This window comes from Panthera leo, chromosome B4 (genome assembly GCF_018350215.1).
Source record: "Panthera leo isolate Ple1 chromosome B4, P.leo_Ple1_pat1.1, whole genome shotgun sequence".
NCBI classification, from domain to species: domain Eukaryota; kingdom Metazoa; phylum Chordata; class Mammalia; order Carnivora; family Felidae; genus Panthera; species Panthera leo.
Window position 1 is genome coordinate 12277895 of NC_056685.1, and position 1075349 is coordinate 13353243.

The window sequence follows — 1075349 nt, forward strand, 5'->3', positions numbered from 1 at the left end:
GGGGGGGAACCAGAGGATCTGAAGTGGGCTCTGCACTGACAGCAGAAAGCCCAATGTGAGGCTCGAACTCATGAACTAGGAGATCTTGACCTGAGCTGAGGTTGGATGCTTAACTGACTTAGCAACATGGGTGCCCAAAAATGTACTATTTATACATGTAACAGTGTGGGTCAATTACATAGAACATTATGCTGAGTGAACAAAATTAGAGTACATAATGCATGATTCCATTTATATGAAGTTTTAGAGGAGTGAGAACTAATCTATGATGGAAAAAACTCAGAACAGTTACTGCCTCTGACAGTGCTGGGATTAACTGGTAAGGGATACTGGGGATATTTCTGGGGTACGTAGATGTTCTACGTCTTGATGGAGTGTGGGTTACACAGGTGTATCAGTCTAAACTGTAGACTGTTTACGTAGACAATCCTAAGGAATCCACAAAAAAGATAAGAATTTAGCAAGGTTACAATATAATTTATATATATACATATATAATATATATAAATTTAATATACAAAAATCAATTTTAATTTTATATACTAGCAGCAAACAATTGGAAATGAAATTAAAACAAATTTTTTTAAGGTTTATTTATTTTTGAGAGAGAGGAGAGAGTGATCAGGAGAGAGGCAGAGAGAGATAGAGAGAGAGAGAGAGAGAGAGAGAATCCCAAGCAGGCTCCACACTGTCAGCGCAGAGCCAAAAGCGGGGCTCAAACTTTCGGAATGTGAGATCATGACCCGAGCCGAAATCAAGAGTCGGACACTCAACCGACTCAGCCACCCAGTTGCCCCGGAAATGAAAATTTTAAATTCCATTTACAGTAATGTCAAATTTACAACATTTAGGAAGAATTTAGCAAAAGATATCCAAGACGCCTATCCTGGAAACTACAAAATACCTTTGAGGAAAAAAAAACAAAAACAAACGAAAATATCTCAAGAAATGCAGGCAGATACCATGCTGAAGAATTGGAAGACCCAATATTGCCAATATATTACTCTTCCCCAAATTGATTTCAGTCCCACCAGGCTGTGTGTGTGTGTGTGTGTGTGTGTGTGTGTGTGTCTGTAGAAAGTGAGTAGCCAATTATATTTAGGTAGAATTGCAAAGGACCTAAGATATTCAAAGCAATCTTGGAAAAGAACATTAGAGGAGATCCTCAACTAGTGATCATGGGCTGTCCTTTTACCCATAGAAATAAGAGATTAAAAAAATAATTAAAAGTTTAATGTGTATGAATAGGGCTTGTTGTCTGGCGGGCTTCACAGTAGGATAATTGACAGGCACAAAGTTGTTTTATTGGACAACCACCAAATGCAAATGTTTCTGCACGTTTCTCCAGGAGAATAGGGGTGGGTGAGGGGTGCTGGTGTGGTGCAGTGGTGGTTGGTGGCAGAAGCTTGGGAGATGACAGTGGGAAAGGGGACCTTGGATGATACCATTTACCGTGCAGACTTTATTGCAAAAATGTTTCAGGGACAGTTCTTCACCGCCTTCCTCTACAATGTTTAGTGTCCGTGTCCAGAGTGTAGGGTTCAACTTCTCACCCTTTCTGTGGGCTGGTAAAGAGTACCCAACTTTTTGAAGTATGGGAGAGACTGTCTATAGACACTTTAATCCCATTGTCACATCCACTTTCTGTCTTATTTGGTGCCTCTACTGTCCAGGCCTTCCCAGGGTTCTTTTAGGTGAATCAGATTGCTTCCTGTTGGCATGCTATTGCCGACAAGCCTGGTTGGGTTTTCTTAAGCTTTCTCCTGTCTGCTGGGAAAATCTCCACTCCACCATCTGTTTTCCATTTTCCAAAATTTCATCGATAATACTTATCTGTTGTTTCCTTCCTTTTCCCAATCTCTTTCTCTCTCTCTGTCTCTCTTTGTCCCTTTTTGTGGTTTTGCGTTTTTAAATTCTTCGCTATCACTTTTGTTTGGTTTCAGGAGTCAGCAGGTAGAAATACTTTAGTTTGGTCTCTAATCTACCGTGAACAAGTGGAAATCCTCCCGTGCTTTCCTAAAAGGCAGTGCGATTTGGAGCTGTAGAAAGTGCAGGGTAGGGTATCACAACTGGAGAGAGAGACACCGCAGATGGGGACAAATACAAAAGATACCTAGATGTCATTTTTTAACCCAGTCCTGTTACTTTATATTCTTGAATCTATAGTCCCAATTAGCGTGACTATTTAATCATTCTGCTATGCAAAGGATGTAAAAAAAATTTTTTTTTCTGCACAAACCCGTGTGGATTTTTATAAAATAATGTGTTTTACTGCTGCTCAAAAATCAATTCCTCCTTGACAAAATACTAGCAAATCAAATCAAACAATGCATAAAAAATTATACACCACAACCAAGTGGGATTTGTTCCAATTATACAAGGCTAGTTAAACATTTGAAATCAATTAATGTAATCCATCACATCAATAGGCTAAAGAAGAAAAATCATATGATCATATCAATAGTTTCGGAAAAATAAATCGACAAAACCTGACCCTTATTCATGGTATAAACTCTCAAAAAACTAGGAATGGGGGGGAATTTCCTTAAGTTGATAAAGAAATGTCTATTTAAAAAAAACCTACAGTTAACATCATACTTAATGATGAGAAGCAAAGTACTTTCCCACTTGATTGGGAACGTGACTGGAATGTACTGTCTCAACACTCCTATTCAACGTCATGCTTGAAGTCATATCTAATGAAATAAGACAAGAAAAGGGGGAAAACATAAACAGACTAAGAAGGAAGAAATGAAATAGTCTTTGTTTGCAGATGACATGACCGTCTTTGTAGAAAATCCCAAAGAATCAACAACAACAAAAAGATACCTGCAATTGGTCATAGCAAGGTTGCAGGATGCAAGGTTGCCCGACAGAAGCCAATTGCCTCTTTATGTACCAGCAACAAGCAAGTGGAATTTAAAATTAAAAACTTAATACCATTTACATTAACACCAACATTGAGATAGAGACCAAAGCCGATCTAAGTTATGGAGAGATATTCCATGCACATGGGTAGGAAGGCTCAATATGTCAAGAGGTCAGTTCTTTCTAACTTGATTTATAGATCGAATGCAATCCTAATCCAAGAATAGAGAGCCCAGAAATAGACCCACACAAAAATAGTCAAGTCCTCTTCCATAAAGGAGCAAAAGGCAACTTAATGGAAAAATAATAGTCTTTTCACCAAATGGTGCTGGAACAGCTGGATATCCACATGCAAAAAAATGAATCTATACAGCTTTCACAAAAAGTAACTCAAAATAAACATAAGCCTGAATATACAAAACTCCTAGAAGATAAAATAGAAAATCTAAGTGACTTTGGTTTTGGTGATGACTTTTCAGATAAAGCATCAAAAGCATGATCCATGAAAGAAAAAACTGATAAGTGGGACTTCATTAAAATTTTAAAAACTTCTGCTCTGCAAAGGACACTGTTCAGAGAATGAAATAATCCAGAAATTGCGAGGAAAATCTTTGCAGAGTGTATATCTGATAATGGACTGATATCCACAATATATAAAAAACTCTTAAAAGTCAACGATAAGAAAACAACTCAATTTTTTTTTAATGAACAAAAGATCTGAACAGTCACGTTACCAAAGAAGATATAGAAATGGCCAATGATTATATGAAGAGGTGTTGAACATCATATATAGCAAAGTACTGCAAATTAAGACAACAACAAGATACTACTATACATCTGTTAGAATGGCCAAAATCCAAAACACTGACAACACCAAATGCTACTGAGTATGTGGAGCAAGGGGAACTCATTCATTGTTGGTGGGAAAACAAAACGATACAGTGAGTTTGGAAGACAATTTAGCAGCTCTTTTTTGCTTTTTATTTTTGTTTGCTTGCTTGGTTTGTATTTTTTACAAAACCTTACCATATGATTCAGCAAGTCATGTTCCTTGGTATTTTCTCAAGTGAGTTGAAAATTTACCATTCACACAAAAATCTGCACGCAAATGTTTATAGAAGGTTTATTCAAAATTGCCAAAACTTGGAGGCAAACAAGATGTCCTTCACTGAGGGAATGGATAAATAGACTGTGGTACGTCCAGACAATGGAATATTAGTCAGCGATGAAAAACTCATGAGCTATCAAGCCACGAAAAGACATGGAGGAAATGTAACTGTATGTTGCCAATCTGAAAGACTGAAAGACTGAAAACTGAAAGAAGCCAGTCTGAAAAAGCTTCACAGTGAGTGATTCCAAACATGCAACAGTCTTGGAAAGGCAAAACTATGGAGAGAACAATACCAGTTGTTTCCAGGGACCAGAAGGTGGGAGGGAGGGAGGAAGAGGTGGAACACAAGGGATTCTTAGGACAGTGAAACTATGATACTGTAACGGTGGATACATGCCATCATACATTTGTCAAAACCCACAGAATATACAACACAAAGTGTGAGCCCGACTGTACATTTGGACTTCAGATAATCATAATGTATCAATATTGGCTCATCAGTTCTGGCGAATGCACTCTACCAATGCAGGATGTTAATAATGGGGGAAACCGGGTGGGGAAGAGAAGGTATCTAGGAATTGTGTGTTTTCCGCTCATTTTTCTGTAAACCTAAAACTGCTCCAAGAAAGAATGTCTCATATATATATATATATATGTATATATATATATATATATATATATATATATACTTATGTATGTATATATACATATATATATAGAGAGAGAGAGAGAGAGTTTTGTTTTTTTTAAGTAAATTACACTCAACATGGAGCCTTGACTGCAGATCAAAAAAAAGAATGTCATATATTTATAGGTATATATATAAATATAATAAACAATATAATATATACGTATAAATAAATATAATAAATATAAATATATACATATAAATAAATATAAATATAACAAATATATAAATATAAATATATATCACATGTATTTATATATATAATATACTTTCATATATATGTCATAAAATATTGTCCAAATATAGTTTTATGTATACGTCATGTATATTTATATATATAAAATATAGTTTTGTTTTGTCCGTTTAAGTAAACTACACCCAACATGGAGTCCCGACTGCCAGATCAAGAGTCACATGCTCTACTTCATGAACCAGCCAGGTGCCCCAGTCTATTATTTACAAAAAAGAAAGAGAAAGAAAAGAGAGGCTATTTAAAAAGCCAAGTCCATGAGGAAAGAGCTGTAGTGACAGAAGGGGTGTTTACACACGTGTGTGGATTCATGGGAGCTCATTTCATCACGCACTTAAGATCTATACGTTCAACGGCAAGTAAATTTTACCTCGGTAAAAAAATCAACTCTATATTATTACCTGTTCTTAATTTGGCTGATACAACACTGAAGAGTTTAAAGGAAGCAGGACTCAGCTGTACGTGAGTGTCGTTGACCTTGGAAAGATGCTGCCGTGTCGTGAAGGGGCGGAGAATGGCTCTCTCAAATGCATTTCCTTGTGCAGCTAGCCTTTCAGATTAGCTAATATGTAGAGGGAACAATCCTAGCTCCATATTTCATTCTTCCATGGCTTTTTTTTTTTTTTTTTTTGATGCCTGATTATATCTTTTCTTTCAGATTTAGTCAGAGGGGAAATGCCACCTGAGGTCTGAGCGCACATGTGACAGAAATCCTGGGAGAGAAGCACCGTCGTGAACTTGTTCTTGAAGGAAGTGAGGGGTCTGCATAGGCCGAGAAATTGGGATTCGTGGCAGCAGGAGTGGCCGTGATCTAGGGATGAGTGCCAGCGAGCAAGAAAGAGGCAGAGCTGACCGGACTCCGCAAGAGGAGGGTTGTATTTAGGATCCATGACAAATAAGTACTTAAACGTAAGAATGAGAAATTGGGGGCTGGTCACATAATCTTGGAATAATTGGGAGAAGATGCATTTATCTTTCTCCCATACTCAGGAGTTGAGTGGCCTGGATTTGTTTCAGGGGCTGTAACAATTCATTTTAGATCGGCCGGGCCATGGCACCCAGTCGTTTGGTCCAGCACCAGTTTAGAGGTGGTTTGTTCCGTGAGACTAGCATTTAAGTCAGCAGAGTTTTGAGTAACGCAGGTGCCCTCCGTAATGTTTGGGTCTCATCCAATCAGATGGGGGCCTTAAGAGAGACTGGCTGAGGTTCCCCAGATTCTACCTCCAGGCTGCCTTTGCATCGACTGCAGCATCAGGTCTTCCCGGGGTCCAGCCTGTTGGCCTGCCTGCAGCTTTTGGACTTGCCAGCCTCCATGAGCCATTTCCTGAAAGTAAATCTCTCTGTGTATTTATTTAGGCTGCTGTTCTGCTTCTTTGGAGAACCGCTCTGGCCAATACAATGGCTAATAGTCCAGTGCCAGCTCTGAATTCCTCTTGCCTCCTTCTTGCCCGCAACCCAAATCGGCTTCCAGCTAATTCTTAATGTGTGGAAAAATAGGCAATTTATGTTAAGGTGTTGTTGACGTGAAGTGGATAGGGCATTGTAGTGCCTCTTAAACAACGATAATGCCTTCAGGCCAAAAGAGAGGAGTGCTAAAAGGTTAGCGGATTGTACCATACATATGCATCGGTTATCTGTACACAGGTATGTGTTTTTACTTATTTGGGTTTTGGTTGGAGTCGCTTTCTGGAGGTCAGTCTCTGCCAGCTGTGGATGGTCGGCGCTTGCAACGGCAGGCTAAGTCTTCACAGTCTGGTAATAGATTTTCTCAGTCCACGGGTGGTACGTTAAGAACCCAGGTCCCCTAGTTCCAGACGCAGTCTGCTGCTGTCAACCAGACATCTAATGCGGTGATCTCCACCCCCCCCCCCCCCCCCCCCCCCCGCCAAACCTGATTGCCCACAAGTCTGCCTGCTTCTTGCAGGCACAGCCTTCCCTACTGTCCCTTACAAGGGCCTGGTTTATACAACTGGGATTCTCCCCTGGTTCCTTGTTTGCACTCTAGTAATCTGGTACTTCTGGAACCATGCCACAAACCAAGACCTGTTTGGCTGGGCTCTGATCCCCTGCCCAATGTATGCTGGTTCCTATGCTCCAGGGTGTCTGACGCTGCTCACTCCACTAAGTCTGGTTCAACCTGGATAAACCTCTTTTGAACTTTGATTTCTGGTTCCACTTGACTGTGTGTGTTACCACCCCTCGGTGACCATCAGTGCCGTGTCCTTACTGAGTAAGATCTTCTGAGTGGGTCCAACTTTAACTGGACCCAAGTTTCCCTCGCTGCAGTGGACACTGACATGCGTTTAGGGACCCAGTATTGTTCCTGTGTTGATACATCGTGAATCTAGTCCCATCGTCTCCAGTTAATTTCCTGGTTTCTTCTGGTTAGCCTTTGGGGGCCCAACACGCCTCACATTTTGGTCTGTAAGGGGTTCTAATACAGTAATCCAATCACACCACATGGAAGACAGGCAAATACAGATTCTTAAGTAAGAAAGTGACATGATGAAAATGGTATTTTAGGGAATTTAATCTCTTAGCGTTACTCAGGATAGATTGGAAGAAGGGGAGACTGGCTAACATGTTAACCTATTAATTGAGGAATGTGAGGCTTAAGTGGCATAGAGTGGTAGTGAATATAAGAAGAAGTAAAGAATCTAAACACTCTATGCCAATAAAATTTTATTTGCATAAAGATGTTCACTGCAGAATAATTTATAATAGCAAAAACTTGCAGTGACCTAAATATCCAACAATAGGAAATGATTTGGGGAAATTTTGTTATAGCCCGCTTAATGAAATGTTACAAAGCTAACTAACTAAATTGTTAGGAAGGTTATTAATCAAAATGGAAAAGTGCATATGATGAAATATTAAAGAAAAAAAGGCAGGATCCTGGAAATGCAGGGTAGAGCCACTGTGGAAAACAATATGGAGGTTCCTCAAAAAATGAAAAATAGAATTACCAGGGCACCTGGGTGGCTCAGTTGGTTGAGCATCTGACTTTGGCGTAGGTCATGATCTCATGGTTCATGAGTCTGAGCCCTCCATCAGGCTCACTGCTGTCAGCACAGAGCCCACTTTAGACTCTCTCTCCCCTTCTCTCTCTCTCTGCCCCTCCCCTGCTCATGCTCTCTCTGTCTCAAAAATAAATAAAATATAAAAAAAGAAAAAAAGAAAATTACCATGTGATCCAGCAATTCCACTACCAGGTACTTCCCCTAAGAATCACAAAACACTAATTTGAAAAGGTATTTGTACCTCTATGTTTATTGCATTATTTACAGCAGCCAAATTATAGAAGCAGCCCACGCGTCCATCAATAGGTGAATGGATAAAGAAGATGTGGTACATATACACAATAAATACTACTCAGCTATAAAAAAAGAATGAGATCTTGCCATTTGCAGCATCATGGATGGAGCTAGAAGGTATGATGCTGAGTGAAAGAAGTCAGTCCGAGAAAGACAAATACCATATGATTCCACTCATGTGGAATTTAAGAAACCAAACAAATGAACAGCAAAAAAGAGACAAACCAGAGAATGTAGTAGAACAAACTGAGGGTTACCAGAGGGGAGGTGGGTGGAGGGATGGGTGAAAAAAGTGAAGGGGGTTAAGAGCTCCCTTTACGAGGACTGAGTAATGTATAGAATTGTTGAATCAGTCTATCGTACACCTGAAACTAATATAACGTTGTATGTTAATTATGCAGGGTATAAAATATGCACACAATTATTACAAAATCTGAATATGCATATAAAATATGTGTAAAAGTTGTATGAAATGGTAACAATGATTGTGGTAGAGGTGGATTTATGTATGCTTTCATTTTCTCTGTTTTCCAAATTTCTATAACATGGTTATATTAGTTTTAAAGATTCTGGGATTCCAGCCTCCTACTGAGACTAATTCTTTCTCTGATTTAAATGATTATTTTGACACATTTATTGGTGTTCTCCTGTCTCCTACGTCCTGGAATGAGCCTTGAGTGAGGATAAAGCCAGCCACTTTGAGAAAGTCATCGTTTCGTTACCAAAAGCAGGTTTGGCCATTGATGAAAAATAAAAACAAAGAAGCAACAACAACAAAAGCATCTTTTTCCAGGCACTTCAAGAAATACCTGTTTACTGGAAATAATTGGATTTATATTGATTTCTAGCATAGCTGGGCTTTCTACCTTGAGGCGGTGCTAACTTAGTTGGTAAGATCATGCACTTTGACGTAAGGCAGAAATGGGTTCAAATTCTAGGTCCTCTGCTCATAGCTGTGGGACTGTGGGCAAGTTACATAATCGTGCCATGTCTTCGTTTGCTCAGAGGGTGATGTTACTGACCTTTGGAGATGGGAGGGTTGTTGAAGCAAGGCCAAGTTGAGCCATCACTCAACTTTACCAAGTTGCTGCTGAGGGAGAAGGGCCTTGGCCCCTGAATGGATCCTGTAACCCCCACATCCTCCATTCAGGGGAGGTCAGGGCAGGACTGTGCTCAAAAACCTTATGTCTTTTGACACAATGGGCTCTAAAATACCACCTGCATTAATGACTCTCCTGGGACTGTTTGGAAGTCACCATGCTCTAGTGCCCAGATATTCTTAGGCAGCTACAGAATTTATTGAGGATAATAATTTCCAGAGGAGGCTGTGGAGGTGGCACTCTTTGTACACCTTAGTGGTGGCAAAGATGAACAGATAAGTGAGTAGTCCACAAATAACCTCTGAATTTATATATAATAGCTCTCTGAACACATCTCCCCTGAATGCCCCCTTTGGTGGTATTTATTGCTTTACCACCACCTCTTCCGGCTATTATCCTGAACCTCTGTGAGCCCAGCTACTGGTCAAATCTATGTAGTAGCTCAGGCTGCTCAGCCTACAGGACACCCTCTAGCATCACAAGGGACATTATAATAAAGGCCATAGTCAATAACTACCAAATAGCAAGGTGAATGATTCAGATGGGAGATGTCCTGCCTGTCCTTCTACTGCCCTCCTCATCTGTCCTTGTCATAGAGTCTGGACCCCTTTGTAACGACAAAGTTCATAACTCTGGTTGCCTCCCATATTCGGTTCCCCTATTTATACATTTCTGCCTCCAATTTTAGCACCTGTTCTCTATTCCATACTCCGAAAGACTCATCCCAGCAATTGTACATGGACCCCCAAAGAAGTGATTAGTGAGGATGATGTAGAATAGTTCAAGAACTATTCCAAGAATAGTTCCAACTTTGGCCCAGTAGGAAGGGCTCAGATTGAAGGATGCTCAAAGGATATTCCTACACACCCCAGAGAGCAACTCCATTTCCATCAAGAATACCCAGATGGGCAGCTCTGGGCCTATCCTGTTTGATGGAAGGGACCTTTTGGAAGAGATTAACCTGACTTTGTGTCCTTAAACTGGCCAGGCACCCCTAACACATGAGTCCAATTCTCAATGTAAATGAATTTCTACTCTGACGCATTGTGCACAGCTTAGAATGCCAAATATTATTTCATGATTGCAGTCTGCTTGAGGAAAATATTTCTAATGCCTTTGGCTCTTGATCCCTTGCCCTACCTCCTGTTTATAGGCATATACTTGTCCCTCTGATCTCATGCTTGGCTTATGGCATGAACTTCTTGTTTCTCTTTACAACAACTTTCACTTACCCTTAGGATTACCTCTGCTTCTACCTCTCTGAGTCAAGACTTTTGCCTGGCTCAGTCCTCCCCCCATAACACCTGACATTACCGTCTCATGGCAGGTATTTTCACCCTAGCCCTGTTAATAGGAACCACATGTAAGAAATTAACATATCAGTCTACCACCCTACTGTAAGGACTATAGTTTTATAGCCATTTTCACCCCTTTTACCCTGCAAAGCCCCAATCTAGTAACCCTCATGGGCAAGGTTTATAGAGAGCAGAGTCAGAAACCATTCAAGTGTGAACACTTTAAGACAGTACAGCAAAAAGAAGTGTGAAGAGCAACTAGGAAGCTGTAAATAATATATTCATCTGACTGTCTTGCTCATGGACTCTGATCTCTGCACTTTGTTACCTATGTTACTTCTCTATCTGTCCCTGACTCTAACCTGTTTCCTCTTGGCTGGATCCATGAATTTGCTGGATCCATGAATAAGCTCTTGGCTTACCTCTTCTACTTAACATTCCACCTGTCCTCCACCCCGCCTGCCCAGTATGGAATGATTAGGTTCTCCTCCGCCAGCTGCTATACTTTTCATTGTTCTAGTGTTAATTGAGCACCTCACCAGAAATGACCAGAAGCAATGCTCCTGAGCACCCCAAATCCATTCCATGGGCAACAGATACCTTTGAATAGGGTTAATACCCCCTAGAGGGAATTTAGAAGACAGGTGGTTAAGTGATAGGGAGAGGGGATGAGGAAGTGGGAAAGGGTAAAAATGCCAGGGAAGAGCTATGGAGGGAGAGGAAGAATAGTAGGTCTGTTCAAGTAACATTTGGGGGATAAAACATTTGAAAGAATGAAGACAAATGGGGGTGCCTGGGTGGCTCAGTTGCTTAAGTGTCCAACTCTTGATTTCAGTTCAGGTCATGATCTCATCGTTTGTGGGATTGAGCCCGTGTTAGCCTCTGTGCTGGCAGCATGGAGCCTGCTTGGGGTTCTCTCTCTCTCTCTCTCTCTCTCTCTCTCTCTCTCTCTCTCTCTCTCTTTCTCTCTCTCTCTCTGCCCCTGTCTGCTTGTGTTCTCTCTCAAAATAAATACATAAACTTGAATTCCATGAGAACAAAAGTAAAGTATGTAGAGGTGAGAGCCGAATACAGGAAAAGAAAATAGGTGTGATAGTCAGAGAGGAGGTACATGGCAGGAGTGAGGGCTGCGATGGTGAGATACAGGGCCATTCCAAGGTGAAATGATAAGAGTGGGCAACTAAAACACCTAGCAGAGGACTCCCATTAAAGGGCACTGTCATAGTTCTTCTCTTCAAGAAAGGGATATTCTAAAGTTTATTAGTTTTTTTTAGTAATCTCTATACCCAACGTGGGGCTCGAACTCATGACCCCAAGATCAAGAGCCACATGCTCTTCCAACAGAACCAGGCAGGCACCCCAAGAAAGGGATATTCTAAAAGATGGTTTAAATAAGTACAAAAATAACTACAACAAGGCCGACTATTAGCCACAAGAAAAGTACAAATAAAGGGTATGGGGATCCAGAAAAAAGGATGCCATGACAGTCAACACTTAGTGCTATGCCTTGTATGGAGTACGTACTCAACAGAACCGTTTCAGGAGAAAAGCTGACATTGGAAAGGGTACACATGTGCTTTTCAAATTGCATAGCTGATATTTAATTCTTTACTAGTGATTCTCAACATTGGATACACGTAAGAATCCCTTGGGAAACTCTTAGAATGACCGATGTCTGGACCCCACATTCAGAGATTCTGATGTAATGGGTCTGGGGTCAAGCCTGGGCATTAGTGTTTTTCTGAAGCTTCCAGATGATTCTAATGAGCAGCCAGGATTGAGAAACCTCTAGTATTTGTGTATGTCTTTTTCTTCTGAAAGGTTGAGAGGCATAGTATCCAAGGGGAGAAACACAAATTTGGGAAATAGGAAGTACAGATTCTAGATTTAGCATGAGTGCCCATTTATACATCTTGGACAATGTCATCAATACAGTAACAACTCGTATATAAACTCAGGGTAATATATCGTTTCTGTCCCTTGTTTCTCTCAGGAATTTGGAAAATTAAACATGGGGACTTTTTAGTAGGAAGTTACTAAGTAAATACATTTAATCACTACATTTTATCCAGGGAGATGGGCTAAATGGGTGAGAGGCATTAAGGAGGTGAGCACTGGGTGTTATATATAAGTAATGAATCACTAAATGATTTCTATTCCTGAAATCAGTGTTATACTATATGTTAACTAACTTGGATTTAAATTTGAATAAATAAATAGAAATTAAAAAAGATATAATTGACAAATAACATCAGTTTCAGGAGTATATGTTGCTTTGGATAACAAAAACCTATTATGATTAAGAGTCTATTCATCATAATAAATTTATGCCTTTTGACATCCATCATCTCATTTGTTTCTCTCCAAATCTTTGCCAGTGAAGTATTATTTTTATTTTGCAACTGACTGACCTACAGGCACACCTCCTTATGTGACAAAGCCATTTTCGATTTTTCTTTCTTCAGTCTTAAGTATCTTTCTAAGTCATTGTTGACACTGTATATTTTATGATGAGTCAGTAGTATTGGTTTTAATGTAAAGAGTAAAAACCTCTGGCCCTGTGTTCGATCAGTTGCCTGACTGGCAGGAGGATGAAACAGAAATAAATATATTGAGGAAGATCAGTAAGAATCAGGAGGAATTGGCATTTGCTACCGGCCATCGCTAAACGAATTAATAAGACATAACGAACAGTAGCGAACAAGACACTCTTCAGATTTTAGCATCATAACTGCTAAACAAATGTTGAAAGAATGAATAAGTGAATAGATGCATTTTCAGATAGTTATGGAGGGGTGTCTCAATCAGTTAAGTATCTGACTCTTGATTTCAGCTCAGGTCATGATTTCACAGTTTGTGAGTTTGAGCCCCACATCGGGCGCTGCCTTGGCAGTGAGGAGCCTGTTTGGGATTCTCTCTCTCCTTCTCTTTCTGCCCCTACCTTACTCTCTCTCTCTTTCAAAAAAAATAAAATATTTACGAAAATGACCATAATGGTAACGTAAAAGCATTGAGTACTTACATATGCCTGGCCCTGTTTTTAGCCTTTAACTCTTTTGAACCAACACACTAATTCTTTCAGGTAGGTATTACTATTATTCCCCATTTTCCAGATGAAGAAATTGAAGTCCAGAAGGATTCAGTAATTAAAGTACTGAGCCTCTGTTCCCTAGTCCACTAGCAGCACAGTAACAAGGTCCCTAGTTACTGAATTTCACAGTGCACTTAGCTGACCCCGCTCTTCCTTGAGTAAGCCAGGCCCAAGTCCATTGTATCTGTCTTTTCTGTTTGTGATGCCACCTGCTGGAGAGGCGACCTGCTCTTGTTACCTTGCCCGACCACTATCTCTTCCAGCCACCCCTAGTAGCGACTTCCTGTTCCGAAGTCTGTTGGCACCGTCTGCCAGGGTATCCCCCTTGGCCTTAACCGGGGACAGAAATAGGCGGCGACAGGGCTGATGATTCCATACGTGACATGGAGACTCCGGCCCAGGACGTGGCTTCCAGTCTTGATTCTGCCGTGGCTCCCATCTCTGCTATCTTACCCTTGTCAGCCACAGCAGAACCCTGTGCGTCCGCTGCCCAGCCATTCTGCAGTTTATGGACTCCGTGGAAGCCGTCAACTCTCAGGTTCACCATTACAAGAAATCTACCACTAAGAAAAAGAAGCACACCCAATTTTAATGGCATGGTGTCAGGAACTGAAAGGTGATGCGTCCCTGTTTCAGAGAAGTTAAAATGTGTATGTATATTAAAAAAAGAGCATCTTAAAATTGGTGAAATACAGCATATAAATGTGTCTTGATAGATTTTTCTAACACTTGGGGGCTGTTTGTAGCCAGCTTTTCTCATGACCACTGCCATTGCCAACTCGCAATGTTTGTCCCTCCTTTTGGGTGCTGTGGACTGTAGCAGCTATTGTCACAAATAGGGCCTTCCTCCAAATACTGGTGAAGTGTGTATACTTTTGGGTGTGGTGATTCAGACAAGAGAAAAGAATGGTAGTGCTTGTTAAGTGCGGTCGGAGTGTGGAATATATCAGATGATAGGGAGTTTAGGGAGGTTCTAGAAGTGTCTCTTCTACCTTTTCATGATATGTAATATTTCCATCCTCCCCCCCCCCCCGCCCCCGCCTCCAGAAATTTCTTCCTGCCGCTTTGTATTCAATTGTCAGCCCAAACCCCAGCTCCTGGCAATCACTGATCTGCTTTCTATCACTATTGTTTTAACTGTTTAAGAATTCATGTGCATGGGCACCTGGGTGGCTCAGCCTGTTAAGCGTCCAACGTCGGCTCAGGTCATGATCTCACAGTTGGTGAGTTTGAGCCCCGCATCCAGCTCTGTGTTGACAGCTCAGAGCCTGGAGTCAGAGCCTGGAGCCTGCTTCCGATTCTGTGTCTCCCTCTCTCTCTGCCCCTCCCACACTCATGCTCTGTCTCTCTCCCTCTCAAAAATAAGTAAACATTAAAAAAAAACTTTAAAAATTCATGTGGATGGAATCATGCAGTATTATGGTATTTTGTGTCCAGGATATTTCACCTAGCACAATGTTTTATAACTTTTGCATGTTGTTGCTTGTCTTAGCTATTTGTTCCTTTTTTATTGCAGAATAGTACTCCTTTGAATGGATTGTACCACAATTTATTTATCCGTTTATTAGTTGGCATACATTTGGGTTCTTTCTCCAACCGAATGGGGAACCATTCAGTCTTTCGCCATTTAATATGATATTAGCTGTAGTTTTTTGGTAAATGCTCTTTTTCCAACTTTGCTGTCTTTTGGCTTTGGGTGTTGGATTTTGTCAAATGCTTTTTTTCTCTTTGTCAATTAAGTCACATGCTTTTTCTTCTTTAGCTGATTGGTATGGTGGATTACATTGATTGATTCCTGGATGTTGAAACACAGCCTTACATAGCACTTCATTAAGGTACGTGATTCTTTTTACACATTGTTGAGTTCCATTTACCGACATTTTGTTAAGGAATTTTGTGTCTGAAGTTTATGAGAGATACTGGTTTATTATTTTCTTTTTCTGTACTGTCTTTGGTTTTGGTATCAGGGGAATGCTGGCCTCATAAAATGAGGTGGGAAGCGTTCCTTCCTTTTCCATTTCTGGCAGAAACTGTCCCAAATTTGTGATAATGCTTCTTTAAATATTTGGTAACTTCTCCAGTGAATCTATCAAGGCCTGCAGATTTCTGCATTTTTATGTCTTGTGTTTTCATTTTCATTCAGTTTGAAATACTTTAAAAAATTTTTTTGTATGTTTTCATTTTATTTTGAGAGAGAGACAGAGAGTGAGTGGGGAGGGGCAGAGAGAGAGGGAGACATAGAATCTGAAGTGGGCTCCAGGCTCTGAGCTGTTGGCGCAGAGCCTGATGTGGGGCTCGAGCTCACAGACTGTGAGATTGTGACCTGAGGCGAAGTCGGATGCTTAACCAACTGAGCCTCCCCAGCGCCCCTGAAATACTTTCTAATTTCACTTGTGATTTCTTCTCTGACTCTATGAGTTATTTATAAGTGTATTTAATTTCCGTTATTTGGGGATTTTGCTAGTTATTTTTCTGTTCCTGATTCCTAGTTTGTTATCAGAAAATATACATTGTATGGTTTTAATTGTTTTGAATTTATTGAGACATGTTTAATGTCCCAGAATATGATCTGTCTTAGTGCATATTCCAATTGGACTTTAAAAGAGCACGTGTATAGGGGTATCTATCTGGCTCTCTTGGTAGAGCGTGTGACTCTTGATCTCAGGGCCATGAGTTCAAGCCCCGTGTTGGGTGTAGAGCTCACGTGAAAAATTAAGTAAAAGAGCATGTATGCATTCTGAAGTTCAGGCTACAGCATTCTCTAAATTTTGATTGGCTCATGTTAGTTGGGTAATGTTCAAGCCTCTTGTATTCGTACTGATTTTCTGTCCCCTTATTCTATCAATTACTGATAGTAATATAGGGAAATCTCTACCTATAATTGTTGACTTGTTTACTTTTCAATTCTAACAGTTTTTGCTTATGTATTTTGATGCTATGTTATTAGATACATGTACATTTAGGATTGCATGTCGTCTCAATACTTCAACATCTTTATCATTATAAAATATCCCTCTTTCTCCTTAATAATATTCCCTATTCCAAAGTTCACTTTGTCTGATGTTAATATAGCCATTCCCAATTTCTTTTTATTAGTGGTGGCATGCATGTATCCTTTCACCTTTAACTTATTTATGTTTTTATACTTAAACTAGGATTCTTATGGACATCATATAATTGGGCCTTGGGGTTTTTTTTAAGTCCACCTGATAATCTCTACTTTTCAAGTATGCTGTTTAGGCAATTTATATTTAATGCAATTATTGATGTAAATAGTCTGTTGCCTTTCTTTTACTTATTTATTTTCTTTTCAGATTTTCATTTATATTCTAGGTAGATAACATACAATGCAACATTGGTTTCTGGAGTAGAATTCAGTGATTCATCACTTACGTACAGTACCCAGTGCTCATGATAACAAGTGTCCTCCTAATACCCATCACCCACCTAGACCATTCCCCACCTCCCTCCCTCCAGCAACCCTCCGTTTGTTCTCTACCTTTAAGAGTCTCTTGTGGTTTGTTTCCCTCTTTCTTTTTTCTTTTTCTTTCCCCCCCTCCCATATGTTCATCTGTTTTGTTTCTTAAATTCCGTGTATGAGTGAAATCGTATGGTATTTGTCTTTCTCTGACTGACTTGTTTTGTTTAGCATAATACACTCTAGCTCCATCCATGTCATTGCAAATGGCAAGCATTCATTCTTTTTGGTGGCTGAGTAATATTCCATTGTATATATATATATATATATATATACCACATCCTCTTTATCCATTCATCAGTCAATGGACATTTGGGCTCTTTCCACAGTTTGGCCATTGTTGATAATGCTACTGTAAACATTGGGGTGCATGTACCTCTTTGAATCAGCATTTTTGTATCCGTTGGATAAGTACCTAGTAGTGCAATTTCTGGATCGTAGGGTAGCTCTATTTTTAACTTTCTGACAAACTTCCATACTGTTCTCCAGAGTGGCTGCACCAGTTTGCATTCCCACCAACAGAGCAAGAAGGTTCCCCTTTTTCTGCATCCTCGCCAACACTTGCTATTTATTGTGTTGTTCATTTTAGCCATTCTGACAGGTGGGAGGTGGTATCTCAACATGGTTTTGATTTATATTTTCCTGATGATGAGTTGAGCATCTTTTCATGTGTCTGTTAGCCTTTGGGATGTCTTCTTTGGAAAAATGTTTATTCATGTCTTCTGCCCATTTCTTAACTGGATAATTTATTTTTGGGGTGTTGAGTATGATGAGTTCTTTATAGATTTTAGATATTAATCCTTTATCAGATATGTCATTTGCAAATATCTTCTCCCATTCCGTCAGTTGCCTTTTAGGTTTGTTGATTGTTTCCTTCACTGTGCAGAAACTTTTTTTATCTTGATGAGGTCCCCGTAGTTCATTTTTGCTTTTGTTTCTCTGTTGCCTTTTTTTTTTAGAGATGTTAAAAAATTAGGAAACATCTTTTATATTTTATCCACATGTTCAGCATTTCTGTACTATTCTTAGTTCTTTTGCTTTATTTTTCTTCCATTTGAAGAACTTCAGCATTTCTTGTAGTGCAGGCTTGCTGATAAATCTTTTCAACATTTTTTTTTTGTCGAAAAATAATCTTTAGTTCATTTCCATTTTTAATGGATACTGTTGCTGAGTGTAGAATTCTAGGCTGGCAGTTTTTTCCTTTAATACTTTAAAAATGTTGTTCCTTTGTCTTCTAGCTTGTGTGATTTCTAACAGGAGCTCTGCAGTCATTCTTTTCTTTGCTCTTTATGTAATGACTTCTGGGAGGGCAGCTTTAAAATATTCCTTTATCACTGTGTCTCACTTGATTATGTTGGGCTTTGGTGTGGTTTTCTCCTGGGTTCATGAGCTTCTTGGATCTGTGTGATTTCTAGTCTTCATCAAATTTAGAAACATTCTGCCCATTGTTTCTTGAAATATCCACCCCTCCCCCCCAACTGTGACTTCCTGAGGCCCCAATTACAGATACGCTAGACTGCTTGATATTGTTCTACTGGTCACTCATGCTGTGTATACTTTTTTGTTAATTTAAGATATTGTGTTTTTCATCTCTAGAAGTTCCATTTGGGTCTTGTTTTCTTCCATTTCTCTTTTTATTATGTTTATGTTTTCCTCTGGATTCTTGAGTATCTAGAAGATATTTATAATTGCTGGTTTAGAAGCTCTCCCATTTCATCATCTCTGTCATTTCTAGGTGATTTTATATTGATTGGTTTTTCTCCTGGATATGGATTATGTTTTCTGCATGTCTGGCAATTGTGTTTGGATCTCAGGACGCTGGATTTTTATGCTGTTGGGTGTGGGATTTTGTTGTATTCCTTCAAAAATACAAGCCTGTGATCTGACGGGCAGTTAAGTTACTTAGAATTAGTGCGATCCTTTTGAGGCTTCCTTTTCTGCTGTGTTAGGGTGAATCAAAGCAGTCTTCAGTCTAGGATAATTTAGGCACACAACTTGGGTGATTCCTTTCTGAAGATTTTATTCTGTGTCTGGAAAATGTCCATTCCTGTGTAGACTCTGGGCGTTGCATGGCCCACTGCTTTATGGTGGTTCTTACTCAGTCTTGGGAGTTTCATCCAAACATATGCAGAGCAGGGGCACCTGGGTGGCTCGGTTGGTTAAGCGTCTGACTGCGGATTAGGTCATGATCTCCTACTCTGTGAGTTCGAGCCCCACATTGGGATTTGGGCTGACGGCTCAGAGCCTGGAGCCTGTTTTGGATTCTGTGTCTCCCTTTCTCTCGGCTCCCCCACTCACACACTCTCTCTCTCTAAAAGTAAACATTAAAAAAAATCTTTTTTTAAATCCAAACATACGCAGATCAGGATTTGATCTGCCAATGATTTGAAGGGTCCCCTCTGCAGATCTCTCGAGCTCTCCCCCTGGACACCTCTCTCGTCTCTGGTGCTCTGCCCCACAAATGTAGCTTCCTCAATCTGCCAGCACTTTTTCCTGATCTCAGTGAGACAACTTGGCCCTGTTTAGGTTTCCTGTACCTGTGCTGTATCCTGGAAACTGTCTCCAGGTAATAATCCAGGGCTGGGCTCACCTCATTTGTTTTCCTTCTCTTAGGAATCAGAGCCTGATTGTAGTCTGTTGTCCAATGTCTGAAAAACAGTTTAGTTTACAACTGCTTTTCTAGTTGTTTATGGTGGGACAGCAGTCCCTAGAGCAGTAAGTTCTTCAGACCCAAAGCAACGATCTCCTACACTTTTTCACCATTTTCGTGACCATTATTGGAAACGTCTATTTCCACGTGATCTTTAAGATAATTATCTCCCATTATGAAACCCTGCTCTGTGAAAATTATAAGTGAAACATGGAATTTATATATTACCTTTCAAAAGTGGACATTGGCGCTGAATTTACAAAGGCAATAGCGAGTTTGCTGGTGTGTTGGTAGGAATCGAACGAGGTCATTAAATTGCACAGGGAGTCATATTCTACATCCCCATGTGGTCACACACACAGAAGTCAGTTTCACTTAAAAATGTTCTTAAAAAGGGGCACCTGGGTGGCTCAGTTGGTTAAGTGTCTGACTTGATTTCAGCTCAGGTCGTGATCTCGCCGTTTGTGGGTTCGAGGCCCGCATCGGGCTCTGTGCTAACAGCTCAGAGCCTGGAGTCTGCTTCAGATTCTGTGTCTCCCTCTCTCTCTCTGCCCCTCCCCCACTCTCACTCTGTCTCTCTCTCTCAAAAATAAATAAAGATTGAAAAAATTAAAAAAAAAAAGAATAACCAATGGTCAAATACAGTTATTCAGATTTGGGTATTCAGATTTGGATATTTGGCAGATGTTTTCTTGCAAATCAACAAAGTGAGCCTGTCGCCTAGAGAAAACAAAGGGCAATATTTGTTGCTAGTGATAAAATATGAGCTTTCAGTAAAAATTAGCATTTTGCAATTAGTAAATTGTGTCTGCCACCATGAGCTTAATAGCTTCCCAATAATTAAAAGGCTTTTCTGATGAGATGGAGGGGTGATATTAATGGATGTGGTTTTAAAAATATTGTGTAGTAAAGAGTGTCAACATTTGGAAGATTCACATGAATCAGTGAACTAATATTTTCCAAATGACCAATGCATGATGTTACAAAATTATGTGCAACTAAAAGATACATTCAAACTTCAAGATGGGCCAATGGATTTTAATGTAAAGGAGTATGAAAAGTTTACCAATATGGTTTTTGATGAATTCCACACTGCAACTAACTTTTGGAAAACTACCACCTGCCAGGGTGTCTGGGTGGCTCAGTCGGTTGAGCATCTGATTTTGGCTCAGGTTATGACTCGGGGTTCGTGAGCGCACTCTGTACCCACAGCTCAGAGCCTGGAGCCTGCTTCACATTCTGTGTTTCCCTCTCCCTCTCTCCTCCCCTCCCCTGCTTGTGCTCTCTCTCTCTCTCTCTCTCTGTCACAAAAATGGATAAACATTAAAAAAAAAAAAAAAAGAAAACTACCACTTGTCGTGTTTGGGTGTACCATCAAAGAAGAATGTCCACAATTATCTGATAAAGACACTCTTCTTGGGGTACCTGGCTGGCTCAGTCAGTAGAGCATGTGTCTCTTGATCCGGAGGTCGTGAGTTCAAACCCCACGTTGGGTGTAGAGCTTACTTAAAAAAAAATAATAAAGATATTCACGTTTCCACCTACATATCTGTGTGAGAACAGACTTTCTTCATGTAGTTCGAATAAAATAAGATATTATAACAGATTGAATGCAGAAGCAGATAGGAGAATTTGGATTTCTTTTTTTACTTAGGCCTGACATCAAAGAGGCTGACACTAAAAAAAAAAAAAAAAAAAAAAAAAAAAAGGAGGGGCGCCAGGTGGCTCAGTTGATTGACAGTCTGACTCTTGGTTTTGGCTCAGGTTGTGATGTCACGGTCGTGGGATCATGCCCTGCTTTGGGCTCCTCCCTGGCGGGCTCCATGCCGGTGTGAAGCCTGCTTGGGATTCTCTCCCTCTCTCTCTCTCTCTCTCTCTTTCTCTCTCTCTCTCTCCCACTGCCTCTCCCCTGCTCTCTCTGTCTCTAAAAAAAAAAAAAAAAGGGATGTACAATAATGTAAAAGATACCATTCTTCACTTTAAATTTGTTGAAAATATTTTTCACAAAATGATTTATATGAATATGTCACCTTTTCAATGAGTTTTTTTTCCTGTTTTAATCTCTAGTATGGTATTGATAGTTCTAACTTATGTAAACAAAGCCTTTCTGAGGTCCTCAAGAATTTTTAAGAATAGAGAGGGGCTCTGAGCCAGAAAGTTTGAATTTCTGTTCTTTAAAGATCATATGCAACGGACACATCAGGATTTGGTGCTTTTTAAATTAAAAAAAATTTTTTTAATGTTTTTATTATTTTTTAAATATAATTTATTGTCAAATCGGCTAACATACAGTGTATGCAGTGTGCTCTTGGATTTGGGGGTAGATTCCTGTGGTTCATCCCTTACATACAACACCCAGTGCTCATCCCAACAAGTGCCCTCCTCAAAATGTTTTTATTTTTGAGAGAGAGAGAGAGAGAGAGAGAGAGAGAGAGAGAGACAGAGCACGAGTGGGGGAGGGGCAGAGAGAAAGGGAGACACAGAATCTGAAATGGGCTCCGGGCCCCGAGCTGTCAGCACAGAGCCCGATGTGGGGCTCGAACCCACGAATGTGAGATCATGACCTGAGCCAAAGTCGGACGCTTAACCGACTGAGCCGCCCCGGCGCCCTGGTTCTAGTGCTTTTTGAATGGGGAATCTATAATCCCCTTTTCTTTCTCTCCGCTGCAATTGCTTATTTCTGTTTTCTACTTTGGGCAGAATAAATTTGGTAGCTTAAGTTTTTGTTGAGAAATCGTATCTTTTGGGTTTTTGGATTTATTACCATTGTGTCGCAGGTGGAATTTCTCATATTTCCTTCAGTGCTTTTTGTACCCTAGGTTAATTCTCCTTTCTTATTCCTGGTCTTGAATTTTTTTTCTCCTCAGCCCTCTCTCTATTTCATTTGTTGCCCGCACCCCACTAAGGAAACAGTACGAAGAGAATACGCCGGGAGAGCACAGCGGACGAGAAGCAACCGGGAAGAAGGGAAGGGGGCTGACGGGGTGTATGGACTGTGCCCTCTGGTGTGATCTCGGCACGAATTCGAGACAGAGACATCCGTGGGCACTGCCAGCGGGTCTCCCAGCCTGGGCTTCACAGCGCCGTGGGTATTCGTAGCCCAGTCAGGATCTCAGCCCTTCCTCCTAAACTTTAGCATCCTGAAATTCAGGTTTGCTTGTGTTGCCAGGTTTGGGTCAGGCTCTGCAGTGGCTGGCTAACCATATTTATGAAAATGACTCCCGTAAAAACTGGAATGCTGGGTTAATAGTCTCCTAACAAATGAACCAAAATACCTGTGCCTACGGATCAACGCATTTCTTTCTTCCGCATACAAGTGTTCGTGGTTTCCTAGAGACTGTTCTTGGAGATGCAGCTGGGAGGGAACGAGCAGCGTTTGGCAGATCTCCTGTGACCCCATCGAGAGCTCTGCAGTGAGAAGGACCCTTTGAGATACTCTAAAGCGAGGCAACCGAGCTGGGCCTTGGAATCTCCGTGTCCGTGGGTTGCTCGGTCTTTGGGTATGGACGCCCTGCTGGGAGGGCCTGGAGCCTTGGCTGAGCCCCATAGCCCCGGGCTGTGCACGGGGGTGGGGGGGGTGGGCTGTAGCTGTGCGCCCCCTATTTCCAGCAGATGGGCGACAGGTGCCTTGGCCCTGAAGAGAGTTTCTGGGTAGAGCACCACAGCACTCACTACAAACACATTGCTTGTAAGATACATCCTGAATTCAGAAACGTGAAATGTGAAGAAAGTGCACCTTTGCAGGGTAGAAATACGGTATAAGGATTCAGTAGTGTTTGTTTGTTTTGGTATGGAGGAGCAAGCTGGACTTGTGGAAGAATTCTAGTAGAGAATTGGAACTCCAGAGGGTCTCAGGGACTGTTTTCCACTATCTGTCATTCACGGGTCTTTTTGCAAATCTATTTTACTCTTCCTTCTTGACATCACAGATTTCTTTGCCAAACAGTTTAGCCACGCCCCTGTAGGACGTGGATGATGGCCCGTACTGTGCTGGTGAATGCTTCAAAATTGTCTCTCTGGAGGAAAAGAAGTGTGCACATGTATTCATGTAATTTTTACTGATCTAGGGGATGCGGAGGACACAATTTTAGGTAATGATGAGCTATACAGCACTCTTATTGTAAAGCCCATATAGCCCGTTGAATCTCACCGAATGCTTTCATTGATTTCTGTAGAACTCTTGTCTCCCCAGCCAGTCTGTGGGTATAAAGGATGAACGAGTCTAGCTCTGACATGAATGCTGGTTGATATTTTATTTGTTTATTTTTAAATATTTTAATGCTTTTTTGTTGTTGTTTGTTTGTTTTTTGTTTCTGAGTGACAGAGGACAGAGCATGAGCAGGGGAGGGGCAGAGAGAGAGGGAGACACAAAACCCGAAGCAGGCCCCAGGCTCTGAGCTGTCAACACAGAGCCCGATGCGGGGCTCGAACCCACAAACCGTGAGATCATGACCTGGGCCAAAGTTGGATGCGCAACCAACTGAGCCACCCAGGCACCCCTAGATTAAGTAGCTTTTTAAAAAGTTACATTCTATCCGTTAGGACAGCAACAAAAAACCCCAGGTCATTCTGATTACTTTGGTATTTCTTCCACACTTCAGAAATGACAAATAATCTTTTTTTTGGAAGAGTTATTCCACCAGAGCAATAGTCTCATCCATCTTATGTTGGTTTTGACTATCTCTTCCCATAGACAATGACCAGTGTTTCCTTTCTTCCTTTTCTAAGTTTTATTTTATTTATTTTTTTAGTAATACCTACACACAACACAGGGCTTGAATTCACGACCTCGAGATCGCAGTGCAGAGCTCACAGAAGACACTTATGAAGATTTATGAAGATTTACACAATTATGAAGATTTACACAAATGTTTTTTTGTCCAGTCCTTTGCTTTCTTTTAATGGCATTATTTACCATTTATCATACGTAATTTCTAAAGTAGATACGCTAGAAAAACGTGTAATGAATGTCAATAATTAAAATATGACTGCTCTCTGGATATTTTCTCCACATTATGGAATTTGTGTCAAATTATGGCATGAAGAAGAAAAGAAGAATCACCAGAGGTTACTCTTGACTCATAACAACCTGACATTTTGATATGTTTCCTTCCAGTCATTTTTTTCTAGGTTTATATGCTTTTCTATCCAAAAAGAGACCATATGCTATATTTCTAGTTTTATTAGTTTACTTTTTTTTTTTTACAAAGCATTGTATCACAAGCATTCTCATATAAATGAATGTTTTGTGAAACCTGGTTTTTAATGTTCCATATTATTGCATTGTATGTGTGAACTACAACTTATTTAACCATTCCCCTGTTTAAGATATTTGGGTTGCTTCTAATATGTCACTTTTTAAATAACTGCCGTTATGGAACGGGATGCATGTTCTGAAAATGGACATGTTCTCCCTTAGAGTCTTTTTTTCCCTTCCTATTGAAAATCTTACTTGTCAGGTTTTTAATTTTTTTTTCAAGTTTATTTATTTATTGTTGAGAGAAAGAGAGACAGAGCATTAGCAGGGGAGGGGCAGAGAGAGAGGGAGACACAGAATCTGAAGCAGGCTGTAGGCTCTGAGCTGTCAGCACAGAGCCCCCCGTGGGGCTGGAACCTACAAGCTGTGCGATCATGACCTGAGCCAAAGTCAGACACTTAACTGACTGAGCCAACAGGGCGCCCCAAAAAGCTTACTTGTCAGTTTGCTTGTTCAAGTACACATCTCTCACTGTTCCTTCTCAAGCTTTTATCAGGATGTAGTGCACATGTTTACAGAAACATCGAAATCAGTGAAAGTCTGAAATGTAAAAGCCTGTTTATGGTAGCTAGTTTTTTCTCTGGTTTAACACTTAACTGTCTCCTATTGGCCAGCTAACCCTTTGCTGTCAACTTCCGTTACTGTTACGGTCATCTCTGTCCTTCATTCAGATTTTTGTATAATAATCCCTAAAACAGGAAAGTGCTAACAAATTATTTGCTTAGTGAATTAAAAGTGACTCAGGAAATAGATATCCATATAAGAGTGTTGTCATGTTTATTAGTTCAAGGACCCTTTTTCTGTAAAATATTTTAAGCTTTTAAAAGCCCTAAAAATTAGCAAAGCCTCTTAGGTCAGAGAGTCAGTTAACTTCCTATTGTCGATCTATTTCTGGTAAAACCAACATACACATGTATACAAAACTTTGTAAACTGATTGAACAATTCTCTACCAACTTTTTTTTGATAAATCATCTTACCTAGTATCGATTGATGGGACTGAATGATATTTCTTTCCTTTTTGAGTAGGAAAAACTAACATGTCAAATATTTTCAGTTATGACTTAACTAGAATTTCAAAAACAACTTCAATGGCGTAGAACCAAAGATAAATGCTTTGTAAACAATTCTTAGGGTCTTTTTAAATTAAAACCTTATGGGTGCCTGGGTGGCGAAGTCGGTTAAGCATCCAACTTTGGTTCAGGTCTCAAAAATAAAAATAAAACATCAAAAAATTATAAACATAAAATTAAACTCTTAGATATAATTTTTTTCCACAATTTAATTTTTCTTCTTGGGTTGGACTTAAAAAACACGCAACTATTTCTTATTACATCTCCAATCATATCACTGAAAATCTTGATTGCTGAACACATGACCATAAAAATGATCTGAGTTAGCTTAGGGTAAATGTTCAATTATGACCAAGGTACGTAAGCAATCTAGAACTGAGGAAGAAGAGACATTTACTTCCAAAACGACTTAAATGGATGTAGTTGCTTAACTTTACAGGAAATTTAACGGGCTGGCAATGAACCCTGCCCCTTTATTCTGTGCTTATGAGCTAATTGTATTGTTCAGGTTTTTCCCACTCTAGTGCATTCATATTGGTGAGCAGGTAACTTGGAACTCTGATGTGAACTTCTGGTATAATGAGTGAGATCTGGCCCTAGTTAACTTAATTGAAGTGTTCTACGAGGAGGCTTTTGCACCTGAACTAGCAGGTACAAGCAGGTGTGATAACTTCTCATTAAAAATGCGCCACGACTCCGGTTTCAGCCCGCTTTCAATTCTATCTACTAGCATAAAAGGCAGGCGCGCTTCCGGAGGGCGCCGCCAGGGGGTGCAAATCCAAGCGGCTTCGTCAACAACAGGGGCCCTGGAGCGCTTCCTTCCGTCCTCTCGCTCACCTCAGCTTCCGCCGGAAGCGGTTCCTGTCAGTCGTCCTCCGGCGTTTGAGCTTGTTTGTGTTGGTTCGCGGCGCCTGGCCGAGTGAGGCTCGGACGGAGGAGCTGGAGAGGGAAGCTCGAGCGTAAACCGGGGCAGCGAGATGGACGTTCTGAAATCGGAGATCCTCCGGAAGCGGCAGCTGGTGGAGGACAGGAACCTGCTGGTGGTGAGGATCCTCGGGGGTCGTGGGGCTTTGGCGATCGAAGACGCGTGGGGGGGGGGGGGGAGGGGGGCGGGGCGGTAAAGGGGTCCTGGTGGGGATGGAGCTTAACGAGAGCCCGTCAGTACCCCGGAGCGGCCCCTTTAGACCCACCCCTCGACACCTCCCTGGGGTGACTGAGGAAGTGGGGAGTTGCAGCACACCCCCCACATTTTGGCAAATTTCCCCCCAGCTGCCCCTTATTCCTCAAAGCTTCCGTATCTGCCCCTTCTGTCCACTCTGATCTGTCCGAGTTCTGCGAACGTGCCCCAGTTCTTGTGCCCAGCTGGAACAGAGAAAGGGCAGGTCCAGAATTATTTAATAAAAATCTTTGACTCCGTCTTGCTACTAAAACCTGGGTTTTTATTACCTTCCCCAGCCTCCTCCTCCCAACGCATAACAAAAGTCTGTTGGCCAGCTCTTCGCCGATGGGACGGCTAAAAGCGATGTGGGCGAGACAGTGGAATAAAGGGAGAACGAGGAAAATTACTTCCTTAACTTGATCTTCGTTGCTTTGTTGCGTAACTAACTAGACCAGCTGTTCTCAAAGCCGCGGGCCTCGAGAACCCTTTACACGTTTCCAAATTGTTGAGGATCACGAAGGGCTTTTGGTTACGTGTTTATCGATGTTTACCGCATTAGAAGTCAAAGCTGAGAAGTTTTTCTTTTTTACTGTAGTTGACGTACAAAATTATATTAGTTTCAGGTGTATAACAGATTCGGCAATGACAAACGTTAGGAAATGCCATCGCAGTAAGTGTAGTTAACATCTGTCACCATACAAAGGTGTTCAAATATTACTGACCCCGGGGCGCCTGGGTGGCTCAGTCGGTTGAGCCTCTGGCCTTGGCTCAGGTTATGATCTCACAGTTCGTGAGTTCAAGCCCCGCATCCCGCTCTGTGCGGACAGCCTGGACCTTGCTTCGCATTCTCTGTCTCCCTCTCTGCCCCTTCCCCGCTGGTGTTTTATCTCTGTCTCTCAAAAATATACATTAGGAAATACGATTGACTATATTCCCAGTGCTGTACTTTTTATCTCCATTTCTTACCAGTCTTATAACCGGACGTTTGTATCTCTTAGTCTCCTTCTCTGCTCATCCTCACCGCCTCCGCAATCACCAGTTCTCTGTATTTATTAGTCTCTGTTTTGTCTGTTGCTTTTATTTTTTTAGGTTCCACATACAAGTGAGATCATATGGTATTTGTCTTTCTCTGACTTCAACTAGTGTAGTACCTTCTAGATCTATCCGTGTTGTCACAAATGGCAAGATTGCATTCTTTTTTGATATGCAGCTATATAATTTTATATAGAACCTGTTGATTTATAGTCGTTATCTTTCTGCATCCTAGTGTCCCACAGTAGTTTTCACATTTTTCACGGCCCCAGTCACGGTAAGAAATTTTTGTATTTTGCTGTGATACGTATTTGGAAAAAGTTTCATGAAAACGCTTCTTACCTTAACTGCATGTGATTTATTTTTTAAATTTTTTTTAAAGTTTATTTTTTTTATTTTGAGAGAGAGAAAATCCCAAGCAGGCGCCAGGCTGTCCGCACAGAGCCCAATGTGGGGCTCAAACTCACAAACCGTGAGATCATGACTTGAGCTAAAACCAAGAGTCAGACACTTAACTGACTGAGCCACCCAGGTGCCCCTAGGTGTGATTCTATCATGTGTTTTATTTTAATTCGTTCTGTTTGATTTAAAAAAAAAAAAAAATACTGGTTGGGGATCAGTGAATTGTTTCCATTACCTTATCTGTAGCTGGAAAACACCTGTCTGTGCTACATTGTTCTTCCAGAAGAGGCGTCTCAGTTTGGTCATTTCAAGTGATGTTGCAGGTTATTATTGTTAGTCTGATAGTTGAAATAGTAAATGCTTCCTGTGAGTGCCTCTTTGTTAGGTTAGAGAAACTCCAAAAAACAGCCTCCTATCACCTGTCCTACATGTTCTGCCTGCTGTGACTACTCAGAGGTAAGCGTAGGCCCTGCGTGGCTCTAATGCCCGTGCTTTGGAGTCCTGGTGTTGGTGAGTCTTGATTAATTTTTTTTTTTTTTTTTTAGTATTTATTTACTTTTGAGGGAGACAGAGTGTGAGCAGGGGAGGCGTAGTGCAGAGAGAGAGAGAGGAAGACAAAGAATCCGAAACAGGCTCCAGGCTCTGAGCTGTCAGCACAGAGCCTGACTCAGGGCTTGAACTCATGAACCGCGACATCACGACCTGAGCTGAAGGTGGATGCTTAACTGACCCAGGTGCCTCTGGTGCATCTTGATTTAACACAGAGCTTCATTTATGTGGAAAACACTTTGCAGCAGTTTTAGTTGTAGTTATGAACATGGGCTTTGTGTAGACTTCTGGCTTTGTTCCCCACCCCCCCCCCCATATATATTATTGAATGTTTTCTCTATGTGTGACATTATACTCTGCCACAGAGAATTAAAGAAAAAGTAATGCTTGTTTCTGTAACGAACATACATTCAATTTCACAGAAAATAAGCCACCAGGCAAGATATTCCTCACCTTTTCTCCTGTTAAAATGGATGCATCACCAGTTAAGACTTGGGTCCGACCTCCCACCTGCACACTGGATCCCAGGTCCTGTTTTTTAGCATCGTGGACCTTAATGTCACGTCCCGTTTCTTCCTGTGCCTTTAGTCTGCTGACTTATTCCCACCAGCACTGAAACATCCTGATGTCTCTTCCATCTTTAAGAAAAAGGTTTTTTTTGTTTTTGGGTTTTTTTTTTTTTTTTTTTTATAACCAAGCTTCTTAAAATGAATTGTAATTCCTACACTCTCCTTGACATGATGCAGACTGGTTCCTGCCCCCACAACTATACTGAATCTATTCTAATCAGGGACTGTAGTGCCCTCCATGTTTTCCTGACCTCAACAGCACGTGACACTTTTGACCTGGCTCCTTTCTACATAAGCCCCTCTGCCTCTCCTCCTGTTGATGATAGTACTCGAAGGATCTTGGACTTAAAAAGGTTACGAATTAGTTGGGCGCCCGGCTGGCTTGGTGGGTGAGGCATGGGGATCTTGGTCTCGGGGATGTGGATTTGAGTCTTAGGTTGGGTGTAGAGATTACTTAACAATAAAATCTTAAAAAACAAACAACCCGCCCCCCCCCCAAAAAAAAAAACCTAGTAATTTCTGTGCTGGTGAAAATCTGTGCCCATTACACCCCAGCCCCAAGTCGTTTCGGCCCTACTGAACCTTTTTGCATTTTTTCACTGCTTTGAACTTGGCTTTATGGTTACTTATCCTTTTCTTTGTAGTAGTTTTCTATAATTCTCTTCAGCTTCTATTTAATGGTCAGTGAGTAGCCTTTGAAGGTGTTTTTTTTTTTTTGTTTTTTTTTTGTTTTTTATTTATTTAAAGTGTAGCTCAAAAACAGTGCGGTAGGGATTTTGCTGTCACGTTGATAGCATCCATATTTTGACATCTTTAGAGTAGATTCTTTTTCCAACATTTCACTATGAAAATTTTCAAATGGACAGAAAACTCAAAAATAATTGCACAGTAAACACTCATGACTACCACCTAGATTCCACAGTGAAACCTGCATTAACATTTTACTGTATTTGCTTTATCATGTAATTGTCCATTCATTAATTCATCTGACATTTCAGAAACTACTTTAGAGGGCTTGTAGCAGTCAGCTTTTTAGATTCAGTGATCGGCTATTTTAGTAGTGTGTCCACAGTTTGATGAAGGGGCACTCAGAAGCTAAGTATTTATTATTTCAGCCATCACAGATTAACCCTGAAAAGTTGGGACACCGCATGAAGTGACCAAAGATGAGGTAGCTCTTCTGGAACTATATAGACACGCGTTTTTCAGCTGCAGATGGGGCAATGAAAACAATTTAATATATTTCTTAATATATTTATATTAAGATCTTAATATATTTCACGTTAAGTTGCAGACATTGGTACACTTTACCCCTAAACATTTTGGTGTGCTTATCATTAACCAGAGTTCATTATTTATTCTTTTTGTGTGTATGCACAAATTCATATATTAAGAAATACACGAATCAATGCATTTTGACACGTGCCCATGCCTGTGTAATGCCCTCTGTATCAAGACACAGAATACTACCTTGTTGCATCTTCCCGTCATGCCCTGGGCCCACAGAAGCCACCACCGTTCAGATTTCTTTCCACCATTGGGTAGTCCTTCCTGCTTTAGAACTTCACGTAAGTGGAATCATACTGTGTGCTCTTCTGTGTTCCACTGTCTTTAACCATAACGTTTTGAGTTGTTTGCCTCTTTCTGCTGAATAGTATTCCGTTGTATAAATAGACCCAGTTCCTCTGATGTTGGCACTGGAGCTGTTTCCACGATTTTGCTCTTAGGATGAAAGCAGTTGCGAAACTTCATGTAGAAGTCATGGGTTTTCATTCCTCTTAGGAAGATGCCGGAGAGTGGGATTGCTAGGTCGTAGAGTAAGTCTGTGTTTTTCTGAAAAGCCACCAGTCCTTTTTCCAAAGTGCTTGGACCATGTTTTCCGTCCACCAGCAAAGACCGTTCAGATGCCCTCTGTTCTGGTCAGCAGTTTGTGTTACCCGTCTTCTTACGTCCAGCAATTCTGGAGGATGTGTCTAGACACCGCAGGGTGGCTTTAATTTGCATCTGTCTGATAATGATTTTAAGTACTTCTCGTGTGTTTTTTGACCATTTCTATCCCTTTTCTAAAGTGTTAGAATTGCTTGCATATTTTTTAATTGGGTTGATGGGCTTTTTTTTTTTTTTTTCTTACTGTGTTGAAGGAATTCTTCATATATCATGGATGCCAGGCCTTTGTCAGATATGTTTTGTGAATATTTTCTCCAAGACTATGGGCTTTTTATTCATTTTCTTAACAGTGTTTTTGATGAGCAGGGGCTTTTCATTTTGATAAAGCCCAATTTATCAGTTTTTTTGCATGTGTGTCGTGGTCTGTGTTGTTCTGCTTGGGAATGTAAACGAGTACAGTCACGTGGAAAAAAGCTGGGCAGTTTCTTAAAAGTTCAGCGTACTTCCATTGTACGCTCCAGTCACCCTAGGCTTTTACTCAAGAGCGTAAGGTATTCTCCTAGGTTTTAAAAGCTTTGTTTTTATTTAATAAACAGAGTTCTAAACAATTCTGAATCCGTTTTTTTGTGTGTGAGATAGAGGTGTGGTTTGCTGCATTCCCTGTGGGTATCCAGTCCCACACCATTTACTGAAAATAAGTTTCCCTTTGGATGGTTTTAGTGTCTTCAAAAGTCAAATAATTGTGTTGTGTGGCTCCATTCTGGGTGCTCACTTCTGTTCATGTAAACTCTCTGTTGATCCTTAGGCCAGTGCCACACAGTCTTTTTTTTTTTTTTTTTTTTTTTTTTAACATTTATTTATTATTGAGAGACAGAGACACTGAGCATGAGCAGGGAAGGGGCAGAGAGAGGGGGAGACACAGAATGCGAAGCAGGCTCCAGGCACTGAGCTGTCATCGGAGAGCCTGATGCAGGGCTCCAACTCACGGACTGTGAGATCATGACCTGAGCTGAAGTCGGACGCTCAACCGACCGAGCCACCCAGGCGCCCCCACAGTCTTTTGATTCCTATAGCTTTATGGTGAGTTTTAAGGTCTGGCAAGGTAAAAACTACCATCAGTACTACTAGTTTTTCTTTTTCCTTTTTTCCTCCTCCTCTTCTTAGTCTCTGGCTGTGATACTTTATTTTGGAGCAGCTTTATTGAGGTGTAATTGACATACAGTAAACCAGAGTATATAGTTGGGTGCATTTTGACATGAGTATACACCTGTGAAACTTTCACCCCAGTGAAGATAGTAAACATGCCCATCTCACCCCAGAGTTTCTTTTTGCCTCCTGGTCATCCTGCCTTCCTGCCCCTCCCTGCACCCCAAAACCACCCTGCTCACAGGCACCCGCTGATCTGCTTTCTCTTACTTTAAATTAGTTGCCATTTTCTAGAGTCTTGCGTGAATGCAATCATTCAGTATGTTTTCGGTCTTGTTTATCTTCTTTCATTCAGCCTAATCTTGAGATTCATTCTTGTGGTTCTGTGTATTGGTACTTAATTATTTTTTACACTGAACAACATTCCACCATTGAATGGGTATACCCAGTTTGTTTATTCATTAAACTATTGGAAGACCTTAGGGTTGTTGGCAGTTTTGGGCTGTTAAAATAGAGCTACTGTGAACACTGCTATATGGGCTTCTATATGGACATATGCTTTCATTTCTCTTAAGAAAAGGCCAAGGAGTGGGATGATTGGGTCATGGAGTAGGATGTTTAACTTTTGTTTTTTAAAGAGGTTCTGTTAGATTGGGTGTTATTTCTTGCATACAGTTTTATAAAATTTAATGTTTTATAGTATATATAATTATGAAACATTTCATCTGTGCAAAGCATATTTTTGTGTAGATTTCTGCTTGGGATGTTATCAGTGGTAAAATACAGCCAACAGGGATTCGTTACCACTTCATAGTTCTTTCATTTTGAAAAGTGTTGTGTCTTTTTTTTTTTCCCCTTTTGATGAGGACTTCTAAGATTTACTTTCACCAATTTTCAAATACATAATACAGCATTTTTATTTATTTATTTTGAGAGAGAGAGAGAGAGAGAGTGTGAGTGTGTGAGTGTACAAGTGGGGGAGGGCCAGCGAGAGAGGGAGAGAATCCCAAGCAAGCTCCATGCCACTGATGTGGCCTGATGCAGGCTTGAACCCACGAACTGTGAGATCATGACCTAAGCCAAAATCAAGTGTCGGGTGCTTAACTGACTGAGCCACCCAGGTACCCCTATAATACGGTATTATTAACTATAGTCACTATGCTGTACATTATATCTCTTTGAGTTGATTATTTTATAACTGGAAGTTTGTACCTTTTGATTGTCACCCAAGCCCCCTAACCCCTCAACCTCTGCCTCTGTGTACCTATGAGTTTGGTTTATTGTTAAAATTCCTCATATAAGTGAGATCATACGTTATCTTTCTTCTAACTTACTTCACTTAGTGTAATACCCTTGGGATCCATCCATGTTGTTGTAAAAGTCAGGATTTTATTTTTTATGGCTGAATAATACTCCATTTTGTGTGTGTGTGTGTGTGTGTGTGTGTGTGTGTGTGTGTGAGAGAGAGAGAGAGAGAGAGAGAGAGAGATTTTTTAATCTATTCATTTATCGATGGACAAGTTTTTTCCATACCTTGGCTATTGAAAATATTGCTAAAATGAATATGAGGGTGCATATATCTTTTCAAAATAGTGTTTTCATTTTCTTGGGATAAATACCCAGAAGTGCAGTTGCTGAATGATATGGTGCTTCTCTTTGTAAGTTTTGGAGGAGCCTCCACACCATTTTCCACAGTGGCTGTACCAGTATACGTTCCCGCCAACAGTGCACAGGGGTTCCTTTTTCCCCACATCCTCACCAGCACTTGTTATTTCTTGTCTTTTTTTGATAATAGCATTCTGACAGGTGTGAGGTGCTATCTCCTGGCTTTGGTTTGCATTTCCCTGATGATGAGTGATGTTGATTAGCATTTTTTCATGTATCTGTTGGCCATCTGTACATCTTTGGAAGAATGTCTATTCAGACCCTCTGCTCTTTTTTAAAGTTGGATTATTTTTTTTTATGCTATTTAGTTGTATGGGTTCGTTGTATATTTTGGATGTTAACCCTTTATCATGTATGTGATTTGCAAATACCTTTTATTTTGTGGATTGTCTTTTTGTTGATGGTTTTGTTACTTGGCAGAAGCTTTGTCGTCTTTGTAGTCTTTGTAGCTTTGAGAAGCTTTGTAGTCTCGCTTGCTAGTTTCGCTTTTGTTGTCTTTGGTTTTGGAGTCGGACCGAAAAACTCGTCAAGACCGATGTCAAAGAGTTTACTGCTGGTGTTTTCTTCTAGGAGTTTTCTAGGTCATAAATTCAACTCTTTAATCTACTTTGAATTACTTTTTGTGTATGGTTTAAGATTGTAGTGTAAATTCTTTGGCATGTGGCACTCCAGTTTTCCCAGCACCATTTTTTGAACAGACAACCTTTTCCTGTAAATGTTTGGCTCCCTTGTACATTAATGAGTTTTACATGCATGGATTTATTTCAGGGCTCTCTATTTTGCATTCATCTATGTGTCTGTTTTTATGCTACTCCCATACTGTCTGGATTACTATTGCTTTGTATCATAGTTCTAGATGCAGGTGCTTGATGCCTCCTGCTTTGTTCTTTATCAAAATTATGTTAGCTGTTGGGGTCTTTTGGGGTTCCATACAAAGTTTAGGATTGTTCTATTTTTGTGAAAAATGCCATTGGAATTTTGATAGGGATTGGATTGAATTTATAGATTGCTTTGAATAGTAGGGACATATTCACAGTACAGGCATACCTTGGAGCTTTTGCGGGTTTTGTTCCAGACCACTGCAATAAAGCAAATATTGGAATAAAGTGAGTCAGATGAGGTTTTTGGTTTTCCAGTGCATATCAAAATTATGTTTGCACTGTACTATTAAGTGTGCAGTAGTATTAGGTCTATGAAAATAAAACTTAACTTAAAAATATTTTATTGGTAAAATATGCTAACCAGCATCTACACTTTTGGTGAGTTGTAATCACTGATCTCAGATACCATAGCAAAAATAATAAAAATGAAAAAGTTTGAAATATTGCTAGAATTAGCAAAATAGGGCACAGACACAAAGTACACAAATGCCGTTGAACAAATGGTGCCAATAGACTTGCTCAATGGAGGGTTGCCACAGATCTTCAGTTTGTAAAAGATGGAGTATTCGTGAAATGCAATAAAGTGAAGGTCAATGAAACGACATATACCTGTAACTAGTTCCTGCAGTCCAGGGGCACGGACCATCTTTGCATTTATTTGTGTCTTCAGTTTCTTTCATCACTGTCTTAAGAGTTTTCAGTGTACAGCCCTTTTATTTACCTCCTTGGTTACATTTATTCTTAGGTAGTTTATTCATTTTGATGTTGTTGTAAATGGGATTGTTTTCTTAATTCCTCTTTCTCATACTTTGTTATTAGTGCATAGAAACGGCAATTTTTGTACATTGATTTTTGTATCCTGCAGGTTTACTGAATTTATACTGAATTCACTTCTGACATCTTTTTGGTGCAGTCTTTAGGGGTTTTCTATGAATAATATGTCATCAGCAAATATTGACGGTTTTACCTCTTCATTTTGGAATTTGCTTGGATGGGTTGCTGTGGCTACGACTTCTAATACTATGTTGAATGAAAGTGGTGGGAGTTGACATCCTCGTCTTGTTCCTGACCTTAAAGGAAAAGCTTTCAACTTTTTACCACTGAATATGATGTTATGTGTGGGCTTGTCATATTTGCCCTTTTTATGTTGGTATGTTCCCGCTATACCACTTGGACAGTTTTTATCATAAATGGATGTTGAGTTTTGTCAAATGCTTTTTCTGCATCTATTGAGATGGTCATAAGATTTTTTCCCTCCATTTTGTTAATGTGGTATATCACATTGATTTGTGGGCATTGAATGAGCCTTGCATCCCTGAAATAAATCCCACTTGTCATGGTGTATGATTCTTTTAATAAATTGTTGAATTCCGTTCATTAATACTTTGTTGAGATTTTTTTCATCTATATGCATCAGGAATACTAGCCAGTAGTTTTCTTTCCTTGTGGGATCATTGTGTGATTTTGGTATCAGGGTAATGTTGGCCTTAAAATGAGTTTGGAAATGTTTCCTGCTCTATTTTTTTTTTTTTTTTTTTTTTTGGAAGTGTTTGTGAAGGATGAGTTCAGTTCTTTGACTGGTAGGATTCACCAGTGAAGCCATCTTGTCCTGGAGTTTTGTTTTTTGGGAGGACTTGCATTACTGATTCAGTCTCCTTACTAGTAATTTGAAATTTTCTATTCCTTCATAATTCAGACTTGGAAAGTTGTAGATTTCTAGGAATTTACCCATTTCTTCTAGGTTGTCCAGTTTGTTGGTGTATAATTATTCATAGTAGTCTCTTAGGATATTTTGTGTTTCTGTGGTATCATTGTAATGTCTCTTCTTTCATTTATGATTTTATTTGAGCACTTTTTTTTTTACTTGATAAATGTAGCTGAAGGTTTGTCAATTTCCAGAAAACAAAAAACAAAAAACAAACCCAAAACAAAACAAAAACCCAAAACCCAAAACAGCTCTGAGTTTAATTGATCTCTTTTTAATTGAGTTCATTTATTTTTGCTCTGGTATTCGTTAATTCCTTCCCTCTACAAACTTTGGGCTTCATTTGTTCTTTTTCTCAGTCCTTGAGGTGTGAAGTTAGGTTTTGAGATTTTTCTTGTTTTCTGAGGTAAGCATTTATTGATAGGAGTTCCCCTCTTAGAACTACTTTTGCTGCGTCCCATACATTTTGGTAAGTTGTGCTTCGATTTTTATTTATTTGAAGGTGTTTTTTGATTTCTCCTTTGGTTTCATTGACTCATTGTTTGTTCAGTAACATGTTTTCCTTTTGTAATTGATGTCTAGTTTCATATCATAGTGGTTGGAAGAGATGGTTGATGCGATTTCATTCTTAAATTTATCAAGACTTGATTTGTGGCCCCATTCATGCTTTGTCCTGGAGAATGTTCCATGTGCACTTGAGAAGAATGTCTGTTCTGCTGCTTTTTTCTTTCCTTTTTTAATGTTTATATATTTTTGAAGGTGAAAAAGAGAGAGAGACAGAGCATGAGCAGGGGAGGGGCAGAGAGAGGGAGACACAGCATCCCAAGCAGGCTCCAGGCTCTGGGCTGTCAGCACAGAGCCCGACATGGGGCTTGAACCCACAAACTGTGAGATCCTGACCTGAGCCTAAGTCTGACACTTAACCGACTGAGCCACCCAAGCAACCCCCTTCTGCTGCCTTTGGATGGAATATTCTGCATACATCTGTTAAGTCTGTCTATTCTAACATGTCATTTAAGGCATTGTTTCCTTATTATTTTTTTCTATCTGGATGATCTATCCATTGATGTAGCATTGTGTCTCTTTAAATTGTGTGTGTGTGTGTATCCTCCCATATGGTATATTACTTGAGGGATTTTAAGGCTTATTTTCATAATTCAGCAAGGTGTTAACCTTGCCACATACTTTGATCTCATGTATAGTATCTTTGCATATTCAGGCTGTATATTTATATTTGTTGGCTTTCCAGTGTGTTTTTTTTACAACTCTTGATGATGTTTCTGTCTCATTTATCTAAACACTAAAAACCTTAACGTGATTGAGGAATGATGATTCTAAATTAATGAAATGCTGACAGTCATGGGTGAATGTTTTAAATTTTGATTTTCCTTTATTAGTGTTGGCAGACATTTCAGGTGGTACAGTAGATACACTTCTGCACTTTAGACCTATGGACCTCAGTTTTATCATACAGAAAGTACAACGTAGAGTCCAAGAATAACATTTGTAAAGCAGCATGTAGGAATTAGGTTCTGACTTAAAAAGGAGAAGTACTTTTGTATACCCTTTGCAGGTTGTCTTTAAAATCAGGGAGAAAGGTTAGGTGCTGGAAAAAAAAAAAAGGTGCTTTAGGAGAGAATCTAAAGAAATTTAACCATCAGTCCATATGCTGTCTTAAAATGTGTACCACCCACTTTTATTTAGACTTTTGTGTTTGTAGGTCTTTATTCATTCTGTAGTGAATTCAACAAACTTAGAGCTTGAGAATTGTGACTACAGTTAGAAAGGAAAGCAGATTTGTGAAATGAGTGAACAAGCCCTAAAATCTGATCGTGGCCACATTTCTCGATAGCTCTGTAACTTTGGGCAAGTCGTCTAACCCGCCTGAGTTACCTGTAAAGGGGCTGAATCACTGATTCTCAAGTTTTAATGCTGTACAATTTTAATTGTCATCAGTGTGTCCCCAGCACTTTGTATTTCAAAGTGTATTTTCAGTGTGCTTTATAAAACAATGTTTTACAATTAGAGAAGTTTTAGTTGCTCTTTTAAACTCTTCTGTTTTACTAAATATAAGGTATCTAAAGATGACATTTGAAACATGGTAGGGAACCTTTTGTTTTAGACACCCTTTGATGTCATGAAATAAAGGGTCATGTAGTACCAAGCAAAATATTTTTATTTTTCTCATTATAATTCTAAAATGAAAAGCAAATTTAACAATTTTATCATTAATAATTCATTCAAATGATTCAAAATTCCAGACCTACTGAAGAGTACAATAAAGTTTCCTTCTAACCCTTGTCTCCAGGCCGCCCAATTCCCCTCCTCCGCAGCAGCTAACATTCATGCATGTGAAACACACGTGGAAAAGGATCCAAGTGGGTGTATAGTCTTTCTTCCTCTTCTTAAATATAATGTAGCATAGTAGGTCTACTCTTCTGCACTTGATTTTTTTCATTTATCACAATATAAAATCAACTTAGCGTTTAAAACTTGTTTAACAGAACTGGACAAAATTTTGAAATGGTAAAGGGAGAAACTGCCGTTACTAAAATGGAAGATGCTGGAAATAAAATCATTAGGGAGAGTAATGCCTTAATATGTTTTAATAAATTGAAAAATCTAAGTGAAGTGACTAAAAGATAATATTAAAAACACAAGAATTAGAAAATCTGAACAAATGAGTAAATGAGGAAGAAATAAGAAAAGTCATCTGACAACCCAGAGGGTAGCTATTGAAGGAGGAGCTAGCAGTTGAACTGAAGACTGCCTAAGATCAGTCGCAGAAGATTCTTTGCATTTGCACTGTGGACACTGTTGATGACCTCAGGATTTTTCACTGGAGCAGTAAGAACAGAGGCCAAGTTGTGGCAGGGCTGCAAAGAGAACTGGAAGTGAGGACGTGGATACAGAGGAGAGAAAACATGTTCGTGTAGTTCTGTTGTAAATGACGCTTAGCATCCTACCTTGTGCAGAGCAAGGAATATTTACGGTTGGAGTCTTGAGCGTATTTAAGTGGTAATGGCAGAGGGAAAAGGTGCAGATGCTGAAGAGAAAATAGTAATGGGTGATGAGAAGTCCCTGAGGAAGGCGGGAGGAATTGAGAAACGGGGTGCAGCTGGAAGGGACTGGCCTTAGGCAGGAGGAAGACTTCCTTTTTGCTTCCGAAGGGAAGAAAGGCTTGGTGCTGGGCGGACTTCCTGTTCCATGGCTTCCGTCTTCTCTGTAACAGAGTGGCTTAGTCATTTGCTGAAAATAAGGGGAGAGAGGATGGGAGAAGAGGTTTAAGCGAGGGGAGAATATGTACTGGTCAGTGTAGAGAATATACTGGAGAAAAAAACTAAATAGATCCGTGGGTGGCATTGAGTGGAAACCAAGTGGTTTCCCAACATTGCCCAGCACCCTGGGTGCAGGCATGGAGAAGGCCAGCAAGGGGGTTCTACTAGGCCCCGGATTGTCACTTCTTGATATCAGGACCCCTTTGTGTGCTTAACTTTTGGCTCTGGAGAGCTTTTTGTTTACGTAGGGTATGTTTATTGATAATTACTCTCTTAGAAATCAAAACTGGGAAATTTAAAAATATATTCTATATTTACTTGTATTTTATACGATAATTAGCCCATGTGTGTTAACATAAATGTTTGTGTGAAAACTGTATTGCGAAACAAAGAAATTTAGCGAGAGGATTGATGTCATTTTAAAGTTTTGCAATTCTCTTTAATCCCTGGCATATTAGAAGGCAGGTGAGTTGTCCCGTTTCTCCATTCAGCCTGTTGTGACGTGTTGTTTTTGTTCAAGTATATGAAGAAACTTCATCCTCAAACAGATATTTGGAAAAGGTGTAGTATTTTAATAGCCTTTCAGATAATTGTGGATATTCTTTGATGCTGTACCAAAACTACACAAATGGTAAGTTTCTTAAAGATTAGAGTTTGGATTCTGACCCATATCAGTGAACTTTTTTTTTTTTTTTTTAAGATTTTATTTATAAATAATCTCTGTACCCAAGTTGGGGCTTGAAGTTAGAACCCTGAGATCAAGAGGTGCACACTCCACCAATGAGCCAGCCAGGTGCCCATCAATGAACTTTTTTGTATATTACAGTCTATTGATCTATTTTCCAGATCTTTTCTGAACTATTCTGCTTGTAGATCTTTTGCCTATGCATAATCTTGAAACTTGTTGATTTTGTACTGTCATGGTTTGCTGAGCTACATAGGTCTTCTACATGTTATGTTCTTGAAATGATACATATCACCACTGATTGACCAGAAAAACCTTTTAGCATTGGGAAACCATCAAGTTCACAGTGGTGGCTGCAAGTTTACCACCATTCTGATCTTTGCTTGAAGGATGGAATTTCATCATTGGCAACAAATATTACTCTTTTCCTTTCAGTAATGGGCTTGCTTTGTTCGGTTTTGAGAAAATGTCTGCCAAATAGGAGACAGCTATCATAGTTCATTATGTAGCAGAACTGCTTGTATGTTTGATTTCATCCTACCAAATGTAAAAAGATGATAATACTCAGGGGTTGAGATTTAGTGGAATTGTACTGTATCGTGATATTGAAGAGGAGTGCCTGGCTGGCTCAGTCAGTGGAGCATGGAACTTTTGGGGTTGTGAGTTCGAGCCCCATGTTGGGTGGAGAGCTTACTTAAAAATAAAATCTTTTTTTAAAAAAGTTTCTGCATAGACACTGGTGTTTTTATTTTTTCTGCATGTGCTTGCTGGGAAGAAGACGGTGAACTCTGAGATGTGAATAAAAATAATTTTTATTTATGCTGAGGTTCCAGTGGCTTTCCTCACCTTGGCTTTTGTACCATCAGTGAAAGTGAAAGTGTGAGCACAGTGAAAATGGAGCACATAACCTCTTAGTATTATTACGATAATGTGTTTGACCTTTTAGAACCCCTGACAAGGTCTTTAGGACCCCTAGAGGTCCATGAACTACCTTGGACAATTGATACTCTAGGCTAAGATTTTGTTGGGTATAGTCAATGGAATTGAGATGTGGTAGTAAAAGATACTGTAAAGATTGGACCACAGACTGAGGCTTGGAGAGTCCTTTACTTCTGAGAGGATACGAGTCTGTGCTTGTCAACTTGTTTACGTGACATATGACAGTTCATGCTACGTGGTCATAAGAAACAATTGATGCTGAGATCAGATTTGGGGAGTGAAGAACTGTAGCTTGCAATACTGGATCCGTTCAGAGACTTTAAGGACCTGAGTTCTAGTTGTGCGTGTTAGTTACAAGGCTCAGTAAGTTGTGGGGATGTCACCTGCCCTTTCCAACTCTCTGCTCTCTCACCTCTAAACTGGGATTAGTATTATTTTGCTCCCACCTTTCTCAGGGTAGCTTTGATGTTTGGATGATGCAATCAGTTCCTTACCCCAGGTCATAACCTTCAGCTTTGCATCTGTAAAGCTGTTCGTTTGTGGTGGATGAGTCAGTAAATGTTGAGCTAATGAACTTTAACAAAACTGTTGATCCTGAGGATTCTAAACATACACAAAAATAGAATTATAGGATGAACCTCCATCTATCCTTGTCTCGCGTTCTTTTATAAACAAGATAGGATCACACCCAACAAAATTACATTTGGGTCCTTAATACCATTAATATCCTCTCACGTTCAAATGTTCCCAGTTGAATTAAAATATGTACATAGACATTTTTACAGTTGGTTTGTTCAAATCAGATCCACACAGAATCCACTTGCTTGTTAACTTTGTTAACTACGACTCTTGGTTTCTTTTAATCAAGAACATTTTCATTCTCCCCCATTTTTTATGCCAGTAACTTGTTAGAAAAACTGGCTACCTTGATAAACGTCCCAGTATTTGCTTCCCAGTGATGGTGTTTCGCTTATTTCCCTATTCCCTACGTTTCTAATAAACTGTAAATTAGACCTAAATGGTTAGATTCACTTGCAGCTTTTTGGCAAGAATACTTAGTAGATGTGCTGTATACTTCCTGTGTGTATCACAGGGGAGACACACAATGTTTTCCTGATGCCAGGCTTGATCAGGGCATTCAAGTGTAGCAGTCTAATCTGCCCGTTGTTCACCATCAACCTTTCTTGTCATGGTCCTGGCATCCATGATCATGGCCGGAGTGAATGAGCTTGGGAACTATGAGGTACTGAAATACATGTATGGAGGTACCATTGAGGTACCCTTATAATTACTACTAATAAAGTAGGGCAGTATCTTTATTTGAGCTAAATCGTTACTGGAATAATATCCAAATGGCACAACTGTAGACGGAACAACGTCCAAATTAGGGAATGTAGATTTAACAGCAAGAATGATTTTGTATATAGTATAGAAAGAACTAACTTTTTTTTTTCTCCTACAGACTTAGAGCTGGTCTCATAACATTGAATCATATAAAACAAATAACTTTAAACGATCTTGCTAATTGCTAATAAAGACTCACACCATTTTATGTCTAGATTAAGAATTAATATGATTTTAAGAGTTGATCAGTACAAATATAATTAATTGGTACAGAAAGATTCCAAGTGACAAAAAGATTTTGGACACACCCTAGGAGCTCTCTGGGTAATGGCAGTTAAGATGTCAGATAACAGTTAACCATAATCTTTGATTGTTTCTGTTGGAAGAAAATAATTAAAGCATCCTATTTTTTGTAGTTCCTAATGAATTCATTTGTAGAAATTATCATTGAACCTAAACATTGGGGAATTAAATGAAAACAACGTGAACATTTGGAAAATATTGTTGGTTTCTTCTCTTTGCTGGATATGCCTGTTAAAATGATACTGCAAGAAAAAGACTTCATACTTAGAGCAGATAGAAGACAGATGGCATGTTGAGGGATTCAGTATACTATACCCGGCTTTACCATGCTCTTGATAAACTCAAGTGTTGGTAGGTTGCCTACGGAACATGAAATTTTACCCAGGGACCTATTAACGTACTTCTTTCTTCAATAGGAAAATAAAAAGTATTTCAAGCGTAGTGAACTTGCCAAAAAAGAAGAGGAAGCGTATTTTGAAAGATGTGGCTACAAGGTAGGGCGCTCTGCTTTTGTGTTAAGTCGTATATTTCTGAGTTTAAATTTATATAGCTGTTGTTAAAGTGACAAAATTATTGATCTCTGTTCAATTTATCAATGTTATACGTTAGCCTATAAATGAGAAGCCATCGGGAGAGGTAGGAGTTTTTTTTCTTTTTTCTTTCTTTTTTTTTAAATCTTGAATTCAGGCAAATACATGCATGCCTTCTGGCTTGGAATGGTTTGGCTTTTGTGGACAGCATGAAGTGGCTTGAGATCAAAGCTTGAATTTTGTTTCTTTGAATTTTTTGGGTCTGATTCCGCCTCATCTTCATCTCCACCAACCACCAGCTTCTCCCCCCACCTCTCCCAATAAAAGTCCATTTTAAAGGGTTTCAAAACATTTTACTCATTCGACCACAACCGAGGTGGTAGCACCTTGTGGTGTTTCCCCACTTTCACTGGAATATTTTAAGCCATTGTTTTTATGTTTGCATTGTTAATAGTTCCTTTTGGCCCCAAGTACCTCTGCCTGAGGCAGAATGCCATGTAACACTGTGCTTTTGTGTGATAAGGTCTAGTGTGTAGAGAATGTATAGAAATATTAGAAACGAATGAGTGGCCTGGAAGACTGTCTATTTTAGAGGCATGACTCAAAGTGTCCTTGAGGTTACCCTATTATCATCCTATCCAACTCTTCTCCTAGTTGGATAACATATTGGGGTTTTTATTGGGAGGGGTTAAATGTTATGAGGTGAAGTTGAGGTTTAAATCATTTTAAAAGAAGACTGTATCTAGTTTAATACTTTCTTAAACAAGACCGAGAAATTGTGTTGAAATACTTGTGCCAAATCCTAAATTTGACAGTAACTTTTTGCTTGTGAACCATGTGTATAATATAATACTCTTGTGCATGTAATGGGGAAAGTCTGGAGATCAATTTATCTGGCATAGCATTTCTGAAAGGAAGCATGAGGAATGCGAATGGTATGTATATGCATTTGGTTTTATTTCGTAGTGTGGGCAGGGGGCAGGTATTGGAAATGTAGTTTTATGTTTCTCATGGATGTCTAAAATACAGAAGTTTGCATTTTTATTTTGATATTTTCCATAAATGTATGGATTTCACTCGCTTCTAGCTTAGGAAAAATAAAATACATTTTATGTAAATAGCCAGCGAATGGATACCAGGACAGAAGAATTCTCATCTTTTCTTGTCCATTGTTGTCTAACTCACACTTGGTCTGGAATGAGAATCGTTTACCATGGATTTAGTCTGCTGACTTGTTGCTTTCCCAGATGCCTAAATTTGAACCTTTTCAACGTTTTGGTCAAGTAGGAAAAGAATTAAAACCAGGCGGTTTTGCTTTGCTTACATTGCTTCAGTTATAGGTCAGTACTTTTTGCTTCTGTAGAGAAAAGCACTAAAGCAGAGGAACTACCGTAGAGACACTGCTGGTGGCATTGGGTCCAGCGGACAGAACGTAACTGGCGTTCTGTAATTAAGAGTGCTTGTCATCCCGAGAGTTTTGGAGAAATGCCTGTTTTTATGCTTAAAGAGAAAGCGCAGGCTTTTCTTTCTAAATCGTGTTTAATATTTCCTTTTTGGTAGTAATGAAAATGCAGCATGTCTCACTTCCATTCTCTTAGGAAAACTAGGTTCCATTTTTAAGGCTTGATGCCGATTTCGTTTGTGAAAATACAGGAGTTGATTTTTGTACCTCAGTTTTCTGTCAGCACTGTTAACATTAACCTAACAGTTAGCCATGAACCATAGAATCAGAAATGATATCATTTTTAACCATTATAGCCTGCTTAACGGAATGTGAGTATTTCTTTAATGTTGGCCTTCTATTTTTTATTTTATTTTTTAATCTTTTGGCATTTGAAATTAGTCCTATGATCAGGTGGGAAACCATGTTTCAGTATCTTTTTACAGACTACACCTTGGGGCTTACGAATTGTTGAACTTAATTTTCCTAAACTGTGAGCTGGACAGCAGACTCAGTACATGAAAAGATCCCTCCCGCCCCACCCCGCAGGTTCATACATACAAGAATGTCCATTCTTGGGAGTGGGGGGTGCGGGGTGGGGTATGAGGAGAAAGGTGCTGTCTCTCTGGTTGGTGCTGTTGTGCTGTTATTTCCCCCCAAGGTTCAGAGCTCGGTCTGTTGGCACATTGTGTGTAGCTTTGGGAGTATTTCCACATGTCCAGCAGTGGTCTCGGTGCTCTTGGAATCCCCCCTTTCAAAAAGGGGGGTAGGAAAAAGCAGGAGCTTGAGGCTTCACAGATTTCTTAGAAAACACTTTTTTTTTGTTTGTTTATTTCATTAAAACCCAGAACAAGGATCAAACAACCCTATGAGGTGATTTTCTCAAAGAGGAGAAGCAAGTTGATGGTTTTTAAGAAAAGAGTTTAACTTGTTTCGAGTCTAGGGAGAAACGAGCCTAAATTTTAGCTCTTGTAGGTTTTAGATTTTAGAAATCATTATACATTTGTCGCTTTTCAGTAGCAAGGGTGCTATCTCCTTGTGTGTGTGCTTGCTGGCTGTGTCCCTGAGACGGTGAAGTTTGATGAGTTCTCAAATGCAGGCACATTTATTAGGAGTTCCTCAGTGGAACATTTAGGAAACCTCCAATATTTAAAACCTGTTTAATTTCCATGAGCAGTTAATGCATAGAATGATCAGTACTAGCTGTATTATACTGTAAAAGCTGAATTTGATTTCTTTTGGCTATTAATATAGATACAGCCAAAAGAGGAGAACCAGAAACCATTAACTTCTTCGAATCCTGTGTTAGAACTTGAACTTGCAGAGGAAAAGTTACCCATGACTCTTTCTAGGCAAGAGGTAAGTTTATGTATGAGTGTTTCATGAAAAAAAGAAAAACCTCCACAGCATTTGCATTTATTTCCATTTCTTTCCAGTAAGTTTTATGTCATCATTGCCTACATAACGTGACCTACTGGATTAAAATACTGTGCAGTATTCATGAAGTTCTAAATCTTTGCTTTTCTTGTTATTCTTGAACTTTTAAAAGAATATGTTTCTAAACTTTAGAAACTAAACACATTGTTCTAAATAAGTGTATACATTCTAAGTAATTATCCTTAAGTTACTTGTCTAAATTATTTTACTTTATTTATTTTTAGTTTTTTAAATGTTTATTTATTTGGAGAGAGGGGAGGAGAGTGCAAGCAGGAGAGGAACAGAGAGAAAGGGAGAGAGAGACTCCCAGCCTGCGCTAATGGTGCAGAGCCTGACGTGGGGCTCGATCTCATGAACCATGAGATCATGACCTGAGCCGAAATCAGGAGTCAGGTACTTCACCGACTGAGCCACCCAGGCACCCCTAAATTGTTTTAAAAATACTGTTTTATAACTTTCTCTGAATATGTCTTAATAGGTCAAAACACAGAGATCTGTGTAATTTTTTATGACTACATAATTTCCCATAATATTTTTAAAGCCAATTATTCTTTTAAAAACCAAATAGTGGGGCGCCTGGGTGGCTCTGTCGGTTAAGCGTCTGACTTCAGCTCAGGTCATGATCTCACAGACCGTGAGTTCGATCCCCGCGTCAGGCTCTGGGCTGATGGCTCAGAGCCTGGAGCCTGCTTCCGATTCTGTGTCTCCCTCTCTGTCTGCCCCTCCCCCATTCATGCTCTGTCTCTCTCTGTCTTAAAAATAAATGTAAAAAAAAAAAAAATTTTTTTTTTTAAATAAAAAATAAATAAATAAATAAAAACCAAATAGTAATGGTCCTTTAGATTGCTTTAGCACATCCCTCTTAGAAATCATACTAAGATGAGCATCCTTCTACAGATGGCATTGCGTGCATGCTAACGTATGGTTATTTCTTTTGGAAGATTTGTGAGAAGCATGGTTTCTGCAGTCTGTTGAGTAAAGACTGAATGTTTCTACGACTTGGGGTACATAGGACCGCCAGGCTCTGTAGACAGGTTATGCTACTTTGTGCTCTCAGCTACAGTGCTTTTTAGACTCTAGTCAGGACCAACTGTTCTTTTTCTTAAAAAGCCAAAAACAACAACAAAAACATCTCAAGAAAGTCATGTGACATAAAGAATTCAAACTATATAGAGCGATACAAAACAAAAATGAACTTTGAACGAAAGGAAACTTACAGAGGAAAGGATGATCTGACTCTAAAAGCTGTCATGTGAAAATTAGGTGAAAGGAACTTGGAATACCTAGCCCCAAGAGAAGAATATTGGGGACACAAAAGAAAAAAAAAATCCATTGACAGTAGCTGTAATTTTGGAAAAGAATTTAGTGTTCTTGTGGTTGCATAAAGTAGAACTAAGGCATATTGGTAGAATTCTGAGGGAGGGAGGTTTTAGTTTATTTTGAGAAGTAAAACATATGTGAAAGTATGTGTCCAAAATTGGGACGGCCTGTTTCATGACGAGGTGTGATCCCTGGCTTTTGCCCGACAGGCCTGGCAGAGGTGTTTTGGAAGTCATGTCTGCCTTGATTGGAGATAGCATTGGATGGCCTCTTAAGCATCTTTTTAATACGAAGCTTTGGTTAATTCAGTGGGAGCCCTACCAATGGTTTCTGTGCCACTATTTATGTTTCCAGATAAAATTCTTTCTTGTTACTTGAGAACAATTTTGGATCAACCTTTATTTTTCACAATTAAAATTTATTTTTTTCTTATGAGATGCAACATGGATACAAAGAGTGTATAAAACATGCGTGTGCAATATAATGGGTAATGACAAAAAAACCCCAGGTAACGATCACGCAGGTCAAGAAAGAGTATTTCCAGCCCCTCAAAAGCCTTACTGGTGCCCCGCCCTGATCCTAACTCCCATCTCTTCTGAGGGTAAGTTTTTGGTTTTTAATGGAGCATTACAGTGCTGACTCCAGGCTCTGGTCAGTGAGTTCTTGGATGACTCTAGACTTTATTTTCCTTCTGTATTTAAAAGTTACCACTCCCTCCCATCTTCATGCTTTTCTTATGTATTCTGTTATCCAGATGGAGCCTTTGCCGAAACAGCCAAAGTACGCAAAACACGTTAGAGATTTTCAGATGTGACAGTAACTCACTAGATCTGTTCACGGAAAATTGAAGAAAAAATAAGGACAACTGACTTTTTCTATTTCAATTTTGAAATAATGTATTTGGTAACCTAAAGGAGGAATTATTATTACTAAAAACATAGGGATTACTATTATTACTGATTTTTTTACTAGGTTATCAGAAGATTGAGAGAAAGAGGAGAACCAATCAGACTATTTGGAGAAACTGATTATGATGCATTTCAGCGTTTAAGAAAAATAGAGATCCTCACACCGGAAGTTAACAAGGTAAGAAGTCAGGACAAAACTCGGAGAATATCACTGTACCACATAAACTAGAATAGTATGGGGTTTGAGCACTTGCGTTGTTCTAGGCAAAAATGGAACAATGAAGTTGCCAGATTACTGCTGCTGAAGTAAATCTTTAACGTTTAATTTTTTAAAAAGCACCCGTCTAATTTAATTAAAAGCACCTATCTTAAGCATACAGTTCAGTGCATTTTGACGAATTCATATAAGCATGTGACCACCACCCTTATGAAGATGCACAGTGTTTTTCTCACACAGGAAAGTCACCTAGTGCCCCTTCTTAGCCAGTCCTCCTATTCCATCTCCTCCATGTGTGCACAACCACCTTTGAAAATTCTATCGCAGTAGGTTAATTTTGCTTGTTCGAGTATGTCATGTAGATGGAGTCATGAGAGCATGTCTGGCTTCTTACTCTGAGCATAGTTTTTAGATTCGTCGTTGTTACTGCAGAAATCAGTAGTTGTCATTGGTGATGATCTTCATTTGTCTGAATATACCACCGTTTGTGTCCAAATTTGGGCTATTAAGAATAAAACTGCTCTGACTAGTCTTTTTTTCGTTTTTTTTGAGAGAGCATGCTTGCGCGCCCAAGTTGGGGAGGGGCACAGACAGAAAAAGAGAGCATCCCAGGCAGGCTCAGCGCTGAGCAGCGTGGGGCTCAGTCCCATGAACTGACATCATGACCTGAGCCGAGATCAAAAGTCGGACACTTACTCAACTGAGCCACCCAGGCACCTGCACAAGTCTTTTTTGGGTCTGTGTTATTTCTCCTGAGTAAATAAAGGTTACATCTCTTGGTAAATACCTGAAGTAGAAGGGCTGAATAGTAAGAGTAAATGTATGATTAAGTTCTTTAGAAATGCCAAGTATTTCCAAATGTCCTCAGCCTTTTTTATTGTAAGTGTTTTAAATTGTAACCATTCTCTTGTAGGTGTAGTAGTATTTCAGTATTTAACTGTAGTTCTATTTATAGCTCCCTGGTAACTAAAGGTAATGAACATCTTTTCATAGACTTACAGCCTGTATATTTCTCTGTGCAGTATGTGTAAAAATCTTTTGTTCATGTTTTAATTAGGTTGCTGGTCTTCTTACTTTTGAATTCTAGGAGTTCTTTATATATTCCTGAATACAAGTCCTTTGTCAGATATACAGATACATGTTTTATGACTCTTTTCTGCTAGGTTTTGGCTTACCTGTTCTCTTCATGGTGTCTTTTGATGGGCAGAAGTTTCAAATTTGGATGGAATCCACTTCTTTTTTATGGTTGCTGCTTTTGGTGTTTTGCTTAAGAAATATTTGCCTATCCCACGGTTTTGGAGAGATACGCTTCTGTACTTTGTCTAAAAGGTTAATAGTGTTCGCTCTTACACATAGGGCTCTGATAAGCATATGGGTTGTCTTGGTGAATATTCCATGGACTTTTGAAAAGAATGCATTTTATACGCTGGGTAAATGTCAGTTACCCAATGGTAGTATTGTTCAGCTCTTCTGTGGCCTTAGTAACTAATCTGCTCTGTCAGTTACTGAGGGATAGCTGGGGTGACCTATGGCTGTGTAACAGATCACCCCAAAACTTAGTAGCTTCCGACAGTTTATTATTGTAAAATCTTTCTTGGTCCTATATGACTAACAAACCATCCTGAAACTTAGTAACTTAATTAATGATATCTCACAATTCTGTAGTTTGGGGGTACACTGGGCAGTTATTTGCTTGTGTTCTTGCATGGGGTTGCAGTCAGATGAGGGCCGACTGTGGTCATGTGAAGGATCCCTGGACTGACCTCCCAACTACATGGTATCTTAAAGGTCCTTCCACGTGGTAGGATGTGTCCAAATTTCCTTCCTTTTTAAGGCTGAGTAATACTGTGTTGCGTGTATGGATCCCATTGTTTTTATCCATTCGGCTACAGTGGACATTTGAGTTGTTTCTACCTTTTGAGTTGTTTCTCACTTTTGGCAGTGAATACTGCCGCTGGCTTTGAACATAGGTTTACAAATATCTGTTCAGGTTCCTGCTTACACTTCTGTGTACATACCCAGATGTGGGATTGGTGGATTATGTAGCGATTCTGTGTTTAACTTTTTTCTTTTCAAGCATAAATGAATTTAAAAATTTTCTTCAGTTTTGTTTAATGTTCACAACAATCTTTTTAAAATTTTCAGTCCTTTTGAAAACCTTAACTCAGGGGCACCTGGGTGGCTCAGTTGGCTGAGCATCCAACTCTTGATTCTGGCTCAGGTCATGATCCCAGGGTCGTGGGATCGAGCCCCGCATCAGGCTCCAAGCTGAGTGTGGAGCTGGCTTGACATTCTCTATCCCTCTGTCCCTCTCCCCTCTTCTTGTCTGTATGTGCACCTTCTGTCTCTAAAACAAAACCTTAAAGTCTTAGACTGGTTTTTGTGATGCTTCATTTCACCAATATTTATTTCTCTTCTACATCCAGAGTCTCCTTCCTTGTTTGAAGATAGTATTAAAATATTAATGTGAACTATGAAATTATTATGTGATTTAATTTTTCTACTAGTCATACTTAATTACTTGAAAATTTTTCTAGTTATTAGTATTTATTACAACCTGCTGTATTTAAAAAAAATTTTTTTAAATGTTTATTCTGAGAGAGTGAGCACGAGCAGGGAAGGGGAGGGGAGGGGCAGAGAGAGAGAGGAAGGGAGAGAGAATCCCAAGCATGCTCTGTGATGACAGCGGGGCTTGAATTCACAAACCATGAGATTATGACCTGAGCCAAAAACAAGAGTTGGACGCTTAACTCTCTGAGCCACACAGGGTGTCCCCAACCTGTTGTATTTTAATCTTGCTCAAGCTTGTCCCAGATGCTACAGAGTCTATTAGTACATTTTTTAAAACAAATTGAGGTATAATGGATGTATTAGTTTCAGGTATACAGCTTAGTGATTTGATATTTGTGTATATTGTAAAATGATCACCGCAGTAAGTCTGGTTGATATCTGTCACCATACATAGTTAAAAATGTTTTTCTTGTGTTGAGGACTTTCAAGCTCTACTCTTGACAACTTTTAAATATGCAATACCAGGGGCCCCTGGGTGGCTCAGTCGGTTAAGCGTCCGACTTTGGCTCAGGTCATGGGCTCACAGTTCTTGAGTTCGATACCCATATCGAACTCTGTGCTGACATCTCGGAGCCTACTTTGGATCCTCTGTCTTCCTTTCTCTCTGCCCTTCTCCTGCTCATGCTCTTTCTCTCTCAAACATAAGTAAATCATTTAAATATGCAGTGTGGTATTAACTGTAGTCCCTGTGCTGTGGCACCACATCCTTGTGCACTAACTGCAAGACTATTTTAAGCTGATAACAACTTAAGTGTGATTGAATTTTAAAGCTTTACATTTTTACTACTGTCTGCCACGTCTTAGGTTTTTTGATGTCATATTTTACATGTTCTTACCTTGTAAATCCTTTAATTCTTGTAGTTACAGTTTTACTGCTTTTGTCTTGAAATCTTCCTACTAGCTTTGTAAAGTGATCTACTACCTTTATAATACATATATTTACCTATTTCAGTGAGATTTATACTTTCGTACGGTGTTACTAATTAGCACTCTTTTCTGCTTAAAGAAGCCCCTTAACATTCCTTGTAAGGCTGGTCCAGAGGTGATGAACTTCTTTAGTTTTGCTTGTCTGCAAGACTCTTTCTGCAATTCTGAATGATAACTTCCTGGTAGAGTATTCTTGTTTGGAAGTTTTTCCTTCTGGCACTTCGAATATATCGAATATATCGTGCCACCCCCTTTGTTCTGCAAACCTGCTAAAAAGTCTGCCAATAGTCTTATGGGGGTTCCTTTATACACAGCAAGTGGTTTTTCTTTTGCTGCTTTTAACATTCTCTCCTTGCCTTTCTTTACCTTTAGACATTTTAATTAGAATGTGTCTTGGCGTGGGTATGTGTCACTTTCTGAGGTTCTCGCCATACCATTTTCCACAGCAGCTGCACCATTTCACATTTCCAGCAACGAAGGGTTCCATCGTTCCACATCCTGGCCAGTACTTAATGCTTACTGTTATTTTTGATGATAGCCATTCTGTCGGGTTGAAGTGTTATTTTACTGTGGTTTTGATTCGCATTTCCCTAATGAGTAGTAATGTTAAACATCTTCTTGTTTGCTTATTGGCCTTTTGTGTGTGGTCTTCTTTTTTAATTTATTTTTATTTTTTTGGATGTAGTCTTCTATTTAAGACCTTTGCCCATTTTTAATGAGGTAGGGTTTGTTGTTGTTAATTTGTAGGAGTTCTTGATATATTTTGGATATTAGTCATTATCATATTAGTAATTTACAAGTACTTCTCCCATTCCATGGGTTATCTTTTCACTCTGGTGATAGTATCTTTGCAGAAAAGTTTTCATGTTTGATGAAGTCCAGTGTACCTATTTTTTTTTTTTTTTGGCCTGTGCTTTTGGTGTTGTATCCAAGGGATGATTGCCAAATCCAGTATCATGAAGCTTTTCCCATGTGTTGTCTTATAAGAGTTTTACAGTTTTAACTATTACATTTATGTCTTGGATCCATTTGTGTGTGTGTTTTAAGAGTTTTATCATTTTTTTTTTAAATTTTAACTTGTTTTATTTTTTTAAATTTGCATCCAAATTAGTTAGCATATACTGCAACAATGATTTCAGGAGTAGATTCCTTAGTGCCCCTTACCCGTTTAGCAACCCCCCCCCCCAAACCCCTCCCATAACCCTTAGTTTGTTCTCCATATTTATGAGTCTCTTCTGTTTTGTCCCCCTCCCTGTTTTTATATTATTTTTGTTTCCCTTCCCTTATGTTCCTCTGTTTTGTCTCTTAAAGTCCTCATAGGAGTGAAGTCATGATTTTTGTCTTTCTTTGACTAATATCACTTAGTATAATACCCTCCAGTTCCGTCCATGTAGTTGTAAATGGCAAGATTTCATTCTTTTTGGTTGCCGAGTAATACTCCATTGTACATATATATAAATACACACACACACACACACACACACACACACACACACACCCCACATCTTTATCCATTCATCCATCGATGGACATTTGCCTCTTTCCATACTTTGGCTGTTGTCGATAGTGCTACTATAAAATTGGGGTGCATGTGTCCCTTTGAAACAGCACACCTGTATCCCTTGGATAAATGCCTAGTAGTGCAATTGCTGGGTCGTAGGGTAGTGCTATTTTTAGTTTTCTGAGGAACCTCCGTGCTGTTTTCCAGAGTGGCTGCACCAGCTTGCATTCCCATCTTTGATCCGTTTCGAGTTAATTTTTTTTTTAATGTTTACTTTTGAGAGAGACAGAGTGTGAATGGGGGAAGACAGAGAGAAAAGGAGACACAGAATCTGAAGCAGGCTCCAGGCTCTGCGCTGTCAGCACAGAGCCCAACACAGGGCTCGAACTCACGAACCATGGGATTGTGACCTGAGCTGAAGTGAGACGCTTAACTTACTGAGCCACCCCGGGCACTCCTGTTTTGAATTTTTATGTGTGGTGTAAGGTATTGGGTCCAGCTTTAAGGCTTCTGTTTTTATCAAGTGGTCACAAACTGGATGTGAATAGAATGTGGAATTTGCTGATTTATTAGAAACCTAGTAAAAGCCCAGGATATAGATGAGATACTAGTTGACATTGCTGAATGTTACAGGAATTCAGAATAGTTTTGGTAAGGCTAGACATTTTAAGTCAACTGGAAAAATGGGTTGAGGGCTCACTTTCACTAGACCTCACTAGAAAATTAAAGCATTTGTGAGTATTCTCATTTGCATTTGTCACACATACACTTTATTTTTCTGACCAGAGGAGCTGTTGTGCGTACATTCTTTCACATTTAAATATGTTCATGATCATTAACTGTGGACACCGATGATAGCTGTGTAATAAATTGAAATCTTACTTGAGTCCCTAATTTTACTAAGCTCTTAACTACTTGTGGAGGAAGAAAATGACTTGGACTTAGTGAAGAATCAAAAGTGAAATACCAGTGAGATTTCATAGGAGGTGTAATTTTTCACCCTTCTCAGGGATTGAGAAATGATCTGAAAGCAGCTTTGGATAAGATCGACCAGCAATACCTCAATGAGCTTGTTGGTGGCCAGGAACCTGGAGAGGAAGACACACAGAATGACTTGAAAGTTCATGAAGAAAACACCACAATCGAGGAGTTAGAGGTAATCTCTACGCCCACCTGTCTTCATTCCCTGGCATACCTTCCATTCCCTGGAGAAGATTCCTGAGGTCATCGCGTTGCTCACTTCGGGGCACAAAGGCCCATTTGAAATTTCATGCTTTTACTTATCACTCCCTTTTTCCTCAATGTCCACTCACATTATCCTACTTCCTGCCTCCAAAAGTAATCATTTGGCTATGTTTGACACGCATCCTTGTATCTGTTGATGGTCTTGTAAAGCCAGTAGTGTTGTGTATGCCTGTGTTTTGAATACTTATAAATGATACTATACTGTGAAACTAATTTTTTTTTTACTCTTCTTTTCCCACTTAGAAGTGTTTTTAAGATCCATCCTTGATGTTGCACGTATTTCTAAACCTTTGAATTAACTGCTGCGTAGCATTTCGTACTCGGTGGCATTCACTGCCTTGTACTTTTTGCTTCCTCCTGAGAGCTGGCTTGCTCCGGCTCCCTAGTACCACAGACAGCTTTGTGAGGAGCAGTCTTGCACATACCCCTGTGAACTCAGAGGCAGGGTTGCTGGGTTAGAAATGTTTCACTTGTCTAGTACTGTCAGGCTGCTCCCTAGAACGCCCATACCGGTCTACACCCGCATCAGCAGTGTGTGCGTGCCCTTTGTTTCCACATCCCTGCCAGCACTTGGCAGTATCTTGCTTTCTCATTTTTGCCACTGTGATGAATATGGTGTGGTACGTGTAATCTTAATTAAAAAGCAGTGTCGTACTATCTAAATATCTAGCTCAAGCTAAAATTATGGCTTAGTTTAAAGCTTTAACTGCTTAATAAAACACGAACTGTTTTTTTCTGTTATTTTTCTGTTTCCTTTCATTCTTGGCTGCACTCTGCATGAGTAAGATCATAGTTCTGGTAATTGTGTCCTATCTTTCTCCCCCTCACTTATCTATGCACCCTAAATCTGACAGAAAAAATTAGTGTGAGGAACCAGTTCTGAGCTTGTTTTTTTTTCTGAAATAGCTTTATTATGATAATCACTTATTATACAGCTTACCCATCTAAAATATTCAGTTCACTGATTTTTAGTATATTTGCAGGTTGATGGAACCATCATCACGATCTAATTCTAGAACATTGTTTTCCTAAAAAGAAATCTCCGTTCCATTAGTAGTCAGTCCTCAAAGCCCCATCTTTTGTCTTTCGGTTCATAAAAGATGGCCTACTCTCTAAATTTAAATGGCAAGGTGTATTTTCTTTTTCGTTTTTTTAAGTTTATTTTGAGAGAGTGTGTGTGTGCACGAGAGGGGTGGAGAGAGAGAATCCCAAGCGGCACAGAGCCTGACACAGGGCTCGATCTCACGAACCATGAGATCATGATCTGAGCCGAAAGCAAGTTTTGTTTTTTATCTAGAAATTCCTTAGTTGTTTTTTTTTTTTAAACAGCAGTTAGTTTCTGTAATAAAGATCCGTGTTCAACTCACGTTGATAACACGTATTCCGTCGTTGCTCTTTACGAATGACCGGAAGCATTCTGTTTTCTGCAGGCATTGGGAGAGTCTTTAGGAAAAGGGGATGATCATAAAGACATGGACATCATTACCAAATTCCTTAAGGTACGTGTTTTTGGGCTACGAAAGAAGGACGTGTGGGTTGGTTACGAACTGTTCTTTAATTTTTGGACCGTATTCAAGGGTCAAGGACTGGAGAGGGAATCCCTCGTTAAACGTGTTTTGTAGGTACCTGGTTTCCAACACTGCCGTGCACTTGGGTAGAGAGGTTAGTCTGAGGGGATGTACGTGTACTTTCACTGTGGCACTTTAAAACTGACTTAGCATAAACACACAGAAAAGAGTCACAGCGGTGGAACGAACGAGAAGTTCGGGGAGTTTAAAATTTTTTAAAATACTCCAGGAGGGAGTGCAGTGAGGGGCTTGTTCCAGAAGCTCTTACGAGTGGTGATGGCAGTAAGGAGAGGAAGGAGGTGGGAAGACCTTGGCAGTGGACAAAAAAGCAAACACATCAGCAACCTTTCAGAGACTGCTGGTTTTCTCAGTTCTGCAGATAGCTGCGTATTCCCGCTATGGTTAGCTCCATCCGTCTCTGGCCGTGGGATTTCTTGCTTTCCTGGGGTAGGTAGAGTGTGTGCAAATGTCAGATTCATTTTAGCACTTATTCACAAACCATGTTCGTGCCAAGAGATTTAAACACGAGAAGTGCTTTTACTTGTGTTTACTGTTTAAATACAGTGTATTAGTCATCGGGATTCTCAGTCTGTTGAGATGGCATGGAATTAGATAGGGCTTGGGAGCTGGCGTGAGCTGGAATTTCCTCTGGAGTGACCACCTCTCCTCTCCGGACAGAGGTTGAGCATAGGTGATGCCCCTGGGGTGGTACGTCTTCCTCCACCTTCCCTGGTTATCTACCTCTAGAAAGGGTGCTCTTTGCATTTAAACCCAAGGGGCACTAGGCCTGCTTTCCAGGGCTGGGAGAGGGGAGGGGGGATGAGTCATAGTTGATTTATTTTCTTTTTCCTTCCTTCTCCTTCAGTCAGGTGGTTTAGTGGGAATATTTAATTGAATCTCCTCTTTCCTGCAAAAGTAGAAAGTCCAAACAGAGGCATACCCCATGTTATAGTGCTTGGCTTTATTGTGCTTTGCAGATAATGCGTTTTGGCTTGTTGGTTTATTTTACAAATTGATGGGTCTGTGACAGCTGTGCTTCGAGCCAGTGTACTGGCATCGTTTTTTCCCAGGAGCGTTTGTTTACTTTGTGTCACTGTGTCACATTTTGGTGATGCTTGCAATATTTCAAACCTTTTCATCATTATTACATTTGTGATGGTGAATCATGATCAGTGATTAGGATGTGAAAGCACAGATGATGGTTAGCATGTTTTAGCAATAAAGTATGTTTAAATGAAGCCACATACATTGTTTTTTAGACATAATGCTGTTGTACGCTTAAGAGACTACATTATAGTGTAAACAGAACTTCTATATGCACTAGAAAACTAAAAAAATTCATTGGGCTCTTGCGATATTTGCTTTATTAATGCGATGGTCTGCAACCAAACCCGCGGTATCTCTGGGATGTGCCTGTGCTGCGCCAACATATTTGGAAGATTGATTAAGTATCATAGCACATATGCCATTATGGCAAATAAGTCTCGGTGGGTTCAATTTTATATAATAGAAATACGAGTAAAAGTTTATTTCTGTCGAGATATTTCTGTGAGATGATAGTTGTTTTTTTTTTTTTTGAGAGAAATTATCGTTGAATTAGGAATATATATAATACACACACACACACACACACACACACACAGAGAACAGGGAAGTTTGTGACTTGCCAGAGGCACTGCAAAACATACCTGACACAATACACAGAAATAATTCATTAATTAAACGGTAATTGAGGATATTTTAATTAGTCAAGAAATATACTCTAAAGATGGTAAAATGTTCCGTATTTTAGAGAACATTTAAACTTTTTGAACCACTGGGTGGCATTGTAGTCTAAATTTGCCCATTCTTTCTACAGTTTCTCCTTGGTGTCTGGGCTAAAGAACTGAATGCCAGAGAAGATTACGTGAAGCGCAGTGTGCAGGGTAAACTGAACAGTGCCACTCAAAAACAGACTGAGTCCTATCTCAGACCCCTTTTCAGAAAGCTTCGGAAAAGGGTAAGGTTCCTTGGAAAATGCTTCTATTAACTGATTTTTAAAAAAACAATCCGTAAAGAGTAAATGCAATCTTGAACTATACACAGTAGCTTCCAAAAATAGTGATGATGTTTTTTCTTTTCCAGAATCTTCCTGCTGATATTAAAGAATCCATAACAGATATTATTAAGTTCATGTTGCAGAGAGAATATGTAAAGGTACGTTACCATGCTGTGCATCAAAATCACGGTATGAGCCTGTCTAGGTTGTGTGTGTGGATTATGTTTATTTAGCGTGGGAGTATTTTACATAGGAGCTTTAAGAGTAAATGTGAGTAAACGTGAAATGAATTAATAGTGACAAAATCTTTTATTCTCTAATGTATTGTCAGCTTTATTTTTAGACATTGATAATAAACTTTCTGACTACACTGGTTTTTTAGTCATTTTTAAGGTAGGTGTAAAGATTCTTCGGAGCATGAACTGGATATAGGCAGTGTTCATTTCATGAATGGGATTGGATTTCAAAGATTGTTCAAGATTATGGCTTGGAACAAATTTTCCCATAGAAACAATGTTATGTAGATTAGTTTCCCAGGCCAGCTATAAAAGCCTACTTAATCCGTAATATAGCTAAAGTATTGTACTAATGATACAATGGAATTTAACCACCCTTTATACTTCTATGAGAAAATGTTCCAAGTAAGGCCGCCAGAATTCATCTCTCCCATTTCAGAACAGCAACAATAGCAGACCCCTTGTTAGGGACGACTTTACCCCTTGTCCCGGTGTCTTTCCTCCTGAATGGGCTCTAGGAGGTGGCGACAGGGAGAAAGCGCTCTTGTGGCCCGGAGTTCCTGGAGCCGACTTCAGAAAGGCAAGTGGAAGGCTGTCAGCTGGCGGAGGGGAGCACAAAGAGAGCGGCCTGCTGTACCGGTAGTGGGGATTGGATAAGTGCCCCTGCATCTGGGCCATAAGCAGAGTCTGAAGCGGAAGCTTCTCATGGCGGTGCCTCCTGAGTGTGGGAGTAGGGAATTTCAGCGTGACGGTTCCAGCGGCTGTTCCAGAGCAGTAGGTGGGGCTCTGCCAGACAAGTGGCAACGACCGGGCTTACCCCTGTGCTCTGACCATCTCTTCCCAAACACAGGGCCGGCTGGCACCTGTGGGTGCTGCAGCCTCATGCTGATGAGGCTCCAGCAGTGATTTTACTCCTTCTGTTGGAGAGCCGGCTAGTTTCATCGAAGGAAATGTTTTTGTGTTTTATGTCTATCAATTTTATTCTTGGATAGTTTCTGTTAGTTGCATGGTGCTTACTAAGGACAGTTGCCTTGGAGTGGGTAGATGAGGTCACCATCCCTTCGGGAAGAAATCACTTGTCTACTAGTGAGCGTGCCTTCCCTCTTGTTACTTTTTGCATTTGCATATTTGCGAATCAGGTGAAAGTTCATTTTGCGTAGAGCGCAGAAGAACCAAGAAACTTGAATAACCTATTTGGACAATTTTCTTTAGAAATTTGGGGTAATCAAATATTGGAAATTCTATCAGTTAATACCCAGTGTTAAAATTTGTACAATTCAGAATCAGTGATGTAAGTATGTAATGGGCTTTTAAAAATTAAGCTTTCTAAAACTACTGAGTAGAGCAAATTCAAATTTAGGGTAGAAAATGAACTTCTAGTTAGTCTGTTGGTAGGCTAATTTTTTTTTTTTTTAATCAGCTCTACATATCATACACATAGGTATTGGATTTATAAAATTAGAATATCTTTGAGACCTGACGGTAAGCGTCTCTGAAACCCTCGGGGTCTTGTAGAATTTACTTGATTTCTCTTTTGGTTTTCTCCTTTTTTTCCCCTCACAGGTAGCTGGGCTTGGTTTAGAAAAAGAGCCATTTGTCTTCATTGGTTTCTGTCTTTACGTTTTGTAGCTTTTATTTTAAGGTTCTTGGCAGGTGGGAGGTTCTGAGGGGCCAAAGTGAAACGATCTCATCCTTAAACTATTCGACTCGAGGGTTAGTATTTAATCTCTGTTTATCCATCTGCTGTGGACCCTTTGTGATAGTCCCAGCTCACGGAGCCCCCGCTGCTTTCAGAGGTCTGTGCTGCTGTGCAGGGAGTGGATACAGTTGCGGGTTCGATTATGAAAAACCACTTAACCTCTGTCTTCTTTGTGACCACCTGTGGAGAAGACTGGGTCTAAAGGTGACTCAAACTGGAGTTGGTGTCAGTGCATCAAAAAACCTACCTGGTAGTTCCAGATCTGAAATGTATTAATTTCCAGTGCACAAAGGTTGCAAAGGCATGTTTGTCTTTTTACTCACAGGATTAGCTTTGGTTTCTGTTTTTCCAGGACATTTGTGGTCCTGGGAAGGGCAATCGGTCACCTCATATTTGAATTTCTTTTGTTTGAATAATGGGAATGGTAATACTTTCAACATGCTCAGGAGATGGATGAAGATTATGTCATAAAGGGCTGTGAAATACTTTAAAAATATGGACCAACCCAGTATTTTTGCTTTTCTGATCTCTTTCTTTTTAGGCTAATGATGCTTATCTTCAGATGGCCATTGGAAATGCCCCTTGGCCCATAGGGGTCACTATGGTTGGTATCCATGCCAGAACTGGTAGAGAAAAGATCTTTTCTAAGCACGTTGCACATGTTTTAAACGATGAAACACAGCGGAAATATATTCAGGTGAGCAGTTGGGAGGGAATGAAATTGCTCTGGAGGTTAACATGCTCCGATTCCCAAATCGTAAATTTTGAGAGCAGGAGAAGAATTGTAGCAAATTGGACATAGCACAATAGGACACAAGGCCGCTTTTCCTAAGTACTTGTATTTAAGACCTCTTCACTGCATAAAATGGAGCCCTTGTAAGTTTCATACATAACGCAAGACAGGGTGAGGGGTTGTACTTTAATTACCATAGCACTGAAATAATGCTGCTTCATTTGGTTTTGGGAGTTTAGTGAAGAAGGACAAATTTAGACTGTTTAGCAGTAAATCTCATTTTGTCACTTCCCAGCTAGATTTAACATCTACAGGGTTAAAAAGAAGGAATGAATAGTAAAAATTTGGGCCTAATGAATGTAATTATTTTTCAGTAACATTTAGACAGAAACAGGTCTCAAATGTTGATAGTTTATTTTCGTAAAGTCCTATATGCCTCATATAAACTTGTTTGCATTATTGTTGGGCAAAACTTTTTTTCTTAGTGGGGAAAAAAGTCAACTGTTACGCAGCTTTTGCCAAATTGTCAAAAGTCCCAGATTGTGTCTGTATAATGACTTATGCCGGATGTTACTTCTGAAGCTTGAAGATGATACTGGGGAAGTTCACTTAAAATGTAAAATCCACTTAAAATACATAACGTGCTTTCAGATTTTGTGCCAGGGAACAATTATTACCATATTCATGAATTATCTTGCTATGTGATTTCAGTTCCAAGTGCTAAAGATTAACTTGTGTGTCATGCTTTATGCCTTATTCATATATATTAGCATTTTCAGATAGGAGTTCAACCTGACTCCCTAATATGAATTGTAGAATTTATAGAGTCCAAAAATACTTGTTGAAATTCAAAGACCTTTCCATTTTTTAATAATAACCAGTGACTGTATTGAAGGCAAAAAGCTTTTATTTGGGGGAGAAAAAGTCATTTGGCTTTAACAATAAAAAAATTTCCAGTTGTTAAATGTGTTAATTGTGTTCAACTGTACCATAGCCAGAGCCATAGTGTGTATAACTACATAAATTGTCTCAAAGGCAGTATTTTGTTTTTCAGCAGTGGTGTCATTTCTACTTCCCCACAAACTGATTTTCTCCCTAAAATCCATCTAGTAGTTTTTAAGATTTCTGATTTATTTTTGGAAGCTATATAATAACCTTTTCCCCTTCCTTTGGTCTTCGTTTTTAATTGTTCCCTTCCCATTTAAAAAATCCTTCTTTTTTCCCCCAAGATGATTAGAGAAAATTGGTAAACATACTGAGAACTTCAGGAAGGTGTCTGACTTAAACCCGATAATATTGTTGTGGACAGATGTAAATATGGTAATACAGTCAGGTGCATTCCTACCTAGCTGGTTGAGTGTGGGAAGCCGTGGAGTGCTGAATAGATCCATGTCTGTCGGGTGGATGCTGGTGAGATGTCATGGGGTCTTAGTCACCTCAGACTGTCCTGTTAAACATTTTAATGACTGGTTTGGTTGACTATACTGAGAGGTTTATTTATTGGATTTATGGACAGCAAGAAACAAGAAAGAGTAGGGTGTGTGTTAAGGTGGAGAAGATGTTGGCATTCCAGAAGTTCTTGAAAGACTGAAGAAAAGAACAGATTCTAAAAAAATAATATTGAACAAGGATGACCATAAAAAAATCTGGATCCAATGACCTAGTTGCTTGAGTATACAATCCGAGCAATGTATACGAGAAAGGATTGGGGAATTTAGTAGGCTGTACGTGCAATTGAACGAGTAGTATAATATGACTGCTACAAAGTGTAATGATAGCTTGTATTTCATCATTAGACATAATGTAGCATAGGTTCCAGAAGTCAAGAACATAGTTCTCTGTTATATACCCGATCTAGAACAGTACCTCATTCATGGGTGCTCAATAAATATCTGCTGCCTGAATGAATACCATATGGGACAAGAGATGTGAAAATGTTCCTTTTTTACTCCTTGAAGGAGACCGTTGGAGGGGATCTGAGCACAAGAGCTGTGGATAATAGAGGAGCTCTCTGGTGGGATGGGGAGTAAACTTGGCCTGTAGTTTAGGACCGGGTAAGGTATAGGAAGGAAGGAGGACCTTTCTAATGAGTGTAAGGAAACAATAGTTCTCTTTTTATTGAACTTTTATTTTGAAATAATTACAGATAGACTCACAAGAAGTTGCAAAAAATAGTACAGAGAAGCTTTTTAACAGGCACAATTGCCCTGAGACAGGAGTAGAGCCAGTGGGAAGATGTGAGGGAGATCCCTACCACTTGATGTTTGCAAGCATCAAGTTAACTTTTGCTCTTTTTTCCCTAATGTTTATTCATTTTTTTAAAGTTTATTTACTTTAAGAGAGAGCAAGCAAGCAGGGGAGGAGCAGAGAGAGAGAGAGAGAGAGAGAGAGAGAGAGAGAGAGAGAGAATCCCAAGCAGGCTCCACACTGTCAGCGCAGAGCCCAGTGTGGGGCTTGGGACCATGAACCCTGAGATCATGACCTGAGCTGAAACCAGGAGTCAGATGCTTAATGGACTGAGCCACCCAGGTGCCCCAAATGTTTATTTTCGAGAGAGAGAATAAGTGGGGGAGGGGCAAAGAGAGAGGGGGATAGAGCATTCGACGCGGGTTCTGCCCTGATAGCAGTGAGCCCAATGCAGGGCTTGAATTCACAGACCATGAGGTTGTGACCTGAGCTGACGTTGGACACTCGACTGAGCCACCCAGGTGCCCCAGCTCTTGCCCTTTTGGCCCTTTGATGTCTTTGATTCTTCTCTGTCATTTCCCTTGAGGCCACTGCTTAAACCTAAGGTTGCAAACCCACATGCCCATGACAGGTAGTAAGTGAGCTGAGTGTTAAACACCTGACCCTCTGACATTTGTTCTCCTACTTTTCATACGGACACAGATAGAAGCATTGTTTCATTTTGTCTCGACTCTGACATGGCAGGGGACGGTGCAAGCTAGTGTGAGGTGTCAGCCGATGCTCGCCCCCGGTGCCGCTGGAGTCCCTTCAACTCACGGTTCCCTTGTAGGAATATGGGTCAGTGTTCCATCTTCCTCTCTTTTTAATTAATTTTTTATATGTGCCAAAGATCTTATTTTTTTTCCAAGATATTGTGTGCTTCTATTTTTTAAAATATTGGCACCGAATTTAAAAAGTTAGCATTGTGTTTGGACAAACAAAAATGCTGATTTTTGATGTCTTAAAATAAACCTATGGTGCTAAACAGCTCGAGGCCAAAGAATGCTGCCCGTCCCCCCCAACCCCCAGTGGCAGAGTTTTATGAAATTCTTGATTGTGATGAGCTGACTGGTTTGCTAAGCTGTCTTTTGAATCTCTCTCCTTGTTACTTTGGTGTTGAGGTGGGGTTGATTTAGAATATCTTTTTTGTTTTTTTAATGGACTATCCTTAAAAAAGGGATACATTAAGTATATTAAAGTCAGGGGTTGACAAACTTCATCTTAAAAGATAGTAAATATTTTAGGCTTTGCATTTCCTAGGTCTCCATTGGAACTGTTGAACCCTGCAGGCTGTAGTGGGAAAGAAACGGGTGGCCTGTGGACCGTAGTTTGCTGACCTCTGGTGACTACCTAGCCCAGACATATTCTATGTTAAGGTATTTGCTGAGTAGGTAATTGTGGAAGTCATTTAATAGGGTCAGTATTTCTTTTTAAACTGAGCTATGATAAACCTAAATGCGTGAGGTGTACCAAACTTAATTGTACAGTCAAGTGATTCCTGATATATGTAATTTTTTATCTAGACAGGAGAAAAAGGTGGAGATACAGAATGTTTCTAGTGGGACCCCAAAAGTTTGTTCATGCCTTTTCCCAGCCCAAATTCTCTTCCCATCAGAAGTGACCATTTTTCGGACTTGTGTTACTATCGGTTAACTTTGCCTGTTTTTGGACATCATGTAATGGAATCTTGGATGTATGGAAAAATTATTTTTGTATTTAGACATCCTGGTGAGAAATATGTGTGTTAGGAAGTATGGCTGAAAACAATTCAGGAGGCTATTTTATAGTACCGGGATTTCATCTTTGGGTTTTCTGCAAACCTCTATAGAATTTAAACTGCGAAAGTTGTTTGAAGTGTTCTCTTGCTCACAAAAATTAAACGCACCACAGGGAGGGTGTTTTCACCGTGCAGATCAAAGAAAAGTTGTATAGTTTATTAGCTGGTCTCAAATCTGAGGTTAGATTCAAATTGGTGGTAGTAACTTTAAGAACTTTGTTCTGCCAAATGCAGATGTAACCTTTGGCCCAGATTTGAGTAAAGCTTCTTGTATACAGATTATAGGAGGCTCTTGGTTATTTAGAGACCTTATAATTCAGTCATTTAAAAACCTCTCTTGAAAAGGTTCATATCTTGGGCATGCTTGTCCGTAAAGAAGAGAAGGAAGAAAGGCTGAAATTGTCATCAGGCGGCTCTGCTCTGCAGGCTCACTTGCCGTGTTTCCTCGCCTTGGCCTGTGGCCCAGAAACCTGGCTTTTGTCAGTGACATTGACAGTCTCCCTTGCTTTTTGGCTTCCGTTGGGTTGGTAGTGAGAGAGGCTTGAAGGCATTTTGTAGGTGGGAGAAGAACAGGTCAGAAGTATTGATGTCCCTGGCTTCCTCCCTGTGGGGTCAGTGAGGGCTGATGGCACCCCCTCCCCAAGGCCAGGTCTTCTCTCAGGAGGCCATCTCCATACAGTTACTTCTGGGTTTCGGTAACTACAGTCCTTCTTGCCCCTTCAGAGCGCAGGCTGGCTACAGCTTCCCAGTAGTGCTAGTTCGGGGACACTCTGCTGTCTCTTGTTGGGCCCAAGTCCTGCCCATGCCTTTGCAAAATTGTTGGAATTACTGCCATCACATGTTCAAGTTTGATCGTGCTCTTTGTTTCCTGATGATAGTGTCCCGAATACATGTAGATTAATTGATCTGTGTACTATATTATAACACAGATTTCTTTGGTGATTAGATGATGCAGGAATAATACTCCTTCCAAATACTTTTCATGAGGTTTCACTGTTATGAAAGGCAAATGTCCTGTAATCTTCTCTGGTGAGTTGTTGTCAGTAATCCAGATTAGTAAATTCCCTAGTAAAGACATCATGTCAACATTTTCTGTCAATTAGTCCAGTCTATAGTTCAGGTTCTGGGTATGTTTTGCCTACACTAGGATTTGCCAGATTTATTTGTTCATGGAATATTTGTGAATTTATAATCATGTGTTGCTGAAAATGGTATAGCAGAAACTTGCATTACTGCACTGAGTGGCACAACTTGATCTGTATGTCGAATATACAGTATCACGGTTAGCTGCTAAACATTCCCTGTGCGTCCCTATGCAAATTATACGTCACACTTGTGGGCCGTGTGGCTTCATGCTACCTCCTGGTGTTCTTGGCTGTGCTAAACCGTTTCTTAAAGGCAAGTTACCTCATGATAACAAACTGTTTACCCATGTAGTACTCTCTGCTGTATTACATTTTTAGAGAAAAATATGGCTAGCATTTATCAGTCATACACATCACCTTTTAATATCATAGAATGCCAGTGTTCAGTAGAAACACATTTTGGGGAATGCTGATCTAAGCTGTGTGTGTTTCGTTTCAACTGGCAGCTTCACTGATAACAAATATTTAACTTGGGGTATTACATCGTCTGTTTCTTAACTACATGCATGAAAAAAAGTCAGATTGCCTCGTCTCCTGAAAGCCTGGTAATCAAATAAAGGAAATCTTTGCCCAAATCGGTCCTTTGGTATAAATTTTCACCTAACTTAGCTAAGCGGGCAAATGCTGTTTTCAGAATGGGATTATCACTGGTCATTGTACTTCGTTGTCAGTTTCTGTGAAATGATGAATGAGCCTGTGAACTGGAAATACGTTCTCTTCCAGAAAAGAAGCATCCAGACAGGTGAGAATGAGAGCAGCTCTGTTCTTACTGTAAACTATAAAGGCACAGTGAGTCAGTCCCAGGTTACCACTTGTCTCTAAAGTTCCACTGAGTTCTGCAGATACTGGAAATTTTTATACTTTCAGCACTTGCAGTGGGACTTTTCATCATCCCAAGTAGTGAGATCCAGATGAGTTACTTAAAAGGCTAGCATGAGTTATTTAGATGAATGCAATTTTAATGGTGTTCTCGTGTGAAAAGAATTCCGGTAAACAGTTTTTGAAGGATTGTTTTTTTTATGCTTAACTATGGGTGTTACTTGAAATTGTAGAGATTAACTTTTAATCATTAAGTACACATTTCTTTGAACATCACACTTGAGGTCAAATGAGTATTCCTTCAGTCCGAAGTCAGGATTCGTTTTTAACTTAATTTTCTCATGTAAATTCTTTCCTTTATTAGAACTTGGGCAGTTCGTTGCTAGAATTTTAAGTAGCTAGGTGGAAAATGGCACTCATCCCTTACTCTTGACATTCTCGGGCTGTATCACGAGGTGGCTCTGTGCTTTCATTTTCAAGGCTTTGTTCTTATAGCGTAGAATAGTGACAGGGACAGAATAATTTCATGAAGTGTCTTCTCTGTACATCGTACAAAGATTACTTAAAAGCAGCGACATTAAGTCCTAGTAACTAATGAGAGTTTGTAAAAGAAAAGGCAAATCCAGCTAAAGAATTGTGATTGTAGTTTGGTTTGGTTTTAGAAAATTATTATTTTCTGCGATAAAAAAATTGCTAATTTTTTAGTGGATGCACATTGATATAATAATCGTTCATTGATTTATCTGGGTGTAAACTTTCATTTTGCAGGATTCATATCCTGTATCACATGCAGGTACTCCACACTGTACCTATATTGGGTGTGTGTGTGTGTGTGTGTATATATGTATATATATGTGTGTGTGTGTGTGTGTGTGTGTGTATATATATATTTAATGTTTTATTTCGTTTTGAGAGAGAGAGAGAGTATGAATGAGCGGGGAGGGGCAGAGAGAGAGGGGACAGAGAATCTGAAGCGGGCTCTGTGTTGACAGCAGCAAGCCTGATATGGGGCTCGAACTCACAAACTGTGAGATCTTGACCCGAGCTGGAGTTGGACCCACAACAGACTGAGCCTCCCAGATGCCTCTATATTTGGTATTTTTATACTTTATCTATAATATTCTATAATGCTTTAATTAGATTTTTTAAACATTGTGAAATATACATAAAATTTACTATATTAATCATTTATAAGTGTACAGTCCATTAATTTGTGTAGATATTTTCCTAGAAACATACTGATTTAAAAAAAAAAACAGTTTGGTTGAATTTTTTTTGGGGGGGGGAGTTATTAAAGAGCCATTAATACAAACTGTAGAATCTGGAAAGGTCAAGATGTGGGGCTCTTTGGCACTTCTAAAAGTCCAGTCTATGGGATGGGGCTAAAAACGAGGAATAGTGGCTGAGAATTAGGATATGTAATCCAGAGGTTCCTTCTGCCTTACCCACGTGGGCCCTACTGCCCTTCTCCTCTAGCAGAAGACAAGTTAACCTTCTGAGGGATTTGTACTATTCAGGAAGGTTGACCTGCCATGGTGAAAACAGAATGCTGAAGTGAAAGCCTCTGTATTAACAGATGAGACCTGCAGTTCCTCCTCTCCCTGGGTTCCTATGATGCTGGAAGCCTGCTCAGGAATTTAGAGGATTCTTCTCTGTGAACTGACTCAAGAGAACAGAGAAAACACTAACATTTAGTATTTCTCCAGTGACAAAACAAGATTGCTGCCGTATTGTACCCACATGAAGTTCTGTTCTTGACCAGCCCTGCCCATTCAGGGACTTTCCCTTAGCTCTCCAGTGCCTTGTTCATAAATACAAATGTTTATCAAGGACCTTCAGACCTTTAGAGAAAGTTTACAGTGTGAAAGAGACCAAATTAGAAAACACATAGAAACACATAGAAAAAAAGGAATTCAGAGATAGAGCTATAGTATAAAGAACAGGAGAAAACAAAAACAAAAACCCTTCAATTAAAAGCTTAATTAATATCTTTAGGCAAGGCTGTAACCATGAAGTAAGATTATGCCACAAAGAAAAGTCAGAATCAGAATGACCTCTTAGAAATCAAACATTACAGGAGAAATGTAAAAGTTAAAAGAGAAGGATAAGAGAACAAGGGAATCAGTCTAGAGGATCACACTATTCAGGTTCCAGGAAAAAGTGAACAGAGAAATTCAGAGAAATCTGAATAATAGCAAATGAATAGGAAAGATCTCCCATCAAGGCCTAACACAGTAGAACCCTGGAAGGCTAACGATAAAGAAAAGACTTTAAACGCTTCTGGAGAAAAGAAACAGGTGGTTTACAAAGATTCGGGAATTAAAAAGCTGTTGCCCTTCTCATTAGCAGTACTGGAAGCTGCGAGACCGTGAAATAATACCTGGGTAACAGAAGGAAAATAGTTTTCAACTCAGTCGTATTCCTGTCTAAACTGGCAATTAAGTGTGAAGATGGGCTGAAGAAATTTTCAGACGAGTCTCAGAATGTTTTAAAAATGTGACCTCTCAAATACCCTTCCTTGGAATCATTATAACTAACATTTATTTAGTACCTACTGTGTGCTTCACTTCACTTGAGAGCAATAATATGAGGTTGATGGGATAATTTCTGTTTTACAAGTGGGGAAACGGGGCCATGGAGAAGTTAGTTCCCAAGGCCACACAGCTAGTAAGTGTTGGAGTTCGGGTTGGAACGTGGGTAATCCTCACTCCACTGTGTTGGATTGCCTCTGCTTGAGGATGTGCTCCACCAAGATGAGGGAGGGAGATAAAAAAGATCCAGGAAACCAGATCCAGCACAGGATTGGGGTGGAAGGAACTGCCCGGGTGAAGGGGAAGGCATGCTCTAGGATGGTCACGGTGCAAAGAGATCTGGAATTCATTTGTTCTAGGTTGGAACACCTAGAGGGCTCCAGGAGAAAAATGGAACAGATGTATTACCTGTTGTGTTCAGCCATTTTGAGTGTAGTTTCACTGTGGAAGAGTGAAATGGTGATACCTACATAAACAAGCAAAAAGATAGGGAAAGATAGGAAAGGACATACTGTCATAGTATACTCTGTGGCTCTGCTTTGAACAACATTTGGGTAGACATCTGCAGTAAATCCTGAATATTGCATTCACTAGTAATTGTATTTGGGGAAGATAGGAAAGAGAAAGTGTGTGTGTGTGTCTGTCTGTGAGGGGCCAGTGGGTGTGGTTTAAGGATTAACCGTACAGACAGAAAAAGTCAAGCACTGTCAGTATAGTGTTTAGAAAGATGGCAGTAAATACCGAAAGAAACACTTAAGAGATTTGAAATGATTATCTCTGGGGTGCTGGAATGGGGGATTGGAAAGGGTGAGGCAGAGGACTGCCATTATTTAAGTAATATGTGACTTTAAGAAAATAATGATATATATACAAAACAAGGAATTATTGCTTAGTCCATATCCTGTGTGCTGGCAAACCTTGATGGTTCTACATTCACAGTGTATCTGCAGTCTGTTCCCTTCTCACCACCGTCACTGCTGCCACCTGGGGTTGGCCACCGACGTCTCTTGTTTGGATTATTGCAGCGTCTCCTGCCTGGGCTCGGAGCTCCTACCCTTGCCCTTCCCCTTTTTTTCCTTTTAAGATTTTATTTTTAAGTAACCTCTACACCCAACACAAGGCTCGAACTCACGACCCTGAGATCAAGAGCTGCATGCTCCACTGACTGAGCCAGCCAGGCGCCCCGTATCTTTGCCCCTCTTCAGTATCTGCACAGCACCCAGAGTGATCCATTAAAGTATGAATCGGATTATGGCGCTGTCTTGCTCATAGCTCTGCGGTGGTTCCCCAGTTCATATGGAGTTAAAGCCAGAGTCCTTCTGGCCACGCCCCATATGCACACACACCTCTTCCCTGCTTTGTTTTTCTCCAGAGCATTTATCATAATCTCACATGAGGTGGTTTACATATTCGTTTCGTTTCTTGTCTGCGTTCCCTCATTGGAATATAATCTCAATGTGTGGGATTTTTTTCTGCTTTGTTCCCTGTGTTCTCTCAGCCTGGAACAGTGCTTGGCACCCTGTCGGTACTGAAAAAAGATTTATTAAATATATGTATTGCTTACATGGAAATAAAAATGATATTTAATAGCACCAGTTTTTAAGAAGCTCTTTGCAGTAAGCTAAAGTAAGCAGCTCATTGTCTTACTGGCTTAAGCATCCTCAGGTAATTTGAAACTGAAATCCTGAGGGATCTGGTTGAAAAGATTTGTTTCCATTTGGAAAATAACCATATGCTGTCCTGACATTACACCCCTTTAAAAATTTGTGCTGCATCCTATCAATCCCTATTGCAAAAATATATTGTAATGTTTCGTGGTAACTATTTATGACTCACACTGTTGAATTTCACAACCTTGTGGCAGCTAAGATTTCAGACAGGATACTGGTATTTATTTTTAAATCCTAGAATCTGTTTAGTGGGGTTAAATAAGCATCACAAATATCTTCTATAAGGAGCAAACAGCCAAGTTTCCATTTCTGACAAGAAAAACTACCTCCAGCAGTCCTGACACCAGTCTGCCTTTCATTTGCTCATAATAATTCTTGCCATGTTTCGTGGCTGACTGAGACTATTTGGATTTCATCAGGGTGTTCTTTCTTAGCCTTCTCTCTTCTCACCTATTTGTTCGGAAAAGTTAAGATGCCAGATTAGTGCTATCACATCTATTTCCATAGCTACAAATCACAATTCTGCACACACATGATGAGAATTCCCAGCAGGAGAAGCTGGACTGTGAGAGGGAATGGTCTTTAGCCTAAAGCAAATACCTGGTTAGCACAGGGGACAACAATGAGAAGACGTAAACGCGGAACAGAGCGAATCACATGGTCTGTCTGTGCACCGCCTGCAGGTGCCGTCTTGGATATTGGCTGAAAGATAACCTTCCAGACTCCTGGTATTTAAGTCCCAGAATGTGGACGCTCTTTGAATCTACAGAAGGACCTTGAGTAAAATGTTTGAAAGTCATGAGTCTCTGATGTTGCATCTGATCGATTATAGTTCAGTTCATAGAAGGGAGTTCTATTGATTGGTGTTGTCTGGTTACTGTGGCCCTGAAGAGATTTTGCAGGGACTTTTTGTTGTTATTGCTTGTTTCGCTTTGCTTTTGGTGATGTCCCTGAGCTTGAACTTTGTTTGCATACTTACGTGATTACAGAGTAAGAGTTCTAAATGCTTGATGTTTTAGAGCCCTCTTACATCACCGTACGTTTCTAGGCACTGTTTTGCCCTTTCTCCTCAGACTGCCAGGGACGCCCTGTTGTGATTGTGTTGTGTGATGATAGCCACACATGGCTTTTCCTGCTAGCCGTGAAGCCCTGTCTCGTTGTGAGAGCTGATGATATTTCATCATATCATTTTGAGGAAAGAAAATGAATCCTGAGAGAAAACTAGTTAAGTATCAGGCAGTGTGCTGTATACACTTCCATATTCAGTATCGATAGAGCTCTGACCATAGTCTGCCTTTGGCCTGTGATAGGATCTCATTGTTCTTGTCAGTGTGGTAGGAACTGGGTGGTTTCAGTTCTTGTGAACCCAGGGTGAGAAACCTTAACATAATTTGTGCCCAAAGTTGCCTTGTGAGTCATTAAAATTAAGCACTGCTATTCTTGGTGGTGGTGGTTTATATATAGAATTCAATAAAACATTGGACAGAGCACCTCCTTGTAAGCAAGGAAGTTTATAGACTGGTAGGTGAAAGAGTTAATAGGATTCATTGCTGGTTTGCAAAGCTCTTCCCGGAATTGTTCTGGACACTGGAGAGGTCTATTGTGGCATGTTGCAGGTTTCTGTTCTTGTCCCTCTGCTGTGTGTGAACTTGGGTCATGACTTAGTGATTGCTCAGTGGAGGATGAGAAAGCTAAGAAGAATGACTAAAAACCAGATGCCAGCCAAGGATGTTGAAAGATCACAGATTGAAAGATGAGCTGAAAGAGACCAAATCAATTTTAATAGTGACAGTTCTTGTCATCCATTTAAAGTCACTGCAGAGTTACTGGCTGGTTGAGAACTGGCCTAACTGCAGGAGATAGAAGGCACTTGACATTTGTGAGGTCCTGACAATTCTGTGTATCGTAGTGGCCTGAAGAGAATCAAAGCATGGTAGCCGATGCCAGAACAGGGTCAGTGCAGGAGTACCTCTGCTGAATTCCGAAGGATCGGCCGAGTCATGTGTGGGATTTGTATTCTGTCGGTCGAGTCATGTGTGGGATTTGTATTCTGTTTTTTTGATGATATTGGAATGTTTTTATCGGCGTGCCTGCATAGCTCAGTTGGTTGAGTGTCTGACTCTTGGTTTCAGCTCGGGTCATGACCTCAGGGTCATGGGATCGAGCCCCATGTTGGGCTCCATGCTGTGTGTGGAGACTGCTTAAGATTCTCTCTCCCTCTCCCTTTCTCCCTCTCCCTCTCTTCTCCCCCACTTCTCACTCTCTCTCTAAAAAAAAAAATCTTAAATGCTTTTATCATGTAATATTTGGTATACACAAAAGAATACATGTAATACATAAGTTATGAAATAAATAATATCTAAAGGCCTTATTCCTAGCTTAAGAACTAGATCGTTGACTCTGTTTCCCTCCTCTACCCCAGAAGTAATTGTTACCCTGAATTTGTTTGTTGTTGCCTTGCTTTTTCAAAAGTAATTCCACCACGCTCTGTGTATATTTATAAGCAGTACCTTTTGTTCAACAGTTTTTCAGTTTCATTAAAATGACATTATACTTACGTAGATTTGCCGCTTGCTTTTCATATTCAGCGTTGTTTCTAAGGTGTATGTGTATCAGTTGTTCTCAGTCAGAATCCCTCATCGACACAGTTCCCTCAGGCAGCACAGAAGATGATTTGTGACTCTTTTCTCATTTGTCACAAGGAATGTACATACACGCAGGACTTGTTAGATACAAAGGAGAGCTGCTGTCTCAGTACGTACAGTGGGTGCTTGAGCTGGGCTTACCTCTGCGGTGGAACCTGCTGGAATTCTAGCTAGCTCATTTTTATGTTGTCACATGTTCCTTTGGTGGCCATACTAGACCGTATTCACACATTCTCCTCTTGCGGACATTTGGGTTTCCAGCGCTCTGTTGTTACTACGAGCAGGTCTGTTGTGAAGGTGTTGTGCTTCTCTTGGGTGCACGTGAGCAAACATTTCTCTGCGTGTGCATCTGAGTGGTCTTGCTGGGGGCTGCTACACTGGAGTGGAGACACTGGTAAACCAGTGGGTACTGAGAAGGGCAATTAAGAATACTAGTTCATAACTGTCCTTATTTTCCTTATTTGCTTAGGGGTTGAAGAGGTTAATGACCATCTGCCAGAAGCACTTCCCTACAGATCCATCAAAATGTGTGGAGTACAATGCGCTGTGAAATCTGTGTGTGGCGTATAAGTGACGAGAAACTGAAGTGAACGTGGGACGGACTTCTGGAATTACCAACAGGAATGAGGGAAGAAGAAAAAAAAGGAGTTTCTTGAGTTTGAGTTCTACCTAATGCAGTCCTCTTGGTTTTAAGAAACAGCGTTGGCTCTCATATCACATCTGGCTGCAAACTGATTTTTGTGTCATTTACTTTAATCAAAAAATTAAGTTCTAAAGACTTTTCCTCGTAATTTAAATGTGTAGACAACTGTCACAGAAGGGGGTTTAAAATGACTTTTCCCCTCTAAACCTGAGAGTTGGCAGGTGATTATAAAGGAACATTTGAGGATGGACTTAATTATTTCTGTAAAATATGGTAATTTTCACATTGTCTTTTATGTAGTATTTATAAAAGATATTTTTATATATTTCAATGAAAATATGGAACCATTTAATGAAACTTTATAGTCCTTAAATGTTGCTGAACTTTTGCCATCTTGCAGTAGAATTTGAATGTAAATGTTATCACTGTGGAGTGTTGTTTTCTGGCATTCAAGGCTTTTGCCTCGTAAGGAGTGTAAATCTTAATGTTCGTCATCACTTGGGACAGATAGAATTAATAGGAAATAGAAGTTTGAAAAAGATGGTATCCCAACAGGAGTTTAAATTACATAAACCCAGTGCATCAAGGTTCAAGGTGGGGAAATGGATTGTCAAGCCAGCCAAGGATGGGGTCATTTTGATGCCCCTGGTTCTTCCCAGAATAGGCCTGCCTGCCCGTGTCGCCGTCCCCGGGCCCGCGGTGGACTGCGGCTGCCAGCTGCCCGGCAGAGGAGCGGGATTCCGGGACCCTTGTTACTGCCCGAGTCCTAGGTCACGGGTCTGACTTTCCTCAGATGAGGACTTCTGAAGCTCACGGTGTCCTACCCAGATCATGGTGATGAATGGCTATGCCCGGGCAGTCGAGAGGACTCCGTTCCCGGAGGAAGGTGGGTGAGGGGAACACACCTGACTTGGTGGAGTGGCGCCATCGGACGGCAGCCAGGTGGGGGCTCCCAAGCCACAACTTCCAAGCTGGAGATTCCAGCGCTCCACCCCCCGAGCGCGCCACCGTGGGCGAGTAACTTCATGTTCTCAGCCTCATTTTCCCTGTCTGCAGTGGTAGTTACTAAGCGTAGTATATACCTCGGAGCGCCGTTGTGTTCAAGTGAAATAAAATGCTTAGCGCGCTGCCTGGCCAATGAGACCTTCGTGAATATTGGTCGTTGCGTCCTGGTCGTTAGCGTGTAGCCAGAGTAGCTTTCGCGAGGCCTGCGTTGAGAGGCCGCGTGCGCTCACAGAAGGGTGGCGGCATAGCGGTGGTGGTGGCAGCGGCAGCCTTCGTAGCGGACACGTTCGTTAAGGTTCTGTGGCTCAGGCCTCCGTCCGGGCTCTGGGACCGCGCCCACCTTCTGCGCGTGCTCAGTTGAAAAGGTGGGAGGATGCGGTAGGAGCCAGGGTCGGCGGAGCAGTAGAAGCGTGTAGATGCACACAGATGCGCCGTCCCCTCCTCTGGCCCCTTTGGGAAGGCTTGAAAGTCACTCCTGGTCGCCAGCGTATAGCCGTGCCTATCTGATCGTGTCTGCTGGATTTTTGCACGGGGGGCTGAAGCCCACTGCCCTGACTGAATCAGGCTTACTCCCTACCCCACTCCCCACTTTGGAAACCATTTCTTATGATCAGATTAATTAGAACTTACGGGAGCTTACTCTAGAGCAGATGAGAGACAGACTCTCAAAACATAGGACGCTAGTCTAGACTTCAGTTGTATCGTGTTGGGTAGGGCCTGTTGATAAATAGTGTTGCATGAACACTCCCCAGATTACTTTTCTTTATTCACGTCAGGCCACAGCATGGTAGTCCGTTAATTTCACGTTGTCTTCCCATTTGCTGTTAATATTTCCTCATAAGGAAGAAACTATTATGTGACACCAATACCTTCTAAAATTGATCAGTATGGGTAGAAGGCTTGAAAAAAAAAATGGTGACATTCTACAGTCCCGTGAATGTTAACCATTTTGGGCTTGGGTAGAGGGAAGCAGGTTCATAGAAAAGTTTTCCATTTCCCTGAAATTAAAGGTCTTCTGGTAAGTGCAAATAATCATGTGGCTCTATAGAATAGTGACCTCCCGCATTCTCCAAATCATGAAAGTTTTAGTTCAGATACTACATATTCTGGTTTTAGCTGTTTTTAAAATGATAAAGGCATCCTTTAAAAATCAATCACAGTCCTGAAGTAACTGTTCTTTCCCTTTCCTCATTATTGCCGGCCTAGATTCCTGTCAAAGGAGTTCTGTCTCTCTGGATTCAAATTTAATAAAATGCTGGCTTTCTCTCAGAAGTATCACTGCGTTTCTTGGGAATGTTCTTGCCAACTGTAAAGACCAAGCGGTGTTTTTCAGCATTGCAACACAGAGCCTGTGGCAGGGCTCTGCTTTCGGTCTTTGGGGAAAGTTAGGAAAATAAAGTTGAGGCCAAACATGATTGAGAGAGAATGAGGATGGTCCAGATCTCCAAAGAAGAAGGGGGAGGCCCCAAGAGACCAGGGCTACGAAGGCAGCTGTCCCTGGTCACAGAGCTTAGGGATTTGCTGCAGGCTCTGAACTCAGTGGGAATTTGGAGGAATAGGAAACAGGATTGATGGCAGGGCTTCTTAGCGTTAAGTGCTTCCTTCTGGTGGCTTCTGGACCTGCTCTCACACTTCAGGTTGCCTTGGGTTTTGACCTCAGTAAATACTTTAGAAATACAACTGTCTTTTTATTTGAAAGAAAGGAATAATTTATTCTGAGAGGAAGCAGCTTAGAAAAGACCACAGCAAAGTGTTTCGGAGTCTTTGGTAGATTTGAATTCGGGGATTCCAATCACTGGCTCCTTTTCAGCCACACAGTCACCCCTTTTAATGCTTCTTAACATGGAAGGTGGAAGGTGGGAGAACTTTGGGGGGCAGTTCGAGTGAAAGGGGAGCGTTAAGTTTCAGTGCGGCTCTTTCCTTTGAATCTTGAAGATGTGCCTCCCCTGGGATACTCCCATGAAGCCCCTCGCGGACTAGAAATGCACGGTATGGAATCATACCGCGAGTCTTGAACTATAAGCACTTTCTCACGGCATATTTATGTAAGAGTTTCCAGCTGTCCAGAGCGTCAGGAGCCAGCGCCGGTCCCCGAGGGTCGCTATGGGAACACTGTTATGGCAACTGGTTTTCATCACAGACTCCGCAGCTCGATTGGCTGAATTATAACCACACGCCAGTACTTCGGTGGTTAACGGTGTCCTTAAAGTCTTTTGAAATTTAAAAATAAGTTCTGGTGGTGGGGAATATCCAGGGGGACTGCAGTGCGGCTGGCGGCAGCCATGCGGTGTGAGCTGACCCATTCAAGATTTCGGAGCCATGCTCATTAAAAAAAAAAAAAATGTTTTTTACATTTACCAAAAACAGTCTACTATAAAAGCTTTGATGACTTACTTATTTTTCCCCATTGTGAACTCCAGGGTCCTTTGTACAACTTGCTTGAACTAATAATCCATCGTGATTACTCTATTGAAGCAGGCTGCTTGGTTTTGTGGAGTCTCTCCTCCCCACTTTCAGGCACCAGCTTTGAAATAATAGCCTTCTCGGCTTTTCCTCACAGCATTCAGGCTTGGCACAAACTTTCACCGTGGAGAGCAGCTAAGAAGTTTGGAGCTCCTTTTTGAGTATTGTCAGTGACCCTGATCAGAAGCGTTCACCAAGCTTGTGCCGGCAGTGGGCGAGTGTCATTCGCACAGCCCGCCCCCCTCCGCCTCCCCTCCCCCTCCCCCCCTCCCCCGTCCCCGCCCCCGTGCCTTTCTGAACTCCCAGGTTGACAGCTCGCCTAAACCAAAGTACCTTTCTTCTCCAACTGCTCTTCCTTAAGCGCTTGGGAGAAAATGCCAACCATGAGCGTTGCAGTCTGAGCCTGCCTTAGAGTTTCTGTTGTCCTGTGAGGTAGGACAGTTAAAACTTGGAACTTTCCCGACCACCACTCAGAGTAAACCGTACAAGCACATAGGTACCTAAATGCATAAATAATTGAAACAAAAGCACTTACAGAGTCTTCTCTTGTATTTCTTTTAAAAACATGGTGGTGGTGACCCTAAACTGGTTGACAAACCCATTAATAATGCCTTGTGACTGGCAGTTTGAAAACCACCGATTAAAAGGAAGTATCAGTTAAGGAAGAAAATGAGCTGGCAGATGAATTCAGAGCAAAGGGACTCTAATTTTAAAAAGTGTTTTAACCCAGAACTGCTCATGTATAGATAATTTGGATTTAAGAGCATAGTTATCCTAGTTTAACATAATAACAATACATTATTAAACATATTTAGGAAAATTTAAAAGTTTTTAAAAATGGAGGTGTAGAGATCACACTCTGCGTTCAAGGTTAATGTGAAGCATAGAATTTAGAACCTTTTAAATGCTAAATCCTTCTGAAGCGGTAATTCTTAGATTTCAAATGAAGAGTCTGTCCACCAAGGGGAGAAAAACCACAACACTGCATATGATTGCAGTGTGGATAGATGACCACCTTATGCTGGCTGTCAGTTGTGTAAAGCAAGATTAAACAAGGTATAAAATAACTGAGAACCCAGAGGTGGGGTCGGGGTAGAGAAAGATGCGGAGTCTAGTATGCATCAAATATCTGTTGAGGGTTTGCTTAGCCCTTTATTTTTAATTTAAATTCAAGTTAGTTAACGTACAGTGTAGTATTGGTTTCTGGAATAGAACCCAGTGATTCATCACTTACCTATAAAACCCAGTGCTCATCCCGACAAGTGCCCTCCTCTTAATCCCCATCACCCATTTAGCCCATCCACCCACCTCCCCTCCAGCAACCCTCAGGTTGTTCTCTGTATTTAAGAGTCTCTTAGGGTTTGCCTCCCTCTTCTCTGTTTTTATCTTATTTTTCCTTCCCTTCCCCTGCGTTTATCTGTTTTGTTTCTTAAATTCCACATGTGAGTGAAATCATATGATGATTTGTCTTTCTCTGACTACTTTCGCTTAGTGTAATACCATCTAGTTCCATCCACATTGCAAATGGCGAGATTTCATTCTTTTTGATCACTAATATTCCAGTGTGTGTGTGTACGTATATACATGTATGTGTGTGTGTGTGTATAGAACACATTTTTTTCCATTCACCAGTCAATGGACATTTGAGCTCTTTCCATATTTTGGTTATTTTATTTATTTAAGTTTATTTTGAGAGAGACAGTGTGAGTGGGGGAGGGGAAGAGAGAGGGAGAGAGAGAGGGAGAGAATCTCCAGCAGGCTCTGCACCTCAGCATGGAGCCTGACTTGGGGCTTGAACGCAGGAAAGTAGGATCATGAACTGAGCTGAAACCAAGAGTCAGATGCTTCACTGAGCCACCCAGGTGCCCCTTGGCTATTGCTGATAGCACTGCTCTAAACATTGGGGTGCATGTGCCCCTTCAAATTAGCATTTTTGTATCCCTTGGATAAATTCCTAGTAGTGCAGTTGCTGGGTTGTAGGGTAGGTGTATTTTTAACTTCTTGAGGAACCTCCATACAGCTTTCCAGAGAGGCTGCACCAGTTTGCATTCCCACCAATAGTGCAAAAGGGTTCCCCTTTCTCCACATCCCCACCAACATCTGTTGTTTCCTCGATCGTTAATTTTAACCATTGTGACAGGTGTGAGGTGGTATCTCAGTGTGGTTTTGATTTGTATTTCCCTGATGAGGAGTGACATTGAGCATCTTTTCATGTGCCTGTTGGCCATCTGGATGTCTTCTTTGGAAAAGTGTCTGTTCATATCTTCTGTCCCTTTCTTCACTGGATTATTTGTTTTTTGGGTGTTGAGTTTGATAAGTTCTTGATAGATTTTGGATACTAACCCTTTAACTGATATGTCATTTGCAAATATCTTCTCCCAATCCGTTGGTTGCCTTTTAGTTTTATTGATTGTTTCCGTTGCTGCTCAGCCCTTTAAAGATTATTTCCCTAGGCTCAGGTAGGGCTAGATTGCATTTCTTTTAATGTAAAATTTTAAGCAAAGTATAACACAGAGAAAAAGGTACAAATCAAGAGAGTACCATATCATGGTAAGTCTTTCAATGTGAGCATCTCCCAAAGTAATTAGCACCTAAGTCAGGAAAGATTATGTTATTAACACCCCAGAAATCTCATGCCCCCATCTAGTCCTACCATGGTCCTAGCGTCTAACATCATTACAGCAAAACAAAACCTCTACTGCTACATAATATACATACCTTAAAATTTAGAGTATATGGTGGATTTAGAATGTTCAGAGATGTGGGGCCATCACTAATCTAAGTTCAGAACATTTCGTCACCCCCAGAAGAAACTCTATACCCATTAGCAGTCATTCCCCACATTGGTTAGTTTTGCCTGTTTGTTAATTTGCTCATCTATAAATGGACTCAGTATATTTGACTTACTTTATGTTTGATTTCTCTATCTCTCTTTTTTTTTTTTAATATTTGAGAGATGCAGCATGTGTGTGAGCTGAGGAGGGGAAGAGAGAGAGGGTGAGAGAGGATCCCAAGCAGTCTCTGTGATGTCAGTGTTCAATCTGATGTGGGGCTCGATCCCACAGACCGTGAGATCAGGACCTGAGCTGAAATCTTTTTTTTTTTTTTTTTTTTTTTTTTTTCAACGTTTTTTTAATTTATTTTTGGGACAGAGAGAGACAGAGCATGAACGGGGGAGGGGCAGAGAGAGAGGGAGACACAGAATCGGAAACAGGATGCAGGCTCCGAGCCATCAGCCCAGAGCCTGACGCGGGGCTCGAACTCACGGACCGCGAGATCGTGACCTGGCTGAAGTCGGCCGCTTAACCGACTGCGCCACCCAGGCGCCCCGTGAGCTGAAATCTTTTGATGCTTGGGGCGCCGGGGTGGCTCAGTGGGTTAAGTGTCCGACTTTCACTTTGGTCATGATTTTGTGGTTCGTGGGTTCGAGCCCTGTGTCGGGTTCAGTGCTGACAGCTCAGAGCCTGGAGCCTGCTTTGGATTCTGTGTCTCCCTCTCTCGTGTGCGCACTCTCTCTCTCTCTCAAAAATAAATTGAAAAAAAGAGTTGGATGCTTAACCAACTGAGCCACCCAGGTGCCCCTGTTTCTTACAGTTTCTAATCCTCATTCTCATTGTGTATGGTTCTGGTTTGTTCATTCTCATTGCTACATCCCATGATTTATCTATTTTACTGTTGTTAGACATTTGAGTTGGTTCTAATTGTTGTATGAATGTTGGGTATGCATCTTTTGGTGAATATGGGTATACACCACGGTGTGAAATGTCTGGGACATATGTACATACTCAGTTGTACAGGATACTGTCAAGGAATTTTCCAAAGGACTTGTACCCTTGACACTCCCACGAGCAGGATTTGAAAGTTCCAGGTCCTCCACATCCTGGCTACACATGATATATCCTGTCATGCTTGTTTTAGCCCTTCTGGTGGATTAAAATGGTATTGTATTGTGGCTTTAATTTGCATTTCCCTGATGACAGATAAAGCTGAGCATCATTTTTACGTGCTTACTGGCCATTTGGATATTCTCTTTTGTGAAGTTTTCTTTCCAGATTTTACTTTTGTCCATTTCTTCTATTGAATTGCCTGCCTTTTTCTTACTGATTTCCATTTCTTTTTTCTGGCTATGAGTCCTTTGTTAGATATATGTATTACAAATACTTCTCCCACTCTGTGGCTTGCCTCTGTGCTAGGTTACTTTTTATGCGAAGGGGAAATAATTTTATAACTAGCTCAGATGTTGACATAATCTTTGTTGGCTGTCTTTGCCAGATTTTATATAAATCATATGTGTCAGTCATCTTGTAATTTTTTCTCTTGATGGATGATGTCATCATATTGGTGTGCCTGAAGAGTATAGGATTTGAGAGAGAGGAAATCTAGTGAGTTTTTGTATTTTTGTTAAACTTTAGTTTTATTAGATTATTATTTAAGACTTGGCTATTGTTCTTTTCCTTTGCTGTGCAAGTTAAGATGCGTCTATGTGTGGTGTAGACACTGCAGGTTGCTTAGCCTGCTCTCATTCTCCTCTCTCTGCTAATAGAAGCTTCATTTGTTGAGAGCTGCAGTGTGCATAATTAAAGCTACTTGCTGATTTATGACTCTTTGAAATTAGGGTTGGTTATGTGACATGTTCTGCCAGTAGCCCATGTAGGAGAGGTCTGTTGGGTGGGAATTCCAGGAAAGCTGTTGCTTTTCTAAGAGAAAGAAACAGACTTAGCCGGCAGACATCTTCTGCCCATCCTGTATTCCTTTCTGGAAAGTGCTCCTGAGTCTCAGAGGCTTTTCACTGTCCTGCAATCATGACGATGAGAGATAGGTGCTAAAAATGGCAGAGTTGGTCGTGGGTGGTGTCGTGGGGTCAATGTATAAGCCTTGGGCTGCTTTCTTAGGTTGTCCAGAGAAAGACCGATAGGAGATGGAGATCTATTTATATTTACACAGGCTGAAAAGTTCCATGATTGGCTGTCTGCAGCTAGAGACCTGGGAGAGCTGACGGTAGAAATTCCAGTCTGAGTCCAGATGCTTGAGACCCTGGAAAGCCAATGGTGTAAGTTCTAGTCTGACGAAAGGAGAAGACCAATACCCTAGTTCAACAAGTGGGGCTGAGAGAGGGAGCATGTGTGAGCGTGCTCCCCATGCCTTCAACTGATTGGACAAGGCCCACCCACACTGCGAGGAGCCATCTTCTTTACTCAGTCCAGTGATTCAGACATTAATCTCCTCCAGAATAATGTGTTTTTTTTTCCCCCCAAGTTTATTTATTTTGAGAGACAGCGCGCGTGCTAGAGGGGCAGAGAGAGAGGGAGACAGAATCCCAAGTCTAGTGTGGAGCCTGAGGAGGGGCTCAAAGTCACGAAACCATGAGATAATGACCTGAGCTGAAACCAAGAGTCAGACACTTAACTGACTGAGCCACCCAGGTGCCCGCATCCAGAATAATGTTGAACCAGACATCTGGGCACCCTGTGTACTGGCCACGTTGACACAGTTATGCATCACAGCGGTCTTCCTTGTGGCCTCTTGTTTTATGAGAGGAGTATGGGGTAATTTCCCGGTTTAGGGTGTTCCCACATATGTTGCTGAATTCAGCCCCTAAGAAATACAGACATTACTCAGATTTCTTGGCTTACAAAATCAAGACTTGTGGCAGGTATGTGACGGTGCTCTAGGGGTGTGCCTGCCTGAGCTGCGGTAAGGTGAGGCTTTGCCACATCCTGGTAAGACAGAAATGCACCCGTGTTCCTGTGCGTGAGTCTGTGGATATGGGCCCGGGTCATCTCAGCTGCAGAAAAGTCCTTAATCCAACTGATGTTAAAGGCAGTTCAGAGACCACCGGGTGCTGGAGACCCAGAGGAGTGCTTCTGGCCCAGAGGGACAATTCTGTCACCTGGCTTATTAGACGGAAGCATCTAGCTCTTGTCTCTCTCTGGTGTTTATCCCCAGGTCTTTGTTAGAGTAACAAACGGCTTTGAGAGGGAAAAGTCCTAAATACTTGTTACTGATGTGAAAGATACTTGAGAAGGTACAGGCTTGTGACTTCGTTATTTGGGGCAAAATCAGCTTTGATTCCCATTATGAGTCTGGGACTCACATTATGCCCACGTGGGCCTAAAAGGTACTTGTGGCTTTTTGTCCTTTATCCAGTTTTTTAATAATTTTTTTTAATGTTTATTTTTGAGAGAGAGAGACAGAGCATGAGCAGGGCCACCTAATTGCTGAAGGAGGAATGGTTCCGTTTGGCAGTTTTCCACACTTGGAGAACCAGCACTCGGAGATCACTCGGAGAGGTAGGCTTGTGCCGCCTCTTCTGGGGCCTGAATCCCGGTTCTGCGGGTCCCGCCAGGTGCCTGGGGCGCCCACTGGGTCCTCTCCTTGAAGGGTTGACTCCCTGCTCCACAGAGCACCTCCTTCATGCTTCTAGGTCTTAACCTTCCCCCACCTTTGTTTCCCTGCCCTGAGTGGTAGCTACCACTGACCGAGCCTGCTTTCTTATTAGCACCTTCTGGTGTGTTCTAGAATGTACTTTTTATTTTCTCCCTCCCTCCACTCACCATAGAATAGAAATCTCTGCGGGCCAGGGATTCCACACCTCTGGTTTGCTGCAGACGTGAGGTGAGAAGGAATGAGCGGATGGTCCTCCAGGGGTGATTGCAAGACTTTTGGATGATCCCAAGATTTTTGCCTGAGCCCTGGACGGTTGGAGTTGCCCGTGGCTGAGCCGAGGAAGGAGACGGTGAAGCAGGTTTGGAGGGGGAAGATCAGAGCGTGAGCTCTGGCCATGCTAGCATGTGAGATCATCTCCAGGTGGAGACGTTGACAGGAAGATGTCCAAGCTCGGGGACACGGCGATAAACACAGGTGTCGTCAGCCCCTACACGACGCTTAAAACCGTGAGAGCAGAGGCCAGCTACCGGAAGAGTGGGGGACGGTGAAGGGGAGAGAACAGAGCCGCGACGGGCCGATGCCGGGGCGCCAGGGAGATGAAAACTACCGAGGAGGTTGGAAACAGGAGCCCCGACTGACTGTCGTGAGCAGGAAAACCCGGGAGGACGCCGTGTGCTGGCATTCCAGAGAAGGATGCGAGGGGACCCACTGTGTCGTGTAGCCGGTAAGTCATGTAAGATGAGAACAGAGAATTAACCGTTGTATTTGGCACTGTGGGAGCCGTCCTTGACCTCGACAGGAATTAACCGCTGCATTTGGGACTGTAGGGAGTCGTCCTTGACCTCGACAGGAGTGGTTTTGGTTGAGTGGGGGAAACAGCAGGTTGATGGCAGCGGGTTTCATAGAAAACGGATGAATGAATGAAAGTCCAAAGGAACTCACTTGGTTGTAGGGATAATAGTTGATGGAGAAAAAAATGGGTTTCTGATTAAAAAAAAAAAAAAAAATCTTGGTGCAACTGTAAATGTATGAGTTCTGTCAACTCACTGGTTAGTCTCCTGCCTTGCAAGCCAGGCCTTTCAGGTCCTATCTGAAGAGGCAGTGGCTGGGCTGGGGGAGGCTTCGCGCAAGGCCGAGAGGGGGAGCAGGGTTTCCCCCCTTCTCTGCCGCGTCTTCCACCGGCCGGCCCCTCGGACCAGGCCGGCAGGGAGATCCCGTTAGACACACCTCGATTTCTCCTCCTCTGGACTCCTTTTCAACTCTTCCTTCCGTCTGCTTACTGCTGGGCTACCTCGTTTCCCCTCGCGCAGTGCTTGTGTGCCTGTGTCTCATCTGTGTGCGTGTGAGCTGGAGAAGAGCTGGATTCCTCCCCGACGTGCAGTGAAGGGCCTCTGCTCGCCTTCACCGGTGGTTCTCCGACGCTCGCTTTAGAGAGAATCTTAGGCGTGAGCTTTTTTGAACTAGTATTTTGGGAGGAAGCGGCCGCAGCCCTGGCTATTTTTAATGCTTTCTACTGGGATTTGTGGATGTTTGTGTTCTAGTAACCAACATAATAGCTGTTTGGAATTGCTTTGTTAGCACTGTGAAAGGGGAGTGTGCGCGTGTGCGGCGTAAAAGGTGGGGAGAAGCAGGAAAAGAAATGTTCAAGTCCTGTCTTCCTGCGTGCCAGTTGCTTTCGTGGGATGGTCAGAGCTGAATGACGAGATGCTGAATTTATTTCCCGAGCCGTGACCTGTGTACATGTAAAAGACTTACAGAATACCTCCGTTTGTTTGTTTGACGTTAGTGATGATTATCTTGAGATATACAGGCCCTGGTTGCTTTCCCAAGGAAAGGCTTAGGAAGTGTAAAATGTCCTCATGGGCTCGCCTCTGACGTGCTTCACTCGCCTCCTCTGGGGATTGTTTTCATTTCTGGCAGGCGTTAGCTCGCTCTGGTGGCAAATGCTTCAGCAAGAGCTTTCCGTCCAGGGGGTGTTCTTGGCCTCCGGGCTTAGCGTCTCCTGCTGGTGAAGAGACGCACATCGGGTCAGGGGACCAGGGATGCAAGGGCAGTGCGGTCTCTACGAAAGTCGGCCAGTTGCCATTTTGTCCTTCAGCAGGGGGCTGGCTCTTTGCGCCTGCGGGCCCAACTGGCTGCTGCATCGGTGACGTGATGTAGATGGTGGTGACAGAGCGAGAGCTGTGGTGTGAGTGCAGGGCCAACAGCAGTGCTGGTGAAGAGCCTGAGCATCCTGCCTGCCTCCCCGATGGGTCCTGTGCCTCCTCCACAGACCCAGGGACCACAGAGAGACTAAGGATGGCCCAAAGCCCGGATTGCCTCAGCGTTGGTTCCGCCATTCTGTGGGGACAGGACCCAGGCCCGGCACATGCTGCGTATGGGTAACTACTTGTAAGGAACAGTGAGACACATGCTAACGTAGCAAGCATCCTGCCAGAGACTGACCTCTAACGTCTAATCCTTTTTGGTGGTAGGAGCACATCACTGAGAATATGTCGTCTTTGTATAATTAACAAGGCAATTAGAGAAAGGGAGACTTAGCCTCTACGACACAAACTGAGCTCTTCTGTATCTAGCAAGACCGTGAGGGTATCTATCAGCTTTAGATTGACTTAAAAGAAAAAAAAAATCCGAGGAGGACAAAGGCACCTGAATTACAGATTCCCGGAGCCTGTTGAAGCACGGACCGGTTAGAAACAAAATCTCCGAGAGGCAGCCAAGATCTTTTCATTTTGAAAATGCTTTAATAAGTGTTGACAACACTGTTCTGCAAAATGTAAAGGTACTATACAAATTCTTAATACAAAAAGAATAAATTAAAAGCAGATTTCTTTTTAATTCTGCAACTTTGTCTACAACATACATCCTTTTCATTGATTACAGTTGAACAGAATCCAGTAAAATCATTTTACATGCTCTACAGTCAGTTTCAGGAGCAACCTAATCCTTTCTCCCCATTATTAAACTAGAGTCCATTTTACACAACGTGTAATAAACTATTGACATTAATGTATATGTAAAACTTTACACCTAGTTAACTAAGCAGTAACTGGTCATCTGATAGCACCTGGAGGGGGGTTTGCTATATTTAGAACTAACACTGAATGAAAACAAATCGGGATTTTAACAGTTTCAACACTCACCTGCATATAATAAAACAAAACAAAAAAAATCCACCTGTCTCACAACAAAGTCTGATGTAGGTGTTCCCAACAGTCTTCAGGCTAAACAGGCAATTTCTTACACGTGTCCCAAGAATCCAGTAGGGGCTTGTATCAGACCAGGGGCTTTATACTCCATCTTACTTTGTTTTAAAGAAATCGGGATCTGGGAAGAGCTTGCAAGTGCTTGGACAAAATAGCTATTGTTTCCCACCACACTGGTCATGAATCATGTCGGTCTCAAAGGACTAACAGTATGTACATTTTGTAGTAACTGAACGCAGCTCAACAGTAAAACCTGTTTGACTTAATCTCCGTCTTTACTACCAGACTATAATGGTGTTTGTTTGACCTGGATTTCCCTCCCACCCCATTCCTCGCTGCCTCCTGAATCCAAAACCCAAGCGTTGAGGAAGAATTTTCGTCTCTCATTCCTCGTAAACCCAACTGGGCTCAAAGCGTGATCCGATGGACGTCAGACCAGATTTGAAACTACGGTACGTGGTCACCCCGCAGCCACGTAACCCTGTCACCTCCTCGGTTTCTCTCTTGACTTGCCCTGCTGCACACGGTTCAGTTTGATTATCTGTGTGTCACTGGAGAGAAAGAAAGATGGCCCGGTGCAGAATATTCTGAATGGGGAAGGAAGAAAACCTGCGGGCTGTAGCTCTGATTGATCATCAAAATAAGGGCAACGAAAACCCCATCCCCTCCCTCCCCACGATCACTTCATGGCATTGGAACCAATTTTGTTTCTCCTGCAGGGTTTCCCCAGAGGTTTTGTGAGGATGTCCCTTTCTCCAGCTGTTATCACCACAGAGCTGGTGTGCACGGAGAGGGGACACCGGGCCCTCAGTTGCCCAGAGCGGTCCCAGCCTCAGTGGGACCCCACAGTGCTTTCCAAGCTACAGCAGAAGGAGAGCACTGCCACTGAATTCATTGTAGTGTCCATCCTACCCTCCTGGTCTGGTAGAGCCTCGTTACTCTCGGATTACACATACATAAAAAAAAACCAAAGATTTTTCTTTTTACGCTAAAGCTAACTGTGGTTCTGTTTGCCCACAAAATTACCCCACCCCGGCTCCTGTCCCTGGCTGTCAAAATGCCTTTGCAATAGGAAGTCATTACAAGTGAGAAAAAGCGTCCCCTCCCCCGCCCCCCCCCCCCACCTGTGCCAGTAAGCACAGCGTACCCCCTCTGTGGAGACCGTGTTTGTGCCATTTGGAATAACCCAACGAAGAGTGTGCGCTCATTATTATAAAAGTATTTTTGAGGCCTTTGAAGATAGATGGCTTTCCGGTTGTGTATTAAGCAGAGCTCAAAACACATGTAAACGTGCAGCTCCCACACACCTTTTTTCTCTCTTCTTTCTTCCTCTCTTGGTGTCTGCAGACGAATGTGGGTACATCAAGGTAGCTGACGAGGCTGTAGGCGTACGGGCCCTCTGGGAGCAGGGACTTTCTCCCCCTTCTCCCCCCACCCCTGCTCCGCCTGAGCTGAGAGACACGGGATAAAAATCTAAGGGCATAGTTGGGTTCTTTGAATAAGTGACACGTTGGTAGCCGGGTGCCGAGAGAAGTCGAAGTCGGATCTGAGCTCTTTGTCACACAAGTGCTAACAAATAGAAAATGAGCCACAAGGGTTAGAACACTCGAATGGATGGCCATGTGCTTTTCCCTTGGTTTCCCGTAAAAAAGAAAAACGAAACACCTTGTGCAAAACAGGACACGCTTTTACTGGTGGTTTTAATGAGAGAGAAGCGCTTGGCGATCACCACTTTCCCTTTCCTACAGATCCCAAAAGAAAAGCAGCTTTGTGTGGTGGGCTCGGACGGGACGCCCCGCCCCCGCCCCCCGCCCCCGCACAGACCAGGCGGACCTGCTCCTCCCCGTCCACACTCCCAGGGATCTGGGGCAGCAGCTGGGTTAGCTCTCCGGGTTCTGGCCTGAGACAGTGGGTGGGACGTGGGAGAGAGGGATAGAGAGGGGGAAACCATTGACGTGTGGTGGGCTTGCACTTGTGATGAGTAGGAGCCGTTGAGAATTTAAAAGGTTTCACTGCAGAAAGAATGTCTTCCCCTTGGCCCCTCTTTTTTGTTTTTTTATTTTTAATTTTTTTTTTTTTTTTTTTTTTTTTTTTTAAATCTTTGGCAGCATAGAACTGATTGTGATCCTCGGATGCATCTCTGACATGTTAAGCTTCCTTTTTCATTCTCCCCCTCCCCCGACAGCCACTCCCCCCTCCCCCCCTCCCACCCCGGGACTATTTCAAGGGTCAACGGAGTCCCATATTCCCCCGCGCGAGCGAGCGAGGCATCCTTTTCACCGAGTGCAGGCCGACCGTAGCTTCATCGTCTTTCTGGATCACCCTGTACTCGAGTCCCCTTTCCTGTTCTCTTCCAATGCCACCTGTCCACAGGAGTCTGATGTCTGCTACCTTCCCTGATGGCTCCCGGCCTGGGGGCTGTCACGGCAGGGGGAAGCCACCAAGGTGCCGTTGAGGATTGGCGCCTGGCTCTCCGTGGGCAAGAGAGCCAGAGGACACACAGTGGGACCGGAACCTTCCAGAATGTCTCCTCAGTCAGGTTTTTGAGGGTGAAGGGAATGCGGAGACGGGAGAAAAAAAGTGCTGAGGGCCGAAGCTGGTGCAGGGTGACAGTGCGTCTGGGTAAGGCAAATGAGAGGCAGTGAGGTGATCTCTGAATGGCGTTGAGGCGGTCAGATTGAGGCCGGCTGGCTCACACGAGGGTCCCGGGCTTGGCTTTTTCCTGCCCGTACCACTGGACGTCGGCTAGTTCTGGATAGAGGGAGGAATCCAGGAAACAGCTATCAGCGTAGCTCCTGCAGGGAAGGCAAGGAGAGGGGGTGGTTAGGGGAGAGCGAGGTTTAGGGGTTCAGGAGTTCGTGCTCAGTTCGGCGGGGGCTGATCCTGATGGGTAGTCCTCCCTGTGCACGAGGAACTGGGCCTAATTCGGTGCCGAGTATGGACGAGGTGCTCACAAATGGGGGAAAAAATGCACACCGAGGAGACCGAAGCCTTGAACGCCCATGATGGAGCAAAATGGAAGCAGTGGTTCTGAAACTGGGCTGCGTGCCAGAATCACCTGGGAACTCTCAAGGGTACTCCTGTTCGGGTCCTGCCCTCAAGATGCCGGTTTAGCGGGTCTAGGGGCGAGCCTGCACCGTGGGAGCTTCCAAAGCTCCCCAGAGCTGGATTCCACGGGATTCTTCCTCCCGCAGCACAGCTGCTTCGGTTCTGCTCCAGGTGGCCTCAGGCGTGACCATGGGTTTTTATTCTATCGGAGAAGCACGTTCAAAATGTCAGGCTTCCCGATCGTGAAACACGTGGTATTTTGAAAGTGGTTTAAACAGTCTTTGAATCAGTGCTCTTTACTTTTTATTTTCAGAGAGAGACCGTGCAAGCAGGGGAAGGGCAGAGACAGAGAATCCCAAACAGGCTCCGTCCTGCCAGCGCAGGGCCTGACGCTGGGCTCGATCCTGTCCTACCAACGGGGAGATCATGACCTGAGCTGGAACCAAGCACTGGACGCCTGACCGACTGAGCCACCCAGGTGTTCCCCGTCGGTGCTGTTTAAGTAACATGCATTGTTTTCTGATTATCAAAATGCTTGGAAAACATACAGGCAACTAAACTGAAAACAAAACACTTCCTAAAAAGTTGTCATGTACGTTGAGAAGTAATTTTTACATATAGTTACACAGATGTACTAAAGCCAATAATCACTTCTGGGAAAAATAGCCCCTCTCTCATCCCAAATTGGCTCCTTCGGGGCAAGATAAAGGTCAAACTTCATGTCCATGAACATGGCCAACGGGTAGCATTGCTAGGCAGGTGCCCAGAGGCTGGCTCAGCGACTGGGAACAGCCCTTGCAGCCTGAGAAGGTGAAGGCCTCTACTCAACCCCCACCCACCCACCCAGTGCTGGCTGGCACGGCTCAACTCTGTACTCTGTTCAGAAATGACACAAAGCGGCCTGGTGTCGCCTGTGTGCTCTTTCCTTTTTCTTAGTGTAACTCGTAGTACCTTCTGAGATGTTTGTACGGACTCCTACAGGGATGGAACTGTGGGCCTTGACCCTCCAGCTGCTGAAGCCACGTTCCTGTGAATGACGTTGGTCTGTGATGCCCAGTTAGTAGCTCTGTGTTTTTACTGCTGGATTTTCGAGGCTGACACCCCATCTTGGGGTAGAAATCTCTCTTTGGAAACACCATGAGGATTCTGCATATGTGGCGGAAGCTGATTTCCTCCCCTGCTGCTGGTGCTGCTTTATGGGTGGGGATGTGTGAAGAGACCCTAATCCAACATGGTACAGGGAACAGTGAGTTTAAAGAGCAGCCCCATGAGCGAGCCAGTTTGTAAGAAACAACAGTTGAACCCATTTTTCTGTTCAATTCGCTGACCTCTCTAGGAACAAAGAGCTGAAGGCATTGTGGATTTTGTAAATGTTTGTCATCGGGCTTTTGAAACACTGAAAGGGGCACCTGGGTGGCTCAGTGGGTTAAGCATTCGACACTTGATTTTGGCTCAGGTCGTGATCTCATGGTTTGAGAGATAGGGTCTTGAGGAGGGCTGTGGGGAGCCTGCTTGGGATTCTCTCCTTCCCTCTCTCTGCCTCTCCTCTGCTCTCTCTCTCAAAAGAAACCAACTTAAAAAAAACAAACATACCATGAAAGTTGGAAAACTCAAAGCATCTGTGGCTCACTCTGGCCTTTAATGGGAGTCCTGGGCCTGGAAAGCCTGAAATACAGTGGGGTTAATGCTGCTTTCAGAAGCAAAAGTGCCATCCAGGCCCATAAGATGCTGGCCACGGAGATCTGTTCCGATATTTAAGTGGTAAAGGGCTAACTCGATCGCACCCATCCTGCAAACTCCCTCCCCAAGCTGACAACACTGACTCTTGCCATGGTGCCTGAGGGACTGAGAAAGTGTTTCCGGGAAAAGGTGGCATACAGTGGCCCACAGGGGGCATATAGTGTTTTTTGGGGGACGGTCCCTCCCTAACATTCGTCCTGGTGGTGCCCTCCACTCTCCCCAGGGTGGGCAAGTGGGCCAAGTCGAATCTACCCACCAATGTCATGGTTCAAAGCAGGGCAGAGGCCCAAGCCAGGCCACGTGGCCCTCACACCCGGAGGATGGGTTTCCTCCTGAGAAGGCAGTTCTTGGTGGGAGCAGGAAGCAGAAGGGGAGCTAGAGAACCAGAAAGCTCCAGCTCCCTGTTGCCCAGAAGCACGAGACCAGCATGAGCCTGTAAAACGCATCCGTTTCTAAAAGAACAGCTGGATCCAAGCTGTGTTTCTGGAAGTTGGAATAAATTCAGGTTACCTGCTCAGCCAGCCAGAGAGAAGACATTTGCCTTAATCCTAAGGAGCCTCCCCCCTAGCTTTTTGCTCCTGGCAAGAATGACCTCCCTGAAGTTTGCACGTCAAAGAACTGGGCTTCGGGATAGTTCCAGGAGGAGACAAGACAGAGCATTTCCATCTCAAAGACACAGGGGAAGAAGGCAAGTTTCTCCAAGAAGGATTTTGTTTCTTAAATCCTGATCTTTTGAAATATCTGCAAAGCTTTTGGAGATGAATAGGGGGGTTTGGGGATTGGTAAGAAACGATGGGGTGGGCTGTGAACTGTTTCCAGAGCTGTGTTACTGTTCCTGTAGAGCCTGGGTTTGTAAGACGGGGGACGCTTGTCTTTAGTTCCTCAAGGAGTGTGGTTGCAACTTGACTGAATAAAGTCAATGAACTTTAAAATTTAAAATGTAAAATTTACTCAGTTGAATTTTGTTTGACAGTTTGGTGGCGGCCGTGGGATCCAAAGAGGACTTCAGCCAGCTTCGGGGACAAGAAACAGAGACCGTGGTACCTGCAAACCCCTTGAGTTCTCTTTGTCACCATCTCTGAGGGCCCTGGGTAAGTACCTCTCGGTTTCGAGCTCTGCCCTCTTGGCCTTAAGCTCCCCATCGAATCGGCTGCCCGGTCCAGCGGTAACATTCGGTTTGGACTCCCAGGAGGCGCCGGGCGAGTCCTCAGCCCTTGCTTACTCTGCAACCCCAGTCCAGGGCCTAGCCGCTCAGCCTGAGCTGGCAGGTGGTTCCACCTGGAACCTGAGTCCCCAGCCCTCGGCTAGTCCGCGGCGCCCACCGCTGACGTGCGCTCGTCCAGTCCACAGTTGTGCGCTGGGAACCACGGGTGGTGCGCACGTAAAGCCTTGTCACGGCCAGTCCGCAGTATCCTCTCCTTGCTCACTGCGGGTCTGTGAGCGTGCACATGAGGTAAAGGAATAATAAATCTGTTGTTAATGGGCAGCTCAGAAACCAGAGCTGGAAAGTCGGTGGGCACCTAAAAGCTGTTAGAGCGCGTGGCCACCCAACTCGACCGTTATAAGCTGGTTACGGAACGGGCTAGATGGACACTAGGTCACCCGCCAACCTCAAGAAAATTTCCACCCAGTGAGGTACACGGTGGAACACCCCGAGATTCCCAGCCCAGCGGTACGTCCCTCTTAACTGTCAACTTGTCTCTGACAAACCTAAGGCTCAGGCGACGAAATGAGATCCTCCGGTTCCAAAGAATTGAGTGTGCCCCCTCCCGGCACAACTGCTTTTATGTCTAAGAAGTGGGTCCCAGAAGCTGTACGTGACTACAAAGATGGCAGGATGTTCATAAAGCAAGCCAGAATCACCAGGGCTGTTGTGTGAAAGGACTGCCTAAAATGAAACCGGAGGAAATGACACGGAGAAGCTCGTGCCTGTGTCCTCAGGAGAAGGGAACTGAACACTGGACCGATTTCCTGGAAGGGCCCGATTTACGGGAGACTGAGACTTCTCTCCGGCATAGTGAACGTCTGCCCGGAATGGCTCCTGTCCTCAAGCCAGTGAACTTACTGTTGGACCACGGACGCTGCCAGGAGAGACCGCCTTCTCCAAAGTACAAGACCACTGTGTAAGGATAAGGCGCGGACAGACGAGCAAGTTTCACAGCAGCTCGCTTGCCACCCACGAGACGATTCCGTGCAACAAGGGACACCAGGTCATAGGTCAGACAAGTAGGGCAAAGGCTGTCCTCCGTGAAGAGGACGTTTCCCACGAAAGGCACACTGTCAAACAAAACCCAAGTCCGCGCCCTAAGTATTCGGCGCTCTTGGGAAGACTAAAGATGGGATCCCAGGCATCTCAATGCTCTAAGGGTGACCCTCACCCCAAAACCCCAGTGGTTTTATGCTAAAAAAAAAAGTTACGGTCTCTCATGCACACGGACTGGCAGTATTGGAGACAACTTGGAGTTGCAGTGGTCATTACAAGGAATGTTCCAGTTAGACAAGTTCCCTCATTTAAGAAGTGCACTTGAACACAAGGGTTCCCAAATGAAACAGACAGAACGGGTTACCTATTTCAGTCAGCATGCAGAAGCCTCCAGAAGGCTTCAAGATCCCCAGACTGCTTCATTGGAAGATTGATTGCAAAAGGGTAATGGAAAGTTAAAGACCCAAGAGGTACCTAAAATGAGACCATATGACTGCCGGGACTCCTGGGACTCCCCTTTCTCCACCTCTACACCCGAATCCTCAGAGTATTAATCCTCTGTCTGAATGGTCTTTCCACCCGGAAGAGACTACATGACCACACTCACACCAGTGTGTCAGAGGAGGGCCCCCACACAGGCCCCTCACAGGACTGACGGGATTCTGAGGGATTCTCTTGTAACCACTACCAGTCATTCCTGGAACAGCTAAGGGGAAACTAAAATTAAAGGGACCCCTTGTCAAGTTCTGGCAGATGCGCAAGTTACACTCTGTACTTTGAACCCCACTTGCTCCAGAGCCCACAGATGGGAATCCTGCAAAAAGAAGGGTGAGAATCCTGACCTGAGTTTGCTCTCCCAAGTTACCGTGGCCCACTCAAGAGAGGAAGGTAAGAGTTCACGTCCCTTCCTTCCCAATTCCAGACCCACAGCTTACTGACCCTTTCCCTCCCAGGGGCAGCTGTTGCCTTCCTGTGTCCTGGGGGCTTGGCTTGGCAACCACCGCGTTGGGAACCCCAGTGTGTGGTCAGGCAGAAATGCCGGTTGAACTCCATTTCCGGTTGGGGTTCCAATGCTTACTGCCAGTGCTTGGGAATGGGCGGTCTTTGTTCTGGTCATCTTTGGGAGTGGCTCCAGATCTCGAGAGTAGTGTTCTTTGTGCCCTCTCTGAGGACACCTTGTGTGTCCACGGTGTTGTTCCATACTACCAGGAATATTTATGGTTTGAGCTCAAACCTGACAAGATACGATTTTAAGTAGCTCTATGGTCAGAAGTTGGCCAAACTGAAAGCGCATAGTCGCCATCAGAGCCTAATGGCGATTTCTTTGGGAACTTTCCCCTCTAGGCCAAAATTAAACTATGTACCCAGAGGTAAAGAAAAACATTCTGAAGCATTACTAGAACAAGCCAGAGACAAAGGTGTAAATGTAGAACATTATGAATCGTTTAATTTCCATGCTAGTTGAAGATCTCCTTGATATAAAGAAGCAAACCAAAGATAATGTAGCTGGATGGGTGGGTTGGCCTGTGTTGCAACCCACTTTCCTGAGGAATTAAAAACAGGGGTCCCTGTCTTAGAACAAATCAAGTCTTGATCAGAACAAAGGTAGCTGTAGTAGCAATGCAAATCCCACTTACCATTTTTACCAATTTCCACACCTTCTCTATTCATTTCAAAAGGCCTGCAGGTATTTTAAGAGATCTGGATTTAAGAAACAAAGCTCTTCTTGGGAATGTTCTACTTGCAGGAACTTCGCTGATAGGTCCTCTCTTTGAAATGCAAACTTCAGGGAGGTCATTTGTATCAGACAGGGGTTGGGGTGGGGGGCGGAAAGCTATTTGGAACTTAGGCCAATGAACATCTGAAATGTCTTTGCTACAGATGCTTTGGCTGTCTGAGCAGGTAACCTGAAATTATTCCAACTGTTCTGTTAGTAACGAATGACTTTTGCATGATCATACTCGTCTCGTGGCTAAAATTTAAAACAAAAGCGATTAGGATCTCTATCCATCTATGTGTCTAGGGATCGATGTTGTAAATGCGTGACATTTTTCTGGCTCTGGGCGGTATTGCTAAACTTAATTTGTAAAAGAGTTTTAATTAATTTGCTTAAAGAGAAGTACTTATTAAATGACGTATTCTAAAACTGTCACAAATAGAAAAACAACACACATATTTTCCAAGTTCATGTGACCTAGGATAAATCCTCAGTAAATAAAGGCTCAGGTTTGTAGGTTTAATTAAAATAGTAATGTCTTCAGAGTTATCAGCATTAAATATAATGTAGGAAACAACTTTTATTCTACCCGTGTTTACTAGTTATTTAAATTCGTGTCATCTCTGTTACAAAATTTGTTAGCCAGAAAGATAGCTTGAGATGTTGGCCAGCTGTTTAAAGTCTTGAGAAATTTTCATGACTAACATAAACATAATCATTAAGAACAAGTGAACAGATACATATTGGTCACAGTCTAGATGTTTTTCACTGGGTAGAAGCTTTTTTTGTCAACAAACTGCCAGTTTTGTAGCAAAAAAATTATATGCAGACATCATCCCTACATGTGGCGCCTCCCCGTTTTGCACAGTGACCTTGGAAGTCCTTTCCCTGGCCACGTAGTCCTTTCTCCACCTCAGAGGCGGCTTTGCCGTATCGTCCTCAACCTCCGGGACTAGTAGAAAAGACTAACAGCATCACTCAAACCCCATTAGGAAAATTCTGTGCCACTTGGGAATTTTCCTGGACCAAGGTGCAGTCACTGGTCCTTCTGAGTCTAAAGATTGATGTGACTCTTAATGCTTCCCCCCACCCTCCTGTGCCTTGGAGAACTCGTGGTCCGCTAAACCTCTGAACTGCCTTTCTGCTCGGAAGGGACTACATGACCATAGCCAAAAGTCTGCCCAGTTACTGGCCTCAAACGTGGGCCTCTGTACGAGTCCTTCTCAGAGCTGACAGAACTCAGGGCTTTTCTGGGAACCTGCTACCTATTAAACAGCCAATGGGAAACTAAAATTGAAATTTATGGGAAGCCTTGCCCTGTTCTGGTAGCCACCAGGGCTGTACGCTCCGCTTGCTTAGGAGGACCCTGCAGGGGCGGTCCTGGTGAAGTGGCAGAAGCGGGCAAAGGGTGGGGATCCTCACCAGAGGCACCTTTCCTCAGTCTCTGCTGTGCCCATTTGAGAGACGACTGTGAAATTTCATATTCCCTTCCTTGCCTTATCTAGACCTATTACTCCCCAGGGACACCTGTATTCCTTTTGGCCGTCTTTGGGAATGGCTGTGCATCTCAGGAGGGGAGTATGCTTTGCACCCTCTTTGAGGATGCCTTTGCACCCATGGGTTCATACTGCCAGGAATATTGAGTGTCCCACCTGAAACTGGACAGGACATAGGAAAGGATTTGTAAAATAGCTCTGTGGTCAGATGTTGGTTACATTGGAAGCTGACATTCAGAGCCTGACAGAAACTTTCTTTTAGATCTTCCCCCCTAGACTAAATGGAACTACGTACCCAGAGGGAAAGAAGACCATCACAAAGATCAGCAGCTCTAAATTAGTAGAAACCTAATGATTTCCATCTTAGAGAAAGATCTCCCTGAGATAAAGAAGCTGAATATAACATAACAGGATGGGTGGGTGAGACTGTGATGTCACTCAGGCTGCAACCCAAATCTGAGAAATTAAAAACTGTTGTCTTGGGGTGCCTGGGTGGCTCAGATTGTTAAGTGTCTGACTATTGATTTTGGCGCAGGTCACGATCTCACAGTTCGTGAGTTCAAGCCCCACATTGGACTCTGTGCTGACGGCATGGAGCCTGGCTGGGATTCTCTGTCTGTCTCTGCCCCTCAAAAATAAATGTTAAAAACAAACACCTGTTGTCTTGCAACTCAAGTCTTTGCAAGAACAGAAATGTAGCAATTCAAATGGAAGCAATTCAAAGCCCACCTATCATTTTCACCAATCCCCAAACCTCCCCTTATCCATCTCAAAAGGCTTGTGGGTATTGTAAAATTCTGGCCTTAGGGTAACAACATTCCTTCTTCACCGAACTTGTGTTCTTTCTCTGTGCTGTAGAGATGGAAGTGTTGTGTTTGGTTTTCTCTAGGAATCAAAGTTGTTCTCATCAGAAGGGAAAAACTGTGGGAGAGTGGTGTTCTCCAAGGTGGAAAATGTTGTCTTCACAAGTATCAGTGAAAAGTTGAAGTCCCCTTGACTCACCCTTTTACCAGAAGCATGATGTGAATGTGATCCTCTTATAAATGGGTGAGTTTTACAGTATTTCACCTGTCTCGTGGCTAAAAATTTCACACACAAGTTCTAAGATCTTTGTATCTGTGTCCATGATCTTGTAAGTGTATGTGTGCCTGTGATACACGTGGGATCTTCTCTGCCTCTGGATGGTACTGACAAAATGAATTGGTCAAGAGCTCTATTTATTTGGCTCAAAGACAAACAAGGGCTATACAGATGAGGTGCACTCTAAGAAGAATAAATGCTAGCCCAAATGTTTCTCAAGTTCACGTGGTCTAGGGTAATCTTCGGGAAATGAAAGCTAATTTCAGTTGCTTAGTTTCATTACAATAGGCATGTCTTTAGAATTACCAGTGTGAAATACAATACTCCTTTACTTCCTAGGTTAACTAAAAGTCAAATAAGCTCATGTTGTCTATTACGGAATTGGCCACAAAAAGATCATTTAAGATGACAGTCAGCTGTCTAATGCTCATGAGACGTTAGGAGTAATCTAAAAATTAAGAACAAGAAAATTAAACAGAAGGATGATAAAGGTTCATAAATGAACTTTTCAACAATAGTTATGCTTATGGGTCAGTCTGCTTAAGAAATAGTCTCCAGGGGTCACCAGGTGGCTCAGTTGCTTGAGCGTGTGACACATGATTTTGGCTCAGGTCGTGACCTCACTGTCATGAGATAGAGTCCTGTGTCGGGCTCTGTTCCAGGCACATATCCTGCTGGAGATTCTCGCTTTCTCCTCCTGTCCCTCTCCCCTGTGCTCTCTTTCTCTCTTAAGTTTGCAAAATCTTTTTGGTCACTTGAAGCCTGAAAGTTTATAGTGAGCTAAGTTAAGGATGGACTTTCACTGACTCATTTCCAAATAAAATACTAAAGTGTTCATTACTGGACACAGATTTATCCACTTTTCACTTCCTTTTACAGAGGCCATAAAGATATTTGGGCCTATTAGTACACCTGTTTCAGGCCATATGGAAAAGTTTACTATGAAGAAGAATTTACTTCTAGAAATCATGAAGTGTATTTGTAAGTTTGCAAATCTACAGAACGTTAGTGTAAGAGACCATTCACGATTGCTAATAGTTTTTACTAGAAATGAAGAATTCTAAGGGTTAAGAATTCTCATCAATACATGTAATTAAAATTACTTATAAATAATAAAAAGAAACAAGTGTGGATGAAAAGTAGGCAAGTGAAGCAAAATGACTGGTTGCTCTTAGCCAACTTGACCACATTCTCAAATTACTTCCCAAGATTCTTTTTTCTACAAACCACCTACCAATTTTTTGTTCCATGGAACAAAATCTGAACGGATCTAAAAAATTGGTAGGTGGTTTGTGGAAAAGGAATCTTGCGAAGGGAATTTGATATGTGGTCAAGTTGGCTAAGATGGGAATGGATTTAAGTTTTTTAATGAGGGTTTTTTTTTAAATGTTAATTTTTGAGAGGGAGAGAGACAGAGTGCAAGTGGGGGAGGGGCAGAGAGCGAGACACACACACACAGAATCTGCAGCAGGCTCCAAGCTGTCAGCACACAGTGTGATGCGGGGCTTGAACTCCTGAACCGCGAGATCATGACCTGAGCTGAAGTCAGACACTTACCTGACCCAGCCACCCCCGTGCCCCAATGCGTTTTATCATCCAAAGCACACGGGTGCAAAAATAGAATTTGGTTTTCTCTTGAAAGGACTAAGTCTTCTTGGACATGTGGTCTGATTTTGATAAGCTACTGTAAAAGATTTACCTTTCAAGTAATCGGCCTGGACAGCCAAGATTTTGTGTTGTAGCAAAATAATTTATCGTGCTTCATGTGGTCTTTATGAAGGCGTCCATTACATAAGAAAACCCAGTCTTCTCACTAGTAAAAGAGCTAAGTTTTGTTCACAACTCTGTTACTTTGTCTATTTGCCTTCATCTACCTAACCAAAGTGACAGGATGTTAATGAAGTATTCTTTCATAATGATCTGTGATCCTATTTAGTCCTGTGTTCAAACCTGTTGATATTTAGACAGTTTCCCGTAACCAGATTCTCAAGGGTGTCTTCCTGACCTTAAGGTAACTTTGAGATTTCCCTAGAAATTTGAGATTTTCCTAGAGTGTCCCTGGGAAATCCCAAAGGATTGTCTCTCACCTTAAAAAAAGATGCTATACTAATTAGGTTTATTTGCTGTGTTAAACTACATGGGAAGCATTGTCAAATACGTGATAAAAACCTTATTATTTGTATGGATCATATTATTAGTATAAACAGTCTAAAATTGTATGAAGTGTCTAGAAATCTGATATGGCCTGGTATAATATTATTCAGACATCTAGTTATTATCTTTAAATTGTGTGTATCACAGAAGTAACCAGATTTCCTCATCAATTCCGTTATAGTGAACTACAATCGGAACTTTAGCATTTTGTCATTTACAGACCCTTGATTGTTTTACTCTGATGATTCTGCAAAACTGAAACGCATGGAAAGAACCCTACCAAGAACTCTGGACTGCTGACATTCCTGCCAAATTAGAAGGTGTTGAACCTGGGGTGCCTATGTCACAACTGAGGAAGGCTCCATCTGACTTTGGGTCCGGTACAAAAGCCGGAGACCTCAAACTCAAATGGACCAGCAAGAGATGTCGACTGCTTCTTCCCAAGATGGGGGGTAAGAAAGTTTCTTTCCTCGTTCGCTTTCTGATCATCTTTTACCTAAGTCTTACTCCCTGAAGGGTCTTCAAGATTTTGTCCACCATTTTCCTTGCCCCGCCCTGAAAAGGTAATGCGCTTGTTCACATAGCTCAGGCCACTGCAGAGAGAAAGGTCATCTAACCTCCAAAAGACTGGATTTCCCATGGTGCTTGTGATCCCATAGTTCTGCCCGTCACAGACTTCTGCCTCACTCCCACTGCTTCGGTTTCTCCGGGCCAAACCCAGCCCCTTCTCTGTCACGTCACAGTCCCCGGTTAAGAACCTCTGACCCAGGGGACTTTGCATCCAGGCTCTATCCAAAGACAGGGACACAAGGGAAGGGTAACCAAATAAAACCACCTGTGGGGTCTACAGCCCCTCAAGTTTTACTGGCCTCCGTGGTGGTGCTCTTGGGAGTCCCAAGCCTTAGACTTAAATAGGAATTAGCATGAAGGATTCATATTCAAAGTTTGCTTCCCTTGACAGAAACCCCCCTAGACAGGAGTAAGAGCAAATGAGGCTACAATCAGGAACCTCTCCTGCACTCCTGAAGATGTTGCAGAATCCGTCGCTAAAGCAAGAGCCGCCTACCAGTAATTCCTATGCTCTCTGCCGAAGTCGTTCTTGATGCTAAGGTAGCCCCTGATTATCGTTTAGCTGAGCAACGTGAGGGTGGCCCCATTGCCACCAGCACTTGCTGCACTGGGATAGATGCTTCTGGGGGAGCTGACACGCGGCTACACCAGATCACTACACAAGCCAGCTGACTTAAGAAAGCGACTCCTTCAGTGGGGTCTTCCTTTGGTTTGGGTCTTGGGGACCACGGCTCCAAAGTGCACTCGAGGGGCGCCTGGGGGGGCTCTGTTGGTTAAGCGTCTGACTTCTGCTGGGGTCATGATCTCACAGTTTGTGAGTTCGAGCCCTGCGTCGGGCTCTGTGCTGACAGCTCAGAGCCTGGAGCCTGCTTCGGATTCTGTGTCCTGCTCTCTCTCTCCCCCACTCACGTGCACTCTCTCTCAAAAATAAACGTTAAAAAAATTTTTTTAAATGCGCACTCTAGACAGTGGGCACGATCCTGCTATAATGACAGTCCTCTCTCTACCTTTTTTTTTTTTTCCTCAAAAGGTTTCAATCCATGTTCGCAGCCATTAACCACCTAGCAAATAATCCCCCTAAGAACAGAACTTCAGAAAAGGAACAAAGAGAATGACCAACAGAAAGAACGAACCTGATGTCATGACCCGCGAATACCACACAGACATTTGGCAAAAGACCACGAGAACTGCCGAGCTTTAGAGGGAAGCGGCCCTAATGCCTTAAGTTGGGATCCCATCTCTCAGGCTGAGAATCGGATCAAAAGGAGGGACATGTTGAAAACAAGAAAATAGGCCCCAAATGGAGTCACTCACGCTAAGGTCCACGTCACCGAACTTCGGCTCTCTCAGAAATGGAATCTTAAACCAGTCAGGGCGTCTGCCTGACAGACCCCTGCCATTCCCTAAAGGAAAGTGACTTGGCCATATCCAACCGATTTTTGTCTAGTGTAGCCTCCTTGTTCCCTCTCCCTCCTGGCTATAAAAGTCTCATTTTGCCTAGTTCCTCTGAGCTCCTTTCTTCTGCTAGACAAGAGGCTGCTTCATTCATAAATTGACGAATAAAGCCAACAGCATCTTTCAGATTGCCTCAGCAGAATGTTGTTTGCTTTCTTAACACCATCTCCCTCTCCAAGGCTAAGCCCCTGTTTTCCTAATCCCCTATCTGCCACCTCGGAACTGTTCCTTACCTCATCCTACCTTACCTTTTAGGTGGAAGTCTGGCTCCTTATCTACAGCAACATGGTGTTTACCAAACAAACGCCCTGCTTGTTCATGCATCTGTGTTTTTGCCCCTGCAATGGCCCTTCTCCAGGTCCCTCCACCCCAGGCCGTGGAGGTGGAGGCTAGGTTCAAGAGGTATGGCCCTGGAGCCAGGGTCTTCCCCTCCCCTTGGAACTCTGGCCTCCAGCATGGTTCCTGGAACATAGGATTTTAATTTTCTGGTTACATAAGCTTACAACTTTTTATCCACTTCTGAATGGTATCCTTATCTTTTTAGTTGACCCTTGCAATGCTATTTAAATTTCAACGTCTTGTCTGCCAGTTAGATTCTGGTCCCTGGTAACCGGACCCAGACAAGGTAGCATGGGTTTTATGGCCACCATGGCAGTGCTGTGCAAATTGGAATGTGCCTTGGATTGACCCAGGGGTCTCGTTGAAATGCAGACTCAAATTCAGTAGGCCCAGGAGTCCAGATTTCCAACGAGCTCCCAAGTAGTGAGGACAGTGATGCTTATCTAGGGACATTTTGGACAGCAGGCCATGTGGCCGAGTATACATCTGTCCCTCAGGAATGCAGGATGAAAGCAGGGGTGATGTGAAGGTGACTGGATCAACTCAGTCTGGTTTTGGTGCTTTGCCGTGTAAACTGTAGGGCGCTCCTCTTTTCCTGGACATTGACCATGACACCAGTAAAAGCTTCTGCAAGTATCTGCGTACACAGAGTCTGGGAAGGGCTACGACACACAGTGGGGTCTTTTCTGGGAAGTAGCAGTGGGAATGTCTAACATCTCATGTCAAAACATATAGAGTTCCCCAGGTATCTAGAAATAAGACATAAGAATAATGCCTTCCACATAAGAATAACGCCTTCCACACCATTCAGAAGCTGCTTCTGGAAATTACAATGCGGACAAGGGCGATACATGCAGCACATGTGAGATCACACACTCGTGAGAAGCGGGGGGGGAGGGGGGGAGGGCGGGGAGAACCGAACACCCCCTTACAATACCTCTAGTCATCAGTGCTTTGGTGAGTTGGAGACTCAGACCCATCCATAATGGGTGAGTTTTCTGTTGCTTCTCTGAACAAAGGAAAGCAGAAGAAGGAAGAGAAGAGAGGTCATGTTAAAGAGAGGAACTGACACAGACATGATTAGTAGCTTATTAATACATTGCAAAGATCAGTCGACTATACACCCAAGCGTTAGTGACAAATAACAGAATTCACGCAGAACTTTCAAGCCCCAAGAGTGACTCAAAGGCCTCCTCTTTGGTTTTGTTCAGAAGGCGGGCTTTGGCACTTTGTACCCATTTCTCATTTTCCTATCACATCACAGAGAACAGTTGCTGGTTGTTTACGACCGTCCACCTCCTCAATCTGATAAACATTTACTTCAAGGACCCAAACAGCTTGGTTTCCAATTTGTCCAGCCTCCTCACTAGCTCTTTGTGGTGGAACACAGGTGGGGTTCGAGGCCAGCTCAAGGGCGTTCACTCCTTTCAGGCCTGCCCTCCCGCAAATAACAGTCATATAATCAGATTAGAGGAGACTGGGCGGGATTCAGAAAATGTGGACCATCCCGACAAAGACCCTGAAATGGGAAGTTCCTTATTTGGGTGAAATGGCTTGGCCACTGGAGATACCAAGATAACACAAGGTCTGATGTACTTTCTCCTATGAATTAATCTCCGTGCCACTCTCGGGCCTGAGGCCTTGCAGTAGCTGCCCGACCACGTGTGATGGACCTGACCTGTGGATGGCATGGGAGGGAGGGTCATAACGACCTGTAATAAGGACGGAGAGGGTAGCTGCCGCCCCGAAGACCAAGAAATGGGAGTGGACACAGATCACTGTGGTTGGGACTATGGGTTCTCCTGACTCAAAAGGAGGAAGAGGCATCATGGGCTATAGTTGAGGGACTGTCAGACTTGAGCAGACATCAGAATCCCCTGGAGGCCTTGTTAAAACACAATGCCCTGCCCACCCCACCCCACCCCCCCTTGTCTCATTTAGTAAGTCATGGATGGGCCGGAGCGTCTGCATTTGTAACAAGATCCCAAACCACACATGCTCGAGCTGCCGGTCCGAGGGCAGCACTCTCAGGACCCCTGGCCGGTGGAAGAGGACAGGATTCCAGAGGCCAGAGAACGCAGCTTCGTTCAGCTGTGGGACTCCGGGCAGAGCACCTACTCTCTCTAAGCCTCATCAGTACAACTAAGAGATCGGCTCTTTCCCTCGCAAGGTTGCAGTGAAGAATATATCAAACTTATAAATGTCGGAAAAAGCTCCCAGCCTTTGAGTACACCGCAGGCACTCAACACACATCAGTTCCCCTTTCCCTTCTGTCAAATACTAAGGCCCCGTAAAGCCTGGTTTAAAGTCACCCCGGAGAAATTTACAGAGACAAAAACGTCTGCCAGGCACAGGAGCCCGAATGCAGCCAGTGGAGCCCGTTCTGGTCCTGTTGTCCTATGATTCAACTCCCAGACGGCCGTCAACTTTTTCCAGGCTTCCCCATGGGCCCTCCAGCAAACTAGAAACTGAATAGAGCCCGATCGAGGGATCCCTCACCCCTTGACCCAGCGGGCGCGGACAGAACCTAACAGCCAGTCCGAGGGGTCGTGTGAGGACCAACAGAAGAGGCAGGGATCGTGAGGAAAGCGATTTACATGTATCTGCTGGACGTCAGGGGTCAGAACGTCTAACCGTCCACGAGACTAGAATGCTCTATGCCTACGCTGGCAGCTATAAAAGGAACGGAATTTTGGTTTCATTACTTTGCTGTGCGTCACTTCTTAAAGATCTCAGGGAACCTGCACCTGATCCCCTTGGTTTGTGGGTTAAGAGCAAGCAGCTGGAGCCAGGACAGAGAAGGGCTCGGAGCCTCAGGCCCTTTTCCTTCAGATGCGGCCTGATTCTAAGGTGGGGGCAGGGCGAGAAGCAAGAGTAGCTCAAGTCCCCTCTCCCCTTCCTGCCCCGCCCCCTGAAGTCCGCCTGATAGAATCTGAACACAAATCAAACGCCGCGTGGAATTCTGCCCAAAGGAGTGCCGTTTGACTTCCTGCACCCACCTTCCCCACGTTCCTGGGACCACCGCCAGGGTGAAAAGAGAGCCCAGAGAACTGGCCCGTCTACATGGACAGGGACGGAAAGGAGCCAGGTGGGAGGTAACAGCCTCCACGCAGCTGCTTTGGGAAGGAAGGGGTTTCCCAGGAACAAACGCTCACGTTTTTGGTGGGTACACCCTTCCGTCAACGAGGATCTTGTGTTTAGGACATACTTCCTAACTGATGAGGAAAGCTGATCATTCTAGAGGCTGGAAGAAGGGGGCAGAAGGTCTGAATAGGAGACTCACCCAGTCTGCCAGGTTAGGATGTGGTGGGGACTGCTTGGGGGCGTCACTCCAATTTCACTCGACGGCGTTGAGCTTCTCTGGCTTTGAGGTAAGGCAGCTGCGGAGGGGTGATGCAGAAAAGGGGGGGGGTCAGACAGGTCCAGTGAAGGAGCTTCTTTCCAGAGATGCTGGGTATGACCCCGTGGCAGGGTCACAGTGGGGGCGATCCCCTTCCCCCCCTGACTTTTGGCCAATTCGGTCTTCTCCAAAGTATCTTTCTCATTAAACTTCAGATACAGCTTCTTAGACCTTTGAAATACGTTTAGAACTTCTAAAATATGTTCTCAAAGAGTTACCTCATCACCAGGCAAGTGCTACAGTTTTGACAGAAGGGAAACACTCCTGGTTCCTTGTTCCTGGCAGACCGCTAGTGCTCTGAACAGTTACAGAGGCTCATGTTTTTTAAATGATGCGAGCAACGCACTCATTCGTTCTTTCTCCAAACCCTCCTGCGAAGTCCCGGGCGAGTTTCACTGGGCTTTTTTAATAGATGAAGGAGGAACACGGAGAAGGTTCTAGGACCTCCAAGCCCATGGTTTCTTTCATGATTGCCTGAATCACTTGTTCTCCTCTCTGGAACCTGTCATTTGGCCAATGTGCCGCCATAATAAACAAATGAGTCACTGGGGACACGGGGCATAGAATGCGGGAGCCGTGAGGCCTGGTGCACCCAGGCAGCCGGCCGGTCCCTCCTCTTTGTCCCATTCATTCCAAGGCCCAAGAATCCCCCCTGTTCCCCAAAGGTGAACCCCATTTTCTGTCCTTCCCGATCTTTATCCTTACTTAACTCTTTCCCATCACAAGTCAGATCCTGACTTGGAATCCCTTCTGTGTGCTGATCACTCTCATTTTATTCTTCTATTTAAAAAAATCATTTTATTATGTCTCAGCTGCCTCCCTTTTCTTTCCCTGTAGTCTGTCTAAGCAGAGCCTCCTGCCTGCTCCCCCCCCCGCCCCAGCCCGAGCGTGCTGCGAGCCGTGAGGTCACTGCTGAGCACTGGGGGTGGCTGTCACCGCTGTTCTTTCCCAGAGAAGCTACTAGCTTCTGAAGCAAAGGGTGGTGTTTTCCGTTTTTACTTTTTTATGGTCTGGCACTGCTCAATGCTCTGAGTACAAGGAAAAAAGCCTAATTATGAAAGCTTTAAAGGTGTAGTATCGAGGTACTGAAAGCACTTTATAAAAATTCTTTTGGTCACCTCCTAACATCCCTGACATGGGAACCCAGGAGCAGTTGGGACTTTAACCCCCTCTTCCCCCCTCCCCCCACCAGTCGGTCCCACCCAGGGGACACGGCCCAGTTCCAAGGCTCCAGGACGCAAGGCCCTGCCTGGAACAAGTGTCCCCCTGGAAGGAGCCACTCGGGTCTGCAACGTACTAGTGTCTCTTCACCAGGGTAAAGATGCACCTTTGACTGGAACAAACCCCAAGCCACGTCAGCACGGGGCTTCTCTGATGTCTGTCCTTACAAGAAGCGGCAGGAGGCAGGGTTCGCATCTTTACCTAGGATGCTGAACCGAGGGCGACTTGGCCCAGCCCGCTGGGGAGGGTCGGAGGCGCTGCCCCCTCCCCCCCACCGGCTCTGAGACCTCCGTCCCCCAAAGCCAGGGCTGGGGCGGGAGCGCGTGAAGGAGAGGGGACCCGGAGGCCCCCAGTCTCAGCCGTCTGACAGCCCAGGTTTCTGGAACGAACGATCTCAGAACGTCCGGAGGTCCCCCCCACCCCCGCCCCGCTCACCTGACGTGGCCTTGCACATCTGGGGCATCCTGGTGACCCTGCTGTGCGCCACGAAGGTGCTCTGGGAGGAGGTGCTGTACTGGGAGCCGCTGTCCGAGGAGGTGGAGCTGGTGTGCGACAGGCGGCTGTGCTCCTTGTGCGAGGCCGTGGAGCGCTGGTACCACAGGCGCAGCTCGTCCGAGACGGCGGCGCGGCCCGCGCCCTTGTCGTGGGCGCCCTCGCGGCCCAGCGACGGAGTCCGCAGGATCTGCGAGCGCGACGGCGTCAGGCGGCCCGCGTCGCCCTCGTCGCCGCCGCGCCAGCTCTCCCGGAACAGGCCGCCCGCCGTGTACGAGTTGGACGTCTTGAACTGCGCCTTGACGCTGTAGTGGCCCTCCTGGTCGCTCTCCAGGCTGCGCACCACCACGGGCGTGGCGCCGCCCTCGATGTACAGCGGGTACTCCTTGATGCGGTACTGCGAGCTGGGCTGGCTCTGGCTGTGCAGGTAGACGCCGTGCGCGCCGCCGCCGCGCGCCGCCAGGTTGGGCATGCTGCCCGAGTTCGCGGCGCCCAGCGCGCCCGCCGCCCGCTGCCGCTGCCGCTGCCGCGCGCGCGCCTTCGACGGCGAGTCCTCGGCCAGCGTGGAGTAGTTGGCGTTCATCTGCGCCGGGTAGTAGTGCTCCGAGCTCGAGTGGCTGGTGCAGGAGGAGCAGTCGTCCATGGGGTCGGAGCCGTTGCTGCTACGAGTCCGCGGGGTGTAGAAGTCGGGGCTCCCCGTGTCGTTCTCCGAGCCCAGGAGCTTGCCCTGGGACTCCAAGCTGGAGCTCCGGTGCCTAAAGTGCAGGGCGAGGCTGTGCAGCCGCGTGGGGCTGAGGTCCACCGACCTGCGGGGAGACGGCGGGCGGGCGGGTGGGTGGGGGTGCCCCGGGGAGGGGCGCCTGGGGGGACGGGGTGGGCGCAGGCAAGGACAGAACCCGCCGTCCAGAGCCGCCAGCGAACCGCACCTAGGAGCGCTGGGCGGGAGCAGGGTGGCCCTGGGAGTCCCGCCGGGCGAAGCCAAGGGGCCGGAGGGACCGCAGATCCCCCCGACTGGATGCTCGAGTATGCGCGGGGCCGGGACAGCGGACGGCGCCCACAGAAAGGTGGCCTCTAGAAAGGCACCCTAATAGCCTGGCTTTTTTTTTTTTTTTTTTTTTTTTAATGGCGCAATAGGATTCTATAGATGCAAAGAGAACCAGGAGAATCCGTGCCATCAGATGAAATGCCCTGTCTTTGAAGAGCAAGAGAAAGGCGGACTTAGCGCACTTCACAGGGTTCAACCAGATACTGTTAGGAAACCCACGTAGGTTCCCATTCGCCCGGAACCCTCAACTGGGCGGCGGGAGCAGCTAACACTTAAACCTGACGGCTGCACACACTCCTCTTGCCACTACTTTGTCTATGATCCACTCTGCTTATGAGTCCACACTGTAAACACCCATCAGTGTCACAGGGGCGGACGATGCTAGGACACATGTGACATTCAGGGCGGCCCCACTGGCCAAGTACAGGAGGAGGTGAGTTCCTGTTCTGCCACTCAGGGTAGAACGTGAAGTCCCCACCGAGCGGCTCTTTGGGGCTCAGGCCTCACTTTCCTCTCCACGGTCTCGGTCATCTGCTCCGGCCGTTCTAGCCCCCGGGGGACATGCTAAGTGCAGGCCTGGCCCTGGGGCTCCGACCTTGCTCTTCTCGGATGTATCCTCAGAACTGGCTACCCCATCCATTCAGGTCTCTACGCAAATGTCACCTTATTAGACAGAACTGCCCTGATGCTTTCACTTAATGGTCACTCTTGCCTTTCACTATGCAGCCCCCTGTCCATTTTTCTTAGTGCGTATCACCGCGGGACAGACCTTTTTCTTTCTTGCCACTCTCCCCTACTAAAACGTCAGTCCGTTGAGAGCTGGAGTGTGGTCTGTTTCGTTCACTGCTCTGTCCCTACGGTGATACCTGGTGCATACAGGCAAGTGACAAGTATGCTGCCTGAAAGAATGAATCAGTCTTGCCTGGCGAGCTCCATCTTATCCTATATAAATCCATCCTTGGAGCCACAGTCCCTACGCAATCAGTGCGTAGGCAAATCCCCACGCAATTTGATCAAATCAAATGATGGCTTTGGTTGTGCCTCTTTTCAGAAAATGCAGGAGTGAGTCACGCTTCACTTCTGCCAGTTCCTTTTCCTCTTCAATGACTTTACACCCTGAGACATTAAAAAGTCCAGGCCTCAGCGGGAAGACACATGAAGACTAGAGAATAAATATCACCCCCTATCAGTGCAAGGTCGTTCCGTTTCCAGCATGTTCCCTGCTGATCTGGATAGCCTCTCCTGCCTCCATTTTGATTAGGAAAGCTCCCTCCGTGAGGCGTCTGGATGCCTCAGTCGGTAGAGCATGTGGCTCTCCATCTCGGGGTCGTGAGTTCGAGCCCCACTTTCGGTGTAGAGATTGCTTAAATAAACAAACTTTTAAAAAATTAAAAAAAAGAGGAAACTCCCTCCATGCCCACTGTTTCCAGAAGCCTGGAGATTTCCCAGGTGACTCCCGGACGTAGACCCGGGGATACAAATGGGTCTCGTAGCTAACGGGGGCTCACTGCTGCCGTCCCGGATTTTTCATCCCGCTTTGCATTAACGAGAACCTGCCTCACTGGTTCCGGCCTGACCCCAGTTTACCGGTTCTTTGGGCCATTTTGGGGGGGGAATCGCCCAGGTTAACAAAGGGAGGTCTGGTCTAGGGACGGAGGTGGCCCAAAGGCCTGGTACACTCACCTCGTGGAATGAACATAGTGGGGACTCCGGACCCGCAGGTCTGGTGTGGACGGCATGCTGGACTGGGAGTTCCAGTGAGGGAGGCTGCGGATGGGGCTGTTCTGGAGGGAGCTACTGCCCCCGCCTGCTTCTGCACAGCTGCCCGTGCTGGGGAATCGCTTGTGACTGCTGCAAACCAGAGGATACCAGGCTGGTCACGGCCACACACGACCGCACCTCTTCCCGGGGAGCTGCCCGGCCGCAGACCCCAGCGTGGGTGTCGGGAAAGCTCGCCCGGGTCTGCCCGCCCCCCCCCCCCCCCGATTCCTATTCTGGCTCTCAGCCTTCGCCCCAGTTGTGGGTGGGGGTCCTCGGCCCCGACCTGCACCACAGTGTGAAACCAAGACCCTAGTGGGGGCGCCTGGCTGGCTCAGTCAGAAGAGCATGCGACTCTTGATCTCAGTGTTGTGAGTTCAAGCCCCCCGGGTGGATGGAGAGATTACTTAGAAAATAAAAATCTTCAAAAAAAAAAAAAAAAGAAAGAAAGAAAGAAAGAAAGAAAGAAAGAAAGAAAGAAAAAAAAAAGAAAGAAAGAAAGAAAGAAAGAAACCCTCATCAGCCTTGTACATAACAGGCAGTGGACTGTTCTGTGAAGTCCCTGCCCTCAACCACAGTTTCTGTTTTCCAGCGGACAAATATTTACCTGTCTGGACAGCCACTGGGAGCTTTAAAGGGTGTAATTAAAGGAAATGAGAAAAACAGAGAAACAGACCAAAATGCCTTCCAAAAATCTCTCTGCAGTATCAGCTGAGTAATGAGCTGATAATGCACGGCTAAGATTACAGCTGTCTGGCCCTGGAATCCTGTTGGATGATGCTGTAGGGTTCTGAACCACTTTGGGATTCCTGGGAGTAGACTCTCTCTTGCCTTTTCAGAAGGACGCTGCCTAAACCTCCCTTGTTAATTTCCGGGTCATTTCACAACATTAAGACGATCTGCCAAGACACTGTGAGCCCCAAACGCCCATTCCCTTTTGCACGACCGATCTGCACCTTGACAGGGTCAGCAGCAGAGGGCGCTGTGAGCGCAGCACTGTTTTAAGGCCGCCCCAGGAGGGAGGGAATAAACTGGTGTGGATTCTGAAACTTGTGGGTGCTATTTGGGACAGCCCTTTGTTTTTTCCCGTGAGCTCATGTGATCTCCCCGACCCAGCTCACCTGGAATGGCCGTGGGAGGAACGTTTCTTGACCTTCTCGTAAGGCTCATCTAAAGAGGACTCACTCCACATTTTGGGCTTTATGGGGGATTTGTCGTAGTCGCTGCCGTGATAGTGCATCTGCCGGAGTCCCTCCAGGGACTGGGGAGGAGGGGGCCTGTTGTGTGACGGTGGTCGAGGAGGGAGTCCCTTGTGAGGAGACTGTAAGGGGGACAGTGTGCTGGTGACCTGAGAGTCTTCTGCACAGAGATGGAGAGAGACGAACTGAGCAAGGGTCCCTCCCACCGACCCAGACAGATCCCCCCACCCCCACCCACAGCTGCCCCCCCCCCTGCAATCCAGACAGGCGTCTGCTCAATGACCACATTCCACCCCCGCCCCCCACAATCCAGACAGGCAACGAGCGCACCCCATGGCTTCCCCAGTTGCCGAGACAAGTCAAACCAGAATGAACCAAACCTAAACTTCAAGCAGCAGCCTTCAGTGGGGAGAGAAGTTTCACTTTTGATTAGCTACAGATGGAGTGAAGCCTGAGTGCCAATAAATCCCAACAGCAAATGATTGCTTCATACCAAAGAGCAAAACATAGTCATTAACATGTTGTAAAGTTTTCATTCAATAGACCTTAAGCGTCTAATTTGGTCTGGGGGAGTTTCAGCTCCAGGAGGGTTCTGTTGTGTTTGCTTCTATCACCTCAGTGCCTGGAATGATGCTCAATAAATACTTGTTAGGAAAAAAAAAATGAAAGAAAGTTATGTATTTTGCGCATCATTATCTGTTGGCGGTTCTAGGGATCTACTCTCTCTGCTTTTCTTTGATTCCAGGCTGAGTGGGGAATGTGGTCTGAAAGCCCTAGGAAGACTCTGGAACTTCCTAAGCACGGAGGGGTCAGGATGAAAATCCTGTGTGAGAGCTAGTCAACTGTCAGGGTTCTGAGTGGGCAAGGCTGGGAGAGAGATGAGGCAGGAGTTAAGGAAGATAATCAGGGTGGACAACTCGGGGGGTGAGGGAACAGCAGTGAGCAGGGGGGGAAACTCAGTGCTCATTGTGAAGGCAGAGGGCCGGGTCTGAAGGGAAAAAATACACAGAAGCAAACCCCAAAAGCTCCAACCACCTTTCACTTGGCCCCGCAGTCCATTTACAATTCGTATTCTTATCCAAAGCCTAATTCTCCATCCCCCAACCTTGAAACCCAGCATCTATTATGCGCCCACCCCTCAAATCAGTAAAGCAAAGAGCCCCTAGGAGGGGCAAGCCTGCAATGGTCCAACTGAGGCGATGATGCCCCTTAGGGGGTCCGGAACACAGGAGGAAACTAGTCGCCATCCATGCACCCACGTTAGCCAACAACAACACGTACCTCCCCCAACTCTTCTCTTACAAAGGAATCTCGCTCAATTGTTGTTCCCTCGCCTGGAGAGACTGAAGTCCACAGAGGCCAAAACCAGGGCCGGATCGCTCGTACTCAAAGCCCCTGTCCCTGCTCCCCCGCAGCCTGGCTTCCTCCCCACCCGCAGAACGATGCTGATGATAAAAATATTATGACCTGATTGCTAACAGCAGGGCCAAGACCATTGGGTAAATAACGCCAGCCTTTCCCCACATCAATAGCAATTATTTTCATCCTTGCAATTCCCATCATGACTATGTGTCGGGCAGACCTTTTAAGGTTTTCTGTCTCAACAGCCACTCAGCACTGCCCACCAGAGGTTCTCCTAAAGGGCAGAAAAATTAACTGGCACTTTAATAGATTTCCATATCATCAATGTCCTCGCCTCCCAAGTTTTGATTTAAACCCACGGGAACGTTCTCAGAGATGGTCCCATGCCTCGAATTCTTTCTACCCCTGTGTGTGGTGGTGGTGTGGGCGTGGGGGATCAGTTCTGTTTTTCTAAGAATTTCCCAAGAAAATATCCTGATAACCGCTGGGTTTTCAGAGGTCAATGGCAAACAGGAAGACAATTTCAAGGCCTGACCAGGAATCTAAAGGGACATCTTCTCTTTGGTTTTCAAGATTTCTCAGGAAGGTATGGAAGGTTTTTCTTCCTGCTACTCCCAGGCTTTCCTAGTGGGCTTCAATCTTAGACTTGTGATCCAACCAAAGACCATGTCTTTCCTCTAGAAACTATGAATACTCAAAAGGAAACTGCACATGGTGTTCAGTTAAAACTGTGGGGCGCCTGGGTGGCTCTGTTGGTCAAGCATTCAACTTCGGCTCAGTCATCATCTCACGGTTCTGTGAGTTCCAGCCCCGCATCAGGCTCTCTGCTGTCAGCGTGGAGCCCGCTTCGGATGCTGTCTCCCTCTCTCTGCGCTTCCCTACCTCGCTCTCAAAAATAGACACTAAAAAAGATTTTTTTAAACGCGTTTTTGTCAACTATAAAACAGAGAACACCGTTCATGGACCTCACCTCCTACCTCTGGGCCATGGGAAATACCGAAGTTCCTACAGACCCGAGCTGACGCGGCGCCCACCTACCCCCAAATGGGTGAGTGCTGCGAACCAGGGACTGGCGGGGCACCCTGCTGTCACCTCAGCCTGGCTCTGGTCTTCCCACTGGGCTGTGCCAGACTGCATACAGCCTAATCCCCGTTAATCTGTGTCCGAGTTCTGAAGCAGGAAACGGACAACCTACCATCCTCTAGCACAAGGGCATCCGAGAGGGAGCTGTCTTCACTGGCAATATTTCCATCTGAGAAGAGAGAGAGCAAGAGTCTATGAGTTCAGCCCATCCCTTAGACAAAGACCTCCTTGTAAAAATCATACGTTTGGGACCGTCCCACATCCTCCTCTTTCTAATCAGAGAGAACACACGGAGTACAATCAAAATGCTGTTTGGCATTTCCTTTGACAGTCCCTGGGGTGGGTCATTAGCTCATCCCTCGCTCCTGACACCGCGATGTGCCAGTCTTTGCGCATCTGCACTCTTGTTTCACTGGACCCTGCCGTGCCGAGCAGCTTAATATCCAGGATAAAGGCTGCCCGGCCTGGTTAAGCCACATCGTTGTCCCGGCCCGATCTCAGGGCATGTTCCAACCCAACCAAAGGCAGTGAACTGCTATGTATTTGGTACACGCGAAACTAGGTAAGGACTTGGCTTTGGTCTTGTGGCAATAAATGTCTTCTCCGTAAACTTCTTAAGTCGTTAGTGGTGAACGCAGGCTGCTAACTATGGCTTGTATCTCTCCAAAGCTTATTTTTATAGGTGCTAGTTAACCATGAGAACGTGCCCAAGAGGGAGCCAGTAAAATAGTCCTCCCCTCTTAACATCTGGGGAAACTGAGGCCACTGAGGGGGAGTGGTTTGTCTGGAGTTGCTCTGTTCAAAACGAGCAAAGGTCCCAGTCTGAAGTTCCAAGTTTAGTGTTTTAGCTCTTGAAATAAAACACCAGGGGTGCCTGTGTGGCTCAGTCAATTAAACGTCCGAGTTTGGCTCAGGTCATGATCTCACGGTTCGTGGGTTTGAGCCCCGGGTCAAGCTCTGTGCTGACAGCTCGGAGCCTGAGCCTGCTTCCGATTCTGTGTCTCCCCCTTTCCCTGCCCCTCCCCCACTCATGCTCTGCCTCTCTTGCTCTCGGAAAATGTTTAAAAAAAAAAAAAAAACCAGAAAGAAAAGAAATAAAACACCAGACTAAGGAACTAAGAAGAACTGTAATTATTCCTCTAATTCAAGTGTGGCAGAAACATTCTGAGGCGGTGGCAAAATAAAGTATATTCTTGAGCACTTAAAAACAATGGCTGCAAATTTGCATGGGACCATGTGCCACTGGGACAGATACTTGTTTAAATGTGAATTCTGTTGTCAGCGCTCACAGAACCGCCCGGGGCCGGGCAGGCCGGGAAACCAGGCTCTTCTGGGGCCGACCAGTGACAGGTCTGTCCCTGTGGTACCCCTCCCAAACTTGGCTCTGGTGACCGTGCTGGAGGTTTCCGCAGAGCTGGGCCTCCCCAAGGAGGTCTCCCAGAGGCCTCAGACGGAGAAAGGCTGGCTGACTGCAGCTCTGTTAAGACGTGGGCAAGCAAGTGACAAAGTCTTGGCCAAGGCCAACAGGGCAGGATGGGGAAAGATGGTTATTCCAAATTTCCTAGAAGAAAGGATTTTTTTTTTTTTTACGGTCTCTTGTTTTTCTAAACTACGAAGTTATTTTATCTGTATTGTTTGGTGGGATGGGGGCAACTGGGGGGCAGAGGCCCTGGTAGAGCCTTGCTTCCCTCGTTTGCCCACATTTTAAGGTTACACAATTGTGCTCTACGTATAAGTACATATGATTTATACGTATGTAATTGTGGTAAAACATACACGCCGTAAAATGTACTGTTTTAACCGTTTTTAGCTGAACAGGTCAGTGCCGTTAAGTATACTTACACTACTGTGCAACCATCAACATCCCTTGAACTTTTTCATTTTTCCTAACAAAACCTGTACCCATGAAACACTAACTCCCCATTCCGCCTCCCCCTCCAGCCCCTGGTCACCTCTATCCCACTTTCTATCTTCCCGAAGAAGTGTTTTCAACATGCGTAAACCATGAAGGAGTATCTGACGTAGGTTTCAAAGAGTTTGCTGACATAGGAAAGAAGGATTAAAACAGTTTGGGGGACTCGACGGCCGTGGGTGGATTCGGGGGGGGGGGGGTTCTTTCTAGCATTTGCCAAATGTAATCACCCGAGCTTCTAAACCCTCCTGACCAGGAGTCGTGACCTCAGGACTCTAGACAATCAGAGTGGGGTGGCCCAGTCCTCCCGGGGTTCGGCTTTGGGACAGGGGGGCCCTTGGAGACAGCCCGTCTGTGGAGGACACAGGCTCGGCGGGGGTGCTGGCTCGCAGCGGACCCCAGCCACCCTCTTTCCTTCCAGACACGGGCAGGGTGATCAGGTGCCTGAGGACATCAGAACCTGGGCAGGCACGGTTAGCTGAGCCTAGCTCCCGGTGAGGGCCGATGAGAGCATGTAGCTCACAGCCGCTGGCTCTCCCAGGGCACAGCGGACAGGGATCCGGACGGCTCGGTTTGTGGGATCCTCTTGTGTGGACCTGAACACGCTGTGTTGTTCCTATCTGGTTACCGGGCCTTATGAGCTTCACTTTATGGACCAAAAATAAGGCACGGGGGGTTAAACAGCTTGCGCAGGTCATGCAGGGAGCCAGCTGTGGACCCGCTCTCGGGGCTGGGGCTGGTGCTGGTGCCAGGGGCCCCTGTGGGGAGCGGGCTTAGTTAGCACTGACCGGCGATGATCAGCGAAGCCCTCTGCGTGGGTTTCTTCCCAGACTTGATGCGGTTCTCGTTGATGGCATTCTCGATCTCCTGCAGCTTCCTCAGTGCGTTCAGATAAGAGGTTTTCCTTTGTTTCTTCAGTTTTTTGCTGACGTTGGGGTCACTGGCGAGGCGGCGGGCGGCCTCTGTAATCTGGGATTGAATGGCAAATTCCCGTTCCAGGCGTTCCAGCTCGGCCTCCTGTGGGAGGGAGACACGGGCTTACACTCAGTGGGACGCGGGGCAGGGGGACCCCGCCTCCCCACCCCTGCCCCAGGGCCAGCGAGCCCTACTCTTTGGGAGACACGCATCCTAGGAAATCAGCAAGGCCCGGGGCCTAGCCCCAACCTCGCCTGACCCTGCAATGGCCCTTCTCCTAAAACCTCTGGCAGCTAGTGCCCGGGGCACCCCCACTTTCGAGATTCTTGGCTCCCGTTACATTTAGGAGACAAGTGTCGGTCTCTACACTGGTGGCATCATTGAGAAGCAGATTCCCCGGCCGCAGGCGGGGGGCCACCTGCCTTGGTTACCACCATCCCCACTGCAAGGTTCGCGGACACCAAGCCCTCGTGGAAATTCGGAGTCTGGTTGGCGCTTCTCACCATCCCGGGCTGGGGGTGCAGTGGGTTCACCAACAGGAGCTCACATGTGTGTGACTCCCCATCCTCGCACTCGTGCCCTCTGTCTCTCGTATTTTGAGCCCTCTGTGCTGGGACGTACCCCGCTCACCGGGATCTCTCTCGGAAGCCCTTCGTGCCAGCTCCGGCCGTGCCCACACCTGCTTGTTCTCAGCAGCTCTGGGCTGGGAGGCGTGGACAGGGGGGCACAGCAGCCCTGCTTCGGGGCGCTCTCCTTCCTCCCCTGGGGCACCTCCCTCTGGCCTGCCGGCTGTGGCTGCCAGAAAACAGCCTGGCGGACGCAGCAGCTGAACGGGGATGGCGTGCTCCCCGCCGCCTCTCCGCTGCTCGGCAGAGGGGTGTTCAAGTACCTGCCCGCGAGGCCCAGGGAGGCCCCAGGCGATCCCCACCCTTGCAAAAACGTGACAGGAAGCGACCTAATCACGTGGGAACCCATCACCACGTCTGTCGGGATGGACAGATCTCTCCAGCTCAGGGCCGGATAAAAAAGGCTCGCCTGTGGGAGGCACGCACCGGGCCGACAGCCTCCATCCAACACAGAACTCTTAGCCGGATTCATTTCCTGTTGAGGGGAGTGGGGCCCAGGAGGGAGGAGGAGGTGAAGATTACACAGAGCTGTTCAGGAGATTGATAAACTCCTTCCGGTTCCTTCCAGGGCTGGCTGCACTTGTTCCCCGGAGGGAGAAGACTATGGAAATGGATTCCCGCCCGGGGTCTTGAAACAAACAAGTCGCCGAGGACAAAGGCTGTTCTGTGCGGGTAACTCCTGCTAGCAGCTGCTCCCGGGTGGTTAGGAGAGCCCTGGCCCCAGACCCGCCCCAGTGTGGGAGCCCAGGACGCGCTCTCGCCCCTTCAGCAGAGACGAGCACAGAGCCGCGGCGCTGCCTGTCCAGATGGCAGCCTGCTGTGTGAACGGGGAGCCAAGTGCGTGGCTGCCTGCTGCGTGAACAGGGAAGCCAAATATGTTCCCAGGAGAGACAGAGGCGGGACGGAGCTGGGGGTGGGAGAGCTCTTCGCTTCCTAGAATAGCTCTGTGCATGTTCGTGCCAACTTGAGGGTACTTCCTTTCACTGATTCTGGACTGATCTATGCAGGGACAGGTAAGGAAGACAGGGCTGCACATGAGCTTCTCAGGAAAGGACAGTCCTCTCTTCCTGGACAGTGTGAGGGAGCCACTGGTGAGAAGGCCCTCGGGGCTGCGGGAAGAACAACGGTGCACTCGCTAAGGTGGGGTCTGCTCTTGTAAGTTTAGTGCCAGGCGTCTGTCCGGCCTAAGGGCATGGCAGTTCCTCAGGCAATCCTGCCAACAGCCGTATTTGAAAAATGCCCAACCAGGTGGTGTCCTGAATCCCACCCACCCTCACCCCCGTCCTGACCCCGATAAAATCCAGGGCCCACCCACAGCCATGCACCTCCGCTGTTTCCTCTCTGCTCAGCAACTCTTGGTCGCTGAGCACGATTAAGCAGGGGTTAAGTAGCAAGTTAAGTGTTTCTCAGGCTCAGAGATGTAAGGATTGGGAAGTTCATCTTCTAGAAGAGCAGCTTGTGATGTGGATGAAGCTTCTGATGTGTCCACCAGTCCCCCCGGGGAGCCGCCAGTGCCAATCTCAGACTGATCCCCTGCTGGCGGCTGCAGGGCACTCGCGTCCCCTCGGGATTCACCCTCACACTCACCCACCGCGGGTGTGACACAAGAATGTGAGCTCCCCCCAATCACTTTTTAGAGTCTGTGCATTTAAACACATACGTGGCATTCCCTCCTCCATTGGATTTGATGCCTGTTCTTTTAAGCCCTCTGTTCAAGAGCATTTTCATCAGTAGCTTCATTCAGAATAAATCTGGGAAGACATTTCCTGGACATGGCCTTGAGGCCTAAAGGTTTGCCTGGCCTTGAATCTCTCTTGGTCTGAGGCTGGATAGCTTATTAACCGGAGGGAGACCCAAGACCCTCCCCCCGCCCCCCTCCCCAGTCCTGACCTCTCCAGCCCCAGCCCCCCACCAACGTTTAGTGCCAAAGAGGATGAAAAAGCAAAGCTTCAGTGGGTCCCCTAAAAGCAGACGAGTGACATTAGGAGGGCCCAGCATCTTGCTGAAAGTCTGGTAGCACTTTTCGCAGCAAGGTGAAGTTAAGGCCACCAAGGGCAGACCCTACTGTCTTTCCCCCCGACAACGGGGTGCCTGCACCCGTTTGCTTCTCTGCTGGTTTTCTTCCACACTGTGCTGGGCTCCCAGTAACAAAGGGTCGGGAAGTCCTTAAAAAGACAGGCCCACGTGTGTGCTGCTGGGATGTTCTCCCAAGCTTAACGTAGCCACTTGTGACAGGCCTATCATGTTCCACACACAACTTCCACAGAAATCAAAATGCTTACTGAGAAGTCCGCGTGGTGCCCTGTCTTCCTTACCTGTCCCTGCATAGATCAGTCCAGAATCAGTAAAAGGAAGTACCCCCAAGTTGGCACGAACATGCACAGAGTTATTCTAGGAAGGAAGAGCTCTCCCGTCCCCAGCTCCGTCCTGCCTCTGTCTCCCCTGGGAGCACACCTGGCTTCCCTGTTCACGCAGCAGGCAGCCACGCACTTGGCTCCCCGTTCAGAGGAGCAAGGTAACTAATCCTAGGGAGGGGAGCCCCTCACTGACTAACCAGCTAGCTTAAAAGGTGAGACACCCGGAGCAAAAAGGAAAAGGCATCTGGCATCAGGGAGAATGAAGAAACGGTGACAGAAAGTCTGGAAGCCCTAACACGTGGGACAAATATGGCTGACGTAGCAGAATCCAACAACATAAAGGACACACCTCTCCTTTGGGCAGGATTTTCTGTTCATCCAGTTTGAAGGCCGTCCCGATTCTTCTGCGAACGATGGGTGGTTCCTCCCCCGGGTCCAAGGGATACTCAATGGGCAGTTTGCCTGTCAACTCCTGCGTACGTGCAAGAGCAGGAGAGAGAAGAGAAATCTGAGGAAGGCACGCGCTTGAGTTCCAGGATGCACGTGTGCACACACACGCACACTGTGGTGCACAGATTCCGCGCACAGATTCGAAACAGTCGCCTTTAGTGACGCACCTAAGAGCTCCTGAAACGCAATTTTATGTCTCAGAAAAAGTGTAAGAACAGTCCTTTCTTTACAGAACCGATGTGCTTTGGGGCGCCTGGGCGGCTCAGTCGGTTGAGCATCCAACTCTTGATTTTGGCTCAGGTCATGATCCCAGCGCCATGGGCTCAAGACCAGCTTCGGGCTCTGCATTGGGATTCTCTCTCTCCCTCCCACCCCCCACCTCTGGCCCTCCCCCGCTCGCACTTTCTCTAAAAAAAAAAAAAAAAAACCAAAAAACAAAAAACCCCAAAACAAACCCAAACAAACCAAAACCAAAACCAAAAAATCAATAGAAACGGATTTCCAGAGTTTCAATAGAAACTGAAACTTTAATCTATGTTACTGTCAAGGGCATTAAAAGAGATCTGTTGTGTGTTCTCAGCTCTAGAAATCTAATTGTGTGAGTATGAGGACACTGAATTTAGTTGACAGGTCACCACAGTGACAATGATCCTGGCTGACGCTGAGGTCTGTGGATGATTCAGGATTAGAACTAGGCTCCATTGTAGGGATGACGTCTGGGAATAAAGACCAGATTTGAGTCAGTGGCTACTCCACTGGTAGTGCCAGGGTATCAACAGCACGGGGTCACTTCCAGGGACCAGGGGAACGCGGGACGGCCGCTGTGCATCTCCACTGCACAGGCTCAGCTTCCAGGCAGAGCCCAGCCCCGGGTTGCCAGTCGTCTGTCCATGTCTACAGGGCACAGAGACTCCAGGGGCCACTCTGATAAGAAGAGCTCGGCGGTCCGTCTGCACAAAGAGCTTTTGTGCAAGCAGCCCAGTACGAGTGGCCGGCGGGTGGGACAGCCCCAGACGTGGGACCCCAGGTGTTGACCCACTTTTTTTTTTTTTAATTTTTAAATAATGTTTCTTTTGAGAGAGGGACCACGAGCAGGGGACGGGCAGAGAGAGAGGGAGACACAGAATCTGAAACAGGCTCCAGGCTCTGAGCTGTCAGCCCAGAGCCCGACGCGGGGCTCGAACTCACGGACCGCGAGATCATGACCCGAGCCGAAGTCGGACGCTCAACGGACTGAGCCACCCAGGCGTCTGGACCCACTTTCTATAGGAGGACTGATCTGGCCTTTCCCCACTGCTATATGTGTGTGTGCATACTTTGGAGTGTATGTGTGTGCACTGGGTGTGTGTGTACTGGTGTGTGTGTGCACTAGGCTGTGGATGTGGATGCACTGGGGTGTGTGTGCGACTAGGGTGTGTGTGTGTGTGTGTGTGAATGTATAAGCACAGGCAGCCCCCTCTCCTGGGTCTCTTTCCTTCTGTGTTCAGGCGACCAGGAAATGAACTCTTGGACTTTTAACTCCTCACTGTACGCGTTTCACAACATAATGGCCAACTACTGAGTATGAAATGCTCTGTGATTTTCTTCCCTGTTTTCTAAAACAGGGAACGTAGTTCAAATGTCTCCAAAGTAGTTTTGTGTTTATTCTGCAACATTTTTATCTGCTTCCCTAAAAGCCTGTCTATAAATAACACAATACACTGGGGGTTTTATATTCTTAGGACTTTCGTTTTTTTACCTCGAAACTTAGAAAAAGGAGGGGAACGTGATTTAACCTGGCCATTTGACTTAGAACCCCGAAGTGTCTGTGGTTTTGCACCAAACTGGATTCAAAAATGAGGCTACTGATTTCCCACCATCCCCTCGAAGGCGTTTGAGTCAAGCCCTCCATTCTCCATGACTCGTCTGATTTCACATGGAACCAGACCCGCACGGGGCAGGGGCGCTTTAACGAGCTGAGCTCTCGTGGAGGGGTCGGCCTGGTTCCTTCTGCTCTTACGTTGCTTACATCCTGCCGCACCGCACGGCATTCGGGCCGCCTGGCGCCCCAGCGGACAAACGGGGCTCCTCGAGATGGAGCTGAGGGTGTGTGGTGTGTGGGACACAGACAAAGAGCGGGGCAGTTACTGAGAAAGTTCTCCCGCCCCTTCGCTGCGGGGGAGTCGGGAGACTGGCTGAGCAAGCACAGAAGCAATCTGTTTCCTGAGAGGTTATTTCTTCCACCCAACTTGTTTGCTGGTGTCGACACTCTAAGAAGCGGGAGCTCGGTTTCCCTTATTTTGCTTTTATTTTAAGAGAGACAGGGAGACCTTTATAATGCATGCTAACCTTGCCCTGACAGGCTTCTCCAATTTTCGGATGCTGATTCCCTGCTGGGTTTAGGGACGTTTCCTTTACTAAAAACAAAACAAGGCTTTACAAATTATTAAATGCAGACAGACACCCAAGCCCATATTTTTTCATTGCTTTCAGCACAGTCTCTATAAAAAGGTTGCTAATGCTAAGACTATCAGGGAGCAGATCCCCTGGCCGGGCCGGCTGCTTTCCAAAGCTTTGCAGTGGATTTGTGCTCATGTGGGTCGGCTTCGAGCAGGCTCGGGTTTAAATCAAGCCAGCGCGCAATTAAGCCAAGATGAAAAGTAATGCGATCTCATTCTATAGCCCCTTGTTTCACTCTTCCTGCGACAAGGCACTGGGGCTGGGAGGGGAGGGGAGGACACTCGTCAGCTCAGGAACCTCTTTTGCTTCCCATTCCGAACTGTTTCACCAACAGAGCTCTTTGTATAAGGGTAAGCCGAGCACGGTCGCCCTCCCCAGGGTGCCCGCATCCATGTGTGTGCGTACGCCCCCCCGCCCCGCACAGTAATGAATTAAACAACCAACTTTTCTGGGGTGCCCGGGTGGCTCAGTTGGGTAAGCGTTCGACTTCGGCTCAGGTCATGATCTCACGATTCGTGGATTCGAGCTCCGTGTCAGGCTCTGTGCTGACAGCTCGAAGCCCGGAGCCTGCTTCGAATCCTGGGTCTCCCTCTCTCTGCCCCCTCCCCGACCCGTGGTCTCTCTCTCTCAAAAATAAATAAATGTTAAACAAATACAGACAGTGGCGGGGGGGGGGGGGCACAGGGCCAAAATCCCAAGGAAACTCGAGCCTGGTGTATAGAGGCTTGAGGAAGCATTGCTTTCCGTACAATTTAAAAATCTCACCAGGCTAAGACTTCATTTAAAGAAAAAGTGAAAGAAACACCAGATCGTGAGTTTTAAAGGGGATCGTCTATCAAGTGAAACCTTGGTTTCCTTGCTGATCTCCACCGAGGTCTCTCAATAGGATTTCCCAAGATAAATGTGAAATATAATCAAGACAAACAAGCGTCACCATGGCCATAAACTCAGGCACAAAAATTTTAGTTACATGGTGGCAAGCCAGTCTCTCCATTGAGGGAGTATCACAGGAGGAGACCCCTTATACACTATGGTGCAGCGAGTACTTACACGGGACTGCCATTACGGTCATTTGGGTTCCAGTGGGGTCCCCTTTAGGATTCGGGCAGAGCCACTTTAATTGCTGTCCTAGTGGTTCATTAAGGCCCACTCCTGTTCGTCACAGAGCACTGGCGGGGCTGTGAGTGTCCCCCATCTGGGGTCCAGGAGAGGTCCCGCCTCCCTCTTATGCTGTCCGTGTGATCCCCAGCTTTGCTTTTTCTAACTCTGTGAGGACAGAGGAGGACACACACGCACAAAACGTGAACTGCTTACAGCTTCTCGAAGGCAGAGCTTTTTCAGTTCCTCTAGCCGCTGGCGGAGAGTTTCTTCCAGAGCTTCCTGCCTGGACTTCAAGGCGGCCAGCATGTCTTTCTTGGCCGACTGAGAGCTATCGGATTCCTGAGAACCTGTCAATAAACAGCGGGGTTAGTAGAGCGGCGGAAGGGGGAGACACATCTGGACCGCGGAGAACCTCCCTGGAGCCCATACTGGGGAGGCGGGTCTCGCCCAGGAATCATGGGAGGGGGACATAAAACAGGTGTTGCCGAGTCCCAGGTGCGAGGAGCCAATTCTTGGCCCTCAGTGGAGTTTACAGCTGCCCAGAGGACTGGCAGGGAAATTTACACCCCTGAAAAAGAAGTTTCTCTTTCTTGATTATCTCAAGATACGTGGTATATACCTGTCTTAATTCACTAGCGTGTTCTGATAGCCTTTACACAGTGAAGGGGGACGTTCAGTCCAAGCCAGTCATTTGAATACACACCTTTAATTTCCTTTTTTCCCTTTAAAAAGTTCAAAGAGGTTGCATGTTGGTCATAAAAAACTTGAAAATCGAGACACGTACAAAAGTAGTCTGTAAGTAAGTCCCCCAGAGATAACCACCGTTACGCTTTTTTTCTTTTGACCTTTTTATCTCAGTGCATAGATTTTAGGAATAAAATTTGATTTTCATTATATATTTTTTAACGTAACACTGGATCACGAGCACAATCCCTCCTGATGAAAGTTATACGTATTTTACCACGCAGGGTGGAAGTATCTGCGTGACGATTCAAGCAGCAGACAGCTAGATATGAAATCTTGGTGGAAGGCAAACTGTGAACCAAACTCGAAAGGAAAATAAGCTAGCATGCCAACCGGAGGAATGTAGGTTGGACCAAAAAAACACTTTCCGGGCCACAGTCTTTGCATTCTGAAGCGGGTTTCCAGCAGTGAAGCTATTCTGCATTTCTACCTTGGTGGGTTCCAACAAGGCCCACCGACGCCCTGGGAATGGAGAAGCTCATAATTACTTTGCTTCTCATGCCCACAGAGACGGACAGGTGTTATCAGGTACGCGCTCCAGGGGCTTGGATGACGACGCCATTTGCGAGAGCATCAAACAACGCCGAATACCTAGGGGTAAGTCTAGTGAAAGATGTGCGAGATCTCTACAGCGAAACTCTACCCTGCGGAGGAACGATGAAGAGGTCTACCATGGTCATGGATTGGAAGCCTGATGTACAGATGTCAGTGCTCCAGGAATTAAACAAGACAATCTTTGCAATCCCAGTAAAAGTTCCAGCGGGATTTTCTGGGGAGAGGTGGGTAGGGATTGTATTTCCATATGGAACATTTTGGGATAATTCAGCGATCAGATGACAGATGTGAGAACAACGCAACTGCTATCGCTAGACTCAACTGTTCTCTTCCAAGGGTAAAGAAAGCGTCTCAGAATCCTGAGTCTAGAAAGGTCTTTCATGCCTTTGTGTCACAAAGCTCTGCTATACTCACATCATCCCTCTAAAGAGACTATTCTACTTTCTTCTTACTTAGTCTTTCAGCAAGAAACCCCATTTTTACCCCCTCGGTTACCCCTCAGTTACCATGCAGGTAGATTCCCATAACCCTAATACTCGAAAAGTCTTATGGCTAAGTACATTTTGACTCTAACTTGGGCTTTTTACTTTTCTCCCCCACCCCATCGTAGCTTGAAATAGAGACGATCTCTCACGGCAGGAATGTACCACCTTTATGCCTCCACAGTAGCTAATACATCTGAGCTGGAACAAACACACACATAAATGTCATCAGCCATAAACTTGGACGCTATAATTAACGTGCAGTTCAGCCTGGTAAAGAGAACTCGTACCTGTGAGCACCTACAAGTTATAGAACCTGCCTTCCAAACTTTCAGTAATTTTTGCAGCTCTTCCCCAGGTTTCGTCATGCTCAGTTGCACGACTCCAAGTTCAATCGGAAACCCAAACAAAGAGCCTTGAATCTTACTAAGGCTCCCATTTCCTCATGGTTGTCAGACATTAAGCTGTTACACTCACGCAACACATCGCTGGGACAATACCGCAGTCTCCCCTTCTGATACGGCTCAGGTTTTCTTACCTCTGTAGGTCAATTACCCTGCGCTCGTCAGTACTCAGCTACCTCTAGGGTACACCCATCCAAGGAAGCACAGCTCAGTCGCCCGGCATCTTAATCTGGTTCTTGTGGCGACAGTCACCAATCAAAATGGAAGACACAGGGACGGACACCTAATGGGCTTCCCTCTGCTCCATCATCTAAAGCGTTAGTAACGATGTGAAGTAAAGGTTGGGAAGAAGTCAGACTTCAGATTTAAAAAAAAACAGGCCTGGGGCGCCTGGGTGGCTCAGTCGGTTAAGCGTCCGGCTTGGGCTCAGGTCGTGATCTCACGGTTCATGGGTTTGAGCCCCGCGTCAGGCTCTGTGCTGACAGCTCAGAGCCTGGAGCCTGCCTCGGATTCTGTGTCTCCCTCTCTCTGCCCCTCCCCGGCTCACGCTCTGTCTCTCTCAAGAATAAATAAATGTAAAAAACAAATTAAAAAAACAGGCCTGGGGAAACCTGGACCCAATTAGATTAAAGGATTTCTAGCTCCAGTGAAAAATTCACTGTTTTCCCTTTCACCCCTGCCTAACCCCTTGATAGGAAATGATGATTTATTAAGTCTGAGGATTCAGTGTGTCCAAGGATGGCAGAAATCACAGGAACGTTGGACTCTGGGAGACAAAGTACAACATGTTTGGATGATCTGGTCTCTCAGCTTTGGTGCTGAATTACAGGGCTCATTAGGGCCACTTAAATTATTATTATTTATTATAATTAGTCCAAATACCAAACCCACATAAGACAGAGTGGATGGCTCAAGAGGCCCTTATCTTTATCTGAAACCACCAACACTGGCTGGCTCTGTTTCCTGCCTTTTTTCTGAAAACTGCCTTATGAGGACTATACCAAGTAAAAGTTTTACAAAGTAACTGAGCTGGCCCTGGACTGGCCATGCAGATTTTTTTTTTTTTTTTTAGCAGTAACTGGATGGTGAGTAGACAGTAAAACAGATCTGGCTTTGATGGGCTCTAAACAGCTCATGAGTTGTGCGACCTTGGGCAAATGACCCGCCCTCCTTAATCTGTTGTAAAGACTAACCGAGACCACGCACATACAGCACTTATCACTGCCTGGAAAAGGTAAGTCCTCAAGATCTCGGGTAGATTTAACAGGAGTGAAACACACAGTAGAACTAGAAAGAAAGAGACCATTGAAACTACCTCCTCCTTCTTGCTCAAGAAAAGACCTCACTCTGCAATTCAGCATACAAAGGCAGTATTTTCAAACTGTGTCTTGAGCCCCTGAGTCTGCAAATTATGCTTCTGGAGCCATTGCACATGGGGGTGGGAACAAGATCAAGGAGATTCCGGGGTTCAGAGGCCCCACTCGAGGCTCCTTGGGCCAGGGAGTTCTGTATTTGTCTGTTTTATGCATTTGAAAAGAGGCTCCCAGGGCATGTTTCTTTAAAGGAAACCCTTCGGGAAGGGTTCTGAGCCTGTGGGGCTGTTACCCGGAACCAGGCAAACATGGCCACCACAAGAAGAAGTGGCCAAGTGCCCGGCGGCAAGGGTACCCAAGTAACAGTACCACAGAGGAAAGCTCAGGGGCATCAGGAGAAGAAGCCCCAGGTCTCTGTGATGCCGAGGGGCTTCTTACCCCCTCCACAGGTGCCCTTGGGCATTCCCTGTCATGGGGGACACATACGAGGGAGGCCAGCAAGAGAGCCTCGAATGGGGAGGGATTCACGGATTCACTCTTACTCTCCTCAAGTGACAGAGAATGACTCTGGAAGAAAGGAAGAAATTCAATCAGGGAAGGGCCTCGGGAGGTCAATGGGAGTCTTACAACAGAAAGGTTCATGAATAAAGAATGATTCTAGATGGAGAAATCATTGACCTGATGAAAGATACAGAAGTTCTCTGTTGCTATGATTTACCCTTTGCTGGTTATCTGAACACCTATGCGCCCTTGCACATGGATCACTCTGAGGTTGCTAGTTTCACCTTTTGGAAGCTATAAAGAAGTAAAGCTGCTATCTTTCAGAAGAGCAGTGATGGACAAGGAAGGACCTGGGTTTCCATCACGTGTCTGCTATGAAATGGTGTCAGACCTCGGGGTCACTAACTTCTTGGAGCCATCATGTCCCCATCCAGAAGATGGCCAACTAACCAACCTCCAAGATGGCTCCAAACACGGGGAATTTATTACTTAACAAACAGCTTACTTAAGTACCTCCCTCTTGTCTCCTTCAGTCCTTTCCTCAACTGTTACAAAAGTAACCTTACACACAGTGTCAACCTCCCTCCTCTTGACCAGCCCCACCTCCGGATAAGACAAACACTAGGCCAACTCTGGTCCCACGCTCAGTTACTGGAAGGGAACGTCTAATTATCAACCAGCGCTGAAAGGGCCCGGTTACCTCTCCATCTCATCAACAGACCACAGCACACGTGTATAAGTTTGGATGCTAAAAAAGCAGTTACTCAGAGCCATCTTTGGGATCAATGAAGCAGGAGGGTGGTTGGAACCATCCGAGAAGAGCAAGGTTTCAAACTTTATGGGTCGACAAAACAGTAGCCAAGTGCTACTTGGAAAGGGCTGTCCACACACATGATGAATCTGTACGGGAGCAAAAAAGAAAGCGGCGGCGATGGGAGTGTGTTTTGAAAGAGACAAGTAATTCGTTAACACCCGGTTGTCCAAAGTTTGAAGCAGCACCACGCTTCTGGAAGGGGTGAGGTGAATATTCTTCAGAAAACACACTCAGAAGACAGAAGTAGAAGAAGACGCAAGTCTACAAACCAGTGGGTGAGTCAGCAGGTCTGGGCTTGTGTCCCAGCTCTGCGACGCACTAGCTGCCGGGCCTTGGCAACGTGACACAAGGCCTCTCAGCCTCCGATTCCTCCCCTAAGATACAGGAACGGTAAGGGGACCTTCTTCACAAGTTGGGGGGAACCAAGGAGAGAATGCCTCAGACATGCTGAGAGAGCTTAGAACACAACAGATGCTACAAGAGCATTAGTTTTTGTACTCAACAGTGTTCCTGGCCTTCATGGGGAGTTGGCACGCCAATTGGACAAGGGGAAGGCTAGTTAGCGGGTAGACAAGAGGCGGGCAAGGCTGGTGGGAGGCAGGTACTACCACTGCCCTGTCCATCAGGACACTGGGGGGTGAGGGTGAGGGGTGGGGAGGGAACCAGGGAGGGAGTGGCTTTTCACAGACTCCTGACAGAAGTTTCCCCTGTGCTACAGTTCACACAACCCTCACCAAAACATCATCCCCGTTTTCGCAGAAGAGGTCACTAGGACGTAGGGAGGCAGGGCTGGGATTCCAGCTGGGTGGCTCTGTTTGGTCCGCCTCACACCCGGAAGGAAACGGTAGGGGTGCAGGAACTTTCTGTCTCGGTCACTGCTGGGCTGCTGCAATAGGAGAACCGTGTGGTGTGCAATCATATCTGCCTTTCACCCCTAGACTCTTTCCACATCCCGCACGGATTAAAACGCAGGCCGCAGGAAGGGGGAGAAGGAGCCGAGGGGTTCTTCGGATGAGCCACCGGAGAGCAAGCATCGGTGAGCAAGGCGGGGGTGGTGGTGGAGGAGACAGGTGATTCGATGTCACCTGAGGCCCGACCCTCAGAGAGCACGGGGTGGGGTGGGTGGTGAAAAGCTGCCTACGAGGAAGAGGCCGGAGATCAGCAAGGCCACCTGAAGGAGAGAGGGAACAGCATATGGGGAGGGAGCCCTCACCTCAGGGCCAACTAGGTAATCCACCCAGGAAGCTATCACCTCCAGTCTAATCAGCGGAAATGTTCTCTGTGCTCCACTGCCAGCGAATCAGATCAGCACCCCAGGGAGCCTTCCTGGTTATTGCTGTCAACTGTATGTTTGCAGGAGACTAGACTGAAAACACAATCTTTTGGGTTGGGCTATTTATTATTTTTTATTTTACTTTTTTTTATGTTTGTTTACTTTTGATAGAGAGAGCACAAGTGGGGGAGGGGCAGAGAGAGAAGGAGACCCAGAATCCGAAGCAGGCTCCAGGCTCCGAGCTGTCAGCCCAGAGCCCGACGCGGCGCTCGAACTCCAAAACCGCGAGATCATGACCTGAGCCCAAGCCAGACGCTTAACCGACTGAGCCACCCAGGCGCCCCTTGGCTCTTTTACTATTATGTTTCAACCTGAATCCAAAGAATTTTGATAGAAACAGGTCACTAATAATTTAGGGATTAATTTAGGTGGGGGAAGAGGGAAAAACCGGACCTCACAGAGGACCATTCCTATCCATCCAGCCACAGCCAGAGAACCTGCCTGATGCGTTCAAGGCCAGAAAGTCGCTTTTGGTGCCTATCTGGGAATCTTCTGAGGGCCTTACTGATACCATGGGACCAGTGCCGCAGACGTTCCCGGCAGAGATGTGGTAAAAACCTGTCCCACGGCTCTGGAGGAACAGCCTCCATCACTTTCTTACTTTCCAGCCGGGGGACACCTCACCCGGTGGGCAGCCAGTTGCCTGGGGCAGGATGTGGGGGCGGGGAACGCCAGCTCCCCTCCAGCCGGCAAACACATGCACGGATATCCTCGTTCAGCTGCGATGGAGAATTTGCTCCAATCTTTCCAAAGACCCTGGGCCACTCGGCACCGGATGTGAGTAACCATCCCCTGAAGAACACATTGTCAGGAACTGTGGCTCATCTCTTTTTTACACAGATGGGATCCTGACTAAGAGCCCCCTGATCTCGGGAGACAGAAGGGGTGCTTTCCTCTTTGAAAAGAGGGGAAATTTGAAACAGTCCCCCCAGGAAGAAAGAAATCTGTTATCCTAAAAGGAAGGGAAGGAAAGGACAATCTGTCTTGTTTCAGTCTTCAAGGAAAAAGAAAACGAAGAAGCGTATTCCCAGCCGATCTGTTAAAAGCCGCAAGGCAAAGTTTTGGCTGACACCTCGGGAACAAATATGAGGGAGAGGTCTCAACTCTTCCTCGTGATGAACAGACAGGCATTTTCCTTTTGAGTCCTCAGTTAGGAGTTCCTGACACAAAAGATGTCCTGAGAGGCCATGGGAAATGCTGTCGCACTGCAGATTTTTCGGGTTAAACGTGTGATCTCTGGAGACCATCTCCAAGAATTAAATGGGATGTTTAATGTGAAAAACATATGCCTGGACAACTTCTCATCGGGCTCAGCAATTATAGTCCACCTGAACGAGTAGTGAAATGGAAGCACCTGGGTGGCCGGTAGGGATCTCTTCGAGAGTTTTACCGTGTGGCCATTTCACTGCTCAGTGGCACTTTCGACAATGGGTAGAGAGGACAAATATAATGGGGGGGGGGGGGGTGCTGAATAGTTGACTATAAAAATTAGCAGGAGTATCTAATAAAAATATTAAGTTCGATATCCATTTCAAACTACTGTTTATGGGTAACTCACATGGTTCCCCCTTTCTCTTATATTGTGAAATGAGGGGCTTGATCTTTCCAGCTCCCAGACTCTAATTCCGCGGCGGCATCGAAAGCGCTGGGCTCAATGGGAACGCAGTGATGTCTATGAGGGACCACAGGGATATTTATTTTCCAATGTTTAAAATTTCAGCGCTGGAGAGGAGCTTGCTTAGGTTATACGTGCTTACTCTGCTCTGGGTCTCTTTACTCTTTACTATTCTTTTGGTACTAATACCCAAGGGCAGAAAGAGATCACTGTAAATGACTTACTCAGGCTCTTTTCCCCTAACAGGCGGGCAGAAAGGGACAACCGGTCTCCCTCCTTTCTCAGCTTTGACTCCGGCCCATCCCGCTCAAGCAAAGCCCAGACACAGCCATCCCACAGGACAGGCGTCACCCCTCACTGGTTGCCCTGTCCGGCGTGGGCACACCCTGGCAGAACCCCAGTCCTCTGGCAGGGCCTGTGTGGCTGTGCCCGCCTGCAGAGCACGGAGGTTATGACCCAAATTAAAGCCCCTGGAATCCTCCAAAAGGAGGCAGGGAGCTGCTACCAGAGAACTTTAAGAGGCTGGAGAGAGACACAGGGAAGAGACAGAGTGAGAGCAAGAAAGAAAGGAAGAAAACAAACAAGAAAAAAAAAAACCCCACACAAACCAAAAGACAATGTGATTTGTACCGGCGCGAGGCAATGTGTGTTGACCTGAATACAGCCGTGACCGTAAAGCTGGCTGACGCCTATCAGATCAGCTCTCTGTAGGGAGAGATGTCAGATAGCTGGCATCCTCATTGTTACATTAGTTATTAATAAACTTCCTGACAATGGAAGGAAGTGCCAGCACTCAGAGAATGAGAATGTGAGAACGGGTGAGTAATGCCTGTGGACGGATCCCAGGCAAAGCGAGGGCCCCGCGCTTCGCACATGTTTTCCCCCAGAACGGCGAGTGTCAGAGCTGGGGCATGATCGCAGGCGGCAGGGTTTGCCCCGGTGCTGTTTGTTTAAACCAAAGATCCCTCACCACATGCTTCGCAATCCTGCTGATCACAACGACAAAGAGGACTCAACCGCCAACTCATTAGTCACCCAGCCCGGCTCCTATTTATAGACACAGCACATCCTTTTGTAGCAAACGCGCGACTTATGCCCCTGGATTTTCAGTCAAGAAGCCAGTGCCAGTCTCCTTGTTTCATCTCAGAGAGGACACCCAGTACCATCTTTTTGTCCGGGTGGTTAATGAGACAAGCCACGTGGGCCTGCAGAACACAAGGTATTTCCCAAGCAAGCTGTGCACCATTTTCTTTGAAAAGGCTGAGCGTCGCCCAAGCGGCTCTGTCAGTTAAGCATCTGACTTCCGATCAGGTCATGATCTCACGGTTCATGAGTTCAAGCCCCACGTTAGGCTCTGTGCTGACAGCTCAGAACCTGGAGCCTGTTTGGGATGCTGTGTCTTCCTCTCTCTCTCTCTGTGTCTCCCCCACTCACACTCTGTCCCTCTCAAAAATAAATCAATATTTTAAAAAACCCTTTTTTTAAAGGCTGAGAGCACGGGGTGCCTGGGTGGCTCAAGTGGTTGAACGTCTGACTTCATCTCAGGTCATGAGCTCACGGTTTGTGAGTTCGAGCCCCATGTTGGGATCCGTGGTGACAGCTCAGAGCCTGGAACCTGCTTTGGATTCTGGGTCTCCTTCTCACTCTGCCCCTCCCCCACCTTGTGCGCAGCATACCCTCTCTCTTTCTCAAAAAAAAAAGAAAAGGTTGAGGGCAAAACCAGGTCTCCCTTAGCCCCTACATGCCCCACTGACATCAGAATTGTTCCGTGCTGGCAAGTCGTCCGAACAATGCTTAGGACAAGCCTACGCGCTCTCCCACTTTTGGACGAGCTATGGAAAGGCTGTGCGTGTTCAGCTACCAGGACAAGTACAGCTGTTGTTTTCTTGGTTTTTTGTTTGGTTACTACATGTTCTGTCCCTCTCCAATCTTTTCTGAGATACCAAGAAATGGGGGAAGGGAAGAGAGGAACAAACCCCTTTGAAGTCCCGCAAAAAAGATGCCAGGTGCTTTTTTTTTTTTTTTTGAACTCTGAAAACATCATAACCGAGTGGTTTGAATTCATAGTTGTCCTCTGTAACTCTGTCTGAGCCTCTGCACACGAGTTACCTGAAGCACCAATGAGCCAAAGCAACGGAGGAGAGGTGTTGGCGAATCTGGAGGGAACCCGCAGGCTCCCCCAGGATGGAGTGAAGAGTGCCCGCAGCAGTCAGGCAGGGGGTTTACGCAGCGTCCAGCCACGCACGGCATGTGACGAGGCCAAGATGGCACCCGGCTCGTGGAGGGCAGGGGGAGCGGGTCTGTCGGCCTGGCTTGGCAGCCTGAGCTGCCTCGACATCCCTTCTTGCAGGGGGACTCTGCGAAGACCTCACCATCTCTCAGCTGATGTATTCTGGGGACAAGGGTCCTCACATCCTTTTTGAGCCTGGTCCCTGGGGCCTTTCCGCAAATGAATTTGGGATATGGGTTCTATAACCTTCCTACAGCGTGAACTGCATTCGGTGTCCTAACACGTATATTCCTTTTATTCCAACACAGGTCTTGCCTCCTGGGCTTGGATGGTTCACTACCTCTAAGGGTCTCTCCTGGGGACAGGGGCCTATAGGTCTTATGTGAGAGAGTCCTATGTATCATCACTGAAGAATTTGGGGTGGGGGGCTTAGCACTAAGCCTTAATAAATAATTTCAACTACGTGGACCTTTTTTTTTAAATGCTAGCCCTGTGGCTCAGGGCATTAGCAAATGTAGACTTCCAACTTCTTTAATAAATAGCAACGACACGGCTTTGTTTCTTTAGCAACTCATACCTCAGATGCCAAGTACTGGACGTCAGTAATTTTAAAGGTATTTACATGCCTTTAAATAGGAAAACAGCCTTCAAAGTTACCAACAGCTTGGAAATATTTTCTCTGTTAACATCAATAAACAGTATGAAACACTTTGAGGAGAGGGGCTCTAGCTTTCTAAGTGTTGTGCATTGCACCAAGCAAGGTTTGGGAGCTAAAGAAAGAGCTCATCCCACAACAATATTACAGTGTTACAAGGGTCAGCTACACCACAATTTGGGCATAGATAAGAGTGAAACAGTGGATAGAAGACAGCAAGGATGAACAATATTTGACAAATTTAATTTTCAAGGTCTGAGGCCAGTAGATAAAAGTGATACAGTACATTCCGAAGGAGAGTATCAGTGGCGGGTATGTGACAGTTCTAGGCAAGGCCCAAGAAACCATGAGCTCCAGGAACACAGATGATCCTCAGGGGCGCCTGGGTGGCTCAGTCGGTTAAACATCTGACTTTGGCACAGGTCACGATCTCGAAGTTCATGGGTTTGAGCCCCGCGTCAGGCTCTGTGCTGACAGCTCAGAGCCCGGAGCCTGCTTCGGATTCTGTGTCTCCCTCGCTCTCTGCCCCTCCCCCGCTCACGTGCGGTCTCCCCAAAATGAATAAACATTAAAAAACTTTTTAAAAAAGGAACATAGATGATCCTTAAAATGGACCACATGCAAGATTTTTACTACTATTTTTCAGATTTTAATTTCAATAATCCTATACCACTGACACTGGTTTTGGCAATGATTTTTTGGACCTAATGTCAAAATCAAAGGTACCCGAAGTAAAAATGAACAAGGGGGATTACAGCAAACTAAAAAGCTTTTGCACAGTAAAGGAAACCATCAACACAACAAAAAGGCAACCTCCTGAATGGGGGAAGATATTTGCAAGTCATATAACTGATAAGGGATTAATATCCAAAATACATAAAGAACTCCTACAACTCACCAGCAAAGAACCCACACAACCCAATTCACAAATGGGCAGAGGATCCGAACAGACATTTTCCCAAAGACATGCAAACGGCCGACAAACACATGAAAAGATACTCAACGTCACTCGTCGCCAGGGAACGCAAATCAAAACCACAGTGAGATACCACCTTGCACCTGTCACAACGGCCAGAGTCAAAAGGACAAGAAACAACCAGTGTTGGCAACTGTGGAAAAAAAGGGACTCTCGTGCACTGTTGGTGGCAATGCCAACGGTGCAGTCACTGTGGGGAACAGTATGGAGGTTCTTCCAAAATTTAAAAATAGAGCTACCATATGATCCGGTAATCCCAGTACTGGGTATTTATCTGGAGAGAATGAAAACACTAACTCAAAAAGATAGACATATCCCTATATCCACGGCAGCATTATTTGCAACAAAATATGGCAACAACCCATCCATGAAGGGATCAAGAAGATGTGGCATATCCGTACAATGGAATATTATTCAGCCTTAAAGAACGAAATCTCACTTTTTTGGGATAACCCAGATGGACCTTGAGGGCATTGAGTTAGGTGGAGTATGTCACAGAAACAAGTATCGTATAATCTCACTTATATGTGGAACTTAAAAAAAAAACAACACCACAAAAAACCCAGAACTGAATCTCATAGATACAGAGAGCAGATTGGTGGTTGCCAGAGGCTGGGGTTCAGAAGGTACGTGTTTCTAGTTATAAGTCATGGAAATGTAATGTTACAAACATTTTTTTTTGAATCGTGTTTGGAGTACCTACTGGATGTCAGGCCCTGAGCTAGAAGTAGAAAAAAGGATTTTCAAATGAGGACTCAGTTCTCAAAATGTTTTTAAGGAATATTTATTAGAGCCCCCCCCCCCTTTTTTTTTTAAAGCAGGAGGCAATAGGTGAAGGAGGGAAACTAATTGATCAAATGGGATACTGGATTAGACACATCGTATTTTCTAAATGAGAAGTAGAATGTAGTGTCTGGCAAGTGTAATAAAAAGAGTGTTTAAAATCAGGGCTGTCCTACAGGAGCAAGGCCCCATCCATCTGGGGGAACACATTTCTAAGGAGTTCTCGAGAAACAGGCAAGAGGTCACTGAAGGACAAAAAGAAACTAGTGGGAAACTAGCCAGCCGGGAGTTTTTGGAAGACAAAGAGAGAGCAGGCGGGAATCCAAGTCGGGGAGAGGCAGAGACAGAATCCCAAGCAGGCTCTGCACTGTCAGTGCAGAGCCTGACCCGGGGCTCGAACCCATGAACCATGAGATCATGACCTGAGTTGAGACCAAGACTCAGATACTTAACCGACTGAGCCACCCAGGCGCCCCCCGGCTGTGGAGTTTTTTAAGCCAAGGGCTGGACGCCCTCACTGTGGGTGACGGGAAACACCCCCTTCCAGGTGGGGCTGCTGAGGGCTGGTCTCAGCTTGAGGGCATCTCTTCCCGCACAAGACAGAGGGGCAGCGATCAGCACCCCCAGGGGGAAACGATGACCAGATCTGTGGACACCAGAAATTCCCTTTGTTAACTCATGGCCTATATTCTTTCCTTTTTGGAGTCTCTCCCTCCACTGTCTTCTTAAGTCACGGGAGGGAGGTGTCCCCACGGACCCTCAGCCTCAGCATGACATCAAGCACACTTCTTCAAGCTCCAGCTGGCAGGGCTGGGCAGAGTTTGACGCGCTGCCTGATCTGGTCCTGGGGCACGGCTCATACCTCCCGGTCTCTTCCTCTCCCACCTTCCCCTTGCACAGCGGTGTGGCAGAGGGCGGGCAGGGAAAGGGCAGAGGAGTCAGTGCCCAGGAACGGAGTCCCTCTGCAAGTGGGGAGGGCGAGGTCTTTGCGTCAGGAGCTCCCAAGTAGACTCCCTGACATGAAGTTATCATACATTTGAAAGTCACTTTTGTATCTTGGGGTAAAGATGCTTTATTTGCTACTGTACTATTTTGTTCTATTATGCTGGTGGCAGGGACACAGCTGAATTGCTTTCTCATCTGCAAAATCTGGATCTCATCTGCTGATAACGGAGTGATGTCAGTACTACGTCAGGAGATTTGGGGCTCCCGGACGCAACCTGATCTGTGGCTGCGATTACGTTACTGCCGTGGTGCCCCCACAGGCTCACAGATATGAGCGGCCAGAGAAGACGGCCCAAGACACAGGTCCGAAAGCGGGGATACCTGGGTTCTGTGTTCCAAAGCCACACCGTCACCTCAGGCTTCTATCTCTTCTTCAGCAGGAAGAGTGGCTCTCAACGTGTGGTCCCCAGACCAGCCGCATCGGCATCTCTTAGGGATTTGTTATAAATACAAATTCTCAGGCTCACCCCCGACCTACAGAATCAGACACCTGGGACGGGAGCTCAGCTATCTGTGTTTGAACTGCCCTCCACGTGGTTCTGATGCACGTCGAAGTTTGAGAACTGAGCTGGAAGAATCCACTGTCCTTCTGGATAGAACCGTGCCAAATTCGCACAGTACCCGGCTTTCCAAATGGCTAAGAAACCACACAGGGATGCACACCTCACGAAGCCTGAGGGATGGGTGGGGCTCATCTGTGGCTGGATGAGGACGACCGTGGGCAGATAAATCCAGGCTCAAAGCAGAGACTCTGGATTTTACCAGGGGTTAGAAGGGTCTAGAGCACAAACACAGGAGCTGACTATGGCTCTGCCCTTTGCCACTCAGCAGGGGATTGAGAGTGGCCATAATTTGAGATGTGGGTCTCAGGTTTTGTAGGACCTTCTCTTAGATACAAGACAGCAGCATTTTCTACAGCTTTCACTGTAAAGCTGAAGGCCTCAGAAATTATCGTCATTTGCCTCGCTGTACTGCTGAAAACATTTAGAAGAATCTGAGGCAGGGAGGGGTTTATGGTAAACCTATGGTGGCAGAAGTAGAGCCAGGCTTTGTGGGGCATGAAGCTTATATAATTTTAGTGGATTTACGGAAAATAATGCAATTATTTACTACAGCCGAGATATGGAAGAACCTAGGTGCCCACTAATAGAAGACATTTAGGATTGATAAGACGGATACAGAAGATGTGGGGTGTGTGTGTGTGTGTGTGTGTGTGTGTGTGTGTGTGTACATCACACAACATACACACACACAATGGAATATTACTCAGCCATAAAAAAGAATGAGATCTTGCCCTTTACAACAACATGGATGGACCTGGGTATTATGGTAAGTGAAAGAAATCAGACAGAGAAAGACAAATACCGTATGATTTCACTTCTTCGTGGAATCTACCAAACAAATGAATAAACAAACAACAAGCAGAAACAGACTGAGGGGCCCCTGGGTGGCTCAGGCAGTTAAGCCTCTGACTTCAGCTCAGGTCATGATCTCATGTCTGTGAGTCTGAGCCCCTTGTCTGGCTCTGGGCTGACAGCTCAGAGCCTGGAACCTGCTTCGGATTCTGTGTCTCCCTCTCTGTCTGCCCCTCCCCTGCTCATGCTCTGTCTCTCTCTCAAAAATAAATGAACATTACAAAAAAAGAAAGAAAGAAAGAAAGAAAAAGAAAGAAAGAAAGAAACAGACCCATTAACACAGAGAACTGGTGATTATCAGAGGGGAGGGGGAAGGGCAAAATGGGAGAAGGAGGGTGGGAGACACAGGCTCCCAGGGATGGAATGAGTAAGTCACAGGGAAGAAAGGTACAGCTTAGAGAATACAGTCAGTGACACCTTAACAGAGCTGCATGGTGACAGCTGGTAGCTACACTTGAGGTGAGCACGAGAGATGGTGAAATCGCCACGTTACATACCTGAAACTAACATAACACCTACGTGGACTGCACTTCAAGATAAAAAAAAAAAAAAAGAATGCAAAACGTTCTATGTTCACAAAACCACATGCCATGAGGACACGTGGCTGGGCCCTCCCAAACCCTCTGAAAGGCCTGGCCAGCGCGGGCCCCTGAGCTGAAGCTCCATCAGCCCCTCAGTAAACGGGCCTCTCGGTCCGGGAGGGGCACATCCTCCCCCTGGTCCTCCGGGTCAAGGCTCTGACTGGACTCTGCCGGCCTGGAGGCTGCCCAGACCCCTTCAGCTTCTTGCCCTTCTCCGTTTCCTCTTACTGCTGTTGTGTGCAGTCCTTAGACGGGGCTGTGGAAAGACCCTGGTGAACCAAGGAGTTGGTTCTTAGAAGGACATCGCTTTTCATGGCTCATTCTTATTTGTTTCTCTTTGAGACTATCTTCACTTCCAGTCTTTTACAACCCTGGAAGCACCAGGTGCAAAGACAAACAACGAAATAACGACAGGGGAAGGTATAGTAAAGGGGAACTGTGGCGAGGGGGAGAAGAATCTAGACAAAGCTGATGGAGGGAGGAGCCGAGATGTGGGCAGGCAGGATGCCTCTGTGAACCCATGAGCTCCGGCTGGCGTCCCCATCAGCAGGGTTCCGAGGAAGCAAGAGCAGCAGAGAAGTTATGGCTGAGTGTGACGGAGGGACAGCAGTACTGGGCACGGTGGGGGGGTGGGGGGCAGGGGGCCGGCTCGGTAAACAGCATCAGGGGGTGGGCATCAAAGAGAGAGGGATGCACTAGAACAGAGGTGACACTAGGGACGCAATATTTACAGACAACTCCTAGAATGTTAGGGCAGGAAGAAATCTTAAAGGAAAAAAAAAAGGAAGGAAGAAAGAAAGAAAAAATGACTCTGGAAGATGAGGGAGGGGAAAGACTTGTTGCTTTCCTTCGAGGCTCGGAGGCAAGAGAACGCTGTCCCCAAGAACAATCAGGCTTTGATCCTGTGGCCTGGGGAGTGACCTGCATTCAACGTCTCCGAACAATGACCCCCTCCCTCCCGCTTCCTGTGCTCCGCAAACCTCCGCCTCTTCCTGTCACCGCGGCCAATGGCGTCCCTACTCTGGCCATCAGCCGCTCTGAATTCACGCACAGAGCCAGTCTGTCCCTCTTGCATCCAATGACAAAATGACTTGCCCAGGGCTCTTAGAAGCACACTTGGAATCAGACCCTGGGACTCCCACTTGCAAAAGGTGCTCGACACTACGTGGCATTCTGTGACAGCAAGACTCTCCGAAGGCCTGGAGTTTCTGGCCTTCCAGAGTCCTGAGGAGTTCGCCTGAGAGCAGGGCGGAGGGTCGCTCAGCACCACAGCCTGCCTTCAGCCCCCCCTCCTTGGTAGAATTCTCCTTTAAGGGCACACAAGCACGCCCCACCCCGTCCTTGGACTTGACGCTCCTGACCCTCGGCCATCGGCATTCAGAAGGCTCTGGAGGGTGCTCAAGAGGCTTCTGCGGCCGACGGTCCTTCCCACGCTGCCTGGTTCTGCTGCTTCGGATCTCCCCCCCACCCTCTGGCACTCTGGGCGGTTTTCTCAGATTCCCGTTTGGCTCAAAACCTCGGTCTCACAACCGGAGCCAGCTCCCGGGGAGCCTGCCAAGCCGCCTCCTCCGCGGCTGCCACTGGCCGGCCTTGCCCGGAGCCTCGCTGGGCCGGGCGCCGCGCTTGGGCGAGCCTCCTCCACGCTCCCCGAGAGGCCCTGCCGTACCTGATGACAGGAGGCTCCCGCTGCTGCCGCTGATGATCTTCCCTTTGCTCCCCATGTTGGCCAGCTTGGAGGTCTTCAGCGTGCCGGTCTCGGTCAGGTCGATGGCGATCTCGCTCAGGCTGCGCGCGGCATGGATTTTAGACTAGAATGGAAAAGACAACCGGGCCGTGAAGAGGCATTCACCTCTGGTGGAGAACGGCTACCGCTCGCCGGCTTGGGGTCCCGAAAGGTAGCACAGGGACTCGTTTCCTGGCTTCCAGCATTCTTAACGTTTGTGTTCCTCGGCCCCATCCCCGACCACTGACGCTCCCCGCGTGAGGTGGCTCTAGAGCGGACACGAGGGATGACGTTTCCCAAGCTCTGTCTTCCACGGGCTGTGCCGTGCAGTGCCTAGTGCAGGGGCTTTGACGCCACACAGACCCGGTCAGAGTCCTGTGCGGGGAACGTTCCTTAATCTCACCAAACCTCTTTATTCCCAGCTTATACAATGGGACGAACACCGCCCGCCTTTGCAGGTTCTGTTAGGGACAAAGGACGGTAGGCACGTGAAGGCTGCCTGAGGCCGTGCCCTGGAACCCAGCTCTCAATAAAAGAGTACTGACTTCATTCTGTGTTTATTTAAAAAAAAAAATTCTTTTTTACATTTATTTTTGAGAAACAGAGTGAGACAAAGCGTGAGCAGGGGAGGGGCAGAGAGAGAGGGAGACACAGAATCGGAAGCAGGCTCCGGGCTCCAAGCTGTCAGCACAGAGCCCGACGCGGGGCTCGAACCCACGAACCACGAGATACCTAACTCTCCTCTCCAAAGTCTAGATTTTAGTTAACACTCCACTGTGCTTATTAATTGGCCCGACTTGGCTAAACATAACAGGTTGGAATAATTAGAAGAGAAGTCTGTAATCATAATTACATTCCTAAAAGTAACTGTTTTTCATTTAAACTGCCTTTTTTAGCTACTGCCTGCGGTCAGTGAAAATGGGGTGTGCATTTTCTACACGTGTTTGACCTTTTTTTTTCCTTCTTCAGGAAATCAGTTGTTGTGATAGTACCTCAAGCAACATGCTTTGCTCACAGCACGAGCCTAACAAAAACACTATCAATGCTGGGAGAACCCATACGTGTGCTGAGGTTTCTTTCCATGGCGTCGGCTATAGCACATAAGCCGATGGTTTTCGAACTCGGTTTGGAACTTGGTTTTTCAGTCATTTAACGTGCATTCGCCCAACCACCCCCTCCGTGTGAGACCAAGTCTGTCCCCCAACAGGAGAAGCCAGCAGAGGCAGATGTGGGGGCCGTGGAGGGGTCGGTAGACATCGTCCATTCTTCCTTATTGACATTCTCTACCCGAGTCCCCTGCGCTGTCCAGCAAAGGCTATCACCCCGTGCCTTCGCCCTTCCTCTGGCCTCCACACTGATGCGGACACAGACGTCCATGCCTTCCGAGAGCCGAGCGCTCTCCTCTTGTTAGGAGAGGAGAGTCTGAGGGACCAAAGAAACGCAGGAGTCTTGCTGTTTGCCAGGTATGAAGCATCATCCCATCGGTCCTTCCTTGACTGAGGTCTCCTTCCTGACCTCAACTCTTGTCCCCGCATTCAGAACCAGGCCACCTCCCTCAGGTCAGGGCCTCCTTGCTGATGACCTAATCGCGGCCACCAGGCCCCCGCAGTGCTCCGGCTTGCAGCAGAAGCAGGAAGCACCTTTCACTTCACATGGACAAGGCAGGCATGCCCACAGGGTGTATTTGGTTGAGCTTCACCCTCTGAGCAAGCCGAGGAAGCACACCCATCACCGTCTTTAGCAGCCCTCTCCACGAACGCCCACGCTTTAATAAAAAGAGCCGAGGACGCTTCCAGTTATGTAATGACTCACGGAGACGCGGACCAACTCAGCATGATGCGAAGGGGCCCAGAGTCTCAAGTCAGAAAGATCTGGACTGGAATCTTGGCCCTGGCCAGGTAACCATTGTTTGACCATGATCTTCAACCTGGCTGAGGCTCAGATCCCTGTTTATAAAATGAAGCTCTTAAAACCCATGCGGTGGAGTTGTGATAAGGACTCAATTAGATAGTACACATAAAGGCCACTGGAATGGAAAACAAATCATGACCTGGAGGCAATTTGCTAAATGAGGGGAGATTGATGGCTCAACCTGGGATTTGGGGGATCTCATTAACCACACGCCAGACCTATCCCCACCCACTTCCAATCCTGCCACTGATCAGTGTTAGAGGCAAAAACCAAAATATGGAAAAGGGAGCAACAGATATCCTTTCCCAAGGGAGATCAGATTCTTAGAAGCTTTAGCAAATTATTGGCTTCTCTCTGAATGGAAATATCACAATGACTAAACAGACCCAGTGGAGAGAGCACACACTAAGAGGAAGGAGTACGGATTGGGAGATTGTATTCCAGCAAAGTCAAGTCTTTGGGACATCCCGGAAGAGCCTCCAAAATTCTGGACATCCTACTTTGGGGGCCTTGCCCCACCAAGTTTTATTACTGATATCCCACGAGCAAGGTTTAATGGTCCCCTACCAAGCTTTCACCCTGCTTTTGATCTAGATGGAATGAAGAACAGAGGACACATTAGAAAAAAACAAAACTCTTGGGGCACCTGGGTGGCTCAGTCGGTTAAGCATCCGACTTCGGCTCAGGTCATGATCTCGGTCCGTGAGTTCAAGCCCCGTGTCAGGCTCTGTGCTGACCGCTCAGAGCCTGGAGCCTGTTTCAGATTCTGTGTCTCCCTGTCTCTCTGACCCTCCCCCGTTCATGCTGTCTCTCCCTGTCTCAAAAATAAATAAATGTTGGGGCGCCTGGGTGCTCGGTCGGTTAAGCGTCCGACTTTGGTTCGGGTCATGATCTCATGGTCTGTGAGTTCGAGCCCCACGTCAGGCTCTGTGCTGACCGCTCAGAGCCTGGAGCCTGTTTCGGATTCTGTGTCTCCCTCTCTCTCTGCCCCTCCCCTGTTCATGCTCTGTCTCTCTCTGTCTCAAAAATAAATAAACATTAAAAAAACTTTTTTTTTAAATAAATTTAAAAAAAAAAATTAAAAAAAAAAAGAAAAAAACAAAACCCAACGACTGAGGAGGAGGAACCATGTCTGGACTAGAGGGCAACTTGACGAGTCCCTGCTTGGAGTTCAGAGGCATAGGGTCTAATGTTTACGCTCCACAATCTGAACTTTCAAGTATCTTCCTCTGATATCTACAGGACAGTCCTCAGCTCTGGGCTTCAGAGGTTGCCAGGATCCAGAAAGGACAACATTCCTCATCTTGGGGGTCGGCACACAGAAGTTACCAGGTGTGGCTGGTCCCTGTACAGCCTCTCATTCTGAATGAGCCGTACGAAACCAAGCAACATGGGCTCTTTCTGCTCCGTCTCTGGAGATAGAGGGAGCATGTGTGTGTGTGCACGTGCGAGAGATGTTCTTACATGATTTGCAGAAGGATCCTGAAAGAAGAAAATACCAGCACCAGGGAAGAACCGGAGACTTCTTGGCCACCCTCCCCTGCTGACTCAAACCACTAGACCACGCTTGTCTCCGGGGCTGATAAGCATCACTTGGGAGGCCTGGGCTTTGCAGAAGCACTTCGGAGAAAGGATTGGCTGGCCTGGCCCGACTCACTAGGGTGTGAAGCAATGGCCAGTGTGCCAGCCAACACGGGCTGCTCAGAAATATTTGGAAACTCGTCCCAGGCGTGTCAGCCGTCACTCACTGGAGATCGTTCTGCCCACCGGAGACGGATCACATCACCCTTGTACAGAGAACGGCATCCCAGAAATGAAAGGTGGTGTAATTCCGGAGGGGAATTTTATCATCTCTGATTTAATCTGGGAAACTTTTAGAGAATTTAACCTTTACACAAGTGTTGGCCAAGGGATACTGTGTTGGATTAACGATGATAATGATAAAAATACCGATCTCCAAAAGTGGTTTCACACACATTGTGTCATGGGGCCAATCAATAATCTCCGTGAGTAATTTCCTTCCTTGTTCTCTCATCGGGGAGGCAAAGCAGGTACAGTGAGACACTTGCCTAGGGTCAGAGATCTGGAAATGGAGTCCCTGGACCTCCTTGTGGAGTTTATTCCTCACCTGCCACTGTGGGTTGAGGACTTGGTTCCTACGAGAAACGGGAGGGCTCTGGAGCATCTGTGAACAAGCAGAGCTGACTGGGGGGAAAGTTCTCCCGCTCCCGGGCCAACGTGTACTTCCTTCCGTCCCCCAGGGGTCACTGAGATGGACAGCTGAAATTCCCCTATTGCGTGGGCACCTGGTTTGGCCTTTTAAAGGATACTTGCTGCTGATAAATGAACTTTGAGACTAACTTTTTCCAGTTTACTTGTTGCTTCAGAGGGCTGACCTGTTAGCCTGGCAAAGAAGCCTTCTCCAACTGCAGAGGAAGACCATCTTTGACAGGGGGGATGAAGAACCCTAAGAACCGGCCTCTTGGGGCACCTCGTGGGGGGGGGGTTCAGTTGTATAAGCGTCTGACTCTTGATTTCAGCTCAGGTCATGATCTCTCCATTCGGGGGATCGAGCCCCGTGCTGGGCTCTGTACTGACTGTGCAGAGCCTGCTTGGGATTCTCTCTCTGCCCCTTCCCTGCTCAGGTGTGCACTCCCTCTCTCTCAAAATAAATAAACATTAAAAAAAGAAAAAAGAAAAAAAAAAGAACCTGCTTCTTGAGTTACTCAAGAGACCCTCAATGCAAAAAACCAGCACAGGGTAGAACAACTCAAACAGCTAATGTACTAACCTCAGGGTGAAATACACTTTGTCCTTTCTCCTTTCAAAATTGTGCTACTGGTGTGTGTGGGGGGTCTGCCCCCAAGAGGCATCAGTGGTGGGGTTCAGGAGGGTTGCCAAGGTCTCCACCCCTCACCACCCATTCCCGAACAATGCAGAGGATGGAATCAATGTTTTAAGGTTCTGACCTCTAACTCTTGCAACCAGAGGGCATAATGCGGACACCCACCCACTGTCTCAAGCTAAAGCATGAGTCAAAATGCTTTGGCCCGGTTTCTTTTGATCTAATTGGGCTTCAAATCCCTGTGCCAATGTCCATCATCACCAGGAAAGCTGTGGAATGCTCCCATTATGCCTAACAACAACAAAAAACACTCTACTCTGTGCCCATTCACCCCAGAAAATGACCAAAAAAGGGGCCAGGAAGACTTCGCAGAGGAGAAAAACGTGTTATGAAGGACAAAGTGACAGCCTGGAAGGAAGGGCCCTGATTTGAAACTGATTTATGAGCTGAGAGATTGTTTCCTTTTCTCCTATTTTCTTACTATCTTTCTCCTCCCTCCCACTTGGCCCCAGGTCTCTCCGGCTACTCCTCAGCCCACGCCAGGGAAAGAACAACGCCACCCAGACAGGAAGTAAGACAGAAGAGGAAGCCGTCAGGATCCAAGAGGGCTCTGATCTGCTGAATCTTGGGCCCAGTAAGGCCAGAGTCCGGCCACCTCCACACCCACTGAGGACCCACATGATGGGACAAAACGTCCCAGGGGCCAAGGCTGGATCTCCCTCGATAGTTCTGCATCGCCTCTGCCAAGCCAGCAGGATTCTGGAAAGGGGCAAGACCTAGATGGGGCTCTTGACCAGAGGGCTAATGAAGGAGAATGGCTTGTGGAGGGAAGGCAAGGCAGCACGACAGGCAGAGGCGGTAGAGGAAGAGGGGGCCGAGTGTTGACAGAAGCTGTGTGTGAACCAAGGAGACGTCACTCTCCCACCCGCCAGAAATGCACCTGTGTGTCCGCACTGGGGCTGGGTCAAACCTCCCTCGGAGGATGGCTGTTTACCAAGGCCTGAGGCTCCAGGTCTACTTTAGGGAAATGGCTGGGTGGTTTTTTTTTTCATGTTTCCAGTTCTTTTTTTTTTTTTTTTTTTTTTTTAAAAAGGAACTGGCAGTTGGAAAAGCCTGGAGGGTTTTCACAGCAATTATCCTAAACAGTTAGATGGTGTCTATTAATTGCAAACGGGTTGTTGTTTTTTTTTTCTCTCTCTCTCTCTCAAAAAGGAAACAATATGCCACTGTTGAAACACCATAAAGGGCTTGACAGCTCGTTCCTAGGAGAGGTTTCTGAAGTTCGAAAGCACGCTTGGAATTCCTCAAAAGGGCCCTACCTGGCTGCAGTAAAGGGCCAGAGCCCCTGACCACGGCACGGGACGTACCCTCTGGAAGAGCCTGTCTCCTTCCTCCCTCCTGTAACTCTGCGAGGCAGGTCTGTACCTGTGCACCTCTCGGGGCGGGGGACACGGTGCCGCCCCCACCCGTCGAATTCTTGAGCCCTAAATTAGGAGACCCAGACTCAGGCCCTAGTGCAACCCTCAGGCAAGCTTCCCTCTTGGTAGAAAGGTCTGGTCTTTGCAAAGTGCCTCCCAGTCCCTGACTTACCTTACTCTGCTTTCTGTCCAGATAGAACTGGTGCTGGCTAATGGCCATAGCCCAGATGGACTTGATCAATGCTGGACATGCGTACCATGTATGTACCGCAATGCCACTGTGTCCAAACGTCCTCCTGGTCACTGAAGCCCTGTGACAGCAAGAATCAGAAGGTTCAGGCATGTTTATGATGAGGGACTCCAATGATCCGTTGACAGCTTTTACCAAGAACCCCGTGGGAACTAAACGCCCTGGCGTAAAGGGGACATATGAACACACATGCCAGCATGTACACACACACACACACACACACACACACACACACACACACTTAGGAAACTAGATAGCAAAGTCCAGCTTTTCAATGTAATCAAAATTGTATATATATAAGGTGTACAACAGGATTTGATATACACAGTGAAATGATTCCTACGGTCAAGCTAATGATCGTTCTTCACATAGTTGTGTCACAAGAGCACTGGAGATCTACTCTTAGCTCGCGTCCAATATTCAGTGCACATCATTAACTACAGTCCTCGTGCTCTACCTTAGATCTGTAGGCTTATTTGTCCTACCCAACTGCAGCTTTGTACCTCTGACCGACACTCCCTACTTCCTCTCTTCCCTGGCCCAGGTAACCACCCTTCCAGTCTATGCTTCCACTTTTTTTTTTTTTTTTTTTAATGTTTATTCATGTTTGAGAGAGAGAGCATGAGCAGGGGTAAAGCAGAGAAGAGAGAGGACAGAGGATCTGAAGCGGGCTCTGCACTGACAGCAGCAAGCCTGTCACGGGGCTCGAACTCACGAACCGTGAGATCAGGACCTGAGCTCAGTGGGACATTCAACCCACTGAGCCACCCAGGAGCCCCTACTATTTGACTTTTGGGATTCCACATATTCGTGAGATCACCCAGTTCTTTCCTTTCTGTGTCTGGCTTATTTCACTTGAACATAATGTCCTCCAGGTATATCCACATTGTTGCAAATGGCAGGGCTCCATTCTTTCCCGTGGCTGAGTAATATTCCGTTGTATTTATACACACACCACAATTTCTGTATCCTTTCATCCCTCAATGAACACTTAGGTTATGTCCATATTTTGGCTATCACGAATAATGCTAATCTTTTGATTTACTGGCTCCTTAGGGTTCAGAATCCATTCAAGCTTCTGTCTTGTCTGGGATAAGATGGGTCATTCTAGGTCACTGGATGGTCCTTTTTGAGCTTCAGCTCTTGGCATTGGGCCAAGACAAACTTCAGGAACAGGAAGAGCCTTTGACAATGTCTTTTAGTAAACAGCAGGCAATGCTGCCTATGGTGAAGGATAAGTCAATCCTGTTCTAATCACCACCACCACAGGCCACAGCCTGTGGGAAGTCCCAAAGGAGTCCAGACTTCTTACACTGCTCTAACTCCGTGTTCCTTGAGAGAGTGGTTATCAATCTCAAATTTATTCACAGGGCAGACAAGGTATACAGAATCAGGAGAGGGAAGGCAGAATGGAGTCGAGCCAATCTTCTCCACTACCCCCCTCCATACACGTTTACGTAGGACATAGGGCCTATCTGTGTATGGAGTAGACAGAGGCAATTACACTTTAAAAATAAAACACGAGGGGCGCATGGATGGCTTAGTCGGTTAAGCGTCCAATTTGGGCTCAGGTCATGATCTCACGGTTCATAAGTTCGAGTCCCCCCACCAGGCTCTCTGCTGTCAACACAGAGCCAGTTTTGGATCCTCTGTCCCTCTCTCTCCCTGCCCCTCCCCTGCGCTCTCTTTCTCTCTCAAAATAAACACTAAAAAAACCAAACCAAAACAAAACAAGAGTGGGAAACATGGGTCCCAAAGGAATTCACATCAATGGTGTAGGGAGGAAAAAAAAAAGGGTTATAGGATGCTTTCAGTGAAGTGTGTCCCTTAGGCAGATGGTTTGGCAAATGAAATCTGAGAACATGTGTTTGCATGCACGTGTGTGTGTGGGTGTGTGCAAGGCAAGGTGCTGGGGTGGGGCCTGGGGTTCCCCACGTGCACATAAGAAAAAAGCGTGTTCTCAAGCTTAAGGTGTCTAATTTGGAAGATTTTCCCTGCAAGACAATTTAGAGCTGCTCCTATCACGGAAAAGGAGCCGGTGACAGAGTGGGGAGGAATGCCCCACAGATCCCTGTAGAAATAAGAAGAAACCATGATGGGAACCTTCCACTTCGGCTTCTATGCCAATGGCTGCTCCTGGGACCCGGTACGATCCTTTCTCCCAGAAAAGCGGAGTTAGAAAGGATGAGGGGCTGGAGGCACGTCTGAGTGCAAGCACGAGAGTGGCAGGGGCCAAATGCGCGTGTGTTTCAGGGAAGGCAGGGGAGGAAGGGTCCAGGAGGCTCGCCAGGTCTGGGAGGTGCTGTACAAACAGCACATCAGACCCGGAGTTTTCTCCTGCTCCATCATTAACATATCTCTTCTCCGCATCTCTCCCTTCAGGCTCTTCCCACCACACTGACTTTTCTGTTTTGCCTAAACCTTAGAAACGGAATATTTGCCAAGAACCAGAGAACCAATGTGGGTATCGAGATGGGGGTGCGTGTCCAGGAGCACACGTCGTGCGTCCCCTTCTGTGGTCCACGCTGGGCCCATCGACTCAGGACGCGCCCTCTGCCTGGGGTGATCCCCGGTCCCTGTCTGGGTCCCACCCTCTTCACCGCAGGATTCTTTTCCTTACTTGCCATCCCAACCCTTCACCTCTGGCTCCCTTCCTGGCTGCGACCGCCTCAATGCAGAGTGCATCAGACTCCTGTTCCCTGCTCCAAATACCTGTGGCAACAGCAGTGGGTGAGGCATTTAAGATAAGGAGCGCCCTGTGGGCCCTGGGAAGACCATTTGCTGTCCTAGGAGGCAGGAGGCGGCTGAGAGCCTTTGCTCTGCCATGAAACCCAGTAGCTAACAACCCATGGCAATCCCCTACGTTTGCAATGGTGTCCATCTGGAAAAGGGGTCCTTAAAGCTGCAGTCAGCTTGGGTTTCCAACTCTGACATCAGCGTAGACACCTCCCTGGCCACTCCCTCCCTACCTGCCTCTAGGGTGGAGGACGGCTGTTTCTCTCCGGGAGAGGTGATCACACTCCTGCTTCCAATGCCTCCCTTCCCTCCTCTCTCTTAAGAACCTGAGAGGTTCAGCTCAGAACCTCTCCTGACCAGGCTGGCTTCTGCACTCTCAGTATTTACGGCCTGTGCCATTCAGCACTCAATTGCCAGTATTCTGTATAGAGCGGAGTGGTAACGCCTGGGAGTCTTAGAGCCAGACTCCCCGGGTTCAAGTCCTTCCTCCACCACTTACCGGCTTTTTGTAACCTAGACCAGGTTATATTTTGTTTCTTTTGTGCCTCAGTTTACCACAGGCACAACAGGAAACTAGCAATACCCATTTCCTGGGTTTACAGTGAGGACACTACGAGATAATGTGTCCAAGTCTTTAGAACAGTGCCTGCCCATAAGAAATACCCAGTTCTCTTGCCTTTCTCCCCAGCCGTGCTAACCTCTCTGGACACTGTCTCAGGGCCAAGGACCTCTTTCTGTAGCCCAGAATGTCTGAAACAGGCTAAATGCCCATGATAATTATGTGTGAGGTTTGGACCCTTTGCTCTATCTTGGGCCTTAGGAAAGGGAGGGGAATTTAGTATTGTATCACGGACAGGGTGACAGGCAGGGAGAACACACACGCACAGATGTGTCCGAGGTGCGTGAGTTAGCAAAATTCCCAACAGAGGACAGGCACGGACAGTGTGCACAGCCCCTTAGATGACCCAGTCCCTAGTTTTCGTCCTGTCGGACAGCCCCTCTCTGCATGGGACCCATTGTGGCAACATTCGGTTCACTCTTTTCAGACACAGAAGGGTGAGGGGGGAGAGAACCTAAGACTGGTCTGATACAGTTCGCCCGGAAAAGCAGCAGCGAGTTCCTTCTTGGGGGGGAGGCCTGTTCTCAGCGTCTGTCCCTCCCCCACGTGGCCTGCTCGGCAGAGGCAGGGTCTGGGGGACACTTCGCATCACCTGACTGTGCAGACTGGCTAAGATGTTCTCCATCTGCCGGTCTCATGGAGAAGGTGGGGGCATGGGCTGAGCTGCTTCCCTCCGAGGGAGTGGCTGCTTCAGGCAGATTACACGGTGGGGGCGGAGAGGCATGTTCCCCCTGCTGGGTTATCGCTGGTGGCAGGGGCTGAGACACAGCACAAGCTCAGCCCTCTGACTTGGGTGTGGGTGTGTGGTGTGTGTGTGTGTGTGTGGGGGGGGGGGGGGGGCGGCAGCGTCTCGTTCTGAGAGCCGTCTGGGCGCAAAGTGGCCTGTTTTGGGTGCTCAGAAGCCATGTGCGAGTGGAGCCGGGGCCAACCCCTCTTTGGCTGGCCAAGGCTGGGGTAGCTATCGCTGGTGCCCAAAAGCCCAGTTTGCACCTTTACAGAGTCTGACCTTTCCACCGTCTTCCTGGAGACCCCTTCTTGTAAACCCATCTTGGGACCTATTAAAAGCAATTTATCCTTGGGTGTCAGGCCTGTTTTTGGGGAATTCTGGGCTGCCTCGAAGCCCAGCACTGCCAGCAGACAAAGAGAGGAAGAGCGGCCGGTACGTGCTGCCCGAGAACCTTCCACGCGGGGGCTTGCTGCATTCCAAACGGGGACCCTATTGTTTGGCATCTGACTTTGAGAGCACTGATTTTTCTCCACTGGTGCTCCATGGGACACAATGTGGGGTGGGGAGAAACAGAACTGTGTTTCTTTCACATCCACCCACCACAGTGACACCCTGAAACCACAGCTCGTGGAGTCAATGAACACAGCTCCCTTGGGTACAAATCCCTTTTGGTGCTATCTTCCCAGAAACACTCTCAGAAGCTCTGAATGAGCCATCTAGCCCCTCTTCCTTCGGCAAGACCTCTCTAGAAGGACCCAGTCCACTGCCCCGTTTAATGTGGTGCGTGTTACCGAGTGTCACCCACCTTCCCTAAAACGCCCCGGCACGAGCACAGACAACTCCACACGTATGCACACCGCACACGTGCAGCCAGCTGCCACGATCACGCAACTGCCAATTTCTCTCACGCGTGCGCACGCACACCCAACGCACACTCGAATGCACCGCATCTATCAACACGTTGAGCACAAAACAAAGCTTCACTGTCAGCTGTGACGATACTCCCCTCGGTCAACCGTCCCCTCCCCCCCTCCCCCAAATGAACAATGACAGCACAAAAATCGTCAGGTCAATAACACACCGGGTGCACCACGCGCTCCCGGAAGGAAAGGACTTTTCTAGCTTACCTGCGGGGGTCATGAACTTCCACGGAAAACTTCTTTTCTCTGAAATACAGGTTTTCCAACTGCCTCCATTGGAAGATCTGGACAGAAAACAATGCGGTTTACGTTCAGAAGCAGTTGGCTCTGGGCGGGCGGTAGTCCTCTCTTTGCTGAACTTCTACAGCTGGCAGCTTCCTTATCAACGCTGAGACCACACAGTTTGCACCTCCTCCGTCTCTTGCTACACACCCCCGCACGCTCGCACGCACGCGCACACACACACACACACACACACACACACAGAGGCTGCTCTCCAATTCAAAAGCGGTTAACGTGGGTGTGGATTTTCCTGCAGGTTTCTTAACAGGAACAAAACAAGTTCTTTTCAAGTTGTTCCCCTCTGCTTTGCCCTTTGTTGCGGGATCCGCGACCCTTCCGGCGCCCGCAGACTTTTCCCTCCACAGGGAGGGGGGCCGAGCGTGAGCGCTGGGAGGGAGGGCTGCGGAGGGAGAGCAGGGGAGCTCTCACAGGGGAGCGGGGGCCATCTGCACGCGGCGCCGAGCTGAGCCTTCTCCCTCCAGTGCTGAAATGGGAAGGCGGTCAAATTCCCAGCCTCCCATCGGGACTCCACTTCCTGCCCACTAATGTGTAAGAGCTCGGACTCGCCCTGGTGAGTCGGCTCCGGGAAGCTTCTCTGCGAAGGGCGGGGGCCGCTGGAACCTTATTTCAGGGGTAGGCGACTCGACTCGAGATAAGGAGACGAGCCTGTCAAGCCCCTGCTTCTTCCCGCGGCACAAAGAAACTCCAGAGTCCCGCTGCCGGCGGGAGGCTTGCAGCCAGCGGCCCTCGGCCACGGCCAAGGGAGAGGCCAAGTACAGTTAGGGCAGTTTTGAAAAGTGGGAGGGAGAGAGCGCCCGCCGCTGCCCTCAGGCCCTGGCGGGCACGACTCCGACTCCTTCCACCGGAGAGGAGGGGGCCCTGTTAACTAAGCAGCGGACTACAGGGTCTGGGAGTAATTAGGGCAGCACTGTTCTGGAAGGTGTTCCTTTCATCAGGAGAAAAAGTGAACAGTGGACCGTGTCACAAGAGGTTAAAGTTACGCGCACACGCATTTATATTTACATTATGCTTACATTCGATGCCTCTACTGCAGCTGCTTCTATACACTTAGAAGTTGAGTGGATTTTGCCCACAGAAGGGTAGATCAGGAATCCTGGGAGTGGCTGATTCCTCCCTGGGGTCGTCCCTTTGCCCAATGCATGGAGGCCTAGGTTTTTTAGGGTCTCATCCTCCACCTAGCGTCCTCTGAGTCTGAGCCGGGGCTCCTGATGCTCCCTGACCTGCTCACATTTTCTCCTCCTTAAAAATGTGACAGCAATTTCCCAGTGCTCCCTCAGCCCTGCCTCCCCAGACATGCCAGCTAGTCAGGGCTTGGCCAAAGGACTCCACCCCTTTGTCAGACTGGGCTGGGGAAAAAAAAAAAAAAAAGGTTTCTAGAATGGCCGCATTCTTTTCTCTCCACGACCTGCACTACCGAACTGTACCATTATTTTGTGTGCACAATAGGGAGGAGGGCCTCTCCTCTTACTACTCTTTGGTCCACAGCTCAAAGAACATTTCACTCTGAAGCCCAAGGAAAACCGTACTTCTTTTTCCTTTAGTGTCAGTTCAAGCGAGTAGAGAGACATTTCAAGGAAAGCAAGTGACCCAGAGCCCTACCTTAGCTCAGACCGCTTTGCGTGAGGTCACAGAGGAAAAGGCACCTGAGTAGAGCCCATTATTCAAGTCACAGATCTGAGTCTCACTCTGCTATTGGATGCTCTGCTAACAAGCTCGGCGAAACACCTGAAGTTCTTCTCTGCCCACCCTCCCCCTGCCTTCCCGTTGTTCGACATTTATAGACACACTGCCTGAACTTAGCCAGAGGATTCAAAAGCACCAGAACTCACAGATCCCGGACACGGACCTCCTGATCTGGAGCTAGGACACAGGACAAAGTGGCCAGGCATACACGCCTGGGGTCTGAGTGCATCTGTATGAATACGGGGCCCCTACGTCCAAGCCGTCTGACCCTACACAAATGACAGCATTTCCTTTAGCCTCAGTTTCCCCGTCTGTAAAATGGCCATAATCCCCCTCTAAGGTAGAGACAACAGATCCTTGGCACGGTGTGGGCACAAAGTGCTCCGAGAACTTAGACCTTAGTGAGAGTCCCTCAGTGCTCTTACTTCTCTCGACTCCTGGCAAGTAACAGAGAATAACCAAAATAATTTTCTTCTTAAATTTCCTAACTCCAGAGCTGACACGGGGGCGTCAGGAAATAAAATGTGGTTATTCACGTGCTGGAAAGCTTTGAGGAAGTGTACAGAATTCTCCCCTGTCCCCTTCTCTCATCCCTCTCCTCTGAAAACTGGGGCGGAGGACAGAGGGCGGTTCGCTAAGGGGGGACCCCCGACCCCTGCACTGCACCCACCTTGGCCACGGCTGGCTTCATGCGTGCGTGATACGCGCGTATAAGGGCCCTGTGCTTGATGTGACGTTCTGCTCAGTCTCACTAGATTTTGATCAAGGGGCCCTGCAGATCGTATCGCTGGTCCCAGTCTTGAGTCCTGGCTGGTGCTCGAGCCACAGGCTCTGTCCTGGACAGCCCTTGGGGGAAACGTGCCCACCGTGCATCGGACGGGCAGACCTCCAGGGGCTTTCTCCTCATGGTCAAGAGAAAAGAAAGCAAACTTGGTGCTTTTGAACACCCTACCCAGCCCTTTCAGTTGAAGCCCCTTTCCACTGGGTGGCAAACCCCAGAGCCGATGCTTGGAGGCTCTGGTTCCCTCCTCGCTCCCACTCCTTGAGAAGCAGAAGGCAAACAGAGCCTCCCCAGAGATGCTTCCAGACGCTGCTGTTGCGGAGGGCCTTGCCTCTGTCCATGCTGCCAACTGGCCCAAATGTAACCCTCTGGGCTTGGATGGGGTCCCTCTGTCCCCCTGCTGACCCTGGTAGCCTGGCCCCAGCATCTCTCTAGGACGCTGGACATTTGTAGACATCTCCTAACAGGGGGCAGAGCAGAAGTTTTCCCTCAGGTCGGCTCTAAGCAGAGAGTGTGTTTGCAAACGAAACTCTGGGAAGGGAGGGTGAGAGGGAGTTGAATGAATGCAGCTTTTTCTTAGGACCGAATAGCACTGGGACACTAGCAGGGTCCCAGGAACTGTAAAGGAGGTGCTCGTCTGGAAAGACGAGCCCGGACTTTTTCATCTCATGCACGGCACATGGGAAGGGTTGGGGGCCAGGGTATGAGGGCAGCTAAACATCTCCCCTGTGCATTCAGGCAGATGCTGGCCACTAGGGCCAACATCGCTTGCTGTAAATGCACCGTCCCTTCAGGGAGGGCTGGGCGTTTCTGGCCCCAGGCCCCTGTGCCCCGCAGCTTCGAGGCCAGCCTGCTAAACCCTCTACGCTAAGGCTCCCACAGTACCAGCAGCAAGCAGACAGAAGATGCTCGACCTTGCCTCCTCTTTGTCAACAGGGTGCACCGGACTCCAATGTGCTGGTTTTGGAGGCAGCCCCAGATCGTCCGTGTCACTTCAGGAGGAGAGCCTCTCTGGCTTGGTGCAGCCATCATAACCCAGCTACCAGTTACAGCCGTCAATGTGCTTTGCAAATCCACATACAGACGCGTCACACACATGGGACGATCATTACGGCTTAGCTAGTTCCCTTAGGGTTTTGCAGGACTTCTACGGCCAATTAGGCCCACGCAGCTAATTAAAAGCTAGCATGCTGGTTTATCAATAATCAAAGGATTTATAAATTAATACATATTAAATCAAGGCCTCTCTAAGGTACCTCATCTGGGCATCTTTCAAGTTCTACAAACATGCCTTCTTTGATCTTTTAGCATTCCCCAAGAAGAATGAGCCCGAGATTTACTTCTTGGGGAAAGGGAGGCCCAGAGAAATTAGGGGAACTGCCTCAGGCCACACAGCAAGTCAGTGAGGGAACCAGAAACCCGAGTCAAGGGCACCTGGCCCATTACTCTGTGCTCCTTTCCACACGGGCCCACCAATTAGCGGGAAGAGCTTTTACTCACTAATGGCTGGTTAACTTTATGAGAATTATTTTTACAAATGAGCAGCGACGGCACTGTAAGGAGAAAGTACAAAACCAAATCTTTCTAGTTCTACACAATGGCTTTTCGTTCCCTTTTCTGCTGTAAACGATAACAAGTATTACTTTCTCCTCTTAGAGACCTGGATTCTTCTGGTTTTCTGTACAGAGATGCCTCAGTGCTTTGAGGCTTCCAAGTAAGGACTAACCAACGACAAGAAGCATGATTAAGAACAGCAGCAATAACGGGGCTTGTCCTGAAAACCAGAACTTAGAAAAACGGTCCAGAAGTGGTCGGAGACAGGATCTGTCACCACGGTGGGGAAACTTGGCTGGTACTACATGTCGACTGGTCGATTTTGAGCCAGACATGGGATTCCCAAGGGACCATGGGTCCTCCACGTCCACTTTCTGGACCTCACTATTGTAATGGGGGAAACAGGAGATGGGACACATTAACGGAGAGCAAACACGAGTGGCTAATAAATAACCGTGTTTGAGCAAGAGGTTGCACTATACCCACTTAATGAGCCGACCTGGGTAGCTGGATCCTATTAGCTGGTCTGAGGGATTCCCACATCCTGTGTATCGCTGAAGGTCAAGGCAGAAAAGGGCTAATGTCCGCCCCCATGCCATGTTCCTTGTGAGTGGGGGAAGGTACGGTGGGGACACGTGTTCACTGAGTGCCGGAACAGCACACGGGGTGGTGGGCAAGCTCTTGGAATGATGCGGAAATAAAGGCCGAACAGGAAGCTCGCTTTAGTGGCTCTGATTCTTGACGAGGACTTCAGGGAGCCTATCTTCCTCCTGTCCCTGAGGCTGAGTCACCAAGCCTCATCATGACCTCTGAGTAACTTCCTGCTGCTTCTGGGGGGCGGGGGGTGGGTAATATACAGAATCCCAGCAGCCATCTGGTCCAGGCTCCTCCTTCCACAGATAGAGCAAACCCCGTGGAGGGAGGTCAGGGAATTGGCAGAGGTTAAATCAGTAACTGATGTTGGGACCCATCCCGTGACTGGGCTGTCCTAGGGTCTTTCTAACCTACCACAAAGGCCTGACGATGAGCGAGAACAAATTGTTGCAAAGCCAATGGGTAAGGGAAGGACTGCTTCTTCAAAGGCCCCTGGCAACCTCAAGATCCTGTATGCTTTCCAAACACCAGCAAAGAGTGCTCTTATAAAAAGAATTAGACTCATAGCCAGGAATAATCTCCAAGCTCAGAATGAAACATACGAATTAGAAAACTCACTTCCTTGTTTCATTTCTGCAGTGTTCACCTTCTAGAAACAGGGCTGTCACTCCCAACTTCGTGGGTTGACACCATATGCCAGGATTTATTTTTTTTCTACCAGCAGTTGCATAAGCATTCAATATATTTTACTCGATAAAGAAGAAAGAAGCAAGTCCCTGGGGCTGTAGGTCACATCTAATCCCTACCCCCTTTCCAATCTTTGAAATAGTGGGGTCTACTTTGTTTCAGTTCATCACTTTTAGGGGCAGGGACTCTGGCTTGGAAGTCAAGAGGCCTCGGTGATCATCTTGACTCTATATACACCCCTGCATCTTAGGCTCCTTTTCCGTAAAAGGAGGCGTGTATGCGCACGCATGGGCATTCCTACATCCTTAGGCATGTGTTGAAGGCCAGCACTGGAAATCCAAGGAGCGTCACTCATCCTGCCCCTTGTTGGAGCTTAAAAATAAAATTGCTGGTCTTAAACACTTCCTAGTTCTAGGAGACCATCCAGAATAATACTGATTAAAAGAATGGTTTTCAAAACCACACGGTCCACCACTTACTGGTTGCACATTCCGCTAATGTAATTTCTTTGGGTCTTAGTTTTCTCATCTTTCAAATACTATGACTAACAAGCTTTTTTTTTTCCCCATAGAGCTGTTGTATTAATAGATATAAAGTGCTTAAAATGGTGCCCAGCACATGGCACTCAAAAAATAGCAGCTATCATGATGTTCTCTCCCCTCCACCATTTACACACCAGGACACCTATTAGCCCCAAGTACAGGTTACATAGTTTTTCAAAAAATATGGCTACTATGGTACCATGGGCATTCTTAACGATGTTTGTCTTACTTGGATTTTCCCCAATGCAAGCGTAAGCCTAACCTGGGCTCTTGTTCATTGCATTTCAGTTGGTGTTGGCTGTTCCCTTAGGGCAACTTGGCTCCAATTATCAACCAGCCAATTCCCACCCAGGTCCACTGCAATTCTGACCAGAGTCAGCGTTGACCGTTCACCTACTACAACCTCTCATCTCCCAACATTAACCCTGGGAAGAAAGCATCCTACTATAATACCGCTCAGTATAACACTGAATGGGCTATGCTGGGAAGCAAATCAGACCCCCCCAAAATAGGCAAGCCACGTTCACAGATAATTAGCTTACCAAGTGAAGAGGAGTATGTCCTTTGTTACCTGCACCGAAGGAGGGCTCCCTGGCATCTATTTTCTCCCCAAAGGGCCACATACCCAGCAAGGAAAACAATGGCTAATTTTTCTCAGCAGCCAGACCTAATGGAATCAAGATGTTGCTCAGGCTGGCTGCCTACTCCTTGCTGTCAGACTACACAAGCTCTAAATTGATTTGGTTAATTCAGCGACAGATGCTCAGAGCACCAGGCCTTGACCCTTTAATGGATGACCTCTCTTTAACCCATCAGAAACCTCTTAGCTTCCTTTGGCTTCAGAATCATCACTTGGGCAAAAGAGATAGAGGGTCAAGAAGTACTTCACAGGCCCAGAGAAACAGGTCACTTTTACTCCCTCCCTCCCTCCCCCCACCCCCACTGGACTTCATTTCCTTTTATTGTTCTCCCTGGAGGGCATCTCTATTTTTTTGCGGGGACTTTGGTCTTCCTTACAGAAAGATCTTACCACAAAGTATGGCAAATGTAGGAACTTTTAAAGAGAAGCTGAAAGGGTCTTTCCCTTGTCCTTGACCTCCTGAGGTAAGCTCCTCCCTCCTCAGAGTGTCTCTGGGGAATGCACAAAGGTTAGTCCTGAATGGAGAAGCTGGCCAGGCCAGCTATCTGGGTCTAGCTTTGCCTTTTTCTTTTTCTTTTTTTTAAAGTAGTGAACACTGGGGTCCAGTTTTGTGCAGCTCGACCTTGCAAGCTCCAGGCTTTCCTTTACAGAAACCTTCAAGGCTGAGGGTGGGGGTCGGATGGGAGGTTGGATTAAATAGGAGGTGGAGATTCAGGAGCACATCTGTCCCAGTGAGCCCAGGGTGATCTGTCGAAGTGCTGAATTACCATACTGCATACCCGAAACTAATACTCCATTGTGCTACCTGCAATTAAAATGAAAACTCAAAAAAAGTGAAACAACCTTCAAGGCTCCTCACACCTGCCATGACTTACGTCCATGGGATGCTTCACAGAGGGAACTAATTGGAGACATTTAGCACATCTGGAGGGAAAATTATGATGGGCCGTTTTCACCCGGAATGGCAAGGATTTCCCTCTTTGGACCGCTGTGAAGGGTTTTTGTTTGGATTACCTTGGAGAGCAGACTTTGGGGGAAAACCTGTATTTTTCATTTTGCGGGGGGGGTGGGGGAGGGGAAGGGTGGCAGTTATCCATCCTTTATGGCTGGTGGCTCTGTCCAGGGGCAAAGCATCACCGTAATACCTCGTTTCTCTGGTGGAGGCCATCCGACTCCGAGGAAGACGAGGACAGGATGGTGAACAGGTTGGCAAGCAGCTCTCCATAGAAAAACAGGTATAGACTCCTCGCTAAAACCTGGTTTAATCGAGCTTAAAACAAAACAAAAAAACCTAACAGGACAATCCTCTACCGTAAAAAACAAAAGAAATTAGTAAGGCAGCAAGGGTTCTTTGGGAATAATTACTTAAGAGCAGCTTGTGTAGACTTTAAAACACCTAGTGCCTCAAGAATTGGCCGGTCCCCTGGGAGCAAGGTCTCGCAGACCTGTGGTTTCTGTGGGTGCCATGGGAGAGGCTGGCCGCCTGCTGCTAGGACCTCAGGTGTGAGCTCCGGGCGCTCCCGGTTCGAAGGGTCTTAGAGCTTCGGCCGATGGACACCGGACCAGGGGGCTGGCAGCCTGCTTCTCAAGCCAGGCTGCAGCAGAGAATGCTTGTGGTCTTGCTGGCTGCCCTTGCAGGGGGGACGGCAGCCAGCAGAGGTGGGGAGGCCGGGACTGCCCCACTTCAGACTGTCTGCTGGGGGGTCCGGCCCCTCCCCTGGGCGGCCATCCCTGCAGCTGGGGCCCTGCTGGACTTTGGGGACCTCTCCCTCTGGATCTTCTTGCTGGAGAGGTTTTGTTTCTGTGCCACACTGTTCCTTCCCAGAAAGAAGGGGGAAGAGAGGATGTTTCCAGAAGGACTGGTCCTATTTACAACTCTGCTTTTCTACCCTCTTCCTTGGATTGGACAGGTCAGTTTGGACAACTGTAAATTTGGGGGAGTAAGGGTGGGGAGCAGAGGAGGAAACCCATACTTGGACTCAGCAGCCTGCTGTAATCCAGGCTTTCTTCCCAGAGCTCTCCCCACCCCCAGCTTGGGCTAGTTCCCCCGGACATCCACATATGTACTTCTGCCAAGGCAATGACCATCCTGTACTTCAACTGTTTTTTTTTTTTTTTCGCTTAAAGGTCCTCCCTACCAGACTAGGAACCTCCTGAAGTTACTTTCCTGGCACCTACAGCAATTCCCAGGGGGTACTAGGCACTCAACAATGATCTGCTGAGAAAAGAGCTTAGGAAGTAGGCATTATGGCAGCAAGGTTCAGAGAGGTTAAGTCACTTTCTTGAAGTCACACAGGTGATCAATGATGGGAGCTGGTATCTGAATGCTTATCCACCGCACAAAATTCAGTCAACGTCCACATCATGAAGAACCCCGGCGGGGGTTAACGAGTAAATCTCTCAGCTGCAAGGGATATGGCAACAGGGAAGTGGTACTGGGGGCCAGCCCAAGAGCCACAGCCCAGGAACCACAGCCTTCTGGCAGCCATGGTCTGAACTAAACTCTATCCCACAGGGAACGGGGTTGGGGGTGGGGGGAAGTCTATGGTCCCAAGCTGGAATTCTCCAGACCTGGAGGGACTCCCACAGCTCCTTCTGCCTACAAAGTGCCTCAACTGGCTTCAGGCTCTTCGGGAGGCTTCACGCGGGGCAGGGCTCACACGGAGCCCCAGGGAGCTGGGGGTGAGGGCCTCGCCACGCGGTTCTTTCCGGCTGTGCCGGCATCGGGTGTTCCACAGGCTCACAGTTTCAGGAAGGTGAGGCTAACCTGGGTTTCCCCTTAGAATCATGCTCGTTCACAAAGACAAAATCTCCCCGAGCTCCCTCATTTGTGCCTGGCTCAGCACAAACCACCTGATAGGTTTCCCAAGACAAAAACACGGTGACTGGAGCCGACAAGCAGGGTTTCCCAGCCTAACGCTTCCTGCTTCGGAGAAAGAAAAGGTGTCCAGACTAGCCAGTGCTGTACCACGGCCCGCAGCACCCCAGCGACGGCACTTCTGATGTCCAGTGACTGTTAGCTTTGTGGCTCTTTTTGGTCCAAGAGACAAAAATAAAAATAAAAATAAAAATAAATAAATCAAAGGACGGTCCAGATGGAAAGAACTTTTTATGCTTTTCATCTTCCCAACAACAAACCTGCGCTGTGAAAAGCGCCGGGGCCTCCTGCCTCCCTTCCCCTTGCTTATAAAGGGCTCACTCTCACCGGAACGCTCAAACCCTTCCTTACAGGAGTGACGTACTTATCCTTGTGGCCACTGCACACGTCCACGTGGAGACAGCCTCACAACTGCTGGTGCCACACAAGCCAATATTCAGCTGTTTTTATTCGTGTCGCAGCTACTTATGGAATATCTACTGTGTGTCAGGCACTGTGCTAAGCAGCAGATCTAGGTATGTAGGTATATAAGAGAATCCATACATTTTTGTGGGACGGGGGGCGGGCAGGCAACTACCTAAGAAAACCATGCAGTTAGGAAGTCAAAGGAAAACAGGTTCCAAGGACAAACAGAAGATAGGACATGGGTTGCCACCGTCGATATGGTGGTTGGGGAAAGCATCGCTGAAGGGACAGCTGAGTCTTTTCAGGAGGAAACTGGGGGCAAAGCCATACGCCTTATGAGGGAATAGAGCAGATGCAAAGACCCAAAGGCACCACTTGTGGGTGTGGGTTTGCTAAATGAATGCAGGAAATGTTGAAGGAAGCCTCAGAAGACAATGGGATAGTCTTCAGCCAAAGAGGAACAAAGTCCCGATTCAGGCGACAACAGGAATGGCCTTGGCCAACCTTCTAAGTGGATGAAGCCAGACTCCAAGAACACAGATTCTAGGATTCTACTCACATGAAATGTCTGGAAGAGGCAAATCCAGAGACCGAAAGCAGGCTGAGGGTGCCCAGGGCTTGGGGGAAGAGATGGGCAGCCACCGAGAGCTCCCCGGGGGTTCGCCCGTGCTCCTGACTGGCAAATCTTCGCGTGGGTTAACCGTGAATCACAAGACGCTCTTTAGTTACAACTAACTACTTGAAAGGAGCCACTGCTTGAAAGGAGCCAGGAATCCAGGATAAAAGCCCCCTCAACACGCCCCCCTAGTGGTGTTCCTTCACCCTATAACGTATCCCTCACCCGTTGGAAGGTCCTCTGACCAGGCCCCTCCCCTCGGATCTGCTGTGTTGGCCTCTAAGGATGATACCTGATCTCCCCTTGCCTGACAGCTCTGGGTGGAGGCATCTCCGGGGGAATGTTCTCCTCTGCTGCTGGGTGACCTGTAGTCTTTCCCGGAGCAGGCTGGTGAGAAATCTGGTTAGTGATCTGTTTTTTTTATGGGTTTTCACACCCCACAGCTGCAAGCATAAAGTCAAGGCTGTACTTAAAGATCTACATGTGTGCACGCACGTAGGGGCAATTCTCTCAGCTGGGGCCCCTAATGCCTATCACCGCGAAGGGCTGGGTTTTGGTTTCCAGGCGAACAAGAGGCCTGGAGAGACGGGCATCCACAGCCCCTTTGGCTCTTTGCCCTCCTAATAAAAGGCCGAAACAGGAACATTCAGCACAAGGAAGCTAAGTCTGCTGTCGTCCGGGGGGAGTCCATGGGCCACATCTGATGGCAGGAAATACTTCCTAGAACGATTACAGGAATTGGTGAGGAGACTCGTAAAGCCTCATGTAGCCGTCAGAAACACCTGCTGGTGATGCTGGAAAGAACTGGGTGGTTAAATGGTCCAGGATTTCACTGGCCAGGGCTCTCTGGAGTCTCCCCAACTTGGCTCAACACAAGTTTGTGATGACCTGTGCTCTGTGGGCAGAACCATGTATGGAATATGAAAGTGGAAACATTGGCTGAGACCAATGGGTAGTAAGCAGACCACCCAGGAATAGAGGCCAAAAAACGGGTAAAGAACAAACTCGACGGGCCAGCACACGCCTTGCTTTGCTGCGACAGACCTGGTCGGTCTGATGTCATGGTGTGACTGCTCACGAGGGCGTCTTCCACTGTCTGAAGCATCCTGGTTTTGATACTAAAACCCCATGGTCACAGAAATACAAATACTCGATGATTCTACTTCCACAAAGTTCCCAGAGCCGTCCAACTCACAGAAACACGAAGCAGAACCCTGGGTCCCAGGGGCTGGGGGTGAGGGGGGAGCGTGTGCACGTGCAGGTGGTTGTTTGGGGGGGGGGGACAGAGTTTCAGGCGTGAAAAAGTTCTGGAGATTGGCTGTACAACCATGTGGATATACTTAATACCAACAAACTGGACAAGTACGAATGGTTCCGGTGGTAAATTCTATGTGTATTTTATCGCAGTTAAAACAATTAAAAAATTTTTAAGCCTCTAGTTGAGATAACCCCCAAACCCCTCACCCTCAATTGGGGTATAAAATGTCTGGCAAGGTGGAAACTGAGGGAGGAATTTAGGGGGAGAGAGAGGTGTTGTGAGCCTCCCCCCTACCTGGGGAGGGAAGTGGAGGGTGCCTGCAGCAAACTTACTGGAGACCGTGCTCACTAGGGTCGCCGGGAGAACTTGACGGGAGCCCCCTCAAGTTGGGGGAATCCCAAACTGCTGACTGGCTCCTTCCTGCTCAAGAAATCAAGATGACGAGGAGCAGGATGGCCAGGTGAGCGGGAGAGGGGAGGAGATTTAACTTGAAGTCAGGTTTGGAGCTTTGGGTATTAGGACTCTAATTACTTCATAGAGTTAATTTTGCTATTCAACGTGACCGTGAGACTTTGTATTTATTTATTTCTTGGGAGTGATCAGACAAGTTACAGGACTGTCCCAGTTTTTATCTAGGGAAGGAACCCTTATTTATTTATTTATTTATTTATTTATTTATTATTTTTATTAAAATTTTTTTAATGTCTATTTATTTTTAACAGAGAGAGAGAGACAGAACGTGAGTTGGGGAGGGGCAGACACAGAGGAAGACACAGAATCTGAAGCAGGCTTCAGGCTCTGAGCTGTCAGCACAGAGCCCGATGCAGGGCTCAAACTCGTCAACTACGAGATCATGACCTGAACTGAAGTCGAATTTTTTTTTTATAATTTTTTTTTTTTAACGTTTATTTATTTTTGAGACAGAGAGAGACAGAGCATGAACAGGGGAGGGGCAGAGAGAGAGGGAGACACAGAATCCGAAACAGGCTCCAGGCTCTGAGCTGTCAGCACAGAGCCCGACGCGGGGCTCAAACTCACGGACCATGAGATCATGACCTGAGCCGACGTCGGATGCTTAACCGACCGAGCCACCCAGGTGCCCCAACTGAAGTCGAATTCTTAACGGACTGAGCCAGCCAGGCAGGCGCCCCGGGAAGGACCCGTTTTTAGAAAACCGTGTGAGATAACAGAGATCGGCCTTTTGGGACCCAGGTGGTCAATATTCTTGTTAGACTAGCAAAGTCTTTGGGTTTGAAGCCAGAGAAACCAAATCTGTTCCCAAGTCACTACTGGATCATGGCTCCTTTTGGGGTGGGTGGGGTTACCGGATGTCCCTCTGCAGAGGTCTGGGGTCTGACAACAGTGTTTGGTTTTAATTTGTTTCTTCAAGTTGCATCTAAGGTCAGTGGGGCTCCCTGAATAATGGGAATCTGTGACTTATTTAGAAGCCGGTCAGCCTCAAGGGGACTCTGGCCTGTCTAGCTGGGCGTTTATTTGCGTGTTTTAAATACCTAATGGTTGTGTTTGACCCTACTCTCCATGCCATCAACCTGGCGGTTGATATGGCCTCCTTTGTGCTGTCACACGTGCCCGCCCGCTTCAGGAGGACAAGAAGCCTGAGACCGGGCACTGCTGTGGGAAGTAACTGAGCCCTAGGAGAACTCACGCATCACAAAAGGGACGGGCGTGCCACGGAGGAGAACAGCTCATCTCATCAGGTCCACCTCAGGCTCTGTCCAAACCGGACAACAGTCAAAGACAGCTAGGGGTTCACCTGCTTAGAAATGGGCACTTTCAGCGCCTCGGTAGCTCAGTCCGCTTAGCGTCCGACTTCGGCTCAGGTCATGATCTCACAGCTTGTTGGTTCAAGCCCCAGGTTAGGCTCTGTGCTGACAGCTCCGAGCCTGGAGCCTGCTTCCGATTCTGTGTCTCCTTCTCTCTCTCTGCCCCTCCCCTGCTCGTGCTCTGTCTCTGTCTCTCTCTCTCTCTCTCAAAAATAAACATTGAAAAAATTTTTTTAGGGGCGCTTGGGTGGCTCAGTCCGCTGGGCGTCAGACTTTGGCTCAGGTCATGATCTCGCAGTTTGTGGGTTCAAGCCCCATGTCAGGCTCTGTGCTGACAGCTCAGAGCCTGGATCCTGCTTCCGATTCTGGGTCTCCTCTGTCTGCCCCTCCCGTGCTCATGTTCGGTGTCTCTCTCTCTCTCTCTTTCTCTCTCAAAAATAAATAAACATTAAAAAAAAAATTTTTTTTTAAATGGACATTTTCTCCCTCTACCACTTTTTTGAGCCAATGTTCTTTTTCATTTCTCCTTTTATTAGTTGCTCCTTTGGGGCTTTACAATGAGGGTGCCTCTTGTTTCACTCTCCTTAACTGTTTCTAGGTTGTCTCCACCTCAAGAGTCCTGATCATCTGTATCAACCGCCTTGCTGCTGAGGCAACGTAGGCCCAGGGAAATGACTTGTGGTGCAGTGCTGGAATTGGGACTGAGGGGTCATGACCATCAGACCAGATATCTTACCACTACAGATGAGGGTAGGAGGTGGGCACAGGAACGTGGCACCAAAGGGTTAGGCCAGGCCTGGAGGCTAATCCCTGAAACCAGTACCCCAGGGCCCTTCGGGTGGGACCTTCGGGGCCAAGTGCACCCCCCTCCAAGAGGTACCTCCGAGCAGATCGCCCCAGGAGAGATTTGCACCGCGTCTCCTCAAGGAATGACTACATTTCTCTCCTTCTGCCCCTCTGCAGAGAAACTGCTCTCCCGTGACAGCTTCTGTCTGAGGATTATCCACCTGGACGGCACAGTGCTTTCATCTTCCGCTCCCAGACCTCCTCTTCTCCAAAAGTGACAGTCTGACGGCAGCGTGAATATTGTGGGGACCGTTTTAACAAGAATGCCACAAGATACAGATTGGTGTCCTTGGCGTTTTGGGTAACTCAGGACGAGGTTCCAGAACGGCCTTCACGGCACTCGTGGGAACGGAAGGACCTTGGGTTCCCAGATCCAATGACCAAGAAAAAAAAATCCGTCCTCTTAACAAAGAGATACTGTTTTCTCTTCCCGGCGATTCTGGCTCTCCTGCTCAGCATAAAAGAGACGAACGATATTCGCTACGTCAAGGGCAACAGCGTTTTGAGACAGAAAATAAAACTCTGAGATGGAAACGTTCAAGATGGAGAAAATCAGACGAGGGCTCCTGGTTCCAAGTCTCCATCTCACGGACATAAAAAGAGAGGCACACGGCGAATGGGTGGCCACACAACTTCCCTGAAAATGCTGGGCGTGAGTGAATTAATAGCATCCACATTCTTTGTTGGTGGAGATTTTGAGATTTGCTGTGGACCACTGGCTTACAAAGATTTTTTTTTTTTTTTTTGAAGTAGAGCTGCCCCAGGGCGGAGTTTGACTTTAACTCTGACTTTAACTCTGACGAGACTATCTTCACAACTAACCACGAGGTAGAATCACAAAGAAAGTTCCCTGTGACCTGTCTGTAGAGCAGTGGTCTGCAAACCACGTGCGGCATCCGAACCTCTTGAGGGCTTGTGAAAACAACGCGAGTCCCAGCCTCTGAGGGTCTGAGTCCCCACGTCTCCAGTGGAGACGTGGAGTGTGCATTTTGATCATGTCCCCAGGTGATGTGGATGCTGCTGGTCCACGGCCACGCTCTGAGAACCATGCCGTAAAAGCTACAGGGCTGGGGTGCCTGGAGCTCAGTGGGTTAAGCGTCCGACTTCGGCTCAGGTCATGATCTCGCGGTTCATGAGTTCGAGCCCCTTGTCGGGCTCTGTGCTGACCGTGCAGAGCCTGCTTGGGATTCTGGCTCTCTCCTCTCTCTCTGCCCCTCTCCCGTTCATACACACTCTCTCTCAAAAATAAATATTAAAAACAAAAAAAGCCACGGTGCCATACGGAGCGGCCTCTCCCTCTGGGACTGTAGAACTCACCCCCTCTCCCGGAATCGCCCTCCGCTGTGGGGAGCCACCTCGCCCAAGTCCAGGACCCCTTCTCTGTGGGTCACTTACATCTAGTGATTGGTGGATGCTGGGGCTTAGCCTCCGCCCCCGGTCCCCTGGTGAGGCCTCTGAGGGCTCCTCCCCAAGCTACAGAGCTTCCTCCCACTGCCTCCTAGCTCAGCTCCCCTGTCTGCGTGCTCCTTCCCCTTCCCCACTGGCCTTAATCCTGGAAGTACTTCCTGCGGATTCTCCCCTGCTTCCCAGGGGTTTGATGTGCCACCTCCTACAGGGAACGTCGCCTCCTTGGAGAGACCACTCCTGACCATCCATTCCTCCACTCTTCCTTGCTCTGACTTCTTGTCTTCCTAGAACTGAATACTCTGATGCCGTATATTGTAGATGGACTTAACACCATCTCCTCACCCTCTTCCCCGCTGGGCTGTAAGCTCCGTGAGAGCAAGGCCTCTTTGGTTCGCTGTGACATGTGTAGGGCCCAGAGCAGTGCCAGGCCCGCAAGAGGCACTTCTCAAGGGGGGACCATTTTTGGGGGAGGATTTCAGACTTCACACCCTCTACTGACGTTCTAAAGCGCGGTGCTTTCTGGTGACTGCAATTCTTGTACAGGAGGAGAGCCTGGGATTCCCATTCCAGACAGAGAATTCAGCCACACCCAGTAATGGTGCTTCGGGAACAGGACGTCTCGTACGGATGTTCTGGGAAGGGCATCTCAACTTTCTTACACTGTAATTGCTTTCTTTCCCCCTTTTTCTTGGGGACTTAAAGATGCTAACTCACCCCCACCCCCATTTCCCCTCGCAGGCCCCTCTTGCTGACCCGTGGCCGGCGTCTGTCACCCACAGCCCCTGCACCCTTCTGGGTCTGCATGGAGGGAGATCTGTGGACAGGACAGGGGCAACCGGCGGGGGCCCTCTGACCCAACAGTGTGAAAGAGCAAAGGCGGCAAAATGCTAAGAACGCTCAGTGCATCAAGTGGGGTTCTCCCTCCACCCGCCCTGCCCCGGGGGCGGTGCACAGGGTGTGGTTTCCAAGAGGGATCCTGACAGTGGAATGAGGGAGGTGCCCACCCAGGGCCTGCCAAGGCAGAGGGCTCAGCAGCCCGACAACGAGTCAAGTGCGTCCAAACAGAAGCGGAACAGTAAGTCGGCAGGGCACTTAATGGAGTGCTTAGTACTGAATAATTGAAGCCGGCTGACTCCGCTGGGACGCAGTTCATAGTTAATGGAATATTTCCTGTAAATATTATTTTCTCTTCCTGTCTCATCATCAAAAATCTTTACTAATCTGGGAAGGTGACAGTAATGCATCAATTCCCTGAGCTAAAGCCCCTGCTTCCGAAATGCTCTCGGGAACCACAGGAAGCTACACGCCTGCCCAGGGGGACAGGGGGCAGACCACTGACTCTGGTTCCTTCTCCTAATGTCTCAGAGGGGACCCTGCAGTGCTCCTAATTGTGCGCCTAAGTGTACATAAAGGCGCCCCTAATTGCATATCAAATAAATAAGTAAATGCTGTCTGCTGAGTATGTAATAAGGAGCTCACTGGCATTCCTCCCCGGGGGGTGGATTTCAGTAGATGGGGGCTGGCCAGTGGGCTGCAGCCATACAGGATGATTAACAGATATTGCAGACTCTTTCTAGGGAGGTTTTTGGAGTCACGTGTTTCGTACTCTTTGTCCCCTAACGCTTACAGCCTCAGCCCTCAGGAGGGATCACTTGCACCTTCTTGGTGCCCCATTCGGAAAGCCTTTTCTCCTGTAATTTACGATGGCTTCTGATGCTTCCACGGGGCCAGAGCGTCCACAGGTCTTCAGAGTGCAAACTGCAGCGGTGTGGCAGTTCCTGAGTGGCTCAGTGTGGCCCTGGTGGGAGCAGAGTCCTGAGCGTGGGATCACGTCCCAACACCTCTGGTCCTCACGCTTCAGGGAAGGGACACGTTGTCCCAGAGCTCCAGCTTTCGGACTTTCTCGGCTTTGCTCTAAGGAATGCAAGGTCCTCCTCTAAAAGAGAGAAGCCTACGTGACAGGTTTCATCCAGCCTGAGCATCTCTGCCCGGCGTGATGCTGCTTCTGCCAGTGTTCATAACCAATGCCTCCTCAAATCTGTCGTTTAATTTTCATTCCAACGTTCCCAAGGAGGAAAGAGGAAAACCTCTTGCCTGTGCTGGTGCAGGTGTCTAAAAGCCACGGGGCAGCTGATCCGCGGCGTGGCACATCACCACCCACAGTCCCTTTGCGCCGCTGGAACTCAGCTCACGTCTCTTTGGCCATAAACGCAAACTAAGATGAAGCTCGAGATTCACCCCGGGTGCCCCAGTGCCGAGCCGACAAGGTTGCATTATTCCCTGAGGCCGGCAGGACGGCCACTTCGGAAATCGAGAACCTCTTACTTAGGCCAGGCAGGGCTCCCCTCGCACACAAGCACGTGCATGCTACCATGGGATGTGGTAGCTAGGAGAAAATGGGATAGCATCATCTCGGCAGCTGCAAGATTTTATTTTCCGACTGCCGTGACCCTCCTTCCCCTCTTCTCACCAGTGCCAAACCCACAAAGTCAGACGCGTGGACGCTGCTGCTCCCGAACTCGCGGGCTACGTTCTCAACTGTGCGCACAAGCTGTCCAACCACAGCGGTGGAAGCAAGACAGGTGAGCTGAGGGAGCCGAGAGGGAGGTTGCAAAGTGTGACACGGTATTTTAGTAAAAACATCTCGGGGTTCAGGAGTGGGGAGGCAGACCCAGGGTGAGAGGGAACTCGTCCGTGGGTGAACGGGAGGAACGGAAGGATTTGATGAGAGCTGGTGGCAGGATATTTAAGAGCTTATAACAGGGGCGCCTGAGTGGCTCAGACTGTTAAATGTCCGACTCATGATTTTGGCTCAGGTCACGATCTCAAGGTTTGTGGGTTCAAGCCCTGCACTGGGCTCGTGCTGACACCGCAGAGCCTCCCTCTCTCTCTCTGCCTTCCCTACTCATGCTCTCTTTTTCAAAAATAAACATTAAAAAAATGGGGCGCCTGGGTGGCTCAGTCGGTGAAGCGTCCGACTTCAGCTCAGGTCACGATCTCGCGGTCTGTGAGTTCGAGCCCCGTGTCGGGCTCTGGGCTGATGGCTCAGAGCCTGGAGCCTGCTTCCGATTCTGTGTCTCCCTCTCTCTCTGCCCCTCCCCCGTTCATGCTTTGTCTCTCTCTGTCTCAAAAATAAATAAACGTTAAAAAAAAAATTAAAAAAAACCAAACTCATATATGCAAGCAAGGGTCCATGTTCTGGGGCACATGAATGAATTATAAATTTCTATTTTGATTTAGTTCCATTTTGATTTTTTTGAGCTTTTTTGGGGGAGTGCGTGCTATTTTTCTGCACATGTAGTTCTAAAACATTTCTGAAGTTGGCCTTGAGCTTCTGAACGTAGACAAAAGCCAAAACACGGTTTTCGGGTGTCCCCACGTGTCTACCTCTTCCCGACACGTGTGCCCGGAGGACAAAGAAGCTGGTTTTCTTCTGACAAACAGCAGCAGCTTCTTCTGCAAGCTGGAGCCCATCTGTTTAGAAAGTGCGGGGAGCAGGTAGGAGCGTGTGACTAGGCAAGGACCAAAACGTTCTCTCTATTCCACCTGGGAGGTAACCCGTGCTTCACATCCCCCAAAGCCACTGGGGCTTCAGAGTGCCAACCAGAATGGCAAAGTGCACCCAACCAGGCACACCCTGGAACAAGCTAGGGTCCTGCCCATTTCTGGGCAGCAATCAGCTAGGGCTCCCGGCCTTTTAATTTTTTTTTTTTTTGGTGGATCATATGGAAACGCTTGAGTGGATTCTCGCAGGACGGCTGCTGAGCGCCGCTGGCTGTGCTGATGCAGAGCCCAGGATGCCTCCAGGCCCTCCAGGGGAAAGGCAGCAGGCTCACCCCGTCACTGCCTCTACTTGAATGTTGGCTTCCAGAACGCTGGTTCCATGTGACACGGCTGCTGGAACTGGGTCAGAGTGTCAGGCAGGGCCCCTGCCTGGGCTGAAGCTACAGCCGGTGTTGCAGAAGGGCCTCCAGATAAGAAGGAGGGGTTCCTGAGTGGTGTTGGGGGCCCACCGCGGCGGTGCTGCGCCTGGCCCCTGAACAAGAGTAGCGGTGCTGCTGGAGGGCCGCCCTCGCGGGGAGCTGGCCCAGCCTGGCACCTGTGCCTCGGGGCACCGCAGCTCACTGCCTCACTGCCAGATACACCTGCGGGGCCGGGCCGACCGTCCCCAAGCTCAGAAAGGAAGCCCAGATGGCCGTGCTGGTCCTCAACTCCAGCTGCATGTACGTCCGGTCTGCGAGGCCTTCTAGATGGGCAACGGGAGGGTCAGAGGCGGGGGGCAGTGCAACAGGGTGACTGTGGCCCATGCATGTTCAGACAGTTTCGTGTCAGTTTCCAGTATTCGACTGAGACCAAGAATCACGGGCCTGGAGCCCTGGAGACAGACTCTGGGCACTTGACGCCTGCCCCTGCTGCCGGGCCCAACCGCGGCTCCGGCTTGGGTCAGGTTTCCCTGCAGACCTCACCCCACGTCTTTGCAGATATGGACGCTCGTCAGGCTAACGAAACGCGGGCCTCTCTTCCTGTCACGGGCCTTGCAGAGGACCGTTCTTATTTCACGTTCAGACTGCACATTAACATCTTAGAGAGGGCTCCCCAAATCACGTAAGGTTTGGGTCCCACCTCCGTCTCACAGGGAAGGTCACGCATGGTTGGGGAACGGAGGTCTGCTCACAGCGTGCCAAGGGTCTGTCCCTTTCCTCTGCACGTTCGGTATACTTGGGAAATTCCTGACACTCTGGAGCTCCAACCGAGCCCCCAGCAGCACCCCAGATGTGCCATCAAGCCTCCAACTCTGCACGTCCCACACTGCCCTCCTTACGTCCTCTCACACGCCCCACTCTGGCTGGGACCCATCTCGGATTCCCCTGTTCCGACCGCCACCCTCGCGCCTCCTACAACTGGTCAGTCCCACCTACCTTCTCACCATCTCTTCTGTGTCCCCCTCTCCACCCCTATGACTGAAGCCAAGCCTGAGCCCCCCCGCCAGCTCTGGCCCAGGCTCCTGCGAGGATACCCCAGGTTTGTGACTCCAGTCCTGATTTTCTCCAGCCCCTCGTGCACACGCTACCAGAGCGATGATTCTAAGACAGCGAGACTCCTATACGGCCTGACTCCTTTAATGCCCTCACCGACCCTCTCTTCGAGCACTTGGGAACACCAACGGCGCAATTATCACCCGCCTTGCTCCCCGAGGGGCCCGGCCAGGCCTTGGACGCATGACAAACCTCAGCACCGTCCCCTCTGCTGGGCACAGAGCAAGTACGCAACAAACGTTTTTCTGAGCGAATGAATGGTGCACGGGGACTCCGATGGCTTGGCTTGCCCTTCAATTAGCAGGAGACTCAAGAATCCCAACTCTGTCCTCAGAGGCCACGGAAGCATCAGTCGTTTCCCAAAACAACTCAGTCTGAGTACAGCCAATACCCTGAATAAATTTACCGACCCTTTAACATTTTTCTTTGGCTGACCTGCATAACACATGAGAGTAAATTCTCTCATTCAATGGCTGATCACCGCCCACCCTCCCCCAACCCCACCCCCCCGCCCCCGTGGCATGTACTTCTCCTGATCCTGAAGCCTGCTGCACAGTCCGACAGGGATAGTTACAATTTATGGAGCGTCTGGGACATGGTGGGTGCACCAGGGACACGGTGCCCCGATCTGTCAAGTGCTATCCCATTAATTCCGCAATCTTCATGAGTATCTCAATTAGAGAAATAAAGCAGGCGTAAGCATATTAATAAATTAAAACCTGAACGCCGATGAATGCTTGTGAGCCTGTCTTTCCGATGCGCACAGGGAAAGCAGAATTCAACTGCTGCATTTTGACAAACCCTGGTCACTCTCTGCGGTGCACATTGGCTTGGATCTTCCACCAGTGTAGGTGATCAAAGGCCCGAGGGATCGTGACCAGGGTTTTGTCCAAGGATCTAGGAGGGTTCATGGCTCTTGTGAGCAGGAAAAAAAGGCCAGGCAGGTTGAAAGGAGAGGACGAGGGATGTCAAAAGAGAGAGGGAGGGAAAAGTGAATGCAAGAAGAAAAAAAAACAAAGAAGCTTACAAAAGGCCATGTGGAAAAGGGGCAGAGGGAAAACAGGGAGAAACAGACAGTGTGGAAGAAGCATAGACCCCGTGACCGAGGAAAACACAGAGTAAAAATAACTCGGGGTCTAATTCATGCCTTGCAGGGTTTAAGGAGAAACCCAAGAGGTTTTGGATTTAGCCACGAAACAGTGTGCCCCTGGACAGGCAGGTTCCTACTGAATTGTCCCCGAGGGAGAAGTCCCCCCTCACTGGCTCTCGATCTTTTCTTTGAACTTGACTGACTTACTGATCAATTGAGTGAAAATCCTCCCCAGCATGGGGCCATTTTTTTTTTTTCCCTATCATTTTAATAAAGAAGCTGGCTAAGGGCAGATGTTCAGCGGATAGTCTATGATAAGCTTGGATACACAGTATGGATTTCAGTCCTATTCGTGGATAAAGAAGCTTGGAAAGCAATCTGGAATGACATAATGGACGAATACTGCTTTCTCCCTCCTAAAGCAAGTGTGGTTTTGATAGACTTTTAATATGTATTTCGGGGTTTGAACTGCAAACCGTCTCTCCATTATCCTCTGCCAGAGGATCTGAATGACAGCTCTGGCCCAGAGATATTTTTCCATTATAATTTTTCAATTTGTTCTGGTCTGAAAAATGTGTGTAAATGAAAACAGAGAAAATTCAAGCACTGTGCCCCTTTCAAACACTCTGTTTTGTATTTACAATGACTCTGCAGACCCTGTCCTGCTTCCCTTGTTTTTTGGCAGATGACCTTATTTTTTCCAGATTTCTGATCACTTCTAATATGCCATAAAATATTTACTGGATTTGCAGGAATGCCTCTAACTCTTCTTTATTTTTCACCCTGTTTTGACTTACAATTTCTTCTTTTAGCTCCCCAGCATCCAAAACAAAACAAAACAAAACAAAACAAAACAAAACAAAACAAGGGGCGTCTGGGTAGCTCAGTCGGTTAAGTGTCCGACTTCGGCTCAGGTCATGATCCCACGGCTCGTGAGCTTGAGCCCTGTGTCAGGCTCTGTGCTGACAGCTCAGAGCCTGGAGCCTGCTTCACATTCTGTGTCTCCCTCTCTCTCTGCCCCTCCCCTGCTCATGCTCTTTCTTTCTTTCTCAAAAATAAACATTAAAATGTTTAAAACAAACAAAACAAAACAAAAAACACAAAGAAACACATAAAGCAGCTTTGTAAAAGCTCCAATTGGCCTCAAGATTAAAGAGAGATGTTCTCTCCCTTTCCCAAGTACACGAAGCCCCCGCCCCCCACCCCCCCAACTAGGAAATTAACAAATAGGACAGTCCTTCAAAGCCCTTTTGCCAATCTGCTTTGGGAGAGCTGGGCCAGTCTCCTTACCTTAAATAATTATAACAGTTCAGGTTTCCCTAGTGACCGGGAAAAAAAATATTTACCCGGGAACTCAGATTGGATTACTGTGGAGTAATTTGTATACACTCCAATTAGCTGGGGATTGGTAAACCTGGAGGCCCTGAGGCTGCATCGTGTAATATTTTTACTCACTTCTCTATGAGAGCCGGACACCCACAGAGGAGACCATGCTTACCTTCCTCGGCTTCACTTTATCGTGGTAGTCATACTGGAAGATTCCTTTGTAGCTCAGTCCCAGCCACCACGGTATCCCCTGCTTGTCCTAGGACATCGAAAGGAGTATAGGTAAATACAGGGCCAGAGAACACACACAGGGATGGAGAGAAGGCCTCCGGGCTCGTCCGATGACAAAGGAAAACGTAAATCCCTTGAGATGGATGGAGCCCACCTCCTACTTTTCACTTAACAGATGTGCCCCCTCATCAGACTGTGCTCAGTTATGTGAACCAGTGCCCTGGAGAATGCCCTGGGGTGGGGACCCAGCTCTGTTCCCAGCCAGCAGCACGCTGCGGTGCTTCCCCCTTTATGAGTAGGTAGCGAAGGCTTGTTCTTTGTCCTTCTTGTAAGGCTTTGGGTTTCAAGAGAATCCGAGAGATGCTGAGCATTCTCATAAAACGACCTTCTGAGCAGAGAAACGGTCATGGACTGTCACAGCTAGAAGGGACCATGAACACCACAGAAGGGGACTCCTCTAAAAAACTTTTTTTTTTTTTTAAGATTTAATTGTTTTTAGAGAAGTCTGAGGTTCACAGCAAAATGGAGAGGTAAGTACAGAGGTTCCCCATACCCTCCCACCCCCCCACATGCAGAACCTCCCCCACTATCAACCTCCCCCACCGGAGGGGAACATTCATTACACCTTGACGAACCTACACGGATACATCATGGTTACCCAAAGTCCAGAGTTTACATTAGAGTTCATTCTTGGTGGTGAACTCTGTGAGTTTGGACGAATGCATAATGATGTGTATCTACCATGATGATAATATACAGAGTGGTAGCCTCACTGCCCCAAAAATCCTCTGTACTGCCTCTTCACCCCTTCTTCTCCCCCCTCCCAGGTTCTGGAAGCCAGTTTTGCCTCTTCCAGAATGTCATCTAGTTGGAATCATACAGTATGCAGCCTTCGACTTGGTTTCTTGCACTCAGTAGCACGCATTTAAGATTCCTCCAATTAAAAAAAAAAAAATTAATGTTTATTTTTGAGAGAGAGAGAGAGTGAAAGAGAGAGACAGTGGGGAGTGGGGGCAGAGAGAGAAGGAGACACAGAATCCGAAGGGGGCTCCAGGCTCTGAGCTGTCAGCACAGAGCCTGAAATGGGGCTCAAACCCACGGACCATGAGATCATGACCTGAGCCGAAGTCGGATGCTCAACCGACTGAGCCATCCAGGCACCCCAAGATTCCTCCAATTTTAACGACCAAGAAATCAAAGCAAACGGTTGGTCCTGCTCTACTCAGGGCCCACCCCCCAGCCCTCCAGCAGACCAATGGCAGTGAAGGGTGGGCGGGGGCCACCCTGCAGTCCTGCTCCCCTTAAGAGATCAGCTGGATTGTGTGACTCGTGCCATCTTGGACAAAGTAGCAAAATCAAGGCCCAGACCTTCTGGGAACCGAATCAGAAACACCAAGCCCCTCTGCTCACTCCTTTAATAGAGATCCCTTGCCACCGGATTGTAAAGTGTGATCCTACATCCAAGGAGGAGGGGTCTGAGCTGTTAACTAAAGGTCCTGAAAGCTAGGAGCTGACACAGGGCATCCCCAGCAGCCTTCCCCTAGATTTGTCCTAACTGCCGCACCTGCGAATAACCGCGGACCCCATTGTCTCGACAACTCGAAATTGGCTTCATGGTTTTTAAATCCTCATGAGTTATTTGAAGGTAAGCACAAAGATAAAAGGGCAGAGAAACATGTTTTGAATTTTTAGAAGTTTCAAGGTATGTAATTTCCTAAGATAGTCCTTTAAAGGTATAAAAAAAAGCTCTGTCCCTGGAAAGTGTCTCTGTGTCCTACATCAGTCTCTGAGAGCGACACAGGAGGGGACTCAGTGCCACCACAGCTTTGGGTGTCACCACACCAGAGAATACGGCAGCTGTGAAATCGGGAGGCCACCGACTGGTGGGGCTCGATACAGTCGTTTGGGCTTGCGTGGATACGTGTGCTCTGTCTCCACCTGAGGAGGAGAGCCCTGGCTTCAGCCTGGAGGTCCCAAGAGGCCAACACACAAGCACTTCCGGCACTCTGGAAATCACAAGGTCTGTTTCTGGTCTCTCGCAAACTGCAGAAAAGCACGTTCCCGAAGTTTTATTGTAAGGCAGAAAGCATATATGTATCACGGGCTCCCTTACTGTCAAACTCCAGGGCTGACGAAGAGATGGGACACGTGTTTACGCAAGTAAAAGACTGGATGACGTCCCTGCGCAGAGACATCCACTCTATCCATGACAATCTCTCTCGGCAGTCTAACATCTGTCTTCCAACAGATGTCTGTCTGTCCAACAGACAGTCTTCCAACAGACTTTCGTCGGGGGGGCCGGAGGGGTGAATTTCAGAATCTCTATTTTCAGTATGAGCGATGGAGGTGAGCTCAAATTATGAACACACAGCAGATGAGAGAGCCTAGTCCAGGGGATTTCTTATCCCTATTCTTGGGCACAGCCCCCTTTGCTGCACGTCCCCACAGAATATTCCCACAACGGAGAGGAGTTTCTATGAAATGCGTCTTGTAACAACTATTGTTGGATCCCAAGATTTCCTTTATGGTAACCAGATGGTGAAGGGGATGAAGACTCTACAACCCTCACTGGCTGTGTGTGGAACGCTGGCAGCCAGTGCGGGGAATTTTGAGCCTCAGGTCATATCATAAAGTGTCCAATTTCCCTTGGGGGAGCCGACTGCCCGCTGACTTCAATGGGCACATCTCAAGGTGCCACCTCATAGAGAGCTGGTCTCCACAGTGGATTCACCTTCCTCGAGTGGGACAGGAGACGCTAAAAAGGCCAGGGGATACTCCTCATGACAGACTTACAGCTCAGGCTTGAGAACTTCTGGGCAGGAATGGCTGGGACAGTTCTAAGAGTTCCATGAATGATGGAGAAGAGGGATTAAGGCTTCCCTCGGTGGGGAGAGCTTTGGTAGGACATCAGGAAGAATTTAACCATTCCAGGCTTTAAAAGATCCTGAGCTGACAGTCGGTGAAGCATCTGACTTGGGCCCACATCATAATCTCACAGTTCGTGAGTGGGAGCCCCGCGTCGGGCTCTGTGCTGACAGCTCGGAGCCTGGAGCCTGCTTCGGATTCTGTGTCCCCCTCTCTCTCTGCTCCTCCCCTGTGCTCTCTCTGTGTCTCTCAAACATAAATAAACATTAAAAAAAAGACCTCAGCTGAGCTGCTGGGTAGGACTGGGGTTCCCGCGTGTGCCTCATAACCGGGCTCCGCAAATACAGTTCCAACATTCATTCCCATCACGGAAGGGGGACATGCAACTACCCAATTCAATTCTCAATAAACACTTATTTAGTCAATATTTACCGAGTATCTACTATGTGCCAGGCACTTACAGGGCTCCAGGAATGAAAAAAGGAATGCAACACACTGTCCTGGCCATTGGAAGGCTGCACTTTAGCAGAAGATACAGGCAACGAAACATACAAAGTGCTGTGCGAGCCGCAATGAGTGACACAAAGATAAATGTAGCAGAGAGTACGTTCTAGTCCAAGGGAATTAAAAATACAGCTGGATGGAAACACGGGGAGAGAAACTGGTAAACGGGCAAGCGAATCTCAGGTTGGCTGGTTGAACTGTCTAGCATTCAGAAATGTTTTCATTTCAGCTGGACTTTGGGCAAGGACTTAATCTTTCCATGTTGGGGTCAATTAAAGAAGGGAAATTATCCTGTCTCATCACAGATAAGGGCACACGGGCATGTCACTATCTATTATTTCAATGAAGGGATCCCAGTCTGGAGCATTACGGTAAAATCAAGAAAAATTGAGCACAGGGTTCATGTTCCATGGGACTTGCCATCACAACATTTAAGAAGACACATCTTGTCTTCTTAAACAGCCATGAGCTTAATTTGTCAGCCTCTAATGCCGGCCCTCCTCCTCCAAAATTGCCTGTGTGGCATTTGACCACCAAGAAAAACATTGCTGATTCTGCTTTAGGTTTTTGTTCTCCACAGTTCACTGCCTTCAGAGGGAATCGTCCTACTGAGAGGATCTGCGGCCCTGACGTCCCAGGATTCTTCTGAGAATCAAAGGAAGAAGGGATTCATTATACCCACTTTACCTAAGAGAACGTGAGTTTTGGAAAGTGACTGCATCAAGTCTTCCGACGTGGGGTGAATGTTCCAGCGCCCCAACCCTCCTCAGCACACAATCATCTCGAGCAAGTCCTCTATCATGCCTATCCGTCCCCACCCCCCAAAATCTTCAGTAAGATTAAAAAGGGAAAACTGAGAAGTGTTTCTGGTTTTTTTTAGGGCAGGCTTGGTACTTACTTTCACTGCATAATAGTGAACCCCGTAGGTTGGGAGAGACTCCACGATGCTCATGTAGCTGGGAAGAGAGAACACACACACACACACACACACACACACACACACAGGTGGTTATTCGGCAGGTCTGGAATCAGAGACATATTTATGTGTGTGCGTGACAAAGCTCTCAGAGTGATTATTTACCTGAAAATTGAAACTGAACCCTCGTCGCCCCCCCGGGAGTTATGTGTCTTTGCGAACAGAACTGAACAACCCTGCCACATGCTGTATGAACACACACAAACACAGCCTCGTGGGCACTGGGAGAGGCCACTTACTTTACAATTGCTTGACCTCTGGTCTGGCCGTTCAGTTTCTTGTAGTGCTCAATGACTCGGTCCTCACTAGAATTGCAACACAAAGACGGTGTTACATACGGTCCCTAGGTCAACGGTCAGCACCCTGCTGACGGAGAACCTTCTTCCGAACCTGAGCAACGTCCTGAGAAGTTCCAAGGAGCCAACAGCTCCTGGAGAAAGGATTTGTCCTGAAGTGGCATTTCTGAACTCAGCCTAAGTGAGGTGTTTTGGGCTACAGCTTTACTTGGGGTCAGCTCCCTGCAAGAAATGCTACCATGGCAGATGAGGAAGAAGCAGTGAGCATTTGTCTCCCTGGAGAGGGACACAGAGCCGGGGACAAGAAGAGGCCGGCTGGCTGGGGATCAGGGGGGACGCTGTGGCAGAATGCCCACATCTTCCTCGTCCTCTGCATCCCCTGGAGCCTGTCTGCACACGGCCTCACAGGGGAGGGCAGGCGCTGACCTCAATAGAATGCCCACGTCTTCCCTATCATGAATTAGTGGTCAGCGTTGAGGGCTCCCAAGGAGGATGGAAAGTTCTGGAATTTGGGCCTGGCTAACACAATCCATGAGGCAATCCAAGGCCCAGAGAAGCCCTGGGAAACAATGAGGCAGCTACCAGAAGTGAGATGGGAACGCCACGATGTCCTGAAATCTCAGCTCTAAAACAGCAAGAGACTGGCTTGTGCCTTGGGAGACACCCGCCAGCCAAACCCCTCTTTGACAGGGTGGGGGGCACGAAGGGACTCTCTGAGAAGGGACTCTGGTACCCAGACAGCCATGGCGGCTGAAGCACAGAGCCAACCTGGGGAGTCACAGGGAAAGCACATCCCACCTGCAGAGGAGTCAAGTCCAAAAGACCCGGCCTCCATGACCTGGCCACACCGCCAGGAGCCTCATTCCTCCTCTTTCTCCCCACCCCTTTCTCACCCCAGGCCCGTGGGCTTCATGACAGGAGGCAATGAAGGAGGGACGAACCCTCAAGACCTCCTTGGTTGGCCTTCATTATTTATTATGAATTTGGTATTCCAGAGTTGATCTAAAGCCTTATTTGCCAACTTTTTGGTTTTTTTTCTTTAGGAAAAAAAGAAAGGCCATTTCTGAGGGCCATGTGTTCTGTATGTTCACTAACTACCAAGTGGGGGTAATTTATTGACTTTCCGATCGCTCTCTGAATCTTCAACGGGTCTCTCTTCATTTTAGTATTCCAAAATCTGGTGTACGTGAAGATTACCTGACTTGACAAGAAAGCACTTTTCTAAACACCCCAAACAGGAACTGGCTAGCTCCAAGGAGGCTTCCTTTGGCTGGAGAGTCGTTTCGGTGGTTCCGGGACACCTGTTCAGAGAGGGGCAGATGCCCCTTTCTCCTTGGCTCCCAGACAACCCCTCCGCTTTGAGTGTGACAGAGCCCTTCTCCTGAGCGAAGTCTCCAGCAGCGTCGTGTTCGGGCTGGCCCCCCCACCTCACCAGACCTTCAGAGCGAGACCTTCAGGGTCTGCTCTTCTCTCTCCCTGCCCACCCCCTCAATCAGCGGCTGGGTTGGGCGTGTTTCCTAGCACAGGGTTTCGAATTCTGTGAGGTCAACCTGTGGATCCAGGGGTAAGCAACTCAGGGGCAACAGGAGCCAATTTCCTTCCCAGTTTGGGGAGAGAAGGTCCCCGGGCGGCGAAGGCGAGATAAAAATCAACGTAGGGTTGTAGCTGCGAACACAGTCGAGGCTTAGACAAACACTGGTTAAAGTCAGAAACGCCGTCAGGCAGCTGTTCAGCTGTTTGCCAACTAAATGGCTTCTCAGGGCTTGACAGCTGCAGGAATCTGCCACCCCTCGTTTCTCTGTACCTCCTGATGACCCAGGCCATCTGTGAGACCACGGTATGCAGCTTCTCCTTCCCCAGCTCTCCCCGCTCTGAAACACCATGGACCCAGCACGCACCATGCTGACTGAGAACCCACTCAGCTCCCTGCCCCCCTCCTCCTTCCTCTGGAATTTACAGATAGCCCAAGTGCACTGGCTCTGTGGACAGTTTCCCAGCTACCCTGGATCTCTGGTATGGAGTTATCAGTGGGATAACCGTAAAAAAGGCACCAGCCACAGAATCCCAAAACACTATTTGGAGGACACTGTGTTACACAGAGGAGGAAGACAGATGATTCTGGCTGACTGTGCCTAGCCACGTCATTCTGGGAGATCATCTCTCTGCAGGCAGCAGCCCAGAAAACCCACGGGGATGGAGATATGGTTCCCTGTCTTGCAGGAGCCATCGCCTGCACTGGTCAGTGATTTTGGAGTAAAGACAGATGCCCCTGCATACCCTGTAGGGGTGGTTCGGCCGGGGGGGTGTTGTCCAGCATTTGCAAGCCAGGCCCTTGAGAGAATCCAGGTCAGGGCCCTGCTACTGCTCTGTTCTATGGCCCTGGGCGCGTAATTCTAACCGTCTGCGTCACCTGTCCCCCGATAGGGAAATCCCATGGAATAGAAGTCCAAGCCGGTTACACGCTTGGGGAAAATTAGCAGAAAGCATTACTGCACGATTACTCAGCATTATGATGTACCTTTCACTACATGCTAATTGCATTATGTGACTTCTTACTTCTGCTCTTGCTTACAGTCTGGATCCAGTAGGTATGGTTAATTCCGCTTTATGGGTGGGAAACTGAGGCGGCAGAGAAGTAACTGAAGCTTCCCGTGCTATTCAGAGACATGGCTGGGATTCTAAACCCCACGGCTTTGCTCTCTAAGCTGTGATGCCTTTCCCGACTAGTGTGGACGGGCTCCCTATGGCTTAGTCCAGCCTAAGGGTTGTCTGCCGCATCCGTGAAGTCTAGCGAGAGCGGGAGAGCCTGGAAGAAGGGCAAATATCCGTCGCCCTTCAGGGACGATCAGGGCAACGTGAGGCTGTGGGCGACCCGACAGACTGTGGTGTCAGAGCGAGTGAAAGTCTCTTCCACCGACAAGGGGTCATGGTTAATCGTAGGGACGCGTGATGATGCTGTGGCCGAGGAAAGTCTACGGACACGCAAGTCTGTCTCCGGTCTACGAAGCACGAATAGCATTTATCCCTTCCTGAAGTCTTTGCTTTTTAGAAATCCAAATGAGTAGGTTGGAATATAGAGACCGACTTCAACCAGCCAACTGCAGTGAATAAGGCATTTTTTCGGCAATGCAACAAGATGGGCCATGCGGCTGGCGTGTCTGTGCATAGGCTGGGCTGTGCTCCCTGAGGGCACCTGTTTCAAAAATCTCACTTCCTCCGATCCGTGTCTTCCCCGTGAGTACACACAGGGGCACGGGTGCCACTGGGTCCAAGTGAGGCCCAGGGAAAGCGCTGGCCGGGCCCCAGAGATTGGAGGGGTGTCGGTAAAGACGAAGCTGTTCATATGAACACAAAAGACGAGCGCGACATGAAGGAAGACATTTCTGTATTGGAAGTAACATGTGGGCGTGGAACAGACTGTGGAGATCACGAGAGAGACACACACACACAGAGACTGAGAAGGAGCTGGTAAGCATAGGGTGGACATGCCGGGAAACAAATGAATGAGGAGGTCGCTGAGGGACGGTTTAGATTAAAAGCAACTCTGACCCCAGAAAACCCAGCCCCCACCTGGCAAATTCATCCCCTTCGTGCAGGAACTACTGGTCTCCAGAACTATATTCTCGTGTCTCTAACTCTTTCACCATTGGTTTCCCCAATATGAACAGCTGGTGGGGGAGGGGACACGGACGATGAGGCCCAGGGGACACAGGGGACCGGGGAGAGGGCGGCACGGCTCCATGAGCGAGGGGACAGGAGCGTCATCTGTTGGTGTGCACAGGTGCAGGCCGCCAAGCCGGCAGGCGTGGGAGCGGACACGCGAACGGGTGAGTCTGCAGGTGAGACAGATTCTGTCCCTGGGGGGGCAGGTTAGGATTCTATAAAGCCACTATGTATCCACCTCTATGTTTGTGCAGGACGTGCGGCAAAAAAACCAGCTCAGAGAGACGAGATGGTGGGGGACGGGGCGTGCCAGCGCCCCGGGGGCAGGGGGGCTCTCTGCCCCTGGGACTCAGCGTCTCATTTCTGCTCCCGCTGCCCCAATCGCTTGGTCTCTTGAGGAGAAACGACCTGTGGCCCAGAGTGGAACCCGCTAATGCCGTGTGCATCACCACCCGCCCTAACCCAGCCATTGGAATCTCTGGGAGCCACCTGAATAACTGAGCCACTAGTGTGCTGCCTGCAAAAGGGTCCAGACGAGACGAAATGTTAGCAATCCAGACGTCGCACAAAGCAGATTCAAGAGGTGTTTACAAGCGTCGCATGTTACAGTTTATCAGGACTGACCTGCGACTTTTGTTTTATTATTACTGCTTTTGTTGTTGTTGTTAATAAAAGCACTCATTGCTTGTTGAAAAGGACTCAGAAGGAACACGAGGGCCATGGCAGTGCACTCCTCCTGGGTCGGTGGTGAGGGCCACCCGGGGACACAGGCCCCACCCGATCGTGACCAGAACCACAATCCAGGACCCTTTCGCGCGTCTGTTTTGTTCGGAATCAGTGATCCGGGGCCTGATGGATGAACTAGGGTGTAATGTTCCACGGCGGCCAAATCAGGAGATAAGAAACATTGTGGGAAAATCAAAGAATCAATCTCTCTCTTCTGCAAATGAAAAAAAAAAAAAAAAAAAAAACCCGCAGTTCTCCCACATCTCCAAACCTCACACATCCTGTCATCAAATGACAGGGATTCCAGAATGAAACTCGAGCAGCACATGAAAGGGTCTCCAAGGAGGCAAAGCATCCAAAGTGAAATTTTAGACGGTTTTTTTTTTTTAAGAGAAAGAAAATAGAAAATGGCAAACCATGCCACTTAAATACATGCTGAAAATGGTCTGGCCAAGACCTAAGCCGCTTCTACAAGTTGGAGTGGGGCCGGCTGGGGTCCTGGTGCCCCGGCCCCTAGTGCCCCGGGAGGGCTCGCTCCTGATGGGTGCGCCGAGGGGGTGCAGCTTACCAGTAGGCCAGGGAGGGGTGCTCCTTCAGGGCTTGAGTGGGGAGCGCCGGCAGCTTCTTTAAGTCACTCCTCACCACCTCATTGCTGGAAGACAGGGAGGGCACACAGGCAATGCCAAGGAATGGTTCACCCTCCGAGAAAACCACCGCACTGTGTGATCCACCCCGTCCCGCCCCGGGGGCCTCAGCCGAGACCCCACATCTGTTCCCTTTTAATGAAAACTGGACGGGGGAGGGGGGTAGGAAGGGGTGCTCCCTTTTAATTGGTTTAATATAGAGGAAAGAGAACACACGAGGTGCAGAGCCCAGCAGGCCTCTCCTCTGGGGCACAGAACAGGACAGGGCATCGTGCTCACAGATGGCCCGTACGTGGAGCGGGGCACACGCCCAGGGCCCCTGAGCAGCACGAATCTGGGAAGAGAAGGGTCGCCAGTGTCCGTGGGGGAAGCTCCTGGGGTCCCATCACGGGCTCTGGGGGCCCCAACGGGCAACCTGACTGCTTCTCCTTGAGAGCTGTTTCCCTCAAGAACACACAATGCTGGTTTTCTCTGCTCGGATCGTCTGCACACTGGAGACTGTTGTCCAAAATATGAGAAAAAGAAAAAACCTTCTGCTTTTGGGCCACCTGGGTGGCTCAGTTGGTTAAGCATCAGGCTTTGGCTCGGGTCACGATTGCACAGTTCTTGAGTTCGAGCCCCAGCATCGGCTCGCTGCTGTCAGTGTGGAGTCGGCTTCAGATCCCCTGTCTCCCTCTCTCTGTGCCCCTCCCCTGCTCGTTTCTCTCTCCCTCTCTCCAAAATAAATAAAGATAAAAGAAAGAAAGAAAGAAAGAAAGAAAGAAAGAAAGAAAGAAAGAAAGAAAGAAGGAAAAGAAGGTCTTGCTTTTGACAAAACCTGGAAATGACTCCAAGAGTGGGAAGTGGATTATCTGATCCTAGACGCAGGTCCTGGCACCAGAAATTCTGTCCCCCGCCCCCCCCCCCCCCCCCCAGCTCCCATGCTGTCAGGTTAGAAGGACACTTAAAACTCCCCTAGTTGTAACCAGGCTTCTTCAGAGGCTTGACTCCTCTCTGCACCCTCAACAGACCTGCATCCCCGCTGGGCCAGGGCACTGGGGTCCGCACGCACTCTTCACCTCCAGAGGCAATTACTGGCCTCCTCCTTGGGATGGCTTTGGCCTTTAGAGCGGCTCACGGCCCCTGCCCCGCTGGCAAGGGCTCACCCCGTGGAGCCTGCCTTGGTCCACAGTTCTAACCAAGGCCACAGTAGCAGCTTCTGTGCTCCTCGCACAGAGCAAGGCAGATGCTGGCCCCTGGGAGGCTGAGCGATAACACCAAGACAGCAAGGAGACAGGAGCTCAGGAAGTACATGTGAAGGAAGGACAGAAGGGCAGCACAGTCACAGATGGGGAGCTCCTGAGGCAGCTGGACAGCAGACACCCTGACATCCACGCTGCAGACTGGAGGATGTGCCCTTTGGGAGAACCCACCCTCCCAGAAATGCTGCCCCGGGCGACGGATCACAGCGGCTACCCTTTGCATACCAAGTGCCAGTGGGCAAACCATTCCAGGACTTTCAGCTCGGTTCATTTATGTGGTGACAGAGAAACACACTGGGGGGGGGGGGGGGACTGGGTGGGGACACAGCTGCTCTCAGGGTGCTTTCCAAGTGGTCTGAGAAATGGTGTCAGTGGTGTTTCTGAACAGCCGACCAGAAGAACAGCTCAACGTGTTACCATATGATTCAACAAAACCAAGCACTACAGCTGCTGTCACCTACGTGGTAAGGCAAGGATTTATCAATTAATCGTTAAAAAGTTGAAGGTATTTGGGGAGCCCCTGCTAGATGAGAAAACAGTGTAGGGGGCTCCAAAAAAGATAAGGCACAGTCTTTATCCAAAAGGTGCTCGCGAGTAAGCAGGGCGGCATGAGCACAAACAGAAAGATTACTGATTAAGGGCAGTAGTCGATCACGTTGATTCAAACAACGCATTCGATAGCTCAGAGGAAAGAGAGCCCCTGTGAGCTCTGGTGGAAGCAGCAGCTTTGGGGCAGGGCCTGGGTGGAGAAAAAAAATAGGAGTATCATTTTCATGGAGTTCACACGTACCCAGTAGGCAACGGCCAGCCACTGGGGGTTTTCAAATGGGTGAGCCCCCTGTGTTTGGGAAAATTCAGTTCCCAAGCAGGGTTTGGAATTTTTACTCGCATCCTATTAAGGCATCGTTCAAGCAAATACTCAGTTCACCGAACACCTGAGAGCCCGCGGGGATGAATTTCTGGATCTCGCCTCCCCTGTTTCACCACAGGCACCCTGAGAACAGGGCTTCGATTCACTGATCATCAGCGGCACCTTACCTATCAAAAGCTACTCACTCTTGTGGGATGAACTTGTGCTGGCCGAAGCCGCGGGGGGAGCAAATTCAGCTGAAGCTGGAGTTTGGGTTTTCTCACACTCATCACATTTAGAGTATATTTGGGGAAGGAGGAAGGTAAAGGAGGAAGGGATCGTCTTATGCACCAAACACTAGTTTGTTGGCAAACAAGTTTCCCCGATGACCATCGCAGGCTCGATTTCCTGGCGGGAGCCTGCCGTGGCTTCTCCAGCTCTCCCCCAGGGCAAGGTCACACGGACAAATACAACAAGAAATCACGAAGGCGTGAAGCCCATCCAAATCCATTACATTCTGGAAGGGATCCATGGCTCTTAATCCTTCCCACAGGACAGCTATGTAGAAATGTTTTATTTGCCTTTCTGCTGTCTGTAAACATCTGTGCTAACTTAGAGGTGGTCAGCCCAGTGAAATGATCTGGCCCCACTCTGTGGCCACGTATCGGACGGCTGCCCTGATGGCAGACCCGGTCGCTGCATCTCCAGAGGCGTGGGAAGCTACGACCTAATGAACGTCCTAGAAGTCCCCAGTTTCCTCTTTCAGGGTCATCGACTCAGACATTTTCCCCCCAGACTTCAGTGCACTTGATAAATGCCGATGTATAAGACAGCCTAAAATGGTTCATGTTCCATTTTTAGAAAAAGAAAAAAGGCCCCTTGGAGAGTCATTTGCTACACTGCGAATCAACCCGAAGTCTTCTCATTTTTAACATTCACCAGATTTTATTCCAAACTTTTGGGAAGTGGACTCTCAGTGTTGCTCTGGTCTTTGATTTAGGGGGATTTTTGAGATGATGTGTTTCTTTCCTACCACCTACACTGCTTATATCTGGGACGTTCAAATGATCTACTAAGAACACATTCTAAGATTTCTAGCAATATATCAAACAAGGAATTTGCTGCAAATAACAGCAACAACAGATTTAACCAAGACACCATAAAGCGAAGGAAGCAAAAATCAAATTTGATCAGAGGATTAGCAAAATCCACATGGGTTCGTTTCCCTTTAAAAAAACGAGGAAATACTTTTTCAGAAGATTCTCCTTAGGTTCAATGAGATGTCCATAATTTGCAGGACAAATCTGGGACACAGAGAAAATGCTTAGTGCGGCAGAATTCTTCCTGAACCCAGTGGTTTCGATGCACACGGCACTAAAACACAAAAGAGCGCTAAGCCCAGAAAGTCAAACCAGCAAGGAGCATTGTCCTGCAATTCAGGCGAGGCAACGTGATGCCTTTTCACTAACACTAATGCCTCCGTGTTTTATAAGGCTATCGTGAAGGTCAAGTTCCCCAGGGAGAGGGATTTCCTAAGTAAAAGAGCCCTACAGGTCCTCATTATCCGTAATTCCCAAATCCAAAAAGCTCTAAGAAACAGACATCTCTGTAACACCCTTGGTGGCAATCCTAACCTTTTTATAGGAGGCAACATTGGACCTTTCTCTGCCCCACTTGGTGCAAATATCCATGTTCTGGTGCAGGCACAGTAAGAGGTTAGGTTCCAGGATAGTGCCCCAGACACTATCACGGTGTTCAGGAACACCCTGAATTGCCCCCGTCTAAAATCTACAAATTTCAGAATTCAGAAACATCACCGACACCCTAAAGCTTCAGACCTACCCTGTGGATCTGTACAACTTTATTCAATGGTACAATGAATCTAGAAAACTCTAAGATTAATAAGGCAAGTTGTATATTTTTTTCTTCTTTGCTGATCTTTAAAAACCATGCAGGAAACAATTTCTTTCCTTTTCCTTCCTCTCTTTTTTTTTGTTTGTTTGTTTGTTTGTTTGTTTGTTTGAACCAAGTTCAAGTTCTGGTTACAACAAAGAAAATGAGGTGCTTGCCTATTTTCTCCCAATCACATGCTTTTTTTAAAAGTGCGTAGGGAGGGCTGGAAAAGCTAGTAGCTGGGATGTTGCCTGTAACACTTCTCCTATCGTTGTGTGAACATTCGCAGACACTGGCAACCTGAGGACCCGCTGAGACTTCTCCAGCATGGGATTCTGGATTCTGGGTTTGGATCATGGATAAACTGGCTACCCTCCATGGAGGGGGAAAATTGCCAACATTTATGAATTGTGTGCCTTTATTTTCTGATGCTAACTACCAATTTATCTGAGTACAGACTTCTTCCTTGACGAGTGAGTTTGGCTTCCTAGGGTGATGCAAAACGTTTTGTGAGTTTCTAACATAGTTGGGAACTTGCAAAATTCGAAACAAGTTTTTAAACATTTTAGAAGTCTACAATCGAGACAGTAATTACACGCAAATGAAACAAGCAGCAGCAACTGATTAACTTTCTACATCTCCCTTAGACTGGGAATCTTAATTTTGAAAAACTGACATAGTGTTATAGCCACGAGCCTTTCCGCTATTCACAAGGTCAACTCGAAATACCATATTGCTATTAAATAAATGCTTCACAAGAGAGGCAGCTGTCATAATACAAAATCTCCTCCTTACTTTATAACTAAACGATTCCCATAGGACTTGAAGGATATCGTCCTACAAAATCCCCCATCTGAATATTTTCCTATGCTCAGAAAATGTGATTTACACACTTGAAAAGCTCAGGAAAATGGAATTTTGTGCATAAAACAACGATTTATGTAACAATTTATAACTTTTCCACTTGAACATTTTGTTTCAAATTTTCACAGATTTTGTTCCTTTTCAAAAGGTCTTGCGGGCGTGAAATATTCCAGCTGCTTCTCGCTCAAAGTCCTTTCTTAAATCATGGGAAAACCATCACATACCCCTTCTCTCTCTCTCTCTCTTTTTGTGTGTGAAATAACATACGAGAATTACATACATTTAAATTATTCCCACAAAAACTCTCCTTTGGGCTGACAGATGTGTTTTAAGCTTAACAGAGGACTTTTCTACTAAGTTTCCAACAGGGACATTCGCAATTTGGGGTATTAAAGATACAATTCAAACTGGTAAAGATATCAGTTCTATTCTAAATGTTCACTATTCCAAACCCCACTGTCTGAGTATTTCTTAGTCTACCTAAAACTCTCAGCAAATCTATTTTGCTTACTATACGATCACCGCCAACTAGTTTCTTTCAAGACACCAATTAAAAAGTTGTAGGAAACGGGGCACCCTGGGTGGCTCAGTCGGTTAAGTGTCTGACTCTTGGTTTCGGCTCAGGTCATGATCTCACAGTTTCATGAGTTCGAGCCCCACATCGGGCTCTGCACTGGGCAGTACGGAGCCTGCTTGAGATTCTCTCTCTCCCCCTCACTCTCTGCCCCTCCCTCCCTCACTCCATTTCAAAAAGCATTAAATAATAATAATTATTATTATTTTAAGAGATAGAATTAGAAACCTGCAGGTTGATAAATCAGGACACAGCAAAATTTCTTACATACCACTGAACTCCGCTGGGCTAATAGTCTCTCACTTGGACCTGTGTTTAAGTTTGTGCAGATGTCATATAAACTGAACCCTAAGTACTCAATCACAGCGTCACTTCTTTTTCCGTGGCCGCTGTGTTTATTTTGGAACAGACAGAGCCTGCAGATGTAGGTTTTCCTTCCCCTGCCTCTCAGGCACATGACAGTCTCTGAACAGGTAAGCACCACGTGGCCCATGGACCTTTACATGAAATGCTCTTAACATCAGTCTTTTTCAGGTGCTGTTTGCTTACTGGTCCTGAGAAATGTTTTGCTGGTAGAATCCTGTTTTAATGATTAGCGTCAGTGCATCCGGTCCTCTATAACAAAGATATTTCCAGGGCCCAAGGGACGGCCCAGAGTAACAGAGCTTTACTGATCTGGTTTCAATTAAATCCTGTTAACGAAAAAATTCTATAGAACAGATGTTTTTTACTGGTCCCTGTTAATGTTTGGGTGGTTCTTTATACCAAAGGTAGTGTGACTCAGGCATTTATGTGTGCTGTTTGGCATAAAACATTTTTTTTTTTAAATCAGTTCACTGATTTGGCAAAAAGTTTAAAATGATTTTTTCCCCCTCTTTTGGTGGCACCCTTCTTGAGAGTATCAAAAGGGTTGACAGAAAGTAAAGTGTGAAGTGATTCTCAACATCAGGAAGAGAGACTGGCTATGAGGGTTTTCAGTTAAGGTCCCCTTAGCGAAAAACACGAAAAATCAAGTTCTTGTGTGCAATGTAGCAATAAGTCTTCTGTGACATTAATATGTAACTGGGGCGCCTGGGAGGCTCAGTCGGCGAAGCGTCCAACTTTGACTCAGGTCATGATCTCAACAGCTTGTGAGTTCGAGTCCCGCGTCGGGCTCTGTGCCGACAGCTCCGAGCCCAGAGCCTGCTTCGGATTCTGCGTCTCCCTCTCTCTCTGCCCCTCCCCCACGTGTACTCTGTCTCTCTCTCTCTCTCAAAACTAAATAACACATTAAAAAAAATTGAATTACAATGTAACCATACAATTTGGATATCCTGTTCAGTTGATTAAACGAGGTGTTCCTGCACTGACCTTTTCGAGGAAGAGAATATTATTTTTTTCTATAATAACCCAAGGCTTTTCCCTTTAAATTTTTAAAATAGGAAATGTCAGTGTTCAGCACTCAAGCCCCTGCAGTGTTTCTGATGCATAAAGTATGGATAAATCACGGAAAATGCGTGTTAGCTGACGAGTGTCCAGGAGGGACGATCAAATGAGAACTTTTTGTTTTTAAACTGTGTTGATCCTTTTCAACCTAATATTTGCCTCTAGAGCTGGCAAGGATAGCAGGTCTTAGGCTATTCGATTGTTTTTAAGCAGAAATGCCAACTCTACATTTCCTGATTGTGGAAGGACATCCATTTTTGTACACACACAGATACCAGGAAGTGAAGAACGATTATCGTGCTGTGCTAAGGAAAATAATACAAGTGAGAAAATATTATTTTTCGATAAGGCTATTTCCCAAACCTTTAATGAGGGCTCACAAATCTGTCCACAATATGTTAGACTATGACATAGATTTCTTCCTGCCCCGGACAATACTTCTTATCGATCTCTATGTACCCCAGCCATTTCTTCTCAGCAACGCTCAACCCGACATCTCATGGTAAAGTCCAAGAAGATAAAGTGAGCATTTCCATTCACAGGAAAGAAAAGGGAGCTTGGGAAGAATAAGCCTTCAGGGGTCTGCTGGGCAAGACTGAGTCCAAAAGCAGAAACAGAAGAGCCTGGGAGGGGCAGGAGGAAGAAGAATTATGATTCCCTGTTGTCCGTATACAGTTCTCCTTCCGGTAAAGTACCTTAGTACTTTTGACTTCTCCCTTGTCCTTATACTTCAAGGAAACTGCTCCCATAATTTTTAGATGTGTAATATTCATTCCACTCAAATGTAGTTGTGTATGTTCCCTGACATGTAAATCTACAGAATAGTCACATCTGGAGCAAAACAGCCTTTCAGGAAGTTCGATTCGGTACCCTCTGGCTATGAAAAGGTTACTTTGTCTTTTGTGGGCGACCGTTAGTTAAAAAGGTTCTTTAATCCTCTAGATTCTAGAATATCCTAGACTTAAGCCCTGGACCATGCCGCAGTGTTCTGTGCGATCGAAGCAGACCTCTCATTTTATTGATGCTGTTCAGGAAAACAGATTCTATTGACGGGTATGTATACAAGTCAAAGCCTTTCAGTTAAATATAATGCACAGAACTTAATGCACAGTCCTGCATGAATTATTATTAATGGGCCGAACGTAACTCTACAATACTAAACTTCTCAGACTAGGACACCTAAAACGCCTAATGTTCAGCCACCAAACTAAATGTGCTCAACGTTAATGCTTTGGGGATTTCCCTGGGTATAGATGGGAAAAGGCACCAACAAGGAATTTAGAATGACCTTCTCTTATTCCAAAACGCCAGGTCACTCTTGCGCACAGACCGTGGGCCTGCTGCAGATGACAGGTGTTGATTAGGGCACCGCACGGAACAGATCACCTCCACCTTCCGCGACGGGAGGTCTACCCTGGCACATAGAGTGACCTTTGGGATAAGGTGTCTGACCTCTCCCTCCCGTGAAGGCTGTTTCTCTCCCCAGACAGCTGGGGACAAACAAACCAAGAGGCAGCACTTTGACAAATGAAGCTAAACCAGGATGCTTTGTTTCTCTGAGCCCCACGAGGTAGCATTCCACAGGCTCATTAAGGGACCATGAATTACTGGGAGGCCAGGCCTACAACTTCCTCCTCCCTGGCAATCCCTGAGGCCAAACGTTCCCAGGATCTGTGGGGTCAGACGACTTCACAGTTCACGTTCCATCCTGTCAGGGTACTCTCAAAAATAAATAATATCTACAGCGGAGTTCGGGGCTGGTCAAAGAAAAGGAGGGAAGAGTATCTTTGGAGAATCGATTGCACCTGGGGTTGTTAAACTATTTTTCAAGGGATCAGAAGTCTTTGTAAGATATAAAGCTGCATTTATCAAAACCCCCAAATTCCAATACCAAATGAAGGGCATAAAAAAGTAACAACTGCAAAAAAAAAAAAAAAAAAAAAAAAACCCAAAAAACCCAAAAACAACAACAACAAAAAAACCACCAAACATAGTTTCTATATCCTCAAAATGTTTCATTCAACAAATTCACTGAATGGTTACTGGCCACCTATAATGTTTAAGGTCTCCTGCTAAGGCTGTAAAAAAGCCTTAGTTAAAAAAAAAAAAATTGACTACCTCTGCTTTATAGCAAGAACTTGGGAAGCCTAAACACAAGGGGCCTGGAGGTCTCCTTATGCAAATATTCAAACTGGGCTGAAGGGACTAATTTTAGAATCAGGGGTAAGCTCACTGCAACCCACCAGCCCTCTGCTGGTTTCTGTATGGCCCATGAGCTAAGAATGGCTTTTATATTCTTTAAATGGTTAGAAAACAAACAATTCAAAAGAACAGTATTTTAGGATACAAGAAAATGTATACAAAATTCAAATTTCCAAGTCTATAAATAAAGTTTTATTGGAACACTGCTATACTCCTTTATTTACCTGCTGTCTATGGCTTCTTTTGCACTTACAAAGGGAGAGCTGAGTAATTATAGCAGAGACTCTATGGCCTGCAAAACCCAAGATTAGTTACCATCTGGCCCTTTACAGAAATGTTGGCTTACCGCCCCCCCCCCCTTTTTTTTAACATTTACTTATTTTTGAGAGACAGAGAGAGACAAAGCACGAACAGGGGAGGGGCAGAGAGAGAGGGAGACACAGAATCGGAAGCAGGCTCCAGGCTCTGAGCTGCCAGCCCAGAGCCCGACGCAAGGCTTGAACCCACGGACCGCAAGATCGTGACCTGAGCTGAAGTCAGACGCTTAACTGACTGAGCCACCCAGGCACCCCAAACTGACCCTTGTTTTAAATCATAAACTAGGTTTTTTGCTTTTGCTGAGATATCGGAATGAGAACATACACCTCAGGCTTTGTTAGAAAGCTTTAGATATGCACATGGAGACCAAAGAGAAAACAGCGAAGGCTTCACAAACCAGGCCGCATGAACTTGACAAATCTAGACAAGTACAGGTAAGTCACCAACTGAAGTAGTTTAGATCAAATCCGCCAAAGCATGAGAAAACATACAAGTCCCATCATGGAGTAGAGTCAGGATTTGTGTTTCTTTAAAAAAATTTTTTAAATGTTTATCTATATTTGAGAGAGAGAGGTGGGGGGGGAGCAGGGGAGGGGCATAGAGAGGGAGACACAGAATGTGAAGCAGGCTCCAGGCTCTGAGCTGTCAGCACAGAGCCCAGCGTGGGGCTCGAACTCACGGACCGTGAAATCATGACCTGAGCCGAAGGTGGATGGATACTCAACCAACTGAGCCACTCAGACAACCCAGATGTTAAAATCTTCCAATAAAGATTTAAAAACAAAAAAAAATTTAATGTTTATTTATTTTTGAAAGAGAGAGAGAGACAGAGTGCAAGCAGGGGAGGGGCAAACAGAGGGGGAGATACAGAATCCAAAGCAGGCTCCAGGCTCTGAGCTGTCAGCATAGAGCCCGACGTGGAGCTCGAACTCACAAACTGTGAGATCATGACCTGAGCCGAAGTCGGACGCTCAACTGACTGAGCCACCCAGGCGCCCCAGTGTTTCTTAATTTTAATACCAATTTTGCTTATTTCCTATTGATGAGTCAGAATGCTATGCCCAGACACTCTGTTTTCTTGTACATTTAGACCTTGATTCTAAAATATGGGCTATCCCAGACGTCTCTCGGGGAGTTCAAGAAAGCAGACTGCCTGGAATAATGTCTGTCTTTGAGCAGACAGTCCCGTTGGTGGATGTCCACACCTCCCTACTCTGAGGGCTCCACTAACGATCATGAGAAAATGAGAGGCGATTCAACCACGCTGGTCAATGGGCAAAGCTTCAGGAAATGAACGGCACTGAGAAGCTGGCAGTTCCACAAGTTAATAACCAGTGCACAGTGTCCCCGGTGGTTAAGTGTTTACATTCTCTCCAATGGAATATCTAGAGAGGGAAGAAAAGTAGAAGTGGGGAACCGAGATACTTTCATGAAGGAAATCTCCCTATGGGATAGCATCTCGTCCTTTGGAGGAGCAGGAGACTAAAACGGAGACAGAAAAAAAATGTCCACATTGCGGGATAATCTAAAGCCCTGTTCACACCAGAGTGGTGACTTCAGGCTCTACGTTCCAGCTGACAGACCTCACTAGTGGCCATGTGTGACAGTGGGTGCTGATCTCTGCTTTAGTGATCTCTAGGCTTTTCATTTAGTACAGAATATCCTCCTTGCTGTTACTATGTTTCCTCTGCCCAATATGTCTGTTTCAATTGACAAGTTGAGAGGTGGCTCTCATCATTAATATATATATATATATATATATTTTTTTAATTTTTTAAATAATTTTGTTTAACATTTATTTACTTTTGAGAGAGAGACAGAGCGTGAGCAGGGGAGGGGCAGAGAGAGAGGGAGACACAGAATCCTAAGCAGGCTCCAGGCTCTGAGCTGTCAGCACAGAGCCTGACACCGGGCTCGAACTCACGAACCGCAAAATCATGACCTGAGCCGAAGTCGGACACTCAACTGACTTAGCCATCCAGGCACTCCTCGTTAATATCTAACATTAAAGCACTGCCCTCCTACAAAGTATAGAAAGAATAGTTTCTTTTAATAAAGATTAACAGAGCACATTAAGAAAACAAACCCTTTTGTAAACTCACCTAGAAAAATCTCCCTTTGCCTCCTGTAGAAGAAAAAATTCAACGTCAATGAAACATTCCTGTACAGTGTTCCAGACTTTTAAATACATTCCACGGTCATGACCACTCCTCTACTGAGTAAGCTCAGCTTACTACGATGGGGAAAGGACCATGCATTTGCCACATGAATATGAGACACAAAATTAAACTTTAGAGAGTTATACACAAAGAAAGTGATTCATAACAACAAAATGCAAGTTTCTACCTCTGGACCCTGGTCTACCTTTTTCTGGATTAAGGATTCCGGATCTGAACATGTGTCTGGGTAGAACTGCTTAGTGTCTTATGTTACTTGTTTTGTATTGTGGGCTCTTTCCTGGTCATCCTAAGGAGGGGCCATGGAACCTTCAAGGAATCTTGAATATAACAGTTGTTTAAGAAATCTTTGTGGAGGAAATAAATGAGTGCCGTTCTTCTAATTCATCTTGCCAGCGTTACTAAAACTGTCATTGCTGCTGATTTTCATTAATACCTCTTTCACCCATAAGTGAAAGGCCTGTCCTTTCCTTGTCTTTCCATAGGATGTGCAATGATTCTCTTGGCATTAAATCTTGCTATTTACTGGGCTTTCTCCAGAGTGGGGGAGGGCACTAACCCTGAAGAAAAGGGAGTTACTGAACGATCCTTGTTTCCCCCAGGCTCAAGTGATACACACAATTTTCCTTTGCAGAGAGACCCTGTCTTCAAATTCTGGAATGCCAGAAGCCTCTATTGACTGCCATGGTGTAGCTCCTTCCTATTAGTGTCATAAATAATTAAGATGACAAATAGGTAGTGAATATGGCAGCCTGCTGGGTGTGCTCAATCTTACTCCCGTCTCTACTGCGTATGGCTCTGGGACAGCCAGATGAGGACAGGACAACTCACCTGTAAAATATAGGAGGCTAATTCAAACACCACTTCACTGTCAACATCGATCAGCTCCTAGAGGGACAAACCAAAAAGAAAGGTAAGTTTGGTCCTTTAACAGGATTTCTTTAGGACATCTCCTAAAAAAATACCCACTCTCCTTTTTCTCAGCTGTTTCCCAGAATCTCAAACGCTCAGAGAATATCTCTGTGCCGAATTACTTGGCCCTAAATGATTCCCGACATTCTATTCGCAGCTTTTAGCCAGAGGCAGACCCCAGTGGTCCTGGATCTCCCCGGTCACCTCAAAGCTTTAAATCTTGATGAGAAATTAGGGAAATGTTACAAATCTGTGAATCTGATTCATCAGTGGCTTAAGGTTACTTGATAACCAATGGTGATTTCTTGGTGAACTTGACTTTGGGACCAGGAGTAAGGCTTTATGGAAAAGAAAAAAGTCATAATGGGATTGTGACTCTTTAAATTAAAGTTAAATAAAAATTAAAAATACAGTTTCTCATTGCAATGCCTTCATTGCTTTTATGCACTCAACAGTTCGATGCAGCAGCTGGCTACCATGGGATCAGAGCAGGTACGGACCACTTTTCTCCTTGTAGAAAGTTCTACTGGTCAGCACTGCCACAGAGTCTAAGTTTAAAAACGCTTCTTTCCTATTACTTCTTCCCCTAAATATTTAATCATGATCTAAGGATATGGTCTTAAAAGTGTATAAACCTGTCCTTGGTTTTTGAAAAAAATCTCATATATGTATTTTTCAATATGCATATAGTTCATATCCATTTTCTAAGCAGCTTTTTGAGGTGTAACTGATACACAGAAAAAATTGCACATTTAATGCACACAATTTGATGACGTTGGACGTATGCAAACGTTGTGACCCCATCACTACGGTCAAGGTAATAAACATCCGCTGTCTCCAAGCCCAGTCCTTTGCTTTCACTGAGAACAGAAATCCAGAAATGTCAAGGGACTCTCCCCAAGTCACAAGGCCTTAGTGGCTGTGAAGAGACCAGAAACAATCCCCCAACCTCTTGTCCGGCAAGGGACCTCCCTGAGTGCGTGAGTGCCCCCGAGTCAACAGGGACTTGGGAGGTATCAGCTGGTGCTTGTCAGAATGGCTACCATTAAAAAGACAAGAAATAGCACGTGTTGGAGAGCAGGTGGAGAAGAGGGAACCCTCGTGCACTGGGGCGGGGGGGGGGGGGGTGAGCATAAACTGGTACAGCCACTGTGGAAAACAGAATGAAGGTTCCTCAAAAATTTAAAAATAGAACTATCGCAGATCATGTGATCCAGAAATTCCACTTCTGGCGACTGGTCCAAGGGAAATGAAACCAAGGCAAAAAGATGTCTGCACGCCTTGTTCGCTGCCGTGCTATTTACACCAGCCAGTTGTAAACATGGACACAGCCTGTGTCCATCAATGGGTGAATGGATAAAGAAAACGTTGTATAAGCACTGGGCATTGTATGTAAGTGACGAATCACTCAGTTCTGCCCTTGAAACCAGTGTTACACTATATGTTAACTAACTAGAAATTTATTTTATTTATTTACTAACTAGAATTTAAATAAAATTTGGAAAAAAAAAGTGTGGTATGTATATGTGTGTGTGTGTGTGTGTGTGTGTGTGTGTGTGTAATGGAATATTACTCAGCTATAAAAAAGAATGAAATCTTGCCATTTGTTACAATATAGATAGATCTTGAGGGCATTATGCTAAGTGAGGTAAGTCAGACAGAGAAAGACAAGTACGGAATGATAGTGCTGATACACAGAATGTAAAAGAAAGAAAGAAAATTCAAATTCATAGATACAGAGAACAGACTGGTTGTTGCGGGTGGTGGGGGCGGGGGGGGGGGGGGAAGGGTGAAAGGGGCCAAAAAGTAAAAGCTTTCAGTTTATAGAATAAGTCCTGAGGATATAATGTACAGCATTGTGACTATAGTCATTGTAGATTTGAAGGTTGCTAAGAGGTATAGTTACTGTATATTTGAAGGTTGCTAAGAGAAGCAGATCTTGGAACCTCTCAACACAAGGAAATAAATGTCTATGTGGACGGATGGTAATGTACAAATATCGGGCCATTATGTTGTACACGTGAAACTAATACAATATTATGTGTCAATTACATTTCGACTGAAAAAAAGTAAGGACTCGGTGTCAGCCAACATATTCTTGGAACCATATCTATCACTGAAGTTAGCCAAAACTAGAGTTATTTTTCACTTGAATTATAAACCGAACTCTGATTCATGGATTTTCTAATGAGTTTCTTTTGTGGTCCACAACTGGACCCTGGAATTCAAAACAATGCGCTCAAGCAAGCCTGTATCTTTCGAGGGAGGGATTTCATTTGGGCTCTTTCAAAAGGCTTAGTGATTTCAAAGACGGATAATAATATTTGCCACCGAACGACCCTACAAGTGTGGGCTACGAGAACCAAGGAGACCATATGGAAGGATCGGGCACAATAATTCTTTATGCTTAACCAGCTGAGAGAGCTTTACGGCCGCTGTAATTGATATAGACTGTCAGGGTCGGGATACAGAGGAATGTGTGGAATTGCCGTTCTGGGATTACCAGATCCCATCAGAATGTAAATCATTTAACAATGTACAAATGATTTAACAGAAACACTGTCCAGGGTTTCCACAGTGGACCGCTTCCACATGCGCTACGTTCCTTTCCATTCCCACCGACTGACTTCCTGCACGCTCACGGGCGCTGGCCCCCGCATGCTCTGTGTGCTCTCCTGTCAAACATTTACACCCGTGTTGCAGCTAATGGTCGATGGTGGGCTAATCGTTAACATTCGAGGAGAGGCTTGTCTAGCGTGCGACTCAAAACCAGCCATCAGGAACAGCCCTTTTAAGTGTGAACACAAGCTTTTAGTTCATGATGTGACTCATCCGCTAAATGAAAATGTACCTGTAGAGGGAAGAAGGGTAGAGAAGGCAGAGGAAGGTCTTTCTTTGGCACTCCAGAGGTGGGATCTTTCTGCTCAGGCAGAGAAAATAAACTGAATGAGACCACAGAGAGGGCAGGCGAAAACCACACACTCTCCTGGGGTGCAGGGTTTTCCCTAGAAGAGGATGACAGGGGAAAGGAGGAGGGCACCTGCTTCACCTACTACTGAATAACGTGTTCGGCTTTCTCTGATCTTTTGAAGAATGCCCCGGAAAGACAAAACGTGACCGCCCGCAGGTGTGCGCGTGTGTGCTCAGAGCAGGGTTGGGGAGGATGGCCCGCTTCCTCCCACTCCGCATTGTTTTATCCCAGGTGACTCAGGAGCTCAAGGAAGAGGCCCGGGGTCATGTATCAGCAGCGTCACGGTTAACAATATTCTCAGAAAGATTTCCATCTGTGGGTCTCCAAGAGTTCCAAGTAAATAGCCCCACGAGAACCCCGGGCGGCAGGTGTGAGGTTCTCCAAAAGCGCCGAGAACTGGAGGACCTCTTCACGACCCCCGTGCTCCAAGGGACTTGGTGGCGGTCTTTACACAACCCCGGATCTTAACGAAAAGCATTCCTCCGTCGTCGGCAATGACAGAAATTCCAACTTTCGCGTGAGATTAATACGCTCAATATAACAGAAAACGTGGCTAACAACCATATGGGAGGCTGATAAGATTTCAGGGAGGACGATCCATGCCAGGTCCATCCAGAACAATCTGCAGAGCTCGCCCACCACTACCACCTCTCTCCTCACCACAAAATGGCTGAGGATTTTGGTTCTTGCCACCCTCCTTAAGATCACTTCTACTCTCACTAGAAAGTTCCAGGTTCTAGTTCCAACCCCCCACCCCCATCAGCTCCGGGACACTGAATAAATCACTGGGTCTCCTCCCGTTTCGTTTTCCTCCGTAGAAGGGGGCTAATGACTTCTTTTCCAATTATTTTACTGAGTTTGGTGAGGAAATGGAGGGTGATTTAGACACACTACAAATATCCTGTCTGTCTGTAGGATTTACTGGGGCTCACTGGTGCTTACAATCTGACCCCCACAACGCTGCCTCTGTCCTTCAGCGTTGTTCGGCATTCACGGGAATCTTTAGTAAGACGTATTTTTCTAACGAGGAGAGAACATTATGCAAATGTGTCTCCATGTGTGTGTCTATCACCCAAGTGGTCCCGACCCGATGCCACATCCGGCCTCCCTGTGCCTGTGTAAGCACCCCGGCTCATTGCACAACTCATAATGGCTGCATGATGACGCCCCAGGCAAACAGGGGCTGGGGTGCAGGAAGGGACTGACGTGGTCTTGCACAACCGTCTTCCTTAGTCCTTTGCCAGTTTTTCATCAGTCAAGTTCCCTCCTGTTTGGCTAATGACCCACTGGCGTATGGGCCATTCATGCTGGGCCACCGTGCTCTGACTCTGTGGCACAGTGATTCCTTCTGCTTCTGGCCCGTATCGTGACCCCGGGGAGTCTCTCTCTTAGAGGTCACGAGAACCACCAAGATGGTGAGCCAGAGTGAAATTTGTCACTAGAATTGAAAACGAAAAGTCCCTCTCTGTCCTTCTTTCCTTCCACCCCCTGTCATAGGAATATACACACTAAACCTACAATCATCAAGTGAAAAGACAAGGAAGGGCTGGGATTCTGTAAGTCTGAGACTAATATTTATGTTGCTTCCTTTGTCCTGTGGGGCCTGACTGCGGGCTTTGTTTCTCTCATCTTCAGACAAGATGATACGATCTGTTCATTAGCAAAGCTCTTTGAAGATCTTGGATAAAGACCACTTACTTCAATTTCAACAAGAGTGATGGTGTTTAGCCCTACATAGCAAAGGCACCCCAAGGATGATTATTTAAATTTTAATAATTTGTGAAGCTCCCAAACCTATGTGGACAGCTCAGGGAAGAAGGCGGGGCAAGACCGGCAGCCCACATAGAGCAGGAATTTTAAGTTTCTTTAGACATGATCTGCTCTCAGTGGGTACACGTAGGCACCAGACTTGACCATTTCACAGGAGCTATGCAAATCCTTGCTCCCTGGGATTGGAAAGTAACTGATGAAAAACAATTTACTGACCATTATGTATGTGCCTAGTTTAGTGACAGTCATGGAAGGTGACCATAAAAATTCACTCTGAAGAATGCTCGTGCCAATTTGTCCTCCAGCCCAAAGAGTCCCACTGCAGCCCACCTTTAGATACAGACGATGGGTTGCTTCTTTAGCGATCACTGGCGGACAAGATAAGGGTTGAGAACAAGCACTTTGTTGTGACAATCATATTTAAGAGTGGATAGTCAATCCCGTATTATCAATCGGAATCCTTTTTTAAAAATTAAAAAAGACGCTGACGTTTTGTGTCCTAGCACTTGTGGCCGGCAAGACTTTCAAAAATTATTGTGGTGATGACCTCTTGACAGCAATTTCCCTTCAGCAGTGGAGAGAAGGCAGGATTCTATCCTGCAGCCCGAAGGCGGGGCAAAAGCTGAGATCAGAATCCACATCTACCCCATCACTCCCATTGGGTATGACAAGTCCACTGTCTCCCGTGGGGCTGGTCGATGGGCCTCTTCGGTTCGGCAGAGGAAGCCACATCCAAAGAGAGAGAAGACTGGAAAGAAAGCTTGGCAGGAGAGCTCTGCTTTCCTGTGTGATTTTCCACACAACATCAAGGGTAGACTTCCCATGGGAGTTTTCCACAAAAAAAGGCACACATTTGTAAGTGAGTTTTATCTATCCCCTGGTCATAAATTTCCTTTGCATCATCCACCTGTAATCGTGGCGACTTAAAACACATGAGAAATGCTGTTGAAGCATGTGGCTATGTGGGGTGTCAGGGACCCCCGCTCTGTACCTCCTCCTGTTCCCCTTAAAGTTCACAATTAGAACCCTGCTCTCTCATGACCATATTTTAATCCTCTGCTACTTGGATTGATTCTGACTGTATTTTCCTGCTATTTTTGTAGAAAATAGGGGGACCGTAAAGTGCAAAGCAAAAGGAAGTGAGAGAGAAACCCACAGGGTCAGGCCGTCGGCCTCCCGGTGAAGAAAGAGTGGAAGGCAGGAAGGTGGGGCTCCTAATTTGGGGAAAATGACAAACAGAACAAAACAAAACAAAACACTTTTCCTCACTTTTCTGCTATTAAAGAGATCAGAGGTTTGTTCTCTGGAGAAGACGCACAGGAAGCTGGAATGAGGTCCACCCAAAGTGCCAGGATCAGAAGGGAATCTGTACCCCAACTGGAGGTGTTTTCTCCCCGATCCTGGAGGTGGGGGACACACCCAGGCAGGAAGTGGAGGACCAGACAGGAAGTAGAGACCAGACAGGAAGTAGAGGATGAGTACTCAGACAGGAAGTGGGAAGATTCTCCCCTGGAGAGAATAAGGAGCCATGAGAAAGGTCATCCAAACGCTGCCATTCAGGCTTCCTACTCAAAGAACCAGTCTGCCACTGGATCACTCCACAGGGACATCCACCAGTGGACCACCTCCACCTGGGCGCCTCACTCTTACCTACAGATGGACGGACCACGACCAACAGTCAACTGAAAAAAGTCTCCAATATGAAAGACAGAGACCAAAATAAATACATGGGGGGGTGGGGGTGGGGGAAGAACTAAAAAGAAACAGAAACGTCACAGAATATGCATAATTGACGTTGAAACAAAAGGAGTTCAAAAATAGTAAAGGATAATATAATAAAATATAATAAAATATATATATTAATAATTATATATAATTAATATAATTAAAATATATATATATAAAGATCAGATAATATGAAGTCTTAGAAATTAGAAACATAGTATCAAAAGTTAAAAAGCCAATAGAGGCTCAAGATAATACTGATCAAATCTTCTAGAAAGTAGAATAAAAAGACAGAGATGGAAAATAAGAGCTGCAAGGTATCAAAGCAGGAGGCTTTGCCCAGCATCTAATGAGCAAGAGTTCCACAAGGAGAGCACAGAGAAAAGAGGAGACACCATCAAAAAAATAACACAGAAAAATCTCCCAGAATTAAAGAATACCAGTCTCCAGACTAAAAGTGCCCATCGAATACACAGCATCGTGGATTTACAAGGACCCATTTCAGGGCATGACATCCTAAAATTTCGGAGGAAGAGGAATAAAGAGGCAATCCTAAAAGATACCATTGGTGATGGTGGGAGAGGGAGAGGGTCCACATACAACGTATAGCACAGCAGACTTCCCCAGAGCAAACTCTGAAGCAACACCTTTGATATTCTGAGAGATGTGTTCACTTCCATATCCACTCAAACTATCAGTCAGATATAACATTAGAAGAGAGACTTTCCCAGATACGCAAGGACCCAAACATTGTACTTCCTATATGCACTTTCCCTGGATTTACTGGAGGATGTTCTCCAGTGAAACAGTGGCATAAAAGAAAACACAGGAAGACTTGGGATCCAGGAAACAGAGGACCCACTCCAGAGCTGAGTGGCGAACAGACAGGATGGGTAAGGGGGTCCTGTGCTGGGGGCTGTGGATGAGGCCAGGTCCAGACTGGAGTCAGAGGATGGAAGGTGACAGGGAGGTCCCAGGAAGCAACAGCAAAAACCCAACTCAAGAGAGGAATGGATGAATCACCCGAAGCGCTTGGAAATTAATGTGGGCATGCATCGGGAATCCGGAGGAGCTCTTGGGAAAAAAAATGATGGGTACATAGAAACTAAACAAGTAATAGCAAGGCAGTTATTACCTTTAGGTAAGACAAGTGGTTGTCTAAAAAAGGGAATCACAAGCATAGAACGCTACCTGGATTAGTCACAATAATGTAATGCTAACGGCTGTAGCTTTTACCCAGAACTGTGCTTACCGCCATTTTGGGAAAATGGGGAATGGGAAAGTGTGGGTGGTTGTATACGACACCTTAATCTTCACCTGTCCCAATTGGAATTCAATAAATCCAAAATGGATAAATCAAGGAATAATGCCTCGTGCCAACTTACTTAGACATAGGCACAAAAACAGAAGGAACGGCTAAAATTGTTGAAGGTGGTGGGCTTTTTTTCATAATAAGTCTCTTATTTAAAGCCATTCAAAGCCAGTCGGTTGGGCGTCCGACTTCAGCTCAGGTCATGATCTCACGGTTTGTGGGTTCGAGCCCTGCGTCGGGGCTCTGTGCTGACAGCTCAGAGCCTGGAGCCTGTTTCAGATTCTGTGACTCCCTCTCTCTCTGCCCCTCCCCTGCTCGTGCTCTATCTGTCTCTGTCTCTCAAAAATAAATAAACGTTAAAAAAAAATTTAAAGCCACTTGACTTTAAATTTTTTTTTAACATTTTTTATTTCTTGAGAGACAGAGACAGAATGCGAGTCGGGGAGGGGCAGAGAGAGAGAGAGAGAGAGAGGACAGAATCCAAGGCAGGCTCCGGGTTTATTTATCTGAACAACTGAGATTTCTGGTACCCTGCAGGGATCATTCCCTAAGAAACAGGGAGGGAGGTAATACCAATCTTGCGCTGGGTAAACCGAAGCCCCCGTCTATCAGCACCGCACTATGTCTATCAGCATCTGGCACTGCCCTCCGGGCTCCTCCAGGCCTCCAAAGTGCCAGAGGCGGCGTCGAGGGGCACACAGAAACTCTCAGCCAAGATGAACAACCCGCGTCTGGGTTCAAGCGAACAGTGCTACCACAGCGGGAGCTAGCTAGCTCATCACGTGCCTGGCCCAGTGCTAACCAACTACACTCCCGCTTCGTCTCGCTTCGGCTTCCCAACAAGGGGGTGGGTCGGGGCCTTTAATGTCCTTGTTCAACCAGAGAGGAGAATTCAGCCTGGGGACGCCACAGAAGGCGCGCACGTTCACTGCATTCACTGCGGGGCGCAGCTAGGACGGGAACCCAGGCGTGCGGGGCTCCAGATGGCAACTCCCAATGACACTCTGTGCGGGGCCTTCCCCCCGCGTTTGCATAGTTACAAGTGTGCAAAACTGGCCGCCCTGTCTGTTCCACCACTTCCGGTCCTTGGTCCTTGAGTAAGTCGCTTAACCTCCCGGACATCAGTTTCTTTCTCCGGAAAGCTAAAGATTCTGGGTCTATCTCACCCAGGAGGCGAGATCATCACGTAAGATGATACGTGTGAACATTTCAAATAGGCCCCAAGTGGGGGGCACCTGGGTGGCTCAGTCGGTTAAGCGTCTGACTGGCTCGGGTCATGATCTCACGGTTCGTGGGTTCGAGCCCCGCGACGGGCGCTGTGCTGACAGCTCGGAGCCTGGAACCTGCCTCGGATTCTGTGTCTCCCTCTCTCTCTGCCCCTCCCCTGTTCACGCTCTGTCTCTGTCTCAAGAATAAATAAACATTTAAAAAAGATCAAATAAATAAGCCCGAAGTGCCAATTTCTGCAAACGAAAATGTTATTTCTGATGGACGGGAGGGAGACAGGCGGTCTTGTGACCCTACTTGGTCTCTGATAGAAACTTCAGGGAAGCCAGGCTCCAGTCCGGATCCTGAGAAGAGACAGCTGGGGTTCTGGATGGCAGAGAGCCGCCCAGGCGATAGGCTGGGGGACGCTGTGGGTGCCTTGGCCCCAAACGTGGCTGCACTGTTAACCCCCACCTGGAGAACCTGGGGATTTGGTCTCCTGTTCTATTTTCCATTGATCCCAGAGTCTTTGAGCAGCATGGTATTCATAAGCACTGCAGCCTTCCGCTCCAGCTAAGCATCTGTATCTGGACTGAATCGAACACCTGCGAGAGAGAAACTTTCTCACCTTTACCCAGGTGTCTGTACAAGCACGGTCTGGGGCCAATTTTCCCGCCGGGTTGAACTGAGGAAATCAGTTCGGGGGACTGGCGCGTCCAGACATTCACTGCCCCAGGGTGCCACCTGGTGGACAATGCTCAACTTTGTATTCCTGAACTTTCTCCAAGGGCCTTCCCGTTCATTCAACAAAAACCCTCAGAGACTCTCAGTCTGTAAGCTACCTGAGGCCGGTATTATTATTTCCACGCTTTAATGAGAAAACGGGCTTAGAGAAAGGAAGGAATTTGCAAGTTCCTGGACCTGCGGTTAGTGTCTTTTTCCTCCATTCAGCGAAACCCCCAAATACTGTAGTCCGAGCGGTCTGGGCTTGAGCCAGTTTAAGTCCTGGCTCAGCAACTGTCACCAAGTGAGGTCCTTTCACACGACTGAATTTGATCCTTACCAGGCCCTCCATCACTGTGGACACCTGCATTTAGAGGGACTATTCTGTGCAATGAACATGCTGACGTATTTCTAGAAGAAAAACGGATGGCTGATATACCAATCCAACTTGTGTGTGTGTGTGTGTGTGTCTGTGTGTGTGTGTTTTAATGTTCAGCGAGTTGTTGCAATCCCCCTAGATAGGGTTTGGTTAGACATGAAAACACAGGCGGTGGGATCTCCTCAGACTTCTCTGAGGACGGCCACTGAGCACTTTACGATGAGTGCACTTAGCTTTGAAGTTCTCTGTGGCTGCCAGGGCATTCTCCACTCTCGGGAGAGCCTGCCCTCTGGGGCTCAGGGCAGCCCAGCGGTTGAGCCCCACGATCTGGAGTCAGACTGCCAGCTTCGGGCCCCCCAGCCAATGTTGCCATTTGGCAGATACGCGACCTCGGGCGAATCTCCTAACTTCCCTGTGCCTCACCTTCCTCACAGGGAAAACCTGGATAGAAAGTAGTATTCGCCTCAAAGTGTTGTGAAGGTTCAGCCGCACAACTTACAGAAAGCCCTCAGCACCCAGCATGCCACGGTGTGATATTCTTAAATATCAGCTTTCTCTGTGGTGGTTAATGAGCTGGCCTGAGGTGGTGCCCTGAAGGCTTCCTTCATGAGCACCAGTGTGAGTGTTCAAATACGTTCTCCCAGGAGAGGCTCTCAAGGTGTTCTGCAAGCCTCCTTCCCGAGGGAGGGGGTGTGTGCTAGAAATGTGTGTGGGCATTTTGGGTTATCCAATGAAAGGAAACACTACAAGCATGTGAACTTGATGCAGGGCGAGGGACTGTCCTACCCAGTTAAGAACTGTCTCCTGACTGGCGCCTGGGTGGCTCAGTTGGTTAAGCATCCGACTTCGGCTCAAGTCATGATCTCACCTGCATTGGGCTCCGTGCTGACAGCTCGGAGCCCGCTTCGGATTCTGTGTCTCCCCCTCTCTCTCTGCCCCTCCCCCGTTCATGCTCTGTCTCTCTCTCTCCCAAAAATAAATAAAAAACGTTGAAAAAAAAAAATTTAAAAAAAAAAAAAAAAAAAAGAACAAATAAACTTAAAAAAAAATTAGAAAACAATATTACAAAGAAAGAATTGTCCCTTGAATAGCCATGTTTCTAAAGAAGATGTACAAATGGCCAACAAGCATCTGAAAAGATGCTCAGCATCTTTAGGGAATCATTAGGGAAATGCAAATCAAAATCGCAATAAGATACTGGCTAACACCCAGCAGGGTGGCTATTATTAAACCCCCCCCACAAAATAACAAGTGTTGGTGAGGATGTGGAGATACTGGGACCTTTATGCACTGTCGGTGGGAGTACAAATGGTGCCGTCACTGTGGAAAACAATATGGCAGCTCCTCAAAAAATGAAACGTACAAAGACCATGTGATCCGGCAGTTCCACTTTTGGGTACACACCCGAAAAAACTAAAAGCAGGGACTTGAAGAGATATTTACAGGCCCACGTTCACAGCAGCATTAAACACAATAGCCCAAAGGTGTGTAAGCGACCCAAGTGTCCATTGACGGATGAATGGATAAACAATATGTGGTCTATACGTACAACGGAATATCATTCAGCCTTAGAAAGAAAGGGAATTCTGACCTGTACTATAACGTGGATAAACCTTGAGGTCCTACTGCTGAGTGAAATGCACCAGTCACAGAAGAACAAACTCTATAGGATCCTCTTACGTGACGTCCCTAGAGTAGTCCAATTCATAGAGGCAGAAAGTAGGATGGTGATGGCCAGGGGCTGGGGGGATGGGTAGATCGGGGAGTGAGCGTTTAGTGGGGACGGCGTTTCAGTTTTGCAAGATGCAAAGAGTTCTGGAGATGGATGGAGGCGATGGTTGCACGGCACTGTAAGCGGACTTAATAGCACTGAACTGTATACTTACCAGTAATTACAACGATGAATTTTATGTGTATTTTAGCATCCTTAAAAAAAAATCTGTGCAGCCTAAAGTGCCGATTGATGCAAATTGCATCACTGAGAGATGTTGCCAGAACATCTAAAAACGGTCAATACGCATGCATTTGGTTATAAGCAGCCCACTCATCCTTCGGAGACTGATCTGCGTGGACCCTGTGCATCTGCCCTCCCCGTCCACGTCTCCCCTTTGTCTCAGTTGCCAGGTTGAGGGACGAAGGCACACCTCCAAGGAGCCAAAGAGTGACAGGATCCAGAGGAGTCCCGTTATTAAACAGATAGTATTACTTCCATGACGTTCTCATTTATTTATACTAAGTCACTTATAAATTACGTCTACTAATCAATACAATCACATCGGGGCAGCAACTTGGGATTGCCAGCTCCAAACGCTACTCTCGGATTTCAGGGGGAAGCTGAACGGGAAGAAAAAGTTCTTACCTTGTAGATACAGGACTTAGCATTCAGGAAGAAGAGCTCAATGGTGGCATTATCCTTTAGGTACGAGATGCTTTCTATGTAGAACCTGAAAGACAAGACTGCAAGTGAACCACAGAAGCAGCAACTGAGATCGACTGTTTTCTGAGCTACAGGATTGGATGTGAGGACCAAAACTCCCAATCCCTATGGAAAAGAAAAAGGTGTGATCAGTTTTCCCATGGTTCCTTTCTGAAAGAAAGCAGAGTGTTTCAAGCCCCCTTCTGGCACATTAGGACAGCTATGTCTGCCAACCTTCACCATGGTTCAAGGACCTGGGACAGCCATCAGCTTCCGAGAGTACAGATTAAATCTGACCATCTACTTTCTTTTTCCTGACCCGCTTTCCAATTTTTTAAATAATATTGTTTGTTTTCAGGGCACCTGGGTGGCTCAGTCGGTTGAGCATCTGACTCTTGATTTCGGTTCGGGTCACGATCCCAGGGTCATGGGACTGAGCTCTGCATCGGGCTCCACACTGAGCGTGGAATCTGCTTACAATTCTCTCTCTCTCCCTCTACCCGCCTGCCCCTCTCCTCTCCATACGATCTCTCTCTCTAAAATAATTTTTAAAAATCAATTAAAAAATATTATTTGTTTTCAATATATTATTTTTTTTGTGCTAATCATTGTTGAGTTGGATTTCTTAAAGGTAATTTCTTCTGCTCAGTTGAAGAAGGGGGGCCCTACTTCTCTTTGAAATGGTTACACTATGTCTCCCCAAAGGCGGTGAGGTGTGTTTTGATTTCTGCGTATCCCGAGAGCTGAGGCAAGTGTTGGGAATGCTCTGATATTAATGCACATTAAGCCAAATGAGATTGAATTTTTATCCAGATGAAGCTTATAGATTTTTTTCACGATGAAACATGCTGAAATTATTTATACATTTACTACACCTTTACACATCGACTTTGGAGTGCATTAAATTACTTAATTAGATAAGGCACTTGTATCTGTCTCAGGACCAGCTGCGTGCAGGGAATAGCTGTTGTGGTCACGGAGGCGGGGGACAGAATGCAGAGCCTTGCAGGGGCACAGGCCCCGCGTGGGGGTGACCGCTCCTGTGGGGCACTGGATCCTTGCCTCCTGGAAACAGGGGCTACCCCGAGATGGCAGAAGGCAAAAGGAGGAGACAAGTGCTACGTTCGAGAACAGCGTTACAATGTGATGGAAAGAAACCTGGGGAGGAAATCAAGAGACCAGTGGCCTGGGGCCAGCACTGTAGGATTTAGGGCAGATCCCATAATCTCTCCGGGCTTCTGTGTTCCAGACTGTGATGGAAGATAGCAGGACCCAGTCAGTGGTTCTCCACCCAAGAAGTCTACCCCGGTCAGATGCTGGAAACTCCTCCAGATTCCCACAACAGCCAAAAGAACAAACCAACACCGTACGAGGCAAACAAAACCCATCCCTAGGCAAGGACGAGCCCACAGCCCACCAGTTGGCAACCCTCTTGTCTGTAGACTAATAATGCCTTCTACCGTTTTTCCAACACGTGCAGAGGCTGCCATGATTAACACCAGGCCGATCGCTTTGGTTTGTGAGTGATTCCAGAGTAACTCCTGATATTAGTGGATACGTTCAATCAGTATTACCACCAAGTGAGAGTCTATAAAATGTTTGGAGATGACAGTATGGCCCCCATTCTTGCAAAGCCTGGGAATGAGGAGGCTGGTGGGTCTCTACCACCTGCTCTCTCCCTGAAAGAAAAAAAAAAGAAGAAGAGGGAAAAAAAGAAAAAAAAAAAAAAAAGAAAGCACCTTGCCTCCTGCTTTTGGAGCAGGTATTTGAGGTCATGGAGGTCTCCGCAAAGGGTCTTCTGCGGCCTGGGAGGAAGGCAAACTTTTGCTTCTCCACTAGCAGAGACTTGAAGCAGCAAACTCTAAGTCTTTCTTAAATGTTATTTATTTTATTTTATTTTATTTTAATTTAATTTAATTTTATTTTATTTTATTTTATTTTTATTTCAGAGAGAGAGCACATGCGTGCAAGCAGGGGAGAGGGGCAGAGGGAGAGACAGATAGAATCCCAAGCAGGCTCCACACTGAGCACAGAGCCCGATGTGGGGGCTCGATCCCACGACCCCCGGATCATGACCGGAGCCAACATCAAGAGTCCGGGCGTTCAACTGATTGAGCCACTCAGGCGTCCCACAAACTCTAAGTCTTAAAGCAAAATAAGTTAAATTTGATTTAATAAAAAAAAAAAATCTACATTTGTTGTGAAGGGTCAACAGCAAAATTAGAAGAAAGGAAGGAAGGAAGGAAAGGGAGAGGGGAGGAAGGGAGGGAGGCCAATTTGCAGGCATGGCACGTTACAGAAGAATCTTGTTTTGTTCAAGCTACCCGCTCTCACCCCAGAAAGCACCGCCCTCCACACCCCAACCACCCCTGCTCCCTTCTGCCCTCACTCCAGAACACCTTGTTTTCAGGGACTCTGCAGACGCCCTCGGGGAAGGGCTCCACCTCTGCTCGTGGTGCTGCCGCAGGCCATACTTTTCTGTTCCCTGGGGCGTCTTCTTTCTAGGCTACTACTGCCTCCTGGAGAGCTTTTTTGCATCTCCAGCACTAATACAGCGCCTGGCACACACACAGGGGCTTAGTAAGTAAGTGTGGGCCAAAGACCCTGCCTTCAAGTTCACTTCTCCCCACTCGCAGATGAGTGGAGTTTCCAGGACGGGACAGTGAGCTGGGCAATGAACAATGAAGGCCCTCAGAAATAACCAATTCCTGGGCGTCCGGAAATCCACCCCCCGCCCCCGGGGGGCACTGACATTCCACCCCAGGCCTTGCCCCTCTGCCCTTTGCTCACTGACAACATGGGAAGTTGTACAAGCAAGCTGCTGATCACCTTGAATCTTAAAGTCAGAACAATAGCAGAGGTGTCTTGAGTCTGACAGTGAGTGACCTTAGACCAGCCGTAATAATTGTGAGTCTAAATCTATGGGGTCTGAAAGAACGTAATTTCCGACAAAATGCCTTATGTCTTTATTGCTTTTGTTTTAATTCTTGAGAACTAAGGAGTGAAGACATTCACTAACTGCCCCCCCCCCAACTCCGACAATTTTCTCAAGAGTGTATGAGAAAAACACAACCCCCCACCCCCACCCCGCTCTCTCTAGCAACGGAAAGTGGAGAGGAGAGGGCCAATCCTGTTCTCTGCGACAGCATTCGTTTGCGCCGAGTTCTCCGCTGTCTGGCTGTACAAGGGGCAGGAAGGCAGAGGAAATAACGATATACTCTGAGATGAGGAAAATAAACCACCTCCTCTTGACAGAAACTGGAAAGCAGCTTCCTGTTAACCTTCATCACCGAGAAACAGCCTGGAAAGCACTGTGAGCCCCGGGCCTGTCATATTATTATTCCGTAACCCTGGATATTTGACTCATCCTGAACTTGCCATCTGTGCTAGAGAAGCCTTGCGAGTCAAAATGCCCAGAGAAAAACAGACCTCGGACATCTCAATCCAGGCTCAGGGCAAACTGCGGGAGCACAGGGAGAAGAAACTTCTGGGGAAGCAGGAAACACTGATGGTTTGGGTACAAAGTAGGGATTTTTTTTTTTTTTTTTTAAACCAGTTCTGTTCCTTTTGATTTTCAGGAGAGAGCCTCCTTTCTGGCAGTAGGTGGCGATGTTGCATTTCTTTAACTACCAGTGCAGGGAGTTGGGGTGGGGGGGGTGCTTCGTTCAAGACCTGGTTCACAAAGAAAATTCCTGGTCTCTGGGTAAACCCAGGGAACTGAAGGCTTTCTTGTAGATTTGACAGGGTCTCCGCAGACAATTCCAAGCCTGGCTCTGTATTAACCATGGGTTTTTGGTGCTCAGACTTCTGGGACCTTGGTGGCTCTGGAGGGACAGCCCCTCCCGGGGTTGACCGGTTCCTAGAGATGCGAGCTCACCTTTCAGACCAATCCGAGCTCACACACCCTTCCTGCTCCTCTGTGGGGTGCTCACACCCCAGGGCACTAAGTTCCTGCCCTAATCACCCCAGGGCCAGGGCCAGACAACTCTGGACAGCCCTCAGGCCCCAAAGCCCACTGAAATTATTCCAAGTAGCCAGTGCTAAACCTGCCTACCCTGCCTCACCCATTCCTTCCTGGAGAAACCACAAAACAAAGGCTCTTGCCCACACCCCCCCACTCCATCTGCCTCCTGACCAGCGCTGGGTCTCCCTGTGCGGCCCTGCAGCCCTGTCTGGTGTGGCCAGCTCCCCCCTCTTGGGAACTGTGAACAGCAAACTATCTTTCCAATGGCCGTCTTCCTTCCTCTACCCCTGATGTGCTGGCCTCACTGTATCTGAGTAATAATAAAACTTACACATGAAAACGTGTTCTTCAGCACATTTAGCAGTACTGAATCTTAGGTCTTTTTTTTTTGAGTCAAAGGGCCAACCTTTGAGGAGTCTGTTCCCCGAATTCCATAAGCAACATCACACCCAACCTGGCCCAGAAGATGCCGACCTGAGCTGTTTCATCAGAGGGTCTGAACTAGGATAAATGTGTGCTATGCTATTCTGTGTTTGGGCATACACAATAATCAAGAGGTTCTGAAGCCTTGGGGAGTCTTGTCCCCTGTAACGTGTGGACGCCTCAGACCGTGGCGGCTTGAATGGGGTCCAACCACAGGATCTCAGTCAGGTTTCCTCCTCTGCCTGCCCCCCCACCCCCAGCTCCTCCTCTTCCCTCTCACATCCTCCCTTTGGCACTTGGGAATCACCGAACATTTACAGCAAGTGTTAGTTAAATGGACCACTCATTTCACTTCCTAACGCACACACAAATGTCACATTTGGAACGCTGACTTTTAGTGGCAAAAAGGAGCGATCATAATGAAAAGGATAATTGATACTGTTGTGAGTTTTTGGGGCCAAATATCTCTGATATTTAGGATCTGAACAGGTCTAAAATCTCAACTGGGGCGGGGAGGGAGGGGGGCGCTTCCTTAAAGACCTGATCTAGCAAGTTCTGCTTAGCAGGCACCTCATTTTAGATCCATACCGTCATTGTTACTATGGTGACAAGAAACAGGAGTTGCTTGCCTCAACCAGCCAGGAAAGACACCAACCATCAGGCCATAAACTTGGCTGTAAAATCCCCTCTCCCAGATTCAAGCTTCCTGGGATCATCTCTCTCTCTCTCTCTCTCTCTCTCTCTTTTTGTGCTCAGTTCAGTTTATTGTTTGTGAAACTCGGTTTGAGGAGACAAACCTAACCTCGGTTTATTTTCCTACAAACAGCGTGGATGATCGGAGTTGCAGGGACGCTCGGGTGAAGAATACACAATTAAAAAAAAACAGCCCAAACACGGAGTAATCATTCTGAGCACAAACGTGTTCCCACAAAAATACAGGGAGATTTCCCTGGATGTGTAGGGATATTTTTCCTATAACCTTTCTTGGCCTATTTCTTAAGCTTGCCTGGTGAATACGGTCAGAGGCTCATTGTTCTCAAATCTGCGGAGCTTGTCTCACGGTCCTAACCACTGGTCTGTAGTTGAATGTTGAATATGACATTGTTGACATTGGTGAATGACAGCAGCATGATAACGGGAGGCCAGGAAAATTCTGAGTAGGGAGTCAGATGAGAATTCTGGAAAGATATTCAGTGGTAATGCATAGGAGACTGGAAGGGGCTGCCACCAGGAGAGGTTTAGTGGTGGGTATGAGACCTATTTAAGACACAGAAGTGAGAGGAATTTGTGAATAAAGGAAGGCAAGGACGCCGGTGAGAGTGAGGAGTTTCCCGCCGGGTGTCAGTGAAGCCCATTACGCAGATGAGGAGGTGCCACGGAAAGAGGAGTGAGTTTGGGGTCACACAGATGAAGACGTCATCGATTCAGGCAGAGGAGCGCCCATGGAATCTGGGGGCCTAGACACCTCCCAGTGACCATGGCGGTGGGAGCCACCAGCCGAGAAGCCAGTGGACGTGGACACAGCAGACAAGGGCAGACCTATCCTTCCAGACCTCTGCTGTGGACAGGAGTGGAAGTAAGGGGGCCGTCGCTGACGGAGGATGCAAGTCGGGGAGGGTATTTTGTCAGGGGCGAGAGTCAAGGTCATGGGAAGGGGCCAGAACTGGAGCACATGCGGACCTGCCGGCCTCGGATGCTGGGATAAGGGTCCGTCTTCCTCCGAGGGGGTGCACGTGCGGGAGCACGTCCGCAGTGGGTGAGGAAGGAGGCCGCAAAGATGGCGGGTACAAGTAAGGGGCAGGAAGCCGACGAAGCTCCCTTGGGCCGGCTTTCGTTTCCTCCACAAAATCACAGGCCAAGTCGCCTTCTTGGAGCCAAGGGGCGAGCTTCTGGGTTGGAGTCTGTGGCAAGAGGAAAAGCCATAGAGGGCAACGTAGAGGGCCCTGCGCAGGCACAAGTGACAGAAACAGCGCCGGTCTGTGTGAGGCTGGTCACAAGCAATCTTGCACCAACTTGCAGGTGTGTGGTCCCCCTCCCCAGACCACACTCAGCAGCTCAGGGGTAGAGATAAAAGACATATGGGACTGAACCGATCCCCCCGCTTCGTGCGTGTGTATGTGCGTGTGCACACGAGGGCGTGCGTGTGTGTGTGTGTGTGTGTGTGTGTGTGTGTGCGCGCGCACATGACCAGCAGCAAAGGGAGGTCCCGGGCGAGGGAGAGGTTGCAGTGGTGCATAACAGGGTTTGGGCTGAACTGGCAGGGATGAGGACAGGCAGGGCGGCGAGGGCCTGGGCATGTGGGGAAATCGCCGTGCAGGTGCACGAGGGGAGGGGCTTGTCTGCTTCGCTCATCACTCTACCCTCAGCTCCTAAGACAGCGCCCACGACAGAGTTAAGTGCCGGGTGGGCATCCGTGCCCCAGTAACTGAACCCACTGCCAACGGTCGGCGTGCGGCACGGCGCCCCCAAGGGGGGAAGCTCACTCCCTCCCCGCAGCTGGAATGAGAGTGGGTTTTGGCCCTCCTGGCCCCACAGCGATGCGGCTCAGGGTGCCACTGGGACTGTGGCGTCCTCTTTACAGGGAAGGAAAGAGCACAGTGCAGGACAGAATGCCTTCCCCCGGGGGGCTCGCCCTGGTGAGCAAATGGCAGGAGTTTCTCAAGCGGGACAAAGGGTACACATCTCAGCTTCGGCAAACTCCTGTTTTACCGTCTACGATGCCCCTTCCTCCGTCAATGTGGAGATTCCAGCCCACCACCGACCCGCTACTGGCCGACATCCTCCCGTCACCTTGCCACGGACACTCGGGAGTTCAGCAGGGCTAGATCCGCAATGTCAGGGCTGCTCCCTGCGTCCTCTCACCCCGTGGGGGTGCGTCCAGCTCGGACGCCATCTGTGCAGATGGACCCTGGTTCTGAAGCCCCAGCCAAGTGTGGAACGCGAGGTGGACCAAGGTCATTGATCCTGACCCCGGGGCCTGTGGCCCTGATAGACTCTCTGATAAGCAATCACGGAGTTGCTTCTCCCGTGTGGAGAGAGAGGCAGCGTGGCGTGGGGGGGAGGGGCCCAGGTTTGGAGTCAGACCTAAGTGCACAGAGCTGATAACTGACCAGCCATGTTGGGAGGGAGAATCAGCACGTTGAACCCTACCTCCCCGTCTTTAGGAGTAATAACACTCATGGGCTGTGAAGATGTACCGTCGTCCGGAATAACGCATGGGTGTTTAATAATGGACACTTCCCCTCCCTCTGACCTTTTTCCTTCTTAGGTAATTATTAAGGCTCAGAAGCCCCGGTGATCAGCACTCCCGGAGATCTGACGGAGGAGGACAAGGGTCGAGGTCCTTTCTAGGCTAAATCGCGGGTCAATGAAGGCGGATTCTTAGTCCTCTGTCCTGCCATTCTGAGACCCTATAGCAGCAGGACACCAGCTTCAGGCCCTGCCAGGAGGACATGCTCAGAGGATGAAGCAGAATCCTCGGAGTTCAAATTCACGTTATTTAATCCATTTGGGTCTCAGTTTTCACAATCGGTTGAACGGAGGTGGTAATTCCGCCCTTTCTCTCACAGATGTTTTAAATATGCATTACAGCGAAAGAACATATAATTGCCAAATAATAAGCCATGCTGGGATGGCGGCCCAAACTGAGATCCCCAGTGGTGCAGGGTTAATATTTCCACTGGATGAATTCCTAAATCTTGGCTTACTTTTCCGTGGTCTTTTATTGGGTGCTTTTATTCTTTTCCATGAAGGCTGACGGAAGACGTATTCTAGAGATGTAATCAATAGATGTTTAAACAAAAGGAGAAAGGCCAGGAGTGGCTGGAGAGATCGCTCGCAGGCATGCACGCATACTGACGTGTACTGACGGTTGGGGCTCCGGCGGGCGCACTCTTGTTGAGAAAGGTCAGTGCGAGCACACAGGGAAATCGCCCAGCTGGACATGAGCCCCTTTATGGACTCCGGCATAGTCCAAGGTCTGAGTCTTTTATGAGGATAATTTTTCATATCACTCCTTTGGAGAAGATAGCCTGTGGGCACCCCTGGAAAGGCACCGAGTCCTAAGCTGGGAATCCTTCCCAGGCATCCAAGTATAAATGCGCAATTCACCTGCAGGAGGGAACCCCGCCTCCTCTCTTGGAGGAAACAGACTGTTGGTGTTTTGCTGCTATGTTGCTGAGCTAGCGGAAAAGTGGGGCCTCCGGATGGCGGGGTCGGGGAGCCAGGATCTTCTGGGACTGGTGCCAAGGTGACAGCCACCCCGGGAGGTGGCTGCAATAGTTTGAGCGACAGGCAATGGGGGCCTGAGTTCGGGTAATAAAGAGGAGAGGACAGGATGGGGGACAGAAGCAGCAGTGGGGGATTAACGCACCGAAGAATTTGAGGAACAGGAAAGACTTCAAGGTTAAAGCCTATAGGCTTTAACTGAATGGAAGATGATGTCACAGCTGCGAGGCACCACGGAAGGCCTGGGGAGATCAAGATGAGGAGTTTGGCTTTGGACCTGCTGAGTTTGAAGCCCTCGGGTGGCCAAGAAGTACCTGGACATAGACAGTGGAGGCTCTCCACAAAGAGAAGCTTTTGTGATGAGCCGTAGAAGGAGCTCAGCTTGTGGGCAGCATCCTGCTGGGGGTCTGTCCCTAAATGGGGACTTGGAGAGCTTTTTCCTGGGAGTGTTCTGCGAGGTGCCTGCTGCGGTCAAGTAGGAAGATGGGTCCATTCTTGGTTCTCCGTAGGGTTAGCACGGAATCTACCTCCGTGGCTCTCCTGTGTGCAGCTGGTTTCACAGACAGAAGTCAGCCTGGAGAGCCCAGGTATCCTCAGTGACAAACGTGTCACCTGGGCAATCTCATGGCGCCCCAAGCTCTCCTCCAAGGATCAGTTCCCCAAACCCACCGATAACTCAGCTCATGACAGACCCTTCCAAAAAAGAGCTATATGCAACCAGCCCAGGATTCTCTCTTCCTGGTTAATGTTGGGGAAAAGCGGCGGAAAGGAGGAGAGATCCTGATATATGGCCAGGGTACTCACCCACCTTCGATTACAGGTGAATGAAACGCTTAAATTCAACTGAGCTTTGCCTGATGCTGCCTCCCCTTTTGGTGGCACTGTTACTGTTACTCTTCCATTTATCTGAGAAAATGTGGGCCACCATCAAATAGACTGTGACATCAAGAGCACGCCCATCAGTAATGGAAACGGCCAAGATCAGCTGTGGTATGTTTGCAGCTATTAAGCGAATGAAAAGGGCATTAAACCCAAGTTTAAACGTGCTCCCCCCGCTGAGGTAAAGATACATAATACCGCCTGTTAAACGGGCCCTTTAACTCTTCTTTAGGCTCTCCGATGTCTTCTGCAGTATCGGGAGACCTATGTCTGAAAGGGCATCCCTGACCATGCTCTTGAGGAAGAACTGAACCGCGAACCGTTTGTGTCCTGCTCTTGAACTTCTGTGAACGTATCTTACAAGAACGGGGTAGATGTACTGGGCAGTGCGGTTAAGTATTCACTGGAAGATGGAGACATTCGAGATCAAATGCCTCTGCAGTTATACGCAATGAAGGTTCTGCACAGAAACTGCCTGGTGGCTCCAAGGACTGGGTGCTCCTGCTGGATTTGGACGCTTAGATCCCGGCTCTGCCCTCGAACCTGTGACAAGGCCCCCTCTCTGACTTGCCAAAACCTTCTGCAAATGAAGGTGAGAAGTCCAGCTGACCTCCTAAGACATTTGCAAACGTTGGGGTGCCCAGAAGGCTTGGTCAGTTAAGCGTCCTACTTCAGCTCAGGTCATGATCTCACTGTTCGTGGGTTCAAGTCCGCATCAGGTGAGCTCGAGCCCCACTTCGGGGGAGCATGAACCCTGCTTCTCTCTCTCTCTCTCTCTGCTCTCTCTGCCCCTCGTGGGATTCTCTTTCCCTCTCTCTCTTTGGCCTTGCTCACCTGTGCCTTCTCTGTCTCAAAAAAAGACGTTTGCAAATGTTAACCATGAGAAGCAAATTATATTCTCTGCAGTCCCCAAATAAAACTTACAATAGATTAGCGAACAGAAAATGCCCATTGTTTCTGGTAATTTATCAGGCCATATCTTCCCTTCCCGGGGAAGGCACTGAGCGGCTGCATTTCAACTATTCCTACTTGGGATAAACTAGGCAAGTTTTAAGAGGCCAGGTGCCACATGTGATAAAAGGAAAGAAGAGACAGACATTTGTGATGTCGCTCCAAATGACTACCGCCAAAAACAATAATAATCTAAGGGTGTGTTCTTATAGGAGGCTCAGTTTTGTTTAAGATATATGCCCCCTCCCCCACAAAAAAAAGCAAAAAAAAAAAAAGGCTCTTATCTTCATTCCACACAAGCATCTTAGCACAAGAGCACAAACGCGTGTGTTCGTGCACAGACACTGACATGCCTTGGACACTCATGCCCTGTGGTCACGTCTCCTGGGAACGCAGCTATACTGGGACCTCTGTCGTTGGCAATGGACCAGGACTTGATTCCCCTTTCTTGCAACCATGTTGCCCTCCCAGACTTTTCTGGACAAAGAAAAAAAGAAGCAAAAGGTTGGGGATGAACACCTACCTGACACAGAAGTACAAAACCACTGGTCCCGACTTTTTGGGGAAGTCGTGTTCCAATACTCTTCGATCTAGTTGAAGCCAGTTTAAGTGTCCCCTGAGGAGGAGAGAGACAAATTGGTTAGGACTTTGGAGTCTGCAGAAACTTCTTGTGACACAGGTGTGTGTGCCTTAGAACGGCCGGATCACAGATCAACGCAGACCTTCACCTCCCTCCCAAGTTTTCAATATTTGGAGAACCTTCAGGAATTATCTGGGAAGTACTGAGTCAGCGGCAGATACTGTGTGACATTAAGGAGGGGAATGACAATCAGAAAGTCGGGGTTCGCGACCGGCTATCCATTTCCTCGCTCGTGCTGAAATGAAGATGTAATCATTCTCTCTCTCTCTCTGTCTCTCTCTCTTTCATTCTGAATTCCCTTATGTAACACCACCACACTCCTCAGTGCTTCCTTTCCCGAAGGACCCAAAACCCACTTTAGAAAACGTGAGCAAACTTCACAATATCTTGCTAGAAGTAGAACGGGGTGAGAAGTGAATCACAGACCATTTCTTTAAAAATGAGGGGCGCCTGGGTGGCTCAGTGAGTTAAGCCTCTGACTCTCGGTTTCGGTGCAGGTCATGATCTAGTGGTTTCACGTTCAAGCCCCACGTCGGGCTCTGTGCTGACAGCACGGAGCCTGCTTGGGATTCTCTTTCCCTCTCTCTCTGCCTCTCCCCTGCTCACGCTGTCTCTGTCTCTCCAAAAATTATTAAATAAGCTTTAAAAAGAAATGAAACTTACACCCACCATATGACATTCTGATCCTAGGTATTTACCTGAGAAAAAGGAAAGCTATACCCACGCCAAGACCTTCACAGACAGATGCACAGACACTTTACGTGCAACAGCTCAAAACTGGGAATAACCCAAATGTAAACCAACAGGGGAATGAGCATCACATAGTTACAGAACGGAATACTCTGCCCCAATAAAGACAGTGAGCTATTGACATACAGCAGCATGGATGAATCTCAAAATAATGACGCTGGGTGGAAGAAGCCACATAAAAGGATTTTATGTCTTTATAAAACTCCAGGAGGTGCAAACCGATCTCCAGTGACAGACGGTACATCGCTGGTTGCCCGGGAGGTGGGAGGGAGGGCTCTTAGGGGGGCAAGAGGAAACTTTTGGGAATGACGGACATGTTCACTATCTTGATGTGATGGTTTCATGGGTGCAGCCACATGTCAAAACTTATCAAACTGTACTCTTTAACGTGTGTTTATTGCATGTCAATTATACCTCGTTAAAGCCATTTTAAACAGCGAACCACAGAGACATCTGATGACACACAAATGGAGTCGCTTGTGCGCTTCTTCCTTCTCTCTCTCTCTCCCTTCCTTCTTCCTTTTTGTAAATATTAATTAATCACCTTCTCTGAAAAAGGATCTGCAGATGCAGCAGTGAACCAAATAGACATGATCCCTATTCCCCTCACGATTATATTCTCGTAGGGAGACAGACAACCGCTGTTCCGATTAATTGCAGAATTACTAATCGGGATGGTATTAGGACCCAACACCTACGGTACAAGGATCATGAGTAACGAGAACATGTAAGGACCTGATGGAGTCTGGGATCTTAGAAGCACTGCCTGGCGTTTCAGTGAGATTTGAAAAACAGTAAGACTCAACTTAGTGAAGAGAAGAGGAATCATGTTCCAAGCAGTGCGGCCAGCACGTGCAAAGGCCCTGAGGTGGGAGGAAATCTGACGTGTTGGGGTCCTGTGAGTCGAAAGGGATGAGGGAAGGGCCTGGGAGGCCCCGCTGAGGACAGTGGGCTTTGCAGAGTGAGGCAAAGCCACAGAGCACGTATGAGCAGAGGGGTCCACCTTCTCCTCCCCTCTCATGACCCAATCTCAGTGTACCAGCCTGCAGGACAGCGCCCTATAATCACAGTTACTCAGGAAGCTCGTGTTGAATAGACCCAACTGATACACAAAACCTCCTCAAGGTGCCTGATGCTGTGGAACATGTTTATGATACACGCCCACGTGTGAAAGGCTGGACTCACTACGTGCATAAAGTGAGACAAACGTTGCCTGACTCAGGGTATTAAAATGCTCGCTCTTCCAAGCTTCTGCTTGCTTCCAACAAATGCAAGGCGGGCAACACGCCAGAGGTTTCCACCTCCGTTTGAAGACTTCATTCAGGCTGCACCTTTTGCACAAAATCTCTCTCTCAATGAAGCCCATGGCCGTGGCTCGAGAGAGGGCATTGGAATCTGCTTCTGAAGAGCGTCCACCTGGGGAACTCTGGCTCTTTTCCCTCCTAAGGATCTCCACCTAGAAAAACATTTTCTTTTTTTCCCATTACCTTTACCTTTCGGTTTTGGTTACTCTTCTCTGAGTAAGGACAGAAAATAACGGGGGGGGGGGGGGTAGTTTCTGAAACCAAATGACTGGATCGACTTCTTCCAGAAAGGTGGAATAAATTCCCATCCGACTAGAACATGGGATCTGGAAACAGAGGGCCTGGGTGCCAAGGTCATACCTGAGATGCAGATAATGCCCCACGGGGCCATGTTGTTTCAAACCTCTGTGCCTTAGCTCATATTGCTTCCTCTGTAGAATGTCCTTCCCCTCCTTCCTCACCAAGTGAAGGCTGACCCACCCTTCAAGACCCAGCCTTCCTGTGTCTTCCCCCCGAAAACTTTCCTTGACCCACCTTCCCACACCACACACCAGCCTGAGCTGAGCTCCCCTCTGGAGCACCCATCCCGGGCATACAAGCTGCTGTATTTTCCTCACCCCATGGAACTTTCTCTGAGTATACTGTCTCCCAATAGGCCTTTTAAATCTGAAAAACAGAGACCTACCTCATAAGGTAGAAGCGTGTGTGTGATCAGTAGAAGGTGTTAACACAAATATTACCCCTAATAATTGGTTCATAAGTTCCAGCCACTCTCTTCCTGCCTCTGAAGGTGTCTAAAATCTCCCAGAATCTTCTCTTTAGGCTCAGTCTCCTGCAAACACATGCTATATGCATGCTCTATACTATGACTCTCATCATGCTGTTTCTCCTCATTGGAATAGTCTCTCCATCCTCATTATCCAAACACTAGCCACTGTTCAAGGCTGAGTTCCGGTCTTTCAGAGAAGTCTCCCTTCGTTGCTTCAATCTGGGGTTTCTTTCAAACTTCTCCAGGGTTCTGTTCATGTCATCTACAAAGCATTCAGCACACTCTTATGCAATTATGTAAAATATATAAACCTTACCTCTAAGGGGTAAGTTTTCAACCCTTAAAAAAAAAAGTCATCCCCACCACCTAGCACACTGCCTGACAAGTATTAGGTGCTCAAAGGCAGGTGCTCCTCGATGGGATGACTGCCACCGAAATGGGTTTGTGCCTGCAACTCAGTTTACGAAGGTGACCTAGAGGCAACGCAGGGGTCAACGCCATTGAAAACCAAGCTGAATGTTATCCAGAGCTCCCCTGGCAATGAGAGGCACACCAGGCCACGCAGGCCCACGGTGGGGAGGCCCCCGTGTTGGTTACGAGGCAGACAAGGAATAAGGAGAACTCAGAGCCTTAGTGGGGTTTCCATGGGAAAGGCAAGACAGGGCAGGGGGAATGGCTTCGGGTTGGCTGGTTTCAATGATCCTGGCAGGCTCTGAGGCATCGGGGCTGTCCCCAGCCGTCTGGTCCCGGGCCCTGAACTAATTAAGGGCAGGGGCAGTCCTGGCTCGGCGTGCGAGAGTTCTATAAAGAAGCTGGTTCACAGGGCTGGGCTCTGGGTCACAGGGGAGGTGCCAACAGCTTTGGCTGTTTGGCTCTGGAACGTATGGATGCCAGACTAGCAGAGAATCTGAGAAAAATGAGAAGAGCGATCCACCCGCCGCCCAGGCAGAGTTAAATTTTAATCTCTTGCCTGACAACAATCTGTGATCGAGAGTCTGGCAGGAGCCATCTTTTTAAAAAATTTTTTCAACGTTTTTTATTTATTTTTGGGACAGAGAGAGACAGAGCATGAACGGGGGAGGGGCAGAGAGAGAGGGAGACACAGAATCGGAAACAGGCTCCAGGCTCCGAGCCATCAGCCCAGAGCCCGACGCGGGGCTCGAACTCACGGACCGCGAGATCGTGACCTGGCTGAAGTCGGACGCTTAACCGACTGCGCCACCCAGGCGCCCCAGGAGCCATCTTTTTAAACAAGGACCCTCACAAGACCAATCCACAGCCCAGCCCAATGGCCCAACATTACTGACCACACGGGCTGCCGGGGATTCGACTCGGGTCTCAGGGGGAATGAGGGATTCACCCGGTGAAGAGCCCCCAAGTGGGGACGCCGTCCACGAGGAGACACAGACGCGGGTGTTACTTGGACACGACTCTTGAGGCTGCTACCTGCCCTTCTTCATCTGTGTTAAGAGAATACAACCGAGGAAGAGATTCCCTCTCTAATTTCATTCCTCCCATTACATTTTTTTAAGTTTATTTATTTTGAACAAGAGAGCAAGTGCACAAGGCGGGGGGCAGGGGGGAGAGGGAGGGAGAGAGAATCCCAAGCAGGCTCTGTGCTGAGAGCATGGGGCCCCCGATAGGGGGCTTGAACTCACAAACCATGAGATCATGACCTGAGCCCAAACCAAGAGTCAAGACACTTAACTGACTGAGCCACCCAGGCGGCCTCACATTAAATATTTTTTTTAATTTTTTTTTTTTAACGTTTTATTTTTGAGACAGAGAGAGACAGAGCATGAACAGGGGAGGGGCAGAGAGAGGGAGACACAGAATCGGAAGCAGGCTCCAGGCTCTGAGCCATCAGCCCAGAGCCCGACGCGGGGCTCGAACTCACGGACCGCGAGATCGTGACCTGAGCTGAAGTCGGACGCTTAACCGACTGAGCCACCCAGGCGCCCCTTAAATCTTTTTTTAAAGAATGGCGGTTTATTTAATTGGAAATTCCTTTCTTTGCAGCCATATATTGATTTCGCAGTTACCAAGCAACTGAATAGCTAGAAAGTAAGAAAACGGTCAGGAAGCAGAGAGAACGAGAAGGCCAGAATCCACCCAAATTGAATAGCCAGCCTCTGAGGAAAAATGAACTCCTTTTCTCCACTTCTTCTACTTGAACTCCTCAGCCCACAACTGAGGGATGTGTGGCCTGACGCACACACATGCAGAGTTCTGATAACCACAGACTGGAGGTCCCCACACCCGGAGCCCTGGGACCCTAGGTGGAAGAAAGCCGGCCCACTCCATTCTAAGGGCCTGCAAAAATCTCCTCACTGCAAGCTGCTTACAAAGGCAAGACTAAAGGGACAGGTGACTCATCCAAGGTCCCTTATGATAACTGCCTGATATCTGGGCAGAAGCTAAAAGACGGATTAAAACGTAAACTGGAAACTCCAGGCCGCCATTTTGGGTTTGTGAACATATCTTCTGCTCTCGTATTTGGTTCAAAGTCACATCTGCTACAGCCACCAGTACCGAGGACTCCTCACCGTGCAGGACGTTTCACTGCCTAGGTGACACCCCACCGTCTCGGCACCAAGTCCCTTCCTCAAATATTTCTTTTCTCTTGAAGTCAGGGTGGGATGGGGAACAAATAGGTCACAGGACCATTTTCTCTATTCAGTTTAATTAAGAGATGTCTGATAGCTTGGTTTTCATTATTCCCATTGATTTTTCATTTGGGAATGCGCATCAGAGCATTTACCAATAACAAAGCAAAAAAATAAAAAAATAAAATGCCCAGCAGACACTCAGAGTATTTATGTTACTGCTTGGCTGATAACTATCTTTAAAGCTGAGCAAGATGACACTCATTTGGTTTACGGTGGCAGAAGGTCAAACCGTTGGGTCAGTAATAAATATGCAACGGCTTCCGGGCAACGGAAATTGGGCGCATTCATTTAACACACTGCTCTTAGCTTCTACATATAATACAAATGGATTTTTGGTAGGAGGGTTGACACCTTCAACAGAGAAGGCCCTAAGGAGGGCTTTGTTTATACAGTGCTACTGGAGGGTGGAGGTGTGTGAAAAGTCCCTCTGAGCTGATGGCTTTTTGGACCCCCAGGAAGAACAATATGCTGTGCCTTTGGGAGGTCTTTATTGTAGACAGGTCATCTCCCATGGGATGAACTTCCAAAGAAGGCCAACGGCAAGAGCATGAAATTCTTACAGACCTCACTGGATGGGGGGGAGTGGGCAGAGCTCTCTTCAAACGGAAGAATGTTGAGCTAGTTCGTATCCTTTGTCGGAAATATGTGTTCTCATTGAGGACAGCTCAGGGCGAGTGGTTTAGCTAGAAACTCTCAAGCAGTGGCCTTCAAGTGTGTGAGTGAGTGTGTGTGTGTGTGTGTGTGTGTGAGAGAGAGAGAGAGAGAGAGAGAGGGAAATTAAGATGCACATCAAGAAAAACAGATGAGTAAATAATGAGCTGTTCAGTCCCTGACTTTATGGCTTTGATTTTTTTTTTTTATTTTACGGAGGAATATGTTCTCTTAAGTCTGTTCCAAATTTTCTTTTATAACACCTCCTACATTATATGTGATTATTTACCTCCTAAACTAAAAATACAAGCCCTACAAGAGGTCAAGGCTAGTCATTTCTGTATTTCCAGTGCTTAACAGTGGATGCTAAACAAACACTGGTTAAAGAACGACTACGTCAGCGTCACATATGCCCCATCGATCAATATGGTTGTCGGTGTGAGACTGTCATCCACGTATAGACTATTGCTCCTGCCCTAAACAGTCTCCACAGTTGAATTTACTGTTCGCCTACCTCCAGGATCTGAGCTCCACCATAGAGCTCACACTGGGAATGAAAAGGTCAGGAGGAAGCATGGATCCCTAAGTCCTCCTCAGATCGCCCCATTCTTTTTTATTTAACTCAGCTGCACACAGCAAGAGTCCTAAAGCCCTTCTCTGGTCACTAAATAGAAGGTAGTGTGGTTTGCCATATGTCTGATATCTACACGGGCTATCGCCAAGGTAGTGATGAGCGCTGAATGCAGGTTCCCAGGAGGAGCAGTTACGACCCAAGCCCAGAAGTCCTGGCACTGATTTTTCTCCCCAGTCTCCTGGGACAGAGCATTTAATGAATGGGAATTTGCAAACCGATTTCTAAAATTACTTTCCCAGAGCTGTATCTTCCTGAAATTGGAAAGCTGCTTTCCTGCTTTATTTTTATGATTATTTTATTTAGAAAGAGAGAGACAGAGACAGAGAACAAGTTGGGGAGGGGCAGAGAGAGAGAGAGAGAGTAAGAGAGGGAGACACAGAATCCGAAGCAGGCTCCAGGCTCTGGGCTATCAGCACAGACCCTGACGTGGGGCTCGAACTCGTGAACCGCGAGATCATGACCCGAGCTGAAGTTGGACGCCTAACCGACTGAGCCACCCAGGCGTCCCCTCTATTTTAAAATTGTAGATAAGCTTGAGAGCGAATGCTCATCAGCTAGACCCTTCTCAGATGCCTCCGCCAATGTCAGTAACAACAGTAAGAACTCAAGGACACCACAGAGCACAGGAGTCTCCCCACTGTCCCAGCACTGAGACCACCGATGCATTTCCAGTCGGACGCTTTAGACCTAAATTATTTGGGCAAATCAGACTCTGAAAACAGTACCAATCAATGATGTGATCAATTGAAACACAGCATGTTGTTAAAAAAAATCCTTAATTGGTTCTTATGCTAGGATTCTGGCTTCATGGTGTCTGTGAACCCTCTAAAATTTAAGCATAAATTATTATGTGTATAAACTTTGGTGGAGGCAATGGAATGTAACTTGTTAACAAATTTCAAAGGGGGTCTGTGATTAAATAAGAGGCTGAGAACTAGTCATTTTCTTAATTGGTATGTGAAAATACGTTCTAGCCGTACCTGGCTCTTAAAATGTGCAATGATGACTAAAAACACGTTTCCTTCCCCCTCAGCTTCCTAAATACTACCTCAAGGTTTTCAGGACACGAACACTCATTTACTGCATCTGACACACCATTCTTAATATTTATCAGAGGAGATTCAAATTAAAATTTAAATATACTCTGAAAATCATTCCTTCAGCTTGGGGTATGCTTGACCATTTCTGTGAAAGAGGCTAAAAGTTGTTTTTTAAAATATAGTATCATTGTTTTTGTAAGTATGCACTGTGCTCACTGTGGGGCTTGAACTCACGAACCCGAGATCATGAGTCACAGGCTCTAACTACCGAGCCAGCCAGGCATCCCTAGGATAAAAGTTATTTGGAGCTTTTGATGATGGGATCCTCTGTCACCAATTTACAATGTAAAAGTTAACCAAAAAAATTAAACACTTGGGTGGTAAGGATGTTGGCATAAGTCCAAAATCACAGAATTGCACGCGTGAAATATGTATAGTTCTTTGTATACCAATTATACAAGACTATTTTTCTATAAAAAGGAACCCAAACAGAGGAAACAAAATGCTGATGGAAAACAGATCAGATAACTAAAAAACACGGCTTTACTGATTTAAATTATGTAACCCAGAACCACGGGCTCTGAAAGCAAAAACAAAACACCAAACAAAACTGGGGTGTTAAAACAGCAAGGAAATAAGTCAAAAATAAAATGTATAAAGAACATTCCTGAAATGATGGCGCCAATGACTGATAAATGAACATTTCAGTTATACCATACGTGCTCATGGAAACACTACATCTGAATGAGTTTATTCTTAAACGTTAGGTTTCCCGAGTCTCCCCGGGACGGAGGGAGCCTGTAATTGTGTAGGTCCCTGGCGTGTTTCATGACATAATTGGTCATATGTGGCCCCAGATATTCAAAGCGTGAGTGAACTTGGCTTCTCTTCTTGGATAATAGGAGGAAGCAGAGAAAATTCACACCAACTTTCCTGTCTTTCTAGAACAGGGGTTTTCAAACTTGGCAACTTTAAATAATCAATGGCAGAGCTTTGAAAGATCTTGATGCTTAGGCCACAGCCGGACCAATTAAATCAGAATATGGGGGTGGGGTGGGGGCCAGGCACCGGGATTTTATAAAATGTCCTGTTAGGCGCCAGTGTGCAGTTAAAGCTGAGAACTGTGACTCTAGCAAAACATAATTATTTTAAGACCAAATTGAGGCTAGGCTCTTAGGTTGTTTCAGAATGTTTTAAAGGCTGCCAAAATGTCATTGTTTGGATCACCAGCATTCAGGCCATTTACAGGTGACCATGGATAACTCTTTGTGATAGTCATTAAAAAATAAAAGGTGTGTTGGGGGCGGGGGAGGCGCGCCTGGGTGGCTCAGTCGGTTAAGCATCTGACTCTTGATCTCAGGTCTTGATCTCGGGGTCGTGAGTTCAAGCCCCACATTAGGCTCCATCCTAGGTGCCTAGGTACAAACAAACAAATAGTAAAATAAAATAAAAGGGGACTAAATGCGACTGGGTCCTGGAACAGAAAGAAAAAAGGGCATTGGTGCAAACTGGTAAAATCTAAATGAAGTCTATAGTTTAGTACCAATAACAATAGTAAACTAGCACCAATGGTAATCTCTTTGTTTTGAGAAATGTAACACAGTTGGTAAGCTATTAACATTTGGGGAAGCTGGGTGAGGGGCATACGGGAACTCTGTGCTAACTTTGCCAACTCTTGTGAGCCTAATTCTTTCAAAATAAAAAAGTTGGAGTTGGATTAGAAGAGGACAAGGCGAAGCTAGTGCTAACACTGCACAAGTGCGGATTAGCTGACAATATTAAATATCTGTTGGCACAAAGTCGTGCCCTGTGGACTTAGGCACCTTATTAAAGGATACAACTTATGGTGTGAGAAAAGCTTAGAGAAACTTCCAATCTCCTGTCTTCATTTTGCTTTTATGTAGCTCTTCTCCAGCCCCATCCAGATCCTACAAAATGTCATCAACAGCAGTTAATATTAAAGGGCTTGGGGCACCTGGGTGGCTCAGTTGGTTAAGCGTCCGAATTCAGCTCAGGTCACGATCTCGCGGTCCATGAGTTCGAGCCCCGCGTCGGGCTCTGGGCTGATGGCTCAGAGCCTGGAACCTGCTTCCGATTCTGTGTCTCCTTCTCTCTCTGCCCCTCCCCCCTTCATGCTCTGTCTCTCTCTGTCTCAAAAATAAATAAAAAACGTTAAAAAAAAAATTTAAAGGGCTCAGGGGCAACATACGACCTACAAGTCATATATTCTACCATAAGGAATCATGATAGGGCCCGTGGTACCTTGCACTGGGTATAGAACTTTATGGCTCATAAGCACTTTCCAAATGTTAGTCTTGCTGGGTTTGCATTAGGAAATATGCAAACCCACGGAGTATACCATGGGCTGTAATAAAAGATAAAACTTCAATTTCATTTTGTTATAAGAGACACAGTGTGCACCTGCATAAATCTTTCTCTCTCTCTCTCACACACACACACACACACACACACACGCGTGTGCACACACACACACACTCCACATCAGAGTACACACCCACAATTCAGACACACACTTTATTAAAGAGCCTGTGTTAGTCTGGAAGCACCCAGAGTGAGGCATATGACCTCATATGACCACCAACGAGGCCGGGTCTCAGCCACAGGCACTACGTTCTGGTGGTAGCTGACCTCTTTCCTACCAGGAAAAAGGACAAAAGTTCCGATAATGAATGAGGACATCAGCTGCCATCTGTTGGCCCCAGGTGTTGCCAGGCCACAGCTGACTATGCCCTGAGTCATGGCTATTCTTTTGTTTCTGTCTCCTTGTCCCGGTCCCTTGGGGGCCCCTGTTCTTGATTTTCATGGGGCCCCTGGCACTGGCCGACTCCCAGTGAGTCAGGCCCACCTGGCAGCCGCGGTCCTCGCCCACCGAGCTCCTGCCAGCTGCCTCCCACTCCTACACTCGCTGGATGGGCCCTCCTACCCGGCCTCGGGTGAAGGGGATGGTGACAGCTACGCTCTCCCTTGCCCATGCCAGAGGATGGCTCACATCCTCCCCAGGACTGCCTCCGATCCCATCACTCAAGGGGAGCAGGACGCTTTCTGCCAGCCTGGCCTCACGCTTACACACGCAGGGGCACACTCACGCTTTCCTGGGCAGCCCAGAGAACCAGGAACGCGAAGTCCCACAACAGACGGGCCGTTTGATAGGCCAAGTGCACTGCCCTGTTTGATCCCACTGTCCTTTCGGCACCGCGCGGCTTCGTGCTGTCCTCTCTCTCGGGAGGAGGGTGACTTTCTACCTTCCTTCCAGCCCGTGCTGTTCAGGCAGTGATGTGCAACATTCAACAGGAGTACTTCCTCCTCGTTGGCCTGGCACGACATGCTCATTCTATGATTCTTGTTTATTCAAAAGGGAAGTCTAATTGGGACTCATGGAGAGTTCACGGATGTTTTAACAAGAGTAAACATACTCGGGCAACGTGAACAATGGGATATGATTAATTGGAACTTCTGGTTTCCTTCTAATTAGTGAAATGCATGAAAAGCAATTTAGAGGGTTTCACAGTGATTCTCAGGAAAAGGGGCAGAAAACATCTGCATATGTGAAAGTGGGCGCTCTCGGTGTGTATTTGTTTTAAAGGATTTGTTTTCTTACCGGGCTGGCTCCTTCCCACCAGAACCCTCCAGCTCCCAGCCGTGCTTACTGGTCCTACTTCCAGGCCCAGTGATCATTCTAGACCAGGACTAACACTCCGGCTTTCCTTCCTGCTCAGTTCCCTACGGGCTCCAGGAGACAGGCTGACCTGGCTCCGCCCGGCTTTCCTGAGGACCGTGTGGCTCTGCTCCCCACGCCTGCAACCTGCTCACACCTCTGCCTGAAATGCTGCCAGTGTGGAAGGCAAATGTTCCAGTTCAGTCCAAGATGGTCCTAGTTTATGTGCCCTTTGACTCACGCTGTCCGATTCAGGTAATAGATCAGATGGCCAGCTCCTGAGGCTAAATGTACCCATGTGCAGATACAGCTGACGACCTATGCTCATCCCAATGTGGGCGCCTCCTGTCCCGGCTTCTGAACTTGTCTGGCCTTGATGGCACCATCTTGATTGGTGGGGCCTGGCCTTCCCTGTACTGTCTTGTCCAGTGACTCACCTAACCCTTATCTAAAAAAAAAAAAAGAAGGAAATTGAAATTTTAGTAAAGATATTTCTTACTTGTGTTGCAAAATGCCACTTTACAGAGCCAAATTGAAAACCACTGAAAACAAATGTACTTTTCACCAGAGGGATGATACGAATTTTCGATTTTTATATTCGACTTCAGCCGAGACAGTGAAACGCACAGATACTTTTCATTTGAATTTATCATCAAATTCATTTCCTGTTATTGTTACTCTAACACTGGAGAGAAAATATTTAATTTCCAGAAGTTTTCATTTAACTTTAATAGGAAACAAACCCATTCGAATCCACTTTAGGAAAAATACACAATTCAGTTCTGAACACGAACCTGCTTGACTGTGAGAACTAGTTTACCTAATAATTTTATATTAGCATCACCCTAATTATATCCTTTGGCCGTTCCAGGCATGATCACAAGGTCTTTGAAATTTGGATGATGAACTTGGACTGACCCCATACCGCGGGACCCAAGCGGCCTGCAAGCAGATTCCGCTGTTGACAGCTGGGACTTTCCCTGTAGGATCCGAGGGCTTGGGGTAGCACTTACGTCTCATCTGTGAAGGCTATTCCGAAGTATTCCTTTTCCTTCAGGTTGAAGTGCGATGCCACGAGGTCCAGGAGCTCCTTGGCCAAAAGCTTGGGCTGGAGGGAGAATGAGACGGAAAAGGGACGAGTGAGTAGAGGTGACTCATCCTCAGACACACAATCTCAGGTTGATGTAATTTTTTAAATGGAATGTCTCAAAGCTCAAGGACATCAATGCAAGTGATTTTTTAAAGGTTTTATTTATTTTTGAGAGAGAGAGAGAGAGAGAGAGAGAGCATGGGAAGGGGCAGAGGGAGAAGGAGACTGAACCTGAAGCAGGCTCCAGGCTCCAAGCTGTCAGCACAGAGCTGGATGCAGGGCTCAAACTCACAGACCGTGAGATCATGACCTGAGCCGAAATTGGATGCTCAACCGACTGAGCCACCCAGGCGCCTGTATGCTCCACGATTTTATTTATTTTTTATTAAAAAAATTTTTAAACGTTTATTCATTTTTGAGAGACAGAGAGAGACAGAGCATGAGCGGGGAAGGGGCAGAGAGAGAGAGGGAGACCCAGAATCCGAAGCAGGCTCCAGGCTCTGAGCTGTCTGCACAGAGCCCAACGTGGGGCTCGAACTCATGGACTGCGAGATCATGACCTGAGCCGAAGTCGGACGCTCAACCAACTGAGCCACCCAGGCGCCCCTATGCTCCACAATTTTAAATCCAAACAATAAAAGTACCCTCCCTCCAGGAATGTTAAAATTAAGGTCAAAGAACCTGGGGAGTAGAATTGAAGAAAAATTACAAACTCACCCTCCAGCTGCCTTTCCAAAGGAGAAGTCTTTAGATGAGAGTGTTATTTATCATAAACTCTTTTTTAAACATCTCTGTCAACTGGGGCTCCTGGGTGATTCAGTCGATTAAGCACCGACTCTTGGTTTCAGTTCAGGTCATGACCTCACAGTTTCTGAGTTCGAGCTTTGCATCCGGCTCTGCGCTGACAGCACGGAGCCTGCTTGGGGTTCTCTCTCCCCCCATCTCTGCCCCTTCCCCTGCTTTGTACCTCTCTCTCAAATAAATAAACATCTCTGCCAATCCAAAAGAGCATGCCAGAACTTTCGGCATGAAAATACTGTAGACGCCGTATGGTCAATACATCGTTCCCCTTGGTCAACTGGGGTCGAGATGACCTCAGAGCGCCAGGCTGTGAGGTGGGGGCAGAGGAGGGAAAGGCCATCTGAAGGAGACATGTGGCTAATGGGAGTAGTTATTTCTAAATCAGCTTCCAGATCAGGTATCTGCAAAGCCATGGTCCTTCTGACAATTACTGCACTCCAACCATACAGGCTGGGTCTCCAATCAGAGTGAAACCAAAGATTCCAGAAGAGAAAACCTTGTGTTTTTTTCTTTGTGTGTATACACGTGTGGGCATTTATGCCCATCGATACAGCTTCCCGAGTGTATTTCCCACTCTACTGGTTACTCGGCTGAGTTTCTCTGTTAGGAGAGTGCACAAGGGACATGTCAATCAAGAGTCACATGACAGTTTCAGCTCTTATTTCACTTTTTAAAGAAAGTTTATTTTGAAAGAGAGAGGGGGAAGGGGGAGGGTGGGGCAGAAAGAGAATGACAGAGAGAATCCCAAGCAGGCTGCATCAGTGCACAGCCTGACATGGACCCTAATCCCACAAACAGCGAGATCATGACCTGAGCCAAAATCAAGAGTCGGACACCTAACCGACTGAGCCACCCAAGCGCCTTCTTGTTTCACTTTTTGAGTGTTGCTATGAACTGTACCGAATTCATATGTGGAAGTTCTAATTCCCACTGTGGTGGTATTTGGGGGTGGCCCCTCTGGGAGGGTAACTAGGGTTAGATGAAGTCATGAGGGTGGGACGGTCATGAATGGGATCAGAGACCTCATGAGAAGAGACATCAGAGAGACTGCTCTCGCTCTCCCTCCCCACCACGTGAGGACACAGGGCCAAGGCGGCCAAGGCGGCTGTCTACAAGCCACAAAGAGAGCCCTCATGAGAACTCAACCAGGTTGGCACCCTGGTCTCGAACTTCCAGCCTCCAGAGTGTGAGAAAATAAATTTCTGTTGTTTAAGCTCCCCCAGTCTGTGGTGTTTTGTTACGGCAGCCCAAACTGACTAATACAGGTACACTTCCTTTAATTCGGCAAACGTACTGACCATCTCACATGAGCCGGGCACTAACCAATCCTGCAGGGCACAGAGAAATGAGTAGCACGCAGCACCTGCCGATAAGGGGTGCTTATCAGGGGCACAGAGTATGAGCTGCTGTGCATTTCAAAGAGCCAAAGCAGATGGTTTCCCTTTGCTGTCTCCCTCCTGGGCTCACAGGGTGGCAGCCTCTGGGCCTCAGTGACCATCAATTTACCGACGAAAGCGCCTGGGAATGACAGGGCTCGTGAAGGTACAGGCCGTTGCCAGCACCAGGGGGTCCCCGGCCACCCAGATACGGAGCATGTGATGCACAGGCCATGCCTGAATTTGGAAGATACTACGGCGGATTTTTAAATTGCTGGGCGCCATACTTTATCTGTCCAAATGACTGCCATTCCTTTCAAAGCAGTCACGGGATTTCTATGACGCCTGCTCATGCTCACAACATTTTTGATAATCTTTCGGGATGCCTGTGAAGCCCGTGTCACATATGGAAAAGCATCCTGACTGGTGAGAAATCTCTTTGCACTCAGAATGGATCCGAGTTTTTTCTAAGTGGCAAAAGTCACTTAAAGTCAAGTGTTGTGAGTGGGACAGAGGTGGGGGAGGTGAGCACGCTGGGTCACACTGGTCTTACAATATGGGGTGATTACTGTGGGTTCTTGGGGGTTATGGGGAGGTTTCTGGCCCAAACTTGGAAATGACAGGAGTAGTAGTTCCTTCCCTTTGAGAGTTAAACGTTAAAGCCAACATCTCAACGGAACTGATCAGAGACACGGAAACTTACCCAGGAAGCGAAAGAATTACTCTCAGGGCTGGTATCGTTTTTTCTAGAACGTGATTAAGCATAGTAATCGTTCTATGGAAGGGGCGGGGTGAGTGGAAGGTGTGCGTGGGGAGGGGAATGCAGGGGGAAGGAAACGTGGTCTTAGCCGACAGGCCTTGAATATTGAGGCCCCGGAAGTAAGGCCGTTTACACGGCGGACGTGGAGGCCTGGAACTCTAGCTGACCATATGAAATGCTCATCCATGTAACTCTCCTTCTAACGCCACTCCTTCTGAAGAATTCACTGAGGCAATGCTGAGTCCTAGATATGGTGCTGAGCAACTCTCCCATATGACCGCCTTACCATCTAGCATAAGAGTCTATCGTTCCTTTTGCCAATGGAGATCCTGAGACCTGGAGAGATCAGGCAGGCCGTCCTGCGTCTCACAGCAAAGCCAGGATTCCAGACAAAGTCGGGCCAGACCCAAGGGCCACGTGCATCACGTCTCTGCCATCTTGCCTCTGCTGACTCAGTTCTTGGGTGAGAAGTCGAAGGCCCCTGTGCCCTGAGGGCCCTGTGTGGGTGAGGGTGATATCACTCACCTGAAGCCAGTACACTCACACTATGGATTTACACGTCGGTACTTTGAACTCGGGTAATGGGAATCTTCCCCCGAGGATGAACCATCATGTTTCTGAGTCGGCAGAGCTTAAGAACGGACTTGACATGCTGAAGAAATCACCAGAGTAATGGATGCCATCCTAGGAGCCTCGTGACGGACTTGTGGCTGCTCTGTGGTGACACAGCCCTGTGATTTACCCTGTAACCACAACCCTGTCCGCAGTAAGAAAGCGAATTTTCTCGGCGAGTCGTAAACTGAAGGCAACCACAAGGCTCTGAGCTCTAGCCGCACCACCAGGATAACCTCTATTGCCTCCAACTACCTCTTTTAAAGAACCGTATGCGTATCTTGTTTAAAAAGTGAAAAGGGCGAGTCCCGTTACTTTCATACAAAGGCTATCAGAGGTCCTATGTGCCATGCTCCGTGAAAAGCCTAAATTTATTAGCCGCAGTTTACGAAGAGGGAAATAAAGGCACTGAAGGGGAGGATAACAGATCCCAGAAGATGCGGAGGGGACAGCTCCTGAATCTGAGGCTCCTGGGGAAGCCACACTCTCTTCCTCCGCTGTCACGGTGACCGGCGACACGGCCGCGGGAAGGTGCCGCATCGGTGAGAAGGAAGACTCCGGCCCCACGGGGCTGATGGATGTGTAGTGTGAGCGGGAAACAAACCGCACCGTTAAGCCCCTGTGACGTCTGGGGCTGTGTGTCATCCCAGCATAACCCGGCCTACCCTGATTGATTCAGGCAGCGTATCAATTACTCTCTAATTCTCTGTATGGTTGGTTTAAAAACCACTTAAGGCTTCAGCTCTGTGATTTCCTGATCTTGCAACCTGAGACAATATCCCACCTCGACACCATGATGATTAATGTGCTACATGGTTCCGAACATTCCTTAAACTCGTTTAGAGAAAGTGGCTGGGTAAGCACAAAGCTTTGGGCCATGATGTACTTGGAAGGGATGTTTACCGAAGCCTTGCTGATTGCACTTTGCTGGTTACTTGCGCTGTAAACATTCGTGGGGCTTTGCAGGGGCCAGGCGGGGAGCGAAGACAGAAAGGCAGCCGGTGGCCCAGTCGAGCCCTACAGGACATACCAGGCAAGCTGTGCGCATGTCAGGTCAGAAGCCGGCCGCTCTGGGTCACTGGGCTGTCCTGGCCTGATGAGGTCAGTGCATTTAAGTCTGGCTTCCTCCCAGTCTGTAATTAACTATGCTCACTCGAGAGCTTCCCCCTTTGCAGTTTCTTTTTTTCCTCAGGTTCTTTTTTCATTTGTCCTTCTACGTTTTTATTCCTCCTTATGCATGACAAATGGAACCTCTTTGTAAATGTCCCTCTCAAAATGTGCTGCCTGATGGAGCTGCTCATGATGTGAGCAAGATGGCCTTTCTGGGGCTTAGAAGCCTGGGTTTCGGTCACATTCTTCAGGGGAAAGGGCAGGGTAGCTCTTTGGCATTGTGGTCTCACTCTGCCACCCCGATCTGAGTTCCGCAGGGCTCTGGACTATTCCGGTGGCAAAGGTGCTCAGACCCGGCACACGGGGGCTTCCAGAACGAGCCCTGCCTAATGACTGGTCCGCCTTCCAACGTGGGACACGATCAAAGAACACTTCCTGCGGGCGCAGGGCTCTGAAGTGCTGTAGGCATGTCCCCAAGACGATGATCCTTCCAGGTGACCTCTGTGAGCCACCCTGGCACAACCCAGAGAGAGGAAGTGGATGATCGGTGGTACCCTGTCTCCTCTCCGATTTTCCCCACAATATTTCACCATCGCTCACATATCATACTGTCTCTTTAAACTCAACACGACTACATCCCAGACAGATGCTCGACTACATCCCAGACAGATGCTCGCGGACAAACTACAATCTCTCTGAGCGTATCTTCATCTCTAAAATCACCAGCAAGGGGCGCCTGGGTGGCTCAGTCGGTTGAGCGTCCGACTTGGGCTCAGGTCATGATCTCACGGTCCGTGAGTTCGAGCCCCGCGTCCGGCTCTATGCTGACAGCTCAGAGCCTGGAGCCTGCTTCAGATTCTGGGTCTCCCTCTCTCTTTGACCCTCCCCCGTTCATGCTCTGTCTCTCTCTGTCTCAAAAATAAATAAAACATAAAAAAAATTTTTTTTAAATAAAAAAATTAAAAAATAAAAAAAAATAAAATAAAATCACCAGCAAGATCCAGGAACTGGATTCCTGCCTTAAAACATTCACCTTGATGTCATTATTAAAAGTAGTTTCTTTCTTCTCTAAAAAAACCACCCAACCTTCTCAAGGTCTATCCACCTATTCTGCAAAGCTTTACAGCCATTCTGTACCCCCACCTTGATCTCTCAAATCCAGTCAGTTTCTAAGTTACCTAACCTCTCTGTGCCTCAGTTTCCTCAGCTGCAAAATGGGGATGGTGACTGTACCCACGTCCCAGGACTGTTCTGAGGATTAAATGAGTTCACTTCGATCTACACAACGTGCGTAGGCAGTGCCTGGCACCAAGTGAGTGTCCTATATGTTCATTATTATTTCAGACCCTCATTACCTCACCTGTGAATTATTATAATAACCTTCTAAATGGTGTAAGTTGCTGAATGCCAGCCTGGTATTTCAGGCCACCCTTTGACTCTAGATCCAATTTATCTATGCAAACTCACTCTACCCAGTTCCCTACAAAAGAACTCACTTCTGTTCAATCTTTTTGTATTGGTGTAAGGGAAACGCCAAGCTCATTTTGACTTCCTAAACTTTTGCCCACACCATCCTCTCTCCTCCCCCTCCCCATGTAAATTTATCCTGTTCAAGGCCCGCTTCTTCCAGGAGGCCCTCCCTGACCACACCACCGCCAAACGGTCTCTTTTCCCTCCGGATTTCTGTAACATTTGCCAGGCGTACCTCAATCACCCTTGGCACGCAGGCTCTCGTGCTGCGGTGAATTTAATGTAATTTGAAAACTTTCCAATTGTGGGAGAATACTCATAAAACCGACCATCTTCACAGCTTGTAGGTATCCAGTTCAACACTGTGAAGCATAATGAGTAGGTGAACGTATCGGACACGTACAATATATCAGGCATACTGTTACACAACCCATCTCCACAACATCTTCCTCTAGCAAACAGAAACTCTGTTCCCATTAAACAACAACTCCCCACCCCTCCTCCCCTAGCCCCTTGCAACCACCATTCTGTTTTCCATCGCTCCCGTCTGACTCCTCTAGGTTCCTCATATAGGGGTGATTTTACGGTATTTATCCTTTTGTGCCTGGCTTTTCTTCCTTAGCATAATATCCTCAAGGTTCATCCCTGTTATAGCAGGTGGCAGAATATCCTTCCTTCTCAAGGCGAAGTAACATTCCACCGTACGGAGAGGCCACGTTTTGCTTATCCATTCACGTGTTGATGGGACACTTGGGCTGCCTCCATGTTTTGGCTGTTGTCAATAACCCCGTGTGAACGCAGTGGATTTTGTGTGACGGGATTTGTTGCACCCTACAACGGGCAGAAGGGTGGCCCGCAAAAGGTACGCCCGCCCCCTAATCTCTGGGAACACGTATTACCCTACATCCCAAAAGATGTAAGACTCCCGAGAGGGAAAGTTTATCCTGGATTATCCAGGTGACCCTGAATGAATGACATGGATCCTTCTAGGGCAGAGGCAGAGGGAGTTTTGACACAGGGACACACACACCATAGACGGTCACGTGGAGAAGGCAAGACTGGAGTGACAAAGCCACGTGTCAAGGAAGGCTGGAAACCACCAGCAGGTTGGAGACACAAGGAACGGGTTTTCCCCTCAAGCCTCTGAAGGAAGGCACAGCCTGGCCAACAGACTGACTTCAGCTCTGCCTTCCAGAACTGCAAGAGAACATGTCCCTGTAATTTCTTCCCTGCGGTTTGTTTATTTTGAGCGAGCGCGCACGGGTGGGGGAGGGACACGCAGAGAGGGAGGGAGAGTGTGTTTCTGTAATTTGTTTTCGAGTTTGTTTATTTTGAGAGGGAGAATCCCAAGCAGGCACTGTGCTGTCGAGCCCAGCACAGGGCTCGAACTCCAGAACAGTGAGATCATGACCTGAGGCAAAATCAGGAGTTGGACTCTCAACCGACCGAGCCACCCAGATGCCTGCTTCTCCGATTTTAAGCCACCGAGTCTGTGGGTGGTTTGTGATGGCAGCCTTAAGAAACTAACACACATGCTCAGACTGAAACCCCAAAAATCTGGTATCCCCCATAGTGCCTGACATACAGTTCCCGACAGCAGGAAACTCTACCCCGGGTGGCTGGTTGAGGCTTGAGTAAAAGGGATCTTTGATTAGTATCTGAGTTCTCTCTTTATAATAGTGTTGACTTTCCAGGCAAGGAAGCCATACCCACAAGTCCAGGTGGGGAAGCCTCTGTCTCAGAGCCGCTCCTGGGTCAGTCAATGGCACAGTGGGTTTCAACTCAGGGGACTCTCCCCTCAAGCCCTTGCCTGTCATGGGGGCATCGCATAGATCCTAAATCAAGGGAATTGCCACTTCTGAATTAATTGCATTAAGAAGAATGAAAACATCACACGGCTCCCATCTGTGCTTGGGGGGCAACCAAGGCTGTAGGGCCCCAAGACTGACCCCTCCCTTGCTTTCCTCCCCAAGGCCATTTAGGACAATCCACTTCTCGTGCTGTGTGCACAGGGACCACTGGGTGGCCGGCAGCATTGCTGGCCGGGCCCCCATGAAACAGCGATTCCCTGCCCGGCAGTGGCCATGGCTGGGCAGGCGGCAGAAGGTGCGGGAAGAAATGCAGTCACTCTGCCCTTTCTTTCCAAGTTCTCTGGAAACCTAGAGGGAGGGAGGGGTGCAGAAGGGCAGCTCCAAACACAGACGTCTGAGTCTGCAGCCTCTTTGAAGCCCTGCCTGTTACTGTGTTTCCCCAGCAGCTGGGAGCCTGTCTCTTGCCCTCCCCCTGCCCCTGGGGGCTCTGTAATAAGCAGGGCCAGTGCTCATCGGCTGCCCATTATTCCTGGGGAGGGGGCACCGGTGATGGAGAGAAAGAATGAGGTCATTCTGCACGGGGACAAGGGTCTGGCGGCCCTCCCCTTCCCGGCCACCCTCTAGATGCTCCGGCTGATTAGCTGGGAAGGCCGGCTTCCTTCCTGCCCTCTGAGCATGGCCCTGGGGTCTGTGACGGGGGCAAATGGAGGCCACCTCCTCTCTGCAGGCTGATGTGAAGAAGCATGGGTTCTGGGGCTTTCCAGGCCCATGGGATAGGTAGCAGGGGTCCCGAAGTTAAGTTGGTCCTGCCAGAGAGAGCATCTCTATGGAGAGGTCCCCATCCGGCCAGAGGACCCGAGACAAACCGCTGCATTTGCAGCTGAGGAATGGCCGACAGCGGCCATGGCCACCATTAGGCGCTTCTGTTTATGGGTGTGGCCCCTGTCCCACAGCTGTACTAGGTGCTTTACACAAACTGATGGGTCAACTCTCACCAGAAGCCTGGGGAGAGCATGCCTGATGCAGGAGGGAGCTGGGGGGGGGGGTGTTGCAGAAGTAACTGGCAAACACACACTAGTGACTGGCAGATCTTAGCCGAACAGCAAGATCACCCTGGAATGCTCGATCCTATAAAGAGCCGGGCAGACCAAGCACCCACTTAACTTCCAGGGGAGGAAACGAAGGCGCAGCGGGTGCGGACCTGCAAGGACGAGGGAGGTCCCTTAACTGCCAGCGCAGGTAGGGCTGGGGTCCGAGCACCCACCGCAGCCCCTGGGCCCTTCTCTGGTTCTGTGTAAGCAGGGACCATGTGGGTTGTTTGAGAAAGGGCCACAAAGTTCTGGAGCAGGAAGCACAAAAGTGACAAGGGCTGTCCCGGCAGGCAGAAGGCGGTCATTTGCAAGCATTCTGCTAAGGTCCAGGTTTCCTGGCCTCTCCCCGGCTCTCCCTCCTGCTGCTCCCCACCCCCTACCCTGTTCGTCAGCACCATCATTTTCTGCAGGCCTCCTCCTGCTGGGTTCTGGGCTGCAAGCTGCACTTATATCGTCCAATTCAATCTTCAAAACAATCCTGCAGTGGTTTCTGAATGAGGACACGGGGGGCTTATGAGTGTTAGCATGCCCAAGGTCATAACCCCCCCAAGGGCGACAGGGCATAGGAAAGGCGTGAGTCTGGGAGTGACTCCAAAGCTTTGGCTTTAAAGACTGGGTACAGATCCAGCAAGTAACATAAACAGTGCAATCAGGAGGGGCCTGAAGCTGCTTTTTCTAGATGCAATAGGATTTTGCCTGACCGTAAGTTCCTGGAGGGCAGGGATCAGGTTTTAGGAAATATCACAGCCCTGCAACCTAGCACAGTGCCTGACACTCAGCAGGTGCCTAATAAAGGTTCCTCACCGGCAGACTGGGATACACTAAAGGGTCCCGTAGTTGAGTGTTACGGCAGCCTCGCAGGGAAGCAGACCACAGGACAGGATGACACCCACCAGCTCTCTCAAGCACAGGACCGCCGGGCAGAGACTGTGTGTGGCTGTGCTGGGTGACGTGGGGCCAGATGCCACGTGCTCGGATGCGACAGAGTCGCCCGGTTTCGACAGGATGCCACGATGCGTACTTTGGCAACGTGACTCGTAAGCCCAAGAAGAGATGTGTCGTGTCTGTACTCCTCACCCCTATTTCAGTGCACCTCTTCCTCCTACGGACTTACTCCCTGACACCAGCTACGGTCACAATCTCACAACCGGCTCCTTGAATGGCTTCCCTCCCCCTCCTCCCCGTCCTCTCTCCTGCCGACAGACAGACTTTGCCATTTAGCCTAGAGACGGGGACTCCCGGGGACAGCCTTTCTGGGTTCCTGTGCAATTCCTGAAGACTATTCTTTCTACTATGCTATTGGAGCCCCTTGTTCTCTTCCTCTTATTTCCACATGGCTTCTTCCCACATTTTGCTAAGATACAGCTTGATCTCAGGTTCAGAAAAGTTGGGGTTGGTATCAGCCTGGGACGCAGAGGTTTTCTCATCCGTGCATTTGAATGATGCCCAATGGGAAGGCTTTGACAGGCGTACATAATTACTGCTCCTCCAGAAATGCAAAGTGCTTTCGCCAGCCGGCTGGGGAGCCTGCTTTATTCAGGATCTGCCCCCCCTGGGACCCTGGGCGGGCGGGCAGGTGTTCATTAGGGAGAGCCTGCTGATTAACACAGTAGCCCCCAGACGCTAGCCCGCTCACGGCAATGTCACAAGGACACTGCCACCCTTGCAGGGTGGCTCTCCTCGGCAGCCTCTTTGCATTAATGAAATAATAACTGTTTCGCTGAGGCGAAAGCACAGACACACAACAGTCAACGTGGTTCCATCGGATAAGGCTGCCAAGTCAATTCTGAGATATTTCTAGCAAAGATGGGGACGCTGAGGTTCCCGGGATTCAAGCTTCCCCTTCCACAGGCATCACGTCTACCACTTCTAATTTGCTCCTGTAAAAAAAACCCAAAAAAACAAACAAACAAAAAAAAACAAACAAAAAAAAACCTGCTCTGCAACCCCATTATAACCCTGTCTGGTCCTCCAGTGTGTAATACATCACGATTTCGGATGTGAACTGCTCATACACTCACTGGGAGCTGAAGTGTGTTCTCCAGGATCAAACCGGAAGATTAGTTCCTTTTCCAGTCGGTGAAATGGCCCCAGGACCCATTCAAACTGGAGGTCTTCGAGGCATGGCACGCTGACCCATTCTCTTTGCTTGGTGCTCAGGGAAGAGTGGAGAAGAACACTGTTCAAGAGCATCTTGAAACTGCATCTTTGAAACGGGCTCTGTGTGGAACGTTCGGGGGCCACGATGCTTCAGGCCAGCCTCAGTCATTCCCTCCGTCAATTTTATGGTCAGCGGCAGCTAGGAGCTCTTAGGAGCATCCTTGCGAAGGCACCGTGTGGCCACAGAGCAGAGAGCAGTAGTAAAGGTGGAGCCATTTGCACGGATCGGTAGGTTGATCTGCTAACCTTTCCAGTGTAATGCAGAGAAGAGGCGTCCTCTGCTTGGAGCGTGGCTGGTGTTCAAACGATGTGGCCTGCCTTCTAGTGTGACAGTGGTGGGAGTGGGGAGTTCGTGAGGATGTAAGGTTCATGTGTTCCTTTGTGAAATCTGAGCCGTGGACTTAGAGTCAGGCCACAGGGCTCGGAAAGACAATTCTACCCGGTGTGTATGCTGCTCAACCTTTACTGTTGCTTTGAGTCCCTGGGACAACAATATCGAGGCTTGGAGTTGTTGTGAGAATCAATACCGGATCACTCATACAGTGCTTGGTGCGTGGAAGGTGCTCGATACAAGTAGGCTCCCCTTTTCTCCTTTGATCAGTAACTGAGTCCCCATAAAAATCACAGAGCCTCTCACTGCTTTGCCAAGGACCCACTCTGATCAGAATCTCAACCCTCTCTGGATTGAGCCGTCATATCCTCTATCTCAGGAGCCATGACTGGACCATCATCACTACGCAGTGAGTAGAACAGAAAGCAGACGACCTCCCTTGGAATTCAACTTGTTTGGGCAGACTTGCCCTCAACAGCATGCCTTCTCCGCTCCCGGGGGTCTGCTCAGTAACAGCCCCCGCCTCCATGTCCTGGAGGACCTTACCTGCTCACACCTGTCCCTGCCTCCCGCCCCTTCAGTTACCAGCTACAAGAGACAGGAGCCTCGCTCCGGCTCCAGGGAGATGCCCGGAGACATGTCACTGGCCTGCCAATGTTTGTCAGCATTTTAATTTGGAAGTTCCCCGAGCCTCTTCCCTGTGGATCCTTCCCCCGTTTCTCCTGCAAACTGCTGGCAGGTACATGCTGGGGAGATACACCGCGCTCTGCTGGGGACGTCATTTCCAGTATGATTAGAAAGGCACTCTCCCTGGGTGGGGTAGGAGTGACGGAGACATGCAGGTACCGGTGTCCCGGGAGGCGAAGGAGGGAAGATCAACTTTGCTGAAAAATATTTATTCCCGAAGAGCGGTTTCATTAAAGTCGGACGGCAACGATGCCAAAGGCCCCGCCCCCCCTCCCCTCATCATGCTAATTAAGCGGATGAGAACAGATGATGTGCCGCAGGGTCCAGAGAAAAAGTGTGCGTTCGTAATATCCTCCTTCTCGGATCAAAAATATTATCTTATGATTTGCCATTCCCGCCCCCGACCACTTCCAGATTTGGAGGAGGCTTATAACATTTTAAATGGCCTAAAATAGGGGGATTAAGAACATATTGTAAGACAGAGGCCACGGGAGGGTCGGACACGGGAGATAAACTAATTCCTGCCACCGTCACAGACTGTACGTACCAGGCTACACAGGTAAGTTCGTTAGCAGGCTGAGGGGACAGGCTAAGTGCACGCACACTCCCTTTCCTGGAAGGTGCATCAGAGAAGGAACCTGTCGTACGATTCCATGCGTGAGGGCCAGGAGATAACGTGTCCTCTACCTAGTTTCCAGGAACGAAAGAGACGTAGCTCATGTGAGATGTTTCATACGCTAGCCCCTGACAAAGCCCAGGACGCAGACGCTAGGCACCATTTTTGCTGCTTGGAGCAGACGTTAAGACCGTTTCTCGAAACCGGATGGTATATTCTGGGGAGCGGTCTTAGACATTTTCCTAAGAGAACGTGGCCAGAAATTTTGGAGGCCATATTTTATTAGGTTTTAAACCCACGCTTATGTCAGACGTGAGCAGTCTGGCATGGACATTCTGTCTCGGTTCTACAGCCAAGCCACATAAGAACGGTGAAGTCAGTCCCAATTCAGGCAAAGCAAAACAGCCTCCTGCAGACCGATAAGACGAGAGGAAGGAATCATGTTCAAAAAATCACATTCAAAAAAGTGAAAGCAGGTGAACAGAGCCAAGGGCCCTTGGATCTGAGCGGGATGGACTGGAGGGGCTGGCAGTCGGCCAGGAGGCAGGGAATGGCCTGGGTCCACCCTTCCTCTTGGGCGGGTCTATAGGCACGCCCCGAGGAGATGGCCCAGGGGAGGCCCCACCACCGGAAGGGTAGGTGGGAGAGCGGGAGGGAGAAGGGGGTCTCTTTGCCCCCAGCAGCTTTCTGCTCTTTACGTCCGGGCTCACCCCTGCACATCTGCTCCCACAGCCTCCATGCCTCTTGTGCCTTCTCCACGACCCAAACCGCTTCTCATTCGGGACCCTGTGCAGTGACCCCTGTGCAGACAGCTGCCATCAGCTCACCCCCCCCCCACCCCCCCGTCTGGTGCCTGTCTGGTGCCCTGGCATCTCCATGGCTGGTGCAACTCGTGGAGGTACACACGCCTCTCATGACGCACTTGCCCCACGACATTCTCATTGTTGTGCACAGTCTCTTTCTTTCCAAGAATGACCACACCTTGGGAGCAAGAACGGTGTCGTATGTTCATTTCTATTACGTTTGGCCCAAGTGGGCAGTGGACGGAGTTCATGTGGTTCATCCATCCATGGATGGATTCAAGAATCCATTGGGGCGCCTGGGTGGCTTGATCGGTTAAGCGTCCGACTTCGGCTCAGGTCATGATCTCGCGGTCTGTGAGTTCAAGCCCCGCGTCAGGCTCTGTGCTGACAGCTCAGAGCCTGGAGCCTGTTTCAGATTCTGTGTCTCCCTCTCTCTCTGCCCCTCCCCTGTTCATGCTCTGTCTCTCTCTGTCTCAAAAATAAACGTTAAAAAAATTTTTTTTTAAAAAAGAAAAAAAGAACCCATGAATGAGTGAACAGTGAGGCAGGGATACAGGGCTCCAGCGACAGAAGTCTTCAGACTGATAAAAAACCAGCATTCCCCTGGGCTCTATTCCCAGGTCAACGCCCCCTCAATCACCACAGGGGCTTGGGTGAGCTTATCTCTTCTCCTGGTTCTAATGCCCACCAAATTCAAGTGCATGCCAAAGTCAGGGGCACCAACAATTGCTGGGGTCTCTACTAGTTCATGAGGGCTCTTCCAGAGAAGGTCCAGCTTAGGGACCTGTCAGCACCAAGCACCCTTTCTAAGTAGAGCTCAGCAAATGGGGGAGGTCTGGCAGAGGGAATGAAGAAAGCCAGGACGAAGGCGCACATCCCAGCCTGATTTTGTCACCTGCCTGTCTCTTCATGTCAAAATCGTTTCATCAAAGTAAATCAGCGGCCTGGCAGGGCCATCTGCAACGTCTCACTTGAAGACTGCTGTGAGATGATGCACGTGTGGGGCGGGGGACCTTCCGACCCCTCCCATCGCTGGTGTCTGGGCCCAGCACTGGCTCATCTGGGGTTCTGCCCGTGCATCCCTCCAGCTCGTCCTCACGTTCTCCTTCCCAGAGCACAGTCAATATGCTTTACGTTCATAATAGCTTGTCAGTCTGGAGAGAGAGAAATCATCACGGGCTGTGACCCCGTAGCGACAAGTGTCACTGGTTGCTAGGCAGGGTGCCCTCTGGGCAGGGAGCTGTCACTCCTGGACCCCCTTTCCTTCACTTGTAGGAGGGAAGGGTCAGACGACAGCCCAGGTCACCAGCACAAAGGAGGTTTTGTTGTCTGTGCTGCTGCCTTTCAAAGCCTCCCTGAAAGTCTCCACCGAAGAAATCAAGGATTCAACTTGGCAGCAGTAGGAGGTGGAAAAAAAGAGAATGCAAATATAACATATCTTCCTCCCAGAGCCTCTCTAAAGTCATGCTGTAGTAGAATGAGTCCTGGGTTGAGAGCAGGGTTTCAGGAGCTTGTCCCGACTCTGCTGGCCATGTAATTCCGTGGTTCGAAGAGCAGAGGGTTTGGGATACGCAGGTGGCTTCCCACTTCTGCATTTCACCTATTCCTGTCCCAGCAGGACCAGCATGAGGCTCTGCATGAACACAACCCCAGCTGTTCCATCTAATGCCTTATAAGAGGCCAGAAGGAGCGTCTCACCCCGTGAGTTCATGTTCAGGGTCGTACGGAGTATGAGTGTGTGCGTATGCGCACATGTGCATGCACACTTGACCTCGGTATCATGACTTTTCATTTTTAAAAATTAATCCAGGCCTACATCCTTCCACATGACATGTCTCAGCTGGACACAAACGCAGGAGAAAGGTGAGACCCTCGTGTTCAGTCTCTGCCGGGTTTTTAGACAGACATGATTTCTCTGCCCCTCAGTAGAGCTCCCCTGGACGACACTGGCCCCACGAGCTGCCAGCTGGAGTCCTGGGCATCGACCGGCGCCTTACGGACCCAGGATCACCCAGGTTAATACACAGGAGGGGACTGGGGTCAGACACCTGGATTGGAATCGTGGCTTGTGAACGGTTGTGGGATCGCGGCCAAGTGGCTTAATTTCTCAGAGCTTTTAGCTTCCTTTCTGTAGAATGGGTTTAACACCACTGGTCTTATGAATGTTGTAAAGTTGGAAGAAGACAGTATGTGCCAAAGGTCAGTCAGTCTTCGACACGTGGTTATGACAGAATGCCTGCTAACTTCTCTCTGCAGTTCTCCTGCCACACCCCAACTTCTGTCAACATCTCATCTCAGGTTAGCCTCCTTTGGGTAGGAGCTGTCATGCCCAGGAAACACACGGGTGTTCACCGGGGCTGAGGTACACGGGAGGGTCCCCGCGTCTGCATGGATGCACAGAATTCACCAAGCCCGCTATCAGGACCTTCCTGGCTGAGCCCGAGAGAAGTCTCCTCTTGGTTCATAATCTTCAAGACTTTCACTTCCTCGGAGAGTGGAAGGAAAAATAAAACAGAGCAAAAGCAAAAACAAAGCCTTGCCCTGATTTACATCTAGTGCAGGTGAGGGGAACCAGTTCTCCCACTCGGCTGCCTGCACTCCCTCCCTGCACACTTTCGACGGCTCCCTTTGGGGATACATCCCAGGCAGGCCTTTCAAACTACTTGATTAAAATGCCCTCAAGGGCTCTCCATCGTACTCCCCAAATCTGTCCCCCCAACAGAACCTGGTGCTTTGTTCACAGTTGGAGGCTCCAGAACGGGAAGCAGGAGGTGTGGGCAGAAATGTCACCTGGGATGTTGTTCTAAATTAGACATTTCCAGCCCCGGCTGCACATGAGGCCCTCCGGGGAAGCCTGAAAAGCCAGAGCCACCTGAGCCCCACCCGAGAGGCAGGCTGACTGGGTCTAGAAGGAGCCCAGGAACCAGCTGATTCTTATGTGCAACTGGGATTGTGATTCTCAGGGCAGAAACACTGAGTCGGGGGCGGGAGCTGATCTGTGGTGTTATCCGAATTCTGACACCTTTCAGGTTATAGGCTGCCTTCACATATATGCTCCCCTGATGCGGTGGTAGTGTCCATGGAGCACCTGCTGTGTGCTGGGCAGTTTGCGACAGGAGCTCACAGGCAAGCAGGACCCAGCTCCCAACACTTGTGGGGCCCCCGCCACAGGCCGCGTGATTGAGAGCCCCGATTCCGGAGCTTTGGGGCCTCGGGCAAGTTCAATGAACCTCACTGATAAATAACAGCACTATTCATCCTCCTGTCATGACGGTCAAGAGCCTGATAACGGGTAAAGCCTTAGAAGGGCATCTGGCATCTAATACGGTCATCAGAAGTGCTCGGTGATAAACACATTATTGCAGTTAATCTCAACAACCCCAAGAGACAAGCGCTATGGTTACTGTTATTCCTATAGCAAAGGTCACATGGCCATCACGTGGTACCTGGGGCTTCAAACCCAGGCAGGCAAAGTCTAGATCTCACACATCTAACCATGAGGCCAGAGCTCTGCACTTCTGGTGCTGTTTGTGGGGAAGACGTAATTAAGCAAAACCCAAAGAACCACCCACTACGCGTAACACAATGTGTTAGGGCTATCGCAGAGGCAGGCCTGACATAATTCCACAAAGGCTGGTTGGGTGAACGATAACGTACTGTAGGTGTGTAGGGCCCACACAGGAGGGGCCTACAAGGGAAGAAAATGGACCCCTGAGCCCTATCACAGGTTGGGATTTGATTCTACAGGTTTAGGGGCACGACACGATCAGATGTGATCACTACAATTATGAGGAACTGAAGAAAAACAGAACTGTCCCAGAGACTGAGGCACCACAGCTAGACGGATCACCCCAGATCACAGAGCCAGCAAAGGGCAGAGTCCAAGTTCAAACCCGGCAGAAATACTGCTGAGCCGTCTCAAGCACAGTATGATACCGCTTCCTGTCGGTGGGGAATGTTTAAGACATCTTTACTTCCATTCCAATGAGAAGCTGTAATTTAATGCCCTGGGGGGTACCCTAAATGCCCTAGCAATCTATCTCGGTGACCAGTAGGCCGGGTGGTATGCCATGGCCAAGGTCTGAGGTTCCGGCTGGTAGAACATTCCAGAAAGCCAGAGGGCACTACCCTAAGCAGAACCCACGAAGAATCCGTTGTGCTTTCTGGAGGGAGAGGAAGCATGAACAGAGGAAGCAGAGAAGGGAGAAGCTTCTGACCCCAACTTTTCTGACCTCCCCTGTTCTAGAAGCTCCTCCTGGCCACTCTGCTTTCCTGGGAGTTGGTTCAACCACAGGAGAGGCAGAGCTCTCCTGTGGATCTCCGGTCTTTCCCCAGGGAGCACCCTCAGGGCAGTCGGCTGGTCTGGCCACTCTCAGGGGGCAGGTCTGGAGGAAAGATGGTCCGAACACCAACCATAGGGCCTCAGAGCCTCTGGGGAACCACCACCTCCTGTTCTGTTTTTGAGTATCAAGAGGGCCAGAGAATGTGACGCGGGGTGGCTCTTTAAGCCTATTATTAGTGCTTAGGAAAGCGTGTTTCACAGGTGGTATTAAGCTCCTCTTTCTTTCTTCTTTCCCCTGAAGAGGCGGTGATATGAAATTCTGCGGAGAGAATTAACACACGCCCTAAGAATTCCCTCACCGGGAAGGCTGGGACTACCCAAATGCTTTCCAAGAAGCCCGTGAACTCTTTCCGTTTTTACTGCGGTAACACACACCACAAAATCTACAATCTCGCCCATTTTTAAGTGTCGGGTACATTCACAATGTCATGCACCCGATCTCCAGAACTCTTTTCATTCAGTGACAACGAAACTCTGTACGTGTTAGACAAGCGGTCAAGTATATTGGAAGGAAAATTAAACCTGCGTTGTTTTAAAACTGGGGGGGGGGGTGGTGGTGGTAAGGTCTAAAGAAGGGGGGGTGAAGCAGGCACACCCGGAGGTCGTTTTCCATACCGTTAATTCAGAATTCTATCAGTTATTCCTTTTCTACTGCCTCATCCTTCACGCCAACATTTCACAGCCACAACGTAGTAAAAACGTAAGAAAGAAAGATTCTCAATAAACATGAAAGTCCAGTTGTGCAGAAAACACACTAATTCCCACCAAGAATCTGACCTTCAGGGTCTGACTTTCTTTGTAGCCCGTGATACGTTAAGAACAACGGATTCCCTTATCTTATGCTGTTGAAACTGAATCTGAAAACGAAAATCCCATTTCCTCCTGGCCTGAACTGGTGTCACTCGAAGAAGCATACCTTGCTAGTTCTTTGTGCATACCAGACTCTTTCAATGTTTTTTAAAATTTATTTTTGAGAGAGTGCAAGTGGGGGAGGGGCAGAGAGAGAGGGGGGGACGGAGGATCTGAAGCGGGCTCTGCACTGACAGCTGAGAGCTCGATGTGGGGCTTGAACTCATGAACCACGAGATCATGACCTGAGCCGAAGTCGGGCACTCAACCAACTGAGCCACCCATGGGCCCTGTTTGTCTTTCAATTTTAATTTTTTTTTTAATGTGGTTTTTTTTTTTTAACTTTTTTAATGTTTATTTATTTTTGAGACAGAGAGAGACAGAGCATGAACGGGGGAGGGTCAGAGAGAGGGAGACACAGAATCTGAAACAGGCTCCAGGCTCTGAGCTGTCAGCACAGAGCCTGACGTGGGGCTCGAACTCACGGACCACGAGATCATGACCTGAGCCGAAGTCGGCCGCTTAACCAACTGAGCCACCCAGGCACCCCTTTAGTGTTTATTTTTGAGACAGAGAGAGACAGAGCATGAGCACGGGAGGGGCAGAGAGAGAGGGAGACACAAAATCTGAAGCAGGCTCCAGGTTCTGAGCTGTCAGCACAGAGCCTGATGTGGATCTTGAACTCATGAACCACGAGGTCATGACCTGAGTCAAAACCAAGAGTTGGACACTTGACAGACTGAGCCACCCAGGCGCCCCTGTCTTTCAATTTTAATTGACACAGACCTGGGCAGAAGATCTGACTCTCAGTTTACTTTTTACCCATTTCTCTGTGAATAGATCACAACCCTGACAATCGAACGGCAAGCCACAGGAGCAAATTTAGAGAATCTGCACAGAGTGAGATGCCAGGGCCCGTAACAGAAAGGGCACGTGGCACGAGGCTAAGGTTATATACATGACTTGGCTGACGTCTGTCAACAAAACCACAGAACGTGAACAAAGCTCTAAGGACTTTTCGTGCATCGCACTCAATTCATGAAGAAGGATGTTCAAGCTCTCCAACGCGGGGCATAACCTTTTAGGATTGGATTTCAGACAACGGCCTTTGTGTGTCAGAGGCACGAATAAGGTGGGTCTGTCTGGAATAAAAGTTTCATAACTCAACATTTTAAAAGTAACAGAACCTTGGTGGGGTGCCTGGGTGGCTCAGTCGGTCACGCGTCCAACTCTTGATTTCTGCTCAGGTCATCATCTCAGGCTTCTGGGATTGAGCCCTGCGTTCGGCTCTGTGCTGAATGTGGGGCCTGCTTGGGATTCTCTCCCTCTCGCTCTGCCCCTCCCCCCTCCTCAAAAAAAACCCCAACTAACAGAACCTTGGTAATTTTTATTTTTTTTCTTGTCTGTACACCTGGACGGCACGAGTGGGGACAGGTGGAGGGATCCAGTAAACAGCAGCTCAGATTCTTACACTGACATTTGCTCTCATGTCCACCCCCCAACACCCCCCTACCCCCCACCCCCGCCCCTCGCTGTCTGTGCTCTCCTTCAGCCTTTATTTTAGGTTTGGTTCCTGCTGAAATGCCCCAATCCTAGGACTCTTCCTGCCCGTCTTCCTGGCTCAGCGCCAAGGAAGAAGTGAAACCCTCCCCTGTGCTGAGTGTGTTCTAGAACCCAGATTCCAAGTGAGCAATGGTTCACTCCTCACCTCCGAGTCCCCACACACTTCTCAAGACCACGCCAGTGCCCCGTGTCGCATTCATGACCCAGAACACCCTGGCTCAGAGTCTGGGGGTAAAGGTGTGAACGAAAAGAAAAAAAAAAAAAAAAGGTTTCCCTTTCCTTCACAGAGCCCCTAAAAATTCCTAACGTGGTTTCCAAAGAGCTCACAAGCAGCCTGTGACAGACTGCTGGCCCAGCCATCCAGGGACTGCACTGTGGGGGCTGGGGGCCAACAGCTACATCAGGAAGGGCTACTGGGCCACCCGGGGGGGCTCAGCGGTTAAGCAGCCGGCTTCGGCTTGGGTCATGATCTCACGGTGAGTTCGAGCCCCACGTCGGGCTCTGGACTGCCAGCTCAGAGCCTGGAGCCTGCCTCGAATTCTGTGTCTCCCTCTCTCTCTGCCCCTCTCCTGCTCCCATTCTCTCTCTCTCTCTCTCTCAAAAATAAATGAACATGAAAAAAAATTAAAAAAAAAAAAAGAAGGGCTACTGAGTGCCTGTGGGTGTTGGGTGGGCCCAAGGGAGACATACTGTTGGCTGTGGTTCCAAGAATGTATACGTATGTCAAAATAATCAGATTATGCACTTTATGTATGTGCATTTTGATACATGTTCCCTTATGCCTCAATAAAGCCGTTAAAGATACTTACAGACCTCACTTTTAAACAGAAAGATGGTACACGATTCATGGCAAAAGTTAACCACGGTGAACAGTCCCTCCCCCAGCCCCGACCTCCAGGCCCCCGGTTCCGGGGATTTTTTGGCCAGATGCTCGGACCCAAACACGGGCCCTGGGTGCTTACACGTCAAACCCAAAGTGGACGCACATCAGGAGGAAGTTCTCCTCACTGAGGATGTGGAAGCTGGACTGAAAAACACCAAGCGTTGAGGTCACAGAGCCAACTGTCTGAAGAAACCAGTCTCCGGACGCAAATTAGTTTAGTCTTCCTTAAAATATAAGTCTGCCTGCAGACGTGAGCTCAATCTCGTTCTCGTCTCCAGCAAGAAAAATGGGGAGCCATCAAACCCCTTGCCCCTGAGGCTCCTTTCAGGTCCTCCAAGCATTCAGTTTTGAGGAGTCAGAGGGTACCAGAATTTGAAAGCTCGACATGGAAAAGAAAACTTCGGAAAAGACGGACTTCGTCCCCCAGGGCATACAGAAGACTGAATTGATGGGCCTGAAATTTCTGGTCCGGAGAACAGTCTTCAGGGTTACAAAGAACATCGCCAGAGAAAGGAACGGGGCCACAGGAGGTGAACGGGGGGACTAGAGACGGGCCCAAGTTAACGCACGACATACTTGCAGGAAGGCTATTAAGGGGAGGAGGCGGGGTTTAAATGAGCTCCAGGGAGAGCCAAATGGCTTTTTAAACCGACACGGTTAACATTTCTCCTCTCGACTACACAGACCTCACTCTTACCTCTCAAATTCTTGTCTGCTCAGCTTTTTTCCCTAGTCCCGCTTTGGCAAAGGGACCCACAGGCAATCAGATCTTTTTCTGTGATGGCCGTGTGCACAGAGCACCGACAGTCACAGCATGGTCTGTCTCAGACCAAAGAGTCAGGCTGCAAGGAGGCCTGAGGTGGAGGTCATCGGAACGCACTCAAAAGAAACACACGGTCTCTCTCTTGTCCAAAGGCACTCGCTCGGCACGGCAGCAAATATAATGAGTGAGAGCAGGGCTCTGGTGCCAGACAAGCCGTTCCTCCCTTCCTGAAGCTGTGTGACTTTCAGCAATTTGCTTAACTCTTTGTGACTCAGTTTCCCCAACACTGGAACAGAGATCAGAACAGCTGTCCCCGGGGCGCCTGGGTGGCGCGGTCGGTTGAGCGTCCGACCTTGGCTCCGGTCATGATCTCACGGTTCGTGAGTCTGAGCCCCACATCGGGCTCTCTGCTGTCAGGGTGGAGCCCGCTTTGGATCCTCTGTTCCCCCCCTCTCACTCTCTCTGCCCCTCCCCTGCTCGTTCTCTCTCTCTCAAATAAACAAGTAAAAACTTAAAGAAAGAAAAAAAAAAGAACAGTTGTTCCCAGAGTTGTCATAAAGAATCATTAAAAACACGCAAGTGTATCTAGTAGTGTGCCTGGCATATAAATACGCACAATGTTATATACAGTTACATACTCTATGTATTGTTATTATTTTTATTTATTGATTCAACGACGGGCTGGCACTACACAGCTCAGTGGAAAATTAAGAATTTTTCTTTAAGGAACGGGTCTTGTATTTCTTATATATAAGGCCTTATATTTTATATTTCTTGGAGGGAAACGCTTATGACATTCACCTGACATTTTCGTGGCCCTGTCTTCCTAAAGGGTTCAAAACAGCTTTTTGTTATTTCCTTGATCTTGATAGCTTCTGGGGAAGGGAAAAAAGGTAGTAGAGAAGTCAACATTTTTTTTTTTTTTTTTTTTTTTTTTTTTTTTTGGTGGGGAAAACTGAGGCAGGGAAAGGCCAAGGGTCTTGTTCAAATTTTTTTTTCTTAATGTTTTTTAATTTATTTTTGAGACAGAGAGAGACAGAGCATGAGCAGGGAAGGGGCAGAGAGAGAGGGAGACACAGAATCGGAAGCAGGCTCCAGGCTCTGAGCCACCAGCACAGAGCCCGATGCGGGGCTCGAACTCACAGACCGTGAGATCATGACCTGAGCCGAAGTCGGACGCTCAACCAACTGAGCCACCCAGGCGCCCCCCAAGGGTCTTGTTCAGAGCATCACATCAGCACCCGCTGACGCTGAGACAGGACAGATGTAGCATTTCCCAGCACGTTAGACACAAAGTCCTGGGAAGACCAGCTAACCACCAGCCTCCACAGGCAAATGTGCCCATATCTCAGACGGGAAGGCACTGTAAGGCATTTCTCATACTTACAGACACAGAACCCTCTCCTCACAGAGAACTTCTGGGCCTCGTGTTCCATGGAGCCCATCTTTGGGAATGCCAGTTGAGGGAATGGTTTCCTCATGAGGGTGGGCTTTCGAAAGGGCCATCCAAAGTCAGAAATACAAGTTTAGACCAACCAACCTGCCTCCTTTCTCTCTCCCTTAATATGGCCACTGAGCTAGAAAGAAACTTCTCTGGAAGCACACTGGGTTGAGCCCAGCAGGGACCAAGGGCCCTGACACTCGGATTCTGGAGTCCCGACTGGGCTCTGAATCACTGCTTCCCCATGTCGCACACCAAGAATCCAAGAATCCCAGCCAAGATTCTTGACCTTGTGTAATGACACTGTTCAGAGATTTCCACAGATCAGAATGCCAGCAGTGGGGAATGTGGACAGTTACAAAGGATCAGAGGGTCACGTTTTCAGCCACAGGGCTTTGTCCAACAGTAGGTCAAAATGGGCAGCTTCTGATTTTTTATCTTCTTGGGCAATGTTCTTCAGCGTCACCCCCGACGATGGCATAACATACACGTTCACCTACCTGGTGCTCCCGCTCCGACACTGTAACCCTGCGTTTGCCAGTAAGACGCGATGAGTGTGGCGCGACCGTGACTTCCTGCCGTCTTCCCTTCAAATCCGCACCCTACCCTCTTCCGCAAGGTGTCCGCGGCACTCGATGGGACTCTGGTCACAGAGCCGCCGGGCGTCTTCCGTCCGCTTCCTCACTCTCCACTCTGCCTCATGGTATGACAACACCGGAGCGGTCACGAATTTGTCTCCAGCCTCCACAATAACCCACCGAGGGAGCACCTTTAAAGAGGGGTGGACGAGGAAAGCAGGCTGCAGGCCGCCGGAACTCATCCTTTCTGTGAAAGACAGGGCAGGACCTGTCTGCTCACCCCACTCTTGAAACCATCAGGGGAAACCTCTCTGAACTGCAGGGTACCATTGTGGTCTGCTCTCCTAAACCCCTCTCTTCCTGCTTCGCTTCCTGGTTTGTCGTGCTGTTTCCTCTCTGAATTGTTTTCTGCATATCTGATGGTACTGGGATGATATTCTCTACGTTATAGTCTTCACGTCTCCCGGGGGATGGAGACAGTGTCTATTTTCCTTACCACACCATCCAAAATACTGACCCTGCCCATGACACCGAATGAAGCCATCTACCGACGTAACACACAAACACAACGATTAACGTAGGTAACTTTAGGGCCCGACTGCAAGAAAACAGTCCTAAAGGCATTTTGAGGAGAGGTCACCACGTTATGTAGTTATCCATCTGGACAGGAGACTAAGGAAATTATAGTTCTGAGGAAATACCTTTTAAATGACCCTCCTCCGTGGTAATCTCAGCCACCAGGCTTCCTGTCCTAAAATGCCCACTGAGATGAATCTGAGGAAGTCTGTAGATGTAGGTGAAAAGCTCTAAGGTTTGCAGTGAGGTCCCAGATAATCTGGCTTTGGGCACGGTTAGCAGTCTTCTCTTTTCTTTGTCCTTTAAGCGAATAGAACACGGGGGTCAAGATTAAGGTACGTGTGCTTTCCCAGATGGCAGTGTCAAAGCGGCTGGCTCAACGTTCATCAAACCCAGGCCATCACGGCTCCCGGCACACGGTGCCCCGGCCCGCAAGGGGAAGGACCGGAAGGGAGGTGCAGGAGCAATCGCACATGTTTTACAGTGACTGAGATCAGGAAGCAGCAGACACAGTCACCAGAGCCATGGGTCAGGTCCCAGCTGGCATGGGCTGAGCCAGCTCCGACTACCTCTGGGAAACGCCCAGCCTGAGAACAAGAACCAGCAAGAGAGAACCAGCCTCATGAAACATTCCCTTCGCAGGGGACAAACCAGGGTTTCGTCCCAGGCACCACACCAGGGTGTCCCTGTAGGAACGATGACATCAGGCCTGCTGTAGCCCCTCAGGACGGCTGTGGTGGGCAGCTGTCCACACTCCACGGCGTTCATGCCTCACAACTGCCCTTCGAAGAAAAGAATCATCACCTTCTATTTTCTTTTCACTTATTTCCCTAAAAAAAAAATTTTGGATTCCAAGGCTTAAAGAGGTCAAAATCACCGTTTTGAACTGAATCCTGTCTCCCAGATTTCTATGTTGAAGCCCTCATCCTCAACGTTGATTGTCTTTAAAGAGGTGAATTACATTTAAATGAAATCGTAAGGGTGGGGCCCTAATCCAGCAGGAATGGGGTCCTTATAAGAAGAGGAAGTAACATGGGACGCCTGGGTTGCTCAGTGGGTTCAGAGTCCGACTTCGGCTCAGGTCATGATCTTACGGTTCATGGGTTTGAGCCCTGCGTCAGGCTCTGCCCTGACAGCTCAGAGCCTGGAGCCTGCTTCACATTCTGTGTCTCCCTCTCTCTCTCTCTCTCTCTCTGTCCCGCCCCTGCTCACAGACTGTCTGACTGTCTTTCTCTCTCAAAAATAAATAAACATTAAAAAAAGAAGAGGAAGAGACAGCAAGGAGGCACTCACACAGAGAAAACGCCATGTGAGGAAAAACAAAGATGGCCATCTGCAAGCCAAGGAGAGAGATCTTAGGAAAAACCAATCCTGCCTCCAGAGCTGGGAAAAAATAAATTCCTATCATTTAAGGCACCCAACCTATGGGTATTTCATTATGGCAGCCTCAGCAACTAACAGAGTTACACAGTGAAAAAGTGTTCTGATGCCAAAGTTCATGGGTGGGGGCAGTAGAGACTTCATACCTTAACTTTGTCTTGTTTCGACGGTCTCAGAACAAGCCTTCAGATTGTGGATGCCAGCTGTGTTAACTATTTTATTCCTGATTCCTGGGAGGTAGACTCTATATCCTTGGAATTTCCCCGAGTAATGGGAGTGTCTTTGATACTCACAAGCCCCTGGATCACACCTGACTATGCTAGTGAGATGACTCAGACTGGGGCTAGTCACCCCCTAGACACTGGGTTCAATCACATGGCCAATGATTCAGCCAACTATGTTTATGTAACTGTTGGTGGGACCGTAAAGCCACTGTGGAAAACAGCATGGAGGTGCCTCCAAAAATTAAAAATTGAACTCCTGTCTGATCCAGCAATCCCATTCCTGAGTACATATCCAAAGGAAATGAAAACAGGGTATTAAAGAAGTATCTGCACTACCATGTTTATGACAGCAGTATTCACAATAACTAAGACATGGAAACAACCTAAGTGTTGGTCAATGGATGAACGGATAAAGAAGATGTTTATATATGCAATAAAATAGGACTCAGTTGTGAATAAGTAGGAAATCCGGCCATTTGCAATAGTGTGGGTAGATCTTGAGGGCATTATGCTAAGTAAGAAAAGCCAGACAAAGACAAATATTGTATGTTCTCACTTTCATGGAGAGTCTAAAAAAAGCCAAATTCATAGAAACAGACAGAACAGTGGTTAACAGAAGCTGCAGAGTAGGGGTCCTGGGGAAGACGTTGTTAAAAGATAACAACTTACAACCAGAAGATGAGTAAGTTCCGGGCATCTAATATACAGCATGATGACTAGAGTATATAATATTGTATTATATACTTCAAAAATCTACTGCTAAGTGCGGGGACCCTCAATATTCTCATCAGACACACAAAAAGGACATGGTAAGTCTGTGATGTGACAGAGGTGTTAGGTAACACTACAGTGGTCATCGTACTGCAATTATGTAAGTCTATCAAATCAATACCTTGTATATCTTAGACTTACACAGTATTGTATGCCAAGTATATTTCAGTAAAAAAAAAAATGTCTAGTAATGAAACCCTAATTTAAAACTCTGTATATTGAGGCTCAGTGGAGCTTCCTGGTTGGTAAGCACATCGATGTGCCAGGAGGGTGGTGCATCCATGGGGAGAGAGCACGGATGCTGTGCATTTGGGACCCTTCCAGACCTCACTCACCCTTCGTGTCTCTTCAGTGGTGGGTCTGGGTTTGTACTCTTTATGCCAAAACTGCATAACCATGACGATCATGCTTTCCTGAGTTTTGTGAGTCAGTCTAGTGAATCATCAAACTGGGGGGGGGGGGGGGGTCATGAGAACTCCCAAACTTGCAGCCAGCTGGTCAGAAGTGCAGGGAGCGTGGGGATCCTTGAACTTGCAGCTGGCCCCTGGAGAGATGGCATCTCGTTGGGAATGTGTGGTCTGTGCTAAAGCTGCACCCCATCCACTCATATCCATTCCCTTGGCATGTGGTGCTGTGTCGCCTTGCGATTTCACAACCAAAGGCTTGGGCTATCATTGTGCAGTTGAACATATGTAGACAGGGGTGTTTGGAGGCCAATGGGCAATGAACCCAAAGGTCGGCTGAATTTCAGGAATTCAAATAACTACCTCAAGAAGAATGCTCAGTGAGCCTATGCCTCATTCCTATGTTCCTCCTTCTCTTTTTCTGAGTATCAGCTAGTTGAATACCATTGGATTCACTGAAAAATAATTTGGTTGTTCCTTCGGTCACAAGTAAGTGAGGACAGAGGCCATAAATGGAAGAAAGGAGAAGTTTTAATTTGATAGCTATTCATTCATTTGTTCCTCTGTTCAACATTGGTCAACTTTCCGACGAAAGCAGCCACCACTTATAGAGCACCCATGACGAGGGTACTTGCTATTATCCGCATTTCTCATTACAGTCCTGCTAGGTAGTTATTATAATTCCCATTTTAGCAATGAGAAAGCTGAAATTGATACAGGTAAATATTTTCCAAGCCACATACCATCCATATGAGAAAAGAGAGCCAGGATTTCAACCTGGATCTGATTTTATCCAAAGTATGAGCTTTATCACATCGCTGCCTCCTAAGCCCCTGCACATCCTGTCCATAAGTCAGTGGCACAACACAAAACATAAGATTCATACATGTAAACTTTTCATAAATTTAAATGTATCCTATCTAAAAGACTGTTTTTTTAAATTCTGCTTTCCCATTCTTTTTTTTTTTTTTTAAACATTTATTTATTTTTGAGAGAGAGAGAGATAGAGCATGAACGGGGAGGGTCAGAGAGAGGGAGACACAGAATCTGAAACAGGTTTCAGGCTCTGAGCTGTCAGCACAGAGCCCGATGTGGGGCTCGAACTCACGGACCATGAGATCATGACTTGAGCCGAAGTCGGACGCTTAACCGACTGAGCCACCCAGGTGCCCCTCCCATTCTTTTTGGTGTGTGTGTGTGTGTGTGTGTGTGTGTGTGTGTGTGTTTTAATCTATACCAGTGAAGGTAAAAGCAGTGTGTGATATTTTTTAATACCCTTATTTGGCAAAAAAAAAACAACCTTCCAGCCCTACTTTTCCTTTATCTTTAAAGTTTCTGATCCCTTAAATGCCAAAGTCAGGGAACTACTGCATCACAGGGGCCCTAGCTGTGAGCCACAGAGGAAAGCTCCAGAAAAATGAGTCTCAATATTACTGCCTCAGGGGCACCTGAGTGGCTCAGTTGGTTGAGCATCTGACTTCGGCTCAGGTCACGATCCCGCGGTTCGTGAGTTCAAGCCCCGTGTCAGGCTCTGTGCTGACGGCTCAGAGCCTGGAACTTGGGTTCAGATCCTGTGTCTCCCTTTCTGCCTGTGCCCCTCCCCACCTTGTGTTCTGTCTCTGTCTCTCCAAAATGGATAAATGTTAAAAAAAAAAAAAAAAGCTAAAAAAGAAAAAAATACTGCCTCAAAATACAGTGTGCTGGGAAAGCTCCAGGGGCTGACCACAGTGGATCAGATTCTGGCTCTGTTCGCGGTGGAGCCTGAGAAGTTGTCTTTCTAACATGTTCTTGACGGACGCTGATGCTGCCAATCTGGGACCACACTGGGAGAGTCACTGAGTTAATTAAGCCAATCACATGAATCCTACCCCTGCCATCAGTGACTGGTCCAGGCAGCAGAATGAACCAACTGTGGTCTGGGGTGAAACACAGAAGTGAGGGACAGGGAAGGCCATCTGGGAAGGTTCTTCGCCCATGAGAAAAAGAGTTAATGAGAAGAGCAACACCCTTTCCTGCTTTCCAACACTGTTGTCTAAAGATGCGGCAGCCAGTCTGTGACCCGTGTAACCATGGCTGGGCGGGACGCAAATCAAGGAGCCTGCAGATTTTCCCCAGAAGTGACTGCATGTAACTTTACTGCACTCACCCAAAGTGAAGATGAATGGGATGATTAGGATTTTTCTTCATGCTTTTTTTTTTAATGTTTATTTATTTTTGAGAGCCAGAGCATGAGCAGGGGAGGGGCAGAGAGAGAGGGAGACACAGAATCGGAAGCAGGCTCCAGGCTCTGAGCTGTCAGCAACAGAGCCCAACGCGGGGCTCGAACTCACAGACCGCGAGATCATGACCTGAGCCAAAGTCGAACCCTTAATTGACTGAGCCATCCAGGCGCCCCTCTTCATGCTTAGGGGTACAATTTGGAGAGGACACTGCTGCTGACCCAGGGTTACATGGCAGTGCTATTCCCTAATATTTACACACTGTGTGTGTGCACACGCAAGTGTGTAGGTGCATATGTATCTGACAGAGCCAACCAAATGCTGAAGGCATTCTGATGACAGTGTTCACTAGTACAGAAACCGTTTTATTAATCATCAAAAGGGGGGTGATGGGGCGCCTGGGTGGCTCATTGGGTTGAGCATCAGATTCTTGGTTTTGGCTCAGGTCGTGATCTCAGGGTTCGTGAGTGTGAGTCCAGACCCTGCATTGGACTCTGTGCTGACAGTGTGGAGCTTGCTTGGGATTCTCTCACCCTCTGTCCCTGCCTCTTCCCCGCTTGTGCCTCTTCTCTCTCTCTCCCTCTCTCTCTCTCAAAATAAATAAACGTTAAAAAAAAAGGCAGGTGAGAAGGCAGTGGTTTCCCCATATCTCTCTGGCTCTTGCAGACATGTGGTGAAATGATATGGAAAATCGAGGTAATCTGCAGGATCCGGGCAGTTCTAACATACCTTTGTGTAAGTGCAATGATATTTTCTGTTATTTTATAAATCACGAACGCTATTGTAAGGAAGGAAGGCTACAGTAAAAGAAGGCTAACAAAAGATTTTTATAATACCGACACATGGCTCACTTTAATGTTGTAATATATCTTAGGCTCTATCAACAATTTAAAATTGAAAGAATCATTGTCCTGATCTATTGCCTCCCTCAAAGGACTCTGCCTGGGATTTTGAAATCTTCTTCCCTTATAGAAGAAAATGCTGACCCATTTTGAACTGACAGTCAGGCATTTCCGGAGCCATAAGGTTCGCCCAAGTATCATCAAAGACTGCTCGGATCCAGCAGTGGGGAGGGGACGTGTTCTTCTGAGCCTCACAGAGTCGCCCCGAATACATCTAAATGTCCCAAAGCATCCGTCTCACTGTGCACTCCAAAATCTGGCTAGCAGGCCACAATCTCTGTAAAGGATACAACCCCTAACGGGGAAGCAAGAATTAATATGTGAACTTGTGAGTAGCTGAGTTTGTGAGTAATGCGCTGGGAAACCAATCACTAACTTGTTTACAAAGGAAAGAATTTGCCCTCTGGTTTTACCTTCCCACATATCACGGCCAATATGATCCATCCATATATAATTGTGCTTCAGTGTCATTTTAACGTAAAGCTCTAAGGATAGGGTCACTTCTACGATACTGGGCTGCAACCATCAAAAACATTTTTTTCTATCTTCTGTCCAAGAACGGTAAGTGATGAGCATGCTTTGACATAATCGGAGGTCCAAACCGCATTCACGGAGCTAGATGGTTATCTGTACTCTGCATGAATGCACGTCCATTTACATCCTGCCTGCCCTCATCTGACCTTGTCGTGAGTTACGTGTGACATTGGAAGGATCAACACTGCTAGCCAGTGTTTATGAAAAACATCAGGGGATGATGTGCAGGGGAGCCTGGAAGATGGAGCAGCTAAGACATCTGATAGACAGTCAGCCCATCGCGGTCACATAAACTTGCACTGAACTCTACAAATACACCGCAGAGCCCTGCACAGCGTCGTAATGAACACCAAAGTATTAGGAATAACAACACAGGCAATTCTGCAGCGATTTCCCCAAAAGGCTGAGGTGGTCAATGTTCCCATTTTACCGATGAGCTAGCAGAGGCACGTGGCTTGTCCAGGTGACCATAGCGACTAAGTGGTCTAGCCTGGGCACCTGTTGCCAGGCTCACACAGTGCCTATGAGGTGCCAGGAAGTCTTCTAAGCATTTTCCATGTTCTAATCTTTGATTCCCAACCACAACGCTATGATACCAACAGGATCAATTTACAGCAGGAAGACTGAAGGCCATTATCCTTCCCAGGTCACAGATGAAGAAACCGAAGTTCACAGAGGTTGTGCAATTGGCCAACGTTATGGAGCTCCTGAGATGTGGAGTCAGGAACCTCACGGCCTGGGCCGAGTTTGAATTTTGGTCAGGATGTGAAGCCAGGCCGTCCGGCTCCAAAGCCTGTGCTCCCAAAGCACTGAACCGGCTCTTCCTTGGAGTCACAGGGCCTGACTTTGAGTCAGATCTCTACTGTTCACTAGCTGTGCAACTTTGAACAAGTTACTTAACTTCTCTGTGCCTACATTTCTTCATCTGCAAAATGAGAACGGTGACAGTCACCCACCTCCTTGAGTCGTGAAGGGGACTACGAGCTGATGACCCAGCATACATAAAGCACTGAGAACAGAGTCTGGTATAGAAAGAAAGTGCTCAACTAGCTAATGTGATGATTAATCACTAAGCTATGAAGTTTCTCCTAGCATTCGAAAGATGTTTATGTAATTAAAATTTGATTTACACTTAACTGTTCAGGAATGCATTCATTTGCATAAAGCCCAAAGAAGAGTTCTATTTTCCGTCATCTGCTTTCTACCTAGAAGAGTGATTTCCAAGCCCTGAAGGGTCTATGGACACCCTTTGGGTCAGTCTAACTATAAGAGATGATGGACAGCAGGTGGGATCCAGACCTTCTCCACCTATACGGACTGGACGGAAGATTCTGCAAGTAAGAGATGTTTGCGAACCACTGGTTTTAAGGACTACTGTGGGGTCATGTGGTTGGTTCTGTCTACGTCCATAGTTCTAATTCCACACAACTGTAAAATTCTGGGCAGAGACGCAACTATGACCCCCTCGGGCACACCCAGAGAGGGGGCAGCGAGGGACAGAACCACACTCTCCACGACTTTAATATACTGCCCTTGTAGGAAGGACACGTCCGATTACAGAAGGCTGGCAGGGGCCAACAGAGGAATTCAAACAGAATGAACGGATGGCTTTTTGAGCCACCAGAAAGAGCAGATCTGGGCTCCTCAACGAGGGAGGACAGGGTGCGGCTGGTACCGGTGCACCAGGAGGCGGCTGTCCCCAGTACAGGAGGTAGCCCCTTTCGGGAAGAGGAACCCCCAACCCCGGGTTTGTAAAAAGTCCTACAGCCTGAATAATGTCTTGCCTCTAGACTTGACCTCGTGCCCCAAAGGGAGGCGCTCGGATCTCCACAGCACAGTAGCAGATGAACAACTGAGGTTTACCAAATGAGCAAGTATTTGAACTGAGCAATGTGCCAAACACCAATCTGTGAGTTATGGATGAAAAACAAAAAACACCCAGATTTGCTAATTCCCAGATTCCTGTGACGCCATCGCTTCCAGATGGCCGGTTTTCTCGTTGGCCACGCTGTTCTGAGGGGTGTGTGCACATATGCGTGTTTTTATGCGTGTCTTCCCCACCCCCTGCAAACAAAACCACTCCCATTTTGCTGAGCTGGGTTGTGTGGTAAGTTTCAATCCCCCCCAACCTCAGCCCCACCCTTCTTATCCCTCGGGAGCAGAGAGGCGAAACTAGGAGCCCAGGGTGGACAAGCTATCTCCTGAGGTTCCTTATCTGCCTACACTCCAACTGGGCTACTTTGGAGAATACGTGGAAAATGATTTTGTAAAGGGATAGAGGAAAACAAAGAAAATAACTCGGCAGTGACACCAAAGCAAAAACATAAAATCAACTTTCTGGAGGGTCATTCCTGGAAGGCATGGAGAAGCACTGCCTTCCTGTCCCTTTCCTTATTCTCCATCCCATTTGGGGTGAACCACAGGAAACTGTCCTTTGTGTAGAACAAAGTCGGCCCCAAATCGGCCATTTCAAACGGTTCCCGCGAACACTTTTTAAAACTGTTTGAAATTAGCATCAAGGGAGAATGGGGGTGGGGGTGTTGGAGGAAGTGGGGGAGGGGAGCAAAGGGGTTGTTGCCTGGCAACCAGAGCCTGGACCCCGACAGCCCCAGACGACCTCTTCTTACCCTGTGCCTGGCTGAGCTGTCTGGTCCAGGACAGCGCCTGTGTGTTGGGGGCGGGGTCCCCGGATGATTGCATCAATCTGCCCGATCCTGACACTCCTCCCTCCATCACTGCCCCTCAGGGAGACGGGAGAGTCTCTTTTGTTCTCAACCGGAGCCCAGCTCACCAGTTTCTCAGTTATTGCCCAGAGGGAGACTCTTAGCTGGGTGTGTCCCCCAAGGGTATGTTTTACGGGCTATTTCTTCCTCCGTGCAATGAAATGAACTTCTGATTACATGCAGACTCAGCCTTGCGGTCTCTGCCTCTCGTCTATACCTTAACATCAATTTGCTTCATCATGTGCCTTTAAAATGTTACCTATTACCAGCCACCCCCCGGGGGCTGGAAACACATCTGTTTGGCTCATTTGGTAGAGTACCCGGTTCTGCAAAGACGAGACTAATAAATGAGGATGGCAATCGTGGTGAAGTGTGAGGTCAGCCGAAGCTGTGCTGATCGACACCCTTCTGGCTCTTTTTTTTTTTTTTTTTTTTTTTTTTTGAGGTGGCCTGGTGGTCTGGGAGGTCCCGGACAGAAGGTTTCTAACACTGAGGCCCTCAGTCGGCTTGCAGCTCCTGCACATGGCTTCCCACTCCTGGCTGAGACCATACCTCCTGGTGAATTCGGCCCAGACAGGAGCAGATGGCATGCCGCTTCATGCTTCAGTGCACGGGCCAGCAAGCAAATCGGACCACCCTTCTCAGCTGAGCAGATATGGATTCAACTCTCTATTTTTTTCTCCCTTCTCTTGGCAACACGTGCTTTGGGGGAATTCCTGGTTTGCTTGGTAGAAAACTGTCCCTTGCATTTTTTTTTTTTTAACAGAAGAACATCCTTAACCACAGACGGGGCTGAGAATGCAGTGTGAGGGTGTGTACGTGGGGGTGTGCACACACATAGAGAACCCAAGTCTGTTTGTCTGTTCTTTGCAGCACTAGTAGGGTACCAGACGTTGTATGGTTTTTTTTTTAAGCTTATTATCGGCCGGGATATTTCCTTTACCCTCTGTGCTGTTAATTTACTCAGGGCCCATATTAACTTACTCAACTTCTAAGCGGGAATATCACCAGCGTGATTTGTCAGGAGAAAAATGATGAGAAGGTTTAATCCACTGCTGCTTGTCCCTTCCACACCTGATACCCCGAGGCTGATGCCTGATGTGGAAATCCTGGACTACATGTGTCACATGCTCAGATCTCCACCAGACAGACTAGGAACTTAGCTCACAGAAATGAAACGACCCGGGGAAGCCCATCTTCGGTTCTAGACTTGGGATGGGGGCTGAAGCCTTTAATTCCAGTTGTTTCTACACTTGATCTTAGGCAAAAGGCCGAGAAGCGATAATTCCAGTTGTTTCTGATGCTGGTGCTGGGGGCCAGCATAGCGGCCACGTTACAGGTGAACTATACCGTGTCCCAGGTCTGTATTATGTAGACTTCTCACAGCGCAATGAAACGAAAACAGGATGTAGCATCAGAAGAGCTGTGCTCAAGCTGTATGCATGACTACATGACCTCAAGTGAATTAATTAACCTTCCTGAATTTCTGTTTCCTTATTAGCTGAGTTAGTGCCGGCTTCACACAGTCAGCATAGGGGCCCCTGGGTGGCTTGGTCGATTAAGCGTCTGACTTCAGCTCAGGTCACGATCTCGCCGTTCGTGAGTTCGAGCCCGATGTCTCCCTCTCTCTCTGCCTCTCCCCCACTGACACTCTATCTCTCTCTCTCGAAAATAAACATTAAAAAAATCAATACACAGTCAATATAAAAATTAAATGAGATGTCCCCCAGTGATACCCCAAAAGGAACTGTAAAATGTGCTCATTCCTGGGGAGGACATCCAGTATGAAATCTGGGCAGCCCTAAACAATTTGATTGTGCCCACAATCTTCTCTCTAATGATCTTCTCTCTATCCTTTAGCGGTACCCTGTCCAACAGAAATACCATGTCAGCCACAAATGTGAAGCCAGTATGAAATAAGATTTTTTTAGGAGTCCTATTAAACAAGGTTTGATTAACTTTAATTACATATTTTCTCTAACCTAATTAAGATACCCCCAAGTAGTTCATTTTTTTTTAACGTTTATTTATTTTTGAGAGAGAGAGAGAAAGAGCAAGTGGGGGAGGGGCAGAGAGAGAGGGAGACACAGAATCGAAAGCAGACTCCAGGCTCCGAGCTGTCAGCACAGAGCCTGACCCGGGGCTCAAACCCGTGAACCGTGAGATCGTGACCTGAGCTGAAGTCAGATGCTTAACCGAATGAGCCACCCAGGCGCCCCCCAAATAGTTCATTTTCAACATGGAATCATCAATATAAAAATCATTAATAAGACTTTTTCACTTTTTTCCTTTGGTTTCCACACGAAGCCTTCCAAATCTGGTGTGTATTTTACACCACATCTCGGTTTGGGCCGCCCACATTTTGAACACTGCATTTCACTACACAGCACAGCTTTAGATCCTTCCTGATGTTTCTGTCCCACCAGCTTTCTCAGAACTGGGGACACCGTGTAATGTACAACCAGAACCCAGCTACTATCTTTCATTCTCCTGGAAAAAAAAAAAGAAAAACAACAACGGGCTCCACTTCTCAGAGTCACAGGACACTCTGTTCCTCTATTTTAACAGAAGTGGATGGTCAGCAAAGTGCCGCCCAAGGCTCCCGAGAGACTGGGTCAGAGGGAGAGACACGGCAATCCTGGAATGTCGCCTGACATCCCGGGGCAGCTTCCTGAACAGAACACAAAGAGGGGTTCACGGCGGCAGGGTCGTGGGGCTGGAGAGGAATCCGATTCGTAAAGCTCTACCATCCGAGGGAAGAATTGCAGCCAACAGAGCATAACTTCGACTCATCTACAGCGCCGGGCACAGCCCAGAGACAAGTACGAGGCACGTGTCTGTTGTTCTTGTCCCGGCCTGCCTTCCTGTAGGACAGGCGGCCGCGTCATGTCCTAAGCCTCAGGAGAACCTAATAAGGCACGGCCACACCTCAGCCATTCCAATCTAGTGAAAATCTATTCTATTCTTAAGAAACGCAAGAGAAAGAATCCGGAATCTTCCTTATTAACCGCTTCCAGTCCCCCATCTACTGACCCTCACTGTCAGGAAATTCTCCTGGGTCTTATTTAAATGATTCTCGCTAAGGCTAAAGCACAGTTCCCTTTCTTTGCTTTCAAAATGCTCCCCTACCTAGGCAGAATAAAAAAATGAAGAAAGTAGCTTTAAAGGAATAATCACCTGGAGATAGGATTTGAGAATGTTACTTTAATACAAAACACTCGTGACGCCCTCTTATCTGGCTACAGAAGGATCAGGAAGAGGCTGATAGAGAGACATATTTGAGGGCGGCCTCCCTCATTCTGACGCAGGCTTTTCCGACTACATTTCTAACTGGTTGAAACAATTTTGGCTGACAGAGCAAAGGACAGGGTCTCCAGGTTGGACGGGAGAGTGATCTGGCTGGAAACCTGTCACACAACGACGACCAAGTTTGGAGGCTTGGCTTTGTCTCTTGAAAGCCCACATCATCGTTCCGGCTGTCCTTAAGTGGAATTTAAGGACTTATGGAGTCACACGGTAATGCTGTGGGGGCCGCTGGCCGTGGATTTCAAGATGCACCTTTCAAACATTAAATCCGAGCGTGTGCACTCTGGACCTTTGCCCTTTCGCCTGTACGGGTACTGAGGGATTTACTCAGGGCAATCAGGGATTTGGCAGCACAGATTCTGCTCAGTAATCCCAAAAGGGCTTTATTTTTTTTTTTTAAACGTTTTATTTATTTTTGAGACAGAGAGAGACGGAGCATGAATGGGGGAGGGGCAGAGAGAGAGGGAGACACAGAATCGGAAGCAGGCTCCAGGCTCTGAGCCATCAGCACAGAGCCCGATGCGGGGCTCAAACTCACAGACTGTGAGATCATAACCTGAGCCAAAGTTGGACGCTCAACCGACTGAGCCACCCAGGCGCCCCCCAAAAGGGCTTTAGAAGAAGCATTAAATGTTGGGATTATGGCCATTTTGTTATAACCCAAAGAAGGGAAATGCTATCGTCACAGGGGCCAGGTCCTCAGCGCTGCAGGAAATGATCTGTGAGGGTGCCCGGTTATCAGAATCCTTCTGGTCGGACGCAGGTCTCGTTCGTTGTTGGTTCCACGTCGTTTAACGCTTCTCTCGTGCCGGCGAAGTTCTGTGAGATGTAGCCTTCGTGCGTCTCTAACTCTAACAGCGGCTGAAAAACCAGACCTCCCATCTCTGCCGCTACCTACTGATTTTACTCGACCAGCCGCTCTTGTGTAAACCTGCACACGCTTCCCCGTGGGGGATAAACATTTCCCCCACACCTGCCTCTCCATCTAACAGACCCTGGAGGGTACACGTCGCCGGCAACACTCGCCCCTCCCCAGCCCCACAACTCCAGGTGACAAGACTGAGAAGGGCCATTTCCTCATCTGAGCCTTGTCACAAACACTCTGAAACTGGTCTTCAAACCAACAACACCAAACCCTTCGGCCCTCAATGTACTTGGGTGACTGAAGTAGAAAGGAGTCTGCAAGGGCGTCACTCTGTGGAGTGAGCAGTATCAAAAAGAGAATTATGGGATCCAAGCGTTTTATTCTACCAAAAACTTAGCGTGGGTCCAAACGAACTCAACAATACGGGATTCCCTTTAGAAAGGATTTTGTCAAAAGAACATAACCCTGAGCAAGAGAACTTTGTGGAAGAGAAAGAAAAGTCATATTTAACTTGGTGTTTGCCCACTTCCTTTTTTTTTTTTTTTTTTTTTTTTTTATGTATAGTTTTTTTGTGTGTGTGCTAAACTAAATCCTCTGCCAAGCCATTGGTTCCATGCCAAAAAGTCCCTTGGGGAAATAATACCAGGGCATTTTAGGATTAGCCCATTCTTTCATTCCACAAGGATCTGTTCGGTGGCATTTCTGCTGGGTGCTGGGGATACACAGCGATCTTGACACGGACTCAGCCCTCAAACTGTGGGCGGCTCTGGGCAACAGAGTAAACAGGCCATGACCGCGAGCTGTGACACTGAATTGTGGCAGTGCTCGAAGAGGGGACCCACAGGGGAGGAGGCACAGCCAAGAACAAGACTTGGAGGGGGGCAGGGGGTAGGGCCAAGAGGTTGGGGGAAAAGTATCTTCTAAGCCGTGAACTGGAGGCTTAACAGAAACCAGCAGGGCACAGGGGTGTGGGCGTGGGAGGGAGAGTTCTAGCCAGAGGAAGTAACATGTGACGTTGTGTTCCCAAGGGGACGGGCAGAGTGTAACTTCTCACAATCTGGATTGTGAAGGGCTCAGGATGGCCCATCCTAAACTGTGCACAGCAGTAACTAAATACCTTTTCTGTGACTCAAGTTCACTTCCAGTGCCCTGGTTTACATCCTCCCAGGGCAGGCTGGCCAACAGATCATAACTTCACTGCCACTTGAGGCCTCATTTCCTGTTTCAGACAGTGGCTGTTTTCCACACCTCTAAACGCTGATTTAAAAAAAAAAAAAGCATCTAAAAAACACAAGGCCACTCCCCTACAAATTCTTCCTGCTGATTCTTAATAGTTGAAAGCTCCAAATACTTTGTTAGTGATTTTGCTAACGGAGGAGATCTAACTCACTTTACACTTCCCGTATGCTGGCTCACCTCACCCCCCACATCCAAACCACAAGCCTGACTCTTAATAAGGCCATAAATCTTGGAATCTAGCCTAGGACATAATCCCAAACACGGGACAGCTCTATACACACGGGTAAATTAATGACGGCATTTGCCGGTAACAGCGGAAAAACCATCAAACAAACAAACAGAAAACCTTAAACGTACCCAAATGAGTGAACGGTTAGGTAATGATGGTATATCCATTTCTGGAATTTCTGTTAATATTAACAAAGATGAAAACTTATAGCAACCTGGAAAATGCCAGTGAAAGACGTTAGGTGGAAAAATAAAATATACAGAACTACACACACTATGATGACAACTTTGCAAGAAATAGAACTACAAAAAATGCTGGAAAGGAATTTGCTGAAATGAGACTTAATAGGGGAATTAGTGTGCAGTGATTATGAGCTTTTTCCTATTTTCTATGTTTCCTACATTGCGTTTGTAATGCCTTTATAATTTAAATCTAATTAAAAGTATTAGTTCCTTGGGGCGTCGGAGTGGCTCAGTTGGTTGAGTGTCCTACTTCGGCTCAGGTCATGATCTCACAGCTTGTGGGTTCGAGCCCCGCATCGGGCTCTGTGCTGACAGCTCAGAGCCTGGAGCCTGCTTCAGATTCTGTCTCCCTCTCTCTGCCCCTCCCCCAGTCGCGCTCTGTCTCAGTCTCTCAAAATTGAATAAACATTAAAAAAAAAAAAACAGTATTAGGGGCACCCGAGTGGCTCAGTCGGTTAAGTGTCCGACTTCAGCTCAGGTCATGATCTCATAGTTCACGGGTTCCAGCCCCGCATGGGGCTCTGTGCTGCCAGCTCAGAGCCTGGAGCCTGCTTCGGATTCTGTGTCTCCCTCTCTCTCTGCCCCTCCCCTGTTCACATTCTGTCTGTCTCTCTCTTTCTCTCAAAAATAAATAAATATCAAAAAAAAATTTTTTTTTAAAGCATTAATTCCTTTAAGTTAGCAACCGGAAGATTTCCAAATCCAAGCGGGACGTACGGGGGAGCATGAGGTAAGGGTATTTGTACGTGAATCTTCCATTGCAACAGAACCAGTTTCCACAGTGGATGGGCATGCAGGTACCATTTCAACGTACTGACGAACTACAGCTTATTTGGCAAAACGTTCTGGGTAATGAGGAGCACTGCCCTGAGAGTCTGACAGACATCTGAGAATGTCGAGTGCATACAGTGACAAAAGTTGGGAGTCGAACAACAGATGTAAGTTCTTTAAATCAAGTTGGGCAGCTTCACGAGTCTTTAGGGTTCTCAGTGAAACAGTGATTTTTTTTTTTTTCAACAGTAAGCTTAACAAGACCGGGGTCTCTGATTCTAATACTGCTCTGACTTCTCGGACCCTGATGTGTGCTCAGTTTGGAGATGGAGTGATTGATTTCCTGCGGGTCAAGGGACACATAGATGTTCCAGGGTGATGTGATGTTGACCCACGGGAGGGAGGTGACTTGGCCCTTGGAGGGAAGACAGAGCCAGGAGAATGCTTCTCTTCCCCCACACCTACAAAAGCTTAACTTGAAAACAGCCAATGGTTCCCTATCCCTCTCTGAGCTGGGAAGACGACCAAATCTGTTTTAGCAGCCGCGAGACTTATTTGTGTTATATTACAGCGAACTCCTTCAAGTACAAACAGCTAATGGCAGTTGTGGAATTTCCTTTTCTAGAGACGTGCAACAGGAGGTCAGATATACATCTGGCCTTGAATGCCTGAGGCGTGGTGTACAAAGAAATAGAACGAACGAAAATAGCACTCACACACAAAAATACCACGGTGCGCCATCCCTCTCTCAGACGCTCTGAGATACCGATTTAAAACCCGTTTATAAATGGATGACGGGCATCTGGGGCGCCTGGGTGGCTCAGTCGGTTGAGCGTCCGACTTCGGCTCAGGTCATGATCTCGCGGTTCGTGAGTTCAAGCCCCGCGTCGGGCTCTGTGCTGACAGCTGGGGGCCTGGAGCCTGTTTCGGATTCTGTGTCTCCCTCTCTCTGACCCTCCCCCGTTCATGCTCTGTCTCTCTCTGTCTCAAAAATAAATAAACGTTAAAAAATTTTTTTTTTTTAAAAAAACAAATGGGTGACGAGCATCGAGGAGGGCACTCGTTAGGATGAGCACTGGGTGTCGCATATAAGCGACGAACCACAGGAATCTCGTCCCGAAGCCAAGAGCACACTGTACATGCTGTGTGTTAGCTAACGTGACAATAAATTGTGTTAAAAACTAAAATAAAACCCGTTTACATATTCCCCCACCCATCGGCTGAATCGGAGACTGAACCACATCAGCCCCGGAAGAAGTTCAGAACGTTGGCCAAGAGCCACTTACCTGTACTAAGAGTTCCAGCTTCCTGTCATCCAGAAGATGTACTTGACATCGACGGCCCTCCGTCATCTACGAAGAAAGACAAACGATGGTCACTGAGAGTCTAACAGCCTGACAGATGGTTAATAGGCGCCCTATGCTGGACCACACCAGGCACAGCGCTCTGGGCAAATCTTGCAGAAGTGGCAGGAGGGGTTCCTTCCTTCCTTTAAAACCACTCAGGGAGCACTTTCTATGTGCCAGGCACTATCCTGGGAGCTGGGTGTCCAAGAGCACCCAAGACAAGGTCCCTGCCCTCATGGAGCTTACGTTCTTACGGGGGAGATATAAAATAAATTAGCAAATACATTCACAACCTGATACCAGGTGGTGAGAAGTGTTCCGCACTTTAATCATTCTTCCGTTCAGTAATTGTATCACCACGCATCAGGGGCAGATTTCAGTATCCCGTCTCTGCCACCTCTCCTGTCCCCCTGACAGTCCCCCTTACCGAGCACACGGGAGCAGACGACCACCCCACACGCAACTGGCTTTGATGTCTGTGAAGCTCCTTTCTCCACAGGATAATCGTTTAGTATCCTAGTCCCTACACTGCTTTCACCTGTGATAGAAGAACGTGGGAGGCTAAATGCTCACAGCTAAGCCTGACCCCCGACCCTTGTGCCTTTCACAACTATCACCACCGGCCCTGTAACAGAAAGAGCATCCAGGCAAGCAAGAGGAGACCCACGCCGGGTCCTGGCCCCCCGGGTCCATTCGTCTCTGCAGCCCGTCTCCTATACAAAAGCGACTGGGCTGATACCAATGGAGTGCCACCAGAGCTTTAATAACTGGCTTTCTGGAAGGAAGAAGCCTTAATTTGTAGCATCTGCTAGAGCCCTGGCATCCCTCTCAAAGGAAATCCTTTGAAGAATGAGGCTCCTTCTAGATGTCAGCGGGCCACCGCTCTAACCAAAACTTATCTCTCTGCACTCCAGATATCTTCATGGTGTTTGATCTCCAGTTACTGTCCACACAACACGGATGGTATTTCCCACACCCACAGTAGACTTAAATAATTCCAGGAGCACGGATGGTAGTGAAGTCTGGTCAAATAACAGGAAATTTCCCATCCATTAGTGACGGGTTTTGAGTATTTATTACCTTTGTTTTTAATATAACATACTTGACTCTAAATTTATATAATTTAATGTCAATAATGGCCCTGGCACGCAGAATTCCCGGAAACATACCTACTGGCTGTTACAATGGGTAAGAGCAAGTTCCAACACCATTGTCTGGACCAGAAGACCCAGCAGGGTCCTTCCAAGCCCTCGTATTTGTATAGGACTCTGCAGCCCCCGCTGAAGCCACCTTCTTTTTGCCCAGTGAGCAGCCGTTTCATGCAGACCCAAGGGCAGGCCTGGCCTTATCTCCCTGCACAGCTATCGTGGTCCCTTCTCAAGAGTGCTTTCTCCAGGAAAGATGGGAGAGATAGCATCTTCTGGCTCAACAGGGATTATTCTCTAACCATCAGCATGTCCCAAACTGGTTTGTACTCCCATGAGAAAAGTCTCCTTCGCCAGAAGGAGGGTGACTTCCTCACCCACCAAGCTACCATCAAGTCAGATTTCCTTAGTTATGGGATCTTAACCAAAACAACAGGCTCTGCCTGCATGGGGCCCAAATAAAGTCTCTTGAATGGGAGTTACAGTAATGCCTCAGCAGTCCCCAGCTCTTAGAAAAATCATCATGAGAAATTTCACACACCCATAAGCACTCCAACAGAGGTTAAAGGACGGTACAAACGGAGGAGAACTTCAGTCCGGAGGTTTGCCATTTTGCACATAAAAGCCAAAGCAGGCAGCTATGGGCATGAGGTGGCTCTGTGAAAAGTCCTTATTCGTTCTTGGAACTCTTAACGTTAGGTGTGAATCGCCTTAAAAGGAGGATGGGCTCCAATCCCATTAGAAACCACTAACTGCACACAGTAGGCATCCCAGCTGGCTGACTTCATTTTTAAAAACCCATTAGCTTCAAAAAATAGACAAATGGGACTACATCGTAATAAAAAGCCTCTGCCCAGCAAAGGAAACCATCAACCAAATGAAAAGTCAACCTGCTGAATGGAAGACAATTACTTGCCAGTCACATATCTGGCAAGGTGTTAATATATAAAGAACTCTTAGGACTCAGCAGCAAAACTGCAAACAATCCTATTATAAAATGGGCAGAGGGTCTGAAGGGGCATTTTTCCAAAGAAGACCTACACATGGCCAGCAGACACATGGTAAGATGCCCAACATCACTCATCGTCAGGGAAATACAAATCACAACCACAGTGAGATACCCTTCACACCTGTTAGAGTGACTAGTATCAAAAAGACAAGGAACAACAAGGGTTGATGACGATGTAGAGAAGAGGGAACCTTCGTGGATGGCTGGTGGGAACGCAGGCTGGTGCAGCCCCTGTGGAAAACGGTATGGAGGTTCCTCAAAAAATTAAAAATAGAACTACCCCACGATACAGTCATTCCACTTCTGGGTATTTATCCAGAGAAGATGAGAACACGAATTCGAGAAGATAAATGTATCCCCCTGCTCCCTGCATCATTATTTACAGCAGAGAAGACACAGAAGCAACCTATGTGTCCACTGGTGGATAAATGGATAAAGAACATGTGGTACGTATATTCAGCGGAGTATCGTTCAGCTAGAAGAAAGAAGGAAATCTTGCCATTTGTGACAATACGCATGGACATTGAGGGCATCAGGCTAAGTGAAATAAGTCAGAGAAAGACAAATGACCTCACTTATATTTGGAATTTACACAAACAAACAAAAAAAAAAGAAAAAAACAAATTCATGAACACAGAGAACCTACTGGTAGTTGCAGAGCTGGGGGGGGAGGGGTGTCAGGAGGTTGGGGGGAATTGGTGAAGTGGGTCCAAATGTCAAAAGGTACAAAGTCCCAGCAATTCAGTTCTTAATAGAAAGAACCCAAGGTTAGCACAGAGGAGGTTCAAGGAAGAAAAAGTGCACAACCATCCAGCACATTATTTTGAAATTCCTTTAAAGACATTATAGGTTTCAGAAAATTCTCTGAAGGGTGGGGGACACAGGAGAATTTTTATAAAGGAAACCTGCCTGTCCCTATAGAACCTTCAGAACACAAAGTGTTTTTTTAATGGTTATTTATTTTTCAGAGAGAGAAAGAGAGCAGGGGAGGGGCAGAGGGATAGAGAGACAGAGAATCCCAAGCAGGCCCCTTGCTGTCAACACCGAGCCCGATGTGGGGGCTCGAACTCATAAACTGTGAGATCATGACTTGAGCTGAAACCAAGAGTCAGATGCTCAGCCAACTGAGCTAGCCAGGTGTCCCTAAAACACAACGTTTGGAGCTTTGTTTTATCATAAAAGCTAAGGACATAAACACGTTCTTGACTTATCCACATTTCAACAAAACTGATACAAACAGAGGGAAATTGGAATCGCCAAGATATCAAATAAAGGTGGTTTTTTTTGTTAGTTTTCTTTCTTGTTTTTTAGAGAGAGAGAGAAAGCACAAGCATGGGAGAGGTGCAAAGGGAAAGGGAGGGAGAGAATCTTCACTGGGCTCCACGCACAGCACGGAGCCCCACGAGGGGCTCGATCCCACAACCCTGGGATCATGACCTGAAAAGAAATCAAGACTCAGACGCTCAACTGACTGAGCCACCCAGGCTCCCTTCAAATGAAGGTTTAATTGCAACACCAAAGAGGCCGTATATCATTTTCTCAGAATTATTTCGAAGCACGCAAAATGTGACGCGACACTGAGCTCACACCCACACATAAAAGTTTTACTGTGCAGCTCTCATTTTAATCTGAAAGATAAAATCCTCATTCCGTTAAAGAATCTCACCTTATCGGCTCAGCAGTTGAAGGAATTAACTACCCCTGAAGAGGTGACGCTCTACTGAATTTTTCCAAATTCATTCTTCTCTTCCAAAGAGCCTCCATTTTCAGGCCTGCGGAATTTATGACCACGCACCCTGTGTTACCAGGGAATTTACACGCTGCCTCCCTTTGGGAAGGCAAAATGTCCCTGGGCGGTAGGGGCAGGCGGGGAATGCAGCCCAGAGAACTGAGTCCAAACAGAAACCCAACTTTGAATCATCATGGTTTTGAAAGTATGCCTGTCTTTTGATGGCACTGATGGGGCTTTTTTTTTTTTTTTTTTTTCCCTCAAAAGGGGGACGGTTTGTTGTTCCGGACTGAAGGAAGACGGGCCCGTCCTGCTCTCATCAGTTCAGAAAAGGTTCACCATCCTGGGCGTGTGCGGGAAAGAGTGGACATCTGCAGCTTTGTCTGCCTTGCCAGGCCTACTCAAGTTTTCTTTTGAAACCGAACAATTGTAAAATAGTAGTGCTTTGCTTGTTTTCATTTTCAGCTGCTCAGACACAATTGGGAGCCTTGGCGTCCCTCTCCGAGGAAATCCTTTCGGAGAACACGGCTTCTTGTAGATGTCAGCTGGCCGTTACCCCAACATAAATCGTCTTGCCACAATACAATTCTATACCAAGCAGAGGCCTGCCAAATGCACCGTGATGCTCAAGGATATATAGAAAAGCGTCACTTTGGAAGCCGGTGTCCACGCGGTTGATCCAACTCTGCGGTTAAGACACACACGGAATCAGGAAGACTGTGCATAAACAGAGACGTGCATTTACGACGCCAGCTTAGGTGAGCAGAGCCGAAAATGAAACAATATGTGTAGTTTAAAGGCAGCCTATAAAATCATCGCACGTGTGGACAGGAATCGGGAGGCCAAAATAAAAATAGTTGGTGTGCTAGGGTAACAGGCTTATGGGAAGTTCCCTCCCAAACCATCCAAATATGACATTTTTTTTTTCAGTTAAAACAAATGTAAAAACAAGAAACTTTATCTAGAAAAACAAAATCACGGTGTTTGAGGTCAGCCAGAGGAAATGGATCCTGAGAAGCTTCTTTCTCGACGAATCGGTTTTAGATTGCCTGTGTTTTTTAACGTATCGAATCAGATTCATGAGTTTACAAATGAGAATTGTAATTGTCACACGGGTGGGTCGGAATACTGAAGACGAACAACCCAATACATCCTCTCTCTGCAGGTGGAATTAAAAAAAAATGGCGACCAGAAGTTACTAGGCTTTGCATTATGACTCTTTTCTCTACACATCACCTTTCCCTCTCACTCCCTCCTGCTCTCCCTCCTCCCTCTCCTGTTTTTGTCCCTTGCCAAATAATTTACGCACTATGGTACACACGAACGGAGGAAGCGCTCTGAAGAAATAACCCGAGTTCGGGGCGCCTGGGTGGCTCGGTCGGTTGAGCGTCGGACTTGGGCTCAGGTCATGATCTCGCGGTCTTTGAGTTCGAGCCCCGCGTCGGGCTCTGTGCTGAGCGCTCGGAGCCTGGAGCCTGTTTCCGATTCTGTGTCTCCCTCTCTCTCTACCTCTCCCCCGCTCATGCTCTCTTAATGTCTCAAAAATAAACATTAAAAAAAAAATTAAAGAAATAACCCGAGTTCCACTGTTTGTGACATTTTCATAGAAACCTAATGCAGGTGTACAAATGGTTACAGGGGTCACTGATTCTGAGCTTGGAAACGCACGTGGCTTTCAAAAATAAAAACTAAAAAGCATTTCATTAGCACGTGTGACCTTTACATTTCCTGAGGCACATTTATAGCGAGACTGATCCTGAGGCACCCGGGGTGAGGGGTGGGTGGGCACAGGGGAGGGGAGGCAGCATTCACAGCCGGCAAAAATACCTTTGAACCTTGCTTCCACACGCCCACTTGGTTGGTCTCTGGGCCCAGTAAGTTATCGTGTTGTGACTCCTATTCGTTTTAGAGACAGTGACTTTCTCAGACAATAAAATGAGAAATATTAAAGACTCAGGGCGCCTGGGTGGCTCAGTCAGTTAAGCCTCCGACTTCGGCTCAGGTCATGATCTCACGGTCCGTGGGTTCGAGCCCCATGTTGGGCTCTGTACTGACAGCTCAGAGCTCGGAGCCTGCTTCGGATTCTGTGTCTCCCTCGCTCTCTGGTCCTCCCCTGCTCATGCTCTCTCTCGCTCTTTCTCAAAATGAATAAACATTTAAAAAAAAAAAAAGAAATATTAAAGACTCACTAGGATTGTATAAAGTGAAGAATTCACATTTCCAAAACATCTTCATTTAGGAAAGTTATCAATACTCCTCCCCCCTCCAAAATCCTGAAATCCTTTCCTTTAAATTTTTATCATCATGTAGAAAATTCGGATTTCAAAAGCATGCAAGCCAAGGCCCCAACACAGAGACAAGCCTCCTGTCCTAGCCTGGTCCGTCAGACCACAGAGCATCCCAAGGCTGCCACATGGCGGGGTGTGCTACCCAACACCTCACAATCCGCCCTTTGACCTGGGCCCGTCTGTGGCTCAGAAGGAAATTCCAGAGACATGACTACAATGTCCCAGCACAACTCACTGTTGGAGCGTCTGCTCCTGGGGTCAACTCCACACGTCACATCCCTCCCTCGTTCCTCTGAGAGCTTCCTCTCGGACTGACGGAGCCCCAGCGACCGGGCTCAGGTGCCAGAAAGTCACAGGATCACAAAATCTCAACGATCCCAACACTGTCACCTCCAAGAGACGAACGAAGGCGATACTTTCACGGCGGCCTCAAGAAACGCAGCTCACCGCGAACACGCAGACAGAGAGGACTTCAGGCAAACTAAAATTTGTGGAAAATATGCATACATTTGCTGATGCTCACACTTAACCTGTAGCATGGAAATGCCAGAGACAATTAATGATTATAATGTAATATTATAACAGGCCTGGGGAGCCTCTGCCCATAATCTTTAAAGATTAAGGGTATTTTGCCCAGTTTTATCATCCATAATCTCCTCTCCCCCATCTCAAACCTACCTTTTCTGTCTTTAAGTGACATCATATCAAAATAACACAGCAGTGGAAGGAGACACAAGGTGACAAACACCAGAAGTCTGATTCAGAGAGAATGACCTCATCCCTGTTTTGCCCCCTGTCCTCTGGCAAACTGTTTCCCCTCTGCCTTGACCACAAGGTGGACTGAAGAGAAAGACACACACAGGCGTGTCCTTGAGACTCTTGGCTGCAGAATCCAGTTGTAACCTCTAAAACCCAGATGAAAGTGATTAGCGAGGGGCTCTATTACAAACAAATTCACATGGCAATGCGACGGATTATGAAAGCTGCACTAGCCTTGCATTCTTCAAAGCTCAACCTCCCACACGTTTGCATTTGATGAGGGCACAAGCTGGTCCAATGCTTTACCAGAGGTCGTCTGTAAAGCATGTTTTTTAAGAGTCTTTTTTTTTTTAATGTTTATTTATTTTGAGAGAGAGAGCAAGCACGAGTGGGGCAGGGGCAGAGGGAGAGCAGAGAGGGTCTGAAGCAGGCTCTAAGTCGACAGCACAGAGCCTGACGTGGGGCTCGAACTCATGAACCGTGAGATCATGACCTGAGCTGAAGTCAGACACTTAACCGACTGAGCCCCCAGGCGTCCCTGTAAAGCCTGTTTTAAGGCCACAGTTGCTCAGATCCTGCTTCTGCCTTCAGCAAAAGGAATGGGGTTTTCTCCGCGGGAAAACAAGTCATAGTGCTGTGGGTGCGCTTAGGGCTTGAGGGCAGCCGCTCGCTGCTCTGGGGTAGACGGTGCTAACTGCTCGCTGCTCTGGGGTAGACGGTCCTAACCCGGACTCTGCCACCCAGAGGACCAGCGTCGCGTGTGATGGAGCCACAAGTCCTACAGGACAAGCCATCCCCATTCTCCCCAGGTGGTGCTGCAGGGCAGAGGCTCAGGAAGCACTAATGTTCTCTGGGTCTGACGTTTAGAAGACGAGGAAGTGGACCCAGACAGTTAAGCAGTGAGGGCAGCCAGGAAGCTCCACTGCTGGGCTTGGTGATCCCGGTGAAGAGGAACTCTGACCCAGAGTGAAGCTGTGGGCTGTGGAGAAGGAGGGAGGGAGGAGGGAAGGAGAGAAGGAAGGAGGGAGGAGGGAAGGAGGGGGGAGGGAAGGAGGGAGGAGAGAAAGATGGAGGAGGGAAGGGGAGGGAAGGAGGGGGGAGGGAGAGAGGGAGGAGGAAAGGAGGGAGGGAAAGAGGAAGGAGGGAAGGAGGGAGGGAAGGAGGGGGGAGGGAAGGAGAGAGGAGGGTAGGAGGGAGGAGGGAAGGGGGAGGAAAGGAGGGGGGAGGGAGAGAGGGAGGAAGGAAGAAGGGAGGGAAAGAGGGAGGAGGGGAGGAGGGAGGGAAGGAGGGGGGAGGGAAAGAGGGAGGAGGGAAGGAGGGAGGGAAAGGGGGAGGAGGGGAGGAGGGAGGGAAAGAGGAAGGAGGGAAGGAGGGAGGGAAGGAGGGGGGAGGGAAAGAGAGGAGGGAAGGAGGGAGGAGGGAAGGGGGAGGGAAGGAGGGGGGAGGGAGAGAGGGAGGAGGGAAGAAGGGAGGGAAAGAGGGAGGAGGGGAGGAGGGGAGGAGGGAGGGGGGAGGGAAAGAGGGAGGAGGGAAGGAGGGAGGGAAAGAGGGAGGAGGGGAGGAGGGAGGGAAGGGGGAGGAGGAAAAGAGGGAGGAGGGAAGGGGGAGGGAGGGAGGAGGGAAGCAAGGGAAGAGGGAAGGGTACTCTTTCCACCTTCCAACAAAACACTGCAATTGGAGGACAAGCTACTGACGTGGAGGCCGGTACGTCGCAGACTTGGAAAGACAAGGTCCCATAGGCGCGACCGACGGGCCAGAGCGGGACAGACCATCCCCCTCGTCTGTCTGAGGCCAACCCCTCTGATAGACGGTCAGGAGGAGACGGACACCGGGAGCCCAGAATGCACGGGCCCCACGGTTAGGCCCTGCACTGCAGGTCCCCAGCTGGCGAGCAGGGCAGAAAGCTGGCTTCGGTTACCTTCGGCGCAGGGGAGGCGTCCGGCGTCCCGGAGGGCAGCAGGCCTTTCTGCATTCCCCTCCCACCGATGCCTCGAGAGCAGTAAGTGGACTGTCTGCAGGCTGGTGCTTTCTGCCAGACCCAGGGTCCCGGACGCCCCGCACACACAGGGAGACTTGATCCTACCCACCCTGGGCTGTGAGATTACTGCCATTCCTGTTAGTATTTGCAGAGGGGGCGGGAAGGGTCCAGAGCCTACTCCCGACAGAGGAAAGGAGCTGGGGGTCCCGGGCTGAGCCAGCTGCCAAGACACCGCGATGACAAAGAGCCATGGTCACACTTCTTACCAGTGACCCCTGGCTGGAGGGAGAGACGGACATTGGCTTTTGCTCATTCTTCCAGACCCAGCTCTGCGGACGCTCGTGCTTTCCCCTCGCCTGCCCCGTCCGGCCGCTGCCCCAGGCCTGAGGCACCGTGTCCCGTCCCCCACCCCCCCCCCCGCCGCGTCGCCCTGCCCGGTCTGCTCCCCGGGGCTCACGGAGGACGGGAGGCTGGCTCGGAGCCTGACTGAGTGGGTTTGTGTTTTATGCCGGCTTCACCACAGGCGAGCCGGGGGCGACCCGCTGTGTGTCACTGAACCAGCCCGTGTCTCATTCCCTCGACGTGACCGAGACAGTCATGATGCCACCCCCGAGGGGCTGCTGTGAGGAATAACTAAGTTAATGCAGGTCATTCCTAACGCTTGGGGCGTAGGAGACTCTCCATCAGTATGGCCTTTAGAAGTTTCCAGTAGGGAAATGCGAGGCCTCTCTGAGCAGGACACAGTGAACCTCCCCACCCAACTCCAGGATGGCCCAGGTGAGGCTGAGGCTTTCTGTCCACTCACATTAAGAAGTTTGATACTCGGCAGGGTGGGTTAGGATACTGGCGTGGACAGCTGTCCCGAGCTGAGCAGAGCTCTGTGGCGGCCCTGGCTATATGTGGAGGGGGCACTTCATCCAGACAGGGGCCCTGGATGGCCAGTCCTTCTCCCCAGCAGAAGCGTCTCCCACAGCCATCCTGGGCTAGCTGACAATCGCCAACGGGAGAGCTGACATGAGGAACTCTGGAGTTGGCCTAAAAAAGGACGTTCGGGAAAGTCAGCCCACGACACGTGCTTCAATACTGGCTGGACAACACACACCGCCAGGCCGCAGTCTGCAGCGTTCACCGAGGAGACGAAGGTTCTTGCACCTGTTTCTCTGGGCAGGTGTGGGGTGTTACTCTTACGCACCATTCCCAGCACAGGTGTCCATGCAGACGTCCTCTCTATGCGGCCGAGCAAGGTATTAACCCCGAAGAAACAAAAGATGCAAAGAAGCAGTAAGAACCTACCTACCCAGCTAACATCCCACCGTAAGTTAAGGACAGACGCCAAGAAAATCACAGGTGTTCTGTGTCGTGTTGCATTTGGCTCTTGTATCTTAGTGGTGGAGTCTTGGGGTAGAATGGAGATGCTTCTCCCAAAGCAAGAGTCAAATAACTATACTTCTTTCACTTGGATGACTGTACTTAGAATCTTTACAGTAGAAAAGGAGGGCCGAGGAGTCAGACAGGGACCCCGGACACGAGGAAAACAGTTTTTGAAAGTTCAGAAAAACAACAACGAAAAGGTTGACTCTGTGGAGCTAAAAGGATGTAGAATGGAGACTTAACAAGTAACAATTTCATGACATAAAAATGAAATTGGAGGAAAGCGTGAAGATGGAGACATCCAAAGAACACAACGTATCCACAAAGAGAACTCCCGAGATTTGGGTACAACATATACAATGTGTCAAGGGAGCACAGGGCGACTTTATATCGTGTACAAACAGGAGGAATATTTTCAGTGTGTCACAGACGGACAGAGGCGGAGAACCCAAGTTGACATGCAAAAGAAGGAAAGCCTAACAACAATCAAAGAGCTTTCAAAGATACGTTGAAAGCAAGACGAGGGGGGAAAGTAGTGTTTTCATGGTCTGCAGCCAATGGATTTTTGTGCCAAGACGAGCCGCTCAACGACTTACTACCCAGTTCTGGGTTCGTTTCAACCTTCTCAAGCAAGGAGGGAAACGGTGGGGCTAGCTAATACAACATAAACTAACTGCACCTCTGGCCCTGAAATAAATTCCACGTGGTTCATAAAGGTAATGTTAAAAATAGGTGATTTATTTACGAGGGCTTTCTGAGCATGAAAGCAATGCGTGAGCTCCAAGGGAAAAATGTATATATTAGACTAAAACACGTCATTTAAAAAAAGAGAAGTAATTTTACTTCGCAAACACCCTGAGCAAAAGAAAAAGCAACCGCAATGGGGCACCTGGGTGACTCAGTTGGTTAAGCGTCCGACTTCGGCTCAGGTCATGATCTCACGGTTTGTGGGTTCGAGCCCCACGTCGGGCTCTGTGCTGAAAGCTCGGAGCCTGGATCCTGCTTCTGATTCTGTGTCTCCCTCTCTCTCTGCCCCAACCCTGCTCACGCTGTCTCTCTCTGTCTCTCAAAAATAAATAAATGTAGGGGCGCCTGGGTGGCTCAGTCGGTTGAGCGTCCAACTTCAGCTCAGGTGACGATCTCGCGGTCCGTGGGTTCGAGCCCCGCGTCGGGCTCTGGGCTGATGGCTCAGAGCCTGGAGCCTGCTTCCGATTCTGTGTCTCCCTCTCTCTCTGACCCTCCCCCGTTCATGCTCTGTCTCTCTCTGTCTCAAAAATAAATAAACGTTAAAAAAAAATTTTTTTTTAAATAAATAAATGTAAAAGAAAGCAAGAAAGAAAGAGAGAAAGAAAGAAAAAGCAACTGCAAACTTTGGGGAGAGGGTGACGGCAACTATAATGAGGGGTTAATATATTAAAGATAAAATTATTTCATTAGTAGATAATTACAACGTAACGGGAAGGTTACTAGTACCCTATGGGAAAGAAAATTAAGCTGCCCACGGCTAAAGAGTTCATATGCTATGGCTGGGTAATTTCTCTTCTAGAGAAGGGATGTGTCTCCTTCTCCAGGAAGCTGGAGAGTAATCTAGTGACCCATGCTCATGAGATAAGAGAGGCAGGGTTAAAGGGTGATGTGGGATAATGTCTACCACAGCTTGTGTTCATTCAGCCAGTGTTTATGGTACAGAATTATGTGCAGGGCATCTTATTAGATATATGACGATGCACACGATTTTGTTCCTATGTTTATTGAGCTTCTCTGTCCCACGAGGAAATACCGCAGTTCACCGGTGAGTACGGTGTAATCTGTGTGACAAACAGGGTGGGCGTCAGATGTTCTGGGCACAGGTTGGGAGGGACCGTCACTCCCATCGGGGGGGGACTGGGCAATACTCAGGTGAGCAAGTAACATGTGAGCAACGGGACGTCTGGCAGAGGCAGCCTGATGTCAGGAGGCCCGGAATGGGAGAGAAGGGGGTGCATTCTGGAAACGTGGACCGTGCAGAAGAGGTGAAAGCAGAGAGTGGTGGGTGCACAGGGAGAGAGGAGAAAGCCATTTATTTATGCTGACAAAAGGGAGGAGCAACCATATCCTCAATGGCCTGAGGGTGGCTCCATCACTGATGAAATAGTAAGGAGCCACTGAACATCGTGTTCAAATCGATTTAACCCTAACTGACGCAGAAATGAGGGAATCTGCAGTGTTGAGGCTCAGTGCCGCAGAAGATACACATGCGCTTGGAAAACGGTAAGGAAATCCTAGGTATCGGCTGTCTTTCTCAATATCTGCATCACCCCCCCATGACTTACAACCGGACGAAGAAAGTGTGCTGACCAAATTTACAGCTGACAGGGAGGTGTAGATGGTACCTTCAAGATCTAAAACAGCTGGGATCGCATCATTCACAGCTTGGGGGTCTGATTCTCAGTTCACATGCTAGAAGCACAGCATCCCGAGTAATGGAATTAGACCCTCCCACACGCCACCACGGTTAAGCCATTTCTGGGAACCTACGTTCATTGTGGGCGCCATATTTTACATGGGAAACGAAGGAAAGCAGAGCAAGGCAAAGAATAGTAACCAGATTGGGTAAAGATCTGGAAATGAGGTCTTCTCAGGAAAACTAAATGCCAGCCTACACGACAAAGATTCTAGTGGAAAGGCTGCACTATAATCTATGGCCCAGGCCAAGACATGGTAGTGAGGGAAGAGGGAGGGTGTCGATTCCATGGAGACAACAGGTATAAATTCGGGGCGCCTGGGGGGCTCCGTCGGTTAAGTGTCCGACTTTGGCTCAGGTCATGATCTCCTGGTTCATAAGTTTGAGCCCCACACTGGGCCCTGTGCAGACAGCTCAGAGCCTGGAGCCTGCTTCAGATTCTGTCTCCCGCTCTCTCTGCCCCTCCCCCACTCACGCTTTGTCTCTCTCTCTCTCTCTCTCTCTCTCTCTCTCTCTCTGAAAAATGAACAAACCCTAAAAAAAAACACACACACACAAAACCAGGTATAAATTCAACGGGGCATGCCTGGATGTAGGGACTTGCTAATTTAATGATTTCATGCTAATATGATGATTCAATTTAATGATTTAGTGAGGAGGCTGAAGAACTTTGCTTGGGTGGCCAGAAATGGAATCAATGAGCTGAAAAGTTCCAGAAGACACATGTGAATTCAACAGAAGGGAGAACTTTCAAACAGACCGTCATTGCTCAAAATGGAATGGGTGGCCCCGTCATCACCGCATGTGATCAGGAAGGGGCCAGAAGACCTTTAGCCAGGGACGTTGTAGAAAGGATTACTGACCTCGGGGGGGGGGGGGGGGGGGGAGGTGGGACAGAAACACCCTAAGGTATGTCATGAGTATCTGTGCACACCTACAGACAAGAATTTAAAAAGAAAATTTGTTCCGATAACTCATGTATTATAACACTTCCTGCCACAATATTACATTCGATGAACCAAATATTGGCAACATCCACTCCCTGCTTCACGAGTTTTCTGAAAAACCACGCTACCGACTGGCAGGCACAAACACACTCTGCTTTTTTTCCTACCCATTTCCTTCGTGCAAATGTGCAGGCCAATGTCCTGTGTTTAAAATACAAGGCTGTGTGCAGGGGCTACACGCCTGGTTTTGTATCCATGCACTTGGTGACCAAGAACTTCAACGATGTTTTCTTGGTAACATGATGAATTTGCCTACATGCTCTAACGTCTAATTCAATCTGTCATTTTAAATTACAGATTTTTTTTTCCCCAATTTTTCCTTATTGTGATTATACTGTGATTAGCGGGATGAGACAACACGATTTACGACTATGGGTCTTACGAATCACATTTTTACCGTACGCATTCTGTTGACATTAAAATGATATTACCTGTGTGACTGACACAGAATGACAAGACTGTCCGAACAGGCGCTCAGCACCTATTTTTACACGAATTCCTAAACATATATTCACACAACATATATCCTTACGTATTTCAAGGGCAACCCCCAAATACAGGTACTATCTGCCTTCAGTGAGACCAGTTTTGATTTGCCTGTTCTGTAGACACATAGCCCAGAACCCAGGCTGCGGAATACACGCACTCTTTGTACCACGTATGAGCTATAGGGCCACGTGTCAAATGACCGTGGCCATCACCGGTAGCTGGGGCGTCTTGCCACACAATTTGGAGGCGGGTTTTCCTTCGCTTAAACAATGCCCTTTGTTAATGACACGCAAGCTCTCCGTTATCCCCGGGGATGTAGGGGACGGACGCACGATTTGGAGACCACCTGTAAGACACTGCAATTCTATTCTTAGGTCTTTGGAATTCCCCTCTTAGGGGACTCTTGCAGCACAGGGGGAGAAGGCCACCTAAGAAAGGGACATGGCCACCTGCTTTCACAGAACCTGCAGGGGACACGAAGCAGCCACTTGAGCGCCTGTCGTGCTTGAGTCCAGGGGCCCAGGGCTCAGACGTCAAGTCCTCCGGGCTTGGAAGGAAGCATTCCAGCCCAACAGCCGGCCCTTTTGAGATTCATGCTTAGATCAGACCAAAATTGCAGGAGCATCGCAGCAGAGCACATTGAAAGGCCGTGGATGACCCTGTCTGGAAAGCCACAGTCCCGCAGGGGCGGGGGGGGAGGGTCCCAGCTCCCGGAGATAACAGCAAGCCTTCACCACCACCATCCCCCCCCCACACCCCCCTGCCTGCCCAGATGCCCCAATAAAGAGCTGAGTGAGGGGAGAGCTGAGGAGCTCTGCTTGCATTCAGGGAAGTTTTTGCAGCTACCTTTGACATCTCGACCGGGCAGGCGATCCGGGCTGGAGGCTGCGGCCTGGATATTTACATAACGGACTTGTCTGGAAAGGACTGTGCTGGAGACGCCTGGCAGAGACTCCTCGCACTCGCTCCAGCTGCACTGGCTGCTCCCTTCCTCCGTTCATCTTGTCAGAGGTTTCAACACTGCCTGGCTGCCCCACGAACCACCCCAGACCCCGCTGGAGACCTGCTCGTGGGGCTCCTCATTCTGCTGCCCCAGCACCGTGCACAGGACAAGTTTCCAGAACCACTGCACTTCTTCCCCATTTAAAACTGGGGGGGGCGCCTGGGTGGCTCAGTCGGTTAAGCGGCCGACTTCGGCTCAGGTCATGATCTCGCGGTCCGTGAGTTCGAGCCCCGCGTCAGGCTCTGTGCTGATAGCTCAGAGCCTGGAGCCTGTTTCAGATTCTGTGTCTCCCTCTCTCTGCCCCTCCCCCGTTCATGCTCTGTCTCTCTCTGTTTCAAAAATAAATAAATGTTAAAAAAAAAATTTTTAAAAAAATAAAAAATAAATAAAAAAAAAACTGGGGGTGGGCGTAATGCCGGGAAAGGAAGGGAAAAGGGGGCGGGGGAGGGAGGGAGAGGATTCCAAAACCAAAGAGGAATTCCGCACCCCCCCCCCTTCCTTTTCACCCACGGTCCCACAAGTCTCTCAGTGGAAAAGCTGTCACAGGAAATGCAATGCCTTAAAATGCAATGGCCGTTTGGCAAATGGTAGATCTAAAAATATCCAGGGTGCATATCATTAGTGAGTAGTTACAGAAGTAAAGACGTTATGTGTATCTGCTAGTCAAATCAAAAGTTCTAATTGGACACAGAAACAATTTCTCAAGGCTTTCGGCAGGAGGTAATTATTGTGTTGACTACGCACAGAAAATAAGGACGGAGCCGAGCCTGCTGTTTGGGCGGCTTCCACGAAAGAAGGAACGAGGGACATGTTTTTTGCCTGTATCACAACGGATTAAAAGATGCAGGGCTCCTGATCGTTCCTTTCCTGATTTAACCAGCAGTCCCAGTAGGTCAAGTGGCCTACATACGTCATTTCAAACCCTCTGGACACCAAACTTGAGTGTACTTTCAGCAAACACTTTAGAAAAGGCCTTGAAATGAGTTTGTGATTGGAGAACTGTGTAGGGAGTCTGGATGCTACAACAGAACAAATACAGGAGGCAGGGGGAGCGATTACATCTTACATCCTTCACACTTCCTAGCATGGAGCTTTAAACACACAAGACTCTCAGTAAACGTGACTGACTGGAAGCAGGGAATTACAATTCTGGATCATGGTGATGGCTTCATATGACAAAACTTATCAAACAAGGGGGGGTACAGTCGGTTAAGCACCCGACTCTTGATTTCGGTTCAGACCAGGATCTCATGGATCATGGGATCGAGCCCCACATTGGGCTCCAAGCTGACAGCACAGAGCCTGCTTGGGATTCTCTCTCTCTCTGCCCCATCTCCGCTTGTGCATACACACACTCTCTCTCTGTCAAAATAAATTTAAAAAGTTAAAAAAGATGCGGCACCTGGGTGGCTCAGTCGGTTAAGCATCTGACTTCGGCTCAGGTCATGATACCGCGGTTCGTGAGTTCGAGCCCCGCGTCGGGCTCTGTGCTGACCGCTCGGAGCCTGGAGCCTGCTTCGGATTCTGTGTCTCCCTCGCTCTCTGCCTCTCCCTTGCTCATGCTCTGTCTCTGTCTCTCTCTTCCAAAAGTAAATAAACATTAAAAAAGTTAAAAAACAGAACAAAAACAAAAAACAAAAACAAAACCTTATCCAATAGGACCCTTTAAATGTGTGTTTATTGCATGCCCGTGGCCCATCAATAAATGTGATTACAGTGTGAGGGATAGAGATACTCCTCTCACACATCAAAAAAGAGACAGACCCTCAGGAGGATGTGGAGAATTCCAGCTGAAGCAACACACCATAACAGAGTTCTTCACACCTTAAGGAATTACTTCATTTTTTAGAACTTATATTCTTTTCTTTTGAAGTTTGGTGCTTATGGTTTTTCCTCAGATCTCGTCTTATTCAGGACTGAGGCCTGGCATCATCTCACCTCATCTCTAGGTGGCTGAGCCCCAAGTCACCGGGCTTCCTCCTTCCGCAGGCTTATCTAGGATTCTGTATAAACCTGCCCACTCAACATCGCCGTGTGGCGATCTGGAAGGCACCTCAAACTCCGCGTGTGCCAAACAGGACTGCTGACCTATCCTCCTCCCCAACCCACCCCCATCCACGGCTTTCCCCTGTCATGTACCAGCAACTCCAGCACCAAGCTCTGCTCCTTGGGCCCCAGTAGTGGACTTCTGTCTTGCATCCCACATCCTACCCCCAACCCACCAGAAAATGTCGTTGGTTCTCTCTAAAATACCCAGACACTGAACACTTCATCATCATTTATCACCTGCCTGATTCTTGTAACTGCCACTCATCTGGCACCTCCTGTGTCACCTCTGCTTGGCCTCGCAGTCTGGTCCCCACACAGCACCATAAAACTATCCCTGTGCAGCCCAGGTGGGGCCGTGGTGCTCCCCAGGTCTGCACTCTCCGATGCCCCCCGCCCCTGGTCGCAAGCTTTCGAGGCCCCACGTGATTCCGACTCTGTGTCTCCTTCACTCAGTCTGCTCTTCAACAGTCATCTCCTTACTGTTCCCTCCATGTCACTCTTTCCTCCCGGGGCCTTTGACGAGCTCCCACACCTGCCTAGAATGCCTCCCTCAGACACTCCTGTGGCTCCAGAACTATAGGAAATAAATGTCTGTAGTTTATAAGCCACCCAGTCTACGGTATTTTTCTGGCAGCCCAACCAGACTGACACAGTGCGTGAGAGTTAGCGTAAGAACAGAAGTTTAAGAGGGGTGCCTGGGTGGCCCAGTCGGTTGAGCATTCGGCTTCGGCTCAGGTCGTGATCTCACGGTTCGTGAGTTCGAGCCCCGCGTCGGGCTCTGTGCTGACAGCTCGGAGCCTGGAGCCTGCTTCGGATTCTGTGTCTCCCTCTCTCTCTGCCCCTCCTCAGCTCACGCTCTCTTTCTCAAAAATAAATACGCATTGGGGCACCCGGGTGGCTCAGTCGGTTGAGCGTCCGACTTCGGCTCAGGTCGTGATCTCACGGTTCGTGAGTTCGAGCCCCGCATCGGGCTCTGTGCTGATGGCTCAGAGCCTGGAGCCTGCTTCCGATTCTGTGTCTCCCTCTCTCTCTGCCCCTTCCCTGCTCATGCTCTGTCTCTCTCTGTCTCAAAAATAAATAAAAACATTAAGAAAAAAAAAATTAAAAAAAAATACGCATTAAAAAAAAAAAAGAACAGAAGTTTAAGAAACAAGGAGCTTCCAGGCTGTGGCGGGTCCTTCTGGTCCATGCGAAGCCCTGTGGTTTAAAGGAAATGCAGGCAGGAGGGGGCAACAAGGGTGGGGAGGTGATGTGTGGGTGCTGCAGACACAGGCACACATGCACCAAGCTAGGAAGGTGGGGAAGGGGTATGCTGTGACGATCTTGTGATAACCCAGGAACAAAAGGGGAGACGCTGAACTACAAGTGGGCACCTCACCCCAAAAGAATCTGGGGAGGAAACAGCTGAGCAAGGCGCTGGACAAATTTACTGTAAAGGCTTGAAGAGCTTAATACTAGTAATGCATCAAAGAGGAAGAGTGAGGCAGACTAGTGACTCATCTATCACAGGACAATGGTTGCCGAGCCTCGGAGGAGGAGGCAGAGACTGGTGGTCCAACAACCACCGGTAAGAGGGGAAACTGAGCAAGAAGGCCTTCGTGAACTCTGGAAGCTCCTTTAAGGAGTCAGATTTAGGGGAAATTGATCAACAGCCAAAGGGAGAATCAGCGTCTCAGTGAGGGTCTCAGGACAAGGGCAGGAGCAAGTGCCGTGTGCTGTCTGCCTCCTCGCTTACTCATCAGCAGGGAAACGGCAGGGACATAAGTGTCCTCGCTCGCGTCCACCTGTGCTACATGCAAATAAGCACGTGGGCTCAAACACCGACTTTTCTCTATCTCCGTTCAACAAATGAAAACAATAGTATAAAACTGACAGTTTAGGGGCGCCTGGGTGGCTCAGTCGGTTAAGCATCCAACTTCGGCTCAGGTCATGATCTCGCGGTTCATGAGTTCAAGCCCCATGTCAGGCTCTGTGCCGACAGCTCGGAGCCTGGAGCCTGCTTCGGATTCTCTGTCTCCCTCTCTCTCTGGCCCTCCCCTACTTGCTACCTCTCTCTCTCTCCCTCTGAAAATTAAACAAACATTAAAAACAATTTTTTAAAAAAACCTTACAGCTTACAGGATTTTTCAGTCGGGTTTTGTCAGTTCCCTAAGAATGTGGTCAGTTATGGTGGCAAGAAGAAAAGAAGAGTCTAGCTGTAGAAGAAACAAAACAAAACACTATGGTTTTGGATATTGTTCTTTGAGTATTTGCATATCTCTCCCAAGTTTGAAGTTCTAGATCTCTGTGTCTAAAGAGGCACAAAACCTCTATCGACTAAGTTACAACCTTAAGAACAGGATGGCGACACACTAAATTGTGGTGGGTTACAGAATCCCTATTTTCCACCACAAAGAAAGAAGGAACCACAAACAAATGCCAGCCTGTTTTCTGGCTCACTCCACCTTGTCCAGGCAAACTATTCCCATAAGCTGCCCCTGAGGGTTCACCTAAAATATATCCTTGTCCTGGATCTGGCTATAATGTTCTATAAATAATACCTCCCTTGTTTCTATATTTATTTAATGCTCTTATTCTGCTGCCTGTTTAATCTGTCTCCAGAAGATGGACCATCTCTCATTCTGATTTATTTTATGTAACACCAAGAAGGTTATTAAGTGCTTAAATAATTTCTGATGGGTATTATGCAAATTGGTATGTTGATTTCTCAGGCTACGGAGGAACTCCCCGTATTTGCAGAGTCCTGGGGTTGTGGGTGCCGAGAGAAAAACTCCCACCAGCATCTAGTACACCTCAGGTTCTAGGCTTCTTTCTGCCATTAACGCCCTGCATTAATTACCTGAGTGCTACATCAATAAGTAAACAGCAGCTGAAAATCTTCCTAATTAATGGCAATGAATGGGAAGTAATCAAAGAACGTCACAGAGTGATCCGGATTTTTGCCTTTGTTGTGTAGAAAAAGAAGGCAGTACCACCGACTGACATAACCTTTGTAATTCTTGTTTTGATTCTCCTAGTTTTCTTTCTCAAGATAAAAGCCCTTTCCGATCATTTTTGAAAACTGAAGAATTCAAATCCGCTTTCTGCTTTTTGGTGTAAAGGAAGAATCATCCCTCTTCTCTTCCTTCCCCTCCCCCAACCAACCCTCACCATATTAACTGTTCTAGGACCTTCCAGTGATACAAGCAAGTCAAACTGGGGCGGGGGCGGGGCGAGCAGGGGGAAGGATACAAAGACAAAATCACTTCTCTTAAGAGAGTCATATTTTTGTGCTGGTCGTTTCATAGATACTGTTTCACGGGTTCCTCTGAATGTAACTTTTCTCGTCAGTAAGAAAACTACAGCTCAGAGAGATTCAGTCATTCACCCAAGGCCTCATGGCTAGCAGGTGGCAGAACCAGAAGTCACAGCCACGCTGGATAACGCCACGGTTCCTCTCTCTGGCCACCATGCCTCCGTGCATCGTGCATCGTCTAAATCCTTGTCAGGCGACAGGGCCTCTAGTCTTAGCACTGTAACTGAGGCCTTCGCAGGGTCCCTGAGTATCTGGAAACATCTCCTCATCTGTTCAAGGAATCGATATGCCCCTTCTCATTCCTAGAACTCCATCTCTCTGAAATCTTTGACCTGACTGATAAGCCCCAAATCTCACACGTGCCTGGTTCACAGCCTGCCCTGCACATTCAGGGTGACGTCAGCCCCTGCTGGGTTGCAAGGTTCGAGGCCTCTGCCCTCAGGCCGGGACCTCCAGGCTACATCTGTGGTACTGGTCACTCTGTAGTTACTCTGTTACAAAACACTCAACCATCCCAATAAAAGGGGATTGAGAATGCAGAACACTGCTCTCCACTGTGTTCAGTTCCACTCTGGTTCTTGTCCTTACCCTCCCCTCTCTTCTGCGCATGCGTGCTCTCTCTGTCTCTGAGCCACGGAGAAATGAGTATCTGATACTTGGGGGGGAGGGGGCATCCAGTGGGAGCGGAGAGATGGGTAAGTGAGCACTGCATTCCCCAGCTCGGTCTGTAGGTAGACTGCCCAGCTCCAGATGGTTCCACACTATTTGGTTTCCTAGTTTGGGTTTGTTGCATCTATATACTTGTTCACAGGCATGTGGTGAGAGCATAATTGTGCATTTTATGGTTATGAATGGCACAGCCTGGCAAGGCTCCGACCATCATTTCCATTCGCTGTCATGCATTATCAATCTAATTCCCCATTACACGCTTTTTTTTTTTCATGCATTCCTCATACAGCAAGGGCAAAGAAAGGCGAAAGCCGTGTAAAGGAGACTGAGTCACCAGAACAGGCTAGTTTTGATGGAAACTAGGGAGTTATAGCCTGAGGTTTGAGGGGGAGAGCTTCTGGCTCATTTGAAGTGAAAATTATCATTAAAAGGTTTAGGGTTTTGCATCAGTACCAAGACTTCTAGCCCTAAGGTTGGTAAGGCATTACCAACTGTGAAAGAGGGGCCACACCACGGTGCAGACTAAGACACAGTTAGACACAGGATGACCCAACAGGGTACATTTCACTTTAGACCAGCGGGCTTTCTAGGTTTCTAAGGATGCCTAACTGTCTCCGTGTGGGAGCACAGTATGATAAATTCCCTCAGTGATTTACTTACTCCAGGAGGACCCACTGAGTGCCCATGATGATCAGGGACTTAAACACCATGAGCATACGTGAACATAAAGTATACAGTAACCATGGACAGGCAAATGACTGCTAATAAGAGGGAAACCGGAAAACACGTGTGAATGTCGTCAGAGTTCAGGGGGACGAGTGTGCATGGACAGATAATCTCGACCGCGGACTAGTTTCTTCTTGTACTGCATCATGGAATGGCCAGAGTTTAAAACAAAAAACCAGAAACCACCACAGATAGAGACCTGCCTGCCTAACACGCTAGATCCTAGATAACGCACGTCCAAATGAGACTTAGCTCTGCCTGTATGTACTCACGCAGTTCCCAACGGGGCTACCACCTTGATTTTTATTTGGTTATTTTCCTTGATTATTATTTGGTAGTTAACGAGGCCACTGAGCTGAACCAGATCCCCTATTCCTTTATATTCTTCACATTCTTTCCAATAACCATGGTCTTTATTCTTGGTAGTCATTTCCATCTTCAAAGAGAAGAGCATTTCTCTTTGGGGGAAAATACCTAATTTCCACTGATACAATTAAGAACTGAACACACACACACACACACACACACACACACACACACACAGACATACTCCCTCTCTAGCACCCCAAATAGGCATTAGTGCAGTTCATTCAAAGAGGCCACCGCTCTGCTCATGTGAGAGGACGAGAGGCATAATGATGGGTATTTTTAAGATGGTGCTTTTAGTGGTGGAACCGACTGCCATAAATGTAAGGGTGTGGTTGAATCACTCCTTATAAGAGAAAGACACGCTGATCTCTCGGGACAGAGGAAAGGGTGGGAAATGATGGATTTAGGGAACCAGAAGGAAACTGCTGGGGAGAGAATGTTTGATAAGCCGGATTTATGCTGATTCAAAAACTTCTTGCAGGACAGAGTACTGAAACCAGCAAGTCTGCATGTGCAGCAGGGGAGCCTGAAGCCCAGAGCTCCAACAGCTACTGAACCAGCCTCTGAGATCAGAGGTCTTGGGAAAAACAAAAACAGAAAATACCAGCAGGGTACTGGGGTCTGATTAGGGCTCAAGAGAACACCACCAGGTAAAAGACGCAAATCCCACCATTCCCCGACAGTGGCCAGGTTTCCCCGATTCAAGTCTCTGCTTGTGCTTATTGTAGGACAAGTCCAAGTACCTCTGTATCCTGTGCAAGCAGTGGAATGATGCGGTGACTTTTTCTCCCTTCAACTCCAATGTCTTCTTTTGTTCCATTTGTCACATTTCAGAGGGAAATGGAAATGGGCGGCAAAGAATCGAAGCGGGAGGGTGGAGTAAACAGATACCCACAGCGTCCCGGGGAGGTCACGAGGGAATGGGAGCCTGCAGCATCTCTGGCTCAAGGGGAATCCAGTTTTTGGAAGTCAGGCTGAATAACCATTGGAAGATCTTTATCCCAAGGGCTTATGTCCCCGTAAGGTCTCAGAAACCACTGCTCATCGAGGTGCTGGGATCTTTCGCTATGCATAAACCTAAAGAGAGCATTTCTGCCACAACTTTTATTGACACATTGGGTGACCTCTAAGAGATAAAAGATGGAAATGAAAGCCATCCCTGAATCCAGACTTATCCATTCTGATACTGTACACAGAGTGAATTAAAATAACTTCAAGAGCTATTTAACTACGATCAGGTCTATTTCTCATTTTGACCTATTAAACTAGAAATGCTCCAGAAGCCGCACTGTTCCTTCTGATTTATTTGTTTATAGAGAGCACGAGCAGGGGAGGGGCAGAGAGAAAGGGAGAGAGACAACCCCAAGCAGGCTCCACACTGTCCGAGCAGAGCCCAACGCAGGGCTCGAACCCACAAACTGTGAGATCATGACCTGAGCCGAAATCGAGAGTCGGATGCTCCACTGACTGAGCCACCCCAGGCGCCCCTGTACTGATCCTTCTTTTAAAATAAATGGTAAGTATTTACGTACGCAAAATTATCTAAGAACAAAGCTTTAGGCTGGAAAGTGCCCCTTCGCTTTTTCAGTCATTCCGTGTGTCAGGCTAAACGCAACCCTTAAAACAGATAAGCACACAGCACGTGAGTAGAAGTGTAAGTAAGTGTTCTACCTACTCACCCACACCCGCGCGTCAAGAACGAGAACCCAAGTTGGAACGCAGATGCAGGGAAGTCCAGAGTGATCTCCCGTGAAGGAGGTCTCACCCGCCCCACACTTACTAAAGCCACGGGTCCCCGACAGGTCCCCTCAGTGCAAGGTTTCCTGGACCCTTCATCTATCTCATCACAGACCAGCCACACCTTTCCCTCCACTCAGCCAGGCTGCCGAGAGAGCCCCTTCCCGCACAAACGCTGGCACACCCACTAGTCTATCCAGCCTTTTCCCAAGTTCCAGAACCCAGGCAAGGACTCATTCCTCTTGGCTTTTTCTTCGACCTGAAGCTGTCACCTTGCTGTTCCCCCCACACGGAGCACTGTACATGCCTGCCATGCATGCCTCGCGGGTTATGAAATCAGCGACTCCCTGAACCTCAAGGGGTCTCAGTTTCCCCAACCACAGGATAATGCTAATGGCACCAGCCACCTGCCAGGCCATCGGGGGACTCGGCAATAGCACCTACACATGACAGAGAGGCCCCGCACCATAAATAACAAGCCTTATTAATAAAATTAGTTCAAGACGAGCGCCAAAGAGAAGACGGCAACAGCAGCGGCTAACACACGCTTGGCCAGAACAAAAGAGGGTGCAGGGATTTTCTGATCCTCACTTCTACAAACTGTGCTTCCCTTTGACACAAGAGGAACTGAAACCGTCTTTCTCTTTCTTTTCTAAAGGGTTACTCCCGCCCACACAACTTTTTGCCCGTCAGGTGAAACTTCTTTCCAAGTTCTCAGGGTGCAACATTCTGTTCACGGGCAGGACAGTATACTATTGATTTCAAAGCATGTCCAAATATCGCTTCCAATTAAATTGACTGTAGCGCTTTAACCTCTCAGGACCAAATGGATTCCAATCTATTTGTTGCATGACCCTCATTTCCGTTGTGCCTTAAATAAATCCAGATTTCATTTGCGGCGGAATGGTTCCATCGGCCAACAGAAGTGGCTCATCCCCTGATCACTCTGGGTTGCAGGAGATGCGCAGCACCTGGAGACTCAAAATCGGATTTCTGCTGATCCGAAGGTTTGGGCTACTGGCCGGGGCCAAATCAGACTCCACAGAAATGGGGTCAAATGCTACGAAGGAACACGAAGTGATGCAAAGACCAGAAACAAAACAGTGACGCGTGGGTCCTCCCTGTCTCCCTAACGCCCACTTTGTCGCACGTTTTCAAGATGGCACACAGAGCTAAGTGCCAGTGAATATGAGGTATTTTTTTGCACCCCATCCCCGAGGTACTTCCCCGGGGCCGGCTGTGGCTTCCCTGGATGAAGTCAGAAGTTCGCTCCTGGCTCTCCGGCTGGGAAAGCACAAGACTTGGATGCTGAGCAGGAAGGGCTGTGCAAGCAGCTGCCTAAAGCCCAATCAGGTGAACGCAGATCAAGTCGGCCTGACCAGGTGTCTAAAAATACCTCGGTGACCCTCCAACACCGAAGAGGCCGTCACCACGGAAGAGCTCAGGTTTAGAAACGTGCCTGTCTGAGGTGCTCTGAGAATCCCTTTCATGAGAAGCTGCGAGGACTCAAAGGGAAAGAAGCCAGAGCAGCGGTAGTGGCCTCTGTTGGGATGTTCCATTCATAGGGGAGAAAGCGCCTCATCCATTCATGGTAGGGTCAGGGAGTCCTTCACCGGCGTCGGGTCGCCGTTCTCAGCAAGCTGAGCTTCCGGCAGCCTGGCATGGCCGCATCATTCAGAATGAGTGTCTATTAGGAAACCACCGCCAGAGCTATTATTAGAAGGGCCATCCCTCGGAAATTTTGCAGAATTTGCTTGAATCTGCTGAGCGGTTACTCTGCTAACGAGCTACTGGAGAAAGGCACCGAGTTCCTGCCCACACCGCTTTCAAAGCGCAGGACTGGTTCACCTCTCCCAAACGCGACAGGGACCGACGTCCGGGCATCTGTCTGCACTACCGAGGCAATGCCGTTTGGTCGTTTATAAACGACCGCGTCCTAAAGAAGGTTTCCTCCAGTTCTCCTCCCCCTTTCTCTATGCATCAAACTTGCTGCAGCCATTTGGAATGGAAAAGGGCAGTCAATTTCAGCACGCTCATCTGCCCGCCTCCTGCCACCCTCGGGCACCCCAAGCACAGGACTCCCCTGTCACTTCCATAAAAACGGGTTTTCTTTAAAAAAAAAAAAAAAAAAAAAATCCCACCCAGGTCTTACAGCAACGTCCTTTCCTTTCTCCCCGGGTAAATTCAGACAGCGTAAGGTGGAGATGCCGGAGAAAGTGTATGGGGGGAGGGGGCCGGCAGCAGAAGGGAGTGTGGTAGGTGCCGCACGTGGGGTGTGCATTGAAAAAAATGTCACATCCGCGACCTCAGAGACTCCACGCTCCCAGGGAAGAAGTGTCATGTCCCTTTCACCGGCCCCAGCATTTAAAAACGGACACCGAGGCGCTGCAGAATCCCTCCCGGCAGTCGCGGCTGGGAAACAAAGACACGTTACCTTTTATTTGCTGCGCTTCGCCCGGAGCCCAGGAACTCGAGGTTTGCAGCGGCGGATCCACCGGAACCGGCGTCCCATTCGCCCCGGGTGCGCAGGCCCGTGGCCTAGCCGGCGGCATCCGCGCCCGGCGCCTCCGCCTCCTCCGCGGCGCCCGCAGCCGCCCCGCCGGGTCCCGGCGCGCCCCCGCCGCCCCCGCCGCCGCCGCCGCCGCCGCCTCCGCCCCGGCCCCCGCCGCCCCGCCCCCGCCGCGGGTCCGCCGTCAGCCCATCGCCCGCTCGCGCCTCTCGCGCCGAGCCTGGCCGCGCGCCAGGGCGCACCGCCGCCGGCCCGCCCCCCGCCCGCGCCCGGCCCGCCGCATGCTGCGGGGCGCCCTGCCCGCCTCCACGCCCCGCGCCACGCCCCCCACGGCCCCCACCCCCACCCCTGCGCGCTGCACCCCCCCACCCCCACCCCGGCCCCCCGCCCCGGCGCGGCCGGTGAGGGCAGGCGGGCCGCGGGGAGGTGCGGAGGGCGGGCCCGGGCGAGTCCCGCTCCGCCCGCGTCCGGACAACAATGAGCGCCCGCGCCCCTGCGCTCGCCCCGGGAGCCGGCCGAGCCCCGCGTCCCCTCGCCGCTGCGCGCGCGGCCGGGACGAAGTTAGGTCCCGAATGCGGCCGCAAGCCGGGAGAGGCCGTGCGGAGCCAGGCGTGCGAGAGGCAGCGCAGGGATGCCGAAACGGAGGGCCCCCCGCCTCCCCGACAAACCCCAGCAGATCCACCGCGGGAAGCCCCCTCCTACCCTGGGAGCCGCCGGCGGAGGCCACCTGGGCCGCACTGGGCTGAAGGTGCGGCGCTTAGCCCTCCGCGTCGTCCAATTGTTATCTCCCTCAACTCTTTGGAAATGGAAGTTGCTGCGAGATAACCTCTTCTTGGGGGCTATTGTCAAGGATTCGCAACAATTACCAGGGAAAGGGAGACCTGCATTTCAAGAGACCTGGGGGAGGGCAACGGGCTGGCGCGTTGTCTTTCCAAAAAAAGAGAAACAAACTCAGGGAATATCCCTACCGAGAACAATAACTCAATTCACATTATACGTCTAAATGTTTACTGCTTCAGCAGCTCAATTTGCCCTAGACACATTTTTTTCACGAATTGTCAAAACATGGTTTGATTATAAAATAAAGGGAGAGGCAGACAAGAGCACCCGCTTATTGTGGGTGGGAAAGCCCGCTTGTCTCAGGGGTAAAATCTTTCTCTAGAACTCAGTCATCGCTTGAAATCCCAACATCTCTCCCTGCCTCCCTCCCTCCATCCATCCTTCCATCCCTCCCTCCCTCCCTCCCTCCTTCCCTCCATCCATCCACCCCCAGCCTCTATCCATCCATCCCTCCCTCCTTCAAGGGAGAGATTGCTTCCCTTTCCACCATCACTGAAGGACCTATTAGATCTGGCACCATTATTTCCATGATAGCAGCAGGAGCAAAGACTTAAACATTCGAAATAAAAAGAAACATTGCATATTCCATCATCCCAATAATTGAAAGTTAAGTCTTTCCAGACACAGTTCATAGATTCTCTAAAGATCTCAGGCGAAAATTTCTGGCAGTTTGGGAGGTGTTGGCTTTGGTCAACAGAAGGGAATCTCTGTATACAGGTAGCATTGGAGAAAAAGGTGAGCCTGTGATAAAGAATACCTAACTTGTTTCAGCCTGTTGTGGTCACATCTCCTGACCGCAGGACTTGACTTGATTTTCTGAATCTGAGTCAGGGGAGGCCATATTTGAATGGGATGTTTCTGTACTTTGGGAGTCCTTGAAGACGGTTTTAATGCAAAGCCCAATTCTTTCATAATGCAGTTGGCACTCTCAGAGGGAAAGCTATTTCTTTGGAAGAGTATTTCCAGTGCTGATCTGTTTTGACTGCACCGGCTAGTGAACGGATGACAGAGGAGGTGTTCAGACCCTTCTCTTGGGGTATTTAGTTCCCATCCTTAGAAAGAGTCGTTGGATTGTTTCTACTATCTACCTGATGCTTTTCCACCTTGGCCAGGGGAGTTGTTAATATATCCTGAACTGCACTCGTCTCTGGCAAATCCTCTTTCCGAATTCCCCGTCTTAACTACAGAGCTTCCCTCCTCCCAGCACAAGCCAGAAACAGGGAGAGAGGGGTCTTTAACTCCTTTCTTTCTCTCCTTCCTTACCTTCAAGTTATCACTAAGCCTGCCCTCATAAATGGCTCTGGAAAGGTCCTTGAGAGCAGCCCTTGTCTGACTTGTTCCAACAATGCCTGGTGATGTTAATCTTTGCCAAATGAATAACCCCGGGCCCAGCCTCATCGGTCCCCGTTGCCTTTCACTGGGAGGTCTCTGCAGCCTCCTGACTGGCCTGCCCTCTTGTCCCTCAAATGGGTTCTCCACACCAGCTCAACTCCCCCTAGAACTCGGATCTGATCACAGGACTTCTTTGCTTCAGCCCGTTCAGGGCTTCCCTGGTTCTTAGGGATAGAGTCTACACTTCTTCAGATGGCCAGAATGTCGCGAGCACCGGGCCCTCCTGATCCATCCGGCCGTATCTCTCACCACCAGACCCCACCAGGGGCCATCTCACCCTCTACCCTCAGCTATATAACCCTCCTGCACATACCCTCTGTTTCAGATTCTCCCTTTGTTACCTGGCAACCAGTGACCTCCAAAACATCTCAGATCAGGTCATAATCTCTGTGAATAAGCATGTCGGTAGCTTCTCATTGCTACTGAAACCATCACGTTATCACATTATTCTCCTGCCCCTGCCCCACCCTGTGCTTTGCCACACAGGGCCACATTTCTGCCCTTGAAAGATTCTTCTCTTTTAAGTTTATTTATTTATTTTGAAAGAGAGAGAGTGTGCGAGTGGGGGAGGGCCAGAGAGAGGGGGAAGAGAGAGAATCCCAAGCAGGTTCTATGCTGTTAGCGTGGATCTGGACATGGGGCTTGAACCCATGAACCGGGAGATCACGGCCTGAGCCGAAACCAAGAGTGGGACGCTTAACCGAACAAGCGCACTCAAGCGCCCCTACTCCTGGAAGATTCTTTCTTCCCTTGGCTTTTGCATTTCTTGTTCCTTCTGCCGGAAATACTCATCCACTCTCCCAGCCCCACTCTTTGCATAGCTGGCTCCTTGCCATCCTTTAGGTTTTAGTTCAAACGCTGCTGCCTCCTAGATCACCTTTTCTGATCACCACCCACCCCACTGCCCCGCCCGCCCGCCGGCCCGCCCGCACCGGACCCACCAGGTAGCCTTTGTATCATTATTCTGTTTATTTTCTTCTTAGCACTTAACCACAATGTGTAGAGAGAGAGCCCTGTGTTAAGAGCTCAGACTGCCTGGGCTTGGATCTTGCCTTGGCCACCTGCTAGCTGTGTAGCCTCAGGCAAGTTTCATAACCTCTCTGTGCCTATTTTCTCATCTATGAAATGAGGATAATAAAGGTTGTTCTGAGCATCAAATGAATCAATGTCTGTAAAACACCTAGGACAGGGTCTGTTTAAGCATAAGTCCCGGGAGGGTCTTCGTGTGTTTTATTCTCACTCTGGATCTCTTTACCCACTATGCCTTATATGTTTGGGGCCCAGACTAAGAAAGGATACACATTTAAGGAAGAAAACTTTTATTTGAAGAATTTAAGTCCCGAGAGAAACAGGCCATGGTAAAACTTGATAAATGAGATAAAATTCAAACTTAAATCATCTGGAAGTTAATGGCAATGTGAAGGTAATGTATCCTCTGTTTCACCAGTGGTGATCCTTGGAGTTGATGGATGACCAGCTTTGCCAGTCAGAATTCCGTAATGGTTTGTTTTCCAAAGCGCAGCTGATGCCGCCACCAAGAATTCAGGCAGTTACTTGCAAAGGCATAAAGAATCAAAGGATCTTTGCAAAGTGTTGAGGCATCAGCCAGCCCTAACATGCAGTCTTGATGAAAGAATACAGTGTTTCCATTTTCAGCCTGAGTTTAATACTTTTTGAAGAGTCTAATTTGAAAAGAAGAAAAAGAAACGTGGCTGGCTGGTTTCTGGACATTTGCTTTTGTGTTTCCTTTCACTGCTGGAGAAGATTCAGAAAGAAGGAGAAATACATTTCCTTTTGTCCCTCCGGAGAGCAAGCAGGATTTTGCGACTTGAATATCTGGGGTTCCCCTTGCCTCTTAAACAGAGTTAGGGAGGCTCATTTTGAAAAGAGCCAACTTCTCAAAGAGCGGAGAGGTGCTCCGAGGCTTGGAAATGGGGGGTGGAGATGGGTGGTATTACCCCCAGAAGAGGGAAAGGAGTGACATCTGTATGTATGGAGAGGCCCGTGCAATGTCTATGTAGTGCCTCAAGAGGGCGCCAGACATCTGACGGGGCAGCATGTGGACAATGGGTGGGGGTACTAAGTTCTAAGAGGTGAATCTTTGGCACAGTAAAGGGTCTTGGGGTTTGCCCCGCCGGAGGGATGGAGCCTTTGGTTTTAAAATGGACCTTTAAAATGGATCTGTGGCAACTATGTTGGATTGATAAACAAGAGACCCTTTCCTGGTTTAAGGTACAACGTGAGCTGGGGAGAGGAAAGGAGTGAATTCCTGCCACCGACGTGAGTGGGGGATGTAGTCAGATTTCATCGGGTTTAGAGAAGTAAATTAATGTGATGTTTTTTATGCCCAACGTTGCAGAGCAAAAATTAAAGCTGCTACATGAGTGAAAAGTACCAGGTTCTTAACTCTGGGATCTGAAGTCACAGCTTTCCTAAACAAGTTCTGGGCAGTATGCAGGCCATTAGCAGAAGGTTCTTCAGCTAGCATCTTGGCCGGAGTACCACTGCTGGCGAAGAAAGATGGCCCCCACCCCTACCTTTGTGTAACTGCCTCGCTGGGGACAAATACCAAGTGTCTGAGTCTGAGAGTGGGTCTCAGCCTGGGTTACGTAATCCCTTCCAGGAACATGGATAGCCCTGGGCTCCAGCTTCGAAGGCCCATTGGGACCTTGAATGAGTCTCTTAACTCTTTGGTGCCCGTTTCTTCACCTTTACAACAGGCCTCACGATATCTATCTCCAGCCTTATGAAGAGTATGGGTTCGACACATGCTGAGGATTTTCAAAACCATACAACTGATAACGATATCTTACATTATTACAAATACGTACTCTGTGCCAGGCACAGTGCCATGAACTTTCCAAGCATTCATAAATTTGATCATCCCAAGATTCCTATGAGGTGAAAGTTATTTTTATTCCCCTTCTACAGATGAGGCACCTGGGGGGTTAAAAAGGTTGAGTAACTTGCTGAAGCAGCTCTGTTAATCAGATTTGAACCCAAAGTCATTCTTTTGTGGCTCAGAGCCCTTATCTTTCATGTTTAACTCCCACCTATATATTGGAGATCGCAATGAACAAGGTAGCCAGCTTACTTTACATACACTATTAATTATGGATTGAATCACAGTCAGAGCTGGATGGCACCTGGAAATGAGGGTAGTATGTACCTCTACATTAGTTCCTAACCTGCCCCATATGGACAAAGACTTACATTTCATTTGTATATTTCCAGAGAATAGCACTGGTGTCTTTTCCTTTCATACTCCAACCAGACTTTAAGGATAGAGCAAGACCCCTCTGGGGCAGGTTAAAGTGCTTGACTGATTAAAAAAATTTTTTTACTGCTTACTTATTTTTGAGAGAGACAGAGTACAAATGGGGGAGGGACAGAGAGAGAGAGGCAGACAGAATCTGAAGCAGGCTCCGGGCTCCGAGCTGTCAGCACAGAGCCCGACGCTGGGCTTGAACCCGTGAACCATGAGATCATGACCTGAGCCGAAGTTGGACACTTAACCAACTGAGCCACCCAGGCACCCCAAAATGCTTGACTGATTTTAAGGGAACCCTGTTTTATTTTTATACCCAATCCTCTTTTCTCCTCCATCCCAGGTCAATTAAAGGCCAATTCTGAACCACTTCAACCCAAAGGAATTCCATCTCCTCTCATGGCTTTGACAACAAGTACTGAAAACCATGTTTCCCTGGGGGACACGAAGACATCATTTACTGGCTGTGTTTTATTTCGTTATTTTTTTTTAAATAGCGATATCATTTTTAATAGCTATGTTTTATAATCTTGTTATGTTCTCGTTACATTAGATTATTGCTTATTATTTTTTTTCCTGGTTGGGAAACACGGTTTTGACTGCCTTAACTCACGGCAACAAAAACCCAGGGCAATTCTCTCTGAAACACGGACGAGAATCAATCAAAACATCACAAGCTAATTGTAATTGTGAAGTCCTGGGAGCAAATGTATTGCAGTGAGTGCCACAGTATAAACCCGGTATACATTAGCAGCACGCTCAAGTACATAGGTTAGCTCTCTCGCCAAACCCTTTCTGTGTATTTACTCAGAAATGGGTATTAATAACCATAGTTACCACTTTGTTGGCACATACCAAGCCCCAGAACTGATTATGCACTTTACATATAACTCATTTAATCTTCTCACAGTCCCTATGAGGTTGGTACTATTGTCAACCCCATTTAGGACAAAGGAAATTAAGGCACAGAGAGGTTTTATAACCCACCTCAGGTCCCGCACCTGACAAGTAGGACACAGTCTCCTGACTTCACAGTTGGCGTATTTAACGCTCACCCATCTTAACCTGCTAATGGTCAGGTCCTTGGAGACATAGGATTCCTTATGGTGCCCGAAGCCAGTGTCCGTCAGCAGGAACTCAATCCTTGTAATCTATTGTCATAATAACGAGGCCCATTGCCTCATCACAAAAGGTAGTCAGGACAGAAATATTTGTGAGATTGAATGGGAAAAAAGTTCAGCACGCGTTGTGTGTTCAGTCGTAACTTCTAATAGTGTGGCGGCTTCTGTGCGGGTGACATCAATCAATCAATCTCTCAGGCAAGCAATAAGAACGTATTGAAATGATGAGTTGGTGTGGGAGGAAGAGGCCCGGGATTTATGAGAACACAGGCCCCCGTGTCCCAGGGAGAAGAAGGCAAGTCGGTTTCTTAGAGTTGGGATGGGGCTGGAGGCGGTCATGCTGGTGATATGATGATTTCTTCTGCCACCGAAACCAAATCTGACCTGCCCCCAAATTAGCAGGGCAGAGAATCGTCAGAATTCACGTTATGAATTTGGGGAGTTCGGTGTAGCAAGTTTCTAGAGTTCTGGCTCACCAAATAGAAACCAAGTAGAAGCTGGTTAGGCTATTTGTTGAAATGAGGATTGGACACACGCAACTAGATTTGATACACATAAAGAGAGAAATGCGTCTGGAAAACAAAGAAAGCTGACAATGCCTATACATAGAGAGCATTGAAAGCTATGGAAATTGATGGGATCATCTAGGAAGATTGTCCAGGAAAGTGGGGAAAGAAGAGGGCTCTGGACCCAGCTCTGAGATAGTGGTTCTCAGACTTACACCGGCATCAGGATCACCTGGATGCTTGGTCTCAGTTTCCCCCAGAGTTTCGGATTTATACGCCTGTGGGGGGGGGGGGGGGATGTAAGTATTTGCATTTCTAATGAATTCCCGGGTTGTTAATTCTGCTGGTAAACTGAATGGATACCACTATTCCATTTGGGCCTTGACTTTGCTCCAGGCATCCTAGCCTCCAGGCTGTAGTCCCTACTCTTCAGGCTCTCTAGCCCCAGGGTCTTTGCACTTCCCTCTGCCTGGAATGCACTTCCCCAGATATCAGGAGGAATTAAACCAGCATCTTTTTCAGATCCTTGCTCAAATGTTACCTTATTAGTGAGATCTTTCCTGACCATCTTTTCTTTTCAGTAGAGAGGAATAGAAGTTTTAGTTTTTTATAACTGTGTCACTCACTTCTTTATTTTCTAATTTATATTTTAATGTTTATTTATTTTGGAGAAAGAGAGATAAAGCATGAGCAGGGGAGGGCAGAGAGAGGGAGACACAGAATCTGAAGGCGGCTCCAGGCTCTGAGCTGTCAGCACGGAGTCTGGTGTGGGTCTGGAACCCACGAACCATGAGATCATGACCTGAGCCGAAGTCTGATGGTTACCTGACAGAGCCACCCAGGAGCCCCTCACTCAATTCTTTAAATGCTCCAAATGACGGTGATGTATGCCCATCTTCCTTAAAAACAACCACTCCTCCCATTGGCTCTCCTGCTCCTGCCCCTCCCCCTGATCCCTTCCCTGTTATATTTTTCTCTATTGTCCTTATCACCTTCTAACAAGACTATATACAACTTATTCACCTACATGCTTTGTTTATTACCTGACCCTCCCAGGAGACCAGGGATTTACGTCTGTTTTGTTTATTGCTGACTCTTCTGAGCCCAGAACAGTCCCTGGCCCGTATTAAATGCTCAATAAACATTCATTGAAGGAATGAATAAAATGAATGAATGAACATTGTCAGACGTGGAATTGTGGATGTAAGAATTTAGTTCTGATGGATACCCTTCCTAACTGGTTACCTCCCTAATCAAACTGGAATTGTTCTATTGTGAAAAAAATCTGCTTTCCCACCAGGGGTAAAACATCAGGGGTACAGCTCCTGACTTGGTATGTCTTCATCGTAGGCACTGGTTGGGGCTGGGACGCGGGAAGCCACCTCCCTGTCTTCCTTTCGCTGACCACCCCCTCCTGCCTGTGCAGCCCCCCCACTCACTCTCCCCTGCTCGCCACGTCCCACCCCTGAGAAGCACTTGCTCAGGTCCCCGTTTTGGTCCTGCTGCACCTGTGCACAGAAGGCCTCCCTCCCCTCCCTTCACCTGCCACCCCTCAGTCTTCCACACTCGCTTTGCAGGGAGCCTTCGCCGAGGCCCCGCTCCCTTGCCCCAGGAGAGCCTACTTGTATCTGCGCGTACATAACACTTTATCATCTACATTTCCGCACATGCCTGTGTTTGTCACCCTGCTGGGGATTCTTCACAGGCAGACATCACGGCAATGCTGTCTCTGTTTTTGTTTCACGAACTGTATTTCACTCCGGGTCGCCTACATGTATTAATCTGAACAGGGTGTGTTTAATTTTGCTTTATCGCTTTCCTTTGGCCAAGCATTGTGATAATTGCCCAATAGGTTTTTATAATTAAATCCACCCTGCTAATCTAAAAAACAGGAGACGAGCCTGTGATGGTAGAAAACAGCGTTTGACCGGTGTGGATCAGCGATTCCATACCGTTGTCTTCCTCAAGGCGGCCTAAATGATGGCCAGTCTGAAACCGTAAGTAGGCTCGGCCTCCCACACGTGAGCCCGGGGCCAACACCCAAGCCCAGCTTTTGTGGAACACCTGTGGTATGTTCTAAAGATCCCTGTGTCTGTGGAGGCCTAATAAAAACACTAACCCAGCACATGTCATTTCTCTCTTACGATGGTTGTCCTTCCATCTCTCCTTTGAGTGTTCACTCGGTCTAAATTGCTCTGGTTTTGGCTGGTGGAAGCCCAACGCTCTTCCTTCATACTCTTTGACCCTCTGGGGGGTGGGGGGGGGGAGGTGGGGGGCTGTGTTCTTCAGAAGATCTCCCAGGTCTTTGCCCCATTCCTACTGCTTTCTGCCACTCAAAATTCCAAAACAAAGCAAATAAACATTATGGTCTGAACAGCTGATCCTGAGGAGGAGCCAGGATGTCTAAGGACGATTTTGGTCTTAAGGGGGGTACAAGCGAGGAGACACGGTGGAGAGAAAGGAAAGTATCGTTCGGATCTTCAGAGAATGCCCCCCTGGACCCTTTACCCAGAAAATTCCCTTGTGGCGCCTGGGTGGCTCAGTGGGTTAAGCGTCCGACTTCGGCTCAGGTCATGATCTCACGATGCGCGGGTTCGAGCCCCGCGTCGGGCTCTGTGCTGACCGCTCAGAGCCTGGAGCCTGCTTCGGATCCTGTGTCTCCCTCTCTCTCTACTCCCCCCCCCCCCCCCCCCACCCACTTGTGCTCTCTCTCTCTCTCTCTCTCAAAAATAAACATAAAAAATTAAAAAAAAAAAAAAAAAAAGAAAATTCCCTCGCACACAGTTATCACCTCACCTGGGACCAGGTGCCCATCCTCGCCATTACTGTCATCACCGCTCTCGTTTACTGAGTGGTGCCGGGCACGTCACACACATCCTCTACAGTCCTTGCGGTAACACGGCACAGTGGGTATTGTTAAATCCCATTGTACAGAGCCAGAACTCGAGGCTCGGATACATTGAGTAACTTGCCAGAAGTCCACACCCAGAAAGAGGCAGATGTGAATCTGAGTCTGTCTCCAAGGCCTCCAGTGTATTCTGTCCACTGAGGCTTAATTTCGAGCAAAAGCAGAAATTGCTCATTGAAGGGCTCCCAGGAAGAAGCGTCTCGGGACTGCTTTCTGGAGGGGTGGATGGATGGAGGGGAGGAAGGAAAGGGAAGCAGGAAGCACCGACGACAACATTCAGCAATGTGACATTTTGCTGATCGCCACGCCACACTGACCCTGGCCATCAAAATCGTCCGCACCCAAGCAGAGCTCTGCAGACGCATGGAGGTATTCGTTCTCCAGTGGGACCAAGTCCAATGATGGGGCATAACTGAGTCACTGTCGGCTCCCAGTTTGCCAACCCGACATGACTCTTGGTATGTACTTTTACAACAGCTACGTAAGGAATCTATTTTCACCATGATCCTTGCGGTTCATACAATCAGGTCTCCGATTCTGCTCCCCATCCCGGTAGGGCTTGGAACAGGTCAGTCTGAGTCTTTGGGCAGGGGCTTCCTTATCTGTCCACCTAGCAAGTTGGGACTGGAGTTATGATCCACTTTCCCACCCAAAGATGCTGAGAGCAGCAGGGTTGGGGTTAGGAGTGTAGACGGTGGCACTACACGGCGTGGATTTGAACCGCAAATCGACAACTTACTAGTTGTGTGGCCTTAGGCTAACGAGTTCTAAACTCTCAGGTTCCCCCTCATAGGTCTGCTACGAAGGTCGCACTGCATAATGTATGTGAAATTTTCGGCACAGAGCATGTGTTTAATAAAACATATGCTATTAGTATTCTTACTTGCTTTCTCTGCGTCATCTAAGAGCATGAAATCTGGCAGCTTTCGTGTCTGTATAACGCCCCTTTGCCCACCACATTAGATGTTGATTCTTGGTTTGAGCCCTCTACCTAAGTGTGGTGAGCTTTAATGAGATCCCAGGTGAGCTAAGCCCTGTAAATAAATCAGAGGAAATGTTCTTGCCCTAAATAACTGTGTCCTGAATTCCATTCCTTTCCTCTGGGTACCCTGCGTGCCCTCTCCTGGTAGAATGTTCACCTTGCTCATCTGTGACTAACCTAAGAAGGATTCAAGTTCATTTCAGTGGCCCGCAACTTTGGTCACCTACTGAGGGTGTATGGTTTGCTTTAAATGGATGCCCGTAGGAATGATGACCGGTCACAGCATTTACTCCTGGAGCGTCCCTCCATTTCGTCCTCAGATGTGGGGAATAGCATATCAACACCCACATGTGAACTTCTGGCTCCTTCTGCCTGCTCAGACCCTTGAAGCCCCAGGTCACCCAGCAACGCTGAAGTGACACAGAGCCTCCCCAATTTTATTTGCGTCTTAGGAATCTAAATTCAATTTCATTTTATATAAGAAGAATTTCGTAAGCTTGTTCGATCTCCACTTCAATGGCAAGTCCGGTGGGGGTTCCAGATTAGACCGAAACAAAATGCCCTGCCCGGTCCCTCCTGGAACACTTTCCGTGCCTGTCTGGCTGTGGTCTTACTCGTTATTCACAGTAACGCTCTGAGGGTCCTAGGCTTCTGGAAGCACTTTGGCTGCACGGATGAGGAAACAGGTGCTCAGGAGCTCCTGGCCAGCCTCAGGGCTCCCAATGAATTTGTGGGACATCTAGCTTCTCACACTAGATAATGAGCACAGCACATCAGTATTTCTCACCTACCGGCACCTGCACAAGGTTGTTGCTAGATCATATATTGAAACGCTCATAAGTTACTTCCTACTCTACTGGGTTCCTCATAATACAAAGGTACCTGGAATTCTTTTTCTTTGGATTTTGCTGTCCTTCTTCAGAAAGTATGTTAACTAATAAAACACAGGAGCATTCAGGAAAGTACAGAAAATGTATTAGAGTACTGAATAACTACCAGTAAGACTGAACATTTGGCCCTCTGTGCTTTAGCCTTTCTATTTTTTTATTGAGATATAATTGATGTGTAACATTGTGTAGGTTGGGGGTGTACAATGTGTTGATTTGATACAACAAATCATTTTATATATTTTTGTATTTTTTTATATTTGTATTTATATATTTTTATATTTTTGCAATTGGATTACCACCGTAACTCCTCTATCGTGTCACATAATTATTATTATTCTTTTTTGTGGTGAAAATAGTTGAGATCTAGTCTCTTAGCAACTTTGAAATTTATAATACGATATTGTTGACTGTAATCACTACGCCGTGTCTTAGATCTCCAGAACTTACTTGCTTACGAATGGCAAGTTGGTGCCCTCTTCTCCTACCTGCCAGACTCTGATAATCACCCGTCCACTCGGTTTTTATGAGTTTGGGTTCTTTAGATTCCAGGTATAAGAGATATCATACAGTATTTGTCCTTATCCGATTTATCTCACTTAGCATAATGCCCTCAAGGTCCACCCACGTTGTTCCAAATGCAGACTGACTTTCCTACTGAAAGAGAGGGAAGGAGAGAAGGGGGGAGGGAGGAAGGGAAGGAGAGAGAGAGACAGAAAGCCACACCTCTCAATTTTTCTCTTTCCCTCCCCAGAGGCTGAGGCTCTCCTAAAGCTGCCGTATATCATTCCGCGATTGGTTTGTCCTTTGATGGTGAAATGAATGCAGCCATGAACAGTATATACTAGTCTGTGTGTCTTCAAACCTTATAGAAATGCAACCAAACAGATTTATTCTTTCACAGCTTATTTTCCATGCAACATAATGTTGTTGAGATTTATCAACATTGACACAATTAGATTTAGTCCATCCATTTGACTCTATTGTACAAATATAGACCCCAAATTACTTCTCTCTCTCTTCCTGAGGAGCAAACTACTAAGAGCTCACTGTTACAGTGGGCCAGGACCTTCACTCTTGCTGTTTCTTCTGCCTCACACGGTTGCTTCCCAGTTATTCATTCAACAACATCCTCACAATTAACTCCCTCATTCCTTCAGAGTTTTATCCAATGGTCACTGGGATTGCCAGAGAAAATACGGGACATCCAGTTAAATTTGAACTTCAGGTAAACAGTGAGTAAGTGTGTGTGATATAAGAAATGTCCCGAATATTGTGTGGGACATGCTTATTATTCTTAAAGAAAATTCACTCATTATCTGAAATTCAAGTTTAAGGAGGGGGTGTGTGTGTGTGTGTCTTGTATTTTTATTTGCTGAATCAAGCAGCCCCAATTGTCATGAGGCTGTCTCTGTCCGTCCCATTAATGTTTTTAATCCCCTCCCAGTGCTTCCTAATCTCTTTGTTTTATTTTTCCCCATAGCACTTATCACCAATTTTCCTGCCATGTGTTTTCCTCACTTACTTGGCTTATTTCACATCCTCCTCCTCTAGAACAGAAGCCCCCCTGAAGGTAGAATTTTTGTTTGTTTTGTCCTCTGTTGTATCTGTCATCCCTAGAATAGTACATAGGACCCAGTATATGCTCAGTGAATATCTGCTGGATGATGGATAAATGAAAGAATCTAAAGATCACGTACATCACCTTAGCACCTGTCTGAGAACTTCTTTAGGGTAAACACTTGGGAATGGTATTGCTTTTGTAGGGGAGGGGTCTTTACCAGGTATTGCCAAACTTCTCTTCAAAACGATGGAACTAATTTTCATTCCCGTCACCAATGTATCAAAATCCCCATTTCCCCTGTGTTCTCTTGCTTGCTACCTCTCTCTCCCTCTCCCTTTCTCTTTGAAAACCCAGTATTTTTAATTTTGTAGCAATAATTAAAAACCAGTGTGGAAACATAAAATACCCACCAGTGAATTATAGCTAGTTGAGTTCATAACAGTAATCGTTCATCTGAAAGGTGTCAGATGTCCTTATTTAAAAGATGGGTTAGTTGCGGGGCGGCTGAATGGCCCGGTCGGTTGGGTGTCTGACTTCAACTCAGGTCATGATCTCATGGTTTGTGGGTTTGAGCCCTGCGTAGGGCTCTGTCCTGACAGCTCAGAGCCTGGAGCCTGCTTTGGATTCTGTGTCTCCCTCTCTCTCTGCCCCTCTCCCACTCTTACTCTGTGTCTCTCTCCTTCGAAAATAAATAAACATTTAAAAAATTTTTTTCAAGATGGGTTACTTATTGTGGATGTGAAAACACTCCTAAACCCTGGTATCTCTCGTGTAAGGAAAACAAAAATTGCACAAACCCATCACTACTGCAGTGACATTGAAAAGGCCATCATACAAATTTTGAAGGAAAACCACCTTAAGGTTATTATTTTTCAACTAAAAAGGAGGAAGTCTTGGCCAGTACTAAGCAAAGCTATGAATGTTTTTTCCTGCACATGGTAAGATTCCTTCTACAAAAAGGAAGTTCTACAAATGAATGCAAAGAGTTGATGGGGAACAATAAGCCTTTTGTAATCGTAAATTCGTTTCCTGTTATGAAAGCCATCAAGATGAGGGTAAAATAAAGAAGAATACACTCATCTTCACTGAAAGCCTTAAGTAGCCAAGAATTTAAGAGATTGACTACTGGACCAGAGACACTCCCATCTGCAAGAAGATGCATTTTTTTTGACACCTCCATATGCCGAAGGCTAAAAATCGCTCCATAGTTTGGTAGCATCCCAGGGAATCGTTAGGGATTATGCTGGCGTAGCACGTAAAGCAGGTGAGAAATTGTTGCTCTTTCTATACCCGCATATGTATGCACATCTGTGTCCTCAAAATGCTAAGGCACCAAAACAAAGAAGGGAAACTCTCTGGACCCGGAAACTGACAGCTTTAGTTTTCTTCACTTTTCTTTAACACAGTTCATTTTTCCAAGATGGATAGGCACAATTTAAATACTTTCCATTTTCGATTTTCCTGTATTTTTTTCCTGATGGTAAATAATTTAAATTCAGCAAATAGAGGCTTTATATCCTGGAAAGGAATGCAACATTTTTAAGGAATGTGAGACAAGCAATGAGACTAGAAAGAAGCATCCTTCAACAACCAGTGTTGTTGAGAACGGGGAGAAATTGGAACCCTCGCACGTTGCTGGTGGGAACGTAAAATGGTGCGGCTACTTTGGAAAACAGTCTGATATATCCCCAGTGTGAATCAAAGAGTGACCATATGACTCACTCTTAGGTGTATATCCAAGAGAAATGAAAACATACATCACACAAAAACTTGCCTGTGAACGTTCACAGCAACATTAGTCAAAATAGGCAAAAGTGGAAATAACCTAAATGTCCCTCAACCGGTGAATGGATGGATAAACAAAATGTGGTCCACCCATACTGTGGAATATTATTCAGCCATTGGAAGGAATTAAGGACTGGACAGCTACACGTGAAAGAATGAAAACTGGACCACCTTCTCACACCGTACACAAAATAACTCAAAATGGTTTAAAGACCCAATGTGACACCTGAAACCATAAAACTCCTAAAAGAAAACATAGGCAGTAATCTCTCGGACATCAGCCTTTGCAACATATTTACAGATCTATGGCCTCAGACAAGGGAAATGAAAGTTGTTGCACAATGAAGGAAACAATCAGCAAAACAAAAAGGCAACCTACCGAATGGGAAAAGACATTTGCAAATGATAGATCTGATAAGGGGTTAGCATATGTATGTGCGTATGTATGTATATAAACTGACACAACTCAACACCAAAAAAACCAATCTGATTATAAGATGGGCAGACTATCTGAATCGATGTTTTTTCGAAGACATAAAGATGGCCAACAGACACAGGAAACAATACCCGACATCACTAAATTATCAGGGAAATGCAAATCAAAACCACAATGAGATGTCACCTCACACCTGTCAGAATGGCTCCTATAAGAAAGACAAGAAATAACTAGGGTTGGCAAGGATGTGGCAAATATGGAAACTCTGTCCACAATTGTAGATTGGTGTAGCCACTTCAGGAAACAGGTTACTTAAAAAACTAAAAAGAGAGATACAATAGTATCTAGTAATTCCAATACTGGGTGTTTATCCAAAGAAAAGGAAAGCACTAATTCAAAAAGATACATACCTCCTTGTGTTTGTGGCAGCATTATTTACAAGAGCCAAGATGCAGAAGCAGCCCAAGTGTCGGTCAATTGACGAATGGCTACCGAAGATGTGGCACGCACGCACACACACACACACACACACACACACACACACACACTGGAATATTAGCCACAAAAGAGAATGAAATCTTGCTATTTGCAACAACATGGATGGACCTAGAGGGTATTATGCTAAATGAAATAGGCCAGTCAGAGAAAGATAAATACCATCTGATTTCACTTATATGTTGAATCTAAAAAGCAAGTGAACAAATAGATACACACCCCCCAAAATAAGCAGACTCTTAAATTTTTGTTTAAGTTTATTTGGAAAGAGAGAGAAAGAGAGAGCATGCGGGTCAACAGGGAAGGGACAGAGAGAGGGAGGGAGAGAATCCCAAGCAGGCTCTATGCTATCATCACAAGGCCTGATGTGGAACTCAGTACCACAAACCGTGAGATCATGACCTGAACTGAAACCAAGAGTCAGACGCTTAACTGACTGAGCCTCCCAGGAGCCCCCCATTTTTTTTCTAAACTTTTTTCCCCAAAACTAAGCATACTCTTAAATACAGAGAAAAAACCTGGTAGTTGCCAGAGGGGAAGTGGGTAGGGAGGATGGCCAAAATAGATAAAAGGATTAAGGAGTACATACTTTCAGTTATAAAATAAGTGACAGAGATGAAAAATACAGCAATGGGCAGAGTCAACACTATTGTAATAACATTGTATGGTGAGAGCGACTACACTTAACGGCGATCACTGAATAATATAAAAAATTGTCGAATCAGCGCGTTGTACACCTGAAACTAATATAACATTGTATGTTAATTTTATTTCAATAAAAAAATAAAGTAAGGACAAAAGGGCAAAAAAAAAAAAAAAAGGAATTAAGGACTGATCTATGATACAGCACGGATGAGCCTTGAACACATTATGCTGAATGAAAGAAATTGGTTACAAAAGATGACATATTGTAGGATTCCATTTATGCAAAATGTCTGAAATAGATAAATCTACCTATAAAGAAAATAAACTAGTGGTCGCTGAGGGTTAAGGTGATGGGGCTATCGTGGGGTGGGGAGGGTGATACTTAAAGGCTACAGGGTTTCTTTTTGGGAACGACAAACATGTTCTAAAACTGATGATGGTAAGAGTTGCATTATTCCTTGAGTATACTAAAAATCACTGAATTGCACACCTTCATGGGTGAATCACAAGGTGTGTGAATAATAAGCATTCTGGGGGCTCCTGAGTGGCTCAGTTGGTTCAGTGCCCAACTTCGGCTCAGGTCATGATCTCACGGTTTGCGAGTTTGAGCCCCGTGTTGGGCTCTGTGCTGACAGCTCAGAGCCTGGAGCCTGCTTTTGATTCTGTATTTCCCTCTCTCCATCTGTACCTCCCCAGCTCATCCCCTGCCCCCTCTCAAAAATAAATAAATAAACTTTAAAAAAAAAACAACCCCAAAACATCCCGACTGTTCCCAGGCTCTGGTTCATGTCTTTGGTCTTTTCTGCCTTTAGGATCATTGGTACTGGAGGATTCTATTATCCTAACAAAAAGTCTGGATACAATCTTCTCAAGTACACGATCCCCGTTGCTTCACCTAACAAACATTTACTGAGATCTTACCAGTCAGACACTATTTTTATTTTAGTTTAATTTTAATTTCTTTAATGTTTATTTCTGAAAGAGGGAGAGACAGGGCATGAGCGGGAGAGGGGCAGAGAGAGAGGGAGACACAGAACCCGAAGCAGGCTCCAGGCTCTGAGCCGTCAGCCCGGAGCCCGACACGGGGCTCGAACCCACGAACCACGAGATCATGACCTGAGCCGAAGTCCGATGCTCAACCGACTGAGCCACCAGGGGACAGACACTATTTTTAGGACTATGGATAGAGTTAGTGAACAAAACAGATCCCCCCAAATTCTCTGTATGCGTGCACCTGAATTTTGACAACAGGCTTAGCGGGAGCCTAAAATGTCATGTGGTAGACCCCAAAGCTGTGCGATATTAGCATTCAAAATAAATCACAGTGTTCTTGACAAGGGTGTTCACGGGACTGATACATTCAGAACATAAATGAATTGCTGTGTTCAGTTCCACGGGCTACGTTTTAAGATGAATGTTTGCAAATTTCACCATGTCAAGAGGAGAGCCATCAGGACGGAGAAGCCCTCAGGGTCAACTTCACTGGTTGAAGGGGTGGTGACGTTTGGTCTCAGAAGGGACAGCTCCAGGAGAAGGAAGGTGGGTGGGAGGCAGCTTCCTGGAGGGCAGTTCTCGGGGAGGTCCTGTGTGTTGAGGGCTGAGGAGGGGACAGACTTTACAGTGACCCTAGGGACGACTCAGCGTTGCTAATCCAGGGGATGGCTTCCTCATGAGTGGTGGGCCAGTGTCCCGTTACCAGAAGGGTCCCTGCAGAGGCTGGGCACCGTCTGTGAACAGGAGTGGTAGGACCCCCTGCCCCTGGACGGGGGTCGCTGGACTCCTGCCATCCCTCTGGACCTCGGAGTCTGGGAGTAAGACCCCAGCAACCAAGAGCTCCAGTTAGGCGGCTGGCTCGGACACTGGGGGTTCCCAGCACTAGGAATTTGTATTCAACATTGTCCGAACCTGAGCACCGCTGAAGCATGGACTTTAAGAGGTAACCCGTATCTGGAATGGTGCGGGCTGCAAGTAAACTAGAAACGCAAATCTCTCCAAAACAGAAGTGTGTGCCCACCCTCTGTGGCTGCCTGACCGGCTTGACCCATTCATACGTGAGCCCCGGGCTCCCTGATGAAGCTTTATCCCGTCCCCCTCCTCCTGTGGACTCTTTCGGGAAGCCCATCCCCGCTCTGCCCTCTGAACTGCCTACTCCAATCTGCCTGGTCACCGCCGGTGACCGTTCGCTCTGGTTTTCTTTTCTGCCTTCTCTCTTGGGTTTCCGGACGGTGCCTCACTGCCTCCATCCAGCCCCTCTGCCTCACTGCTCCTGTGGCTTCACACGGGCTCCTGGGGGGCAGCTCTGCCCACCCCACTCTGGGTTTTGTGGCTCGTGGCCCAAGTCAAGGCCTTTATGCCCCCGAGGGAAGGGCCAGCGGAGGTGCATTTGGCCCCTACTAGCCCCATAATAGTGTCATCTATGGACACTAAGTGCCAGACATAAAACGGTTTATAGCTCATTTAGTCCCGATAATGATATTTCTGAGCAGGTCTTATGCCCATTTTATAGAAGAGGAACCTGAGGTTCAAAGGCTAAGTAACTTGCTCACTCCTTCCATGAGCAGAGGACTAGAATCCTATCCTTCATCTGCTTCCCAAATCCCCACTTTTCTCCAGTTTTGAGTCAGCACCTTACGAAAACGATACCAGATTTTCAGTAAATGTTTGTTGACTATTCTTTCTTTTCTGTCCACTTGCTTGTCTTTAGGAGACGAAGAAAAACCTATTCCCCTCATTTTCAAACAACGGTAGCAACAACAACAAAAACCAGGCCGTGATCTCACGGCTTTTACGTAAACAGTGGATGAGCACGTTTAACCTGAAAGCTCTGTGCTTGACAGATTTACTTGGAGGTTTTATACTTGGATAAACTCTAGGTAGGGGAAAAAAAAAAGGTCTCTGTGGGCTTACTGGCATTTTGGCTCTCAGAACTTAATTTATGAACGAAACTAAAAAAGTTTCTGGGATAGCAGGGGTGGCTCGTACTTCCTGACGCGGACTCGGATCGTCAGGATGCAGCTTCAGTGTGACGACTAACACGTCGGGCGATGGCCCAGTTGACAAGCGTATACAGCACCAGACGCGGCAGGGACAGCAGCTCCCAGCTAGTGTGTCGTGCAAGATTTATTGATTTTATTATATTTTAAAATTTAATCGAATGTTTTATTTCAGAGAGAGAGAGAGCGCACAAGCAAGGGAGGGTGGCAGAGGGAGAGGGAGAGAATCCCAAGTAGGCTCAATGCTCAGCATGGAACCCAACACGGGGCTCGATCCCATGACCCTGGGATCATGACCCAAGTTGCAAGTAAGAGTCGGAGGCTCAGCCATCTGAGCCACCCAGGTGCCCCTGAAGATTTGTAAGTACAGGACGGGGGAGGAGGGTTATGCCCAGATTGTGGGGAGAGTTTTCAGTTTTACCCAACTCTGTTCTCTTGTTGTATATTAATACTCTTTACAGATTTCCTTTAATGATATTCCCCCTAGGGAGAAAACAAACCGAACCCAGAAACTGTAAATGTCAAATTCTGTGAAACAGCATCTCTGAGGAGTACACAAACACCCCGTCGCAGGCTTCCTTATCCCCCTCGTCCAGGAGTAACGGGGACAGACACTCTGTCCACATGGCCGGGCGGAGAGGACGAGCGATCCCAGCCAGTGCCAGACAACGCTGCTCACTGCGCAGACGGTTAAGTTCTTCCGTCCCTCAGTTTTATCATCAATGAAGTGGGCACTCAGGAGATCTCACAGGGCTGCAGACACGTTCAAATCAGGTCCGTGTGTGGAAGTCCATAGTGAACTCTAACACATCGCAAAAAGTGGTTCCTATGACTCTAGTCAACAGAGCCTTTCCAATGGGGGGGAATTCAACTGCCATGCTCTTAAAAAGGAGATCTCTTGTGTAAAATTGCCCACAACATGTTCTTTTACCCATCACGGGTTTGTTTCTCTCCTTTGTACTTCTCACTTCCTAACACGACGTGTATTTTCCTTATTCGCCCATTGGCTGTTTCCCCACATTAGGTGATTTCCACGAAGACATGGTTTTCGTCTGCTTTGTTCTCTGTTGTATCCCAGAGCCTTGAACAATGCCTGGCACGTATGAGGCTCAATACATTCTTGTTGAATGAATGAAGGTCAGATTATATTTCTAGTCTAAATAACCCCTACGCCACCCCCCAGCTCTGATATCACGAATAAGCTGTCACAAGATGATAGTTTTAGGAACTTGAGCTTTGGAAGTAGGATTTAAGAGTGGTTTAGGGGCGCCTGGGTGGCTCAGTCGGTTAAGCGTCCGACTTCGGCTCAGGTCACGATCTCGCGGTCCGTGGGTTCGAGCCCCGCGTCGGGCTCTGGGCTGATGGCTCAGAGCCTGGAGCCTGCTTTCGATTCTGTGTCTCCCTCTCTCTCTGACCCTACCCCGTTCATGCTCTGTCTCTCTCTGTCTCAAAAATAAATAAACGGGGGCGCCTGGGTGGCGCAGTCGGTTAAGCGTCCGACTTCAGCCAGGTCGCGATCTCGCGGTCTGTGAGTTCGAGCCCCGCGTCGGGCTCTGGGCTGATGGCTCGGAGCCTGGAGCCTGTTTCCGATTCTGTGTCTCCCTCTCTCTCTGCCCCTCCCCCGTTCATGCTCTGTCTCTCTCTGTCCCAAAAATAAATAAAAAACGTTGAAAAAAAAAATTAAAAAAAAAATAAATAAATAAACGTTAAAAAAAAAAAGAGTGGTTTAGTCATCTCTTTTTTTACTCACTTAATCGCTTTAAAAAAATATTTTATTAGTTTTTTAAGTAATCTCTATACCCAACGTGGGGCTCAGACCGACAACCCTGAGATCAAGAGTCTGATTGAGTCAGCCAGGTGCCCCTACTTAACTGATCTGGGGGTAGACAATGAAGGAACCATGCTAAGTGCGGGTCATGAATAATAATCAAGAATACTGTAAAAGAAAGCAAAATGGGTTTTGTAGAAAAAAAAAAAAGATTTCAAATACATGTTGAGATGACATTTTCCCCCTAATTCCCAGGGATCATTCTATATGATGTCTTTACAGCCCATTTACAGACATCTTTGCATTTAGTGGCTTCTTTGTAGATTTGAGAGGTTTTAATTCCCAGAGTGACAGCTGGTTGGATGCTGAGGGGAAGATACTATATTCTCTGGTCTTTTCTGTACTCGCTTCTAAAATAGGGCAATTACTGTAGCTATATGGTTTAAAAGATAACCCTAGTGAGTGTGGTTGAGGTGCAAGAAAGACCCTCAGCAGAAAGGGTTAAAAAGAAAATCCCTGGTCTAATGTGATGACTTTTTTTTTGTTTATTTATTTCAAGACAGAGAGCGTGTGCATGCATGCACGAAGGGGAGGGGCAGAGAGAGAATCCCAAGCAGGTTCCGTGCTGTCTGCAAGAGCTGGACATGGGGTTCCATCTCACACACGGTGAGATCATGACCTGAGCCCAATAGAAGTCGGACACTTAACCAGCTGAGCCACCCAGGCGCCCCTAATGTGCTGCCTTTTAAGTGGACCAGTTGTCTGTGACTTTGTGTATCCTGCAGCTGGGTGTGGGAAGATGTTCATTCATCATTGTACTAATGACTTAATAAGTAACTAGACGCCTGTATTTTCCAACTGTATGCCCCACTTTATTTCTGGGCAGTGACGGAACGAACGGTTTGAAAGGCAGGGTCCAAGACGGAAAGAAAACTTAGAAACAGCTCAGAACTTTTAGAAACATGTTTGTGGTACACATATTTCAAAGAATAACACATTACCACTGGATTTAGAGTATGGGAAATGCTCACAACGACCCATAGACGCACGAAAAAAAGCGCCAAAGACGTTAAAAAAAAGTCACAATTCAGCGGAATACCTGTTTTGAAATCCCAAGTAATTTTTTAAAACTTTGGATCGAAACTCTGCTCCTACATGAACATCCGGCCTGACTTATAAAACACGATAGGGACCATGAAAGAAGCCAATGAAGACTCTAGAAACTTCCCCCCACTGTCCCACCTCTGTCCTCTCTCTCTCTGAGAGGGAGCAGGACTTGTGAAGCAGTAAAGAGTCCGCACCAACTGAAGAAAGCCTTCAAGACTTAAAGCAACTACACAATTTTACCAAATCTTTATGAAACCACTTAGATGGAGACAAAAGACAATCAGGCCTGTTAGCATTTCTCTAACACTCAGGGATTTTTGTGACAGAAGCAAAACTGTAGCCATTGCCAGAATGCGATCCTTTCCGTCCAAACGTTCAGGCATTGTTAGGACTATCCCTGCAATGCTTGTCCTCAAGGCTAAGGTGAGGTTTCACGCCTGCAAAGCCTCCCGCCCCCCCCCCAACCCACTCCTGCCTGACTCTTTAGAGAGCATTGAACTCTTTCATCCAGAATGCAGACCTTCAAGGTGATTATAGGATTTCTTTACAGGACAGAGGAATCTACAATACGATATATCCTCTGGTTGCATCACATTTGAACACATTCTCAGAACATGAATTTTAATAGTGTAGATATGTATTGAAAAACCACCATACCTAAGTATTTCCCTCACATTCGGGGGGGAAGTCAGAAATTCAACCTTGGGTTCTCCCATGAGAGCATTCTGTTTCAGCCAAGTGCCCTTCATTATTATTCCAAAGTTTTGTTTTGTTTTGTTTTGGTCTGGTTTTTTTTTTTTTGCACATTTTTTTTTTTTTTTTTTTTTTGCTGGGGCCTGGGAGCCCACTTTTATATTCAATGCATAGCTCTCTTCTTATCTTTTTAATCCCCCTGGAGCTTTGAGAATGGGACCAGGTAAGTACAGGTGCTTTAATAGCAGAGCAGTAAAGAACGTTTGATAAGTTCTTATATGGGCTGAACTGTGTATCCCCCCTCCCTCCGCCCCTCATCCCATTCGTGTACTGAAGCTCGAGCCCTCAAGGTGTCAGTTTCAGGAGGTGGCGCCTTTGGGAGGAGATTAGGTTTAGGTGAGGTCATGAAGGCAGGACCCCCATGATGGGATTAGCGTCCTTACAAGATGAGACACCAGAGCTGTCTCTGCCTTATCAGCCACCTGTAAGCCAGGAGACCAACAAAATCTGCCAGCACCTTGATCTCTGACTTCCCCACCTCCAGACCTGTGAGAATAAATGTCCAGTGTTTAATCCACCGATTCTGTGGCATTTTGTTGTAGTAGGCTCCCACTGCGTAAGACAGTGACAATTCATCTGTCTACCACTGATGAGACAGTGGCAATTCATCTGTCTACCTCTGATGCTGGTGGTATGCATAGAACACACAACTAAGGTACCACGAAAGCAAGCAGGTGGGTCTTTAAGATCAAGGTCAGTACAGGGGCTCCTGGGTGTGGCTCAGTCAGTTACGTGTCTGTTGGTTTCTGCTCAGGTCGTGATCTCACAGTTTCGTGAGTTCGAGCCCCGCATCAGGCTCTGTGCTGACGGTGTGGAGCCTGCTTGGGATTCTCTGTCTCCCTCTCTCTATCTCTGTCCCTCCCCGACCTGAGCTGGCTCTATGTCTCTCAAAAATAAATAAACTTAAAACAACAACAAAAAAGATCGATGTCACCCGTGTATTATAACGAATATTAAAGAATCTTACAAAGCCAGAAAATGTGTTTGTGTCTATGTGGTCTAACCCTTTTATTTAATAGAAGAAAATAAATCCCAGAGAGTGTAAGTGACTTGCATTGTGTCACACACAAGTTAGTACAAGGGGTATGGAGACGGTTGCCTATTTTGTGGGATGAGAGAAGATCACTTTCTATCCATAAGGTAAGAATGCTCTGCTTGGAAAATAGAAAGCCCTCATTTTCCTCCTACATAGACTCAAAGAAGTGAGGACGATTCCTGTTTTATTACTCTAATGACAAGTTCCCACCAAATCGCCAAAGTATGAGATACAATTAGAATCACACGAGGCCAGGTAAAAATTATTTAGAAACCAACAAGGTCAGTGCTTTGTAATTTTTTTCTCCTCTCTCTGGGACATAGTCAACCTGAATCATTACAATGAGACATGTGACAGAAACGTTGACTATTTCTGCCATGTCTGTCTATTTATGACTTCTTCAAACTACAGTATTTGTCAGCAATAAATAGACTGTATTCAAACAGCAGGACTGATTTGCTATTCAGTATTAGAACCAACTGTGAGTAGTTCATTCTTTGGTTAAATTATGCTCGTAAAAAGTGAGAAAATGGGAGGAAAGAAATGCACTCCATCTATAATGGCGACCTAGGGTAACCACGTATTTTCTCGAGAGAAATAACAGGGAATAAATGCCTTGGGCACAAAATAAATAGCCTGGTGTAAGGCCCTAGAGTGGGAGGTCAACTGGAGTGAAGATTTCCAGGGGCAGTTTTATGAAAAATGTCCACCTGTTTGAATTTCGGAAGCATCCACACACGTTTCCTTGAAGGTGATATTTAACCAAATCAGGGCTTCGCTTTCACCTCGGGGGAGACGAGATGTACATGTTAACAGATGGAAATAGACATAAATACGGTGCACATGTAAATACATGGCTTTCTTCTTCGGGCATTAGCAAAGCCCAAGGCCAAGTTAAAATCTGAAGGAACTCAATGCACCCAGCCGCCAGACAGGTGTTCCTGAATGTGGACGTTCTGCTTCCAAACTATCGGTGCCATGGCTACAGATTTGGGCTCTGCGGGCTGGCCAGGCCCTAATTCTGAGGAAAGAGAAGATGCTCGCACGCGCACACTCATGCACACACACAAACGCAGACACACACACATGCATGCAAATCCAGACCAGGTGTGTTAGTTCCACATCACACACCCCATGGCGTGCTTTGGATCTCATCAGCCAACGTCCCAACCTGCTTAGACTGTAAGAATGTATTTTTTTTTCGCTAAAGCAAGTATATCACACCTCATACTGAGTTCAAGGTCTGCTAAAAATCAGATTTTTTTTTGCCATCTGAACTGCTGTACAGGTAGATCGTGTCCATCTTATGCATAAGCAGCTGATTTTGAATTTGTTTCATCTTATGGGCACTAATTGGTCCTGAAAGAGTTCTCCAGAATTCATTGATTTTAAAGAAATTGTATTCACAAGGAAGGCTTTGCAGTGGGCACTGCCATTTAGCTGGGCTGTCAGAGAGAAGAAATGTTTTTATTCATTTATTTTTAAAAAATGTTTGTTTATATTTAAGAGAGATGGTGCACGAGCAGGGGAGGGGCAAAGAGAGACAGACACAGAATCTGAAGCAGGCTCCAGGCTCTGAGCTGTCAGCACAGAGCCCGATGCGGGGCTCGAACCCATGAACCATGAGATCATGACCTGAGCCGAAGTCGGACGCTCAACTGACTGAGCCACCCAGGCGCCCCAAGAAGAAATGCTTTTAGATCTGGATTCTATTATTTTCCCTGCTTTGTATTCTTCGCAAATCTAAGGAACATGCTTTCTGTTTGGGCCAGTCAGGAAATGACTGAAAACAACTTGGGATTCTCGTCCAGGCAGCCATCACAGCAACCCTATAAAATCATGACCAGATCAGGGGCGCCTGGGTGGCTCAGTCGGTTAAGCATCTGACTTTGGCTCAGGTCATGATCTCACGGTCCGTGAGTTTGACCCCCACTTTGGGCTCTGTGCTGACAGCTAGGAGCCTGGAGACTGCTTCAGATTTTGTGTCTCCCTCTCTCTCTGCCCCTCCCCACTCATGCTTTCTCTCTCTCTCTCTCTCTCTCTCAAAAATAAATAAACATTAAAAAAATCAAATAAATGAATAAAAATAAATAAACATTAAAACCATAATCAGATCATATTATGCCACAGTTCAAATCCCTCCTTGACTTCCCAGCTAATGAAGAGGGAAATCCGAAGTGCATACACCAGCCTAAATACAAATACCAGCATTCGGAATACCTTCTCTGGGCTCTGGTGCCTCTCTCCCCACTTTCCTCTCTCTCCGTCCCTTCCTTGCAGGCACTGGACTAGCTATGCTCCCATCTCCAGGCCATCGCCTTCCATTACCTCTGCCTGGAACTCTCTTCCCCAAACATAGCTCTTGGGTAACATAGGACTTCTCTCAGAGGAGAGATTCTTGATGACCCAGTGTAAATAAAATTCCTTCCCCAGCCTTTACTCTCTATCCCCCTAGACTGCCTTCGTTTTCTTTATGGCATTACCCATCATCTGACACAATATTGATTTATTTTCTATCTACCTGGGGCCCTTTCCAAATGGAACTTCAGGAGAGAGTACAGGCATGTTTTGTTCGCTGCTTTATCCCCAGTGTTCGAGGAGCATCCAGAACAGACTGGGTTGTCAAGAGCCATTTATTAAGAGAATGACTTAATAGGGAACGCAGTGGGAGTATTTCTTCATGGGACACGGGCTGCCTGGTGAGCAACTGGCAAGGCTCTGTGGCCACTTGGAGAGATGGCTGGGGTGGCTGGGACCAACCTCATCACTGGTCAGGATTTAGAGTCAGCCACTGAGCCAGTGATGGGGCTTGGATGGAACCACTGGGCTAAGAGAGAGAGAGAGAAGTACAGACACCACATGAAGAATTTCTTCTAATGGCAATTTTTACAGTCAGTCAGAAGCAGTTATATGTTTATTTTTGTTCATAACTCAATCTCATTGATCTGATCGCTTCCCACTCTTGTTTATTCAGACCATTTTCCTGGAAATTTAATTTGAACAAGAGGAAGAATGTCAATGTTTTGTTTTGTTTTGTTTTTTTTAGCTTATAGCTTCTCTGTCTTTATTCAAACACATTTTCAGTGCGGTATAATGAAATGGTCCATTGTCATGAAACGTTTGTGTGTGCGTGTTTGTTTGTTCATAGAAAGGTTTCCTTTACCTCATGCTACAGAGATCTGAAAACCATGGTAATGGAATATATTCAGTTTTGATCTGTTTCTGCTTTTGGTATTGGACATTAACTGTGAATTATGCGAAGAAAAGACCAGAGGAGAAAGTGAGGCTGTATATTGGGAAATGTTGAACCTGCACGGGCACATTGTGAACACAGATCCCCAGGGAGCCAGGGAAAACCCCCTTCTTGAGGTCACGTGCAGCCAGACTGGTCCAGATACTTGAGATTTTACTGTAGGGAATAATGCTGTGTGGACCGCTTAGGACGCAGGGAAAGGGTGGGGTGAATGTGATCTAATAGGCGGCTCCTTTTCGTGATGGGTCTTCATTAATGCCAAGGCAATACCCAAAGCACTTTTAGTCCACAGGAATTTAAAAAAACAAAAAAAGACAACACAATGGCAGTGGCAAAAATCAGCCAGCAATCCCGAAGTGAAAGGTAAAGATCAGAAGCCTGAATATTTGTAGGTTTCTTAGTGTATCTCTTCCAAACACCATCATAAAGCACGGTATTTCCTCTGTGGCCCACCGATCGCTGTTGACACAGTTTTGACTGCAGCAGGAAGAGGGGAGGACTATCTCACTCAGAGCCCAATGAGTGTCCTCATCTACTTGGGCAGTTTCCTTACATGGGCAAATGGAAAAAATGTGCTCAGTGTCAGAATGTACAAGGACACACAGAATGAAGGGAATAAAGACGCCCAGAGGCACCACCACTGATGCTTTTGGAGCGGAGAAATAAATAGCTGCCCCAGGGTCACTCCGGGAATTTCTATCTTGATTCCCACTTACTGGGTCTTCCGCCTTTCCAAAGAAGGTAACTTGGTAAAATTATCCCAAGTCCAGAGTGCAACATACATCTCGAAGATTTCTATTTAGATTTAAGCCCAATGTCAATGTTTTCCTCCCAGCGTATAAAAACCGTCTACTCAGAAAGACCAAGTGGAAAATTTTCCTAGAACTTGGACATCTTAGCCCATTCAGGACTAACACAGGATAATAACAGGATATCACAGACTGAGTGGCTTACAAACAACAGAAACTTACTTCTCACAGTTCTGGAGACCAGAAGTCCAAGATCAGGCTGCCCACATAGTTGGGTCCTGGTGAGACCCATCTTCCGGGCTGCGGGCAGCCAACTTCTCGCTGCGCCCTCACATGGCAGAAGGGGCTGGGAACTTCCTGGGGTCCCTTTGATGAGGGCACTAATCCTGTTCACAAGGGTTTCCCCCCTGATGACCTAACACCTCCCCCAAACCCCGCCTTCTAGTACCATCACTCTGGGAACCTAGGTTTCCATGAAAGAATTTTGAGGGAAACTCGAACATTCAGACCATAACACTAACCTTACCCTAAATTTGTGTCTGCCCGTGACTTTCCGCTTGAATTTTTACAGCATACCGAATCATATGCTGGTATCTGAGTTTTCTCCTATCACTCAAAAAGTAAAAACTTTGAATTTCGGTGGGGTTCAGTTGGGTTCTTCTTTTTATCTCCTCTACGGGGAGCAGCGACATAATTTAAACACAGCCAAGAAATGTCCTCCGCAGCAGGAAAGGATCAGGAAGAGAGAGTGTAGTTATTTCCATTTGGCGGTCTTCTTTTAAAAGTGAAGGTAACACGATCATAATGCAGAGACTATAAATTCTATCCATGTGGCCAGATTGTCAGTACAAAAAAAGAAGCCTGTAATTTCATAACAACATATGGAAAGTGAACACCATTTGATCTTTAAATTTTAAAGTAGTTGGCAGTGCTTGAAATTCAAGAAACTTAAGTCCTTTGGGAACATGTGCGTTAAGGCGGAGATCCTAAGAGATGAAATTCTTTTTTTTTTTTTTTTTTGCCTGGCATCGTTTTTAGAGTCCATTTTAAGAATTCGACTGAATTTTATTCGGGATTTAAAATTATCGCTCAGTGATCTATTTTAAAAAGTAGAAGTTCAGCTGGAAGGAGAAGGAGGGTTATACTTAACATATACAAGTACGGCTTTCACGAGTAAGCTGCTTTCACAACTGAGTTTTTCTCTTCTACTTAGAGGGGAAAAAAATCTTGAACTGTGAATTCTAATCAATGAAAATCAAACTATTTGTCCATGTATTGGAATTGGCGTTTCTATCTTGGGTCGAGGCAGATGATCTAGATGCCCCCCCCCCTTTTATTTTTTAACTTGTGGAATTAAAAAAATGAAGACTGTTCCTAGAACATTAGCAGTGTTTTTGTTTTTTGTTTTTTGTTTTTGCTTTTGTTTTTGTTTTTTTTAGTGGCTCCAATTCATTTGTTTTTACGTTCAGTGATAAATGGGGATTGCATATTCCCCTGAATAGGCTGTTCTGTGATTTCCCCAGCGCTGAGGCTGGCCAAGGCCACCCTGAGGCCATGTTGGAGTCCTCAGAGGGGGGACTTCTGGGGAGGACGCACCATCACCGTTCAGTCCACCCAGGCATGAAGAGCCAACTGGACACTCAGCCGGCACCGAGGGGGTACAAGTCATGAAGGACTTTGTCCACTTTCCCTTCCTCCTGCCTCTTCAGACACGTGCCACAAAATGACGAGAGGCCGGAGGGCCACTCGCAGGAACGGCGCACGGAAGTTTTAATCGAGCCTCTGGTTTGTTCCAAACGTGATCGAGCACTCGGTGGCAGGTTAGAGATTGGTCCGAGAGCAGCTGGCCCTGCCTGGGCTCCTTCTCTTCCTTTTGCCGCTTGATGTACAACATGTAGATTGGCCGTGATCAGACAGTGACAGTGACAGCCCACGCTTTACGGTTTGTCCAGTTTTGTTCTCTTCCATTCGGAAGGATCAGCAGCCGGTCTGACGGACTTCCTCACGCGTTCTCCACGACGGGCGCTTGCCGAAGACCATCCCTAGCTCCGGGGACAGGCGTCCACCCTGGAGGCCCTCGGGGGGAGCCCGCCCACGTCTGCAGTCGCCCGGTCACAGGAGCGATGCCCCTTCAAGGTTTGCAGAGGCCAAGTCTGGAGGGAAGAAGTGCCACTTCCAGAGTGAAGAGCACTTGAGGAACGTGAAAACTGCAGTCTCCTTTGGAAAGGGGGCCTGGGACAGGTGACATAACAGCTGGCACTTAGCCTGCTTCTGTCGCCTCAACAAAGAGAGGGGAGAAGAGCAGAGCTCCCCCAAGCTGGAGGATATGGGCACTACGGCGTTCACTCCCAAGTGGGAATTTACACAAACCTTTAATATTTAAATTGGCTGTAAGTTTCGAGCGCCTGGGTGACTCAGGCGGTTAAGCGTCCGACTTCGACTCAGGTCACGATTTCACGGTTCGTGGGTTCCAGCCCCGAGTCGGGCTCTGTGCGGATGGCTCGGAGCCTGGAGCCTGCTTCGGATTCTGTGTCTCCCTCTCTCCCCGCCCCTCCCCTGCTCGTGCTCTGTCTCTCTGTCTCTCTCAAAAATAAAGAAACAATAAAGAAACATTTTTTTTAAATAAATAAATTGGCAGTAAGGTTTAGGACAGTGGCAAGATCCGGGGTCAGCCTTTGCGGGTTTGAGTCTTGGCCATGCTACATACTGGCTGTATGATGGGGCAAATTAAGTTAAATACTCTGTGCCTTGGTTTTCTCATCTATTAAATGGGGACAACATCTACCTCATGAGGCTGTCGTGAGGATTCCATGAGATATTCCATGAAAACCACACAGACCAGGGCCTGGTACCTAATAAGCCTGCAATGCATATTAGCCATAATGACTATAATTACTACTATTCCACGCCAGGACGTACAGGGGGAATTAATCCGTTTTGGTTTTCTTTTACCCCAAGACGAACATTTTGAATACCTGGGAAGAAGAGTTTCGGAAGACAGTGAAGTATCTCAGACCTAGTAAGAAGACGGGGAGGACTTGAGACATCAGGCACAGAACTACGTGTTGATGGAGGCCTTCCAGCTGAAATTCCAGGAGGCTAAGTCGGGTGGCCAAGGGGCCACCTCCGGTACTCGTTCTAGCCTGCCTCAATCAAAGACAGGCCGCCGGATCTGGAGGCTTGGGCAGCGCTGGCTGAGAACCGTAATAAAGAGGTGCTGAGTGACAAGAGCGTAGGCTTCTGCCACGATCCGACTGTTCCGTTAAGTGTCGGATAATGCTGGTCTCTGCTAGATAAGCCACAGGGGTCACTTGTCCGATGTGAGCCTTCCAAAGAATGAGAAGAGGAAGCCAGCTGGTGCCTGTGGAGGCTGGTGAAGCTGCCTGTGGACTGTTTTTCAGCGAGGGATGGTGTGTTCCTATGGGGTACAAGACGATTCTCCCTAATCTACTCTACAATCCAGTCACGAGCAAAGAGATGCACTGCCAGACATTTCCAAAAGGGCTGGGGGGGGAAAGAGGCAGCTAAGGGGACTGCAGCTTTAGGGGATAATGCTGTTTGAGCGAAAGAACACTTAACTAGAGACGTCACAGTGCAGAGTTAATAATAAGGAAAATGGGCCCTTTGATTGCCACAGAACCCCAGAGCTGTAGTCCTCACCTGAATAATACTGTCCTGGGAAACCCTTCTAAAATTTTTACCTTGGACCCAAGGTGTGATGGGGCCTTGCAGAGGTCAGCGGGGAGAGGGGGTTGGAGAGAATTCAGTTCATCGACGTGTTGCCAGCAAAGGGGGCTGACTCTGGGCAGGCTGGGGAGTGGCTCCGGCCCCACAGCTCAATCACAGCCAAGGCAGGACCAGAATCCGGAGCACTTGACCTCACACTCCGGGACTTTCATACAACCTCTTGTCTCCACGTGGCCCTTCAGGACCAGGATGGCTCCAGCCAACTGCGAGCCTCATCCCAGGACTGACCAAATCCATTCTCCCTCCCCACTTCTGTGCATCGTTGCACCCTTAGGATCCTTGACGATGACCTTGCTTACTGATTAATTCCTCCGCCCCCCCCCTCACATTTCAGAGCCTAGACTTTGCCACATGGTTCCCTGGGGGTGTTGGTGGGGACGCTCCTTTTCCTGTGCTTCTAAAGCCCCCATCATGCCTCCATCACCACACATCTCTCACCTGATATAACTGCCTGTGCTTGAGGGAGAAAAAAAAAAAAAAAAAAAAGCAGTGACACAGAAACATAAAGACCCAGAGTCAAGAAACCACGAGGCAAACCCTTGTGCACCGTTGGTAGGGATGCAAATTGGCACAGCCACTGTGGAAAACGGTATGGAGAGTCTTCAAAAAATTACAAATAGACCTATTTGTAGATCCGGCGATTCCACTTCTAGGTATTTATTCAAAGAAAAGGAAAACGCTGGCTAAAATAGGCGTCCGCACCCCCCTGATTCACCGAAGCGTTATTTGCAACAGCCAAGATATGGAAACTACTTGAATGTCCACTGACATATGAAAGGATAAAGAAAATGTGGTATATGTGGTGAGGGGTGTTCGCCAGACTCATTGTGGTGGTTATTCTGCGATATATACAGATTGGAATCATTACGCTGTATACCTGAAACTGACATGCTGTATGTCAATTCTATCTCGGCTTAAAAAATGAGGCAAATGGCCTCTTCTCCCCGTAGAACTGTAGACATGTGGTTCCTAACTCAAACTAGATTGCCCCTTTGGAAAACCTTTTTGGTGGGTTTCCCCCAACAAACTCTAAGTTTGGTAAAAGCACCAACCTGGTCCCTCTCCTGTTGCCTTTGGTTCTTTTCCTGGGCACACAGAAGGTGCTCAGTACATGTTTGTTCACTGCAAGTTGAATGAAGACATTCATTGCAACTAATAAGAATCGATCCTGTCCTCCTTATAACTTCTCTTCTTCAAGTTAAACATCTCTGTTTTTTCTGATTCTCGTGGTTTCCAGAAACTTCATCACCTGAAAGCCTCTTCCAGGCAAACTACAGGTTCTTAAAGCTTTGCTGAACTGGTGGCTCTGTCTGATTCATCCCTCCTGTGAGCTGGTTGGTCCCCGTGTTTCTAGGAACAAGGCTTAAGATTGCATTGGCTCCCTTAACTGTTGGGTATCACTTTTGGCTCATCTGAACATATATTCATCCAAGCCCACCATGTATTTTTAGAAAGGACTGTTCTAAAGAACTTACAGCCTATCTGAAGAAAGTAAGAACCACACATAAAATGGTAGTGGCATACATATTGCAATACTCAAAAAAAAAGTAATTGATTTTATTTGCTGTAATTAAAAAACCATTTTGACTACATTTAGAAGAGCGAGGGGCTTCTAAATTATACACATCCTACAAGTCATACTCCAGACATAACTGGGAGGCACTAATGCAGAGCACAGGAACCAGATGTTCCCCTATTTTTTAAAGTCAGATTATTTCTGAAAGTCTGATTGGTCCACATTTAAATTTTTAAACCCTTCCAGGTTTTCAATGTAAGGAGAAGTTTTGTTGTTGGCTGATATTTTCATTTATCACGGCCAATGTATGTTGCCCGTCTCCTGTGTCTGTTTCCCTGGTGGCACTTGGGGCCCGGGTAGAAAGGATCTGGCATCCCCAAGGACCTGGGCAACAGATGAGGTGGTGAAGGAGGCAGAGGCAGGTGGAGAAGCAGATGGGGAGGAGAAGCTCATTTCTGTGGACCATCAGGCAAGCCCAACCCTGGGAGTAACTGAGCAAAATATAGAAACATCACCAGTGCAACTGTGTGGGGAAATACTGCATCCTTGACAGCTCGATAACTATTATGCAGAAAATAGCAACAGCCAGAATCATCCAGGGTTGTAAAGAGACATTAAAAACCGTTATGAATGAAGATCTAAAAAGACGTGATCAAAAAAAGCACTACAGGATTTGGCAAGCACCTGTATGTGAGGTTAATTAAATTTTCACACTTTGGAAAAAATATAGGAGTTTTATGCCTGAAAACCATTGACGATGACAAAATCGAGGGAGGTGAGAAATGTCAAAGGGGGCCCGAGGAAGGCTGGGAAGAGCTTAGTTTGAGGGATGCATTTATTTTATTTTAGTATATCTAAATCTAATGACTGCTACAACAAGGAACAGATTCTAGCAGGGTGTAGCGATCTAGTTTCTAATCGTGTTAGCCAGCAGAAAGAACAGAGAGAACTTATTTGTTTCAACATGAGGACATCAGAATTTGGAGAAAAGTCTGCATTCTTTCCCTCCACAAAGATGCAGGGGGCCACTTTATTCATTTAATTGCTGGATAATCAGGATTGATTTTAAAGCTGGAAGAACAGGGTTTTAAAAGTGTCCCTGCCAGCCGCTTTAAAACTTTTTTTTTTTAATTGGAGACATTGACTGTTCTTTAATGTGCATTGACCAATGACAGAGGGAAACACACTTTGTGGGCAATCCCACTTGCATCTGTGTCGGTAAATACTCATGCTTCCTTGGAGTAAATGCTTCCCACTACACTCTTGCTGAAAGAAAATGGTCAGCCGCTTTGCTGTCACCACTTGGAGAACAGAGAGAGAGAGACAGAGCGTGAGTGGGGGAGGAGCAGAGAGAGAGGGAGACGCAGAGAATCTGAAGCAGGCTCCAGGCTCTGAGCCGTCAGCACAGAGCCTGACGTGGGGCTCGAACTCACAGACCATGAGATCATGACCTGAGCCGACGCGGGGCTTGAACCCACAAACCGTGAGATCATGACCTGAGCCGAAGTTAAGACGCTTACCCGACTGAGCCACCCAGGTGCCTCTATACTTACAGAACATTTTTACATCACATCAGCTTAGAATGTTAAATAGTAGTTCTGTTTCCTTCCGGGTAAACCAAAAGTGGACCACGGGACAGTTAACTTGTAAGAAATTTACTATCAGATTCTGAGGAAATTGAAGACCAGGAGGGAGGGATGCCTGGCAATCGATGATATTCAAGAAAATCCCAGGGCGATCCACAAACAGGGTGCTAAGTAGAATAGTTTTATATAAAGTGTGCCATATTTTGGGGTCGCCTGGGTGGCTCAGTTGGTTAGGCTTCGCTCACGATCTCACGGTTAGTGAGTTCGAGTCCTGTGTGGGGGTCTGCCCTCGCAGTGTGGGGCCTGCTTTGGATTCTCTGTCTCCCTCTGCCTCTGCCCCTCCCCTGCTTGCACTCTCTCTCTCTCAAAAATAAACAAAATAAACATTAAAAAAAAAAAAGGGTGCCATATTTTGTACATATTTTGTACATATTTTGTACATATTTTGTACCTGTCCCGCCAGGAGCTGTATTGCCATCCTGCCACGGATCTCCTGGTTGGTGATTCTCACACCAGCCACAGCTGCTTAGCTACTGCTGTCCTTCTTACAGACCAGAAACCGAGGCTCAGGAAGGACCACGAAGTCCCTAAAGGTATGCATCTTTTCAGTGGAAAAAACACGACTCGAGCCCAAGTCTGTCTGCCGCTGGGATCCACGTGCTTCCCCTGGCACCAGGTTGTTCTGACAAAGACGTTTCCCTCTTCTCTGCCCCTGTGACCCACCATGGAAGATTTGTGCGAATGAGGGGAAATGTGTTCGCACAAGAAGTAGTTCCTTAGATTCTCCTTTGTTCAAGCCGCTGGGTCAGACGTTGTGAACAAAACATAAGGAGATGGCTGTAATTCCTTTCCTGAAGGTGCTACACACAAGTAACCATAAGGCAGGTGCACACATCCATCCAGGAAAGCGTCATGGAGGGATCAGCGTACGAGCCTAGTGGAAAGTCAAGAGTTTCGGGATTCCTTAGTTCAGGCAGGACGGTAGTCACCGTTTGAAATCACCAAGGGGTGGTGGGATGGCAAGAAGGGCCCAGAGCTAGAGTCTGAGGCCCCACTGGGGTTCATTGGGTAGACTGGGCTGGCTCTCCCTTGCAAGTGAGGGGATGAGCCCAAGACACACAAGTTGCTTTGAGTCCCAAAGATCTAAGAGTCTACGTTCTACTTTGAATAACAAAAAAGAACCTTTCTCATGTTGCTATGCTTTCATCACTTAAGCAGCACGCTCGTGTGTTAACGAAGCTTTTTCGCTGAAATGAATTGTTTTGACGTTGCTTTGTGCTGTATCTGATCCGTTTAATAAACACTGCTGAGGTCCCTGTCGCCAGTGACGAGACAGGCACCGACAGCATTTTTGGCGGGACCAGCTGAAAGAGGCCTTGGTTCTCAGTGAGAGGGGAAGACTCCTGCCAGCAAAAGAGAAGCTGAGAAAGCCCTCTAGGGGTGATACGTTTGCAAACCTTTTGGCGACTAACCCCCCTCACTCTTTGGAAAGCATCAAATGCCTGCCATGCCCTCCAGGGGTGATACGTTTGCAAACCTTTTGGCGACTAACCCCCCTCACTCTTTGGAAAGCATCAAATGCCTGCCATTCCCAGAAGCGACACGGTCTTTGGAGAGAGGAAAGAATAACACTCATTTTTGATAACAGCAGACCTCAGGCGGGTTGTAAAGGAGTTCCTCCTCTGATCACAGAGGAGCTTCCAGCAAGATCTGAAATAATTGACCCCGTGGAGAATGCACGAAGTGAAGCAGAAAGGGAAGAGGTAAAACAATAGTTGGCAGATACACTGAAGGACAACGTCACGTTCACGCTTTCAACAACGAAAGCCAACACTACGACCCCTCCCCCACAATCCAGTGCCGAGCCTTTCAATGTCCTGCTTGTATTTAGGGTGTTGTTCCTTTACTTGTGGTCACGGACAAGGCGGTGGCTTTGAGGTTTAGACCTGCTTGGAGTTGACCAGCAAACTGTCAGGCTCTTTTACACTCAATGCTGCTTTTTGGTTAAGTGTGGTAGCGATATTCATTATCTCGTGTGAACCATATCCCAAGGCCCTGTGGGCATCGGTGTTCGTAAATTAATATTTATGATGAAGATTAATAAAACGGGATGGGAAAAAAGGGGACTCAAAATTAAAATTTAAAAAGCTCTTCAATCTGTGAATCCATTTCCAGTGAAAGGGAAGGCTTGAACAAAGGAGAGCCTAAGGAACTGCTTCTTGCGCAAACAGTTAGGGCCACGCGTGTTCTGGAACATTTATCAGTAGGCAAATCTCTTAATTGTAACCATTATATTATGTTATGAACAATCCACTAATCTCTCAATTTTATTCTCCACTGTTGTCCATTGAAGCACATTCTTTTTTTCCCCTTGTATGCCTCGTTTGTCAGTTAAAGAAGGGAAAAAAAGCCTCTTGTGAACTAATTTCCTTTTCCTTCATAGTCTTGTCTACTCACACGAGTTTCTATTAAATGAGAAAGAAACTGAACAAAAAGTTTGAAAACAGGCTTTTAAGGAAATTCCATTCTGTTTACCTGTCCCTGCCTCAGCCACCCACTTCAGAAGGCCTTCTAATCTAATTTTTAAAGATTTTCAGAGCAGCACTGAATATATGTCGTTAGCAACTACCCTCCGTATTAGCAAGTTTTCCTTGTGTTCAAAAATCACCCCTGTTGTGGTTTTAAGGTACCACTTTTTGCTCTGTTCTTAGAAAGTCTCAACAAATGAGGGGCGCCTGGGTGGCTCAGTTGGTGAAGCATCTGACTCATGATTTCAGCTCAAGCCATGATCTCAAGTCAAGCCCCTTATCGGGCATTGTGCTGACAATACAGAGCTTCTTGGGATTTTCTCTCTCTCTCTCTCTCTCCCTTTCTAGCTGTTCCTCCCCTGCTCGTGCGAGCTGTCTCTCAAAATAAATAAACTTTAAGAAAAACTAACAAAAAAAAGAAAGTCTCAATAAATCATGATAACATATTCAGACGGCACGAGTTTAGGTTAAGTCTTGGCCAAGTTTTGTACTGGCTGCAGCGGAGTTAACAGTGACTCTCAACAGGGAGTGTGTGGGGGGAGGGGCAAGATATTGCCCTTCCCCTCCAGGGGACATCTGGCAAAATCTAGAGACTTAAAAACACTTTTTTAAATATTTACTTATTTTGGAGAGAGACAAAGAGAGAGAGAGACACACACACAGAATCCGAAGCAGGCTCCAGGCTCTGAGCTGTCAGCACAGAGCCCAACGTGGGGCTCGAACCCGCGAACCGTGAGATCACGACCCGAGCCGAGGTCGGAAGCTCAACTGACTGAGCCACCCAGGCGCCCCTCTGGAGACATTTCTAATTTCTACAACTTGACAGGGGCTATGGCATCTGGCGGGTAAGGGCCAGAGGCCCTGTTTGCTCTTAACAGCCTCTGCCACAAGGAATGATCCGGACCAAAATGCCCATAGTGCCAGGATTGAGAAACCGCGGATTAGGAGTAGGTGGTAGCCCGTGCGAGAAGGCAAGCCCCCTGGAACAGCTGTGGGGAATTCAACCCCAGTGTGGACTGTATGGTTCCAATTGTTCAGAGTCTCGTGGGATTAATCAACGTAGAGTGAGATTAGGGAGAGCAACCGCCCTGGAGATCACTGGAGGTTTTGACAATTATTAACCACATGATTTGAGTTACATTTTGGACTTATTTTCTATTTTATCATGAGATTACCAACCTGATTCGTCTCTATTTTTCATCAGGTAAAATCTGTAATTCATTATCTGGGAATTCGAATTTTTCGGGAACCATTTTGGCTTGGCCAGCTTAACTGTCAGCCTTTTGATAGGTTTCCCCGGCATAATGAGTGTGATTTATCTCTAATACAAACTTCTGGCTGGTTAGTCCCTGGCTCTGACTTTAGAAATGGCCACATTTGGGGCGAGTTGTACTTTCCCAACATGAATGTGGGAGAGCGTGAACGTTTTTTTTTCCTCTCCAGAAAAATGCCTATGTGTCAAATGCCAACAGTATAAAAGTATTCCTAATTTCATAGCAGGCATGACTAAATACAGAATGGAACACAACTCCGAGGGCTTTGTGGAGTCAAGAACAACAAGAATAATCTATGGGGGCTGCAAAGTGACTGTCTTGCCTGACAACTTCCAAATGTGCACATGTCTTTGCAACAGGATGGCCACGAGGGAAGCTGATATAGAGCCCATGTTCAATCAGATTTCCCATCTGGGCAGCAAAAAGCTTCTGCCGTCTCATCATCTTGGTTGGGAAAGAAGGTCCAATGTCCCTGACAGTGAGTTGAAGTACTTTGTAAATTGTAGAGGGTGACACGCTTGTTGCGATTCATCAACGTGTTAATTTCCAAAGCGTTAAATAAAAAGCAAACAAGGCAGCTCTTTGACTGAAATAAATATGGGAAAGCAACCTGATCCCTGCTGAAGTCCTGTCCACTGCAAGCCATTCGGCCCGATGAGTTAGAAAGAGAGAGATGTTACTACCACTCCTGTTTGCTTGATGAAACTAAAGGAGTTTGTGCAATAGCCTTCCTTCCCTGGAGAGTCTGACACTGTTTCACTCAGAGCTGTGTCAATTGAGGCCAAGGTCATGGGTGGACTCTTCCCATGGGCAGCCAGCTTCTTCAAGTCCTGTGACCAAAGCCAGCCCTCCCAGCCTTCCCTAGATGTCCATTTAAGAATATTGCAAACTGCTGTAGTTGGAAGGGGGAAGAATGTGGGATCGCTCCTACTGGTCCATTTCCAAGAAAGGGCGTCCTTCAGGGTAACATTGATTTCACAGTCAAAAGATAGGAGTCTTTAAATTTAATATGGTGCCATATATGTCATCATGTCTTGTTCCTTAAAAAAAATTATGTCCTTGTGTTAAAATTAGATTTCTGTGAAACGTCCATTTATTGGCCTGGGAACATTTCTCTTTCTCAGTCTTGATGCCGTGGGTCTGGAGGAGGAAGGGCTCAATCTCTGCCTCTTCACACCGTATTAACTCTCTGATCCGGTGGATAAGAGGGACTGAGGGATGGAGGGTGACGTGAGCAGTGACGGGAACAGAATGCAGACAGGGGAAGGGTCCGACAGGTGCCATGGGAGAAGAGAGTCCTGAGGGGGACTATCCATTTTGCCTCCCCAAGAGCCTGACCTGGGTACCTTATCCACAGACTCATGGAAGGTTATAGCTCAGGGCAGCTGTGGGCCACAGTGGTTAAGTGTGTCAATGATTACACAGCCAGCCAGTGGCCAAGTTGTGACCGGTCCTCTATTCTACACCGCCACTGACTACAAAATGAGGGAGCAAGATGGACCCACGGGTACGATGGGGAAGGAGACCAAAGACTTGAAATTCCAGTGTCCAAGAACCGTGGGATTCGAAGGAGCCCAATTTTATTGAATACAGAGTATGGGTGGAAAAGGAAACATATAGCCTTGCTTTCTCAAAAAAAAAAAAAAATGGCATATTAAGAATATGAAGGCTCAAAAACCAAAACAAAATTAAACTATAGGATGAGGGAAGAATTTCAGGTGATGGACTCTTGACAGGTTACCTAGAGGAGCTTCTCTGTTACCTAGAAGCTCAAGTTGGTAGAACTGTAGCAAAGATTTGTCCTTTGAGGGAAGGTGTCCACAACCTCCTCATGGCTTCCGGAATAGAGTGCGCCCTCTTCTAATATACTGGTAGGATCAGTTTTTCCCTGGCCTGGAATCTCCCTGTTTCTGAGAGGTTCCCACATGAGGCAGACCAATGGTGATGCCAATAAAGGGTTGAAGTCTTCCAGAGCCATGACTCTAGCTTGCCGCTCAAGGGGGTCCCCTGTAGACACCAGACCCTGTTTCAGGCCCACCAGAAACCCTGTACTCAAGATAGAGACCAGAGAGGTCACAGGAAGGCCAGGTGGGGGCCCAGCTTGCCCAGTACGCACCCTTAGCTCGCTGCTCAGGTGAGCTGTCCGTGGAGCCTGCAGAGCAAAAGGCAGGGGCCTGGGATCTCCAGGCCAACAGTGTGACCTCCGTTCTGGGTGGTGGTAAATTTTCGTCATGACATCTCTGTGATGGAGGAAGCCTATCCTTTCTGATGTGTGTGTGTGGCCCTCTTTGAAAACTGCTCCGTGACAGGGGAAATGATTCAGAAAGTTTCTGATGTGGCCACAAATGAAACTGGGGAAGGCTCATTAAAGGCACTAATGAGTTGTCCCTTTCGTTCCCGGGGCTCTCTTGACTCCTCTGACACCGTTGTTGCAAAGCTGGAGCCCTGCGCTCCTCGCGGGAAAGCAGACTCATTCTACGAACTCTGTGAACAAAGGTAGCCTTCTAGTCTGAAGGGCAAGTCCATCCCGAAGGCACCTGAAAAAAGATCTTGTAGCTAAGGCTACCGAGACTTCGCAGGGATGGCTGAAAGCTGGCCTGGATTTCTGTTATTAGAAGAGTGGACAGTGGACAGTGCCTGTGTCCCCCGTCCCCCAAATTCATACATTAAAACCTAATCCCTAAGGTGATCATGGTGTTGGAGGTGGGGCCTTTGGGGGCTGATTAGGTCATGAGGGTGGAATCCTCCAGAATGGGATTAGGACTGTCCTGGAAGAGATCCCAGAGAGCCTCCTTGGGCCTTCCACTGTGTGAGGACACAGTGTTCTACGGAACAGAACAGGACAGAAGTGTTCTATGAGCCAGGAAGGTGGCTCTCACCAGACACTAAATCAAATCCGCAGACATCTTGATCTTGGACTTCCCGGCCTCCAGAAGTGTGAGAAGTAAATTTCTGTTGTTAGTAAGCTACTTAGGCTATGGTATTTGGTTATAGCAGCTCGAACGGACCAAGACATATGGTTTGAATGTTTCTGACCAAGATGCCTAGAAAAGGTGTGAATGAATAGTTTCACACCAATTTTACGAAGATCTCTAAATTTTGTGCAAAAACTACCTTCTTCCCAGATGGCAAAGAAGTGGTTAAGAAAGCTGTGTCTCCTGCTCTTCTCTTCCTTGAAAGAAACAAGATGTGTTGTGGTTTATGTCATAAAATATCTGATCATACCGGGAGGGGGGGTGGTGAATTTCATGAATTGTAAAAGGCTGTTCAGTCATTCTAAAACTATGGGTTATATGTTTCATATGGAAAATTTCTCTAATACTTGTTAATAACTGCGCTTTTTTTCACATGGCAAAACGTCCGGAAGAAGGGCACAAAAGCCAACCATCGCTCTTGATCAATATAGTTCATTTGGTGGGAAATGGACCTACGTCAAAAGTAATGTTTTATGCATAACCATAAATCCAATTATTTGCATTCTTTTTGGAGAATACAAAAGCCGACCATCTGTGTTTAAAAATGCCTGATACGGAAGGAGGTTGGCATTTCTGGGTTAAACCACCATTGGAAGTCTGCCTCAGAATGGGCTGGAGCAGGGGGTCCTGCTAAGGTGGGAAGAAAGCACATTCCCTCTGGCAGTGAGGGGGTCTGGTCATAAATGACTTGGGCCATACGTGAGAACTCACCTAAAGACAATAAAACGAAAGAGGACTAAAGGGCTGGAGAGACCAGAAGAGGCCATCCGTCCAGGACCTCCCTTCAGTCAGGTGAGCGTTGAAACCACCAGGGTGGTCTGTTTATTCTTGGGGATCTTTTATGGGATGGGACCACACACCCCTTAGGGTCTGACAGAGCGTGACGCTATTTGGTCTGCTTAATGTTCAAGGTGTTTTCCCCAGCATTAGACAGAAAACCCCTACTGAGATATGGGTATCCCCATATGCCTCGTGAGGGGGGCTGGGGAGGCCCCAGGCTGGGCCTGCTAACACCAAACTTAGAACCAACAGGCAAGGTGCGGAGTGAGGTAGATAAGGGAGTAAAAGAAAGCCATTTCTCAGGTGGGTCTGGTGAAAACTGACAAGCCCATCTCTTAAATACTTTCTCTTCAGTAAAATGTTTATCTGTTGCCTTGGGATGATGAGGTCTGTGTGGTTAGTTTCCTCTCAAACGTAGATCCGGCTGCTTGATTTGGTCAGGCCATTTTTTTGTTTGTTTTTTAAAAGCACTGGTGAATTTTTAATAGGTTTCTTTCTTCCCTTTCCCTCCTACAGCAGACCTGGGAAAGGAGCTTAAAACCAGAATGCTATCAAATCCTTTACGAAACATTTGGGGCTAATTACCCTTGCTGGAAGTCTCAGGATTTTTTTTTTTTCATTGCCCCTCCCCTTTCATTTTAATGGAACCCAGTTCAAGTCTCATAAATGCTTAAATATGTAGTCGTAAAGTTTGAGCTGTCTCACGGGCACCGCTGTCTGCAAATCTTCCAGGCAGGGCTCTGCGGAGGTTCAAATTTGAACCGGTTTCCGCCTCTCCGACAGTGCGTTATATACACTGAGCCGGGAGACTCGACGTGCCTCGTGTGACACGTCATTTCATGAAGGTCTCCCGACTCCATAGCCAGGGTCGCCCCTGGAAGTCTCGCCCCTCCCCCCAACATTTAAACAGGGAGGGGAACTGTGCATTTGGCTGTCGTTTCCCACCCCACCCCCCCATCCAGTTCTATCATCAGTAACTAGATCTTTCCTTGCTCATTATTTCTTTGCTCATTATTTCCTTGCTCATTACTCCAGGTTTTGAGAAAGAAGCCAGACCAGGCCAGGGTCAGACATTCCAGGTTCCCCTTTATCTGGCTGAAACCAAAGCCATAAATCACACAGCCTCTAGGATTTACCTTCTCCTCTCTCAGAGCAACAGTGCTAAGTGATTAAAGGGGGTGAAAAGTAGGACTGCCGGGTGCAGATCATTTTGGGCCCCACAACTGTGAGTTGGGACGGAACAGGGCCAGAGAAAGGATCCGATGTACTCCTAACTCTGTTTGCTTCTAACCCTGCCTAAGCCAGCATGCCTGACCATGGAGGTGGGGTGGGGGGCAGGGTGGGGAGAATGGAGGAGGGGCGGCCAGGGAAATCACAGGCCCACAAATCCTTCCTGAACCTCAGAGGTATAAGAACAAACTTTCTAGGTGGGCCCTTCCCTGAACGCAGAAGACCGTATCTGATGCGCTGAAGGTCTGAGCCTGGAACCGGGCAGCTGACATGTGCTGGTTACCCAGAATCCCCTGCTCTCTCTTGTCAGGAGTCAGGGGTTGGGGTGGTTCTCAGGAGAGGAAAGTGGTTTTCTAACCACAGCAAAGATTTCAGGGTGCTCCTGTGTAATGGTCACTTGTTTATGTACCTCATGCAATTGTCCTAATCACACAGATGTGTCTAGATGTGTCTGTCACTCACCGAACGCATTTTCAGGTCTGTCGTGTCAGTCTACAAACTCTAGCGGCCGATGATTCACTTCTGAGTGGCGCTTTACTGCGGGAATTGGATCCGACCTTTCTTTTTTCTCGTCTTTTCTTTCACACCCTCCAACTTCCACTTCTCTTCTCTTATACCCTCCTCCCAGTCAGGCAGTAAAAGTAATCAGTGGGTTAAAAATCAGCAGGGACAGCCTGTCGTGGTCATAGGTAAAGGGCTACGGCAAGCAAGACTCTGGAGATAATAAACACAACGTACAACGCCGAGGGGGAACCCTAAGGTGAACTGTGGACTTTGGGGGATCGTGATGTGCCGCGTGCCTTGACCTTTGGGAACAGATGTACCATCTGGTGGGGATGTCAATGACGAGAAGGGCAGAGGTATATGGGCTATCTCTGTAGCTTCCTCTCAATTTTCTGGTAAACCCAAAAGTGCTCTAAAAAGATAAAGCCTTCCAAAAATTGCATATGGAAGGACCGGCCAAGTAGATGATCTGCCAAATGAGCGGTGTGTTTAGTCAGTCATTGTGTCCATCTTGGCACTTTGGGTCTGTTCAGGATTTTCAGAAACGCCTCCCTGGGTAGATTATTCTTCATGCCATCGAGGGTCAACAAGGGTAACTCTGGACTGGCCTTTTCAAGTAGTCAGGCCTGTGCACATGCACTCAGGTGCAAGGTACTTATGAGAATGTTCCGGGGCTTTCTCGTTAGCGTGCAACCAAATATCATTCCCATTGAATGGCCTTGTCACAGACCAACGCTGTCTGGTGATGCAGTTGAAATGTCATTCTTCAAACCTGTTTTATACATTGGGAGTTTAGCATATGATTCCACATTAAAAAAAAAAAATAAGAGTGTTTGGCTGCTAAAATGCTTGGCCCTGAAATAGGCAGACAGGAATCACTAAAGGTACTAATACTTGAGCAGACAAGGGCCATAACCAGTGATGGGTGAGACAAACTGAAGGTGAGAGCAGTAGGATGAATGTGGGAGAAGGAGTTTGGGGCAAAATGAGCAGGTAGTTCAAAGGTACAGGCTGAGGGAAAAAGGTCTGAACAAGATGGCAGGCGGTGGAGATGGGGAGAAGGTACCAGCAGAATTGATAAGCCTATGGAAAGAGACGATTTTTAAAAGTTAAAACACAGGGCATCTGGTGGCTCGGTTGGTTAAGCATCCAACTCTTGGTTTTGGCTCAGATCATGGTCTCATGGTTCATGGGTTTGAGCCCCACGTGGGGCTCTGTACTGACAGAGAGGAGCCTGCTTGAGATTCTCTCTCTCTCCCCCTCTCTCTGCCCCTTCCCTGCTCGTGCTCTTACTCTCTCTTCCAAAATAAACAAACTTAAAAAAAAAAAGTTGAAATACAAAGAATTTATTTGATCAAACACCTTAGGACATTTGCCATAGATGCATACCCTTAAGTATGGCTATTTGCCGGGCATTGGGAACTGGAATTTGCTCATTTTTAGGACTAGTTCAATCTTACATTGAAGAAATACAATCCCAAACCTGGAATCAAATGATCTCTCATCACTATGTAGCCACTCTCAAAGGCCTTTCGAGTTCCAGATCGATTAACTCAGGAAAGGCAGGTCTGCCACGGGGCCCAGGGTAAAAGCTGTTGGCCCTGGTACGGGGCAGGTTATGAGAAGAGCTATTATATGCTCTAAATGAGAGGCTTTCTGCTTGTATTTTCTAAAACTTAATTTTTTTAGGTGCGGATTTGCTTACTTACGCAGCAATTCTGCTCACATGGGAATTAGCATATGACCTCAAGTTGAGTTTTCTTTGTGTGCTCATCCGTCTGGTTTGGAAAATGCAGCATGGGTCCTAGGAGCTCACATCTAGGGGCTAGACTCAATCAAAAGGAACTCTGGGAATATTTTGTGGTTGCTGCTTTGCAAAATGAGGACCAGAATCGATGCTGCCAAGATTTCTCAAAACTTCAAACATACTTCAATTTTCTAAGGCCTTTTAGGATATACAAAGCAATTTCACAAACTTGCGATTCTCACACCAACCCTATTAGATAGATTGCACAAATCTCTATTTTGTAGATAAGGACGCTGAGGCCCAGCGTTGGGTAAGTGACAGCTAACAAATGTTACCAAGCTGATAACTAAACCGAGGTGCGATACTGTGATTTATAATAAGAAATGTATATTTGGCTTTCGTCCCTGTTCCTGGCACAGGGCTCCTAAAACCGTAGGCATTTCCTAAGTGGAAAAAGTGGGAAAAGGTGTCTCTCGTTCTTCATAACAAACCTTTTCCAATCACATCTGACTTTACGTTAATGGAGTGACTTTTGGAAAGTCCCTAAGGTTGGGGGCAGTAGCCAAGAGCACCAACCATGTGATTACGGGGGAGAAACTTCCCAGGCTCACCCCCATCCCTCCAGGGCCAGAAGAGAAGCTGGAGGTTGAAATCAGTCTCCGATGGCCAGTGATTTAATCAACACGCCTCCGTAATGAAACCTCCCCGAAAACACCCAAAAGGTTTTGAGAGCTTCGGGTTGGTGAACACGTGGGGATTCGGGGAGAATGGTGTACCCAGAGAGTAGGGACACCCTCTCCCCTTTCCCCACACCTCGCCCTATGCATCTCTTCTATCCAGCTGTCCCTGAGTTATATCCTTTTATAAAAAAAAATTTTTTTAATGTTTATTTATTTTTGAGAGAGAAAGAGACAGAGCACGAGTGGGGGAGGGGCAGAGACAGAGAGGGAGACACAGAATCCAAAGCAGGCTCCAGGCCCCGAGCTGTCAGCACAGAGCCCGACGCGGGGCTCAAACTTGGGAACGGTGAGATCATGACCTGAGCCGAAGCTGGACGCTCAACCGACTGAGCCACCCAGGCGCCCTGAGTCACATCCGTTTATAGTAAGCCAGTGATCTACGAAGTGAAACGTTTCTCTGAGTTCTGTGAGCTGCTGTAGCAGATTAATGGAACCTGAGGAGGGGCTGCCGGGAACCTCTGATCTGCAGCCGGTTGGTCAGAAGCAGAGGTGACTGCCGCGACTGGAAGCTGACTTCTGAAGCAGGGGTGAGGGGTGGTCTCGTAGGACTGAGCCTTCAACCTGTGGGATCTGACACTATCTCCAGGCAGACAACTCAGAACCAGCTAAACTGTCACTCAGCTGGTGGCACAGATTTGCTTCACGTGTCACACACCTGGTATCGGAAGGGCAGCAGTGTGGACCCACTGAGGGCAGAGGAGAAACCCGAGAGCTTTCCTTTCACACCAGATTTTCCGAGTCCAGGCTGCACCCTCTAAACCACTGAGGTTTCTTGGCGTTTTGTTTCAGAAGCGACGGCTACAGAGCGCTGACATCCACATCTGGGTGTTTTTCTCGGTGGCATGTGTGAAATAAGATCAAGAGTCAACCCTCCCCGTGATAGATCGCGGCCTCTCAGACAACGTTCCTTTAATGAGTGGTGGTGTTGACTTTGCAACGTGCAGACCATTTCCCCAGGAAAATCTTCGGGGTGGACGCCGTGTGACCTTATCCTGTGTGAGGAATTCTCCTCCACCCACAGCTGGTCCTGTGGAGGTGGAAAACATGCACACGCCCTAAAATCTTGTCCCCGATGAGCGGCTTTGGGGGAATGCTGAATTCCCAGGCAGGCGGAGACAGAAGAGAAAGGGACACTTGCCGTCGTGGTTCTGGCTAACTTTGAGTGATGTTTCAGTGTGATGTTATTTCTGGCATCATTTTGATTAGTGACTCAAAGACTGGTTTTTAACTTGGGGAGAGACTGTTGCTTAACACATTGCATTACTGTCTTCTCTTACCTCCTTCGCTACAATTCAGCTAATTCAGTGCTGGGTTTACCTAGTGCCGGGGGGGATAGGAGAACAGGTAAGATCTGATCTTTCCACTTGAGAGGGCTACAGTAGGAGCTATAAGACATTATGTAAATAATGCCATTCCAAGACAGAATAATAACGATAAGAGAATTGCCGAAGGATGTAGGGATTTGTATTATCTACTGTATTCTTACAATGAAATAAAGCTACAGAAAAGAAAATGTTAAGAAAATCATAAGACAGAGAAAATACATTGAGAGTACTGTATTCCTTGAAAAAGAAAAATCCACACGTAAACTGACACCTGCAGTTCAAATTCATGTTATTCAAGGGTTAACTGGATACAGAGAGAAGAGAACAAGACTGAGAGTGGAACTTGGGGTTTATCCATTTAGGGTGGAATGAGGAGCAAAAGAAACCAGCAAGGGAAGCTGAGAAGGGAGAAGAGTAGGACAGCACAGGGAGAGAGAGGCCAAGGGTGCTGGGCGCCTCTGAGTGGGAGGCCGATCAAAGCTAGAGAGACATGGAGGAGGTTGGGAAACCGGGATCGGCTGTGACAGGTGAGTGGCCACTGGTGGCTTCTGAGGGAAGCGGGGCAGTAAGGGCAGAGGCCAAGATCGCGAGGACTTACGGAAGGGGGCGGTGCGGATGCTCCAGGGATAGACATTACACCCGCCCATTGGTGGGCAAGGAGGGAGAGAGTTAGTGTACCACCTCGGGGCCGCAGCAGCTTGTGACAGCTTGCTTTGGGGATAGATGGGAAGGTTGGAGCTTGAGGGCAGGCCCAGAGGAAACCTCAGAGGGGAAACACAACGAAGAGAGCAGCGGGAGTTTTTACAGAGAAAACTGCCGGGAGATGTGGGAGAAGGAGGGGCGGAGGGCCCGGAGGAAGGGTCAGGGCCAGGCTGGGGGGGGGGGGGGGGGGGGGACTGGTCAACAAGAACGCTGAAGATGGCCAGGAATTGTGACCTAAAATCTTGCAGAGAAGTGGTAGGTGAGACTGTTCCCTTTGAGTTTCCCAGTGTGGGAATTCTTTTCTTAAGATGTTCTTTAAGATTTTTCACCTTGAATTAGAAGTGCCTTGTTTCAGGGCCAATTAAATCTGGTTTAATGGACATCTCCAAGATGAAGGAAACATGATTTTCCCTGGCAACGTATATGGCTTTTCACCCCCTCTTTGTTTTTATTTTTTATTTCTTTTATTTTGCAGGTATCATATGCTCATTGTCAAAAGTAAAATTAGAGGGCACTTGGGTGGCTCAGTTGGTTGAGCGCCTGACTCTTGACTTCAGCTCAGGTCATGATCACAGGGTTGTGGGATCAAGCCCCGCATCCGGCTCTGGGCCGGGCATGGAATCTGCTTCGGATTCTCTGTCTCTGTCTCTCTCTCTCTCTGTCTCTCCCGCTCCCCCTCCCCTGCTGGCATGTATGTGCCCACCTGCACTCTCTCTCTCTCTCTCTCTCTCTCTCTCAAAAAAAAGAGCAAAATTGGAAAACACATAAAAGTGAAAGGATCTTAAAATGTATCTGTGTTTTGGGGCACCTGGGGGGCTCAGTCGGTTGAGCGTCCAACTTCGGCTCAGGTCACGATCTCACGGTTCGTGAGTTCGAGCCCTGCGTCGGGCTCTGTGCTGACAGCTCGGAGCCTGGAGCCTGCTTTGGGTTCTGTGTCTCCCCCTTTCTCCGCTCCTCCCCCACTCGTGCTCTGTCACTCTCTCTCAAAAGTAAATAAACATTAAAAAAAAAGTACCTGTATTTCTACTGCCCAGAAATAACTGCTCTAATACAGCGTGGTGGCGAAGGGCATGAGTTCCAGAAGCACCTGCCACGCATGGCTCAAATCTGGCTCTATCACTTTCTGCTGAGGGACAGTTGCAAATTACATGAACTGTAAAGCTTCAGTGCCTTCCCGCAGAAGATAGAAATGGTGGTAACAGTCCCTGCCCAGTAGGGCTCTTGTGAAGATTATATATAATGTCTCCAGAACAAAGTGGAGACATTTGTACCTCCAAAGTGTCCACCTGGGTGATAACGGCACCTTCCACCTGACTCTTTGAACATGCAGATGTTCTGTCCCTCGTGGAGGGGGGTTGCTTTATCTGAGTACTTACGTATCCTGCTTTTGTTCCCGCACGCCGTTACCTCGTGAACACCCTCCCGTAACATTTCCAACATTTCCTCTGTTATCCTAAGGGGACCCACGGCACGATGCCCCCCGGGATCGAAAGACCTGCTTGCTGTCATGACCTGGCCGTATCAACTGTTTCCACCCTTTGTAAAATTGAAGAACTCTGCCCATCATAATCACACAGGCTCGCTTTACAGAGAATCATCACAGGGCAGCGGCCAGCCCTCATGCTTTCTACACATAAACAAAAGAGAAGCAGAACGAATGACCCGGCACCGTGCCAGGATGTCATGGAAGAGACAGCCCCAGTTGTGCCCCGTGTACAGTTCTCCACCCAGGTCTGCCGCTTCTTTTTTGCTTTGGGCTGTGTTTGCACAGCAAACAATAAAAGGAGAGTCCCCTTTCTAATCCGAGTTTCCGACAGGGCTCAGTGGTGTTGGCGGTTCAAGTCACGGGGAAGGGACGTGGCATGAGCGATATGGCCCCAGAACTACCGCAGCCCTTCGGGACGCTGGCTTTGCCGTCTCAGGGCGACATTTCCTCAGCCCCACCTGCTGGCAGCCGACGGGACTGTTGGGGTCACCAGCAAAGCCCCTCCACAGTAGCACCTGGAGGATACATCACAGACCTGCAGGCTTCCGTCTAAACCCTGCGCTGACCCCTCTCAGAGTGCCTGCGTGAAATGCAGGGTCTGCATACAAACCTGACCCCGTCGTACCCCTTTTAATTCGCGATCCTTCAGGCCATTGGTAGGCTAGAAAGAATCAGCCAATTGTCTTTGAAAGCGATTTGAATGTTCTTCTAATAAAGGACATGGACTTTAATTCTTTGAGCCACGGACACAATTTTCTTTCTTGGACAGACCCCATTTATCAAGTGCCACAGGATCGTAACAAAGCGTACATCATATTCAATCGTGTGAGGTAGTCCTCCAACCCTGTTTTAATAATTCTGCTCTTAAATGCCATTTAACGGGGGATCGATCCATCGTACTCTTAACCCAAGTTACGGAGGTATAAATGCACAGAGAAGGATCTGGAGGCTGGTGAGGCTGACATTACAGCCGGGGTGGAGAAGGTTCTCTCCGGCTCAACTTCTCTGCGTTCTGCAGAGGAGTGCTGTTACCAGCCCGCGGGTGTTTGCGCAGGGCGAGGAGCTAACCCTCGAAATCTGGGGTTGCAGCTCCTTCCTTGGCTCGAAACACATTGCAATGCCAGAGGTGGTGCCCGATTTGCCAACGTGGAGCCCGTGCCCTGCCGGGGTCTACGTTGTTCTGGAATTTCTAGCGTGTTAAAGGGCCCATAGAGAAACTGGGTTCCATATGTGGAGATACCCAGCCCTCCGGAAAAACGCAGGGGAGGGGAAGGAGGGGGTTGGGTCACGACGGCAGCTCAGGGGATGGCGGTGTGGTCGTGGATTGGCCAGTAGTCAGTGCCAGGTGGGGGAGAAGGACATTGTTCTCACACATGCGCGCAGAACGTTTCTCTCTTTGCCAGGCTCCCCCCACTCTTGGTTTGAAATTGGTAATGCGTGTGAAACATATCAAGGTGGTTTGTAGTTAATTGCTTTCAAATTTCTGTCCAAAGCTGCTGCACAGGGCCTTCCAAGCAAGGCCACATTTTCGGGCGTGCTTAAATGATGAAGGAAGAACTGGTGATGAACCTGCTACCGTTTACTGAGCACCTTGTATGTCCTCTGCACTGTGCCGAGTGCTTTGGGTAGGCTATCTTATTCTCAAAACAATCGTATCAAACAGTGATTTTCAACCTGCTTCCATTTTATAGGAGAGGAAACTGAGGCTCAGGACGACTAAATAGCTTGCCAGATTCATGCAACAGGTGCATGGTGCACCTGTATTTGGTGGAGACAGGTAATGTGACCCTGGATCAGTCTGATCCCAAAGTCCCTGCTCATCTCAGATGCGCCGTGATGCTGATCTAAAATTACCAGCCGCAGGGCGCCTGGGTGGCTTGGTCAGTTAAGCGTCCGACTTCGGCTCAGGTCATGATCTCACGGTCCGTGAGTTCGAGCCCCGCGTCGGGCTCTGTGCTGACAGATCAGAGCCTGGGGCCTGTTTCAGATTCTGTGTCTCCCTCTCTCTCTGCCCCTCCCCTGTTCATGCTCTGTCTCTCTCTGTCTCAAAAATAAATAAACGTTAAAAAAAAAAAAATAAATAAAAAAAATTACCAGCCGCACGCCCCATGTTCCTTGCAGTGTTATTTACAACAGTCAAGGCGTGAAAACAATCTGATTGGCCATCAATGGATAAACGAATAAAGAAGTCCTAGCATACACACACAATGGAATATTATGCAACCATAAAAAAGAAGGAAATCTTGCCTCTTTTGACAACGCGGATGGACGCCGAGAGCATCATGCTAAGTGACATAGGTCAGACAGAGAAAGACACGTGCTTTATGATCTCGCTTATATGAGGAATCAAAACCAAACCACACAAAAAGCAAACTCATAGAAAAACAGTTCAGACTTGCGGTTACCAGAGGCAGCGGGTAGGGGGCGGGGGAATTGGAGGAAGATGGTCAAAAGGTACAAACTTCCAGTTATAAGATGAATCAGTCCTGGAGATTTAGTGTACAACCTGGGGACTACAGCTAACACTGCTATATGGTATATAGAAAAGTGGTTAAGAGAATAAATCCCAAGAAGGAAAAAAACATTTTTTTCCTTCCTTCCCCTCTCTTCCCTTCCTTCCTCCCTTCTCTCACCTCGCCTCGCCTCACCTCATCTCTCCTCCCCTCCCTTGCCCTCCCCTCTCCTCTCCCTTTCTTCTCCTTCTTTTTCCTTCCTTCCTTCCTTCCTTCCTGCCTGCCTGCCTGCTTTGTGCTTCCTTCCTTCTTTCGTATCTGTGAGATGATGGCTATTAACCAAACTTACTGTGGGAATCCTCTCACAATATATAGAAGTCAAATCACGATGGTATACATCTTCAACTGATATAGTGCTGTATGTTAATTATATCTCAATAAAACGGGGAAAAAATAAAATTACTGGCTAGGAAAAAGAAAATAATTGTGAATGTACGACTCTGTACTTTTCCCAGCGGTGCAGAAAATTGTGAACTGATTTGGCAGTGAGTTTTAAGACGCAAATGAATGGACATGAATTTGTGACGAGCCTGAGCAACTTGGAGAACAGCACAGGGTCGGATGACAAAAAAAAAAAACAAGCGAACTCCTCCCGAGTCTTGGCCCTCGGCACATGCCTGGGAGGGGCAGAAAACAGGAGATCTTGAGCATTTTTGGAAACTGAGATTCACCAAGAGTTCTACATTCGGTTGTGATCCTCCCTCCCGCCTCCACACTGGGCACCTCCTCTGGGCCTGAGAACTGAGTTCGTGTCCAGAACATTCTTGTTCAATCGCTGGCTTGGAAAGTTGTGAAAAGAGTCAGCAGACCCTGAACCAGAGGGTAACCCAGACAGTTTGTAAACGACAAGACCAGCCCTCTTGAGTGGAGGGCTCTGACTCTGTGCAGGTGTGTGTGTGTGCAAAGGCCAGTCTGTCTTGAAACTGAAAGATCAAACAAAGAAGCAGGTAACTGTGACAGGCTCTACTGCCCCACTATTGATGGTTATGGATCCCACCGCTGCTTTTCGGTTTCTACTTTCTCACAAGCAGAGTCCAAAGAAAAAGGAGGTTGTGCAAGCCCTCCTTTGCTGGGAACGCACAGTGTCTCCTTTGGAGAATCTAGCTGAGAATTGGGAAACCCTGGTGTTATTTCTGGCTGCAACATTAATTCATAGGGTTGAGAAAAGCATGAGCTTTTCTCTGCTTTCAGTTCCACATTCCATTCATTCCTATTTGCCCCCCTTCCCACCCCCACCCCTACTACAAGCCACTGAGAAGGTTGATCATATATGGTAACTGTGGATACATTGTATATTTCCTTCCCTTTGCTTGCACCGTTTTCCTGTTTGGAAACCCTCCCCTAAACTGCAGCCAGATACATCCTGTCTTTTCTTCACCTTCCTCCTTGAATCCTGCTCTGAGCCCCTCTGAAATCCAACAATGTGGGCCCTCTGACCTTCTCGTGGCCTCTTTCGCCTCCTGCCACGCATTGCCAGTTACCTCTTCCCCGCTTGCCCAACCGATTTACCCAGTTGCAAGTTGCAGCAAATATCTTCTCCTACTCTTTTGTGTCTCTCCCTCAATCTCAGCACACCGAGGGCATGGGACTCAATGCACGTTTGTGGATTGAAACGTAAAACAGCAATGTTAACAGCACCTTTTATTGAATGCTTAATTGTCCACCAGAACAAGGCTAAGAGCTGTCCGATGCAATTTGTCCCTCATTACAACATTTTTGGGGTCTTGTTTATGCTTACTTTACAGGGGAGGGAACTGAAGTTCATTAACTAGTTAATGACCACAGAACTAACTGGTGGCTGAACTGAGATTCAGCCCTGGAGCTGTAGGGTCCCATTAGCGGTCCACTACCTTGCCGCCAGCCGCCAGCCCCGACAAGAAATACTTGATTGACTGAAACAATGATACAATGTGAATCTGTGATTCACAGGGCCCTGGAAATAGTAAGCAGGCAACTAAAACAGAAGGAAGAAAGAGACAATGTGAGGTTCCGTGCAAAGAGCGCTACAGGCAGCAGACTCTCATACCGGATCCACGTGTAGACCACACTGCCGAGTGCTTCACACCCCAAGCTCTGAACTCAAACTGCCTGGGTTTAAATCTTGGCCCCACAACTCCCCAGCTGCTTGATCTTGATCCTGGCTTGAAGCTTCCTCGTGCATCTCATTGGACAATAATGGTACCTCCCTCGCTTGGTTGCCTTGAGGATTCGACATAGATACGTGAGACGTGCAGCTCTAAATCAATGTCAACTATCATCACCAAGAACCTCTTAGACCAAGCAATAGAATCTAAGCGTAAAGGTGGAAGTTGGGTATTTCACAGGGATTTTTGGGGGCGGGGGTGGTGGGAAAGAACTGTTTTTATCCTTCAACCCCTAACACCACAAAGAAACTGCAGACAGGTACTTTTAGAAGAGAGAGAAAGGCAACTCCAAAAAACTGGGTCTTAAGGATTACCAAATATGCCGCTGCCATGCCGACCGGAAATTCGTCACGACGGAGGTCAGAGTCGACACTGAAACGGCGGCGAGGGACAAAGGTGGGCACGAGGAAGGACCTCCTGCTGGAACGTGGTTGACACTGTGTATGTGAACTGGTGTTTTTTGTAATTACTAAACCCAGTGATGGAGAGAGAGCCGGTGCAAATCTGGTCACGAGCTAGGTGACCTTGCACTGGGTGACCTAAGCTCCATTTCTTATCTGTGAAATGCGGTCATTAGAGTGGCCACCTCACGGGATTCTTGGGAGAATTAATGTGTACATAAAGGACTTAGAACCAAAGAAACGCCTTTAATTTAGTTTACTTTTTATAGTTGTAACCAGTCTAGACAAGTAGTTCCCTCAGGTGGTTAAGATATAGCCTTGGCAGAGCCGAAGGGCTTGCTCTAGACTACCTTAACAAGATTCCCTAGAATTCCAGGTATTTTACTCCCTAGAGTGGATTAAATATGGGAATTTTATTAGACAGCTTTGGCTGGAATTCTCAGAATCCCCTCTCGGCAACTTCCTCCCTGCAATGGTCTAATGAGGTCTATCAAAATTCAGAAGCTGTGACTTTTTTTTTTTCTTTTAAGATCTGATGTGACCAGGTGATATGCTCTGAACATGCTGCAGAGGAGACCTTTTAGAGGAAGGCCGGCTTGCATGGCAATAGCTGAGCCCATTTTTCCAAGGCTTTACCTAAGGCTTCATGGGCGTGGGAGGCCAACCAAATATAACATCAGTTGCTTCAAGGAGGCCACACCAACCTCATCCACGTCCCCATTCCGACCCCACCCTCCCCCTCCCGGCACACAGCGAGAGCTGGCATTTTGTGCCCTGTGTGCTGGCATGCCTGGATCAGAGCCCTCAAAAGAGGTATCAGCTACAATTTGCCCCCTGGGTGGAATACAACAAGCATTTCCTCTTGCTCAGAAAATGCTTGGGGGTGCCCTGAGCTCTTGGCCAAGAGAGAAAACAAACAGCAGGTTATTTGGCCCAGACCAGTAGACGCTGTGGAAAAGCCACAGCGGCTGCCCCAGAACAGGGAAATCACAACCATAATGCTCCCTTAGGGAAACACAAACAAAGCCGAGTGGGGTGGGAGACGGCAGCCCCTGAGCTTCGATCCAGGCTCCCCAGGGAGGAGAGAACAGAGGCCCCTTCAGATTCCTAGGAACCACTACCCTGTGACTTCCATTCAGCTCCGAGTTCCCAGCAGCATCTGCTAACCTAAAACACCAAACTGCCTCCTTATAAGCTTGGGTTGCATCAGCTTATTTCCTAACAGAACTGTCTGTCAAAAGACTTCCTTTAACTTCCCCTAGAAACTTAAAGGAAACTCACGAACAACTATCCTAAACATACTTCGGAAATCGAGGATTTTGTTTTCCTTCTTCGAAAAATTAAGAAAGATTGTTTTACATCCCTACTCGCTTCTCAGACGAGATGATACGAAATGATGGGATATCTTTAATTTTGCTTTTATTGTGTAGGAGACGAATGCACTGATAATAATGGTTGAATATTTATTGAGCTCTTACAATGTATCAGGCAGGGTCTAAGTATTTTATATATAATGTCTCATTCAGGAGTTTTTATTTCTGTTTTATGGAGGGGACTTGGTCTGAAAATTGGGACTTAAAGCCTAATTCACTGACTCCAGGGGACACGGCCTTCACCCAGGCTAAGCTGACCCTCTGTGATAGGTGGGCCAGCTGCCCACCCACCTGTTCTTGCCAGTATCCCTGTTGGGAGGTCATGTGACTGTTCCGGCCAACGGGATGCGAACACAAGGGAGGACCACCATTGCCACATCTGACGCACAAAAAAGCGTGATGGGAGTTTCCCTTCTCCGTCTTCTTCTGGCAAATGAATAGACCACTGGGCTGCTAGAGGAGGTCAAAGTCACAAGATGACCCTGAGTGATCCCATGGAAGGCTGTCTACCAACCGGAACATTGTCGGACTTAACTGTGAGGGAGAAATAAATTTCTGTCATGTTAAGTCCCTTAGATTTCCAAGGCATCTGTTGCAGAAGCCCAAGTTACTTTCACTGATGTGCCCTATGATAAAAACGAATCGGTTGTTCACAGTTATAAGTTATTATTAATGGAAGAACGGCCACAGAGTTCTAAAGGGTATGTTTTCTCTCAATCTGCAGGGTGTGCTATCGTATCGAGGAAATTCTCCTCTAACTTACATGATAGGGACCACGTACCCTGTTTCCATCTTCCAAAGGGAGTCGGCATGACATGAAAATGATCAGATTGCACAATCATTTACTGGGAACCCATCTGGTGTGGGAATGAGCTCATACCCTTGAGACAGAAGCAAATTTCCAGCTGAGGCTGGTTGGTGAGGCTCCCCAAATAGGCCAGCTGGTTTTCAGAAGGTCCAGGGGTGGGGTAGGACAACGCTTAGTGAAAAGCATCCAGTGACCACACTGGTCCAGCAGCACAGTCACCCCGATTGTAAATGATAACAGAACACGTTGCACTTATTAAATAAGGGCACGTGATCGTTAAGCATCACAAATCCAGTATCCTTGCCCTCCTGTCTGCTGCAGCAACTCTGGGTCAGTAGGTAATGTGATTCCTGCACATGCCTAGTGTGATTTCCCCCTCTTACCCCTTTGCCTTGTTAACCCCACTTGTCTCTAAGATCTCTGCTCGCGTGTTGCCTCTTCAAGAACACTTCCTGAACAACTGAGAACAGCCAAGTTCCCCTGTGGTGTACCCTCTTAGACCACCAGGTACCTTGTCCTCACAGCGTTGACCCATGATTGCAAATTCACGTGAGTTTGTATAATTATTGTATTAGCACTAGTGGAGGAGCGAATGTCAGATCTCCACCGTTGGAACGTAACCTTTATAAGAATATGGAGTCATGTTTGGTTTTTTTCACCATCCCGTCTCCAGAACACAGCCAATGCTTAACGCATAGTAGGTTCTCGCTCATTATTTGTTAGAGGAATGAGCAGACACATCAGTGAATGAGCGAATCTGTACTTAATTATTAGGGAAGCTGAGGCAGACATACGCCATACCCAGAATCGCTGTAAAAGCTAGAAATGTAACTCGGAATACCAACCGACTCTGTTGAAGAGACTATTCAGAATCAACCCAAATTTGTATAGCGGGGCATCGCCCCAGAGCAAACATCTAGCATCGCTTCTGAGATCCTTCCCTACAGGAGGCCAGCCACAAGCTTCCCTGGGCCTTACTTATAAGCCTTACTTATGACACCTCCCAGTGGTGTGGAGAATCAAAAAGAAGGGAGAGCATTTGAAAATACTGGGTAAGGGGCACCCAGGTGGCTCAGTCGGTTAAGCGTCCGACTTCGGCTCAGGTCATGATCTCATGGTTCGTGAGTTCGAGCCCCGCATCGGACAGCTCAGAGCCTGGAGCCTGCTTCAAATTCTATGTCTCCCTCTCTCTCTGCTCCTCCTCTGCTCATGCTCTGTCTCTCTCCCTCTCCTTCAAAAATAAATAAAAACATTAAAACAATTTTTTTTGAAAGTACTGGGTAAACTATAAAAAGATAAGCATGTGTAGTTTTCTTGAAGTTAAGAAGTGTGAGCAATTCTCTCTCAATTGACGAGATCTTGCAAAGATACCAGTTTGGGAAGAATAGGACATTGTGAGGATGTTAGGCAAAAACTCTCCATATAGTTCAATGTCATTTTTTTTTTCATGGCAATGGCAGAGAAATTGGATCCCCCATGGACCCCATCAGCCCCAAACGCAAGAGACACCCAAACAAATGTACGATTCAAGGGAAAACAGGCTATTCCCCATTCAGTGGGATTACTATCTGCAGGCCTTACCTAAGTAGGATTTAGGAGCTCCTCCAAAGGGAGTGTGAGATTGGTCCAAAGCTGAAATTCTGAGTTGATTTCCACAGAGCTTTGAAAGTAGGTTCGCATGTGTTAGAAGGAACTGACCCAAAGGGAGACATGCTTGATGTTGTAACCGACAGCTTTTTAAACCTCCAAAGTAATACTTTCTTACTGGAACCAAAGAAAATGCCTTCCAGGACGATGAAAACACACCCCGTGTCAGACTCAAAAAATATTTTAAGAACAAAGTGAAAACTGAGCTCTTACATTCTTTGCAAACACTGTCCACATCAAAGAAGCATTGGAAAACGCAAGAAAGGGAGTTTTGCTCCTGGTCTGATTGCGAAGACGTGCTTCCGTGTCCATATAAGAACGAACCGTTGCAAAAGACGGGGTGCGTGACATTCAGGCACCGGTGGAAATGCAAACACGTCATCCTTTACTGACAAGACACCAGCCAAAGAGTGGCAGAAAAGGTTAAAACACACAAATGTGCAGATCTGACAGAAGTTAGAAAGGCATATGATAAATTAGCTAATTGTTCTTCTTGGTGCGAGCCTTTTTTTTTTTTTTTTCCTCCTTTACCCATAACACATGTTATAGATCACTGGAGGAAAGGCTAAGCCCCACGCCATATGTAGGCATTAAATAATACAAAGGGCACAGCCCTTTGAAAACATACATTGCCATAACACAATGATGAAAGGGGAAAAGCAAAAATAGCAAATTGAGAATCAAAGCCTCACTTTCCACATGTGGAAACGTTTGCCGGAATCATGGCAAGATCCACTGGCCCCAGATTGGTTGTATTAGTTGTTTCAGAAGATACGAATGAATCACTGGAACCCCAATCTCATTTTGGAGGACTTGCTCGTCATTAGGAGAATGTAGCACTGACATCACCATAACTAATCATGCAGACAGATGACAAAGTAGAACCTTCAAACTGTTCTATTTCTAGAACCTCTCAGCTTCAGAAACACAATCTGTACCAGGAAGAAAACACAGGAACCTCTCTCTCTGACCACTAGTGCTATCCCAGGATGGTAGGGCCCTCGCATGGATTAGCTCGCTAACCACGGTGTGTGTGTGTGTGTGTGTGTGTGTGTGTGTCCGGAGCCTTGTGGCCCCGGCTCCCAGCCACAAAGAGCTGGGGGGCGGTGGGGGGTGGGGAGATGGAACTGGAACACGTAATTTAAAAAGGACTCTTCCCCGATTCCTGGCACTTGGGTGGTCACTAGGGCCACTGGTCCCTATTTCCTTTCAGAAGCAGTGGTGATGGGTGAACACGGATGATGTGAAAACCATGGAACAGAGCACACTTCTCGCAGGAAGGTGGGAATGTGCCCTGGGCCATTTTCCTAGTCCTGCTTTCTCTGACGCAGCTTCTATCCCCAAATCAGGAGGACCAGGTATGTTGCTGCTTTTGTGCTTTGTTCGGCGGGCCTTAGAAAATAAAAAGCAGAAACAGAGCTGACAGCCGTCATGAAGGGTGCAGTTTCTGCAAATAGACCAAAAATAAAAAGATAAAAACATTTCTAAAAACCGATGACATCCAACTTAGAAAAATCAAATCACAATCTAAAACAGGCTCACATATGCCTTGCATATGTGATCCACATCTCTGGGGCCAGAAGCAATTTATGGCATGGTAATAATTCAGGTTGTTGGTCTTATTTATTTTATTTTTCCTATAATTCATACTGCATGACCAGGGGGGAATGGGAGGTGGCTGGGAGGGCACAGAAGGGCATTCGTCGTGAAGCTTAGACTCCAGGGCTCTTCACTTCCTGGGGTCTCTCCCAGGTCACCAGGACTATTCCTAGCAATATGTGCACACACCCGTCTTTGCACAAGCAAGCTATTTTCATCGTCATCAGCTATGACTCATGGCTCTTTCCACACTCATTTCTAGCTATGAAAAGATAGAGGTGAGAGGTACCGGTGTAGAAAAGGATTCCGGCCAGGTTCCTGACCCCTGGGTGCCGACGCCTTGCGTTGTCCACATCAGTCCAGAGAGAGACCTTATGTGGATGTTACTACATGTTACAGCACTTGGCTATGAGGTACGTGAACTCCGTCCACACGGGAGAAATAATATTTAAAATGCTAGAAGTCAGGAGTGGCTGGGTGGCTCAGTCGGTTGAGCGTCCAACGCTTGATTTCCTCTCAGGTCATGATCCTAGGGTCATGAGATGAAGCCCCGTGCGGGGCTCCTCACTGAGTGTGGAGCCTGCTTAAGATTGTGTCTCTCCCTCTCCCCATGGGTGCTCTCTTTCTCAAAAAACAAAACAACAGCACACAAACAAAAAATGCTAGGAGACAGAAGCTAGTCTGTTGAGAAACCTTCCGACCCTCAGACCGGTAATATTATAAGTGAAGAGTTAGTTTCTCATAACCCCTAATAAAAGTGGAAGATGTCCCCCCCGGCAGGAGTATGTCCATACTATACAATATACACGATTACAAAAGCATCCTATAATTTTTTTTTCCTTATCAGAAGAAGTAGAAGATAATCGAATTTTCCCACCATTCCTGTGTTTCGAGGGCACACGCGTGTGCTTTTACTATAAGCAACAAGTATGTTTGGTAACAGATCCTATGGAAAGGAAGCTTGGCAGAAGGCTTTCCAAATTTGACGGCCGTCCGAAAAACTTGCACACTCTTTCCAACAATGAGTTATGGCCCAGAAAGAAACCTTTGTAACCCAGCAGTGATGAAGGGACCCATTGTGATCAGCCGTGCTGGAGGAAGACAGACTTACTGCCTTGTGAAAAAGAGAGCAAAGACTGGGCAGTCTGAAGGTGCAGGGCAAAGAAGGAAGACAGAGAGGTATCAGGCAGTTCGTTAGTGGACGTGCCATTTCTCTGGATTTCGTGATGCTTACGGTATTTGCCAGCTCTCCGACATTTGTCATGTGCTGCGATTTTCCTTTCTTTGGCTCGGGTCACCCTCTCACGGTGTGTGGGTTCGAGCCTCACATCTGGCTCGCCGCTGACAGTGTGGAGCCTGCTTGGGAGCTCTCTCTCCCTCGCTCTCTGCCCCTTCCCCGCTCGCTCTCTCTCTCTCAAAATGAATAAACTTAAAAAAAATTTTTTTTAGTAAAAAAGAAAAGAAAAGAAACGAAAATCTTCCCAGTTGAATCTAAAGGTCACTCAGAGATTGAAAGCCATCACTTTAGCCAATGGGGAGACTGTGAGCCATGAAACCATGGCCATGAAACAATAGAAAAATATATATATATATATTGGTCTCCGCGCCCGGTTCCTGCCACAGACCTCCTAAAACCCTTGTAATTTTCCTAAGTGATTAGAGTGCAAGGAACATCTTCTGATCTAATAGTTGGTCTTTGACCCTGGTTCCTGACACAGAGCTCCTAAATCCGTTGGAATTTCCTGGGTGGTAGCGGCCGTCTTTTGTTTTAATGAGGCGCCTCTGGGTGGGCTCCTGGATGGGGGCTGGTCACCAGAAAGACCAAGCCATAAATAGAAGCTTGGAATTTTCGGCCCCACCCTCCGTCCTCCAGGAAGGGGAGAGGGGCTGGAAATGGCGTTGATACTTGATCATGCCTTCATGATGAAGCCTCCATAAACGTCCCCAAAGTACTGGGTTCAGAGAGCTTCCAGGCTGGCGAACACAGCTAGCTGCCGGGAAGGTGGTACAACCCAAACTCCAAGGGGACAGGAGCCCAGGATCCTCCCAGATCCCGCCCTGCGTTATCTCTTCATCTGGCTGTCCATCTATATCCTTTGTCACGTCTTTTCTCATATAATAAACTTGTAAACGTAAGAAGTGTTTCTCTGAGTTCTGTGAGCTGTTCTAGCAATGATGGCGTCCAAGAATGGGATCAGGGGAACCTCTGATTTGTAGCCGAGTGGGACAGAAGTCGTGGGTAACGGGGGACCTACTACTTGCGACTGGTGTCTCATGGGGGGGAGCTCTTGTGGGTCTGAGCTCCTAACCTGGGGCACCTGTGCTCCAGTCTGCACCCCAGTTGCTTGGTGTGGAAAACCCCACACCTGATGCCCGAAGTGCCCTGAGCGTGGAAGCAGTGTGTGAATAGAGGAGAACACGTAGTTTTCCCCGGTTAACTAAACAAAACATACAGGAATGGCCATTAGTCACCCCTTATCCCTAATACATAAAGGCACTCGTGATGAATTTTTCCCAAGATAAAGACCAGAAGGAATACAGTATATTGAAAAACAGTCTGTCCCCCTCGTACATGCTTTCGTGTGTACCCCTCCCTTCCGCAAATGTGCTCTCACTCAATCCGGGCACCGCTTTGAACTGCCACCCCTTCTCTATACGGCGGGAAGCAAAGGCTAGGACAGAGACAAGGTTTTCTGGTAACGTCTTCCCTGACCAAAGTTAGTTTCTCCCTTCTCTTCCCTTGAAGACTCTACTAGTCGAAATGCAATTATTTGCTTTCTCAACTCTTCCCCAGGAGACTGTGAGCTCTCGAGGACATGCCAGTCTTTGGTGTTAAATGTCCCTTCAAGCCAATCCTGCTTGCCAGCGTGAGTGGGGGTTGGGAGCAGGTAAAGCCGCCAGGGGACGGCAAGTCCGCTCTGGAACTACTCAGACCATCCCTGGTCCGGCCAGCCGCTTTCGGCTTTGGGCAGCCCTCCCCCTCACCTTGGCCCCGCAGGCTGCGAACTGGCCAACTTGGCCCCCGGGGTCAGTGAACTGATTTAGGCCGGCATTCCTGGCTCTCCCCTCAGCGGCGGCTTCCCGGCTGCACCTGTGGGCACTACCTGCCGGCCGTGGACAAGGCCGTGTGGGCTACAGGCGTCTGCCCCTGGGCCGACCAGCCCGGCTCAGCCAGAGACAGGGGGCGGGCACATAAACACGAAGTATCTGGTGAACGGAACTGAGGTGGAGCGGGGGGCAATTTGCTTTTCCGGGCCTGGTGGCCAATAATGCAATGTTCCCTTCAGGCCACTTACAATGTTAAGGCAAGTCCTGGAGAAGCCCCCTGAAGGGGAGCTAGCTTACTTACTTGATTTAGAGTCTTGGTTTTTTAAAAAAATGTTTTTTTAACGTTTATTTCTTATCGAGAGACAGAGAGAGACAGAGCGCGAGCAGGGGAGGGCCAGAGAGAGAGGGAGACAGAGAAGCCGAAGCAGGCTCCGGGCTCTGAGCTGTCAGCACAGAGCTCGAGGTGGGGCTCGAACCCACAAACTACGAGATCACGACCTGAGCCGAAGTTGGACGCTTTACTGACTGAGCCACCCAGGCGCCCCGGGAGTCTTAGTTTTCATGTAACTCGATGAGACACAAGAGAAGACAGACAAGAGGTAAAGTGGGAGATGGAGGTGGGGAACCAGGACCCCCAAACTCACGTGCAATCAGAGCAACAACTAAGAAGACGGAACTTTCCTGACTCGGGAATTCTACCAAACGCCAACCGGGGGTTCAGGAAAAGCTTCAAACGGACAAACCACCCACGTGACTGCTTCCTTTTCCCAGCCTTCTTTCAGATTCACAACTCATCATTTGGAAATGCCGCGTACATTTCTCAGATTGCTGTCAGATTCGCTCTCAAGTTTCTTTCATGATCTATTACAGATAGATTTGCCGCCTGTAGTAAAACTCCGGGTATGGGCCCTTCAAACACAAGCATTCTGGAAAGAGACCTCATTTCCGCCTGAACCGTCTTCAGACCGTTGGCCAATGGGGTGACGAAGAACCAAGGGTGAGAATCCTGGAGGGCCGTGTCCCCTCTGTGAAGTCAACACAGGGCTCCTGGGCACGTCTTGCAAGGAGTCGTCCCTTCAGTGAGTCTAGACATTCCATGAGGGGGAGGGGAGGGGTGGCCACCCGGCCCTGCACTGCTTGGCCATTGCAGCTCATTAAGGGATTATATGCCACCAAGTGACACCTAAAAATACAAAGGCCAGCTGTGTGTCCTTGGTGCCGAGGGGTGTGATGAGCCAGCTGACGGAGACGGCAAAACCACTCAAGTCGGCTCAGTGAGGGAAACTAGGTTGTGAAAACCGTCAACGGACGAAGAGCTCGTGTATCATTGCCTTTTCGAGAAACAGTCAGGGGAAAAGCTCCCCCTTGCCACTCTGCCTTTGCGCCCCCCCCCCCAGGGGGTCTGCGTCCTTCCTCCCAGTCTGGGCTGAGGAAGTCCCCGTAGCAAGTGGGGACTTTGGCTTAATGGCACCAGTCTGGTTGGACAGATGAGGAAAGCAGACCCTGTCATCTCCCTGTGAAGGGCTCTGCATCTCTGGCCAGTGGACTCAGAGGGCCACCCTCCTGCAGAAGACACTCTGTCTTGAGAAACAGAGGCTGTTTATGGATGTCTGGCTTTGGAAGCTGCTGGGGAAGCCACCACAGGGCGGGGAGGTGAGGAGAGAGACTCAGTACCGTTCCTCGGTGTTCTTCCCTCCTTGCCTCCTGTCCCACGGCCACATGCTCCCTACCAGCTGGTCACCACCCCCAACACCCAGATGCACACACATACACACACACAGACAGACATACACACAGACACACACACAGAGATACACATCTTTTGAGAAAAACAGCATCTCTTGGGTAAGAGGAACATGAACTCATAGAAAGGGCATTCTTGTCTTTACAACCGGAAAAACCTTGCTTTAAATCACAGGATTCTGGGGGTGCCTGGGCGGCTCAGTTGGTTAAACATCCGACTCTTGGTTTCGGCTCAGATCGTTGTCTCACGGATCATGAGATTGAGCCCCAGGTCGGGCTCTGCACTGACCGTGCAGGGCCTGCTTGGGATTCTCTCTGCCCCTTCCTTTCTCTCTCTCTCTTGCTCTCTCTCTCTCTCTCTCAAAATAAATACATCAATAAACTTTAAAATAAGCTTAAAAAAAATCACAGGACTCTGTCATCTACTAACAGTAACCTCTGAATTTCAATAACCTCATCTCAAAATGGTGACCAAAGTACCTACTACATCAGGCTGTTTGGAAAACTGAACCGCTTACGAAGCACCTCACGGTGCTTCTGGAAGACGGTGTTCCATTAATGTTAGCCGCGCCCCCATTATTACAACACACTTTACGGTCCTAAAAACGTGACAGCAGCTTATACCCCTTCCCCACCATCCCCCACTGATTTCTTTGGCTGCAAAGAAACGTGAGAGGAGCTTCCGGTCCCACCTGGTAGACGGCCCTGGAGATGCACCATGGCTTCAGCATCAGCTGCAGGACCCGAAGGTGTCCCCCTCGACACGTCCTCAGCGCTTGAGAAGTCAGGCCCCGAACCAGACGGCCCCGGCTACATAGCAGGTCCTCTGAGCCAAGCGGCCCTCCAGCCATGCCAGCCCCAGGCCCCGCCTTTACCCCTCTGGTCCCAGGCCCCCACATCCAGGGCTGTGTTCTTTTAGCGAAGCAAAGTTCAAATGTCACCGAGATTTAATCAGGCAAGGGAAAAATGCAGTCAAAATAACTCTTGCTTCCTCTGCCCCAATCTCCTCTCCTCCTACCTTCCCTCTACTCTCACTAATCTGCAGGGACTGTTTTCCCTCAAGGATTAGCAAATGGCTCATAAATCGAAACGTTTTCTCCCTGGCTCTGGGAACTCACCAGGGACAAGGTAAAAATAGGCCTCACCCTGCAGATAATCGCACGCCATCCCTCCCTGTCCGTGGGCCGCTGGGGACGTAGAGCCAGGTTTGGGGGCAGGTCGAACCAGAAAGTAGGGAACGGCGTAAGCCCAGAGTCATCCCCGTGCTCTCGTGGTTTCGAGATTCCGTCCAGGGTGAGAAGCAGAGAAGCAGAGAAGCAAAGGAGAAAGAGCTCGGGTCTCCCCTGCCAACATTCCCAAGGCATTCCATCTATTCTCTTAACTCTTTAAAACTCAGAGAACCAAAGAGCGTCTGCGTTGGCGAAGCAAAATGTCCAGTTTTACATCAACACTGGAGAGATTGCGCCTTCTGTGGGCACTTGGCAAAAACCCAGGCATTTTCTTTGGCAATTTCCCAAGTTTACATTAGGATTAAAAGGACTGTAAGAAAACTTATCTATCAGATTTAATATCAACATCTGTGATTTTGGAGGAAAGTAGATAAAGGAGGCAAAGTCAACATATCTCATTTCTCCCCGTAACGGGTCATTTTCTGCCAACGTTCCTGCGACACTACCACGCGTTAGATAAGCCCTACGAAGACCTTAGCCGGAGGAAAGGCATCCACTTAAACAGGGTACAGCTACTTGCCATGTTGATTAAGTTTTTTGAGTTTGGATCATTTTTAGCCTTGTTTCAGAAGGGCATCTGTACCCTAATTCAATAGGTTATAGGCCAAAAGGTGAGATCCAAAGTGGGGAGGGCAGACAAGGTGTAGGGGAAGACTGAGTCACAACACAAGAAAAGAGGCATGTTTAGTCTTGACACAATTTTGATTGCATGGCCCCGAAGAACCGTGGTGGCCACCAAGGCACATTTTCCTCCTGTACATTCTTTCCATTGATTAACTGATTGATTATCTTGTCTCTTTAATTCAAAACTTAAATGTCATCAGAAAAGTAGTCAAGCTCAGCTCACTAACCTACTGGACCATCCTGGAGTCGGATGTACTTGAGTTTGAATTTGGCCCTACCGCTTACTGTGTGACCTTAGACAAGTTAATTAACTTCTCTGACTTATTTCTTTATCTGTAAGATGAGCATCATACTGAGCCCACGGGGTTGTTGTGAGGATTAAATGAGATGATATACTTAGAGTGGATAACACAGGCTGTGTCATGAAGCTGGTTTTAATTTTTTTTTTTTTTTAGCACTTACCATGATCACGTAAATCAAGGACACACCTAGCCCTGATCATACGAACCTCTTGTGATCATTGCAAAGTTGGTGTTTGTCTAAATCATCTTCTCTTAATCCCTTTTCCTTTGGTTAGGGATAGATGCATTCATTCGTTTAATTAATACGTGAAGAGCATTTTCATTTAAACTCTTCTTTGATGAGTTTCATCATCTTCCTATGAGTAATGGTTCTAGGGTAAAACATTATGCATGATTTGATTCCTGTATTTTTAAGAAAATTTTTTAGGCCTATCTATTGTTGAGACAGGGAGAAACAGAGCATGAGTGGGGGAGGGGCAGAGAGAGAGAGGGAGACCCAGTATCCGAAGCAGGCTCCAGGCTCCGAGCTGTCAGCACAGAGCCCGATGTGGGGCTCGAACTCGCGGACTGTGAGATCATGACCTGACCTGAAGTCAGACGCTTAACCGACTGAGCCACCCAGGCGCCCCTCATTCCTGTGTATTATTCCTTCATTTTCACGTACCCCGTCGTCAAAGGTGAGGGGATACTGACTAAGGAATCTTGTTTTTCTACCAACAGTCCATCAGCAGAGATTGTTTTATTGAGAGAGAGAGGGAGAGAGAGAGAAAGGGAGGAGGAAAGAAAAAGAAAGAGAAAAAAGCAAAACTAAAAATCAAATAGTATGTGGAAAATGATTGCTCCATTAACATTAGTTAACCACCTTGGAATTCTCAAGAAAAAACAAAGGCAAACGACATCATAGTTAGCGTTTGCCTGTCCCTAAGCTCATACTCTCCATCCTCTGGGGGTTTTGGCTGTGAACCAGGCTCTTATCCAAAGCATGTAATTATGGAATAGATAGGGACAGTTTTAAAGGCACTGTTTTGCTCTGTGATTAAACAATGCGACTTTAAACATTTTTTTCAAGTTAAATATATATTTAGCTTATGGTCTGGGAATCTTTGAAGTACAAAGGTGCCATAATGAGCTTTTAAAAACATGCCTGGATAAAAACATATTAATGCCTGAGAACGGCGAGACTTAAACTGGCCTGAAATCTTTCTCACTCAGAGGACGGAGATGTCCTCTGTGGAGCCTGGTAATTTCAGCAGATGTGCTGGTGGGGGACGCTGACCCCTGTCGCTGGCCTGGTGTCTTCAGCTGTTTCTGCTTCTGCCCTAGATTTGAGGTCGATAATTCAGACTTTGCCAGGCAGCTTCCCCAACGGCCTCTGAGAGGCTGCGCGGGCAAATAGCACCATTGCCATTGACCGCGGAGCCCCGTGCTTTTAAAAGGATCTCGAACGAATGCTCAGAGCAATTAGATACAAATGTGTCTGCCTCTGTGTGCATGTCTGTGTGTCCACGTGTGTATGTATATCTGTGTGTCCTTCTGTTTGTGTGTCTGCGTGTGCATCTGTAGCAGAAAATTATAGTGCAGAGGGTGGCAGTCACCTGCCCAGACCACGTGAATATCATGACCGGCCAGGGACCTGACCTCAGGGCTCACCAGTCAAAAGAGGAAACTGCGTTTGTTCTGCTGACTCCACCTCTTTTTAACCACGTTCTTTATTCTTTCTTTGAAAATAATAGAAAGTCGGGGTTTCCTGGGCAGTTTACCACTTAGACAGTTACTCACAGAACTTTAAAGAATGATCGGTCAGTGTCGTCGTGGGTGTGTGTCTACGGGGTGAGGAACAGCATCTGAGATCCCAGGAAGATGTCATTAAGAGCGACTACAGAATCACCCCTCCTTTCAGGAGACTTTTTGCTAATGTTTGGGGTGGAGAGAGTCTGAGGATTGAGTCAGTTGGCAGGATTGGGTTAGCTGCTGAGCGTTGGCCTCTTGTACGCCCTTGGGGGACATCACAAGCGAAAGCCAAAGCCTTGGTCCTGTGGTTCCATATTTGGGAAGGGACCGAGGCTGGAAGCTCTAAATCAGGTGCTGACCGTGGGAAGGAGGCGGGCGTGGCGAAGCCGGGAGTTCCCGTCCAGGGCGAAGGCAGGAGGGGCAGGTGGGGCCCTTGCACCACACACGGGGCCACCGCAGGGCACTGACCTCGATGTCTCCCCCATCCCTCCCAGCTGCTCCCACCTGGTTCAGCCGTTCATCACCATCCCTGCGTCCAGGAGTTTCCGTCCCTGCTTTCAGACTCTCGTTCGCTGTATTCGCAAAGACAGAGGAATTCTTTGCAAAGCCATAAATGCCTTTGCCTGACTCTAGAGATATTTTCGGACACAATTACCGCCTTGAGAAGAACTCGCAAAAACTCTAAGTTGAAAGTAATACACGGCACAATTAGGAACAAAATCCACAAACACATTAGAGATACGGGAACTTGCGTGCACACGAAGAAACATATCTATAGCAGCCCAAGAAATGTATTCAGAAATGAATTCCAATGGAACCCGTCTTAATTATTCAGTGATTATTTGCTGCCACCTATTTTAGAAAATGTCACCCGTCGGATTGACCGGAGAAGTCCAACGCTCTGTCGCTCTGTGTCAGGTCAAAGTCAGCTGCTGGGAGGCACAGACACTGCTTTTTTTTTTTTTTAATTTTTTTTTAACATTTTTTGATTTTATTTTTGAGACAGAGAGAGACAGAGCATGAACGGGGGAGGGGCAGAGAGAGAGGGAGACACAGAATCAGAAGAAGGCTCCAGGCTCTGGGCCATCAGCCCAGAGCCTGACGCGGGGCTCGAACTCATGGACCGCAAGATCGTGACCTGAGCCGAAGTCGGACACTCAACCGACTGAGCCACCCAGGCGCCCCCAGACACCGCTTTTTAAAAAGATTATCTTGGAAGCGTTTTGTTGTATCTTACTGACAGAATTTGAAGGTCAAGGGTAGTTTCTCCCACATCAAAGCCCGGTCCAGTGGAGCTCCAATACCAAGACATTTCAACCAGAATTAAGGCCTTACTCTGAGCAGATCCGTTCTCTTGGAAGAGCAAGGATCAATGGACAACGGACTCCAAAGTGAACCTGAGAAGGTGCTAGAAAATAAGGTTTTTTGTAATTTAATTTATTCTTAAGTTTCTTTATTTATTTTGAAAGAGACAGAGACGGCGTGACTGGGGGAGGGGCAGAGAGGGAGGGAGAGAGAGAGAGCGTGGAGCCTGCCGTGGGGCTTGGACCCAGGAAGCCGCGAGATCACGACCTGAGCCAGAACCGTGAGTCAGACGCTTGACCGACAGAGCCACCCAGGTGCCCCAGGAGGTGTTGGAAAATAAACGAGTCTGCAACAGTGAGGGGGAAGCTGGGGGATGTTCAGACACACTCATCCACCATACTTCCAGGTTGCACAGAAAGCCGATTTTCTTTTGGGTTTTGCAATTAACATCTCTGTGCCATGTGTGGGCCATTTCAGTTCTCCGCTACTAGCTGGCATTTTAATTCTCCGTTCGCCTCCTGGCTTCCAACACGGCACTCAAACTTAGGCTTAAATTTGTTGCACATTTTGTTCTTTCCTTCCACCGAATGCTTTTGTTATTAAATCCCCATGTGTAAACCGAAAAACAGGTCTGGGGCAGAGCTTTATTCTGTAAACGAAGGCGGCCCCTACTTCTTTGTTGGTATTCTTAAAAAACACGACACTTCGTTAAGATATAATGTATGTCCACACTCGCCACCCATGTAAGCTGTACAACTCAATGGTTTTTTTTAGTGTATTCCCAGGGCCGTGCAACCATTGCCACCCTCGAATTTTAGAACTTTCTCATCACCCCAAAACGAAAGCCGGTACCCGTGAGCTAGCACTACCACTCCTCACTCCTCCCTCCCATCCCCAGCCTCTTCCCGAAAATGTTCTAGAAGCGCGATCTCTACGACCAGCTTCTTTCACTTAGCATAATGCATTCAAGGTTCATTCACGCTGAAGCACGTTCCACAGTTCCCTTCTTTCTCTTGGTGAATAGAGTTCCATTGTACAGACAGCTCACACACATATTATTCGTCCATTCACCCACGGCGGTGGGGGGGCATTTCGGTCGTTCCCACTTGTGTGCTATTGGGCACACAGAGCACTGTGGACACTCACGCACATGTGTCCGTGGAGATGTATGTTTTTCGGTTCTCTCGGGCAGACACCCTAGGCGTGGAATTGCGGGATCATATGGCAACTCTGTGCGTAACCTTCCGAGGAACCGCCAAGCTGTTTTCAACAGTGGCCCCACCGTCTTGCATTCCCTCCAGCGGTGCTGGAAGGCTCTAGTTTTTCCACATCCTCACCAGCCATCTTGCTGCCTGTCTTTGTGACTAGATCCAACCTAGTGGGTATGAGGTGGTCATGCTCTTGCTTTCCTAATCACATTCTGTGACATGACTTTGAGTGCAGGTAGGGCAGGAGCACGTGGGAAGGGTGTCTCTCAGGGGCTGGCTGCCAGCCCCCCTGACCGAGCCCGCAGAGAGACTCTGGGGAAACGGGGGCGGAAGGCACCAGAAAGCCCAGAATTCCCTCCTCCTCCTGAGACCGCTCCCTCCACCTTGCCTTCCTTCCGATCCTGACCCTCTCACGCCCACCATCGGGGCAAAAGTCCAAGCCCTATTGGATGTTCCCATTTGTCTCTCTCTCATCCCAGCGCCAGCTCTTTGGGAAAAGGATATTTAGAAATAGCACTTGTATGGTTAAGCGAGTGGGTGATGTGCTAAACCCAAACCCAAACAGTGTTTTGAAATCGAGGGGCGTTTCAGGGCCGCTCGCTAACATATTTGATCCCATATTTGGGTCTGGAAGATGTCCCAGCTCTGACAAAGAGTCATCGCTGCATCATTCCTCAACCTGAGAACCCAAGAGGCCCATTTATATAAAAGCGAGGGAGCTCACCCCGTTCATTTGGGAGAATAATTTTTTTTAAAAAACTCTTGGCCGTGTGTATAAAAATATTTTGCGTCCCTGGGAAAGTAGACGAGAGACAGGAGCTGCCCTCTGGCTCAGGCACTTCCAGAGCAGTATGCCAAGAGCTATGTTTAGAATACTCCCCTCACGCTCCACCAACCATTCTACAAGTGGTCCTGAGGCCCGAAAAGTGATGTCATCCCATCAATTACTGTGGTCACGAAAGCAAGTTCTCATATATATGCCAGGCCCCCAACAGAAATACAATCAGGGCCGTCTGAATTCCATCAGTCCAGGCCCTGAATGAGAAATGAAATGCTCTCAGCTCCTCTTTTCTTGATCTCTTATTATTTGGTTTCCATGAACTTAGTGGCCAAGGATGATTTTTGAGCATATATTTTGCAAGCATGTGTTTATGAGATCATGGCTTTCTGGGAACAAAACAAAACCAAACGAGACAACAGATGCTTTGCTTTGCTTAGGAGTCAAGAACCACTCGGAAGAACACAGGTTTGGGGCCGGTCGGGGGTGAAGTTATAAGGTTGGGGATCCTGGTCCCACCAAAAGGAGGGTGTGCCTGCTTGAGAACCACTTCTGTGTCCTCTCACAGAGGAAGACATGTTAATTCTCATAGGACATTTGTTGACAGATCATCAACACTATCCCTCCACGTGGGAACAGGGAAGACACTAGAAAACTTGTGTCTAGAGGTGTGAAGAGGTTGGAGGATGAGCGAGCAGGGAGGAAGTTAACTAGACACAAAGGAAGGCAAGTAAAACCGATTAAGAGGTAAACCGGGGTAAGAACACTTAGTTTTTACCTAGGGCTTACATTCATCCTAGCCCTTGACACAATTGTGGCTATTGCATTGTTTATAATACTGCGTTACTTATATTAGGAGCTTTTTAAGAAAATGTGTTGTTCATTTCCAGTAAAGTCCATTTCCTCTCTAAAATTCCTTCTCATTTGGCAATCTTTTTAGAAAGTCCTTAGCACTTGAACTTAATACAAATGTAATGACTATGGAATGAATGAAAACGTGTATTTTAGAGAAAAGCGTGGGCTTGTGGCTTTTCCTGCTGCTCTTGGGTGACATGCCTTCCTAAAGTCTACCCGGTAGATGAATTTCCCTGACAGGAAGTTCTGTTATGCTTGTCATGGCTTCTCAAGGAGCAGGCATATCGGGGCACGCCTCCGTCCCCTTTCTTACTCAGTAATGAAGACATGACACACTATGACAAAGACAATGCGGGAGGCTTGATGAATGGGAATGAAATGGTCTTCCTAATGTAGGTGGGGTCAATGCAGCTCTTGTGGGTCAGAGGCAATTTTGGTGAGCTAACGACTTTGGGAAGCCATTTTGAAAGCTACATTTTTCTCTCACTTCCTTAGAATGCTTTTCTCCGGTGGGGGGCGGGGAGGGGAGTGGGGACAAGAAAGCAGAGATGCAAAAGATGTCTGGCAATGCCAAGAACCCAGCTGGGAGACTGTCTGCTGACCACCACATTGTCCCAACCCCAGTGCTCTGTGTCATCAGTATCACTGAGTCCGGAGGTCAGGACTTCAACAAGCCTAGAGCTACGCCTGATTCTAGAGACCATATTCTAACACGACGGTGGCAGAAAATCCCTTTTATACCAGTCCATCCCATTTGCTACAGTTAAGAAAAGTTCTCTCACGGAAAAGCATCCATAACAATGACAGAAAATCCCAAAATGCGTAAAACAAAGCAAAAAGCAACCATGAGTTCTTTACTTGAGTTGGTCAGTGGGGACTGGATTAATCCATCCATTCGACTTTGGTATTACACATTCCAAGGGAGCCAAAAGGCAAATCCTTTGATATATATTCAAAGTTAGGTCTGTTTTAGGATAATAAACTTATCGACGTGGTAAGTTGCCTCCACTACCATGGAAGAATTTAATAGTCTACTTTTCTCGTTAAGATCTCTTAGAGATAAAAGTGTTCACATGGAGGGCTACTTTCTGGAACCATTTAAAGCAGCCTGACTATAGGTAGCACGATCTTTTCTGCCTCCGTGGCTGACCGAGGAGAGTAGAGGTGGGTTAGGAATTAGCAACAGAGCTTGGGAAAAACTAAGAGCTACACTGGGGATGTTTGAGGTCTAGTCTAATCATGGCTAGGAAATCAGGACAGTGGTCACAGATAGAGTCATCCAGGATTTAATCAAAATGTCTGTGAATAATGAATCCAGAGTTGGAGTGGACCAGGAGGCCAGAAACTACACGGAGAGAGAGCAAACCAAAAGATACGCAGCAAGGCAAGCCGGCGGGTGTGTGGGGGGCGTGGCTCATGGCTGGATGGAACACTGAAGGAGAGCAAAGCAGGCCGGACCCAAAGTGCAGGTGTACAGGTGAGGAAGGAGGGAGAGCCTGCCAGGTACTTGTATCAACCATTTAAAATGCTCTGTTTGGATCTCTTTGATGTCCCGCCAACCTTGGACCGTCTAAGGGCAATATTTACTGAACCCAGAGCTCGGGGTGACCCTGAATTTTGCGTAAGAGTTCCTTTTCCTCCCTCAGCAAGCCTCCAATTGGTGAACCAGGGAAGCCGCCGGCGAAAAGAAACGTTAACGTCTTTTAACGATTCAAGAGAAGAAATGTAACTACACCCACGCAGGCCATGAAAGCATCTGAAAATCTGTAAGGAAAACTAGCGTAGACTTCATTGTTTGGTTTGTCATGAACACCATAACGCGATGAATTTTTTTTTCCCTCCTTTTCAAAAAGAAAAACTCTTGGTGCGTTAGAATTTGGGGTAAATTTCCACTAGAGAAGAAGGGAATTGGATCCGGGTATTGGTTATTTCCCACCCCCCCCCCCCCCCAATGCATAAAACAGAGGTGATCATTTAAGATTCAGCTGGGAGGGGACGTGCGAGAGCTCAGCGCCTTCTGTTAGTGTCTCTTAATAAACCCAAGACAACAGCCTCATTGTACGGCAGCTGGGACCGGGCTTCTAGTTAATTAAGCACCGGTAACAGGCAGGGCTGAGCTCTCCTTGGTGAGTCTGACCACAATTAAGGGGCCCGAGGCACTCTCTCTGGGGAGCACTCCGCGTCCTCCACCAGAACTCAGCACGGAGCTCAAAACGCGAAGACCAGAGCAGCCGGCGGGGCAGAGGTTTTGTGAAACTGAACATGTGTTCAGAGCGCAGGCCCCGGCTGATAACCCCCTCCTCACTTCCGGTGTGATGCATGGAAGCATTTACCTGTGGGGTTGCACACCGCCCAGCCTCCACATCTCAGACATTTATTGGTCGTTTTATTATGGTATCGTATTATTATGGTCAAACGGGGCTCCTTCCATTTTGCAAAACTAACCCCCTGAACCCTTTAAATGCCGACTCTCCCTTCTTCCCACCCCCAGCTCCTGGCACCCACCATTCTATTTGCTGTCCCTGAATTTGCTCTGGGTGCCTCGTATGAGCGGAGACACAGTATTTGCCTTTTCATGTTGGGCTGATTTCGCTTAGCCTAGTGTCTTCAAGGTTCACTCCTGTTGTAGCAAGTGTCAGAACTTGCTTCCTTTTTCTTTTTTTTAAAGTTTATTTATTTTGAGAGAGACAGAGAGAGAGAGAGAGACAGTGAGCAGGGGAGGGGCAGAGAGAGAAGGAGAGAGAGTATCCCAAGCAGGCTCTACACTGTCAGCACCACCCACCCCACCCCACCCTAAGCAGGCTCTACACTGTCAGCACCACCCACCCCACCCCACCCTGTGGGGCTCCAACTCACAAACTGTGGGATCAAGACCTGAGCAGAGATTAAGAGTTGGATGCTGAACCCCCTGAGCCACCCACGTGCCCCAGAATTTGCCTCCTTTTTAAGGCTGAATAATATTTCACTGTATGGACACGCCACGTTTTGTTTATCCGTTCATCCGTCAATGGACATGATGGCTGTTTCCACCTTTTGGTTGTTCTGAAATAGTGCTTCTGTGAACACGGGTGTGCAAACCCGTGACTGAGTTTCTGCTTTCGTTTCTTTTGGGTGTTTACCCAGAAGTGGAATGGCTGGGTCATGTGGTGATTCTATGTTTCATTTTTTGAGGAACTGTCATTCCATTCCATGCTGTTACCCTTTTTCCTTTTTCTTTTTCTCTCCTTTTTTTAATTTGAGAGCGAGCGAGCGAGCGAGTGCGAGTAGGGGAGACGGGCAGAGGGAGAGAGAGAATCCCAAGCAGGCTCCACGCTCAGCGCAGAGCCCGACGTGGGGCTCGATCTCACCACCGCAAGACCATGACCTGGGTGGAAATCAAGAGTCGGACGCTTAACCGACCGGGCCACCCGGCTGCCGCCCCCCTATTTAATCTTTTCCACTTACTGCTTCTGCCCTGTCCAGTTCCTAGGCAGGAACTTTCCTGAGGCAGGCCAGGAGTTTGCCCACAGACAGACGCCCAGCTGCTGACATCTAGGGTTTGTTTGTCCCGGTGAATCCTGCTCGTTAGGTGGCCCTGCGGTAAACCTACGCTTCTCTGCACGCGGGAGCCTCGCCTAGCCCTGACATTTACAGCGTCGGCTGGGCTTGTATCCTCATTCCTGGGCTGGACCTAGGGCCCAGCTCTGAAGTCTAGCCCGTGTCATTTGGTGCTAAGGCACCTTGCATGGCCCTCACAGGTCTCCCCTCCTGGACACACAGCTCTGGCCACTCTCCCTGTCGTGGCCCATGGGGCCTTACGTGGACAGGCAGGCAGGTTCCTCTGCTGACGGCTGGGGGCAGGGAAGGAGATCAGGAATGGCTGGTACGTGCTGAGCAAACCACACTGGTCTCGGGTGTTTGGGGGTGAGTGGCTACAGGCTGCTTGAGGCTGTGGCCACATATAAATTACCCTGAACCTAGGTTAGTGGGTGTGAGGTAGGGTCAGGCGTTAGGGCGTGGAAAGCTACCAGATAGTGAGCCATCGGGGCCCTTCCTGAGTTGAAGAAGGGCCCCCAACTGGGAGCAGGGTTAGGACGGGCAAGGCAGGGCGTTAGGACCCCAGCGCTAGCAGCTTCCAGCGTTTGTGGGAAAGCAGACGCAAGTCAGGGTCAAGGGCATGAACCCACGGGTTTGGCCCCGGGGGTTAGGAAGAAATAACCCCGACCCGGGTACGTGTGGGTCCCTGGCACCCCCTAAGCCCTCGGGAGCCAGGCTTCAGAGCCAGTAGACTCTGCCCCCGGGGCAGGTCGGCTCCTGGCACTCCGCCAGTCACCATCAGTGCCGCTTGAGGAGCGAAGGGTGGCAGTTTTCACACCTGTAGCTGGGGTGGGGGGTTTGAGAGGAGGCATGTGACGGGATGCTGCCCACCGGCTCTCAGTGAAGCCCCTCCCCAGCCCCATGGTGCCCATGGATGACAGCGAAGCCACCGGGGACTTTGGACATCTCCGTTGCCTGGCATGGCGACTTTGGAGATCCTATAGACTGCAGGCACCCCTTCCCGGGGAATCAGCATTTCAGCTGAGTTAGCGCCCTCTCCTACCCGGTCCCTCCTTTCCCACTAGCTAACAACGGTGGTCAACCCTGGATGCTCATTAAGAGTCACCAGGGAAGCTTTTAGGCAATGTTTTTACTGGGGCCCCACCCTTAAGGATTCCATTTTTAGTGGTCTGGGGGAGGGACTTGGTATTGCTATTTTTAAAAAAGCATGCCAGGGGTTCTAACTCCCAGCGCGGCTCTGAGGTCTCTGTCCTACAGACACGAGTGCCTTTGTCATGCAGTTACTGGCTCTCACATGTTAGCCCGCATCAGAATGACCCGGAGGGTTTGTTAAAACACAGATCTCAGGGCCTCACCCCAGTTTTTGACTTCAGTAGATGGGGTTAAGGCCTGGGCATCTCTGTTTGTTTCTTTGTTTCTTTCCTTCTTTTCTTTTTTTAACTTTTTAAATGTTTGTTTATTTTTGAGAGACAGAGCATGAGCAGGGGAGGGGCAGAGAGAGGGAGACACAGAATGGAAAGCAGGCTTCAGGCTCTGAGCTGTCAGCCCAGGGCCCCACGGGGGGCTTGAACCCCTGAACCGGGAGATCATGCCCTGACCCGAAGTCGGACGCTTAACCGACGAAGCCCCCCAGGTTCCCCTGGGCGCCTGCATTTCTAACAGAGTCGCTGGTAAGGCTGCGGCCACACTTTGAGAGCCACTCATCTAGGCCCGCCACGGCCCTCAATTCTCACATTTACGGTGCTTGAGTGAAACGGAGGGTAGGTGTGCAAGTCACTGTGTCGACTGTTTATGTCTGCATTCTCCCACAGCCTCTTCAAAAGCCCTGTACTAGCCTCCAAACCTTGAGGGAAGGAACATTCCCGTGGAGCAGCCGGTCCCTGGCAGGGGCTCATAAATGACCTTTTCCCCACACACGATGGAAAATCAACACTTAAGGACCGTCCACCCAACTACTCCTCTCCCATCCTTCCCTGAAAGAATAATGAAATAGTTAAAAGAAATGTTTTGGTAAAAGAATTTTTCCTCCCATCCCGAGGACCGCGTACTGACTCGAAAAGCCGGGGTATTAGGAACGCGTGTTTGTTTCTAAATTAAAAGGATTTCTTAGCGATGTGATCTTTTCAGTACTTGGGTTCCCCAAAGGCAGGGATGAAGCAGCCATACTGAGACCCTGAATCACTCGCTCCTTTGTCCTTGTGGCTGGGAGGCCAGAACGTTCAGAGGTTACGATCTGCAGTCAACAAAGAGCATTTCGACTCTTGTTTTAGAAATGAGTGAGTCATATTCGGGTCATTTTCTTGTCTATTTCTTGTCCATCTGCCCTCTCTCTCCACCCTCCCCTGCCCGCGAGGAAACCGCAGGCGACATGCCTGATCTTCTCTATCTCAAAGCACAAACAACACAAATGTTGCTGATCTCGGAACCCGACTTCCTGTGAAGGAGGATATCCTACAATTTAATCGAGCAAGATTTCTAAGCAAAGCAGAAAGTCAAACGATTTCAGAGTTTGCTTCCCACCTACAATTAACGAGGCTACAGCTGTAAAGGAAGAGGGAAAATAATTAAATCACTCCAAGGCAGGAACACTCGATATCATCTGTGGCTGAAAAAGAAACACTTGATTTTTTTTTTTTTTAAGGAGCTCTAAATTTAATAGAAAGCAAACATTGAGATATGATAGAAAATGAAAAATATCCAATCAGACAATAGATAAAGGCTGGTGTCTCAGGCCTACTTACTTTTATTTACTACTTGTACAAAACAGAGAGGGGAGTGAATTACTCTCTTTCCGACCTAAAGGCCATGATCTGCCTTCCATCTGTGCAGAGGGCTTTTTTGGGATCACGCACAACCCAGAAACGTTCCCTTTTGGTCATGCGAGGGTTACAGATTTTTTAAGACCTAAGACTGTCTCAGGTCTGTAGGGCTTCCAAATTTGGCAAATGTGAGATTCTCATTGCGGACTCTTTGACCTTGGGAGGATGTTAAGGAAGGAGAGACTATTTCAGAGGGGATTGTGTTTTAAGTGTCCACCATGTACGAGGAAGGAATGCTTTTTGGCAAGGGACATCTCAACTCGCTATGTTCCTTCCTTTGTCTCTTACAACCTCCTGCACCGGGAGAATTTCATTTCCTGTTGAGCAGGCTGGACACTCTCTGGTCTTGCCCACGTGTTTGTACCAAATGGTTACGGCAAAGGTAATAGATAGGCATGGGAACAGTTAAGGAGACAGGTGATAGATGACACCTGAAATAAAGAAGAGAAAGGAGAATAATCTATGTCCGTGCGCATCGATTAAGACACTTGAGAATCTTGTTACTCAAAGTGTCCTGCATGGAGCGTGTTAGAAATGCAGATTCTCAGGCCCTGCCCCAGACCTGCAGGATGGGACTCTGCGTGTGGCAAGATTCCCAGGTAATCCCTCATACGCTGAAGTGTGAGAAGCCCTGCCTTAGAACACAAGAGCCTAGAACTGAGCACAGTGGGTAGAAACGTCGGAAATAGGTTAACATTGCTCTGGTGAGGCAGGGGTGAGGGATCTAAGTCTCCCCCCGTGCCCTGGTGGCACCTCCCCCCACCCCACCTCTGGGCGGAGGCTGCTTCTGCCTCTCTGGGGGCGGCAAAGACTCCCAGGGTGGTTACCCTAACCCCTACTGGCTTAGAGAGCACAGACCCCCACTTGGAGTCTTCTGGACATGTGAGCCCTGGCATATTATGGGTGCTTAAGCCATATCAGAGGATCATAGACAACTGATTTAAAATGTTTTTAAATGTTTATTTACTTTTTATTTTTTTTTTTTTTCAACGTTTTTTTTTTTTTTTATTTATTTTTGGGACAGAGAGAGACAGAGCATGAACGGGGGAGGGGCAGAGAGAGAGGGAGACACAGAATCGGAAACAGGCTCCAGGCTCCGAGCCATCAGCCCAGAGCCCGACGCGGGGCTCGAACTCACGGACCGCAAGATCGTGACCTGGCTGAAGTCGGACGCTTAACCGACTGCGCCACCCAGGCGCCCCTTTATTTACTTTTTAGAGAGAGAGATTGATAGAGTGTGAGCAGGGGAGGGGCAGAGAGAGAGAGAGAGAGAGGGAGACGCAGAATCCGAAGTAGGCTCCAGGCTCTGAGCTGTCAGCACAGAGCCCGATGCGGGGCTCGAACTCACGAACCCCAAGATCATGACCTGAGCCAAAGTTGGACGCTCAACCGACTGAGCCACCCAGGTGCCCCAACAACTGATTTTAAAGCAAGATTATGTGCAGAAGTTGAGCTCCAAAAATTCCACAGAAGGACCCAGGAGGAGAAATCAAGGAAAGCAGGGGGATGAACAAACTTAATATGAGAGGGAGACAAGAAAGAAAAGGACAGAAAAATGGAAGTGTCTTCTATAGTTAGGACTGCCACATGAAAATACAGGACACCCAGTTACATTTGAATTTCAGGCAAACAACATGAGACATACTTAAAGAACAATGGGTTGAAATTCAGACTGAACAGAGCATCCTGTATTTTCATTTGCCGAAATCTGGTAATCCTGGTTCCTCCCTCAAGGGCTCTTTTCTCAGCGGCTTGGTCCCCAAGAGTCTCCATCTAGTTTAGGCCCCCCCAGTCGGATTTCCTCATCAGAGATTTCTGGATTCGAATCCCGGATCTGCCACTGCTGGCTGTGTGACCCTGGGCCAATGTTTTCATCTCTCTGTTCTGTTCTCCTCTTCTGTGAAATGGGGGTTCACATGAACACCTGCTCATTGCAGAAATACCCTTTACATCGTTGTCTATGAGGTCAAAGTCTCCTGGGTCTCAGCAACTTTCTGTCTGACTTTGCTCCTAGTCATTTTCTTGGAGACCTGAGATCGAGGTGGAGAGGTGGGTGAGGGTGAGGATCATGTACGTAGTGCCTGGAAACCCATAGAAGGAGGCGCTCTCCCCTCCTTCCCCAGGGGCCTGGCCGGCGCGTCTATCTGGTCAGTGCATTTCCTTCCTCTCGTTCCCAGAGGGCCATGTCTGGGGATGTGCTGGGGAAGGAGGGAGGAGAATGTGTCACTTGATATTTGCTCCTTGACCCCGGCTGACCCGCTTAATTCACTGCAGAATGGAAGGAAGGACACTTGGCCTTAAATCTGAGCAATCAGGGAGCGAGACCTTTCTTCCTCAACACTTAGCTGAGCAACGGGAGATCCGGCAGCCTGGCAAAGCGGACAACCCCCAGAGCAGGGACATCTTCTATCTCAAGGGCAGAGATTCTCAGGATCCCAGCATTTGGGCATGTGTTCTTTCTTCCTCTCAGAGTGAACCTGACCCACCAGTGAAACCTGGTTGTCTCTCAGCTTTTATTACCATCTTTCTTCCCATGAACTGCAAGATCCGAGACTAGGTTCTGGTAATTGACTGTCCTTAAACGTGAAACAAAACAAGAAAGCCAAGGTACGTGGAAATGCATGGGGCTCAACATTCCCCCGGAGGAGATCCTGGAGCCAGGTTCTGCGGTAGATTAGGACTCTGAATCCCTAATGGAATCGAACAATTATCCCGAAACTGCTATCCGAATGCTGTGGTTTCCCTAAAGCAGCGTTCTTGGCTTTACTATTCTTCCTGGCACGGACCCATCGCCTGTAGCAACGAATCTTTCCCAGGAAGCTATTGTTATTTGTGCATCTGATAGTTTACAGTGGAGTGCACTGACAGCAAAATTTAGAAAGAAAAAAGAGGTGTAGGGTGAAAAGGACAAACACAGAGGCTTCCAACATCCTGGTGGGAACGGCAAAGCAGAAACTGCCTCTTTTTTGGCCCTTCGCGCAGGGAGTTAGCACTCCAGAGAAAAGTCATTGTCAGGCACAGTCGTGGCTCGTAGGGAAGGGTGGGCATCAGACACGGAGATTCCCAGTGGGAACTCGCACCTTCTGACCCTCCACGGGGGATAGCCATCTATAGCGTATTCTCTGTTCTCCCCAAGAACACCCCTTCAACTGCCACCAAGGGGGTGCGTGAAGTCACCGCGTACACACAGCGCACAATGGGGTGAAATGGATCAGCTCTGTTTTGTCAGGGCTGAACGTTCCAAGTGAATTCGCTCCCTTCTGGGAAAAAGAGCTGCCTTGTTCAGAGCACGATGTTCCCATGTCTCAGCTTACCTTTAAAGCATTTCTCATACACCTGTCGGGATCATTAGTTCTGCCAAGGGAAGGGGAGTAGCAGACTTTGTTCTATTTTTCACTCTCAGTGGACTGTGTTTCCATTGTGTTGGTTTCCCTTTGAGAAAGGAACACAAACAGGAGGGAAACTTCCAGGATTCTATGCTGCTTGGCGGGGGCGAACAATAGAGCCATGTAAATAAAGACACGGAACGTAGGGGTAAACTAGGAAATGAAGAATAATATAGAATAGGAAAAAGACCCCAAAGAACTGCTTAAAAGGATGTGGTCAAGGGGAGAAGGCATCTGGAATGAGCTACCCCATTGGGTTACCTGGCAGCAAAAGTGAAAAAGGTAAGCACAGTGAATCATACACATAATACTTGTCATCTCCTAAGAGGAATGAACAGGGTAGAATTTATATGGGGGATCCTGAAAAACATAAGGAACGGTATCTTCATTTAAAACAAAATTTTTTTAATGTTTACTTATTTTTGAGAGAGAGAGAGGGAGGTGCAGAGAGGGAGACACAGGATCTGAAGCAGGCTCCAGGCTCCGAGCCCGACGTGGGGCTCGAACTCATGAGCTGTGAGATCACGACCTGAGCCAAAGTCAGCCACCCCACTGGCTGAGCCACCCAGGAGCCCCAGGAACAGTATCTTTAACTGTCATTTTGAAAAAGGCTTAGAAGCATTATCCCTCATTTTCTTTTGTTGGCTTTCTGATCAGGGTGGTTCCTTGGCCCCGTCGCCTTGGGCCCAGGCGTGATGTTGGCTTTCTGATCAAGGTGGTCCCTTGGCCCCATCGCCCTGGGCCCAGGCACGCTGTTGGCTTTCTGATCAAGGTGGTCTCTTGGCCCCATCGCCCTGGGCCCAGGCACGCTGTTGGCTTTCTGATCGAGGTGGTCCCTTGGCCCCATCGCCCTGGGCCCAGGCACACCACAGCTATAGAAGGGCTACCTGCAGCTCCTGCTTAGCTAGCTTCTGCTTTCAATCTACATCTCTAATTTCTCTGGTCTCCATCTGACGGCTTCATTCCAACATTTCCCAGCTCAAACACTTTCAGACGCGTGCCCCATTAACCTGTCTGTGGGGCTCGTTTCAGAGACCACGGCCACCAGCAAACTCTATTATCTGGCTCTGACTGTATATTCTGTAACTCCTGGCCACTCTACTCCATCTCCTGCCTGAGACCCACGTCATCGCTTGGCCCGGGTTCAGGCCCAGAATGGGTTGCTGCTGACCTAAAAAAGAGGATGCAAACATCAGTCCTCAGTAAAGAGGAATTAAATCTGAACTCAAAATATTCTCTGCAGGGATACCTGGTGGCTCAGTCGGTTGAACGTCCAACTCTTGATTTCAGCTGAGGCCATGATCCCAGGGTCGTGGGATCGAGCCCCCGTGTCGGGCTCTGTGCTGAATGTGGAGCCTGCTTGGGATTCTCTCTCTCTCCCTCTGACCCTCCCTAACTCACTCTCACACGTACACATTCTCTGTCTCTCAAAAAATACTCTCTGCAGGCAGTTGAGAAAATGTGGTCTGGGTATATTGATCTTTGATTACTTAACTTCCTAAAGATATAGCATAAAGGAATTCAAGTAATGAATAGCTAACATGTACATTGATCTGTGTCTCCTGCGCATCGGATGTCCCTGGGAAGCCTTTGGCCTGGTGCTAGAAGGCAGTCAGTTCCCTTGCCATTTCAGGGAAGAGGCAGAAATACAGATATTCTGAGATTAAAATGAAAGAGACACATCTCTGCTGCAAACAGGACAAGGGAGGGCGCTCTTCAGAAGGGACAGGGACAAGGTGTGACCTGTATCCTCCCCCAGCTGGAGCCCTCTTCCACCTGGGAAGATCAAGGCTTCCAATGGAAAGAGCCAATGCTTTCATCAGGAAAGGGGCTGTGACACCGTTCAGGCTCTTGCTCGAGGACTTGGCCGAGACCCCAGAATTCCCTTCCATCGAGCATGAAAGAGGTGATTTAGAACGAAAAGGTTTGAGTTGGGCTGTTCCCAGTCAACCACCTTGATCATAAAAGAAGCTCACTTTGGTTCTCATGTGGCTGGTTCTGAGCGGGACCATAGACCGCTGGTCTGTAAATAGGAGTTAGCAGCAAACTGTGCCTCTCGGTGGTGGAGTGATTGCTTCGTTGGATGAAATTGTTCGACCTGGTTCACTTTAACGTGGGGGAACATCTGCCAAAAGCAGAAGAACGTGGCTGATGCTCAGCTGGCCTCTCAGGCAATAACTGAACTATAGCTTCCGTTGTTTTCAAGTTCTGTTCCCCGTGCCGGGTACTAAAATTATTGCTCTCAGCAAAGAGGAGGCTGTCTTCCTACTTCCTGTAGCTGGAGACAGGCATTCGGTTTATTGAAATGCTTTTTAGAATTTGCATTTAACCTGTCAAGAGTTTCTTTTCTTTTTTCTTTTTTCTTTTTTAAAGGAATTCCGATTTAGCAGTAGGACTATGATGCCAGCTGGAAGGCCTGACGATCTATTCCAAGATTAATTTTTTTTTTTTTTTGTATTGAGATGTCTCCTTTTTATGAAATTGAAGACTGGGGAGAGAGAATGCATAGATATGTAGGTTGGGGTGGCACTCATCTTATTGGAGAAATCGAAAACTGGCATCTTGTGGGCCAAATGTAGGCCACAAATGTGCTTCGTTTGGCATGCATTGTTTTTCTTTAAGCTTGGCTTCGTTGCCAGCATATAAAAATTGAGATATTTCAGGGGCGTGTGGGTGGCTCAGTTGGTTAAGCCTCTGACTCTTGATCTCGGCTCAGGTCATGATCTTTCCGTTCATGAAACTCAGCCCCGTGTCCGTTCTGCACTGACAGTGTGGAGTCTGCTTGGGATTCTCTCTCTCTCTCTCTCTCTCTCTCTCTCTGCCCTTCCCCTGTTCTCCCTCTCTGTCTCAAAATAAATAAATAAACTTTCTTTAAAAATTGAGATATTTTATCTCTCTCTCTCTCTCTCTCTCTCTCACTCACACACACACACACTCTCCCTTGCTTAGAAGAAAACTGCACAAAGATTTTTATGGAAAGGTCAGAAGATACAGGACCAGCAACCCCAGTCTCCCCGAGCAGAGCTACGTAATACTGGCCCCATTTGCTAGGGCACAACTTTCCTTGTTGTGCTACATTTATTCGCCTACCCGGCTGGTATCTGCAGTTGCCTGGATGGGGCCTTATTTTAGAGGACAGTGGATGTGAAAGAGGCATTCCAGGATTAACGGAAGGATTACGTCCCAAGGGTACCATCAGAAATAGACACTGGCTGTTGAAAATAACCACTCTCTGATTGGTGAGTCTCAGAATGGACAGGAAAAGTCTTGGCCTGTGCATTACACATGTTTCTCTCATGCCACCTTAAGGCCATTTCATTGAAGGAAAAAAAGGAAGCCACAAGGTCTCAAAGATACTTCCATTTGCTGTTCGGCATGTTGGTTCAGTACTGTCCAGAGGGGACCGCAGAACATACATCTAAAAGGACGGTTTTAGAAGTAAAGGGCAGTTAAGATGCTCTGAGAATGGACTCTGTGATTGAACCAAATGCCACAGGACATTGGTATCGTCCCCTGGAGGTGAAGTTGAATGGGATTGCACATGGCCTGGGGAGCCTGGCTTCTGCCCTGTGGGCACTGGTCCCTGGGAGAGATTGCACAGCTGCTGTTGAAGGCAATCGTGTGAGTATATCGCTCTGTGCTGCTGGGTTCAAATCACTGAGTGTTTTCAGGAGATTTTTTTTTTTCCTTTGTAGCTCCTCTCCCCGAACGCTCCGCTATTTGAAAACTCAGAGCTGGGGCCCAGCAGGATGAAGGGCTCGCTCTCCTTCAGTACTAGGTTGACATCTTAACAACAGGGGTACTAGGACCTGGTACCCACATTGCTGCCTACATGGAGGGACTTGGCCACGCAATGCAGCCCTGTGAAAGCAGGGGTGTTACTGCACATGTCCGGGGAAAGCATGCTCAGGGCCCCTGGCAACTGAGTTTATCCACACCCAGGCCCACCAGTTCCGCTCCAGAAACAAAACAGTCTTATTCACCACCGTCAGCCGAGAACAGTGGGAGGGACCCACCACACGTCTGCTGTAAAAACCGTTCTTTCACTCGTTCAAATTGGATGTGCCTCCTAGAAGGGGAGAATGGGAGGGATGGGGAAGGGGACTCTATGTGGGGACCGGGTGAACACTCGTGGGATCTGCATGAAGGACTATGTGCAGATGGCTAGTGGCTGTTACTTTCCTTCGAGCCAACCGGGAGATAAGAGTACGATTTTCTTCTACGAGGACACCGCGAAAACTCAGTGAAATAGAACCCTGGTGTCAGAGACATGATTTCTGCCAGTTCAGTTCAGATCCATCTGCTTTATACAGACCAGGTCGGAGGCCCTAAATTCAGAGTTCATATGAGAACTTGCTCATTCCGGCCATTTGGTGGCTGGCTCGACCCTAAACTATACTTTCTAAATATATTCTGGGACTTGGCTGTGTTATGAGGCCCTGACACATGATTACATCAATCCATGGCTTGTAAAAAAAAAAAAATTTCCGAGGCAAAGCAAAACAACAGAAAAGAAGTTTTCTTCGGCTAGATCCCAGGGAAGCTAAAGCTTTGAGGTAGAGGGGCAAGCTTTTGACACAGGTGACCAACAAAAGATATTGAAATTTTTCACCTTCTTTTTTTTTTTTTTTTGGCGGGACAAGCTGTAAGGGACAAGCACAGCTCCCCTTTCCTGATATAGTGGTTTAAGCGGGGGGAGGGGACGTCAAGTAGGAACACTGTGTTTCTAGGGTGCCACCAGGAGGAAGATTCACTACTGGCCTTGGCTGTCATAATTTTCACCTCATTATTTCCCCATCATGGTCTCTACCTGCTGTGTCCAGGATTGACCTTTGGTTGAGCAAAAATTGTCCTAAGAATCTCTCTTTTTCCTGTCTGCATTATTTTCCCCTTTCCTAGGCTGCGTTCTCCTGTCTTCCTCACTGGCGCTTATATTTCTGGAAAACGATCTGCAGTTTCTCACACTGTAGTCCGTAATTATGTGCCCCAGAGGTTCAGATTCAGTATGTCTGGGGTGGAGACCGCGCATCTGTGATTTAGAGAACACCCAGCAATTCTGATGCGGGCTATTTGCACCCAAGATTTTTGATAACAGGGCAGTCAGATGACGTCCTAGCCCTTATCTTCCTTGGCTATCAGCAGCAGTGGGCAGCCCCACTTTCCCCTCTGAGAATTTCTCTTCAATTCTCTTTCTACCTCACTGGCTGCTCCTTCCTAGTCTTCTTTGCTTGGAACTGACTTCTAAACTTCAGAGTGGCCACGGGTCCAGTCCTTGGACGTTTCCCAGGTTTTAGCTACTGGTTCTGTGACTTGAGACACCATCCACCAGTGGATGTTTTTCTAGAAGAAAAAGAAGCCCAGATGTGTAGCGTTTGCTGATTTTCCTGGTGCAGTTCTCCCACTAGGGACTCCTCTCAAGCTGCCACATGTCACCACTGCCTGGAGAGGTGGGAAGAGACGTGTGCACAACCAGCACTCACGAGCCTGGACAAGCCAGCCTCAGGGCGCCTGGTTTACCTCTGTAGCCCGGAGCTCTCACTTGCCCACGAAACTTATATTCTTAATGTCTTCCATTTGAATGTGAATCATCTCAAGTTCACCTCATCCAAAGGGAGCTCTCGGGTCTCCCTCACCTCCGCTGTCACTCCCATTCAGCCCCTTGGCAATGTCTCCAACATTAGGGTCAACTCCAGGCTACAGCTGCTCAGGGGTCAGTCTTGACCCCTGTCTTCCTTCCTCACTCTCTCCCTGATCCATCAGCCAATCCTGACAGCCCTACCTTCCAGGTAAATCCAGAATCCGTTCATCTCTTATTGCTCATCACCGGCAGAGTATCTTCTGGTCCAAACCATCACCATCTCTTGTCAGGATTATTGCACTACTGCCCTAATGAGCCACCCAGTTCTCTATCAGCCTACTATTCCTTCAAAACATACCAGCTAGTGTCATTCTTTGGTCCCCAAACCACTGGTCTTCTTCTGCTACACTCAGAGTAAAACCCCCAAGTCCTTATCATGGCCCACACGGCCCTCTGTCACCGGGGCTCCTAACACTTCCTGACCACGGCTCTGTTCCAGGTACCCTCTCCCCTCACTCTGCTCCGGCTCCTGCTGTCCCCTGACCCCCAGCCTTACCAGTTTCCCAGCCCATCAAGGATGCCCTGGCATTGCACGTCTTGTGCTACTGGTGGTTTCTCTCACCAGGCACATTCCTTCCCCAGAGGGCTCTATGGCTCCCCTCCTCTCTCCCGCATGTCTCTTCTCAAACATCTTTACCGAGAGCCACAGCACATAAAAATGCAGCACCCCCATCTCCCCTCACTTTTTATACTGCTCTATTTTCTCTTAGAAGACTTCACATCACTTACGAGACTTTGCTATATCCCCTGGGTCTAGACCTCTGCCTGGCACGTAGTAGGTACTGAATAAAAATCTGTGGAATTAATAAACAGTGGGTCAGATCCTAGGCATTCCATTCCTTGGGGTGTTTGGATTTTGAGACTGATTTGATTGACCTCGGACCGAATTTTCCAGAAACGATCAATATACTTTTAAGACTTATTGGTTTTCCTGATTCATGTTCCAATAGAGGTAATAGAGAGGGACCCTTTGGAAGCATTATCCATGTGGAAATGTGACCTTGGCATTTTTTAGGGCTAACAATGACACAAACTTTCATCTGCATAACAAAGGCAGGCACTTTGCAACCCTATCCTTTGGGTGACAATTCTATTTGATTCAAGGTCTGAGTGTCTGACCATGAAGACATTCTTTTTATGTCACAGGCATTCAATTAATGTTTATTTGTCCAATATACACACCAGGCACCGTTCTAGGTTCTGGAGCTTAGTAGAAAAACTGACCAAGTCCTTTGAAGCAGTTAGCTATTGAGCCACCAGAAAGGAAAAGAAAAAAAAGAAAGAAAGAAAGAAAGAAAAATCCACTGATGTGGCTTCTCCACTCCCAGGTAAGAAAACAAAGACCCAGGGCCATAACGTCTTCCACATTGTTTTATACACATAAGATAACAGTGTTCTCAGAGGTGCATTGATGAATCAATACAAATAAAAGCTCACTGTTTGTAACTGTGTGTTCCAAGAAGCTCTTCTGTCACACAGGTGGAGAGTATTCGCTTTGCTAGTGCAATTTGTAAGAGATCTGTTTTCAAAACACCTACAGAAAGTGTTCTGAGACTACATGACTGATTTTGTGGACATAGCTGCAATACAGCAGGTTGGAAAACTCGGAGGGGGCTTTGTCTGTGCTCCGGTGGGGGGGGGAGTTCTGCAGGGCTAGCTGGATGGGGTGTTTCTGATCTCTAAATTGTCTGGAAGTCCTGCATGAAACTAGCCACTGTGACTTCAGAAGGTTGTGTTTACCCAGAAAGCGGCCTCAAAGTGCTGAGCGCTGCCCAAGATGTCCCAGCAAGATGGACCCAACTCGCAAAGGGTTTAAATGATTTTTTTTCCCCGTTGAGAATAGCACTTTTGAGTAAAAATCCAACACAATCAACTCTATTATTTTTTTCACATGAAGACACCAGAAAGCATAGAAACTAGCTAACTTCCTTAAGCTCCACCTTACTCGGACGACCCATGTTGTCCATAATCTTACTTCAATGTGGCTGTACATTAGAATTTCCTGGGGCTTAAATACCGATGCCGGGACCCCTCTCTAGAGATTCTGATAAGCGCTGATCTGGGGGACGGCCTGGGCATTGGGACTTTTTAAAGCTCCTCGGAAGCTTCCCATGTGAAACCAAGGTTGAAAAGTGCCGTTTTAGGATGAGTCATGGCATTTGACCCACGACATCGGGGAGAGAGAGTCCTGAGAAAGAGTCAGGACTTGGAGGCACGCGGTCTAGAGAGAGAAACCATCGCTTGGTTTCACGTTCAGCTGGATAATGCCATTTGGTGTAAGATGAAGCTCCAGGGGGTCCCGACCATTTGTATCGAGGTTTCCTGTCCTGTTTTCCACACTAGCCCAAGGAATAAAACCTCCAGATTGCTACCAGGAAGGACAGCCTTTCCACGGTGCGAGCTCATCCTGGCCAAGACGTGAAGTCATGGGTTTAACTGGACATAAGCTACTGTAAGAAATAAAACACACGTCAGTTCACCAAGTTGGGGGTCACTTAAAATGGCACGGGACTAGCCAATATGGGGAAAATGGCCTTTAACGCCACTTGTGAACCAGGGCATTGGAGTCCCCCAGAGGCCATGTTCTTCTCCAAAGAGGGGTATATTTATAGAAAGAACAAAACCTTTATGCAGGATAAGGGGTTGGATAATAATATGTGTGAATACACTGATGTGTCTGAACAGTTTCTTGGCTGTCTGCTTTCAATGGTAATAAATATCCACTAAAAGCCGTCTGCTATATGTGTTTCTGGTAAAGTCTCGCACTTCCCTGCATGAATACATTCAGAACGTAAGCACCACACGCTGGACTATAGACACTCTGTTGTATTCTGAATTCTTAAGTTATGCAGCTTAGCAGCTGCGATAATGTAATGGTTTGCAAAATAATAGACTGGCGATACGTCAACCTGAAATAACACATCAAATAATGAATAATGTGGGTGCGAAGAGGTTTAATTTATACCGTGTTAAAAATCCTGCTCCAGAAATATCACACCATTTCAGTCTTTCCGAGCCAAAAAAAAAAAAAAAAAAAAAATCCTTTTACTTAAATATTCAAATAATTGTGGTAGAAGAGAATGCTTTCTTGTTTCTTTTTTTCCCCCCCCTCACCAATAAAAATGTCAAATTTACATTACTCTGCGAAGAGACATGCGAGATGAGTCTGGTCAGTTGTTTACACACACGCTTTGTTCTACTCTTAGAGTTCAGAGCATTTGTCTCCTTAGTTTCTGTCAACGTGTAAGAGTGAACACACTTCCCATCAGCAATGATTGGGCTTGGGGTAACGTCATGTGAAAAAGGAGGCTGTTTCTGTTTACATCTTAATTCTTCTCTTCCTCCCAAGTTCTCTCACTGAGGGAAGTTTGTAAGAGCTTTCAGATTTCATTTATTTGCTCATCTAGTGAATATCACACTTGTTTTGTGAACCAGAGGCCGAGATGTGCTCCCTGCGTCAGGGAGCTCATCATCGTGTGGAGATGTGACATCATGGAAATAAGATGGAAACAGGGGCATCCAACGCAGTGTGATCTGGGGTGCTATGAGGAAAATGCAGAGGGCTGGGGGAGCCCAAAGCCAAGAGTACTTATTCAGACTTGGGGAAGGGGCAGGGTTTCTGAAAAGCCTTCCTAAGGGTGTTACTTTTAGACCGAAGGATACGACTTGGAAGTTAAGGAGGTAGAGGGAGGAGGCAGTGTGTGTCAGGCAGACCAAAGCATGTGCAAAGGCCCTGAGGCAAGGGAGCTCATGGTAGTTGGGGGGACCACAGATATGTTCGGTGTGGTTGGAGTCTAACTTGCTCAGGGTCAATTAGGGGAAGAGCTGAGGCTGGGGAGGGCGGTGGGGTCCTAACCATGAAAGCCTTGTCATTACATTGAGGCATTTATCTAAGTACTTATCTTGAAGTAGGGAACCACTTAAGGGTTTTAAGTAAACCAGTGACTTGACCAAGCCTATGTTTTAGAAAGATCACACTGCTGTAACACAGAACGCGGACTTGGGGGGCATAAGAACGGCAACTGTTTGAAAGTGAAAGATGACAGTGGCCTGAGCCCAGGGAAGGGGAGTGGCAGGGAGGGTGCCTGGATTCTGCTCCGGGTGTCTTGGTAGCCGGTGGACTGGAGGGGGAGCAGGATTGTAAGATGACCAATTGCATTTTGGACATGTTGAATTTGAGGTGTTGAGACACCCAGGAGAACAGAGGTGTCCCTCCTTCTCAGGATATGTGGGGCTGAGCGGTAGAGAAGATAAATCAATGGGAAGGTGAGCATCCGTAATAAATGCACACCCTGAGACAGCTCGGGCCCGGCCACAGAAAGCTTTAGCCGACTTATTCTTGGGGTTTGGAACTAGAAGGAAAGGTAATCTCTGACATGAAACCATTTTCTCATAGTGTAGGGTCATAGTAGGTTCATAAAAACATTGTCCCCTCTCCAAGGCAAACTCCCAGGAGAAAGGTCCACATCTGCTGTTCCCTTCACTCATTTACATGCGACACTCTTAACACTCATTAGAATTTTCCATGAAGATCATTTTTACCTCTGGAGTCACAACATCCGGCCCTGGAAGGAAGAGACCCTATAGAGGGATACGGGCTTGTACAAGTTTAGGTACTTGGTGTTTGCATGCAGCGAATTGGAAACATTCTGTTTTCCATGTGTCTTGCATAAAATTGGGAGTCCAGGGCAAGTTATCACCAGGAAATACTGTCTGTCTTGGCTTTATTGAGTGACTGTAAAAGGACTATTAAAGGACTTCTCCAGATAATAGCGAGGTGTGCCCAAGACTGTGCGTGTGTGTAAAGGCCACCAGTTATTAAAAATACAAGCCACTGTTCCTCCACTCAAAGATAAGCAAACTTTAAAAATACCCTATCATTGGGGTGTCTGGGCGGCTCAGTCGGTTAAGCGTCTGACTTTGGCTCAGGTCATGACTTCATGGTTTGTGAGTTGGAGCCCCACATCGGGTTCTCTGCTGTCAGCTTAAAATTTTTTTTTTAATGTTTGTTTATTTTTGAGACAGAGAGAGACAGAGCATGAACGGGGGAGGGTCAGAGAGAGGGGGAGACACAGAATCCGAAGCAGGCTCCAGGCTCTGAGCGGTCTGCACAGAGCCCGACGAGGGGCTCGAACTCACGGACCGTGAGATCATGACCTGAGCCGAAGTCGGACGCTTAACCGACTGAGCCACCCAGGCGCCCCATCTGCTGTCAGCTTAGAGCCTGCTTGGGATCCTCTGTCTCCCTCTCTCTCTGCCCCTCCCCCTCTGGTTCGCTCGCTCTCAAAATAAATAAACTTAAAAAAAAATACCCTATCATTAATGATGGCTTTCTATATGTGAGGTTATTGTGTTAGGTCCTTACATAAGGAAATTATCTGGAATCCTTGATAACTGCCCTCAAGGGTGGATACTGCGGATGTAGAAACTAAGAATGTGGAGAAAGCCCGGTCACACGGCCAAGGTCACACAATTAGCAACAGATGAGGCTCTCAGTTTTGGGGACCGTGTGACTGCCAGCCCTGCCCTTTCACCCCACCTGGCTGCTTCCTGTAGCACCTAATTTGTCTTCATATCTTGTTTTGTAGCTAAATGAGTGCCCTGTGACGTCAAAGCTTGTAACTCTTTTGTTTATATAAACCCGGATCCCAAATCTCCCCTGTCTTACCAAGCCAAAGCATCTTATATTTCTGATGTTTTTCCTGCCCTGCCTAGCACGGTGATGGGCTCCTGGCCCGAGTGAGTGCTTTGGAAATCAGGATTTGATGCATGTCTAGATAGCACAGTTCAAAGGTGCATTTTGTTTTCCAAAAAAATGCTTCCTGTTGGAAAACAGAAGCAACTGTGTAATTGTGCATACAGCCGGCCCCGGGGATCACGAACTATTCTCCCTGCCTATGAGTCTACTATATTCCCTTTCATGCAAAGTACTGGTGACAGGTTGGTGATCACCCTTTGCTCAGGGCCAGGCTGCAATGTTGAGGCTCCCCCAGAGAGCAAAGGTAAAGGGACGAGAACCCAATGGCAGGGACAGAAGATACTGCGTCCCTAGACATGGGACCTACTCTGTGGTTGACTGTATGTTCCTGGGCAGAAGATTAAACCTCTCTACGTCACGGCTTCCCTGCTCCTACAGGACAAGGGCAATGACCCCCATTCTCTGTGCCTCCCCAGCAACTCAGGATCACACTACGAAGTAACGAATATAAAAATGCACTGGAGTAAAGACGGAACAGGCTTGCGAGGCCTTAAGATCATTGCGCATCACAAGGCAATGGAAACCCACCTGAATGCCTGTCACCCTCTAGGCGGCTGGTAGACCTGGGAAAGGTGCTGTTGCTTTTAAGTCAAGGCGTCCCCTGAAAAGAGTGCTGGTCCCCAGTGTCTGCCCTTAACAGCAGATGCCATTTCTCACTTTTCCTGCCCTCCTTTTACATAAATGTTTGACTCCGATTCTGAAAACGGTCGTAAAGTCGACAACAGGGTAAAACGTCCGGTTGGAATTCACACATTCGCCATACATTGCAATCAGTGTCATTCTCCCTTACAGGGGAGGGTGACACGGGGGGGCTCATAAGGAGTGCAAGGGCTCTCTTCCTGTGAGCCATGGTGACGGCCCCGTTTCTTCACATCTAGCAACCAAGACGAATAGGCTACCTGATGGTCCGGTGAGGTGTCTGCTTCTCCTGCAGGCCCAGCAGCTTGCAGATCTAAGATCGCGTCACTGGTATGGGCCCACAAGTGGAAAATAGGTCTGTGTGTTTTGAATGTAAGTACGTACTGACACATACGACCATGTTTTATGTATGATGCTATGTTCATAGTCTGTCGGTTTTTCTTAAATTGGTAAACAGTGAATAACAGAAGTGGTAACTACATACGTTCGGATTTATTAACCACCCATGATCTATCAAGCATCCATCTGGAGATTCTAATGGTTAAATGGTTAAATAGAAGTTTCCAGGTTACTATGGATTTTTTTTTTGTGCCCATGCCCAGATAACTCTCTCCTTACTGTGACCAGGTTCTACAACCCCAGGGTGCACAATTCGCATTTCTAAATGATTGGTTGTGAACAGAACATCTTACATCGACTTATCGTAAAAGTCAAAATATTTTCCACAGAACCTAAAATCATATTCAGTATAAGCCGTAACTATTAATCTTAGGTTCTAGAGCTATTGGGATAGAAGGGAGCATACAGGAGGCACTGACTGTATATTAGCTGGTGACTCTGTTATTGACACAAGAGTGACACAAGAGATATGTCTCAAAATAAAGACCTACACACAACCAGAATAGGAAGTGAAGGGTTTTTTTCATCAGTACTCAAATGGCAGAAAGAATGCAACTCATCATGAGTCAGGAAATCAAGTCCACCTGAAAGTCTAGATAGACCCTCATATATTTTTTTAACGCTTCAACTGCGTTTCCCTTAAACGAAAAAAGAAAATCACTGAGTTGTAAGCATTCCAGCCAGAACAAGTTCCTCGAATTCAACCCTGTTCCTCTTCGTAAGATACAGCAGGTTGCTTATCTCTCAAGAGAGCTTTTGTGATGCTATTTGCCTTATGGCTTTTCCACTGCACTTTAGTCTAGGACATCTAAATAGACTCCACAGCTCATGGAGAGGAATGCCATGATTCCAACAGGAACTTCTGGGTTTCCAAAACCCACAAAGCATTCCACCCCCTGCAGGGATGTAGGCATTTTGTCCCTGCACCGAGCCCAACATCCCGAGGACAGCTAGCTTTGCGTTAACCTTAGTCATCCCCCACACTGCATTAGTCACTCCAAAGAAGGACAAATCCTTATTATTTTACAGGATCATCTCTGCCAGGGGCTACCATAAAGTAAGCATGCTTCAGAAAATTAACAGAGTAGTTTTGAGCCGAAATCTGTAGTATTAAAAAAAAATCCAAAATGATGGCGAGGTATTTGAAACAACAACAACACGACAGAGGACGGTTTGCATCAATGGGGGTGGGGGGCATAATTCAAACCCTCCAGGCATCAAAGCTCCTTAACATCATCAGCGCCTCCTTTGAAGACTCCGTCACCCCACAGAGGAAATTTGCAGCTGTGCGACTAATGGATCTGTTTGTAGCCCCTGCTCTTCTCCCCAGGAGCTCACTTCTTCTCTCCCCATCCCAAAGGGCAGTCAGTCCCCACCCCATCTCTTTCCCTCCTATCTCATCTCTGACAGCACCTCCCCCCCATGCACAGCACAGATTTACTGCAAATTTCTCATCAGTTACCTGTTAAGAAAAAAATTTACACATCATAGAGTGTTCTACCTTCCCAGGAATTCAGAATTTTCAGGAAAACAGGGCTACCAGAAGGGATGTTGTGTACAATGCAAACAAACATCTCCCTTTCTTTGGAGCAATTGCTCGATGCAAAACAAGCCGCCCGCCACGTTGCTTACCCTCTCCACGCTGCGTCTTCTCAGAGATCCATACGGAATTTTCAGTAAAAGTCTTTGAGATCTATTCGGAGCCACTGCAGCCTGAACCACCATGGTGTTGGAGCCGTGTGAGCAAGTGTGTGTGTGTGTGTGTGTGTGTGTGTGTGTGTGTGTGTGTGAGTGTGTGTGCTCCCAGCAAAGTGAGAGACAAGGCTTCCTCAAAACTAAGTTATGGTCTCCTGGAGGTTTCCCAAATATCAAATAACCAAAAGAGCTTTTTCTTTTGACTGTATGAGTCAAGATGTGGTTCGTAGGGAGGCGGGGGGATGGGGGAGCAGAAAAATAGCCCAAGTTCTGTAACTTCAGCCTGACTTCAGCAGCGCGGATTTAGCTGCCTCTTGTCTGTCCCTGCCTGTCAGTCCCCTCGGTGAGACTGCATGTCCCAGAAGTTGGCAAGCGATGCCTCTGGGGAGAGTGATCCAGAAATGTCAACTTTGCTTCTCGTGGCTACGGACGGTAACCAGGTCAGTGGTCTAATCAAAGCTCCATCAGACGTAGTATTCATTCCATCACGTGACTCCAAAGCCCCTCGGCCGTACAGTAGGTCACATGCTCCCCTTAAAAAGACTATTTGGAATATCACCATCTGGTGCGGAGATTAATGTGAAATCCTGCATTCTGATTTCACTCTTTTCCGAGCACAGGAAAAATGTTTGCAGACCAGTGACATAACGCACTGGGGACTTGGGGAATCCCTCTTCACAGTCATAAATTACACATATGACCCTGAGCATCAGATGTGCATATCTGGTTTTTCTCTCTCGCTTTCCAATGCATAGAAAATAAACGTGGGAGTGCAATTAATTATATATGTGGATGTAGTCCGCAAAGATAGAGTGTGAGTGAAGGAAAAAATGTTGGTATCATATGGTTCTGATGAATCAAATCAAATACACCAGACAGACTCGCATTTGGCACGTCTTCGTTTAAATGTTTGTGTCAGAGGACATTTATTTTTACGCATGCCAGTTAACATGAAGCAGTTAGGTTCGATTTTACAAGGCTCTGAAAAGGACTAGATTCAGATTCATCCCTCATATTTCCTATTCTTTTCTGATAACAGCGTATGATTCCAGATCAGACAACCCTATGAAGGATGGTACACGTGATCTAAAATGTTAACTTTTCTGTAATATTTTGTAATTGATATATTCTTCATCTATGGCTACCTCTCTCTGCTCCCTGCCCCCCCCCCCCCAAATCTGCTTATTTCTCCAGCAGAAAAATTAACGATAAATAAAAACAAGTCAGGGGCTTCCTGAATTGGAGGTCTTTTTGTTTTCTTGTTGTTAATGTATTTCTACATCCACTGGTCCTCTCTGTGCTGGGTTTTCAGAAAGGGATGCCATTTCCTTTGTAGTAATCCATGCTTTTTGGTGTTAGCCTGATATCACTTACGTGCTTTGGGATCTGGCTTTTATTTATTCTCTGCGGGCCAGTTTATTGCAAACCATGGAAAAGAAAGTTCTGTTTATTCAAAGACTCTAATAGGAAGTGGGGTGGGGTGCAAGGCGAAGGAGCAAAGGTTTACACGGCTGGAAAATGAACCAGGAAAGCCTCTCCGAGGTGGGTGCTGGTGGGGGCGGGGTGGGACCGACGGAAGCAGGGCCTGGTCATCCAGCGCAGACACGCATTAAGAGGCAGTTAAAGAAAGCATCAAGTTGATGTGGGAAATTCCAAATATACAACAATCGGGCTTTGTTCGTAATGGGTTCCATATGTGCATCGGAGAGCCAGGGAAAGGGTGAGAGAGAAGGCGAGCGAGGAGGAGAGACGGGAAGGAAGTTACTCAGCCCGGCTTGCGGAGCGGCTCCTGCAAGGAGGTGGTTTAGATTTACCTTTTTCCCTCTTTCTCACCTCCTTCCTGCACTGCCTGGTTTCAAACCTGGCTTCAAACTATCTGGGGATGGAAATAAATCCGGAATGGTATCCAATTATTTGGCCAAAGGCATCGGTTTCCTTGATAAAACCACACTGGACGACGTAAGGGTTTTGAATGAAGGACAGGCACATTTTCAAAAACACTTATCTGTCCAGAGTCCCGGGATGTCTTCCTTCCAGCGCAGTTTGAGTGGGGGGCCAGGGAAGGGGGGCGGGGGGCGCTGGATCAGAACAGCTGAGAGAGAAGTCAGTCTCTCTCCTGACCCAGGCCGGGTGAAGCCCCTGGGAGCTGAATTTATTTATATTTGACTAAATGCAACTTCCTGTTTCCCAGGGGTATTAATGAGTGTTTCGCTGACGAGTTAAGGCCTCATGGCATAGTTCAGATCATAAAGGACACTTTGATGAGCTAAGTGCAAATAAAACAAAAACATATGCATTTGATTAAGGTTAAAATACATATAGAAGAGAATGTTAATGGAAACAAAAATAACCCTGAGCCAGACTCCCACACATTTGAGCCCCATACGCTCTACCCCCCAGGGGGGCGAGGTGCAGGATCCTTTCCCATATCAGCCCCAGGGCCTTCTCCCAGCTAATGGGGACGAGGAGGTGTCTCTGGAGCTTTCCCCAGCCCCCACAGAGTAACTAGCCACCTTCACAGACAGATCTGAAGGCTCTCAAAGGTCAGCTTGTCCAAAAATACAAGCTGATAGTTTTGCTGTGGGGAGTTAAGATTTATACATTTAGAACTAACTGCTGAGACGAAAGCATTTAATTTCAGAAAGCCATTGTTAAAACACAAATATGTTTCCCAGGAAGGGATGTGCACTCGTACCTTTGCAGATAGGACCACTTTAGGAGGGGTGAGGGGAACTCACATTTACTGAGTGCCTAGCCTAGGTTACCCAAGGCTATCTCGATGGCAGAAATGAGTTTCACGGTCCATATTTCACAGGTGATGAAACTGGGGCTCAGAGAGGTTTGATAACTTAACCAACGTAACACAGCTAGAACTGTCAGACCGAAGATGAAACCAGAGTCAAGCTGTTTCGTATCAGGGCCTGACTTGATCCATTACACTCTCACATAACACGAGGACTCTATTAGATTATAGCAGATTAGAAATTCAAAAAGGAGATATATCCACGGGACCCAAGAGAGATAAGGGAAAATTCCCTGTCTTTGAAAAAGAGAGAACTTAGGGGCACCTGGGTGGATCAGTTGGTGAAGCCTCTGACTTCGGCTCAGGTCATGATCTCGCGGTTCGTGGGTTCGAGCCCCGCATTGGGCTCGCTGTAGTTAGAGCAGAGCCTGCTTCAGATCCTCTGTTCCCCTCTCTGCCCCTCCCATGCACGCATGCTCTCTCTCCCTCTCCCTCAAAAGTAAATAAACATTAAAAAAAGAAAGAGAGAGAATTTAAGTACAGGAAATGGCATTTGAAGGAACAGTTCTCGAGTCTCTGGTCCCTTGGTGAGCAGCAAGGAGCAGCACAGAAGCTCACAGGGGCTGTGCAGGTAGCCCAGTGGGAGCCAACACAGTCCCCGGCCTGGGGGTAAAGGGACGAGCCAGATTACCAGCACCAGGGCCAGGGTCACCTTGCGGAGGCTGGAACCCTGTGGACCCACTGGGTGAGACCTGATCACTGCTGGAGCCACGGGCCAAGGTGGAGTAGGGAAGGCCCTGGTCCTTCCCTCCTCCGTTCCAGCCTACCCTCCCCAGCCTCCATGCGCTGATGACAGTTGACAGGGAGCCTTGGAAACAGCCATGGGGGTGGGGGACGGAAAGAGAAGGAAGAGATCTGAGGGTAAACCAGGATCGGCACTGAGACCAGAGACGGGGGACCAAAGGACTGGGACATGGTGAATAAGGAGTAACTAAAAGAAAACAGAAAAGCAAGGGGAGAACGTTTCGAATAGCACACGACTTGGAGAAAGCACGTTTTTGCCAGGATGGCGGGCACGGAGATTCCCCGCACATCCGGGGCTCAGGGTGATGGCCCACGGGACAGATGGGGAGGATGCCATGGGGGTGCGGTGTCAGTGACCCCGGGGATGTGGGGTGGAGAAGACACACTTCTGTTCCAGAGCCTCTGAAGCCCCTGCTTTGGATGCCTCTTGGAGCAGAGCACTGAAGGCGGGTGGAATGGGGTTTTGTTTGTTTATTTTGAACACTTCCTCTTCATCTCAGTGAGAATTGTTTACATTCAAACTTCGGAATGAAAATGCATGGGGATCGATTGAACCATATTTCCGGAAAATCAATGGTCTTGACATACCAACGTAAGATGTATCAGATCAAATGGGTGTTCTTGGTCACCGATAGCAGGGGGGTGAACGGGGGGTGGGGGACTTGGGGATAACGGCCTGTCGGAGAGAAAGCATTCGACAACACGGAGATAGTGGGAGGCAGCCGTGGAAGAGGGGGAGACTCCACCGGCTGGGTGTGCGTGTGGGCGCCATGGCCACTCACGGATCAGCCCAGCGGCCATGGGGGAGGGGCAGAGAACAAGAGGGAGGCCAGGGAAAGAGGAGATCTTAAACGACTAAGTGGAAGAAACACGTCACTTACACCAGGGAACCGCAGCGTGAAGGAGGCAGGGTCTTCAAAGACCCCACCAGGGACTCCGTCCACAGGACAAGAGCTGGGTTTAGAGGCCAGGCCAGTCCCACAGAGAGACTACGGATGCAGTAGAGGCAGCTCGGTGAGCAGGGCTCGTGCGGAGGGACAGGGACGAGGAACCCACGGTAGCCCTGAGCCGGGAGAGGGAACACTGGCTTTGAACGAAGTTTGGGGTTAATTGCTGTCATGCAAACCAGGTGGGAGGATAACCGGGATGAGACTGAGCCAAAGACACACACGAAGAATTCCTCAGCAATCTGGAACATTCCTGGAGCCGGGGTGAGAGGAGTTTGGGAGGGAAGCCCTGTCTTTCTTCAATGTTCCGTCACCATTCCCGTTAGCTCCTGACTCAGCCAACCTGGGTCATTCATGTCACGTCTTATTAGAATAAGCTATGGCTGAGGTGACGCGAACAGAAGTGCTACCCACATCCATAATTTTCTGTTTGAAAAGAGGCCGGAATTTAGGCCAAATATGAAACCTAATACCCCAAGAGCAGGAGGAAGATATCAAGCAACACAGTTATCACCAGACCTCAAAGGGCCAAGGCCGGTGAGACTATTCACAGGTCACACAGGGAGGATGGTTGAGGGGCCTCTTGGTTTTAATGCAGGTTTGGCCTGATGCAGGACACTATTGGCAGTGTCCATTTTTGGACGGTCTCTTCTTCCTCATGTGGCATCTGGAGGAAACTGTAGGGACAATTGTAGCCAGGGGGGTGGGCAGATAAAATTTTCTTTGCTTCTTGCCTTTCCCTCCTTCCCTCCCTTCTTCCTTCCTTCCCCCTTCCTTCCTTCCTTCCTTCCTTCCTTCCTTCCTTCCTTCCTCCCTCTCTCTTCCTTCCTCTCTTCCTTCCTCCCTCTCTCTCTCCCTTCCTTCCTTCCTTCCTTCCTTCCTTCCTTCCTTCCTTCCTCTCTCTTCCTTCCTCTCTTCCTTCCTCCCTCTCTCTCTTCCTTCCTTCCTTCCTTCCTTCCTCCCTCTCTCTTCCTTCCTTCCTTCCTTCCAACCTCCCTCCCTCCCTCCCTCCCTCCCTCCCTTCCTTCCTTCCTCCCTCCCTCCCTCCCTTCCTTCCTTCCTCCCTCCCTCCCTCCTTCCTTCTTTCCTTCCCTCCCTCCTTCCTTCCCCTCTGTCTGTCTCTAACTTCCCTTGCCTATTTAGGCTACATTCTGGGCTTTATTGAATAGTCTGCCTCCATGACCAGCCAGGCAAAGAAAATAAAAGGAATTTGAACCGAATTGTTCAGTTTGGCTCCTAATTACTGTTACTGGTAGAGGTCTGGTGGGCCAGGACGAGTCTACTAATTGCTTCTGATATGACATTGTCTGTGCTCTCCTTGTATTCCACGCCAAGCTCTACGATATTGGCTTTGCCCCCGTCTAAACCAATTTTTAAAACATCCTTCTATTGCTTACACTGCATCATTCATTTAGCACTTATTTTACTGAGGGTCGAATAGAATAATGGCAACCCCGTTTCAAGGCACAGTCTGCCGCAGGCACCATTCTAAAAGCTTTTAGATGTATTCATTCTTTAATTCTCGTAACGTCTTGTCAAATGGGCACTTTGCCTTTTCCCTACATGAAGATGAAGACACTGAGGCCCAGAGACATGAAGTCACCTGGCCCAGGTCACACCGAAAGAGGCTTCGGGGTTCGTTAACTGCTGGACTCTGCTAGATGCCTGCTATGGATCAGGTGCTGCTCCAAGAAGGGAGGACACAAGGGAACTTCTGCTTTCTGGAAGCATTTGTTTTTGTTCCTCATGCTTAGTTCCCCCCTGTGATGAGGTATTCATAGTGAAACCTGGAAGTTTGCTGAAGAGCTACCCAATAGGATAAAATGCGATCTGTCCAAGTTCTTTGGAAATGGTACACACACACACACACACACACACACACACACACACACACAATTTCCACTCTCACTTTGGTACACTGTTTCCTGTTGCTTCAACATAACAGCCTCCCTGGATCTCACCATCTACCTCTCTGCCTCTTCATACATATTTTCCTAGGACATACATGTTTCATCCATCTGAATTCCTTAAAGGTCACACAGTTTAGCCACATACACTGGGTGGTAAAGAGGCTCCTTTGAGAATGCCCTGTTCGGTAGGTTTCATTGGGGTAACTAGGAGTAGAGAATTAATTTGCCCAGAAGAAGACCCCCCTCCAACCCCATTCCCCATCCACTCAAAAATACACATCTGGTCACAAAGGAACCCAGACCTTACATTCTTCCAGGGTAGGGGAGAAAATACAGCATTTGCTGCTTGGAAACTTCATGTGCTAATCAGGGATCCGAGAATCTCACTCAATCTTGATGGCAACGATCAAGCTGTAGGGAATGTCAAGTAGAAAATACGAACGGCCTGTGCGGAGGATTAGTCTAGATTCTGTCTTAGCGCCCTTTGCTTCATGGGCACCAAATGCCAGCTCATCAGCCTGCTGGCGGGATTATTCAACTCTTCACCCAGAGAAGGAGGGAGCAGGCAGAGATCCAGCTTGCAAGCAGCAGACGAATTTCATTCCTCCACATAAAAGTCCTTCACATCTGCCCTGGATATGATTTGCCCCCATCAGAGCTCCACTTGCCCTTCCCAGCATGAGGCTAAGTCAGGCAATCAATGGCTGTAGCCTGGGATAATGGCTATTCTGCATGGTGGTAATGGCTTATTGCATGTGCTATTCGAAGTGATGTCATGTCCAGGTCCTGAAGAATCGATAAGATTGCCAGGATGCCTGTGTGATTAATCGGGTAATAAGCTGACCCGTGTGGGGCTGGCTGTGTGGATTGGCTTGTGAGACCGTCTTGCAAAGCTCTTTTTCATGGGCTATCCATCCATGTGGATGGATTTTGATAACTAGCATTGATTTGCCATTTTTATGAAGTGCCGTTTGCACAGGGTAAACTGTGTAATTGCACCCAGAATGGCAAAATAAATAATGTTCTTATCTATGGTATTGACGACCCAGGATTAGCTGAATATATATAGTACACCTCTAAACAGAGTCAATGGATGTTGGCTTTTGACTTTTACGAGGCGCAGCTCTCAAATTTCAGGTGTCTTAGATAAGCATTGGGTGGCAAATGATCGACTTTTAAATCTGCTACTAATTTCCATGCTACCTTTTTTTCCAGGAGAAGTTTAACATGATTTTCTTTAATAGGAGAATGGTTACCTTGTTTTAAGTAATCCCTCTGGTGTTGCAAAGGACGGTGGCTTTCTTTGGGGCCGTCAGATTGCTTTCTGTCCTGTGCCCAGGACAGTGTCACTCCCAAGGGCAGGTGCCCAATTGCCCATGGTTCTCTGGGATAACCCACCTGGTCTGTATTTTACCAACGTGGGAAAGGAAAGCACTTGATCTGTTTAAAGATGGGTGCTGAGAAACCTCCCATCATAAGCATAGGGTTTATCTTGAGTGTGTCCTAGATGGTTCCTAACATCCCATAGGTCAAAATGCAAAAGGGATACACAGTAGACGATCAAGGCCAGAATGGGCAAAATACCTACCACGGACACGTGCTAAGATGTGAACGAAGATGCATAGGGGACTCTCACTGTTACTGTACTTGGCGTACTCCATTCTCTTTGAATTCTAAACCTTGATAGCACGAATGCAGATAATAGACGTGTGAAAATTAAGTGACATAGTGGAATCACGTGTGGGAATAAAGGCGGTAAGAAATGACAGTAGAGCCGGATTCTGACATGCAGATTATAGAAAAATATATTTTAGAACTTATCCATGAGCAACAGGAGTCATTACAAGCTACTTCTTGCAAGGAAGTGACACCATCTAGCCTGAACTTCTTGAGCTTGAGTGGTAAAGGCTGAGTGGTAGGATGGAGAGCCCAGGTGTATCAGAAGCCAAGAGAACAGTTGCAAGGTTATTGCCATCATCCAAGTGAGAGGGGATGGAGCCCAGAACCAGGACAGCAGTGCGAGGCTGAATACAAGATACTGGGGAAAAATAAATGGTAGAGGGAGGCATACAGTGATCCTCTATCATGATGGAGTAGAGGAAGGATGGTCCTATTAGCCAAGTACCCAGAAGGAGGACCAGGTTTGGGGAGATGATAATGAGTAGTTCTGGACACACAGAGCTCCTGGTGACCGAACATTTTGACCTGGAACGTAAGAGGGGAGTCGAACCTAGAAATGTTGCTTCGGATTTCAACTGCAGACAAGTAACCACTAGTCAAGTTATTAGTTAAGTGTGAGGGCAGGCATTCAAGAACACAAAATTTACTTCTTCTCACACACCTCTTCTCAAGAGTTTACTGGAAGATAGTCTCCAGTAAAAGAAAGTTAAGCCTACAAGGCGGGGGGGTGGGATTTGAATTCCAAGTAAAGGAGAATGAATCCTAGGAGAGCTGACAGAGGGGTTTCTCAGAATAATGAAAAGAGGAGCCCCAAGAACACAGTCATGCTAGGGACTCAGAGAGGAGCTCGCCCAAGAGGTGCAGGAGCACCGAGGAGCCCCGGAAGGAGGTCTCAAAAAAAAAACAAAAAAACAACGCATGGATTGAGTATCTGATGAGTGCACCAAATTGAGAGCAGATACAAAGCTCCTTAAAGATTAAAGATCTTAGAGAAAAATGACTAATAGGTGCACAGAAAATCAAGCAAACAATGAAACAAGGCAATTACTGCCACCTGGAAAAACAGAAAGTTGTAAAATCCAGGAGATGTGATCATAACACACACCATTTCTCCAGTGAAAACAATACATTGGCCATCGTAATAAAACTGAATTTTGATTTAAACCGTGGTATAGATATATTGGTAAAGGTGGACGGAGAGAGATAAGTATTTGTAGGGATGTGGAGGAAGCCTCATCTTACAAAGGATGTCCCTGGGGAGAGGACCCGGAGATGGGGAGAAAGGGTCTGAAGCCTGGTGTTTTTCTTTATAAGCCTTCTAGTCCCTCTTCACCTTTAAAATGTTATGAACATTGCCCTGCACATGCATCATTTTGATAAAAATGAGAACTGAATTGTAAACAGAGGAGCAACGTTCCGGGCAGTGTGAACAGACAAGGACTGGGAGCAGTGGGTGGCATTATGGGGTCACTGATGGCCTTGAGAAAGTGTGTGCAGCTCTCTGGCAGCAGAAGGGAGAGCTGGAGCCACCTGGCCTCCTTCTGGATGGACAGATTCGAGCCTTGATACTGGGTTATTCGATCTGACGAGTAATGTTTCAGGAGACCTGCTTGATTTCCTCCGTTTTCCTTTCCTTCGGTGTACGTTTCAGAGCTCTTGGTCTATGGATCTGCTATGGAAATGGCTACTGAATGAGAAGCCTCCAAACCACCTTGAAAAGAACCTTAAATCCTTTGAAACAAGATGAGGACACATGGACGAAAGGAAGGAAGACAAATACATCAGTAAGGGCATTGCCACCAATTCTGGAGATTCTCCTGGAGAGGCATTCATGCACTTTGACTGGACCTTCTGTGTTCTTCACTTTGCTGTGATATTGTGTGTGTGTGTTTGCATGAATACACTCATGTACACACTCATGTATGTTGTTTCCTCTCGTGAACCCAACAGCACTGTAGCGGCTACAGGAGCCCCAGAGTGGTGACAACTAATTATGAAACACCAGGTCTGATATGTCCCTTTTATCGTATCTTGCAGAAGTCTTGCATTCCCACAAAATCCCCCAGTGGCCCTTTGTAATCCTGGAAAGGAAGTGTCAATCTGGAAACAGCTGTTCTTCAGATAGTGGGATGACATCCTGATGAGCATACTATGAGCAACAGAGGAAACCTAAGGCTGATGGGACTGTGATGCAAATATTTTTTCTAGACAATTAGACTCACATGAGAAAGCCTATATTCCTTAGCAGTGCTGAGAGGAGAGTCAGTGACCTATGAATGACAAGTCCTCAAGCCCTATGGGATGCTGGACACTTTTCTCTGGTTCTCTCCTGGGAGGTGGTTCTGGAAAGGCAGCCCAGAGTCACCTTGCTCAGAGGCCCTACCCAGGAAAACCCTGCTGGAAAGCAGAAGAAGCCTGTCCCCAGGGCTCCACGCCCCTGTTGGCTGCAGAGCTCAGGACCGGGTACCTCTTGCCATTTTGGGAGACGTCAGGAGAAATGGCCACAGATTGATGAAGTCAAGGCCAGGAGTAAATGCTGTGCTTCCACAGAACCAAAACCCCTGATAATTCCAGGGAGAGTGTTGGGTGGGAGTGGTAAGAGTGAACATAGGAGTAAAGAAACAGAAAATGACTTATTGCACTTTGGCGATTGAAACAGATGCCTTTATAGGGGAAGGCAAAGGGAAGATGCGGATTAACCCATGAGCACCTCCTTTGCATCAGGCATGGCCCTGGGCACTTGCTCTAAATTACCTCTTTGAGACCTTCACTACGATCCTGTAAGCTGGGTAGAATTAGCTACATTTTATTGATAAGGAAATCAAAGCTCAGAAAGATTAAATGCTTGCCAGCCTGCTGACAGTCACACAAGTAGGAAGTGGCGCTGAGCTGGGACTGAGACCCAAGCTCATGCAACTTTAAAGCTCATTTTCAGTATTCTCTAGGGATGTATAAATGGAAATACATCAGAGGATCCTGTCCTTCTTAACAAGGCTTGCCCTCAGGAGAAACTATTTTATGAAAGCCTAAACAATGGGGAAGGGAAGCCTTCCTGGGGAGCCTACTGGGGAAGGGAAATACACAACTGCAGCCGGGGCGCTAGGTTTCCAAGTGAGGGAAGGAAAAAGCCCAACTTCAGCCCCTCCACCTATCCTGTCTCACCTAGGGGAGGAAAAAAAACTTGAAAAACACAGGTGAAGATGAAGTCCTGAAGGCTCACTAAAAGACTGAGAACGAGCAAGGGACTATACAATGCCTCTCCTCCCATACCTTACCACCACATTACTAAAGGCCTATTTCCCATAGTTCCTTTCATACAATACATCATGTCCACCTTGAAATTACAAGGCATACTAAAAGGCAAAAAAAAAAACCAATTTGAAGAGACTGAACAGGCATGAAAAACAGAGTGAGATATGGCAGGAATTTGAATTATTAGACCAGGAACTAAAAAAAAAATCAACTAAAATTTATATCCTAAGGGCTTTAATGGAAAAAGTTGGCAATATGGAAGAACAGATGGAAATGAAAACAGAGAGATGGGAATTCTAAGGATTCAAAAGAAATTCTAGAGATCAGGAACTGTGAGAGAAAAGAAGAGTGACTTGACAGGTTTACTAATATACTGGACACAGATGAAGAAAGAATCTCTGAGCTTGATGATAAGAACATAGTAACGAATAGAATTAAATGTTAATCTAACAATATCAATGATCACTTTAAATGTCAATAGTCCAAATATACAGCTTAAAAGACAGATATTATCAGAGTGGATCAAAACACAGGACCAAACTATATGTTTTCTATAAGAAACCCAAAGACACATATAGATAGAAAGCAAAGGGATGGAGAAAGGTATACTATGCTAATACTAATCAAAAGAAAGTAGGAATAGCTATATTAATTTCAGACTCAGCAGACTTCAAGTAAAACTATCAGGAATAAAGGGGGTATTACATAATGATAAATGGGCCAATTCTCCAAGAAGACATAACAATTCTTAACATATATGCTCCTAATAACAGAGTGTCACAATATGTGAGACAAAAACTGATAGAACTGCAAGAAGAAAAAGATAAAGCTATTAGTATAGTTGGACATGTCAATATTGTCCTGTCAGAAATGGACAGATCCGGCAGGCCCAAATTCAGTAAGGACAAAGTTGAACTCAACAACACCATCAAACAACTGAATATGATGGACATCTATAGACTATTTCATCCAACAAAAGCAGAATACATATTCTTCTCAAGCTCACATGGATCTTTCACCAAGATAAACCATTTCCTGGGACATAAAACACATCTTAACAAATTTAAAAGATTAAAAGTCATATGATGTCTTCTCTCCAACCACAATGGAATTAAACTAGAAATCAATAACAAAAAAGATAGATTATACTTGAATATTAAACACCATAGTTCATAATAACACATGGATCGCATAAGAAATCTGGAAAGAAATTTTTAAAAGTTTTTTGAACTAAATGAAACTGAAAACACAGCTTATCAAATTTGTGGAGTGCAGTGAAAGAAGTTCTCAGTGGGAAATTTATAGCATTAAATGCATAAATTAGAAGAGAAATCTAAAAATCAGTAATACAAGCTTCCCATTAAGGAATGTAGAAAAAAGAAGAGCAAATTGAATCTAAAGTAAGCAGAAGGAAAAAAAATAAAAATTAGAGCAAAAAATCAATGAAAGTAAAAACAGGATATTAATAGCAAAAGTCAATAAAATCAAAAGCTGGTCCTTTGAAAAGATCAATAAAAGCAATAAATGTTTAGCTAGGATAATTTAAAAAAAGAGAGAAGACACAAATTACTACTATCAGGTGTGAGAGAGGAGACATCCTTTGGACATTAAAAAGATAATAAATGAACACTATGAACAACTCTGTGCCCACAAATTTGATAACCCAAATGAAACGGATCCATTCCTTGAAAGACAATCTGCCAAAACTCACATAAGAAGAAACAGAACCAATAATCGATAACTTTGCAAAACAGAAAGCCCTAGGCCCAGATAGGTACAATGCTAAACTCTGTGAAACATTTATGGAAAAAATTATACTAATCTTCCACAATATTTTCCAGAAGACAGAAGTAAATACTTCCTAATTCATTTTATGAGGTCAGCATTGCTCTAATATCAAAACCAGACAAACACATTACTAGAAAACTACAGACTGATATATGTCATGAACACAGATGCAAAAATTCTCAACAAAATATTAGCAAATTGAGTACAACAATGTATAAAAAGGATAAAAAGTGAGATTTGTTCCAGGTATACAAGGTTGTTTCAACATTAAAAATCAACTAATGAAACAAAAATGCAATGAAAAAAATCCTAAAGAAGAAAACTCACACAATCATATCAATAGATGTAGAGAAAATATTTGACAAAATCCAACACCCATTCATGATAAAAGCTCTCAATAATCTAGGAAATAGAGAACTTTCCCAACTTAAGGATATCCTCAAAAAGCCTTCAGCTAAACACCATACTTAATGGTGAGAAACTTGGGAGTTTCCCATTAAGATCAGGAACAAGGCAATGATGTCTTTCTCATCATTGCTTTCCGATACCATATTGGGATCCTAGTTAATGCAATAAGACAAGAAAAAGAAATAAAATGTATACAGATTGAGAAAGAACATACAATATATAAAGCTGTCTTGGTTCACAGATGACATGATGGTTAATATAGAAAATCTGAAAAAATTAACAAAAATACTCCTGGAACTAGTAAGTGATTATAGAAAGGTTATATAATACAAGGTTAATATACAAAAGTCAGTTGCTTTCCTATATATGGCAATGAACAAGTGCAATTGGAAATTAAAAATATGTTACCATTTACATTAGCACTCCCAAAGTGAACTATTTAGGTATAGAAAGTTCTAACAAAATATGCACAAAATCTATATGAGGAACATGAGAAAACTTTGATGAAAGATATCAAAGAAGATCTAAATAATTGGAGAAAAATTCCATGTCCATGGATGGGAAGACTTGATATTATCTAAATGTCAGTTTTTCTCAAATTTGTCTATAGATTAACACAATCTCAGTCAAAACCCCAGCAAGTTATTTTGTAGATATGAACAAACTGATTCTGAAGCTTATATGGAGAGGCAAAAGATCCAGATTAATTAATTCAATATTGATGGTAAAAAAGTTGGAGAAAGCTGATACCACTCAACTTCCAAGACTTACTATAAAGCTACTTTAATTAAGACAGTATGGTACTGGTGCAAGAATAGATAAATAGATCAATGAAACAGAATAGAGAGCCCAGAAACAAACCTACATAAATAAAATAAACTGATCTTTGGCAAAGGAGAAAAGGTAGTACAATGGAGAAAAACAATCTTTCAAACAATCAGTTCTGGAACAACTGAACATTCACATGCCAAAAAAAAAAAAAAAAAAAAGAATCTAGACATCAGACTTGATAGCGTTTACAAAAATTAACTCAAAATGGATTGCAGACTTAAATGTAAAACACAAAACAATAAAACTCCTACAAGATCTAGATGACCTTGGACGTGGTGATACCTTTTTAGACATAACACCAAGGCAAGATCCATGAAAGACATAATTGATGAGCTGGACTTCATGAAAATGAAAAACTACTCTGCAAAGAACTGCCACGAGAATGAGAAGAGCCATAGACTGGGAGAAAATATTTTTAAAAGATGTATCTGACAGGTGACTGATATCCCAGAGAGACAAAGAACTCTTAAAACTCAGCTATGAGGAAACAAACAACCAGTTTAAAAAGTGGACCAAAGACCTTAACACACATCACCAAAGAAGATATACAGATGGAAAGTAAGCGTATGAAAAAGATGTTCATGTGATATGTCATTGAGCAATGGCAAGTTAAGACAACAATGAAATACCACTACACATCTATTAAAATGGCCCAAATCCAAAACACTGATGACACCAAATGCTGGCAAGGATACGGAGCAACGGGAGCGCTTGTTAATTGCCGATGGGAAGGCAAAATAGCATAACCACTTTGGAAGATACTTTGGTCATTTCTTGCAAAACTAAACACTTACCATACAATCCAGGAATTGAACTCCTTGGTGTTTACTCAAATGAATTGAAACCTATGTCCACACAAAAACCTACACACAGATGTTTATAGCCATTTATTCCTAATTGCTAAAACTTGGAAGCAACCAAGATATCTTCAGTAGGTTACTGAATAAATAAATGTTGGCACATCCAAACAACAGCCTATTATTAAGCACTAAAAAGAAGTGAGCTATCAAGCCACGAGAAGGCTCGGAGGAAACTTACATGCGTATCGTTAAATGAAAGAAACCAATCTGAAAAGGCCACATACTGTATGAGCCTAATTATATGGAATTCTGGAAAAGGCAAAATAGGAAAGGAGACAGTAACGAGATCAGTGGTTGCCAGGCAGGAGGGAGGGGGGAGGGATCAATGGAGCAAAGTGGATTTCTAGGGCAGTGAAGCCATCTTACATGATTCTGCAATGGTGGATACATGTCATATGTTAGTCACCCATAGTCAACCCATAGAATGTATAGCACCAATAGTGAACCACAATGTAAACTACTGAGTGACAATGATGTGTCAGTATAGGTTCCTTGATGGTGATAAACATATCGCTGTAGTGTGGGATGTCGTGAGTGTTCGGGAACCGGAGTACAGGGGAAATCTCTTTACCTTCTGCTCAATTTTGCTGTGAACCTCAAATTAGTCTGAACAATATTTTCCAGCAATTAATAAAATAGAGTATACAGAGGCTGATCTGGAGATGATAGTGATAGGATGAACTGGAGGGAAATAATAGATACAGGAGAATAATTAGATGGTTAGTCCAAGCGAGAGGTACTAAGGACCTAAACTGGGCCCATGAAATTAAGGGTTGTATTTACAGAAAAGGGTGGAGTATGTGATCCCGTTCCCTTCTAGGGGAGAGTATATCTAGGAATGCGCAAACAAGATTATTGGAAGTAATTGGAAAAGTGTGTGTGTGTTGGGGGGAGGGGCAGCTAAGGACAGAAAGGGACTACATTAACGACTTGGTGGTATTTAAATAAAACAACTTCTTGCTTAATTTTTCCCTGAGGTGACCAAGCTCACACTCACCCTTTGGTATGCCACACACAGACCACCCCCCAGACAAGACCCTACAGCCACCTGACCATGGCAGACCATGGTGGTTGAGCAGAGGGTATCAGCTGTCAAAGAAACTTCCCATCCTGCGGCTCAGTCTCTATGTATACTTCAGAAAATAGCGATGCTGGCCATGAACCTCCCGTCACTGGAAATCCAGAAGGTCGCTCTCCTTTCTTGACCCATTCCTCCTGAAGGCATAACTTCCTGATCCTCTAGTCAGAATGAATGCGAGGTATCGGGACCCCAGTATCCAGCCTGCAAAGGGTGATTCCCTTCGGGAATCCTGCCAGTATAATGTTGCCTCAATTAGATGACAGATTATAAATTAATAAAGAAAAGAAACCCCAGACTCTCACGTCTGCCAAAACACACCATTCCCTGTGAGGTTCCTGAAAGGGACTTAGTGATGTATAGTGAAAGGGCCAACCCCCCACAGCCTTTTCCAGATTCGAGACACAGACTGGCTGGTCCTCAAAATGTACCACCACCGCCTTTCCCAGGGGAGCGCCAGTGTTGTTCTTGGAAGGAGAACACTTTTCTTTCAGCTGTATTACCCCCTGCATGCTTCACACAGTCTGTAGCTCCCTACGCCCCCATCAGTAATACAAAACAGACCTATCACCAACAGAAAACCCCGAGAAAAGAGTAAGAATGACCGTGGTTGGTTTGGGGTAGAAATGATGTTTAGGTTGCTACGGATGATGGGGGCTTTCAAAGATTGTGTTTCTAAAGCCATCACAGGAATAGAAGTATCCTTGTCAGCTGCTGCTGCTTTAAAAAAACCAGTCACTCAAACAGCCTTATCCCATAAAATCAATTCCTGAGGAAGTCTTAGTAACCTAATCCCTAGGAGAGTGGACAAGATTGAGACACCGGTGCTCTGTACAGAGTGATGTTTTCTCTCTCTCCCACCCTCTGCACGCTCCATGGGAAAAATACAGTATGTTGAGCCCACCCTCTCCTTTGTTTTCTGGAATGATCACTTCACTTCACAAACACATCTAATTCTCCCCGGGAGTACCCACTGTGGCTGCTTCTGTGTCTTTGGGCAGGTGTTTTCTATTCCTTCAACCCATTCATTCAGACGTCTGGACATTACTTGTCCTGAGAAGCCATTTCTCCGCTATGTCATCCATACAGACCATTCCGCGCCACTCAGGCATTTAGCCACTTTATGGTTTTCTTCCCCCGAGGCACACGAGCGAGAAATAAAGACGCTGTGTGAGAACTGGACAACTGTGGAATAGAATCCTATTCAGCAGCAGGGACAGAGTCGTAAAGACGCTGGGGGTGGCAGAGGAGGACCCATTGTGCGGAATAAATGGAAGCCTTTACTTACAAACACATCCATGAGCAGGTGCTCCAGCGTCACTTCAAAGTCTTCCAGTTTGGCGGCTAGAGTCATAACGAACGCTCCGATTTGCGCTCAGGCCTCGGGGGTGGCCCCAACCTGCACACTCCTCAGCTCAGAAAACACGGCCGGTGTCAAATTTAGGCACAGGCGGAATGGGCACTAGTGGGACGCGGAACAGAGCATCGCAGACCGCGCCGATGGAGCTCCGTAGCCAGAGATCTTTAAGGGTTAAAAAGAAAAAGGCTGCACTAATGGCACGAGGGGACCACCCTGGGTGCAAAGTGATGTCACCAGGTAAAGAATCCAGCCACCGCCTGCTCTTCGCAAGCTTCCTGGTCTGAGGTGCTGCGTGAAACCCCAAAAATGGGTGAAAGAGAAGGCGCCGGGGGGATGATGCCAGGCAGCAGCGGGAGAATGGAGGAAGCCGTCTGACTCTGATATTTATAGGGCCACATGTTTTTGACTCTAGCCCATTTCTCAGTTCATTTCTGACCTTTCATAAATGGCCAAGCACACTGGAGTGTATTGTAGAGCGGGGGCAGTGGGTCCCACAGAAGTTGGCTGTGACCAATGCTGGGGCAATTCACACAGACACGCCATCAATAGTTCTTTGTGAAAAACCCATCAGACCTTGTTCTGTACACGACGACAGAAAAGCACATAGTCTTGTGAAAAACAAGGAAACGAAAGTTGTGGGGGTACTAAATTTTTCCTCAGAATATTATTAGATCCTTACACTCTCCCCCGTCCTCTGTCCTCCCCACCCCCTCTCTTGCAAGAGTAGATAAACATCAAGGAAAAAAATTTAATCTCTTGTGTCAACTCCTCAAGCTTCTGCCAGTAAAGAACATCCACTATATCTTGCAAATGTCATTTCTCCATTTTGGCCTTCAAAGTCTGACATTTTTTTTTTCTTGCCTAAAAGATTTTAACATTGTGGTAAAACACACATAACGTAAAATTCACCATCTTCACTGCATTCGTGTGTAAAGTTTAGTACTGTTAAGTGCATTCACATTGCTGTAGGACCAATCTCCGATCTCATCTTACAAAACTGAAACTCTGTGCCCATTAGACAAATCGCCGTCACCCCCCTTCTTCCCAGCCCCTGGCACCCACCATTCCATTTTCCGTCTCTATGGATTTGACTACTCTCAGTACCTCATATAAGTGAGATTATACAGTACGTAGTTTGTACCCAGTCCTTTTTGTCTGGCTTCTTTCACTTAGCATGTCTTCAAGGTTCATCTATGTTGTAGCCTATGTAAGAATTTCTTTCCCTTATAAGGCTGAAATCTTATATCCTAAGAAAGACTCCTGGTTTGGACAATTTTTCAGGCCTGGGAAAATCTCTCAGGAACACTTGGCTGTCAACTCTTTAGTGGCCATTCCTGCCGTGACGTCCTAACCCAGACAGCCTTGGTCTGCAAGTGAGTTCTGTCCTGTTCCCTAAACAAGCCGAATGATCCATGGCGAGTCTAGTCTCTGACTCCACACAGAATGTGACCACTTAACAGTCAATACTGACGGCAGAGAAGAGGGTGCCCCGGGTGAAGTTGAGGAATTACAAGAAGTCTCTGCTCTACAATAAAACTTTCCCCACTTTCTGTTGGCAGAGCTCTGGTCTCAAGTGGGAACAATCGAAACTCTCCAATTTAGTATCTTTCCATGAATTTCCATTTTCCCAAAGGAGATACAGACCCCCTTGAGTCAGCATTTAACATTTAAACAAAGCAACCACAAAGTAAAGGACAAAGGAAAAAAGTTGATAAAAAGCATCATACTATTTCTAAAGCGGATTTGGAATCTGTCAGTAGTTTAGCTTGACAGTTGGTCATAAATTGTACGTAAATGTTCTCTGAGTTATGGTTTCAATTCTGTTTTGGGGTCTTTCATGGAGGAATTCGAGTGACTTCATGACCAGCATCTCTGTTTAGGCAACGGCACCAGGGAGGGGGAGGCAATGCTGTGATGAATGGCTCCAATAGCCAAGAATGTACAGAAAATATATTTCCCGGATGGGTGAACTCGTATTCACAGAACTTCCTATCAGCTAATGTGTTTACCATGTCTGCAACTGGTACAGTGAGTAGAGCAACCAATGTCAGCAACAAAGACTCAGCACAAGCTGACTTCTTGCCATGGAGCTGCCATCTTTTGTTAAAACTATGGCCGTCCGGAAAATACTAAAAAAGGCTAGGTGCCTTCTCTCACCAGGTGAGAGCACTGGGCAAACAATCAGCTATATGACCAGGAGACCATTGGGGAAGACAGGTGTAGACATACATGCAGTACGGTCTGGTCTCCCAGCAATCACAGGAGAGCTTTCAAGGTCAGGTTTTCTGTAGCCCCCCTCTTTATGAATGGAATTTGGGCAAAGTGTTTCGAATATCTGGAATTTTGTAAAAGGTATACTTGCTTCTTTCATTAATTTTCTTCCTGACATGGACAAGGGATCTACCAATGGAGAGCAGTTAATGTTTTTCACTCAAGGCAGGCAGTCTCCCAGCCCCAGTGATGAGTTTACATGTTTTTTAAGGAGCAGGCAGTGGCTTCTCAAGAATATAAACAGCAGACTTCAGGGACAAGAAGCTGTGCTTAATTTGAGCCATGTGAGTGGTTAGTATTCTTGAACGAGAGCTCTGAGGAGGATTTGTTGAGAATACCCTGATTTTAGGAACAAATCACTTTCACAGTTTCAAAGAGGAGAAATTGACCAAAAGGGAGTTAGCATGAAGGGAATAAGGAAATCGGTATCAGGTTGTGGATATCACCTGTAAGAGACAATTATTATGAGTTCCAGAGTTAGTGGATGATATCAGCCATGTGGGGTAGGTGGGTACTCTAGACACAGAGGACCATACCGCTCTTCAGGGGGGTGGGCCGGGGGACTGTTCATACGGTCTTATAAGGCAAGTTCACTAGTGTCAATGCTTATGAGAAGCTGGTGAAGGATGGCTTTGGTACCTGAAGGGGAGATTTTTTGAAGCAACTGTAGTCTCTCTATATAAGATGTATTTTTGTTAATGATGGAGTTTTACTGATGCTAATATCAACTCTGAACATTTATGTGTTCATTTATTCATGCATCCTTTCTACGAACACTTAATCAGCACCAGGGCCAGAGAGTGGGGTGATGAGTGCTAGTGCTGGTAGGAAGATAAAGACACAGTTCTCTCTTCAAGACCTTAGAGTCTTGAGAAGACACGGTGAGATGTGCTGGCGTAATTCTATACTATTCTTTTCTGAGGCTATGAGAGAAGAGTATACTTCCTTGTCAGGTGCACTTATTCTGGGACTTGAATGTGCAGGAGAGCTCGGTGATAAAGGGAGAAAAAAAGAGTGTCACCCCCACCCTATGGGAAAGGCAAGGGCAAGAATAAGTGAGGTATAGAGTACCCCTTCAGATGGATTTATAGCAATAAGTGGTAGGGGCATGGCCGGGGGCAGTGATGGATGCTAGGGGTCTGAGCCCAAAGACCGAATCGCATTTGACAAGGTGGCAACCAAGATCTCAAGATTCTCAACACAGGATTATGACACCATCCCACAGACATGCCTTGGATGGTACAAATCTCATTTGGAAAAAAAAAAAAATACCTTGAGCAGTTGATCAAAGCTTCTTGGCCACCTGAGAAGGACCTGACATGCACCACTGTCCCGGGGCTCCCCAAGTAAGAATAAGGAGTCAGCAATACACCTGATATGGGAGGCAAATGCTAGAATTTGTTCTGCCACTTGAATAAAAACATTGGTGCACAGGGTTGTAAATTTCGAGTTTCTTTCAGTTTGAATCTTCAGTGACCATCTCCTTCCCCCCTGTCTATGAAAAACCCCCCCAGCAGGGCTCAACATTTTGGTGATAGAAGTCAATAAAGGGAACGTTTTTGGAAAGTGGGAATTTGGCCGAATTCCTTGTACAGTCATGTAGATAGGCACCCCTCAGACTCCCCAGGGGAGCTGTGGGCAAACCATCTTTCTAGAGAGTACCGTGTTTTCTGCAGCCCTGAAAACAAATTGTCTACTTCAAAAGCATGAGTCTCTATGGAGGCGAGCGCTGTGGTTCAACCAGATCACAGTCCAATTCATATCAAACAATCTATTACATACAATGACGAGCAAGCCCAAGGCAATAGGTAATTGAATAGGCAAAAATGTTTTTCCGGGAAGGTCCCTCTCTCCACCCTAGAGCAATGATTTTCTATTCAGTAAAACCATTTCATTTAAAGGTCAGGCACAAAGGAGTAGATCAGACCCCCATCCGGTTGATCAGAATTGGTCACTGAGATAACCTAGACACCATTTTAGTGCCTCGACTGGTGAATCTAAGCAGAAATTTGGTCCAACAATGAATTAATTACTAAGATTTTCTTAAAAGCAAAATCACGGGCTTTTATTTTGATCACTCAATTGTGTCCCACACACTCAGTTTCTAGGGCAAAAAACCCCCGACAATATGTGTAAATGTGACTCATATCAATGTCTTTATCGATGTACTTCTCTGTCAAGCTTCTGCCTCACCTTAAAACCAGAAAAAGAGGATTTTTAAAGAGATTGTGCTTGTTTAAGTAAACGAGACTCTCTTGATGGCCCTACAGACAGCTGCCTGTCTGGGTCTAGTTATAAAGGCTCGCCTGTCTCCTCGAGCTGTCTCTCGGAGGACAGACGTGTTAATTTAAAGGTTTGTCTCTATAGGGCCCCTGGCAGGCTGGCACAGCAGTGGCTCAGGGCAATGGTATCAGCAGACCACGCTCTCAGGGTCTGTTCATCCTTCCCGTGTTGGCACCAGACGGTTAACACAACCAACCTTGTCTTCCCCGTTCACAATGCATTTTCGATTTTGACAGCCTGACAAGTACAAAGGCTCTATTCCTCTACATCTGTCTCCCCCTCCCCCCCCCAACCCCAATCTGCCCGTCTCCCCCCACCCGCATCCCCTGCCTGGTCACAACGATGAATTTGAAGACTTTCAAAACGAACAGGCAGTGAAATTCGTGTCAGGCACATGCAGGAGTGCCTTGGGTTTATGATGCAGAGAAACACATAATGACTTGCTTGATCGCTCAGTCTTGCCACCTGTCACTTGCTCTACAACTTGGAGTAACAGAAGCTTGAGGAGGTTCGGAAATCAGTGCCAGTGGGGCACATCGGGGAGACGCCAAAGCAACCCCCTCAGCTCATCCATCTGTGTTCTCTCAGCCACCTCACTTTCTGGAGTTCAGAGGCAGTTTTGGAGACACAGATCTTTACCACATTCTCCCAAATCTTTTATGGATGTTTTCAATGACCCTTTCTCCTCTGTGAAAGTTGCACAGGATTTAAAGACTTCCATGCCTGCCATGCATTCCTTGTCTGGAATGAGAAGCTGTGAGCACAGGGACCATGAGATACTAGTTGCTAGGGACTGAGTGTTTATGTCCTCCCCAAACTCACAGCTCTCTCCCCAGAGAGCTCCCTCGCCCGTTCCTTCCGCCATATGAGGTCAGAGCTAGAAGAAGGTTGTCTATAAACCAAGAAGGGAGAAGACTATGAAGCAGGAAATGGGTCCTCACTAGAGGCTGAACTGGCCAGCGCCTTGACCTCGGACATCCTCTAGAAGCCTCTAGAACCATGAGAAGTAAATTTCTGTTGCTCAGAAGCTACCAGTCTGTGGTATATTGTTAAAGCCACCTGAACACACGAAGACACTACCGTTACAGATATTACATGAATGAGAAGTTGGCTCGGTTATGTCATTGCCCAAACAAGTGAGTCTGCTGGTGGTAAGAGAATATCCCAGGGAGAACCACTGTCCATTTTAAGTAACTCTGACTTGGACTGGGTTTTCTCTCCCCAAAAGCCTTTCTTGTGTTGCCCTAGAATGATGAATGACTCTTAATGCTTTCAGTCAATGGCCTTTTGTTATGACTCTTGTATAATGTCCCTTACTGCCCTCGAGTGAAATCATGGATACTATAACCTACCTACACGTTATTTAAAAAATACCAACGCAACTCTGCTATGTAAACAAGCAATAGGATGAAAGTAATCGATAAAGAAATAACACAGAGCACTACACGTAAATGTTTTTGTATGATGCCACTACTCCAGGAAACGTGGTGAACGTACTCACTGGAGATTCAACAGACCAAACCCAAACTGACATCAGCCTGCTCCCCAAGATGTCGGTGTGGTGGTCTGCCTCCCACCACCTCCCCGCCCTCGTCTGTTGTTGGAGGACAGCCTCCCTGGGCTTGACAGTGATAACAGGAGAGAGGAGAAATCTGGAAGTAAGGAAACGCAGCTGTGTGTGTTTGAGCAGAAGAGAATAGTGTCTGGGATTCATGCACATTCTGATCAGTCTTAGTAACTTAGCAGCCTCTCGTTCCAGACCAACTCAAGAGTGATTTGAGCGGCTGTAATTGCTACCAGACAGGCCTGGGATGGAACTTCATGTCTCCTCATCTCCAGCATATTCTTGAGATATTATGTCCCTGATTAGCAGGAGCTATCTAGTGTAACTTGAACATTTTTCCATTTGGACCCTAGGGCTCTCCACTGCGGACAGGCCAGGGGTCTATGGCACTTGGGCTTGACTTTGCATTTTTACTTTTCCCAGGTGCTCATCAGAATCCACCTGCTGTATTGTGCATGTCCTGGCCTTACTCAAGCCGCAGAGGAAATGGGCACTCAGCCAGCTGTGGCAGGCTAGCATCACGCAAGTGAGGCTCTCTGGGAGTTCATAGGTCATCAGAATCCGGAGAGGCTGGCTCCTGGCTGGACTCCATCCGTCCTTTGGCAGGACCCTGTGTTTTCTACACATCATCTCCAGAACTTGGAAGAGCGTTCCTGGTACAGCTGGCCAAGGAATGGCAATGACAGGATGGCCGTTGACCTTGTACTCTCATGCGATTAATATAGTCCCATCATGGAGAAAAACGAAGCTTCCACAAAACAAGACATATATTTTTGTTAGAGGTACTCGGAAGGGGATGGATGCTGGGCTTTGGGTGGCCTCTACCCACACCTCACAGCTCTAATCAAGGTTACCTAGAGAGCTGACCCAGACGAGAGAAGGAGGTAAAATGACCTGAATTTATCTCTCAGTGGCAGGACCGCTCCAGAGACCAGGCTCTGACATCCTCACTCAGACACCCTTGAAGAGAAGAGGGTTTGTTTCTTCACGGGTTCTCTGACATTTCTGCAAAAACTAAAGTTCCTGGGGTGATTTCGTAATAGGGAGATGAGCTGGCTAAGGCAGGTGGATGGAGGAACTCTTCACCGATCTTCCTGAGCCTCAGAAAGGAGTCCAAAACATCCAGGTGTCTTAGAGTCTACTTCTCTTCTGAATCCCATTTCATGCTACACTGTGCACTGATAAGAGTGGAGTGAACTCTTTTCCTAAAAATGGTATGGGGAAAAGCCCACGGGTCACATCAAGACAACAAGGCATTAAAGTATGGAAACTTGAGTAGCAGTTGCTCTGTTGAGTAAACTGTGTATTAACTATGATACATAAATATGAAAATTTCCACTTGCTACACGACTTATCCCAAGTTAGTAGGGCTGCCTCCATAATTAATATTGCTTCTCTCACTTTTTCCATGAGGACCTTTGGCTTAAGATGGAGAGTGAATGACCTAAGAGCTTATCCCATTGGATAAGCCAGGATTTGCTGTAACTAGGTTTCCATGTGGCGACCAGCGGGCTGGCTGGTTGGAACTGGAAGTAAGAGGCACAGTGAGGACAGGGAGGTATTCTCAATGTCAAGTCTATACTTCTTCCTGCACAGGGAGGCTGAGGCAGGAGTGACACTGGGGTCCCCAGTCTCTATACTTTAGGATCTCAGCCTCTTTGGCTCAGTTTCCGCATGGGTCCAATTCCAGGCAGAGACTAGACAAAGGTTTCTAGATGTTGGGCATTATGGAACAGTACAATTTGCACATCAAGTTAAATATTGGGAGGACCAAGCTAGGGTTGTCAATATACTAAGTTGGGGCATTAAAAAATAAAAAAAAGTAACAAAAACAAGCCAATTAACTTAGTGGGTTAAGTGTTGACTCTTGATTTCGGCTCAGGTCATGATCTCATGGATCATGAGTTTGAGCCCCACACCGGGCTCTGCGTTGTCAATGCGGAGCCTGCTTGGGATTCTCTCTCTCCCACTCTCTCTGCCCCTCCCCCAACTCGCATGTGCACGTGCACAAGCTCTCTTTCTCTCTCTCAAAATAAATAAATGTTAAAAAAATCCCAAGCCAATTATCATCTGCTGTCAACATGATTATATTAAAGAAAAGACATTTCAACACACAGCAAAAACGGAAGAGATATCATCTCAAATTTTAAAATGGAAGTCAGCTGGATGTCTGTTGTCTGTGTGTATTTTCTGCTGTGCCACAGGGACTTTATTTCAGGCCTGTGCAGATCAGGGACTGGAGCCTGGAACCACAGAAGGGGAGGGTCCTCAGCTGCAATTCAGCTCTATGCCTGTCATTTTATCCCTAGTTTTCAGGGTATTCTCACTAATACTTGCCACTAAAACAGACCGAAGACACTCAGGAGTGAGCTGATGGCGAATCATGGGAGGCAGAACCATGTGACTTACCCCTCCCCAACTCTCTTACCATTGAAACTAACACCGGGGAGGCAGACGGGAAAGCCTAAATGAACACTCTGCCTTCACTCTGAGAGGCGTGGAGAAGGGATGAAGCCAGACCAAGGGAGAGGAGAGTAATGCTTATTTCACTTCTTGATCAACACACATCCTTCCTTGCAGGCTTATTCTGGAACCAGCAAGGTTCTCTGGGAGCTACAAGCCTCACCTTGATGAAGACTTTTCTCTAAGCAAGCGCCTGAGAAGGAGCACCCTGGTTTCTGTCTACAGAACGAGACCCTCTTTTTGGAAACTCGTTTTGTTAGTGGTTTTGAATAGGTAGTATACGCAGATGATACAACATTACAAACTAACAGGAGAGTACCGATAAATAGTCTCTTTTATACCTCTGACTTATGGCTACTCAGTTCCTACTAGAGGCAACCACCTTTATTATTTCTGCAGATGTTCCAATCAGATTCAGGCACAAAATATTACCATTTGGGTAAGTGATATGTATATATGTAATAAATACCCACAAATATTCACAACTGTAAATAGTACTTCATTGTCTGGAAGGTTTCATTTAACCTATTCCCTATTGATGGGTATTTGAATGGTTGCTAAGGCAATGTGAACATGCAGTTTGCCCACATGCCAACATATTTGTAAGATAGACTCCTAGAAGTGGAATTGCTGGCTCGAAGGTCATATACATTTTTTATAAAACTGATACCGTAAATTTTATTCTCTATAGAGTTTGTACCAATTTATATTCCCACAAAATAGAGAGTGCCTGATTCCTGACACCCTCAGCCACAGGGGTGACGTGAATCTTATAATGTGAAAAACGGCATCACATTTTATTTCAACTTAAAATCTCTGTTAGTAAGTGAAAATATTGTTCACACCAATGCCCTAATACTAATTCCCTGTTTTAAACCCAGGCTTCATCGATCCAAATGGGTCCAGCTGTGTCTCATAAACATTCCAGTAATGGGCATACACTAATGATTACCAACAAGATGTTCGACCCATCTACCCACTGAAGTCCACATTCAAAGGCAATTTAAGAGAATCTCTATTAATGGTTCCCTTATGCATCTCTGGATTACATACGCCAAAACACACCTGTTAGGATGAATGAAAATTAAAACCACACTAAGCAAGAACAAAGGGTAATTCATCCAAATAGTCCTCTTCGGCCTTGAGAAGGGATATCAAAGCAGTGGAAAGGTTGAATCTTGACAGACTTTGGACCATGACACCTGATCAGATGTGGACTGTTCAAAATTGATATCAGTTGTCAGCCACTCAATTTCAAATCTACCAAACTCTGAAGCTAATCTCATAGAGGATCAGCAGTGTAGGCAATAAAGGTCCTCAGAATTTCCACTGTGTGCCAAGATATACGAGCGTCAACACCTCGAAGCACGGCTGCAGGTTGCCCGTGACTTTGTTGCGCAGACTTGTTACCCGTGACTTTTATTGGCAAGGCTCATCCTACTGCCTCACTAAATTTATGATGGGCCTCTATTTTACTCCGTCACTAATCTCTGCTTAGGTTTCCACCTACTCTCAAGGTTATGAGCTGTGTTTGGACAAAACGATAATAATACTGACCTTCAGGATACCATTTCTTGAGCATTTTTGAAAGGGGCAGTGTCGACACCGCTGATTTCTTGGATATGAAAGAAATCATTTGAGAATAGAGGCCAACAAACAAAATAGTTAATTTAATTCATTTAACTTCATTTAAGCACATTCAATATCTACCAACCTTGTTTTCTATTGAATTTGCATTGAGGCTGTTGTGATTTTTGTCATAATACTGCAAGCACTGAGCTGTTAATCCTGTGGCTGGAAATGTGTAGACTCGTGAATCATGAGGCTAGTTTATAGAATATGACCTGCATTTAGACCACTTACTGCTCTTGTTATTTAATAATATCCTTTTTCTCACAAGGGGGTCGAAATTGTATATATGACAGGTGAAGCAGGTCTTTCACAATTAAGAATTTGCATTTCTAATTTCTTTTTTTTTTTTTAAGTTTTTTTAAATGTCTGTTGAGAGACAGAGCGTGAACAGGGGAGGGGCAGAGAGAAAAGGTGACACAGAATCCGAAGCAGGCTTCAGGCTCTGAGCCATGAGCACAGAGCCCGATGCAGGGCTTGAACTCACAAACCGCAAGATCATGACCTGAGCTGAAGTTGGATGCTTAACTGACTGAGCCACCCAGGCGCCCCCGCATTTCTAATTTCTAAGGAAGATGTTACTGCTTGCTCCCTTGCTTATCTATCATCTATTATCTATTATCTATTATCTATTATCTATTATCTCCTATTATCTCTATTATCTCCTTCCCTCCCTATCACTCATCTAGTCTCTGCACCAGGCACTATTTCAAACGCCTTACAGATATGAACTTATTTAATTCCTACAGTAGCCTCACCAGGTAGCTATCATTTTTCCGTCCCATTTCACAGATGGGGAAAATCAGGAACAGAGCGGTTAAGTCACTCAGTCACAGTCACACAGCAGTTCAGTGGTGCAGTCTGGACGCGAGCTCAAGTCTCCTGGCCCCAGAATCCATGATACGACCAGACACTGGGCCTGTGTGTGTACGATATTCTAGATTTGTGAGCAATCACGTGTCCCCTGTCACTGAGGGAAAATCATTCTTCTATTGAACGAAACAGAGAGAGCTCTCGTGAGGAAGCAGAGCTGGTTAAAAAGTGTGTGTGGTGGGGGGCGGGTTTACTGGAAAATATCTGGTTCCCATTTACAAGATGCTCTTAAGAGCTTCTCCATTGTGTCATGGAGAGATTCAATAATGGTACCAAAGGAATTTAGTTGAAGTGAGTGTTGCAGCAAAGAACATACAGTGATGTAATTCTTGAAGTTGGGGGAGGAGTGTAACATTCATGTGAGACTGGGGTCAAGGGAACAGCCTCCGGGCCTTGGCCTCAGTTGGCCTGTCTGCCTAAGGCCAGCGCGGATCCAGTGGCCCCGGGTCCAGAAATTCTATCTCCAGGTCCCTGATCTTGCTTTCATCCTTGGTTAAGAGGACTGCGGACTCCTCAGACACCACACATGAACTCAGGCATCTCCTTTCACTCTCCGCAAATGTGCGTCTTCCCAGGCACTGACTGAGGTCAGCGGGAGACGGAGTTCAGCCCTGCGGTGGCCACAGCATTCCATCTTCCTCGCGCAGGTGTTTCCTGTAACGAGGTGCTGACGGGAAGGTGGCTGACACAGAAATGCCCAGAGTTGAGGGGGCAGGAATGGCAAGGTGTCTTACCAACAAGCCGGTAGAAACACACTTCTCTGGGCTTCGAAGAAGCATGCACCAGGCATTCAGAGTGGAATCACTGTTTTGCTTCCTCTTAATTAAAAGAATTATATGACTCCCTTGCGAAGAAGCAAAATGACTTATTTTATCATAATTAAGCTTTTCGAACAGCAACTTGCAGTGCTTTGAAAAAGTCATGGCGTCTGTGGAGTTACACTCGATTCCTTTTTTTGTTTTGTTTTGTTTTCATGCTGAAATTGGGCAATTAGAACACTTCTTCTTTCTCCAAATGAAACAGAGCTCTTTCTGTCCTTCAAATTCTTCAGAGCCTAACAGCTTCCTTACGATGGTTTCCAAAAAGCCTTTCTTCTTATGACATTCTTCGAGAAGCCCTGCTGTGTTGTAGCACTTCCAAAATTCCAACATTTTATTTACAGATCAAAGTTGCATCCTTACAATTTGGACTAATTCAAAGTCCTTCTGTCCGTTTATCAATTAGTTTTCTGCACCCCAAGGGAAACACAGCATAGTGTTCACACCTGAGTTATTTTGTTAAACAAGACGTAAAATTAGGAACATTTGCAAATAAGTTCCATATCTAGGCATGCACGCAAAAGAAACATGTCCACGTGGGCACCAAAAGATATGCCCGGGGATTTTCACAACAGTGTTATCCATAATCGCTCCAGAGTGAAAACAATCCAGATGCCCATCAGAGGCCGAAGAGAAAAATACATAGTTTATTCACGTCGAAGAATCATATACTGGAATAAAATATATCAATAAAAATGAATTAACCTCTGTTGCATTCAAGAACATGGGTAAATCTTTTATTTTTGAGTGACGGAAGCTAGACACAAAATGGTACGCATAGTGTGGTTATATTTACATAGAGTTCGAAAGCACTGAAAATCTTAAATGTATAGAGACAGGATAAGACTCGGAAAACCTTTATTGATTGATTGATTGATTGATTTTTGTATTTATATATGTATTTATTTATTATTATGTTTATTTATTAATTTTGAGAGAGACACACAGAGACAGTGTGAGCATGAGGTAGAGAGAGAGAGGGAGAGAGAGAGAATTCCAGGTAGGATCTGCACTGTTAACACAGAGCCCAATGTGGGGCTCATGAGACCGAGATCATGATCCGAGCCGAAACCAAGAGTCGGATGCTCAACTGAATGAACCACCCAGGCACCCCTTTTTATTTATTTTTTAAAAGTTTATTTATTTATTTTGAGAGAGCAGAGGGGCAGAGAGAGAGAGAAGGAGAGAGAGAATCCTAAGCAGTCTCCACACTGTTGGTGCAGAGCCCCATGTGAGGCTCAACCCCATGAACTGTGAGCTCACAACCTGAGCTGAAATCAAGTGTCAGAGGCTTGGCTGACGAGCCACCCAGGTGCCCCAGAAAAGTTTTTGAAAAAGGATACTTCTACTTGCAACGTGTTACCATGTTATCTATATATTAAAAAGAATGTTTTCTTAAAAAAATTTTTTTTAACGTTTACTTATTTTTGAGAGAGAGAGAGAGAGTGTGCGCAGAGGGGAGGGGCAGAGAGAGAGGGAGACAGAATCCCAAGCGGGCTCCAGGCTCTGAGCTGTCATCACAGAGCCTGATGCAGGGCTCAAACTCAAGGTGAGATCATAACCTGAGCCAAAGTCAAGAGTCAGACGCCCAACCAACTGAGCCATCCAGGCACCCCATTCTATGTTATTTTGCGAAGAAATTCTAAAATTTGCTCTGCTGTGGGGATAAAAGTTAATATTCAAAGGAATTGCTCTAGAACATACGTTTATATTTTAGCAAAGGCTTAAATCATGAGCTTTATCCACACAACTATTTTTTCCTTCCCTCTTCCACCTCAGTTCCTGCCCACTGGCTTCCTGAAGTCTCCCATTGTCTCCTGCATCCCTGTCTTCCTGTCTGAGGTGCAGTCGAGCTGTTCTCCCAGTTCCGTCATCTGCCTTCCCTACACGTCCCCTCACCACCTGGGATTTTACCCACTCTGATGACAGTTTCTCTACCTCTTTCTGCTGCGTCGTTCCTAAATCCCCACTCCTCACTCGAACTCCTGTCCAGCCCTCCAGCCTCGAACACCCAGCTGCCTGGACAGCCACAGATGGCTACATCTTTTGCCAGAATTACCCAATAAAACATAACATCTAACTAATTTCTCACTCAACTGCCTGCGGCTTTCTGCCTGGTTATTTGGGTTGATGGTACCACTACTCACTCAGGTCCCCAGTCCCCCATCTCTGGGTCGCCTTGAACTTCCCTCCTCCCCGTTTCCAATAGGTCACCCAACCAAACCATCTCCAGTCTCCGTCTCCAGTGTTGTTACCATCTTGGGCCTTCGTGGTTTCATCGGCTGCGTTGGGCTCCTCACTGATCTCACTATCACAAGTCTCTTCCCATGCTAATTCTTCCTACTTTTGGCTACTTGACTGTGTCGAGTCATGTCCCCCCTCAAGTTCATGTCCACCAGGTTCCCGTGAATGTGACCTCATTTGGAGACAGAGTCATTACAGACGTGAGTCAAGTCAAAATCATCCCGTAGTAGGGCGAGACCTAAATCCAATACCATTGGTGTCCTTATTAGAAGAAGCAAATTTGACAGGGAGACATTGTCACACTTGAGAAGGCAGAGACAGAGATTGGAGTGGTGTGTCCAAGCTCAGGAATACTGAACATTTGCCAACAAACAGCAGCCACAAGAGAGCCACACGACAGATTTCCCCCAAGAGCCTTCAGAGGGAGCACGGCCTTGCCGACACCCAGATTTCAGAGACCTCCAGCCTCCACAAGTGTCGGAGGATAAATTTGTGTTGTTTGAAGCCACCCAGTTATGTACTTTGTTATGACGGTCTTAGTAAAGAAATAAAGCCCCCACCGCAGCCTTCATAAAATACTGCTTTTAACCACGATACATCTCTGTTCCAGGATTTTCAATGCCTCCCTCGTGTGTACTAGGTTAATTTAAGTGATTAATCTAGGTTAATTTAAGTGATGCCTTTACCAGTCAGTCCTGCCATTATAACTTCATGTGAGTTCTGCTACAGAATCTGGTAGCTTCCTCTCTTCCCAGCACCCACCTGCCTTTTCCACGCCATGTGCACAACATCTGATGGGACTTCTCCCTTTGACTTCCTCCTGTAGAAATTGTGCTACTTTTTCAAGGCGTTCAAATGCCACTATCTTCATAAAGCATTCCTCAGCGAGGTGTGTGTATTCCCTCTTTTTAAAAATTTTATTTATTTTGAGAGAGAGAGAGAGAGAGAATATGCATGAGTGTGAGCAGGGGCGAGGCAGAGAGAGAGGGAGAGAGAGAATCCCAAGCAGGCTCTATGCTATCAGTGCAGAGCCCGATATGGGGCTCGATCCCACAAACCATGAGATCATAACCTGAGCTGAAACCAAGAGTCAGACACTTAACCGACTGAGCCACCCAGGGGCCCCTGTTCCCTTTGTTAACATCCACAGTTAGCACCTCTGTTATATACAGATTGCATTTTTTTGTCTTATGGTGATTCCTGTATTTTAAACAAATGTATTATGAAATGTTTATGGCATAAATATAAAAAAATGCTATTTAGCTAATTGGATCGCTGAAACATACTTTCAAGTTCACTAACCGAATACTGTACATCTTTTGGATCACTAGCTCTGACATATCCTGGCATGCACACAAATTATGATTCACTTTCCTTGACACATTTGTTGAAATAATTACAATATTTGCTTAAGACACAATCAGACTTTACGATCTCTACTGCTCTATAGTCATTGCACTGATTGGGAGTTGTAACACTTTCCTCCGCATAAAACTGTGGGGTGAAAGCTTGTGAATGGACTACAGAGGCACTATTTTCTTCTTCTCTGTTTGGCTAAAGGAATGTTTTGAGCCTATTATTTTTTTTTAATGTTTCTTTATTTTTGAGAGAGAGACAGAGCATGAGTAGGGGAGGGGCAGAGAGACAGGGAGACCCAGAATCTGAAGCGGGCTCCAGGCTCTGAGCTGTCAGCACAGAGCCCAATGTGGGGCTTAAACTCACAGACAGTGAGATCATGACCTGAGCCAAAGTCAGACTCTTAACCAACTGTGCCACCCAGGCGCTCCTTAACATACTATTAAAAAGACACAGGGCACCTGTTGGGATGAGCGCTGAGTGTTGTATGGAAACCAATTTGACAATAAATTTCATATTAAAAAAAATAAAATAAAAGTAACAACAAAAAATAAAAATGAAAAGACACAGGGCAACATACAGAGCTGTTTTGTAACTTTTTTTGAAAAAAGTGTTTTCCCACATCAATGGAGTCCATAGGGCTTAATTTTTAAGAAAACACAAGGCAGAACTATTCTACTACTCGTTAATGCCAAGGTGGAGGTCATTTTCAGCCTTACTGGTTTCTCTGGTGATCTTATTCCTGGCCCCCCGGCCTTTCTGATTCCTGACTTGAGAGAGGTAATCATTTCCCTTTGCTCAGGGCCACGATCAGGCCCTGACCTTCGTGCTCACAGCTAGAATGCTTTAATGAACGGAATGTCAGTATCCTGCCTGCTTTTGCCCCAGAGCAGCCTGAACACTGGGGAAGGGGGTGATTTTGTGGCTGCCCTAATGAGGGAAATCCCACAAAGTGGTAACTGCCACTGTCGTGAAGCACGTTCATCAGGGTTGCCTGCTGGAGATTATCTGGAGAAGGGAAAGAGCGATGTCTTCATAGACTGTGGAGTTACATCCTGGGACTAGGCTATCCATATTCCTTCCAATTTGTCAAGAGATGTAGTGGTTGGACTTCCATCTCCAACATCACTCTCAGAATATTGTGGGACAACCATCTGTGAGGCATAGTGATGTCTTGATATGAACAGAATTTTGATGACTTACATTAACATTTTAATTCCATTAAATAGGATCCATTGAGTAGGGAATAGATTCTTCATGGTGGAACTGTGTCATTGCAAATTGTTTTGTTTTGGCTTCTTCATCCTTTGCAATCTTGTTTTTATTGTTGCCCTTGCCTCGTGGAAACAATGGGAAGAAGAGCTCCTTAGTTCCTTGGGAGGGCAGGTTGCCCACAGATGCTGATGCGCTTTGGCTGTGGTAGACCAGCATCTCACAGCCAAGTCCCCAAGCGGTATCACTGTCTTGGAGGTAAAAGAAGTTCTTTATATGCTCATCTACTGGCTATTTTTCTTGTCGTTTGATGGGGATGTAACGTTTACCCTCAAGGAGCTCTATAAGAATTGGCCTTTGTGGAGATTTCTGGAGTGGCAGCTAAATGGGTCTGCAGGATGCAAAAGGTCCAGACTTGGCACACTGCAGACCACACCAGAAGTTGGCCCACAGCTAGACATCCCATCCATCTAGGACAAAGGGGCAAGTTGTCTTCTGGAGCCCAAGCCCGAGGTGACTCACATGGCACTGGCTTCGCAAATGGTTGGGAAGGAAAGAGGATCTTAAAGCTAGAGTCACACTGTAACCACTGCCTGGGTCTAAGATTGACCACTTGAAGGCTTTTGGAGCATCTCCCTTTAAAGGTTGTTGATTCAATGTTGGTCATCTTTCAGGGATCTTTCCCTTGAGAAGCCTTGGCTTCAAGAGGACTGGGAAGCCTCAAAGACTGTAAATAAAATGTGGGTCAATATATGTACAGGAAAGAAAGAGTTTGAATTTCAGCCTTTCAAACTGGAGTGTGGTCAGCTTCAGTCATTTCAGACGCCAGACAGTCAAGGGGGTTGATGTGAACTCTGCATCATCTTTCAGACTCAGTCTTTAATCAGCTGATTATCAGTTCATGGGGGAGCGAATTTTTTTAAATTTTTTAATGTTTATTTAATTTTGAGAGAGATAGAGATATAGAGCACGAGTGGGAGAGGGGCAGAGAGAGAGAGGGAGACAGAGAATCTGAAGCAGGCTCCAGGCTCTGAGCTGATAGCTCAGAGCCTGATGTGGGGCTTGAACTCCCGAACTGGGAGAGCATGACCTGAGCCAAAGTCGGATGTTCAACCAACTGAGCCACCCAGGTGCCCCAGTGGGGAAGTGAATTTAAACACTCTTGTCTACTCCTCTCCTGGCTGTGCCCTGAAAACCTAAAGAAGAACCCTGCTGTGTTAGTGCCCAACAACACAGAAAGCAAAACTGACTATAACATGAAACGTGAAACTTTAGGGATGAAAAGTACTTTCCGTCTTAGAAATGTCCCCTTTGAGGAATTTCCAAGTCCAAGAAGTACAGGGGAATGTGGTTCTGGGCTTTTAATACCAGTGAGTGGCAAGGTAGCTGCATGAACTTGAAAGAGGCTCTAGAGTGATGCAAAACAGTTAGAAATGGGGCATTGCTGCCTCCCCACTGTGGGGCCCGTGACAGACCCCTGAAGTCAACCCTCAGCTTCCTTCTCCACCAGTGGGGACAACAGTAGACACCACATAGAGCTGTGTTGACCACTTAATGAAAAATGTATAAGGCATTTAGCACACAGTTTACCACATAGTCACTCTATAAACGATAGACATTATTTCTGTTTTCTTTCTCACTAAGATCCTGAGATAATGGGAAGGAGGGAAGTAGAGATCTCACAGAAGAGGAGGAAGTTAGGGGAAACTGAGGAAGAGGGTATGGCTGGACACGAGTCAGTAGCCCATGGCCTTGGATCAGCATAAAGAATGAACCTGCCTACCAAGATATGACTAGGATGGCTGCCGCTTTCCTGAAAGTCCCAGCCAGCTACAGGACTGGAAAGCTCCCTGTAGACATTCAAGCCAGAGTCAGCATGGCTGGGACTGGAATGGATTTGGATGGTGAAGCACGAACTTGGGACAGTGTGGCTGGTGAGCTTTGAGACCGCCTTATTCCTGGCGTTTGCCTCTTAATAGCACAATCCTCTCATTTTGCATGACTGGCTTTTTGGGGAACTCCCCACTTATTACATTATGGCAGAGTTTTACAGTGATAAAAACAAGAGTAATTTTTGTTAACAGAATGGGACTCTCTGGTTGTTATGAAGACAAAAATATTTCTCTCCTTCTGGCCCTGTGTCACCAGCTAGACCCCAAGACCTGAGTTTTACTGCTCACCTGCTTGGACCCACCAACCTTTGTCCCACAATCTCCCTTAAGCTCTCTTTTCCAGCTTGTCTCCTAACTCGGGCAAAGGACCCTATGGGTATAATATCCCATGATGGAAATTGAAACTACCCCTCGAGCAATAAAAACTGCCCAACTCTCATGGCCCAGACCACCCCAGACCAGCTTGAGCTAACCCCCTGACTCACACCTGCATGATGGACCATGGAGTGACCTCTGGAATGACTGACAATTACCTTTACCTCATTAGACACTAAAATCTCCACCCAAGGAAGAGCACAAACCTCATTTACATAACATACAACGTATGTATAGGCATGTTTCCACAAGGCACACGCATGATCTTAGACCTGCCTGTACATACGATGCAAATCTTCCCTATTTGAATAGTCCTCCTGACTCTGAAGAGAAGGAATCCATTCACCCTTGCTCAAGGAGTCACAGCTTTGGAAGTTATTCCCCGTGATTTCCATATTTGCTGCAAATAAAGTTTCCTTTGTGTCACAACTCACCTCGTAGAGTTTCTATCTTTGATTCACTAAAGGAGCAAACTCACATTAGTTCGGTTACACCTGCATATTTCCATTCAGTGTACCTCCACTTTTTCAACTACTCCAGACAGGTGACAGGAGCTGACCTGAACAACAAAATCCTTTCCTCCAAGAATGTGGAAACCCCCCTTCTGCTTCAAAAGGCAGACGACCATGGCTCCTAGGGTTTACATGGGGGGAACGACCTGGGGCTCACAGAATCCTGTGAAAAGAAGCTGGTCTCTCTGAGAAAGAAGTGTTTGTCTTGCCCAGGGCTGCATTCCTGATGGACTGATGTGCTGGTTTAATTTGTACCTGAGACCTTTCTCGTACTTCTTTCAAGTACAGAAGTTCAAAGATAGTAAATGGAGCAGTTAAGCTGTTTAGAATCACAGATGTGCACTGGAGAGTTTGGGGTGAGGAGATAACTGTCCTTATAAGTAAGCAGTTTATGGTGAAGTGTGTAGTTTCACACGGGACAGAGTCTTCAAACTAAGTTGAGGACAGGAAGTGGAAGAAACGTGCTGGCAAGCATTCTAGAACTTTAAGAACCAAAGGTGGACTTTTTACAACTAGATCCCCCAGTGCTGTTGTTGGAGCATTACGAAAGAGGTCAAACTATTTCCTTCCACTCCTCATAATTCGTAGTGGTCTAAATCTTTTTTCCTCTCAGGTTTCCTTCGAGGTTGTTGGATTTATCTTTTTCCTTTTTTTTTTTTTTTTAAGTTGGGCCTTGTTGGAGCATCTGGATGGCTCTGTCGGCTAGGCATCCAACTCTTGGTTTTGGCTCAGGTCATGGTCTCACGGTTCATGGGCTAGAGTCCTGCATCCAGCTGGGTGCTGATAGCATGGAGCCTGCTTGTGATTCTCTCTCTCTCTCTCTCTCTCTCTCTCTGCTCCTCCCCAATCTGCATGTGTGCACACATGCACTCTCTCTCTCTCTCTCTCTCTCTCTCAAAAAAATAAAATAAACTTAAAAAAATAAATTAAGTTGGGCCAACGATTTTGTCAAACACAAGGACGTATTTTGCTCTTGTGCGTTGGCCACGGTTTCACAGTTGTCCTTCCATATGCTCAGCACACCTCTGTGTAGCCCAGACTCTCATGCCAACAAGGGTTTACTGAGCACCTACTATATGGAGACAAAAGAGTCCCGGTTTTATTTTTTTTAATGTCTATTTATTTTTTCAGAGAGAGAGAGAGAATGAGCAGAGAAGGGGCAGACAGAGAGGGAGACACAGAATCCGAAGCAGGCTCCAGGCTCTGAGCTGTCAGCACAGAGCCTGATATGGGGCTTGAACTCATGAGCCCTGAGATCATGACCTGAGCCAAAGTCTGAGGCTTAACCAACTGAGCCATGCAGGTGCCACCAAAGAGTCCTGGTTTTGAGCACAGGCTTTGTCTTCACCACTTACAAACTGCCTAGTGTCAGGCACCACTTTACAACTCCTCTCTGCCTCAGTTTTCTCACCCGTAAAGTGGAATTAAGGGTATGCATCCCACCGAGTTGCGGTGAAGATGAGATGAATTAATGCACGTAAAACACTCAGAACATGTATGAAAGGCACATTCAGCAGAAAGTGCTGTCATGGACTGATGTGCCCTTGTGCCAGGCGCTGCTGCCCTGAGCACTTAACTTATTCATAAGTTATGAATTAACTTATTTAATTCCTCCAAGAGCCCTGTGAGGCGGGTACTATCCTACTCTTTTATGGATGATGAAACTAAGGCTCAGACGTTTGACACACTAACAGAAATGATCGAAGTATCGTCAGGGACATAAGAAAATATAAATTAGTATTGTGGTATAATAAAAAGATAAATATTTGGTTTTAGTCCTTGCTTCCTGACACAGAGCTTCTACGACCTTTGTACTCTTTTGTATGCTGACGAAATGATTCACTGGGGAGGAGGGTCTGAGGACCCTACAGCTAAAGGAAGGGGCTGATCTCCAGAAAGTTCAAGCCCCACTAGAAGGGATGGAACTTTAAGCCCCGCCCCCTGACCTCTGGGGAGGGGAGACGGGCTGAAGATTGAGTTCAGTCACAAAGGCGAGTGATTTAGTTGCAATCATGGCTACATAATGAAACCTTGCTAAACAGTTCAACAGTGGGGTTCAGTGAGCTTCTGGGCTGGCCAACACCTCCAGGTGCTGGGTGGGTACCGACCTGTATTCTCTCTCTCCCAAGCCTTACACTATGCACCTCTTCCATTTGGCTGTTCTTGAGTTACATCCTTTGTAGTAAACCAGTAGACATGGCAAAGTGTTTTTCTGAGTTCTATGAGTTGTTGTAGCAAATTATCGAACTTGAGGAGGGCATCATATGACCCCTTGGTTTATAGCCAGTTGGGCAGAAATATGGAAGGCGTGGGGCCCGTGACTGGTACCTGCGGTGAGGGCCGTCTATGGGACTGAGGACTTTAACTTGTGGGATCTGACACTAACTCCAGGTAGTTAGTGGCAGAATTGAATTGAGTTTTTGGACACCTAGCTGGTGTTTGAGAATCAAGAGTTGAGAAGTATTGGTCTGACTCAAAGCTCTTGTGTCCAGGTGTCCTCTCTTTCTCTCTTTTTATTTATTTTTTTTTACTGTTTATTTATTTTTGAGAGAGAGAGAGAGCACAAGCCGGGGAGGGGTAGAGAGAGAAGGAGACACAGAATCCATCTGAAGCAGGCTCTAGACTCTGAGCCGTCAGCACAGAGCCCGACGCGGGGCTCGAACTCACAGACTGCGAGATCGTGGCCTGAGCCAAAGTCGGATGCTCAACCGACTGAGCCACCCAGGCGCCCCTCTTGTTCTCTTTTTGACCTGAACCTTCATCTGTCCCACTCTGGAAGGATTCTCCTTGCTGAACATCACACACCCATCCTTATCTCTGCAGTCCCATGACGAGGTCATATGTGCCTACTCGGTGGCCGTATTATCTCAACTGTGTCTTGTGTGTCCCTGTGAGGACTCAGCCCTATCTGAACACGTTTGGGAGGATCCACAGCGTAGCCCTGCCCGGTGTCCCTGAGTGGGTACCTCTTGCCACCAGCTCTAGAGAAGGAGAGAGTCAAGTGCTACACAAGATTGAGGTCTAGCATTGGGAGGGTGGGCCAAGAGTGAGGATAGCAAGTCTGCTGCTCAGCCTGCCCTGGTGCCTCTATCCCAAAGACTCCTGCTTGGGTCCCAGAGTGGGAAGCTGGGAATGAAAGGGAGTCAGAACTCAAAAGGCAGTTTTCCTCAAACTTCCTTGGTTGACACCAGCCTGGGGATCAGCCAGAGAGGCTTTCTCACAGCGGGGCTTGGCACTGTGGGAGGGGAGTGGCACCAAAACTTTCAGTGGAGGCACGGGGGGGTGTGGGTTGGCACAGGGCAGCGGCAGCTTGGTGAAGCCTCGGCGGCCTTGGCAATCCAATTTCTCCAGGGAGAGGGCCCAGAGCAGGGCAGGAAGGAAAGAGTCACCAGGTAGTTGCCGAGAGAAACATTTCACTTGCACATTGACTAGTGCCTCCCACCCGAGTCATGTCCTTGGGACTTCAGAATAAGAGCTTATTTGGAAATAGAGTTGTTACAGATGTATTTAGTTAAGATGAGGTCACGCTAGGGTGAGCCCTTAATCCAACATGGCTGGTGTCCCTGTAAGAAGAGAAGAAAGGCTCAGAGACAGACACGCAGAGGGGAACAGGCCACGTGATGATGGCGGTTGAGACTGGAGAGATCTACAAACCAAGGAGCACCGAGCATTTCTGGTCACCATCAGGGGCTCGGAGGGAGGGAGGCACGGGACAGACTCTCCCTCAGAGCCACCGGAAAGAACCCTGATGACACCTTGGGTTTGGACTTCCAGGCTTCAGAACCATGAGAGAGACAGTTCTGCTGTTTTAAGCCACCCACCCCGTGGGGATTTGTCACGACAGCTTTCGGAAACTAATACGCGCAACTTAAACCTCTCCCTTGGCCACTCCCAAAGTACATGGGGGAAACGTTTTGAAGGATTCCTGTAGAGACTGTGGAGCAGGAACCACATGAAGACTGTTTTTGGATTCTTTGCTTTTTGGTTTCTCTCTCAGGCTAATAACAGCTATGAGGGAAAGGAGGTCACGGAACTCTATCTCTCTCCACGGTGGCAAACAGAGACCCACGGCCACTGATAGCAGAGTACGGCTGAGGAGCTGTATTCAAGGAGGACCAGATCACTGTGAGTAATTCTGGACCTGCCTGAGTGACACCCTGTGAAATGTGAGGATCTTGGGGCCAAGACTATGCAGGAAGCACCTTGCACAGCCTGGAAATCATGTAAATCATATGGCTTTGTTATCAGCAGAGCTCAGCCCTGAAAATCTCCCCCTGGCTGGAAATTGGAATGCTCTTCTTTTCCATGTCCCTTATGTCCCTAAAATTCTACTTCAAGTGTACCTTTCCCATGATCCTCAGCTTACTATCCTCATCCAACACAGGCAACTCCTTTCTTCTAGTTAGTCTTAGTGTCTTAGTCTCTTCCAGTCTTAGTCTTAGTCTCTTTCGGTTGTTATAACACAAATACAATAGACTGGGTGGCTTAAAACAAGAGAAAATTATTGCACAGCTCTGGAGGCAGGGAAGTCTGAGATCAGGGTGCCAGGATGACAGTTCCAGCGAGGGCTCTCATCCAGATGCAGCCTTCTCCTTAGATCTTTGCATGGCAGAGAGAAGACGGGGAAGCCAGTGCTCTTGTGACTCATGAGGGCACCAATCCCCTTCATAAGGGAGATACCCTCATAACCTCATTTAGCCCCAATTCCCTCCCAAAGGCCCTACCTCCTAATCCCATCATATTGGGGGGTAGAGTTTCAGCATATGAATTCGGGGGGGCGGGGGGACATAGCATTCAGTCTTTGAGTGCTTACTTTTAAGTTGTTGGTTTTCCACCCCCACAGCCTAGGATTCACCACCTTTGAATTCTAAGCAAGGTTACATTTGCTTTTGATACCCAAATTATTATGCGATCAGCCTGCCTCCATCAAAAAGACCGCTGCTGTTTGTGAGCACTTCCTGAAGCACAGGTCTTCAGTTCGCTCTGGGGCAAACGGCTCTCGTCCCTAGGCTTTGGCCCTTCTATCAACTGCTATGCTCCTGCCGTCTCCTCTGTTCCTGGTGGCCGTGGAGAAATGGTCTCTCCTGGTCTAGCCACTGCTACCCTAATTCTAGCTTTGAGACAGGGGACGCTGCTCTCTCTTGCCCGTATAACTCTGTCCTAAGAACGGAGACACACTTTGCCCTAATTTCCCAAACCACAACTGAGGCAAAGCTTAAACTCCTGTAAGGTCTTGTTGAAGATTCAGCAACAGCCCAAAGAAAGACTTAAAATTGCTCTACAAGTGTAGACCCATCCTGGAGTCGGCTACACAGCCAGCATCCCACCCAGTGTCTGGATAGTCTTCAACGCGTGAGGGAGGCTGCCCAGTTCTCTCCAGCCTTCATTGTCCGGAAAAACAACCTTCTTGGATCCCATGAGAGGGAGTATTTCCCTCTAACCGTCATCTCAAAGTCCACTTGGCTGCGTCTTCAATTTCTGCCTCTTCCCAGGAAGGTAAGGAACAAGAGGACTGATTGACTCCGGAGAAAAACTCACCTCCGGCCACAAAAGTACCATCTGATCCTCTGTCCCCAGCAAGTCAACCACGCTCACTTTGCTAATAAATGAATTAATACATCAGTGCTCCATTTCCTTCCAAGGAAGATGCGAGAAACTCAAGTTATCAGGTTGCATCATGAATAGGCATTAGTGGCCCTGTTCTTGGCAGACGCAACGTTTATCTTGAGGTCTGTATGATCTGTGTTCCCATCTAGACAATAAGATTTTCTAAGGATCTTAGAGATTCTCTAATAGAGAGAAAGGGCTGTATTCCCTTTCTCCTGACTTTCCTACCCCCTCCATCCCTATGCTGTTCCAGCCACACCCACACCCACACCCAAGACCTAAAATCCTGAATTGTGTATACACAGCAGGCACTCAATGATCCCCAGATTATTCGCTTTGTCACAAAGCTTCTGATACAACAACTGAAGGATTAAAAAGACTGTAAATAATGCCTGCTTTCATTCTGAAGAGACTTGTTCCTTTCAGCTTTTACATACCAAACTCATTAGTTTCTTTTAAATGGAAAAAATAAAAATCAAAAATATTTTATCCCAGCATTTCTGCAGTACCAGTCTCTGTCCCAATTACCAATTCCCCAGACCTCCCCCCCCCAGCCCCCCCACCCCCCGCCGTGTGCATGGCGTCACTAATTCAGGATTGGCTTTCTAAGCTGCTACTCACACATCATACACCCTATCCAAACCCACATTCCGTGGGAGACCTCCCCACCATCTGCGGGCCCGTTCATTCAGCCACAAATACTCATGCATTTCACATGCAAGCTAAGCTCTTTGCTGCTGCTTCTTTGTCTCCTCTAGGGAGAGAAAAGAACTTGTGTTCTTGCCTTCCTGAGCCCTTGCTTTCTGCCCCTCATGCACTCAACAGAGAAAGAAAAGGTGTCGTGTAGGGGATATTTGGGAAAACAGTCAACAGTTCCCAACCTTTCCCCCAGTAGCAAGTGAGTTTTTTATGGTTCTACGTAGCCCTGCCAGGTCTGGCAGTTGACGTTTCGTCACAAAACCTGGAAGCCATAGGTAGACTGACACGTTCTGCCTCTCTTTGGGCTTGCCATATTGGAGAAGCAGCAGACAATAGAAACCTAAGAATCTTCTTCAGTCAGGCTTAGGGGAAGAGGCCTCAAAGCTCTTGGCAATTAATGCATTTTGCTTTGGAGTCCGTGGAAGTTACACAATGTACTATTATCCATACGGACCCTAGACTCTTAGGGTATTTGCTTCTCACATGAGGCAACATAAGCAGAAAACATACTGGTGATTTACTTTTCAGATTCCAAGGAGTACAGTGAAGTTCTTAATTAAATGAAAGCAATGAAAGAGAGTTTGGTTTTTGCTTTTGTTTTTTTCGTCCTCGGCATCATCTGAATATAGTATCTCCCTCACATGTCATCTCCACCTTCAAGCTGGATTTATGAGACTATGTCATGTTGACAAGCACGAGAAAATAATAAATGTCAGGCTCTGGGGCTATTTGGTACGATTTCTTTAATTTGAGAAATTTCAAGGAAAGGGAGGCATGAATCTAACAAGACAAAAGACAAGGTATGTGGTCTTGTCTGAAACAAGGCAAGTTTGAAACCAAAGGACCCCTTTCCCACTGTGTTTATTTATACTCTTGCTCTCACTTGACGCATTAAAGTTTTTAGAATTAAAGTCAAGTTCCCTTGACTGTGTCGGTTTGCTTGATAGTTTATTAAAAAAATAAACTCACCCAGAAATAAAAGAGTATTTGATCACGGAAGCACTATCTAGTTACAAATGAAACGATCCGTTCACCTTTGTTTAGGTCTTAAGTTAAGCTCAGCGTAAATGGGTGTATTTTCTGGTTCCATTGATGGATGGAAGAGAAGACAAATGAGCTTGGTTGAAGGGAGAGGTAGGGTAGGTTCCTCTTTCCAAACACACCCTGTCCCCAAATGCTAGCTGCTTCTTCTTCTTTTCTCAAGCCCCAGGGATGAGAAAGACAGATTTGGCTATGTTCATACTGAATTCACCCATCACATAGAATTCACTGGCTTAGGGTCAATCTGAAGTGTGAACTTAACATACATTTTGCTCTTTTTTAAAGGACAAATTGCACATAGATGAATGCAGTTTGAAATGCACGCTTTGAAATCTTCATTTCTCATCTTAAGAATCTTTTCCCCATTTATCATTTACGTTCCATTGTCGAACTGGATCGATAAAACATTGGCAGAAAAAGAAGAGTCTGAGTGAGAAAACATGCGAAGAGTAATTTTTTTTTGACATTCTATGTTGCTATTTGTATCCAGGACTTTCCATTTCCTATAGCATAGTTGAAACTGGAGGGAAAAAATGATTACATTTCCTCAAAAGGATAAATATAGACATCCAGTGTTGACTGAGAACCCAATCTAGGTGAGCATCGCATAGATTCTCTTGGTCCTTTCTCTACGCCCCACATGACCAGAAGGGTACAGCCTGGCTGGAAAACGGCAGACCTCTCAGCATGACGGTCTTCAAGGACAGCGTGCAGCCTTTTGGTGAAGCCACATGCCACAGAGCTCTCTGCAAATGCAGAGTCTCCAGGGACCAGCCTGGCGGCGCACATTTATACCCGCCCACCAGCTAAGCCACAGATCCAAACGCAACGTGCAGCACTCAGAGGCCACATGTGGAGTTTGAGATTGCCATCATCATGTATAATGCCTACCCTTGCTTTAGAAGGTGGGTGGGAGCAGTGGAAAAAATGCCCCGGTCAAACTAAAAATATTTCTTGTAGTCAAGGCAATAATGATGGATTTGGATATAATTGAGGAGGAAGCAAAAACCAAAATGCAATGCATATCAACTTTCCGATCATTATGGTTAAAAAAACAATGAAAAAGCGAAGAGCTTATTTCAAATCATATCAGGACAGAAAGAGCAAACCTGGTCGAAATATAATTATGTTTTCTGAAAGTCATTGCAGAGTCTAATGTTTGTAGATGAAACCATGTGGCTATTGTTTTGTCTAGAGTTCCAATGCACTGCTCCAAAACAACAATGGAGAAGCTAGAGGCGGAATTTCTTGGAAGCTATCCCTCTCTTTATTCAGTTGGGTGGGTCAAGAATGGAAGGTCCCCGCGAGCACCCCAAAATTGTTTTCCATCCTTTGTCTATTGTCAGGATCTGAAACGGTCTGAGATCCAGTGAGGATATCCCATGGATGCTAAAAATAGCTTTAACATATTTTGCACTTACTATGAGTCAGGCACCACCCTAAAGACTTTATATGTATCAATCTGTTTAATAGTTACAGCAACTCTAGGCATGGCGAGGTTAAGTTAGTAGCCCAAGTTTACCCAGTTGGTAAGTGTTGGGAGAAGGATTCCAACCTATGCAGTGTGGTTCCAAAGTCTATACCTTTAACCCTATGATACCCTCCCTCCAAGTTTAAGCATTATTATGCCCTCCCTCTGTGCCAGACTCCGAGCATTTTACATGAATTCACTCAACTATGACATCAATTCTATGAGAATAGGTACTATTATTATTATCCTATTTTGCACAAGAGAAAACTGAGGCAGTGGGGCTTACCCAAGTCTTGTGCTCAAGGTCATATGAGGTCACAGCTTTTTATAAGTGGACAACTTGGGAATCAAACCAATCACTCTTGGTCTAGTACCTGTACTTTTCAGTAATAGGCATGTGCATGATTATAGACAAACACTGGGTCTAATTCATCTCTGTTTCTACTTTCAACCACAAGCAAGGTGCTTTTACTGGTTGTGAAAAAAAACAGTAAATGTTGGCTGAATGCTTCGTTAAAAATTTTTTTTTAATCTTTATTTTTGAGAGCGAGAGACAGAGTGCGAGCGGGGTAGGAACAGAGAGAGAGGGCGACACAGAATCGGAAGCAGGCTCCTGGCTCTGAGCTGTGAGCACAGTACGACGCGGGGCTCGAACTCATGAACCATGAGATCATGAGCTGAGCCGAAGTCGGACGCTCAAGGGACTGAGCCACCCAGGCGTCCCCGAATGCTTCATTTTAAATACTGGTGTATACAAATAGTTTTCGTGTGAGAATTAGCATGTTATAAAGATGGCATTCTCCAGTTAGCGGGGAGAAGATGAATTACTTACTCAGTGTTTGCTGGGACAGATGGCTAGCCACTTAAAAGAAGAAATAGTAAAAGAAAACACAGGTGAATGTGTTTTGATCTTTGAGTCGGCATGGACTTCCAAGCTTAATAACAAAGCCAGAAACCATAAAGGAAAACTCGATAAATTTGACTACGTAAAAATTAAAAATTCTGTATGGCCAAATTCACTGGAAATAATGTTAATAGGCAGATAGCCAATTAGTAGAACAATTAGGAGCATCGAAGATTCTAATGCACAGGACTTACTTTTCCTAATGTACCCAGAGCACTACAAACCAATAGGAAAAAACATCTGAACAAAAGGCAGAGGATATAATCAGGCAGTTTCATAAAAGAGCCCAAAATAGCCAGTAAATATACGAGGAGACGTTCAATAAGCAGATAAGTTAATATAAAAACAAAGTATCTTTTTTTTATGTATTATCAGAGTGACAAAAGGCGGAAAACAGGCACTGTTGGTGACAATATAGTGGATACAATCTTTCCAGAGACTATGTTGTCAGTATCCTCCTTATCCCTAGACTTTTCTTAGCTAACACATTAGGTGTCCAGCCAATTCTGGCTATGGGATACAAGAGGGGATTTGCTCGGAGCTGCTGGGAAACAGTGTCCTTGTGATAAAAAGGGATGTACGGGAGGAAATACCCCGCTTTTTCGTACCGGTATTGTCGTGTGATGCCTGGAACCCTGATGCCATTTTGTAACCATGAGGGATAAGCTTGAGAACTGGGCCAATACATTGAAGGTACCAGATGAACGAGACGGAAAAATTCGTATTGTGGTGACATTGCCAAGTTATTCTCTTACCCCTAGAATGTCCCAACTGCCAAACTTGGTGTCAGGTAACTTACTCAATTCCTTATGTTTTTACTTCTTTAATTGGCTCTCCTACATTTTGTAACTGAAAGAATCCTGATAAAATGAATCCTGTCTATATGCTTTGAACCCAAACTGTAATTTCTAGATCTTCATCCCAAAGCATCACTAGACAAGTACAAAGAGATGTACATACAACATTCTATAAGCAATGAGAAACTCAGAAACCACTTAAATGCCCTTCAAAGAGAAGCTAGTTAAATACACAATTAAATAGCTCACTTTTACACAGCCAAAAAGAGATGATGCGGATCTATATTTACATACAAAAAATGTTATTCGAGACATATTATTCAGGGGGAAAATCAGGTTACAAAAGAGCATATATAGGGAAGATATCATTGATTTAAGGTAATGTGTGTCTGATTAAGGAGATGTGTAGAAGGATATTCACCAAACTGAGGGTGAGGGTAGGGTTGTTAAGCCATGGAGGCATAGAAAATGACTCTCCCAGAGCAAACACAGGCAGAGTCTGATAGACCAATGCTGCTGGGAAAGTGAGTGTCAGCCCTTGGACTTCAAGTATTTTTTACCAATGGCAAGGCTGTCCCTAAGACGGGGGGCGCGGCGGGGGAGGAATAAGGATAAGGCATTGTAATTGTGGCCAAGGAACTTCAAATATTTCTGGTCTCACTGGCAAGGCTTCCTCTTGTGAGATGGTGCGTCCATCAAAGCAGGTGTCCTCTGTTTCTGTGCGGGTGCCTTCAGCCGCAAGTTACAGAATCCTCATCTCTAAGTAGTGAGGAAATGATTATCTCGCCTAACTCAAGTCCTGGGTCAGAGTGGACTTGCAGTGTGACTGACTCATCAGAGACCCAGCGTTCTTCATCTTTCTTCTCTGCTGTCCGCAGTGCGGGCTTCCTGCTCAGCGTGGAGGCAAGAAAGACACCATCCAGAGGAAGAAGGGAGGCAAGTCCTCCTCCAGCATCCCAGTAGAGTCCCCTCTTATCCCATTAGCCACATTCCCTCCGCTGCACTGGGACTAAGCTGCTTACGATAAGGGTAATGTTGCTCTAGCCCAACTACATCTTCCATCAGAACTGAGGCTGGTTTGGCTTTTCCTGGGTGGCGGGTACCTGAACAGGATGTTAAGAAAAATGTAGGGCAGGTATTTGGGTTATGGGTGGGCACTCTACAGTGTCCACTAACTCACTGCCGTGGTCCTTAGTTTCTTACTCCAGCTTCCTTGTTTTAATCCCCAGTGGTTTTGTCTACAGGGGCATAACGTGCTGATCTTTCAGGCATCGTATGTTTCCTGTTTCTTGGAAAGTGCTTCTTACGATAACTTTAATTATAAAGTGCTTCTTATGATAACTTTAATTAATTACATATAACTTCTTTTGATAACTTACGTCTTAGTTATTATTTAACGAAGCACTTACCACGTGCCAGACACGATTTTAAGAGCTTCACACATACGAAGGAGACAACGTACTTATTTGGCAGATGTACTTGTTTTTGAACTTATTTTTCCATTCCAAGTAATCAATCTAAAATTATAAAAATGCAGGGGCGTCTGGGTGGCTCAGTCGGTTAAGCATCTGACCTCGGCTCAGGTCATGCATGAGCTTGCAGTTCATGAGTTCGAGCCCGGCAACAGGCACTGGGCTGGCAGCTCAGAGCCTGGAGCCTGTTTCGGATTCTGTGTCTCCCTCTCTCTGCCCCTCCCCCCACTCATGCTCTGTCTGTCTCTCTCTCAAAAATGAATGTTAAAAAAATAAAAATAAATAAAATTATAAAAATGCATTAAAATTAACAGCACCTTGGTGCCCACCTCAGTCTCCTGGGTGCTGTGATTATCGTGTGCTTATGTCTCCAGCCTCATTTACTCTGGGAATTGACAAAAGTCAATCTCTGGCTCTTCAAAGCAGAGGCAAGATCCAGATGCTTCTTCTGGCTTTAGTCCTGATTTGCCTCATCAAACTGAGTCAGAGGTTCACTATGTAATTTATAAAGTTATTCTTTCAACGACACTGTTAGGTTGATTACATTATCTTGGGAGATTTTATAGATATGGCAACTGAGGCTCAGAAAGTTCTAGTAACATATCCAAAATTAAAGATAACAAAAGCCAAAATTCTTTCTGCTAGGCTCCTTTTTCTCTAAAAAAAAAAAAAAAAGGCTTATGTTATATGCTTTAATTGCATATCCTTAATTTAGCAGTAAACTCCTTAACTGTTCTTTTGAAACTTACCAGGCTTCAACCAAATGCTGAGCAGGTAGTTATATCTTAATAATTACCTGGCCATTATCCAATCGAACTAGGGTAAACAGGGGATCGCCGCTTTAAACCACACAATCTTGTGTGTGAATTGAGCTGACTCCCAGCTGGGATGCATTCTCCTGCCGGTGCATTCCAAACGACTTAGAATTTCCTATCCGTCTCAGTACAAAAGACACTATAGTCAAAACACGAGAAGTAAGTCTACTTGCTATATATGTGTCATTGAAAAATTGCCCCACAGGTTTCTAGCTCACTAAAACAATTAAGAATCATTAAGAATCAGAAATAGAAATTGTACAGCTTCCACAGGACTTTGGGGGGAAACGACTGATTCGAAAGCTTAAGATCAGCAGTGTATCAACCAGGGATTTGAAAAAATCAAGTCATGTTCTTTCCGCTGCTTAAGTCAATACGAGGGGTAAAGATTTTGCAATCAGAGGCTCACTGGCAATTTTGCTGGGAAGTGTTCAACAATGGAATGCCACTTAATCCCTCCAGCTGGATGGGAGCGGTGGCCCAACAGTACTGAGTGTGTCTTCCTCATAAAATATGACTCAGAAGCATTCACAGAGCTGAGATATTGAGGCCCTAAAAATAGCTTATTTTTATATTGGTGTTTTCCCTCACTACAGCCTCCAGGAAAGAATGCAAGTGTTCACAGTTCCACTTTCCCTTTCATAGTGCTTGTAAATTACATGCCGTGTCGGCCACTTCCAGCCTTCCCAGAAATCCTTATTGTAAAACAGCATCCTGTGAAGGCTGCCTTCTGAGTGCCTGATTCCTGCACCCGACATTGCCATGGCCACCGGAGGGGAAGGCTTTGCTTTTAGCCTTTGGAAAACAATAAATGCTTCTTCTCGGGGAAACTATGATTGCTTCTGCATGAACTTTTAAAGGCACTTTCCTGGTGCCCGTCACTGTGGTGCTCTGATGAACTTCAGGGATCAGGATATTACGCTTTTTTTTTGAACACCAAAGAAATGGATCATTCATGGACGGAGCGGCTGAGGCAATTTTAGATGGCAAAACTGTGTTGACAATAACATATGGTAATGAAGCCACCAACATTTGCCTGATACCATACCATTTTTTTTTTTTTAGGTTTGTTTATTTATTTTGAGAGAGACAAAGACAATGCATGTGGGGGAGGGGTGTAGAGAGAGGGAGAAAGAAAGAGAGAGAATCCCTCGGCGGGACTCGAACCCACCAAACCATGAGATCATGAGCCGAAACCAAGAGTCAGATGCTTAGCCACACCATTTCTAAGCATTTTCATAGCACTGCCTAATTTCAGTGGTAGAGAGAGTGTGCTCAGCCCTAGACCCATGATTTTGGCTCATAGGGTCCTTGTTCACATACATCACTGATTCATTGTTTATTTTTTTATTGATGTTCTACCAATAACAGAAGGAGGCACATGGAGAATAGTGGCCTTGCCTCATTCAGTTGAACTTCGTTTTTCTAGTTCACATTTGAAGTACTGTCTGAGTGGAGACCTCTGTGCAGCCTCTATCTCCATTTCCCACTGAAATATGTAAGTCACAGAATATAAGAACTCCCTCAAGTACCCCAAGCAGAAACATGAAGAAACAGAATCTGGAAGAAATTTCCACTATCAGAAAGGCTGTTGGAATTAAGAAAAGCTAAACAGTAGCCTAGCCACGCTTACTTTTATGAAACGAAGAGGCCCTACCCCCATGAAAAAAAGATAGGAACACATCATTCCTCCTTATTTGTATGTCGGCCTGGCTCAGACTCAGGGCCTGGATAGAGCATGAAAAGGACTAGAGTACTCTCTTCTACATGGAATAATTTAAAGGTGACCAGAGTCCTAGCCCTTAATTGTCCCTAACATAATTATACTGGCATAAGCATCCTAGGACTTCTAGGAAATAACAAAGGCAGAAATGTGAAGTGGAAGGAATGTGGGACACGTGTGTACGTGTTGAGGGAGGTTGGGACAGGGACAGAGACTGGTGACGGTTCAGTGCCTTCTGGGAGGTGTCGCCTTTGGACACGAAGCATGATGGGTGGAGACTGGTAGACATACATAAGAAGAGAATGTTCAGAAATACCGTACCGATTCAGAGTTGCAGAGACCCGGGCAACTGAGGAGGAGACCCAACTTGGTACAGGAGAGCTCCATTAGGAATTGGGTGGGATTTCTTGCACCTCAAACTGCTGCTCTTATTGGAGATCAGAATGGGGGACTGGCCTCCCTGCAAGGACAGTTGAGCCAAAGCCACATACCTCCTCCGCTGAAGGCAACTGGGGAACCCACCTGTGTGCTCAGGGTATGGGTAAGTGCGTGTCTATTTCCTGAGCGCCTTAAGATCAGGAAACTGGCTGATTGCAGCTCAGGTAGGCACTTGGTATCTGGTAAAGAAACAGGAGAAGGCTCTGGATCTGGAGATAGAGGATGAGTAAAGAGGATAAAAATGACACGTATGTGTGTCAGAAGTGTAGAAAGAACGATACGAAAAGCGCACAGAAGTACAATAGGGAGCAACCACCATCTGAGGGATTCAGAGGTACAGCCGGTGTCTGTGTGCTGCACGCTGAAGTCATGGCAAAAAAGCTCACAAAAGACTAAGAAGAACAAAGTATATTGGCGAATGACACAGAATCCACAATGACAACTAGTGTGAAGAAAGTTTATGTAGTAAATAACCCAGCATAAAAATACATAAAGCAAAAACCATTGAAAATACGAAGAGAAATTGGGAGAAACAGGATTGTTGTTGTTATAAGATACTTAAATGCACATCTTTCAGCCTATGATCAAATAGGCAAAACCAAATAATACCATGGAAGGATGTTGACGATCATAGAGCGGTACAAACAGATGTACATCTAACCTCCTATCCTTCAGGGAATTAACCTGGGAATTAACTAATTAATTAATCAACCAGGGGATTAATTCTTTTCAGGAGCCCATACAAAAACGTGTGATATAGTAAATCACATAGAAAATCTCAGTACATCTCTCATGGAAGTTCGTACATTTTTAAACAATAATCACTAGGAGAGGGTAGAAAAAGAGAAACTAAAACTCTATAAAACAAGACAGAAAGAACAAAAGCTAACCATGGGAAAATCAGCCTGTTTACGAAAGCAGAAATAGGAAGTAACACAAATGTATCAGCTCCCTGGCCCGCTGCCTTATTAGTAACATCGGCATGAACACACGCCCACGTGTATAGACACAGAGTCAACTCACTACTAGTCATAGTGGTAGCGGGGCTGGGGCCAATTCTAGGTATCAAAACTCATAACTAACAAAGCAAGATTTAACTTGTACTGGGACAGTTTGCTTCCACTACAAATATGCCCCGACCAGGTGTCATGTCATCTGAAATTCTACCATTAGAAACTCACTCTAATACATTAAGCAATGTGCTTTCTAGGATCGTCTTTCAGAGAGGAGGTACTGAAGGTAGTCATGAACACCCCAGCAGGAGTTTCAGGTATTATAAAGTGTACTTTTTCCACGTTCGGGCCCCAGGGAGGAGTGAAGTTTCTGCTGGTGTCAGTGGAAGGAACCGCGTGTCATTTCCCTGATGGTTTTTCCCGGTTGATTGTAGGCCAACTATCTGAGTGAAATGTTTGAGAGAGCGAACCGGTTATGATCAAGAACAAATAATACATATCAGATCTCCAATATTTATTTGTTTTCCTGTGACTTTATCATTCAAGTGTGATACAGAAAAATGTAGTTCGGCAAAAATTTGGTTAATTTGAGTACGTTTATAGTTTTACATATCCATACATTTATATATAATCTAGTACATTTCTGTATTACTGTATCTTATTCATTATGTATATATTGAGAGCTGACTTTGAGCTGTGCTAAGTAGCTGTACTTGGAGTTCTTAATCTTGGGATCTAAAAATGGTTACGGAGGGTGGGAGGGGGCTTGTCCTTTCTTTACCATTGAAAATTGAAAAGAATTACATGGTACAGAAACAAAAATACCTTACATTTGATATCACTTCCATATGTGTGAGTTCAAAATTCTCACGCACGCATTATCATAGCCTGTTGGGTAGCAGCTGAACTCAGGATTTTTACATATTAGAATGTTAATTTTATTAGGGCTAATTGAAATTATTTCCTGGATTCCGCCCCCCCTCCCAGGCTAAGCGAGACGAAGGAAGCTGTCTTATTTACTCTGTTCTCCCTCTTAAAAATATCCCGAATGATTTGTGGGTATATTAGTCTCTCATGTCAATGTGCTAGGCTTTTGTTCTCTCTATTGTCGCTGTTTCCAATTACCTTCTTCCCCCCCAACCTCTACTCCCACTCCCTATTCCTGCCTCCAGGGTAGTAGGGAAGTAGATTTGCTGATTTGCTTTTCAGTACTGTTGGGGAAATGTCATTTGCTCACTCTGTTGTATTCTCAGAGTGTTAGGTAGTTTGGCTAAGTCAATGTTGAACTGAGGTCATGTGAGTTTTATTCTTTGGTCTGCTACTAATTCACACGGTAAGAGACTGTAAGTTATTGAACTGCCATGCCTTGGTATGTGCTGCTATGAAATTAAGATAAGATTGCAAAAACCATTGGCCGTGGTACGTGTAATTCAAATGACTGATCTCTATTAGTGTAATGGGTTCTCTGGGGCACAAGTGCTTAGTTTAGAGACGACTCCCTGAAGTTCTCTGCAAAAGCTCGTGTGCATATATGTGTTTTCTTGGGAGAGAGTTCTTAAATTTCCTCAGGGTTCAGGAGAGCCTGTATGCCTTGGAACCTTGGGGCAGCTGTTCAAAAACACTGGTCTTGGGAGCCATGAAGAATTTTCATTGGCCCGTGATGAAATGTGAAAAATAAGAACAGGTGTAAGGGAGTTTCCACATAGCTAAAAATGTATTCGATGTTAAAAATTGCCTTTCATCTTAAAGGCATGTATTTTCTAATTTGTTGGTGTTTAACACTATTGTTATGGTCATGTTAATGTAGGGTAGCCCCCCCCCCACCCCCACTGCCACCTGTGCCCCAGTGACTTCCCTTGGCAAAATTTAAGTTAGCTTCAAAAAACTTTTTAATATTTTCATGGCCCATGAAACCGAATATTTAGGAATTACAGATTTTAGAGAGGATTGTCCTGGCCCTTTGTTTTCCCTTCTAACTTTTGCTGTCTATCTTTGGCTCCTTTGAGAATAATCTTAATCAAGTATCACTGGACTGCCTCTAGGGCGAGACTGTTCAATACCAATCGACAGTCATCAGCCTTGCGGGACAAACAGGTCTTCATCTTAGGTGTTATTGAAGGGTGACTCTCACGCACAACACAGTTCATCTGGACTTTTCTTCCCCTCACTTCTCATGTCGAGCTGAAATGCTCAGTTTCTTTCCCTCAGCTCTGGGAACTCCCCTCGGCATTCCCCACCTGCTTCTGAGCATGGGGACGCGTCCCACGCCTTGCTTCTCCCTGGGGACCCTCCACCTTGGCCAGACCCCCAGGATGGGCGAGCCAGCATCCACCTCCTTTCCATCACCTCCTCCCCCAAGCAACCTTTCTGGAATTTTGGAAGATAAAATCCATCTTGCAACAGAAGTTCCAGTTCAAAGAAGTGAGACTTGAAAATGACAGCTATAAACTACATTCCTCATTCTTAATCTCTCATTTTATTTGTTCCCTGCCCCCCCCCACCTCCAGTCTCTATCTTCTGCCAACATTTTGTTAGCATTATAGAAGAGCGGCTCATTGGAGAAGAATGGGATGGAAGTACAACATGTGGTCAAAGAGGGAACGTCTTGAAGAGAGGCAGAGAAGTGAAGATCCGGTCTTCAGTATAAGCAAGAATGGACCTGGTAACAGAGTGCTATTCACGTGAGGCTTCCGAGGCACCGGACGACTCGTCTACCCCAGGGCTCTGAAGTGCCTTTGAACTGCTATCCCTGTTGTAGTGCTGGATCTGGGTTCATTCACTTATTCAACAACTGTCTATTGAATGCCTGCTGTGTACTAGACACTGCGAGGCACTGAGGATGCCACAATGAACAAATGCAGATATGGTTTCTGCAAACACGGGCAGCTCGTACTGATACTGAATCCGCAGGATTAGGGAGCAGGGTACGCTTTAAGATCAATGAGTTAGATGCGCTGCCCAAGGAAGTTTCCTCCACTTCTTAAAAGGAAGCGCCAGGATTCCAGACCAAGAGTGATGCATCTAATCAAAGGCAACTGAAGAGTTGCAAGACAAGATCCATACCAGTGAATCTTTAGTAATTATTCTCTAGAAAAAAAGGCATAGGCTAAGGTCACCGATATACGAGAGCAAATACTCCTTTCTAAGGAAAGGATCCCCGGACATTTGTGTCTTCCTCAGTTTCTTGATGTGCCTTTCTGCTGCTCCCTGTGGCCATTCCACAGGTGAGAACATTTAGACCTCAGGTTCTCAGAAGCCAGTCAAGGGCAAATATAAATCCAGGGCTGATTTAGTGCCCCCTGAAACATGTGTACTCCATGCCACATTCAGAAAGGAAACCAACTCTCTAAGAGACCAAAATTACATCAAGCTGACATCTGAGTTGGCTGGGGAGGAAGTCTATTTAATGCAGATGACCTTTAAACAAAGCTCATATTAACACTGGCCACTGTGTAAATCCTGCTTTTTTAGCTGAAAGTTAAGTTCACCCTTCATACATCACGCCCGTGTTACCAAAACACAGAAGAAAACTTTGGTTTAGGACAAATTACATGAAACATATTTCAGTGGAAAAATTTTCTTTGTAAATGATCCAGTAGTTTTCTATTATCAGAGGAAACAAAATGTAACACCCAAGTTATTACTGCCCCTAAACTCTGTTGTTAGGAGGTAAGATGACTGGAACTTGGGTGCCCTTGGTGCCTTAGGATATGGGTGGTAATGGGGCGGAGAAGATGACCAAACACATGTGTGGGGAGATTAGCACTTCTTCAAGCACTGAGTGAAGGAGGGTAAGACTGGGTGAGAGCACCGAGAGATGGGGACACTGGGGTACCAGGTCCAGGGAGAGTACCAGGAGATGATGGACACTGGGGTGGACACTGGATGGGTCCACTGGGAGCTGGTGGCTGGGGTGAGAGGAAGAAGGGGGAAAAAGGGTGCCGGGAAGAACTCCTCTCCCAAGCAAGGCTGCTTCTCTTAGTTTTGTGGCTTTGCCACAAAGCACAAAAGACTGTGACCAACATCTAATAACTTCTAAATAAAAGCGGATGTTTACACCTGAAATTCTACCCATCAGACACTGGCTTATGCCAACAACTTCCTCCACAAAATGAAAATTCTCTTGGGAAGTTCTGAGTCAACTGACCATTCATTCTCTACAATGAATGTTTAATAAGACAAATTTCTTTGGGATATCTAGTTGAGATCAGCTGAACAACAAGAGTATGATGGTCAAGTAGATAAGAAGAGGCAAGGCAATTTGGGTTAAGGAGATACTGGGCCTTGGGAAGTCAGACGTACAGGGTAATGTCCACAGAGTGCCCAGTGAGGGAGGCACTAGGAAGAACGAGCCAAATATAATAACTGTGGCTTTGTAATTTTTGGCATCTTGTAGAATTCACATAACCCTAACTCTTCTAAGTTGTAAGCATTCTTTGGAAAATGAAAACTCTCAAATATTTTTAAGATTTAAATTCTGTGAGTTGAAGTCACCTCTGGCTTTCTAAAGCCGAGTATACTCTGAGCCTCGGTACTGTTACCCCATCCTGCAATCATCCACATTTGCTGTCCCAGATCTGCGAAGCTCTAATTTTCGGCAAGAAGTAGGCGTTCGACAGCACGAGAAGCAACCCCACAGCCATCATCACAAAGGATCACTTATCAGTTATTTTGGGAAAGGGGAGGATTTTATTTTATTTTTTTTTTAGAAGAGAGGAAACTACGCTAATAAGCTTTTTGTCTGTACTCATTCCTCACTGAGACCCCGTATCAGTGTGTCTCAGTTTGTTACATATTTACCCTTAAAGGAAAATGAGGTGAGATGGAGATATTTGAGTCATGAAAGTAATAAAACATGCTTCTGGAAAATAGCTTTTCCACCCTTCCCCAACCCTGCACCTCCCACTTATGAGAGTTGTTTCTTCAGTGCAAGTCTTGGGAAAGTATAGCTAGGGATACGGATTACTAGGAAAATATATACATATGTTTATAATTTATGTGAAGGGAAAGAAAGAAAGCGCCAAAGGGAAAAACGACTAAAGAAAAATAGCATAGTATTAGACAAAGAGAAAAGAAACAAGGACGATGCCTGCTCTTTGAGGACACTCTGTTATCTGCACCCACACCAGCTGCCCAGGCCACTCAAGGGTGCCCCCATTTCTTGGCTCAGATGTTGGTACTAGGCAGTACCTTCTATTTATTTGCCTTGCTTGGGGATCTTGCTGATTGGTATACTTCTTACATTTCATTTAATAGACTGGGAATGGGGGTGATATGCCTACTGGAACTGAGGGAAGGGCTGTCAGGAGATTGATGGGATAAAGTCTGAAAGCATCTTGGTATAAAAGGAGGTGTTCTAAGAACGAAGAAACTAAACCCATTGGGTTCTTTGCAAGAAATGTAACATTCTTCAAGTTCCCGGGCGATTCACTTGACTTGCCCACCATCTTTGCATGGTTGGTTTTGAGGTTGTGTGACTCAAACTAAACACAAAGGACCTTGAGTATTCTCTCCAAGTCAGTATATAACTGGGGCCTGAGGTCAGATATTCCATGGCTGGTATCCATGATGGGAAAGATCTTGCATGAAGGCCAATGCGGTTGGTGGTGTCTTGGCTTGCCCAAGGGCCATTGGAGGAGGAGGTGGAGCAAGGGGAAGTTCAGGGAAAGGAGTAAGCCATCTTCTTGGGTCTTCATGATGCTGTTAGAACCACCCAACTGGGCAAGTTGCAGTCCCGGAAAACTCAGATTCTGGAAGACTGAAAGCTGCCCTGTACAAGCTGGGTCATGAAAAAGTCCCTTTTACATTTTGGGTAGTTAGTACCATGGCATCATCATACTTAGGTGATTAGCAGAATGCGGTCAAGGTGAATCACGAGGGTACAGGTCACAGAACAGGGCCTCAGTGGAAAGAGCAAAACAGGGAGCAGTGAAAGGGGGTAGGGAGGGCGTATGTCTCAAGGGTGTGCCAACTGCCCTTTGACCTAGTTTCTGTGCTCCAATCTTCCATTTGTCCAGGAACCGAGGATCAGATCCAGGCAGCGCAAATGTGTAAGACCTGGGTCTTCAACAAAACGAATCATCAGCTGTCTCATGGCTGGAATGTTAGATATAAACAGATGAGAAAAAGCAAAGGCAACCAAAACCAATAGCTGAGAAGACATCACAGCCATTGCAAGAGCTATAAAGTGCTGTGTGGAGAGACAGCATTTCTGTGTCCCGATACACTGCCCCTGGAAAGTAATGCTTTCTGAGTCCATGCCTAATGAACACACAGGAGAGGAAATGCTCAGCCAGCAAGGGGTTGGATTGATCTGCATACATGTTTGGTTATAAAACCAGTTCCTTCCCCTTAGAAATGTATTCAGTCCCTACAGATTCTGGGGAAGCACCCGAGAATGAGTCTGTCCGCTTATATGCAGTTACACACAGCTGGTTTGGAGGGACCGCATCGGGGCGAGCGGAGGAGACCCACCCAGGGCAGGCAGGAGGGGGTTTTATGGAGGAAACACTGGTAGGCTCTGGGTAACCACCTGGGACAGGGAATGGAAGGCTGTGTAAGAGAAAAGCTTGCAGGTCTTGACTTCTAGGGACTTAGCTGGCTTACTCTGGATCCTATAGAAGCTTATACTAAAATAAATCCTGCAGACAGGTAGAGGAGAGTCTCCAGAATTAGGTGACAGTCTGCATATTCCATAGAAGATAGTCAGAGAAAGATGCCCTTAATAAAAGGCAAAAAAGCTACAGTGACCAGAGCCGACTTCTAGCTACTATAACACGGCCAAGAAAAGGTTCTGCAAGGTCATCAGCAGGGACTAGATGTGGCTTATTTAAACCACGCTCGCATTTGCAAGCAAACAATAAATGGTCTACAACTCTCAAAAATGTTTTCTCCTCTCCAGTAAGTACTTTATGTCCTCATGAAATCTTGCTCATGTGATTATTTTACCATACTGGGAAGAGGGGAGGCAAGAAGGGGAAGAAACGTTATTTCCTTTGCACCTAATCAATCGAGGCACATATTACATACTTTTACGTCCATTATCAGATTGAACAACACCATGCGTTACTTATTATTAATTCTATTTTTCAAGTTAAGAAAGGCCTGAAGAGTTTATGTAGTTTTCCCGAGCCACTAAGCACAGAGATGGGGGCGGAGGGGAGGGCCTGGGTGGCTCGGTCAGGCCACCATCTCTTGACTTCAGCCCAGGTCACCGTCTCATGGTTGTGAGATGGAATCCTGTGTCCGGCTCCCTGCTGGGTGCAGAGCCTGCTTGGGAGTCTCTCTCTCCCTCTCTCTCTGCCCCTCCCCCCTCTCAAAAACAAAAACACCCAAGAAACAAAAACCACAGAGAAACCAACAAACAACCCCCCCCCCCACACACACACACAAAAACCAAAAACAAAGAACAGAGACAGAATCGGAACCCGTGTCTACTGCTTCCAATGCCATCACTCCTCCTGGTACAGCGCGTTGCTTCTCTAAACCAACAGTGAAAAAGTAGATTTTAGCCCAACGTGGGCTGAAATATTTTCTCTAGGAATGAGTGAAGCTTCACCGGGTATGTATGATGCAAATTCCTTTTTTTATTTTTCTAATTAAAAAAATTTTTTTTAAATGTTTATTTATCTTTGAGACAGAGACAGAGCGTGAGCGGGGGAGGGGCAGAGAGAGAGGGAGACGCAGACTCTGAAACAGGCTCCGGGCTCCGAGCTGTCAGCACAGAGCCCCATGCGGGGCTCGAACCCACGAACTGTGAGATCATGACCTGAGCCGAAGTCGGACGCTCGACCGACGGAGCCACCCAGGCGCCCCTGTGTGATGCGAATTCTTAAATATCGTCTATATACATTTGTGTGTGTGCATGTGCGTGTAGGTAGTATGTGTGCACATATATATTAATGTTTAATGGAATATATATCGGATATATATATTCCAGTAAATAAATTAATACACACAGATGCCATTAGATATATATTTATATTTTATTAGATAACAAGCCTGCATTAGCGATGCTCTTGTATTGTTATAAAGACAGAGAGTGGGACTCCCCCAACTTACAGGGAAAGGCTGTGTGTCTGTGTGTTTGTGTCTGTTTGCTGATAAATGCACGTTGGGCAGGATTTGGCCTCAGACTTGTTTTCCTTTTCATACACCACCTATCTCTAACCACAGGAGGGCACTAATACTTATTAGAAGAATCTGACTTTAGCTGCGCGGCTACCTGGTCTTGAGACCATCTGCCACTGCTGAGCCGATGACTGTGAGGCCAGCCCACCAGGCACAGCCATCCACCCAGTGTGGGTCTAACCCAGCAGCTGTGTCATGGAAAGCTGCCTATGAATCCCTGCCACTCCCTCCCAGTCTACCCGCATGCTTACTAAGGACCTGGGACGTCTTGAGCACGGCCAAGGAAAGAAACGTGCTGGGGTTTGCTTTGTTATCGCCAGGCATCTTAAGCCAAAAGGTGGAGGGCTGGAAACACATCACTGTTTGTCTGGGGGGAGATAAAGCATCAACATGGCTAAAATCCACCAGCTTGCCTTTGCCCACACTTGTCTGTACTTTCCCCTTCAGAATTAATCACTTCATTCATTTCTCCGCGCGTCCATTCCACACACATTCCCGGAACGTGACAACTCGCCCTGGAATGCAAAGCTGAAGACCATGCGGGCCCTGTCCTCCCTGTGCGCTCAGGTAAGGGAGCAGAGGGGGCACCAAGAGTGACGGCGAGATGCAGGGGCTGAGCGAGGAGGTATGCCCTGCGCAGGGGGCGGGAAGCAACCCCGGGCTTGCGGAAAAGGCAGTTCCACATTCGACCCTCTTGCCGGGCAGCCTGGGTCTAGGAGCACTTCGCAGCTCCCACGAGGGCCAGTGTCATTCAAACATGGAGAGAAGCGAGGAGACGCCGGGAATCCCAGGTTCTGCCATGCGCTTAGGTCGGCACTGCAACGGACCGAAAATTGTGCTGCGTCCGAGGACGGTCCATGAGACTTGAAACATATGCTGCACGAGCTGTACTCCGGGCCCCAAACTGTTGTTCCTATTCCAGACTCTTCTCACTTACTGGGGCAGAAGACGTGACCCTGGTCGGCTGGAAGGCAGGCTTTTCCTCCGCCTCTGGATGGCTGTGACCTCTGAGCTTTGACTTCCTCATTTGTCACGTGAGGATAGTAATCGTAATCGTGATATTCATGCCTCGTCCACTGACCTCTCCCGGTTGTTATGAGGCTCGGAGGGGATAATGCATGTGAAGGTGCTTTGTAAACTCCAAGCCGCGCCCGAAGGATTTGCAGTGATGATGATTCGTATTGGCAAAATGTCAATTTCTGCAACCCCTTCCACCTGAATGGGGAGCCTTTTCCTCTCCCTGCTATTAGGAGGTCACGCAGGTCAATTCGGAGAGGTTCTTTGCAACACGGGAGTTTGGTGCGCACCTCGCGGGGAGCGGTCCATTTGGAGCAAGCGCTTCTGAAGGTTTGATGAGCGCCTGAAGTTTTAGAAGCAAACACAAGGCGAAGCAGACCTGTTTGAGTTGAGGTTTACGTCTACTGGTCAGAGGATTTTAAAATTACATAATAGATTTTATCTCCTGAAGTGCCCAGAAATAGTCCGTTCTCATCGAGGGACAATATCTCACATAGTCCTGTCGCTGGTTGGAGGCGATACACGTGTCACGTGGCTGAGTGTGCACCTGTGCCCTCGCCCACGTGTGATCAGGGAGTAGGGTAGGGAAGGGGGAAGGGGCGGAAGGGCGTATAAAATGAACCCAGTTGTGCAAAATATAACACGATGGTGACAGCCCCAATCTACCTGACAATCACTCTGGCTTCGAGGATTAATGACCCTTGTCATTAGATTTCAGAGGCAGACAGCATTCTCATTGCAGGGGACCACTTCCTTGAGTGAATAATTCCAATAAACAGGAGCCAGAGGTTCATCTTGTTTGCTTCGCAGGACCCTGAGGAAATAACAGCCCCGTCTGTAGCATTCTCGGGGTCTTTTTTTGGAATCCCGAGGATAGAAAGGAGCCAGAGGGTCACTCTGCTTTGTCCCTTGTCTTCAGGCAAGACAGCCCCCAAACCAAACCAAATGGTGTGGGAATGACCTTGATAGGCTGTGAGAACAAGTTCAAGGCTTTAAAACCCGGGCTCTGAGAAGTCTTCCTACTGTATGTGGAATCTTACATGTGTCTTACATTTAGTCAGGGGCAATGGGGCTCATTTACAGTGGCACACTTTAGAAAGCTGCCTTTTCTCCCCCTGCAGAGGACATACAGGCAATGCCTTGGGTGACCTAAGGCCGGAGTGGAAACTGCCTCACTCATCATTCATTGAGCACCTATTATGCGCAAAGTGCTCTTTGAGACATGCTGCATTTTACGGTGTTTGACGTGTTTTCTCACAGGACCCTCACAGCCACGTTCTGTGTTAGGGCGCGGTGGGGGTTGTGACCCCTAACTGATGGATGAAGAAACTGATGCTCGAACAAGTTACGTGAGTTACTCAAAGTCCAAAGACAGGAGAAGTCAAACTCAGGTCTTCTGCCTCCCAACCCGCATCTCCTGTTCCACCACATCAACCTCTTGCGACTCTGAGCTGTCATCCCCCTCCGTGGAGATGGGCGGGTCGGCATTCAGCCTCTTCCGGCTGGCTGCTTCTTAAAGCTCCGTATTCTGGCTGAGTCCTAAGAAGGCTTCCCAGGAACGAGGAAGGAAGACTGCCTCTAGGTCTTGAAGAATTTCGTCATCCTGGAGGGCCAGGAAAAGACCCCTCAGTTTCCTTCTCATTGACCCCAGCAATCAAGCACTACAGCCCTCATGTGGCACAGAGGTTAAGGGTGGATCCTCATAGGTGGTTCAAGTTCCAACTCTGCCCCTCGCCACCTATGGAGGTAAACTTCCTGTGTTTCACCTGCCCCGTCTGGTGATGATGAGAGCAAACACCCTATGAGGTCAACATGAAGACTGCACACCCAGTGCCTCGGAAGCACTTAAAATGGGGGTCAGAGTCCAGGAAGCATTCCGACCGCGTGAGGCATATTTATAATTCAAAAATGCAAGGAAAGTAAATGAGGTAAAAATGAAAGTGGTTTCTAGTATTTCCATTAATGAAAATTATGGTTCCCGGTTCCATCACCTTTTTTTTTTTTTTTTTTAACATCCGGCACTACTTTTCAGGTAACCAAGGCGAAATAGTAATGCTATGTAATGAAGTGGGTGAAATACACAGAGCCTTGAGACAACATATTTACTGGCCAGAGAGCAACAAGCTTGCTTCTGTGCATCCTTTGGTCCCTTGAACACCTATGACACTCAGCGAGATGGTGTGATACTCTGTGGTATTCGTGTTGCAACTTGAATATTGCCTCCTTCCCCTGCACCGTCCCAGGGAGAGACATTTATTTCCAAATAATCCCCTTTTGTTGCCACTTTCACATTCTTTAATTTGGTCCTTACATACCAACTGAGGCTTTTATGATGTTCTGCGTTCCCCTCTCTTTTCCTCCATATTTTCCCAGCCTGTGGACACGGGAACTAGTTCCTATGCATGGAGTAGTCTAGAAAGGCACCCCCCCTCCCCCCGCCGACAATGTTCTAAGCCCTCCAATAGTTCACAGCCTCTTGGGCCTCATGGGAACAGAAATTTGACAAGCAGGGGGTGTCCTGTGTTAGTGCCTCGCCCTTTCCTCCCGCCATGTTGGCACCAGGGCCAAGGCGATGAGTCCCCCCCCTGGGCTGCGGGTTGTTAGCCAACGCTCTGCTGGACCAGAGACCTTTTGGATCGGGGGGCATGGCTTGCGATGATTAAAGGCCACAGGAAGCAACGTGTGCAAGGCCCTCATTTTGCAAGTGAAGAAACCGATGCCTGGAGAGGGCACGTCCTGTCGGCAAGAGGCTGAGTTTGGAAAAGGACCTGAGGATCCTTAGTCGGGACCCCTTCAGCCCCTTATGTGGTCTTTCTGATCATTTGCCAGGCTTAGTCATCAGCATGAGGGGCTGATCTCAAGGAGATAGATGCGACGAGTCAAAGAGAGGCTTGGAGAAAGAGGCACTTCATCTGAAGTGTGGAGCCTAAGGCTCAGACGCGGGTGAGGGTGAGTCGTTATCTCTGGAAGGGGAGACAGGCAGCGTCATCCTAACAAAATCACAGCACTTCGCTGCTTTTATAGCATGATCACTCATTTTATAATAATAGCCCATAAGTTAATAAATGCCATTAAGTTTATGGGCTTCTCCTAGTCAGAGTTCTTTTTAGCTGTCAATTAAATTTTTAATAAACTCTCCATGACTCGTAAAACCACAGTAGTCAATTTTTGGTCTGTGCTGAACTGCCATTCCTTTTTTTTTTTTATTAAATTTTTTTTTTAATGTTTATTTCTGAGCGATAGAGAGAGACAAGGGTGAGTGGGAGAGGGGCAGAAAGAGGGAGACACAGAAGCAGAAGCAGGCTCCAGGCTCTGAGCGCTCAGCACAGAGCCTGATGCGGGGCTTGAAGCCACGAACCATGAGATCATGACCTGAGCCAAAGTCAGATGCTTAATGGACTGGGCCACCCAGGTGCCCCTGAAGGGCCATTTCTGATATCGACTTCCTTCTGTACGTGTGTGTTCGCGGAAGGTGAAAGGGCCAATAACAAGACAGAAATTAGGCCACGAGACATTTGTCAGCTTACTGTGGTAGGCACCTGGATGAAGGCCGATGTGCCTCCCCGGGGGCCCGGGTGCTCGCCCAGCTGGATAGCTCGGGTGAAGAACAGACAGCAAAGCTTTTGAGGGCCTCTGAAGCAGAATTGGGTGGGAACCATGGCTGACCAGCAAGTGATTTCTCATCTAAAAATGCTAATACCAGCTCTGCAGACCCTATGGGGGCTGACTGAGGATAAAAGGAGCAAACGTTCAATAGCAAGCTCTATGTCATGGAGACTATAAATGCAATAATGCGATAATAATCACAGTAAGTGACTACTGTATAAAGGGTGTTTTCTACCATGCAAGGCAGTGTGCCACATGCTAGACATTCTTTATTGATTTCAATCCCTACCGTACTCTTAGGAGGCAAACATCATTCTCCTCGGGCTTAGAGAGGACGGGTAACTTGTTTGGGGTGACACAACTAGCTTAGTGTGGCAGGCTCAGACTTCCAGGGCTGGTCACCTGGCTCCGCTCATGTTGGTGCAACTGCCCTAGACCATTCAACACGTAATTTTCACTAAGGCATATCCGTCTTATTTCCGACCACACGTTGGAAAGATTTTCTACTAATTGTTAAAAACACAGATGCAATCCAGCATATTTTTATTAATCTTCCAGGCACATCCAAAAGATGTGCAATCTCTACTGATAGCCAGTGTTTAAGAGGTTTCCTACAGAAGTTAGCCTTTCTTTCCCAAGAGTGATTATAGAAGCCCTATAGACTTGGAGGGTGGGAGATAAAGGGTGGGGAGGCAGTGGGGGATCCTGGAAACTGCTTGTTCAAGGAGGGACTAGAACTCCTAATGGCATTTGGAATAGATTTCTCATGAGCCACTCAAATTGGAAAAGATTATAGAGTCCTTTGAATCCAACATCCTTACCGTACAGAATGGGGTTCTATAGCTTAAGGAGTTTGAGTACCATGTCCACTGTTATTGACTAGTTGGTGGCAGAGCTGGGTTAGTTACTCTAACCCACAATGCTCCTTCCTCCATGCCGCACTATCTCTTGGGCTAAGAGGTACAGCCTATGGCTCACTGCTCTGGCATTTATTTCACTGTGACCCAAGCTGCAGAGAGGTGGGGCTAAGGCTGGGTGAGGCAGAGGCATCTGCAACTCAAGTGCATTTGACTTGGTCTTTATGGGCACTGTTAAAATACAGATGGAGTAGCTTAGCAGCCCAAAAGCTAACTCTTCAAGTCTTCTCTCCCAGGGCATTTTCAGACCTACCAATGATCATGACAGGTAGTCACTAATTTGGGTCGGTTTGGTTGTGAATTTACTACAGCCACCTGCAAAGGTCTGACAAAGATGGAAACAAATAGATTTGTCAAGAATGTTCACTATTATATCCCAGAACCTAGCAGGATATCTTGTATATAGCATGACTGATAAATATTTGTTGAACAAGAGAGATATTAATATTTCAATTTACTTGGTTCTCAGAAGCTAAAGCCAGTAACTTGTTCTGCATCATATCTGTCTAAGACATAAGGCGAAAATTTGAAGTTACATGTGTCTGTCTGCAAAGTCCCTATCCCAACCACCGTGCAACCCTACATTCTAGGGTGGGGCTCTCACACATTAGTGGGCTGAATATACAGCCCACTATATACACAAGGCTGTTGGAAAGATCGTTAATAGCAGCTGACATTTTGAGCCCTTACTCTGTCCCTGGAATAGTTATTTAATTCTTTCCTCTTACCAACTTATCTAGTAGGTCATTGCATTCCAGAGATGAGGAAAAAAATCTCTTGGAAGCACAGAGAGATTAGGTGACCAGCTCTGGTCCCTGAGTTGGTAAGGTATGGAGCCAACTGTTATGCTACAGAGTGCTTGTGTTCAGCCATCAGCCTCTACAAAAGGGCGAATAAGGAGCGAGAGTGGAGTGTGACGGGCTGCGATGGTGTCCATGGGGTTCTGTCTTTGCATAAAAGGAACTGGGTCCCCGGGCACCTCCACATGAGGAGAAGGCCAACAAAGCGGCCCCTCCAGACATGGCTTCCGTCTGGGGACAAACCAGGCGGGGAGAGCTAAGCTAGGAAGTCACAGAGGAGTAGCACAGTGTCTCTGATTGCCCACATTACTGCTACCATTTTGTGCTCACCAGTGGACGAGGAGACATTTCGAGGAGATTCCTTTCTTAGCCACAATTTCTTTGCTTGAGGCAGCAAAGCAGGCAGGTAATTGCAAAAGACATAAATAAAACGAAAACTCAGTATAAGCCCACACTATGACATCAATAACTGTGTTAAGTATCTCCTCCCCCCCCCCCCCCCCCCCACTTTGCCCAGCTGAAATGGAAGGTAAAGAAAACTTTACCGGTAAAGAAGCAGATCACCATGTTGCTAAAGAAATATTTCCATGAGTCAAGCCTTGGAGCTAATAAAGCCTCATTTACGAGAGGTTACACCCAGAGAAAAGCAGTCCGGGGGTCCATGTTTCAGACCTCATGGACTGGTAGACAGTGCATACACAGTGTGCGTTGACAACGTTAAAACTGTCCCGTAAAATGTCTGTAGCCATAACTGCTGCTTCTGCTGTCATGCGGGAAAAGAAAAAAGGTACAGGCACAGAAGGTTTTTTAGGTGTTCCCTCGTAATAGTCGTATTTTTTATTTCGTACGTCTTACGATTTTTTAATATTTAATTTGAGAGACACAGAGACAGAGAGAGAATCCCAAGCAGGCTCCGTGCTGTCAGCACAGAGCCCGACATGGGGCTTGAGCTCATGAACTGTGCGATCGTGACCTGAGCTGAAACCAAGAGTTGGACGCTCAACTAACTGAGCCACTCAGGCGCCCCTCTGATGAAGTTTTGACGTCTTGGTGCCTTGTGGCTATGAGGACAGACTGCTTCTCCCAGGATGAGCTAATTCCTAGAGATAGCAAGCGATTGGCCTGCGGGTACACCTCGGTAGGTAAACAGATCAGTTCAGAGTCCACACCCCTAGCCGCCTCCTTTTATCAGGTCCTTGTTGGTGAGCACACTCTCCCCCTACCCTAAATCAGCCCGGGGCCAGGCAGAGGACAACTGGGGGTCACCTCCATTGCCCAGAATCCGCCCCAAATTAGTTAGTGTTCAATCCTAAACCTGTTCAGCTGCTAACCCTGACTTGTCTGTTGTTTTCTGTGAAAAACCACAATAAAGGCTTTGGCTCATGCTTTCTCCTGGCTCCTTCTGCCTCCTGGCCAACCTTGGGTGGCCCTGCATGGTACCCTGGGTGGCCCTGCATGGTGCCCAATGCCCCCTCCTCTGGGGAACTGTGAGTCACAAAGTTCCTTTTCAATGGCAATGATCTCCCAAAGTTGGCCTCCCTGAACCTGAATGAAAACAAGATCCCAGGTACATTTCGAAATGCCTCCTTAAACTAAAAAGCAGAATCAATCCTCCTCCTTTGTCTTAAGGGAATCACTCCCCCATCTGTTTGTACAAAAGCATTGGTCGCGTGCTCCGAAAACCTCCTCACATCATAGGTTACCTCACGCCATTATAGGACAGTGGTTAAGTGTATGGAGATGGAAAAGTGGTTGAATTCAAACTACTTATTAGCTGTGCAACTTTGTGCGAGTTATTACCTCTAAGTCTCTGTCTTCTCACCGTAAATTCTGGTGTGAACCTCCGTCTCGTAGGGGGTGGGGTTACCAGAGATGGGGTATACGGACAACCCAGGAGGCTCTTTGGATTCCAGTTAGTTCTATATGAAGCGTGGCTTTTAACAGTTCTTCTTTTCTCCAACCAATGGTCCTGGTACAATTTCCTGACCTCCCCTGGGTGAGGCTCTGACGCCACAGGGAATATATGCTCCCTTATCATAAATTCTTTCTGCCGCGGAAGATCACAGACGTCTCAGCAGCTCATATTTGGTGAGCTTGCCTTGCAACCCAATGCCCACGGGTATGCTGGGAAAGGAAGACCATCTCACACATTGGGCACCGCCCCTCGCCAGCCAGAGAGCTCAGCCTGCAGAACAGGGTGGGAACTTGGGGGTGGCTATCTTCCCATCTGTTCGTTTGCGCTCCCTGTCCTGTGAAAACCTCCTCTCGGTGAGATTGGTGCGGTCGTGATTTTGGGGATGGACCATCTGCCTGGTCCCCAACGTGATTCATGAACTTGGAGGGATTTGCATTAACCGTTTCTTTCAGCAGGAGGAATTATCAATTCAATTCACAGCTGTGAGGATCTGAATCTTTTTCATACTGTAGCAGGCATGCGTGGACTCTGGCTTTTTTTTTTTTTTTTTTTTTTTGGATTAGCATTGAAACCTTTTTTTTTTTTTTTTTTTTTTTCAAAATCCTCTGCTTTCAACTTTAATGTGATTGGCAATAATCCTTGCATGTCTATGTCTTTTAAGAAACCTCTGTCATATTTAAAGGCATGTATTTTCACTCTAGATATATATTTCTCTAGTAAATGTATAATTCAGAATACATATAAAATAAATGAAAGTGATACACGTTTCTATTTAACTCCTTAGATATAAAACTAATTAGGTAGCTTGGGGATTATAGTATACTGGTTAATTTAATTATCTGTTTAACTAAAGGTTAGACAGAAGGCTCATTTTCGTTTCCACCATGCTAGAAAAAAAAAAAAAAAATCTTTCAAATGTGCCAGGCTGCTTTTCCTGCCTTGGTGGACTGAACATTTGATGAATCTTTGATAATTCAGCTTCTGATGGTGCTTCAGATTCACTAATATAAACCTCAACTCTGCCAGTACAAAATATTTAAATCAATTTTTATGTATTCTAAAGTTTAGAAAAAATTATTTTAAAAAATTCTTCATAATTTACCTTTTTTTTTTTTTTAAAGTTGGTTTATTTATTTTTGAGGGAGAGACAGAGCGAGCAGTGGAGGGGCAGAGAGAGGGAGAGACAGAATCCCAAGCATGCTCAGCATTGTCAGGACGGAGCCTGACACGGGGCTCAAACTTTCGAACCGTGAGATCATGACCTGAGCAGAAACCAAGAATTGGCTGCTCAACCTACTGAGCCACCCAGGCGTCCCTCTTCATAGTTTACTTTTTAATGATTTTCATCATACTTTCTACAAATGGAAAATAGGGCTATTTCCCACTGATGGAAATTTGCGAGAATCTGTTTGGGCTAAAAAGTATTTTATCATAAACTGCCTCCCCTTCCCCTTCAGCCGAAGGGGAAATGGCTGCTTCCAACCCTGACCTAACGGATTTGCCATTTTTTCAGGTCCTATTGTGGGCACAGTTTGTGGCCCTCCATAACCAGCCAACAGTTGCAGCGAAAGCCTATCTTGACAATCTTTTATGTGTAAAACCCCTATGAGTTTATTTATATGATGTATATTTTCTTAGAATTATGAGTGGTCACCATGGTGTAAAGAAACACCCCTGAGTGGACTGATTCTTGGTCTTCTGACTTTAGAAGCTCCCTGGGCCTGCATCCAGCACTACCCAGCAGGATAAACGATTCCACGGCCCTCCACCCCGGCTTCCTGCTTTCTTGGGTCATCTTGAGGTCCCCCCAACTACAGAACGCTGGAATTGCGTGGCACATTATACTAGTAGGATGTGTGTATGTGTGTGCATACACGTGCACGGGCGATGACCAAACATCCCGGTTTGCCCAGAACTGCGAAGCATTCCCAGGACTTGGGACTTTTAGTGGGACCGTTGGGAAAGTTCTCGTCCCAACTGGGACAAGGTGGCCACTTAGTGGGGAGTGGGTGTGTGGCATGTGCTGTGTGAGAGCACAGGCACTGATTTATACCATGTGCTATTGACGGCCTTTGACTTGGGGGGCTGAGGTGCGGAAGAAAAGAGATACGGGTAAAGTGTCAGCATATGACCTGTCATGTGACGTTACTCATTATCACTATCTTTCTCAAGCATTTCCACAATTTCTTTCTCATTTTCACAGCAATTCTGTGTGTGAGGCAGAAGCTCTTCGACTCGAGAAGGTGTAATGACTTTGTCGGTGCTGTAGGTCCTGGTGGAATCCAGAGAGAAAAGCAAACCTTCTGAGTTGAAGCAAACCTTCTCACTTGGAAGATGACTGTGATTTAAAGAGCCTATATGCAGCATAGATTTCAAAGTAATTAGCAATCGATAATTAATCTAAACCACAGTGCTGTGTGTGCTATGTTGTTAAACAGAAGAGGAAACAGAAAGGAGACTAAGCAAATTCCCATCGAAGGCTCGTGATGCAGTGGCTTCTGCTGGATGGTAAACAGTAAATGCTGGTAGGGGCTGCCTGTCACTCACAAGAGACAGAAGTGGATTCCTTTACTTTCATGGTGTCTGGAAGGATAATTGTAAAGTAGAACCCAAAACAAACATGTGTAAACCAAACATGGCCTTGACATTCAGGACATTGCCTCCCACCTGCTCATACATCTCTCTAAGCCCAGAGCTCAGACCCATCTATTCTGCCTCGAGGAAGCATGCCATGACTAGCTCTAAAGCTTATGAAAGGTATAGCTAAGTTTCCACTCATTTGTCTTCCCAAAGCAAGGCTAATTCCAGTAGAACTTTTTTTGGTATTTATTTCCATGTATTGGACCCTGTGTCCTACATCCATCCATCCGTCCATCCATCCATCCATCCATCCATCTTTCTGTCTGTGCATCTATCCATCTGTCTCTTTATTATCTATGTACATATGTACGTATCTATCATCATCTATCTGCCTGCCTATCTATATGTTTATCCATATACGTATCAGTCTGACTACCTATCATCTATATATCTATTCCTTGTTGACCCTTGATAAGCATGATGGCTCTTGAAAGTCAGGGGAAGGACGGGGTCTGCCTTGCACATTGGAGTCCCCTCTATCGATCATTTGCATTGGCACCAGTATCCTGTGTGATGGGAAGAGCCCTGTCCTGACAAGCCCTCCAGGAGTTCAGGTGGTCTTTGGAACACAGTGACGGAAGGAAAGTTCACAAAGAATGTCCACGTAATTTCCTCTCATTAGCCCTTCTCTTCTTAGCTTTACGTCTTCTTTCATACGACAGTTTTCTGAATATTTGAAGATGTTTTCCTGCCTCGACTTTTCTTGCCTGGCTAACCACTGCTGGTCCCTTCAATGCCCTCTGATCTAAGTACACATTCCAGATTGCCCATGCTTCTCCTGGAGGCCAGTGACAGGAACTGCTCATGACTCCAGAGATGGCTGAGTGAGCTTGGACTCAGACAGCACTGCTGCTTATAGAGTTCAAAAAATTATAGTTCCAGGAGGGGAGCTAAAGTCTGTATCATGTTCTCGATAGTTTGAGCTGTGTGTTGGCTCAAGGGGAGTGTATTTTTGGCTAAGTCTTCTGTGCCTTTTCCCCAGTTTCCTACACACCCGGGTGGTTAGCTTTTCTCTCTTGGGCTCACCCACTGCTCCAGCTCCTCTGGTCCTTCTGGTTGCTCATTCTGTCATCAAGAGATTCCCCATTGTCCAGGCTTTGACTCATCTACCCACTGGTATTGCCCCACTGAGGAGTGGTCCTATGAGCGTGTGAGCTAATCACTGTGAAAGCTGCCACTGAAACCAGCACGTGTAAAACCACAGAGAGGAGTGACCCCGTTCCCAACACGCTGGGTGGGAAGCCGAGGAATAACAGACATGATGCTCATTGGCCAAAAAGGAAACAGTTACCGAGCATTTGCTATGTGGAAAGTTCCAGGTCGGCACTTTATAGGAATCCACTCACTCAATCCTCACATCAACGCTATGAAATAGGTACTATCGTCCCCAGCGTAGCAGACCCCTCTGCTGGTGCCCACACCCAGCGTCTGTGGGCTTTGCTGCTAACAGCTGGCACCCGCTGTCTGCTTCAGAGGGTTGCCCTCGGGCTGCCAGAGTTGTTTTGCCAAAGAGAGAGAGAGCCAGAGGTGCGCAGAAATTTAAGTCCACCCTGCCACCGTTGCAATGATCCGAATGCTGCCAGGGTACGCAGGCCTGGATCCCTTTCCTCAAGAGAGGGTGAGCTCAGAGATGCAATTTACACTCCAGAGCTCCCCGGAGGGTCAGGCTGAAGCGGGGACTCCACGTGAAGTCTAACCCTCAATCGTCTTCTACGCCTACCCATCCTGCTTACCTACTCCTTGCTAGGTTTTCCTGGGAGCACTTCCTTAATTAATCACTCTCACTAGGATCCTTGGTTCAGGGTCTGCTTCTGGGAAGCCCAACCGGGAACTCAGTTTTGTACACGAGGAAATGGAGGCAGAGGGAGGGTGGGTCACAGTGCCGGTTCGCACAGCGGGGATGCGGGAAAGCAGGGGACGTGGGTCCAGGAGTGAGGAGGGGGGGCCGGGCTCTGATGATGAGTCTCCTCGCTTGTCTGGAAAGGGCAAAAAGGGAGGGCAGGGGTGAAGCTGGGAGGTGTTGGGAAAAGCCTATAAGATAAAGCTCATTTATGAGGGAGCCGGTGGCTCTCGACCAGCAACTTCAAAGCCTCTTTCTTGGAAAGTCCCCAGCATTTGAAGTCCATTTACTTCCCCAGCTGGTTTTACTGTCACAAAGGTTGTTCCCAACTCTACCTATTTTTCCCACAGGCCCTTGGCAATGGCTCTCTGGAGGCTCTGTGTCCACGGGGAGAGAAGAGGAGCGGTGTGACTGCCACGGGCCGACTCCCCACCTGTTACTCGTTTTTCTCCCCATCGGACCGGCCGGACAGCCCCATGCGCGCACGTATCAGCCCGGTTCCCGGAAAGCATGGCTGCTCCAACGCTGAACTGTCACCTCTTACAGAGAAAACAAAGACCCTCTCCCCCCAACCTTCCAGCCGGTAAGCTGGGAACAGGGCCAGCCCCATTTTATGTTTTCCATAAGTTTCCAAACACGTTCATTTCGGCAGCAGCTTTTGTGGTGATTATCTCATTAGGGTCTTGGCCTCACAACACTTTTTTTATGATGGATTGAAAAGAGTTTATCCCCTGCAGCTTTAAAAAGTAAAAAACAAAACAAAGAAAAACCAGGCGATAGTTTTACTGGAAATTTTTCACTTGTGGGAAAATATCTACTTGGCCTCTTGAGAGGTGCCATCGCGCACAGTTTAGATTTCTGGGAGGGGACTGGCCCAGCTCCACGGGGCGGGAGCTCACGGACGGCGCAGATGTTCAGGTAATTTCCAGACCTTGTTTTGTTCCATCCGTCCTCTTTAGGAGCCCAGGATTAAACCTCATGAGCCAACAAGCTCCTGACTGCTTGGTATAAATTGCACAGATTTTTCATGGAACTGGAATAAATCTTGCTCTGTCCTGACAGAGGAGGGCTGCCATTCTCTAGGCGAGAGGGGAACAGTCGAAATGGCTCTAGAATGGATGGCAGAACTGTGATTGTAAAACCCAAACAGCGAGCATAAATAGTAAAACTCGGCTGCGGGCACAGATGGCTGCTGGGGGCGTGTTTATAGCAGGGGCCCAGAAATAACTATAAAGGAGAAGCCTCTCGAGTAGTAACAGACAGCTCTTCCAGGGGGCACGCCATCGAGGAGGTATTCTTGCTCCTGTCTGAAGTCCCGGAGGCCTGAGGGCCCACCGTCACCCAGGAGAGAAAATGCGCTATGTTCACAGAGCGCACAAAATTCATACCTCGGGTACTCTGTGCCGCACAGATATGACAGGAAGTGGAAACAGCAAAGGAAGTGGTGAGATTATCAGGAGCCTAATTAGGGAATTTTGTGCTGGGCACTGCAGACTTGCAGAGAGAGAGCCTGAGGACGCCGCAATCAGCATGATAACGGGCATCAGCAAGGGGCTACTTTGCGAGGAGCAAGACCTGGGCAGGAAATGTAGAATCAGGCCAAGGAGAGGGGGTCAGGGCCCAAATCAGGATGCGCCAACCCAGCCACTCTGTGCTAAAGTCTTCACCAACTGCTCAGAAAGTAGGTTATTAGTTAATGCCGGAATCATACTTCAATTAGGCTTGGGTATTGGGTTTTTTGTTTTTTTCTGTATTTGTAACTTTATGAACTATGCCAAGTGCTTCTTTATAGCATGGGTTCAGTACCTTTGCAATAAATCATTTTGTCATTGTTTTAAATCCTTGAGTTCCCGGTTTTACTAAAGAGAAGTACCCAAATTAAGTAACAAGGAAATCACCACCCTTGGGTTCTGACCCCATAGATTAGCAAAACATGAAATGACACCAAATGTATCAGAATTTCGAGGCATGAGACTTCCAGAAAATGAGGGAAGAAGTTTGGACTCCTAAAAGTCTTCTTAAAAGGATATCCTTACATACTTAATTTCTTAAGTAATTTCATCTTTTAAAAATGCATTCAAAAGCAGTCAGGGGCTCCCGAGGGGCTCAGTCGGTTAAGCATCCGAGTTTGGCTCAGGTCATGGTCTTCCGGTTCATGAGTTCGAGTCCCGGGTCGGGCTCTGTGCTGACAGCTCAGAGGCTGGAGCCTGCTTCAGATTCTGTGTCTCCCTCTCTCTCTGCTCCTCCCCTGCTCACATTCGGTCTGTCTCTCTCTCAAAAATAAATATTAAAAAAAATTAAAAAAAAACCAATCAGCTGATGTGTATGTATGTACATACATAGTATCCACTAGAAAAGGTATCTTGCATATGGCGTTCAAAAAAAATGCTACCATAACTTGAAAGAGAAAACAGCTGCATGAAAACATCGCACTGTGCATGTTAAGATTTTTTCTTTTTTTTTTTTTTTTTTTTCTGAAGAGCATCTTTTCCTGAGCTGATTTTTCCAGCCGTAGTTCCCCTATTGGGAGATTTTTCTATGTCTACCTCATTCCAATGAGGTCATCAAAGTGTCCCGTCTCGGTTTCAGATCAAACTCTCTTAGTAGCTGAAGAGGAACTTGGCCTCTACTTATTTGCTTTCCAGCTACCGTATCGCTAAGATATTCAACGCGTGTCTTTAAGTCCCCATCTGGAATCGCCATTGTTATTCACACTCACTTACAAGATAATTAACACAGGATCGGGAGCACAGCTCTTCTAGGAGGGACAGCTGTCCCCTGCACCAGTAAACTCACCCTCAGACGATTTCCTTTTCTAGCAGGGGAGAGCCTGTCTTCTGCTCGCCACCACGTCGGGATCTCTTGATCTCCTCCACAATTAAAAGCTAAGGCAGGGTGATTTTATACTGACACATTCATCTGTCTTACAGCAAGTTAATCAGGCAGAACTTGGCCCACAGTTTCACACCCCAAGACACACAGGTCCCTCATGTGTGTTCCGTGTTGTATTTGCTATTGGGGCAGTAGTCTGTGCAGACCCAGGAAGACAGAGGCTAGCTGAATATTCAGCACTGTGATTCTTGATCGCGTTGAATCAAGGTGGCTCCAACCTGCCCGTGGACAGCTGCTGAGAGAGTTTTACCTGCAGGTGACACCGGACAGTTTGATGACCTCAGGCACAGCCAGTCACAGTCCAGTTTTCTCCAACGGGACTGGGAGGGACTGAGGCCCAGGAAAGCATCTTCCTGCAAACGTGGGCAGGATGGGAACAGACTCGGCAGGCCGGCTCTAGCTCTCCGATGACAGGGACCGTGTCTTACGTCCACTGTCTCTCTTCCACCCAGCTCGGAGCCTAGCTCACGGTATGTGTCGTTGAGTGCAAACCTCAGCAAAGCTGGAGTTTTTAATGATGACCCTCACTGTTCCTAGTTCAATGTGGAATCGTGTGGTTCCTCAACAGCTCAGTGGAGGACGCTACTGGGGTCCACGAACAATATTGAGCAATCAGAGGTGTGCAGCTGGCATGGGGGAGGGAGTCTGTTATCAGACAGTGGGGTCCTGGGACCAGCTGGGCTACAACGGCAGCACTTTACCTTGGAGGGTATCTGGCAAGAGCAAGGTGGGACCAGAGGGTGTCAACCGGTTACCAGGATGGGGGCTCAGGTCTAGGATATGGCAGAGACCCCTGTTTGGAGAAGAAGCCAGAAGTCAGGAGAGACTGAGAGCTGGAGCCCTCCAGCTCTGAGAGACTCCAGCCCTGAGAGCTGGAGTATGAGATCAACGTTCGAAGCGCAACGTGACGGACACGTTGTCGCTGTGTCCAAGAGTGTTTGCTGGAAACAGAGCTCCTGGCACCACGTCCATTAAGGTCCTGGGGCCGGGGCCCGGGACGCGCCGTGGACGGGGAGAAGTGGGGAAGGGGGGCGGGCAACGTGACGATGTGACAGCGTCTGCACTCCTGATCCCCGCGAGGTCAACTCTCAGCTGCAGGCAAGACTCAGCAGTTTACAGAACTTGATTTACCTTTTTCACTTGACTACTACAACTGTTTTCCTCCCCTCTGAACAAAGTGCATTTAGGTTAAAAACCAGGCAGCATATAAATAAACTAATTGACAGCATAGGCACTCAGATTTTAGTGTCCTTTCATAAATTTGAAGTTTTAGAGTCTTCCCAAAGCAGAGGCCGTGTAGACCCCAGGCTTTACCTGCTTAGAAAAGTGACCCTGGGTTTAAAAGGGTGGAAGGAGGGTCCTTCTTGATTGAGAAAGGGAGATGACATTTATAGAGAGAAATTAATCAAAAACAATGACAGTTACTCTTTGAAGTCATCATGAGACGGATCCACTCATGCACCCACTCACACTTACACACACACACACACACACACACACACACACACACACAAAGTTGGGTCTGAATGAGTAGGACCTGATTGTAACCACTATTTTCTGCAGAGGAAATATGTTTATAGGCAATAATAAAATGTCTCTGGTTTCGACAATATGACGAATACAACCAGGATAGAAGTGATCGGCAGAGCGTTCGGAGGAGGTGTGACAATAAATCTTGCATTTCATCATTTAGTGAAAACAAGGTGTTTCCTTAAGCTGCAGTTAGTTATTAGGAAGGCGCATCTGAGCCCACAGATCGAGGAGGGATTAATTCGCTGTTCGATATCCTGGAATGTTCAACTGCACTTGCCTCTGAATGCCTTTCAAGAGCTGTCCTCTTTTCCCTCCTGCTCACTGCCACCTAGTGAATTTACAAGGGAAAGAAACCAAGGCTGGAAAGGAAACGGCTTTATGGGGGGCCTTCTAGTGCAGATTTTAATGCGTATTGGAGTACGAAGGTGAAGGCTCTTGCCAAGTGGCCACGGCTGAGGTAATGAAGTCAACCCACCAGAGGAGAACACATAAATGAACGGTCCGGCGGAGGCTTCTGAAAAGTGCGGGTTGAAGTCAGCAAGCCATGACAACACAGGGCTTCTGATCAGGACAGTCTGGCTCGGACAGAATCAATCTGTTCCTTCGATTGCCCCTTGGTTGACCCCAAATGCAGGGCATGTGGCGCTGCCCACCCCGTGCAGATGTTAGGTGCTGGGTGTAGGAAAAGGGGTTTTGGACGTCTGTGCAGAAGCTCCAGTGGGCAAATGAGGCATTGAAACTATGTGAACGAGGCCCCCTGGGGGGACGATCACAGAAGTGAAGGAGATGTAATGAGAATGGAAATGTCATCATGTGCAGCTTCCCCCCATCCTCAACTCTGTCCTTGGCCAGCCTTCCCTCACTGGGAACACGGAGGCTGTGATCTCGTGAATCGAGAGCAGGCCAGGGTAACCTCCTACGCCCCAAACCCAGACTCAGTCGGCGCTTCTTCCTCCATCACTCCACACACAAGACGGCAGGAGAGAGGCGGGCACGGGGCTGACGTACTGAGCGCCGCATGGCCCCATCTGGCCATCCTGGAAATATGCCTCCTCTTCCTGAATCTACCTGGTTGCTCTCTATGTGGGAGCCTTCAGCCCTGCCCAGTGTCTGCGTACACGCAGGAGAAGTGGGTTGCTCAGGTTCAGGGAGTAACACCTGTGCTGGTCCCTGGAAAGAAACACTAAAGAACTGCAGTGGATACTGCCATTGGAGTGTGTGTGTGTGTGCGCGCGTGCGTGTGTGTGTGTGTGTGTGTGTACGTGCACGTGGGTGTGCATGGTTGTATATGTGTGCTTGCGCGTGCATGTGCATGCATGTATGTATGTGAACACTAATGGGATAATGACACTGAGTCATTTATTGTCTTGTACAAGGGTGAGTTTTATTTTTTTATTAAAAAATGTTTATTTTGAGACAGAGAGAGAGAATGAGCAGGGGAGGGGCAGAGAGAGAGAGAGAGAGAGAGAGAGAGAGAGAGAATCTCAAGCAGGCTCCACATTGTCACTGTCAGCACAGAGCCCGGAGCAGGGCTCAAACCCACGAACTGTGAGATCATGACCTGAGCTGAAACCAAGAGCCGGATGCTTAACCAACGGAGCCACTCGGGTGCCCCTGAAGGGTGAGTTTTAATGACTATGATAGTTGACAAGAGAGTAAGGCTGTTTGGCTCAGAAACTAAGAAAAAGAACCCAATGGGTTTAAGAATTAAATGAGACCAACATGAAACTTCCAGATTTATGTGTTCACTTAGGTGATCGCTGACCATGCAGCTCATGACATCCGTTCCCCAGGCGTCCTCCAGAGAAAATCTTGTCTCCCTAGGAACTGGTTCACATTTTAAAGATTCCACCTGTAACTGAGTGCTTCCTGGCAGCCACCACTTCACACTTAAAGGGATTTGCCCCACTGAAAAAAATGGCGAGATCATTTGGCATGGGGCCATTCACTGATTTGATGATATTTGTATTGTAATTACAACGGTCAATTGAAATGGAATGCTTACACTGTCCGTGGGGACATAAGCTATTAACAGAGCCATGTCTAAAGAGCCTAAATGTATTGCAGGAGGCACTCAGGTTGAGTTATCTTACATATGCCCTTGTAAACATAATCTCAATGTTAGTACTTTGCAGTCTATGGGCCAGTGTTGTTCACTGGATCCATTTCTCCATTTCATCGGTCCTATCCCACCTGGTGGATCAAATCCTTATTTAATACGAAGGAATGAAACGAAGACCACATCTGTAGGTGTTAGCCCATACATGGTGTGGCACATAATTAAGCATAGCTAACCTGCTTTCCAAACAATAACCAACTTTTCTAGAGCTTAATGACACTGGACCTCTTCCAGAGGTTGGTGGTCCCATCGCAGGGCAAGATCAAAGTACACGCATGCAATGGCCAGAGCACCGGTTCTCCATGGATCAATAAAACCAAGAGAACAGGAAGATTTGAGGAGTAAAAATGACAAACTAGAACACTCTAGCACTGCCGTGAATTTGGATCATCTGTGTCCAATTGAGAGTCGCTGTAAAAATAAGCCACACCATCCTGTTCTTGGGGAAAAAATAGTGCCAATCCTTAATTAGTTCTTTTCCTAGCAGCAATTACGTAGAGGGCCTCTGTGATCTCCAAATCCCACTAGATGTATGTAGGGAGTTGACTTAGAAATCTTCTGGGCACTTTGGGAAAAATTACTTTTTAACCCAACTTTTCAAATAAGCTCTTAAATAGTAGACATTTCCCTCCAAAGTAACAAAAGATAATTCACTTAAAGAGAATAAGTTTTAAGCAACTCATTTTGTGTGGGACTCACTCTGCCCATGAAAAGAGGCAGGTCTGGATTCTGCTGCCCAGGGATTGGGGACCCAGGGGGGACACATTGGTCTGAGCCAAATAGGTAGTGAAACAGAAACATAACAGCAACACACAATTTACCACTCATCCAGTGGAGGTCATTAGCAACATATCATGGTACCTACCACAGATTCTTTATGGGTTAGAAGAAATGTTAGGAATGCAACTTTGGAAAAATCTTAATTGTTTAAAAGAGAGCCTAATGAAATTTCAAAAACTCCTCCATTCTGATTCTCTGCAGTCTTCTGTTCTCTGGTTGACAGGAAGGACTAAGGCAGTAAGGAACATTAATTATTATAAAGACAATGAAGCAGCTACTATTTATTGAGCACTAACTATGGGCTAGGCAACTCTATTATAATTCCTTTGTGATTCATCTCTTTGTGATTCATCTCTATAATTAGTCCTCATTTTTATAATATCCTTTAAGATAATACCACTGCAATGAATTGAATGTTTGTATTCCCCCCAAATTCATGTATTTGAAATCCTAACCCCCAAGTAGATGGTAATAGGAGGTGGGACCTTTGGGAAGTAATTAGATCACAAGGGTAGAATCTTTATGAGTGGGATTTGTGATGTTATCAAAGGGATCCCAGAGAGCTCGCACGCCCTCTCTCTGCCATGAAAGGATGAACGAGAAGTTGGCAGTCTGTATCATGGAGGGGGCTTCTCACTAGAACCCAACTGTGCTGACATTCTGATCTTAGACCTCCAGGCTCCAGAACTGGGGGAAATCTCTGTTGTTTATAAGCCACTCAGTCTATGGTATTTTGTTACAGCAGCTCGAACTAGCTAAGGCAATCATTATCTCTGCTTTACAAAGGAAGAAGGTTAATGTCCAAGGCTAACCAATTAATACACAACAGAACAGAGATTCCAACTTTGAACTATACAATCTCAAAGTCAGTGCCCTTGATTGAAAAAGCTATGGATATATTATATTTTAGATATTTCATTACGTATATAAAATTTCTTTTCTATTCCCATTTTCCTAGTGCAGGAAACCCACAATGGATAGTCTTTAAACTGGTTACCTTTGGCTCCTGACTTCTATCTCTGCTCCAATAAATCTATCGCCCAAAGCTGCCACTAGTAATGTTCTTAAAAATGCAAATCATATCACTCTCTCCAATATCCAAAAGATCTCCATGGCTCCCTTCGCTTGACTAATAAAGTAAAAACTTCTGAATTTGGTCTTCAAGAATCTGAAGCTTCTGAATTTGATCTCTCTGATCCAGCCCCACGCCCTATTTGCATCTCTCATATCCATCTGAACACTTTTGTTCAATGTACAAAACGTCTAAGACTTCTGCGCATGTTCTGGCCCCCAGTGTGGCTTGTCTTCTGCTGGGCAGTAGGGCACAGTGGGCATGAATATGAGCCCTGGAGTTGAACTCTGCCTCCCACCAGCTGTGTGACCTCGGACTAGTTGTGTAACATCTCTAAACCTTGCTTCCTTCATCTGAAAACCTGCATTGTTGAAGCATCACATGAAAGAACAGATGCATTGTACTCAGCAGAGTTAAGCATCCAGTATCCAGCACACTCTATCTGGTAAATGGAAGCCATTTTTTCCTCCTTGGGAAGTTCTCTGCCCTTTCTTACTTAGATCCGTGTTTCAGGGGGTACCTCGCTCTGGCTCCATGAAGTGTCATGCTCCATTCATGTCAGATTCGTGACCTGACTTTTGGCTTAAGCCCCAAACCCACATCGATGGTTCAGCTTTCCCTTGGTCTTCCAAATGGCATCCAGTAAAACAGTCTGTATAGTCTAAATTTACAGGGCAGGGCCAGTAGAGACGTCAGAGGCAAAAGAGGGTAAAAATCAGAAAGTTGCATAACAATTATGATCAAAATAGCTAATATTACACGATGCGTCAGGCCCTGCTTTAGGTGATGTAGATGTATGTACTTCAAAAATCTTCAAAAGATTGGTATACTTTTTATTAGCCCTCTTTTGTAGATGGGCATGGTCAAGGTCAGAGAAAGTATGTAACTTTTAAGTGACAGAGCCTGATTTGAGCCAAGGCAACCCGGCTTCTCCTCCATCCATTGTCTGGCTCTCCCTTCAATTCCCCATCGCTGCCATTTACGCAGACTCTCAGGTTATCACCCCACAGGTGCCAGCCTTGGGTCCTTGTTTTACAGTCAGCTCAGCCTTTCATCTGACCTCATGAATTTAAAACCACTTAATGCATGTGGCAAGGGAAACACTTCATTTGCCATCACTTTTTTGTTTGAAGTAACATCCGTATTGGAGCTTCCGAAAATTCATTAGAAACCTTCAGGTGTGGCCAGAGCTTGTGAGAAATGCTGGACACTTGGGGAGAAATGCTGACCAAAATTCCCTGCTGCACGTATTTCCAGATCGTTCTGTCATTATCTGCAAGGACAGGCTGGGTCTGGGTTTGGGGAACCTGAGATGGGGAGGTTTCAGGACAAGATATTTTAAGAAGACTGCCCTACCATATATTTTGCCTCCCTAAAAATCAGAATAAATGAAATAACTCACTTTTTCTATATGCAGTGACCACCTAAGATCTGGGATGTTTGATTTCAAATACTTACTGGGTCTCATGATCTGCCACAGTTTTGAATCAACATGAGAAAAATCTAAATCTCTCTAAGATTTTGAAGTTGAAATTATTGAAGATTTTTCTTTTGCTGGAAATAGAGCATATTTTTTTTTCTTTGATTGGTCCTACACTTTACAGACTTTCTAAAAATCAGAAAAAAATACATTTCTAAGGGAGAATCAGTCATTTGTACATTATTATAGAACTCTGAAGTACAAGTGTGGGTGTTGGATCTGGTTTTTTAACTCTGGGCTATATAACTTTTATTTTTTAATTAATTTTTTTTATTTTAGAGAGAGAGAGAGAGAGAGACAGATGAAATGTGCATGCGATAGCGGGGAAGGGGCAGAGGGACAGAGAAAATCTTAAGCAGGCTCCATAATCAGCATGGCGCCCCCACACAGGTCTCAGTCCCCTGACCCTGGGACCATGACTTGAGCCGAAATTAAGAGTTGGATGGTGGACCGACTGAGCCACCTAGATACCCTGTGGGCCGTGTAACTTTGGGCAAGTCTTTAAGCATCTCAGAGCTCAAGTTTCTGGATCTTCATTATGTGATCTGGACAGGGCAGTGGGGTTTAGACTCTTGACCCCAAATTCTAGGGGTTCCTGCAAGAGCTTCTGACTTTCCTTCTCCCTCCCCCACCCCCCTGATATCCACCCAGGTTTCTACTAAAACAGCTCTGCTAGGGTTGCTGGGGTGGCTTAGTCAGTCAAGCTTCCGACTTCGGCTCAGTTCACGATCTTAGGGTTTTTGAGTTCGAGCCCAGCGCCAGGCTCTGTGCTGACAACTTACAGCCTGGAGGCTGCTTCAGATTTTACATATTGGTCTCTCTCTCTTCCCCTCCCCCACTCATGCCCTCTCTCTCTTTCTCTCTCTCTCTCAAAAATAAATATACATTAAAAAAATTTAAACACCGCTCTGCCAGATCTGCTTAATGTTTCACATAGTAAGAATCCCCGTAACGTTACTGTTAAAAAATATTCCACTTAAAAGCCAAAATGTTCGAAAACCTCTGGGCTAGGTGACAGCTTGGGGAAGCTAGATTGCTTCTCACAGGTGATTTTATAATCCTGTTGGCCGCGCGAGATCTCTGGCAGGCTATAGGCTCGCCCAGAACTTCCCACCTTGATACTTCTTGGGGGCAATGAAATCAGGGGAATGGGCCCGCAATCATTAATCTTGCTGAAACGCTTCCCAGGTTTTTTTCTTCAAAGTCACTTGCCACACAGTTAGTCTTATGAGAAGGTAAAAATAAAGGCCTATGCAATCAGCTACTCAAAAGATCCTTCCTCAGATCCTTACCGGTGACTGAAACTCCAATGAAATCCATTCACACTTGATTCCAAGTGAGGTGTGAATTGGTTTCAGCAGATCATTTTGAGACAGGTTAAGACAGGAAATAGTGACCAGGGATTGAAAGGGAAAGGACTTCAGGTGAAGGGGTCAGGGGACACCAGGGAGGCATTTTTCCCACTTGATGTCCTATTCATATCTGCACCTGCTCAGCATGGCTGCAATCCCCTTGCTTGAGAATTTCTACTTGCAAGACTTAAGCCTGACCTCTAAGGCGAACACAGCACAGCACACTCTCCCTGAGAATAATGCCCACAAACTATTCACAGAGCAAATCACAGAAGTATGTTCTCTTCCTCTTCCCTTCTTCATCAAGGTCATTTTATCTCATTTAAAGCATATCTCCCACCAGATACTGGATGACCATCATCTCTCAACTATTTCTAGAATGAATGAGAAAATCAAGCTGCTTTTACTGGATGGACCAATCCATCTACTCACACGTTTTTAGGGAACAGAAGATGCAGGTTTCCCCCAGTTAAGCATATTTGGGGGGGGAAAATGCAAAAGAGCTCAGAAAAAGCAATGGGGAAAGAACACAGGTGGGGCAGTCCACCAAGTGGAAGATGCTTTGATGAGTGACAGACCGAAGGTCCTGCACTAGGCTTCAGTAATAAACATTCACAGCATGTTGTTTAATCTCTCTCGAGAGAAAGGCTGAATCATTCCCTACTCATTTCTTATTAACCAAGCTTTTGATTCCATGGGTATGTCAGGGCACCCTGACCAAGGATTATCAAGACCCAGTTGAACCTCACATAATGCTTAAGACATCAGCCTACCGTATTACAATCCACAGCTTTAAAAACCTTGGAAATTAAGAGACTTACATGGAAAAGGATGCCTCAGAGAAGATTTCCCTCAGCTACACTGTCTTCTGTAAGTTTTCTAAATTTTATACACACCAGATACCTGAACTTCAAAAGCTTACTCAATTGGATTTGGCTTCTAGTACAATATTGTTAAGTCTTAGAAAGAGACAGAAAAGGTTTTGCAGAATTGAATTCTTGGAGAGAGCGGGGCTTGGGTGTTCCCATTCAGCATGTAGCCCTTAAATAGATCTGACAGCTCAATTTTCCAATATGATATGCGGGAAATATGAAATTAGCTCCCAATTATAGCCGGTACAATGATTATGTGCACGGAGGTTTCACACAGGGCAACTTGTCCTTATTTTCCTGAAGCCTTATTTTCTAAAATTCCAAACCCAGCCTTGAGAAAATCAAGAGCTTTTTAAAAAAAGTTAGGGTGTGGGGCATGCTAGGATTTACTCTTTGTTCTCTTCAGGTGTCTTGTATATCTGCATTTATAACATCCGCTTCTCCTTTATGCAGGTGATTTGGCCAACAGCGGGATCCACCCCAGAAGGGTTGGAAAATGCAGTGTTGACCCCAACATGCTTTCTGCCTTTCTGACAAAGGTGCATTTTAGTCATACCAGCAAAGGAGCCCATCCAAAAGGGCAGGCAAAGGCATTCTCATGCAGGTATGTTCTGTGACTATGCTTTGCCACCTAGTGGGATGCCAAGGACAGTCTTCTCCGACGGCCTTCTCCCTCTTCTCCCTTACAGCAGTTGGGAATACAGAGGGGATGCTTCAATCTCAAGGACGCTTTTTGGGTCATGAGGTGATGCGGTGAGGATGATGGGACAGCGAAATACAAGAGGCCTGGGTCCCTGCTGACCACGGAGCCTGCGAGCCAGTCCTGGATTGCCCACGTGCAGATGGATGTTTCACGAAAGAGAAATAAAGATCTGTCCCGTTTAAGCCACTATTAGTAGCCCTGGCAGACCTTACTTTTCTATTATAGGCAGCTGAATGCCAACCTAACTGCTATAATTAGTGTCTTTCCAATGTCAGGTTCCAGTTAGTACACAATTGATAAATTAAGGCATCACCTCTGGGCAGGGGTGGGGAGGGGGGAGGCTTACCATGTCTGACCACTCTTTGGGCCAGGATTTTCATTGGAATGGTTAACAGGTAAACAGCTATTTATTTTCCTTCCTTCCTTCCTCCCTCCCATCCTTCCTTTCTTCCCTCTTCCTTTCCTTCTTCTCCCGGCCCAGGGCCCAAGTCTGTGCAGGTACCCCAATCTGGCATGTGCAGAAGAGTGAAAGGAGATATAAAGCCAAGAGACTTTCTCTGACCACTCTTGGGCCACGGGCCGGTCTCAATACTGAGAATGATGAGGTCGGAGCATTTGAAACTGCCTTTAGCCAACCTCTGCTGACCCATGAAGCTGGCAACTCCATGTGGTTCAGCTTACTACTCTGGCTCTCACTGTCTGCTTCTCTCCTGTGAACAGTAAAACAAAATAATCTCACACCATCCTATCAGAACAGCGATCTTTAAAAATTCTCCAAGTTGCATATGCTGTAGGAGCAGGGCTGAGAAAGGTGTCCTTAGATTACATCTCGAGGGAGGACGACCAAGCATTCTTAGGGTTTAACGGACCTGACCTCGGTGATACCAAGCCCTTCCCCATAACTTCTGGCGCCCTCCCCGTGGGGTGTTCCTCCCATCGTTCCGGATCTTCACATGGCTCACTCCCTCTCATCTTCACAGTCTCAGCTTGAATGTCCCACTTACCCCCCACTGAGCCTGGCCCGTGAGAAATGGGGCATACTAAGAGCTAAGAGTGTTCTTAAGAGCGTTTTTACAGTTACCTCTTTTCCTTGGGCCTCCTTTTTAAAAATGTGTATTTATTTTTGAGAGAGAGAGAGAGAGAGAGAGAGAGCGAGCTCATGCATGCAAGCAGGGGAGGGGCAGAGAGAGAATCCCAAGCAGGTTCTGTGCTGCCAGTGCAGAGCCTGATGTGGGGCTCGATCTCACAAACTGCAACATCATGACCTGAGCCGAAATCGAGAGTCAGACGCTTAACTGACTGAGCTACCCAGGTGCCCCACCTTGGGTCTTTTAAAACAATTTTTTTTCCAGCTCTATTGAGATATAGCTGACATATAACATCATGTAAGTTTAAGATGTACAGTGGGATGATTTGATACACTTATGTACTGCAAAATGTTTACCACTAAATACACACACACACACACACACACACACACACATATATATAGCCTACCCTTTACATCATGTAGTTCCTGTTTTGTAGTTATGGTAACAACATGGATGCCCTACTCTCATTGCAAGTGTCAAGTATATAATATATATTGTTAACCATAGTCACCATGCTATACATGGAATCCCCAGGACTTAGTCATCTTATAACTGGAAATTTGTTCCCTGTAACATCCCCTTACCCCACCCCAAGCCTCTGGGAACCGCCATTCTTCTCTGTTGCTATGAATTCGACATTTTTAGAATCTACGTAAGAGGGAAATCATACAGGATTTGCCTTTCTCCGGCTTATTTCACTTGGCATAGCTCCCTGAAGTTCCGTTCGTGTTGTTACAAATGGCAGGCTCTCCTTTTTGTCACTGCTGAATAGTATTCCGTCGTGTGTCTACACCACGACTTCTTTATCCATTCGCCCCTCAGTGGACACTAGGTTGTTTCCGTGTCTTGGCTACTGTGATTAATGCAATGAACATGGGGGGTGCAGATAACTTCTTGAGAAAGTGAATTCATCTTTTTCGGATGCGTACCCAGAAGGGGGATTGCTGGGTCAAAGGTAGGTAGTTCTATGTTTATTTTTTGAAGGAACTCCATACCGTTTCTATAGTGGTGGCACCAATTTATATTTCTACCAAGTGCAAGATGCTTCAAGCTTCACAGCCTCCAGACTAGTAGGTATTCATGTCCTTTCTGAATTGAATAGGAAATATGGGCTGAGAAAACGCTAGCTCAGTAAAAGCATCTCAGAAAACACCTTGGAGGCCATAACAATGGGTAAGATATTACACCCTGCACAGGCCGGGAAGGATTCATTCATTGATTCTTTCATCCAGTCAACTCATTAGCAGGGCATAAGGGCATAATGTCTAGTTTGGCTCACTGAGTTATGGAAGTTGCAAACAAAGTGGAAGATCTGTAAATGAGGAGAAGGACTTAACAAAAGGATGGGAAATTAGTATTTATAAGGAAAGGCAAATGGAATTATACTCGACTCTTCTAGAGAAAGTAAAACCAGGAGGTGTCCCGTTACTGTTTTCAAGTTCACTTAAAATTGAACACGTTCTGTTGCTGGAAAACAGAACACATAACCGAGTGTGTTTCCTCTTGTGTCTAAGCCGCCAGAAAAACTTGTAGCAAGATTCCTCGACAAGTGGTGTAAATTGCTCATGGAGGTACATAGAGGTCTTCACTGTTTTTAATTCTTTCTCTTTAAAAGATTTCAGTGTTTATTCACTCATTTTCAGAAGGAGAGAGAGAGAGACAGCTTGAGCAGGGGAGGAGCAGAAAGAGAGGGAGAGGGAGAATCTCAGGCAGGCTCCACACTGACGGCACAGAGTCCAAGGCAAGGCTTGAACCCACAAACCGCGAGATCATGACCCGAGCTGAAATCGAGAGTTGGATGCTCAACGACTGAGCCACCCGGGTGGCCCTTCACTATTGTAAATTCTTACAAATGGCCTCTCTTCTATGCTTAAGTGTTCAACCCATGAGCCGCTGAAAGTCTCATCAAAGGTAGATGTGGTGGGGCTGTCAGCATGGAGCCTGGTTGGGATTCTCTCTCTCTCCTCTCTCTCTGCCCCTCCTCCCCGCCCCTCCCCCCGCCCCCCCACTCTGTCTCAAAATAAATAAATAAACATTAAAAAGAAAGTAGATGTGGTAAAGAAAAATAAAAACAACTATGCACAAACATTGCTTTCAAATGTATAAGAAGGATTTTATGAGAAGGCTGCTAAGATTTTTCAACCTAGCTTAAAAGGCCAAATAAGAAGAAATGGCTTTATAAAAAGAATGGAAGTAATTCACTTGAAAGGAAGAGAAAAATGTCCTTTGCCCATGATCAAACATGGAAACGAGGTGGTGAAGATGTCAGTGACATTCTTATCTTTGAGTACAGCAAATGTGAGAGATTTTATAAACTGTAAAGTGATCTGTAAGGTTCCCCTCTTTTTTATTATTCAAGAAGAGAAAACAGAAATATACATTCTGGACAACTGAAATGTGCATCTATTTTTTTTTTTAAGGCAAGGTTGGAAGACCTTCCAAGGAAGGGCTCATCAGTTACCTGAACTACACCGAAGCAGATTTCTCAGTTATTTTGAAAAACACCTATGAATCTCTGTTATTCTGAAAATCAATACATAGGAAAAAAATTTTTTTGCCATTGTTGCAATGATTTTAATCTGCCAAACATACATCTTAGAATTCTCATAAGCAGTTACTTTTTTCTGTTTGATGGTTAATTAAAAAAAAAATTGTGGTAAAATACACATACCATAAAATTTGCCATCCTGTTTTTAAATATACAGTTCAGTAGTGTTAAGTACATTCACATTGTTGTGCGACCAATCCCTAGAACTATTTTTATCTTGCAAACCTGAAACTCCATACACGTTAAACACCAAGTCCCCATTTCTCTGTCCCACGGCCTCCCTGGCGGCCACCATTCTACTCTCTGTCTCTGTGAGTTTGACTATTCTGGCAACCTCAGGTACGAGAAATCGTATAGTATTTGTCTTTTGGCGACTGCGTTATTTCACTGAGCATAATATCCTCCAGGTGCAGAAGCAATATTTTAACTCTTATTTACTTCTGTTTTAACAAGATCACAGGCCTCTAGGCTGTGGGGTTCCCTGAGGCGTGGATCCATTGAGAATGATGATAGGATATACCACGCCGTGATCTGGCTCGTGATTTTGTTGTTGCCACGGGATAGCTAGGAAATGCACACGTGTCCGATGTCCAGCTCAGGGACTGCTCTGGTTTACATAGCCTTTCCTCCAAGACAAGGGTTACTTACAAAGCATGGCTGCCCCTTCCCTGAATGGATCCCTAAGCTTGAAAGGCTATGTTTGGATCTACTATAGGAAATATCAGAGTATAGAGATAACTAATAAAATCGATCTATTAATTAATTAGGTCATCTGTAGAAGACATCTTTACTGAGCATGGTAGGTATCTACCACAGGCAAAGCCATTACGTCAGGTACCAAAAAGAATAAGGCATGATCCTTGCACTGAGAAACTGGAAATCTCATTTGAGAGAGAGGTAAACACAATAAAAAAACATCAGGTATATGCTATAGAGTGAATATTTGCTTCCCCCCCAAATTCACACATTAGATCCTAACCTTACGGTGATGGCACGCGGAGGTGGGCCTCTGGAGGTGATTAAGTCATACAGGTGGAGCCCTCATGAATGAGATGAGTGACCTTGTAAAAGAGACCCCTGAGAGCTCCCCTGCCCGCACTCCGGCCACTTGGGGACACAGCAGAAAGACGGCTGTGTATGAGCCAGGAAGAGGGTCCTCACCAGATACCAAATCTGCCTGCATTTTGATCTTGGACTCCCAGCCTCCAGGACTGTTAGGAGTAACTTTCTGTTGTTTATAAGCTGCCCAGGTGCTTGTGTTCTGTTACACAGCCTAAATGGACACAGACGGTTTATAGTAGTGGCATAAGAGATTGTCTCAGGGTTCTACAGCTAATTGGCAGGTTGATGGCTAAAAATGAATCGCTCTGTGCTCTGGGGAAGGAGGACGTCCTGCAGGCAGGCAGAGCTGAGACCGGGGCTGCCACGAAGCCCCTGACACACTGTAGGTGTTCAACGATTACTGAAGGCAGGAAGGAAGGTTAGGATTTGAAAAGGCAGAGAGAATGATGTAAGAGGTTTGTGGCCTGGGGACCGGCGTGAGCAAATGCTCTGTGTGGGAAAGCTCATGAATTATCTGAGAAACGCTAAGCAGACGGGTTTTGTCAGAAGGAAGGGGACAGCCATGGAGGTGCCTGAGACCAAGGCCGGATAGGAGGATGTGGGCCCTGTGGGGGAGGGCTTGGGGCAAGCCAAATCTGTTCTTGAATTTAATTATCTAAGTAATTAGGAGCTAGGAAGATCGGCGAACAGGAATAACATGATTAATGTGGCATTTTAGCAGAATTAATCTGTCAGGTGTTTGTGATGGATTAGTGCAGGGAAAAGGGTGGAAGACAGGGACGTTAAGAACCTTTGCCGTGGTCTAGTTGTGGCCATGTCTGCGTTTCTTCTCAGTCAACGTCAAACGAATGAGATGGCCTTGAAGAGATAACTGTGACTGTCCTGGGACTGCACCATCGCTATACTTCGGGTTAGGCTTACAGGAAGGAAATGATTAAACTTTACTTCTTTCCAAATCCAAAAGGACATCCTATTTTGCACCTTCTTTCTCCACCTTCATTCAATGGGTGTAATTATTGTAACTAGGGAGACATACAAAGGGGTTATTAAGTAGTGGGTCTGTGTAAGTGCGTGCTAATTGTGAAATACACACCAAGAGGGCGGCCATGGATGGCCTGTCATGGCGGAGGGGAGGCGGAGGGGGAGAGGAGCTCGCATATCCGTATAGATTTGTACTTAGCCCTTTTAATGACACTTATGTTCGGCGATACGTTCAGGGAAAACCAGCTCAAAGGGTGCTGTGAGGGAGGTGCATTGATTTTCATCCCATTTGCCATCATTATTGAATAAAATGTTCCTTTAAAAATATGTGCCTTTTTAAAAAAAAATACAACTATACATAAGAAACCCATTTTCAGAAATCATTTGTTGCCTTTCCTTCAAATGATCCAAATCAAAGACTAATTAGTAAAGCCCTCATTAGAAATTCTAATTTCTAATATATATTCTAATATATATTATTCGAATATATATTCTAATATATATTTATAATATATATATATAATATATATAAATATATATAAATATATATATATGCTAGTTTTTCTTCTTTTTCAGCAGGTTTCTATAATTGAAGAAATCACCCTTCTTTCTTAGCTGAATAGTCTGGGAGTCAGACGTCCTTGACCTCTGGGGTCAAGAAGGTCTGTTCTTCTGTATCCCACATAGCCCCCAACTCATCCTATCTCCAAGGATGCTGAGGGCTACTATGGGTTAGCCAGACTCCAGAGTGTGGACTGGGCTACAGTCTCAGCAGGCGGTGCCTTCAAAGGTACAGCATGCTTGGGTATGGTGTCCTTGGGACATGTTGTCTTGTCCCCGTGGCTTTTCTGAAAGTTAACCCCTGCCCATTGCCTACTGTGTGTCCTAACAAAGATTCAGCTCCCCTCAGCCTTGGGGAGATTTGTTCCCCTTTCTCCCTCTTTCTTTGCTTCGGCTCTTCTCTCTGTGCGTGAGCTCTGGGCTGCCACAAGGCGGGTCCCGCTCTCCGAGATGGAGGTCAGATTTTGAGAGCATTTTCCGGACTGGCTTCCGTCCGACACCACTCACAGCAGCCTGGCTTGAGTACAAGAGTCCTCTGAGGCAGGTGACTCGGCTTACTAGAGCTCTGCAGTGGGACAGGAGAGCACAGCCCCACTGGCAGTGACATATTCCTTCTTTGTCCTTGGCTCTCTGTGCATATCTTTTCCTAGAGATGTTCATTTGGAGGTGTGGTTGGGTAAATCTGAGCTCCCCGGCCAAGTACTATCTTGACCTTGCCCCAGTTGCTTGTAACTTTCCACATATGGCATTATCCTAGATACTCCTTAACCTCACTTTTCAGAGCTCACTTCTCTGGAAACACACACACCTCAAACACAGCCGGGGACTAGTGATAAGAACCAACAGAAGTAGCCTAAATCCGTGCTCCAAAGACTGTGTCTACAGGGGGACTCCTCAAGCCCTCGCTTGGAACTGGTTTATTCTTATTTTTAGATGCAATTCTAAACAGCCCATTTTTGTTTCCTTAGTCCTTATCTATTTATAACCTGTTATTTAGGGAAACAGACCCACAAAGAGCAGAAGGAATGACCACGGACAACGAGGGAGCAGCCAGAGGAATGTTTCCAAGCGGGAACAACGGTCATAGAACTATCAGCTGGAAGAAAGGATAACCACATACTTCTTTGCGTCGACTAAAATTTTTGAGAAATATAAGAGGTAAGAAAGCGGGGAGGGAAATCTGAATATACAGAGTCAAGCCCCCTTCAGAGAGTCTCTGAATGCCACAGATCCACTGGCCGCCGTCTGGGCTTACCAGCGCCCCCTGGAAGCTGCCACGATTAGCACAGGACCCGTGATGTCATCTGCACACTGATGCCTTAGGAAGACCTCTGAGAACACTGGTCAGAAGGCACGAAGGAACTACGGAAGGAGAACAAGTGGGTGCAGAGGGAGATGATAAATAATCACCTACCTACCTGCCTGTGACAGTCTTGACGTGTACTTGACTCATGCACTCACCCACCCGGCAAACATCTTAGACCACCTTGTACATCCCAGGAATCGTGCTGGGTTCTGGGGCTACAGTATGAGAACCTGTCTCCGGGAGGCTTATAGTCTACAGCAGCTCCATCTGGAAATCCAGGGTGCAGTTTTTACTTAAAGCCCCTTAGTTCAGATGAAGCACTTTGCAGTGTACCTCAGCCGCGCGTGTGAGTGGCCCCTGTGCCGAACGGCACACGCAGGCCTGGGCGTAGCTGGCTGCGCCTTGATCGCTGCATATACAAAGGTCCCAACCCGTTTTTGATCGGTCTGTTTGTAGCTTACCTCGCAGCCCTCATAAAGCCACAAACTACGTAGGAAAAATCACAAATAATTACTATTTTACTTAGTTAGATGTACTGTGATGAACCTTCCAGTCCTCCTACCGCAGACTAAGGTGTTGCTTCTATGACTTTTCTCTCCTCTACCACACCCACAGAAATCAATATAAAATTCCCCCGAACCCCAGCCCACTGTCTATCGGCATCTCTGGCTATACCATAGTCTCTTAAAAAAAAAAAAAAAAAAAGGAAATACCTTGCCCACAACAGACACTCAATAAATATCTTCGAATGAAAGACTGAAGAAATTATTTTGTGAATGTTATCCGCACTTATTGATTTCAAAGCACCAGGAAAACGGCACCAGTATTCAGAATCACTTTAGATCTCGGAGACTTGGCTGTTTGTCTCCCCAGGCGAGCACCGCTTTCGTGCATGTAAATGCAGGGGTTGGTTATGAAAATTTCATGCCCTGCCTCATTGCTCTGTCCTATTAGGAAGCAGAGCCGACACGGGAAAGCAGGGACATGTTTCACCCCAGAAACGTGTGCGGCATCCATTAGGAAGACCCAAAACACTGCCGCGACAGCTTGCTTTTCGCTTCAGATTCAAGGTAAGGATGCACATCGTGGGTGGTTTTTGCATGTCCGTGTCTCTGTCAAGAGCAAATTGGACCCGCTGGAACCGGCGGGCTGAACACACTTCATCAGGAGTCACACCCCCTGTGTGTTCTATCTCCGCTGAAAGCTCGTGTTGAGAATTACCCCAACAACGGGATCCACACCGCTGTGATGCTGTGAGAAGCCCCAGTGGCAGATGGGTAAAAGGGAGCCTCAGATGGCGGGATCCTGAGACAGAAGGAAGCCTGGGGGTCCTCGAACCCAGCTTCCTCACCGTGCAAAAGCCCCATTTACTGCAGCCTTGTAAACAAGCAGTAAACAAAGGCCATCTCCTAAAAACATTCGTCCAGCTCACCCTTCCCCCATAAATATGAGGGTGAACTCAGACCAGCGCCTGGCACGATTTATAGCCACCTGCCGTAAATTATTCCCGATCTTTAGAAGGTAGGTAGTGGCTATTGGCCAAGCCGACCTAAGCCACCTCAGGAACGTGGATGCAATTGCTCTCACATTAGATCTGACTTCATGCCAAAGTTTCCTCGGGCTCCCTTCCTCATTCTGGTTTTGGTTAAAAGCATGGCCCTGGGGCCATCAGGAGAGTGCGCCCGGCAGACCCCCTACAGCCAAGAGCACAGATGATGGGGGGCCGTCTGCTGGGCCGTCGAAGTCCCTTGCTGCGCATGCGCTAAGGCCTCACCTCGTGCAGGCTGTTCCCCGCCAGTGACCGAGTGCAGTGCAGACAGTAACAGGGACCCGTTGCTGGGTGACGCTGTACTCTCTTACGGCCAGTCTGGGCGCCAGTGCTCACCGTGGCTTAGGCACTGCATGTCTGCAAAACAGTTCAGGATGCTTCCACCCAAACTGAACGGCAGACATTTTCGTCTCACGGTTTTGGGGGCTGAAAGCCTGAGATCAGGATGCCAGCATGGCCGGGTGAGGAGCCTCTTCTGGGTCACGGACTTCTCCTTGTAGTCCCACATGGTGGGCGGGGCTGGGGGTCACTCAGGAGCCTCATTTATAAGGTACTAATCCCATACATGAGGGCTCTACCCTCATGTATGGGATTAGTTACCTCCCAAAGGCTCCACCTTCTACTATCCTTACACAGGGAGAATTTTAGCATATGAGTTTTGAACAGGGGGAGGGGGGACACAAACATTCAGACCACCGCGTGCCCTCCCCTTCACTCAAGGTCAGACTTACTTGGCCTTTGGAGAAGGGCTCTCTCAGTCTCTCGCAGTTTCTCCCTATCTCCTTTCACGCGGGTAATTCCCCTAATAAAATCCTTGCCGTGTAACCCGGTCTTGGCATCTGCTTCTTACAAGGCCTAGACTCACGTGGGCTCCTTTCCGGCACCCCAAGAGAAGTCATGAGTCCATTATAAGGCAGGGCCTGAACAGGGCCTTGCACACAGAAGGCCCGTAAGCCATATTGGCTGAACGAATGAATGAAAGACGCTTACGCTCAAAGGAGGTAGCCCTAGCTATGAAGATGAATCTTTTTATGACATTGTCCCAGTGACAGTCTGTTGGCTTCCTTATCGTGGGGGCCACTGCCCCCACACCTGAGGAAGCAGAAGTCCCATTTTCTGAAGGTGATGGGAGCTTCTTCTCATGCCCATGGGGGCTGCAGTGACTCTGGGTGTCTGAGACTCTAACTTAGAATTTAAGCAGCCTACTTGGTTGAGCTCTATGTTCTCAGGGCATCAGGCAATGAGCACCTCCCTTCTACCCAGTGGGGCCAGAGAAAGGAGATCCAGTCAAGAAGCCAGCATTGCCAACTAAAGGCTGAACTTAATGGAAAGCAAGACACGCTGGTCATCCTGGAGAAGGGGAGGATGGAAGGAAATACGGGAGAGTTTGAGGAGGTAGCGGCTATCTGAGAACCGTGTGAACACCTATGGATGCCGTGGAGACCTTGACTCATCCCCAACATCCTTGTGACTCACGGGAGCACATGAGGGTAACCCGGAAGTCTAGGACAGCTGCGATGCGTTTCCTTGGCTGCGGATGTGTGATCTGTCTAGAATCTGGGGTGAGGACAGGTGCCCCAAATACTCAAGCAGTTAGTGGTGAGTGCACTTCCTTGTGAGATGACAGCATAAGGAGAGCTAGCGAATTCTCTAAGCACTTAAACTTTGAGCACCTGCTACACCACAATCTCTGGATCTAGGACCCGGGAACGTGAATTTTAACACGCATCCAAGAAATTATTGGCCCTCGATATAGCCTACGTGATGCTATAGGTGGTGATCTTGAGAGAGATAAGGCCCCTTTGGGGCAGCAAACCAAAAAAGTAGAGAGACTGCAAAGAGAAAAGGAACCAAAAGAACTTGCACCGTGAGTCAAATAGAATCAAAACTCCTAGGTCCTTCTTCCTCGGAACGCCCAGAGCGTTGGAGGCCACCAGCGCCTGTTAGCAGGGAGGCAGGAGGAAGGACCGCAGATGTGTACAAGCTAAGACTTTGGGGAGGTGGCTGGAGGGTTGGACAATGGGCCCATTGTCAGAATCTGACAGCGTTAACTGCCTGTTGTGGATAATGTTATAAGCCACCCCAGTGTTGATATATTTAAGCCTCATTTCACCCCACAGAAGCATGAAAGAGAAAAAGCCCAACAACTAACCTCCTTCCTGTTCGGGGCAAGCCCACCGGATGAGTCTTGGTGGGCCAGAGGTAATTTCCCACTACAAAAGCTGAAAATCCATGGCACTCACTGGCCTTCCCAGCCTCCTGTTGTCGGGTGTGGGCCCCGGACCTGGGCATGTGCAGGGACCTCCGACCTGGAGTCAGGCGCTGGGGTCGAGGAGTCCTGGGCACCAAGAGGCATCCCTACCGGCACCACAGTGGCAGAGCGTGTGGCCCTGGGGAAACCTAGGGAGGATGTGTGGTACCCAGGGTTAGCGTCTCTGGGGTGCAAGCTGCAGGATCCGGGCTTGGTGCGAAGGCAGCGGTCTCCTCAAGGGACTCGTCTGGTAGTGGGATTTGGGGCTTCTTTCCCGTAACCCTGAAACCCAGCGATCCTCTGGCTGAGTTCTCTGGAAATTCACCAACCTCCTGAGTGACCTCGCTTTTAACAAACTTCCTTCTTGCGGATGTGTTTCTGTAGCAAGGAACTAAGTACCCCAGCCGACTGAGTGGTCTTTTGTTGCAGGAGGTCTTGGTTTCCAGTTGGGCGTGCTGCTCAGGGAGGTGGCCGTGAGAGGGCTCAGGGACACAGGTGCTGACTGCCAGCAGCCAGGGCAAGGCCGTGAGGGCTGTGACAGACGTGGCAGAGGAGGGCTCATTCTCACCCCCGCTGACACCAGGGTTACAGGCTTCTCTGCAGGACCGTCTTTCGGAGAGGAAGGGAAGATCCTTTGCAACAAGACTTGATCCTGCAGTGGTAGCACCTGCACTCTGCGGGGGACACTTGTCAGCGAGGGCAGGGCTCCGGGTCCCTTGGGTGGGACTGCACCCCGGGGAACTTCCTCGCTGGTGCATTTGCTGTGAAGCAGTTTTCAGGACCCACAGGGGGAGGAGGTGGGGCGGAGCACGCTTCCCTGACACGCAGATTTTGCATTCCCTTGCCCAAAATGCTCTTCAGGAAGAGGCTGGGCCAGTGACAGTGATGCTTGTTGCGATATATCGGCAGCGCTTCTGAAGCAGATCAGGGAGCGGTGGCGAGGTTACCCCAACGCTAGGCTTCAAATCAACCTGTCTCTTTTACATTCGGCACGTCCTGTGATTAATGGGGGTTCGTCGCCCAACAAATGAGGGGAGGCGACATCGCGTGGGCCGCTCTCTGTTCTGATTAAGTTATTAATCACGCCTTAATTATGAAGGACAGAACTTTGTCCCCTGTCCCACGGCCCTTGTAAGGGACATATTTTGGGCTGACAGTTTGGTGGAGGGTATAGCTTCCGGCTTTTCAGAAAGCCCAGCACTACCCAAGGTTCGGAGGAAGCGTGAAATCTGCATATCCCTCTTTAGGTAATGAGGTCCCCGGGGCAAGGCAGGTGACAGCTGTTCCAGGAATATAAAATGCGGGGTAATTTAAAGCAGCTTGCGCCTCCATTCTTGCAGGGTTATGACGGGCATCTCAGTGAGGAACTCACGGGAAGGTGTGTATTGTCTTCTAGGCGCCTGGGCACCATGCACGTGTGTGGACAGAACTATCTGCATCCTTTCTTTCCAAGCACGGGCCAGACCATGGGTCCACTTTTCCCCCATGTCCCAGGAGACGGGCCACTGAGCCACTTTGAATTGTATTCCTGCCTATCCCTTATCGTGCTCTGATCCCAGCCCTCAGCCGGATGATATCTTCGCCTCCCGAACGAACACCCCCTGCCACCTCCCGCAAGGGCTTGCTCTGCAGGCTCGAGGTTTCCAACTGCACTCTGCCTGCTTTATTCCTCCCGTCTGTCTAAGCTCGGGTCAGGGTTACTTCCTCCAGGAAGCCTTCCCTGATGTCCCTACCTGATGCTCATTCCCTCTCCTACGTTCTCAGAGCCCTGCTGCGTATTAATAACCCACAGTCGCCCTGCTCATCCTCCCCTCTGGACATGGGGCTCCTTTGTGAAGAGGAACAATTTTACTCCCCCTTTTGCTCCAAGTTCCTCCACATATCAGGCATTAACAAATGCTTGTTGAGTGAAGAAAAGAATGAATGGGTGAATACATGACTCTAATTCGTTATTCAGTATTATGTTGAGTGGATAAACGAACGGCTGAGAGCTAAAAGTTTCCAGGGAGCGGTGGTGGAGTCACCGAACGGTTTTCCTGAGCCCACAGCGAGGCCACGTTTTCCACCTTCCCTTGCAGGTAGAGGTGGCCGCGGAGGGTGAGGGGGAAGTAACAGACATCACTTCTGGTTCGCCGGGGGCGCAGAGCCCTCCCCACTCATCTGATTTTACACGAACCAGAAGTAAGTGCCCAGGACGTCATGTCATGGAAACTTAGTTTATCTGTCACAGCAGCTACTGGTACCTTAGTGGATCCACACCTCTTCTCCAAGGACTGTGTCTCCTGGCTGATGCCCCTTCATCTGACACTGGGGAAGGTCACTTTCCTCCCTCCCCCTATCTTGGAAGCCGTGGGACATCCCCATGATGACATCCCACACATCATGTGGGGATCTGAGGAAAGCACGGATTCGGACTCGGGAGGTCTGGGAGAGTCTGCAGCTCTAACAAGCCCGCAAGAGGTCTGTTCACAGACCACACTCTGAAGAGCAAGAATTTGGTTCAGCTACCGTCTCACGCTCCCCAGAGAGAATACCACCTGCAGATGTGACAGGGCAAGGCTAGCCCGCTCGGTGCCTTCATTCCGGGTATTCTGGGGGGACGACGGGACTCGGCATTTCCAACAAGTTCCGAGGGGAGGTTCACGCCGCAGTTCCAGGGACCACGTGGTGACAGCCACTAGCTCCACGGCCAGCAGCGTGCACTTGGGAGCCATTTCCGCCGACTTTGAAGCCTGGCTCTGCCGTTCATTTGCTGCGCAAACTTGAGCAAATTGACTTCCTGGTGCCTCAGTTTCCTCATCCGCTAAATGGAGCCGATGCTCGTAATGGTATCTGCCTTATAAGGTGGTCATAAGCACTACGTTAATGCGTGCAAAGTGTGTTCCTGGCACAGGATGGGTCTCTGTCAGGGGTAGCTGCTGCTGTTACATGATTAGCACGTGCGCATATGGACTTCAGAGGGAGAGAGACCGGGTTCCGATCCTCACTCATCTACCTACCAGCTCTGTTCCTGGGCAGATTACTTGACCTAGTCTCTAACCTTCGTGGTCTCCATTTGCCGAATGGAAATAACCATTCCTGCTTCATAGGGAGGCCGCGGCATTCAATGAGAAAATGCAGAGAAAGCATTGCACGATTCAACGGTAGCTAAAATCGAGTAAAAGCACCCTTGACCTGGGGCAGATTTCAGCATTGCTCTTGCCCTGTCCCCCGCAGCAGGCAGGCAGCTGGGGCTGCAGCGTCTCTGGTCTGCAGAGCAGCGGTGGGTTTGTGGCACCCTGTTCGTGGGCGCCGCCACGAGCGTAGGCTTGCCCCGGGCCCCCAGCTCTGCTCCAGAAGAGGCCGCTAGGCTGTTGGGAGCTGAAGTTTAAGTATCTGTTGTTGTTCCTACACCTCGTGTGGCATGTTTTCTCCTCCTCATGCTCAGCGCTCACTGACGTTTGCTTGTGTTAGGTGGCCCTGTTGACTTTCAGACTGGCCATTTGATTTGCAACTTGCCATACAACCCATTTACTCTGCCAGTGTGCCTTAGGAGGGCATGGAGGTTCTATCAAATGCCACGGCGGGGGCGGGGTATCGGGCAAATATTTGACCCAAAGACCACCAACCCACACCGGTATCCCCCAGCGACCTGGACAAAGCCAGTCTCTGGAGTTTCATGGTAAAACTGTGTCCTGAGCAGATGTTACAAATGCCCTCACCCAAGAGACTCCGAGGCCTCTTTACTCAAGCAGAGCAGTGTGGTCTAGTCAGATCAGACTCTGGAGAGACAGAATCTAAGTTCCAACTTCTCTGCAAACTCCTTTTGTGACTTTAGATATGGTAATTATTACAATGTATAGGTGCTGAACACCTGCTCTGTGCCAGGTACCGTGACGGTCGCTTGATCTATGGTCCCACCACAGCCCAGCAAGGTGGGCGGTAACATCCCCATTTCGCAGAGGAGAACACGGAGTCTCAGGTGGAGTGAAACGTCCTAAGAGGCAGTAAGCAACCTGAGCAGGATTGAACCCAGGGGTACCTGATCACCAACAGGACTCTATCCAATACCAGCATGTTCCTGTCCTGGCTCCCTTTTTCCCCACCCGTGAAACGGCAGGTGTGGAGAGGGTATAATTCTCTGTTGCCTCTGGGTGAGTCCTTCCCTGGTGGTCACAGTAGGACCTGTGAGACTCTGAATACAATTAGAGACCATATTAGAAGGAGAGAGAGGAAGAGAAGAAACGCGGCTTGTTTTGTAACATCAGATTTTTCAGGGCAGGGGAGCATGAAGCCCGATGTGGGGCTGTTTCCAGCTTTCCTTTTACAAATGAGGTTGAAGAAAGTAAAGTTAATGAAGCAATGCAGCTCCGACCAGGGCTGCAGCAGGAAGTAATCAAGCCCGGGACCGCGGGACGGTTGCCATGACATTCCAACGCGGGCACCGTGATCACCATCTATGAATATTCCCTCCCTTGATTGATGGCCGGTTGCCTCGCTTTTCTTGTAAGCACATGTGATAACAATATTAAACAATTACAAGTAATGTCGCCCAGCTGCTTCTTCACTGCCTCTGGAATATTATTTTAGATCTGCCCAAATAATTGGAAACCTATTAACCAGGATGGCGGGAGCAGATGCCCCTACCTTTCAAAGACAAAAGGGTAACAAGTCCCCTCCTTCCAGGACACTCAGAGATGCCATCACCCTGCCCAACAGCCCGAGGCTTGCAAAGATTCAAATGCATTTTGAAGAAGCTTGCTGGATGAACTCTTTAAACAGGCAGCCACCGGAGGCATGATCAGGAGCAAGGGTTACTGGCGAGGCAGGCTTTGTGGGCTCTGAGGGTAGAAGGCAACTTCCCCACCAAAGTGAGACTATCTGATCTTCACAAATGCTGCAGGCCAGTTAAATCCACCGAATTATTTATCCACCACTTATTAGGGACACAACAATCACTTGCCACGGGGAATGCAATCTCACACACGCACAACCAGGCACACTTTCATGCGTTGCGTGAAAGTCTGGTCTGAACGGCTCTCAGTTTGTCCAACGTTTTCCATCACGATGACTGGGGCCGCCAGCCAGAGGTCCGAGCTGGGAAATGAGAATTCTTCCCTAAGACTGTCTTCTTCCTCATCCGATGTCCCTAAACATCATTGAATCCTGTTCACTTTTATCCACAAAATATCTCCCTATTTTTTCCAAACCTGCTAGCACGACATTGGCTACAAGATGGTCACCAGCTGCTGGGGCAACCAATAGCCTTGTTCACCTACAAGAATATGTCCTCTCCTTTGGTCTGCTTGGGCAGCTGAGGCCATGGGCCACCCCTGGGCCAACAGCAATTGCCACACGGTGGTGGAATAATCACAATCTCTCTCTAGAACAGGGGGTTGCTCAGATGTCTGAACAAAATGTGGGTTTTACAGGAAGGGGAAAGAGGAGAAAGCTTTCTTCTTTTTTTTATGTTTATTTATTTTTGAGAGAGAGAGGGAGACAGCCGGGGAGGGGCATAGAGAGAGGGAGACAGAAGATCCCAAGTGGGCTCTGCACTGGGAGCACAGAGCCTTATGTGAGGCCCGAACTCATGAACCATGAGATCATAACCTGAACCAAAATCTGGAGTCAGGCGCTTATCTGACTGAGCCACCCAGGCACCCCAAGGAGAAAGCTTTCTTGGGGAAGAAACCAATAGCAATTTGCCTCAGGGAAAAGGCACCGTAGGAGAATAACTCGTAATTCGTCATTTGCCATATTATATATTTACTGTAGTTCATGAGTTCCGAAGCATTACACAAAGCTATCATTTGTTCACCTGACAAGTATTTAAGTGGCGGGCACTAGGGACACAAGAGTGAACAAAAATCCACAGAGCTCCTTCCCTCACAGAGCCTGGGGTTGAACCAGGAGGGCTGAAAGGATCCGATAATAAGGGAAAGGGCAGCTGGGTGACCAGGAGGAGACCCATGTGCACACATAGGAGGAGCCTAGGGAAGCAGGGTTGCCTTGGCCGGGAGAGCGTCAGAAAGGCTGCCCTGAATAGGGGGCGCTTGAGCTGAGACTGAGAAGGTAACGAGGCAGGGGGTAAAGCTGACCCGAGAGGGTGGCCCGTGAGTGGAGTGAAGGGAAACCCTAGGTCTCCAAATTACTGTTGAGCTGCTGCATTTACCAGTGACGGCTCTTGTCTAACTTTTGGGCTTCTTGTTTTGTGAGGTTATACTTTCCTCTTTGTTTAAGCCCACTTGGGTTGGGGTCTGCTGCAGCCAAAAGCAGATACTGAGCTCACCACCCTGTGAGGTAAAGAGGAGACCTCACCACGCTCTGGGGAAGCTAACGGCAAGGAAGGGTTTTCCAGCACCCGGATAAGAGCCCTAGCATGTGCGTTTGAGGATGGCTTCCACAGCCAGGCCACGCAGATTCATTTCCTGGCTTTGGGACGGTGTCCTCTCTCTGCCTCAGTTTTCTCATCTGTAAAATAGGATAATAATAGCATCTGCCTCCGTCTCCAAGACCCTTCACAATTTGACCAACTGCCTCCCTTTTCAGCCTTTACTCTGAACCCACTTTCCTGTGCCCTCTGCCAGCTCCTACCTGGGTCACCCATGATTCCCTCCACTGGCTCATGTTTTTCTCTTCTCTGCCTTTGCTCAAGGCATTTTCTCTCCCCAGAATAACTGTCGTCCACCTCCTATTGAAATCCAACCCATCCATCCCCAAACTGATTCAAATTCCACCTCCGAAAGCCTTCCTCAATTACCCCTAGCCATCTCTGCTCCCTCCGGCCTCCCTACTATGCACTGGGTCAGGTTTCTTGTCATTTCTCGTCTCTCGCTTTCTTGGGGGTTATAGGCACATGTGATTCTTCCCTCTGCTTAAATGTGATGTTATGGAAGGCAAGGGCCATGTGCATCATCGTCGTCTCCCCCCAGATCCCAGGCGCTCGAATCTGATGCCAATTGTGGTATGTTTTCCCTGTGAAAATAAAATAAATTTGCTGGTTTGTACCCGGCTCTGCATATCGTAGCTGAGCCAATCCAGCCCCTAAGGTATTCTGCCTCCCAACTCAGTGTCCCAAACATTACTGCAGATGATTCCCCCAGTTTGTGATGAGAAAAAGGCAGGCAGTGGCTCTGGGGACGGTCAAGGACTACATGCATGTTAATTACTACCGTCATCATCATCATCATCCCTGCGTCCGTGGCTGGCACGGTCTCCACCACTCCTGGCCTGACCCCATCTCGTGTGACCCAACGCCCTCTTGGCCTCATTTCTCACCTGCCCTGCATTCCTCGTCACTGGACCGTGAGCAGTGGATAAAGATCAGATGTGAAAAGTGACTGGTACATGAATGGAAGCTACACTGCTCATTTTCTAGCTGAGAAAAGTAAGCTTCGTCTGAAGGTGCACCGCGCCCCCTGCTCCCCACCCCCCACGACACCAAGTTCCCTCCCCCCTTGGCCTGGCCTCTGCAAACCCGGGCCGTGCCTGATGGGGCTGGACTTTCCACCGATAGCAGCCCCATCCCACTCTCTCTTTTGCCACCACTGCGAATGGTTGGTGAAGCATCTTATCATGGTATATCCAGTTAATGACTCAAAGGAAACCAAAGTATAGAGGCATTTTTTTTTTCTTTGATCATTTGATTTCAATCGGGAGAAAACCAACAAACGAAAACAGTTCCTCCGAGAACCTCTGGGTTGCTCCCTGATTAAAAATCACGGCTGGTTTCCGACAATGCCATTATTATTCCTCCATGTGTGTGAACTGTAGAACACAATTTAGAACCAGAAATTTAAAAGCTAGCTTGAGGGCACAGAGAGGGTCAATACCAGAGTGGAATCAGCACTCAGGACAAAAGGCTGACTGTAGACAGCGCCCTGCTAGGAAGGAGGTTCCCAGGCGACCCATCTGCTGGGCAGGAGGCCAGGCCCCTGGAAACAGAGGCATCGGCACACTACCAGCCTGGGAGGGGGGGGCCACTTCTAACACGTCTGCGGGTGGAGCCACGTGTGGATCTCCCTGTATAGTCGACCCTGTGTAGTGCTGCCCGACTGCCCTCTTCCTGTTACCTCTTCTGTCAGCCCTCCTGGCAAATATCTGAAATAGAAGACAGGAAGTCTCTACCGGTGGGTGATATTAACAGCTTTAATTAACATTAAACAACAGGAAGTCAGTGGTTGATATTTGAAGTTGGCAAACGTCTTTGCAACAATGCTGCCAGATTTTCCATCTTGCGGGCACCTGGAAGCTGGCTTTTCTGTGGCTGAAGCTTTGGAGAGACTTTCCGTCTAGCTCCTTCCATGTTGCAGCTCGCCTTCTCGGTTCTCGTGGCTCCCGGGGATGGGGGGGGGTGGTGCTTTGTCCTCACCGCCAACCTCCCTGGGCTGGGCTCCAACCACTGCATTCAGGCTGCTTCGGGGCTCGTGGACCTGCCCTGCTTGCTCTCAAGCCTTAGTCGTCTTCTCCCCCGTGCCCCGGGCGACGGCCACAGATGCACATGACGTTTTGCTGTCGCTAACATTTCTTTCTGCCCTGCCCCCCGCCAGATACCTCCCATTTTTGTCTTTGCTATATTCAGAAGCCTTCTTTGCTCCATTAAACCAGAGTCCTCTCTCTGTGACACGTGCCACAGTCAATAGTTCCACGTTTCCTCCTTGGGGTTTGCTGCAATGTTTGGTCTGTGAACGCTTGCAGGTGATACTATCAGATGCACGACTAACACACGACTCTTGTTTCTCATTCGCACTGGAAAAGCGGTGCGACGATCACACATCTGAATATTGAATATGAGCTGCACAGCTTAGACAGAGGCATTGCTACCTATCCGCACACACACGTTTGTTAATATGTGTGTATTTATTTGACATCGGAAATAAGGCTTTCTATACATTTATCTCGAAACCCCTAACTTCCGGCTCCTGCTAGGTCCTGAAGCCGGTGTGGCCTGGGATTAATTCTAAATTTTAAATTCTGATTTCTAAATTCCCCAGTGGGCCATTCAACTTGTGACCCAGGCTGGGGCTGCAGCTCCCATACAGGTGTGATTCACCGTGCTGGAATCTCGCCTCGGTCTGTACGCCTGGCACCTGATGAAAGGGCAGCACTGGCTCCTTTAGAAAAGGTCACCCGTGCCAGGGAGCCTTAAATTCTTGCGTGCCAGGTCCACGGCTCTCCTCTAATTGGCCCTGTTACACCATAAGCACCTACCCGCGGCTGTACTGTGCAAGTGGCCCACGCACATCCCCAAATTACACTTTTGCTAGAACAAAGGAAACAGTGAATTGCAGAGTTCACAAATTTCTCCTCTAATTGTGCCACACCCGGAACACCAGAACTGACAAAACCACCAGAGAGACGAGAGGCTCAGGTGACGTGGAGGCACCGAGGGACTTCCAGAGCCGGTCGAAGTTGAAAGCCGAGAAGGAGAGCTGACCTCTGGCTGTTGGGCCAATTAGCCCAAAGTACCGTCCCCCAGACGCCCCGCTGCCTCCTCTGTCTGGTGTCTTTCCTGGGTCACGCTGGCTCACAACTCGGCCTTGGGGATGCAATCCAGTTAAGTGTGACTGTTTGAAAGGACACGGATCCAAAGCATCAAGTGAACAGACAGTGTCACTTAGTTAAGTGTCTGTGGCTCAGCTGTGTGGCTGCTTTGGCTCCCGTAACAGATGTCTAAGACTTTCATCTGAAGTTCCTGATCCATTGTCAGTCCATTACAAGAAATCTGGGCGCCAATAAGAATGCACTGGAAAATCTTGGCTCAGGAGATAGAGGCAAACAAGACGCAGCACCACGAGATGGATGGGATCCTTTTCTGCACTTTACTGAGCCAGGAGGGCTCATTCTTCCTCCTCAGCAAGGTCTGCAAAATGCCGTGAGGGCTGGGAGCAGGGCCATTGAAACCACAGACCTCTGTCCTATCCCTTTCTCCCCTGAAATGACCCCTTCACTCTCGATCAAAACACCCCGCCTCCATTCTCCCGGCGGAAGACCCCCCCCGCTTCTCTGGCAGTGACCCTCTGGTCTGCAGGCACACAGGCAATTTCCAATTTCGTATCCCTGACCAATGGGGCATAAAACTCAAACACACAGTCGGGGCGGGGGAGGGCTCCCAGAGAGCCACGCATTTCAAGTTGTCAACCAAATAGACCGAGAAATATTGAGGGAAAAGGAGGACGGAGCAAGTGTGCTGTGGCTAGCGGAGGTTGTCAAGGGTTCACGGGAACTGCCAGCAGGCAGCGTTCCCCTCATAATGTCTTTGACCGTGCTGTGGTTGTGGCCGGCCACTCTGGACCCTGTTTGCTACGAGCCTCCCCACGGGCGCTCGGGAAGTTTCTGAGGCTCTCGTCACAGAAAGGAGGGAGGACAAAGCTGGTGCGCTGGGCTGAATGTTTGCATCTCCCTCAAATTCCTATGTTGAATGGTATTTGGAGATGGGCCTTTGGGGAGATGGTTAGGGTAAGGTGAGGTGAGGTCACGAGGCTAGGACCCCTGTGACGGGAATCGATGTCCTTATAAAAAGAGGAAGAGACACAAAATTCCACCTCATTCCTCTGCCTTCCTCCCTCCTTCCTCCTTTGCATGCAGGAGCTAAGGAGAGGCCATGCGAGGACATAATGAGAAGGCAGTTGACTCACCATGACACTGACTCTGCCCGCACCTTGACTGGAGTCCTCCCAGTGTCAAGAACTGTGAGAAATAAATGTGTGTTGTTCAAACTTCCCCTTCTGTGATCATTGTGTCGTAGCAGCCTGATCGCAGGCAGCCGGGTTTTGAGTCTTTCCCACCACCCGCCATTCCTCTCTTCTAAAACCTTCCATTTGATGTGGGGAGTTTTCTCTGCACCTGGCAGGTAGGCGGGCAGTGGCTGCCTGGTGAGCCGAGAAGGACACACCAGAGCCGTCACAGCCGTCGTGGGGCTCAGTCGCAGGCCCAACCATAAGGGTGCCCCGTTGTGGGAAGCCCCAAGTGAGGCGCACCGACCACCAGCCCGGTCCTGCTCTCTGTGAGTCTTCCTTATGGATGGAGGGAAACTGGCTTTATTCTGCCCCAGGCACAGTCTCGCCCTGATGTGACCTACTGAACAGGAGTTGAGCTCTGATCATCGTCTCAAGAAGATTCAACAATGTACAAGTATTTTCTTGTACCATTAGACCTCTAAAGACAGGGCAACCACCCTGGTTAGCTAATTTATAAAGAGCCTCTTTAATCCTCATGCCTTGATCGGTGAGAACAGAGTAAATGGGTGAAAAAGTCACTGAAATTTGAGTAAGTTCATTCTTACCAAACTTGAGAAGATGTGGTTCAAGATTCTGGCCGTGGAAGGAACGGCGCTGCTGATATAAGTGATTTCGATTCAGCATACCTACCGCAGAGTCAACCGACGTCAAGTTAGCAGGAAAAGAGGAGGTCTTGCCAAGGGGTCCTGGGGACGATGTTATTTGGGGCCAAGCAAATGCCACTTTCTGAGAGTCCATAGGCTTTTAAGTATAAAGCCAGTGTATGAAAATAAGTCAATAATGGAACAGTTTAATTCTAGGTGACAAAGCAATGTTTGAGAATGTACAAAGGGCGAGGGCATCTGGCCATATGTTTTCAAAGCATTTGTGCCTCTCACATCGGGGCAGCAGTCTCTAGATGCTTGGCCATCTCAACAAGAAATAGGACCATGGGTCACATAGGGAGAGTCTGATGGCCATGGCTGGGCCACTTCATGTTGGGCTTCCTTTTGGCATTTTCTCTTTGTCTTTCTTTGTTCCTTTTCTGTTATAAGACACGTGTTTCATAAGATGTCTTGACATGTCTTTGGGATGACACTTGGAAAGCATGAAGAGATGGGTGGATGGACCATCACATGGATGGAAAGATGAACGGGTTGGAGATAATGCTGGAGATTTAGGCGGCGAGGGAAAGAGTGCACGCTGTCTGGCTGCTGACGAGGGAGATCAAAGAAAAACTAGGAGGCCAACTGAGGCTGAGGACTCAACTAAGGGTAGAGAAAACGGTCACAAACCCTGTGGTGGCAACGCCCAGAACACGTTACCTTTGACAATTGTGTAAAAAGGAAATAGAGAAGATTTGAGGTGCTATTATTTAAAATTATTATTTATTTTGAGAGAGAGGGAGAGAGAGAGAGAGGGAGCGGGGGAGGGCCAGAGAGGGAGGGAGAGAGAGAATCCCAAGCAGGCTCTATGCTGTCAGCACAGGAGGGGCTTTTTTTTTTTTTTAACTAGAGGCTATAAAGGTAATCTGCCACTCTATTTCCATGGAAATTTGTTTTTGCAAAATAAGAAAACAAGCACTCTGTATATCAGTATTAAACTGAAAATTTGGCTTTCAGATTCACCTTTTCAAGTTCTCAGAGGTATGGGGCCAAGGGATAAATTCCAAATGGTAAGTCATTATGACTACACCCTGGGTCCCTGCACCCCTTCCCTCAACTCTGATTCCTTAGTTATCAAGGTCGGCCCTGACCCTCTCACTGCCCTCTCTAGCCAGGCTACTCAAGACTTCCCTATCATCTTATTGTTAATTAATCCCTAGGAAATGGTGGGTTTCTAGCATTCATAATTAGCACCAGGCATTTTGCAGGAGCGTGAGATTGAGAGACAATGAGGCACCGCTAAGTGAAACAATGCTGAATCACAGCAAAATTCCAGGGGGACGCATGTCTCATCCACCTCCCTGCCAGGCAATAGGTCGTGATTGGTGTCACTCTCCTGCCCCCTCAACTATCCGCACTTGCCCATTATGGCAGCGCAACAAGAGCTGCGTCATCAGGTGAAGTCACGGAGGGCCTTGCTATCCTGAGCTCCCGAAAGCCAGCAGACATGGGCGAATTTTCATCAGGTGCCTCCTACAGGGAGGGTCTCACTACTTCAGTTTTGTTTCCCTTTCACAGGAAGAGAACAGGTATAATTTGGACCCTAAGTCATTAAAAATCAATCATCTTCTGCTGCAGGAACATCTCCCCCTCCCCGGTGGAAGGATGCATTCCAACTCTGAAATGAGATTCACAGTCTACATGCAGGAACGGTGAGCCGTTCGAGCCGGGTTTTTGATTCTGTCTGGGAATGTGTGGGTTTTAAAGCGATGAAAAGTGACAAAAAGATGTTGGGTTTGGCTGAACGGAAGCTTTGAGTTGGTCTGGTGTCTTTCTCTCTTTCTTCCTCTCCCAGTGAAACTGCCACCCTTTGAATTTTGCCTCGCGACTGGAGAGCTAGCAGCGCACGCTGATTTCGACATCAAGAAGTTGTTTGCCTAATAGGAGTGAACTGATTGAAGTTGAGGAGAGATGAGTAGAGAGGCGTGATAAAAATTCATGCTGCGTAGCCCAGGAAAATCTGCTTCCACTGAAGATAAACACCTCTGAGATGTGGTTCCCTGTTCCCTGCACCTCCTTACCCCCGGCTTCCTTGCCTAGCCTTGATCATCTCTCTTCTCATTAGCTGCCAACTGCTTATGTATTTTTTTCTCACCTCCGAATATCCAAGGATGCCCTGCTGCCCCTCTCTCCATTCTTTAATTTAATTTTAATTCTGTCTGATCACATTTGCATACCTGTCTCTTTTCCTTCTCTTATGAGATGGAATTATTTAAGCCCCAAGTGCTTTTTCTCTGGGATGCACTTTGGGGCTGGGCACACTCCAAAATACTTTGAAGAAAGCCACTTTGCACTCTGCACTGGTAAGCAAGTGTGGGCAAGCTCTTCCCAAGAAGAAGCTAGTTGTTATGCACAAAGGCCACCTCAGCATCCTGGCAGGGAAGCCAAAAGACTAAAAGGGGTCAAACATACTTACTTGAAGGGAATGGAAAACGGCTCATCAAGTTTTCAACTAGCTCTGGAGCCTGAAGGAATCAAAACCAAGCTTGTTCATTCATTCCCAAACTTTTGTTGATCACTGTCTATGTGCCTAGCTCCGTATTAGATGTTTAAAACACTGAGGTGACCATGTATGCGCCTTTGATCTCCAAGATTTCATAATATGGCGGGTAGGGCAAAGCAGCTGAATACAACTATGTCCAGTAGAAAAGAATCTCTATAGTTTTTTAAGGGGCTCATCTTCTCCCTAACGTAATGGTCTATTTCCAGTAATGCAGTCAATGTTTGATGGCAATACTAGCAAAATAAATAAATTCAGCTTGCTTTCCTAAATTCCCAATGCTACTGAGAGGATCAACCAGTAGAAAATTGGAGACCTAGTAATTTCAACCTACCTACTAGCATCCATGATATTCAGCTAGTACAACCACCATGGCTATACTGGTTGTTAAAATACTGACACACTTCCCAAGCCATGACCTTGAGCCCCAGAGCCTGAACTGCCATAGTGTCCTTGTGTCCTTAGCCTGGACTGTGGAACCACTCTGCCTCTGCTCTGGGACCTCTGAACCTTCCTGTGATCCAGATGGCTTGGGCCTCTGGGATCTGGCTCCAATGCTATGAACAGCAATCATTCTGGGGCACCTGAGTGGCTCAGTTGGTAAGCATCCGACTCTTCATTTCAGCTCAGGTCATGATCTCACGGTTCATGAGTTCGAGGCCCACATCAGGCGCTGCACCAGCAGTGTGGAGCCTGCTTGGTATTCTCTCTCTCCCCCTCTCTCTCTGCCCCTCCCCAGCTCTCTCTCTCTCTCTCTCTCTCTCTCTCTCTCTCAAATAAAGAGTTAAACATTTAAAAGAAAACCAGCAATCATTCTGAGTAGCAAATACCTATATCCTATTGGTTGTTAGACATTTTTATAATCACCCTGTTTATATATTATTATACACAAATAGCAGAAACAGGAATAGATAGTTACGTCAAATAAAGACAATGGTTGTTTGAAACTTGGCAAAGTGCAAAGGTAACAATACTAGGAAGTTGGAGATACATGGTCATGAAATAAGCAGCACCGTAAAAGCATCACTTGCTCCCCAGAGTATGTGTCCAAGTCAACTATCATTCTGTTTCTTAAATGGTACATATTAAAGGTCGCTGAAGTTATGGACTAGGCATTACTCTTACCTCTACTGACCAAGAAAGTTAATAAATTCTATCAAACATATGTTTCTCACAAGACACATTGTCATTCTTGTTCTTGGCCATCGGTGTTGATTCAGCCCTTCCGGAAACCCCTCAAATGCTAATCTCTGTGACTTTCCTACACAGGCTGTATGTGCTTCACTCCTTGTATGTGCTCACACACTGCTGGAAAAACTATGACACCCTATGACGGAAAGATAGCTTTTTACAAATATATTATTTATTTTCCTTATTATTCATATTAAATTGTATGCCTCTATATTTTGAAGGATACCTACATCCAAAGCTCCAGAATAGCATCAAGAACTTTTCAACAAGGATATAAGAAGCTACCCTGTGTCAGGGTGTGTTCGGAGCGCTTTGTAAATGTTATTTAACACCCACCACAACCTGCTGAGATGGGCATTAACTTCCCCATTATCTTTCAGGGGGACCTGAGAGATGAAAATTTTATGTCTCCTTTATACTTGACCTCTGAAGCCGGGCATCACCCCCCTCGCCTTAAAACTCTTTCTTCCCTTCCTTCCTCAGTACCACCCCTGGTTCCTCTTCTCTCTGTGCATTTATTCTGGGTTCCTTTTCTGAAGGAAAAAGTGCCGGTGGCCCCAGAGTTTTCTCCTTAGACCTTACCTTGCTGTGGGTTCATCTCTCTCCCATTCCTCAAACATTTATGGGAAACCTCACCCTCATTAAATATAAATATATAATCATGCCATGGAGCTACTCATCATCCTTCAGTTCTCCCATTTTCCATAGAGGAAGGCCTGAGCTCCTCGGTGAGGTAGGTAGTTCGTCACGATCCCTCTCAGAGAGAGCAGAGGCCCAGTGGTAGGTCTGGCTTGGGGTGTGGTTTTCCTGGGGCCAGGATCGGGCAAAATGACACTGGCCGGCACTTGCCCAATGACAACAGAGCCACAACTTACAAAGGGCAATGGGAGAAGCCGTGACTGTCCCAAAGAAGCATCCGTCCGAAAGGGAGCGGGCACTGGCAAGAAGACATGCTCCAGGGAGACGGAAAATGTCAAAGAGACGGAGTCTGGACATGTTTTCTGAGCTTAAGAGGCAGTGGTCATCTGATATTTGATCAGGAGCCTGGAGGCCTAGGGATGGGCAGAAGAGGAGCCTTTAACAGTCTCCCTTAGAAGACACAAGGGAAGGTATGAATATCTAGTGACCACCAAGTAGGTGCCAACTGTCGCACAAACCACTTCAGGTAACGCATGCATTCTCACCGCGGCTGTGAGGTAAGCATTTTTATCATCATGTTATAAGTAAGAAAAAGAGGCCCAGAGGGCAGGGCACCCAAGCCCTTTTACCATAGGACCCTGTGCTATCAAATTTATCTCCCATTTCTTCCTGTAAAACCAACCATTACCCAGTGTTCTCCCTCGAGGGACTCATCCCGAAACATGCTGAACATTTACTCACTGCTCTGCCTTTGCCCAGTCTGTGATGGTTAATTTTATGTGTCAACTTGACTGGTCCATGGGGTGCCCAGATATTTGGTCAAATATTATCCTGAGTGTGTCTGTGAGAGTGTTTTTGGATGAAATGAACATTAAAATTGGTAGACTGAGTAAGGCAGATTGCTCTCCTGAATGTGGGTGGGCCTTATCCAATCAGTTGAAAACCTGACTAGAACAAAGGGCTGACATTCCCTGGAAGGAGAGGAAATTCTTCCTGGTTGACTCCCTTACGATTGGGACATCAGCTTTTTCCCCTGCAACTGGAACAGTGGCAATTCCTGAGTCCCAAGCCTGCCAGCCTTTGGCCTAGAACTTACAGCACTGATTCTCCTGGTTCTCAGACCTTCAGACTTGAGCTAGAACTACACCATTGGCTCTCCTGGGTCTCCAGCTTGCTGACTCACCTTACAGATCTTGGGACTTGTCAGCCTCCATAATTGGACAAGCCAATTCCTTATAATAAATCCCTTTATCTATCTATCTATCTATCTATCTATCTATCTATCTATCTATAAAAGTATATATGTGTATAAAAAAGTATATATATGTATAAAAGTATATATATATATGCATATATATAGTACACACACACACACACACACACACACATACACACACACATCCTACTGGTTCTGTTTCCTTGGAGAACCCTAACACGTGAGCTGCTCCTCTTACTCATAATCCTTTCCTCCACACCTCTATCCTTGTCCCATCTACTTAGTGAAATGCCCTTTCTCCATGAAGGAACACCTCTGAGGTTACCTTTCCTGTGAAGCCTCACCTGTGATCCTCCCAGCCCTCCTCCTACTCCTCTCACCCACAGGCAAGATTAATTCCTTCCCTCCTCTCCACTTTCACACTGAGTTTGCTTGCTTCTACTTTCTTCTCTCTCTACCTTTTTCTCACCATGTGGTCTTTGTGCTTTAGAGTTTGGTGGGTGTGTGGACCCACAATATTTCCAGCTTCTTGTGTCTCTGGACCCTCTGATGCCTGACATAGTGACTGAATTGAATAAAGATTGGTTGAGTGAAAAATCTCACTTCCCTTGAAACATCACAAAATACGTATTGGCAGTAATAGGCTCTATCGTCACAAAGGAAGGTCCAGGCAAAAAGCAGGGTTCGAGGGGCGCCTGGGTGACTCAGATGGTTAAGCCTCTGACTCTTGATCTCAGCTCAGGTCATGATCTCAGGGTTCGTGCATTCGATCTCTACATCAGGCTCCATGCTGACAGCACAGAGCCTGCTTGGGATCTTCTCTCTCCCTCTCTCTCTGCCCCTCCCCTCCCCTCGTGCTCTCTCTCTGTCAAAATAAATAAACTTTTTTTTAAAGCAGGGTTCAAGTGAATGCTTTTACTAGCATCGCTAATATGTGATAAAAGCCCTATTATAGATGAAGAGAGTACTAGAAACCGAAAAAATATTTTTTTAAACAAAGGTGCAACTAACAGAAAAGATTTTTTTTTTTTTGTCAGAAACTTCCAACTTTCTCATCTTTAACCCCTGGAGGAGGCTTCCTCTCTGTCATGCAATACTGGTTATTCAAGTGTGTGCATCATTTATATACATGTTCTGGTGACATTCTCTATATTGTTGAGCACAGGTTTCCTAAGTGGAGTATACTCTCTGCTATTAAGGGAAACTGTCAGGCAATTTAAGCAGAAAATGTGACCTCGTAAAATGCTGACCCTTCAGAAGCTGTCATCTCATGGTGACTGCTTCTCAGAGTACAAATACTGTCAAAAACCCATCATATACCCTAAGAGAACTGAAAGAAGCAAAAGGAGAAAATGCATCCTTCACTGGAAATCTGATTCTAGGATACGGGTTTGAAGAGTTTGCATACAATATGTTCCCCTCCCCCAAACTAATGTTTGAATCGTAACTAGCATCCGGGACTTTCCAAACCTGCCAGAGACTTTGAGAGATGATGTAATCCAACAGCCACCTTTACAGATGAGGGAAACTGAGAACAGGGTCAGAAGCTCTTCAAGCCAGAGAGTATTTCAGTGGGTAGAATAACAGCCCAAGCATTATAGATATCTGACCATGGGTCTGCCTGCCGTATCTAACTGCCAAGGTCTTGTTGTTGGTGTAATAAAAATGGTGCACGAAGATGGAACATATGTATCACTTTTGGTAAATGAGGACAAAGAGTGAGGGTTTAAAAGAGCTGGAATAAAAGGCCCCACATTAAAAAGATGCTGAAATGTGGAACAACATAACTGAGTGGAAGAGGAGGTCCCTACATGCCCCTGGGGAGGACTCAAGTCCCCCCCCCCCCCCCATCTAGTCCTCCCCATGTGCTGGCTGATACTCAAAACTTCCTCCTTGGAAGTTCATTCATTTGACTTGAGGTTGTGTTAAGATGCAAACCAGCACTGCTCCTGGGAGCTACAGCACAATCAGTCATGGTCACCAGTGACTTCCTTTGGAGAGAAGGGTCGGGGTCTCCCCTGTGAGCTGGTTCTGAGGCAGGGAGGGGAGGAGGGAAGAGGGGAAGCAGGTGTCTAATAACCCCATGAATTCTTTCTTATTTCTCCTGTTCCTGTCTGTGTTTTTTTTTTTAAATTTATTGTGTGTTCAGGTGAATCTTTTAAACAGCACAGACAATTATCTTTGCTCCGCATCATACACAATTTACATTCTCCAAATTGAAAAGCACAAAACCCTGATGGGTTTCTGCTCTAAACCACCCCAGTGGCAATAAATGTGTCTTTACAGCATTTTTTCTCTCTGCTGTCGGCGGCATTATCATAAGTTTGGTAATATCATCAGTGCATGTGTGTCACTCAAAGGGTATCATCATGCTGGGGTGCCATGTGGGAATTTGTTCCAGTGGATAGAATGGCCACCTATGAGCCTGAAAAAGGGAGGTCGGTTTCCCAAGCCATGGGTGGAACAGGTTGTGGCTTCAGAAAGAGAAAAACCTGCAGACTGTTTCCTCTTGTGTTTGGCTCCGGGGCTAAGTAGTGAAGAACACAGAATGAGCTGGTGAAATGGCAGAGGAGACGGGTACAAGAGGCAGGAATGGCCGGATGAAGACTCAGACATGGAAACTAACATAGACGTTGTACTTGACTAAACTGCAGTCACCCTCCTCTAGGCCTTGACATCCAGGGTGGGTCTTCATGCCCTCTGTGGAGGACATCACCCTGCATGGTGTCTGCATCGCCCAGTTGGAGGGAGCAAGAATCCGGTCAAGCTGGTTTAGACAGAATCCCCACCCTCCATATCTGATCAAATTTCTCATCCCTCTCCACCCCCAGGTGATGTCTGATAACCCTGGCCTCCCATGCCTGTACCTTCTCTTAGTAATTTCCCACCCACTGACCCCCACCCTGCCCCTTGGCTCTCGATCCTCACTTGCCCGCACCATATTCAGAATGGAGCCCAGTTCCATTTTCCCTGAGTCTCTTTTCCCCTATTGCCTTAGGTCTTAATAAAAACATGTATTTACTGTTTTAACTACCGTCTGACCCTAAAAGTTTCTTTGAACCATGCAGGGTTGTTCCTTCATTTTACTGAGTCCTGGAGAAACTGCTGGTGGTTGGTTGGATTTTGGTGGCAGAGAAGGGGAGGGAACCCAAGGTCCCCGCAAGGTTCATTTCTGGGGTGACTTGGGGAATGGTGTTCACCGTGGACAGATATAAGCTTACACTGAAACAGAAAGACAGCAAATACGTGTGTCCAAAAACAACAGGAAGAAGCATAAAGATCATGCTTTGGAAGAGGACGGCAACCATAGAACCAAAATTCTCAGTAAGCAAGAAAGCCATGGGGAACTAGGATTCGAATCTAATTCTATCACTGATTTACTGAGTTGCTTCGGAAGAGTCACTTAATTAACCTCCCCCAGATCCAACTCATCATTCTCTTCTTTAGATCAAGATAATGTATACAATTAACTAATGTTCCTGGAGTTAAAAAATGAATTCTATTTACAGGTCACGGAGGGACTGTGTCCAGTTCTGAGCACTGCTCTGAGACATTGTCCCCCAGGTTCAGGGGGAGGGTGCCAGCAATAATGACACCCACTTGTCTTGTGTTAGGCCCTCTTTTACGTACACAAGTGATTAGTACGTTATGACAAGGCTATTTTTCAGATCCAGTTACTAGTTTAGTAGTTTATTAGTTTAGCAATTGTATCTGCAAAATGTGTCTTTACTCCTACCATGTGTGGAAACTGAAGCACAGAGAGGTCAGGTAACATACCCAGGGTCACAAAGCTGATGGTTGGCAGAACTGGGATTTGACCTTCTGCTGCCTGGGCCCAGAACACAGGCTCTCCGTCTGTCACTATGCTGCCCTGAGAGACAAAAACTGATCCAAAACACTGGGGATTGTGTTCACCTTCCGTAGAGGCAAGGACTTAAGGTCTCTGACACGGGATTAGTAGCATTTTCATTTTGGAATAAGAGTGGGCTTATTCTGTACGGAGTCTAATAAAATAGGATCAGTGGCTTTGGGGCACTTGAAAGCAGATTTCAGACAAAACTGAGAATATTTTCCCAACAATAAGGTGTAGAAACAAGACAATCATCTCAACAGGTGTGGTGGTTAAGAGCTCTGCTATCTGGTGGCGTGACCTAGCCCCTCAGCTTTTGTGCCTCAGTTGCCTCCTCTCAGGAATGTGGCTAGGCGCGGGACCTATGTCTGAGAGCTGTTGTAAGGAGAGCTCTGCTATCTGGTGGCGTGACCTAGCCCCTCAGCTTTTGTGCCTCAGTTGCCTCCTCTCAGGAATGTGGCTAGGCGCGGGACCTATGTCTGAGAGCTGTTGTAAGGACCGAGTTGATAATAAGGAGGGTGTAAAGGTACTATGTTGACTGTGGCGGCTAGACCATCACGTGACAGCAATGATACAGGGAGAGAAAGATTCCTACAAAGTGTGGAAAAGAGTCAGGATGCGCATTTCTTAAGATCTGTGAGTCCAGTAACCTCAGGATACATTGCAATTCAATGCAACACACAGCAAAACAATGTCTTACATATGATCAGCGCCCTATTCAGTACCGCTGTTGACTCCTATCATGGCCATTATCCACATATGATGATGCGGTCACTATACCTGAGAATCCTAAAAATCTAGGGAGTAGCTGGCCCACATTGACTGGTCCTTAACCTCGCAGAACGCTTACTGATACCATTTATGACACAGTAAGACACTGTTAGATGTAATCCAGTCGCCAGCTACCTGCCTGCGTGCCCGACTTTCCCTGAGGCTGAACGTCAGCATCCGGCCATGTCTTAAACATTTTTGAATCACCTGGAACACCTCACACTGGCCAGGCACATGGCCAGGAAAAAATGAGTAGATTGATGAGTTGAAAATAAATATGTGGTTCGGTGATCCGTTAGGGCAAATCAGAGGGTAAGAGCTAAAGGTAATGCTAAATCACAGTAAATATAATCACTTATTTGCTTCAGAACCTTTTCAGGTTTGCAATTTCTGTTTTTATTTCATAAGCACGTGTGCACATGTCTTTATTGTAAGTGGCTTCAACACCTTTTTGGACACAGGTATAAATTATAAATAAATAAACAAAATGCCAAATAGGCCATTTCATTGAAAGATGGCCTGGATTTTGCACATTCGGGAGCCCTGGGACTTATTATCTTTGGAAAAGATACAAATTTGTCTTTCCTCATGCCAACCTGTGGCTGAAGGATGACTTATGAGCCAGGGTAGGTGAGAGTCTATAGGACAGGTAGGGGGTGAGACAGCCTAGGGCCAACTTCTGGAGCGGGGGATGGGGGGTGGGGGTGTCACTGTGTTCCAGAAGTAAGTCATTTGGCCATTTGGAGATGTTGGGGCCAAACCACATGTCCAGACCAGAGAGCCAGAGCTCAGTGCTAACATTGTGGGCTCTTTACACACATTGTCTGGGTTCACATTCTGGCTCCTCCCATGTAATCTTGGGACAGTTACTTAATTTTTCTGTGTCTGTTTTCTGGTCTGTAAAGGAGCTGATGGCCTAAATAATTCCTTCCTCAAGGTGTTTAAATAAAATTTAATTCTAATAAGTTCTCAGAAACCCTATCTGGAACAGTGCATGCTCTCAATCACATTGGGTATTATCATTCCCTTAAGAAGTACACCTTATATAAATGTGTATTATGCTAGTGGCACAATGTTATAGAGAAGGTGTTGAAGAAACTCAGACCACCATGCATTTGATGAGCATACATGCAATGTTTACCATTCTGGAGTCCGGGAGATGTAGTCAGATAATTGAAGAAAATAAAATATTGTAACTTCCCTTCCTCAATGAGCTCCGCAAGTTTACACGTCATGATTGTTTTATAGAAATTACCATCTTTCAACATAGTTGACCAAAGCTCACGGTCAAGAGTTAACCATGGCCTCAACCGGGAATTTTCCTTTACAAACAATGAATGGACAAAGGAGACATGCTCAGAGAGGTTAAGAATCAAGAGGAAACCTTTTTCTTTTTTTTTTTTTAAGAAGTAAGGGGGGAAAAAAAAGAAAAAAAATTTAAGAAATAAGGAAAATAACCCTGCGCTCCCCTGTTTCTGTGAGGACTTATAGATCCGGGAATGTTTGACTAAGATCTGGGTCAAGATCTTACAGTGTTAATGTGTTTCCTACATTATTAGAGTTTTACACTAAGAGTTTACTTCTCACATACATAGCCAGACATACGCAAATGCTCACATGCTTGTAATTACAACCAAGCTATAATATGGGATTACATACATATCACTGAAAATAAACCTAAATCACACACCAAAGCACAGAAAGACAAAATATGGATAAGGATGATTCTAGAAACCCATAAACATCATGAGCAGGTCAAAAGCTAAGTTCTTAAAACTTACCAAGCTGCACGTGTTTATAGCTTAAATGTGCTCTTTCACAGACCATTGCTTTCACAGAAAACTCACATCCCAGAAGAATTTTAATTGAAAAATAAGGCAGAATATTCATCAGGCAACTGGATGCCTCCCATAAGATGCGTAGTATTTCAATATTAATTATGCCAGAGGCACAAAAATATCCAGTGGGTTTAATCTACGTGTCTTTTAAATATTCCCCCTCATCACCTTAAATATGGAGTCAGCTCCGTTTACTACCCTCAGGAATGGCAGAGGAAGAAGGCATGTGCAGATGGTTAGCTTACATGCTTCCAGTCCCCAGGCGACATCCCATCCTAGCCAGCTCTCTTTCATTGAGGTCCTAGGTCCATACCGTTGACCATAAAAAGAAGTAGATGAAGGAGCAGAGGCTCCCAAAACATTTAATACATGGCCTCCACTGGTAAAAACCAACACCTGTGACCTAATGACAGAGAGTAGTATCAGCTTTATTGTCAGAGGATAACTAGGCTGGGATTTTCATTTACACCGCAAAGCTGAAGTAGACACATTCCTAGTTCATTTGTACACTTGCTTAATTTATTGCATGTGAATGGGGCAAGACTGTATTCATGTCCAGCCAGCAGACCTGTTTTTACTCCTTCCACCCTACCCCTGCTTTGGCCTCATCGACAGCTCCAAAAGCTTTCGCCAAGAACAATTTCTTTATTAATTAAAGACTGGGGGGCTCAGCCAACGATTTCTTTTTTCCTTTCCCCGCACATATTCACCCTCTTACATCTCATGCCTCGGAGAGCTATGGCACTCTATCACAGGTGGTTTCCTAGGAGATGTGCTCACAGCCAGGACCCCACACTACGCATTTCCATTTTCCTCCCCACCTCCTCTCCTAATAAGCTTGAGCTAGTGAAACAAGGTGAAACTACATCAGCACTTTTAAAAATTACTCTACAAATTACTCCACTGATTTCATACTCATTCATGGGGAAAAAAAATGTAATTGCAGACTATGGGCTTTTTTTAGACAAGTCTCAGTGTAGAATCATACCTAGTATCCTAAGTATAGGATTTGTCACAGGCGCGGGGATTTTACAGGCTGCTCAGAGGACTAAGACTGAGGTTACTGAAATACCTTGGCTTCCCAGTCCTAAGCTCCAGGGGTGGCTCTGGTAGTTTATTTGGTAGCATACATCTTGTGTCCACTGCAGGAGAACCAATATCTGATTGAAGGAACAGAACCTTCAATCATTTATGCTGTCTCTCAATGCACTAGGACTTGCCAGAAAATAAATCAATATGTAGCTAAACCAGGATATATTCATGTACTCTCATTAGAGAAGTCTAAAGATAGTATCTGGCTAGCATCTGGGTTGTGTCTATCAAGGGGACACCTGAGGACAAAGGTTCTCCTTCTGGACCCCCTTTATTAAGCATCATCTGCATTTGAGAATGGAGAGAAGAGGGAATCCAGTCTGGGAAGGGGTAAAGGTCAGGTGGTTCCATGCTCCATGAGCAATAGAGATCTTTACCCTACTCTCTGGCAGAGCCCCAGGAAGGAGACGTGATCCAAGGGAAAAATGTTAGCAAGGGCCTGCTGGGAATGCTGGACCTTGAGCACTAAGGGTCCAGACCATGGCAAAGATTTCTGGGCCCCACACGAGGAAGGAAAGCAGATAGATTCCACTTCTCCCATGCAGGCTTGACAGGAAGGAAGGAAAGCAGATAGATTCCACTTCTCCCATGCAGGCTTGACAGTGAGCAGTCAGTGGTGTCACGATGGATGGGAATGGCAAGGTCTGTACCCATTTTCCAGGCACTGCATGAGAAGAGTAATGAGATCGAGACTGAAGTCCCCACCCATCCAGAGGGGTGAAGACTTAGGCTCAAATTAACTCCATTTAAGGAATAGAGAAATAGACATTCTCTCACACCTGTTTGTAGATAGACTGAGATTCGCATGTGCTACAAAGATGCTAATGTTTGTATGCGTGTCCTTTTTTTAAAATGTTTATTTTTGAGAGAGAGAGAGAGAGAAAGAAAGAGACAGAGTACAAGTGGGGGAGGAGCAGAGAGAGAGAGAGGGAGACACAGAATCCGAAGCAGGCTTCAGGCTCTGAACTGTCAGCACAGAGCCTGACGTGGGACTTGAACCCACGAACCGCGAGATCATGACCTGAGCCGAAGTCGGACGCCTAGCTGACTGAGCCACCCAGGTGCCCCTTGTATGTGTCTCCTGAAAGACTTTTCTGATGAAGCCAGAAGACAGGGATGGTATGGACCACATGTGAGTGTTGGTCCTCACCTTCTGCACTCATGGCAGACATTCTTAATCCAATCATCATACTTTTCATTGTAAATTAAGTACACACACACACACACACACACACACATTCAATAAAATTAACCTTACGCACACACAGATGGAGTCACGGGAACTTCAACACAGGGCTTCAGGCAGCCACAGCAACCACTCGGAACTGATACAGAACAGGAACCCCATTTGCCTTTCCTTCCACAGGGTGAGGCCACGTCAGCGTGTAGAAGGTGGTCATTCATAAAGGTGGTTCCCAGCGTTAGTCATCTGAGAGGAGTGGAGGGTCATTAGACATGAAAACAGAGTTTGGGGGGCATGACTTCACGTTCGAGTTTCTCTCCCCTTCCACTAGCTCCGTGTCATAGGGAAGTACATTCCCAGGCTTGTTTGCTTTCCCAGTGGGAAGTGGTGAGGAAAGGCTGGAGGAAGACACCTTTCTCTCTGCTTCCTGTAGTGCTGCCTCCCTTGGGGGCTGTCACTTCCTCCAGGAGCTCAGCCCCTGCCAGGAAGTCCCTGCTGTGAGGCTGACTCCTGACAGATGGCAGGTAACCCCCACTCCCTCCTGTGTCCCTACAGCCTTCTGGGGGACAGTGAGTTCCTGCTGTCACTTCACCAACCCCCCTGCTGGGTCTCTTAGCTCTCCCAGCACCTGGGTCACCGATTCCCTGTCTGAAATGATCTGTGTTTGAAATTCTTGACTGGAGCCTGACTGAAACAGGAAATGACCCCAGATAGGCAGGGCCGACACGTTCTCTCTTGACCTCAAGCACTAGGGTACGGATGTCAAGAGCTTCTATCAGCTCTGGAAGAAGGGCAGGGCGGTGAAGAAGGAGGGCCTCTGAGAAAGAGAGGGGCAAAGAGTAGACCGCAGGAGGGCCGGAAGCTGGAGATGGAAAAATCACCCCTCCTAATAGAGATCACCATTGCAATTCTGTCTGCCTCCCTTTGCCGTCACTGAGACTTCAGAAAGTCAGATGGGACGATGCCAGCTGGGTCTCAGCTGTACCGCGAGGCTTGATTTCACTTCAGAAATGTGTGGACCTCTTTCGAGGGCAGCCTACTCCCAGGCTTCGAGTGCTGGCTTAACTTATTTTTACTGTAATTTTACTTACTTAAATGTGTACAGCCAGAAAAAAAAAATCCATTTGTGCTCAAGTTCTTACATAACTATTAAATCAAATTTGTAAATTAAATATATACATATGTGAAAAATCAAAATGAACACAATTGATTTAACCTGATGTGTGTGTGTGTGTGTGTGTGTGTGTGTGTGTAATCTGATGATATGTATGTACGTGTATATATAGATATATACGTCTTCTCTTTTTTTTTTACTGACACTAAACTGAATATGTTTCTGACTCCCATACAGTAGGTTCTTTTGAGTGTGGCATGCCTATATTATCACGTGCTGGATAAGGAGTCAATTCTCCTATCGTTTTCTTCCGGCTCAAACCTCTGCACAAACTTTAATAATCCAGGGTGATGCCCTTGGCCTACATTTGTCAGAACCACATCATTTATTACAAAGTAAATCTCTGCTCTTCCCTCATTAGCCTGAAAGAAATATGGTGGACAGTACAATCAGGGGCCAGTGCCCAGCTGTGAGGTGGTCATCAGATGCTGCCCACTTCTCTCCTACCCTTTGTGTTTTGAAGATTATTGTGTTAAAACCACAAAATAAAAATTCTTATAAAGGCCCCCTGAGAAACAGTACTAGCAATATTGTCCCTGAGGCCAGCCTAGTAGTGGTAGCAATAATCATGAATGATCCCACGGAAGAAAGACCACAAGGGAAGCGAAGGGAAGGGAAGCTCGAGGAATTAGCTGCCGTCCCTTTCCACGTGGAGATTCTCCTTTGTGTGACAGTCTTAAAAGATGTGGGCTTGGTTTTAGTAATAGTCTAAGAGGCTTTATGAAGTTTGCATGAGGAAAATAAAATCAGGTGATCCCTGATCCGGCCATATTGATGGATGCCATCCATTAATTAATTAATACATCAATTAATGACATATATCGATGTCATGAGCATCTCGATAATGCAGTGAGCATCAGGGAAGACACTGAGACATTGGAATGATACTGAAAGTATGTGTTTGTGGCACCTGGGTGGCCTAGTCGGTTAAACGTCAGACTCTCGGTCTCAGCTCAGGGCATGATCTCATGGTTGTGAGATCAAGTTCTGTATTGGACTCTGTGCTTACAGCACGGAGCCAGCTTGGGATTCTCTCTCTCCCTTTCTCTCTCTCTCTCTCTCTCTCTCTCTCTCTGCCCTTCCTCCACTTGGGTGCCCTCTCTCAAAATAAACTGAAAAAAAAAAAGTAAGTACACGTTTGAGTGGAACGATAGTGAATAGAGGTTTTGGAAGGAAGTGACCAAATTCACTCTTACTTTCATTCTCAGGATGCGATACAAGTGTAATAAATGCTCTGTGTGTAGACAGGACACTCACACTGCTCATTTTCTGGCATCCTTAATTGTGCACAGATACATATACCACAGAAGACAGAATTGTAGCACAGGGAAGTAAGACAAGTTTTAATAGTCATGGTCCCTGGAGGGCAATTTGGTCAATGTCAGGAGGCTCACACCTCACAGTCCAGCTGTCCCCCTCCCAGGTGGAGACTCTGGGGAAACACGTCTAAGAGGAGACACGTATAAGAATGGACACGGCAATATTGTTTGTAATGATTGAAGAGAGAGAGAGAGAGAGAGATGTTTACCCACAAGAGGACAGATATATGACTGACAGTATATTAATGCTCTGTTGTGCTCAACCAATTCCCCTGGGAGGAAAATGCATGAACTACAACTATGTACATTCATGCTGGTGATGCTCCCCCCTCCCCCACCCCACACAAACTGATGAGTGAGAAGAACTAGTTGCAGAAGATTCATACACTTAGAATACAAACACACAGGCACAAAATATTTGTAATAAAAATATAAAGAAGAGTATGAGATGATAAATTCAGGATAGATACTACCTCTGGGAGGGAAGTGGGGGGTGTGATTGTGGAAGGTACACAGGGGCTTCAACTCCATCAGCAGTTTTATTTCTTACACTGACTGATGTGTGTGTGTATATATATATATATATATATATATATATATATATATACACATATACATATATATACACACATATACATATATACATATATACACACATAAAACATATATACATATATATACACACACACAAACACATATAACATATATACATATATACCCACACACACATATATACACACACATATACACACACACACACACACACATATATATATACACACATATATATATACACACACACATATATATATATCGGTCTGTATTCTTTATGTGTTTTTGTGTACGTGAAATAAGTCATGATAAAGAAAACATCTTAATGAATCAGTCATCTCACATAAAACACAACTCTGCTTGGAAAAAACTTTAATGGAAACTTTGAAGCTTCCATAGACTCCGAGACATGCCTGGAACAAAGCTTGTAAACCTGAGTTCAAGCCTTGCCTGATGACCTCATTGGCTTTCTCCATCAAAAAGGCTTATTTACCCTCTTGTTATTCTATCAAGGCTCTCTATGTGAAAACATTAGTCTGGAAAGTAAAAGAAACTTTGCAGCAATCTGGATAACTGTTTTTCTTGAAGCAAATGTGCCCATGTTAAAGGAGTTGCTTTTATTGTTCTCGGCGGTTCATTTGTTTGATAGAGAAAAGGCTCCCAGGAGCAGAGTGAAGGAACATGTATATTTTCATCTGACAGAACTTACCACCCTTTGGGAGCCTTGGGGTTCAGGTCTGAAAGCTATAGCAAAGTCTAAACTGAATCTAAAACCAAGATGGAAAAAAAAAACTCCCCTGGGGTTCTTGAAAGAGTTTCCATACATCACACTCATGTCATAAGGGAGCATATGACAACTGTTCCAACACTGTGGGACATGGGTCTTGCGTAGAGTCTTTGGGCCTTCTCCATGGCTCCTTGTCTACCTCTGCATCCCAGTGGAACCTAAAACCTACTGCCATCTGGCCCATCCTTCATTCCTCTTCCAGAGGAACTTTGCCATCTGTATATTATAATCAGAATACCAAAACCACAAGATAAATTTGGGAGGCATTTGGTGTAGTAAAAGGAGGGAGTGTGAGATATTTGGCCAAACAAGGGTTCAGACCCTGCCTTTATCCCCTTTGTGGCCGCGGAACTTCCTTGGGAAAGTTACCTGACTTTTTTTGACCCTCAGTTTTCTCAGCATTACAATGGAGATGAAAACACTTAATTCGTGCACTAATCACAGTGGCTGGAACTCAGCAGATGACATCATCGTCCCCATCATTCTGAAGCCCAGCCAACACCAGCATCTACACACAACTCCTGCTACAGGTGAGCCCTGGTGCTCTGGCTGAGGTGAAGGCCACTTGATCCTATGCAACCGGAACCCACACATCTGTAGATGAATATTAGTCTTCTATGGCGTGGCACGCACAGGACATGAGGCCAATATTTAATGAATGAAATGTTAACTCTGCATTAAGCCAAACTTGCCATTTACATGGGACAAGCCTAAGGGCTTAATCCTTAGATGATGGTTTTGCCTTTTGAACAGTCATCCAGTGAACGCTGTGTGAATGATCTGTTGTAGCAGGTGCAATGTGTGTACAGGAGGTAATGGACGTGGCAGTGGAGACACAGGAAAAAGAGACATGAGTCTGCCCCTCAGGTCAGGGAAGGATTCATGGAAGAAGAGACAATCAGCTCTTAGAGACTATGGAATTTCCAGGCAGAGAAGGAGGAGAGCAGAATCCAGACGCAATACGCAGGACATCCAAAGGCACAGAGGCCAGGCAAGCCATGGGTTGTTGATGAAGCATCAGTAACGCTAGAGCATAACATCCCAGAAGGTGGTGGTAGCAGCAGAGATGGAATTGGGAGGCAGGGACCAATCAAGAAGGACCTGAGCGTCATACTAAGGGTAGAACTTTCTTCTCTGGCAATGGGAGCGGCTAGGGGAGAATTCTGCAAAGCAAAATTACATGACTAGGTTTGTGTTTTGGAACAGGGGCTCTATCAGCCATGAGTTGATGGATTGGAGGGGGTGAGTCTTGCTGGGAGACCAGAGGCCCAGCCAGGAGATTATGGGAAGAATCCAGTCCGAAGATGGCCACTTGCACCAACACTGTGATCATGCGGATGAAGGGGAAGGGGAAGGGGAAGGGGAAGGGGAAGGGGAAGGGGAAGGCACAAGATAGGGTGAAGAGAGGAAATAACATGACATGGAAACTGAAGACATATGAAGAGTCAGGGACAAGGGGAGGGGTGCAGAGACCCAGGTGTCTGACGTGGGCCTGGAGAGAGGGGTCTGTCACTCAGTGAGTTAATGGATCCAGAAAGAGGAGTAGCTTCTGGGGCATAACAAGGAGTCCAGGCTTAGAGTAAGTTAAATACGTCTCTGGGATATATCCCAGAGGGATATATCTCCTCTTATAACAGGGGCTGTTGAACACAACAACAAAAGCCAACAGGGACTCGGGTGTGTAGCCATGAAACTTGAGAGAGGTGTAGGCCAGGGGTGGAGAGTGTGGAGGCCTCACATAACAGTGGTCAGCAAGGCCAAGAACTTGGACCTTGTTACCCGAGGAGAGTGGAAGGAAATGCTCCCTCAGCTCACAATACCTTTACACAGAGCGCCTTGGTATCTGCAGCAACTGGTTCAGAAAATCCCTACGGGAATGCAACTGAAGGAGAAAAAGCTCTGAAACAATACGTGGAATGGAAGAGAGAGAGAGATTGAGAAACACTCAAAACCAGTGTTAAATTGACTGGGAAGAAAGTGTGGAAAACAACCAAGTTAACTGCTTAGAACTGCTCCGTTCCCCTGTATCCACATGTGCCCTCTGACCTGACCTTGTGTCTCTCCTGCACAATGGAAGCACTGAGCTAATTCATTCTTTGTGTGTGATCATCAGCTTTCACTGCAGAGGTCAAAGCGCTCGGGGTATTCATCTGACCAAATGTGCTTGTACCAGAGGTCCCGGGCTGTGCCAAAATCCAACTACAAAATAGCACTGGGGAGAGACTACATGGTCAAAATAAGCTATTAGGAGAGTGATAGCAATTTACCAGTATTAGACAAATCCCAGCTTTATGGCTTCTTTGGTTGTACCAATAAGTCAGGTAGAGCTGGCCTATCTAACATGGCAGCCAACTAACCATGTGTTTCTTTTTTTTTTTTTTTTATTTTTTTTAACCTTTATTTATTTTTGAGACAGAGAGAGACAGAGCATGAACAGGGGAGGGGCAGAGAGAGAGGGAGACACAGAATCTGAAACAGGCTCCAGGCTCTGAGCTGTCAGCACAGAGCCCGACTCGGGGCTCGAACTCACGGACCTTGAGATCATGACCTGAGCCGAAGCCGGATGCCTAACCAACTGAGCCACCCAGGCACCCCTTTATTTTTTTATTTTTTATTTTTTTAATTTTTTAACCATGTGTTTCTACTGAGCACTTGAAATGTGGCCAGTCTGAATTGAGACATGCTGTAAGGGCAACATGCACACCAGACTTTGAAGACAGTCTGAAAAAAAAAAGAACATAGAATATCTCACATTTTTTATATTGATTGCGTGAGGAGATGATAATAATGGATACATTTGGCTACATAAAATATATTATTAAAATTACATATGCCAGTGTCTTTTAACTTTTTCAATGTGGCTACTAGAAAAAGTAAAATTACACATGTGGCTCCCATTGTGATTTGAATTCTATTTCGACTGGCCAACACTGAGTTCTAGAACCTAAATAACCTTCACTCCTTAGCATATTCTAGGCATGTCGTAGGCACATACCAGGCTTCATTGTTTTACTTATTCCCCAAATTGAAAACAAAGCAATTCAGAGTAAATGTTCATCTCTTTCCAATCTACCAATGAGAAACCTGCCCAAGAGCTCTGTCTGAGAAGTATTCATGCTTTACTCAACCTATAAAGTAAAGACTTGCTTTATAGGTTGTAGGGTAATATCTAAATCCTGTGCTGTTCCTATCACATACACTCGTATTGGAATCAACTTCAGAAGCATCGATTTTGGAAGTGAATGACAGCTACACAAACATGCACACACACACACACACACACACACACACTCCATGTGTGAGTGTGCACATGCATGTGCACTAAATACGAATCTTTCACCAAAAATTTGTAGAGACTACAGAATCGTAGAAAGTCCTTGGGGTTATTTTAGTTCTCAAAGTTAATTGTCGGAATAAGGACTTTGGTCTTTATATAATTTCATAGTTTCCTATAGTTTCCTAAACTGGCTTCCCTACTCTTAAGTACAGTGTTTTATTTTGAAATCTGAGGAGAAATGACTACACTTTGGTTTCCCATTTAGGAAATATGTCCAAGTTCATGCTCTTTGTTTAAGATAAAGTAGACCTTCCAAGACTAAATAGGGTCCTCCTTCAGGCATTTTTATCCCTTTGAAGACACTCAGTTATTACCATTAAGGTAATTCCCTCTGAATATCAATGCGGAGTTAATTTACCCAATTGCTATCATCTTCCTGTATTAAAAGCATCACATTTAGTGAAAAGGAATGTGGCCTTTGGAAAAATCATTTTCTCCTGCTTGTAGCTTCTAGAGTGTGCACTCCCACCTTGTTTTCAAGAGAAAGTGATTGGGTTGCTTTGTCTTATTTGTGGACCCTTCAACACTTTTCCTTGTGTTTGTACAACGGTGACAGAAGGAAGCATTTATTGCCTGACACTCGATATGAGCAGTTAATAAATCCCCACTGGATGAAAAAGTAAATGAGATAGAAGAACTGCTGTGATGACTTTTCCCTTCCCAACAGCTTGGCTGCTCAGAGTTCTCTTCCTCCCCTGCTTGGGATGTAGCAAACAGATCTGACCAGAGCATGAAGGGAATTACCACGAATTAATCAACTCAATTTTTTTAGCCATCGGAAATCCTCGAAAATCCTCACGTCCTTCCCTCCCCTCCCTCAGTCATGTTATGCTTCACTCACCACACTCCTATCCCTTTTTAATTATACAACATGAGGTCGGTGGCTTAGGGACTCTCATCCATCTTCTTTTCACTAACTGAGTATCTCCCCCTGTAAGTACAGCTTGGCCTCCCAGCCCCTGGGAGTGGCCACCTGGGGTCCCTTTGATGAAGCCAGTGGCCCATGTATCTTCTCATTCCACAGGGCCATCCAGACGGCTTTCAACATGACTTCATAAAATCTTCTAGGTCAACAGAATTTTTTCTTGACACATGACAGAAAGGGCTTTGAACCAACCATGGCTTTGAAAGCCCAACAGTGGCCAGGCTGGCACTTGTGGTCTGTTCCCGGTTCTTTTATCTATTTGCTGGGGTGTGGAACAAGCCTTGCATCCTGAATTTACCCAGGCCTAGTCTTAGAGGCCCAAACTTTCATTGTTGGACAATGTATGAGCTGTTCCATCTGGAGAAGCCAAGAAGAGGCACCCTGGTGCCTGTGCCTTTTCCAGGTCCTCTTCTCCCAGGTAGATTATAACTATGATAGTGAAGATCACATGAGATGATGTATATTCAACTTTGCAAGACCCAAAGCACCAAAGGAAGATTGTTCTTTTACTAAGATGTCAGTTAGGAGATGGCCAAACCAAGGACCAAAAGAGAAAAGTAATTTTCTTAAGGTCCTGGAGAGGAAATCTTTGGCTTAGGCTGAGTCTATAATCCTTTCTTCTAAACCTTCTACCTACCATAATTATTTGTCATGAAAGGCTTTATTATAATGAGAGCTGATTCATGCTACAGAGGCATCTGTTTTATTCTGAGCTGAGTCTGCACCTGGACAGGTGAGGACCCAACTTCACAGGGGTCTTGCAGGAGGAGGAGCTCTCTCTCTGTGTCTCAGCTAACAGCATCATCTTGAAGACAGATGGCCTGCCTTCCCTACTTGGACTCATGACTATGACAATTCATTCCAAACATTTGTCATTCAACTTATATTTCTGCATATATCCATTTATGTATTTGCTCATACATTCATACTAGTAATAGCTAACTTTTATTGTGGTGTGCCAAGACCTCACAGGCATTAACACACTTACTTCTTGCAACAACACTTAATAGAAATCCTATTATTGTATGCCATTTTACACATGAAGAAACTGAGGCCCAGAAAAGTTATACCCTAGGAAGTGACAGAGCTAGGGTTTGAACCTGCGCAGTCTGTAGTCTGATTCAAACAAGGCTATGGTGCCTCGCACATCTCCTTTTCCAGACTCACCAAACAAATGGTCCTATAGTCCCTACCTTCCTTGGCACGGTTCACAGATGCCTTGCAAGGGGTTGTTTGAAAATGAATCAAGTTGTTTCCTGTTTGTATGCAACTGAGGTCAGTGGTTCAATAAATGCATTACAGTAGCTCTTTGTAAAGTAATCTGATGCGTGTCTCATAAACCTATTTCTGGTTATTGGCTTTATGGTAAAAATTCATGGCGCCATAAAAACATGGGATGTCTTAAAGGCTTCTGGCTTCTGAAGTTGGATCATCCTTAGCCGTCTCAGAGGTCTCCAGATTAGAAACCATATCAACCTTCCTCAGGAAAACATTTTGATGTCAAGAAACGGTGCATTGAATTTAATCTAAACCTGTCATGCACCAGCTCCTGAAGGTTTCCTCTTATTTAAGCCTCCATTAAGATAAAGGATAGCCTGTCATTAGCCCGTGAATAATCTTGTGGATATTTAATGTGTTTGAAAGTAATTGTCAAGCCCTCCTTAGTCTTCCCTGCTCAGGTGCTACCATTCTGGAGGCCTTAATGATTTCTAGTTCACAGAGCTCTGTGAAAGAGAGAGTCCAATATTTTATCAGAATCCACATATCAAGTAGATAGAACCCAGTGGATCATTTCAGGCAGTACTCTCCATGGAGTCCTGGCAAAATTTCAAGCAGATTTAGCATAATTCTAAGCGACTTTAAGGGTTTCAGGTACTGTCTGATAATTGGCTTAAGGAACCAGAGAACCAATGATTATACTCTTTTGATTCTTTCTTTTGCTATCTATGTTGCCTGTAATTTTAGAATTTTTACTTCTTACATCTATATCGAATGTACTTCCAAAATTGCAGTAGGGTGAAGAAGGATAAATCTCGAACTGATTGTAGCTACGTGTGGCACTTACTGTGGGTACATGAGAGCTGGACCCACAGGACACTATTCTGATGTTCATGCCAAATGCTCATCCTTTATTCTCTCGGCTTTCATTTCCCTGAAAATGTCCCTTTCATGAACAAAGGATGATCCTGGGGTGCCTGGATGGCTCAGTTGGTTAAGCATCCGACTTTGGCTCCAGTCATGGTTTCACGTTTCATGGGTTCGAGCCCCACATCGGGCTCTGTGCTCACGGCCCAGAGCCTAGAAGCTGCTTCAGAGTCTGTGTCTCCCTCGCTCTCTGCCCCTCCTCCTCTCATGCACAGTCTCTGTCTCTCTCTCTTTCAAAAATAAACATTAAAAAAAAATTTTTTTTAAGGGATGATCCTTTTAGAAAGACTTCCTTTAGAAAAACTACTTTATGCCACAAATCTGAAGTCATTCCTTCAGAAAAGGTCACTGCCATGCAATTAATGACACAATGTCTTTGCAGCAGAAATAAGGGAAGCTTGGACAGATAAAAAGCATCTTATCCGGGGGCGCCTGGGTGGCTCAGTCAGTTGGACATTCAACTTTGCCGAGATCAGGTCATAATCTCGCGGTTCGTGAGTTCAAGCCCCGCATCTGGCTCTGTGCTGACAGCTCAGAGCCTGGAGCCTGCTTTGGATTCTCTCTGCCCCTCCCCTATTCATGCTCGCCGTCTCTCTCTCTCTCTCTCAAAAATAAAAATAAACAGCAAAAAAAATTTTTTTAACAATTTAAAGAAAAGCATCTTCTCTGGAGAGTTAGCTAATCGTAAATGGACAGCAGATATTAAAGACAATAGTATCACAGTATACTAAAAAGCCTAGTCAGCACACACAATGGTTACTGAGTTGTCAAGTTAAACTTGGTAAATTTAACACTGCAGTCTTGCTAGAGAGGTTACTTCAGGTCCACTCCCCATTTCCTGTGGAAGCATTTGATTAAAAACCAAGAAGATCCTAGCATTTACAACAACATGGATGGACTTGGAGGGCATTATGCTAAGTGAAAAGAAGTCAGAAAGAGAAAGACAAATCCTGCATGATCTCATTTACACGCAGAGTCTAAAAAGTTAAAAACGAACCAAAAAACCACACTCCTAATGAAAGGGATCACGTTTGTGGTTGCCAGAGGCAAGGATGGGGGCGAGGGTGAGGGAACTGGAGACAGGTGGTCAAAAGGTGCAAACTTCCGGCTGTAACATCAGGTGGTCCTACGACGGAAGGTATGCGTGGTGACCGCAGCTAACTCTCCCATGTGGTATATTTGAAAGCTGCTAAGAGCGTAAATCCTAAAAGTTCTCACCACAAGGAAAGAGACTTTTTTTTTTTTTTTTTTGGTAACTACAGGAGGAGATGGATGTTAAGTAAACTCATGTGGCGTTGTATACCTTAACCTGGTACAGTGCTGCATGTCAATCATATCTCAAGAAAACGGAAAGATAAAAAGATGGACGTCCAACCGAGACATCCTCAGCCCCCCCCCCCTCCCTCTCTTCTTGCAGTGTGGTGGAGAAGGATAAATTCGCACCTGATGCTGCGGCTGACCCAGAACCTACTCCGTGCAAAGTACAGACTCGTCTTGACCGCACGTGGCCCAAGCTGGGCGCTCACTGCCGATGCCCCAGCAGGCACTGGCAAGCAGGATTCGCGAGGGGCCGAAAATGAGGGCAATGGTTTTTGGCGGCCTCGTGCACTTGGAGGCAATGCACGGAGGATTAAAGAGAATCATGAAGGTTGGAGGATTAAAACTCGAATCAGAAAAGGACACGTTTTAAAACGTGCCCAAAGAATGATCAATTATCAAATTCTTTCCTTTACCCTCCTAGGAGAAATGACTCAATCAGCGACTCTCTCTCTCTCTCTCTTTTTTTTCTTTTTCTTTCCCCCTGCCTCTGCAAACATCATTTGTTATGGTTAGAATCCTGAGGCCTGTGTCACGGCCTGCCAGGAGGCCAGTCAGAAGTATATCCATCAGCCTAGAGACTCTCTACATTGCATTCTATATAAAAGAAAGAATAAGTAGTGTGCCCAAGCGAATCCAGCCGAGAGCCAAAAGCTACGCTCAGCCCGTGTATCACTGACAACACACGGCCTGGGCCATGCGGAGGCCAGCTGCTGTCCTGTCTGTCTCTAGGTACGTCAAGTGTGGCCACCACCCAGGAGACGGCGTGTGCCCAGGTGCCCCCTCTGCAACTGCCTTAATTTTCACACTCGTGAACATTTTTCCACCCCGTTTTGCCACTTCCAGTTAATCTCATGCATATTTATGTACCAATTATGCAAATCCCCAGATAAAAATGCATTAAGCACCCATGATTTAGACTGGTTAAGTCTATTACATGGCATAATGAAATTACTGCATGATGTCCAATTTACCTCAACACTTGCTTTAAACTGTCAGTAAGGTATTAAGTCCCCACAACACGGCAAAATTTAGCTCTGGGAGGCTTTCTTTGTCCAGCCCATCATGATACCCTGAAATCAGAAACTTCAAGCTGAAGCCTTACGAAAGGGGGAGAATATTCCAGAATAGGCTTAATGAGGCATAATGTGGGATAAGGTTTAAAAATGACAACACATTGCCACTGATATAAGTCTTTGGGTAAATTTTTGAGAAACGTTGGGTAACTTCAACAACACAGGACATAACAATTTAGAAACTAAAGCCGAGTCTCACCGAGGGATCTTATTTCACAGTCAGGTCTTGTTTCCTAAGTATGATGATTCTGTAGGTGACCAAATTCAAGTGTAACTTGAATCTTCAATATGGAAATATAAATTTCCAGCGTCAGAAATAAGGAGATTAAAGAAGAATCCACAGAAACAATTTAACACACACACACACACACACACACACACACACACACACACACAGCTTGAAGTCTAAAAATTAAAGGGTTTGAATGAGACTCAGTTTGCTATGGAGAGATTTTATGTTTGAAGTTTGGTGGGACCCAAACCCCCATAGTTTCATTGTTCATTGGGTGACGTGACGGTTAAGGAACAAGCTGCGATGTGAATTAAATGATAAATATAATATACGAGCAGTCTGACCCCTGATATCTATTTTTCTGCTATCACAGCATGCCATTTTCATGGGCCCACAGTGTGATTTATACAGCGTCTGGGTCCTGATTCATTTGCATAGGGAACTGCCTTCCAAGTCTAGCAGAGTTGTACTCACCTAAGGTTATGAGCTCAGATCCACTGATCTGATGGGAGCATGAAACTGCACGATACCAGGACAGAAGGTCTGAGGCAGCAATTTCAAAAGCTAGCCGAATAAACAGATTATCACGCCATCCCCTAAGGCATCCATACCCTACCCTGTCAATAAAGGGCGCCATTTGCCATTCTCTTTGCAGCGGTAGAAGATAAATGAACTGGTACCCGCCGTTTCCACGGCCCCTTGGATTGAGACATGCTGCCTGCACCCATCACGACTCGGCTACATGCTCAGGGAGTGCAAACAGGTCACTGAGGGGATCTCACCAGAGATCAGACAGCCAGCCAGCCAGCCGGAGGGCTGGAATTAGAACCTCTGGTAACAAACTCTCTTGGGGTGATCCTTCTAATGAGTGACTATCAGACAACTGGGAGATCACGAATTCTCCCAAAGGATGGGATGCTTTCATGCTTGAGACCCTAGTTTTAACATTCCCTTATGACATCGTGGTCGTGCTCATTAACTAGCAGGAAAAAAACCTGCTCAACAAAAGAGTCTATTTGTGTTGGAACCACTGAACGGAGCATCAAAGAGATGAGGTAAATCAAAGCCTTACTCTATTGGCTGTAACTATTCTGTGTGGTTATATAGCCAATTTCCCCCTGATATTTTTGGAAATTTCTGAATAAAGAAAGTACTATTTTTAGCGTTATTTAGAACTTTTGGCCCACCCATGTAGAGTTCTCTGTGGATGCAGCAAATACCACACAGACTCCCCATCATCTGAGCTTTTAATGGAAAGCCCCAGCTCCAAGGCATCTCGACTGAAAAAGCAAACTCCAGCCAAGGAGAACAAGTTCCCAGAGCCTCCAGGAGATTGTAAGCAGCTCCCTGGGTGCACCCTTAAATGTTACAGTACCAAGTTCTGACCAAGATGTCAGGCGAGTCCGGTGCTCTGGGCTCTTTTCTGCAGGTCTGGGAGCTCTCCGAGAACACACTGGCTTCCAGAATGCATTAACCTACTTTCCACAGAGGATTCCCTGACCCTCTTGCTCTGAAGAAGAGGAGGAGGAAAGAGGGTATTTCCAGTAAGAGCTGGGCACGCTCTGCTTTAAACGTGTTACTCCTCCTGCTACACACAGCAATGCCGCCAGAGAAATTGGTACTTCCTGCAACGAACAGCTCCCGGGGCTGCACAGCCTCCAAGAAGAGTGATTGGAAATCCTGCTAAAATATGGCTGTCTAATCAAGCGAGAGGGGAACTCATTTACCAGGATTCCCATTGTCCGCACTGACAGATGGTTCTCTCCCCCCTGCTTTCCCCTTCCCACTGCCTTTGAGGCTAGCCTATTCTTTCAGAGATCCAGCCTAGTTGTGAAAGAAGACAAAAGCTCAGTGAGCCTCCCATTCACAGAGGCTCCGGGCACCTCAGCTGCCTTTTTTTTTTTTTCCAACATCCAAGCAGAATCAAAAGAAATCGAGATTCACTCTCCTTACCTTGGTCCTCATCGGAGACAGGAGCCCTTCCATTTTGGCGGAATTCTCATGCCAGTTGCTGTCCTCTCCAAGTTACTCTGTGTGTGTGCTGTCCTTAAGCATCCCACACGAAAAGAGCCATGCGGGGAGTCCTGGTCTCTCCCCTCTCCCGGGCGGTGCCTCTGCACCGTCACCCTGTCTAACTTGAATCTCCAGTGCCTGGAAAGCGCTGTTCCTAGAGCAGCCCGCTCGCTTCCTCGCCCTCTTCCCTCTCTTGCTTCTCTCTCTCCCGAGCTCTCTCTCCTCCCTCCCTTTCCTCCCTCTCTTTCCATAATCTGCCTAGAGCTCTCTGTGTACCGTGCTCACTTGACAAATGATCCCTGTCTTAGGTACCGCATTTGAGCCAAGAAAAGTGATCTGAACCAAACCACAGGGGCGGCTCACCCAGGAAAGGAGGCGAGGGGGGCTGAGCTCTGCCCGGGCATCCTGGGCTCCCGAGCTCAGCTGTGCAGTCGCTCTCTCTAGAGCGGACAGCTGAAGGCACTGCTTTGGTTCTCCATTCATTTCTCTTTTAAGGAACAGGACCCTGAGAGCAGTGGATCCAGGTGTCACCATTACTCAGCTGTTTTTCTGAAAGCTGAAAAAGAAATCTCACCTCTCGGATATTTCCAAATGCTCATTTGTTTAGCCCAGTTGTTGACACAGCATCTGGATAGTTAACTGGATTTTTTTTTCCTGTCTGACCAGATGTTTAAGAGCATATAAGCAAAGCCTCTTCTTAGGAAAAGTTTCAACACTGATTTATAGACTCAGTGCCTAACAGCGGAGCATAAAATAATAAGCACGTGTAGCTCTCCAGGACTCCAGATAAACCAGGATTGACTCTCTCATTCGGCATTGCCAGTCACTTGTAAAAAGTAGCCAGTGAGAAAATACTGCAAAGACTTGGGTCAGGGCATAATGAAGTTGAAAACAGATTTTTTTTTTGAACTTTCTTATGTTTAAGGAGTTTTCTATATGAAAATAATTCAACATCTCTACTTCAGCAGGTGACTCCTTAATTGTAGCTAAGAACATCTATACCATTATAAGGGATTTCACATTATATAATGTGACACACACAGACCATACGTGAACTCACCGATGATATTTAAGGCTGACATCCTGTGTCCTTTGTTCCTTGGATGGCACTTGTCCCTCTCTCTATCTGCCACGACTCCCAAGACGTCTTGAAGATGGGGCCATCTATGCTGGTTCTCCAGATGGTGTCCTAGGATGGTCCATGACTCCAGTTCCTAATCCTTGATTACCTCAAGTTTTTTTCCAGTTCATTCATCTGTATCTAAGGAACTTCAGCTTCTACACCAACTACATTGCACTGATTCATTTCCTTGGTTAGTCCCCAGTTCTCTATTCTTAACGTTTTCCCCCTATTATCTTAGGTGCATGTCTACAGCCTCATTCACACTTAACCAGGCGCTTACCTCCTCTGACCAGAGTCTTAACGTCCTGACAAATCCTCAATGGCTCCAACCTACTGAAAGTGATACTCTGTCTTTATATAAAATATCTTTGCCATTTCTGGGGGCCTCTGGACCTCGTTATCTCTTGCTATTGGCTTAACCATGACGTTTTCTTACACAGTATCCTAGCGTGTGGGGTCCCTTAGTCTTTTGTTTTATTCATTCAATCATTCAATAAGGAGATATAATGCACCTACTGTGTGCCAGGAGGTTTTAGTTTCAGGTTATAGAGTGGAGAGTAAGGTAGAGAAAGCTCTTACCCCCATGCCCTTATATTCTGTTTGCTACAAAACTCAACCAACTCACCAAGCCCTTTCATCTGTCATCTCATTTTTTACTTCGACCTCTACCCATGATATTGTGTTTCTCTAGAGGATTGCAAACCCTACTAGGAGACTGTCCCTTCCCCTAGAGCTTTGCTTTCTTTTGGCCCTCTTCCTAACTGGGTACCCATTATCAACTTTCTTTGAGGCGACTAAAAACTAATTTATTCACAAGAATTACATTCCTTCACTGCCATCTTTAATTTTATTTCCTTTCCTCTTCCTCAGCCCTCCCTCCATCTTCTCAAAGGCTTTATTTTGGGGTTGGGGGAGGAAATCACTCTTTGTATGTTCAAGGTATCATTCCTCCTCTGCCTGACTTACTAGCCCCAGATATTCGGACAGGCTTTTTACCCTGGCCGTTGTAGAGACATCACTGATCCCACGTACCATGTTCAGGTTTCATCCTGTTTGATTGGTCCTGATTTGAACAAGATATATCTGTTACTTGCTTTTTACTTTTGGCAACTCTTTCCTGAGCCATTCTATTCTGGTCTTTGTCCCTTCCTAGTCCCAGAGACCCTCTCACCAGAATTATCAATCAGAATCACTCCTCTAGAGTTTTCTCCTTGACCTTTTTTGTCTGTGGCACAACGGATCACCCCCTGCTGCTTGTCAGTCTGACCCTAAAGTTTAGTTATAGGGGTAGAACAGACTGGGATGGTGTCAAGGTTAAAAAAAAAAATCAGACTAATTACATGTGTAAGACTGGTTGTTTTCTGACAAACTCTAAACATAGCTTCCGGAACCAAAACTACCTTCCGAAGCTAGGGGAAGGGCCTTGAGCAAGGAATTGCGAATATCCTATATCATCACACCATATAAGGAAGGTTTAGCTTTTCTGGTTGTTTACATTCCAGTCCCCCAGCCCCTGGAGTCTGGGTTTGTTCATCGTGTTTTTATAGTGGTCTGCAAGGTCCCTGACTAAAGGAACCCCCTGGGAATCAACAGGATTCAGAATCATATTAGGATCTTGAAATGATGCTGATGGTGATGATCAAGATGAAGGTGGCAACAGGTGCCTTGTCCCAGGCACTGCACTCAGAGATTTTCATGGATTAGCTCCTCCTATGAAGGAGGTACCATTCTTCTGGCTATTTTGCAGAAGCTTTGGTTAATTTGCACACAATGGACCTGTATTTAGCTGCATGAGGCCACACATAGTGAGAATGCTATTTCCTTCTCATCTCCACCAACATACAAAGACTTAAATGCATATTTCATCATCTATTCTTTATTAGTCAGGGGCTTCAAATTAAGCATTTGAAAGTGTATTATTTTAGGCCATCGTGTTAACTTTCTGTATCTCATTCATTGACTTGTGCACAGAACCAATATTCATTGGCCACCCGTCTCAAGCCAGGTACCATGGAAGACACTTATCAAGCACAAGTCTTGTATTTATTAAAGCTATTTGTAAAGTGGAACGTGCCAGTCAATTTGTTACTAGCATCTCCAAGTCCTTTACCTACTGAGCACTCCATGTCTTACACCTAAAGTAGTTAGACTTATTTAGCGATGGGAGGGGGCAGGAGGAGAGGTGGTAGTTGCAGGAGGGCTTATGAAATACTCTAATTTAGGCAACAGATGTACCGTGTCAATGAAAATAATCATCGGATCATTAGGTGTCCTAACACCATGGAGAATGATCACTGTTGCCAAAACAGTCAGAAACAGGAAACCCCATTCACCGCTCTACATCCCAGGTTCCCTTATGTAGGGGTGCTCTCTGCTTGCAACTTCACGTTTTAAGAGAGTTCCTTCAGCTTCAAAAAGGGCAGAATTTACAATCTGGGATTAACTCAGCCTTGGAAGAAAAAGTCAATGAATATCAAATATATAGAAACCGGTGAAATATCAATTAAGTGTGTACCACAGGGAAAGGGAGTCTTAGCTGCAATCCAACTCAGCAAATTCCCATTGGGTGGTGAGGGCTTCTGACTTACAGAGGGAGTGTCCCTGTTCCAAGCAACCTCTTTTAGCAAATCTCCTTGCATTTGAGCCATTCTTCTTCCCCATTTGGATGTTCAAAAAAAGGAGAGGAGAAATGGATGGATGAATGGATGACCTTTATAATAAACCTCTCTAGACCAGGAGCACTTGGAAATGTCACAAAGGCCATTAGATAGGACGTGGTCAGAGGCTCAGATTTCCCATCTCTCCTGCATGAAAACATTGACCCTTTCTTCCCCACATCTTCACCATCTTCAAGGTTAATTTCTTTAGGCCCCTTGTAGTCTCTGGGGACCACAGCCAGTTGCACAATTAAGGTTCATTATCTGAGGATTGGGTTGCCTTGCTTCATAAATGGTTTTCGATTCATTAAGGTAAGAGGATTGTGACCTGACAACCACTTAGGTCTTTTCCTCTGTGACTCATCACTCTTGAGTTCCTACTGGGAAACATCTTCATTAAGACTTAAGCTTTGGGGTGATAAAGGATAGAAAAGACCTTATTCCTGGATTGGTTCCAGGTATCTTGGGCAGCACTAAGGGAGTTATTTAGCTGAGGCTATAAATCTCCTCCTGCTTTCAACCCCCCCTGGCCTCTGCCCCTCACCTTGAGCCACATGTATTGGTTTTGCTTCATACTGTAACTGCCAAAACAGATCACGGAGAAAATTTTCGCTTACTACACGCTAAACTAAAGTGTTCAATGAAAGTTGTGATTTAATTTCTAAGCGCTTGAATTTATGTTTTACCTGTGTAAGGATAAGCATTCTATACGTTATTGTAAAACAGAGATTTTACAGTGACTGGCATTTTTGAAAGGGCGCTCACATGTGTTATCTTTTTAAAACTTCACAATAATTCTGTTAGGTGTGTGTGGCAGGTATTAATTTCCATTTTGCAAGAGTAGGGAGATGAATAGGAAGAAAATAATGTTTGCTGAGCACCAGCTTTGTTCCAGCCTTGACCTTTAAAGCACCATCTCATTTCATTTTCAAAGGTATGTTATGATATGTTATTATAATAATATTATTATTCCCATCTAACAGATGCAAGAACTGAGATTGAGAGAATTAGTGTTGTGGTAGGTTGCATCATGTAGCCTCAGTTATTCATGCATTTTGTCATCTGTCCACTTGCCATTCAGACTTGGTCATGCACTCTTTTTCTCACTTTTCTCTGGGTATGGCTATGTGACTTCCCTTGACTGATGGAGTGGATGTTAACAAATATGGTACAAACAGAAGCTTAAAGATGTTCCTGGGTAGGACATAGGAATTATGTCCTGCTGATTCCTGGAGGAGGATGAAAGAAATCCAACCTACAGACTTGGGAGCAAGCTCAGCCAACATCAGCTGAGCCCAGGATAGATCAGTAAAACTGCAAACTTTTGAACACCCAACATCTACCACTGTGTGGCACCCGGCGGTATGTTTGTTATGCAACTAATGGATATCATAACTAATCCAAGACCAGAGTTCCTAAGTGGTCACACAGGAACCAGAACCTGACACAGGAAGACTTAGAACTCCACATATGTCAAGATTTCCTACTCTACTGCAGCTCTGAGAGCAAGTCATGTAGAGTGATGGAAATACTTAATGGTTATTCAAGTATTTCCCAGAGCTCCACATCAGAATCTGAGCTTCCAGACATACAGACTGGCACTTTCATGTTACAAAACACCAAGTATAAGACCTACGGCATTTCATTCCCCATGTTTCTTCTTCCCTTATTTTCATTCGAAAATGGTGGACGACTAGGGGAAAGAGTGGTGTTAGGTTCTATGTCTTGGTTGATCAGTCATCTTGTCTTTATGATCTTTCAGATTCTCTGTCCCATTTTCTAAAGCACAAGTGATTGCCTAAAGTTATCAGCAATCAGTACAGCAGTTAATTGGATTCTAGCCCTGGGAGACTTCCTTAGCAGCTCTTGTCTTTCTGAAAAAGTGCTGTACGGTGGGAAGAACAAACCTGCCTCTTTTTTTGCATTATTGTGCATGCTTGAGCTGGAAATGGGTCTCTACCTACCCCTGTGTTTTATGAAGAAGTATGAGGAACAGAGTGACATTACTCTGCAAAGGGTTTGGAAAGAGGTATTTCCATTGCTTGCTTGCTTTCAGGGTTTCTGGTTTAAGCGCTTTTGTGAAGAGGGAGGCAACCAACAGCTGCCCTGGCCTCAGATCATTACTCCAGTGTTTGCTTAGGAGACCTCTGGGAGCAGAGATAAGGAAAAAGCTGAGAGGAGCATGCAGGCGGAAGCGCTGAGGAAGCTGCTGGCACTTTCCTTCCTTCCCATCCCTGTAGAGCCGGAATCGCTTGGATGCTCCTCTAATCCTCTCCACCCACCTTCCCTCAAAGAGGGCATTCAGTTAGCATTTTATAAGGTCTCTTGTTTCTGCTGGAAATAAGGCAGTACGGCGCTAAAGGGTGTCATGAACGGGGAACATTTTTTTCTTGAGATCTCCCTCAAAATGTTCAGGAAGGTCAGGCCTCAGACAAGTCCCTTTCAAAAACTGGCTTGCAATTGTTTATCGAAGCGTGCGTTTGGATGGGATAAGAATGACAGCGATCCAAAGAGATGGGAATCCAAGCAGTTTCTGCTTCTGAGACTTGCTGGAATCCTGAAGCTGTGTAAACAGAAGGAGAACTTTTTTCTCTAAAGGGCCAATCCTGCAAGCTGGGGGTGTGATTGTGGCCATCTTGTATAACCCTCTCCATCTTATATCCTAAAAGCACATCATTAACCACTGAGCTCATCTAGGCTTGGCACTGGGGTGCTGTGGGGTTCTTTCAAGCCACACATATGTGTTAAGAAATGTCTCAGTCCATTCAGTCTGCTATAACAGAAATGCCATAGGCTGGGGGGCTTATAAACAACAGACATTTATTTCTTACAGTTCTGGAGGCCGGGAAGTCCAAGATCAAGGCATCAACAGATTCAGTGTCTGGTGAAGACCTGTTTCCAGGTCCACAGACAGCCTCCTTCTCCCGGTCTCCTCACATGGCAGAAAGGGAAAGGAAGCTCTTTGGGGCCTTTTTAAGGACACTAATCCCATCATGAAGACTCCACTCTCATGACCTAATCACCTTCCAAAGACCCACCTCCCAATACTATCACACTGAGGATTAGGTTTCAATATATGAATTTAGGGGGACACAAACATTCAGTCTATAGAAAGAACCCACTGGATGTCAGGCCCAGTCAGAGGCTCTGCCCTGAGGTTGTTACAAAGGTAATGAATGTGGGTGATGGCTCTTGAAAAATTCCAAGGATTGGAGATGAAAATCCCAATTTGGGGAGGGAGAACTAGCACAGAGGGCTGGACCACAAAGTGGAACCAAAGGTGGGAGGAAGTACAATTCACCCGGCATTCTGGATTAAGGCTTCCTAGAGGGGGCTACTCTTGTGGCTTCATGGCTATCTAGAGAAGATCACAATGTTGGGGCCATTAAGATGGCGGGATGGGCGTGCTGAAGTATGGGATTGAAGAGTGGATTTCGGGCCAAGAAAGAAACACATGCCAAGGAAATCTGGGGGCTGAAAGTAGCATGATATGTGAGGGCAGAGGTAAGAACTCTGAGGTGTGCAGAGTGCTGATAACAATCTCCAGGTTGTATGATCTCTGACGCTATTTTTCTTAATTTAAAACTTAATTTATACCTTTCCTCCTTTGAAAAAAATCTACACAACATGCACAAGTAATAGGCATAATTCACTTTATACTGTCAGTGTTCTTATGAAAAGTTGCATGTTAATTTATTAAAATTCCACGGGAAGTTCTTTTCTATTACGAAGCCTCATTCTTTTAAGTTATCTGATATCGCAAGTTGAAGTGCGCCTACCTGAACCGTACTTGCTTGTCTCTTTAATTGACAGTAGTGGGATTACTTAATAGTGGAATTATGTTGAGAATGTGACCTTTCAAACAATAAATGTGCCTCCACGTGCATTATTTTCATAGCTCTGAGGGGTTTTTCAGATCAATTCTGCATCTTAAATTTCATTGGCCAGTTTTGACCTGAGGCACAAAGGAAAATAATTGCTCACCTCAATTTCTTTCTGTGTTAAAATCATGAAGTTAATGGTAGATACTGATGGGCCTCTTTTATCCAAAAACCTGGAAGCATGCTCTGTTTTGCAAACGATATCTTAACCTTGATATCCAAGTATGTGCCTTAGAAGCAGAACTGTTTTTTTCTCACAAATGGAAAAAGAGGCACCAGTGCCCGAGGTCACAAAGTCATTGACTTTTGGATCAATCAGATGTGAGGAATATTTCTGCCTCAATTCTAATAAAACATGATTTTTCTGATTCAGAACCTCTGCCTGCACCTGACAAACCAAATTCTGAATGCGAACAGTATTGACTTTAAACATAATGGCAATTAATCACACGAACCAAGAGAAATGATGAGGTATGAAACACAGCTGCAGAAAAAAAGATTTTGCTTGAAAACTTTGCTATGGTTTCCAAGCGTGGTCACGGAATGATCACCCAGCCATGGTCAAGGGAAAGGAAATGGAGCAGATCGTCAAAACTCTTCTACCTGAACTCATTTTCTCTATCTAGCTTATGGAATGATCTTGATGATCTTTCCTGGCTTCTCAAGGCCAGCTTTCTAGTCCATTAAATGTAAAATGGGAAAATCACTAGTTCCCACATGTTCCAAAACCTTCCTGAAAAAAATGGTACTTTCTTTCCAATTTAAGTGCATTCATTTGCTCAACAAAGATTCAAGATCTCGGTGCAAGGCACCGTGCCCAGCTCCCAAGGGGCAGTCTGAATATTCATAGAAGCACAGGCCCAGGCTGGACAAGACACAACTTTTTTTTCACCTCAAGGAAATAAATATCTCCTGAAGCTTCTGTCCAAAGAAACTCAGATGTATGGCACACAGGCTATGTGTCAGAATAGAGAGGAGAGAAGTTTGGTGAGTAAAGCCACATTTTTTTTTAAAGGAAATGCTGGCTTTCCTGGCTGTATCCTCATGCATGGATGGCCAGGATGTAACTCTGCGGGCATAGTGGAGCACAAACAAACATGACCACTAAAGTAGTGTGGGGTGTCTCCCTTTCACGTCTGAATATGTTTACATAGTTACACAACCAGAGAGCTTGGAATGAAAGAAAACAATGCCCAGGAGAGAGGAATGCTTTGAATCTGGGTCGCTGGACCTTGATTTCACTTCTTCTTTGTTAAACCAACCTGGGCCTATTACACATTTTGGCCATCCTTTGCCAGAGTCTGTGTCTGGACAGGTCTTTCTTAGGCAGTTATCTCTGCAAGAACATTCCACCCACCTTTTCCTATGATGTGTATTATATGGTGTAGCCCAAAGCCACTATGGGGTCGAATCTGCATGTCTGTTTCAAGAAGCCTAGAAGATGCTGTTTGCGTAAGGCTCTTGCTTTCTGGGAGACCCTGGAAGAAGGACTTAGAGATGGATTCTTTTCATTTTTTCATTTAGTTCTAGACATCCACATGAGAGATGCTTGTGACTTAACCTCAACATCTGTAGGGTGTTCTTGGGGAAAGAGGGATCAACCTCACCAGAAGGAGAGGTACTAAAGATCAGAACCCCACAACGAAAGCAAAAATCCAAAACCCTGGCAAGCCCCAGCACTATGTGCAGCCTTCCTGACCCTCCTGAGGACTTAGGGTTAAGTCTACCAAAACAGAACTAGAACACTAAAACCTCAAGGACCTACTGTGGCAGGACAAAAAAAAAAAAAAAAAAAGGCTCTATGTATGCAGAGGGAATGTACCTCATGCGTAAGAAGGTACAAGGGTAACAGCATTATAGGTGAAGGTAATCATAGCCACATAGCTATGGCATTGATGTTGCAGCACATATCCGTAATACGCTTGCCAGAAGAGTGATAGGGTGGCCCTGGAACCAGAGTTGGACGTGCGTATGACTGGCAGCAGAACCAGGACTTGGCAGCCACATGGAGTATCTCCAGTGGCCACATGACAGCAAGGCAGTTCTAGAGGGATGTGGTGGTGGCTGACAGGAGAGAACGCTGGTACCAGTCAAAACAACAGGGAGGTGAAATCCAGCCTAGTCTTGGAAGTCACGGGCTGAGCTGGGCTAGACACAGCAGCAGCAGGACTGGCCAGGTTCTGTGTGGAGTGGGACAGGATAGGAACAGCAGTGAGGCACAGATAGCCTCAGCAGTGGCTCCAAAACAGCAACGGGCAAAAGTAAAGCCAGAGCAGAGTTACCTGGGTCAATGGTAAGGATAGGAGGTCAGTCAGAGCACTGGCTGCACAGAATCCATGGTCAATGGAGCAGTGGAGTAGGTAGGAGTGTGCGCTGGGCCCACGCGATCATGTAAGGAAACACGATGGTCTGAAAACCCTGCTGCTCTTTTATTCAACGTCACCCACGTGTGACCCACAGGAATAGACCGTGCATCTTCTTTCCTCTTAATGATATTCATAGCCTCCTAAGAGAGGAAAGGGTTATTCAGCCTGAGGCTGCAGCTGTTGGGTTGAGCCCAGGAGTTTTGACCAGAGGATGCAGAAAGGGAGCTGTGGCCTTCACCTGGTCAAGGTGGCCCTGGATGAAAGTTTTACCCTCAAAGACTAATTTACAAAAAAGAAACAGCTTATATTCTATTAATACAATGATGCTACTTCTCAAAGGCATGGTAAGCCTAACTCCATGATATAAAAGCAAAGGATACTGGAATGGAATTCTATATCAAGTGTTTTATCCACTCATTTCACAGATGGGTATTGAGTCCCAGGGAGCTCAGTGAATCTCTTTAGATTACACAAGTCCTTAGAAAAAATCCGATACTCCTCTTACTCCAACATACTGTCTATTATATGCCCTTTGTAAATAAAGGTATTTTGTTTAGACCAGGCTAACAAATGCTGATAGAATGACCTGGAAACTCTCCGTAGACATCTGCTTTGACCTGCATCCAACCATTTCTCTGCTCACCCTCAGTGTATGTGGGGAAAAGACCAGCCAAGTGTGGTGGGCAGAAGAGTTGGAGGGGACTTGGGCCCATTACTAGGAAGTAGTCAAGAACACTTGCTGAATGACCTATTTGGGGGTTAGCAATAGACAACTTGGTTTTTATTTGAGTCCATAATTTGCTAGGAAAAAAGAAAGATAAAACAAAGAGAAAGGGAGCTAAATCGAAACATATGATGCATTCCCCTAGGGCGCTGGCTGGAAAATGAAAGCCAGGTATGATTCTGTCCAGTAAGGAGGCAGAAAGTAGTTTCTGGTGGTGGCCAATCTCTCACTGCTTGAAGAGGGAGGATGATGTGTGCCATTGGCCTCATGGGCTGTATGGTCACGGGCTCCCCATTTGCCCACAAGGAAGGTGAGGGGATATGTATCCCATAATGCGAGTTTTCATGTCTAATACCTTCCAGGAAAGATACCCCCATATGTTTGTAGTTCCCTCAATATTATACATCCCAGCACCTTCTTTCTCCCAAATGAGATCCCTCTCCAGACTTTCCAAACACTGTCATCAACAGTACTAATTCTTACGGCCAATGTTATCCACATCCTTGTCTGCTGCCTCTCCTCATGTGCCAAGTTCCCACCGCCTGATGCCTGGGCTGTGTCAGTGGTCTCTTGGTTGCTTTGGCCAGTGTTTCTTTCTTAAACTGTACAATTGCGTGCATACCAGTCCCTACTAAGAAATGTACGATGGCTCCCCACTACATGACAGTGAAGTCCAAACTCCTTAATTTGGCTTTCAGAGGCATCCACCACCCGTTTTCCTACTTACCTCCCCTCCTGCCAAACACATTGTTCAATTATTCCCACTTGGAAGCTACCATTCCCACCTTCCCACATTGTTATAAATGTTTATTTATGTTGAGGGAGAGGGAGAGAGAGAATCCTAAGCAGGCTCTACACTGTCAGCACAGAGCCCAATGCAGGGCTCAATCTCACAAACCATGAGATCATGACCTGAGCCTAAATCAAGAGTCAGACACTTAATGGACTGAGCCACCCGGGTGCCCCCCACCTTCCCACATTTACTCCCATATCAAGAATTTCCCCTTTAATCAATGATATCAAGTGATAAAGAGCCCAATACCCACAACTTTGTAAGTACTCCATAAATATTAAATGCTCCTTTCAAAGTCCACATCTACTCCTCTTCCTACAAGAAGCTTCTCCTCCTCAATCCAATCCGCTTCTCTTCTGTAATGGCTATTGGACATCTAGTTTAGGTTATCTTTTATTGTTATCTTGTAACCTTCACCTCATTGTAACCCTCAAACACAGGCTATCAGAGCTCTGTGTTTCCATCAGTATGTATAGCATCCTGTCCCATAGATAGTAAGAGCTTAATCCCTCACATTGATGATACTGTGGCATCACCAGAATGTGGTCCTTAGCTCCAAACATGCTTACATCACTGGCTCACCTTTTAACCACCACGTAGCAAAATTCCAGAAATGCAAGAATTTTAGATGAAGAAAGGGATAAGAGGAGGAAGGTGAACATGTATTTATTGGCTACCTTCTTATACAAGGTACCATTTTTTTTGGTTCTTTTATGAATGTCCCCCCATATAAAGAAAAAATAATATAAAGGAATGAATTGATTCTGCCAGGATAACAAATGTTGCTGTCATCACTTAGGCCTAGAACCCATAAATTTCCAATGCCCACTGAAAAACAGCCAACATCAAGGTTAGTTTAGATGGATCTTAACCTGATGCTCAGTACTGAGAACGGTAGTACAAATGTTGGGAACTTAAGTCGGCCTCAGTAAGAAAACACTTATAAGTTTAATGAGAGCTCTGGAGAGATTTCTATCTGTATTACTTAATGCTTGCAAGCTTCGTGGTGTTCTCTCTGATTCTAAGTGAGGCCACGTAGCACCTTGATACTTCTCATACATAAACCCAGGGCAGCTGGGGTTCTCTTGACATGACAACACCTTCCAAACAGGTTTGAAAAAACTTGTCTAAATTTTTAAAATTTTATTTTAGGGGGAAGGGATGGAGAGAGAGAGAGAGAGGGAAAAGAAGAAGAAGAAGAAGAAGAAGAAGAAGAAGAAGAAGAAGAAGAAGAAGAAGGAGGAGAAGAAGAAGAAGAAAGAGAGAGAGAGAGAGAGAGAGAGAGAGAGAGAGAGAGAATATCCTAAGCAGACTTCATGCTTAGCATGGAGCCCATTGCAGGGCTCAATCCCACAACACTGGGATCATGACCTGAGCCAAAATCAAGAGTCGGAAACTCAACCAACTGATCCACTCAAGTGCCCCAAAACTTGTCTAAATGTTTTATAGATAGTACCTTTTGAGTAAGAAAAGGGTCATCACTTTGGTCATCACTCCGCTTTCACAGATGGTAAAAATGAGGTACAGATCACTACAGTGACAGCCTTTCATGACACACTATTATGGCCTGGCTCTCGTGGGCTAGGCTGCCACTCACCTAGGGTGAAAATGGTACACTTTTCATGGCTAATGACCACCACTCATATATTGGTGGCAACTTCTAAGACAATTGGGCATCACACGTAGGAGAAGGGACTTTTATCCAGATGGATATGCAATTCCTGAAACAATAATACTGTTGACATAGAGCTGTGGCTCCTCAAGGCAAGTAGAAGGGCCAACTGGCAGGAAAAAAACAGTCACAAGATGGCTCTTGTTTGTAAGGCTCAGAACCAATGGGAATGGAAGTCCTTCATCGTGGCCCCTGGTCTCTGTGTCACTAATTAGAAAATACAACCAACTGCTTCTCTATGCTTCCTATGCAGCAGTACATGAGGCATCATGTGACTACACAGAACAAAAAGTAGCATCAGGCTGTTGCTATGGAAACCTAAGGACCATCTGAATTGCTATGGCATCATAAAAGCAAAATTCCAATCATCAGCCTTTAACCACAGGGCTGTTGAAATCTACCTCATATTTTTAGAATGTGTGACATTTAACACACTGATGAGTATTTCCAGCTTCAGAATACATTCCCCGCTTTCATATTTAGATGGGATTTTTCAGTTCAACTGACGGGAATTTTTTTTTTCTTCTAGGAAATGTGCCGTCTCCTTAAGAGAGAGTGCAGCTCTTTATACACATTATTTCCTAGATGTCGCTTCAGTCGTGTATCTTATTTTCTCTTGACTCTATAATTAAAATTATATTCTCATTGGCTGCCTATCTCCTCTTCCACCAGACTCTCCCTAGTTGTATGTTTCATTTCCCTAGTGGAAACGTCATCTAGGTCTTAATCCCCACTGGTTTTAACCGATCACACTTTAAGCCTTAGCTGCTAATAATGAACTGTTCTGAGTCCCAGCCAGAGGGGCACGGCTGCTTCCCTGGTGATTATCTCTCAGGTTGCCATCCCCTTATCATTCAAGGTGATCCCCATTTACTGACTTTTCCAGGCTTTGTGTAAAATCTTTTTCCGGATCTGGAATCGTAGGTATGTCATTTCCACTTTCCCCTAGGAGAATTGCTAACAGTATTTGGTTTAACTCTGTATACTCCACATTTTGGATATATGTGTCTACACGCACACACATGCTCACTAATACATTGTTTATCTTGTTTAAAGAGGTTAAAAGAGCTTAATCGGCCGTGAAAGACGACTCTTATAACCTAGTTAGCTTAGAAGAAAGAAAAAGGGAAATTCTGAATATAGAGTCGGGAAATACAAATTCTGCTCAAGGAAAGCTGTTAAGTTAGTACACTGTTGTGTGACAAGTGTCCTCCACATCTATTTTGTTCACCCAGCACCAGCCTCTTCACACCTTCGGGTTTCTGTTAAGAGCCTTCTCCTTTGAACCCCTTTGCTTAAGAGAGTTTCAGGCTCTCTTAGACTTATTTATTTTCTTCCCTTCTTTAAACCTCTCCAAAGAAATGCCTTCTTGTTTTCTCCACAGTATTAGATAAGCTCCAGCACGTTGGTGAGCGTGGCACTACCAAGGTGTGACTTTCATCTGTGAATTTCCAGGAACTGACGTCTCTGCCATCGTGTTACTGAATTTAAAAGCATAATGAATTCCTAGAAAGAGCGTTTCAGCATTTTTGAGTCACCTTTTTCTTCCAGGGGTCACCAGACTCTTCCAGAGGATGATTTATTTATTCACTACTACAACTATAATCTGTCCCCCCCCCAAAAAAAAAAAAAAAAAAAACACTGCACTTGTCAGGGCTGTATGGAGCAATGTGAGCTAAACATATTTGCGCAGAGAGCAATGCCACAAAAAGAGAGAAAGAGTAACAGCCTGATTTGTTGATTCCTACTTCACGGACTGCACTGTGCCCTTGTCAATATCTAGGTCAAGTTAAATACTGTGTTCAGAAATTCTACTCTGGGGCAACCATGGGTAATTTTGTTTGGCGTTTGAATACAATTTCTGGCGATCGTTACCTGGTGAAGAACACGCTCTTGCTTCAGGTGATTTTTAAACATGTTTCTATTGTCTACAAACCAATGGACTGTACTCTACCTTGGTTTTTCCTGAAAGGTTGGCTCTCAGTCAATCAACCAGCCAATCAAGAATAATGCACCAAGGGATGTGCCTTGCATCGATAACTATGCTGTGGGGCAATGAGAGAGCCCTTACTGGTACTTTTACTTAACTGTTCCAGGTCTGCAGACCTTCTGTTATCAATGAGACACCAAACTCCCAAGAAACAAAAATGGCACCGTGCCTTGCCATTTAACTTGCATAGGTCTCTTATCATGTTCCAACTTTGACATAACCACTGAGGGAGTGAATGCATAGGGATGCGTGCAGAACCAGACCCAGGTGAGTCTTCAAAAAGCATACAAATTTGTTGGGCAGGGAAGAAACGAGAAGTCATAATAAGTAGAAGATGGCCTATGACATGGGACAAGATGTAGCAGACACCAGCAGTGCTATAAGAATGCAGAGACACATAAGTTAAAGAGGAGAATGCGTGGGGGGAAACCTTATGGCTCCCCAGAGATGTGGCTTGGGATTTTCCAAATAGGCAGAATCAGAGACAGGGGCAGAGACCAAACAGTGAAAGACAGAGTGGGTGACCTCACAGGGTAATTTATGCAGGGCAAGAGTGATAGAAGATAGTTCTTGCTTAGATACCATTGCGCGTGGGTACTGCTCGTCAGAAATTGTCACCTAGATCTCTGTGTATCTAGTTTGCCTGGTCAGCAATAATTCAAGAGCTTCTTTAAACCTGAGGCTTTATAAAGGCATAAGGATTCATGGGGGAAAAAACTCTGAATACCACGGAATGAACAATAGAAACCTTGTTAATCAATTTTCTTAAGTATAGCACATAAGCAATAAACTAAAAAGTACACATACATGTATATATACTATAGACATATGTGAAATGACATACTGATGTAGTCATAGTTAGATTGCTATTCATGTTTTTTTTAATGTTTATTTATTTATTTGAGAGAGAGAGAGAGAGCACGAGCAGGAGAGAGGCAGAGAGAGAGGGAGACACAGAATCTGAAGCCGGCTCCAGGCTCTGAGCTGCCAGCACAGAGCCGGACGTGGTCTTGAACTCACGAACTGTGAGATCATGACCTGAGCCGAAGTCCAGCGCTCAACCAAATGAGCCACCCAGGCGCCCCGCATAGTTTTTTGAACAAACATGTATGCTTAGAAATATTGCTATGAAGTTGTGCTGTCAACCCCAGACTCCTCTTACGAAGCCACTGGCACATTTCTCAGTTTGGTGAGACTGAGGGAAATGTATTGCTGCTTTCCGGGGCCTCTTTGTTCTGTTCCCCAATTTTTCTGTTGTGGATGTTGAACACGTGGAATGTCCCCTGCCCATGTCCCACACTTATCTGAAATTTCCCCCATGTAAAGGTGGATATGCACACGCTATGGAAATTCCCATTCTTCCTCTACGCCTTGAAGATGACACTCTAAGAAATAGAATTTTTATGAGTTAGATTTATATGACTAGCTATACACGTTGGTAAAGCACAAACATGTACAGACCCCGGGGAAGTTCATGCCCTCCATCACGCACTCTGTAAAATCATCTGCTGATGCCCAGGGAAGGCTCCTGCCCTCTCTGGTCATGCAAAGACACATGTGCGTGTGTGCGTGTGTGCGTGTGTGGTACGGTGTGTGTGTGTGTGTGTGTGTGTGTGTGTGTGTGTGTGTGTGTTGGGTGGGTAAGGGGAAACACTGAAGACCCTGAATTTTTACAGGAAGAAAATTACTTTCAGGATATGGACCTTTACAAACATCCTCTCCCATTATTCACAAAGGAACGATTACTCCCATTTCATACACGAGTCCATCCTCCTGCTCAACCCTCACCTCCACCCCTGCCACGTGCCCCAACCTCACAGTTTGCTGTTAGACTGATCCAGGATCATTTAGGTATGTGCATAATGCCGCATCTCGCCATTTAGATTTTCTTCTTCTTATTGAGGTGAAATTCACATAACGTAAAATGAACCATTTTAAAGGGAACAGTTCAGTGACGTTTCGTACATTCATAATGTTGTGCAGTCACCACTGTTCTCTAGTTCCAAAACTGTCGTCACCATAAAAGAAAATGGTGCAACTCAATAACCAAAATTGATTAAGAAATGGGCAGAGGATCGAAGTAGACATTTTTCCCAAGGAAGACACACAAATGGCCAACACATAACGTGAAAAGGTGCTCAACATCACTAATCATCACAAAAATGCAAATCAAAGCCACAACGAGATGTCACCTCCTACCTACTAGAATGGCTGTTATTAAAAAGACAAGAAATAGCAAGGCAAGAATTGGGAAAAAGAGAAACCCTCGTGCACTGGTGGGAATGTAAATGAGGGCGACTAACCGTGGAAAACAGTACGGAGGTTCCTCACCAAATTAAAAATAGAAACACCACGTGCTGTAGCAATTCCACTTATGGATATGTATCCAAGGAAAATGAAAACACTAACTTGAAAAGGGATCTGCCCTCCCGTATTCACTGCAGCGTCATTTCTAATAGCCGAGACACCATGGGAACAAGCTAAGTGTCCATCGGTGGATGAAGGGGTACAGAAAACATGGTATCTTGCTATTTGCGACAACACGGATGGACCTAGAGGGCATTATGCTAAGTGAAATAAGTCAGACAGAGAAAGATAAATACCGCAGGATCTTACTTCTACACAAACAATAAACAAAGCCAAACTCACAGATACAGACAACAGATGGGTGGCTGCTAGAGTTGGGGGGTGGGGGAGGGGGGAGAGGTGAGTGAAATGGATGAAAAGGGTCAAAGGCACTAACTTCCAGCTATAAAATAAGTAAGTCATGAGGATGTCATGTACAACGTGGTGACCATGGTCAATAAAACCACACTGCATATTCGAAAGTGGCCAAGAGAGTAGCTCTTCAAAGTTCTCATCCCAAGAGAAAAAAGGCTGTAACTACATGGGAGGGATGTTAACTGAACTGATTGTGATCATTTCGCAATACATAAAAATACCGAATCGTTATGTTGCATACCCGAAACTAACATAATGTTATACGTCAGTTATATCTCAATAAAAAAACAAGTCCTATATTGAAAAATTACAGTCATGGGAAAACACAGCATAACAGTTGTGACCTCATCAGCGCTTATTAATTTCTTTTCCTTTAAGCCTAGACATAAAGAAAAAGGGGATTCCTAACCATTAAAATAAAAAAAAAGGAAATGTTGTACCCAGTAAGCAGCTGCTCCCCTATACCTCTAGCCCCCGGCAAGTACCATTCTACGTTCTGTCTCGAAAAAGTCACTCACCCTGGCATTTCATATAAATGGGACCATGTGACATGTGACCCTTTTCCATCTAGCTTCTTTGTCATAACAAAAATTTTTTAAAGCAATCTTTATTTTTTTAGGCTTATTTATTTTGAAAGAGAGAGAGAGAGAGAGAGCAAGTGAGCGAGCATGTGCATGAATAAGGGAGAGGCAGAGAGAGAAAGAGAGAGAAAGAATCCTAAGCAGGCTCTGCACTGTCAGTCCAGAGCCCAATGCAGGGCTCAGTCTCAAAAACTGTGAGATCATGACCTGAGCTGAAATCAAGAGCCAGTTGCTTAACCGACTGAGCCACCCAGACGCCCCACAAAATGTTTTTGATGTTCATCCACATTGCAGCATGCATTGGCACTCTATTCCTTTTTATGAATGGTATCCATGATATGTATATACCATAATTTGTTTATCCAATCAGCAGTTGACATGTGAGTTGTTTCTGGCTTTTGACTACGGTAAACAGTGCTGCTATAAATATGCATGTGTATATATTTGTTGGAATACCTGTTTTCAGTTTTGGGGGGTATATATCGGAGCGTGGAATTGCAGGGTCCTAGGGTAATTCTACGCTTCACTTTTTGAGGAACCCCCCAATTATTCTCAACAAGACTGAACCAACAGCCACATTTAAGCTGGAAAATATTGAGAACCCCGGAAAATCTTACGTAGATTTCTCAAGCTGCTCTCTGACCCATCCTATCCCCTAGCAGGTATCCGGGGGACAGAACTGGCTATGTGTGCTTCCTGACAAGAGTGACAGGTTTTGGGGCGCCTGGGTGGCTCAGTCGGTTGAGTGTCTGACTTCAGCTCAGGTCATGATCTCACGGTCTATGAGTACAAGCCCCGCGTCGGGCTGTGTGCTGACAGCTCAGAGCCTGGAGCCTGCTTTGGATCCTGTGTCTCCCTCTCTCTCTGCCCCTCCCTGTCATGCTCTCTCTCTCTCTCTCTCTCTCTGTGTCAGAAATAAATAAACATTAAAAAAATTTTTTAAAAAAAGAGTGACAGGTTTCATCTCCTCCAGGAACACAGGCACCTGTAAGCAGAGGCCACGAGTAGGTAAAAAGAGAAAAACAAGAGGTCAATGAATGTGTGGCAAACTCAACCAAAGCTTCAAGAATGACCTTCCCTTTGATGTATAGAAATTACCCTGAGAAAGTCGCCCAAGATAGCATATTTATATTCAAAGAAATTATTACGAAATTATTTTCATAGCGAAAATTTAAAGGTCCAATCTGTAAGAAAATGTAATTCTATCAAGGTACACGCAATCAACTTTTAAACAACATTTTATCTGAGAAAGTGTTCACGATAGGCTATTCACTGAAGAAACAGTTAATCACAACTGCATAATATGATGTCAAGTTATAAAAATGATGCTATAGATTTATATACAAACACATATGTGTGTGTTTGTGTGTGTCTGTGTATGAGTGTATGTGTCTCTCTCCATATGTGTCTGAAAAACAGAAGGAAATGTGCCAAAATATTTACAATGGGATCCTCTGTGATTACGATTGTCATTTTCATGTTTATCTCCATTTTCCAGATTTCCTACCATGCAAAATGCTATGACAAAACAAACAAACAACAAAGCACGGAGATGATTCCCTAACATCCACTTGTTTCTTCAGTGTTTCATCCATCTCCACCCTTCTTCATTCATTCATTGACCACATATTGAGCTCTTTTTCTCCCCACAGAGTTGGGCTGGGCAATGTGGGAGGGATGGTGGAAAAAAAACAAGGAGGGTTCTTACTTTTAGGAACTTTTTATTTCCCTTATTTTTTAATTTTTATTTTTTGAGTGAGAGTGCACAGGTGGGCAAACTGGGGAGGGGCGGGGGGCGGGGAGATAGAGAATCTCAAGCAGCCTCCACACTGTGAGCACAGAACCCAACATGGGGCTCGATCTCACGGCCATGAGATCACGGCCTGAGCCAAAATCAAGAGTCTGACACTTCAACAACTAAGACGACACCCAGGTGCCCCAACCATATCTGGTTTTGAAGAGGAGTATCCCATCTCTTCTTTAGATGCTTCCAAAGCATTAAACAGCCGTCTCTCTGCCTAGTTTTATTTTTCCTTCATTCCCTAAGAGTGAAATAGCAATTCTTATTCTCAGGGCAGGTTTAAATAGAGCAATGAGAATTATTAGTAGTATCTGTTATTTATTTCTTCCAAACATCAAAAATAATCTACCATATTCCCTTGACATCCCTTTTTATGTAGGCTAGATGTCCTAATTTTTATTTTTGCCTGAGTGGAAAAACCCAGAGGGGTTAAGGATATTGCCTATTATAATCCAGTAAATTAGAAACAGAGCAAGACCAGGAAACCAAATCTTCAAAATCTGGCCCAGCATTTCAGTGAGATTTGAAAAGAAAAACATACCTAGGAGAGAAGCCTCTCTTTGTGAGATAGTAAATCTTTCTCACAAAAGTAAAATGTCTCCCCTGTGCTCCCTTGCATAAAAAATCAGTTACCATCAGTAAATAGCAGAGGGGCTCAGGGCTGCAGTTACAGACCGAAAACTACCTGTAAAAATTATTTCCCTAAGGTTCCCCATTTATTCTGTTCTCTCCTCAGGTAATAAATAAACTTGCTCAGTTTTTAAACATGGAGTCTGACTCTTCCGGCCGTGTGATCTCCAGGGGTTCCTCTGTTGCAGGCAGATTCAAGCTGGGGCCAGTCAATTCCTTCACAACTGCCAGGGAGGGAGCTGGTAGTATTTTCTGAGGGTGTATCCAATTATAAAAATAAAGTAGCAGCTCCTGGGATTAGGTACACCCTCTAACACATGTACAGCCCAGGACAAGTGACCCAGAGGAAGGCAGCCATCGTCTACACTGTCATAGGTTCTGGTGCCCACATTCAACACATACAAACCAAGAATCGGAACCAAGTTGTTATTTTCCACTTTGCAACACCACAATTTTTCATTCAGCATAATCAGGGAGCAGCTACTTTGTTTCTTTATTAGCTTTGTGTGAAAGATCAGTAGAGAGGCAGAGATTCAATGAAGACTTTCCCAAGGAATACAAGTCAATCAAAATGGCAGAAACTGCAAAAACATGTTCTGACTCTAATGTTAAAACCCTTCCAGCATGCCAACGAGTGAACATATGCACCCGCATGTGTACACACACACACACACACACACACACACACACACACACACACACGAGGCACATGCACAAACCTAAGGGAAATATGGCAGGGGTCTCATTAGTAGAAACCGGGGATAACTGGGGTCAACTGAGATTCTGGGGTCAACCAGAAATTAACATCAGCTCAGACTTGACCTATTCAAATATGACCTACCCTCCAAGAACTGATCCCAGAGTCACCTACCGGACTGGCCTTCAGCCATGGACCCAATAGCCCAAACTTTCAGAGTTCTAGATAAGTTGTCAAACACTAAAATGCACCTATTTTGTGCTCTGGGGCACATGACAAACGTGGAAGTTTTGAATCAAAAGCTAAAATTCAATTTAAACCAAAATCTGAAGGCTCTATTTTTATAAAAGAACAAAAGGAAATCATGTGCAAACCAAAATAATATCTCATAAAATACATCATAGATACGTAGAGACATTGACCTCAGTGGAGTTGGCAGATATGTGGCACAGTAGAGCCTACAGTGACTTCTGCCTGTCTTTATTTGGTGTTTGATTAGAAATGCCTTTCTTAATGTAAATTGCTGACCCAGAGAAATCTCTCAACACATGTGAACTATTATTGTGATTAGCAATGCTAACTATGATAACTTGAACTCAAATACCAAGTGGGAGACAATTCGCCCCCATCCTCCGTGTCCAGCTCTAATTGCCTAAATGGGGTGGGCGACGTTCTTGTCTAGGGGAGGCATGATGTCGAGGGACGACAAGGCCAGACAGCAAAGGCAGGCAATCCTGTGGAGGGTGAGTTGATGCGATCTCAGCAGTTTGCCAGCCCAGTCGCCATGACTTGGAAACCAACTAATGGGAGGATCCTAGCATGGCTGCTACTGTCATTAATGGTCTCGGCCATTAATGGTCTCAGCAAGACCCAGAATGGTCCCCATGGACATTTAAGTCAATTCAGAAATCTGCCACCAGGTGGCGCCACAACAAGACTGGGCCCAAGAGCCCAACTCAGAAGCTCCCTGCCGTCTGGCCGCTCCCTTGTTCGATTCGTTAACCTCACAACTAAGGAACCTCGTATTTTATACAATGGACAAATTGGGACCCCATTTGTTGTGTTATGGCTATTGTGTTATGATAATTTTTAAGGGTGAAAGGAGACACTATAATAATGGAGCAAAAGATAAACCAACACTATTCAGGGCAAGTAGGATACACAGCCTAGTTATGGCAAGGTTTATATTATTATTAGTTTATAGCATTACATTGCTTTATTTTTATATTTTTAGTATTTTGCAGTGAGAGAAGCAGCAAGTGATGCTGAGTAGAACAGAGAAAGTAGGGGTGCCCCCCAGGGCCCATACCTGTCTAGGGCCATGGTCCTGCTTTAAAGGTATTTGTAATACATGTAAACTAAAATGGCGACTTCATGCTGATGCCTGAGTGTCTATAGTTTACTAATCCTAGACAATGAGCATATCGGGTACACAAGCTTTGAGAAACAAATAGTCCCAAACTATTTTTTTAGCTTATTTTTGAGAGAGAGAGAGAGAGAGAGAGAGAGAGAGAGAGAATATGAATGAGGAAGGAACAGAGAGAGAGGGGGACAGCAGATCCGAAGTGGGCTCCATGCTGACAGCAGAGAGCCTGATGAGAGGCTCGAACTCACGAACAATGAGATCATTACCTGACCTGAAATCAAGATGCTACCGACTGAACCACCCGGAGGCCCCTAACCTAGTCTTACCAATGACAGTCACCCTGCTTTACACGGGCTCCTCAAGACCTAATTCATCTTACAGCAGAAAGGCTGTGTCCCCTTTTACTCCTTCTATCTCCCCCACCCCCTGGCAACCACTTTTCTACTCTGTTTCTCTGAGTTTGACTCCTATGTGTTTTTCTTTTTTTTACTCCCACATGTAAATGAGACAACCCAGTATTTGCGCTTGTCTGGCTTATTTCACTAATTTTCTTATTTCAGACAATTCTCTATTCTTGTAGTCTTGTTTCTTTTAATTTACTCTTATCTCATTCCAATTTTTTTAAATTTTAACCTTAACTTTTCACTCTTTATTATCTTTCAATGATGTGAAGAAAAGACACTATTTTTGACAGAAAAAAATATATTGTGTAAACTTCTTCCACCTTCTAGGGGATAATGTTTATTTATTTCTGAGAGAGCGAGCGAGCGAGCATGAGCGGGGGAGGAACAGAGAGGGAGACACAGAATCAGAAGCAGGCTCCAGGCTCTGAGCTGTCAGCACAGAGCCCGACCCGGGGCTCAAACTCACAAACCGCAAGATCATGACCTGAGCTGAAGTTGGACGCTCAACCGACTGAGCCACCCAGGCACCCCAATGATCATTTTTATTTACAGAGCAATGGTGAGGGGGAGGTAAGATCTGAGAGCAGGTAACTCGGTGCGGCTCGCTCTAAAAAGAAGAGGTAGCTGTAGAAGGGGTCAGGGAGAAGGACTGGTGGAAGGACAGAGAGATTTCCAGGGGATTGATCCTGGTGGAAAGGAATCACTCAGTGCTGACCAGTCTACAATGTAAGTCCCCTCTCAGAACCACAGACCGACCCCTCAATAAAATCTGTACGATTCACCAGGCCAGTAATTAACCTCTTGTTTCTCAGTTTCAAACCCACCCTTCCAGACACTTCTTCCTGATGCTTGGGCTAGTTCCCAGTCCAGCCTGGCCCTCCACTTCTCTGTGGGGCTCTGAGTGCAGCAGCCACCAGAGAAAGCCTGCAAAGGGGGAGGGGGAGAAGGACTCATTTCTTACTGTCTGCCTCTTGTCCTGTCTACATCACTGCAGCCCGGCTGGGTCCACCTGCCACAGCGTTTGGGTCTAACAACAGGAGTAGCTGAATCTGCTTTCCAGGCTTTCCAGCACCGGCGGAAGGAGCCTTGTGATGACAAGCTCAGAGACACCAGTGCCCGCTCCACAGGGATGGAGGTCCTGGCGCCCAGATGTCCTGGCACCACAGGGCCCCCCCGCTTAGAGGTCTAAGTTTCAGCTCCATAGGGCTCTGCCTCCAACCTTCTCAGACTCAGTGATCCCAGCTCCTCTCTTGGCCCCCTGCCCAGGGAGAGGTAACTGCGTCCTCTTCGATCTCTTGATTTCCCCTCTTTGCCCTCTGAGCTACCCAGTTAATTCTTTATATCAAATTCTCACTGGTAGAATAAGTGGCCTGGGTTCTGTCCTCTGAGTGGACCAGGACTGATATATTTATTAGCATATGAAAAGCACATTTTCTTCTGGAGGGAAGGCTTTGGGATCGGGCTTGGGGGAGGAAATCGTACAGGCATCTCAGAGGCTGACAGTTTGAGTTATCCTCATCGTGCCCACCCCTTCGATTACCTTTCATTTCCACTCCCTTAAAATTTATTTTTTGGGGTGCCTGGATGGCCCATTCGGTTAAGCATCTGACTCTGTCATGATCTCACGGGTCAGGGGTCCAAGCCCCGCATGGGGCTCTGTGCTGACAGCTCAGAGCCTGGAGCCTGCTTCGGATCCTGTGTCTGCCTCCCTTTACCCCTCCCCTGCTCTTGCTCTGTCTCTCTCTGTCTCTGAAAAATGAATAAGCCTTAAAAAAGTTTTTTTTATTTATCATAATGTCCAGCAAAAAGTGTGGTCCTAGAGGAGGGAAGCTTCTCACCAAAGCGAGGAAGCTGCCGTTTTTCTCTTCAGCTGCTCCTGAAACCACGCTGAGAAACGAGGGGGCCCCTGATCAAGACCCACCCGCCCCCAGAGCTGCGATTCTCTCCACACGGGTGTCACAGGGCATTACTGCAACAGGCTTGTTTCCCGACACCTCACCCTAACTGCTCCGCATAGGGGGACCTGCTGTTTTTGAAATCCAGGGGGAGCCACTGGACTTTGGAAACCAGGTCAGTGGCTGGACACAAGGCAGTGGTGGGCGGGAGCGGACAGCCGGGAGTGGACTTCGTGGCGGTCCAGGGCCCGACTTTGGTGAGGAAGCAGAGGGCGGCGGTGCCCCTCGGACGCTCGAAGGCAGAGGAATGTGCTCTGACGTGTCTGTGTGATGACAGCTGTCCTCATCCCAAGCACCCGGTGGGTTCTGACCATACACTCACTGTGCAGCTTATGACCGGGTATGTCTCACTTTGCAGTGGCCACTGGATAGTTTAGAGCCAAATCTGGGCCTGACACTTCCGAGCCTGTGGAAGGGTCGTGGCATGCTAAACATTCACATGTCATCTCCCTTGCTTTCCTTTTTTTTTTTTTTTAATTTTTTAAAGTTTATTTATTTGAGAGAGAGTGAGCAGGGGAGGGGCAGAGAGAGAGAGAGAGAGAGAGAGAGGGAGAGAGAGAATCCCAAGCAGGCTCCATGCTGAAGGCAGGGCTCCAACTCAAGATCTCCATGAGATCATGACCTGAGCTGAAAACAAGAGTCAGACGCTGAACTGGCTGAACCACCAGGCGTCACGTCCCTTGCTTTCCTTTTAACGCCATTTCCTCCCTTTTTAAAAATTTAAGTTTGTGCTGCGGCACGTAAACATTTTTAAAACGAATCGAACAACCAGGTGTTTGAATATGTGATGTCATGTAAAAGAAGCTGGCAAGTGACATCATTATTTTCTCATTTTCTGTCTCAAAATCTGGTAGGGATGGGCTCTCCTAAAATGAGCCTAATTATAGTACACAGGCCTGTGTTCCTGCGGTTGGCACAGAATGTTTTTGCAATATCACACGCACAACAGGGGGCACCCAATAAACATCTGACTCAAGATAACACCAGATTCTGGAAAGAATCTAGACCCTAGAAGCGATGGTATTAGTGAATCAACAGTAACAACACCAAGTGGTCCCTTCCACTCTTCAGTCACATAAAGAACAGATATTAACTCAGCTCATTTACTTCTATTTCCTTACAGTCTTGATCATTTGGATTGTGAACCAGTAAGGGCTTCCCACAGGCGTCACATGCCTCGTCTATCAACTTGCCATTTGGCTCTGTTCCACCATCGTTAGAAACCTTTGCAATTTTCCCCTTTCTTCTGTGTTTGCATTTACCGGGAGGAGAAGTGGATGGAAAATCTCTTGTTGGCAACGGGGAAACGAGTGTTACACTTTAGATAGTCAACTCTCTCGTGTAACCAGGTGCCTTTGCTTTGAAAAATTACTGGAAAGAGGAAACGGAGGTTCCTGGGAAGACATCACTAAGTCCATCCGGAAATAACGATTCATTAGGAAACTGAGGCTTCAGGTAAGAGTGGAAATGCTAAATGATCTTACATCAAGATGAGCTGCCAGAGTCAGGGTTCAACCTTTTCCCCCCAACTGTAAAATGAGTCAACGAGGCCCCACTTGGCCAAGGAACAGGGAAGATAAACCACATCTGGGGCCTTTGGGTTCCTTTTACGGGGCCTTCTTTTTCCTTCATAAAGTTGCATTTTTATATTTGTGTGGGCACATCACAGAAACTGTCATACTTGATCAGCGCCTGGAGAGAAAGATGAAAACGTCACGCTCACATCTGTGCAGCTGGGATGAACAGGGAGAAATCGAGAAGATTAGGCAGAGAGCTTTCATGCCCGAGATAACCCAGCTGTGTGAAAAATCAAGTCTATTGAACACGAAAGCACTGAACCACCAAAATAACTGCTTTAAAACCAGGAAGGAAGGGAATAAATGCCCCAGCAAAGCACAGACAGTGACGCAGACCCGGCTGCATTTCAAACAAACTCATGACCGTCTCTCCACCCCTGTGATGTGTCTCAGACTCAGCCGTTCTATTTCAGTCCTGCTCCCCTGGTTCTTCTTTTTTGAATAGATGGCAACACCTACTTCCTTGCGACTGTATAAGTCGAAAGTTTTCTGAATACAGGATTCGGGCTTTCAACGTGGTTAGCCATAAAACTAAAAAGCTTTTTTCATTGTTTGCAACCTCTGTGCTACCCAACGTGGCAGCCAACAGCCACGGGTGACCGTTTCTATTAAAATTAGTCAAGATGAAATAAAATCAAGGATTCAGCTGCTCAGATGCACCAGCCACATTTTAGGTACTCAACAGCCGCATGTGACGAGCGGCTACCAGACTAGCCAGTGTGGAGACAATGTGCCCATCACCGCAGAAAGTCCTCCAGGAAATGGGGCTCCCCTTCCAGAATGCAATTTATTTGATTCCTATGAGCTTTCTGACCCTCCGAGGATTGGCTCTACCTGCTTCCTGGTAGAGTTCCTGATATTCCTACCGATGTGGGCTCAGATGCCAGAAAAGACTCGGGGCTTAGGTGACTCAAGGTTACGTAGAAACTGTTCAGTCCTGCAGGCTATGAGGCCTCTGTTTTGTGGGACACAAAAGGGAAACCTCTCTTCCTGATCTTTGTAGCGGCTTCCCACAGTCACCGTGATGGCTACTAGTGTGCGTCAACCTGACTAGGTCTTGGGGTGCCCTGACTACACGTTGCTGCAGGATGTGTCCGTGAAGGCGTCTGCAAATGAGACTGGCCTTTGAATGGGTGAAGTCAGGCAAGCAGGTGACCCTCCCCAGTGTGAGTGGGCTTCATCCAATCCATCCGGGGCCTGAAGAGAACCGAAGGTGGAGGAAGGAAGCATTCACCCCTCTTTTCCCTGCCTCCCTGCATGAGTTGGGGCATCTCATCTCACCTTCTGCCCTTGAAGAGGGAGTTACACCATCAGCTCCCATCAGGCCCTTAGACTCGACCTGAATCGCACCACCGGCTTTCCTGGGTATCCAGACGCGGATCATGGGAGTGTGCAGACTCCTTAATCACGTGAGCTAGTTCCAACCCCCCCAGACATGAAACACAGGCAGACCGCTCCTCCGGGAAAGGGCCCAGGCTCCCTCCAGGCACAAGCACCAGCTAACGCTTAGTGGTTGGAGGGTTCACACTTCCAGTCTTGGAAGTGCAACAAAGATAATGCCAAGGATACACAGGGTAAGAGTAATGAGCGAGTACTGGGGGCCACCGAGCCTCCAGCACCCTTCCCTGGGAGACAGCCGTGTGTCACATCTGGTCTGGTCTGCATGGCTTGGATCTACTCTGAGATTATTAACGATGCAAATGACTAACCCCAGAACTTGTCACTCCTTCAGACTCTTATTTCTTGCCACAATTTTTTTTTTTGAGAGAGAGAGAGCGTGTGTGCATGTGAGCAGGGGAGGGGCAGAGAGAGAGAGAATCCCAAGCAGCCTCCGTGCTGTCAGTGCAGAGCCGGATGCGGGGCTCAAACTCAATGCACCGTGAGATCATGACCTGAGCCAAAATCAAGAGTCAGAAGCTTAACCAACTGAGCCACCCAGCTGCCCCTTGCCACGATTTATACTGTAATCTGGAGGGAGTGGGTTCAGACAGATAAAAGCTGGCTCTCGGCTGGTTTTCCCAGAGAGCAGCCCTTGTGACAGTGATCAGTCTGCTTCTCTATTTGAGGTACAGCATGTCTAACTACTGCTAACAGAAGCCCAGCAATTGAGTGGTTGTTTGACTATTCTCGAGGCGAAATATTCAGAACAATCTAACAGACTTGTGCGCACACACACACACACACACACACACACACGTTCTCATAACCTTCTCAACAGGGAAGTTCACATTTTTTCTTCCCTCCCAGCAACATACTGACAACCATCCAGCATTTAAATTGGGGGAAAAAGGAATTAAAAGGAGAACCCACCATGTATGTTTAAAACGAAAAAGATTGCAGCTGTTTCCTCCATACTAGAGACCTGTGGTTTGAATTTTAATACATTTTCAACAACTGCATGCTTGGTTGCCCCCCCCCTTAATCCCTGTTTCTTTTTTCTGTCTCTTATTTGTAAGCCCAAATGTTTCTTATTAAAGCGCTATTTCAAGACCCAATCTTTATTTTTTTTCTTAAAAATCAATGTTTTTAATTTTATTATTTTTTTAAATATAATTTATTGTCAAGTTAGCTAACATACAGTGTATACAGTGTAGTCTTGGCTTTGGGAGTAGATTCCCATGATTCATCGCTCACATACAACACCCAGTGCTCATCCCAACAAGTGCCTTCCTCAGTGCCCATCACCCATTTTCCCTGCCACCCCTGGGCCCCCACCCCCCATCAACCCTCAGTTTGAAACCCAATCATTAAAAGGAGAAATAAAAATCTTTAAATTGCATAAAACACTGGAGGTAAGATCAACAGATTCATGTTCCACTGATGGGAATGCAAAATGGTCCAATATTTCTAGGAGGCAATTTCACCCAGACCAATCAGTGGTTTTAAAATGGCTCCCAACCTTTGACCTATTATGTTTTATTTTGGGGGAACTAAAGAACCAGTCAGACATCCCACCAAAAGTTATGTGCCGGGATGTTCATGACGGTGTTACTTTTGATGCTGAAAGCTAGAGAGGGGGCCAAAAATGTTCAAGAGAGATTTGGTGACATGAACCATATATGTACACTCTGGAATGTTATGAAACCATTAAAGATCAGGCTTTTAAAGAAAACTTAATATCATGAAAGCTGCTCATGTTACTATGTTACATAATGGAATATACATTATAGTAGGTAACATAACAGGATAGAAAAGAATATATATTATATACATGTTATATTAACATAATAACATGTATAATATATAATATAATATAAACCTGCATATGAAATGTGAAATCACTGGAGGCCCCAGTCTCCTTACCTGTAAACCGCTATTAATTATGGTACCTTTTCACCTTAGGTTTTCTATAAGGGTTCAATGAAACAACCCTGTAAATTCTTAGCACAGTGTTTAACACAGGCAGGAGAGCCATGTATGTTAGCTATCGTCATTATATGTGACAAAACACACATTCACACACACACACACACACACACACACACACGAGCGAGAATCTAGTTAGCAATACATAGAGTATCAGTAGACAATGAGATTACTAGTGATTTTTATTTCCTTCCTTTCTTATTTCCTTCTTTAAACTGTTTGCATTTCCAGGGTTACAAAATGAGCATATATTACATTCGTAGTCTGAAGAAGATAGTATGAACCTCACTGTAATATAATAAAATACTTGTTGAAATACCACATGCTATATTGGGGAGGTCACAGGTGAGGGTTCTGGCCATAGCTGCTGAAGGAAGAAAATCTGATCAGGCTGCCCATGGCTCTTGGCCTACCTTGGGTCTCTGATCAGGGATGTCACCCCCATACCAGAGAATTTCATTAACATGCTCACGGACCCGCACACACACCCATTCGTGTTCACGCTTGTTCACTGTCACTTTACCTGCTGCACGGATGCTAGTTAATCCCAACAGCCTGACAGCCTACAGCTCGTTCTGATACATCCTACCGGGGGGCTGGAGAAGGGGTGCCTCTGTGATACTCGCTTGCCTCTCCCCCTTCTCCTACCCCAGCCTCTGTTTTCCCAGTGGGTCCATCAGGCCTACAGGCTGGAATATAGGGGCCAGAACAACCCTGGTCATCCCTGAATCCAGAATGTTCCTCTTACAAGTAGAAAACTGAGGCCCAGGGTAGGGCTGACATTCAGCCAGCACATAGAGAATCTGCCAAATTGGGGTTAAAATACTAAGTTCTCCCAGGGTGGATGGAAAAAGAGTTAGTGGCTTGACTGCCCCACCCTCTGCTGCAGCACCTTCCCCAGCAGCCCCAGATCCCCCTAAATCAAAGAACTAGGAAGCTGAGGAGAAGACCTCAGGACCCTGTATCAGCACCATGAACAGCAGCAATTGCTCTGCGAGCCAGTGCCTGTGCTGGTGGCCGAACCCTCGCCCTCTCTCCCCCATCATGGGGGCAGGAGATTCTGGGCCATCTGCAGGGAATGGTACTGTGACTGTGGTCAGCTGCCACTTGTGGCCCCAGGCTCTCCCTTTAGAAATAGGGACACCGCCCTATGACCTCCCAGCTCTCAATGGTAAAAATTTAAGATCTTCTTAAAGGAAAAAAAAAAGGATGCAAAAACAAATGACTTAATATATGAGGCCACATGAATATCTCTTTAGCTGAAAAAACTGCGTGAAACGTCAGACTAAAGTTGCAGTTCTTATTCAGTCCCTACCTAGCGAGCCCACAGAAAGCAAAGCTATTTATCTCCATTGGTCATCCTCCAGTATGCGAGAAAGGATTACAAATGACCCACTTGTACCTTTTGTGTTGATACTTCCATAGTAGGACTTCACGGAATGCAGGATTAAGACCTGGGTGAGTGAATATAGGGAAAATGGACTCAATGCCCAGATCCCAGGCTTAAAGGTTGTGTTTGCAGGTGGTGGTGGAGAAGGGGCTATTGTGTACCTTTTATTAAAGTTATTACTTGTTATTTTGGGTAAGAGCACAGACTCTGAACCCAGACCTTCTGGACTTCGATTCTGCCTTTACTAGTTGTGACTGTGTGACCTTGTATAGTGACTTAACCTTTCTGGGTCTATTTCTTTATGTATAAAACGGGGATAATAATAATACCTATTGTGAATTGTGAAAAGGATTGTGAAAAGGATTAAATGCTCAAAAGAAATCCCAGGCATAGTAAGGACCTGATAAATTTTCTATGTTTAATATTATTAACGTATGTTTTCCTGTAACAATGCTCATCTCTGATTCAGTGAAATGTCCTACTCAGAAAAGGCACAGATTGGGATACTGGCCTCTTTCTGTTCACATTCTTCTGTCCTGTCCCCTGTTTCTAGATCTTTGGAAGATCCATGTTAGTGAGATAGTAAAGGGTAATGTGTACCAACAAGTTGCATTTCTCCCACCTTCCCCATCCTGAGGTCTTCAATATTTAGAATGTTCAATGTTCAATATTCTTGACACTCTGGAGTGGGGGATTCCCTCATGGAAGTTCTGTGAGGGGTGGGTGGGAGAAGAAGGTAGGCAGGAGGCACTTCTTGTACATGTACAAAGTAGTCACTTGCTAACCTCACAGGTAATTACATTAAAGGCAAATTATTTGATCCAAGCATAACACTAAAAGTCATCAATCACAAGGAAAGAGAGATAGAGAAGAAAAAAGGAAGAGAGAAGAATACAAAAACCTATCAGTAATTATTTTTTTTAAGTTTATTTATTTTGAGAGAGAGAGAAAGACAGCACATGAGCAGGGGAGGGACAGAGAGAGAGAGGGAGAGAGAGAGAATCCCAAGAAGGTCCCACAGTGCCAATGTAAAGCCCAGTGTGGGGCTTGAACTCATCAACTGTGAGATCATGGCCGGAATTGAAGTCAAGAGCTGGATGCTTAACCAACGTGAGCCACCTAGGCTTCCCTCAGTAATTACTTTAAATGTAAATGGTTTACATGTGCCAATCAAAATACACAGGTGACTGAATGGATTAAAAAACAAGACTCATCTATATGCTGCTTACAAGAGACTCACTTCAGACCTAAAGACACATTTAGACTGAAGGTGAAGGATGGAAAAGATATTCCATGCAAAAGGAAGCAAAAAAGAAAGAGAGAGAGAGAGAGAGAGAGAGGGAAAGAAAGCTGGGGTGGCAGTACTTGTATCAGACAAAACAGATGTTAAGACAAAGAAGGTAACATGAATCAAAGAAGGGCATTACATAATGGTAAAGAGAACATTACATATGTGTGTAATATATATTATATAATACATGTTTTATTAATATACATTAATATAATTATTATTAGATATGATATACAGAGAATACAGAAATACAAAAAGGAAGCTGGAAAATCACAACTATGTGGATGCTAAATAACATGGTCCTAAACAGACAATGGGCCAATAAAGAAATCAAAGAAGAAATTAAAAAAAAAAATATGGAGACAAATGAAAATGAAAACATAGTGGTCCAAAATCTTTGGGACACAGCAAAAGCAGTTCTAAACAGGGAGATTATAGCAATATAGGCCCACCTCCAGAAACAAGAAAAGTCTCAAATAAACAATCTCATATCCTGCCTAAAGTAACTAACAAAAGAAGAAGAAATAAAGCCCAAGGTTAGTAGAAGGAAGGAAATAATAAAGATCAGAGCAGAAATAAATAAAACAGAGCCTAAAAAGACAATAGAAAAAAATCAATGAAACCAATAGATAGTTATTTGGAAAGGTAGCCAAAATTGATAAGCCTTTAGCCAGACTCATCAAGGAAAAAAGAGGACTCAAATAAATAAAACCAGAAATGAAAGAAAAGAAGTAACAACTGACACCACAGAAATACAAAAGATTGTAAGAGAATACTATTAAAAATACATGCAAACTAACCGGACAACCTAGAAAAACTGGATACATTTCTAGAAACACAAAATCTTCCAAAACTGAATTGGGAAGAAATAGAAATGTGAACAGACAAATTACTAGTAACAAAATTGAACTGGTAATCAAAAAACTCCCAATGAACAGAAGACCAGGACCAGGTGGATTCACGAGTAAATTCTACCAAATATTTAAAGATTTAATACCTATTCTCCTCAAATTATTCCAAAAAATATAAGATGAAGGAAATCTTTTGAACTTCATTCTACAAGGCCAGCTTTAGCCTGGTAGCAAAACCAGATAAAGAAACTACAAGCAAAGCAAACTATAGGCTAATATCCCTGATAAACACAGATGCAAAAATCCTCAACAACATATTAGTAAATAAAATTTGACATTACATTAAAGGGATCATTTACCATGACCAAGTGGGATTTATTCCAGAGATAGAATGATAGGTCAATATCTGCAAATCAATCAATGTGATATATCACATTAATAAAATGAAGGGTAAAAACCATATGATCATCTCAACAGATGCAGAAAAAGCATTTGACAAGATTCAACATACATTCATTTTAAAAACTTCCAACAAAATGGGTTTAGAGGGAATGTACCTCAACATCATAAGGGTATATATGACAAACCCACACCTAACATCATCCTCAATCAGGAACAAGACAAGGATGTCTACACTTGCCACTTTTATTCAACATAATAATGGAAATCATAGCGACTGCATTCAGACAAGGAGGGAAGGAAGGAAGGAAGGAAAGAAGGAAGGAAGGAAGGAAGGAAAGAAGGAAGGAAGGGGCAATGGAGGGAGGGGAAGGAAGGAAAGGAAGAAAGAAAGGGCATGCAAATGGGTAAGGAAAAAGTAAAACTGACACTATTTGCAGATGACATGATACAGTATATAGAAAACTCTAAAGACTCCACCTAAAAGCTATTAGAATAAAAAGTTCAGTAAAGCTTCAGGATACAAAATTAATGTACAAAACTTTGTTGTATTTATATATAGTAATAACAAAATAACAGAAGGAGAAATTAAGAAATTTATCTCATTTATAATTGCATCAAAAAGAATAAACTACCTAGGAATACATTTAACCAAGGAGATGAAAGACATGTACTCTGAAAACTATAAAATATTGATAAGAGAAATTGAAGATAATACCAACAAATGGAAAAATATATCATGCTCATGGATTGGAAAAACGAAAATTATTAAAATGTCCATACTACTCAAAGCAATCTACAGATTCATCATGATCTCTACCAAAATACCAGCACTATTTTTTACAAAACTGGAACAAATAATCCAAAAATTTGTATAGAAGCTCAAATGACTTTGAATAGCCAAAGCAATCTTGAGAAAGAACAAAGCTGGAGATATCACAATCTCATATCTCAAGACATACTACAAAGCTATAGTAATCCAAACAGGACAGTACTGGTCCAAAAATAGACAACATAGATCAATGGAACAGGATAGAGAACCCAGAAATAAACCCACACTTCTATAGTCCATTAATCTACAACAAAGACAAGAATGCTTAACAGGGAACAGACAGTCTCTTCAATAAATGGTGCTGGGAAAACTGGGCAGCTACATGTAAAAAAATGAAACTGGACCACTTTTGTACACCATACACAATATTAAACTCAAAATGGATTAAGGACCTAAATGTGAGACCTGAAATCCTAAGACTCCTAACTGAAAACATAGGCAGTAACCTCATGGACATCAGCCTTAGTGATATTTTTCTAGATATGTCTCCTTAGACAAGTGAAACAAAAGCAACAATAAACAATTGGGACTACACCAAAATAAAAAGCTTTGGACAGCGAAGGAAACTATCAACAAAACAAAAAGACAGCCTAGTGAATGGGAGAAGATACTTGCAAATGATATATCTGCTACGAAGTTAATATCCAAAATATATAAGGACTTTGCAATTCAACAGAAAACAACAATATAAGCCAATTAAAAAAATAACCAGAGGGCCTAAATAGACATTTTTCTTAGGAAGACATACAGATGGTCAACACATACATGAAAAAATGCTCAACATCACTCATCAAGGAAATGCAAATCAAAACCTTAACAATCACCCCACACCTGTCAGAATGGCAAGTATCAAAAAGACAAGAAATAAAAAGCTTTGGTGAGGAAAAGGAACTCTCGTGGACTGTTGGTGGGAATGTAAATTGGTGCAGTCACTGTGGAAAACAGTATGGAGATTCCTCAAAAAATTAAAAATAGAAATACTATATAATCCAGTTATTCTACTACTGGGTATTTACCCAAAGAAAATGAAAACACTAAATCAAAAATATATATACACCCCTATGTTTATTGCAGCATTATTTACGATAGCCACTATATGGAAACAACCCATGTCCATGGATAGATGAATGGATAAAGATGTGGAGTGTGTGTGTGTGTGTGTGTGTGTGTGTACATACATAATACATACATACACAATGGAATATTACCCAGCCATAAAAAAGAGTGAGATCTTGCCATTTGTGACAATATGATGGATGTAGAGGGTATTATACTAAGTAAAATAAGTCAGAAAGAAAAAGACAAATGCCATATGATTTCACTTATAAGTGGAATCTAAAAAACAAAACAAATACAAAACAGAAACCGAATCATAAATACAGAGAACTGGTGGTTGCCAGAGAAGTGGGGGCAGAGGGATGGGGGGCTGACATAGGCGAAGGGAATTAAGAGGTACAAACTTCCAGTTATAAAATAAATAAATCACAAGGATGAAAAGTACAGCATAGAGAATATAATCAATAATGTTGTAATAACATTGTTTACTGACAAATGGTAACTACCCTTATCATGGTGAGTATAGAATGATGTATAGAATCATTTAATCACTATGTCATACACCTGAAACTAATATAACATTGTATGTCAATTATACTTCAATAAAAAAAGAAAGCAAATTATTTTCCATAATAATTTGATCCCTTGGTGCGTTTAAAAAATTTTTTTAATGTTTATTCATTTTTAAGAGAGAGAGAGTGAGCCAAGGAGGGGCAGAGACAAAGGGAGACACAGAATCCAAAACGGGCTCCATGCTCTGAGCTGTCAGCACAGAGCCCAACATGGGGCTTGAACCCACAAACCATGAGGTTATGACCTGAGCTGAAGTCAGACACTTAACCAACTGAGCCACCCAGGTGCCCCGATTCCTTGGTGCCTTTTAACACTCTTGCAGTGGGTTGAATGGTGGTCCCTCAAAAGGTATGTCTACCTGGAAACTGTGAATGTGTCCTTATTTGGAAAAAGAGTCTTTGCAGATATAATGAAGTTCAACATTTTCAGAGGAGATGATCCTGGCTTAGAGTGGACCCTGAATCCAATGACAAGTGTCCTTGTAAGAGAAGAGTGAGGGAGAAGACGCACAGAGGAGGAAGCCATGTGAAGACAGAGTCAGAGACTGGACTGATGTGGTCCCAGGCCAAGGAGAACACGGAGCCACCAAAAGCTGGAAGAGTCAAGGAAGGATGTGTCCCTTGAACATCCAAGAGGAACCAAGCTTGCACACAACTTGGTTCTGAATGGGATCAAACTATGTTCCTCCAAAATATACCACTTTGGCATACAGACTATTTTGAGCTGGAGGCAATCAAGAAATTGCAATGCAGGAAAAGCTCTCTACTCTTCCCCTCCTTCTGCATAAGAGTAGAGTATAAATTTCCCTTTGTGGAGGTGTCCTCCTTCCTCTCCCCTGTACCAGGAATAGGAGACAACTCTTATCACTGAAGATAGCACCAACTTGAATCTTCACACACACCTTATAAATAAATAATCCTTATCTTCCATTAGTTTCTCTCCATATATTTACTTTCTCACAATTACTGCCCCTTAAGATCCTAAACACTTCTCCTTCGTCCTGTCATTTCTTCACAAATTTATCATTCTTTGTTAAAGTAGTATACAAGCTTTCAGGCCTAACCCCCTTCTATGGGTTTTCATTTCCTTTTCTATGAGACCCCGGCATACACATAAATGTTAAAATGTTAATATCGAATAAAATTGTTATGTTAATGTGACTTTTGCTACTTTAATTTACAGGGTGGAGGAAACCTAACAGGGTGGAAGAAAAACTTTTTCCTCACCTACAGTTTCATACCCTGGCCTCCAGACCCATGAGAGAATAAATTTAAGACACCAAGCTTGTGAAAATCTGTTCTCATCTTAGCAAATACAGCCCCTAAACTCCAGACATGCTGAATTTTCACCCCTGAACATGCCAGGGGATGTCCTGCCTCCTTATTATGTGTTCATATTCAGCAGCAGTGTCCTTAACTACCACTTACTGAGCATTCACCACGTGCTGACTTAAGTGTGAGAGAAATGCGGATGGTGAAGTCAGGGTCCCAGCTCCTCAGCAAGTCTGTAGATCTCCAACAGCATGGAGAGGACTTATGTTGGGTCTTGAAGTATTGTTATTCATATTCTAGGGAAGTGTTATTATATAGGGGAGAGAAAAACAGGAATTTTATCTTGGAAGAACTGGGTTCCCGGGGTGCCTTGGTGGCTCAGTTGGTTAAGCATCCAACTTTGGCCTGGGGTTTGAGTCATAGTCCGTGGGTTCAAGCCCCACAGCACTGACAGCTCAGAGACTGGAGCCTGCTTCAGATTCTGTGTCTCCCTCTCCCTCTCTCTGCCCCTGCCCTGCTCATGCGCGCGCACACACACACACACACACACACACACACACACACACACTCTCTCTCTCTCTCTCTCTCTCTCTCTCTTTCTCTCTCTCAAAAATAAATAATTATTTTTTTAAAAAAAGAACAACTGGGTTCCTATTCCAGCCACACTTCCCTGGCTCATCAGTCCTCGTGAAATAAATTAATTTGTAATGTGTGAGAACATGAATAATATCAATAGCTAATTTTCAGCAGCAGCTTACATTGTGCCAAATCTACTCTGAGTACTTCGGTCGTTTAATCCTTTGTTTAAACAACCCAGAGGCAGGTACTGTCATAAACCCTACTGGACAGGGGAGGGAACAAAGAAGCTTGGAGAAGTAAGATAACTCACTCGGAGTTCGAGAACTAGTATTCAGACCAGCTAGATCCACGTGGCAAATCTGGGATTCAAACTGACACAGTCTGGTTGGGGGCTACCCCTCTTAATCACTATGTTCTTAGTTACTGTGTTATTACAATAGCCCCGTAAGTCATCAGTCTCCATTTCACAGACAAGGAAACCAAGGTTCATAGATATTTCTACAGTGCTCCAGAAATAACCAGACCAAATTATGCAGATTACTTATAAAGGATTACTGACTTTTTCTCTTAAATCCCCCTTCTCTCCCCTGCCACGATAAGTTCTGTGGAGGCAAAGATTGTATTTTACTTATCTTGGGTCCCCCTGAAGATTTACCAACTGTCCCCTAGAGAGAGCAAATGACAACTTAGTGTCTGGATGGGCCAGGCTGGATCATAATGAATTTTGGTGTTCCCCAAACCACAAAGTGTTTAGAGCTGGGATTTAACACTTAAGTAAGAACCACAAGAATGAGTCAGATTAAGTGAATGAAAAACTGTCAGACATTAGGACATATTATAATCCAATTTCCTAATGGAAGTTGTAGACAGACTGCCATGGGAGAGATTTAAATTTAAAGTGCCTAAAAGCCTCACTTCTGTATCTCAGTGATGCCTTAGCACGGAGAAACAGACTGTGGGATTTTCCTCATCTCTAGTGGAAACCCATGTGGTATAAGTAAGCAGAATCAAGCTCCAAAATGACACCTAGGATATAAATAGACATCCCCTTTGAAAGCTTCCAGACAGTAAGTCTTTGTCTGGGCTGAAGAAGTGCCCCAGGACAGCTCCAAATTGGCCCTTCTCCTGCAGGAGGAGAAAGGGGGTGGGCCCTTCTCTGAAGTATATCACCCCCTCGCCTTCCCTAGGGGACCCCCACTAACAAGGAGCGCTCAGCAGTGCCCACACCAAAATTCAGAGGTGCAGAGGTCTTTGAATTAGCAGCCCAGGAAGGAATGCCTTTGGGAGAATATTAATTATAAGCGACAGTGTGTCGTTACCCTTTAGTGTCTCTAGACCCTTCTGCTTCTAGTGAGAGATGGGCTGGCCCCAGCTGTCCTTGTAGCTTCGCCTAAATGCCCCCCACACCCACAATGCCACCTTATCAGAGAAGACGGGGGCTGTATCAGATGTCTGCTCTGAGATCCCAGCATCCAGCGATTGTATTTCCCCCTTAATGGAAGCACAGATCTGCACTCCTGATACTGAAAATCATTTAGTCCCTGTGATGCCAAGCTGCCAGCTCAGCCAGATCTTCTACTCTGGACGCTGGAGACCAGGAAGAGAAATATATCTGTGTGCCCTTACAGCACATGCAGGTGCTTTGAAACCAGAGTAGGAGAGCAGAATGATTCTTGGGAATTTTGTGACAGACGCTTGTCATGGGCAACACGGTGAGCTGTTTTTAGAGAAGGTGTTTCAAAATTTGAAAACTGGAATGGTCTTAATGCTCCTTGAATCAATGGCACAGTGCTTTATGGTCACCGAGGGAGAGATGCCAGAAGGCTTTGCTCATGAGTGTGTTTTTCAAGATGGCCCAGATACATGCCTTTGACTTTGTTGCCTCGAGGAAGAAAGTGGAGTTGATTTCCCCCACAGCCTCAGCGTCCTCAGAGGGATTGCTCAGGGCAAACCAAGGGCTGGATGTACAATCTCAGGGTGGATTAGAACCCTAGTGTTTAAAATAGTGAACGGTTATTTCATACTCACTGCTACAGACTCAGTGTTTGTATACCCCAACCCTCCACCCCAAATTCACATTGAAACCTCATCCCCAAGGTGATGGTGTTAGGAGATGAAACTTTTGGGAGGTGAAGAAGATAGAGCCCTCAGTGATGGGATTAGTGCTCTTATAAAAGAGACTGCACAGAGCGCCCCCTTCCCTTCAGCTATATCAGGACTCAGGAGAAGACATCTGTTCATGGACCAGAAGCTGAATCTACGGGTGCCTTGATCTTGGTCTCGCCAGCCTTCAGAACTAGTGAAAAGTGACTGCTGTTTACGCCCCCCAGCCAGTGGTATTTCTGTTATGGCAGCTGGAATGAACCAAGTCACTTTCTACAGACCAAATGCTCTGATAATTGCTTTATAAACATGCTCTCATTTAAGGTTCACAAGAATCCTATTAGGTAGGTGCTACCATTATCTTTGAGCTCAGAGAGGTTAAGTAACTTCCCTAAGATCACACAGACAATAGAACCAGACTCAAGCCCTAGTGGAGGTTTTAGTGATGCCAAGGATTCCTGAAGTGCCCATCCTTGAAGTGATGCCTTACAGATCCAACCTGACCTCCCTGAGGGGTGTCCTGGGGCTAAGCTGGTCGACTCAAACAGAAACACACCCAGGGAACAGGAGAGCCAGAAGGAGTCAAAGCACCCCAACCCACCACCACTTCATGTTCTCTGCCTCTATAAATCCTGCCTTATCTCTTCCTCTCCGGGAGGTGGTCATCAGAGCCTATGGGAATGGCTGGCACCTGCTAGAGATGTGCAGTGCCCAACCTGCACAACCCTAGTGAGAGGCCCTGAATTGGGGTTTTTAAAGTGTGATTCAAACCCATGTCTGCTATGAAGTGTTCCCTGATTGCGCTTTGGAGATGACGGGGGGGGGCAGTGATGGTACCTAAGGGGCTGGGCGGGAAGTTAGTGGACACTGAATCTAGCTTCCACTCTGCTACGTGTAAGCTGAGTGACCCTAGACAAATCATTTGCCCTTTCTGGACCTCAGTTTTTTCTCTGCAAAATAAGGGAGTGGGACTCAGAAGGCCTAAATTTCCCGCTAGCTCCAAAATTTTATAACTTGTCACTTTTGAACTCAAAATGTTTGCAACTTAGTGCTTAATATACATTATCTCATACAGCATTATTATTTCCATTATCTCCATTTCTATCATATTTCTAATATCTCCATTTCCCATTTATTTATATTTATTTATTTATTCCAACTAATAATTTATTCCAATTATTTCCATCATCCCCATTTCTATCATATTTCTCTAAAGAGTGTGCATTTCTTAGAGGTAGGGTCTCCCTCGATTCTCAATCAATATTTCATTGATTTTTGATGTTCAGAGTTCCACGGCCCACAGATAACCTTCTACTTGACATCTTTCCCCTGGTCTGCAAGTCCACTGTCATCGTACCAGCCAGACAGAACCAAAACTGTAGCATTCTGGGAGAAACAGAAAGGAAGGAAACCAACTGTGATTTTTAAAAATCTTCCTTGTACTGTGCCCAAGTGTAAACAAAGAATTACCTAAGTAATAGCCCCTTGCTAATTTACACATTAATATCATAATTTGTACGATTGAATCACACCAGTAAAGTTAACAGGCATGTAATGAAAAGCACACTATCCCAATTTTTTGCAGTTTGTTATTGTGGCTGAGTTAGGGCAAGCATGGTGAACTGGGCCATTTAATTAGATTAAAGACAAAACAGTGTGAAGTTTAAAAATGCCAACAGTTGGACAGTTGACATGTCATGATAGCAGCCAGTCAGGTTGGAAAAAGGTAGATGCCATCAACTCTAAAGCCAATGTCTTAATGTTAATGGAAAAATTCGTGGAAAATAAATAACCTTCGGGGACTCAAAAGTTATTTTAAATTCCATGTGTACACTTAAGGGAAAAACAAGCCAGGCCCTAAAATAATTAAAGCCATCAATATGAACTACTCAGGTTTGAAAGGGACCTATATTTCTTACTCATAAAAAATGAAATAATGTGCAATTTGGTTTCTTGGCCTTCTGTTGCTTGAATTGCAGAGCATTGTTCAAAAGTTAATTTAACAGCAGAATATAATTATTCAGACTATAGAATGCCTAATCTTAGCCCCTGCATTAAAGAACGATTCTCTTTTTTTTATGGTAATTTTTTTAACTTCGTAAACCAAAAGTACAAAAGTGATTTTCAGACAGTGTTTCTCCTTTTGCTTTCCCTCTTTTGGAGAAAATGAGCATTACATGGAAAGAAAAGAAGATTTAATAAAATTGAGTATAATAATACAATTCCCCACAGGATACTACGGCAAGGTATTCAGCTGTTTCTCCCACTCAGGTTGAAAGCTTTTCTTAGAGGTTCTATTTGAAGAGCTTGGGTGGAAAGCTTGAAAGAATAGTACAAACATGTGAGTGAAAGTCTGTATTAACAAATCAGTCGGGAAATCCACCAAGTTTTACCAAAGAACGAGGAAAGCCTACTGTGAAATGAACCATTTCACACTTTTTAAGAAGTTAGTCATGGGAGCCTCGCTGCTACTTTCCATGCCTCCCAGCTGCCTTGTATCCTCTGCTAGAAAGCCTTACGCTCCTGAGCAGGCCATTCCATTTTCTTCTTGGAAGAAAAAAAAAATGCTTTGATTTGTTTTCCTTTTTAAAATCCTGTTTTGCTAACATTGCAATCCCCATCAGGAAAAGAAGTTCAACCATGCTTTCTGACGGTGACATCTGAGACCATGTTTGCCGCTTTTGGACTTGAACTCTTAGGTTTGGGTTTAGGAAAGCCCACCAGCTTCCCATACAATGTGGTTATTCAAAATTCCTTCCGGGATGGTGAGATTTGCTGAAAAAGCACTCATCCCGTCCTTACTACCATTCGCGATGGAATCAATTCCAAACATAATCAAATGCAGTTCGATTTTCTCTCCTCTCTTCCTAAACACCCCAACATTTTAGGGCTCTTTCCTTGTTTCTTTAATCTTCTCAAGATCAATGCCACAGGAATCTCACTCCCAATTCCAAGTAGGGATATTGCCTGGGTTTGCTCAAAAGTCGAATGGGCTTTTTTTTTTTTTCTTTCTTTTTAAGTATCTTTGGTCAGGGGTGTTTGGGCAGCTCAGTTGGTTAAACGTCCAACTTCAGCTCAGGTCATGATCTCATGGCTCGTGGGTTCGAGCCCCGTGTCGGGGTCTGTGCTGACAGCTCGGAGCCTGGAGTCTGCTTTGGATTCTGTGTCTCCCTCTCTCTCTGCCCCTCCTCCACTAGCACTCTCTCTCTCTCTCTTTCAAAGATAAATAAACATTGAAAAAAATTTAATAAAAAAATAAATATCTTTGGTCATAGGAAGAGGATGCTTCAAGTTTTTCAAAGAAGATGCAAACTGTCAGTCTTGCACCAGTCACCTCTTCGCCCACAAGTCCCACTCTATGGTGAGATTATGATATCCCGGAGACAGGGATCAGATCCTTAAACAGCTGACACCCGAACCTCCAAAAAATAAAATCAGTTGCCAACATGAACTCTTAACTTCACTATGGGGAGGACAAGGTGAGTGTGGCTTTCAAGGAAGTGGCATTCACAATTAGTCGTGACCCCCATTCTCCAATTTTCCCCTTTTTCCAACTTCCCATCCTCCCTTTAGTTCTTTCCCATAAATTTCCTAGGTGACTGTAGTGTGTCTGAGACATGACTGGCTGCCAGGATCACGGGAGTGTGCTCATCTCTTCCTGAGATGTGGTCCACATGATTTACTCGAGTGTTTCCTTCACTGCCTCACTTTTCTGTCATCATGCTGGGTGCATGCTTCTTTTCTGATTCAACATTTTGCTATACAGGATAAGTTTTCAAAAGGAATATACACTCTCTTTAACAGACGATTTTATTTTTTTTTACGTTTATTTATTTATTTTTAGAGAGAGAGAACACACAGGAGGGGCAGAGAAAGAGAGGGAGAGAGAGAATCCCAAGGAGGCTCTGTGCTGTTAGTGCAGAGCCTGATGCAGGGAGTGAGATTATGACCTGAGCCAAAACCAAGAGTCGGATGCTTAACCGAGTGAGCCACCCAGGCGCCCCAAGTCCCCCATCTGTAGCCTAGGAAACAGGCCTTCAACAGGAGCTCAGATTATTTTAATAGATTTAAAACAAAATCGTCTCAAATGCCCCTCAGTAGAGGACCCCGTGACTCCCACTCTGGAGCCCCCAGCAGGACGGCCGGGTGGTGGTCTGCAGGAGAGTGCCTGGTCCCAGTGGCCTTGGGGCTGAACTCCAACTGCTCTCTGCGGGCCAGGCCCCCTCTCCTGGGACAGACTCCCTCCACCTGCAGGAAGGACCACCTTTTGAAAATTCTCGAAAAGGTGCTTTGTGGACATACAGGGAGTCCTCCAAAATCAGGATCATTTATCCCTACTGTCTCTCTTTCTTCTGCAATCTACATCCAATCATTTCCCAACTCCATGATGATTCCGCTTGTTGAACTGGTGTGAAATACAATTGGAGACTTTCCTAAACATTACGTACACTGGTCCTCTTTTTCTCCACATGCTCTTTCACACCAACAGAGAATTTAATTGATTATTGAGCTAATTTTTTCTTTCACCCAGTAGGCAGAGTCGCTTTGAGAGTTCATTAACTGCCCCAGATTAGAACTCAAAACTGCGGAGTCACCATCCTCAGGATTAACCCCCTCGGTTTTGGTCATCATTACAGGCATTATCCCCACCACCAAGATCATAATTCTTTACATTTGTATAAGATTTTAGACTTCTTTTGTATACAGAATCTCACGCCATCTCACACAATCGACCTGAGTTGCGATAGGTCATAGGGCTGGATTAAGATGAATCTTAGCTATGGAGTTGCTCATGATGGAAAGGAGAATAAGAAAGGGGGGCAGGAAAATAGAAGGTGAGAAGGAGTGGAAGAGAAAGCAAGAGAAAGCCAGACGTATAGGGCTCAGACCATGTGACCAAGAGAGCTAGAAACAGGGGTGCTTGGCTGGCTCAGTTGGTAGAGCATGTGACTCGTGATCTGAGTTATAAATTCAAGTCCCGTGATGCACATAGACACTACTTCCAAAAGAGAGAGAGAATGAGAAACAGAATAATAAAGACATCCCAAAGGCCGTTTGGCATTGTCTGGGTACTAAGGTGTGTTCTCTTAGTGACCGGGGGCACCTTGGGCTGGGACAGGGTGGGGACGCCCTTTGTGGAGGAACCATTCTTCACTGTTCAAGGACACCTCTCTGTCCTCTCTGCCCAATGCTTGTGATGAGGCCCTGCATGTCCTGGAACATATATCCCCAAGGATGTGTGTGAAATTTGCTAATCCACCATATTTTACAAATATTTACCGAGCACATATTACACACCGGCACATTCTAATCCTTCCACTAAATCTGCAAAGTAGGTATTACTAGTCCTATTTGTATTTGGATATCACTCTTCTTAGTCACTGAGGAAATTGTGGCCCAAAGATGGTAAGACATCTATCTGAGACCACAGGAGTAGGTCATGGCCAACCCAGGGTTCTGTCAAGTCTCATGCTACAAATTTTTGCTCCTTCTACTGATTTGTGCCACCCCATGGAATCCTGACTGCCTCCACTAACCATTCTGTTTTGTGTTTTAAGACCCAAGGAGCAAGCTGCTAAGCCAAATGGAATATTCGGACAGGGGCTCTGAGAACTTCTGAAGTGCTGACAGAAAGTGGGCAAGCACTCTTTTCAGGAGCAACCCCTGAGTGCAGGAGGAGGAAATCCAGTTTGGGCCAGAGCCTGAATTTTTTAGATTAGTCACAGCGGTCCTTCCTAATATGCAAGCGCCTGCAGTTGAGAGCAATAAAAGTACTTTTCCCTTTATTTCAAGACAGGAGGTGAAATGTAGGAATTCTTGGAATAAATTTTTATGTGATCTGTTACGAACCTCACCACAGAGACCATCTGTGAAGCAAGAGACAGCTTTTCTAGCCGGCATAGCTGCTGTCCTTGATGACCACCTGGTCCTGAAAATCCTGGACACGGACTGGAGCGAGGGGCAGGAAAGCTGAGGACAGCCATCCTGAAAGACAAGGGATTGTGCAGCCAATGGTGGCAAGACTCAGGCAGTGTGGAAGCAAGGTACTGACCAGGTTCCCGGATGGAACAGAGCCGAGGCGAAGCTGGTCCCAGACCGTGGTTCTGGTGAGGCCCTGCCGACCCGTGGGGCCTTCTATACTCTTGACTAGACCGTCACCGCTGTGGGGGCTTGGCTCAGGGCCTGGCCTGGGCAGTCAGGGCTAACTGCTTAAGCATAGGATTGGGGGGCTCACCAGCGGGGACCCAAGTCGGGTATTTTGGTGGCAGTGGAGGCCTTTCAAAGTCTGGAGAACTGTGGACGAGAAGGCCTGGGGAATTCAACGGAATGCCACAGAGAAAGTGCCATGTGGGCACAGGGCAGGCCCTGGACAGCATGATCCGTGCACCTGACTCCCAACACCCTCCTTTCTTCAAAACCAAGTCAGTTGGCTGTGGCCCTAAAGTCATTCACCCCTGGGGCACCTGGGTGGCTCAGTCGGTTAAGCATCCGACTCCTGATTTTGGCTCAGGTCATGACCCCCAGGTTGGTGAGTTGGAGCCCTGCACGGGGCTCTGCACAGACAGCATGGATCCTGCTTGGGATTCTCTCTCTTCCTCTCTCTCAAAATAAATAAACGTAAAAAATTAAAAATAAAATTGTTCACCCTGAAAAAGATGAGTGGAAAACCCTCACCGTATCTGTCTTCCTTAATTTGTGGAGTCTTGATGTCATGGTGTTATTTCCGAACTCCTCTGTAATACTGGAGGGGACCCAGTTAGCCCCTGAGTAGTGAGGCCCAGGCTCATGTTGCAAGACAACAGGCTTGGAAACGATGGCTGTTTCTCTCCAAGGTAGGTAATTACTTTTTGTGGGTTTTGCTGTCCCTGCTTCCTGAGAGAGAGAATGATTGTTGCCTTGCCCCCTAACACATACCAAACCATGTGTGCCCAATGTCTCAATTTTAGTTCATCAGTGAAGTATGAAATTATTTTTAAATGACGTATCTTTCGATATTCAAACGAGAATCAATCTGGCAAGGAAAATTACATGATGCTAATTATTCTTTGTGCATATAAATCAGCTGTGAAATCATTCGAAACTCCTGTGTGTTTGGGTTCTTTTCTAGCAGCATAGAATAATTATCAACAAATCTCAGTAAGCTGCACTTAGCAAAGGTCTCATTATTCAGCGTGAGCACAGCTTTGCTGGGTGCTCCCTGGCATGCAAAATACCTACTTCAGCTTACACACCTAAAAAGGTATGCAATGGTTGTCCGGTTGCCAAATAATCAGGAATATCTCTGGAGAGAAGATAGGAGAATCTGATTTGAGTAGAGGGAGAAGAGAGAAACTAAGTCATCTGCAACAGCAGATATTCTGAATCAAGAGTGGGAACAGAGGGGCGCCTGGGTGGCTCAGTCGGTTAAGCATCCGACTTCGGCTCAGGTCACGATCCCACGGTTCATGACTTCGAGCTCCGTGTCGGACTCTGTGCTGACAGCTCAGAGCCTGGAACCTCCTTTGGATTCTGTGTCTCCTTCTTGCTGCCCCTCCCCCCCCAAAAATAAATAAACATCAAAAAAAATTTTAAAATAAAGAGAACAGATACTTGAAAATTAGAAGAGCCTTCTTACAGTGACGTCAAAATGCGATGCTCATCACAAGTGACCCCTTCCCATTCAGCTTGTGCTATGCCCCACCCACCCTCCAGCCCCCACTGCAGAATTAGACCGTGATATTGAAATAGGTACGTCTGGGAGTAGAAGAGGTTCATCACTGGGGTGAAAGCATTTTGAGAAGATAAACAGCATTGCTTCCAGGTGGCACCGCTCGTTGTTGGGGACTGCAATGGGGCTTCAGAGTTAATAAACTAGCGGGAACCATTGGTCTGGGGATTTTCACTTCCTCTGAGATGAAGTGATGCCTCACATTTCCCAGGGGATCCAGCCACCTGCTCAGTAAGGTCAGCATAACACCCTGTCCTAAACACTTCCTTTTCTCCACGGGTAGAAGAGATACTTGGGCCCCCACTGTGAGGCGTGAGGAGACCCTTTTGTCTTTCCTGTAAACTGAGGCTGAAGCCCACATCCATGCTCGCCTCTGGGAGGAGTTGCTCTCTGGAAGACAAGACTCTACTGCCATTGGTTCCAATGCATTTTCTTTGGGGTTCTTGGAGAAATGTTGAAAAGAGACAAATGTGAGCTATGGACAGAGGCAGGTGTGGCCAGGAGGGGACACCGTGGCAACCGTCTAACTCCCCGTTGTTGAACTCTCCTCTTCAACCCCACAGGCACCTGTGCCATGGACTCCCTCCCCGCCATTAACTCATTCCTGCTAAGGGGCTCGCTGAAAAGATTTTAGGTGATTCTTCTCTAAGACTGATCACATACAGCAGGGGGCTTGGTCCCGCACCCCCTCAGGTTGCTCCCTGTGGAAAGCTGGCACTGTACTCAGGTGACATCCACTATCCATTGTTCTGCTCAAGAAGAAGTGTCGCCATTGCATTCCTGCTCTGGTCCCTCTGATGGAAAGGGATCTCCCTTCTCTTTCCAATCCATGGCTCCCCCAAAGTGTGCAGAAAGCCAACTCCACAGAAAGAGCAATGTCTTTTGAAGTCAAGGTCCTGGTTTCCCAATGTGTGGCCCACACCTACTGCCCCATCATCCAATGGGCTTCTCAACACACCCTCATTCTTCTGCAACATCTTACGGCTCTCTGAGAACACCCGCCACCGTGCGACTGCTGCATACGTGTCCACCTCCCCAGCAGATCGGGGGCCCTTTGGGAACAGGACTGTGTTTCATTTCACTTGGTCTTTCTTCCCTCACCTCCACCCCTACTCAGACCAATAAGGAGGATTTGGGGGTGTAGCCAATGCAAATGCCGGTTCATATATGTCAGAGGAAACATTTTTGACTGAAAACTGCACCCTGACTACATTTTGAAATCTTTTTTTCCTGCGAAGAGCTGCATCGTGCAAGCAAACCTGCCTGGATAAATCCCAACTCTCAGGTTCGCCCATCCAGGGCCCCACCCAGATCACCATCCAGAAGCAGCTAAAGACAAAAGAGAGGATACGTAAAAGAGATTCGTGTTTATCTCTGTAGAACAGACGACTTTGGATGACAGACTGTGTTAACAGGAGAGAACCGATTAATCTCTCTCTCTCTCTCTCTCTCAAACATAAATAAACATTTAAAAAGAACACCAGAGGGGTGCCTGGGTGGCTCAATCGGTTTAGCACCCGACTTCGGCTCAGGTCATGATCTCACGGTTCATGGGTTCAAGCCCCACATCGGGCTCTGTGCCGACAGCTCAGAGCCTGGAGCCTGTTTCAGAGTCTGTGTCTCATTCTCACTCTGCTCCTCCCACAGCTGTGCTCTCTCTCTGTCTCTCAAAAATAAATAAATGTAAAAAAATATTTAAGTGAAGGGAAAGTATTCAAAAGGTCTCAAAAAAATCAAACAACAAACCTCAAATAAATGTGCGCTGCCCTCCCCATTGTGATACCATATCATCTGAAAAATCCTAAAAGCAGAGGTGCCCCCATAGTAAGAGAGTCAGCTGACTCCAGAGAAGCTTGGCTTTCTTGTTAGAATTAGAGAGAAGAGTGAACAATTACATACAAAACAGTTAATAATACTTCACAAATTGACACCTACAAAAATTGGCTGAAAAACATTTATCCTGAAATAATCATTACCAAAATCATTGTTCTGAAACTATTATGTCCATACCTACTTAAAAAATTTAAATGAGAGGGGCACCCGGGGGGCCCAGTCAGTTAAGCGTCCGACTTTTGATTTCTGCTCAGGTCATGATTTCATGGTTCATGGGTTCAGGCCTCGCATGGGGCTCTGTGCTGACAGTGTGGAGCCTGCGTGGGACATTTCTCTCTCTCTCTCTCTCTCTCTCTCTCTCTCTCTCTCTCTCTCAAAAATAAATAACCATTAAAAAATTTTAAAAAAATTTGTTTTCAATGTTTATTTTTGAGAGACAGAAAAAGAGCGTAAGCAGGGGAGAGGCAGAGAGAGAGAGGGAGACATAGAATCGGAAGCAGGTTTCAAGCTTCCAGCTATCAGCCTGAGCCAGACGTGGGACTGGATGCGGGTCTGGAACCCACGAACCATGAGATCATGACCCGAGCTCAAGTTGGACGCTTAACCGAGCCACCCAGGTGTCCCTAAACAAATTTTAAATGAGAGCCACAGCAAGTTCTCATCTCCAACCCCTACTCCCACCCCCCATGGCCAAGCATGTAGAAACAAGGGGAAAGAAACTTTAAAATTAACATGTGATGGATGAAAGCAAAGAGATGCAGGGTTATTTCAAAGAAAGTGAGTTGGTCCTAGGGCGTTTAATCTGATTGGAGATATTCATATTCCAAAGACAAATCGTGTGTTCATGAAAATGGAGTGGATCATGTATGGAAGCCGGAGAAGTTGTAGAAATGAAAGTTGGCCCCCCAAGCACTGTCCAGGGTGGAGGGCAGCCAGCGGATGTGGCTGGGGGTGCATGGGCTGCAGACCAGCCGACCATCCCCTCTTGATGATGGGGAGCCCCACATCAGGCGACTGGAACCTGACCTCATTATTAATTAAAATCATTAAACTAACCCCCTTGTTCTGAGTCCGTGCTACCAAACAACCTTCTGAGAATTTGTTTCCCACTGTAGCGGTTTTATAAATGATAGAAGAGGCTGGTTAGGCAGAGGGCATATCTGTTCCATCTGCCAGTTCTATTTATTATAAATTAATCATTGGGTATTTGAGGGCTAGCTGTGGTCTCTCTAAGCTTTGTGAGTTTGAGTCAGAATTTCTGGTCTGTTCTGGGACAGTCCTAAAGGGGGTAATTCCTTAACCTGAGGGGTAGCCAAGGCTAGGCTACTTGATATCCCAATCTTGCTACAAACTCTATGTGTGGTAATTCCCACAAGCAAATATTGTAAATTTTTTAATGTTTATTCATTTTTTGAGAAACAGAGAGACAGAACATGAGTGGGGGAGGGGCAGAGACGGGGTGGGGGGACACAGAATCTGAGCTGTCAGCACAGAGCCCAACATGGGGCTCGAACTCACCAACTGTGAGATCATGACCTGAGCCGAAGTCAGACGCTCAACCGACTGAGCTACCCAGGCACCCTCCTGCAAGCAAATATTTTAAAGCAACACATAACAGAGCCTTTCTCATCTACTTGATGTGTGGGGAAGTGTCCAGAACCAAGGTGACGGTAGGGCTTACTTTCAGTTCACCCCCCCCCCCAGGTTTTCCCTGACATACACCCCCAAGGTGCCAGTTCCTGCCTACACGCAATGACTCTTGAACCTAGAACTCCATTTCTGCTGTCTCTCCTGAGCCTTGATCGTTCAGTGGCCAGCTGGAGCTCTCGGCACGGAGATCCGACAACTGCCCCAAAGCCAACATGTCAACACTGAGTCACTACCATCCGCCACGGTGGGCTTCTGCCTCTTTGTTCTTGCTTAAAACCACTTAGAGAGAAGTACCCACGTATTCAAGCTTAAAACCCGAGTAGCCATCTGTATGGGCTGCCTAGGGCAGCTGCGACACAGAAAGTAGCCCAACCAGGTGGCTTAAACAACAGAAACGTATTGTGTCAAAGTTCTGGAGGCTCTAAGTCCACGACCAAGGTGCGGGCAGGGTTGGCTCCTTCTGAGGGCTTCTAGGGAAGCGTGTGTCTCAGGCCTCTCTCCCTGGCTCGTAAGGACAGTCTTTTCCCTGTGTCTTCACTGTCCCTCCTCTATGCCTGTGTCCAAACTTCCCCCCTGTATAAGAACATCATGGGTTAGGATTTCACATATGAATTTAAGGGGAAGATAATTCAACCCATAAGAAAATCCTAATTCCCTGCCCCCACCTCAAAGCTGTTGCCCAGTCCTGCGGACCCTAAGCAACTCTCCATCACTGCCACTGCTCTCTTCTAGGCGCCCCGGTTTGCTTTCCTGCCCTCCTGCTCCCCCAACCCAGACCCCTAATCTACTCCTCACCCCTAGACTGAGAGGTCTTTCTCTAAAGCACTCGCTATTATTGCCTTTAAGGCTCTTCAGTGGTGCTGCCCTTGCCTTCGGTATAAAGTTAAAATTCCCTATCGGAGTTTTTAAGGACTTTTAAGGTCTGGGACCTCTTACCCAGCCTCACTGCCAGACTGCTCCCTACCCGGGGCTGCGCACCCAGCAAGAGTGGTCCATCTCTGCCTCTATTTTTCTCTCATCTCCTGGCCTTTGAACACGCTCTCCCCCCAGCCTAGAACACTTGGCTCCTCTCTTCCACCCTTTTAACTTGCCCCACGTCGGGCTCTGTGCTGACAGCTCAGAGCCTGGAGCCTGCTTCGGGTTCTGTGTCTCCCTCTCTCTCTGCCCCACCCCCCCCCTCAAAAACAAAGATTAAAAAATATTTTAAAAAGAAAATAACAACTCTTTTTTTCTAACAAAGCTTTCTGACCAAAAATTTTAGTCAGATCAGATTTTAATTGAATCAATTTAGATTCAAAGTAGACAATAAGGTTGGAAGACTTCTGTGGTTTCAGTTGCAAAACTCCAGGCCTAGTAATTCAAATCCCATTTATATCCTCACAGACAGTATACGTGACAATATGCTCACATGGGTGCAGTGACCATGTGTCCCCATTTGATTGGGACTGCCCAGTTTAAGCCTATTGTTCCAAGCATAATTATTATTGACATTCCTGGTCATTCTTACAAGCACACTGCTTCCGATGATTAATTATATGGTCACCTACTCTTAAACCAGTTTACAAACGTTTCATTTTATAGATGACAAACAGTGTGTTCCTAACTCTGCTTTCTTAGGGGAAAATAAACAGCTATGGTCCAAAATACGAATGAGATTTGTTTGAGAAAATGGGGTTTAAAAACAAAGGGATGATAGTCACTCAGATTCGTAAGACACAGACTTTTGCCATAAAGCAAACAATGAGACACGTTTGAGTCAACCTGTGATCAAGCAGACAGGGACTTCAGGTGTTGGGAGTAATGAAGTTAAAGCAGGTTAGGTCTTAGATTAATTAATACGAAACACTAATGTCTGAGTTTGGGGGGGGGGTTGTTGTTGTTGTTTTAGTCATTGAGAAATATATCCAAATAATTGCTTATATTAAGATACATTATGCTCAAATCCTCACGGTTCAAAAGCAGAAATCTGGAGAGGAACGCAGGTCTGGTTTCTAGAACTCCCTTATCAGATTGCCTGAGATTGCTTTATGATTCAGTCTCAAGTGCTGAGTATGCCACAGCAACAGTTTAACATAAGCATGTAATAGGAGCATGAAAATACACCCCACAGCCCGATACAGGCACTATTCACGTGGATTTTCCTTGTCTTTGTTCTCCGGCATATTAGCAACGTTGGGGAAATGGTCTTAATGATAAAAATGAACCTTTTTAATGAGGGGAGGGTAGACTAGATTTACTTCCAGGATAAAATTACTTCGTCATCTTTTGATGAACACGACTCAAATTTAAGTGCATATTCAGAAAGGTGAGTTCTAATAGAGGTAATAAAGACTCACTGCAGAAGCATCAACACAGGTTTTAAACATCTTAAAGCCAAGTTGGTTACATCAGTGGATGTGGGGGTGAGGGGTTGCATGCACGTGTCTACACCACCGTTTAAACTTGTGCTATTTGAAATATTGCACTTCTGTAGGGGAACCTGGGTGGCTCCATCTGTTGAGGGGTTAAGCAGCTGACTTTGGCTCAGGTCATGATCTCACGGTCCATGGGTTCAAGCCCCATGTCGGGCTCTGTGCTGGCAGCTCGGAGCCTGGAGCCTGCTTCAGATTCTGTCTCCCTCTCTCTCTGCCCATCCCCTGCTCATGCTCTGTATCTCTCTCTCTCAAAAATAAATAAACATTAAAAAAATTTTAGAAATACTGCACTTCTTTAGGTGCTACCATTTTTTAAACAGTTTATTTATATATTTTGAGAGAGAGAGACAGAAAGTATGCATGTGGGAGCGGCAGAGAGAAAGGGAGAGCCAAAATCCCGAGCAGGCTCCCTGTTGTCAGCACAAAGCCTGACGTGGGGCTCGATCCCACAAACCATTAGATCAGGACCTGAGTTGGATGCTTAACCAACTGAGCCACCCAGGCGCCCCTAAGTGGTACTATTTTCAAAATTAAAATCAGGTATGGAAATATGGCAACCAGAGAAACTGATATATTCTTATAAACTGAATTCAAATATCTTGTTTTTCTCAGGCCAACAACATAGGGCTGTCCTAGTAAATGCTAAATACACACATACACAAACACACACATTGTTATTTCAAAAAACCAAGTGACTGAATGTCAGCGGGTTCTATCTAAAGCACAAAACTAAGATTCCAACTCCCCAGAGCTCCCACGTCGAAACAGAACTGAACTCTCTTACCATCTGGCTCGCCTGTCCTCCCTACATGGGGTCATTCTGCCCCCTATCAAGACTTGAATTGTCCTATGAACTGTAAAAGTTGAGTTCGTGCCCTTTGAGAATTGGTGGAAAATCCAATTTGCTTCATTCTACCGCCGTCTACAGAGACAGGCTGATCTCATTGTCAGACAGGTTTCAGATCCCACGTGCTCAGGGAGTTTCTTGTAAATACAGTCACTGTCCGACTTTCTGATGGCAGCAGGGTGTACCCAACCCTGAATAAGCACAAGCAAAGACAAGGAGATCTGTATAATCCACAGAAGGTCCATTACCATTGCTCATTTGATAAACTAGAAACGCGGGGCCCTCTTCTTCCAGGCATCATGGGACACAAACACCGAATGTAGGGACTCTTTTGCCTGCTGTCCTCGCCGAGAAATGGTTAAGAACTTCAAATCTGCGTTCTGTAGACCGGGGTCTAACACTCAGTTCCACCAACGATAATCTGTCCCCAAGCAAATTTCCTTAGCTGTTCTAGGACTTAGTCTCCCTGTTCATAAATCAGGAATAAACCCTGGATATAAATCACAAAGGTCCTGGCATCCATTGGTGCTCAATAAATATTAGTTATTATTACTGTTGTTTCTGTTGTGGCTACTATTATTTCTATTTATAAGAGTGAGTACTGGCACTCCTAAACCCAGGTCATAATTTTGAGTTGTATGGATAGATTGGAAGAGGAGGAAAAAAAAATACAGGCTTCGTGATAAGCCACATCGGCAATCCAACCCAGTTCTGACACGTACTAGTCAGGCAATCCTCTGCCATTTTCTTAACCTCTCTGAGACTCAGTTTCCTTCTCTGTAAAACGGGGATAATACCTACCTCACAGGATAATTGTGAATTAAAGGTAATCTAAAGAAAGGTGATTGGGACAATGAGAGCAAGCACTCAGGAAATGGTTGTTACTGCTAGTATGAGTCTTCTACGTCCAACAAAGCCTCAAAATATCCGTCCTCAAAACCATCTGATTTCACGGCATTCCCCTCACATAACACATGATTGTCATGGGCACTTTTGTGACCCTAGTCAGTTCAGGGCAGGAGGCAAGAGCTTTGCAAATTCACAAGAACAGACTAGAGGGGAATGAAAACAGCTGGAGGAGACCCACTGGCTTTGCTTTCCTTACAAAAGAGGGAGCTTGACACAGGCAGAGGCAGAGGGAGCCGCAAATCGCCGCACACTCGGGCAGTTGATTGGTTTTGCAATTTGAAGAGCTCAAGTCAGAATCAGAACCCATTTCAGGTTTTAGTTCAACATTTAACGGCTGGAACGATGTTGTTGAAAGTAAGTCTTGAGAAAGAAATCCCAAGCTCACGGCAGCGAAATCTACAGGATTCCCTCCTGAGACTAAGCACGGAGCACTTGGTGCCCTCGCTGTGCTCAGAAACAGACAAGCGGATAAATGAAATGCATCTTTCTCATCTGAGCCCTTGACACAGCATCTCTGAAGATACGCGTCTAGTATATTGATTGCCTGTTTGCTAGGACTTCAGAGAGGGGGGAAAATTCAGCACTGGTTGGAGCAAACCACCGCGATCCTAGGTTTCTGGGTGGGTTTGTGTCTGTCCCTGGTAAAACGTCTGTAAGTTCTGAGGCAGCTCGTCCCCCTGATCAAAACATCAGAGACTGGTTGTGTTTTACCTGTGTTCACATAAAATTCTTATCAGCGATTTCCTCCTGTCGCCTGGTCCTCTGGAGCTTTCGGAGCAAGCTCAGGGCTAATGCGAATTAGACACGAGGGAATCCCTCGTAGGCGGCAACGAGCCCGTGTCTGAGCCTGTCTCAGACCTACTGGCCTGGAAAGGAGCCCCCGGGGGCTGGGCTCGGGCATTCTGGAGGCACCTTTGATGCCAAGGCAGGTCTGTGTGGCTACAGACTGTGAACGTAGGATGTGTACCACAGTCAAAAGGGCCCTCATCTTATTCTAGAAACAGAACTCAATAACTGAAACTTGATGCTAAAGACCACTGCTTTTTTTTTTTATTTTTTAAAAAAATAAAAAAAAAATTTTTTGAGAGAGAGACAGAGTGCGAGTGAGGGAGGGACAGAGAGAGAGAGGGAGACACAGGATCTGAAGCAGGCTCCAGGCTCTGTGCTGACAGCTCAGAGCCCAAAGTGGGGCTCGAACTCACAGCGGGGAGATCATGACCTGAGCTGAAGTCTGACACTTAACTGACTGAGCCACCCAGGCAACCTTAAGACTACTACTTTCTTATTAAGACAGCCTGAACTGTCAGCCAAGAGCAGCCAGGGAAATGTCTCCACGCTGGGCATTTACATCATCTTTTTTGTTTTTTTTAATGTTTATGTTTGAGAGAGAGAGAGAGAGAGAGAACGAGAGAGGGCTTGAGAGAGGGGGAAGGGCTGAGAGGGAGACAGAGGATCTGAAATGTGCTCTGTGGTGACAGCGGACAGTCTGATGCAGGGCTCAGACTCACAAACTGTGAGATCATGACCTGAGCCGAAGGTGGACGCTTAACCGACTGAGCCACCCAGGTGCCCCATATCTTCTTTCACGATCAAATTTTGCAGCCTCCATGGTCCCACATTTGCTAACGGCCCTCACGGCTCCACGTTGGGTTTAATTTCTGTGTTTCACGCAGAGCCCATGGATTTTAGGGAATATTCAGCATCTTGCCAAACCAGCTCCAAGCTCAGGCTTTAAAGCATTTACCTTCATCCACTGTCCTTTTGCAGCTCTGTTTTCTCTTTCTCCCTTCGCTACTGTAGAAACACACGCAGGAGTGGGAGGTGTATTCCCCTCGGCAGTCCGTCCACCTGAGGGCGTGCTCGCCGCAGTGCCATTTTCTGGGTCTACACGGCTTCCGTGGGAGGGATTTCTGGGCAGCAGAAGCTGTCTTTTGGCACCAACCCCATCTTCCCATACACGCCCATCTCTGCATTGCTAGGAAGTGCTTTACTTTACAGCTACTTCCTGTCCCACACCGTAACACGTCTTCCACACCAACGTCAACACCTGCACGTTTGTTTCTTCCGTGGGGTTTTGTTACTGAATGTTTCCTACGCCTGTAAACACGTGTGTGATGGGCTCAGCCACTGTGCCATAGGGAAGCTTCCTCCCAACAACCGTCTGGTCCGCCTGGGACTGCCGTGTTGTGGCAAAGATCACAGAAGTGAACGGGGAATCCCAGAGTGCGGCAGGATATATTCTGCCCTTGGGACCATGTGCTGGGTTTGCCATCTGGTAGGAAAAGAAATGATTCTGGGTGAATGTGCAAGCACTCTATAGCATGAGCACAGATTGTAGTCCTTGTTCCAAACTATAGTCACCCCTGTCTCTTCCGAGAATCAGGCTGCAAAGCTAACCTTTCACCCTTAAAGACACAACAGCTCAGGACAAAAGAGAGAGTATGTGAGTCTCACCCAGAATCCCGTAGAGCCTGAAAGGAGGTAAAACAGAAAGAAGGCCACCTAGTCTCGTGTGTGCCTATCTTCCACAAGGTCTCCCTGAATCTTTCTTTCATATTCTTTAGATTTTCTAAAAGGAAAGGTCTTCCTGGTTTACTTGCCTTCGATCTGATGGTAGAGGAGCAAAGGAGAACCCTTTTCCTTAGTCCCATTCCACTCTGAGCCTCCTCCCCTCTGTTGAAAGATCTTTAGGAGAACATTTTTTTTCTCCTGGGCAGAACACCCATCGGTAAAATGTGGCCTCAGTTTCTCAGAAGCATCAGTGAGAGGTCATGGTTGTCACCCAAGGAAGCAATTCTGGGTGATTCTAGCCAAAAAAAAAGCATTATTGGAAAGATATGGGGAGTGCGCTGAACTGAGAGGGGGGTGTGGAGGACCAGAGTCAGAGAACGCGCAAGAGCTACGGGTGTAGCAGAGGAGGCAGCCAAGGTCTCCCACAGTCGGTCAGTTAGGACAGCCGTCCCCATACCCCCGCATGCCTGATGCCGCCTCCGAAGCCCGAAGCACCCCCAACAACCTCTGACTGTCCCTGTGTTGGTGCCTTGACTCTGCAGATGCAAAGAAGCAGGCAGGGACAGCGGGTGGCCAGGTCTGGGTCACATGCCTGCCCCTAGCTGCCAAAGAGCAAGGAGAGGAAACATCGGTCCCTACTTTGCTTCCATCCTGGGCAGTGGGACCCTGTCTTACACACCAGGTGGGACATTCCACTAAATGGGCCAGGAGCTCAGATGATAGCCAACCAACCAAGAGATGAACAATCCAAGAGGCAGACATTCAGAACAGATGATACTTAACAATTCGGAAAGTCTGCAGAAGAATAAGGGAGTAGCTAGTGGGGTCCAGGATAGACTTCTTCAGCTACCTTCCCCACCCTGGGCCAGCCTGCTGTCGAAGAGACAGACAAGGCGAGAGCTCCAGAGTCCTGAGGGGTGGGAGAGTGAGTGGGGTTGGGGGCAGAGGGGAGAGACCTCTTACAAAGAGAGGCTGGAAAGCAGGGAGGAACCCTGAAGTCCACGGCTTAGGTCCTAGCCAGGGATGTAGCTACCTAAGAATTGCTTAGAGGATGGTAATTATTTCCCGGGTTTCCTTCCAGTTAGGGTGACCAACAGTCCCAGTTTGTCCTGGACTGAAGGGGTTCCCTATAAGGTGGGAATTTCCAGGCAAATTGGGATGAGGGGGTCACCCGGCTGTCATGGATCTCTGAGGGAAATTCCAAGCGGAAGCAGAGCAAATAGGCAGTGGCAGGGGCTGGGATAGAGGCAGAGGACAGCCACCGGCCACCTCCTGCAGTGGCCACGGTATTCTGACAGAGGTGAAGTAGAAGCAATCCTTCAGAGGCTCCTCTTTCCAGGAGCAAACTCAGGAGAGGACTGAGGAAACACCATGCCTGCTGGGCCTGGGAGTGATCTTTGTAGCAAAGTGTCCCGCGGCAGCAGAATTATTGTGTCTGGTTCGTGGTGGGTGACTAACCTTTAGGTACTGAGGTTACTGTGCTTGGGAACACCTTGGCCTCTTCCCACACTGAAGAGGAACCCTGAGTTCTGAGGGGGGCTCTCCTGCTACGCAGAGTTGTTTCAGGGGGCAGACGCACCAGAAATACCTAGCTAACGCTGAATGCTGGAGTGCCTGGCTGAGCCTCCTTTCTTCACGAGCTACCGTCCCTAGATTACTGCCCCCAGGCTATGCTCTGGATGGCATGGATGTGCTGATGATCACCCAAATATTTTTATCCACTTCAGACCTTTCTCCTAAGCTGGGCTCATACATCTGACTACGTGCATAATTGCCACTTGGAAGTCTAACAGGCATCTTAAACCAACACAGAGCTCTTGATCGGATACCCTCCTTTACTCTTCTAAACCTGCTTCTCTGTCTTAGTAAGGAAAATAAAGAAGGACCACAGGGAATTGCAAATCCCAAGTATTACTACAACGCTTCGTATCTGGAGCCTACCATGAGGTAGGATTGTTTGTTTTTAAACTCTATTTTATTGTCGGAAGAACACTTACTATGAGATTTACCCACTAATCAAACTTCTTAATGTATGATACATAATTGCTGACAACAGGTACAATCCTGTACAGATTTCTAGAGCTGTTTTTATCTTGCTTGACTGAAACCATACTGGTTGATTGGCAACTCATTTCTCCATCCCCCCCAGCAATGGGGAACACAATTCCACCACTGAGGCTACGGATTCGACTACGTTAGACACCTTATTTAAGTGGAATCATGCAGTATTTGTCTTTCTGTGACCAGCTTATTTCACTTAGCATAATGTCCTCAAAGCTCATCCACGTTGTTGCACCTTGCAGAACTTCCTTCCTTTTTATGGCTGAATAATACTCCACTGTGTGTGTGTGTGTGTGTGTGTGTGTGTGTGTGTGTACACATGTACATATGTACACACACATACTACATTTTCTTCATCCAGCCTTCTGTCAATGGACATTTGGATTGTTTCTACATCTCTGCCATTGTGAACAGTGTTGCAATGAGCATAGGAGTGGAGCCCTAACCCATTTAAAACTTGGAGCCTTCCCAGGCTTTAGTGATACCTACCGATCATAATGTGACATCAACTGCCTCAATGACTCACCTCACACCTTTCTTACTCCGTGTTACTTCACTGGGCGGCAAAGACCACGAGGTGTCCTTCCGTCATTAGGAGCAGTACATATCAAATGCACACAGTGAAAGGAGCTACGGTGAAAGTGACAAGAGACCATCCGTGTGTGTTAAATCACCGCAGAGCTTGGCTACTGTGCTATAACTGCGCTCAGTGTGGTTTGCCCTGAAGAGAATCCGTGAAAAGATTGAGATGCTAAGTAGAGAGTCATAATATTTCCAAATTTAAATTTTCAGATATTTTTAGAAGGTGCATAGGACATAGCCACCAAAATTCCTCAAGATTCCATCATTCACTTTCATAATGCTAATTGTGCCTTTTGCACTAAATAAAGAAAAAATATTCCTTCCACCTAGTGAATTAGAGGGAGCAGGAACTTACTTTTTAAAGTTTACTACTTAGCACATTGATAAATTGTTGATGGCATTTGTTTCGTATATTGACATGTTTTTGATAGGCAGTGTTTACACCGCACGTCAAACCTCCAGGAATGCACAAATTAGGGCTTCCTCAGCTTTTGGGAAAGGCTGGAGCTCCTCATCCTGAACTTAACTAGTTAAGAACTCTAATGCTCACACATAAATAAGTGACATGTTCCTCTACTAGAAAAATATTCCACCCAGTGGTTTTTGCTTTCTGGTAATTTGGTAACTGTAGTATTTAATTACTAACAAGGTTACGGTGACTCAGACCAGCTATTTTGGGTCTCCGAAACCTCAACTAGGGTGTGATGAAAAGAACACGTCCACTCTCAAGCTAGTCGTGTATCCCCGGTTTTGAGCATGTTGCGTGCTGAGCACTGGGGCAGGTACCGAGATGCTGTGGTTGGAGACACTGTCGTCATGGCGCTCTGTAGAGAACGCAGACAAACCACACGCAAGGAAGGGCTGTGACAGGTCAAGTGCAGGGCAGCACAAGGGTACAGAGGCACCCGTCCGAGTCTTAGGGGAGGAGAAGTCAGCGCAGGCTTCCTGGAGGAAGTGACCTTTAGGCTAAGACCTGAAGGAAAAGAGGAGTGTGCCAGGCAGAAGCGGGCTGGAGGCAGAGGGGGGATGGGATTGGTCAGGTGGAAGGAGCAGCAGCCTGAGGGGGTGGAAGTTACTTAGCGAGCAGGACTCTTGTACCTTTCTTCCCTGTTTCTCCCATCCATCCTCCCCACCTCCTAAAAATTAATAACTAACACTTGTTTCATTCCCTTTGGTTTTCTGTGCACGTTCCTACGTACGTATCCAGCTTTGCGCCTACAACAATCCCAGAGGGTATACACACCCATCTTTATGACCATAGCTCCTTTTTCACAAATGAGGACCCGAGGCCCGGAGAACTTAAGAGGCTTGCTCACATCCACACAGCAGATGGGAAAAAGAGCCTGAACTCAAACCCAGAAGTTCTTTTTTTTTAAATGTTTTTAATGTTTATTTATTTTTGAGAGACAGAGTGAGCAGGGGAGGGGCAGAGAGAGAGGGAGACACAGAATCCGAAGCAGGCTCCAGGCTCTGAGCTGTCAGTGCAGAGCCCAGCGTGGGGCTTGAACTCACGAACCGTGAGATGATGACCTGAGCCGACGTCGGATGCCCAGCCGACTGAGCCACCCAGGTGCCCCTCAAACCTGGAAGTTCCAAGCCTACATCCCATGTACATCCCATATGAGTCATGATGGAGAGCCCAGCCAGGGGGAGGTGCCCAGATCTGGGGGCTCAGCCTTCCCTGATCCTCCACTGGCCCTTGTTGGCCTTCCACACAGAGTTCAGTGGTGGGATTTCAGGGGTGGGGTAGGGTGGGTGGGTGAAGATCTTTTCCATTCTGCGTGAACCCAGGAAAAGGAATGGACTGTATGGAAGCCAAAAGGGCCCTGAGCAGTGTTCCAGGACATCCTGCATTTGGACAGGCCCGCAGTTAGGGGACAGCAAATCCAAGAGGACCCAGGCCACTTGGTTCCACGGAAGACAAACCCATTTAACAACCACAGCAAAAACCAGTCTTCCTTTTGCCCAGTGGAATTTTGAATTCTAATAAGATTTTTTTCATTTTCCTCAAATTTACAAAATGAGCAGCTTTGAATGTTAAACTGGCACCTTCCTAAGGATATGACTTTTGTCCTTCCTGGTTACAAAAGCTCTATGGTGAGGGGCACCTGGGTGGCTCAGTCAGTTTAGTGTCCAACTTCAGCTCAGGTCATGATCTCATGGTCCATGGGTTCGAGTCCCACGTTGGGCTCTGTGCTGACAGCTCAGAGCCTGGAGCCTGCTTGGGATTCTGTGTCTCCCTCTCTCTCTGCCCTCCCTCCCCCCCCCCCACCCCTGTTTACACTCTATCTCTCAAAAATATTTATTTTTAATGAATGAATTAAGTTAAAAACAATTTTTTAAAGCTTTCTGTTGGTGTGAGAGCTTCTTTTGTTACAGGACTACAAAGCTTTCTTAGCTTGGGTTTTCCCTGAATACAAGGTATGAGCAATTTATCTGAGAGGAAATCTTAAGAATTAGCAGTGAGAGGGCAGGCAAGTGAAACAGAAGGAAGGAAAGTAAAAAGCAAAAAACAAAAACAAAAAAAACCCAAACAACAACCAAAAAACAAAAGCAACAAAACAAACCAACAACAACAAAAAACCCCAATGTTTATGATTAAGCTGATTACCACTATGGAAAGAACAGCTCAGGCTCATGGGGGACCCTCTGAGGAGCCTAGTAGAGTGTCTCCCAAAACTGTCCTCTTAGAGACCAGAACCTGGGGCATCTATCCACTGACTCCCACCTCCATTCCTTGAGGGTGGCCTCCAAGGGTGTTACTTTTCCTACTTCAAGGTCAGGTCAAGGTCAGGAGGCTTCTGGGGGAAATCCTACAGGTTGAAACAGAGAGAAAACAAAGTTTTGTGCTTAAAGTGAGTTTATGGGCATATGTAGGCACTGTCCCCACAGCTGCACTGAAGGCCGATGAGACACAGGGATATGGGCACAAGCATTGCCCCAGTAAGTCAAGACTCTACTCTAGGATGTGGGATTTGAGGGCAGAAGACACGCATGAGGCCCTGTGCCTTATAGTTTTTAGGCTGACCCATTTAATCAGGGACAAGTCACAGATTTTGAGGATCAATTTCTCTCTGGAGAGAAAGAGGAAGGAAAGAGTCCCAGCCCTCTGTGTGACAGAAGGCTGTTGCTGGGATCAAAAAGGATAACGTGTTGGGCAAATGCTATTCATTATGTTGACCACTGCCGGTCCCTTCTGGGAATCCATTATCTGCTCTGGGTCTGTGAGCATCGGACACCATGAGGCTCTGCTAAGGTTACTGGTGAGGGTCCCTCTGAGCTTCTCCTAGCAGTGGGGCAGATGTGGCCTTGGTTTCATCTGCTTTAGGAGCATTCATTCTGTTCTCCGGCCGTGTCGTTCCAGCATCCTGGGGTAGGTCTATGCCGTGGACACCTGCCTTTCAGCCGAGTGTCTTTAATGGGACAGGCGAGCAGGAATCACCACTCCCGCATGCAAATAACACTCAATTCTTCCTTCTAGAGTTCTGCCTTAAGATCTTCTTTCCCAGGAATTTACAGCAGAAAATAAGGTTGTCATCTATTGCAAATTTGCCATGTGTCAGGCATTGTACTGAAGGCCTTTCATACCTTGTGCCATCTAATCGTGTTTGTATATTGTATGCATGTAATACATAACTATTATCCTAAATTTATGGGAGAAAAGAGAGCTCATCTAAATTTAAACACTTGCCCAGGGTGCCTGGGTGGCTCAGTCGGTTAAGTGTCCGACTTGGGCTCAGGTCACGATCTTGCAATTTGTGAAGTCAAGCCCTGTGTCAGGCTCTGTGCTAACCACTCAGAGCCTGGAGCCCGCTTGGAATTCTGTGCCTCCCTCTCTCTCTGCCCCTACCCCACTCACACTCTGTATCTCTCTCTCTCTCTCAAAAATGAATAAGCTTCAAAAAAATTTTTTTACATACATACATATATACATACAACTTGCCCAAAGTGGTTCAGCAACAAGAAGGAGCGACAGTAAATGAATTCAGGTCTGATCCCGGAGCCAGAGCCGGAGGCTTGGAACACTATGTGATAGTCTGTCCCAAAGTCAGATCATCACCCACTTTATTTCTTCCATGGGGAAATAATAACATACTCTCACCCATCACTTTGCCAAAGGACCTTTTATATATCTATAGCTTTTCCCCTCTTCTTTTCTGAGCAAAATGTACTTTTTTTATTCACTGATTTATTTCTACTCTTCCCTCCTGGTGACCTATAAAAATGTCTTCAAAAATGCGATTCTAACACTGAGAACACAGGAAGGCAGGTACAACATTTCACCCTGAAGCTACTGTCATTTTAATTATCTGGCACATTCATAGAAAAATCTCCGGGAGATGCTTTTTTTTCTTTTCGTTGGTGGTAACATCGCTGGATCATTTAAGAGTTGAAGCCTCGAGAGCAGGGATGCTATTTGGTAGTGGAACACTACAGGCATTAATAAATGTATGCACCACCTTAATGTGCTATCATTAAAAATGGCTTTTTAATTGGAAAAAAGGAAAAGAAAACGTCTTGTTGAGAATTGCTCCTTTAAAGCTGATAAAAGTAGGGTGGGTGGGGTCAGGCAGGTTTCTATTGGTCTGCAGTGTAACTACTCCAACCACATGAATCCCAGCCCAAGCTGTGATTGCACAGACTGGCCACAGGGATAGAGAACAGAAAACAAAGATGATGTTCCAAGCAGTCGCTCAACTCAAAGAGTGGCGTGCTTTCCTGGGAACACCCGCTCGGGCTCTGATTGGGTCGAGCTCATCCGTTCCATGAACAGTGGTGCCGTGCTAGAATGCATGTAATACCTTCACACGAGGAACTAGTCTGGAGTAGGGGCCCTTTGCGCCTCAGAAAGTGAGTTACATCATGAGATATTTGACGATCTATAAATCAAATCATGTCATGATTTAGAGAAGGCTCCAAATATATCCTTACTTGGGCTGTCCACTGATAATATAGGGTAGGTGTTGATTTTTACCAGAGTTACAATCCTAATACGGACAGAGCAACAATATCGTCATGATTTCTTGCCCACTCCCCCTCCCCATCCCTTCCAAGCCTCCCCCAGCAGAGGCAGGATGGTCACACAGTAAATCTAATACTGTCATACAACTGATGCCGTGTTGGCAGTCACAGTCAGAAACCACACAGGATGAGATACCAGTCACACGACAACTATGTCTGATTTCTCAGACCTTTTCCAGATGCTTTCCGTTCCCAGCGTGTGTATGATATTTCTATCATGTGGCACAGTCAGTGTGTGTCAGGCCTTTCCCTAAACAAGACTGCTGGTGTATGATGATAAATAGTGCCATGATCAGCAGTGATTCCCTCCCCTCCACATGCTGGCAAAGGTCTCCTAGCAACTGTTGTTAGGGGCAACACCAGCGTGTTTAGTTTAATGCCGGGCAACAGGACAGCTTTGGTCTCCTGAGGGAGGTTCAAGTTTATGCCCTGGAGATTAGAACCCCATCATAAATCCATGCCAGTTATAACCCCCCTCGTGCTTGCATAAGACTTAACCATTATTACTAAATTTGCCGATTGAACAAGATCAAAATGGTCATTCTGAGCATATCACACCTTCCACACAGGCAATGGAAAAAAGGTTCGTATCTGATTCTTACAACCAGGTAACAGCTTGGCCTCATTCCCTTTCCTGCTTAATATTCACAATGTTGACTTCACAGTGGTGTCCAAACTGTGAAGCCTGGTATAAAAATAAAAGGTAAAAAAAGAAGAAAAAAGTCCTTTATTAAGCCCCCACTGGGATGCTTTTTTCTCTTAATGCATTTCAAAACGGAAAAAAAAAAAAAAAAGGAACAACTCTGCATTCACATGCATGTCTGTGTTTGTGGATTACACCACCCCCTACTGATTGATCCTCCTAATGGCTCAGCATTTTGCAAACGAAGAAGCAGTTACCCCAGTTTCATTGGCTATTAATTCAGTCTACATAGATTTCTGCTGGTTTAATTAGCACAGAATATCTCCCACCAAAAGATGTGCTTTCAAAGTATATGATAAAAGAGCCCTAAAAAAGAGCCTATATTAAAAGCAGCCTATAATAAAACGGCCAGATAATATAAACTTTAATTCCATGTCACCATATTTATAAAATAGGCAGTCAGTCCCCATTCAGAGAAAAAAGAATATATCAAACAAAACTCTCCTTTGACCTGAGCTCTTTGTACTGAACAACTCCATAGCGACTCAGTTGGAACTATCTGAACCTGTCATTCGAAAGAACTACTAGGCTTTTTGCTACTGTCAGCGGTTTTAGGATAACCTTTAGATTTAGGCGAGGCTGATTATTCAACGATAATTAAGATTCCTACTTAGCATAAGAGAGATTGCAATGATGAGTTTGTTTTTAAGTCTCGGTTTTTAAAAAGTCTTCCATTCCCAAGAGTGGAAATACAAAAAAAATGCAATGGTTTGAAGGACCCTATCAGTTCAGATACTTACATTCAGAGTTTATATGATTTACATTAAAATTACTTTATTCCTCAGCAGTGATCGTAATCGCCTTCTACAGAGTACTGGAGGGGATTTGTTTCTCCTTTCAAAAAAAAAAATCAATGGAGAATTAAACAGGGGTGGTATGAGGAACAGAAATTGCAAAAATAAAATAAAATCACAGAGCTATGCCACTTGTAGGTGCCTCTCTGCCCGTTTCGATGGGAAGACGGCTTCCTGAGGACTCCGGGAGCACCCATGTAGGATTCTGGCTGACTTAGGAAGCAAGGCCATAGGTGGAAAGTCTTTGGCTCCCTAAGCTTGCTTCAACACCACGCTGCTTGTCTTGGAATGCTAGTAAGCACACAGGTAGGAGGGGGCTGCCACATGCCAAGACAATGCTGGTGGAGAAGAGCCTGACTCTAGAAGGGACGATCAGAAAGAACCCTGGAGAACTTGTTGCTTTATCTGTTCTCTTACTCCTTAAGGCATCTGTACCTCTCCTCACAGGCTAAACACACAATCTTAGGAAATTAAAACCCCCTCAGGTTTGGGGACCTAAGAGATGTGGAGAAAACCGCCACCGTTTCAAAAGCAAAAGGGACAGATCATACTGAGAAAACGGGGGAGGAACTCCACTGGTGATATTTATTATCATTCGGAGTCATGGGGAGCAGACCGGGTGGAGGAGACCATCTGTAGATTTCACTATACTGCCCAAGCGTTTTTATTCCAGTATAACAGCATGTAGTCAGACACATCTAGTACACCTAAGAATCAGACACTAACCAAACAACAAATACATTCCCCAGATTAATTTTACTCCCACAAATCTCTAAGGGGCTGCATGTCTATATTAGCTTTGCAAATATTTATGACATGTCCTTGCTAAGGATGTTGGAGAAATTCAGTGATAGATAGCCCATAGGTACAGGTAGTATATTAACGGTAATAAAAAAATGACAAAAGTCCAGTAAAGATGTACAAAGGATAACTTGCATGTTCACGTGTCCTTTTTAAGGATTTACACCTAAGCCTCTAGCCCATGACCTCTGAACAAAATTACCAAGTAAAACAAAGATAAAGAGGCAATAAATGCCAAATTAAGTCGTGATAGACGGGATGCAAGAGGGGACCCTGTCCTTTGTACGATAATGTGAGAAAAGCAACTAATGTTCCCAAGCCCTTCATGGAGAGGCCAGCCAGGGAGCAAAGAGTAAAAGGGACATTGTCGGTGGGAAGGTGAAGTGGCACGCAATATTGCAAACAATACTTCACCTCCTCAAAAAATTAAAAATAGACCATAGGCTCCAGCAATTCTCCTTAAGGATATATACACCCAAAAGAATCGAAAGCAAGGACCCGATCAGGTATTTGTACACCTGGGCTTCAACTACATGAAGTTCCAAGCACAATTCTCTCTGGTTCACCATGCCAGCTCTCGGGGGAACTTGTCATAGGGGGTCCTGGTCCATAAGGGGCTTATGTCATCTCGATCTTTGTTGTTTTATTAGTACGAGAAAAGCCCCATCCCAGTCATGCCTTCCCAGGGTCACAGATTAGCAACTCTGACTGGAGGCAGAAGGAGGGCTTTACTTTCTTAGACTATCTTTGGGAGCCAACTTTCTGGCTCCTACGGGGACTGTGTCTTTTGCACCTTCTTTTGGGACACTCTTATGTCTGTGGCTAAGCTGTAAAAGGCTTATTGGACTGAGTTGCTATTGAGATTAATATGTTACTCATCAATGGCCAGATGATGGATCCTTTGAATTGGCTATACTTAAAAAAAATATCAGACAGTCCCATCCTAAACAATTGTCCTATTGGTACCTATGGAAACACCAAGTTAAAAAGTGGACACAAAGGAATATAATGGCTAGCCTTAGGGATAGCAAAATGAAAGGACGGAAATCAGACTTATAACAAAAAATTAAAATCCAAGATAAACTCCTCTTCTCAAAATCTGGCCCCATCTGCCTGTTTCAACTTCCCTTTCCCTGTGAGATTTACACAGAACACTCCAGCCTAATCTCCAGTGTCACAGTATACAGTGTGCTCATGTAAATGTTGTAAGTCGGGAAGTGAATTTAGCAGAAACACCCCAGACAGGGGGTAGGGCTCATTTTGCTGTTCTGTGTAACTCTCCCAACTTTCCAGGGCTCTCTAATCAGGCTCGGGCAGCTTCAGGCCTTCTTATACAATGTCCCTGGCAGATGTATCTTACTTAGATTCCCCACTGCAAAGAACTCAGGCCTCCTGGACAGCAGCACATCTTATAAATTATAAAGTCTTTTTACTTCCACTTTCAGAAGATCCTACCGAAGTTAGGAGCTAAAAGGATTAGTGGCCATTCACAACCCCACTCAGAGGGACCTAGATTGGCTATCAAGGGGTATTGTTCCCATCCATGAGTATATGGTAGTTATCGGGTAAGCCAGCCGGCCCCCTTGAAAAAACCCTGTTTTCTCACAGAGAAAACAGAGGGCCATAATCTCTCCCAGGCCCTCATACAAATGACCAGGAAAGATCTCTAAGCTGGAGGCTCATGTTCAGGGGCAAACAGAAGCCATGGCAGAGGTTCCCCCCTAAGCTGAACTAGTCCAAGGTTGGAATGTACATTCAAACAGAAGACTTTTGGTAAACACTTTATACATACTTTAAAGACATACGCATTAGGGGTGCCTGGGTAGCTCAGTCGGTTAGGTGTCCGACTTCGGCCCAGGCCATGATCTCATGGTCTATGGGTTTGAGTCCCGTGTCGGGCTCTGCTTCAGATCCTCTGCTTCGCTCTCTCTGCCCCCTCCTCTGTCATGCTCTTGCTGTCTCTCTCAAAAATAAATAAACTTAAAAAAAAAAAAGACATAATGCATTAAATCCCACAGTTCTAGAACACACACACACACACACACACACACACACACACACACACACACACACATCTTTTAATTTCCATACTTGTTGGAAATCTTCCTGGGATACAGAAGCAAATTAAAGGAAATGTAGTTGGATGGGCCGGTCAGCCTTTGGATATCATTCGGGCTACAACTCAATTTTGTGTGGGGGGGAACTGGAAATAACCAATTTCTACAAAACCAGAAATGTGACTCTAGAGGCAATTCGATCTCGTCCATCCTTACCAGTCCCCTTAACTTCACATATGCATCTAAACATGCTTGTTGATACTGGGATATTAAAAACAGAATTGTCCTGAAGCTAAGAAAAAAGCTAACATTTAAACCACTCTAGACCTCTGATAAAAGGAAAATAGTCCCTTTATAAAAACATCTTGGAGAAAACTTGGATACTTTCTCTGTGCCTTTTTAATTAGATTTTCAAACTCCCCTTTTCTAGGACCAAGGAGCCATTCTTTGAAATACAAACTTTGGAGGGGCACCCGGGTGGCTCAGTTGGTTAAGCATCTGACTTCGGCTCAGGTCATGATTTCATTGTTCACGTGTTTGAACCCTGCATTGAGCTCTGTGCTGACAGCTCAGAGCCTGGAGCCTGCTTTGGACTCTGTGTCTCCCTCTCTCTCTCTGCCCCTCCCCCACCTGTATTCTGTCTCTTTCTCTCCCAAAAATAAGTAGAACATTAAAAAACAAATATTGAAATGCAAACTTTGGAGACATTATTTCCTTCAGGGGGAAAAGCAAGGAGGGAGGGTAGTATTTGGAAATGGGGCTTCAGCCATCTCAACAGGTAAACTTAACTTATTCCAACTGCCAAGATAAAATTTGGATATGACTATTCTCTTGTAAACTGGTGAGTTTTGTGTTGTTGCGTCTGACTCATGGCTAAAATGTTAAGGCAGTGGCTATGGGGGTCTCGGTTTGCCAAAATTAATTTGTAAAAGGGCTCTATTTAATTGGCTTAAAAACAAATAAGTACTTATATAAGAATTGGATATTCCAAAATTTCCAGAAATATAAACCCAAATGTTTTTCAAATCCACACAATCTGGGATAATCTTTGGTACATAAAAGCTGGTAGAAGTTCATTAGTTTAATTAAAATAGGTATGCCTTCAGCGTTATCAACACTGATTATAATTCAGATACATAAGCACCTGGGTTTGCTAATAAACTTCATGTTATCTCTCTTATGGATCCGTCAGCAAAATGGGATGACGGCTGACTTTGTCTCGTGTCTCATGAAGTTTCATGGGTAATCGAAATATAACTGTTCCAAGCACATGATTTAGATGTAAGTGGGACAAGAATTTTTAGGTAAACTTTTTTAGCAAATTATGTTTTTATGAAATGTGTACTTAAAATAGTTTCTCAAATCTTTTTGGTAACTTGAAACCTTAAAGTTTCGCTAAGTTAAATAAAGTGATAGAAAATTTGATGAAGGAGGTGGAATATGTGTGATATTCCTTGGACACTCCTGGCCACCCAAGAACAAAGGAAAGGGGTTTAAGTGCTTGCCACGGTAATATGGGAAACTAAGGCAAATGAAACATTAAATTCCCTTACTGCCTACAGCCCACGGGCAAATCCCTGAGACCGGCAGAGTGACCTCCCTCTAGGAGCTCAGCGGCCTGGATGATGACACTTGTCTAGGGGCAAAAGGGAATCTTGGCTTAACATTATCCTCACCCCCCAGGATCCTGTAAGTCTACTTTAACATATAAAAATTCCTTTGGAGACTTCCTTTATCTCAACTCCCCCAAGATATATGCTGGCAATCATGCCCCAAGCTTATGGGCCCCTGATGTACATGTGAAGGGTCTCATGATTGAGGTTTTACTAAACAGTAATAAGTGACATTTTCCTAACAGCAGCTAGCCCCTCAAGGTCCTGGAAACCTTGCTTCCAAAATTTCTTAGAAATTTACTCTATCCCTAACCCCCTCCCAACCTGAAGATATATAAACAGTTACCCGTCATGACCCAGTGAAGCTCTTTCTGCCCATGGGGGTCCTGTCCCAGTGCTTTAATAAAAACACCTTTTTGCACCAAAGACATCTTCAAGACTTCTTTCTTGGCTGTCAACTCCGAATCCCCTCACCATCACCCCCAAACCCCATCAAAATTCATTGAATATCTAGATCATTTCCAAATAAGACACTGAAACATTAATTACTGAACATAGCCTTATGGATTTGGGCCTTCTTATTGCAGAAAACTAAAGATAAATTTGGGTCTATTCGTAAGCATGTCTTGTGCCACATTAAAGGATGGAGCTATGAAGAAACGTGTTTCCAGAAATTATGAGATATATTCATAAACCTTCAATCTACAGAATGCTGGTGTAACAGTTCTAAGGGGTAAGTATTCCAATTAATATATGTGATTAGAGCTACCAAAAATAGTAAGGGAAAGAATTGTGTATGTAAAGGGGATAGAAGTATGTTTCTAGACAAAGAAAAGATATGAAATAAGGAAATGTATTTTTGTTAAGAGAAAAGAAAGCACATGTGTCCTAAAGTAAAATTTGTTATTTCAAAATGGGAAAGGTAGAAATAAAGCAAAAAATCAAATAAGTTGGGAAAAAAGAGCATCTTACCCTGTGTGGTCAAGTTGGCTAAAACTGAGTGTATTACAAGGGTTATAAAATTAGGCTTTAAAATCAGTAGCGTACTTACATAAAACTATAATAATTTTCTTTCACTTGCAAAAAGAACAAAGTTTCCTTGTACCACTGGTCTGCCCTTGATAATAATATATTATAAAATATTTTTCTTTACTTCTTAAGTAATCTGTCTAGAAAACAAAACTTTTGTGTTTTACCAAAGTAATTTCCTGGGCTTCATGTTGACATCATCTGATCTTTGATTATTTAAAAGAACTGAGTCTTCTCAATATTAAAAGGGCTAGATTTTACTTATGACTATGTAACCTTTTGTATTTGCCTTTGAAATATTTTATTGCCACTTTGATTAAATAGATAACTGAGGATTGTCTCATAATCATCTGTGATCCTTATTTAGCCAAGTATCCAAGCCTTTTGACATTCGACAAACATCCCCAAATCAAATTCTAAATGAAGTCTGTTTGACCTGGAACTAACTTTGAGATTTGCCAGATGGGTCCCTAGAACACTGCAAAATATTTGTTCTTTCTCCTTCTAACAACACAATAATTGGACTTATTTGATATGTTAAATCATGTGGCAAGCAATGTCAAATAAATGATGATAAACATTCTTAGGTTATATTGTATGGGTAAGCGTTATTAATAAAAGTGTTCCAGAAATTGTATAAAGTGCCTAGAAACCTGATATGTCCTGGAATGTTATCCCCTGTAATTCTAGTTACTATCTTGAAATGTTGTACATTACAGAAATAACCAAATTTCCTTGTCAGCCATATTATAATGAATTCTCATCAGATCTTTAATCATGGCCATTGTTAAGTCTTTTAGCATTTAGTTATTGCTTTACTCTGATGTTTTTGCAAAAGTGTTTGATCTTTAGTGAGACTCAAAGAAAGAATTCCAAGTACAGGTTTCTGATCACTTTAAGATCATACCATTGCACTCTGTAAAAACTTATGAAGCTCCTATGAAAAAACTGGATTCATAAAGCTGTTAACGAAAGATCAACAAGAATTAATTAAATGGGACAAAATGAACTATGATGATTATAGTTTTTATGACTTTTTCTTTAAAACGTTGCTGGTTCTTTAATGTTTTGTTTTTCCAGATGTAAAGAACACTTTTCTCTTTTTTTCTGAAGCTAATTATGACTTACAGCCATTTGTTAAAGTGTACTTATGTGAACAAAGATGAAATAATTTTTCTCCCTACCTGATCCCTACAGAATTTGGAAACTCTTAGTGAGTGTGTAATCTTAGTTCAATATATTTATTTGCATAAGTTCAGGAAGAATCTGTTCTCCTTGTAACAAGACACAACTGGAAAGATTGGTTACACTGCCACTGATATAATATGACTGGTATGTTATATCTGACAGTAATGTACATAAAATCAGATATGCCAGACAACTTTAAGGAACTAAGATGGACTTTTTACAGCCAATAAAGCCTCTTAGAAAAAATAAATCCTAGTACTTGCTTATAGGATTCCTATCAGCCTAACCAGGTGAATAAGGTGAGTAAGAATGGTGACTTCCTGGCAGGTGCAAGAACCTCAGAATATTGTGGGTCTCGGAAAAAAGAGGAATTCACCAAAATCTATAGGTGTTGCAGGGAAAGTCTGCAACTTTCCCTGGCTTGGCTTCCTAGACTTGAGAGACTTTTTAAGTTCATTTGTTAATTTTGAGGGGAGGGGGCAGAGAGAGAGAGAGAGAGAGAGAGAGAGAGAGAGAACCTCTCTCCATGCTGCCAGCACAGAGCTCAATGCAGGACTTCATCTCACAAACCGTGAGATCACGACCTGAGCAGAAATCAAGAGTCAGACGTTTAACCAACTAAGCCACCCAGGCACCCCTCAACAGATTTTTAAAAGTTCAATTTGTGATTCCTTCTGAAAAGTTCCAGCAAAGCAGATTTAAAAGAGCCTATATGATCAATCACTATTCTTGCTGCAATCACTATTCTATTATTCTAGAAATAATCCGGCCAAACTTACAGAAACTAGGCTTACTTTGTAAACATATTAGTTTTAAGTCTGCTGTCTCTGGTAGGAATGAGGGCGATTATAGAGAGAAAAAAATGTTTCAACAGCAACTACAATACCCACGTATGGATATTAGATTCAAGTTCTCTTAATTGTGTTTGAGGTTTTACTGTTTACCTATAGACTGGACTGGATCCTCAATTCTTTTGGTTTCCTCATCTAGCTACAAATCTCCAAACTAACATTTCCAATTTGATTAGGAATCCTTTGACTTGGAATCACTGACAACTAAAACTACCTTTTTTTCCTGAAGCCCTGTAAACTGAAGCTAGATGACATGATACAAACCTCAAAGAAAATCTGAAGCCACAATCGCTCACTTGAGCCAATCTTCTGCACACCTGCTCCTGGATGGGCTACTCATGAACTTTACTGGTGTACCCAAAAATATCACCAGAGACGTTCAAACTGCAAACCAGGAAAATCCGTCAGATTGCCACTGCCTGACCCCACGCCATCTAAAGATGCCTCGAGCCTGACATCTAGAAATCTCGACCGGCAGCTCCTGGGACTCAAAACTTTGTTTTTCTTTTGTTCCTATAGAAACGTCTCTTATTAATTACTTGGTCGCTTGCACAATATAGGCCTAACTTTGGGAGTCCTGCTGCATCACCGCTTCTTGAAATGAGACACTGCTTCCTGAAATGGGACTGCAGGGGAGAAGAATTTGTCGCCCTAGAAATGTGCGTCTTCGGCATGAGGATTACTGTGAGCTGAAGGCGATCAAACCCCAGCAGATTCAGGAAAGGCTCTTTTCCTACCCCTCACATGTCTAAATTTACATTAGAAAGGTGTCCTGTACCGGGAAGAAAGTTATTAGCAGAGATAGCTTTACCTAAGAACCGTGTCTGCATATCCTCTGGCTTCCTGTGAATGGCCTTCCTCCTCTTTATATCCCCAGACCCCCTATCTGTTTCCTTGGCTCAGAGTGTTATATGAGCCTCAATCACCTATCTGCCCTTTGGCTCTCGTATTTTTACTGGGCTCCCATAGGTATAAAAACGTATTTTTCTACTGTTAATCTGTCTTATGTCAATTTGATTATTAGACTAGCCAAAGAACCTAGAATGGAAGAAGGGAAAAATTCTCCTTCCCTACAAGATGGATGGTGGTGATGGTTGCACAGCAGTGTGAATGTAATTAATGTGACTGAACTAATTACTTAAAAATGGTTATGATGGTAAATTTCATGTTTTGAGCACTTTACCACAGTTTTTTCTTTTTTAATGGGGGAAAGGGAAAAGTTGGTACTGAGACTGCAATCTAAGTATAATCAGGTCAGTGACGAAAGTAGCATCAAACATCCATCTCAAGTAAAATCTCAAATAAAAAAATGACCATCTCTGAACTTCACCTCCATTCCCGCGACACACAAACACTGACAAAATTCCACGCACGCATAAAGTGAGAAGTATGGGCAGACATACTATACGAGGTGTAAATATTTGCAGTCATAAACCGTTAAAAGGGAAAGTAAACTGTTACTGTGGTTTATTTAGCCTAGGCTATTTTTGCTATAAAAACAAATAAACAACCTGATGCTGAACTGAGCACCTTACATATATAATCTCTAATCCTACAATGACCCTGCAAGGAGATATTATGCCTCCATTTTTCAGGTGAAGCAGTTAAGGCTAAAACACCACAGACTTATGATTCTCTTTCACTGTAATATAATGTTCCTTTAATATTCATGCCTCATTTGACCAATAAGAACCATTATGAGTCATTTTCTGGAACCCCTCAGTGGCTCTAATGTTCTTTCTCCTTAAGATTAAAGAAACAAGAGGGGCGCCTGGGTGGCTCAGTCGGTTGAGCGTCCGACTTCGGCTCAGGTCACGATCTCGCGGTCTGTGAGTTCGAGCCCCACGTCAGGCTCTGGGCTGATGGCTCAGAGCCTGGAGCCTGCTTCCGATTCTGTGTCTCCCTTTCTCTCTGCCCCTCCCCCATTCATGCTCTGTCTCTCTCTGTCCCAAAAATAAATAAACGTTTAAAAAAAAAAAAAGATTAAAGAAACAAGGGACGCCTGAGTGGCTCAGTCGGTGCTGACAGCTCAGAGCCTGGAGCCTCCTTCGGATTCTGTGCCTCCCTCTCTGTCTGTCTCTCTCCTGCTCACACTCTGTCTCTGTCTCTGTCTCTCTCTCTCTCAGGAAAAAAAAAAAAAGATTAAAGAAACGATTTCTCTGCCTCACTTTATTAACATCTAAATACATACTATCTTTCCAGAAGAACAGTCTTTGGTACGCAGAGACCTTCCTAGCTCTTATACCGTTTTACAGGATCTTGCACAAAAGATTTAGCATCGTAGCACCCAAGGTGTAACATGAGGACGATGATAACCCCTGTGCTCATTCTCATGACAAGTTTGTCAAAGACGATGCACAAGAGCTTAGGTTGTGTCCTGAGGAGGAAGTTAAGTCATGAGCCTTTCTTAGGCTCATAGGGTCAGGAGTAGTGGTGCTGGAGGAGGGTGGGGGGCTGAGGTATGGAGGCTGATCAGCCCAGGGACAACACCTTAGGCACTGGAGTCAGAAAGCTCTCTTGGGTCCCCATACGAAACATCATTTTCATGAGTTTAAAAAAAAAATTACTTTTGGAAACAGGCAACAGTACATGGTGAAACCTTACCCTAAACCAAATGATAAAAGTAAGTCAAGTTTGCTTCCTGGTCTCCCCTCCCCCAGCCCCTCTGTGGGTGCTCGTGCAGAGTTGGCATCTGCTATCTGACCCCCCCCCCCCATAACGTGAGCTGGTGTTAAATGAGCATGCGCTATGGGCCAGGCAGAGGGCCGAGCACCTCATCAAGGTCACGTTTGTATTCTCACGCAACGTTACGAGTTAGATAACCAATTAAGACCGGCCAGATGTAAGGAGACCCATCTTACCCAACGAAAAGACCCTCTGAATACCACTTGTTATCCAGTTAACTACATAAACTCTTAGGACAGGAGCTAAAATAAATATGACTTATAAAATTTAATTTATTAATTCAGTCGCGCATACCTATTTAAAATCACATCCTATTTGAATTATACATTACTGTAGAAATATTGCTTTTTTCTGGTCTTACGAATCATTACATAATTTATTCACCAACGTGTTCTTTTTCTCTACAGCCACATTTGGAGTCCTTCAGTTCATCTTTCTCCCGACTGGTCACTTTCATTTCCATCTCAGTTGTATGAGATGTAGCACACTGTCACTGGAAATTTTATCCCAAGCCACAAATACCCATTAATATAACATTAGGACAGTTGTTCCAGTTATTCAAACCTTAGGTGTCTGTTCACGAGCTCTGCAATGTAGTCATTCACCTCTGTGCCTTTTACAGGAATCCTCAGAAGGTTTGCTTACAATGGATCCAGTATTTGCATTCAGGAGGTCATTTTCCCAGAAACGATTGCTGAATCTGTGTTCGATTCACTTGCCTTCTTTCTGGTTCTTGATTCTGTCGTGAAGCTTCTGTAAGCATCCTAAACCAGCACTGACTGAACTCATGTCAGGCCAATGTATTTTCTTTAGACAACACCGTGCTTTTTTCAGTTAAAGTAAACAAGACAGTATCCCAAAATGTGAGACACTCTGTAAGGATTACAATATGTGCATATGCTTTCTTTTCTTTTTCTTTTTTTAATGTTTATTTATTTTTGAGAGAGAGAGGGACAGAGCGTGAGCAGGGGAAGGGCAGAGAGAGGGAGGGAGACACAGAATCTGAAGCAGGCTCTAGGCTCTGAGCTGTCAGCACAGAGCCCGATGCAGAACTCAAACTCATAAACCAGGAGATCATAACCTGAGCTGAATTCGGATGCCCAACCGACTGAGACACCCAGGCACCCCAGATATGCTTTCTTTTCTAAGGGGTGATTTTGGTAAAAGCCCCTGTACCTTTGGTCCATTTTATATAACATCATTAATCCCATTTTATAGATCAGGAAACAGGTTCGGAAGTGAAAGTAACTTTGCTAAGATCAAAGACTTAGTGTCTGAATAACATGTAGCTGGGACTGCAGGCTAGGGGGCCATCTGTTGAACCACCGACTACACTGCCCATGGTCTCCCCAGTATGGCCCCTGACCTCCTGTCCACTTTCTGCAGCTAATTCCCCTTCCAGAAATTCCCAGCGGCTTTCAGAATCCATGCCAATTCTCACTTCTTTCTCTGATCCCATCATTTCACTTACAGGAAATCATCTGAAGGAAATAATCAGAAAGATTCACAATGATTCAGCCTAAGGAAATTGTGATAGCATTACTTTTAAGGGAAAAAAACTTGGAAACACACTGAACATCCACAATGAGCAATGTGTCTAACTAGATGCTCACAGTGAAATGCTAAGCAGCCTTGTTTACTGTTCATGAAATAGTGGAAAAAATAAGAAGTTGTATAATAGGATTCTAGTTTCATCTTTTTAAACAGTATATATACATCAAAGAGGACTGAAAGGAAGAACAACATGTTAACTTGGTTAATTAGTGGGTGATGGAATCAAATGAGATGGCGATTTTATTTCTTTTTTTTTCATGGCTATTTTATTTCTATTTTTCTGTTTTATACCCTCTCCTCCAAAACATTATGCCTCCTCCAAAAGAAGAAGTCCAACGGTGAGAATTAGGCAGCAAAGAGAGAGGAAATGTGTCCACATGGAATGACAAGAGAAAAACCCGGGTGAAAATGGTGTCTTAGTTCATAAACTGTTGCCTACACCACTTTCACAAAGGTGTTGCCCTGCCAAAGGATTTTCCAATTAAGGGGGAAAGATTAAGGTTGTAATCCTGGGAAGTTATCAAGTCCAAAATCTGTTTGGTCTCTCTATTACAACTGCACAGGTATAAAAGCCTGTCTTACAGAATCAACTAAGTGTACAAATGACTTGGCCATATGTCAGACCCTCGGCCATGGCCAAAAATCAAGCGAGCTCTCCTAGAGAATTAGCCAGTGCTCTTTTAACTCAGCCCCTGGCTCAGGCATGTACTAGGTGGGAAGTAACAGATTTAGCAAAAATGGCACATTCTCTAGCCTTGGGGAGTCCACTAATCCAGCAAAAGACATGTTGATGAAGACATGGACACAGTGAGCAGAACAGGAATGAGCACTCTTTGGGGAAGGCCCAAAAGTCACAGCCGGTCACTTGCTGGTATCTGGGAGTAATGTCCAGTACCTGGAGAGCTAATGGAGTAATGACTGAAAAAGGTAATAGAGGTCCAATTTGTATTCATTGCCAGGTAGAAACAAGACTGCCTTTTAGAAAGTTACCATTCTACACCCCTGCCACATGATTTCTGGCCATGTTTAAAAACTGGCCTCTTTCAAGAGATCATAATGCCCAACGAGAACAAACAACAACAACAAAAACAACATGTACACAACTCATATGTAAACTCTGTGGTGGGCAGCATCTAAGATGGCCCTGAATGATTCTCAGCTCTTGGTATTTACTCCCTAGGATAATTCCCTCTCTGTAAGAGTGGGGTGGACTTACTGATTTATTTCTAATACATAGGATCCAGAGGAAGTGATGGCACATCACAACTGAGATTCAATTCTAAGATTGTGGCTTCTATCTTAAGCATCTTCTCTCTCTCTCTCTCTCTCTCTTTCCTTACTCTGGGGAAATCCAACTGTCATGTCACAAGGAAAATCTGTTGAGGCCATGTGGTGAGGGATCCAGGCCTGCCAAAACCAAGTGAGGGAGCTTGAAAGCAAACATCCCCCCAGTCGAGCCTTCAGATGAGAGCACAGCCCCAGTCAACAGCTACAGTCTCTTGAGAGATCCTGAACCACAGGCATCCAGATGAGCTTCTCCCAGACCTTCTAACCAACAGATACTGAGAGATATTAAGTGTCTGGTGTTTTAAGTCATTCAATTATGGGGTAATGTGTTACATGGATTAGTTATCTACATAACTAATACAGACTCCAAATAGAACTTCCAAAAAGAGCTTCCAGGTGATATTAATGATCTTTGAAATATGATTCACTGAGTTCTTATGTGGACTCTGGATCAATATTCCTGGGAGTTCATACCCCAGTTCCACCATTTACTGGCATGTAACTATAGGCAGATTATTTAACCTCACTGTCCCTCAATTTCCTGGTGAAATGGGAATAATAATACCACCTAGTTCATAGGATAAAGATCAAGTGACTGTGTGTGTGGGGGGGGGGGGCACTTACAATGGTGACTGGCAAAGAGTAAGTGATATATACATGCTTATTATTATGACTATTAAAACATATAATAAAAAAATGAGACATCAGTATCATACCCTGTAATTTTTAATTTTTATTTCTTTTATATTTTATTTTGACAAAACTTCAGATTTACACAAAAGCGTCAAGAATAGGAAAAAAGAATGATCAGAAACTCTTCTAGATTCCTCAGATGTTAGCATTTTGTTCTATTTGCTTTAGCCTTCTCTTTCATATTTTTTTCAGACTGACTTAAAGAAAAATGCATCCCTAAATACTCCAGTGTGTCTTCAAGAAACAAGGAATTTTCTTACATAACCACAGGAAATCATCAAAATGGAGCAATGAACATTGAAGCGACATTATCATCTACTCCACAGATCTTGACGTTTCCCTTTTGTCTATTGTTCCAATAACGTCCTTTATACCAAAAGAAGATCCCAGATCATGTGCTGAATTCAGTTGTCATGTCTCTTTAGTCTCTATAATCTATAACAGTTTCTGACTCTTTTTTTGTTGTTGTATTTTATGACACTGATATTTTTGAAGAATAAAGGCTAGTTATTTTAGAGAATATTCCTCAGTTTGAGTTTGTCCACTGTTTCCTCAAAATGAGATTCAAGTTACACCGTCTGGCAAGAATATTCCATAAGTGATGCTGAGATGTCAGGGCATGATATCAGGCAGACCTACTGTTGACCAGTGCCATTTCTGGCAATGTTAGCTTTGATCATTGGTTAATACGATGCCTGCCAGGTAACTCTAATGTTACTATTTTACTGTTTGTAACAAAAAGTACAGTCTGAGACTACATGAATATCCCTTCATTACTCAAACTTTGATCCACGATGCTAAAACCAATGAATACTATCCTGGTTGGCAGATGGCGTTTTTCTAATTCCTTAACTTATTTTACATTTATTAGTTAACATCCTACTATAAGGAAAACCCATTCCCTGCTTCCTCACTTACTTGTTTATTCCTTTATTTATATCTGTGTTGACTCATGGGTTCTTACCTTATTAATCTTTTACTATCCATAATTTTTATTAAAACCAAATATAAATCTGAAGAGCTCTAAGTCAAATAGACTCCTTTGACAACACTTATGGGCCAGGAAAAGATATGCTCATCTCTAAAAGACACAGGTAGGGGCGCCTGGGTGGCTTGGTCGGTTAAGCGTCCAACTTTGGCTCAGGTCATGATCTCGCGGTCCGTGAGTTCGAGCCCCGCGTCGGGCTCTGTGCTGACCGCTCAGAGCCTGGAGCCTGTTTCAGATTCTGTGTCTCCCTCTCTCTCTGCCCCTCCCCTGTTCATGCTCTGTCTCTCTCTGTCTCAAAAATAAATAAACGTTAAAAAAAAAATTAAAAAAAAAAGACACAGGTATGTTTTCTCTTATTAGAGCAGAGATTCAGCTCATGTTAAAATTTTTTCATTGTCTTTGCCTATGCTCTGGTCAACGTTATTACTACTGAAGACTGAGAAACTGGGTTGGCATTGTTATTAATCATTCCTGCAAAACATGAAAGCAAGGAACATTCAAGATAAATAGTGGGCATCTCTTCTAAGAACTTAAGAAACCAGGTTCAACCCCAATATTTTTTCAGCAATTAGGCAAAGAATCTCAACGCAACTTTACCTTTTCATATAGATTTTTGTACAAGTATAATCAACATTGAGAATGGACTGAATTTATAGGGTGCAAAATGGGAAAGTAATTTTTTAAACTACCACCTTTAAAAAATTCTAATTTCTCTTTCCCAGCCCTGAACAGATCTGAAGCTTTGCGCATTCTTTCTGGTGTCCGAAGAACCTCATTAAGCACTTGAATCTCTCATTCATTTTAACGCTTCTTTCATAGGGCGCCTGGGTGGCTCAGTCTGTTAAGCATCTGACTCTTGATTTTGGCTTAGGTCATGATCTCATGGTTGTGAGACAAGCCCCAAGTTGGGGTCGAGCTATACCCTGCGGAGCCTGCTTAAGATTCTCTCTGTCCCTCTCCCTTTGCTCCTTCTCAAATCACACACTCACGCACACACTCTCTCTCTGCCTCTTAAAGAAAAAAGCTTCTTCCCAGCTCAGAATAAACACATGAACATCCCTGACCTGCAGGAGGTGAGAGAGAATGGTGGTCTTTTCCTTATCACTCTGCTCATTGTTCCCTCCACCCACACAGGACCAAGGATGGGATGGGAGGTAGGGTGGGGAGCTGGATTAAGTAAGCCAAATCTTACTCGACTGGTAATGTAATTTAGCTATGTGTCCTCAGTGGGGCAGCTCTTTGTTTTTCTCCCTCTCTCACCAGACGCTTCTGTGGGTCCATTTGAGAGGGCCCATTTCAGGCACCTCCAGCTTACAGTTTCCCTTCTCAGGTAATGCAATTTCTCATTAACCCCTCATGATGAGGCTCCTCTGTTGACTTCTGTAGCACACAATGACTCAAGAAAAGATTCAGTGTTTCTGCCCCTAAGTGCTGGTGAAACCACTTTCCACCAGTCAGCCCTTCTTTGAGCTCTAATCATAATTTCACCATTAGACCTTCTTCCAGGAACATCCATGCAACAACATGGTACCTTTCTGCTACCTTGACTCCAGGGAACCAAAGTCAATTTCTTCCAGAAACTCATCATACACGACCTGGGGTGCACCTCCAGGTGTTTCCAGTTCAGAATGCATTTAATGAGGATGATCTGTCAGCTTCTTCTCCCAGAAGATAACCCCACCCTCTACAAATGACTCTTTGGAAGTGCCCTTCACTTGGTCTGGGGTGGAAGAAGGACATCCCTCTCAGGAGGGAAAACACTGGACAACCTGACAACTCTCTTCAAAGAAATGCTGACTCCTTTACCATCTGAATCCTGCTTTCTCATATACAGGCTTGAAGTGGGATCTGGCTAGGGTAGAAGGACCAGTTTCAGGCCCTTGTTTTCCTGTAAATATCATCAAAGGGGCCAAAAGGAAAACAAAACAAAACAAACAAACAAACAAACAAACAAACAAAAAACAGAGTTTAAATTCTGGATGCCAAAAGGGGATAAACGTAATTTTTAAGATTACAGAATACAAGTAGTTTTAGTAAGCACCTTTTTTTTAGGATATGAGGGCTCTTGTCACCTTATTTGTCTGATACATGCTATAAAATAAATGCTTTGTGAACTGTATTTTTCCACAGTGCCAAATACATTTTATAAGAATGGTAGAGCCTAAGTTTCAAGGAGGAAGGGCAGGTGGGTGAGGAAGGGCTTGTACAAATGTTTAAGAAACTTTCCTTTTTCTATGAAGGCCTCTTGATGGAGGATCCCAATCTATAGAACACTAGTTTCCAAAGACTCACTTCATTTGCCTCCAAACTTCTTAACTTTCTATTAAGAATGGCAGCTGGGGGCACCTGGGTGGCTCAGTGGGTTGAGCGTCCGACTTCGGCTCAGGTCATGATCTCACGGTTTGTGGGTTTGAGCCCCACGTTGGGGTCTGTGCTGACAGCTCAGGGCCTGCATCCTGCTTCGGATTCTGTGTCTCCCTCTCTCTCTGCCCCTCCCCCACTCACGCTCTGTGTCTCTCTCTCTCTCTCTCTCTCTCTCTCTCTGAAAAATAAATAACATTAAACAATTTTTAAAAAATGGCATCTGGTTTGGAGCCCAAGAAGCAAGCTTCCCTGGCTTTCCACTGAGAAACCTATGTATAGGAAAAGAAAAAAAGAGCTTACGACCATTTCAAAATTAGAAGTGGCCATAGATTTGGTGCTAAAATCTAGGAAATATTTCCATTATCTGCAGAGAGTATGAAAATGTTAGCCAACGAACCAAGCCGTCCTCCTAAAGTTGGGAGGATGACTCTTCCTGCTTCTCCCATTGTCTGCTTCCTCTATTTATAATTCTGAGATAAGCTGAAAGCTGAGCAGTCTTCTCTATTGCCTAATTGCTACTTCCTAAAGTAGACATAATTGTGCTTGTACCAGATCTCTTCCACATGACTGGCCAGAGCAATCCTCAGCAAAACAAATGAGGCATCGAAACTGGTATTGGGACACTGCATCAAAGTAGGATGTCCAAAAGGAGATGCAGGTGAGGACACAAGAGCCCAGGTAGTATCGCTTACAGGAAGTTGTACATTTCAATGCACCACCATGTTGAAAATTTCAGGGAGCAAAGCAGCAAAGGCAGGAGACAATCAGACTAGCAGAATAACACTCCCCCGACAATAGGAATCTAGTTATGAGCGGAAGACACAAACCTGTCCTCAAATTGCAGATCTGAAAAGGAGCTCAGTCCAGCCATCAGAAAACAATCATCGAAGGAGCCAAAAGGGAAAAATAAAAAAAACAAACCTACAGGGTTTAAATTCTGGATGCCAAAAGGGGATAAAAGTAATTTTTTAAATTACCGAATTAATACAAGTAGTTTTCGTAAGCAACCATATTGAATATAAATTTACCAAAAGTATTTATGTGCCTATATATCAGCAGAAACTGGTTAGGAAAATAAAACAAGAAAAATAAAGGCTCTGCAAATAATAAGAAGCAGTAAGTGGAAAATATCTAGGAATGATGCTAATAAGAACATGTACTAGAAACCCACATGAGGAAAACTATAGAGCTTTAATGAAAGATAGCAAAGACTTAGGTAAAAGAAGGCATATTTCTCCATGAGATGACCAAAATTGAAAAAGTGACAGTTCGCCTCAAAATTATGTTTTGGTACAATGCTAGGCCACTAGAAACTGCAATGGACTTCAAACTTTTTGAACAAATTATTTTGAAGTTTATCATGAAGAATAAGCAGGAAAAATTAAAGCAATGAGAGACCTTCCTTAATAATCACTAAAGCAAATTGTAACATTACGATTAGCCTAGCCCAAATCTCAAAAAAAGTAATAGAGCAAAGTGGCCCCATATATATGTTTACAAAAACTTAGAGGAAGTATCAAAGAGGGTATGAGATGAATTATCTCACAAGTGGAAAATGGCTATTTTTAAGTATATGTGATCATATATATGCATTTACATGACATTATGTATGTATCTTTAGAATTTAAAACACAAAATAAATACTAAGAGGGGAAGGAAGGAAACTGGTTATGGGGGGGGGGGGTGGAAACTTACAGTGCAATCAACTACCATATTTGAAAATTTACTCCAGATTTTAAGGTTCAATGATTTAACAAACTGGAATAAAACAGAGGTTAATGTTTAAACTGATCTCAAGATGAGCAAGGGTTTTAAAGTATAGTGCAATCACAAAAACGGTCAATGGATTTTCAGCAAAAATACCAAATTTGGTACTGAGTTAAAGTCAAGTCTAGCAAAAACCTCAGAAAGTAACCTTATTTGGAAATAGGGCCTTTGAAGACACAATTAGTTATGTTAAGATGAGTTCGTATAGAATAAGGTGGCTCCTCCAATATGACTGGTGTCCTTATAAGAAGAGAAAACACACACACACACACACACACACACACACACACACACACACACACAGGAAAGACAGCCATGTGAATATGGATAAAGAAATTGACCACCACAAGCCAAGGAACTCTAAGGGTTTCCAGCAACCAGAAGAGGCCAGGAAGAGGAATGAAGGATCCACCCCTGGAGTCTCCAGAGAGAGCATAGCACTGTCAACACCTTGATTTTGAACTTCTAACTTCTAGAACCATAAGGAAAAAATGTGTTGTTTTAAGCCACCGTTTTGTGGTAATTTGTTAATGGCAGCCTTAGGGCCCTAATATGTTGGTAAAAAAGAAATCTTTTTCAGTGGGTAAAAGGAAACCATTTCAACAAATGGTACCAGAAATACTGGATATCCAAGTGGAAAAAGAAATAAAACTTGACCCTTACTTTAAACTATATATGAAAATTAACTCAAAATCCACTTAACAAAGATGAAAATAGTAGTCACCATGGGTTTGTAAAAGGTTTCTAAAGTAGGACACAAAAAGCACAGATTGTTAAAAAAGAAGTCAATCAATTTGATTTCACCAAAATTTAAAAGTTATACTCTTCAAAAAACATGTTACAAAATAAAAAGCAAGCCACAGGCTGGAGAGAAAATATTTTCAAAACACATATGACAAAGAGATTTTATCTAAAATACATAAGGACTCTCAAAATTCAATAATAGAACAAACAAAAAAATCCACAAATAATCGTAACCGACATTTCACCAAGGAAGAGAAAAGAACGGCAACAAACACATGAAAAGGTGTTCAGTATCCTTACTTACTAGGAAAAGTCAAATTAAATCCCAATGAAATATCACCACACATCCACTAGAATTGCTAAAATTTAAAAGGTTGCCCATACCAAGTGCTGCTGGTGGTAAGGAACAACTGGAACCCTCCTACATTGCTGATGGCAATGTAAAATGTTGCAATCACTTTGGAAAAGCTTGGCAGTTTCTTAAAAAGTTACACCTACACCCAGCATGTGACCCAGTCATTCTGTACCAAGGTATTTACTTAAGAGAAATGAAAGCATACGTTCACACAAAGACTTGAACAGAAGTGTTCCCAGCAGCTTTTGTAGATATTTGTAATACAGGTAATACATGAAACAACCCACAGGTCCATCCATGGGTGAAAAAACAAGTAAACTGTGGTATAACCGATCATACAGTGAAATACTACTCAGCAATAAAAGGAGATGAAATATTGATACATGCAACAGCATAGATGAATTTCAAATAATTATGTTGAGCCCAAGAAGCTGTATGAAAAAAGACATATTGTATGAATCCATTTATAGAAAATTCTAGACAGTGTAAATGGAGATGTAGTGATAGAGAGAAGAGCAGATGTTACTGGGGACAGGGAGAGGGAATTGAGAGAGGAAATGTGAGGGGCACAAGGAAACTGCTAGGAATGATGGATATGTCCATGATCTTGACTGTGGTGATGTATACTTTAAATATGTGCAGCTTACTGTACATTCATTTTACTTCAGTAACCCTTTGGAAAAGAACAGAACCATAAAAAAAAGTAAAAGGCAAAGAATAAGGTGGAATATTTTCAATAACAGTGATATATAATTGTTAATGTACCAAATGTATAAAGCGGCCTTACAAATAAATAAGAACAGATAAATGAATTAAAAAGTCAAAACTGTAAACAAACCATTCACAACTGAAAAATATATAATTTTTTGATAATTAATAATAATGTTTAAAACAATAATTTACCTGCCAATTCTCATTTATAAAATGGCATTTTTTAAATTTAAAGATTAATGCTGGTATTGATAAACTAAGATAAGCATTCATATTCCAGCAATCAATGGAAATATAATTGGAAAAACTTTTCAGAGAAGCCATTTGCCAATATCATTAAAATCTTCATATCTCTGGGTGTTGCAACCTGAAGTCATTTTAATTTTTTCCTTTATAATTTCCTCTGTTTACATTTTTAACAGAAACCACAATTTTTTTTAATCAGAGAAAATATTCACAAGATGGAAAATATGTGAATTAACTTCATTGCGCGAATGCACATGCACAAAGGGTAGATTGTACCTTCCTTTTGAAGCGGTTAAGACCAGCTACTGACTCCCTATTGACTGCTTATTTCCCATGGTCATTGTCACCAGGGGATCACTGTCACCACGGGATCCCTCTTTCACATGGCTCATAAAATGGACACCACAATGACAACCACGGTGCCCCAGCCCCATGGCTCCAGCTTATTCCTTCCTATATGCATCAACCTCTTTGCAGTCTTAAATCTCTGAGGAAATTAATACTAGCTTCTCAAGAAAAAATTAATCTCTAAGGATCTTTATGTCCATGGATGGGGGGAAAAAAAAAGCAGCCATGCTTTTTCCTCTTGGCAGCTAAGCCAGACTTAAAGGGCAGATTGTCACTGACATCACGCAGAAAGAGGAACATAGGGGACTGAATGAAGGGGGTCTAAGATGTAGCAGACCTCAGCAGATCACGGAAGGCCCTAAATTCCAGCCTGCCATGATCCAACTTCCAACTACTGCTCTCTCTCCTTTCTATACTATGTGGACTCCCACTTGCTTTCAGAGCAATCCAAGTGTTGAATGGAGATCTATGTATCTTTGAGTAAACTAATAAAGGAGTTTAAGTCCCCACAAAGCAGACCATCTAGCAGAAGGAGACTGTCCAGTCTGCAAATACTGACACCAAACAGTGACTGTGTCAAGGGGTCAAGCTGCAGAACAGCTGCAACAACATAGACAAGGCATGAAATGTACTCTTGGGCTCACGGTTCACACGCTGATCCAATCAGAGGATTATCGGTTGTCCTAAATACTCATTAAATCATAAGTAAGGAGGGTTTTCTTTCATGGCCTGACATCTTAATGACCATGTTGAATCATTTTTTTAAGATTAGAACACTAAAGCCAGAATGATTACCATTCAAGGCGCAGGCTGGTCTTAACCGCTTCAAATTGGCCACCCCAGGCTACCTCCAATCAATTGGTGGAACCGATGAAAACATTCGCAGCAATGCTCACAAACTTCCCCTTTGTTCTTGAGAGACATACACAGCAATAGTGAAACGTGGATTTTGTCAAAGCAAACTCGTTTCTGGACCATAAAAATACATTACAATTTTTTTTTTTTAAATGAGTATGGGTGAAAACCTAGACATCTCCCCAAGTAACAAAGAAAATCAGTCAGAATGTTGGATTCCAAGTAGAGCTGTAGGATAAAGTTTGGTTCTGCCATTAAGTTTTCAGGGCATCTCGTTCATCTCTCTATGCCTCAGTTTTCACACTGGTAAAAGAAGTGTGTTGAAGTAGATGACCTCTAAAAGCATTATGCTTAACCATCTGCTGAGAATCCTCATACAAGATGGCAGCTCGTCAGTAGAAACCTGGCACTGAAAGACTAGAGCTTAGTCTTGAGCCATAAAAGTGGTCCATGGTCTCTTTGTTCTAGATAGTGTCCACAGCCTTTCCTTCCTTAGGGCAATGCGCCTTATGACCCAGCCTTGGAAGTAGAGGCTACACAGAATCATGATTTAAGGGGGCATAAAACATATTGGTTAAATACTTGGAAACATTATCCTAATTACCTTTGCTCATAAGCTTGTTTATGGATTCCTTACATGTGACAGGCTAAATGCATATTTAGTGAGTGACTTAATGAATGAACATATGAAACGAGAATTCTGTGGACCACCTTTTAGCTAACTTTATTGCTCTTGCCTATGTGGGCATCAGCAGAAAACAAACGAGAGAACAGATATTGAAAAGTGAACAACAGATCTTTAGTAAGCCTTACTAATAGACATGTAGTAACTACCAGTGAGCATTACCAGACCATTCTTAAAAGAACATAGTGATACATATGGAACAAGTGACAGAGTCTTTAAAGCTAACATATAAGAGATATTCGCACAATCCTGGGATAAAGACCCCTGCCATTTGAATCAACTGTTTATGTTTCATGACACTGGCCCCTATTAACAGATAGTTTTGATAGCTAGCTGGGGCTCCAAATGTGTAACCAACTCCTCCAACAGAACCCAACCCAGTAAATGTTTATGTCAATTTGAGATACAGGGAAAGATTCATTTTGGAACCAAAAAGCGAAAAAGGATTTTTGGTAAAGGAGGGCCAGAGTTTGATGAAGGTAGCATGACATCTGTTGCCCATCAGTGTGTGTCCTAGTGAGGAGCTAGGATCCGGAAGGAGATTGCTGGTTTGAATTCTTACCGCATCATCTGTTAGTTGGGTAACCATGGGAAAGTGATGCTGTCTGGGCTTCAGCTTCATCATATGTAAAACAGGTGCTAATAATCCAACCTTATAGGGTTACTGCACAGATTAAATGATATCAAGTTGCCAGGCACTTAAAATTGCCTGATGTAGGGGAACCTGGGTGGCTCAGTCAGTTAAGTGTCCGACTTAAGCTCAGGGCATGATCTCATAGTTTGTGAGTTCAAGCCCCACGTTGGGCTCTGTGCTGACATCTCAGAGCCTGGAGCCTGCTTCGGATTCTGTGTCTCCCTCTCTCTCTGTGTCCCTCCCCTGCTTGTGCTCTGTCTCAAAAGTAAATGGATAAACATTAAAAAAAATTTTTTTAAGTGCCTGGTGTAGGGTAAGAGCTCAGTAAATGGGGGCTGTTACAATGGCCAGCCTCTTGGATTGAGTCTGAACCCATATGGTCAGGAAAAAGAGAGATAGAGGTTTTCAGCAGAGACTTAATGAGAGTCTGGGTGAGGGGCTGAGCCAGAAACAGACCCAAGTAGTCAAGAAAAACTTCATAAAATGCTAGGCATAGCAAGCCCAGAAGATAAATGGTTTCTGTGCAGGAGGCATCCATTGTCTCCAGATCTGCAGAGAAACTGACCATGCTACAGCACCTTGAAAAGTGGAAGCCTGGGAGGCATCCAGAAATCATAGTCTTAGTATTATTAATAATAGCATGCAGTTTCTGAGCACTTGTTGCCTGTCAGGACTGATGTGAGTTATGTGGACTGACTTATTTTAGCATGGAGACTCACTTTCCCTTGAGGGGCAGGGGCAGGGATGAGGCTGCTCCAAGCAGCTCTGAGGTCAGCAGCCTTGGGCACGTGGGAGCAGGGAGGGACTGATAGGTTTGTAAGATCATGGGAGACGCTTCCCTGGAGAAACTCCCAGCCTGTCTTAGAGGCATGATCAAGGGAAGCTAACTCCAGGTGCAAAGCTGGTAGAAACCCGTGCCTTCATACTGTGGGTATCAAAAAGGGGTGACTGGTACACACTAATCTGAGGCGGGTATATGCCCCGCTATCTGCATCGCTCACCCCAACTGTCAAAAAGCATGGATTTATCTTGATGGCTAAGGCACCAACACACAGGCCACACTCAGTTTCTCTAAGGGAACTGAGACCATGTCATAACCACATGAAGTCGTCACCTATATTTGATTCCTGACCCCACCTCTGCATTTCTGTTTGGAGTGTGGTTCTTAATTACTTTTGTTTACTTAACAAATACGTGTGTCTGTGTAGCACCGACTGTGTGTCACGTGATTTGAAATGTTTTAGAAATGTCGACTTGTTTAATCTTTACAAACAATCGCAGGGGGTGCTACTGTTCCAATGCCCTTTTTATAGACTGGAAAAGTGAGGTAAAGAAGTTAAGTAGATACAGGGTAAGAGACAGAGCAAGGGTTCAAACCCAGAGAGTCTGACTTCCAAGTCCACATCCTTAGCCCCTGCCTCCATGGACTTCCCCATCTCAGGGGATGGAGAGGAGGTATTTCTTTGTAAATATTATTCTCCATCTAGCAGCTCCAGATTTGGTAGAAGAATAAAAAGAAACAAAACAGGCTGGAAGCTCGAAGGGAACAGACATCCCCAAGGCACCACGAAGTGCCTGTCTGACATTCCAGTCACTTAAGAGCAAATCCTTTTCTGGTGATTACGTATCCCCCAGTCACTGGCCTGGAGAGTGATTAGACAATGCTATGGTAGGTGCCCAGAGTGGATTTTGCTGCAAAGTTGACAGTCACACTGCGTCCCTCTTCTCTCCCCATCCAGGTAGTCCTGAACTGAAAAAAAAATGACCTCCTGGGCAAGGGATGCTCACCTCTTCCCTTTCGAGGGCTCAAATTGAAGCTGCCAACTTCCATCATTGAAACAGCTGTCAGAGAAGCAGCCTCCTGCCAGCTGCCTTTTCTAGATGGTTTCCCTTCCAAGGAGCATGCCATCGCAATGCCACCCTGTGCAGTGAGGGGAGGCCTGATCTCTCGTCCCAGCTCCGCTGACCATTGGGTGTGGGCCTTGGGTAAATCATTTAACGCCTCTGCACATTAGTCCCTCCCATCTCTAACCTGAGGGAAAGAGCCAGGAAGGAGTTTTGTTCCCAACATCCATGTAGTTACTAAGGAACTTTTAAAACTCAGTTTGCTGGGTTCTTTTTGCCCACTTGTATCCAAAGCAAAGTAACCGAAAGGCTCCAATCCAGCTGGGGAAAGGCAGCCCCTCGCACTCTTCCCCTCGTCACCTTCATTCCCCCCTCAACCTGCCGTTCCCACTCTACTTCTCTCTCTCTCTGGCCACCTCTTTCTATCGTTCCTCAGCATACTTCCTCTATCTCCCCACACTTCCAAAACTTCAAGAGTAGTCTTTGATTCCTACGTGGAAAGACTTTGGGGGAAAATCTACCTTTATACGGCAGAGCCACAAAACACATGTCATATCTTAGTCCGTGGCTTTCTCCAAACTTCACTATGAAAAGGTAGGTTGGGAAATTGCTTTCTGCTCCCTACCTACTGTGCTGATCTCTTCTCCTGGCCCCCACCACTAAGCAACCCTGGGCAAATTGTGTCATTCTTCAAGTTCTGGTTCTGTAAAATGGGATTAAAATAATACCTACTGTATTCAATCGTTGTGTTAAAATTTCAGTGCCCGGCACAGCGTAAGTTCTCAATAATTATTATGTATAAATATTAGTAATGATATTTAGTATAATGAGGCTTATCCAGAAGGCTCTGGAAGGCCAGTATGTAGGGGGCTGTCGGCAGGGCCAGACAGGCACAAAGGGGCGGGAGCAGAGTGCTTTTCCTCAGAGAGCTAAAGTGCCCTCACCTCGTTCTGCTCAGACCCTCGCCAGAGCTCAGGATTTAAAACTACACAAAAGGCTCCTGGGTGGTGAGCAGCAGAGAGAATTTGGAACGAGCCTTTCTCTTTCTTTGAGGGGTTGAGAGACAAACGGTAATGCTCCAGTGACAGGGAAAAAATTACAGACAGAACGTCACAAACCCAGGGGTGGTCGTGAGGGGCCACAGACCACTGTGTTATTTAATAAGGATCTCAGGTGTGCTAATAAGCACTGTGGTGAGGAAGCCCCTACCCTAAAGAACATTTTCCTTCACTAGTTAATTAAACAAGTCGGCATACTGAATAGCTTTCCAATTCATCGGGAAAACCAGAGGGCGAGCCATAGAAGAAGGAAGCTGCAAATCCAGTCCACGCTGTGCTCATTCTGTCAGTCAGAGCCAGCGAGAGGGGTAAATAAATCAGCACAGTGTTCCTCTGGCCTGGAGCCCCGTCTCACCCTTGCTCAGAAAGTTCCTTGCAGGACAAATGGCCTGGAGGGGACCGTGTGCTCATTTCTAATGGCAGTGTTAAAGGACAGAGAGCCATAAAGTTTGGGCCGACTTGATCTGAGAAAGCAGAACAATGATACCACTCTTAGGAGTTGGCTTGACAGCCCCACGGCCCAGCTTGGTTCCCCCACCCCAACTCTGGCCCCATCCGAGCAAAGCTGCTCCTTGGCAGATTTAAGGCCCCTGCACAAAAACAGAGCACACGGCCTTGACCTTAGCCAGTTCGGGAGGAGGTGAGGGCAGGCCGCATAAATCACTCATGAAGCCACTGGACAGGCTGGCTAAGAATCACCCAACATGTCCACCTTCTTCCTTTGTTTCACAAACAAACAAAAAATTAAATAAGTGGATCCATTCCACGTGCTTTGGAACCTCAAAATATCCAGGTTGTTCACTGCAAATCCCCCTTACCCTTCACCAGAACGTCATCCCTGCCCTCAATGGTTTCTGAGTCTCCTGAATCTGTTCTTGTACCACACGCCATCTGCCCACTGCCCTGGAGGAGGCTGCTGGGTCCGACGTGAAAGCACCAATGTCAATGGTAGGACCTTTGGATGCCAGAGGCGGCTGAGTTCCTATGTTGTGTGTAGGCAGGATGGGGATAATGTTCAAGGAGGCCCGTAGGGTCATCAGCAGATCTATATGACACTTAATGTCCACCGTGACTCACGCCTACCCTTGAAAAGGGCTACAGACTGAGCCTTTTGGTCCCCACAAAACTCACAGCTTGAGACCTAACCCCCAAAGTGATGGTATTAGGAGGTGTGGCCTTTGGGGAGCTGCTTAAGAAATGAAGGTGGATGGCGTCTTCATGAATGGGACCAGCGCCTTTATAAAAGAGACCCCGGACAGCTCCCTCACCACTTCTGCCACGTAAGGACACGTGAGAAGACGTCGTCTATGAATCTAGAAGACCTTTCTTTGCCAGACAAACCTGTCAGTGTCTTGATGTTGGGCCTCCCGGCCTCCTGAACTGTGCGAAATAAATGTGTTGTTTATAAGCCACCCGCTCTATGGTACTTTGTTATACAGCAGCCTGTACGGACTGAGACAATAAGCAAATCTCAAATCTAATTAAGACACTCCAGCAGCAAGGTCGGCTGTCAGGAAAGACAACCCAGAGAAGGTACACGGAGGTGGACCGGAGCCGGGGAAAAAGCAGGCAGCAGACGTCAACAGGAAGAAACTGGTCAAAACAGCGCCAAGCTCTTCTCTCCTGAGTGAGCATCATGCTAGCCACAAAGAGCTGCTGCATTAATTACAGGTCTCCTTGCTAAAGATTCACTCCCGGAATATCTACGGAAACTAATGAGCACAATCACAGCACCTCTCAGGAACTTTTCACCTGCCAAGCACTTTACAAGATGAGCTCATTAATCCACATCGCCCTCCTGTGAAGCTGGTAATTATTATTATGCCCAGTTCAGAGATGGGGTAACTGAGCAGAGAGGAAGCTACTGCCTGGAGCCCCTGGGCACAGCGCAGTCGTTCCTGTTATGCACAGCAGAGCACAGGTCTTCGAGCTGCATTGTCCCTGTCTTTCCTTTCAGCCCAGCCTCTCACCGACAGGAGGCTCCCTGAATCGGGGTGGAAAACACATGAGCTGGATCTTCGTATCATGCAATTACTGATCAATTCCCCGTAAAATAGTCATTACCAGGGAGAAAAAAGTTACTCTCTTATAGCTGACATATTGCTAGACTCTTGCAAATGACCGATGCACATTCAAAACAATGAATTATTAATCGAATCAGCAGATGAATGCTTCTATATTTCAAACATTACAGCACACACTGCACTCAGTGCTAACTTAGTTTTAAAAAAATAACGTGGATGCCCCTTCCATTTTGTTGTAACATTACTTAACCTGAATATAGGCAATTCCTATAAAATTGAAATACCTGTTGCTCCGTATTTCCCCCACCTCCAACTTTTGCATCCTCTAAATTTCATTGGCACAAAGAAAGAACTAACCCCTTAATACTGTAATCCACCAACATTATCCTGAGTCCTGGAAAAGAAAGGAGCCTTTTGCCCATTAATGGCTCTGAACTTACTCTGTAGCCGATTCTTCTGTTGGAGAAAACGGGCGTTCTGCCCCCTGATTCCCAGAGCATAGCAGGCATCCCTTAGTGGGTAGGAAAACTTAAAGTGGTAGGAAACCTCTGATGAACCACTGTGCAACTTCCCAGGGTGTCCATTCTTGTCAAGGATTCGGAGGTGGAAGCTAAGTAAATTACCTGGTAAGTAATTTAAAATATTGATTTTCTAATAAAATAAGCAAGGCCATATAATGGAGTACACTCAAACACAAGACCTTAAACAAATATCAAGCTCGTGGCCCACCTTCAGCTGGCTCAGTGCCTTGAGATGCTTGGGAGATACAGTGGTAGGGGTGCCCTGTGGGTCTAAGGACCACATCGCATCTATGTCCAACTGTGAGGAGATCTGAGCCAGCACTAGAGGGAATCTTGGGAAGGCTCAGGGTTAGAGTTAGAGGCCCATTGATCAAAGGCGCCACTTAGTGTAGACATCACTGCCCGTGGCCTCAACCATGGATGTCAAGGCTCTGGGTAGCAGAGATAAGTTGGATATACGTCAGGAAGAAAACAGGAGGGAGGCCACCTAGATACATCTTGGGGGGCCGGGGGTGGTGCTCCTGATGCCAGGCCTTCCGTAATCCAGTGTGATGGTGCTTCTGAAAGCATGTGGCTAGGAATCCAGATTCTGGGCAGGTGGGTCTGGGTTCCAGTCCCCCCTCCATCACCTCTTAACCACTTAACATCCCCAGCCTTTCAGTTTCTTCATCCCTATGACATTTCATGGGCTGGTGGTGAGGAGTAAATGACATACTCCACACAAAATGTTCGGTGCGCCTGATCCCTAATATTCCTAAAATAACCATAAACCATTATGATTTCTAAACTTTAAAGTGAGCTAAAAATTATAACAAGATATATTAATCTTCATTGTTACTTTCCTTTAAAAAGATTTCTCGTTCAGTGTCCTTAGTTTAAGGTTATGCCTGACTGATCAGATGATATTTCATCCTTAGGTGTAGCTGTAGGACCACAGTAATCTTTTTTTTAAAGTTTCCAAGGGCAAACTTTTGTTAACGATAAGGTTCCGGGGGGGTTTGGATTTATGCTATATTCAGAAAAACCCATCACTTATTACATTGAAAAATTTTTAAATAAATCATACAAACTTTGGAACAAGGACCCAAATATGTGAAAAGGAGAAGCCAGAAAGAATAAATATGAATATAAATTTTTTTGAACACTCAGTGCAGTCTAGGGGTAGAAAAGCAAAGCTGATTATCTGATAGTGATTTCTGATAATCCCTGAGTGCCCATTAGCAAGACACTAAGGATTTGGTGACCGTTCTAAGTGATAGGATATGGCTATGGAATTCTAAGAAGCAGGCTTATTTCACATCTACCTATCAAAACCCCAAAACAGTCCCCGCCAGATAGATTCTGAATGTGACTTTACATGTGTGTGCCAGAGCAGCCAAGAAGAAAAAGAGAATCATTCATCATAAATCCCACCTGAAGCTGCCCCCACCCCCCGCACCCTCTACCCATGTTGAGGCAAAGTCGTCTCTAACGGCCCCAAAGCCATTATAATGACAGTTTGTTGAGTTGACCTATGTCTATTTCTCCTATTATCTCAACAGAAGTTATTCATTCACCCCCCAAGAAAGGTGAACCATGATGAATAACAGACCTTATAACATACAGTAATTGAATGAATGATCAAGATGTCAATGGGAAGACAGCCGCAGTTTGTGGGAGGGAGACATGGACGGGAGGTTATGATATGCTCTGAAAATACAGAAGAACCCAAGTGTGTCTGGACATCTCACCCCATGTCTACTGCAACAAAAGTCTTAAGACTTGCAAGCAAAGAAGATAAACTTCAGATGGCCGATAAAAATACCGCTGGGTCACTGGAACCAGGGACTTGAATTAGCTGCAGGCTTTGAGCAGGGTTCTTGGCACTATTGACATTGGAGGTTGATTCTTTGCACTAAAGGGGCAGCTCTGCATTATTGCATTTTTAGCAGCATCCTTGTCTCCTGGGAGGATGTCAGCAGCAACTCCCCCCGAGTTGTGACAAGCAAAAGTCTCTCCAGACATTGCCAAATGTCCTCTGTTGGGGTCAGGGGGGTGGGATCGGTAGGGGACAAAATAGCCCCAAATGGAAAACCACTGCTTATCATGTCCCAAAAGTAGTTTCTCTTGAAGTCAGATAGACTGGGGAGGGGCCTTAAGAGACTTAATAATATTTTCTGGTACAATGCCATTGGACTACTGAATGAAACGATCCCATTTTGGCTTCATCTGAAGCGAAGAACTCCGTGTGTGTGTGTATGTGTGTGTGTGTGTGTGTGTGTGTGTGTGTGTGCGTGCGCACACGCGTTTAAGGCTATGTTCCTCAAAAGATTAACGACATAAATAGAATACATTCACACAAGAGAAAAAATGGGGAAGGAAAAAAGTCATTTCTGTACTTGAAGGTACACATTAGTTGAACTGCCTTTATTTTCTTTCTTATCGTGAAGAGACTCCAAGAAATATAATTGCAAATATTGTCAAAAGCTAATTACACTATTATAAATTATATCCTTTTACTACTCTCTGGGGAGCACTAAGAATTTTAGGGTGAATAGATGTGTATAAATGTTCATGTTGTAGCCAATATACAATTTATATCATCTGGCTAGTATTAAATATAATGAATTCCCACACTGTGCCATGGAAGTAATCAAGAACGGAACTACTTCTCCTTTGGAATTCCTAAGAAGCTTTTAAGTTTTAGTGTTGCTAGCACTGTGCATTGACAAAACAAGTTTTATTTGAGACACTCGATGCCTGGGGCAGGCAGATAGATGTAGTGAACAGAGTCAGAACAAAAGCACACAGAGAAGACATAATTGGCTAGAATTCTACAAAGCAAGTCTACGGCTGAAGAGAGAAAGAGAGGTTAAAAAAGGTAAGAAGTCAAGACCTTAAGATTTTTTAAATTATTATTTTATGTAACACATGTCTCTTCCACACAAATGGAGCTCTGTGTGCACTGTGGTTCTCGTGAATATGTTTGGAGGTTCAAAAGAAGGAAGAGAAGAAGGAAAAACACAGCTCAAAGTTATATCTTCATATATTGTCTCATTTCATCCCTATAATATCCCTGGGAAGTGTATGTTATTGGCCCATTTTCAAGATGAGGAAAACAGAGGCTCAGTAAGTAACTTGTCCAATGTCAAGTGACAAAACAAAGATGCCATAGCCCAAGCTCAGCTCCTTCGAGTTTTAAGGTCCTCCTCTTCCTCATAAGCCGCTTAAAGTAACCTCTCTGGGGGCGCCTGGGTGGCTCAGTCGGTTAAGCGGCCGACTTCGGCTCAGGTCACAATCTCACAGTTCATGAGTTTGAGCCCCGCGTCGGGGTCTGTGCTGACAGCTCAGAGGCTGGAGCCTGTTTCAGATTCTGTGTCTCCCTCTCTCTGACCCTCCCCCGTTCATGTTCTGTCTCTCTCTGTCTCAAAAATAAATAAACGTTAAAAAAAAAATTTTAAGTAACCTCTCTGGCCAAAATATCTCTTTTCATTTTGGGAATGGACTACTCTCTCCATTTTCTTTCAATGTCTGGCAATTCCACCAATGAGGAGTTTATTTAAGTTAACAAATAACCTCTTTTAAAACTCCAAATAATTTAGGTTCAATGTTTATAAATCATGTATGCGTTGGCATAAATAAATAGGAGCCGATGAACACATTTTTAGAATTTACATTTAATCCTGGCTCGTCAGCTTATTAGCTGTGTATCTTGGCGAATGTCACTTAGCCTCATGGAGATTCAAATGCTTCATGACATAATAGTCATTTGTGGCCTAGCCTAGACACCTAATCACTACATTGGATCATTTTATACTAAATAATGCCTTCTGGATTCTAAAAAACAGATTTACAAATGTTAGAATGCAACCTCACATGAAGTAGAGGATCCTTGTGTTTGTGTGTGTTTTAAGTATCCAACTCATATCTAGCCATTCATCAGTGGCATAATGTCTGGGTTTCATAATTTGTACAATGATACCTACTCCACCTACATTATCACGATTCTGAAAGGAACATCAAAGGGGATAGCACGTGTCAAAGTGCTTCAGAAAATGATCAGAAAGGTGCCATTTTTACCATTGTTGTTGCTTAAATGTGCTTGTGTGTTTTCAGCTAAAAACAGAAAAAATAATTACTGTGTTACCTATGTGTTTTGATTTGTTTGGCTTTGTGCTTTAAGTCTAAAATATAACTATCAATTTATGGCACAGCAGGAAATTAAGAAAACATGACACTTGTCAATCAAAACGGCACGCAGCAAAGGGCAGTTGCTCGCGACGTTATAGGTCACCCGTACTGCCCACAATACCACACACAACAGATCACTGAACATGATTTCTTTTTGCAGAAGTCTTCATCTAATCAGCGGACACCTTTGGACTCTCTTCATCCATAATGCTTCAGCCCTAGATCCATTTATTTTCTGCAAATAGGCCGAAAACGTTGCAAATGTAATATACTGTAAGACTCCCTCGATTCATTTACTTTTTCATTCATCTTCATAAAAAAAAATACAGCGATGAAATTGCTATAGTTCTTCATGCGCTACCTACCTGCCAACGGCTTCAACAAACTAGTGAAGATTAACTAATATTTGGAGAAAACCACTTAAAGTCTGAAATACTTGATGCATTATGGAATCTACACGACATCCCTATGGAAATGCAAAGCTTGGTGGCTCTTCATTTGCAATTCATGTGCAGGCACAAGATAGAGGAAATTTCTGCCCAAGCTAAGCCAACAGCCAACAAAAGCCAGTCAGCATTTCCTGTGATGTCAAACCACCCAGGGAGCCAAGGCTAATTTTTTAGTTTCTACACAGTGTGTGCTTATCCTCAGTTTATAAAAGTTCCAAACGAAATAGCAATTGCCTTTAAAAATAGCCCCATCCTTGAAGCAACCGTGAGGTAATAGTTGTCCACTAAGCGTGTCCCTTGCGAGAAAGGGACAAGTAGTAACAAAACTAAGGTTTGAGTAAAAGAATTAGGGAGCAAGAGAGGGGAAATGTCAAATAAACTCCTTTCTCTTTGTGTTTAGATGGTTATATGCTGAGCTGTGAAGTCAAGCTACGATGGCTCTGTGGATGCCATTAGTGGGGCCAGGCCGAGGCAGGGTGATGGCTCTTCGTGAAGGACCGAAGAATGGGTGGGCAGTGTCACTAACGCCACATTAATTGTAAGCTCACCAAAGAACACGTTTGAAGCAGCCAACCGCACCATAGTTCGGTGGGACTAGAGACTGGCTGCTTTATGAGATTTAAAGTCTTTCATGGTTGGGACACCTGGGTGGCTCAGTCGGTTAAGCAGCTGACTTTGGCTCAGGTCATGATCTCACAGTTCATGGGTTCAAGCCCCGCATCGGGCTTTGTGCTGACAGCTCAGAGCCTGGAGCCTGCTTCCGATTCTGTGTCTCCCTCGCTCTCTGCCCCTCCCTCTCTCTCTCTCAAAAAAATGAACATTAAAAAAATTATTTTAAATAAAGTCTTCCACAGTTTTATTACTTTCCTACTGCTGCTGTAATAAATTATTACAGACTTAGTAACTTCAAAAGCCCAAGTTTATTACCTTATGGTTCCATAGATCAGAAGTCTGACATGGGTCTCAAGGGGCTAAAATCAAGCTGTTGGCAGGGCTGTGTTCCTTTTTGGGGGCTCTAGGTGAGAATCTGTTTCCTTGATTTTTCCAGTTTCTAGAGGCTTTCAGTTTCTTGGCTCCTGTTTCTTTCCTCCACCTTCACAGCCAGCAAAGAGGCATCTTTCTGACCCAATTCTGTTGTCACATCTCTTTTTCAGACCCAGGAAAAGTTTTCCACTTCTAAGGATTAGAGGTTAGATGGAGTCCATGGAGATAATATAGAATACTCTCTCCATCTCAAGGTCCTTAACCTGAATATTTGAAAAGTCCTTTTTGCCATGTAAGCTGTCAACACAAAGCCCAATGCGGGGCTCAAACTCACGAACTGTGAGATCACGAACCGAGCTGAAGTTGGCGCTTAACCAACTGAGCCACACAGGCCTCCCATCTTTATTCTTAAAAGTCACATCATCTTACAATAATGGATTTGGGATATTTTTGCTTTACGCATTGTTTCATTTAATGATCAACATCTGTAAAAATTTTTAGCTGAGAGGGCAGTGAGGCATTTTCCTGATTTTCTCTGACACGATCTGCATTCTTTAAAATGTTCTTTATAAGTGGTTAACTAGGCTAAAATTCAACTGTTATGCTCTGGAAACTGCAGAGTGGACAACATCATGGCATTACTAACCAGTGGAACTCTTATGGTTATTACGTAGTAATTAGCTTAATTAGTACATTTACAATTAATTTTAATAATAATGAAATGTAATTAATAATTAAAATGTTTCATTTGTTATTTTACCCAACCTGCTTGGCAGAAAAGTCATAAAGAGTCCTACTATAATGATGAGGTTAGGATGAGCTATGCTATGGCAACTAATAAATCTTGGTATCTCAAAAACAAACCCACAACGAATGAAATAAAGATTTATCCTTTTGTCATGCAGAGCCCAGCGTAGCTCAGTTAACCTTACCGCATCATGTAGCTATGCCATCAGGAAAGTGTTGCCAAGGTTGGTATAGGCAGGAGGAAAGACATGAATAAGGCATCCCTGCTCTCAAGTATCTCAGCTAGAAAGCGACACATGTCACTTCCTCTCCTAAGCCACTGGCCAGAAAGAGTCATATGACTCTGACTGGACCTCAGAGGAGGCTGGAAATAGAAGAGAATGTGATCTGTGGTTGAACAACCAAGCCACCCTCTGTTCTAACGCCTCTACTAGTCTTCTGCCATTTTGCAGTTCTGGAGTTTTTTGAAGGTACGTCTAAGACAGGGTCCCTCAAGGTTGTCTACTACGACTAATTTCTATTAAAGTCATGGCAACTGCAGTGACTGACACTTCAAATCCACTACATTTGTCTTTCCCTGAATGATTTACCTTTAGGATGGTCAATAATGTTGACTCACTCAAAGCTCACACATCACAAAGGGGCCTGAATGCCACTTTCCCAGGTGTTTGAAGTTAATATTTTAATCGATGTGACTTGCAAATATTTTACTCAAAAAGACATCTTAGGCTCTGAGACACCCGTCCATTGCTTTTTCAAAGCAGGCAGTGGACTCCCAGGCAATGGACTCACCAATTTTGCCACAGTAGAGAACCACGATTTGACATTCCACAGCCAGATGAAGAAATGCCAGTTCTCCAGGTTAAGCATTCCCTGTTATTATCCTTTTGATCCATGTTCAAGTTTTCAATCTTGGCCTATTAGTTATAAAACTTGCTTCCCAGAAAATTGAACAAAATTATTTTTGCAAATGAAAACGTAAAATAGGTGATATAAAATTTATCAGCTCATATAAGCTCGTGACTTCGAGTGAATGAACTGAGTGGTCCTCCCTGCTCACACTTTTAAATTAAAACAGAGCCTACATGAAAGGCAAAAGGGAATTCCTGCCTTTTCATGGTCTCTTCCAAATGCCAACACGAGACACAGAAACGGTAAGAGTCATGGAGTGACCTAATCTCCATATACCTTTGTCTCAGGGTGGTGAGAGTCAACTCCAGAAAGGGTGCCATGTACTCTGGATGAATGGGAATGGGGACTCTAGGTACCTTGATAAAATCTCTAGATTCAAGATTCAGACTCTCCTATAAAATCTGAGATTTATTCACTTATCCAATAAAGGTTGTAGAGCCCTTACTATTGCCCTTGCATTGTACTGAAATATGTTATACAAAAATGGACAAGAAAGACATCATCCTGGCTTTTCAGCATGAGGGTCTAGTGAACAGAAAGGTGAGGGAAATGAAGAAAGGAAGAAAGAAACTCCTATAAAATAACTGTGGATACTTCTGATTGCCGTAGAGAAAGGAAACAGGGTACGAATGCAGAAAATACCAGAGGGGAGTCCTGTGCATAAATGAGGAGCAGCCCCTGAAGATAGCATGGATGGAGGGCTGGTGTCCTGCTCTAGATTCAGAGCCAGGGGAAGTGTCAGCTGGCCCACCATCTCAGACCACAGCAGACACAAGGGTGAGCAGTCTTCTAGAGGGGATGACGGAACTTGAGGACCACCTTTCTGCCCCATCTCTTTTCAGATTATGAACACCACTATTCTTGAGGACTGACCTCAGCTCTAAGCACTTCACATGGGTGAATTCATTTCACAGATAAGCAAGTGATGCCAAGTCATTCTACCCTGTCTCCAGGAAGGGTGGGTCTGACTTCCCAGGTGCCAGGCTCTCTGCCCCATCCCAGGCACATGGAGACTATCAAGGAAACCTCTTGAGGATCATGGACCTCCCAGACTTACAATCAGGTCGTGACAACCAGACTGACTGAAAACTAGTTGATACTAATTCTAAAATCTCAGTCTCTCCCAATAGGAGAGACTATCTCAAGACCACTGAAGGATAATAAAATCCACTTAAATTTAACAAGGGAAGTATCAAAATGCACAATGTTATATGGCATCAATGGACAAAATTTATTGGAAGCGTGTACAGCAATATTGCCTTTCTTTTTAGCCAAAATATGCAAACACAACTTGTATTTTCATAAGCAACCACATGGTTGTTGGCTATTTGAATATGCTGAGCCTATGCAAAGATGTTAGGCGATGCAAAGATGAGGAATATAGAAAGGACAAAACGAAAAAAGGAAAATGTCCAAGAGCTGAGAATCAAGCCAATTTATCTTTTCAGGTGGTATTTTTTTTTTTTTAATGTTTATTTATCTATTTTGAGAGAGACTGTGCACATGCACGTGCAAGAGCAGGGGAGGGGCAGAGAGAGAGGTAGGGAGAGAGAATCCCAAGCAAGCTCCATGCAGTCACTACAGAGCCCAACACAGGGCTCAGTCTCACAAAGTGGGAGATCATGACCCAAGCCGAAATCAAGAGTCAAGACACTTAACTGACTGAGCTACCCAGGGGCTCCTCAGGTGATATTTCTTAAATTGGTTCAGTGGATTCTGAAGCTTTTGCCTTTTCTTATAGACAAGCACACTGCCATTCAATGATAAATTGATAAATGGTTAAATGCTAATACCTCAGTATTTAAGTAAAATGTTGTCTTTCCCACCAGGAGTCCATCCTTGGTCTCCAAAAATACAAAATGGCAGAGTATATCAAGAGACCCTGGCTCTGGCCTTGGCCCTGGCTCGTATGTAGCCAAGTCACATAACCTCTAGGGGATAGTTTTTCCCCAGCCGAAACCAGTATTTTATATTAGTTAACCTGCAAGGACCCTTGGAGCTCTACTGTTCGTGCCTCGGTGTCATGAGTATTCCAACGGTGCCTGAAACAGCGGCCATCCAAGGATGCTGTGCACCCTGAGAGCTGGAGAATAGTGAGACAGAAGTAAAATGTGACCAGCTTTATAATCCGGCCCAGTTGGACTCAACTTGGACACTTCCTCTGAGGAGCCTTCCCAAGACCCCCACAAAGAGCCACTTGGCGCAAACCTCACCTCCTCTTTTGCTTTCCTCCCCATCCCTTGGGAAACCCATTCAAGGAGAGCTCCCTTTAGAACCGCTCAATGAGAAGGCCCCAGCCTTCTGGCCTTTCAGCTCAGGAACTCTGTGCCCCGTTTTCAAGGTCTAGTTTGCCACTTTGGCCCCCTGCCTCTGGCTCCCATTCCTGCCCAGCGAAGTTTGAAGTTGTGTAAAATCGTGTGAAGAATGCTGGCCCCCACGTCACAGGCTCCCTTGGGCAGGAGGACGAGGCGAGAATGTGCACATCCCCAGAGCCAGAGAGAGCTTTATTTTTTTTTTTTTTCTGTTTGTGTGTATGCTTCTCTCTGGTTTTAAGCTTCAACCTTCCCTTCCGACGCAGTCAGCAGGGTGCCTGCCGCCTTCGTTCTTCCTGCCACAGTTCCCTCATCTGCACTGGGGCACCATGCCCTGCCTGCCCGGACCAGCTGAGGGCCTCAGAAGGCGTGGCAGTCGTCAGGAATGAAGGTCAGACTCTAATCTGAGAGCCGGGAAGAAGAAAGAAAAGAGGCAGATGAGGAAGAAAGTCCTACCTGCATGCCCTTACCATCTTCTCAATTTGGTTCCCCTTCTGGTCTCCCCTCCCCACACGCCAAACTGCCTACTGAGGACACTCTGGGCTGAGTCGTAAGTTCTCTGCCTGCGGGGAAGGGAGCTCCAGCCCAGCAGGGCCCAGGCACAGGAAAGCTCAAGCTTTCTCTGACTTGTCAAGGTCATTTCTTCACAGCGGCCTGAGTTCCACTCTATGAACACTGTCATTTGGTAGCAAACTTGGCAGTTTAAATTCAACACCAAGGGAGCATATCATGACTTGCCAGTTTCCCAATGGCACCCAATCACCCCAGTGCACGTTCCTCAGCAAATACCTGGCCCGTCGGCCCACCTGGCCTCCACCAACAGGGCCCTCTGCCATAATGCCAATCATCTTTTGTGATAGTCTCACGGCAGAGACCTCTTTGACAGGCTGCGGCCCTACATTTCAAATGAGTCATGAGGCTCTCAGAGTTTGAAATTGGGGATCCCCTGAGCAGAGGTCTACCCTGCTGGATCCCCATTCTCGGGTCACATTAGTTACTGAGTTCAAGGGATGAAGATTAAAAGCGCTCTTTATAGGGACTTAACCAAAGAAGGCCAAACTAACTTATTTATAGATTTCCTTTTCCCCTTTCCCCTGTTCCTCTAACTTACCAATAGTCTCCCAAATCAAGATTTAATTTCTCCACCACACTACTCCCCCCAACGCCCAAAGAGATTCCACAATCCCCAGTGGGCGGCTAAGGCTCAGCTCTGAATACAGCTTCAAGCGCACAAAGTAATTCCCCACCCCCACCCCCGCAAATATTTTGAAAACACTTGTCTAAGGTCACCATAATCCAACATGAAAACCCAACAGTCTCCCTACATTCACAGAACACTCGAGAACACACAGAATGTTAGCCATTCCTCCAAACAGCTTCGAAAACATTTATTCTTACAACCTTTTTTTGAAAGAAATAAGTAGGGCCAGACTCCATTTTCTTAGAAATAGAAATGAAACCCCAAAGTGGTGGCACACATCAAGAGCTTCTCCGGATAAGAGGGGAAAAGAATCCTGCCCTCCCCGGCCTCGGGGTTCTCCCGACTGACCATGTGGAAGAGGCCGTGTAGTCATTATTGTTCAAGGAGCTTTGTGGTTGGCCAAATAAAGCCATTGATTCCATCCTGTCTGATAGATGTTACAGGACATTGATAGCTAGAGGGATGGAGTTGGGGGGGGGGGGTGCGGGAATCTTTATTTTCTGCTTTTGTATTTGATTTTGTGTTCTCGGGATGAATTGTATGGGTTTCTTTTCCCCAGCTAATCACAGCTGTGCTGCCATAACTCTCCCTTTTCCCTATAGTCTTTGGTTTCCTTTGTTCATCAGCGGGGGGGGGGGGGGGGGGGGGGGGGGGCAGAGGCAGGGGCACCTGGCAGGGTTGGAGCCATTACAGGGTGTGCTGACCACCTGACCTGGGCCCCATCACAGCATGTGTCTGTGGGCATTTAGAAAGTGGGGGGAAGGTTCAACCCAAACTCACCATCCAAGTTAACCATTCCCTTGAGGAAGTGGGATTTTTCAACTTTCAAAAAACTTAGGCAAAGGATCTGAATTTACTGCTTATAATGTTATTTCCTCGTACTTCTTCCAAGAGGGACAGTTACACATCTGATCAGACAGAATTCCCTCCAACATGAGTTAGAATCACAAGACCAGGACATTCCAAACTCGGAGCAGGAGCTCAGATGTGGATGATAATAATGGGCGCCTGCTTACGATATGCTAGAGTTTACATGCCTTGTCTCACAACACCACCAAGATAGAAAGTCTGTTGTTTTCCCCATTGTGAAGAAATTGAGGGTAAAAAAACAAAGTAATTTGTTCAAGTTGACATCATCTTCCAACCCAGGTCTGCCTGACTGAAGCCCACACTCATAACCGCTACATGCCCTTGCTATCTAGTGCACGTCCCACACTTCACAAATGAAGACAGTGAGGCCCAGAGAGGTGCCATTTTTCCATACCACCATGTTAAGTAGTGGTAGAGTGACTATGCCACCTCAGGGCTCCTGACAATTCTTTGCCTATCTTGAGTAGAATCTGACCCATGCAGGACATAATTGGTCATTTATATTTTAAGGACAATACTGCCAGGAGTTGAGAATGCAACATGGTGGTGGGGCAAAGCGGACAGGGGTAGGGAGGGGTAAAGAGGGGTAAGGAGGGAGCTGTCCACCTTCCCTATCACCTCCGTTTGGTGGGAAGGATCATGGAGACCCCTTGCCGGTGGGCCGGTTTTTTTCCTCCCTGAACTTGGTCATACACATTATGAAATTCCTTGTGTCTCAGACCTACCAAGGTCACTACGTGATTTACACGTATAACAACATGATCCAAATTTACATAAATCAATTTTTTTAAATTAAATACAATAATCATTCCTAAACAGACTCCAGTGACAAAGAGCTCTAGTTTTAGCTATTAAAGTAAGCAACTAGATCCATCCTTCCTTTCTGTCGTGCCAGATTTTGCTCCCAGGGAGGTATTTCAAAAATATCTAGGCCCATGTGTCAAGCTTCTGAAAGTCCCCAGGTATGTGAATTTTGAAAAAAGATTAAAGGCAATCATGTGTCATTTGGGAACCACTGAGTAAGTAATTAAAAGTTGTGGACTCCCTGGGGCACCTGGTTGGCTCAGTCACTTGAGCGTCTGACTTTGGTTCAGGTCACGATCTCCCAGTTTGTGGGTTTGAAACCGCATTGGGCTCTGTGCTGTCAGTGTAGAACCGGCTTTGGATCCACTGTCTCCCCCCCCCCTTTCCCCACCCACCCCGTGCATTCCTTCTAATAACCAAGTTCAATTTACTTTTTAAAAATTTTATTTTTCTTATGGGCTCACCTGCGTCCCTTCAAATTCGTATGTTGTCCTAACCCACTCTCCATTTCCTCAGAATGGGACCGTATTTGGAGATAAGGTCTTTAAGGAGGTAATTATATTGCAACGACATCATTAGGATGGGCCCTATTTCAGTATGGCTGACATCCTTTTAAGAAGAGGAGATTAAGACATAGAGGGAAGACCTGGAGAAGGAACAAGGGGGGAGAGAGTCATCTATATGCCAAGGAGAGAGTCCTGAGGAGAAACAACCCTGCCACACTTTGGTCTTGGATCACCAGCTTCCAGTTCAGTGACAAAAGGAATTTCTGTTCTTTAAGCACCACTCAGTCTGTGGTACCTTATTATGGGAGCCCAAATATAACTATGGTAAAATACAACAAAAAATTTACCATTTTAATCATTAAAAAAAAAAGTTTTGAGAGAGAGAGAGAGCACACACGCAAGTAGGGGAGGGAACAGAGGAAGAGAGAGAGAATCTCAAGCAGGCTCCACGCTCACCATGGTGCCCAAAGCAGGGCTCCATCCCATGACCCTGAGATGGGGAGCTGAGCTGAAATCAAGAGTTGGATGCTCAGCCAACTGAGCCACCCAGGTGCCCAGTCATTTTAATCATTTTTAAGTGTACAGTTCAGTGGCATTAAGTGCATTCACATTGTTGTGTAGACATCTCCAGAACTTTTTCGTCTTCCCAACTGAAATTCTGTATCCATGAAGCACTAACTTCCTTTTCTGATCCATTTTTAACCTTATGCAATGCGACCGTCTGCCTGTTCCAAGCCAGCACAACCTCTTCCCACGCCTACAATGGGAAACTCACATGGGGACATGTAGGGACAGGTTAGTCAATAAATTAAAGGCAATATATGTGAGGATATTTATCAGAAGCAGGCTAGCGCCCTTTGGAAAGGTATTGGGGCTTGATCCAGACACTGATCCCAAGTAGCTCATGGCCTTCCCAGTCAACTCTCCTGCTTGCAGACAAGATAAACTAGCAATTGTGACTCATCTATCCTTCCAGAAGGCTCAGTAGTCTGCAGACAAGTACTCTAATAAAATGAGTAATCGTCTTTGCTTTAGCCATAAGGAAGCACAACTCAGCAGATTAAATAAAGGTAGGGGAGACAGGGAAACTAATGCATTCTAATACAGCCCTGTCATGGGCTTCCAGGCAAATCCTCTTTGGTTACTCCCAATGTTAGATGGAGTTGAATGGAAGCAACCAGAATCCAAGTAAGTATGGGGAGTTTCCAGAACAAAGTGTAGAAATAAACGATATAAAGAAATAGAGAAATTGAAGGGCTCCGATGGGAGGTCACTTACAGATTTATAACTGGAAAGGTACATGATGAGAACACATCTGAAAAGGGATATGTACAAGTTGGTTCACCCTTTGATCGATCACTCAGTGGTGCTGAGAATCAGGGTCCTCAGAGCAAAAATTTGTATACGTGGTCTCCTCCCTTCCATCCACTGCTCTCTAAGAGCAACTGTTACACAGACTGGTGGGTCCTCCTTCCCTTCCTTAGGAGACACAGCTTGCCTTAGCCACAACCGGATAGAGCAGTTTCTTGGGGTTTGAGCTAACATCAAAGCACATCTCTTCAGAAGGCGATGTGGAAGTTCATGTCCAAGTAACATCGCCACTGGACACTTACAGCTGTGTTTTCAAAAGATGTTATTGTCTCTTGTGAGTTTCAGTTGGGAGCCTTCAGCCCAAACTCACAAATTTGAAGGGATTATCAAACAGCATCATCAGCAAAGAGCAGAACATGCTAAACGTCATTCACAAGCTTCTCCTCCAACTAAAGTTCTCAGATTCATCTCCCAACCTCAGATCTGGATTCCAAGTAGGAGCTGACTTTAACTTAGAAAGATTTCATAATTCGAATGGCTTCAAATCGGGATGACTTCTGCCAAAGTCTGCAACTGTTAAAGCAGCAGAGCTCAAATTGATAATAGCCAAAAAGTTGATTGTTGAAAGGAAGTAAGACTAGATATAAAAGAAATTATATAGTACACCTAATTACAGACTTACGGTATTGCTTTAGCCTACATATCCATAGTAACCATGGTAAAGATGAAAAGGACTGAATTTTTTTTAAAAACCAAACACATAGACTAGAAAAAACATCCAAGAAGAGAAACTTTTTGGATTGGCCCCCTGTATGGGTATTCAAAACCTTAAGTATTTCTTTTCGCTTGTGTTCACATTCATTTACTCACCACCTCATTACTACTGGGATTCTTTTGGCTGTATGTAATGTTGACCTTCATGTACTTATTTATGATGTGTGTTGTTTCAACAACTTTATTTTGTGAATCTTCCTCACAGGTCTGAATCTGAGCTCTAATTTTAAAACAGGCAGGTATAGGCTTTGGAATCAGAAGAGTGAGCAGTTCTGGGCAAATTTTTTAACCTCTGTAGTAATAACCAAAAATAGCTATACTTCATTGAGCATTGTGCCAAGGTCAATTAATCCCTCCACAACCCTTGGTAAGTATACAATTATTACTCCCAATTCTCTGATGATGACACTGATACTTGGCGGGGTTAAGTAACTTGCACGTGGTCAAGTAGCTAGTGAGGAGCTCCCGTCTAAACCTGAAAAGTCCAACTATATTCCTTGACCTCTCTGAATCTTAGCTATCTCAACTGTGAAATACGAGAAAAATCACTCAGCTCATAGAATTGTTGTCAACTTTGAAAGAGATTGTATACATAACCCATACCACAGAGGCTGGCACAAATTAGGTACCCAATAAATATGAAGTTGCTAATATTGTACACCTTTCGACTTACTTGAACCTAATGTAGGCATGCCAAATAACAATTCTATTTCTAAAAAAAATTTGTTTGTTTATTTTGAGAGAGAGAGAGAGAGAGAGAGAGAGAGAGAGGGAGGGAAAATCTCAAGCAGGCTCTGTGCTGTCAGCATAGAGCCTCACACCAGCCTCAATCTCACAAACCATGAGATCATGACCCGAGCCAAAATCAAGAGTCAGATGCTTAACTGACTGAGCTACCCAGGTATCCCCCAAATAACACTTTTAGATAGTGATGGTGGTAACTGGATAGATAGCAACAAAAAACCAATGATAAAAAACTGTTGCAGAGTTAAATATGTTAGGATCTCTCAGCAATAAAATATGTGTAGTGACTGCAAAACTTGTATGGTGCTATAGGTACCCGTTTGGTACTTACTCTATGTACTTGTGTGATGGTACTTTATCTCCAGTCTTCATTCCTCCCTTCTCTTCCTGGAAAACTCCTACTCATCCTTGAAAGCCCATCTCAAATGCTTTTTCTTCTGGAGTCTTCTCTTCACCCACAGGAGGGAACGGATCTCTCCTCTGAACTACTACAGAACCCCACTAGATGGTACTCTAGAGCAGGGACTACACCTTGGGAAATCTTGCTACCAAGGTCCAACACGGGACCTGATTGATATACAGAAGGTGCACAATAATTATTTGCTGAAGGAACACGTTGTACTGATTTTAAATTCCTAATAACCTGAATATCTAAGGTAGTGTAAAATGGGGTTTAAATGTAAGTATTTCAAAATCTAGTATTCATTAGACTTTCCACATTAGAACAACAGATGCCATTTCACAGGATACCTACAGCCAAGGGTCAGACTTGGAGTAGTTAACAAAGCAAACTGCAGACCCTCAGAGAGAATCCACCCACCGGGGCTCCCCCGCCTCACCTCCCTAGTTTCTTTATTTTTTTTTTAATTTTTTAAAGGTTTAATTATTTTGAGCGAGACAGAGCACGAGCAGGAGAGGGTCAGAGAGAGAGGGAGACACAGAATCCGAAACAGGCTCCAGGCTCTGAGCTGTCAGCACAGAGTCCGACGTGGGGCTGGAACTCACAAGCCAGGAGATCATTACCTGAGCTGAAGTTGGACGCTCAACCGGCTGAACCACCCAGGCGCCCCTCACCTGCCTAGTTTCTACATTCACATTGTTGGGTCTGAGCCCCGTTCTTGTCTTTCCAAAGCCCTTTCTGGGTTCAGAGTTGCACTGGGGCTCCAAGCACCGCACTTGTGCTGCTGCCACGTTTCTAGACGTGAGAAAGGATGTGGGTGGTAAACATTAGTTTGAACAGCAAGGTCTAACTGGGGCACCTCCAGAGAACATGGGAGGCCTTGAGGTGGGCTCTCCCTTTACCCTGAAGGTAGTTTTACAAGGTTTCACTAGGGAAACACTGCCCACGCATGGTGGCACATGGGAAGCGGATCCCAGGTTATATCGTTGGTCCCATTTCTGCCTTGGTATAGTGGAAAAAGGGTAGTTACAGAGTGACACTGGTCTGTCCCCTAGTTCTACCACACGCTAACCAACTTACTCAACTTTTTTGGCCATCTGTAAAATGGGGTAATAATACACCTTCAGGCTGTCAGGATTATAATAGAAAGCACTTCACATCAAGCACCTACTATAGGTCACAGCACTGAGTGCGCTCAATAAATAGTAAAGTTCCCTTTCTATGTCTCCAACACCAGCTTCTCCTCTAAAGTCATCTAACTCTCATCTCGTGGCTTAAGATCACGGATCAGTGCCAGCTGATTGGCAATCAGTCAAACAGTCCCCATTTGCCTCAGGAACCAGTAAACTAATCAAATGATGATGATGTTTTGGTCTGAATACTGTGGGTTTGGAAATACCAGTTTCCTACAAATCTAATCAAAACTGCAAAATGGTGGATCCGTGAAAGGACTCCAGAGTTCCTAAAATAAAACCGTGCAGCCCAGCAAGGGGATCATTAGAATTCTCCTCGTACTTGAGGGTGCTAATTTAAGATCAGAAATTGCCCTTCTGTAGTTTGCTTTTCAAAGCGTCGGCATTGTCCTCAAAGCCCCGGCTCTCCCTGGACTCGATACATGGACTTGTACGCGGCTGGCTGAGAAAAGGAATTGCAAACGCTCAGTTCTCCCCTCCTCCTCTCGGCATTGTGAAACAGTCAAAAAGAGAAAGAAAGGATATCATAGCCTTGGCTTATCCTCATTCAACTATTTCCTAACTATCCCTTAAATGAAATCACGGGCTGGAGCCCTATGCTCTTGAACAATATCGTCCAATCTCCAGGCTGAACGAGCCACAGAAACTCAGATTCCTGCCATTATAGGATTCGTGCTCAAACTGCATTATTCATATTCATGATGCTCTCTCTTAAGTAACAGCTTGAGAAAAAAAGGTGCCAGGAAAACCAAAATTTTTATGATGGGGAAAGAGCTACGCAAAGAGAAACCCAACTCTCCACTCCCCAGTGACGCTGTGCATCTAACAGCACCCTGAAGTCAAGCAGCTGCATTTTCCAGCACAAGGTCAGGAGCATGCCTGCCTCAACGCCACCAAGTCACTTGCATTGTTGCAAATGAGCTGTATGGAGGCCACAATCTATCCCCAGCACAGAGAACACGGATAGCGTTCAATCTGCTCAGAGCACGAATGAACCCATCAAGACCCCAGCTGGGTTTGGAAGTGGGGACGAGGCCAAAGGAGGTGGAGGGAGAGACCCAGTCCACATGGGAAGTTTGCCAAGGGCCGTAAAGGGACAAACAGCTGGTTGCTGGCACTGGTGGGGACAGTGAAAGAATTGAAATGGTGGAGGTCCCACTGTTGCTGTTACAGCAATAGGAACAGCACGTTTTCAGTCTCACAAACTGTATTTCAAGTTGCCTGTAGGGTTCTCTTCCGTGATAAAATTGCAAAGCAGGCAAAGTTTATCTTCCAGTTTCACCTACCAGTATCCCAGTCTTTCTTCTTGCTGTCATCTTATTCTGTGACATGACTCCTTTGCCACCCATTCATGCCCCCAGATGGCCATCAGGTCACCCCTGCCGAGGGATAGCCTGGTCATTATGATGTCCCTCTTCTGTGATTCTATGCAAAGTGCATGTGTTTGTATCGACAGTGATCCCACTGCTACAATTACAGCTTTCTTATATGTATTGCTCCAGCCTACAAGGTCTTAAAAGGGGAAGGCTCTGATTCCTTCCTTTTTATATCCCCTGATCTTAGCATTGGTTATGGCACTTAGTAGTTACTGAATGTATCTTTTAAAAACTGGTAAGATACTAGTTGATAACCCCTTCACTATATTTCCTCTTAGACATATAAGCATGTTTAAAAAGACTAAAAATGTTCACAACCTCTGGGATCGCAAGAGTGAGCTGTTGGTCAGGGGGGGCAGGATACCCCCACTGAACCCTTCTTAGACCCAATTCTATTGGTAGATCCCAACAACTTTTATAAATAAGACAGTCACTGTCATCAAAGTATTTGTCCTTTCATTAATGAGGAAACAAGGTCCCTCTTCATACATGCCCTTATCCCTCTCTTGCTACATACTGCCCACCCTGATGAAGCAGTGTTCTCGACCTTCTTAAGGCTTTCCATGCTGCCAGTTCTTGGGGTTTCCTTTGCAAAGACCTGGCAACTGGGAAGAATGGTAAATTTCAGGTTTTAGAGAAACAGGGTAAGGTGATAATTGCTTAATGTCAGAAATGACAGAATAACTCTTATCCAAGTGCCATAAAAATTAACCACAGGAATTCTCCCTATACTCCCACGGAGAAGCCAAGTGTTTATCTTCCATTTTCAGAGGTAGCTGATTCTCGAGATGAAATGACTTTCACCAGTGAAGAAGTCGGGATGATAAGGCTGTTCCCAAGAAGGAAGACTTATGCCAAACCACACCCTTCATCAAACTTTTCATACTCACTATTACTTTTTTCAAGAAATGTATGCCCTGAAGTGTTTAAACAAGTACGTAAGTACAGAGGTATTCATAGCAAAGCTCAAAGTCCAACTCCCCAATAGTGAAGTAGTAGGATATCCCATTATTCCCAAAAAGAAATTACAGAATTTTATCTTAAAGTCAAACTCCAGCCATCTTGGAATATACTGGTATGGTTTTCCTAGAGTTTGGGGGAGAAGGGAGGAGTGGGGGATAGGTTTGCTCTATCTAAATTGCAATTTTGCATACAAGAAGGAATAAATACAGTTTTATACTGGGAACTTGGACTTTCCACAGTCTAAGCAAGCCATCACCTTGTCTTAATTATACCCCAATAAATGGAGAAAAATAGCGGGTTGGTGTGGAAGGAGGATAGTCTTGCATGGTTCCATCTTGTAGCATCTTGGGCAAGTTACTCAACTTCTTTGAAACTCATTTACTCATCTTTAAAATGGGAATGATGATAACCCCTGGGGTCTTGGGTTCCAAACGTGTAAAATACATGAAAAATTCCTAGTGCAGTGCCTGGCACACAGGAACACAATAAAAGGTATCTATTACTACTAGTGAAATTGAGTTTTGACTCCATAACAATTAATTGATGCTTTAGGAATGTGAGATTTATCCACAGCAAGTTGGGAAGAAAAATAAATGAGAAAACCCAGATTGAGATCTTTTACACTCAACTGTTACTTCCTCTGAGACTTAAAGAAAAGGAAGATGCAAGTTAAATCACGGAGTTTCTTGCTATTTTCAACTTGTATCAAGATAGTAAGAATGAAGAACACAGATGCTTTTCTCCTGGACATAGATTCATAATAATAATAATAATAATAATAATAATAAATTATATATTGCAATTATAATATTCAGAATAATAAAAATATAACAAATCCTAAGATATACAAATTACACATATTTGGGTTTTTAAATTTTTTTTAATGTTTATTTATTTTTGAGAGAGACAGAGACAGAGTGTGAGCAGTGGTGGGGCAGAGAGAGAGGCAGACACAGAATCTTAAGCAGGATCCAGGCTCTGAGCTGTCAGCACAGAGCCCAATGTGGGGCTCAAACTCACAGCTGCGAGATCATGACCTGAGCCGAAGTTGGAGGCTTAACTGACTGAGCCACCCAGGCACCCCCAAATTATACATATTTGTAATACCATCTACAATTTTTAATGAAGTCTCTAGTGTTTTACAAATGAGGAAACTGAAAATGAGAAGGAAACTAGTGTTTATTCAGTTAAAATCTGGTGGCCAACAACAACATTGAGACATGGGCTTCATTATTAAAAAAAAAAAAAAAAAAAGTAAGCAAGATGGAGACTTCAATGTAAGTTTCCTGACTCAAGGTTCAGATCTTTCTACTACCCTGCAATGCATTGAAAAGGATACCCATCATGTTTTCTTGGTTGCATGTCAGGAATGCAAGGTTGGCTTGAAGGACTAATGCAATTCACACCATTAACAACTTAAAAAATAAATACTATCTGATCATCTCTATAGATGCAAAATAATAATAATTCTACAAAATTTGACATGTATTCATGATAAGAATAATATTAGCAAATTTGGAATAAAAAAGAATTTCATTTCCCTAATAAAGTTTACCTACACAAAAATCTTTAGGAAATAATATATTTAAAGGTGAACTGTTAAAAGTACTCTGTTACACTGTTAAGAGCAGGAACAAACTAAGAATTCCCACTATAACTACTCCTACTGGAATTGTTAATTAACACAGTAAGAATAAAAAATACACACACACACACACACACACACATATATATATATATACACTATACACGCCCCCCCCACACACACATAGGTTGGAATTTTAAAAAACCTATCATTTACCACTGATATAAAACTCAAAAGAATCCACAGATAAATGATTAATCGATGACTAATAAATATTAATAAAAGATGAACTTAATGTATTAAATTTAATAATTTTAAAATGCTATTTGTTAAAGCTACCGTCTCAGAAGTTACACACATGTACACATTTCTCAGGAATAAACCTAACTAAATATGTATGGCTGCTTTATAAAGAAAATTAGATTTTTTTTCCTTTTTACTTTTTTCCTCTTTATTTCACCCATCTTCCCACGTACCTTTCCTTTGGCAACCACCAGCCTGTTCTCTGTATTTAAGAGTGTTCTTCACATTTGTCTTTTTCTTTGTTCATTTTATTTTCTTTCCTAAATTCCATATATGAATGAAATCATATGGTATTTGTCTTTGTCTGGATTATCTCACTTAGCATTATACCCTCTGGGTCCATCCGAAAATGAGATATTTTTAATGAAAGACTTCAGAGACTTAAATAAATGGAGGTCTAAATAATTCATGGATAAGAAGACTGGAGTAGTAAAAATGTTAATCTTCCCCAAATTGACCCAAGTGTTCAATGTAATACTATTGAAAATACCAAAAGGCATATTTTATGGAACCAGAGGAGCCGATTCCGCAAGTTATGTGGAAACATCAAGGGCCAGGAATAACCAGGATGTTCCAGAAGAACAACTTGGAAGGAGGACGGGTCTTGCAGATATCATACTTGCCATGAAGATATAGTAATTAGACAGTAAGTAAGATATTGGCACTGGTGTGAAACAGGCCAAGAGAATGGAACAGAATGCACAGAAGTATGTCTGAGCATATATGGAGATTTATCACAGAATGGCATTGAAGGACAGGTGGAGAAAGGATACACAATTCAATAAATGATGCAGGAACATCATCATTCCACATGAAAAGAAAGTAAACTGCAAACCTTCCTCACACGCTACACAAAAATAAGCCCCTGACAGATTTTATTAAACTCCATAGGGAAAAATGATAAAACCTTTAGAAGAAACAGCACATCTAGGTTCTTAAATAGCACACCAATGGGGAATACGTAACAGATTTATAAATTTGAGTACGTTAGAATCAAGAATCTCTGTTCACTAAAAGCTATTATCTAAAGAAGAGCGAAAATATCAGCCGCCAAAGAGATATCACACTTAGCCCTGACAAAGGATAAGTATTAGGAGTATGTAACAAACTGACAAAAGGTAAGAAGCAAAAGCCAATCGACAGAAAATGTGCAAAAGACAATAGGCATTTTACAGAAGAGGAAATGCAAAAAACCAACGAACAAAAATGTCCTATTTCACTGACAATAAGGCATAATAATAAAAATCATGTCACACTACCAGGTTGGTAATTCTAAGAGTTGAGGAAGATACAGAAAACAAACAAACAAACAAACAAACAAACAAAAACAAAAAAAACAGGTAATGCTTATCTACTGCTGGTTAGAGGTTAAATTACCGTAACCTCATGGGAAGCATTTTGCATTACATATGTTGTGTTTATCCCAAGCCCCAGCGTTTCCATTCCTTGATATATTCCCTGCAGAAACTCTTGCAAGCATGCACCGGGAAACATACTCAAGAATATTCATCCAGCAGTGTCATACAGGCTGAAGTCCAGAAATGGCCCAGAGGTGTTCTGCAACAGTCCAATGAATCAACTGTGGCCGGTTTGGAATTGAACATTGTAGCAATGTGAAGGAAACTCAAATTAAAGAAGAAAGTCAGAGGGGCACCTGGGTCACCCAGTCCGTTAAGTTTCCGACTTCGGCTCAGGCCACGATCTCGTGGTTTGTGAGTTCGAGCCCCGCATCGGGCTCTCTGCTGTCAGCCCGAAGCCTGCTCTGGATCTTCTGTCCCCCTTGCTCTCTGCCCCTTCTCACCCTCAAAAATAAACAAACATTAATAAAAGGAGGAAAGTCAGAGAGGAATACATGCAGGATTATTCCATCTAAAGAAAATTCAAACGTAAGCAAAAATGAACGTATACTTGGGAATAGCTACACAGAACAACTACCAAGGAAAGCCATGGAGTGAATAACATAAAAGTACAGGCGGGTTCATACCTCCAGGTGGGGCGGGAGAGGGTCCAGTCAAGGACAGTCAAGGACAGGCACCCAGGACTTCTAAATGCTGCCATTTTGTTTCCCACTCGCACTGGTAGACACATTGATGTTTATTTTATTCTTCTTCTTTAAGCTAGACACGTGTTTTTTAAACGTTTTTTTAAGTTTTTATTTATTTATTATTGAGAGAGAGAGAACACAAACTGGGGAGAGGCAGAGAGAGAGGGAGACACAGAATCTGAAGCAGGCTCCAGGCTCTGAGCTGTCAGCACAGAGCCCAACGCGGGACTCAAACCCACAGACCATGAGATCATGACCTGAGCCGAAGTCAGACACCCAACCGAGCCACCCAGGCACCTCTAGACGTGTGTTTTATGTAGTCTTTTACATGTACGATCTAATACCTACTTTTTAATAAAAGGAATAGGCATGCTTTGGTTTAAGCCATCAGCAATGCTAAAAATCAGGGCTTTGAAAACCAGATGTCCAAATGGCCTGGTGGGGACTAATAAAAAAAAAAAAAATGTATTAGGTGTCCTCTACATCGGCTAGATAAAATAATAAGGCCATGCCGCTGGTTCTGCAGTAAATGCAATATCTCTGCAAAGTACTGCAATCCATAGTTCACTGACCCTTGATACAGGCCTGATTACCATGCTTCCCTCATGCGTAACATACACTGGCCCCAAACTCAGTCAGATTCAAAAGGACAAACCCAGTGAAATTGAGGCCTTTAGTATCTTTCAAAGAAGAAGAAGAAAGTCTAATAAAGACGTAAAGGCTTTTTCTCTACAACAGTGAACACATTCTGCATTGCGTTAACCTGCTGACACGATTTGTAATGGCATAGAAAGGTCACCAAAGCCTAAATCTGCCAGGCGAGATTCTCCCCACAATCTTCTCAAAAACATAAGCCTTATTAAATATCAGCTCTCATCTTATTTCCAAAAAGGCCATCTAAAGGTTACTGTGGGCGCAGGTGTGCCGCGCCCGGCTATTATTGTGTCCTTCATTTGCATCGCATCTGCCCTCTGAATCATTCAGGGCGTCACATTCATCTTCTATCTACCCTGGCAACATGGGGGTGGGGGGAGCCGGGTTCCCTGCTTTTGGCAAATGGGGAAATAGAGTCCCACGCAAAGTACTTTTGGTCATGAAATTATTCTCTCTCTCTTGAAGACAGTAATTCCAACGAGAGTCGGGCTCTATAAACTCGGGCTCTGGGACAAAATGACATGGGTGGAACAGTTGAAGAAAGGGCAGCATCAACATGGCGTGCCCCATCCACATACCCCAGGGACCGAGCCCTGAGCAGGAGGTGTGCGAAATCTGCCCTGGGACTTCACACCTGCCTCCGAGCGATGCCCTGGTTTACCAGGAAGATTCATTCTCGTTGCTGAAACACCTCACTTCCGCTGAGGCGCTCTCTCTCTCTCTCTCTCTCTCTCTCTCTCTCGCACTCACTGGGAAGCTCTGATTTTTCTAGAAAGTCAAGTGATTAAAAAAAAAAGAAAACAGAAGAAGAAAGTATAAGCTGATTTTGTTTCTGCTTTGCTTTTCAGGTGCAAAGAAGAGGCTCCTTGTGGTGCCTCTGACGCCATATATTACTCGAACTTTCCGTTTCGGCTCCTGCTGCCTCAGCCTCTTCGTGCTTCCCAATCCCAGACCAGGGAATGTGCTGCACCCAGCTCACCTTTTGTGGCGGACCAATCAGAGTCACATGTCACGGGCAGTGTCTGGACTGTCGGCTCCCCCTGTCAGTGGGGCCAGGGAGAGAGGAGCGGGAAGGGCATATAAAATGTGGCTGCGACAGGGGCCACGAATGGACAGCTCTCCCTTAGGAGTCTGGGAGAGGAAGGTGGTGGGCAGGGATACAGACATCTTCATTTAATTCCTGGGGTTTTTTTACGTTTATTTATTTATTTTGAGAGAGAGAGTGCGTGCTTGAGTGGCGACGAGCAGAGAAAGGACAGAGAATCCCAAGCAGGCTCTGTGCTGCCAGCACAGAGCCCGACACAGGGCTTGAACCCACCAACCTTAAGATCATGACCTGAGCTGAAATCATGACACTTAACCCACTGAGCCACCCAGGCACCCCTAGTTTAATTCATGTTTTATTCTTTTTTTATTTTTTATTTTTTTAATGTTTATTTATTTTTGAGACAGAGAGAGACAGAGCATGAGCAGGGAAGGGGCAGAAAGAGAGGGAGACACAGAATGTGAAGCAGGTTCCAGGCTCTGAGCTGTCAGCACAGAGCCCGACGCAGGGCTCGAATTCACGGACTGTGAGATCATGACCTGAGCCGAAGTCGGACGCGTCACTGACTGAGCCACCCAGGCGCCCCCATGTTTTAAAGAATAAAATTTACTGCTCAGTATGAAAAGCCTCTGCATATATTAAAATGTACAAAAATTCAATAGCTTTCAAAAAGCTATCTCAAAAATAATTTCGGAAAATGAGATAAAATAATTTTGGGGTGTCTAGGTGGCTCAAACATCTGACTCTTGATTTCGGCTCAGGTCATGATATCACGGTCCTGAGTTCAAGCTCCACAATGGGCTCTGTGCTGACAACGCAGGGCCTGCTTGGGATTCTCTCTCTCTCTCCATCTCTCTCTGCCCCTCCTCTGCTCACACATTCTCTCTTTCTCTCTCTGAAAATAAATAAACATTTCTTAAAACGTAGAAAAAAATGGGATACAACAGTCTAAATTAGGTCAAAATATAAACAAAAGGAAATGATCCTTTTGGAAGTGCGCTGGCATGGTAACAGTTCTCTTTGCCCAAGCACTTCATTAAAAATTTTTTTTTCCATTACTATTTCTACTTTTAATTACTTGACAAGAAGTCTCTTTCTAAGGGAAGATGCAAAACTGAGTCGCCTGGCACGGCAGCGGACCTGCTGCGGTCACACCTCACCTCCCGCTCCCGCCAGGAAAATGGTGCCGAGAGGGAGTAGTGGGTGATGAATATACAACGTCATGAACACTTGGCAGATGAGAATATTTCCTATAGAGACCTGGAGCCAAAGCAATAAAATCCTGCCCTCACCTGACAAGGTTGCTCACAGGCAGGAACACGCAGATGCAAAAAACAGGGGCCAGTGTTCGGGAGAAAGAGCTAATGCTTGACCCCCTGCTCCAAGAAGGGGGCGGGGGGTGTGCAACGTGCCCTGTGACCCACAATAGGAACTCACTGCTCCCCTGCATCCCACTTGCCAACGGCTCAGAAAGGCTTTCCTGTCCCTGCCTCGTTAGGCCTACGGCGCTGTCCTCCCAGAGATCATGGTTCTCATCCCCACACCTTCGTCATCAGCCCCCATCTGCCCTCGGGTTTCAGCAAGATCATCTCCCCGCCATGTCTGTACCACTCAGATGCACACCAACGAAATGGGTTGGTACCTCTGGTGGCTTATTGATACAAAATGCTCATGTGGAAACCAAATGAGAAGGAGACCATGTGCCTCCTGCCCAAAGAGGATGAATGATGAATTCTGTTTACTTTCTCGTTTACTTTCTGGAGAGGCGTTACCGTTAATTACACGCACTCTCGTCCCTGCCTCGGCCCCCTGTTGGACATCTCTCCATCATGGCATCTTCCTTCCTTACAGCGTTGTCTTCATTCCTGCCCCAGAGAGGAGCAGCAAGGGGGAAGATGGCTAATGAAACTTCTCACTCCCCACTTATCTTCTTGTCCCGAATTAGTGGTGGACACATGGAGCCCGCATACCCCCTTCTTCCATTCTGCGCCATGGCAGACATCGCTGGTCGATCACAGAGTTCCCTCTCTCCTTCTCCCCCTCCCTCCCTCTCTCCCTCTTTCCTTGCTTAGACAACTTCATAGCACTTCCCATCACAGTGCTGCAGGCATCCAGGAACAGAAACAGCCCACAAGATAAAACCTACTTATCATCTCCCCCTTAACTCCACCAACGACAGTTCTGCCAGACACAGAGAACCCCAGCTCCCCATATGCTTTTCAGATGCTCTTTCTCTAAATTCTTTTTAGAAAGGTAAAGAAGACATAAAGAATCTGCATATCACCCAGGCCTCCATTTTAAGAAATCATACTCATGGGGCGCCTGGGTGGCTCGGTCGGTTGGGCATGTGACTTCGGCTCGGGTCGTGATCTCGCAGTCCTTGAATTCGAGCCCCACATCAGGCTCTGTGCTGGCAGCTCAGAGCCTGGAGCCTGCTTCAGATTCCGTGCCTTCTGTGATCCTTCCCTGCTTGCACTCTGTCTCTCTCTCAAAAATAAATAAATATTTATTTAAAAAAAAAAAAAAACACTTAAAAAATAAGGCGCTAAGAGGTGTCAGGTGTTACAGGGTACCCAGGGGAGAAAGATCCCTCTACCATACACTGTACTAAAGCGTATCACCTCTATCTTCCATCCATATTCCTAAAGCTCTAATCAGATCACTCCATCCAGCAGGACAGGATTAAAGCCCGGGAGGGAGGCAGCCCCAGGAGGGGGCCAACGCCAGCATGGAATGGAGGTATTTGTATCAGGCCCTTAAGAGTTGAAAGGGTAAGATCTTGGCATCAGTGCTGTATAAACCAGCAAGTGACATTATCTGTCTGGTTTCCTCATCTGTGAACTAAGGGAAATAAACAGGATCAGGAACTGAGGTAGCCCAACGACCAAATCCAGCCCAGCACCTGTTTTTGTAAAGCTTTATCAGAACGCACCATGTTCAGTCGCTTACAATATTATCTGATTGTTTTCACACCCCCAGGACAGAGTGAAACGGCTGCAAGAGTAAATTGATGTTCCACAAAGCCATAAACACTTTAGGTTTCATGGGATGTAGTATTTCTGTTCGGCTCATTTTTATGGTTTCTATTTCTTCATTAAACTTCGCGTTTTATTTCAGGCCTCATTTTCCTGATTTCATCTTGTTGTGTGTCTCTTGCCTGCAGGTGACAGTGGACAGGGACCGATAGGTTAAGGGAATACAGCCCAACCCCGTACTAGATCATAACACCCAAGCTCAGATGCCTACATGAATGAGACAAATCACATAAACAGTGAAATGCACCAAATTTAAGGAAAATCACTGCAAACGCTTGGATTTGTGTTAGTGAGCCTTATAGAGAAAAGCACTTCAGAAATTCGGGAGGACCCGCCCAACAAAGGCATATGGATGGAGGAGCCATGGTCGGGAGCAAAGTGTGGGAGGGGAGGACATTCAGCTGAGGCATGGCGGCAAGGTGGGACTGTACTGGGAAGTGTGCAATTCCAAGACTAACCAAGGCGGAGCCTCTGAGTTATTCAAAGGACGAATGGTGTTCTGAGATCGATACTATGGTGGCATCATCAAAGGTATTTGGGAAAAGGGGGGTTCTCTCTGGGATAACCTGCTGTTTCCATTTGCTGAGGACTAAGGAGTTCCTGGGTCACAGGACTTTCGGTGGTTAAACTAGGACAGGGGAAATGGGGAAATGGACATCTCAGTCTTGAAGAGGTAAGGAGACCTGTCTGGAGGCTATGCCTGTAGTCCCAACACAAGGTGACCAGACTCCTAAACTAAGAAATCTTCAATCCGTTACATAGTGAGAGACGACTTCTTGGCAGCTTCCATGGAAAGGAATGGCCTCCTCTTTTCTGCATATGCCTGGTTCCGGGTACATTCTCACCAGGACCTTCTGGCAGGAAATTCTAATCCTGAAGGACTACACCCACTTAGTGGCAGGAATGTGGGCAGATGGCTGGCCAATGGAGGAGCTACTGGGCAGGGGCCTGTAAGGAAGAGGAGGGAAATTTGCACTGTTGCTAATAATAAAGGCTCCCACTGAGAAAGCATTTGCTGTGGCTCAGTACTTCACTTAATATTTATAACAACCCACACAAACTAAGTATTATTTTCACCCCACCTTGCAACTGAGGAAGCCAAATAGCTGACTTGCCTGAAGTCACACAGCTACTAAGTGTGGGAGCCAGAGTTTAAGTCAAGGGTCATCCTAACCCCTACTCCTGCAGCACGCCTTACCTCCCACACCCTAGTCGTCACCTCCTCTGTCCTTTGAGGGGGGTCCTGGCCATAAGCAACAATGCCCACCCCCTGGGAATGAAATGAGCTATCTCAGACGAGAATTGTCAACCACCAGAAAAGAGCCAGTGGCCTGAAGGGAATGAAGAGGAGAGCCACATGAATAATTAAGGGCTGAGAAGGATTGATCTGTCAGGAAAGATTAGAAGAATTCGATATGCATAGTTTGGCGGAGACTGAGGGAGGGAGAGGCTGGGGGGCGGGCGGAGCAAGAAAGCAAAGTCATTACAGAATAGATGGGCTTTCTACTCGACGGCCCTAGAAAGCAGAGCTGAGAGGAAGCCATGAGAAACAGGAAGCCCAAGGGGAAGGTTCTAGAGTGATCTTCGGAGGAACAAATTTTGCCCCAGAATCCAGAGAGGAAACTGGTCTAGTACCCATGTTGCATATCTAGTCCAGAAAGACCTCCTTGACCAGAGTCAGTGAAAGTATGACTTTCCAAATGGAAAGCATTTCCTTAGCCAAGTTATATTCAAGGTCTTTCCTGTGTCTCTCCAGCCTCCTGATCTTCCCGGGCCTTTCCCAACTGGAATAGAACGGCTTTATTCCATCTACCATCAATTCTCAATTCCTCATGAGAAAGCAGGCTTGGGGGCATGGAGGGCTAACATCAGCACCCACTTTGCCAGGCCCGATGTCAAGCACTGCATAAAACTTCAGCCCTTTAATTACTTTATGTCACATTATGTGCTTAGCCAGTCTGAAAGCATTTCTTTTTAACTCAGGCTCAAACGATACTTAATTGTTTCTCATGTCATTTTAAGAGCCCAGCACTGTGCTAAAGGCTGGCCCTGTACTGGGGACCAAGGCAAGCTTGATTCCTGCCCTCATGGGATGTATAATCTGATTAGAAAGACAGGTACTCACGTGACACTTGCTCACGTCAAGCATGGTGTGAAATACTATAAAGGAAAAGGTGTTTATGAGATCATCAAACAAAAGGATACCTCAATCTGAGGAGAAGGAAAGTCTTCCCTGAAGAAAAGATGGGGAAACTAAGGCCTGGATGTTAGGTAGGAGGTGAGGTGCCGTGTAGTGAAGAATTACCCTTACCGAAAGAGCGGTCTTGCCTTTGCCCTCGGCTCCTGGGAAGTCATCTCCAGGTCCTGGACTGTCACGCTTGGTACAAGTGCCTTTATTTGCCTGGGGGCTTTGACCAATGGACAGTCCAACAGTATGATTATGATGGGAGCCATGGGCCACCCTTTCTTAGTTCTACCTCTGGAAGCATTGGAGACTAAAGGTCAACCAATGGAAGCATGTGACCGCACTCCTCCAGTAAAACCTCTCAAGACCAACGGCTCAGGTGATCTTCCCTAGCTGGCAATACTCAGTGCATATTATCAAACATCAACACCAAGAGAGTAACACTGTCCTAACTCCACGGAAAGGACGAAAGAACATGATCCGGCAATCACACTTCTGGACATACAGCCAAAAGAATTGAAGTCAGGATCTCCCAGCGATACTGGCACTCCTGTGTTTATGGCAGCGTTAATCACAATGGCCAAGATATGAAAACAACCTAAACGTCCATTAATGAACGTATGGATAAAGAATGTGTGAGATATATTTCATACGCACACCCACAGGAATATTATTCAGCCATGAGAAAGAAGGAAATTTTGCCATTTAAGACAAGGGGGATGAACCTCGAGGGCATTACGCTAAGTGAGATAACTCAGACAAAGATATTACTTACACTTTGTGGAATCAACAAAAACCATCCTCAGAAAAACAGAATTGAGTGGTGGTTACCAGGGGCCGGGAGGTGGGAGAAATGGGGGGATGTTGGTTAAATGGTACAAACTTCCAGTCCCAAGATGAACAAGTTTTGGGGAGCTGATGTACAGCATGGGGTTTATAGCTAATAAAACTGTATTACACACTTGAAAGTTGCTAAGAGACTAGATCTTAAATGTTCTCCTCACAAAAAAGAAATGTAATGGTGCAAAAGGATGCAAGTGTTTGCAAACTTTTTTTTTTTAATTTTTTTTTTTTTAATGTTTATTTGAGACAGAGAGAGACAGAGCACGAATGGGGGAGGGTCAGAGAGAGAGAGAGACACAGAATCTGAAACAGGCTCCAGGCTCTGAGCAGTCAGCACAGAGCCCGACACGGGGCTCGAACTCACATACCGCGAGATCGTGACCTGAGCCGAAGTCGGACGCTTAACCGACTGAGACACCCAGGCACCCCTAGTGTTTGCAAACTTTATGGTGGTAATCATTTTGCAATGAATACAAAGGTATCAAATCGACACCTTGAACTTACGCTATGTTACCTGTCGACTAAATCTCAATAAAGTGGGGCACCTGAGTGGCTCAGTCAGTTAAGCGTCTGCCTTGGGCTCTGGTTTTGATCTCGCAGTCCATGAGTTCGAGCCCTGTGTTGAGTTCTGTGCTGACAGCACAGAGCCTGGAGCCTGCTTCAGATTCTGTGTCTCCCTCTCTCTCTGCCTCTCCCCTGCCCCTGCTCGCTCTCTCTCTCTCTCTCTCTCTCAAAAATAAATAAATGTGAAAAAAAATTTTTTTAAAGCTCAATAAAGTTGGGGGCTGGGGGGAGGGGAGACCACAATGGAAGCTCCACATCTGGTACCTTTCCTGGCCTCTGCCCTACGAGTGTCTTCTCTGGGCTGGTCTTCAGCTTTATCCTCTCACTGAAATAAACCCGAACTATAAGTCAGAGTTTGCAGTGAGTTCTCTAAGTCCTACTATAGAATTCTCAAAACCGAGTGCCGTTTGGGGAACACTTTGAACTTGCAATTCCTGTCAGAATTGGGATGGCCTATGGTGGGGACTGTCCCTCTCCCAAGTGCCCAAAGAGGCAAAGTCCCCAAGGCAGAGGGCAGAGTGTGAGACAGAGGTCTCCTCTTAGTAGCTGTAATTGTTTTCTGTGTATACCCCCAGGCCCCACTCTCACTCAACTATATTGACTACTATAAAAAACACCCAGTGCCTAGTGCATCCTATCATCTTTTGAAAATATTTTCTTCTTCCTACAATCTTAAGACTAATTGATACAACCACGCTCAATGCATAGTTCTTATTTTCCCGTAAGAAATCATTTTCATGTGTTCCAACATCAGGGTGGGCTTTAGAAATGCTAAATTCACAGTGGATCAGAAAAGATTTATGGGCAGTAAAATCAATGAGGTAATTCAAAAGGGGGAGGAACTGAGCCAATGATTTAAAAATGGCAACTAGAAATTGCCTGCAGAGGTAGGAGGTAGAACCCTGAATGATTGGGTATCGGCTGGCAGAATTCACCAAGTAGCAAAAGCAGGGCATCAACTGATCCAGGGAGGCCTGTAAGGAAAGGCTTGTGAGAGAAAAGTAATTTGCAGGAGTGTTTTCCAAACAAAAGTAGGGAAACAAGACCGCCAGGTGGCTGCTTCAGAGGCCAGGCGGCTACAGAAGAGAGCTCGCCTAGGAGGTAAAGCTTTGACTTTCACACAAGGGCTTCTGATGATCCTTCTTAGGCCCCTTCATGGGTTCTCATCGTCTCCCAATTTTTCTTCTTGCTGGAAGCCTACTCTGGCTTGGCCACCAGAGGCCAAACTAGCTGGCTTAGGGGGTGGGGGTGGGGACAAGTCTTAACCATCAAAAAACCAAACTTCTATGTTATGCAGAGTCAACCTGGATTGAGCAAAGGGGCCACAGAGTAAAACCTGACTGTATGTAATGTATTCCCTGAGATCCTCTCTGTATTTTGACTTTATTCAAAAACAGCATAATGGTTAAGAACACGGGCTCTGGAGTCAGACTCTAGGCCCAACTGTACCAGGCACCTTGAACAAATTACTGCATTACTTCGTGCCTCCAGCATGTACCAGATAAACAATAGGGTTTCGTGAGGCCTGAATTATTTAACACGTACGGACGTCTACTTAGAACAGCGCTTAGCACATATTCACTATTCAATAAATGGTCAAGCCGTGATTACGCAATACCCCGCGGCAACACAATTAGAATCTCAGGGTACCGGCAATGTTTTAAAATCTTCCTCCAACCCTGTGATTCTCACGCAAAACCGGGGTTGAGAACCACTGCTCTCAGAGTCTACCCAACTGCTTCTCACATGTTAGCGGGCACAGGAATCACCAGGGTTCTTGTTGAAACGCAGATTCCTACTCGGTAGGTCAGGGTGAGACCCAAGACTCTGCATTTCTCGGAAGCTCGCAGGTGCTGATGCTGCTGTTGGTCAGTGGACTGTGGATGCTTGGGCCTGGCAACACGGGGAGCGCTCGGAGAGAAACCCGAAGCGGGCGCACAGTAACGGCAACTTGACTACTGGGTCCTTGGACTGGGAAGGGTGCCTCGATCCCAAGCCCTCCTGGGCAAGAAGGAAGAAGCACTGAAACCCGTCAGGCGCTTCTCAGGATGGTCAGGACTCTGGGGTACGTCTGAGGTTGCACACGTGGGCAGTTAGCGAATTCAGCTGTGTGGGGCTGACACAGGCAGCGTTTATAGTAGAATGCAAAGGTCTAAGACTTAAAAGTAAAAAGGTAGAGGGACTAGGTGTGCGGCCAACAGAAGCCATTTTCCCTCCCCCTCCCCTGGCAGCCATCATTCTACGAATGTGACTCTTCGAGGTCCTTGCACAGAGGTGGCAAACTACAATACTCGTCTCATTTCACATAGCACAATGTCCTCAAGGCTTATCCGTGTCAGAGCACATGCTAGAATTTCCTTAGGGAATGGACTAGTGTCCCCCTGTATGCTCAGACCGTGTTCCGTTTGCCCATTCTCCCGTCAGTAACACTTATGTTACGCCCGCCTTCTGGCTGTTGTGAATAAGCTGTTGTGAATGTGAGTGTGAGAGCATCTCCTCGAGACCCTGCTTTCAACTCTTCGGGGCATATTCCCACAAACGGAATTGCTGGATTACATGTCATTCTGTTTTCAGTGTTTAGGGGAACCGCCACACTGTTTCCCACAGCAGGTGCACCATTTTACCCCCCACCCGCAAGGCTTCCGATTATTCCTTTCTTTCCAACACTTGTTATTTTCTGTCTTTCTTTTTTAATAGTAGCCATTCCAATGAATGCGAGGTCTTATCTCCTTGTGGTTTTGACCTGCATTTCTTTAACGATTAGTGATGTTGACAGCAGTGGCTTTAATAAAAATGGATAATCTCACTCTCAGCATTTATAGGCAGCCTCTCATTATTTACCACTCACGGGGGGGAATCCTAGCTTCCAGCTGGGCGAAGACTGCCATCAATGAAGGAGACGTGGCATTTTTCTCCTGTGGCCTCAGAACGTGTCGAGTCCAGCTACCAGAGTGCCTGCTCTGTTCGTGGGTACTGTGGTAGTCACTCTCTGTGTCCCACCAGGTCCCCTCCTCCATCACTGCAACCTGCTTAAAACCTCTGCCTAAGGATTTTGTGCCCGGCAGCGGGAGAATGCTCTTTCCCCACAGAGGATATTACAAGTGCAGAAGAATGAATGACCCCAGAACGGCCCCCCACCACTGACAAATGGAGAGCTAGGAGATCAATACCCCCAGCTGCCTCTCCCAGCCTTGGGATAATTCTAAAGTGCCCTCCACACTGCCTCCAAGAGTTTCCCCACTGAGTGGCAGATGCCTATTGTGGAAACTGGTTTGAGGATGCCTCCCTTTCCGGCTGCCTTTCCTTCCCTGCCTTCTTTCCCAGCTTCCCTGCAAGTCATTTCCTCAAATTGCCTCCTAAATAAACAACCTGCCCTCCCGACCTTGCCTCAGGGGCTGTTTCTGGGAGAACTCAAATCAATGAAGGCAATATTGTATCTCCTTCAGCTACAAATACTTAAACACAGCACCTGGCTAGTCTTGGTTGGTGTGAAAAAAAGCGAAGAAGAGTCTATTCTTTTTCTTTCATCAATCGACCAGGTTCCATTGCTTACATTTCCCCAAAATATGCATGTGTCTGAAGGAGATTCATATGTCCCACTTACCTCTAATAGTAAAATACTCCAAGGTAGCACACTGCACCCTGGAAATTGCTGCAAAATAGCAAAGCAGTTTGCATATTTAAGTAATAAAGTTTGTACCTTGACCTATTACAACTATTTATGGCCCGAGTATAACAATGTAGCATGTATCAGAATTCACATACACCTCATGCCAAGGACACCTCATGCCAAGGAAACGTCTTCATAGAGTTTAATCCTAGTAATAAGGTAATACATTTAGTAATCATGGAATCTTGAATGCCAGATGTTCTCTCTGCTGGGTTCCCTTTGGTGCTTAGCTATACCTTCATAAATATCTGGTTCGTAACCGTTACACAGAGAATGAGACTGTGGAAAGTTAACTGTTATATGAGACACATAAAGGTTTTTCCTGATGAGAATTAAATGCACGTTTTAAAGCAGGAGAGTGAAAATTAAAATGAGCCAAGTTCAAAATGAAAAAGAGGGAAAGAAGGCGGAAAATATCTGCTCCCGACACTGAGCTATCCTTGTGGGAAAAAAGCAAACGTTTACCCAAGTGAAACCCAGTGGCTGCTCTAACTGGGAGACAGAAATAGTAATCAGTTAATGCTTCTAATGTAGCAAACAGCTGAGTAAATGGAGACGAAATCAGAAAGATCCAACATTACCTTTCAAGGTTATGGCCATTATAATAGCAGGCAATGCTAATACCCAACCAATTCCGAATTTCAAAATGGGGGTACACAGGATCAGAGGCATCTGCTCGTTTTCTCCATGGAAAAGAGTTAAGGGAGTCTGTTCTAGTATTTTTAATATAAATCCCTAACTTGAACCTAAGCCCCTACAGGGGAATGCACAGGTTACAAAAAACAAGCAATATAGAGGTAACAACTCGGTAAACATTCAATAGAGTCTTGCCTGGCTTAAGGTCCACTGGTTAAAATTTTTATTTTCAATTTCTCCAGCTCTTGAAAAGGCAAAATGATTTATCCATAATTCAAAAGTCATGTACTTTATACATGTGAAACTCTGAACCCAAAGCAATTTCAGGGTGTGTAGGTGGGGGCATAGGATGGAGAAGGGTAGGAGAACCAGGGAGAGTGGCCAACATTTAGCAAAATCATAACCCTTTGAAGAAAACATTTTTAACTTCTAATAAGACCCTATTCCTATGACTAAGGTAGGAGCCAGGAAAAAACAAAACAGCTTAAATGTGATTGTGTTGGTAAGAGGTAAAATGGTTTTATTAGGTACAAACTCATTAACACTTATTAGCCATTAACATGGTTTATTGATTTTCTTTGTTAGTTTCTGACTTCTAACATTTCACTTTGATAAAATATTTGCATCCATAAGGTCCCTGGATGGCTCAGTCTGTTGAGCATCTGACTCTTGATTTTAGCTCAGGTCAACCATCTCGAGGTTTGTGGGATTGAGTCCCATGTTGGGCTGTGAGCTGACATCACAGAGCCTGCTTGGGATTCTCTCTTTCTCTCCCTCTCCCTCTCTCTCTCTCTCTCTCTCTTCCCCTCTCCCGTTCACACACAGTGTCTCTCAAAAATAAATAAATAAACATTTAAAAAACACATTTGCAGAGCACCTGGGTGGCTCCGTGAGTTAACTGTCTGACTTCAGCTCAGGACATGATCTCACGGTTTGTGGGTTCAAGCCCCACTTCGGGCTCTGTGCTGACTGCTCAGAGCCTGGAGCCTGCTTCAGATTCTGTGTCTTCCTCTCTCTCTGCCCTTCCCCCACTCATACTCTGTCTCTCAAAAATACACAAACATTAAAAATTAAAAAAAAAAAAAAGACCACAGTTGCATCCATTTGTCAGTAGAAACAAAATGTGCTTTAAAAAAAAAACAAAAAAACTACAAATTTGAATCCAACAACGAATCAGAGACAATTCTACAAAGATGAAAAATCAACCCATCAGAAAGGGGTTGGGCCTTGCATGGCTATGTTAACCAGTTGTTAGGGACTGAATGCTTATGTCTCCCCAATTTATATGTCAAGACCCTAACCCCCAAAGCGACTATCTCTGAAGATGGGGCTTCCATGGAAGTTATTACGGTGAAATGAGGTTGGAAGGGTGGGCCCCTAATCTGATGGGATTAGTATAAGAAGAGGAGACTCCAAGAGCCTTCTTACTCTCTCCCGGCCATGTGAGGACAACACAGTGAGAAGTCACCATCTGCAAGCCAGGAACAAAGTTCTCACCAGAAACCCAACTGCCTGGCACTTTGATCTTGGACTTTGAGCTTCCAGAAGTGTGAATGATAAATTTCTGTCGGCCAAGCCCCCGAAGTCTGTGATACTTTGTTATGACAGCCTGAACTAATATACCCATCGAGGAAAATGGCCCCCAACGAGAAATCATTCTCCCCAAAAATGAGCCATGGAAAGTAAAAGAACATGAGTATAAGACACCTTCCATTTGTTCTGGCTTGAGGTGGTCACTAGGGTCATTTACACAGTGCTTTTGAGATCTACCTTCAAGAACAAATGCTAATCCTCTGTTTCTTCTCCTTCTAACTCCATACCTTCCAGAGCCAGAACTAAACACCCCACCCTTTGTCCTTCCTGTGGAGGTGAGAAAACACCTCTCTGCCCTGTTCCATCTACACTGATAACTTGAGAAGAAAACCCAAAGGGAACAAACAAAAGTGATCCCTTCCCAGAGTGACAACTTGTGTGGCAGGGACCAGTGACTTTACAGAGGTTCTTTCAAAAATGAGGAGATCATATGGGAGAAATCCCACGGACATTTTTTGTTTAGCAACTTTTATTTGCCTTCCCAAACTCCAGAGAACATAAAGAATTAGTCCTCATGGAGCCTTAACTTAGGAGCATACTGTCTGGGTAAGAAAGACATATTGGCCCACAACTGCATCTTACAACTAACTCCTAATTCTGGTTCCTAGCTCTTCATGGGAGTCCTGACTCCAATTCCTCACTTCTCTATACAGGATTCTTTACAAAACACATGCTGAAAGTCAGTGGCAAAACCTGTGTTAGAGAGTATCTAAGATGCATCCGACAATTTCTCCTTGGCCAATCGACAGACTTGGACACAAATAATAAAGGGAAAAAAATGATTTTTCAGGGCTCTGAAGCTCAGTCTTTCAAACAAAGGAGATCTTGCTCAATGAAATTTCGTTTTCTAATCATTCAGCCACGGTTAAATGCAACTATTTTTGAAGAGCATTTCAAAGTCTATTGATGGACAAATTGAACTATTGATTGGAACCGACTGTAAACTCCAAGTTTCTCATCCAAATCCCTTTAATTGGACGTGAGTGTCAGTCTTTTAAATGACTTTAGGAAGAGAAAGGAGAGAAATGTGCCAAGGATAACTCACACAAAGAAAATTTACATCCTGTCTTTGTTTCCCTTTCTCTGGCATAGATACTGTGGGTTTTTTTTGTTTTTTGTTTTTTTTTCCTTGAGGAAAGTAGTGAGAATGTGAACAGCAGTCTGGATGTTTCTTGTTCTGTTACCATAATTAGGAAGTAGGATAAAATTATGCAGGAGCAGATTGAGGAGGAAATGTAGCTCAGCTTTTATATGAAATTGCTACCTCTTTTTTTAAATTCAAAGGTACTCTCTCTCTGCACGTATCTTTCATGTTTGAGGAGTGACTGTTCTTCTTTTAAGTTGATTTTCAGGTTGAACAACGAGCAGACTCTTTGAAAACGTTCAAGTGCTGATGGGAAGTGTGTTCATGACCACTGCCACCACTGTTACGAAATATCGGTGCCATTCCAGTGGATAGGGACAAGAGACCACCACCCCTTAATTAGAGGATACTGACAAGATCAGTGTGGGATTCAAGAAACCAGATAAATTGTTTTCACATAAACTGAAAATATGACCTTAGATCAATTATCCTAGAAGACGTCCTCTCACAGCTAACATCTGGAAGAATGGCAAAAACGCATTCAGCCGATGCGCACTTTTTATGTACCTGAGGAGCTATTCAAGGACTCAGTATTATTCCCCCCTGACACCTGCCTTTTCTTCCATTCCCTTCTTCCTTAAAAAAAAAGTGCTTTAGCCAACCTATATTCAAACCACAGCCAGTTCACAGATAAGCACGTTAGGGAACAGAGAATTTCTCAACGTATGTGATTCTTGGGCTACCCAAAACACAATCATCTGGAGTGGTTTCTAAAAATCTCACATTTCTGGAGCCACACCAGATCCAGAGAATTAGAATCTCAGAGGTTAAGGCCCTGAAAATTGAATTTTAAACAAACACCCAACGGGGTTCTCAGGTCGTCTCAAGGTCTGAGAACCTCCAAAGCAGGGTACAATCTACTGTCCTTAGAGTATTGCTGGGTGAGCATTCAAAAGTCCAACCACCCTGGCCTTTCTTTCCAGTTCCATACCCAACAGAGGTTACCCTGCTTTCACTACGCAGGTTACTTCTATCTTTCAGAACCGTCGTGATCATTTCCCCACTGACTGGCTCACTACCATCTTCTCACCCTGGTAAAACTCCCTTGCTCACGAATCTGTAGTAGATTGTGATGTGTTACAAATTCAGACACTCAAATTCAAATGTTCATGTCTTACTGAAACAAACTCTCCAGCCCAGAATTCAAAGACTGATTTCTGGCCTGATTTCCTACCTTTCTCTGTACTCCATGTATCTAGCGTCCCCGAATGATAGATTCCTCTTGCCAGTGATGTGTCCACATCCTTCCTTTTGCTCTGGCTCATCTCTCGGTGGGACACCCCCTCCCCAGCCCCTCTTCCTCCAGCCTGCAAGCTGAACTCCAACATGTCCTCAGATGTCAACCTGAGTCCCCCGACAAGCCAGGATGCTTCCTTTTTGAACCTCTGCAGCATTTTGTTCATACCTGTCCTGGCCTCTCACCTTATGTGGCCTCATCCTTTCTTGCACTCAACTTGCCCACCCTGTACTGAATGAAGGAGATCTCTTATCAGCTTTTTCCTCCCCTATAGCACCCAGCATGGGGTGTGAACACGGCAGACCCCCCACTAATATTTATTGCACTGTTTAACAGACTCATCCCTCACCCTCTTCATGATCACCAAGACTGGTGCTTACTGGCTTTGAAATTTCTGAGCTCCGTCCCCGTCAGTGCATTGCTACAATGGCACCTGAAATACTGTCTGGGCTCCCCACCTACGCTCCAACTCCAATCCCTTCCTCCTATCACTGCCCATGAAGAAATGTTTCTTGAGTATCTGTCCAGGTCCTGGAAAATAGCTGTCTTATGCTCACAAGACTGGGCAAACTTAAATAAATTCCCAAAACTTGGGAACATAAGAAAGATGGCGTTTTACATGTGGGACACTGAGAAGGGTTCACCTCCAATGTGAGAGCCCACGGAGCATGAGCCCTTTTAATTCTACAGAGCTCTTCGGCGTATACTCACTACCTGTCTTCCTCCCCGCAAATGTTCCTTCCTGTACATCACGCTCATTTTCCACTATTTCCTATACTCTTCCCACCAGGCATGGCCCTTTGTCACGTGGCCCCACCCCCTCCACCCAACCTTGCTTCAGGTGTCTCCCCCACAGGCTCTCCCTCTGCCAGTTCTTACCTACTTCCATTTGTTCATGGTGGCACCTTAAACTGCCCCCTGCTTTTCTATTTCTCCCTCCTGCCCTTCAAAACCAAGCCAACACCCACGTTTCTTAGAATCCCTGACAGCTCTCATGCTGGGGGTTTTGTATTGCCATAAAAGAATAGGTCAATTATACAGCGGAGCACTTAGATACTCCTTTTTTATTTGGCCTTTAACCATTCAAGTTTTATAGGTTGATTTCTCCATCTGACTGTAAGGTCGTTGAAAGTAGGGACGGTTTTCTTAGATGGCACTCCTTAGCGTTAGACAATTATGAGGACTCAATATATACAAACTGGGTTTAAATCCCAACCTCAGATGTCTACTTAGTAAACGCACAAGTTGGTTTCTTTGTGCTTTACGTCAAAAGTAATATGTGAGAAGCGCAATAAACCATTTTCTCACTGCAAGTAAATAAAAGAGGGGGGAGCAATCTGAAGAAGGGAATGAAATTTGGGTATAATTCTTGGAATATAAAATTAAAAGGCCATCTGCCTTTGAAATGCAGCAGATGCGTAATTGATATTCACTGCTCATTTGCCACTTGAATTTTGCAGACATTTAATGCTGCAATTGTTTATACAGTAAGACTCTAAATACCCTTTAGAGAATAGTTTACTTTGCCTCCAATCCTTCTATTCCCTACCAGCAGATAAGAATTGGTTCTTATATTCCTAGAGCTTCGAAAGTAGATTTTTTTTTAACGTTTTATGTATTTTTGAGACAGAGAGAGACAGAGCATGAGCAGGGGAGGGGCAGAGAGAGAGGGAGACACAGAATCCGAAGCAGGCTCCAGGATCTGAGCCATCAGCACAGAGCCCGACGCGGGGCTCGAACCCACGAACCGCAAGATCATGACATGAGACCAAGTCGGACGCTTAACTGACTGAGCCACCCAGGCACCCCAAAGGAAGAAGAATTTTTAAAAGCAAATTTACAACATGGCTTTTTGGAGACAGTAATACAACAGTATCTGTAAAAATCGTAAATGGCATCCTCTTGATTGAGCACTCTCTACCTAGGGATAGATCCTATGTATGGTATACTCAAGCCATCTACAAAACGATGGAGGCACGTGGATGATCACTGCAGGGCTGTTTGTAAATACAGAACACTGAAAATAGTCTCATGTTCATCAGTGCAAGATTTATTAACCAATTATGAGTCGTTCAGACAATATAATATTGTACAACCTTTAAAAAGGATGAGGTAGCACTATAGGGATTGACAAGGAAGGATGGTGCAGATACATACAGAATTTCTGGAAGGATACACGAGAGTCTGAAGGAGTAAGGAACTAGGGTAGCACATACATATATAACATGTAAAAGTATCTCTATTTTTAAAAACCAGCCAAAAAAATTAATTTGCAAATAAAATGGTGTTAGTGGTCAGAAGGATTGGGAATGAAAAATCGCACGGCTAGGTATCTACCAAGAGCTTCAAAAACATCTTCGCCATATTGCCGGTTTGTTCAAATAACCATGATTGGGGAGGCACCTGGGTGGCTCAGTCAGTTAAGCATCTGACTCTCGGTTTTGGCTCAGGTCACTCTCCCATGGCCCGTGAGTTCAAGCCCCTCATTGGGCTCCGCATTTACAATGCAGAGCCAGCCTGGGATTCTCTCTGTCTCTCTCTGTCTCTCTCTGTCTCTCTCTCCCCGCCTCCTCTGCATTCTCTGTCTCTCAAAATAAATAAACTTAAAAAAAATTACCCATGATTGAGATTCTGGTATTTATTAAAAAGACACAATGGTTATTCCTTCCCTCCTCCCTTCCCTGTTGTTCCGCGGATTCTGTGTCCTAACTGTCATCGCTGGATTTGGACTGGTAGCCTGACTGGGGTTTCAGAGGCTATTGTCAGCAACGACAGGAGGGTGAAAAGGTTTAGGCTTTGTACTAATGTCTCGTTCACATAGGCCACTTTGAGAGAATGACAGTTATATTTTAAATATTTTGGTATGCCCCTAAAAACCTCATGTACCAAACCAAACATTCAGCTAGTCTATTCGAATTCCTTACAAACTCATCTACATCCACGCTTACTGTTAGCACATTTCTTTCGGGTCACTACACAGCAGCCATTACCCTGAGCCACCTTCTCTACTGCAAGAGCCTAAAAACGACAGCCGCTCTCTTCCCTAGCCTCCCTTACAGCCGGGGTGATCTCGTGTGTTTTTCAGGGTTCTTTGTTGCAGACAACAAAACCCACCCGAATACAGCCTAAGTAGAAAGGGGTTTATTACACTAAATTAAGCAGTAGTTTAAGAATATATAGGAAAACCCGAAAACCAAAACCATTCCCCACAGACCACGGTGAATGTTGAAGTGCACCCAGAGGCCATTACAGCGGAAACCTATGGCGTCACTGAGCCGCCGCCTCTGACCCTGGAGCCTGAACGCCAGCAGCTCCGCCAAAGCTCATCCCCGAGAACCTCAACACTGTGTCACCTTGCTTGCAAGAACGTTTGATCTGCAACTGCCACTTCACATCAGTCGCCTCACCTTCCCCGATCTGGTGCTGGTAAGCTTGCTTGGTAGGAGCTGAGTCACATGCAGCGAGGTTGGGAAACGCAGTCCTGAGACCCCCCCGCCTCTACAGTTTAGGAGACTTTCTAGAGAGGGGTTGTCGGGGGCAGGGGGGTGAGTAAACCTATCAGTAACATGTCATGTAAGTCACTCTGTTCTGGCCAGTTAAAAATAATGGGATGTGTTCTGGGGAGCTTCTGGGAGAAATTTTCCTCCTTGATAGAAACACAGAGACAAAGGAGAGCTTTCTTTACTGCTCCGTTTCTTTCTGCTTTTGGACACAGGAATGAAGGACGTGAAGCTTAGAGTTGGGGCAGCCATCTTGGAACCAGCAGGGGAAGCATGGCCAACATTCCCTCCCACCCCCTCCTAGTGCTCACCTTCCAATCTCTCTGAGCATGTTTCCTTGAGTCTCTAACAATGCACCTGCTTTCCCCATCTCCCAGATATCTTCCTTGCTCCCTACCCCTCCTCCGGCTACTACCCGATGTCTGCTTTCCTGCTTTCCTACGTTCTCCTCTCTGTTTTACTTGCTCACCTCCTATTCTGCCTTCGTTCACTGCAACCTGGCTCCTGATTTTACCACATTTATGAGGCATCTCACCAGAAGGTCACTGCTGCCCCCCTGACTGGCAAATCTAATGAGGATTTTTCAGCTTTTCACTCCTTTAATTTTTCTGGGAGTCAGGATCATCGTTCCTCTTTCTTGAAATTCTCTGCTGTCTTATCATTCAAGATAGTATACATTCCTGGACCTCCTTCCACCTCTCTGACTTTCTTTCTTTGCCTCGTTCATGGGCTTTCTTTCCATCCCCTATCCTTCCATTGCCTCATCCATGACTCATGGCCTCACCTGGTCTACACTCCCTCTGGTGGCCTTCACCCTTATTCTGTTGTCTGCATACTAATGACTCTGAATATGTATGTCCAGTCCAGAAATCTCCCCCAACTTCACATACATACATCCAACCATGGCTAAACACCTCTACTAGAAGTTTTCACAGGCCCCTGAGATGAAACTGTCCAAAATGAAGTTATCATTATTGCTTTTAAATCTGTTTTTCCCCTGTGACTGCCACCTGCTTCCTTTCCCAACATAAAGATCTGAGGTCATCCTTGACTCCTGCCCTGCGTCACCTGCCAAATTAAAATCTCATCAGCTGATGATCTCATCTCATCATTTCTTACTCATATTCCTACAGCCGTTTTCTACACATCATTGGCAGAGTGATCTATACAAACACAGCATGATTATTTCATTCTCTTGCCCAAAACTGTTCAGATACCTTCCAGTATCTATAGGATATGGCTCAAGCTCCTCAGCAAGAGTATAGTCCTTCCTAACCTCTCCAACCTTGGCCTCTGCCTGTCCCTGTCTTGGATTTTAGTTGCTATTGCATCTCAACTCGTTGACTTTTCTGAAATGTATCATGCAATTGCATGGTCCTTTACGTTTGCTGATACTTTGACCTCTGCCTGAAACCCTTTCTCTACTTTGTCACCTGATCTGCATCTTCAAGCTCAGATACCACTTCTTGGAGGCTTTACTCATTCAACAAATGCTTACTGAGCACTTGCTATGTGCCAGGCACTGAGCTAAGAGCTAAAGAATCAATGGTGAATGAGACACAGTTGCCGCTCTAAAGAAACCTATCATCTACATAACGACCTCCCTCATCTTCCCATTGTCCTGAGTGGGTTGAGTGCCCTCTTCTGTGCTCCAGTTGTAGATAATGTAGGTTGTCTGTGCAGCAACCACACTCCCTTCTTCCTTCCTTCTTATGTGGGGTAGTAAGAATTGACCCAATTTCAAGCTTCAGTGGTAGATGCAGATACATCAAGCGAAGCACGGTGATTCCATGCCTCTTGGCTAATGACTAGTTCAAGATCTCATGCTTAAGCCAGTAAGTGCTTGGCTTTCCTATGGAGATGACCTGAGTTGACCCATTCAAAAATAAAGGAAGAAATCATGGTTCCTGTTTTAAGGAAAGACTCTTCTCTCCCCCCAGGCTTGAACAAGGAAGTTGCCAATGGCAGTGAACTTGTGACCACGTGAGGGAAGCCATCCTGAAGACATAGCCCACAGATAAGAACAGAGCCAAAAGACTTAAGGGGACTGAGGGTGAATGTGGGACCAGAGGCAGATCCTAGAATTGGCTTCCCCTCTGGACTCAGTATGAACTAAAGAATTTCCCTATCTTAAATAAAGCCTGTTTGAGCAGGCATTTTACTTATTATGGGAGTCATTACAAACCACCCACCTCTGTCTCCCACTTGAACTGCTCATCCCTGCCTTTTTCTCTACTCCCATTGGCTCACCACTACTTCAAGCCCACGTTACTGCTGGCCTGGCCGACCTCCGTATCTTCCTACCCGGTTTCCTCTCCTCAGGTCATCCCTTCTTTGAATCCATTCTCCGTATTACCTCTAGAGTGGTATTTCCACATCTCAACTCTGAATGTGTCATTTTTTGCTTCAAATCATCGATGCCTATTAGTAAAATTTACGGTCAAGTCCAAACTCCTTATCATTTATTCAGAAAATAGTTTGTGTCTACCCCTAGCCAGGATTTTTGCCTCTTCTCCTCCATTCCCTTTTGCCTTCCCCATTCAAAAATGTTACATAGTTGTTGGAACATGCAACTCTTCCATTTGCCTTTGTGTAGGCTCTTTCCCGGACCTGGGACTCCCCACCACCATCATCCACCTATCCACCTCTAATCCTTCAAAACTCACCTGAAACATCAGTGCCACGTGGTGGTTCTTGTTCTATGCTCTTCAACTCCACAGCACATTGATGATTTCTTTGTCATAACATTTATCTCACTACATTGGAATTGTTTTTCTAATGGCCTTTCCAATTACACTCTAAAGTTCTTGAGATCAATGACCAGGTGGTATTTCCACATATGCCCACAGATCCTCAGTGCTCACCATAATGTCTCTCTGATTGTAGTCCTCCGTTAATGATTTTTTTTAAAAAAGAAGAAGAGGGGAGAGGAGGGAAGGGACGCTTCAAATTTGTTCTGCCCTTGGTACTTCATGCCTTTGGAGTGTGTATTAAAAAGGCTGCCTTGTTCAGTAATCGTGGGGAATGGAGAGGAAACAAATAACACTTGATACAGGTAATGTTCATGTTCCCAATTCCAGCAGCATATGGCGTAGTTGTAATGGCCTAACATAAAGCATTCCCAGACAATATTAATGACCAACTAGGTTAATGACCGAAGACTAAGCCTCGGGCCATGAACACATTCTCCTTGTCATTAATCCCTATAAAATGGCCTCAGCTATGTTCATTACAGCTCAATTATGTTCACACTCCTCATGAGAAAAGAAAGCACTTCAGTCCTAATACCAAGCTATGTCCCTCCTTTTGCTTTGACACATGGGCAATAAAGATACAAAACAAATTATGAGTTCAAACACTAAGCATGGAAAAGAGGCAACACTACGGGAACTACTACTATGATTAGTCCCAATCATCACTGGGGACAAAATCAGAGAACTTTGGAGGTCACAGAGAAGGCAGATGAAGATGTTCCTGATTCATACCTTCTCTGGGAATTCTTTGAAGGCATAACAGAGAAATGCTAAACGTGTGTTACTCTCTAAATGCTTAGAGTTTGGATAAACATCTAAAAACTCAAAGGTAACTTTCTGCCAGTAGGAAAAAAAATTTTTTTAATGGACTTCTGATACCAACGTAATATTCAATCAATAGTTATGGAATGCTGCCTCTGAGCAAAATTCCATAGCCAAGTTGTGAGTAATTAAGACCCTCAAAGACCACGAAATTAAATTGCATAGAATGAATGCTCGTTGTGGTGGTTTTAAACATGTCACAAACCATGTTAACTCCCTTTCACCAAGAGGTGGAGTCTATATCCTCTCCCTTCCAATGCAGCCTCAGTGACTTGTTTGTAACCAAAAAAATGCAGCGGAAGTGAGTCCATGTGACTTCCAAGGCTAGCTCACAAAACGTGATACATTTCCGCCTTGTGAGCTTAGATACTCAATTTGAGGCCCTGAGCTACACATAAACAGTCCAGCGACCTTGAAGCAGCCATGTTGTGAGGAAACTCAGGTCATGTGGAGTTTTCCTACAAGAATGCTGTGGTCAAAAAACCAGCTGCGGTCCAGTGGATGGCAACACCCAGTGCCAGACAAGAGAGTGGAGATGCCTCCGGGAGATTTCAGACTTTAGCTGTTGAGTCACTCCAGACTTTCACTCATCCCAGGTGAGGCTCCAGACATTATAGAGCAAAAATAAGCCATTACCACGGCCACCTGTTGGAACTCGTGACCCACAGAATTGGTGAGCATAACAGAATGGTTGTTTTAAGTCACAGAATGTGGAGTAGTTGCTACGTAGCAATAAGTAGTGAGCAGAACACACACACGTGCGATACGTCTAGTTGCACCATAGGGGTGGTGACAGTGGGCATGTGCACAATCTCAGCTCACCTGTGCCCTACAGCAATCTGGGAGAAGCAGTCATCTAATGGAACTGCATTTAACCCGCATCTAGTATATTCTGAGGCTGCTTCGCTTGGGTGGCTCAGTCAGTTAATCATCCGACTCTTGATTTCGGCTCAGGTCATAATCTCGTGGTTTGTGAGTTCAAGCCCTGCATCGGGTTTTGTACTGGCAGTGAGGGGCTTGCTTGGGATTCTCGCTCTGCCCCTCTGGTGCTAATACTTTCTCTCTTTCTCTCAAAATACACAAACTTAAAAAAGTTCTGAGGTTGCTTCAATTAGACCACGTGGTACATTTAATGTGAGGAAAATTAATGCCAAAGTCAAGGTAACACTGACCTGGTACAAATGTGGCCTGTATCACAAGATAATATGAACTTTTTCTGATCATGGCTTCTAAATCTCCCCCTGCCCGACTGTGGCTTTCTGATCTTTTCCCTCTACGATCTTTCTTCTGGATTCCTGTGCTTCTAGTCTCATTCCCAGATCTGCCTCTCTGAATCGAATCACTGACCTAAGTGCCTACGATATCCAACTGCCCATCAGCCATCTCTGCTGGGAAATCCCATTATTTCCTCCACACCTTCAACTGGGTGGTCCTAAGCTAAGTGCAGCCCTTTTCTTCTGCAAATGTATTTCTGGCTCTGAAGTTGTTCCTGGCACCACTCCGTGAAGCTCCAGATCCAACACTCTGTAGTCCTGGCTGACTGCTCCCTGTGTGTGGGTCCCACCATCCATCTATCCTATGGTCCTGATGATGCTGCCTTCAGAATGTCCCTTGAACTCATCCATGTTCCACTTTTCCCATAGCCACCACCATGCTGCCTCTTCACTCTCCACCAGAGTTCATGCATTTGGTATTTTTAATGTTTATTTATTTTTGAGAGAGAGAGAGAGAGAGAGACAGACAGAGGATCCAAAGTGGGCTCTGTGCTGAGAGCAGAGAGCCCAATGCAGGACTCAAACTCATGAACTGTGAGATCATGACTTGAGCTGAAGTTGGACGCTTAACCAGCTGAGCCACCCAGGCGCCCCCAAGCATGTGATTCTAAATAGGTGTTCTCCCCCCTGTCTCACCTACATACCACCACCAAATTAAACTTCCCAACCCTTACACTGGCTAAGTCAGTCCCCATGCGAGAACACAGACAGGCCCCTAAATGCCTGTGGCTCCAATACAGGTGCTCATGGGAGCATCTGCAATGTCTTCCCCCATCTGGTCCCAACGTGCTCCAAAAGCTTTCCTCCTCCTCCTCCACAAGGCAAATCCTCTCCTACCAATCCCTCCTCCCCACCCCTACCTCAGCCCTCATGGGATCTCTATCATCTACCACAGTGGTTCATAATCCTCTCCTCCTGAATCTCCCTGATCCCTTTTTTCTTTTCCCAGAAAGATACTCCGTCCCTTCTCTCCCTCATCAAAAAGAAACACGCCCCAATCTCACCTCTAAGAATTTATCTGAAGCAAATGAAAACAGGATCTCTAAGAGGTATCTATATCCTCATGTTCATTGCTGCATTAGTCACAATAACCAAGACACTGGCTAACCACAACAACCTACCTAAGACATTGGCTGACCGAGGCGATCTAACTTTCCGTGTATGGATGAATGGATAAAGCAGATGTGATACACACACACACACACACACACACACACACACACACGCACACTGGAATATTATTCAGCCACAAGGAAGAAGGAATTTCTGCCATTTATGACAACTGGGATGAATCTTGAGAGCATTACCCTAAGTGAAGTAAGCCAGACAGAGAAAGACAAATACAGTATGGCATCACTTAAATGTGGAGTCTTAAAAGCTAAACCTACAGAAAATAGTACAGTATCAGTTATCAGGGACTGGGGGTGGGGTAAATGGAGATTACTGGTAAAGGTACAAACTCAGAGTTGGAAGATGAGTAAGTTCTGGAGATCTAATATACAGCATGGTGACTATAGCTAATGACGCTGTATTATACACTTGAAAGTTGCTGAGAGAGATTTTAGATTTTCTTAGCACAGCAAAAAAAAATGGTAAGTATGTGCTTGATGGAGGTGTTAGCTAATGCTAAGTGGTAATCATAATGCAATATATCAGTGTAACAAATCAATACGCTGTACACCTTAAACTTACACGATGTATATGTCAATCATATCTCAATAAAGGGGGAAAAAACTGCATCCTTCAAAATGGCCTGATGTCCTCTTCCTCCACAGACCCTGTCATAACTAGATCTCTAGGTCGCCCTCCCCTACCCCTCCCAGACCACTTCTCTGAATTCCTTCCCACGCACTGTTGGTACTGTGGCCCATAAGGTGGGACCATTTCCTCTCACGAGGTTGTGAGGTGTTACCTCAACGTATTCTGTAATTGTATTTCTTTGTGATATAGAAGCTCTGGAACAAGACTCGTGTGTTTTCCTCACCTCAACTTCCTCCCCAAAGCCTGGTCCTGTGCTAAACTGCCAGAAGTGAAGGATCAATACTTTAATTCACTGAATATATGGAGAACAGTGCAAGGTGTTGGGACCAGATAAATTCCTTCAGGTTCTATGGCTTTTACCTTGATTGGAATGCCTTGCCCACAACTTTCCACCACTGCCTTCTTCTTGCCAATCACCTTTTAGCTTCCTCAGAAGGCTCCCTTGATAACCCACTCTAAAGCTATCCCCCAACCACGGTTTCCCCACCATCACTTTCAATGTGCTCTAGAGCAATTATCACTCCCTGATATTTCTATGTATTTTCAATGTATTTATTTTTTTAACCTCTCCCTGGGTAAGCTCAAGGACAACAAAAACCTTGTCTGTCTTGTTCACTTCACCGTATCCCTCATGTTAAAATAGTGTCCAAAAGACAGTAGGCACTCAATAAATATTTGTTGGATGAATGGATGAGAAATTGTACTCTTACTCTGTTAAGGAAAACAGATACAAAAGTCAAATATCATATGGCAGTGTTATCAATAAGTGAAATGATAGAAAATATAAATATAAATGAAGTACAAGAAAAAGTGAGGAAGGTAGAAAGAGCCATAGTCCAAGTAGTGGAAAGAGCACACTCACAGGTGCACAGGCTTGAGCCAGCATGTTATTTATGGGGAGCAGGAAGAGCCCAACACGGCCAGGGCACCAATTCTGAGGGGTGGTGGCGGGAACAGTGGGAGTGAGATTGGACAGGGAGGCAGAGGTTGGAGCTTGAAGTAACTAATGTGGTTTGTTATAAAGCTTGACCACTTTGTAGTGCATACGGACATCAATTTGTATTGTTGTATATCTGAAACTTCTATATTGTTATATACCAATTTTACCTCAATTAAAAAATAAAAAGCTTGAGCTTTATTCCAGGTATAATCAAGTATAATCAGAGGATTTTAGACCTTCATTTTAGAAGAAAATCCTAGGTCTAATTACTAGAGAAATCAGAATCATTTTATAAATATCACTCCGGAAAATGTATGTACAGAAGATTAGACATAGTGAAAAGAGAGTAGAAACAGAGACCCAGGTGGGTGAGATTATAAACTTGACAGTCAGTGGGAGGGATAAGGGAGGAGGGGCCAGATCACAGAGAAATGAGGGAGCAGAGGCAAAAGAACCTGGAGATAACTGAACAAGGTAGATGAGGGAGAAGGAGGAGTCAACAATGAATTCTGGGATGACAGGCAAAATGGTCCTACCACCAATGGAAGTAAGACATGTAGACCAGGAGGAAGGTCACCGTTCCTCTTTAGGGTGAAGTGAATTTGAGGCACCCATGGGACAAACAGGAGGGTCAATCTGATAAGCATCTGGATTGGCAGTCATGAGAAACTTGGGAGCAAGGCCTGAGCCAAAGCCATGATTAGAAGGTCATGAATGTACAGACAAGAGTTAAAACCATGGGCATGCATGACATTGCTTGCGGAGTGGGACTGGATCTATGGCTCAGGAAAGTGCTTCTCCAGGTCTGGAAAGTGAGATTAAAATTTCAATATCCAGGGTTATAAAAAGCACTCATTACTATAGGCCAATGTTACCTTGACACTGGAATTTAGTCTTCTAACTCTGTATGTACCCCATGGTTTCAGTCAATCACGTTTCCAGGACCTTTGATTATGACCAGGCCAAAATACCATATGTTCCATGTGACTTCACATTTTGGCATAGAATTCAGTGAAATACTGCTACCTGCACCAGTAACATATGGTCTCCAAATGACTATTAAACTTTGCAAAGCAGCCACACAATTAATTTTTAGCAGAGATCCACTAATAGCCACCCAATCATGTATAGCAAGCCTGGATGGCATGCATTTTGCATTTGCCAGAGAGAACATATTGCAGCCCATATTTTAGTCATCTTCCCTTAGAGGGTAAGAAAATTTTGTTAGTTATTCAAGACAGGAATGCAAATTTAAATTTGCTCATGACAGGAGCAGTTCACCTGATCCTAGGTCCATCTGTTTTCCAAAACAACTGGCTGGTTGTCCAACGTGGTCCCTGATTTCAGAAACTGGAATGCAGACAGGCTTGGGCAACTTCTTTTAGATGGACTCTGGCTCATGCAGGAGTCCAGTGAGATGAGTTTGGGGGGATGGTAGTTCCATATCATTTTAATGTAAAGAAACAACTGCTAATACTTACTGTGTATTTACTTTGATCCAGGAACAATGCTAAGTACTTTACCTGCATATCTCATTGAATTATCCCAAGTATTACATGGTAGCTACTATTATCCCATTTTACAGATGGTGAGACCTTTTCAAACAAGCATAAACTATTTAGACAATTGGGCTTTTCTACTTATATTCATTTTTGAGGAAAACTGAACCAATGATTTAGGGTTCACTGATGCTTTACCCACCCCCTCCCCGACCCCCGACTGGTTTTATAGGAGTCTTATAATGATACACACGTTGCAAAGACCACTGTAATGAGTACGTATTGTTTTTACCTTGGTAGTACCCCTTCCTCCTTCCTAGTAAAAGAGCTCTTCTCCTTCTGGAACCTGCCATTCTCACTCCATGTGATTCAGGTGAACTTATCAGTCAAGTGACCCAACTCCTTTCTCCCTACAGGTCTAGACACAGACGCCAACACGCTTGGTCAGAGAACCAGTGATTGGCCAGGGGCAAAACCTATTACCCAACAGGGCCTAATGGATGTTGAGAAATGACCTCATAAGGAAAGTCCCACTTATTTATCTGGGCCCACCAGCTCTGTGAACAAGTTATCCCGGAGCTGCTGAGAGAAAGAATCTGCTAGAGCCTAAAGTTAACACAGAGCAAAGTAGAATCTTTGCTAGATTAGAAAGACATAGAGAGAAACAGAGAAACAGGGTCTGGACTCTGTCATCCAAAGTCCTCAGTCCAGCTTTTCCTGGAACCACTTCACTCCTTGGAACGAGTCAGTACGTTTCATCAGTCAATACGTTTCCCTTCTTTCTTAATGCTGGTGTGAGTGAACTCTGTCCCTTACAACCAGAAAGACATAAAATGAAATAAAAAATATGGTCAGCAAAAACTTATCTGAGAGAGGCAGTATGACTCATTGATTTTAAATTTCACCCTCTGAGAGAGAGAAATCTGTACACTAAACACTAACTACAAAAATTATTAGTGTCAAGATTTCAAACATACCCATTAGGAAATTCCATTTTAGAAGGTGGATAATTGGGTTTAAGAAGGATTTTAGCTACTGACTTAGATATAATGTTACAGAAACATTTTCTAGGGATGTTTTGATAATCATCCTATTTTATTTTCATTTTTTAAATGCTTATTTATTTTTGACAGAGAGAGACAGAGTGAGCAGAGGAGGGTCAGAGAGAGGGAGACACAGAATCTGAAGCAGGCTCCAGGCTCTGAGCTGTCAGCTCGACAAAGCCCGACACAGGGTTCAAACCCACGAACCGTGAGATCATGACCTGAGGTGACGTCGGACGCTTAACTGACTGAGCCACCCAGGCTCCCCCACAATCATCCTACTTTAAATAAACCAGAAAGATAAATGACACTAAGAACACTACCCACTATAGACCTGAATATCTAGGACCCCTGCCCTGGGCCCCAAGCTTACATGGCCCCACTCTGTGCACAGTGCTTCAGGTGACTATGCTCTCTTACCACGTAATTATTATTCTTTAAATTTCTATAAAGGGGTCAAATTACCTTTTCAAATGTATTGGTTAAACGTTATGGAAACCATCACAATTAGCCAAGTCTTCTTGGGCAAGCTGTTTAGCGTCTCTGGATCTTAGTTTTACCATATAATAGAAAGATACAGTACCTGTCCTGACAACAGGCACAAAAGCACTTTGAAAATTAACAGGAGGGGCGCCGGGTGGCTTGGTCGGTTAAGCGTCCAACTTCGGCTCAGGTCAGGATCTCACGGTCCGTGAGTTCGAGCCCCGCGTCGGGCTCTGCGCTGACAGCTCAGAGCCTGGAGCCTGTTTCAGATTCTGTGTCTCCCTCTCTCTCTGCCCCTCCCCTGTTCATGCTCTGTCTCTCTCTGTCTCAAAAATAAATAAACGTTAAAAAAAAATTAAAAAAAAAAAGAAAGAAAATTAAAAGGATTATTATTATTACTCAAGAGCAAGATTTCTTAGGACAGGCTTTAATTTTATCCTATGCCTTTTGCCTTTCGCAATCTGGAGAAAATCCACGGTCTTTTTTTTGTTTTTTAAGTTTACTTATTTATTTTGAGAGAGGGGGCACTAGCAGGGAAGGTGCAGAGAGAGAGAGAGGGAGAGTGGGAATCCCAGCAGGCTCCATGCTATCCACACAGAACCCAATGCGGCGCTCACTCTCACAAACCATGAGATCCTGACCTGAGCCGAAACCAAGAGTTGACACTTAATCGACTGAGCCACCCAGGTGCCCCAGAAAATCCATGGTCTATTAGAGATTCCAAATAGAGACTTGTCACAGGTCAAATTCAGAGGAAAATTATGTTATAGTTATAGAACTAGGACCTTGGTCATACCCCTAACCTGCCTTTCTGGCCACCAAAGCCTTTGTCACCTCTAGGAACTCTGTCCTAACCAGTCTACTTTCTATCTCCCAACAGCCTGGACTCTACCCTAATTCATTCAGTCTTCTCACCTCAGATTTACCCTCCTCTATTCTTCAACATGTTACTTAAACTTAAACCAGTTTTCCCGTTCTAATAGTCAGTGGTACATCTTTTCAATTAATTTTTAAGTTCACTAAAGCCACGGACTGGCTTGTATTCTCCCTGTACAGAGTAGATACTCAGCAAATATTGGTTGGGTAATTAAAAAAGAAAATTTCCAAAGGAGGAAACTATCTGAGGAAAGACGAATCCATAATAAAATGAAATGAACTAGAGAGATGAAGTTTTACAAGAGCAGGTTATCAGCTAGAATCTATTCAAACAGACCAGAGAGCTAGTCTGTTCAAGAGAATCCCAGAAATCTGAAATCAAATTTTTAGAAATACAAAGACTCTTCAAGATAATCTAATTCACATCTTTCATTCACTGAGAATAGTCACCCACTAATTTCTCTGACTTACGAATTGAAGTTTTTGCATATTTAATTTTCCTATTACAAAAACTTGACTTTTGGCAATTTTCTTACAAACAATGTGCAAGAAAATGGAACCTCAAAAACGTGGAAAATCTCTTATGGATATAAAAATATTTTTTTGTGCTAGAGTCAAAGCAGATGTCTTGAGCCAGATGTATGGTATCACCTTTTATTTTAAATTGCAATATGGAAAAGAATGCAGATAAACAAGACGATAGAACTACTCGCCTTAAAATGTGAAAAACGCAGAATGGCTCAGATACGAGGCGCCCTTGATGGGCTAAATCCAAAGCGTTAGAAGATCCTGGTGGTGAAGTTCTCGACCTTTGACATGACATCAAAGTCAGCCCTGGCTTGAGAGTCAGAGGACCCTGATCGTGAGACTTTGCCCTATCACTTTCAGTCGTGGGACCATTGACAGTTTCTCAAATTCTGATTACCAAATAAGTTTGTCTTAAAACTAGGATTGTCGAAGGGATTAAGTGAGATAATACAGGTGAAGATGCTTTGCAGAAAATCGTAATTTGCACTATAGCCTAGCTAGCTAACTTACATTAAAATATTGTAATCTGAGCTTTCAGAATCTAAGAGCCAAAATATCCTAATACCACCTCTGTAGCCCCATGGCTATCCATCTCTACGCTGTCATTAGAGAAATGATCAACAAATCTTTGGCCCTAGCGCATTCCAGCCTTTAAAGGGTTCCCCAAACTCATGTGATTTCAGCAAATGACACATAGCCAAGAGCTTCCTGCTCTATAATTAGTGACATCCTGCTGGAGGCTCCCAACAGTGTCTTTTCTTGCTTCCCAAAATTTCTGCAAAAATGAAGGAGGTGGGCTTTTCAATGGCATGTGGTCTTCACCACCAGTATCTGTCCTCTGTCTGAGTCCACCCTTCGTTGTTTGAGGACCTCCGTGTGGCATAGATGATCATCACCACCCCCCCCCCCCCAATACTAACTCTTCATTGAAAGAATCAGTGAAATGCACTCACCTCAAGGCAGTCAGCACATGCTTACAACCCAGGACCCCTTCCAGAGGCTCTAAGCCCAGCACCAGCTTGGACAAGTCACCTTTGGTACTTTTCAAAGGTCACCTGCTCTAGTCCGGCAGAATAAATCAGGCTCCCGTGGGGGGTAGGTCTCCAGACAACAGAGTGTGAACAAATGCAAATGATCACCCCTTCCAGTAAATAACACAAAACACTTCTGGCATAAAAGCCATATGGTTGGGAACAAATTCTACCATCTAAAAGCAGCACTGCCCATATCCTAGGGTACAACTAAGACATAATGCTGAATAAAGCGTTACAGTTGCCCGTCAAGGACCTCTATTCTAGACGCTATTCCTAGAGGTCTTATGTTATGTTTAACAGAGCTTAAAGGGACCCTACAGAGGACCATGACCCCCTCAGAAAGCAAATGACGCAACTAAGGCACAGAAAAAGGAAGCGACATATCCAGGACCGCCCAGGGAGTGGGGAACAGCTGGGAACAGAACGTAGGGCTCTCCAATTCCAGATCTGGTGCCACTTTGCAGAACCAAATAAATGTATTCTGCCCTGAATCATGTCGAGTCTACACCGAGTATAACCTCTGACTGTGTCCTTATCCAAAACCAAGGGGTGTGGCCAGTCGCTCCCCCCACCTCCCCGCTGGTTCCCTGCAGCCCAATGACTCGATACCACGAAAGTGCAGAACTCCCATCAAGCCATCTGATATTGACCTCCCCCCAAACGGGGTGCTTATGAGCTCTGGCCTTTATACTATGCTACCCTCCTCAGTTAGCAGAGGCACTCCATAAATACTGAGAATTGATTGGCTGCTTGAGTAGCTAACAAATAATAATGTTTACAGCTTCCTTCCAGAACTCACAGCCAAAGCAACTCTGCTAAATGGCCTCCTTTCCTCCTCTCTTCCTCAGTGACTTGCTTATATACATTTTGAGACTCATCCTGCAATAGTTGGGAAGCAATTATGTTGAGGTTTCTTCTTAACAATGAAAAAAGGAACAAAGTCCATAGGGGAAAATTCCCCCTGAACCGGTTGTGAACAGGAAAACACACCCTGACTATGGTTACACATGGTGCTCCAAGGTTCTCTAATCTAATGCCCCATTGTGATGTCAAGAGCCACTTCCCCCGGCTTCTGAGGGAGACACACATGTAATCCTTTAATCTGGGCAGGAGGTGAGCACTAGGGAGAGATCTGAGGGCAGAGGCCGCTGACACAGAGGATAAAGTCTGAGCCACGGAGACCTCCCGGACAGCAACCGTAATATTTGGGAGCACCAGGAACGGAACCTCAGTGCGTATGTCTCAGAAGCAGCTGGACCAGCATGCCGAGGGGATTTTTCCTTAGGGCTCCCAGTAAAACAGGTGCACTCCCGTACGCTCAGAAGCATGGAGAAGAAATCAGGACAGAAATGTGGAGGCAAACAGGCCCAGCTCTCCCTACAGCTGATTGTTAAGAACACATTTCTTCCCTATTTTAACATAATGCAAGATTTATTTCTGTCAAGCAATACAAGATTATACGCACACGCCTACCTGAACAGGAGCCTATGTGCCCTTATTTTTTTGCACATGACTCAGACCCCGGTTTCCCAGAGTCTCTTGGTCCTCAGAGACACTGCCACTGTGTCACCTGCCACAGTCAGAAATCCTCAGACCCTAACCATCCACGTATGTGACCACTGGACATATCAATGGTCAGTATCATTGGATACAGCATCATTGGACAATATAAGTATAAGGAAGGGAGAGGAGACCAGGGTAATTTCTCCAGAAAACAACTTTAATTCTTTTGACTACTTCTCTTGCAGTGGCATTGGAAGTCAGCAGAAGATCCCAGGCGTTTCAAATGGCTCTGGGGCCGATACGACATTTGAGGCGAAAAAGAACCATGATCTCCGTCCCTCTTAACTTGACCCAGCTCATTGCTCAAGAGGCAGGCTCCCCACTGGCTCCTCTTCCAAGTGCTCTTAACAAACTCATCAGGCCTCACAAAGCTGTATTTCCCCCTCTCAGTCAGAAAACACAGATCAATATACTCAGCAGAAGCACTTATGCTTTGTCCGTAAAAATCTCCTGTGTAACTATTAGAAACATTCACACGCGGAGCCTGATGCGGGCTATTTCCGTCAGCATTACCCTGGCATGTGAGCTAGTCAGCGAGGAGAAGGGGGGCAACACACAGCGAAAGCAAACTTGAATCTAGAGCTAGCCCGAAGTCAATCAGGTTAAAACAAGGTGACGCCACTGTCCCTGTATTGCTTAGACAGGCTAAGAGCGGAGGCCTTCTTAACATGATGGAAATCACAGAGAGGCTTAAAGGAGGTCAGTGGTCTACACGCGGGCAAGGGCCTGGACAAGGCCTGCCAGAGTCTCCCCCGCAGTCACAGTTGGGAGGTGGCTCTGCAGTCCCAATGTTAAAAAGGCCACAGACAACCTCCTTGGCCACTTCCCCGGGGAAATCGGAGTAAACACGTGGGCACCTAGAAAGAAGATCCTATTCAATTGTTCCGTGGGCAAAAAAAAATTCCACAGTTGCTATGAGATGACAGAAAAACAAATCAACAAACAGGATCACCTCAACTTAGATGCAAAAGGCAGCGGGGGAGGGGAGGGGAGGGGAGGGAGGGGGAAGGATGCTGAGGAGCCAGGGGGAGGCGTCGGTGGGAATCTATTTCCAGGGGCTCTTAGCACCTGTTTGCAAGCATCTCTCTCAAAATAGCATTAAGCAACAAGTTTCTAAAATGGCAAATCTAGGGCTTCTCTTCCCTGAGAGTGCTTTGTCATGGCCGATGCTCTCACCCAAGAAATCATTTGCAACAAGCCTGCGGGATAAAGCGGAGCGATTTTTAGCATGTCTGCAGCACTGCAGCGGCAGCCCACGGTGCGGGAGGGTAAGGCTGGAGCTGGGCGCTGCCCGGGCCCCACCTCCTCCCGGAGCACTCACCATCAGCAGGCTGAGAGCAGAGTCGGGCACCAGCTGCACAGCCATGGTCTCCGATTCCCATGCACAGTCAGTTTGCCTGGGCCCTGGGTGACTGCGAAGCATCCACAAATACCTACAGCAAACCAGCCAGAAATCCAGACTCAGGGCGCAAAAGGCTCAGAATGAAGACAGGCCACATTTCATATGGGGCGGAGGGCGGGGGGGCGGTCAGGCGGATATTGGGAAGAAAGGGTGGGAACAGTGCTTAAGGATTTAAAAAAAAGAAAAAACAAGAACGAAAATAGGAAGCTGCAGGTTATTTAAAGGTGAGCCCTCCCTAGCTTCACCAAGCTGCATGAGCACAGAAACCACATCAAACACAAATATGAAAGCTGGGAACACAGAATTTTTAACTGATACCTTAGCCTAGGCAGCAGCAACTCTTAACTCATAATTAAAATAAAACATATTCCCTATTGCAGATAAATCAACCAACCCGATCACCACCACTACCACCAGCCCCCCCCCCCCCAAACTCCCACCCCACAATCTCTCAGCAATTCTGCTGCATAAACATGCTGAATGTCACTACCTACCGCTTACAATCTGGTCAGTATCTTCTCTTCCTGCAGAAAGGTGTGTCCCTTTTGCAAAAATCAAGTATCTGGGAGTGAGAGAGCCGAGCCTGACCAAAAGCACCAGGCAGTTACTGGAGATCAGCAAATGCCCTCATCACCACCGAGTAATAAGTCAGTTATGCAATGACCCCTCCATCATCCTTAAATCTACTTTCCCTCTCCAAGTGGACTGGCCAGCTTAGTTCCCCGTGGGGCTAACATACTTACAAGGAACATGTAATTACACTGCCTGTTCTGTTAGCGTTCTGATCTCCCAGGCTGTACCACATGTACGAAGCAGACAGGCACCCTCTACCTCTCTCCCTCCCTTCCTCCCGCCCTTCCTCCCTCCCTTCCTTTCCCTCCCATCTCTCCACCAGGCTGCCTGTTAGGAATTTTGAAGGAGCCTCTCTAGCTCACAGAGGTACAGGAGGCTAATTTGTAGTAAGAGACACTGCTTAAGACAATAAGGCAAATTAGCCTTGAAAATCATATCATGCAGCATTTTCCTTGGAAGATGTCAATGGCAAAAAAAAAAAAAAAAAAAAAAAGGAAGCCTGCCCAGTCTTGTTATATAATGAGAGGCTGAAAAGGCTTCTCAGAGTCAAAGATTTGAGAAAATTAAAACACTTTTTTTTTTATGAGCAACGTCAAGCTTCTATGTCTTATGGAGTCTAATTATTCATCTACACATGGCAATTACTAATACTTCTAGTAACAGTTTTCACGTTCTCTTTCAATTTCTTCCTTCACTCACCTGCTGTAACGACTCCAAAAATTCCTTGCAATTAACTGGACGCTGTGAAATGTAAGAGAAACCAACTTTGTAAATAAGAAACCGGGGGGAGGAAATTCATCACCTTTACATGTTCCTATGGACAACTATATCTGTGGTCCCTATATCGTTCATATTTTAAAAGCATTTATTTCATTATCACAAAATGCTCAACAATATTCATTGAATGAATTAGAAGATCCCTCTCTAATCGTTTATCCTGTGGCCCAATGCGGTTAAAGCTTTATTCCATGGTGTCTGATTGGATTCTAATGCCCTTGACCTCAGGAACCTCTGAGAATCTTTGTACTGTCAGGTGCTTGGAGATTCACAGCATGACCGGAGTCATGTGAACATGACCTTGCACTGAGCTGTGGGAATATTCTAGAGTTGCTGGTGGGTTTCACAAAAGAATTTTTGATTTTTACAATAATTCGTTATTTGATTACAATAATTTAAAGAACATATCTATAGCATTCCCTTAACCTTGCAGGTATGTTTCTAAATGTATTCAAATGATAACTGCTGAGTGCCTACTGTATACAGTACTCTATGATAAGTTTTGTAGAAGATGCAAAGCTAAGTCATGGCCCCTGCCCTCAAGGAGCTTTTTATCTGACAGATACAATGATATCCAACAATCATCTATGATACATGACAATATGTGATAAATGCTGGAAAGTGACTTAAAAACAATTAGTTTGGGGGGCACCTGGATGGCTCAGTCAGTGAGCATCTGACTTCAGCTCAGGTCATGATCTCACAGTTCATGAGTTCGAGCCTGACATCTGGCTCACTGCTGACAGTGCAGAGCCTGCTTCAGATCCTCTCTTTCTCTCTCTCTCTCTCGCTCTTGCTCTCTCTCTCTGCTCCTCCCCCATTTCTTTCCAAAAAGAAATAAAACATTTAAAAAATAATTTTAAAAATGTTTTAAAAATAGTTTGGGCCATGCTGAGTAGGGAGCGTTTACTTTTGGCTTCAAGAACATGGCAGTTTTTAAGCTGGAACTTGAGGAATAAGCAGAATGTCTTTCTTATGACCTGTGTTTTATAATTCTACACGGACCATGAGCTTGTAAAACACAGAAAGCACAGGGAGAAATTAATACTGTGCTACTGCAGCTGGTGGGTGTGGTGGGAAGGGGAAGGTGTGCCCATCGAGGGCCCAGCAGGAGCCTTTGCAGGCCCAGGGGTACAGGACTCGCCCGGGTTGCACAGGCAGGCCTGGGAGACTTGACCTCATCTGCTGGTGCCAGGCGTCAGCATAACTGCCTTTCTTTCTCCCTACTTTGCTTGGAAAACCTCATGCTGGAAAGAATATAATCCTGCCACATGAAGCAACGTGGATGGAACTGGAAGGTATTATGCTAAGTGAAATAAGTCAGTCAGAGAAGGACAGATATCCTATGTTTTCGCTCCTGTGGATCTTGAGAAACTGAACAGAAGACCCTGGGGGAGGGGAAGGGGGAAAAACAGTTACAAACAGAGAGGGGGGGAGGCAAACCACAAGAGACTCCTGAATACAGAGACCAAACTGACGGTGGATGGGGGGGTGGGGAAGTGGGTGATGCGCAGGGAGGCGGGCACTTGTTGGGATGAGCACTGGGTGTTGTAGGGAAGCCAGTTTGACAATAAATTATATTTAAAAAGAAAAAAAAAACAAAAAACGTCATGCTGAACCTTTGCCCAGCTTCTTTAGGAAAAAAGAGTCTGCAGCCGACCTCAGTTAGACATGACTGGGAGGTGCTCTATCAGGGCGGCGAGAGAAGGAGCAGGGAAGGCAGGGCCCGGAGGGGCGAGCAGAGGTACAGTGCTGCCCGCTGAGCTGCGCAGTCAGGGGGAAAGGCTTCGGACGGGCACAGAGCTGCATGCCTTGGCACAGTCCGTCAGGGACAGAGGGCCTCGCTAGCCTGTTCCTGTCTCCGTCTTGTTGGTCAGATTGACCCCGTCGGGCATGAAGTCCCTCGCGCTTCAGAGAAACGCCTGGTACTACGCGGAAGCATGGGAAGTTCAGAAAGGCCTGGGGTCTGGACCAGAAATGGAAGGAGGCGCCACAGACTCGGTGGGTCAGTCAGACAGGGCGCTGGCAAGGGAGCTTCTGAGGCTCCATCCTTGGCGGCTGTTCTAGAGACTGTCCCAAAGCCAGCCCACACCCTGGAGAGGTCTGCAGGGGCGGGCAGCGCTAGGAGCTGAAAAGTCAGTGGCGGCCCGTAGGCCCCACTGAGCAAATAGCTAAATCCGGGGGAGGAGTGGGGGGGGGGGGGGACAGGAGAATCTGGGGGGTGGATGAAGTGAGTGTGGTCAAAGTGTGTAGGCTTACACACTTTCCAATGTCTGAAGTTATACCCTCCATGAAATATTCCCTGGATTTTCCACTTGAGTACTCTGTTTTGTTTGGACAACTTCTAAGTTGCTGCTTTTTTTTTATATGTATATAACAGCTATTCACTTTGCTCTATTATCCCCGTCCTAGAGAGTGAGAAACCCGACATCAGACCTACTGTCAGCTGCCTCTGTGCACCCGTGCGGCTCTGAGCACGGAGCTCAGACAGCGGTGGGTATTCAGTCCTATCAATGGGCATGAGGGGAGGTGCTGAAATGTGAAGGACACAGAGCAAGGGGGCCAGGACGGCATCCCGGGGATGGGGGCGGGCAGCTAGAACACAGGGAGTTGGTGAGAAGTAAGCGTCTGACAGAGAACGAGGGAGCCCCAGGATTCCAGGGACGAGGGTGTCTCCACAAAGATGCCTGGAGCCTTCAGTAGAGTTAGAGACAAGGAAGTCCAAGTGCAAAGGATTACGGAGCAGCATGTGAGGAAAAGGAGTTAATTAGCATAAAATAGACTCGTACCTTAATTTAAAAAAAAAAAAGTGAGATAGGAGTTCCCTAGGTCTTTTCAAAACCTTGTTCAAAAGCAATCCAGATCATAGAAGGAGGCATGCAGGACAGCAAGCAGTCCTTTCCTCCAAGGAAGGAAATTCCATCCTTGGCTGGTGTTACCTCTCAAGACACGTAATCCCTTGCTCAACCAAGGGGCAGTGCAGTGTCACAGCTATCAAAAACCATTACCTGAATGAACGAATGAATGAATGAATGAATGAATGAATGAAAGAAAATTAAACTTCCTCTGTATTTACTATGAAGCTGTTGTGAAGACACGATCACCAGATGACTCAAAATTTCCACCAGAACTCAGTACAAGAAAAGTGTCTGTCCCTCCTGAGGTGGCCTGTGTGATGGCTGGTGTTATCCTCGGGCTCCCTGCTGAGGCATTTGACTCTTAGGAACCAGAATGTCTACTATGTCATTGATTTACTCTGCAAATACCATGAGGGTGAGGTAAAAATCAAACTCGCCTTCTGTTAAGTTGCACACAGTAGGCATTCTGTAACTGTTATTCCCTAGAAGTCTCTTTTTCATTCTGATAATGAAAATAACAGAACTAATCACAGTTGTCACATTTGGCTGCCAGAATACCCACAGCACATTATCATAGTTGGCATTATTACTTCCTTGGTTTTTCTCAACCTTGTTTTCCCTTCTAATTCATAATGTATTAGTCTTATTTAGTAGGCCTTTTTGTCAGTAAGCCATCTGAAATTCTTTTTTGGAAAGAGGTAGAACATAAATCACTCTTTAATGCATAAACTGCTCTCAAATAAATTTGGCACACTGTGAAATATTTCGCAGCTACTAAAGTGGCAATTAGGAAAACCATTTAGGAAATATGGAAACTTTCTGAGCTACAATGTTTGTTTGACCATAAAATGATACATATACTTTAATGGCAACCATGTAAATATTTGTATTTAAGAGAACAGGAAGGAACTTTTGCTTTCCACCAAGATGGAGTAACTGGGTAAAGTTTACCCTGAAAAAAAAAACAACAACAACAAAAAAATGGGCAAAATATCTGAACCAATACTTTTCAAGACACAGGACATAGGACAACAAAGGACAAAGATAAGACTTACAATAATCCCAGGTTATTGAATTCAGAGTGTTTCCAGGCCACAGAACAGAGAAGGAAACCCAGGTAGAATCAAGCAGATTCCCAGAGGTGCCCGGGCGGCTCAGCAGGTTAAGTGTCTGACTCTTGGTTTTACTTTAGGTCAGGATCTTGCAGGTTGTAGGTTCGAGCCCCACATCAGGCTCTGCACTGACAGCTTGGAGCCTGCTAGGGATTCTCTCTACCTCTCCCTCTGCCCCTCCCCTGCTCGCTCGCTCTTTCTCTCAAAATAATTCGTTAATTGATTTAAAAGCATTTTTAAAAGTGTATTCTCTAAATTAAGAAGAACTGAGAGTCAGGGGAAGACAAAGATGGGTAGAATTCACAGGGCAGCACACCAGAGAGGACAGTGGTACAGAGAGAGAGAGAGAGAGTATCAGAGCTCTGTAAAAAGGTCGCCTCTGAGCATTTTGTTGGGTCTAATCACCATATGCACAGGAGGAAACTGTCCAAAGTTGGGGAAAGAACCATCTAAAATAATTAGGAAGGTTGGTGATTGGGGCTCACACAAGGCTAGAAATAGCACCTGATCACACCAGCCAGACAGGAAAGCCTCACAGATTCACGGTGCATCAGATGGGATGCTCAGAAGGTTCTTGCCTTGGGAGTGAGAAATAATTAGCCCTAGATGGATCACTCCCATAAGTCTGCCTAACAAATATGAAAATCAAGACCCGAAAGGATCAAACTGTTTCCCAGTAACTTAACTGTGTTCCAAAACAATGTTAAAAAAACATTTATCAAAACACAAAAATGCAAGACAGTAAAATTTACAATGTCTGGCACCTAAAAAATATTATTGGGTATGGAAAGAAGTAGGAAAATATGACCACTAAGTAGAAGACAAGTCACTCAGGGCGCCTGGGTGGCTCAGTCATTTGAGTGTCCGACTCGATCTCAGCTCAGGTCTTGATCTCAAGGTCATGAGTTCAAGCCCTGTGTTGTGCTCCATGAAAAGAAGAAGAAGACGGTGACAAAACAATCAAAATCACCCAGGACTAACACAGATTTTAGAGTCAGGGGGAAAAAAAACCACATTAAAACAGTTATTATAGGGGCACCTAGGTGGCTCAATTGGTTAAGTGTCCAATTGTTAATTTCGGCTCAGGTCACGACCTTGTGGTTCATGAATTCTGAGCTAGAAGTACAGAGCCTCCTTGGGATTCTCTCTCTCCCTGTCCCTACCCCTCCCCTGCTCATGCTCTCTCTCAAAATAAATAAATAAAACTTTTTAAAAAAATTTAAAAGTTATTATAATTTTATACATTATTCAAAAAGTCAGGTAGAGATAGGAAAGATATAAAAAGGAACTAATCTGAGCTTCCAGAGATTAAAAATTACAATATTGAAAAGAAAAAGAAAAGCCACATTTGTTGGAATTAATGGAGGTTAGACATTATAGAAGAAAAACTTAGTGAACTTGAAAACATAAAAACTATTCCAAATGTCCATGTAACTTGTATCCCTGAAGAGAGACACAAATATATGGGAAGAATTAAAGACCAAAATTTCCTCAAATAATATAGTGAACAAATTCTAAGCATGAAGAAAGCTACACCAAGGGACGTCAAATACAAATTGCTCAGTATCAGTGATAAAGAGAATAATTTGAAAACAATCAGAGGCAGACAGATGTATCTATCATGCACAGAGGGACAAAGATAAGGATGACAACAGATTTCTGGCTGGGATGAATGAAAGCCAGAAGACAGTGGAGCGACATCCTTTAAAAAACTTAAAGGATGGGGCATCTGGTTGACTCAGTCGGTTAAGCATCTGACTTCAGCTCAGGTCATGATCTCGCAGTTCATGAGTTCAAGCCCTGCGTTGGGACCTGTGCTGACAGCTCAGAGCCTGGAGCCTGCTTCAGATTCTGTGTCTCCCTCTCTCTCTGCCCCTCTCCCATGTGCACACTATCGCTTTCTCTCTCAAAAATAAACATTAAAAAAATTTTTTTAATCAAAATTTTAAAGGAAAAACTATCATCCATTTCGGATTCCACATTCAACAAAAATATCTTCTAAAAATAAAAGCAAGATAAATACTTTTTTGGACATACAAAGTAAATAAAATGAAAACAGATCGGAAAGGGAGAAAAACTTCCCATGAAGAAAACTCCAGCCCCAGGAGGCTTCAGTGATGAGTCCTAGTAAATATTCAAGGAAGAAATCATACCAATTCTCCATAAATTCTTTGAGAAACTGAAGAGGAAGAAATGTCTCTGAACTCATTTCATGAAGCCAGCATAAATATCAAAGAGAATATTAAAAAAAGAAAACTATAGATCATCATCCCCCATGAATGAAAATACAAAAATTCTAAACAAAAAAATTATAGAAAATAAAATCCAACAATATATTAAAAAAGTAATGCACTATGACCAGCCAGGCCTTAGGAATATATGGTTGGTTTAATATTCTAAAAACAACCAGTGGAATTCACCATATTAACAAACTAAAAAAAGAAAAACCACACCATCAACATAAAAGGCACATAAAAAGCAGTTGTCAAAATTCAACATCTCTTCCTGATTTTTAGAAACTTTCAAGCAACTAGGAATAGAAGAAAACTTTCTCAGTCTAATAAAGAGCATCTACAGGGGCACCTGGGTGGCTCAGTTGGTTGAGTGTCCAACTTTGGCTCATGTCATGATCTCACGGTTCCTAAGTTTAAGCCCCTTGTCGGCCTCTGTGCTGACAGCCCAAAGCCTGGAGCCTGCTTCTGATTCTATGTCTCCATCTCCCTCTGCCCCTCCCCGACTTGTGCTCGGGCTCTCTCTCTCTCTCAAAAAAAAAAAAAAAATATATATATATATATTTTTTTTTTTTTTTTTTAAATTTTTGAAAAAGATCACCTACAACAAATTACAGCTATTACCATACTTAATGTGGAAGACTGACCACTTTCCCCCTAAGATCAGGAACAAGACAAAGTTATCTACTCTAAGGACCTCTCTTCAACATGGTAAGGGAGATTCTAGACAGTCCAATAGGACAAGGCGGGGGGGGAAGTCTACTCATATGGGAAAAGAAAAAGTGGTTTTTTCACATCCAACATGATTTTTCGTGTAGAAAATCTGACGGAATCTACGAACAAGCTACTAGGATAAGAAAGTTGAGTCAAGTTGAAGGATACAAGGCCAATATTCAAAAATCTACGGTATTCCTATATGCCAACAACAGTAAGACATTTAAATTAAAAGTTCAACTAACAATAGCATCAGACCATATGAAATTCTTAGAGAAAAATCTGACCAAGATGCAAAAGAACTGTATGCTGAAAAGGACAAAGCACTGCCAGGAGTAAGACTTAAATGGAGAGACAGATGGGGCTTATGGGTCAGAAAACTCAGTGTTCTTAAGACACCCATTCTCAGGGCGCCTGGGTGGCACCTGCATGGCTCAGTCGGTTAAGCGTACAACTCTTGGTTTCAACTCAGGTCATGATCTCATGGTTCGCGGGTTCAAGCCCCACGTTGGGCTCCATGTTGACAGTGCAAAGCCTGCTTGAGACTCTCTCTTCCTCCTTCTCTGCCCCTCCTGTGTGCGTTCTCTCTCTCCAAAACAAATAAACTTAAAAAAAAAAAACAAAAACAGATGTCCATTTTCACCAAACTGATTCATAGATTCAACAGAATTCCAACCCGTGTCCCTTCTGGCTTTTATTGCAGAAATCAGCAAGCTAATTCTAAAGTGATATGGAAATGCAAAGGACACAGAATAGCCAAAATAATTTTGAAAAAGAAAAACAGCTTTGGAGAACTAACTCTGCCTAACTTAGAGATTTACTAGCAACTTACAGTAGTAAAAACAGTGTAGTAGAAAGGCAAGTGGTTCAACAAAACCAACAGAGAATCCAGAAAGAGAGCCATACATAGATGGACAACTAATTTTTGACAAAGGTGCAAAGGCAATTCGTTGGAGAGAGGATAGTCTTTTTAAGAAATGATGGTGGGATAAGAGAATATGCACACGCAAAAGAATTAACTTCAGTGCATTCCTTGCAACATACACAATATTTAACTCAAAATATATCACAGACCTAATCACAAGACCTAAAACTCTAAGATCAGTAGATGAAAACATGGGAGAGAAAAATCCTTGTGACTTATGGTAGAGCAAAAATGTCTTAGATGTGGCACCCACATCACAACTGATAGAAGAATAGATCAATAAACTGGGCTTCATTAAAACGTCTGCTATTTGGAAGATACCATTAAGAGAGTAAAAACACAACCCACTGGAGGTGACTGGGTGGCTCAGTTGGTTGAACATACCACTTCGACTCAGGTCATGATCTCATGGTCCATGGGTTTGAGCCCGGAGTGGGGCTCTGTGCTGACAGCCTAGAGCCTGGAGCTTGTTTTGGATTCTGTGTCCCCCTCTCTCTCTGCCCCTTCCCCTGTTTGCACTCTGTCTCTCTCTCTCTCAAAAATGAATAAATGTTAAAAAAAAAAAAAGCAAAACATTAAATAGCAGCAAATATTGGCAAAGCATGTTCGGTACAGGTGCTATAGCCAGGACATATAAAAAGCTTCTTAGGGGCACCTGGGTGGCTCTGTCGGTTAAGCACCCAACTTCAGCTCAGGTCATGATCTCACAGTTTGGGAGTTCGAGCCCTGTGTCAGGCTCTGTGCTGACAGCTCAGAGCCTGGAGACTGCTTCGGATTCTGCGTCTCCCTCTCTCTCGTCCCTCCCCCACTCATTCTCTGTCTTCCTCTCTCTCTCAAAAATAAACATTAAAAACTTTTTTTAAAAAAAAGCTTCTTAATCCTTAATACTAAGGACACAACCCAATGAAAACTGTGCAAATGATTTGAATAAGCACTTCACAGAATATATATGTATGGCAAATAATATGAAAAGGTGCCTGGCATCAGTCATTAGGAAGATTCAAGTTAACATCATAATGAGACAACACACCTATTACACGGCTACAATTAAAAAGACTGGCCCCACCAAGTTTTAGGCAGCATGTGGTGATCTGGCGGTAACATAAAATAGAACACGTGCTTTGGAAAACAGTTTGGCAGTTTCTTATAAAGTTAAACACACATCTACCTCCTGAGCCAGCCATCCTAGGAGAAATGAAAGCCTAGGTTCATATAAAGACTTGAACGTGAATGTTCACGGCAGATTTATTTGTAATAAGTCAAAACCTGGAAACTTAAATGTCCATCAGTGGGCGAATGTCTGAACAAATTGTAGAGCCCTATGATGAAATCCTATTCAGCAATTAAAATGAAGGAATTGGTGACACATATTACAACATGGATGAGCTCAGGGACATTACGCTAAGTGGCGGGGGAGGGGGGGGGCAGATGCGAGGACCATATATTTTGTATTCCATTTATAAGAAACATCCGAAAAGGGCAAACCTCTAGAGACAGAACGTACATCAGTGACTGCCTGTGTGACAGTGGCTGCAAATGGGCACAAAGCGTATTCTAGAACTGGATGGTGATGATGATGAGGTGCACTATTCTATAAATGTAATTACTAAAACTAACTGAACTGTATACCTAAAAATAGGTGAATTTTATTGTATGTAAGTTATACCTTACTGCATGGAAAAAAAAAAAACCTGGGGTTTTTGAAAGAGAAGGCATGAACTAGCGACACAGGCAACAACATGGATGAATCTCAAAATCATTAAAGTGAGTCAAAGAGTCAGAAAGAAGGGCTTACCATGGGGCACGAGGAGACCTGGGGGTGATGACTACATCCGTCATCTTCCTTATGGTCGTGGTTTCATGGATGTGCACATGTGCCAAAACTTATCACACAGTGTGCTTTAAATATGTGCAGGTTATTCTATGTTAACTTTGTGTCAAAAAAGCTGGTTTTTAAGGCTCACAGATGGTAGGATACTTACCAAAAAAATAAATTCCATTAGCGGGTGGAATTGAGTGATTTTTCCCCATTTCAAATTTTTGACTTCCCCTTCTATTGTATTTTCAATAACTAAAAGAGCAATGTTTGTAGAAATCCTTTATTACCTAAAGAAGAAAAGCACAGCCTGAGGAGCCATTAGGGTCGGGAGAAGATGTTGTTTTTTTGTTGCTGGCGAGGGCAGAAGAGCCTGGGTGTACCTTAAGGCACAAAACAAGACACCAGCAAGGAGATGAAAAGACAGAAGGATTCTACAAACACCAAAGGAGTGGGGAAGGGGGTCCAGGCAGAGGGGTTATTTTTCACAGGGAAGCGGGGAGCTTATTCCCGTGAGATGAGAAGGAAGGAAAGGGGAAAATGCAGAGAAATGTCACGCAAGTGTGGAGCAGCGGAAACAGATACTATAATCTGCTCAGGAGGGCGCAAAGCACCTTCTTTCAAGGGTCTTGATCTCAGTAGATGCTCTTCATGTTCCCGTCCCTCTCCCGTGTTTCTCCACACAACACAAAGCCCTGGAAGCTGCTGGGTCGTCGACAGCAGACCTGTGGACAGTAGATCCACCGCTGCCTCCCCTGGGGCCCCCCGCCCAGGGTTACAGATGTCTCTCACTAGCAGACACACTGTCCTCAGCTATAAAGCAGGGCGCCGAGTCCACTGCAATCCTGTGTTGTCCCTAGGGGACCTGGTCCCCGCAGCCTTCCTCTGACACATCCTTGCTGGGGTAGCTGAATCCATAGAACTGGCTAGTTTCTCTGTCTTCTGCTGAGCAGTCCAGTTCCACAACATTCCAATCCTGTCCCAAACTCTAGGTCACATGCTACCACATGCAGAAGAGCAGCCTAGGTCACCTTTCCCAGCCTCACCCATGCCCAGGATTCCTTTACTCCAAGGACCCTCAAAATAAAGGTGATACCGCCCACCCCAGTTCCCAAATGAAACATGCAACATGCTTAAGGAAGTCAAACCACAGGAAACGGGCCAATGGGTACATTTCCTGGAACCTCCTAATACTCCCAATTAATCCATTAATATATGTAGGTGTTTATACTCATTCTTTTTTTACGTAAATTAAATCCCAAATTCCTTCACCTAGCTTAACTACCTTTCTCGATAGCCTCTTCCACATTTAACCACAGGTAAATGCTTTCTAGTATTTGGATCAGGGTCAAAATTTTGTGTTCTGGCTCTTTTTCCCTATGATCTTTTTTTCTGATAATATGTTTCTAATTTCCCATCTCAGACTCAATCCACAGTCTCGCGGAAGATTACTAAACTATAGGTTACATCATCACTCTCCAAGTGTCGAACATTTATTTGGTTTCCAGTTATTATCACAGGTAATACACTATAACTACCATACTACTATACTAAATATAATAATACTTAGATTATTTTCATGCAAAAGCATCCCCATCATGAGATTCTTAGAATTAAGCTTACTTGAATGCTGCCTAAAATACTGCCCAATGAGGAAATGAACCCATCGACAGGGTCTTATCTACTGCATGAGGTACCTTCACTTTAAGATTTATTGGCATGTCCCTCTGATATGGGATCATTTAATGTGTGTGTAATTTACTTTGGAACTAATTTAATTTATATATAAATATATATATATATTTATATATATATATAGATACACACACACACACAAACATACATATCTATGCCTATTTGAGATTTGGTGCTAATTTTAGAGATTTTAGAAGCTTTTTAGATATTACACATACTGAATTTCTATCTGTTGCAGTGAAATATTGTTTTATTAGGTGCCTGGGTGGCTCATTCGGTTAAGTGTCTGACTCTGGATTTCAGCTCAGGTCATGATCTTGCAGTTTGTGAGATCAAGCCCTGCATCAAGCTCCATGCTGATGGTGCAGAGCCTGCTTGGGATTCTCTCTCTTCCTCTCTCTCTGCCCATCCCCAGCTCTCTCGCACCTCTCTCAAAAATAAATAAAAACTTTTAAAAATATTGTTTTACGAGCTCTTTATATATTGTCTATATTAAAGTTCTATCTGTTGTTGTAAGTTATCAGTCACAGAGAAAAGAGAACCCTTTTGCACTGTTGGTGGGAATGCAAACTGGTGTAGCGACTCTGGAAAACAGTATGGAGGTGCCTCAAAAAATTAACAATAGAACTACCCTACGACACAGAAACTGCACTACTAGGTATTTATTCAAAGGATACAAAAATGCTGATTCAAAGGGGCACATGCACCCCAATGTTTATAGTAGTGTTATCAACAATAGCCAAATTATGGAAAGAGCTCAAACGTCCATCAACTGATGAATGGATAAAGATGTGGTTTATATACGTAATGGAATACAACTCGGCGATGAAAAAACAATGAAATCTTATCATTTGCAGCAACGTGGATGGAACTAGAGTGTATTATGCTAAGTGCAATAAGTCAGTCAGAGAAAGACAGATAGCTGATTTCACTCATACGTGGAGTTTAAGAAACAAAACAGATGAACATAGGGGAGGAGAAGGAAAAATAAGATAAAATCAGAAAAGGAGGTAAACCCTAAGAGACTCTTAAATACAGAGAACAAACTGGGGGTTGCCGGAGGGGAGGTGGGTGGGGGGATCAGCTAAATGGGTGACGGGCATTAAGGAGGCACTTGTTGAAATGAGCACTGGGTGTTGTAAGTGACGAATCACTGGGTTCCACTCCTGAAACCAAGACTACACTGTATGTTAACTAACTTGAATTTAAATAAATAAATAAAAGGGGTGCCTGGGTGACTCAGTTAAGCATCTCACCCTTCATTTTGGCTCACGTCATGGATCAGGGCTTGTGGGTTCAAGCCCCATGGGATTCTCTCCCTGTCTCTCTGCCTCTCCCACTGCTCATGCTCGAGCTCTCTCAAATAAATACACGTTTAAAATAAATAAATAAATACATAAATACATAAATACATAAATAAAATAAATAATAAATAAAAATATCAGTAACTCTAAAGAACATTTCTGCCAATACTTAAAAATGTTTTATTTTGCTATTTTATTTGTAATTTATTTTAGTTGTACAGATGTTTGAATTTTATTTAAATACCTTTGCCCATCTTCATAACTTCTTTAAAAATCTAAAATGGTTTCCCTCTTCAGTTAAATAAATAAACTATCTCTTTGTATATAGTTTCATTTTCTGTTTTGATTTTTTGAGGTAAATTTGGTTTTTGCCGCATTGAAATGAAATTACTCTAGCAGCCTGTCTAAAATAATTAGGTTCTCTATAATTCTATTATACTCATTTGCCATATATTATGTTTTCAGGTGTACTTAAAATTATTTATGCATGCTCTATTTTATTTCAATGGTCTACATATCTCCTTCTAATCCAATGTTACGCTGGCTCAGTTTGTTTTTTGAAACAGTCTGTTTTGCAAGATGGTTATTATTCCTTCGTTAACACTTTAATATTATTGTCTTCTTTCCAAGTATTCTGTAGAATCAATTATTTTGAATTCTGTATAATGCCAATGACCTCACTGGTATCTTAACTGAAGTTGTGTTAAAACTGCAAATTAAACCAGAAACAATTTCCACTTACATTTATTGTTCCTACCCAGGAGTAGGACAGATTTTCTATATATTCAAGCCTTTTTCCACCATTAAAATTTTGTAGTTTTCTTTCTTTTTTTTTTTTTTTTTTTGGATTGGTGCTATACGCCCTTACACAAAGTTTAATTAACATATAATTCAATGTTGTGGCTGTCATAAATTAAAAGGCTTTTGACTATTATATTTTTAGCTAGATAATAAAGGCATTTGAGAAGGGGATTGATTTGTGTTATTCTATCTTTTGACCAGCAGTTTTTCTCCACTGTTCTATTATCTCTAATAGCTTCTGGTTGATTATTTTAGCTCTTCTAGGTGTATAATCATAGTTTCCTAATGGAGTTCCCTTTAAAGCTCATTTCTTTTTTGTACTTTATTACATGGACAAGACAATATAAATCTCTACAAAATACTCCTTGTGACAGCCACTCCATCCTTCCTGCTGCTGATGATGACAAGAAATTCACACCACATCTGGTCAGTCAGCACAACCTGCTGACTCTACCTTCAAGATACTTCCAGAATCCCACTGCTTCTCAACATCTCTGCTCCACCATCCTCTCTCACATGGATTGTTATTACAGTGGCCTCCTAATCACAACCCCAAAGAGCAGCCAGAGTGATCTCAGAACTTAGGTTAGAAATTCTAACACCTCTGCTCAAAACTCTCCCAGGGCCCAGTATTTCTCACAAAGCCCTGTATGGTCTGTCCCTTCTACCCATCTAACCTACTCTGCTCATTAACTTTTCCCCAGCTATAGTAGACTCTACTATTCATTAAATATATCGGATATGCTTCTGCCTCAGGGCCTTTGCACTTGCTGCTGTGGATACCTAGAAATCTCTTCCCTGGGTATTTGCACCTCTCACCCCCTCATATCCTCCAGGTGTTTGCTTAAATTTCAGATCCTGAGGGAGGCCTCTCCTGACTCCCTCATTTAAAAACATATCCTCCTCTCCTGTGCTCCCTAACCTTTTCCTGCTTTATTTATCTCCATTGTACTTTTCACCACCTGACATTACCTATGTGTGCTGATTTTTCGTCTCCCTACCCATATCCTTCCCACTCCACCCTGCTTAGCACCAAACTAAAATATAAGATTCACAGTGCAAAGATTCCTATATGTTTTACCCATTACTGTATCCCCAGTATTAGGAAGGAGATGCTCAATAAAAAAAAATTGTACTGAATGAAAGCACACCTATGTTTTGCATCAATTTGAAGATAAATCACTCTGAAAATATCTAAATTCAGTATGATTTTTACCTATGATAATAAGTGGAAGTTTTTTTTAAATCACAGTTTGGATGAATAATTTTATTCCTTTGTTTTCAGAGCTTTGATTAGGAATCGGTACTGAATTTTACTAAAGCTTCATCAGACAGGTGTAATTTTATATAGCATGCCATCCCACACAGGGTTAATGCATTTTGGTAAATATTTCTCCTTTGAAGGATTAAATGAAATTAATCTCTAGGGATATTCCTAAAAATAACGAATATATTGTTCAACTGAACTCACTGCCTTTTCATGGATGCAGACCAATGGTTCATCCACCAGAGAGCAAAGAGGAAATTCTAATGATTCAGCCAGCATGAAAAATAACCAAGATGAGGACAAAGTGCTTTGCTGACATATTTCAAATTGACCCCTGTGAATACGTCTTATTGTCTGTGTACGTAACATTGATTAATGAATGTGTCTGGGTTACTTGATGGGAGTTGCAGTTATCAACAACTAGTTTTATGCAGTTTAGTTCAGTCATATTACATAGCCCATGAGTTATCATTTCGTTTAACCTCCTTGATTACCTGACTCTTTTGTCAACATCTGGCAGTTTCCTTATTCCCCACTATTTCCCACAAATAGCCCCGCAAGTAAGAAGCAGAATGTAACTTCCAATTCTAACATATGTATCTGTAATGACAGCACAGAGAAGTGTTCAACTATTTTAATGAATAAATTACATTAAACTTTGTCTTTCACTGGTAAAAATCTGGCATTCACTGCAGAATAAAATACTATAGAACTCAGAATACTTAGAAATATTTTTGAGCTGTTTTTATACTTGCAAATATTAAAAAATTCAGTGAAATCTTAACCTGGTTAGAAATTCAAATATTGTATCAATTTTAGGTAGTTTTGGTTCATTCCATGTCCATTCAATCTCTCACTATACAAGATTAATATGGTGGCCATAATTTGTTTCAGGTAAAAGCAGTGTTCCTGACATGGGACACAGAAATAAATTTCTTTATCATCTTTCAAATATGCAATGGAAATTTGCCATTTAAAAGAGTACTCTACCCAGCAAAGGAAACTATCAACAAAACAAAAAGGCAACTCACAGAATGGGAAAAGATATTTGTAAATGATGTATCTGGTAAGGGGGTAATATCTAAAATATGTTAAAAAAAAAAACAAACCCTCAACACCAAATAAAACCAAGTAGTCCAACTGAAAATGGGCAGAAGACCTGAATAGATGTTTCTCCAAAGAAGAAATGCATATGGCCAACAGACACATGAAAAGATGTTCAACATCCCTCCTCATCAGGGAAATGCAAGTCAAAACTACAATCACCTTACAGCTGTCAAAATGGGTAAAATAAAAAACATAAAACATTAAGTGTTGGCAAGGATGTAACGAAAAAGCAGCTCTTGGGCAATGTTGATAGAAATGCAAACTGGTGCAGCCACTATGGAAAACAGTATGGAGGTTCCTCAGAAATTAAAAATAAAAGTACCATAAGACCCAGTAGTTTGATTACTGGGTATTAACCCAAAGAAAATGAAAATAGAAATTCAAAAATATACAAGCACCCTATATTTATTGCAGCATTGTTTACAATAGCCAAGATAGAGAAGCAACCCAAGGGTCCATCCATAGATCAATGGATAAAGAAAATGTACACACACACACACACACACACACACAAGACTATTACTCAGCCACAAAAAAGAATGAAATCTTGCCATTTGCAACAACATGGATGGACTTGGAGAGTATAATACTAAGCAAAATAAGTCAAAGAAACACAAATACCACGAGTTCACTCATATGTAGAATCTAAGAAACAAAATAAGTGAACAGATTAAAAACAAGACAAAAAAAAAAAAACAACAGACTCATAAGTACAGAGAACAAACTGGTGGTTGCCAGAGGGGAGGTCGGGGGGAGGTGTGTGAAATAGCTGAAGGGGATTAAGAGTACATTTATCTGTAGGAGCACTGAGTAATGTATAGAATTGTTGAATCGTTATATTGTTGTGCACCTAAAACCAAGATAACATTGATTTTAAGTAATTAATTAATTTTTAAAAAGTTCTATGCCTAACCAACACTATCTCAGCCATGTGAGCAAGGTTAATATCAACAGTGATAAGTCAGACTGATACAATGCACCCTTCATACCATGTGATGAAAATGACGCTTGAAATAAAGGGTCTTCCTCCCCAAAACCTATATAACTCAAGGCTACTCATGAGAAAAGCACTACACAAATCCCACACGAGGGACATTCTAAAGAACACCTGACCAGTGTTCCTCAAAACTGCTCAAGTCGGGGCACCTGGGTGGCTCAGTCGCTTCAGCGTCCAACTCTGGATTTTGGCTCAGGTTCTGAACCCAGGGTTGTGGGATCGAGCCCCACATCTGGCTCCACACTGAGCGTGGAGCCTGCTTGAGAGATTGTTCCTCTCTCCCTCTGCCCCTCTCCCCTGTTTGCATACTCTCCCTCTTTAAAACAAAACTGTTAAAGTCATTGAAAACAAGGGAAGTCTCCAAAAAAATTTTTTTCATAGCCAAAAGGAGCCTAAGACGTGACAATCAAATGTAATGTGGTTCCCTGAATGAGAGCCTGCAGCAGAAAAGGGTCATTAGGTAAAAATGGAGGGACTCTGAATGAAGTATGGATCTCAGTTAAAACTATGTATCAATATCGAAGCACCCGAGTGGCGTCCAACGTCAGCTCAGGTCATGATCTCGGGGTTTGTGAGTTCCAGCCCTGCATCGGGCTCTGTGCTGACAGCTCAGAGCCTGGAGCCTGCTTCGGATTCTGGGTCTTCTTCTCTCTCTGCCCCTCTCCAGCTTGTGCTCTCGTTCGCTCGCTCTCTCGCTCTGTCTCTCTCAAAAATAAACGTTAAAATTTTTTTTTTTTTTTTTTTTTTTTTTATTAAATTTTTTTTTTTTTCAACGTTTTTTTATTTATTTTTGGGACAGAGAGAGACAGAGCATGAACGGGGGAGGGGCAGAGAGAGAGGGAGACACAGAATCGGAAACAGGCTCCAGGCTCCGAGCCATCAGCCCAGAGCCTGACGCGGGGCTCGAACTCACGGACCGCGAGATCGTGACCTGGCTGAAGTCGGACGCTTAACCGACTGCGCCACCCAGGCGCCCCAAAATTTTTAAAAAAAGAAAACTATGTATCAATATTGACTTTGGCAACTGCACTATACTAATGTAAGACATTAATAATACAGGTAAACTGCATGTGGGACAGTAAGAGAATTCTCTGCACTATCTTCTCCATTTGTCTGTAAATCTAAAACTTTCCTAAAAATAAGAGGTTCATTTTTTTAAATCTTTTTTAAATTTTTATTTATTTTTGAGACAGAGAGACAGAGCATGAATGGGGGAGGGTCAGAGAGAGACAGAGACACAGAATCTGAAACAGACTCCAGGCTCTGAGCTGTCAGCGAAGAGCCCAACACCGGGCTTGAACTCATGGACCGTGAGATCATGACCTGAACCAAAGTCGGACACTTAACCGACTGAGCCACCCCGGTGCCCCTACAGGCTTGTAATTTTATTTTATTTATTTATTTATTTATTTTAAGATTTTTTTTTAATCTTTATTTATTTTTGAGAGAGACAGAGACAGAGCATGAGCAGGGGAGGGGCAGAGAGAGAAGGAGACACAGAATCCGAAGCAGGCTCCAGGCTCTGAGCTGTCAGCAAAGAGCCCAATGCGGGGCTTGAACTCACGGACCGTGAGATCATGACCTGAGCTGAAGTCGGAAGCTCAACCGGCTAAGCCACCCAGGCTCCCCTAAAAGGTTTATTTTAAAAAAGAGATTTGTGAACATGGCTAAAATATAGGCAAATATATTAATTATTATTGTGATGTGTTTTCATAATTGATGCTGAAAAGAGTTCCAAACCTGTCTGTAAAAATTCAAATTCAAGTAAGATATTTTACAGATACGTGGTAATGTGGATTGAGGTATTCTTTTCCTCCTGTATTCTGTGAAAATATTTAAGTAATCTTTGGCTTGAATCACTTAGACGATGATCTTCCTACTCCACGTTGGCTATATTTGTGAAAGGAGCCTCCCTTCATAAAAATCCAAACAAAGAAGATAGCAACACTGGTTCTCACTGGTAAGTGGGATGGTAAATAAATAACAGATATGTATCCCACTTAAAAAAAAAAAACAGAATGAAAAATATTTTTTCACAAGTGAGGATCTCTTTGTAAGATATATGACCGGGAACAGGTGTCAGCCAGGCTAGTAATAACCGCAAAGGTCACAGAGCTCTGGCCCTAAGCGCACAGTTGCAAACAGGGCATCAGCCAGCAGGAAAAATCCCTGCGACTTGACAACAAATGATCAATCCATCACCTTCCCGTGGGAACTAACAGGGCTGGGCCCTATCGGGTCAACAAGGTGAGAACAGAACCACAGCAGGCACTTGGCACTCTGTCCCTTCTCCCTGAGCTAATGTCAAGACAGAAAAGTCAAGCCAAGAGCTGCAAGCAGAGACAATTTTGAGTTTATAAAGTGAGCGTTACTACGAAGTTAAGACAAACCCTAACCTGCAATTCTCTGTGTCTGTATCTTTCAGGATCGACTTCTGATTTTCCACAGGAGAACTGAAACCAAACATTCCCCAGCAACGTGTTTTAACATAAAAGAGGGAGCAAAGGGGGTTTGGGAATGAGTCTCGGGAGTTATTTCCAAAGGTCTAGCTTCCATGACCATGAGCAAACCACCACTGACTTGTTCTTTAAATGTTTTCATATTTTGAATATTCACCGATGTAAAAAGACAGCAACATTACATTTTCATAGGAATATACTAAATATGATATTTCTATGAAAGTTCTCAGGAAGAAGTTTACTTAAGAATAATGAAAATATTGGGGCGCCTGGGTGGCTCAGTCAGTTAAGCATCCGACTCTTGATTTCGGCTCATGTCACGATCTCACAGCTTTTGAGTTCAAGCCCCACATCAGGCTCTGTGCTGACAGTGTGGAGCCTGCTTGGGATTCGCTCTCTCCCTCTGTCTCTGCCCCTCCACTCCCCGCTCTCTAGGTCTCTCTCAAAATAAATAAACACTTACAAGTGTTTAAAAAAGAAGACTGAAAATCTTAGGGGGGGAACTAGTTAATAAATTACTGTGTGCAATATAGGGAAATTTTCTATTGCAGAATATTTTTTTAAACAAAACCATTCAAGTAATACAGAAATTAACCGAAAAATATAAATAATCCAAGGGGAAAGAGTACAAAGCAGCTCTCCTCCTTTTCTCCTAAAGTGTCACAGTGTCTTAGGAAATGGTTACCTTTATGTGTATTACTTCTGTGTATTCTCACTTGCTTTTCCCCACGTTAAGTCCTGTCTTGGTGATTTCTCCCATGGCTGCATATGGGCAGGTCCAGTATTAATATAGAATTTAAATACTGTGTTTCTGGTTGAGAAGTAGTGAAACCAGCTGCTGAGCACCTCCTCTCGGTTGTTCACAAGAAGGGGCTCAGGGACCTTGAACCTGCTCCAAGGCCAGAACAAAAGACAGCTGAGGAGACAACAGGAAGGCGATGGAAGTAGGTTCACACCCTACTTTTGCGAGAAGAAGAGCTTTAAGAGAATGAATTAAACAATGTCCAGTAAATGCCCCCTTCCTCCGTTAGGTTTCCCAAATGGAAACATGCATGCAACCTAATTAGACCCTTAAAAAATGCAGAGAATGTCCAACATGAAATCATTAACTACCAGATGCCCAAAAGGTCAGTATCTAGATAGTAAATATCAGACCCCTATAGCCAATTATGGTGAAACGATCTTCACCATGCAGTTAGGTTAAATATTAACGGTCCTATACACCATTTGTTCACACAGAATGAGAGAAAATACATCAATGTTGAGAGCTCCACTTTAGTTACCAGAATTTTGTCCATTTAGTTAGCTGTTGGGGGTAGGTGTTGAGGATGTGAATAGAATGTGATGAAGACGGATGAATTTTTTTTTTAACGTTTTTATTTATTTTTGAGACAGAGAGACAGAGCATGAGCAGGGGAGGGGCAGAGAGAGAGGGAGACACAGAATCTGAAACAGGCTCCAGGCTCTGAGCTGTCAGCACAGAGCCTGACGCGGGGCTCGAACTCACAGACCGTGAGATCATGACCTGAGCCGAAGTCAGACGCTTAACCGACAAGCCACCCAGGCGCCCCTGGATGAATTTTTTATAGTATCTATCCACCTCTCTCATTTTCCATCAAAGTGACCAGGTTAAGTCTCATTATGTCCCAATTATCTGCTCATCAGGGCCCTATACGGTCACTCCCAGGTTCACACACTTTCTAAAGAAGAGGAGCGTTTCTTTTAGCAAAGAGACAGGACTGCCAAGTCTCCAAAATCTGTTCCAAGAATTTCATTTACATACTGGGTCGTGCAACTTCTTCTTCCTGGGAACACCGCAGCCCCTCTGCCTGGGGAGAGGAGCGGAGAGGTCTGGGCAAGGGGCATCTGTCAGTCAGGTGGGGTCCTGGCTCACTGCCCGGGGAGGAGTCCCTTGTCACAGCTTTGAACAGGAGGCAGGAGCCAGGACCGCTGAGTCATCAATCCTGGTGGTACTGGGGTCATTTAAACAGCATTCTTTTTGCTGCTGCAGTAACCAGTGCTGAGCTGCAGACCCCTTCTTATTCCCACGGTCCAAATGCAACTCCTTAACCCAAACATAAAAAGAAATACTGGCCTGAAGGCCCAGAACTACTGATGGCCTGGTGGACTTTTGGCAAGGGGCTTCTAAGGAATAATATAACTGATTTTTCTTTTTTGATTCACCCCTTTTTGTTGGTATGGATTCCTGTAGTGACAGGGAAGTTCTAAGGGCACATACAGTGGGCAGAAATAAAAGGGACTGAAGTGTCTTTAATGGGATTAGAACCAATGACCTGAAATGAAAGCTATCTGTAAGGCTGCATGACTTCCCCAGGGTCTTAGGTGGTCAGCGCACTGACATTTTAGGATGAGGACAAGTTTAAGAGGCAGGGGCAGCAAGAAGGAACCCTCGCACGGAATTCACAAAAGTTCTGAAAGGAAGAGACGGGGCCCCTAGAGCAAAAGGGAAGCAGTGGGTCAAGCTGAGAACTCAACATGTCCGACTGCCTAATGACACCTCTGTGCCTGGACTCAGAGGCCCAGAAAACACAGCGAGGTCGCACAAAACTCCATCCAAGAAGGCCAGCTTTCAAATGTCAAGGCGCGTGTTCACAAGTTTATATTCCATTTGTGACTGTAAAATCAATCCTAAGCCAAGTCTGCTGAGCACACTGTGTCCCCTGAGCTCTGGTGTCCCTCTGACCCTTCGATACTCCATCGTTGGCCATAACCCTCCACAGGCGATCCCTCCACAGGACCCCTGAGGATGTTCTCTCCCTGGGCACTCCTCACTCCTTCCCTGACCGCCCTCCATCACAACTGCATTTATATCCTCTTGAAGCACATGTGTTCTTTTGCCATAGTTATTTGTTATCAGGCCTATGGAGCCCACCAAGCTGTTTATCTTTAGCAGAACCAAGGCTTCTGCATCGTTTGCTCCCCGGCCGTTCCCTGAAGACGTTCATACTCAACAAAGGCTTGCAAAATTTATAAACACATGAAAAACTGGGCAACACGAAATTCAGAAGAATCGCCTCTAAGAGAATTTCAATCTCTGTGATGCCTGAGTGTAATGAAAAAGAACTTTTTGAACCTAGAATTCTTCTCCTAGGGGGCCTCATCAACTTCTGCAGACATGCATAAATTTATAAGCATCCTTTGAAAGGTACTCGAGGGACACACACCCCAAAGGAACTTACGTTAGTTAGTCTTTGCTTCCTGGGACACAAAACATAAACGCAACTAATTTTCTCTCTTTTACACTAAAATTTGACATTTTATGATTCATAACCATAAGTCACAAAACAGTATTCTTTGTCTCCTCCCAATACAAACTTGAACTTTCAGCAATTCAAGAAATTTCTCAATTCTGTCTCCCGATTACCAGAATTATTACTAATTCCTTATGACAATAAGCTCTTCTTAGCTCAACTTTGCTTACTCTGCCATTGCGCCCTTTTGTACTCTCATGATTCTTGTGTCAATGTCGAGTCCTAACCTGTTACCATTAAGTTATTATAGATGGTGGTTTCAATTCCTTTTCTTCAAAAAACATATCAGAGAAAATTATTGCTATTCGTCTGAAGTTTAATAAATGCAAATTGGCATAATCAATGCAAAGAAAAGTTTTGTCTTCCATTTTCTTCTGCTGATTACATATAAATGGGTTCTTATTCATAATGAAGTTTTAACATATGGACATATTCTCTACTTAAGCACGGACATAACAGAGATGGACAGATTATAGACAAACAAATACACATGATTGGAAGAGAGGGTGCACATGTATTTAAATTTTTATAGAGTATATATATATTACTGTATATTGTATATATTATATTGCATATTGTATATATTAAATTGTATACTGTATGTTACATAAGGAAAAAATTCCAATCAAGCTTGGAAATGTTCTTACAAGTGGTGAGATAGGACTTAGGGATGAAAAAGAATAGAAGAACCACACATTTACTAGAGAGAGATTACCTAGTCAGAGAGAGAGAGATTGGGGAGGGTGGGGCATCTGGGTGGCTCAGTAGGCAAAGCATCTGACTTCGGCTCAGGTCATGATCTCATGCTTGTGAGTTCAAGCCCCACGTCGGGCTCTGTGCTGACAACTCAGAGCCTGGAGCCTGCTTCCAATTCTGTGCCCCTCTCTTGCTCTGCTCCTCCCCCGCTCGTGCTCTGTCTCTCTCTCACTCTCTCAATCAATAATAATAGTAATAATAATAAAAACATTAAAAAAAAAGGGTTGGGGAGGGAACTGTAATAAGCCCTGTAGTAAGATGACGAGTAATGACAAACAGGCACTAAGAGGGAAGTCAGAGAAAAACAGTGAGTAGTAGTCTTAATTATGCTGACTAAAATCATTAAAGTTCAGTGCCAGTGAATTAGTAGGAATCCATTTATTGTAGATATTATGTCACTCATTTTTCTAGCAGTTTCAAGAGAAATACAGTTTATATACAACGACGTACTCAATTATGAATATCGTTCATTTGCATACAGAGAAACCCCTGATAGCTTAGTAAATTATATTCATGACAATTAAATATGGAGAGGGAGGGAGGGAGGGAGGGAGAGAGAAAGAAAGGGTAAGGGTAGGGAGGAGATCCCATAGACATGCACTGGAGGTTTAGATACGTTCTGTCAGAAGATATAGAAAGAAATATTACAGGAAAGAGAAATGAACTATTTTTTATATTCTTTTGGTTTTGTACTGACAATTTCCCACAATAAAATAATGAATTTTCTCACCACTCCATCATTTAGGAACACAGTCCCAAGGTGTTTGAACCCTAGAAATCAAGATTTATCGTTTGGGAAGAGTTAACAAACTTGTTTATTTTTTTTTTTAATTTTGAAAAAAAAATTTTTTTTAATGTTCATTTATTTGTGAGAGACAGAGAGAGAGACAGAGCACAAGTGGGGGAGGGGCAGAGAGCAAGGAAGACACAAATCTGAAGCAAGCTTCAGGCTCCCAGCTGTCAGCACAGAGCCTGAAGCGGGGCTTAAATTCCCTAACTGTGAGATCATGACTTGAGCCAAAGTCACATGCCTAGCCAACTGAGACACCCAGGTGCCCCTATTTTTTTTAATTAAAAAAAAATGTTTATTTATTATTGAGAGAGTGGGCACAAGCAGGGGAGGGGCAGAGAGAGGGGCACAAAAGATCAGTAGCAGAAGCAGACTCTGCGTTGACAGCAATGAGCCCAATGCAGGGCTCGAACTCAGGAACCACAAGATCATGACCGACTGAGCCACTCAGACACCCTGCAGACTTGTTTTGTTTTTAAATGTAGGTTAAGGTACATTTAGAATGTAGGGTAAGGTTGCCTAGGTAATAGAGGGGACTTGTCCAGAAAGAAAAGAGCTCTAAAGACTGGAAGAGAGGGAACTGCCCCCAACTCAGTCTTGATTTCCCAAGAAAGGAAGGCGGGGAAGAGAAAGCACAAAAGACGTCACCTTGCGTAAGTGATGGGAATGTGCCCTGTGTCCCCAGGCAGCGCCCTGGAGACAGGGTGGCGGGGAGGCTGGACGTCAAAGCCACAGCATTACCAGCTGCAGCTACGGACAAGCCAGCGGTGGCTGGGGAGACCTCCGGGAGGAGCTCCCTGCAGCTCTCCCAGGGCCGCTGGCTGGAGACAAGGGCAGCAAAGGCACCGGGTAGCACACATAACCATGGCAACAATGGTGTCGCTATCAGGGTGCTTTGGTCACAAGCCACAAAAGCAACGCTGGTGATTAAAAAAAGATAAAGGGTGCCTCACACAATCAAAGAGAAAACTGAAAAACCAGGTCTCTCGAAGGATAGAAATCAAGGCAGTTCGGGGTACGCAGATAACCAGCAACATCCATTCTCCATGGGACTCCGCTATTGGGACTCTTTCGTTCTACCTATTTTCTGTTCAGATGTTGAGTGTTTACCTCCCATTCAAACTCCCAGAACATGGAGCGTGATTGGCTCAGTGGGTTCAATGCCTATGCTCTTTGGCCAAGGAAAAGCAGGACAGTTCGTTGACAATCCCACCCATCTCTCTGATGGAGAGTCATTTCCCAAATAAACACAATAGACTATTTGCTAAAACAAGGCGGCATGCTGGCAAAACCACAGGTGTCCACTACGGATGGGGCCCTGTGATCCAAGGAAAAGGCCCCTTCCAGTTTTTGCCATAGTCACAGAGAGCCAGGATTTAAAAAAAAATATTAATAACATTTCTTTCTTTTTGAGTGATGGAGAGAGACAGAGCATGAGTGGGGGAGGGGCAGACAGAGAGGGAGACACAGAATCCGAAGCAGGCTCCAGGCTGTGAGCTGTCAGCACAGAGCCCTACGTGGGGCTCAAACCTACAAACTCCAAGATCATGACCCGAGCCGAAGCTGGATGTTTAACAGAATGAGCCACCGAGGCATCCCAGAGCCAGGATTTTTCTATGACCCACTGTCATATGGAGATCCTCCTAATGGCTGATGTTTGCTTTGTGACCTACTGTAATAACGGCATACTGAGCCAGTTTTCTCTTGATTTAGAAAAATAAAGCAATGAGACATTTCTCAGATCCAAGAGAGTGGGCTATATTCACTTCTACCATAGCTGCTGGTGACTTTCCATTTCTCCACCTCCACTTGGCACCCTTCACTGACACCCCAGAAAGCTAACCTATGTGGGCTGCATATGGATTCCCTTGCCTTCTGGTTTCTGGCTGCATTAGGTCAATGAGCGGTTAAAGGTTGCAAGGCAGGAAGAATGAGGTCAAGGTATGGCTCCCCAGTCCCTCCCTGCTCAGTGGCCATGGAGCGGCTGTGTCTCCAAATTGAAGGTCGCATCTCGGCACCAACCCCTCCCCTTACGACTGTTCTTCCCAGGATCTCAGATGGTTCCCTCCCCTTGTCCCTTCAGAGGCCAAAATAGCTCCAACTCACCCAAGGGGGCTTCACCATCTCTTGTGACCCCTGTACCACATACACTTTATAAAAAGGGGCGCCCGGGTGGCTCAGTCGGTTGAGCGTCAGACTCTTGATTTCAGCTCAGCTCACAACATCACGGTTCATGAGTTCATGCCCTGCACTGGGCTCCATGAGCTGACCGTGCAGAATCGGCTTGGGATTCTCTCTCTCTGCCTCTCTCTCTCACTGTCTCTGCCTCCCTCTCGCTTGCTCTCGCTCTCTCTCTCTTAAAAGAAATAAATAAACTTAAAAAAATTTGAATAAGATAAAAAGTCCCTTTAATTAACTCTCTACAATTTTTCCACTGGAATATTCCATCTATTTCCTGCAGGACCCTGATACAAACAGTAACCTCGATTCAGGTTGAGGAATCATGAAAGTAATAGCCAGTGTGACTCAGTCCATCATACCCTGTTGTCTGATGCAAGGGCCAGGGCCTCCTTCTCCCAAGATTAAATATGGTCTGAGCAGCTGCAGCAGCAAATTTATATCCCGCGGAGAGCTTAGAAAAGATCGGAGCAAGCTTTCGGTGAAGCACGTTGTTCTTCAGGACAGCATGGGGCCAAGAGTCACAAGAGCCCGAGAAAACCCACCTCTGTACCTCACACCAAAGCAACCCAAGTACAGGGTCAGCTTCTCTGCCATTTTCCCACCTGAAGAGCCGGGGAAAGATGGCAGCGGGGTCTGGGCCCTACCACCACCTTCTCCTGGTCCTCACCAGATCACACGGATGCCCATTGCCAGAGGCCATGCACACAGCATTGGCGGCAGCGGCTGTGCTGATAATCTTGGAAGGCGTGGGCCCCGATCGCCATACTGGGAGGGAGTGGCCAGACCACACACATGACGGATGTGTGAGTGCGTACCAGTGCCAATTAGCAGCATGTGTTGTTGATCCTATTTCACAAGCGCCCGACAGTCGGCTGCACCAGGGGAGCGGAACACGTATCGCCCATCAGAGGTACATGTAGAGGCAGAATGCCATGCGTGTGGTGCTATCCTTAGAGCTGCAGCCAGTCCCAGGAATAGAACCGGGAGAACAAAAGCGAGGGCAAAGAGAAGTGGTGCCCGGAGGTTCCGAGAGCCGCCGTCTGCCTCTAACCTGTTGGGAAGACAGACAAAGCGGCTGTCTGGTGGCTTCCCCTGTGGACGGGAAAATAGCTACTCTACATGCTCAGAGCTTTTGAAACCAGAGTACGAATGCCACCTTCACAAAGGGCATGAAAGAGTTAAATCTCAAAACCCAGGAATACCAGAGGGCGAGGAGTAAGAGGTAGGCAGGATTCAACCATACGCCAACCAAGAAACTCCAGAGAAGTGCTGAGATGCGGTCTCTCCCAATTGACCTGGGAGGTTTTCTCTTCCTGACACCAGCCGAGGCAGGCAAGAAGCGCCCTCCCCCCAGCAGATGCCACAAGCTGGCTCGCTCGACACTCAGTCCTGCTTCCTTTCGCGCCTTCCTGCATCACAGAGACTCAAATGTCAAAAACTGCATTTCTCAGACCCTCCCGCATCCAGGTAAAGGAGGTCTGCACCCTCAACGTATCTTTTTAGAGGACACAATTTAATCCACGTCGGTCCTTTTTCCTTTTTAAGGGAGGATTACGGTCCACTCCAAAGCCTTACTGGAATGGCTGTGTAGTCTGTGGCCGCTGAGTTAATTGAGTTGAAAAACATTTCAACTTTCACTCAGTAGAATGTGTCCAGCGTCTCAATTTATCCTTTTGTTGCCTTTGAAACAACTCAGACGTTCCCAAGCCCCTATGGTATGCAAGAACTCTACACTCAAAACTAAAAACTACAATACTGAGAGAATATAAAGAAAAATGAATCAGGGAGCATGCTATGTTCTTGAACTATAGGATGTGATATTATAAACATAATTTTTTCCCCTAATGAGTCTATAGATTTAATGCAATTCCAAACAAAAGCCCAGAATTTTCTTTTCTGTTTCAGAATCTGACAAGCTGATCCTAAAATTATTAATGTAAATACAAAAGGCCAAAAAGAGCAAAAGCCATCTTGAAGAAGGTAGATAAAGCTTCACAACTTCCACCCCTGGACATTAAGACCTATTTAAAGCTATGGTAATGAAGATAACATAAGAATAGAAGAAATCCAAGAATAGAAAAACCAACCAATGGGGCAGAAGGTCGAGACAGAGCCTTATATAGACAGCCCCATGAAAACATTCTCATGACCTGGAACAGGCAAAGATTTCTTAAATAAGACACAAAAGAAACTGAAACTAAAGGAAGAATTGATAAATTGGACTGTAGTAAAATTAAGAAATTCTGCTCATCAAATTTACTGTCTAGAGAGTAAAAAGACAGAACACCTGGGTGGCTCAGGTGGTTAAGCATCTGACTTTGGTTCAGGTCATGATCTCACAGTTCACGGGTTCGAGTCCCGTGTCTGGCTCTGTGCTGACAGCTCAGAGCCTGGAGCCTGCTTCGGATTCTGTGTCTCCCTCTCTCTCTGACCCTCTCTCGCTCGCACTCTCTCTCTCTCAACAATAAACATTTTAAAAATTTTTGTAAAGGGGCGCCTGGGTGGCTCAGTCGGTTAAGTGTCCGACTTCGGCTCAGGTCATGATCTCACGGTCCGTGAGTTCAAGCCCCGCGTCGGGCTCTGTGCTGACAGCTCAGAGCCTGGAGCCTGTTTCAGATTCTGTGTCTCCCTCTCTCTGACCCTCCCCCATTCATGCTCTGTCTCTCTCTGTCTCAAAAATAAATAAACATTAAAAAAAATTTTTTTTTAAATGTTTTTGTAAAGAGGTAAAAGACAATTCACAGAGAGAAGTTATTTCCCATACATGTCTGTGTCAAATGATTCATTCCAGAACATATAAAGGATTCTTACTAATCAGTAAGAAAACGACAGATAAGGAGCACCTGGGTGGCTCAGTTGGTTGAGCATCCAATTCTTTTGGCTTAGGTCGTGACCTTGTGGTTTGTGACATCAAGCCCTGCATTGGGCTCTGGCTGGTGGTGCAGAGCCTGAATGGGATTCTCTGTCTCTCTCTGTCTCTGTCTCTCAATCTCTCTCTTTCTGAAAAATAAATAAAAAAGAAAAAGATGACCTTGTAGAAAAGCTGGCAAAGACTAGATACCAATGCTTCACAAAAGAGAAATTCCAAATGGCTAGAAATGTACTGAAAGTGTTCACTATCACTAGATGTCCAGGAAATGCAAATGAAAGCTACATTGTGATGTCATTACACACCCACCAAAATGGCTAAACCAAGAAAAACGGGCAATATTAAAAAGTGACAACAACTCTGAGCAAGTGAATCCCTTGCACCCTGCTGAAGACGATGTAAATTCAAACAGCCATGTGGAAAACCATTTCAGAGTATCTACTAAGTTGAACACACAACAAACACTCCTGGGAGGCTAGTAATAACTCTAGACCTTGATCTAGGTGTCGACTTCAGGACAATTCATGAGCTGAATAACTTTGCTACGTGTACTTTCCTTTACAAATATTCCCTCCGAAAAGTTTTTTTTTTTCCCCTCAATAGCCCTCTCGGATGCTGCCAAGCAAAAGCCCCTAAACTTGAAGGACCTAACTGGATGGTCACGAGGACTTCAGAGCCTAGAGACATTATCCCAGGTGTCCCAATTTGGGTGTCCCAAGAAGCAGATCCTGTGTCAGGGATATTTAGCAAGTGGGCCCAGGGAACACTGATAAAGGAATAGGGAAGTGAGACAGAGAAGGGAAGGAAGGCTATAAAGGACCCAGTATCAAACAAGTTCTCACTAAGATCAACCAAAGCTCGTTCCAGAGAATACTCAAGAGAGACAGTGAGGGGCAAGAGAGCCAGCGTTTTCTCACCAACTCCCATTTGTCATGGGTTCAGAGATACCCACCCCCCCCCCAGCCCAGTAATTCTTGGACATTTCTGCCTTGGCCTGAAAGGAGGCTGAGTGTGTGCCCAAGACCAGGAAGAAGTTCAGACAGAACGTGTAGGCAGCCTTTGCTGTATGAAGGAATGCCAAGGGATATGGGGGCTTCACTAGGAGTGTCTGCTCAGTCTAGCATTTACATCATTCAGATCCACTCAAACCACAAGTTAAGTTGCCGGTGTCCTTAAGATGGTGGCCACCTACAATTAAAAACAACAAAAGAGGGTTTCGACGTGAGGGTCAGCAGGACAAGAGGCAACATCATCGCAGTTGGTGTCAAAGCAAATTAATTTTCATCTTCTCCCTGTTCCACCACCTGTTCTAGATTCCTCTCATCCTTGGGCAGCATTTCAGCTGCTCGAGTCTGCTTGCGTGGGGAGGTGGGGGAAGCCCCGGCCTTCATTCCTACAGGGATCTGAGCCCCTGGGCACAGTGCCTTTGTCAGGCTGTGCTTGTCACAATTGTCTGTTTATAGTAATCACCAATTATGAGGCACCGAGAGATACCTGGTGAACCCCCTGGGTTCCAGACACACCCTTCCCTGCCCCCTTATGTCAGAACAACCCTATCTCCTCTTGATAATCAGGGTCAAGGTCACTCGTACAGTAACTCCTTTGCCTGCGGGACAATTGGCAGGAGGAGACCCAAATGACCAGGAGGGAGCCATACCTTTAGTTTTAGTGGTAGCCTTTCCAGGCGTGCTCTAGAAGAATCTCCTTACCCTCAAAAGAGCCTGAAGTTGTGGGACTAGGAAGGAAATTCCCCAGTAGGTCACGGAGATTGACAGAGAGGGGCTAATTCTACATCCAGTCCTGATTCTATCTTCCAAGGACAGAGCATCATATAATAACCATTGGTTCAAAGTACTTATTACATCTTGAAAGAAATCTCCCCAAACCCGCAGGGTGCGATCTCCAGGCTGGTACCTTAGCTGCCACTTCAAAGGACCACACCAAAATTCGGGTTGGCAGTCTCTGGCAGATTCAGGACAGTAGGACCAGTGGATCCTGGGTCACTTCCTTTGCAATAAAATCGGTCCTTCATTCTAAGGTTACTCGAGATCCCAAGACAGTTCACCAGACACGGAGGAAGCCCTTGGAGAAATGTAATGTGTGAGGCACCACAGGCAGAAAAGGCAAACACATATCTAGAATATATGTCCACAGCAACCCAGAAGAAGTGATGACTGTATTGTAGAAAAATATATCTGTGTTATAAAGGATAAAAAAAAAGGCTGTGGAAATGTTCTAGATGCAACAGACTAAAGAGGCATGACAATAAACACAACACTTGATCGTAGACAGGATCCTATATTGGAAGGGGCATGAACTATAAAGGCCAATATTGGGATAATTGAGAAAACTGGAATACAGATGGTAGGATAGATGTGAAGATTGTATCAATGTCAAATCTACTGAGATCAACTGTACAGTTTTGTGGAGACGATTTTTATTCTTAGCAAACACATACTCAAGTATTTAAGGGTCCATTGCAGTGACATAAACAGCCTATTCTCAGATGATTCAGGAAAAAATAATATTATGAACACAGAGAGGAGGGGAGGGGCAGAGAGAGGCACAGACAAAGCAAGTGCCAACCAATAGGTGAATCAGAGTCCAGAACATACGGGTGTTTTCTGGACTTTTTTTTTTTTTTTTGCATCTACTGTGTAAGTTCAAAATTATTACCAACTCAGAGATGGGTTAAGCCCTACTTGAGTTTAGGAAACAGACCGTCACAGAGAACTTTCTCCACTCCATGTCTGGGGAATACAAGTGTGACAAAGTTCTGGCCACCGTCCTTCAGGAGCCTCTCAGTCTAGCGCAGAGGGAGAAACAGCCCCCGATTCGGGAGAGTTTGTCTCAGCGAAGCTTGCATTCATCTAGGACCGAAATTTCTCCCTCATTCATAGCAACGGACATTACCCCTCTCCCGTCTTATCAGCTCCTTCTTACTGGCCTGACCTCCTCTTGAATCGTCCCTCTCACAACTTACTACGCGTGGCCACCTTTCCACACCCGACTAATTGGATTTGTCTTTATTGCGGTCATTACCAAGAGGTCCCTGGAAACCGAATAAATCAACACGTTCTGATTTGCAACTTCCACCCGCAACTTACAGCAGTGTTTTACAAACCAACTCTGAAATTCATGCCCCTGTCAGGCCTCCAAGAACGAAGCCTTTCTCTCCATGGGTTCGCAGCAAGTGACGTGACTGGGCGTGAAACCTGAAACAGGCACTTGTCCGAAAGGATTGTTTGCTTTAAAATGGGGTTCGCCACAGTCAGGTCGTGGGCGCTGAGCTTCCCTCTAGAAGTTAAGTTGTAACTCAGTTTGCAAACAGCATGTTTACTCTACCAGGAGAGTAGCCTTTTCCTCCAGCAGAGGTGAGCCTCAGGACTGGCCTCCCCACCTGTAGGCTGGGTTCAAAGCCATCTGGAGCTCACAGGGGCTCATCACTGCCAGCGAAGCCTGAACTCTGCAGACTCCATCGTCCTCTGTTGCATTTTCTTTTTCATTTTTTTTAAATGTTTTATTATTTATTTTTGAGAGAGAGAGAGAGAGAGACAGAGCATGAGCAGGGGCGGGGCAGAGAAAGAGGGAGACACAGAACTTGAAATAGGCTCCAGGCTCTGAGCTGTCGGCACAGAGCCCGATGGGGGCTCCAACTCAGGAACGGCGAGACCGTGACCTGAACCGAAGTCTGTTGCTTCACTGACTGAGCCGCCCAGGTGCCCCTGTTGCATTTTCTTAAAGAAATAACGTTCACTAGCATCCCCATCTGGTACAACACATCGTGACTCTCTCCTACTGTCCAAATGTTTTGTCCTCCAGCTTGCAGATGCGGACTGGGGGACTGCCCAGCCTCCATAATCATGAGAGCGAGCTCCCATAAGATGTGTCTCTGCACAAATCTCTATATATTGTCCCGGTTCTTTCTCTGGAGAGCCCGAATGACCCAGGCAGCCCCAAGTATTGCGCGTCGGAGGCTCTGCTTTCGGCAACGGCTGGGTCTCTGCTGCTCTTTTGTCGGGACCCACCCAGGCTGTGACGGACCACAAGCATGGCGGCACAACAGCAGTCCCCACCACAGTGACTGTCACAGAGCTGCAGCTCCTGGTTCCACGACGACGATTACTACTATTGCTACTACCACTACTGTTACTACCGTTGCTACTGTTGCTACTGTTACTGCTGTTGCTTGTGTTGCTTGTGTTACTACTGTTACTAGTGTTACTACTGCTACTATTACTACTGTTACTACCATTGCTAGTGTTATTACTGTTACTGCTGTTACTGCTGTTGCTTGTGTTACTACTGTTGCTAGTGTTACTACTGCTACTATTACTACTGTTACTACCATTGCTAGTGTTACTACTGTTACTGCTGTTGCTTGTGTTGCTTGTGTTACTACTGTTACTAGTGTTACTACTGTTGCTAGTATTACTACTGCTACTATTACTACTATCACTACCATTGCTACTGTTACTACTGTTACTGCTATTGCTAGTGTTACTGCTGTTACTGCTGTTACTGCTGTTGCTTGTGTTACTACTGTTGCTAGTGTTACTACTGCTACTATTACTACTGTTACTACCATTGCTAGTGTTATTACTATTACTGCTGTTGCTTGTGTTGCTTGTGTTACTACTGTTACTAGTGTTACTACTGCTACTATTACTACTGTTACTACCATTGCTAGTGTTACTACTGTTACTGCTGTTGCTAGTGTTACTATTGTTACTGCTGTTACTTGTGTTACTACTGTTGCTAGTGTTACTACTGCTACTATTACTACTATCACTACCATTGCTACTGTTACTACTGTTACTGCTATTGCTAGTGTTACTGCTGTTACTGCTGTTACTACTGTTGCTCGTGCTACTACTGTTACTACCATTACTCGTGTTGCTAGTGTTACTACTGTTACTACTGCTATTACTACTGTTACTGCTATTACTACTATTGCTACTGTTACTATTACTGTTGTTACTGCTATTGCTACTGTTACTACCATTGCTACTGTTATTGCTGTTACTGCTGTTGTTAGTGTTACTACTGTTACTACTGTTACTGATGTTACTACTATTGCTTGTGTTACTACTGTCACTACTGTTACCGCTGTTGCTGTTACTGCTGTTACTACTGTTGCTTGTGTTACTGTTACTACTGTTGCTAGTGTTACTACTGCTACTATTACTACTGTTACTACCATTGCTGCTGTTGCTGTTACTGCTGTTACTACTGTTGCTTGTGTTGCTACTGTTACTACTATTACTAGTGTTGGTAGTGTTACTAGTGTTACTACTGTTGCCAGTGTTACTACCGCTACTATTACTACTGTTACTACCATTGCTGCTGTTACTACTACTGTTACTACTACTGTTACTACTATTGCTACTATTGCTACTGTTACTATTACTGCTGTTACTACTATGGCTGGAGAGCTGCCATATCCCAGACAATGTCCGAGCACTCTGCAAACACATCCATTCAAATTCTATGCTATCAACCCACGTTCCCCAACATTTTCATTTCATTTCAGGGCAGGACCCCTCTGCACACCTTCAAAATAACTGAGGGCCCCAGAGAGCTTTTGTTTATGTGGAGTTTCCATAATAGAACTGAAAACAGAGAAATTTTTTTAAATGGCTACTGAGTTTCCATAATATTTTCCATAGTAGAACTTCAAACTAAGACCGGTTTTTTAAAAATAGCTACTTATTAATTTATTTAAAATAATGAAAATTTTCTATTATCCCAATGACTCTATTTTTCAATGCAAATATATTTCAGTGAGAACAGTGGTACAGCTTTACATTTTTTACAAAGCCTCTTAAATGTCTGCCTTAAAAGGAGACAGCTAAATTCTCCTATCCACTTCTGCATTCTGGCAGTTGCCATACCACACATCATGTAGCTTTTCTGGAAAACTTCACCATATACTCATGGGAGAAAGATACTGAAAAAGGCAAATATGTCCTAGTATCACTGTAAAGAATAGTTTTCTATAGGGGCACCTGGGTGGCTCAGTCCAGTTAAGCGTCTGACTTCAGCTCAGGTCGTGATCTCACAGTTTGTGAGTCCGAGCCCCGCGTCGGGCTCCGTGCTGACAGCTCGGAGGCTGGAGCCTGCTTCGGATTCTGTGTCTCCCTGTTTCTCTGCCCCTACCCTGCTTGCGCTCTGTCTCTCTCTCTCTCTCTCAAAAATTAACAAGTCTTAAAAAAAAAAAAAAAAAAAGAATAGTTTTTCCAGAGGACGTATACTAAAAATTCTTGGATTGTTGCCAAGACTCACCAGCTAATTAGTGTAACATGACTTCTACATAGTAATGCTAGTTATTATCATTATGTCTGTTTTCTAGATAAAGAAACTGAGACAGAGAGGTTGAACAGTTTGCTAAGGGTCATAATGATAGAAAGTAGGTCATAATGCAAGTATCAAACTAATTTCGTCAGAATTTGAATCCAAGCCTTAACTCCAGGGCGTTCTAGGTGTTTTCCATCCCTGCTCTTTTCCCCCACCATCAGATGCCAATGTGAAGGCAAGAGAATGGAGCTGAGGGAGGATGTTCTTCAAAAGAAGGACCCCGGAGAAGGGTGAATTGCTAGCACCTTATCTAATGTAACTAAGTGACAAATGGATTAATATGAGTCTGAAGACGTGCTTCCCCACAAAGGCTGGTATCACACATCAATCTTAGGAAGCTCAAACTAGAAGATCTTTGATGTAACACCACCCCCTGATGAAACAGATGAGTCAGCGGAAACCCATGGAAACTGCTGCTTACGTCAGATTTCCCCAAGCATGGCTTCCAAATGAGATACTTAAAATAAGTTACGCATGCTCTCTACTTATTTTCTTCTCCTTCAACCCCTGGTAGTTGCCCAAGGAGCGACCAAGAGCCCCACTGAGCCTGCAGGGCCGGGAGAGCATCACACAAGGGAAACCTTCGCCTCTCTGGCAGCCATGGGTGGCTTCTCCTGTCCTCACGGTACGTTCTCCCCTTCAGTCTTCATCACTCTCTCTCCTGGTCTCCCTTGCTGATCTTTCCTTTCTAGTCCTCTTCGTGGAAACCCATGGAATTTCAACCATATGTCTGATGACCCCAAGTCTCCATCTGTAGTCTCAAATGCCCCATGAGCTTTGGACACGTGACTGCAGAATACCTGCACATTTTTCCTCCGTTCTTCCACACACCTACTTGTGACCAAAACACGTCTCTCATTAAACACTCAGTTATCAAGGGGTAAAGAATTTTACCTTTTCAACAGCTTTCAAATCTGGCCAGAGGGCCGGATGATCTTCTAATTCAAGACTTCCTCACTCACATGAACCATCACAGTAGACTTCTAACCGGCCCCTTGCCTCCAATCACGTCCTTATTTAACGAGGTCCTTGTGAAGGAACAGGCACAGGCTCAGGGAACAAAAGCCTACACCCTTGTCCTCTTTCACGTCACATCCATTGTGGTCTAGTCTAAGCCCTTTTTGGCCTGAGGTAGTAGAGGAAACTGGTTATGTGGATGGGTTTTAAAGACAAATCCCCGTTCTGGTCACTGACTGTAGAAACCATAGAAAGCTAACACACCAGTACTTTGGTTTCCTCTGTTATAAAACCGAAGAGTAACTCCTAACTCACAAGGTGACTTCCAGAATTAAATCTAGAAACGGTACATTATAGAGCACATAGTTAAGTACTCAAAAAAAGGCCATCATTATTACTGGCTACTTAAAACCCTGCAAGAGCAGGCCATCCCAACAGAAAGTACCTGGAGCTCCCTGGGATGGCATTCAAGGCCTGCCCCACCTGTGTCCTCAGCCTCGTCACTGTCTGCGTCTGCCACAGTCACAGTCCCCATCCGACCCTATGGCTCTTGTAATGAATCTCTCTTCTTAGAATGCTCAGCTCACCTTTCCCGTGTGTGTTCTCTCTCCCCAGTGCCCTGGGTGCTCTTCCTGTGTGGCACTGACCCTGAAGGCCCAGGCTCAAACACAGTGGAAAGATCACACGTGTCTACATTGTCTGCTTGGTAAAGGGCTGCTGCCCCACCAAGTACCCCCTCCTCGCCGCCCCAAGCTCCCTCTCCCCACGACGCTCCTTAGCTGGAGAGTGGTGAAGGAGGGGACCGCCCTCGTGACAATTCTTGCACACAGGCGACCAGATGTCCTCAGGACTCCAGGTACGACCCCCTAAGGTCCCTGTAACCACACTGCAGGAAGGGGTTTAATCCATCTGCAAACCCAGCCCTGAGGCCGTCCTGGTGCCTCAGCAGCACTGGTCAAAACCTGAGCTCTGTGGACTGCCCACGCTCTCCTCCTCCGTGTAGGGAGCTGGGAGTTGGCTCCTGGAGCCCAGGGCAGACTAGGAAAGGGGGCCTGCAGGTGTCCGGAGGTCACATGGGGCGGCTCATCGCTCCGGCTCCTCCCCTCCCTTCCTGAAGGGGGAGGACCCTTCCGGCAGGACTGACAGCTGCTTCCCGTCAACTGAGCCCTCAGGAGGTGGCACCCACACAGCCAGGCCACCGAGCTGAACAGGCCGAGCCCCTCGAGCCCCTCGTCATCAGTCATAAATAGAAATAAAAGCCATCATCTGGTGCCGAGCACTCTCGGTCTCATCCGATCTACATAATGCCGCCTCCAGGCCGGTCGGCACAGTCCGTTTTAATGCAGCTCAGTCCACTATTTTAGGGACAGATGGAGGTATCTGCTGTTTTCAGATTAGTCTCCAGTGCCGTTCTGAAGTCATCAAATCTTTCCCTGCCCAAACTCCTACACCTTAGTGTTGAAATATTTCCTGTTTTACCACGTCCAGGAAACAGCCGGTGTCCTCTGAACAGAATCCGTTTCCAGTCAGTGGTCTGCCCTCCAGCCTGGCTGGTCAGCTCTGCTCCTTCCTCCTTCTATGAAACGCTGCCGGAGCCCCTGGCCAATGGTGGAGGCCCCCACGGCTGGCCGGTTTTGGTGTTCACGACTGCTGTTCCCCGTGGGCACCCTGCAGGTGCCGGGGGGAATACGCAGGGACGGTGTCATAGACAGGCGGACTGCTACTTGCCAGGCTTCGGCTACAGCACCGCGGAGAGGAAAGGGCTTTGGTGCCAGACAGACCAGAGTTCAAATCCTAGGCCTGTTGTTGACCACCTGTGTGACCTCAGGCGATCTACGCAATCCTCTCTGAATTCCAGTTTCCGTTTCAGCAAAAACTGACCTAACTCTACCCATCTCACAGCCTTTTTGGTATAAAGATGAAATGAGATGCTCTCTATATAAAGTGCCCGGCACATAATAGGCCTTAGATAAATCTCCCTTTCCAGGAGTCCTTCCCTTCAACTACAGTGGCATTAACTGGTATCATTAACATATGACTGAAAGGGTCAGACTCTTACTCAAACTGAGTCTCTTGGTGCATGCTGCTTAGTTAATCGGTGATGTAGATGAGGCCTAGACACCAACCGCCTCCTAAAACATAAGAATTCGTGCCCATGCAAACTCTCCCCCTCCCTCTTACTATAGGGTGACCTAGCTCCTCCACTATAGTTGGAAACCTTCACATCCACCAGAAAGATTCTGCTTGAGGTCTGCCACATATGGTTGCACAGGCTGTCCACTGCACAATTAAGGAAGGGCATTCATACAAAAAACTATGTGAATAGTATCTCTGGGTGAATAGTACCTCTGGAATTTTGATCCATGGATCCCCAGAATTTTCCAAGAGGAGAGGGATACACCTTCTCTTCTTAGGTAGAGCCAACAAGAGGGAGAGATACTTCACACTGGCAGCCAGGTGTGATGCTGCAGAGAGCTGACTCACACGCTGGCCTCCAAAAACAAAGTAGAGATTGAGTGGCTTCAGATAGCTACTCAGCTAGGCAAGGGCCACATTGTAACTACCCAGTTAGTGAACAACTATGAAAACTCTACTCTGAGGGACTGTGATAGACTGTTGCAACCTCCCTGTCCCCCTGCCTTTAGGCACCTGCTCTGTGTGAACCCCAATGAGCTCAGCACAGCCCAGCCTGGACCAGAATCACCCGACTCGCTGAGCGTGAGTTGCCCGCCTGCAAAGTGATGAACTCAATAAGCAGTTATTGTTTTAAGTCAACAAGCTTTAGGGTAGCTTGTTAGGCAGCAAAAGCTGAGACAGGTACATGGTGGGTTCTGCAGAGGACCTCCTGGGACAAATGAGAGAAAGAAGAAATTCCAGAGCCCGTAATCCAGCTGGGGAGTTAAGATCTGTGCAGGTCAAGAGGCACACTGGATTACAGCCGAGAGTCAAACGAGGGTGCAGCTCTCAGCGAAGGGGAAACTTGAATTGTCCTCAAGATTCGCCACTTTGTCAACCCAGCCGACATTGCCCGTGTGTTTTACAGGGTCAGGCACTGCCCTGAGGTGGTGTGGAGCCCTGTCCTGCCACCACATCTTCTAGGTCAGGGCAGCGCTGTCACCCCCGTTTGCAGATGAGGTTAAGCAACGCCCAAATTCGCACAGGAGGAAAGTGCAGAGTCAGAGTTTAACCCCAGGCAGCCTCACTCCAGGACCCAAAGTCTGCATCCATAGTTGCCCTAAATTCAAGGGCAAGGCACGCAAAATCCCACATGAACCTTCCAAGGCCATTCTGGTAGCCTGCCTGTCAGCTGTGAGACACGTGCATCCAGGAGCCGCCCTGTCATCACATAACGAATACTTTAAACTCATCTCACTCTTCCTGCCGATGAGAGTAAATGCCAAATCCCCTTTTGAGGCACCAATTCTGGGGGCGGCAGGTAAGGAGAGGCACCGGATGGGAGCCCAGTGTCTGGAGGTGACAGTAGCCAGGTGGTGGGAGGGGGGGGGGGGTGGGAACAATGCTTCCATCATCCGAGGATGGGGAAAAGATAGGCAGTAGCATTAACATAAGAGGTAAGAGGCAAGTGCTTTGACGCTGGCCTGTTGGCCTTCAGGGCAAACAAGGAAAAGGAAATCATACCAAAGTCTTTCCCTCACAAATCTCTGCACAACTAGCAAAATCGTTTCACATGTGTTATCTTTAATCTGGGGACAAAACTAGATCTGATTTCTGCTTCTGTCTGTGCTCTGCGGCAAATACAATTTTACTTCTCCATACCTATAAATAGAGAAGGTAAACATAATTCACTCACATGACTTTTGGAGGGGAGGATGTGCATACTGATGAGCCGATGTTTCACATGTGCTGGGAGACTCTCAAGAACGAAAGACCAGACACACAAGAGCAGTCAATACTTAGTGGGCAGTTACAACTGCCAAGAAGGATGCTATTTGCTCTTCCTACATTTTGTCGGGCGATCCTCTCAACAGGCTGTGAAGAAGGGACTACGAGTTTCCTCATCTTAAAGATGGGAAAGTGGGACTTACTGAGAACCAATAGCTTATCTGATGTCACAGAGCTGGTCACTTTCAGCCATTCTGTAATATGGGCTTGATTGAAACACATGATACCAAGGCTGAACGAGTGGGTTTTTGATGATTCCAAAACCAAAACCTTGTACCAAACAGACAGGAAGGATACAGAGATATCCACTCAAAACCATTGCACAGACTGGAAATATTCACAGGCTAACCTCGGGGTTCCTAGCTTGAGATAGGGCTGGTCAAGAGAAGTTAGATATTGAGAAACACAGTCCCAAACCACTGAGGATAACACACAGTGAAAACGTAAAACCCAAATTAACTGGTATTGGATTTGCCTGTGTGGAACAGCAACAACAAAAAAAAAAAACACCCTCTTTTTTTCTAGTATTTATTTATTTTTGAGAGAGAGAGAGAGAGAGAGGGAATGCACATAAGCAGGAGGGGGGCAGAGAGAGAGAATCCCAAGCAGGCTCTGCACTGTCAGTACAGAGCCTGAAACGGGGCTCAAACTTACCAACGGTGAGATCATGACCTGAGCCGAAACCGAGAGTCAGATGCTTAACCTATTGAGCCACTCAGGGGCCCCAGAACAAAAACTCTTGTTGTGACTTATACTATGTCATAAATTTATTTCTCCCTTACATAAACATAGGCACTTAAGTCTCACTGCTCTGCTCACTTACACATGTGTTTTCCATCGGGTCCAAGATGGATGCCAGAGTCTAGCCATTGTATTTGCATCCCAGCCATCAGGAAGAAGGAAAGGAAGAAAAAGGCACACTCCCTCCCTTGAAGGAGGGAAACTTCCTGGAAGTTTCACACATCACTTCCACTTATATCCCATCGGCCAGTACTCACTCACACGGATTCATTCTCAGAGGAGGAGGGGTAATATCATTTATTCCAAGAGGCCATGTGCTAAGCAAAGATGGGAGACAGGAGAAAGGAAGAAAGACTTTGGTAGCACGCTAAGCACCGTCTGTCACAGAATGACCAATCAGGGCCTTTAAGCGCGGGTCACTCCTCTCCTGTCTTTGACATCCCACCAACCCCACGTCAACAACTAGCAGCCGCTCCTCTGAGCGCCACACATCCGGTACTTTCCCCTCCTGTGGCTACAAGTACAATGTGTTGTCACCAGCTGTTCATTCACCCGCCCCCTCCGCTAGGCACACACACTTCCGGGCAGCTCTCCGATCATCTCTCCCTCTGGAGCCCCCCGTCCCAGCCCCTGACAGCCACAGACTGGTGTTCTTTGCACCTCCCAAGGCCATTGTCGGAAGCCTGTCAAAGAAAGAAGAGAAAGAAAAGAAAGAAAAGAAAGAAAAGGAAGAAAAGGAAGAAAAGGAAGAAAAGGAAGAAAGAAAGAAAGAAAGAAAGAGAAAGAAAGAAAGAAAGAAAGAAAGAAAAAGAAAAGAAAAGAAAAGAAAAGAAAGAAAAGAAAGAAAGAAAAGAAAGAAAGAAAGAAAGAAAGAAAGAAAGAAAAAAGAAAGAAACAAAGAAAGGAAAGAAAGGAAAGAAAGAGAAAGAAAGGAAAGAAAGGAAGAAAGAAAGAAAGAAAGGAAAGAAAAGAAAAGAAAGAAAAGAAAGGAAAGGAAAGGAAAGAAAGGAAGGAAAGAAAGAAAGAAAGAAAGGAAAGAAAGAAAGAAAAGAAAGAAAGGAAAGGAAAGAAAGAAAGAAAGGAAAGAAAGGAAAGAAAGAAAAGAAAGGAAAGAAAGCCAAGCCTAAAGAAGGTTATCTTCTGTGCACTGAAAAAAATCATCTTTTCTAAGGAAACAGACCATCAAGACAGCCGGGGCAGATGAGATCACTGTCAGTGGAATGATATGTCACACTCACAGTGGACCACAGGAAGCACCAGGTGTGAAAACTCACTCTGACTTTGCTCTTTTTACAAACACAGTGCATCTGAACCCAGTGATTTTCTTGGCATTTACAAAAAAAGGCCATTTCTGCCTGGGGTTCGTACCAGTACAAAGCTTTTTAGCAGAGCTACAGACAAAATGACAAAGTCCCCACACTGGAGGCACTTTTGTGGAAACGTTCAATGCAGCCACACATGCCACTCCGGGAGCTCTGAACACATCTCAGCACGTCACATTGCTGGGCCATCCGTGGATTGGGGTCCCTGGGTGCGAAGGGACGGGAGCTGCCTCTCTGGACCTCAGCAAATGTGCTGGGGCGAGGCTGTGGCCCACGTCCACCAGCATTTGCCCAACATATACCGTCTGTGAGCCCAGAGCCCCCATCTCCCATTCGAACGAGCACAGACACCCCAGCTCAAACACCCTCCTGACAAAAGCTGGTCGTCAGGGAGCATATATATATTTAGTAGCGTGTCCAAGGTCATAAAAAGACCAAAGACAAACATGTGTTGAGGTCTAGAAGGACCTAAGAAGAGGGGCGCCTGGGTGGCTCAGTCAGTTGAGTGTCCAACCTCGGCTCAAGTCATGATCTCATTGTCTGTGAGTTCGAGCTCCGTGTCGGGCTCTGTGCTGACAGCTCAGAGCCTGGAGCCTGCTTTGGATTCCATGTCTCCCTCTCTCTCTGCCCCTCCCCTGCTCATACTATCTCAAAAATAAACATTAAAAAAAAAAAAGATGTCAAGAGAGTCAGTGCCTCCAACTCTGCCACAAATAAGCCTTAAACCCGTAAACTTGAGTGCTGTGGCCTTCGTGAGCAAACACAGGGGACATTTTCCTCTCCAGCTACTTGTACCATTCTGTCCTACTTGGCTTGTAATGTGCATCAAGGCCCAGATGACAGTCACTTATGAAACATTTCATTTCCATGGTGACCTAACTGCTGATACTGTCACAAACAATACACGTTATATAATGAAATACATTTAGATATATAAATATACTTCTATATACACACACAGGGGTAGAGATACATACGGTCTATGCGCTCATGCTCATGTAAAATATGCATACATATATTATTTTGTGTGCCTTCGATGCTGATCACTGCATGGTTTTTCTAGAAAGTGCAAGGCTGGGGGCACCTGGGTGGCTCAGTCGGTTAAGCGTCCGACTTTGGCTCAGGTCATGATCTTGCGGACCGTCTGTGGGTTCGAGCCCTGCGTTGGGCTCTGTGCTGACAGCTCAGAGCCTGGAGCCTGTTTCAGATTCTGTGTCTCCCTCTTTCTCTGACCCTCCCCTGTTCATGCTCTCTGTCTCAAAAATAAATAAATGTGGGGCACCTGGGTGGCTCAGTCGGTTCAGCATCCGACTGTTGATTTCAGCTCAGGTTGTGATCTCACGGTTCACGATCTCGAGTCCTGCATCAGGCTCTGGGCTGACAGCTCAGAGCCTCCTTGGGATTCTGTCTCCCTCTCTCCACACCTGCCCCCACTCACTGTCTCTCAAAAATAAACACTAAAATAAAAAGATGATGATTCTATGGGCTCTGATGATATTCCAGATCAAAGTTGCCTGAAGCCTAGAACACCAGGGAACTTCCCAACTGTCTTCCTCTGAAGGTTCCGGGATACGAGCCAAATTAATAGTCCAATCTGAACGGTTATTTGGAGTAGGTCTCTGGAACCCAGTCTGAGTTCAGATTTTGCTGTCTGCTCTGACCCAAGTTTAGAGAAAGGACGGAATTGATGGTAAAAGCCTAGGTCTGTTTCACAATATAGATAGCCAGCCACTCCCCAGCTCCTACCACAGTCATGGTTACTGAACTATTTACATTCATCTGATCCGTGGCCCCGGGAAGCTTGAAGTGCCACTATCCATGTGAAATGCAATAAAAGTTCTCCAAGGTCAGCCATTTCCTGCATTCTCCAAGCAAGGGATGCCAGAGCTAAAGTTCCGCACACTTAAGTCCGGGTCCCCAACCATCAGGTTGCAAATCCCCGGCTCAGTCTCAGCACCCACTCTGACTGGCTGTGTCAGCACGTTCGATCCTCTCCTTCCGGAAGTCCTTTCTTTTCAGGCCTTTTTGAGTGCTGTCTGCCCAGGATTCCCCTCCTACCTGAGTGACTGGTCCTTTGGAGGGATCCTCTTCTCTGAGCCTCTCCCCGTGACGCATTCCTGTTCAGTCCTATAGTCTGAATGAAACCATCTACAGACAGGGGCCCTCCAATTCCTACCCCACACCTCGCTTCTGGGCAACAGGCTCACAGCCCAGCTTTGCCCCTTGGATGTCTCCACCTGGACAGCCCAGGGGCCTCTCAGACTTCAGTCGTTCTACATGGCACAATGAGTATCTGAGCCTTACCCAGATGTCCCATTGTAGGAAATGCCATACCCTCCACTCAAACCTACTTAAGCTCAACCTCAGGGTGGGGGGGGGGGGTTATTCCCGGGCCCCTCTTTACCCCAAACTGCACACTGAATTCAGCAATAAGCCCGGTCAACTCTGCCTCGAGAACATGTCCCAGCCTCATCCATTCCCCCGGCATCGTGACTACCAGCCTAATGCAAGCCACCAACCCGTCTGCTCTGAACAACGGCCTCTTCCTCCCCACTGAGCCCCCTGTTCTGATTCCCACCTTCCTTAAGTGCATTCTCCCCTCAGTGAGACAGCAATGTTCTAACAGTGCAAACCAGCTCTCTCTTCTGCTTACCCCCTTCGGTGGCCCCCAGGCGCTGCAAGAATAAAGCTAACATTCACGAGCGTGTTGAGGGCTCTACGATCCGAGCCTGCCTCCTGTCCGATGTCCCCGCTTTCTGCCCTGCTCCAGCACAAACCCCTATCCTTCCAGGCTCTCCTCTTCCACTGGTTCTTTGCCAGTGGACCACGGCTCACTGTTCTGAGCACAGCATCACCTTATCAGAAAGGCCTGTCCCGGCCATCCCGGGTGACATGCTACATCACGTTGCCCTGTTAATCCGTGCTCTTCACGGATTACCTGGCTTGTTTGTGACTTATTGGTGGCCTGCCTCCTGTACCCAGTGTCTACTCCGTCAGAGGGAGTCCTGTTTCCCTCCTTTACTGCTCTATCCATGCCTAGCACGGTGCCTGGCTCACAGTAGGTGCTCGATAATTATTTGTTGAGTGAGTGATGTCAGGCACCTAAAACAAACAAACAAACAAACAAAAACCCACCCAGGTCTTTTGTTCTTCCTCCTCACACTACATGGTGGGCATTTCTTTCAATAAATTCTCCTAGTATCTCATTAAATGGTGTTTTATTCACGCAGTGAAGATAAATGGGACAGTTTACTATTGAGGGTACATTATAACAGAGCCATTAACAGTTATTAATTATATACCACTTGGCCCCCCTTCATGGCCCCAGGAGGCCCCAGGAGAGCATCCGTCACACCCCAGATGGGCATCCCCACTTACAGCCAAAGTGGCAACGTGAAATGAGCTCTCCTACCAAGTCACAGGGACAAGCCCCACAAAACAGAAAACACCCCTAAAATGGGCTCTATCTCCCTGAACCGGCCTTGACCTGGGCAGACTGGAGCGTCTCCTTGTGGCTCCCCGGGGACGCGGCATGTGCTACCCTTCTATGGTTTGGGGCTCCTACCTCACAAGGTTCCCAGCGGCCCTCTCCCCCCCTCACCTGTGCTTTCTGACGCGCTCATTTCTGCCCCGTCCCTGATGCAGGCTCTCCCTAGCCCTCACCCGGCTGTCCACCCTGCCTCTCGTACCTCATCCATGTGCATCCAGAATTACCTTCCTAAAGGACAAAGGACACCTCTTCCCTCACCTCGGTCAGTTTAATATGTGTCGAGCGAGGTGCAGTGGATGTCAAGGAGGAATCAGAGACGGCCCTGTCTTCAAGGACGACAGTGTGACGAGTGCTACTGGCTGCCCCAGTCTTTCTCAGGCAGCCCCTGCTCAGTTATCCAGCCTGGTTTTTTGGCCACACAACCCACCTGAGCCACTCCATTTGCTCTGCCCCTCACTCCCTGTGTCCCTAAAGCCTCCATCCAAACCCCATCTTGTGACTGTTACCAACCCTTTTTTTTTTTTGCAAGTGTACTTATTTGAGTGAGACATGGCACAAGCAGGGGAGCATCAGAGAGGGAGAGAATCCCAAGCAGGTTCTGCGCCATCAGCACAGAGCCCAATGTGGGGCTCGAACCCACGAACCGCAAGCTCATGACCTGAGCGGAAACCAAGAGTCGGACGTTTAACCGACCCAGCCACCCAGGCGCCCCGGTGTACCAACCTTTCAATCTGGGCTAAGTCCCCTTCCTTCTCTGATGTCCGGTGGTTCCTCAACATAATGCTGCTGAAGGTGTTTTCTGGTTGCTTTCATTGTGCATTTTATTTAAATCGTGTGTTTTCTTACCTGTCTGCCCCACTCCGTGATGGGTCTGGAGGGCAAGTCTGTATTTGAATCCCCTGTCTCCCCGGGGGGCTTCCACAGGGTCTGGCAGGAGGAAAGCCTCAGTAAGAAGCGTACTCAGTAAATGAGCCACAGGACTACGGAGCGCAGGAGGACGGGATTCCTCCCCTTGGTTATTAGGTCGGCCCCGTAGCTCTGGCTGGAGCCCCTCAGTTACTTAAAGCATGTGCCCCATCTGGAGAGCTCCCCCGCTCCCTGCTTGGGTCGAAAACACCACTGCTCAAGCTCTCCAAACCACTACTCGGAAGCCTGCCTTCAGTGATGAAAGGCACCGGATCCCCATGCTGGGCTCATCAATTCTACAGCAGGTGAACCTTTCCAACGTGATGCTATTTAACTGCAAGAAAAACATGTGTGTTCCCTAGAAACCTGCTCCACCCATGTGTGCATCCTGGGAGACCCTCACTGTGGCAGGACTGGCATTAGGGGAGGGGGACTCCCCCATGAGCGCACCGAAGACAGCCTCGAGCTCCCCTCAAGCTTCCGATGGGGGTTTTTGGATACAACAACATTCTACGGTTCTCTTAACCCTGTAGTTTCCGAGGAAACAGGCCTGAGTCTGCACCTCAGCCCAGGCTGATGTGAATTTCTTTACCCACAGTCCTACTTTGCTTTGAGCCCATCAAAACCCCGTGTTGCTTGAATTTTAGCTGAATCCTACCATTTCCCCAAGTCTTATTATAGCCTCCCCACTTCATTTGTGTGATGAGGTCCTCCTTGGACGCCCCCCGGAGCAACCCCCCGGCCTCATCATCAGCAAATCTCACTGTGAGCTACACATTTTTCCCTGGTGATCTTTAGCTTAATTATTTCCGACATTCCAGGGAAAGCAATCCCTGAAAGTACACAGGAATATCGCAGAAGGTGAAGCATTCCCTCGGTACAAGAGACAGGATGCAAGACTTATTATATACAATATTTTATTGTAATATACCAGGGGGGGTTGGAGTCTGCGTGGAAGTCCAGTTCCCCGGCTTACTAGTAAGCAGGGTGTTGCTCAAGTTGTCAGGTGTCTGTTACCTTGATTCTGGGGTGTTGTGGGGATTCAATGAGATAATGCCACAGAAATGCCTCTTACGGTGCCTGTCCTATATTAACCACCCGATAATGTTAGCTATTCCTATTTGTAAACTAGACATGGATATGGACTGTGAAATGGAAAAAAAAAATCATGAAAAAATAAAAATAGCAGCTCTGCTCAGGTCGTAGGATTTGGGTGGTTTTCTTTCGTATTCCATCTTGTTTTCCTTTTCTTCTGCCGTTTCCTCTTTCTCCTGGGCACACCGCTTAACCACAGGCCTGCTGCTTCTGCAGATGTCCCGTCACAGTGAACGCAACCGTGTGGCTCCAGCCAAAACACCTGCGGTCAGGCGTGGTCCTGTCTCTCCCGCCTCACATCTAAATGAGTAAATCCTGTTGGCTCTTCCGTCAGAACACCACTATTCGTCGCCACCTTCACCTCTGCATTCTGATGCAGTTGACCATCACCCTTGCCTTAGTTACTGAAACTGCACCCTGACTGGCCTTCCTGCTTCCCCCACCATTCCACTACTGAGCACGCTCCATTCAGCAGACATGAAGAGCCTTTTAATGTATAGATCCTACTGCGCCCCTCGTCTGCTCAAAACCCTCCGATGACACGCCCCTCACCACAATCTTTATGACGGCTTACACGGTCCTACACAATTTGACCCTGGTTACCTCTCTGAATTTCTCTCTCTTCACACTGGCCACACTGGCTTCTTAGCTCTTCTTTGAAATACCATGGGTGCTCTACCTCAGGGCCTTTGCACATGCCGTTCCTTCTTCCTCCAGATTTCCACATGGCTCACTCCCTTACTTCCTTCAAATCTATGCCCAAATGCCACCTTCTCAGAGATGTCTCCCTGACCATAGTGTGCACACACACACACACACACACACACAAATGGCAAGTTCTCCCACCCCCACTACACCCTATCTCCAGTCTACTTCTTTCCTTCATAGCCTCTATTGCCATTGGACATACACCATATTTAACTTTCTTTTTGTTTATTTCTTATCCCTGCCACTAGAAAAAAAGGTCCCACGTCATCAGGGGCTTTGTTTTGTTCACTGCTGTATCTCCAGCACATAAAACAAAGTGAACATAAAATAGACATTCAATTAATACTTTTAATGAGTTGTATGCAGGAAATCAAGGTGTTTATGGGCGTTATTGAATTGCCATGTGCTCCTGAGTAACAGAGACAATATTCTTTTTCTTTGTGATCACATAAAACAATAGAAAGAATGATTTGTCTCCCAGCCACATCAGGACCAGGGACTTTTCAGCTGCTGCTTCTGCACAAAACAGCAGTGGTCTTTAATGAATCCCCAGAGGTCATGGGCTCACATGTCTGGGTTCACACGCACACACACCCTGCCATACCATAGTCTGTAGACAAAAAGCTCGCAAAAGGGGGTAGGCAGTCTATTCCCAGGCCACAGCGAGCAGCAGCTACAATTAATGCTATTTTAAGAACTCTGTATCAGTTTGCTCCATGACCCTGAAGAGCTGCGCTTAGTGTCTTCGTGCAGAGACTCTCAAAGAACAGGCCCAGATGAGCAGCAGGAGCCGCGTCTCCTGGGAACTTGCTGGAAATGTGAATTCTTGCACCCGCTTCGGTCCCGCTGCCTCGGAAGTTTTGGGGGATTGGGCCGGGCCCTCTAGATTTTACCAGGCCCTCCAGGTGCTTCTGACGCACTGAAGTTTGAGAACCGCTGCCTTAGTGGGTAAACAGGAGCATATGAGAAGAACAAAACATGTAAAAAGCATGTAAAATTGTCAAGTGCCATGTTAAGTCTAATGTCGCGTTCTGACTTGAATGTATCAGGCTGTATGAAAGTGCAGTAGCATCGGGAGGTGAGGGGAACTGGCTCTCAGGAGAGCAGAAACCCTATTGCTTCCCCCTCACTGATCTCTTACCCCCACCCAGCTGTTCCTGTCAGGCTGGTGTGCAATGAATTCACAGTGTCACCAGCTTCCCAAGGAACCGGCATTTCTGCCATATCACAGCAACCACTTATCACTGCCTGTACTAATTGGCCTGCCCTTGTCGGGTCCTTTAAGAATCACAGGGACCAAAGGGGCCCTGGAAATTAAATCGCCTTTCACAGGCTCAGAGCTGTCTCAGACCCACCCCCACCCCATTCCAGCCTCAGCATATGGGAAATATGGGACACCACAGGAGCGGCATGAAAATATAGGCCACTGCCGAAGTTTGTGGGAGGAAAGACAGAACCCAGGCCTTCTGCTCTAGTCACACTACATTTTTAGCTCATAGTGAACAGGGACTTTTGTGGTTAATGATGTCATCAGCATCCACCCACACCGCTTCTGGACCCAGGAGCCAATGCTGCTGAAGAATGTCACACGATCGCCCCGAGTAAGGCGTAGGTTCTTCCTAAAATGTCACTCCTTGCTTGATACCCACAATGCCTTCCTACTGCACTTAGAATAAAATCCTCAAATCCTCAACAATAACAAAAAAACCCAGTTCAAAAATCAGCAAGGGGGGAGGGGGCGCCTGGGTGGCTCAGTGGGTTAAGCATCTGACTCCGGCTCAGGTCATGATCTCACGGTTCGTGAGTTCGAGCCCTGCGTCGGGCTCTGTGCTGACGGCTCGGAGCCTGGAGCCTGCTTCAGATTCTGTGTCTCCCTCCCCCTTTGACCCTGCCCTGCTCATGCTCAGTCTCTCTCTGTCTCTCAAAAACAAATAAACATTAAAAAAGAAAAAGAAATCAGCCAGGGAGATAAATAGACATTTCTCCAGAGAATATACACAAATGGTCAATAAGCATGTGAAAAGATACTCAATGTCACTAATCATTAGAGAAATGCAAATCAGAACCATGGTACGATACCACTCCACACCCATTACTATGGTTACTATTATTTAAAAAAAAAAACACATTGTAAATGTTGGCGAGAAATTGGACCGTTTGTACATTGCTGGTGAGAATATCAAATGGTACCAGCCATTATGGAAAACAGTATGGTGGTTCCTCAAAAAATTACACATGGGATTACAATATGACCCACCAATTATTCATAATATACACCCACAATAATTGAAAGCAGGGATGCAAACACATATTGGTAACACCACTGTTCAAAGCAGCATCAAACAAAAAGGTGGAAACAACTCAAATATCCGTTGACAGATGAGAAATGGATAAACAAAATGTGGTATATGCATGTAATGGAATATTACTCATTTGTAAAAAGGAATGAAATCCTGATACACAGTACAACACAGATTAACCCTGAAGACATCATGCTGAGTGTAACAAGCCAGACACAAAAGGACAAATACCGCATGATTCCTCTTATGCAAGTTTCCTAAAGTAGTCACATTCATAAATAAAGAAGGTAAACCAGTGGTTACCAGAACTTGGGAGGAGGAATGGGGAGCTAGTGCTTAATGGATAGTCTCGGTGTGGGAAGATGAGAAAGTTCCAGAGATAGATGGTGGTGATGGTTGCACAACAATGTGAATGTACTTCATGCCACCAAACTGTATACTTAAAAATGGTAAAAATGATAAATTTGACATCATGAATATTTCACCACAATAAAAAGTTTTAAACCTGACATCCTCTCCTAATTGGACCTCTGCCCATTTCTTCACCACTCTCTCACACCACTCTCTCCCTGCTCCCCATGCTTCAGCCACTCCATTCTTATTTCAGCTCCTCAAACATACCGAGCTCTTTCTCGCCTCAGAGTCTTTGCACGTGTCTTTTCTTCTGTCAAGAATGTTCTTCCCACAATTCTTTGCAGCTATAAGTTCTTCTATTCCTTTGAATCCATGGTGGAAACTTGCTAGAGGTTCAGCAAGCTGCTTCACCTTCCTCTGGGGGGCAGAGGGAGACTTTACCTCCCAGCCTCCCTTGCAGTTAGATGTGTCAGATGATGGAGGGCACAAAAAGCAGCCATCATTTACGGGCTTACCAGCCCCTCTGAGGAAACCACACTGCAGAGGAGCACGGTGACCTCTGACAGGTGTGTTGAAAACTGAGGAGCCACAAGATGGAAGGGGCCAGGGTCCCTGAATCACTGCAGGGAAGAGTCACCTGCCGATTAAATCATTTGGATTTTATGTGAATGAATTAAAAAAAAAGTCTCTGAGCCATTACATAATCTGGAGTATTCCTCTTATGGTTAAAACACTAATCTTTATTCTCAGGGGTATTCTCTGTCCCAACGACAGAAAGCTTTACCCCTCCACCATTCTCTGGATCACTGTGTTGTTTCTCATCCTCTTTTTGCATTTTGTAATTTATTTATTCATTTTAACACAGTGATGTTGGCATGTCTCTCCCACTAGATATGCAAACTGTGCGTCTGGATTGTTACCCTAGTTGCCGCTGCCTCATACAGCAGGACACAATAGCACAACCTGCACGAATGGACAAAGGTCTCAATTCCAGCCTAGATGTCAGTGGCACTTGTCCCTTCTGTCAGACTCTCCTCTGCACTCATGCCATTTTACAGAACGTGTCTTCACCAGTCCTCTCCTTGATGGTCATCCCTTAACGGCAAACCGTTTAACACGCTGTTTCATAATGCTGCAGCTCGTGGCCCAGCTGTCTGTCCCCCTCACACTGAATTTGTCCACGCGTGTATCTGCATTCCCAGTGCCTAGCATGTAGGAGGCAGTCAACAAAAGGATGTGAGACTGATTTAATCTCATGGCAGAGGCAGAGCACAGAATGCAGCATTTGCAAAGTTTGGCCTATTCCTCGTCTAGACGAGTTTCATGAGTCACCGCACCCCAGGGATGAAGCGTAGTCTGGAAAGAGCCCCGGCGGGGGGAGCAGGAGACATGGGCTCAGAGCCCACTTAGTCTCTAGCTCACTGTACACCCTCTGGCAACTCACCTTATCTCTCCCAGACTCAATCTCTTATCTGTAAAAAAAGAAAAAAAAGGGGGAGGGGGGATTTGGGCTAAACAGCATTGAGAGACTTTTAATTTTAAAATGACATTATTTAAATCCAGGAAGCCAAAGAAGAAATCGAGAACAGTGCTCTGTGCAAAGTCAGAAGCCACTAACCACATGCGGTGATGGGGTGCTTGAAATGGGGTTGGTCCAGAATGAAATATGTGGTAAGTATGAAATGCACACTGGATTTCAAAGATTTAGTATAGGGGGAAAAAAGTAAATATCTCAATAATTTTTATATTGATTACAGGTAGAAATGATAATATTTTAGATGTAAATTTAATATATCTTTAAGACTAATTGTACACACTTCTTTGTACTTCGTTTTTTTAAATTTTTTTTAATGTTTACTCATTTTTGAGAGAGAGGGAGAGAGAGCATGAGCGGAGGAGCAGAGAGAGAGAGAGAGAGAGAGAGAGGGAGACACAGAATCCGAAGCAGGCTCAAGGCTCCGAGCTGCCAGCACAGAGCCCAATGTGGGGCTTGAACCCACAAACCGTGGGATCATGACCTGAGCCGAAGTCAGATGCTTAACCAACTGAGCTACCCAGGTGCCCCTGTACTTCTGTAAATGTCATTACTAGAAATTTTTGAATCACACATGCGACTTGCATTGCAGACCGCACCATTCTGTGCCACCGTTTATACTGTAATCCAGCTACACAATCCAAATTAAATGCATAGATCATTGTTTCTACATCCTTTCTTGAGTTTCCCAGATTCATTGTCAAACAAATCCAAAAGAGGTGTACCAAAGTATAGGTATCTGTAATGGGACTCCATTAGAAATGTGTGCCCATGTAGACAGTACCCAGTTCTGTTTCATAACCAGTCTAAGTCAAAACTATTAGTGAAAAGGAAAACACCTTAAGCAATGGAAAAACTGTAAGGCTGACACAATCCTGATGTGGACCGTGAATGATCCCAGAAAAAAGGATACCTTTTCTAGATAGGGGGTAGCCCTATTTGCTCTCCCAAGTCCCAGATGGCATATCTGTGTTAGGGGAAAGCGAGGACAATATTGACCTTGTGTTTCACTGATTTCAGCAAGGACCAAAGTCTGAGCTGAGCTGAAGGCTGGGACCAGGGAGAATTACAGAAAAGAGGAAACAGTGATAAGAAGTGTGGGTGAAAATAAGTGTTCATATGAGAAATGAGAAATTTGAGGGAAGCAGACAGGGACCAGGGAGAGAAACAAGGAGAGAGATGGGGGTGGCTCGCAGGATCACCAGCATCAGCATCGCCTGGGAACTTGAGGGAAATACAAGTGGTCAATATGGCAGCACTTTATCTCCTAATGGACACTTGTCCCTCTTTGCAGAGTCTTGGGGAAATGCTCATCTAAGCCCGGGGTTTCTGAGGAGTGGATCTCAAAGCTTTCCATGGTAGACCTGCCAGCCGGTTACTACCACACGTTCTCCTCTACATCAGTCCTCCTCCCCAACCTCCCCACGGGGCCGCTGGGATTTCCTGAAGAAATGGAGGAGGAAGATTCTCTGCTGGCTGCTTGGGGCCTTAACTGCCAGCAATGTCTTCCTCCCATCTTTCTACCTACCCTACTGCCTCCCCCAGGACCTTGTTACCTCCGCACAAAGGCTGACACGTAAAACTGTGAATCTGACGCTTTCCGAATGAGTTGCTTGGACACTGAAAACACGATGTTAAAAAAAAATTTCCTCTGGATGTTTTGTAGTATCCTGATCTCAGCAATCAAGCACCAAAGGTGATGTGGATGGAAAGCAATACCCGCCCAAACTGGGTTTTAATAGAGATGAGGCCTGTTTTAATCCTCAATCCTGTCCTGAATGGAAGTGCAGTCCCAATGTAACACGAAGAGAGAAATGAAGTCCTTCCATGAGAGAAAGTCACCTCTTCAGGGAAGTCCGCCCCTTTCAATCAGGCCCCCTACTCTTAATCCTTCTCTTCACTTTTTTTAACAATACTGTCCACAATAGTAAATTACGTGTGTTTGTCTATTTCCTTGTTTAATATAGGTTTCTCCTATCCAACCATAGCTCTTTGGGAGCAAAAACCTTGTCCGTATTTTTGCTTCTGTATCCCCAAGGTGCCTCGTTCATATTGGGCACTCAGTAAACATCTGCTAAAGGAAAAACACATCCAAGAAGATTGTTATAATTATGAAATAGGTACAAGACTTAGTTATCCACTTGTTTCTGAAAAGAACACTGGGTCTATAGAAGTGTGACAGCCAAGAGGAGCAGACAACTGAGAGAAAGGGCCAAGATCATGGAAGTTTTGGCCTCATTTTGTCTGCAATAGCTTGAGAGGTGGGCCAAAAAGGCTGTGAGTGGAAATCAGGGCCAAAATCCCACCTGGCATGAAAGGGAAGGGAAGCCCCCTAGGTGCAGTCATAACTAAAAAAGAGAGGAGAGAAAAACTCCAGGAGTTGAATTTAAAAGAAAAGCCAACACTGATGGTGAAATTTCCCAAAGGCAAATTAAAAAACAAAGTCCTTCCCGCACCAGGTCTAAGTTGGGTCAATTCATAAATGAGACTCTCAGGTATTTCTTTGATCTTCTTTTCCAAGGCCGCTTGGACAGCTCTCGCCCATAACTTCTCAATCCACGCAGTGTTGTGATCTAAAACCCATTTACCACACTTCCCAGTGACCATGTTGACACCACACAGCTAATCTCCAGGAATTGCCACGTTGAGGACAGACAAGGCACCAACAGTGATGTCTACCACTCATCTACTCCACTTCTACCAGAACCTTCTCGCCCAAAGACACCAGAGGAGTGGGCGTAAGAAGATACATGTCAAAAAACCCTCAGCAAACAGCTTATTTTCTCCTCAGATCTACAATCCCAATTGTTCTGCTGGCGGCATTAGTAGGCCACTTCTCTTGTCCTAAATAAATAAATAAGCTTTGCAGAAATGAACAGATGGAGGAAAATTTCAAAGCAGCATGTGGGCGTTTCAGGCTCAAATCCCATTAACAGATAGCAGGATTTATAACAGCAGCTCCCACACAGAGCTTTGGAAATTTTAAACTTGGGTGTAATAGACTGGGCCCCTCCTCCCCCAAATTGTCTGCATTGAATTCAGAGACATGATGTTCCCTCACTTGGGTTGATCCCCTTTCTCCAAGCTAAAGAATTCACGTTGCCACTCATGAAGTACACGTTAGGAGCACAATGGTGGGAAAGGGACCCACCGTGGGCAGCACCAGGTGGCATCATTTACTCTCCTTCTTTGTTCTTTCTCTTCCAGGAGAGTCATCCGATTTCTGGAGGCGTGGCGGGTTGATTGGGGTACACTGGAACCTGACTCAAAGGAATGAATACTACAAGCATGGGTGCCGTCAGGAGCCCAAAGCACATGGTTGCTGTATTTCAACAAAACAGGAAAACAAAGACCCAAGTTGACATCAAAATATTGAGGCACCACCTAGCACTATACCTAGCAAAAGCATCAACACGGTTAAATGTAGGAGTGCTGGCAACACTGACTCCATCTCTGGTCCACCATCGTGTTCTCCCCTCTAGCATATAGATGGTGCCACTTTAGATAACTATCCTGTGGCCCCACCAACCATGCCCCTCACTCCATAAAAGCTGGGGATTAAGGTCCAGACTGGGCAGAGAATAGCTGTGCAGTACAGTCTGGATCGTCTGTCTGCCCATCTCTGTCAATAAGTTAACCTGAATAAAACCATGTACATGGCATGGAGTAGCTTGTTTTGTTTTTCAGTATTAAAGTGCCCTCTCAGTCTGGGAGATACATTACTGACCTTCCTCCACCTTCTAACAGTTAAGAGACCACCCAGCAAGCAAAGCGAGGGGATCACTCCAAGATCATCAGAAAAGAGCCCTGGTAGGCACTCAGAAGTAGATGGAGGAGACCCCAGGGATCCCTGGCTGGCACAGGAAGGATGTGTGGACTGTGTTCACAGAGGGAGCTGTTGAGCAGAAGCTGTTGTTAATAAAACCCATTCTTGTTTCATGTCCCCCCTCAGACGGCTATAGGAGCAGAAACCTGAATTGCCTTAGGGTAGAAAGGAAGGTTCCTCGTTAATTCATTGACCTGTTCGGAAACTCAGGATACTTGGGGATAAAAAAAATCCATAATGGTCATGATTCAAAGTTGAAGAAAGCCTGTAAGATTTCCTTCTAGCCTCATAGTTTCACATATGTCCCTTGGAATGACTGTCTCCCGAAATGCCAAGCGAAACAGTGTTATGGCCGACTGTGAGGCCACGAGGGCATAGTAACAAGAGTCAGGGTTCCAGGCACGTCTGCTTTTACACCCAGTAAAACCAGCATCCAGGCTACATACTGATATACAGAGGGTTCCATCCTATTTCAGGTTAAACTTCCTCAAGGAAACTTTCCCTGACTCCAGTCTCCCTGCTAGATGATCCCAGAGCACCCCGGTTCTTCCTTAGGGCATTTTACCTACCAGTAATCATGCATTTAATTAGCTGCCATTATGTACTTAATGTCTGTCCTTCCTACTAGACTGTGAGTTCCGTGAGACTGTAAAACATGTCTATTTTTCTCATCCTGTATCCCTAGAGCTTAAAAAATATATGTCAACCAACTCTGTACTAACAGCCAAGAATAGTGTAGGCATTATTTCTTAAATAAAGAACTGAATGAATAAATGAATAAATCAATAGCATTTCATTAAAGGGGGGATGATTTACGAGGTTTCTTCAAATAGGGAAGCACTTTGTGTGAAAAGATAGAGCACAAACCCCTAGTCCTAGACCATGGGATCCAAAAAATGTTAACAGAATTTGGTGGGCTGGTTGGTTCAGGTCACTGACCTTGACATGTTTCAATAAGAAGCCTCGGGTGAAGGTGGTGAGTCAAAAACTCAACTTCAATGTTTGTCAAATGCATACTTCTCCAATTTAGTGTATCTTCCGCAGCTCAGGGTAAGCAAAGGCTATCTTGATATGTTTTGCTGAACTGGATTCATCAGGGAAATTAAGATATCAGCTTCTAGCAATGATCACTTTTGGGTTTAGTAAGCCTGATGGGTATTGGTCAAGAATTCAGGATGCACACCGCACTGTATAAATGACATTGAGTCCCGAGGACCACAGGAGTCCTCGAAGGAATTCATTCCACACCAGCACACATACACACTATTTACTAGGCTATATTTATGCTAAAAGGTCTAGAACATGGTAGTCCTAAAGATGTTAGCTGATTATAGCAAATGCCCTATATTCATCATGTAACCTTGACTTCCTGCTGTATTCTGGGTAAAATCAATCAGAGTTCCAGTTGGATGTAGACAGACAATTGACCTACCCGCAAATATGAAACTCACTGGGTTTCAGTGAGGCTGTTGTGTCTGATTTAACAGGAAGTATATGCATCTCCTTAGTCACCCACGTCTGCTCTATGGCAGTCATAAAACCAGGTATCAGTGTCCTGGGTTCTGATTGGTAGAATGCATCCTATAAATACAGTACTCTCATGTAAGCTTAAGAGCAAAGTTTGACAGTCCTCATCTTAAACCATGTAAACTCTCCTATATCCTCCTATCATCCAGGAGAGAGGAGTACCCCCAAGAAAGTCTAGACTTCCCACCTGTCTTGGGGTGACAGACTACCTGTGAAATAATGAGCATTTATGATTGTGGACGTAAACAAGATATTATTTTACTTATACAGTTGCCTCTCAAGGAGGAAATTCTGGATTCAAGGAGGTCGATTCTGAAATGTTTTCCTTTTTTTTTTAATCTTTATTTATTTTTGAGAGAGAGGAAGACAGAGTGCAAGTGGAGTAGGAACAGAGAGATAGGGAGACACAACATCCAAGGCAGGCTCCAGGCTCTGAGCTGTCAGCACAGAGCCCGATGTGGGGCTCGAACTCACCAACCGTGAGATCATGACCTGAGCCAAAGTCAGACACCCAACCAACTGAGACACCCAGGAGCCCCTGAAATGTTTTTCTGACCAGCAAGAGAACTTACGTAGTTTATATTATTGTGACCGGTAAAACCAGAGAAGTTTAGTTACTAGTGATTAAGTGAAATTTCCTATGACAGAGTTTATAAGTTTAAAGGAACAAACCAAGTTTCCTTTAACAATTATCTTTCAACTTTGAAGTTTATGCAGGCTGATGATTTTAGGTTTCAACCTTGGATAATAATGATCCAAAAAAAAATAATCTCTGAAGGAAAAGCCAGATCTCACCTAAAGGAGTCTATGCCCTTCATTCATCAAAATTTAGGAAGAATCATCTTTATATCTACAAAAGTCAGAGCATGTGAAAATTTAAACTAAAAGACAAGATTTCTTCCCTTGACTGAGGGTCATTGGTCCATTGTATTTTAAGAACCACCAAATATAAGCATTGCTTGATTCAATCTTTCTTATCTTGCTGAGAAATGGAATTGCTTAGCCCTGCACTCTGAATTCTTGAACCAGTTTTATCAATAAAGTTCATTCCATTTCAAGTTTTGACCCCATCAAAGCCATCACAACCTTATTTCTTATTCTTACAACTTTATTTCTATATCTTCTAGTTTTAACCAAGACTGAAATAATGCAATTTTAAGTTGATCTTTTTTTTCCACAGGCTAGTTTTAATTTAATTTGAGGAAACAATGGAGACATGATATTTACACCCTAAGGGCTCTAGAACAGTTTGTACCTGCTATTTTAAAAAGAGCTGCAACATTGTATTTTCCACTAATTAACCTGCATAGCATGACTTTCTGGAAAAGTCTTGCTTGACTTTCATGTGGCATCAGGAGAGCTGAGGAAGGAGGCTAAGTGTCCAGCAATGATCTAGGGAATGCTTTGTTGGGCAGTGCAGGGATAGTAGGGAAAAGGAAAATATATTGAAAAGTATCAAGCTGCGTTTTACACTCAGAAGAAAATTGTGTAAGAAAGGATCCCTGGAACCCAATCAATATACTGCTGTGTTGGCTGGATGGCTTCCTGTCTCTCTCCAGGAGAGCAGTATTCTGATGATCATTTTCCATCAAAATGTCCTGATTTTCCATCATTCTGTTCATTCACAGTGCCAAGCCTAGCAATGTATATGAACTTAGCCTCCTTCTCTTTACCCTCTCTTATCGATGTCCCTTCTCCTCATTCCTCACACGACTCAGATGTCTCATGCTATCGTTTTCCCTCTTTCATCCTTCCAACAAAATCTAATCTCAGGAAGTGATCGGATAAACTCATGCACGTTTAGGTAGACATGCCTGAAAGCAGATGAACTGGTCACCCCCCACCAGGTACCCTTGCTCTTTGATAAAAGAACAGGTTTAGGTTAAAAGAATGATCCTCTGCTGGTCAAATTTCAGGAGTCCTTGATATATGGTGGCCAGGAATGGACATCCTGGTGACTCTGGCACCACACTTCAGGAGGCCCCATACTCTATCATCCTCATGTTGACTTGTCTGGTATCCATTTCCCTCACCAGCCAAACTCACAGTGTTATTAGTTACATCAGCTTTGAAGTTCCCTCTAAGATCCCGAAGACTCCAAGTTCTGGCATCATAGAAGGACAGCAAGAAAAATCAGCTTCCTAAGTTTCCTGGATTCTAATCATGGCATAATCAGTCGCAGAACTGATGACGTCAATGGTTCCCTCCCTTTCTGGAGAAGAGTGGAAAGAAAGCACGGGCCTGGGGAAAGTGACTGTAAAAAGAAAAGTGTTGAGGTCTTACAAAATGTGGTTGTCATCTTCAAGGCCAGGGGTCAGGAAGGAAGGAAGGAAGGAAGGAATCACTTGAGTACTTAAATCTGCATCAACAAGACAGTGATAAAAATGACGCTATGACCACAAGCAGCAGGCTTAACTGACCCATCTGCTGGGCTCTCCATCCCAATCAGCAGCTGTTCTAATTCAGTGGCTGGCGGTCTACCACCAAGCTCACGCGATGTGAGCCAGGCTCACAGCTGCACAGCTGATGATGTCACGCCAGGAGCTGGACAGCCACCTCCCCTGCTGTGGAACACTGCCTACAGCAGGCTGAGCGAGGCTGGCAAGGCCGGCCAGCCGGCTGTATCTGATGTCGCTGCTGTGGATGGAGCCCACCTTTCTTTTGCCTCCACCCATCGAGTCTGGGCTTCAAAAGAAATGAAGATACAAATTCAAACAGTACAAAAACGAGAGGATTTAGCACCATGTCTTGCCCCATGCAATGAGGGGACTTTCTCGTAGGAGAGTCCTGAAGGAGGTTCGATGAAAAACGTTTGGTTCATTTTCATGAAAACATGAAGCTTCCTTTCTTTATGTAAGATATGTAAGTGGGGGTTACTTTGTTTGTAGCAGCTGGTACCAGGCAAACACGTGAAAGAAAGTTAGTAATAAACACATCTGAGTCCATTTTCTTTTAAAACTTTAAAACAGACCATCCTTGTGGATGTATTCTGGGCTTAACTTCACTTGGCCAACTATTGTGTTATGAGCCACATCAGAAATAATGGCCTCCCACCCCCGGCTCTCACTTACTTGATAATTACCAAAAGGGGAATTTCTGAATGAAGTTCCAGTCACTTATTCAGTCCTAACAAGTGAAGGGACTTTACCAGGGCAGCACATTCCCACGCACTACCTCATCTGATCTCAGAAAGCTTGTGATGAAGGCAGGAGAGATGAGTTTAAGTCCTACAATACACAGAAACAACAATAAATGCTCTATGGTTACCTCAAAATCACAGTTACCAACTTACCAACTTAACAAAACTAGATTTATAACACAGGTTATCTCACTCTCTCTCCAGAACCATCCACCACACCAAGCTGCTTCCCCAAGAATTTTTCAATCTGGCAGAATGTAAAAGAAATGCAAAATAATAATAATAATAATAATAAGACAAATCTTTGAAATATGCCTCATGAACAGCACAGTTAATAGAAGTCAAAGGACATCAGCAGAAACAAAGCCAGTGGAAGGCTGAAATCACACAAGAAGAATGCACGAAGGACACAGAACATAAGTTGGGACTTGAAAATGTGTAGAATAAGTAGAGCTGGAGACAAGTAGAGAATTCTGGTGTGCAAGAAGGCAATGAGAGCGATTTCAAGCTGGTAAGGAACCACTTGGCCAGTCCAGTCATAAAGAACAATTTGTAGGAGAATAAAGTGAGGAGGGTCAGATAGCAAAGACCTTGTAGAAAATGGGGAGTCACAAAGCATTTTCAACAGGGGAAAGGTATAGAGTCTATAGAGACATTCTGACCCATTGGAAGTCCCATATTATTGTCTGGAAACTCCTTGATTCTATGGCTTATGAAACAAAATCAGGGACAGAGGGACTGAGCTGTGGACAGCACCTAGACATTTCCCACTCAAGTCTAGCACAAGATGATGAGGTTGTGAGGTAAGGTAGAGGTGGTAGAAAGGAAAAGACAAGATGGGTGACAAGGTGCACTGAGAAGTGAGAGTCATCAGGTTTTGGTAATGGATTACATATGGGAGTCAAAGTGACTGACATCAATGTTGCCCTGGTTCTAGCCCCTGCTCCACCACTGATTATCAGTGTGACTTTGGATAAGGTCAAGAAAGGTTTTATGAGCCATCAATAATCCTGTGGACTCATGCATTTTCCTATCCCACTAAATTTCCGTTTAGCCACAATTCTTGACCCACAACACCTTCACTCAGCTTACATGTTTCGCTTTCATCAACATGGGGTTGATGGAGAACTTGTGAAATGCTGTTACCTTGGTTGAAATGAGAAAATTAAAGTTACCATTAATAGCTATTTAGCACCCATATTTAGGCACTGTGTGCTACCTTGCATAATCTAATCAACTGCTGCCTTTCTCTCCCCAGTCTATCAGTGCCTCCGAGTCTCATTTCCTCTCTACTGGTCTCAACTCTATGGCTGGTCACCTGAGCTCTTCTCTCTTTCACTCAGTTCTTCTTCACCCAGCGCCTCTTGCCTACTTCCCCGCCAAACCCTCATCCTTGCATAGGTACCATGTTCTACCTTCTCTGCTTCTAAGCACAAAGGGTAACAGTTAGGAAGAATGAAGATTGGACAGTGTGTCTACCTTCTCATGATCTACACCTGAAGAAGGTCCTTAGCTCGGCCAATCAGTCCTTTACTTGTTGGCTCACTTCCTTTCCCCTCAGTTAACAGTTCCAAAGGACAGCCCTGTTCACTAAGAAGCTTGTCAATACCCACTCACATCCTCCTCCTCCAGAACTCTCCATTTTGACTCTTACTGTACATCTTCTCCCAGTTCAGTCCTCTGACTCTATTTCTGTCATTCGCAGGCTCCTCTGCCCGCACAACAGGAATATATGTTCCAAGACCCCCAGTGGATGCCTAAAACCACAGGTAGTACCGAACCCTATCTGTACTATTTTTTTTCCTATACATACAAACCTATGATAAAGTTTAACTGATATATTAGGCACAGTAAGAGATTAACAACAATAATAATAAAATAGGACAATTATAACAACATACGATTATAAAAGTTATGTGAATGTGATCTCTGTCTGAAAATACCTTATTTACTGTACTCACTCTTCTTTTTGTAATGATGTGAGAAGACAAAATGCCTATGTGATGAGATGAAGTGAGGTGAAAGACACAGGCATTGTGACATAGCATTAAGCTACTACTGACCTTTTGACATCAGAGGGAGGATCATCTGCTTCTGGAATGTGGTTGACTGCAGGAACTAAAACTGTGGACAGCAAAACCATGGATTAAGGGAGACAATGTAGAAAATCTGAATGGACCGATTACTAGTAAGGAGATTGAATCAGTCATCAAAAACTCCCAACAAATAAAAGTCAAGGACCAGATGGCTTCACTGGTGAATTCTACCAAACATTCAAAAAAGATTTAATACCTATTCTTCTCAAACTCTTGCAAAAAAAAAAAAAAAAAACAACAACAACAAAACGAAAACTGATGGGAGATCTTGCTTCTAACCTAATTTTACAAGGATAGAATTAACCCAACACCAGAACTAAACACAGATATTACAGAAAAAGAAAATTACAGGTTAATGTCCTTGATTAACATAGATGTAAAAATCCTCAACCAAATATTAGCAAATTTAATTCAACAGTACTTTAAAAAGATCATACACCAGGATTAAGTGGGATTCATTCCAGGGATGCAATGATGGTTCAATGGCCACAAATCAATCAACATGATATACCACATTAATAAATAAAAGACGAAAGTCATATAATTATCTCAATGCATGAAAAAAAAGCATTTGCCAAAAATCAACATCGATTTTTGATTTAAAAAAAAAACCCCTTAACAAAGTGGATAGAGAAGGAATGTACCTCAACATAATAAAGGCCATATATAACACATAGCTAATATCATACTCAGTGGTGAAAAGCTAAAAGTATTTTCTCTAAGATCAGATAAGAAAACGATGCCCACTCTCCCCACTTTTATTCAGTATACTATTAGAAGTCCTAGCCACAGAAATTAAGCAAGACAAAAAAATAAAAGCCATCCAAATTAGAAAGGAAGAGATAAAACTTTTCACTATTTGCAGATGGTATGATACTATATATAGAAAACCCTAAAGACTCTACACACACACACAAAACTGTTAGAATAAGTGAATTCAGTAAAGTTTCAGGATACAAAATTAATATACACAAATCTGTTTCATTTCTATATGCTAACAATGAATTATCAGAAAGAGAAATTAAGAAAACAATGCCATCTACATTTGCATCAAAAAGAATAAAATACTTAGGAATAAATTTAGCCAAGAAGGTAAAAACCTGTACCCTGAAAACTATCAAGATATTGATGAAAGAAATTGAACACAATACAAATAAGTTGAAAGATATTCCATACTCAACAGTTGTCACTGTTGGTGGGAATGTAAATTGGTGCAGCCACTGGGAAAAACAGTATGGAGATTTCTCAGCAAGTTAAAAATAGAACTACCATATAATCCAGCTATTCCACTTCTGGGTATCTACCCCAAGGAAATGAAAACCCTTATTGGACAAGATGTATGCACCCTCATGTTCACTGCTACATTATTTGCAATAGCCAAAATATGGACACAACCTGTGTCTATCAGTAGATGAATGGATAAAAAGATGCAATACACACACACACACACACACACACACACACACACACACACTCACATGCAATGGAATTCTACTCAGCCATAAAAAAGAATGCAATCTTGCCATTTGTGACAATATGGATGGATCTTGTGGGTACCATGCTAGTTGAAATAAGTCAGACAGAAAGACACATACCACATGTTTTTCATTATGCTCGTGACCTAAAAAACAAAACAAGCAAAACAAAATAAAACCCAGATGTACAGGAAACAGATTGTGGCTGTCAGAAGGGAGAAAGGTTGTGGGAGGTAAAGTGTGAAATGGGTGAAGGGGATCAAGAAGTAGAAATTTCCAGGTATAAAATGAAGACGTCATGGGAATGTAATGTATACAATAGAGAAAATAGTCAATAATATTGTATTGACTTTGTATGGTGACAGATGGTAACTAGACTTACTGGTCTGATCATTATGCAGCATCTACAAAGGTCAAAACAATATGCTGTATACCTGAAACTAACATAATATTTTATACTTCAATGACAAAAGTAGGTGTTTTGTCTTCAACTTGCTCTTATCTTCAAATGATTTAATCTACTCCCATTGTGTGAGCTTATTTGGAAATAGCATCTTTGCAGAGGTGATTAGTTAAGATGAGATCATAGGGAGTTGGGGTGGGAGAGGCTTAAATCCTATATGACTGGTGTCCTTATAACGGAGGGATAAGAAACAGATACAGATGTAGAGGAGAAGGCCATGAGAGGGAGATTGAAGGGATGATTCTACAAGCCAGGGGACACCACAGATTGTAGGTAAACACCAGAAGCTAGCATAGAAGCATAGAACAAGTTCTCTCTAGAGATTTTGGTAGGAACCAATCCTGATGATTTGGGGGTCCTAGCCTCCAGAACCATGAAAGAATAAATTTCAGTTGTTTTAAGTCACCCAGGTTATGGTTCTTTGTTACAGCAGTTCTCAGAAAGGAATATAGATGTTAGTAACTCACAAAGCTATTATCACCACCTTAGTTCTCTCCCCAAGCCCCAAACTCATGTTTCCAACTCATGTTTGTTTTCACCTGGCTCCTTCAACCTGAATGTCCTATATGTGGACATCCCCAGCAGAAATCAGGATCCTCCTGTCAAAATCTGCTCTTCTCTCTACCCCTCATCCATTCAGTGCCACCACCATTATTCCTGTCACCCAGGCTGGAGATATGGAAGGCAATTTTTAAATATACTTTTTCCTCACAGTATTTAGTAGATAAATTCAGGTCTTCATTATCTTTTGACTGAGTTTCTACAAAATCCCCCTTGTCTGATCTCCTGCCCCCATTCTTGCTCCCTCCATTCAGTCTCTTCTGCAATAGTCAAGAGCGTCCTGTACAAAGTAAATCTGACTCTACATTGCTTATAATACTTAAGAACCCTCAAGGATATCCTATAGGATAAGCATCATGCTCTATAATTAGCAGAGCAAGGCTCTTCATAATCTGCCCTCCTTACTTCTGGGGACTCCGTGAACTCTCCCTGTCTCCCTCTCTGTACTGCAAGGAGCCTGTATTGACTCTAGGTCCCTATATTTGTTGACTTGCCCCTGTGCCTTTGCTCATGCAGTTGGTTGCTCATGAACCTTTTGTGTTCAACTTGATTCCTTCATTGAGATTTGACTCACTGTCACTTCCCTCAGGAAGCCTGAAAGGACATAACCACTCAACCCTTCTCTTTTCTCTACCCCCACCCCACCCCTCTCTAAACTTATAATACTTTGAAAACAGCTCAAGCTTTGGACTCATTATGTTGTTTTATAATTTTTAAATTTTATGTCTATTCCTCTCCAGACTAATGGCTCCACAAGGACAGAAACAATGTCTTTTTTCAACTATCTCTGGCATACGGCACACAATAAAGCTGGGGACTAGGTATGTCATCAATTCATGTTTGCTGAATGAATAAATGAATGAATGAGGGCCCAACTTATTTACCACTCACAATACATGTTTCATTTTGATCAGTCAAGTGAAGTTTTTCCAATCACATCATCTCTCTCTTTCTACCATTTTCCATCCCTTTAAGTACCAGAGACCATGGTGGGTTAGTACAAAGTTCAATCAAAGTCAAGTGTATGGGTTGAATCTCTTCCAGCTTTGTTCCATTTCCAGTGCCCAGATATCACCCCAACCAGTTGAATGGTGGCCCCCAAAAGGTTATGTCCATGTTCTAGAATTGTGAACGTGAATATGACCTTATTTGGGAAAAAGGGTTTGTGCAGACATAATTAAGCTGAGCATGTCACAATAAAATCACAGAGGAAATAAGTCCTGGGTTATCCAGGTAGGTCCTAAATCCAATGACAAATGTCTTTATAAGAGATATACACAGGACAGTCACATGGAGAACAGAAGGCCATGAGAAGATGGAAAGAGAGTTTGGAGTGATGTGGGAAGAAACCAAGGAATTTTGGAACCACCAGAAAATGGAAGAGGCAAGGAAGGAGCCTTCAGAGGGAGCACAGCCCAACTGTCCCCATTACTATGGACTCCTAGCTTCCAGAACTATCAGTGAATAAATGTCTGTTGTTTTAACCCACCAACTTTGCTGTAATTTCTTAGGACAGCCCTAAGAGACTAATTTAAGATGGCACAGGCCGGGGCGCCTGGGTGGCTCAGTCGATTAAGTGTCCAACTTCGGCTCAGATCATGATCTTGCAGTCTGTGGGTTTGAACCTGTGTCAGGCTCTGTGCTGCCAGCTCAGAGCCTGGAGCCTGCTTCCAATTCCGCGTCTCCCTCTCTTTCTCTGCCCCTCTCCCACTCACACTCTGTCTCTGTCTCTCTCTCTCTCTCTCTTTCAAAATTAAATAAACATTAAAAATTAAAAAAAAAAAGATAGCACAGGCTATCTTAAATATTTCAAAGAGAACATGGGAGAACCCAGGCTACAGAACTACGGGCTACCCTTGGTGGCTAGGGAGTCCCCAATCCTGGAAAAACAATTAGAGAAAATGTTGAGTCAATAATAAAAGTTATTTTTATTAGTACAACAGAACAGAATAGTTTATATTTATTGAGCTCTTATCAAGTACCAGTCACTGATTGAACCATTTCACACCTAGAATTCATTTAGTCTTCTCGACAATCCTATGAGGTAGCTGGTGATATTGTCTCCATTATACAGACAAGCAAACTGAGCTCAGAGTGGTTCACTCACTTGCCCAAGTTCTCACAGAAGTGAGCAACAGAGGACACTCGGCCACATCTTTGTATCAAGTATAAAGAAATGCCAGGGAGAGAACATTCTCTCTGAGTTGGAGGGCCTGGTTCTCATCTCAGATGTCCTTGGGCAGGCTTCCCAGCCTCTCTGAGCTAGGCTGAAACTCTGGCCCATCTCCCTGATTCTGACATTCGGGGGTCTCCCAAATCTGTTCTAGTTCTGAAATGTTATGATTTGCAAACCAGGTTTTTCCTATTAACAGTGATTTGCTTTTACATTTGCACAATGCCCTCCTGCCAGAATCTGGACACCTGGTCTGCTTTGCCACTCAGGGAAAATAACCAGAAATGCAAAAGAATCAGCAATTTTCCAAGCCATACGGAGGGGAGGGGAGAAATGTACCTCATATTTTAAAATGTCCTTCTTCCGCTGCAGCCAGGCCTCACTGACAAAGCCCTAGGATTGCCAGGAAACCAAGCTGCCTCTCATTCTTATATTTAAATTTAATTTAACCGTAGCATTACCCTGCATGTCAACAGTTCAGGACAAATTGATGGATTCTAGTTTAACCATTTAGCTGTGCCAGTGGTAATACATTCAATCATGCATTAAATTAAAAATGACACTTGGAAATATGTATATCCTGGGCCTCGGTTCTATGCACCAAATAGGAAAAGATTTAAAATGCTGTCTAGTAGAGGATTACCACTGAAGAAGCATGAATCTCATTACTTCAGGCTGCATGGAACACATTTGCAAAGCTCTGTTTCAAAGGCTCTCTGATGGTAGCGGCTTGGTTGTCTGGCTGGCTGAACATGCCATTTCCTTCCCATAGGAGAAAACTCAGCTGCTGCCAAAGCAAAGATGTTGTCAGTGTCCCCCACCTCCTCACACCCACCGTGATTCCTGGGCAGCCATCCATGGCTCCTGTGTCACCTGTCCGTGCTATCCTCTCCCCCCAGTACTGCAGTCCTACCCTTCATAGACATTAACGAACTCGGCCACAAGCACACATAACTAGAAAATAACAGCAGCTACCATTTATTAAGTGCCTACTATGTGCTAGTCACTTTGTCATTCAACAGCACGACAAAGTAGGTATTATTCGCTTGTTTGGACATATATAAAAATTGATGCTCAGAGAGCGTAAGGTGCATTCTGCAAGGTCACGCAGCGCTTAATGGCAACATCAGCATTCCAGTTCTGTCTATGCTAATTTCAGTGCCCAGGCTCTTCATTACGGGCAGCACTGCTATTTAAATCATCATTCCTAAAAATGTGCAATTAAACAAGCTTCTGTTCACCTTTCGTACCCATCCATGAGCCCAGATGAGCCTAGGGTACAGGCTAGGTAAGAACCGCAGAGCAAAGAACATGGGCTTGAGATTCTCCCGCTCTGTTTGCTGTGCCATTTCCCTCTGGGGGTGGCAAGCCTACACTCCTAGACTTTGGAGTCTTTATGGGCAAGGACCAGACATTTGTCTCCCGTGCCCAAAGCTCTGCCACATGCCCGGCAAAGAGCAGGTGCACACAGCTAAGTGTTGGGCTACCCTGACTTGGGCACCGGGAAAAGAAGGAAGAGAAGGAGGGGCACCACCACGGTAAACAGGAGGACCTGCCTATCAGAGGACCACAATCATCAGAAATTTAATGGTGAGAGAGAAAAAGCACATTTCCAGTAGTAGAAAAGCTATTACCAGAACGATGGCAGCCTTCAATTCTTTCATTTTCCCAAAGTTTATTTTTTACTCTGAATCACACACACACACACACACACACACACACACACAGCATGGCTAACAGCAAATTTTCTCAATCTTAAGTACACACTTGGGTCCACAAGTAGGCAAAAGAGAGTACAGAGAGCAAAGGTAAGGACAGATGATCTAAACTCCAACTTGAGTTGTTACTGGGTCGCTGAATCACTCGATTCTGTCTGCCTGTTTCTCCACATGGCCACACTGCTGTCACCATGGCAAAATACAAATAAACCTTATTGCTTCATAAAAAGTTCAGTCACAGAACCCAATTAAGTCCGCTGTTCCTGAAACAATCTGATCTTCTAGGAAATGAACACAGATCAAGTCCGAAGACTTCTGTCACCCGACTCCACTTCTGTGTATTTGTCTCCCATTATGTGTGCTCTACCCTGCTTTCATCTCCTGCTGATGGGCTGGCAAGCTCTATTCCCAGCAGAAGCCACACAGACACCCAGTTTTTCATTTATTTAGCACACACCCTACTGAGAAATGCCCATTAGCGGGAGCTTTACCGTGACCTAACCTTGCACAGTTCTGGGTTGAGCTGGCATTGGCTGTGAGGGGACAGCCGCAGGATGAGGCTGAAATTAACCTGATTGCAGCAGTTGGCTTCTGAGTGTGTTTGCATCTGCTGTCTTAATGGACTGCGAGGGCTGCCAGGTTGTCTTCCAGAACCTGCCGTCAATGTCGAAGGACACAGGCAGACAGCCCAACGGGAGCCTGGATGCTACCCTTGCTTGGTTATCCCACTCTGTCAGGCATGTCTATCCGGAAGAGTTTGGCTTCTTTTTATTTGAAAAACAAAAGAACCCTTTTTGTAATTTTTCAAAAAATGTTTAATGTTTATTTAGTTTTGAGAGAGAGACAGAGTGTGAGTGGGGGAGGAGCAGAGAGAGAGGGAGACACAGAATCCAAAGCAGGCTCCAGGCTCTGAGCTGTCAGCACAGAGCCCGACGCGGGGCTCGAACCCACAAACCATGAGATCGTGACATGAGCTGAAGTTGGATGGTCAACAGACTGAGCCACCCAGGCGCCCCTAAAAATAAAGAAACTCATAAATATGGGCTGAGTTGGTTCAATTAGAACAAAACTAAACATTTCCATCAGCTTTGTTTCCTGGAGATCATGTTAGTATCTTATCCTCTGTAGGAAAGCAGCCTCTTCCACAGAAGGAACTCCCCACTACAGAGCTCATCAAAGCCTCCTCATGAGAGCATTTGACCACCTACAGGGGTTCTGTCTGATCAAATTGAAATTGCACATTCTTGGGGCACTTGGGTGGCTCAGTCGGTTGAGATTCCACCTCTTGATTTAGACTTGGGTCATGATTGCACGGTTCATGAGATCAAGCCCTGCGTCTGGCTCTCTCTCTCTCTCTGAAAAATAAAACAAACATTTAAAAAAAGAAACTACACAGCCTTGGTTTCTTAAAGTTGCAGCTGTTATATTCAAAAGAAAAAGAAAAGCAATAGCTATTGTTTATTGAATATTAACTATATTCCAAGCCTTATAATAAATACTTTAAGTAGCCCTATAATTGTCCCCATATTACAGGTGAGACTTTGCCAGGGTTGCATAGCTAGGCATAGAAGAGTAGAACCGGAATTCAAACACAGGTCATTTGACTCCAGGCATGGTCCTTCCTGGATGGTTCCTGTAAGGGAAACAGCTTCTAGTCTCAGAAACCAAAGTGGTAGAAAGTCTGGAGAGGTGGGTGCTCTTCTGAATCTCACTCTGCTACTCCACTAACTTCCAGCTTTTTCAACGTTAGAATCCCTTTGTGGTTCTCCAAAAAATACATGGTCACCACTATATTCTTAGTACACAGTGAATAAGGCAAAAAGCTACGATAAATTTAATAATGTTTATAAACAAGTTTGTATCTGATTTCTTACAACAAAATCCATGAATCTCACATATGTACGTAAGTCATTATTATCCAGGCAACTCACAACGCTTAGGGCACATAAGGATTCTTGGATCCCTTAAGCTAATTTAGAAAGCCACAGACAGCACTGATTTCTAACAGCGCTCCTTGTCTCATGGGTGCCCAAAATAGATGGTGGAAGGATGGAGACGCATTCTGGCTTAAAAATAACTACTCAACAACAATAACAAATGAAACACATTTAAATGTTTAAATAAAGGGGTAATGTAAGGAGACACTGAATTTCCTGTCAACGTTCTCTTCTTAGGATCTGGCACAAAGTCGGCCTGCAGGAGAATTAGAGGTTCTGGGCTAGGAGAGGAAGTATCCCTTTAGAGAGTTTCTAGAGCCTTAAAGAAAGGACGCTATGTCTGAAATGAGCTCTTTCCCTCACCTGGACAGAATGCCCAGGACTACCCACTGATGGCCTGGGGTCAACCTGGATGCTGTTCTATTGTTATGCCTTGTTGTCTTTTGCTAGGATACCGGGATCTGGTCTAGCAGATGAGGTCACCCTCATCGTGTCACCGCACTGCGGAAGAAAATCTCGAATCGATACATCCCTTCTTTTGGATCCAATCTGCCATGGCTCGGATCTAACAAAAAGCAAAGAAGCTTCTTTCAAATTGTTATTATTCTCTTGATGGAATGGCTTTACTTTCCCAGTTTCTCAGGCTCAGATGGCTGTGGGGAGGACAGGCCATCTACCCCCCACACAGCTGCCTGAGCACAAAGACACAAGATCCAGTGGCCTTCCCACTGTCCAGTATTTTGAATTCCCTTATTTTAAGATGTGTTTTGAGTAATTCCTGGCATCAAAAGAATCGCTACCTTCCAAGCAATACATGAATCACTGGGAGGCTTACCCTCTGCTGGAGGTGTAATTATTCTGAAATCAATATGGGCAAGTGAGTGCGTTCTGAATGTATTTGACGAAAGGTCTAGAATTTAATTCCATATTATTGCCAATGACACTTATCCCAGGGAAAGGAGGCTAGCAAAGGTGTCCGTGGCCAGCCTCCATCTAGTCATGCACCTGTGTTCAGAGAGGGTGCCTTCTACAGAGTCTGATACACCAGTCCACAAATCATCATGCGAACTCAAAGAACCTTACCTGCTAAGTAGACACCTGGGAAAGCATTTCTGGCCCTATCGCTTCTCACCTCCAATTCTCACACAGCAGAAGTGCAGCTCAGATTTTGAGTTCTATCTCAGCAGTGTAACCCAGGTCCCAGTAAACTCTAGACTTGCCATGGCACTCATTTACTGAGGTCCTGAGAAAGACCTCAGGATGATCACGGAAAGGACTCTGATTCTGGGTGACTCTACTAAGTCCTTTTCTCCTGAGCAGTTTTATAGCAGGCCTTGACTTCTGAATCTTCACAAACTCCCTGCGAGACTTAGAATAATAACATTCTTATGTCTGGTTTTTTTTGCTTAGGGAGATCCAAGAGATTTTTAAGCCCCTTGAGTTCAAACAAGCCAGTCACAGCAAAGCTACACCTAAATTGGCATTTTGTCCCTCACCTTTTCTGCTGAACATCTCATGGGAGAGACTTGTGATCGGGCCCCAGATGGAAGGAATTGAGAAGCGATCCTGAACCCAAAGGCTGTTTAGGATGGGAGGAAAGGTGTCAGGTCTGGGGGTCAGCCCACTGGACATGGGGTATGGGATACGAGCTGTCAGCACTTGGTTAACTTAAGCAGCCTTGCTAAGTTTTGAGTACCTTGCCTGCAAATGAGATTAAATGGCATCATCACTAGACAGTTGTTATAAAGATTGAATACATTAAGGATGGAACCGATGGGCTTTTGTCCTCCAACATGGATCTAGCTTACAGCAGAGCTAGTCTCCTGTCACTTTTATTTAACAATTCTTACATAGTCCTGTCCCTCACTGTATAACTTTGGATCAGGGTCACAATGAAAGAAGAATAACCAGATAGGAATTTCTATCCTTGTTTTTCTCTCAAACATTTAAGGCAGGTCAAAAAATTAGTCCATCAACTCTTAATAGGCTACCAAATCTCCCAAGATTCACTCTTCTTTCACACTAACCGAATTCACCCCTCCTGCTCCCTTTTCTGCCCCCAGTTCCCTTGTTCCTCCATAAAAATTGTCTCTATTCCCACCACCTCCAAGAAATATTTTCACAGGAACCTCTGCATGTGGCTTTTGTCCTTTTCTTCCTCGGAAAAGCAGGGTTGGAAAAGGTCAGGGAGTTGTGAACTCCCACACATTAATAACATTTAAACCATCTTAGAGAATTAAAACAAGATGCTTTATTTTCTCAAGTATCATCCTGGTATTATATATAGTTTTTAAATTTCCCAGGAGTTTATATAAAACATGTTATATGGTCCATAAATTGTGATATTAGCCCTTCGATGGCATGGGAAACACTGTAATTTTTTCCTGGCCATCAAAATCATAACTAGTGTCACAGCCAACACAGTGCATTTTACAACACTCTCTGGATTTTTTTCATTCCAATTCTTATTTATATTTTAACAGTCATTTGACCAAGGACTCCTTTTCCATCTTAACTGGAAACATATTTTCCACTCTTCATATAGCCGTGCTGAACTTTATAAAACAAAAATATTTGTTACTCAACATGCCAACACCACAGGGAACAAGCTTGTAGACTAAAAATATCACAGAAAATTTAGATTTGTTCATTATGTTAATTGGCAAGGGAGATGATGACAATAGTCACAGGTGTGTGTAAACAGTACCCCCCCCCCCAGTTTTTTTTTTCAATAAAAACCAATAACCTACTGCTATTTTTAAATTCTAAAACTAAATGGAAGAAATGTCTTGACCTAAATTTTCTGGAGCCCAGACCCTCTCATTTGGCTTCTTGCTGCGCGTTGTTCCCATATGTTGCTTATTTCCTTGATTTCTACCTTTACACCACTCTTGTGAATGCTTCTCACCTCCCTGTCCTTCACCCCATCCAAGGTCTTCAACCCATCTGACTTCCTGTGGGTGACTATCTCTCTCTTCTCTCTGTCTGCCCCTTTGGTCTCGTCCCCTCTGGTGACCCCTATGTCCCTAGCATATTCCCACGAGATTTAAGGTAAAACAGATACTAAAAACAAAAATATAAACCGTAGCTACATTTTCACCTAAAATTCTTTGCTAAAAACACTAAAACTTTAAGTGGAGACGCTCCTAGCCAGAAAACCCACTTCTCTGCGCTACAAAGCGAGAAAGTTACTGCTTTGAGTTGAGATGAAGACAAAAAGAGGTTAAGCCAAGGTGAAGAATTTGTCACTGCCAGAATTCCCGGTGTCAGCCAAGAGGGTGGAGAACCAGCCATGAAGGATGTGGAGTGTCAGGCTCTGGTTTGTCCTAGCTTTGTCCTTGAAGCAGTGTCACTTGTCCAGGCAGCAGCTTATCTCGCGGAATTAAATCATCTTTAGTACCAACACATTTGTTATTCTCGCTCCGTTTCCCTTCGGCCATCGGGCAAAAATGGTACAACCATCCCACCCTACCTTCGGCTGAGCCACCTTCAGCAGGGAGATCGCCGGGAGTGAGTAGCAAATCGGGACGGCTCCTTACCAGCAAGAGCCATCAGCCACACCATCACACAGGTGCCAGCCTGTGTCCGAAAAACACAGATGTCCTTGGAAATAAAACCATGGCGAAACAACAACCAGAGATTTGTTTTTTCAGTCAGGGGATGATGGACCATGAAAAAATATGTATTCTCCTTGTGGATTTGAATTTTCTAATTCAAAACAAACTGTAAATAATTTTATGACAGATTTCAGAATATCTGAAGTTTTCGGATAATGGAGGTTTGTGATTTTTTTTTTTTGTCATCACAGTTCTATTCTAAACTATACATCATTTTAAGTAAATAAATAACCTGGTTATTACACCTATGACAGGTGAACTGCTACTGGCCTCTGAGTCTCCCTCAGACATCCTGTGGGTGTGTTCTGATTATGGCAGAACTCAGAAACACAGTTTTTTTTGTTTGTTTTTTTTAATTTTTTTTAACGTTTATTTATTTTTGAGACAGAGAGAGACAGAGCATGAACGGGGGAGGGGCAGAGACAGAGAGAGACACAGAATCGGAAGCAGGCTCCAGGCTCTGAGCCATCAGTCCAGAGCCCGACGCGGGGCTCGAACTCGCGGACCGCGAGATCGTGACCTGAGCTGAAGTCGGACGCTTAACTGACTGAGCCACCCAGGTGCCCCAGAAACACAGTTTTTAATCAAGAGCATTTGGAGTGCCTATCTGTTCCCTTTGCTACAGTTAAAGGCCTGGGAACAATCCCCACTGACAGCAATTATTCCCCCTGTTCAGGTAATTTCAGGGCTGAGCAGACATTTGAGATGCCATGTCTTCCTTCGGATTTCTCCCAAATGACCTGACTTACTCAAAGAGTGAGGATTTTCTCAGATTCTGTGCCCTCCCGTTGAAAAGCTTATGATTAGAAATTTTTTTAATTACTTTATTTTTTTAAAAATTGTGCTTGAGGGCACCTGGGTGGCTCAGTTGGCTAAGCGTCCAACTTTGGCTCAAGTCACGATCTCGCGATTCGTGAGTTCGGGTCTCGTGTTGGGCTCTGTGCTGACAGCTCAGAGACTGGAGCCTGCTTCCGATTCTGTGTCTCCTTCTCTCTCTGCCCCTCTCCTACTTGCGCTCTGTTTCTCTCTTTTTTTCTCTCTCTCTCAAAAATAAATTAACATTAAAAAAAATTAAAAAATAATAAAATAAAATAAAAAACTGTGCTTATAATCAAAACAGAAAAATGTTAAACTCAAAATGTATATACCAGACAGTTGTCTCAGATTTTCTCAGACAATGCACACATTGACCCCAAAATATTACAACAAATGGAATTTATAGGGACTGTTAACAGAAAAAGCTGTTGTCTTTATTCCTGTCAGATCTCAGTGTGTGTCTACTGTGCCATTAAGACTCAGAGCACTGGGGCGCCGGGGTTGCTCAGTCAGTTAAGCATCTGACTTTGGCTCAGGTCGTGATCTCATGGTTCGCAAGTTCGAGCCCCACATCAGGCTGTCTGCTGTCAGCACAGAGGCTGCTTTGGGTTCTCTGTCTCTCTCTCTCTCTCTGCCCTCCCCTGCTCGTGCTTGCTCATGCGGTCTCTCTCTCTCTCTCTCTCTCTCTCTCAAAAATAAAATAAACATTAAAAAAAAAAAAGATTCAGAGCACTCAGGAGCCTGCTGGTTACCTATGGAAGTGCATCAGGGATCACAACAGTACCTATCTCACAGGATCAGGGGGAGCAATCACTGTGTAATTATACACACAAGAGCTCAGAATAACGACCAGCACCTACTAAGCACTGCATGAGTAGTCGTTATTGTCTTGTTGGAACCACAAAGCTCCACAGCTCAGTATCCCCTACTCACACTCCCAGCTCAGGCATAAGCCCTAGAAATCTGTATTACAGAGAAGTTGGTTTACTCCACCCCCAGGGTCATCTGGCCTTGGCTTATTCTTCCAACTAAATGCTTATTGAAGGCAGTCTGATCTGGGTTTAAATTTCGGCCTTCTTGCTCCATATTCGGAGCCCAGTTCATCTGTTAAAGGAGGACAGGACCTGCCCCATAAGGCTGTTTCGAGCTTGTGAGTCAATGTGTGCGAAGATTACGGTGCAATGCTTGGCATCTCACAGGTGCTTTGTAAATGGCAAATGATAGCATTATTATCATTACGATTTCTAAAGCTAAAGATGGCACTTAGTTTAACGGGAGTTCTTTTGTTTCCCTGATTTCCTCCCCTTGATCTTGCACGGAGGGCATTTGAGAGAAGGCTCTAAGAACTTTCCTGCTCTTCCCTAGAGGAAGCAGCCAGTGAGAACTCCTCTTTGGAACAGATAAAGCTCTGTAGGAAGGTGAGGTGTGTGTGGTGACTTTAGTTTCCCGGTCTGAGTCCTGGCAGGTTCACAAGAGCCTTGTAGAGTACCCTTGGGGAATGAACAGCTCGCTAAATGCGACAGTGCCATTGCACAGTAGTGGGAGAATCAAAACAACTACCCAGGTTCAGGCTGCGCTCTGTGTATTACTACGCATTCCCCAAACCAAAACTACCACTCCCAGCTACACCCAGAATAACCTGAAGTCTAGCAAAATAAATTGTACCAGGTGAAGTGCCCTTGGGAAGTTACTTTCTATCTAAGTGTCAGCTTACCTTGTGTGGGCTTCATTTGACTTAATTATTTGATTTATGAATGGTCAATGTTATTGACCGTCTAACTGCCCATAAACCCTTCCACTTAATAAAACAGTGGGCTATTAGCCCGCTCTAGTTCAATAAACAAGCATTGAAGGGGAGCAGTATCTGTGGGCACAACTAACATGAGGCAGCCAGACTACCCCGGCCGCATGAGCTATCTCCCCAAAAGGGTGAAGATTTCACTGTGGATCTATAGGTGCCTCATCTGAATTTACATAAAGAAATGACTGTGTGATTGAACTCTTAGTTCCTCTAAATAGCAGCGAACATTTGAAAGCTTCAAGAACACTGCTGAAAATGTTACCAGGTTTATATACACATATGTAAAAAGAGTATATTCATCTCATGAGCTACTCAATGTCCCAGCACCAAGCCAAATACTACAATAGAAGTAATCTACTCACGCGGTGCTAGATTTCCTGCTCCTGTAAATAAAGCATGGTAAATACAGGACACAAGGAAAAGAAAGCCGCTGGGGATGCAAGAGTATTCAGTCCCCACGAAGGAGATTAGGGGTTCCTTAAGTGATCATCTCGGCATGAGCTCAAGGTCCGTGTATTTTCTCCCTTTGAAAGTTTACTGGGCTCACATCCTACAAAAAGATGTAACTCTGGGCCATCATCATAATGAAAGTCTCCCCTGCTCTGTTAGGTTTCTATACTCCCATTCCTTCCACTAAAATCAAACCGAAACCTAGGAGTCCTCACTTTAAGCACATACAACAAAAATCAGAGTTTAATAACTTGTCGCTTGCTGCCTCTGAACAGACTGCGAGTTCGGTCTTGCAATATAAGAGCACATTAAAAATTCTAAGTTTCTAAATTTCTAATTCTAAAATTCTAAAAATTCACATCTAAAATTCTAAAAAAATCTAAAACATTCTTCACTGGAAGTGATGCCTGAGACTTGTTTATGAAACCCACGACAGCGCGCAAACAGAAACTCGGTTCTGCCTCACTCAGCACAGGGTCCTGAAGAAAGCCGCTAGCAAATGGCGGGGTGAGAGTGTCCAGTCACACTGCACTCACTACTCGTGGTGGCAAATCCTTGTTCTGTTCTTTTTTTATTCACATGTCTCCCACAAGCCCCTGAGTCTGTATGGGTACCTAGGAGGGCTAGAAAGAGGCTGGGAAGGGGCCAGATCTTGGTGAACATCCTGGCTAGGCCAGGACCACTCCAGTAAGATGGGCTCCATGCCAAGGCAGAATTAACATATAAGTATCACAGCCACCTGAGAAAACCTGGTAACCTGAAAGCCATTGACATACACAGGAAACTGAGAATCTCTGAGTATTTTGTTTCCTTTTGCTGAATATTTACAAATTTTATTATTTGTGACATTGTTTGTGAATTGATCCAATACTCTTGGGGCAATGATATTCACTGTTTTGTATGGATTATCAGTTAAACACATAATTTGTACCCTAATTTGGGTTTTGAGGTATTACATGGTTGCTAATCATGAAAAAACTGAGGAAAAAATTGCAATGCATGTGACCTATAACACAAAACTTACATAACAGGAAGAGGAGGAGGACGGTATCAGACATGTGTGGGTGATGACATCTATAAACTTCCCATGTTGTCATAAGAAATACAGATTCCTGAAAGTGCTTGGAAGATGGTCTTTTTACATTTAGCTATGCAATACTTTAATTTACTGAAACATCAATGAAACCTTCAAGTAACGGAATGTTGTTCATTCCACTTCTGAATGGAAGGGTAAATGAAAACAAAGCTCATATCAGGGACTTACTTTATAACATTTATTCTGTACTACCCAGAAGTACATGTACGTCATACACATTCCACATATCCAGAACTGTCAACTCTGTAAGATGGTCGGTCTTCAAATATTAAATGAGTGCTAGAACAGATCCCTTTGACTTCCCAGGATGTGACACCTTGCCAGAGCATTTTAATTAATCATGACCTTTATGACCAAAGAAAGCCATGAGTACATGTATGCTCAGTGATGATCCACTGAACTCCACAGGCAGATCTAAAAAGTAATAACCCTGTAAATGTCTAGTTCAATAGATGTCCTATAGCTTAATCAACCTGGAGACAGAAACTCATCATCAGATACTAAAAGTGGTAGGCAAAAGCTTAATGAGAAACATGACATTTATAGAAGTCTCATGGTATCTCCCAGAAATTATTTATTCACCACAGAGGGAGCAAAAGTAACATTCAAGGGAGCAACCTCACCTTAACAAGCGAGCAAAATGACCATCACCAAAATTGGGACAAAAAGGCATGTGCCTTCTGATACAATGCACCAAGAGGGTCTCAACATCACTTCTGTGCTATTCCTGCCAAAATGCAGAACGCAAATCTAGTCATGAAGAGATAGAAACAAGCCAAATAGACATTCTATCAAATAAATGACCTCTATTTTTCAAAAATGTCATAATCAAGAAGATAAAGACAGGCTGAGAAACTATTAGATTATAGAAAAAGAAGCTAGCACAAATAAAGGCCATCTTTGTCCTTGGATCGTCAGATCCCATGCCAGGGGGAGAAAATGGTTATAAAGGACATTATTGCCACTAATGAAAAATTTGAGTATGTTTGGACTATGGACTAAATAACATTATATAAATGGTAAATTTCCTGATATTGATAATGTATGATTATGTAACAGAATATTCACATTTTAAGGAAATGCAGACTGAAGTATTTAGGGATAAAAGAGGATGGTGTTTCCAACTTTTTCTCGTGTAATTAAAAAAATGTGCACACTGCTAGGAATTTACCCAAGGGATACAGGAGTACTGAGGCATAGGGGCACTTGTACCCCAATGTCTATAGCAGCACTCTCAACAATAGCCAAATTATGGAAAGAGCCTAAATGTCCATCAACTGATGAATGGATAAAGAAATTGTGGTTTGTATACACAATGGAGTACTACGTGGCAATGAGAAAGAATGAAATATGGCCCTTTGTAGCAACGTGGATGGAACTGGAGAGTGTGATGCTAAGTGAAATAAGCCATACAGAGAAAGACAGATACCATATGTTTTCACTCTTATGTGGATCCTGAGAAACTTAACAGAAACCCATGGGGGAGGGGAAGGAAAAAAAAAAGAGGTTAGAGTGGGAGAGAGCCAAAGCATAAGAGACTCTTAAAAACTGAGAACAAACTGAGGGTTGATGGGGGGTGGGAGGGAGGGGAGGGTGGGTGATGGGTATTGAGGAGGGCACCTTTTGGGATGAGCACTGGGTGTTGTATGGACACCAATTCGACAATAAATTTCATATAGTTAAAAAAATAAATAAATACTAAATAAAGAAAATAAATAATATAAATAAATAAATAAATGTGCACATGTGCATGCATGGAGAGAGAAAGAGTCAAAGAGGGAATAGGTAAACTGGAAATAATTAGTGATTTCAGGCAAAGGGTATTCAGAAACTCCATGCACTATTCTTGAAACTTATCTCTAAGTTTGAAATGTTATGAAAATAGTGTCAAGGAAGAAGTCACAGCTAAAAACCAATTACATCCACAAATATTTATAGGTGTCACAGTATGCCCACTGGATGAAATTTTAAATTTTCCCTAATGTGCTCTATCTCCTTTAGAGGACACTACACATCATCTGAAAGATGTGTAGAATCACTAAGTGGGCACTCTTAGCCATGTCCGTGTAGGGTAACACTTCTCCAGGCTTCTCCTAGAGGCCACGATGTGGACAGACCTAAGGGGACAGGATGGACTAAACACCTACTAGACGAAAGCACAAAGAACTGTTCCAGAGAGGTTATAGAATATCAAACGTCTTGTTATTCAAATTAAATGTCTCGTTTAAATACATTTGGAAAATACCCTCAAGACAATAATGTAGCCCGTATCTTTACAATGTGAATCCCTAAGCTGCCTTCACATAACTTGTAAAAATATAGCTTACAACAAAACGTCTCTGCAGTAGCATTGACATTTTGTTCAAATGCCGAGTTGTAACATGCTTTTCCCAAAGTCAGAAAAAGCACAGCTAACATCTTCATCTTCAAATTCATTCACTCATTTAGTCAATGAGCTTGTATAATCACCTAGCGAGTGGTCAGTAGACAAAGGCTCTCGAAACTCTCTTTCCCATTACCTGGCTGAAGATGCATTTACCGGCTCTCTGATAGACTCGTCAGACTCACACACCCCAGTCATACTCCCTGATCACCCCACCGCCCTCCCAAACTGCTCCTTTCTGTCTTTCCCATCTCAGTAAACAGCAATGTCATTTTTCTAGTTGTTCAGGCCAAAACCTAGGACACAGCCTTGACTCCTCTCTTCTTCTCACACCCAGCACTTAAGCCAAGAACAAATTCCCTCCTTTCTGCCTTGAAAATATATTTCAAATCTAACCATTTCACACCTCCTCCATTCCTACCTCTCAGAACTGAGCACCAGCAAATCCCACCTGGATTATTAAAATAACATCTACCTGTTCTTCCAGATTTTACCCTTGCCCCCCACATTCTGTACTCACACAGAGGACAGGACGATCTGTTTTATTTTTTTTTATTTTTTTAATGTTTATTTATTTTTGAGAGAGAGAGAATGAGAGAGCAGGGGAGGGGTAGAGAGAGAGGGAGACATAGAATCTGAAGCAGGCTCCAGGCTCTGAGCTGCCAGCACAGAGCCCCATGCGAGGTTCAAATTCACAAACTGCGAGATCATGACCTGAGCAGAAGTCGGACACTTTACTGACTGAGCCACCCAGGCACCCCCAGAATAATCTGTTTTAAAAAGAAGGTCAGTGCTTTAGTCTGCCAGGGCTGCCATAACAAAGTACCACCATCTACAGAGCTTAAACAACAGGAATTTATTTCTCAAAGTTCGGGAGGCAGAACATCCAAGATCAAGGTGCAGGCTGGATTGGTTTCCCCTGAGGCCTCTCTCCTTGGCTTGCATATGGCCGTCTCCTCCCTGTGTCTTCACATCGCCTTTCCTCTGTGTGTATCTGTGTCCTAATCTCTTCTTCTTGTAAGGATACCACTCATCTTGAACCGGGGTCCATGCATATAACGTGATTTTACGTAAATTAACTCTTTAAAGGCCCTAGCTCCAAATACACCCACATTCTGTGACTGGAGGGCTAGGAACTTTAACAAATGAATTTCAGGAGGACACAACTCAGCCCTTAAGAGCCAGACTACACACTCCTCTGGAGTCTTCAGTGGCTTCCCTGACCACTCGGCACAAAAGCCAAAGTCCCTAGCACGACCTACAAGTCCTATGGGATATGACCCAAGATCCCTTTGAACTCAGTCTCCCCCTTGCTCACTGCCCTCCTGCCACACCGGCCTTCTCGTTGCTCCTACGACATGCCAAGCACACCCCACCTCAAGGTCTTTGCGTGGCTGCCCCTCCTGCCAGGATCTATCTTTCCCCAGATATCCACATGGTCTTTATTTCCTCCAGGTCTCTGAACAAATGTCACTTTACCAAGGTGAGGCCCTCCCTGACCACTCTACATGATATAGCAAACAACCCTCAATATGTCCCACCCCTTCTTTATTTTCTCTGTAGCCTGACCACCACCTGACATTATTTACATTTATTCATTTATTGGCTTCTAGTCTCTTCCTCCACTCAAATGCAAGTTTCTTCAGGCAGCAATGAGTCCAGCTTGTTGACCGCTGTACCTCTAGCACTTAGGGTACTGCCCGACTCTGAGTAGGCACTTGGCAAATATTTGTTGTGCAACTGAATAAACTCACTTATTGTATTGGCTTGCATTACACTTTGGGAGAAATATAAAAACAACTCGCACGTTCCTGCTTTCAAGTAGAAGACTTTATAGTCTTGAGTGTTAAGAAATCACTGATTACTTACCGGGTTGTTGTTTTTTTTTTAACGTCAAGAACTACGGAGGGAAAAGCAAAATTCTCTTTAGTTTTGCAAAGTAACTAAAGAGTATTTTCTAGCCTATGCGTTTTCTTGAGACGTCTAACAAGTTCTCTGACAGCATGTACTTCTTTATTAGTTTATGAGCCATAGAGGAGACATTTAAAAAATAATTACGCCTGGTGAATGGTGTAATTGTCGCTCACTATCAAACTACATCTGCCACAAAACATGTCACTGCTCTAAGGGTATTTTTAGGTCTCCTTTTTTTTAAAACTATAAATATGTACAACTCAAATGGCATCCGCCCACTCTTATTAATTCTGCCTGAATAATTCCTGTTTACACCATTGGTTCCAAAGTTTAATCTCTCTAAAGGGATCTCCATGGGCCCAAAGGGAGCTGTGTGAAAGACCCTAATAGGTTGTATCACTTCATTCAATGCTATTTAGTGGCAGCAAAAGCTGAAAGTCTGAAGTGGAAAGGAAACCCTTAATTCTACCCCTAATTATTATGATTCAGTAAAAGCTCTGACATTTGATTTGCTCTGTATACTGGGGACTCTTGCTGTCTTCCACCATTCACAATCAGCATGCTGGGAAGGCACTCTGCAGTAATGAGCTGAACTCCTGGACTGACAAAAGCCGTTCTCTAGGCCACACACTCTACCTCCAGCCAAAGTAATCTCCCCACTTGTCAGGCCATTTCAGCCCCCAAGCCTTGCCCAGGACGGTTCTGCTACATTGAAGCCTCTTGCTTGCCTACCTGCTCAGCTAACTCCCAATCATTTTCTCCTTTCTCTGGGCTTCCACAGCACTTAACTCAGACCTGAATATTAGCATTAATCGTTGTATCAGTGGGGTTAGGCTAGGTTATGCTACACTAACAATGAACTCTGAAAATCTTGGTTATTGTATAAGCAGAAACTTATTTACCGCTCAAGCAAAGCCTACTCAGGTAATAGCAGGATACTGGTCCACCACACAAACTCAGAGATCCTGGCTAAGAAATGATGAGTCACTTTGGTCCTGCCTAACTGTAAGAGAGTGGGTATGCCCAGGAAAAGATATGGATAAGCATTACAAGTCTGACTGGAGTAGGGCGCCTGGGTGGCTCAGCCGGTTAAGTGTCCGACTTCGGCTCAGGTCATGATCTCATGGCTTGTGAGTTTGAGCCCTGCGTCAGGCTCTGTGCTGACAGCTAGGGGACTAGAGCCTGCTTCATGTTCTATGTCTCCCTCTCTCTCTGCCCCTCCCCTGCTCATGCTGTCTCTCTCTGTCTCTCAAAGATAAATAAACATTTAAAAGATAATTTTAAAAAACAAGTCTGACTAACGTTAATTTTTATGTACTCCAGTCATGGTAAATGTCTCCAGCAACAGAGTGTGAGCATCTTAACTGGAGAAATCATAATTCTTCATCTCACTGTTATATGCCCAGTTCTGAAAACAGTACCTATAACCTAGAAGGTACTCCATAAATACTGAATAAATTAATGAATAATTTATACTAATTAAGATCAATAGCGTGGGACTGAGGAAGAGCTCAGTCTCTCCAAAAGCACATGGCCACTCAGTATCAGAAAGAAATCAAGGTTTGTTAAGAGAGTGAAGGAGACAAAGTGCCTGTGAAGGAAGCACCCGTGTTGACTCCAGCCCTTCATAAATACTTATTGATTGAGTAAATGATTCAAAGGATGAGCGGGTAGACAGGTGGGGGAGTGTAAGGGTGAATGAATGGTTAGGCAGACCCAGCCCCATTGCCTTTGACCCTACTCTTGCTCATTATCATCAAATTACAATGATCGCTGTAATGAACATCACTGTCTACAATCTTTTTTTCTCCCTCTCAATATATTCTCTATATTGACGTCAGAGTCGTCCTTCTAAAATTCAGATTTAATCATGACATCACCCTAATTTTCTTTTAAAAATGAGTCCGGGGCACCTGGGTGGCTCAGTTAGTTGAGTGTCCAACTCTTGATGTTGGCTCAGGTCCTGATCCTGGGGTCATGGGATCGAGCCCTCCATCAGACTCCATGCTAAATATGGAGCCTGCTTGGAATTCTCTGCCTGCCTCTCTCTCTCTCTCTCTCTCTCTCTCCCCCTCTCCTCTCTTTCCCTTTCCCCCGATCACATGCACTCTCTCTCTGAAAAAACAAAGCAAAATTTTAAAAATGAGCCAGCGATTCCAGCATTTAATAAAAGACAAATACCCAAAGTCCTTCCTATAATATTCAAGATTCTTTACAATTACACCTCTACCATCCATTGTCCTCCCACACAGACCAAGTTAGCTTTGTCCATACTAGATTGTTTGTTATTCCCTGTAAAGGATGTGCATCTTCACATCTCTGATTCTCTGCTCATCCCTTTTCCTATCACAGGAGCCTAAGTCAACTGGTATTTCCTTCATGAAAACTTCCCAGGCAAAATTCACCACTCCTTCTGTTTTCTCCCATTACACCTGGATTATACTTTTTAAAAAATACTGCAGTCAAGATAATAAGCCTTGTGTTTGGATTACACATAAGAGCTGAAAAAAGGACACGCTAGTTGTGTATGTGAAACTATTAGACAGTGGTTTCTTGACAGCAAGGACCATATCTGATTCTCTTGATTAAGACACTGCATTCTGCATTGTAAACACTCCATCACTCATTCTTCATTCAAAAAATATTACTGGGTGCCAATTATGTGCCAGGCACTGAAGAAGACAATTAACATTTCAGAAAATAAATTAAATCCAGAGTAGAGTTCCACTCACCCAGAGCCCTTTTGTCATTTTCACATAGTACACAATGCCATGTGATGGTTATACCATTAATCTAATGGCGTCATAATTGTGAATTCAGTGTCTTGTCCAGATGCCTAGAGGACTCTTGATACACAATCTTAAAAGAGTGAAACAGAGACCCTCTTTGTGAAATACCTCCCTGATAATATCTTACATTCATTTCTCAGAGGATTAGATTGCCACTCTCTGAATTTTATGGAAGTTTCTATTGGCCAACCTGAACTTGCATTGGTTAGAAGATGCAGAAGCTGGGCTTTTCTGTTGCTGTGCATTTATTTGCTGCACACAACCCCATTACTCCAGACGAAATGTTTGCAATGTTTTTAAGATGATCCTTAATCTTTTCCATGGCCACATAAAATCGCTCTTGTGCACACTGGGCTTTCATTTTATTTCTTTGTAAGGCATTGATAGAGAAAAATGTGAATGCTTTCAAACAGCTTCTATTTTCTTCACGGTATAGAAGTTGGGTGTCGAAACATACACTGCATTTCTTCCCCATGGATTTAATAGCACAGAGCCGGCACTCACTATAAACCATCCATTCTCCCTTCAGACCAGGCCCCGAAACTCCCATTAAAGTTAATGGAGACAATTATGCCCACAAACCAAAGGGAAAATCAACCCCTTCATTTGTAAATTAGCCTGATTCCAGTAGATTTTCTATGTCAAGCCAAGAAAGAAAACATGAAAACATGTCAATCATGACCTTCTATTTAATTGTCTGAAATAAATGTTCATCTGGGAAGTCTCCCATTCCCTCCAGGAAGGAAAAAAGAGCAAACTCAACAGCTCTTTGGGACATTAGTCTGTGAACTTGTCTACTATTTCCTTCCCAAGCCTTTTTGGTAAATGGTAAATGGCTGTCTGTTGATTGCTTTGGAGACCCCATAAATCTATATAGATCAAGCCCCACTCTCTACAAGCCATTTCCTATGGAGATAGATTGGTTAGCTTTCACTGGTGCCAATTGTTTATTAGAAAGAGTGAAAGTGGACATCTCTTTCAAAATTGTTTTTAAAAAACTGAAAGGTGTGTTTCCCCTTTCCAAAAACAACTGTGTCTAACTTCAGTTCTCACGTATGAAAGTCATAAGTTGACTCCCTATGATAGGGCTGAAATATCCAAGAATACTGGCACAGAATAGGACATATAATTAAGTAAACTTTGGAGTGTGTTTCTTTCTGGGAAATACACTCAGCAAGCTTTTAGTCATCATTTAGATATAGGGATTGCAGGGAGACTTCTGATAGAACAGTCAAGACTCACTAATTAGCATTCCGAACAGTGTACAAGTAACTCCACTGTTGGGTATTTACCCAAAGAAAATGAACGCACTAATTTGAAAAGATATATGCACCCCTATGTCTTTCTGCATTATTTACATCAGCCAAGATATGGAAACAACTCAAGTGTCCATCCATAGATGTATAATAAAGAAGATGTGGCATATATACACAATGGAATATTACTCAACTATAAAAAATGAGATATTGCCATTTGCAATAACATGGATGGACCTAGAGTGTACAACGCTAAGTGAAGTAAGTCAGTCAGAGAAAGACAAATACCATATAATTTCACTCATATGTGGAATTTAAGAAACAGAACAAATAAAAAAAGGGAAAAAAAAACAGACTCTTAAACACAGAGAACAAACTGGCGGTTGCCAGAGGAGAGGTAGACAGGGAACAGGTGAAATAGATAAAGGGTATTAAAGAGCACACTTAACTAGATGCATAATGTATAGAATTGTTGAATCACTCTATTGTACACCTAAAACTAATATTACACTGCATGTTAATTATACTCAATTTTAAAAAAGAGTTTCACCTGCCCATTTTGCCCTTTGAGTACAACTAATATATTTCAAAAGTGAAATCAGCTGTGGAGACCTAGTTCCACCTACAGTCAGCGGGAGCCCATGCATTTCCCCTGGGACATTCTGTCTTCCTCTTCCTACAGCTGGCCTTGGCCCCTCTCCTGCATCACAGCAACTTAGGGCATAATGCACAGGTCCGTGCATTTTATTCTGTTTGGGCGCTTTACCTTCACTAAGAGGTGCTGCCCCAAGTTGGTAAAAGTGCTATAGCTGCTTGGTCCTGAGAGCCAGTGTTCCCAGTGGGTCAACTAAGAAAGTTATATCCTCTTGTTCTCATAATTCTCTTCTTTACACTTCAAAAAAAAAAAAGTTTTAAGGGTGCTTCGTGGTTCAGTTGGTTGAGAATCTGACTCTTGATTTCGGCTCAGATCATGATCACAAGATTGTGGGATCAAGCCCCACATCGGACTCCACACTGAGCTTGGAGCCTGCTTAAGATTCTCTCTCACTCTCTCTCTCATCCTCTTGCCCTCTCTTCCCCATTCATTCTAGTTATCTCTCTCAAAAAAATTTTTTAAAAAGTTCAAATCACATATTAAAACTATAAGAGATAATATAAAATGATATATGTAATATCTTTCCTAAAGATACACAATTGGAATGAAATTTAAGGGAAAAAAGACTTTCAAAATGCAGTAAAAATGATCACAGCATTATTTACACTAATGAGAAATGGTGTCTGTCATTTTCACCAGTGATGTCCAATGCCTGTGTAAAGTTTATTATAGTCGTTAAATATTTATTAAATTAATGAATGGCAAATAAATTATGATAATTTCCTAGTTTCAAACTAAGAAATATAATGCTCCAATGATGCTGGCAGTCAGATGGTAGTTTCCTTAGCAGGGATAAAGTATAGACTGGGAACAGGCATCTTGGTTGATGCTGGAGGTATTGATCTGGGTAGTAGTTACATGGAAATACACACACTATATGTACGAAAATTCATCCAGATGAATGCTTCAGATTAGTATTACATTTTATGTATATCTATAATAGCCTCAGTTTAAAAAAAAAAGTAAATGATTACAGCATTATGCTTCTGATCTCTGTGAAAATCTGCTTTGTTCTCCATTCAGAAGACTCTTTGCTACTGTTTCAGGGGGATCCTTTATTCTTGAACCTATTTATCGATTTGATTAGTTTTTACATATTGGTCCTATTTCCCACTAGTTCCTCCGTAACATGATTGATAATTCCCTGATAACTGAATTTGTTTTGTTTTTCTGGGGAGGGGGGGAAACAGTTTGAAGATTCAAAATAAAAACCTAAAAGAACATCAGTACATAAATTTTCAAGCACATTTAGATATGTTACAACAGATTTCTTAAAAACAGTATAAAGTTGGGGTCAACTGAATGGCTCAGTCGGTCAAATGTCCAACTCTTGACTTTGGCTCAGGTCATGATTTCACAGGTTCATGAGTTCAAGCCCCAAGTCAGGCTCCTTAGAGCCTGCTTGGGATTTCTCTCTCTTTTCTCTTTCCATCTCTCTCTGCCTCTTCGCCCCCTCCCCGTCAAGATATATATATATATATATATATATATATATATATATATATATATATATATATATAAAGTTGATCATCATTCAGTGTTTTTGGAATCATAAAACATCTCATTAAGGAAACACCAGTTTGTTTGTCTCCAGTTTGCAATACTGATGGGCCCTTTTTCCAAGCAACTTTCCCCTCTTCCTAGAGAGCATCCAACAAGCTCACAGCATAGTTATTAAGGGAATAAACTAATCAGGAAAGATATCCCATTAGCCATGTGACTTAAAACTCGTCACTTAGCCCCTTCATTAGGTTTCATTTTTCTCTTAAAACAACCAGGGACTACCATTAAGTCTATAAGGTGACAATTGACTCTATCTTTCTATATTTCAATGAAAGAAGAATTTTAATTGTATTAGAAGCACTTCTGAAGTCTTCAATTTGATTTAAGGGAATAATAACTAGAAAAACAGACATTTAAAACTTTTTGTCTATGTAAAAATGGTTTTACTTTTATTCCTAATTCAGTGATGGCAATGATAGTTGTCTCATGTGATTAACATTCAACAAATATTAGAGGCAAAGAACTTTACTGTTTTTTAAATTGCACCAAATTGAATAAACCTCGCTGGATCTCAATAAATATTAATTAATGTCCTTGGAGCTATTAAAATTAATTAACATCTCCAGTGCCCCAGAGTTTATGCATCACTACAAAGTAAGTGGCTTATCTCCATTTTAAAACTCTGCACTATCTCTAAAATTTTCTTAAAGTTTACGATTTGACTACCTTTGACATTATAAGTTAAATATTAATATTCTGACCAAGCTAGGTGAAAACCCAGAAAAACTCAAAATGAAGACTAAAACTCAGCTTTGAACCTGCTTTATGATCATAAAGGGCCAGAAATAAAGGAAGCACATCAGGTTAAGCTTCTCTACTTCTATGCTAATCTGCTGGCAGGATTAGTTTAGTTGCTTTAGAAGAATAATGAGCTCAAGATAATGTCTTAACCTGAAGCTGGAATTTACTAATATTGACTAAGTGTCCCCATGAACTACATGGACTTATGTTGCTGAGCCAAAGACACCCACCATTCATTCCCCATCAATAGCCCCTTCTTAAAGAATCTACCTCACTGCAGCTTGGAAGATGCCACTCCACTCACCACCACCATTTGGACTGGGAAAGGCAGAACCTGATCTATGGCCATCAGCTCCTCCCACACCACAAGGGCATGTGCAACTGACAAACAGAGCTTGAATCAGTCACATGGTGTTGGAACTAACATTCATGTCAAGTTAGACCCACCAAAGTTACTGTCTTAGTTGCCTTGGGCTTCTACCACAGAACATTATAGGCTGTGTAGCTTACAAACAACAGAAACTCATTTCGCACAGTTCTGGAGGCTGGCAGTCTAAGACAGGGATGCTGGCAGATTCGGTGTCTGGTGAGAGCCACTGGTTCATAGACAGCCTTCTCACATCACGTGCTGGAAGGGGTAGGGGAGCTCTCTACTATCTGTTTTCCAAGGGCACTAATTCCATGCAAGGGTATCATCCACATGACCTCATCATCTCCCAATACCTAATCATCACCTCTCAAGACCTCATCTCCTAATACCATCGCATTGGAGGTTAGGTCTCAACACATGAATATTGTGGGGACCCATTCAGTCTATTGCAGCTATGGAGGGCATAAACTAGGAGGCTGGCTGAGAAAGAAGGTTAACAAAGCAGGGACCATAGGAGATACAGAGATTAGATGATTAAAAGTGCCCCCAGGGTGCCTGGGTGGCTCAGTAGATTAAATGTCCAACTCTTGATTTCAGCTCAGGTCTTGACCTCAGGGTCGTGAGTTCAAGCTCCCTGTTGGGCTCCACACTGGGTGTGGAGCCTACTTTACAAACAAACAAACAAAAAATGTCTTCTACATATTTCCAAATGACCCCAGGGTGGCAGGAGAAGGCTGCCCATGGATCTTGACCTTTGATAAATTGGCTCCCATTCATTGCAATGAAACAATTCCTGATAAAGATGGTGGCTAATAAATATAAGAAGAGCAGAATCATTTTAATTCCTCCCCAAAGCACTCAACTCAATAATATGAGTTATCTATCTCAGAAAGCAAACCTGATGCTCTTTGCTTCATCGGGCATGATGATTGGAAATGAAACCTAAGATATTATCCTCCTAGTCTTGTACAAAATCCTGCACTGAACGTGGGTGATGACAACTGAAATCAACAGGCAGGTGGTAAAGTTAGCCTTTGATAAAGGGCACAGTAAGAGACACTAAGAAGAAAACAGGCCTTGGCCTAAGGATGGGGGATAGGAACAGCAGTCCTGGAAGCTCATGACCTCAGAAACATAGGGTGAATGAAGCTTTGTAGCCCATCCTGGAATACCAAGGCTCAGAGCATCACTGAAAGCTGACACTGTGAGCACTGGCTGGTCCAGGCTCTAGTTAGAAGATGTTATACAAGGGATGCCTGGGTGACTCAGTCAGTTAAGGATCCGACTTCAGCTCAGGTCATGATCTCACGGTTCATGAGTTCGAGCCCCTCATCGGACTCTGTGCTAACAGCTCAGAGCCTGGAGCCTGCTTCAGATCATGTGTCTCCCTTTCTCTCTGCCCCTCCCTGTCTGTCTGTCTGTCTGTCTGTCTCTCTCTCTCTCTCTCCCTCTCTCAAAAATAAATTAAAAAAAAAAAAAAGAAGATGATAGACAAGTAAAAGCAAGTACTGCTTCATAACACGATGTCCATAAAAACTGTGGTCCCAATAGAAATATAGTTTAGAAACAAAGAATTGTGCACTTGTCCTTCCCGCTTCCACCTAGGATGCTCTCCTCCCAGGTGAGCACCAGGGGTTCACTCACCTTCATCATGCTGTGTGGAAACTCCACTTCTCTGGAGGTCCCTCAGATCAGCCCATTTAAAATGGCACCTTCAGGTGGCACCTGGCTGGCTCAGTAGCACACTGTGGACTCTTGACCTCGGGGTCATGAGTTCAAGCCCCACATCAGGTGTAGAGACTACTTAAAAATAAAATAAAATGGCACCTTCACTCAGAACTTAACTGCCCTTCAACATGGTGACTAGGAGGGTCCCAAACTCACTTCGTCTCACAGACACACCAAATCTACAACTGCCTGCAGAACAATTTTCTCGGAAAAATAACCCAGCAACTAGCTGGGTGACTCCCACATGGAAGCAAGTGGGAGAGGCAGGGACTTGGGGATACGAGCTAGCCCTAAACCTCTCAGTCACAGAGATGACGGCTTGGAGAGGAGGATTACAAGAGAAGAGTGCGTGGAGAACCAGGAAGGGGAGTTGAGAAAATGTGAGAATTTTCTGGCCCAGAGATGTTAAAGAATCAGAGACCTCTCCCCTGAACAGAAGTTAAATAATCTTCTCCTTTCTTCTTTTTTCCCTCTCTCAATTTTTTCTTAACTGTGGTAAATACACCTAACATGAAATGTGCTATTTTCACCTTTTTAGGTGTACATGTCAGTAGCATTAGGCATATCCGAATGGTTGTACAACCATGACCACCATTCATCTCCAGAGCGTTTTTTTAATCTTCCCAAGTGTAACCCTGTACTCATTAAACAACTCCTTCCTTCAACCACTGGCCACCCCCATTCTACATTCTGTCTCTGTGAATCTGACCACTCTAGGTACTTCATACACGTGGACTCACTATTTTTCCTTTTGGGACTGGCTTATTTCACGTCTCACAAGGTCTACAAGGTTCATCTGTACCACAGCCTGTATCACAAGTCCACCACTTTTGCAGGCTGAATAATATTCGATTGTATGTATTCACCACATTTTGTTTATCTATTCATCTGTGGACACCTGGATGCTTCTACCTTTTGGCTATTGTCATAATGCTGCTGTGAACATGAGTAAACAAATATTTGTAACTTCTTTTGGTATTTACCCTCTGTTTTTTGTTTTTAAAGCCTATAGGTTCACATTCAAGACTTGTGATGAATTCTACCAGCAGGAAAAGATCAATCAGACTTTGAACCTACGGTTAATCCTTCCCCTTTCACATGGTAGTGATGTTTCACTCATGTAGGGAGTTAATGGCTGCATCAGAGTGCCTGGGTGGCTCAGTCAGTTGAGTGTCTGACCAGCGCAAGTTATGATCTCACGGTTCATGGGTTCAAGCCCCACATCAGGCTCTGTGCTGACAGCTCAGAGCCTGAAACCTGCTTCAGATTCAGTCTCCCTCTCGCATTGCCCCTCTCCCACTCACACTCTGTCTCTCTCTCTCAAAATAAATAAACATTAAAAAAAATCCTTTTTGAGGGGCCAAGATGGCGGAACAGTAGGGAAGTTGTTTTTACGTCTCTTGTCCTTTAAATGCAGCCAGATCCACACTAAACCATCCTATGCATCTAGAAAACTAATTTGAGCATTAACACAACAATCTGAAAAACCTGAACCACAGAACTCGGCAGGTACGTGGCCCGGGGAGGTGAACTGGGGGAGAGAGAAGCCACAGAGGGCAGGGAGCTGTTTTTGCTTGTGGAGAGAGGATGGAGATGGGGGGAGAGTACGGGAAAAGCAGCTCGAGAGAAAGTGGAAAAGTGGAAACAGCCACAGGGACTGAATAAAAAAGGGAGAAAGGAGAAAGGAGAGGGTTTAAATTCCATTAAGACTCTATAAACAGGGGAGCACAGGGTCTGCAACTCCACAGTTCCATACCCGGTGGTGCTCTGGTGGGAAGGGTGAATCCCCAGGACCAGAGTGAAGTCCGGGTGGGCCCGGACATGGGGAAAGGCACACGGGGAGAGGAGGCTCCCCTGTTGGGAGGACATCTGGTAGAGGCTGTGCAGCCACCCCACAGGCAAAGTTCTCAGCGGACCTGGGAGAACAACCACATTCTCTGGCACTGGAACAAGGTCCTTAAGGGGGAAGCCTGGCACCAGATATGTGCTGTGATTTTCCATAAACCCTGAAACACTGCTGCTACAAGATGGCTACACTTTTTCTGGGCTGGGCCAGCACCCAGCTGCAGTCTCTGGCATTGGCAGCAGCGTGGTCCTGTGAATGTTCCTGGGGGCAGGCAAGCACCAGGCCATTGCTCGGTAAGACCCTCCCCCAGAAGGTCTGAGTGGGTCAAAGCCACAATCACTCAGAAGTGAGGGGTCGGGAAACACAGCCGCGTTTGAGATAAAACTCTGGAGGGAGGTGTCACCTGGTAGCCTGATGGCTTGGTCACAGACAGTGTAGAAGAAGAGAGTGAGAAGAAGCCAGAGACAAAGTAAGGGTACTCAACTGCCAGTCGTGGAGAGCACACAGTTCCAATACTAGAGACTGGGTAGCTGGGTGACACCATTTTCACCCCACCCGCACATAGGTGTACACGCCTACAAGCACCACAGCAATCCACCCCAGTAAGCTGAGCAGTGCCATCTAGTGGAGAACGGAGCCATTACACTAAGCCCCACCCAACTGTGCCAACAACACTCTTGACAAATACAAGTCTCTCTTCCTACTTAGTTTACAGATTATAAAGTGCTTCATAGTTTGACTTCTCCAGAAAACCAGATGTAATTTCAATCGTACTTCATTCTGTTTGCTGCTCCTTTTATTCAACTTTTTTTTCTTTTTCATTTCTTTTCTTACTCTTGAATACAGAAAGAGAAAGACTATTATTGTTTTCCATTTTTATTAAAAAGCTTTTTCTTTAATTTTTTTCTACTATATTTTTTCCTTTTTTGTAAATTTTTAAATTCTATTTTACTTTCATCATTTAATTTTATTCTATTTTATTGTATTAATTTTTTTAACTTTTCAAACAGTTTCCTTTTTTCCTTTTTTCTTTTTTTTAATTTTCTTATCTTTCCATTTATCTCTAATCTATCAGCTTTTTTCAACAACCAGACCAAAACACACCTAGGATCTAACATCCTTTATTTTATTTCTTTGTGTTGTTTTTAATTTTTTAATTTTTTTTTTAGTTTAGTAATTCCTTTTCTTCCTCCAAAATGATAAAATGAAGGAATTCACCCCAAAAGAAAGAACAAGAAGAAGTGACAGCTAGGGACTTAATCAACACAGATACAAGCAAGATGTCTGAACCAGAATTTAGAATCACAATAATAAGAATTGAAATAAGAATTGAAAATAGATTAGAATCCCTTTTTGTGGATGTAAGAAGTAAAAGGTAGTCAGGATGAAATAAAGAATGCTATAACTGAGCTGCAATCTCAAATGGATGCCACGGTGGCAAGGATGGATGAGGCAGAGCACGATTCAGCAATATTGAGGACAAAATTATGGAGAATAATCAAGCAGAAAAAAAGAGGGAGACTAAGGCAAAAGAGCACCAATTTAAGAATTAAAGAACTCAGTGACTCATTAAAAAGGAAAAAACATCTGAATCATAGGGGTCCCAGAAGATGAAGAGAGAGAAAAGGAGCACAAAAATTTATGTGAGCAAATCACAGCAGAAAACTTTCCTAACCTGGGGAAAGACACAGGCATCAAAATCCAGGAAGCACAGAGGACTCCCATTAGATTAAAAAAAACCTGGCCATCAACGAGGCATATCATAGTCAAATTCACAAAATACTCAGGCAAGGAAAGAATCGTGAAAGCAGCAAGGGAGAAAAAAGTCCTTAACCTACAAGGGAAGACAGATCAGGTTCACAGCAGACCTACCCACAGAAACTTGGCAGGACAGAAAGGAGTGGCAGGATATATTCAATGTGCTGAATCAGAAAAATATGCAGCCAAGAATGCCATATCCAGCAAGGCTGTCATTAAAATAGGAGAGATAAAAAGTTTCACAAACAAAAATTAAAGGCGTTCATGACCACTAAACCAGCCCTGCAAGAAATTTTATGGGGGTCTCTTCTGAGGGGAGAAAAGAAAAAAGAAAAAAAATACCAAAAACAACAAAGACTAGAAAGGACCAGAGAACAGAAAGAACCAGAAAACTCCAACTCTACCGGCAACATCATGGTAATAAATTCATATCTTTTGGTACTCACTCTAAACATCAATGGTCTAAACACTTCAATCAAAAGACACAGGGTAACAGAATGGATAAGAAAACAAGATCCATCTATATACTATTTACAAGAGACCCATTTTAGACCTAAAGATACCTTCAGACTGAAAATAAGGGGATGGAGAACCATCTATTATGCTAGTGGTCGCCAAAAGAAAGCCAGAGTAACCATACTTATATCAGACAATCTAGAGTTTACAATAAAGACTCTAACAAGAGACAAAGAGGGCATTATATCATAATTAAGGGGTCTATCAGCAAAGAAGACCGAACAGTTGTAAACATTTATGATCCAAATGTGGCAGTACCCAAGTATATAAATCAATTAATCACAAACATAAAGAAACTCATTGATAATGATACCATAATAGTAGGGAACTTCAACACCCCACTTACAACAATGGATGGATCATCTAAACAGAAAATCAACTAGGAAACAATGCCTTTGAATGACACACTGGACCGGATGGACTTAAGAGATATATTCAAAACATTTCATCCTAAAGCAGCAGAATACACATTCTTCTTGAGTGCACATGAAATATTCTCCAGAATAGATAACATACTAAGACACAAATCAGCCCTCAACTAGTACAAACAGATCGAGATCATACCATGCATATTTTCAGACTACAACACTATGAAACTCAAAATAAACCACAAGAAAAAAATTTGGAAAGATAACAAATACTTGGAGACTAAAGAACATCCTATAATGAATGAATGGGCCAAGTAAGAAGTTAAAGAGGAAATTGAAAAATACATGGAAGCCAATGAAAATGATAACACCACGACCCCAAAACTCTCAGAGGCAGCAAAGGTGGTAATAAGAGTGAAGTATATAGCAATCAGGCCTTCCTAAAGAAGGAAGGAAGTTCTCCGATACACAACCTAACCTTACACCTTAAAGAACTGGAAAAAGAACAGCAAATAAAACCTAAAACCAGCAGAAGACAGGAAATAATAAACACTAGAACAGAAATTAATGCTATCGAAACCAAACCAAAACAAAACAAAACAAAACAAAACAAACAAAACAAAAACCAGTAGAACAGATCAATGAAACCAGAAGCTGGTTCTTTGAAAGAATTAACAAAATTGATAAACCATAGCCAGTTTGATCAAAAGGAAAAAGGAAAGGACCCAAACAAATAAAATCAAGAACGAAAGAGGAGAGATCATAACCAGCACTGCAGAAATACAAACAATAAGAGAATATTATGAGCAATTATATGCCAATAAAATGGGCAATCTGGAAGAAATGGACACATTCCTAGAAACATATAAACTACCAAAAGTGAAACAGGAACAAATAGAAAATTTGAACAGACCCAAAACCAGTAAAGAAATCGAATTAGTAATCAAAAATCTCCCAAAAAAACAAGAGCCCAGGGCCAGATGGCTTTCCAGGGGAATTCTACCAAACATTTCAAGAAGAGTTAACACCTATTGTCTTGAAGCTGTTCCAAAAAATAGAAATGGAAGGAAAACTTCCAAACTCTTTCTATGAGGCCAGCATTACCTTGATGCCAAAACCAGACAAAGACCCTACTAAAAAGGAGAACTACACACCACTTTCCCTGATGAACAAGGATGCAAAAATCCTCAACAAAATACTAGCAAACCAGATTCAACAATACATTAAAAAAGTTATTCACCACGACCAAGTGGGGTTGATACCTGGGATGCAGGGCTGGTTCAATATCTGCAAAATAATCAATGTGATTTGTCACATTAATAAAAGAAAGGACAAGAACCACATGATCCTCTCAATAGATGCAGAGAAAGCATTTGACAAAATATAGCATCCTTTCTTGATAAAAACCCTCAAGAGAGTAGGGATGGAAGGATCATACCTCAAGATCATAAAAGCCATATATGAACGACCCAACGCTAATATCATCCTCAATGGGGAAAAACTGAGAGCTTTCCCCCTAAGGCCAGGAAGAAGACAGGGATGTCCAGTCTCGCCACTGTTATTCAACATAGTATTGGAAGTCTTAGCCTCAGCAATCAAACAACACGAAGAAATAAAAGGCATCCAAATCGACCAGAAGGAGGTCAAACTTTCACTCTTTGCAGATGACATGATACTCAATATGGAAAACCCAAAAGGTTCCACCAAAAAACTTCTAGAACTGACTCATTAATTCAGCAAAGTTGCAGGATATAAAATCAATGCAAATACATCTGTTGCATTCCAGCAAAGTTGCAGGATATAAAATCAATGCAAATACATCTGTTGCATTCCTATACACCAACAATGAAGCAACAGAAATAGAAATCAAGGAATCAATCCCATTTATAATTGCACCAAAAACCATAAAACACCTAGGATAACCAAAGAGGTGAAAAATCTATACACTGAAAACTATAGAAGGCTAATGAAAGAAATTGAAGAGACAAAAAAATGGGAAAATATTCCATGTTCCTGGACTGGAAGAACAAACATGGTTAAAATGTCGATATTACCCAAAGCAATCTACATATTCAATGTAATAGCTATCAAAATCACACCAGCATTCTTCACAGAGCCAGAACAAACAATCCTAAAATTTGTATGGAACCAGAAAAGACCCAGAATAGCCAAAGCAATCTTGAAAAAGAAAACTGAAGTTGGAGGCATCACACTCACAGACTTCAAGATGTATTACAAAGCTGTAACCATCAAGACAGTATGGTACTGGCACAAAAACAGACACTCAGATCAATGTAACAGAATAGAGAATCCAGAAATGGACCCACAAACATGTGGCCAACTAATCTTTGACAAAGCAAGAAAGAATATCCAATGGAATAAAGACAGTCTCTTCAGCAAATGATGTTGGGAAAACTGGACAGCGACTTGCAGAATGATGAATCTGGACCACTTTCTTACACCATACACAAAAATAAACTCAAAATGCATGAAAGACCTAAATGTAAGGTCATCAAAACCCTCGAGAAGAAAGCAGGCAAAAACCTCTTTGACCTCAGCTGCAGCAACTTCTTACTCAACACGTCTCTGGAGGCAAGGGAAACCAAAGCAAAAATGAACTATTGGAACCTCACCAAAATAAAAAGCTTCTGCACAGTGAAGGAAACAATCAGCAAAACTAAAAGGCAACCAATGGAATGGGAGAAGACATTTGCAAATGACATATCAGATAAAGGGTTAGTATCCAAAATCTATAAAAACTTATCAAACTCAACACCCAAAAAACAAATAATATAGTGAAGAAATGTGCAAAAGACATGAATAGACATTTCTCCAAAGACATCCAGATGGCCAACCGACACATGAAAAAATGCCTCACATCACTCATCATCAGGCAAATACAAATCAAAACCACAATGAGATACCACCTCATACCTGTCACAACAGCTAACATTAACAACTCAGGCAACAAGAGATGTTGGTGAGGATGCAGAGAAAGAGGATCTCTTTTGCATTGTTGGTGGGAATTCAAACTGGTGATGCCACTCTGGAAAACAGTATGGAGGTTCCTCAAAAAAACTAAAAATAGAACTACCCTACGACCCAGCAATTGCACTACTAGGCATATCCAAGGGATACATGTGTGCTGTTTCGAAGGGACACATGCACCCCCATGTTTATAGCAGCACGATCAACAATAGCCAAAGTATGTAAGGGGCCACTCATCAATGGATGAATGGATAAAGAAGATGTGGTATATATACAATGGAGTATTATTTGGCAATTAAAAAGAATGAAATCTTGCCATTTGCCACTATGTGGATGGAACTGGAGGCTATTATGCTAAGTGAAATTAGTCAGAGAAAGACAAATATCATACGACTTCACTCATAGGAGGACTTTAAGAGACAAAACAGATGAACATAAGGGAAGGGAAGCAAAAATAATATAACAGGGAGGGGGACAAAACACAAGAGACTCTTAAATATGGAGAACAAACGAGGGTTACTGGAGGGATTGGGGGACGGGGGATGGGCTAAATGGGTCAGGGGCATTACGGAATCTACTCCTGAAATCATTGTTGCACCATATGCTAACTAGCTCAGATGGAAATTAAACAATAAATAAATAAATAAATAATAAATAAGAAAAAAATGTTTGCATTTCCCTGCTGACATGTGATGTGGAGCATCTTTTCCTATGCCTATTTGCTGTCTGTGTATCTTCTTTGGTGAGGTGTCTGTTAAGGTCTTTGACCCATGTTTTAACTGTCTTTTTGTTTTGTTTTGTTTTCTTTTTTTTTTTTTTTTTTTTTTTAATTTTTTTTTTTTTTCAACGTTTTTTATTTATTTTTTGGGACAGAGAGAGACAGAGCATGAACGGGGGAGGGGCAGAGAGAGAGGGAGACACAGAATCGGAAACAGGCTCCAGGCTCCGAGCCATCAGCCCAGAGCCTGACGCGGGGCTCGAACTCACGGACCGCGAGATCGTGACCTGGCTGAAGTCGGACGCTTAACCGACTGCGCCACCCAGGCGCCCCTGTTTTGTTTTCTTATTGTTGAGTTCTTTGCATATTTTGGGCAACATTCCTTCATCAGATAAGCCTTTTGCAAATATTTTCTCCCAATCTGTGTTTTGTCTTCTCATTCTTTTGACATTGTCTTTTCAAAAGCAGTTTTACATTTTAATAAAATCTAACTTATCATTAAAAAAAAAAAAAAAAGCTTTTTTTAAATGTTGGCTGCATTAACAGATGAGGCCCAGAGCCTTGGCGATTTAACAGAATAAAGGACCACTGCAGGTTGCCAGGGACTCTTTTTCACCTGGTGACTCAGGGATTAAGGATTCTGCTATTTTATGGTGCTGCCATCTCAACAGTGGACAAGGTCACTGTACTAGGGAAAGAAAGGGATCATCCTGACTGTCCTAGCCCTGACACAGTCCATTGGCCAGAACTAGTCATACGGCCCAGCCTAACTGCAAACTGTTCTAAGAAACATACTGGAATAATGAAGTAATTAGTAAGCAGTGGCCACAAGTACTTGGGCTTGGCTCATTATCACTACATCATAGAGACCCATTAAAAGAGAAAATGAACGGGAAGAGCCTTTTCCTTAATTTTTTTAGAGAGAGAATGTGAGCATGAGCAGAGGGGAGGGGGAGATGGAGAGAGAATCCCAAGCAGGCTCTGCACTGTCAGTGCAGAGCTCGATGCAGAGCTTGAACACAAAAACATGAAATCATGACCTAAGCAGAGATCGAGAGGCTCATGCTTAACCAAATGAGTCACCCAGGCTTCCAGTTATGCTCCAGTTAAGCTCTTAACAGTCCTGTAATTTTTTCTGGATTTTAAAACCTCCTATTTGGGAAAATAAATGAAAAGGCTGAGAATGGAGCTGCAACCAAAAGATTGAAAGAAATCTCATTCCCAAAGCCACGTCAATTACATGATAGTGTTTGTATGTTGCTTCAGGAACCAGTGTCCATCTTGGTACAAAGTATGAAGTAGGCTAATTCAGACATGAGTGGACATGTATCAGAAAAACATAACTGGGCCCTGGTGAAAAACAAAATATATTTCCAAAGCCTCAATCCCTTCTTTACTGCACTTTCCTATAAATAATTATGATTCAAATAGTTATGTTTCATTAATAATAATTGTAACATTTTCCAAAGCTATTATGTGCTTGGTCCAGAGACCACTTTGACCTGCTTCTAGTCATCTGCAGCAGAGGGAGATTTTTTCCTTTGAGGATTTCTTTTTTTTAACTGGGATGAGGGCAAAAAGGGATTAAGGTAGGTAGTGAAGCGTAGCTTTCATCCTTGGGGAGAAGTCACGGCTTCTCTAAGTGTCCCCCATCCATTCCTAATGACAGTCATTCAACAAATTTTTCTCGAGTACCCATCAAGCTGATAGATCACATCAGCGATCAAAACAGACAAATAGCCCTGTTCTCCGGGGGCTTCCATTCTGGAGGAAATTATAAAGTTTTATTTTAGACTCCTTTTGATTATTCGACCTACTTCTGTTTAGCAGAAAATTTTGCCATAGTGTTGAGGATCGCAAAAGGGTTTTCAAATTTTTTCTGGCACGTACTTAGAAATCACCACTAGAAGTTCATCTGAGTTTCTACTCACGATATTAAAAGCATTGTATTCGTACCAGAAATGTAAAATGAGAGAGTTTTCTGTGGTAAGGAACTATGCTAAGAAGCATGAGGGGATATAAACATGTATAAGACATCTGCAAACGTACCCTTTGGCGTTTACACCCACACCATGGTTTCAAAGGAAAATATTGTCATCTCTATGTTACAATAGCTGGGCCACGTCATACCATCAACAGCACCTCCACTGAATTGCAGAGAGTGGTGCTTGTGGTTCAGATGTGTGCACGATGGGAACCAAAATGGGAATCAAAGAGCAGATGGCAATCTTGGTGGCAGTTTGGATGGAGGAACATTTAAGTCTACTCTTTTTTTTTTTTTAAAACTTTTTTTAACGTTTATTTATTTTTGAGACAGAGAGAGACAGAGCATGAATGGGAGAGGGTCAGAGAGAGAGGGAGACACAGAATCCGAAACAGGCTCCAGGCTCTGAGTGGTCAGCACAGAGCCCGACGTGGGGCTCGAACTCACGGACCGCGAGATCATGACCTGAGATGAAGTCGGACGCTTAACCGACTGAGCCACCCAGGTGCCCCTTAAGTCTACTCTTGAGACTCAAGGTCCTACAAGAGTGAAGACCCACCCAAGGTCACCAAAAATCCAGAGACAGAAATGAAATGCATACTTCCTGTGGCATCTGATCATCTGAGACCAGATATAATTCTATTTAGATCCATCATTGAGAACTATGCTCTATGACAAAAGGCAGTCCTGGAGGAGGTGACTGGGTTATCTTGGTTTACATGCAGTGCAAATCAGCCAGAGCTAAAGAGAGTGGCCATGTTTTTGCAGGAAGTGACAGAGTTTGTGCTGGAGGTGAAAGCAGGAGAGCATGAAGTCAGATACCCTGGTTAACTGAAAACACTTGGCCACTTTTTGAGTCCCAAACCACATTCCACAACTTCTTATTTTCAGTTATATGGCATAATCTTCAATTTTTTATTTTTGTATTTCTTCTAAGTTTTAATTCCAGTCTATTAACATACAGTGTTATATTCGCTTCAGATGTACAATATAATAACTCAGCACTTCCACACATTACCTGGCGCTCATCACAAGTGCGCCAATCCCCATCACCTACTTCACCCATCCCCCCCCCCCCACCTCCCCTCTGGTAACCTTCAGTTTGTTCTCTCCAATTAGGAGTCTGTTTCTTGATTTCTCTCTCCCTCTCTCTCTGTCCTCTCTCCTCTCTTTCTCTCTCTCTGTCTTTTATTTTTTCCATTTGTTTTGTTTCTTAAATTCCACATATGAGTGAAATCATATGGTATTTGTCTTTGACTGACTGATTTTGCTTAGCGTTATACCCTCTAGTTCCATCCATGTTGTTGCAAATGGCAAGATTTCATTTTTTTATGGCTGAATAATATTCCATTGTATATGTATGTATACCACATCTTTGTTATCTGTTTATTGATCGATGGACACTTGGGCTGCTTCCATATCTTGGCTCTCGTAAATAATGCTGATATGAACATCGGGGTGCATGCATCCCTTTGAAATAGGGCTCCTGTATTCTTTGGATAAATACCCAGTAGTGTGATACTTGCATCATAAGATAGTTCTATTTTCAACTTTTTGAAGAACCTCCATACTGTTTTCCACAGTGGCTGCACTGGTTTGCATTTCCACCAACAGCACCCAAGTGTGCCTTTTTCTCTAATCTCAATTTTCTATTTTTAATGTTAGCAAAAAGGAGTTGAGAACGCATCTGTGAACTTCTGAGGTTTTTCTAGACTTCAAAGGGCCTTAAGAATAATATTTCAATGAGTTAGGAATAAATGACTCAGAAACACGGATTGACTTGACTTTAATATCACAGTTTAACACAAAGTGCATTAAAATAGCTGGCCGTACTCTGTGCTCTAGAGTAGCCAAATGTCTGGCAAAAGTATGGCAGCATGAACAACACCAGTCTCCTCCTGTACCACCCTGTGTTCATATGCAACTCTGTTTTTGCCTTTCATGCTGCTGGCAACACATGCTAGACTTCAAGTACATTTTAAGGAATAATAGCCAACGGCTTGGAGGACCCCTACTTCCATTTCCCTGGAAGAATTGGGATTCCCGCCAAGATGCTGTGTTCAGCAAATATGAACAAACAGAGCAAAATCCACTGTGTTCTCAGCCTCATTGAGGGAGTGCATTTTAGAGTGTTTCACTTAATTCCAGCTTTCTGCTTCTCTGAGAAACAGATCAGGGCAGCTGGTGACAGGATCAGCTCCATCATTTGAGGAGCTCAGAGTAAAATAAACACCCGAGTCCCTTGTTCAATAAGCATGAAGAGTTTCAAGATGGCGAAAGAGAGCATTAAAAGAACTATGGGGAGCGTGGCCGTGAAGCCAGCCCTGCAGGGTGGTGATGCACTGAGATGTTTTCTCCCTTCACATTTCTTATTGCAAATGAAAATAAGACGGAAGAATATTCAGTGCAAACTCAGATTGATAATGAAGCATGACATGAGCTGATGATTTAAGGATTTGAATTTCCCAAGCACTGTTAACTATAATCAAGTGATGGGACCAGGTATCACCAAGGATTTCAAATGGCGGCATAGCAAGAGTGAAAAGAACTGAAGTTGCAGGTGAAACCAACCGGGTTCGAATTAGCAAAAAGGAAAGCAGTTCTGGGAAAGCTTACGGTTCTTCAGGACCTTGTGCTTTTCCTTCAGGGACTCTGAGGAAAGCCATTGACGCAAGGAAAGGAATTCTCTTTAAAACTGATAGCACCGTTTTATGACAACAGCAAGGAATGCCAAATAGCTCTGGGATGCTTAACATGTGGGAAAATCTCTGCTTCTGCAATTTCTTAAAATGTTTTCTTTAATTTTAGAGAGAGAGAGAGTGTGAGTGGGGGTGAGGGACAGAGAGAGAGAGAAAGAGAATCTTAAGCAGGCTTCACGTTCAGTAGAGCCCAATAACATGGGGCTCAGTCCCATGACCGTGGGATCATGACCTGAGCTGAAATCAAGAGTTGGACGCTCAACCGGCTGAACCACCCAAGTGCCCTGCTTCTGCAATGTTTAATTTTATCATACTCCTTATTCTCTATTCTTCCCTCATCATTTCCAGAGAGCAACAAATACACAAAGTAACAACTTGGGCACAGAGAAGTCACCTTATAACAATCCCTTGTAAGAACGGTTTTGGAGAATCATAGAAGGTAAATGCAGGCATTACCCATAAGCATGTCTTTAAAAATAGTCTGCACACAGCATAAGTTTATGTATTTGTTTTTGAAAAACAAAATTTTTTTATCCTGTCGATGAAAAATTGAGCAGTAATGTACAGCACGAAAGGTAAGCCCCTTAGTTATTTCACTCTCCCCATTTATAGGAGCCGTTTATATCTTTCCTGTTTTTCTGTAAGATTGGTCATATCACAAAGAACATTTTATAAGTTCTGTAGTTTTCAGTTTCTCATTAGTCTTTTTTGTTTGCCTGTGGTGTCTATTAAGACTTGCTTTCAAATGAAAAAAGAAACAAAACAGAATCTGTTTTACATTCTTTACACACAGTTCTCGCTCATTTTTAAAAGAGAGTTGATGCTATTTTTTTTTTTTTAGCTAGGCAGCATGAGGTTGGTTGTTAAGAATTCCATTGTACCATGTGTTTCATTGTATTTATTTGTGAAGATGGATGAATCTGTTTTTGTGCGTATATCAAAGAATTATCAAGAAATAAGTAACCAGTGCTTCAGGTATCGCAGATAACAAATGTTCATTCAATAAGCAAACTAGAAAAATTCAATATGCCAAAGGCTGGGCTTTAGATAAAATGTCGATTTAATTCTATTCAACAAACATTCATTAAATATCTATGAGCTGCCTTTACCAACATAGGTACCGCAGATCCGAAGATGAATTTGATTTGACCTAGGCCTTGTGCTACTTTGCTATAATTATAGGCATAAAATAGGGGCTCCTGGGTGGCTGTCGGTTGAGCATCCGACTTCGGCTCAGGTCATGATCTCAGCTCGTGAGTTCGAGCCCCGTGTCAGGCTCTGTGCTGACAGCTCAGAGCCTGGAGCCTGCTTCGGATTCTGTGTCTCCCTCTCTCTCTGCCCCTAACCCACTTGCATTCTGTCTCTGTCTCTCTCAAAAATAAATAAACATTAAAAATTTTTTTTTTAAATTATAGACATAAAATAGCCAAACACTGCAGGCTGAATGAAATACTAGAAAGAAAGAGGCCTGTGCTGCCATAGCGGACCCAATGACTTAATAAGTCTTTCATTTCAAATCTATGCCATTTCATAAATAGCAAAGCAGTGTGTAACAATTCAAGGACTTTATTCCCTCCATAGACTCCACTAGGGGACACTTCTTGGCAGACTGGAAAGTATTTCAAACAACATCATCTACACTTGTCAGATCGAGTGAGCAAGGGCCATGGGAGGACACGTTTATTTTCCTTGACTTTCTTCTCCAGAGATTTTTTCAATTCTTTGCAAATTTGCAAGATTTGGTAGCTGGTGGCTGACCTCAGAGCAACGGCAATGAATTAGGCAAATTTGGCCGGGAGCACCATGGGGACATCTTCCTTAGACTTAAACCGTCCCATTAAACCCTCTAAGTTCGAAGTGAGAGCCGAGTCAGGGAAGTTGAGGATGTCTATCAGTTGCTACAAAGAAAAACTTAAGTTGGAAGTAAACACTGTGTCTGAGCTAATCTTCATTGCTTTATATTTTAATAAAGTTAGGGGACATAAATAGAGACTTTCTTCATCACCACAGAATCTACTGCATTTGAAGGCATGTTGGCAAAGTTGGAGGCAGGAGGGATGTAGGAGGAGGGACGAGGGCAATGGGGGGGGCCTGTGGGGGTGTAGGGAGTGTGGGCACATGGGTGTGTGTAGGTGGTGTGGGGGGAGTGGAGGGGTACACCTGTGTCTTGGGGAAAGGAGGGAGAAAAGTAGGCAGAGAGAGAGAGAGAGAGGGCAGTGATGCCTAGACCTACAGAGGGAAGCTAAGAAGATGGCAAAGTCGAAAGGAAGTGAGTGTGCAGACTGTTTAGTTCTATTCCTTCGTGCTCAGTGTCTCTCCTACATCCTTCCTCTGGCCTTGCTTAACCCCCAGGGTGGAGTCTGCCCTGATCAGGCTTGAGTAGAGTGAATGGAGCAGAAAGCATATGACTTGCCGTCTTAGTCGGGTTAGGCTGTCATAACAAATCCCACAGATGGGGTGGCTTAAAAAATACACATTTATTTCTCACAGTTCTGGAGGCTGTTAAGTCCAAGGTCAGGTGCAAGTTGATTCAGTTCCTGGGGAGGGCTCTCATCTGGGCTTACAGACAGCAACTTTCTCCTGTCTGCACGTGGCCTTCTCTCAGTGCTGACCCACCATGGGTGCCCATCCTCATGACCTCATCTAACCTTAATTATTACCAAAGGCCCCACCTCCCAATACCATTACATTGGGGGTTAAGGCTTCAACGCATGAAATTGGGAGGGACACATTCAACCCATAACACTTGGCTTCTGCCTTCTACTATATTTTTCCATCATCCTCAGACTCCTGGACCTTTTCGATTATCTGGACTTACCTGGAAACATAATATCAACCTTACCCTTCCACAAAGTACTAATGTTCCCCTGACCATTTCTAGGACACTTTCAGTGAGTAAAGAGAGAAACCAACTAGAGCTGGCTTAACCTAAAAAATCTTACAATTTTGTAAACTATACCTCAATAAAGCTAAAAAAAAAATATTGACAACAATTTAAATAACTAACTAAATAAATAAATGTAAGTATCCTCTTTTTTTCCTTGCATAAATTATTTTATTTATTATTATAATTAGATCTTCACAGAGTTGTCTTCTCACTGTCTGTGTTTGGTTAACATGAAATTAAATTAAAGTTAGTTGCCGAGGGAACAATAATTATATATTTGCTTTAACAGAAATAAAAGAATATTTGTCTTAAAATGCAAGATTGTTATATAGCCTTTCACCATGCACTTTACAGTATAAAAAATTTTCATTTCAAAAGTGAAAATTACTTGCACTGTTTGAACTTTAAGGATTGGAAAGTTGAAGTGAAATATCAGCTCCTTAATGAAAAAGCAAAATGATCTAGGAAATGTCTCCCCTGCAAGAGGGAATTTAGATTACAATTAACACAAAAATCATGTACCAGTCTCCTGCAGGAGATTCTTCAGCATACCTTACTCAAAATCCCAGTAGGCTGAATCTAAAACTCAACTTCATACCATTAAAAAAACAACTCAAAATGAATCAAAGACCAAAATGTAAAATCTCAAGTATAAAACTTACTGAAGAAAACATAGGAAAAACCTATTTGTGAACTTTGGTCAAAAAAAATGAAAAGATTTCTCAGGTAGGGCACAGAAACATAAACCATCAAAGAACTACAGGATAATTTGATTTAATAAGTTAATTTTTTTTTTAATTTTAAGTAGGTTTCCCCAGTGTTCCCCAACCCACCCAGTGTTGGGTTCAAACTCACAACCCTGAGATCAAGAGTCACATATTCTACTGACTGAGCCAGCCAGGTCCCCCAATAAATCAAAATTTAATATTTTTACTCTTTAAAAGACACTATTAGAAAATAAAAAGGCAAGTCATATCCTGGAGAAAAGAAATATATGCAAAAAATATATCCGATAAAGGACTTTTAATGGAATATATAATGAACTTTTACAATGCAATGAGAAAAATCAACTAGTAAAAAACAATATAGGCAAAAGATGAGAACAAATACTTCACAGCCTTAAGAATGGCCAACAGCCCAAAGAGGGGGAAAAATGTTCTACATCTCAAGTCATTGAGGAAATGTAAATTAAAACACAAGAAGGTACCACAACATGGCCATTAGAATGGCAAAAATCTTTAAAAACTGACAATATTTTTACTGGTGAGGATGCAGACAACCTGAAATTCTCATTCTTTGCTGTTGAGAAATCACTTTACATACCCACTTTGGAAAACACGGTTGACAGGGTTTAATTAAGGTAAATATACACCTGTCATACAACCTAGAAAACCTCCTTCTAGCTATTCACCTAAAACATGACAATGCATTCCACACAAAGTCTCGTATACAATGTTGATAGCTATTTCATTCACAATAGCCTCCCAGATTGGAGACAACTCAGACATCCGTCATGGTGTTAATGAACAAATAGTGATGTATCCATACAATGAAATCCTGCTCAGCAGTGAAAAGGCATGAACTACTGAGCCATACAACAACATGGGGAAATCCTGAGAGCATCATGCAAAGTACAAAAAGCTCAGATACTCAAGACTATAATATTACTCCATTTATATTTAGTTCTAGAAAAAAATATAGAGACAGCAGATCAGCAGCTGCCAGAGGCTGGTGAGGAGGGGAGGAATTGAGTACAAAGACCCATGGAGGAACTTTTTGGAGTGCTAGAAACATTTTGTATCTTGAATGTGGTGGTAGTTCATGCTTATATACATTTGCGAAGACTCATCTAAGTATACACTTAAAATGGGTGAATTTTTATTATATATAAATCACAGCTCAATAAAGCCCATGGTGCACACACGCAATGTGATAAGTACATGTGCAAAACAAAAGCAAAAGAATACACATTATGTTGTTTAGAAAGGTTGCCTATGAGAAAATGAGGCAAATGGGAGTGGGGAAATAGAAGTAAAAATAACAGAAAAACAGAAAGGGTGGCGGGAAGAGAGGTAGATAATAGAAGAGTTTGCGTGAACCAATAATATATATTATTAATTAAATATTAATTTATATTATATGTAATAATTATATATCATTTAATTATATATTAATTAAATATATAAAAATTATATATATGTGTATATATGTGTGTGTATACATACACACACACACACACACACACACACACACACATATATATATATGTATGTACATATATATATATAAAAGCCTAGACGTGCTATTGCAGATCATGGAAACAAAACGGATTATTCAAAAATGGTGGTAGAACATCTGTTATCCATTTAGGGAATAACATTTGACCTATTCTTCACAATATACACAAAAATTAATCCCAGGTAGAATAGAGAATTAACTGTAATGAACACAGTTCCATAGCTTTAGGCAGGGAAGGCATTCTGGCTCAATATGCAAAAAGGACAAACCATAAAATGAACACTGACAATGCTGACATTCTAATTAAGATGATCTCTTTATCAAACAACAGTCTAAAGATATTAAACATCAAACCACAAGCCAGAGGATATGCAGTATAACTGACAATTAGTGCTCAGCATCTATAAAAGAACTCTATAGGGGCACCTGGGTGGCTCAGTCAGTTAAGGGTCCTACTTCAACTCAGGTCATGATCTCATGTCTGGCGGGTTTGAGCCCCACGTCGGGCTCTGTGCTGACAGCTCAGAGCCTGGAGCCTGCTTTGGATTCTGTGTTTCCCTCTCTTTCTCTGCCCTCCCCCACTCACACTTGCGCGCGCGCTCTCTCTCTCTCTCTCTCAAAAATAAACATTAAAAAAATTTTAAAAAAGAACTATGTAAACTATATAACAGCATCTATAAAGAAGTGACACAATATTAACAAAGAGAGGACAGAAACATGGACAAAATTACGAACATTTTCCCAGTAATGAAAACAGAAACGATCAATGCTTGAGCATGCAAAAGTACTCAACTTAAATAGTAACCTAGGAAATATAAATAGAAACAACATGAATACCAATGTATTACACACACACACACACACCCCAACCAAACATTTTTAAAGTTACAGAATATCAAGTGTTGGCAGGTTTGGAGAGCAATGGAAACTTTTATACCCTGCTAGGGTGTAAATTGTTATATTTTGGGAGGCAATTTGACATTATTCGCTAAAGCTGGAGAGGCACACGCTGTATGCTTCTGTGATTAATTCTACTCCTAGACAATCTACTCTAGAGAAACTCTGGCACGGGAGCACCAGGGAGCCTGGTCAAGAATGCTCCTAATAGCGCTATTTGTAATTCAAATGCACACAACAAAACAAAGAAACTAGAATCAATGTCCTTCAAAGGAAAATGGGTAAATAAATAGTGGCCCCTTCATTCTATGGAATATAGACCAGTTAAAATTAACTAATTACAATTACATACATAAATAAGTTTTTTTAAAGAATGCATCTATGAAACATGAAATGCAAAAAAGGCAGTCACCAAAGAATGAAAGCAGTAGGATACTATTCATAAAACGGTCAAAAATACAAAAATGAAGCCATTTAGTCTAGGGATTCATACTTAGTAAAACTGTAATCAAAAGCAAGGGAATGGTGAACACAAACATTAAAATAGTATTTATTGCTAGGGGCTAACACAGAGGAATATGATCATAGAGTTCTCATAATGCTCCTTTAAAAAAAATTTTTTTTATGTTTATATATTTTTCAGAAAGAGAGAGAGATGCACAGAGTGTGATCAGGGGAGGGGCATAAAGAGGGAGACACAGAATCCAAAGCAGGCTCCACACTCTGAGCTGTCACCACAGAGCCTGATGTGGGGTTCAAACCCACAAAGCACGAGATCATGATCTGAGCTGAAATCAGATGCTTAACTGACTGAGCCACCCAGGCACCCCGAGTTCTCATAATATTCTCAAACCGGACGATGGGTATATAGTTATTAATCATCCTTCATATCTTAAACATGGATACAGAAAATCTTTTTTATGTTTAAACTATATCACACTTTTTATTTTATTTTTTTAACGTTTATTTATTTTTGGGAGAAAGAGAGACAGAGCACCAGCAGGGAGGGGGAGAGAGTGGAAGACAGAATCCGAAGCAGGCTCCAGACTCTGAGTTGTCAGCACAGAGCCTGATGAGGGACTCGAATTTGTGAACCATGAGATCATGACCTGAGCTGAAGTTGGACACTCAACTGACTGAGCCACCCAGGTGCCCCATCACAATAACTTTTAAATTAGCAAACAAAAGTATTTTTTGAAATGAAGGAGGAAATGAATAGCCATGGAATTTAGATGGATCAGAAAAGTTTCACTTCTGTACCAAGCCTACCTTGAGAACATTTTGTTACAAAGTGCTATGGGGCTTGGGGCTTTTTCTGTAGACAACTTTTAATTTCTCATAGTCTCAACCTTGGCTTTAGGGCTCTTGGCTGCAGGCAGGAGAAAAGCCCAATATTTCTCCTCGTTGACATTTTCTTTTAATCAAAATATATATTTTACGTCTCCTTATAAGAGCAGACCCTGTGTGGGCGCCCCTTTGGGTTGGAAAAGCAGTTTATTTCTCAACAGCAAACAGATTTGTCAGCCATTCCTATAGCACAAATGTCAGGGTGCCCATGTGGAAAGAAAGAGGGGAAAGGGGAGATGGCTGCAATATTTATTTGATGATCCTCTTTAATTATTGATATGCTGAAGACCCAAATGTATACAGACTTCTTTTTCAATAATGTGTGCTATGGAAAAAAAAAAATATATCCTTGTAGCCTACTCTGTCATTACACAGAAACCATCCATTTAGACGTGCTCTGAACTCTTTCTTCCAGAAACAGCAATAACTATTTTGTCTGTTGTTTCTACAACCACGAGAAAAAGGAAATGTATATGTAATGGCATACTGTATATAAATTATTTTGAATATATAAAGGGATAGCTATGTAAGCTATTCCCAATTATTGTTCCCCCTATCCCCCGGGTAAAACAGTGAGGCCAAACCAAGGCAAGTGAGTTGCCATAGGTTAGACATTGCTTCAGGGTTAGAAACGTATGTACAAGTCTCCTTCCAGATCTGAAGCTGAAAAAGTAATCTTTAAAAACAAAATAAAGCAAGCCCCAGAACTCTTTGTGCATTAAAGTCTTGCAAAGTGTTAACAAGTCCAATAGAAGTTGAGCGACCCTGGCTGGAATGTAGAGGATTTGGGGACTGTTAGCTCCGTCCCTGCCCTGACAAAGGGGGACCGATGGCCACACCTGGAGACTCCTCCTGACCTTGAAGGTTGCTGAAAGTGAGGGGGAGGCCTAAGTCGGGGGATCTCCTGGCAATCGGGTCCCAAATGTTATGATGTTCTGTTGTTCCCAAACACGCAGTCACTATCTTCAAGGCTGGGTGGCTGAGTCAGGGCAGAGTCCAGGGTCTGACCACCTGGGGCGGTGCCTGGCAGAGTGGGCACTCCGTGATTATCCACCGTGAACAAACAAACCAGCGAATGAATGAGTATTGAGGGAGCAGAGCTACCTTCCCCCCTCCCCCACGTGGCACCTAAGCCCTGGACCCTCTCATAGCCAGTCTGCAGTGTTTACACCGGGTGAATGAACGTGAAAGCAGGACGCCCCATATGTCTTTTCACACTGGGGTGTGGAAGCAGGTGTCCCCGCATTGGAGGATGCTTTCCTTCACGGATGCTGAATGTGTTCATTCGCTCGTGGTACCTTATGGCCGCCACCTCCTCCCGTGTCGGAGCTTTGAGTGACGGCTCCCAGAGCCTTGGGAGGGACGAGGGAGGTTGGTGCTGCTGGCCCATGACCCCCACCAGCTTGCGGGGGGTGAGTGAAGGTTCTGCTCTCGACTGGAATAGGTCAGTGAGGCTGGGCACGGGTGCAGGGACGTGTGACAGGAGCTGGCTTTAAAGCCATAGTAATTGACAGAGAGATCTAGTCACGGGCTGGGTGAGAGAGGGGACGACAGGGGAGGAAGCAGGCAGGACAGGGAGAGGCTCAGGAGGAGGAGAGAAGAGGAACGATAAAAGGGAGGGGGGTGTCTGTCTCCCTTTGATCATGCTGAAGACGCCACCTGGGCTGTGGTTCAAACGCTGAGCTAGGAAAGGATGTTGACATCTTTTAAGTTCATTCCAGCCCCGGAAGCTGCCTTGCTGCAGAAATTCATGTCACTTGTCTCTCTGCCACCTTTAAATTCACTACTTGCGCTGGTTGCCTTCCCCTGCCTTGAATCTTAACACTCTACCTCCAGTACACATACGCGCACACACGTACACACAGGCACACGCATACTCACACATGCACACATACACGAGACATACAAAAACACATAAACACACAAATACACATGCGTGCATAAGTGCGAGAAAACACATGCATACGTGGGTCACACATTAATGCATGCACACGCACATACACATAATATGTGTACATGCATGTACAAACACATAATCCCTCAAGCACATACACGTACCCACATACGTGAACACACACACACACACACACACAAAGAGATACACAAATAGGTGCATACGCACATACTGTGATATTTAATGCTCAATCACACTTCGTTCCAGTAAAGGAAACAGAAGAGAAAGCCAAATGCAGAGGAGTTTCTGGATCTGATATCCCAACCACATGAATAGAAATGGGTCCTTTTGATTCAGCTGAGACCTCCCTGGAAGAGCTGTGTGGGAAATCTGTTTCAGGAAGGAACAAGTCTTTGTGAGCCTCCAAGTGGACCAGTCCTGCCTGGCTCGTCCAGCAGAGTCTCCCCCTCAGACATGGAGGGCCCAGCCCACCCAGCAGGACAAGGACAAAGGAGCTTTTTAAAGTCACATGTCGAGGACTTGTGGCCTTAGCTTCCTTGCCTGGAAGGCACACCCTTCCAGGTTGAGAGAGGTCAGCTAACCAATCTCCAGGCCAGCTCAGCATTTTGGTTTACAGTCAATACTGGTTATTCAGAGTGGGTATGCTCTAGAAAGTCACCTGACCTCTGAATTAGTGAATACTAATTCATTGCCTCTAGGGGAAGTATGTGTGTGTCTATACCTACATCTCACAGAGATTATAATCTTACATCCTAAAAACAATTCATCCTGGTAGATTCTATTTTCTCTGCTTTACAAAAAGAGAAAAATGAGGTTCAGAGTGTTAAATGACTTGCCTGAGGCCATCCCATTAGCTGGGATTTGAATTCTATCCTCGGGAGTTCCAACATCTGAAACTCCTCCTTCGGGCATTCCTCATTCACAATAGAGACACTCTTTGGTTTTCTGTTGCTATTTTTAATGTTTATTGATTTATTTTGAGAGTGAGCAGGTGAGGGGCAGAGAGAGAGAGGGAGAAAGAGAATCCCAAGTAGGTTCCATGATGTCAGAGTGGAGCCTGACTCAGGGCTCGAAGTCATGAACCATGAGATCATGACCAGAGCTGAAACCAAGAGTTGAACACTTAACCAACTGAGCCACCCAGGTGCCTTGAGATGCTCTTTGGAAGCCTCTGGTGATGGAGCAAGCAGGATGGCTCCTGAGAGAAAGCAAGGATCCCACTCTTCTTCTAAAGGGTGCTGGTCACGTGGGCTATGGCATGGCCTCTTTCCGTTTTAGGAAGACTAAGGAAAGAGGCTGAGAGGCATGGGGAGCCTGGGTGACTCAGTCAGTTAAGTGTCTGACTCTTGATTTCAGCTCAGGTCGTGATCTCGCAGTTTGTGGGTTCAAGCCCCACATTGGCTTCTTCACTGACAGTGCGGAGCCCCCTTGGGATTCTCCCTCCCTCTCTCTCTGCCCCTCCCCTGCTTTCTCTCTCTCTCTCTCTCTCTCTCTGTCTCTCAAAATAAATAAAGAAACTTAAAAAATAAATAAACTTAAAAAAGTAAAAGGCTTTATGAGCAAAGACATGGTAAGCTGGAATTGAAAGGAAGTATGGGGGAAATTAGTGAGTAGCTGACAGGGCACCCCAGATCACAGAGTGGCCCAATGCACCCCAACTAAATGAGGGCGGAGAAAACTCTAGCCACCAGCAAGCCTGGGCCTGGGGAGCATGCCCGCGACTAAATCTCCTCACTTTGTGGAGAGAATTGTCAACAGGCCTGCTCAGGGTGGAGAATCTGAGGGACAGAAGGGGGAAGGGGTTTGCCCACACAATTCCCCTTTCGTTCCTCAGGTTCCTCTGAGATCAGGCAGGGATCAGACATACCTCCCTTCGAGCAGCACTTCCTGGGCTGGTTCCTTCTTCAAGGGAAATGTTGTGAACTGAATGCTTGTGTCCCATCAAATTCATAGGTAGAAGCCCTAACTCCCAGTGTGGTGGTATTTGGAACTGGGGTCTTTGGGAGAAAATATGTTTAGATGTGGTCACAAGGGTGAGGCCCCCATGATGGGGTAAATGTCCCTATGAGAAGAGGATTTCCCTCTCTCCTCACACACAAAGAAGAGGTCATGTGAGCATGCGGCATACAAGATGGCGACCATCTACAGGCCAAGAAGCAGGCCTTCGCCAACTACATCTGCCCACACACTGACCTTGGATGTCTAGCCTCCAGAGCCATGAGGAAAAACTGTCTGTTTCTGAAGCCTCCCAATCTGTGGTATTTTGTTATAATAGCCTGAGCTGACTAAGACAGGGACCTCTCTGCCATCTGGAAACCAAGGATTCTCCCTACAAGGCACAGTCTGACTGACCACTCAAAACATACACCTTAAGGCTTTAAATCCACAGGTGTTTAACAAAACATTCCTTTCAGTGTTACACCTTCAGCTCTAGCACCACAGAGGGCACAGGTGGGCACACGACACATATGGAATGAATGCAATAAAGAGAGGCGTTTAATGTCACCAGTTCTCCTAAGACACAACAGTTGGGGTGTTTATGGTCATTAGCTCCAAAACTAGATCCCAAGTGAGTGTAGAAAAATAAAAAAAATACGGTCACTGTCACTTTGATGACTGTCATTGTGCCCCCCAAATTGGATCCCCTCTTAGATTTGACACATGGCCCATATCAATACATGGTACCTCAGAGAGAAGGAAAACCCAGCAGCTTTGCCTCACCTGTGATGGAAAGGTAAAGTACCCAGAGGACCCCGGCTATGAAAATTACATTTTAATCTTCATTGCATAATTAATTCAGAGTCAATTATTTCTCTGTCCAGAAGAGTGAATGTATTCTTCGAAACCCTACAGTGGAAAAGCATTCATGACATGCCCTTTTACTTCTAACAAAAGATAATTTGCACATGCTCTTTCCTTGGGAGAATATCGTTTAAACTAGAATAAGCTTCCTTAAAAAAAATTAAAAAGGAAATGAAAGAAAGAAAATTAATGAGACATTCAGAAAAAAAAAAAAAAACCATCACTGGAAGATTCCCCCATCCATGCCAGAATCATCATATCCATAGGAACTATGCTCAGAGTATCATTATTATACCCCCTACACCTGTCACTATTTAAAATTTAGAAGACTTAATAAAAATCACTCATCAGATGCTCATAGCAGTCACCATGGGCTGAGTTTCCATCCACATCTGTGAGTCTCAGATGGGAGACGGTCCCGTAAGGCCGCAGAGGCCACATTGATTTATTCATCGCACGGGTCTCTTGAAGGGAAGGTACTATTTCCTTCATGTGATTATGGTCAGCTGCTTTTGGTGCCACATTTATTCAGTCTGCAGAGCCTGACTGTGAAACAGAACTGCCTATAGAATATATTTCCTTCTTACTCCAATGTCCAAAGTGTTAAAAGAAAATTGCTGATGTAAAACGTTGGCCTAGGAGTATGTGATGTTGAAATACGGCTTTGGAAAACTATACCACTAGAGGAAAATTACATCCTGACTCCACATGGCCAAGGAAGGCAGAGTAAGAACCAGCAAATGATTATCCTTAGAGCAACAAGGAACCATAACCCTGCTGTCCACGTGGTTATACTCATTTACACTTTTCAGATTGTTCTCCAATTCCACCTCCACCACCAGGCCCAAGCCACCACCCCCCTCACCTGGGCTGTACAGGAGGCTCTCACTGACCACCCCACTCCCCATAAGGGTCCAAATTAGGTGAGGCAGGTGCTCACCTTGGATGCAAAACATACTGAAAAATGCAGGGATCAGGATAAATTCTATTTCAGTGCAACAGTTTTTAAAAATCTGGTGGCTTAGTCAGTTGAGAGTCTGACTCTTGATTTTGGCTTAGGTTATGATCACGGTTCGTGGGATCGAGCCCCGTGTCGGCCTGTGTGCTGACAATGTGAAGCCTACTTGGGATTCTCTCTCTCCCTCTATCTCTCTCTGCCCCTCCCCCGTGCTCTCTCTCTCTCTCTCTCTCTCAAAATAAATAAACATTTTTTAAAAATCACATGTATTCATGAGGAACAAAATACAAGAATTATAAATAAAGACATAACATAACAGTGCCACACGAAGTTATACTGGAAGTCAGGGCAGAAGGAAAAATGTTCACCTCTATCCACAGGTTTTTATGGAAAAGTGTCAATAGTAATGTTTATCAGAACATTAATGTAGTTGAAAATATTGAAACACTGGAAAGTTAGAGGAATTAAAACTTGCAATGCTATTTAAAGTTTAACTATTTTACTTCTGTCCCAAACAGAATTTATTATCGTTTTAGCTTTCTAGATATATTGGAAGTGAACACATCTGTAGTATTTTCCAAATCTACTTCTTTGTTCATTTTCTTTTCTGTCGGGAGTTGTAAGCGACACCAAATGGGAGAAAGTGACTTTTAAAGAGTGTTCCGTGAATGTTAAATTTTAGAAAAGATATCAATAAATTTTCCAAATATTTCTATCTAAAATAATCATGTGAGTTTTAGCACACCCACTTGCCCACTTCTCAACATTTTGCAACTGCTATAATGTCCTGAAAACCTAATCATTAAAAAATATATTAAAAAATTAAAAAAAATATATATATATATATATAAACATGTATATCAGAGCAACATTTTCCCTTTTGCCTCAGGCCTCAGTATGGCTCAGGGTGGCACCGTTGGATCCTATCTTTACTTAAAATTTGTGGGGCGACTGGGTGGCTCAGTCGGTTAAGCATCCGACTTAGGTCACGATCTCACGGTTTGTGAGTATGAGCCCCACATCAGGCTCTCTGCGGTCAGCACAGAACCTGCTTTGGATCCTCTGTCTCCCTGTCTGCTCCTTCCCTGCTTGCACTCTCTCTCTTCAAAAATAAACATTAAAAAAATTACAATTTGTATACATTGCACATCCTGGGTTTTGGGGGGCATTAATTTTGAGTTTTGAAATTATTGCATCAAAATATCATTTATCCTGATGACTGAGCTTTTTGTACCTCCTTACGTTTTGCACCTGAGGCAGGCCCCTCACTCACCTCACCCAAATCACAGCCCTCCCCACCCACGCCACTCTCCAAAGAGCAGAAAGATGGAATCTCTCAAAATTAAGTAAGAGCACAGTATTCCTATGCTTAAAACCTCACACTAGGTTCCCTATGTACTTGGAATGAAATCTAGACCCCTTACCCAGGACTACAAGAGCCTGCACAAGTGAGCCCCTGGCCCCCATCTCTCTCTCCAACTCTGCTTCCGTCCTCTCATCACTGTCCAGATTTGCTTCCACTGCTCTGCACACACCAGGTTCTCTGCCTCAAGACCCGTGCACATGACTTCCCCTCCCTGGGGACTTTCTCCCGTTCCTTCACATGGTTACATCCTCCTCATTCTTTTAATCCACATATAAATGTCCTCTCCTCACAGAAAGCTTCCACACTCACCTTGTCTAAAATAAGTCTCCTTTACTAAAGGCAGCCCCCACATAAGTCCATTTTATGTGTCAGCTTGGCTAGGGTATGGTGCCTAGCTATTTGGTCCATCGCCTGTCTAGATGTTGCTGTGACGGTATTTTTTTTAGATACGAGTAACATTAGCAATCAATTAACTTTAAGTAAAGCAAATTACTCTCCCTGGTGTGGTGAGCCTCATCTAATCAGTTGAAGCCCTTAAGAGCAAAGACTGAGGATCTCCAGAAAAGAAAGAATTCTGACACAAGACTGTAACATAGGAATCCTGCCTGAGTTTCCAGCATGCTGACCTGCTCTGTGGATTCTGGATTTGCTAGCCTCTATAATCCCATGACCCAATTCCTGACAATCTCTCTCTCAATAGTGTATATATTATACATCTATATCTAACATATATATGAAAGGCATAAATACGTTCTCTCTCTCCCTCTCTCCTCCCTCCCTTCATATATAACATATATATAGAATATTATACATAGGGGCACCTGGGTGGCTCAGGTCAAGATCTCACAGTCTATGGATTCGAGCCCTGCATCGGGCTCTGTGCTGACAGCTCAGAGCCTGGAGCCTGCTTTGGATTCTGTGTCTCCCTCTCTCTCTGCCCCTCCCCTGCTGGCACTCTGTCTATGTCTCTCAAAAGTAAATAAACATTTAAAAAAATTTTAAATAGAATATTATATATATTATAATATAATATTTATATATAATATATTTATATATTATATTATATTATATTATATTATATTATATTATATTATTTATATAATATAAGGCATTCATATATTTATATGATATATTATAATATTATGATTATAATACAGTATATTATACTATAGAAATACATTATATATATGTTCTTGGGCGAACCTTGACTAATATACTCACCCTCTCATGTCTCTTTGGTTTTTCACAGGACTTAAATATTTCATAAGCATATAATTAAGGTGTTCATTGGTTTCAGCTGTGTATTTTTTAGTTTCCTTGATGTTTTGATGTTGTGTCTCCCCTGTGAGACTATAACCCTCTGAGGACGGGTTTCATGTCTGTCCTGTCCAGCTCAGAATCCCTAGGTCCTTGCACAGTTCTTGGCACAGAGAAGCAGGAAGAACCTGGTGCCACAGGCCAGGGCTCCAAGGACAGGCCCCCTCCCTGGGGTAGGGAGGAGGGATGAGTAAGAAAAGGAAGCCCTGGGGGCGCCTGGGTGGCCAGTCGGTTAAGCGTCCTACTTCAGCTCAGGTCATGATCTCACGGTCCGTGAGTTCGAGCCCCGCGTCGGGCTCTGTGCTGATGGCTCAGAGCCTGGAGCCTGTTTCAGATTCTGTGTCTCCCTCTCTCTCGGACCCTCCCCTGTTCATGCTCTGTCTCTCTCTGTCTCAAAAATAAATAAACGTTAAAAAAATATTTAAAAAAAAAAAAAAAAGAAAAGAAAAGGAAGCCTTGTGGCTCCAGGTAACGTATGAAATCAGTGTCCAGGCACAGAGACCTGGAGGGGCCAGTCCCCAGAGAATCAAAGAGAGGCAGGATTCAAACAAGAAAAAATTACAGTCATGGGGACTAGCAGGGCAGATCACTGGATGCTGATCCCCAGAACGCTGGAGCCACCGAACTGCTGGGATAATCTCCCAACCGGTGTCCCTGCTGCTCCTCTTGCCCACTGGTGCCTTCTCCAGCTATCAGACGTGGTGAGCTGGCTTAACACCCTGGATCCTGTCACTGCCCTGCCAAAGGCCCTCCCAAGGCTCTCCATCTGGCAGGGTAAAATTCAGATTCCTTACCGCGGCCCTCAGGGCCCGGCGCCATCTGACCCCCATAAGCCTGGCTCCCACACGACCACACCCATCCTGCTCCAGCCCCACCTGCTTCCCCGTAGGGCCTCCGGTCCCCAGGCAAGGTCTGGCCTCGGGTCCTCACCGAGAACACCCTCCCTGCATATATGCCCACGATCTCTGCTCCCCCATTCCCCTCAGGTCTCTGCTCACACGTGGCCTTATCAGAGAGCCCCGCCTGAGCTCCCTGTAGAAAGTGCCAGTCTTCCATGACTCCGTCTCCCGTGAGAACGCTATGTGTCCTAAGAGTACTTCCTGTAGCCTTCATATATCCCTCACTTGTCCATCTCTCCCACTAGAACGTACAAGTAGGGAGCGTCTTGCTCACTCACGTACCCCCAGCATATAGCACGTGTCTGCCACATCGTAGAGGCCGCATGGCTGCACCTTCCTGCGGGCAAATCCCAGAGGCTGGGGGCTGGACGGAGATGACACTTATAGTATATCTGGGATTACACTTAAGTCAGCTAACCATTAGTTAGGGACTAGTGGAGAACAAGATAGAAACCAGAACATGGGAAAGGCTCCTGGGTCTAGAAGCAGAGGAATGAAGAGCACCATTGGAAAAGCTCCGCTGTGACCCTCTGTCTCCATCCCCAAAGGATGAGGACAAAATCCACCCTGCACAGGGCACCCCACGCTGCCAACTCCCCTCCTGTCAGGCACTCGCCACAGGCCAGGAACCAATGTGCCAGGTGGCACGGGAAGCAAAGTTCTGAGCAGAGCAATGGGGCTCCTCAGACGTCATCACACAGGCCTTCCCCAGTGTGGCCAGGCCTCTCCGCCCAGCTCCGCAAGCTCCCAGCTCCCCCTTGGTCATTTCTAGCTGGATAAATGTCGTTAAAGAAAAGGAAGCAGAGTACAAAATGCGGTCGCTCTAACTTTTACTTTCTTCTTTTCATTCCCATTGACAGCCTGAGATTTTGTCAAGCACGAGTGAGAGAAGTCAGGTCGTGCCTACCCTGAAGTCGTGAGCAATCCTGCACTCTCGGGCCCTAACATTTGTAAAGCTTGTGAGACTGTGGCTAAGATAGCACCAGGGTGGTTTCCTGGGAAATGTGCTGTGCATCCCGCCCCCCCAGGGATGAAAAGCAACAAAGACCGAGCTGACATCATTCCCTTCCTGAGAGTATGCTTATTTTCTCTGTCAATCTGAAGGTCAGACTTGGCTGATAGGCATGGGGGAAAATAAAGCCATGGTATTTTGAGGATCTGGAACGCATCAGAACTGGGATCAGCCAGGGAGATGGCTGGCTTTGGCCTCACGCTTTCCGTTTTTGCTATCCTGGGTTGTTATCTGATACACCTTCTTCAAGAAATACGAGGATGAAAAAGGACCCAAGCCCTACCAGAAATTTCCCTTCCCACTTAAAGCAGATCTGCCAAAGACATAAGCATCAAGATACTGTCATCAAGAATGGCATTTCACTGGGTTTAATTTTAAGGCAGAAAACAAAACCCCAACAATAACACTTGAAATTCAAAATGAAAGAAGGGAAGTTATTTCAGGTAGGTAATGAAATGGATTTTCTGTCTTGGCGCTGGGGTGATGGTGGTGTCACCGATTTGTCTGCAATGTCCTCCCCAGCTGCTGTTCTGGGTTTCAAAGGAGGCAGAGGGACCCATCGGGGCCCTCCCAACTCTGCTCTTGGCCTTGTGGGAGAAAAGGGAGGTGACAAGAGAGTGAGGAATTACTGGGACAGGACCTGGGAGAGGGTAGAGGTCCAGGGACATCAGCTGGTATTTAGGGATGATTTCCCCTAGAAGTATTTGCCAACTTCTATGGCCATCGCTGAAAGACTGAGCATTGCTTTTGACGGAGAAAAAGGGCTGGGATCCAGAGTCTGACAACAGGGATGTCCTGGTGAATGCCCTCTCTTGGGTCAGGGCTGTAAAAGGCTCCAGCTTCAGAGCAAAATAATGTGGAGACACAGGAGGCCCTTTGAGTCATCTGAATGATCCCAATCCCTGAAATCATATGGAGAAACTCTCAGATGGTTCATGTCACCCATCCTAGTGGCAAAGAAAGATACAATCCCTCTTGGCCTCACAGTATTTCTGCGAACAAGTCTAAATTCACAATCAGAAATAACCCAGCACAGATAATGATGAGGCAACATGAATAAAAATGAGCAGAAACAACAAACAAGAGAAGCAGACCTACAGGAGTCTAGACACTGGAGTTACCAGACACAGACTTTAGGATAAAACCTTTCAAGGGGAGAAACAAGACTGAGAATTTCAACAGAGAAGGCAAAACTGTTTGAAATGTAAAAGGAAAAAATTAAAATTAAAGAATTAAAACCTGCAATAACTTAAATTGAAAACTCAAAGAATGTAACAGCAGATGGGGTAGGTGAAGCAAGAATTAACAAATTACACGTAGCTGACAACAAAAGTTCCAGAATGAAACACAGAGAAGGACAAAAAATACAGGAAGAAAAAAAAACAAAGGTAGGAAACATACAGGTTGCTGGGTAATGGTCTATAGCCATGTAAGTGGAGTCTCAGAATGAGATTGGAAAGAAAATGGAGAGAAGAAATACTTGGGTAAAACTGTCTCAAACTAATAAAAGATATGGGGCCACAAATTTCAAGCCCTGCAAATTCCAAACAAGAGGATGGAAGGAAGGAAGGAACACTTGCCTGGGTACATATTAGTAAAACTACTTTAAAACACTATATAAAAATTAAAATCTTAAAATCAGTCTGAAAAGAAGCGCAAATTATCTTTAAAGGAGCAATAATTAGACGGGAAAGAAAAAGAAAAGTAAGGTAGAAAATAAAGAACTGAAAGAGCTCCCGACTCTTTCCAGTGGAAGCATCCATTGATAAGGGGAAGAAAGACATTTCCCTGCAAAAAAAAGCAGAGAACTCACCCCGAGCAGGCATGCACTATGAGAGACACCGAGAGTGTTCTCCAGGCAGAAGAAAAGTTATCCCAGATAAAGTTCACTGTTGTAGGAAGAAATGAGGCAGGTTGAAAAGGGTAAATCTGGGACGCCTGGGTGGCTTGGTCGGTTAAGCGTCTGATTTCAGCTTAGGTCATGATCTCATGGTTTGTGAGTTCAAACCCTGCATCGGGTTCTGTGCTGACAGCTTGGAGCCCAGAGCCTGCTTCAGATTCTATGTCTCCTTCTCTCTCTGCCAACCACCACCCCCCAACCCCCCGCCACACTCTGTATCTCTCTCCTTCAAAAATAGACATTAAAAAAAGTTTTTTTTAAGAGAAGGGTAAATCTGTGAGTAAATATGAGTAACTTTTGACAAGTTATAAACCCAAAAAAAGTTTTGTGGGATAGAAAATAGAGAATTCAATTAGGATACCATGATCACCTATAAGCTGGAAAGTGTTATAAGGACCTTGTCTTACCCAAAGAAAGGTAAAATCACCAAATATTAATTAGGCTTTGAGAAGTCAAAGATTATGTTGTAAAACCTAAAATAACCACCAAAACGATAATAAAAAGTATGAAACAAAGAATGTCACTGTTCATGCTAATGGCAGGATGTTTTCTAAGCATCTTCCCTAAGGAATTTTCCTGAAATCCAAGCAAAGGTCAATGTACAAACTTGTTCACTGAAGTGATTATAAAAAACGTTGGATCAAATGTTCAGTGATAGAAGTCTCTGGGATGGATGATGATACAGCCATTTAACATGATGCCCTCAAGTAATATTTAATGGCATTGAAGAGACGCTGTACATATAACAGTAAGTAAAAATAGCAGAAATAAACATTGTCAGGAGAGCATGACCAACCAAATTCAGTTTCTAAAGTACACATTCATGCACAGAGAAGACACTATTAAAAAAATAATAAACAAAATACAGCTATTGTCCCTAGTGGTGAAATCACTAGTGATTTTTACTTTCTTATTATTTTTACTGATTTTCTGCCATAGTGTATATTACTTTTATCATTAGTAAAAAGTTCTTAACAAGCAATAAACTGATTGGTTTCCCTTAAAAATAAAAGGCATTCAGATACCTCTTCCTCTTAGACAAAAGGGAACTCAGGCAGGATATGTGAAAATAATACAGCTTTCTCCCATTTTGGCTTTTTAAAGCCTTTTTAATAAATTAGGGGTATCCAATAGCAACTATAGCTTTTACCCAAGTAGCTCTCTTTACATGTATATTTAGTCAATTTTGTACATTCACTCAAAGCCTCCCCCTTCTTTTTAATACTTTTTTTTTTTTTTTTGCTTCTTATACTTTAGGTAAACACAGAAAAAATAAAATAGCTATTTATTGGTATATTGGGATTCTGGGTACTTATTTTTTCAAATCCCTGTTACTGCTATTGTAATGTGGTTCATGAGATTTTTTTTTTTTTAATCTCAGCTCAGTTGAGTGGCTCCATGGTCACCTCTGGAAAGGTTAAGTGCCGTCTTCCCTAAGCTCCCATCAATCATGCTCTCAGAGAGAGATCTTTGGAACTGCAAGTGTGACTCACTAGGACCAGCCATCTGTGACCTGGACTGGTGTCCTTCATGGCTCGTGAAAATCAACAGTATGTCATGAAGTCATCCTGGAAGAAGACAGACCATGTGTGCTGAAACCCTGGAATGGGGCCCAAACTTTAGAAGGGAGCATCGGTCTGCTTTGGTACTAACGTCTTCTCCATTTTCAAGCCCTGCTGCAAGTTCATTTCCAGGGCAGGTCACTGAAGATTAGGAGAAAGACGCCCTGGAAGGGCTCAGAGGTTTTTCTTAACTTCCTGGATTTTTTTTTCTCAATTTCCCTATCCATAATTTAAAAAAAAAAAAAGACCATTATCTGAAGTTAGATATGTAAACAAAATTGATTTAAAAGCATTAACAATCAGGGGCGCCTGGGTGGCTCAGTCAGTTAAGCCTCCAACTTTGGCTCAGGTCATGATCTTGCAGTTCCTGAGTTCAAGCCCCATGTCAGGCTCTGTGCTGACAGCTTGGAGCCTGCTTCGGATTCTGTGTCTCCCTTGCTCCCTGCCCCTCCTCTACTCGCGCCACATGCTTGTTCTCTCTCTCTCTCTCTCTCTCTCTCTCTCAAAAATAAATAATAAACACTAATATTCTTTAAAAAATAGAAGCAATAAAAATCAGAATATGCCAAACAGGCATGCTTCTGTCCTCATTGTTCCTCCGAACAGCCAGCAGGAATGTCATACCTGTGATTGCTCACAGTGGCTTTCCTAGGACACAGCATTCCTAACAGAGCCAGTTAGAGATCAAAGAGAACGAGTGGTGTCCACTACCTATTGGACAGACAGAGCAACGTAGCCAGGGTCAAGGTCTAACAAAATGGTCAAGCACGCCCTGGGAGCCAGCCTGGAGAAGTGCTATAGTGCCCCACTTTTCACATGGCTCCTTCCTCCACCTCCCAAGAAGGGATTCATGGGTAACCATGAAAACCTTCACAAAAGAACTACAAATATTTCATTAAAAAGAAAATGTATGCAGGTCCCAGCTTGATCTGGGGTTTATATTTGTTGAACCTATATGGTGACCTGGCAAGACAGACTCACTATTTGCACTGGGTACTGAAGCGTTTCCCGGGAGAGAATTCATTCTGGAGTGGGGGGTGGGGGGAGAAGGAGCCAGGCATGGAAAGCAAGGGTTCTAGGAGGGGCACACTGGCTCTTACTTGGGTCTGAGGGAGAAAGAAGGCTACAAGTCAAACCAGATAGCCTTTTTCATTAATATCTTTGTAAACCTTTATGTTGCAAGCATTATAGATTAAAGACACACACACACACAAACACACACCCCACACAATAACAGAGAGAGGTGTTGGTTCTAGCCTGTCTTGCCACAGACCACCACACAGCTTTGGCACCAGGAGGGTCCCAGGAATTAGGGGCAGTACCCAGGAAAAGATGTGATGGTAACAAAGGAAGACCATAATGCCCAGCAAAAATAGTAGGACCTCAGATGCACCCAGGAGGACACTGCATGCCCAGAACAGAGACGGTATCCAAGGAGCAGACTTAATCCAAGGGCAAGTATGGCACACCCCAGGGAGAAGGGGAGAACCTTGCACTGAAATGGAGGTCAGTGTGGGTGGGGGGAGCAGAGGGGCAAGGGGGCATCGGTAGGAGATAATAAAATCTGAGTTATGCCTTATAATGTGACCCCATTAGACACACAGGCTGGCGAAGCTCAGGGAAATGCAGGCTATGAGACTATCTGAGGCTGTAATTATCAGCCCATTTATTTTCACTGGTGACAGGGACAGAAGTGCAGTAATTGGACGAGAGTCGCACAAAGACTCAGACAAATTGTGTTCCACTCTCTTCCATATTTTACAGGGAACACTTACAAACAGATGAACTCTGGAACAGACTACGGCTCGTTACTTTTGACAGGTTGTGCCAGAAAACATGTATCGCCAAGTGATTCATCACCATTTATACCCAGATCATAAATCTTTATTTTCCAAAAGCTGTGCTTTGGATTCAGGGCAGACCATAGTGTTTATTCTTTTTTGTGGGCAAGTCGGAAGAATAGCCTCTTGACGTCTTTCCCTATGGATTTTATCGTTTCTCTGGGAACCATTTTATGCACTTTCTTGGGACTTGTTTCCCAGCCAACTAAAAAAAAAAAAAAAATACAGTTGCTATAATCATGGAAAGATTTTTCACAAGTTGGTTTTCAAATACCTTTGGGGTGACTGTTGGCTTGACACCCTGCTAAACTATAGTGCCTTGGTTCATCTATTACACAGAGTTAGAAACTGCCTAAGCCAGAAATAAACTTTCTGAAATTACTAGGGAAGTGGAATTACTATTTTTAAAACCTTATTTTTTTAAGAAAAATTTTTAAGACCATAAATTATCATAAGACCATAAAGGGAAAGAAATGAACTTCAGTTTATCACTTACCAGCTATCAGGCCCTTCATAGGAATGAAATAAGCCTCATTTAATCCTCCTGAAAACCCTACCAAGGGGTCATTGTCACAGCACTAAGGTTCTTTTCTCCATAGCTAGAGATCTCTGGGGTCCTAGGGTAATTTAAAGATTGAGACCAGGGTGGGTGATGGGTATTGAGGAGGGCACCTTTTGGGATGAGCACTGGGTGTGGTATGGAAACCAATTTGACAGTAAATTTCATATATTAAAAAATTAAAAAATAAAAAAAAAAAAAAACCTAAAAAAAAAAAAAAAAAAAAAAAAAAAAAGATTGAGACCAATCTGGCCCCAAGTGTTCCATGGAGATTTTGTTGATATGATGTCCCCCAACACACACACACACACACACACACACACACACACACACACTCATACTCAAGCCAGTGGCAAAGCCCTGTACATTTTTTTTTGAAAAATGCTTTTTTTTTTTAAGTTTAGTCATTTGTTTTGAGAGAGAGAGAGAGAGCAAGGGAGGGGAGGGGAAGGGAGGGGCAGAGAGAGAAGGAGAGAAAGAATCCCAAGCACACAGGGCTCAATCTCATGACCCTGAGATCATGACCTGACCCCAAATCAAGAGTTGGACACTTAACCAACTGAGCCACCCAGGCGCCCCTCAATTTTAATTCTAAAACATTCCTCAAATCTCTCCCTTCTCCCTTTGCCATGACCGGACTCATGATCATCTTGTCTGTCCCAAGAGTCTACCCTCCTTTCAGCTCTGTGTGTTAGACCCATATTCTTTCCCGTGGGAGCCAGCCTCCAAGACGGCATCCCAATGATTCAGACCTCCCAGTATTCACATGCTTACCAAACCCTTCTCATGCTGAATTGGAGCTGGCCCTGTGTGACCCCCTTGACTAAAGGAGTACTAACAATGACCTCTAAGACCGGGTTGTAAAAGGTCTCGCAGCATCTTCTCCCTCAATTTCTTGAATCCCAGACCCAGCAAGTAAGTAAGGAGTCAGCCATCCTGAAGCAGCCAGTAATGGAAAGGCACATAGGGAGAGAGCCAATGAAGAGAGAGATCCTGGACGGCCTCAGCTGTTCTAGTCATCCCTGCTGATGCCCCAGATGTTGTGGAGCACAAATGAGTCGTCTCTACTGACTTATGTCCAAATGGTAGACGCATGACTGTTACAGGCTAAATTGTGTTCTCCCCAAATTCACAGGTGGAATCCCCAAATCCCAGTACCTGAAAATATGCCTGTATTTTGGGGCATCTGGTGCCTCAGCCAGTTGTGTCCAACTTTGGCTCAGGTCATGGTCTTGCGGTTCATGAGTTTGAGCCCCATGTCAGGCTCTGTGCTGACAGCTCAGAGCCTGAAGCCTGCTTCAGATTCTATGTCTCCCTCTCTCTCTGCCTCTCCCCGGCTCATGCTGTCTCTCTCTCTCTCTCTCTTTCCCTCTCAAAAATAAACATTAAAAAAAAAAAAAAAAGAATATGCCTGTATTTGGAGACAGGGCCTTTAAAGAGGTAATTAAGTTAACATGAGGCCATTGTAGTGGACCCTAATCCAGTATGACTAGTGTCCTTATAAGGAGAGGAGATTAAGACATTGACAAGTGGAGAGGAGACTGGCCATGTGAGAATACAGGGAGAAGATGGCCACAGAAGAGCCAGGGAGAGGAGCCTCAGAAGAAACCAACCCTGCCTATGCCTTGATCTCTGACTTCCAGCCTCAAGAACCACACACATAAAAAAAATGTCTTCGTTTCACCCACCAGTCTGCAGTACTTTGTTATGGCCGCCCAGCACACCAGTACAGTGGTGATACATGAATATTTTTGTTTTAAGCTACTAAAGTTTTTGGCGTAATTTGCAACATAGCAATTTATAACCAGAATACCCTAATCTCTCAGAAATGATTTTTTTTTAATTTTAGAAAGAGAAAGAGAGAGAGAGAGAGAGAGAGAGAGAGACAGTGTGTGCACGAGTGGGGGAGGGGCAAAGGGAAACAGAGAACCCGAAGCAGCCTTCATGTTCAACCTTGAGCCAGACGTGGGGCTCGATCCTACCACTCTGAGATCATGACGTGAGCCAAAATCAAAAGTCGGACACTCAACCAACTGAGCCACCCAGGAGCCCTAGAAATACTAATTTTCAAATTACCGGCACAGTAGAGGCTCTATGATTCCAAAATATAAGCATTCCATATAAAAAGAGTTTGTAATGTTTTGAAGCCAACATTCTTCTTACTGAGGCTTAATTGTTGCTCTGCTATAATCCCAGTGAGGGGAGAGTATGGTGGGCTTTTCCAGCACCTGCCAAACACACAGCTCAGAAGCAAGGGAAGCTGTGAGGGAGAACCCTGCCTTGGGATTCCAGCCTTCCAGCCTGCAGGAAAATGGAGAAGTTAATTGCCAGACTATAAAAACGCAATGACTGTTAGGTCCCTCAATGTGCTATCATCGATTAGCATCATGACAACAGCAGAATTAGGGGAAACAAATGTGCTTTACAGCCTCCTAGCTGAAACTCTGCAAAAGGTTAATTGGATTCCATTTCAGAATCTGCGCACCTCATAGGAGGTTGTACGTGTTCATAACCAAACAAGGTACAAGATGCTGGGAAAATCCAGCTCGTTCTGGATCCAAGGTTGCACCTTTCCCCTCCCTAAATTAATCAGAATGCCACTGTCACATTTGGAGCTTTCTTTCCCCAAAGTTTCAAGCCATTAGCAATTCACAGGTGTTCTTGCTCATTGATTTGGAAATCACAGAGGCCCCTGAGTTGTGTCTCTGTAGGGAAAAAAAAAACAGTAAGGAGTCAGCAAAAGAATTTCCTGAGTTATTTCACTACTGTAGGAGGGCCCAGGGTTGCCAATAACATGTGAAACACATTAACTTCCTCCCAGTTTGTGGCCAGGTCACAGCCAGCTAAGAGACTCTGCCAAGACCCCAAGCAGAATTCCAGGGTGGCAAACTAACACGTCTATAATCTGACACACAGCCTTTGAAACTAAGGCGTCAGAAATGTAACGTCATTCCCAATGAGAGGCTGTGTCTGTGGCGTCACCCCCACCCTGACCATTTGTAATTTGGTTGGCCACACTCCAGGCAAAGGGGTTTGGCTTCAAGGGGGTTCTAAATTCCACTTGCAGACCCTCAGCATTCTCTTGATGTAGCCTGGTTTGAAAGTGTCAAGAATCCCTCTGGAACAAGCCAGGGCACTGGTGATATACTGGCACACCTCAGAGACGCCGCGGGTTCGGTTCCAGACCACCCCGGTAAAGCAAGTGTCGCAATAAAGAAAGTCAAATGAAGTTTTTGCTTTTCCAGTGCATAAAAAAATTTATGTTTACACTATACTGTAGTTTATTAATTGTGCGATAGCACTGTGTCTAAAAAAAGAATGCACGTACCTTAATGTCCAAAATATTGTTAAAAAAATGTTAGCCATCATCCAAGCTTTCGGTGAAGGAGTAGTAATCACTAATCACAGATCACCATAACAAGTGTAATCATGAAAAAGTTTTAATGTTGTGAGAATTACTAAAATGTGACACAGAGACACAAATAGAGCAAATACTGTCGGGAAAATGGCACCAATAAAATTGCACAATGCAGGGTTGCACAATGCCACAAAACTTCCGTTTGTGAAAGAACACAGAATCTGTGTCAGGGAGCAAAAATTCCTGTCCCCCTTCAAGGTCCTTCTAGCTGGACTAAGAATCAAATTGGCACAGATTAACAGAAGAAAATCAAATTTAATAGCATACATAAGGCACAAAGGAGTGCGGGGCTGGGGGGTGGGGTGGGTAGCTCCTGGGTGGCTCAGTCGGTGAAACATCCAACTCTTGATTTTGGCTCAGATCTCACCATTGGTGGGTTCAAGCCCCGTGTCAGGATCCGCGCTGACAGCACGGAACCTGCTTGGGATTCTGCATTGGGCTTGCTGTTGTCAATGTAGAACCCCTTCTGGATCCTCTGTCCCCTTGTCTTTCTCCGTCTGTCTCTCTCTCTCTCTCTCTCTCTTTCTCTGCCCTTCACTCCCTCCTCAAAATAAATAAATAAACTTAAAAAAAATAGTATACATTCAGGGAATCCACAATCCACACAGACCTGGAAATTTCAAAGACAGGTAAAACGAGATATATAAGCTATTCTGATCTAAGGGGAAGGAAATAGGGGCCTGGGACTTTAAAGGGAAGAAATGCAATTCATAGGTAGTTGAAAAAGAGCAAGTGTTTGGCAAACGAATGTTTGCTGGGCCACTCACAACCCATGGGACAAAGAGAGAACTTAGATCAGCGGCCATGCTAGGCTTCTCCCTGTCCAGCATACCTGGTTTCTATCAAAACGTCGCTATCTATGGTGATCGCTCTCTTCCCGGAGCAGGTCCTCTAAATTGTTTTTAGGCAGTTGTGGGGGAAGAGGGGAAGAGTTTTTCCTGACTCTGTTGGGTTTTGATTGCTTTTTAACTCAAAATAACCTTCATGCCAAAGTGGCTCATCTTGGGGTGACCCTCCCTTGCCGCTACATCTGCAAAGTGCAGTAAAATGAGTTTTGCCTGGATACAGAATTGCATTGAAAAGTTGTATAATTTTCTAACACTTCCCACCCCTTCTCAACTCTCCATCAGAAGAAAGCTCGCCTTGACCAAATATTTGCTGGTTTGTATTTCCTTAGTGACACATATCATGCCAAGCCCAAAGCCACCGGATTTGGCAAAAATCTTTAAGAACTCAGCCACCGGATGTGGTTAGATCAGTCATGGGATATTCCCTGGCCCTGAGTTGGGAAGGCTTGAGGTCAGGGAGCACTGAACGTAGAACCAGAAAAGAATGGAGACCTTGAGATCACCTTTAGACCTGGACAGTCAGGGTCCAGGCCCTGAGACAGGGGACCACCAGGCTGAGAGGATATCACCCCATCAGCGACCATAGCTCCCTGCAACTTCTAGGCCCCAGAATTCCATGATCAGATTGCCCAGAGCCCACATGAAGGGCTGCCTGCCACTAACTTCTTCCCCAGTTCTGGGCTCTGCCCGTGTGCATCACCGGGGACACAGTGCCAAGGGGCAGGTGCACACAGGGAAAGGGGGGTGAAGGCCCCTTGTGGTACAGATAGAGAAGGGGGCGGCCTCTTTCCCAGGCCTGCAGTGGTGCAACTGGGAGATCATACAAAGTCAGTCCCGAAAAAGCTGTGTTTGCTTTAGCAACAAGGAGGCTCCAGGGAACCCTTCCTTCTTCACCTTTGCCTTCTCTTCCTTACTGACTCCATCAGCACTGAGGCAAAAACCTGAAACTTAATTTTCTTCTTTCCTTGAAAGTCGTCTTTCTAGTCTTTATGACGTAAGTTCCAACGTGTCCGTCGTTTCAAAGCAGTGTTTATCCTTTTCGTGTGCTCCTCTACGGGTTTCTTGTTATGAGTCATTGATCCTTGGTGGAAAGAATAAGGATTCTTTCCTTGATTCTCCTCTGCAGCACATACAGTTGTATGTCAGTAAGGAAGGTGCAGGGGCAGTTGGGTGGCTCAGTCAGTTAAGCGTCTGACTTCGGCTCAGGCCCCGATCTCACGGTTCGTAGGTTCGAGCCCCTTGTCAGGTTCTGTGCTGACAACTCGGAGCCTGGAGCCTCCTTCAGAATCTGTGTCTCCCTCTCTCTCTGCCCCTACCCATCCCCCCCCTCTCAAAGATGAATAAACATTTCAAACAACATTTTTTTTTTAATAATGAAGTGTTCCATGGCTGTGAGGAGCCCTGACTCTTAAGGTGTGAAACCAGCCCTGGATAAGGCACAGCCTGAGCTATGAGACCCTGGCAACCCTTGAGTTTATTCCTATATCCTTCCTGTCTAAGAAAGTTAACTTGTATGTCGGGACCCACAAAATGGAGCTTTCCTTCCCTCACCCGCCACCCAAGTGGGCTGGCTCACATCACAAACCTAAACCTAAGTCAGCTTTCACTTATGGGAAACACCTGTCAAGGAAAGCTAGCATACACCAGTCTCACTCCTGTGACTCAGCTTTTGGCTAGCTCACCTTGCTGTAGAAGATAGGACCTGCTAGCCTGTCACGCCCTTTCCTAACACTTCATACGACTTGTTCTTGCCCCGAATCCCTCAGCAAGCATGTTCTGTTGTTCGTGAGGCACTGTACTCCCCCATCCATGGACTGTTTTGCCTTGAATAAAGGACATCAAACTCATTACTAATTGTCTTAGTCTTGTCACTGGACAGTTTTGGTGACAAGATGGGACTCAGAAACGGCTGCTGAAGTTCCCAGGGACCGCTCTTAGATACAGGTGAAGGTACCTACAAAGCCCTTTTGATTCTCTGCCTTTTAGGCTGCTTTCCAGGATCTCCCAAAAGCTTCTCTCAGATCGAGCTCTGTTTAATTTGTATTCTGAGCTCCTTGAGTTTGTCTTAATCCTTCCAACTCCAGATTTTCCAGGTGAGATGTAGTGAACTCACAACATTGGGTTTGTGTTGAATCTCATCTACCAGGTAAATGCCTTCAAGAGGTCCTCACAGATCTCAGAAACTGTGCGCAGGCAGCCACAAACAGTAAATCTAGTTGAATTAGAGAGGATTCTTTCAACACGGAAAATCATGGATACCCCTCGGTCTAAGAAAACAAGATGGCAGCCATCAGAGGACTCACAGAGACTTGAGGCTAAGATCACAGCATAAACTGTTGGGGGACTTGGAGAAATAAATTTAGAGGAGAAATCTGGACATTTTTGACCATGTCAAAATCTAAGTAGGCCTAAGTCAGGACTATTAATAGCCACGAGGGCATCCACCACTATAAAGAAATCTTCTTGTGAAAGAAATAATAGATCTATTGCTCATGGGAGTCTGACAGCCACAGCTGCAGAATTGGTGGGCATGGGTCAACAACTTAAAAGCTGTTAGAGTGTTTGCCACCTAACTTTAAGGTCTCTGTGCTAGAATAAATTGCTCATGAAATGGGTTACATTGACAGTAGGTTACCCGCCAATCTCAAGAAAGTCTTTGTGCAACAGGGTACACTCTAAAACACCACAAAATCCCTAACTCAAGGGCACATCCCCTTATGTATTAATTTGGCTCCAACAGACCCAAGGCTTGGCTAAAGAAATGAGGTCCCCAAGTTTCAAAGAATTAAATGTGTCACCTTTGAGCACAACTGCTTATTTTATGTCTAAGAACTGTGGTCCTGGAAGTTGTACAGATCTACAAAATGCAAAATCTTAGCAGAATTATAATGGCTATTATGGGGAATGTTCTAATTAGACACGTTCATTTCAGAAGTACATTTAAAACCTACTGAATGGGAGGAAATATTTGCAAATCATACATCTGATAAGGGTTAATATCTAAAATATATAAAGAAACCATACAACTCAATATTAAAAAAATAAATAATCCCAATAAAAATGGGCAGAAGAGGGGCAACTGGGAAGCTCAGTTGGTTAAGCATCTGACTTCAGCTCAGGTCATGATCTCATGGTCCGTGGGTTCAAGCCCCACATTGGGCTCTGTGCTGACAGCTCAGAGCCTGGAGCCTGCTTCGGATTCTGTGTCTCCCTCTCTCTCTGCACCTCCCCCAGTCGCACTCTGTCTTTCTCTCTCTCTCAAACGAATATTAAAAAAAATTTTTTTTAAATGAGAAGATCTGAATAGATGTTATTCAAAAGAACAAAATGAAACAAAAACAAAACATCCAGATGGCCATCAGGCATTTGAAAAGATGACCATCAAGGAAATGCAAATCAAAACCACAATGAGGTATCACCTCACACCTGTTAGAATGGCTGTTCTCAAAAAGACAAGAAATAAGTGTTGGCAAGGATGTAGAGAAGGGTAAACCCTTATGCACTGCTGGTGGGGATGTAAATTGGTGCAGCCACTATGGAAACAGTATGGAGGTGCCTCAACAAATTAAAAATAGAATTACCATACGACCCAGCAATTTCACTTCTGGGTATTTATGCAAAGAAAACAAAAACACCAAGTCAAAAAGATATATGCACCCCCATGTTCACTGCAGCATTATTTATGATAGCCAAACATGGAAATAACTTAAGTGTCCATCAGTGGATAAGTGGATAAAGAAAATGCGGTATATTTACACAGTATTTTGAATATTACATAATATATAAATATTATTCAATATATATTGAATATTATTTAGCCATAAAAAGAGAATGAGATTTTGCCATTTGCAACAACATGAATGGACCTTGAAGGTATTATGCTAAATGAAATAAGTCAGACAAATACCATATGATCTCCCTTATAAGTAGAATCTTAAAAAAAAGAAAAAGAAAAAACAAGTTCATAAACACAGAGAACAGATCACTGGCTGCCAGAGGCAGGAATCAGGGATGGAATGGGTGAAGGGTACAAACTTCCCAGTTATAAAATAAGTAAGTGATGGGCATGTAATGTACAGCATGGCAACTATAGTTGATAATACTGTATCGCATGTTCGAAAGTTCCTAAAAGAGATCTTAAAAGTTCCCATTAGAAAAAAAATTTTTTGTAACTATGTATGATGACAGATGCTAAGTAGATGTATTGTGGTGATAATTTTGCTGTGTATCCAAATACTGAATAACTATGTTGTACACCCGAAATTAATACAATATTATATGTCAATTATACCCCAATTTTTTAAAAAGGGCAGTGGTGGTTATACTCAGACACCAGCTGCTTTTTGGCAATAAAGACATTCTGGCCCCGCTGGTCTGAGTGGGTTGAAGTCAAAATACTGCTCGGTTTTTGGTTGTTTCCTGCTTTATAGATTGATTCATTTCACTCTACTTTCTTAAAATTTTCCTCCAAACATTTTTCAAAAATGAGAAATAAAATATTCTGTGAGATTTCTATTCTGCTTTCTTTTTTCTCTCTTTTCTTCTCTTTCCATCTGTATATTTGTCTTTTATTTTGACACTGACATTGTCCAGTGCCTCATCGGTTTACATCGTCACTTTATTCACTAAAAAGGTTTTCTACCTTTTTTCAAGAATACCAATGAAATTAATGTAACTTATTCTCTTAAATAATTCTACTTAGCTTAGGGATGTTTTCAAATTAAAATAAAAATTTTCTTAATAGTGATGCTGAGACAGAGAGAATGAATCAGAGAGTGGCCAGTGATTTAAAAAACTTATCCATTGAGGATCCGACTTCGGCCCGGGTCATAAGCCTGCGCTTTGTGGGTTCGAGCCCCATGTGGGGCTCCGTGCTGATGGGCTCAGAGCCTGGAGCCTGTTTCAGGTTCTGTGTCTCCCTTCCCTCTGCCCCTCCCCCATTCTGTTGCTCTATCTCCCAAAAATAAACATTATAAATAAATAAATAAATAAACAAACATTAAAAAATAAAATAAAAAACTTTATCTTTTGCTGAAAATAGTAGAAAGAAACTTGGTTCAGAAAGAATCTGAATCTATAAAAGAATCCACACAAATAGCTGTCAAGTCATTCTTGCTCAGTGTAGAGCAATTTCCTAGAGATCAGGAGACCTAGTTCTTAATTTTGATCTTAGTTCTATCCTTTGAAGCCTTCTAACCCAGTTGACTATATGGACTTAGAGAATCCGTTGAACCACCCTGGGGCTCAATTTCCCTATCTATAAAAGGAGACATTGGATACAGAGTAAAATCCTCTCAGGTTGTCAAATCCTAAATTAGGTCTTTACATTATTTTTCATGGCCTGAAACATGACCTTGATTACCTTTTTAATTTGATGGAAGAATGTAAAATTTTGCTGTGATTAGTTTTGTATGGGGGGAAGTGGCCCCTTAAGTACTGGGGAAAAATTACAAATTGTTCCCAAATCAACAACAGAATGGGGTACCTATTTTAATTGGCATGAAGAAGTTTCCAAAAGGCTTCAAAATTCCAAAATAGCTTCATGGAAAAACTCATTGCAAAAAGCTAATGAAAAATCAAAGACACAAGAGGTATCTAAAACCAAAGACCATAGGGCCGATGTGACTCCCAACCCCCCTTTATCCTCCTTTGCCTGAGTACTTACAGACTACTAATCCTCTATCTCAACTGTCTTTCTACTCTGCAGAGATACATGACTGTAGTTAGAAGTCCGCCCAGTTAGTGGTCTTACAGGCACCCCATATCTACACTCAATGGAGGGGCCCCATAAGAGCCCTTCTCAGACTGAGAGGACTCCAAGGGATTCTCTTTTAACTGCTACCAGTTATTCCCTTACACAGCCAAGGGGAAACTCAAATTAAAATTAATGGAAAACCTTGCCAAATTCTGGTAGATACCAGGGCCACACTCTCCGCTCTATCCCCCACTTGCTCCAGACCCTATAGGCGAGATCCTGGGAAAACTGGCAGAAGTGGGCAAAGGGTGAGAATCCTTACGAGAGCCAGCTCTCTCAAACCTCTGCTGTACCCAGTGAAGAGGAAGGTAAAATTTCACATCCCTTCCCTTCCAAATTCAGACCCACTGGCTATTGATCCTTTCTCTCCCAGGAACACTGTTGCCTTCTGGTTTGTCTCGTGTTGTGTCCTGAGAACTTGGCTTGGCAAACATCACGTTGGGGGCTCCAAATATAAGACCAGACAAAAATGTGGGTCACAGCCCGCCTGCGGCTAGATTTGGCCAAACAGAAATGTGGATTTTTCTCCATTTGTGGCTGGCGTCCTCTCAACTCTTTCTGGTTCTTGGGGGAATTGTCTAAATCTTTCTTTCTTCAGGTGATCTTGGGCAGCGTCTCTGGATCTCGAGAAGGTACGAACTTGTGCACCCTCTCTGAGGATGCCTCTTGCATCCAAGGGGTTGTTCAATACTGCCAGAAATATTGACATTTGTTTTGGGTGAAACCTGACAAGATATTTGAAAGGACTTTTAAATAGCTCTATGGTCAGAAATTGGCCAGATTGAAAGCTGATAATCAGAGCCTAATAGGAACTTTTTTTACATCTTCTTCCCCTAAGCTAAATTAAGCTATGTACTCACCCAGAAGGAAAAAAAAAGAAAAAACAAAAAACAAAACAAAACGAAAACAACATTCCAAAGACAAACAGCTCTAAATCGAGAACATAGTAATGTTTTGATCTCCATCTTACTTGAAGATCTTCTCTCTGATATAAAGAAGCAAACTAAAGATTAAATGTGGAGTCGGTGGGTCCACCTGTGATGTCACTCAGATGACAACCCAATCCTGAGAAATTAAAAATAACTGTCCTTATCTTACTGCATCACCTTAAGATTAAAATTCAGCTCATTCAAAGCCCACCTATGCTTTTTACCAATCCCAAAACCTCCCCAATTCATCTCTAAAGGCTTGGAGATGTTATAAAATTCTGAGTTTAGGAAACAAAATCCTTCTTGGAGGGGCTAGTGTTATTTCCCTGTGCCTTTGAGATGTAAATCTTCTACCCAGTTTTCTCCAGGAACTGAGGACTATTTTTTTGAAATGCAAACTTCAGGGAGGTAATTCTTATGGGAAGGAAAAAAGAGAAGAAAAGGAAAAGGCAATTTGGAAACTTGGCAAATGAAAAATCCTTATAAAGTTGAAGCCATCTGAGCAAATAAGCTTAATTTATTCTATTTGCTAGGAACACAATTTGGATCCAACCGTTGTTTTATAAATTAGTGACTTTTACATTATCGTACCTGTCTCAGGGTTAAAAATTTAAAACAAGACTATCAGATCTATTTTCATTTGCCTACTTATGTATGTCTATGTATGTATGTTATAAACATGTGATTTTTCTTCTACCCGCTATTGTCAAAGTTAATTTGCAAAGAATTCTATTTGATTAGCTTAAAGAAATTAAACATTTATATAAATTAAGTATACACTCAGGGCACCAGGGTGGCTTAGTCAGTTAAGCTCAGGTCTTGGTCTCAGAGTCATGAGTTCAAGCCCCACGTTGGGCTCCACGGTGGGCATGAAGCCTACTTAAAAAAAAAAAATCAAGTATACTCTTAGAAATGTAGAAACTAATGCCAATGTTCAAGTTCACATGGTCTAGTATAATCTTCAGTAAATAAGAGCTAGTTTGTTAGTTTAATTAAAACAGGCATGTCTTTAGAGCTATCAATATTAAATATAATCCTGCATGATACTTTTATTGTAGGTTAACTAACAATCAAATAAGTTCATGTTATCTCTGTTACAAAATTTGTAAGCAAGAAAGATGAGTTAAAGTGTTTAGCTGTTTAATGTCTCATGAGTCTTTCATGAGTAATCTAAACATAACTGTTAAGAACAAGTAAATCAAATAGATATAAGTAAGATACAAAGTTTATAAACTTTTCAGCAATAATTACGCTCTTGGGATGTCTACTTTAAAAATATGGTAACTTGAAACCTTAAAGTTATACTGAAATGAATTCATTAAAAAAATTTTTTTAATGTTTGTTTATTTTTGAGAGAGACAGAGAGAGACAGAGCCTGAGCAGGGATGGGGCAGAAAAAGAGGGAGACACAGAATCTGAAGCAGGCTCCAGGCTCTGAGCTGTCAGCACAGAGCCCAATGTGGGGTTCAAACTCACGAACACCAAGATCATGACCTGAGCTGAAGTTGGACGCTTAACCGACTGAGCCACCTGGGCACCTCTATACTGAAATAAGTTAAATAATGAATATTCATTGAATATCTAGATGATTTCCACATAAGATAAAATACTGAAACATTAATTACAAAACATAGGTTTATCCACTTTTTGGTTTCCTTTTACAGAGGAACTAAAGATATTTGAGTCTATTCATAAACATGTTTTATGCCACATTGAAAAATTTACTACAAGAATGTACTTCTAGAAATTATATATATATCAATTTGCCAATAAACAGAATTGTAGTTTGACAGTCTATAAGTGCTTACTTTCTGGTTTTCACTAGAAATTAATGATTCTAAGGGTTAAGAATTCTCATCAATATATGTAATTAAAACTACTAGAAAAAATAAAGTCAGCAACTTTATGCAAGGAAAGTAAGATGTGTTTTTGGTAAGAAAATGTCTGAGGTATGGGTATGTGTTTTTTGTTAAGGGGAAAAGAGAGTAATTTTGTGCTAAAGTAAAATTACTGATCCAGAATGAGAAAAAGAGGGGAAAATGAAGACAAACTTGAATGGATATTAAAAATAAACTGTAAAGTATTTATGAGAAAGGAATCTTGGGAAAGGAATGCTAGGTGTGGCTAAGCTGGCTAAGGTTGGAATGGATTTATTTAAGTTTTTAAAAATGAGTTTAATATAAAAAGTACACTGGAACAAAATTAGAATTTGGTTTTCTCTCTGTTAAAAGGACAAAGTTCTTGAATTATTGAACTATTGAACTATTAGTCTGTTCTGCATAAGAGATTGTGAAAGTTTTTTTTTTTTTTTAACCTTTTGAGTAATCTACTTGGACAACAAAGATTTTGTGTCTTAGCAAAATAATTGACTGGGCTTCATATTGTCTTTCTTAGGTGGGATTACTTAACAAAATCCAATCTTCTCAATATTAAAGGAGCTGAGTTTTGTTCATCACTACGTAACCTTCTGCATTTGCCTCTAACATCTTCTACTGTCACTTTGATTAAATAGGCAATTAAGTATTACTTTCTAATGATCTGTGATCCTATTTAGTCAAATGTTCAAACCTTCTGCCATTTGATAGCTTCGCCAAACCAAATTCTGAATGGAGTCTTTCGACCTCAAAGTAACTTTGAGATATCCCAGAGAGTCCCTGGAAAATGTCAAAGGATTTGCCTCTCACCTTGTAAAGGAGAGATGTCAAACTAATTAAATTTATTTGGTATGTTAAATTTCATTGGTAGCATTGCCAAATAAGAAGTGATGATAAACTTTAGGTTACATGCGTTTGGATATATGTTCCTAATATGGGTATTCCAAAAATTGGTTAAAGTCTAGAAATTTGTCAATATTCTTACTGTCCAACTATTACCCTAAATTATTTTATGCCACAGAAATAACTACACTTCCTTATCAAATGAATTCCCTCAGATTTTTTTTTAATAAAGTTTACCTTTTTTTAAGCGTATTTATTTCTTTTGAGAGAGAGTGTGTGTGTAGGAAGGGCAGAGAGACAGGAAGAGAGAGAATCTCAAGCAGGCTCCATGCTGTCAGCCTAGAGCCTGATGCAGGACTCAATCTCACGAATCATGAGATCATGACCTGAGCCTAAATCAAGAGTTGGCCACTTAACCGACCGAGACACCCATGTGCCCCATCTCCCTCAGATTTTTAACCATGGGCATTTTTAAGCCATTTGTCATTTACAGACAGTTACTGTTTCACTGTAATGCTTTTGCAAAAGTGACATTCATGGAAAGAACGCTACCAAGAGCTCCTGAGCCCTGACTCCCTGCCAAATTACAAGACATTGAAACTTAGGTACATATTTCGCAGCTGAAGAAGCCCCACGTGACACCGGGTCTGGTGCAAACACTGGAGGGGACCTCAAAATCAGGCTCACTAGGATGAGAATCCACTGGAATCACAAAGTAGCCTCCTTCCACCCAAGACATTAGAACAAGAATCCTGGTCCCTTCCCCTCTCATCACAAAACCCCTTCTCCTTTTGGTATCTGCTTTGCTGTTCTTTCTCCTTCTACCACCTGGAAAATTAATGCTGTCATCCACATTTCTGGAGCTCACAGAGAGGGGGAAACCTATCTGCTTGATGGGTTTGCCACCAAACACCCCGGTCAGTCCATAATGCTGGTGATCCTGTTGTTCTGCCTGTTACACACTTTTGTCTGATTTCCAATGGCTGTTTTCCCGGGCCACACCAAGCCCACTCTCTATAGTGTCAGACCCCCCAACCCTGTCCCCTGTAAGTGAATGCCCCTGCTTCCAGTTAAAAACTCCGAACTTGAGAAACTTCCCATCCCGTCTCTGTAACAGAAAGAGAAACTGGTACAATGCCGTCTTGCGGCCTATAGACCCTTCGATCGGACTTGCCTCCAGGGCCTGTAATCTTTCCAGTTCAGAGCGTCGGCTGGTTGCCATGCACTCCGCTGTTTCAACAGCCTCCACCATGGGACACTTTTAGGCACTGTGCTTCTCCTGGGCTTACCTTTATCTGTGGAGGACTATCTCCCCCCTACCTCCCATTGATGGGCAGCTCGATGTTTAAATAGATGGAAATGGTTGGAAGGTTGGTCCACAACCAAACCTTCGTGATGGGCTTATACTTCTCAACCCATTTCACAGACTCAAATGGGAACTGCCAGGAGGCATTCATGGTTCAAAAATCACTTCTTTTGGCAGATCCCTACTACCCTGGCTCAGAGTAAGTATCTATGAGGCTATGAGTAGGAACCTCTCCTTAACTCTTGAAGGTATTGTGGAATCTCTTGCTGCAGTAATAGGTGTCCAACAAAAATCCCTAAACTCTCTGGCCAGAGTTGTCTTTGACAATAGGATAGCCTTTGACTGTCTTGTAGCTGAGCAAAGGGGTGTCTGTGCTGTGGCCAACACGTCTGACTGCACTTGGAGTGACACATCTGGGGAGGTTGAGAGTCCACTAAATGAGATCACTGGACAGGCCGTTTGGCTTACAAAAGCGACTACTTCGGGGGCGCCTGGGTGGCTCAGTCGGTTGAGCGGCCGACTTCGGCTCGGGTCATGATCTCGTGGTCCGTGAGTTCGAGCCCCGCGTCGGGCTCTGTGCTGACAGCTCAGAGCCTGGAGCCTGTTTCGGATTCTGTGTCTCCCTCTCTCTGACCCTCCACATTCATGCTCTGTCTCTCTCTGTCTCAAAAATAAATAAATGTTAAAAAAAAAAAAAATTAAAAAAAAAAAACAAAAAAAAAAACAAAAGCGACTCCTTCAACAGGGGCCTTTCTTTGATCTAAGTTAGTTTGGGTCACAGGCACTGTGGCTTCAGAATACCCTCCAAACATTGGCTATTATCCTGTTTATGGTCATTCGAATAGTCTCCCTGATACGCTGTGTTCTCTCAAAAGTTTTATATGCATATGTGCAGCCACTGGTGACCAGACAAATGATCTCCCTTCACCTAGAATGCCAAAAACAAGATGAAGAAAATGGTCACTTAAAGGACAGAGACCTTGATATCCGAACCCATGATTTCCAGTTGGGGATCCAACCCGACTCCAACATCAACAAAAAGTGATAGCTCAGAGCGGCACTAATATCTTAAATTTTGACCAAGACTCTCAAAGGGGGGAATTGATACAGTTCATTTCATATACTGGACCCCACAAAATGGAGGCCACCCCAGTGGCCTGGCCCACATGGCAAATCTAAACCCAAGTGAGCCTGGCTTACAGAAAACAGCTGTCAAGGACAGCTGATGCACACCAATCACAATCCTCTATCATAGCTTTAGCTAGCTCACCTTCTGCTGGCCACCTTCTGCGAGCCTTAAGAGGAAATCCCTGACCTCCTAGTCTATCATGCCCTGTTTCCACATTGCCTCTTCTAAGACTCTAAAACTTGCTCTTGTCCACAATCCCTCGGGAAGATCAATACTCTCAAAGGGGAGAATGGATACGGTTACCGGGAAGAGTGTGCTACCGCTTGTGAGGTTCCATTCTCCTCCATCCATGTTTTCCCTTGAGTAAGGATGCCCAAGTCATTATCACACTGTCCTAGTTTTGTCATTTGCCACTATGAGGGACGGGGGAACACCGTTCCTTCCTTATATGCCACCGTGATAATTCAGTGTAAAACTAGCAACCAAACCCAGATTGCCTCCCAGATGGGGATGAGATAAAAAGAGCTGAATAAAGTCACATGGCTAATTCAAGAGCCAGATATAAATAGAATAAAATTAAACTGGGCCTAGGATTTGGGGGCAGAAAATAGTACTTTTCTTGTGTGTCCGCCAGAGCCTCGGCAACGCAGGCCTGATGTGTAAGATCTAATTTGCGATGCCACAAAGAATTTACTGGTTCAAATTTCCTCTGCTCCTCACTTTTTGTTCCAAGCCAGAAGCCACCGAAGTTGGCAAGGATCCTGGGAAGGGCCACTGGATCATATGCAGAGAGGGACCTCTAGTGTTGAGCTACTTTTCTGCTACCCAGCAGGACTACTTGCGGATTTATCCATTTATCTAGGATTATCACAATACTGTTTCTCGGAGCAAGCCTGGCTTTAAAGGTTTAATAGAAGCGTTTGTCTTTCACTTCCGGGATAATTTTAAGAAATGTAATAGTGACAGAATATAAGTGGTAACATACAATATTAAGGAAAGCCTTAAGCAACCAAACGCTATTTATTAAGGGCCTATTAAATCTTCATGCCTGGGATTGAAACTAAAAGTGATTTCGAGAAGTCTAAGACCTAAGAAGTCAACAAAAATACCAATAGCAAGTAAGTCCCAAATGAATATTAAGTGCATATCTTTCACTTATATGCTCAAAAAACATTTATGGAATAAATCCCATGTTCCAGGCACTCGATCGGGCTCCAAACTACAGAGAGGGAAGATATAGTCTCTGTTCTCAGGGACCAACAGATAATCAGGGCAAGGGGGCACATGGCACCTAGGACTGAACCGTATTAAAAAATGGCAGCGCTTCTAGCTAGCGCGTCAAGATCGACGGGAAGCCCATCCCGCTTGCCACTGGTTGTCATTCGTTGTTTCACTCCACTACCTTGCTGAGCATCTTCTGTTATTGGGCACTAGGTCCTGCACAGAGGCCTCCAAGGCAAGCAAGACATGGCCTGAACGCCTCAGAAACTCATAGTCTTGTGGGGGAAGGAGACAGGAAGGCCACCACCCACTAACCCGTGAAATACATGCCACCAGAGAGCTACGCCCAGGGCTCCAGCACAATGGAGGGAACGAATGGCCGGGTCTGAGCCAAGGATTCAGAGGGGGTCACCTATGGGTTGTACCTGAATGATGAATGGTGGTGCCGGAAGTGGACAAAGGCAGGGAGGGAGGAAGAGGGGGCCACTCTGGGGGAAGCCCGGCATCTACAAGCACCACTACAAATGGCTCCATGTGATCAGAATCCGCTCAGGAGTCTGCGGTCTCTCTTAAAGGCAAGTGAGAACTACAGAATTACAGGGGGACCAATACAGAGGGCCCCATGGAGAGATCTGGAGACCTTTTTCCAGAGGTCTCCGTGGTAAGATTTTCACTGTTTAAATAAAAACTGGAGACTGTATGAAAGATGGATTGGGGGGACACAAGATCGCCCAGTTTGCATTGATCACAATTACAACCTGTTCAGGGATTCTTCAATTCGATTTTGGGGAATTTGGCCAGAGAAGATTTCCAGTCAACTTTGTTTAGGCTAAAATTTCTTCCCATTATTCTCTGGAATTAATGGCAATGGCAGTGATTGTAAATGCAATTATTTATTGTGCATTTAGAATATGCAAGGCCTGGCACTGAGAACCTTTGTCTGAGAACCCACATGACAGAGGCTCCCATTTCACAGATGAAGAAACTGAAGTTTCCTGAAACCAGGTAATTAGCTAAAATTCACAATGCCACCAAGTAGGTAGGAGCTCTTGGATTTTTGGGATTCCCAAGTCCATGTTTTTAACCATGTACAGTCTTCCCCTTTTTTAGTCATTAATCAAGGCCCCTTGTTGATGATGTACCCCTTTTGCTAAAATCTATGTAATTGTGTTATTTTCCTCAGATATTGCCACTAGACACGGTGGGGGAGGATTCAAGCAGTATCTTTGTTGCCAACATGTTAAACGGAGTCTGGAAAGCGTTAAGGGCTGGGGGTGGAGTGTTACCCGTCTGAATAGGCTGAGCACAAACCAGAAGAATGTAAGAAGGCAACGTTAAGGCTGAACTGCAGGCAAAACTTGTATTGTGGGAATCTTTCCATCCTCCCTGATGATAGCCCATCTGTTAACATCACATCTGGTTTTGGTGCCAACAGGGGGCGATCAACCAAGAGGGAATTATGGACTGTTCCAATGAGAGGTGGGATTTTCCTGTAACAGAGCTTTCATTAAAACTACCCTTTAAGCTAGTCTTTTTTTTTTTAATGTTTATTTATTTTTGAGAAAGAGAGAGAAACAAAGTGCAAGTGGAGGAGGGGCAGAGAGAGAGGGAGACACAGAATCTGAAGCAGGCTCCAGGCTCTGAGCTGTCAGCACACAAACTGTGAGACCATGACCTGAGCCAAAGTCAGATGCTTAACCAACTGAGCCACCCAGTTGCCCCTAAGCTAGTCTTAACCTATAGCCCTATTTGGCTCCAATATGGCATCATTAGAGATCAATAACATATCCTGGAAGTCATTCTGAGAGCCAGGGCAGACTCTGGCTTCTTGACATTAACCCAAGACTCTGAATTACTAATGGAAAAAGGAGGAATTCTGGGAGAAGCCATCAGCATGTTTATCACTTCTCTCCCTCAGTACCAGCTTCCCGTCACAACTGGAAGCCTCTCGATGTCTGCTATCTGTGTCCTGAAATGCTGCTTCCAGGCTGAAGATGTCCAGAGCAATTCTGACAACATCTGAGCACTTCCACTGGTTTCTGTATTACCTCCAGAAGTCAATAGAAAAGTGAGGACCGATTCTTGCCCTACTCGATAAGCGTTCTGGATAGAAGTGCTTATACTGAGGTCAGAGAGCAAAATTCTGTGATGATATTCTATTACTTCCCAACCAAAACAATTTCTTCTTTATTCCTCCTCTCTGCCTCTTCTGCTCCCTCCTTCCTCCTTCACAACGATTATTGTTCCTGGCTTATGTCTCTCTCCTGGAGGACTGTGGTGCCTGCAGGTTGCTGGCAGGATGGCTGACTGCTGTCCTGGAAGGCCAGCCTGCCGTGTGCCGCAATGCACAGCCCTCTTTAGGACCTTCCTTCCTACTTGAACACTTCTTGGTACTTAAATTCTACATCTAGCAATTACCTTCCACCTTGAACAGTCGGTTTCCACTTGAACAGGCAGCTGGAGGTAGTCAAAGCATAACTTAAATAATCATTTACTATTGTAAAGCTCCTTTCATCCATAGTCTCACCATTAATCACACTGGAAAATAATAGAATGGTAAAGAGTGATGGCTGGTATTAATAAAATCATGTCGGCCGAGGACAGAACCAGCCAAACATAGCCATTGGGAACTGCTATATCGCCTTATTATCTCTGACTGATTGTCCAGCTGGCAGATCCGAGCTACGTGCTCACAGACAAAAGGTTATACTCAGAGGGACACCACAGACACCAGGAAGACTGGTGGCAGGGTTTAGACCTCTGACATGGTGACATCTCTGGGCTCTGTAACTCAGTGTCACAGAGGGCTGATTTGTTAACCACAATGTCGATGTATTATTATGCAGTGAAATGCAAGATACTTTTTTTTATCCAGAAATGAAAAACTACTAAAACTATAAGGCAAGCTGTTGTGTGAATGTGATATTACAGAAAGGGAAGTGGGGACTGCGGTCCAGCCAACCCAGATGGACTAGTCGCCCTCCTCCACGATCACAGATCCTTATATTCACAAATGTGGATGGAGTACGTCCGTGTGCCAGGTACTGTTCTGGATGCTAGGGATAGAGAAGTTCGTAAACAAAGCCCCTGCCCTTTTGGAGTTTATACCTATTGACAGGAAAGGCAAAAGCAAACAGATAAATATATACTATGTCAAGGAGCGATAAGTGCTAAGAAATAAAAATAAAGCAAGGAATGAGACAGAGGGTAAAAATAAAGCAAGGAAGGAGAGAGAGGATAAAAGTACTCAGAAACTGTCTCTCCAAGGAGGGCATATCTGAGCAGAGAAGTGAATGAAGAGGAAATAAGCTATGCAAGCACGTGGTGGAAAGGTCAGCCCAGCAGAGGGAAGAGTTATGCAAAGGCCCTGGGGAAGCACGGTTGGTGTGCTCACAAGACTGGGCTTTGTTTCTTAACAAACATATTGTACCAGACTTGGTACACCCCACTGAGTACTGCCACCCTCAAAGTAAGCAGAATACACTCCATATAACAAGGTTGCCGTTTTGCAACTGTAACTTACATCTTCAGACGGCCATTCACATCCCCTTCCTCTCAAACTCCCACTGAAATGACCAGAGGGCATAAAAATTAGCAAAGAACAGAGTGCTGGGAAATAGCCAAGCGGACCATCAGCAGGCCAGAAACTTTGGGAGCACTGTGGAGAGGTGTGGGGCAGATGGGGCAGGACCGACGGAAAAACAAATCCGGGCTGAGGGACCGTGAGTCAGCACCTGCAGAGCGAAGCCTGGTTGAGAAGCAGAAGCCCTTCCCCAACACAGCCCCGCAAAGTCCTCCAGCTCAGAGCTGCCCGGGACAAGACGGTGCCAAAGGGACATTTGGCGGGGGATAGACAGAAACACTGCTGTGATTGCACGGGCGCCGGGTCCACACCGTCAGCTTCACGCAGGGCCCACAGCTCGCCGGGCGAGGGAGGATTTGCTGGACAGAATACCAACATCGATGGGGGACCAGCGAGCCAGAGTATGCGGTCCCCAAGGGGGAGCCGTGTGCGTTACAGTGTGCACAGGAGGGAAAGGTGATGATAATGTCTTTGCTTCCGTGAGTTAAGGCCTTCCGGATTTCCCACCACTAGCAACATCCGGACACCTCCCAAGGGGCGGGGTGGATGTTGGGAAGTGGGGGAGGGGGGCGGGCGCTGGGAAGGGATGAACCAGGTTTTGCAAACTCCCTTCCTTTGCTACCTGCAAGCTTTCTCAGATGAAGGGGTCTCGCCCCCAGAGCATCCCCCTGCCAGCACCCACTCCTGAGGAGGAGCCCTAAGGGATGTCCCCTGCAGTCCCCTCCTCTTCCCTCACCACACCCAGGACTGGCCTGTCCCTCTCCCTTAACGGGGGAATTCGCCTTTGCCCTGCTAGGAGGGGTCATGCTATTCTTGCCTGCCGGTTGTGTTTTCAATTTATATTTTCCCAGTATTTTCCTTTTACTTTCCTAACATACACTGGATTCATTAAGTTTTCCTTTATTCTTTTCTGCACTTTTCTTTGAAGTTCTACATTCTGTTTCTATTCCACTAGCTTTACTTTAATTTTTAACTAACTCAACACGCATTTTTCTAGCAACATCAATAATTGAATAGTATTTATAACCTCTCTCTTCTACTCAAACAAGATGAGATGTTCACAACTGCTTATACTCCCTCATCTTCTTTTTAAAGTTTATTTATTTATTTTGAGAGAAAAGAAAATGGGGGAGGGGGAGAGAGAGAGAGAGAGGGAGAGAGAAGCAAGCTCCACACTGTCAGCACAGAGCCCAAGGCCTGGTTCAAACTCATGAACCATGAGATCGTGAGGGGAACCCAAATCAAGAGTCAGAAGCTCAACCGACTGAGCCACCGGGGCACCCCTACATCCTCCTGGTCTTACTGGCCCCTGACCCTTAAGCTTTGTTGAAATCATGTGGACTTTTAGTTTTAATATTATAAATATTATTGGTAGGCCTTTTCTGTACTGTTTTTTCCTTTATTTCTAATAGACTTTTTTTTCAAGTTTATTTTATTTTGAGAGAGAGAGCACGCATGAGCAGGAGAGGGGCAGAGAGAGAGAGAGAGAGAGAGAGAGAGAGAATCCCAAGCAGGCTCCATGCTGTTAGTGTGGAGCCCGACGTGGGGCTCAATCTCATGAACTGTGAGATCGTGACCTGAACTGAGATCAAGAGTCACACACTCAAACTGACTGAGGCACCCAGGTGCCCCAAATAGACTTTATTTTTTTAGAGCAGTTTCAGTGTCACAGGAAAATTGAGGGTTACGTTCAGAGAGTTCCCATATGCCCCCTGCCCCCACACATACGCAGCCTCCCCCATCATCAGCGTAACCCACCAGAGTGGGGGCATTTGTGACAACGGATGGACCCACATTGACGCATTATTAGTTTACCTCAAGGTCACCCGTGGTATATTGTGCTCTGTGGGTCTGGACAAATGTATAATGACATGAATCCACCATTGCAGTGTCCTTAGAGTAGTTTCGCTGCCTAAATATCCTCTGTGCTCTGCCTGTTCATCCCTTCCGACACCGTGCCAACCTCCGGCAACTACCGATCCTTCACTCTCTCCATAGTCTGCCTTTCCCAGAATGTGATATAGTGGGAATGATAAGGTAGGTAGACTTTTCAGATGGCTTCCTTCACTTGGGAACATGCATGTTCAGTTTCTTCTGTGTCTTCTCATGGCTCGATAGGTCATTTCTCTTTAGCACTGTATAATATTACACTGTGTGGATGCACCACAGTTTATTTACCCGTTCACCTACTGAAAGTCCGAGGAGAGTGTGTGCACAGCCACGTGAGGGCCCTCCTCTGGGTTGCACACTTTTGTCTGCCTCACGTGGCAGAAAAACATAGAAAGCTGAGTGGGGTTTCCTTACAAGGGCACTAATCCCATCCATGAGTGCTCCCCGTGGCCCCACCTGCTGATCCCATCCCCCTTGGGCATTGGGGTTCCCATATATGAATCTGGGGAGACACAAATATTCAGACTACAACAGTGTTAAACCTCACAACTACATTAACAGCTATTATTTAAATGTAACGTCAAGTATTAATAGTTTCACTGGTCACGGTAGCATTTCTTTCCCTTTGGTGAGTTTATTCACTTAATCCACAAATACTGAATGCCTCAGACACACGCTACACGGAGATCTAGTGATAACAAGGGGACAATGTCTCTGTCTTTCGTAGATCTTACATGCCAGCGAGAGCCTTAAATTATTTCGAGTTTGGCTGGAGTATAGCCTTAAGTAAGTTTGCTTTTTCAGTTGTTCTTCCCGGCACAGTCCTCCGCTGGAAGGAAGCAAGGCTCTTTTGAGCTCCAGGTCTTGGTTCAAAGGCCACCTTCTCAGCGAGCACATCCACACCACTGAAACCTGCACACCACTCCCTGCATCACCCCCTGTTGTCCTCTCCTGCACGACGCATCTGACACACAAAATATCTTATTTCAGCTGAGGCAGCATGAATTTCAGGGCACACTATATGTTGTGTGCCATTAAGACTTGCCAGTGAGTCATGGCCTTAACGTGAGGTCGAAACTCTCAAGTTTCCTTTAGCAATTTAGAGGTTTTACGAGACTTTTCCTGCCTTTGGTTGAATTCCTTGGCATGTGACAGTCCATCCTTCTGCAAATATAGCTCACTAATAAGATGGGACACAGCTTCTTCCACTTGGGGGTACCCCCCACTTTCTTATTGTGTCAAAACACTGCTGGTTGTTTATTAGAAAATATGGAATTGTGATCATTCTCCAAGAATGAGTATTTGCTTCTTGGTGTTCACACCTCTCTGGGTGCATGATAACATTTTGTTTTAATGCACAATTATCATAGAATCTTTTTTGAAGACATTTTATGTTATTTTATTTATTTTATACTTTTATTTTATCTTTATAATGTTTTATTTTTTGAGAGAGAGCACAAGCAAGGGAGGGGCAGAGAAAGAGGGGAGATCCAAAGTAGGCTCCATGCTGACAGGCTGACAGCAGCGAGCCCGACATGGGGCTCGAACCCACAAACCGTGAGATCATGACCTGAGCTGAAGTCAGACGCTTAACTGACTGACCGGGCCACCCAGGTGCCCCTGAAGACATTTTAATGTCTTTGTTTGTTTGTTTGTTTGTTTGTTTATTGAGAGAGAGAGACAGAGTACAAGTGTGGGAGGAGGAGAGAGAGACAAAGACACAGAATCCGAAGCAGGCTCCAGGCTCTGAGCTGTCAGCACAGAGCCCGACGTGGGGCTCGAACCCATGAATGGTGAAATCATGACCTGAGCTGAAGTCTGATGCTTAACCAACTGAGCCACCCAGGTGACCCCCTGAAGACATTTTAAATGGTGCATTAAGTCCTACACATACAAACAACATGCATACCTGAACTGAAGTAGTAACCATATGAACAGCTATCCACGGGCTTGCACATTCACAGGCAATGACAAATACATAAAGGGAGAGCTGCCTGGCCAACAGAAATTCCAGCGTACCAGTGATTGTAGAAGGCATCTCAACTTCAGAACTGCTTAAGGGAAACTCTGTATTTCCCAGAATCAACAATAACAAAGTACGGGAATTTACTCGCTTTGTCTATTACACGCTCCCTCTGCTAGTTTGCAAGCTCCATAAAGACAAAGAATTTGTCTGTCTCCCGATATGTCAATACCTGTGCTGCTCCACAGAGCCCATGGGACCAAGATCCAACTGCATCAGTGAGTAAAGTTCCTAGAGTATGCAGCCAGTGAGCCTTCTTCCCTCCCTCTCTGATCAGAACCTGGCCCAGAGCAGACACTCAAATGTTTGTGAAGTGAATGCAGAAATGAAGCAGGATTTGAGTCTAGATCTTCGTACTTGGAAAACTATGACCTCCCACAGCCTCCGGGCTGCCCAGCACTTCACTCAGGCGTGAAATGCCCTCGCATGGTCACATTCACTGCGGCGTGCTCCCTGAACCGCTAGCTGGCTTGAAGCCATTTTCCAATAAAAGGGGAAGCTGTGACTGGCACATGTCATGCAAAAGATGACAGGTGATTTTCTAGGCTGAGGTGGCGTTTTTATCAAATGCTTGTAGAATCAAGATTCAGAAGATTTGGCCACAACACTCTTGTCTTTATGAATCAAAACAGGAGCATGAAATGGGACGCCTGGGTGGCTCAGTCGGTTGGGCGTCTGACTTGGGATCAGGTCATGATCTCGCAGTGCACGAGTTCAAGCCCCTCATAGGGCTTCATGCTGGCAGCTCAGAGCCTGGAGCCTGTTTTGGATTCTGTGTCTCCCTCTCTCTGCCCCTTCCCTGCTTGTACTATCTCTCTCTCTCTCAGGAATAAACATTAAAAAAAATTAAAAAACAAAAAGCAAGAGCATGAGAGAAGGAAGGAAATGAAGGAAAGGAAGGAAAGGAGGGAGGGAGGGGCAGGGGATAAGGCTCACCTGCCATATATTCTAGGAAGTTTACTTACTGATGCAATTGGACCTTGGTCCCGTGGGCTCTGTGGAGCAGCACAGGTATTGATTCCTGGGCACTTGGATGTTTGAGAGGCCAAAGAGGTGCTCAGGCAGCCCAAGAGGAGCCACAGCCCTCAGCGGGAGGCAGGAGCCAGGCAGGAAATACATATATATTTCACACTGACTATTCATTGGCTTAAATTCTGATTTTCCTGTGTTTATTAAGGAAATCTATGGTTGAAATGTGATGAGTGACCTCTATAGGCAGGCGCTTGTTTGTTTGTTTGCTTGCTTGCTTGCTTGTTTTTTCCTCACGACACGGGAATCTGCTTTTACAACCATCAAGGGGAAGTTTCGAGGTTTAATACTCTTCGGACCTAACGCAAGGTTTTGGAGCCTAACAGTACAGGATATGTCTTTACATTACCTTCATAGGCCATCCCCACTCACCCATTATATTTGCATTTCACTTAATAAACCCATTTTAGGGGAAAAGATATGTGCTGTGCTGCTCTGCATTAACTAGCATAACTCCACTTTTCATTTCTGATACAGAAATGACTCAGAATCCTGAGCCCTGAAGATCTTAATACCATAAACTCAAGCGAAGGGTTTTTACAACCTTCGTGCTTGGTGCAATAGAAAATTGTTACTTTTTTTTTCTTTTTCATTCAAAATTCACAGAATGGCAAGCTGGAAAACAAGTCTCTCTTTTAAAAAAACAAAAGGTTTATTTACTTATTTTGAGAGAGAAAGAGTGTAAGCAGGGGAGAGACAGAGAAAGAGAGAGAGAGAAAGAATCCCAAGCAGGCTCTGCACTGTCAGCATGGAACCCAACGTGGGGCTCGATCCCATGAACCTGGAGATCATGACCTGAGTTCCTTTATGCATGGAACTGACTGAATTAAGACGTTGCCACATGGATTTTATCTCCCCAAATGATGTACACTGAGGGCCCTTTGCCACATTTCTACTGGGAACATCCAAAGTTCACCCTCAAAGAACAAAGGAGGCTCCAACTTTGAATGGCCACATGGTCCAGTGCCTCATTGCTCTTGTAGGCAGAAAAGTCTCTTGAACACTTAACTGAGACATGGAAATAGATGTTAGGGCGAAAAGAAATTACAATGGATAAAGAGAGGGTAATAAGCAATTGTTAGGCATGGCCTTCCTCCCCTTCACTTCTGTTTGTTTCATTTTTATAGGGATCTGGTGTTTCCAGAAAATTCCAAGTGAACTTTCCTAGAAGGAAGTGCTTGCACTGCTCTCTCAGCCTCACAACAGGGGGCCAGTGAAAGGGGGATGAGGGGTCTTAGGTTTGCAATGACAAACATCAAAGGCCAGTATATTTGCTACAGATTTATTACAAGCGTTGCCAGTGCTATCGATTTTTAAAAACTAAAAGGTGAAGCAAATCTAATCTGAATCCCTTTGCTGCAATACTGGTGTGCCCACACTGTCTCCCCTCTCTCCTTGGAACAGTAAAATTGCATTTCTGCCACTGTGTGCGGGCAGTGGCTAGAACCCACTGGGAGTCCTGGGTGACAGGCGAGACATGATTACAGAGCAGCGGACAACGCCCTGCTCAGAGATGAAACGAGATCCTTGCCTTTGAGGCCATGGTTTGGGGAAAGCCTCCTGGTTGGCTCCTTTGCGCTACCCTGGTCTCCTTCTCCTTCCCAGACATGTTAGTGTCCACTTCCTAGATCGCTGAGGCTCTTCTTATAACACCAATCATAAGGCTTCACTGAAAATTCACCCTTTAAAAGAAATTCAATGTGAAATACTTCCTCCTATGGAAGAGTGTATAAAACCCATGCCTACGCAATAAATAATGATAAAGCAAACACTCATACAACCATGACCCAGGTTATGAAGTCGAATCAGAACATCAGAAACACTTACAAACTCCCAGCATCCTCTCCCTGAGGCATCCTTTTTCCCCACCAGAGAGGTATGTGAAGTGACTGCTTCCTGATTTTTGTTAAGAGTCCTTTATTCCCTTTTAGCACGTCACCATTCACTAGCTTTTGCCACACAATAGTCTCGTTTTGCCTCCCCCTGTACTTTGTATGAAAAGAGCCACACTGTATGCATTCTTTTGTGAAAAATTCTTTTGCCTAGTATCGTTGGTGAGGCTCATCCCTGTTGATGAATGTACTTGTAGTTCACTTATTTTTACTGCTGTATAGAATTTCACCCCATGATTGTATCACAATTTATTCATCCAATGGCAATACACATTGGGCACGTATTCATTTGGGGGCTATTATGAACATTTTTGTATTTGGCTCCTGGTACCCATGTACAGGAAAGTTTCTCATAGATACATATGGGGCCGGCAAAAGTCTAAAATACCTCTTGGCACACCTGCATCGCTCAGTTGGTTGAGCGTCCAGACTCTGGATCTCAGCTCAGGTCATGATCTCGCGGTTGGCGAGATCGAGCCCCAGCTCGGGCTCTGTGCTGGCAGCCCACAGCCTGCTTGGGATTGTCTCTCTCTCTCCCTCTCACTCTGCCTATCTGTCTCAAAATAAATAAATAAAACATTAAAAAAAAAAATCCCTCCCAAGATTTCCCACCCTATTCCCTGAGACTGGGACTGTCAGGAGATAGTACGCCCGTGATTATGTTAAGTTACATGACAAAAGAGATTCTGCATATGTAGTTAAGGTTCCTAAGGACTTGTCTCTGCATTAATCAAAAGGCAGTCACCCCAGGGTGACTAACCTAACCAAATGGACCTTTCAAGTGTTTAAAGCAGAGTTTTCTCCAGCTGCTTGCTGAAGGAAAAGTCCGAGAAATTCAAAGCAGGACATGGTGTGCTCTAAGAGGGCTCTAAAACCTGCGAGTGGACCCTCCCACCGCTGACGGCAAACAGGAAATGAGATCTCAGGGCTACAACCACAGAGAACTGAATCCTGCCAACAACCTCGATGAGCGTGGAAGTGGATTCTTCCCCGAGACTCCAGACAACAGCCCAGCCCAGCTGACACCTTCGCTTTGGCCTCTCGAGAGCTTTAAGCAGAGAAACCAGCCCGGCCCATCAGACTCCTGACCTACAGAGCGGTGAGCTACTAAGTGTGTGATATTTTAAGCTGCTATCTATTTGTGGTGGTTTTTGTTATGCAGCACTGCAAAACTAATACACGTCCACACCAGTGAAGTTCTTAGGTCCTAGAGTGGGCACCTGCACGGTGTTACAAAGCAATAGCCTCTGTTTTCCAAACTGCAGCAGCAAAACTCACTCCCACTCTGGTATACAGTAGTTTTCTGGTTGCTCCACAGTCTCGCCAAACATGATGTTGTCAGTCATTTAAAATTCCAAACCTAGCATGCGTGCAATGGCATTACACTATGGTTTTAACTGCATTTATAATTACTAAGGAGGCTGGCTGTCCTTCATGTTTTCTGGCAGCTGAATTTTCCTTGATTTGTGCAATATTTGTTCACAGCCTTAATGCAATTTTCTTCTGAGTTCTTTGTCTTTTCTTTTTTTAAAAAAAATTATTTTTAACGTTTATATTTTTGAGAGACAAAGAGCAAGTGGAGGAAGGGCAGAGAGAGAGGGAGACAAAGAATCCGAAGCAGTCTTTGAGCCGTCAGCACAGAGCCCAGCGTGGGGCCCGAACCCACGAACCATGAGATCACGACCTGAGCCAGTCAGATGCTTAACCGACTGAGCCACCTAGGCGCCACATGTCTTCTTATTGATTCATAAGATTGCCTTATATATTCTGAATGTGAGCCCTTGGTCAATTATTATTTCCCAAATATGTTTTTTACAATTTTTGTCTTAAGAAACATGTCACCATTCTAGAGTCCTGAAAATATTCTTTTAAAAATGCTTTAAACTTTTGCTTTCATATTGTGGTTCTTTAATCCACCAGGAATTGATTTTTGTGTATGGTATGATGTAGAATCCAATTTTATTTTTCCCACCTGGATAAATAATTGTTTCGGCAACATTTATTAAAATGTCAATCCTTCCCCCTCCAGGTTTGTAAATCAGCTATCTTGTATGACCAATGACAATATCTGTTGCAGATATGTTTTTTGGAACCCATTCTGTTCCGTTGTTCTATTTTTTTTTTTAATTTCTACATCCATACCACATAATCACACAATCTTAGTTATTACATTTGACTTTTGAACAATGTAGGGATTAGGGGCATCATTGAAAATCCATGCATAACTTTTTTTCCCCAAAAAACTTAATGATTAATAACCTACTGTTGGCTAGAAGCCTCACCGGTCACATCAACAGTCGATTAATATTTTACATGATATATCTATCATATACTGTATTCTTATAATAAAGCAAGCCAGAGTAAAGAAAATGTCATTAAGAACATCTTAAGGAAGAGAAAATACATTTACAGTTCTGTACTGTATCCAAAAAAATCCATGTATAAGTGGACCTCTGCAGTTCAAACCTGCGTTGTTCAGGGGTCAGCTGTCTAGTTTACACTTTGTCTCGGTATCTGCCTTGGTAAGAGCCATCCTAGGATGACCTCTTCGCCTTGGTTACAGTTGGCTCTTTATTCTTACATATAAATATTGAGTCTACTTATTGAATTATACAAACACACACGTGCACGTGCGTGTACACACACACACACACACACACCTATTGAGATTACTTTGAGAATCAAAGATCACTCAACAGTGATCAAAGTGATCAAAGATCAACAGTGATCTTTGTTGAGAATCAGTTAGGCATCTGACTCTTGATTTCGGCTCACATCATCTCAGAGTTCATGGGATCAAGCCCCACATTGGGCTCCATGCTGACAGTGTGGAGCCTGCAAGGCATTCAAAATAAATAAATAAACTTAACAACAAATTTTATTTATTTTTTTTTTAATTTTTTTTTCAACGTTTTTTATTTATTTTTGGGACAGAGAGAGACAGAGCATGAACGGGGGAGGGGCAGAGAGAGAGGGAGACACAGAATCGGAAACAGGCTCCAGGCTCCGAGCCATCAGCCCAGAGCCTGACGCGGGGCTCGAACTCACGGACCGCGAGATCGTGACCTGGCTGAAGTCGGACGCTTAACCGACTGCGCCACCCAGGCGCCCCTTAACAACAAATTTTAAAGCACATATTATTGAAGAGTATTTTGGTTTTTTAAGGTGATATTTCCCCTATAATTACAAATTATTTCATATAAAGCAATTTTTATTAGCAACCAAATGAACAGGCAAAAGAAAACCTTGGGCTTGCTAGACTTTGAGTCTGGAATTGTTGCACAGGAAGGTCAGAAGAGCCATGAGACAGATGTGCCCAGAAATGAGGGGGGTGGCTACCAAAGGAAGAGGAAGACAGTCTTTTTTAGAGAATGAGAGACATAGTTTCTGATGTCACAGAGGATATAAATCTGTTTGTCACCCTAAAGAAAGAAGATTTCAGGTTTCATCTACCTAATTCGTCTTCCCAAAAAGAGCAAACTGGCCACGGTTAGGGAGCCATCCCTTTTAACTTAACTCTGGCAACACTGTGCTCCTCCATTCTTCTCTACATTTATCAGATTTTAAACTGCATGAGCAATTAACATTCATATTTCTCTGCAATGCCTCCAATTTTACTATAAGTTAGACCAGCTCTAATTTATAGGCAAGGAAACTGATTTTCAAAATCAATTAAGTAACTCTCAGTAATGAGGCTGCACAGCCAAGACCTGAACATAAGAACCAGAGGACTGCAAGAGACTTCAGAAATAATGTTGAGACTCCTTCGTTCTGCTGAGAAGGTTAATGAAATTCTGCCTCAGTGAGAGGCAGGGCTCCAGCCAGAACCAAGTACCTGACTCCAAGCCAGGTCCCTTCCATTTCCTGGCAAGGTTTTCCCCCCAAGGAGTCACTTCACTGAAGTTTCTTGAAGCTCTGCAGGGAAGATCAGGCTTGCTTTTCTGCCAGGTCTTCATAGGGACAGTTTCAAATCTCTTTGTCAGTAAGTAATGGGAATAATTCCCCATGTAGTGACCCCTGGTTAGAAGGGTAGAAGTAATCCTTAGTTGGTGTAGAATGTGGACTAAAATCAAAAAGAACGTGCTCAGAAACAAATGAACATTTTATATTCTAAATCTGTTTATATGTTATAAAGAAATTTTCAAAGTGTGTGCTGACTTGTGGCATTTTACATTTTCAGAGCACTTTCTCCTGTGCTGTTTGTTCCTTTACTCCAATTTAGCAAAACCTCCACGGTGCCTGGGTGGCTTAGTGGGTGAAGCATCCAACTTCAGTTGAGGTCACGATCTCACAGTTCACGGGTTCGATCCCCACGTCCAGCTCTGTGCGGACAGCTCAGAGCCTGGAGCCTGCTTTGGATTCTGTGTGTGTGTGTGTGTGTGTGTGTGTGTCTCTCTCTGCCCCTCCTCCACTCACGCTCTCTGCCTCTCTCTCAAAATAAGTAAATAAATAATTAAAAAAAAAAAGATACTTGCACTGCATCAAGGGAAGCAGATATAGGCACGACCTCTGCCTGGCAGGAGAGGGCAGGACGCATGCAGTGACCCCTCCAGGGCTGGGGGTGGCAGAGCAGGAGCAGAGTACAGATGTTAGAAGCAGCCTGGTGGCCAGGATATGTGAGCCGGGTCATGAGCAATGAGTGACACTCAACCAGGTGGCAATGGAAAAGCAAGCACCTTTCCATTCCTGCAGAGGCAGGAAGTAACGTGGCGGCGTGTGTGACATAGGAGTGACTTAAGGGCATGGGCTCTCCAGGCAGGTGGACCTGGGTTTCAGTTGGCGGGGCTGCTGTTTCGTGACCGCGTGACCTCAGGCATGTTCTTTCGCCTCTCTCTGCCTCAGTTTCCCCATAGACGAACGGGGGGGGGTAATAACAGGGCTGCGGCGAAAGTTAGCAGATGCCGCACCAGGCAGAAGAACGGACACACGGTGAAGATCAGCTGCCGTTACTTCAGAAGGCCGCCGCTAGCCGGAGGAAGCCCACCGGTGCGACTGCAGCGCTAGCTTCCGCGACAGGGAAATTGCACTTTGATCGCACGGCAGCCCCGCCTTACCTCTGGTTTCGCTTTCTGCAGCTTCAGTTACCCCAGGTCAACCAGGTCCGAAAGCAGATCGCCTCCCTTCGGAATCGGAAGGCCGAGCGGAGCCTCGGGCTGTCACAGTGCCTACGTCCCTCCCCCAGCTCTCCAGCCTTCATCTCATCACGTGGGCATTTAGCCATCTCCCATCGTCACAAGAAGGGTGAGTACGGCACCATGCGATATTCGGAGAGAGACCCATTCACAGAAGTGTTATTACCGCGTGTTGTTATGATTGTTCTATTTTATCACTGATTATTGCTGTTCATCTCTTCCTGTGCTTAATTTATAAATTAAACATTATCGTAGGTAGGTGTGTGTAGGAAAAAACATTGAACATAAATAGAAATAGAAAACAGAACCAGCCTCAGACAGTGCCGAGCCCTATATATAGGCCGGGTACTGTCTGAGGCTATTTATACTGGGCTCTGCACGGTCTGCGGTCTCAGACTCCCACCGGGGATCCTGGAACGTGTCCCCGCAGATAAGGGGTGACCGCTCTTAGTGCCAGAGAGATTTCTGAGCAAGGCAGTAATATGCTCAGGTTCGGGTTTCTGGAGAGAACTCTTACTATGAAAGGGCGAAGACGGGAGCAGAGAATGGAGGAAGAGAGCCTTGGATGAGTCCACGTGGGGAAAGGTGTGGCTGCTCACTTCCCGTGCGCGTCGACTTCCTCCCCGCATCGCCAGCTCCCAGCGGGCAGCGCCTCCCTTCCTTGCCCACCGGGGGATCCAGTGCTGAAGGCAGCCTTTTGCACGGCTGATCCCCGGCTGGGAGGAGCGAGGGGGTGAAGCTGCGAGCCTCATAATACGGGCCACATCTGGTCAGCCCATTTCCCGGATGAGGAAAACTGAACATCAGGAGGCTCCGTGACCCGCCCCCTGCCTCTCCAGCACTGGAGCTGGAAAACCCGGCATATCGAACTGGGGGGGACTGGTTTACATTTGGTTCATCTGAGACCAAGAACAGATTAAGGTTCCGAAAAAAAAAAAAAAATTCTGAGCCCAACAGGGCAAATGATAATAAAAATAACAAAGGAATTTATGAAGTACAATGCTAATTTAAAAATTTTTAAAGTTCTGACGCACACTAGGTGGCAGCATCTTGCATTGTTTTCAGGACAGTAAGAGCAACTTGACTGCTATTTGGAGGGGCTGTATAGACAGAGGCAAGGGCTTGAATTTATTTTATTTAAGCCTCTCAACCACTCAATACTGTACATTAAAATATACTAGCAAAAAGGAGTTAATCCGAGTTGCAGAAGCCTGACGTCACCGACCTTCCTACTGGAAAGAGGTTTCATTTGGCTGTCTTGCCTCATCACTAAAGCAGCCCCTCAGAGGAAGCCTTAACTCCTACAAGCCTTTAAATTAGAGGTTCATCTGAGTTAAGAAGGTGTGGCTGCGAGCAATTCTACTAGCCGCCTTCCTTCCTGGCCCCTGACATCTGCTGAGCCGGGCTGACCTAGGGCACACGAGAGACAGCCGATGCCAGCCAGTACCCAAGCTGCCTCTCTCCAGGTCCTGTTGTTTCATGGCGAGTATTTATTGAGCACCTACTCTACACCAAGCATTATGCCCCAAACACCAGCCTCCAACCCTCAAGTGCCTTTACATCCACACCACCCACTTCCGTTCACACTCCTGTTCCTGGCGCCTCAGGGCTCCTGCTCAGCCTCCCCAGGCCTGACTGCTCATGGCCTGGCCAAGAGGGGTTGTCCTGACTGTTCCCCGTGCTTGAGAATGCACCAAGAGGCCTCCGCTCTGCAGTAGTTAAATGTGTTGTGTCTCCCCAGGTACTGACATGTTAGAACTTTGACAGATCTAAACTGTTTGGCATTTTAAAGGTTAATGCTAGAGGCTTTTAGAGGAGGAACTCGGGACAGGTAGGTATGGCTAGAAATCCTACTATGCCTAGGAGGGTCTTGTAAGGAACGTCGCCTTGGCCGCAGATCTTGATTCTGTAGGCAACACAGCCCCACAGCAATTCTACCCCACATAGGTCTCTGATGACTGAGCCTCCACTTACTCAAACCTCAGCAACACAACACACAGATAACAAACATAAACAAAGAAGGGCAACAGTAACAATCGCTAATGTTAACTTTGCATGGATGATCTCCTTTAACTGCTACAGAAACTCACGGACTCAAGTACATTCATTACCCCATTTTTCAGATGAGGTGCTCGCCAGAGAATTAATTTTCCCAGGATCACAGAGCTAGAAGGTGGTGGGGCTAAAACTTAAACCAGAGCCTGCACACCTAACCTTACTCTATAGTCCATTCAATTTTTCCGAAACTTCAAAGCAACACCCAATATAAACTCCATCAAACGCTGGTTATGGAGAGCAGCCCCTCCCCTGGGACGGACGCGCACGCACACACACACACACACACACACACAGCCCTTCTAGTGAAGGCGGCCAGCCCCAAATACCTCCTGCTTCATGCTGTCAGCCAGTGAGAATTAGTCCAACAATTAGTGGCAAGCTGGGGAAAGGAAGTCACAGAGAACCGGGAGTTGGCTGTTGCTTTTGGCTCATGGCATTTTGCTCTTACATAAGCAGATGATTGTGTTCCTATGGGGACCCAGACAAGGCCATGGTACTACCTTGTGACACCTGAATTTGAACTTGCTTCACACTTATAAAAATGTATGTGCATTTTCATGGCTCCTACACTTTCCATAGCCACTCTCATCAAGGTCAACACAGGGGAGTCTCCTTGCATGTGGGGGACTCTCTTGTTTACTGGTAGAGTCTTCTTCCCAAGAATATAAGCTCAAGAATGGGGACTGTGTTCTGGTCCCGTATGATCTTCATCCTGACTGGCACACACAGTGGGTGCTCAATAAATGTGAGTCGACACAAAATGAAGTGTGAGAACACACTAGGGAGAGGAGACAGTGGCCTCGGGAAGGAATGAGTCTTCTCTGGAACACACATGTTGGCAAAAGCTACCACGTGCAGAGTAAGATAGGAGGAAAACTAAACACTGCAGAAAAGGCCAGCACAGCTTGGCTAAATACAACATTGGCAAGAGGCCTCCAGATCCTGCATAAGAAACGTGGGCCATTAGGGGCGCCTGGGTGGCTCAGCCGGTTGAGCATCCGACTTCGGCCCAGGTCGTGATCTCGAGGTCCATGGGTTCGAGCCCCGCATCGGGCTCTGTGCTGACAGCTCGGAGCCCGGAGCCTGTTTCAGATTCTGTGTCTCCCTCTCTCTCTGACCCTCCTCTGTTCATGCTCTTTCTCTCTGTCTCAAAAAATAAATAAACATTAGAAACGTGGGCCATTATAGAAAATAAGGTAAAGAAAGTAGTCACCACAGAAAGTTGATTCATTAGAGCCTCAAGGTTCCAGGTTCGCAAAAAAAGACTTCACCTGGCTAAATAATTTATGAGCAGCAGTCAAGATATCTCTTGTGCCTTGCTTTGCAGTAAGCAGGGACAGATTGCAGGGAGAGTGAGGAGGAGGGGGCGGAGACACAATGAGTTGTATTGGGGATGAGGACAGAGACTTATTTTTGAAGACTAATAATAGCTTATCGACAAGTGTAAATAAATAGCTTACATTTGGGTTTATCTAAGCCCTGATTATAGATTCAGCCCCCTTGTTCCGAAACATATGTGGAAGCCCGAGGGCAATCACTGCACTCCCACTCGCACCAGTCAGACTCCTCCGGGCCTTCCTGACTGTCCGGTAGCTTCCGGTTGGCTAGATCTGTTGGCTGGACACACCCTGTGGACCCACTCACGCTTTCTGGGCTCCTGCAGCCCTGCTGGACCTTCGGAGCACTCACCCCGGCTGTCAGAAAGGCAGGGACCATGGGGCGCCTGGGTGGCGCAGTCGGTTAAGCGTCCGACTTCAGCCAGGTCACGATCTCGCGGTCCGTGAGTTCGAGCCCCGCGTCAGGCTCTGGGCTGATGGCTCGGAGCCTGGAGCCTGTTTCCGATTCTGTGTCTCCCTCTCTCTCTGCCCCTCCCCCGTTCATGCTCTGTCTCTCTCTATCCCAAAAATAAATAAAAAACGTTGAAAAAAAAATTTAAAAAAAAAAAAAAAAAAAAGAAAGGCAGGGACCGGACATGATTTTGCTCAGCATTGTATCCCCCACACAGAACCTCGTGATAAAAGGGACCAACAGCTCCGACAGGAAATGCACCTGTCACCCGAGCTCCACTCGATGCTGTGGACCCACTTCAGGTACGGGGGGTGGGGGTGGGGGGCCCAGCCTGCCAGGTGGTGGGTATTAAGCATGCCTCAGCGACCCACACGGTGCTTCAGATTTCATGAAGAAAGAAGACCTAAACGCACCCACAGCCTAACCCCGAGCACTCCGGGAAGGTCTTCGGAAATAAATAAGGAGGACGAGGCAAGATGGCAGAACAGCATGGAACTTTTTGTGTGTGTCTCGCGTCCGTGAAATACAGCCACATCAATAACGAACCATCCTGCACACCTAGAAAACCGATCTGAGGATTAACACAACAGCCTGCACAACCTGAACCACAGAACCCAGCAGGTACGCAGCACGGAGACGTGAACTGGGGGAGAGAGAAGCCACGGAAGGCAGGGAGCAGCTTTTGCAAGCGGAGAGAGGACGGAGACTGGGGAGGAGGGGAGAATACGGGAAAAGCACCCCCGCCCAAAGCAACTGGAGAGAAAGTAGAAGAGTGGAAACAGCCGCAGGGGCTGACCTAAAAAGGGAGAAAGGAGAGGGTTTAAATCCCATTAAGACTCTATTAACAGGGGGAGCGCAGAGTCGGAAACTCCGCAGCTGATACCTGGCGGTGCTCTGGTGGGAAGGGCGAATCCCCAGGAGCAGCGTGACGTCCAGGCTTCGGGCCACCCGGGGAGAGGTGGCTCCCCTGCTGGGAGGACATCTGGAAGAGGCTGTGTAGCTCCCTCAAAGGCAAAGGCTCCAGTGGACCCGGGAGAACAACCACATTCGCTGGTTCTGGGGCAAGGTCCTTAAGGGTGAAGCCTGGTGCCAGATGTGTGTTGTGATTTGCCCCAATCCCTGAAACACCGCTGCTCACAATAGCGTGAACCTTTTCTGGGGCGGGCTGGCACCAGTCTCTGGGCGTGGGCAGAAGCACGGTCCCGCGGACATCCCTGGGTGCAGCCGCATCGGCCATGGCTCGGTGAGACCCTCCCACAGAGGGTCAAAGCCACAGTCCCTCAGAGATAAGGGGTCAGGAAAAACAGCCGCATCTGAGAGAAAAGTCAAGAGGGAGGTGCCGCCTGGGGCTTGGTCACGGACGGTGTAAAAGTGGGGAGTGGATGGAAGCCGGAGACAAAGGACAGGTGCGCGATTGCTGATCTGGGAGAACAGGATTCCAACACTACAGACCGGTTGGCTGGGTGAAGCCATTTTCACCAATTCCGCGCATGCGCATACGCACCAACAAGCGCCACAGCAATCCACCCCAGTAGGCTCGCAGCGCCATCTAGTGGAGAACGGAGCCATTACACTAAGCCGCGCCAGACTAGGCCAACCTCGCGCTTCAGGAACACAAGTCTTTCCTCCTACTTAGTTTGTGGACTATAAAGTGCTTCGTAGTTTGACTTCTAGGGGAAAACGAAGTAATTTCAATCGTATTTCAGTCTGTTCGCTGGTCCATCTATTCAACTTTCTTTTTTTTTCTTTTCTGTTTTCTTTTTCTTGAATACAGAAAAAAAATTTATTTTTATTTTCAATTTTTGTTAAAAATATTTTTCGTTAATATTTTTCTACTATATTTTTTATTTTTGTAAAATTTTCAAATTCTATTTTACTTCCATCATTTCATCTTATTGTATTTCAGTGTATTCATTTTTTCAAATTTTCAAACGATTTCCTCCCCCCCCCTTTTTTCTCTAATCTAACAAGCCCCTTTCAGCACCACCAAAACACACCTAGGATCTAGCATCATTTATTTGATTTGTGTATGTATGTGTGTGTGTGTTGTTTTTAATTTTTTAATTTTAATTTTTTCATTTTGACTTTTTTAATTTTAATTTTTTTTACCTCATTGATTCTTCTTCTCCCCTCAAAATGATGAAACAAAGGAATTTACCCCAAAAGAAAAAGCAGGAAGAAACGACAGCCAGGGACTTAACCGACACAGATACAAGCAAGATGTCTGAACCAGAATTTAGAATCACAATAAGAATACTAGCTGGAGTCGAAAATAGATTAGAATACCTTTCTGAGGAGATAAAAGAAGTAAAAGGTAGTCAGGATGAAATAAAAAATGCTGTAACTGAGCTATAATCACGGATGGATCCTGTGGTGGCAAGGATGGATGAGGCATAACAGAGAATCAGCGATATAGAGGACAGACTTATAGAGAATAATGAAGCAGAAAAAAAGAGGGAGTCTAAGGCAAAAGAGCATTATTTAAGAATTAGAGAAATCAGTGACTCATTAAAAGGAACAACATCAGAATCATAGGGGTCCCAGAAGAGAAAGAGAGAGAAATAGGGGTAGAAGGGTTGTGTAAGCAAATCATAGCAGAAAACTTGCCTAACCTGGGGAAAGACACAGGCATCAAAATCCAGGAAGCAGAGGACCCCCATTAGATTCAACAAAAACCGACCATCAACAAGGCATATCATAGTCAAATTCACAAAATACTCAGGCAAGGAAAGAATCATGAAAGCAGCAAGGGAGAAAAAAGTCCTTAACCTACAAGAGAAGACAGATCAGGTTCATAGCAGACCTATCCACAGAAACTTGACAGGCCAGAAAGGAGTGGCGGGATATATTCAGTGTGCTGAATCAGAAAAATATGCAGCCAAGAATGCTTTATCCAGCAAAGCTGTCATTCAAAATAGAAGGAGAGATTAGAAGTTTCCCAGGCAAACAAAAATTAAAGGAGTTCTTAACCACTAAACCAGCCCTGCAAGAAATTTTAAGGGGTACTCTTTGAGGGAAGAAAAGATGAATAGATAGATAGATAGATAGATAGATAGATAGATAGATAGATGCCAAAAGCAACAAAGACTAGAAAGGACCAGAGAACACCACCAGAAACGCTCACTCTACAAGCAACATAATGGCAATACATATCTTTCAGTACTCACTCTAAATGTCAATGGACTGTTAAAAACTGAGAACAAACTGAGGGTTGATGGGGGGTGGGAGGGAGGGCAGGGTGGGTGATGGGTATTGAGGAGGGCACCTTTTGGGATGAGCACTGGGTGTTGTATGGAAACCAATTTGACAGTAAATTTCATATATTAAAAAATAAAAAAATAAAAAAAATAAATAAAAAAAATAAATAAATAAATAAATAAATGTCAATGGACTAAATGCTCCAATCAAAAGACACAGGGTAAGAGAATGGATAAGAAAACAAGATCCATCTATATGCTGTTTGCAGGAGACCCACTTTAGACCTAAAGACACCTTCAGATTCAAAGTAAGGGGATGGAGAACCATCTATCATGCTAATTGTTGACAAAAGAAAACCAGAGTAGCCATACTTATATCAGACAATCTAGACTTTAAGATAAAGACTGTAACAAGAGATGAAGAAGGGCATTATATCATAATTAAGGGGTCTATCCACCAAGAAGACCTAACAATTGTAAACATTTATGTGCCAAATGTGGCAGCACCCAAGTATATAAATCAATCACAAACATAAAGAGACCCACTGATAATAATACCATAATAGTAGGGTACTTCAACACCCCACTTACAACAATGGACAGATCATCTAATCAGAAAATCAACTAGGAAACAATGCCTTTGAATGACACACTGGACCGGATGAACATTTCATCCTAAAGCAGCAGAATATACATTCTTCTCCAGTGCACATGGAACGTTCTCCAGAATAGACGACATACTAGGATACAAATCAGCCCTCAATAAGTACAAAAAGATCAATATCATACTGAGCATATTTTCAGACCACAACGCTATGAAACTCGAAATCAACCACAAGAAAAAATTGGGAAAGGTAACAAATACTTGGAGACTAAAGAACATCCTAGTAAAGAATGAATGGGCTAACCAAGAAGTTAAAGAGGAAATTTGAAAGTACATGGAAGTCAATGAAAATGATAACACCACAACCCAAAACCTCTGGGACACAGCAAAGGTGGTCATAAGAGGAAAGTATATAGCAATCCAGGCCTTCCTAAAGAAGGAAAAAAGGTCTCTGATACACAACCTAACCTTATACCTTAAAGAGCTGGAAAAAGAACAGCAAATATAACCTAAAACCAGCAGAAGACAGGAAATAATATAGATTAGAGCAGAAATTAATGCTGTAGAAACCAAAAACAAACAAACAAACCCCCACAAAAAACAGTAGAACAGATCAATGAAACCAGAAGCTGGTTCTTTGAAAGAATTAACAAAATTGATAAACCATAGCCAGTTTGATCAAAAAGAAAAAGAAAAGGACCCAAATAAATAAAATCAAGAATGAAAGAGGAGAGATCACAACCAGCACTGCAGAAATACAAACAATAATAAGAGAATATTATGAGCAATTATACGCCAATAAAATGGGCAATCTGGAAGAAATGGACACATTCCTAGAAACATATAAACTACCAAAAGTGAAACAGGAACAAATAGAAAATTTGAACAGACCCAAAACCAGTAAAGAAATCGAATTAGTAATCAAAAATCTCCCAAAAAACAAGAGTCCAGGGCCAGATGGCTTTCCAGGGGAATTCTACCAAACATTTCAAGAAGAGTTAACACCTATTGTCTTGAAGCTGTTCCAAAAAATAGAAATGGAAGGAAAACTTCCAAACTCTTTCTATGAGGCCAGCATTACCTTGATGCCAAAACCAGACAAAGACCCTACTAAAAAGGAGAACTACACACCACTTTCCCTGATGAACAAAGATGCAAAAATCCTCAACAAAATACTAGCAAACCAGATTCAACAATACATTAAAAAAATTATTCACCACGACCAAGTGGGGTTTATACCTGGGATGCAGGGCTGGTTCAATATCTACAAAACAATCAAGGTGATTCGTCACATTAATAAAAGAAAGGACAAGAACCACATGATCCTCTCAATAGATGCAGAGAAAGCATTTGACAAAATACAGCATCCTTTCTTGACAAAAACCCTCAAGAGAGTAGGGATGGAAGGATCATACCTCAAGATCATAAAAGCCATATATGAACGACCCAACGCTAATATCATCCTCAATGGGGAAAAACTGAGAACATTCCCCCTAAGGCCAGGAAGAAGACAAGGATGTCCACTCTTGCCACTGTTATTCAACACAGTATTGGAAGTCTTAGCCTCAGCAATCAAACAACACGAAGAAATAAAAGGCATCCAAATCGGCCAGGAGGAGGTCAAAGTTTCACTCTTTGCAGATGACATGATATTCAATATGGAAAACCCAAAGGATTCCACCAAAAAACTTCTAAAACTGATTCATTAATTCAGCAAAGTTGCAGGATATGAAATCAATGCAAAGACATCCGTTGCATTCCTATACACCAACAATGAAGCAACAGAAATAGAAATCAAGGAATCAATCCCATTTATAATTGCACCAAAACCCATAAAATACCTAGGAATAAATCTAACCAAAGAGGTGAAAAATCTATACACTGAAAACTATAGAAAGTTTATGAAAGAAATGGAAGACACGAAAAAATGGAAAAATATTCCATGCTCCTGAGTAAGAAGAACAAATATTGTTAAAATGTCAATACTACCCAAAGCAATCTACATATTCAATGCCATCCCTATCAAAATCACACCAGCATTCTTCACATAGCTAGAACAAACAATCCTAAAATGTGTATGGAACCATAAAAGACCCCGAATAGCCAAAGCAAAGCAATCTTCAAAAAGAAAAACAAGGCAGGAGGCATCACAATCCCGGACTTCAAGCTGTATTACAAAGCTGTAATCATCAAGACAGTATGGCACTGGCACAGAAACAGACACTCAGATCAATGGAACAGAATAGAGAACCCAGAAACGGACCCACAGAACGTATGACCAACTAATCTTTGACAAAGCAGGAATGAATATCCAATGCTGTTTCAAAGGGGCACATGCACCCCAGTGTTTACAGCAGCACTATCAACAATAGCCAAAGTATGGAAAGAGCCCAAATGTCCATCAACAGATGAATGGATAAAGAATATGTGGTGTGTGTGTGTGTGTGTGTGTGTGTGTGTGTGTGTGTACATACATACAATGGAGTATTACTCATCAATCAAAAAGAATGAAATCTTGCCATTTGCAACTACATGGATGGAACTGGAGGCTACCATGCTAAGTGAAATTAGAGAAAGACAAATAACATATGGCTTCACACTCATATGAGAACTTTAAGACACAGAACAGATGAACACAAGGGAAGGGAAACAAAAATAATATAAAAACAGGGAGAGAGACAAAACATAAGAGACCCTTAAATTGGAGAACAGAGGGTTACTGGAGGGGTTGTGGGAGGGAGGAGGGGCTAAATGGGTAAGGAATCTACTCCTGAAATCATTGTCGCACTATATGCTAACTTGGATGTAAATTTTAAAAAAGTAAATTAATTAAATAAATTAAATTTTAAAAAAGAATGAAAGAAACAAGGAAAGATGTTACCTGGCAATACTACTGTCACTGGGGAGACTGTGGGCTGATCGCCATCACCCCCCTCCACAATCTCCCTCCCGCTGCTGGTACTCACAAGAAACAGAGGTTTCAAACTGGTCTTATTTTTGGAAGAAATGTCTGTGAAGCAGAAGGGAAGATCAAGGATAAAGAAGATTCACATTTAATTTAAAACATTATCTGAACTGGGGCACCTGGGTGGCACAGTCGGTTAAGCCTCCAGCTTCAGTTCAGGTCATGATCTTGTGGTTTGTGGGTTGGAGCAAGTCGGGCTCTGTGCTGACAGCTCAGAGCCTGGGATCTGCTTCAGATTCTGTGTCTCCTTCACTCTCTGCCTCTCCCCTACTCACACTCCTATCTCAAAAATAAATTTTAAAAAACTAAAAATTAAAAAAAAAAAAAAAAAACATTATCTGAACTGATCATTTCCACTGCCTCCCTCAGAGAACATTTATGTGACCACCTACACAGCAATAAAACCATCTGACTTAGTGTATATATTTTCTTAATTTGCTCCTATGCTTCTTACCTTGTAGGTGTTGATGTGGCATTTTATTTAATGCTTGTTATTATTTATTACATCTTATGCAATGCCTTATCTCTGAACAAGATTATAAACCCCTCAAGAGCTGGGATCACCTCCCAGCAAGATATTTCCTAAACATATTCGGTAAGTAATTTTAGTTGGTTGATCTGGCTGCTTATCTTTAGGAAACACTGAAATCATTAAGGAAGGAAAGGGGAATGTAAAGAAAGAGCACACACCGAAAACAACCATCTCTGGATAACAAAGGCACCAACTCATCACCCTGAAGCCAATTTACAGTAGCCAGAAAATAGTCTTTGCTCATTTGAGTTTACACAGTGAATATTCTCTGTGTTAACGTCCTGGTGTGGCTGTTAGCTCCAGAGAGGCTCCCTATGAAGCCTGATTCTGGTTCCCGGTTCCTTGTGTAAAGTTCTGGCCGCCTGGTTATGTGATGTTTTAATCATGCTTCTTCCCTCCTTGTTGGCACCTGCCTGACACAGGTGCAGTCATTCCCCTGGAATCTCTAGAATGAATACATAACCATCTGCAAATGCCCAAGGAGGTATCCAGGGGAGTGCACCTCCAGTTTTGATGGCGAAGTCACAACAGCTGCCACCTGTGTTCTCTGTGGTGCCTTCCATCCTCAGCCCACCTCTAGCCCAGCTTCTACCAGGCCTCCATCAAAGGCCAAGAGTCACCATTCCTCAGTCCTTGGCTAGCTCCTCTTCCAAGCTTAAATCTTGAGCATTATTCAGGAGCAGAAAGAGACATGGAAGTATTCTTAGCAATATGACGGAGGCCCCATTTGGAGTCAAGGGAGGAGGTGAACAGAAGTTTCGCCATCATCCAAGAGAGAATAGGGGCCAGGAAGGTCCTGTGCGCACAGGGCGCCTTAACAGTTCATTAGTGAACTGCGTTTCCTCACGTTCCCAAGCACCTTGGCCTTGGCCAATAAAAATAACAGGAGGAAAAATGTAGTTAATCCTATGACCACAGTACCTTAAAACTCCAGTGGCAGGGCAAATATTTTAAAGGGCAAAGTTGTTTTCATGGTGAAGCCTGCAGGTGGATCCCTTACAAGGAGCCATGGCTCAGGTCTCTGTTCCATCACTGGGGGTCGACATAGAGCTGAAAGCTTCCTCACTGCCATTCTGGAGCCTACGCTTCTCTTTCTTCCTTCACTGGACTCTTTTTCTCTTTGCCTCTACATCAATTATAGGCCTGTGTGCTTAAAATAATTGGATTCTTGACAGTTTCTTAAAACGGATTCACTTTTACTCTGCTATTTTGGAACACTGAAATCATTCTGTTGTAATCTCTCACCATACATACGCTCTCCATGCAAATAATCATGAAATGAATCGCATTTAAATTTTAAGAGATAATTTTGTATGAAGTAGACATATTTTCCAACTCTTTGCTTCTTATGCCCTTTTAAATACTAGCGATTCAAGAACACATTCTTATTGTATAAAACTTTTTGAATATAAAAATATACAGGTGAAACATGGATGCCCCCTTTTACTTCTGATTCCAGTTGCCTTCCCTGTCCCATTGTTGACATGATCGATAGACTTCCAGTCCTAGTTGTAAGCATTCATATATATATATATATATATATATATATATATATATATGGGCATATTGCTATATATACATATATATTAAATATATATTAATATTTTCATGTAAATGAAATTATACTATGTGTTGTTCTACAGCTTGCTTTTTTTTATATAACAGGATAGCTTCAAAGTCTTATTTCCATATATGTACAATAATATAATAATAGTCCATAGACACAAATAGGGAAGTATTATACTTAATCTAGTAAGCTACAACTATATAGTTGGGTTGTTTTCCTGAGAATTGCTGCAGATGGCCAACCACCCTTGTGCACATGAATATTCCTGAAGGCCAAATTCCTAGAAATGTAATTGTGTGTCACAGGATATGTGTGTTTTTAAAAGCTTTATTGATGGATTACTCACATACCCTAAAAGTTTGGGGTGGGTATTAGAATATTTATGTTAATATGATTATTAGTATATTTAAAGAGTTACACGACCATCACAATTTTATTTTAAATCATTTCCTTCACCCCCAAAAAGAAACCTTATGCCCATTTGCAGCCCCATTCCCATCATGCTCATCCCCCGCCCTAGGCAACCACTACAGCACTTCCTGTATCTACTCTGGACATGGCACATACATGTAACCACACACTGTGTGGTCCTTGGTGTTTGCCTTTTTTCACTTAGCTTGCTTTTTTTGAGGTTTATCCATGTGGTACTTTATCCATGTATCAATACTTCATTCCTTTTCATTGCTCAATAATATCCCACCATTGGGATATACCAATTTGCCTATCCACTCACCGGCTGATAGACATTTTGGACGTTTCCACTTTTTAGCCACTATGAATCACGTTGCCGTGAACATCTGCATGCAAGACTTTGCACCCACAGATGTATGTTTTTGTTTCTCTGGGGGTATACTTAGGAGCAGAACTGTGGAGTCATGATAGATCTATGTTTGACATTCTATGAAACTCCTGGACTTTTCTAAAGTGGCTGCACCATGTTATATTCTCACCAGTATCCTAGTCAACACCTGTCTTTTTGATTATCTTCTAGAGGATGTGAAGACGTGTGTTTTAGAGCTGGCTTTACCAATTTGCACTCCCACCAAAGGTGTCTATATAACAGTAACTATTTCTCCACATCCCCAATGAGAGTATTTTGTTTTAAGAATATATATTTTCATAAAGCATGGGCATGTGCTTATTTCTAGCTATGCATACAGTAAAGAATAAATATAGGAAATCTGAAAGATTAAGAAACTAGAAAAAGCAGTACAAGAAGTTAAGACTGATCATCATCAGTGGTCATATGTCACATATAATAACCAAGAAGAAAAGGAGTCACTGATCAGATAGTCACAAACTTACATGGATATAACAGTACGCCCAAGATAATAGTCAGATGTCTCAAAGAATTCACCACAGACTTGATGATTCTTTATAGACAAAATCTCAACATGATCCTACTAATTAACCTCAATATATCCCACGGATCCTACATGATATTGATAAGACATATCTGAATTTCAATAATGTTAATGGACAAGATCAATGTCTCATACAAGCAGGATGAATTAGGCAATGCTGGCCATGCAAAATTAAAGAATACTTCGTTTCTGGTGGGACACCGGGGTGGCTCAGTCGGTGACGCATCCGACTCTTGATTTCGGCTCAGGTCATGATCTCACTGTTGTGGGATGGAGCTCCACGTTGGGCTCTATGATGGGTGTGAAGCCGGCTTGCGATTCTCTCTCTCCCCCTCTGTCCCTCTCCCCTACTCGTGCAATCAATCAATCCATCAATAAACAAACTTCAATTCTGGGAAAGACATCAAGTTCCAAAAAATTAAAGTAACATACATGGTAAGATATTTAAAAATCCCATGACAAAGGAAGTAAGAATTATAAAAGACTTAACGCAAGGCCTGGGGCTCGTGGTTTAATTGGCTTGGACTATGCAGCCAGGCTCCATGTCCTTAGATGGTGCTCTCAGTCAGTCTGAGGAATTCCTGTTCTCCTAGGCTGTGTGTAAGATTATTAAAAGCCCAGGAAACATAGTGAGATAGGACTGAATTCCCTAGGAGGATATGAAACTAAATACAGCCCTAATAGTAGGAAAGTATTTCCAAAGTAAATGGTTTTCGACATAAAGCTCACAAATTGATTTGTGAAATATGGGAGTTATTTTTAATAATGTGTTAATCACTATACTCAAGTGTGATGGTCAATTTTGCGTGTCAACTCGACTGGGCCACAGGGCACCCAGATTGAACATTATTTCTGGGTTTGTCCATGAGAGTGTTTCCAGAAGAGAGTGGCATTTGGGTCAGTGGGCTCAGCAGGCTAGCCTCCCCAGGGTGGGGGACCTCGTCCAATCCGCGGAGGGCACTGAGGTCCTGGCAGAACAGAAGAAAAGAGGAAGGGAGGTTTCACTCCCTTTCTCTCTCTGCCTGACTTCTGAGCTGGGACATCAGTCTTCTCCTGCTCTCAGACTAGGAGTCACATCATCCATCGGCTCCCCCTGGTCATCAGGCCTTCAAAACCCAACTTTCTCACACCATTGGCTCTCCTGGGTCTCCAGGTTGCAGACAGCAGACAGGGGAACTTCTCAGCTTCCACAACTGCGTAAGCTAATTCCTCGTAAGTCTGTCTGCCTGCCTGTCTGCCAATCAGTCAACCAATCAGATCTTGCACTAAATCTTTGGTATTTCCTCTTGGCTCTGTTTCTCCAAAAACCCTTGATACATCAAGCATGGTTCACATCCTGTTTCAAGAGCTTGAAGGTTTCAAAATAATTAGGCATACTAAACCTGTAATCACACTTTAAGAGGTTTTAGACAATTTAATTAGTTTATATTTACAATACATGCTTAAATGTCCAATGGGGTGCCTGGGTGGCCCAAGCCCCAATCACTCGGGTGATCAAGCCCCGAGTCAGGCTCTGCACTGACAGCACGGAACCTGCTTGGGGTTCTCTCTCTCCCCCCTTTCTCTGCCCCTCCCAAAATAATGCTCTCTCTTAAAATAAATAAACAAATGAAAAGTTAAAAAAAAAAATCGAGTCACAAAGCCACTAAGCAGGGCCAGCGTGGGGATGGTGGCCGAGCGAAGGCAGGAGGTGGGTGACATATGGGGGGGCTATGAAAATAAGTAGGTACATGGAGAAGGCTTTCACTGCTAGAGAAAGAAGCAACAAGTACGGAAATGGAAAAGCCAGCATGTACTACTGGGTTACATTTGAGACTATCAATGTGAACTCATAATTTTTGATCACCATAGATACAAAAATAAAATCAATACAAATGTGTAAATACACATTCACACTGACACACACAAATATGTTCCCTAACCCTTAGGGGCCTGGGAACAACACCACTCAGCAGCAATCAACATCGTCTCGATAAATAACCAAGCGTCCTTTTTCCCAGACTCTGGTTGACGATTACCATCTTGCTAGAAGACCTAGGAACAAGTAGGAAGACATTCAAAACATCTCAGCTGATAATCAGACTGCATCTTCTCAAGAGGAGAAACAAAAAAAAGAAACTGTAAATGTGAGGCTACCTCAGAAAGATGTTATTTACCCAAGACCTTAGAGAGAAAACACTTCATTTCTCTTTATACCAGTAAATGTAAGCCTGGTAGTTGTATTCCAATACTTGTTAGCTGCAATTAGCATTTTAAACGTTCTCAAACACTTTAATTGCCCTCTGCTTTTTTCACATCTATTACTATTTACTCGAAGAAACAAGCAAGCGTAGAGTGGTTCGATGAAATGGAGTTAATGGCCTCAAAACTGCCCCCTTGGGAAACTGCCTGGTTATTACAAGAATGCAGTTGTAGCTCGAGTTGTGTTTTTAACCCATCTTCTGCATTGCCCTTTAGAACTCATGGTTTACCCTTGGATGTAGAAAATCTTCACTGCCCTGAGTACATTTCATTTTCAAAATAGAGTCTAATACAGCTGGATAATCAAACTGAGTAGTAACTCGGGGCTGGAAAAAAAAAAAGGCACAGAGAGACTGGAATCTCCAAACTATTTTAACTAATAGTGCAGTATAATCAAGCATACAGTTTCCCAAAGTCACTTTTGGAGGGTAACATTAACCTAGCTAAATAAGCAGAATAATTTCATGGTCACACCTCAGATATGTTATATGTACTAGCTCACGGCATTAAAAAATGGCCCTTGCCAAAATACACCTCCCACTGTTCTACCAGACTACTTAGAATTCAGAATACTTCGATCTGACGGACAGCTAGCTGCTGCTAAAATACCACATATTTTATACAAAAAGTAGCATGATCCCTTACCATGAATTTGTTTGACACAATGAATTGTCAGCCTGACTGAAGCAAGACAGAGGACATAACTGATGGGGGTGGCTGGGGGGGTGTCAAACAGGACAGTCACCAAAGGAAGACCCTAAAACCACCTTCTACTGAAGGTGAACACAGCAACCCCCCTTCGGTTCCAGATATCCATCTCCAACAGATCAGACAAACACAGCTGCGTGGTCCAAGCGCGTGGTGATTTTTATTAAGAATAACTTTGGTTCTAAGAATTCCACCCTCAGTTCTGTAATACTTTCCATTAAAAACAATTATACAAGAGCAAATACAAAAAATATTAAATTATGAAAACAAATCCATTAAGGCTCCCTTTATATATATTATATACACTCAAACAAGTCAAGATTTTTCAGAGTAGAAGAATAAAGTCAACCGTTGCAGCTTAGAAAGCAACACTACTTTACTACCAGGAGACTATAAAACACTGAACTATTTTAAGAAAACCACAGAGTGGAAAAATGGAGCCATTTCTGTCAAAAAGTGGCTCAAAGCACAAAATTGCCCGGATGTTCAGGAGTCCTAGGGGTTTGGACCGTACAGTATTAACGTGTGGAGGGGAGACTGGCACCCTTTTAAACTCAGGCTTGTGAGCTGAGCTGAGCTGACGGCTTCAGGGAGCTTCCCGACCTGTACATCCCACTGTTTGGTCATAAGACATCACCTCACGCTATTTACAAGTCTTCTGGCCAGACCTTGTAGTACTCGCTACATGTAACTGTGCAGACTGGGGAGTGAGACTGGGAGGGAGATGCTTTTGTCATTTTTCTTCCCAGTGAAGAACGAATTCTAGGTAAGTTCTAGGAACAGAATCGGTCCTTCTAAAGGAGTCTGTTGGGGACCCTTGAGAATTCTATCGAGTGGCAGAATTACTTCAGAGACGCAGGACTTAAGATCCAACATCCAGTTAGGTGAAAGGCTATGAGCTAGTCCTGAATCTTCATCCTGCAAATCTCATCATTGGTCCATATACACAAAGACAGCACTCCAGTCAGCGTGCAATCAGAAATGTACCTTCAGGAGGATCACGTGACATACCTTCTTCTCTCAAAAAGAAGGAGGATGGAAGAAAAATAGTTACCATTCCATCCTTCAAAAGTAGACTATTACAGAGCAACATTTTATCTTCAGCATCTCATGTTTCGTTCAAATAATACCCACTGGTGAGAAATCACCCACTGCGGGTGTGGTCGACATGTCCTCTAACTGGCAGTATGTGCTGTCTCTGTGTTTACCTTCATCTTGTTCACATGAGGACTGAGTATGAGCCTGTCAACTATGGAAACTAAAGCATTCCCATAGAAAGCTAATTTCTACTATGCTTATTAGGATTAAAAGCTCGGGATCCAGTTTTCTATGAGCCTTTAAAGGAGAGGACTCTGCAATGTAGAAATTACTGGCTGAATCGTCTGGATGGAGAACATACTGAATCCACATGAATTCTTCCAGATCACCCCCAGTAAAATGTACCAGCGGTAATAAAACGTACTTTGCGTAAGGATTTCGCTGTTGTCCGCCTGGGACTCACTTAGGATAGCAAGCTAGCTGGTGTGCGGAAGCTGGGCGGCCTCTCCCTTCACCTCAGCATTTCCTGAGGTGCATACGGTGGTCATCACCGCTGACAGAGCAGCGAAAGAGTCTTTCTTCACCGGAAAAAAAAAAAAAAAAAAAAAAAAGGCAAAGCAGTATGTGATCCTTGATCCGAAATTTCCAAAACTGGGAATTCTAATGATATCCAAAATGTACAGATGCTATCAACCTTCCACCTAGGCCTCCTGGAGACCGATCTACGTTTGTTTCACATTAGAATACCCAGACAAGTCCTCCTTGCCTGGCTCCCGAAGGGAGTTTCCCCCACACTGTTCTCAAAGATTTGGACCCTCTACTTTTGACACTGAAGTTGGGTTATATGGAACTAGTTTTTATACTCCAAAGGAGCGGAAGGATTGTTTCATATAAAGGGACTAGCTCGGCAAGAAATTCAAACACAAAACAAAACAAGATCCTAATAGTTATCAAAGCAAGAACTGGATTTATACAATGTGCCTTCTCTGAACTGGACTGTCACTATGGAGCATTCTAGTATCAGAGAACCAAAAGCAATTAAAATAAGATCAAGATGGACCTTTATGTGTTTTTTGTTTCCGTATGTTTTACGTGTAACTTGTTCGCGTATTTTTAGGTATTTTTGTTTCCATGTTTTTAAACCTTCTCACCCTATTTCTGAATCTTAATGCCAACAAAGGTAACAGCTGTGCTCAACATTAACATCAACATTCTCAGGTGTCAACCTAACACGGGTGACAGTAGGACTACACAAGACAATGCTGGATTCTCAACAGAGAATTTACAAATATAAGATGTAACAGATCAATGCCTTTCTATGTGATCTAAATTATCTAGCAGATACTTAAAGGAAAAAACAAAACACGTTTTGTTTTTTTGTTTTTTGTTTTTTGTTTTAGATTTTAGAAGGAGAAAGGCTCTCTGCCCCACTAAACTTGGACTGAAAGAAAAACCAAGTAGTGCAATTCTGAAGAATTTATTCCAGTGTCCTCTTTCTTTTTTGCTGTTGTGGTTTTGTTTTTGTTTTTTTTAAGTCTTTGAACACAGGTTCACTTATCCCAACTTAAGTGCTGGTCAACGTCCTTCATTTGGCGAATAGAAATCAACTGTCACAGGTCATTTATCCACCCAGATTGTAGGAAAACCAAAACCAAATCCTTTTTAAAGTAACAATTCTCTGCTGGCTGGGGTTCTCTCCAGGGGCTTCTGCCCTGAGCTTAAGTGCTGCGGAGACACCTGCACACGGCCTCCCCGTGTGGTGTGCTGGGCGCGCGGTCTCTGTGGCCCAGGCCTACGACTCCTGCGCTTGGGCCACTTCTTGGCCTGTTCTCCTGAGATTGCCTTTAACCTTCACAAACTCTGGGGTGTTTTCTTGTTCTTCTTGCAATTTCTGCTTCTCAAGTTCATGCTAAATGAAATTCAGAAACAGGAAAATTATTTACAAAATGAGAGGCTTTTCGAAACACTCCTCCTCTTTCCAAAGTCCCTAACACCTTCATTTCCCAGTGGAGGAAATTCTCTCCCAGTCTCCACCTTAGGTGTATATATGTACGGACATGTGCAGGGCCTGGGGTCGTCCTGCGAGGGAGCAGCAGCCCCCCCCGGGTGGTACTACCAGCAAAACCAAAACCAAAAACCCAAAAATCAAGGCTACGGAAACAGGATCCCGAGACCAATGTGCAGTTGGTTGGTGAGGCTGAATCTCACTCAATTGCTTAAGCTCCCCAGTGCTCTGCTGTGAGTTCAGTGATATTCCCCAGTTTGGGCTTTGCCTCCTGAATCCTTGTCTTTACCTCATTTGAATGTGTTTTATTTAGCCCATTAGCTGACATTCTGTCTCATAGTTTCCTTTTGTGAAATCAGCATTTACATCTGACACGTCTGGTAAATTTTGCTTGTTCCAACATTCTTATTTCTCAGGACAGAAGAGATAACTTTTGAGAGGAGTCAACCAGAGAAAGTCAAATACTGCATGATCTCCCTTATTCGTGCAATCTAGAGAAACCAAAACTGTAAACGCAGAGAGTAAAATGGCGGCTAGCAGGGGCTGGGGAAACGGGAGAGATGTTGGTTAAGGGTAGGAACTTGCAACCAGTAGGGAAGTAATACACAGCACAGCACAGTAATTACAGCCACCAAAACTACACTATGAACATAAACAAAACTACACTATGAACAGAAACACGCTAAGTGACTAGACCTTTAGTTCCCAACGCTGAAGAAATGATAATTACGTGATGTGACGGGCGCTAGCTAACGCTTCAGTGGCAAACACACCGCAATATAAATGCACCAAGTCAGCACGCAGTACACCTTAAACTCACATAATACTGAATGTCAGATGGATCTGAATAAAGGAAAAAGACAACTTTCATCTCACTCTCACCTGCTCCAGCTTCTGCTGCCGTTTTAATAGTTCTATTTCCAAGTCAGATTTCTTCTTTTGTGCTTCTTCTTCTTTCTGCTTTATTACTTGATCTCGTTTTCTCTTTTCCATCACCTTTTGCAGTTCTGGCTTATTCTGAGGGGCAAGACCCCTGCATAAATAAGTAAATAAATAACAAAATTAGAAAGTCTTAATCTTAAAAACAAAAACAAAAGAAAGTTTTAATCTAATGGGCACACCCATCATGAACAGAAATTTACGGCGTCAGCCACAGAAAAGGGGTCTACTGAATTAGCAGCATCACTATGATGCCTACTAGCTGCCAGTCAGCACGGGTGGTGTCAGGAATTCACGAGCATGGAAGAGAGACAAGAACAACTTCCAAGAGTACGCAAAATGCATTCATTCAATAAAAATGGACTGAGCACCTACTGTGTGCCAGATACTAGGCTATGTAAAGGGTAGTGAGGATGGTTTGGAGGGGGGAAGGTCGGAATAGCAGGCTCATTCAATGGGTATTATGATCGCTTATGATGCTGATGGAGACGGAGAAGATGGAGATGACAGAGAAGAGGAGGACAGGGATGACACAAGATGAGGAAGGTGGAGATGGAGAAAACAGAGATGGAGTGATGGGGATGGAGATGACAGAGGAGAACAGAGATGATGGAGATAGACAGAGATGGTGAGGATGGAGATACCCAGAATATGAGGTGCCTCCACCTGAAGTTTTAGGGAAACCTTCCCAAGATGCAACGCATCCGACCCTTGGTTTCACCTCAGGTCACGATCTCATGGTTCGTGAGACTGAGCCCTCGTCGGGCTCTGTGCTGACAGCATGGAGTCTGCTTGGGATTCTCTCTCCCTCTCTCTCTCAAAATAAATATTAAACACACACACACACACACACACACACACACACACATACATATTGCCTAGAGTTAGGCTAGCACAGAAATGTAAACAGCAAAATGGCCCTGGACCCCTCTTCCAAAATTCTCAAATTTGTCGTAGGGCTCTTGTACACCAGAAGGCACGTCTAAGATTTCATCACTGCTGGGGGCAGAGAATTCTGATCCCTTGACTCCTAGTGCTCCATACAGTGGAACTGCTTCAGATGTGTAGTTTACTACTGATGATGCACGGAAATCAGGCTTCAGGGAAATTTTACTTTTCTAAGAGATAAATCAGGCTGCCTTCTTTGCAGATGGGGAGAAACAAAAGCAAAACTTAGACTATTCCCTAGCAACCCTGCACCCAAAATGTTTGGGGTAAGTCAAGGACATTTCCTTAGGTGGAACTTCTATGTTTAACTGTTAGCTAGGACATTGCTGGTTTCTATTTTTCTACCATTTCCTTAAGATTTCTTCAGTCCAGGCTTTCCACAGTGCTGGCTCAGTCAGCCTACCTCCTCCTGTCTTCCTTCTCTCTTTAGCAAGTCTCCACTAGCTCTCAAGTAATCTCAACTTGATACTAACATTTACTAAGAGCATTTAAAATAAAAATGAAACAAACCACAGAACAGGAAGAACATCATCAATTTCAGGCAGCATAGGGTGGAAGTGATGGTGGGCGTATTCACTCTCACGCACCCACACACATGCACACTTGACCTGTCAGTGACCCAGGCTTTTCTGGGCAGCAGGAAGGGCCCTACTGAATCAACTCAGGACTGAGATGGGCCCATGCACCTTCCCACGCACCTTCTGGTCCTGCTGATGGTGACTGCTAGTCTGTAATTCAGGAATGTCTACCTTGGTGGTGGTTCTCTAAACTATTTCAATCAACCAATGTGTCTCAGCATCTGGGAGTCATCTGAGTAACTGTTAAATCAAATAACAATTTCCCAAGTGTGGGCTCTGGCTGCAAGAAACTCGTCAACACACTCCTCTCAATGTCTTTCAAGTTCACACTATTTCATCTGTAAACAAATCCTCAATTTCACACTTCTTCATTTATCTAACTATAATTTTTTAAGATTCTGGCATCTCCCCTATCTCCATTTTTTTAATCACAAATGTTTCAAAGTTGTTTACAGAGTAAAGATCAGTATATGCCATCACTACAGATAAAGGATGCATAGTCAAAATAACATGTATCTTCATTTTCCCAATTTTCATTAGCAGAACTTTTAGTAAAAAAGAAGAATGAAAAGCATTAAATTCAGCCAAAAAAAAAAAGAAGAAACAAAGGAAAGGAGATGAGTTACTTCTGTGATTTAATTAGTGTGTTTTGCAGTTACTAAGATCTTATGATGGGGGCACCTGGGTGGCTCAGTCGGTTGAGCGTCCGACTGTTGGTTTCAGCGCAGGTCATGGTCTCACGGTTTCGTGGATTTGAGCCCCTCATCAGTCTCCATGCTGACAGTGCGGAGCCTGCTTGGGGTTCTCTCTCTCCCCCTCTCTCTGCCCCTACCCGACTCACGCTATTTCTGTCTCTCTCAAAATAAATAAATTTAAAAATAAAGATTAAAAAAAAAAAGATCTTATGGTGTCGACAGAAGTATCGAGGAACTATTCTGGAAGTTAAACATGAAGTGTAATAAAAACTACTTATGGTACTTTGCTCACAATAAATGTAAGTGGCACCTGAGCATAAGAAAATATGTTTGTAAATAATCTGAGTAAAGACCCACTCAGTTCCATGACTATTAAAAAGCTTCAGTAGGATACCACAGACAGAATTAAGGGACTTAAATTTTAGGATTAAGAATTTAGCTATCTACATAATTGAAATTTCAAAAATTTTCCTTTCCCTTTATTTCACTGGCAAAATTAACCTCAATGGTTATTAAATTCTTCTGGATTATGCAAAGGATGCTCAACAACTTTGATGTATGAACACTAAGGTGGCATTCTGCTGCAGCCTATGAATGGGTTTAACTAACATCCAGTATTCATTTTCTAGTCAAAGACTTTACACAATGGAGATAGTAAGATAAAATATTTAGCCACAGAAAGCTCAGGGAAATGGTGCTTATCTGATAAATGTTCTGCACTTACAGCAGTCAAAAAGTCATGCAAATTTAGTTAATATTTTATCACAGAAGATCACTTCACTTTCTGTGCTGAATGGAAAGTCAAGCACTGCCCATATGATTCTGAGCTGAAAACTGGATCAGCCTGTAGAGAGTGCCCAGAGACAAAAACAAGCCACTCCAAATCTCATGGACTATAGTGTCATTCTTTGCATGCTAACAGCTGATTTCTCTTTAATCACTTCTGACAGATACAATTAACAAGCACTTTCAATTCCTCTATGATTGACAGGTGCTTAAGTCCTGATGGCTTTGCACCACTCGACACCAACAGTTATTTCTGGGTCTAGTTCCTGTGACTATAATGTGACAGAGGACACCCAAGATAGTTTTTTAAATTCGTAAGTGCTCTTTGCAAAAACAAAACAAACAAAAAAAAGGTAGGTAACATATGCACCCATATATGTAAAAGTAAAAGCACACCTAAACTCCCTGTTAAGCAAATCTTGGGAGCACCACATACACTGTATTCTATGTGGTTAGAATTGTACAGAGTAGAGTCCTTGCCCCACGGACCATTTCCCATTCTTACACCCACAGATAACTAAGACTTTGGTCTGTCCTCTTCCATACTTTCTATGGCCTCCTCCTCATTCTTCTGAACATCTGCCTAAGATGTCATGGCACAGAAGTGCCATCATTTTCCCACTCCCCTGACAAACATTTAGGTTGTTTCCAGTTGCTCCCTATTAAAAGCAATGCAGCAATGAACTTCCTTATACATGTATACCTGCCCTTTTATAGAACTATTTCTGTTGGCTAGATGCAAAAAAGTACAACTGCTGGCTGACCAGCACATTTTACATTTCAGTGGATTCACTGCCCTCCAAGAGAGGCTCCAACAATTTATCTTTCTACCACTAGCGATGACATGTACAGACAACTTTTGAAGGTACATTTCACATTTCACATAAACCACTGAATACATCAAGGGACAGACTGGAAGGGTCTATATTCATTCACTCCACCCCCACCCCAGACACATAAAACCCATAAAGGTGAAATTCCCTCTCTCCTCACCTGGGAGAGCACGAAGCCAGAGGCAAGGGCTGGCTCAAACCCTACCGGAACAGCTCCCCTCCCCACCCAGCCAAATATCTCCTGGCCTAATTTTTTTCTTAGGGTGGAAGGGGAGGGTTGCATTTGGATTTCAAGTCCTTGATCTTTAAATCTTGGAATCTTCTGGTTTGACCTGTCTTTATCTACATTTTTGGCTTGAGTCATTTCTACCTGCATGGATTCTAAATGCAAATACTTCTAACTCAACTTCCCATATTTTTTGCCACGTGGTACAGCAACAAGTATCTACTGAGGAACTATCTGTCCAGCAAAGCATATAAAATGAACAACGAAAATCACAGGAAACGAAATTGCTGACTGGAAGGTACAAGCCAAAGAACCAATTTTAGAGATGTGTTTAGGTGATTGGATATTCTATATCTGTGACCAAAAGTACTTTGTAGAGAAGATAGAATCTCTCTAAGTTATATAAGAAATATCCCTATATTTTTAAGACCTCTCAAGCACTTTTTTTTTACATTTTTATGTTTGAGAGAGAGAGCTTGAGTAAGGGCGGGGGGGGGGGGGCAAAAAGAGGCGAGCAGGGATGGGGGGACAGAGGATCTGAAGCAGGCTCTGCGCTTCAATCCCTACATTTTACAGCATCAAGACTGCTGTGGGGCTCAAACTCATGAACCGTGAGATCATGACCTGACTGAAGTCAGATGCTCAATCGACTGAGCCACCCAGGTGTCCCGAACACTCATCTTTCAACTACAAAAACTAATTTCTTTTGAAATCTGCCAACTACAAAAAATAATGCCTCTTGAAATCTGCCCTTTAAGCTACTGGGAATACCTACAGAACCTGAGAAGCTGACCAAAGGTCTTCATAATCAGACCTAATGGCAGACTGTAACCAGATCAAAATTTAAAAACTCTTAATCTAAAACTGATCTAGGTCCAAAAGACGGTAAGTAGAGGAGAATTATATCCTTGACAGGGTGTAGGTTTCAGAGTATTTATGAGTATCTACGAGTATTTGTTTTCCTAAACAGTGAATCTGCTTTTATCTTATGATCTCTAAAATGTAACCTGAAAAACTCTGTGAACCAAATGCTCCCGGGTTTTGAGCCAAATTTATGCCTAAGTAGAGCAAAGGTACAGGGCTCCATGGAATGCTTGCTTTGCGTTGATCTCATTTCTGTCTCCCTCTCTTTTCTCCACTTTTTTTTCTGAGTGATACTATTACTCTATTTGGTTTATCTGTATGAATTGCTTTTTATTCTATGTTTATTCTCTGAGTTTTCTTGTATTTATATGTCAAATTAGGGTAACCCCAAGATAACACACACTGGGTTACTGGAAAGATCACTGGTTAAGATAAAATATGGGAAGGTCCTTTACAAATTGTAGAAAAGGAAGCAGACTTTCATCATGATTCAAGCCAAAAACCAAGTACAATTATCCTTTAACCAAATATATTTTTATCCCTCTGAAACTTCCTATCATTTGGCACAAAAATTTCTAGATTTTCTAAATTTAGAAATTTTATTTCTAAATAAAAACCCCAGAGTCTCTAGTAAGTATATATGATAGAAGATAAATCAGAGAAGAAACTGCTTGAGACATTTTCACTCCACAAACCAACTGTATTTCTAATGTGAGGACCCCACCAAACTAAGATCTTATCTTCAAAAACCTGAAAACATAGGATGAGATACATGCATTGGATTTTGAAACCCACCTTCCTGCCTTTTCGGTTTCTTTTCCCCCTCTTGATATACTTCAAAAGCCAGGCCACAGCCCTTCAGAGAAAAGGGGGAAGAAGCAATGGGAATTTTCAGAAGATGCTACATGGGAGGTGGAACATGGATGGGACTAACTGAACATTTATTTTTTAAATTTATTTATTTTTAATGTTTACTTATTTTTGAGAGAGAGAGAGAGAGAGAGAGAGAGAGAGAGAGTGAGTGGGGGAGGAGGAGAGAGGGAGGGAGACACAGAATCCAAAGCAGGTTCCAGGCTCTGAGCTGTCAGCACAGGGCTCAACTCAGGGCTGAAACTCATGAACCATGAGCTAGATCATGACCTGAACCGAAATCGGACGTTCACCCAACTGAGCCACCCAGGCGCCCCGAATTGAGCATTTGTTATACCCCAGTCATTTTAACAGGTATTCTTCACACGTTATTATTTAAAATTTTTTTTAAGTAGGCTCCATGCCAAGGATGGAGCCCAACGTGGGGCTTCAACTCACGATCCTAAGATCAAGACCTGAGCTAAGATCAAGAGTCGGACATTCAACCAACTGAGTCACCCACGCGCCCTTATTTACTTTGTTTTTATTAAATGTTTTTATTTATTTTTGAGAGAGAGAGAGAGAGAGAGCGCGCGCGCGCGCGAGCATGATCAGTGGAAGGGCAGAGAGAAAGAGAGACACAGGATCCAAAGCAGGCTCCAGGCTCTGAGCTGTGAGCACAGAGCTGGACACAGGGCTCAAACTCACAAACCATGAGATCAAGACCTGAGCTGAAGTGGGACACTCAACCAACTGAGCCACCCAGGTGCCCCATCCCCTATTTATTTTTTGTAAGAAGGATATTTTTATCCCCCATTTCATAGATGAAGAAACGTGTGTCAGGAAGGGGGACCTTGTCCAAGGTCATAAAGGTAGGTCAAGTTAAATGGCAAACCAGGATTTAGATGATTTCCCTCTAACCTCAGAGCAACATCCTCTCTACACCATGGTACTTGAGGGAACACCAGCATTCTCCCAAATTACTTGAGCTGGGCCTGGCTAAAGAGTCAGCTGTGTAAACAAGGAAAAGAAATCATGGGCCAGAGAAAGTCAGACAGAAGGAAGGTCTATTTTCACAGAAAATGACTACTCTAGAAAATTTGGAACCAGATTCGATTGTACAAACCTATACGTTTTAGATATAACCCAGGGTACTAAGTACATGTTTGTGGAATAATTTGTAGGCTATAATTCAGAGAACAAGTGTGCCAATTTTGGTTTTACCTTTGCCTCTCTTCCAACTTGGAGCCTTTTCATAGATATAACAGAAGAACAAAACCAAACCAAATAAAACAAAAACAGCTTGGGCCAGAATGTCTCTTACTGGAGATCAACCAAGTCCCCTCCTCCCACTTTACAGATAAGGCAACTGAGGACCAAGAGGTAAAAGACGATCAGAAAACCACTCAGTGGCAACTGCTGCTCTTTTGGAGTACATTAAACTTTTGATCTTTGTACCAAAATGCAGGCCATCATTTCCCAGGTAAGACTGTCTTCAAACTCTGTGGTCTATTTAGGAACGTACAGTTCTGCTTTGCTTTGGGCATGATATCAATTCTATATATTTTTTCTTTTATGTGACAAAGATGGTTAGAAGCTAAGCACTTATTCAAAAAGGATCAAACGTGCATTCAGTTTAATCAGCATGAATCTAACAGCATACTGGGGCACGTGAATAATGCGTGGCAGGGGTGCACTAGGGAAGGAGAACTGCCGCCAACATCTCTTCACATTTTTTTATTTTTATTTTTAAATTAGGCCTTCCTGCTAAAATATGACCTGGCTGCTTAACTTGGTCTGTATATCCTTCAGTTCAATGGGTAGCTACTAAGGCTGAGTAAAGAGTAGGGCAATGAATGACCCATAAGGTCCCACAGTTAAGATCAACAGTTTCATTCTGAAGATCCAAGAAGAGCTCCAAAGGAAGCTTAAAGGCTCTTAAATAAAGTAAGTAATTCTGTGTCCTAATAAATAAAAATAATTTTGTATCCTTGGCTCTCCCAGTCAACCTGCCCTGCCCAGAATCACTTAAAAAGCAGACTATACCAACCCAACATCCAAATTTTTTATAGCACACATGGAGCAAACTGTCTACAAAGAAGATAAAAGGTAAATGTTTTCTCTCTTCCAAAAAAATAATAAATGCCCCAAATGTAAGGGGCAAATTCAGAATTTTTACAAATGTAACAAATAAGGTATTCCTCTTCAACTTAGGATACTCTTTTATCCTTAATCGATCCCCTCACATCCAAATTCTAAAGCAGGTGTCTATTCTCAAAGAGGACACAGTTCTGTAGAATGCAGAGTCACTCCAGCAGATGACGGGACTTTATGGGGGGGAAGGGGGTGCCCTGGCTCAAGGACACCAGAAGGAACAAGGCAGCCTTAAAAACCATCAAGAAAGGTAAACATCTCTGAAGCTGAAGTCCCCAAAGGAAAATTCTGCTCAGGAAACCACCGTACCTTTTTTGATTCATGAGAAGTTCCCTGTGAAGATCCTGATGGTTGCGGGATGTTTTGACAGGATTGACTAGTTTCTGAGGCCTAATTAGCTCCGGATTGTCATCTTCCATGTAGTCTGGCTCAGCCATGATGTTTCTCGGAATGAGATAGGCGTCCTTGAGGTCACTGTCCTCAGACGGGCCGTCTGAAAGAGAAAGGTGACACGGTCTCTGGTCTTTCCTGCGGAGGCGTGCCATCCCCCAGGGCCCACCTCACTGCTTCACTGAAAACTCCTCTGAAGCTTCGAGAAAGCAGGAGGCAGAGAAAAAGAGACACAACAATGGCCGTGGTTTTCCGGGTGACTAAAGCAAAGGGGACCCACGATCTGACTCTGGTCACTACTGCTCACACTTTAAGTTTCAGGTCACACAGGATGCTTCCTGCCAACATGTCAAAAGACCAACTTAACCCCATTACAAGCACCTGGACACCTGACCGGGATCCTTCATTGCTTCTTTCAGCCCCCTCCCCCCACCCCCGCAACGAATGTGCACCAGTAATGGGCAGACCCATGACACCCATCAATGTTGTGAGGCTTCTCGAGCGCAGAGCACTGCTCCTGATGTTGCCACTGGCCGGGGTCTCCTCTCCCCTTACATGAGCACCCAGCTCACATTGTCCTCCGCTCCCTCCTCAAATGTCACCTTCTCAGCGAGGTCTGACCTCTCCCTACCCTACTTAAACCCAACCCGGCCCCCAGTTCTTCCCCGCTGTCAGTCCTGTGAGTTGGCTTCTTGGTTACTGGCTCTCGAAAGCAAATGCTCCCGAGGGCAAGAATTTTGTCTTACCCACCCCCTCTCCAGCTGCCCCACAACAGTGCCAGAAAAAAAGGAAGTGACAGGAAGGGAAGAAAGAAGGGAAGACAAAGGGAGAATACTTCGCGGCAAGAACGCGTCTGTATAGGTTTTTGGCGGGGAGGGCAGGCAGTCACTGGAGCACAGCGCAACAACTCCATGGAATGCCTGGGCAGAGTCCCACCGCCTTTCTGGGCTCAGACTCCTGATCAGTAAAGCAAAAGGAACAGAGGACGATCCCCAGGGTCCCTTCCGCCACCACCACCGCCCCCACCCCATGTTCAATTCTAGTCATTCATTCTATGATTTAAGTGTGTGTCCCCCCATAAGAGATGCTCAGGGCACAGGTCTCCCCCCCACACGCCCCTGTGGCTATGCAGGGGCAGTGTGTGGCACACAGTGGGCACTCCACGAACATTCGTGATATTTAATGAGACAGAAGAACAAACTCAGCGAGGGCAAGAGCTGGGAGGAAGAAGGCTGGCTGGGCATCAGGCTGGAAGCTGATGGGTCCAGCCGGCAGGCACTCCATTGCTGTGGACCCCTAGGCACTTTTGGTGTTGACCTCAATCCTGCTCCCCTGCCCCCAAAACAAATCTGTCCAATATTTCAACATAATTAACATGCCATTTCATGCTTCCCTGTCCCTGTATGATGACTTTATTTCCCAAACCAAAAATGAGATGCAGAGTCTGACTATGGCACAGTATTTGACACTGGGCCTTCCCTCAAAGTCCAGAGAACATGCTTACTAATTCTCTGGCCAGTCTGACGCCTCTAGACGGAACAGTGACCACAGAACAGGCCAAGGTTGGGGGAAGACCCGCACGTGCATGGGCTCACACCCAAAACGGCCACCTTCCCCCACCTCTCCAGGGACACGGAGAGAACGATCCCCTCCACGCCTCCCGGCCCAGCAGTGGTGCAGATGTACTTCCAGCAGGACACAGAGGAGCCAGGGGTTTCTGCCTATTCTCCCCAAGAGTCAGAACCACTTCTTTTACAGCTCTAAATCCCCAGGCCCAGCAAAGTGCCTGGCACATGGCAGAAGCTGAATAAATGTTAACTGAATCAAACCTGGTCTAAACTAAAAAAGTGGAGAGGTCTTCCAGGGATAAGCTCCTCGACGGAAGACAAGTTCCATCTTTATTTCTGCCCATGACATCAACCCACCGAGCAAACGTGAAGTAAAAGCACGTATATTCACACAAGATGAAGGGAGGAGAGAACACACGGTGTGGTTTCCATGGACTTGGGCACAGGAGTGAAGGGGTAGGCAGTGGAAAAAATAAAGATGTGTTTTCAACTAAAAATTTTAAAACAAAAACAAAAACTGGATCCAGGTGCAGTCAGTCACAAGCAGGAGTTTTGCTCTCAAGGTCATGAAGATGCTTTCCCAAATCCTGAACTATTCCAAACCACTGGTGTGTTCTTCCACACCCAAGGGGAAAAGATGTTCCAAGCAGCAGTCAGCAATCACCCAGGGCCCGTACGTGACCATGTGTGAGCCTAGCAACAACCCAACGAACAGAAGAACTAGAATCTTCACTTTGCAAACAATAAAACGGGGAAACAAAAAGTAACTTGTTCATGCTAATATTACTAGTAATGGGAAGCTCAAACTAAAATGAATGTCTCTGGTCTCAAACCTGTTCTCTCTACCAAATTTGCTATTTTTATAGCAAAATCTCTTGAAGATTAATGTGAAAATAAAGAGATTAAAAATCCAAAGAATAAAGAAATCAGCTAAAATAGAAAAACTGTGGATGCACTATTTGTTTATATATTTTAGGTTTAACGGCATAACTGAGGCTCAGAATTACTGAACACTGAGATGTGCGTAACAACTTACACCAAATATTCCTTGGACGCTATTGACATGGATCCTTTAAATCAGAATGCCTGCAACCACAGTGACTGGAGAATTACAAACCTTGACGGTGGCAAGTCAGCAAGCCCATCACGGCCAGCCTGGTACGCTGCCCCACACCAAAGTGTGCTCTTTGACTGATATGTGAAAGGCACCATTCACACCTCTGTGTGGCCCCAGAGGTCTTTCCATTCTCATTAATGAGCAGACAAGAAGGCCTACAGGATCCCATAAAAGGATCTGTTTCTCTGCTCCAAACCATGGATAATCTCCATGACACTGAATCAAAACAGGTCACAGCCTCCTAAGGTCAGTATCACCTGGGGGAAGGGGAGCCCTGTGGACGTGGGGCAAAGCAAAGAACTCATGCAAAGGCCACAAGGCAGCAGTGTGCCTGGGGGGTGTGAGGAGCTGCAAAGAAGCCAGCGGGGCTGGAGGAATGAGTGTCGGTGAGGACGGAGAGGTGATGCAGGCGGGGAGGGGTCACGTGTCATGGGGAACGTGAGGGCCACTGTAAGGACTCTTGGCCTTTACTCTGGAGACAGCAGAAAAGACATTCAGGATTTCGAGCAGAGAAGTGACCAGACCGGACTCCTATTTTTTAATTTTTTACATCTTGATTTTGTTTTGTTTTTTTTCCGTCTGTAATTATTTTTTTAAATGTAATTTATTGTCAAATCGGCTAACATACAATGTGTACAGTGTGCTCTTGGTTTAGGGGGTAGATTCCCGTGATTCATCGCTTACATACAACACCCAGTGCTCATCCCAACAAGTGCCCTCCTCAATGCCCATCACCCTTTTCCCCCTCTTCCCGCCCCAAATCAACCCTCAGTTTGTTCTCTGTATTTAAGAGTCTCTTATGGTTGTTTTCTTTTTTTTACAATTATTTATTTTTGAGAGGCAGAGACAGTGTGAGCAGGGGAGGGGCAGAGAGAAAGGGAGACACAGAATCAGAAGCAGGCTCCAGGCTCTGAGCTGTCAGCACAGAGCCTGATGCGGGGCTCAAACCCATGAACCGTGAGATCATGACTTGAGCCGAAGTCAGATGCTTAACTGACTGAGCCACCCAGGCACCCTAGGAGTCTCATGGTTTTAAAAGACCACTGTAGTTACTGAGTTTAAAACAGCAGCAGCAGGCGGGGAAAAAACTGGGCAGGAACAGTGATATGGGTGACACATGGGTTAGACCAGGATGGTTGCAGCACAGGTCAGACGGGTCAGGATAGGTGCTGACTGGAAAGCCTCTGAGGTTTCCTGAAGGACTGGACAAGAGTCACGAAAGGCATGGAAGAAGCACGGGGGACTCCAAGGTCCCTGGCCTAAGCTACAAGAGGGTCAGCGCCATCATGCAGGGGAGCTGGGAGTGGAAGTGGACACGAAGAGTCTGATGTACCTGCTGGACAGACGTCTAGGTGGTGACAGCAAGAAGGCGAAGGCAATCAGTGCTCAAACCCTGGCTGACTCTTTCCTTTGCCTCACTGGTTTGACATCCATGGTCTCTCACTTGGCCACCCCCACCCCCGCCCCACCTCCCCAGGCTCCCTCCCTCTGCCCTCCTTTCTCACAATTCCTGCAAGCAAAGGCAAACAAATAGGGTGCTCGCTCCCAGTCTCTTCTGGATGTCGGTGCCAGGGTACAAGCACATCTCGGGCCTTGATACCAAGATAGAGGTAGAGCTTTCAGTGTGCAGAATGGGAAAGGCTTCGGTTCTGAATCTAGGAAACAAGCTCTAGCTTGGAATTTTCTTCAGATTCCTCTCTAGGTTTAGTATCTGGGGACCAGGGCAGGAAGGCGGGCCTCAGCCTGTCCCCGCCTGGATTGAAGCAGACACCCTGCTGCACACAAAGGTGCAGACGCTCCCCTTCAAACCCTTTCTCACTGGTTTGCCCTTCTGCACAACTGGGGCCAGGACAGGAGACACGAGGCCCCTCAGCCTCAGTCAAGTGTGACCTGAGGCCTGCCTGTGGACCAGGCTAAAGCAGTCCTTGTGGCCCCTTACGGAGTAGACCCTGCCGGGGTCTGGGAAAAGGTCACTTAGTGGGGTGAGCCCTGGGGATGAACCAGCAGGGAGCAACCTCTGTTAACCTCTAGTACTCATGGCAGTGGTGATGGCCACTGAAGGATCTGGGGTCTGCATTCTGGCCACTTCTCAGTGACTTTCCACCCCGAGCCATGACCAACACATGGAACGTAAATGACGTCCTTCTTCAACTTTCTTCCCTTTGTCAACCATCTTCCTAATCGCTACTAAGTCAATGGCACTGGAAAATGCCCTTCGGATCCTAAAGGAACTCTTTCATTTCACGGATCCTATGCACCAATTAAACTGAAATGGAGGGTGCCTGGGTGGCTCAGTTGGTTAAGCGCCGATGCTCAGTTCCAGCTCAGGTCATGATTTCATGGTTTGTGAGGTCAAGCCCCGCATAGGACTTTGTGCTGACAGTGCAGAGCCTGCTTGGGATTCTCTCTCTCCCTCTGTCTCTGCCCCTCCTCTGCTCACTCACTATCAAAATAAATAACTTCAAAAAAAATTTAAACTGAAATGAACACTTACTGCCCCCCAAATGTTCACATTTCCCTGCCTTCCTCACCAGCATGCCTTTGCCAGCACCATTCTCTCCAGCAGAGATGCTGATCCTCTTCAAGTACCTACCCCTGAAATGCTGTAAAGCCAAATTTCACTCAACCTTTCAGATCCAGATAAATGTCAAATCTTCCAAGCTACCTTTCCTAATTCCCCAGTTGCGATTAAACTCCCTGACTTCTCAACCCCAAAGGAATTTTCTCTGTTCCCTTTCCCTAACAGTCACCAATCCCCACCTTCTATCACAGCAATGTGTACATAATCGTCATCCCTTCACTGCAAAGACCACATCTGGTCTATGTTCACATTCTTCACACTCCCTGGACAAGGTCAATAAATAGTAGTCAAATGAAGTAACTACCAGTAGAGGGAGCCCCTGAGCTGTCCGAAGTCCTAGCAACAAGTTGTGTGTGCAGCGCAGACAGTGGAGTTGGGAGGTCAGGGTTTCCTCCCTGAGCATCAGGTAATCCTGAAGCCTGACAGACAAAGAGGATGAGACAGAACTGTCTGGAAGGAAAAGTACTTTGTGCATCGACATTATTACCACATGACACATTCTTCACGAAGAATAACACGAAGACATTTTTGTCATACTCCCCTGATCAAATAAACCGATTTGTATTTTTTTTAATTTCAATTCAATAAAGGAAAACTAGTGTTGGCTCAGTGTAGGAGAAATAAAACTGGCTTGAGATCCTGGATAAAACTTAACTTTCGTGACCCTCCGTTCTCCCATCTGTTAAAGTGAGTGCTGTAAGAATTGGTTGAAATGTAGATTTATTTAAGTACTCCATACAATCTCTGGCATGTCTATGGAAATTCAATAAATAGAAGCTATTATTAGATAAACTGTGTGACCAACACCACTAACACAGTTTATTTAGAGGTCTGAGAAACCTTACATACAAAACTCCACCTCTTTAGGCCTTGGTTTCTTTAAAAACATAGGAGTTCAACTAAATGACCCACAGCCCTTCTCACTGGTAACATCCAGTAATTCTAAGACCCATTCATGCTACAAATATTAAGAACCTTCCAAAAAGGGGCACCTGGGTGGCTCAGTGGGTTGGGCATCTGACTTTGGCTCGGGGTCATGATCTCATGATTCGTGAGTTTAAGCCCGGCTTTGGGCTCTGAGCTGACAGCACGGAGCCTGGAGCCTGCTGCAGATTCTCTGGCTCCCTCTCTCTCTCTCTGGCCCTTCTCCACTTGCATGCGCTCTCTCAAAAATAAATAAATGACCATTTAAAAAAAAAAAACCTTCTGAAAAGTGTAAAAAGGTCTATCCCACCTTCAAGGTGCTACATGGAGTTGTGAATGGCTTAGCCAGAGGGCAGGGTAGAGCAAGACATAGGCCCCAATAGCAAGGTCCTTTTATGCCGCTCAGAGACCAAGGCAGCACTGAAATACCTTAACAAGTTGAGTAATAGAGAACTGCATTTTAGACTGACCCTAATACTAAATACATCCTAGAGATTTGAAAGCAAACCTAAAAACTCTGCCTTGGACCAGGAGGAGACGGTGGCATCATCTGGTACCCAAAGGCATTCGACAAGAACCCAGAAGACCCCCAAGACCACAAGCCCAAACACGGTGCACTGAAAAACACCACCTGATGAGAATTCTGCTTTAACTTCTGGAAATCAACAAACAGAAGTCATTATTAAACTCTACTATCCCAGGAGACAAGAAAATACCAACATTAGAGATGGATTTTGAGTCCTGGCTTTGTTGTCCCGATCAAAAAGGTTTACTCTGGGCCTACTTCATGCCTATTCGCAGGCATTCTGTGTTGACTGCTTTCCAGAGGTAAATAACCATTCCCACAGAAACACGTCACAAGTGGATTAATAAAAAATATTTATTGCATCTGAATTTCCTCCTCACACCGTTTTTGGAGTCAGCAGTTTTATCTGCTATTTCTACATCAGAAAGATAAAATTTAAAACCTAATCCCATGAGATTTAAAAACCACATTTAGAAATTATGCTAAATTTCATGTTTACCTTAATATTTAAAATCAAATTCTACCTAGAAGCACTAATAATTGAAGCCTTTTTGAAAACAATATCTGAAACATGGCAATGTATGCAGGTGTACTGTAGGCTACGGGTGTCCTGTGACCAATCAAAGTGAAACAAGTAAACTTCTGAATTGCTACAACTACTTCCGGCAAGTTAGAAGTAATTCCAAAGCAATCTTGAGGAGCAATTGTTTCCCAGGCTGACTCTAAGAGATTCTAGCAACCCTCTGACAATACTCTGAAAGAGCCCGATCACTTAAGATAGCAGGCAGGCCAGCCCCAGGCCTAGGTCACCTGGCAATGGGAAGCCTGCCCTCAGTACCCACTGATCCCAGGAGGGAGGCAGGCTGTAAAGAGGAAGCTGAGAGAGCGGTGAGGGAGTTAAAACAAGAACTGTTCCCCAACAGCCAAGGGTTGCAACGACAAACTCCTGACCTGCCTGGGTGAACCTACAAATTCATCAGGGACAGTGACACCATCTGGCACCTGAAGGCATTAGACAAGAGCCCAGGGGACCTCTGTGGCCACAAACCTAAACTAAGGCTTAGAAATGGCACCCAACCAGAGCGGTCTGCACACAGAAATGTCACTTTTTTGCCTCTGCCCGGCCCCACGACTGCCGCCACTTCAAACTCTCGATAAAGTGGCTGCAAATACGCTGCTGTACAAACGCCAAATGGTGACGCCCTTGGGAAAATACCAAACTCATTTTCTCATCAGTTTTTTCATCCCCTAAAAATGTATTTTTATAAAAAAGGCACATATTTTATATTTAGAACATGGGAAAGGAGGCAAGAAACATGGGGAAGACGGAACACAGGCCATTATCAAAGCTAAGCCGGCTTGGCTGAGGCGAGACCAACCAGAAGGTGGCGACGGCTCCACAAATAACTAGATGTCCGTCTTCCTAACAACCACCAGGAGAGCAGGGAGGCCTCACCCCTGACCCTCAACACTGTTAAAAGTGCAGAGATATGCCACGAAAGCAATCCACTCTGGGGTCCCTATGGATCTCCCCTAGAAGGTGTACATTTAGCTTCTCCCCATCACTTAATTCTGGATAAGGCCCTCTGAGGTAGGAGTTATTATTCCCTATGGCCTACAAAGGAGGCTCAGACAGCTTCAAGAACATGGGTTCCAGATCGTACTGACTGGGTCTAAATTCTAGATTTCTCATTTACTGTGTCTTTGGGCAGGTTACCTCACCAGTTAAAGAATAAAAAAAAAAAAAAAAACAAAAAAACAAGAATGGCAGATTATCTCGTAGGGTTGTTAGGAAGGGTAAATGAGAAACTTATACCAAATACAGTGACTAGAAATCATAAACCTTCAGCAGATGTCATCTGATATTAGCGCCATCACTGGCAATATATAACAATTAGTAATAATAACATTGTTATTCCTGCACTGGGTCACACAGTTACTACAGGACAGGACTAGGATTTGAACTTGGGTCTGCCTGATTCCAAAGGGATGCTCTTTGAGCAGTCCATTCTTCTGGATTGGGATAATGGGAAGGAAGACTTAAGCTTCGCTTTTAACAGGATGATTTTCTCTACCTCTTGAAAAGATTTTAGAAGCCTTTTAACATCACAGCTTTACAGCCCCAAACAGAAGACATCTTGCAGAAAATTGCATTAAAGTGAGGAAAGAAGTCAGGAAAGACGCATGTTCTTTCAAACACAAAGGTTTTTCGAAGAAGGTTCGCAGCAGTGCTATACTTAATAGCTCCACACAGGAAGTGATCCAAATGTCCATTATCAGGAGGATGGATAAACAAACTGGGCGCACTGATACACTGGAATACTACGCAGCAATGGGAACGAAGGGACGACAAGGTTGAATCTCACAAATGTAACTCTGAGCAAAAGAAGCCAGACACAAGAGTCCGTACTTCATTATTCCACATACATAATGTCCGAAAACAGGAAAAACCAATCTTTGGTGTTAGGTATCAGGATAAAGGATATCTTGGGAGTGGGCTGGGAGGGAAGGGAATACGACTTTCGGAGTGCTGCTAATGTTCTGTTTCCTGATATAGGTTCTGGTTATACAGGTTTGTTCACTCGGAAAATGCACCACTCACTACACCTTTACGGCCTATGTCCTTCTCTGTATATACGTCACACCACGTTAAATACTGTACATATCAAATAGCTATTAAAATTACTATCTAAGAGATTATTTCGTTGCTGCTATGTTATTAGAATTTTGTCATTTCATCCATTTTAAACCTTGTTCAATCCATGAGAAATAATAATACAGTATAATGGAAAAGAAAACCAGGCTTGAAGACCACCCATCCTGGATTAGAATCCTGGTTACATCATCTACCAGTTATGTGATTTTTGTTACTTAACCTGGGTCTTGACCTCCTCAACTGTAAATCAGAGCTCACATACCTACATTTGCAGAGCAGTTGCAAGCATTAAAAGAAAACTTCTGGAAAACATCCACCACACACAGTACCTGCCCCTGCAGCATATGCTCAATAAATTAGACAGTTAAATAGTTCCAACAAATTAATTCATTAATCTACCTCTTCATTAACTAATGTTCTATTTAAGTGAAAATGGATGGCCATATGCCACAGGTATACTAGCTGAGACAAAATTTAATGGATAAACCCAATCTTGGTCTCTGCTCATCTTCTTGATTTGGACTCATGTGACACAGAGGGATGTGGGAGGGGGGCAGATTGGAGGGGGTGATGAAAATCCCTGATAGACAAGGCCAAAGCACAGACTGGAGCCTGCAGCTTGAGCCTGCCAATGCCCTGAAAATTTTGATAATTTCCCAATTACTACGCTTCAGTCTTATCTGCAGAACTGGATGGCCATTTCTCTCCAACTTCTCAGTAATCTGTTGCAAATAACTATTCTGAGCATAAAGCAATTATATGAATATAAGGGATCTCCAAAAACATAACATTTCCTAACTTGGCCCAATATAGAGTTTAAGTCTTCAAACATCAAGATAACTTTACTTATGTTCACAATTTGCTTAACCTCCCGTAGCCCTTCAGGTAAGACTTGAATCCTGCACATTCCCTCCCTCTACCTTGAGGGCAGATTCTAGAATTCCCTGCTGCCCTCTGGTACTACCCTAATTCTGTGAGGAGTGAATGGTGGGAGGGAGAAATCTCCTCAGCCCTGGCCAACAGAAGCATTCATCTGAAAGAAAAGAGAGTGGCAACCGGGTGACCAGCATCACCATCGTGGGCAATGACACGCAGCACAGCTGCATGACGGCAGCCCACGCCACAGGGCATGTCACCACCTGCCAGGCTTCTGAGCTTCGCATGTTCCAGCCTGCTTAGTCCTCTCTGAAGCCCCCAATAGCACAGAATGGTTTCTCAACCAAACAAGCACAAGAAAATGGTGAGGCTCAAGCTCTCATCCAGAGATATTTCAAACTGAGATGGGGGGTCTCCTTATGGGCTGCTATCAAGAGGGTGGACTGTGCCAGGGGGTCGGTCAGACGTTCTTTCAGATAGGAGGTCCTATGCTCCGACCCTGAGGTCTGTCCACAAGGACAGTGATCCATGAGGCAGCCAAGCACAAAAAGCTACCAGTGGATCACTAACACTAACAGATCACAGAAAACAAATTCCGTGCACTGTGTTCCTATTTGCATAGCAGCCAATGTACAGGGTTCTCCTCAGGCCTCCTGGCTCCTCAGCTGCTCCGTGGAATTCAAAGCTGTCGTCCATGTCCTCCTCGATGTGAAAGCCAGCCCCTTGGACGACCCTCCCCTGACTCTCCCTACCTGTCTGCCCAAGCGTCCTCTTCCCTCCCGCTCTCTCAGTGCCCATTGTTCTACAGAACAGGTCCCTAGCTCTATACTCTTGACCCTGGTGACCCAACATGCCCTTGGCCTTTCTGCTATATGAGCCATTTCTGAAGGGTATACGAAGATTCTTCCTTTCTTCCCAAGCTCCAGGTCAAAAGTTTCAACTGCCAACTGGATACTTCACATCTGAAGCAAACATGTGTCAAGTTGAGCTCAACCTCGCTGGCTGGTTTAATAAGTGCCCCCTTTGGGCCAGATAAGAATAGAACACCAAGCAGGACAGAGCCAACCCCTTATATTCTGGTGGAAATCATCCCTGGCAAATTGGGAGTCGAAATTTTTGTTTTCAATAGCAACAGAGAGGACGCCACACACACCTGTCTCCCACTGTCAGAAATAATCCCGTGGCTGTCCCTTAACTTCCTAACTTCACCATAGGCCAGCCAGTTTTCAAACCGACGTTATCTCTGAAATGTCTTATACCTCAGCCTTGATACGGAATCAACCAGTCAGTGTTTCTTCCTCATAATAAATGTCTTTGAGACCGTCACCCACTGCCCCTGCTATAGTCCTAGTTCACGCTTTCCTCCCCTCGTCTCCGAATCAAGCAGCTGGCCCTTCACCGGCCTCCACTCCTCCCGACCACTCTTCCCACTGCATCCCAGCCAAATCCGATGCACTATTTCATCAGATCAAGAACCACCAGGCCAAATATCACTGCCACATCAGGATAAAGTCTTAACTTTCCACCTAGTTCCCAAGGTTCCCTACAATCTGGTCCTCAATCACCCTTGCAAACTTGTGGCTGCTCTCCAACACAAAGCCTCTACTCTGGCAAACCAGTCCACACAAAACCCGCACACATTCCCATCTCCACCTCTGTTCCTCATTTCCTCTCAGGTAAAATTCCCTCCTCAAGACCAATGAAAAGTCCTTGCAAAGACCCAGCTCAAAGCTTCTCTCGCCAAAAATCTTCCCACTGCCACTTCTCAGGAGCCCTCTTCCTCTCGTCTGCACCGATGTGGGCAATTCTGCTCGCTGACCCCTTACCCCACGAATCTGACACTTACCATGAATTAATTTTTCCTATATATCCATGTTGTCTCCTTCAAGAACAGATGAGTGTCCTTTGGCAGGGAAGAGACCTTTGACTGACTTAAATCATCCCCACAGCTCTAGCACGGTGCCTCAAACATAAGCCACAGGAAGGAGAGTCAGACACACAGGGACTACATGATGCAAAAGAGCCAGAAGAAAGCTGGGGCCGCTAACTCCTTGTGACTTTGGCTGTGGACCATGCGGGCAACAGATCTGTGTTTACTCCCTATTGTGTGCCCAGCACCATGCCTGTGTCACCCATGGCCACTCCATAAAAGTGGACTGAATGACGGGGGAAAACACCGAAGGGTGAGAGCATCCAAATTAAGTAGCTCCTTTCCCGAAGCTTTTCCTGACTCCTCATGAGAATTCCCTCTCTTCTGGCCCAACAGGACACTGTTCCTACTTCTCTGAGGCTACTTAAGTCTACTTCTATTAAAACTGTATTTGAAGTTTTCTTCCCCTCACATTAAGCTCACAAAGGGGAAACCTGACTTTTACTTATTTCTCATCTTCAGAAACAACTCTGTGTGCTTTCCATATATCGTTCAACTAAAATCGGCCAGGTGATATGCAGCAAGTACAGAGCTCAGATTTACAAAAAAGGGGCAAAAACAGAGGGTGGAGGGGAGGTCAACCCTTACTTTAAACAAATTCTCTGTCCTCATCTTATGTTGAAGGAGCACAGAATGAGTTAGAGTGAAGTCTCTTCTCTCAATAAAGATCAGTACAGGGAACCAAATGTCCAGCAGACATTTTCCTAACCCAGAAGATTATCCTCCCTCTTGAACGAGATGACCCAATAAAATGCTCACTAAAAGCCCACGACATCAAATGCTGTGTGTAAAACATGAGTCTTTTGCCACAGAAAGCTAACTCAAATTGTTGTCTGGTGAGAAATAAATATTAATACATCGGCTTGCATAAATATTCCCAAAAAGCAATTAGTACTTCATTAATATGCAGCCCATTAATCTGCACAAACCTCTAAGCAACTGAAATGCTGTCCAATTAACAGATTTCTTTAATTATTAATTACCTTAAAGTCATTGGCCTTAAAATTGCCTTAGACAGATAAATTACACTTATCCAGTAACATTTGATACATGACCATTAAGTGACTCAGAGCTTCTCTCTCTCCTACATAAAGCAGCTTGATGAGATCTGAAGTTCAAGGACCCTGCTTTTACCAGAGAAGACTCCTCTGTGGTCTAACAGTGTCACCCAGTGGTAGAAGGCACAGCTTGTGTTCACAGCAGCTGTTGTTTTTAAAAAGAAGCATTTGACACATGTGTTTACTAAAGGGGAAAAAAGAAACCCACTGTTTTGAATTGCACAAAGAAAACTAGTTATGTGTAAATCCTGGAAAACATGGAACTGGTACAGAGAGCTACCCTACAGCCAAGGTTACTTTGAAGCCCTCAGGGACCATACAACACTGTTCAGATCTGAAGAGAGGCACAAGTGAAGTTCCCTGACTCAGGGGCAGTGCACGTTTGACTCTAAATCAGTTCAGTGTCCTGGGGCTGAGCAACAGGACTGCAGTCACCAACCCCCACCCCGCCATCTGCTTTATTGTCTACCCTTCAGCCACTTCAGTTCTCAAAAACAGATCTTCCAGAACAAGGAAAGAATAACCAGCCAATTCTGTTCCAAGGCTGACTATCTGATTTTAAATACTTATGAGGTGAAGTTTAATTGAAAATAATAAATTATTTAACTTCCTTATCTGTAAAACGAGAAGGCTGGACCAGATGACCCTTGAGATCCCTTACTAGTTCTAACATTCTGATAATACGGAAGAGTTCGGCTTATCGGTTGCTCTAAACCACAGGAGCTTAGAGCCAAGAGCTGCAGAGGTTGGCCCCATCATTACAGCCAGATGGACATGAGAAGCTGCTCCTGTGATATTCCTCACGTACCCCACTTTGGCCTCCACTCTGGCTCACCCTTGTTCCTCAGAACCATGCACTTCTCCACATGCAATCCACAGTGAGTAGGTTTTCTGCTAGTGATATTGAATTTCCCCGGATGCAGCCACCTTCACCCCAAGTGCGCCTATAAGAGTCTCAACTGCCTGGCCCAGGGCTAGAGAGGTCCACATAGGAATGGAGCATGGGCCAGACTTTATTAGACCAAAACTCCAAATCGGGGGGGGGGGGGGGGGGGGGGGGTGGGGAGGGGGGTTCTGAAATATCACAGTGAACAAAGAGACCTGTACCATACAGGATAAATAAAATCGAAAAACTATTCCTCTTTGCATAAAGTCTCCTATATCAAGTACGTATTGTACCATAAATGAATAAATTCAAGTCTGACCCCTAAAAACAACAGTGGAATTATGCCACAGTTGACCTTACTCCCCTACCAGCTAGTTTCTCTTAACACGTCTTTGTCTTCTCTATAAATCCATAGATATTCTTCTTGCTTATTCCCACCAAATCCCAAATACCTGTGACTTTTATAAAGTTATTAACAGTTTTTTCTCCTCATTCCCCTACATTTAGAAAACCAGCATCTACTCTCATGGACCACTTGTAAGAAGATAAACTTGTGCTGCTGAAGAAGCAGCCTTTCTGAAGAATTTGTTGGCAGTCTGTGGCAAAAGGCTTTAACACAAAGACACCCTGGAACCTGATAATTTCACTTCTAGAAATTTACTCCAAGATAATAATCAGAGATGTAGACAAGAATGTATAAGAATATTTATCTATGATCTATGATAGCAAAACAAACAAACAAACAAACAAACAAACCTTGAAACCACCTGGGACACCTGAATGGTTCAGTTGGTTAAGCATCTGACTCTTGCTTTGAGTCAAGGTCTCAAAGCAAGACTCATGCTCATGACTCATGCTCAGGTCATGATCTCTCAGTTTGTGAGATTAAAGCCCCTCATCGGGCTCAGAGCCCACTTGAGATTCTCTCCCTCCCTCTCTCTCTGTCCCTCCCCCCACTCACTCGTGCTCTCTCTCGCTCTCTCTCAAAATAAATCAACTTAAAAATGAAACTACTTAAATATCTAATAATGGGATAATGGACTTAACGGACTTAAACATCATATTGTTAGAATGCACAATAAAATTGGAAATATTCACAATATATCAAATAGGAAAAAAATATCAGGCTCCAAAACAGTATGCCCCCTTTTCTAGTATGCCCGTCTGCGTGTACAAGAGCTACTCAAAGTGTAGTGCAGGATCAGATGTATCAGCACCACCAGGGAACTTGCTAAATGCAAATGCCCAGCCTTTGAGAGACTAAATCAGGACAGCTGCAGGCAGGCCCAGCAGTCTATGCTTTCCTGCTCACTATGTGCCACACAACCTTTGGGGTAAGATACTGAAATTCCCCCTGTTGCAGGGACGGAGACACTGAGGCGCACCGAAGCTAGCTAATTCACCTAAGGCTAAAAGGCTAGTAAGTGGAAGCATCACACAGCTACCTCCAGAGTCCATGCTTTTGAACCACTTTGCTCTAGTGCCTCCCCAGGTGAACTCCTACTTGGAAGTGTGCACAGTGCTCTTTCCCTTAAATTAACAGCCTGATGCATCCCACCTATTGGTTTTTCTTCTTCGCTGTGTTTTAGCACTTCTGTTACAAAAAGCTCCTGACCGGAGTGGGGGTATTTTGACACCATCACTGGCACCTCCATTAACATACCTCGTGGTGAGTACCTGCCTGACATCTTTGAAGGCTATAAAAAGATCTCTACATTAAATACCAGCCCACAATGGCAGAAACCTCAATGCCCACCAGCCACAGCTAACGCTGACCATGATACAGACTAAATATAGAAGGCCCTTCTGTTACCAGCTAAAAGGAAGCTGCCACGTGGCAATCCCATACACACGCTTTACAAACCACGTGGTTTACCATTTACAGAATTATGCAACTTTTGATTAATTTCTTTTTCTCTTCTGGCTTCCGCGTTATTTCAAAATTCACACATAACACATTTTTGTATTATGCTATCTTATATTCACAAATTCAAATTTGAAAAAAAAATGCTACCAGATTTTATTCCCAAACTGCGAGTTTCTAAATAAAAGAGACCTCCCTCAGCACTTTTATTGTGTATTATTTTCTAAGGAAGAAACACCTCGGTCATTCATTTCAGGAAACTACAAAGGGAACGGACTGAGAAGATGGTTGATTTAGGCCTCATCACTCCTGAGAGGAAGGAAACTACACAGAACAGAAAAAATGTCCAGCTGGACTAGTTTTCAAAGCCCTCAAATATTCCTGTCTTCAAGAGCTGAATAATAGTTTCATAAAATTTATGACTTGGACCAACTAACCAAGTATTTTCAAAACAGAAGACTATCTTTAAATTTTTTTTTTTCAACTTTTTTTTTTAATTTATTTTTGGGACAGAGAGAGACAGAGCATGAACGGGGGAGGGGCAGAGAGAGAGAGGGAGACACAGAATCGGAAACAGGCTCCAGGCTCCGAGCCATCAGCCCAGAGCCTGACGCGGGGCTCGAACTCGCGGATGGCGAGATCGTGACCTGGCTGAAGTCGGACGCTTAACCGACTGCGCCACCCAGGCGCCCCAGAAGACTATCTTTAAAAGGACTTAGTGACAAAAACTTTAAAGGAGCACGAGAGACCATTTTTCCAACTTCCTCATTACTAACAGATAAGGAAACTGAGGCCCAGGAAAGTAAAATGGCTTGGCGAAGCTCACAGAGAAAGGGGCAATGCCTGGGCCAGAACCAGTATCCGACTGGTCCACACTGTGTTCCACATTGGCTCTCTCACTTCTGACGACTCTACTCAACTTTGTCAGTTCATTTTCTACATTTTCTACTGATTTGGCACAATCACTAACACCACCATGAACACTGCCTCTTGATCAATAACTGGATAGCACGTTTAAATGACAAGTATGCTTTAATAACGGCACCAAGACTCTACCTCCTTTGGTATCCTGCCAGATTTCAAAAAAGTACAAATTCATTGTGGTGATTAAAAAAAAAAAAAAAATCCTCTCAAGGTAGGAGAAAACTATGTTTGCCCCCCCCCCTTTTGTTGACCTGATACATTAGCGGTGAACTACAATGTAAACAACAACCACCACCAGTGACTGCTCAGACGCAGTAACTTCGGACATCCCCTCTAGACCCCCATTTACCTTCCCATCCTCTGTCAAATCCCACCCTTCGTCAACTATCAGGATTTAGGATAAAATTTTTTAAAAAACTACTGGAGAAGTGAAAATGTGCCCTACTGACAACTGGCGAAACAAAAGACCAACCTTATAAGCCGTCCCCAATACTGCCACCAGAACGTAAAGTATGCTCAGAATGGAACACAGGCCCACAATGCCACCGGAAACACGACAAGACATCCCTCTTATCTCGCTAAGAGGTGGGACTGCTAACATTTTCCTAAGTGACAGCTCTCAGTCCACCTTCACGTGCTGCCTCCTAGATAAGGGTTGTCGGTACACCCCATCACTGGACTGTGCCTGCTTCCTGACCACATCCAACCCAGGTCTGGCCCCATTCCCCAATCCCGCCTTCAAAACAAGCAGCTCAAGCATAAACCCAACTCTGCTTTCCAAGAGAATCCCAACATTCTTCTGGACCACATTTGTCTACATCAGCGAGTTAAATGAACCCACTTTGATGGGACTATACCTAATCCTGGTGGTTGCTGGCTCAGGGCATTCAACACGCTTTGTCTTAGTAAGTTACACTAACAAGTGGTAGAGGAAAAAGAACCTGAAATAAAAGGCCCACAAACCTATAAATCCCGACATCACTCTCCCGGGTCTGCTTCCTTACTGATAAAATGACAGCCCGTAATCCTATCATTTTCATCTCCAACTTTTCATCTCCAGTCTGCCACATTTCGGCCACATGTGCGTCCAACAGATGTGTTTCTATGGGAGAACGTGCCCTGGCTTCCGATCACTCACCTTACCCTTTCGCTGATAGAGTTTGTCTGGAGAACTTCACTTTTCACCTTTAAAAATAGGGGGGCGGGGAGAGAGAACTTCGGGCCAAAAACAATCGTTACAATGACGTGTTTTTCTGAATGGTTAGAATGTTCCACAATTATAAGAATGTAAGTTGACTTTTATTCGACTCCTGCTTCCACAAGGAAAATGGGGCACGTCTCCCGTCTGGCTCTTGAGAGGATCGTCTGGCTCGAACTCAGCCCCCGAGAGCTGCTATGCACGTGGCCCAGGTACCTTGAGTTAAAGCCTGTTTTCCCACTTGGCTCCTCTTCAGGTTACCTCCTGGGCTTTCCGCGAACAACATCAGCCGGTCTTGTTGCGGAAGCCACCACAACCAAGACCTTCGGGAATAGTAAAGCACCTGTTGTCAGCAGGCCCGGGGCCCCGGGTTTCCTCCCGTGCACTTCCACCCCGTCCCTCCCACGCGTGGGCCTCGCCTCAGGCCCCGAGGAGAGGGAGGGGGCCGCGCTCGCCGCCGCGTCTGGAGCTCGCAGCCGGGCGGGGGACACAGGCACACGCCGCAAAGGCAGCGTCTGGAGGGCGAGGGGCGCACGCACGTCTCAGAGGCAGGGTCTTCCTAAGACCACTTCCTTCCGACTCCAGGTTCCCTCTGAGGGCTACGCGCACATCAGTGAGGGCGCTCTGGGGCACACGGGACGGCGCCCGACTAAAAGCAGCTGAAACCACGGGCTCCTCTGTAACTCACACAGGGACCTGGCGTCAGATGCCTCGGGGCTGCTCCGACGCTCAGTGGCGTCATCGGGGACCCGGGCTCTCACTGTGGCGCTCCGCCTCGGCAGCCCCACACGGCAGCTCCAGGAGGAGACGCGGCTGGGTAAGCCTCCCGCTCGGCAGTCTCCCCCGCCGTCGAGGGCGGGTGGGGGGGGGGGGGGGAGGATCACTCCCAGAAGCCCCTGGGGGTCTCCCTGCTCCCGATTGGCCAGAACGAGGTCATGTGATCACCAGAGACACAACGGAAACTGGGAAAACGGGAAGACGGCATTGCGGAGGGGGGAGGGGAGCACGAGGTCTGTCGCGTGAACAGTCAATTCTGTCACACACAAGACTGTTATGGGCTGAATGTGTCCTCTCCCCCCCATATTCATATGGTGAAGCCCTATCCCCCAGGATAATGGCACCTGAAGGCAGGGCCTCCATGAGGTCGGGACCCCATGACGACATTAGCGTCCTTGTGAGAGGAAGAGACACCAGATCTCGCTCTTCCTCCACCGTGTGAGGGCAGTGAGAAGGCAGCCGTCCGCAAGCCAGGAAGAGAGTCCCCACCAGGAACCAAGTCGGCCAGCACCCGATCTTGGACCGGCGGCCTCCAGAACCGTGAGAGACACGTCTGTCGTTTATGAAACCCGGACTGTGGTATTTTGTTATGGCAGCCGGAGCGAACACATCCTGACAAGAGGCTCGCTGGGCCCCTCTGGGTGAGGTCAGTCGTGGGCTCCAAAGCTGAAAGGGAAACCACAACAACGCTAGTTTCTTAGAAGTGTGTAGTCCTCACAGCATCAGGAGTAAAAGCTGCCATAAGCAACAAAGGCAGGAGACTTTTTGACGGAAACCCTTTTATCCTTAGCTTTTCCCCCTACACAAAAGCTCCCTTTTTAAACTGGGGGGCAGCAGGGGTTGGGGGGGGGGGAAGTTTGGCAAGGGTTCAAATGTAAACACATTAGTAGTGGGTGTGGGCCCTGGAGCAAGGGAGTAGACTACTCTGCCTCCTAGCTTGCTCTGCTTGAACTCTGCGGATTAATTCAGTTCCCTCCGGAAGCTTGTCATTCTAAGACCCCAACCCTTATGTTTCCCACGGCTGTGGCGGAGTCACAGGAAAACAGAACACGGTGCCCCCAGCTCCAGAAAGCATCTTACTTCCCACAGGCCACTACTTCGGTCACCCCATGTCACAGGCACACGGCGTCCCCCACGGGGCTACTCCGAAGCCTTGACTATCTCTGCCTACAGTTAACGGGCAGAGGAAAGCTTTCAAAGTGAGAATGGGGAAAAAATCAGAGCAACCTCCTTGGCAAACCAGGAACACAGGAAAATGAAAGCCTAAAAACAAGCGGCCAGCATTTACAAGAGCAGACCTTAGGTGCCGCAATGTCTAAAAAGTGTAACGGCCTTTAGTCTTACTGGAATAGGAAGGAGGCTCACTATTCTGTTTTGTTTTAATGATTATATTTATTTTTGAGAGAGACAGAGACAGAGCGTAAGGGGGGTGGGGGGCAGAGAAAGAGGGAGATACTGAATCCAAAGCGAGCTCCAGGCTCTGAGCTATCAGCACAGAGCCCGAAGCGGGGCTTGAACCCATGAACCGGGAGATCATGACCTGAACTGAAGTCGGATGCCCAACAGACGGAGCCACCCAAGCTCCCCAGAGGCTGTTTTAGAAAATATTCAGGATTTCAATAATGCATGTATTTCTGGAGTAGAGGCCTTAGAGAAATAATCACTTAATTTTAGTAGTGAGAAAAAGATACTTAAGTCATAATCCAGATCCTAAAGAACTTGAGAGAGTCCATTCATCATTCAAACAGAATGCTTTTAAGACCAATTTATGACTACTGCAATAGTCTCCTATTTACTTCGTAGTGTCTACCCTCAAGTAAATTCTCAAGGTAAATCACACCTTCTTCCCCCGCATGCAACTATGCAAAACTCAAACCACTTACCACTGTCTACACCGCCCCCCCCCCCCCCCCCGCCCCCGCCAGCCCCCAAGTACTAACATATCCTCCATCACTCACTCTGGCATTTCAGTCAAATCTATTACTACCTAATAATACCACAGTCAAATGGTGTTTTCCCCAACCCTGCCATACCGTCAAGCTACTTATATCCTACACCTGCAATACTGATTAAGAAAAAGAACAGGACAGGCTGGTAACAGTAAATGCTCTGCCCAACACTAGTTCCACATAAGATGGAGAACTCTGCTTCTCTCTCCCTGAAGTTGCCCAGGTTTTAAATGTTTTCCTTTCTCTCGTTGCAAGAGGATTCATTACTCAAGAACTCAGCATCCAGAAACCTCCCACCAGTTCTCAGAGCCCCTGTCAAGAACTTCAGAACTTGATTTGAACAGTATCTGTTTTTAAATCCACACGAATAGTAGCTACTGTAATTTAATTCAATGAGAAGGGCAAGGACAAATGACATATCATCACATTCACAATGAAAACCTGTCCTTTACTTACAGCTGGTTATAAAGGAAATCATTAATTGCTTCCAGAAGAACAATTATAAAATCATTATCAAGAAACTACAGATGTATCACGATAGCTAACTTCCCTTATGCCTTGACGGGAGTGGGGGGGGGGGTGGTAAAAACTTATCTGAAAAGCTTAATAAGGATAGGACAGCTTTACCTACTTAGATTAAGTATTCAAAGTTGAGTATACTAAAGGACCATGAAAAATGAGGTAATTTTTTCAAAATTTTTGCAAGGCAATTCAGGGTTCAAAATCTGGAAATAAATACTCTTTATAAAGTTTGTAATCTTACAGATGTCAAAATGAACACGATTCCAAGTTTTTGGGACCAAAATAGCTAAGATTTCAAATTCAGTTTATAATACAAAATCTGCAAACACAATGGTACGTGTGACATATTAGGAAGGACACTAATGACCTTATTTTCCTAATTTTATCCATGAATCTTCAGAAATGAAGTCATAAACCTCATTTGCTCTTTATAAAATGTATTAGTACTAGGGACACCTGGCTGGCTCAGTCAGTTAAGCATCCAACTATTGATTTCAGCTCAGGTCATGATCTCATGGTTTGTGAGATCAAGCTCCGTGTTGGGCTCTGAGGTGACAGTAAGGAGCCTGCTTGGTATTCTCTCCCTCCCCCCTCTCTCTAACCCCTCCCCCTCTTCTCTCTCTCAAAATAAATAAACATTTAAAAAAAAAACGTTTTGGGGCACTTGGGTGGCTCAGTCAGTTAACATCTAACTCTTGATATCGGCTTAGGTCATGATCTCGGGGTCCATGAGATGGAGCCCCACATCAGGCTCTGTACTGACAGGCTCCCTCTCTCTCTGCCCCTCCCCTGCTCACTCTCTCTCTCTCTCAAAATAAACTTTAAAAAATAAAGAAATTTTTAAGAAAGTTTAAATAAAATATATTAGTTATAGAAAAGATCTGTTACCATTCTTAAATTTCTTTACATCTGATAGCAATATACAAAAACCAATGTTAAAGAGAGTTATAAGCATTTTCCTTCTATGTACTATCAGACTTCCTCTAAAGTTAATAAACTTTCTAAACTACCTCAAATCAATGGCTTTCAAACTTCTGTCTGTAATCCTCTTTATAGAGTAACCCAATAAACACCCGCACTAAAATCAGCTGAAGTAGAAGTTTCCAGAAGCAATACACTGCCTTTGCTATATGCTGTACACTCTGATGTTTTCACTGTTTTATTTTTTTCTAATGCTGGTTGTGACCGACTAAATTGACTTCATAACCCACTAATGGACGCAGCTTGAGAAATCCTGCCCTGACTCATTTACGTGAACTTGCTACAATTTAGCAGCACTCTCAAGACCGGAGAAGGCATCTGAAAATGTAAATTGGATGAGCTGCTGTATGCCAACTGTCATCATCCCTTCCAAATAGAAAACACTTAAAATCCATTACCTTTTCAAAATTTTATTTGGAAGAGTATTACTGATACTAGAGTCATCACCTCTCTTCTGCCTAATCTTTATCCTGACTCCAGTCACTAAAGAACAACTTCACATCCTTCTAGCTGTGTGTGAATGAGTAAAGGAAGACAAACTAAAGATTTCTTAGAGAATTCTATCTGTTCCTGGTTAGGTAAGTCTTTTTCCCTGCTTATGACAGAACATGGGCAAGAGAGGAAGTATTGTATTTTCCCAACTTTTTAAAATATTTTTAACAAGCAGTTTCAGGGACACCTGGGGGGCTCAGTCAGCTGAGCTTCTGACTTCGGCTCAGGTCATGATCTTGCAGTTCATGAGTTCGAGTCCCACATGGGCTCACTGCTGTCAGCACAGAGCCCGCCTTGGATCTGGATCCTCTGTCCCCTTCGCTGCCCCTCCGCTGCTTGTGCACGCTCTCTCTCTCTCAAAAATAAATAATAAAACACTAAAATTAATTAATAAAATAAAAAGTTTCAATAATTTCTCTACCCACAAATAAAATTATATAGTACATCAATACTTTAATGCCATTTGCCTATTTTTTAAAAATGACAGTGTAACTCAGATAATATGTTTCTTAATACCAAAACAGTAATTCTATTTGCATAATCTCTTAAGAGGCAGAACAAAATGCTACACAGGGAGCTAAAGTCAACAATGAGTAAGAGGAAGGGCTGCAGTCCCGGGGACCCAGAACCAAACAAAGGCCATTTAGCTCCACCACAGAGGAAACGGGTCAGAAAATGTAAGGGAGAAACTAGAATTGATCTATTTCTCTTCCCGGTCAAAGATGGAAAGGCAACAGTAAGGGCAGTAGGGAACAGCAGAAGGAGGTTAAGCTCTAGAGTCTGAGAAACTCAAACCAGCTCTACCACACATTAGCTGTGTGACCTTAGTCCAACAATAAAAACACTTAAAATAATTGCTCAATAAATATGAACAGTGGGCGGGGCACAGTCCTAGATGTGCACACCCACCAACTCACTGAATTTTCACAACAAAACTCTGAGGCAGGTTCGGAGGACCAGAGAGAAACTAGGAAACTTGCCGACGCTCATACAGTGAGTCATGGGAAGGCCAGAATTCAAACACAGCCCAACTCATCCCAAAACCTTCGTGGGGGTTGCCTTCTGAGCCCCAGGTTTCCTTATCTTTCCCTCTCAGGGCCGCTGTATGGATTAACACCTCCTGCCTGTCAGATAAGGACCCATCACCACCAAGATCCAGTGACACAGCTGCCCCAGCACAAGGCACAGGGTGTCTCACGCAAGCCGACTTCACCTGTTCAGAGTTACAAACGTTTTCTCTTTTTCTTCTCCCCTCTCACTGCCCCACCCCCTCAGACACACCTCCCCCACAAATACCTTTCACTGACCTTAGGAAATATGTACTGGAGGGCAGAGCAACGTAACCTGGATCATGAGTATATTTACTGAAGGAAAGAAGGCGGGGGTATCTAACGTTTATAAGACGAGCAAAGTTGTCAGGCTTAATTCAGAGCCAAGACAGTGACAGGCTGAAAGCCACAGAGGCTGGGACTCAGACAGCATAGCAGGAGTGTGCTGGAACAACCCTCCGGGTTATGCTCATTTTACCACTGACAGCATGAAGGCAGGAGGGAGCCCAGGCGGGTAGTGCCGGTGTGGAATGGACTAGGCCAGTTGTGGCTGGGGGATCTGGCAGAAATAAAAGGGCAGGGCCTCAAATATGCCAGGAATTCTGCTGAGGGCAATAAACCACCACACAATGCAAAGCAGGATTGCATTAACATTGGTTTTGGAAACAGGAAGTACCGGTACCAAGTAGCTAGTCAGTGTCGACAGAATTTTTCAAAATCGGGTTACCTTCTCCTTTCTTTCCACATTAGTTGGCAAATGCCCTCCCCTCCAGTTCTTCACACAAAAAAGGTGGGTAAACAGAGGCACTGACAGGCTGTTCAAAGGACATAACCAGAGTACTACAATCAAGTTAATTTAACCAAGTTGTTGAAAGACAGGCCAATGATACACCATGACCCGATTACTGAAATCAGACCATTTTTAAAAGTAAATATAGAGTAACTGGGTAGGTACGTATGCTCCTATGGTATAACAAGTCAGCTACAAACGTGACGCTCAATTTGTTGTTGTAGCAACAGCAGACAATGCCTGCTCAGACTAGGAGTTAGCATTTTACCTCTGTTTCACCTTATACTTCTGTAACTATTATAAAAACCAACTTCTGAGAATTAAGATATCACTAGTTTGTCAAACCAAAGGGAAATACAACCAACAGTGTCACCTGGAAAAAAAGCACCCAGAACCCTAAATGACATAAATTGAATTTATGAATGTTCAGAAAACAAGACATTGTTACTACAAAACTATTTAATAATCTCAGGAGATAAAAAGTTTGTTTTCAGGCTTCGGCAAAAAATTAACCATGAAACTAACTGCCAGATTAAATAATATTATCTAACAAAAGTAGTTTACTAATACACCTATTATTTTAAGGAAATGAAGGACTGATTACACTGTGAGCTTAGAATCATTAATGTCACTCCTACTGAAGTTATAATTTAATGCCTGATTATAAGATAAACATACAAAGTATCCTAGATTTTGTCTTTAATCTTTTATTTTGCCTCTTGTGCTTATTTTAAGATAAGTTCTATTTCCACCTCATTAGCAAGAAACAAACTTTGTTTTCTCTTAAAATGGTTCACTGCAGAGACAGAAATATTCGACTCCGTGACTTGGGATAATTGTGTATTATTTCCTTACTAAATCTGTCATTGCCCCTTTTCCCTACAATTAACTAAACATCACAGGTCCAAGAGCACAGGTCCAAACCTCAGAAATGCCAGGCCCTGTTCCTGGGTCTGCCATCCCTTAGGCTCCATGCATTCAGAAAATGTTCATGCCCCTCAGGATCAGTTTCATCACCTATGAGCCCCGAACCAAGAGATCAGAGGTTCTGGGGCAGTCTGATCTAAACCTGAGACTTTTTACACACACACACACACACACACACACACACACACACACACACACACACACACGATGCAATGCAATGCACTGGGCAACACAGCCTCCATGAGACAGACTTTTCAAAGCCACACACATTCCCCTATCCCCCCCAAGCCAGGAAACGTGAGAAATCTGCTCTTTATCTATCTGCAGCTATAATACAAATAGGGTGACTCCTAAACGACCTATGACCCATAAGGAATGCATACCACAGCCTGGCTATGAAATGCAGCCCCTCATTGCCACCTTGGGGTTTTCAATAGTCTGAGGTGATCAGGCAGCAAGATAAAGTAAACTGCAGTAAAAGAACATTACATTCCTTTCTCACTACTCAAGGGGGGGGGGGGGGGGGGGGGGGGGGGGGGGGGGGGGGGGGGGGGGGAGCACTATTTGATTAATAACCATTACTTCAAATGGCCTTCCAAAGAGCCCTTCCCTGTCATCAGAATTGATGTGAAAGTCAGTTATTTGATCTCAGAGATCTACAATAAAGTAGTCCGTGGTGACTCCTCCCAAAAGCACAGATCTACAGGTGCTGATCACAGAGTTTCTGAATTGCTCCTGGCTCCGCCAGGATGCTCTGACTGAAAAAGGAAATACACCAGTCAGCACTCAGCCTGCCAGGTATCAGCCGGGTCACAATATTCTCATCTGTCACAGCCCTGACTCACGAGAGTTCTGCTCTTGACACAACAAAGCTGTGCAGAACCTCCAGCTTGATTAGCGACTCACTGTGTGTTCCTCCAGACTGCAGTCTGTAGGGTACGTGTGGGCCACGGCCACCGGCCTCGCTGTACTGGCGGCAGTGCAATTTCAGGGTAAAATCGGAGAAGGCCATCCCAGCACTGCACTTGTCAGACACACCCAGATACCAACATTTCCGTGGCTAAAAAAGTAGCACCAAGAGGTTCATTATTAAAAAGAAAAACGCCAGAGCAGGAAGCCTGCACCAAGAATTGACTTTCTTCCCAAGTGTTATCCTAAAATGTAAATTAGGTCGGGTCACTGCACAATAGCTTCTCGGAACCCCTGGCAGCGGCCCCCACTCCCCCCCTGACTGGACCAGGGACTCCTTCTCACCACACCCCAGGCTCCAAACTCACCTCGCTCCCTGCGCTCCAGCCACACTGGCCATCCTTTAACTCTTACCTGGCTGAGTCTTCGCACAGGCCATCACCCCCACCCAACAGCATTTCCTCCCAACCCATCCCACCTTCTCCCCACACTGGCTCATTCTCACCCTTTTAACCTCTACCCAAACCTTTCCAGATCACCCCATCTAACCGGGGTTCCTCCACCATCAGTCTCTGTCCTGAGCTCGGGTCCCACCTCTCACAGTCTGGACCTGTTTATCTAGTGCTGGACACAGGTTACTCGATCATCTCCCCTCCAGATACAGAGCCACCTGAGGGCCAGGGCCATTTCTCTTGTACACCACTGTATCTCCAGGGCTTAGAATATACTAAATGCTCAACCATCATCTCTTAAACTAATTCAGTATCTCAATAAATTTTGCATGGAGAAAAGATGCAGCCCAGAAACCTTTTTATTTGTCCTAAATCGGTCATGATGAAGAAAAAAAACTGTAGTCACTGGTACTGGGCTAAATTAACTTCTCTATTTCTCTCTACTAAATACCCACCCTTGGTTGGGTCTGTGCTCTCCTGCAATGTCTTGATTCAAATGGGATTAAAAAAAAATCATTTGAAATGGGTAGTAGAAACTGTATTATCAGTGATGGTTTGGTTTCAGGTAATCCACAGAAATACTCCTACTACTAACATTTATTCAGTCCTTACTACGTTCCAGGCACCGTTCAAACACCGTGTATTTCATCTCATGTAACCTCCAAGACAGTTCCATGAGGGAGGTATTTTCACGCCCACCGACAGAGTAGGAACTGAGGCACAGACACTTAGCAACTAGCTCAAGGTCATGCAACAGGAAGAGGTGGGTCAGCCCAGTGGGGGTTCGGCCAGAGCCTTGGCTTCTTCAGTACCACAGCCGGCTTCTTTCCCTCCTAGAGAAGTCCACTCCCAGGGGAAAGAGACCAGGCAGTGCTGTCTCTTCTCATTTTGGAACCAGGCCATTATTTGCTAAGTTTTTAGGAAAAAAAGACAATTCCATCTTTTGACCCACTCGGCCTCAGTCCAGCTAATTCTGTCCTAATTCTTCCAGCTGGCCTTCCTATTCCTCAGCATCTCCCACTTCCCTGAACCCCCCATTCATGCATCTCTACCACTTTGCCATTCATCACACAGTCCGGAACTATTTTCCAACCCAGCCTACGACAAGTGTGTGAGCATCTAAGTGTGCCCACGCACACGATCAAACGTGCAAACCTCTTACATGCAGATGCAAACCTCTTTCCAAACTCCAGTTTGCTCTCTCTAGCTTTCAGAAGTCCGAAGGTAATGAGTCACCTGAACTATTTCAGCCTGAGATATAAAAGATAAAGTAACTCCTTGACCTTCCTAGAGATCCTAAAATGTGTAACTTATAAAAAGTTACTTGTTCACAAAGTACAGTTTGAATTAATACACAGCCCGAACATGACCAAAATCAGGTGGAAATTTCAAGAAGTGTCCAGGATGATAATTAAATGATTAAATGAAGCAGGCCACTGGCAACAGTACACCTGACTGCGATTTTCCTATCTACAGTCGTCCCTTTCTGAACTCAAGAGTCCAAGTTGCTCACAGGTACACTTGTGGGGAGAACAGCGGGGGGACTGGAAAACTGGGTATGGGAGGGGCACTGGGCAGGGAGATTGTACATTCAGTGTCTGGAGCTGGAGACCACCTACATTTTGCTGCTGAATTTTTAAAAACCCTTCAACACCTTAATAGTATGTTGCGCCAGGTATAATAAAAGTATGCCCAAAGAGCTTCAATTCTTAAGCTGCCAAGAGCTAAATGTGAAAGGCAGCCCAAAGTAGCAGATGAAGATGTAAGGGAAAAAAACACTTCAACCTACTGAGTTGTACAGCTCCAACTAAAGAGCAGCAAAATAACACATTCCCCAACAGGACATGCTGATTTTGCTTATTTACATGTGAACCCACTGGAATGGCTTAACCTCCATTTCCCTTCAAACACTCCACAGCTGTGATTTACAAACCTGGCTTGCACATCGGAATCACCTGTGGCACTTCAGAAACAATGCCAGGGTCTAGCTCCGGTCGAGAACCATGAAAGGAGAGTCAACCATGATCAGCCACACCCAGAACAGGGTCTGGGCTAGAACACGACCATGTATAGGGGAAAGGCAGGTAAGGGCGGCAAGAACCATTCTGTCCACTCGTCTCCTCTCCCTCCATCCCCAAGACCAGCCACCTGAACCAACCATCCATCCATCTACCCTTCAGTGAGCACCTCCTGTGCCAGCACTGAGTACCAGAGACACATGGCAGACGACACTGGCAGACCTGCCCTCAAGGAGCTTCCATTCTAGTGAAACCACAGCATGGAGATTTAAGTCACCCCTTTAAAAGGAGGGTGGGGGGCAGCTGAAAAGGTCCCTCCAAGCAATTTCAATCGGTCTTACAGAACTTAAGTCCCTTAAGGCCACAGCTTCTCATTCAGTTCTCGACTAAGTTTTCTGTTGCATTATGCTCTGCTTCAACTGGCACGACCCAACACACTGCTCTACTCAAAGGCTGGATCCAGGTAATCAAACCCTATTTCCTCAGTGCCTCTATGGGCCCCACATCCTCAGAGAGGGTGACTGGAATGTCCCAAAGTCAAGTTTGTCCAGTCAACATTCTGGGTCTTATATTTTCTCTTTTCTTCACTGCCTATCAGGCTTGGGGGATACAAAGGATATACATGAGGGGCGTCTGGGTGGTTCAGTTCCTTAAACATCTGACTTTTGATTTCGGCTCAGGTCATCATCTCACAATTTGTGAGTTTGAGCCCCACATCAGGCTCTATGCTGACAGCGTGGAGACTGTTTGGGTCTCTCTCTCCCTCTGCCCCTCCCCCCCCCCCACTCTCTAAATAAATAAAAAGAAACTTTTAAAAAAAGAAATATTTTTTTTTAATTTTTTTAATGTTTATTTTTGAGAGAGAGAGAGAAAGAGAGAGAGAGAAAGAGTTCAAGCAGGGGAGGGGCAGAGAGAGGGGGAGACACAGAATCCAAAGCAGGCTCCAGGCTCTGAGCTGTCCGCACAGAGCCTGACGTGGGGCTCAAACCCACAAACCACAAGATCATGACCTGAGCTGAAGTCTGGCACTTAACCGACCGAGTCACCCAGGCGCCCCTAAGAGAAATGTTATCTAAAAAAGAAAAACAAAGGATACACAAGAGTCCCTTTTAAAAGTCTTTTGGTAAAAACTAAAGAAGATCTGTAACACATTAATATCACATACTGATTCAGAACTAAACTGTGTAAACAGCAGGGAACACAGATTTAGTCAGAGGGTGAGCACCCCACTGAAGCAAGCCCTGAAAGAAGGGTTTGGCCAGGCAGGGTCAGCAACGACCAAGCAGGATATTTTAAGGGACACCAAGGGGCCCAGAGGCAAGAGAAATAATGGCAACACCAGCCTGACCAAATTGAGGAGGACTCACCAGGTAAATAAATGGCAGGAAAGAAGGCTACATCGGTACGAGGACAAGTTTAACAAAGGGCTCTGAATCCAGATGTGGTTTACCTCTGACACTGTATGACCACTATAGCAGGTCCCTGAGAAGGAGGAAGGCACTGATGGAAACTGTTTTGGTCACTAACTCTCCGATTTAGCCCAACATATATACCTGACACACCAGTAATTTTCAACAAGAACCTCATCAAAGTTGTTCATAACACTAGCATTAAAAAGCAAGTCAAAGTATTTACTCCAGAGTCCAAATATGTAAAAATTAAAAAATCAAACTGCTTCCCTCCAATCTCTCGGGCTTTTTCGTGCTCCCATTTGCACCATCTACAGAGCACACTGGTGTTCTGGAAGCCACTGACAGACACGAGTATAAACAACTATCTGGCCACTCACATCTAATTTTGTTCCAGAACATGTGACCATCAACTGCCTGTCCGGGATGGTGTTTGGCACAGTTTGAATCAAGGTATAACACAGCAAGCCTTTCATCCCGTGTTTCAAAAGACGTATGATATCAGGAAATTAAATGCAATCTGTTTATAGTAGTCCATGACAGAGAATCTGGTGAATTCCTTCTTCCCTTAACTTAACTCATCAAGTATTTATTTCGTGCCTGTTAAGTGCCAGACACTATTCTAAACAATGTGGAAGTAGTAACAGAGGAAACAAAGCCCCCGCCCTCATGAAACCCACATGAGGCGGGGCGGGCAAGCAAATAGAAATAGAGTAAAACCCTGGTTTGCAAGCCTAATTCGTCTGGAAACATGCTTGTAATCCAAAGCACTTGAATATCAAGGTGAATTTCAAGAACCACTCGCTCAGTTGTGATCCTGTGACATTTGCCATCAGGTACTACTCGTATTACAAGATGTCACTTTTTTATCAAATTAAAATTTATTAGAAGTGTTTGCTTGTCTTGCAGAACGCTTGCAGAACAAGTTACCTGCATTGCAAGATTTTACCATATATGTATTTATCAAGGAGTAAGTAAGGACTAGGGAAAGCAAACACAGGGAAGGAAACAGAATGAAAGGCTGGGCTATTTGGGATATTCAGGGAAGATTTCATTAAGGAAAGAACAGACACCTGAGTGGTATTTGAGCAACTATCTGAATGAAGTTGCTATGTAGGGAGAGATCCACTCCAGGGAGAGCCACCAGCATGAGCAAAAGCTGAGACTAGACAAGAAGGGGGCCTGGGTGGCTGCAGCACAGGGAGCCAGCAGGAGGGAAGATGGAAAAGTGGTCAGGAACAGGATTTTGGCATCGATACCAAAGGCAGGCAAGGGTAAAACACCCCTGCAGTTCATGAAGTTTATGATTACGGTAATACAGTAAAAACAACACTCCTCCTTCCTTACTTAGCCTGCAAATTCTTCTAAGCCCGCTCTATTACACAAAAGATGACGACAGATCTGAGAAATAAATGCAGTGCAAACAGCGGTTTCAATAACAACATGAAGAAATCACTACCTATATCTGGAGTGCATTCCCTAGCCTCCCAAATGTTCAACTCATAAAATCTGATGGATATTAGAAGATTTCCAAATTTAATGATGACTTTAACCATTAAGGATGCCCCCGAGTAGAATATTCTCGACTGTTTTAGGCAGAGGATAGAATGGCCTTTTAATGTAAAACAATATTAGAATAGGCACTAGTTTCCCATCACAGTTTACACTTTAAAGTGGGCTATGCCTTAGTAAACAGCCCTGGAGAGATTGCAAACACTGCAAGACGTCACCAGCACATTAACTAAAGCCACAGACCTGTATGCTCAGCTGGAAATATCAAAGGGATGTTCTCATCTTTAAGATGATAAGTGGAGGATGCAAAACTGCTAATTTCCTTCTTCGTGGATGCACCGTAGCTTCTGTAGACATCTAATAATCACTTAATTATATCATAAGGAACATAAAGAAATGCCAACAGGATGCCAACATAAAACAAAGAAATGTCCTCCATTTTCAGAAAAGAGACCCATCAGCAGATTTGGATTCCTGTCCACACACTGAGGACAAAAGCCTTAAAGCAGCAATATTTTTGGACAATACAACATCAGGGACATAATAGCGAGCAAACATCCTTTCTAAATCCATGGGTAAGCAGGGAACTAATCCCCAGATGTGGGCTGCCCTTTGCATTTCTCTGAAGTCACTTCAACTTCCAGCCATAAAACCGTAAAGAGAAAAACGCCACACTCACCTCTCTGACAAACTACTCAGAGGCAGTAAATGAGAGGTTAATTACACGCTGATTTCCAGGATATTTCTCAACTATGACAGTAGCTTTATTACCTAGTACAAGATCCTTTTGCCAATTTACCTAGATAAGAAACAGGATTTGCCTGAGGTGTGACAGAAATGAGAAAAAGCAAATTATGTCCCTGCTATAAAATTCAGCAATACTTTCCCTGAATAATTCTTAAATACAGTTTCTTTAATACATCAATTAATTGCCACTAAACTAAAAAGTTAAATTCCTGAGGCTTAAAATAGCCACAAAAAGGTTACATCAGTTCTGTTAAATAAACAAAAACTTGAGAGGAAGAAATGATCTTGCTACCACTCCAACTATACATATTGGGGTTCTTGTAAAAGGTGGTCCAGGGATGAGGAAAATCATTTAATAGATACATTTATTCTTTATTAAAAAACAAACAAACAAACAAACCCTGGGGCACCTGTGTGGCTCAATCAGTTAAGTGTCTGACTTCTGCTCAGGTTACGATCTCGCCGTTTGTGGGTTCGAGCCCCACACTGGGCTCTGTGCTGACAGCTCAGAGCCTGGGGCCTGCTTCAGATTCTGTGTCTCCCTCTCTCTCTGCCCTTCTCCCATTTGTGCTCTCTCAAAAATAAACATTAAAAAAAATTTTTTTAAGAAAGAAAAGGCCTTAATTTTTTCCCTGATTTTAGAAGCAATGTGCTGATTGTAGAAAATTTGGAAAATACATAAAAGTATAAAGAAAATCATCCATGAATGCATCAGGACACATTCCCATATTTTGCTATTTTCCTTTCAATTAGTACAACACACATCTCTTCAAAATTAGGATCATACTGAGTAGACAATTTATTACATTTAAAAGCATTTCATCTGTGATAAAATACTTTTTAAATATAGTTGCATAATATTTCATTATACAGATGTGTTGTAACTGACTTAATTATACCTTTTCTGTCTATTCAGAATGCAAGATGAACTACTGAATTCTAAAGTAACAGACCAGGAAAAGATCTATGTTATGGTTTCAGAACCTACATTGTACCTAACCTTTAAAAAACCACCACTAGTCATATATTAATGAAGTATCAAAGAATATCCATAGTTATCCGAAAAGGTTATTTCAATGCTCCTACCTTTCCCAATTTGTTAGATATAATGAGGGTATTGCTATTTTTGTCATTTTAAGTACATTTTTTATTTTTTTGAGTTTTAATTTCTAACAAAGTAAATATCAATAGACATTACAACAGAAAAAGTTCTTTGGGGTCCTCAAATACTTTTTAACAGCGTAAAGGAGTCCTGAGATCAAAAAGCTTAAAAATCCTGGGCTGTAGAATGAAGGCTCTTCTTTAACAAATACACCCATGTACTATTTTGTTTGTGTGTGACTGATTTCTGCTTAAATGAGATTGCTCCAAGGCTTTTGAGAGATTCATCCTATCTGCATTGGGTGGAATTCTTCCTCTCCTGGCCCACGATTAGTCTCTAAAAAACTAGGCTCCCAGATACTTAATATATTTCAGCATTCTATTGCCAAACACTTTCTTCAAGCAGATACATCAAGGAAAACAGGACCCCAGAAAGTCAGAGATGTAAGATCTCTAACGACAATTACCTCTCCCTTGCTGGTTAAACACAATAAGACAAAAAACTATCAAAATACATCTGGGTAAGAGCAGAGTGATTCAGATGATGGTATCTGACACACACTGTTTTTACTTCCTCTTATCAAAATTACACAGGCAATTCTGTGAATTCCACAGACCAAATTATACACACATACACCCTTTCACCTATCAGTGCCCAGAACTCAAGGGAAATAAGAAAACATGCACTTAGTTCCTGTTACAATGTTACTTTCTAATCAACAATCCAAAGCCCCAAAACGATTACAGCACTATAGATATTCCTTATATTCAAGCACTGCAAGGCTACTATGCCACTGTCTTGCTTTTCTTTTTTGTTTTTTGGTTTTTTTTGAGAGTGAGTGAGAAAGAGAGAGACAATGCACACATGCATGCAAGGGAGAGGCAAAAGGAAAGAATCTCAAGCAGGCTCCACACCCGGCATGGGGCCCAGCACAGGGCTTGATCTCACAACAGACTGTGAGATCTTTTTTTTTTTAATGTTTTTTAAAATTTATTTTTAAAGGAGAGAGAGAGAGACAGAGCATGAGTGGGGAAGGAGCAGAGAGGGAGACACAGAATTCGAAGCAGGCTCCAGGCTCTATGCTGTCAGCACAGAGCCCGATGCGGGGCTCGAACCCATGAACCACGAGATCATGACCTGAGCTGAAGTCAGACGCTCAATCGACTAAGCCACCCAGATGCCCCTGTGAGATCTTGACCTGAGCCAGAATCAAGAGGTGGGGGCTTAACTGACCGAAGCCACCCAGGCGCCCTGTCCTGTTTTTCCGTAACATTCAGTTTCTACAAAGAAACAAAATGATCACACTTTATTTTTTTTAACTTTCTTTTTTTTAGAAAAAGCAGAGCAGAGGGAGGCAGAGGGGGAAGGGAGGGAGAGAGGGAGATGAGGAGAGAGAGAGGAAGAGAGAGAATCCTAAGCAGGTTCCATGCCCAGTGTGGAGCCCCACCTGGTGCTCAATCTCACAACGGTGAGATGATGATCTGAGCAGAAAGCAAGAGTCAGGTGATTAACCTACTGAGCCACCCAGACAATCCAAAATGATCACACTTTAAAAAATCAGATTGAAAATTTTAAATACTCTTTCATTATTAGAATATGTATTTGTAGCAGGTGCCCAGCACACTTCAACACCAAGGTTAAAGCAGTGAACAAACGAAGTTCCTACTCTCATGAGGTTGACATGCTAATGGGGGAAGCAGACACTTAACTAAGGAAGCAGCAGCAATGAACTACATTGGGTAGTAACAGAGGAAGCCCAGGAAACCCTGAGACAACAGGCTGCAGATGTCGAGAAGACCTTCGGGATGAAATCAGTCCTGGTGGCCAACCCTTCATGGACATGTGGCAGCACAGATCTTAAGAAGTTTAAGATTAATCAGAAAAACAAAGAAGGAGCTCAAAGGCAGGGATTTATATATAATGAAATCAAAACTCACCTGGGGAGACAATGAAGCCAGCCACCAAAATGGAGAAACAAGCTTGGTGGATCAGAGAAAATAGGAGTTTTAGACATGCTGCACTTCTGATGCCCATAAAACATGCAAGTGAATGTGTAAAGGAGGCACTGGCGTAAGTGCTTGAGCTCGAGAGTCACAAACAGGCTAGATACACGGACTTGGGAGGCCACAATCTATAGGATGGGCGCAGAGGAGCCTGCAAAAGAGACCGAAGGGGAGTACCCAGGAAGAGCAGGGAATCCAGGGCTCAGAGATAGGCAACTACTGCACAGAGGAACACGTTCTCAGCCGTGGTAAACTGTGTTCAGCAAGAACTGCTGAGCGGTCCATCAAGAGCACAAGCAAGCACCCTCTGAACTCAGCAATAGGGAGGATGACTTTCCTTCAAGGCTGGCTTCGCGAGCATGCACCTGGGACGTGGTTTCATGCTTTGCTGCCACCATCTTGAAATTCTTAATAATTTTTGAACAAGGAACCCTGCATTCTCATTTTGCACTAAACTCAGCACACTATGTAGCAAATTCTGCCTGAGAGCAGTTTCAGTAAAGTGGTGGAGATAAGGGGGAAAAAAAAAAAAGGAATACAGTAGTGTGAGGAGTGAATGGGAATGAGCAAATTGAGACATGAGGCATGTGGTGGAGAGACCAAGGAGGCCCCCATGAACCTCATCCCCCACCTCTCATCCCCTAGTACAACCCCTTCCCTCTGAGTGGAAGTAGGACCCGTGACTCACTTCCACCCAACAGGATGTGGCAAAAGTGACAGGATTATCACTCCCATGATTATTACATCTTGCTGGAGTCTCTCTCTTACCAGCTGTCAGGAGCTGCCATGAAGTAAGTGGAACCCCATGGACCATGAAGTACAGGGACCTGTAGGAACAGAGGGCAACTTAAGCCCCATGACTGCAAAGAAATGAATTCTGCCAATAACCTCCGTGAGCTTAGAAGCAATTCTTCCCCAGGTGAGCCTCGGATGAGACCACAGCCCTGTACACCCATGGACCACAGCCTGAAGCACAGAACTCAGATATGCTAGGCCTGGATTCCTGACCCACAGAAATGGTGAGATAATAAATGCATGTCATTTTAAGCCACTACATTTATGATAATTTGTCATCCAGCAGTAGGTAACGAAGTACAAACCAGAAAGGAGAATATCCTCTCCAGACGTTTCATCAAAGGGAAGGAGAGAGAAAGTAGTAGCCAAAGTGCAGGGCACCAGGGAAGGTAAGGGTTTCATGGTGTCCATTGTATTCTGTTTTTAAGACGGGAAAGACGTGAGCATTGGCAAATCCTTATGATAAAGAAACACCAGGGCAGAGGTGGAAACAGGAGGTGGGAGAGAAACTGATTTTCAGGAAGTGAGGGGGATACTTCTTGCACCATCAACAGAAAAATAAGAAAGGATCCAAGAATGGGCAGATTTGCAGAGGGGCAGTGGGAAGAAGAGGGCACAGCCTGGAAATGACCATTTTATTAGTGGTGAAAGGATGGTCTGCTGACAGCGAGGGACAAGCAGGGACGTAGCTGACTATAAAGTTGGGGATTTGCATGTTGAGAAGGTTGGACAGAGCCACCGTGGAGAGCAGGAGTGCTGAGGAGGAAAACATTTAATTTCCTAGCAGGCCTAAGTCCCTGGTGAAGGTGGGGACCAGGATCTTACAGCGGCATCTGTGACGTGGTCTGGCAGAAACTGGCAGTCCAGGCACAGACATGGGGACAGTGAGCTGCCCCATCCTCCAGGGTTGGGATGTGCCCCCACAGCAGGCAGAAGGGAAAAGGGGATTTGGTGTGCTGAGAAGGGCACCGTGACTGACACTGAGGGTGGGAGCAGGACAAGGGGCTCGAAGTGCACCCAGAAGGGCAAATATCTGACGTCACCTGGGACAGCCCATCAGAGGAACTGGATTGGAGGTTCTGGAGCCTACAAATTTCAGACCCAAAGCAGCTCACCGTGTTAGCAAGATCTCGGACAGTGACTCTTTGAGGGTGATCCACCTGTTCCAGTTTGAGCATTGAAAGTCCCGTGTCTGGGGAAACTGGGACGGTTCTATAACTGAAAGTGATCCCCGAAGAAAGCCCCAGCCCCCAGTCCCAGGCGAATGAGGCCTGCTGGTCACCCACCTTGGAGGCCACTGGGATCAACTGATGAGCTCTAACAACTCCTGAAGGCTGGAGCAGGAGACTGCCGCCCAGGGGCCAAAACTTTGGAGCTAGGACTAGTAAATGACTGCACAGACGGCAGGAGATGATCACTAACCATAGCAAGCCCAGAAGGCCAAGGAGTGAGAGAGGAAGGATGTGAAAGCAGCCACGAGGAGCCGGGGCGCTATCTGGGTGTGGCAGAAGGTGCCATCTGTGCCCACCAGGGCACAGACAGCAGCAAACTCCAAGAGCCGGGTTCCATTAGGACCAGGAGGTGAAGACTTCTGGAGGATAAGCAGGCTGATCACGGAGCAGGAGTCACAGCACGAGGCAAGTGCAAAAATCTAGGGTAAGAAGGGGAAGCACAGGACAGTCCTCAGAGGAAAGTCCCTGGAGTTCCAGGGCTACAGGAGCCCACGGAGGTAACTGCAGGGAGAGAGGGAATAGGGTGGGAGGTAACCCCGTGTGGGGTGTGGGGTGGCTGCTGGTGACATACTAAATGGCACTCCAAAGCAGCTGGTGTCCCAGGAAGTCTGTGGGACACAAGCACAGGTGTACTTTAACACAATGAGACTGCTATGTGGTGTATACACATTTATCCTGAAGAAAAGAAATTAGTAATTTTCTAAGCTCCACCAGGTGTTCCTCTGGTCCTTATCTAAAAGTCCTTTCTGCTTGGGACTCAATACTCAGATGTCTGTTTCACAAATAATCATTTTTTTCTGATATTCAAACCTTCACCCAACCCTGAGATTCTCCTTAAACCTCTCACATTTCACTAATAACTTGTAAGTTACCTGAATCCAGAAAATCCTCATGGATTTAACTGATATGAGGCCAATAACTAATACAGAAACCGAGTACAGAATATATTTCTTGACAATCAAGTGCCAAAGTTATCACATCACCGTGGAACAGAGAAGGAGAGAATATGGGCTATGTTGTTCTGTGTCACAGGGAGTTGTGTTTTCTGGCGTGTGTGTGTGTGTGTGTGTGTTTATGCACATGTGCAAGCATGCATAGGTATTAAGAGTATATACCATCTGGAGATTTAAGTCCTGTAGAAGCTCAGAAAGACTCAATAATAGAACACTGTTTCAACAAAAACTTTTTAGCCTTATTTACAAAAATATATATGCAGAAAAACTTCCTCAACTGAAAAACAATTCGAGTACTTCTATTCAGTCTAACCTTGCTCTCAAGTTCTGGAGAAGACAGAGTTCAGCCAGGCCTTGGGTGGGGCAGGAGAACTAACCAAACAAAAAAGCACAGTAAGCTCACAAGTGCCAGGAGATCCGATGGTTACTCAACAGGTTGGGCCTGGGAAGGAAACCGAGGGCCCTTTGCCACCCCTCACACAGCCCACAAACAAGCCCTCTCTCCCCGTCCTCTCGTTAATTCAAGACCAGGCTTCATGAAGGAAAATGGGCCCCTATTCTCATAGGGTAGCTTACGAGCCCCAGCACAGCCCCAGCACAGCCCCCACCACACAGGCTGGTTAAGCCAGAACTCCTCAAAAACCAGCACACAGACCCTGGAACAGAAACTCCCACCAACCAGGTTCATTTCCTACAAAGGCAGTTACCAACAAGTAAATATTTCTAAATTAGTTTCATTACTACAGAAAGAGAATTCTTTTATAAAGTAAAGCTTTCAAAAGTTAAGCCAGAATATATAAAATTTGATTTATATATAAATAAATGTGAATGTGAACAAGGAAGATAGGAACCCTATGTTAATAAGGGTAACTCATATTTTTTTTCTCCAAAGAAAAGACATTGCAAATGCACCTACCAAAAAAACAAAAAACAAAAAACAAAACCCAAACCCAAAAAAACCCAAAAGCCAGTATAGGAAGGGGACAGAGAGATCTACTGGTCTCTATCAACATTACACTGTCACCAAATATTTGTGCCAGGCAGCAGTGTGGTGCGGGAATAGGTAGCAAGACAAGTCAAAGCCACTGTGAAAATATTACACCACGATGAAGGAGAGTATTTACAACCCTTGTCGTCTCAGACAGGTATTGACAGAGACTGAACGGTTTCATGATGGACACCCAAGAACCCAATCTTTCGTGATCCCACCAAGGAACAAGAAGCAAATTCAACTCGGAGCCTGTCAGAGCGGTTTGCTGTTCCTGCACACGTGTGTTTTTTCTATCCACAAGTACTAGGGAGAAGGGGAAAGCAATGAGCAAAACAATTGCAAATCAAGTGCTATTTAGCTAAAATGAAATACTTCAAAATACTTATCTATCCCATAATGTCCATGGAATAGTGACATTTTTACCAGAAGCGCGTATCTTCCAAAAAATTCCACAATTTAATCATCGGGGTCCCAAACATTGAATAGAGGATGAATAAATACATGGGGATAAAACATACTGGACACACAAAAGATATTTTTAAAAGGTAAAGTACAACTCATCCAGAGTATGACAGAGATGGTTGGGCATTTGAAGAAATCTTCAGGGGGGAAAAACAGCCTCTTACAGAACGCTCTCCCTGGCAAAGACATGATGTCCAAAACTGTAACAAGATGTCACTTTTTATTTAGCCTCGTATCATACAGGTCTGCTGTTCTGTTAAACCCACAAGTTCAAGTTCACACATCTGAAAGACTAGATTATTCAGTGACCCATGGGAAGATCTCAACATTTATTCCTACCTCAGATACACATTTTCTTGTTTAGGCTTTATTCATGATCATCCAAAGTTTTAATGCTTTTTTAAAAAATTTTTAATGTTTATTTCTTTTTGAGAGACAGAAAGAAACAGAGTGCAAGTTGGGGAGGGGCAGAGAGGAGGAGACAGAATCCGAAGCAGGCTCCAGGCTCCGGGCTGCCAGCACAGAGCCCCACGCGGGACTCGAACTCATGAGCTGTGAGATTATGACCTGAGCTGAAGTCGGATGCTCAACCGACTGAGCCACCCAGGAGCCCCCCACCCCCCCAATCATTCAAAGTTTCAAAAAAAAAACCCAACCTTTAGTAAGACAAAGTTTGCCCAAGAAATTGCACTACACTTGTCACCTACTCAAGGCACAAGCAACAATAGGTTCCTGAAAACAAACGGGTTACTGAGAATGAACGCTAAACTCTGGATATTTGCAGGCTCCTCACTCAAGGCAACAGATAAAAAGATCCGGGCAAGAATGCACCTCCCAATAGCGGTGGTGCCTTGGAGAGGGAAGGAAAAGTCCCCCAAACAAGAATTTACCACCACCACTTGCCCCTCCCCAAGAAGCTCTCTTTCCGAAAATCAAAACAAAGTTCAACTTCAAAGGGAGATGTTGTAGCAAGTCCAGAAGGCGGGAAAGTTGGCATATCCATCTCTGTGTGCAAATGAATGACCTCATGAGGCATAGAAACGAGCAAACAATGCAAAACAAACTGTTCCAACTCTGGTACCAGTTACTGACCTTCCAGACCAATGGAACATGCTGTCTCTGGCAGCACAAGCAGAATGTGCATAAGAGAGCAGCTACTCTGCTTGAAAGCAAATACCTTCTACACACATTCACTGAAATCTAATAACAAAAGCAAACACTTCCACCTATGAATCAGCGCCCTCTTTAAGTGCTGTGACAATACATGTATATAAACAAGTCAAATGCATGGGGGTCTCCCCAAGCCTGCATGTGCACCGTCCCCTGCCCAACACTCACACACCCTAACCATGCTCAGTCACCTTTCCAACTCAGTCACCCTCCCCAACTACAAGAGGTTAGGCTTTAATATTCATTGTAACGCCACCACCAATACCTACAGCATGAAGGCTTTAAGGCAACTAAAACTTGAGCTCCTAAGGATCATAATTCATGACATATGGTCTACTTACGAAATGTGCTGGGAATTTTCTATTGTGGGGGAAATGTTTAACACAATGAAAAACTACAACCAGAGGAAGAAGGGCCTTGAGCTCTGGTCCCAATTCTGTCCAACGACCTGCGTGAAACTCTGGGCAAGGAATGGTCCACCTCTCTAAACCAGAGACATTTCCTTCTAGGTCTAGATTGTTATTAAATTATTAGGAAATATCAAATCTAGACCAAGGCACAGGGTGCGAAATTACCATTGGGGAGGCACACGCGAGACATATTTAGTGAGCTAACTTCAGTGCTGGCCCACAGTACACTTGCTCCCCAATCAAGCTTGACACAGCAGTGACACAGAAAGAACCTGAGGGGCAGTACAGGAGGAGGCTCCATGGAAAACCCTGAAAACTGTTTACAAACCATGCTGCTTGGCTCACATGTGATTCACGAGCATTCCTTCCAAATGTATCACTGTGGACGAGTCAGTCAGCTCTTCCTGCTCCTTCTTTCTATCTGCCCCTCCCACAGCACAGAAAACATGGCGCACCTCCCCACCTGCGAAGTGTCATAAGACCTGATACTTAAGATTTCAGGTCTATTCCACCTGTGAAAAAACATGGACAACCAACAGGGTTTAGTAAACCACACACACGTTTCACCCAACCATACTGATCCCTAATACGGTACATATTTCCTATGGTGTTTTATGTTATAATAGTACTGATTGTGACCCGCGGTATAAAATAAGAGATCCATCAAAGATAGATATGTAAACAAGATGTGTATAGACATACATAGTGGAATATTACTCAGCCTTTAAAAAGAATGAAATTCTGGGGCACCTGGATGGTTCAGTTGGTTAAGCGTCCAACTCTTGATTTTGGCTCAGATCATGGTCTCACAGTTCCTGACATGGAGCCCTGCATCAGGCTCTGCACTGATAGCACGGGGCCTGCTTGGGATTCTTTCTCTCTTTCTCAAAATAAATAAGGAAGGGAGGAAGGAAATTCTGACACCTGTTACAACAGGAATGAACGATGATGATAGTGTGCTGACTGAAATAAGGCAGACACACAAAGGTGAATACCGTATCATTCCATTTATATGAGGTATCTACAAAAATCAAATTTAGAGAGACAGAAAGTAGAATGGGGGTTGCCAGGGCTGGGGATGGGAGAGAACAGGGAGTTAGTGTTTTGTCTAATGAGTACAGAATTTCCATTTGGGAAGATGAGAAAGTTCTGGAGAGGTCTGGTCATGATGTCTGCACAACAATGTGAATGCACTGGGGCACCTGGGTGGCTCAGTCGGTTAAGTGTCCGGCTCCTAGTTTCGGCTCAAGTCATGATCTCATGGTTTGTGAGTTCAAGCTCTGCATCTGGCTCTGCACGGACAGTGTGGAACCTGCTTGGGATTCTTTCTCCCTCTCTCTCTCTGCTCCTCCCCCCCCTCATTCTCTCTCTCTCTCAAAATAAATAAATAAACATAAAAAGTTTTTTAATGTGAATATACTAAATGGCATTGAACCATATGCTTAAAAATGGTTAAGATCGTTGTGTGTCAACTATATTCAAAATTAAAAAACCATTTAAAAAATGACAGATTTTATGTTATGTTAACACAATAAAAAACAAAGCTGAGAGTCAACAGCTGAGAAACTCCCCTAAAAAATGAAAGCCTTCTATACGACATGGTATTAATGAAACTGGAACAACTAGGAAAAATATTTCCGGTAGTATTCTGTAGCATTCGTGTGAGATAGTAAAAAATACATGTATTAGTCTCTGCCCCGACTTCCTGACACAGAGTTCCAAAAATCTAGCACTAGGAGAATCTCTCATTCTAGGGGTTGGTCTTTGACCCCACTGAACGGGGCTCTGAAACCAGGGTAAATTCCTAAGTGGTAAGAGCAACGGAGGCATCTTTTGTCCTACTGAGGCAACTCTGGGTGTACTCCTGATGGGGGCTGGTCACCAGAAAGACCAACCCACGATCAGAAACTTGGAATTTTCAGCCCCAGCCCTCAGTTCTCAGAAAGTTAATAATTGATCATGCCTCTATGAGGAAGCCTCCATAAAAATTCCCAGCATTCGGGGCTCAAAGAGCTTCTGGGCTGGTGAATACACCCATACACCGGGGGGGTGATGCACCTCGAATCTAGGAGACAGAAGCTCCTGCACTCAGGCCCCTCCTAGACCTTGCCCTATGTATTTCTTCACCTGGGTTTTCATCTGTATCCTCCACCATATCCTTCAATAAACTGGTAACCAAGTGTTTCCCTGAGTTCTGTGAGCCATTCTAACACATAATCAAATCCGAGGGGGAGGAGGTCACGGGAACCTCTAATGTGTGGCCAAGCAGGGCAGAAGTTGGAGGTAACCTGGGAACCAAATACTTGCAGCTGGTGTCTGAAGCGGGGAGGTGGCCGTCACGTGGGACCACATCCAGGCAGAGAACATCAGAACTGAGTTAAATTGCAGGACACACAGCTGAGGTCACTGAGAAACGCTTAGTGGGGAAAACCCCCCACACACCTGGTGTCACAAGTGGTGAGCGTGGCAGTGGTGTGTCAGAGTAAAGGAGAACCACAGGAGGAGAGACTGGGCAGTTTTGTTTTTCTTTACAGCTAGAATCCTAACGCTGCACTCAACATATACTACTGAGTCTTAGTTTGCTCCAACTATAAAACAGGAACAGGGATGTTTATTAATAAATTAAAGTCACAATGCCCCCAAAAATGTGTGTTGACGAAAAAGTTGAGAACACTGTGAAAATTTAGTTAAGAATAGACATTATCAGATCACTAGGAAAAGGGGATGTTATTGGAAAATTTAGAAAAATCTTCCCAAAGTATTCTGGGGTTAATATGTGTCACTACTATTAAAAAGTAGGAAAAAGAATAAACACCGATTTCAAGCAGGAGCTCAAAAAGTGTAGTCTGCCCCTGCTTTTTTTTTTAAGTTGAGAGCTGAGGATTTCAGCTCTCAAAAAATGGTAGCAGGGGCTGTGTTCTCTTACCCTGATTTCACACCCAGTGTCCTCAAATGCCAAGTCCTTTAAACTCAGATCTATAAAGCTATATTTATGACAACACACATCCACAGAAGCAACCCTGGATAAGCAGGCCCAACGTCTTTTCCACAAATGTAAATGAACATATGCACTTACAATCCACAATTTTCTATTCACATATAACTCCAATGTTAAAGACATTTTTTCTCCAAATAACCATCTTTGGGCGACTAATGTTTTTATGGCTGCAGGCCAGGAGATACAAGGAGTTAAATTAAGTTTTATTAAAGGTATTAGCATTAACACCAGTAAGAATGTGGCCCCTTTCCTCAGTTCTTCCCAAATGGTCTCAGTCCTACAGCTGGCACCTATTTCTGTGCTTACACAGGGCGTCACAGGGGTCTCCATCTTTAGTCCAAGTACATGAAAGTACAAAGCCCTTTCCCAATCAGGCAAGCTCAATAAGCAAAATGGTGCCAACTTCACTTGCAACGAATGAGCAACTACTTTGTCTACCCTATTTGTTAAACCCAAGCATGGGCCTAGCCTCCCTAACAGATGTAAGCTCCCCAAGGGTAAATATCCTGCATACCGATCTGTGCCCGGGACACTGGGTCTTCCATTAGGAGTTTAATAAACCTAAGTTACTACATTTCCACAAACTCAATCCATTTTTATTCATCTTTCCTCACCTTGCCAAATCTCTCTAAGTGATATTCTCAAGGTTAGAAATATACAGAAGAGGGATGCCTGGGTTACTCAGGCGGTTAAGCATAGGACTCTGGATTTCGGCTCAGGTCATAATGTCACAGGTTCGTAGACTCGAGCCCTACGTCAGGCTCCACGCTTAGGATTCTCTCTCTCCCTTTTTTATCCCTCTCTATCTCAAAATAAATAAGTAAACATGTTTAAAAAAAGAAATATACAGAAGAAAAGCATACAATAAACAAGTTCCTTCCCTATCATGGACACACATTTCCGTCTAAGATGCTGAAATAGTACTACCAGCTTATAAATATGACCGGTCTTTACTCGGGGAAGAAAAATCCATCTCAAACATGACAAGAGATGGGATCTTGGCAAACTGTTCACTTTTTGCTCCTTGCTATAAAGTCAATAATAGGATTCTTTATTTAGGATCTATAGTCAGTCCACTATCAGGAAGCAAGTAAGGGCCACTGATAAGGCTAGAAAACAAACCACACCTCAGTCACCAGAACAAAGCGTAGGGAGTTCCTGTTCAGTCAAAGACAAACATGACAATTTTGGAAGAGATTAAGATGAGGGAGAGGCAGAAGAGAAGTAGGCACATCATGCCTGACTAATCATTGATAACTAACACTGACACAATCAAATGCCAACTCACAGAAGGCAGTGATTTGATTCACCTGCAATTTACCAACCATCCGAAATCCCTCTTCCAATCACTCTCTCCACAAAATAGACCATGTTTTTGTTCAAACGTGCGCTAAAAAGGACAGCCCTGTTCACAAATCTTAAGACTTCACCAAAATTATAACAAAGCAAAAAAACAAAACAACAACAACAAACCCCACATTCACTTGCTATTAATTTCTACAGACATCTCGGAAAAACCCTGGAACCAGACACCAGGAAAGGACACCCCTCATTAAGTTATGCATTAAGCTCAAGTCAGTAAATAAACTGATTTTCTAAGAGAAAAGATATTTCCTTAATGGTTTATGAAACAGTTACCAAAGTGACACACCGATTTTGAAAACTCATTTATTAGAACGTAAGCTTCTCAAAAGTAGGTTTTGCTATTTAAGCATCACTTCTCAACATCCACAGCAACTGACGTTAAGTCTCTAAACACAGGAAGGCACAGTTACTGAATAAACGGACTCCAATCTGTTGGAAACAGCAATGCTTAAAGAAACTGTATTTTAATATTCAGAAGCCAGTTGTCTGTTTTCCCTATTACAGTGCAGATTCCTTCTGAAGCCTTCTACTGCAAAGTAACCAAAATCTTACCAGATTAAGAATAAACCAGATAAAACCCATGAAAGATTCACCTCCAAACCCTACTCATGACTTACAAGTTCCTACCTCCCTGCCCAGCTGGCAAACGACCCTAAAATTGCTTCCCTGAGCTTATCAGCCAAACAAATGGAAACTCTAAGCGAACACAGAACTTTCCGTCAGTAGCATCACCCAAGGAAAAACACACAGAGGCAACAGAATCTCAAAACCAAGTTGACTACTCAATACCTGGGATGAGACACGGATAAAATCGTTTTGTCATTCCCCAGTTCTTCTTTCCAAAGAGATGGGGTACCTCAAAATAAATCATGTGTGCAACCAAATACATGGAATTTAAAAGTCAAGGCCACACTACAGAAGAAACAGCTAAAGTGTGAACAATGAGCGACAGTGTAAACAGCATCCCCTGCTCATTTACCCACAAATAAAAGCCCACGGAACACATGGCTATTTTCAATTTAAAAAAATGCAAACTGTTAAAGGCCAAAGCCATAGGATTATGCCTGGCCCTTAATTCACTGGCCTTTCATTCATTTTAATTTACCAAAAGGAAATGCTAATGTGATCCTCGTACTTGGCCTCCCAAGATCCTGACTTCATACCAAAATGGAACTTAAAATAATGCATTCTGCAGAATTTTCTTCCCAAATATTTCCTTCCTTACTGAGAAGACAAACGATTTAGTTATACTTGAGGACTAAAACCTAAGGAACTCTTATCCCGTGTTGCTTGGGCAGTAGAGAAGGCTTAGGCATCGCCTCCAGTGGGAGAACACCTGGGGTTACAGCAAACCAAGAACAAAGCAGAGTCCTTGTTGCTGGAAACACCCGTTTCATGCACTTCATCTTCTACTGGGGGTACAGGGGGAGGGGAAAGACAAGCAAGAAGCAAAGGAGCTTATAAGGTATCCGCAGTGAGTCTGGTCAAGTGTTAGGAAAACGAATAAAGCAGGGTAAGAGGGTGCAGGTCAGGGGGCCGATTTTATAAGGGGTGATGGAGAGGCCTCTCAATATCTGGGATGAGCTTTCCAGAGAGAGGATCTGGAGATCCCCACACACCCTGGGCAAGCGTGTGCTTGGCCTGTTTAGGAAAAACAGAAAAGAGGCCAATGTGGCTGGAGCGAGGGGAGGAGGAAAGTGGTTGGAAACTAGGTCAGGGAGGTGGCAGGAGCCAGACCAGCTTCTGATGCACTCCAACACTGGGAGAAATGGCTGAGTCAGGAATCAGAGTTCTACACCACCAAACGCGGTGGAAATCAACTCCTTACAGCGACCCCCCTGTCCCAGCATTATAAAGCCCCTGGGAGGTTCCAGGGACCATCTCACTTCAGCTGCACCTGCGGGTGTCCACGCCCATAATAGCTGTGGAACCAATGCCCAGTTCCTGTAAGAAGACACACAGTAGGGCGCTCAGGATTAATGCTGGAGATTGTGCAGGCTGCTCGCCCAGGTGGGCAGTTTCAGATTTGGCATACTGACCACACACTGCTCGTGACAGCCACTGAAACTCCAGGTTATGATGCATTAGAATAAAATCCTGTCTTCAGTCACAGAGTACATCATCATCATCCCACTTGCCACAGGTTACCAAAGAGATCGGCTTTTCTGGGGCACTGCCGATCTCAAATACTCTTTGCCGTCGTCCCCAGAAATGCATGCCTCGTTCTCAATTTACCCTGGACATCACTAGTGAATAGACAGTGGCCATCCCTCTAGGAGACAGGTAACAGTTCTTCTAAAAACAAAACCAGAATGGTGAGGCGGGCGTCATTAGTAACATACCCACGTTTTTTAACCTTCGCCTGAGTGCTGGCTGTAGGCAGGCACACTATTAATGTGCTCGTTGTTATTTCTGTAAAACTCGATCAAGTGTACACTATTATCCCCATTTTACTGACAGAGCTGTAACCTGAAGACCCAGAAGGTGGGCCCAAGCACTCTGATCCCAGAGGATGCCAAATCACACTGCTTCTCTTTAAAGAACTGGACAGTGAAAAATTAAACATTTGACAAAAGTTACCCAGGGAGAGAGGGGAAGACATAGCCTTCCCCATTTGGCTGAAAAGACAACCTGTGTCTTAAGATCCAGAGTCAGGACTCTTTAGGGAGATATATGTAACCCAGAGCTCAGCATACAGGAGAAAGAATCTGCTCATTAATGACAAGTGACATGACATGCAGAGAACCACAGTACGGACCACAGGACTCCAAAAACAGGATGTAAGCTCACCTTTCTGGGCAGACAGCCACCCACCCACCGGCTGCCCTCCTTTTACGTTTCAGCATTCTTTCATCTGGGGAAGATCGCAAGCTGGCTGTGTGTAGCTCTCCGTTTGTTTTACAAGGGGCCACGGAAGTTGTGGCCTGACATGCCACCCCACCCCAAGTCACAGGGTGAGGGGGGCTGGAGGAAGTAGAAGAGGCTGGGCCAGCCTGCCAACCTGCATGCTGAGTTGCCAACACCAGCCGCCAGGAAGAAAGGGGAAACGCTCGTGAAGGAAGTGAAGCAACAGAAGCAAAGGGCAGGCAAACCCACAACCGTACATTGTCCACTCACCGGGAGGGCCCTCTGTGTTCCAACGTGGATGGGACAGTCCTCAGGGGATCACTGGGCCCGGGGACACAGCCCAACGTACAAGACAGTCCTTTCCCCCAAAAGGATCTGCTGTAAGGGGTGGTGGTGGTGATGGTGGTGGGCGGGGGGAGGGATGTTTCTAGGCTAGTTCTTAGGAGGGAGGGTTTCAGCTCAGGAAATGTGCGACTAAAATGATATAAAACAGGATGTAAACGGAGGCCTTTTAAAAGGAACTTCTTGCTCCGCACTGGCAGTGCAGAGCCTGCTTGAGATTCTCTGTCTCCCTCTCTCTCTGCCTCTCCCTTGCTCACTATCTCTCTCTCTCAAAATAAATAAATATTAAAGAAAATAATAAAGGAACTCCTAGCACTCTGAGTCTGAACCAGGGGCCGAGCACTCCTCGTGTGTTTTATAGTGTGAACGGCATGACTGAAGCCAGCCCAGCCCCATCTACACGCCTGAACCCCGTGGGCCCTTCAGTGTCCGACTCGCAACGGCAGAATTTAAGCAGCAGCGCTCTGGAGGCCAAGATTAGGATGAGAGGGGCCCCAAACTCAGAGTTTCCAATCAGGCACGGAAACATGCAATCCGTGAGCAGGGGACCTCACAGAAATCCAAAGGAGGAAAAGCACCTGCCAGTAGAGACAATGTGCGGGAGAGCCCTGCCTTCTCACCCTGGGGCGCCCGAGGGCGCGGAACCTTTCACTCCGTTCCATCATAAACGAAGCAGTCTCAAACAGGACGACGTGCTGTGTGATGCCGGCACCCACATCAAATGGTGCTTCTGGAACTTCAAGAAGGAACAGCAACTCTTTTGGGGAATGGAGCTCTTAGCAGAAGGGACAGAGAACCCGTGCCAAGGGGAACAAGAGACACACACAGGTACGTTATCAACAGTACCCAGATGGCACTGAGCCCTGTTCCCCGCTGCCATTGCTGCACACCCCGACTGCCAGGCAGCCAAGACTTCCTAAGACCCTTCTAATCAGGCTGAGTAGTAAAAGGAGGCCAAGCGTCCTCGCCTCTCTCACTCCTTTCTGCCTCTCACTAGTCCCAGGCATTAGGTGGAGCTGAGGCACTGCAGGAGCCCCAGGGAAAGCACAGCCCCCCAAGGAGGTCCAGGCAAAGAGGTGTGATGATGGTGCCACTAGGTGTGACCGGATTACAGGGAACAGCTCGTGGACTGCTGCCAAAAGAGTCACTGAAAAAAACATAAACCCAGAGAGAAAAGAACGCTAAAAACCGTAATGCAGGATGTTCTTTGGAATCCAAATAATAAGCAGACAAAGAGATGGGAGCCAAGCTCCTCCAATGAGGCAGGAAGCCATGGGCTTACCAGAGAACCTCATGTCAGTCAACCCTTTAATGGGGACCTTTGCTCAAACACACAACAAACACTTACCTGCAGCCATGGACGTGTACCTAGGAAGCTAAATTATTTGTCAATGATACCAGGTCACTTTGGAGTCCGGAGGAAAGCTCTACTAATAATTATACACGACACAAAAGACACAAACCAAGCTTATCCCAGACAAAACAGAAGGTAACTCATCCCTGTGTATGAACCCGGTGGGCTGCTCTCTCCTGCCATTAGTCACTAACCCTGGACCCCTCACCCAGCAGCCAGTCCCTGCGCTTACAGGAGCCCATGACCCACAAACGAACCAGGCAAGGACCTCCACTGGGCATCACTGCCAACTCCAGGTTACTGGTGACCTACTGACCTGATTTTCTCCTCTGCCGGCTGACGTTCCCAGCCCACTCACCACGTCCTCCTTACTTCCACTTTGCAGGCTGCACCACTGAAATCGTACCTTCTGTGCAGAACACATCCTGGTTTCTAAGAACTTTGCCTGTCCACAGATTCTAAACCTCTGTTCAGCTTGGCCGTTGCTCTGGGCTGAATGTTTACATCTCCCCAAAATTCCTATGTTGAAGCCCTAAAGTCCACTGTGATGGTATCTGGAGGTGGGGCCTCTGGGAGGCGTTTAGGTCACGAGAGTGGAGCCCTTGTGAATGGGATTAGTGCCTTTAGAAGAAGAGACGAGAAATGACCTCTCTCACCGCCATGTGACGGCCATCCGTCTTGCATATGTGCAAACCAGGAAGAGGGCCCTCACCAGACACCATATGTCTCAGCACCTCGAACTTGGACTTCCCACCTCCAGAACTGTGAGAAATACACGTCCACTGTTTATGCCACCCAGTCTATGGTATTTGTTGTAGCCCCTGAGCTGACTAACACAGCCATATCCATACCTTCAGGTCCAGTGTTCGCTCTTCCACTCTCCAGTTAGGGCCCAGAGTCCAGCCTTGGCCCTTCACCCCCAACTTCCTAAGCCATCTCTCTGTTCTACCAGCACTTATAAAACTGGCTCAGCACTTCAGGTACAGAAGGCCCAGGATGATGGTACAGGTGAAGTGGGCACTCACCCCAAACCTTGGGCAAACTCTAGTGGAGTCCGATGGGACTGAATATTTTGTTCCACTGCGTGAGTGAAAACAATCACGTATGAGGTCATATCCAGACACCAGCTTGGGGGGAGCACACAAAGGAAGAACACTACCATTTGTTAATACCTACACGCAGGCATGGTGCCAGGGGCTTTACCTGCATTCCCTGCCTAACAGTCACATTGTAGAGATGAGAAAACTGGAGTTCACAGAGGTCAAGGAACTTACTACACTACACCAGGCCTACCTAAAATAAGCCTCATGTTCTTTCTAGTATGCAAGTGTTTGAATAAATGATAACCAACACTTTTTAAAATTTTTTATGTTTACTATTTTTGAGAGAGACAGAGTCCAAACAGGGGAGGGGCAGAGAGGGAAGGAGACAGAGAATCTGAAGCAGGCTCCAGGCTCTGAGTTGTCAGCACAGAGCCCTACATGGGGCTCAAACTCACGAGCTATGAGATCATGACTTGAGCCAAAGTTGGATGCTTAACAGACTGAGCCACCCAGGTGCCCCAATGATAACCAACACTTTACAAAGCCTTGCAGGGAGGTAATGTGAACAGCATCTTTCCACAATCATGGAAAGAACTCATAAACTTGTTCCTAGAGAACTACATTCTCATATATTTACTTACAAAAATACATTCTTACATATTTATTCATTTAGAAAAAAATCATTAATTTATTCACTCCTAGGAAGTTGTTGCACTCAAAGTCAAAATGTGAACTGGCAAGAGTCCACAATAGTTGTCATACATTCAAACGAACTCCTCGGCTTTTGTTGGGGTTACAAATAACTAGTTTAATATCTCTTAGATTTTATATTAGTATGAACAAGCACTAAGAACAAACACATCAATAAAAAAGACAGTTTCCTAGGATGACAGAATTGTGAGTTGGTTTTTTTTCCTCTAACATTATTCTTTTTCTGCAATAAAATCGTCACCCTCACCCCAGTAACTAGGAAGTTTTGATTTTGGTTTATATTCTTCTGTGGTGGCAACTGCCAGCACAGGCAGTAGGCAGGGCGAGGCAAGGCGAGGGAGAGCGAAGGAAGCCATACTGAATTGGGGACCAAGGGAAGAGAGTTCTAGTCCTTCACAGGCACTAAGGGGCTGTGAGACGCTAGTCTACTCAGCACCGGTGAGCTTCAGCTGCCCCGTGAGAGCTCCATGTTCTGTGAGGCCTCATCCCCCAGTCAATCCTGTCACTACTGGAAACACTTTAGCAGGGGCTGGTGACTAGAGCTACACACTTCCGAGAAAATGGTGGGTGTGTATTTAAAGAGGATTATCAAGGGAAACATCTATGAGTAAAAACTCATTTGTCTCCATTTAAAGAGTCGTGTTTATCTACATGAGGTTCGTAGAGGGAATATCTAACGTTTTACAATTATTCTGAAGAGGCTATAAATAGGCAGGATGTGAAGTTAGTCAGCTATGCGCTAGGGCTCACCAAGAAGCACATGTATGCAACATGTTCCGGACTATTTGTAAGCTGTTTTGTTTCTGGCACAAATGGAGAAAGAAGGAAAAAAAAAGTCTTGGTAGATCCAATCATTACAGATTTCAGCTGTACAAATCAAACAGGAAGCTCACGAAGAATGCAATTTAGAAGCATTTAAATCAAACAAAACAAAAAAATCCCTATTCTGGGCATATATACGGACAGCTGCAAAGCCAACTGTGTTTTTGTTTTACTGCAAATTGTTTAAAGTCACCAACAGAGCAGAGTACAAGAGACATCCAAGGGGACATGTCCCCGGTCATTAGCAGTGTCTCCGCATTCCCCCTCCCTGCGTACTCAGTTAACACGGACCAACTGGTCTAATGAACACCCCTGTGGCACCCACACCAGGCTCTTCGGGAACAGTGTGGACAGAGAAAAAGGTGAATCTTTCATTCATTAGAAGCAAGAGGCTAATGCTCAGAAAACCCAACATGGAAGAGGAGGAGCAGGAGAGGGCGAGGCTCTCAGCCCAGAAACTGCTGCTTCCCAGACCCCACCACCAGCCAGTGCCTCGGAGATGTTTTCAAGCAGTTAAAGGATGAGGGGCAATCTGTTGTGAGTAAGGATCAAAGGAATTATGTCTTTAAGGCTGTGGGTTGGCACAGGGCATTTGTCAAAAGAAAAAAGCCACCCGTTCAAACCTACCTAGGTATCTCTTAAGTCCTAAACAATCTATCACCTAAGAGCTCACCATGCTAAGAAGCCAAGCAGAACTACTTGCTAAATAAACATATTAATTACTTAAATACTTATTACGGCAAGTGCATCACTTTCCATTGGCCATATTTGCAATAAATTAGAGCTTATAGATTTTTAATGTAAATTTTTAGAGTATGTGGAAGGCTCGAGAATGGTAATGTTTATGGGCCATAAGGAATAAGGCATCCCTTTAGTAAAGAATAATGGTTTAAAAAATAATCATAAAGAGGAAGGAAGGAAGGAAGGAAGGAAGGAAGGAAGGAAGGAAGGGGGAAAAGAAAGAAGGGGTGAAGAAAGGCGGTGCCACAGGTAGCTAGTACACATTCTCTGGAGCAAGCATTTAAGAGTTTCATGTGGTCTTGGATTAGTTACTCAAGGTCTCTAGATCCCAGTGTCCTCCTCAGTAAAATAGAGTCATGAGATGAGGATCAAAAGAGTGACACACATAAAGCATTTAGCATGTGCACAAGAAACACTGAGTCTTAGTGACTGTCATTCTGGACTGAGCTCCGTTCCGTCTCCACCCATAATGAGCTGTGTGGTCTGAGGCAAGCTGGTTTTCATGGCTGAGTATCAGATTATTCACTAACAAAGGAGGAGTCTGGGTTAGATGATCTCTTGATCTCCATGGCTTCTCCAAGCTCACACCCTTTCTGACAACGTGACGTGGTTAACAACTTCAAACTCTTTTAGGCTTCTGGTACCCACACCTTTCTTTGAGGATTTATCGTTCACAGCCATGACTTGATTGATACCAAGTGTGTGATCATAAACACAACTGCACAGTGTGAGACTGTGCCTTATGGGAACCCCAGAACCTGCTTCGTGACGATCCCTCTCACAAGCGGTTTCCAGGAACACACAGTGGCAAAAAAGGAATACGTGGCAAAAGAATCCATGTGTTGCCCTTCCAGTGGCTTTCAAACGAGGCTGTCCCCAAGTCAGAATGCTGGTATAGTGCGTGTGCTGTGTCCTGGAGCGATGGAGCATATGTAAATCAAATTCATTTGCCATAACTACCCTCCTTTCAAAGGAGCTCTCAATTACTTCCTGTTGGAAACACCGCAAGAATCTATCCCTTCTGAGCCTGACAATGAAGTCAAAAAGTTGCCACTAAATCTATTTCTCTTAAATCAGGGTGGAAGAGAAACTAAACTAATTCAGATTTATCATTCTCCTCCCGCTGTTTTAAACTCATCAATGACTTACCTTTTCTAAGGAAAGATGGGGCTTAAATGTCCTTACACGTCAGGAGATTTCAAGTGACTATTCAGAAGGATAATCTGCCATGGTGTGCAGCATCGCATGGAATTCGATCACAAACCCACGTTATAAGCTCCTAATTTAGGCGGCGGCCAGGCACCCAAGTTATGTAAGCAACAGGACAGGATTTAATGCTGCTGCTAACTAAGCAAAACTTACAATAAAATTAACCTGACACAGTAGCATTCATAAAAGATTGTGCAAAAGGCAATTCGCTCTAATGATAAGAAGTATTCACGCACAATACCTGGATGAAGCCAGACCAATTTTGCTTCTCTATTAATCCTCTAGACGTCCCTAAGCTGCATCAACATGGCTGGCTTTCCCTGATCCCTGGCCAGTGTAAATTCCATATCCCTCTCACTAACCATGTTCATGAAGAAAGAAGAATCAACAAACTCTCATGAAATACGTGATTTGGGTAAGAGTCCTCAACAGGGACTAACAGACATTAGGGGAAAGGACGAAGTGGAAATTCACAGTGGAAGGATCAAGTAGTCACCCCGTGAACGCAGTGACCTGCCACGGTATCACCGACAGGGAGACACCCGTTTTCCTGAGATGGTGCAATGTGAAATACACAACCCCACCAACAAACTGATCCTACCCAAATAACTGGACATGAATCTAATCCAGCTCGAGGGCTAATTTCCGGGGTACAGACCTACAGAGACGAGTGGAACAGGTTTAATGTTCCAAGTCCAGAATGTGGGCCACTCTCCAAGACAACTGACCTGATTCCTCAACAAATCAAAAGCTTAGGGAGAGAAGGGTGGGGCAGAAGAGCTCTCCAGAGTTAAAAAGCTTCAGGATGCTCACAATCAAATGCAAGTGTGGGCTCTGTTCTGAACCCAGTTTGAAGAAACCTACTGTAGAAGACATTTTTAAGTTAACAGGTGGACAGCTACACTGGGGAGTTGGGAATTCTACAGGTCCCTGGGTTTCCACCACCGTTTGCCGTCTGATGCTTCTGGAACTGTACGTTCAGGCGCCCCGCGATGAAAGGGCGCATCGGCAGAAAGTAGGGTACGGATGGCTGGGCCCCACCAGGTCCTGTACAGGAAGAGGAAACCGTCAGGTAGGAAGACTCACAAGATTCACAGTTGGTAGAAAAAGAGGCAGTTCCTGGGGTTACCCAAAGAAGAAGTTTACAGGTTCCTCTAGTTAACAATTTTTGCCAATAGGTTTCCAACAGCCCCCAGCTTCATCTGAAACCCATTCATGTAAAAAGCATAAAGTCACTGCTCTGAGCAGGAAAATCAGCATTCGAAGCAAGTTACCTGTGTACTGGGAGAAAACATAGGACCAACACCCAAGTGGCAACCTCCCTGTTGCAGTCTTGAGCGGTCCTCTACCTACCGCCTTGACTGCCTGGAGAGTTCTGTCGAGTTTCTTTTGGCTTCTCGCCTTTCTTTGTTTCAATATATCTGATGGAAAGGCACCTGGGTGGCTCAGTCCAATTCTTGGTTTCTGCTCAGGTCACGATCTCACAGGTTCGTGAGATCAAGCCCCAAGTTAGTCTCCACGCTCACAGCACAGAGCCTGCTTGGGAATCTCTCTCCCCCTCCCTCGCTCGCTCTCTGCCCCTCCCCCACTTGCTCTCTCTCAAAATAAATTAAATAAATAAATAAATAAATAAATAAATAAATAAATAAATAAATCTGTTGGAGGTGTAACTTACATAATGTAAAGGGCACACAGCTCCATCAATTTTTACTCCCTGAAATTTTAATTTTATTTGATTGGTCTTTCCCATATAACATCCCCTCTCCTCGAGGCTAGTAGGGCCAGTCAGAAGCAAGCCTGGAATGGAAGAACAAACAGGTCAGGGCCCGTTTACAACTCCCAAGCCCCGCACGCTGGTGGCCTCCACAGCTGACGCATGCTGTCCGGCCAGCCAAACAGTGAGCGCGAGCCGACGGTGATGGCAACTGAAGATGCGGCTTCTTAACTGCCACCTGTGAGTCTCTAAGCTCTGTCCCCAAACCCCACTTTCCCAAAGCTTCCAGCTCAAGGCACAGGGCTTTTCACCTGCAGCTCCGCGGAACCCCTCCCAATGGGTGCAGAACACTGGCCGTCCCCTTTAGCCAGTTCCAAACACCTGTCATTTCACCACTTAATCTTCTTTTAAAACGCGGCAGACGCCCCTGTGGTTCTAACCCTATGGAGACTTTTAAAGATCAGAGGGAAATCTTTTCAGATCCAAATGCAGTATCATTGTTTCACTCTTTAAAACCATGTGTTCTAAAATAAAGAGCAGCTTTTATGTTTGCTATTTTGAACTTAGTAAACAGGGACCATAATTAAAAATCCCTAAAAAATGAAAGGTACTACACTTTCACGCAGTTAGTTTAACAATGCCGTGATCCCATTTTAGAAAGTGAGGAAGCTACGGGGCCAGTAAAAAGTGTCTCCCCAGAAACGAAGGGCAAAATCCTGGTGTAAAGTTAGTCCTTATGCCAAAGAGGTTATCACTCATGATGGCTAAAATTATATAACCAGCTCCTACCAAGCTCCTTGACAATCTAGGGGGAAAAAAAAAAAAAAGATAAACAGAAAAACACATAGGAGGTGTTTAAAACATTTTGAAAATTTTCAGAATATTAGGGATACACAAAGAATTCTTCAATAGGGAATATGAAATCCTCCAATATTAATTATATGTGAACAGGGAAAAATACTGTTTAAATACAGATTTTGTTACAAAGAGGGGAAAATGTATTAATGTATAATATAATTATATAAACATCTTGAAAAATGCATGATGCCTAATTAAATTACATCCATTAATAAGGCAGTAGCCTGGGGACAGTTTGTACAAAAATGGCATTTCTGGTAAACATAATATTTAAAATACGACTCAAATACACAAGCTCTAATGACATAATTATGTGTTTTTAATTTGGTGCCATCCTTACGTTATGCCTAGAAGAAAGCAACTTCACAAATGAATCACTTTTAGACGCTATAGTTTCCATATGGCAATGCCAAAATAAAAATGCAGAGCAGATATTCTCCTTAAAGCTATAGTTTTGGATTTACCTGGCAAGTGCATTACCCCCACTGGGATCCCAAACCCTTTCTGAGCCTAGAAAGTCAAAAGTGTTACAACAGAGTCCAGGGAAAACAGACGCAGTTCTGCAGACAGAAGCCCCAAGTTTCATCATCGTAAACCTTGGGCAAGCTTTTTAATCTCTCTGTGCTTTAGTGTCTCATTTGTCAAACACGAATAATGCTACCTGCCTCACAGAATCACTTAGAAGATCACAGAAGACCATGAACACCACCACGCCCAGCATAACATAAATGCCCAGTAAATGCCAGCTATTACTATTTTCATCATCTTCTCAAGGCCCATCTCTGTGGAAATCATTCTCATCAGCAAAAAGCACCTCTTTCTGACAAAGGCAAAAAACATTCCTCAAAAGCAGATGCGTTGTGCAACAGTGGGTGAGCTGCAAACACATTCTGTTAAAATATACAAAGCAGGACACAACGGGCCGCATGTTGTGTGATTTCTTATGTGTGGATGAAATTTCTACAAAAGCGAAATTTTAGAGACAGAAGAAAGATGAGCGGCTGCCGAAGACTGGGTATGGGAACAGGAATGGACTGCAGAATCCATTTTTAAAAAAAAAATTTTTAATGCTTATTTATTTTTGAGAGAGAGAGAGACAGACAGACAGACAGACAGAGCATGAGCAGGGGAGGGGCAGAGAGAGAGAAGGAGACACAGAATCTGAAGCAGGCTCCAGGCTCTGAGCTGCCAGCACAGAGCCCAGTGTGGGGCTTGAACTCATGGGCTGCGAGATCATGACCAGAGCCGAAGGTGGACACCTAAATGACTGAGCCACCCAGCTGCCCTTGGACTGCAGAATCTAAAACGGGTCTGGGGTGATAGTTGTTCAAGCACATAAACTACACACTATAAAACTGCACACTGACAATGGGTGAATTGTGTGAATGTAAATTATATCTCAATAAAGCTACACTACCATAAAATAAAAGAGGTGTGTTTCCAAAAAGTTTGCACAGGCATTTCATACCACTCCGTGATAACAGCAAATTCAGGTATTTTACAGAACATAGCAAAAACAGTTCAGAATGCAAGCCTGGCAGGATCAGACTTGGATCCCAATCTTGACCCAGCTTCCTTCCGGGGCAAACTTTTCACTTCTCTAAGCCTCAGTTTCCACATCTGTGAAATGGGAATCTAAAAGGATTACTTTCAGAGGCTGCTGTGAGCATTGCATCATCCTCCCTTCCCCTCTGCCCCCACCCCCAGGGTTTTGCATATCAATAAATGGAGTCACCCTTTGTGCAGTTGCTGAGGCTAAAAGTGTGGATGTTATTGAAGATTTCTTTCCCTCTTGAATATTAGCTCCAATCCATTAGTGAGTCTTGATGGTTCCATCTTTTTTTTTTTTTTAAGTAGGCTTCACGCCCAGTGCAGGGACCAACTCCCTGAGTTGCAGAACTCACCAGCTATAGAGCATGCAAACTTGACCTCACCCACAAGACAGCTCTAAGAGGTAGTCAAGTGTGACTGCCTCCATTTTACAGATGAAAAGCAAATAAATGACCTGTTCAGAAACTGTACTCATTAGTGGGGAGCTTGCGCTTAGGGTTCTGAAATTTTTTTTTAATTTTTAAAAATTTATTTACTTTGAGAGAGATAAAGAGAGGGAACAGGGGAGGAGGGATGGGGGGGTGCGGGGGGGGGAATCCCAAGCAGGCTCTGCACTGTCAGCATGGAGTCCAATGTGGGGCTGGAACTCATGAACCCATGAGATCATGACCTGAGCCGAAATCAAGACTCCGGCCGCTTAACCAGAGCCATCCAGGCACCCCTAGGATTCTGAACATTTTAAAAATCTAGGTCTCTCTCTCTCCAACACACTACACTATTTTGTGTGTCCTTTAAAAAAAGGAAGAAAAATAAGAAATCTGACCACAGCATTAGCTATTTTAAATGAAATTAAGTTATAAGGGAAAACAATATTATAAAGAACGTCTTTTCTACATAGACATATCCACCATGACACTCTTAACTTCCTCCAGGACATGGGAATTTTAATTCATCCACATTAGACATTCATAAACAACTTCTGATTATTTACACTGCAGGAATTTATAACATGACTCACTGTACAGTCTCATAGGCTCATCAGCATACAGCAGGCCCAGGTGCCTGGATAAAATGTTAAGTTTTAACCTTAACTCTTATGGAGTGTGCTCTCCGTTTCTTATGTTAATAATGACTCAGAAAGGTTTACACCAGAGTCACAGCCCTCTCTCCTATACACTTCATTATGACAAACCTTGTGTCCAAAAATAGAATAGAACGTGTCATTTCTAATATCAGAGCCAGGTTATCTTTACCAGGAGCTAGGTGAGGGCAGGTGAGGAGAAAAGGGAGAAGGAAGTCCCTCCCCCTTCCCTACGGGTCCCTCATCTTGGCACCACTGGGGGGGGGGGGGGGGGGCGGAGCAGAAGGGGGGTGTCCCGCATCTTGGCACCACGGCCACGGAGTTACTAAAAATAAGAATTATAAGACTGCAGGCAATGGCACAACAGCCTCCAGTCACGTGTCGGGAACCATGACCCTCTGGGGCTTCATGACCTTGCATTTGCCCCTGCTGTGCTGGGAGGTACGTCTTACTAAGTTCATCTCACACATTGAGAATACCAGAGCTCCTAAGGGTTCTGTAACTTGCTGTAGGTCACAAAGCTGGGGCCTGGATTCTAACTCGGACATGTCTGGCTTTAAAGCTCCAAACCTCTCCCCTACCCCACATTAAGAAATGCACCCCACTCCCCAGTCCCACCCTCCAGCCCAGGGCCGGGAGTGAGCAGGGTGGTCCCCGCAGAAACTTCGGAGCAACACAAGCTGGCACTGCCAACAGCAAAGATCATCAAGAGCCCTCCAAATCACACGTACCTACAACCAGCCAGGAAGCAGACAGCTGGTCTCTAACCCGCATTTTCTCATTCTTGTTTTCTGAGGAGACATCACAACACGTCTTCAACCCAGAAAGTTGCCTAGGCTGGGCATCCCTCCTATTTAAGACCTCTGGTTCTAACGACGGAGTTTATGATTCAGTAGCACAAGCAGGAAAAGCACTGTGGGCAGCCCAGAGGCCCCTGCTGTTTCACGGACTCTACAGGAGGGTTTTCTTCACACTGCAGAAGCCCAAGACTTTGCTACATTACTGTCACCAAACCATGCCTCCCTCCTCTTCCCCACCTACACATCACCACAGAGCATAGGCGATGGCTACTGCTTTCCAAGTGCTCTGCACGCACTGCTTCCCCTTAAATGAAATCTTCAGAACAGCTAAGGTGTTCACCTAGTTTTATTCTATTTTTAATATTTTTAAATTTATTTTGAGAGAGTATACATGCGCACACGGGTGGGGGAGGGGCAGAGACAGACTATCTCTCCAGGCTCCACACTGTCAGCACGGACAGGACTTGAACCCACGAACCGTGAGATCATGACCCAAGCCGAGGCGAGATCAAGAGTCCAACTCTTAACCGACTAAGCCACCCAGGCGCCCCATGCATTCACCTAGTTTTAAAGCAACATTCCTTTCTCTGAACCTCTCCCCTCCGTTTTCCCTCCTAGAGCTCACCAGAGTTTGGAAAACATTCTTAAGTCTTCCCACAAGTTCCCCACAAACCCCATCTTATCTTCTCATCTGGAACAGAACTTCTGGTCACCACAGTCATAGTCAGTGCCCCTCCCCCCTCCCCGCATGACACTAGCCCTCAGCTCCTGGGAATCCCTCAGGTCAGGACCCCATGTCCCCAAACTGGTTTCTTGAGGTTCACCTCCAACAAGAACATGGGGACAACACCATCCTTTCCCCGTTTCTCCTGGATCAGGGCCACAAAGCGCCCCGACCCCTCAGCCACACTCCAAACAAAAATGAAAGGTCCTCCTCCTGGGTTCAGCCCCCACCCCTACCACCCTGCTCTTAAACTGCTCAGCCCTCAGCAAAGCACCCTCACTTCCCTCCCATGCCTCTCCCCAGCCTTCACCTTGAGTTAGCAACACGACCCCTCAGCCTTGGCTGGGATTTAGTCTTTCTTTCGGAGACACCTTAATTCACCAAGAGCTACTTTCCCCTCACAGCCCTTAACATGACTGTCATTGAACCATGTCTGTGTAATGTTGTGCAATTCTTTAAACAGCGTCCTCACCCATCGCGCCATGAGGACAGGGACCGCATCCGCTGTCAACTACAATACACCCAGTGCGAGGCCAGAGCTGGCACAGAAGAGGCTCTAAGTAAATGTCTGTTACATGAAGGAGTGAATGAAAAGCAAAGCTTCCCCCACCAGCCTTAGAAACAGCCCCTCGCAGATTTGCCAAGGCTAAATGGCAACCTACACCAGCTTGCCAAATTATTTCTTTTACTAATGGGAAATGAAATCAGAAAGCTTCAACTCCTTTTCAGCCGAGTGTCCTCAGTATTGAGCATAAGGAAAAGTTCAGATGGATAAGGCCCGGCACTTTCTGCACCAGAAAGGAAAAGGGGAGAAAAATGATTTGCTTTCACAAAGGAAAAGCAAAAATAGGCCAAGATAAGACAAGGAAATTATACAAGACAATGAAGCCTCATCGGGTCATTTGAGAACCACGTGGCCTTGGGCTGTGGTTCACACAGACTTCTCATTGGCATCGAAGCTTTCTCAACACAGATGCCCAAAGTGAGATGCGAAATAGGCCAGTGTCCACAACTACTTTCTCTAGACTTCAAGAGGGGTGGCCACCCCCCAACATATCTGGGGACTTCCACAAATGCCTGAAATCTAGATCTTACTGAACCAAATTTCCTGATCCATTTTTAACAACATTCTGCACAGAGAATCCTGGAAGGAGGAAGGTGCAGACCGGACGTTAACAAGAACACTAAGCCACAACAGGACTCTACTGTAGACGTTCTTTTCAGAGAAAAGTCTTCTACCCTGAAACCACTCCCACAGAAAACCAGTATAAATCTTTTCCATAAATTCTTTTCACTTGTGACATTTTAAACAATTAAGAAATCAAAGAAATGAATGAATAAGAGCACCCATCCTACCACAGTTCGGGAACAGGATTTCCCATAGCACTTCCCTAAAACATAAACCAAGTCTACTTTTAAACATCCCCAAGAGTGGTTTCTGCAGTCCACAGGGGCAAGAGGCTGGCCGTCACAAACAGCCATAGCAAGCCCTTAACACTGGACCACTCCCAAATTTTACGCCCTGGCCGCCCCACCCCCAGAAACGTTATTGAAAAAGAACAAAGCTACTCAACTCTGACCTCTAGTCCTGCTGGGTTTACGTTGCGTTTACAGTGCTTAAGTAGTCTAAGGCCACAGGAGGGTTGAAAAATAATATCTAGAATTCTGAAATGTCCTATTTGAGTTTCTTTTGACTTCTGTGTGTGGAAAGGCCCCATTATTTCTGGAGGAACGCTGATCATTACAGCAGACAATGTACTTCTCCCGATAAACTTCACACCCTGACTTACAGGTCACTACTGAGCTGCAAAAGCTCCCTCTAAAGCATGTGTGCAGATAAAGAGGCCCCAAGTTAGGAACAGGAACAAAGAATGCACCTGATAGTTCATAGCCACAACTTCCTTCTCGTAAGTTCTTCTAACTTCGAAAAGGACTGCATCATCCTCACGATCAATCTACTTCTAAACAGTTGTCTCCAAGACCTCTTTTTACTTTGCATGGAGTAATGAAGATGTCCAGAAACTTTCCAAGTGGAAATTGTAGAAATGAAATGTCCGAAAACTTTACAAGTGGTAAACAGAAGTACGTAATAAAAGCATTCAGTGCCAAATCTGTGGTTGAACAATGTGTTGTTTTTTGGCTTTTTTTTACAGAACACATGCACTCAAAACCACTCACTACTCACAGGGAAATCCTTTTTTTTACTTTCTCAAGGCAAAGTCTTTCTGAAGTAAACCTATATCTGGCTATAAAACCTCTATCATTCCTTGTTCTACAAAAAAGGTGTCCTTCCATCAACATTTCTTATGAAATCGGAGAAGTTTACTTTTTAAATATTTTAAAAGCTGAAATACCTTTTTTTAAAATAGTCAATCCAAAACTAGTCCTGAAACCTGAATAACACATTCCCTAAAACTTTTCTGTCAGTTCATTCTTCCAAATTAAGTGGAAACTACCTTGTTTTTCCTATTTCTTCCCTCCCCCCTTCTGTACAGGTGGTTTCTTGTAAGGCTATAAGAAAATATATTTCAGACAACTTGTTGGTATTAATTCTGTGTGAAAGTGGCTAACCACTATTGTAGACTATGGATATATTTCAATCTGATGTGACTGGTAAAGATTAAGAATCAGTAACTCATTTATTCTCTCTCTCTCTCTCTCTCTCTCTCTCACACACACACTCTCACACACACACACACACACACACACACACACACACACACACACACCATGGCTGCCAAGCCATAAATCAAGCTAAAATGCCTTCATCCTCATGGTATGTTTGGGCAGTAGACATAAGTGACCTTCTTTTCTGGTTTTTTTTTTTTTTCAATTTTATAATAAACGTACATAATTCTATACTTGAAAGTTTTCAACTTGAAACTACTAAGAAATCTCCAGACAGCCATCCCAGATACTATTTCCACTTAAAGCAACTTGGATAACTAAGATCTCCAAAGTCATGGCCAGGGCAACGTGGTCAGGGGAGAAAACGAACACCCCCGTTGGTGAGAAATCCTCAGGTTAAAGAATGTAAAGTCTAACAAGCATCCCGTTTTTCTGTATTTCCCTTTAATATCATACTCAAATCACAGAACTTTGCTCTACCGTCACTGACTTAAGTCTTTCTGAAGAAGGAAGGGTATGGTATCTTGCCGCTCAGAGTAAGATCTGCAATTTATACCCTCAACAGGATTCCTCTTCATATTTCAGAAGTGGCTCTTACCATCCCCTACACAGCGTGTCAAAACTTGGCCACACATATCCATGTGATCCCCGAGGCACCCGAAGATGCTTAGCGAGATACTATGGGAACCAAATTTCTAGGACTTAATGGGTGCAGACGCCGCCCAAGATACATACCGGGTTTACTGGATGAGTAGCAACGGAAAGGAGTCAAAAATGGAAAAGTTACTTGCAGACTGTTTGGAAACAGTGCGACAGTCACCTTTAAAGCAACGGGGCAACCCCCACCCCCCTCGGCCCCTCCTTTGTCTGCCCAGGCACAGGCTCGCTCGGGCCCCGGAGCCCGCTCCGGCCACCCCGAGCGCGCCCGCGCAGCGAGGGGCAACCGGGCGCCGAGGGCTCGGCATCTGGCCGCGCGCGGCGCACCCGGTAGGCAGCGCATCCCGCTCCAGGCAGGGTCTCTCCATTTTCAGGGCCGAGGAGGCAACAATAAGCCGAGCCGAGCGGCCGCCTGGTCTCCCCTTCCTCGCGGCGCCCCCCCCCCCCCCCGCCTCCCCTAGCACCCCTCGGGCGGGGGGGCACGGCACCGGGCCCTGCCACGCCCCAGCCCTGCACCCCAGGCCCTCACCGAGCACGGCGCGGGGCGACCGGGGCTCCCCGCACGCCCACCGCCCTGCGCGTCGTCCTCTCGCGCACGCACGGACCCCCGCCCCACCGCGCGCGCCGCTCTCACGGCCGGCCGCGGGGAGGGAAAGCCGGCGGCCCTTTCCGCCCTGGGGTCCCCCGGGCCGGGGGTCGGGGAAGGGCGGGCGGCCGCGCAGTCTCCCCGGAGCGCACCCGCCTCCCCCGAGCTCCCAGTCTTTGTGTGCAAAGTAAGTGCGGTAGGCGAACCTACCTCGGCGCGCTCACAAAGGCGCGCGGCTCCCTCCCCGGCGCTCGCTCCGGGCGGCCGCGGCGGCGCCCAGCGACCCGGCAGCTCAGAGCGGCCCCGAGGCGGCGCGGGCGGCGGCTCTGACGACGGCGGCAGCGGCGGCCAGTCCAGCGCTGGGCGGCTCTTTCACACCCCGCGGCCCCGCGGCTCCGAATTAAGCGGCGGGGCGGGGCGGGGGCGGGGCGCGACTGCGGAAGCCCCGCCCAGACCCCGCCCCGCCCCGCCGCGCTGGCTGCGGGCTCCGCGCTTGGGACCGCCGCGGCCCGAGGGGAGTGCGCCACGCCAGGCGGGGAGCTCGGAGAAAGCCTGGGGATTTGGTTCCGGGAGGTTTTCCTTCTGTTGTTCTAGTTTGATTGGCTTCAGAAACTTGGAAAGAGGAGAGGGAATGTTGGGAGAAAAAAAACTAAGTGTCACCAGATGAGAGAGAGAAATGGGAAATCGAAGGTGGCGGGAGCACGTTCCCGGAGCCCACAATTAAAGATCTCTCTCTCCCCCACCTCTCTCTGTCTCGGTCTCTCCCCTGAACTACTCGGCTCTCGGCTCGTGGGTGTCTGGCCTCTGTCTTCACTCCACGCTTGTGAGGTTTAGCGAGACTGTCCCCATTGAAATCCTACAAATATGTCACAGAAGAAATCAGGGAGGAAACAGGTTTAATTGTATAAATTTACTGTCAAACCAGGACTTGAAACCCGGTGACCTGGAAATTTACCTAGATTCCTTCCCTGTCCCCACCCATCAAAGAGTAATTGGAGATTTGATTTGTGCACAAGGAGGAAAGGTTTGTTTCACCTTTTTTTTTCCTTCTCTGATTTTCGTTTTTTACAGCTCTCTTACAGCAAATTGCTTCTCTGCCCAACCCTAAGACTCTCAGATTACCATGTGCCTGAATCACAACAGGTACAAAACTAAGAAATTGAGAGTAGCAAACAAGGACAGGTTCATGGGTTTTAAATCAAAAGCTTTTTAATTTTCTTGGCAACAGACGCATAAGGTTTTATTTATTGGGAAGTTTTTCAGACTAAAGAGCGTGGGTCATGATCACACAGAACAGTTATATCAATTATGGATTTCAGTAAACAATTACTCCAAAGATGCTCTAAAGCCAGCCCTTTAAGGGCCTGGCCATCCTTAGGTCCCTGAAGCCCACTGAGGGGTGGAATCACCTGCCACAGGATTTAGAGAGTAAGAGGCTGTGTGAACTTTATCCATAGTGTTTCCTCTGAGTCTTTCTTTTCTCCCTGTCCTTGGATTGTGTTGTTTCTGTAATTAATGGGTCCACCAGTCACCAAACCAGAACTGGGGATCCAGACTAAATTCTCTATTCACTCCTCACAAGGGAGCCAACCCCAAGTCCTAGGAATCCTACAGGGATCCTCCCCATCCTACCCGCCCTGCCACAACTGCCCTTGGGGTGTGTAACCATACCCTGGCAGTGGTCTCTCTCCCAACTGTCCCCAGCCTCCAATTACACACACTTTTTCCCTCCAAACTGCTTCCCAGTGAACTTTCCCAATACAAATCTGTTCAACTTTAAACCCTTTAACAAGTGCCCAATTCCTACTACATAATCAAGTCTAAGCTCCTTGCTACAGTACCCCATAGGGCAGTATACTTCTTGATATCACCTTGACCTCCTACATCCCCCAAATGCCCAGGGCTTAGCTCAGCCAGAATGCTATATTTGCTGAATGGCCCTGCTCTGTGAACACAAGAATAGAGGAAAGAATCTATCACCTTGCATAGTCTGGTAATTATTGCACTATATTGTAAATATGTGTCTTCCTTGAGCAGAGTTTGTGCTTGATATATACATATATCTTTACCCCTCATGCTTAACATACTATCTGGCATATAAGAAGTGTTAGGAACTGAATTATGTTCCCCCTAAGTTCCTATGTTGAAACACTAACCCTCAATATGACTGTATCTGGAAATAGGGCCTTTAGGGAAGTAATTAAGGTTAAATTAGGTCATAAAGGTGGGGACCTAATTTGGTAGGACTGGCGGACCTTTTAAGAGGAAGAGACACCAGAGTTTTCTCTCTCTAAAACATGCAGAGAAGAGGTCATGTGAGGACACAGCTGAAAAACAGCCATGTGCATGCCAGGGAGAGACCTCACCAGAAACCAGCCCTGCCCCCATGTCTGTTAAGAAGCCACCATTATGGGGGCACCTGGGTGGCTCAGTCGGTTAAGGGTCCAACTTCAGGTCAGGTCATGATCTCAAGGTTCGTGAGTTAGGCCCAGAGCTGGGCTCTGTGCTGACAGCTCAGAGCCTGGAGCCTGCTTCGGATTCTGTGTCTCATTCTCTTTCTGCCCCTCCCCTGATTTTGCTCGCTCTCTCTCTCTCTCTCACACTCTCTCTCTCAATCTCTCTTTCTCTCTCTCAAAAATAAACATTAAAAATTTTTTTAAAAAAAGAAGGCACTATTTATGGCATCCTGAGTGAACTAATACAAGGAGCATGCTTTAAATTCTAGATTCTAACCTTGGAAAAGCACTAACCCACCAGTGAGCCTGTAATGTCCCCTTAAAGCAGCCTGGGACACTTGTATCATGCCAACACAGTGAGAAGAGCGCCTGGATGTGGTAAGTAACTACAAGCCATTTCCCCTGCCCTCTGAGAAGAATGGGAATATGTAGCTCATTCCATAGTCTGGGGTATAAATGTCCACAGGTTCTTAGCCATCACCCTACCCTTGTATCAGGAAACATAATTTAAACAAAAACAGTAAGAGGAGATCAAATGTTTTCTTTGAACTTCTTGAGTCAAAGTCATTAAAAGAAAGGACACTGGGGCGCCTGGGTGGCTCAGTGAAGTATCAGACTTTGGCTCAGGTTATGATCTCACTGTTCCTGGTTTGAGCCCTGTGTTGGGCTCTGTGCTGACAGCTTGGAGCCTGAAGCCTGCTTCAGATTCGGTGTCTCTCTCGATGTCATTCCCCTGCTAGTGTTCTCTCTCCCTCTCTCTCTCTCTGTCTCCCAAAAATAAAAATAAAATTAAAAAAAAAAAATTAAGGGGCACCTGGGTGGCACAGTCAGTTAAGCATCTGACTTTGGCTCAGGTCATGATCTCACGGTCGGAGAGTTCAAACCCCATGTCAGGCTCTATGCTAACAGCTCAGAGCCTGGAGCCTGCTTCGAATTCTGTGTCTCCCTCTTTCTCTGTCCCTCCCCTGATCATGCCGTCTCTCTCTCAAAAATAAATAAACATTAAAACAATTTTTTAATTAAAAAAAAAAGAAAGAAAGGACATCAATTTACTAAATCCACTATTTTGGGATTAGCTCGTTTCTGCTCCATTCAGTCCCAGCGAGGCTCTGTCATGCATTTGCCAGAGACCAGCTTGCTGTGGGTGGCCTCAAAGTCCAGATGTTGACTGGAGCTGTCTGCTTGGGTACCTCAGATGCCCTGTACATAGCCTCTCGGGAGGATGGCTGGAACTTCCTCACAGGTCAGCTGTGTCCAGTGGGGGTGAAAGAGGAAGCCATAAGGCCCCAGGAGGGGCCTAGCAGGAGGTCTAGCAGCCAGGTTATTCTGTGACATCCCATCATTTGAAAACAACACAGAGCCAGCCCCGGTATGAGGTTCAGAGAAACAGACTCCACCCCTTGGTAGTAAAAGCAGTGGTCACATTACAAAGGGACCTAAGTACCGGGATCCTAGGACAGGAGGAATCATGGCGGTCATCCCTGCAAATAATCTTCCCTGGAATCAGAGTTGAGGAACCACATAGTGGAGGGTAGCTGCGACAGCTGAGAGCGGTAGTCTCAAGGGAAATCATTCTTATTTATAAACAGGCAAAAGCCACTTGGAAGTTGAACATAAAGCCCACAACAACAGATTCTATAATTGGTACTGGCCTCATGTACTGAACCGATAGATCAAATACTTCAGTTTTGCTTATTTGTCTTTGCTTTCAAATAAGAATGAGATTAGAAGGAAAAAATGGCTTTAGGTCTCTAAAGAAGCTAAGCTTGACCCAATTCCAAATCAGCGTATTAGTTACCTATTGCTGCATAACCAATTACCATAGACTTAATAACATAATACAATACCCACATACCAGCTCATCTTTGCTTTAGTTCAGGCATGGCCGGGCTGGGTTCTCTGCTCAAGGTCCCCCAAAGCCAAATCAAGAACTTGGCAGAGCCCATGGCTCATCTCATCTGGAGCCCAAAGGTCTCACTGGCGGAATTCAGTTCCTTCTTTGTCCGGTTTGTCCAGTCTGTAAGATTAAGGTCCCCACTTCCTGTTGGCTGTCAATTACCAGCCACTCTCAGATTCTGAAGGCTGCCCACATACCTCCCCATGTGGCCCTCTCCATTATCAAGTCAGCAACAGCACATCAAATCCTTCTCAGGCTTCCTCTCCGTGCCTCCCTCCACCTCCCTCTCCTTCCATCTCTGCCTCTAGACTTAGATTTACAGGGCTAGTGTGATTAGGCCAGGCCCTACCCAGATCACCTCCCTATCTTAAGGTCAACAGATTTGAGAACTTCTTCACCTCTGCAAAATCCCTTCACAGCAGTACCTCGGGGTGTGTACCTTTTAAAATGAGGAGCATCTAGAAAGGATCAGAATGATACAACCAAATCAAAAAGTATGTGCTATAAGCAACATCATGAGCTGTTACATTGAAATAGCTTCTTTGCATGAGCATTTGTGAGCAAAAAAAAGTGGAACCACTTTATTAAATATACTAATGGCACCAACAATAAAAATGAATATTCTCCCCTTTAAGAGTCATCCACTGCACAGCATTTTACAAACTCTACAACACAGCCACAATTCCTATTGAAACTGAACCCTCTGCCATTTCTAGGGAGCTTAAAGTTTAAGTTTTAATTTCAAAATCTTTAATATATGTGTTGCCTAAAATACTTAATTTGGCTTTTACAAAACACTTGCTCTTTGTTATTGACAATTTTAAAATCAAAGGGACTATAAAATAGTGATTAGAAAGCTATAACTAAATATCACATCAGAATCAAGAGAAACAGCTGTTAGCCACATCAACAACTCCTGAATGGTGCAAAGATCTGAGTTTTATGTCTTTCTCTTCACATGAATCCAACACCAGGAAAGAGGATTTCCTGAGAGTCTTCCTGTATAGTAAAACAAAAATCTCTAAAAAGCAAGAGGGAGAAAACCCCTCAAACCCTCATCCTGCCAAAAATATTAAGACATTTTAGTAGTAGATATTAACAAGTAAACAAACAACTTCATGTTTGAGCACAATGAAGATAATTCCTATATGTTTCCCAATTCAAATAACTAACATGTAAAATAAAGAGCCAGTTCACTGAGAATATTCTACGTTTTGCTCCAACTTTCTTTTCTTCTTTCTAATATGCATTCCAGATACATACATTTCTTTTACCAGAAAGTATTCCTTAAAACTCTTGCATTGGTAATAACTAGTTAAATGCCACTTATATATTCTTATCTACCTTTTTTTTTTTTTTGAGGGGGGCGCACAAGACAGAGAGCCCAAGTGGGGAGGGGCAGAGGTAAAGGGAGAGAAAGTATCAGAGAATCTTAACCAGGCTTCACGTCCAACACAAAGTCCACAACTGTGAGATCATAACGTGAACCAAAATTAAGAGTCTGAAGCTTCACCCACTGAGCCACCCAGGCACCCTTATTCTCATCTACCTTTTAGGCGATGCATACAGTTCATGGAGTAATGGAATAAAGACTAAGTTGGACAGAAAAGATTTCAATCATGGCTCTGTTACCAACTAGTTTTGTGATCTCGGATGAGATATTCAACTCACCAGAGGCTGTTTCCTCTGGCTTTGATGGTTAGTGATGGTATAGCAATCTATATCCATATCTATATCTACCTATATCTTAGGTAAACTGATGGTTACCAAAGGGGAGGTAGGCAGGGGGGTAGCTTAAAAAGGTGATGGGGATTAAGGAGGACACGTGTTGTGATGAGCACCGGGTGTTGTATGTTAAGTGTTGAATCACTAAATTCTACACCTGAAACGAATATTACACTAAATGTTAACTAACTAGAATTTAAATAAAAACTTGGAAAAAATTATGGCACTTTTATATACATATAGACAGAGGTGCATGTTTCTTCTATAGAAATTATAGTATTAATGGTGTTTCTGTTGCTGTCCAGGCTTGGCTGGATAGGAAGACTGCTCCATCCATTTTGAGTTGACAACTAAAGTCCAAACTGCAGCTAATGTTAAATCTTGACAGAGAAAGTTTGCTTATTAACTCTGCTTAGAGAATCGTATCACCACACATTAGAAATGCTAAGGATTACTGGGCTTTAAAAAATGCTCTTCGGGTGATAACATTCTTTAAGTTGTTCCACCAAAATTTAGCATGAACTACAATTCTAACTAATGTTAATGCTCACTGGATAATGTTGATAAAAAGCTAAACTGTATAAGGAAAAAGAAAGGAAGAATGAATAGCCAAAGGACAAGAGCCCTTGTCCGACAGCTGAAGGCAGTTCCTGGAAGTGTTTTGTAATGCTGCCTGTTCACCTCAGACAGCCACCCTCATAGCTCGGGACAACCTGGCCTGTCCTGATTGCAACTTGCCCCAGTGACCAGCCTTTTGCAAGTCAACAGCTGAGACACATGGCAGGAAACAGAACTTTGACATGCACTTTACCTCCCCAGCTCATTTCTCTCTACAACAACTGCTTATGGCATCTGCCATTGCCTGCATGAGAGCATAAACAACTACTTAAAAGGATAAAAGAAAGACTCTGCAGAAATGTAAGAAACTATCTTTTTGTCTGAAAGACCAATACAATTGACAAACCTCCATCCAAAGTGATGAGAGACAGACACCTAGAAAACAATTAGGATTGAAAATGGACACATAACTATTGATACGCAAAGGCTAAAAAGTAAATGCAAAAACACTATGAGCAACTTTATTTGAAAATTCAGATGATATAGAAACATCCCTGCAAAAATACAACCAACTCAGGATTATATAGGAAACTTGGAGGGTCCCATAAACTTCAACTGAATTGAATTAGCAATTAGATTTCTCACAGAATGGGAGGAATCTAGTACTATGGAAATTGATTTTAAGAATTATTTGCTGGGGCAGCTGGGTGGCTCAGTCACCTGAGCATCCCACTCTAATTTTGGCTCAGGTCATAATCTCACGATCCTGAGACGGAGCCCCGTGTTGGGTTCTACACTGACAGCCCAGGGCCTGCTTAGGATTCTCTCTCTCCTTCTCTCTCTGCCCCTCCCCCCCACCAAGTAAATTAATAAACTTAAAAAATTATTTGCTAATGACAATTCTTAGCTTGGTTAGAAATATTATTAATCTCTTTGACAGTTTATCAATGGGAATAATGAAAAGCAAAACTCCTCTTTTCACTGCTAACTTCTCTACTTACCATATGCCTGTCCCCTTACCAAGAGGACCCCTGACGGTCTTGAACTCACAGACTTCCAGATAATCTTCATTTCCTCTCTCAGGCCCCACCTCCCTGTAGGTCACAAAACCAAACCATTGCTTTCTCGATTATTTCTCTCAAATCCCCATTTTCCTCTTCATTTCTATCAAATTCTGCCCAGGCTATAGATACTTCATACTCACTGAATGGACACCCACAACACCGTCCTTCTACCTGCCCCACACAGTGAACACTGCCTCCCAAGTCATAGCTCCAGCAGGCCACATCCACCAGACTAATACAGTACAACAAATTATACAAGGCTTCCACCCTCTGATCCAGAACACTGGCCTTTATTTTACTAAAGTTCAAAGTTACTGCTTTCTTTAAGAAATGGGTCTCTCAAAAATAGAGCTACCATATGATCCAGCAATCCCTCTTCTGGGGATATATCCGAAGGAAATGGATTCAGTACCTTGAAGAGATACATGTATTCCACATTCATTGCAGCATTACTCACAATATCCAAGATGTGGAAACAACTTAAGTGTCCATCAACAAATGAATGGGTAAAGGAATATTACTCAGCTATAAAACAGAAGACCATCCTGCCATTTGTAACAACATGGATGAACCTGAAGGTCATTTTGCTAAGTGAAATAGGACAGACACAGAAAGAAAAGAACTGGGTGGTCTCACTTATATGTGGAATCTAAAAAAGTCAAATACCTAGAAGCAGAGAGTAAAACCATGGTTACCAGAGGTGGGGAAGTAGGGAGAAAGGGGAGGTGTTAGTCAAAGGGTACAAAATTACAGTTATATAGGACAAGTAAGTCTAGACATCTGATGTACAACATGATGACTAGAGTTAATAATACTTTACTGAATACTGGGAATTTGCTAAGATAATAGATTTCAGATGCTTTCATCACACACACACACACAAATGGTTTAAATGGTTTAAGTATGTCAAGAGATGAATTAATTGCTTTGACTGTAGTAATCATTTCATTATGTATATATATACCAATCAGCATGTTATACACCTTGAATATATATAGTTTTTATTTTTAAAAAGGAAATGATTTTATTTTTCCCTAACCAGTTGTCCTGAAAGACAATGCTAACAAATTCAACTGAGCTGAATCTATAAAGGCAGGGGAAATTCACTCTTATAGAATAATGAATTCTCCCATGAATTATAGTTACTGATCAGAAATGAGAGAAGAACTCCACACATCCTCAGAAATAGTAGCTTCTTAAGTGTTTAGAAGGAGCTGGGTCTCTAATATTCTTACTTATAAACAATTATCAAAACATGTCTAGCTAATGGTTTCTGAATTAGCTCTTTTTGTATGTTTAGGATGAAAATAGATGAGCTAGATCATGAAGAATTCTGAATATTTCTTCTTTCATGAAGTTTTTTTGATCTATTTTACTACTTTGGATAACAAATTTAATTCAATTCCTGATTTTTCCTATCTGAGCAAAATAAAACTGAATCACAAAATAAAACCTTTAGTAATCGATAATCATGTGGATTTGGAATGAATATTTTCTTCTATTGTCCTTATTTACTTTTGAACAAGTCGATACTCTCAACAATGGGGAAAAATCAGATTTTTTCACAATCAGAGAGAAGTCATCAAATAAGGTAATACAAAATGCCTTGGAGAACAGTGCCGCACTTTGTGTAAGATAAAGATAGTTGGTTTGCCTACAGAGAGCCAAATATTACAGTGATTAGGTCCACAGTCCAACAGATTTGATTATGTGTTGTGTATCCCCTGTTCCCCAGCTGAGTGAACTTGGCCAAGTTATCCACTTCTCTAAGATTCAGGTTCCTCATTCGTAAAGTGGTGATTTATTCATTTATATTTTTAATTTTTTTTAATGTTTACTTATTTTTGAGAGACAGAGTGTGAGTGCGGGAGAGGCAGAGACAGAGGGAGACACAGAATCCGAAGCAGGCTCCAGGCTCTGAGTGTCAACACAGAGCCTAACGTGGGGCTCGAACCCACAAACCGTGAGATCATGCCCTGAGCCGAAGTCGGACCCTTAACCAACTGAGCCACCCGGGTGCCCTAATTTACTCATTTATTTAACAAATATTTCTCAAGCATGTTCTTTGTCCCAGGTACTATTCTACTCCCTGAGAATACGATAGTGAACAAAGCATAAAATATCGCTACGATTATGGGGTGTATATTCTAAAAGAGGGAATCAAGCAGAAAAGGGAGAAAGGAGGAAGGAAGGAAGAAAAAAGGAAAAAAAAAACAGAAAAGCATATAGTATGTCAGATAGCATTCATTATTGCTATGTTAGAGAAACACATAATAAAGCTGAGACAGGGATGAGAAGTGGTGGTAGGACTGTGTCATTTTAAGCAGGATGGCAAGGAAGGCGTCTCTGAGATGATGACATTTGAGCAAATACCTGAAGGATGTGAGGGGGTTCCTTGTGTGGGCTTCTGGAGGACAGGCCCTCTGGGCAGCTAGACTGGCAAGTGCAGAGGTCTTGAGGCGCCCATGGAGCAAATTCCAGGCGCGGCAGGAGGCCAGTGTGGCTGGAGAGCCAGAGCCAGGAGGGATGATAGATGATGAGGAAGGAGAGGTGCAGAGGAAAGCACAACAGACGGTATAAGGCCCTGTGGGCTTGGCAAGAAGAGCCTGGCTTTTTCTCTGAGCAAGCTGGGAAGCCACTGGCAGGTGTGGAGCAGAAGACAGACCTGTTCTGATGCACATTTTAAAGGCATCACCAGGCTGCTGGGTTGAAAACAGACTGCAGGGGAGCAAAGGTGGAAGAACACTTAGAAGGCTTGTGTCCTGGGGAGGCTGGGTGGCTCAGGTCATGATCTCGCTGTTCCCGAGTTCGAGCCCCCCTTGAGCCCCATGTTGGGCTCTGTGCTGACAGCTCAGAGCCTGGATCCTGTTGCAGATTCTGTGTCTCCCTCTCTCTTTCTGCCCCGCCCTCTCTCTCTCTCTCTCTCTCTCTCTCTCTAAAATAAATAAACATTAAATTAAAAAAAAAGAAGAAGAAGAAGGCGGCTTTTGAATTAATCCAGGAGGGAAAAGGTGGTGCTTTGAATCAGCATAATGAGAAGTGGCCACGTTATAGATATTTTGAAGGTGGAGCCGACAGGCTTTGCTAATGGATTAGATGTGGAAAACGGGAGGGGGAAAAAGAGTCAAGGGTGATTTCCAAGTTTTCAACCTGAAGACCTGAGCGAATGGAATCCCTTTTTCCGAGAAGGGGAGGCTCTGAGAAGAACCACTTCGGGAGAGAATATCGGGAGTTCAGTTCGGGGTGTGCTGAATCTCAGGTGCCCTCAGTGAGCCAAAGGTATGAAGCCAGTGGTTGGAGAGGAGTTGATAGCTGAGAGAAGGGTGAGGCCAGAGCTATACATTTATTTTTTTTTTTAATTTTTTTTTTTTGACGTTTATTTATTTTTGAGACAGAGAGAGACACAGCATGAAGGGGGTAGGGACAAAGAGAGAAGGAGACACAGAATCGGAAGCAGGCTCCAGGCTCTGAGCCATCAGCCCAGAGCCTGACGCGGGGCTCGAACTCACGGACCGCGAGATCGTGACCTGAGCTGAAGTCGGACGCTTAACCGACTGCGCCACCCAGGCGCCCCCAGAGCCATACATTTAAAAGTCACCAGCAGGCACATGATACTGAACGCAAGACTGCATCTATCACCCAGGGAATGACTGAGGTCTGGGCCTGGGCCACCCCCACATTTTGGGGTCAGGGAGATATATGTGGAAACAAGCACAAGAGAATGAGAAGCACCTTGAGAAGGAATGGCCGTTGAGAGAATGGAAACCAGGAGAGTATGGAGGACAGGTGAGGCCGGGATCCGAGGAGGAAAGAGTGGTCAGCTGTCTCAAACAATGCGGGCAAGTCCGGGTCCGGGGAGGTGGGAGCTGGGGCCTGATGGGTGGATTTACCTACCCAAGTGTCACTGGTGGAGCTGTGGGCACAGAAGCCTTACTGTGGCGACTTCAAGAGTCAAGGGCGGGGTAACTGGAGGCAGCTGGTGATTTTTTTTTTTTTTTTAGGGAGGGGATTATAGAGCCAAGAAAGGATCTGTTTCGTTTTGTTTTAAAAATGGAAGAAATTGGAGCACCTGGGTGGCTCAGTCGGTTGAGCCTCTGACTTCAGCTCAGGTCATGATCTCACAGTTCGTGGGTTTGAGCCCCGCATCAGGCTCTGTGCTGACCTCTTGCTCAGAGCCTGGAGCCTGCTTCCGATTCTGTGTCTCCTTCTCTCTCTGCCTCTCCCCGGCTCACACTTTGTTTCTCAAAACTAAATACACGTAAAAAAAAAAAAAAAAAAATTAAAGGTGGAAGAAATTAATGGCATATCAAGGCCTGTGTGTAATCCTTGGTATGCTTTTTCTAAGCTGATGGGAATGATCCTGTATCTAGAGGATTAGTGATTATCTTTATTGGCCTTCTAAACATGAAACCCCGGCACAACTCTCTGCTCCAGCTGATTTTCCTTTTACCTGCTCAACATACACACTCCCACCTCTGAATCTCCTTCATGCTGTTTTCTCTGGCAGGAATGCTGTGGCTCTCCCTTTAATATAGAGCTAATTTTTACCCATATATTAAGTTTCAGCTCAAGTCCTATTTCTATGAGTCCTTCCCTAACTTTTGTAACCCAGATTAATTGCTTCCTTTATTTTCTATTTACTTCATTATTTTTTAATGTTTATTTTTTTAAGTTTTTTAATGTTTATTTATTTTTGAGAGAGAGAGACAGACAGACAGAGTGTGAGCAGGGGAGGGGCAGAGAGAGAGGGAGGCACAGAATCTGAAGTGGGACACTTAAGTGCTGAGTCACCCAGGCGCCCTTTTATTTCCTTTGTATAACAGTATCTCTAACACACTTATTAAGTATCTCTGTGTGTAAAGGACTGAGCTAGATTTGGGAGGAGAATAAGTTAAATGGAAGGCACAGTATCTACCCTCAGGAAGCTAACAAACGTGTTATCTGTTGTACATATTTTTTGTGTGTATCTTTTTTTCCCTAATTCTCTCATGAATCTTGAAGGCAGGCAGCGTTTTCACCCCCTTGGGGCTTAGCACCATAAGTGGAGCTATAGATTTTTGTTGAATTATATTAAAAAATCATTATGATAAAGTATTATTAGATCACTTCCCAGTTATATAAAATGGTCACAAAAAAACTTTTCTTAACATCTTATTTTCTCAAATATTTTTTATTTTTTTTTTTTATTTTTTTTTTTTAACGTTTTATTTATTTTTGAGACAGAGAGAGACAGAGCATGAACGGGGGAGGGGCAGAGAGAGAGGGAGACACAGAATCGGAAGCAAGCTCCAGGCTCTGAGCCATCAGCCCAGAGCCTGATGCGGGGCTCGAACTCACGGACCGAGAGATCGTGACCTGAGCTGAAGTCGGACACCCAACCGACTGAGCCACCCAGGCGCCCCTCAAATATTTTTTAAAAAATTTTTTGACGTGTATTTATTTTTGAGAAAGAGAGAGAGCACAAGCAGGGGAGGGGCTGAAAGAGAGGGAGACACAGAATCCAAAGCAGGCTCCAGGCTCTGAGCTGTCAGCACAGAGCCTGACACGGGGCTCAACCCACAAAGCGTGAGATCATGACCTGAGCAGAGGTTGGATTCTTAGCCAACTGCACCACCCAGATGCCCTCTTCAAATATTTTTATAATCATTATTTTAAATCTTTTTAAAGGATGTTAGGTATTTCCCTCCTGTGTTATTCAAAGGTCCTTAGAGCCATTATTTAAAAAAAAATAAATGATTGCAATCTGTTTATGGAAGGCAGAACTGGGTGTCTTTACTGGGAATTTTGATAAAGCTGAACTTAGGGCACATTGCATGTTTGCTAGAATAACTGTTCTTAAGACTCAGTTTTATATAGAAGAGAAGGATCTGATTAGCGGTTCTATGGAGCAATTGGAAACTTGTGCTTCAACAAATATCAAGGCCAATAAAGAGACAAGGGGCATTGTCTTAATTGAGATTCCCACTATTCTCAGTGCTCTCCTGATGACACAGAGTAAGCCCAGGGGACTACTAATGAGCTAGGAAATATGAATATGCATCAGCTGGAACCTGACCAAGAAGCTGATAAAGGGTATTGTTCCTCGCCTAGGTCTGCCTGGTATAAAAAGTAGAAGGGTCCTGTGAGTATACCGTGGGCAGGTTTGTGGAGATTTTCTGCTGCTTACTGGAGAACACCAAACTTTAGTAAATAAGAGCAGCACTGATGAAAAATACGCTTGAGTCCCTCATCACAATCAGTTTAAATAAACTGAGGAGGGGAGCATGGGTGGCTCAATCGGTTAAGCATCTGACTTCAGCTCAGGTCATGATCTCATTCCCCATTAGTTGGAGCCCCGTGTTGGGCTCTGTGCTGACAGCTCAGAGCCTGGAACCTGCTTCGGATTCTGTGTCTCCCCCTCTCTCTGTCCCTCCCCCACTTGTGCTCTCTCTCTCTCTCTCTCTCTCTCTCAAAAATAAACAGTAAAAAAAATTAAATAGAGTGGGGAAAATACAAAATACAAAGCAAACACAAGATGGTCAGCGAGCAGCAGGAGGAAGAGAAGTGAGGGGGGAAGGAAGGATAGAAAAAAGGAAAGGAGAAGAAGAAGAGCTGACCCGGAACAAGAGGGGGGCAGGAGGGAGGAAGAGAAAATAGAGAGGGGATGAGGAAAAGGAAATTGGCAGGAGAAAGGCATAGGATATTTTAAGATGTTTTTTGAAGGTCAATCCCTGGTTTTCACTATGGATGAAAGCCTCAGGAAACAAACCTTCCTGTTGAGGCATGTGTGTGATTCTTGTTAGGTTCCTTCTCAGCAGTTGCTGAGTATTAAGAGAAGGGTATCTGTAAAGACAGGGGGGTTGCACCTGAAGGCTGGGCCCTCTCTAGTTTCAACCCCTAAGGAAGACACAGGACTTTTTTTTTTTTTTTAATTAAAGTTTATTTTTGAGAGAGAGCAAGAGAGAGCACAAGTGCGGGAGGGGCGGAGAGGAGGGAGACAAGGGTCCCAAGAGGACTCCTTGCTGACAGCAGAGAGCCGGAAAAGGGGCTCAAACCCACACACTTGGAGATCATGACCTGAGCCGAAGTAGGACACTTAACTGACACCCACGACACAGGAGCCTCACGACACAGGACTCTGAACCTTGGAATGGAAAGTGAGAGAGAGCCCTGGGCTTATTCAGAAAGGAGCCATGCTGTTCAGGAGACACAGTCTTTTTTTTTTTTTTTTTTTAATGTTTTATTTATTTATTTTGAGAGAGAGAGAGAGAGAGAGAGAGAAAGCGAGAGAGAGAATCCCAAGCAGGCTCCACACTCAGCGTGAAGGTGGACATGGGGTTCAATCTCACAACCATGAAATCATGACCTGAGCTGAAATCAAGAGTCAGATGCTTAACCAACTGAACCACCCAGGCGCCCCCAGGAAACAGAGTCTTAAAAAAAAAAAATGGCCCATGTCAAATATGATTTAACATAAAATTGTGCATTCTATCCTGTGAAGCTTGATGTACCATAATTTCACAATAGATAGGAGACATGAAAGTCGTTTAACCAAATTTGAATGCAGACAACAGCAGAAGGATAAGGCCAGAGCAAGATGGATGAAAACCGAGAGAAAGTTGTCCTGGTAGGGAGCGCAGAACACAGCCATGTCCCAGAAGGGCTGTCTGCAGAAATAGGAAGGAACATTCAGGTAAATGCCAAAGAAACAGCCTGAGGTGCACACAGGAGCCAGTGCTGGGGGTCTCACTGCTGTTCAACGTGTAGGTTTTCTAAATCTCTGAGAGTCTAGAAGATACAAGGAAGGATACTCCCCTATAAATTTCGGAGGGGGCTCGGCTCTCCTGACACCCTGATTTCACCCTTGCAGCTGCCAGCAGTGTCTGTCACGTGATAAATTTCTGTTGTTTTAAGCCACCCAGTTAGTGATCCTTTATTACAGCAGCCTAGGAAGTTAATACACACGGTAAGTGTGTGTTTTGCTTGATAGGAGCTGCCAACTGTTTTCCAAAGCACCTGAATTTACATTCGCACCAGCACTGCATGAGGATTTTGGTCATTCTACGCTCCGTCAGCACTTGGTGTTGTCAGTGTTTTTTATCTTAACCATTCTAACAGGTGTGTAGTGATAGCTCAAGGGATTTTAATTTTCATGTCCCCAATGGCTTATAATGTCAAACATCTTTTCATGTGCTTTCTTGCCCTCCATATATTTTCTTTAGTGGAGCATCTGTTCAAATCTTCTATCCTGTTTTTATTGGCTGTGTGTTTTCTTAGTGATTAAGATGTAAGACTGTTTAAATCCCTTATTAATTGTATGTCTTGCAAGTATTTTCTCCCTGTACGTAACTGTTCTTTTTTTTTTTATTTTTTTAACAGTGTCTTCCAGAGAAGTAAAAACTTGAAGTGTGATGTCATATTCACTCACTTATTTTCTTTCACGGCTTGTATTTTCTGTGTCTTAGGTGAAAAAGACTTTGCCCAAGCCAAGGTCCCAAATAGTTTCTCTTATGTTTTCTTGTAGAAATTTTATAGTTTTTGTTTTTACATTTAGGTCAATGATCTATTTTTGCATGTGGTGGTAGGTAAGGGTGAGCTTGTTGTTTGGGCTTTTGTGGGGGGTTTTTTGGCATAGGAATGTTCAATTGTTTCAGCTTCATTTTTGAAAAGACCATTTTTCATACATTGAATTTCCTGGGTAGATTTGTGGGAAATCAATGGACTGTATAAATTTGGGTCCATCTCTGGAATTTCTGTTCTATACTACGTGTCTATGTATCTCTCATTAATTTTATTTTATTTGCCTTGCCTTTACAGTAAGTCTTAAAATCAGTGTGAGTCATTCAAATTTGTTTTTCCACAAAATTATTTTGGTTATGCTAGGTCATTTGCTCTTCCATATACATTTTAAGATTTTTTTTAATGTTTATTTATTTTTGAGAGAGAGAGAGAGAGAGACAGAGCGTGAGTGGGAGAGGGGCAGAGAAAAAGGAAAGCACAGAATCTGAAGCAGGCTCCAGGCTCTGAGCTGTCAGCACAGAGCCCAATGCGGGGTTCAAACTCATGAACCATGAGATCATGACCTGAGCTGAAGTCAGATGCTTAACCGACTGAGTTACCCAGGCACCCCTTCCATATACATTTCAGAATCAACATGTTGATTTTTTTTAAATTTGCTGAGATTTTAATTGAGATTGTATTAAATCTATAGATCAATTTGAAGAAAGCTGACATCACAATATTTAGTCTTATAATCCATAAACATGGTATATCTCCCCATTTATTTTGGTCTTTTTAGATTTTGCTCATCAATTTTTATATTCTTTGGTGCATAAAACGTGCACGTATTTTGTTAAAGTTATTCCTAAGTATTTCATGCTTTCGATGCTATTATAAATGGTATCTTTTTAAAAGTTTCAGTTTTCTGGGCACCTGGGTGGCTCAGTTGGTTAAGCTTCTGACGTCGGCTCACGTCATGATCTCATGGTCTGTAAGTATGAGCCCGACATCAGGCTCTGTGCTGACAGCTCAGAGACTGGAGCCTGTTTCAGATTCTGTGTCTCCCTCTCTCTCAAATAAATAAAACATAAAAAATTTTTTTTAAGTTTCAGCTGTCAATTATTGGTTGCTAGTGTACAGAAATACACAAGTTGATTTCCTTGTTTCCTATGAACTTGATAAGCTCTCATATTGGTTCCAGTAGCCGTTTCTGAGAATCCTTTGGGATGTGTGATGCAGCTAATAATGTCATTTGTAATACAGAGAGTTTTATTTCTTAGGTTCTCTGTTTTTTCAATTTGCAATTGCTTACAGGGGATGCCAAGGGAAGGGGCATGCCTGAGGCAGATGAGAAGAATAGGATCCATTCCTCTTTTCTATGCTTTGAAAGCACACCTTAAACTGTTGCTTATATTACAAAGACTCATTGTACAATTTTTCTGTTAAACTGTGCCTGTGTCATCGGTGTCTGTGACTGACTCCTACCGCAGACTATTTGGTTCCAAGCTCTTCAGCGTTCAAACTGTAATGCTCACTTTGGATGAAATATTTCCTCTTGCTGGCCACTTTTTAAAACGTACACAAAATGGAACATTTTGTGGCTAGACATAAGCCAAATGCCGCAGGGCAAGGGGAAATTAAAGCAAGACATTTGATTAAAGAGTTAAGACCAAAGAATTAAAGAATGTAAAGGACAAAAAAGGAAGCTAATGCTTAGCTTAATCATGCTACAGGTCTATTAAAGGAAACAGATACAGAGCCTTGAGACCTCCCCCGGATTCCCAGACTAGAAGCATATGTTGATTTGAAGTTGGGGAAGACAGAAGGAGAATAAACAATATTTGAAATGGAAGGATTCAGATTCTTTGAGGTTTTCCCAGATGATATGGGGTGGCACCAGCCCTGTTCGGCAGCTTGCTTGTTAGCTGCTGGAAATAATATAGCACATGGGGAGCTAAAAGAAAGAGGAAGAAGCATCCTGCAGGGTGAAAAAAATACACACCAAAATACCTTGCAGTTGAGAGGAGATATGTCAAGACAACGTACACTGACAATGAAGTATATTCAAGTTGCTCTGTGATCCCCAGGTAGTTTCTCTTTGCTCATTACATAACACATCTTAAATACAGGAGAAACAACCCCCTTATACCCACATAATTTTTTCATTAAGTAATACCTGGTTTTTCAAATCTTGGTTATTTCATAAACACCGATAATGAAGTCTGTCTTTCAACACGCATTTCAACGAACATTTGTGCATCCACACGGGGGCCATGCAGTGTTTCCAGACAATATTAACATGAGAATATTTTAATAATACCAAATTAAAATATGTAGAATATTACAAATGAGGTCACTGCCCTCAGCAAGCTCATGGTCCAGGGGAAGAGATAGACAACTAAGCAAACCAGTTATGAAGTAATAAAATGCTGTGATGGACAAACAGCTGGGAGCCAGGATGAGGGATTTTGAATCCAGATTGGAGAGGAGAGTCAGAGGAAGCTTCTAGAAGGATCCAGCACATAAGAAGTATGTTAAAGGATCTGTACACTAGGAATCCTCTTATTGGCTATTGGTTCGGATAGATGGTCAGTTGATCAGCACAAGGAATTCTTTAAAAAGTCATCTTTGCCTTACACACTTAATTTAGTGTAAACATAACTACGGGGCATTTGTTCACTCATTGACTTGATTGTACGGTCAAGGATTCCTTTTAAATGTAAGCCTTTCTAATTGGAATTCTCTTGTTTTCTTTCTCACACAAATCATGCTTACAATGCATTAACGGCACAATTTCCCATTTGTTTCTTCAAATGGGAGCAAGAATGTGGAGAGAATTGCAAAGCAATCTGAGTAAAGAAGTCTTCTTGATTTTTACTACTTTGCTCGTTTTATATAATTCTCTTGCCCACACCTAATTTGACAGCAATTTGTCTCTCTCTTTTTTTTTTCCTTTAAGTTTATTTATTTACTTTGAGAGACAGCACAAGCAGGGGAGGAGCAGGGAGAAGGAGAGACACAGAATCCCAAGCAGGCTCCATACCTTCAGCACACAGCCCCATGCAGGGCTCGAACTCACAAACCGTGAGATCATGACCAGAGCCAAGATCAACGGTGCAACGCTTAACCGACTGAGCCACCCAGGCACCCGGACAGCAACTTGTCTTAAGCAGCTCATCTTCGTTCTTTTCCAAGCACTTGATCTGATTTTCATAATAATAACCCTTTCTTCTGACAGTCATGTTTTGTTGATTTACTTAATGTTTAATCATATTACAGTATTACAATAATAAGTACTCCAGGTGTAAACCAGTGTGAAGCAAACACATCTTAGTAAGCAGACAACTCAATCAGTAGAAGCAGAAGTGTGTGGAAAAGAGGGTATCAGCTGCAAGCATCTTGCCATGGGGCTCACCCGGTATATCCTACAGGGAGAACTTAGTGACAGTTCGTCCATGAGGTGCTAAGTTCAGGTTCATTAAAAGGATATCTACTAGAGAAAAGGCACAGACATCCCAAGTAGAGTGAGCAGCACAGAGATATGGAGACGGGCACAAAAGCGACACAAAGGTATGTGCAAGATGATGCTGGGTTCAAACTTCAACTAAATATCTCACGATCAGGCTTTGAATTGTAAAGGCATATAAGACAATCCATTTTCCTTAATATTTCTATCATCAAAAACCTCATCTTTCCTTAATATTTCTATTATCAAAAACCTCATCTTTCCTTAATATATCTGTCAACAAAAACCTCATCTTTCTCAGTATTAACGCTCAACATTGCTGAGGATACCCATTTTTAATGAACTTGCCAACATCAGTTACAAAGCATTTTTCTGAGTAATGGAGTATTGTAAAATGTCAGTTGCCTGTGTCATCAACTGCCATGGTACGAAGTGGTACCAAACAAACAAACATAAAACAATGTAGAGGCTGGTGAAGCCAGCGCCCAATTCAGAAATGGAGGACCATTAAAAAAAACACTGGAAGTGCTGAAAGAGACCTCTAACAACACAATCTAGTGGTCGTAAGAATCAGGACGCCAGGGTGGCTCAGTCGGTGAAACGTCCCACTCCGGATTTTGGCTCAGGTCACGATCTCACGGTTCATGAGATCGAGCCCCGCATCGGACTCCACGCTGACAGTGTGGAGCCTGCTTGGGATTCTCTCTCGCTCCCTCTCTCTGCCCCTCCCCAGCTCGTATTTATTTCTCTCTCTCAAATAAATAAACTTTAAAGAAAGAATAATAAATACAACCATGAAACCTATCAGAAGATGTGAGAAGCGTAGAAGAATTCAAACATGGCTTAGAAAGGCTGCAGAAAAAATAGAGGAGCCAGCTCCAGTGGGACCATGGAGTTGTTTAGCTTTTATTTCAAAGTAAAAGAAATAATAATATACATATACATATACATATGTATAATATATGTATATACATATAATATATGTGTATATATGAGTAATATATGTGTATATACATACATAGGGGTCAACTCCCAAGGAGCTTGAAGCGCCCTGAGTAGTCTTCCATATTTGGGACAAGCTGCACTTCTGACAAACGCAGTAAAACAACACAAGCGGCTGACGATGTAGGGAGAAGAACACAGGGTAGTGGAACTATTAAATCAGTAACACAGACGTCTTGTAAACCCAAAGCACACACATAAAAAAAGTGTATTAATTTTGATCAGTAAGTATGCAAGAGTAAGAAACATTTGTTCCTGGTGGCCCATTGCCCTTGACACAAGACAGTAATTCTGTTGATCCGAAAGTCACTTCCATGTGTGTATGTGTGTGTGAATGTCTTCCGGCCCTGTCAGTTTTCCAACCTGGCACTAAATCTCTGCCTGTCTCTAGGTCATCCTTCATTCCTTCTCCTTTGACCCTCTGACAGAGCCTCCTGTAGCCCCCACACCTCCCCAGGACAGCGAGCTGAACTTGGCCCTGGCTCTGGAGAAAGGACTTTGTGACTGCTCCAGCCAGGGCCTGACGGTCATCAATATGACTGTTCTGGCAGCCCTTCAGGGAGCTCATAAGAACAGGCAAACAGGAGGGAACAGCCCTGTTTTGCAGCTGTGACATGATGTGCCAAAACGGGCATTAATGTCGCGTGGAAGAAAAACAGGCGTAAGGAACAGAAAGGATTTGCTTCCTGTTAGAACTGAGCTGTGGTTTACAATCCAGATCAAATTTCTTGGTCATTTTTATGGTGACATTCTAGTTTCAGGATCTAGTGCTATTGCTTAGAAGAAGAAATAATCAACACAGAGGAATAATTGAATTAAATAAATATTCAGCAGTGCTTTAGCCCAGACCCACTCAGTTTGACACTACAAGCAAAATCGTCCAACCCTGCATGCAGCTGCTTATGGATAAATGAACAGCTAATTTCAACAGGGCTGCTGAATAATCAAGGCTTAAAAGGAGACGTCCTAATGGAATCTGCTCTCTTGCCTACCTCATTAGAAAACCTCCAGCTGTACATCAAAGGGGTGCACATCCTCCTCTCTCATTAGGGCCGGGGGAGGCTGGGGACACAGGGTCCCCCAAAAGTACACTCAGGACTCTTTTAAGACAGTGCCTGTTTTGAAGCTGGCAAAGGAGAAGAGAAGAGAAGAGAAAAGCTATCTCCTGTTATGGTGATGATTTTGTTTTGTGTTTTGAGGGCTGGTCACTGCTGGCCACTGCCAGTCCCTGGGTGGCCTTGGATTTATACAACACTCTTCTTGTAGCATGAACTAGCTGAGACTCCCCTCCCCTCTCCTCTGTCTTCAATATACAATTCATTAGAGAACAATAAAAACAATGCTGTCTTATATTTGAATGGCCATTTAGAGTTTTCAATTGTACTATATTATCCAAGAGCTGGAAATCTTGGAATTTAGATGCAAAAGTGTGTATTCTCCTCTAACACTTCTGCTATTTGGTTTCTCATTTGGGGTCACAGTTATCACTGGACCTGACTTTCATGGGAACAGATGGTGGCATTTGGGATGGATCCTTTTATAGCTTTAAGTGTCTTGTAAGTCTTTGTGTACCTTCGTAAAGCTCTTTGGGCTGTGTATAAACAGTACCACTGAACCCATGTGGTTCATGTGGTTTTTGATCTGCTCTGATATGACGTGTTTGAACCTTGCTCTCTTAGCCGTCACATTATAAATCCTCACGTACACAGATTTTCTTCCCTACCAATTGCCTATGCTCCCTGTTCTCATCATCATCTCTCTCCTCACAAGACACTCCTAATTAGATATGACCATGGCCTGAAGGTGATCTTCAGGAAGGATATTTACAAAGCAGGCACCAATTATCACCCAGGCAATTTAGATAAATTGCCACTGCTCAAACACTGTAGTCTAAATTGTGGTCATACGATTAAAAAGGTGAATTTCCAAAATGAATGGTTATTAATTTATATAGTACAGCAATCTGATTGTACCAAAAATACTTTTTACCACAGTCCAAAATTTCCTACCTCCCAATATATTTAATATTATATTTAGAGTATTATAGTTAGAATAACTTTAGAAATTGATCACATAGCTGAACAGACAGCAGAGACATGCAGAATCTTAAGGATGTCATCCAAATACCAGTTTAAAGTAGCAGCTTTGCCAGATAGAAAGAATGCACACAGAATTCAGAGTAAAAAGCACATTAAACAGATTGGTTGAATCCAAATAGGTTGTGAGGCAAAGAGGGGGAACAGAATTGGGGTTTGGTGGAAGTGTCACATGATATGCCTTAAGTGTCACATGATATGCCTTAATCAGAGGACACAACTGAAAGTAATTAGAAAAGAATGAGCAAAGGGGATTCTGGGTGGCTCAGTCGGTTAGGCGTCTGACTCTTGATCTCAACTCAGGTCATGATCCCAAGGTTCATGGAATGGAGCCCCACATTGGGCTCTGTGCTGACAGTGCAGAACCTGCTTGGGATTCTCTCTCTCTCTTCCTCTCTCTCTTCCCTTGTGCCCCTCTCTCTCCCTCTCCCTCTCTCTCTCTCAAAATAAATAAAGGAACTTTAGAAAAGAATGCGCATGAATTCAGGGGACCTAGAACATACGTAGGACATCCACTTGGAGTTCCATGGTGGCAGAGCCATTAATAAGAAAGTCTAAAATATCATTAGTCATCTGAAATGCAAATCCAAACCACCATAAGATACCACTTCCCACCCAAAAGGATCGCTATATTGGAAAATATATATATTGGAAAATAACAAGTGCTGGTGAAAATGTGGAGAAATTGGAACACTAATATGTTGCTAGTAGGGATGTAAAAGGGTTCAGCTGCCATGGAAAACAGTCTGGTGGTTCCTCAAAAATCTAAACCATCTGGGGGTGGGGTGGCGTCTGGGTGGCTCAGTCAGTTAAGCGTCTGACTTTGGCTCAGGTCATGATCTCACTGTTCGTGGGTTCTAACCCCCCCGCCCCGTTGGGCTCTGTGCTGACAGCTCAGAACCTGGAGCCTGCTTCGGATTCTGTGTCTCCCTCTCTCTCTGCCCCTCCCCTGTTCACGCTCTGTCTCTCTGTCTCTCAAAAGTAAATAAACATTAAAAAAAATTTTTGTTTTTAAATCTAAACCATCTCTTTAGCCATCACATTATAAATCCTCACTTACATAGATTTTCACCACATGACCCAGCAATTCCACTCCTAGGTATGTACCCCAAAGAAGTGAAAACAGATATCCACACAGATTCCTGTACAGGCACATTCATAGCGGCATTATTTGCAATAGTCAAAAGGTAGAAACAACCCAAATGTCTATCAATGGAAGAATCAATACACAAATTGTGGTATATTCATACAACAGGATATTATTCAACCATAAAAAGAAGAAAGGACTGGCACATGCTACAACACGGATGAACTTTAAAAACATTATGCTAAGTGGGGGTGCCTGGGTGGCTCAGCCGGTTAAGTGTCCTACTCTAGGTTTCAGCTCAGGTCATGATCTCAAGGTTTCATGGGTTCCAGCCCCATGTCCGGCTCTGTGCTGCTGGCACAAAGCCTGCTTGGGATTCTCTCTTCCTCTCTCTCTGCCCCTCCCCCACTTGTGCTGTCTCTGCCTCTCAAAATAAATAAATAAACTTAAAAAAATCCAACATTATGCTAAGTGAAAGAAACAAGACCAGAAGTTTACATATTGTATGATTCCACTTATCTGAAATATCCAGAATAGGGAAATGCATAAAAATAAAGGGCAGGTGGTGGTTACCTGGGGCCCGGGGGTCATGAGTAATAGGGAGTAACCGTTCATGAGGACAGAGCTTTATTTTGGAGTGATGAAAATGTTTCAGAACTAAATACAGATGTCACTGTATAAAGGTGTAAGTGCTGAAGATACTTTATTTTTTTAATTTTTAAATTTTTTTAGAATTTTTTAAAGTTTATTTATTTTGAGAGAGAGACTACTTGAGTGTGCACACAGGGAAGGGGCAGAAAGCGAGGGGGAGAGAGAACCCCAAGCAGGCTCCGTGCTAACAGCACGGAGCCCGATCTCACGAAACATGAGATCATGACCTGAGCTGAAATCAAGAGTCAGATGCTCAATTGACTGAACTACCCAGATGCCCCTACAGTGTAAGTAGTTTAAGTAAAATAAGGACAAGGGTGTAAATGTACTAAATGCCACTGATTTTTTATTTTAAAACGGTATATTTTCTATAAGGTGAATTTCACCTCTTTTCTTTTTTTAAGGCTCAATGTAGCAGTTTATTGGTGAGAAAAATTATGCTGAATTTCTATAGTTTTTTCATTGCACACCCAAGCTAGTCTCTCTAGTTTATGTGTGGTCAGCCTCTGAGAAGTTCGCCCCAATGCTCCTGGGATGGAAATCCCACTTCCTTGGAGTAGCATTCCCCAGAATACTTAGAAAAAAACACTTGGAAAGAAAAATGACATCTAAGTGGTCTACTGGAATTGGTTCTTCGGTGGATATGTTTATTTTGACCGCAGGCCAGCTTAGAACTAAATCTAAAGACAATTACATAAGTAGAAGTCATCGTATTTCTAATTTTTTGTTTACTTTTGTGTACCTTGTATTTGAAATGTTTGTATTGTTTAAAAGAATAATTGGCATGGATAATTGATTTAGACTTATGATTTTTAAAAAATTATTTTTTAATGTTTATTTATTTTTGAGAAAGAGAGACAGAGCATGAACAGGGGAGAAGCAGAGAGATAGCGAGACACAGAATCAGAGCAGGCTCCAGACTCCAAGCTCTCAGCATAGAGCCCAACACGGGGTTCAAACTTAAGAACTGCAAGATCACGACCTGAGACAAAGTCGGACATTTAACCGACTAAGCCACCCAGGCGCCCCTAGACAAGGTAAAACCTGGTTTGTAAACAGCATAAAAAATTTAGAAGAATTTAATATTATTCATATAATTTCTATATTATGCTATTATATGTGTTAGATTTATATTACTTAAGTAAGTTTTGGGAAGATTTTGGTGTTATAGAGACAAGGCAAGGCCTGAGAAATAAAGCTAAAGACATAAACAGTAAAAATATTAAGTGTAACTTAAAGGATTTAAATGGGACCAAAGATTAGTTGAAGAGTCTTTAAAGTGACTTTTTTTACCATTATATATTGCAAAATGAGACTTATAAACTTCATTATTACTTTTAAATTTACTCTTTTAAATCGAGGATTAATATTAAAAAGCACATAAATCATAGAAATGCAATCTTTTTACCTAAGATGCATGAAAATACATACAGTATGTTCTTTGAGGTCTCGCTGCAAATGAACAATGTGTATCATGATGAAACTCTTTGATGGAGCTTTATCTTCTTCCGCAGGATGCTGCATATGGATAGGGGTTTCCTTGGCTGCAGAATTTCCTGTTCTTTATGCCTCAAGCTCAGGACAATAATCAAGACTTTTAAGAAAACATGCAAAATGCACTTATCTTGCTCACGTCAGCAGGTTGTATTAAATTTAGCACTTTATGCCCCAAATGCAAAGTTAAAACTTGGTTGTTGAGTTCAATACGCCATCACTTCTCCCTCAGTGTTAAAAAAAAAAAAAAAAAAAGACTCACTGGAAACAGACTTGCAGAAAAAGATCTGAATTGCAAGACTGACCACCAGAATCATTAGCAAAACACATGATTGCGTACAAATGCCTACTGCTCCCAAAGAATCCCAACCAATAAAAAAATAAAACAATGCACCTGAATTTTACATACATATGTTTTACTTGGTTCCCATTTTCAAAACTGTGTTTCATAAAGAACTCTCTCCAAGAGCAGTCAATTCTGTGTATTAAAAGAAATAACTTCGGCAAAGGGCTTTCGAATGCTCTGGTTTGAAACTCCCTGAATGGGATCTAGTCTGTCTGAAATGGTTTACTTCATGGATGGTTATTATCATTTAGCATTTATTGAGAGCCAGCAAATCGCCTGAACAAAAGGAAACAGAAAGGCATGAATCTGCAATCTCAACTCTGCCTTCTGTCCTGTTGTACAGATCATTACAAAGCCCTTTCTACTTAAATTGAAACAGCCCATCTTTTTTCTGGGACAGGTTGCAATGATCTCACATATGTTCCTTTATTTCCTTGTCACATATGAATCTCAGCGTTTCCCCCCTTCTCTGCCTGCCCACCAACCTACCACTTCTTCAACAGATCACTTCTTCAACAGATCCGCGCCTTGATCCTCTCCCCAGGCAACTCTCCCGGGATTTCCTTCCTGAACCACCACCACATCTCCTTACAGCCAGCATCCATAAAAAGCGCTTTATTGCCATTGTTCATTTCTGCAGGACGACCTTGTGCTCATGGGATGAACTTGGATAAATTTGGATAAACTTGGGCTTCCTTGTCCATCTTTTCTGTTAAGTTACCTGTTTAGATGAAAGAAATGAGCCAGCGTGTATATACTATGGGGGAGGGGAGCACTTTTAGAATCTATCCATTTTTTAAAGATAAATTCCTTTTCTAGAATTTGGCACGGATTCCTCAAGAGTAGATCAGATTGACTATGGTCATGTGAAAAGTTCCCTGATTGATTTACAAGAGGGCTACCACCATGCCCTCCCACTCTGGCCTTTCAATTTCAGGAGATTCCCAGAGAAAGGAGAACATTCCTGAAAGATGATCCCATCTTTCCTCCTTCCACGACATCTTTGTCTCCCACCCTACTGACATCATAAATAATCCTGATTGTCCCTTTTCCGTCCCTCATTTATCACACACTCCTAAACCCATTGAGCACTTCTAATGCAGGACTGGCTACATACATTGTGGGATCCAGTGCAAAATGAAAATACAGGATCCCTTGTTTTTTAAAAAAAGATGAAGCATTTCATTTACATTTTTTTTTAATGTTTTATTTCTGAGACAGAGCATGAGTGGGGGAGGGGCAGAGAGAGAGGGAGACACAGAATCTGAAGCAGGCTCCAGGCTCTGAGCAGTCAGCACAGAGCCTGATGCGGGGCTTGAACTCACAAACTGTGAGATCATGACCTGAGTGGAAGTCAGTCGCTCAACTGACTGAGCCACCCAGGCGCCCCAAAGATGAAGCATTTCAAGACGGCCAGAGTACTGCATGAAGTCCAGTGCAGGGCCCTTCTAAGCTCAGGCCCCTATCTGACTGTGCAGGCAGTATGTCCATGAAAATAAAAGGTGTAGATTTCTGACCATCAGAATCAGAATCCCCTCCATAGGATTCAAAAATGGGCATATGAAACTAATTATGTAAAGGAAATCCAAAAGTAACTTTTTCTTAGGGAAAGAATGGGGAAGAACAAAGGCCAGGAATAGAGGATGGCAGAGAGAGAGAGACGCACGATATGGCAGAGGAACGGAGAGCCTGGCCAGCAGAAGATAGACACGAGGGGGTGCAGGAGAAGAAGGGCCAGAGAGGGGAGGGGTTCAGAGAAGAGCTGGAGGCCCATGTTCAGGAATAAATAACCCACTAGTCAAAAGCACCTTAGTGAATGAAGGCCCCCCCCTCAAGAGACCACCGGTAGTTTAAATAGATCTCTAATTGTGAAACTGACTGACAGACAAGAGAAAATTTACTTTATAGTGTAAGAGAATCTATATGCATACTACAGGTGAGCTCCTGGCTCTCAAATAATAATGCAAGAAGATACAATGATGCCGAAACTGGCCCAAGCAAAACAATCAACTTTATATTACAGGAGGCATGACAAGATCTTGCAGTGCCTTGGCATAGAAATTCATTAAGTGTTCATTGATGAATTACATTTTTTCATTGATGGATTCCTAAATTAACTCAATTAAATTTGTGAATTAATTTCTTGATGAACGAAAGTGTGAAACGACCAGCTAATGCCTAATCCAAAAATTACTAAATTAGCTTCCACCGAACAAATGAAATTAAATAATATATACTAAGGCTCCAGCAAATAATTGTTGAACGAATGAATAAATGGCTAACCTCAGACAAATCCCCTATTAGCCCCCAAATCTCAGAATTGTAATTTTCCATTCTGAAACGCGACTCCTCCTTTTCACAAGGCAGCCAGAGAAAATATTGATTCAAAAGACATTTGATTGGCAGCACTAACCTCCTCTTTCTTCTACTTCCCACACGGCGAGAAATTTAAAACATTTCTGGTCAATCGTTGTGCCACTTTGTGGCACAAATATAAAACTTAGGGAAGAGATGAAATGAGTAGAAAGATGAAGCCTCGGCTCACATTCCCAGAAGTCAGGAATGTGAGGTCTTGCAGCGTTCTTCCTGAATGCGAAGAAGCAGATGGTGATGTTTTTTCTGTAATTGAGTTATACTTTTAAGGCATCGTTAATTGATTTTCTAAGTCATACAAGACAGCGATCCAGGTTTCAAAATACATGCCCAAGTGTCCAAAATTTGGAGACCAGGCAGATAAGCCGGGGTTTATTCCCACAGCAGTAGCAGCCTTGCAAGAGGATGAGAGTGGGTAGTGAGAGAGGTGAGAAGGTTCTGCTTCTAGGAATGGCGGAGTCACATCTCCCAATGCAAACAACTGTCAACTTCAGAGAAAACCCAAAAACAGCCCCCCTGAAGGCGTGGCGAGTGACCAAAAAAGCAGGCAGAACTTGGAGAGAGGTCTACATTTGAGGAAGGAAGGGCACTAGCTGACTTTCCCCTTCCACAGCTCACAGCTTCAAGTTAGGTGGTGCCTTTGGGATGACGGAGAAGGGGGAGGTGGCTAACGCTTGAACAGACACCCACAGTCTTTCTGGCCCTGGGAACCAGAGGACAGAAGCAGGGGAGCCACGGCAGCTGCAAAGTGAGGGGAAGAAACCTGAGAAAGGAAAGCAGGAGACAGGGAGCCTCGATTTCTCTGCATAAATGCTGCCCGTTATCTCTGGGCTGAGCCCTGAACTCTGTCTTCACCGTTAGACCTCAAGGCTCAAAAGAACTAAACAGAGATTTTAGCTGCTGCTCACTACTTCGGAAAACAAAAAATCAATATTCTCTGTCAGCGGTTCTCCATTGAGCGGGCTGGGGAGTGGCTGGGATGTTACCTCCCGCCTGTAAGAGACAGTGCTACGTACCGAAGTCCTGTTTCACTCGAAACGTCAGTTGCCACTTCACAGCCGTGGGGTGGCAGAGAGCACAGCCACAGGTTATCACCCTATCTGCACCCACAGATTATCAGGAAAACAGAAAACAAGTGTTGGCAAAGTTGTGGAGAAACTGGAATCCTTAGGCATTGCTGGTGGGAATGCAAACGGTGCGGCTGCCGCAGAAAACAGGCTGGTGCCTCACAGTTTGACAGAGATGGACTGCAGGATCCAGCAGTTCCACTTCTGGGTGCATGTCCGAAGGAACAGGAAGCAGAAACTCGAATGGATCCTTGTGCTCCCACGTATATAAGCAGCATTACTCACAATAACCAAAAGGTGGAAACAGCCAAGGGTCCGTTAATGGATGAGTAGATGCACAAAATGTAGTCTGTACAGACGATCGAATGTTAGTCAGCTGTTAAGAGTAATGAAACTCTAACACCTGCTACAACGTGGATGAGCCTTGGAGACCTTATGCTGAGCGAGATAAGCCAGACACAAAAGGACAAAAATGATTTCCATTTTTATCCTATTTCCATATAAATGATTCCATTTATATGCGGTATCTATAATAGTCTCAAATGTATAGAGACAGAAAGTAAAACGGTGGGCGCCAGGGGCTGGGAGGAGGCGGTAACAGAGAGTTAGTGTTTAATGGGTACAGAGTTTCAGTTTGGGATGAGGTCTGGAGATGGGTGACGGTGACAGTTGCACAACAATATGAACGCACTACTGTCACTGAACTGTGCACATAATAGTGGCTATGATGGTAAATTTGGGGCACCAAAATGGTAAATTTTAGGTGGCTCAGTCAATTGAGCAACCAACCCTTGATTTTCACTCCAGTCATGATCCCAGGGTCAAGGGATCAGGCCCCGTGTGCTGAGTGTGGAGCCTGCTTAAGATTCTCTTTCTCCTTCTGTTCCTCCCCTGCTCTCATGCTCTCTCTCTCTCTCTCTCTCTCTCTCTCTCTGGAAAATTAAATAAAACAAAAATTTTTTAAATGGTAAACTCTATGTTATATACGTGCATTACGTTTTTTAATACACACATGTCAGTATCTCCTTAAATGCTGCTCTAAGATTCACAGGAGTTTCAGACCTCCCTTGTTAGAACTGGGACGTATTTTCCAGGTGAAACATTGTTATGAATGACAGTTAATTCTGATTTAGGCGCAAGATGACTTAGTCTTTAAACCAGGTCTAGAAACAATACCATTAGTTGTGATGTTGCTTCTATGCGAGGATACATTCTGATGTTCTGTTTCACACAACTCACTTTGAAACATCCGGAACATAACTATGTATTAGATGCTGCTTCTGCTTCAAGCTCAGGTACGCTCACCAGTTTCTCTGGCCATCCCCTCTGATCCTGAACACACAAGAGCATCATCTCCTACCCAGTCAGGATAGAATAACTATGCTGTCAGGATTTTGCCATAACGTTACTCTCTGAAAAAGAAAACAACCCTAGTGTATGTTTCAGACAGAGAGGTAGAGGAGAGAGAGACTTACTATCACATGCCCGCAGAACTAAACTTATAATGCATTCTGCCGTTTCTCTACATGTCTCCAGCATCTTTTGGAGGGAAAGTATATGATCTATTTAATAACTCAAAGTAATTATTTCTCTTTTTAAAATAAGAATAAGAATAAGAATAAGAATAAGAATAAGAATAAGAATAAGAATAAGAATAAACGTTAAAAAAAAAAATAATAAAATAAAATAAATGGGGCACCTGGGTGAGTCGGTTGAGCGCCGACTTCGGCTCAGGTCACGATCTCGTGGTCTGTGAGTTCGAGCCCCGCATTGGGCCCCTGTGCTGACAGCTCAGAGCCCGGAGCCTGTTTCAGATTCTGTGTCTCCCTCTCTCTGACCCTCCCCCATTCATGCTCTGTCTCTCTCTGTCTCAAAAATAAATAAACATTAAAAATAAATAAATAAATAAAAGAATTGGTAGTGGGGTACCTGGTTGTCTCAGTCAAACATCCGATGTCAGATCAGGTCATGATCTCATGGTTTGTGGGTTCCACTCCCGCATTTGGCTCTGTGCTGACAGTTCAGAACCTGGAGCCTGCTTCGGATTCTGTGTCTCCCTCTCTCTCTGCCTCTCCCCTGCTCGCGCTTTCTCTCTCTCTCTCTCTCTCAAAAATAAACATTAAAAAATCATAATAAAATAACAATCGGTAGAGAAGCAAAGCATTGAACACTGCAAAATCAAGTTATCAACTTAACTCAATTACCTCGCTCCCAACTCATCTGTTTCATTTTAAATAGTCCAGTGTTACATTTGAATTTACTCTCATGTTCACCAATGTACTTGTTTGTCTTATTCTTACAGTTTATTCTTTTTTATTCTTTCCTCCAGTTTAATCTCCTTCTCCCTTGAACTCGTCCAGTTGCCCTTTTTAGTGCTGGTTTGTAGCAGCAAACCGTCATTGTTTGCCTAAAATGTCTTTTATAGTTTGTCTTTATTTTACCCTCACAGTTGAGTAACAGTTTACTGGGATTCAAAATTCCAGGTTGACAGCTGCTGTCTCTTATTCTCTTAACACATTGATGATATGATTTGTTTGTTTCTTCTTTCTCTCCTTGTAATCAATAAGTCTTCCCCCGGTTTAACAGTGGCTCCTTTGTAAGTATCTCCACCCCACCTCCTCCCCATCTCCTCTGGTTTATTTCAAGACCTAGTTGTCTTTAGCGTTCTGCATTTTCACCTTCATATGCCTAGGTGTAGGCTTACTTTTTGTTATCTTGCTTAAGACTTCTTTCGACTCCTGCATCTGAGGATTCATGTCTTCAAACAATTCTGGAAGATCCTCAGCCCTATCTAACTCCACTGCACTCCACAGCCCAGTACAGAGTGCCTATAGGTATTTCCTGTCTTCTCACTCCCTCTCAACCTCTCTTTCACCTTCCACATGCCGTCATCTCTCAGTGCTCTGCATTATCTGTGTAATTTCTTTAGATTTATCTTACTATTCAGTAATTCCTTAATCATAAAATCTGCTAACTCATCCTTTTCAACAGTATGTTGCATTTATAGAAATTCTATTTGGTTTTTCAATAAATGTGCCTATTCCTTTTTTCCCTTTATCTAATTCTTGTGTTCTTATTCCTTTGTTTATGCTCTTAATCATTTTTTAAAATATTTATTTATTTTTGAGAGAGAGAGCACAAGCAGGGGAGGGGCAGAAAGAAAGGGAGACACAGAATCTGAAGCAGGCTTCAGGCTCTGAGCTGTCAGCACAGAGCCCGATGTGGGGCTCGAACCCACAAAGCGTGAGATCATGACCTGAGCCAAAGTCAGACGCTTAACTGACTGAGCCATCCAGGCACCACCACCGCCCCCCACTTTTTTTTTTTTTTTTTTGCTCTTAATCATTTTTAACATTCTTGTTTTTTAGTCTTTCCCATATTGTATTAATTTTCCAGGACTGTCATAATAAAATGCCACAGACTGGGTGGCTTAAACAACAGAAATTCATTTTCTCACGGTTCTGGAAGCCAGAAGGCCAAGATCAAGGTGCTGACAGAGTGGATTTCCTCTGAAATCTCTCTCCTTGGCTTGTAGATGGCTGTCTTCTCCCTGTGTCCTCACATGGTCTTTCCACTGTGTGGGTCTGTAGCTTGTTAAAAAAAAATTTTTTTAATGTTTCTTCATTATTGAGAGAGAGACAGAGCACGAGCAAGAGAGGGGCAGAGAGAGAGGGAGACACAGAATCCGAAGCAGGCTCTAGGCTCTGAGCTGTCAGCACAGAGCTGGACGCAGGGCTCAAACGCAAGACAGTAAGATCATGACCTAAACTGAAGTCAGATGCTTAACTGACTGAGCCACCCACGTGCCCCTGTGTGGGTCTGTATCTTAATTTTGTCTTCTTATAAGGACACAATCAGGTTGGATTAGGGCCTACCCTAGAGGCCTCGTTTTGAACTAATCACTCCTATAACTGCCAAATACAGTCATCTGCCGAGATAGTGGAGTTAGAACTGTAACGTATGGATTTGGGGGGTGCCTTGGTGGCTCAGTCGGTTCGCCGTCTGACTTCGGCTCAGGTCATGATCTTGAGGTTCACAAGTCTGAGCCCCTCAGTATATGTACAGCAGTATATGTAAAGATTAAGTGTATGTGATTGGACATACATGATGACATGTGCGAGATTCTAGGATCCATCCTGTGGGAGCCTGACAGTCCCCTCCTTTGAAGAAGCCAGCTGTCCTGTTGGGGCTGTCTCTATGAGGAAGCCCACACAGCAGATGAGGGCAGCCCCTGGCTGACAACCAGGAAAACCCTGAAGTCCTGCAGTCCTATAACCACAGGAATTGAGGTCTGCCATGTTGTGGCTTGGCAGCGAGGACCCCTGTGGAGACCTCAGCCCAGCCGACACATTGAGGACAGCCATTGAAGGCTCTGTGCAGAGGACCAGTTCAGAGGCTTGACCCACGGAAATGTGAGTTAACAAATGCATGTCATTTTTAGCCAGGTCTGGGCAATTTGTTACACGGTAGGCAATAACTAACATACCCCACGCCTCCCCCGCTCATGTAGGTGTCCAGCCCAAGTCCTGAGATTCCCAAGACCTCCCAGCCCTGGGGCACCCATAGCACCAACTTACACCTCTGCTATCTGGTTTTCTGTTGCCTCTCTTCACTCTGGGCTCCTAGGACTTCCCGTTATTTTCTTTAACAATTAGCTGTCCATTCACAAAAAAATCTTCGTTATTTTTGGTGCAGCATATTTAGGTTGTGTTTTAAAGTTTGTTTGTTTGTGTTTAGGCTGGATGGCTTTGGGGTCATAGTCCTCCTTGTGGTTAGAAATGGAAGGACTCCAGTCAAACCGGAAGCTCATGTTCTTTTCTCTTTATTCTTCTCACAGAACATGTATCTGCTTCCCAAGTTGAAATATGACCTCTCTGGGGAAGACGCTCAAACTTTCATCTCAAAGTCTAACTTTTCCCTCAGAAACCCAATCTATACCTTCTTTTGCCTTTTTCAAATACCTTTCCCTTGGAAGTCTTATCTTGACATTAAGGCAGCTTACTTCTCCATTTTTTTTTTTTTTTTTTGGCCAGTCCTTCAGATTGATTATCTCCTAATCAGATTCCAATATACCCTTTTATTCACCCCTTCACCCAGTTGGCGGCCAAGAGCTCTTTATTTGTTTTTACAACACTTCCCACATCTGCTTCTTCCCTTTCACAGCTATTGCCAACCGCTCACTGTGGGCTCACTGTCTAGATGCCTGTGGTATTTTCTCCGTGCTTCCTCATTTCCTCACCTTGGCTAACGCTGCTACCTCCATTCAGTCTGCTCAGCCTGTCAATATCTTACCTATCTTTAATTTTTTTCTAATGTTTATTTATTTTAGAGAGAAAGAGAGAGAGAGAGAGAGCGCGCACACACAAGCTGGGGAGTGGCAAAGAGAGAGAGACACACACAGATCAAAAGCAGGCTCCAGGCTCTGAGCTGTCAGCGCAGAGCCCGATGCGGGGCTCAAACCCATGAACCGTGAGATCACGACCTGAGCTGAAGTCGGACACTTAGCCAACTGAGCCACCCAGGTGCTCCTTCTTACCTATCTTTAAACATCCAGCCCAAAGACAGCTTCCTCCAGGAAGCCTTCTCTGACTCCTCGGCACTCAAACAGTACCTGAAACCTTAGATCTGGGAACTGCCATGCTTTACTTCCCTGTGTCTTTGCCTGGTAAAGTGCCTTCCAGAGACTGTGACTCAGATGTGAAAGACTACCTGATCCCTGGCTCAGAAAAATTAGGAAGTGAGTCAGGAAATCTGGTAGTAGAAAGGGCCACAGAACTGGGATTCACAAAATATGCAAAAAGTCACAAGATTCTTACTGCCACCAGCCTAACTCAGGGATCCACCAGACCCTGGGTCCGAGCCCAACCCCATGCCTGACTTCTTTCTTATTCCAATTCCAGCCCTGCTCCCAGAGTGGCTCCAAACCAGAAGGCTTACTGATTGTAGCCGAAAACCCCAGCTTCAGTGGCATAGAGTACCCTCTTTTACGGAGCCCTCCATAACCTCACCTACTCTTCCAGCTTCGTCTGCCACAAGCTTTTTCCTTTTTCCTAAGCTCCAGCCATTGCCAACACAGGCATCTGAATGTAAGGAGAATTTGCACCCTCCTGCTTTCACTGACACTGCCTCTACAGCCTGGAATGACCTTTCTCCTTTGAACCACAAAGGCTTATCTCAACATTAAGACTCAGCTGGAAAGGGAAGGGGAAAAAATAGTTACAAAGAGAGAGGGAGAGAGGCAAACCAAAAGAGACTCTTAAATACAGAGAACAGACTGACGGTTGATGGGGGGTGGGGGAGAGGGGAAAATGGGTGATGGGCATTGAGGAGGGCACTTGTTGGGATGAGCACTGGGTGTTGTTGTATGTAAGCGATGAATCACGGGAATCTACCTCCAAAACCAAGAGCACTCTGTACACACTGTATGTTAGCCGATTTGACAATAAATTGTATTAAAAACAAAAGACTCAGCCGGAGTCACCTCCTCCATGAAGTTTTCCCCAACTGCCACTCCCTCCCTCACTTACCTGTCTATTGCTATCTTGTCCATCTCTCTGAGTCTCCATTTGTATCCAGCATAGAGCATGGCCACGGTAACACACAGCACTTATTGAATGATTTCTATGTGTCAGGCACTATTATCAATATTTTACATGTATTAACTCATTTATCCCTGACAATGAGCTTTTGAGACGAAGACTACAGATGAGGAAACAGAGCAATTAGTAGTTTCCTTCAGGCCACGGAGCCTTAAGTAAGGCCACTAAGAAGTGGTCGAGCCAAGCTTTGAACTGAAGGCATCTGACTCCAGAGCCGGAACCATTAACCACACACTATCCTGCATCTCAGGAAGTGTTGACTAAACAAATGTGTGCACCGATGAATGACTTCTCTAGAAAGATGGGAGGTAATCGACTGTCCTTTTTCTTTTGCCTTCATTGCTCACGTCAGCACATCCTACATGACCTCTTCTTGGATCCACATCTCTCAGGGAGGTTCTTATTCAAACCTTTATTTCTAAGTTCTCTTGGGAATAAAGCAGAGGACTGACCAACTGTAGGCCACTAGAGCTCTCAAGTGCCCAATGTGACCTGGATGGATGTCCTCACAAGTGAAATAAAAACAGCGAGTTTTTTTTTTGCTTGCTGAATTTCCTAGGATAGCACCTTGCATAATTCCTAGCTAGGATTATAGAATTTTTTTTTTTCCAAGAGAGAGAGAGGGGAGAGGGGCAGAGGGAGAGAAAGAATCTTAAGCAGGCTCCACATGCACCATGGAGCCAGACGCAGGGCTTAGTCCCACAACCCTGTGATCGTGACCTGAGCCAAAATCAAGAATCAGATGCCCAACCAACTGAGCTACCCAGGTGCCCCAAGAATTATGGAATTTGAGAGCTGGAAGGGTCTTATAGATGATGGATTCCAATCCCTTAATTTAATGACAAGGAGGCCAAGGCTCAGATCAGCAGTCATCACACTTCCCACGGCCACACAGCTAGTTAGTGATTCCCAGGCCAAAGGCCAGAGGAGACAAAATACTCCAAAATCTGACATTATTTCCCTATCCTTTTTTTTTTTTTTTTTGAGAGAGACAGAGTGTGAGCAAGGGAGGGTCAGAGAGGGAGACACAGAATCCGAAGCAGGCTCCAGGCTCTGAGCTGTCAGCACAGAGCCCAATGTGGGGCGGGGGGGGGGGGGGGGGGGGGGGGCGGTGCTCAAACCCACCAGCCATGAGATCATGACCTGAGCTGAAGTCGGCAGCTTAACCGACTGAGCCACTCAGGCGCCCCCCCCCCCTTTTTTTTTTTTAAATAGAAAACTTGCTTCAGGGCACCTGGGTGGCTCAGTGGGTTAAGTGGCCGATCAGCTCAGGTCATGATCTCATGGCTGGTGGGTTTGAGCCCCACCCCCCCCACCCCACCCCCACCCCACCCCCCCGCCCCATTGGGCTCTGTGCTAACAGCTCAGAGCCTGGAGCCTGCTTCGGATTCTGTGTCTCCCTCTCTCTCTGACCCTCCCCCACTCATGTTTGCTTTCTCTCCCTCTCTCTCTCTCTCTCTCAAAAATAAATAAACATTAAAAAAATTTTTAAATAGAAAACTTGCTTCAAAGGAGTTGTGATCCAATTACAATGATTTCACCCTTTACTTAGCATAATTTGCTCCCACTTCCAAGGGGGCTTGGAGTCAAAAGATTTACAGTGGTTCTATAATATCCTACGAGAGGAATGTTCTTTTGCTTCACAAATGAAAAGGTTACTTTTCTTTACTTCAGTAGCTCTAGCTGAAGGGCAAATGTGCTTTAACAAAATGTGCTTCCTTAAATAATATAATTAATCATCAACAAAGTTCTACCACACTCTGTAGTTTCTTCTTAGGTAGATAAATAACCAAGTTGATACTTCCTAATGGCCCTTATCCAATATATATATATATATATATATATATATATATATATATATATACACACACACACACACACAATGTATTACTGTACATACAATACTTGTATATTATATATAGTCATTATATATAATATACACAATATATTATTATATATAATGAATATGTGTTGTATATAATAAATACCCATAATACAATATAGAGTAACTACCAATCACGTATAAGAACTACAATTTTGACAGGTAAACCAATAAAACACGTTTTTGGAGTTTGTGGCCCTCTGCCGCATGAGACCCCTGAATAACTGAAGCCAGCAGTGGTTTGGGAACATATAAGTTGCTGCACTGAGGACCAACACTGGGTTAGACAAACTGACGCAAAGCCAAGTTAGGCCAGTTTTAGATGACTGACCCTCGGGTACAGGACCTCAGCAGACATTCCAAGCAGCCAGGAAATAATTCCAAAGGGCAATTTAAGGTCACCGTGGGCAAAGACATAAGAAAACAGCTGTCCAATGTGAGATTTTTTTAAAGCTGTTGTCATATGACTTATTTGGAAATTACCTAATAGTGCCAGTAAGGAGGAGGAATACGTACCCTCCTTTGTCTTCTTATTCTCTCTCCCTCTGTCTACCCAATCCTGCTCTGAAATAAGGCAGAGCTGTGAAGGGAGAGGCCAAGAGGTACTGCGAATCTATAATGATTCAACAATAGTCATAACGCTGGCTAACATTTATGGAATGCCTAATATTCCAATTTAATTCTCCATTTAATCCCTTACTGTGTACCTGGCATTGTGCATTCCATGTATTATATTGTGTTATCCTCATACCTCGCCAATGAGATGGTTTTAGTTCTCCAATTTTAAACCTAAGGAAATTTCCTGAAGTCAAACAACAAACCAGAGGTTGAGCTAGGAACCATAGCCGCCTTGTCTGATTTGGGGACTCATGACCAGGTGTCCCACTCACTCTGCCTGCCACTGCAAAGCCCATCAGCACCGTCTACATGAGCAGACACACATACATACATACATACTGCAAACATGGCCAATGTTTTCCTCTATGCTAGAAGCCAGAAAATGTGAGGGTCTTGTCCTGTTTTGCTTCAACTTTGCCATATAATCTTAAGTCATTTACTTTCTCTATGACTCAGTTTCTATACCTGTACAGTGAAAATTACAGTGAATTAAATTATAATTCTCCTCTACAGTGAAAATTTACCGGTCCTACTCTAGGTCAAGGTATTTTAATCACAGATCGAATAAAATAATTGTGAAAGCATCATGAAGGATGTAGCACATATATAGCATTGGTATGATTGTGTTTACTACAAAACACAAAAACAAAATACAAAAACCTTTCTTTCTCCTTGACAGACAGGAAAGGTCTTTCGTATAAACTTCTTCCATCCCATTATTTTAATGACTAGTTACACAAAGCTGGCAATAAATTACCCCTTATTTATAAGAAGGAATAAACGCAGAGTGTCTGGTCTAGTAGATGTTCAATAAATATTAACTTCCTTACTTTGTTTGAACGGGCCTAGGAGGCAAAGCTTGTGCAATGGTTAATTATGTGTCAACTTGACTAGGTGAGAGTGGCCAGATATTTGCTCAAACACTATTCTAGATGTTTCTGTAAGGTTTTTTTTTTTATATTTTAAGTTCCAGTATAGTTAACCTACAATGTTATATTAGTTTCAGGTGTACAATAAACTGTTTCAACAATCTGTGAAGGTGTTTTTAGATGAGATTAACATTAAAAATATTTTCTTTAATGTTTATTTACTTCTGAGAGAGAGAGAGGGGGGGGGACAGAGCATGAGCAGGGAAGGGGCAGAGAGAGAGGGAGGCACAGAATCTAAAGCAGGCTCCAGGCTCTGAGCACAAAGCCTGACATGGGGCTTGAACTCACAAGCTGTAAGATCATGACCTGAGCTGAAGTGGATGCTTAACCGACTGAGCCACCCAGGCCCCCCATAGATGAGATTAACATTTAAATCAGTAGTCCCAGCAAAGCAGATTGCCCAATTGAATGTGGGTGGACCTCATCTAATCAGCTGAAGGCCTGAAAAGACCAACAAGTCTGACCTTCCCCTGAATGACAGGATTTTTTTCTACCTTTGAACTCAAACTGAAATGTCAGCTCTTTCTGGGTCTCCAGCCTGCTGGCCCTGGACTGGCACTGAACCATTGGCTTTTCTGACCTCTAAATGACTTAAAATGACCTCTGGCCATTTGAGCCTGCATAGCTTCTAATCTTGGGTCTTACCTCCCAAATCACATGATCCAATTCTTTATAATAAATCTATCTCCTCCCCCTGTCTCTCTCTGTGTCTCTCTCGAAACAGACACAGACATAGATGTATCCTATTGATTCTGTATCTCAGAGAACCGTGACTAACGGAGCCTGCTACATGCTCATTGAGTGCCACGGGAAAATATGTTTGCAACATTATAAAACTAATCATCAGCCACGATCTTCCTGTATGCCATTAGGTTCAAAATTGAAAATCCTGAGGGTGGCGGAGGGGGGAATTATGCCCTAGGACTCACGTAGCTGTATCACAGCCCTACCGTCATGATTCAGGACATATCCTTGGGGAATCCAGTTCTTTTCATGGCTAGGACCTCACTGTCCTTTCTGTCCTAGGGTGCAAATCACTTATTTGGCTGCAAAAGACTCTTTTATTGCCTGTCTCACGTTCTCCACTTCATCAATCTTGAATAGGTGTCAACACCACAGAAGGCAGTGGCTTGATTCAGTAAGTCTAAAATGGTCCCCAAAGGCTTGTCACCTGGGTACATTATGAATGACTTTTAGATTTTTGCTCTCCTTTGGTCTAAGCCAGCCTGAGCCAACACACCGTGGTTGCCAGACTTTGGTGCTTTCTTCCCCTCCCCCACATCTCCACTGATTTATAACTCATTTTTTTTCTGGTTAACCGTGACCATGGTCAAGACCACGCACAGTACCCTCAATAGACTCCTCAGCTTGTTGCAGGGGATATGGCTATTAACAAGACAGCCTGGCTCCCAGAGGGTTTGGCTACTGAGATGCATTTTTCTTCCTTTCTCAATTCCTAGTGGAAAATAATGCCTGAGAGGAAAATAAGACAAACAGTGGCAATTCAAATTTCCCCTGAGCTAGGGTTTATTTTTTATTTTTCCCAGATCCCAGATAAATTTTCTTCCTGGTTTCTGTTTTATGTCACATTGGCTGACATATGTCAAGCTCTTAACGTTGATTAAAAATAGACCACTTGGATAGAAACAGACTATCGCAACACAAGGGAATTTTGCTGTTTCATTCCGTTGTTTTAATAAGTGTAAGGGTAATAAAAGACCTAGATAAATAGTCTTGGAGACCGAGTCCCCTGTTTATCTACAGAACAGACGTAACTTCTCAGCTCCCCTTCCTTACACTGTAGTTGACTACTCAGAAAGGTAAGGTCACCCTACCTTCACCTCTGCCCTCTCATAGAAAGAGTCAATTAAAGAGAATGTCTAGAATTGCACGGATTATCTTTGTTTAGGCTACGATCTTGCTTGACAGTTGTGTGGGTACATAATTTACTTCCTCTGTTAGATTGAGACCTCCCTGAGGTTACAGACAGTGTCGTTCATGTCTTTCCCACAAGACACAGCGTGGTCTCTTGACACACAATAGGAGACAACTGGCTGCAAATATTTGTCGGTTGAACAAATGAGTGAATAAAAATATTTTAGGGGCGCCTGGGTGGCGCAGTCGGTTAAGCGTCCGACTTCAGCCAGGTCACGATCTCGCGGTCCGTGAGTTCGAGCCCCGCGTCAGGCTCTGGGCTGATGGCTCGGAGCCTGGAGCCTGTTTCTGATTCTGTGTCTCCCTCTCTCTGCCCCTCCCCTGTTCATGCTCTGTCTCTCTCTGTCCCAAAAATAAATAAAAAACGTTGAAAAAAAAATTTAAAAAAAAAAAAAAAAATATTTTAGGAGGTGTAGATGACAAGCCTTCTAGGAGCTGTTAGGCTCAATTATAATTAGGTGCAGGCTAGCATTCGTCACCAGCAGTCTTGGCCAGATATTCGGGACTGCGAATTATACTAGCCAATTGGTAGGTATGGTTGTATAACCACTTCCTATAAGATCACCATTCTCATCCAGATTGCTGTTTGAAAATGAATCAAGACATTTCCACTGTAATTCTGACTCCATGCTAGCCCTATGTGGTACAATCTGTGCAGATTTACTTTCTCAGATACCTCCTGGGGCTGGAAAAAGAACAGGACCAGTGCTCACCCCCCCCACCCGCAGTAAGGGTATCTATTGCGAGAACCTAGTAATATTTTGCTAGACTGAGGCGATGTTGTAAGGAGATACTTTAGGGGCACCTGGGTGGCTCAGTCAATTAAGCGTCTTACTCTTGATTTCAGCTCAGGTCATGATCTCACGGTTCATGAGTTCGAGCCCCAAGTCATGCTCTGTGCTGATGGCTTGGAGCCTGCTTGGGATTCTCTCCCTGCCCCTCTCCGCCCCTCGCCCACTTGCGTGTGCACTCTCTCTCTCTCAAAATAAATAAACTTTTTTAAACAAAGAAGATACTTTATTATTGCCCCAATCATCTTGCATATTCACTATCATATTGAGATGCTGACATATATAAGGAATGAAGAATTCATTGGGCTTCTGTCGACAAACAAAGTAAGAATGGGGTGAGAATAAACACTTTAGAAGGTAAAGGCCTACCAAACTTTTTCTTAAGAGATTTAGCACATTTGAAAAAAATGTACAACAACTAGATTTTTGTCCAAAAAACACTCAGTTAAAATTTTCTTCAGGCATCTCAATATTTTCCATTTCTGGTCAAGATCTGAACAGCAAAAAGGAAGTATGATCTGAGGTAATTATGGTCTGCCCAGGAGCAAAACAGGCCCCAGACCTCATGAGGAAGCTTGACCAAAAGAGGAACAGAGCCGTTTGACTTAAAAAAACTGAACTGCTGGAGTTTTTTACTGACTGGCCCTAATTCAGAGCAGGTGCAATCACTCGGGCTGTTTGCTGACAGGCAACATGGAGGAGAGAAAACAAAAAGCAGGGAGAAGCACTGAACGCTCAGAGGCTTTCAGAGGCTCCTGTTGCTAGGGAACCACTTCCTCTGTGCTCATATCCAGCTAACTCAAGCTATTCAGATATCACTAGCATAATCTTTCTTAGGCTTAGGAAGAAAGGAAACAGCTCTCAAAGCTCAGACGTCATGGTAACACCAGGCAAGGCCTGGCTTTTCCAGCAGACGCTAACGAGCCAAGGATGCCGGGAGAGGACAGAAGTGAATGGGCATCTTGTTTTTACTCAGACAGTCAGGGGGCTGACTCCCTTCTCTCCTCTGCCTACCTAGGTATATCAGTTGCAAAGCAGCGACAACATGCGCACACGAGCACATCCAGCAATTGTATCATCAGTCAGGGCGGAGAAAAGGTTTTATTCATCTTCAGATGCCGACATCATCCAACGCGGGGCTTTACGCTCAGTTCTCCACGTGCGTTGAATTCAATTCTTTTCACAGAGATGACTGAGGATTTGGTTCTATGTGCACTGTGTGGAGTGCTATGCTGCGTACAAAAATGAACGGATAGATTCCTCCCCGCAAGAAGCTTCCTGGTCTTGTAAGAGAAACACAAGCCTGGATGGACTTTGGCTACAAATGGCAGCAGCACACATAACAGTAGCGTGAGGAAGATAGAAAGATGTTTGTTGTTGTTGCTGTTCTTACACATAAAAGAAGCCTGCAGAGAGGTAATCCAGAGCTGGTAGTGAGCCCCCTGGTCACAGAGACCCAAGTGTCTCCTGTGTTTTTCCCCCACTATCCTTAGATGGCAGTTTCATCCTCAGTCACCCTGTGGTCCAAGATGGCCACCATGATACCCGGTCAACATTCTAGGCAGGAAGGAGGGGAGGAGGGTGCTCTCTTGAGGGAGATTTCCAGAAGCCCCGCAGTAGTAGACACCGCATTTGAAATCTTTCTATAGGGGCGCCTGGGTGGCTTGGTCGGTTAAGCGTCTGACTTTGGCTCAGGTCATGATCTCACGGTCCGTGAGTTCGAGCCCCGCGTCGGGCTCTGTGCTGACAGCTCAGAGCCTGGAGCCTGTTTCAGATTCTGTGTCTCCCTCTCTCTCTGCTCCTCACCTGTTCATGCTCTGTCTCTCTCTGTCTCAAAAATAAATAAACGTTAAAAAAAAATTTAAAAAAAAAAAATTAAAAAAAGAAAAAAAAATGAAATATTTCTATAAACAACGTGAAAGCCCTCTCTCCCTGTGTTATTGTTTGGGGGGTGTGAAATCAGTCTTATTTTGTATAGTTATATATTTTTTTCATTGTGAAAATTATAGCATCGTATTACAGCAAATTTGGAAAATAGATTAATTTGTCCCCAAGACCAACATTAAGAACAACAAATACTTATTGCACACTCATTGCACTAGGAGCTAGGGCTGTGAGCTGAAAAGCCACTACAAGCATTCAGGATTTTCTTCTCCATTTTGTAAAACTATGCATCAGTTTTTGTGTTTTGTAGTTGTAATAAGAGTAAATAATTCTAGGGGCGCCTGGGTGGCGCAGTCGGTTAAGCCTCCGACTTCAGCCAGGTCACGATCTCGCGGTCCGTGAGTTCGAGCCCCGCGTCGGGCTCTGGGCTGATGGCTCAGAGCCTGGAGCCTGTTTCCGATTCTGTGTCTCCCTCTCTCTCTGCCCCTCCCCCTTTCATGCTCTGTCTCTCTCTGTCCCAAAAATAAATAAAAAACATTGAAAAAAAAAAAATTTAAAGAGTAAATAATTCTATACCCTACTTTTTGCACTTCGCGTTAAATCATTAGCTTTTTTCCATTTTATTATATAACTAAATTTTAAATAAGTTAACATATGCTTATAGTAAAAATGAAATGTTATTTAAAAAAAAAACAGCCACGGGGCGCCTGGGTGGCTCAGTCGGTTAAGCGTCCGACTTCGGCTCAGGTCATGATCTCACGGTTCGTGAGTTCAAGCCCCGCATCAGGCTCTGTGCTGATGGCTCAGAGCCTGGAGCTTGTTTCAGATTCTGTGTCTCCCTCTCTCTCTGACCCTCCCCCGTTCATGCTCTGTCTCTCTCTGTCTCAAAAATAAATAAACGTTAAAAAAAATTAAAAAAAAAAAACAGCCACAAAACAATAATGAGATGCCACTAGACACCTTCAGAATAACCAAAATCCAGAACACTGACAACACCAAATGTCTGCGAGGATGCGGACAAACAAGAACTCTCATTCATTGCTGGTGGGAATGCAAAGTGGTTTAGCCATTATGGAAGACATTATACTCTAACCATGGGGTCCAGCAATTGCACTCCTTAGTGTTTACCCAGAGGAGCTGAAACCTTATCTACCAACTTCATCCACACAAAAACATGCACACAGATGTCTATTGCAGATTACTCATAACTACCATAACTTGGAAACAATTAAGATATCCTTCAGTAGATGAGTAAACTGTGGTCCATCCAGACAATGAAATATTATTCAGTGCTAAAAAGAAATAAGTTATCAAGCTGTGAAAAGACAGGAAGGAATCTTAAATACATAGTACTAAGTGAAAGAAGCCAATCTGAAAAGGCTATATACTGTATGATTCCAACTATATGACATTTTGGAAAAGCCAAAACTATGGCGATAGTAAACAGATCAGTGGTCACCAGGGGTTGAGGAGGACGAAGGGATGAATGGGCAGAGCACAGAGGATTTTGAAGGAAGTGAAAATACTCTGTATGATGGATATATGTCATTGCACATTTGTCCAAACTATAGAACGTACAATACCAAGAGTGAACTCTGATGTAAACTACGGTGTTTGGGTGATTATGATGTGTCTGTGTGGGTCCATCAGTTGTAACAAATGTTCTCCTCTGGTCAGGGATGTTGATAATGGAGAAGGCTATGCATGTGTCAGGGCAGGAGACATATGGGAAATATCTGTACCTTTTGCTCAATTTTGCTGTGAACCTAAAACTATCCTAAAAAAAAAAAAAAAAAAAAAAAACTCTATTGAAGATAAAACTCAGTCATATTCCTTTGCTCTTACCATCTTACACACTGTCCCAACTTGAAACCGCCAACACCTGAGGTACATCCCATAGTTCCCTGGTAGGATGAAACTCTAGTCACCAAACATGATTATTTTCTTAATAACCAACCCTTGATTGACTGCCTACCTTATGCTATTTCACTTCCCCTCCCCACTACCTATGCTTCCTAGGATCTCCTCCAAAGAAGTTGTGCTAGAATCCTTGTCCCAGGATCTACTTCTGGGGGAACCAAATTAAGGTATCTCCTGACAACTTAGTTTATATAACATTGGCAGCCCTATCTGTAAGGGAGCCTGGGAAATGTAGTTTTATAGCTGGGCATAAAACCGCACCCAACAATATCACGATCCTGTGGCTAAAGAAGAGAAGATGAATATTGGATAAACAATTGGCAGAGATAAGTCATGTCCACACATAATTATAAGTTATGGGCCATAAGAGAGGTGTTGGGGAGATTACTTCTCAGTATGTACTCCATTATTTCATCAAGACCTCAGAATTTGATTTGGACCTTTTAAGCCTAGGTATGATTTTAATAGATGAATAAGTACTCTGACAGTGATGTGTGGGATGGACAAGAGTAGGTAAGATCCAGAGGCAGAAAGATCAGTTAGGGGTAGCACTTGGGTGGCTCAGTCAGTTAAGCATATGACTGTTGATTTTGGCTCAGGGTCGTGAGATCAAGCCCCGTGTCAGGCTCTATGCTGGGTGTGAAGCCTGCTTAAGATTCTTTCTCTCCCTCTGCCCCTCTCCCACATTGTGCATGTGCTCTCTAAATAAATAAATAAATAAATAAGCATTAGGAAACTATTAAAATAGTTTGGGCATGGGGGTGGGGGAATAATGACTTAAACTGGAGTGTGACAGCAGGACCAGAAAAGTTGGAATAGATATGAGAAATACTGCAAAGAAACTCAATACAGAGCTTAAGTGGAAAGTAGGAATCAAACATAACATTGAAGCTAAAAACCAAAATGGAGGGAAACAAATTATACAGTTGGGAGAGAAGAGTCAAGTTTGGGGGGAGTTTGTTCTTATCTGCTTCTAGATTTCAACATAATATCTTAATAGAGTGAAGCAGATTAAAAAACAAAGATCCTCAACTTCGCCAAATCTTAGGCGGGGAGGGGGGGTGGGGGAGTCAAGACTCATTTATTTCATCTCAACCAAAGCATGACTTCATATACCCAGGGCAAATTCCAGGAACTTGCCCTACTCCAGGGTGCCCTCCTCACAGGAAACCAGGAGCATTAGCCTTCCTAAAGGGCACCAGATCTAAGATCCCTGCTGATAAACGTGCTCAAAGCAGAGACAAAATCTACTCCCTCAGTATGGTAGTGCTCAGAAATTCTCAACTCTGTTCAGAAGACGTATTGGTATTTGCAGAGTTGCTGAAATGGCTAAGGGCATAGGGCATTGGACTCAACTGGGCCTATGTTGGGATAAACTAAAGGTTTAAGGTTGAGTTTCCTTATCTGCAAAGTGGGGACAATGTAGTACCCACTCCATAGGGCTGTTCAGAGGATTACACAAGAAATTCACATAAAGCACTTAGCATAGCACCTAATGCATTGCAAGTACTTAGTGTCATCGTTAGAGTATCCGGCAAACATGTGTACCAGACATTTCATGTTCAGTTGTTAGAAAAGGACAATTCAGAGCATGCGATCCTGAATACGCTCAAATCAAAAATGGCAGCTGGATCAGATGAACTCCGGATACACTCAATGGGTTGTAAGTGGTAAGGAGCAGAGAAAGTGTGGATACCTGAAGGAAGTAACATGATGTTCCATTTTCCTTAAACCTTTTCCAATGGTTGGATGGACCCGCATCCTATGAACCCACTTTATAGCAGAGCAGCCATGAAAAGAATGCAGACACAAGAAAAATGTTAAAGCTTGAAATTCTGGAAACGTGGCTATTAGGGCTGAGGGCATAAAACCAACAAGGCGAGACTTGAGGCCCTGTATCGGTGCTCAACACAGAGGGCAGGCTCCACAAATGTTTGTTGAACACATGGACGAGTTAACCATGTAACCAAATGAACTGATGCCACAGTATTTACAGTGACGGCCAAATACTAGCACTGGGCCTCTGCCAAACGTGCCCTGACTTTTAAAGTCCTTGATCTGGTTCTGCTTCTAAAAGCCAAGGGGGCAGTGTGTCCCTCTTGTCAGTTTCTCCTTGGATAGGAAAGCTGAAATTTTCCATGATTACTGTATACACTGGAGTCATGCTTGATCGAAATCCATCTAAAAGGTGCCAGGCACACGGCCAGATGAGCAAATGCTCGCAAAGGGAATGTGACATCAGTCTTGCTGAGCAAGAGCAGAAACAGAAGTCCTTTACCACAGCCCTCTCACTGGGAACACAGTGACCCCTTAGCTCCTGTGAAAGGAAAAGGTCTAGAGAGGCAGGTGTGGCCCCAGAGCTGTCCCTAGTCCTCCTATGTCCTGTGTCATTAAGGTGCGAGCTGGGGCTGTACTTATAGCTGTTCAGCCACACCCATCCACTAAGCGGTTCCCCTTCCCGGTGGTGCCCTTCAGAGTCGCAAAATGTTTGTACTACTCCATTATCGAAATCATGAGAAGCCTCTGAAGAGTATGGAATTAGCCTCTGACCCAGAAGAAAATGCAACTGCGGGGAGCTTCAGGGAACCGTGTGAAGATGGCTGGCCGAGGTCAGTGCTCACCAGCTTGGTGCGAGCTAGCATTGCCTGCCCTGTTTCCATGGCAATGGCCCCCACACAATCTCACCTGCTCCTCAGACACAGGCAGGATGGGGATGTAACCTCTCAGGGATGCGACACCAGCTGATTATTATTTTTTATCACTTAGGAAGGCAGGCCGGGTATGGCCAGGTTTTTCAATTTCTCAAGAGATATCAGAACCTAAATTTTTACAGGAAATTTTCCAGGCTTTAAACACTGGCGATCATTTTTTTTTTTTTTTTTTAATTTTAAAGACTGCAGGCCAAAGAAAACGTATCTGACTTTGCCCTATTGGTAACGCCAGTCCTAAGCAGTTAAAAATCACCATTCAGGCTTTCAGAATTACTCACTGTTTTTGAATAGCTGTGTGGAACACAGACCACATACCAACCCGCAGCCATAATTTGTTACAGAAAATTCACTTAACATTTTACTATGGTATTTTATTGTCTCTTTCTCATCATCTCTCTGTGATGAAGGGTACGGAAGCAGAGGTGTTCTTTTCTAAGCTGTTTTTTAAAAACAGGCTCAAAATAAGGTAAATGATTATTCAAGTTCACATAGATCCAATCAATAACTCAGCTGAACATTAGAGCTCATGTTTGGGACTCAAAAATAAATGGTTTTGTGACTCAAATCCACTCTTCAACTCATGTCAAGTGAGTTCAAAATGAGTCACAATGTGGCCGTATCTAAGCAACTATGCTTTGTGATAGTCAACTTCGAGATGGAAAAATCTTATTCCTTCTTAGTAATCATTCAACACGCCCCAATTAATGGGTAAGGACAGAATGCTGCATTCAGAAAAGGTTGGAGAATTTTTTTTTTTTTTTTTGAGAGAGAGAGAGAGAGTGCAGGCCACACAGGGAAAGGGGAGGGGGTGGGGGAGGAACAGAGGGAGAGAGTGAATCTGAAGCAGGTTCCATACCCCAGGTGGAGCCCAACTTGGGGCGGCACCGCATCACCCTGAGATCATGACCTGAGCTGAAATCAAGAGTCGGAGGCTCAACTGACTGAGCCACCCAGGTGCCCCAAGGTTGGAGAATTTTTAAGAAGCTTAGGAAGGCCGCCATTTTGACCAGTTAATGAGGTAGTAATCAAAGCAGCTAGTTTGCATTTACATTAAAAAAAATATTTTCAGATTTTTTTTTGTTTGTTTTTTGTTTTGGTTTTGTTTTGGTTGTGAGATCTTAGGCTCACTGATTCTTTTGAATACGTTGTGGTGTGTTGAACGTGGTGCCGGTGCCAGGGGCCCCTGTCTCATTATGGATGCCCCCAGAAGCCATGTATGCGGCAGGTGAGGGCAACAGCAGGGGGGGCAGTGGGAGGAGAAGCCGGGAGGAAGGGCCACCAGCTACTTCTGTGGGTGACGGGGGGGGGGGGGGGGGGGGGGGGGGGGGGGGGGGGGGCTTGGCTCTCAGCGGCAACTCTGGGGCACCAGGGCAGGGCGTGTGCCCCACAGCTGGCCTCCCCAAGGGGCCAGGGAGCAGAGGTATTGCTTCACTAGGTCGCAGCAGCGCTTGCTTGAGGGCTACTGAGGGGGGTCAGAGCAGGTTCTGGAACAGAACCCCTGAGGCAGACACCTGCAGGCCTGGAAGTGGGGCGTGTCCGCAGAAGTGGAGGTGGGGGCACGGTGGCCACACCCCCCAGCTTCAGCAATCCTGCACCGCCACCATCTCCCCTCGGAATCTGGAAGATGGCATTTTCTCAATGAAGTGCCATACAAAAATGACTTTAGAACAAATCTTTTCAACTATATGGCTTGATCTGTGCTCCTCCCATATACAAATTCTGGAGCAGTGGCTGACCCACCAGGAATCCTTAAGTGGGTGATGGGGTCTGACTGCCATGAAGCCAAATTGAACCCGGCTGAGTGAGTGAGGGAAATAAAGACGCTGACCTTAGGGGACCCCCTAGGACCAAAGAGCCACTTCATTTAAACGTTTGCAGGGAAACGTGGGTAAATACCAACAAGAACACCACCGACAACAACAATCTTTGAGATTTAAAAACTTCACCTTTTCTCTCTTACCTAAGAGCCTTTGTGACAATGACCAGCTGGAACCTCTACATGATGATTTCCACTGTCCGCAACCTGAGAACAGGAGGAAGGGGACACCCCAAGGACAGAGTGGGCTGGGCATCCAAACACGCAGCATGTGACACAAGCCCCAGCTTTCTAGTCTGGGGACAGGACATGAGCGGTAGAAGAGAGGTTCCTGCAGGATGGAAACACTGGAAGACCACCATTTTGTGGTCTCATGTATTTCCTGTAAGTGCCGCTTCGTCATTGCTGCTTTTGTGTATTAGTGTTGCCTTCACAATCCTGTCTGCTCTAAGGGATTCTTACAAACCCCCAATAACAAATTTTAAACAAACAGTGAAATAATAGAGGAAAGTAAAATAGCACAGAAACATCTTGTGACACACACACACACACACACGCACACAAATTAGGCAATTCTGCTCCAAGTATTGCCGCATTGAAAATTCATTCCTAGTAACTGATTCATTTTATGACCTGGATAAACTTCTGGAAAGCCTCATGTCTCCAGAAGTGCTGAGGGGACTAGTACTTGATAAAGCTACCAAGGTGTCTTCTGGGGTGCGTGGGCACAACAGCAAAACCAGGCATTGCCTCTGCAGGTGCATTTCAGCTCCTCTTCAAGAAACAGGTGCCTGGTCAGTCAACCATACATCAAGGGTGCCTTGAGCACAGAGACCTAAATCAAACTCTCACTTTTATTTATGTTTGTGTTTTCTCATTTATGAACAATAAATGGTCTATTGAATTTCCTGAATAAAAGAAATCTGGAAATGATTAGCTCTCTGCCCATGGAGAGGGGAGAAAAACCAGAAACTGCTCTTGGGTGACCCTGAGGTGGATGGACGCTGTGGTTTCAGAGCTGTGGGTGGTAGTATCGCTTACTGGCTGTTGCCTAGGACAGCGCTGAGAACTCAGAAACCGGATTTCTTAAGTCTGACACGTTCTCAATGCAAAATAATATTGAGCTAGGAGCAGAGTGGTACATCTCTAACAGGCAGGACAGGAAATGTCCTTTCCTGCATGAAGGAAAACCATTGCTGCCTTGTGTTGCCAAAGACAAGAATCATCCCCACTCCCTCCCCACCACCACCCACCAGAGAAGCATCTTCTTGGATTCGAGGGCAAGGCCAGTTGATTTAACAGCAAAGAAAATCTAGCTGCACTCTCCCCCCACCCCATGTCTTTCTCCTACTTACACTGATAATGCAGGACCTGTGAATAAATTCTAGAAACATCTTCCTCCTTACGAGTATCTGTTAGAGCCCAAACATGGCCTCCCCATCCAGTGGTGTTTTCGTTTTTGGATTAGGGATTATATCGCTTCTGCAGGTGCTTATTCCTCTGATAGACCATCACTTCTTGGGAAGAATTTATATGACAGTGAACATTCAGTCAACTAGTATTTGAAGTAGAGACAAAATAGTGGGACTCCTTAGGCTAAAACAAAAGCATGGTATCTAGGTCCCACACAGGAGTGTAGGGATCAGGACTTGGCTGGAGGTCATCTGCAACCCAGCAGCATTTTCTCTAATAAAGGGCCTCCCAGAACCCACAGACTGTCCTACAGGCAAGGAAATGGAAAGAAGGTAAACTCAGGCACAGGAAGTACATTTAGCTACTTGAAGGCAAGCCTCATGTCTCCCCCATCTTTGGCCACCACCCCCCACCCATGGTTCTCTTTATGTTTGTTAGAGCCCCAGCTGAGAAACAGTTTTGATATTAAAAGTTGTACTATAAGCCAGACTTGATCATTCATGCATGCACTCATACTTCAGTCAAACAACCATTTATTTTGAGCTCTTTCATATTCCAGACATTGTGTTGAGAGCTGGGGGAAAAAAAACAAATAGAAAAATGCACTCAGCGTTCAGATTCTGGCTGAGCTCATTGCTTCAGCAAAAGTTTAAAAGAAAAGAGCAAGCATTCCCTCTTCGTCCAACAAACATTTATTGAGCACCCACTATACATAGGGCTCTGTTGTAGGCATTCATGATGTACACAGTGGCCTATAAAATGCTCAAACACTGCTGCCTTCATGGAGCTCATTCTAGAAGGGGAAGACACACAAAGAGTAAATAAAGGACATGGTGCGCCAGGGTGGTAAGTGGCTTTCAGACAAGCAAGATGGGGCAAAGAGGTTAGAGTTGAAGGACAGATCACAGTTTTTTGCTCAGGGTGGTCAGGGAAAGGCTTGCTGAGAGCAGAGCCCTAACAGGAGGTAGGGACGGAAGCCATGCAGACCAAGACATCCAACCATCCCATATAGAAATTTAGGGATCAGGTCATCTACAGCCCCCAGCAGCATCTTCTGTGATTAAAAGGCTTCCTAGGACCTCAGACTGTCTGTTCTAAGGTCAAGGGGATGGAAAGAGAGTAAACCCAGGACAAAGGAAGTGTACAGCATCTTCTGTTTTCTAACTTCCTTACCTGAACAGTCCTCTCTTCATTCTTTGGCCCACGCCTTGGAAAAATCGGTAAGGAAAATAAATAACCTTTTTTTGCACAAAGTGGGGTGTAACTGAAATACAGTTGGCTGGGTGGAAAGCTCATTTTGACTGTCCTACTGTGACATGAAAGTTAAGACCAAACACTTTGTCTGAATTGCCAGAGAATAGGTCATTTTCTCACCTCCCGAGGCTCCCTGCCAAAAGTGTCGCCTTCCCACAGGGGGCCAGCCTCACACACATGCACACACACACACACACACACACACACACACATATGCACACACACACACACACACACACATATGCACACACACACACACACACAATGCACACGCACACACACACACACACACGGCAACATCATGTCGCTTAAGCAGCTGTTCAGTGGAACCTGGTCTCACTTCCTCATAAAGGTTACAAAAATACATACATTTTTTTTTCCTTATTGCATTCATTTTTAGTTGAAGAATTTTAACCGTTTGGGGTTTACTTCACACACAAGAAACCTACAAACCACAGGAAATGAAAACTTGACAAAATGCAGATGATACAGACAGCCAACTCTGAAAGCGTGCCGGGCCCCACTCAGCCGCAGGTGACCTTTAGCAAAAGGAGTGTTCCAATGAAATGTTCTGACTGTCATAAAATAGCTTCGACTTACAAGATTCTCCCATTATGATCTAAGTGTTGCAATCTTGGGGCCCCCAAAAGCCCCAGCTGAGTGCAACCAAAAAGATGATAAGGATTCAGCAAAGTGTTCTTGAATTTTAAACACATTTGAAAGTTGCTTTAGCATTCAAAAATATTTGGCCTGCTTTTAAAGCAACGCACGGGCAAGAAAAATGGCAAGACAGAGCCAACATTTTAAAAACACATTTTACTTTCTTTTTGAAATATAGCCACCAGAAAGGGTGCAATTCATTTAAAAAAAAAAAAAACTCTCTCAAGAAAGCATAGCTGCCCATTCATCTGTCTCCCCATCCACAAGGGAATGAATGAATAAATGAAGATAGGATGTGCTAATCTCCGAAAAGTGGTACTACGTAATTTCTATCATTTAGCTAAAGATAAGATTAGTTTGGGCAAGATCTGGAGTTCCTTTATGTCAGCTTGTAAACCTGAGTCTCTGTACCAAAAAGGTAATGCTCAGTTTTAACCTTGCTCAATATTGATGCCTTTTATAGGCTGTTGTGTGTATGTGCAGTGCTTGGCTTGTTCCAAGGGCCCTTCCATGGAATAGAAAGAGATTAAATTAAGCCTCATGGCAAAACTTCTCCATGGGAATGCAAGCTGGTGCAGCAACTCTGTAAAACAGCATGGAGGTTCCTCAAAAAACTAAAAATAGCACTACCCTACGACCCAGCAATGGCACTACTAGGCATTTATCCACGGGATACAGGTGTGCTGTTTCAAAGGGACACGTGCAACCCCATGTTTATAGCAGCACTATCGACAATAGCCAAAGGATAGAAAGAGCCCAAATGTCCATCGATGGATAAATGGATAAAGAAGATGTAGTATATATATACAATGGAGTATTACTCAGCAATCAGAAAGAATGAAATCTTGCCATTTGCAACTACATGGATGGAACTGGAGGGTATTATGCTAAATGAAATTAGTCAGTCAGAGAAAGACAAAAATTATATGACTTCACTCATATGAGGACTTTAAGAGACAAAACAGATGAACATAAGGGAAGGGAAACAAAAATAATATAAAAACAGGGAAGGGGACCAAACAGAAGAGACTCATAAATATGGAGAACTGAGGGTTACTGGAGGGGTTGTGGGGGGGAGGGGGCTAAATGGGTAAGGGGCATTAAGGAATCTACTCCTGAAATCATTCATTGCTTCACTATATGCTAATTAATTTGGATGTAAATTTTAAAAAATTAAAAAAAATTAAAAAAAAAAAACTTCTCCAAAAGTCAGAGCAACTACAGAAGGTTCTGGGAAAGGAACACCTCTCATGGCAATGCAAAAGGGAAAGAAAACCTACAGAAGGAAAGATCTGGGAACAGATGGCAAAGTGAGCCATAGAGACCAAAATGTCTGCCAACCGTGATGTAGCAGCCGAGAAATGAGGCACCAAATCAGGTGAGAACATGTAAACCCTCCCCTGTCCTTGGATACTTCCAATAACTGGCTTATCTTCAGAGGGTCATATTGTCAGCTCCTTGCTGACATATAGATCCTTCTGCTTGGAATTATGTTGTCCTTCTTGTCACAATCAGTAAAGTATCATTGTTTTTCTCTGTTTTTCACATAACACCATGGCCACCTCAAAGGAACTGTTACCTATGGAAATCTTTCCTTCACAATATCTCCACTCATATCACCATTTTTCATGGGTCCATTACCTCATTCTTCCTTTTCCCTGTGCAGTTATAAGCAGAATGTCATAGGAGAATGATGCAAGATATCTCCAAAATTGCACCTTTGCATAAAGGATCTAGCCTCACTTGTGCACAGACATAAAACTTGCTTTTAAGGAACACACAGTCTGATGGAATCTTCACTGAGCATCCCAATGATTCAAGGCCTTACTCAAGTCAAGAAAGTGACTAACCATACATTGTGTCTGTAACCAGAAAGCACTCCTCTTCTTACCTGTTTGCTAATGTTTAAAGTCCTTTGAACAGCCACCAAATTTTTTCATTCCATAGGTACATTTGCACCATAAAATACCAATAGGCTGTAGAAGAGGCAACATAATCAGGTAAATTAATTACGTACCAATGTATACATGCCTGATTGCATGTTCTTTTCTTTTAAAGCTTATTTATTTATTTTGAGAGAGAGAGAGTGCACATGAGCAAGGGAGGGGAGAGAAGGAGGAGAGAAAGAATCCCAGGCAGGCTCCATGCTAGCAGGTCATAGAGCCTGATGTGGGCTCAATCTCATGAACGGTGAGAAGATCATGACCTGAGAGGAGACCAAGAACAAGATGCTCAAACCACTGAGCCACCCAGGAACCCTGCATGTTGTTTTGATGGTAGCAGAACTGGGGACCAAAGGTAGTGAGGAGGGAACCCCACTGTGGAGGGGCAGGGCCTGGAAAGGGCAGTCTTGAGGCAAAGGTAAATTTTATCTATCTGATGATGAACATGCCTAGCACTGGTCTTGCTAAAATGAAGCACCAGCTGACAGCCACTCATGGTGTATCACATTAAAAGAGACTTATTATAAATGGGCACTCTATCCACTCAGCTAATATATCCATAAAGTCAAGGGGAAGTGCTCCCTGATTCTGAGTAGGCATTAGGGTTCTATTACACGCAGGTCACTTACTTAAAAAAAAAACCCTCAAATATACACAGACACTGAATTATTAGAGAGCAAATGACAGGTAATGATGATGGTAAAGTTTAAACACACTCCCAATTAACCTGTTCTAGCCCCTGGGTGGACCCTGCAAGTATAAATTATAGATCTCAGGATAAAGTGACTGATGCTTGAGGATTAGGTCAGCGGCCACAAAAAGAGGCTGAATGCCAAATAGGTATCGCTTAGATTCATTATATAGTATTTGGTTTTCACTTTATAAATATCCTGGCTAATGTGTCTTTCTTCACAAAAGGATTTCATATCTATTCTTCAAGACCCAACTCGTATGCTGCAATCCCTTGGATAACTTCCTGGGTCCGCCAAATTGAGTTTCTCTCACCTCATCCCCCCACTCCTGTCTGTGTTTTAGCATGCACTGTATCAGACCTGTCGTCTTAGCCCTCTGTGTCCATGTTTTAGAGACACTATTTAAGTACAAGCTCTAAAGGCAAGACTTCCACAGAACCCTGCTTTCTCTAGAATTTACATTTTACTTGTTTTTTAAAGGGTACAATTTCTCCATAATTTACATTTTCCTTTTATTTGTTTATTTTTTTTTTTTTTTTATTTTTTATTTTTTATTTTTTATTTTTTTTATTTTATTTTTTTTTTATACACATTTTGTTTTTATTTTTTAATATATGAAATTTACTGTCAAATTGGTTTCCATACAACACCCAGTGCTCATCCCAAAAGGTGCCCTCCTCAATACCCATCACCCACCCTGCCCTCCCTCCCACCCTGCCCTCCCTCCCACCCCCATCAACCCTCAGTTTGTTCTCAGTTTTTAACAGTCTCTAATGCTTTGGCTCTCTCCCACTCTAACCTCTTTTTTTTTTTTTCCTTCCCCTCCCCCATGGGTTTCTGTTATGTTTCTCAGGATCCACATAAGAGTGAAACCATATGGTATCTCCTTTTATTTGTTTAATGGCTGCATTTCTCATTGGCCCACAAACTCCATGAAACATGGAGTCATGTCTGTCCTAGTTACCACTCTAAATATGGCATTATTCCTAGCACAATGTCTAGCACATAGTAGGCATCCAATAAACATTTCTTAGTTATTGTATTTTATGTTCATACTTTTCAAATAACCTGGCAGACACAACTTACACATAATATGACTTCAAAGAATGGTTAACAAACACAGTATATCTGAACTAATGGACGAAAACTAGAGGCAAAGTACACTAGTGCCACAGTGTAGAGATGCACTTTTGGGAGTAAGTCCTGTAAACGAAAGGGGCTCTGTAGTAAGTCCCAAAGTTGGTGAACCCAAGCACTTTTTAGAAGTAGTGAGAAATTTTTGCATTTTCTTCTCAAAATTTCTACTTAGAGAATAGCATTATTTGGTGTTTTTTAAGAAAATAGGTGAATATTTATTCACAATCCAAATTCTAAAGCCATACAATTCAATCACAAAGAAATGTGGATTATAGATTTCTAACTAAACTGTGTCCCTCTTTTTCTGCAGAATTATGTTCATTGGGATCTCTGACTCCAAATGTATTTTTGGAGGAAAATCTTTACCACTATATACATTTCTAGTAACACACTCGAAGGACTTAAAGTTTGAAGAATGCTAGCAGACTGTTTGAGAATGGGATCCCTGATTTCTCACTCAGAGGTGTCATGGTGGGATGTGTTGGAGTCAACTCATGTTTTAGAAAAGCTTTAGTGAGTAGTTGTGCCTTCACAACATGTGAGGTAGTCAAGTCTTTGGATGTGAACAAATGCCTTCAAAATCTAGTGGGCACTATACCAAGAGAGCAAGTGATACCATTTACAACAGCAACCAGGAAACTCAAAATCTCTTGGCCAAATTTGCATTGACCCAGCAATGGCCATTATTCCAGCCTTCTCTAGCTGAGGAACTGAAAATCAAGAGTGTGTGTGCAAAAGTAGCATTCAGAACAATTTTCATGGGTATGATACACAAGCTCCAACTCTGCCCACTCTATACCGCTACTTTCAAACTCCAAAACTCCTTACGAGCATCATCAACTCAAGGAAGCTTCTTAGATTCTACTTCCTCAATGTAACCACAGGGCTTTGGTTGGATCAGTCTTTTCACATTATTTCTTGTGTTCCAAACACATCTATGCCTTAGACTTTTGTTTTCCTGAAGGCATGTGTCATGTCTTATGCTCCTTTATAGCCCAATCTAAAGGGTCTACATCTAAAGTAGCTACAGAGTTGGCTTACATCAAACCTACCCTACCTATATCTCCATTATACAGAGAAAGAAAATACCTTGCATATAGTGGACACAAAGGACTCAAGTAAGAATTTACTGAATGACTACCAGGTTCCAGCCACTGTCCAAGGTGCTAAGATACTGTTAAATAAGACAGGCAAGGTTTCTACTCTCTAGGGAAAAATAAGTAACCAAACCAATCCATAGAAAGATAATTTTAGATTGTCATAAGAGTTATGAAACAAATAAAAATGGGCAATGACATGAGGAGTGGTGGGAAGGAATGACAAAATGGCCTCAGGGAGTAGACATTTCAGTGGATACCTGAATGATGAGAAGGAGGCAGCGAAACAAGGATCTGCAAGGGGAGAGTGTCCTAGGGAGAGGCACCAATATAAAGCAATGTTTGTTATTGTTGCAGATAGACACTTGGGAGGGGTATAGAGGGAGATGGTGGAGATGCTTAATTGCTAATTCTCTTTCCTCCATCTATATCAGAGCAGGGTGCCACCTCTCCCCCCACTTTGCATTTTTTCATTACCATTTCCATTTTCTCAATCCTGCTCTCTGATTTCCATTAAAATGTAAAAACACGAGCCTCTGCCAGCAGCAAACACATCTGGATCCCTCTTCTAACCCCTAAACATCGAAAACACCAAGCTCAAATCCATTTGAATATAGAAGCAGAGACTTAGCTTTCATTATTGTTAGGTCCATTCAACTAACGTTTCTTTTTATGAGCATTGCATGTCATTATCCTTACTGATCATAGTCAGAAACTAACTTATGAATTTACTCATCACTGTTTCTTTCCATAGTATCTCATAGGGAGTCCTATTATGGGGTAAATAGTCTTAGCAAAGCAGCGTATTTCACTATGCACTAACATAAAAAGAAACCCAGCAAATGCAACTAAGTATCATTTCCCAAGGTAATCATAAAAACTTCAGTGAACAGCTACGCTACTTATTTTAGTATTCCCAAATTTGAAATTTCTTCATCATTATCATTTACTTCATTGCAAGTATTTGTTCATCAAGAACTGGAATCAATAAAAGAAAGAAGAGAAGCAGCTAGTTTCGGCATGATGACCAGATTGTCTAGACATCGTGCCTGGAATACATCACAAGTGACATTTCTAGTCATGTTTCCAATCATTTGGAAAGTCACACAGACTTTCTCTGGCAACATGCAAAGCTTTTGGATGCTGCAAGCCCTGCTGTCAGCAACAGCAGCCCAGAAAAGGAGGCGTCACACTGAATGTACTCTACCTGATGCCATCTTCTGTTCCGACTCGAGACATTTAGGTTCTTCCCGGGAGTCCTCTTCTTCCTGAGTTACAGCCCCACAAACCAGAAAAATAGGGAGACATTAAAAATATGCACTAATTTACATAAACACTTTCTGCAAACCTACTGAATTAATATGAGTTCAAGATCTGAAAAAAAATTAGACCAAACACTTAACGAACTGAGTCTTTGGACAAGCAACAAATTCAACAACAGATGTTGAGTAGAATAACTACAGGGGTGCTGGGTTACAAACTCTAGGGTGCCAGCACAGGGAAGTGTCTATGGATGTGGTCCCTGAAGCAATACAATCCAGGGGCCCTCAGTGACTAACATGTTTGGGAGCATCGATTACTTAGGCAAAGTTGTGGTAGGTTCCTCCACAAGTCAGATATTCCACCAGCATGGTGTAACAAAGATAATTATGCTTTACTCTTCAATATGCAAAGAGCTGATTTCACCTATTTTTGAAAAATCTATCACCATTCAGTTATTTTTTTTATCTCTGGGAAGTTGAGTAAACACATTCTTCTCTGAGTTCCGGTATGATATTTTTTAATGACGTTGTGACTCCTGTAGCATTGCTAAAGTAGACTGAGCTAGGAGTGAGGGAGGTAAATTAAAAAGAATGTCTACAAGATGCTTTTCTAATTTTGTCTGCAAGATGACTTTACGCTGATTCCCTCACTTATTTTTTTCCTTCCTTGAACAAATATTTGAGTGCCTCTTATGGGCTATTTCTGTGGGACCTTAATTTCTATGCAAGATCCCTTCAATTACACTGCATGCAGTTATCTACTCAGCATCCTTCCCAGACTGGCACACTTTCTGCACATATTTTGTTCCTCCAAAGAGTGTAGCCCACTAGAAGATGTTTTGGACCACAACAAAGCATGGGGGTGTGGGGTTCCATAAATGATAACCGAGGCTACTCTGTAACCAAAGTGGAACAATGGAACTCAAAAATTGATATTATCCATGGTAGGAGTACCCCCCCATTTGTTGTGAGTTTGCAGCTCCTAAGTACTATCTCATCTAGATGAGAATCCATCATACTCTCAGGCTTAGTTAGTAAGATAAAGAAGTGTTCTTTTCAACTCATGAAGAATAGTTTCTTTAAATTGTCATCACACTTAACTTACAAGGGAATTGATTTCACCTATGTTGGGAACAAATGCTTTTCCAGAGATCAAAAGTCATCTTCAAATGTTCATCAGGGAGCAGTTCCAAAAACTTATTCTACTTTTGAAACCCATGAACCAGTATTGGCATGGGCGATGTGAGTAAACACGCGTTCAGTTCAATTATCTCAAATTTAAAAGTTGTAAGAAATTTTAATGATAATTGCTTCCAAAATTATATTTTTAAAAGGGATGTGAATTAATACTACACCAAAGGGCATGTAAATGATAGAAAGCCCCATTATGCATAAACTAAATACAGCACCTAATTTCTTGTTTCACAAGGCCAAACAGGACTGTATATAATGAAAACACAGGAGTTATTTTATAATACAGCTATAGGGAAAGTCTCTCAAAATGCCCAAATAACCAAATAAAATTGTTTCATAGATGATAGTATTCTCCTTTGAGCCTGTAACAGTGTTTTACTTTTTATTGCTTTGAATTCCAGAATTGTGAAATAATGTAGCCCTTCAGCTTTCCTCCAAACATATTATTTTATTTTAAAGTGCCCCTCCCCCAATTTTTCTCATTAAATAGTAAAAATTGCAAAGCCCTGGAAAGATCTGCAGATGGAAGGATATTTGGAATCCTCTTGGCTGGAGAGCTCTCAGCATAGAATAAACAAGCATCTGTCTTCGATAGTGTAAACTATGTTCTATTTAGAGAAAAAAGACTGAGCTTCTTAGATTCTTGTGTTTCTTCTCTTCAGTGCAAGTCTGTGATTTGCTGAATTTGTTCTCACTGGCTTTTCCCCAGCAGAGCTAGAATAAAATGACAACAGTCCAACTGTAGTAGACATCTGTTGATTTTGCTGCCTGGCATTCACTCACTCTATCTAGTAAGTGTGACCCGGTTTCCTCTTTAAAGTCATCCTCTCCCACTCTTCACCAACTGTGGCTCCTATGAAACCAGCCCAGAGCTCCATGGACCTCCCTCCATACTACTTACTCCAGGGGTGGTCATGTGACTCAGGGCAGGCCCATCAGTCCACTGCATTTCCGTGTGATTGGTTCGCAGTAGTCATGTGACCCAATCAAGGCTAATGATAGATTTCCTCTGGACTTTGGAATAGGAATTTGACTCCTATTCTTACCCAGTAAAACCTGAAGCGACTTTGAGGTTTGGAGCTGGTGCTGTCACACGCAGCTGAGACAGACATCCACACAAAGAAAGGCAGAGCCAAGAGATGGACTGATACTGAGTCCCAGTGATATCATTAGAGCCCCAAATCCAAGCATTCCAGAAGACAGCTTAACCTTGGACTTTTCAGCCTAAGTCAGCTATTATGTTCCTTTTTCCTAAACACACACACACACACACACACACACACACACACACACACACATTTAGGGGCACCTGGGTCCTCAGTCAAGGCTCAGACTCAATTTTGGCTCAGGGCATGATCTCTTCCTGGGATGGAGATCTGTGACAGACTCTGTGCTGTCAGTGTGGAGTCTGCTTGAGATTCTCTCTCTCCTTCTTTCTTTCTCCCCTTCCCCCCAACCCTGCCTCAAAATAAATAAATAAATAAACATTTTTTTAAACCACGAGGATTTAAAAAATAAAAACCCATTTCTATCAGGTTTTCTGTCACTTCTAACAGAACCAGCCAATGCACCTCAGCTCTGGGCAGCCAGAGTGGGCTGCGTTGGTCAATAGCTTCTGTGCCTCACACACTATCTTGTATTTTAATCTATTTTTAAATGGAATATGACAGGGATGATGCACTGACAAAGTGCTCAGAGGAAGTGCTAATACAATTTGGCAAACAACTGAGCTTTTCATCTATTTCTTCTGAGGTCTAATTCCAAGATGTTTTACTGAGAGGTCATGAGTTTTGTATTCTTTATGAGATGGTCAGTCAGGCTCGACCGCAAGAGGAGTCAGAGGAGAGGAAAAGCAGGAAAAAATAAGTCTATCACCCTCACAGGTCCTAGAAAAGAGGCTCAGCCCACCTCGGAGGGCCACATGGGAAAGACACCAGAGTGGTTGGGGGCAAAAGACAGGAGCTAGGGGAGTCTTTAGGACACGGACTTTATTGGGTTTTCCACAAGGGAAAGGCAAGGCAGGGTGCAGTAAATAGCTTAGGATTGGCTACTTTAAATAATTTCAGTGGGCTTTGAGCCATAGGGATGGTCGCTAGTTGCCTGGTACCTGGCGCTGAGATAATTAAGGCAGAGGGATATTGCCTCCTGGGGTACACAGGCCAGACAGAGAAGGTCCAACTCTAGATTGGTTAGTTTGCCTCGTGCAGGCACAGTCCAGGCTGGACCCTTTGCTGTCTCTAAGAAATGGCTAGCAGAAAGGTTTTTGAGATATGTCAAAACATTACAATATACAGAAAATTTAAAATATTTGCAATACATCACACTAAACCACAACCTGAGTATGTTTACAATGAGTGAGTTCAAGGTATGTTTTAGTACAAATAAGTTTTTTCCCCTAAGATTCACCTGTTTGAGCAATAGAAAATCAGTCAATCAACCAATCGATCAATCATTAACTGTATAAGCTCAGTGACATACTTTGAGTCATTTTAAACTGGCCTCACAGTGCAACACTGACAGCTGGCATTTCACTCTAGGAGAGCAAGTTTAGAAACAAGATGGTAGTTCAAGAGAAAAATAGCATTCTTGACCAAGAATTAAGGAGATTTAGTCCCATTCGTCTCCACCTGTTGGAACAAGTACATGACTGACTCTTGGCGTCAACTTCCTCCATCTGGAAAATGGATTCCAAATATAACCATCCCTTCCCAAGAAAGTTGAATTCTAATTTTAAATAACTGCTTCCCTGTCACCAAACGTTTGAGGAGTCTTCAAGTTTTCTCTCTTTGGACTGTACTACAAAGAATGTCTTTCAGTGTAAGGGTTTTTGTTATTTCAAATTATTTTGGATTAAAGTTTCAAGGGTAGGATTTTGGATCAAAGATCATGAATGTTTTTGAGGCTCTTGATGTAAAACTCCCCCCCATACAAAAAATTACAGTAAATTAATGTGTTAAAATGTGACAGTTCTGTTACATCCTCTCTAGCAGCATCTAAGTCCACATTTTGATGGATATGAAGAGTCTGCCATTGGAGGTAATTTTAGAAATGGATATCCAACACTCACCATATTCCAGTGCCAAGAGTATCTCTCATTTCACTTGTTTTATTTTGGCACTGCATTGCTACTAGTAAATACATTTTTAATCTTCCATGGAATCCCATATCTAAGCCTTATCTATGCCACTATTTTGTAGGATCTTCCAGGGCAAAAACTATGCTTCCTCTTCAAGCTTCATTCAGGCTCTACCCTCTTTGTCAACAGGTGCCTGTCAAACAATTGTTGAATGGATTCAATTGTTCCCCTACTTTACACTTTTGTTTAATATCCAACCCAGTAACACAACCCACAATGAAACTTTGAACATTGTCCCTCCTAATAACAAAGATCAGGTCATAGTTTCTATAAGAAGGCCTTCCTGAAGCAGCTCCCATCTCCATCCCAAACTCTACCCCACTGTGTAGTAGTTCATTAGTCCTCAACAATTCTCTGAGGTAGGTGACCTTATTATCATCAGTCCTGTTTTATGGATGGAGAAACAGAGGCTCAGAGGGCTCATTCACCCTGTAGTGGATACTATGATGTGACACCTGGAGGCTCCCTCAGGACTGAAAGATTTATTGTCAGAGCTACAAGAAATGTGGTTAGTAGACAGCACTCAGCTGTCAGCATCCTGGAAGAGAATTGCCAGGGCTGGTGGCACTTGGACCTGTTGACTTGAAGACAGAGAGGCCCAGCCCCCTCACTTGATCTCAAGACAGCTCTGAAGGACCCTCCTAGCTCCAGAGCTCCCTGTTGGTGGAGGGCTTCATTGAGAAACTTCATTGTATCCCATCATTTCTCTCTGCCTAACCCTTCGTCCTTCTCTTTCCTTCCACAAGGGTTGATCCCCAAAGCACTCCCTAATGAACTTTGCATATGTTACTCTCCATTTCAGAGTCAGCTTTCCAGGAACCCACCAACACACCCAAAGTAACATTTCCTGGAAGTGCCAAAAGGGAATTCAGACCCAGGTCTACCTGGCTCCAAGTCCGATGACAAACCACTATACTAAAATCCCTCCTTAATATCAATCAGTGTCTCGCCCTTGTTCAAGCTATGGATGCCTGGGCCCCGGCTCAGTTTCTGATTTGCTAATAATGAGGTTTGGGGTTACCAACCATCCTGATTTGCTTGGAACTGAGGAGTTTTCCAGGATGCAGGACTTCTGGTGCTAAAACCAAGGAAGTCTTAGGGAAACTGAGATGAATTGGTCACACTAATTGGGAGTGTGACCCTGGTATCTGCTATTTAATGACCTCTAGATGTTTCTGATGCACTGAAAAAGCTTTAAAAATATTGTATATTTGTAAAAGACAGTCCTAATTATGGATGTGTTTTTAAGCTAATATTTTGAACTCTCTGTTAGGCACTGCCTCTAAGAGCTTTACAATCTGTTTAGCAAATATTATTGTCCTCATTTTACAGATGAGGAAACTTAACAAGAAAGATCAGAGAAATTAAGGAACTTTCCCCAAGTCACACAGCTAATAAGTGAGCCTGCAGAAAAACCCCATTGTTCTAGAATGTATGCTCATAACCACCTCTCCATAATGTACACCAAATGACTTGTTCTCTCTAAATTTCCTCATCTGGAGATGGAGATAATATATATGTACATGGGTTTTTGTGAGGGTAAAATAAATCTGTACAGCATCTATTCCAATGCCTGCTGCAGAGGGAATATATATTATGCACCTTTCCTTTTCTTCCAGTGGAAACACTTCGTTGGGTTGTATGTCCATTTTTTTTGTCCACTGGACCACTAAGGAAAGGATTACAGGTCACCCACCAAAAGCTCTTTCCTGACTATATTTAGAACCTAGAAAAATTCACTTTATGTCAAAATATATTTACTGAGGAACTTCCATGTTCATGGAACTATGCTAAAAACATGGGGAATGCCACAGTGAATAGAATATAATCTTGGGCCTCCAGGAACTCATAACCACAGGAGAGACATATGACATTGATCTTAGTTTTCTTAGGGAAAGAAAAATCCTAACTCTAACAAATAACTTTTTCTCCCCTCCTCTTCACGTGGTGTCATGTGTAAATCATGTAGGATAAGGAGTAGAAAGAATCTCAATATTGGAACCCGAGAGAAAGAGCTTGGTTAGCACTTAGGACTAAGGGAAGGGTAATATAAATACGTTGGTTCACCCATGTCCTCAGCTTCCTCTTTCTGGGTGGGCAAACACAATTCCAAAGCTATGAACAAGTCTTTGAGCCTTCAGAGAAGTGACTATGGACCCCAGTGCACAGGTGAGGTGGCAGAAGCATCCAGTCAATTTTAATACATGCTACACAGTTGTCATTTTAAAGAATTAATGCAGCAGATACAACTATTCTGAAATGTGCCAAGAACTATAGAGCAAGTGGATGGAGACAGAAGCAAAGCCCATTGTCATCTCACAGGGTGGTGGAAGGATGTGGGCCTTGGAGTTAGGGACACTAGGGTTAAAATCCTGGCTGTGCCTTGTAGGAACTCTGTGAGCCTCAGTTTCCTCATCAAAATGTACAAGTAATCACTTGATGTCCTTGCAGGACTGCTGTGAAGGTTAATGAGATGACAAGTGTAAGAATATCATACTAGTCACTATTAACATGAGATAGAGTGGTGACTGTCTGCTCATCCAGCATCCACCCACCGCATCTGGTAAGAGCTGTCATCTCCTGGCCTCAAGGATTAATCCAGGTAAGAGGATATAACTTAATTTAGGCTAGTCATCCTGACTTTACTGGGACTTCTCTGCTTGGTTGATGGATGTCTTACAGTCTTAGGTAGGAGCCTCAGAGCTAGTGACAGTCACATCCTCTGAGATAGCTCAAGAGAATGAACCCAATGCTCAATGAGAAGCAGAGGCAAAAGGCAGAGTGGGAGCTATAATGGATGGCGGTCCTGTGTCCTATTCTGTGGTTTATTATTTCTATATTCCTCTGCCAAATCTATCAGTTTAGGCTACCCCTAACTTCTTGCAGCTCAGAGAATGCCCTTTCAGATAATTGTAGATGAAGAGGAGCCCAAGAAGACTGAAGGTGTCATTGCCAACCGCTTCAGCATCTCGCTCCAGCATGACTGGGCCCATAGAGGATATTCTTCAGGAGCAAACACTGCAATTCACTAAGTTACCTAAGATCAGGGAGACTCTGGGACCTTGACCAGAGGCTTGGTTCATTTATAGCCTACCCTACATGGTGCCCTAGAGTGCTAAGTGCTTTTCTGCTTTTCTTCATCTCCACTTATAGGAAAACTAAGTAGTTACAGGGAAAAGAAAAAGAAAAAGAAAAAGAAGAGGTATTAGATCTCATGCTTGTAAACTTGTAGTTCTCAAACTTGGGTGTGTATCCAAATCACGTGGAGGACATGGCAAAAATACAGAGAACCCAGCCCTTTTCCATTTCGACAAGCCTGGGTCTCTGGATTTTATTTTTATTTTTATTTGTTAGTGCTTTATTTGTATCATATTAACACAGTGGAAAAGCATGCACATTGGAGTCAGACGAATAGGTACAAATCACAGCTCTCCCACTTGTGAGTCATGGGATTTTAGCAAGTTCCTTACGTCACGTGTGCCTGCATTTTCTTGTGGGACAGTGTAGCTAATAATAGCCCTTCCCTCGGAGGGCTGTGGTGTGGTGAGTTTGTTAGTGGGTGTAAATGGAGCGATGCCCGGCACGTGAGGTGGTGGCGGCGGATGGTTTCCCCTTTTAGGGAAGTGACTTCCTGCAAAGGCACCAGCTCTATGTAAGAACGGTTTTGTGTCAGCTCATTTATCCATTCATTGTTTCCACGAATAGGACCCTGGTCAACTGCTTAGTTGTGTTTAGATAAATACTGACAAACGCTTTTAAAAATCTGGTGTTTTATCTCCTTTTGTGGTCCTTAAAGAGATCCCTGAAAGATGATAGTACAGATGGAAAGATGTTAGGAGTCATCTGACATCTCCAAGTGAACCTGTTTTCTTTTCTTGTGTATTTGCCAGTTTCTAAAATGTCATATTCAAAGGACTTTCCTTAATTCATTTTAGGTACATGGTTATAGTTCAGTTCATCTTACCATCTGGAAAGTTCCCTAACAATCAGACTAAAATTTCTCATGTTAACATCTCATTACTTCTTTTTAAATTTTTTTAATGTTTATTTATTTTTGAGAGAGGGAGACAGAGACAGAGCACAAGCAGGGGAGGGGCAAAGAGAGATAGGGAGACACAGAATCCAAAGCAGGCTCCAGGCTCTGCGCTGTCAACACAGAGCCCGACGCGGGGCTCGAACCCACAAACTGTGAGATCATGACCTGAGCCAAAGTGGGACACTTAACCGACTGAGCCACCCAAGAGCCCCTCATTACTTCTTTAAAACATATCCTAAATTTTTATTAAGTTTTTAATTTTAATTCCATGATAATTAACATACAGTGTCATATTAGTTTCCAGTGTACAATATAGTGACTCTACACTTCTATGCATTACTCAGTGTCCACATGACAAGTGTCCTCTTAATCCCCTTCATCTACTTCCCCCACCCCCACCCTCCTCCCCTCTGGTAAGCCTCTGTTCTTTATAGTTAAGAGTCTGTTTCTTGATTTGTCAGTCTCTCTCTTTTTTTTCCTTTGCTTGTTTGTTTTGTTTCTTAAATTTCACATGAGTGAAATCATATGCTATTTGACTTTCTCTGACTTATTTTACTTAGCATTATACTCTCTAGATCCATCCATGTTGTTGCAAATGTCAAGATTTCATTCCTTATGACCAAGTGATATTCCATTATATATATCTATATATATGTGTATATTTCCACATATATATATCTACATATATCTGTATATTTCTACATATATGGATATACCCACATATATCTATTTATATCTACATATGTAGATATACCTATTTATATCTATATCTATATCTAATCTGTATCTATCACTTCTTTATCCATTCATCTATCCATGGACACTTGGGCTGCTTCCATAATTTGGCCATTACAAATAATGCTGAAGTAAACATCAAGGGTCCATGTATCCCTTTGAATTAGTGTTTTTGTATTTTTTGGGTAAATACCCAGTAGTGCAATCTCTGGATCATAAGGTAGCTTTACTTTTAACTCTTTAAGGAACCTCCATACTGTTTTTCCCAGGGGCTGCACCAGTTTGCATTCCCACCAATAGTGGATGAGGGTTCCTCTTTCTCCACATCCTCACCAACACTTGCTGTTTCTTGTGGTTTTGATTTTTGCTGTTCTGACAGATGTGCTATCTCATTGTAGTTTTGATTTGCATTCCCCTGATGATGAGTGATGTTGAGCACATTTTCATGTGTCTATTGCCCATCTGGGTGTCTTCTTTGGAGAAATGTCTGTTCATATAATCTGTCCATTTTTTAATTGTATCATTTGTTTTTTGGGTGTTGAGTTGTATCGGGTCTTAATAGATTTTGGATACTAACCCTTTATCATATATGTCATTTGCAAATATCTTCTCCCATTCAATAGGTTGCCTTTTTTTTATCATTTTATTTTATTTTTTCATCATTATGAGCATATTTGATTAGCTCTCCTGGTGATGCTAATACACACCCAAGTGTGAGAATCACTATTGTAAAGGATGGAAGTTTGGCCCAGAACTCAGATAATATCATCCAAGCCCTCTCTTTTTCTGTCTCTCCATTTGTCTGTTTCTATGTGTCACTTCTCAGGCCCCTCTTCACTGCACAGTCAAGACCACCAGGAGCTCTGGGGCTACATCCTTTCAGCTCATGCTTCAAAGGGGGACAAGGAGTATTTTAGTCCCTGCACTCACATTCAGAGTTCTAGGGGAAGACTGTGACTGGTCTATCTTGATTCACATAGTCACAGCACATGCCTATCAGGGAATGGGGACTATGATTTTCCAGACCCATACTATTGCCCCTTCCAAGAGCTGCTAGAGGGAGAGGTACTGTGATTGCAAGCCTCACTAGAACCTCAGAAAACAGAAAGGCACAGTTCCCTAAGGGAAGGAAGGCTGTGTCCTGAGGTAGGGGAGGAAGGATACTGGCCACATTGCTGTTTAAAATATATACTCCCAAGTAGGCCGAATTCTCCAAAGCCACAGGACTAAAAATGCCTACCATGTGCCAGGAGCTTCATATATGTTACACGTAACATGAGACAATATTTAAAACATTTAACAGTATGGATTAGCCACCAGCTGACCAGAATGGGGAGGGTCCTGGAGGTCCCAGAGGGAGAGGCCTTACTTAGCCCTTTAGTTCCTGGACCGTGCAGAGTTTAGAGGTCCAGGAAAAGGGGTGATGTGGAACATGGATGCCACTTAGGGATTGGAGAACAGTTATTTATCAGTCAACACAATGGTATTTTGATATTGGAATAGCCAACATGTTCTTCCTGATGTATACCTGCTGAACATTTTCAACCCTCAGTATCATCAGCCACGCTTCTAAAATAGAAGTACATCATGGAAGTAAGCTATAATACACCAGAGGTATGCAAACCTCTCTCTAGAGTACCATTACACTCAAAGATTTGGGAAGGAAAGGGGGACCTGGGTGGCTTAGCTGGGTAAGTGCACGACTCTTGGTTTCAGCTCAGGTCATGATCTCACAGTTCATGGGATCAAGCCCCATGCTGGGCTCTGCACTGATGCTGTGGAGTCTGCTTGCAATTCTCTCTCTCTCTTTCCCTCTCCCCCCTTCAAAATAAATAGATATTTTAAAAATATTTGGGAAGGAAAACATTCCTTCCCAAACAAATCTGATGACATTGCAGAAGAGTGTGTAGAACAGACATAAATGTTTAGGATGATCATGAAATGTCAAAAGAAGTTTGGATGCAGGGTCACTGACTTGGGGTTACTTCTATAGACAAGATTGGAAAGCACTGTCAGGGGAACTGCAATGTTGATATTGGTGCCCCCATTATACAGAAGGGGCCCTGGCAGGTTGAGGACTTTGTCTAACGGTGCATGTTTTAAATGGGGGCAAGAATTCACACCATCTACCTGGGGCAGAGGCCCAGGTCTCTCAGCAGTATCACACTATCTTTAAAGTCTGCTCCTTGATGGTGTTATTTTTAGAAAATTCCATCTTAAGTGGCAACAGCTAGTTATCACCTAGCTATACTTGTGAAAGGACCAACTGAAGAGAATTTTGGATAAGGAAGAACTTTGCAAAGGAATGAACAACTGTTCCTCACAGTTAAGGAGGGCCATTTCAAAGACAGGCCATTGTCTGTTTCAAGGTCTAGAGAGCCCCAGGCCAAGAAAACCACAGAACTATACTACGATACTACTTTGTCACATGGTGGAAATTTCAGAACCAGGAGCAGAGGGGAAGTTTGACACAGTCTTTACAACTGTAATTCAGCACACTGGTCCAAAATTTAAAGCTGCAAAATGAGTGCAAAATATTCAAATTAAAATAAACTGTCAGACTCCTGGCAAATGGAAGGGGTAAAATCTGGTTGCCTGTACATGTTGCTATAGACTGAATGTTTGTGCCCCCCTCAAATTCAGATGTGGAAATCCTAACACGCAAGGGGATGGTATTTGGAGGGGAGGGAGGCCTTTGGGGGTTATCAGGTCATGAAGGTGGAACCGTTAGAGGAGATGAGTGCCCTTATAAAAGGGACCCCAGGGAGTTCCCTTGCCTTTTCCACCTGTCAGGACATAGTCAGGAGAAGGCCATCAATGAACCAGGAAGCAAACTCTCACCAGACCCTAACTCTGCTGGTGCCTTGATCTTGGACTTTCCAGTCTCTAGAACTGTGAAAACTACACGATCATTGTTTAAGCCACCCAGTGCATGGTAGTTTGTTAAAGTTGTGTGAGCAGACTAACACCCTAAATTACTGAGGGTTATTATACATCCTGCGTAGAGATTTGTATTACAGATCTTGAATGAGTGACAGGAGAATCATAAAACTCTTCAGCTACTTACAGCATCTAGTTCTACTCCAGAAACACTTGTTGAATGAATAAATGAATAAATAAATGAATTTTTTAAGAAAAAAATTTTCCAAATATTCTTCCTTCCTTCCTTCCTTCCTTCCTTCCTTCCTTCCTTCCTTCCTTCCTTTTCTGTAAAACTGAAACTCCAGGAAGCTATGCGTCTATCATGTGGCTTCAAGCACTAGGAGGCACACTGCCAAATAATCCTGGGAGAAGATGTAAGTTTGAGAGATCACGTACCAAAAGGATTTCCTACATACGCTGTGAATGAGAGAAGCAGGATTTATGTTGGAAATCAGGGCACTAGTTTTTATTCTTCTCCATACTGGTTCACAAAATTAGCAATATCTCATATCTGCCTAGTACCTCTCAATTTATAAAGAGCTGTCCAATACATGGTTTTATTTGACTCCTTCAAAAACTTTGTGTGCTGGGCAGAGCATTATCTCCCTGTCTAGGGAAAATGTACTGTTTCCTCTGCTCATACTTAAACTTCTGACCCAGATGTGTAGGTTTTGTCCCACACTGAACAATTCTCTGACACCAGCTCGGTATTCACAGTTCACTTCGACACTAACCAGAGTTAGCACAGACCCCCCAGGTTAAGGGCTCAGACCCTCCCCCGCCCCAAGGTTGGTCCCACTTGAAACTCCAATCAATAGTAGGTCTCCGTGTTACCCACAAATTCTGTTCAACTTGGTTACAAATTGGAGGTTCCCACAACTCCCTCCTTGGGCTTGATAATTTGCTAGAGATCCCAGAACCCAGGAAAACAGTTTACTTACTACTGCTGATTCATTACAAAGGATATTTTAAAGGATATACATGAACAACCAGACAAAGAGGTACATAGGGCAAGGTTGGAAAGGGTCCCGAGTGCAGGAACTTCTGTCTCCACGGAGCTGGGGTGCACCACCCTCTCAGCAGGTAGATGTATTCACCAACCTATAAGATTTCCCAAACCTGTACTTTGGGGATTTTTATGAAGGCTTCATCATGTAGACATGATCAACTATTAACTCCATTTCCAGCCCCTCTCCTCTTTCTGGAGAATTGGTTGGCAGCAGGGGTGGAGGGGAAGGGAGCGGGAAGCTGAAATTTCCAAGCTTCTAATCATGGATTGGTCTTTCTGGTGAGCAGTCCCCATCCAGTACCTCAGCTAGTGTTGTCTCATTAGAACAAAAGGTGCTCCTATCAGCCAGGAAATTCCAAGCTACTTAGGAGCTCTGTGAAAAACCGGGGCAGAGAACAATATCATACACACACACACACGTGTGTGTGTGTGTGTGTGTGTGTGTGTGTGTGTGTGTACATATATTTCTTACTATCTCACACCCCCATTTTCCATTTGAGGAATTTGGGCTCCACAGTCACAACTGTAAAGAAAGGCAAGGCCAGACACTGTTCACTAACCACTAGAGTTTTCCAGAGCTCCCATCCATCCTTCAGAGTTTAGGCAGAGGGATCAGAATATAGGAGGGGGACCCAAAAGCAGAGAGGGGGCAACGGTGCTACCAGAGACCCACACTGAAGCAGTGTGAACATGTTCTTAGAGCTATCACAAGAATTCTAGAGGTGACTTCTCAGCCCTGGGTTTCATGTCCTGATCAGCCTTACTTGCAGAACTTATTCTAAGCTGAGACATTTATGGAAGCTGGAATTATGTTTGCGTAGAGGTCACACCCCTAGGTAGTGACACCCAACAGCTCTTTTGATTTCCTGTAGAACCTTCCAGAATAACTGAAAATTTGATGGTGGACTTTTTTTGGGAAACCTAAATTTTTCTAGTCCTAGCTGAAACTGAAGCTGGTGGTAAGGAAATTTAGGCTCAATGTCCGGCACCCAACTGCTTTTCCTGAAGTTTGAATCAACAGAGAGTACTATTTATAAATTGCCCAAGTGACCTTAAAATTTTGTCTAGATTCATCCTGGCGAAAAAAAGGCTAAATTGGGGGTTGCTTGATGTCAACTAAGGAACGGGAGAGAGAGAGGAAGGAGAAAGCCGACCTGCTGTCCTGCCTTCTCCTGGGCTCCAGCACTATGCAGGGTCCTGACTAAGTATACATCTTAAAGCAACATCATTTTTAAATATAATTGCACCAGCTCCTTTAATTACAATAGTGTTTTGGAACTCATGGCTTTTCAGTTCCCCTCACAGAAGCTTTATGCTCAAAAAAGACCTAGCAAAGCCAGAGAGGACTAAGGATTTCCCTGGGTCAATATATACCTCTCATCTTTCCGGCTGTGGTCCCAAGAAGAGAATTTTTGGAAAAAAAATTTTTTTCTTCCACCCGTCCTCATTAATATCATTTTAGAAAGACAATGACATCTGGTGGGAAATGAGAGCCACCTGCCAGTCTCACAGAATTGTGTGAAGTTGACGAGGTTCACACGGCCCTGGCCTTCACTTCCTCCTTAACAAAATGGACAGAAATGCAGCCCTTCTCCAGGCCACGGCAATGCTTCCAAATCAAATAAGGGAGGGATTGCGAAAAGCATCCCGAGCTTTTTTACATAACAGAAGGCTCAACATTCTTATTTGGAAAGAGAATTATGAAGGTCAGTTATCTTTTTGCTTCATTAAAGCCCAGGCACCTCCGTGTATATACAAAATCAACACAAATGGACAGAATTCTGTCACCTTGCACACAGTGATCACTCAGCAAATATTTATATTTTGTGGGCTAACCTCACCATATAGACAATTGCAGGTCTGCTTGGAATGCACAGAAAACTCAGCAGAAGGAACAGGTTGGGGGTAGGGCAGGTTATAATGAAAAGTGCTGCTCAGAGTTCTTTTCTTCCCTTTTCATTCCCTTTTCTGCCTATAAATGCTTCTCTGCCCAATTCTTACTTGTGGATAGAGCCTGATAGACCCACTCCAAGACCATAACGGTCAAGGTCATACACATGCACACTCAAACATAAATACACACAAACACACACATAGACAAACACATAAACACACACATACACAAATACAAATACACAAGTATATCCACACAAATGCACACATATGCACACAATTGAAACACACACACATATACACATACTTAAATACACAAACACACATACATGCACACTTAAATACACATACATACACATAAACATAAACACAGAAATGCACATGTACACACGTACACAAACACACACATAAACACACATACACATACTACTCAAACACACATACATGCACAAATATAAACACAAACACACACATACATACACACACAAACACACATATATAAACATATACACATAAACACATATGCATGTACTGACACATGCATGCATGTACGTACACAAACAAGTACACATACAAACATGCACACAACCTACCCAGAGTGGACAACACAACAAGGAATGACCTGGTAACGAAATCCTTCGGTTGCTAAGCCTCCCATGCCTCCTGCCCCTGCCTCTGACCTTCGTATCGGGAACCATGTTGTCTATTTCAGCATCTCTTTTGTCAGAGCTTCCAGAAAGAGGAGTTACTGGGAACTTGAGTGTTAACTTAAGCGATGCCCAAAGTTCCTTTACAAGGAATTAATAACCAGAGTTCCCTTCTTCCAGATGTTCCTCCACAGTCAGGGCGCCCCTCCACCCACCTTCCTGCTGGCGGACGCTTCCCACAGCCGCTGCAGACGTGCTCCAGATGGACCGCTGCCCCAGCGCTCTCACTGAGCCTTGCCTACTCCTCTAAGGGAGAAGAAATGTGCTTCCTGGGGAAGGGGTCAATAGTGGGCTTTAATCTAGAAAACCAGGGAAGAAGTACTATAGTCGAATGGCAAGCATTTTTAATTTCATGGGAAACTGAGTCATTCAACAAGCAGTGATTTGAGCACCCACTCTGTGCCTGTCAGTGAATTCAGTGTGGAAGAGACAAGGGGGACCAACACATAGCCCTGACCTTCAAGGACTCCCTAGAGCAGGAAACCAATCATTAGAACAGGAGAAGCACTAGGGAGGGTAAAGAGGAAGGGACTCAGGAGTCTGCACATGACAAGAGGGGAGAGAAGGACAATTTCTCAGGGGAGATGACACCACGTGGGAAGGGGTGGTTTTCCAGGTAGGGAACCACTTTGAGAAAGAAAAAAAAAAAAAAAAAAAACACCTCTGATATTTTTTGCTTTCAATTTCTTCCTAAAGTTTTTAAAGTATATTTATACCTTATATCTCAGAGACAGCCTATGTACCCTATGTCTTCCATGGGTCCCATTGTTCTCTGCCTGCCTGAGGATAAATCACAGGTTCCCTTGCCCTCTGGCCCCCCGCTGGAGTCAGTCCTGGGGAACAAGGTGCAGGAGGCCTGAGGGAGGATGGTGAGGTCAAGGCTCTTATTCCGCTCTCCCATCAAGGCAGTCTTCTCTAGGAAATGCTCTTTTTTTTCTAGGTTCCTGTTGCGGCTTCCTCTCCACCCTCATCCCTTTGGGTTTAGGAGCAGTAACAGCTCTTGCCCTGAGACTAGTATCCCTTGCGGTTCCTCTACATCCCACCCACACCTAACAAAAGTTGCTTTATTAAGCTCTCTTTGAATTATTCTAATTGGAGGGCCATCTGTTTCCTGTTGGGATCTTGACTGATAGAGCAAATAGCAAATATATCAGGGAGGGCAGGATGCAAAAACTATATAAACGTGTGTGTGTGTGTGTGTGTGTGTGTACATATATGCCAGTGACAGTAGTGATAGTGTCTGATTTAGTCATTTATTCCACAGACATTTATTGATGACCAACTATGGGAAAAATACAATGGATAAGGAAACCACACTTTCTGGATTTTATGAGAGTGTCAGTTACAACATTTTTTGTTATGGTGAGATTATGTATTTTAATTTGGAGTTCATTAAATATGATCTCAATAGCCATGGGCAAGGGGAAGATGAGTACGATGAATCAGTTCTCTTAGTGTTTGTACTCAAGCATAGCTTAGTTCTCTACAGTTCAAGTCAATAAAAGAAAAAAGCAAGTGGAGAAAGTCTGAGATATGATCAAGTACCAGATGTACATTTTTCAGGTTACACTATGGGTAACCTCACCTGCTAGGAGGTAAGTCTGTTGCTTTGGGGTCAAAGCAGTGGTGAAAATGAAGTCTCACCATGAGCCAGACAGCAGAAGCTTCACATACAATATTGAATCTATTCTTCAAGGAAACCCCTATAAACCAGGCATGGTTTTTCTCATTTTGCAGAAAGCTGAGGCTTAAAACATTAAGCAGTGAGCAGTACTAGTTAGCATCTGGATTCAAATTCAAGTCTATATCCAAGACCCATTCCTCTTTATTCTACGTCTCTTCCAGGAATAGACCACTCACGGCCAAGACCAGAGGGTATTTGGTGAATAAGAGACAATTACAGCTTTGAAGGCAAAGGGCTATCCTGCAATTTTGGCTTACTCTCTGTTATTATATCTGCACAGTGAGAAATGGGCTGGGAAACCAACCTTACAGGAATTTCCTTTTGATTCTGCATGGTAGAAATAGACCTCAGCTAACAATCTGCTCTGAGATCAGAGAGAAGGTCAAGGGGCAAACAAAACAAGCTGTACTCCAGTGGCACACCAAGATTTGTTTCTGTGGAGTCTATGGCTCCCTTTGAACTATCTAATAATTATTAGTTTCAGGAGGTAGTAGAGTTTAGCATGTCAATGGGAGGGTATCTAAGGGACACATTTGAAACTTAAGGCTGTCCTGGGGCACCTGGGTGGCTCAGTCACTTGAACGTCCAACTCTTTACTTCGGCTCAGGTCATGATCTCATGGTTCATGAGTCTGAGCCCCGCATCAGGCTCTATGCTGGCAGCGTGAAGCCTGCTTGGGATTCTCTCTCTCCTTCTCTCTCTGCCCCTCCCCCACACATTCTCTCTCCCTCTCTCTCAAAAATAAATAAACATTAAAAAATGTTTTAAAAACAAATTTAAGGCTGTCCTACCTGTGATTAGCTACACTGGGGCTAAGAGTGAGCAGCTTTGCTCTCTGCTTCCTTTGGGTACAGGACAGCCAATCTAATCACACAAGAGGATTCTTATGAGTGGCAAGTAATACAAACGCTTATAAATTTAAAGTAATCCATAAATTTTGAAGAATTCAAATTTAAGACCTGTTGATGCTCTTATAAAAGCCTACTTTCCCTTCCCTTTAAGTACCCATATACCATGGTTTAAGTACCCATATACCACGGTTTATGCCCATTGTCCCAGAATGATTATTAATGCTGTCTTCTTTCATTCTCAGAAGTGTTGTTTTAGATGATAAATTGTCACTCTATTTTTGCTATATATAAGTGATTGATAAAAGAAAGTGAGGCAGTGGGATCCTGAGCTTCAAATACCCCAGGTCTAGCTTCAGAATAAGTGCTGTCTTGCTGCGTATGCCTAGGTTATTCAATTAACCTCTCTGATCCTTTATGTGCCAAGTGAGAAGAAAACATGTGGCCAGTGACTTTTATGAGCAATAACAAGCAGAAATCGTTCATAAAGTTATAGATCTTGGAGCCAGAAACAACCTGGAGAGATCATTTAGCACACCGGGGCTATGAAGAGCCATCCAAAACTCACAATGATCTAGTCAGTTTCCCCAAAGATTTCTATTGTTTTGAAGAAGTCTAGCAACTCAACCCAGCCAAGGTAAACCAAATGATAGAGAGCTGATGGCCTGGTGACTCAAGTCTTTTATCAAGTGGAATTCTAACTACTAATCACGCTTTGTCTGTTTGCTGCATTTGCTAAAAGAAAATATCTAGTGGCCCCAGTGCCCTATTAACAAACATCAGAAAGGTGTCCGTCCTGGATTCAGCAGCGGGTTCTGAATGGGGATTGTACTTGCCACTTCATGAGCAGATTTCACAGAGAAGGGTGGGATGGGGGGACCCCAATCCCAAGGGCCTGTCAGGTGTAACCAGGGGCATCATGCCTGGATCCAGTGATTTGTTTCTTCAATGTCCCTGAAGACTGTCACAGTCTGCTCCTCTCTGTCTTGTTTGCTCTTGCCTCAAGTCAGCTATGTCTCCAATCCCCACTCCTCAACAAGTCCTAGCAATTTTATTCAGATAATGTCTGATAAATGATCAGTTTAGAGGGATACGGGGTGTGGGGAGGTACAAAGAAAAAATAAGCCACCAAAGTGCATGGTATTTGGCCCAAAGCCTAGAAAGGGAGCTGATCCCATCCTTAGGCCTCTACTGAGGGTATAGACAGAAAGGATATAATACCTCAGCCACTTAATGGACAAACTAGAAAAGGCTCCCCTGGTCCCTCCGCTCCTTCATCTTCTTGTAACTTCTCCTTTCCTCCTTGTCCTCATCCTAGACCCCCAACCCTGCCTCCTCCAAGCCCACCTCAGTCCCAGAAATGACACTGGGAAGTTCCTTAAGATTTGCCATGGCTGGAATCTGGAATCATTTCCAGGGCAAGAGTCCTGGGTTTTTTAAATAACACAGGGGTTTGCATTTGTGGAATTGGAAAGTCTGCGATGCCTGCACAACAATTAATCATAGGCCAAATTCAAATCTGTGTGCCAAAAATTTATAAAGTACTGTGTTACAGAATCTGTTTTTCTCCCTCTTATGACAGCTTTAGAGGAACGGAGGAGGGGCAAATAAAAATAGCCACTTTCCAATGCCTCTACTTCTAGGGTAACATATAAGGGTGTCCTTGAAAGCTATATTATCCTTCTGCAAAATGGTTGCCTGTGGGCTTCAGTGTGAGCAACTACCGTTTGAGCATAGAGTTTGTGACATCCATCTCAATGTACTTTCATCCAGACTATCTCTAAGGTTTTGTGCCTTTATCGCCATGGAGCCAATTGCCACACATTGGCCCAGTCCCAGTTCAACTTCTGGTCTTGAAACACGAATACCAAGATTAAAAATAATGTCCATAGTGGGGCACTTGGGTGGCTCAGTCGGTTAAGCATCTGACTCTTGATTTCGGCTCAGGTCATAATCTCAGAGTTATGAGATCAACCCCACATTGGGCTCTGCGCTGAGCATGGAGCCTGCTTATTCTCTCTCTCTCTCTCTCTCTCTCTGCCCCTCCCCCACTCACGCATGCTTATGCATATGCATTCACTCTCTCAAAAGAAATAAACATTTAAATAATAATAATAATAATAATAATGTTCACAGTATTTTTAAAATCCATAAAAACATATCATTCCTATAGTAATACTCCTAAGCCAATTTCGATCATGGTGGATTTGCCAAGAGAGAGGCAGAAACCCACTGTGGGCAGTTCCCTGTGTCTTTTTAATTTAGCAATCAAACGCCCAATTGAACGAGTTATTTGAGTAAAAGGAGAAAGAAGGGATAACGTCAAGTGTAGGTGGAACTAAAATGCAATACCTGGAGGGCTATTGGAGAATATTGGAAACTATTCACCAAATAGTTACCGCTTACACTCACACGTCTATCATACTTAACAATTATAAAAGATAGTTCACATACGTTATCTCGCATGAGCTGTGAAACAGCCCTTGGAGGAAAACACTATCATACTCACTTACCACTTGGACATGCTAGGGCTCAAAAAGGTTATTATGGGGGCGCCTGGGTGGCGCAGTCGGTTAAGCGTCCGACTTCAGCCAGGTCACGATCTCGCGGTCCGTGAGTTCGAGCCCCGCGTCAGGCTCTGGGCTGATGGCTCAGAGCCTGGAGCCTGCTTCGGATTCTGTGTCTCCCTCTCTCTCTGCCCCTCCCCCGTTCATGCTCTGTCTCTCTCTGTCCCAAAAATAAAAAAAAAAAAAAAAAAAAATGTTGAAAAAAAGGTTATTATGTGATTGACCAAGATCATAGAGCTAATACTCAACTCCAGATCTGTCTGCTTTCCACTCTGGGGTTTATCTCACTATAGTCTGGCTATATGCTCCAGTATATCGTGTATAAACTAGTACGCCAGCTTTCAGGGAATTACAGATTAGAAAGCATTGCCCTGCCCTCTTTGAGGCTAAGTCGTAAATGCAAATAACTCTAATACAAAGCAGATGTGACCACTGCCAAAGTGGCATGAACACATGCTGTGGAGGTTTTGAAAAGGATACAACCGTAATTTTGGGGGAGATTCGGAAAATCTTGGTGACAGAAATAGGTTTGCGTTGAAGCATGGATACCGGGCATACTGTGATCAGGTAGAGTGGGTAGGTCGTAGAGTCAAGGGACAACATGAGGAAAAGCAGGGAATGTATGGTGTGTGACGAGAATAATAAGACATGGGTTCTACTCACAGAGCATTTGTACCTCCTAAGGCTTTTGTACCTCCTAAGCATGAGCACCTCCTAAGGCTTTTGATTTAATTCTCAAGGCGTGGGAAGCCCACTTTGGAACTAAAACATCGCCCATCCTGAAGATTAGTCTGCAAACTGTGTGCAGACTGGGTTAACACGGGGAAAGCCTGTAAGCGGGGAGGACAGGGAAGAGTCCATTAAAAAAAAAAAGGGCAGTAATGACAACTGTGATGCAGGGGCTAACTAAATGAGGTCATGCAAAATCTAGGAGAAAATCAAGAGTCAAGAAATAATCCCCAGTGGAAAGGCTATTCTTTGAAGGTGAGCCATTTCTTTGGGCAAGTTATGAAGCTGGAGGGAAGCACCATCACAATGAATGGCCATTAAGCCTGGCATCCCCCAGGGCACCTTGCGAGATAAAGGGGCCTGGCTCCCTGACTTGTAACTTTCAGAACTCCAGAAAAATTGACTGGATGGCTTACTTCCATATGGAAGCCTTGGGGGCATTTCAGTGTCTGCAGAGAATTTAACGTAGGGAGAGTAATTGGTGCCGACATCAGACGAGATCCAATAAAAAGATGAACGTCCTGATTCTAAAATGACAATAAAAATGAGGGTGAAGAAGGGGGTGGCAGCTAAAAAAAAAAACAAAAAACAAACAAAAAAAAAAACCCAGCCTGGGCTTATCTCTGTATCCTGACCTGGATCCATGAAGCACAATCTGCTGCAGGTCCCAGGGCATCCATTTCCTGCCATAAACAACAATGACACTCTCCTTCCCAGATGTCGAAACAGACTAAACCTCCACTTGGCACTGGCAGCTCTGACAGCAGAAGTTACCTGAAATCGCACCAGCCCTGGATGAACTCTCGGCCCAGCCGGTCACTTGGACGCTACAAGCAGGCCGGAAACAAATGGCGCTGGGAGCGGGCACAAAAATTCAGCCGTGCTCACTAACAACCTTCACCTGGAGGTCAGGAACCCAGTGGACAGTGACAGACGCGTGCGGCGCAGGCGCCTATGCACGCGGACGCGCACGCGCACGCGCACGCACGCGCTTACGTACGTACCCGCACCCACATCCCCTCCTTCCTGACGTGGCCTCCCCGCATGCTGTAAGCCAGGGAGCGCCTCGTGTCCTTGGGAGGCTGGAACCGGAAGTGGGACCCAGTCATACTTGCCCTGGAAAAGTGCCCTCTGCTGCTCATTTCTTCTGGAGGTAAGCACTGAATTCATCTCATCTGAGTGGTATTAAAACATTCTTGGGACACCTGGGTGGCTCAGTCGTTAAGCGTCCGAAGACGTCGCCTCAGGTCATGATCTCACAGTTCGTGGGTTCGAGCCCCTTCCCCCCCCCCCCCCCCCCCCCGCCCCCACTGGGGCTCTGTGCTGACAGCTCAGAGCCTGGAGCCTGCTTCGGATTCTGTGTCTCTCTCTCTCTCTCTCTCTCTCTGCTCCTTCCCCACTCGTACTTTGTGTCTCGCTCTCAAAAATAAACATTAAAAAAAGAATTAAAAAACTTTTAAAAATTAAAAAAAAAATTCTTTAATGTCCTAGTTTAACCTCATGTTTCCTGACATCTCGTTAATCTCTTTGGACTCTAACAGACTTGTTTTTAAAAACCCTGGGGCCAGGCCAAGCCCTCCATTGTAAGTGGCAAGGACAGCCCAATCGTATTTTCGGACTCTCCCAGGATCAGCGAATGTGGGAACAGAGAAAGAGAAGACAGCAAAAGCCTTCCAGTCCATCAGCTCGGGCTACGCGTCAGGAAGGGGAGACCTAACGGCGTGGCTGATCCCAGGCAAGGAATTACTTAAATTATTATTATTCCTAACACAGTGTGTGAGAGAAGAGGGAATTGTGTGGTGCCATAGCGGTGACCTTCAGTAACACTAGCCCATTGCAGACTTGTCCCTCTGGCGGCGTTTGGAGATTCACATTAATGAGGGAGGGCCGAAAAGGTGTAAGGAAGTAGGTAAACACACTCAAATGTACCTCTTAGCAAAAGAAACAGAATTTAAAACTGTCATACCTTCAGCAGTGTTTTAAAGCCGACTCTTAGAGGTCCACGAAAAAAAAATTGGCAGAAATAAAAACTCTTCTAATTCTTCTTTTCAAATGAAGAATAAAGAATACACTGGTAAGTAAATGCAAGAGGGACACCTGGGTGGCTCAGTGGGCTAAGCATCTGACTCTTGATTTTGGCCCATGATTGGTGAGTTTGAGCCCCGTTTGGGGCTCCATGTGCTGACAGCGCAGAGCCTGCTTCGGAGTCTGTCTCTCCCTCTCTCTCTCTGCCCCAGTCCTGCTCATGCTGCTCTCTCCTTCTATCTCAAAATAAATAAACTTAAAAAAAAATAATTATGACCACCGGTCCCACAAAAAGTGCATTTGTTCTTAAGGAACAAAGAAATACGTGGTTTGTTTATGTATGTACACAATATTATATGTACATTTAATATATATAAACATGTATGAGTGTCCATGTCTAACCCATAGGTGATCAACCTTCTGTCATAGATCCTCAAAGAATGTTAAGTGGTTGGACGAAATCCACCTCCCCAAATCAGGATTTGAGAGATATTAAGCCTTAGAAAGAGAAATCTAATCACTTTATTTTCTCTAAATTTGTAAATAAATTTGTAAATATTATAAAAGACTAGTAGTAAAGTTTTCAGTAAATTGCTGGGCAAAATAAGTACAATAAATGAATCATCCAAACAAAGTAACAGGTTTGAATGGATAGCTAACAAGGTGTTCGAAGTCATGGAAGACCCTGCTAACAAATGGTTTTCTAGTCTTTCCTCTAAAAATGTTGAGAAGTTATAGCCCATCCTCAGGAAAGTGGGTCCCTAGAGATAAGTCCCTGACAAAACCAGGAAAAAATACGGGGGACACCTGGCCCACTTGGGTGGTTAAAAATTAAACTGGATGTATCTGAAGTGAAATCAAAACAGTACAGCCCATTGAATGGGAGAAAATATTTGCAAATCATATATCTCATCAGAGCTTAATGTATATGGAACACCTACAACTCAACAACAAAACCAAAAACTAATAACCCAATTCAAAAATGGACAAAGACCTTGAGTAGATATTTCTCCCAAAAGATATACAAATGTCCAATAAACACATGAAAAGACGCTCAGCATCATAAATGATTAGAGAAATGCAAATCAAACCACAATGAGATACCACTTCACACTCACTATGATCACTGTTATCAAAAAAAGAACAACAAGTGTTGATTTGGATGTAAAGAAATTGAACATTTGTACATTGCTGGCGGGAATGTAAAATGGTGCAGTCGCCATGGAAAACAATATGGTTGGTCCTCAAAAAATCAAATGTAGAAGTGTTACATTCCTCAGCAATTCTCCTAGGTTTATACCTAAAAGAATTGAAAGCAGGGACTCAGACATTTGTACACCCATGTTCATAGCAGTCTTGCCACAATAGCCAAATATGTCCATTGATGGAGAAGTGAATAAACAAAATGTGATATATACATACGATGGAATATTATTCAGCCTTAAAAAGGAATGAAATTCTGACATGATACAACATGGATGAACTTTGAAGACATTATGCCGAGTGAAATGAGCCAGACACAAAAGGACAAGTACTGCATGATTCCTCTTATATGAGGTACCTAGAATAGTCAAATTCATAGAAAGCAGAATGGTGGTTGCTAGGGACTGAGGGGGAAGGGGAAACAGGGAGTTAGTGTTTAATGGGTAATGAGTTTCAGTTCCAGAAGAGGCTCTGGAGGTGGATGTTGGTTATGGTTACAAAACAGTGTGAATGCACTTAACACCATTGAACTATACACATAGAGTGGTTTAGGGGACCCTGGGTGGCTCAGTCGGTTAAGCATCTGACTCTTAATTTTGGCTCAGCTCATGATCTCATGGATCATGAGATAGAGCCCTGCATCAGGCTCTATGCTAAACATGGAGCCTACTTAAGATTCTCTTCCTCCTTCTCCTCTGCTCCTCTCCTGCTTGCATGTGAGCACACACTGTCTCTCTCCCTCTCTCTCATAATTAAACAAATAAATGAAAAAATTCTTAAAAGAGTGGTGTAAATGGTAGGATTTAAGTTAGCTATATTTAACCACAATAAAAGAGTAAAAAAAAAAATAATTTTACACATTCTAGCTCTGATTCTGTCACAGCCACTCCGTATATGAGTTCGTAAGCTGTCATAGCTACCTCTCTCTCATCTACTTCCCTTCATTGTTGCCACAGTGAGATTCTTCTCAAGGATACAGAGACCGGACCTCTGGGTCAGGTGCTCACCACATGCAGCAGCTCAGAGAATTTGTGCCTCCAGGTGACTTCCAGGAGCTCTCTACTTGGAACCAGGATAAAAAGAACAATGATCACCATCAGAGTGTCCCTGAGATTGAAGAGAGGTGAGCCCAGTACCGCAGAGGAAAAGGCTCTGTTCTCACGGCTGTGATCTCCACGGGCTGCTCTTGCAACTGGGGGAAGTCCGGTCTCCCAGGACATACTCCCCTCCCTTCTGTGAGCTGTGGCAGCTGGGATAGATTAAGGAGCTACATTACTGCACTAAGTAGGAGGCCCCCATATTTGTTTTCCTTTTCTTTTTCATTTTTCATTCTCTTAAAATCACTTAATTCTTTCCGTCCTTAAACATGGCTCCCTACCCTCACTTTACCATAATAATGAGATACCAGTACATTTTGGATTTTTTAAAACTTCAAGAGTATCTCAATGAATCCCATCTTGTGGAGGAGATGGCAAACTTATTAGGAAAAAAAAAAAAAATACAAATTCAGACCAGGCTGTGGAAGACACAGCACATGTTAATGGCTAGGAATGGCAGGGCCTTCAGCCCCTGGAATTGCTGACAAACATTCCAGCTGAAACACTCTGTCGCATTCTCCCTTCCATTTCCCATCGTGCCGTACCTTTTTATGACTCCCCAGTCTCTCCATCTTAGGAAGTTTGAACCCAGATCAATTCCCACCTATTTCAGAATCTATGGAACTGAATTTCCCGTGGAAACAGCCTCTTCTGCGAAGAGGCAGCCAGGCCATATTTACTCTTTTCTTTGGGCATCAGATCTCAACCCTGGCAGTATGTTTGAAGACAAATATGGGTAAGTTGGACTTAATTAAAACTTAACTGGTTGCAAAAGCCACTGTTAGTAGAATGAAAAGACAAGCAATAGCTTGGGAGAAAATATTTACAAAACACACCTCTGACGAAGGACTGGTATCCAGAATATACTCTGGATAAAAGTACTCTTAAAGCTCAACAATAAGAAAACAAACAACCCCATTTAAAAATAGGCTAAAGATCTAACTATCTGAATGGAAACCTTTCCAAAGAAGATATCCAGAAGGCAAATCAGCACATGGAACATATTTCATCAGGGAATTGCAAATTAAAACAATTCAGTACCCCTATACACCTATTAGAATGGCCAAATCCAAAACACTGACAACATCAAATGCTGGCAGGGATTTGGAGCAACAGAAACTCCCATTCATCACCTGTGGGAATGTAACATGTTGCAGCCATTTTGAAAGACAGTTGGGCAGTTTCTTACAAAACTAGACAAACTCCTACCACATTATCCAGCAATTGCACTGCTCAACATTTATACAAATGAGTTGGAAACATGTCCACATAGAAACCTGTACGTGAATGTTTATAATAGTTTTATTTATAATTGCTAACACTTGGAATCAACCAAGAGGTCTTTCAATAGGTGAATGGATAAACAAATTGTGGCACATCCAGACAACAGAATGTTACTCAAGTATAAAAATAAATGAGCTACCAAGCCATGAAAAGACATGGAGGAATCTTAAATGCCTATTACTGAGTGAAAGAAGCCAACCTGAAAAGGCTACATACCGTATGTTTTACTACATGAAATTTTGTAAAAGGGCAAAACTGAAGGTAGAAGATGAGTGGTTTCCAGGGGTTCTAAAGAAGGAGGGAGAAATACGTGAAGTACAGGGAATTTTTAGGGCAATGAAACTCTTCCATATACTACTTGGTGGATACATGTCATTATGCATTCCTCAAAACTCATGAAATGTACAACACAAAGAGTGAACCTTAATGTAAACTATGGACTTTAGCATAATTTATCGGTCTTGGCTCATCAGTTGTTACAAAGGTACCATGTCAAAGCAAGATGTTAGTAGGTGAAGGGGGCGGTGAGGAGAGGGGGAGGAAGGGCCGGGAGGTATGGGAACTCTCTGCTTTCCACTCAGTTTTTCTATAAACCTAAAACTAATCCCCCAAAAAAGTTTATTGATTTAAAATATATATATTCGGAAGTGTTTAAAAAATACTGATTACTAGGCTCTAATCCAAAGATTCTTATTTGACACATGGGTTTCCCCAAAGTAGTCTTAGGCTTAAATCCACAGTGTGCTGCCAAAGAGCAAGAAATCCCCCAAGTTACCAGGTCAGGAAGACATGATTTTCCAGACTGGTCCATCAGCATCACTTAAGATAAGTACACACATCTACTGATATTTTAGGAAGTCACAGAAGGAAGGGGGACTGACTGGAAGCCAAGGCCATTGATACAGAGTCTGAGGCTTAATGATTTATAAACTCATTGCTGGAAAGAGGTTTAAGGAGCAAAATTGTCAGAGCTTCAGATGACAAGTGGCTTTTATACTAAATTCTTTCTCAGAAGTTCTTAAGAAAGGCTTTGTTTCAGAACATGAGTCCAGAATTCATACTTGCTTTGGGCTACAGTTTCTAGAGATGTCCTTAGTGGTGACCGAGACTAGCAGCGTGCCCCCCTTTCCCTTTAGGGCTTCTTATCTCCTTGGACTTCTCTTCCTAAACACCGGGTTTCTGGGGCAGCCCTGGTCTTGGCTGCTGAGCCTCAGGATGGCCCTTCCCTCCTCCCACCACTCCCCCAGAAGTGGACACCCTGCTGCTGCTTACTGTACAGACAGGGTTAGAATCTCACTCAAATCCATGGTCACTTCTGGCTAACCAGATTAAGTTAACGACATTGTTGTAATGGGGGATAATGGACTATTATGTTACTCTCTGTCAACAACGACACTATGCATCAAAAGCCTCTATATGGTTCATGTCCCTTGGCCCTGCAATTCCATAAATGTCAGCAAAAATTTATCTATAAGGGTGTCTGCTTTACAACGTGGTTAATATTACACAGAAAACATTTTGAAAATATTTTACAGGGGACTCCTTCTCAAAAACTTTACCTGTGACCATCACCTTTATGGCCCCAAGGAGAGGAGGGAGGGAATGCTACCTAGAGCTGGAGGAATTTGTGACAGGAAAGTCTTTGAGCAGGAAAAAATAATGCAAATCACTTCACATTTCTGGAGGAGAGGGAAAGAGAATTGGGAACTTGGGAAGGGGGGGGGGTTGGGGATAAGCAGATGTGGGTATTCTGTTTTCCTTATTTTGCATCAGAATTCTGGAGTAAGACTTGTTAAATGAGTTGAGCAGAGAAATCAGAACATCAGGGTTCATGGTTGTCTAGCTTAGGGGCTCCTGCAAGCATTTGGGAGAAGGTTCTTATTCAGTCATGTCCCAAATGGGGCTGGAGAGCTGCCATCTCAGTACTGGTGGTAGGAGGGGGGTGTTGGGGCACCCCAAGGACATATTCCTGGACTCCTTCAGTCTGTTAGCCCAGAGATTTTACAAGTGTCTGTGTGCCTTAATGTGGGCACAGAGGATTGGTAGGCTAGTGTTCTTGGCTCAGGACACAGAGGTGACAATGTGCTGGGACTTTAACATAAGATTCAAATGGCTGGTACCAGGAAATCCAGTAGTAGGAGCCACGTAATGGCTCCAGAGGTCATAAGAGACTGTTACAGCTCAACAGACATCAGGCCCAGGACAAATCAAACCCACTAATCTTCGTTAGAGGGCAATATGGATCCAAAGCCTTAAACCACAACCCCACCTGTCCTACCAGAAGTCCAGACTCAAACTCAGGGAGGAAACTTGGAAACTGAACATTCATTCAAAGAAACTGACCTGAATGGAATTACTTAATCCAAAAAAAACCAGAATTTTCATTTTCTTCCTATAATAGTGTTGGAGGCCAGATTACATCAATGATGGAAAATAAATGACATTTCTTGGCTCATCTGTGTAGTGCTGTGTTAAATTTTCAAACCACTGCATTTACCATATAGCCAAGTTACCCTTAGGCAGGAGGTTGGAGGACCCTTCTTCAGAGACCTAACCCAGGGAAGGGAACATCGATAATTGTTGTTGGAGTGTTTATGATACAAAGCTGGTGGTCCACCCATTATCCTGTAGTGAAATCACTAATTGGCAAACTCCAGATCTCACAAAAAGAGTTTCTGACCTCCTTTTTACTACTTTCTTGTAACTATGAATGGACAATCAAGGCTCAGCAAAGCTCATTTGAGAACTTACAACATGAGAGAGAAACAAACAAACAAAAAAAGGTGGGGAACTCAGAAGAATCAGAGATAATACAAAGAGTACGGGGAAAATTTTTAAAGTCATTAACATCTTCAGAGAGAAAGGAGAAGATCTTTAAAACAACAGTTGATATGCAGAAAGGAAATAATCAGAGCTCAAGAAAGAACCTTTAGAAATTACAAGTACGACAGTGAAATTAAAAGAGGCCAGGAGATAAAAATCAAAGGTATCTCCCAGGAAATGAAACAGAAAGTTCAGTAGGATAGAAAAGTAAAAGAAAAAGATCAATTTAGGGCTGTTGTAGTTACCTATCACTATGTAATTAGTTACCCCCAAATGTAGTGGCTGAAAACAACAATAAACGTTTATTATCCCACACAATGTTTGTGGGTCACCCAGTAGTTAGCTGAGTGGTTCTGGCTTGGGGTCTGTCCTGAGCTTGTGGTCAAGCAAGATGTTGGCTAGGACTGCAGTCACATAGGGCTTGACTGGACTGCAGCATCACTCCTAAGATGGCTCCCTCATAGGGCAGCTCGTTGCTGGCTGTTGGCAGGCTGTCCCTGGTCATGTGGACCTCTGCATAGAGCTTCTTGAGTGTCCTCATGACATGGCAGCTGGCTTCCCCCGGAACAAATAATCCAAGAGAGAGAGCAAGTAGGAAGTTGCAGTGCCTTTCAGAAGTAACATACCAATCCTTCCATCACATTCTGCTTGCTAGAAGTGAGTCACTAAGTCTGTCCCAGGGAGAGGGAGCTAGAAAGAATTAATGGTAATGAAATGACTCATAGTTTTGCTAGGCAGTGGTTCATGAGGTGGAAAGAACACAGGTGCTGATGTCAGATGGTCATGGGCTTGAATCTTGGCCCCTCCTCAAGCAAATTAACCTCTCTTCAGTTTTCTCCCCTCTAAAATGCATATGATACCACTGTACTTGGTTTTAGTGAGTTGAGAATAAACCATTTAAGGTGACTTGCACAGTGTCGGTGACCAATAAATTACAGTTACTATTATTAATATTGTAATGCCTTTGAGTAAAATAGAAAGGATGTGGTTTATTCTGATGTCCTGGCTACATCCCAAACCAGAACTCAGAAAAACAGCAAAACCCCCTCTGGATGGCCTCACTAATCAGCAGCTAAGCAAGTGCAGTGCTTTGCTCTATCATTTCTGAATGATGATGTGGATTCTGCCTAGAGCCCATAAAAAAAGCCCTCTGGCATATGGGTGTGTGGATTTGGAGGAAACTTTTCAGCTAGTGAAGGTCATGTTTTAGTTTTTAGTTCTTGGGAGGTCTTTTGCCAAAATATGTTTGAATCTCCAACCTCACAGCAGAGTCAATAACAGCATGATTTAGTGAGTGGCACAAAGTCATCAACCATCCTGACATCAAAACTCCCCTAGTGAGACCAGCATTCATTGGTAAATTTAGGCCTAATTTTGGTTCTCCATCCGCCGCTCAGTAAACAAAGTGCATTCCTGTTTATAACCTACCTGGCTTTTATGAAATCCGTGATGTGGGACATGGAAAAACAGTACAGCTTTTTGTGACGTTGGTTTGGATTTTTGAGGTAGGTGAATTACATTAGTAATAATGCCACCTTTGGTTTGTGTGCACCATCCCTATTTTATGCGGCCATTACAGTTGTTGATCAACAACTTGAAAAGTGGGAAGAATTGAAATTTTCATTCCTAGTTCTACAGATGAGGAAACAAACACAAAAAAAAAAAAAAAAAAATGAAGCAACATTCCTGAAATCATACTTGTTTGTGCTGAACTAAGATCAGAGTTCAGGTCTTCACAGGGTCCAGTGCACGTCCCATCACCTCCCATCCCATGGCACTTCACTAGTGATAGGAGGGGAGGAGCCTTCACCATCAGATGGTGCATCAGAGCAGGATCCCTGGCCCTCTGATTTGAGGTTCACTGGACAAAGCCTGCCCCAGTGACACATGCTCAGGCATGGGCCTTAGGCCTCAGTTTAGCCAGGGACATATTCTCTTTTGGCCATGGTTTCTTGGCTCTGAAATGAGAATCCTGACCTACTTTGTTCGACTGTCCTCAGGGAAGAGATAAATATTTTTAGAGAAAATTAGAAATGTGTTTGTAAATGTCCTGATACAATATAATAATACTTTGCCTTCAATGACGCATTTTTTTCCTCTTGAGAATCTAAAAGAAATTCATAATATTTCCATTAACATAAGTATCTTGTGGAGGATGAAAGATACAAAAGTGTCAATAATTTGCTTTGGAAAAACCACACAAGTCATTTGCCCATTTGTTTTCAGATTCATTCTGTCTTCTCCCCACTACATTTTTTGGGCTCCCTTGCTCTCTAGGTGGGAGGGACTAATCGGGACAGTTTATACTCCCCCTCCACCATGAAAGCACAGACCAGTACCATAATCAGCCTGCCATTTCAGTAAACCCTGGAGCCCTAGCCCACGCCAGCCCCAATTGTCCCACCAAGACAGCCACAGGGCAAGTATACCCTGTGGGTATACCAGGGCAGTATATACACAGGGACATCCCTGGTTAGCTCCCACTACAACCCCAGCCTTTGCACCAATGTGACAGGTGCAAAGCACCCAAGAACTCTCCAGGACCACCCCACTTTGGCTTTAGACAACTTGCTAGGGTACCCTCAGTACAGAGCGCCCCAAAACATCTTGTTTGACACCTGCTTCAAATTCAGCTGCCTTGCTGGGGTGCCCCTTGTGAGGGGTGCCCCAGAACCCCAGGCCCATGCCTGCATAGGTTTCAGCCACCCCACAGGACACCCCCTGTGGAGAGTGCCCCAGAACACTCTCTCCCATGCTGGCCTCAGATCCAGCCACGCAGCTAGGCTGCCTGCTGTGCTGAACAGTTTGGGCCACTCCAGCTTGCACCCAATTCAGCTTCAGCTGACCTGCCAAGACACCTCTGTGGAGAGCCCTGGGACACCTCAGCTTGCACTTAATTCAGCTTCAGTTGTCCTTCCAGGGCACATTTTGCACAGAGAGTCCTGGGACCACATTGGCCCATGCCCAGTTTAGCTCTAGCTGCCTGCCAGGACATTTCCAGTGTAGAGTGCCCTAGGACATCCTGGTCTAAACCTCACTTCAGCTTCAGTAGCCCCTTCAGGGCACCCTCAGTGTGGAGAATCTAGGAACACCCTGATTTATATCCACTTCTACTTCAACTATCCTGCCAAGATGCCCTGTGTGTGTAAAATGCCAGATCTCTCTAGCTTGCATCCACTTTAGTTTCAGCTATCCTGCAAGAACACTCTCTGTGCAAAGAGTTCAGGGACTTCCTGGCTCACACACTACATCAACTCTAGCCACCCTACCAAAGCACCCCCTGCGCATTGCACCCTGGGACAACCTGGCTGGCACTGGTTTCAGCTTCAGCTTTCCTGTCAGGATACCTTCAGTGCATAGACCCTGGGATACCGCAGCCTATATCCAGTTCAGTTTTAGCTGTCCTGACAGGGCACCCACTATGTGCAAAGCCCAGGATGCCCAGCCCATGCCGGTCACAGCTCCAGCCAGCCAGCAAAAGTCACCAAGCACATACAGTCTACATAGGACACAACCAAACACATGACCATTCCTTCAAGTTTAGGAGAAGTAGCTGTTCTGCCTAATCTGTAGGAAAAAACAGAGAAGGGCAAGTAAAATGGGGAAACAGAGGAACATGCTCCAAAATAAAGAACAAGAAAAAACTTCAAAAGAAGAACTAAACGAAATGGAGATAAGCAGTATGTCTGATAAAGAATTTAAAGTAATAATCTTAAAGATACACACCTGGAGAGAAGAATGGAAAAACTCAGACCTTCAATAAAAAGAGAAAATGTTAAAAGGAACCAGTTAACATTGAAGCTTACAATAACTGAAAAAAAATTCTAGAACACCTAGAGGGAATCAACAGCAGAGGAACGTATCAGCAGTCTGGAAGACAGGGTAATGGAAAGCACCCAAGCCAAACAGCAAAAACAGAAAAGGACCTTAAATTTTTTTTTAATAGGTTAAGGGATCTCTTTGACAATATCAAGCAAACAAACATTCACATTATAGGGGGGCTCAGAAGAAGAGAGAGAGAAAAAAATGGGTAGAAACCTTACTTACTTTATAGCTGAAAACTTATGTAGAGAAAGAATAGACATCCACGTCCAAGAAGCACAGAGTTCCAAACAAGATGAACCCAAGGAGGTCCAAACTATGACACATAGTAATTAAAATGTCAAAAGGTAAAAACAGAATCTTAAAAGCAGCAAGAAAGAAACGAAAAATTACATACAAGGGAAAACCTATAAGGCTACCAGCTGATTCAGCAGAAACTTCGCAGGCCAGAAAGGAGTGGCATGATACATTCAAAGTGCTAAAAGGCAAAAACTTACAACCAAGAATACTTTACCTAGCTAGGTTATCATTCAAATTGGAAGGAGAGATAGTTTCTCAGACAAAAAATAGTTTATCACCACTAAACCACCCTTACAAGAAATGTTAAAAGCACTTATTTTTTTAAATTGTTTATTTCTGTTTATTTGTTTGTTTGTTTTGAGTAATCTCTACACCCAATGTGGGGCTCGAACTCACAACCCCAAGATCATGAATTGCACATTCTACCAACTGAGCCAGCCAGGTGCCCCTTAAAGGTACTTCTTTAAGTGGAAGAAAATGGCCATAATTGGACATAATAAAATTACAACTAAAAGGATGTAAAATATGACAACATCTACATAAAATGTGGAGGAGGGAATAAAGAGGAAAAGAACAGTAGAGGAAAAAGAAAAAAAATTATTGAAGAAAAGAAAAAAATGACCATCAAATTAATATAGACTGCTATTTACTTAGTATGGTATATATGAATCTCATGGTAACCATAAATCTAAAACCTGTGATAGATACACAAACAAGAGAAACAAAACCAAACATAACACTGTAGAAACTCATCAGTCACAAAGAAAGAGCAAGAGAAGAATAAAGGAACAAGGAACGTAAAAACAACCATAAAACAAGTAACAAAATGGCAATAAGTATATACCTATCAATAATTACTTTAAATGTAAATGGCCTAAATGCTCTTATCAAAAGACATAGGGGAACAAAATGGATAAAAAGCAAGACCTGTCTATATGCTGTCTATAAGAGACTCAACTCAGACCTAAAGACACATACAGACTGAAAGTGAAGGGATGGAAAAACATTACCATGCAAATAGAAGAGAAAAAAAATCCAGAAGAGCAATACTTATATCAGACAAAATAGACTTTAAAACAAAGACTGTAAGAAGAGACAAAGATGAGCATTATGTAATGATTAGGGGGTCAGTCCAACAGGAGAATGTAACAGTTGTAAATATCTATGCATCCAATACTAGAGTACCTAAATACATAAAGTAAATATTATTGGACATAAAAAGAGAAATTGAAGGGGGCACCTGGGTGGCTCAGTCAGTTAAGCATCTGACTCTTGATCTCTGCTCAGGTCATCATCTCATAGTTCATAGGTTAGAGCCCCACGTTGGGCTCTGTGCTGACAGCACAGAGCCTGCTTGGGATTTTCTCTCTTCCTCTCTCTGCCCCTCCACTGCTCACTTACTCTAAATAAATAAACAAGTAAACATATATAAAAAAAGAGAAAGTGATGGTATTGATGGTAATAAAGTAATACTAGAGGCCTTTAATATCTCACTTATATCAATGTATAGATCATCCAGGCAGAAACTGAACAAGGAAACTGTGTCTTTGAATGATACATTGGATCAGATGGACATAACAGATACATACAGAATATTCCATACAGAACCAACAGAATATACATTCTTTTCAGATGCACCTGGAATGTCTTCCAGAATAGATCACATATTAGGTCACAAAATAAGCCTCAATAAATTTAAGAAGATTGGAATCATACCATATATCTTTTCTGATCACAATGGTATGAAACTAGAAATAAATTACAAGAAAAAATCTGGAAAAAACACAAATACATGGTGATGAAACAACATGATACTAAACAACAAGTGGGTCAACAAAACAAGAAAAATTTTTAAAAAATACATGGAGACAAATAAAAATAAAAACATAACATTCCAGGGACACCTGGGGGGATCAGTTGGTTAAGTGTCTGACTCTTAATCTCTGCTCAGGTTATGATCTCACAGTTCATGAGACTGAGCCCCACATTGGGCTCTGCACTGACAACATGGAGCCTGCTTGGGATTCTCTCTTTCCCTGTCTGTCTCTCTGTCCCTCTCACCTGCTCATGCACACACACTTTCTCTCTCAAATAAAATTTTTAAAAACAAAAAAAAAGAAGACACAACAGTTGAAAATCTTTGGGCCATAGCAAAAGCAGTTCTAAGAGGGAAATATATAAAGATATAGTCCTAACTCAAGAAATAGGAAAAAGCTCAAATAAACAATTTAAGTTTATAGCTAATAGGACTAGGAAAAGAAGAACAAACAAAGCCCAAGGTGAGTAGAGAAAGGAAATGGTAAAGAATGGAGCAGAAGTAAATGACATAGAAACTAAAAACAGAAAGAAAAAAAAAAGAAAAAACATCAATGCAACTAAGAGCTGGCTCCTTGAAAAGATAAATAAAATTGATAAACCTGCAACCACACTTATCAAGAAAAGTAAATAGAAAGGACCTAAATTAATAAAACCAGAAACAAGAGGAGAAACAACATCTAACAACACAGAAATACAGAGAATTATAAAACTATGAAAAATTGTATGTCAACAAATTGGATAACCTAGAAGAAATGGACAAATCTTAGAAACATACAATCTTCCAAAACTGAACCAGGAAGAAATAGAAAATCTGAAGAGACTGATCACAAGTAACACAATTGAATGAGCGATAAAAAAAAACTACCAAAAAATGAAAAGTCCAGGACCAGATGGATTCACTGGAGAATTTCACCAGACATTTCAAGAAGAGTGAATACCTATTCTTCTCAAACTATTCCAAAAAGTAGAAGAGGAAGAAAAGCTTCCAAATACATTCTATAAGGCCAGCATTACCCTGATATCAAAACCAGACAAAGACATCACACACACACAAAAAGAAAACTATAAGCCAATATCCCTAATGAACATAGATGCAAAAATCCTCAGCAAAATATTAGTAAACCGAATTCAACAGTACATTAAAAAGAACATTGACCATGATTAAGTAGGATTTATTCTGGGGATGGAAGGATGGGTCAATATTTGCAAATCAGTGTGGTACACCACATGAACCAAACAAAGGATAAAAATCATATGATCATCTCAATAGATGCAGAAAAAGCATTCGAAAAATTCGACATCCATTCATGATAAAACTCTTAACAAAGTGGGATGAGAGGGAACATACCTCAACATAATAAAGGCCATATATGAAAAATCCACAGCTAACATCATACTCAATAGTGAAAAACAGAGCTTTTTCTCTTAGATCAGAAACAAAACAAGGATGTCCATGCAGAAAAATGAACCTGGACCACTTTCTTGTAACATACACAAAAATAAACTCAAAATGGATGAAAGACCTAAATGTAAGACAGGAAGCCATCAAAATCCTCAAAGAGAAAGCAAGCAAAACCTTTTTGACCTTGGCCACAGCAGCTTCTGACTCAACACATCTCCAGAGGCAAGGGAAACAAAAGCAAATATGAACTATTGGGACTTCATCAAAATAAAAAGCTTCTGCACAACAAAGGAAACAATCAGAAAAACTAAAAGGCAGCCGACAGAATGGGAGAAGATATTTGCAAATGACATCAGATAAAGGGTTAGTATCCAAAATCTAGAAAGAACCTATCAAACTCAACACCCAAAAAAACAAAAAATCCAGTGAAGAAATGGGCAGAAGACATGAATAGACACTTCTCCAAAGAAGCCATCCAGATGGCCAACCGACACATGAAAAAATGCTCCACATCACTCATCATCAGGGAAATACAAATCAAAACCACAATGAGATACCACCTTACACCTATCAGAATGGCTAACAGTAACAACTCAGGCAACAACAGATGTTGGCAAGGATGCAGAGGAAGAGGATCTCTTTTGCACTGCTGGTGGGAATGCAAGCTGGTGCAGCCACTCTGGAAAATAGTATGGAGGTTCCTCAAAAAATTAAAAATAGAACTACCCTACAACCCAGGAGCTGCACTAGTAGGTATTTACCCAAGGGATACAGGTGTGCTGTTTCGAAGGGACACATGCACCCCAATGTTTATAGCAGCACTATCAATGATAGCCAAAGTATGGAAAGAGCACAAATGTCCATCAATGGATGAATCGATAAAGAAGATGTGGTACATATATACAATGGAATATCACTCAGCAATGAAAAATAATGAAATCTTGCCATTTGCAACAATGTGGATGGAACTAGAGGGTATTATGCTAAGTGAAATTAGGGAAAGACAAATATATGACTTCACTCATATGAGGACTTTAAGACATAGAACAGATGAACATAAGGGAAGGGAAGCAAAAATAATATAAAAACAGGGAGGGGGACAAAAAACATAAGAGACTCTTAAATATGGAGAAGAAACAGAGGGTTACTGGAGGGGTTGTGGGAGGGGGGATGGGCTAAATGAATAGGGGGCATTAGGGAATCTACTCCTGAAATCATCGTTGCATTATATGCTAACTAATTTGGATATAAATTAAAAGAATAAAAAATAATAAATTTTAAAAATAAAATTAAAAAAGATGTAAATATATACAATGGAGTATTACTTGGCAATCAAAAAGAATGAAATCTTGATATTTGCAACTACATGGATGGAACTAGAGGGTATTATGCTAAACGAAATTAGAGAAAGACAAATGTCATATGACTTCACTCATATGAGGACTTCAAGATACAAAACACATGAACATAAGAGAAGGGAAGCAAAAATAATATAAAAACAGGGAGGGTGACAAAACATGAGACTCTTAAATACAGAGAACAAACAGAGGGTTGCTGGAGGGGTTGTGGGAAGGGGGATGGGCTAAATGGGTAAGGGGCATTAGGGAATCTACTCCTGAAATCATGTTGCACTATGTGCTAATTAACTTGGATGTAAATTAAAAATAAATAAATTATTAAAAAGAGAAAAATAAAGAAATGAAACAAGGATGTCCATTCTTACCTTGTTTTATCCGACATATTACTAGAAAGTCCTAGCCACAGCAATCCGGAAAGAAAAAGAAAGAGGCATCCATATTGGTAAAGGAGAAATGAAAGTGTCACTATTTGCAGAGGACATGATACTAATATATGTAGAAAATCTTAAAAGACCACCAAATATTAGAAGTAATAAATGAACTCAGTAAAGTTGCAGGATACAAAATTAATACCCAGAAACTACCAGTGGTTTTTTACACACATAACAAAGGAGCAGAAAGAAAGATTAGGAAAACTACACCATTTACAATTGCATCAAAAAGAATGAACTACATAGAAATAAACCTAACCAAAGAAGTGAAAGACCTGTACTTCAAAAACTATGAAACATTGAGGAAAGGCATTGAAGATGATACAAACAAATGGAAAGATTTCCCCTGCTCATGTATTAGATGAATTAATACTGTTAAAATGTCCATTTACCCAAATCAATCTACAGATTCAGTGCAATCCCTGTAAAATTACCAACAGCATTTTTCACAAAACTAGAACAAATAATCCTAAAATTTATATGGAATCACAAAAGACCCTGAATAGCCAAAGGAATCTTGAGAAAGAACAAAGCTGTAGAAATCACAATTCCAGATTCCAAGATATACTACAAAACTGTAGTAATGAAAACAGTATGGTATTGGCACAAAGATAGAAACAAAGATCAATGGAAAAGAATAGAGAACCCAGAAATAAACCCACAATTATAAAGTCAATTAATCTATGACAAAGGCAAGAATATACAATGGAGAAAAGACAGTCTCTTCATTAAATGATATTGGGAAAATAGGACAGCTACTTGTAAAAGAATGAAACTGGATCACCTTTTAACACCATGCACAAAAGAAAACAAAATGGATTAAAGACCTAAATGTGAGACCTGAAAACATAAAAATCCTACAAGAGAATACAGGCAGTAATTTCTCTGACTATATCAACAGTTTTCTAGATATGTCTCCTAAGGCAAGAGACACAAAATCAAAAATAAGCTGTTGAGAATACACCAAAGTAAAAAGCTTTTGCATAGCAAAGAAAACCATCAATAAAACAAAAAGACAACCTACTGAATGGGAGAAGATATTTGCATGTGATATATATGATAAGGGGTTAATATCCAAAATATATCAAGAGTTTACACAACACTGAAAAAACAATCTCATTAAAAAATTGCCAGAGTACCTGAAAACAAATTTTTCTAAAGAAGACATTCAAGTGGCCAACAGATACACGAAGAGATGCTCAACATCACCAATCACTAGGGAAATGCAAATCACAACCACAATATGATATTACCTTACAGCTGTCAGAATGGCTAGAACAAAAAAGACAGGAAACAACAAATGTTGACAAAGATATGGAGAAAAAAGGACCCTGTGTACTTTTAGTGGCAATGCAAATTGGTATAGCCACTATGGAAGACTCTAAGGAGGTTCCCCCAAAAATTAAAAATAGAATTACCATATGATTAAATAATTCCACTGTTGGGTATTTACCCAAAGAAAACAAATCACTAATTTGAAAAGATATATGCACCCCTCTGTTTATTGTAGCATTATTTATAATAGCCAAGACATGGAAACAACCTAAGTGTCCATAAATAGATGAATGAATAAGGAAGATGTGGTATGTAAATGTAAAGGAATATTATGCAGCCATTAAAAAGGATGAGATTGTGCCATTTGAGACAACATGGATGGACCTAGAGGGTATTGTGCTGAATGAAATAAGTCAGACTGAAAAGATAAACACCATATGATTTCACTCATAAATGGAATCTAGAAAAAACAATAACTAAAACAAAAGAATAAATAAAAAGCAAAATCAGACCTGTAAATACAGAGAACAAACTGATGGTTGACAGAGTGCAGGGTATAGGGGGTTGGGCAAAAATGGGTGAGAGGGAGTGGGAGATAGGGACTTGCAGTTATGGAATGAATAAGTCACGAGGCACAGTATAGGGAATATAGTCAATTGTAGTAGCAATGTATAGTCATTGCTACTGACTATAGCAATTGCTACATGACTATAGCAATGTATAGTCATTGTAGTAGCAATGTATCAGGAGAGATGGCAGCTGTACTTGTGAAGAACATAACATAACGTGTAAATTTGTTGAATCACTATGTTGTACACTTGAAACTAACATGACATCATATGTCAGCTATACTCACATAAAAAAAGAAAATCAGGAAGTGTGAGCCTTCCAGCTATATTCTTTTTTAAAAACGATTGTTTTTGGTTATTCTGGGTCCCTTATGTTTTTATATAAATTTTTTATGTTTGTTTATTTTTGAGAGTGAGAGAGACAGAGTGTGAGTGGGGGAGGGGCCGAGAGAGAGAGGGAGACACAGAATCCGAAGCAGGCTCCAGGTTCCAAGCCATCAGCACAGAGCCCGGCACAGGGCTCAAACCCACAGACCGTGAGATCATGACCTGAGCCGAAGTCGGACACTTAACTGACTGAGCCACCCAGGCACTCCCTCATTTCTATACAAATTTTAAGATCAGTTTATCAATTTGTGCAAAAAACGTGGCTAGAATTTTGATATTGTGTTGAATCCATAAACCACTATGGGAAGTATTAATGATATAAAGTCTCCCAATCCATGGACATGGATGTCTTTCCATTTGTTTAGATCTTCTCTAATTTTTTTATTTTTTATTTTAGAAGAGAAAGGAGACTGAGTGGAGGAGAGGAGTGTGGGGAAGGGGGGGTGGAGAGAGAGAGAGAGAGAGAGAGAGAGAGAGAGAGAGAGAGAGAATCTTAAGCAGTCTCCACGCTCAGCACAAAGCCCAATGCAGGGGTGAATCCCACACCCCTGGGATCATGACCTGAGCCAAAATCAAGAGTCAGATGCTCAACCATCTGAGCCACCCAGCTGCCCCTTCTTTCATCTTTTTCAGTGATACTTTGTAGTTTTCAGTGTACAAGTATTGTGTCTCTTTTGTTTAATTTACTGCTAAGTATTTTCTTGATTCTCTTATAAATGGAATCATTTTCTTAATTTCATTTTTGGAGTGTTGATTGCTTATGTATAGAAACAATTTATTTTTATATATTTATCTTGTAACCTGCAACCTTGTCATGCTTATTCATTAGTTTCAATTGGTTTTTAGTGGATCAGTTAGATTTTTCTATATACAATAGCATGTCATCTACAAATAGAGATTATTTTACTTCCTCCTTTACAATCTGGATACTTTTTATTTCTTTTTCCGGCCTAACTGCCCCAATTAGAACCACCAGTACCATGTTTAATAGAAGTGGCAAGAGTAGACAACTTGGTCTTTTTCCTGATACTAAAGCAGAAGCTTTCAGTCATTCACCATGAAGTGTGATGTTAGCTGTGAATTTTTCAGATGCCTTTTATCAGGTTGATAAAATTCCCTTCTATTCCAAGCTTTTTTGATTGGTTTTCAATGTTTTTGTTAAAGGAATATACTTTTGTGCCCTGCCCTAACCCATAAATCTTTTAGTCTCTACTACTCTAAATTATTCTTCTAGTTCCATGGAAATGACAGCAAATAGCTACATTTGATCTGTTCCCACTAACTGGCCTATTCCCTCAGATTGAACAAAGCAGTTAGGCTGCTTACAAAGGTATTTAGGATGTTCTATAATGTATAAAGCGTTCATGGTACTAAAATGTAAAAAGAAAAGTATACTGTGGTAAAACTGAATCTATTTTCTTGATACCACAAGTCTATTGGTGCTTGAGTCCCTTCTTCCTGTTATCCCACAGCAATTGACATTAGTGTGCCTTTCTCTATATTTGTGGAAGGTGGGTAGGGATTGGGGTCATGCTTTCCTCGCTGTGTAGCCTGGAGCCAATTACTTAATCTCTCTGTGCTTTAATTTCCCCATCTGAAATGATCTGAGTATAACTTGTGCAGAGGCGTACATCTGGGTAAAGTACTTAAGTTAGTGCCTGACACTTGGACAGTTAGCTCCTATCATCATTATTATTACCAAGCTTCCCAAACTTAGCCACATCTGAGCTCTGTGTCTCTATTTCACATCTCACAGGCCGTTTGGCATTTGCATAGGAATAAGAACAAGTCATTTAGAAAGCAGAAAGGAAGTCCGTTAGTTAGAGTCTGATAACCATCACGACAGCCCCCACTTTTACCGCTTGTCAAATGTCCCACCAGATCTGAGTCTGTGGGTTTGAAGATCAACTGAGACACAGAAAGAATATTTGAAAGTCATTTTGAAAATCCAGGCCTACAGCAGTTTTACTTTATCCTCAGCATTTTAATTAGCTTAAAAAGATTTTCTAGAAATAAAAGAAAAAGTAATATGCTGTAGATATTGCTTCTCAACGTTATTAAGTAGACAGAGACATTGAGCATGAGCCTCTTTTCCTGTGCCAGAGGGAACAGTTCCTCCCACAGACGTGCTTCCTGCCACCTCAGAGGTGGACTCCTGTGCTGCCTGCTGCTGCCCTGTGTGCAAGGCTGGGAGTGCGGGGGAGGGGTCACGGACTGTCCTTGGGAACAACCCATTTTCAAGCCCTTGTCTCTTCTATTTTCTTAACTATCAAGGTGGGTACTTTCCCTACCACCCCTTATGGGAATTTGGGCTGAACTTTTCTTGACTTTTTTTTTTTTTTGCAGAGACAGACAGTTGTCCCCCCAAAATACATGCTCCCTTTCCCTCGGTAGACTTGTCCCTGGAAAGTGGCTACTCAGCCAGGCACCACCGTTCATGCAGGTGGGTGCCACCGTGTGACTGAGTTCACTAATGGAACGTCCACAGAGGCGATGCCACTTCTTGGGCCACTCATAAAACGTTGCGGGGGCTCTCCATACTCTTATTTCATCCTGGATGGAATATAGATAGATAACTTCTGGAGAGTTAAAGGTGGTAAATTGCATCACCCCTGATCCCTGAACAAGTCTTCTACCAGCACTGTTATCTGAGGGAGAAATAAAACTCAAACTTGTGGAAGTTCAGTGTTTGTGTCAATGGCTGGCATTACCCTAATTCAACTTCTCTCACTTTAACAAACCCTGAATATTTATATAATCAGGGTTGTTTTACACTGGGCATTTGTCTTAGTCCGTCTGGGCTGCTCTAACAAGATACCACAGAGTGAGCAGCTTACAAACAACAGAAATTTACTTCTTGAAAGTTCTGGGGTTGGAAGTCTGAAAGCAGGGTGCCAGGAGGGTCCGGTGAGAGCCCTCTTCCAACTCAGAGACTCCTTGCTGTGTCCTTACATGGCGAGAGGATCTAGCTAGTTCTCTGAGGCGTCTTTTTTAAAGGGCACTAACCCTAGTCAGGAACGCTTTACCCGCATGACCTAATCTCTTCCCAGAGGCCCTCAGGCATTAAGTTTTCAATATATGAATTTTGGGAGGACACCAACATTCAGACCACAGCAGCATTTATACAGGGAGAAAGTTTTCTTTCTCCCTTAATAGTAAAAAATTAAAAAGGAAGAAAGTAAAAAACCTTGATTCATTTTAGAACCTAGGCTTACTGGAACATGTTGAGAGATTAACATGTCTAAAAGCACATGCATGAATATGTATTTGTAATCATATATGTTTATATGGATTTCTCTTACCTTCTGAGTAGTCATCAGTTCATTCTTTAAACATAAAATGCCTACAGTATGCCAGGTAGTGTCTGCACACAGTAGAACATAAAGGTTAGTAAGATATGGTCCTTAGCTCCAAGGAGATCACAGAGACCTAGGCTTAGGTTCCAGAGACCTAGAACCTAGTCCTGCAGCGATCCCATGTAGTCAGGTAGTTCATCTAGAGTGACACAGAACTCCAGCTCCACTCCATATTTTGGATCAACTTTAGAAATTGTCTGGAGCATGTACTCACATTTCGTTTTCAGGAGGAGAGTATCCTCTAGGATGAGAAGCCTATACCAGAATCCTCCCAGATGGAAAATTGGCCCTCACACAGTCTTAACACAAATTCCCAGGAGGCCAGTACTAGTGAAGACAGGGAGAAGAGTAAAGGAGGAGACAACAGAAACTCATCCACATCTGAAGAATAGACAAGTCCTTGGGCCTCAGATACATAGAGGCTCCAGTTTCTTCCGTTCCAGGGTCACTGGCTTGAGAAAATGAAGCATGGACATTTGTAAAGCTAGTTTGAGAAAGAAATCACAAAAATAAACGTTGTGGAATCCATGTATAAGGCTCTCATAACTTCAAAGGGTTGTAAGGAAACAACATTGCTATGAATTTGTTGCAAGTGAAACAGACACATATGATTTAGATTTCCATGAAAATAAACCCAGCACCACAGAGGGAATAGAAAAAGCACCTGAAGGCCATATGCCTTTGGGTGGGCCTTTGTGTTTGTAAACCCATAAGCCTTACAGAAAGAGTTGGGATTCTCAGACCCTAAGCAATATTCTAGCTCCCTGCAGGGCCTGTACTGCCTCACTAGGCTGGGTAATGAAGCTTGGTTGGGTTTTCTAGGGGCTAGAATCTTGACTTGAAATGAGAGATTCTTAGGGGGTCTCTCAAGACAGTAAGATGGGGGAGGTGGAGAAGGAGAGATTGAGATTTACTGCTTAAAAGGCAAGGTATATGAACCACAGAATATCTTTTACTCTAGATTTTATGATCAATCAAAGCTCTTGTCTTAATCAGTTTGGGCTACTATAACAAATACACCATAGATGGGGTCGCTTAAACGACAAATATTCATTTGGAGACTGGGAAGTCCAAAATCAAAGTGCCCACAGATCCAGTGCCTTGTGAGGACCTGCTTCCTGGTTTGTGGATGGCCATTTTCTTCATTGTATTCTCACATTGTATTCTCACATGGGGTGAGGGGTGTAGGGAAAGGAGGAGAAGCTCTCTGGAGCCTCCTTTTATGAAAGCTCTAATCCCCTCACAAGGGCTCCACTCTTAGGAGATAGTTACCTCCCAAAGATCCCACCTCCTAACACCATCATATTGGAAGTGAAGATTTCAACAAATGAATTTTGAGGGGACATAAACATTTAGTCCCTAGCAGCTCCCAATTAAGTCTGGGGGGAAAGTGAACACAGGAAAATGTTCATTGGGAGGTATCTTCTGTAACAAAGCAGGTACAATGGTTTGATGTGTGTACTGCCTCAGAGCTGAGAAGGGAAATATAGCAGGATTGGACGTCTGGGCTACCCTTAAAGAAAGAAAGGACTGAATCCACAGTATAAGATAACCTGGAACCAAATTGTAAACAGTTGTTTGTTAGATCTTTGAGGGTACACTTTTTAAAAAACATTCCACATTTAAGGACAATAGTGTTACACTTCTCCCTAGAAACCATGTTACCTGCATGGCAGCTAGAAATCTGTACAAACTTTCTGCAAATGGCTTGATCCTACACAGGAGGTATTACTCAAAAGGACAAGTGCAGCTTAAATGACTCTTTCATTCTTTCTTTTTGTGTCTTCTTCCATAAAAAAGTCCTGTAAACTGTGATCATTCTCTGATCTTCAAAAGCAGAGGTGTATTATTCTAAAGATAGCACCATCATGATTTGGGCTTTGGTTGCATTGCTGGAGCCATGTCTCTTGAATCTTAAGTCCTGGACTTAAGAGTCCAGGCTCTTGTTCCAGCCTGGACTTCCAACTGTCAGTAGATGTATCTCAGTGCCATGGGACTTTTTCTAGAACTAAGGCATACTGTAGCCTGAGACTCAGCACACCATAGTTACCAGGCAATCAACACCTCCCATTAGCAACTCTCAACTGATGACTCTTGGGAGTTGATGTATATATACCCCATCTCCCTCAGTGGGATCATGCTGAGTCATGTGTTTTACACACTTCCCAGACTTCCTCTGCGGTATTAAACTCAGTTTGTCCACTGTGGTAGTTAATTTAGTGTCAGGCTTCTTTTCCTTGAATCACTTCCTCCACTTTCTTCCTGGGGCTTCTGGGGAAAACCTACACTAAAATAGGCACTAAAATGCTTAGCTAAATCTCCATACTTTAGCAGCCCAACTCACTTCCTAATTTTAAGCAAGAAGCTTAGAAAGTGATTACCGATAGGGTGCCTGGGTGGCTCAGTTGGTTAAGTGTCCAACTCTTGCTTTCGACTCAGGTCATGATCTAACCGTCTCTCTCTCTCCCCCTCTGCCTCTGCCTCTTCCCCACTCGCATGCTCGCTCTCTCTCTCAAAGAAAAACAGAAAAGAAAATGATTACAGCAAATTTTGGGTACATCAAAAAGCTCTAAGCAGGTGTAAGAAGACAAAATATTCTCTAGAAAACTCTTAAATTCCAAATAAGTAAAGAGGGCTGGGCATGGGCATTCCCTGTCATCATTCCATCATTCATTCTCTCTCTCTCTCTCTCTCTCTCTCTCTCTCTCTCTCTCTCTGTGTGTGTGTGTGTGTGTGTGTGTGTGTGTGTCTTCCCCCTGCTTTCTTATTCACTGCCACACTCACCCTCATATGGATCAAGAAAGCTTTACTGAATAACCCCTAATGTAAACTTAAATGTCCAGCCAACACAATGCTTGTGAGCTACTGGGTGGTCTGAGACCTAAGCTCAAAGCTATGGTCTGGGTTATTATTTAAACCTTTAAGATCAACTTCATTTGCACTGTTTTCTTTAGCAAAGTTTTCCATTGATCAAAACTCACTTCAGTCTACCAACTTTCTTAAAGAATAATCAACAATTATCTTTCTCCCTTTTTGGTTATTTCTTTGGTGTTGCGGTTTTTACTACGTGTGTGTGTGTGTGTGTGTGTGTGTGTGTGTGTTTGTGTGTTTTCTTTTTAACTGCCAATGGTAGAAGTCATAACTTGAAAGTAAAGCAGTGAGAAATATAAAAACAGAACACACTAAATAGAGATGAAGGAGAAAGGAGAAGAGAACCACCCCGAGGGTATCAATTCCAAGTGGTGTGGACACCCAGCTGGGCCAGCAGGGGTCATTTATGTGGGCCATCCATCACTGAGGGCCTCAAGAAATAGATTTCTTTCTTTGTCAACAGCTTCGCCACCCTGATGAATCCATGTAGACTAGAATATTGGATTAGGAGGTCATATTTTCCTTTCACTGCATGGTAATTTATTTGCAAAATTCTGAATCACATACAAGCTTGCAAAGCAATCAGCTGAAGAGGACAGATGCTTTTAAAGTGTCCAGTGATCGTATAACACGACTTACATTCACCTACAGCTTTTTTTGGAACATGCTCACTTTCCAATACCCAAGAGAAAATCCAAACTGTGGATAATGGTATCCAAATACCGGTCAATTTATTGATTTATTTACTGAACACCTACTAGGTGCCAGGCACTGAAAAAACAAGACAGAGAATGCCTGCCCTATGGAACTCTCAGCCCAGTGGGACAGAGGAATTAAATCAATAACTTCGCAAAAAATATTTCCTTCTCAACACATAACATATACTCCTCTGTTTTTACCGCATCATTCCCCTTAATCCCATTATATCTAAGGTGACCAAATGTCTGGCTTCCCTGGAACATTACCAGTTTACTCCTGCTGTCCCAATGTAATTATTAATGATGACACCTTCCACTCTTAAAAGTGCCCCAGTTTCTGGGGTAAATTACATGAAGACTTAACTGTAACTACCCTCTCTACACCCCTTCAATCCCACTATTGATTTTCTGTGTTCCATTTTCTTACAACAGCTAGCTCTCCGGACAGACATCATCATTCAGCAGGTATTGACCACATTCTGAACACCTCATGAGCAAGAGTGAGGAAGCAAGGCAAATCTTCTTCTCTCTATAAACCAGTCTGTCCCACAGATAGACAATTAGTCAACTTGTCAGGCAGGCAGTGCTGTGTAGCGGGAAAATATTGACTGGGCCAGGAGTCCAAGAGCTGTTTTCAGTGATCGCTTTGCCATTTACTAGATGTCATTAAACTTGCTGGAGCCTTAGTAGGTGGCCTTATCTTCAAAATGGGGATAGTAACACCTGCCTGGACTACTTTTAGAGGGTTGTTTTGAGAAGCAAATATACGTGAAAGTATCTCTAAACTGTAAAGTGCTATACAAATGTAAAGTGTTATAAATATGCAAGTAGAACACACTTGATATTTTATGTTGCAATTGACATAGTTAATCCAAATTATGATTCTTGCTAATAAAAACATATATTGTCTGTGTATGTATAAAGTGCAAATATTTTGATGGCATGATAATATTAAAATAATATTAGGAGAAATTTTGATATTTAATATATTACATATAATATATAACATTAGATACTCAGAATAAATTACTGAATCATACAGTATTCTAATCACAGCCATTATGCCAATTTCACAGAAAGAAATACAAGCAATAGTATCAGCAGTCAACCCCACCCAACTTTTTAAAATAAAATAGCCCCAGAGTCAGTCTAATATATCTTATTTAGTTTTGTCAAAGAACATCACATTTTTTTTCCATCTCTGTCAGCCTCATGCAGAGATCTCTAAGGTATTTTGTTAACAAAAATGCCATCAAGTTGTATACACACCTAACTAAAGTTACATGTTAAGCAAAAAGGATATTCACTAAGATAGTATTTTTTACACGATGACAAACTAGTTCCTAAATGCAGGGTATCGTGACAACAGTCTGCCTGTCACAACCAGGAAATTACACTGGCAAGTGATATATCATGGGGCTCTTGAAATACTAGAATAGATACACATAGCACTGGAGAAATTTGTTCATATGAATGATAAGGCAGACTGTGGTAAATTCAGCTTCTGTTATCTCACTTATTTGTCTTACCACCCTGAGAGGTGGGTTTTATAATTCCCATTTAACAATGAGAACACTGCGGTTCAGAGAGGCTGTGCAGCTTGCCCAACATCAAAAAGCAAGTAGCCAAGCCAAGATTCAACTTCCAAGTCTTTCTGATTCCAGCGTTCATGTTCTTTCCAGAAAACCACACTGCTTGTCAACATTTTCTTCTTCAGTAGATGTCTAATTTGATTACATTAACTGCATAAACTCTTCAGAATTAATTTCCATGGATGTCCCTATATTAGTCAGGATTTTCTAGAGAAACAAAATCAATAGGATGTAAAAAGAATTGGTTCACATAATTATATAGGCTACCAAGTCCCACAGTCTGTCATCTGCAAGCTGGAGACCCAGGAAAGCCAGTGGGGTGATTTGGTCTGAGTCTGAAAGCCTGAGAACCAAAGTTGATTTAAATCTTCACCGAAGGGCGGGGATGAGATGAGATGAGATGTCCCAACTCAAGCAGTGAGGCAGCAAAGGGGGGCAATTTCCTCCTTCCTCTAACTTTTTTTCTGTTCAGGCCCTCAACAGATTGGATGATGTCCACCCACACTGGGGAGGGCAGTAATCTACTCTACTAAAATACTGGTTCAAATGCTAATCTCATCTACAGATACCCTCACAGATATACTCAGAAACAATGTTTAACCAGGTATTGGGATATCCCTGATCCAGTCAAGTTGACACATAAAATTAACTATCCCAGTCCCTGAAAATACTGGTCCCTGGTGTTTATAGAGGACTTTGGCAAGGAAAACTGGTCCTAAACCAATGTTGTCATCACTTGAGCCATTGAATCAAATAAATGGACTGCTAGCCACCCCCATAAATTTGGGACTAGATTTGTTCAGGCACACGCACTTAAATTCATTTCAATAGAATCTTCTTCACTGAAAACAACACTGATTCATTTGTAATGAATTAAAATGTTAACAAGGAGAATAAATGTCCTGCCATACATAGTCAAAAATCCATTGTTTTATTGCTTATTAAACAATGGGAGGGAGGGAAGTATATTGAACGACAAGATGAAGACTTTCCCTGGAGCGCTCACGGATACCAACATTGTCAAACACAAGCTATATAGCCATTACACTTTTCTTACATTGGCCCTTCTGGATCAGTAGGGAATTGGAAGCATCTACTAAAATGACTGTCAAGGTGATTATTAGGAATTAGCAGGACTTGTTTCCCAAAGTTTAGGCCACATCTTCATTGTTCAAGCTGAGTAACAATTTGAGTCTGCAGATTTACCACTGCTCTTGGCATTTCCTTACAGCTCTGTGCTTTTAAATAGTTCACTTTCCGGTACCTTAGTAGTGAAATGCAGTGGGTATGGTTTTGCAAATCTCTCAAAGAAAACAAATTAATATACGTCATCTCCCCCTGTGGCACATGGAAGCCCATCTGTCCCAGCCTAACCTGCCAAGTCAGCTCAGCCCTGAGCCAGCTAGTGTTGGCTGCCGTGCAGGCTGGTGTCCAGAAAGATGTCGCCAACCTGCTGTCTCGAGGCTTGTATTGCAAAATTGGGTTGTATTTCGGTGTTTGTTCATTCTAAAGTCCTGTGTGTGCTGGCGGGAAAAATAGGTGGAATTCATCCCCCCAAATCCAATGGCCTTTCATGATGGTCCAGATACACACATCTGTTGGAGCTATTTAAGGGTGGTCTTGATTGAAAACCGGGTGATGGCTGGTTAGATGACTCCTCAGGGTGTCTGTTCAGTAAAGGAAAAAGAAGTTGAATTCCAGATCCATTTAGGAGAAATGAAGCATTGGAAATTAGCAAGAAAATTTGGGGCAAAAAGACTGTGTTTTTAGAATGATTATAGGAAGAATTCCCCAGTTTCAAGGGGCTAACACATTGTAGTGCATTATTCAGGGAGAGGAGATTGAGAAGACTCCTTTCCAGAGGGTTTAAAGCAAAAGAGCATCTAATGTTCTGTCAAGCTTCTCTGAACCAGGACATGGACTGAAATGCCATTCATATTCAGCTTCCACAGATCTGTCGATATCTAGCTTAATAGGATTCTAGAATCCCTTCCTAGGAAATATAGTAATGCTAACATCTAATTTGCATATTACTCTATAATTCCCCAAAGTACCATCAGGAAACCTCCGAGGAAGGTAGGGCATGATAATAGTTTAAATGAGATAAAATACTGCAAGAGGGGGAGTAGTATGGAGAGGGAGCAAATAGCAAAGATAGCAGTCCTCCAAAAATATTCCTCTCTTTGGCAAAGCATGTGTGTGCCTCTAGAGCATATTAGGAAAGCCAGTCTTAAACTGGACAAGCTGAAAGGGACCTGAGCGATCATGAAGTTTATTCTCATTTTTAAGTAAAGAAATGAGTCCATGAAAGGGAAGTGATCAGACCAAGTTCACATGTCAAGAGAGAAGCAGGACTGAGGAAAAACACCAGTCTCATAACTTCCAACGCTCTACTCTTTCCACTTGTCCACACAGTCTCCCCTGTAATCCTGATGTCTTTCAGTTTCATACCTCATTCTTACCAGGAACCCGAGTTTAAAACTGATCATAAGTGATCAAGAAATCATTTTAACCTATTGCCTATAAGAAAAATACTGTACACATCATTTTAACTTTTAAGTGCTAGTTTTAAAGAACAAATAAGTAGGAAAAATAGTTACGGATAGTAAGACTGATAGTAAAAATTACAAAAGCCAAGAAGGTTTTTGAATTAGAAGGCAATACGCCCACATTCACTATTTTTATTCCATGGTAAATTTATTCAGCTAGTCGTTAAATATTTCTGAGTGCCAGGCATTTGCAGCAACTATGTAAGGTATAAGGGATGGAACAAGACAACAATGAACAAGATAGGTCCCACTAGAGGGACATATATGTGCAAAACCACAGAAGCATAAAGGAACAAAACACTATTGGGTGTGGCTGGTGTTACTATAGCCTAGCAAGTGTGAGTGTAGCAAGAGATAGGGCTGCAGATGTAAGTGTGACCAGATTGTGGAAAACCTTCACTGCCACTCTAAGGGATTTGATTTTGACTTTTAAGGAGAGACAGATATGGTCAGATTTATATTTCACAAGGAATAATACAGTGATGGGGGTAGGATGCACTGAAAGACTGGAGACCTTTTGGAAGGCTGAGGAAATTGTCCTCTAGATTCTTTGGCCATTCCTTTTTGGTGGCTTTTGCAGCCTCCTCCACCTTATTCTTGACATGGTAGAGAATTTATTGCTCTGTCCTTGCCATTTTCTTTTCTCTAAGCCACACACTTCCTAGGTGATCTCATCCTGCTCTGTGATTTTTAATATCTTAATATTACTTTTAATATTTAGTAATATTTCTGTGCTCATGATCCTCAAATCTTTATTTCCTATGAAGACATGCTCAATGCCATTGGTCATTAAGAAAGTACAAGTTAAAACTACAGTGAGATACCAGGTCACACCTACTAGCAAGGATGTCTATAATCAAGAGGATGTACATTAACAAATATTGGCAAGGATATGGAGAAGTTGAAATGCTCCTACATCGCTGGTGTGAATAGAAAATGGTGCAGCCATTTTGGAAAACAGTTAGTTTATATGATCCCGCAGTTCCACTCGTAGGTGTCAACCCAAAAGAAATGAAAACTTACATTCATACAAAGACTTGTATGTGAATTTTCATGGAAGCCTTATTCATAATAGCCTGAAAGTAGAAACAAATGTATTTCAACTGGTGAATGGATAAATAGAATGTGGCATCATAATGCAATAGAATATTATTCAGCAATAAAAAAGAAAGAAGTATTGATGATTATTGATACAAGTTACAACATGAGTGAACTTCAAAAATATCATGCTAAGTCAAAGATGCCAGACATATAAGACCGCATGTTATATGGAAATGTCCAGAAAAGACAAATCTATGAATATAGAAAGATTAGTGGCTGCCTTAGGCTAAGAATGGGAACAGAGGTTAATGTAAATGGGCATGAGGGATCTCACTGTGGTGATGAAAATGTTCTGAAACTGGGTTGTGGATATACGACTTGGGTAAGCTTCCTAAAAATCATTGAATTGTACACTTAAAATGGATTAATCTTACGATATATAAATTATACCTCAATAAAGTTAACTTGAAAAAAATCTGTTTCCAACCCTGACGTCTTATTGGAATACAGACTTCTACATCCAGTCAATTATTTGGCATCTTTAGACACCTAATAAGTATCTTAAACTAAACATCGCCCCCAAAAAAGTATGTTTTAAAATGAGGTGTAATTTATATAGTTAATACAATTCAAGTGTATAACTTGATGAAGTATACCCCTGTAGAGCTACCACCTAGATTGCATGTATTTCTGTCAGACCAGAAAATTCCTTCATGTCTATGTCAATAGACAATAGACAAATAGAAATAGACACATTTCTAGTCAATATTTCTGTCCCTCCAGAAATCATCGCTTTTCTGATTTCTGTCACCATTGATTAGTTTTGCCTCTTCTTGAACTTCTTACAAGTTGGGTTTGTGTTCTTTCACTCAATATAACGTCTATGGGACTCTTTCAGGTCATTGTAGTACCTGTTGTTTCATCTTTTTCATTGGTACGTGTATTGTGTGTTCTGCATGTGATTGTATCACAATGTGTTTATCCGTGCTCCTGTTGATGGGCATTTAGGTTAACTACACTTTGAGTTATTACAAATAAAACTGCTATGAACATTCTCATACATGTGTTGGTGGCTATAAGCACTCATTTCTGTTGGATATTTTCTTAGAAGTGGAATTGCTGGACCAAGGGAGAGAGATCCTTGATATTTCCCCCTAAGCCTATCTTTCTTGAATTTCCCCCACATCATAAATGCCACTGTACCCACCTAATTGTTCAAGCTCCAGATGTAACTGTTATCTCACCTTCTACCCCATTACTTTTGTCCTCAACTCCTTCTCTGCATAGCAGCCGAGGTTTTAGAAAAATAAGTCATATCATATCATTCACTTGTTTAAAACCTTTTTGTTTTCAAACTTCCAGTGAAGTCTAAATTCCTTTCCTGATTTACACAACCCCACTTTTTTATCTGGCCATTACCTACTTTTGAAACTGTATCTCTTGGCATGGTGTTCCGGCTGCCTCTGGACTTCCTTTTTGAGTACACCCAGCTCATTCCCAGGGCATTGGTACCAGTTCTCTTCTTCAGCTAAGAATGCTAGTCCTCTGATCTTTGCATGACTAACTCCTTCCGTTCGTTTGGGTCTCAGCCCCAATGTCACTACATCTGAAAGGTCTTCTCTGAACACTGAATTTGGGATAGCTGTTTGGTCACTGGATTTCACGGCAATGTAGTATAATTCATTGCTGGGAAATTATGGCTATCCTATTTTTATTTATGCCTTTCTTTATTGTTCATCTCCTCACAAGAATGTATGCTCGGGAAAAACAGGGACTTCATCTGCCTTGTTCATCGCATGCCTGTGCTTAAACCATGCCTGGCATGTAGAATGAATGTATGATGTCAGTGACAATGATGGTCCAGTTGTCACTTCCTTCAACAGTCCTCAGAAACTCACATATAGAGCTGGAGAAAGTAGATGGTTGGAATAATCCATATTGTGGATCTGCCAGGTAGATGCACACTTTGTTCACGAAATGAGGGTGTTGAGGGTCTTGTCAGGAGAATGCCAGAAGTGACCTACCCCAGAACCCAGGTTGGATAGTAAAGAGAAGAAGCTATGTGGGGGGAAAATATGATACGGAGGAAACGAAGGCAGTCTTGACACAGTAGCAGAATATTTATATCCAGATTATGTTCACAACTGAGTCAGAAAGTGAGGCCCGAAAGACTGAAGAAGCATTGGGACTTCATTGCTCTGTCAGTGGTTCAGTAACATGATTGAGTCTTCTGTATAAACTTATTCTATGTGGTCAGTGCTTGGCACTAGTCAATAAGTATTTGTTGAATGGTTTGATAAATTAATTGAAGGAAAAAGAAAACAACAAAGAGATAGTAATAAATGAATGAATGATAGAATACAAAACTCATGCTCTACTATGTTGCTTGCAGAAATTAAAAGAAATAATACCTGGCCACAAATTTGTCAACCTACTTTCAGGTCTCTGGTGATATGCGTAGTCTCTCCCTCCCCACTCCCACTCAGTCTAAGGGACAAGGCAAACTGTTTGGGATAGCTTTCTTACAGACTCATGGATAAGACTATCCATTTGTATATTCTTTCACTTCCTATTCCACTAAATTGAATAATACTTTATATAAGTACAGTAAGTCTGCTGCAAAATAAAAAACCCAAACCCCATTTTCACTCAATTCTCCTTCACTGGCTGTATAAATCACCGCTATTTTCTGAGTCCAAGATACACTAAAAACATTTACTAAGTACAAACATCATAAATCATTAACTGTTCATTTCCAAAAATTTATTTTAACTCCAGCCAGGGTTAACTATTACTTGGATTTATTTTTACTCACAAGCATGCAATATTATTTCAGGATAGTCAGTGCTGTAATGTCGAAAAGATCAACTAAAAATAAATTTTAAACGAATGCAATGGGAAATGTTGGCAATAGAATACAGAGTGTATGTTATGGCTTAAAGCTGCACAGAACCCACTGGAGCCTTGATAATGTCATCCCCCAGCCCTCAGATAGGAAGGCAGCACTGGGTAGCTCTGTTGACATCCTGGGGAAAGACTTCACTGCCTGAGAAAGAGTGAGAAGCAGGAAGTTCTGTGAACTCACAGAAGGACAAAGGAATAAGGGAAGGAGAAATAAAGGAGGCAGTAAAGCAAATGAGCCCAGAGGAATTCCCAGAGCACGATGGAGCCAGAGATCTTGTCAGAGCTCTGAGAAAAAAGCAAAGAGACTCCATTCATTTCTGCTTTACAGTAGGCTCTTTTGTTTTGCTCACATGGTTTCTTTTTTATTCATATGTCACAGAGTTGGAGTCAGGATGATCTGAGGAAAACAGGGAAGTAGGAGAGAGAGGAGAGGGGATAAGAATGAAGAAAAGCACTTCCTTTCATCAGAAAAAAAGCATTTTATTTCCACAGGGAAATGTTCTAAGATAAATTTATCTTCCCCAACCAAGAGACTTCTCTGAAAATGCTCCCCAGGCCAATAGGCCAGTCCATCCCTGTGGAGTACAGTTCTTTCCAGCTGGCTCCTTGGCTCTACTTCGACTAGGTACCAATTCAGTGCCTCGGCTTATCTTTTTTCTCCATCTGAAAATGTAACTTACACCACCGACTGATGGTGATGTTGTAAAACATGCTGAACATTTTAGAACATAACTTGTTCATGGACAAAAGCTCTATCTCTGGGAATTTAATTCTCCTGACACTCAGCACCAGCTAGTGCCACCCCTGTGGAACATTTACCGTGTGCCAGTATTGTGAGGAGCAATTTACACACAAAGCCTCGGTGGAATTGAACAGTATACACACAAATGTGTGACAACCAGGGAACAAGTTTTCCACATTGTGGAGCTAAAGAAGCTGAAACGCAGGAAATGTAATTAACTTATTACAAAGGTAATAAATGTCTGAATCCAGACCGGTATCTACATCTGACTCTAGAGCCCAGGCTCTCTTCAAAACAGCCTTAAATTATATGAGATAAAGCAATGAGAATAATGGGTTTGTTGGGAGTGAGAGATGAAGTCTATTTCAAAGCAAAGCTGGAATTATCCACCCCACCACTGAGCACATGCATTTGTACAGAAACTTGATTATTGACTAGACCGTGATGTAAGTGATGGTTTTCTTGGATGCCAGGCCAGGCTCTTTCTCCTGACCACAGCCACGCCTCTTAACCTCCTTAGTCTCCTTAAATCTTATCTGTAAAATGAGATGGTCTCTCAGGGCCCTTTCAGCTCCCAAACATTCCCTTAGGATTCCCAGGGGTAGCCTATTTCTGGGTAGCCGGAAGCATGTCACACACCATTTGAAAAAGGAGGTTAGAAGCAAAAATACAAAATTAGGTCAACAGCACTTGGAAGACCTATAGGACTAGTGAATACAGGGTGTCCGGACATTTAGACTAACAAATTATTTGGGCTGAATGGGTTGGTGTGCTAAGTTTCAGTTGAATGTGTTGCTATACTAGTTGCTGTCTGTTCTGGATATTATTGCTGCGTAACAAGCAACCCCAAAACTAGTGGCTTAAGGCAACTATTTTATTTTGTTCACAATTGTGGAGTCAGAAATTTGGAAAGGACTTGGAATGAGCTGTTTAACTCTGACCCACATGCATCAGCTGGGGTAGCTGGGGCTAGAGGATACCCTTCCCAGATGGCCTTCTCATGCACATGTCTGGAGTCTCTCTCTCCACACGGCTTCTCATCTACTTGGGCCCCTTCCTCTGGCTTAGACTTCTTCTAGCATGGTGGTCTCAAGTTATTCATACTTCTAATATGGCAGTAGCTTCCAAAAGACCAAGAAAAACCTGCTAGTATTCTCAAAGGCCCTGCCTTGAAGTAGAATAATGTTACTGTTTTAGAATCAGAGTAATCACAGAGTAGTCCAGATTCAAAGGGAGGGGAAACAGCTTCCACCTTTCAATGGCAAAAGTGTCGATCTCCCACGGTGTCTCACCTGAAGATCTGACCAGAAAGGAGCCAGATAACTACTAGATTTGGAGAAAGTGGAGTGATCCAGGACAAAGAATTACAACCACCCACAGCATATGGCATGCTTAGCAGTTTTGGCTGCCTGGCATTCTTGATTCAACCAGCTGTCTTCTGGCAGCAGCACTTTGGGGAACTTGACCTCCTCAGCTCTCAGTTCATATGGTTTGGATAGAAGATAGCTTTTACCCCTGAAACATGTGACTTGGGCCTGACCAAGCATCATCAGTGCCTAGAACAGTGCCTGGCACATAGTAAGTGCTCAATATGAATGAATAAAAGGGGAATATTGCATTCCTCTGGCCACAAGGATTGTTTCAGGGATACATGATTCAAATTCCAGGACTTCTTCTGGAACGACTAGGAAAGAGATATCCTCCTTATGCTGGACTCGGAATTTTAGGCATGTAATGCAAAGCTAGTGACAGACACCATGAGGTAAATCCCTGCAAGGGAATGGAACTCACCCAGGGGAAACAAAAGCTGAGAGATGAAAAGAGACAGAGTCTTGATGACATTGTTTGACATCCAGCTGTGCCTAAAGTTAGTCTGACCCCTAAGACAATTCAGCTAACTGGCTAAAATCCACAACACTGACACCACCAAATGCTGGCAAGGATGTGGAGTGACAAGAACTCATTCTTTGCTGAGAATGCCAAATGGTACAGCCACCTTGGAGAGGGGAGTTTGGTCACTTCTTAAAGACCTGAA

The 1075349-nt window shown here is 44.9% G+C and overlaps 5 protein-coding genes and 6 long non-coding RNA genes across 32 annotated transcripts; 7 read left to right on the forward strand and 4 right to left on the reverse strand.

Moving 5' to 3' along the window:
* Positions 1 to 13626: 13626 nt before the first annotated feature.
* Positions 13627 to 24161, forward strand: LOC122223876. Its single transcript, XR_006204541.1, has 3 exons — positions 13627 to 14333; positions 15480 to 15552; positions 22713 to 24161. It is a non-coding gene; the product is annotated as an uncharacterized LOC122223876 (long non-coding RNA).
* A 2809-nt stretch (positions 24162 to 26970) lies between these two features.
* PRPF18 (pre-mRNA processing factor 18) lies at positions 26971 to 75973 on the forward strand. 4 transcript variants are annotated; one of them, XM_042944935.1, is made up of 10 exons: positions 26974 to 27217; positions 44135 to 44212; positions 46944 to 47048; positions 49419 to 49532; positions 55580 to 55726; positions 57246 to 57314; positions 59242 to 59382; positions 59508 to 59579; positions 61898 to 62053; positions 75372 to 75973. In XM_042944935.1, exons 1-10 carry the CDS (start codon positions 27152 to 27154, stop codon positions 75450 to 75452), a joined length of 1029 nt encoding a protein of 342 aa, XP_042800869.1. In that variant the 5' UTR covers positions 26974 to 27151; the 3' UTR covers positions 75453 to 75973. The 4 variants fall into 4 exon arrangements, with proteins under 4 accessions (XP_042800871.1, XP_042800869.1, XP_042800868.1 ...); XM_042944934.1 differs by lacking the exon at positions 26974 to 27217 and adding an exon at positions 29685 to 31453; XM_042944936.1 differs by lacking the exon at positions 26974 to 27217 and adding an exon at positions 38091 to 39547.
* Positions 75974 to 76260: 287 nt separating this feature from the next.
* Positions 76261 to 104173, forward strand: LOC122223880. 6 transcript variants are annotated; one of them, XR_006204549.1, is made up of 10 exons: positions 76261 to 76431; positions 83958 to 84063; positions 85196 to 85303; positions 85573 to 86124; positions 94368 to 94485; positions 96394 to 96485; positions 99700 to 99857; positions 102226 to 102496; positions 103006 to 103154; positions 103645 to 104173. It is a non-coding gene; the product is annotated as an uncharacterized LOC122223880 (long non-coding RNA). The 6 variants fall into 6 exon arrangements; XR_006204546.1 differs by having other exon boundaries at positions 102265 to 102496; XR_006204547.1 differs by lacking the exon at positions 76261 to 76431 and adding an exon at positions 79291 to 80069 and having other exon boundaries at positions 102265 to 102496.
* FRMD4A (FERM domain containing 4A) lies at positions 90797 to 705296 on the reverse strand. 7 transcript variants are annotated; one of them, XM_042944929.1, is made up of 25 exons: positions 705274 to 705296; positions 698643 to 698684; positions 697290 to 697401; positions 278002 to 278067; positions 236207 to 236301; positions 223584 to 223676; positions 212560 to 212644; positions 200034 to 200090; positions 199128 to 199150; positions 187583 to 187666; positions 182569 to 182634; positions 182252 to 182309; positions 177926 to 178012; positions 154531 to 154607; positions 149244 to 149382; positions 142841 to 142982; positions 125982 to 126115; positions 122128 to 122250; positions 118669 to 118897; positions 116081 to 116137; positions 113446 to 113683; positions 112250 to 112417; positions 109465 to 110327; positions 107692 to 107788; positions 90797 to 91401 (listed from the first exon to the last, which is right to left on the reverse strand). In XM_042944929.1, the coding sequence occupies exons 3-25, from the start codon at positions 697389 to 697391 to the stop codon at positions 91299 to 91301; spliced, it is 3186 nt and encodes a 1061-aa protein (XP_042800863.1). In that variant the 5' UTR covers positions 697392 to 697401; positions 698643 to 698684; positions 705274 to 705296; the 3' UTR covers positions 90797 to 91298. The 7 variants fall into 7 exon arrangements, with proteins under 7 accessions (XP_042800863.1, XP_042800862.1, XP_042800861.1 ...); XM_042944928.1 differs by lacking the exon at positions 705274 to 705296 and adding an exon at positions 697865 to 697953 and having other exon boundaries at positions 698643 to 699089; XM_042944931.1 differs by lacking the exons at positions 698643 to 698684; positions 705274 to 705296 and adding exons at positions 105346 to 105417; positions 697865 to 698408 and having other exon boundaries at positions 91317 to 91401.
* Positions 168544 to 173083, forward strand: LOC122223884. Its single transcript, XR_006204554.1, has 3 exons — positions 168544 to 168798; positions 169012 to 169546; positions 172775 to 173083. It is a non-coding gene; the product is annotated as an uncharacterized LOC122223884 (long non-coding RNA).
* Positions 551122 to 554526, reverse strand: LOC122223885. Its single transcript, XR_006204555.1, has 2 exons — positions 554053 to 554526; positions 551122 to 551219 (listed from the first exon to the last, which is right to left on the reverse strand). It is a non-coding gene; the product is annotated as an uncharacterized LOC122223885 (long non-coding RNA).
* Positions 607128 to 617310, forward strand: LOC122223883. Its single transcript, XR_006204553.1, has 3 exons — positions 607128 to 607821; positions 613794 to 613939; positions 616504 to 617310. It is a non-coding gene; the product is annotated as an uncharacterized LOC122223883 (long non-coding RNA).
* Positions 694570 to 696397, forward strand: LOC122223882. The gene is made up of 2 exons (XR_006204552.1): positions 694570 to 696039; positions 696154 to 696397. It is a non-coding gene; the product is annotated as an uncharacterized LOC122223882 (long non-coding RNA).
* A 20555-nt stretch (positions 705297 to 725851) lies between the features above and the next one.
* LOC122224375 (dentin sialophosphoprotein-like) lies at positions 725852 to 733865 on the reverse strand. The gene is made up of 2 exons (XM_042946135.1): positions 731607 to 733865; positions 725852 to 726056 (listed from the first exon to the last, which is right to left on the reverse strand). Exons 1-2 carry the CDS (start codon positions 733349 to 733351, stop codon positions 725852 to 725854), a joined length of 1950 nt encoding a protein of 649 aa, XP_042802069.1. The 5' UTR covers positions 733352 to 733865.
* A 742-nt stretch (positions 733866 to 734607) lies between these two features.
* On the forward strand, positions 734608 to 738653 carry LOC122224385. Its single transcript, XM_042946157.1, has 4 exons — positions 734608 to 734652; positions 734746 to 734856; positions 735762 to 736044; positions 736677 to 738653. Exons 1-4 carry the CDS (start codon positions 734608 to 734610, stop codon positions 737066 to 737068), a joined length of 831 nt encoding a protein of 276 aa, XP_042802091.1. The 3' UTR covers positions 737069 to 738653.
* Positions 738654 to 878644: 139991 nt separating this feature from the next.
* On the reverse strand, positions 878645 to 1038970 carry FAM107B (family with sequence similarity 107 member B). Of its 8 annotated transcripts, none has more exons than XM_042944939.1 (5): positions 1038883 to 1038970; positions 1016253 to 1016313; positions 890133 to 890316; positions 881834 to 881984; positions 878645 to 880855 (listed from the first exon to the last, which is right to left on the reverse strand). In XM_042944939.1, the coding sequence occupies exons 1-5, from the start codon at positions 1038907 to 1038909 to the stop codon at positions 880739 to 880741; spliced, it is 540 nt and encodes a 179-aa protein (XP_042800873.1). In that variant the 5' UTR covers positions 1038910 to 1038970; the 3' UTR covers positions 878645 to 880738. The 8 variants fall into 8 exon arrangements, with proteins under 8 accessions (XP_042800873.1, XP_042800876.1, XP_042800877.1 ...); XM_042944942.1 differs by lacking the exons at positions 1016253 to 1016313; positions 1038883 to 1038970 and adding exons at positions 908262 to 908308; positions 909010 to 909054; XM_042944943.1 differs by lacking the exons at positions 1016253 to 1016313; positions 1038883 to 1038970 and adding an exon at positions 956215 to 956320.
* Positions 1038971 to 1075349: the final 36379 nt, after the last annotated feature.

What these genes read in the sequence shown, in the direction of transcription:
- PRPF18 (XM_042944934.1), top strand. Translation starts at nt 31,325, where the DNA reads ATGCCCTCTGTATCAAGACACAGAATACTACCTTGTTGCATCTTCCCG. An exon ending in TCAGAAAGCTTCGGAAAAGG is followed by an intron (nt 59,383 to 59,507) that starts GTAAGGTTCCTT and finishes TTTCTTTTCCAG; the next exon opens with AATCTTCCTGCTGATATTAA. An exon ending in CACAGCGGAAATATATTCAG is followed by an intron (nt 62,054 to 75,371) that starts GTGAGCAGTTGG and finishes TTATTTGCTTAG; the next exon opens with GGGTTGAAGAGGTTAATGAC.
- FRMD4A (XM_042944929.1), bottom strand. Translation starts at nt 697,391, where the DNA reads ATGCTTCGCAGTCACCCAGGGCCCAGGCAAACTGACTGTGCATGGGAA. An exon ending in AGCTGGAACTCTTAGTACAG is followed by an intron (nt 236,302 to 278,001) that starts GTAAGTGGCTCT and finishes TTCTCCCTCCAG; the next exon opens with CCCAAGCTTTTGGCCAAGGA. An exon ending in TCCTCCCACGGCCATTCCAG is followed by an intron (nt 112,418 to 113,445) that starts GTGAGCTGGGTC and finishes TCTGGTTTGCAG; the next exon opens with CAGTCACAAGCGATTCCCCA.
- LOC122224375 (XM_042946135.1), bottom strand. Translation starts at nt 733,351, where the DNA reads ATGTGTTTGCAGAGTGCTCGGACATTGTCTGGGATATGGCAGCTCTCC. An exon ending in CGTTATTTCTTTAAGAAAAT is followed by an intron (nt 726,057 to 731,606) that starts GCAACAGGGGCA and finishes TCTTCCCAACAG; the next exon opens with GTTAGAGGCAGACGGCGGCT.
- LOC122224385 (XM_042946157.1), top strand. Translation starts at nt 734,608, where the DNA reads ATGAAACAGATGAGTCAGCGGAAACCCATGGAAACTGCTGCTTAC. An exon ending in CCATGGAAACTGCTGCTTAC is followed by an intron (nt 734,653 to 734,745) that starts GTCAGATTTCCC and finishes AACCCCTGGTAG; the next exon opens with TTGCCCAAGGAGCGACCAAG. An exon ending in AGATGTCCTCAGGACTCCAG is followed by an intron (nt 736,045 to 736,676) that starts GTACGACCCCCT and finishes TACCACGTCCAG; the next exon opens with GAAACAGCCGGTGTCCTCTG.
- FAM107B (XM_042944939.1), bottom strand. Translation starts at nt 1,038,909, where the DNA reads ATGAGCAGCAGAGGGCACTTTTCCAGG. An exon ending in CTTCTCATGAATCAAAAAAG is followed by an intron (nt 881,985 to 890,132) that starts GTACGGTGGTTT and finishes TTATTTATGCAG; the next exon opens with GGGTCTTGCCCCTCAGAATA. An exon ending in GGCAGCAGAAGCTGGAGCAG is followed by an intron (nt 880,856 to 881,833) that starts GTGAGAGTGAGA and finishes AATTTCATTTAG; the next exon opens with CATGAACTTGAGAAGCAGAA.